Source organism: Hemicordylus capensis, chromosome 6 (assembly GCF_027244095.1).
Source record: "Hemicordylus capensis ecotype Gifberg chromosome 6, rHemCap1.1.pri, whole genome shotgun sequence".
NCBI lineage: Eukaryota > Metazoa > Chordata > Lepidosauria > Squamata > Cordylidae > Hemicordylus > Hemicordylus capensis.
This window is the reverse complement of record NC_069662.1, coordinates 49,286,922-50,285,368: the sequence shown is the minus strand read 5'-3', so window position 1 is coordinate 50,285,368 and position 998,447 is coordinate 49,286,922. Positions and strand designations below refer to the sequence as shown.

The 998,447-nt window shown below is 44.5% G+C and overlaps 14 protein-coding genes and 4 long non-coding RNA genes across 78 annotated transcripts; 8 read left to right on the top strand and 10 right to left on the bottom strand.

Annotated features, from left to right (window-relative positions):
* The first annotated feature begins 1,943 nt into the window (after nucleotides 1-1,943).
* Nucleotides 1,944-12,534, top strand: ASB16 (ankyrin repeat and SOCS box containing 16). Of its 3 annotated transcripts, XM_053260004.1 has the most exons (6): nucleotides 1,955-2,590; nucleotides 7,049-7,325; nucleotides 8,089-8,199; nucleotides 8,805-9,297; nucleotides 9,952-10,065; nucleotides 12,349-12,534. In XM_053260004.1, the coding sequence occupies exons 1-6, from the start codon at nucleotides 2,275-2,277 to the stop codon at nucleotides 12,532-12,534; spliced, it is 1,497 nt and encodes a 498-aa protein (XP_053115979.1). In that variant the 5' UTR covers nucleotides 1,955-2,274. The 3 variants fall into 3 exon arrangements, with proteins under 3 accessions (XP_053115981.1, XP_053115979.1, XP_053115980.1); XM_053260006.1 differs by lacking the exon at nucleotides 9,952-10,065 and having other exon boundaries at nucleotides 1,944-2,590; XM_053260005.1 differs by lacking the exon at nucleotides 8,089-8,199 and having other exon boundaries at nucleotides 2,004-2,590.
* On the bottom strand, nucleotides 4,590-15,951 carry LOC128329225 (uncharacterized). 4 transcript variants are annotated; one of them, XR_008309575.1, is made up of 4 exons: nucleotides 15,502-15,951; nucleotides 13,604-13,726; nucleotides 12,316-12,547; nucleotides 4,590-10,132 (listed from the first exon to the last, which is right to left on the bottom strand). It is a non-coding gene; the product is annotated as an uncharacterized LOC128329225 (long non-coding RNA). The 4 variants fall into 4 exon arrangements; XR_008309574.1 differs by lacking the exon at nucleotides 12,316-12,547 and having other exon boundaries at nucleotides 15,466-15,951; XR_008309576.1 differs by lacking the exon at nucleotides 12,316-12,547 and having other exon boundaries at nucleotides 13,604-13,723; nucleotides 15,466-15,951.
* On the top strand, nucleotides 11,906-26,150 carry TMUB2 (transmembrane and ubiquitin like domain containing 2). 5 transcript variants are annotated; one of them, XM_053260019.1, is made up of 3 exons: nucleotides 11,906-11,936; nucleotides 20,134-20,697; nucleotides 24,748-26,150. In XM_053260019.1, the coding sequence occupies exons 2-3, from the start codon at nucleotides 20,147-20,149 to the stop codon at nucleotides 25,100-25,102; spliced, it is 906 nt and encodes a 301-aa protein (XP_053115994.1). In that variant the 5' UTR covers nucleotides 11,906-11,936; nucleotides 20,134-20,146; the 3' UTR covers nucleotides 25,103-26,150. The 5 variants fall into 5 exon arrangements, with proteins under 5 accessions (XP_053115994.1, XP_053115989.1, XP_053115990.1 ...); XM_053260014.1 differs by lacking the exon at nucleotides 11,906-11,936 and adding an exon at nucleotides 15,932-16,088; XM_053260015.1 differs by lacking the exon at nucleotides 11,906-11,936 and adding an exon at nucleotides 16,331-16,641.
* An 828-nt stretch (nucleotides 26,151-26,978) lies between these two features.
* ATXN7L3 (ataxin 7 like 3) lies at nucleotides 26,979-66,497 on the bottom strand. 6 transcript variants are annotated; one of them, XM_053260009.1, is made up of 13 exons: nucleotides 66,357-66,497; nucleotides 51,051-51,174; nucleotides 49,540-49,672; nucleotides 41,282-41,453; nucleotides 40,568-40,665; nucleotides 39,582-39,604; nucleotides 38,777-38,822; nucleotides 36,826-36,857; nucleotides 36,520-36,588; nucleotides 34,728-34,771; nucleotides 33,073-33,144; nucleotides 31,458-31,591; nucleotides 26,979-30,658 (listed from the first exon to the last, which is right to left on the bottom strand). In XM_053260009.1, the coding sequence occupies exons 2-13, from the start codon at nucleotides 51,099-51,101 to the stop codon at nucleotides 30,507-30,509; spliced, it is 1,026 nt and encodes a 341-aa protein (XP_053115984.1). In that variant the 5' UTR covers nucleotides 51,102-51,174; nucleotides 66,357-66,497; the 3' UTR covers nucleotides 26,979-30,506. The 6 variants fall into 6 exon arrangements, with proteins under 6 accessions (XP_053115984.1, XP_053115987.1, XP_053115983.1 ...); XM_053260012.1 differs by lacking the exon at nucleotides 66,357-66,497 and adding an exon at nucleotides 58,166-58,185; XM_053260008.1 differs by lacking the exon at nucleotides 66,357-66,497 and adding an exon at nucleotides 57,861-58,159.
* A 13,819-nt stretch (nucleotides 66,498-80,316) lies between these two features.
* On the bottom strand, nucleotides 80,317-153,353 carry UBTF (upstream binding transcription factor). Of its 10 annotated transcripts, none has more exons than XM_053262396.1 (21): nucleotides 153,000-153,353; nucleotides 149,056-149,212; nucleotides 147,690-147,865; nucleotides 146,638-146,721; nucleotides 140,351-140,506; nucleotides 138,158-138,222; nucleotides 136,791-136,911; nucleotides 135,068-135,178; nucleotides 134,612-134,745; nucleotides 131,513-131,654; nucleotides 127,947-127,988; nucleotides 126,501-126,614; nucleotides 125,637-125,792; nucleotides 122,193-122,348; nucleotides 107,662-107,772; nucleotides 101,099-101,187; nucleotides 100,022-100,211; nucleotides 93,081-93,128; nucleotides 92,210-92,278; nucleotides 89,236-89,382; nucleotides 80,317-87,858 (listed from the first exon to the last, which is right to left on the bottom strand). In XM_053262396.1, exons 2-21 carry the CDS (start codon nucleotides 149,111-149,113, stop codon nucleotides 87,742-87,744), a joined length of 2,286 nt encoding a protein of 761 aa, XP_053118371.1. In that variant the 5' UTR covers nucleotides 149,114-149,212; nucleotides 153,000-153,353; the 3' UTR covers nucleotides 80,317-87,741. The 10 variants fall into 10 exon arrangements, with proteins under 10 accessions (XP_053118371.1, XP_053118373.1, XP_053118376.1 ...); XM_053262398.1 differs by lacking the exon at nucleotides 153,000-153,353 and adding an exon at nucleotides 152,654-152,868; XM_053262401.1 differs by lacking the exon at nucleotides 153,000-153,353 and adding an exon at nucleotides 151,269-151,371.
* A 17-nt stretch (nucleotides 153,354-153,370) lies between these two features.
* Nucleotides 153,371-166,052, top strand: LOC128330095 (uncharacterized). Its single transcript, XR_008309952.1, has 3 exons — nucleotides 153,371-154,240; nucleotides 154,488-154,561; nucleotides 165,892-166,052. It is a non-coding gene; the product is annotated as an uncharacterized LOC128330095 (long non-coding RNA).
* Nucleotides 163,972-254,828, bottom strand: SLC4A1 (solute carrier family 4 member 1 (Diego blood group)). 2 transcript variants are annotated; one of them, XM_053262394.1, is made up of 21 exons: nucleotides 254,711-254,809; nucleotides 251,309-251,574; nucleotides 246,473-246,570; nucleotides 246,166-246,262; nucleotides 223,153-223,226; nucleotides 221,617-221,779; nucleotides 218,247-218,382; nucleotides 210,388-210,526; nucleotides 207,182-207,263; nucleotides 203,466-203,650; nucleotides 200,623-200,815; nucleotides 199,411-199,629; nucleotides 196,354-196,502; nucleotides 195,002-195,196; nucleotides 184,685-184,861; nucleotides 182,787-182,876; nucleotides 178,532-178,698; nucleotides 176,540-176,793; nucleotides 174,142-174,311; nucleotides 171,389-171,562; nucleotides 163,972-167,545 (listed from the first exon to the last, which is right to left on the bottom strand). In XM_053262394.1, exons 3-21 carry the CDS (start codon nucleotides 246,488-246,490, stop codon nucleotides 167,465-167,467), a joined length of 2,763 nt encoding a protein of 920 aa, XP_053118369.1. In that variant the 5' UTR covers nucleotides 246,491-246,570; nucleotides 251,309-251,574; nucleotides 254,711-254,809; the 3' UTR covers nucleotides 163,972-167,464. The 2 variants fall into 2 exon arrangements, with proteins under 2 accessions (XP_053118369.1, XP_053118370.1); XM_053262395.1 differs by lacking the exon at nucleotides 251,309-251,574 and having other exon boundaries at nucleotides 254,711-254,828.
* Nucleotides 254,829-273,164: 18,336 nt separating this feature from the next.
* On the top strand, nucleotides 273,165-304,321 carry RUNDC3A (RUN domain containing 3A). Of its 2 annotated transcripts, none has more exons than XM_053265496.1 (11): nucleotides 273,165-273,580; nucleotides 287,564-287,688; nucleotides 289,451-289,584; nucleotides 292,041-292,126; nucleotides 293,965-294,054; nucleotides 294,971-295,051; nucleotides 295,834-295,999; nucleotides 297,120-297,277; nucleotides 300,262-300,426; nucleotides 301,603-301,709; nucleotides 302,955-304,321. In XM_053265496.1, exons 1-11 carry the CDS (start codon nucleotides 273,474-273,476, stop codon nucleotides 303,095-303,097), a joined length of 1,362 nt encoding a protein of 453 aa, XP_053121471.1. In that variant the 5' UTR covers nucleotides 273,165-273,473; the 3' UTR covers nucleotides 303,098-304,321. The 2 variants fall into 2 exon arrangements, with proteins under 2 accessions (XP_053121471.1, XP_053121472.1); XM_053265497.1 differs by having other exon boundaries at nucleotides 273,167-273,580; nucleotides 300,289-300,426.
* Nucleotides 304,322-307,491: 3,170 nt separating this feature from the next.
* On the bottom strand, nucleotides 307,492-334,252 carry SLC25A39 (solute carrier family 25 member 39). Of its 4 annotated transcripts, XM_053263275.1 has the most exons (13): nucleotides 334,130-334,251; nucleotides 333,458-333,739; nucleotides 323,386-323,494; nucleotides 320,719-320,778; nucleotides 317,895-317,939; nucleotides 315,436-315,545; nucleotides 314,035-314,102; nucleotides 313,162-313,286; nucleotides 312,186-312,359; nucleotides 311,110-311,219; nucleotides 310,496-310,577; nucleotides 309,886-309,966; nucleotides 307,492-308,939 (listed from the first exon to the last, which is right to left on the bottom strand). In XM_053263275.1, exons 3-13 carry the CDS (start codon nucleotides 323,480-323,482, stop codon nucleotides 308,821-308,823), a joined length of 1,071 nt encoding a protein of 356 aa, XP_053119250.1. In that variant the 5' UTR covers nucleotides 323,483-323,494; nucleotides 333,458-333,739; nucleotides 334,130-334,251; the 3' UTR covers nucleotides 307,492-308,820. The 4 variants fall into 4 exon arrangements, with proteins under 4 accessions (XP_053119250.1, XP_053119253.1, XP_053119251.1 ...); XM_053263278.1 differs by lacking the exon at nucleotides 317,895-317,939 and having other exon boundaries at nucleotides 334,130-334,252; XM_053263276.1 differs by lacking the exon at nucleotides 334,130-334,251 and having other exon boundaries at nucleotides 333,458-333,786.
* Nucleotides 334,253-337,384: 3,132 nt separating this feature from the next.
* Nucleotides 337,385-505,136, top strand: LOC128330410 (microtubule-associated protein tau-like). 13 transcript variants are annotated; one of them, XM_053263264.1, is made up of 14 exons: nucleotides 337,385-337,602; nucleotides 342,566-342,732; nucleotides 404,380-404,469; nucleotides 417,603-417,689; nucleotides 420,726-420,812; nucleotides 423,009-423,071; nucleotides 433,369-433,427; nucleotides 436,873-437,005; nucleotides 446,965-447,018; nucleotides 450,911-451,176; nucleotides 468,025-468,117; nucleotides 473,009-473,090; nucleotides 488,299-488,411; nucleotides 495,234-505,136. In XM_053263264.1, the coding sequence occupies exons 3-14, from the start codon at nucleotides 404,397-404,399 to the stop codon at nucleotides 495,447-495,449; spliced, it is 1,326 nt and encodes a 441-aa protein (XP_053119239.1). In that variant the 5' UTR covers nucleotides 337,385-337,602; nucleotides 342,566-342,732; nucleotides 404,380-404,396; the 3' UTR covers nucleotides 495,450-505,136. The 13 variants fall into 13 exon arrangements, with proteins under 13 accessions (XP_053119239.1, XP_053119238.1, XP_053119245.1 ...); XM_053263268.1 differs by lacking the exons at nucleotides 337,385-337,602; nucleotides 342,566-342,732 and adding exons at nucleotides 356,914-357,118; nucleotides 494,176-494,305 and having other exon boundaries at nucleotides 495,234-495,373; XM_053263263.1 differs by lacking the exon at nucleotides 337,385-337,602 and having other exon boundaries at nucleotides 342,406-342,732.
* Nucleotides 505,137-505,611: 475 nt separating this feature from the next.
* On the bottom strand, nucleotides 505,612-738,340 carry KANSL1 (KAT8 regulatory NSL complex subunit 1). Of its 5 annotated transcripts, none has more exons than XM_053263249.1 (16): nucleotides 738,326-738,340; nucleotides 734,632-734,773; nucleotides 703,194-704,577; nucleotides 568,850-568,991; nucleotides 554,025-554,129; nucleotides 533,185-533,300; nucleotides 532,292-532,487; nucleotides 530,112-530,277; nucleotides 524,077-524,262; nucleotides 521,546-521,707; nucleotides 521,078-521,229; nucleotides 517,074-517,192; nucleotides 515,674-515,731; nucleotides 513,297-513,409; nucleotides 509,887-510,133; nucleotides 505,612-507,864 (listed from the first exon to the last, which is right to left on the bottom strand). In XM_053263249.1, exons 3-16 carry the CDS (start codon nucleotides 704,492-704,494, stop codon nucleotides 507,637-507,639), a joined length of 3,291 nt encoding a protein of 1,096 aa, XP_053119224.1. In that variant the 5' UTR covers nucleotides 704,495-704,577; nucleotides 734,632-734,773; nucleotides 738,326-738,340; the 3' UTR covers nucleotides 505,612-507,636. The 5 variants fall into 5 exon arrangements, with proteins under 5 accessions (XP_053119224.1, XP_053119223.1, XP_053119222.1 ...); XM_053263248.1 differs by lacking the exon at nucleotides 738,326-738,340 and adding an exon at nucleotides 738,229-738,293; XM_053263247.1 differs by lacking the exon at nucleotides 738,326-738,340 and adding an exon at nucleotides 737,057-737,933.
* A 117-nt stretch (nucleotides 738,341-738,457) lies between these two features.
* On the top strand, nucleotides 738,458-750,315 carry LOC128330417 (uncharacterized). 3 transcript variants are annotated; one of them, XR_008310075.1, is made up of 6 exons: nucleotides 738,458-738,538; nucleotides 739,523-739,647; nucleotides 740,700-740,800; nucleotides 744,722-747,055; nucleotides 747,926-747,969; nucleotides 749,725-750,315. It is a non-coding gene; the product is annotated as an uncharacterized LOC128330417 (long non-coding RNA). The 3 variants fall into 3 exon arrangements; XR_008310076.1 differs by lacking the exon at nucleotides 738,458-738,538 and adding an exon at nucleotides 738,566-738,975 and having other exon boundaries at nucleotides 740,727-740,800; XR_008310074.1 differs by lacking the exon at nucleotides 738,458-738,538 and adding an exon at nucleotides 738,566-738,975.
* Nucleotides 750,316-752,018: 1,703 nt separating this feature from the next.
* CDC27 (cell division cycle 27) lies at nucleotides 752,019-830,606 on the bottom strand. Of its 3 annotated transcripts, none has more exons than XM_053263251.1 (19): nucleotides 830,367-830,606; nucleotides 823,885-823,960; nucleotides 819,599-819,746; nucleotides 817,603-817,728; nucleotides 809,840-809,937; nucleotides 805,552-805,706; nucleotides 805,240-805,451; nucleotides 801,385-801,499; nucleotides 796,336-796,451; nucleotides 796,034-796,133; nucleotides 795,228-795,435; nucleotides 794,286-794,458; nucleotides 776,719-776,871; nucleotides 776,251-776,459; nucleotides 771,033-771,150; nucleotides 770,801-770,929; nucleotides 757,614-757,688; nucleotides 755,596-755,776; nucleotides 752,019-753,386 (listed from the first exon to the last, which is right to left on the bottom strand). In XM_053263251.1, exons 1-19 carry the CDS (start codon nucleotides 830,391-830,393, stop codon nucleotides 753,304-753,306), a joined length of 2,502 nt encoding a protein of 833 aa, XP_053119226.1. In that variant the 5' UTR covers nucleotides 830,394-830,606; the 3' UTR covers nucleotides 752,019-753,303. The 3 variants fall into 3 exon arrangements, with proteins under 3 accessions (XP_053119226.1, XP_053119227.1, XP_053119228.1); XM_053263252.1 differs by having other exon boundaries at nucleotides 794,286-794,455; XM_053263253.1 differs by lacking the exons at nucleotides 809,840-809,937; nucleotides 819,599-819,746; nucleotides 823,885-823,960; nucleotides 830,367-830,606 and having other exon boundaries at nucleotides 817,603-817,707.
* A 7,949-nt stretch (nucleotides 830,607-838,555) lies between these two features.
* Nucleotides 838,556-860,657, bottom strand: LOC128330415 (myosin light chain 4). The gene is made up of 7 exons (XM_053263287.1): nucleotides 860,468-860,657; nucleotides 854,203-854,230; nucleotides 845,240-845,389; nucleotides 842,436-842,609; nucleotides 841,868-841,945; nucleotides 840,442-840,486; nucleotides 838,556-838,731 (listed from the first exon to the last, which is right to left on the bottom strand). The coding sequence occupies exons 1-6, from the start codon at nucleotides 860,588-860,590 to the stop codon at nucleotides 840,458-840,460; spliced, it is 582 nt and encodes a 193-aa protein (XP_053119262.1). The 5' UTR covers nucleotides 860,591-860,657; the 3' UTR covers nucleotides 838,556-838,731; nucleotides 840,442-840,457.
* A 14,107-nt stretch (nucleotides 860,658-874,764) lies between these two features.
* CACNB1 (calcium voltage-gated channel auxiliary subunit beta 1) lies at nucleotides 874,765-954,990 on the bottom strand. Of its 7 annotated transcripts, none has more exons than XM_053263261.1 (14): nucleotides 954,681-954,990; nucleotides 936,861-936,947; nucleotides 909,545-909,664; nucleotides 901,683-901,805; nucleotides 901,385-901,521; nucleotides 899,948-900,024; nucleotides 898,759-898,919; nucleotides 896,410-896,490; nucleotides 892,073-892,131; nucleotides 890,620-890,729; nucleotides 886,235-886,386; nucleotides 883,065-883,160; nucleotides 882,107-882,292; nucleotides 874,765-879,581 (listed from the first exon to the last, which is right to left on the bottom strand). In XM_053263261.1, the coding sequence occupies exons 4-14, from the start codon at nucleotides 901,725-901,727 to the stop codon at nucleotides 879,132-879,134; spliced, it is 1,554 nt and encodes a 517-aa protein (XP_053119236.1). In that variant the 5' UTR covers nucleotides 901,728-901,805; nucleotides 909,545-909,664; nucleotides 936,861-936,947; nucleotides 954,681-954,990; the 3' UTR covers nucleotides 874,765-879,131. The 7 variants fall into 7 exon arrangements, with proteins under 7 accessions (XP_053119236.1, XP_053119229.1, XP_053119233.1 ...); XM_053263254.1 differs by lacking the exon at nucleotides 954,681-954,990 and adding an exon at nucleotides 948,665-949,040; XM_053263258.1 differs by lacking the exons at nucleotides 898,759-898,919; nucleotides 954,681-954,990 and adding exons at nucleotides 897,533-897,555; nucleotides 948,665-949,040.
* A 4,086-nt stretch (nucleotides 954,991-959,076) lies between these two features.
* Nucleotides 959,077-964,421, top strand: RPL19 (ribosomal protein L19). The gene is made up of 6 exons (XM_053263288.1): nucleotides 959,077-959,225; nucleotides 960,813-960,919; nucleotides 962,053-962,175; nucleotides 962,719-962,839; nucleotides 963,053-963,163; nucleotides 964,240-964,421. The coding sequence occupies exons 1-6, from the start codon at nucleotides 959,221-959,223 to the stop codon at nucleotides 964,361-964,363; spliced, it is 591 nt and encodes a 196-aa protein (XP_053119263.1). The 5' UTR covers nucleotides 959,077-959,220; the 3' UTR covers nucleotides 964,364-964,421.
* A 124-nt stretch (nucleotides 964,422-964,545) lies between these two features.
* Nucleotides 964,546-984,241, bottom strand: LOC128330418 (uncharacterized). The gene is made up of 3 exons (XR_008310077.1): nucleotides 984,001-984,241; nucleotides 970,383-970,513; nucleotides 964,546-966,174 (listed from the first exon to the last, which is right to left on the bottom strand). It is a non-coding gene; the product is annotated as an uncharacterized LOC128330418 (long non-coding RNA).
* Nucleotides 983,052-997,175, top strand: LOC128330414 (uncharacterized). 7 transcript variants are annotated; one of them, XM_053263284.1, is made up of 6 exons: nucleotides 983,052-983,082; nucleotides 991,481-991,676; nucleotides 992,089-992,324; nucleotides 993,016-993,079; nucleotides 993,527-993,770; nucleotides 993,825-997,175. In XM_053263284.1, exon 6 carries the CDS (start codon nucleotides 995,242-995,244, stop codon nucleotides 996,280-996,282), a length of 1,041 nt encoding a protein of 346 aa, XP_053119259.1. In that variant the 5' UTR covers nucleotides 983,052-983,082; nucleotides 991,481-991,676; nucleotides 992,089-992,324; nucleotides 993,016-993,079; nucleotides 993,527-993,770; nucleotides 993,825-995,241; the 3' UTR covers nucleotides 996,283-997,175. The 7 variants fall into 7 exon arrangements, with proteins under 7 accessions (XP_053119259.1, XP_053119261.1, XP_053119255.1 ...); XM_053263286.1 differs by lacking the exon at nucleotides 983,052-983,082 and adding an exon at nucleotides 983,891-984,146 and having other exon boundaries at nucleotides 991,481-991,625; nucleotides 992,225-992,324; XM_053263280.1 differs by lacking the exon at nucleotides 983,052-983,082 and adding an exon at nucleotides 983,891-984,146 and having other exon boundaries at nucleotides 991,481-991,625.
* Nucleotides 997,176-998,447: the final 1,272 nt, after the last annotated feature.

Below are 998,447 nucleotides of genomic sequence, written 5' to 3'. Positions count from 1 at the left end.
GGATAACTTGAGTTTATTGGTTGCAACACTTAAACTGGATAAACACGGTTGTCTTTGATTTTTGGGTAGATTGTAAGAAAACAGTATGCTAGTACAGTAATAAAGAAGCAATAATAGCAGAAATTAACAGCTTTCTCCTTCTTCCCGCAAAGCGCTGCTGTTAATGTGGTGGTATGGATGGGAGATGTAATTTGGCCACTTAATATTAACACACTTGATTAAAATCCAGATGCCCATCTGAATAACCTTTCAGAGCCAGCTCTTGCACAACATTTGCTTGCACCAGAATGCTGCTCGACCATTTCCATAGGCCTGTGTGTATGAAGTGAGCACAATGGGATTGGTCCTCTGTGTGCACTTCTGTGGGACAATTGCATGAGCATAATGCAGGATGCTTTGCAATCCTTGGCTCCTGCAGGTTAAAAATGTGTATGTGCTTCTGGAACTATATGTTATGATGTGCAAACAAGGAACTTGGGGCAGAGGAAGAGGGAAGAGTCCAGCACACAAACTTTAAAGAATCAAGAAGGAAGGATAGGCATAATAGGTGAAGGAGACATGCAGTTGAGGGAGATAATAAAAGGACCTTTCCTGTGATCGAGCAGTGGATGGATGGTGATCTGTAAAGCAAATCCAGTCCTCATACAGCCTCTGATTTGTTTACCTGTGCTTTTGGCCAAGTCTAAAAGGAGCCATTTAGCTCCAATTGGAGTCTGTGGAGTGAGGAGAAACACTGGCTACATTGCAGAGTAATTGGCTGCAATGCACCCTCTCCCTCCTGGCCTTCTTGGTACTCTTATGGTGCCAGTAGCTTCTGGAAATATGAGAGGAGTGAATGAAAGAAAGCTACATGAGAAGAGAACGACTGCTTGGTGGTAGAGCATGTGCTTTGCATGCAGAAGGTCCTGGGTTCAAACCATGACATCTCCAGTTACAATAATGTCTGATAGCAACTGGAAAGGCCCAAGACCTTGGAGAGCCACTGCCAGTGAGGACAGACAGTACTGGGCTAGATGGACCAGTGGTCTGGCTTGGCAAAAGGCAGTGTCCTAGATCTGATATTAATTCTCTTTAATACTACTCTGCAGTAATGCTCTTCCCTGTAAAAAGCACTCTGCCAGAAGAAAACAGGCCTTGCAGGAAGGAAGCCACTAGCCCAGCCTTCTGCTCTGCTGGTTTTCTACTTAACAGTAGAAAGTCTTTATATATGGGATTATTTAAGAAAGTCATTCCCGCATCTGAAGTGATTCAATTTCTTCTAGCCCCTCCTAACTCTACCGTTTAACTTTGTTGCATATGTAGATCCAGGCAGCTATTAGTCAAAGATTAGACTAGGATTTGTGCTTTATTATATGAAGCACGTAAGCTATTGCAGGATCCATTTTAAGAACTTGTGTAAAACTCTAATACTTTAGAAAACACCACACAAACCTGCAGGGTGTTCCTTATTTTTCCATGGCTAACTGTTTAAACTAGCAAACATAGTTTCCGTTCTCCATGTCTTCTGGCTTCCTGCTGTGGCTCAGAAACCTAGAGATCCCTTAACACATAGGCCATCCACAAGGCTTAATTTGAACCAGGTCTTGTTGCTGGTACATTTTGAAGTAACCATAATAAGTAAAGTGTTGCTGTCCATGTGCAGAGTTCCTGCATAACCTCAGGCCAGCCTGTTTACCCATGTCTGAGATGAGGTATGGGTTTCTTCAAGGTAGCCCACCTTAGCAGGCTTGAGTGCCAGTTCCTCTCTCTGTATAAATTAACTGATGGTCTCTTAAATGGAGTTCTGCAGGAAGATATTCAATCTAGACAAGAATGAGGAAAAGTTTCAAAAGCTTGCAACCCTTTTATACATCTGTTTCTGAATCTTGAAAAAGATAGGCATTTTTGCCTATCTTTGCATATCCAGATAGCAAACTTTGTTTAGAAGGTGTCTTGCATTGCTGGAGGGGAGGGCAAACAGCTGCCTGCTTATTTGTTGCTTTATCTTACTCTGCTCAGCTTTCTTTCACAGGTTCACCAACATGCTAATTGCTCGGAGGTCCAGAAAGGAAGATGACACTGCAGTTGAGGGAGAGAAAATATTTTTGCTGCTGTGATGAATATTCCTTTCTATTTATAGTCCAGGCAAGGCTGAGCTGTTCTCCTGAGTAAACAGTACTTGTGCTGGCTGGTGAGATCTCTTAATGGTACCTTTTTTAAAAACTGCGGTTAGGTGCAGGTGTTCTTTCTGAACTGGTTACGGTTTGGGTGTGCAAACTAAGCCACTAAAGAAGAATGTCAAGGGAAACGTTTGTATTCACCTCTTCTACTCTACGCGCCCTGCGTCTGCAACGGGAAATGTTAGAGTTGGACGAGCGGCGGAGGGCTGCGTCTCGACAAAGTGTCAGTCGGAGGTACCAGCCAGCTCCTAGGAGCCTCCTATATCTCCCAAAGCCCTCACGACGCCCTCAGTACTGCAGGGATCCTGCCGTTCACAATGCCCTCTACACAGGAGATCTGCCAAGAGTTCGACACATCTTTAAGGATGAAACTACTGCCAACTTAATTGTGGAGACAGTTACAGAGGAGCTGGTGTGGTCGACCGAGTTGGGTAAGATGAATGGCCCACTGTAGAAAGAAGGTGGTTTCCGTCAACCGCATGCGATTCAGTGTGGCTTTCTTTTGAACTTTGCCTCAGTTTGGGAGGGGATGTGTGCCCCTTCATTTGAGTTATGGAAGGAAGATCTGGAGTGCAGGAATCTTGATTCCAGAGGGGAAAGTAGAATCTATGTTCGAAACTTCCTAGCTCAGAAGACGAGAGGCTTAAATAACCAAGAATCTCCTTATACGCACTGCATTGCAAACACTTCTTTAAAAATGAATCTTAAAAACGGGGGAAAGGTAAGAACGGTGTAGAGTGAATAAATGAATAGGGCAGTGGTAAAGCACCTGCTTTGTATGACAAAGGTCCCAGGTTTAATCTCCATCTCCTGGATGGGCTGTGATAGACTCCTGCTGAAACCTGGGGGAGCCAGTTCCAGATTCATACTAAGCTAGATGGAAAAATGGTCTGACTTTTCATAAGGCAGTTTCCTATGGAAACCATTATCTCCTCCTCAAAATGCACAAATATGAACATCAGCATCAGAAACATGTGGAACTGAGAAGCTGCCACTTCAAGTGGAATCCTCTGCCTTTGTAAACAGTGAACTTTCTGTAACTCATTGTAACAAGTCTCTGGGGCACTGTTTATTAACAATAAGGCAGAGCAGAAGGCATTTGCTGTATTCTCTTTGCTTTCAGTCCTATGTTTATGTCCAGTATACTTGATAAGCAGTAGTCTCCAATCTTTTTAGAACCAGCACCCACTTTTATCCTTTACATACAACATAAGACCCATGTTGTAATTTTTCAACACACATGCCTTTTAAAAAATCTCCCTCTGCCTTTCTCAAGGCATATTCATGTTGCAGCTATGCTGATTTAGCACTCATTCCTTCTTTTTAGGAACTCTGGGAATGGAATTGCAGGGTGAGAGTGCTGTACTAAGAATCTCTAATGGGAAATTTTGGGCACCTTGGCCAAACTACAATTTTCAGAAATTAGAGGGAAGGAAGCAGACAATACCCCCTTTCTCCCCTGTGTGCACATTCTCTTTCTTTTGCACCTTTCTTATAATAATGTTCGCAAAACCAGCAGTCTCTTGTATTCTTTCTTTTATTTTTTCTGTTTAACTAAGCTTATAAAAATGATTTCTTTCAATAAACTAGCATTTAAAACTTTCTATGGGCCATCCAATTTACCGTTCAAGGTACAGTAAATGCAATAAATTTAACAGTCTGTTCATGGTACTGTAAAGTGGCATAGGTGCTTTTAAAAAAGGGTTAGACAAATTCATGTAGGAGAAGGCAGTGAGCAAGGAGAACTAAAAATGAAGTTTCAGGATACCCCCTTACCAGATATTGGGGATCATATAGGTGATTATTAGCTTTACCTGTAAGCTTCCTGGGGCATCCAGCTGGCCACTACAGGAGATAGATGACCTTTAATTGGGTCTCTTCCTCCCTCTGTAGCATGTGGTTTCATTCACTTAGCTGGGGTCAGCTCTGGCTTGCCTCAAGCTTGGTGCATTCTCGATGTCAAATAAATCTTTAGGGTTGTGAATAAAAGGATTGCTACATTTTTGAATGGGAGCCTTCTTGTAGAAGGGCTTAATGTAAACTGAAAACTTAGCTCAATAGTTTTCAGATTTCCCACCTTTAGGGGACCCTTTCCACACTGACTTGTCTGCCAAGGGAACCCAGTGTATTGTGGAGGATTCTGGGTTATAGTAGAGTACACAGTACACACTCACTTGGGCCTCACTAGTGCCCTATGTGACTTGGGAGTGAAAGATAGAACAGGCCCAACACTCTTCTGAAAGCTGCACGTTGCTTTTTAGATTGTGAGCTCTCTTGGGGGTGGGGGCGGGGCAGGGGCCCTTGACACAAGGCTGGATTATCCATTAGGCACAATAGGCACAGTGCCTAGGGCCTATGAAGCACCCAGGGGCCTACACAAAAGTTTTAGACTCAAACAAACCTCGGATGAATCAAAATAGTGAGAACTGCTACATCAAACTGAATAATTTGCTTTAATTGAGTTATTTTAACAGCATAACAAAATAGTACAATGTAAAGTGTTGCATAACTGAATGTAGTTTAATGATAGTAAATCATTAAATGACTTAAGTAAATACACATTAAATGTTAACTTTGTGGCTCTTTTTGTTAGCAAAATCATGGACTACATCTTCCAGTTTAAAATTTTGCAAAAGTTCATTCTCAATTGAGGGTAGTGCAAGTGAAGACAAGATAGTCATTTCTGTCCCATGGTTGACCTAAGAAAGTTCTCTGTAAACTTCAGCTTTGAATAAGCATGCTCCCCTTCACAGTTTGTTCCAAAAGTGGCAAAATACATTCTAAAAGCAATCTTAACACTTGGAAAACATGTCACCAAACTCTCCTCTCCCCTCCCTATCCCACCTCCAATACACCTTTTTGTGAGGAAATTATCCTAATGAATAATCCAGTCCTGCAGATGCCCATTCTGACACACTAGACATATTAGGGGACCTATACATTGTACACAAAGCAAACCTATAGCATTATACATAAATATATATCTACAGATCTATCTTGGGGGGTGGGTGGGTCTGCAATTATGAGAGTGCCTTGGGTCTACAAAGACTTTAATCTGGCCCTGCCTTGGCTGCCCTTCCCTCCAGCCACCTCGCCCCAGGCCTTCATCTCTCTAGACCCAAGTTCTTATAACACATTTGCCCAGTTACAATACTCCCCTATGCTAGGTGTGGAACATAGGAATGTAGGAAGCTGTCATATACTGAGTGAGACCCTTGGTTCATCTACCGTAGCTCAGTATTGTCTTCACAGACTGGCAGTGGTGTCTCCAAGGTTGCAGGCAGGAATCTCTCTCCCCCTATCTTGGAGATGCTGCCAGGGAAGGAACTTGGAACCTAGATGCTCCTCCCAGAGTGGCTCCATCCCCTAAAGGGAATATCTTCCAGTGCTCACACATGTAGTCTCCCATTTACATGCAACCAGGGCACACCCTGCTTAGCTAAGGGGACCAGTCGTGCTTGCTCCCACCAGACCAGCTCTCCTCCCTGCTCACCTCTCAATGCTCCCATCCAAATGGGAGACGCCTGTGAAAGGGCTTTCAAGTGTTTCAACCTCCTGTGTAGACCACTTTGGAAATGCTTGGTGAGAAGCAGTATATAAACAGTTGTTACCTCGGCTAACTGAGCCAAGAGACCCCTTTCAAAGTGGTGACCCTCTCCTTCTCCTGAGCAGTGGGGGAGCAACTGGCCCTCTCCATCCCCAGCACAGCACCCCTCCAGTGGCTGTGGCCCACTTTGTGTTTCTGTTTAGATGGTGAGCCCCCTTGGGGGACAGGGGACCGTATGACTGAGGTATTGTTTGTTCTTAGAATATTAGCTGACATCCAGCAGAGTGTTATGTTCTGTAAACCTGTGCTATGGAACTGCTGTGCCCCTCAAAGGCAGCATCTGCACTGCACAAAATGGGCAACTGCGCAAGCAGGCTGTCCACAGGTTTCTCCATCTGGAGCTTGCACGGGCGGCCACCCATTTTGCGCCGCCCGGACACCGCCACTGAAGGGAGTACAGCACAACTTTATAGACACAGTGCTGTGCTAGATGTCAGCCAATATTTTCCCAGCTCTTCTGACACCTAATTCCAGCATCACCAGAAGTTGTGCACGCTCTTTTCTTCTCTCCCAGCCCCCTTTAGTCAAGCCAAAGTCTGGAACATAGTGGTAGACTTCCGGTTATGAGCAGCTTGTGAAAAAGCACTTTCTTATCAAAGCAGTCTATGCTCAGTCCAACCAAGGGGCCACATTTCTGGCTCTAGCATCTGGCTGGCTAAAGTTTCTGGAAGCTTGCAAGCTGGGAATAATGGACAGGGTGATCATTTGCTCTTTGTTTCCACCATCGGATAATTGGAGGGATGCTAACAAAGCTCACATATGACATGCATGCATCTAGGAAATGTACTACTTTTAGCGTGTGTTAATTGGGCTTTTAATTGCTGGTAGATAGGTTAGTTCTTTCTGAATTTGTAAGCTGCTGTGAACCTCCTGTGTGATCTGAGTATTATGGGGAAGTAAATACTGCCTCTGAACATGGAGGTTCCATTTAATTATCATGACCCATAGCTCTTCTGTGGATTTATTTTCCCACACTAGTTAATTTGGGATGATAAGCTTTAAGCAGAGACCTATCTTTTTGCCTATATTACTCTGTAAAGCATCATGTTGATTGGTAGTCCTGTTTAAGCCACCACCTTTCTGATAAGCTTTCTAACATAGGGCCCGTCACTAAACCTTATGGCATGATTTCCCCAGATTTAATTACACTTTGTAGGAAGAATTTGGTTTGTTCTGAACCTATTGCAAATCAGCTTAATTGGCTGACACAGCATTCCAGAATTATGGACGACTACAATGTGCCATCTCTGCATTGATGAGTCTCATCTCTCCTTCCTTGTAGGTTCTACAGGCCTGTGGGTGCTGAGCCCACAAAAGAAGCACACCTCTCCACTGCGCATCTTAGCTGCCAGGGGCTACCGGGACTGTGTGAAGCATCTACTCCTGCAAGGGGCTGAAGTCGATGCTATAGTTGGTGGAAAAGCTGCCCTTCATGACAGCTGTGCCCATCACCGTGCAGAGTGTACTCGTCTACTCCTCAGCTTTGGTGCAAACCCGAACATGCTCTCAGAGGAAGGATTGGCCCCACTGCACCTGTGCACCACCCAGGAGACTTTGCCGTATGTCTGGAAAGTTGGAGGGGAGGGGGAGGGAGTGAGTCTGTTGTGGCTTGAAGAAGGATTCAAGCCATATGATGAAAGCACCCTATTGTGAGAAATGGCAATAAAGACTAATGATAAGTAGATCCAGGGGCTCCCTAATTAAACTCTGCTGCCTTGTGAGATAGTGTACCTAAAAGGTAGGCTAAAAATCTATTAAACTACAATAGCATTTCCTTCTCCCGTGCTAAATCAAATACAAATTATTTTGAAAACATACAAAAAAATATATGCAGGACTAACTTTTTTCAGATGTACTAGAAATTCTATTTATATAAATTATACAAACTATGCAAAATAAGATAAATACTCTTGATTTAATTTTATCTGCAATCTATACTTTCTTGCATAGTTTGTTCTAGTTCTGTTAATCATGGAAGGGCATGGAATACATAGTGTAATAAAGCCCTACCTACAGCTCTGCAAATCTCATTCGGTCACCTCTCCTGACTTTTTAGACTGTAGCAGGTACACTGCCAACATAATTTCAAGTCCACCTTTGCAGTCATATGGACTAGAAACTTGCTTTAAAAAGTGTAAATGGAGGTTGAGATTTTTCCAGTTGAATTGTGCACAATTATAGCATACCTGGGGTCCTGATTAAAAAAAAATGTAAAAGCTGGACTGGCAAAAGAATGTGTGCACACTGCTTATTGTGAAGGATGCTGAAAGAGAAAGGTGTGTCTCATTTTTATGCTGAGTTGGAGATATGAACCCTCTGCAGAGTTCTGGCATTCATAGAGGATTGGGTAAGAAGGGATCAGCTTCTTACTTACTTCCAGGCATGGAGTAGCGAGTCTTGCCACTTCTGGGTGTCTTCAAGCCATCGCACAAGGTGAGTAAACAACCTCACCCCTTCTCTATATTTTCAAGACTCAGGAGTGGGGAACGGGTCATTCTTTCACTTTGTGCTGGTCTTTGGGGACAGTCAGCAGCAGCACTCTTCTCCAGAGTCTTCTGACCCCAGATTACACCATACTAGCTTGGTGTGGAGGAGAGGAGGTATTAGAAAAAGGTTGTCTGTAGGAGGTATTGAGGAGAAATGATGTGTAGTTATGCAGACCATGGATGTGAGGACTGCAAGATTCTGTGCTGCAGCATGTAAAATGAGACGAGATAAACTTAGCTGTGTATGACCTTGCCATCCTTGTAACTCAGTTTTATGTAATTTATTATTTTGATGTTGTATATTTTTATTGTATTGTTTTTATTCCTTGTTTGTTTGTTTGTTTTCTGGTCATGGACCTTAATAATAAACTTGACTTGATGTGCTGCCTAAATAACGGTAAAGCTTTTTGCCAGCGCTGGCGGCATATATTTCAGCAACCATGACGACTAGAAGTTTGTTTGTTAATAAAATAAAAAAAACTAAGATCAGGCTCCAGTTGTTTAAATGCGGTAAGTGTTTATTTCAACAGCACTACTCATTGTGCCCTCCAGGTGTGCCCAGCTTCTATTGGAGTATGGCGCTCTGGTCAACCAGTACACGCAAGATCGCCGTGCTTCTCCACTTCAGGTGGCTGCAAAGTACGGCCTAGATGACCACGTGAAGCTCTACCTCTGCTACGGAGCTAACATTGCCCACAGAAACCGAGAGGGAGAGACGGCTCTCAACGCAGCCTGCGCCAGCGCCGACAGCCCTGAGGAGGCCGGCCGCTACTACCGGGTAGTGAAGCGACTCTTGGACGGTGGGGCTGATGTCCAGGTGGCTGGCAGGAAGAACCACACACCCCTTCACAACGCCTGCAGTAACTGCCATATCCGCATTGTGGAACTACTGCTGCAGCATGGGGCGGATGCCAACGTTAGTAACTGTGCTGGCTACACACCGATGGATTGTGCCTTGCAAGCAGTGGAAGATTACCTGGAGGGAGAGCCCGAGCAGGTTATAGCCACTCTCCTCAGCTATGGAGCGGCTCCTGTCAATCCTAAGGTAAGGGCTGAGCCTTCGCTTCTCTTCAGCGGTGTTCTGCCTGTACAGGTTATGATCTCCTGAAACTGGGCTGTCCTTTGGGTTGGAGAACGTTTTTGTGCACATTCCTCAGTAGGAAGAGGTTTCTCACAGAGAAGGGAAACTACTTCCCCTTGTTCGTGGGAAAGTAGTTTCGTGTGTGCCATGTTGGGAATCTTTCAGAAAGGTGAATTGGTGGATGTGTTCAGTATTTTTAAATGAAATAAGCAAAAATGCTTCAGTAGCGGAGAATGAATGACTGGTCATTAACATGGTACTAACCTTAGCATCCAAAGCCTGCTAGTAGATCACTAACCTGGTAGGATGCTGGATGAGCTGTAGTACAAAAATGTTCAGGTACCAGTTGTAAGAAAAATGTAGCATGCACATACATGTGTGCCTGGGCATATGTCAAAAGTTCTAGGCTAAGGTAACACTCTGCATGGAAACCCTGGTCTTTTGGACACCTATCTCTTGGGAGTTCACACTTTCAAGCCTATATTTGCAGGCTTTTAGAGGTATAAACAGCATTCCACCCCCCACCCCCCATGAGCGTTTATAATTTTCTCTTTAAGGTACTCACACATCTGTTTCTCTCTCTCTCTCTCCCCCTCTCCTTGATGCCTTTGCTCTTAGATGTTGAAGTTTTGCGCCTTGTCTCCTCAAACTTTGGAAGTTATTCTGAACTCCTATGATCGGATCCTGTCCTGTGATTCCTGGGTAGGATCTGTGCCTCCTGAAGTGTGGCAGGTAGTTTCTCCAAGGCAGTTATCTCCTCACTCCCCATTTTTGCAATTGAAGAGCTCACTGTGTGTTCCTGTTAGATGGGACAGCAATGTTTGGAGAATGGAGGAGAGAAGATTAGACTAGAACCCTTCTCAGGGCTGCATGTGTGGAACTGATTCTCCATATTTAAACAAAAAAATTCCACACAGAAAACTAGATGTCAGCATAGCATAGGAAGCTGCCATACACTGAGTCAGACCATTGGTCTATCTAGTTCAGTATTGTCTTCACAGACTGGCAGCGGCTTCTTCAAGGTTGCAGGCAGAAATCTCTCTCAGCCCTATCTTGGAGAAGCCAGGGAGGGAACTTGGAGCCTAGATGCTCTTCCCAGAGCAGCTCCATCCCCTAAGGGGAATATCTTAGTGCTCACACTTCTAGTCTCCCATTTATATGCAACCAGGGCGGGCCCTGCTTAGCTAAGGGGACATGTCATGCTTGCTACCACAAGACCAGCTCTCTTCTATAAGTAAGCAATTATTTTCAGTAAGTAATTATTTTTATATAGAGAATCAGTCAGCGCATACACCACCCCCCTGCAGTTTGAAAACTAAGCCCTGTTCTGACTCCTACCCTTATCTCTGTGCCTTCTGCCACAGCATTGCCTATGCCAGAACTGCCACCACCTTCTCAGTTAAACAAATCTTCTTCTTCCTTTTGAGCACCAGAGTCTCTTCCTGTATCTAGCCTTGCCCAGGCTACATGCCTCCACACACATCCTCCTGACTCCCTCCTCTACTTGCCAACTGATCCCTGATTTCTTCCTCCAATCCTTAGCATGTCCAGCTAACATACAGAAATAAGTTGTCTTAGCTGCATTGCAGAGCTTCGCTTTTCTGTACTGTACTGTTCTGAGTGCCTTGTTCACTCTTGTCAATCGATAAAATGTGCAATACTAGTAAAGCTGGTGGCAAAGTCTATTGTTCTAATCTTAGCGCCACCGCAAATTAACTGGGACAAGCTGTTCCCTCTCAAGCTCCTAAGCAGGAAAGATTGTTGCCTGTCCCTTTTTGGTGAAGAGCTCCAGGACCATTCAACTAATCTTTGCTCTCATTTGAAAACCCATGGCATCTTTTTCAGGCCTAGTTCTTGATATGGTGGTAAAACTGTTCAAGTGCCACTTTGGACTGCCTGATGGATTTTTTAAAAAATAGAATAGATGGCCTTTTAAAAATGGGATAGCATTTCTGCATAGACAGCATGCCAGGGAGAAAGCTAGACTTGGACAATTCTCCCTGGCATGGTTGCTCTGTATGTGGAAGACTATCTATCTGTATGTCTTTATTTTTTGGATGGATGGATGGATAGAAGGAAGGAAGAGCATTCCATTACATGAATGCTCTCTTGTGGTCCAGCCTGGAACATATTTGCCACCACAGCGCATACTAGGCTATAGATGAAGGAGTTTGATTTTACACAGGATGCTTATCAACCTTGGAATTAAGAAAGGAAGGTCTAAAGCAGGGCTGCTCAACTTAGGCCCTCCTGCAGATGTTGGCCTTCAACTCCCATAATCCCTGGCTATTGGCCACTGTGGCTAGGGATTATGGGAGTTGCAGTCCAAAAACAGCTGGGGGGCCTAAGTTGAGCAGGCCTGGTCTAAAGTGATCTCTTAAACAATTTGATGGTTGAAGCCAAGGCAGGCCTGCACCCCCCACAATCATTGTATGAGAGTAGCTAAGCTGTCCTAGTCAGAGAAGTTGTGACTTCTCTACCAACACCTAAGGCAATTGTGATGTCATATGGCACATAAAATTGAGAGAGGTGGGGCAGGCACAACTTTGAAACAGCAGTGGAGACTGCAAAAATGAAGGATGTGCAGGACTGTCAGAAGCAAGGTCTGACATTCATAGCTGTTGTACTAATAGGTGTACTGCTAGGCTGTAAAAGATATTTCCATGGCTAGTATGAATTTTGTAAAGTGAGCAATTAGAGAAGTGATATGTAAATACAAAGCATAACTCTTAATAGTATTATAACCCCAGATAGAGACACTGAAGGATTCCATCCTGTTTTTGATAACCTCATCATCATTAATCTGGGTGTTTCTTACTGCTACAAGCCTAGAATTGCAACTTTGGGCAGGATCACTTCTGAGCAAGAAAGCAAATTTGTAGTTCTCAGTTGCTGATGGAGAAGAGCTTCTTCATGGGGAGCTGTTCTATTCACACATGACTGCTTCTGCTACAAAGGTGGGGAAAGGATGTGAAGCCTCACCTGTTTTGTTTTGTTTTCCCTCCATCTTGATAGAAGCACCAGACGTTCTACGATTCAGCCCTTTGGCTGGTGAACCAGCCCCGCCCACTGCAACATCTGGCCCGCTGTGCTGTTCGGAAGCAGTTGGGGGTACGATGTCACCAGGGCATTGCCCAATTGAAACTGCCCTCTTCTCTGCAAGACTACCTACGTCTCCCATTGGAGGGCTATCTCAAATGAGATGTCTGAAAGACTAGAAATGGAAACGAAAAAGGAGGGTGGAGGAGGGAGGGAGAGGAATGTGTATAGGCCAGCACTGAAAAGTACTTAAGAGAATTACTGGGATTATACTTGGCTCCATTCTGGAGGTTATGTGTACTGTTATGTTTTGCATTATTTTGTCTCTATCTCTGAAGCTTTTAAAATGTTAGAAGCTTTATGTTCTATAAAAGACATGGCCATTATTTACTTCAAAATGTCATCTTTCCTCAAACAAATGTATAGTTTTAAGGCAAAGTAGTGTACACACTGGTCTAAACAAGGAAATATTTAAAAATTCAGAATATATTTTTGCTTTGCTGCTGTTGTCATTCTGCCAGTTGCTTAAAGCCCTCTCATGAAATATTATTACTGCCTTAGGATTCTGTGAAGTGTAAAAATGAGTTGGATAAAGCTGCATTGGATAGACATAACATCTTGGCTTTTAATTGATCAGTGGTTGCCCTGTTTGAACATTTGGACATCTAAATCAATTTAAACTAACAAATTGAGTAACTTTAAACATATCGGACATATTCAGGTCTTCACTGTTGACTTACAATGGCCCCAGAGTGTACCAGTACAACATTTGCCATCTAATTTCTGCCTATAGGCTCTGTCCCATTATATATCCTGTCTGCTGAATTGAAATGTTGTTGAGGTTACTCTATCTTAGGGATGTTCACAAAACTGATTTTGCGTTCTGTTTCTTGCTTGAAACAAAAAGCAAAATGGCTGAAACGTTTCTTCTAAACAGTGACTGAGCCAACTGTTTTGATGGAACACCTTGAAAGGTTTCAAGTGTTTTGGCCAAAGGGAACAAGTATTGCTAGACCAGTTTCAGACCGGCTTTCAGGTGGGCTATGGGGTGGAGACTGCCTTGATCAGCCTGATGTATGATCTCCAATTGGGAATTAACAGAGGAAGTGTGACTCTGTTGGTCTTTTTGGACCTCTCGGCGGCTTTTAATACTATCAACCATAGTATCCTTCTGGAGTGTCAGAGGGGGTTTGGGGTGGGAGGCATTGCTTTGCAGTGGTTTCACTCTTACCTCTCGGGCAGATTCCAGATGGTGTCTCTCGGGGACTGTTTTTCTTCAAAAACTGAACTTCGGTATGGTGTCCCTCAGGGCTCCGTATTGTCTCCAATGTTGTTTAACATCTTCATGAAACTGCTGGGAGAGATCATCAGGAGATTTGGTGCAGGGTGCTATCAGTATGCTGATGACACCCATGTCTATTTCCCCATGTCAACATCATCGGGAGAAGGCATAACCTCCCTAAATGCCTGCCTGGAGGCAGTGATGGGCTGGATGAGAGGTAATAAGCTGAAACTGAATCCAGATAAGACGGAGGTACTTATTGTGTGGGGTCAGAATTTGGGAGATGATTTTGATCTGCCGGTTCTGGATGGGGTCACACTTCCCCAGAAGGAACAGGTACGCAGTCTGGGGGTGCTTCTGGACACACAACTCTCCCTGGTGTCCCAGGTTGAGGCAGTGGCCAGAGATGCCTTTTATCAGCTTTGGCTAATACATCAGCTGCGTCCATTTCTTGAGATAAATGACCTCAGAACAGTAGTGCATCTGCTGGTCACCTCCTATGACTACTGCAATGTGCTCTGTGTGGGGCTGCCTTTGTACATAGTCCGAAAACTGCAGTTAGTCCAGAATGCAGCAGCCAGGTTGGTCTCTGGGTCATCTCAGAGAGACCATATCACTCCTATCTTAAAAGGTCTACACTGGCTGCTGATAAGTTTCTGGGCAAAGTACAAGGTTTTGGTTATAACCTATAAAGCCCTAAACAGCTTGGGCCCTGGATATTTAAGAGAACAGCTTCTTCGTAACGAACCCCGCTGCCCATTGAGATCATCTGGAGAAGTCCAGCTGCAGTTGCCACCAGCTCGTCTGGTGGCTACTCAGGGATGGGCCTGCTCTGTTGCTGCTCTGAGGCTTTGGAACACACTTCCTGCTGAAATAAGAGCCTCCCCATCTCTTACAGCTTTTAAAAGGGAAGTCAAGAACCATTTGTTCACCCAGGCTTTTCATTAGATATTGTTTTAGTTGTGTTTTAATAGTTAACTTTTTAAATTTTAATTGTTTATGTGTTAATCTTTTTATTGGTTTTTGTAAACCATTTTATTGTTTTGTAAACTGCCCTGGGAACTTGGGTTTTGGGCAGTATACAAATATGTTAAATAAAATAAACAATGGGGAAACTCGGACACCCTATTCCCCATGGGTTGCTCCTAGACACCAAAATGGGTTGCGTGGTAGGATATGATGGGTGCTACTTCGCACTCAACCCACACAAAAAAGGGCAATTTTAAACAAGGTTAAATTTTTAACTTTTCCCCAAAAAACTCCATAGGATTCTATGGGTTTTTGGGGAAAAGGTTAACACTTTGTTTAAAATTGCCTACTTGCCCATCTCTTTTGTGGGTTGGGTGGGAAGTAGCACTCATCATGTCCTACCACTCAATCCACTTTGGTGTCAAGTAGCAAAGCAAAACAAAAGGTAGAACGAAGGATGAGAATCCCCGCTTTTTTTAGTGTAAAAAAAATTATTTTAATTCTTGGAACATTTAAAATTGCAGGGTGCTAACCTGAGCATGATGGTTCTGCATACATTTGAGTGCCTGGTTCAGGCTAAGAGAAAAGATTGTCTACAGGCACAACTTAAGGAGATGGACATTTGCTATACCCTGTAGTATCCTGCATATGGGGTACTGATGGCTGGGAATCCAAACCAGCCTCACTTCTATCCTGTAATAACAATGCAAGAGATCGTAAGCCTGTAAGTAACTCTTTCATTTTCGCCCTTCCCACGGTAATAGAGGGATTTGGGCAATATTTTCATTGACAGATAAACTTTTGCATGTTAAAAACCGTAAGCTTTTCACACGAAATCAAACCTGAATTCGAGAACCGACTCCTCTCTTTGCTGGTACCTTTTTTGTTCGTCGTGGTGAGGGAGTGAGAGTAGGAGGGGATACAATCCTTGCCAAATCCCAGTGATGTCTTGGATATTTCCATTAATTGCTGTGGACAGCCCTCACTTCCGTCGGGCAAATATTTTAAAAAGGGAGATTCTGCCCTTTGAACTAGGAAAAGGCCCATGGAGGCAATGGAGTTCATGTCTGGGTTTTTAAAAAGTCTGGTGCTAGCAACGCCGCTAGGTCCTGGCCTCGGTGTGTTTTACGGGGGATAAAGAAGAGGCGGTACGAGTTGGTTGATATAATTTACTAGGGAAACGAGCTTCACGCGCTCGCCCACGCTTTTGGCGAACAGGGGCAGCAACACTAAAAAAAAAAAAAAAAAAAGTAAACCAGTTAGTCAAGTTGTAGGCCCTCGGCGCATTCTATTTTACGTCATTGGACTGGGCCGCCGTAGGTCCTGTGCCGCCGCCGCCACCATGGCAACCAGCCCGCCTCCCGGCAGTCTCGCGCAGCTTTAAGCGACGTACACGGCGGGCGTTAGTGACGTGACTTTTCCTCCTGAGCGTGTGAGGGGGGGAGAGAAGCTGAGGAAGGGAACGGTGAGTGACAGCGTCGTACGGCACCCCCACCCCACCTCCTTAGCCCCCATCCCTCTAGCCACTCAAAAAGAAGAGAAATCTTCGTCTCCCCCATTGCAGAGTCGATGACCCCCCGCTTTATAGCCCCCATTGTAAGCCCCCCCCCCCAGTACCTGCTTCAGTTCCTTCCTACTCCTCTTATACACTGTTGTGTGCCGCCACCCCCGTCAATATACGGCTTTAACCCCGCTACTGTTCTAACTTCATTTGGACAATGTTCCCAGTTTTATAGTTCTAAACTTATTTATATTCACGCTTCTCATCACCCCGCCTCTTCTTGCACTGCATAGACTGCATTTCCCCCCTCTGAACCCATGATGCTTCTCAATGCCAGTTGCAAGGGAACAACAGCAGGAGAGAGGGCATGCACATACATCTTGCCTGTGAGCTTCCCAGAAGCATCTGGTGTGCCACTGTGTGAAACAGGATGCTGGACTAGATGGGCCTCCTTCTGCCTGATCCAGCAGGACTGTTCTTATGTCATGCCGCAACTGTACATCTTGGCACTGTGTAGGTATGTGAGTGCAAGCTAGGATAGTGCTTACAGAAGTCTGTATAAGAAAGGTACATTTCAGTGGAAATGGTACTATACAGGAGGAAAATAAGCAGTGCTGGAGAACAAGAGTTGAGGGCCTGCTTATTGAAGTGTTCATAGGAGGGTTAAGGTAAGCTTCAAGAAAGCAGAGTGTAGTTAACATTAATGCACAGACTAGGGAGCTCTCAGCCAGCCTTCTAGCAGCTACTTCCGTTTGAAAGGGCTGTTGGGAGGCTGAGAACGAGGAGGGGTGGGCAACTACATCATCATCATCATCAATTTCACCCTTCCTGCAAGGAGCTCATGCATGGTTCTCTAGCCATTTTATCCGTACAACAACCCTGTGAAAGATTAGGCTGAAATGGTATGACTGCCCCAGGATTTATGCTTTATGGCTGAATAAGGATATGAATGTGAGCCTTCTACCATGCAAGATTGGGGATGGGAGATGAACACTGTCAGATGGGAAGACTAGATTGATATGATGGTTAAACAAACTTCTGCTATCATTCGAAGGCATTTGTTCCTTCCTACCTTCCTTATTATGTGTGGACAAACAGTTTACTACATTTTTCTGTTCACAGTGGATCTCTCTCAAATGGCCATCAAAGGCTGAGCGGGGGCAGAAGGGGGTGGTTGTTCTAGCCACAGATATGTTTAAGTACTTGGGGCTTTTCTGGCCCTGGTTAAAAGGGTGCTCTGGATCAGTTGTAGAACACGGGGAGGTAGGCTTGCAACCTTTCCCCCCACTGGTCCTTGTCCTGAGCCTTTAACGTTACAGACAGAATTGTAACATTTTTCCTGGCATGGAGATATGTGGTGGGAACTGCTTCACTTGCTTAATTTCTGCATGTTGCGTTGCTGCTAAGACAAGAGTAGGACCAGTAAAAAAGTTGGCAAGCTTACAGTGCGGAAAGGCTGTCTTAGACATAGCTGTGTATATAGTTGTATCTTTCTATCCCCTTTGCCTGAAGAGCTCAAACTGGTACACATGTTTTCTCTCCTATGTTATCCTCACAAAACCATGCAGTAGATTAGGCTGAGAGATTGTTTATGGCCACCCAGTGAGCTGCATTAATGGCTGATCTGAACCCAGGTTTCCCTAATCCAAGTTCAGCACTCTGTCCTCTACTCACAATATTGAACCAAGCTATTTATAGAACACAATCAGTGCTTACAGGAAAACAGTGCAAATCCTGAAGCAGCATTGTGACTTGTTTTTGTCAGTTAATTTGCCGTGGGCACTTTATAAAGAAATTCTGTTTTGTGACAAAACTGGTTTTACAAATGGAAACCTTTCTTATCTGGACAAGGTTTTGTTTTGTTTTTGTTTGGACAGGTAAAGAGATTAACACAGCAAGGCAAGAGGTTGAGGTATGTCTTAAATTACACCCTAGTGGTAAAACTAGAGCTCCATTCCACAAACTTTGACTCCAAATCTCCCTTGGTGAGTTTGCAGGGGTGGGGAATCTAAATCTCTACAATTATGTAACTAGGGAAGCAATCATATAAAATATTTTGGTCCATTGGAATCTTGTGTCTGACAGAATTAGGGAACTGTAACTCGTCAACACAGAAAGAGTTGTGGAAACAAGGGTAAATTCTTCTATATGTGCTGGAGTAGTTCTAAAGGTTTAGATTTGGAGGAGGATATCTTAAGGTGGTAGTATTTAGGGGTCCCAGGTTCCTAAGGATTCAGGACTATGCCCACTTAATTTTGTTAATAATAATATACCATCTCTAAAGACTTAATGTTGTGTCTTTTAATAGTAGCTAAACTATTTAGGCATTGAAAAGCACAGCTTCTCTCCTATGAGAATAAAAAAAAGAAATTGTTTAGTTACTTTTCCTCGCATGTATGGAGGTTCTTAATATTGATCTGTCCTGGGCCTAGTATACCGGTATGTTGTTTGATTTACACTTGTTGAGATGTCAGGACCACATTGGTGTATGTTGTTTAAATGCAATTTTGTGATTTTTATCTGAAATGAGGGGAGGGTTTTGGAGGAATTCCTGCTCTTGTTTTATTTAAGACTATATTTTCTCCTTGGTGATTTAATCTCCCCACTTTTTATTTAACTCTTATTTGCTTGCATTGTTACATCTTCCTATTTTATTATTACTTGAAAAATGAAAATGAATGATTAAAACAATCCAGGAGTTTGAACACCAGTGGCTTTTGTGCATTATTTCCAAGGTTTACACTTACTTTATCAAGAATACCCACTTTTCGGGGAATTTTCTTCCCCCATGGCAACCACAGAATAACCAGGGGAGTAAACCAGACAGTTTTGTGATCTTGAAGCACTATTTAACTTCTGCTGTAATCTTATCTATGCATTTCCATTGCCTTTCCCCCCCTGCCTTTGTAGGAGTTAAAAAGCAGGTTCATCTAATGAACATAAATAAGCTTTTAAACTCCTGTTAGGGCCTTTTGAGTAGTGGCACCTTCATTATGGAGTTCCCTCATGACTTTTAGAAAATTAGTGAAGCTGGTTCTGTTACCAGAGTTCTAGTTTAGGATCTGATGAGACTTGGAGTTTTTGCTATTGTTGAATGGTCTGCCATTGTGTTATACCTGTATTTTAATTATTTTGTTTCTAAGGTTGTATGAACCACGTGGGGTACCATATATGTTTTAAAATAAAAACAAAATAATAAACTCTACTCACTCTTGGAAGAAACCTCCACTCACAATTGTCTGTCGCAATTAATTCACATCTGGCAGATACTGTAGCTCCAAACGATTGGGCACAACCTCATCCACTCATGTTGCACTGGGTGATTGGATCACATTGGACTGAAGCTCTGCCTTAGCTGCAGCTTTATAAACTCTGTGCTCTAGATTCTGGCATAATAGGTTGGGTTCCTGTGCACGTGTGTGTGTGCGCGCGCCTGCGTGCTTGCAAAAAAACTATTACTAGATGTCTTGTCTAATTCATTAGTTGTTTGCAGGTACAGCCCTGAAACAACTAAGCTTGTCTCTACATCCATGAAAATGCACATTTTTAAAAATAGACATCTGATATATACTGACAAGATTGTGTGCTTCACTGTGCAATTCTAACCATTCAGTTTTCTAGATCACCTGTTCCTCTTTGGTTATTTATTAATCATTTTATGAAAAATCCTTACCTTGTTCATCCTCACAATATCCCTCTGATAAAAGTCAGTCATTCCTAGTTTTCATTTGGAGAACTGAATCTGAGATATGGACTTCCTAAGGCCCTGAGTCGAGAACTATCTGTTGAACTCCGCTGGTTCTGATGCCCATTGTTTACTTTTAAGGAAGAAAGGGTATATTGAACATGACCAGTGTCTCTGCCATAGATTAAAGCTCAATTTCCTGTCTTGTAGTCTTTTCTCTCCTGCTTTAGTTTCAGTGAAACTGTCTGAAATTGAGTCTGATGTCTGAATTTACCTCCTCCGTCAGATTCAAACTGAGATTCTATCTATCTTTCCCCCTTTTAGCTAAAACCAAGAGATGGAGCCTCCTGAAGTGACCATCATTGAAGGTGTGGGGGATGAGGTGACTGTTGTGGCTGGCATGGTTGTCCTTATCATGGCCCTAGTCCTGGCTTGGCTTTCTACATATGTTGCTGAAGGCAACAACCAGCTTCTGGGAACAGTTGTGGCCACTGGAGACTCATCGGTGATCCGCCTGAGCCCTATTGAACACTACGTGGGGAATTCAGTGGTATCAGAACAGTCTGAGCCCCAAGGTGCCACCGAAGGTGCTGAAGAGAAGGCAGAAGAGGGGCCTGCTTCTGACTCCGGCCCTGCAGTTGAGCAAGGAGACAGCAGCAGTGGCTCAGATGCTGCCTTAGATCATCTGTTGGACATTCAGGGTTTGCCCCAAAGGACCTTGTCTAGTGCTGCCGCTTCCCAGGAGAACCAGGGAGTTCCTCAAACTCTGCCTGTCATAGAGGATTGTGGGCCCAACCCAGGGTTTATCAAAGTGCGCCTCAAATTTCTCAATGACACAGAAGAGGTAGCTATTGTGAGGCCGGAGGACACTGTTGGCATCCTCAAGAGGTGAGTGTCATTGGAAATGACTGTGACTACCACTGCTACCCCTTATTTCTTTGAACAGTTGCATATATAGATGGTTTAGTAAACAATTACTGTTTCCATACTGAGAACTGCAGGATAAATCTGTTCCCAGGGTATGGGTTCATGATACACAGAGAGCATATGATACTGTCACCTTGAAGCTAGGCAGGTCTAGGTCTGGTCAGTGTCTGGATGGGTGACTGCTTGGGTACTGCCCATGTATGCTGCTTGAATTCCATGTTGGAAAAAAGGTGGGGTATAAATGAAAAATGTGCATGCAGAGTGATGTACCCACAAATTTGCTTTTGCCATTAAGGTAAGTAAGGGAATTAATTTGTTTGGCTATAAGCCACAACAATATAAAACTATCAGTGCAAAATTAAATCCAAAAGCATTTATATGCATAGACACACCATACATATATTAGCTCAGACAATAGGTGGTGGTGGGAAATTCTTTGATATACAGGATGTCAGCATCTATGGGATCACTGTTTCAATGATCAGTTTATCACAAAATGCCAAAAGCCTTTGGCATACACACTGCCACAAAGGCATAAAAAGCCATCTTTTCTGTGGTTGGTTAATGTTAAGGCAAGTATTATTAGACCTTATTTGAAGAAACCTGCATTGGATCCCTCAGAGATAGCTAATTAAAGACCTGTCTCTAATCTTCCTTGGTTGGGCAAGGTGACTGAGTGATTGCTTCTCAGCTCCAGGCAGTTTTGGATGACACAGATTATTTAGATCCTTTCCAAACTGGCTTTCAGGTGCACTATGGGGTTGAGACTGCCTTGGTCAGTCTGATGGATGATCTCCAATTGGTGATTGACAGGGAGAGTGTGACTGTGCTGGTCCTTTTGGATCTCTCGGGGCTTTCGATACCATTGACCATGGTATCCTGCTGGGTCGCTTGAAGGAGATGGGATAGTGTGGCACTGTTTTACAGTGGTTCCATCATCTACCTCTCTGGCAGATTCCAGATGGTGTCACTTGGAAACTGTTCTGAAAAGTGAGAGCTAATATGTGGGGTTCCACAAGGCTCCATACTGTCTCCAGTGCTTTTTTACACCTACATGAAACTGCTAGGAGAGATTGTCAGGAGGTTTGGTCTGGGGTGCTATCAATATGCTGATGACACCCAGATCTATTTCTCCATACCAACTTCATCAGGAAATGGTGTGACCCCCCCATTAAGTGCCTGCCTGGAGGCGATATTGGGTTGGATGAGGGATAACAGACTGAAATTGAATCCAAACAAGACGGAGGCACTGTCTTGTAGGGAGTCAGGATCCGAGAGATGGTTTAGATCTGCCTGTTCTGGATGGCGTTTCACTCCCCATAAAAGATCACGTTGGTAGTCTGGGAGTGATCCTGGGTCTGAAACTCTCCCTGGTTTCTCAGGTTGAGGCTGTGGCCAGGAGTGCTTTGGCTGATACTCCAGAAATTTCTGGAGACAAATGACCTTATGGTGGTACATACGCTGGTAATCTCTAGGCTTGACTACTGTAATGCACTCTACGTGAGGTTGCCTTTGTACATAGTTCAGAAACTACAGTTGGCATAGAATGTGGTTGCCAGATTGGTCTCTGGGTTTACCCACAGTGATCATATAACACCAATTCTAAAAGGTCTGCACTGGCTGCCGATATGTTTCCGAACAAAATACAAAGTGCTGGTTATTACCTATAAAGCCCTTAACTGCTTAGGTCCAGGTTACTTAAAAGAGCACCTTCTCTGTTGTGAACCCCATCACCTATTAAGATCACCTGGAGAGGTCTGGTTACAGTTGCCAACTCATTTGGTGGCAACTCAGGACCGGGCCTTCTCTGTGGCTGCCCCAGGGCTTTGGAACACGCTCCCTGCTGAAATAAGAGCATATCCTTCTGTTTGTTTTTAGCAGGGCCCTAAAGATGTACCTATTTTCCCAGGCTTTTAACTGAAATCTAATTTTTAAATTTTATTGTGTTTTTATCTCCTGTGATTTATCTGTTATGAATTTTAAATGTTTTATATTTGTGTTAATCTGTACACAGTCTAGAGATTTCTATATTAGGCGGTATAGAAATTCAACAAATAAATTCATTCATTCATTCATTTGATTTCTATACCGCCCTTCCAAAAATGGCTCAGGGTGGTTTACAGAAATAACAAACAAGATGGAACCCTGTCCCCAAAGGGCTCACAAATACATAGTAAAGTGTGGCTGCATTACCAGATGCAGTCCAACAATCACATAACATTTATAGAGCAATTCAGAACACTTAATATATACAGTCTGTAACAGCTGTGAAAGACAGGTCATATTCATAGTGGTTGGGGAAGCTGAGGCTGAGAGATTAGTGGTTTGCTTTAGGCCTTCAAGCAGCTTTGTGGTAGACGTGAGACTTGGCTCACATTCCTGCCCCTGACATCCAACACACTAGCTATTGTTTCCTATCCTGCAGCCATTTGTACATCTGGTCCAATGGATTGGCTGGATCAGAGAAGTAGACTCAGGGCTGGGGTAGTCCCAGTGCCTGGTTGCTCAGCCACTTAAACCTGTGATGCTGCTTCCTGGAACTTTTATTCAGCCTTATGTCAGACTTATAGCCTGATTGTTATGGAGCCCTGAAAAAAAGACCCAGCTTCTAGAATAGCTGAAATATTTATCCAGCCCTGCTCAGGCTGATTTAAACATTGCATTAACAGAAATGACACCTGCTAACAATCCCTCATACTCTAGCATCCTCGCTAATAATGTAATGTGTAAGTCACTGACATCTCAATACACCCATAGTGGCACTGGAATTTTAAAATTAATTTATTGTATTTCTAGACCACCTGATCTGGAAATCTCCAGGTGGTGTACAAGTTAACATAATATTAAAACAATATAAAAATTAATTTATAACAGAAAAACAGTCTAAGTATATTAAAATTTAAATTTCAGTTAAAAGCCTGGGAAAACAGGTACATCTTGAAGTTCTTCCTAAAAGCAAATGGAGAAGGAGATGCTCTTATTTCAGCAGGGAGCATATTCCAGAGCCCTGGGGTCGCCACAGAGAAGGCTCAGTCCCAAGTTGCCACCAAACAAGCCAGTGGCAACCATAACCGGACCTCTCCAGATGATCTTAATAGGCGATGGGGTTCATGACAGAGAAGGCACTCTCTTAAGTACTCTTTAAGTTTCTTAAAGTCTCATTAAGTATTTTATTACTTGAAATGAACACTTGGAGCATCCATGGATGTTACTGGGCAAAAGAGGAGATGTTTTGACAGACAGTGCATAATTAGCAGGTAATTAGAGGGAGATGTGATTGTCATATTTGCAATTAACATTTAAGATGATTGCTATCAAATTCCAGCATCATCTTATTACTATTTGTTAGAATGGCTAGTTGTTCTGCCAGTACAAAATTTGTATCCCTGCTTGAGAGTTTGGACTCTTGAAAAGGCAGAACACAATGGGAAAGATGCAGGTAAATGCTCTTGCTTGGGTGTAAGGTATATATATGGCTTTGTTCCATTAGATTCCTTCATCTCTGAAAACTGACTGGCAGCTGAGGAAGAAAGAGTTTCTTAGCTTTTCTTCTTCTCTCAAAATAATACTAAGTCTGTCCAAAGCAAGCCTGTACCTGCTTCCTTCTGTCAACTGCAGAGTGGATGACTGCGGATGGAATCTGGGAGGGGAGTCACTCTAACTCGCCAGGTGGTTCAAACAGGGTTATGCAGGGAACTGCTGCATCATCTGCTACTGTGAGCAGAGCTTGCTACTAAGCCCTGATGACTGTATGTAGCATGAAATGTGTTGGACAGCAGCTCTGTTAACAAGAGGCAGGTTACATGCTGCAGCCTTGTTTATTTTTCTTTGGCATTTTTCCTTTCACACACAGTTCCTCAGTTTCCTCATTCCCTATGGCAGCTGCTATTCCCAATTATGCAAAGCACCTTCTTTCTTTTGGACAGTGAGATGCTTTGTTGCTTATTTTACAAGCATCCCATCAGCCTTTGCCCTCTCTTACAAATATGCCTCTGTTTCTTCTTTCTAAAGCAAATACTTCCCAGGTCAGGAAAATCAGATGAAATTTATCTACCAGGGCCAACTCCTCCAAGACCAGGCTCGGACTCTCCGCTCCCTCAACATCTTGGACAACTGTGTAATCCACTGTCACCTATCTCAAACCACCATCTCCGCCATTCCTGACACAGTGGTTGTGCCATCGGAAGCACGGGGTATTGCTTTGAGTATGGGCAACTTGATGATTCCCGTTTTCATGGTGATGCTGGCTGTCATCTGGTATTTCCGCATCAACTACCGGCAGTTGTTCACAGCCCCTGCCACTATCTCCTTGGTGGGGGTGACCATATTTTTCAGTTTCCTTGTTTTTGGAATGTATGGACGATGAGCAGCGATGCAAGAGGAGAGGATTCAGCGGCAACTTAAACCTGCACCCTCTTTGTTTTGTACTTTCATGCATTAACAAAACACCCTCTGAATGACAGGGAAAGCGCTTATCCAGACATCTATACTGGTGGGGACTTCGATTTTGAATATTTACTTCCACAATTTCTACAGCTGCAGAATTTGGATGTTTCTGAAGACATGGTAGAAAGCAATTGTGGGGCTTGTATAGAAGAGCAAGGTAACAGGGATCATTTGAGTGATCCTAATCATTAGAAGCCAGAGAACATTGGGACAATGCTTCTATTTCTTTAGAAGGAACTTGCTTGCATATTCACCATATTTTCTCTACAATCATGACTGGCAACATGCTGATGATTCAGAAAGGATCTTAGTTTCCTTTACTGAGGCTACTGCTTTGCCCTCATGCAGTTAAGAGACTTCTTCTGAGCCTCATGGTGGAGGAAAGGGGCTTCTAGCCTGTGTATATGCCTGTTTTAATTTGCTGCTGCTTTAGGAAGCATGGCTGGAATGACTAGCACATGCTGATTCTGTGCAATCAATGATTCCTTGCTCCCTCGCTCTAACTACTTCCCTTCTGTGAAGCTGAGCAAATAGAATGCTTGCTACCTTTCCTCGCCACACCAAGTCATATGTAGTTTAGAACTAGATATTAGTGAGCCATCTTCTGAAGACATCTGGCCATAACTGTACTATTTGGACTCCAGCTTCTGGACACTACCAAGGGTCCTGTTTAAAAAAAAAAGGCTGGTGGGGGTCAGTTGCATATGCACACTTGCAGGAGGGGCAAGTTTCCAGAATGCTGCTATGAACCTAGCTTGCATGAGATACTTCCTGCTTTTAGCGGGAAACTATCAGCTGCAGTTTAGGCCTCCTGCCTCTATTTTTAATTAAGTTCTATGTTGTGTGTGGGTACAATTTGGTCTAGCCCTACCCACTAAAGCTGGCTTATGCTGTGAAGGCTTAACACTGTATTGGGAGCGTTACAACCCTCATTTCTTTGTATTAAAGCCAAAGGTATCTTCTTTGCATTCACTGCAACTGTGTCAGACTAAATTAGAAGACAGCCTTTGAGATCAAGACTTTCCTTCTTATCTTCCATGAGAGGCTTACTTAGCATTTACATGAAGAGCAGGAATGGGATGAAAATGCCATCCTTAAACAGAAAAAATGGGTAGTATATGTACAGCTAGAACTTGGGATTGGTCTAGGAGTGAATCAAGAAGAGCCCAAGTTTGAGCTAGATAAGTTACCTAATCCTAGCAAGTGTTTAACTTGTGTAATTTACCATGCTTCTGGGGGAGGAACAAGGAGTTGTGTTGGGGTACTGAAATCCCTGGATCATAGTAAGACCTGTATCATGCAGGTTATGAGATCTCAGTGGATATTGTGAGTTTCCAAGCCTATAATAAAAGTCAGTAGTCCTGGGCTATAGTACTTATGAATGGACATGCTGCTGGAGTACCTATGCAGATGTATTCTTATACTTCAGATTCTTTTGTCAAGCCTTGGCCTTAAAAAATAATAATTTAGGTTCTGTTTCTTTAAAAATAAACCACAGGAGGGTAGAAGAGAATATTCAGATCTACATCAGCATGATTTTGAAAAAGTCACCCTACCTTGACAATATCAGAATAAGTTTTAGAATAGTATCTACCCATTATTAAACCTCTTATGTGAGATCCAAAGTGTTTTCTTGAAGCAGCAGCCCAGGACCTTCAGATTTAAGACCCAGTGCCACACTGCATCCTGGAAAAATAAAGCAGCCGTCTTAAACAGTTAGGTTTTCAATAGTGTTTTCCTCTTTCAGTCAACTGATCATCCATGCTAAGAATAGTTCTTTGATAAAACTCTCAAGCTCAGATACCAAGCAGAGCTGCTGTTTATTTACACAGGCATTCCACAATCCATGGATGGCAGAAAAGTTACAGATCTGACAAATTTTATTTTTAAAGCTACCTACCTGTACAGGCTGAGATTACATAAGCAAAACTGGAAAAAAATTAAAAATCAGACGACAGTACAGTACTTACTCCAATGATTTCTGCACATGTTCAAATATCACATGGGTGCAGTTTGTATATCAAATTAAAAACCTCTCATGATCAAGCCACTCATGATAGAATACAAGGGTTTTTTTTTCTTCAAGTGAAACAGGCCTACCTTAAAAAAATAAAGGATGCAAGTGTAGATACAGAGCCCCATATATATATATTTATTTATATATTTTAAAAACCCACATCCTCTCCCCACCCCACTAAATTTGTGTTCAAAATGACCCTGATGCTACATCTCCAAAGTTGCCTGCAACATGATCCCAGCAGCTTCAGCTGCAAACATGGAGGATGAGCAAAGATCTTTAGTGTGTATGTTTCTCTCTTCTCCCCACTCCTACTTGGACTACGTTTGTGCTACTGCAGAACTTATGCCAGGTAGCCTGCAGTTTCATGTTTGTACTTAACGCTGCATAGCCCGTGGCTGCAAGGCAGAGATGGTTAACTGATCCTGGTTTGACCCAAAGTCTATCTTGTCCCCTCCCCACCACCTATTTCCCTTTGAAAAAAGCTTGTTCAGTCCAAATAGTTCAGTTAAAAGCAGGTATCAGGTAGAGCTATTCTATCCAACCCACTCCTACACAGAGTCATGTATTGAAAAATATCCACTAGAGAGCAACACACAGTCTTGGGTTTCTTAAAAAATGCCGTGATATTCTGCAGACAGAAACAGCTGCAGTTGGCAATCAGCTTCATTTTGCATGAGTGCAACATCGGGTTTCCTGGCCCTGCCTGGCAAAAGACAATAGCAAGGGCCCATTGTGGCCCAGAGCAAACTCTGTATCTCAGCTATCTTTTGCCTAGGTAGGCAAAAATGGAGGAAAACAAACAACACTGTGAGCTTACTAAGTGCCCCCCCCCCCCCCATCAGCCTCCTAACCAGCTACACCTTGACCATCAGCAGCACCTTACATTCAATGGCTCTGGGTGCAGCACACATAGCATGTCCACAGAAATACAAGGAAATGTGGCAGCTACGTTTTGGGCCCAACAGCCACCAGGAGTGCCAGGGAACCATGTAGGGTGCTAGCAAGGAAGCAAAAGCACAATGGGCACCACCCAGAGGCTCATCCTAGACATAGTTCTGTGGGTGACAGTTGTTCCTCAGCGGCAGCATTTCAGTTTGCAGGTAGAGATTGCATGATTGAGTTATTTAAAAAATAAAAACCCACAATCCTATACTTCAAAAACTAGCCTGAAGGAGATAAGGCTCTTTAGTTTCATATATGTGGAGTTTCATATATATGCAGTTTTGTTTCATATATGTGGAGGAAGCATTCAATCACAGAATTCCCAACTCTGCACTCTGAAACAATATACTCCAGGAATAGTTCTCTTACAGGATGCTCTGTGTGCCAAGAGAATTACTTGACCCATAGCTTTTGAGAGAGAAAGGAGGGCCCTTATCTGACCATACCAAGGCTTTTTCAGATACTATAAGAAATGTAGGGTGGGGGCATGGGGCACAGCAGGCAGAAAGTCCAAAGCAAAATGCAGATCTCAGTTAAGGGTCAGCCACCCCAATCCAGAGAGCCAGCATCACTGTGGCCCTAGATTCTCAGTGCCTAGCATCTAAACCAGTATTCTAGAATAGGCTACCTATAGCCATTACTACATTATAGAAAATGGTCTGTTACTTTATTGCAGTGCAGAATTAGTCACAGGCACTACAACATATTTGTAGGAGGAAAACCTGTATTCTTTAGAAGGGATGGTGGTGAACTCAAAAAATACCTTTTACATACAGTACATGCAAAAGCAGTTGTAGGGCTTCTACCCAGTTGGTTGAGTGGCACTTCAGTCTTTTTCCTGTTCTAAATCTCATTAAAAGTAGAGGATACAAGAGGGGAGCATAGCGAGAGAGACTGAAAAGTCACTGATGCTCCAGTAATAGCTTTAAATTTTCAAGCCTCTACCTGCAAAATGTAGGACAATCATGATTTATGGCACTAGATATAAAACTGCAGCTATTTGTAAGGAGGAATGAAGCTGAGGACAAGACTGAGGGTAGAAGAGAGATATATGGAGAAGAAAACAGTGAAAGAAGGCGTCATAGTCCATTCACCTAGAGCATATATCCTCCCCTCTTCCTTACATCCTATCTTACCACCATCCACCCAAACTGAGTTTGGCTCCAATACTTAAGGGCAAGGTTCATTCATACATACCACCATAAGGAAAAAGTGATTGACAGATGACAGACTACAACCCAGGCCATCTGTCTGCCCCCAATGAACATACCAATAGGTTTGCTACTTAGGATTCAACAAGATTGAAGTTTACAGCTAGGGGTGTATGAAGATTCACACTTACATACAAGATGTATATAAAGCAATGAAAATCATTATGATATTGGCTCCAAGGTTTGGGAGTTTGTATCCCAATGCAAGTTAAGACACCAGTAGCTCACCAGCTTCCATCCACTGGTATTTGGTGGGAAAGATGGCCATATTAGTACAGCCACTTTTCAGCTTGCTTTATACCAATTCTTTAAAATGCCTCTAGGCAGGAGGACAACCATTTGGAAAGGGAGCAGTAGCGATGGTTACCATATCAGATGCAATCTCCCTTCTGCATCTCCTCAATTTCCTCAGGTTGTGTGCACTTCTGAGTTTCCAATACAATAAGGACAGTAGTCCTACTAAAGGGCAGAGTGGCCCAGAGGCTACAAAACTGATCTCTTAATAACCAAGCACTGCGAAAGCCCAGAGGGGAAGAGGCCGAATCACAATCTCATGCTGCTGCTTGTGACAGAGAGGCGGCTGCTGGGGCAGATAATGGACGAGGGCAGGACTGAAGGCAACAGTCATCATCCATTCTCCCAGACACCCCTTGGTTTCCCTTCCAAACTGGACCAGGAAATAGAGGCCACAAACCCCACCCCCTGCCCAATCTCTAGTGTTGCTAAGCAATACGATGCCATCGTATATAGTCATGATTGAACATCCACTAACATCACAATAAATAGACACGTGTAGGGGGAGGGGGGGGAATGGCTACTCCCTGACTGATGGAGGCATCATCCATCTTCAAGGCCCTACCTCAAACCACCACCCCCTTTTCCCAGAAGAGGTGGGTGCCCACTGCACCAAAAGCAGTCCGTTTCTTTTCATTCCACATCCAGTGGACACAAAGGACGGTGCAATGAGAGTTGGAGGTTTGGGAGGAGGGAGGGGGAAGACATGCAGCCATGTCTCTTCACAGTTAATTTTTAAAAAAGATGTACATGAGAGGGCACGCAGGAGGACACAGCCCAGCCTCTTTCCCATGAACTGGGTCTGAAGGGTACTGGGGCACATCCTCCCCTCCCCATTTTCCCCAGCCCAGTGTCATTCAGTTGATGTCGTCATAGAGGCTGGGGGTGGGAGGTGCGAGCGGTTTAGGCTTCAGTTTCTTCTTACTGGAGCTCATTCCTGGAGCACCCCCTACCAGGCTCATGTGTGGTTTCTTCTTTTTGGTTTTCCGGGACTCTGAGTTGTTTGTACCTGGGGTGGAAAGAAGATAAGCATGTGTAAGTCTCTTTACTAGTTCTTACTGTTTTTCACATCAAACTGTTTTTAGTCCTGCTTTTCTAAGACACTCATCTTCCAATGCACACAGATTTAAACAGGTAATGTATCCCATGGTACATCATTGCTCAGTGAACTGCCTCCACTGAAAAGCATTCAGCTTGAAAGGAACAGTAGAGTTCTACCTGTGCTAGATCTGCCATGGTCCACTCATTTGAGCAAGTGATTAAGAAACAAACATGCATATGCAAACCTTCCCAATATTACTCAACATTGAAATGACTCTCACAAAATAAAAGAATTGTATCCATTTAAAAATATTGTGTCTGGGGAACTGGATATAAAATGGCCATTTCACATATGCCATTGATGTCTTGAGAAAACTCAACCTACATCTCCTCAGCTTGAGTCCACTAGGTGATGATGGGAGCTGCACTCTACAAACAGCTGGAGGGCCAAATTTTTAATGTAAACTGCCCTGAGCCTTTTGGAAGGGTGGTATAAAAGTTTTAATAATAAATAAAGCTGCACAGGCCTGGTCTAGAGCAAAAGCAGGCAAAACATTGCCTCCACTTCACACATTATTGCATCTCACATTTTCTCCTTGCACTCCAGCCTCTGCAAACTCTGGCCTCTACCTGAAAGAGTGGATTTCTTGCTTTCTACACTCAGGGTTTTTAGCTCACATTGACGTCATCTGCCAAGAACCTCCATATGTTTACTGTGGAATCCCTGAACATCCAGATTCACTCCATGTGCCCATCCATATTCTTACTTGTTTTAGAGGAGGCAGAGTCAGAAGGAGAGATGTCTGAAGATCCATCCCACTGCAGTCTACTCATGAGAGCCTGACTTTCTGCCACGTCAAAACTGTCGTTCTCCATGCTTCCTTCTGCCTCAGGAAGTGAGCTAGGAAAAGGGGCAGATGTGTGAGAAGGGTAGAAAGTACAAGATCACCCACCCACAAGTGTTGCAGGTGCTCAAGTTTAAAGCTGTGTCTAGAGCAAGGCTACACAACTGATGTTGGCCTACAACTCCTATAATCTGACTATTGGCCATGGTGGCCAAGGATGATGGGAACTGCACTCCAAAAACAGCTGGAGGGCCGAAGTTGCACAGGCCTGGTCTAGAGCAAAAGCAAGCAAAACATTGCCACAAAGCAAATTGCTCAATTTGTTCTCCTTTGCTCTACCTTTCCTTCCCACCCAGTTTGAAGACTTTCCCCCAAGAGAGAACTTTGTTACACTCGGCACAAAATTTAGTATCTCAAGCCACATACATGCTCAAGATCAGATAATGACTCCCAATATGAGAACTCTGTTACCCAATATTTGCTGCAGACAGAAGGAAGGACTTCACAATATATATAATTATGGAATTGACTCCCACAAGATAGAGCAATGGATAGTAGTTTAGATTGCTAACAAAAGGAGGGTTTGACAAAATGGAGAGGATGAATCATATGGCTATTAACCATTATAACAAAATGTAACCTCAATATACTGGAGGTTGTATACTTTATGAAAATCAAATAATCCTAGGACAAACATCTTCATACTCTGCTTGGGAGAGCATCCAGAGGCAGCTGTCTGGTTGGAAACAGAATACTGGGCTAGACTGATGCTGGCAGTTCTTATTCCTTATGCTCTGTAACCATAGCCCAAAATCAGGATAGACAAGGTTCCACTTTCCTTTCCCTAACAGCTCTTACTAACAAATGGAGATTAATTTTGCATTAATGATTGGGAAGAACCAGAGGGTATTGGTTATTCCATACTGGTTAACACAAAATACAAGGGGTGCTATTATACATATGTGATGCCTGCATTGTTTAGTTTGGGGTGTTTTTATTTTAGTTTCTAGTCCTGCCTGGAAAGCAGGCTTTAAAAGCCCAGGCAGTGTCTGGTGAAGAAGCAGAAGATATCTTGATGTAGGATGGTATAGCTTTAACATGGTGCTTAGCTCCTTGACCTTCTAAGTGAAATTATGCAAACAGATGTGCACAACAAATGAAATTATGCCACACAAAAAAAAGGTGCACGTTGCATCATTTCAGTGTAGAATGCATACTGAGGCAGAACACCGAATGAGTAAGGAGACTGCTGCAACTAGACCAGGATGCCATCTTCCCATGCAACAAACTCCCAAGCATGGCTATGTACATGCTGCAATTGCAGGGAAGTATAGCATACACCAGTTTTCTGAGGATCTCTGCTTTTGTTGAGAGAAAGTTCCTAGACCTCATGGATTTTTTCAAAAGAAAAATTAAGCACAGCGTATATGCAGCCCTTTCAAGAGCCTTTCTAGTTGAACCTATTGATATACACATGAAATAACTGGGGAGGGATTTCCACATCACACCCACCCTGCCTCTATCTCATCACACTTACGCAGAGGATCCCAGGAGGCAGACCCTGACTGACCTCCGCTGTTCATCTGTGTGTTGGGGGCAGCGCAGAGATCTGCAATAAAGAAGGAGGAAATAGAAGTCGGACAAGGTCAAAGGCTAGGCACAGGCCGTGAAAATGCATGTTTTCTGTCACCTCACCCCCCACCACAGTAATCCCATTCACAGCCCAGAAAGGGAGAGTCAACAGTGCTAGTAAGAGAAAGGGCACAACCATATTTTGACTACTAGGATGAACAAGAACATCCCTGGGAAAGACAGGTGGCTTGTCCCTGTAACACACATGACTCTGGATGTATCCTGCAATAGTGTAATGTTTGGAAGTGGACAGAGAATTCAGTTATTTTCCTCTCTTTAAAAGCAATTTGCTAGTCCTCATTAATGTAAATTTTAGGTTTGGAAGCATGGGGGCAATTTCAAGTCAAGTCAGAGTGAGAATGCCGAGTAGAATTTCCACTCATCAGGGCACAGTGTTTCAGTGGCTCCTCATGACTAGAAGAAGCAGAGTAAGTCATACGGAATATAGACCATTTAGCTTAATTTGCATAATACATACAGGCTGCATAATCAGCTTTTTCTTGATCCAGAATTTGAGTGAACTTTTAAAAAGTATAGGGTACATACAGCACTCACTGCAATAAGACACAGGTATGCACCGTACAGCCCTCAATGTTCTTTATCCACCGCATAGATTTGCATGCTCCTGCCCCTCTATCCTTTCCCTTGTAATACTGTACCACAGTATAGTGCTTACATCTGCACCAACATTAACCAGTGCTTGCAAATCAACTGATTAGTGTTTACTATGGCTAGCATTGGTGCAGATTTAACACCATGACCATAGTTAGGGCTGACAAGGAACAGGAAGGAGGAGCTTACACAAAAGAGGGGAAAGTGGAGGGAGAGCCCAAACCTGTAGCCAGCTTCCCATCTCTTAAGAGATCAGCAGAGTTCATATGTCCCGGGCTACATTTCCCCTGAATACAACCCCTTTGACAGAGGGCATAATGGTAGAAAAGCAAATGCCAAGTGGTACTTAGAAGCTTAGCTTGTGATAGCAATAGTTACGTGGTAAGAAAGTTATCCATTGCCTCCAACTATGCAGTGAAGCCCTGTGTCAACGCCCTTCTACAGCCATTCCGATCTAATGGATGGCAAGACAAGGCTTAATTCACTGATTACAGAAATAATGCAATAGGCTTTTAAGCAGCTTCTGCAACACTGCAGCAAGAGTGGTTAACAGTAAGTTTGTAGAGCCAGTTCCTTGGGTGCCTGTGGCAAGTGAAATCTCCTCCAAGCAAGTATGCAAGGAAACCTTTGGCATTTGTAAGCAGTTAGTTCTCTTTCAGGCTGTTGATGCATCAACAGAAGAGTACACTGTTACAGGCATACAAGCAAAAAAGGCTGCATGGTGAGGTTAGTGTGTCAGCGTGGGGTACAGGAAGGGTAGAGTTCTCCTCCCTCCTTCAATATGATTATTCTGTAGCATCAACACGGATTCCCGGTTAGCCACCACAATCAGGGTGTCATTCCAAATACCTCCCCACGCCCTTTTGTGGCCTGGGAACTGTTAACTACTGGTAGAGGAAGTGAAGAAGATGACCGAGACCAAGATGGGGGAAAGGGGGTTGTTCTCACCGTGTACACATCTTCTTGGTGTGTTCAGAGATCACCCCGCATTGCTGGAGAAAAAAGAACATAAAATGTGAACAAAAAGATATCCATCAAGGATTCAAGAAACTCTATGATCCCACAGAAGTAAGCTAGCCCTTTAGCCAAGCAATATGCCAAAAATGCCCAAATCTTTCTGTGAGCCCCAAGAAAAGTGCAAAAGTGCCATGAGAATTTAAGCTAGACATTCCTATAAACCCAAAGTACTGACACTAACAGGAGGCTACCTGCATGAGTCACTGTTCTAGGCATTCTTCCTTCCAGTCTGGAGCTGCACTCAGAACAGTGACTGATGCAGAAAAATGGGTGCGAGGGTAATTCTTATATACTCTAAAAAGTAAGCCTTTTGGAGATGCAACAGCAAAATATGCTCCAATTCTAATTCGGGGTGGGGTGGGGCCTCAGCTATCAGAAGTTTGGATGCACTGCTCTAAACAAGGGGAGAGGTTTTTGACATTGCATTGAGCTCTCTGCCCCAGGAAATGGCCAACCCACTCCAATGACCAAGTGAAGAGGAATGAAGAAGTGAAGATACCAGGGACAAAGATACATTAGTCAATATGGCCTTTTCTGAAACTCCAGAACCAGAAGCCTTGCATAGTGATTTGCAAGAGCCAGAAGTGTCATGAGATTTTTTAACTGCCCATTCAAGAAGCCTATATATGGTTCTTCTTGGGGAGGTGGAGAAGACTGACCAAGCTGGAATGCTCCTACTCAAGGCAAATATGCCTCTGAGAAAGTGGGGGCAACAAGACGGTAGAGCATTTACGACCCTCAGGAAGTCTGATGCCTCTCCAGGGGAAAGAGACACAAACTAGGGGCTAGGTCACCATTTTAATTAGGCCAGTGGGTCACACTAGAAAAAAAGGAGACTGCCTTATACAGAATCAGACCATTGGGCCATCAAGCTAATATTGTCTGCACTGACTGGCAGTGGCTTCATTGTTTTCAGGCAGGAGCCTTTCCCAGCCCTGCCTGAAGGTGCCAAGGATTAAACCTGGGGCCTTCTACATGTTAAGCAGACTGAGCTATGAGCCCACCCCCACAAAAAGCGGCATACTTGGGTCTCCCATTCAGGCACTGACCACACCAAAACCTGCTTAGGTTCAATAAGGCGGCTGTATCATGCGCCCTTAGACTATGCGCTGGAACTGATATTGTATCGTGCATCAACACATTTCCGTGTACATCTCATCAGCCATTTCCATCTGCATGTCCCCAAAGCACTCTGCCTCACCCATGCTTATGTTTCAGTTCATCAGAGCTTAGCTTGCACTGCCTCCTATACCGTTCTTTTCTGTACAGCACCCAACACATTGCTGGGGCCAAATACAGTAAACCTTTGACTAACTGTCACAGCCAATGAGCTTTAAGTACCATTGAGCTTCAAGGGGCTGATCAGCTCCAAAGCCCGAGTGGAGTCTGGCTAACAGTGCCACTGCCCTTCTGACAGTCATTGGCATAACTGCTATGTTCATTCATTCATTCATTCCTGTATGTTGTCACTGAGGGACTCTGAAGCTAAAACAGGCATGGGAAACTGAAGAAATGGAGTTTTAAGTTCAATAAGAAACCCTGGTTAAAAACTTACCCACACAAGGGTTACCTACTGCATCAGTGAATTTCAGACGACACTGCATTGGTGAGTGGTTATGCAATATTTCTGATGGAAAGCCATTCACTAGACAAAAGGCACTTACTGCTTAGGGTAACACAACAATACACAGCAGTAGGAAAGGCCACTTAATGAAGTACTCACCGTGGTGAGCAAAGTACGGAGCTCATCAGGGCCCAGTGTTTCATAGTTGATTCCAGCAGAGTTGTTATACTATAGAGTAGAACACATACAGTGGTATCTTAGGGGCTGCTTTCATGAGAGCAATCACCTTTTGGATCCAGGTCTCTAAGCATGCTGCTCTATCTGCCTGTACCGGCTCCCATGCTTTGGCCCATGAAAGTCTATGCAGCCCCTTAGTGGGCAGCTGCAAAGGATCAGAACACTTTAGGAGCCACAGGAAGAGGATCACATGACGGGTCGAGGGCAACAGCGCTCAGCTACACTCACCTTAAATGGGTCCGAGTTCCCACTCAACTCCCCTGGAGTGGGGGAAGAAAAAGAAGAAGACGTGTGTAAGAAAGGAGAGACATGGCCCCCCACTCTACCGCCAAGCTCACGCGCGTGTACACAGGGCCGCCCTTCAGTTGTGCGAATTGGGGCGGCTGCCCCAAGCCCTGTGCAATGCCCCGGAGCCCTGCGCCTGGTCCCTCCCCTGAAGTGGCCGCTTCCCCGTCGGGCAGCTCTGCCTTGCGTTCCAGGCAGGCTGCAGTGGGGTGTTAAAGTGAAGAGCAGCAGCGGCTGGCGAGGCAGCCCTCCCCCGTCAACTCCCTTTAATGTCTCTGCACAACCTGCCTAGAAGGTAAGTCGGCACTGCACGGCTGAGGCAAGACCAGCAGGCAGCAGGCAAGGGAGGGAGGGGCTGGCCCAGCTACTAGATGGGTAAAATCGGCAGGGACACAAGCGTGCGCATGGCCAAGGGAAGAGAGGCTGGCCCAGCCGGCGTCCTCCTTTGCCCTCTCTCAGCTCAGCTTGCAGCCGGTTGACTAGATCGAGGGCTCGCTTCCCACCCAGTGAATGGACTGCATGCTGGGCTCTGAGTTCCTGATGAAGGGGCACAGCAAAGGAGGAGGAATGACTCTGCCCCTCAACAGTAGCAGCATGGCTGGGGCCCTGCACACGCCTACATTGTGGCTGAGCCCTGCTCCCCACCTGGGACAGCCCCAAGTGTACATGCCAGGAGAATGAGAGGGTGTGTTCTCGAATGCAGCTTCACATATTCCCTCTCGCTATCCGCATACCACGCTACAAGCAGGGCCACCTCTTCAAGTCGGCACTCAGCACAGAACACTGTAAGCATCTGCAGCCAGTGAAGTCTAGCAAGGGATATTTCATTCTAGCTGTAGTTCTGCTGAAGTTTCTTGTGTGTTGGGAAATAAAGCTGGAGAAAGGGATGGGTTGAGGAAGCTGTACAGCCTAACTGGCCTTTAGGGAGCTACATCCACACAGGTCTCATGTCTAATCAGATCCTCTCATCAAGTTCCCAGTGCTACACTAAGCAGGTAGGTGGTCCCAGAGCAGTCCTGCATCACCGCCATCCCCAAGTACTCTTTATAATCCCCCTTTCCCATTGGTTAACCGCTCTGCCTCAAAACCACCACCACTCACTTGTTTTCACTTCAGGCATCCAAGTGCACACAACCACACTCAATACATCCTGTTCAAATTGTCCAAAAATATTCAACATTGCTTGTTCAAGCTCTCCCTTCTGAGCTGACAGATCAGTCTAAAGGCCACCTATGCCATACCTTTCCTGCCCACTGCCAATCCACACAGAAGCCTCAACAGAACTCCTTCGTTTTCTGCACACAGCACACGCTACCTCTGCTTTTCACCCAAGGACCAGAAACATGACGTGCTTTAACTTCCTTGCTCTTAAAAGAAAAGCCAAGATGCTCAGCAAAATGATAAACTTATGCTATGCCATCCCAAGCTGAAAGGGTTGGCAATCTTGAGTTTTCCTCTTGATGCCCTCCCTTGTGTATTTTCACAGCAGTAAATCCCAAACTGTGTGCTGGGACATGTACATTTGCTGCAAGACTGCTAGCATACTATAAAAAACACCTTCTGCTGCATATGTACTGCTCCCCTCAATTACCTCCTTCCAGTCATGCTGAATGCCCAGTTCAGAAATTCACGAAGAAACCCAGCAGAACAGGCTCCTCTGAATACAAGCATTTCTTATTAAACCTATGAGGAGATTAGTAGATTGCTACTGCAACTAACCTAAATCTTACTAAACATCTAAAAATAAATAAACTTCCTCAGTAAGGCATGTGTCCAATTTTAGCTGTGTGTGTCCTCAGTTATCAGAACTCTAGGGAATACTGCTAAGCACATGATAACCTGCTCACTTGGGGAAAGGGGAGAATGAGTAGGGAGTACTCCCCACAATACTCACCATTTTTATGTTTTAGGGACTTGGATCTTCGGGGTGAGTTGGGATTCTGAAACAAAAGCAAAGAGTTGATTTACAGGCCTGAGTTGCCCAAATGGGTCCTCACCCCCTGCTGCCGCTGCCCTTAAAAAGGGCCAAGGGAGGTGGTGATTGAATGACCAAAGGCCATGCAGCCCTACAATCCCCACCACAATGTGGTGATCAAGAAAGGAGCACCTGTAGAACCAATAAAGTTCCCAATGACTCAAATGAGCCAAGCCAAACACAACGCAGGAGAAGACAAGAGTTCTGGGATCATTAATTAAATTTATTAGCAAGGTGTTTGCGGGAAGAGGGAAGGAATAACTGCTTCCTGAATAGTAATTGGATCCCGACTGGGGGTAAAATCCATCACTAGGTTTGTATCCAACTGCCAGCATGAGTTACAAAGGGTTGTTGTCTACACTTGTAGTAGAATACTTCAAATGACTGCCACCTTGAGCCAACATGGTGGATCAGAAACAACCAAAAACTATCAGGGTGCCCTAGGTCCTCCCTCCCTCCAATATGCTGGGAGTTTAGTTTTTATATAGATACAAACATTTTTAAAGGGGAATACATGGAGAGAGACAGACTTTTCTCTTAAGTCTTCTTCCCTTCAGAAACCAGAAAAATCATAAGACTAGTCAAGCTATCAAGCTATCACATTTGCTCAAAATATTGTGGCGGGGAGCTTCTTCAACTTTCCTTTATATTGGCTGCTTTTTGCAGAAAGGTTATGCATGCACACATCCATCCACCATGCCCAGATGAAAAAGGAAGGTCTTACCTTATCCGATTTTCTCTTCTTTGCTAGAAAAGAGAAGAAAAGGGGCTATTTTAAACATACTAAAGCCTCTGTCAGCTCTTAGAGGCAAATTTTAACAAGTGCTTTCTATAATGTCCTTTTGGACAGAATCTAGCTCAATTTGGCACTAAACTAGTTGATGATCATTCATAATAGCATTACCAGCTGACAAAGGATGGCAGATGGAGAGAGAAAGGACTGGCTTTTTGTTTTCAGGCCAGTTGCCCGAAGTAGTAAAGGGCACTGCTGAGTTTTTTTTCTAGCTGAACACATTATGCAAATAATCCTTTGGACTGGACAGCCAACAATGCAGGGTTCCACCCCACTGCTCCACCACTGGGCCTGCTCTGGGCTCTGTCCCTAGTTCTACGCAGGGGCCAGGATTTTTGAACAGAATTTGACAAACCTAGTTCAGCATGCAATTTCAGTTACAGCAAGAGCACCACGACTCCTATCGTCCACTGCACAAGTAAGCGCACCTACACACACACATGGGATGTACCCGACTCTTGTTTCAAGATGTGATTCGGAACACATCCCCTGCCCCTTTAAAGTGGAGGAGAGCAGGTGCATACCTGCTCCTCCACCGCTCGCCACCACTTATTGAATCGGCAGTGTTCCTCTCAGCTATCTTCACAAGCCAGTGGCGCTCCTTCCCCCAGCTGCCCCCACGCGACACCAGCATGCACATGGCCGCCACACATGCACAGAGGCCATGTGCTTGCTGCTGTTGCGTGGGGGCAGTGCCGTTGGCGTGTGAAGATAACTGGGAGGAGTGCCGCCAGTTCAGGAAGTGGCAGCGAGCAGCAGGTATGCACCGGCTCGCCTCTATTTTAAAGGGGCAGGGGATTTGTTTCCGAACTGCATCTTGAAACAAGATTCGTGCAGATCCCTCATACATACAGATATATTGACCCCGCAATTCTCTTGCTCCACCATCCAGAAACCTTATCCTCATACCAGCTTACCTTTCTTCTCTGATCCATATGACCAGTCGTTATCATTTATATCATCATTGTCCTCTTGGTCACTCTCAGATTTGTTCATGTTGTTACTACTTGCTATCCTACAGAAACACATTAGAGGACAGGAGGAAGGAATGTTGGTTGAGTTGGGGGAAGGGAGGCATATTAGAACAGTGGCTTATAAAAGGTTTATAAAATCATGCATGGTATGAAATTTTTCTCCCCTCTCAACACTAGAACCAGGGGTCATCCGTTGAAACCGAATGCAAGAAATTCAGGACTGAAAAAAAAGGAAGTACTTTTTTCACACAACACATAATTAACCTATGGAATTATCTGCCACAAGATGTGGTGACAAAAAACAGCCTGGATAGCTTTAAGAAGGGTTTAGATACATTCGTGGAAGACAGGTCAATCAATGGCTACTAGTCTGAGGGCTATGGGCCACTTCCAGCAATACAGGCAAGATGCCTCTAAATACCAGTTTCAGGAGAACAGCAGCAGGAGAGAGGGCATGCCCTCACCTCTTGCCTGTGGGCTTCTCAGAGGCATCCAGTGGGCCACTGTGTGAAACAAGATGCTGGATTAGATGGGCCTTGGTCCCGATACAGCAAGGCTGTTCCTATGTTCTTAAACATCATCCCAGTCACACACACTTTTGAATGCTTCCATTTTGAGATCATGCTTCCACACCTATAACCTCCCTCAATGCCTTACCTTCGATTGGCAATGCGGCTGCTGTTCCGACCCATACCAAGGCATTTCTCCAAGTGTGGGGCAAAGCGGGAGGCGGCAATGCTTCGACTACAGTTTGGGCAAACACATTCCTTGTTCTTCCACTGGTTATAGACCTGGCCAAAGATGTCCAGCCCCGGCTGATCCACAATTTCTGCAGGTAGGGAGGGAGAGGAAATGGTATCTCAGTGAGGAGGCAGGAGGCAGGCAAAAATGCACGAGCATAAGTAGCTCAAGGAAGTCTAACTGACAACAGTCTGGACCTCCTGGAAGCCTATGAACTCCTGCTCACAAGCCTCAAAAAGAGCACCAGGAGGAAGAAAGATCTACAATACTTCATCAATGCTGCCAGCCCAGTTTCAGTTCCTGTATACACGACTCCTATTCACAGAGGGAGAAGCAGGCTTTCCTCACATTCCTTCTTTGAAGCAGCTGGTGCCACATTGGTGAAATCTGCCCATCTCCAAGCTCCTTTGCATGTGTCCACCTGGGTAGTGTCACTCTCAATTTTCCACATGCTCAGAATGCAAGAAAGCCAGTGGCCTAGAGTTCAGATGCAGTGCTGAACTATGGTTGTACACTATACAACTATATATTTGGTTCCTGCATACACGACTCCCCCTCTCAACACACAATGCAGCAAATAAATAGAAGAAAATTGCTGCCACCAGGCACACACTCCCACTCCCACCACTGTTCTCGTGATGTCTGAACCCATCAGTGTCAGGCAAATATCAGGCAGAGAATATCAATAACCAACCTCAGCCCAACATTCAAAACCAAAGTTGAGCAGAGGTCAGCAAGCGACATTCTTCACCCAATATTGGCAAGTTCAGATGTCATGAAAACAGCAACTCTGGCGGGAGTGCACGTTTAGTGGCAAGTGGCAGTTTTCTTCTACTTACTTGCTGATGTTTGAACCCACCCTATGAGAGCAAGATGCACACCCACACACACACACCCCACCCCTGTCACACAAGAGGAGAATATACATATATTTTGGCTTTCACTTAAACCATAGTTCTGCAGATATAAGAATCCAGGAAACTGCAGTTTAACAAGCCATTATATCAAACCATGGTTTGATATCCTAGTTTGCATTTCACTCAGATTAGATCATAAGCTGCAGTCCCTGGATTCTTATGTAATGCAGAACTGTGGTTTGTTTTTAAGTGAAAAGGAGCATTGGTTCACTTACCATGAAGGCTTCTTCTTGCTGCTGGAACCGAGGATATCTCTGAGTGGGTTATCCTTCCCGCCACTCCCAGGCAGGACTAATTGAAAATTGCTATAAGCCTTAAGAGTTCAGACAGGATAACCCCGCCCAGTTCTTTTAGGCCGAATGTGAGAAAATTGCAAACCCTACCCTGTTAGGATAGAGTAGAACTTGTATGTACATAACTGGTAACAATAAGATAAAAATAGAAAAAAGCAGAAAAAACAGGAGTAGAGAGATAACATCAACTCAACTTAAGGCAAACAATGGTGTAAGCCTCTTTAGATCCCAGTATGCTTATGTTTCCCATGGAGTAGGCCAGGACATTGCCTGGGAGGGCTGAAATGTCCTCGGCTCCAGCAGCAAGAAGCAGCCTTCACGGTAAGTGAACCAGTGCTCCTTTCTCTGCTGCCTGGAGCCAAGGACATCTCTGAGTGGGACAAACCACAGCTCTGGCCATAACACTCTCTGGGAGGGACTGCCCTTGCCTACTCCGGGGGAAGGACCTGTTGAAGCACCCTGCGATCGAATGATGCCTGGGAAGAAGCATGCAAATCAATTTTATAGTGCTTTGTGAAGGTCGATGGCACCTTCCACGTGGCTGGCTCTGCAGACCTCCTGAACTGGAGCATCCGTGAAGGCGGCGACAGATGAGGCCACTGTTCTCGTGGAATGTGCCAGGATGTGTTCAGGGGAGCAGAGATGCTGTGATTCATACACTAATGATATACACAGATGGATCCACCTGACAATAGTTGGCATGAATACTTGGTTGCCCATAGAAGCTGGAAGAAAACTAACAGAGCTGTTGTATTCCTGAATCTCTGTGCATTTCAAATAAGTCGTGAGGCATCTCCAAACATCCAGTTTGTGCCATGCCCTTTCCAATGGGGGCACTGGTCTGGAACAAAAAGATGGTAAAACAACATCCTGTGAGTGGTAGAATGATGATGTCACCTTGGGAGGGGAAAACAGTATGAGGCATACAGAATCAGCTGAAAAGATGCACGGATTCTTGTGGGTGGGCTAACAGTTCTGAGATTCTGTGTGCAGATGTCACTGCTATCAACAATGCAGTTTTAAATGAAAGAACTCTCAGAGGAATGGAATGTGTCCGTTCAAATGGTGAAACCTGCAGTGCCCTCAGATTGGTGTGTAAGTTCCAAGATGGAAACCTATGAACTACCTTAGGTGAGAAAAGGGTTGCCCCCCTCAGGAATCTTTTGAGGCAAAGCTGGTTCTGTAACCTCCCTCTAGTGAGCCCCGAGATAAGCCTTGCTAGAGATGCCGCCTGGTGCTTCAGTGTGTTCACTTTGAGGCACTTGTCTAAGCCCTCTTGCAGAAAAGCCAGCAGATGTTTAAATATTTGCTGTGCCATGAGGAATTGAGTGCCTGACTGACCAATGCTCTCCATGTATATTGATAAATTTGCTTTGTAGAGTCCCTTGTGGAAGCCAGCATAGTAGTCAACACACTGTCATTATAGCCATGCTAATTCAATATTCCCTGCTCAGTCTCCAGGTGGCTAGCTGTAACCAGCCTGGATCGTGATGCTCTGCTGATATAGCAGGTCCACTGATACTGGTAGAAACCATGGTTTCTCTGTGGCCACATGAAACAGTTCTACAAACCACAGTCTCCTGGGTCAGTATGTTGCTACTAGTATGACCTAGGCCTTGAGCAGTTGAACTCTGTGGAGGAAGTTTGTGAGAAGAGGTGTTGTGGGGAATGTATATGAGACCCAATAGACACTGAGTTGATAGAGTGTCCACTGCCTCTGCTTGTGGGCATGGAAAGTGCATGAAGAACCTGGGGAGTTGAGTGTTGTGAACCGATGCAAATTGGTCGACTTCTGGCATCCCAAAACGTTCCGTGATTCTCTGGAAGATCCTTGAACTGAGTGCCCACTCTCTTGGTAGTAGCTGTTCCTGGCTCAACCAGTCTGTGACTGGATTGAGATCTCTGTGGACATGGTGAGCCATAATTGATGCTAGGTGGCTCTCTGCCCAAGACATTATCAGTGTCTATAGCGATCTTGATCTGGTCCCATCCTGTCTATGTGGGCCTTCACTGTCGGTCCTGATCAACACGTGTTTGTAACTAATTATGTCCTGAATGACAATAAGGCCAGATGAACTGTCCATAGTTCCAACGAATTGATGCTGTGCATGTAGTCTGTTGCGGACCATTGTCCCTGGGCTGACCTGGATGGCAGTGTGCCCCCCACTCCGTCTTGCTGGTGTCTGTTACAATGATTCAGGGTGGATTGAGGAACTGTTTCCCCCTCTGTAGGTTGTAATATGTTATCCACCACTGCAGAACGTGGTGAAATACTGATACTACGTTGACCTTCGACACAATGGGATTCTGAAAAGGAAGCAAGAACCATTGAAGAGTTCTCAGATGGTACCTGGCCCAAGGTACAGAGTCCAAGGCCGCTACCATGAGACCTAGATGTCGTACTAGAGAGAGGAACCTGGCCTCCCTGGCCAATATTACTGCTGCTACCGCCTGTTGTAAGGTTTGTAGACACTCCTGGTAGGAAGAGTTTTTCTTCCTGGGTATCTATTTGTATGCTGGTCAAATAGAGAGCTGGTCTTGTGGTAGCAAGCATGACTTGTCCCCTTAGCTAAGCAGGGTCCATCCTGGTTGCGTTTGAATGGGAGACATGGGAGCACTGTAAGATATTCCCTTCAGGGGATGGAGCCACTTTGGGAAGAGCAAAAAGTTTCAAGTTCCCTCTCTGGCTTCTCCAAGATAGGGCTGAGAGAGATTCCTGCCTGCAACCTTGGTGAAACCACTGCCAGTCTGTGTAGACAACACTGAGCTAGATAGACCAATGGTCTGACTCAGTATATGGCAGCTTCCTATGTCCCTATGCCCAGGTGTGATATTTGTTAAGAATGGTTCTAAGTGGCTTTCCCCCATTTATGAGAAACCCGTGCTGGTCCAGCGTCTGTAATATCAACTGTAGATCCCTCGAGGCTGCTAGAATCGATAGAGATTTCATGAAGAGGTCATCTATATAAAAATACGGATACCTCAGAGTCTCAGGTGTGCGATCACTGGCACCAGTATCTTTGTAAATATCTTTGGGACTTATGAGCGGCTAAAGGGAAGAGCTCTGTACTGATAATGTACCCCGTGTACTTGAAGCATAGCAGGTGCCGACTGGACGGCACGTGCAAGTACGCCTTCTTTAAATCTATGGAAGTCAGCAGGTCTAGATGTTGTAAGGCCTCTGTTAGGGATCACAAAAACTCCATGCGAAACCTGCACTTTGGGATCCAGAGATTTAAGAACTTTAAGTCCAGGACTGCCCTGAGGGACTTGTCGTTCTTGGGTACTGTAAGTAGTATTGAATAAATTCCCTCTCCTTGTTGAGAGGAGGGAACCAACTCTAAAGCATTTATGTCCAGAAGGTGTTGTACTGCATCTAGTAAACCTGTACGCTTGAAAGGCCAGTATGAATGAGGTGTGGGGAGGAATCTGTTGGAAGGAGTAGCCCTAAGTTCTATTTTGCAGCCTGTTGCAATGGTGGTCAAGACCCAATGGTCTGTGGTTGTTTCCTCTCATGTCTGTGAGTAAGTTGGCAGGCACCCCAAACCCGCTAGAGGTAAATTATTGTTCTTTCTGAGGTCTGAGTTGGTTTGAAAACCTCTGCCAGTTCTGGTTGTATGCTCTTGCCCCCTGTTGTCTGTTGCAATGGGGGTACTGAGACCTGAAGTCTCTATCCCCTCCCTCTAAGTGAGGGCCAGAATGACAAAAAGGACTGAAATTGATATTGAAACTGCCTCCTGGGGGAGGAGGTTCTTGACAGCGTGGAGCCTGTGGCAGAGGCATCGTCTTAGGTTTTCCCTGAGACTCCACTAATAGCTCCTTGAGGGCCTCCTCACCAAACAGTTCCACACCATCATAAGGAACTGCAACCAAATTTGCTCTGGACGCAGGATCTACAGACCAGTGCTTTAACCACAAGTTATGCCTTCCTACTACCATTGCAGTATACGTGCAAGGAGCAAGATGTATGGAATCCAATGTGGCATCTGACACAAATGCCTGAGACTTCTGTATTTTTGTCAGTTGATGTCTGAGGCTGTACATATCAGTTGGAGAATCCTGAATTAAATCATCCAACCAAACTATGGAGGCGTGAGATAACATGGATGCAGCAGCTGAGGCCTGGATAGATAAAGATGATGCCTCATTTGCCCGTTTAAATGACACCTCTATGCATTTGTTGTTTTGGTCCTTAAGGGCCGATTTCCCATCTCTGGGTAGCAATGAACCAGATAGTAATGCTGCCATGGTCGCATCTGTGGGAGGAACTTTCAACAAATTTGCCACCTCTTGTTGGAATGAATAATATTTATTAGCCACAACTATAGATTTCCTGTTAGAAGCTGCCAGTAACCATTCCTCCTTAACTATCAGCAAACAGTTCAAGTAGCAGGAGGGCAAGCTCCTTGCTCTTTTGCTTGGGAAACACAAGGGCCCCCTTAGTTAGAGGTACTGTTTCTGCAGTGCTGTGAAGCCCCAACATGTTAATAGCCCTACTCACTAAAGGTGCAGTCTTCCGGTCAAACAAGCATTGAGACAAAGTAGAGGTTCTCTTGGCCATCTGACCACTCCCCCTCCTCTTTGTCCGGAGGATCCTGGCCTGTGTCCCCTGTAGGGCCCTCTGTAGGTATAACTGGAATATCTGGGTCATTTGGAATGTCTGGAACACTTGGCACAGGAGTATCAGGTCTTATAATAATCGGTGCGTTTGGTATTTGGTTGCCCCTATTGGTGGTTACTGGATGCTTGGCATAGGGATGGGAGAATCCCCTCTAGAACCCTCAAAGAATGAACCCTTCTCTCATTGTTATTGGCTTCCCTGGGTGCCAGGGATGTCTTGAACCCTTAGTATGCCTCTTTCTCTTAGCCTTTCTTGGAGAATGGCTGCTCGACTCAGGAGATGATGAGCAAGATGCTTCCCTGCCCCTCTTTTTCCCTCTTTCTGGACCTTTGTGCCATCCCTTTTAGAGTTAAGTGCCAAAGTGTCCCTGATCCAAGTCTGCCACGCAGGGGGCATTTCCTGAGGGAAATCACTTCGTGGCACTGAGGAGGGGGCACCCTGACCGGCCACGCCAAGGAGCCATCCCACCGGCACAATCAAAGCATCCCTCTGCACTGTTGAAGTAGTGCCCCTTCTTGCATTGGTTTTGGCTCCCTGGTGGTCCATGGGTCAACAGTGTGTCCGGTGGAGGGGAGTGGCCTCGGCTGGCGGCAGCTCCCGAAGTTCTCGCCAAAGCCCTAGAGCTGTTAGCGCTCTGGTCGGATGGGGCTTGCGACGATCCAGAGCCACTCGGCTGCGGTAGGAGCGTGACAGATGCCTGGCCCACGCTGTCCAGCTCAGTCTCCCTCCTTGCTCAGACTGAACTCCTGGTCTCTCGTCCAGAATAAAAGGGACCTGGTTTGGTACCCTCCATTTCTGCCCGGCCACATGGCGCGGTGGTTAGTGGCAGCACTACGGGCTCAGGTAGCCAGAGGAAATCCTGCTCTGTTCGCTCACCTTGGGAGTAAAATGTGCCCAATAGCCTGTCGCTGCTCCAGAGGCACATGGAAAATTGGTAGGTGCGGGGGGGAGGAGAGAAAAGAGGGTTTTGTTTTGAACTCAGTAAGAAGAAAGAAGAATTATTAGGTATTAGACAAGAGAAGACAGACTGATTTTTAAGGAATGTTTGAGAAGATTAGAGAGATTGTAGAGGTCTGTCTAGGAGTGCAGCAGGACTAAAAGAACAAGGCGTGGTTATCCTGTCCGGGCTCTTAAGGTTTGTAGCAGTTTTCAATTAGTCCTGCCTAGGAGCACGTGGGAAGGATAACCCACTCAGATATCCTCAGCTCCAGGCAGCAAAGAAGCTGAAGTTTTCACTCACCGCCTCATACACAGGGGCAGAGGGGAAGCATGCAAACTTGCGGCTCCCTAGCTTAGGCTTGTTAGTGCCAGAGTACGGCAGCATATCTAGATTTAGGCCACAATGCCAAAAACTGGAGCCAGGGCTATTGGCTAACTAATCTCCAAATTAGGAAGATGCTTTATACAGAGACAGACCATTAGTCCATCTAGATCAGTATTATCTACACTGAATGGCAGCAACTCTCCAAGGTTTCAGGCAGCAGTGTTTCCCAGTCCTATGTGGAGATGCTAGGAACTGAACCTGGGACCTTCTGCATGCAAAGCAAATATTATTCCACTGAGCTCTGGCCCCATTCCTCTTTATAGCAAGTCAAATCTTTATTGTTACGGTCATTCAACCAGCAAAACACAAAGTACAAAAGCTTTACATAAAAGCGAACCTCTTTATAGCAAACAATGGTAGTTTAGAGTCATATGCTTCCTGAATGTGAAGGAAGTACACATTGCACTTCCTAGTTCTCCACAGCTGGTATTAAGAAATGAACATGAGTGAAGGATGCATGTAAGCTCTTTGTTTGCGTGTAAGCTCAACCCATTCCTAGGTAGTGGGCCACATCTAGGATTAGGAAAGGAATTTCCATTCTTCCCTTCCCAGCACCCTAGACAAGTTGGCTGGAGATCCTGTGGAGTTTCTGCTTCCTCTTGACACAGCTTGGTTCAACTTGCACAAGCCATTTGCTCTGTAGGAACCATTCTGCAGCTGACCTGCTCTTTGCACATAGCATACTGTGGTTTGGCGTTTAATCTGTCCTGCATTCAATCAGCAGCTGCTTCCAAGTATGTAGTTCTGCAGCTGACCCACACATTTGGCTGTTAAAAGCACTCACTTTGGAAGGCAGGACACAATGCTGAATGCAGAGGGAAGTCAGAACAAGGGACAGATTTTTTTAAAGGTACATTCCGGAATAAAAATGAGCAGTTGGCTTGTATAGCTTAGACTGCACACACATTTAATCCTGAAATTGGACTAGATCTAATGAACCAAAAAGTAGCACCCATTAAATCTATACAAGATTTCTGGTAAGGAAGTGGGAAAGAAATCTGTGATATACATACACTTACCAAAATCCTTCATGCTATCAGGGTCAGTGTCATCCAGAAAGAAATAGCCACACTTTACAGCCCGGTGCACCTCAAAGCATAAGCCCAGGCAGGCATCATCAACCAAGTCCGTAAAAATATCATGAGCCACAGCCTAGAAAGCAAAAGAGACCAAAATAAAAATGAAACATTGGTTAAGAGCTGCAGGGTACAGAAGTAAGGCTGAACTGGATCATGCTTCAGAACCTGACTTCAGTTCACAATTCAGCACCAGAACATATAAAATGGGATATTAATTCATGCACATGGCCATATCCTGTTAAGTGATGGACAGCTTCATCAGCCCTTGCTGACATCTTTTCCCAAGCTGATCACAGTTCTCAGGAATATAGGATGCCTAGGGAAAGGCTGAAGCTGAGTGGCAGAGCACATGCTTTGCATGCAGAATGTCCCTACCCTATCACCAGGTAGGGCTGGAGAAGACCTGTATGAAAGTCACAGAAAGCTGCTGCCAGTCAGTGTAGACAATATTGAGCTAGACTGACCAATCATCCGACTCTGTATACGGCAGCTTCATATACCTATGCTCATCCACGGTCCAGAAGCTATCCTGGAAAACTTGAACCACTTGCCACTCCCATAATCACTCTGGGGCAAGGCAACCTTTTGAATGCAAACCAAGGTTTCTTTTGGACATAAGCATAAACAGGGGGTGAGTAACAGGAAGTGTCAATCGTCTACACTTCTTGATCCCTCCGCTCACCATGTCCAAAACCCATCCTTTGCAGCTTGCCATGGGAGGCACAAGATCAGTTTCAGAAAACATGAGGGGTGGGAGAAGGCGAGAACAGGACACACAAGTTTAGAAAAAGGATGAGGTCATCCAGAATTGCCTTTGAACTGTGATATATTCTATAATCCTGGAGAACCAGAGAGTCAGAACCCCGCAAGATACGGAAGCAGATTTGTGAAGCTGCCTTTGTAGCAGAATGGTTGGTAACCATGTGAACAAATTAATATTCTGTGTTATGCTTTTAGAAGAGAGGGCAGCATATTGTACACCTCTAATATAAAGCTAATACAGACTTATTTTAAACATCTATTTCAAGTGTCCCACTGCTGAGCCATAGCACCAAGGAAAGGTCCTGGGGGTAAGCAATGGCTAACATTAAGGTCTGGTCCAGGAGAACAGGCTCCCCAGGGAGGGCTTTCCTGTGATCATTTGTTTCACTTTATTTATTTATTTATTACATTTTCTATCCCGCTCTTCCTCCAAGGAGCCCAGAGCGGTGTACTACATACTTAGGTTTCTCCTCACAACAACTCTGTGAAGTAGGTTAGGTTGAGAGAGGAGTGACTGGCCCAGAGTCACCCAGCAAGTATCATGGCTGAATGGGGATTTGAACTCAGGTCTCCCCGTTCCTAGTCCAGCACTCTAGCCACTACACCACGCTGGCTCTTACACCACACTGGCTGATTTGCTTGGTGCTGCACCCCTTAAAATCTTTGCTACTTTGAGGGAGGCAACTCACCTCCAACTTGCTGTTATCCAGGCCCGACAAAGTCATTTCCTCCATTTTCATTTGCAAATGCTATCGGAGAAGATGCTGAGATCGCAGCATAGCAGAGGCTGGGCTGAAATGGGAAGGGATCCCCCTGTGTAAAGAAAGACTGTCTGATCATCTTGGACTATTTCATTCAAACCAATGGTGGGCAGCAGGGGCTTGTGATGCAAGTTCTAATTATCAATTAAATCTGTACATATCTTCATACAAACACTAGTTCTGGAAAAAAGGCATGATGCCCATACGCAACAAGCACCACCTTAGAAGAAGCATCCCCTCCTGTGCAAGAGAGAAGTGAGAATGCCTCTTCCAGAATGGTACCTGCCTCCTGCAGTTTTCATAAGCACTTCCATTAACAACATTTTTTAATCTTTTTAAAGTTCAGCCACCTAATGGTGCAGTGGGGAAATGCTTGACTAACAAGCAGAAGGTTGCCAGTTCGAATTCCCGCTGGTACTATATTGGGCAGCAGTGATATAGGAAGATGCCAAAAGGCATCATCTCATACTGCGCAGGAGGCGGCAAAGGTAAACCCTTCCTGTATTCTACCAAAGAAAACCACAGGGCTCTGTGGGCGCCAGGAGTCGAAACTGACTTGATGGCACACTACACTACCCAACTGTAAGGATGCCTTCCAAACTGATTTATAAGCTAGATTAAGCAAATAAAAACCTTTCCATCATAACAGAAAATGGCCTAATCAGATACATGGAGCTAGAGGCCGGGAACACTGGCTGCCTGGAAGCAGTGGCAGGCAGAAGGCACGGCAATAATGCCCCTTCTCTTGCTGGATACTCTTATGCTTCAGAGATGTGGGTTTTGCAGAGAACTTTCTCATGCAAAGTTTCTTCTCATTTGCGTAAAAATTACATTAATTTTTCTCAAAGAGTTACTATACAAATTTTCCTGATTCCCCAAACAGATTGTGATCCAATTTGGCATGTTATCTGACCTATTTATACAGTTAAACACACACACAAGCCACCATATTAATTTCCCCTCACTTTCTCTCTAAAGTTTTTCAAGTAGTCAAATAGAAATTTGAAAAATGAAAATTCTTCCCATACTTTATTTTTCCATGGCATTTTCTTCCCATTTTGGAAAGTTGTCTGCAAAGAACTTTCCACCCCACATCTCTGCACCTAGCGCAAGAGGCACTTACCATGTTCCACCCCCTTCTGCGATGTCTTCCAAGTTATGGCTAGACTTTCCCAATCCCAGTCCGGCCCTTTACTGCATCCCTTTCTTCTTCCTAATATTACTACTTACATAGCACTTTTGAGTGTCCCAAACTCTTCACATTATCATGCTACAGCCCTCACAAATAACTCTGTAAGGTAGGTCAGCATTATCTCCATGTTTCAGGAGGGAGACAGAAGCTGAGAGTTTCTAGTTTGCCTAAGGTGGCCTAGTAAATTCATTGCAAAGGAAAGATCCAAAAGGAAGCGCTTCTCGATTCACAGCTCAATCCCTTGATGTAGCCACTACATTACACCAGCTCCAAATATGCAGGCTGCATTCATTCTCTAGTACTGGAGTCACTTTGCCTTCATAGCCCAATTCCCACATCCCCCTGTAACTATATGCACATGTACCTTCCAGCACAAGAGACCATTGTGTGTGTGATAAAGTAGATTCTGCTACATTTATATAATATAAATGCTAGTCTTTTATTAGATAAAAGTGTTAGTCCATTATGTTCGTCATAATATAAACTCAGTCTTATGTAGCAAAATATATTACACAGCAATCCACTGGGAACTGGAAATCCTATTCATTCTCTTCTCTGGCACCCTGAAATTTCACTAGGCATTGACCACACATTTTCAAGCTTATTTTTGTAGCACTAAGTGCTAGAAGCCTCTTTTCCCCTTTCTTCATTGGCCTGGTTCACACATTCATTTGAATATAGGTTTAAAGTGGACCACCAACATTAGGATGACTGAAGCCACATCAAGACAGGAATCTCAGATTAATCTCTGGCCATAAACTACCGTGGCATGGCCATAAACTACCTTGGCATGGGATCACACAATCATGCTGATGTCAGTGACTCACATTAAACCTAGATTTGAATGTCTGCGTGAACCAGGCCTTTTTAAAACATGGAAAGCTGAGATTCAGGATGTTGCATTCTGCACATATTGCCTAATCCCAATCTTGCTTGTTCCATCACAAAAATGCACTTGGCTACAATGGACAGAATTCATTAAAAGCTGAGCTGCATCAATGAATTCTGCAGGAACTCAAAGGGCGGAATATTCCACCCTAACTTCAAGCAAGATAACCCACATGCCAGTTAATGAAAGATCAGTCCATCGGTTATAAGCAGACAACTGTTTACCACTAAATAATAGGACACCACCAGCCAGGTCTAGAACCAGGGAAACTAGATCAGCCTGATTTCTTACAAGCAAACCAGATGTTCCAAGTAGGAGAAAAGCCCATCGAACAAATCTTGTCTATAAAAAGCTTTATTGGATTGCAGCCTCCATGATGCCTAACATTCCATCTCTAGCTGAATCATTTACTTGTGTCATAGTGGGAAGTGGGGGGCAAAAGGAAGGTCTTAAGAAGATGCATACAAGAGAAAAAGTATATTTCTGAATCCCTCCTATGGAACAAGATTCTTTGTCAACCTGCGAAGCAGAAAGCAGAACATCTAAAGATGTTTGTATCTAGAAAGGCTTACGCTGCTTTTACAGCCTATACACATGCAAGACCTAGCACAGAGATGAGAATGCATGCAGACACACACCCCACAAGAAAAAACTGATAGATATGGGCAATGAAGATGGAAGAAAAAGAGAAATCTGAAAATGAAGCAAGAGCCCATTTTTGTGCCACTCCTTCCTAACCACCACCCTAAAGGCATTTCTGCTAATCTATCATACATTCCCTTCCACAGAAGTCAAAACGACGACGAAGAAGAAGAAACAGCTCCTCAAAGGGTGCATTAAAAGGAAACAGGGACTGGTCCTTAGAACAACAACAATAATCCACCAAGAATCACAGTAACCCTCTTTTATTTAGACCATGTGGATCCAAGAAGGCTATAGCATGGCTGCTTCAGGATGCTGGAGTTTCTTGCTGACTCACCCTCCCTTCCGAGAACCTCCAGGCCCTCAAGAAAAACTGCAGAGTGTCAATACAAATGGGTAAAGTGAAGCAGTCATGGAAAGGGAAGAGTACTAGGATGCACCATTTGCAAATCTCAGTGATGGTTGTGATAAGTACAGGCTTTAGCTAAAGGGATGTTCCCAGGCTATCCATATTTCATGCCGGGAGGAGAAGAATCCATATAGAATGCTCCCTTTTTCATTTTTTAAAAAGGGAGGGCCAGCCAACGAGAGAGTGTCTTGATATTTTAATTCAGTTACAAAGCAGCATTCAGCTCAGCTGGCCAACCTTCATTGCAGCTAAGCAGCGAGCATGAAAACACACAGCACTCCAAAATATCAAAACCTGAAGAAGTCTAGCACAAAAGCGGCTTCCTGTGGTTTAAAGACTAGCTGGCCCCAGAATAGGTGCTTTTTCAAGTTGTTCAATTCTTGCAGTTTTTGCTATAGGTAGTATTTGCAGATAAAAACCAAACATTGAAACACCATCTAGTTACAACAGGACTGGCTAGGAATATAGGCTCCAGGGTCCCTGGAAATCAATACCGACACATACAAAATTAAAAATAAATAAATTAAGAACTCCTTTGCAAGATTTGCATCCAAAAAAATATGATGTTGGCTTCCAAAAATCTGACATCTTTCCTCATCTCCGAGACTGTAACCAAATGGGAAAGAGGAGGAACAATAATGCTACCAATATCGCATGAGCACATAAGACACATACTTGGTCGCTTTCTAGGCCCAATTCTAAATGGGGAAGCAGCAAATCACCCTTTCCCCAAATTACATGAGTTGCTCTCTGCAAGATGAGGACAGAAAGAGGCAAGTGGACTGGCACTGTTTTGGTATATAAGAGACACAAGACAAGAATCCCTGGTCTTCCTCTCTCACCAAGTTTCAGACTGGACTTACTTTTGAAGCAGACAACAGAAATGGCAGCCATCACAATAGGGAAACCCACATATGATATGGAAGTTGTGTATTGTTTTTAAAATGGAGAGGGAGGGAGAAAGTCAATGAAGAATGGACCAGCTTGCAGCGTCTGTCAATAATTTGGGGCTCTCCTTGGCTCCCTATTGTTGGAGGAAGGGCTCCTTTTAACACCAGACTCAGCCTTCATTAGCCTAACAAAGGGCAAAAAACCCAGACACTATGGGACTCCCTTACATCCAATGCCTCCCTGCAGCCAGCCATCTGGAATCGGAATAATACCCCCACCCTATCCCAGATCTCTAGACCAGATGTCAAAAGGGGAGCTACAGTGAGAAGTTCGACATATCTAGCCTTATTAGAGGAAGTCTACCCTTCATCCAAAGAAACCAGTGCAATACAATGAATTAAAAAGGATAGTCAAGATGAGCAGTTTGCCTCCCAAAAATGTTTAGCACACACCCAAACCTTCATTCCAGCCTATACTCTTCAAGAGGTTGCAGCTGGGAGAAGGAGTGATTTGGAGGGATTTTTTTTCATTTTTACTTTTACTATTTTTAAATACGTGTTAGCATATTTTGTACCCTCCCCAAATTTCCTAGTCAAGGCAGACTATAAGTACTATTCTCAAACTGCTTCCTTTGAACCCCCATCTCATGGACCATGAAACTCCCCCCACCCCCCACCCATCAACACCCCTCTTAGCCACCTCCCTAGTCTCAACCCCTATAATTCACCTCCAAAAGCTGTTCTCCCAACACCTTCCCTGCCCACCTTGCTGCTTTACTCCAGTCCCTCAAATGCTTCCCTCTTCCATGCATTATACCCTCCACCCCAAGTGTCCCATCCCACTAATCTCCACATCAACTTAAATATCCCACCTCAAATTAGGAATGCATTCCCAGAAAAGCCAGGCAATATGTATGAAAAGCCTTCCTTCACCTGCTTTAAACATCTTTTTCAACCATGACCATTTATTCTGTGAGTATCTTTATATTTTAATAAAATGAGAGACACTCATCTGTCCATCCCCTGCCCTGGATGAAATTCATTTTCACCTAAAGAATTTAACTCTCACATACACTGGGACATGTGGAGAGAATGCAAGTACTCAACAGTGGGTGAAATGCACCATAGGCCTGCGCAGAATCATCTCTGCTTTTATTATTGTTACTCCCCATATTCCAGTGCTAGGCAATGGCACTGCAAACAGATTCTGGGATAGAGCCGAGATTCAGAGTACACCCTAAAGAAGAGCACTTCCAAAAGAAACACTCACTTTCAAGTACCTGGTGGAGATTCAGCCCATATAAAGCTTTCCAAGGATGGTACCAGGCAGGAGTCTCAACTGAGGAACCACTTGTCCAGGTTCTTAGCTCAGGCCCAGAGCCTAGTTCTCACCCATCTACTCCCCAGTCCTCTGCTGCATCTTCAGCTACAAATTCCAGTTATCTGTTTACACCATAGAACATATACCCAGCCACCTACCTACCCCACCTTTCCTGTTTCTTCTCATCTGCCCTAGTCCCTGCTCACCCTTCCTGCTCTTCCCACAACAGCTTTCCCCCAAAACACATCCTCTACCTAAAAGCCAGTCTTCCTTGCCTTACTTTCAGTCCCCTAATCTGGGACTCAACTCCTGACAAACCAATTCTGCATACCACCCCTGTCCCGTAGCTTCAGCTCAGCTTCAAACTCAACCCTCCCCCCACCCCGTGCCTTACTTAACCCTTTACTTTCCACCCACCTTTCCTCTTCCAGACTACCCCCACTTATTTACTTTCTAATCTCTTCCCCCAGGCTTGTAGCTGCCTCCCAATTATTCTGTATCCTGGCATCCACTCCCACTCTTCCCTTAGCCCATCGCACAATCACCACCCCACCTTCTTATCTCAGTTATCTCATGTTTCCTTCCTGCATTTGCTACCCTCTCAGACAGATTAACACCCCTCCTCAACCCCTTCCCCAATAGTTTAAGAACATAATTCCCGAGCTGGTTCAGATCTCACAGGTCCCGCAAGCCAAGCATCTTACTTCCAACAGCAGTCAGTCAAACATCCTTCAAAATCTGAGCATAAATGCAGCAGCCCTTCCCCAGCATCTGACATACAGAGGTAAACTGCTGATGAACATGGGAGCTCAACTGAACTAGTGTGATTAACAAAGAGGCCTGTCTGCCCCAGTTTACCCTATCCTTGAAAACACAGGAAGTAGCCCAGTTGGATCAGGCTAAAGGTCTACCTAGCCCAGCATTCTGCATTCAGGAGCAGCCAGCCAGATGCTTCCAGGAAGCCCTCAACCAGGCCATGAAGAAGACAGTCCTCCCTATTGTTTTGTCCCATCCTCCAGAGGTATACTGTCTCCAGTCATGGAGGTTCCATTTAGCTATCATGGTTACTAAATATTCTTCCGTGCACTGAATCTTTTTTTAAAAGACCACTTAGAACTAATGCCCACATCCCCTGCAACCTCCTCATTATTCTCTTCTTCCCCGCACTGCCTCGTTTACCGTCAACTTTGCCTCCCTCCCTCCCACACATGCTTACATCCAGCTCTCTTACTGAGTGACCACCCGGCTCCGACCTTCCTCGCTATTTCACCAACCACCGAACCTTTTATTTGCAACGCCTCCCTCAGCAGCACCCCCCACAGACTTACTTGCCTTCAGCCCCTCCCCCAGTTTACAAGCCACCCCCAGCCCAGCCTATGGTTTCCCTTTACTCACCCCCACACACAGGCAGGAAGAGGAGGCGGCCACTCACAACCGGGCCCCTCCGCCCCGCTGGCCCACGCCTGCCCCCCAGGCGGCCCGTCGGGCCCCAGGCGACGCAGCCATGTCCCCTCCCCGCCGGGCCCCAGCTCAGCGCAAGGCCCCCGGCAGGAGGAAGGGGACAGAGGAACGGTCGGAACAGGCAGGGCAAGCCGGCCTAGCACGTCCACCTCCTTCTCTGCAGCAGCAGCAGCACCGACATTGGCGGCAGCAATAGTGAAGGAAGCAAAGCTAGGAAGGGAAAGAAGAGGGAGGGGCACCTTTTGCAATAGATGCTCAGCCTAGCTTGTTGGCTCCGGCAAGTGGGTGGGGTTAGGGAGAAGAGTGGGTGGATGAGATGAGCGCCCAATGGCAGGGCTCAGGAGAATTAAAGCAACCCAATCGTCGCAGCCTCTTCCCCACCCTTTTTGCCCACCAATCTCGCTGTCATTCAAGGTTGTGCGCGAGGAGCTAGTGCTGTTGGGCTGGTTACATTGTTGCAAAGGCGCAGAACGTCAGAAGATTTCGGGGGAAAGTGGCGGCGTGGGGGACGATGAGGTCTTAACTGCTGCCCCCAATCTACGTGGAAAGGCACACACCCTAACCTTGCGGGGTTCCGTTTGTGCAAGGTTCAATCCTGGCTACACTGTTTGCAGTGTTCGTACTTTCCTCTCTCAAATCCACGTAGTAATGCCCCTGAACATGTGCAGAGTATAGTTACCACTGGGAGTGACGGAAATGTACACCACTTGATACAGGGTGTAAAGAAACCCCGATGATTGATTGATTGATTGATTAAGTGGCGTGTCGAATTTTAACAACCACATAGATAGATCGTCTCCAGGATGATCTGTCTTCAGCTTGGCCTTTAAGAGGTGCATTCATTGCTGTCGTAATCGAGTCCATTCACCTTGCTGCTGGTCGTCCTCTTCTCTTTCCTATAACTTTCCCCAGCATTATGGATTTCTCAAGGGAGCTGGCTTTCCACGTGATATGTCCAAAGTATGACAGTTTGATACTGTTCATTTATACCTCGAGTTAAAATTCTGGATTGATTTGTTCTATATTTCAAACGAGAGTGGCGTTTCCAGATTCTCTAGCCCCAGGATCCGCCCCCCCCGCATAAATTAACTGCCTCTATAGCCCTACCCTCAACACACATTGGCATTGGTGCCAATCAGGGCTGACACCTGATAAAATAAATCTTAGCCAATTATCAAATTAGTGTTAGTTTATTAGTAAATTAATTAATTGAATTGTCATGCACATGATTACAATAGTATTGGATTAAAAAACCCACACTTTTTTTTGGTCCTGCAAACATATGTTTCAGCAGGCACCATCTTAAAAGACACATTCCCTCTAGTGTGTTATTTAAAGGAGCAAATCCTCTTCTAAGATGCTTCCTATATGCCATTCTAAAAATTATTTGTGCTAAAAAACCTCAAGTTGTTCTGATAAGAACTAATCTGCCTACTTTCCTTTCACTATCCCTATAACAGGACTATATTTGGTCCAAATCAGTTAGGCAGTTCACAAGTTAGCCCACTTGCGCCTCAAGTTTTAATGTGTCCACCATCTTGAATCGGGGTGGATGACATCATCACAAATGATGCCTTTGAGATGTCCCTATGTGTCCCTACAACTGTACCAAATAATGGTCCAAATCAGTTCCCCCTTGTACCTCAAACATTTATGCATATGCCATCTTTAATCAGGGTGGATTACATCATCACAAACTAATCCACTGACGTGTCCCTACAGCTATAGCAAATTTGGTCAAATTGGTTAGGTTAGCCCACTTGCGCCTCAAATGTTAGTTAGCCCACTTGCGTCTCAAATGTTTACGCGTCTGCTATCTTGAATTGGGGTGGATGACATCATCACAAACTACACCATTGAAGTGTCCCTATGTGTCCCTCATTACAAATGTATGGAATTTGGTCCAAATCAATTAGGCAGTCCACAATTTAGCTCACTTGCGCCTCAAACATTCATACGTCCACTATCTTGAATCAGAGTGGATTACATCATTACAAACTACACCATTGAGGTGTCCCTATGTGTCACTCACTACATCTATACCAAATTTGGTTTAAATTGGTTAGATGGTCCACAAGTTAGCCCACTTGCACTTCAAATGTTTATGCATCTGCCATCTTTAATTGGGGTGGATTACATCATCATAAACTATGCCATTAAGGTGTCCCTATGTGTCCCTACAGCTGTAGCAAATTTGGTTCAAACTGGTTAGATGGTTCACTTGCGCCTCAAATTTTTATGTGTCCGTCACCTAGAACTGGGGTGGATAACATCATCACAAACTACGTCATTGAGGTGTCCCTATGTGTACCTACAACTGTACCCAATTTGGTTCATATTGGTCCAAGCACTGCAGAGTTGACAGAGTGGGGTACACATATGGAAACACACAGAATGCTGGGTTATCTCATAAGCTTACTTTCCTAACAGAAAGTAGGCTAATAACATTCTGTAGCACTGGGCAGGATCCAAACTAAGTTAGGCATGACCAAGTCTCTTTAAAATTAATAGGATGAAGTTAGTCATAATTACTAACTTGTCTGATTACTTTCAATGGTGCTTAGTCACTACTAACTCATCAGGATGCTGCCCACTGTGTTGCCTGATTAATCAAGGATGCCTTTTTTGGCAGCCAGGAAATATATTAATTAATTGATCCGACCAGGTAATCAATTAAAAGTTACAGCTCTACTGCAAATTTAGATATTCAACTATTAAAATGTATAACCTGCATTTGCACAAGTTCCATCTCTTTTTAGTTGTAATAACAGCAGTAACCTGTCAGAAATCAGATTCTGTGGAACTTGGTTTTCACTATCTTAGAATCTGTGACCAATTACACAACCAAATGTTTACATAAATTAATCTGGGCAAGCAAATTGGTTGGCCCTCTGCAAAACCAAACACACACACAAAACAGCACACGTTTAGCTTGTCACATCAGAAATTAATTGTTTTCATTTATTTAATTTGTCCATGACTCTATTTATTTGTGACTTTGTTTGTTTCTTTGTTTTTCGAATTTGTTGACCGCCCCAAACTTCTGTCTCTGGGTGATTTACAACAACTTTGTTCTCTGTAGACAGATGTCCATAGAGAGGTTTGGAAGACATACACAAATAACTGGACATTTTTGTTGGACTCTTTCCCCTTACTTTTTGAAGGGCAGGATGGACCCTCACTCTACTTTAAATTGAACCTTTGGCACTTAGGCTGCATTGAATGTAATTTTGCTTTGATATTGGATTTCCCCTCATTCCTTTTTAATTATCCTCCCCTTCCCCCTCTTTGTATTAATTTTATTGTCTTATACAAAGAGAGCATTATACACAAATTCTAAATAAACACTAGCAACTAAAACCTATAAGAACACCTGTCCACATCCTTCTCACCCCTCTGCAAGTTCCGATTGTCAGAATATATGCCACCCTTCTCAGAGGGTAAGAGAAGACTGCAAGTAGCATGTGAACAGCACAGACTGTGCAAGCCCCTAGCCCAGGGATTCTCAGCGTGTGGGTCCCCAGATGTAATTGGACTTCAACTCCCATAATTCCCAACCAAAGGCCACTGGGGCTGGGGATTATGGGAGTTGAAGTCCAATTACATCTGGGGACCCACACGTTGAGAAACCCTGCCCTAGCCAAAGACAACTAAGGGAAAGTGTGGGTACCCGGAGGCTAAACTGGAAGAGAGCACAGTATGAAGACTGTCTAATATTTTTGCTGCTTGAGTAGCTTAGAAGTCAGGGTGAGTACTTTAGTTTACGACTTCTATGGTTTTCGGTGGTGCACAAATGAATTTGTAAGCAGATTAACTCTTCTCTTCAAATATTTAATACAGTTTAAGATAAGAGTTAAGTTGCTTACAAGTTCTGTCTATCACACGTTGCATCTACCGTATTTTATGGACTATAAGACTCACTTTTTTCCTCGAAAAATATCCGCCAAAATTCAGGTGCGTCTTATATGTTTTAACAGTTTAATATGTTAAAACTCTGAAAAACTGGATTAAAATTAAGGTGCGTCTTATAGTCCGTAGCGTCTTATAGTCCGTAAAATACGGTATTCTTTAAGGTTTGTAACAGAAACTGCTTTGGTTGCCATGATGGGTGACCTATCCATCATGGATAGGTTGCCATGAAGGATGGGGGAAGTGTGACCCTGCTTATCATCTTGGAACTCACAGCAGCTTTTTATACTATCAATCAATATATTATTCTGGATAGGCCGTTCAGCTTAGAGGTGAGTGGCACTGCTTTTCAGTGCTTCTGCTCCTACTTGGATGGCCAGTTCCAAAAGGTGGTGCTGAAGGACCATTTACGCTACTGTGTCTTGCAGAGTTTGATTCTGTCCCCCAGATGTTCAGTATATATTACACGAAGCCACTGAATGAGGTCATTTGGAGTGAGGTGTTATCAGTATGCTGGTGACAATCAGCTTTATATCTTAATCTTCAGGTGAAGCAGTGGAAGTACTGAACCAGTGCCTATAACTGGACATGAGGTGGATGTAGGCCAGTCAACTGAAATTCAGCCCAGACAAAATGGAGGCTGTCATGGTAGGGGTTTCATCTGACAAGGAAGATGTTCAACTAGTTTTTGATGGGTTCCCTGTTCAAGATCAGGTTTATAGCTTGGGGGTGCTAGTGGATCCAGGTTTGTTATCACTAGAGGTCCAAGTGTAGCTTGCAACACCTTTCACCAGCTATGGCCCCTCTTGGACAGATAGTCTAGCTACTGAAATCCATGCACTAGTAACGTCAAGATTAGACACGAATACATTCTATGCTGGGCTGCCCTTGAAGACTGATCAGAAACTTCGGTTAGTACGAATGTTGCAGCGAGTCTGTTAACTGGGACTGGTTACTCTGGCCACATCTTGTTGGTCTTGACACAGCCTAATTTGCTATCAGTTTGTCTCAAGCAGGGGCGTAGCTATAATTGAGCGAAAGGGTTCAAAGAACACGGGCCCCCAGCTCCTGAGGGCCCTCCAGCTCCACCCCTCCCTATTTTTTCAATATCCCCCTCATTCTGGGGGGCCACCAGAGAGAGGGATGAACACGGGCCCCCTCTCCCCTAGCTACGCCCCTCAAGGCACAATTGCTGGTACTTACCTACAAAAACATTCAGGTTTGGGAACTGGGTATCTGAAGGACTATTTACTACTGCACGTCTTCCCAAATGCTCTGATCATAATCAGAGATCAGACTCTAAGTCCCACCCACCCCCTTTTGGAAGTTGGGAGGGCAGCAACTGGGGAGAAGGCCTTTGATGATCCTCAGCTCTAGAGTTCCAGCTTCAAGGAGGCATGCCTGGGTGCCAGCTCCCATGGGCTTCTGGTGCTAGGTGAAGATGTTTTTATTTACCTGGACCTTTGATTAATTCCCTATTGTTAACATTATTCTATGTGGTTGCTCTGTTTCCTTGTTTTATTTATTTATTTGTTCATTCATTCATTCATTTATTGATATGTATTTTGTATGCTGTACCCTGGAAAAATTGTCTGAAAGTTGGCCTAGTCATTTTCAAATACATAAACAAACATAATCCTTACAACTGGTATGTCAGTATTACTATTTCCATATTGAGGATGGGGACAAAGGCTGAGAGAGAGAGAGAGAGAGAGAGAGAGAGAGAGAGAGAAGCTTGTCTAAGGCCACCTAGTGAGTGCAAAGATTAGATTTGAACTAAAATGTTTAGGAAACCTGCCCTTCGCTGGTGACATTTTGTCACCATCAAATAATCATCGAAGAAGGGCAGCTACATAGCCCTGGTGATAGCTTAGAGTTTTTGTCTCAGGCAGCAGAAAAGCTAGCCAGCTGGTTCTGTGTCGAAGTCCCTTACGATGGTATTAGCAAAACAGCAACAATTTTGAAAGCTTGCCAGCAACTTTTCCACTTCTCTTCTCTGCCCCCTTATCACCCTCTGGAAATGTGTATGTCAACAGAAGGCAGAATAATATGATGATGATTGATGGTAAGTTTCACCATTTAACAATTTCAAAACCACTTTATTATTATTTATTATGTATAAAGTGCCTAAAAGCTTCTTGGCTAGGCCAGTTTTATCATCCCATAATTAAGATAGGACTGAAATGGAAATAATGCCTCAAGCCACCAAATACATTTGCAGCTGAAGTAATATTTTAGCGGGGGCCTTCTCACAGCTACTAAGGTACACCTATCCTTGAGCTCTCTGCCCTAGTGTCCTTGTGCAAGGACCCCACACGTTGGCCTTGTGCAAAAGGAGTAGATGTGCAACATGCAACACACATATAAGCACCCCAGTTATCCCAGCCATTTTTGAATTTCTGCTGAAAATTTTTTTTAATCTAATAAATTGTAGAGTGCTTCTTGCAAGGCTTCAGCACTTTCAAAAGAACACGGCTTCAAAGTGGGGGATGGAGAGTGGAAACCATGCAATTTGTATTTCTGGTTGTCAGATGGTATTAAGTTGAGCTGGATCTGTCTCACCAAGGCTTGTCCTGGACTTGGTTTTTAATGTCTTAGAATAGGTGAATTAATATTAAAGAAGAGAATGTACCCTGAATTTGGTCAGTGTGTGTTTTGGTCATACTGAGCTCAGTTGCTTGGCTAACCTGCACTAATTTGGGATTAGGGGCCAGCGCTTCCAAATCAAAAGGTGTGGCTTCTAGGCAAGTTATTCTCTCTCCCACCCCCACCTTGCAGCCAGGGGTGTATCTAGAGTAGGGCAGGCAGGGCAGGTGCCCTGGGTGCCACTTGAAGGGGGGGGTGCCATTTTAAAAAATTAAAAAAATGGCCACTGAAAACAAAATGGCCACCACGCATGCTCAAATGACCTCTGTGAGGCCCTAGGCCATGCCAGGCCTTGCAGAGGGCATTTGCAGAGGCCAAATGGTACAGTGGCCATTTTGTTTTCAGCGGCCATTTTTTACTATTTGTAAAAATGGCCATCGCACATGCTCAAATGGTCCCTGCGAGGCCCTAGAGGCCAGCGGGGGGAGGAGTAACCTTTGCAGACCCCCCTCCACAGCCTTTGGGAAGCCCCCCGAAGGGGCTACATGTAATTTGTTTTTGTTTTTTTTAATGTAATCTAAGTCACTGTACACATATTCAGATTGGCACTATGTACAGAGAATCAGGGCTTGTGAATACTGAGCTGAAGCTTATGAGCTAAGATTGTATTCATTTGCTCTTACTTTGCTTCTTGTGATCAGTGAGTTAAATGTGATGTCTTAATCATATGGCTATTAATGGTGAGTTTGTCTTTGAATCAGTGTGAAATCCTTAGTATTAAGGCCCACTAGGAGTTTCTTGCTCTCTTTCTCTCATTTGAACTGTCTTTCTGAAATACTAGAATATATTCCAAGCAGTGACACAGTGCATATCCTTTAATTATTTTCAGAGTATCTGGGAAAAGTCAAATTCTCCATTTATTTTTAAAACTTATGTAATAGTGATGCTATTATTAATAGTAATGCATAGTAGATAATTAGACAGGCATTTCTGTTTAATTTTCCAAGTACACCTCTACATAGTATTTGGGTGTTTCATGAGCCCCAGTATACTGAAATTTGTAGTTTTCCAGCATTTTTTGGTCTGGCTACGTCCACTGCTAAATAGTTTTTGAAATATTAAAAGATTAACGAACTTGACTTGTATTTTTGAGCTGATATTATGGTAAAGTTATCTGAAAGATGGGTGTCAGATGTTTGGACAGGGGGCACAATTTCAGTGCTTGCCCTAGGCGCTTTTTCTCCTAGATACGCCTCTGCTTGCAGCACTTCTCATGTGTTAACCATGATCCACAGATTGACAATAAACCATACTGATTAATAAACTGCTAGGAAATACATAAATACAAACAATTATTACATATACCATTATTATGTTTTAAGTAGAATGCTTTATACTTTAAATCTGGTTATTCTCACACTGACCCTGGGAGACAAATTTTCAATTTGTGGATGAAGGAACTTAGGCTAAAACACAGTGACTTGCCCAAAGCCACCCAGCAAATTCAGGAAGGGATCAAGGGATTCATACATCTCTAAAGCTTAGGTGTCTGATATTAAATTAAGGGATTTAACTTTATTTATTGATTTGATTTGATTTCTATACCGCCCTTCCGAAAATCGCTCAGGGTGGTTTACACAGAGAAACAACAAATAAATCAGATGGCTCCCTGTCCCCAATGGACTCACAATCTAAAAAAGGAACATAAGGCAGATACCAACAACAGCCACTGGAGGGATGCTCTGCTGGGGATGGCTAGGGCCAGTTGCTCTCCCCCTGCTTACTAAAGAGAATCACCACGTTAAAAGGTGCCTCTTTGCCCAATTATCAGCGGATTCATCTTTGTTCTCACAATTACAAGTTTTGTTTTCACATTACTTCAGATTATCCCTCTGTTCTGCCCAACCGTCACTAGTCAGTTCCTTCAATACACACCTTTTTCAAATCAGGAGCACTTCTGTTATTCCAGTACTGAGATCCCTCACTTCTTCTCACCAGCAAACACCTTTGTTTATTTCAAGTTTGGGCCTCCTCTCCCACAGATATATGGCAGCACAACTACCCAACGATGCTCTGACAAGGAGAAGGTTGTTCTGCCTGGCAACAGTTGCTAGGCAGCCCCAGTTTTGTTTTGTTTTAAAGCACAGCATTCTAAACGGAGAGTCATGGAGTGTCCACATCTATCTATAATACAGGCACATAAAATACTTCTTTCTAACTGCAATTACTGTACTTGTTATCCTAAACAGGCCCAATTACTTTTAATCCTAAACAGCTTTACTTAGACATCCCTATTTATTTATTTATTTGTTTGTTTGTTTGTTTGTTTATTTATCAATCACATTTATAAACCGCCGCATCCAAAGGCTCTGGGCAGTGTATTTATTAGGGACAATCCCAGTTTTCTGGGACAGGTCCCTGGTAAGGAACATTTGGGGATTGCTTTTGGAAATGTTGCTAGAGTTGCCATTTTTTGGGCCACACCTCTGGAAAGTGTCTGTATGTGTCCACATGCTGCTTGACTAGTGCATATGTTTGTAAGTGCACACTGATGTACTGAGGCCCAAACAATGGTACATACAGATCCATATAACAGTAACCTGGCAGACAATTTAAAGCAGAAAGCTGTTTCTGGTGTGGTGATCAGAAGGGGTGAAACAGCAGAGAGTATGAGGGGTTTTTGTGTATTCATCCTTTATCCACTGTTCCCCCCTGTTTCAAATTACCTCTAGAGGTTTTTCAAATGTACAGACATCCTTAGGGTGTGTGTTGTGTGGTGTGGCAGGACAGCAGGTAGGCAAGGTTGGATGTCTCCTCCCCCACTGCCCTCCTATTCTCTGTTGCCCTCACCCAAGCAGCCTTTTTCTCTCCTAAAAGGGCTATCATTATAAGCATGTAGCACCATATGCAATGGCACCTGCCAGTTTACATCTGAAACTCATCTTGAACTATTAATAACACAATATTTTTATTACATATATTTTGTTTAAGTGAACAAACATCCTCAACATTAAATCAGTACAGGACAGGTTATTGGAGAAAACATGTTTATTTGCCCAGGCTTTTTAGTCTGCCTGTTTTCACTGGCACTGTAGTTTTATGCATTGTGGTTTCACTGGCATTTTACAAGAACAAAAACAAACTTTTTCTCTCTTTTGTTATTTTTTAATATTGCTGATTTTATCAATTTTGTAATCTGCTCTGAGCTATGCCACCTGAAATCAGGTTAGAAACATTGGCTGCCATGATGCATAGTGTATCATGGATGGTTCTACACTACCTGTGCAGCTGCAAGTATTTAAAACTGCACTGTTGTGCAAATGTGCTTTTATGTATGTATGTATGTATTTTTTACATTAATATCCCACTTTTCCTCTGAGGAAAAGCAACCTGTGAGGTAGGTTAGGCTGAAAGATACATGACTGGCCCGGGGTCACTCAGTGAGTTTCATGGTTGAATATGGATTCAAACTCAGGTCTTCCCAGTTCTAGTCCAACACTCTAACCATGATGCCATGCTGGCTCCCTTTCACTAATATGTAAAACTAGCTGGCCTGGATGCAGAGCATCTGCACCTGTAGTTCACCCTCGTTCTCATCCCTCCTCCTTCCTCTTCCCCCCTCTAATGTCTTCTCTGTTTGGCCTGCCTCCTGGCCAGCCACTTTTTCTGGTTGCCTGCTGCCTCCTCTCCCCCTGCCCCCCGCCTTCGATTTCTATCCACCTCCCCGCCACCTTCAATTCCACCCCCTGCCGCTGCCTTCGATTTCTCTCCCCCCTCCGCACTGCTTTCACCTTTGCTCTCCCCTGCTGCTGCTTTCGCTTTTTCTCCCCCACTCCCGCCCATTGGCCTTATGTTCCCTGCCGTCCCTCTCCCTCTCCTCTCGCTTGCAAACTCTTGCAAGAGCTGCCATGCAATAGCAACAGGTACGTCTAAGAGAATTATATAGATAGATAGATAGATCGCACAATCATGCTTGTTCAACACTATGGCCATTATTTCCAATAGTTGTAGCATCACACAATTGCAACTGCTCAATTTTACCTATTAGCTCAGAATGCTCTTATACAATAGTGTGTGTGTGTGTGTGTGTGTGTGTGTGTGTGTGCATGCAGTCTGACAGTGATTTTTGGTGTGAAAATATCACTACTACTTAGCATTTATATAGTACTTTTGAGAGTTGAGTTTTCCTTAAGTCAGTCAGTATCTATATATTTATTGCTCCTAGGCATACCCGTCGCTAATCCCATGTGTAGCAGCTCTCGTGAGAGTTTGTGAGCAGCTGCCAATCAGCGACAGGATGGGGGAGAAAATAGGGATGTGGCCGCTGGTGAGCCAGCCGCCGGGACAGATGGCATTAGGCCAGGATGGCCGCCGGGAATTGACAGGCGGGCAGGAGGTGGTGGTGGCCGGCCGGCCGGCTTTCCAGCTGGCCTGCCAGCCAGAAACTGGCAGGCGAAGAAACGGGCAGGCGGGCGAAGAAACGGGCTGCTCCCACCAGTGGCCAGCCAGCAGGAGCAGGCAGCATTGGGAGCGGGTGGCAGGCTGGGCCAGCTGCCGGGAGCAACAGGTGGCGGTGGGCTGGCCCGGCCGCCGGGAATTGGTGGGCTGGCCTGGGGAAAAGCGGGGAGCAGGGGGGAGAAGCAGGCCAAAGGAGGTGCAGATGTTCTGCGCCCCGCCCAGCTAGTTATTATTATCCCATATTGCAGATGTGGAGAAGTTGAGAGTGGAAGGCGATGGCTTGCCAAAGTCATATAGTGTGTGAAAGGTAAGTTTCCCAATTTCTAGGCCAGTCTTTTGGCGACTATACTACACATTAACTTTCCACAGGGATGTTAGGTGGATACAATAATTTATCTATTTTACTCTGTGAAATGGAGGGTATACAGACAGGTACGTACTGTACATACTACTCCACCCAAAAAGGTCAAACACTGCCTACTGCACAAGCTTGAGGCTCTGAGTCCAGCTTAGTTGAGACAGGGTTCAGTCCCAGACTTTACTTTCAGTGCCAGAATTCAGCCTTGGAACAGGAAGTGTCATAATAAAAGTGTCTTTGAGCATAAGCAGAATTCCATATTGATTATCCATTACCTACATATTTTGGACTGAGTGCAAGCTCTTCTAGGTAAAAAGTGGCAACTTCTTTCTTCCTAGCAGATTTCATGCCCCTTCATCCCCTGCTGTATTTATTACCAACCATAAAAGAGAAATAGGCCCTCGAGGTTCAGAGAAGCCCAGGCTATTTCCAGCTTTTGAGGCCCATAAAAAATACAAAATGACAGCAGAACACACGAAAACAAAAGATGGCACATATAAAAAACGGAGCTCTACGCTGAATGTGTGTCACATTTCCGTCAGACAGGGATGTGCAAAAACACAAGTTGTGAAACATAACATGCCAAAAACTTGTTGCAAGTATCTAAAGTTGAAGTCCCCTTTGAGCCTGAGGCCCAAGACAAATGGCACTCCCAGCCCCTCGCCTGATTGGCTCTGAAGGCAGAAGATGACTAATGTGTAACACAGGCTGAACTGATAAAATGGGAAGTCACCACTAGCCATTATTCCCCATGGTAGCCAATACTAGCCAAAGATGGAAAATATGAGAGGTTTATCTCTCTCTCCATGTTAGATCAACTCTTCTCTCTGCTTCTTCTTTTTGTTTTGAGGCAGATGTGCTCAGTGCTAGTGCCCAGGCATGACTATTTCTCCATTTATTTCTGTTGGAAGTTAAAGGACTTTGCGCTGTCTCTTTGTCTCACAGTGGAGAACAGACTAGTGAGTCAGAGGGCTAGAGGGTCAAGACATTGGTCATCCCTTCTCCACTGCTCTGATACTATCCCTTTGAAATGTAGATTGGTACTCTTAGGGATTAACTTCCTTCCTCTCTCTCTTCCCTACCTGCCCTTCTACCTTGCAACATGGCAAGCCTCTCTCCCTGCACCATATGTGCAGAGATGATGCAGAATCCATCTGCATCCAGCTAGATAGATAGATTAGAGATCCTAACTCCTCACTTTCCTATCTAGAATGGAGTTCATTAATAAATGCCTTTTATATTGATTTGAAACTATGAATTGGCTCCAAGTTACTTTACTCTCACCATACATGCATGCCTAACTAAACTACCACGGTTGTGCCTCTGTGCACTCTGCTATAATGAGAAAGAGATTCTCTCACCACAGAGAATTTCCAACAGGTTATGGGAGCCCAGTATTTTGAGCTGCGTGTACTGCAACTAGAGAGTTAGGTTTGTTCCAGGAGATCCAGTGAGATCTAGCGTGGACACTTTGAATTGCTAATCTACAGCAACTGCCTTTTGGAGCCAGTGAGGATGGCTACTTACCTAGAGGGAAAACTCAGGCTGACTATCCTGAATGCAGACAACTATTTGGAATGGAAAACCAGATTGACTGAAAGCAGAAGGACTCCAAAAAGTTACTGAGGAGGACCCCGCCCCCCGCAGAAGGAACCACATCTGCTGAGAAAACTGCGAAACAAAACTGGCTAATCAAGGATGCAAAATCTCAAGCGCTGATCGCAGCTTCTGTGAGTAAAATTTACCTTTATTCGATATGTGATCTTAGAACCTCAAAGGAAATGCTAAGCAAACTAGATTCCTTGCATATGAAGAAGGGGTGGGCATACACCTTTAACTTGAGAAAGAAAATGCAGGATCTTCAGTATAAAGATGGGGACTGTTTTTCTACATTTGTGGGATTTTTGGAAGATTTCTTTTTTCAATTTAAAGAGGCAGGGGAACAATTTACAGAAAGTCAGAAGCTGGAAGCTCTGTTCCTAAGCATGCCCCCCAGCTATAGCAGTATAATCGGCCAATTGGAAACCCACACCAATCTAAGCTTTGAGAAAGCAGTACAAACATTATCTTCAGAGGCAAATAGAAGAAAAGTTTTGAATTCACGCTATGAAAGTGAATTGGCAAGTAACTTTGCCCTTAAAGCAACGATTGATCATTCCAGAGGAAACCCAATGTGGGGAGGGAATGCTGCAAGAGGAAACCGCATGGGCCCCCCACATTTACATACAAAGAGATCTGGCTTCATTGCCGCCAAGGAAACTTAGTCCAGAGATAGAGGTCACATGACCGCCAGCAGGGAGCCTGCTCCTGAAATGAGGCCAACTGGGATTAATGTCTTTAGATGTTTTCTATGTAACCAATTTGGCCACAAGGTGGCGAACTGTCCCAAGAATCAGACAAGAAGGACTGATTTTACTAAGACGAATGTGAATCAAAATCTTAAGCACACAGAAAGATATTCGAACAGGAACTTTAATATTAACTTGATGCAGAGTGATGAAAAGTTCATTTATTTGGATTCTGGTTCTTCTGTGCATATTTCAAATAATCTGGGTTTCTATACTGAACTGTTTGATATTCCTGAAGAGACTGTTTATTTGGGCAATAATACTACAATTAAAGCCAAGAAGAAAGGCGGAGGAATTTTGTATTGCAAATTGCTGGATGGATCTGTTAAACCATTTTTTCTTAAAGATGTTTTGTATATCCCTGACTTCTCAAGCTCCTTGATTTCAATATCCAAGCTAGAGAAACAAGGCTGTGAACCGTATATTAAAAATGGACAATGTGTTGTTACCCAGAATGGAGAAGTTTGCCTTGTAGGCTCTAAATCCAAAGGTCTTTATCGTGTGGAGGAGCAATCTACAGACAGAAAAAGACCAGCCCAGTCTAAACCTGAAGCATACCAGCCTAATGAAGTGAACCTTGCTAAGTCTTGCCTGCATGAAAACTGCTTGCAACTGTGGCATAGATGCCTGGGACATAGGAGCTATGAGTCAATTCAGAACATGAAGGAAAAGGGATTAGCTAATGGCATTGATTTTGTACCATGTGACATTGTAACTAACTGTGTCTGTTGTCTTGAGTCCAAAGCAGTTAACAAGCCATTTCCTAAGCAGACTGAAAGGAAGACCGGAAGACCCCTGGAGCTGATCCACAGCGATATATCTGGACCACTACCAGCAACCATAGGTAATCAAAAATATTTTCTAACAATAACAGATGATTTCTCATGATATAAGTGTATATTTCTACTAAAGAGAAATCACAGATGCTCGAGAAATTAAAAGAATATGTGGTGATGGCAAGCAACAAATTTGGCTGGAAGCCAAAGATCCTACGCACAGACAATGGAGGAAAATATATGTCCAACGCCACACAGCAGTTCCTGAGAGAACATGGAATCATGCATCAAACCACGGTAGCTTCCAACGCATCACAGAATGAAGCAGTGGTGTAACTAGGGAAAACGGCGCCCAGGGCAAGCACTGAAATTGCGCCCCCCCTGCCACGCCCCCAACATACATCTGACTGACACACATGTTTCAGAAAACTTTTATTTTAAAAATTTCAAAAATTTCAAAAATTTCAAAAATTACCAATATCATACATGTGGTCAAGCTCCTATCTACCAATTCAGATTTATTTTTTTAAACTATCCAAATTGTGGGGCTATCAATTTGTTTGGATAGCTCAGGTTAAAATGCTTGAAAACGACAAATTTCAGTATGCTGGGGCTCATGAAATCCCCAAATATTATGCGGAGTTGTACTTGGAAAAACTAAAAGAAGTGCCTGTCTAATTCTCTGCTATGCATTGTAGCATCACGATTACATAAGTTTTAAAAATAAATGGAGAATTTGACTTTTCCCAGATACTCTGAAAATAATTAAACGATATGCAGCGTAAACTGTGTCACTGTTTGGAATATATTCTAGTATTTCAGAAAGACAGTAAAAATGAGAGAAAGAGCAAGAGACTCCCAGTGGGCCTTAATACTAAGGATTTCACATTGATTCAAAGACAAACTGACCATTAATAGCCATATTATTAAGACATCACATTTAACTCACTTATCACAAGAAGCAAAGTAAGAGCAAATGGATACAATCTTAGCTCATAAACTTCAGCTCAGTATTCACAAGCCCTTATTCTCTGTACATAGTGCCAATCTGAATATGTGTACAGTGACATATTATATTAATTTTTTTTAAAAAAATTACCTGTAGCCCCTTCGGGGGACATCTTAAAGGCTGTGGGGGGTCTGCAAAGTTTCCCCCTCCTCCCACTGGCCTCTAGGGCCTCACAGGCACCATTTGAGCATTTGCGGTGGTCATTTTTAAAAAAATGTTTTTTTAAAAAAATGGCCGCTGAAAACAAAATGGCCACTGTGCATGCTCAAATGGCCTCTGCGAGGCATGGCATGCCCTAGGGCCTCACAGAGGCCATTTGAGCATGCCCAGTGGCATTTTGTTTTTGGTGGCCATTTTTTAAAATTATTTAATTTTATGAAATTGCGCCCCCCTTCAAGTGGCGCCCGGGGCATGTGCCCCCCTGCCCCCCTATAGATACGCCCCTGGAATGAAGTGTCAGAGAATAGAAGTCTACTGGACATGGTAAGATGCATGCTTGCTGACGCACACCTCCCACAGAAATTCTGGGGAGAAGGCATCACGACTGCTACATACATACAAAACAGAATGCACACAAAGCCTATAGGAACAACACCATATGAACTTTGGCATGGTCATAAGCCGTCCATGACACACCTGCGTGTCTTTGGAAGCACGGCTTATTCTTACATCCCAAAGGAAAAAAGGACTAAGTTGGGGCTAGGGCCACAAAAGGGATTTTTGTAGGCTACGCAGCACAATCCAAAGGCTACAGAATTCTGGATCCTGACACCAACAGGATAACCATAAGCAGAGCAGTGTATTTTGATGAGAATGAAAGAGCTACACCTTCAGAGGGGGCCTACACCGAAGCAAGCAACCAGACCAAGCACCCTGATGACTGGATTATGCTTCCTGATCTCAAAGGAATTGAGGAGGAGGAGACAGCAGATCCAGATCCAACAACACTCGACACAGAGACCCCCAGCGATCCACCAGACGCACCTGAGATAATGGAAGAGACCACAGAGGGTGAGGTGAGGTGATCAACGCGCTCAAACAGAGGTGTTCCAGCTCTGAGACTGTCCTACCTCGCAAGAATGGCGGAACAACCAGAACCTTCATCATGGGAGGAAATATCCCAGCTACCACAACCAGAAGCCGAGAAGTGGAAACAAGCTGCAATTGAAGAGCTTGAGGCTCTACAGAAAAACAAAACCTGGACTCTTACTAAGTTACCTCAAGGAAGGAAAGTTATAGGCTGCAAATGGGTTTTCAAACTCAAACATGATGCTGATGGTGAGATTCAGCGCTACAAAGCCAGATTAGTAGCAAAAGGATATTCACAGAAATATGGAGAAGATTATGATGAAACCTTTGCACCAGTGGTTAAACATACCACAGTAAGGACTCTGTTAAGTATTGCTGCTAGCAGAGGAATGCATGTTGAACACCTAGACGTGAAAACTGCATTCTTGCATGGCGAACTGGAAGAGGACATTTACATGCAACAATCACCAGGTTTCTTAGAGAAAGGCAATGAGGACTATGTATGCAAACTGCAAAAGAGCATTTACGGTTTAAAACAGGCTGCCAGAGCATGGAACATAAAACTAAATGATATGCTGCTTCAAGCAAACTTCAAAAGAAGCAACGCGGATCCCTGTCTATACACGAGGTGCATAGATGGCAAGTGGACTTACATTTTGGCGTATGTTGATGATTTGATTCTTGCCTATGAAAATCCAGATGACAGCAAGGAAATAATGCATCATCTGAACAGAGAAGTGGAAGTCAAGCGACTTGGCAACATTGCACACTACTTGGGCATTCAAGTACAAAGAGAAAAAGATGGAAGTTTCCTCATCAACCAAGAACAGAAAATTAAAGACTTGATAAACCTGCTCAGACTGGAAAATACGAATCCTACACCAACTCCAATGGAAGTGAACTACATAAAGCAAGAAGATCAAACTGAGCCACTATCTGACAACCAGGGGCATAGCAAGGCTGGAGTGGGCCCAGAGACAAGATTTTAAAATGCCCCCCCCTCACTGAAGCTCAGCTCATGAAGTAAAGAAATCTTAAATGAGGCTGAATAGTGGTAACAAAAAGCATAGTAAAAATTATATAACCTATGTGCCACAATAGAACATCATCCTAAATTATTTTTTTAAAGGTTTTGTAAATTGTGGACGATGCAAGCCATTTAATGGTACTAGAGAAAGAGATGCTGTTCTGGTCGCTCCAGGTCTTAACACTCACATCCATTTCAGAGGATGAATACAACTGAAGGAAGCCCGGGTGGGTGTGTGGCTGGGGGAGTCAGTCATGTGACTTGCCTCTGAGGGGCCCCCCAAGGCAGTGGGCCCCCAGACAACTGTCTCCCCTTGCCCTGTTATAGTTACGCCCCTGCTGACAACCATAGATATCGTGAAGCATTGGGTAAGCTTTTATACATTAGTACACTCACTAGGCCAGATATTAGCACAGCAGTTGGCTTACTTTGCAGAAAGACTGTATCACCAACAGTCAAGGACTAGAATGCAATTAAGAGACTTGTTAGGTACCTAAAAGGTACTGCACACTTTAAACTCAAGCTACCAGCTAACAGTCAACCAAAACTAGAAGCATACGTAGAAGCAGACTGGGGTGGAGATCTAACAGAAAGGAAATCCACCAGCGGTCACATAATTTTCTATGGAGATGGAGCCATAAGCTGGTCAAGCACAGAGCAAGACATAGTAGCATCATCAACCACTGAAGCGGAATATGTATCAGCTGCACAGGGCTGTCACGAGAGACAATGGCTGTGTCAACTACTGAAGGACCTAGGTACAGATGTACCACAGCCCATACCAGTGTATGAGAACAATCAAAGCTGCATTCAACTCTCCAAACAAGAAGATGTAGAGAGGCGTACCAAACATATTGGTGTGAAGTACCATGTAGTGAGAAGTCTGCAGAAGGATGGACTAATCAAGCTGATCTACTGCCCGACAAATGAAATGCTTGCAGACATACTCACTAAGCCACTACCAAGACCCTGCTTTGAAAAGCTGAGAGAGAAAATGAATCTTGTGAGCTGAGTCACGAGACATCGAGAGGGGGTGTTGGAAGTTAAAGGACTTTGCGCTGTCTCTTTGTCTCAGACAGTGGAGGACAGATTAGTAAGTCAGAGGGCTAGAGAGTCAAGATATTGGTCACCCCTTCTCCACTGCTCTGATGCTATCCCTTTGAAATGTAGATTGCTACTCTTAGGGGATTCAACTTCCTTCCTTCTCTCTCTTTTACTACCTGCCCGCCTACCTTGCAACATGGCAAGCCTCTCTCCCTGCACCATATGTGCAGAGAGGATGCAGAATCCATCTGCATCCAGCTAGCTAGCTAGATTAGAGATCCTAACTCCTCACTTTCCTATCTAGAATGGAGTTCCTTAATAAATGCCTTTTATATTGATTTGAAACTATGAATTGGCTCCAAGTTACTTTACTCTCAGCAAACACGCATGCCTAACTAAACTACCGCTGTGTTGTGCCTCTGTGCACTCTGCTATAATGAGAAAGGGATTCTTTCACCACAGAGAATTTCCAACAATTTCTCTGACCAGGGATATTTAAAAATGGCTCCCCAGTGTCAACCAGGAAATGGCCTACAAAAGAGAAAGAGATTGTTCTCTCAAGTCTGTTTATATCTGAGTTAGAAACTGAGCATTTGCTTGGGACTTAACGGGAGAATCTTCTTGGGCCCATTTGGTAAATAATTTTGTACAAGGGTTGTATTTTGACTGAGTTGAGCAACGGCAACAATAGTGGCTCTGCCTGCAACACAGGGCTATGGCTGATTCTTCTTCCTCAGCGGGAACAGCAACAGAGATTGATTCTGTTAGAGTTCTACCCTTAAACACCTCAGATAAAGGTAAAGTGTGCCATTGGGTCAGTGTCAGCTCCTGGCACCCACAGAGCCCTGTGGTTTTATTTGGTAGAATACAGGAGGGGTTTACCATTGCCTCCTCCCGCACAGTATGAGACGATGCCTTTCAGCATCTTCTTATATCGCTGCTGCCCGATATAGGTGTTTCTCTTAGTCTGGGAAACATACCAGCGGAGATTTGAACCAGCAACCTCTGGCTTGCTGGTCAAGTAATTTCCCCGCTGCACCATTAGGTGGCCAATAAACGCCTCAGGTGCTCACTCCCTAATTTTGCCTGCATCTTGGCTTGCTCATGAGAGTGAACAATTGAGGTGTGGGTTCGAATCCCACTTCTAAAACCATATAATCTTTGCTGCTGTGAACTTAATAAACTACACTTTGTAAAACGGTGCCACAAGAGACCGGCTCCAGTTCAGGGGGACCTCAGCAAATGCCCCTTCAGGGGTCTCTTCTTACATTCCCCAAGAGTGATGCTTCACCAACACCACCACAAAAAGGCTGTGGGCACAGAGGTAGTCTCAGGAATCAGCATTGGGTCCTTCTGAGGGGCCTTGGCAGCTGCCCACTGAAGCCCTACCTAAAGCCAGCCCTGACTGAAATACTGAATAATCAAATTTTACTGCTCACTGTACACCTCTTTTTTCAGCGGGTCTCAAATTGGCTGCCACCAGTTTCAGCTGTTAATAGTCCCCTACCCAAGCCCTTTCCTTCCATGCATGCACCTATCCATTGAATACTTTGGTCCCTATTGTAATTACAGAGGGAACTCCAACAGGGTCGATGTTGCTGTTCAGACCTTGGGGCCAAAATAGGGATTAAAGAGCCTTCTGTGACATCATGGTGAAGAAAGTAGTGTTGTACGAGGGTAGGATGCCTTGAAGTTCAGAGCTATGCAGGGGAGGCCACCTCAAGCTGCCAGTTGCATATTGTGTAAAGTATATAATTCCACAACTGCCACTATATTTCTCGGTGCAGATGCTCTTTCCCCCCATCCCAGCCTAAAGCAGACTTCCATGAACTTAGTACAGAAAATAAAATAATTTACTCCTGATAACTGGGCAAAGAGCCACCAAAGGGCATTGTGGGAGGAGGAACTTGACTAGCAAGCCAGAGGCTGCCGGTTCGAATCCCCTCTGGTATGTTTCCCAGACTATGGGAAACATCTATATTGGGCAGCAGTGATATAGGAAGATGCTGAAAGGCATCATCTCATACTGTGAGGGAGATGGCAATGGGAAACCCCTCCTTTATCCTACCAAAGGCAACCACAGGGCTCTGTGGTCGCCAGGACTTTACTTTACTGTAATGGGGCAAAGAGGCACCTTTTGAAGTGGCAGCTCTTATATTTCGCATGGGGAGAGCAACTGTCTCTATTCAACACACCACAGTGTCTCTTGCTGATGTCTCACTTCTGTTGATGTTGATTTTGAGCCCTTTTAGGATAAGGAATGATCTAATTCCTTTTACTATGTAAACGGTTTTGAGAACATTTTGTTGAAAAGCAGTATATATTACTAACAATAACACTTAAGATTTGTATTGTAGTTTAGAGTGTTCCAAGTGCTTTGCCTGTATTTTGTTGTAATCTTTGCAGCGGAAGAGGAGTATTATTATCCCCATATTGCAGATAGAATGAGCCCAAGGTGGAGTGGTTTACCTAAGGCTGCATGGTGAGTTTATGCCAGAGGGAATATTCAAACCAGGGACTTCCTGATTCTGGCCCTAATTCAGGCTGCTGGTTTTGGATGTTCAAAACTGCATACAAGCTGTGCAGTCCTCTAGTGTACGAAAGCATGAAGCCTCTGGGCTGACTCTACTCTTTCTCTATTGAGGGCAGCTCTCTGTTCAATGCAATTGTTTCCAAAGTGTCATGTAAAGTGTGCCGTCAAGTCAATTTCAACTCCTGGCGCCCACAGAGCCTCATGGTTTTGTGAAGTGTAAAAAGTAATACAGTACATATAAAAATGCACGATGCCGATTGGTAGATAGTGTGTAGTATAGTCACTAAGAGACTGAACTAAAAAGGTACCTGCACAGTTGCATTAAAGAAAGCATAACTTTGTTTCCGTTTGAAAAGACTTCCCCACCATATCAATGACTGCTTTTGAAATTGCCTTTTAGATATGGTGTATTAAGCACTGCAAGGACAGCTGTCTGAAAAGCACTCTCTGGTCCCTATTATCTGGACTCTGTGGCATGCTATGGGACAGTCTGGGGTGGGAATGCTAGTTCCATGTTCTTGGGATCTATCCTCAGTAGAGAGATTCTGATTCCACTTCAGGAGTATGCTGCTCCTTTGAGCTAGACAGCTAGCAGCTCAAGATTGCTCTGGAATCACTGACTAGACTCAGACATGTTTCAACAGATCCTGGAGCTGTGTAGCTTGAGACACAATACCACCAAGGTCCACACATGGACCTGTAGCTTGTTCCTAGCTATGTTTACTCGGTACTTTCCACTGATGACAGTTACACTTATTCTCAAGTATGCACGCATTATTGCAGCCCGAGTTCAAATCCCTGCATATACACACAGTTTGCTGAATAGTCATAGTCATGGGCAAGTCATTCTTTCTTGTCCCCAAACCTACTCTGCAGAGTTGTGAGAAGGGGAAGGGAGGGGGAGAGAGAGTTGTATGCATTCTGGTCTCCTTAGAGAAAGGTGGGGGTACAAATAAATATAATAGTAAGAGCTCTGAGAATTGCCTTGCTGGATCAGAGCTACGTTCAAAAGCCAGGTCAACCAAAGGTATAGCAGATGGCTGTATGTGTGTGGGTGTAGGAATCAGATCCAGTTCTACAGTTCCCTGTTGGGACCACAGAGTGTCCAACATAGTTGCTAATTTCTGTTGGAAATTGTAGTCTAGTTACCATATTCACAAGAAATGGTAGATTCCTCGAGTTTTGTTGGAATTGGAGTGGTTGATTTTTGAATTTTGTTGGAAACTCAAGAGTAGGAAAAAGCAGCCCAAACATCCTCTTTTATCCTGAAGGCTTTTAAAAATGGTTTAGAGTAACGACATGAGAGCAAAAGCTTTAGTTTGCACTTTATTATACAAAAGGAAAAAAAGGGGGGGAGGGAGAAGATCCACAGTTTAATGTATATTCAGACTTGAGGCTGAAACCCTAACCAAGTTGATGCAAATAGCAAAAACTTCTAAGGAAAACAAGGGATCCTTAGCTTTCCAAGTCCCATTTAGTAGTAGAAACAGAAATTGGGTACATTTTTTATTTTTTTGGCATTTTAATGTTTTTTTTAAACCTACAAAAAACAGTTTAAATATTAGAAAAAATGATTCCTTTTTTCACAAGAACTATATGGAATATCACATTGTGTTAACAGTGCAAAAATGCACTCAGTTCCACTTTCTTACAGTACAAACTGTTCCCCACCCTATAACACTTTTCTTTCTTTAAAAAAAAAAGACATCAGTACTGTAAGAATTGTAAAGAACAAGATTTTTCTTTTAAATTATTTTTTACTTAAAAAACCACATCTACTAAAGTTCAACAGAGCTGGTACATTCAGCAAAATCAAACCAGGTGTCTCATTTCAGAAGGTGGAATGGAAGAGGGAAGATTGATTGCGGGATCAGAACCTAGGAGCATCAGAGAGGTCAATATAAGACAGAGGGTTGGGTTGATGAGATGTGTAATTGGGTAATTATATCAAAACTCACAGATGACAATGAAAATAAAAGTTAATGGGGGAAAATCCAATTGGATGTAGCTGTGGCTGAAAGGTTAATCAGATTTCAAGAAGGTAGTATTCACAAGAGGCAGTGCACACTGTACACCTATGGCTCAATAATACAGGCCTGCTGCACATGGACATGAATATGCAAGACAAGAAGTGCTTATCTGGCATGCCTTATCAGATTGCTGTATACAGGCTTTCTTCCCCCACTAGTATTTTGCATCATCTGTTTCTGCATATGGTCATCTTTGCTGAATCAGGATGAGTGTCTTCATTCCGTATTTTATAATCAACTTCCAGAGAGGCCTATGCATTCTTTTGAGCTTGGAACAGCACTTGCTCCTCAAAATTCTGTACATCAACCCCACATCTGGCAAAGTTCTGCCTATTACCTTAAAAGATTACAGTATTTTTGTTTCCTTTTCCAACAGAACCAAATAATTGGAAAAGATTTGAAAATTATATAAAAAGGAATCCCAAAGCAGGTTAAACTTTTCTCTGTGGGCAGTACATGTCAAGTTACATGGAGGCTGTTGGGAAACAACTCCATGGAGGTGGGGTTTAGATACTTACCAATGGACTCCCCCTGCAAAGTTCTGTATGTCCTCTCACTGTGTTGAAGCATTTCTTGGTGGGCACCATGTAGCTCATGTAATAGGGAAACCAGCACTGTGAGTAGAGGGCAGGAAGAAGACAACGTGGGGAATAACCTGAAAGTTATACACCTTGGCATAACCAAATTTCTTCACAGGAAAAGAAACTATCAGGGTTCTCGCTCTGGCTGATGTACACTTATAATAAGCATAACAACTTCTGGTTTTGAAGAACACCCACTGGCTCCAAAGGAGTTATTACCAAGGAGTAATGCTCAAAATACATAGGTTAAGAAGAATACGCATTAATTTATACAAGACCCAGGCTGCACTTACCCATATAGGGTTTGATGTGGCTCAACATCTTGTTTAAAGGGCTTTTAACCTATGTGCTAGCCACTTTGTGTGCAATTTGCATGTCCATAGATCACCGGCATATGAATGCTGCATGACAAGGGTGAAGACCCCTTTAGAGGAGATGTCAGGCCATGTGGAACCCTGCATAGTCACGGCAAATGCTTTTCATGTATACATTGCAACTATTACTGAACTTGCTGTCAAACAAGGATGTATCAAATAACCCATTTTAAGCTTTGATGATCACATTAAAAAATCTATTTTATGCATTTTAAATGCTTACTAGTATTTGCATTGTCTTGCCTACTAATAAATCTTTTCTATGTATTCGTTTTATTCTAATTGTTTGATGTTATCCTTTTAATTTACTTGCTTTAGTTTTATACGTCTATTTTAATGAAGCTTCCCAAGTTTATGTGATTTCTGGATGTTTTACATGTATATTAATTAATCCATAAAAACAATTTTGTAAAAAAAGTATGACTCAAGAGTGCATAAATACCTATTTTTATGTGTACTGTACATGAGTTTGTTTCATATGTACCTATAATCAAGTTTTTCCCCCTGAAGCTCAAAATGTTCTGGGTTATTTAAGAGTTTCCTGTTTGCATGCATTACTGGTATTTTACAAATCACTGAGCTGGAAAAGCAAAAGGCGATTGAACTTGATCCCCTTCTCAAAACGCAGGGCACACATGTACAAGCACCCCACCGATCAAGCCAAAGCAAATCAGATCACAATGTGTTGGAAAACTGGTGCATAAATAGACAACTCCTAAATTGTCTGGAACTACTTCCATTCAGTCTTTGCACACACAAATACATACTTCCACATAATGGCATCTATCCACATAGATGCTCTTGTGCCATTTTTTCATTCATGGGACATGGTGCTCCTCTTCACATACAAGAACAACGTCTTTTGTCATGAACATTGTTGCACTGCAATAGTTTTTCACTCCAGTGAGCAAGCAGTGAACTTTTCCTCCCCCAGTGCCGTTTTGTGGGTGTTTCTTTTTTTTTGGGGGGGGGGGGTTACCCAGAACAGAACTAACTGCAACATCTATTCCCACAGTGCAATTCTTTCACATACATGAACACGGGACCAGCCAACTGTACATGGAATTGCCCCTCAATGGTGAGCCACTGCAATGGCTTTGTTTCTGCTATTGCAGGAATGCTGCATTTCTAGTTCCCTTTCTGCAAAATTTTGGAATGCGCCTGACATGCTACACATTGCTTGTGCATTTTAGCCTTGAACATGAGTGTCAACAGCACCATATGTCTTATCCACACCTGTGGCTTACACCTCAGAGAGCTTGCCTGCTTGGTCTCTTGCCTGAAGCATGAACACCACAGGACAGATTAGCTGGGACAACTGTGGCCAAGTGTTCAATAGAACAGGGACAAGAGATTTGGTGCAGATTGTTCTGAATGGTCAATACTACCAAACAGACCACATTAAGTCACACAGATTTCAATGAAATCGGAGTATTACAATTCCAGAATCCTGATGGGATTTTTGTATTTCCCATTTCCCCTGAAATCAGATAAACTTCCTAGATAAACCCAACAGGGTTAGTTTGCTAATTAAGGTGACTTAAAAAACAACTAGGAAAGAACCTAGAGAGTTTTAAACTATTTCTTTTTAACATAATGCAGAGGAGAGATCCTGCTGAAGTCTCTGGCTTGAATGGGAGACTTTCATTTTTTTCCAGGCTACTTTTTGAAATGTTGATCTGTACATACATTAACCTCTTCCATGGGTGGGATGGTGATGCAGTGCATTTTTGAAAAGGCAATGTTGGAGCTACGATGCTTGAGGGTAAGAAATAAATATTGGCATGACATGAAGTTGCAAGAGACAAAGAGAACTGGTAGTGAAGAGCAAACCGAACCTAAATGGAGAAGAGGAATGTTATATGCCAGGTTGCATGCACTTCGTGCAAATGGATAAGTTGGTATAAGGGAGGATTTAGCTTCCAGAGGATCTCAAGTTTCCTTTTTTGTTGTTAAGACTGGGACTTTAAGTGCAGAGCACACAAAGCTCCTTCTCATATGGAGGCTCCACAAAGGGTCTTCCAAATCCATTATCCATCTATCTTGCAACTTTCAAATACTGTTCTATTCTAGCCCTGGTCTTGATTATCTTACTTCCACTCTAGCTGAGATTTTGAAAGTGACAAGTGAAAGAGCAGAGTTCAAGGAGTTAATTAAACTCGAAAAATCCATTTTTCAAGAGAACATTACTGTTGGACTGCTTGGGGCTGATGTTTGGCAAAGAAAGAGCATTTAAATGCCCTATTTAAACCAATTGCGTATTGCTGTTCTATGAACATGGCTGCCATGCACTCTGAGTTACTCATCAATATTGCAGCCAGGCTTCAGGAAAAGAGCAAAAAATAAAACCACATCAAGAATTTGTTGTTGTTGCAGCTAAACAAATTACCAGTAGAAAAATGTTGTTTTGATAGGTACAGACAAGGTCCCCCCCCTTCTTTCTCTAGAGTTGAAGATGCTTATCTATTAATTACAGATTAATGGGATGAAAATTGAAGCAAGTTGTAACTATTGACTGAACTACAGTGGTTTCTACAAATGCTCATCTGTCTCTGTGATAGTATTATTTACTTTTGAAATTTCCAGCTTTTTACTCTTGTAGTGACTGATTTCTGGTGAATAAGACACCTTTCCTCCCAAAAAACCATCATAGGGTTAGAACAGCAGGGACTAGAGAAAGAAATCTAAGAAGTCAAAGCTACCCTTTCCTTTGCTGGATTTGTCTTTCTACATCTTTGTCATATGCTATTCCTTCACAATTGCAGCCCAGAAATGGAATGTTTAAACTTCTAATTGGAAGCATTAAGACATTACTAAGTGTATCCTTTGCTACATGAACAAAATTACACAGAATCCTGCAAGTCTGCACGATTCAGAGCGCTTAAGTCCCACCCTAACTGGAGATCCCATTCAACCCTCTTTCACGCCTCTCTGAGCTTCCAAGATTTCACTTTTGGGCCTGTCTTTACATTGCTGAGGACTAGAAACCTAGCAGTTAGCTAGCTAGGTTCTGAAAGTGTTGCATTCTGCTCCACTAATCGTATGAATGTATGGAAATAGTGGAATACTTTAAGGCAGAAGTCAGCAACCATATAAGGGAATGTTTTTTGAGGGGGACTATTAAAATGTACAGACATTAGGGATGCAGATTAAATCCTTTCAGGTTTTCTACCTACTTCTCCCAGTGTAATTCCACCCTACCCCCCATCTTCCGTTTGCACACACTTGCGCCCCACATTCAGAACTCTTTTCTCCTTCTACTTCCCCTTTAGGGCTTACAGAGTCAGAGTTCAGAAGGCCTCTAACACCTACAGAACTCCTTGCCTTTTAATAATCACAGCCAAATTCTACACATCTGATACTAAGCTGTAAGGCTGACAAAATAAGAGGGCATAGCTTCCAGGGAGGCTTATGCCCTTGGCACTTCATTTTTAGAAATGAAATAATTTTCCCTGAGTCTGCAACAGCATCCGGACAAGAGAGAAGCAGAGAAGACATTATTTCCTAGCAAACACAACACACTTCCCCCCCGCATAGGGCTTCAAGAAAATCACGCGCTCCCAGCAAACATCAAAATGCAGGTTGTATGTTCAGTTTCTACCTTCCCCTGTCCTAAAGGAGGGGGAGACAGAAGGAGAGGAAGGGGGGAAAGGAGAAAGGGTATGGCAAGCCAGCTTGTGATCCTTTGTAGGCTAGATTTGGGCTATAGTCACAGCCTTAAAGCATGGATACTGATCATATGGCAACAGCCAGTCTTCCAAAAAATGCCAAGATAAAGGTTGAAGGCTACACAGAAATAAACAACTGTTGTGCATGTCAAACTTTAAAGAAAAAGGGCTATGAACTAAGATGGGGAAAAGAGTATTAGCAGCTGCAACTAGAAGTAAAAAATGTCTAAAATTTTCATCTGTCCAGTTAGATGTTAGGGAGCAAGAACACTGGTCCCAATTTTTGGAGATAACCACCTAAGCCAATTTCATCTGCATTGTTTAAGGATCTAGCTTTTTAGACCAGAATGTAGTATTACAGCACATGCGGCTACCACTGAAAACAGGAGCCCTATATACCCTCCTTCTCTTGTATAATTGACATGGCCACATTGCACATTTCCTTGCCCCTGCTGCACTTCACTGGTTGCTCCTTTTGTGGAGGGCAGGCAAACTTGCAGCAATGTTATTTTTGTACAATTATGAGAGGAGGAGCTGAAGGGCTGCTGTTTTTTGCAACAGCCACATGACCTCTGCAGTGTCTAGTTCTGGCATCATTTACAGGGCAAATGCAAAAGGTAACATTGAATTTGCTTTTTTTTATGTGTGCAGAAAAAGTACATCTCGTGCACTCTGGAAACTGCCTCCTTGGCACCATGCTCCTGCCCAAAGTTGAACGAACATGTACAGACTGAGTGAAACCTGTGCATGCTGGGGAAAACATGAAGGTCTCTTTCACACTCACCACACCCTCCTCCAAGCTCCTAGACTACTTGTCTGTATGAGGATAAGAGATATACAAAGTATTCTATGTTGTCAAAGATGGGATAATTTGGTTGTTTTTTTTAAAAAAAGATGGTTCTTACTTGGTTTATAAAATTTTGTTTTTAAAAAAATGCTAATGACACAGATTATCCCCGCACCCACCCACCCCGCCAACCCTCCCTTGCAACCAACCTCCCCTTCCAAAGACAGTCAACAAAATGCCCCATTTTGGTACAATTATTGGTCACTTCATTGTAAAAAAAAATATATATATTAACAACAACAACAACCCAAAGGGGTCTGGCCACTACTGTCTTTGCCCAAATGCTGGTCAGAAAAATGACAGAAAAAGTCCACCTCCTGCAAAAGAAAGTCAGTCACCTTGGAGCTCTTGAAATTCTCTCCTCTTCTAACAGCGTGCCAGACAATATCCCTTTGCAAAGAAATTCCTCTGTTCTTCAGTTCCTCTTCTATCCTCTGACCTTTGCCACGCACTCACACAAAATATACCCACCCACCCACCCCCATTTCCTTCAGCAGGAAACGCTGGATATCCAGTTCATCACAGGAAATAGCTAAGTGCAGCTGCGGCCATTTTGTTCTCTCTCTCTTTAGTCAAGGTGTGAAATTTCAAGACTGTACAAGATTGTCCGCTTTGAGGAGAGGTGGGTTTCGCTGACAAAGTCCAGAACCTTCCATGGTTCATGTTCTCTGGAACCCATCTCTCCTTGGCTGTTTGCCACCAAAAAAAAAAAAAAAAAAAGGGCGGGGGAAAGGTGGGGAGAAGTATCTCACTGCCATGTTGTTTGTTTTGTATTTTAAAAAACAGAATTTGTACAAAGTCCCAAGCTGGTGGCTAGAAGTGGGGGTGGGGTGAGATATGCGAGGGGGAAAAAATATAAGCGGTCTGGATTTTACAATGACCCCTGCCCACCTACCCCAAAGGGGAAACACTCCCCCAAAGAGACGTAGGGGAATTAAAAAACAAAAAAGACCGAGTAAAGTTATCTCCCCACACCACCACCACAAAAACAAACAAACAAAAAAACCCTCCGCTGGTTGTCAGCTGTTTTCTACCCTCCTGCTCCTCTCACACGCAGTCACACACAGTGAAATGTGTTATGTGCTGCATGTGAGGAGAGGAAGATAATTAAAGCACAGTGATTTCTTTCTTCCCCCTTTCTCCCCATCCTAGCTCTCCAGCCAGGGATGTTACTGTTATCCGGAGAAACAAAACCGAATAGAGTACAGCAAGAAAGGCGGCCAGAGGAAGGGAACGGTTCAGTTGGAGTCCGAATCTGAAGAGTCTCCTGAGGAGGATGAGGAACTGCTACTGCCCTCTGATTCATTGTCGTCATCGTCGTCGTCGTCATCTTCTTCATCATCATCGTCTTCATTCTGGGAAGAAAAAGCAACATACAGAGTAAGTGTGGGGGTGGAGAGACTATGTGCATGCTGCAATTCTGTGGTAGTGGGTGCAGGATTAAAAATTTCTAGCCCTTATGGGGGCTATTCAGACACTCTTGAAACTGTATGAGCAATGTCAACTGAAATCTTAGAAGCCAGAGGGAGGTTTAAATATGTTGTCTGGTGTCCTTAATACCTTCTGGCCACAACTAGGGAGGCAAGCTGGTCTTGTAGTAGCAAGCACAAATTGTCTCCTTTACTAAGTAGGGTCTGCCCTGGTTGTATTTGAATGAGAGACTACATGAGTGAGTGAGCACTGCAAGGATTCTCAGGGGATGGGGCCACTCTGGGAAGAGCACCTGCATGTTTGCATGAAGAAGGTTCCAAGTTCCCTCCCTGGCAGCATCTCCAAGATAGGGCCCAGAGAGACTCCTGCCTGCAACCTTGGAGAAGCTGTTGCCAGTCTGTGTAGACAATACTGAGCTAGACGGACAAATGGTCTGACTCGGTAGAAGGCTGCTTCCTATGTTCCTAGAACCCAAAATTAAATCAGGCTAAAATAGAAACAAAATGTAAAATAAAATGATGCGAAGTGCTCAAAGTGCATAATGCATATAGGATGCAGAATCTGAGTTTTCTTAGCACATCATTTAATTTTCCTGCACAGAATTTAATAATTTATGTAATGCGAAGTACACACAGCACTGATTAAAATGATGCCCTGTCAGTACTTTTGTCCTGTCAAATGAGAGGAACTGGGACTCTGATGTCAGTATCACACCAAATGACCCAGAACCTGAATAAGTGGGGAGGACAAGCTACAGAAGTGCAGTAAGTGAAGGAAATGGGTTTTGGCTATACTCAGAAGCACCACATATCTTAGTCCTGAGCACCAAAAATAGGTTCTGGGATCGAGTCCTAGCTCCTATTAAGGCCAGAAGCTGACATAATTCCCTAACTCTTTTGGAGGGTCCACTAATTGATGGGAACAGTTATGTTTATTAAATGGCTATTGTCACTAAAGCATGCTGTTTTGCAGGACAGATGCGACCCTGGTATTATCCCTGGCTGTGTATTCCGTATAAGTCAAGAGGTAGAAGTGTATTACTCTACATTTATTTGGAAAGGTGTTCTCAAAAATATTAGCTTGGCTCACCTGTAAACAAACAATTCTGGGACATTCCAATGTAGAATGACAAGTGGTTCACTAAACGCAACTTCAAAGATCCCACTGCTGAAAATGGTTGACTGGGGACAGCAGTGTGCCGGGGAGGTGGAGACTGGAATTATTGGGCACTACTAATGGACCCCAGGTTGTACTGCAATCAGTACAAAGAGTGTGTGCGCACCCACACACCATGGCCTCACCTCATCTCCATCTTCACTCTCCTCTTCACTGCTCGAATCTGAGGAATCCCCTCCTTCCTCAGAGGAGTCACCATTGTCATCATCTTCATCGTCCTCCTCTTCGTCGTCATCGTCGTCGTCGTCATCATCATCGTCATCCTCTGATTCCTAAGGTTCAGACAGGTTTGAGTGAGAATTGTGGAGAAACAGGTGAAGATTCCACTAAACGCCCATGACTGAACAGTTAGAATTTGTCTGATCCCAGTCTTTGCGCATTCAGCTCAATAGGAAGAAAAACCAACTGTTCTACCACATTCCTATTTCAGAAAATTTGCCATACTGCTTGTGGACAGAGCATTAAAGTGCACATCAGGGTGGCACAGACAAGGTTCAGGACCTTATATGAACTGAACACACTGTAGGTATAGAGAAGAATAAAAATAGAGGCAAAATACTTCCCCCTACTAAATCTGCAAAAGACCTAATATACTATAGCACATTAACTACTACAATCATGGCTTAGTTTTCTTGAAGGCAAAATGCAAGAGTTCCAGGATTTTATGATTGTGCCCTTCTCAATGCCCTCAAGTATATCCACCTGAAAAAAAGTGGAGAGTTCCAAAATGAAAGAGAAAACACATGGGGTTCTGAACAGAGAGGAACACTGGTATTCACTGTGAGCCTGCTCGCCCCTGCGGGTGGCAGATGTAATGTGGATTGCCTCCTCCCACTTGCAATTAAAGCAGGGTTTATGATACATAGGCAAAGCTTTAAGAGTCCCTGTGGAAGAGATCCCTCCCAGTTTCTGGGATGTATCAAAGCCTGAGGCATTGAATGAGATAGATAATACTTTGAACTGCATGCTCATTGTGTATGGGTGAGAGGAAATAAAGAGACTATCAGATTTCTGAAGTCAGCTGTATATTGATGGGGAGACAGTTCTGTGGGCATCAAGTTTCTGCTTGTTCTAAAGGTTGATAAGAGAGAAGACAGAATGATGATAGGATGATGTCCGGAGATCTATGAAAGTGCATATTCACTTGGGGATGGAAAATTAATCAGGTAGGAGGACCACTGCATCAATATGAAGTTTATTCTTGAGTAAGGGATGCCCAGTTCAGATGCTCTTCTCGTCTGAACTGGGAGAAAGGTCTGCTAGGAGAAAGGTAACTGTGAAAGACAGAAGACAACTCAAGAGTGTTCTCAAAGGTTCAAATGGCCCTTTATGCAGTGCTTGGGGAACACTATGGTGATTCCATAGATGGAATCTGTGAACTGTATGCAGATTTTGCGGAATGGCTCCACACAGAGTTGGTGGAGGTACACGGGGCACCCAAGGACTGAGGCTGGGCACACAAGTGTGTTAGGGTCAAGTCCCTTATTCAGGCCTGCTTGAAAGAAGACAAGGAATACCTTGATCTCTGGTGGGCTAGCAAAGAGCAATGGCTTTGTATTCTGCCAGCTCTAAAGTAGGCAAGGTCGTGGGTCCACTGCCAACAAGAAACTGAGCACAGCACAACTGCACTGTGACTCATGTCCTCCAAATGAAATTGGAAGAGGAGAGGGCTAAATCCACAATTCCCCCTGCCCCAATCCTTGTCAAGACAAGATTCCACTTCATTGTCAGCTGGGACTAAGATAGGCAACACAGTATAGAGTAAGGCTTTTGATGCCAACATAGAGACTGCGAGCAGAAGCAGAAAGCTCTGGAGTGGCATGAAGGAGTAGTTGCTCAGTGCTGCCTGTAGAGCCATAGATTCTGACCAGAGAAGTGGGAGCTGTGGAAGACAAGAGGGTTGGCAGTACAGTACCATCCTGATCCTTCCTGCACTGGAGGGCTAGCATGGGTTAGTGGGAGAAGCAGCTGGCAGTGTTGGGATGGTACCCAGCGGCCACCACTGTTCTGGAGAGTCCACTGAGGGTGGTTTGCTGGTGGTGAAGATGCCTTAAAGAACATGCCCACAACACCCTTCTTTTTGCCCAATTTAGAACTTACTTGCTTTGAACTAGCCCTTCTTAGGTCAATCTGAAGGCATAGTTATGCTGTGTGTGGTAATCCTTTTGTTTATTTTTGCAACTAGAATCCTGCTAACTGAGCAAAGAGGCATGTTTTAAAGTAGCAATTCTCTTACATTTAGCAGAGGGAAAGCAAACTGTCCCCATCTAACCCTAGCACAGCATCTTCCAGTAGTTGTTGCTAGCGTCTTTTAATTTTAATTTTTAAACAACATTATGAGCTCTTTTGGAACAGGAAACTACAGAAAAAAATAATTGGTAAGCCACTCTGAGAACCTTTTACACTGAAAAGTGGTATATAAATATTCATAACAGAACAAGATTCAGTTGGCTGGCTCCATCCCTGCACAACCTAGCCGAAAGACGCACACTCACTTCTGAAGAAGGCCACAGACAGTTGATGGGGATGAGAGCTCCAAGTGAGCTGCCTTGAGAGTGAACAGAACTAAATTTGGGATGATCTCCTCCACAGGGACTCTTAAAGTTTTGTCTAATCCTCATACATCCTGCAGCCATTGTAAGTGTGAAGAGATAACCCTCCTCCACCAACAGAGAAAGGAGCACTTCAGATATCAGCACCTGAAATACTGTTAGTTTTCTGAAAACTTATCAGTAGAAAACTCAACTTTTCCCAAGGCAATGTGTGACCTTACCACATACATGCAAGAATGTTAACAAGGCCACTTCACCATTTAAAAATTCATCTCACAGACTGTTATGTGAATCAGCTCAGTTGATATCATCAATTTCCCTGTGGTGGCAAAGGGAATGACTATTCCCGACAGTGCCAGATGAAGAAGAGCTACTGAGATGCTGTAACCCTCCCAACCAGAAAAGTCAGCCTAGCTCTATTCAGTTCCACTGCCCAAAAGGCTGCATCAAATGACCCTAGGTAAAATTTGGAACAAAGTTCTCATTTGATAATATTCCATTGGACAACAGCTGAATAAGGGAGAGGAAGCAGTATCAAAGTGCTTACTGATTTGGACTGTATTGAAGGTTTAATCTTAGGGTTTGGGCCCCGCATCTTCCCCATATTCTTGCGTTTCTGTTGAGATAACAGAGATAGAAGGAGGGAGAGGGGGAGGGGGAGGGAGAGAGAGAGAGAGAGAGAGACTCAACATATAAAACTGTAATATTCCCTTCAGCAAGCCAGAGTCTAATAGAGGCAAAAACTCCTCTTTCCTAAACCTTTTATCCTTAGGGGAGAACAGAACGAGGGTTTGAAATATGTTTCTACACAAACTAGCAATCTAGTCCATGTGGTTGAAGAGATTCTGAAACGGTGATGGGCAGTCTTCACTTTCCTCCTAAAGACTAGGTTGTTGCTAAACAGTCAATATACTTCTGTATACTGTGTCACACTGACAAATGTCTCAATGACAGAGTATGCACAAATGTAGCAATGCCTACCTACTGCCTGGCAACATATACCTTCAGGATTTCCTTCTATTATTTACATCATGGTCTCATGAACCTTGTGTACTTTAGTTTAAGAATCAATGCTCTAAGCTAAACACAGCTGTGGTTTGCTACAATGTCTGAATGGACAAACTCTTGTTATGGCCATTGCTCCACCTCTGGAAGCCCCTGGACAATGAGAAAAATCAGGCTCAAAATAACCATCCTGAAGATATTTCAAAAACATCTAGGGTTCCAGTGAGTTTTTAGTATCTTTGTAACTCTAACAATCAAAACATGTAGGACTAGTCTACAGAAACAGACCATTGGTCTCTCTCTGTTCCAGTATTGCCATCCTCGACTGACTGCTAAATTTCCCCCAAAGAAAATCCTTGCCATTCCCAGATGTGCATCCCCCTCCCCCCACCAAATACTTGCAAGACACTAACATTGGAGGTATGCTCTTTGTACACAGCTCTTTCTTGTGGTGACAAACTCTGCAGAGAAAACAAGGAGAAAGAAAACCAAAAGATTAAAAGCGATACAAGGTGGTTCAAACTTGGGGAGTGGGAGAAGATACTCAAAAGCTGTGATCTAATGTTTTCTTACAACCACCAGATTTGATTACTACTTACTAATCATTTTCAATTAGGAATTTATATCTGCCTTTCTTTGCAAAGTGACTGAGTTTTGCCCTCAACTATTATTCCCATTTTTAAAATATGGAACAGAGAGGTCAGAGAATGCCAAGAAGGGGGAAAGCAAGGATTGCACACACACGCCCCCCTCCCCCCAAACAAACAAGTAAAAGGTCACACTTACCAGCAGCCAGGGCAGGTAGCTTTCTCTAGCCCATCCTTCCCTGCCTGTAACTTGCTTTTTTTTTTTTTTTAAAGGCTGATTCCTATGGAGCGCCTCCTGGCACCGCCCCCCACCCCCTGGAAGATGGGTAAACACACACACACACACACGCACACGCACGCACACTCCCTTAAGCAACCAGGAAGTGTATTTTTAACCCATTATTTTATTTATTCTTGGGAGTGCTGCTAGGAGGCGCCCCCTAGAAATCAGACAAAAAAATCAAGTTGCTGGAGCAACCTGAGTAGCAACTGTTCCAGCCAGCAAGACCAAAAAAAGAAGTTACAGGCAGAGGAGAAGGGATTGGAGGAAGCTTCCTGCTGGAAGATTCCCTGGCTACAGGTAAATCTGATCTTTTACTAGTTTGTTTGTTTGATGGGGGGGTGGGCAGCCCCTCCTGCCCGTAGTGACCAGCCACCACTGATCCCAACTAAGAGATGGGTCCCCATGCTGTGTCTTCACTGCCACCCTACGACAGGAGACGGGTGTGATGAAGGTGGAGGCCAGAGAGTGGATGGCCATCCTCAACTACTGGCTCAAACTATCCCTCAGTCCTTGAGGTCTGGCCCTCTTGACCTTACAGGACAAATTTCAATCCTCCTGGAAATGGGCCTTCCAGACTAAAATGTCAACTTTGGGTTTCTCCCCTATCTCCTACTTGCTATTGGCTATGACCAGACAAAAACAGCTATCAGACAGCGGATAATGGACGTAGAACGCCAAACTGATCGAGGCAAGGCCCCAAACTTCCTCATTTTAGAAAGACTCAGATACTCTGCCTCCCCCACTGCATACTCAACACAGCTGGATATCCTAACCCAGAGGGCATCCCAACCCTAGCTGGATACCATGCCCTCCCCTCAGCCATTCTAGAAGGCAGATATAGAAAGACCCCAACTGTGGAGAGACTATGCCCCTGCAACACTGGGCAATAACCACAGCACATGTCTTCCTCTTCTGCCTCTTTTATAGATTCAGTAGTGCCAATCTCATTTTGCCACTACTGCTTAAGTACCCTGGTCATCCAAGCCAATTTCACACCCAGTTGCTGCTTTCAGATGAAGAACCTGCCATCACATACAACACTGCCAGGTTCTACGCAGCAGTGTGCAGAAATTGCTGGGCCCTGACAGCCAGCAGTTCTTGCCCAGAGGGATCACAGCATGCAACTATGCAGCCCCACTACAGCACGACATGATTTCCCAGTCAGACTACAGCCATATCATAGCCTCATACTTTTAATTACAGCTTCCAAATCAGAGCCTTACTGTTACTATCCAGCTTTTTAGTGCTTGTTCCTTATAGTTTATAGTCATAGTATAATTTTATATCTTGTGCTTTTATCATTTTATTATCTGAACTATAATTTGTATAGTTTCATAGCTTTGTAACTTGTTAGATCGGAGCATTGGTTTCACTTACTGTGAAGGCTTCTTCTGGTTGCTGAAGCCAGGGACATCTCCATGGGTTATCCTTTTCAGGAGCTCCAAGGCAGGACAGAATTTGGATAAAGAAAAGAAGACATACCTACCCGAGCCTGAGGGGGATAACCCCTCCCCAGTTCTTTCAGGCCAAGAAGGTGTCAAATAGGCATGCACCCTAGTTAGAAGAAAAAACAAGTAGACAACAAGAAAACAGGAAAAATAGAACCGAGCAGTGACCCAGTCACTGAGACGTGGAAGGCCCATCCCTCAACGGAGAAAATAGGTCAGAGCGCCGTAGCTGGGTGGGCCGAGATGTCCCTGGCTTCAGCAACCAGAAGAAGCCTTCACGGTAAGTGAAACCAATGCTCTGTTCTTGGTTGCTGAAAGCCAGGGACATCTCCATGGGACGTACCACAGCTGACCAACACGGGCAGGAGCGGTCTGACCTACTGTCGAGGAAGGACTTGTTGCAGCACTTGCCTTGCCTTCCAAAGGAGGCTCAGGAAGAAGCGTATTAGTCGATTTTGTAGTGCCTCGTGAATGTCGAGGATGATGCCCACATGGCAGCACTGCAGATCACGTCAACTGATGTGTTTGTGGAGAAAGCCACTGAAGTTGCTGTCACTCTTGTCGAGTGAGCCACAATAGAGACAGGTGGTCTGAGATGCTGGGCTTCATATGACATCGCGCTGCATGCTTTTATCCATCTTGCTATGGTAGAGGAGGACACAGCCGAGCCTATGAAACGAGGATGAAATGAGACAAACATAGTGTCTGAGACTTGGAATGAGGCTGAATGTTTGATGTAGACCTTCAGGCAACGACGCGCATCCAACTTGTGCCACCGCTTTTTGGTAGGGTGGGATGGGTGAGGGCAAAAAGACGGTAAAAACACGTCCTCAGACAAGTGGAAAGGGGACGAAACCTTCAGACGGATGAAGGGATCAGGAATCAGGCGGACAGTGTCTTTGAGGAAAATGCAGAAGGACTTATTTACAGATAAAGCCCGAAGTTCAGATACTCTCCTGACGGAGGTAACTGCCACAAGGAAGGCCAACCTGAACGAGAGGATCCGAATGGGAATGGTCCGAATTGGTTCGAAAGGCTGTGATTGAAGAGCGCAAAGAACTACATGTAGGTCCCAATTGGGGAATCTGTGGACTGTTGGTGGAGATAGAAGGGAGGCGCCCCTTAAGAAGCGACAAAGGTGAGAGTGAGTTTGAGAGATCTGGGAAGTTCTGCCAGATAGCAATGGTAGTAATGATGCCGCCTGCCGTTTTAGGGTGTTAGGCCATAGGCCCTTTTCCAGCCCTTCCTGAAGGAATCGGAGAAGATGTTGAAGCAAGGCAGAACCCTGTGGTATGGAATGTCGGGCCATCCAATGCAGGAACATTCTCCAGGTGCACTGGTATACCCTTTCTGTTGACGCCCGGCGGGATGCTAGCACAGTGTTTAATACGCCTCCAGAGAAGCCCTCTTGGCTGAGGAGCCGCCGCTCAGTCTCCAGGAGGCAAGATGCAACCAGGCTGGGTTGGGATGGAGAAGTGATCCTTGTAAGAGCAGATTGTGAGCTGGAGGAAGCTCCCACGGGGGAGAGACCACTAGGTGAAGCAGTTGCAGAAACCAGGGATGTCGGGGCCAGAACAGGGCTATGAGAATGACTTCTGCCTGAAGGAGCCGGATTCTGCATAGAATTCTTGCCAAGAGGGGGGTTGGAGGAAAGGTGTAAAGATTCCCCTCCGGCCAGTGGACTGACATGGCGTCGACCGCTGTAGTGCCTGGACAGGGGAATCTTGATATGAAGCTGGTCAGTTTTGCATTGGATGGGGCTGCAAAGAGGTCCAGTACTGGTATTCCCATGTGTTTCGTGAACTGATTGAAAATCCTAGGGTGTAGACTCCACTCCCCTGGGGAGACATCCGTGCGACTAAGCCAGTCCGCCACTACATTCAGCTCCCCCTTGACGTGATGGGCGATTATGGACTCCAGGTGCTCCTCTACCCAGGAGAGGAGAAGTACCGCTTCTTGATGCAGAGAACAAGAACGAGTCCCCCACTGCTTGTTGAGATGTGCTTTGGCCGCTACGTTGTCGGTTTTTACTAACAGGTGGGACAAGCAAAGGGACAACTGGAAGGCCAGAAGGGCTAGCCGGATGGCCCGGAGTTCCCTCCAGTTGATGCTGTGTGCTCTTTCTTGGGGAGACCAGAGTCCTTGAGTGGACTTGTTTAGGTAATGAGCTCCCCAACCTCAGTCACTTGCGTCGGTGGATAGAATGACCCTGGGTGGATCTAAGAAGGGTTTGCCGCAGAGAAGACTGTTGGCTACCAATCATCATTGAAGCAAGGACCTGGTCTGAATTGGAAAGCTCAGGATGATCTTGGATTTCTTGGCTATTGCCTTCTGATACAGGAGTAAGAACCATTGGAGATTGCGTAGATGAAAGCGGGCCCATGGTACAGAGTCTATAGTGGCCACCATCAGGCCCAAGAGTTTTGCTAGGGTGCTGAGGGGAGTCAGAGTTGACAGGACTAGCGTGACCTCCGATTGTAGAAAGAGGACACAGTCTGGTGGTAGGGATAGTGTGGCCGCTTCCGTGTCTATGACAACTCCTAGATGGCGCAGTTGGCAGGACGGAGTCAGCTGGCTCTTTTTGTGGTTTACAAGGAAGCCATGGAGGTCCAGAGTTGACAACGTGGTCTGGAGGTCCTTTTGAGCTTCCTGTAAGGAGCAAGACTGCAGAAGTACGTCGTCCAGATATGCAAAGACCTGCACCCCTTGCAAGCGGAGGTAGGCCACTAGTGGAGCTAGGACCTTTGTGAAAACGCGAGGGGCAGAAGAGAGGCCGAAGGGTAGGGCCGCATATTGGAAATGTCAGCCTGCGTATTTGAAACGAAGTGCTGTCCGGGTGGATTGGGACATGGAGGTACGCTTCCTTTAAGTCGATGGATGCCAGGAGATTGTGGCAGTGAAGCGCCTCCGCGATTGACCTTAGGGTTTCTATGCGGAAGCTATCTCGGCGGACTGATTTAATTGTTTTAAGTCCAGCACAGCCCTTTTTGTGCCATCTTTCTTTGGTACTGTAAAGAGAATAGAATAAACTCCTCTGTCCTCCTCTAGTGTGGGAACCAGCTCGATTGCCCTGATGTCCAACAGGTGTTGTATGGCCTGGAGCATTTGGGAGTGAAATTCTATTCTGTAGCCGTGCCTGACAACATCTAGAACCTAATTGTCTGAGGTCAAGGTCTCCCAGGCATGGAGAAACACAGACAAATGCCCCCCATGCCAGGTAGGCCTTGCGTCATTGCTGTTGTTTTGGTTTTGAAGGAGGAGTGTGCTTGAAGGAGCCGAAGCCTCTGATGGAGTGGCGGGACCTATTCCAGAAGCCCCTCTGGGTTCTATTGTCTGTGCCTCTGAAGGAACAAAAACTCGAAAGGACTGGTTGGATTGCTGATATTGAAGGGGTCTTCAAAAGCGAGTCCTGTCAGATTTCTTCGAAGCAGAGGATGGCATAGTCTTCTGCTTTGTCTTTGGATTATATCAGCACAACCTTTAAGGCAGATTCTCCAAAAGGTTTTGTGGAATCGTACGGCACGGAAGTAAGGTTGATCCTTTAGGTAGCGTCCACCTGCCAATTTTTGAGCCACAGGTGGCGTCTGCCCACCACTGATGCGGCAGAAACTTGGGCGGAGAAGTGAATTGCATCTCGAGTGGCATTGGCCATGAAGACCTGTGCCTTTTGGATTTTTAACAGTTGTATAGAGCTTAGGAAAAGGCCAAAGGAGTGAGTTTTGGAGGAAAGGAAAGTGAAGAGAGAGAAAAAAATGCCCAGGGTGCAAGAGAGAAAGAAAAATGCTGCCTGGAGCTGCCGAGGACAGAAAGAACTGGGGAGGGGTTATCCCCCCTCAGGCTCAGGTAGGCGTGTCTTTTCTTTATCCAATCAAATTCTGTCCTGCCTTGGAGCTCCTGAAAAAGATAACTCATGGAGATGTCCCTGGCTTGCAGCAACCGAGAAAATCTAGTTTTAAATGATGCTGCAGTTTTTATAGTTTCATAATGTCATAGGCCTTGCATCTTGCAGTCTGCAAATTCTACAGAGTTTTATAATTTTATAGTTTCACAGTCTGCTATATGCCTTTATGCTATTATACCTTTTAATATCCTCTTTGTCTTGTTCTTATGCTGGTCTTAGACTGTAATAAAGATAGTTGATTGACTGATTGAGCTGGGTGTGGGGAATGCTTCTGCTTGCGTACAGAGGGGAGAAGTAGGGGTGTGCATGGAACCGCGGAGCTGCAGTCCGGCACTGGGGTGGGGGGTTCTTTTAAGGGCGGGGGAGGGTTTACTTACCCCTCCCACCTCTTTCCCGGGTGTATTAGGGCGTATTCTCGTTATTAGGGCGTATTCTCGTTAATAATCGGGGCGGCAGGATACCTTCCTGCCGCCCCTTTCCCTGCTTGGCTGCAAAAGGCTTCAAGAAGCCTTTTGTACATGCGCACGTCGCACACGTGCTTCACACCTCTGCGACCTTTTTCTTCTTGAAGCCTTTTGCAGCCAAGTGGGGAAAGGGGAGGCAGGGAGGTATCCTGCCGCCCCGATTACTAACGAGAATACATGCGCCGGAGGGGGGAAAGCGGCGGGAGGGGTAAGTAAACCCTCTCCCGCCCTTAAAGGAACCCCCCACCCCAATCCATCCGAACCTCGAAATGCCCATGTCCAGACTGGTCCAGAGGCCTGTAGAATGGCCTCCGGACCGGTCTGGGCACATCACTAGGGAGAAGTGAATTCAGTAGTCCCCACTTTCTTTTGCAGCCACCTGTGCCTCCCAATAATCTATCTCTGAGATATGTCCTTGAAAGCCCCCCCACCCCCGACATATTATTGAGAGGTACAAGTAGCTGCAGAGAGAATGTGGGGAAGCGGGGGCTGGTGAAAACCACCGCTCCCCACATGCAACTCTTAGTCTGGATGTTGGGCACTGTGTATAGTCTCTGGTCTAAAGTGACAGAAATTAAAATGTCACTATGGTTTGATGTAAGGGCCTTCACTATAACACCCTAGACTTTTTCAAGAATTATTACCCATCCTTCATTCCCTCAACAGCTCACCTTGAGCCACATATCCAGGTGCACCTTGTATTGCTTTTGCTGGTCTTCAGCCAGTTTCTTGTACTGGTCCTTTTGGTTTTGAGAGATGCGTTGCCAGCGGCTCCCAATCTCTACCATACGTTCTTTCAGAGGAAGATGGTTGAGCTCACCATTTGAAAGCAGCTCCTGAGAGAACTTTTGATAGCCGTTCCTGGTGAGGACACATAAGCCAGAGGAAGAGAGGATTTGAGTGATCAGGTGAAGAAGAGGAAAAAGAAATCTGCTTTGCGGACTGAAATGCATGATGAGAGGAGAGCTGGTCTTGTGGTAGCAAGCATGACTTGTCCACTTAGCTAAGCAGGGCCTGCCCTGGTTGCATATAAAAGGGAGACTAGAAGTGTGAGCACTGTAAGATATTCCCCTAGGAGATACTTCATCCTATACAACCAAATTTGACTCTCCTTTCAATTAGAAAGAGAACCTGGAGAGTTCTGCTTGTATCAGAATAGGTAACTGATACAAGCTATCCCAAAAGATGTCTAGTCTTCCTCTTTATGGACATTAATGTCGCCACAATATTTCATTTTCTAGCACAATCAAAAATTAGAACCTGGAGAGTGTTATACTGATGAAGAGGTAGGGCTATGTAGATCAGAGTTGCACTGATTCTTAATGAATGGGGTCACTGTGGTAATCAGCTTAAGTTTAGCTCTCACTCCTGAACACAGACTTTCATCACAGACTTTCTAATGTAAGAGCAACTGAAGAAGGCAGAAGCTGAAACGACTTGCACATTATTTTTTTGTTAATCAACAATGTGTGTGCGTGTGTGTGCACACACACACTTTCAAATTCTATTTTACAAATTGCCTGGAAAACTTTGGTTGACAGGCAGTCTATAAAAACTGGAAAATAAAATAAAAGTTCCCATCATCCAGAATCACAATCAACTCAAAATCCTCTTTCCTGCCTTACCTGCAAGTACTAAGTGATACCCCCTGCAAACATGTACATGTATTTTTATTTATTACATTTCTATACTGCCCAAAACTTGTATCTACACACACACACCCCTCTCCAAACTGTCCCAATACTCACATGGGGGGTTTCTTTGGCTCACCCTGGAATTTCATCTTCTTGGAGGCATTTGTTGAACAGGGTGGTGCCCTCATCTCACTCAATTCTCGCTGCAAAAATGGAAACGGAAAAAGAATGGAGCATTGGTTACTTCCTGTGAAGGTTTTTTCCTGCTGCTGGATATGAGGACATCTTGTGGGTTATACTTCCTCCGCTGCTCCAGAGGCAGGACTATGCAAATTAACTTAGAAAGCTTAAATAGGCCAAGGAAACATAACCCCACCCAATTCTGAATAGCCAAGTTGAGATAATAGAGGACAGAGAACAACAGGTTGCTTACCTGTAACTTTGGTTCTTCCAGTGGTCATCTGTGCTCTTACACCAATGGGCTTTGCACGTGCACAAAAGACCAATACAAAACATTCCAAGCTTCTAAGGTTGGCGGGAACCTCGCCCCCCTATCCCCTATACGCCTGCGTGCTATCCCATTGCCTCAGTCTCTGAGTCTGCTACAATACCTCTAGAGAGGGGAGGAGGGAGAGTGTGTAAGAGCACAGATGACCACTGGAAGAACCAAAGTTACAGGTAAGTAACTTCTTGTTCTTCTGCGTGGCCTTCTGTGTCTTACACCAATGGGTGCATCGCAAGCTAAGGCTTACCTGGAGGTGGGTGTCTAAACGAAGAGCAAGTTCAAGACTTCTCTCCCGAAGGTCGACCATCTACGTGAGTGGACATCCATCATGTAGTGTTGGACAAAGGACAGCGGAGTGGACCAAATGGCCGCCTGGCAAATAATCTCCAGCGGTACGGAACAGTTGAAAGCAGCAGAGGTAAGAGACAGCTCGGGTCAAGTGGGCCCTGATGGGAGATGGTAGGGATGTTTTGGCAATCTGGTAGCCCTTATGCTGGTCCAAGAAGGTCACAAACTGAGAGGGCATGAAGCACCAAGGGGCTGTCCTTTGGAGGTAGAATGCGAGCACCCTGGACCAAGTTGGTAGGGTTTGGAAAAAACGTTGGCAGAACTATCAGTTGAGAACGATGAAACAAGGAAACAACTTTGGGCAAAAAGGCAATGTCTGGCTATAAAACAACTTTATCTTTGTGATACACCAAATAAGGAGAGTCTATGCGGAGCACTGATTTCACTCACTCAGCAAATGGAGGTAACTGCTGTTAGGAACACAACTTTCCATGAAAGGAGCCTGATGTCTATGGCTGCGAGTGGCTCAAAGGGTGGACCCATGAGGCAGGAGAGGGAAAGGTCCCAAGTCGGGGCCATGACCAGGGCATCTGGGAATTTGTGCTGGAGACCCTTCAGGAACTGTTTCACTATCGGGTTATGGAACCAAGATTGTGTCCCTAAAGGCATGTGGGCCACTATGGCCCCCAAGTGTACTTTCAGGGACGGTGTTTTAAGTTCCTGGCATCTGAGGGCGAGCAGGTATGCACAGATAGTGTCTGTCTCTATTGGGCGCTCTGATTTATTCTGCCTGTGAAGGTAGAGCTGGAAGTGCTTCCATTTTGCAGAGTATGACCTATGGGTTGAGGGTTTCCTTGCCACTGTCAGGATATGTTGTAGCTCAGGCGGGAAGGAGGTAGTATCCTCTATGCCATTTGGCGGAGACTGGGTAAGTCGGGGTTCAGGATGTGACCTCCTTCCTGGGTGAGTAGGTTCGGCAGATGAGGGAGAGGGAGATGGGTCGGCCCTTGAAAGCCGTAGGAGAATGGGGAACCACGACCAACGAGGCCTCCAAGGAGCGATAAGGATGCAGTCTAGGTGTGCCTGTTGAATCCATAGGAGAACTATGGGCAGTAACGGTATCGGTGGGAAGAGGTAGGCAAACCTGCCGTGCCAGGTAATTGCAAATGTGTCCTCTTGGGAGCTGGGGCCCCTCCCCACTCTGGAGCAGAAGTGTTGGCAGTGCGCGTTGCATGGGGTCGCAAAGAGGTCTATGTCTGGCATACCCCACCGCTGGAAAACTGAGAAAAGAGGACCGTCCAGTCCAGGCACCATTCATGTGTGTCCGTTTGTAGTCTACTGAAGGCGTCTGCTTCCGTGTTGGCTATGCCCCGAATATGGATAGCTATGGCTGTTACGTTGTGGGCTATACACCACTGCCAGAGGGTGATTGCCAATCACAGGAGGGTCGGAGAACTGGTATCTCCCTGCCTGTTGATATACGCCTTGGCAGTGATATTGTTGGTTTAGACAGTGACAACGGGGTCTTGGAGAAGGGGTAAAAACCCTCTTGCCTTATACATGGCAAGCAGTTCGAGGTAACTGATGTGGTGCTGCACCTCGGTCTGGGTCCACTGGCCGCTGATATGGAGGCCGTTGACATGCGTCCCTGAGGTCCAGAGCTGTAAACCATGCTTCCATGTAAAGCAACTGAAGGATAACTGGAATGGTTAGCATCCAAAATTGCTTGTAGGTGATAGAAGAATTCAGGCCTCTGAGGTCGAGGATGGTACAGGCTACACCATCCAGCTTTGGAACTGTGAAATAAGGGGAGTAAAACCCAAGGCCTGCTGTGACCAGCACCTCCTCAATGGTGTCTTTCTGCAGGAGGGAGGCCACCTCCTCTATCAATGTCCTTGTTTGGGATGAGGTGAATGGCAGGGAATATTGAGGCCATTCGCAGAATTCAAGCACATATCCTACTCAGATGATGGTCGGTGGTGATCTTCTCCCATGCTGGTAGGTATGGGAAGAGACGAGTCCCGACTCATAAAGTCACCAGGGTGGTGGGGGGCGCTGCTTCTGAGGCAGCAGCCTAGTGTACTGATGCTTTCGTCAATAGGTTGCCAGTCTGGTGGGGCAAAAGGAGCAGTCCAAGGAAGAGTAGGAAGGTGCGGGAGCGGTCTTGGGGGCATGTCCAGTGAGACTGCTTTGGGTTACCAAATGGAGCTTGAGTGGAAGTCATTGAACGCGCTGTACTTCAGAGCTTCTGGACATTTTGTAAGGTCTTGTTGGTTATTTCCCCAAAGAGGGCTTCTCCCTCAAATGGGAGGTCCTCAATGCGGGATCTGGCTTCCTGAGTCCAGCCTGAGGAGCGCAACAGCAATGGACGTGGCCATGGTCTTGGCAGCGCATTCCGTAGAATGTTGGGCTCCGTAGTTGAAATTATTCTTTATAGAACACTTTTGATGCATCTCTCTTATCAGGAGGTCCAGGAATGGGACAATGGCCTCCCAAAGAACGTGATTCTATTTTGCATTATATGCTTGGTAGTTAGCTATTTTGAGATGCAGGATCACATTGGAATAGAGTCTACGGCCCAGGGACTCAAGCTTCCCCCCTCTTTATCCGCTGGCAAGGAAGATGCCGCAGGATTTGTTGCGCACCTGGGAAGTTTCAATCACTATGGAGTTAGGCGTGGGGTGTTGTTGTAGAAAATGTCCCGCCGCCTCCTCTGTGTGGACTTTATAGAAGTTCTCTAGAAGTTTCAAAGTTTGAGGGAGCAAGGAGGGTCTAGAACAATATGACATTTCAATGTCCAACAGAGCCTAATTTAATGGGAGAGAAATTGAGGCTCAGGTGTCCGCTAGGATAAGCCCAAACAGTGGGTCCAAATCAGATTTCTTTTGCTGATGTAATTGGATATTCATAGAGGACGCCTTGCGGATCAAATAGTCAGCAAATATCCTGTAGTCTTCTGCAGGGGATGAAGACTTCAGTGGCACTTGGTCAGCTGGGGAGGATGCCCGTGATGCCTCCTCAGAACGGGGGTAGTAGGATGTACATGCCTCATCCTCTGGGAGGCTAGTGTCATCTCCCTCCGAGTCTTGCGCACTAAGTGTCCTTGGAGGAGGGGAAGCCAGTCCAGCCTTCTCTCCCTGTGTGTCCTCTGGTTCTGCAGGCAACAGCATGTGCGTTGTGGCAGGTGGTGGGAGTGGTCGCATCTCCTTACGGGGTGGGCGATATGCAGTTTCTGTCCTGGATGGGGCGTAGTGCCCTTTCCTGAAGAGATAGAGATTGAGGGTGGTAGGCTTCTGAGTAGGGGTGGTATCTGTGCTCGGGAAAGTCCTCACAGTCCCCATGATAGGGACCACAGAGAGGTGGCTCATAGAGGTAGTGCTCAGGGTAGTGATAAAGAGTCTGGGTGACTGACCAGGTCCGGTTCATAATCTCTGTAACAGCACCCCCAAGGACAAAAACAGAAGTGTGGGCAGCCATAATCATAGTCCCACATCGGGTCTGAGCGGTATTGGGACCATGGCTGTTGTCTTGGCCCTCGATCCCGAGGGAGATAAGACAAAAACAAGGCGTCTGAGGAGAAGCACGGCTCAGTATGTTGGATGTAGTTTTTTAAGCATCGTCTGATGTCTAGCTTATGTCATGCACGCTCTGATGGATGTGGAGGTTTACGGCAAAAGGAGGGCAGAATGGTGTTCCGAGATCTGTGGAATACTGATAGCACCTTAGAGATCAGCAATGTTAGATCAGGGAATGGTCTGAGTCTGGAGAGATTATACATAAGTGTTTGTTAATGGACAGGGCCTGAAACTCAGATACTCTTCTAGCAAAGATGACATCTACTAGGAATGCCAGTTTATAGGATAGAAGCCAGAGCAGGGTTCAAATGGGGGGGGGGGCCTTGCAGTGCCAGGAGTATGGTGTGGAGATTCCATGTCGGCAAATGGTGTACGGTAGGTGGTGACAGAAGTGTCGCTCCTCTGAGGAAACCTTTGAGATGAATAAGGCACTGTTGACAGGTGTTCAAAGCAAGCAGGCCTGAGAGAGCTGCTGCTTGCCATTTTAGGGTGTTTGCTTTTAGACCCTTGTCCAAACCCTCCTGTAAGAAGTCAAGGAGGTCCTTGAGGTTGCATATTTCCCTATGTCTGTGGTGTCTAGTGCACCACTGCAAAAATGCTCACCAGGTGAATTGATATATCCTATTTGTGGAAGCTTTCCTGGATGCCAATATCGTGTTCAAGACTTTGTCAGAGTATCCGTGCTGTTTCAGGAGGTTATTTCAGTTTCCAGGTGACTAACTTTAACCATTGTGGTGAACTATGGGTCCTTGCTGCAGGTCTGTTGAGCAGTGTTCTCTTTAATTCTTTTCATCTATGTGTGGAATGAGTTTTGTTCTGGGCAGCAATATCAAGGCAGTGTGCACGCACGTGCATTCAGAGTAGGGTCTTCCTGATTCAGTCTGAGCAGGATCTAAAATTGACTGAGCGGACATCAAAAACTGTGTGAGTGTGCACACATGCACACGCCTTAGAGGGAACACTGCTGAGACTGACAGGAACCACAGCCGCATTATGGTGAGATGGAGGATCTCTGGAACCCAGTGTCTCCTTGGTCAGTAAAGAGCCACTAGGATGCCCTCCGCCTGGTACAGCTGGACCTTGCAAAAGATTCTGCTGATTAGGGGCACAGGTGGAAAGGTATCATTTTCTGCCTCAGAATGACTGGGCCATGGTGTGGCCCAGTCATTCTCCTGTGGCCATGGTGTCAACAGGGCATTTACTGCTTCCGCTCCCTCACACAGGAAGCAGGCAAGGAATCTTGGAAGTTTGGCACTACCAGGTGCCGCAAACAGGTCGGCCTGTGAGCATCCGAAGTATGCTGTGAGTAGGTTGAATACCCAATGGTTGAGGCTCCATTCTGCTGGGTTAATTTCTGTCCGGCTGAGCCAATCCACTTTGATGTTTAGAATTCCACTCATATGCTGTACCCACTGGGATGCCAGATGTGTTTCTGCCCACTGGAGGAGTTCTGCCTCTTGGTGTAGTGAGAGGGACCTGGTTCCTCCTTGGTGAGAGATGTGAGCTTTAGGATAAAAAGAACTGTGAAGGAACTAGAAGGATTAGGTATAAGAGAAAAGGCTTTCAGGAGAGAGGAAGAAAAGGTTGTCTCTGGGGCAGATGCAGGACTATCAGAATTGGGCAGGGTTATTCTTCCCTGGCTTATTTAAGCTTTCTAAGTTAATTTGCATAGTCTGGAGCAGCAGAGAAAGTATAACCCACGAGAAGTGCCTCTGGTGCAGCAGAGGTAGTAGAACCCTCCTTCAGCAGCAGGGACTGACAAGATTAAGAAACCTGGCCCAAAGCAATGGGAGAGGAGCAGGAAGTTGAAAGGCTGTCTCTCCTCCTCTCCTACTTCAATGAGGCTGCTTAGCCTTTACCTGGAAATACTTGCACATTTGGCAATTCTCCTCAACAAATCCTAAGAATGAGAAGCTTGCTTCAGATTTTAAGACCGAGATTTTACAGAAATCAGCAGCAGATTACAAAGATTCCATTCTTAAGTTGTATTGCACAAGAGCTGCATGTACACTGTACTGAATAAATGAATGAATAAATAAAAGATTACACTTGAGAAATCCAAATTCTGTGCCAAGATAAAGTTTAGCTCTGCAATGTTTACTATTTTGCACAGTCTATTTTTGTTTTGCTAGTCATGGGGAGGGACAAGCAGCTATGCAGGGCATCGACAACTTGTCAACCATCAGAATCTTATTCAACTACCTATCAGCAGACACTGCTCATGTATTTCCAAGCACGGCACAGCCAAGCCATGTCCAAACACTGATAAATCCTAGTAGCTTTTTTCTCTTGCAAAACTGAACACCAACCTCATATCGTTTCTGATCCTCTGCTGCTTTCTTGATCCACATCAGTTTCTCCTTCTTCTCCATGTTATTCCAGGTGGCTTCCATGGCTTTTAGTGCTTTCCCCCGGTCATTCTGAGGAAGAAAACGGGGCATTAAAATACAGCTTACAGGAGTCCATAAAGTCCTTTTCTTTGCAGAGCTCACACCTTCCCTGCTTTGGCCCCATCACATTCTGTTTTCATGCCCATTACCATCAAAAAGAGACACGTTATGGACCTGAAAGAGATTATCACCTGTGCAGTCACACCTATGTTGGTGTTTTGCATCTGCTCAAAAACTGCCTCAGAGCTCTAACCAGGGGATTGACATGCGGAGAATTGTCCTCTCCCCACAAGGGGAGATTTGTAGCCTTCTAACACATGCCTTGAGGGAGAGTTTCTTCTAGGGATGTGCACAGAACTGGTTCCGTGCACTCCTGGGAGGGTGTGAAGGGTTGCTTTAAGGCGCGGGGAGGGTGTCTTTGCACTCATGCTGCCCACTTCCAGTATTATGCTGACCAGGACAGCAAGAGGGTATACAGCTACCCCGCGGCAGTGATTTTGACAGCAGTGCTGGTGGGGAAAACATGGCAGGGGACATAAGGACACTCTCCCTGAACCTTAAAGCACCCCCCTCCCCACTGGCTCGAACGCTGGTCTTTCAAACCAGTTCGTGCACACCTCTAGTGTCTTCCCACTCTATTCTTTTCTGACTCCTACAAAAACAGCAGCTCAGTGAGTCTTCTCCTCTCAAGTTTCAGCATTTTTTTCCTTCTCAGGGAATTTCTTTTCTTTTACCTTTTTTCTTTTGCCTTCCTCACTTTTCTGGGCTTTGTCCTTGTTTTTAATTTTCTGAGGGTTAGTTTTCTTCCTTTGGCTGCCTACACACCCATGTTGCTGCAGGTCTCTTGTTAAAGGGGGCTGAACTTGCAAGGGCAAGTAACAACTGATGGCTATGGTCAGCTAGTGTGTTTGTGAAAAGAACACAAAGTAGACTCTTGCCCACATTGCCTGAAATTGATTAAACAGGAGTGTTGCAACCGCTCAACAAGACTCCCAAGCTTCTCTGTGACTGCAACAGGCTCTTCAGGGTGTTCTCATCTGGCACTCCCCTACACTCAGTATCAGGTCCTCTGATGCTGGTACAAAGTACAGGCTTGACCTCAACCCCATCATTCTCTATTTCAGTCCCTTCAAAGTCAGCATCACAAAACCTTCCAAGTCTGCTACTGCTAAGCAAACAGGGAGATTGGCATTCTAGCAGCTTTGGGATCAGAGTACTAAGGAACCAGGTTCCTCATTCATTGGCAATTAACCTAAATATTATACAGATGTAAGTAGTAGCATATAAACTAATATATATACTAATGTAATTCAATTAATGTAATTGAGGCATATTTTGTCACAAAGTTGGTATGAACTACAATCAAATCTTTGTTGGCTCCTTCCATTCTGCCTCATATGGACCAATCAATCTCACCACAAAGCAGCAGTACATCTGAACAAATTTTGGATTGTCTGCACCTCCCTAGGACCCCATCTCTGCACCTCCGTGGGCTTTTCAATCCTTTTGACTGCCTTCAGGCAAGATCAAGATCACGATCAAAGGCAAGATCAAAGATTTAATTCCCACCTTGATTATGCAGGCCTTTGCAATTCCATGCTGGACTACACTTCTGAGATTTCTTGATCATACCACACAGATGCAACTGAGAGCGGAGTCAGGAGCTGGACTGTGACTGCAGACGACATAGTTTAGTCAGTCTTACCCATGCCGATAGCATAACTGAGCGTCCTGGCAGTCAGTTTTGTTTTAAAGACCATGCTCATAGTTGTGACCATTGAAAGAAACCTAGCTTCCTAACCTTATGTGAGCCTTGCACTCACTGGCATCCTTACTGGATGTCCATTTGACTATGCTTTAACCTCTAGGTTACTTTGCAGATCAACCTATCCCCATGACTGGTACTTCCTTTGGTTGCTCCCATTAGGATTTTCTGTGAGACTGTATAGATCTGGCCACATTTATTTTTTATATTAGATTTTTATACCACCTCACCCAGATGGCTCTAGGTGGTTCACAAATATAAAAACAGATAAAAAGCAAACAATTAACTCATTAAAATGAAATTAAAACCAGTTCAAAACCATTTCAGTACTCAGTAAAGGCCAGGCTAAAAAGATGTATTTCAAAGCTCTTTTAAAGGCTGCTAAAATTCTTAAGCCTTTCATATCCATAAGGAGCGCATTCCAGAGCCCAGGAGCAGCTGCAGAGAAGCCCTGATCCCAAGTTGTCACCAGGCAAGCTGGCGGCAGTTGGATATGGACCTCTCCCAATGACCTCTCCTTAGTGTGGTGGGGATCACACTGAAGGCACTCTCCCAGGTAACCCGGTCCTCAGCCTTTTAGGGCTTTAAAGGTGATTACCAGCACTTTTTATTTTGCTCAGAAACATATTGGCAGCCAGTGCAGCTGTTTTAAACAGGAATAATATGGTCTCTCTGAGAAACCCCAGAGCCCAATTTGGCTGCTGCATTTTGAACCAACTGAAGTTTCCAAACGACATACAAAGACAGTCCCACATACAACACTGAAGTAGTTAAGCCAAGAAGTTACAAGTGAGTGCACCACAGTTTTGAGATCATGATCTTCAAGGAACAGACACAGTTGTCCTATCAATCAAAGTTGACAGAAAGTGCTCCTGACCACAGCCTCCACCTGAGACACCAGGGTGAGACCTGGGTCCAGAACCACTGCCAAGCTTCGTACCTGTTCCTTTGAATGCAACCCCATCCAGAACAGAAAGTTCTATCCCATCCCTTGAATTATGATCCCTCACCATTGGTACCTCCATCTTGTTTGGATTCAGCTTCAATTTATTATTCCTCATCCATCTCATTATCCACCACTGAGGGCTCTAGGGCAAGCTTCTTAAGTAAAGGTTTCACAATTGCCTCCTTCAAACATGGAGGCATCCTGCCCTGCCCAGTGAGGCATTGTAGCAATGGGAAGGATTTGAGGGAGGACTAGGCCTCACTTAGAGCAATTGCTGGGAGGGAGGGCCTTTCCTAATAAGAGAAAAAGCCCAGGGAAAGTCAAAACAAAAGGACCAATTCTGAGGATTGGGCAAAAACCACATACACCCCCCAGCAAGAGGAGAGAAAACTTTTTCTGGTTGTTTGTTCTGTCTCAAGGGTGCCCTGAGGAAGCAGCTGGGGATATGGGAGGCCACAGCCAGAGAGGCTAGAGAAAGCAGGGTGATCCCTGTGAGTAATAAGGTAAGGACTAGTTCAGTTAGACGTGTGAGGGAAGTTGTTCTCCTTTACTGTATTGCTAGAATCCGAGTTACCTGCTTAATGAAACTTCTCTCTCTTACAATCTGCTTTATGAAGAGACAATTGTTCTTACTGCAGACTCTTGTTTTTCTTTTAATCTAATAATAAACCCTTGTTGAAGTGTGTTACTTTTAATTTTGGTTCTGACTTAGTCACACATCTTTGGAAGCCTAGGACTGTTCAGCCCTTTTTGGGAGGATTCATAAGAATCTTATGTGGAAAGGTTTGTTCCACATTAAAATAAAGAAGATGGTGGTAGCCTATTACAAATCTCTTGCAATCAAGAATCCACCCCAGTGAACTCCCTCCACACCTTCTGGCTTTGGTAGGAGAAATGACAGGCATTTATGATGTCAGTTAGGCTATCTCTCCCTATTAGATGATATAAGCCATGTTGGGCATGGATCCAGAGGACAGGTGGTAGGCCAAACACCTCCAAGAAGCTTGTCCACATCCTCAGGAGTCACAAATTGCAACTGATCCATTCTAATCAAACAAGAGGAGTTACTGGACACTGCTACCATTGACTCTGGCAGTAACAGTAGAGTCCAAGTTGGCCCAAATTTGAGATATTTTATCCACAAAACAAGTTATTAAAGGCATCACAGCAGGATGATGAAGACTCCAAATTTATGTTCAGAAAGAATGGGATCTGAATTAATCTCCTCACAATTCTGAACTCCACTGGATGGAAACTTGTGGATGCAATACATGCTAATTAGAGTTGCTTCTTTGCTGTATGAATTGCCACAGTATAAGCCTTTAAATGGGCTATGTGCCATATTTTGTCAGATTCGAGTCCTCCTCCACTTGCATCCCAGTCTTCTCAGCACGTGAAAGATTTCAGTTGGCTACCACCCTCACTGCTCCTCAAAGGGATTCTATCCTGCAAGCCTTCTTGGTATTGCTATGTGCTTATGTAACCAACACCTGTGCTTGATATCTTCTATAAAAAGGATGTCAAACTGTTGGCCCGTGGGCCACATCCAGCCTGTGGAATTCCTTTTTCTAGTCTTTGAGCAGCTGTGTCTCAACCCTGGCCACCATGTTTCCTTCCCCCTAACCCACTGCATGGTGAAGTAGCGGCATTGCTCTCCAATTGCTGAAGCTGACTGGCTTGTTTGTCCACTCATTTTTTCCTTCCTGAGGTTAGCTGGTTTGGCTGTCTGATCAGTTGGTCATTTATTCTTTTCCGGCTGCTGCCAGCACCACCAGTATTTCTCTCCCCCACAACCCCTCACTCCGAAGGAAGCATTTCTCTTTCCTCCCATGCTGCCACAATCCTTCCTCCTGCAACCTCGTGCTCTTCAGCACACAGAGGATAGATACAGAAGGAGTGAGTGAAGGACAAGGGAGGGAACTAGAGGAGAAGAGAGGAACAAAGAAAGGAAGAATGAAAGAGGGGAGGAAGGCAGAAGAAAGAAGGTGGAGGAGAAAGAGGGTCAGAAGGAAGACAAAATGAATGAGTGGAGGGCAAGGGAGAGAGGAGAGGGAGGAAGAAAGGAAGAAAAAAACTAAGGGGGGGGGAATGGAGGAGGAAAACTAAGACAGAAGGCAGCGAGAGGCACTGTCCACTGCACAAGTGAGCTAAGAGCAAGGGAGGGGAGAAAAAGGGGAGGTGACAGAAAGAATGTAAAGAGGGAGAGAAAGAGGGAGAAGGAAGACAGGCGAGAGTTGCCTTCTCTTGCATGAGTGAATGAAGACCAAGGAAGGGGGGAGTAAGAAAGGAAGAGAGTGAGAGAAAGAGGAAGGAAGACTAAGACAGAAAGTAGAAAGGGGCACCTTTCCTTGCATTTTTGAGTGAAGGGCAAGGGAGGGGAAGAGAGGGGAAAGACACAAGGCACGAGCCTGGGATGAAGAGGTGGCACGAGGTGGGTGTGCCCCCCTCCCTGGAGATGCATTGTAATAAAATCCGGCCCACCACCCAATTGAGTTTGACACCCCTGTTCTTTAAGTTTCAATGCCGCCCTCTGCTCTTCTTACTGCTACATTCTCAATTTCTGCTTCAACTGCTACAGGCCTCTATGTTAAGCAAGTAAAGTGTAAGGCTAACACTCTTGGCATGGAGATACAGCAGTCAGTATCGCAGAATGACCCAGTGGTTTGATTAGGCCAGTTGGATATTACTTCTCTGGTGCATTTTCCATGTTGCCCAGACCTCTGTGAGGCAGCTAAGGCTTCTGGACAAAACCTTTGTTTGTGACTTCACCCAGGACTGAGAACATACATCAATGTAAGCAGGATAACTCTGTTCACAACTGCCTTGTAGTGAAAGTTTCTCATGGCAAAGGTTACAGTCTATCTCATTCAGTCCCGATAGATGAAGAAGCTAAAATTAGATGCTAAGAGAAGCAAGTTCTATTCCTCTGCTATGTTCTCCCTATTATTAACTAAGCATGTGCTGTATGTCTCAGTACCACCCATAGGAGCAATTTTATCCCTTCAGTGCACATTTGCCAAACAATTTGAAACAGCTTGCCAGGGTGTTATAGGTGTCTTATATCTTAAAAGAGCACACCAAAAATCTCAGTCATAATGGGGACTGGAGTTCAGTGGTATAGTGCTGTTCCAGGACTTTTTTCTTCTTCCAGGGTCTCAGCAGGAACACAAAGCCATTTGCTTTCTAGGGATGTGCAAAACATTCCGATGTCAAAACATTTCAATTTGAAATGGGCCATTTTTAGTGTTTCAAGCTCAAAAGAAAACAACCTTGATTTGCTACAAAACTTCTATCCAGACCTTTTTTTAATTGCATAAGTTAAAACGTAAAAAGGGAATGGCAACAAAGAACAGACGTTTCGACGTATATACCGTACATCAGCCAACGTATATACATCAGCTTCAGTGTTCTAATCCCAAGCAATGAGGAGACCTGGGGGTAGGCTCTGTGGCTCTTCTGTGCAGGAAAACTGCACATCCCAAATGACCCGTTGGAGTAGTGATGCCAAAAATGTCTGAGGATGAAATTTTTTGATTCTTTACCACACATACATGATAGAGCAGACTCACTGGCCTGCAGTAATGGATTCCCAGGTCATTAAAGTGTTTGAATCTGGAGCTGAAAAACTGCATTAGCTGGTGATTAGGTGGTGAGAGAATTGTGGTCTGCAGCATTGAGAATTAGACGCAGGCTAGATTCCGTTTTGAAATGCTCCCAGACATTGATGGAGAGGAGTGGTTTAGATTTAGACAGTTGGTAAAAACAAACCAACTTTGCTGAGTGTATAAGCAAGACTTTTAAGATTGTGGGCAACGAGCAAGGGAAGGAATGGTGCTGAGAGCACTGATACCATGAGCAGTGTTTTGGCTGCTGTGAGGGTACTTGAGTGACCTCCAGGGACCTAGTAGTTATGTTTGTCCTCTCGAGTTTCTCAAAAGCATGAAGAGTCCCTCACCATCAAACAGTAGATTTGGGCCCTACTCTCAAGCAGCAAAGCTGTGGGATATAGCCACAAACATCTCTTCCAGGCATTAGAGCAAGGCATAGTTTTAGAGCTCCAGCAGTGGTGTAGTCACAAATTTAGAAGTGCAGGCATTCTCTATAACTACCACCACAGCCACAGCCACCCTGACAGCCATGCCCTATAAACTATGGCCATACCCCTCCCTTAGATAGATGCAATAATTTGGGAGGTTCTATTACAAGAAGTCAAGAATAGTTTCCTAATTCTACAGACCTTGAACCTCATGTGTTTATTCACCCAGAAGAGCAGTCTGGATTGTCAACCACAAAGGGTAGAAGATACTCCTTGTAAGAGAAGACAGGAAGAAAGTAATCAATTGTAGTCCAATATTCAATTATGTAGCAAAGTGTTGAAATGGCAACAGCAGATATGATTTTGCACTTTGTTTCAATCTTGAAACAAAACACAGATGGCCGAAACGTTTCATCGAGACAACAGTTGAACTGGCTGCTTTGACGGAACAAAACTCAAAATGTTTCAAGTGTTTCAGCCATAGGGAACTATGGGGAAACTTGAAACACCCCATTGTTCCCCATGGGTAGTTCCTAGGGACACCAAAGGAGTTTGGGTGGTAGAGCATGATGGGTGCTACCTACCACCCAACCCACAAAATAAATGGGCAAGCGGGCAATTTGTAATCTTTCTCCAAAAAACCCCACAGGAGCCTAGGTAGCACAGACTGCTCTTCTGGGTGAATAACCACATGAAGTTCAAGGTCTATAGAATTAGGAAACTATTCTTGACTTCTTGTAACAGAGCCTCACAAATTATTGCATCTATCTATGGGGGGTTGGGGGAATGGTTAAAAATGTGTTAAATTGCCTGCTTGTCCATTTCTTTTGTGGGTTGGGTTGTAGGTAGCACCTACGATTCCTTACCACCCAACCCCCTTTGGTGCCCTTAGGAGCTACCCATGGGGAACAATGGGACATTTTGAGTTTTCCATTGTTCCCTATGGCAGAGTGCACCCATGTTTTGCATTACAATGCATTTTGCAACCCTGCCTTGGAAAACCACTGCAGAAGCACACAGTAAAAGGGAATCTGTCCCTCCCAACACAGAACACACATTTCAAACACAGTCCAAAAATGGCAAAAAAAGATTCACTGAACTAGAATCCACTGCCAGCCACAATGCCTGCACTGCAGTAACATCACTGGCACAAGTTGCTCTCTCACACACAATTATGAGTCTGCCACAGCAGCACCCTTAGCAGCAAACATAGCCATATGCTCAACTAGAGCAAAATCAGCCACATTTTGACTGAGTATAACTTGCAATGCAGACCAGACCAGAGCAGTGAGTGAAACACAACTTAGTTTCAAGGCCAGACATGAAGCTTATCACAGCAATCACAAAGAAATCTCTCTCTCTCTCTCTCTCTCTCACACACACACACCTGTCCATTTCTCACCACAACACTATCTCACAAACAAAACAAACCACAACTAAAGGAAGGCAGGCACCCAAGTTCTGCCTTTGTTAATCTGAGAACCAGCAAAACTAATGGCTACCAAGATAGTGTTCTTCTCTTTGGCTGTCCACAGCACCACAGACATACACAAAGTGGAAGGCAGTTGTCGCTTCATCCGTTTGCTGATAGGAGATTCAAGTATTCCCCCTGCACAGGCGGTTGGCTGCTAAGCGGGAACTATAATCACTGGTCTGTGCAGTTCTATTCATGCTATGATCCATTTACTCTCACTTAGCCAAATAGGCCAAAGCACATCTCACATCAATGCACTGCATCTAAGTGACAGGTACAGTTTTCAGTTAAAAACAACAACACAGCTTATAGGTGTCCAAGGGCAGTTGCCAATGCCCCTCCCGGAGGATTGAGTCAGTTCCCACTGACTTAAATTGGGCATACTCTCAGGGGGGTGGGGTACCAGATTGCTAGCTCCCCACTCCCCTGGAAAAGTCCTGCAGACACCCTGAACCTTCATCCTACAAGCTCTAACCAGCAAATTCCTTCAAAAACTTTGCACATGGCTCATCAAATTCAAAGCTCACTTGGACGTACGGCAGCAACTATGTTTGGTATTTGCTGAACTCTGCATGAGCCCACTGTAGCTGCAATTATTGTATTCTCAACTCATTTTACAGCAAGCAATCTGGGAAGTTCCTCATCCTAATTTATACTCTTATGATCACTCCTCTGATGGTAGGATGAATACAACTTGCTGCAGGACAGTCCATATCACTCACACCCACCATTTGGGGTAACACTGCTGGTCAACAGATCATGGAATCAAACACATAAATTGTCTGGAGATATTAGCTGTTCAGAGCCATGGTTTCAGTTCTTCATCTTCTCAAGAACAAAGTGGTACTGGTAGCCACCAGCAAAGGGGTCACTGCCAAATGGCTGCAGACCTCTAGGATTGGTGCATCATCCACAATATTCTCTCTCAATTCATCTACTGGGCCTTGGTGGTGTGGTTGCAGATTCACTGAAGAGGACAAGGGAATCAACCCAGAGTCACTGAACCTTAGGTAACACAGATGCCCCCAAAATGAACCACAACCACACTGAACTTTAAGTGTCTTCACTTCTAAACTTGGATCTGTGGCCACCGAAGGATGCCTTTTTGAGGAACTGGGACACCTCCAGTGTTCCCTCTAAGGCATGCGTACATGCTCACAAGTTTTTTTATGTCCACTCAGTTAATTTTAGATCCTGCTCAGGTTGAATCAAGAAGGCCCCTTTCTGAATGCACATGTGCACGCACACTGCCTTGATACTGCCACCAGGAACAAAACTCGTTCCACACACAGATGTAAAAAATTAAAGAGAACACTGGACATCTCACATATGCTCCTCAACACCCATTCCTCGTTGTCAGTCCTACCCAATATTCTTCAAGATCCCCAAAACTGTTGATCACCCTGTTTTGCCCACCTTTTTTGCTTTGTGAATAACCAGTTTTCACACCTACTAAGGGCACAGGATCTACAATTCCAACATAATGGGTTGATCCTTTATGACAATGTTCAAACTGAAACTGCCTGGGGGATCCATGCTTTCTTAGGGACTTCTCAACTGCTACGGATAGTATTATTTAACTCTATGCCTTCTACCATCTGTCCAGCAAGTGGATTCACTTTTCAAATTTACCCAGCCATGGAGCCTTTGTGCCAGTTCCATCTTAGATTATTGATTGCAGTTGCAGTGTTCAGGATTATCTGCTTCTTCACTAAGAGTTCACTTAGCAGCTATTTCTGATTTCTATGCTCTTATCAAAAGGCAGAACACTTCCTCATTAAGGGGCTTTGAAATGTGTATCTTCCTATCAAAACCTTGACTAGTATTTGCACAAGTAATGGTGAAACCCTAGCAATCTCCTCTGTCCAGATGTCTGATCAACTGTGTGTTCTACATGAATGCCCCCCTCTTCTGTAAATGCATACAAAATGGCCAATTGCCCAGATGTGTATTTTCCTCTCTAAGATAGTATGAAACTCCAGTCTTGCACAAGACCTTACACTTCCAGTTTTTCCAAACATCTCAGGATAAGGACACAGCCCTTTACACAATGTATGTCCTTTTATTTGCACAGAACAGTGCCCTTTTGCAGCCACTTTTTCGTATGTTACACGTTGCATGTCTCCACAGCATTAATTATACTGGACTGTCTTAGCAATTACTCCCTGCTTTGAAATTGCTTGCCATTCATTCCCAGTGGTTAACAGAGGTCATTTGCTTCACTCAAGTTATTGATAGTTCCTGTGCTTTCCTCCAGAGAATTTCCACACCTGTTTGTACAAGGCAACTACATGGCCCAGGCCATCAACTTTCCATACTGGATGTCCACATAAGGGCTGATGTGACTTTCAACATGGTTGCGACTCCTTATTCCCATGTGGCTCCCTCATAAATAAGCCTAATAGGCACATTAGTGTGTCAGTCATTCATATGCCTTCTCTGTTTTTGGTACCCTCTCTTTACTAAGATACCCTGAGAGACAATCTGAAAGAACTAAGTGGGAAGGTGCTCACAACATCCCTCCAAGCATGTGCAGATGGCTACAACATTCCCCTCGAGTCCTTTTGGAAAACTTACCTGGCTCTGCTCTGAAATCAGGAGAAGAAACAACCTGTTGCAGACAGCTTCAGGGGCATAACTATAACAGGGCAAGGGGAGACAGTTGTCCCGGGGCCCCCACAGGCAAGTCACATGACTGACTCCCCCAGCTGCACACCCACCCGGGCTTCCTTCAGTTGTATTCATCCTCCAAAATTGATGTGAGCATTAAGACCTGGAGCTACCAGAACAGTATGTCTTTCTCTAGTAGCATTAAATGACTTGCATTGTCCACAATCAGAAAAAAATGACCAGAACATATCCCACTCGGTGCAACCCTCCATATAACACATTTAAACAATGGCATATGGAGAATCCTTCTTGGTGGCTGCCCACTATTTCAGAACTCTCTTTCATGGAGGTGCATCATTGACTGAGAATCTTCTGAAAGTCAGGCAAGTGAGGCCATTCAAGCTGGGCTGGCACTCAAGTTACAGAGGCAGGGGTTGTTTTATTGTATATTAAAATGAGGCTAATACAGCAGAAACTTTTATTCTGTGTTTATTGGACGCCTCAGAGAATGTTTAACAAGAGATGGTCACAGACGTCTAGATGCTGGAGGTATAATCTCTGTGAGGATACACGTGCATATGGTTTGGTCCTGTCTGGTTATTGGGCCATTTTGGCTTGAAATTCATAAGGTTGTTAACATGACATTGCAGCAATCATTGCCTGTCAAGGACGTCCATGTTTTGTTGGGATATTTCCCCAGCATATGGAATTTAGCATTACATCAAGAATTGTGTATTCTTTGTGCCTGGGGTAGGGGGGTTGCCAAAAGGACTATAATACAACACTGGAAAGACAAATTTATTCCCAAACTGCAACTTTGGATAACTGATATGTGTTCCTTGTCAGCATTTGAATTCCCCCCCCCCCCAACAGAAAGGTAAAAAGAGTAAGGGTTTTTTTCTTTTCCTTTCCCCACTTCCCTTTCTTTTTTCCTAGGTAGGTTGTATCTTTTTGTTTAAGGGATCAATCTTTTGTCTTTCCTTCTTTTTTTCCTCTCCCCCCCCCATTATACCTACATAAATAATTGCTATCCTTTATTATGTTATATGCACTGCTGTAATCCATTTTAATTAAAAAGAAAGAAAAAAGAAAGAAGTGTTATTGTATATTGTGATATTTTGGGAACTTCTTTACTTAGCTTCAGATTGTAACCCTCTCTGAGAATTTAAGAAAAGTAATGGAATCCTGAACAAAAATAAATTGGGAATGACTCAAAAGCCCACCTCCTTTTATCAAACAGCAATCGACGTATCTAATGGTGACTGCCTAAATGGCCTCTTACTCAATGTTCTTGACAGTTTTACATTTTAATTTCCTCTGCAATACAAATGTGCATCATGGTTACAGCTCTTTGTTGCATTTGGGAAATCAAACAATTAAAAGTGATGACTGTTCTGATTCCAAGGCAAGCCAGTCCACTGATTCACATGCAAAAATTTAAACAAGATTAATGTGGATTTTAGTGTGTACCATTTAGTTACTACAGATTGCACTCTAAAAGTGGCAGACTTTTGCCCTGCCTGTTGCTTCCAAGCAGTGTTCCCTCTAACAGAGGATTCCCAGACGTTGTTGACAACTCCCATAATCCCCAAGCAAAAGCCATTACAGCTGGGGATTCTAGGACTTGTAGTCAACATCTGGGAATCCCTGTTAGAAGGAACACTGCTTCCAAGCCAAGGCAAATCCAGAAAGCGCAAAAATCCACCCCCATATTAAGTTTTACATGCTCATAACTTTTTATTATTTCTTTATTTAATTTCTATACCACCCTTCCAAAAATGGCTCAGGGCGGTTTAAATTAAAATAAAAACAATTAGAACCAATTAAAATCAAAAACTATAAAAAACAATATAAACCCAATTAACAATTAAAACATTTAAAACAGTTGTAAAACCCTGGAAGGCCAGGCCAAACAGATAGGTCTTAAGGGCTCTCCTGAAGGCCAATAATGAATTCAGATTACAGATTTCTGCTGGGAGTACATTCCACAGCCCAGGAGCAGCTACAGAGAAGACCCGCCTTTGAGTCACCAGCAGATGTACCAGTGGTAACTGGAGACAGACCTCCTCAGATGACCTTAAGGTATGGTGGGGATCATGTAGAAGAAGGCGATAGCCTCCACCTGCAATACCAGGGTGAGGCCTGAGTCCAGGAGTACTTCAAAGCTGCGTACTTGCTCCTTCAGGGGGAACATAACTCCATCCAGCACAGAATGATCTAACTCATCTCTCACATTTTGAACCCCTACAATGAGCACCTCTGTCTTGCTTGGATTCAGTTTCAATTTGCTATCTCTCATCCAGCCCATTACTGCCTGTAGGTAGGCATTCATTCTCTAAATAATGCAATTTTCTGATGATGAATATAAAAAGGAGAAGTAGATATGGGTGTCATCAGCATACTGATAACACCCAGCACCAAAACCCCTGATGACCTCACCCAATGGTTTCATGTAGATATTAAAAAGCATTGGTGTCAGAAATGAGCCCTGAGGGACTCCATAAAATAGCTCCTATTTTGAAGAGCAGCTATCACCAAGCTCCATCATTTGGAATCTACCCAAGAGATAGGACTGGAACCACTGCAAAGCAGTGCCCTCTATCCCCAACTCCCCCAGGCGTACAGAAGGATACCATGGTTGATGGTATCGAACACTACTGAGAGATCCAGAAGAAACAGCAGAATCACACTCCCTCTGTCCATTCCCCGGTAGAGGTCATCCATTAGGCTGACCAAGGCTGTCTCAACCCCATAGCCAGCTCTAAAGCCAGTTTGAAATGGGTCTATATAATAAGTTCCCCCCAAAACTGCATGGAGTTGGTCAGCCACCACCCTCTCAATCACCTTGCCCAACCAGGGGAGATTGGAGACTGGCCTATAACTATCCATCACTAAGGGGTCCAGGGGAGGCTTCTTAAGAAGTGGTCTAACCATTGCCTCCTTCAAACAAGGAGGCACCCTACCCTCCCTCAGAGATGCATTTATGATATTAAATAGGCCACCTTCAACAATCTCCTTGTTAGATAGAAGCAGCCAAAGCAGGCAAGGAGCCAGAGAACAAGTGGTAGGTTGCACAGCCCCAAGCAGCTTGTCCACATCCTCAGGAGTCACAGATTGAAACTGATCTAATCTAATACTGTGAGAAGGATGACTGGACACCCCCCTTCATCGACCCTGCAGAAGCAGTGGAGTCCAAGTCGCCCAAATACAGGATATTTTGTCCGCAAAGAACCCACTAAAAGCGTCACAGCAGAACGGTTGGGGCTGTGGTATCACCACATCCATTTATTTTTAGTTTCATCCTTACTCTGAACTAGGAACCTGCGTTTTTCTTAGGGATGTGTTTGGTTCATGTGCAGCCTGTACACAGCCATTTTACTGTTCATTATGACACATCTGTGTGTGGTAAAATTCTCTGCAACACTTAGCAGGAAGATATGACTTGACTATCTTAAGAGGAATTCTTTATCCCTGGGACAAATGTGATTTTCAAGATGGGCTTTCTCAAATAAGGCTCACAATACTGCTCTGGTTCAGGAAAATACAAATTTTCATTTTGGAAGATAGTGCAGACATTCACTACCACAGCCATTCCTGATGAACCCCCATCTACTTTTACCTTAAAGCGAGCAAGGTAATCTCCAATGACACTTTGCTGCCAAATCTCCTCGGCTGTTTTGGGTGACTCGGGAAGTTTACCGCGATCCTCCTTGTCAGAACCATGCTTCTTCTCAGTCTGAGCTTTCATGGCAGCCTCACGAGCTTTGTACTTGGCCTAGGTCAGAAAACAGCGCAGACAGTCAAATGCCTAGAAATCTTTACATTAATTGGAACTTGCTGGTAAGAAAATGGAACCTGGCTGATCAAACACTGTACAATGTTAGTTTAAAAACTGTGTTTCAGGAAACCATGGGCTTTCAAGAGTTTATCAGGGTTCTTCAATGAAAAGATAACTGCAAAACACAATAGCTTGCACACAACTAAATTTCAAATGGTTTTTTAAAGTATTTTAATTAGTTTCAAATGGTTTTTTAAGTTGCTTTTGAATTTTTATATTGTTTTTAGAACTGTGTTTTAAATGGTATGTGTTTTTAGCTCTTTTTAAATTTGTACACCACCCAGAGGAAATGCTTTACTTTTTCCATCACCAATGAAGCTGGCAGCCAATATACTCTCTTCAACTTACCTTCTCTACTAGCGAAACCAATCAGGAGACTGGGACATGGGCTGACCTGGTCTTCTCAAACCCAGTGGAGGAAAAGAGCTGTAGGGTTAAGACACATGGAGAAGCCAGATCCCTATTTTTCCCTAAAATTATTCCATTTTGAACCTTTTGTTTCAAGTAAAAGTGAGCTGGGCTTTTGTTTTACAAATGATATTGTTTTTGATTGTGGAATTTTAGTTCTCCTGCTAATGCAATGTGGAGGTCAAAAGAGAGGTCCGGGCTGCATATCTATTATAGCAAACTGCTATTTGTAGAACTTCTGCCCCATCCACTCAACCAAAATAATGCCCTGGAAGAAAACATCAGCTGGTGTAAAATGCCTCAGTGTACCTCCTTATGGAGACAGGAAGAGGAGACCAATATCCAATCACACTGGCTATGCATCAGATAGTGGCTACAGCTCAAGGTTCTTTAAAATCTTATGTAGCCAGAGACCTGCATACATGACAGTGCACCTCTTCTCAAGTCTGCCCATTAAGATCTATGCAAGGGGCTTGCTTTAAATCAGGTCTGTTCATGTTTGGCCACCCCACTGTTTTTGGACTACAACTCCCATAATCCACAGCAACAGTGGCCAATAGCCAGGGATTATGGGAGTGGTAGGCCAACATCTGAAAGAGGGCCGAAGTTGAGCAGTCCTGCTTTAAATCCTCTCTGCAAGGTAAGCTTAGCTGTAGCAATCCCAATTCACAAAGTTTTTTGTCTAGTGAATTCTACTGAAGCTTGACCCTAAGTTTTCAAGAGGACATATGTAAAATGTTTTACTAAGTATGTGATAAGAGATATCCTGTAAGGGAATTTATGCATGTTAAATTGATTTCTAAAAGATTTTTGATAGAAATTATTAGTAACACCGCTCTGTGTTAAAGTGTTAATTCCATTACTGAAGAGTTTTAGTGGTTAGCTATCTTGGGTATACAGATAAAGCAAGATAGAAATCTCAAAATACATAAATACTCTACATTTGGATCTATTTTCTATTATTGAATTAATTTGCTTGATACAATAATTGTTATTCATACTGCATAATAAAACATGTGTTATTATTTGAAAGTTTCAGTAATCAGACACTTTTGGCTGCTTTCACACAGAGACTCTGACCTTTCTGCATTTTCTCTTCCTCTTTCTTTCTTTTTTTTTTAAACACCTGGAGAAATGGTAAAGGCAGCAAAATACTTGCCATTTTTGTGTTGAATACCATCAGCTAGAAACATGGTGCTAAATTTAAACCATTTGTGGGCATGCATTTTCCTCTTTCTGTGCACAAAAGCTGCCTTAGGGAGAGACATTAGCATATCTTCAGGCTGCCATATGTACTGTAGCAATGATATACGGTAGCTCTCATTCTGGATGGTGCAGCCTCTTCCATGCTAGAAACAGCTGGTGTGACAATGATGAGGCTTGATCATAGCAAACATGGCTCGGCTACAAGTCTGGGAAAGTTAAAAAAAAAAACAACCCACAGCCACCCCCACCTTCTGTCACATCTCTTGCAAAGGTAGCCTCTCTTAATGGCTTTAAACTGTAATCATGCATGTATTTTGCCAAGCCAAGAGAGACTGAGTTGCCAGATTGACAGGTCAAAAACACGGCATAATTTGCCGCTTTACTGTGAGAACTCAGCAGATTATACAAATAAGGATCATGTGGCTGGACTAATAAAGAATTCAGCTTCTTTGATTTTTTTTAAAATCACGAACACACACACACACACACACACAGCCTCATGGTTACAAAGTAGAACTTGTGACATTTACATGTGTATGCACACGTGCGTGCAAGGGCTGTTTCTCCAGCACAACCCCTTGTTACTCACAAGAGTCCCTGTTTCTCGCCCCATCATTTTTCCTCTCTCCTAGCCATTCTGAATTTTGCAATAAGGGTGACTGCAAGCGACCATTTATATGGTTGCTTACTGGCATGGATATATTAAGCTTCATTGCATATATTTATATTCTTTGTAACTCATACAACATGTAACTAATATCATAACTTATATTAGTAACTCAGAACAGATGATAAAAGTTAAATAATATATTCCTAAATATACTATAGTGCCTGTCCATGCAGGATGGAGACTCTTAGCGCTCACGTTTTCTTGTAATCCTGTTTGGATGCAGAGGTGTAGAAAATTCTCCTTGGAATGCAGACAGACCACTGGCACACCATAAGATCATAAGCTCACTACAGTAAGTTAGGGTTTGGTAAACTGACATCTGTCTTCAGATAGACAGTCTTTAACGCTGACACTCAACCACATTTAAATAAAACCCATTCAAAAGAAATTCCTTCCCCTAACCATCAATCATTCAAGTCATGGTGTCTCGCTAACTCCTGAAAGCTGCCGCCAACCCAAAACACCCTCTTCTCGGGCTTTTAAACCAAGTCTCAAGACCTCTCCCTTTTGATTCTGTGTAATGTTCATAAGTGCATTGGATGGCGGATAAGAATGTGGAAGAGGGCTTTGGTTTTGTCCACTTTTACACCGTGAAGATACTGTTGAGGTCTGGCTTGCCCCACTCCCAGCAAACTGGGAAAAATTGGTAGAGATAACGCAAGATGGAATGGTAGGAGCGCCCAGACTGTGACGGAGCTGCTGGTGCCTTCCAGAAGGAACCGAAGGCTCTGGAACATTTCAGAACTTCCTGCAGGTTCCTAACAGATTTCTTTTCTTTTTTTAAAAAAGAGAGAGGGAGAGGATCAAGATCCTGGTTTCATCCAAGTCAACCGGAAAAAAAAATACATTCTAGCTGACTTTGTGACACTCAGGAATACATGCTCCCCCAAACCTCCCCCTCAAAATATGGTAAGGAGAATGTGCATTATTGATCAAACAACCTTTTTTTTCTCTGAAAGATCATTCCACATCCGTGCCAGCAGCCGGGTCAGTTCACTCTCCGACAGTTCGGGTCGCTCCTCCTGCAGCTGCTTGCGTTTCTCCTCCGAGAAGATAAACATAGCAGAAACGGGCCGTTTGGGTTTCTCAGAACCTCCCTGTTATAAAGAGCACAAAGGGACTCGTGGTTGTGGAACTTTTGAGTTTGAAACTTAGTTAAAAGAAAAAGAAAAAGTTACGGAAAAAAAGAGAGAGCAAAAATGGGAATGAAGTCTTATTTGGGGGGGCAGCAAACTTTACCCAGTCAATTAATCTACTAACACTTTAGCCGATTAATCAACAAGGCCCAATTTTTACCAACAACATTAAGTTTAAATTGGTGGGGCAGAACGTTAGAAGTATTTCTATCTTTTGAGGCTATTTTGGTTCTGGTTTGTCACTATAATGAAAAGGGAATGAAAAGAAAAAAGCTAAAGACGGGTCTTTATGTCTAACAACAGGTGGTAACTTATTATATGGTAAATTCCTCCAGTATGTAGGACTTTTGTCAGACACAAATATGTTTTAAATGGCTGGCCAGTTACTTGATCATAAAGCAGATGATTTATTCAACTTAATATTCTTTAAACCTGATAGTTCTACTTATTTTATATACTGTAAAGGAAATCTTAAAATTTGGATAGATATACTTTTGCCACTTTTACTAAAATACCACAAACAAACCTAACAGCCATTTTAAATGAAGTCTTGAGGCAGGTTTAAAAGTCAGATTCACCCCCACCACTTAAAGGCAAAAATAAAAAAAGGAAAAAAAGATGCACATGTACACACAATGCATCCTGCTTGTTGTCCTCATCACCACTCACCTTGCTAGCATCTGGCGGGGACTTCTTAGAGGCAGGGCTGGTGGCACCTTTCTTGTTTGTTCCCAGCATCTTCTCCTCTCCCAAAACCCTCTGCTGTTCTTCCTCAGGTAGGCTCTAAATTTTGAAAAGAACAAAATAAATAAGGTGATAGTTTCCTAGACACTAGGCTATTTTCAGTTATCTCTGCCTTTCACTTTTGTAACAAACGAACATCCATGTAATTTGGCAACATCATCAACGAAGTCAACATCTTCAAAAACTGACATCAATGGTCAGTTTTAGCTGGTGTAGATTGTATCTGTCTACCTCCTTCTGAAAGGCTTAGCTTTCCAGGAAAATATTGTCAGTGTTCCAGCATCAGCACTACTTTCCAATTACCTTTTCCCCTTCTCTCCCAGAGGAACACAAGTAGTTGCTTTGATAGACCATCAAAAGGGACAAAGATTCTGGAGCTAGTTTGCATAAATCCTGCCTACTGCAGCAAGTGGAAGTAACCCATTGGAGGACACCATCCTCTACCAAAGGAGAATGTGGCCTTCAGGGTGGGTGAGACACAGTCCATCTATCATGCAACAACTGTACTGTACTATCAACTAGTTTTCAGAGCTATACATAAGCTGGGTCATACACACTTGAAGACAGTTACTCAGTTCAGATATCATGCCAAACCCACAGTTAAGAAAGATTAACTATAGTTTGGTGCCATTTCTGAACTGACAAACTGTAAGTAAGCAAACAAGCCATTCTGAACCACAACCTGCCTGATTGTTTAGAAGCTCAAAACATGATCTGAGTTCCAAATGAAGGTCAAACCAAAGTATGGAGTGATGATTGAACTGAGGCTGTGTCTTTACACAAAAATTCCCACCCACTGGTGTCTGTTAGGGAGGCCCTGCTCAGAGCTCCCTCAATACAAGAAGATCTATTATGGGACTGACAACACCTTTGGGATTATGGTCTCATCACTGTGGATCCATGATGGATCACTGAATAATCTTGTAGGCTTTGAGGAAAAAAATTTTCTAGTATTTAGAAATAGCACTCTCTGTTCAAAGGCAAATAGAATTATGAAACACAACCGACATGATCTAATCAAAGTTGAGCACTTTAAAGCTTCATTGATTCCAATGGGAGAAAGCTAATCATGCACAATGGAATCAAAGTGGTTTTAAAAAGAGCTCAACTGGTTGACTCATAGCCTTGTCTTTTTAGGCAAGGCCTTTAATAATGTTATAGAAAGATGCACATACTTTATTTTGAGCACAGAAGGATATTGTGTATTTGCCCAATATAGACCCTTTTAATGAAGATTCCAGTTTCAATGACTACCCAGACCCATCTTCCTAGCTGAACTGACCAACATGTGCAAATGAAAAGAACACAACACAAGATGAGATGCAAAAGAATGTAAACAACAACACCACTACTCTTCTGGGAGAGACTCACCTCCAGGAAACGTAGGAGTTCAATTTCATAATCTTTCTTTCTCTGTAAGGGCAAAGCAGCAAGAAAAAGTCACTTTCTGGGGTACTTAATACCATGAACTTGTTCTTCTTCCAGCTCTCCCTCCTCTCCAGATCTATTCCCCAGACCATCCAATACCTGCAGAATAGTCAGTGGCAAGTCTCTAGATATCCAAATAGATGTTTGTATTTCAGACCACAACAAAGTGACAGTTTAAGAGATCCATGATTTAACAACTTGAAGAAATACACTGCCCTACTGTAAAAGTTGACAAATGGTTATCTGTGGGTCAAATCCACCCACTGAGTGGTTCTAACTGACCTACATTTGCCAGCCTCAGAGGTGAAATACAGCTTTGGGTAAGCAGCATCTGAGGCAACAGAATTTAGGAGTAGGCCATTGTGAAGAGTGAGGGATGCAATTCACTCTCTGGTCAAAATTGGCCCTCTGGCAAAACTAGTTTTGTCTTTCAACATTCTTTTAAGATGTTTGGGGTAACGGGAGAAGAAGGAGGGAGAGAAGTGAAATTGCATGCAAACCTCTAATAAGAAGCACAGGCTTGAGGAGAAAACAAGTTAAACATTGCTGTCCCATGAACATCAAAAGGAAGGGCTATTTGGATTCATAACCAGGGGTTAACTTACCTATTGATGTGGCAGTACAGAAAATAAATAAATAAGGACGACACCCCAAAACTCTGGAAAAAATCTTCGGTTCATGTCCCCCACACCCTCAAACCTAATGAAGTAGTATAGGGATGGATTAACAACATAGCATATAACAGGGCTCAGCAACCTATGGCAGGCGTGGGAAAAGAGGCACATGAAATGACGGCGCAGGATCCCTATTGTAACTACAGCTCCACGATGGCAATGCCAGCTGCACCACATCCATTGCCTGAAATGTTGGAGGATGCTGGGTTGGGCATGGCATCCCACATCCCTGCAGTGGCCCTGATTGTGGCCAGAAGTGGAGAGGTAGGGCAGAACCAGGGCAGCGGAGGCTTGAGAAGGGAACCAAAGCAGGAAGTGGGAGGGGGAAGTGCTCTGCTTTATTTAACCTGGGAGGGGCCAGGAATGAGAGGATGGACAGAATGGGAAGTTTGGGTCCTCTGGAGCAAGGCCAGGCCAGCTCAAGAGATGTGTGGCAGGAGGAGGAATGGAGTGAGGCAACTCCCTCCCCTGCAACTCTGAAATCCTTAGTGATGCAAACCAACCTCTTCCCACTGAGCAAACCCAACTACAGGACTGCGTTTGATGTTAAAAAGTATTACTGGAATGCAATACAATGAATAAATGAAGACTTAGCACACTGTTTCTGAAAGACTGGCAACTCTTGCCTTCTCCAGAAAGTTGGGAAGATCAAGTCACATCTATTTTACATATCATTTCTAAGTTCAAAAAGTACAAGACAGTTTGGAATTGAGAAAATTGAATCTTTTATTCCCCATGTTACAGGAACATTCTGTTTCTGCTTTCAGAATTGATGTGAATTTTACCTTCATTTGCCTAAAACAGAGATCACATTGAAAAAGCCTAAGGGTCTGGGCTTGAAGGATGGCAATAGCTGCGTGTGTGTTTCTCCTCAGAATTCCTACAAACAATCATTTTTTAAAACGCAATAGCTTAAGCAAAACATTGCAAATTTAGCTGGATAGTTACTGATTATTTTTATTTATTTATCTAACATATTTTTATACCGCTCCAAACTTACATCTCTGGCGGTTTACAACAAAATGTAAAGCAGCACTGCTTATTAGGGATGTGCAATTCGATCCGCAGCAAATCGGGGCGATTCGTGTATTCAACCACCAATTTTTACTGCCCTTCAAATGACTGATTCAAGGTTGAGTCGAATCAGCACAAATAGATTTGTGATTCATGCAGCCATTTTCGCAGGCTTTCCCCCTTGCTGATTGGTTTTCTGGAACTGGCTTCCGATTGGCTTGAGATCTCCTTGCTTTTGATTGGCTTGTCATTCAAATGAAGTGTTGGCATGGGCAACTGTGCCCCCGTTGGCTGGGGGGAGGGGGAAACAATTTCACAGGGAATTTCAAAAGGTATTTAAAGGGACTGGAAGGCAGAGAGAGAGAGAGAGCCCTTATGAAGATGAGGATATATCCAGGGGCATAACCACTACTGGGTGACTGGGTTCCAAGAACCTGGGCCACCACCTCTCAGGGACTGCACCTGATGTCAGATGCGGGGCTGGGGGCTGGTATAGCTCCCAAGTGGGGCCACGTGGCCCCATTTGGGAGTTTATGGCCAGCACCGTGTTTGCAGTGTGGCCAGGAGAGGCTCTCCCTGCCTTTAAGGCAGGGAGATCTGCTCCTGGCTGCGCTGCAAACACAACGCTGGCCTGGATTGAACCAGACCATACTCCTCTGCGTCTGACACAGGGGCATGGCTAACCCCTGCGTCTGACGTAGGGGGGCGGGTGGGGCTGCGCCCGGACACGGGCTGCTGCTGGCCAGCCTCCGCTACTGGATATATCAGGAGGAAGGTTTGATTTTGCAGTTTCCTTTTCTCAGCACTGAGTATATGCTGTGCTACCTATTGCTGCTATAACTGTTTTGCTGGATCTCAGATTGACAAAAGGGGAACAAAAAAGCAGGGAACTTCAAAATGTATTCAAAGGGACTGGAAAGCAGAGAGAGCCCTTACATCAGGAGAGGAGGAAGGAATCAAGGAAGGTTTGATTCTGTGGTTTCTTTTCTCAGCACCTATAATGCTGTGCTTTTGCTTGCTGCTAAAACTATCTGGTTTTGCTGGATCTCAGACTGACCAAGGCAGAACTTGGGTGCCCGCCCACCTATCTTGAGCTGTAGTTTGGTCTGTTTGAGAGATGGTGTTGTGGCAAGAACTGGACAGGGGCAGCTCAGCTCTGTGCGTCTGTGTGTAATATTTCTTGGAGACTACTGTGATGAGCTCCATGTCTGGCCTTGACTAATTTGTGCTTCACTCACTGCTCTGCAATCTGCACTGAAAGGTGCAGTCAGTCAAAATGTGGCTGAAGACATTGTTCTGGTTGAGCTTATGGTTATGCTTTCTGGCTGATAAGGGTGTTGCTCTGCTGAGGCAGCTGTTGCAAGTAAGGATGGAGTCATAATAGTGTGAGAGACAGCAACTTGTGCCAATGATGTTACTGCAGTGCAGGGATTGTGGTTGGCGGTGGATTCTGGATCAGTGATTCTTTTTTGGCCATCTTTGAATTGTGTTTTTGGCAAAATGTTCTGTGTTGAGAAGGACTGTGTGTGCTGCTTCGGTTCTGCAGTATTTTTCAAGGCAACTTTGCAAAATTTGTGCACTGCACTTGGCTTGTTTCACCCATAGGGAACAATGGGGAACTCGAATCACCCCATTATTCCCCATGGGCAGGTCCAAGGACACCAAAGTTTGTTGGGTGGTACAGCATTATTGGTGCTACCTACCACCCAGCCCACAAACTGGCAAGTTTTATAAAACAACAAAATATACCTACTATTTGTCTCTGGGCAACATTTCTAACCCTCACTCTCTTACACACGCACACATAGGCTGCAGGCTCACCTGATCACACTTTTTGTGGTAGGCATCTTTTTCCTTCTGAGAGAGGAGCTTCCACTGCTGACTGCAGAGCACCATCCGTTCTGTGCTTGGAACATCTTTCATGTTTGCCATCAGCTCAGCACAGTAGAGAGAGTAACTATTCCTAAAATAATGATTTTCCTTATATCGCATCATGCCATCTAGTTAATACTAGTTAGTAAGACAATGAGACACAACTGGTGCTTGAAGCAAGCTTTCCACTCCCTAATTTTGTACTCATGATCACACTAATGCAGATCAGATCACCTACTTCAGCCACCAATACATATTTGGGGTGGGATTCATACTTTAACCATCCCAACTGTGAATGAAAAAAGATTTACGTGCCTAAAAGGATATTTGTACCCCATTCACATCCTTTTTGAGTTCTCCGCATTGCTTTTCTGGACTTGCACAATGTCTTTGTGGCTGTGTTCTGGTACCACTTCACATTTTTTTATTATGAAGGCCAAAAAGGAAAAAGGAAAAAGGAAAAGAAAGAGCTTCAAGAAACATTTTTGGAACAGCTGAAATTCCTTAAAGGAACACTCGACTATGTAATACAAATAGCAATATTATCATTAGACAATACTTTGAGGGAGTGGTTTCTTGACTGGGCATCTTAAAACAAATCGCTGGATTAACAAAATCTAGAGGCAGTTCAGAAGTAGAGGCAATTCAGAGTAGCCACATTTGCAGTGGCTGTTAGAAATCAAGGAAAATGTATGCAGAGATTAACTGCTGAACTGTAAAGAGGTTAGTTGCACATTTGTTATAGCTCATTCTTATAAATTCTGAATCTCTGAATTTCATAGATACTCTACGTAGCACTTTTAACAAGTGTTGATAATGTGTTTTTATTATCTATAATTTTGAAATGACTAATGATTGGAACAATACTACAGTGCCTATTGCTTTTACTAGAACTACTACTACTACTACTACTAGTAATTATATATTGCTTTTCAACAAAAAAGTTTTCAAAGAGGCTTACATAGAAAAAGACTAATAAGGAGAACATGGTTCCCTGTCCCCAAATGGCCCACAGTCTAAAAAGAAACACAAGGTAGATGCTAGCAACAGGAACTGAAAGGAAACTGTGCTGGGGCTGAACCAGTTGCCCTCCCCCTCCTTAATTAAAAAAAAATCACCACTTTGAAAGATGCCTCTTTGCCCTCTTTGAGGAGCAAGATACTAGTATTAAGCTTTTAAGTCCATATTGCCCTGAGCCCAATATATGCAAGGATGGCACTCTATAAACTGAGAGCACCCACTAAAGACAGCAGAAGTACACAGAGATTTGTTCCTAGTAGTCATAAGATACTCCCACAACCTGGATTCTCTGCCAGTCCTCTGGCAGTAATATAAGGCAGTCTTGCAAATAAGTCCACAAAAGTTACTAGCCCACAGAAGTTTACCAACCCACTGAAAAACAGATGTCAAGAAAGAAAGAAAACCATTTTACAGACGTTTCCTTGATGGCCAGGCAAGTAGCTATTTTTAAGCCTGGCATATGGTCTTTTAAAAGTGCTTCCCCCGTCCCCCACCAGTATTTGCTGGGGTGCAGTTCTTTAAGACATATTGTTTTCATTCAGATTTTACTAAAACACAGATGTTAAAACTCTTGCTCACCCCTAGGGATGGGTGGGAAAGAGGGAGAAAATAAACAAAGAGCTGAGAATTAATGTGTAGGATGGTAGTGGAGATGAGGGTTAATCCAAACAGAAATCTATCCTCCACAGAGGTAGTAAGCAACTACAGGTGAAACTTGGAAAATTAGAATATCGTGCAAAAGTCCATTAATTTCAGTAATACAAATTAAAAGGTGAAACTGATATATGAGACAGACGCATTACATGCAAAGCGAGATAAGTCAAGCCTTAATTTGTTATAATTGTGATGATCATGGCGTACAGCTCATGGGAACCCCAAATCCACAATCTCAGAAAATTAGAATATTACATGGAACCAAGAAGACAAGGATTGAAGAATAGAACAATATCGGACCTCTGAAAAGTATAAGCATGCATATGTATTCAGTACTTGGTTTGGGCCCCTTTTGCAGCAATTACTGCCTCAATGTGGCGTGGCATGGATGCTATCAGCCTGTGGCACTGATGAGGTATTATGGAAGACCAGGATGCTTCATTAGCGGCCTTCAGCAATTCTGCATTGTTTGGTCTCATGTCTCTCATCCTTCTCTTGGCAATGCCCCATAGATTCTCTATGGGGTCAGGTCAGGCGAGTTTGCTGGCCAATCAAGCACAGTACACTGTATACTTTTCAGAGGTCCGATATTGTTCTATTCTACAATCCTTGTCTTCTTGGTTCCATGTAATATTCTAATTTTCTGAGATTGTGGATTTGGGGTTTTCATGAGCTGTACGCCATGATCATCACAATTATAACAAATTAAGGCTTGACTTATCTCGCTTTGCATGTAATGCGTCTGTCTCATATATCAGTTTCACCTTTTAATTTGCATATCTGAAATTAATGGACTTTTGCACGATATTCTAATTTTCCGAGTTTCACCTGTATATTTTTCCAGCAAACCCAGAAGGAGGGAAACGTGGGTCTACTATTAGCCCAAATCAATCCCTCTGCTAGCCTGCAAATGCAGAGGAGGGTTGGGTGCTTGTTCTTTATTTGTTCTGCAGCCTTAGGCAACTGGTTGTGGCAAGCTGAAAATGGGGTCACCAGAAGGGGGTGGAGACACACCACTCCTACCCTGCATGATTTCAAATCATCAGCAAGGGTAGAGTGAGGGTGTCAACAAGTGCAATTTCTTTTAGTGAGACAGCCACGTACACAAGAAGAAGTTACTGTCATACCCTGGTGGTTTTATTCCCTCTCCTCGCCCATTATTGAAGAAGCTCAGATCAACACTTCATCCAGCCATACCGAGCAGACACAGGGTGGGTTGTGGCAGCAAAAGCCATACTCCCACCAGGACACCTTTACTAGTAGACAGTTGCAGAAAATGGGAATTACGCTTACCACATGAGAATACTTTACCACCCAACAGGAACAGTTCCTCCCCTCACCAACCCAGTTGATCCCCAGATTCCAGCAACTTACGGAGGCGGCTTGGTGGGTCGCCCATCGAACTTGTCCTTCAACTGCCGTTCTGCTTTAGTTAGTGTGGAACGAGGAGGAGCACCTTCTTCAATGTTCATCTCTGGATGCTTCTGGATATAATCGCGCATCATTTCCTGTGGGAAAACAAACACGTGGGGTGGTTGACATGAGACACCCTGGGCCAAGAGATGCAAGGAGAGGCAGAAGATCTTCCCTAGGCTCTAGGGTGGTGGGGCGGGGCAGGTGACAAACCATTTCTGCTACCCTAACCAATCAAATACTTGGTAGTGAAAGCAGGAGGAGGAGGAGTTGTAGCACAACTCCCTGCAGGCTGAATGAGAGAGCGTGACACCTGCAAATCGGCTCTCGGAGTGCAGCTGGGTTTCAGCAGCCGCGACAAGGCCGGGCTGAGCACAGGGGGGAGAAGATGAAGGGGAACTGTTGAGTGTTCCCTACCTCATACTCCTTCCGTTGCTCCAGAGCCTTATGAATCCATTTCAGCCTTTTTTTGTCCGAGAGCTGAGACCATTGCTTGCCCAACGCCTCCTTCACCTCCTTCGTGGTGGCCTGAAAAACCCAGGTGGGGGGGAAATAAAAAGGTTGATAAAAAAGGAAAAGGGGAGGGGACACTGCCCACCATAGTGGTACAGCAGTGAGCTAAGCTAAACTTTTGGAGAAGTGAATTTTTTTTAAAAAAAAACTTCCCTCTACTTCCTTTAAGGGGAGCAGAGTACCTCAATATGTCGGAAACCTATAGGGTTATGCGAGGGACATGCTTAATCTGCGTGCTCACTGATTTGTTGCAAAAGCAGAGAATCTGATATCTAACACCAAATCTGGCATAGTCAGAATCTTAGCTTTTGTTTTTTCTTCTAAATATAAAGAATGTCCCTAACCCTCATGATCATGAAGAAAAGTTTGGACATGCCTCCAATCCTTCCCCTTATCCCATTCCCTTCTTCATCTGGTATATCTGAATTACAGCAGCAGAGAATAAAAAACTAAATGCAATGGGCACAAATATTAATTATGAAATATAAGAACTGTCCTAGATTATTAGATTAATTGTCTAATCTAGCCCAGCTATCTGCTTCCAACAGCAGTACACTAGATGCTTCCAGGAAAGCTCATTAAACAGGGCAAGATAAACATAGCCATCCCATTTTGTCTGAAGCAACTGATAATCAGTGGTGTTTTGCCTCTGACTCCACTTCATTGCCATGACTAAGAATGGGAATGCTTATCCACTAGAAACCTGTCTAATTAAAGCCATGAATGCATGTAACCATCAACACTCCCTAGTAGCGAGTTCCATAGTTAATTCTTCATTACACAGAATATCACTTCTCTTTTGTTGGACTTGAACCCTCTACATGCATCTTTCACTGGGTGACTCTGAACTCTACAGGCTTGAGAGAAAAAGTGAATTGTTTCTTAGTTCCTGCTTTTCAGTTCAAGATTTCATTAGTTTAAGGTCATCTCCTCTCAGCTATCTTTTAATCTATAAAGCCCCAACCTCTTAAGACTTACGAGTCAGCAAAGTGCTCCTCCATTCTCCTGATAATTGGGGTGGGGTGGGCTTTCTGTCCCTTCTCCAGCACTCTTAGGACCATAGTTACTCTTAGGACCATAGTTATTCAGTAGGATCATGTGATACAGTTTTTCCTGGACTTTCACTTTAGGCTATCATGGGTGGTGGTGGGAGGTAATCCATCTGAATGCTCTCCCAATGAAAAACACATCCTGCATAGCAGAGAGGCTTCAATGTTGGTTGTCTATTACTAACCTCATATGCAGAGAGTTTTTTGAATAGAAGAAGCATTCAAACATATAATCCTCCCCCTGGTTGACCAAGGGACATAGCCCAAGAAAGCCTTTACAACTTGGTTCTGTTGGATGTATAAACTGGACCTTAAATTTCCCCTTTCAGAGATAGGGGTGATCAGGAATTAAAATAAATTGGCTTAATTTATTCCCCCTGAAGGATCTAGATCTATCGGGTATAGAACACACAGCCTTGCTTGCCTTCTTCCCTGCCCTTGCTCTCAAGAGTCCTTACTTAAGCTTCCAGTGTTTCCATAGCTTCCCTTCTGTTTCAGTGTTCCCCTTACCCAGGATTCCTATATTCCCTTCACCCACCTGAGCCTCAAAATTTATACACCTAGGCAGAGCTACTTACATCAGGACGCACTTTCAGGTAGATCTTCTTCTCGTGGGTGTACCAGAGTTGTTGTGGAGTCTTGGGTTTCTCAGGAATATCGGATTTCTTGGCACTCTGAATGAGGTCTGGGTGGTCTTCCCTTCATAGAGCAGGGGTGACAAAAGGAGGTGGGAAAGGTAAGATGGCAGCAACAACCAACTATGTGAATGTAAAGAAAAACACTCATATACTGGCCTTTCTAAAGCCTTGCACACCACTTCCCCCTCCTGAACCCCAGACTGTAGACTGCAAAAAATATATTCAATCTATTACAGGATTCTTTGCATAAAGCCTTAGGAGCACTTTCAGCCATGTGCATTCATGATCATCCAAAGTCGTCTGAACAGCAAGAGCACCGAGGGAGCATGTTTGGTGGTTGTCCCACTGCTGTGGGACTTCCTGCCTCCATCATTCAAGCCAGAATATTATTTCCTTCGCATTAAAAAGCCAGCAACCATCTGATGCTAGACAGACAGAATGCCAGTGATGCAATCACTGTGAAATTATGTGCAACTCCCTCTCTCGTTCCACCTTCTTCTTGTGTCAGCATGGGTTAGCAAATGTTAGAGAAGAGAGGTGGGTTGGTGTGCGCGCGCACCCAGGAGACTACAAGTGTGCACTCTCAATTGTAAAGAGTCAATAGTTATTTAATATACTGTGATAATTGGCAGAGGTAGCAGAAAAAAGGAGAAGCGGCAAGACTAAATGGAGTAAGGAGTGGGCAATTCTCCAACCTGGCACAATCTCAAGCACCTCCAGAAAGATCAAGCAGGAGGAGTCAAGAGATGTGTAATTCTTTGGGCGGAACAAAACGTTTCCCCAAAAACTGAATTGCAAGCACGACAACCCCACTCAAATATTATACAACAGGGAAATAATATTGCCTACATGCCCTGCTTCTGGGTTTCCCTGAAATATTTAACTGACCACTACTGCCAACAAGATGCTAGTTTAGATGGACCCTTCATCTAATTCAGCAGGGACTCTCTCTTATGTTCTTATATGAGGGTACCTTTTCATATATTCATAAATGAATTATTTACATGCCTGAAAGTTATGCATGTATGCATACACAGACACTTTCTCAGTTAATAATTGTACCATTTCATGACCTGAATTTGAGAACTGACTTGTGTTTCTTTGTTCTATGATCTGCAGTTTTTCAGGGAAGGCTCCTCCAGGTTGCACACATTCCCTCTACCACTACCAAACAAAACCAAAGCAGCTTCTTGTAGCAACCTTCATATAACATTTGGTTCAAGTGTGCAGTTGAAGTCCACAGCTGACAAACCTCAGAGCTGCCAATTTACATGCAAACGTAAAGCCGCTGATTAATGGGCTCTTACCTAAATCTTGCCAAATTTCGCTCAAATTCTTGTTTTTCTCGCTGAAAGTCTTGGATATACTTCATCTAAAAGACAGACAAAATGGAGATTAAACAGCTGCTGACTATGAAAGAGGAAGGAGAAGAAGACTGAGAGGTTCTGGAATTGCCCCAGTGCTAAACCTCTCGTAACAAATGAAGCAGGAGGCTATATAAATGGGTTGAACATGAAATCTGGGGAAGGGAGGATAGGAAAGAAGGCACCCATTCTCTGCTTCAGTAATCCAGTTCTTCCCCCTCCCACCACTAGAAGTATGCATGCACACGCACACGCACACACACACGAGTCCAGGAACACAAGCACGATGACAGCAGCTAATATCTGGAAGTGCCATGCATGGGCAGGCAGACAGATGAACGGTCTCACTCAGCTGCTTGAACTGGAGCACTTGCAGCATAGAAATTGAATGAATGAATGAATAAAAATAATAATAATATTACCAGCATCCCCAAGGAACTGGCTTTTGCATGGCTACTCTAGGGGGAGGAGCAGGTGGGATCATGAAATGGAAACCCTTCCCTATCCCTTCCTATCATGTTTCCTCTCCATGGTAAACAAGAAGCCCTACAGAATTCAAGGCTGGAAAACAGGCAGGTACAGATACTGATGATCAACCATTTCTAGCTCAATTCAGGGAGGACTCCCTAAAAATTCTGAATAACCTTTCAGCAGCGGTCTTTTGGGTGAACTGGGAACAGCTACCTTTAGTTCGGACTGTAAGAAAGAATTCATGTTCTCTATTAATCAGGAATTCTTGTCTCCAATCAGAGATGTGTGTGTGCACAACCTGCCCCACCTCACTCATAAAACAGTGTGCCCTCCCTGTCCAATGAGCATGGGTTCCAGATACTTGTGACTTCTTAGCACTATTCAGAGATCACACTGTACACACGTACAGGTGTCTATGCAAACGTGCACGTCTTTGTATGAATTAAAGTACATGTGTTTATTTTTTAAATGAACTGGCTCTGTCAAAAGCAGGATACAGGTAGAAAGTACTGTATTTGCATTTAACATAATATGTAAATAATTGTATGCATGTGCACGGTATACAGACTGGTCAATTTAGGAACAGGGCTATTTTTCATAGACAAAAATGTAAGATTTTTATCTCAGTTGTTATCAACCAATCTTATAAGGAATCCCTTTCACTTCAGCTACAATGCTATGCCAATTGTCTTGGATCTTTCACTGGTTTCTGCATTTCTCTCATGAGCTGTGAACTCCAGAAACATACAGAGAGAAACAGACTCCCTTCCTCCCTGGGGCAATTTACATGCTTACTGATCCAAAAGAGAAAGTCAAGGGGAATTCAAAAACCTCCAACCACCGATTTGTCCCTCAAATATGTAAAGATGCAAAGCTTGAAGCAAGTTCAGGAGATGACTTTCCCAGAACAGAACATATAAACAGGCCTTCAGAATGGAACCATGTAAACGCCTGGCTCAAGACCCTGCAATTCTTAGTCACTGAGGCTATTCTCACGACCAGGCGAAGGCGGGCTAAGGGAGCCTTGTCAGGTTTCGCCTGGTCATGTGCTGCAACGGGAGCTGTGAGGGTCCCGGCAGCAAGCCTCCTTAAATGCCCCTCCCCTTAAATGAGGTTAATGGAGCGAGTGCTTCGCTAACCCTGTTTATTGGATAGTGGGTCGCTGCGGCGCAGTTCTGCAGTGACTCACGAGGAGACCCCCGACCGGGAGGCTACAACAAGCCTCCTGGTGTCAGGGGCTCCCCAGAATGCCCTGCACAGAGCGATTACCGGAGCTGGCAATTGTGTGGGCGGCCGATCCGGCTGCCCAGGGCGAGCTCACTGCTCATGAAAGGAATACTTCCTAAGCCCAGATATTCAGGGGCCCATACATTCTGGCTTGGCTTACTAGCATTGTGACACATGAAGGGAACGCAGAGAAGGGCAGGTATTTCCGTCATATAATGAGTAATGCCTCGTTGTTGTTGTCTTCTGCAAAAGCCCAGGGGAAAGGGAGAAAAATGACCCCAAATTATCTAGCAGGGAAAGGAACAATTTCTCTCAAACAAAGCAAGGCTTTTGCTGCAAGTGCAGGAATGCTTATCCCTAGTGTGTAGGTGTGTGATTGTATGAAACCCCACAGATAATCACAAGACTTTTCCCACAGCCATGAAAAGCCTTGCTCACCTTTTTCTTTTCAGGGAGCTCCTTATACTTTTTTGACAGTATCTTGGTGAGATCCAGGTTGCTCATTTCTGGGTGCAGCTTGGCATATTTTGCTCGCTTCTCCATGAAGAAACGGAAGTATGGGGTCAAAGGTTTCTTGGGGAATTCAGGATGCTTCTGAATTGGAGGAGAAGGAAGGGCACAAGGAAGAAATATTATTTTGAGGCTCCCCTGTCCTCAAACACTGGAAAGTTATCCAGGTAAGCTAGATGAGCCTTTGGATTTATTTAGAAGATTTATATACTGTAGTACTATTCAACAACCAACAGGGGCATTCCATTGGTTCATTTAATTCCTGGAATGGAGTAGGTTACACTTTTCAAGTAGTTAATAGAACAAAAATTAACAAGCCCAAATCAATATTCAATTTTCTGTAGCAGACTATTCCCACATAATATACTGGAGAGTGACTGCCCCTTACTTCTGCGAATTCTGAATTTATGTGAACTGAACAAAAATGTTTTGTTCCAACTCAATCACTAATCACTTAAAAAAAAACAACACACACTTTCTTCTTCATAGGAATCTGATCCACCATAACTGGCTTATTAAGGAAGAGGAGTATGGGTTTAAGAGGATGGCAGTAGAAGTCAAATAAGACATGCACTCGTCTGTGAAAAAGGGCAAGAGATTGAAACAAGATGCAGAGAGTAGAAAATCAGGCAGTTTTTAATACAAAAGGATTTCCAGTGATAGCTTTGGAGGTATTTTATTTTCATGCTTTTCCATTGCTATTCTGCTTGTTGCTTTTATTCATTTAAACTGGTTGTTCCCAGTTTGAGGCAGAAGAATTATTTTGCAAAGTAGGATAATTCAGCTGTATATGATCAGGCTTAAGGTGTCCTCAACTTGTCTGTAAGCCAAATTTTCAACCCCTGGATACTATAGGTGGACCTCGCTAATCACGGTTTTGCATATTTGCAGTCCACAAAAAAGCACCCTACTTCATTATCCCTGGATATGAAAGAGTTAAAACCCACGCATTTGTGGTTCCTAGAAGGCAAGAAATGACCGCGGGGGTCATTTCTGGCCACCATTTTGTCACTCATTTGTCATTAAAAGGGTGGGGTGGGGTGGGTGGGCTGAAAAATCCATGATTTCCCCATTTGGGGTCATTGCTGGGTACCAGGAGACCCATGGAGCACATAGGACACTTTAATTGGGCCATTTGGGGGGTGATTTTAAAGCAATTTTTTAAAGCCTGGGAACCCAACCCCCATGATCCCACAGACTTCAATTACACATTATTCATGGTTTTGTTCCCCACAATAATCTGTGGGAACTGAACCCCCACAGATGATGAGGTCCACCTGTATTGATATTTTCACATTTAAGAGAAATCCTCACGAATTTAAAGTAAGTTTATAATTTCAGCTTCTTCCCACATCATCAATATCAGATCAACCAGAAGTTGCAAAAATTCAGCTCACATGAAGTTTGAAAATACAAACAATACAGCAGGTGTATCACCATTTAAGGGGCAGATGATTTTAAAACCACCCTGTTCAAAAACCATCAGTGCCCCTAATCAGCACTTAGTTAAAAATTCAGTCAGAAAAGGGGGCAGAAAACCAACTCTTCCTACTATCATTCCACAACTGATGAGCCATACTTTATAAGCATACTTCCCCTAATGGGTAACTGTTGTTTACGTGAAATGGAAAAAAAAGTGTAATTCTTCTCCGGAGTGGTCAATACATTCCCACATAGAGTGACTGGAAAGCTTTGTCTGTTAGGCTCAAGGGGTATCTGTCTTACTTCAGAATGTTCACCTCCGCATATATAAGGAACGGGGGGGGGGGGACTCTCTCCTCAGTTCTTTTACAACTGCCAACAGCAACTGTTAGGAACACCTCTGCACTCCTTCCCTTGACTCAAGAAAATACATGCCATACTACAGAATTTATTTTTTTCTCAATTAAGACTCAAGATTTTCTTACATTAGATTTATATACCCCTTTTACTGTTTGGCATATCGGATTTTTAAAATTATTATTTTTAAAGGGACCTGCTGGGAATCTATCTATTTAATTCTCCAGAAAAAAAGTGTGGCGGAACCCTTGCGAGAGTTCCTGGCAGGAGGCGGTTGGCTGGCTGGCGCACTCAGCCTTGCCGGAGGAGGCGGGCAGTTTGGGCGCATGGCAGGAGGCGGTTGGCCGGCTGGTGGACTTGGCCTTGCTGGAGGAGGCAGCTGGCAAGCAGAGAGGGAAAGCAGCGCCACCGCTGGGGAAAGCGCCTGCCAGGCTGTCACTGGGCAGGTGGGGAGGGAAAGCGGCGCCAGCACCAGGCCGGCCGGCCGAGAGGGAAAACTCCTGCCAGGCCGGCAAGGGAAAGCACCAGCCAGGCCTGCAGGCAGGGAAGAAAAATGCCAGGGACTACAGTGCAAGGTAGTACTCCGGGCAGGGAGGGAAGAGAAAGCAGACTGGGAGGGGGAGAATGGACTGGGGCTGAAGCGGGGTGGGGTGGGGTGGACTGGGGCTGAAGGGAGGGAGGAGAGACAGAGAGGACTAGGGGCACAGATGCCATGTGCCCGGGCCAACTAGCAGGATACTATAGTTGATGGGCTTGCACAGTGCATCAGTTGTCTAGTGCTAGGCTGCAACTCAAGAGTTGTGCTGCCATTTGAAAGGCAGGTCTGAGAGCTTCATGTGTATATTTCTGCAACACCTTAAAGCGGGCCTGCTCAACTTAGGCCCCCCACCCGCTATTTTTGGACTACAACTCCCATAATCCCCAGCCACAGTAGCCAACAGCCAGGGATTATGGGAGTTGTAGGCCAACATCTGCCGGAGGGCCGAAGCTGAGTAGGCCTGCCCTAAAGGGAGCAGAGACATTCAGAAAGAGCTCAGTGTGAGAACCAGAAGTTCAAGAGAAACAGTCTTTTCTGTAGTTGAGAGTAACTCAGGGAGAAGGCTGAATCTTCCAGGTGGACCCAGACCGTCTTCAGCGCATGCAACCACTTCAGCGCATGCAACTAACGAACAATAATTACAGGTAAGAACAAGTTTATTTTATTCCCACAAGGCAATAACTGTATATAAGATAGGATTGCCAACTTTTTTGCTGGCCCCTGCTTCGGTGTTATAAATATCAGCTTGATCAGCAGACGTGAACTGGCAATGTTGCCATGCCATGAAAATGCTTCACGTGCCAATTAAGTTACTGTTAGAAAGCACAGAAGGAGACCAACTGCTTTTCTTCTGGTTAGTCATGAAACCTATTAAATACCTCACCTCCACACAAGGTAGCCTGTTCACTGGATCAACATTAAAATAACTTGGGTTTTTTTCTGTTTAAATTATCTCTCTCACCTTGTTTCATGGAATGAAAGCAGATTCCCATATACTTGTATATCTCATTTATTTCATTTTAGATAAAGACAATAATGACTGCCAGAGGTAACACAGGGAAGCAGCACCACTGAGTAGAGGGGTGGGGACTCTTACCAAGCTCAGTGCTCTGACTGAGTCACTCCTAAATCATGTGCCAAGAATGAACTGCTAGGGTAATACTCTGAAATACATTCATTATTTGCCAGAGCAGGTGTGGTGTAGTGGTTAGAGTGCTGGACTAGGACCGGGGAGACCTGAGTTCAAATCCCCATTCAGCCATGAGACTAGCTGGGTGACTCTGGGCCAGTCACTCTCTCTCAGCCTAACCTAATTCACAGGGTTGTTGTGAGGAGAAACTTAAGTACGTAGTACACCGCTCTGGGCTCCTTGGAGGAAGAGCGGGATACAAACATCATCATCATGATCATTATTATTATTATCCCTGTGAGATGCTGTTTTGGCCTCTGGTTTCCTAAGGATGCAGGCAGTGGGTAAGCTCAGCAGTTTTTAAAGTTATATTCGCACCAGAGGAAGAGAGGAGAACTGGTCTTGTGGTAGCAAGCATGACTTGGCCCCATAGCTAAGCAGGGTCTGCCCTGGTTGCATATGAATGAGAGACTTGATGTGTGAGCACTGCAAGATATTCCCCTCAGGGGATGAAGCCGCTCTGGGAAGAGCAGAAGGTTTCAAGTTCCCTCCCTGGCTTCTCCAAGATAGGGCTGAGAGAGATTCCTGCCTGCAACCTTGGAGAAGCTGCTGCCAGTCTGTGAAGATAATACTGAGCTAGATAGACCAATGGTCTGACTCAGTATATGGCAGTTTCCTATGTTCCACCACCCAGGGTGACTGTAAGCTCCTCAACAAATACTCATTCCTATGTAGTCTTTGCCAGTTCTAATATCTTCCTAATGTACATTCATACATTAAAATAGATACAGAGTTATCTACAGCTCCCCTGCCAAGATATGGCCCGTGGGCCAAATATGGCCCATAGGCACCTTTTTGCTGGCCTACAGGGCTGTTTCCTCCCTACCAGCAGCCACTTCCATGAAAGAGTCCTAGCCTTGCAGTACTGTCTTGGTGGGACTCGTCCCAGGATGGCAAATATTGGAGGCCACAGGTGCTGCTGCCACCCACTTGTGGGCAACGCTGAAGCAAACAGTCAGCTGCTAGGCAGGAGCTAAGACAAAGCCTGGACGAGCATGCGCAATGAGGCAGATGGTGGTAGATTGCAGAAGGTAGATTGTTTTCCTTCTCCTCCTTGCATTTCCTGCCTGGTCTCTTTTGCAGATGCTGAGTCTCCCCAGGCATGGAAAGGACCACCTTCAAGCTGCCTGTTGAGAGGCTGCTCATAGTCTATCGTCTGTGCATGAACTGGCTGGCCCTACCACCAGACACACTCCTTATCACAAGACACACGGTGGGCTGCTGTACGCCCAAGAACATACGGCGTGGGAAAGCAAAGAAGCCACTGACGGCAGACTCTGAGAAGGTAGACAAGAGGCAGGTCTGTTTTAAGAAAGCAAGCCCTGGCTAGTGTGGGAACAGGGAGGGCCAATTGCCTCCGTAATCAGGCACCTGGGCCCTCACATACCAGGCATGAAGCAGGACACGGAGGTGGAGCAGCCCAGCCCAGGCAGCTGAAAGGTGCCAAACCTGGGTTAGAGAACACCTTTTCTGGGACCAAGAGGGGAGCCTCCACCAAACAGCAACTTGCCCTGCCTCTCCAGGCATCCAACTTCCCACAGCAACAGTGTTCCCTCTAACAGGGATTCTTAGATGTTGTTGACTACAGCTCCCAGAATCCCCAGCTGCAATGGCTTTTGATTAGGGATTCAACATCTGGGAATCCCTGTTAAAGGGAACACTGCACAGCAACAGTCCAAGGTACACACTGCACTTCCTTCCTGCTCCTGTGCTAGAGCACGAGCCCCTTCTGACCCTCTATCTGGTTCTGCACCCAACTCTTCTCTTCCTATACTCCTTCTTCCACTCTTTCCTCTCTCAGCCCCATTTCCCTTTCCCCCATTCTCTACCACCCACCCAGCCTCCTTTTCCCAGCCTCTCCTGGACCTCCTCCTGCTCTCTCTTTTTTAAACAGTGTCACTTTTCTTCCCCTTTCTCCATCTCTCCCATTCTCCCTTCTTTTTCCTCTCCCCCTCTCTCTTCCTCATTCACCTTTTTCTAGCATTCTCCCTCACTTTTGGCACAACCCCCTGCCCCACAAGAGGGCAATGGACAGAGGATGGGAAGCAAAGAAGGCATCCCCATCCAAAGCAGCTGCCAGGGGATTTTAACTCAATTCTAAACAATTTTAACTCAATCATCAATGCACTGAACATTGATCTTGGCCTCCGCACACCAAGTCACAGCTGGTTCCAACTCACTGGGGCTTTTGAGTTGTGCACCCCAATTTACAGCAATTTAAAGTAGCTATTGTGCTGTTAAATTAAAATATTTCTCATGCTGTGGGTTATTTAGGAAAGGCAGACCCTCTCCCCCTGCCTTGGATGAGTAGTATTTCATTTCCTCCCATTCACTTTACTTGGGATCAAATGGACCCAAATGCCCTTTGAGTGAAACCTTCAAATTAAACATATACCTAGATGCTGTGGAGGTGGTTTTGAAACACCACATAATGATTAACCCCTTTGTTGTGGGAGAATGCAGGGGGTATGAAATGGCATAGTTAGTGGGGGGGAAGGGAGTTGACACAGTTTTGTTTTCTATTTTAATATACCTTTGGGATCATAACTCCAAAAGTGTAGGAAGGTTAATTTTTTTTGGAAGGATTCTGTGGCCATAAGGAGTTCAGGAAACACTGTACTACATGAGCACAGCAGGCAAGATAACCAAGCTTGTTTTAAAAGAATATGTTCCATTACCTACTCATCCTTTTACTGACTCAACACCTACCTTCAGCTTTTTGCCCTTGTAGGGGTTTTTCACATGCTCCTCAGCATCCATAATCAATTCAGTCAGAGTTCGGAACTTCCTCACCTGCAAGGATAACCAGTGGCAACAATGTTCTTTAGAGATGCAAATCCTAATCGGTACATTACATGAACTAAATCTTTGATTAAATCAGTGAGGGTCACATTTAACCAGTGAGGCTGAGAATCAAGGGTGTACTTGTTCATTTTCTGAAGCTATTTTGATTCTGGCTTAATAGTAGGGATAGTAGTCTTTTGCAGCAAAAACAGAGTCCTGGGGAATCTTTAAGACTAAAATGTATAATGGCATAAAGTTTCATGAGCTAAATAATGATGTTGTCTTCTAAATGTGTAAGAGATTTTTAAAGAGAGAGGAAAAAAGAATTACAGCAAGGCCAAAAGGCCCAGAAAATGCAGGACAGTGGTGGCCAAATGATATTTCTATGCAGATCACAAATGAGTAGAACAGTAAATCAGAATGAATTGATCCACTCCCAATTAATTGCCATTGGAGAAAAATTAGCAATGCAAGGGTGGCGGGGGGGGGGGGGAGTATGAACACTTTCTTCCCTTAATCCCCATTTTATTTTTTATTTTTTAATTCAAACACAAGGACTTTAAATGTCCTGGGGAACTTTTTGGAACAGTAGCTTTCACTTGCATAATCAAAGCTTAAATGCAACAAGGACCAACTTAGTCAGAACACAGATGAAGGAAGTAGAGAGGGCTTGATAAAAGGAATGGTAAGGATGGATAACAGGTATACACTAGCAGCAGAAGGCATAGATTATGGTGGCATATAGAGGAAAGAGAGGCAGGAGTAATTTGAAAAAGAGGGAAGGCCATTGCAGGCAAGGCAAGAACTGGTCAAACAAGCAGCTCTACAGAGCTTTGCCTCTTCACCAGAAAAGTGGCTAGACCCAGGGTTCAAGTTAAGTTAGCAATGCGGTAGATTTGTAAGCCCAACTCACACCAGAGTATTATTGTTCATACAAATATCTGACACAGGCTGTATCACACCAAATAAGCAGTTACCTCATTGGAGATCTCAATCCATTTCATCTTGCACATCTCACCAGAGAAGTCCTTGAAGGCAACTTTTTCCCAGTCCAGGTGGGATTCAGTGGTTTTGAACTTGCTGCCATCATTGGAAGGCAGGTTGTTCTTCATGCACTCCAACAGGATCAGCATGTCTTCTTGGGTCCAACGATCTGAGGAAAAAACAGTAAGACTAAAGATACATGTATAGGTCATACACACTAGGGCTGCTAACCAGTGATGAACCCTTAGTTTGTTAACTGGATTAGCTAAAACCTATTAAATAAACTGCTTAAATATAAAAATATACATACTGCAAGAACTTGAAGGACATCCCTTTTTGAGGATTCCAATGAAAGGGAGAGATCCTCTCAAGTATAAGGTAGCTTACAGTTTAATACAGAAAAACTAGTGCTCAGAAGAGAATATTCCCTATTATAATAGAATGCTAGAAGAGGTTGGAAAAACAACAAGACTGTTGACTTCAACAACTTCAAGACAGTACTGTTGAAGAGCTAGATTTAAAATATGCAGCTGAAACCAGTTTCAACCCAACACTTTCAAATTCAGGTGTTTTTTGTTCTTATGGAAAGCCACACTAGTAGTAAATAAATATTAACAAAACAGCAGTAGCAAAGCACTAACATAGCTAACAGTGGATTATTATACAAAAGGCAGCACTCATGAACTACAAATCCCAACATGCAATTCTTGATTGGGATTATATAGAGCTTAACTGTAGGTGGCAGCATGCACAGTATAAACTCCTGGTCTAGAAATTCCATGCTTAATAAAACTCTGCTCTGCAACCAAGAAAAATTCCAAAATCTATTCTAAACTATACAATTAAAGAAAAACCTACTTGGTGGCAAATAAAGTATTATAAAGAAATAATTTGGCATACAAGAAGGAAAGAGCCAAAAGAAGATTTTATTCCTTTGTTCCGTTGTTAGCATCTTTAAAGAACACACACACAGGCACAAAGGATGCCAGGGCTTAATCACACCCTGGAAGTTTCTCTCCTAATTGCAGATGCATGTAACCTAGCTGTGGTTACTCAGTAATGTCTACAGCAAGGAATGCGAGTGCAGGCTGGCTAGTAGAGAACGGGGATTATCTTGCTGTGAAGACAGCTGGACATTCATGCCATGCTAGAAACTCATCAGAGCAACAAAGTTAAGCTCATTATACATAGACTTAATCTTTCCTCCACTTTTCCAACCCTTTATTAGTTTTCAAATGCACTGCTGCAGCCTGGAGGGTTTTTTAAAAACCTTAGCGGGGGCAGGATGCAGCCTGTATTCCAATTCTACCAATTTTTTTTAGTGTGATCTGAAACTTTTGAGGAGTATTCCCTTCTCACCTTGATTTTTGGGGGCTGTCATTTCTAAGTCAGCTGGACTATCCGCTTCTCCGTTCATCCTCCACCTCTCGGACCCTAGGGTGACACCTCCTGGGTCTCCCCCTTCCAGCTCTCTCTCTCCCCCCCTCACGGTGGCGTCAATCAGTCAATTTTCACCCTGAAAGCACAAACAGACTGGAGTTAGGATCTGTGCTTACCATCACTACCCTTAGGACAACATAGTACTAGTTCATACATCCTGGGAACTTAGAACTTGTTTACAGTGGTTATCCTGGGATAACAATATCTGAAATTGAACCTGTGATTGATGCACACATTTAAAGATTGGAGTGAGTTGAGAGGAAAGGAGTCTCAGCAAGATCAAGAGGTCTCAAAATATCTCTCACCCTGGGAAAAGTGATAATGTGAACAATAGCACAGGTTTGTCATCTTCTGGCGGATTTTCCAGTGGCATAGAAGATGGTTATCAGGATGACAGCACAGATTCATCCGATGTAGAATTAAGATTCAGGGATCCCGTCACAGATTTGCACCAAGTGTTGGGGAATCTATTTAGCAGATTAAATCTCCATGAGGAGGAAGCAAAAGAGAAAGATCCCTGAAGTGGGACAGGCTCGGATTGGCCCTCAGAGCAACGGGGCATATTCCCAGTGCACCCCATCTGTGGGGTGCCCCTGCCGTACTCAGCAGCAGTGAATACTCCCACCCTCAAGCACCCATTCTGCTCAAAACCTGGCACCCTCCCAACATACATTCCACCACCCTCTCAGTGCCCCCAGTCCGGCCCTGGAGTGTGATGCATTTCACACACAAGAGTAAAAGTGGTGGGTAGGGAAAGAGGGTTGATGCATCACAACACAGTGATCAAGATAGAATTGGGGAGAATGAGAAAAGGAGAAGGGCTGAGAGATCTTACAACAGAGGGGAGGTTTGCTAGATGGTGCAGACAGAACCAGATGATTCAAGAGGGTATGTAATCATACAGCATTAAAATGCGTGGAAAACTTATCCTTGGGAGAGGGGAGCTGGAAAGAAAAGACGAACTTGGGAGAGAGATGAAGAAAGAGAAAAAGGCAGTTTGCGTGGACGAAAAAACGAGAGAAAGGAATCTGGAGAGAGCGGAGATCCCTGGCAGAGTGGGTGGGATAGGAAGGCGGATCACTGAGGAGGGAGGCAGGCCAGGCGAGTGGGAGGGATCTGCTTGTCTCTCTTCACTCCCTCCCACTTCCATCGGCTCTTCAGAGGCCGCACCATCACCAGCCAATCTCCGACGCCGACGCCTCTCTGCAGCCGAAGAAGCGCAGCTGCTGCTGTTTGCTGCGTGCCGCCTCTCCCAGCCTGTTTCCAGGCAGGCGGGAGAGCCGAGCCGTCGGGGCTGCAGCTGCTTCTGCTCCTTCCCCCGCCTCCATCTCTTCCACACGCCCTGCGGGCGCTGCCGTACGGAAAATCCAGCCGCCGCCGCAGCCAACTCCAGCCACTCTCTGCTCGATTTCGCTCCCACCCCCATATTTTATTTTATTGTACCTGGGACGGGCTCCAGCTATCTGGTCCTATCCTTGCTCCTGCCTTGGCTATCTGGGGCAAGGAGAAAGAAGGTACCGATCCAGCCTCGCCTATGTCGTTTCCTGACATTCAGCGTTTCCACCGTCCACCAGGCGATCGTCAAGGGAGGGAGAAATCTTTTGGTTACCGGATTCCAGGATCTCTTCACTCTCTACCCGCAAGAGTTCTCTCTCGTCATTCCCTTAATTCTTACTCCTTTTATTGGATCTCTATGGATCAATTCCATGCAAAATCCAAATTCACCGCTCTCTGCCATACACCTTTACGGATTCCTCCACTTCTATTCTACTGGCAGAGAACTTTCCCCACTAGATTCTCTCCCAGTCTGCTAACCAATGGCAATCTGAAGGAAGGAACCGGGCTCGGTTACCCAGATCTTCCCTCTTAGAAAAGCCATTGCTTCCCCCTCCTATGAAAATCCTAGCTCTTTCTCACCTGTGTATCCCCCGAATCTTGTCCGCCCACCCCAGATCCCCCCAAAGCCAGCCACCTATACATTCGGTCTTCAGCACGGCTAGGCAACCCTGTTGAGAAGGCAGCCTTCCTCGGTTCCCCAGGATTTCTTTCCCTAGGATCACGCGGAGGACGAAAGCCGCCTTCCCCGATCACTAATCGTCCTGAAGAAATTCGGTTTCCCCAGATCCCAGTACCAAGCAACGCATCCCGCTCTCCAGCTCCGCCAGCCCCGGAACAGGCGGCGAACCGATGCCCGGTGTGCGCGGAAAAAGGAGATGGACGCCAGGCGAGTTCCCCGTCTTTCTGTCGGTCTAACCTGGTCGAGGCGGTTAATAAGGACGAGACAAGCCCGCCTTGTTGTGGCGGCGGCGGCGGCAGTCGCGAGTGGGGAGGAGCAGAAGGGAGCCGGAGAGCCGCTGCAGCAGCAGCCCCATCGGAGCCGCTGGTGGAAGGGGGGCGGGGAAGGCTGGCTGGCTGGAGGAAGAAATGAATGCCCGGCTGGGGGCGTCCAGGCAGAACCCAGGGAGGGCAGCACGTCTTGGCTGCCGCTGCCGCCGCCTCCTCCTTCTCCTCCAGCGCCCAGACCCCCGGGGAGCGCCTCCCCCTGCGCGCCCAGGGCGCACGGGAACTCGGCGAGTCAAACCCCGTTAACTTGATTCTCCACACCCACCCACAGCGGGAGGCCCCCCGAAAAAGCTCCTCGTCGGGGAAAGGGGGGAAAGAGGAGGAGGGAGGGACGCCGAGAAGCTCGCCTGAATGGATCCACCCTCCGGATGGCGGAGCGCGCTGGCTGCAGCCGGTCGGAAAGGCTATGGCGACCGACCTCGCCAGAGGCTCCCAGCGCGGGAGAGGAGAGGGGGATAAAAAGTCCTATGCCACCAGCAGCTTTTCTCTCTCGAATTCGTAAAATTAGAAGAAAAATCTAGAACGTAAAATTAAAAAACTGTGTGCAACTACCGTGGAAAGAAGGCGGGGGAAATACAGCATTTCCCCCACAGTCGATTGGCTTCTCTCCCTCTGCAGGCGGCCAGAGAAAGGCGCACAAGGCGGCGGCGGCTTGGTTGTTTTCACTGCCTCCCCTTCTACCTCCTCCCTTTTCTTTCTAGCTTGGGTAGGGCCCCCTCGGTTCTAGAGGAAGCCGGGGGAGGGGAGAGAAGGGGATTTGTGTCTCTGAACCCCAGGATTTCACCGCCTGCTTCTTTCCAGCTTACCCCCGTCGCCGCCAAGCAGCGCGGGGGTTGGTGTTCGAGAAGCTGCCGCCGCCTGCCTTCTCTTTCGCCCTTCCATGGCCGACTCCCGGGGCCTCTGGCTAGTGAACGCGTGGAAGACAGGAAAAGGGGCCCGATTCGACTCTCTCTACAAATGCACCCCTAAAATACTGTAAAGGGGGAAATGCAGCCCGAAAATGTGTTTCCAAGAGGCTTGCAGCCCTCAAGATTGTATTAAAAATACACAAAACCCGAAATGTGGTTAACGAAAAAAAAACCCCAGAAAGAAAATAAAAAACGTGGTGGCAATTTTTCTTTAAAAAATATACCCAGAAAACTGGAATCAACCCCATATTTTTGTTCAGCCTTACCGAGGAACAAGGAGACGCTGGAAAGAGAGAACAGCAACGGTTGCTGTTGCAGGAGCCGCCTGCCTGCTTCTCTGCCTCCACTGCCGAAGCCCGAGGAAGTAACAAAAGCGCCTCCCTCCAGCCCCAGATGGCGAAGCGCGGCGTCGGGTTAATGGCGAGCTCCACATGCGCTCGTACTGCCGCAAAGCCAGCCTCGGCTGCAGGCAGCGTCGCCTCGGATCGTGCCTTCTTTCCCCCCCTCCCCCTGATCCGTCCTTTCCCACCCACCCTCCTTTGCAACGGGGGGCTCCATGCTGGAGCTGATTCGAGGGGAGATTTTTAGCCCCCTTCTACGTCTGCAACCTACCTGCAGATCAGAAGGCTTTGGAGAAAAGCTCCCCTTTTTCCCCCCTCTTCTTCCCTGGGCTTGCTTTAGCTGGGAAGCGTTGGTTGAATGCACGCCAGCTCTGCAGCGCTGGCCCCGGGCGTGGACTCGCTCCAGTCCCCGCAGAGAGCTCGCACTTCCCCCGCCTCCATCTCTCTGCTTTTTTCTTCCAATCAGCCGGTCTCTTTTCGGCTCCCGGATCCTTAGGCAACCTCACAGCCCTTCTTCACAAGTCCCCACTTTTCCATCTGCTCCCTAAACGGGATTGCAAAAGTTTTTTTTCCCGGGGATTTTTTTTTCTTTCGGGGCTTCGTTCTTTCTTGGCCTCTTTGATCTTACCAGGTTGTGGGTCTGTCTTATCTGTCCCGGTGTGGAGTGTATGTGCGTGTGTTTTTATTGCCCTTTGCTTTTGCAACACTGTAGTCAAACCAGAAGAAGAGGGAGGAGGGGAAAGGGAAGAGAGAGTAGAGGGAAAAGAGAGAGAGAGGGGAGGGGAAAAAATCTTTCATTTGCCACAAATCCTCTTCGTTTGGCGTTTGTAAAACTATCACAAATCACACGCGCTCGATTTTAATTCCTCCTGCGACCTCCCCCTTCCCCCTCCCCGCCTTCAAACGATCGCATCAAAAGAACGGGGAGGGAAACAGTTCCAAAAATTAAATAATTTTTAAATTGAGAGAGAGATCTAGCTGCCGCAACGCCAGATTATTTCTGAGGGCAGACATATTTTTGGCAACAAACGGATTTTTTTTAATTTTTTTTAAGGAACAAGCTTGCCTGCCTTGTAAACAGCAGGGATGGGAGTGTGTTGTGTCTCCCCCGCCCCGTCGAGTATTACTGACACTTATCTTCGGGTTGGATTCTAAACCGTTGCGTAAAAATGACTCCTATATATTTTCTCAGTCAAAGACCAGGCTTCTTTTCCTCCTCCCCCACCCTTCTCTCTCTCTTTTTTAATCTAATTTTTCCCCAGCTCCGCCTTTGTTGTTAAGGGCGTCATCCTCGGCGATAGCCAATCATCTGCTTTTGGTGTTCCCTGTCAAATTAACGCCGGTTCTGATACGCAAAAGCGACTTTTACAGACATACAAAATGCAATTAGGTCTAAGGGGGTAGCAGAGAGGAACCCAGAGATCATCGACAAGCTTTCTCCTCGCCCTAGTGACAACAGGCGACCACGAATGAGCTACATGTTTGCTTATTTTCTCCTCTGCTTTGCATTAGGTAGGAATCGGAAATCATTTTTTTAACCTCCCCATATTGGGATAAGGATGGGGGTGGAAATCATATAGCACCGAAATGTCTGAATACTTGTTATGACCTTAAAAGGAAGAATGCATAGAACACAATGACTTGAGGGAGATTCTTAAAAGTGTGTGTGTCGTAAACACATCTTGAATAAATGTATCCCATGTTTAGAAAACAAACCCATTGGGTATTGCTTAATTATTTTTTTCTTCTGTTTCCCCAGCCGGAATTGAACAGCGTGTGACGATTTAAACACCTATGCAGCTTTTAGATTGTGTGCAGCCTTACTCAGAAGTAGTAAGTCCTACCGAGTTCAATTTAGTTTCTATATGAGGGTGGATAGAATTGTAGCCTAAAGCTGAAATTAACAACTGTAAAAATATAAACAAGTACAAAGCGTTATGTCTGTTAAAAAGCACTGTAACAAAACATGTTTATGAAGTAGCTGCTTCTGCACACAGACCAAATTTGATAGCTGCATCTCTGCACTGTCAGAATTATTTAGAATTAAATTTTGTATTAAAATTAGTCTTTACTCCTGTTAACATTTCTAATGTTGCTTAGTATGTTTCCCAATAAGTATGTTTCCTGATATGGTATCATTTCTATAGTCTTTACATTCCAAAGTAATTATTCCATGGATTAAATGCACATGAGTTTATTTTCATGAGTGCAGCAGTTAGGATTTTGGCTCATATACTTGTCTTCCATCTCCACGATAATTTTCTCAACCTTTGCTTTGTTTTATTTTGGCTGAACAAATATTCTGTTATATTGCAAGTTTCAGCCATTCCACAGATAAGAGCCGCCAATGTTTATTTTTAACTTAATTTCCAGTGGTTCATTGCAATTTGCATTGTGAGTGCTTGCATGCTGCTTCTCCTGCCTCTGCTGTCCCTCCCCTGGTTGCAGATATGAGCACACGCCCTGTTACTTGGGTATCCCTGTCGTATACTCTTGGCACAGTAATGCCCCCAGCCCATAGTATAGCACAACTGTCTAAGGAAACCTGCGATTGCACATGGATTGCCTTCACTGGATTGTGGCCTATTCTTGCAAACAAACCTATACATTTATGTTCTCCTGTGCATTGAAGACTGTTTTGCTCTTCAGTTTCTGGACATCCTGTGCATCTTGTAATAGACACTTAGCAAGCAACATAGTTCTGTATATTCTGAAAATAACTTTATTTTTCCTGAAGCTACAGTTTTTAACAAAGATGCAGGACTTGAATTGAGCCTGGGCTCACCAGAGCCCAACCTTGGAAACTGTTTTCAGTGCTAGAGTTTAGCTATGAATATGTATGGAGTGCCTTCTTCACTACTGAGTAACCAGAACCTGTGCATTTATTTATTTTATTATTTAGTTAGCATATTTAAGTTTAGGGGAAAGCTTTCAGATCAGAATTTACATTTAATTACAGACACATCAGTACTGTAAAAAGCAGGTTTTGATCACAATTAATTTCTCTCTAAACTCCAAAGCACTCCTCCAAAATATCAGACTTACCTACCAAGGGGTGGGGAACTCTGCGGCCATTCAAATTTATTTCTGTATTTCTAAAATCAGAAGCAGAAACTGCTTTTACCGCTTCCAGAGAGGTAAGCATGTTAGGCTACAGTCCTATGTATGCTTACATTGAACTCAATGGGACTTATTTCAGAATAAACATACGCAATATAGTTTTGTTCTAGCAAAAACTGGGTTTTGTGGCATTTTAAAGACTAACAGATTTATTGTGGCATAAGTTTTCATGGACTAGCGCTTATTCTTTTAGATGCATTAAGCATGTCCTCAGTTTGCAAGTGTGTGTATGTGCGCGCGCATGTGCATGCATGGATATTAGAGAAAATCATTGTAAACAGTGGGGCCAAAAAGTCCTTAAATGTGCAAGTTACAGTCTCTGGCATTTCTATGCAAAGCTCAGACATATATAAGGACCGTGGCCATTCACAACAGCAAAAGGCAATTCATTCTTCTTGTAAGAACCTGTAAGAAGAAGAGAAAACCTTGATCTTCACTGAGGCCTAAATGAATAGTATGAAATTTACTGATACATTCTAGTTCTGCAGTCTTATGCTGGAATCTTTCCTTTGAAGTTCTTTTGCTGAACAGTGGTTTCAGGTCATCAGCAGAATTATCTGCCCTCTATGGGCTGTGTAGCCACCTAATGGCGCAGCAGGTGGCCTGACTACCAAGCCAGAGGTTGCTGGTTCGAATCCCCGCTGGTGTGTTTCCCAGGATATGGGAAAGACCTATATTGGGCAGCAGCGATATAGGAAGATGTCGAAAGGCATCATCTCATACTGTGCAGGAGAAGGCAATGGGAAACCCCTCCTGTATTCTACCAAAGACAACCATAGGGCTCTGTGGTCGCCAGGAGTTGACACCGACTGGACGGCACACTTTACCCTTATGGGCCGAGGGCCTTGACTGAGGGTTTTTACTGGAGACCCATATATACAACCACACATCTGCTAGTGGTGGGTGGCAAAATAATTGTAGACCTACCTATATATAACTCCAAGGCTGCTTCCTCCCTGTGCTCCATAAGAATTGCAGTCTTTATGGTTAACTAATAACAGCTTTTCTTATCTTTTTTTGATGGTGCAATCAATTACAATTTTGAGTGCAGTAAAAAAGGCATTCTTAGTGGTTGCTGAAGCATTTCTTACACATGAAGCAAGACCTTATGCAGAGAGGCATTTTGTGGCCAGGGAAAAGCAGGCAGTGGCAGTGGCCACTGGCTTCCATGGCCACTGGCTTTTGTAGCTTTGAAAGGACATTAGACAGATAGGTCATCAGTGGCTATTGGCTATTATAGCTAAATGTTCAGAGGTAGAATGTCAGTTAGGGTGGGGCATCCCCCCCTGATTCATGGCCATATATTTGTACATACATAATTTTGTATGCATATGCTCCCCCACCACCCCCAAAAAATTATGTGGTCATCCATGCAACAAATATCAATAGTGGAGACCACAGTGAGGGAGAGGTGTTTGCCTTCTTGTCCTGTTTGTGGGCTCCTGGTAGCATATTGCTGGCAGTGGCCACTTTGAAAATTGTATACTGGGCTAGATGGGCTTGAGGTCTGAATCAGAAGGGCTTTTCTCATGATAAGCTCAGAATACCTGTAAATGGTGGTGTGTGTTTTCCTCTTTCCCCTCAAATGCCAAGATCCAAAGAGCTATTTCAGGAGTACCCAAGGGCATGTGCAATTCTAGAGGGATTTTGTTATTCCCTTTGAACAGTAGCCACCCCCCACCCACTCTGGGCTGATTATAAACTGCTTTGAAACTCACAGGGGTTTCAGAAGTGATTTTCCAGCAATGTGGCGGCAGTGGGGTGGGGGGAGGAGTTGCTGCATTTTCAGAAATACATAGTCCAAAGCCCCCTCAGGTTCACACCACTAGACAGGTTAATTGGATCTTGTTCTGAGGTGTGTTTATATTTCTAAGTGTTAGCCTTTCTTTCAGAGATATGGCAGGTCACCACCACCCCTGAATAAATATACAGTAGTAAATTGGGCGAATATAACTTTCATATTATACAGAGAGAAGAGATTAGATTTGGTGTCATATTATCACTGGTGATAATCCATTCAGAGTCACTTATTGTGAAAATAGCTGGGAGAAAATGTAGGAAAAGATTCCCAAAAATTCACATTTTAAACTTAACATTTTAACATTCCCAGCTGTAGATGCTACACATGTATTCCAGGATTTGGCCAAGACAAGAGCCATGCTGTGCTGAAACCTGCAGCATTTATACCATATTGACCCAAACTCACAGATTACAACACTGGATGACCAGTCTGAGCACTGTAGCCTCATCTCATCTGCCCATTATCCATTCAGTTTGTTCTGCTAATAGTCCAAATGTGCGAAAGGAAATACGATCAAATCAACCCAAATTTTTTAATATGCCATCTCTATACCATTTTTCACAGAAACATGGAAAGTAGTTGTAGGATGTTCTATTGGTTTCTGACCACTCACAACAGGCCATGGCAGTAAAGTCTCTAATAATTTTATTGGTAACCCCATAGCAGTTGTTATCTGGGTGGCTCACAAAGAAATGTGCAGGAAACTATGGATGCTGTCACATTAATGCTGCAGTGCCATTTATAATTATGTATATGTTATATTTATACCCCACTCTTCTTCCAAGGCGCTCAGAATAGTCTACAAATGTTATCTTCTATTTAGGCACCCTTGAGTGCCAGACCCCTTATCTACATTGGTTGAAACTTATGTGGTGGTACAGACCTTTAAAATCCTATGTGACTTGGGACCTGGGTGTCTGAAGTAACACCTGCTCCCATACAACCTGCCTGGCCAATAAGATAGCCTTTGGAGACCTTCCAGGTGTCCCTGCCAGGTACCATGGGTGGTGACCAGAGAAAGTGCCTTTTCAGTGTCCCATTTATGGAGGACTTTCCCAGACAGCAGGCTTCCTGGGCAAAAAGTGGATTATTTTTACCCCGGCTATAAATCGAGCTACACTCTAATACGCAATGAAAAATGTGAAATGCTCCCCAATAACTTGAAGGGACTTTGGGGTAAATTTGGCTGATATGTGAACACACACTTCCATTTCTGGAGGAGATGTGAACTAAAGGCCCGGAGCGAAAAACATCCTGGACCTACACTGTTTTCTTTTTGGTTCCAAGCAAAGACTTTTTAAAATTCACCTGTGCCTTTTAAGAGTTTTGTTTCTAGCTGCCCGTTTTAATTGCTGCAATGTTTTGTAAATTATAGGTGTTTTTAAGTGCAAATCACTTTGGAAAATTTTTATTTGAAAGGCATTATGTAAATATTTTAGATAATGTGCCTTCTGCAAATATGTAAGCCTTCTTTTCTCTCTCCACATTTTACATGGAAGTAAGTTCCACTGAAAAACTACATGTGACTAGGTAGTAAGTGCCAGCCCATATACTTCTGCTGCCCATATACTTCTGCTGCCCCCTGCTAACTATGCAAAGAGGCACCTTTTTAAATGTGGTGATTCTCTTTAGAGCAACTGGCCGTATCCACCCCCAGCACAGCATCCCTCCAGTGGCTGTTGCTGGTGTTGATCTTGTGTTTCTTTTTAGATTGTGAGCCTTTTAGGGGGACAGGGATCCATCTTATATTTATTTAATTATTTATCGATGTAAACCGCTTTGGACACTTTTGTTAAAAAGTGGTATATAAATATTTGTTGTTGTTGTTGTTGTTGTTGAAGTGGAGCACTAAATAGTACCACCTCCCTGCCCTGCCCTCCCCTTTCTCCTTTTCCTATTAAAATCACAACCTTAATTCTTGACTTCTTTCAAATCTTTTCCTCCCTTCCTAATAAAAAAGAGAGCAGGTGGGTGTTGAAAAGCAGCCTGGTACCGTTTTACCTCCCTTCCTCTGCAGGTCTTCTGTGGGGAGAGTGATGGGTGGATGGGAACTGGCCCATGATCTCCAGAGAACTGGCCCATGATCTGCCACTTGAAGCAGCCCACTACATACTGCTTCATGGTAGGGCTGGTCCTGAAGGAGGTATTAGAGGCTTGCAAAGGACTACTTATGACGGCCTTAGTATTTTTATCAAAAAGACTTAAGGTTTAGGTCATGATCCACAAAACCTGCCACAACTGAACCCTGGGACACAACAAGGCTCAGTGACCATGCAGGATGCTTGAGTGATTAAGATAATTGTAACTGTGCCAAATCCGATGCAGTAAGCCCAGAGCATTGCCAGCTGATGATGTGACTCCTCTGATAGTTCCAAGTTTAAGTATTCTGCTCCTGGCTTTCCAATGCTGACGTGGGGATAATGCATGGCCACTCACAAACAGTGCCAGTGAAAGGTGCATGTTCCTGGGCCATGAAGGCTTGGGGTTTGCTTGCGCTACAGGAGGAAAGTGTTCATGCAGCACATAGGAAGTTGCCTTATACAGAGTCAGATAATTGGTCCATCTAGCTCAATATTGTCTACACTGACTGGCAGCAGCAATTTTCCAGGGTTTAAGGCAGGAGTCTTTCCCAGCTCTGCCTGGAGATGCCAGTTATTGAATTTGGGACCTTCTGCTTGCAGAGTGGATGCTCTACCACTAAGCTACAGCCCTGTCCCCTTACAACAGATGTAGTCACCCATCCAAATGTGAACTAAGGCAAAGGCAAACCCTGCTTAGCAGACAACTCCTGTTTATTATTGCTAGACTGGCTTAATCACAACAGACTGGTTCATATACTCATTTTTTCCACTAATATATCCTGAAGTTTGCACTGAAATTTTTACAGTTTGAATTTTCACTTTAACTGGGAAAACTGAGTGGATTTTCATCAGTACAAAAAAAGAAGAAATCAATTCCCTTAGGGGTAACTGTTCACATAACTATTAGGCTTATAGCTGTGCTATAATGCTCTCTCTTGCCTCAGTAGTATAACTGTTTTTAATAAATACTACCGCTAATACTTTGAGAAAGATTTTCAACAGGAGCTAACAACACTCTTGGTGTTTTTTTAAAATAAAACATTGTGCCCTGCTTTCATTTTTAAACAATATATTGAGAAGTCAATACCAACAGCAGCACAAATGTAATATTTCAATTAGTGAACTTCTTAAAAATCTTGAAAAGCATGCAGAAACAGATTTCATGTTGCCTCCTAGAAATAAGCAAAGATAGGCTTGGGTAACCTTCCTTTGGGAGGGAATTTTACTATAGAAGGCCATCACTGAGAAGGCGGTGTTTAATTCATTTTGCCTCTCTAGTAGAAGGAATCTACTAGGCCTGAGGGGCAAAAATAGACAAGAGGTGAATAGTCATTTTAGTATATTTACATGTCTACTAGTCTGGAGACTTGGTGCAAGAATATTTTATTTCCAGCTACCAGTGGCATATTGCAGGTACAAAGTTTGCAGATCCACTGGGAGACACACGTGTGTGCAGTAGCCTGTAGGGGGTGCTTTCTAAAATGGTGCCATAATGTCCTTCTGACAGTCCTTCAGTAGGCTGTAGAGCAGGGCTTCACAACTCTTACCTTCCAGCAGTTTTGGAAATATAACTCCCATCAGCCCCAGTGACCTCTATCAGAGATTGAGGGTTGTAGTCCAATATCTGCAGGAGGGCCAGAGTTGTGTACTCCTGCTGTACTACAGCCTAAGTGCTATGTTCCCCTCCCTTCCACCACCCCAAGTGGCTGCCAATAATCACCAAAAGGTTTTTTCTCCAATTGGGCTTACCATATAGTATTTTTAATGCTGTTTATGTGCCAAAAAGACCCAAAATGTGTTATGACCCAAAAGACTGTGCAGCAAGTACAGTTTCTTTCTTTGACTCCCATACACATACACAACCACCAAACAATAAAGTGAAAACCTTGTTTAAAATGAGAACTAAGAAGCTTTCAAGCTTCACTCATGTTCTAAAAAGCATGGACATGGCAAGAAAAGGTGCCTATTTTAAGTTCCACACCATATAAGCTTTAAAGACTTTGTACAGGCATGAAACTTCTGAGTAAACATACATAGGATTGTACTGTTCCACTGTTAACCACAGCTTGCAGCCTATTAGGGCAGGAATCATCTCCCCAGCAGGCCTGAAGCCTGGCTTTGTGGAGTTTATTTTTAAAAGAGATTAAGCCTCGCCTAGTCCTTCCATGTTCAACATACAAAAGCAGATGTCTTTCCCAGGCTTGGGTCTCCTTCCTTCAGGGGGTTTAAGACTCCAGCTTGCCTGCCATTTGGCCTTTAAACCCTGAGCCAAGCTGGGGATCGTGCCAGCTCTCAAAGCACAACCACCTTCTCTCACTGTCTCACTCTCTCAACGGATGTGTGTTTTTATTCTAGAAACCCTTCTTCCTCCCTGGTGGTGGGAGGGCTGGAAGGCATGGTAAGAAGCAGAGGAGGGGAAAGCACCAAAAATCCGACTCCAAAACTGAAGCCTCGCAGTATGCTTAGGCCAGGCTGAGTCACTGCAGGCAAGACTGCTACACTTGCAAATCCCTTCTGCTGTGCAGTGCACCCTAGAGGTCCATAGGAAACAATGCATCATGGCTGCATAGTAACAGAGTGTCATTATTTCTTCTATACATTTTAAGTACCCTTTTAAATACAAATCTAAGAACAAATCAACAGATTTACTTTCCCCTGGGTCTCAAGCTGTCCCCTGGTTTTATTTAACATGCATATTGTCACTAATACAGTACAGTCAAAAACAGACAAATGTTGTGATTCTTTTCTCCCTGTTTGCTTCATTGTTAATCATTTTTTAAAACTCAGTAAAAAGCAAATACTTTCTGTCTGCAGCTTCTGCTTTTAGTATTAATTATTGTTTTTATACCTTGCTTCCAAGGCGCTCAGGCTTCAGAGAGGGCGTTTTCCCTACTTGCTTTATTCCACACCAGTTCTGTGAGAAAGTTTAGGCTGAGAGAGAGACTGGTCAGCCCATGGTTACCCAGCGATCCTCCATTGCTTAGGAGGATCTGAATCCAGTTCTCTCCAGTCTTAAGGTCTACATTCTCACCACTATGGTGCTTCTTTCACTCGGCTGCACATGCCTTTATCTGCTTCTTCACTCCATCAGTCGCCACTACCTGCTTCTCCTTCTGCACCTACTTCCTAAGCATTACCTCAGCTTGCCTCTCCAACCATTTTGGCCTCACTGAGGTGATCAGCACCTGCAGACTATAGGTGGGGGCACAGATGACTGAATGCTCCCCCATATTAAAACACACACACAAACTAGCAAGTAATAAATAAGATTAGGTTAAAACTCTTCTTGATGTCTTTTTTTATGTGGAGGGAATTCTTTTATACTAGCTGACCCGTGCGGCCGCCGCCGCCCTGCGGGGGCCGAGTGCAGCTGCCGCCGCCTCGCCTCCGCAGCCGGGCCCGGCCAGTCCCACCGCCTTGCCTCCGCGGCCCGGCCAGTCCTGCCGCCTCGCTTCCGCGGCCGGGCCCGGCCAGGCTACCTCTCTCTCTCCTCCTGCCCCCGTCTCCGGCGGGGCAGAGTGCGGCGGCCGCCGCCAGCGGGCCTGGCCGGCCCCAGAGTGCCGCCGCCGATGCCGCGGTCGGCCCCAGAGTGCCGCCATCAGGCCCGCCGCCTTGCCTCCGCGGCCGGGCCTGGCCCTGCCGCCCCGCTGGGCCCTGCCACCTTGCCAGGCCCGCCGCTCACTGGGCCCCGCCACCACGGCCTGGCCCGCTGCCATCGCTCTGGGCCCGCCGCCTCGCCCCGTCTCATGGCCGGGGCCGCCGCCACCTTGCTGGGCCCACCGCCTCGCTGGGCTCCGCCCCCGCGGCCCTGGGCCAGCCGCCTTGCCTCCGCAGCCGCCCAGCAAGCGAATTCTCCTGGGTGTGCTGCCAGCCAATCAGGCGTCCCCTGCAGCCCAGCCAATCAGCTGGGCTGCCGGGACGCATTTCTCCTGGGCACACCCAGGAGAATTATATATATAGATGGAAGAGTAGTCAATCATGTGAGCTCTGTTGGCATTCTGAAGTAGTAGTTTTCCCACCTCCATAAGAATCGTATCTCAGTCAGATGCTTTGACCTGACCATCTCATACTAGAAATAGGCCTCATCTTTTAGATCTAGATCTTCCTCCTTTTTCCCTTGAGAGATCCTGTTCCCTCCCGTATATTGCCTTTTGTAGCAAATGAACAGTGGTACTATCCCCAGCATCTTCCCACAGACAAAAGAAAAAAATGCAGTAAATAAACTTCTGGTAGCAGTTGCATTGTGTTTTATTTTTATTTTATTTTAAAAAAGGTTTATTGCTTTTTGTTGTTCAACTCAAGAAAACAATTGTGATAATATTGGCTTAAGTCAACCATATTTAAAAATCACATAATAGGAAATATGCCACACAATCACATGATCTCTTTTGCAAAGCCTCCTTCATTTTTGGTCTGATAAAGCAAAAGCAAATCAATTAAAATATTAAATATGCATTGTAATAAATTACAAAAGTCCATTGTAATTAACTTCATGTCTGTACAACAACTCTTACAACTAAGGCGAACAACTTTATTCCAGGGAAAGTTCCTGTGCATTGTAACACCTGAATAAATGACCAACTTTTGTTTGCTTGCTTTTCCTTTCACTGTAACTCCATGCTGGTAAAATATAATCTGTTGAGTTTCTGCCTATCATTCAGATGTCAAAGGCACAGGAGTCCTGCCACACACACACATGCAAACATACATGAAATTGGCAACCCTAATTATAGCAAGGTTAGTACAGGAGAAGATTACATAAGCTCTTAAAGTTTGTCTTTATCTTTTTATTTAATAGAAGATGAATACATTGACTCTCAGTCAACTTAAACTGGAGTCATGGTGGTGAATTCTGTCAGGGTGAGGATTTGGTTCCAAGATCTTTCCCCCTACTTTAGCTAATTAATCAGATAATTTCGGTTAGACATTAAGCTTGAATAAGTTTGGTGGATCTTTCCCCCTCATCAGAGGCTTTAACAGAAAACCAAGAACAGCCTATGTTGGATCAGATCAAGGGTCTAACTATTTCAGCTTCTTGTTCCTTAACAATAGCCAAGTGAATGCTTCTGGGATGCTTACATATGAGACATGAAAGAGAAGCCCCTCCCCCATTGTTATCAACTCTAGTAAAAAAAGAGGTATACCGCCTCAGATGATGGAGGTTCCATTTAGCTACCATGGTTAACATGACAGCTGGCAAATGTATTATTCCTTAATGTACCTAAGAAATTTAAAAAATCATTGACGCTAGTATCCATCATCACATTTTGTGGCCATGAGTTCCTTTTGCTAATTATGCTTTACATCAAGACATTATTATTTATATAGCACCATCAGTACTGTACATTTCCCCCAGTCCTACTGCCATTCAAATTCATGCTAATCAGCCATTACCATTATGAGAAATAACTCGTGAAGTAACACTGATGGGGAGAGCACCTCTGAATATATATAGAACAAGCTTACTATAGCAACCTATATATGCCTAGGATTGGAAAGTAGGGCTGCCAGGTGAGACGTTGTGATTTCTAGGCATGTCTGGGCCGTGGTATCTTTCTTTTTAGGAAGTCACCACCAACACTAATATTTAGCACCTGGAATGATTGCTAGAAGCATCAGATTCACATTTATCTGGAAGAATGTACAGGTGTTTTCAAACATCCTAAGAGGGAATAGTACAATTTTAAAAAATAGAGTAGCATGGTTCCTATATTCAGATTCACTACTACTGTCATCTTCTAAGCAGAAATTGAGGGAAGTGTTGTGATGTTCAGAGTTCAGTACAAAAATGTATGGAGATTTTTACTCCATATCTTTTAGCAAAGAGGGAGGAGGAAAAGGAAGGCGAATGAAGCCAGACTGCCCAAGTCCTTGCACTGAGTATTTGATAGGGTGGTGGACACAGTGGTAGTAGTAATAGGCAGGGGCCAAATGAAGGTTAGTAAGGCCATGGTTGCTAAATGTAGTTCCCTCCTTCCAGCACTTTTAGTGCAACCCTACAGCAGAGGAATCTGTGGAGAACTGTTACCATATTCATTCAGTACATATAAGAGTTATTGTTAAAGCTATATACTGTACAAAAGTAAAGTCCACATTCCTCAGTAAGAATTCATTCAAGTGAAGTCTGCATGCATTTGCTTACTTTTGCTTCTCTGACACAGGTGTTCCACTTTGGAATGTGTTGGCAAGCAAGCAGCAGGAAGGAGAAGGCAAAGAGAATGGGAGGGACATGTTGGAGAGAGTTGCACGTTTTTCCTACGCCACGATGTCTAGACAATTTGTATTAAATTGAATGCTAAGAACCTCAAGATGCAAACCCACATTGGAAAACAGATTCTGTTTAGTTATTTCCCTGGTTCTCCTGGCTTCAGTAGCCCCCAGCCAGAAAGCAGTAGCTTGCTCCTAGGGAGAGGAGAGAGTAAGATCCACACCACTTAATGATCAACTGAAAGTATCAACAGATGCAAGCACAAGACAAGAAATATATTTTGGATGAAGACCCCAGGCTACTTTTCTTCTTAGTTTCAGTCCCAGTGAGAAAGCTGGAGTGAACTCACCAAAGCACTTTTTTTTAAAAAGCACAACTGCTTGAACCCAGGTGCAGATAACTGATTTAGTTAATCCAATAGCATCCTTGCACAAGAAGCAGCCTTGATCTTCAAAACTGAGTGGTTCTACCATTTCCATATCAGGTTTCTGTTCTGAGGTGATTGGATGATGCTCCTTTCCTTAGACAGCACTTTGAACACTATATGATGTTTCTTCTGTCTTTTTCCATGCCTTGTTTGCTTGTTCAAAGTGTTTTGGACCCAGCAATTCCTATGTCCGTAAAAGAAGGTACACCATGCTATTCTCTTGGTTCTTCTTGGCTTCAGGTATGCATTTGATTCAATGTAGCATTAGATTGCTTGAGTGAAGCCACTTCGAATAACACTCACAGCATTGAGAGAAGCAGCCCCTCCCCTCTGCTCTCGGATTTTGTTTTGAAACAAGTTCACATGGCATGCTCCGGGTTTTCCTTCTTGCCAATGGGCGGCGGGGGTGGGTGGGAGGAGAGCTTCCTAAAGAGTGATATCTGCATTTCTAAAGAGAACATCCCTCTTACCAGGCTAATGATTCTAGTCAGTGCCTCTCCCTATTTGCACCTCTCCCTATTTGCACTAGCACAAAAGATGGATATTCAGCATTTCTTTCTGAACACACCATGGGTTGTCATGGGTATGGATTGGTGCTGGTGACTGACAGTGACACCTCATTTCTTGGGGAAATTGGAGGAGCCCTTTATGCCCAGCTGATAAAGCTTTACACACATGCGCATGCGCGCGTGCACACACACATACACACACAGAAGCGGTGGAGTTACAGATAACACTAAAAATTGAATTTGCAGATAACTTTCCCATTTCCTTACAGTACCTGCATGGCTTTGACCCCACCCTACCCTTTTCTGGAAAAATATTTTCTAAATCCTTGTTAACATTTCACTACAGAACTACGGTGATTGGAAAATCTAAAGTATATATTAAGTAGCTATTTAAATCCTATGGAATCCATGTGTGGATAACTATGCATGTATTTAAACCTAGGGGGAATGTACCAACAACTGCTGTACACTCTTAATTCACACAGCCACAGACAAATATTCCTCCGGATTCCATCTTTGTCCGGTGTTTTGAGGAAGGTTCCTTATCTCATAGTTCTTTATCTCCCTGGAGGATATGGCACAGCAGGTGCTCAAACAGGCATCTGGACTTCATCGTACACATCCTGGCCTTCTTTCTCTTCAAAAGTCACATTAACATCATCAGCATCCAACTAGAAGGAAATTTGAAGATGGTGGAGGAATACCGTTAGAAACCCAAAGTGATCCAGCAAACAAAGAACTGCATTTGTATTTGGGAAACCTACACCCTTTGTATGCCTTGGATAGATGTTACATTTGAATATATGTAACTACCTTATACTAAGATCATTGGTCTAACTAGCCTAGTACTGTCTGCTCTGATTTGCAATGACTCCCCAAGTTCCTAAGCAGGAGCATCTTTTCCAGTCATGCTACAGAGATCCTTTTTACATAGATATACCAAAGGCTGAGCCTGGGACCATCTTCATGCAAAGCATGTGTTCTACTGCTGAGCTCTGAGGTTTTTAAAATGCCAGCTTCCCATCTATTCAGGTCTCCCTCCATCCCTTACAACCTCAGTTCTCCATATGTAAAATGGGTATAATAGAGCTCAACCTGCAACATTGTTGGCAGAACAAACATAAAGATTGTTCAGATTATCATCCACCAGCACATGTGATAAGACTGGGGATGTTCAGGGAGCACCCCCACCCTGATGTCACATCTGCTATATAAATGACACATTGGAAATTGGCAGCTAGGTTTCATTCTTGCATTGGCAAGCCACAAACTGCAGGAACAAATATGCTCTCCAGCACTTTAGCTCTCTGGATACATTCAATGCTCCAAACATTGGAAAGCCAGAGGTCAACATGTGGATGTGCCCAGTCTAGCAGTCCTGTCTCTCCAGTGCTATTGGCTGTAAGCATGGGCATGCATGCTTGAGTCAAGCGACACCAAGGCTTACACAGACAGTGGCCACTGCCACACTATGGTACTTTGTGGTAGAAGAAATGTTTTAAAAAGAGAACTACTGAAGACCTAGGTATTAAGGTGTATCTGGGGCACCCATAAATGTATTTCTCTGTAAAGGAAAAGCACAGAGGGATGCCTGTGGAAAAGGTCATATCATAACATGAACACTGTGTCAGGACCTGCTGGTACCCAGCCTCTAAGCCTGAGAAGACATCTTCCAAAGAGAAGTAGCATGATCCTGCTATGGTCCCCAGCACAGTCTGGGGCCTTGGGGCATCAATATGCCCTGTGGGACAGTAAGAGGCTGTCCTGTAGATGACATCCTTCCCAAAGAGAAATGCTAGGAGTCAAAGAATAAGTCAGGTAGTGGGGGAAGCAGGAGAGTGTCCAAATCCACAGAACTACTGCTCGAGAACTCACAAATGGCTGAAGGCCCACAGGTAGATAAAGAATGGAATGCATGAACGACAGTGGGAAAATTGTGAATGGACAGAACACCTAGCACTCCATAGATGACATCCTTCCCTAGAACCACCTGACAGGACCTTCATCCCAGCTCTGCACCCTTCCCCAAAATGTCCAGGATCCCAGAAGCAGAGAGGACAACAGGCCTATGCTGAAACAGCAATGCAGTGCCTCTCTATCTAGATGGCAGCTAATTCCAACATGAACACAAATTGTAATGGGAGATTTTACAGGCCATTCAAATGTAGTCTAAACATCTTATGTAATTTCTTAGCACCACCTGCTGGCCATCTACTGATAATCTGTGGAAAATCCATCCCTTTTAAATACTACTTTTATTCTGACTTGAAAAGGGGAGTTTTGCATGGATCATCAGCCAATGATACTAAGAAATTATGCAGCATATTTAAAAGTCATTTGGAGGACCTGTAAACTCTCTCATTGCAATTTGTGTTCATGTCAGAATAATTTGCCGTTTGACAGTCTGAGAAGTTGACAGTCTGAGACCTCCACTGCTTCAGCCCTAATCAGAAGGAGGGAGCAAGCACTAGTGAATGCTCTGAATCAGGGCCCTGCTGAAGTCCAAGATAAATGGGGCAGCAGAGTCTAGGGATCTGCACAGAACCATGGCAGGGAGGCTCAAAGGCAGCGGGGGTTTATCTTTAAGAGTGGGGAAGGACGCACTTTCCCCCTCCCGCTGCTTTCCCCTCCCACCGGCATCTGTGTTATTCAAAGCCCATCGCGGTGGCAGTGTACCTTCTTGCCACCCCATTACCCTTGTCTTATGGATATGACCAGAAGTCACCAACGCTCCTGCGCGCGGCAGCACATTGGCAACTTCTGGTCATATCTGGAAGACGAGGGCAACAGGGCGGCAGTGAGGTACACTGCCACCCCGATGGGCTTTGAATAACACGGACGCTGGTGGGGGGAAAGTGGCGGGAGGGGTAAGTGCACCCTCCCCCGCTCTTAAAGATAGATCCCTGCTGCCTTCTAATTGATGGAACTGCTGGTTCTTCAAACCAGTTCAGAGGCCCATAAAGGGCCTCCTAACTGGTTCCATGCACATCCCTAGTAGAGTCCATTATAACACCATTCCCTCACATAGTTTTGCAAACCTAGCTCCCTGGCTGGTCTTCCTGGACAGCTTCCTGGCTGGTCTAGGCATCCTTGTACAGTACTTGTCACTTCCACATCACTCAAGGTTGACAGAAATAGGATGTACTGATGTGCATGAAAGAACTCCAAAAAAATCTAGATTGCCTCTTGATCTTTTCACCTAAATCTATGTGAATTTTGCATTTTAACACAATCTTTTCCACATGGGAATGCCATGTTTTTCCTTCTCTGCTGAATTGGGCTTGGAGTTTCAGTTTTTCTGCAAAACAACTAAGTGTAAATCTTAGAGCCTGATCCAGAATACTTTATTTTCAGTAGGGGATAGGGTGCAGAATCCTGAAGAACAAATTGTACATGACAACAGAACCCAAACTGGAGAAATTTTGTATCCTCCTTAATGACCAGACCTTGCCCAATCTGGGATCCACCACCTTTTTCTTGGAACTCCAAGAATACTCATTCAGAGAGTTCAACTGAAACATCTGTGATTTTCAGATTTTCTACCTTCACTAAAGTTTTTTCACATCAACCTGTCTAGCGAGGAATCCCTGCACATAATAGAAGATATTTGGGCTTGTACTAGAGTGTCCAGTTGGTTTATGTGGAGCAATGGCCAGTCATATTGGGCCTCATTGTTATCCCATGTGAACTGAGAAAGTAGCTGTGCCTTGCAAGAAAATCAGCAATGGTGAGCAATTTATCTTTAATGGCAATACTTTATCTGCCATTACTGTACGAATCATCTCTCTGAGCAATCCTTGGTGAGTGTTCAAGAAACTCCATAGCTCCCTGGAACACAGTTTGAAAAACACTGCTGTAGACTAATAAGGAAAAATTAGGGTTTCTTATGAACACAAAGATTACCACAAGGATAACCATACATTTCCTATGCTTTCTCTTGCTTCTATCTCTACTGGGGGAGACCCAGACTTGAACTTCCCACTGCTCAGTGTCCACTCCTCTTTGGTTTGAGATGGGATTATGCATCACACAGGTCGTCCTCTAGCCGAGCCAGCCTCTTCAGCTGAGCCTCTCTCCAGAGGACCTCAACTGCTCTCCACTGTATTCACCAGCCTCCTTCTCATTGCCCTGGCCCTTAAATAGCCCCAAGCAAACTGAGGACCACCCCCACTCTCAGAAGTCCCGCCTTCACAGGTACTTCCGGCCTCATTGGTCCTGCCCTCAAGTGGCACGCCGCAACTCCTAGGCCTGCCCTGGAGCCTCCCAGAATCCCAGCAACTTCAAAAGGCATGCTGGCACGTGCCCATGCATCAGAGCCCACTCAGAGCACCGTGTTCCTGATTTTGAGCTTGTCAGGCCCCACCACCGCCACACATAGCCCAGCTGGAGCAGTCAGATAGGAAAGGACTTCCGCAGCTGCCATGGCTGGTTCAGAAATGAGTGAGTCTGCCACACCAAGCACAGTGGAACCCTGACACTCTGACAGTGAGAAAAGGAAGCCAAATGATACTTACACATTTGAGCTCAAAGTTACTGAAGAAACGCGGAAGCAGGTAACGTCGCAGAGGCACTGTCAGGATGAGGAGGAAAGGCAAGGCAAGGGAGCCAGGGGACAACTTCACGCCCCACAGCAAGCTCAGGCACACAATCTGAGTGAAGGTGAAGATGTGTATGCGCCAAGGAATTACCTGTAAAGAAGGAAAACCCAAGAAACAATCAGATATGGCTCCAATTTACTCATCTTTCTCCATCACATGTCAGTCCCCAAACCCACCTGGCAGTAGGTTTTTAAATATTTTATGGTAGGTAGATTCTGATCAGGCCCCTTTAAACCACCAAAAGCTCAAGCACAACCTACCTGTTAAAATAAAAAGCCACTGTGAGCACACCTTTTAAAAAAGTGTTCCGTATAGAGCTGCATATCTATCTATCTACCTGTCTATCTATCTATCTAATTCTCTAAGGTGTACCCATGGCTAATCCCATGTGTGACAGCTCTCGTGAGAATTCGTGAGCAGAAGCATCGTAGTGATTGGGCAGTGGAGACTGCATTTGCAGGTAGGGAGGAGGAGCCTTTGGCACCATGGTGATTGGCCAGTGGGGATTCCATATGCAGATAGAGAGGAGGAGGAGCCTGTGATAGTTAAGGTCAGTTGGAATGCAGCGGTTACTGGTTGGAAGATGTTCTTGATAGGGATGTGCCCGAAATGTTTCGGAGGCCATTATGAAGGCCTCTGAAACGTTTCGGCACTGGGGGCGTTTTGGCGCCGGCGGGGGTAGCGCTTTAAGGGCGGGGGAGGGTGTACTCACTCCTCCCGCTGCATTTCCCCCGCCGGTGCATTGTTTTTCGTAAGCCCCTCGGGGTGGCAGCGTTCCTCCCTGCCGCCCCGTCTTCCCCGTCGGCCGGAAGTGGCCAGAAGTTGCGAGTGCGCCCATCGTGCGCGCACGCAACAGGTGCACGTGCACTCGCGACTTCTGGCCACTTCCGGCCGACGGGGAAGACGGGGCGGCAGGGAGGAACGCTGCCGCCCCGAGGGGCTTACAAAAAACAACGCACCGGCGGGGGAAATGCGGCAGGAGGGGTGAGTACACCCTCCCCCGCCCTTAAAGCGCTACCCCCGCTGACGCCGAAGGTTTCCATGCATATCCCTAGTTCTTGATTGTAGAGGAGAGGAATCTATCTATCTATAAGGATAATGGGCAGGGGTCTGCGAAGAGAGGGGTTGTGAGGGAGGAAAGAGCCCCTTCAGGAGAAGGAGGCTGCCATTGGGTGAATTAGATGAGGAAACAACATGAACAAGATCTGTTAACTCAGGAAGGGAGAGAGAAAAAGAGAGAGAAATGGGGAAAAGAAGGGAGAGGAAGAAAGATGGGAAGAGCGAGTGGAAGAGAGAGAAAGAGAGGAGAAGAAGGGAGGGAAAGAGAGAAAGAAGGAAGGGTGAGGGATGGGCCCGAGCCTGTCAGTTGGCTGAGGGGAACGAGCAGCCATGGCGGTGGCAGCAGTGAGGAAGGGCCTGGTCAACCGCTGCTGCTGCTGCTCCTGCTCCTGTGAGGAAGAGCAGGAGTGAGGGTGGGGAGGTCTCAGCTTGGCCAATAGGTGCCAGCAATGCTGCAGCCACAACCAAGACAGGTGAGGGGGATGGAGTAAAGGGATGGAAGAGTGACCAAGAGGGGTAAGGGTGTGAAAGCAGTGGGATGGAGGAGGAGGAGCAGGAGTGCAGCTCAGGTGAGGGTGGAGAGATCTCTGAGGTTAAGGGGGCTGTGGCAGGGCATGAGGGAAGCAACCAAGTACTAGCACACAGATGCTCTGCACAGGTTAAACTAGTATTGGTTATTGGTCTATCTAGCCCAGTATGGTCTACTCTGACTGGCAGCAGGTCTCCTAGGTTTTTCTCAGCTCTCCTCCCTGAAGTCTTTTTTAATGGAGATGCTGGAACTTTCTACACACAAAGCACATGTTATAGCTCCTCCAAATGTTGTTTCAATGTATTCCTGTCAGCACTTAATTTCTAAACTAAGATGCTAGACCTCAAGCCTGCTTGGAAGTTGTCATGTCTTCTCACCTGGGATCTTTCTTCCTCCTTTCCTGAATCACTGAGCAATTACATTTTCAAGTCCCTCTTGTATTTTCTTATGATTTCACACCTTCCAGTGCCAACTGATGGAACTGAAAGCAGATTCTGGGACTAAGCTTTCATGAGCTAAGTTTATTCTAAACCTACAATACTGGCAGATTGAACTAGATTTGAGTTTAAATGTTAAGAAATTAGGCTCATAATAAGGGACAGTGGTTGATTTCCAAGAGACAAAAGTACAGAGGCTCCAATTTCCCTGGAAATGACACAGGCTCCACAAAAGTCCTCCCCTCCCTCCCAGAAGTGTGAAGACTGGCTGCAGTGTCTTCTCAATGGTGAGACAAAAGGAAGCCTTCCCATGCTCAAAGACATTTTGCCTTATGACTACTTTATATATTTCAGGTGGAGCCCTGGCATTAAAAAAAACCAAAATAGGTTCCAGAGCTGAGCATCAGCTCTATTTTAACTTTTCAAGTGTTAAAAGACATGTTTTTCAAGCATGTCTATGACAGTCATAAACTCCTGAATGGTATGTCCAAAATATCTTGCGTATGTTCCTCTTATGGATGTATCTCTTTCCCCCACCACTTGTCAGAAAGGTATTCATATGCTTCAGCTCTCTCCAGGCCCTGAGATCCAGTAGAGACAGTAAGACTCTGTCTCCATATGCTACTCCCTGGTTTTAGGCTTACTTTCTGAGCATAAACGTCATTCGGGAAGTATTTGCGAGGTTTCAGCAGAAGAAGGATGCGGTCGTACAGCTGGATCCCATAGAGGGAGGTCACCCCCATGTAAAGGAAGATGCCAAGGAGCACCGCAAGTGGAATCAACGACAAGATGGGTTTCATGAGGATGGAGACGCCTGTAGGTGGGCAGAAGGTAATGGCAGAAGTTATAGATTGATACTGCTCCAGCTGAGAAGGAGAGATTAGATGAGGTTGGGGAGATCAACTGCTATACTAGATCAAACCAACAGTCCTTCTAGCTCAGCATTCTGTCTAGCAGAGTCACCAGTGAGATGCCACAGGGAAGTTCTCAAGCAAAACATGGTGGTATATGTCCGCTGTTGATTATTCCCCAGAAACCAGCTGTCAGTTGTATACACTGCCTCTGAGCATGTGAGTCACACTTCTGCTTACTATGGCTGGCAGCCACAGCCAGACCCGTTGTAACCTCCATGGATTTACCATTCCTAATGTTACTATACATATTTATATACCGCTTTTTGACAGAAGTTTCCAAAGTGGTTTACATAGAAAAATACATAATAATAAATAAGATAGATCCCTGTCCCCAAAGAGCTCACAATCTAAAAAGAAACATAAGATAGACACCAGCAACAGCCACCAAAAGGATGCTGTGCTGGGAATGGATAGGGCCAGTTGCTCCGTTCCTGCTAAATAAAGAGAATCACCACTTTTAAAAGGTGCCTCTTTGCTTGGTTAGGGGCAGGGATTTATCCAATCCTTTAAAAAAACCACTTATTCTAGAGATCATCACAACACTATCCACAAATGAAGTACTTGCCCTTTGTCTTAAAATGGCTGCCCATCACCATACCATTACCATTTCACAGTTTGGGGGTGCTAATTGATCCAGTACTGTCACTAGAGATTCAAGTGGCCTTTGTGGCTCTGAGCACCTTTTATCAGCTTCAGCTGATGAACCAGCTGCAACCTTACCTGGATGGAGATAGCTTGGCCACAGCTACTCATGCTCCAGTAACCTCCCACTTACTACATTGTTACTACAATGCATGTGGGGCTGCCTTTGAAAATGGTCTGGAGACGGCAGTTGGTCCAAAACAATACCACAAGATTATTAACTGGGGGTGAGATTTCGATCATATCACACCAGTTCTTAATCAGCTGTACTGGTTCCCAGTCCATTTCTGGGCCCAATTCAGAGTGCTGGTTTTAACCTTTAAAGCCTTAAACAGCTTGGAACCAGGTTACCTGAGAGAGCACCTTGCCTCATACATCCCGACTCAGACCCTAAGATCTTTGGAGGCCCTGCTCTAAGCGTCCCTGCCAAACATGGTGATGTGGGTGGCTACTAGGGAGAAGGCCTTTCTAGTGAGATTCACCTGGCATCATCACTTTGTTCTTTTAGACACCAGATAAAGACCTTTCTGTTTACTCAGGCTTTAAAAAACTGATTAAAAAAGTTTTTAAAGTTTGTATTGTGTGTGTGTGTTGCAATTTGTCTTGTTTTATGTGTTTTTGGAATTTTAAAATGTTGTGCTGTGAGCCGCCCAGAGAATGGCAGCTAACAAATATTTATTTATTTATTTATTTTTATTTGAGTTATATACCGCCCTTCCAAAAATGGCTCAGGGCGGTTGTTGTTTATTATTAGTTGTTTATTATTAATTATTATTATCATCAACATCATCTTGGATACAAGACCAAAAGGGAGCATGTTGGTGGTGATACCCTGCTATAACTTCCTGTTTGAGATGGGATGTTGGCTGAAAGTGGTTTTCTTTTCAGGGCCAGGGGTCCTCATTTCAGGGGCAGAGTTTCTATGAGGTCCAGGATAGGGATGGACTCTATTTCCGTACATTGTTACTCCTTTTAAAGAACTCCAACCAGTATTATCATTCTAGGTAAACCAGAACTCAACCCAACATAACAGGCAGCCATATTTATTTATCCATGCGTCTGTCCCATTCATGTATATAATGGGGGAGTGTCTAATGTTTACATTGAAAGAGGAGCCAAGCTTGGAGAACAGTGCTTGAAGTAATGGAACACAGTGAGGTAAGGTGGGAGAGGGTTTGGCTCCCTTGGCCCGCATATAACTTTTGTTGTAAAAGTTAAACATCCCATCAATCTCACCTCACCCTCTGCATTATACATGAGCAGAGCAGAAACATGAACAAATGTGGCTGCCTCAATCATATCTAGTTTGGTCTTTAGACTGGAAGTCATCAATAAGTGGGTTGGGACCCAGAAGTGGGTTGCAACTCAGCCTCAGGTGGATCACAGCCGTACTATTGTAGCCATTTTCTTTTGAAGCTCAGGCCTGCACAGTTTGAATAGTATCCAAGGCTAAGGATCCCAGAGGAAGTAAATCTTCAGAACTCACCTATAAGAATTGCCACCAGGAAGCCAGTGACCCTTTGCTCTATGACCTTCTCTACTTGGGCCTTCCCCCCTGGGGCAGTAGTTTTAGACATCACGGTCAGGGCATTTGCATGTGTGATGGTCCTCACTGTGGTGGCACTGAGCCAGGGCATGCCAAAAAGAGCTGCTATGCCTCCCAAGCCAACAATTAGAAGCAGGTCTAGATGGAAGCCTGAACCCTTCACCATCTTCCTCTCGGGTTTGCTCACAAGCAGCCTGGAAAAAAGAAAAAGCAAACCAGGAAGAGAAAATTTTATACGTTTTTACGATGGACCTGACATCTCAGTTGCTGCAATCTAACATACCACACTTGTAGCATGTTAATTAAGTGTACAGCTGGATATTCTGTTTGGGAATCAATGCCAGATTTTACCCTTCTGCAGTATTATTATGGAATGCACACAGTCAGGCTCATTGGTGGTATGTCCCAATCCACCCTCCAAATGTTTCCCTCTTGTCTTGACTTGCTTCCAATCTCACTGTGTCTCTTACTCATTTGATCTGACAAACTTCCTTTGGTCATCTATCAACCCTTGGATTCATTCCTCTTTGTCTTGACCCCATCCCTCCTTGTCTTCTCTACCTACTCCAGGGGCATTGCTAAAAAGATGTAGAGCCTGGGCCCACAGCCTCCTTTTTGATAACTAAACTCAATCATATCCCCCCAAGAAAAATTATGTCTGCTTTTTAAAGTCTCTAATATTATAATACAGCACCTATGATGATGATAGAAGCAGTAGAGAGCTTAGTAAATCTAGGTGCTCTCTCCCATGCTCTTCAGGTGCCTCCACTGCTGCACTTCCATTCTGGAAGAGATAATGGAGGTGACTGATGCAAGGTCAGTACAGCGACATTTTTTCTTAGTCTGTTATATTTTCTTACCTTATGCAGCTGAGCATGCTCTACTGCAGAGAAGCATGCTCAGTATGAATAAAGGAAGCAGCTTTCCTTTCCCCCGCTGCCCACAGTTCCTAGCATATTTTATTACATTCTTCAAAATGGGAACAAAACAAATCTAAATTCTACAAAAAAAGCATCAGATCTTGTTGCTTGTATTATTTGGCACTCAACTAACTCTGAAATACAACGAGGGAAAGACTAAAATGGTGTTTATTAAGGCAAATTTTAAGTGTTGTGAAATGCTTGGATAGCTGGCAAGAAAAGAGCATGCTCAGCCTCTCCATTTGTGGCCAGAGCCCTTACCCTGACAGAGCAATGAAAAATTATGACCCAGTCCACCAGAAATCATTATTGGAAAATACTGAAATCTGACTGTGTAATGAAAAATTATGGTCCATCATAAAACATTATCTACCAGAAAAGCTTTCCCTTTTACTGAAATCTGACATGGTAATCAAATCTGACATGGTAATGAAAAATCATGGTCTAGTAGTCCATCAAAAAACATTACCTATCAGAAAAGCTTTGCTCAATACTGGAATCAGACAGAGTAATGATAATTTATGGTACAGTCTATTCTAATACATCACCCACCAGAAAAGCTTATCGCAATAATGAAATCTGACAGGTTAATGAAAATTTTTAGTGTTGTCCACTATAAAACATTACCCACCAGAAGCTTGTACAGTACTGAAATATGAATGGGTACTGGAAAATACTGAAATCTGACAGAGTAATGAAAAATGATGATCCAATCCATCAGTAAACATTACTCATCAGAAAAGCTTGTCCTGATACAGAAATCTGAGAGAATAATTAAAAATTGCATTCTTGTTCATGAGAAAACATTACTGGGTAAGAAAATCTGATGGGGTAAGAGAAAAGTGCATTCTTGTCCATCAGAAAAATTACCAGGTAAGGAAATCTGACAGGCTAAGGAAAAAATTTCACTACATCAGCCCTGGGCTGATGATATTTGGGGTTCTAAGCAATTCTTTGGGGGCCTATGGGCCACCCACTAATGATACCCCTGATCCCACTCCCCAGTCTTTACGTGGTGATCTGTGTCTCCAAGAAGATGAGGATGAAGACTAAGAGGGCTGGTAAAACTGCAGCAAACATCATCCAGATGGGGAACTCTTTTTTGATTCCCAATGGAGGAATGAACCAACCCCGGGTTTCTTCATTGGAGACCACAAAGCCATCTGGTACATTCAGTTTCTGGGAGGAAACAAAGAAGAGAAACATGAATGAACTCAAGACATGTTGGTATCTACTGCACCCCAATCTGGGAAACAGTGCCTTAGCCTAACCCTCCAAGAAAGGAAAAGTGCATGCACACACCCCTCATCCTTGTTGTGATCCTCTGTTCATTCATACTAGCCTTCCAACCATGAGAAACTCAACACTACTTTTGTGCCCTCTTGATTGCAGAGGTTTAAAAATAGTGAAGGGAAAACTCTGGTATGAAGAGTTCTTAGCGTGAGCAGTGGAGGTGTGGTTATCTCTGTGGGTGGTGATGTTTAGAAAGATTAGTCATGATGAGTATGCCCCCCAACCCCCCTAAGTTCCACATCTGAGCTCTCCTTTGGTGGTTGTACTTCTGGTGCTCATCAGCCACAGACCTCCTGTTTTGTGGTGATCAGCAATTAGCTGCTTTATGTGGAATTTCATTGCTTTTAAAAATATTTTTCAAATTTAGCATTCTTGTTAAATTGGCCTGTGCTAAACAATTTCTGTAGTTTTGTAGACTTTTTGACTAATGAAGATGCTTCAACCCCCCCCCCCGCACCACCATTTTAGGATGAAATTTACTAGCTGAGTTGAAATGGGACTGCCAAACCGATTCAAGAGGTGGAGGGCTGCACGGGGGCGGGGGGAGGCAGTGAGCAGCACCTTTAAAAGTTAGGACTGCAGGTCTTTACCTGCTCCTCCACCACTCCATGCAGCTTTCTGCTGTGGCAGTGTCCGCCCCCCACAAGTAGGCTTCACATGCCAGGGGCATGGCAGCACACACATAGCCTCCACGCATGCGCAACGGCCATTTGCATGGTCAGCATGGTTGCTCACATACTTTCCAGAGTTTTATTTATTTATTTTATTGCATTTATAGACCGCCCCATCCAAAGGCTCTGGGCGATACACAACAAGTTTTAAAAGACATTTTAAAAACCACCATTTAAAACACACTGCTTAAAACAATATAAAAACAATTTTAAAACAATTCATTCAAAACCAATTAAAATACCTAAAAACAATTTTAAACCTTGGAGGACCAGGCCAAACATGTAAGTTTTTAGGGCTTTCTTAAAGGCCAACAACAAGCCTAAACTGCGGATATCTTCCAGGAGTGCATTCTATAGGCCAGGACCATCTACAGAGAAGGCATCTTCCGAGTCGCGACCAGACGTACTGATGGTAACTGGATACGGACCTCTCCAGACGACCTCAACGTGCAATGGGATCATACAAAAGAAGGCATTCTCTAAGGTAACCTGAACCCAAGCTGTTCAGGGCTTTAAAGGTAATAACCAGCACTTCTATTTTGCTCAGAAACATTTTGGCAGCCCCATGTAGAGTACAAAAGTACAAAGGCAGCCCCATGTAGAGTGCATTGCAATAGTCAAGCCTGGAGGTTACCAGCTGATGCACCACTGTTTTGAGATCATTCTCTTCAAGGAATGGACGCAGCTGTTGAATCAGATGAAAAGTGCTCCTGGCCACCTGAGATACCAGGGTAAGGCCTGGATCCAAGAGCACTCCCAAGCTCCGTACCTGTTCCTCCTGGGGCAGTGTAACCCCATACAGCACAGATCTAAGTCATCCCTCAAATTCCGATCCCCCACAATGAGCACCTTCATCTTGCTTGGATTCAGCTTCAATTTGTTATCCCTCATCCAGCCCATTACTGCCCGTAGGCAGGCATTTAGTGGCAGTGACTGGGGGAGAAACTGCAACCTGTAAACTGCAACTGGCATGTTTTTTGTTCCCACTGGACTTCAGGGTAGCAATCCGGGTGGCAGCAGCCCCCGCTGTCTCTGGGGGACCCCAAATCATGCAGCATTCTGTTGCGCTGCCACTGGCCTCCTGCTGCCAGCCTACGAGAATTCCCAAGCCTCGCAGTGAGCACCGCAACTGCTGCTCTCTGCCCACTAAGTCAGTGTGACAAGGTGGGCCTGACTGCAGCCCAGCCCCAGCATGGCCACTCTCCTGCCATCACGGTCAGGAGGTGGCAGCGCTGGGAATCACCTCACTGTGTTGCAGTTGGCGTGGGCTCCAGAATGTGCCTGGTGCAGGTCCACTGGCAGCGCTGGCCATCAGGAGACTAAGAGGCTCTCTCCCTGAGCTGCTCTCTCCTCCCACCTGATGATCAGCTGTTCAGGAGGTGGGTGGGCTTGGGGAGGCCTGTCTGCCTCTGTGAAGCTCTCTAGCAAGGGAGCGCTCTCATGCATGCCTCAGGATTGCAAAGAAGGAAGGAGGCAGAGAAGCCAGCACTGGCTACAGATACTAGAGTGCTGTGCATACCCCCTGCCCTTCCTGCCCCTTCTCCTTAGTGAGAGAAGCCTGTGTCCACCTCATCCTTGGTGAAAAGTATGGGGCTTGTGTGAGTCATCCCCCCGCCTTTCTATATTTCCAGACTGGTTTGGAATAGGGCTTTGATATCAGATAGAGATGTAGGGCAGGAGGATGGGGACTCCATATATTTAATATGAAACATATTGGTCAATCCACTGAATTTTAATAAATTTATGATTTTTTAAAAAATTTCAAAAAAGTCCTGAAAATGGCTTGTTTCATGGCAGAAAACTACACAAACTTCTGGAACTGAAGCCCCACCTTGGACCTTCATTCCACCACCACCACCACCACCACCCCCCATGTAGAGGAAGCTACCCTTTGCCTTCATAAAAAAGGGGTAAAGTACCTCACTTTTCTGCTCAACCCTTTAGAGCTCCTGGAATGCATAGGGCTTTGATACCGGGCACAGATGTAGGGCAAGGTGGTGGGGAATCTATGTATTTAATTTGAAGCGGATTGGTCTATCTATTGATTTTTAATACATTTTAAAAAACATTTTAAAACTTCAAAAGAGTCATGTCAGTGGTTTGTTTCATGGCAGAAAATTACAAAAACCTACGGAACTGAAGCTCCCACACCACTATCTCCTTGGGCCATCATTTTACCCCCATGTGGAGGAATCTGCACTCTTCCTTCATTAAAAAAAAGTGCAACATGCCCCACCACTTTGTCCAACCCTTTATGTTTCTGGAATGGCTGCACTTAGAGTTCTGAAACTGGGCACACATGTAGCCCAGGAGGCCAGGACTCTGTGCATTTTTTATTTCAAGGTACTTGGTCAAGCCTGTTATTTTTATTGTATTTTTTTCCTATTGCAGTAAAACTGCCCGAATTATCTCTGTCCATAGAATACTTCACACCAAGTGGAAGTGGAACTAACTGTTAACATCCAAATAAACAACTTTTAAAATAAATGTACTATGCTCAGGTTGGTTCGTGATCCAGAAGGTCTGTGTCAGATCTCTGAATCAAGAGGCATGGTTTTTATTTTTCCCCTTACAAATGCACTATATGTTCAAACTGGTTTGTAATCCAGGTGTATTTTGAACTGTGGAGCAGATTGTGTCCCAGCTGGTTTGTGAATGGTCAAGAAGCTGTGTGAATCCATTGAATGTTGTGTTGTCTTTTATTTACAAATACATTCTGTCCCAGACAGAGTGGGTTTGTGGTGAATGATCACCAAGTTGTGTGTATCAGTTGGGGCTTGCATAGTCTTCTTCTTCTTGGCAAATGCACTCTTTCTCAGACCTGTGAATTTGTGGTGAATGATCAAGAAGGTGTGTGGGCCCTTCAGCTGTTCAGTGTGTGTGTGTGTGTGTGTGTGTAGAGGATGCTTATTTTGCAGGGGGGGGGCATAAGCCCAATACATCCAGGGTCCAAAATTACCTAGCTGTACCTCTGGCTGCAAAGGGAGATAAGACAACTCAGAAATTCTAGTTCTGTGTGGAGAGAAAAATGTTGTAAGAGCTTCCACAAGAACTGTTTATGTGTGGATGCCCAAGAGTGACCCGTGTGAGCAGCTCTTGTAGTAGTTAACTGAAGTTCCCACAAAAAACTCCTCCATCTGGAAGGACCCTAGGCTTGTTGATGTCCTACCCATCCCAATCTGGGAAACATTACTTAGCCTAACCTTCCAAGTGGGGAAAAGTACATATGCATCCCCTTTATTTCAATACAGAAGGAATATGAAAGCTGCAATCTGCTGAACTAGGAAGCAACTATTTACCCACCTGAGTGCAGGTATCCTTAATAAAGAAGTCTGCCAACGTCATGAGGAAGATGGAAATGGGGACACCAAAGTCTCCAATCAGACGGCGGAGCTGCCAAAAAGTAAAAAATGCTTTAATCTGGCAGTGTAGGAATGAAGGAAGACAGCTGAGTATCTGAGGATAAGACAGAGCAGATTCTCAGCTGCCAAGCCAAGAATCCATGCTAGCCTTGGAGACAAAGGGAATATAACATATTCTTGAAAAGGTTAGATCTGGTAATCTTTATGGAGTTGATTTTCCTTTTCTCCAAACTAAAGTATGGGCTCTTAACCTTTTTGCACCAACAGACCCCCAGATCTTCAAATATTATCCATGGACCCCCAGCCCATTTATATAATATAATTTAATAAGACTCCTGTAAAAATTAGAGCAGGGGGAAGTACTCAGGATAGTGAATTTCAGTCCGGTGTCTCTTGTCAACAGTGAAGGTAACATTAAAATTAAAGAAAAATAAAGGACATTACCTTTTTGATTATAATTTATGTTTTGGGGAGATACCTTTCATTACATATTTACTTTTAAAAGAAATACCTGGACCTATTCCATGGCCTCCCAGATGTTTAATGGACCCCAGATTCAAAACCCCTGATATAGAGCGCTTCAGAATGGAAAATATTGCTAAACACTGTTTGAGCCACTGATTCAATGCATTATTTTTAGTTCTGAGTGTTGATCAGGGGACACACTACAATGAAACACAACCAAAAGTTGACAGTTTAATTGGGGTGGGGCGGGGGGCCTGAAACAGCAACCTCATTAACCGATTACTTGGAATTCAGTCCCTTTGTATTCAATGCAATTTTCACCTGTGCAAATGTGCATGAGAGTACAATACAGCCTTAATCATTAGAAGGATCAAAGGGCTGCATAACATGGATGACTGCTTGAAATCTTGCTCTCTCGCTCTCTCTTACTGGCCTCTAAGACGTCAACAGTTATTACACAAACACTTTCACAGCTACCTTTGCAACCTTAAGGGCTAGTAACTTGTTTTTAAAATTAATAAACTAATAAATAAAAGTTGAGATTCTCAGAATGTCTAATCCTATGCTCAATATAAAATGCTGAGTTGCTGAACTCACTAAACTGCAGAATGCCTGCAGCTCTGTAGATCTGTATTGTGGTGTCAACGTGAGTTTTGCTTTCACTTAGTAGCACAAACAGCTTACTTTTATTTATTATTAAGGTTGTGACCCAATTAAGGGAATCCAAGTAAATTAATTATATGAGTTGATTAATCAGAATTCACCAATTCAATGTACATGTATTTGCATATGATAAAGAACAATATTTCTTTTAAAAGTACACTTTGTTTTGAGTTGATGCACCTGTGCTATATGTGCATCATCTCAAAACAGAAGAGGCATTCCGCCTTTTCTCTCACACAGGAGGGAATGCCTCTTTTAAGATCACACCTGTCACCCACGGGTTTAAAATAGACTTGCATTTTTAAAAAACACCTAAAAATAAAAATCTGCTCTCTGAATAATCAGTCACCTTTTAAATTGGTCAGAACATTTTTAATTGATCAGTCTAATAAACTAATGTATTGAATGTTGCAGCCCTATTTTATTATTCATTTATGTATTTATGAAATACTTCAGACATAATACTATAGTGACAGAAAGCAAGTCTCATTTATTCTAATAAACTGAACATTATAACTTTTCTCCTTGCATCCCACTGCTTATGTTCAAAATCCACCTTACATTATTCATTATAGATACAGGTTGGCCATTATCACACTAAAATAGATGCATGTGTGGAGGCACAGACTAAAGCACCTCCTTCTAAGAGTTCCCACCCACTATCACGAACATGCAGAGGTCCTGTTTCACCTAAACACTATGTATAATTACCTTGCCAGGAAAGAAGCTGCTGTTCTTAAACTTGCGCAAGAAGAAAGCGAGGAAAAATGTTCCCATCATGAGGAGGAGGGAAAGCAACGCAATATTTGGTTGAGCTCTCTCTGTATCTCCAGCTAGGGAGCAACTGCTCTTATTATAATAAGACTGCAGAGGATGATTCTCAAAAATCTGCAAGACAGAACTATAGGGTTAGAAAATGGAGCAGAAAGGAAAGTAGGATGGGCTCACTAGATAGCATAATAATCAAAATAGCCTTGCCCATCGTTCTTCATTGTAAGGCCCAGGAGAGAGTGGTGGCCCCACCAACCCTAAGTGCACCCCCCTAACTAATTGTTTATTGGGCCAGTGTTAAGCTTCAACTGAAGCTGAATATTCAATCCCCCTGGCACCATGTGAAGATTAGTATTCTCACTGTGCAGTGCTGCACATTGTCCAGCGCCAGGAAGGAAGGCTCCTTTAAGGGAAATGGAGCCCTCTTGAGCCCCTACATCATCTTGGAAGCATGCACAGAGTGCTGGGAACTGTAGTCCTTCCCAGGGTTTTCACCATAGATCTCTTAAGAGAGGGCTCCAACCATCTCCCTTAAAGGCCTCTCATGCACCAAGAAAAGCACAGTGCTATGTAGGGGTCAGCACAGAGGGAAATGGCTCTCAAATTGAAGGTTTTCTGCCAAAGTGGCTCCCGCTTGAAAAACAGTGAAGATCACTGGCCTAGCCTTACAACAACCATATTAAAATTACAAGCTGCATTAGGCAAAATGCGTCCCCCACAATTGACTAGTTTAAATGTGGATGAGTTGATATTTCAGGCTGGGCCTATGAATCTAGCAGAATGAGGTAACAGAGCACTGAGGTGGTAGAATGCCAAAGTGTTAGCGTGAACTGCACTACTTTAGGTTGCAGGTGGGGGTACAATTTTTCAGTGCTCCTCTTTGTTAAAAAGTGCTTGCAAGCAAAATACTAGAACAAAAGCCAAAGAGCTGAGCTTGAACCTTTCATCTTAACTATCTGTATATATAATTCTCTAAGGCGTACCAGTGGCTAATCCCGTGTGTGGCAGCTCTCACAAGAGTTCGCAAGCAGAAGCACTGTGGTGATTGGGCAGTGGGGATTCAATATGCAGATAGGGAGGAGCCTGTGGCACCATGATGATTGGGCAGTGGGGATTCCATATACAGATAGGGAGGAGGAAACTGATGGTTAAGGGCAGTTGGAATGCAACTATTACTGGTAGGAAGATATTCTTGATTGTAGAGGAGAGGAATCTCTCTATATATAAAAGGATAGTGAGATAGCCAGGTCTGCAAAGAGAGGATCATGAGGGAGGAAAGAGCCCCTTCAGGAGAAGGAGGCTGCCATTGTGTGAATTAGATGAGGAAACAGGATGAACAAGATCTGTTAACTCAGGAAGGGAAAGAGGAAAAGAAAGATAGAAAGAAAAGAAGAAGGGAGAGGGAGAAAGACAGCAAGAGTGAGTGGAGAAGAGCGAAAAAGAAGGGAGGGGAGGAGAGAAAGAAGGAAGGGTGAGAGACAGGCCTGAGCCTGTCAGCAGCCTGAAGAGAATGAGCGGCCACGGCGGTGCCTATTGGCAGCAAGGAAGGGCCCAGTCAACCACTGCTGTTGTTTGGGGCTACCGAGGCCATTGTTGGAGGGAGACAGGCAGGCATGCAAGGGACGGGGACGGGCCTGTCAGTAGCCTGAGGGGAACGAGCAGCCATGGTGGTGGCAGCAGTGAGGAAGGTCCTGGTCAACCACTGCTGCTGCTGCTGCTGCTGCTGCTGCTACTGCTGTGGGGAGAGGCAAGAGTGGGACTCAGGTGTGGGTGGGGAGGTCTCTGGGGATAGAGGGCTGCAACTTAGCCAACAGGTGCCAGCAACACTGCAACTGCGACCAAGAGTGGTGAGGGGGGTGTAAAAGGATGGAGGAGTGACCAAGACGGCTGAGGGGGATGGAAGCAACGGGATGGAGGAGCAGGAGCAGGAGTCCAGCTCAGGTGAGGGTGGAGAGATCTCTGAGGTGAGGGGGGCTGTGGCAGGGGGTGAGGGGAGTAATCAAGCACTAGTGCACAGATGCTTTGTATGCATTAAGTTAGTACTTTCCTATTTTCATAGAGGTTTGTTTTTTAAAAAAATAAATAAAGGAGCATTCAAAAGTAATATCCACCTGTAGTATGAAGTAGTACAGTCCATTCCCCACCTCATTCTACTGCATGTACAGTCCCAGTCTAAGACCTGTTCTACACATACAGTAGATTGAGATGGTAGAGTGGACTATACCACTCAGGGGTGTAGCTAGGGGAGTGGGGGCCCTCCCCTGGCGGCCCCTCAGAGCGAGGGAGATAATGAAGAAAATAGGGAGGGGTGGAGCTCGGGAGCTCCCAAGAGCTGGAGTGCCTGGGTTCTTTGAACCCATTCACTCAATTATAGCTACGCCCCTGGTACCACTTCAAACTGAAGTTGGGGATGCTATTTTTGAATGTTCCCCCATAGAACAAAACATTGGTTTTCAGGGTGTGCCTTTAGAAGAACGACACTGTAGTTGTGGGTCAGGAGATACAGAAACTGTCGCACATATCCTTCTCCACTGTAAACTCCATTTATATCCCAGGGAATGTCTTATTGCTCCTTTAATATGTAAACTGGCAGATCAATCCGATGATAACCTTGTAAAACATCTGCTTTCAGATAAAGATGCTTTAATTTCTATTTCTGTAGCTAAGTTTAGTTATATTGCTTTTAAAAGGTATAATGGGACATCATCCCAATTTTAAACTGTATATATATGTATACACATTTTATTGCTTATTAGTCTTTATTCTCTGTTTGGTCAATGACTGTAAATAAAATTACAATACAACAATACAACATTGCCTGCAAATAAAAATAAAATAGTACATCAGGGAGAAAGACCTGCTCCATGATGTAGTAATTTTTGCTTTCAGCAAGGTTTTCCCACAGTGGAATATAAAACATGGTATTCCCTACCAGCTATCATGAACCTCAAGCCTGAGCCCACAGTACCTGGGACTGACACTGAGGACTCACAGGACTCACATGACAAACACCTGAGTGTTCTGGTGCCCTGCTCTTTTGGATTCCTGGCTCCTGTGCATTGTGACTTGGACCTTGCTTGCTCCTGACTGACTGATTCTTGGCTCCTGACCTCCTGATAGTGCCCTTGATTTTGCTTGCTCCTGATTAACTGATTTCTTGCTCCTGATCCTTTGCCTGCTGTGACTTTGGCTTAGCTTGCTCTAGTGGTATGCTTCCTGATTTATGGTTTCTGGATGTGTCTTTCTCCTGACATACCTGCCCCACTCAAGTAGAACTCCTGCAGTCCATAGTGGTACAGTCCATCCTACCACCTTAGCATTTGACCACCACATTTCTACCTCAATTTGTTGCATATGTTGACCAGGCCTTGGTCTAGATCTCCTGAAGGTGAGATTATACCACTCTTATACCACTTTGCACAGTATCATAAGGAAATATATTAGTTTGTCCTGGAGTGCCAGCAGTCACCATGAGCAGCAAAGAAAAGTGCCAATAGAGAGGTACTGGGAGAAGGATGGAAAGATATCGAGGTCCAGGAGGCCATCTATTGAGGATCAAGATTTTACAGAAGACATTTCATTACTGCCCTCCCTAAACTGGTTTTCTCCAGGCCTCAGTCCCCCTTTGTCCCAAGTCTCCTGACAGAGCACATCCAATCCTTGAAAATCACCCTTTATAAGATATGCCAGTAGGAAAGGGGGTGATGGAAATCAGTGTGGAAGAGGCTGGAAGCTCAAAATGACATCCTTATTTTGAGGACTGGAATTTCCTGTTTGCTCCATTTTGAAGCTAAGCTTCAAGGGGGAAAAGGGAGCCTTTGGATATTTTCTGGTGGCCTGTGTGCCTGCCAGTTTGCATTTGTGCCGGAGTTTCTTCTGCCTGAGCTCATGTTAGGATCTGTGATTTTGCATGTATTATGATGGTTGTTGCCATAATGCCAGTAACTCAGCAAAGGCCCTTGTTATTAGATGAGAGTACATGTCAGTGGTTTCTAACTGTGCTTCTGAGAAACCTGGGGTTTCTTGGAAGGCTATCATACTTGACAAAAACGGCCATAACTGAGGGCCAAACTACACAAGACATGGGGATTCTATTACTGGAACTCTCAAGGCCTTTTTCTTTTTCAAAAAGCCATTGTGTATGCACATACCCTATTCCAGACCAAGCCAGAGAGTCTGTCAAGGCAGAAATCTGAGAGGGATGCAGACCTTGGATAGCTCCAAAGGAAAAGGGATGAGGACCTCACATACCTACACATAGAAATGCAAGAGGGATTGGGTATAACAACATACACTGGATGTTGCTCCAGTGAATGTTGATTGGTTTTTATGGCAGCCACCCAGGTAAAGGGTTAGCCCCACCCCTTCCCTGGAGATGGCTGTGTTGTATAAAGGGGCATTGCCCACTTTTAACCACTGGATCTGGCAGTTCTGGAGGACCTCTACTTGGACTGCTAGATCCTCAATCAGCTCCTCTGAGTTAAAGGAGGAAGGCAGGCAGAGCTATGTCCTCAGCTTGTGGTGGGGATGCTGGCTCTGGTTCCCCTGGTTTTCCTGGTGTGGGAATTTCTGGCAGTGGAGGGTTGCCCAGCGTCTCTGGGTTGTAGAATCTTCCTACCATGTCTCATTTCTTGAATCTACTCTGTCCCCCAATCCAGAGTCATGACAGTGTGTGTGTGCGCGCGCACACGCGCATTTGGAATGGTGTCATTAGTGTAGAAGGCCCTAACCCTTGTCCCTTTGAAGCTCTTATTGGCTAATGAGGGGGAAAGTTTCAGACAAGTTTTCCCTTCTGTGGCTAATAGCAACTTTTGGTGTATGTGTAATAAAATTGGGGAATTGGTGCAGGAGTAAAGAGTTAACCCACATATATTATAGCCCCAATCCAAATGAGGGAGTGCAACTACTTTTTTCAAAAGAAAGAAGAGGTCAGGAGTTCCAGTTGTGGAATTTTTCAGTTTGATCCTCAGTGACAGAAGGTCAGTGACAGTGAAGATCAGTGACAGAAGGTACCAGGATCAATCCCCATCATTTCCAGTTAAAAAGTTATTAGACAACAGGGATGGCCTGAGACTGTTGAAATCTTAAAAGAGGCACTGTCAGTCAGAGCAGATAGTACTGAATTTGAGGGGCCAATAGTTTGACTTGAGTACAAGCAATCTGTGCATGTATATTACATATTCGGAGGAGCTCGATATGTATGGATTCGTTCTCCGCGGATTTGCGTATCCACGGCCAGGTAATAGACACCTAACCTCAGCATATAGGGGGGGAAGGGGGGGACACTGACCTCACATATCCATGGGTCAGGGGTGGCAAGAAATGACCATGGAGGTCATTTCTAGCCACCGTTTTGTATTTTGGAGCTTCAAAATGGCTCTGTTAAAAGAAAAAAACAGCAGTTTTTGGCCCATTTGGGGGCATTCCAGGGCACAGAGCAACTCAGGGGAAGCAGCTAGGTATTGTAGGCAGCTTTCCCCCTGCACCCCCCCCCATGAAAATAGGTTTTGGCAATTCCCCCCCCCCCGAATGGGAACCTAACCCCCAATTCCCCATTGCCGCAATGCCTCATCCTCATTATTCATGGTTTCTGTATCTGCAGGGGTATAGTGGAGGGGGGATGCGCAGGGACAGAGCGACAGTTCTTCTTGGCTTCTCTGGCTGTTGGGGTGGGCATGGCCACAGGTGCTGTCATGGAGAGCACCTGCACTTCTGAATTTGCAACTACATCACTGGAGGTCACTCTGTGGCTGCCATCGGCTCATCTGGTCGCCTCTCAAGAACAAGCCTTCTCTGTGGCTGCCCAAAGCTTTGGAATGTGCTCCCTGCTGAAATAAGAGCCTCCCCATCTCTGACATTTTAAAAAAGACCTTAAAATCACATCTGTTCAACCAAATTTTTAATTAGTTTGTAAATTTATCAATTGTTTAAAGTTTAGTTGTTTTAAAAACCTTTGTGTTTTTAAACTTGCTTTTAACATTTTATGTTGTTTTAGGTTGTAAACCACCTAGTATATAAATCCATTACAAAATGGTATATAAATCAATAAAATAAAATAAAATAAAATAAAATAAAATAAAATAAATCTTTTGCCTGTAGTAAGAGTATCTGCTTTCCTCCCCTCTGGCTCTGCTTGTACGTTTGTAAAGAAAACAAAACCACAGGGGTATAGCTGTAATTGAGCAGACGGGTTCAAAGAACTCAGGGGCTTATCTACAATTCTTTTGAAATGATTTGTGCAATCTAGGATATGCCCCAGAATTTTCCGCAAAATGCAGGAACAGACAAGACAGTCTGGCATATTTGCAAAACACTGTATTATGCTATGTGGGGGGTGGGGGTGGCAGCTGCCCTAAAGATGGGAATCTAATGGTAACAGTTGCCCACCCACTCGTTACTTAGAATAACTTTGAGGACTAAAGAGACTAAGAGATGTGCAACCTAACTTAGCTATTTGATTCAAATATATTGATTTGGAACTAGAAATAGGGCCTTTTCAGTTGTGGCCCCTTGACTTTGGAGCACCCTTTGCTGTGCTCCCTCCCTCAGCATTTTTAAGAAACAACTGAAGACACTTCTTTTTAGAGAGGCTTTTAAATATTTATCCTTTGCATTTATCTGGTAGGTTTCTTAGGGTTTAGCTTTTCATTGATAACTTTTAATTTTCAATTTTTATAAATTGTTATTTTAATTGTGGTTTAAGTGTAGTCTCTTAATTTTTTAACCTTAATTTTTATTCTATATTGTATTTTATATTGTACCTTATTCCATATTGTATCTATTTTATTAATGTTGTAAGCTTCACTGAGCAGTTGTGCACTGAAGGGATGGGGTATAAATGGTTGTTGTTGTTGTTTATTGTTATTACTATTAATATTTTGGCGAGCTTTTTTAATCAGTACATTAAATTCAGGCATCCTCCGGAACAACACACAACACTCTTGCCCTGAGCCGCCTTCTCTCCTCCCCCATATATTTCTGCCTATTCTGACCCCTCAGCTCTTCATCCTTCAAACCTCTGCCTCCTAAGACCATGTCTCTCCAGCTGTCCAGCAGCACTTAGCCATCACCTCTCAAAACCCAAGAGGGTAATTTGAACCATTTACAATAAATTCTACTCTTTTTCTCTCCATCCTGCCTACATCTTTTCCATCCCTCCCTCTTGTCTTTCCTTGCTCCTCAGTTTCCATGGAAACCACGTCTTGATTGCCTTGCTTCTTGTGACCAACTTGTTATCAAGCCAGCGGGGAAATAATGAATGGCTATCTCAGTGCCAGTGAGCATCTTGTAGCAATCTAGCTGCAGGATTATGGGGAAGTTGTGATAGCAAGCATGAATTGTCGCCTTTGCTAAGCATGGTCTGCCCTGGTTTGAATTTGGATGGGAAAATACATGTGAACTCTGTAAAATATTCCCCTTAATGGGAGGGACTATAGCTTAGTGGAAGAGCATCTGCATGCTTGCATGCAGAAGGTCCCAGGTAGGGATGTGCAAAATGTTTCAACATCAAAATGTTTAGACTCGAAATTGGCCATTTCAAGTGGCTTGAGCTTGAAACAAAACACCCTTTCAATAAAGGGCCTGTTTCAAGCTGAAAAAAAGCAACCCCATTTCGAGTCAAATTATTTGGATGTTTCGAGCACCATTTTAGTGGCCTGTTTTTCCCTTCCTGTTTGGTTTTCTGACACTGGTCTTCAACTGGTGATCTCCTTGCCTTTTGGTTGGCTTGTTATCATACAAATCAAGTGTTGTCATGGGCAACTGTGCCCCCATTGGCTGGGGGTAGTCCAAATGTGGCTGAAATTGCTCTAGTTGAGCTTATGGCAATGCTTGCTGCTTGGGGTGTTGCTGTGGCAGCTGTTGCAATGCTAGGAAGTAACATAAGGAATCATAATTGTGTGTGCAACCTTTGCCAATGATGTTACTGCTCTGCATGCACTGTAGCTGGCAGCCAGTGGATTCTGGGACAGTGATTATTTTTTGGCCATTTTTGGACTGTGTATGAAATGTGTGTTCTGTGTTGGGAGGGATAGATTCCCTTTTACTGTGTGCTTATGCAGTGTTTTTCAAGGCAGGGTTACACAATTTTGCAGTTTGTAATGCAAAACCTTTGTGCATGTACTCTGTGAATGCAGCTTATATGGGGGTTTGTGGAATGGTTAAAAATTTGTTAAAAATCTCTCGCTTGCCCATTTCTTTTGTGGGTTGAGTGGTAGGTAGCACCCATAATGCCCTACCATCCAACCCACTTTGGTCTCCCTAGAAGCTACCCATGGGGAACAATGAGGTGTTCTGAGTTTTCCCATTGTTCCCTATGGCCAAAACACTTGAAATATTTCAGGTTTTGTTCCATTGAAACAGCCGGTTTGACCTCCATTTCGATTAAATGTTCTGGCTATCTGCAATTTGTTTCAAGCTCAAAACAAAATGCAAAATCCATTTCGTGCACACCCCTAGTCCAAGGTTCACTTCCTGGCATCTCCAGGTAGGGTTGGTAGAAACCCTGAAGCCACTGCCAGTCAGTGCTGGAAATACTGAGCTAGATGGACCAATGATCTGAGTAGCTGTAAAGCAGTTTCTTATGTACCTATGATTTCAGAAAGAAATCAGATCCAACAGTAAAGGCCACTAATTATTCCTCTATATAGCAAGCATGGGTTTTCCTTGTTGGTTCTCTATGGCAAATTTTATGGCTTTTATTCCCATTTTACAGATGTGTAAATCAGTGGGGGAAGGTTTTGCCAAGACCACCGACTGGAGTTCCTGATTAAAGAGTGGATCCCTCATATGGATGGATGGATGGAATTAATTGAGTGAATGAATGAATGAATGAGGATGTGTGCTCTTTGACTTTGGTTAATTGAACCTCATCTTATTGTACTTCTCCTTTTAGGGTATATCCCTTTGCCTCACCTTGTGAGATGGACTAAAGATTGCTTCTGCACCCCCATAATTTTGACCGTGTTATAACTACATATAACTAACAACTTTGAGGATAATGTCTGCTGTCCTCTGTATGGCTTCCTGTATGGCATCATCACACAAAGATGATGTGTGAGATAATGTCATCATGCTTGGACATGGAGCAGGGCAGTGAAACTGAGCCTAATGACATCATATCCGCATCACTCCTTTGTTGATAGAGTTACACTGGCTGCCGATAGGTTTCCGGGCAAAATACAAAGTGCTTGTCATAACTTATAAAGCCCTAAATGGCTTAGGCCCTGGGTATCTAAGAGAACGTCTCCTTCATTATGATCCCCACCGCCCATTGAGATTGTCCAGAGAGGTCCGTCTCCAGTTGCCGCCAGCTCAGCTGGTGGCCACACGGGGACGGGCTTTCTCGGTTGCTGCCCCAAGACTGTGGAATGCTCTCCCTGCTGAGATACAATCCTACCCATCTCTGACAATTTTTAGAAAGCATTTGAAAACTCACCTCTTCACCCAAGCTTTTTCTGTTCTTTAAATTTTAAGGTTTTAATTCATGGTTGATTTTTAAATTGTTGAGTTGTTTTAGGTTTTTGTTTTAGGTTTAACTTGTTTTATACTATTGTTAACCACCCAGAGACGAAAGTTTGGGGTGGTGTACAAATGTAATAAAATAAATAAATAAATAAATAAAAATATCCTGCATCTTCTTTAATAAAGCATGACTGGGTGAGGTAGGGAAGGAGATTCAGGGCGGTAGCAGCTACATATTCCTTATAACACACAGTTTCCTGAGCCTCCCTTACCAGCAGAGACATTAGAGCTATTACTTAAACAGCACAGGAAGGCAAACATTTCATACACAATCCAAGAGAACATTAAAATAATGAAAATGGGCCATTTTCAAAGGCTCAACATTTACTTCATTGCAGTGGCCAGCAGCCCTCTGGCTGACAGGAAGCCAAGCTACACATGAGGGAATAAACATGTGTGTGGTTATCTTGTTCAGTGCTCTAGCAGAGCATGAGGAGAATCTTAACAGACATTTACTCCTGCCTCCCACATCCTAAGGCTAGTGTGGTGATGTGAAGAAATTTCCACTTTGGAAAAATTATCTTGGCATTTTAAGGTTTGCAGGGATCCTCTAAGTAGAAACTGAAATTCTCTCCAAAGGAGAAATTTCAGATAATTTTCGGTGATACTTGCCAGAGTTATATTATAGCCTCTATAACAATCTGTCCCAGAAAGAGCAGAGCTGCATCAACAAGACAAAAGTCTCACCAAATCATAACTACTTTGCATTTAGGGAAGATATGCAGGCCACGTTACCTTGAAAAGTTTCTCGAAAGTCCCGGAGATGAAGATGAGGGAGATGAGGAAGGAGAAGATCTCCTGGGTGTAGCGGGAGATGTAGCGTACCAGGATACTTCCCTCACTAGCCACCACCACCACCACCAATAATATAAGCCAAAAGCCGACCCAAACTCTCCCCACAATGTACTCAAAATCAAAACTCTGAGAAACCTGTTAAGAGAAATGCGGAAGGGGGTACACAGGAAAAATCCATTAAATATTGGCAATTCTTTCTCTTCCCCTCATCTTGTTCAGGGGAAATATCCCAATGTTGTGCCCGCACTGTAACAAAACAGCTCTCTGAGCCACACTGAAATCTTCAGGCTTACTCTTCCTGCGAAACCTGCACAGACACACTGATAGCTGGGGCACAGGTTCCCAGTTACAGCAAGCAAGAAGATAATTTGATATCTAATGGGGAATTCAAGATCCAGAGAATCTGAGCATTCTCATTTTAACAGGAAGCAAATTTCTAGCTCATATGGCTGGAGAAATAACCTGAAAATGCATGAGCATTGATTGGTGCTTAACATCATAAGAATAGGTTTGCTAGATCAAAGCTAAATCTGCCTAATCCAGTATTGGTCAGCTAGAAACCTAAGGAAGCTCACATGCAGGAAACAATTTTCTATTGTTAGCACCCAGTATTTAGAAATGAGAGATATACTCTTGTGAAAATTGAAGTTCCATTCAATATCATGGATAACCATTTATATATTGTCCTCCATGAATTTCAAATCAGTCCATCTTGTTTTAAAAGGCCTCTAAGCTAATGGCCATCACCAAATCAAGTGGCAATGAATGAATTATGGTGACAGATGATTTTCTGTGTTGGGCAAATTTATCTGGGGGCAAAGTACAGATGGTTTTGCTTTGCAAAATGGGACTGCACTAGATGGACTTTGAAGAATTGTTTTTCAACCACAGCATTGTAAACAAGCTATCAGACTTGTTCACACAACCCGGAACAGGGTAGGAGAAGGCTGCGGCCGGGAGCCACTTGCACCCCCAATTTGTTATCATCTGCAAAGGAAAAATAAGACCATAGGCTCCTTCCGCAACCATCTACTAAGCATCAGCTGAGCCAGAGGGCTTCTTCCTCTCCAGCAGATGTATGCAGCTGCTGAATGAGGTAGGAGGGAAAGCCCTCTAGCCCAGCTGCTGTCTACCACATGATCATAGAAGGCGCCTCAGGCCTTGTTTTCTCCTTGCAGACGATCCCAAATTGAGAGTGTGTGCTGCTCCTAAACTAGAGCTTGGAGGCCTATTGCTAGTCATGTGAACAAGCCTATCATTTAATGGCATATGATTTACAGCAGAGCACCCACCTTATAAAAGGCTTCTTCAAAGACCAAGAGGGGGCCAGAAAAGCCAACCACCAGCAGAGGCTGTGCTCCAAGTAAGCTGAAGACCATACTCTGAACTGCCGTGGAGAGCAGAAGTTCAGATATTCCCATCGTGCTGTTGGTCTTGTCAGCTGGAATTAACAACAGATATTGGTAAGAAAGGACAAAGCTAAAGCCCTCCTCCCTTCTTCTATGCCAGGGGTTCCCAAGCGTTTTAAGCAGGTATACCCATTCTGTCACAAACCTTCAGCTTAGGTGAGAGAGAGAGAGAGGAGAGGAGTGCATATATCTCTCTCTGTGTGTGTATACACACTCTTACGTCTCACACACACACACATACTCTTACATTTAAAGTTATGAGACAGGCTACTACAGTCACTGGCTTACATCCAAACTAAGTTACTCTTGAGTACTCCCATTGAAAATTAATTTAACTATAGTTTTTTAGCCTGGTGTGTGGAGTTCACACCACAGAATATTGGGGATGTCTGTCTCTGAGCTCAAATTACTTGCATTATTTCTATTTTGTATGTTATAGTTGGATTGGTTCTCTCCTCCTTAGAGTGCCTGATAGAAGGATGATCAACTAGGTTGGGGCAGGGTTTTTTTGTCTTTTGTTTTTCTCTAGGGTTAGGGTTCAAGATTCTTTTACTGATAGCTTCTGATACCCAGTTAAAGATTTTCTATTAATACTACTGTATTTTTCTTATGTCTTGGCTCTGATGGATAAGACCTTGTATGTTAACCTGTTTTGTTGGATTCTCAGAGATGTAACCTTTCTGTGTCTATATATAACACTAATAAAAGCATCTTAAAAAAGAAAAAAGAAAATCAATGTGACAAGTTTAGTTTTCCTGTTAATTTCAATGTGAGTGCTACTTTTTTGAAGCCTGTCAGTCAGGCTGAGAGGAGAGGTATGCTGAGCTTCAACACATAGCCAGCCAATGGCTATGTGTAAACCGCCCTGAGCCATTTTTAGAAGGGCAGTATAGAAATCGAATGAATGAATCAGGAGCAGAGGAGGAGGGGCTTCACCCTCCTCCCTCCCCTTCTGCAGTGGACACATAGCTGAAGACATGTCAGGTTAGCTGGTGATCCTCAGATGGGGAACAAATAGCACTCCTTCAGTAGGGGAAAGCATTAGGGCTCTGAGTATCCCCTGGGATCCCTTCAAGTGCCCCTAGGGATACTAGTACCCACTTTTGGGAACTCCTGCTCTATGTAACTCAGAAATCCAAACAGCAAGTTGATAGCAGTGTTCAGAATTTTAGAGCTGAAAAGTCTTGTGGCTGGAGACAGATGATGGTTTTTAAGAGAGGTTTCACTTCCTGTGATGCAGACCTATTTCCTTTGTCCAATTGTTGCTTCTCATAACCCATTTTTAAAAAACAATACAAAAACCCGCTGATCAAAGATGAAGAGGGATAAATGGGCACACTACACAAGCAGTAGGTTTAAAAATCATGCTGATCTGTTCTTAGCAAAATAATTAGCCCCATACAAACATTCTTTTTTAAAAAAGCTGTACTTATGTAGAAAGGTAAAGTGTGCCATCGAGTCGGTGTTGACTCCTGGCAACTTATGTACAGCTATCAAAAGCAGGTGCAGAAATCCTGCCTCGCTCAGCACATCAGTTCCTCCCCCTCCCAGGCTGCTCATGGTTACAGCGGTCATCTGAAGAGTCAACCACCATAAATGTGATGGCAGGTGCTTCTGTGATCGGCAGCCTAGGGTCCACCAAGCAGAAGACACAGTGAAAATATTTGTGAGGTCCCTGTTCAATGTGTGTACAGGGTATAAGATTGTGCTAAGAATTAATATGGAGCCTGCAGAACAACAGCATGTTGGGAGTAAAATTGCACTTGGAACTTGCACAAAAGCTTTGAACATTGCATAGTTTATTATTATTTGGAGATCTGCAGATTCTTGCACTGAGCAGGGTTAGAAGGGAGCTACCATGGACGTCTTAGTCCATGACTCGATTCAAACTCCAACATTCAATGATACTATCTGCTGTCTGGTAGGAGCACACATTCTGCTTGCCTCCACTTATGTTTTACTTGTATATTTGTAAATAAAGCACAAAAACCTCCAATGCCTCCCATGCTTTAATTCCTTGAAAGGAAGCCAAACCCAGTTAATGGTTCCCTTGGAACTTCTTGTGGCTTAGGGAAGTAGAGAGAGTGCTTACACTTCTTTCAAATCACTTTCCACTCTCTGAAATAGTCTGTCTCTAACCTCATTATACAAGACAACCAAAAATTCTGTAAAGCAAGCAAATGATGCATTATAGGGAGAATTGCTTGTTTCTAAACTCAAATGTTTTATATCGTTGCACAGTTGGGGGTTTAATCTCCCCCAGTTTGTTTTTGACCATGACAGACATAGCAGCAAGTACTCCAGACTTCTGTCTGGAAGATCTCTATATGCATGAAAGTTTGCCTTTATTTGAGTAAAAAAAAAACCTTCCTGAATCCAGCCGCAAATCAATAAATGTCACTAAATACATCTGAGATAGTGGGAATTTGGAATACCACAGAAATCTCTGTGTTGAACAGATCCAAAAGTTGAACAGATGTTTTTAAGATTTAAATTGCTGTCTATGGATTGTTTTTAATGTCAACTACTTTGAGCACAACTGAATGGAAAAGCAGTATAACATTTTCTATAAACAAATAAAAAGATGAAAGTAAAGGAAAGGAAAAGCAAGCAGAACACGTAAGCAATCTCTTTCTATAGTTTCTCTGTGCAATTTTCTGGCTCTTGCTTGTGTGTCCAGTCCCTCCTATATGTGGGCAGGGTGCAGAGAGAAAAAATGAGCCAGTCTATAAGACCCTGTTGGGGATATATACCACCGTACTTCTGCTCAGCCTTTCCTGACTAGTCCAGCAGAGAGATACGAGAGGGGAAGGAGTGCTGAGCTGTCGGTAACCCCAGAGATTCCAACATTTCTGCATTTCATAGTAGTTTTGGCCCACCCATTGATGACCAGTTTATGCTGATTTGTCAATGTGCAGCTTGTAATCCCAACTCTCTTACCCAGAAAGCCCCCAAAGGTGATGGCAGGAGAAAGGGCAGCAAAGTAGATGAAGATGACCGCAGCCAGAGCCTGGGGATTGCAGGCATCCTTGATGTCACTGAGATATTTGGGGTACCGCCGTTTTATGTCTCTCACCAGCCCCCCAAAGGGCTTACGGGTCCTGCATAAAGGGTCATCATGGTCGTCTGGTTTGCGAACCTCTACTTTCACTTCTTCCTCTGCATGAAACAGAAGGACATTGTCAGTGACAAAGTTGGATGTGGGAATAAGAAGGGATAATTGTCACTAAGACAATGGTCTTCAAAGGTGGGAGGACCTTTATAGGGCTTTTGGCTGTATAATTTCAGAAAAATTGTTCTATTACACGGAGCTCACTGGAATTGGTTTGGTTCTCTGGAACTGGTTTTGTTTGCAGGTGAAAAATGTTCTTGAAAATAAGGGAATATGGCTACAGTAATTAGAGGGGCTGGCTGAGTTCAGCCAGGGCTCAGCACCAGAACTCATTCTGAGCCTCAGCCTCAGAATACAGGAAGTAAGCATGAAGAGGTGACTGCCATTGTACATGTGCAGAGTGTCCATCAATCAAGGCTGTGTCTGCTCTGCATTAAAAAAATCTGTGCTAAAGTCACCCAAATTCTGCAACCATTCTAAATTATGCAAATTATTTGCATTTGTCTGTTTTGCATAAATATGTGCTGCAAAATATTGACCATGGAAAAAGTCATGCGAGGTACTGAAGTTTCATTCTCTGACTACTGGCAATTCCATTCTCTGACTTCCACCATTGTTTAACTTCTGAGACATTGCCAGATATTCCTTGTCATGGCGTTAGTGCCACTCTGCATACGGAATTAAACGTACATAATATCAAAGGAATCTGAAACACTCTTAGAAGCTTAACAAGTTACAAAAGGCAGTGACCTTACCCATTATGCTGAATCCCACAGCCAATACCAATGTCTGAAGTTGTGTGGTATGGCCACAGAGCCCTGCCTTCCTTTACTGTGTGCTGGGTAAACATAAGTTATCCTTACACATCTGGAATTAGAGGGCTGAGTTGCCAGGCCAGGTGATATGCCTTCTAGGCAGCAGGTTTCAAATTAACAACCACCCTTCTTTAAATAAATTATCCATTGCGCCTTTCCAGCCCTCGAAGTGCAGGAAGATCTTGTAGAAACTTAATGATCTTCCTGCACTGAGCCATACCATACCTTTCTGTTGCTCCTTCTCTGCTGGCAGGTACCTCTTCCGTAACATCTCCTTCTGCACTGCCAACAAATCCTTGAGAAGTGTTTCATTTTCAGTATCATAGGGTGGGAGGACAATGCAACAGTCTAGGAACTCTCCCAGGCTCTTTACCAGGTCTTCCCGATTCTGTGCCAAGTAGGAGTCATTGCGGAACACCTACCCGGGGAAGAAGGAAAAGCATGAAGTCTTGGAGAGGCAGTATTGCCTTTTGGGTTTCACAGGAGAAGCAGCATCTGGGGTGCATTTTCGCAAGATGTTTTTGCACTATTTGCTTGCACTTTTAGTGCTAAAACCTGGGATGATGAAGTATGCTATCCTGATATAACTCCTGCCCCATGGTCACATTCACATACATAGTTCACTTTTAAAACACCTGTTAAATACACCATCATTCCCATTCTAACTGAGAAGTTAAAAGTGTACAGGCAATGAAAGTATGCACTATTTCCAGAGCACTTCTGTCAACTACAGCAAGAGCAGCTCTAGCAGAGGCCTAGCAAGGCCCCTGGGGGCCCAGGGACAAGATCTTTGTAGGGCCCCCCCTATCGTAAGTGTGATGCACAAGTACTCCCCAAGCCACGCCCGCTGCATCTGATGAGCCCCTGGTGGCGCAGTGGTAAAACTGCCGCCCTGTAACCAGAAGGTTACAAGTTCGATCCTGACCAGGGGCTCAAGGTTGACTCAGCCTTCCATCCTTCCGAGGTCGGTAAAATGAGTACCCAGAATGTTGGGGGCAATATGCTAAATCATTGTAAACCGCTTAGAGAGCTCCGGCTATAAAGCGGTATATAAATGTAAGTGCTATTGCTATTGCTATGTCAGATGCAAGGAGCAGGACAACAAACCTCTCTCCCCTGCCAAGGCCTCTGCCCCAGTACCACCGCTGCCCTTGCCCTGCTGCCACTTCTTATCTTTGGACCCGTGATGGTGGCGAGCGCAGCGGCTGGGCCTGGCCTCTCTGGCAGGCCAGCATGCCTCTCTTGACAACCGGCCGGCCAAACTGTGCACCTGCGCAGTTCAACTATGAAAGTCACATGCCTGTGACATCACAGGCATGCAACTTCCATAGTCGAACTGCACAGGCGTGCAGTTCGGCTGGCCAGTGAGAGAGAGGCATGCTGGCTAGCTGAAGAGGCCTGGTGTAGCCACAGCACCCGCCACTGCCACCACACAGGGGCAAATATAAGAAGCGGCAGCGGGGCAAGAGCAGGGGCGATGGGACAAAGGCAGGGGCGGCAGGGTGGTTTGCTTGGGGGCCCCATGGGGGGCCCCTTGACCTTCTAGGACCAGGGACATTTGTCCCTGCTTGTCCAACGGATGCTACGCCCATGAGCTCTAGTGAATTGGTAGATATGTGCAAATCTCTGGATTTTAGGGGTTCAGAACTCATTTAGTTCAGAACTTTTTTTAAAAAAATGGGTATGTGCAAATTCAGATTAAAATAAATGTTAAAAGAAAATGCTTCTGATAATGAAGGCATCTGCTCCAACTTACCTAGGACAATTTTTCTCATAGCTATCCCTAGTTATCTGGTGGGCCACTGTGCGAAACAGGATGCTAGAATAGATGAACCTTGGGCATGATCCAGCAGGGCTGGATTATATTTTTATGTTCTTACATCACTGTCATTTGCCAATTGGGAAAATTTTGGAGGATGTCTTTAAAAACATTTTAGTGTGTGCACACATGTTTACTAGCTTCCTTTTAAATCTTCCTCCATAACTGTTTATCTAGCTATAAAATGTTACTAAAAGTGTTTGCTGCAGCTGTTTTATCATATGGACAAACAGATTAACTGTAATATTAAAACATTTTTACATTTAAAGTCTTCAGTCCCCAGGGGGCTGAAAAAGAAAGGTATATATGAAGAATAAATACATTAAAACGAAATGGCTGTTGTTCATTTACTAACTCTTTTGTTTTAGAAGCTAATGTAAGATGAGCTACCAAAATGGAAATATAGAAGGCATCATGGGAACATAGGAAGTTGCCATATACTGAGTTGGACCATAGGTCCATCCAGGTCAGTAATGTCTACACAGACTGCCAACGGCTTTTCCAAGGTTGCAGGCAGGGGTGTCTCTCAGCCCTATCTTGGAGATGCCAGGGAAGGAACTTGGAACCTTCTGCATACAAGCAGGCAAATGTTCTTCCTAGAGCAGTCCCATTCCCTGAGAGGAATATCTTATAGTGCTCACATGTAGTCTCAGATGTAGTCTCACATCAGTGCTATGCAGGAAATACAGAGTTTTGTGTGTATGTGTTTCTCTTATAGCTATATATAAACTTTTATGAAGATTGGAATGAGGTAGAAATTGTTTTATTTATTACATGAATAATATAAATAGGATTAGAATTAAACTCAAAGATCGATATCATTTGATGTAATATTTGTGTGATGTGTTTCTGTATCTGGGTATATGAAAGTTTATTGTAGTAAGTGGATATTAGCAATAACAATAAAATATTACATTTTAAAAAGGAAAAAGAAGAAGACTGGATTAGTACCATATAAGACAGGCATCAAAGCATATGTAATAGAGTATGAGTGCTGAACTCCACAGTGATTCCTGGTGTTATACTACAAAGAGATAAGTGTACCTGTTTTCATCTGTGAAGTATTGAAGGCTATGTGAAGGAGTAGAGGTGAATGAGTGAATATGAATCGAATCCAGCTTAGCATATTTTTTTAAAAGAAAAAGCTCCAGTAACAGAGTGAATGGGTGGAAATGCTCAAATTATTAATATTATAAATCCATAAACACTAGGTCTCCACCTAATTAGGCTCACAGAGGTTCCAACTTACCCTTTCAGACATCATGATTGAGATGGCTTTCCCAATCTCATGGTAGTTGACATGCGGAAGCTCTGGGCCCAGCACCACAACAAGGAACCTCATGGGCACAGAGGCCTCCAGGACATAGTTCAGTTCCACAGCCTCCTTCAAGCGTACAAAGGCCAGAGTAGGGCAGGTCAGGAATGCGGCACGGCCTGAAGGGAGGATGGATGGGTATGGGGTGTCATTTAGGGGCCTTGGCACAGAAAGAGAGAGAGAGAGAGAGAGATGTAGATCATAGGCCAGAGTGGGAGAGATCCAAGCAGAGACAAAGGGATGGAAGAGAAAGGGAACGAGGGAAGAAAATGAGAGATAGAGAAGTGAGCAATTAAGTTTTGGACAAGCAAGATAGAGAAGCAAAGCAGTGTTTATGCTAGGGACAAGCATAGCTGCCCCTGCCAAAATGCACAAGATATGCAAGAACCAGCAAATTCCCCTTCCCATCCCAGGTAGACCAGCATGTACCTTGTAGAAAAGAAAAGTAAAGTAGTGCTGTTGAGTCAGTGTCGACTCCTGGCGACCACAGAGCCATGTGGTTGGTAGAATACAGGAGGGGTTTACCACTGCCATCTCCTGCGCATTATGAGGTGATGCCTTTCAGCATCTTCCTATATTGCTGCTTCCCGATGTAGGTGGTTCCCATAGTCTGGGAAACATACCAGCAGGGATTCGAATCAACAACTTCTTGCTTCCTATCCTAGGCAAGTTACTTCCCCACTGTGCCATCAGGTAGAAGGAATGGATTATATATCACATTAGTGACCTAGGCAGACTGGTTCTCCCAATACACAGGGCGAGGCAACAGATCTGGGGCAAGTGGGTAGCAAACAGCTAGTTTTTAAATTTTATTTTTATACTTATAGCAGCAGCAGGGAGCACCTTTTGGATTTGTGTCTCAAGCAACAAAATGTCTCAGGCTGCCCCTCCCCTGCATAGACATTTTAAATCTACTTAAACTTTTTGTAACTTTAAGTTTCTTTCAAAAGGACAGAGAAAAGGAAAGGAGAAAGATGGAGTGGGAACAGAGAATTTCTTTTTTCCAGTCTCCTCTGATTAAAGAGATTGGCACGGTCATAAACAACTGAGGAGTGAAAAGAAGGCCCTGAGACCCAGTTCAGTGGCTTACATACTGTGCAGCACTGTTCCCTCTAAGGCATGAGCATGTGTGTGCACTCACAAGTTTTCTGATGTTCACTCAGTTAATTTTAGATCCCGCTCAGGTTGAATTAGGAAGGCCCCACTCTGAATGCACGTGCGCACATGGTGCCTTGGTGCTGCCGCCCAGAACAAAACTCATTCTGCACAGAGATGAAGAAAATTAGAGGGACCACTGCTGTGCAGTGCCCCACCCATCCAAGAGTGGGGCATGCCTGCTGCTTCCATTTTCCTCCCAAGCCCATCCGTACTGCTATCAAATGTGGAAGGGCTCTGTGGCATCTATGGACTGCATCATCGCTGCAGCGACAATGCTTCCATGATTTCCAATGGGAGCACTGTCACTGCAGTGATGATGCAATCCTTAGGTGCTACAAAGTTCCTCCACACTCAGTAGCAGCAAGGATGGGCTTTGGAGAAGGACAGGGACCAGCTTCTCTCTTGGATTAGTGGGGTGCTGTGCAGTATTTAAGCCAGTATTCCTTGTCAGTATCTGAGGATTTCTGAAGCAAGCCTTAACTGAGGCAACCTTGGTTTCACATCCTAACATGAATTTTGCTACTGTCAGTCTGTCTTGAACTCAGATCCCCATATCCTGAGGCACAGACATAGCTTGCATGACACTATTTTTTCTGAGGTTTCTAGATTTACTCTGCCCTTGAGAGCTGAGTGCTGACCCTGAATCTCTATAAAACATTATGGGTGAAGCCTGAGTAACAGGTAACTCTGCTTTCATACTGCCTCTTGTTTCTCTCCACACCTCATGAGCTTGTGTTTACACACTCATGTAGGCCTCTGTTCAGGCACAACTCCTCACTTTCTACACCCAATCCTGCCGTCCTCATCCTTAGATTGTCATTCAATAGTGGCACACACTTGAAGTTCAGTGGGTCACTAGTAGTAGTAAGCAGCTAGGAAGCACAGTACATCTTGATGTGGGCTGCACTCAGCCTTGGACATTAGAACTAGCAACAGGTCAGAGAAACATGGCCTGGCCTGCTCCTGTGCCTTTAGCTTCCTGCTTGGCATGCAGGAAGCAGCAAGTGACTTATCATGGCATGGAGATAAGCATAACTGCCTGCACATCAGGCTACTGTCAGAGATACAGGAAAGGAGGTAGTTAAAAGCTGGCAACCCTTTTTAGCATCGACAACACAACAGATGTTCACAACGTCTTTTTATTAACCTGCAAGCCCAAACATCCATGGTTTATAGCAGACTGACAGCCTGTGGCGGGAGGGGTGTGTGTGGAATCAGCTCTCTTCCAGGTTACAAAAGTTGATCTTCCTGATTATTTTTACTCAGCACAGGCAAGTAGGGGAGTAGCTTTCTATAAAGCTGGCCTCACCCAATCTGAAGTCATGTCTCACATGAACATTTCCCAGGAACACACATTTGAAGAATCCCCTCAATATCTGATGACCCGAGAACAAGAAGCTATCCACTTCAGTGTCTTCATTATCAATTCTGAGGCTGGTTTCTGTACCCATTGTGATTAGTTTAGTCTTCTTTACATTTAGTCGTAGTGCCATTTTTTCACTGTGCTCCTTGGCTTTCATTACTAGAGCTTGCAGATCATCCACATTCTCAGCTATCAGAGTGGTGTCATCAGTGTAGCGCAGGTTACTTCCTAGTGCAATCTTATTCTCTATCTATACTGTGTCTACCTGCCAAGCAGGGACCTCATGCAATTTTTGCAACTCCACCTGCTGGTCAGCTCTTGAAGAACCCACCCACTACTTTTGTAGTGACTGGGGAAAGGGATGAGTTCTTCTCAGAACACAAGAGCTGGCCAGCAGGTCAAACTGTGGAAATTGTGTGAGGTCCCTGCTCAGCATGTGTAATATCACACTAGTGAGAAGTGTGGAAGAGTGTGGAAGCTGGTAGTAGTGTCTGTATGGGAAGCAAAATCATGCTTGGAACATGAGCAAAAGCTTTGTAGAGTCCACATTGTATTGCCAACTGGAAGAACCCCAAGGTTCCTACCACACTGCAGTCCCAATTAAAATCACTCTCTCCAAAACTGCTATTTGATACAGGAGGGAAACTGCCACTGGTGTCAATGGTGTCAACTGGTGTCAATGCTGCCATTGTTGCCATTGGTGTCAATGGCAGCTTCCCTCCCACAGCAAATATCAGCTTGCGGGGAGCATTTTTGTTGCGACCACAGTACAGTGGGAGAAGGTTAAAGCTTTCTTCTTGCACCATAGTCCCAAATAAGATCAGGCCCCCAAAACTGCTATTATACAGAAATTAAAATCACACACATTAAAGGGCAGAGCTGTATTTAGTCATGTGCAGTTTGGACCTCATACCACTGGTTCTTACTTAGCACTATCTACTTCAACTAGCAGCAGCTCTCTAGGGCCTCAAGTCAGAGGCCTTCCCTGTTCCTGCTACCTTGGATCCTTCAACTGAAGATGCCAGAGATTGGCCCTTGAGCATGCAAAACAGGTCCACTGAGCCATGGATCCTCCCCATCCCTCCCATTACAGAACCCCTTTTACAATCACACATTATAAGATACATACCAACCAGGACCAAAGTGGCTTCTGAATCAGGTGGGACCTTCTCTAAAAGTTGCTGCCTGTAATTGCCACCCCTTGACTCTTCCTGCAAGAAAAGGAAAAACAGGAGGTTGGTCCCCAAGGTAATGCCACAATTTGTGCTCTGCTTCTTTTGCCCTCATAATGGGGACTCTGAGAAATAAGGCTTTAAAAAAAGTTAATACCAGAATTGGAATGTTCAGTTGCTTGTTCCTCATGAGTTCATATCAAGCTCAAAACAAATATTTTAAGACTTGCTTCAGCTTGTTACAAAAAAAAAAACACAACCACCCCCAAATAAAAAACCTACATTAAAAAAAAATAGAATTGACAATTTGAATAGAAATACAGTTCATATCTTATCATATGTGGGTACAGTCCCTTTCTTTAAAATGGCAGTCTTTACAAAACTGACCAGAGAAAAATTGCTATGATGTCGTTACATAAATAAAATTGTTGTTGTTGTTACAACATAAAAAGCAGGCCTGTAGTCTTAAATACTAGGGAGTAAATCCCACTGTACTCAGTGTGGCTGACTACTAGGTCAGATCAGACAATTCTCCCCCATCCATGAATTTAGTCCATCGTGTAGAGAGGAGCATGAGCATTGCCTCCTCTCCTTGTCCACTTGGCATGCTGGCTCCAGTTCCACATCTGCACATGAACTAAATGTACATAGATGGCCTATGGATGTAAATCCCTATATGTGTAGGCCCAACCTTAACTATCATGGCTAACTAATGGTCACTGCATTGCTAACTAATAGACCATTGCATACCACCCCCATGGGGATGGTAGCGGCAGAGCCATTGAACCAGGTGGGCAAGGAGAGCAGGTGCACTCACACTTTCCTCCATGCAGTGCTCGAAACTGAGGGCAAGTGGGTGTATTGTCTGATTCAGCCCTCTGAATAAACCTGTTTAGGATTACTTTCTCTGTTTCCTTTGGAGGAGAGATCACCAGTTTCTTATGGTGTCATAAAAAGCTATTGATTTATGAATGGAGAGTGGACTATTATCTGCATTCAGATGTCAACAAGAGTAGGGGTATGCAATATCAACCTCTGCAGTTGGCTGGCATCATGAAACCTCTGGGATTAGCCAGCCTGGTATAAATACTTGCCTCATCAACATTCTGCTTGAGGCACTCCATCTTCTACAGCCGCTCTAGGCCAGGCCAGGCCAGGCCACTGATCTCAAGAACCTTACACTGGAGAGCACAACCTCCAAGACTAGTTCCTACAGCTCCACTCACAGCTCCCACCCACAGCTCTGATATCTAGTTGCAATTTTTAATTATTAAGAAGTTCCAGGGAGGGATAGAATCTACAAGTATGTGATGCTTTCCTCTCCCTCCAGCCAAGACTTGGATACACTGAATCTGGAAGAGGACCTTCACTGGTCCACACTGGATGGGGTGACTGCAATCCCAGAACCCCTTTATTGTAAGAGTGGGGCTGTTCATCCGAATGGCCCCTCTACATGCACTCCAAATACCGTTTTAAACAAGTATTTGGAGCACATATAAAGGAGACATTCAGATGAATAGCCCCTCACACAGGATGAAAGTATGTGCAAGGAGAACTTCAGGACCTCCATAGAGGGTGTCTCGATGGGCGCATGCTTGGTGCGTCACTTTCCGAATGGGCAGGGACAGTATTATCACACTGGCCCAGTGTCTGAACAAGACTATTGTTAGGCAGAAATGGGGTCAGGCACACCTACCAAGCTCTGGTCAGTAAAGGGAACTGCTAAGTACATTAGATAGACCTAACTTAGTTTCCAGGTCAGGCTTGTTTTCTTGACTTGAGCAATAAGGGAACACTATCACCATTGCCATTGACTGGGACAGCCCTTTCCTCACCTTCCCTGTTTAGGCAGAGGGACATGCAGAGAGGACGCTGGGACATCCACAGAGGACATCACAACGGGCATCATACCCAAGATCTGCATGCCTTGAGAGGAAGGAAAAAGCAGGAAGGAAAATGAAGAGAGCCCAGGCTCAAGGAGCTCAGAGCATCAGCTCCTGAATGGACCAGCTCTGGCCTCAGAGAACTGTTGCCTCAGCCACCCTTCCTTCATCTACCTGGGGCTTAAGCAGGAAAGAAGAAGAAGAAGAGAGCCCAAGCCAGGTGAGCTCATGACGCCAGCTGCTATAGGGACCAGCACTAGCCTGAGACCTTTGTTTTATTGTATGTATGTGTAGTTGTTGATTTAATCTTAAATCACAAACCACCTTAAATTTTAATGCAGGTACTGTATCTACATTTCGTAAATAAAGAAGTAAGATAAATATTGATGATGTTCCTCGTCACAGATCTGCATCAACCTCGATGTATTGAACTTTGCCTTAAGACCTGGAATTTGTCCTTCAAATCTGAAAGCTGCTATGTCTAACAGATATCTCCACATTATCCCAGTGACTGTATGTAATCCTCCTGGGGGGACAAGGTGCATGCCCACCTATTCTTAAAACATGCAAATGATATGCACTCTTTGTGTAATATTTAATGTGTCTGCTCAGTGGAGGAGCCAGGGAACACAGGCCTGGGTTCTGCCCCATCCCTGGTGGCACTGCTGCCTGTGCACACCAGTGACACCCATTGTGCATGACATCACGTGCACATGGGCGTGGTCTGACTGTTGGAGGGCCTGCACAAGTTCTCCAGAGCTCATTCTCAGCCAGCATTTGCTGGCTGGGTGCATTTATTTCCCTTCTTCTCACTCTCTGGAGGGCTTGCACAGCCCTTCTGTGGCTCGTGGCCAGGTTATTTGAACCCAACCACTCAATGGTGGCTCTGCCTCTGTGTTTGCTTGTGTTTTCATGAATGCAACCTATATAGGCAGGGGCTGTGGATGAACTCAGCTGCTAGAGCTGGCGGCTGAAGCTTGAGAGTAGCTGGAGTCAGAGCAAAGGCTTGAGCCAACACCTGAAATACAGCAGGTGATAGATAACTACTTCTGAGCAGGCAAGGGCATAAACCCAGACTTCTAGTATTTGCACCAGGCCTGGCAGATCCAAAAACTTTATTCTGCCTGCTACCTACAATGGCTACTTCTGCAACTTCTATTCCCTTCTGGTTCCAACCTCTGGCCCTAGGGTTCCTGGCAGAAGTCCCAGAGTTCCTGACACAGAATCTCCAAGACGAGAACCCTCCATCTCCAAAATCCAACTATCCAAGGCTGCCTTACCTGTTCAGAGCCAGAGGGCAAAGTCTTCATCTCGATTGGTTTATGTTTTTGCAAAAGTGGTTGTGTGATGCCTTTGGCAACAGGTTGTTGCAGTTCTGCAGGATGAAAACTGTCTTGTACAGTGTACTCATCAGCGTGACTGGACAAAGAGTGAAAGAAATAGAAACAAATGAAGTGGGAGCGGGGTTGGATAAAGGTTTCATTTCATCTCTAGGACTTCAGGATAAGAAAACATCCAGTGAATAATTGATATTAATAAATACTTTATCACTGGTTTCATTCACAGACAGCTGATACATGTGAAATTATCAAAAGAGTTTAGCGCCCACATTCACTGGGCTCAGCATCTCCCACACGACTTTCAGAGGCAGTGGCGTAACTAGGGAAAACGGTGCCCAGGGCAAGCACTGAAATTGCGCCCCCCCCCCGCTGTGCCCCCAACATACATTTGACTGACACACATGTTTCAGAAAACTTTTATTTTAAAAATTTCAAAAATTTCAAAAATTTCAAAAATTTCAAAAATTACCAATATCATACATGTGGTCAAGCTCCTATCTACCAATTCAGATTTATTTTTTAAAACTATCCAAATTGTGGGGCTATCATTAATTTGTTTGGATAGCTCAGGTTAAAATGCTTGAAAACGACAAATTTCAGTATGCTGGGGCTCATGAAATCCCCAAATATTATGCGGAGTTGTACTTGGAAAAACTAAAAGAAGTGCCTTTCTAATTCTCTGCTATGCATTGTAGCATCACGATTACATAAGTTTTAAAAATAAATGGAGAATTTGACTTTTCCCAGATACTCTGAAAATAATTAAACGATATGCAGCGTAAACTTTGTCACTGTTTGGAATATATTCTAGTATTTCAGAAAGACAGTAAAAATGAGAGAAAGAGCAAGAGACTCCCAGTGGGCCTTAATACTAAGGATTTCACATTGATTCAAAGACAAACTGACCATTAATAGCCATATTATTAAGACATCACATTTAACTCACTTATCACAAGAAGCAAAGTAAGAGCAAATGGATACAATCTTAGCTCATAAACTTCAGCTCAGTATTCACAAGCCCTTATTCTCTGTACATAGTGCCAATCTGAATATGTGTACAGTGACATATTATATTAATTTTTTTTAAAAAAATTACCTGTAGCCCCTTCGGGGGACATCTTAAAGGCTGTGGGGGGTCTGCAAAGTTTCCCCCTCCTCCCACTGGCCTCTAGGGCCTCACAGGCACCATTTGAGCATTTGCAGTGGTCATTTTTTAAAAAATGTTTTTTTAAAAAAAATGGCCACTGAAAACAAAATGGCCACTGTGCATGCTCAAATGGCCTCTGCGAGGCATGGCATGCCCTAGGGCCTCACAGAGGCCATTTGAGCATGCCCAGTGGCCATTTTGTTTTTGGTGGCCATTTTTTAAAATTATTTAATTTTATGAAATTGCGCCCCCCTTCAAGTGGTGCCCGGGGCATGTGCCCCCCCTGCCCCCCTATAGATACGCCCCTGTTCAGAGGACCTAAGTTTGCTTGAAATTTTGCCCTCAGAGCAACGGGGAAATCTGTCCCTTCCTCTCCCCACAGAAATAAGATCCCCCCCCCCCCAGTTTTCAACTTGGCTTCTTTATCCACACCTTTATTTAAATGTGTGGAAATCTGTACATTTCTGAATCTTTGCATTTTCTGGATGTTTAAATATTAAATGACTTCATAGATCCCCCCCCCCCTTTTAGAACATTAAAATTATTTGTTAAAATAATTCTTAGGGATGCTGTGTTTTTGGAAAGAGCATGAACTTCTGAAGGCAAGCTCATTCTATACCACAGACTCCCGTGTGATATAAGTCACACAGTATTTGTGGGTACAAAGAGCACAAGTGTGGAGCCGTTGTGATGACAGGCTGTGCCCTAACCTACAGGTGTCAACTGAAAGGTATAGAAAGATCTTGCCATGCATAATGGTACAAGTAGAGGGCTCTTCTCTGTAAATATGGGAACTCTGCTTTCCCAGGGTTCCTGTCCATGCAGACATATTTTTAGACATTTTAATGAACAGGTATGGGGTTTTTTTTGGGGGGGGGAAGCTTGCTGTCGTAATGCTCCCCCCATGCACTTTCATTGTATGTATGAAGAACATGTGAAAAGCTATAACTCATCACCACCTCAGGCCAAGAGTGGGCGTGCTCCAAATTCTATCTAGTGCTACTACCCCAAGAGTAAAATACAATACAATACAATACAATGAATATTTCTATACCTCTTTTCAACTAAGTTTCCAATGCAGTTTACACAGATATAAATAAATAAATAAAATGGCATAGATAGATAGATAGATAGATAGATAGATAGATAGATAGATAGATAGAGATATAGACATAGACATAGACATAGATATAGATATAGATATATAAAAGGAGTAGAACATAGCAGCTGATTAGAAGCTACCAAGTTAAGGATACTGCTGAACTGAAGACTGATGACTTAGACTAGAGGGTTTTCCGTTACTTTATAACACTTCTTTGCCTGGCTACAGCTAGAGAAATGGCTTCAGCTCTTCCAGCTCCAGATAGAGACCTACCCACCCACCCAGAGGTGCACTTAGGTGAATTTGGAGCCTGGACCTAAAGGCCTTTGGAGCGCCCACCCCCCGCTGGAGGCCCCTCTCCCACTGCACATTAAGCATTAACCCCACACACACATACACAGACACACATACCCTGACAAATACAGTATTTTTAACACACTGGGTATATTTATGCAGATATGCAGTAGCAGAAACATTTCAACACACAATGTAACATATCCCCATCCCACATATCTCTTTCCTCACTCCCCACTCTGTCTCTCAAGCACCTGGCACAGTGCAGGCCAACAGCGACCCCACCACCTGGGACAGGCGAAGGAAGATTTGGGGAGCCCCAGAGGGTGTGGAGGCCCTGGACTTCAGCCCTGAAGTCCAGGGGTAAGAGCACACTGCACCCACCACTGACCCTGCTGCCACTCTTGCATACCCAACAGCTGTACTAGTGAGCATACTCTACTCTCCTTCCTATGGGCTGGTTCACACGATCAATCTAATATTAGCTTTGTGAGAATCTAGAAGTTCCCGTAGCATGCGCACTCCCATAGAACAATCATGCAAACCCAGAAATTTCCCCCCATATCTGAGTGACAATGCGCTAACCTTACATGATGCTGAGATACATAATTTTATATTTGAACTTGGCTTGACATCAGATTAGTGTGTTGCCAACCAGAGATCAGGGGAAATTTCTGAGTTTGCACAATTGCTCTATGGGAGTGCGTGAGCCACAGGAACCTCTAGATTCCTGCAGAGCCAACATTAGATTGATTGTGTGAACCAGCCCGATAAACCATAGGGCAGAGGCCCCCTTTCCTCCACAAGACTAGACCAGAGTTCCCCAGCTTGATTCCCCAGATGTTGTTGAACTACAGTTCCCATCATTCCCAGCTATAATGGAGGCTTCTTGTAGTCCAATAACATCTGGGCAGCCTAGTTCAGGGTTGGAAAGCTCTGAACTAGACAATCTAGAAGGCATCTCCATTGTTAAAATGTTGCCCAAAACATAAGGAGCCCTGCTGGATCAGGCCAAGGCCCTAGTATAGCATCCTGTTTTGCACACTGGCCATCCAGATGCCTTTGAAAAGCCTACAAGCAGGAAATGAAGACATACTGCTTCCCCAGCCATTGTTCTCCTGCAAACTGGTATTCGGAGGCATCCTGTTTCTGAACCTGGAGGTAGCCAAGAGCCATGAAGAGAAATGGCCATTGATAGACTTTTTCTCCATGAAGGCGTTCAATCTCCTTTCAAACCTATCTAAACTAGTACTCATCACCACATGACCACATCTTGTGGCAGCAAATCCCATAGATTAAAATGGAATTCAGTGGTCCCAGCTTTCTCTACTGCCTGGCTATGGAATCTCCTAGGCTCTGCTTCATCTGGTTTTCCGGCTGGCTGGGAGTTGCATACAAATAGTATATGCTTGTTACCCTTACCAAGACAATCATCCTTCTGTTCTCACCCCTTTGCTCAGCTGAGGCTGGAAGGATGCTCCCCTTGATAAGGGTAGCACCTATATGCAGTACTGCTTCTATGCAACTCCCACCCATGTGGAAAACCAGATGAAAGAAACTTTGGTGGGTATGACAAACCCTAACCCTTCTCCCAAACTTGTGCTGCTCATATTGAGCACAATCCCTCACCCCTCCCAACTTCAACCTGGAAGAGGGCTGGGGCTGGTCCATATTACACTGTGATCTGGAGACCCTCTGAGCTCCTTAGAAGTCTCTTCTACTCAGTACCTTCTTGCATATCAACCTACCCCAGCTTCTACTAATTCAGCTTATCAGTGGTGCCAGCAGCTGCCTCTTGCGGTTGGTCGGGGGCGGAGGGGAGGGGAGGGGAGAGAGCCAAGGGTTACCATAGGTGGGACTAATAGAAGGCAGGTCCAACCCTAAGTTATAAAGAACTAGCTCATGGTTATAGTCATCTGTAAAGGTGTTTTAACCCTAACTGGCTGCTTGCTTGTTTGCCTCTCAGTAAAAGAACTACCCAGAGGAAGTGCCAGTCCACCATTGTCCTCCACTTGCCCCCTCATTCTCTAGATCTCTGAATGTGCAAAAACTGCTAGTGACATTTTTAAAAAGAAAAAAAGAAAAGATCTCTAAGCGAATCCTGGAGAAATCCAATGCTTCCTGAGGGCTTTGTTGGGATGCTGAGTGAGGAGAAAAAGGCTGGCTACCCTCTGGAGAGGGGGAGGGTGGAGAAAGGTAGCCAGGGCTCCTACCTCCTGAACTCCATCTGTTAGCAGACTGAGTGTTCCCATTTTGCACACAGATCTCCAGAGAGTCTACTCAGCCTGCCTAGAAGGACCCTGGGAAATCAATTGACTGGGATGGCCTAGTTTGCTGGCTATTGTTTAGAATAGGTGCCTGTAAGCTATTTTGACTTCTGATTGGTTGGGGGCAGGGCTAGCCCCTGCCCACCCTTGGGGGGGGAGAAAAGAAAGGCAGGTTCTGATTGGTACTGGGGCCCTAAATATGCAATTTGGGAAGTACGTATGTATGGTAATTACTTCATTTGGGGGAAAAGAATCCCACTGAATACCCTAAGAGGGTATTTACCTCAAATGTTCGTGTGTCCGCCATCTTGGATCGGGATGGATGACATCATTACAAACTACACCATTGAAGTGTCCCTGTGTGTCACTCACTACAACTGTACCAAATTTGGTCCAAATCGGTTAGACAGTCCTCAAGTTAGTGCATTTGTGCCTCAAAAATTCACACATTTGTCATCTTGGGTTTGGGGTACTATACCATTGAGGTTTCCCCATGTGCCCCTACAGCTGTAGCAAATTTGGTTCAAATCAGTTAGGCGGTTCACAAGTTAGCTCACTTGTACCTCAAAAGTTTATGCATCCGCTACCTTAAATCAGGGTGGATGACATCATCACAGGCTATGCCATTGAAGTATCCCTGTGTGTCATTCACTGCAACTGTACCTAATTTGGTTCAAATTGGTTAGACAGTCCAGAAATTCACCTGCTTCCATCTTAGATGTTTATGTGGCCGCCATCTTGAATTAGAGTGGATGACATCATCACACACCACACCATTTGGACATCCCTATGTACCCCTACAGCTGTAGCAAATTGGTTCAAATCGGTTAGGTGGTTCACAAGTTAGCTCAATTGCACCTCAAATGTTTACGATTCTGCCATCTTGAATCGGGGTGGATGATGTCATCACAAACTATGTGGTTGAGGTGTCCCTATGTGTCCCTACAGCTATAGCAAATTTGGTTCAAATTGGTTAAGTGGTTCATAAATTAGTCCACTTGCCTCAAAAGTATACACGTCTGCCATCTTGAATCAAGGTGGATGACCTCATCACAAACTATGCCATTGAGGTGTCCCTGTGTGTCGCTCACTACAACTGTACCTAATTTGGTTCAAATTGGTTAGACAGTCCACAAGTTAGCCCACTTGCACCTCAAACATTCACGCGTCCGCTATCTTGGTTTGGGGTAGAAGACATCATCACAAACTATGCCATTGAGGTTTCCCCATGTGTCCCTACAGCTGTAGCAAATTTGGTTTAAATCGGTTTGGCGGTTCACAAACCTTCGAGGAGAAAGAATGGACAGATGACGGGAAACCAGGGATGGATTTCCGCTGAGAAATACTCAAATGTCCAACAGAAAAACAGTAGCAAAACACCATCACTGGCACTTATCGAAGATTGATTGAACTTATAGGACACTTGAAAAAGACACATTGAAATAGCGTATAATACTGGATAGCTCTTGTGGTCCCCTAGTTTTCAATATTATTGTTCTGTTTGTACATATGTATTGTTATACATGTTTGGTCATTACATCTTATTTATATATATCCAGATCACTATATATAAATTATTGATCTACTTCCAATATAATTTATATTCACATATTTAGTGGTGGGTGTTTTTTTTGTTTTTGTTTTTTGTTTGTTTTGTTATAATATCAGGATCTGTTGTTTTGTTTTTATGGTTCAAAAGTTAGCCCACTTGTGCCTCAAAAGTTTACGTATCCACCATCTTGAATCAGGGTGGATGACATGACATCATCACAGGCTATGCCATTGAAGTGTCCCTGTGTATCACTCACTGCAACTGTACCAAAATTGGTTCAGATTGTTTAGGCAGTCCACAAATTAGCCTGCTTGCGCCTCAGGTGTTCACGCAGCCGCCATCTTGAATTGAAGTGGATGACATCATCACATACCACACCATTAGGGCATTCCTATGTGTCCCTACAGCTGTAGCAAATTAGGTTCAAATTGGTTCAGCAGTTCACAAGTTAGCCCACTTATGCTTCAAAGGTTTACACATCCATCACCTTGGATCGGGGAGGATCGGGGATCATCACAAACTACGCCGTTGAGGTGTCCCTATTTTTCCCTACAACTGTACCCGATTTGGTTCATATTGGTCTAGGTGTTGCGAAGCTGATGGCGGGGGACACACAGACACACACACAGAATGCCGGGTGATCTCATAAGCCTACTAGAAAGTAGGCTAAAAAGACCAACAGCCAATGCCATCTACTGGCAAGCAATGCAAGAGCAATATTCAAGCAAGAGACACACAAAGAGAGAAAGACAGAGAAGAAGAGATTGTATGTTTGATGAGAGAATGGGGGGCTGGAAAGAATGTGGGGCTGTCAAGGAGGGGGAAAACACCCCCTCTGCCCCAAATGAGGAGCAATTCCATTGTGGCTCACTGAGATTGCCTAACCCGGGAAGGACTAGAGGGATTCCGTTGATTCCACATGGCTTCTGAACTCCAGTTGGAGAAATATCAAGGTCATTCTCATGACTGGGTGGATGGGGTTGTGGGTGGGCAGTGGAGAAGACTGCAGATGCCCACCTTCCCCACATATGATTGCCAAGGACTGTCTGGGCACGTGCATCGCAAGCCCATACGGTCCGCCGCTGCCCCAGGGATAGTCATGGCCCCACACATAGTCATGGCCCCCAGAAATTCCACAATGCACTGTGTGAGTGTGTGGTGCATTGTGCAGATTCTCCCAGAGACAGACACCCTTCAGTGTGTTAGCACCAGCTGAAAGCCTGAAAGCAGCTGGTGCTGACACACGGTCAAGTCAACACACCAAAGGGAGTGCTGGCTCTCTTAACCCTGTTTAAGAGATGGGCTCCTTTGGTGGGTTTGCTGCTGAGGTGCCTCTGGGAGCCAGTCTGCTTCTACAGGTTAGCGGCCCTAGCCTGGTCTTGGCTGCTCGTGAGAACAGCCTCATCATCTTGTTAGAAGAGCACGTGGCAATAATACCTGTGCTGTAGTAGGAGGGCTCTTAGGACTTCCCCTCGGTCCTCTGGTTTGAGCTTCAGTTTGTTGATCATTTCATCAATCACCTTATTGGCAATATCAGGTAGACTGCTCTCTGGCAGGTCTAGAAGAACAATTCCTAGAGATGCAGAAAGAGGGAATATAATGGAGAACATCTGACAATTCAGAAGAGCATCATGCTAATATTTAACAGCTTAGGCCTTGGATATTTAAGAGAACATCTTCTTTACCATGAGCCCCATTGCCTGTTAAGATCATCTGGAGAGGTTCTTCTGCGGTTGCCACCAGTTCGTCTGGTGGCTACTCTGGGATGAGCCTTCTCCATTACTGCCCCTGGGCTTTGGAATGAGCTCCTTGTTGAAATAAGAGCCTCTCCATCTCTGACAACATTTAAAAAGACACTGGAGACATATTTATTCACCCAAGTTTTTAATTAGATTTACATTTTCAATACTTTTAATGTTGGGATTTAAATTATTTTAATGTTAATGATTTTAATGTTTAAATGATTTAAATTGTTTAATTGATTTTAATGTTTAAGTGATTTTTAATTGTAAACCACCCAGTATAGAAATATGTTAAATTAAAAAAATAAAATAAATTGAAGAAGGACAAAATTAGAGGTCTTTCCACATTATTTTTAAATTCCGCCCCCCTCAACATAAACGCACTGTTTTTATTCCTTTGCTACTGAGAGCCCGGAATCTTTCATTAAAGTTGAGCTTGTTGTGGGATGGGTGAAAGATATGCATTTTTTCTGCATGCATGTGCATGTGAACTCACACACACACACACTCATCCTTTTTATTATTAATATTAAAATGCCATAGGAGATAAATGTTTTCGGAGCCTTAGACATTGTCATCAACATCGTTTTAAAACATCTGTTCTGGTGCCAAATCACATGTAATGTAGGAATCTCCTGCCGTTTTTATTATTTATTTAAGGGGGTTACCCCTCACTCCTTAAAGCAGGTGTAGAGGACTCCACATATCTTCAGAGCACTTACTGGGGTAAGTGGGTAATCCTTTCTCTTCTATACTTTTCCCCTGATCTAGAACAAAAAAGACCTATTGAACCCCATGGGACTTACTTCTGGGTAGATAGGCCTAAGATTGTTCTGCAAATTCCTCCAAACTATTGTTAGAAAAAAGCACTTATATTTTTTCTGCTCTTAGTCTAATAATAGCTGGTAGGGATTGATTTAGATTGGGGAAATGGCACGGGAGAAGTGTTAACACAACCACTCTCTTCCCGGTGCCAAGATTCCAATAAAATTCAGAGCCCACACCCACTCCATACATGCTTTAAGAGGAAAGAACATAAAAATACCAGATCTGATTACAGACCTCTCATATCCTGTGTAATTTGGTCCTAGGTAATCTGAAAGCACCCCTCAGACCATGAGAGAGAAACTTGTGTTCTCAGGAACCAACACAGTTCTCCAGATAGCAGTGCAGGGGCTGAAAGTGTATTTGACAACAAAATAAAAATAATGCCCTGTCCCCAAAGAGGCTGGGTTCTGTGGTAATGTTTTTGTACACCGCCCAGAGTCTTTGGAGTGGGTGGTATATCAAATGTTTCTAAATAAATAAATAAATAGATAGATAGATAGATAGATAGATAGATAGATAGATAGATAGATAGATAGATAGATAGATAGTTTGGGGCCACTAGGTGGCACTGTGTGGGGGAGAAAGGGAAGGTCTGGAAAGGGAAGATTGAAGTTAGTTTCAGCTCAACATGGTATGCAGGCTCTTTGCTATCTCCACAATAAAGTTGGCACTATCTAGCCATAAGAGTGAATCTTCCTCCACTGTGCTGTTTGTTGTGTACCCATGTAGTCCTACATAACTGAGAACAGAAAGTTACCTCCTTCCCCTCACAGCAGCAGCCCACCATACGAACCATGGCTGACATGCTGTGTGGTGCAAGTCAAATAGGGATGGAAGGCATCAGTGCCGCCACTGCTGCCAGAGACACTCTTACTGCTGGACTTTGGGGCCGAAGTCCAGGGCCTCCACACAGCCTGGGGGCCCTCTTTAGTCTTCCCTGGGTGGTGTGGTTTGTGCCCTCAAGAACCTACATGTTAAAAAACGATGCTTAACTTGCAGCGGGGTGAGGGCCTTTAAAGGCCTTTAGGTCCAGGCCCCAAAATGACCTAGGTGCACTTCTGACTGCTGTGGACATGGAACTTGCAACACTGCTGTTTCCGACCAACACGTGCACTGTGCAAGCAGCATCCCCACAGTTTATCCCATTCACCACAATGGGAGAAACTGCAGGGGATGTTGTTGCTTGTGTGTCCATCAGTCAGAAACAGCAACGCTGCTGCTTCTGTGTCCACAGCAATGGCAGCACTGATGTATTCTGTCCAGATTAGACTTTCACATGATGTCAGCCATCATTTTATAGTTTATTTTTCTTTGTGTCTTTGCTCAAATAAATATGCATGGTTTTAAACTTCTCAAAAAATATGTTTTCCTCCAAAGCAAAAGATTCTGCCTTGTCTGGTGAAGCTCCCATTCCCCACTCATTTTGTGAGAACAGTTAGTACAGAACTGAGTTCAGGGCAAAGGGAGCACTGTGACAGGGAACACTCCAGATTTCCTACAAAACAATCACTCATATGCAGCCTGAGGGCCAGTTGATGCATGGGATGTTGCAATTCCTCAACATTCCAATATGTATTTATTTAACATATGTGTATACCATCCAAAACTCATTTCTCTGGGCGATTTACAATAAAAACAGTTCAAATTAAAACAGAATTAAAACATTAAAACAATTTACAATTTAACTCAATGTTAAAACTGTTTAAAACGATTAAAAACGATAAATCTGATTAAAAGCCTGGGTGAACAGATGAGTCTTCACGGCCTTTTAAAAAGATGGGGAGACGGGGAGGCTTTTATGGTCAGAGATGAGGAGGCTCTTATTTCAATAGGGAGCCCATTCCAAAGCCTCGGGGCAGCAATGAAGAAGGCCCATCCTTGTACGGCCACCAGACAAGCCAGTGGTAACTGTAGTCAAACCTCTCCTCAAAGGGCGGGGGGTGGGTGGGATTGTGGCGAAGAAGACATTCTCTTAAATACCCAGGGCCTAAGCTGTTTCACTCCAGAGCAGTGTTCCCTCTAAGGCGTGTGTGTGTGCGTGCGGGCTCACACATTTTTTGATGTCTGCTCAGTTAATTTTAGATCCCACTCAGGTAGAATCAGGAAGACCCCACTCTGAATGCATGTGCACACAGACTGTTTTGAGACTGCCGCCCAGAACAAAACTCATTCCGCACATAGATTTTAAAAAATTAAAGAGAATACTGCTCCAGAGTCCTAGCAGCTTCTTTCCTTACCTTTGGCAAAAGCCTTGCGTACATCCAAAAGGCTTTGGAAAGTGAGATGTGAGAGGCGAGGCCTGTCCCAATGCCCATCTTCCAGACTGATCCAATGAGAGACCTCGACCCAGCGGAACTCATCATTCTTGTCCATTAACAGTTCATGAAATTCCACATATGCCTAGGGAGGGTGGGAAAAGCATAGTACTATGTTTGCCATTTTTTCGTTTCCCTTTTTTCAGGCTCTCTGTGCCTTTAACAATGACGTAACAGGCAACAGTCAAAACCTCTCCCAGCGTGAAGATGCACTGGTGGGACGGAGCAACAGCTTAACCTGTTGAATTCGAATACATATCTTTCCCCCATCAACCTATACAAGCTATGCCAAACACTTTTGTATATTTGCACTTCATTTGCTCAGTTTATTTTAGCTACTAGAAGAGTCTCGTGTAGTCAGGTGTGTGTGGGTTTGGAATCCTAGAGTGGTGATGGACTCAAGGCCTTTACATAGGGGATGAGCATAGAGTGAACACAGGAAGTTATCTTATACTGAGTCAGACCATTCATTCATCTAGCTCAGTACTGTCTACACTTTGTGGCAGCAGCTCTCCAAGGTTTCGGGCGGGAGTCTTTCCCAGCCATACCTGGAGATGCCAGGGATTGTACCTGGGACCTTCTGCATGTAAAGCAGATGTTCTACCACTGAGCTATGGCCCCATTTCCCTGCAGCCTTTACTGTGTTGGCCCCACCTAGAGCTAGGAACAACATCAGAGTACACGACTTATGGCTTCCAGACTCATCATTGGAAGATATAATTAGATGGGCAGGGAATGGACCTGGCAAAGGTTACAAATAAGAATCATAGACATGGCAGCTGCACAGGTGTGGAGCCAGCTGAATGGTGGCATGTGTCCTGCCCCGCCCAGTGGCCCCTGTAAAGACATCCCATGAATGTGACGTCACATGCACAGGGGCGTAGCTCGGGCTCTGGAGAGCCCGAGCAAGCCCCACCCCCTGTCTATTTCAGCATTTGCTGCCTGACAGTCTTTATTTCCCTTTCTATCCCTCCAGCAAGGGAGGAAGTTATTTATTTCTCTTTCTCTCCCTGTCTCGAGGGAGAGAAAGGGAGAGAAAGGCTGTCAGGCAGCAAACACTGCCTGAAATGGATGGGGGGGAGAGCTTGCTTGGGACTCTCCAGAGCCCAGGCATGGGCAGGGGAGAGTTTGTTCAGGCCTCTTCCGGAGCCCGAGCCATGCCCCCCTGTGGGCTTTGGTGGCCTTTTAAACTGGCGGCCCGGGTTCTTTGAACCCATTCGTACAGTGGGGGCTTCGACCCTGCAGCTGCAACTACATAGAGTTGTTTGGAATCTCCAGCACCATGGTAAGCCAACTGTATGGCTAGATCCAGGATTTCAAGCAAGGTACCCTCAGTGGGCCCCCTAATGCTGGTGAGGCAGTAGGTCCTTGCTGGTCCTGGACTGGCTGTAAATCTTCCCATTCTACCTCCATAATCCAGAACCAGAACTCAAATCTCTCCAGGCTCTAGGAACATACCTCATGGGCTGCTTGCTGGATGTTGGGTTGTGTATGGGCAGCCGGCACGTTTGGTAGGATCTCGTCAGAGTTACCTGTCAAGAAGGAAAGTATTTTATTTGTTTATTTATTCTGTATTATAGGTGATAGCATTGCAATACTTTCAGCTTTCAGTGTGTTGTCATGCGTTTGTTGTCCTGACCATCGGGCCTCGAGCAGCCAAATACGCAATGGTATTTTAAAAGATTTTTAAAGTTTTTTAAACAAAAAAATTACGATACAATTTTATTGATGTGAAAGGAATGGACATAAAAATTGGCAAGAATGTCCTCCAAATATTACTCCATGTAGAGAGGACAATAATTTGTTAATTGTTACCCTAACCCTGACCCTAACCCTTTCCTCTGTGCATAAATGACTGCAATGTCACCCTGGACATTTGTGGGTAGGGATAACGAGGGGGTGATAATACAGAGAAAGCTGTCCGTGCAACGATGCAATCACCTGTTTTCCATCTCTAGAGCAGTAAATGTTGCCCCAAATCATAATGAACATTCATCCCCTGAGAGGGTACCGATGGCCAAAATTTGTGGGCCTGGTTCATGGACTAGTAGGTTAGGCTGGCGGTCTAGTACAATCAGTCCTGAAGGACTAGTAAGTTAGGCATAGGAAGGTCAGTCTCACGACCATTGCAGTCAAGTGGGGAGGGCAAGTTAGATCAAGCTTACCTTCTCCCCAGAAGATCTTTTTGTTGTCCTGGCCGTCTCCTGGCTGCACAGCTCGGGCTCTCACCTGAGCTGCTCTCCCGAGAGCCATGTGGCCATCTGGAGGCTGGGAAAGTGTATCCTGGCCTCCTGAGATCCCTAAATACATTGCGTGACGAGTGTGGTGTATTGACGGATTTCCCCTCAAGCCGGGTGCTCTAGGTACCTGGCTTTCTGCAAGCTACCCGAGCAGACACACGATCCCAGACATGGTAAAAGAGTGCTCTTGCACCCTATTAAACAGGTAAAAGGCTGGGTGAGAATTTCAAGCTACCCAGGGAAGGAGCACCAGGATCGGCCTCAATCCTGGCGGTTCACACATGCAGCCCTACCCAGGTAGGGCTGCCCAAGCTTGTGTAGGGCTGCTCATGTGAGCAGCCTCAGGGTCTTGCAAAGGCCTCCCAGGCACTTTCCAATTAGCCGCTCAACAGTGGCAAAATGCTTCCGCATTCAAAGCATAAACAGCAAAGCAGCAGCAGGGGGAGCAGTCTCGCGAAAACTAACAACCCCGGCGGGGGGGGAGGGAGCAACTTTTTTACACTGGATGTACAAGATTATAGCCCTATATCGCAGCAATTAAATTCGAAAACAGGCATTGGAAATATGAACGGCACCCTCTGTCTGCGTGGAGACTACGGTGCCACAACACAGGAAGTGCGGAAGCACAATTCAGAGATACTTTGTGACCCCATTGCAGGGTCTAATCTGGAAAGCGCCCCAGAGAGCTACGTGACTTAGCCCAGATCCTAAACACTTTATTGATTGACTGATTGGTTGTTTGTATTTTTAGGCCATCTTTCATTAACTGAACCAAGGTGATTTCCACCAAGTTTAAAACAAATACAATAACAGAAAAACTGGAAAAATAAATACCAAGTAAAAACGAACATAGGAGATGAGTAAAAAACAAAACAAAACACAAGTCATTGGGCAGCAGCTAACACACCACCAAAATCTCCTCATGGCCCAAATACTCAAGTAAAATGAAGAGGTCAAACTACCTACAAAATGCTGTGAGGAAGGTGAGAGAGTGGGTCTCTGCAGGAGGAAGTTCCTTCCCTGGTGGCAACAACCAAGAAGCCCATGTCTGGCATGTATAGCAGCCTGGCCTCAGGTGGCATCAGCACACAGAACAGAACCTTACCACCCCTGAAGAGTTTATAAGGTGGGTAGATTCACTTGGGAGCATGCAGTCCTTCAGATTCACTATATAAAAAGTTAATAACTTTATCTGGACACATGGCCTTAATGGCTAATACATTCATTGTAGATTTCTGGATTCCATTCCCTTTCTCGTGGCCTAAATGTGTTTCAACCTACATGATGGAAAGTAAATTTCTGTATATTTGCGTTGTGTGCAAGGTGTGTTCTCTCCCACTTCATTCCTGAAAAACATCACCCATCTTAAAAGGAATTATTCACCCTTTTGGTGAGCACTGTGAATTTAGGAAGAAGCAAAGAAGAGAAAAAAGCACTAGCTGTTAGGGCCAGCCCAGCCCAGCCCAACAGGCAGCATAGCTGAATTCCTAGGGTAAAAAAATTCATAGGGGTACCATGCTTATTCAGGGAAAAACATTATTTCCCCCTCGCTCCACCACACCAGGCTTTTGAGACAATATGGTCTAGGCCAGGGTCCCCAGATACTGTTGAACTACAACTCCCATCGTACCCAGCCACAATGGCCAAAGGCCTTTGGTTATTGTGGCTGGGGATGCTGGGAGTTGTGGTCCAACAACATCTGGTGACCCAGGGTTTGGAACACTTGGCCTAGGGTATGGTGGCAATATAGGGGGAGGGAACAGCAGTGGTTACATTAGTTTTTACCTCAGTGAGCAAAATAGCTTGAGGTCCTGATGCAAAGTGAAAATTTCAGCAGGTCAGGAGTTCTCCACTCTGCTTCCAATTATATCTTATATCAGATTATATTTTATATCATATTATATCATGGGCCCCCATAATATATGCTAAAAAAAGTAACATTTGTGATTCAAAACACGTACTTTAAAAATACATGTGACACTTATGAATACAGGCTGGATGGAACTCCTGATTGGCTGTTCCTTGCTCTGGCACGTACCCAGATTACCTTTGCAATGTAACGTGTGTGAAGAAGCCCTCAGACTCCAATTCCAGAATCTGTAGAGCAGGAACATTAGTAATCTTTCTGAGAGTCGGTATGAGAAACTCACTGGGTGACTCTGGGCCAGTCATGTATCTCTCAGCCTAACCTACCTCACAGGGTTGTTGTGAGGATAAAAATAAGCATGTACACCGTTCTGAGCTCCTCGGAGGAAGAGCGGGATATAAATGTTAATTAATTAATTAATTAATTAATTAAGGAATGGGATAAGAATTCTAAAATGCTTTATATTTAAAAAGGACTTCAGACAATCCAAAATAAGAATTAAAGAGCACCTATTTATGGCAATGTTGCACGGTGAACATTGCTGGTGCACCAGAGACATCAGCACTCAGCACTCTGGCCTGGGTGAATGCCAAGAACCCAGTGCAGGGGTGTATCTAGGGTGGGGCAGGCAGGGCACGTGCCCCAGGCGCCACTTGAAGGGGGGCGCCATTTCTTAAATTTTTTTTTTTTAAAAAAAGGCTGCCGAAAACAAAATGGCCACCGCGCATGCTAAAATTGCCTCTGTGAGGCCCTAGGCCATACCTGGCCTCACAGAGGCCATTTGAGCATTCGTGGTGGCCATTTTGTTTTCAGCTGCAATTTTTTGGAAAAAAAATATTGTAAAAAATGGCCACTGCACATGCTTAAATTGTCCCTGTGAGGCCCTAGAGGCCAGAAGGGGGAGGGGGAACCTTTGCATACCCCCCCAGCCTTTAGGAAGCTCCCGAAGGGGCTACAGGTAATTTTTTTTAATATAATATAAGTCACTGTACACATATTCAGATATGTAACTCGTATGTGACCTTCAGACTTGTATTTTTCCACTCATATTATGGTAAAGTTATCTGAAAGATGGGTGTCAGATGTCAGATGGGGGCACAATTTCAATGCTTGCCCTAGGCACTATTTTCCCTAGATACGCCTCTGACCCAGTGCAGCATGAGGGCTCACTTCTGAGTGCTGCCCTGGGGCTCTTCAGGGAAGACGGGGCCCAGCAAGCAACCACAAGCTGCTGGCTAGGGGGGTCCCCTCCCCTCAATTGGCAGCAATGCTGCATGGTCTCTGAGTGAACGGACATAGTGCCAAGAACATTCCCCCCCCCCGCCTGTTGCTGGCTGCCCTAACCGACAGGTAACACAAAGGTAAGTTGGGACCTATCCAAGTTGGAGGAAGCCTGCTAGAGGTTACCTGCCCAAGGGCCCTCTTTGACCAGAGAGACAAGAATACCTAATCTCGGGGCCACACAACAGCACTAGCAGGGTTTAATTGCCTTTGGAGGAGGAAGAACGCTGGAAGTTTATGGTGTGTTATAATATTTGCTTTATATACAAATACATTAAGTGGAGAGTATAGGTAGAAGCAAGCAGTATGTACACTCCTACCAGGCAACACATCTGCGACTGTAAATGATAATGCTACAAGAGCACAACTGCCGTCCTCCAGATTAAATTACTCAAGAGTCGTTCCATTGAAATTAACGGGGCAGGTCAACTTGTCTCAATGATTTCAGTGGGACTGCTCGTAGAGTAATTTAGTCTGGAGGTTTGCCAATACATGCACAAGAAGATATACAGAATGGGTGGGTGGGTAGAGATTACCTAATGGAATTACAGTGAGTCAAAGTGTCTAAAGCGCTCAGTGTCAACAAGGTGATGATAACAATATTTAGCATGTACATAATGCTGTAGTCTGCTCCAAGTGCCTCACACTCTGGTTCTGTTTGCACGTTATGTTCAACACTTGCACGACAAGTGTTCAGTGTACACAGATCTGTACGCAGGTAGTGTTACCCACACGTTGTGTTGAACACCAAGTACACAGTACACTTCTTATCTGTACCATGTGTTTGAGAGACCCGTACCTCACTTTTAATACAAATGCAGATATAGTAATTCACACAAAAACATGTACAAGTGTATAGGCATCTGCACACTTGTACAACATAATGTCTGAATAGAGCTACATTCTCACAGTCATCCTTAAAACAGCCTTGTGAGGCTGAGAGAGAAAATTGTTGACCTAACCCCCTCGGCCCCACCTCCCACAATGAGTTTAGGGCAGATATATGAACTGCAGCCTTCCTGACTCTCACAGCTCCCTTTTTTAGCCACGAAACCTCCTTGTGTCTTTTTTAAATTTATGACTTGGGCAAATTGAATAATTCTGCATGACATGCCAAATAACCTTCATCTCAAGGAGGCAGTGAAGACTTCTTGTTTTGCATGCACTTCTTCCATTAAGCAGGAGTAGCAGCCAACATTTCCCGCCATAGCCATTGTTTTTCACAGAAAAACATTAGTATATTCATTCTGCATATGTTGCCTTTTACATAGGAAGCTGCCATATACTGAGACAGACCATTGGTCTATCTAGCTCAGTATTGTCTACACAGACTGGCAGCGGCTTCTCCAAGGTTGCAGGCAGGAATCTCTCTCAGCCCTATCTTGGAGAAGCCAGGGAGGGAACTTGAAACCTTCTGCTCTTCCCAGAGCGGCTCCATCCTCTGAGGGGAATATCTTACACTGCTCACACATCAAGTCTCCCATTCATATGCAACCAGGGCAGACCCTGCTTAGCTAAGAGGACAAGTCATGCTTGCTACCAGAAGACCAGCTCTCCTCTCCTCATAAGCTGTTTGTCTCATAGCTTAGAATTTTGGTTGTTAAAACACAGCATCATATGCAGCATGGACGAAAAAGGCTATCAGACACAAAATGCTTGGAAATAAACAACTAAAGGAAGTCCATCCCCTCTGTGTCCTGCTTGTGAGATGCCAGACGTTCTTGGTGAGCTGTTGTGTTACTACATGTGGTGCTAACTGCCTAACTAGAACTTCCAGCATTTTCATTTTAGATTAAAATAGCTTTGCAGGGGTGAGGGTTGGCAGATTTAGCTCCTTCCCCCTGTGCTGCGACTACCAGAAATATAATGCCCCCAAAGTTGCTTTTAGTCCTGGGAGGGAAGCTCCCATAGGTGCTGGGGACTAGGTCTAGATGGGTCCTTCATCTGATTCAACAAGGCACTCCTTACATTCCTAGATCTACCCCTCCACTCTATTTACTGGAGGGCTTTCCAACCTTTTCTAAGCAAGTATATCACTTCTGTTTCAGTTCAGGTACCCCATAGAGATTTTTAATGAGTATGTACACACACACACGCACACACACGTTACATTTACAAGACAGGCTATTCCACTTGCTTGTTTATATCCAGACTAAATTACTGATGAGTAAAGGCAAAGTGTGCCATCGAGTCGGTGTCAACTCCTGGCGACCACAGAGCCCTGTGGTTGACTTTGGTAGAATACAGGAGGGGTTTTCCTCCTCCCACGCAGTATGAGATGATGCCTTTCAGCACCTTCCTATATCGCTGCTGCCCGATATAGGAGTTTCCCATAGTTGGGGAAACATACCAGTGGGGATTCAAACTGGCAACCTCTGGCTTGCTAGTCAAGTCATTTCCCCGCTGTGCCATTAGGTGGCTTTACTGATGAGCACTGAGTACTCAGTACTTCCATGGAAATTAATGTGGCAAGTTTATTTGTCTTATTAATTTCCATGGGAGTGCTCAGTGCTAATTTTCTGAAGCCTGTCAGGCTGAGCGGAGGGGAATGCTGAGCTTCAGAACATAGCCAGTCAATCAGGAGCAGAGGAGGAGGGTCTTCACCCCTCTCCCTCCCCTTCTGCAGCAGACACATTGCTGAGGACGTGTGAGCTTTAAGCCAGCAACCCTCAAATTGGGAACACATAACACAGCTGCAGTGTGGGGAGACAGGAGGGCTCTGGGTATCCCCTGGGAGCCCTTCAAGTACCTCTAGAGGTTCTAGTAGTCCTTGCTGGGAACCCCTGATTTACTGCATTGAGAACAGAACTATATGCAAAAATGACAGCCTTGTATCTTCAAATGTGGGTTGTTCAGTGGTAGCTCAAGGCTTCTGCACACCTGAAGCCAGGCACCAAATGTGGTCCCCCTTACACACACCCTCCCCCGCTCTTTCCCTCTCTTTACAAAAAAAAAAAAAAAGTGGGGGGCAGGAAAGCATCTTGTTGCCTTGCTGCCACCCCAAGAATCTGCAGTAGAGACCCTCATTTGAAGAGGGTCATTTGAAGAATGCCACTTTCCTGTCTAGTTTCACCCAGAAGCAGGACCAACCATCCACCAGTTCCTTCATGGTTCAATTTACAAGATCCAGACAACAGGGCCACAGTCAGAGATCACATGCACCCCTGAAAAGTGCCTGTGAAGCAAATCAGTGCTGAAGATTCAAGCAAGTGAGCCAAGTCATGTGCTACAGGAGTAGGAAAACAAAAAAACAAAAAACAACACCCATCCTCCCCTGCAGTACGTTCCTCACTCTCCTGGTTCCAAATATCAGGCCAGTCAGAAGCTGAGCACTGAGTAAAATCAATCTACCAAATTATCTTGTGGAAAGTTAAACTTGAGTAAAATTGGGTATGGCTGACTAGGCAACCAGTACGGGTTTTTAGTCTGCTGTATGTCATTGGCACATTTTGCTGTTTCATCTAGGAACAACTCACACACACACACACACACACACACCCTAAAAAAACAACAATTTGGCACAGCACTGTGAATGGTCACTGCCAAATGTATTCTTCACTATTCTGTAAAACATTACTGTTCTCTTCACGACAGGATATTTGTGGCAGATTATCCCAGTTATGCCTACCATAATGAGGATTCACACTGGGGGACTTAAACTCTCATGTGGAACCTAGAGCTTCATTTATGCCAGAGCTCAGCTTGTTTTCAATGCCAGACCTCAACCATGAAACGCATGATATAAGAATAGATTTAGTGCCCCTGGGAAGGTGCAGAGTGCACCTCCCTCAGCACTGAGTGTGTCTCCAGGGATCAAGGAGAATGGCCTTCAGATTAGAGGTTGGTATTTCCTAACAGACTTTGGAACCAGCATCTCTCATATAAACAAACAAACAAATCAATCAATCAATCAATCCCGGGAACAACTGTCTCCATGTTCCAGACTCTGGGAATTTTCAACTAGCCCTGACTCATGGCCATGGTTTCTTGCCCACACAATAAAGTGCACATCTGCTTCTTTAGAAAAATAAGACTGAACCCTCTTCTATCTTTCGCCCCTCTGACCATGGTACTGATTACACAGTCCAACATAATTGCACTCTGCCCCACCAGCCTTATCCCACCTACCCTGAAAACAGGCAATGTCCACGGTCCGACACTCAAAGAAAAATGACTCCCGGAGTTTGGGCTCTATAAACCCCTCTTTTGACAACAGGACAGGACACCCTGGCCCCACCTTCAGATTCCTGTCACAAGTGGTTCTTGTGTTCATAATACATAAATTCAAAAGCACTCTTAACTTTGCTGACAGTAAATATAAGGGCCTTTGGCTTGGATGAGGGCACCAGCCCAGAGGCCTTCAAGAAATTAACCAGGTTAGAAATGGTTCATTGTCGAGCAATGACTTACAGTTCAGATTAATGGTTAAGACCAGGGCTAGTCTATCAATTAATCATCAGGCTAAGTATTTTGTGGAGTAGAGGATACAGTGGAGTAGAGCACCCACCCAGCCAAATATAGGGCTCTTGTTATAGCTTAATAACTTCCTAGTCCAGGGCAGGCCCATCTACTAGGCAGGCAGTAGCCCAGGGCACCCATTCTTGTAGGGTTCATGAACAGTGCCAGAATATAGCACTGCCAATTATTCTCTCTCTTCCTCTTGTATTCCACTTTTGAAGTACTGCACAGTGGTGTAAGAATGTAATATGTAATCCTGCACCCTGCTCTCCAAAGGGCCTGCACATTCTGCTCCCCAAAATACACAGTCATCTTTGCTCATTGAACTCCAGCTCTCAATAACCAGCTAGTCTCATAAGCTGCACTCCGTCTCTTGAATATGAATTGCCTGCCTCAGCATTTCCAATGCTGCGTTTCCAAATTAGCAGCAGGATCTTTTCATCTCTGAAGTGTTAGAGTTTTGCCCCCAGATTAGACTGGGGACTCTGACTCTCTCTCTCTCTCTCTCTCTCTCTCTCTCTCTCTCTCTCTCTCTCACTCTCTCATTCACTGGTCAATCTGCATAGGTTGGTCATTTGACTTTACAAATGAGCAGTCTGTAAAAAGCTGGGGCTTTGCCCTTCTGGGCTGGGGGCAGGTAGGGGCATCAGAATCCAGCTTCAACCAGGGTGCGAAACACCCTAGGGTTGGCCTAGTCTTATAGAAGAGCCAAAGAGCAGAAGCGAGTAAAATCATTGTAGAGTAAATTAGGGAGGGAGGGAGCATAGCTGTGTTCACCCTCTTAAAATTAACTCCAGCAAATAGGACAGTGTGGGAAATGTTAATATTTATTGGTTTGTTTATTGAATTTCTATACTGCCCCAAACTTCCATCTCTGGGCAGCTTTCAACAACATAAAAACATGCAATCAATCAATCAATCAATCAATCAATCAATCAAACAAACAAACAAACAAACAATCAAACAAGTAAAAAGTAAAAGTAAAAACCTTAAAACAATGAGTTGAGAGGGGTAGAATATCAGCATTGGGCCCTCACATTCTTGTACCTGGCCTTAGGGTGCCTCATCTATACATATATTTCTCTAAGGCGTACTCAACGCTAATCCCATGTGTGGCAGCGCAGTGACATGCTTATGGTGTGGGGCACTCTGGGATGGGGGAGGGGGAAGTCCTCCCACTCCGAGCTCTGGCCTTCGCCACACCACTGCTTCTGTGGGCATGTGGCACAGCGGAGGGACAGATGGCCACTGCTCGTCTGCTGGAAAAGGCAGGTGAGCTCCGTCCGTCCTCACAGCCCTTTTGAGCAGTGGCCAGAGGTTGTGTGAATGACCTCTGTGTGCAGGGGTGTAGTGGGGGGGGGATGCAGGGATGGAGCACCAATACTTCTTGGCCTCTCTGGCTGTTGGGGTGAGCATGGCCGTGGGGGCTGTCATGGAGAGCACCCACACTTCTGAATTGGCAACTGCATCACGGTGTGTATCCCAACACATTAAGATTGCATTCTGCAAGCAGAGAAATTTGTACTGGGTACCAACTTCAGTACCATAAGCACCTCAGCTTCCTTGCCTTTCTTGCAGCACGTTTCCAGCAGTAATAATTAATGACTTGAAAGTGTGTGGGCAACATCTGGGAAAATCTCAGAGGTGGTAAGAGAACTGAGAAGGATTTCCAGTTATTGTGGCTACAGTCAGGCCAGTACCCAGACATGTTGTGACGGGGGGAAGGTGAAGGTTATATTGGGTAGGGTTGCCAACAATGACTAGAGCTATTCCTGTAGATATCCCCTCCCCACAATATTGTTCACAATATCAAGCCATTCGCATATCCAGGATCGCTTTCAACAGTCATCTGGAGATTGGTGCTGATTCCTGGAGACTACAAGTCAATCCTGGAGCTGAGAGGTCTAGCACTGTGAGAGAGCCAGTGTGGTGCAGTGGTTAGAGTGCTGGACTAGGACTGGGGAGACCTGAGTTCAAATCCCCATTCAGCCATGAAACTAGCTGGGTGACTCTGGGCCACTCACTTCTCTCTCAGCCTAACCGACTTCACAGGGTTGTTGTGAGGATAAACTTAAGTATGTAGTACACCGCTCTGGGCTCCTTGGAGGACGAGCAGGATATAAAATGTAGATAATAATAATAATAGATAATAATAGCACTGAGAGGTGTAGGTGTGTCTGTGTGTGTGGGAGAGAGAGAGAAAGAGAGAGAGAGAGAGCAAGACAGCCTAATTCACGTTATATTCAACAGGGGTACAGTTTGTGTTCAGTGTATGCACATACTGATCTGTACATACAGACATTTATCCACACATTATGTTCAATGCATGCACAGTGGTATACTTCTTATCTGTGCCCTACTTTGGTGGGAGGCTGTACCCTGTGTACAGACACCTGTATACACACACAATGCAATGACTGCATAGGGCTAGGGAGTTCGAGAAAGAGAAACTCAATTTAGAATTGTGCCTGTTGCTGGTCAGGCATCCCAATGCCTTTGAATTCATTGGCCAGAACACAGGAAGATGGGAGCAGGCGTCATTCTCCCTGAGCAACAGGGTCAATTTTCATGACAGCCAGCAGTAGGGTGAATTGTGCAAACACTAAAGGGCAAATATGTAATTTTGCTTCACTTGCACAATGTCCACAAATCACAGGATTCAACTGATCTTGGCAGAGAACTTGAGTACCTCAGTGCTAATATTTTCTGTGCCACACATGAATATACACAGCTGGCCAGGTGGATGATTACAAAGACACAGACAAATCGATTGCCCACAGGAGGGTTTGTTGAGAAGCTGGATATGAAATATAGATATCCTGAAGAAATGTAGATCTTCGTCACTCAGTCCATGTAAAGCCTCGCCCCAAGTCCCTTCACTGAATTTCTAACTCCTTCCACATCAAACAGAAACTCTGTGACCCTACTTTTAAAACTCTTCACACAGTTGCCCCACCCTTTCTCTCTGTTGCATCCCCACTCATGACACTGACTCCTCCAACTTTACTGCCTTTAGAGTCTCCTCTTCTCTTAAATGCCCCTGTCATTTGCCCCTTGTTGCCCCTTGTGCCTCAAACTCCCTCCCAGATCACCTGTGTGGTGCTACTTCTGTCTGTCCCCCTCTTTTCAATCCTACCTCAAAATCTGTCTCTTCCATGAAGCTTTTGGCTTAACCTCTTAGTCCTCATCCTGAACGGAAACTTAAGCTTCTGAAACTGCATTGGCACATATCCATCTTGTTGCCTCTGTCTCTCCCTTCCTTCCAAATGTTGCCTCCCCCAACGTCAGAAATTAGATTGTAAGGTCTTTGGGGCTGGTGGGGGGATGGCTGTCTTTTTCTTTTTTTTCTCTTTTTTTCTCACGACTCTGCAAATCAGCTTGTACATTGATGGGGGAAACATCTAGACTACTTTAGTCATGACAAAGTCCTATTGAAATTAATGTATTTCTAGTCATTACTAACTTCAGGATTGTAGCAAGGCTGGAGTGGGCTCTGGGACAAAAAGTGAAGATGCCCTCCATCATCTTCTGCAGAGGAACGTGAGAGGGAGAGCAAAAAGCAACCTTATTTATTTATTTTATTTTTTACATTTTATATCCCGCTCTTCCTCCAAGGAGCCCAGAGGGGTGTACTACATACTTGAGTTTCTCCTCAGAACAACCCTGTGAAGTAGGTTAGGTTGAGAGAGAAGTGACTGGCCCAGAGTCACCCAGCTAGTATCATGGCTGAATGGGGATTTGAACTCGGGTCTCCCCGGTCCTAGTCTAGCACTCTAACCACTACACCACTCACTTCTCAACCTGTCACCCAGCCAGCAGCCCCCCCCCTCCCTCAGGGTCCCAGGGACATCCCCCACCCCCAGTTCAATTGTAGCTACGCCTCTGACTAACTTGTCTCATTGATTTCAATGGTGTTTAGTCATTACTAATCTGTCTGGATGTTGCCCACTGTGCTTTAGAGATTATTATGATTCTGATTATGCCTGAATGATTCACACAATTTCCTACACTCAAGTGACTTCCATGGAGGAAATTGTGTTAAGTGGCCATTCATCTCTCTCACTTTCACCTAGTACAAACATCAATAACCTTAGAAACTGCTTCTATCCAGCTGTGGACAGAAACAGCTCAGACTCAAGAGGCTTGTGTCTTCACTTCAAACAAACACTTTATTTATTATCAATAATGAAGCGTTCAAGGAGAAGCTGAAAGCAAATGTACTTGCAGATAATTGCCTGATAAGAAAGATGATTCATGATTGCCTGATAAGAAAGCAGAGCTCAGAGTTCAAAATGGAAAGTGGTGGCTATCAGGAGTGGAGCAGCTTCCACCGAACTTGAGGGTGCTGCCTCAATCATCCAGAAAGCTTCCACAACCTTCTACTGTCCCTTCATGCCTTCATTGGCTCCCAAACCAGCTTTCCAATTGCTAAGGAGGCCCTGTATAACCTTTTTAGGCTTTAGTAAGCCCAGATTGTAAATCAGGGCTGCTCAACTTGGGCCCTCCAGCTGTTCTTGGACTACAGCCCCCCTGCTAACTGAGCAAAGAGGCACCTTTCAAAAGTGGTGATTCTCTTTATTTAGCAGGGGGAGAGCAACTGGCCTTATCCATCCCCAGCACAGCATCCCTCCAATGGCTGTTGCTGGTGTCTATCTTATGTTTCTTTTTTTTTAGACTGTGAGCCCTTTGGGGACAAGTAGCCAGATAGATAGATAGATAGATAGATAGATAGATAGAGAAAGAGAGAGAGATATTTGAGGGCTTTTGTTGAAAAGCAGTATATAAGTAGTATATATAAATAAATAAAAATAATCCCCAACCACAGTGGCCAATAGTCAGGGATTATGGGAGTTGTAGACCAACATCTGCAGGAGGACCAAAGTTGAGCAGCCCTATTGTAAATATTCTGCCAGTCAAGACTGTTAAAAGGGGTCAGCATAATTAGGCAGCTGTCAAGGGTTCAAGGCCCACTGCTGACCCCTAAGACCACCTGGGGCTTTTTAGTTTAGAAAAACTAGTTTAGTTTAGTTTAGTTTAGTTTTAGTTTAGAAAAAAGTCGACTGCGGGGAGATATGATAGAGGTCTATAAAATCATTCATGGTGTGGAGAAAGTGGATAGAGAGGAATTCTTCTCCCTCTCACACAACACTAGAATCAGGGGTCATCCCATGAAATTGATTGCCAGGAAATTTGGGACCAACAAACATAAATACTTTTTCACAAAACACATAATCAACTTGTGGAATTCTCTGCCACAAGATGTGGTGACAGCCAACAGCCTGGATGGCTTTAAGAGGGTTTTGTATAACTTCATGGAGGAGGAGAGGTCTATCAGTGGCTACTACAGTAGTCGGAGGGCTGTGGGCCACTGCATGGAACAGGATACTGGACTAGATGGGCCTTGGGCCTGATCCAGCAGGGCTGTTCTTTGGGGGGGGGGGGGTTCAATTCACCATGGTGTGGAAGGGGAGAACTAATGGGGAGGGGACTTTGGACTAGAAAAATAGTCAGCAGACATGATTAAACATCCCGTCCCTGTTGCATGCACTGCTCCCGCATAGATGATATCTGAAGATGCCACTATTAACGACACTGAGCATTTATATAGCACTTTACAATCTTCAAAACACTTCACGTACATTTATCTTATAATTCTGACCCAGTACTGGTGCCAGGTCTACGTGGGTCCCAGTCAAACACCATTGTGGATCCCCCCCTTAGCAGCACAGTGCAGTGGCTGCACTGGCTACCACTATCTTTGTTTCCCAATTAGGCAGCGCATTTGTCCATCTTGCTGTATCAAGTGACAAAGCTATAGGGATGAGTCCATTACATTGCAAGAGTACACAAAGATGCAGCAGCAGTACTATTCCCTTGGCATGCTCTTCAGCAGCTGTGTGGCTGGCACTTGCTATCTTGGTTTATCTATAATGCAACATATTCATCTCCACTATTGCATGACTAAATGCAGCAATGGAGATGAGTACATTGCATGATATTAGCTATAAAGACAGAAGCATTGCACTGTGCTAGCTATAAAGATAGAAGGCACCAGCAGCACCGCTGCCAATGAGCACTCCAGGCCTCCACTGCTGCTAAGTTAAACCCCCACAAGGGTTTGGGGGAAGCATACCTTAGCAGTAGTACTAGCAGCATGCAATGGCTCGGAGCAACACAGAACACAGGAGGCTGCCTTATACAAAGTCAGACCATTGCTCCATCCAGCTCAGTACTGTCTACACAGACTCTCTAAGGTTCCAGCAGCTCTCCAAGGTTCCAGGCAGGAGTCCTCCCAGTCCTACTTGGAGATGTCCGGGATCGAACCTGGGACCTTCTGCATGCAAAGTCGATGCTCTGCCACTGAGCAATGCTCTGCAGTGGCCACACTGGCAGCTGCCATCTTTTTTTCTTCAGGACCTCAGGGGTCAGTGGAGGGCCTTGGATGTCCTCAGCTGAGCTGACCAACCCCTGATGCTGGCCCTGTCCACAAACAACCCTGTAAGGGCGTGTTAGCGGGTGGGGGAGGGACTGAGGCTGAGAGCAGCTTGCCTAGTCAGCAAGTTCATGGCAGAGGTGAGATTCAAACCAGGGAATTCCCGATTGACCGCTCAGCTGGTTAGCATCACACTGCATCACTGCACTGAAGATGCTACCGCACACACTCACTTGATCCACTGTCTTGACGCCTCTGATAGTGTTCTGCCTTCCCTGGGGACACCCTCTCCATCCTCCTTCTCTTACTCAGGTTATACGCTCCCTGGTGACCACCAGGCCGGGAGGAGTGGCTGAAAGATACACACCAGACAGACATGGTGGCGTGCAAGTAGTGACCGTGTGTACGGAAAGTGCAGAGATGAGAGGGGCTGGAGGAGAGCAGAGGTGCGCCTAGGTAATTTTGGAGCCTGGACCTAAAGGCCTGTGGAGGCCAACCCCCTACAAATTAAGCATCATCATGCTCCGCCAGCAACCACACCACCCGTGACAGACCAAATAGGATTTGGAGGCCCCCAGGGGCTCCCCAAATCCTATTTAGTCTGTCCCAGGTGGTGTGGTTGCCTGGCAGAGCATGATTATGTCATTCCTAGTTACATTGTAACAATGTTATTCCTAGTTACATTGCAAGTGGATTGATGCAACATTCTCTAGATGGGGGCTGATGGGGGCCCTGGTCTTCAGCCCCAAAGTCCAGGGGTAAGAGCACCTCTTGGGGAGAGGGTGGCACCGTTTTCAGTGGGGTTTCAGCAGCCCTCCACATCTAAGTATAGATGCTCCAAATCAGCTAGCTGAGTGAAAAGGTAAATTTTTCAAAGTCGTTAGTGGGCACATGGGGGCAGCTGTTCCTATTCATTCCAGCATTGCATCCCTCCCTGCAGTTGTTTTCTGGTATCTCCCTTGTATATTTTTTTTTAAGATTATGAGCCCCTTTGGAACACAGAATGGAACCCTTTGCTCACTCCTTTTGCTATGTCAACCAGTTTGAGAACTTTCTTTTTGTTGTCAAAGTGGTATATATTAATCAATATATTATCCCCTTATTCCTCCCTTTTTTGTTTTGCTCGTTATTTTGCCTGTGTTTCTTTCTTCTGCTCTCTTTGCCTAGAAAAGCTTCTTCCCTGTATTAGTCAAGCTTCTTAATTAATTAATTAATTAATTAATTACATTTCTATACCACCCAAAACTTGCATCTTCATTCAGAGCCTTTCCTGAGCCACCTCAGCATCACCTCACCTACCCAAATATTTCCTAGCCCATCTCTACAGTCAGGAATCTGAGGTTTGAACCTAGAACTCTATAATCCGTGTGCCAAACAACGTGTAGTTTGGCCCTGTGTGCTTTGCCTTTTCCTTTGCCTTAAAGTGTAAACAGCAGCCACAGGAGAGGCTCAGAACTGGGGCTGTATGGTCAACAGAGAAGGGTGGTATGTTCCTGCCATACTGTGGTCCTAACGAAAATCATGTCCCTGAAGCTGCTGTCAGTCCTGGGAGAGAAGTTCCCATTGGCACAAAAGGGAGCTTCCCTCTGAGAGCTAAAACATACCTGCCAACATGTCCCTGTTTTCCCATTTCACCTGAACAGGAAAATATGGACATGTTGTTGTTGTTATTTATTCAATTTCTATACCGCCCTTCCAAAAATGTCTCAGGGCGGTTTACACAGAGAAATAATAAATACATAAGATGGATCCCTGTTTCCAAAGGGCTCACAATCTAAAAGAAACATAAGACAGATACCAGCAACAGGTACTGGAGGTACTGTGCTGGGGGTGGATAGGGCCAGTCACTCTCCCCCTGCTAAATAAAGAGAATCACCACATTAAAAGGTGCCTCTTTGCCAAGTTAGCAGGTATGTTAATAGCAGCTTTGGGGGCAGAATTTTAACTGGGACAGCAGCATGGCAAGAAAGGGTTACATATCCCCCTTACCAAGTCCCACAATACTGATCCTGATGTGGTCATCCTCCATGACTACTCTTTATGCTTTACAAAAAGTTACATGTAGGACCAAACTACACATTTTAACATAATGCATGCTATGGCCCTGATGCTGGGATCTTTCCTAGTACAGTATATGCTATCCAGAGCCTGTATGTGCACTGAGGTTTCAGAGTGCTCCTTGGGCAGAAGGGAATAGGCATGTGCAACATCAGCCATTGTGATTGGCAGATATTATGAAGCCCCTGGATTGGCCAAGCCTGGTATAACTCCTAGCTAGGAGCCTAGTCTTGTGCCTTTGCCTAATCAGCAGAATACATAGAACCTTCTGCCTGCTACATTTCAGTCTCTGGTCCAAGCAATTACCCTCAGGGACCCTGAGCTGGAGAACAGGCATTTTGGGTTTCACCCTAACATCAAAAATTGATGTGTTAACCATATTATCTCGCTGAGCCATCCTTGTCTTGATAGGGTTGCCAACTCTGATTGAAGCTATTCATGGGAGGTTTTTTCCTTACCAGTAAGGCAGTTCACACAACCGTGAATTGGATAGGACAAGCGTAGAAGTCTATAAAATCATGCATGGTGTGGAGAAAGTTGATAGAGAGAAATGTTTCTCCCTCTCGCATAACACTAGAACCAGGGCTCATCCCATGAAATGGCCTGCCAATAAATTTAGGACCAACAAAAGGAGGTACTCTTTCACACTGGATTTAAAAGGGGTTTGGATAAATTCATGGAGGAGAGGTCACCTCCAGCCTCAGAGGCAGCATGCCTTTGAATACCAGTTGCAGGGGAGTAACAGCAGGGCACTTTCCAGATTAAACCCTACAACAGTGTCACTACAGATCTGCTAAGTGTGCTACTGTACTTCCTGTGTTGTGACACCGCAATCCCTGCACTGACAGCAAGGTGCCGTTCCTATTTCCAATACCTTCTTTAGGATTTTTATCTTTGTGTTATAGTGCTACAATGCTGCATGTGCATTGCAAAAAAGTAGCTGTATTTTTCCATTGTAGGAATTTGAGATCCTGGGGATTGTTTTCAAGACGATCCTGCCAAGCCGAAGCATTTTACCACTGTTGTAGTGTGTAATCTGGAAAACGCCCAGGAGAGAGGGCATGCCCTCAGTTCCTGCCTAGGGGCTTCCCAGCGGCACCTGGTGGGCCACTGTGGGAAACAGGACACTGGACTACATGGGCCTTGGCCCTTATCCAGTAGTGTTGCTCTTATGTTCTTACAGGTTCGGGAGCTGGGCGTGCTCCCATTTTGTGACTGTGTGTGAGCTACAACCTAGGTAGAAGGAGGGGGAAATGGTCATAATGGGGGATAAGGGTGCAGGCTCCAATGGTATTGTCCTACCCAGCACTTTTACCAATCCAATTACCGAGGGTGGAGGAAATGCCATCAAAACCTGCATCCACCCTTCACACAATAACTTATCCCCCCTAAGTTGTAGCTCTCTCACACTATCACAAAATGGGAGCGTGCACAGCTCCCAAAGCTCCTTACCCAGTTCATGGTTGTGTGCATTGCCTTAATTTTCACAATATAAAGTCATATAAACCTCCAGGATTGCTTTCATTAGTCATCTAGGTATTGATGCCAGTTTCTGAGACTGTAGGCTAATCCTGGAAGGTTGGCAACCCTGCCCAACCAATGCCAACTGTAAGCTTCTTGGGCAGCAATGGCATAAACATGATTTCACAGCATCCAGGTTGGACCTCTATTAACTAAAAATAGGGTTCTTGGCTGAGATCTCTACACCCGTGTTCAAATTAACTTCCAGATGTAATTCTAGTACCTCTTCTCCAGGATAAACATAAATCTTTAATCTGGATAAACATAAATCTTTCCCAGAACTGAGTAAAGAACAATAGAAAAGATAAATAAACTGTCAGTCTGGAAGGATACCCATTTGCCCTTGAGATCTCACCCGCTATCCCCCAAAATATCCTCCATCCTGAAAAGCAAAAACTCACCGGAGGAGACTCCGTGACCAAGGTCTAATGCTCCTCCCAGCAAAGGCTCTGCTCCACCACCCAGATTGGCATTCTCCTACATAAAACAGGCTGGATTGTTAGTGCTCTCTCTCTCTCTCTCTCTCTCTCTCTCTCTCTCTCTCTCTCTCTCTCTCTCACACACACACACACACACACACTTGCACACTTTTAGCAACTAGATTCAGAAAGTTCTGAAGGGAAGTAACATACAAATTGCTAGTGTCTCAAATAGCTGTCTCTCTACAGGAGAAGACATGAGCTGGAGGGGGAAAAGGCCATCCCAGCAGGATAAGATTGTAGTTCCACAGCCACTCCTGTCCCAAGAAGCCACTGTGGGTAGAAGGGAAGCAGGATAGGAACAAACAAAAAAATCCATATCAGGGTCTTGCACTCTGGTTCTTGTTTGTTCACCATAAACTCTGTCCATATGTAATCAGTTATTAGAACATAAAGATGGTAAGTGAGAACCACAACAGAGGTAACTTCTCAAGCACACTGTCTGTTACACTTGTGCATTCTTCACACCCTGAAGTCCCTGCAAGCTATCGGGGAGCACTCCAGACACGATTCAGGTTTTTCATTGTGCATTAGAGTGTAGCCTGATTTATAACTGGAGTTTTGAAAAAAACCACTTTTTGCCGCCGTTTTTTGGGGCAACTTCGAACTCACAGTAAAACGTCACAGTATACTTGCGGTAAAGCCTGCTGTGTGATAAATGCCCTGGTAATATTTCAGCTTGAATTTAACTATTAATATGACAATTTGTATGACACACTTCTTTTGCACAGTGCTTTACCACCTTTGTTTGGCCACATGGATGATTTTTATCTTGATTATTTGCTGTCCAATTTCAATGTAACGATTACTACTACTGTGTGGCCAAGTTTTGCTATATTGTGTGTAAATCTCGTAATGAATTTATTTGATGTTTCTGTACTCTGGACAACGACCAAAATAAAGAGATTGATTGATTGATTACCACCTTTGTTGTGCTCTTTCATTATAACTTTAAGAAGCTGGGCTTTAATTGAAGTACTATAATACATTCTCACTCACTGCAAAACACACAAGAGCTTTAATGCTACTTTTACATCTGAAAAGTGCTACCATGTAAAAAATAGGTTTTATTGGCTCCTCCATTTATTACATTTGTATTTTGGTCTATGCCTAGAATGATCTGTTTAATTTGAACCACATGGTATCATATACTGCTTCTCAGCTTGCTTAGAAACAAGGTTCCCTATCCATATCTGGTTCTGCCAGTTGTCTAAAATTCCATCTATCACAGACTGCTTTCCACAAGAAAGCAATGTATTACCAAAGCAGGAAGAACCTAAATGAAAATCAGGATTCCAGCCTCAGTTTGGGCTCACTGCTGGTTGAATAGACTCTGATACTCATTAACCCAGAATAATGGAAACCAAGAAAGGGATGTAAACAACATACAAGGACATGCAAAGGTGCATTCAGACAAAACATAAATGGCAAGTCTAAGATTTCATGCACAATGTGCTAGGTTTTAGGTAGGTGTGCGGGTAAGTCCTGGGTAGCATTGCTCCAAATTGCTGATTTCCAGAGAATACCGTTGTTTGTCAAAATGCTTCAGACCTACCAAATGCAGTGCTATAGATACCCTGCTAAGAACAGTCAAACTGTACAACATCCTCTGCTCCCATAGAACATAAATCCAACCAGCTTCACAGAAGGGGTATCTTTCATTAAGGAAAGATACCTGGTGGTATCTTTCATTAGAAGGGGTATCTTTCATTAAGGAAAGATACCTGGTGGTCCAGTGGTCCAGTCTAGTCCATCTGTTGCCCAGTAGCTCCCCATCCCAAGCTACAATCCAGAGGTTTCTTTCCACACAAGCCAAGGAGGCCTTACTAAACCCTTGCACCCTTCCCTGACTGTGCATCCCAGCAGCCACTCACTCCAAGACACAGATAAAGAGTCCTTTTACTCTCGTCCCCGCCCCACCTCCCACATGAAGAACAGCAGGCTCTCTGTCAGAGATAACTCACCTCAACCTCTGGTTCCCAGACACAAGCCAAGACACATGGGGCTGGATCTTTACATGCAGCAGAATGAGGTGATCGAACACTGTCCTACTTCAGATGATAAGTGGGGAATAGCGCTTTTGAATGCTCTGCCACAGGGGTCCCCAACCTGTGGTACTCCAGATGTTGTTGAACTACAACTCTCACTACAATTTATTGTGGCTGAGGATGATGGGAGTTGTAGATCAGCAACATCTGGAGTACCACAGGTTGGGAACCCCTGCTGTGCAACATCAATACTCCTTACAAAAAGAAAAGTAGCATATCAGGAATAAAGGTTCTAGCTCAGACCTTTGCCTGTGATGCTAGAATTCTATTTCCAGGGAGCTTTTAACACAAGGAAGCGTTCAGTAATGTGATTCCCTGGGGAGCATCTGGGGGAGATTGGGAGCTCCATAATCCAGACCAGCAATTGATAGCAGTTGCTATAAGAATCAATCTGCTCTTCCAGTGATGGGGGAAGCAGGTAAAAAGGGGCCAGGACATCTCTTTCTCATCTAGACTGCTTGCCAAGTCATCTTTCCAGGTGTGTCTTACTTGAAAGAGGAGAGGAGAGCTGGTCTTGTGGTAGCAAGCATGACTTGTCCCCTTAGCTAAGCAGGGTCTGCCCTGGTTTAATTTGAATGGGAGACTACATGTGAGCACTGTCAGATATTCCCCTTAGGGGATGGAGCCACTCGGGGAAGAGCAGAAAGTTCCAAGTTCCCTCCCTGGCATCTCCATGTTAGGGCTGAGGCTCCTGCCTGCAACCTTGGAGAAACTGCTGCCAGTCTGGGTAGACAATACTGAGATAGATGGATCAATGGTTCGACTCAGTATATGGCAGCTTCCTATGTTCCTATGCAAGTGGCCAGTGAGGGGGAACATCTGAAAGGACTACAGGTGGGGTTGGAAGATGGGTAATGTGGGAAAATGCTTGACTAACAAGCAGAAGGTTGCCAGTTCGAATCCCCACTGGCACTATATCGGGCTGCAGCAATATAGGAAGATGCTGAAAGGCATCATCTCATACTGTGTGGGAGGAGGCAATGGGAAACCCCTCCTGGGCACTGTGGGCACCGGTAGTCAACACTGTCTTGATGGTACACTTTACCTTTACCTTAATGTGTCATTATGTGCTGGCAGGCATTCTGTGGTTTTCAAACATTCAAGGGACTCTTTCCACAATAATTGGTCTGCCAAGAAACACCCAAGCACTAGCCAGCAAACCCTTGTGCTGTGCAATGGTCATTGGAGTCCATGACACATTCCACACTCAATTCATGTGTCCAAGTCCTTGGGCTCCACCATTGCCCTATGTCAAGCCTGCTCAACATTGGCCCTCCCAGCTGTTTTTTGTCTACAACTCCATAATCCCCAGCCATAGCCAGAGATTATGGGAGTTGTAGGCCAACATCTTCAGGAAGGCTGAAGCTGAGCAGCCCTGTGGGCCTATGTGAATTGAGAATGTGTCCCAAATACTCTCAAGACTCCCAGCTACACACTGGGGGGGGGGGAGACAAACAATGAGTGACAGGCAAGCTGCCTTCCAAGGAAACTGGTCTGACTCTGCCATTACTGAATTCTTCTTTGAAGAGCCTCTGATCAGCTTCTGGGGAAAACCCAGAGCTTCTTCTGAAAATCATTTGAACCTTAACATAATACCCTTTCTTGGCTGAATTTCAAAAAGGGGTGGGAAGGCAGTGTCCCCTCTAAGGCTTGTGCATGTATGCGCGCTCACACGGTTTTTGATGTCTGCTTCGTTCAATTTAGATCCCGCTCAGGTTTAATCAGGATGGCCCCATGCTGAATGCATGTGTGCACACACTGCCTCGATACTGCTGCCCAGAATAAAACTCATTCTACACATAGACGAAAAAAATTAGAGACAACACTGTTGTGGCGGGGGGCATAATTTGTTAAGCATATTCCCTTCCCAACTGGAGTCAACTGATGGTAGCCTTCATCCATCTCAGAATGTCAGTCTAAGGATGTTTGTGTGCCCATTCAATCTGTGTCATGTCTAGCCAGGGGTACAACTACATGATGGAGACACATTTGGCCAGAGCACCTGCAGAGTGTAGTGCAATTTCTTCTGGCATGACTGACCCACACAAAGCTTATTTATTTCTCTTCAGTGGTTTAGTTTACTCACTGTTTTGGCTTTCAAGTGACATTTCGGAATATTTCAGTGTAGGGTCTTCGTATGCTTCACTATCCAAATTCCTCTTTAAATTGGATTCATAGTCCTCCTGGGGGGGATAAGGGGGGAGAAGAGACTTTAACACTGTCATAAAAGCAAATATGAGGAGTCACAGTGTTCCAGACTGCAAAGGTTTGTACTGGCCTAATCATGGCAATTTGTCGTGTTTTGCACAACATTCAATGCTCTAGTCTTCGTTTTTGGGGATTGCTCACAGCATCCATACAGAAGTACAGTTCTTTGGTATGTGTTTTCTCACCTGGCTCTGAGCTGCCATCTGAGTGCCTCTCTCTGCGTGTCGTTCTTGATCTTTTTCTAACACTCAGCCTGGAGGTAACATGCCCTGGTTGGCCAGATCTGTTGGGAATCCAAAAGGAAGGCACACACATTAGAAAGGTTAGATCAAGTACACACAGAAAGGGCTATTTGTTCTAAAAGGGGTGACTTAAAGCAGATTGCCTGCACTGTTTTTCTATAGAGAATGTACACAAGGAACAGATTGGGATGTCTTTGTAGATGCTTAAGGGAAGGGGAAACGGGAGCTGCCTTGGTTATGGGCCTTGGGTCTCCGCTGCCAATAGTAATAATTACAGATCCTTACTGCCCCTCTACTCTGCAAACAGCAAACCATTTGAATACTCTGTGTGTGTGCACATGTGCACATTGTGCACATTGAAGGGCACACACACTCACATGTGCACACACACTCATATCAAAACATTGTCTCCATATCCCATATCCTACAAGAGTATATACATGTTGAAGATTTTATTTTGTGTTCTAGTTTACAATGAGCCAGCAAAACATACAACTCAGCAAAATGGTTGGTTTTTCTGAGCCCTCTGGCCTCAGTTTCCCTCCCTAAGTTCACATATGCAGGTGCTAGTTCTAGTAGGTATACCATCTGCAGATGTTCAGAGACACTATGCCTTATTACTATTTCACATGCCCCATGTCTGAGCCTTGGTGGTTTTGTTTTCATTTAAAAACACACCCTCTTGTAAAGCAGAAGTCTCTCTCTCTCTCTAATTTGTAGACCACCCCAAACTTCTGTCTCTGGGCAGTTACAACTAAGAAAGTTACAGCTAAGAGATCTCGACAATATTAAGAACACCTGCAGATTTTTATAGCTGGAAGCTGTCAGTTAACATTATTGCATTGTAGACCTCTATATCTGTGTTTTAATGAGAAATTAATATTCTTTTCACTATAATTGTAATAAAATTATGGTACAATTTATATGTTATATTATATATATATTAATTTAACGTGTTTGAAGGTTTGTTTTACATGTTATGAAACTCCCTAACACTGAAACCATTTGAGTTGAATAGATTGGTATTGGTCGCCCAATTCTACAGAACTTGTTGTGCTATACACTTGGCAAGCACTGGCTTGAATTATCAAACCCTTCCAATGAAATTGGAAACCCTTCTGAGGTGCTCTGTGACTACAGCACATCTTCTCCTGCCCTTTTGAAGAGGTCAGGGGTTCTCAAACTTGCGTCCCCTGATGTTAGGAACATAGGAACATAGGAAGCTGCCACATACTGAGTCAGACCATTGGTCTATCTAGTTCAGTATTGTCTTCACAGACTGGCAGTGGCTTCTCCAAGGTTGCAGGCTGGAATCTCTCTCAGCCGTCTCTTGGAGAAGCCAGGGAGGGAACTTGAAACCTTCTGCTCTTCCCAGAGTGGCTCCATCCCCTGAGGGGAATATCTTATAGTGCTCACACTTCTAGTCTGTAGTTGGATTATAAATCCCATCATCCCCAGAAACATTGGCCATTGGCCATTGTGGATGGGAATCATAGGAATTGTAGTCCAACAACATTTGGAGACCCAAATTTCAGAATCTCTGCCTTAGGTCACATTAGACATGTGACTTTCTATTGAATGTAATGAGATACCTGTTGGATCTGACCAAGGGTTTGGCAGTCTGATTTCAACAAGGGTCAATCAGATGCCTCCTGGAAGCCCACAAAGCAGGGCATGGAAGCCACAGCCCTCCTCCTGTAGTTTGCTTCCCAGCAACTGATATTCGGAGATATAATTGCCACTAAACAAGGAGGTTCCATGTAGTCACTATAGCTAATAGCCATGGATAAATCTATCCTCCATAAATTCATCTAATCTCTTTTAAAGGCATCTAAGTCAGTAACTATCACCAGAAACTGTAGCAGTGAATTCCATAAAAGTTAACTGTGCATTGGGTAAACAAGTAGTTTCTTTCATCTGTCTTGAATCCAACACTCATCAATTTTATTGAGTAACTCTGAGTTATCATAATATGGAAGAGAGAGGGAAATGTCCACTTTCTCCACACTACGCATAATTTTTTAAACCTTCATCCTATCCTTCTTTAGTCATTTTTCCCCCTAAACTGAACTCCTCCAAGTGGTTTAGCTTTTCCTTGTAGGGAAGGTGCTGCTTCAACCCCCTAATCATCTTAATTGCCATTTTCTGTGCCTTTCCCAGCTCTGCAATATTCTTTTTGAGATGGGGCGATCAGAACTGTATGCAGCATTCCAAATGTGGCTGTACCAGAGGTTTGAATAAGGGCATTATGGCACTGCTTTGTTTTCAATCATTTCCTTAATAATCCTTAGCATGGAACTTGCCTTTTTCACAGCCACCACTCCACAAGCTCCATACAGCTCCATACAGCAAACTCAGGGGTGTAGCTAGGGGAGAGGGGGCATTGTTCGCCCTCTCAAAGTGAGGGAGAGAATGAAGAAAATAGGGAGGAGTGGAGCTGGGGGCTCTCAGGAGCTGGGGGGCCCGGGTTCTTTGAACTCATCCGCTCAATTATAGCTACACCCCTGAGCAAGTTCCCCATGCAATTCTGGTCATTATTAACCATAGTTCCCTCTTCTCACTCCTTTAAAAAAAATTTGTCATCATGTGGTAACAATCACCACAACTACATGGAGAGCTTGTCATTCATGGGGAAGCTTCTACAGAGTTGCACGGTCATTAGCCACCCAAGCAGCACATCACATGTGTGGATCAGGCCTTAGAATCAGGATAGCCAATGCAAATTGTACCTCTTCACACTGACCCCTGCTAAATGGGCAAAGAGGCACCTTTCAAAGTGGTGATTCTCTTTATATTTAGCAGAGGGAGAGCAACTGGCCCTATCCATCCCCAGCACAGCATCCCTCCAGTAGCTGTCACTGGTGTCTACCTTATCTTTCTTTTTTAGATTGTGAGCCCTTTGGGAACAGGAAACCATCTTCTTATTCTTATTCTTATTCTTATTCTTTTTCTATGTAAACTGCTTTGAGAAGGTTTTTTTTGTTGAAAAACGGTATATAAATAAACAATTTTATTTCATTTCATTTGCATCGTATATTTGGGGCAAAAATGCATGTTGCTCATTCCCTTATCCTAAGGTTTTAAAGGTGGGTGGTATTTTTTAGTTATTGTTAAAAGTTTGATGCAAAGTAATCAAATGGTGTTGGGCAAGGACCAGTACATTTTGAAGGTCAGCCTGTACAGCAATGACCAAAAACTCCTGGAAAAAGTCTTTGTACTTTTCAGTTCAAGATTGGTTGTAATAGCATTAACTCCTCATATTAGAAACACTTCTTTCAATATCCTTTCTGTAGCACTAGGGGGCGGTATTAAGCAAGACTCACTGAATCAAGGCGGCCACATAGCACACTATTGGAATTCCCTAAAATGCTTCGTCACACACAGTAGGCATTCAAACAGCAAAGTGCTCCTTGATTCTGCCTCCCCTTCCCAGTGGTGAGAACTGAGCAGGGCCTAACTCTCCTTGATACTCTCAGCTTAACTAAGTAAAGGTAAAGTGTGCCGTCAAGTCGATTTCAACTCCTGATGCCCACAGAGCCCTGTGGTTGTCTTCAGTAAAATACAGAAGGGGTTTCCCATTGCCTCCTCCCATGCAGTGTGAGACGACGCCTTTCAGCACCTTCCTATATTGCTGCTGCCCAATATAGTACCAGCAGGGATTTGAACCAGTAACCTTCTGCTTGTTAGTCAAGTATTTCCCTGCTGCGCCACTTAAGGTGCTTGGCTAAACTACTAACCCTTTATTCATGCTCTAGTCTCTCTCTCATCTCTCATCTAGCACAACCTCCTCCTTAATGCTTTCCCTTTCCTTCAGGCATGTCATCCTTCAAGTCAAAATGCCTCTGCCAAATTTGTGTTTATGTCCCATCACTACAATTGGATCATTCCTGAACATAGAATGGTATATTGGCTTCTTGTCATGCTATGTATCAGCTAAGCTTCTAGACCTTATGTGTGAAGTTCTTCATCTCCCTGGCCTGACTACTTCTTTTGTTTTGTCTTTCTTCCTGTGCCACACAAGCTCATCGGGTTATCTGCCCTGTTTCTCCTACCCTGTTTCCCCGAAAGTAAGACCTACCCCGAAAGTAAGACCTAGAAGTAATTTCTGATGTACCGCTAATTGCCCTAGTGCATTTTGGGGGGCTAAAATTAATATAAGACACTGTCTTATTTTCGGGGAAACACGGTAGTCCTGCTTGAGGCCAGCCCATTGGCCAACACAATTGGATGTACAAGTGGCTGTCTAGGATGTCAGGTGCTTAAAGGGAAAATGCTTGAGGAAGAAGCACAAGTTTTCCTCCCTGAACACAGCAAAATCTTGGAAGGAAGGCAAAAATATTAATGGTTGCTTGCAGAAGCAAGGAGCTGACCCCAACTGCCTTTTTGACTTCTGCATGTTGGAACCTTCCAAACACTCATTATTCCCTCTTTCTTTCACGTCCCTTCTTAAGACTGAGTCCTTCAGCAAAACCTTTCCCAAACCATCCTGACCTCACCTTGCCTGCACTTCTGGGGCCATTTGATTCTCTTCCCACCTATTTTCAGTCTATCCCTAATATCCTCCCAGCCACCCATCTGTGCTTTTGCTCATTGTAATTTTCAAGCGCAGAATTATTTCTGCTTTGTGTGAGAGCGAACGAGCTATGCTGTGAACTAGCAAGTCTGCCGCTCAAATATTGGGCTGCCATTCATTCACTTGGCGGTTTTAGACAAGCAGCTCAAGCTCCGTCTTAGTGTCCCCATCTGCAATATAAGGAGAATAACATCGGCCTAATTTACAAGGTTGTTGTAAGGATTGCTGAAATAATGTATGTGAAGCGTCAACTGTCTTTGTTCAGCCCTGGCACAGTGGCCCTTTGCAGGCTGTTGCAGTTGTCTCCCTTGTGTTTCTTTTTATCTTATGAGCCCTTTGGGGACAGGAACTTGTCTTCTTCTTCTTCTTCTTCTTCTTCTTCTTCTTCTTCTTCTTCTTCTTCTTCTTCTTCTTCTTCTTCTTCTTCTTCTTCTTCTTCTTCTTCTTCTTCGTAAACCACTTTGAGAATTTCCTTGTTGAACAGAAGAAGAGGAGGAGGAGGAGGGAGGAGGAGGAGGAGGAGCTTTGAATATCCCAAAAGCTTTCTATAAAGGCTATTATGATTACATGCTGTACAATGCAGCTCACTTCTGGTATTACACAAATATTAAATCATAAGAGGTAGTCAAAATGTTAGAATGGCACACATACCCCTATACCACATCTTGGAGTTCATATGCCTACTGATGCCCATTCCTCATGTTGGCCATGTGAGTTTCAAGTATCAATGGATGCTTCACACACACACACACACACACACACACACACACACACACACACACACCTCGCCCAACTGGGCCGGTTGTCTTTATTTTGCACCCTCCCTCTTTATGCATCCATGAAGATGGAAGGGCCTAATTTAAAGCAATGCTTGTCAGTGATTAAATTCAGAACCTACTTAGAGTGCTTTGGGTTCAGCTCTGGAATCATGTGAAGCAATGACCAGAGTGCATCTGAGCATGTGCAAAATGCCTTTCAATTTCCATTGAGAAACTGCAACCACATCTAAGCTCCTCCCTCATCTAGAGGGAATTGCTTCTATGGAGGGTCATCATAGTCCTTAAATGAGCCAAAAATAAGCTCTGTGAGCAACCCTGCACTGGTTATGAAAATTCTCATCTGCTTTCAAAAAAGGGGAGGGAAATCAATATACATAAATCTTGCATCATATGTTCCATTCCACAATTTGGGGTTTCAGGTTGCCTAATCTGGCATTAAAAAGAAAATGTAGAGTGACCCCACACCAAGTTAATAGATTTCTGCAGTCTCATTTTGCAGATAACTTTATCTTTTCCTGCCTGCTATGCAAGCTGGGCTGGGTTCCTCATGCATAAGCCTATGAAACTGCGAGAGCAGCAGTGCAGCAATAGGGTACGTTTCCTAGGGAGGCTGTGGAGCCCCCTTCCTTGGAAGAGAACCAAAAAAGGATGACCTGGCATCTGCTGGGGATTCTTAGGATTATCTCTTTAAATACAAGGCATTGGACTTGATGATCCATTGAGTATCTCTCAACTCTGAATCAAGCGTTACTCCAGCCATTACCAATCTAGGACCTCTTGCAAGGACAGTGGATTGACCGTCAGAAACATAACCCCTTTCTAATTTCCATATAGGTAGATGCTCAGATTCCCATTCACCACTTCTGCTGCAAAAATCTCCATAAGCAAGGACATTCCATCCCCACTCCACAATTCAACCCATGTAATAGGCCCAGCATCTTTAATTTACACCTAAAAGCAGCAAGAGCATAGCAAGCAATGACCCCTTCCATTCAAACTGTCCCCCACTGGTATCTCATTTTTCAGCCTCATTACTATTGCAATGTCACTGACTTTTGGTGTGTTTCCCTGTTCACCCGCATCAGCCTGCAGCCCTGCAATATCAGTTAATAGGTACTGTAGACTATTGTGATACCTACCACAAATAATGGCATAAACAATAATGGCTAAACATGTTCAGAGCTCTCCAAGGCAGCTCATATGTTTTTTGGGGAATACATGATAGAACATATAGGACACCTTGTATTCCTACCACAGAGACATCCATATTCCAGTACAAGATCTAGTATAAGCAGCAGGAAAATTGGTGCAAATGGAATTTTATATCTGAAAAAGGATATTGTCGGGCTGGAGAAGATATACAACTAAAATTATCAAAGGATTGGAGCATCTTCTTAATGAACAGGGAGTGGGGAAGAGTTGAGGGGAAGAGATAGATTTGTAGAGAATGAATAGATAGCACTTATTCTCTCTTCCCCCAAACACTAGAACTCAAGAGTAAACCAGTGAAACGTATTAGCAATAGGGTTCAGGACAACTTAAAAAGAAGCATTTCTTCACACAACACGTACTTTTTAAACTTCTGGAATTAATTGCCACAAGACGGAGTGATGGCCATTAGTTCAGATGGTTTTGAAAAAGGATCAGACAACTTCATGGAGAATGTGTGTGTATCAACGCCTACTAGCCACGATAGCTAAGCATGGAAACTCCACATTCAAAGACAGTATATCACTGGGGGCAAAGACAGAACAAAGCAGGGGCTGGCTATCACCAATTTGACCTGCTTATTAGCTTCCCAGAAGGACCTAGCTGACCACTGTTAGAGACAGAGTGCCATGGACCATGGGTCTGATCTAGCAACACAATGTCATATATTCTTAATAAAGTATCATGGAAGTGAGATGCTGACTTCTTCCAAATTCCTTGTTTTCCAAAAGAACCCCTGCTAACTAAGCAAAGAGGCATCTTTTAAAGTAGTGACTCTGTATTTAACAGGCAAAGAGTAACTGTCTCCATTCAACCCAGCACAGCATCATTCTGGTGGCTGTTGCAGGTGTCTACTTTATGTTTCTTTTTAGACTGTGAGCCCTTTGGGGACTAAGAACCACCTCATTCTTTTTTCTATGTAAACAACTTTGAAAACTTTTTGGTTGCAAAACCATATATAAATTAACAACAACAACAACAATAATTAAGAATGATGATGATGTGACTTCCGTAGCTCTCCGATAGCTAGAACCTTCCATTGAGTATTTTTTAATGGTAGATTTCGTAAACCTCATTTCATGTTGTCCTTTATTACTTTTCATATGGTGGCGTTCCTCCTCATTTTAAAGATAAGAAGGTTGGAAGGTAAGAAGCAACATTTATATAAATACACACACACACACACCTGCACGCCACAAACAGAAAACCAGCTCTTGTAGTACAACCATGCAAAGAAGGTTCACCTTGGCAGAAAGCTAAAGTCTCCCCAAGAAAATCCTAAAGTTACTGTCTTAAGAGAGATGGAAACAGAGACAGAACATCACATAGATGTCAAGGCAAAATCAATGGAGAAGAGTTTGGGAAGCAGTGTCAAACGTCCTAGAATTATTTTTTCCAGTTAACTGAAATGCTATAAAGATTAGACCACTGGAAATGTTGGTTGGCACAAAGCCCCTCAGAGGGGCTAACTAGGATTCCTTGACTCCCCCTTCTTCCCAACTGCAGCTTCTGATGCATCCTCTGGTATTGCCCCCCCTCCACCCCTCAAGTCTCCTCCCACATCCATGGACTCATTCGTGGGCCTGCTGAAAAGCCAACTGAGTGCATAAGCTAACCTACCTGTACGCTTGCAGGGAGTTCTCAATGGAGAGGCGAAGAAAGTTTTGATCTGGGTGGTTTCCTACTGCTCTTTGGAACCCCAGCCTCTGGTTTCCTCCAACCCACAATAGGTGGTAATGAGCTGAAAGAGCTCTCCCGAGCAACTTCAAAGTCCTGACTCATCGTTGCTTCTTAATCTTGTCATGCCACCTGGCATCAGAGGTACTCCTGGCTGTTCTAGATTCTACCTTTTTCCAAGGACCAGTAAACAACATTATCTGAAGTTAGCATGTGGTGCTGCCTCCCACTTGAACTTCCATGGCATGCCCCTCCCATCTCACCAGCACTGGCCTCACCAACACTAGACACATCTTGTAGGGCTCAAGCAATTCCCAGGAATGCCACCTCTCCTCCCACAATGAACTTCTAGTCATTCAGAGTCACAGTCAGCTTCTCAGCTTCACATCTTTGAGATAAACTTGTTTACAGATTTCAAGGGGATCCACTTTGCTGGGGGTGGAGGGATGAGAAAGAAGGGGCTGCCCTTGCAAATGTAGTGATGGGTTTGTTTAAAGGTTCTCACAAGGATCCTTTTTTTTTTTGTCTGAAAGATTTGAAGAAAGGTTCCAAAAGAGAGCATGTTTCACAGCTGCCAACTGAAATGACTTCAGCAGAAGAGTGAAAGGAGGACAAGAACAGGGCCAGGTCTTTATATCTTTGGGCCTTATTATCTTTGGATGAGTTCTCACCGGTGCATTTCATTTGGCTATACTTGAAATAAGAAGACGTAATGCTCTACTTGGAAGGACCTGTTCAGCTTCTCCAGGTTGTATATATGTCAGTACACACGAGGACTCAGATGTCTGCCAGAGCATCTATCCACATTAGAAACATCTATCTATAACTAAGACCTGGGTGTTTTTTTCACAGGGCTTTTAGCTCACATCTCCCCTAGAATGGAGGGTGTGCCTTCACATATTGGCAGAATTTACCCCAAAGTCCTTGAGGGCTATCAGGGAGCACTTCACACACGGTTTGGGTTTTTCATTGCATGTTAGAGCATACCTGTTTTATATCCATGGTAAAAAAATATCCACTTTTTACATTGTTTTTGGAGGGCAACTTCAAACTCTCAGTAAAGCCTTCTGCGTGAAAAACACATTGGTGTGGAGCCGTGGTGGTGGTATTGAGGGAATGGGATGTGCCATTACACTGTTTAGTCTAATATTGTTTACTTTAGCTGGGCTTCATAAATGACTCCAGTCTTGAACATTGTAGTGCATCCCAAACTATTAAAGGAACTATCATGTATTCTACTCCAAAAGACAGAATAAACTTAGCACAAGTGAATAGAGTCATCACATGCTCTATTAATCCAGTTGCATAGCACAGCTGTTTCTGACAGATGTTCTACTTATGCCAAGATTAAAAATACCTATTTCTCCCTGATGTTCTAGCCCAGTGGTTCCCAACCTGAGGTCCTCTGGATGTTGCTGAATAACAACTCCCAGCATCCCCAGCCTATATCTAGAAAGAACATTATGGGATTTCCCCATAATGGAACATTATGGGGGGGCATTCTCCAAATGCCCTCCCATAATCCACTAGTATACACATCGACTTTGCCATATGCTTTAAGGACAGCAATACTATGCATTTGCTCCAGGCCAGAGCTGCAGAACTTCGGCCCTCTTGCAGATATTGGATTACAACTTCCTCCAGCTCTACTGTGACTGGGGATGGTGGGAGTTGTAGTCTAAATATAGCTGGGCATTTTATTGTTAATTTTATTTATTGCTAAATTTATATACCGCCTTTCATTAAAAACAATCCCAAGGCGGACTGGATCCTAAAAACAATCCCAAGACATCTGAAGTTGTACAGCCATTGATTGATTGATTAAGTGTCGTCAGGCTGATGTCAGTGCAGCCATACTCTAGACAAATCCCAGCAAGCCTCAGACAGATGTTCTGGCTACATCCAGGTAGAACACACTTGCACTTTGCATATGTTCTTCCTGCATGCACACCTAGGTAAAATGACACCTAGGTAAAATATACCTTCTAATTCATCTGTGAAATGTTCCATAACTTCTAAAAACAAATGTTGGACTACCACCTGCCTGCTTCCTGGGTTAGCACATCATTTTTTCATTCATTCACACTCAGGTCAACTTCTCCTGTGGCTGAGAAAAGCTGATTGTTCCCTTTACCTCTGTATGAAGTCTACAATATCTGGGAAATCCCGCAAAAGGCAGACATTTGGTGTTCTAGGAACAGGAAGCCACACTTGTCATTCATTCTAACTGGGACTGTCACCTCATTAAATAAACCTTTGTTGATTTGTTGTAGTTTTGATTGATTAATGTGTCGATTAATTAAATCTGCATAAATATGCACATACGAACAAAAACAAGAGCTCTGAAGGGAAAAGGCACCTGTTCTTTGTTTATAGAATGAACGGTAGCTCCAAGATAGGGCTGAGAGAGATTCCTGCTTGCAACCTTGGAGAAACCGCTGCCAGTCTGTGTGGACAATACTGAACAAGATAGACCAATGATCTGACTCAGTAGAAGGCAGCTTCCTATATTCCTAAATTCAGAAACTAGATCAGTATTTTTCCAATCTTGTCACTTCCGGGAGCCCTTTGCACATTGGCTTGTCTGCTATCTCTGCACATCTGCCTGTCCATGCCTGGAGAGCTTGTAATAGGTAGCAAGGCCAGATCGGGACCCAGGATCAGAGCTCAGACCAGGACAAAAGGCTGGACAGTCATGAGACCAGGAACAGAGAGGAGAGGGAACCAGGCAAGGGCTGGCTAACACCTGGAACTGGTTCTAAAAGGAGCTCTATATGGGGCTATTGTACCAGCAAAGGTCAGTTTCTGAATGAAAGGGTTTTTTTTAATGGAAGCTGGGAGCCCTGCCCCTTTCTGGGAGATCTTTCTTGCCCTAGCCCAAGACAGATACCTGAGCTGGCTTTTCCCTTCTCCCAAGTAAGTCCACTTGGAGGGTGGCCTCAAACAGCCAGGTGAACGCTTCACTTTGAGTGCTGCTGGAGCTTGGCCCTGGTTTGGCATTACATGGAATTGATGACCCTTGTTTGGTGTTGCTAGAGGCTATAGATGAGAGGTCCCAGGGATGAGACAAGAGTCCTGTTATGGGACATTGGTTTCTTGGAGCTCCAGAGTTCCTCCAAAGGACTGATTGTAGGAGAGGCAACGAGACTGGCTGATCTGAGTCCATTGAATCAGGAATAGTTTGTTTGGGCCAGGATCTCAGCTGAGACTTGCTCTTCCTCCGAGGGGACCTCCTCTGAGTCCAGGTTAGTCCTGCCATTGCCATGAAACTGTAAATTCTGGGAAGTACTATTGTTACAGGCAATTCTGAGAAGTACTATTGGAAGCCCATTTAGTTCATACAGGATGCTAGTCAGTCTTGCTAGTCATTAACAGTGTGCTCCTTAGAGAACACTCAATACTTCCTTACATCTGCACATACTAGTAGATGAGCACAGATTTCCTGCATCATGTCTACTGGTCCTCACTGATCTTCCCATATAGGACACAAGACCGTAAGAGCAGCCTTGCTGGATCAGGCCTGAGGCCTATCTAGTCTAGCATCCTGAACACAGTGTGAAAACCATAGACTAGACTATAAATTGTTTTATTACTGCATTTGCACACATTCATACCTTGTCAATCAGACCTCTCCCTTCCCTCCTTTCCATCTGTAATGTCTCCACTTTTCCAACAAGGTTTATTCTAACATGCAGCAGGACACATTTTGTGCAGTAGGGAAAAATTGTGCAGTGGAAATTAAGTTTCTGTGCAGTTGAGCCTATGGAGTAAAAAGGAATTTCAGTAGAAATAGAGGAGGGGGAAAAACATAATAAAGAGGAATACTTTTTCTTTCAATCATTAGGGCCTTGTACAAAAATATATTAGAGCTTTCTCTGACCCTCTCCCGTTCTTGGCACTTCCAATTTTCTTGCATCTGCTCTGTCTTCCTTCCCTCCTTCCCTTCCTTTCCTTTCCTCTCTCTGTCTCTTTTTCAGTTAATTCCAATTTCCCCTTCTATCTTTCTTGCTTTATTTCTGTTAGAAAATTCCAGGGAAGGGAATGTTTGTGGATGCTGCATCCATCATTTGTGCAGTAATAAACAAAGCTTAGAATTGATCTTGCTTTCCAACTTTAGATCCTAATCTCCTTGGGATAGGGACCTTTCTCTCTCCCTCCTTTTTCTTTTTGCTTTAAAGTACTATGGTCATTGAGTTACTGTAACAATTCATCATCATCATCATCATCATCGAATAATTACCTAAAAGAAGCAGGCAAGCCTATCTATCTTTTTGTCTAAATGAAGTGTCGTGCTTCAGACATCTCTCTTTACTAGGAAACGTCTTGAATATCCTTAATAAAAAACAAAAAACATCATCAATATGCTTTGTCTCTGCCATATTTGATCAATATCCATTGTACAATATGCAGAGAAACTGTATGATAATAAGCCCTTTCTGACAGCTTTACTGTCCAACTTTGCCTAAATTTCACTAACTGACATTGCCTAATTTAAGATGCCAGCAATTGAAACTGGGCTGCCCTGTGTTCAAAGCATGTGCTGAACCACGGAGCAATAACCCACCCACCCCTCTGGGTTAATGCCGTGATATCACTTGATCTTGTGAAAGGGGACAGAGAAAGAGGACAATTGTGAACTGGGGATACAAACAGGCCCAATTGAGATACAGTACTTTGCTAATCTAAGCAGAGTTGAAGTCTTAGGGGAGGCCCAGTAAAAGGGCTACTTCTTATCTCAAGCCAACAAAACAAGACACTTCTTGCCGAAGAGAATGAGTGAGAGCCAGCCTGTATCACCTAGCTAAGAGTTCAGTTGAATGCATGCTGAAAGCATGCGTACTATTTACATGTGTCTAAGCTGCACTGCATACCTACATACCACCTACGGCTGAGGGTGCTGGGCACTTCTTGAGTATAACTCAGCTGTGCATTTTCATATTGCACATATTACAGCATAATGTGTGTGTGTGTGTGGATAGAAGTATGTGAAACTATTGATGGAAAGGACAAATGTTCATATCTTTCAGTTCTGATCATCTTTGACTCTGGGGAGAGATAACAGCTTTGAAAGGAATTCCCAAAACAGGTGTCCATAAAATGCATCCTTCAGATAGGCCAGACAGTGCCTGAACTGAAATGGAGCCAACATCTTTGGCTGAAGGTCCTCGTGCTTCAGGGGGAAAGAGACAGTGCATGATGAAATTATTTCAGAATGAAAGCATCCATAAAGTGCAGCCTCCATAGGAAGACAGGTAATTGATCCACAAAGCTACAGCATTCTGAAATTGTGAATAGCCTCCAGAAACCACCACACATCACAAAGTGTGTTGCTAGGCCAAGTTTAGAAGCTTGGACGAAACCAGCTTAGGATTTGTTCAGTGCAACTGAAGCAATACATATACATGCTTCTCAATAACAGGCAAATATTCCTGCATCTTCTCACTTTGCATAGATAAAATGTCACGAGCGGAACATTGCAATCAGTGCCTATAGGCAGAGCAGATTAGCCCTCTTGCCCTCCACTGCCAAATTTGCAAGGACTCCCTGAAATATTTGTTTGTACAGTTGCACACTTCCATTATCACAGTTGTGCACAAGATAACAACTATCGTAAAACATAAATAATGAACATTGGTCTAGGAGTGTAATGAACAAGCAAATCCTACTTACGGCAATCCCCTTTGATGAGCGAGAAATATGCATAAATATTTGTGAGTGGGTTTCAAACTAATTGTGAGATTCACCAACAAATGGGCTCCCCTTGGGCTCAAGCTCCACTTGAGCCAGTGCTTAGAAAATTGAGCAAGGCCCCCTTCCACAATAAAGCCATCCCCAGGAAAGGCACGATGCCAATCTTCTCTACCTGGGCAACAGCTATTTAAAACAAAAACAAAAAACAGCTGTCAGCTCCAAACAGCCACTGGAGCAACATTCTTCTTATGTCGCTGTACCCAGCTTCTTGCAATCCTGCTTGGAGTTATCCAAGTTCCTGGCGCCTTCACTCTTGGAGTTGACTGAGATCTGTGTCCCTCCCAGTCAGATCCCTGCCTTGGTAAAGAACCTGACTGAGCCTGGAATAGGATGTAAGGCTACCAAGACAGTTTATCTGTCAAAATGTGGGTGTTTGTACGTTTGCACACTTCCATTATCACAGTTGTGCACAAGATAACTATTGTAAAACATAAATAATGAACATTGGTCTAGGAGCATAATGAACAAGCAGATCCTACTCATGGCAGTCCCCTTTTATGAGCAAGAAACATGCATAAATATTTGTGAGTGTAATGAGTTCCACATCAAAAGGGGCAGGAGGATGACTGGGAAGCAACAGAAAGGCCTCACTTCACGATTAGATATATGGCTTGAGGGCAATGGTTGATTTCACCTTGGCCCTTGGGCCAAATTCCCTCAGTTTCTTTACAAGGTTGATCCCAGTAAGCCCTCACCCTACAGTGAATGTCCTTGGCTAGTTTCTCCATGCAGGTGGTGGGATCCACCTTCCCCACAGGTGTCTTTCAATTTCTTGCTGCATCACATAGCCTGAGTCCTCGTCATCCTCTGTTTCCCTTCATCTTAGGACCTCTTGCTGAACCATCTGGTGCCTTAAGAGGTGTAGCTGGCTGAGTTGTGTGGGAGCTCTGCCCACCAATCCCAGGTGTTGTGACACTGCAAAAGCAAATTAATTAATTAATTGATTGATTGATTAACAAATCTTTATTTCGGTCAACGGACAGAGCAAACAAATTTACCACCAATTAATTAATAACCCCTCAGAAAATTGAATGGAAACACAAGAGAAATTATCCACCATGTAAAAAAAAAACTACCACCCTATGCCTACATAAACTATCACACTTCATCAAGTGAAGTGATCATCTTGTGACACATCTTTGCTTGCCATTGCACAAAACTTAGAAGCATTTAAAGATATTAAATAATTTTCATCTGATAAAAGAAAATTCACATTAAAAGTGTCCGTCTTGGATAATTGTTGAAAAAAAGAAAAGCAGAGAAAATATTTATTCATTCATTCATTCATTCATTCATTCTATTTCTATACTGCCGTTCCAAAATGGCTCAGGGCAGTTTACAATAATTGTGAATATCTGTATAATAGATACAGTAGAGCACTCCATGAGCAGTTGTCTCAGTGCTTTCTGTGTTAAATGGGCAAAGACACTCAGCATACAGCACTTTCTTAGATCTTCCCTCAAGTACTGCCATATGTAGTACATCAAGAGGAGCTAGTGAAAAAACTCTATGGTATTTCAGCACAATTATCATGCTGAGATACCTAGCAGGTTTGATATTTGTAGTTTGATTTCCTAGGATAACAGTTTTTGGTAGATGACCTAAATCTGTGTGCTGTTCCATATCGTGCATCCATTGTTGAATCACTAATCTGGCTTTTATATATCCCGATGAAACTAAAAAATTAGGAGACAACCCATAACAACAAAATTTCCTCTCCAGTGTACCACATTAACAAGATGGAAATTTATCCAAAAGGACCAAAAGTGCCAGGCCAGAAAACTAAAAATTTATTTTTAACTGTAGCTCAAAGATACCTGCAAAAGTAGTTTCCATCTGGAATCAATATCCTCCTGGGCAGTCCACTCATTGGACTTTTACACACTTGGCTTTTAGTTTGCATCTCCTCTGGAATGGAGGATGCGAGTCCACATAGCAGCTGCATTTACCCCAAAGTCACAGCAGGCTATCAGGGACCAGTTCATGCATGATTCTGCTTCCCCCTCAATTACTGCTGCACATTGTAGCTTAGCCCAAATTATGTCCGGGGTAAAAAAATCTTCGATTTGTGGTGGCTTTTAACAACAAACAAACCCTGAGCTTTCTGTTATGTCCCACTGCTTCTCCCACAATGTGTAGAGGGGCCATTGCCAATAATGTGGCTTTTTTCAAAACTCGCACTTTCGTGTTGTTGTTGTTTTTTAAAACTTCAAGCAGCACCGATCAGAGCAGCTTGGGAGGGGCTTTCACTGGGGATCACAAAAGGAGGCATCAAGTCTTGCCTGCCTGCCCCCAAACCCAGCCTCCCTCCATTTGCAGTCCATAAACAAACTTCAGCAGCACAAATTCTGTCACAAGGGTTCAAATTCAGGTTACAAAACAGGTTACTGTTTGGTTATCAGTAAACCTTCATTGTGTTGGAGAGGGGGAGATTCTGCTCTCTGTGTCACTCATTTCAGTGGAGAATTCCATGGGCACGGATGCAAAGGACAGCCAACCCTGCTCTGCACACCTGTTTCTTGATGTAAGAAACGTTTGTTACCTTTTGGAAACATTCGCTCCCCTTTACCAGGATGTATATATGCAGATGTTGTTGGAGGATGCCTGGAAGGTTAACAATGGAGACTACAGGTTCGATGTAACCTGAGCCCTTTGTGTCTGAGCTGATTCCATGAGGCTGCATTTTTCTTCATCACAGAGAGAAAGCAATGACTTCTACTTTAAACTTCTATGATCTCTTAAATGATCTGGGGTGGGGGGGGCATGAGGTTGTGAAGGCAGTCACAAAGGCAAGCTCATTATAAAAATCAGCAGAGATTTGGGTCACATTTGGCCAGCTTGGGTTAAGCATTCTGTTGTTTTTACTAGTCAATCTTGGGGAAATGCCAGCTGTCAAACTAAAATAATAAATAAATAAATAAATAAATAAATATTGGTGGTGGTGGTGGTGGTGATGATGATGATGATGAGAGGCGGTTCTCGCTTCCTCCTGGCATGTGATTGGTTGGAGAAAAAACCTGGAGCAAGCTAACGGAATGTACACAGGAAAAATAACAACGACCCTGTGTGAATGGCCCATCTAATCACTCAAATTAAACAGATGTGAATTGGCTGCTAAGCAGATTAACTCTTTGGATACCCTGCAGCCTGAAGCCATGTCTGGATAACTCCATCGTTGGCTAGGCCAGGAGCCTGATTGTGACAGGAGTTGAGGTCTCTGCAAGGCTCCTTGCCTGTTTTGCTTAACCCTCCAAATGGGCCTCTCCCAGATCATACAAAACAAGTCCTGAAGCTAGACTGAAATGGATCTCAGCTCAGTCTCATCTCAGAGTGCCTGGAGTTGCATGGCAACCAGCACCTTGAACAAGCACCTTGACCAGCACAGTGAATCTAGCCCAAAAGTGGACCAGTAACCAATGAAGCTACTGCAAGATGGGTGTGATACTCAAGAAGTGACTTGTGCCCACGAGCATCCTTCCAGAAGCATTCTGGACCAACTGAAGCTTCCGAACAGTCTTCAAGGGCAGCCCCACGTAGAGCACATTGCAGTAGTCCAATCTGGATGTTACCAATGCATTGACTTGTATCTTTGGGTCCAGTCAAGCACACCAAATCAAGAGGGCAACCTGCTACATATGTTCGGTCAGCGGCATTTGGGAAAGCCCCATGGTTGTTATGGCAGCCATGCAGTCTTGAGCAGACTCAGACACAGCAGCCTCAGCATTAATGTTGCAGCCCCCCCAGAACAATAAGCCTGTCCAAGGCCGCCACTAAATCCAAGACCACCTCCCTCGGCTCAGGCAGGGAGATTGTTAGGCAGTGAGATGGGCAGTATGCTAGCAGAATCCCCAGTCTGTCCTGAGTACCCAACACCAGGTACAAATGCCCAAAGCTGGGACTCAACCAGACAGGGATCCTGAAGAAAGGGATGGAATCTGTATAGGCCAGGGGCTTCCAACCTTGAGTCTCCAGATTTTGTTGGACTACAACACCCATCATTCCCAGCCACAATGGCCTTGTGGGAGTTGTAGTCCAACAATTGTTATTGGAACCCTTGCATATAGTCTACAATGAAATTCCCTCCCTGGCTCTCAAGCCTGTGCTGGTGCTGCACCAAGAATCAAGAGGACAAGGGTGAGAAAGATAAACTTCCACCAGCCCCACCTACTCAGAATTTCATCATGCAAGCAGTGAAAAAAATAAAAGTTGTTAAAATGCAAACCCAAAGAGCTACAACAGAGACATTCAAAGGATTATAGAATCAAGACAAATATAAATGTAACTAGCAGCAATTTGATTAAACTGCAGGTACAAAAGTGGACAGAAATAACTGACCAAATTGTCTCCCATGATTCACAGTTGGATATGAACACAGGACTTGCTCTGAGTGAATCTTGTTCCAAAGACTTCACTTTAAACATCTCTCATCCACGATTTGATTGTGGATGAGCGTGCTGACCTGGTATGCGTGACGGAGACCTGGTTGGATGCGCTGGGCGGGGTTGGTCTCTCTCAGCTTTGTCCTCCAGGTTTCCAGATCGTGCAGCAGCCCCGCCTCGAGGGTCGGGGAGGAGGCGTTGCGGTCATCTTTCGAGAGACCCTCCCCGTTTCCAGGTGCCCGGTCAGGCAATCTCAGAATTTCGAGTGTTTGTCCTTGAGGGTGGGCCTCTGAGATAGGCTGGGGATTCTGCTGGTGTACCGACCACCCCGCTGCACTTCAGTCTCCCTACCTGAGCTGGCGGGGGTGGTCTCGGAGGTGGCCTTGGGTTCCCCCAGGCTTATTGTCTTGGGGGACTTCAATGTCCATGCTGAGGTCCCCTTAGTGGGTGCGGCTCAGGATTTCATGGCCTCCATGGCAACCATGGGCCTGTCTCAGTTGGTATCGGGCCCTACCCACGTGGCGGGACACACTCTGGATCTGGTTTTTGCCGATCGGGAAATAAATGATCTGGAGGTGGGGGAATTTGAGATCACTCCCTTGTCATGGACAGATCATCACCTGGTGGGGTTTAGTTTGACTGCTCCATCTGCCCTCTGCAGGGGTGGTGGGCCGATTAAGATGGTCCGCCCCCGGAGGCTTATGGATCCGCTTGGATTTCAGATGGCCCTCGGGGAGTTTCCAGTGTCCAGAGCTGGTGACCCTGTCGAGGCCTTGGTTGATCTCTGGAATGGAGAGATGGCCAGGGCTGTTGACACGGTTGCCCCCAAGCGCCCTCTTCGGCTTGGTGGAGCCCGTTCTGCTCCTTGGTTTTCCTCGGAGCTTAGGGCGATGAAGCAACTCGGACGACGGCTGGAGCGACGCTGGAGGAAGAGTCGTCACGAATCCGATCGAACACGGGCTAGAGCCCATTTTAGGGACTATGCCGTGGCGGTGGGGGCGGCGAAGAAATGTTTTTTCTCCGCCTCCATTGTGTCTGCTCAGTGCAGGCAAACAGAGCTGTTTCGTGTGGTGAAAACATTGCTCCACACATCCCCCCGGACAATGGGGGAGGAGTCATCTACGGCTCTTTGTGATCGGTTTGCCTGTCGCTTTGCAGATAAAGTCGCTTGCATCCGTGCTGACCTGGACTCCAGAGTTTTGGCAGTTCCGGCAGACGTGCCTCTGATACCATCTGGTCCCGTTGTGTTGGATTCTTTTCAGTTGGTGCGGCCTGAGGATGTGGACAAGATCCTGGGCAGTGTGCGGGCGACTTCGTGCGCTCTTGACCCTTGCCCTTCATGGCTAATAAAAGCTGCCAGGGAGGGGACAGGTAGATGGTTGGAGGTGATCGTTAATGCTTCGTTAAGGGAGGGCAGGATGCCATCGTGCCTCAAGGAGGCGGTGGTAAGACCTCTATTTAAAAAGCCCTCCCTTGATCCCTCCAACCTGGACAACTATAGACCTGTGTCTAACCTCCCCTTTTGGGGCAAGGTGATGGAGCGTGTGGTGGCGTCCCAGCTGCAGAGGGTCTTGGATGATACGGATTATCTGGACCCTTTTCAATCTGGCTTCCGCCCCGGGTATGGGACTGAGACTGCCTTGGTCGCTCTAGTGGATGACCTACGCTGGGAACTAGACAGGGGGAGTGCGTCCCTGTTGGTTCTGCTGGACCTCTCGGCGGCGTTCGATACCATCGACCATGGTATCCTTCTGGGCCGCCTCTCGAGTATGGGAATCGGAGGCACTGCGTTGCAGTGGTTCCGGTCCTTTCTTGAGGGGAGGGTTCAGAAGGTGGTGCTGGGGGACTACTGCTCGGCCCCGTGGCCGTTGGCCTGTGGGGTCCCGCAGGGATCGGTCTTGTCCCCCATGCTGTTTAACATCTACATGAAGCCGCTGGGAGAGGTCATCCGGAGATTTGGACTGAGTTGTCAGCAATATGCGGATGACACTCAGCTCTATCTCTCCTTGTCATCTGATCCTAGGGAGGCGGTGGATGTCCTGAATCGGGGGTTGGAGGCCGTGATGGGTTGGATGTGGGCTAACAAACTGAAACTGAATCCGGATAAGACGGAGGTACTGTTGGTCAGTAGGAGAGCCAATCGGGATGAGGAGATTTTACCGGTTCTGGATGGGGTTGCACTCCCCTTGAAGGAGCAAGTACGCAGCTTGGGGGTACTACTGGACCTGGCTCTGCTTTTGGAGGCTCAGGTGGAGGCGGTGGCCAGGGGTGCCTTTGCACGGCTTTGGCTGGTGCGCCAGCTGCGGCCCTTTCTCGAGAAGGCAGATCTGGCCACGGTTACCCACGCCTTAGTCACGTCGCAGCTGGATTACTGTAACGCGCTCTACGTGGGGCTGCCCTTGAAGAATATCCGGAAACTGCAGCTAGTGCAAAACGCGGCAGCGAGGGTTTTATCCAGAGCTGCCCGTTGGGAACATATCACTCCCATTTTGAAAGAGCTGCACTGGCTGCCGGTTCGTTTCCGGGTCCAATTCATGGTGCTGGTTTTGACCTTTAAAGCCCTAAACGGTTTGGGCCCAGGGTATTTGAGGGACCGCCTGCTCCCAAGGGTTGCTGCCCGCTGGACGAGGACATCTGAGGGGGCCCTGCTCCGGGTGCCGACAATGAGGGAGGCCCGGTTGTCGTGCACTCGGGACAGGGCCTTCTCTGTTGCTGCCCCCAGACTCTGGAATGCTCTCCCAGTGGCCATTCGTTCCTCGAACTCCATCACGGCTTTTAGGAAGCTTTTAAAGACTTGGCTTTTTACCCAGGCTTTTACATGATTGTTTTCTACTGCGGCTTCTCTGTGTTTCTATTTGTTGTATTTGTTGTGTTGTTTTTATGCCTGTTTTTATATGTTTTTGTACTTTTAACATGATGTTTTTATTGTGTTTTTATTGTATGTTTTTAACTTTTGTAAACCGCCTTGGGGTTATCTTTTTAATGAAAGGCGGTATATAAATGCAAAAATAAATAAATAAATAAATAAATAAATAAATAAATAAGTAAGTAAGTAAGTAAGTAAGTAAGACTGAAGGAATTCAAAAAGCTCCTGGACTGGATCCTCCAGGGGTGTTTCATTAATTCTCTGTTCAACAAGGAAACAAAAGCCCCTCCACCCAATCTTGAGGTAGGAATAGCTACTTCCTCCATTTTGGATGGCTGCCCTTTGAACTGCAATTGAGTCATTAACAGTGGTTCAATCTTCAGGAATTAGCAAATGAAGCTTTCAATCACCTGCTAATTGCTGGGGAAACAATAGTCCCATTGAGATATTGTACATACAGACAGATACACAATTACAGATGCTTTCACTTTAAATGTAAACCTGGGTAAAGGCCCCCCCACAAATGCAAAGTGAAGACAAGTGTACTACCATATGTGTGTTGAATGTAATGTGTGAATAGCTTTACATGTGTACAGATTTGTACATGTGCATATAATACACCGATTATACATAAGTGTGTAACTAGGGCTATTGTGTGGTGCAGGCATGAAGTTGGAAAAGGGCGGAGCTAAGAAGGAAATAGGACGGAGGTGAAATAACAAATAGGGGGGGCCAGGGCAGGGGTGGTCAGCCTGAGGCTTCCCAACTGCTATTGGACTACAACTTCCATTAAACTCCCAACAAATTGTAGTGGAGGGTAATGGGAATTGTAGTCCAACCATAGCTGGAGAGCCTCAAGTTGATCACCCAGGCATAGAGAGATGAAGAGCTATACATTATTGGCAGAAACCAAGGAGGGGAGCAAGCAAGGGCGCATAGGGTTGCTAGGTCTTAAGCCTAGGTCTTGATAGGGGAATTCTGCCTGGCACCTATCATCACTGCAGTTCTGTGGCCAGCAAGACCCAAAAGGCCGTGGAGGTGGAGCTGAAGGTTGCATATTGTCTTGAACTAACTGGCTAATTATTTGGCACGTGTCTCCTAGTCAACTGAAAAGCGCCTCTGAGATCCTCAGCAATTTATCTGAAAAACCTGACATTGGGGGATTTTCAAATTAACTGTCAGCAAACTCAGCCAATGACATTTTGCCCATGGTATTTAAAAGGGAACGAGAGAGAGGCTTGGGTGGCTAGTAGCATGGAAATGGAAGGGTTGGGGCGGTGCCTGCTGCCTCCCTTAGCCTGCTTTACGATTAGGCCTATCTCTGAGGAATACCCTCTGCAAATGGCTGCTTTATCTCTCAGTAGCCAGACAAGGCTAGCATGAGGAAGGCTCCTCCCTGCTTCCCTCCCTCTGTTCTCTGCAGCTCTAACATTCTGTGGAAATAATGAGGCACCATTAACTCAGACATGCAGGGCTTCGTGTGTGTTTGTGTGTGTGTTTTAAGTGACTAGATCTGCAGCCTGCCTGGGAAGCTGATGCAGAATCCTTTTTTGTTGTTGTTGATATGGGGGTTGATAGGCATTGTTCAGGGGTTGTGGAAAAAGCATTCTGAGGTACTTTAGTGTTCCATGTTGAATTCACACACACACACTCACTTCTGGGGCTAAGCCCTTTCTTGCTGTAAACCTTGCAGACTACCATTCCATTTTCAAAATACAAATTTTGTGACCGTGAGGGTTGCCAGCACTTCAGCCACCTCCACTCCTGTGCCTTTAATATCAGTTTGATGTGCAGACATTTAGCAGTGTGTATAAATGCTCCATGTCATGAAGAGCTTGAAGCTCTTGTTAAAAACACAGGAGCAGGCTAGCCAAACCATTATTTCTTCTTCTTCTTCTTCTTCTTCTTCTTCTTCTTCTTCTTCTTCTTCTTCTTCTCCTCTCCTCCTCCTCCTCCTCAATTGGCAAAACCCTGGTGACTGTTCCCAGCTTTATCTGAAATTAGACAGCTGGAAGGAAGGAGATCACACCCCTTGCTCCATTCTGAGGCAGAATTCTCCTCCCACATATCTGATCCAAAAGATTATTTTCCCTTTCTCCCCAGTAGATAATTCAGATTATACCAAGACCCACCAGCAGAGAGCAGGAGTGAACAAGGTATGCAGCACTGAAGTTCCTGCAGAGCAAACAGCTCAAGTTGAATACAAGGGAAATAACCAACCAGCCAAGGTCAAACAGACCTCCTCAGGTCAGATAAACAGATCTGAGGAAGAATTCTGCTGACCACAAACACGGCAGTCAGACAATTAGCATAAAACAAAAGCCATCCAATGAGTCTTTCTGAAGGGATTTTTTCTCTAGCTAATAGCTAGTAGAAAAGGGAATTTAGGAACACAGAACACAGGAAGTTACCATATACTGAGTCAGACCATTGGTCTATCTAGCCCAGTATTGTCTTAACAGACTGGCAGCGGCTTCTCCAAGGTTGCAGGCAGGAATCTCTCTCAGCCCTATCTTGGAGATGCTGCCAGGGAGGGAACTTGAAACCGTCTGCTCTTCCCAGAGCAGCTCCATCCCCTGAAGGGAATATCTTACAGTGCTCACACTTCTAGTCTCCCATTCATGTGCAACCAGGGCAGACCCTGCTTAGCTAAGGGGACAAGTCATGCTTGCTATCACAAGCATATCACAATGCCTGCTCTCCTCTCCTGAGGGTTAACTAGTCTGACTCAGCAAAAACAACAGAATCTTGTGGCACTTTAAAGCCTAGCACATTTATTTTAACATAAGCATTTGTGGATTTAATCAGATGCATGCCATTGCAGAATAAAAGTTGTTTAGTAAAGCTGATGCATGCATGTGTCACCTTTTAAGGTGCCACTAGATTATTTCTTTTCTTTTCTGGGGTGCACACAAAAAATCCTGTCTCAGGCACCTTGCACACACAACATATTGTTAATACATGTAACAAATTATGCCTTGAAATTGATCAATGGCTGTTATACTCCATGCATGTTTTGCATCATAATTCTTATGGAAGGCCATTCTAATATTGCATAGCTCTAATGGTGTTTTATCTTTTCCAGGAAACCATTTTAATGATCTGGCAGTAAAGGTAAAATGTGCCTTCGAGTCAGTGTCAACTCCTGGCGACCACAAAGCTCTGTGTGGTAACTCAGTAATAAAGGGAAGGCACTCTGCTTGAGTTCAGAGGCACTTAGATGTGAGTTCAGAGGCACTTCAGCCAGCTTAGATAGCACTTAGCAATAGCAATAGCACTTACATTTATATACCGCTTTATAGCCGGAGCTCTCTAAGCAGTTTACAATGATTTAGCATATTGCCCCCAACATTCTGGGTACTTCTGGATGTACCCAGAATGTGGACAGGACAGAGCAAAAGGCCCAAGTAAAGCAGAGTGCAGGACTCAGGACAGGAGGCACAGCTTTCAGGTCACAAGCAAGGCTTCTGAAAGATTCTGGGGCTTGATTTCCAAACCCCCCAGCAGACACTCTGCACTGATGCTACAACTTCGATTTCAATCATTTTCAAATCCTGTATTTTGGGGAACCCTGCACTTCTGTGGAAGCTTCTTAGAATCCCCTCAATGTGAATAATAGCAGGAAAAAATTCCCCGAATAACTGTTTGTCCAATTCTACAACTCTTCCCTGGAAATTTCTATGGCACGGGGAAATGTTGGGTGTGTTAGGATGCACCTTCACACAAAGTATGAGTGAAGCCCAACAGAGCTTGGCCCAAACCAAACTGAATGTACATCCTAAAATATGACCCAGAATCCTCTGCACAGGCTCATACTGGCCTACAGGGCAACAGGGCATATTCCCGGTGTGCTTCACCCATGGGGTGCCCCTGTGCCTCGCCACACTCAGCAGCAGTAAATACTCCCACCACCCTTAAGTACCCATTCTGCTCAAAACCCGGCACCCTCCCCACATACATTCCACCACCATCTCAGTGCCCCCAGTCCAGCCCTGCCTCTGCAACACACAGGTGTCTCATGGCAGGCATGCAGAGGTTCCTCAGCAGACAAGTCAACGTGGAAAGTCCAAAATACATGTGTGCAATAGGGTTTTTTTAGATGGGATATTGACTCAATGACATCTGTAGACACCAAGTATAGAATATAGTAATAGTCCTTAGGTAGAGATTACTACAGTACTTTTCATATTTTCTTTAAGAAAAAAATAGAAATACAAATTATGCAATCTGAATTAATTATGCAAATGAGGCACATTTGCCCTCTGTTTGATTATTTTGCAGAAGTTGTTCTGATTTTGCTCCAAACCTTAATGCACGGCAATTGTAAATGGATGGGGAGGTGGTTGTCTGTAGTGTCCAGCCTAGCAGGCAAGTATCCACAAGTAATGCCTTTTTATGTTGTTACAGGTGTCATGTGATAAGCTTGTAAGCAGGTAGTGGATGGTTTGCAAGATAAATTAATTCAGATTTAGAAACTGAGAGCTCTGTGTTCAAATTCCACCTCAGTCCTAGATTATCTAGGAGGCTGAGGGAGAACCTTTCACCCTCAGTTCCTGTATCTGGAAATGAATGGCACAATCTTATGCATTTTTATTTAGAAATAAATCCCACTATGTTCAATAGGGCTTATTCCTGTGTCAGTGACTGATATCCTGACGAAATTTACTAGAGGAAGTCTTATGAAAATTTAGTAATCCTTTACAGTAACTCCCAAGGAGTATGGTAGAGTAACTTGGGGTGCTGCTGCTCCTTCTCTGTGTTTTGTGTAACTGTTTTATTTTATATATGTTTTTATACTTTTAAATAGAGATGCATTACTTTTATATTTACATTTAATATTTGTACTTTTAATTGTGCATTGTTTTAATTATATTGTATACAATATTGTAATAATATTGTATTTTAATGAAAGGTGGCATATAAATTCAACAATGAATCAATAATAAAATAAAATAAAATAAAATAAAATGTCAGCCAGTGTGTATAAAATTGCTGATTAAGGATTTTGCTTACAGTGGTTTTGAAATTATAAATATATTAAGAATTGTAATGCAGAATTTACATAGTGCAGACACACACCAGAATGTGTTTGCAAAAAAGAAAAAGAACAAAGAAAAAGGACCTTACAGGGTTGTTGTGTGCAGTGGAAAATCTGAGGCTAGCACTATGCATGCTAAAACTTCCATTTAAAAGATTGGTGAAATGTAGATGGGGATCGTGCCAGACACCTTCTTCCGGGATTTCACATCCCATACTCTCCTCTCCTCCTCTTGTTTTGCCGTTAGGTGGTTCAGGTCATCTTTCAGCCCCGATTTCTTCGATCCTGTCTTCCTTCCCTCCACACCGGCTCCTCTTCCCCAGGCCATCACGTCATCGGCAAAGGGACTGACTTCCTCTTCGCAGGAGGAGGGGCCTGTTTTCCATCAGGACCAAGGAGAGCTCTCCGGCCTTTCCCTCCCCCAGCCGGCTGCTCTCCCATCCTTTGCTGTTCCTTCCTTCTTGTCATCAAAGCAGGGGGCTGGAGCTAATTTTAGGAAGAGAGAGAGGAGGGAGATACTTCAGAGTCATCCGATCCTGGAGGAGGTTAACGCAACGCCTTGTTTTCTGGGGGAGGGCAGGAAGAAGAGCAAGGGGTAGGGGAGGGGGTGGGGAGGAGGAGGAGGAAGAGGAGGTGGCACCAGCCGGTCGGTCGAGAGCGTCTCTCCCCTGGATGGAACCAAACTGTATCCAATCGACCATGGCGCTAGGGTTGTCTTCTAAGAAAGCATCTTCCAGGAACATCGCGGTGGAAAGGAAAAACCTGATTACCGTCTGTAGGTAAGAGCCAACGTACTTTGCTTGCCAAAAGGGCTGGAGCGAGTGGGTGAGCTGAAGAGCATCGTGTGTGTATGTGTGTTTGTGTGTTATGTGCTGAAGAGCATCATGTGTGTATGTCCCTCCACCCATATCCTAAGATGGAGATGACAGGGAGGCCCGGTAAGTAGAAGAGAGGCACCCGCCAGTGAATATTTGGGGTGCTGATAGCTATTCCAAACGCACGGTGGAACTTTAATTTTTTTTTGGTCATTTTGGTCGTTTTCGTCATTGCATTTTTATCGTTTTTTGTTTGTCTGCGTGAAAGCTCTGTCAACCCAACATCAGCAGCCCAGGGAAGCTCCCTCCAGGAAAGCAGCTGGGCTTGTATCAATCTGATGTTGTTGAATAGAATTGTAAGCCTGTCTGAATAAGATGTGCAACCATTCTAATGTGTGGTAGAGTAGTATAAAGACTCAACACAGGACACATATGGGTTGGGCTGGGAAGGGGTTCGAGCATAGACAGGGTGGAGGTGATAAACTGTACTAGGAAGAAAAGAAGACCAAGAAGCCAGGGATGTTGGAGACTCAAGGGAGTGTTTGATGGAGCAAGCAGAAATCTGGAGGAAAGGGAAGAGAAAGAAAGGCAGTGGAAGAAATCCATCCAGAACAATCTGCTGTATTTTCAGGGATGTTTATTCAGTGGGGTTGGAGTTAGGATTGTGTTCACATATGTCCTTTATGGGAAATCTCACAACCTAGGAAGTTCTCCTGCACTGTCAACTGGCTTGAGTAGGGAGAATCCTTCCTTTGTACCAGTCCCACTCCCACTCAATCATTTGCTGTTTGTCTTTGGGAATTAGCCTTTTGACATTTATAAGCTCCTGGTAGACTGAAGCAGCAAGCTGGTGGCAGTGCGAATGACTGAATGAAGGTAGAAAATTTGGGGAGAGCAGAGGGAGGCTGTTACTGTCAGTTATTATGAACTGTGATTCTTCAGGGAGAGAGGAAATTATAATATCCATGCCATCAAGGGGGAAAGAAGCAGGGAAGAGGAAGTGGGGAGATGGGGACAATTTCGGTTTAACTTTCTCCCTCCTGTTGTTTTGAGTGAAGGGATGAGGACAAGAAAGAGCTCCACAGTGAAACAGTGTACAGAGATGAATGCAGGCACCCTGGTTGAGTAGATGTGAGAACTGGGAAGTGACGTCACTGTGGAGCATCTTAGAGCAGCAGAAGCGGGGGGGGGGGAGAAAAGGAGGAGAAGTGGGATGCAGGAGGTGGCTGCCGTAGCAACAACCTTTCTCCAACAAAAGGCACCAGGCAAGGTGCAGGGCCATTCTGCCTGTTGCTGTGCAAGGCATTCCCGCTTTCCATCCTGCCTCTTGCTGAGACAGGCATTTCTGAAGCAAGGAGGGTGACCCAGCTTTAGGTGGAAGAGCTGGCTTTTTGTTCAAACATTTAGAATTTAATTTAAATTTTTAGAATGTATAGAAAGCCTGTGTGGGAAAGAGAAGGGAGAGGGTGGAGTTCATGGGCCTATTTATATCAGGGTGGATTTACAGCCTCTGGGCCTCAGCTTGCCTGAAGGTTGTGGAATCCCTTTGCAGAGGAGGAGGTGGAGGAGTAGATGTGGAGCATAATTACTTGAAATGAACCAGTGCTCTGTGCCGCCACCGCTGCCTTGTTGTGATTGGTCAGAATTTGGTTTACTGGCACAAGGCACCATGTACCTTTCACCCAACAAGAGAGCTAGGAACAATGGGTTATTGTGATGCTGTTGCTTTCCCCAGTAGTGAAGCACCCGCTTCTCCATTCTGCCCAACATTTATTTATTGTTAAATTTTAAATACAAACATAAGTCTATTTAATATATTAGAAATATAAGGTTGGTTATTTTAAGTAAATTAAATGTGTTCACCTGCCATTGGGATATTGGGTGCAGCTCTGGTCACCTCCATGTCAAAAATATATAATAGAGCTGGAGAAGATATGGGAAAGGGAAGCTGACACAATCAGGGTGGAGGATGGCTCATCTTATTTATACCAAAGGGTTTAAATATAGTCAGAGCTTTTGCACAGAGGGGGGAGAAGGGGACTGTGAGTGATATATACATATAAAACTCAGGGCAGTTTACATAGATAAATAATGGACAACTGGTCTTGTGGTAGCAAGCCTGACTTGTCCCCTTAGCTAAGCAGGGCCCACCCTGGTTGCATATGAATTGGAGACTAGAAGTGTGAGCACTGTAAGATATTCCCCTCAGGGGATGGAGCTGCTCTGGGAAGAGCAGAAGCTTTGAGGTTCCACCTCTGGCTTCTTCAAGGTAGGGCTGAGAGAGATTCCTGCCTGCAACCTTGGAGAAGCTGCTGCCAGTCTGTGAAGACAATACTGAGCTAGATAGACCAATGATCTGACTCAGTATATGGCAGCTTCCTATGTTCCTAATAAATAAATAAGATGGATCCCTGTCCCCAAAGGGCTCACAATTTAAAAAGAAACATGATAGACACCAGCAACACACACTCTGCTGGGGGTGGATAGGGCCAGTTACTCTCCCCCTTCTAAATAAAGAGAACCACCACTTTTAAAAGGTGCCTCTTTGCTCAGTTAGCCAATGTATTCACAGTGGCTGACATCCTGACATTCTTAACAAAGCACTGAGAAATGAGCAAAGTTGTGCTAGCATGAAAAATGTGGATTTGTGTAAATGCGCTATAGCATGCTTGCACACAATTTCCCTTTAAACAAATGAGTTGCACCAGTGAAAGCACGCGTGTGGTTGCACAACGCTAGTCTGGAACACAAGCGCCAGACTTCGCACAAGTAGCTAGCACAAAGCTTTGCACTAGCACGACATCCTTCTGCAAGCACTTCTTTAGGATGTTAACCACTGTCTCCCAATATAAGTAATTGTCATTATTTGCTGAGCCTGATACATAAGGCAAACAAAAAGAAGCATTTCTTCACATAAGCCATGGCTAGCCTATGGAATTTGTTGCCACAGGATGTTGTGATAGTTACTAATGCCTTTTTGCACAACTGTTTAAATACTGTAATCTAAGTGGTCAGTAAAACACATAGCAATACAAACCTCAAAAGAGAAACAAAAGGAAGGAAGAAAAGAAGGAGAGGCTGGAGAGGAAATGGTCTCAACAGAGAAGATTCATAGTGGGGATTGAAATGTCACAATAGAATAACACCTTTAGAGTCATCAGGTTGTTTGGTGAGACCTACATTTGATTTTGAAAATGTTATGAAAGGAAACCAGTGTTTGAATTTGCCTCCAAAGGAGAGCTCCACTGTAGATCCCTGCATTTGGGTTATTTCAGTCCACCAGGGGTATCGTGGAGGGAGGACGTGTAGGAACGGAGTGCTGGTACTTTTTGGCTTCTCTGGCTGTTGGGGTGGGCATGGGCATGGGCATGGCTATGAGGTCTGTCATGGAGAGTGTCTGCACTTCTGAATTGGCAGCTACATCACTGCTCCCCACTAACACTGCACCCCTGTATCCTGGTGAAGCAACTCTATATTGAAGGAAGTCCCTTTGTTTCCCACTAGACTATAATCTGGGGTTTTGCCATGAATAAGATAAATGATGCAGTCCCTGACGGATTTGGATTTATCCAAATTGTCAAATCAATTTCATTCATTCATTCATTCGTTCGTTCATTCATTCGATTTCTATACCGCCCTTCCAAAAATGGCTCAGGGCGGTTTACACAAGAAATAACAAACAAATAAGATGGAACCCTGTCCCCAAAGGGCTCACAATCTAAAAAGAAACATGAGATACATACCAGCAACAGTCACTGGAAGTACTGTGCTGGGAGTAGATAGGGCCAGTTACTCTCCCCCTGCTAAAAAAGAGAATCACCACATTAAAAGGTGCCTCTTTGCCAAGTTAGCAGGGGCTTACGTATCCAATTTGACTGGATAACAAATGGATCCTGTGGCATTATTATTATTATTGTTGTTAAGTATTTGATACAATCCTGCCATTGCATCATAAAGAACTATATATATTGTTCTCCCTGTTAGAAAAATAAAAATAAGTAATTTTAAATGGACTTGATAAATACTTGCAAGATAGATCTACCAGCAGCTTCTACCTGCAGCAGCCAGAAATGGGTCTCTTGACTCACTCTGACAAAAGTTAGACATGACTAAGAATCATTCGACTGTGGGATTCAGTGATTAATAACTATTGCTTGACTCTGCCCCATATGTTTACAGACAGTATGCAGACTAGGTGACAAACATGGTTGGGACTTTTAGCTGTAATTGGATCTTCCCAGGACTCCTGACTGGTCACTGGGCTGACTAAAGATATAGAACTTTATATTAGGCGGAATGTTGGTCTGACCTTGCCTGACAATTCTGGTATCATCAGACCCATCTGAGTAGGAGGAGTATCCACCCAGGAACCCAGATCTGTGTGTGCTCCCAAGAACCAGTTGTGTGCTGGCAAAAAGTGAGATAGGATGGAAATATGATCCCAACCATTTCTCAGGATTGTGCACAGGTATGGGATTCTGCCTGGATGTTCTTCCTGCCTGACTTTTGATCATGTGAACGGACCTATCATCTCATAGGCAAACAAGTATAGGCGCAGGTCTTTCATGAGGCAGGGTGAGGTGGTCACCTCAGACAGCAGATTATTTGGGCACTAGCAGGGTGGCAAGATGCCCCACCACTACCATCAGAACAGCCCTCCAGGACTGATCTGACTCTTGCAAACTTTGCAAGGAGTGTGGGGAGAAGAGAGGCTGCCTTCCTCTTTTTGCATCCTTGCAAAAGTTTCAAGAAGCACGAGGAGAGAAGAAGCAGCTACTGCAACCTTCCCCCCACCCGTTGTGCTGCTTTCAAAGCTTGCAAGGATCAGTTTTGAAAGGGGACTGCCCCCACCAGGGATATAGGCCAAGGCAGGATCACTCACCACAGTACCTTGGGCCACTCCTGCACAGGTGGCCTTCAGAATGCAGAAATATACTGATAGCATTATTTATGGGTTATTTCTAATTGCCTTGAAATAAGCCTACTTTTGTGGGGCTTTCTGATTCCTCCCCCAGAAATTGGGAGTTGGAAGGAGGATACAGTCATCGAGTTGTATGAGCCAAAGGCAGAAAGAGAATCAGACAACACAGATCTATTCAAGGCACAGACACAAATGCAAAAGAAAGTGCTCAGAGCAAAAGTAGGTTTGAGTGGGCCTCGCCAGCCAGGAGAACTGCAAAGAAAATTGGCAACAGGTTGCCAGCAGAACTACACTTAGTCAAAGCCAGGAAGTTTATATAGGGTTCTCAGCCAATCAGGCATTTAGGCTGGAAGCCGATCAGGGCCCAAGGAATACCAGAGCTGCTGTAAAAGTAAAGAGAGGACTTTTGGTTTGGAGGATTTCGGGGAGTCAGCAATTAGGGACATGCATGAGTGCATCCCTAATTTTGTTAGTGGGTGGGGCTGGCTCAGATTTACCATCTGAACTAGGTTAAGGAAGCTGTACAGCTTCCTACATCATCTAGGGGAGAATAATGTGGCAAGAGCAACTCTGACCTTCTGACTCATTCATTGGATCAGGGACAGGGGGCAGATGCTTCTATGGAGGAGTTGATCTGCCTTAGAGTCAAGGCTAAGACTGTGGTATTTTCCTCTAGGTAAGGTTGTTAGATACCACCTTAAGTGGCGCAGCAGGGAAATGCTTGACTAACAAGCAGAAGGTTGCCGGTTTGAATCCGCACTGGTACTATACCGGGCAGCAGCGATATAGGAAGCTGCTGAAAGGTATCATCTCATACTGCGTGGGAGGAGGCAATGGCAAACCCCTCCTGTATTCTACCAAAGAAAACCACAGGGCTCTGTGGATGCCAGAAGTAGAAATCGACTTGACAGCACACTTTAAGGTTGTTAGATATACTCACAACCAGTCACTCTCTGTTAGCCTGACCTTGAGCCTGAAGAAGCAGGTGACAATGTCGGTTCATTTATTTATTTGGCTTTATTTGGCTTGTTGTACACATAACTCCATTCCCAGGATAGACAAAATTACAACAAACTTTGGGCAGGGCTGCACTTTAAACAAGGAAACTAAACCACACCCAGCCAAACACAAACCTAATCTTAAAGAGGGACAGGACATCTCTCACCTAAACTTTATTCTAACATGCTTGCAGGCCTCATTTTGCTATGTAAACCACTTTAAGAACTCCCCCCTCCCGGAAAGCGTTATATAGATATTCTAAACAATGAAATAATAAATAAATAGGATGGGCAAGTGAGATTAGTTGCCAGACCCAGACACAATCCTACCATTAGGTAAGACAAAGTGTCCAACATCAACTGGTAGATGTGAAAGGGTAGCAAATAGTCAATTATTTCACTTATTGTTATTTTGTTTGCCATGGGCCAGACAAGGGGGAACAGCATTTGGATATTCTGCCTTAGGTACCAACTATTTTGAGCTATCATCTGCCAAGATCCTTACATGCTGGTATCCAGTACTCATCTACCTCTCTCAAATGGTCTGATTTGTATAGGACACAGTCCTAACGGTAGGATTGTGTCTGGGTCTGGCAACTAATCTCACTTGCTCATCCTATTTATTTATTATTTCAAATTTGAGCTTAGTTTGGGAAAAAACAAAACCCCACCCTCATCTTTATTAGCTTTCCTCTGTTCTTTATCACTTCCCTGTCTGCCTGTTTTATCAGAAGTGCTTTCAGTCATCCCCCAGTTGAGGCCATTGTGGGCTACATTTAGATAATAGCAAAAACACCTCACAGCACTTTAAACTAGGCTTTAGGAGTTGCACAATTATTAGGAAACCATTTTTATTGAAGAACATTCCTGTTCCATTGAATAGATTGGTGTTCCTGGACCTTTTATAACTGAGGCACATTTCTGAATCAACATGTACAGGCACAATTCATCCATATGTCCCCAAAGGCTTGCTTGCTTTTCTATTCTATTCTATTCTATTCTATTCTATTCTATTCTATTCTATTCTATTCTATTCTATTCTATTCTATTTTTATACCGCCCTTTCGAAATGGCTCAGGGCAGTTTACAATTAAAAACAGAAACCATTAAAACCAATAACAATTAAAACAGAGGTATAAATATTAACACCAGTTTAAAAACATCTTAAAAAAACAAACTATCATAACAATTAAAACCCTGAAAACCAGGTTAACATTAACACAATTAAAACTAATTAAAACCCGGAAAGGCCAAGCCAAACAGATGGGTTTTAAGGGCTCTCTTGAAGGTCAGTAAGGAATTAAGATTACGAATTTCTGCTGGGAGTGCATTCCACAGTTCAGGAGCAGCCACAGAGAAGGCCCGCCTCTGAGTCTCCACCAAACGAACCAGTGGTAACTAGAGACGGATCTCCTCAGGTGACCTTAATGTGCGGTGGGGATCATGTAAAAGAAGAAAAGAAGAATCATGTATTTGTAGAGTGTGCATGAATAAAGAAGATTGTATCCATCAGGGGTGTCTTTAGGGGGTGGCCCATGGAGCATGGGCCCCCAATTAATTGCTCAGAGCCCTGAATCTCACCAGCTGCCTCCCTCCTCCATGACTTCTTCCAGGAAGGAAGTGCAGCAGTGGAGGCTCCTGCATAGAACATAGGAGAGAACACCAGTGTTCCCTCTGATTCCCAGATGTTGTTGACTACAACTTCCAGAATTCCCAGCTGCAGTGGCTTTTGCTTGTGGATTATGGGAGTTGTGGTCAACAACATCTGGGAATCCCTATTAGAGGGAACACTGGAGAGCACCTAGCCTTACCTAGCTCTCTACTGCTGCTTCCACCCTCCACCGATGTGCTGTATTATAATATCTGAGACTAACAAAACATATGTAATTATTCTTGGTGTGGGGTATGATTGAGTCTAATTATCAAAAGTGGGGCTGTGTTCCTGGGCACTGTTCCTTCTAAGAGGGATTCCCAAATGTTGTTGACTTCAACTCCCAGAATCCTCAGCTGCAGTGGCTTTTGCCTGGGGATTATGGGAGTTGTAGTCAACAACATCTAGGAATCCCTGTTAGAGGGAAGACTGGTCCGAGGCGACCCCAGATCTTTTAAAGTACCTAGCAACACCTCTGCAAGAGACAGTGATCAATTTTCAGACTGACATTTTGGTAGAACAGCATTTCCATCATGTAAGGTAGAAGGGGCAATTTTTAGCAATCTCCTCTTTCCCTGTACTCATGTATCCCCACCACCACCATAGTATGCCTCTGAGGGTTCTACAACTCTCCGGGACGAATTTTTAAAGGCCCAAATCACCCCTCCCTGCTTGCACAATAGAAACTGCACTTCTACCAGTGTGTCCTCAGTCTGAATATTGGCCACTGATCTGGGAGTGCCTCCCGACTGGAAGGAAGCCAATCCTATCACACTGACTTCCTGAGCATCAATTCATGCAGATGCAGCTGACAGCCTCCTCTGAGGCTGGGCCATTCTTCAGAGAGAGTGCCTGAGTGATCCATTGGTATCCTGTGCACAGCCCCAGCAGAAGGCGATTGGAAGAAAAGCAGCAGATCCTGTAGAGACGCAGCAGGTAGCCTGCTGTAGGAGAGAGTACTTTGGGTTCACAGGAGTAATTAACTACTCAATATATTTCTCTCTGCACACTAACAGTTTTCTCACAGCACAGTAGTATATCCCAAAATATAGTGTGGGCATTGCCGGAGCAGACATTGGGTTGTATCTAAGGGAAGTTATTAATGGCTGACCAGGGGCAGAATTACCACTGAGTAACTATGTTAAGTAGACAATGTTAAGCAGATATGGGCTGCCTAATGGGGCTGGGGCCCCACACTGCCTGCCTCACAGCTTATTTTATTTTATTTTATTTTATTTTATTTATCTATCACATTTATATCCCACTCTTCCTCCGATGAGCCCAGAGCAGTGTACATGGTTATCTTTATCCTTGCAACAACCTTGTGAGGTAGGTTAGGCTGAGAGATACATGACTGGCCCAAAGTCACCCACTGAGTTTCATGGCTGAATGGGGATTTGAACTCAGGTCTTCCTAGTCCCAGTCCAACACTCCAACCACTATGCTAAGCTTCCCATTCCTCTCCCTAGTTGGCACTGGCAAAGAGCCACCATACATGAGCTCAGGACTAGACAAGCCACTCACCCACCCTCCCTCTCATCTCTCCCTTAACCCTCAGTAGCTTTGCCAGTGCTAATGAGGGCCAATGGCATCACTGCCTGGTGTGTGTCACTGGGCAATTATAATGGAGCAGAGCTGGTCTTGTGGTAGTAAGCATGACTTGTCCCCTTAGCTAAGCAGGGTCCACCCTGGTTGCATATGAATGGGAGATTACCTGTGTGAGCACTGTAAGATATTCCCCTCAGGGGATGGAGCTGCACTGGGAAGAGCATCTAGGTTCCAGGTTCCCTCCCTGGCATCTCCCAGACAGGGCTGAGAGAGATTCCTGCCTGCACCCTTGGAGAAGCCACTGCCAGCCTGTGTAGATGTTGTAGGCCAACATCTGCAGGAGGGCCGAAGTTGAGCAGGCCTGGTGTAGACAATGCTGAGCTAGATGGACCTATGGTCTGACTCAATATATGGCAGCTTCCTATGTTCCTATCATTAGCCTGTGCGAGGGCAAAGGGAGAGAGGCACATGGGTGGTTGCAGAGACAGGTGGCGCATGGCTCTGGCCACATGCACGCAGGTTCTTTGCCAGTGCCAGGGAGGGAGGGAGGGAGGGAGTCTAGGAGGCTTCAGAGGCCAGTGGTGGAGGGAGTGGGAGCCACCAAATAAATCAAGCTGTGGGCTGCTGCCCACACCACTACATTGCTGTGGCTGAGATACAGCACAGTACCCCATGGATCTGAGAGCAGAATGTGTGAGCCATTAAGTCCATGCTCACTGCTTGTGGACACAGGGCTGTTCTGTGCATCCTAAAGAGCACTTCTTCAGTGTTGCCTTGCTACTTCCATTGGGAATAATGGAAGTAGTGATGCAGCAACAAGGACTGGCTCCTTAGAAAGCACAGAACAGCCCCATGTTTGCAAGCAGTAAACACGGGGTGCTTAGTGCCTTGGCAACCACATGTGTGCCCCACTCTTGGATCTGCGGGGCGCTGCATTTTATGTCAGCCACCTGAATTAATGGTGACGCTCTCATCCCATTATTTTCAAATGGACTCAATCACAACTAACTTTCTTTGGATGTAATTCATTAACTTAAAATAGCTATCTTTTTAACATTATTTTTTCATATTCTAATACAATGACACAAGAAGATCAATTAACCTATATGTTCAACAACATTCATATAGGTCATTCATAAATCTATAGATTTATGAATATTCAGACAATAAATCTATATTCTGAATCAATGTGTTGAAATAAAAGAGAAGAAAAAGAAAGAATGAAATCCGCTCTCTAAATGCCTCTTCTTAGCATTCATATCATATGTTTTCAAGTGTTTCATATCCATTTGTAATTGTTGCAACAACTCTACAAGGTAAGTCTGGACGATTATCTTCATTTTGAAGATGGGGAGACTGAGGCTGAGAGACAACTTGCCTAATGTTTCCTGGTGAATATGTGGCAGAAATGAGATTTGAAGGGATGGGGAGAGATTCTAAAAGGACTCATGATGTCTTTAGTGTCCCTTAACTTCCAGTTCCAGGGGCAATTTTTATTCCTTTTGGATGTGGCTGAATGCTGTAGGCTTAAGGTATCTTGGTATTATTTGCTTTATTTACAAATATACAAGCAGAGCATATTAGAGGCAAAGAGAAAGTCCTTCAGCAAGGGGGAGATCCCCAGAGAGCAACTTGTGCAGTTCCTGTAGGCTGCACCCCAAATAATAGCTAACTCCAGCTAAAAAGTCTGTCTCCCTCAGTTTAAAACTGTCAGCTGTCTTTTCTGCTGCTTCTCTGTCCCCTCAGCTGGTGGCCTCTCATCATTTTCAAGCTCTGATGGGTATTTCATTCAGAACACTCAAGAAAGATCCCAAGCAATCAGGAGGCCAGGAAATCTCGGACTATTGGCTTTCTCTGGTGAAACATCTGGACTGTTAACCAGAAGTCTACCAAACAAAGGAATGGTCAACCAGATGTACTAACAATATTGTTGAAGCTGTGTCCAGTGCACAATTAATGGGGCTGACTCCATGGTTCAATTCTGTTTGCATCCCATATTAGGGATCAGGACCAGTCCTATGCATTTTTGCACCTGCTTTTTTTTTTAAAGGGTGGGGGAGGAGACAAATACTACCTCTCCTGCTATTGACTGGAGTTGCTAAGCAGGGTCCACTCTGGCTTGAATTTGAATGGGTGACTGTGTGAGCACTGTCTTCTGTAAGATATTCTCCTAATGGGATGGGTGTGTAGTTCTGTGGTAGAGCATCTGCATGCAGAAGATCTCAGGTTCAGAAGATCTCAGGTTCACTCAGAAGATCTCAGGTTCACTCAGAAGATCTCAGGTTCACTCAGAAGATCATGCAGAAGATCTCAGGTTCACTCCCTAGCATCTCCAGGTAGGATTGAGAGAGACTCCTGCCTAAAATATTGGAGAGCCAGCTCTGCCAGTCAGTGTAGACAATATTGAGCTAGAAGGACCAATAGTCTGGCTTGGTGTAAGGCACCTTCTATGTTCCCTTGTTGTTGCTGTTGTTTTTGTTGTTGCTGCTGCTGCTGCTGCTGCTTTGACACATAGAGCTCGAAACTCACATTTTCAGGATATTGAATTTGACATCCAATATAATCTTTTACACTGGCAGTTGTAGAATATTCACAGCCCTGTTGCCTGATCCACACTGATCCTGAAATGCCTCTCCCCAGGGGCATAACAAGGCTGGAGTGGGCCTAGAGACAAAATTTTAAAATGGGCCCCTCGCTGATACACACACACACACACACACACACACACACACACACACACACACACTTACTTCACATGTGACTTGCCTCTGGGGGGCCCCTCGAAGCGTGGGGGGCCCCAGGCAGCCGCCTCCCCCTGCCTAATAGTAGTTACGCCCCTGCCTCTCCCTCTGCTGCTTATGGCCACTTGCCGGTGGATAAGATGCACTGAATGAGCAATCCAACCCCTTATCTGAACATTGTGCTGACTCTCTCTCTCTCTCTCTCTCTCTCTCTCTCTCTCTCTCTCTCTCTCTCTCTCTCTCTCTCTCTCTCTCTCTCACACACACACACACACACACACACACACACACACACACACACACCCCTTGCCCCTGGTCCCATTGGTTTGTGGTGAACAGCAAGTAACTACTCTCCTCTCCTTAACATCATCTATGTGATTCTGGTTTTCACCACGTGCCTGAAACCCCTCTCAGGGGTTGAGATTTCATCGAAATGCCTCCCCCCACACCGCAATCTGTTTTTATCGACTTGCCTTTCACTGACAAACCTTAGCATCAAACAGGCCCTGGACCAGCTGTTAGTGTGGGCGGCAGAGGACGGCGGATTTCAACCTGCCTGTTGGAATAATCAACATTGAACTAGAAGAGAGAGACAGTAGGAAGAAAAGAATTGCAGAACACTCAGGATGTGGTGTTTTTCCAAAATGCCTCCATTTTGTAGGAGGGGCCCATCAGGGGGTGATGCTGATGAAGATGAGGAAGAAGAAAAAGATGTACTGTGGCTACTTTTAAACAAATAGCTAAGAAAATATAATTCTGTTCTTCTGAATGTAAAGAAAAATAGGACTGATGTTTATTTAGCCATGTGCATAGTTCAGGAGCTTTCAAACTGTGACTGAGATTCAAATCAAGGCTGCATTGTTACTGGTACACAACTCCCCAACTAACTGCACCAGTGCAGCAGGGAAGCAGCTGTTGTTGGAACCCTCCCCTTCCCCAGGAAGCCCTCTGTGCCTCCCCAAAATATGTCCCTTGAGCGTTGCACAGCCCTCAGGGACATTTTCAGGTGGCACAGTGGGCTTCCTGGGGAAGGGGAGCGTGTCAAAAATGGCTTCTTCCCTGTTGCACCGGTGCAGTTAGTTGGGAAGTTGTGTTAGGCTGCTCTCTCGCAGTCCCAGTGCAGCCTTGCTCTGTATCTCAGCCAGTGTTCTCAGAAATGTTATGATTCACTGGAAGCTTATCAGAAGCTTTACACAGAGTCAGATTATTGTTCCGTCTAACCCAGTATGGTCTACTGTCTTGGGCAGTGGCTCGCAGGCAGAGATCATTCTCAGCCTTCCTACTGAGATTTCTAGATGTTGGGGATTGAACCTGAGACCTGCCTGAGAGCTGCTGCCAGAGAGAATAGGCAGTACAGGGCTAGATAGACCCATCTCAAGTCTTGAATATCCTGAGTTATGATCCTTTCTCAGTGTAGACTGGCAATGGCAGGCAAGTTTCCCTGAAAGACACAACTGGCTTTCTGCAATGCTCTGTTGCAGATCAGAGCTTGTTGGGTATGTTCTATCTAGGGTAAATGGATGAGAGCCCAATAAGCATAGAATGATAATATCCCAGAATCCTCTGCAGCATGCGGGGATTCCACAGCAGATACTCAGAGGTTCCTTAGCAAACAAGTCAACATGGAACAGATTCCGTAAAACGTTTTAGAACTACCAGGATGCAAATGGATAGGAAGCTGTATCCTAATTGGCCTATTCAGTGATGAATTAGAAGAGAGAAACCGATGAGGATTTTGAGCCTTGTGACTAAATAGCCCTACCTCCATTTCCAGATGTTTGGGAGAAGCAGGCTGCATACATTCAGTGGGAAAGTGAAGGCACGTTGCACATGCTTAAAGGCCACACCCTATATTCCAGAACTGACATTTTACTGCTAAGTGCTGGTTCAAGGGAAGCCTAGCAAAGGCTCACGTCTTTGGGGGGCAGAAAGTGGAAGGCTGCCTCAAGTTCTGGGAAGAATTCAAGGAAATGCTTCTCACAACCTTGGTCAAGAATGGGAAGCACGTCCTAAAAGCCAGTTTCTCCCACTCTCTTCTCCCATACATCACTGTTAAACCTGGTTATGGCTTTTTATGTTTCACTGTAGATTTTCTGTAAAGACCCTGCTGGAAAAATATACAATAGAACCCATTGATGACTCATCAGAGGAATTTGTGAACTTTGCTGCCATCCTAGAACACATACTTAGCCATCGTTTCAAAGGAGACCATGGTAGGACTTGCACTGAGGGATTATGCTTCTCTCGAGAGTGCTTAATATTATTACTGTTATTGCTATGTTGTTCAGAATTATGACTAGACAGCATGCTTTGTAATATATGTGTTGGGCAGAGGTGGGGTGCAAACAGAAAGAAAGTTTGAGGAGCAGCTTCTCTCTCAATTTTGGGGGGTGGGTGGGAGAGGAAAGACACTTTTTTGGGGGGGATTATGTTTTGCCAGACAGAAACTCTTTGGGGAAATTCTTCAACTACTTAGGGGAGGACCTGCACCCCTGGGGCTGAGTGTCACAAGCTCACTCTACTGAAGAAGCTGACCAGAGATTTATGACACAATAGCCAGTTGGAATTGTAGCTCAAGTTTCAGCTTTACTGATAAATGGTAAGTTTTAACCGTCTCACCATGAATACAGGATCGAAGAGTGAAAGCACCATAGACCCAGTACATATCTGATAACTCAGGCTTTCCAGTAAAACTTCAGATGCCCACTCCAGAGTCACAAACTCTCCAACAAAAGCTCAAAGCAGATTAGACGTGTTGTTTCCAGCAGTTTGTTAAAGGCACAGGCTGCCAAATTTATAGTCCACAGCCACATGCACTTAATCAACACTCCACCCCCGCCAGCTGCCATAGATTCAATCCGGCTCTTGCTGCCTTCTTGTCAGTTGACTACTACTCTGTAATTCCCTCACCTGCTGTTGACGTTATTCCCGCCTGCGTCCTTGAGGAGATAGTGGCCGTTCCATCTCTGGCTCAGATCCTGATCCTTCTCTCCCAAGATCACCCGGCCCTGCAGGCCTCTCCTGTGACAACTGCTCGCCCTGGCCTGTCTCAACTACTTCCCCATTCAAATCACCGGCCTGTTCCTCCTCAGGCACCTCCCCACTTTCTAGTAAGTCCCCTGCCCCCCACTCCTCTCCAACGTCCTCAAGTGGGGGCATGACACTGAGAACGAAATCTGTCAGTGAGTGTGAGTGTGTGTGTGGGGGGGGACACAGCATGCCACTTTTGACTGATAGATAGATTTCCTCAATATGGTAGAGCAAGCGCAGGGGAATCCCCTTCTTGTGTGTAATTCATGAATTATATTGGGTTCTTCCTGAGTGCTTGGTGGGTGGCCAAGTATACTTGCTTCTGGGCCAGTCTTTGCAACTCCTACAACTCTGTGTAGTAGACCAGTATTATTCCCTTATTACAGGCTGAATGGCTGAGATGGAGGTATAGTTGCTTGCCCAAGGTCAACCAGTGAGTTGGATGGCTGTGCTGAAATGGTTAGCAGTGTCCCCCCACCCCACATATAGGTTGTAGTCTTAGCTGCCACTGCATTACAGGAGCTATTTCCTAGACAGACACCTGCTGTTGACACAAGAGTTCAGAGCTATCGGAGTCTGTCAGAATCTGGCCAAGCATCCTTACCACTAGGTCTGTTGTTGAGGGTGGGGGTTCTCCCACCCTGTGGTACTCCAGATGTTGCTGAACGACAACTCTCATCATCCCCAGCTACATGGCTGGGGATGGTATAGTTCAGAAACATCTGGAGTACCACAGGGTGGGGACCCCTGGTTTAGGGAAGCTGGGCTTCTAATACATGACACTTAAGAGTGGGAAGGAAATAATAGTTTCCTGCAATGTCAAGCAAGACGTGAATGTACTTATGTCTTGGTTGCTTGGCCACTGCACTACCCATGGGTGGCCAGAATTTATGGTTGGTACATGGATGTTCTCTTGCTCACAACCTGTCCCATCCCCTCCCTCAGGTCCTGTCAGTTGGTTCAGCTCCGATGGGCAGCGCGGCTTCTGGGATTATATTCGCCTGGCCTGCAGCAAGGTCCCGAATAACTGCGTCAGTAGCATTGAAAACATGGAAAACATCAGCACCTCCAGAGCCAAGGTCAGAAGGCCTCATGGACTGAGGCAAGCCCCGCCTACCCAGCACTTTCAATCATGCAGCTGAGTGCACGGGGGGTGGGTGGGTAGGGCAATGGATTCATCCAAGGAATGCATCATTTTTTGTGGACATCTCTTTCAGGAAGAACACCTAGAGCAGTGTTTCACAAACTTCTGACAACTGAGGCACATTTATTTTCTGAATTAAAATTGGGAGACACTTCACTCATACACAAGAGTTACCCAACACCAGTGAACATAAGAACAGCCATGCTAGATCAGGCCGGATGCCTATCTAGTCCAGCATCCTGTTTCACACAATGGCCCACCAGTTGCTTCCGAGAAGCCCACGGGCAAGAGCTGAGGGCATGCTCTCTCTCCTACTGTTGCTGCTCTGCAACTGGTATTTAGCAGCATCTTGTCTCTGAGGCTGGAGTGAAGCACACCAAAGGCCGGCCCATCCACTAGGCAGACCTAGGCAGTCACCTAGGGCACCAATTTTGGTGGTGCATGTATATTGTGCCAGAACATAGCACTGCCAGTTATTCTCCCTCTTCCTCTTGTATTCCACTCTTGAAGCACTGCACAGTGGTGTAAGAATGTAATATGTAATCCTGCATCCTGCTCTCCAAAGGGCCTGCACATTCTGCTCCCCAAAATACACAGTCTTTGCTCATTGTACCTCAGTCCTCAATAAACATTGCCTGCCTCAGCATTCATTTTCAAAAAGAAATGGTCTCAGACTGGATTTCCAAATTAGCAGCAGCATCTATTCATTTCTGAAGTGTTAGAGTTTTGCCCCCACAATAGACTGGGAACTCTCTCCCACTGTATCCTCACACTAGTGCAGGCTAGTCATTCATTGCTCAATTCGCACAGGCTGTGTATTTGACCTTGCGAACGAGCAGCCTGTGTGGCTCAAGTTAAAGCGGGGACTCTGCGCTTCTTGGCTGTTGGGGGTGGGACTCAGACTTTGCCTAGGGTGCCAAGAACCCTAGGGCTGGCCCTGAACCCACATATTATTTTTGCATGTGTCACTGATCTGGGTTCACCTCATGGTTTGCAGAAGACCATCCCAGAGCAGCGACTCGAGCAGAAATGCAATGAGCAGCTTCCTCTGAGGACAAGGGTTATTCTGCTGTCTCTCCCCCCATGCCGCCCCAGCCCCCAACTGAGGCTGATTGGAAGTAAGGCCAGAGCAATGCATAAAGCATATAGAGATGCAGTGGACAGCTTCCCCTGTCAGTAGAGACTTTGTACTCACAACCTTTGAGGCTAAAGACAAAATGTTTGATTTTGAAGATTTTATTTGTGAGGTTCTTATGGATGTTGACATCGGACCGCACCATATAGAATGTCGAGTCTGTTCGCTTGCTCCACTGTTCCTTGTTTATGACTTTTGGTCTGAAAAAGTAAATTATTGATAACTAAATGTTTTCCAATACAACCAGATCCTGGATGAAGAACAAAGAGACACTCACCATATGTCAAGACAATCCCTTCCTAGCATCTGTTCTGAACATTTGGGAATCAAAGTCTTACCTAGCCCTGAAACTATCCCTGGTATCTACATTTACTAGGCAGGCTTCCTTTCTGTCTGGAAAGGAAAGGCCAAATACTACAGGGTATGGAAAGGTACTAGAATCAATAGATAGATTGAAGTTAGATATAAAGACAGGTTGTTACATTACAGCATGATAAGGGAGATTTAACAGTACCCTGGTATAAATTTTTACCAATACTCCTTGTGGCTCTAAATCTAAAATGAAGCATCAAATTAGACACTAAATAGATAATTGAGAGGCTTTGGACATTTAACAACAAACAAAATAATATGCCATCCATGGAAAACCAATATTGGTTTCATATAAACTGCTAGGTTCACAAAACCGAACTCTGACCTCTGTTTTACCCCAAAATGGGCACTGGAGTTGGGAGACTACTCAGAAATGTGGCCCCAAATATAGACAATTATCCTATTTGCATCCTCTTCCTGCTCACGTCAGACATGTGCATCATGTTAGCCATAGGAAACACACACCGAGTCTAATCCTAACCACACAATCTATGTTTACTCAACTCAGAAATAAGCCTATTTATTTCAATGGAACTGGCTTTGAGGCAAGTAAGTTTAGGACTGCAGCCTTAGAGAGGGAACTGTCTGAGTGAGAGATGACAACCTACACAGCACCTCCTAGGAAAAAATATTGATCCAAGTTTGTCATTGGTATGACAGGAGCACATAACTGGTTTCTTTCATCCTGGTTTCCCAGGTTTGCCCCGCAAGCCATCTTTATGTCATGATCTGGAGCCATGTTGAACCAATCACAAGCCTGGTTCATCACAAACTAAGCTTTCTGTTGATGCTAAGTTTACTTTAGTTGGTCAAAGTACATTTTTAAAAAGTTGTCATTCCAACCAGCTGTAGTTCTATCTGTCGTAACAAATTTTCTTTTATAGGGTCGGGCATGGATTCGTGTGGCACTGATGGAGAAGCGTATGTCAGAGTATATTGCCACAGCACTGCGGGATACCAGAACTACCAGGTGGGAATTTTGAGTAGCTCTTTGATAAAAGCATCATTTCCCATGGTGATTAGACCCTCCCCGCCCCCCCGCTTCTGCTGCCCAATTGTCTCTGTGGTCAAACAGGTTTTGTAGATTTGGAAAGCACTATAGTTACATTTTGATGCAAACCTTTAAGCAAAACCCACCCATTCAGTCTCCCTGGACAAAACTATTTTATATCTATACCGTTCCCCCCCAACACACACACTTTTGGGGGGTTAGAGCTTGCTTGCATCTGACAAAGAGGACTCTGGCCCATAAAAGCAAATAGCACAATAAATGTGTTGATTTTTGAAGTTCCTTGGGAAATTTTGTTTGTTGATTGCTGTGGTAGATTTTGCTCAGGGTCCTGATGGTGCATTCTCCACGTCCTGTGTGTGATATGTCCTAATCCTGTGAAACATCCATTTCTTTTAGTTGTTCAGTTATTCTGACATGATTATATGAGTGGAACAACTTGTGCAATGAGGAAGAGTGTGTAGATACAATAGTCCATAGTGTAATTTGTCCAGGTTTGAGGAGGAGTGGACTACTAACAAATGGTGAAATATCAGGGGGTTGGCTCCCAAGAGATTGTTCCAGAGGCTTTATGGGAAAGGTGAATTTTGAGGAACTTCTTGAAGGAAAGGGAGAGTCAGCATCCTGTTTAGTCACTGCTTGTTCAGAAGACCCATCAGTATATACATGAAAGTTTAGAATGCTTCGTCAGTGTATATAAAGTGTAGAGATACACATATCAGGCAGTATATAAATATGATAAAGAAAACAAACAATATGTGAAGATCTTTTCCTCCAATTTGCATCACTGTACACTTTTTTTTTACTTTGAACCTCATTTATAAATACAACAAATATTTATATACCGCTTTTTAACAGAAGTCCCCAAAGCGGTTTAAAGTAAAGTGTGCTGTCGAGTCGATTTCGACTCCTGACGCCCACAGAGCCCTGTGGTTTTCTTTGGGTAGAATACAGGAGGGGTTTACCATTGCCATCTTCCACGCAGTATGAGATGATGCCTTTCAGCATCTTCCTATATCGCTGCTGCCCAATATAAGTGTTTCCTATAGTCTGGGAAACATAGCAGCGGCGATTCGAACTGGCGACCTTCTGCTTGTTAGTCAAGCATTTCCCTGCTGCACCACTTAAGGTGGCTTACATAGATATAAATAAATAAAATGGCTCCCTATCCCCAAAGGGCTCACAATCTAAAAAATAAATGCAAGACAGACACTAGCAACAGCCACTGGAGGGATGCTGTGCTAGGGATGGTCAGTTGCTCTCTCCCTGTTAAATAAAGAGAATCACCACTTTTAAAAGGTGCAGGGAATCAGTTAGCAGGGAATTTGACATTTTGTTTCCCAGTTTGGAGAGATCCTCTTGGAGCTCTTCACAGTCCACTTTCATTTTCACACCCTGAATAATTTGGCGTCATCTGCCACAGACTTGGCCAGCTCAGTGCCCATCCCTGACTCCAGATTATTTATGAAGTCCTTGTGACCTGATGTGTTTTACTTGTGGCAGGTTCTCATGCCTCAGAAAAAAATGCAAAAGCCAAGCAGTTAGACGGGGTGGATCCTTCCTCACGTCCCAGCTGGAAATACCCAACACATAAAATGTTGCTTACAGCACATTATCCAGCTATTGACAAAATATAGTGCCCATAGTCAAGTTTGCAAAAAAAAAAAAATTAAATGTTTTATTAAAGGTATCTTTGGAAGCCACACAGGTGTCTTTGGAATTTTGGAAGCCTCACAGCCCAATCTTCCCTTATATTCCACTCCAGTTTAAGAAATACCCTGACTCACTCTCCCTTACAGGAGATTTTATGATGATGGGGCAATCATGCTGAGAGAGGAATCAACAGTTCTCACAGGGATGCTGATTGGACTCAGTGCCATAGACTTCAGGTATGTGCACTCCCCAGATCCTTGGTCCTAGAATTGCTTTAAGGGCTGCTTGTCATATTATGCCTGTCATTTGGAAACTGTCTTCTGGGAAACATTTATATGCTTGCCCCTATATTTCTGTTCCTACATTTTGACATTTGGGGTCCCTGTGTTGCACACTAAATCCCAAGTGGGGCTTTCACTATGGTGAAGGGAAAATGGGCACTTGGTACATATTCAGAATAAATCTTTGTTCCCATCTAGAGAGAGAGAGAGAGAGAGAGTGTGTGTGTGTGTGTGTACACACACATACACACCCATCAGTTGAAAGAAGTGGGAAATTGGGGTCCAGTAGCTTCAGTCTTGTGCAGTTAGCAACATTTTAGCCCAGCCCAAATATTTAGAACACAAAGTTGAAAATTTCAGGGTATGTTCATTTGATGGGATCTGGTATTGTGGTGGCAAACATGAATTGTTCCCTTTGCTAAGCAGAGTCTTTCCTGGTTTGCATTTGAATGGGAGATATGTATAAGCACTGTAAGATATTCCCCTTAGGGGATGGAGCTACTCTGGGAAGAACACCTGCGAGCTTGCTTGCAGAAGGTTCCAATTTCCCTCCCTGGCATCTCCAAGATAGGGCTGAGAAAGATGCCTGCCTACAACTTTGGAGAAGCGTAGACAATACTGAGCTAGATGGACCAATGGTCTGACTTGGTATAAGGCAGCTTCCTATGTTCCCGTGATAGTTGTGATAAATGTACTGAAATGTACTGATGTACTCTTCCAGCTTGAGGAAGAGCCATTATAACAGTATTAGAAGTATTATTCCTAAGCCATCTGGGTATCTAAAGGCAGATGCTTTTGATATATCTAAAGGCAAGTGCCTTGATATAACTTTGCTTTTGCTTGCATTCTTTCCCATCCTGGTTTATTGCAGTTTCTGCTTAAAAGGGGAAATCATGGATGGCAAGACTCCTGTGGTTATTGACTATACTCCATACCTGAAGTTTACACAGAGGTAACAGCTACTGCATCTGGGGATAGTCTTTGAATGTGCAAGGTTTAGTAAACAGGGCAGGGGGATATTACATTAGGGGAACTGAGCTAGCGGAGTCTTGAAATTTATAAAGTGCCTTAAATTATGCTAGAAGATGTTACTAAGCATTAGAGATTTGCAATAAATAACAACAGAGGCCCTTTTCACAATTAAATAAGTTGTTGCATGTCTGTAATTCAAGTACAAATCTTACCTTGGTTAGAAAGTACATTTCGTTTAAGGATATCTGTCTTCTGCTTTTGGTCTTTCATTAACCACACTCACACGTTCTAAACAGTGACTGAGTACTGCAAATGATATGGTAGAGTCCTGAAGTCGCAGAACTGACCTTTTCATTTCAGACTACAGACAGGGGATTCTACTTTTGAATACTTCCCCACATTTAAAAAAACAAAACAATCAATCACCTCTGTGTAGATAAAAGACTGCAGTGGGGGCCATTTTAAAAATGGCATCTTCCTTCTATGACACTTGCTGCATGTGGGCCTAACACATTTTCTGTAAAAGGAGTTGTAAAAACACCCAGGACACTTCTTTCAGGGGAGGAACAAGAAACCACTAAAACATAACAGCTCAGTTTTGGAATGTAACACATGCTATACACATTAAAAACATTAGTAGTGGTTGAACATGGTTTCCACTTCAGTTACATCCGGCCCCATAAAAACACTGCATGAGTCTGGCAAAAAAGGCAAGAAAGGAGCTGCCTTCTCCACACTTAACATCTCAATCTCTCTGAGCAGTTACGATTACCTAAGTGATGAGGAGGATCGGCGCAGCTTGGAAAGCAGCACAAGTGAGGACAGTTCCCCTGACCACCCCTACTTACCCCTGGTGACCGCTGAAGACAGTTGGTACAATAAATGGCGCAAGATGGAGCAGAAGTTTCGCATTGTGTATGCACAAAAGGTACCTGCATCTCAAGTGCAATGCATCGCTCAGAATTAGCATCTCTTTAAGTTTGGAAATCCAAACATGTATAGATTTCCAGACCATTCAGAACATCTCCCAAAGCCATTCAGAACAGCAGGAGTAAAGTCCTGCCAGGATCCCTGTCCCCAGATTTACCAGCCTGATCCATTTCCAGCATACACTGATGGATTGTTCTTTTCACTGCACTGCTTAGTTCACTGCAGATAACGGAAGTCATTTTCCATATGTGCTGCCATAATGATTTGGGAACCTGAAAATTTATCCTGAGCTGAAATCGAGGTCTTTTTTTTTGGTGGAGGGGAGGAAGGTAAACAATTTGGGAACCTAAAACCAAGGGTTTCTCATGTGAAAATAGGCACAGATAACCAGCATAATACAAATCAGACCATGAAGTAAAAATGAAAAATATCTAATTAATATAATAATAAATAATAATAATTCTAAAGAATGTTGTAAGCCTTTCAAGGAGAGCAAGATATAAATGTAACAAACAAACAAATTCTAAACTCTAATTGGGATACAAATAAATATCCCAATTACAATACGAATACACAATATCTAAATTCTTGTGATCATCCATACGTAGATAAAATAGTTTTTATAGTTTTTATATACATCTACAAATCCACTCCACAAATCCACAAAGGTAACCCAGTGGATAACAGTTTCAAAATATGAAATCTTTTTCAAGTGGATGAATACTTGTAGATTACAAAAAAATTACAGAGTCAAATATCCAAGGAGCACCCATAATTACTGTGTGTGTGTGTGTGTGTGTGTGTGTGTGTGTGTGTGTGTGTGTGTGTTACTGAAGATATCTCGGTCTTCCAAATTAAACAAACTTCAATGGGTAGCAAAGCTTTAAAATATCCTCATGGGAACACCTTTAGTCTCTGTGTTTCTTTATTGAAACTCTCGTGGTCTTAAGGCTTTAATTGGTTCCTATGAATAATGCAAACACATACAATGCACAACATTCTACACCGCTACAATTTAAGACCAAAAATCAAATAAATTAGGGTACCTCTCGACATTGAGTTCATCTTTTTCCCTCATTGTAATCCCTTCCTCCCCCACTTATTTTATTGTGTCTCAGGGCTATTTAGAGGAGCTAGTTCGGCTGAGAGAATCGCAACTAAAGGATCTGGAGGCAGAGAACAAACGCTTGCAGTTGAGGCTGGAGGAGGTGAAGGTGCAGAATCAGCTAGAGAAGCGGGAGCTGGAGGGCGTCATCTTGGAACTGCAAGAGCAGCTGTAAGTTGGCCCCACCCTTGTGCTCTGTTGCCCCATGCTGAGAGGTGCTGGCTGCTCCTTTGCTGTCAGCCAACCCCCGATACAGAAAGGGAACCATCTCCCTCCTACGTAGTTAACTTTCTTGCTCTAAGCTTCTTTTGTCCCCATGACCCCACATTAGAGGGGCTAATAATGCTCACTGACCTACCCATTTGTCTCATGCTGGGAAGGGTCTGTCTGAACTCCTTGTCGAGTTACTGGAAGGCCTTTTACAAAAACAACCTCAAGAATTCCGTTGCACATTAACTGTTTGTACATAAAGATGCATTGCTGTTTTTTGTTTTTTTTAAATACAGGCCCTTCCCTAGTTACAAACACCCATACTTACAAACAGAACTCCAGAGGATATTACATTACGGATGTCCCCAACTTATAAACGCCAACCCACACATATAGACAAGTATGTGGGAACTATTTGCATTCTGAGTTATGAACATCTGACTCACACACTTTTGGAAATTCACATTAATGTACAAAAAGTAAGCAGGAGGTACCAAAGGCTGTATTAATATAGATCTGTGTTCCCATAGATTGGGATGTTAATGTGCATATTGGCTTCCTGAGGCAATGCCCTGTGTAAACATAAAATTTTGTGGGGCTGTTCTTCACATTACTTAATATGCAATTTTTAATATGCCTGTATGCATCTCTGTTTACACAAGAGCAATGTGATCAAGAGAAAGCTTAGGGAACAGTTCATATATGCAGGTACATGATTAGGTGTCTTATCACTTGATAACTTGCTGCTGGATTTGTAATCTGATGTCACTGAAAAGCATTGTGTTTGAAGTTATATGAAGGTTCCCTCAGAGTTTTTGGATCTGTGATGGCTCATTCATACATCAAGTTATCGCTTAATGCTGCAGTAATCTAATGATTAACATACATGTGTGAACCAGCCCATCATAATATCTGAACCAGAATCTGCCTAGAATTTGAATGGATCTTCCCTCCCCACACACTTGCTATTCAGTTGCACAGCCGCCATAGGACAAGTGGGGACAAATGTCCCTGGACCACCAGGGTTGGGAGGGCTGCCACAGTGCCCTCTCACCTCACCCTCAGGAGACCCACTTGTCCTTCTCCCACACCCAGCCAGCAAACTAAGCACTTGCCAGCTGAGAGCACAAAGTGTGTCCCCTCACACACTCTTTCCCAGCCAGCGAATGAAGCCCGGCTGGGTGCTTGCTTGCTTTCTCTCCCTCACTCCAAGGGAGGAGTGGGCGAGGGGCTGCACAGCCCTCCTTCTGAGGGCTGGCCATGCTCCCTGCATGTGCGGGGTGGGCCTAGCACCCAGAAGGGCGGCTGCACAGGCCACTCCTTCCCGGCTGGCGCTTCATTGCTGGCTGGGTGCTGGCTTGCTTGCTTTTCTTCTCTCCCTCACTCTGAAAGAAATAGAGCACTGTCTTGGAAGAAGCAGGAGAGGGGCCATGCATCCCCTTCCAGTTGCTGACCATGCCCACTGCAACTGATGTCAGCACAGGGGGCATGGTAGGTGCGTGTGTGGGATGTAGCAGTGGGCATAGGGACTGCCAGCAGGAGCTTGTCCCCGAGTCACTAGTGATCTCTCTGTTGCTATCCGAATTAACTTGAATTTTGCAGCTGTTAAAACGTTCAACTGAGAAACCTGCGAGGATCTCCATAATTCAGGGATATGGGACCCGAAATATTGTGGGTAATAATAACGTCCTCCTCCTCAAAATTCAATAATCTCCTCCTCATCCGACTTAAATCAATAGTACGAACAGACCCAGTGGGGAAACATTTTGTCTCCTTGAAATGATTGGGTTATGTTATTTTACTTCTAGCCCACCCTTCCTCCAGAGAGCTCAGAGCAGCATACATTATTCTCCCCCTCCCCATTTTATTCTTACAATGATCCTGTAAGGTAGGCTAGGCTGAGAGATAACATGACAGGCCCATGGTCAACCAATAAACTTTATGACTACCTGAAGATTTGAACCTTGGACTCCCTTGTCCTAGTCCGGCACTCTATAACTCATTTCGGCCACACTGAACTGATGTTTCGTTTCTAAAATAAATGTCAAAAACAACAAGAACACTACCAGAAAACGATTCTCTTCCAAAGATCTTGCTAGTCTGAGGGCATGTGATGCAGCTAAGTCTGGTCAATGACTGGATGCACGACCACTGGGAAGCCCCTTGGATGCTGCTTTGTGTTTGATAGTGGGAAGAAAGGAGAATATTAGTGTAATAAATATATAATCATGAAGCCCATATTTGGGAAGCTGAAGATTTTTGGAGGTTTCATACATCTCCCCACCCAACCTCTTCTAACCCCAAACAAAGACAAATAAAGCATTATCTAAGGAAATCTTTTCTCTCGGAAATCAGACTGGACCAATGTTCCTCTAACAAGGATTCCCAGATGCTGTTGACTACAACTCCCAGCATCCCCAGCTGCAATAGCCTTTGCTTGGGCATTATCGGAGTTGTAATCAACAACATCTGGGAATCCCTGTTAGAGGGAACACTGGACTGGACTTTCCATTTCAGAACCAGGATTGGTAACTTTCCCTGAAGATTGTGAGCGGGGTGAGCCGAAGGCAGACTGCCCACAGTTTTCTGGTAGAACTCCCAGTTGTTGGGATTCTTGCAAAGAGTGCTGGACTATTTGGTCTTTGATCTGATCCAGCAAGGCACTTCTTATGCTTTTTTTATTGCGTGTTTATCCTGTCCTCCTTCTAATGGTGCATACTTCATTGTATAAATTTAAAATATATTAGTGGACCAAAGGGATTCTAGCAGAGCAAAGTAGACCCTACAAGACTGAAGTCAGACCATCCTGGTCCAACAAGACTCTATGGTAAGGTGTTCATCTTTGCCACATCTGGAAACTGACTTAAATGGGGGGATGGTCACAGTCATGTTCTTTGGTTCCCTTGCCTTGAGCTGACTAGCTGCATTCCCTCCTCCTTGATCAGACTTCCCTCCTCCTGCTCTGCCCCCAGGACGGGACTCATCCCCTCTGACAACACCCAGTTTACCCAACTTGCCAAGGAAATGGCTGCGCCTTTGGTGAACCAGTGGCCCTCTTTGGGAACTCTGAATGACAATGAAGGCCGCTCAGAAGCCAAACTGTACAGAAGGTAAGTATGTGCATGTGTGTGTAAAAAGACAGGGTTCCTCCTAAGAAGCTGACTCAAAGTTGGGAAGGGGCCAGAAGGTCACCTAGGTTAACCTTGTGCCTTCCCATTTGGAACTAAACCATTCAGGCACCATCTGTTCTCTACATATAAAGCCATAATGATCAGCCCGTTTTTCTTGAGAACTAGAAACCTGATAGCACAGATCCTCAAAATTCTTGGGGAGGTATATAAAGCCATTTTGTGCATTTTAGAAACTATCTTTCCAGGCTGGTTAACCTAAGTCACATGTGAGAACAGGGTTCCTCTGGCAGACCTGCTCTATTGAATGTGCAAAACCTGTGGTATGGGAAGTGGGGGAAAGACCCATATCTACTATGGGATAATACATGCATAAGAGTCTAGCATTAAAATTCCCCATAGGGAATTGTGAGCCTCGATACAACAACGATGCGACTAATATTTATATACTGATTTTCAACAAAATGTTCCCAAAGCGCTTTACATTGCTATAAATAAAATGGATCCCTATCTCTAAAAGGCTCACAGCCAGCAACAGCCACTGGAGGAATGCTGTGCTGTGGATGGATTGGGCCAGTTGCTCTCAGGGGTGGATTAAACTTTTTTGCTGCCTGTAGGCAAAAAAGATTTGTCACCCTGGCTTGAAGACTTGGGGGGTGGGGTCGAGGGCAAGTTAAATATTTTTAATCACTTTTTTCAACTGTCGCTGCACAGCAGGGATGGTAGCAGAAATGGGGGCGGCTGGCGGAGTGAAGTGAGGGGAGACCAATATGGGGGAGGCAGTGGCAGCAGCAAGAGCTCCTTCTCTGAGCCTGCCCGTGCCCCAAATGAGAGACTGGGCCATTTTCGGCCCACTCTGGGGCTCTCTGCGCATGCACGTTAAGTTGGGCAGAATCACAGGTGATTTGCTTCATGTTGTATTGCCTAAGCTTACTATGCACTTTAAGGACTTGGGGCGGGGGGGGGAGCGTGCTGGGAAAAGAGGTATACACAGAGTTATATATATTTTGTGGGGAAGAATTTTGATTCTGGATCAGAACTACACAGGCAGTTCACTAAACTATGGTTTTCTGGCCAGCCCAGAACTATTCAGATTCTGCTATGGATTGTGGGAAGTGGATGTAGGTAACCTGCTGAAATTTCCACCCCTCCTGCCAGGCACAGCTTCATGAGCACAGACCAGCTGTCAGCAGAAATTAGCCTGAGTTCGGATTCCCAAAGGCTGGGTGAAGGAAAGCGCGAAGGAGAGCCGTGGGGGCCGCTGGGTAAGAACTTTCAGGCTGGCTTGAACAAATCTGTGCTTCCTTTAGAAAGCAAGCAGCAGGGCTTTGGCTTCCCTACAAAAAGCTGTAGCAGCAACCGCAGCTGTAGTATAGCTGTAGTGAGGGAGGAGACCGCTGTTTCATATCTTCCCAGGCAGTCTTGGCCCTAACATTGAGTTCTAGAGTAAACCCTGGCTTTGTGGGGCTATGGAACAATCCTACCCACCCACCCCACTGCCACAAAAACCAGTTTATCTAATATGTAACGGCTTATATAAGCCCAGAATACCCACCTCATAGTAGAAGCTATCTGTTGAGTTTCTGCATGGTGTACTTGTCTGGCCTGCCTATTTCCAGCAAACCTCCATCGGGTAACTCTTGATGCAGAGATGTAGCAAACCACCTGCCCTGAAAGGAGGCGGTCTCTTGCATGAGTCACTGCTGGGGGGGGGGGCTTGCCTCCTTCCAATCAGCATTTACTCAGTGGGAGATCATTCTGCATGGTCTCTGCAGCACATGTGACTAAAGCATCCAAAGACAGACCCTAATACAGAGATGCACCAGAATTGCCTGCTCTCAGAGAGGAGTCCACCCATTGTATCTCTTCACATGTTGCTGCTCTGGGCCTTCTTCCTTCCAATCAGGAGGCATTCCCAGAACAGTGACTCACACAGATGCACACAGCCTGGGCTTCTTTGTGGGCACATGTACATACATACTAGGGTTAATCTAAGGGGTGGGAGTGTGCCTCCACTATCTGAAGTTGAGGAAGAGTGAATATCTAATTGGCAATTAGTACCTGATTTTATAGTCTAAGTAGAAGAGGACATCTATCTCCCATGGAACGTTTCTTCAGCTTTCTGGAAGAGATATGTTCCAAGCCATAAAGCCCTGCTCCTTAATCCCAGATATATTTATTTTTTGTGGGGAGGGGGACTGCTCCTCAATCAGGAAAGAAATACATCCTGTACACACTCACAGTAACTCTACTTTATTAGAACACATGATCTGGGACTGGGCACTGGCAATGCAAAGAGGATCCAGGGTTGAGCCCTACCTTAAATCAAGCCTCTCCTAGAAGAATGTATTAAAACAGATGTCCCACACCCTCAAGCACCTGTAGCCTGTACAAATAATGACCCTCACTTTAAGGATTAAGGTTTGATTCCTTAACCTTGCAGCAGCGCAACAAAAAAGCACCCCATTGTAGAGCATTCCTTTGAAGATTGTTCTTCTTTTTCTCCCTAGGAAAGGACCCAACCCCATCCATGCTAGGCCTCTGTGGGTCTCTGGCCTCTCTTCCTAGCTGCAAGTCCTTAGCCAGCCTTAAATCAAACGAGTGCCTGGTGAGCGACAGCATTGAACCCAGCCCTGCTCACAGCCCCAGCTGAGACGCCAGATCACTGGCCCCACCAACCATGTGATGCCTGTGGGGAAGCAGAGGCTGCAAGCGGACAAAATGAGTGGGCCCATGGACTTGATAGCAGCAGCTGGGGACAACCAAACCTTTTTTCCAGCCTGATGATACCGTAGGACGACAAGCCTGCATCTTCCATTGAATACCCTTACAAACAGACTTTCCTCCTTAAACTGGGATCAGGGAAATCAAAATATTCCCCACCCAGGATTTTAAAAACCAGAAAAGAAAAAGGCCGCACGCGTATTGGAAGCTGAAAGAATTGCCTGCCAGAAGCGCTTTTGTGCTTATATGAATCATTCAAATGATGCTGTGTATATTATATGTTATATATATAATATAATATATATGATTGAGCTTGCTGAGAGGCAGCTGCCTCCAGTAAGGAAGATTTTTAGCAATTAACAGCTGCACCACCAGTTCAACCTTTGGGGGACTAAAGGAGAAAAGAAGATGCCCAGCAGAGCAACGTGACATTTTGCAGACAGGAGACTGCGAAGCTAGGAGGTCCTCTGAAGCAAAAACGTCTGAACTATGTTAGGGAAAGGGTCAGAGCTATAGGTTCTCAGGCTGAACTCAATTGCCCATTCTTCATGAGGCATACCTGCACAATGAACAGCAAGGTACTCGGACCTTATACGTGCCCAGTGCCCAGCCCACTTACTGAGAACACAATGTGCCTGGGAAGATTTGAGTAACTGTTGGGAAAAGTTTTCCCTCTTCTCTCTCGCAGTCATCCACTCTTTTCCTCACAAGTGCAGAACCTGTTCCGAACAATCTTGCTACCTCCTTGCTATAGGAAGAGAGTTCTAGACTCCTCTAGGTGCCTGGGCTGCTTTGAGGTGCAGGCTTCCCTCAACCCCACTGGCCTCCCAAACAGAAGAATCTTTTTTCTATACGTTTCTCCTGCATGCTACAATCCCAGTGGAACTTTCTGTTATAGGGCCAGGAGTGTGAACAGCCTTGGGATGAGGCCAGGGGAAAGAGGGCCAGTTCACACATCTGGACTGTTGGTGGGGCAAATAAGGCCTCTTCCCCGGCCACAATTTTGATGTGGCAAAACAAGGATGCTCCAATATGCAATGAGCTTGCAAGTTGCCCCATCTTCCTCATCTGGAAAACTGTTGCTCAGCATCTGGGGAGGCTTGTCAGGATTAATGAACAATAATTAAAGCAGATTAAGGAGCTGGCAGCAAAACTGGAGAGGTCTCAAGTTTTTTCCTCCCTTGGACATGGATCATCCTCTGCCCACAGACACAGGGCTCTTTCAAGTTCTGCAGTCAACAAGTATTCCTAGTGTCCTGCTGTTGAAGGATTGGGAGAAATCATTTAGAGGAGAGATAGGTAATCTTAACACTCTAGCTGCTGTTGAGCTACAACTCCCATCATCCCCAGCAAAAATTATGGGAGTTGTAGTCCAACAGCAGCTAGAGTGCCAAAGATTGCTTACTCATTTTGGAGTTTCTTCCATCCCCAACCAAATGTTTATATATTGTGTAATCAGAGCACCAGTGGCTGCACATAACACAGAAATGACAGGGTCTCTAACATAGGAAGCTGCCATATACTAAGTCAGACCACTGGTCTATATAGCTTAGTATTGTCTTCAGACTGGCAGCAGCTTTTCCAAGGTTGCAGGCAGGAATCTTTCTCAGCCCTATCTTGGAGATGCTGCCAGGGAGGAAACTTGAAACTTTCTGCTCTTCCCAGAGCGGCTCCATCCCCTGCGGGGAATATCTTACAGTGCTTACACTTCTAGTCTCCCATTCATGTGCAACCAGGGCAGACCCTGCTTAACTAAGTGGACAAGTCATGCTTGCTATCACAAGACCAGCTCTCCTCTCTTCTCAAAGCCTTGCAATAACTATAGCATGTATGCAACTGGTCCAGGAAAATACTTCAACGTTTATATAATACATTTCAACTGACCAAAACTCTTTCCATATATTATCTCAATATTGCCTGTGACCGTGCTATACAGTATGCCAATATTGTCTCCATATTGCAGATGGAGAAACTAAGAAGGGAAAAAGAATGCCAACTTGCCTCAGGCTGTGTGATGAATTTAGTGGTAGAGATCGGATCTGAACTGGGAGCTACCTGAGCTATACTTGTACTTGTTCAGTCGGATTCTGTGCATGCTTTAGAGAGCAGTGACACAAGGTTTACTCCCAAGTAAGGATGTATTTGCAAAACCTATTCTAAATATTAGGGCCAGGATCCAAATAATCAGCTGGTTTTGCATATCCAATAGGGCTTTGGCCTTATCACTCTTCTAGCAGCCCCGCCATGCCCCATTGGAAGCCACTACTGCGAAGGCCTGGCATTTTCAAAGCAGCTTTAAATAGAGCATGTGAGGAGGGAGGAATCATTAAGCAAACTAGGGGGTGTTTAAGTTATTGGGGTGTCTAAAAGCTCTTTCGAGCTTGGTCCAGCTACTTGCCTACTTGAATACCTGAAATCCTGCTGCTTTTTTTCCTGAAATCTAGGAATTTGTAACAAATGGAGATCCACAAAAAGTTTGATGCATTTGCCTAAATTAATTCCACCCTCCCACAACCCATGACCAGAACTCCACTTTCACAGACAACCCCATTCACACTTACATTCCACTGACACATTTATCCACGCAGCCTAACAGTTGCCATAGTGACAATGCTACTGCTCTTTGCTGTAACCCTTCCTGGCAATCGTTCTATTTGCTGACCTAGTATGCTGGCAGGATTTTTTTTTTTTTTTTTTTTAGCATCCCAACTACTCAGAATTTAAGCATTCCTCAGCAGTTCCAAAGAACTCTTTTCAGTTTACTGAAGCCCACAGCCAGTTGTTACAGGTTTCAGAGATGGCAATCTGCAATTACCTTGAGGATATGCGCTTGTGTTTACACATCCTTAGGACTTAGGGCCCCTACATGGGAAGGGAGAGGCTGTAACTCTGTGGCAGATCATCTACTTTGCATGCAGAAGGGCCCAGGTTCAGCCTCGGGCTTCTCCAGGTAGGAATGGAAAATAAGAGAAAACAAAACCCCGTTGGGATTCAACAATATATCAGAGCATCAAGAAAGAATCCAAACATTATATACTAATATTTTAATATAATAATAAAACTATGGTCGAAAAACTGTCCAACTACATTACACATATTTTTATTGATTCAGATTTATTATATCTGATTGTCAATTAAATTTGTACAAAATGATCATTGAGATAGTCTGTGTCCAACTGGAAGGATTAGATCCAATAGTTCATTTCAAAATTGCCGGTGAATTGGGAGAAGTGTAGATGAATATTCCCAGTCTCATGTTTTAATTAGAAGATGAAGTATCATATCATGATAAAAGCAAACGGCAGTTCAATCCTTATGTTGGGTAGAGACCAGTGTTCCCTCTAAAGGCGTGCACTCAAAAGTTTTTTGATGTCCACTCAGTTAATTTTAGATCCTGCTCAGGTTGAATCAAGAAGGCCCCACTCCGAATGCACATGCGTGCACACTGCCTTGATACTGCCGCCCAGAACAAAACTCATTCCGCACACAGATGAAAAAAATTAGAGAACACACTGGAGAAGACCACTAGTAGAAATAATTTTTCAGCTAATTGACACTGAAGACTTAGTATAGCTGAAACGTGTCTGGCGACAGCACAAGACTGATCAGATGCTGGCAAAATTATGATATGATACTTCATCTTCTAATTAAAACATGATACTGGGAATATTCATCTACACTTCCCCCAATTCATTGGCAATTTTGAAATGAACTATTGAATCTAATCCTTCCAGTGGGACGTAGACTATCTCAATGATCATTTTGTACAAATTTTATTGAAGACATAGTTTTATTCATTCAGATTATGTATAACATAGTTGGACAGATTTTCAGCCATACAGTTTTATTATTATATTAAAAATTAGTATATAAGATTTGGATTCTTTCAGGAATGGAAAATAGCCTTGTTTGAAACCTTGGAGACACTGCCAGTCAGTAGGCTGGTTCACACAATTGTGATTTGGGTAGAACAAGTGTCCTAACCCATTCCAGGAGCTGTGCACACTCTGATTTTGCAATCATAAAAAGCAAGGTAGGAGGCAGGAGAAGTGATTGTGTGTGAGGCTTGCTAGGTACAGCTGCTGGGGAGGATGGAGCCTCAAAGACGATCACTTCCTCCATCTCCTACCTTGCTTTTCACTCACACCCCATCACCAAATGGGAGCGTACACATCTCCCAAACTTGGATAGGACACTTGTCCTACCCAATTGATGATCAAGTGAACTAGCTTAGTATAAGGCAACTTCATAAGCGACATATTCATCCTGAGTAAAACATGGATTATTTCCACTTTCCTAAAAACTCAGTCCAAGACAATTCCATCAGGGCACAAGGAGTTTATGTTCAGGGACAAATCTAATGTGAATAAAGAAAAATATAGTGAACATGACAAAAACAGGGCACAACAATGACCTCTTTGTGGAAGCTGCCACTGGAAGAGATAAGCATCTTTGTGCAGTCCAGGCTCTTGTGGTGGCCAGCAAAGAAGAAAGAGCTGGATCTAGGCCTTAGGCCACAGACACTTCAAGGAACAAACAAACAACCAGATCAACAAGTCCTTTCATTTGCTCTGTGTTCCTTTTTTAAAATTAACTTTATTTAAGAAATAAAGATTTCATTATCTCCCCTTCCACAAGGACATAAGTAGCAGACACATAAGTTAACAGCAGGAAAAGGAGTAAGATTACGAAGTGCTAAAGAGTGTGACTTAAGGTATCTGGAACAAGCCAAACCTTGGCGCAGGTGAGATTTCAGTCCTGCTTGAAGGTAGGGGTTTTGGGAAGAGGAAGCTTGGAGTTTACTCTCTTTGTGCCCGTACTACCCACTACGGTGTGAGATTAAGAGGTCCACTGGAGTTGTGGAGAGAAGAGGTGGGAGAATCCTGAGTCTTCAAAACCAGTGTTTGTTTGGAGCTCCCCAAGAGTCCAGTGTAAGGCTGCAACTTGAGCCAGTATATCCATCATGCCCAGAAAAGGTCATGTGGCAGAACAAGCAGCATGCAGGCTAACAGATACATTAAAATTAAGGCAGGAATGGAGATGTCTTTTTGTCTCCAACTACAGCAACTTTTAAGTCTTTGGAGGCCCACAAAAGGGAATTTCATGCAGAAGATCCTCTTGTTTTTAAACGAAAGGGCTAGCCCATTTCCTCTTCTTTCATGTCACTACCACCTGCATCTGGCCAAGGAAAACTACCTTCTGTCTGGAGTCTTGCAGGCAGGCAGTTTTAGTTGTAGAGTCTCCTGATTTGGAGCAATGTGGCAAACACCACAATGGCTGAAGCGCCTGCTCTTCAGTGAGCTGTAGAAGAGTTACAGTACCCAAGCAGCTCAACTTGAGCATGAGTCCTTAGTGAGTACAGGAGGTGCAGTTATGATTTAATCACTAAACTGCTCCCCAGGAAAAAAGGTAGGAGGGAAGAAGCTAGCTAAAAGGCACCTGGAATTTGCTCAACACAATACAAATACTAAAACAAAAAAAAACACAAGCAAACTTTTCTTGGGTATGGCCTTCTCAAGCTTGACTGACAGTGATCATTGCCCGTGCTCATGCCCACAAACTCTTCTCTCCCACCCACTCCTCTGCTAAAACCTTCCATCAATGTGGTTTTGGTCCATTGGGAAGCTGCCAATGGAGGCTATTTCCCAGATCTCACAGGCCATTAAGCCGCTGTTCCTGGTTCATTTTCTGGAAGAAGGTCTTGCCAAATTCATATGTGCTGATCATAATGGCGCAGGCTGGGGCCACCTTGATAACACGAGGCAGGAATCCTACGGGGGGAAGAAATGAACCAAGTCAGGCCTAAGCTTAGCTAGATGGAGCTGACTCTAGCTGACCAGAGCAAAGACAGGGAGAAAAGGAGGTGGAGGGGACAGAAAACTACTCTAGAGATGTGCATGAACCTGTTTGGAGGCCCTTTTATGGGCCTCCGAACAGGTTCAAAAGACGGGCAGTTCGGCGGCAGGGGGATACCTTTGAGGACTGGGGAGAGTACACTTACACCATCACCCTGCTGCGTTTCCCCCACCGGCGCTGCAGTGTAAAAGGGTCTGGTGGGGTGGCAGTGTACCTCCTCACTGCCCTGTTGCCTCCTTGGACCAGAAGTACCTGGCACACATTCACAGGATACTTCCGGTCCAAGGAGGCAACATGGCGGCAGGAGGGTACGCTGCCACCCCGCTGGACCCTTTTACACTGCAGCGCTGGCGGGGGAAACGCAGCGGCGGGGGGAGGAATGTACCTTCCCCAGTCCTTAAAGGTATCCCCCCTCCACCCTAAAGCCGCCCCCCGCCAGTCCCATGCACATCCCTAAACTGCACTTCCAAATGCTCCATCTCTTCCTGGAAGGCAGGGAGAAAGTACAGTGCTGCTTTACCTGATTCAGTGAGGAAGGCTAAGAAACTCACAAGTTGTGCAACCTTCCTCTGACTTTGGCCCGAGTGCCACTTATACAAATCATATCATAATCACCAGATTTTCCTGCCCCCCTCCTCTTTTTTTTAGCAGCTGGAGTGCAGTGAGGTTATGGGAAACAGATCAAGAACAAACAACTTGCCCAAATCTCTAGGGCTTCCCTAGAGAGTTTACATTTGGAAGGATTTCAGCTAGAGACTCTTCACTCCAAATCTAATCCTCTATTTACTACTATTCCACACCAGCCCTACATAGAATAGAGGAAGATTCTGGGCAAGGGCCATAATGGAAAATGCCAGTCACCTGCAAAGAGTCCTCGGGTGCCCGATTCTGCCCGAATTCTCTGCATAAGCAGCCACGTGGATGAAGACTTGGAAGCAGTAACTGAGCAGGGAGAAAAGGTAAGAAGTTACCAAAATCAACAAAGCAGTAGAATTCAGTTAGCTATTTAGTACTATTTAATAATTTCTAAGTTAGCAATAAAGATTGCAGACTCAAATTCAACTCCCCCTAGCTATCAGAATAAACTGATGGGCTATTTAAAGACTGTCGCCCTTAAGAAAGAAACCAAGGCAGCAGGAGGGGGAAGGAGGAGATCAGTGAGTGTGAAAGGAGCAACCCTGAACAAGAGACTGGCCTGCTAGCTCTGAGATCGTAGAGATTCTAGATATTCTGCCTGGGATAGAAATCACAAACTGCCTTGCCCCCTTCAGCCCAGACACCCTTGATCCTGCTTCCTCTGCCACTGACTTCTGTAGCTTTTCTGCACTGCCTGCTATGCACTACTTATCCCTACACCAACCCAAGCTTATATCTATGTCCTTGGGGAGCTACCAACTATTAGGTCAGAAATATGAGTTGTCCTCTCTCCTTGCTGTTGTCTTCTTCCTCTGGCAACCTTTCTGCCTCTCACCTTGGAGTGTCTCCATGTCTCCCAGCTCAACCTGCCGCTGGGTCTTCACCACATCAAAGGGCAGTGTCAGGATAGCAGCAACCTGGGGATAGGAGAGACCATCTGTTAGCCTTCAGCAGCTGCAGTAGTTTAACACGGAATATTTAGCACAACAACCTCCACTAGGCCCTACTGTTCAGAATGCATATGCAGGAAAAATTGTTTGTGTTGACAAGTTAAAATGGTAATGCAAAGTTATTCAAAAGTCAGCATCTGTACACCATTAACACTTCTCAAAGTAGAAAGATTTTGCAAAATGTTGCACTTGCACACAAAGTTCACCCCCATCTGCTTTGTATTGTAAAATAACAATCAGACTTCCTGGCAGAGCCTTTCTGACTAGGAAGTCTGGAATTTTAGCACAGAAAGCATACCAGCTTCTGCTCACCAGTGCAGATAAAGCAAACCAAAAGTCATGCCTGCAGCTTTCCTGGTTGCAGAAACTGGGTTAATTAGGACGACTCCCCGTGGTACAGTTAGGGAACACTGGTCTCCAGGCCCTTTTGCCTTGCTTCCCTGTGGTTAGGCAATTTCACAAGGCCTTATTAAAAGGACTGTAAAGCTCTGTTACTCACCACACCAGAAATGGCGCCAGATGTGAAGTTGATCATGAAGGTGGCCTCATTGAGACAGAATTTCCTGCACAGCCACTCTTTCACCAGCTCATAGTTATACCAGTACAGAGCTGCGAGGAAACAAGAGGGCAAGGAAGATCAGAAAAATGGGGCGAGTGGGTGGGATTCGTACAGACACCAGGTGCTTATTGTACTTCCTGTGCATAATGGAGAAAGTGTGCTTGTTTGCTAGGCTTGCAGCTCTCCCATCCAGGAATGCCTGTGTGCAACACCCTTCACCCAGAGCAGATGGCTCCAGATTTACTCAATCTGACCAAGCCACTGTTGGGCCTGGGGGAAACAAACTCATTTCACTGCCCAAATGAGAATGTAATGGCAGACTCAAGACCCACACTAGCTGCAACCACTGTTCCCTTTAAGGCATGTGCACATGAGTGCGCTCACACGTTTTCTGATGTCTGCTCAGTTAATTTTAGATCCTGCTCAGGTTGAATTAGGAAGGCCCCACTCTGAATGCATGTGTGCACACAGTGCCTTGATACTGCCATCCAGAACAAAACTCATTCCGCACAGAAATGAAAAAACCTAGAGAGACCACTGTCTGCAACCTAGAGGGAGTCACAATCTCCAAATGGGATGGGACAGGAAGTATCAGTGCCATAGAATGGTCCTTATGGACTATGTTGCTCAACCTCCTGCAAAAGCAGCATATCTTGGATAGTGGACAGATGTCCATCTAGTAGCTTCTTAAGAACCTCCAAGGCAGTGACATACAGTTTCCAGGAGCAACATTGTAATATTGATTGCTCTACTCCCCTGAACATTTAAAGCACTGCACTGAATCAGCTAAAACTTATTTGTTGAAAGATGTTCAAGAGATGAGGCTGACAGGCATCCTCTTGATGCTTTGATATCTTGAAAAATGATATCACACCGTGCCCTTCAATATTTTTGCTCTAAAATGAGGAATGCCTCGCTCCTCTCAATCTTCCGAATGCACTCGTATTCCAAACTCTTATCAATCCTCTCCATTACTACTTCCCCTATTCTCTCTCCCCTTGTTGCATTCACCATACCTGAGAAGGGAACATCTCGCAACACCGTGGGTCCCCAGCCCCTCCAGAGAGACAGCCAGCCATCCTGGGCCACAGCAGACTGGATGCAGACACGCAGCTCACGGTAACTCAGTTGGCGAGATTGCATCTTTGTTCGGATGAGTTCCAAGGGGCTGATCACAGTTACTGCACCCACTGGGAAAGAATTCAGAATGGCAATCAAAATCAAGCCTTGCCCATCCAGGTTTGTGCGCTCTCACCATACCCCAGATACCAAATTGAATGCATGTAGAAACAGAACAGCTGATAGGGAGACTGTGGATTACAAGGACATTGGCATAAAAACTGAGGGAGCCTATAGGTGCACTTGCATCATGAAGCAATGGAACTGACATGGTGGGCATTGGCCAAGGAGCCATCTAGCTTTGCATTCCACCCGAGCAGCAAGACCCTCCAGCAAAAACCAACAACCAGGATGCGTTTTCAAGTTGCTGATAGTCACTGAAATCTACAACACCAAAGGTATTACGACCCTGAACTCTGAGGCTCACAGACTGTGTTACACCAGCTTTTTACAAATTTCCAACATCCTCCAGTACCAGCATTCCCTACAGTAAACATGTTAGCCCAAGGAGGAGAATGTGGTATCGCTGTAGATGTCAAGGATCTGCAGTTGGCCAAGGCTCACTGGCATATGCCCATTACTTGTTTGGAGATGGACACCTCCCCTTCACACATGACACATCTAATGCAGCAAATACACTACCTCCAACCTCCCCAGCTGTTTGTTCTAGAAGAGCACATGAGAGGCCCCATCTCCAAGCAACTCCTGTTCTAAACAAGACACGCCATTCCAAAAGCTGAGACAGAACACAGATGCCAAACCACTGGGGAAAGTATGGCTGTTCCAAAAGCTAGTGGGTTCAATTATAGATACTTATTTAAAGCAGCAAGACACGACAGGTCCTGCAAAATACACACACAAAGTGATACTCACGTCTAGCAATGGCTCCAGCCACCAGTGGGATGTAGCGCCCTTTGCTATCTATCTTGGCACGCAGAAAATCACGTAGTTGATCATAACTAGTGAAGTAGATCACAGTGGCAGGGACAGCCATAACTCTGTTGAGAAATTGCAAACAATAAAGACTATGGTCCTAGAAAGCAGCGAGAGAGAGAGAGTGCGCGAGCACAGGCACATGTGCACACACGTGTATGCAGAACCCAATTACTTCAGGCACCAATGTGCCATATATTTGACACACTACCCCTAAGCCCATCAAGAATCTGATCAAGAACACTGCGTTCCAAAACCTGCCAGCAAGGGGGGAAATGTCAAAAAAAATCAGACAGGCATGGTTGTGAGAGGGGCAGGTAAAAGAGACTGAGTGGTCTGGCTTTAAAACACCCTTTTTGGTTTCTTAGCCATGCACTTCAATAGATCATTCCATAAGCAAGAGGATCAGAAATGGTGGGTTTTGTTTTTAACAAAAAGAAGTGGGGATTAATCTTGGGACTCTACAGGATATACCATATTCCAAAACTGAGACCAAACAAATGAAACTATCCTGCAGTTGAAAGGTGCTGCAGACACAAAATTTTGGGGACAGAGCGTCATTTTATTTATATTTTTGTAAACAGCTTTGGGGATTTTTGTTGAAAAGCGATATATAAATATTTGTTGTATTTATATTATGTTTTTGGGGGAAATATTTCAGAGGTAGTTCAGGATCCATTTGAGAAGCCATTTGGTGAGACGTTAACATTAAAATAAAATCAATACTGGTTTGAAAACGAATGTTTTATGGCCCAAGACTCAACAATGAATTGGGATTTATAATTAAAACAAATCAATCATGTTCAAACTCACAGAGTGGGTGGCAGGCCACTCCATAAAGATCGGATGCCCTCGTAGCGTATTATCTTCACAAAAGCATCCTAGAATAAGTGAGAGACAAGGATGGACAGTTGAGGATAGATCAGCAGAAAGAAAACTCTCAAGTGTGCTTAGGAACACAAATGTGTTTCTTTCCTAATTCCACTCCAGCTCTGCTAGAGAGACTTAATCACTTTGTCTTCTGGGTTAAGCAGAATTTTCTTCAAATAGGTGACTCTCAGTGCTAAACTATATACTACAAACAAAGTGTGTGAAAACTCCTGACAAGACTTATTTCCCCCACAAAAACAGGTTTGGGCAGGGGAGGGGGTGGGGGTGGGGTGGGTGATGTGAAGCTAAGGAAAAACAATGTGTAATACTTTCCCTAGCATCTGTTTCATGGTTCCAAATTCCTCTCTCCCCCTCCGCCCAGAAACAGCTTCATTCTGTCTCACAGGGTTCCAATAACATGGTTGCATGGGCATATATGCATTCAGGAACCCCCAAGAGACAATTTAATCAGGAACAGTGACTAGACATCCCTGAGACACTCTCCACAGTGAAACAGCAAAGTAAGGAAGACATGCCTGAGATGTCCTGTGTTGCCCCTTTAGCAAGTAGTAAGGGCTTAGGGGACACTAGGGCACAGATGAAGTTCTAGGGATGTGCACAAATTCGTAACACATCCCCTGCCCCTTTGAAAAAGGAGAGCAGGTGCATACCTGCTCCTTCTCCTACTTCCTCAATTTGTGGTGCTCCTCCCAGCTATCTTTGTGGCCAATGGTGCCCTCCTGCAGCTGACCCCACATGGCAGCAGCCATCTGCATGGTCAGCAACTGTGCTGACCATGAAAATGGTCGCTGGGCATCAGTGTTCTCTCTAACAGGGATTCTAGATGTTGTTGACTACAACTCCCTGAATCCCCAGCTGCAATGGCTTTTACTTGGGGATTATAAGTGTTGTAGTCAACAACATCTGGAAATCCCTGTTAGAGGGAACACTGCCAGGCATGCACGTGTGCTTGTGCATGCAGCTGGGAGAGAGTGCCTCTGGCACACAAAGATTGTTTGCAGGAGCGCCGCCAATTCATACCCTCAGGAGCTGCCAGAGGAATCCACCTCAAGGTCCACGGTGGAGCAAAGACAGCTAGTGATTCCGGCCTTTAAATTAAAAACAACAACAACCAGGGGTGAAGCGAGGAGGCAGCTTCACCCATGAATCCACTGCATTTCTACCCTAGTAAATACACTAGTTTGCATGGCAACCCATACCAATAGCAAGACTGTCTTACAGCTAAACCCCAGCTATGAAACTGCAGGACATTCCAGCTGGCAGATTTGTCCAGCCCTTCACCATGCAAATGTCACCAGGTCATTGTTGGCATCAGGATCTTACCAATGTGCCTGTGAAGCGCGTGGGGGTCTTGTACCAGGCCATGCAGCTGTTTCCATTCTGACACACATATAGGTGGTCCATGAGGCCATTGCAGTAAAGAAAACATTTCCCTATTGAAGCAGAAGGAGACAACAATGAACAGTGTTCAGGGTGGGGGTAGGTTATAGCTTCAGGAATCAGACACACTTGCTTAATAACTTATTCTACTTTTGAGATACCTACTCCGAACCCACATGTGCTCACAAACATCCTGTATATCCTGCACGCCATCCTCAAGAACACGCCTAGGCACATTCCATATGCTCTCCCAACAGTAGCCATGGAATTCAGAGCAGAATTTGGCATCATGAGAAGCTAAGTGACCATATTCTTAAAATGTCTAGTCCTTATGACCACAGGGATAAGCTTGTAAACATGCAGGCAACATGTAGAGCTCTCTCAGAAAACAGGGAGTAGCAGGGGCAGGACTGAGGAGGATTTCTGACGGCATCCTATGCAGCTCCTTCTCCATAAGAAGAGCTTGGACTTGTCCAGAAAGACTCAAGTTCAAATCCAGACCAGCAATAGATATTTCAGAGCTTAAGCAAGTCACTTTCAAGCATCTTTGTAAATAGAAAGTAACCTTCCCTGAAAAACAGCCTATCGCCAGACTCCCTAGCCTGCCTTCCTTAAATTATTTTTTTTTACTAAGAAATGTTAAGTCAAGAACCCCACAGCAGCAAACACAAAAGCACAATAAGTAACAGAAAAATAAGTTTACTTGCATGTTCTCTAGTTGGAATGAATGTGAATTGTTTCCTTAAAACAATTCCTACTTCCCTTTTTATTTTCCTAGCAAAAGGTGCATACAATCTTCCTTATGGAGACTAAATAGGATTAGTTATGGACTGAGGGCCCCCATGAAGTGTCTAGGTCCAAGACACTGGCACACCAAGGAAAGGAAGCAAGCAAGTTAGGGATCCAACACAGCTCAAGCAGAACTGGCCACTCCCAGAAAAACAGACACCATCACCTCACCAGCCAGAGCTACTAGGTTGCCAGCTGTCCACATACATTAGTATCAGCCCGCCAGCCACAAGCTAGAATAGGCAAGGCTGCAATGACTGGGGGTTCTGCTGAAACTTCCACAGTTTGGAATATTGCCTGTTGGTATCAAACATTTACTGATCCAGCACTCTACTTCAGTGTTCCTAACACAGCTATTTCCTTTTGGCTCCTTCATCTAGTTATCAGAGTAGTTTTGAGGTCCTACTCTCAGCTGCTGAGGCTAATGGTCATTAATAAGTTCACAGAGGACAGATTTAACTTTTGTTAAGCTCCTTGTGTTAATAGACACGGCATCCTGCAGTAATGAATTTGAAAATTAATTGTGTATTGCATAATGCATCTATTGTCCATCCCAAGTCATTGAGAAGTTGGATGGTCTTAGTCACTGCAGACTCAATAGCCTTAGAAGAGGGTCATGGAACAAGTACAAGAGGCTGTTTCTGTGGCAGTGGCAAGGTGTTCACACAAAATAGACATACTCTGGATAGAGTAAGTGCACAGAATTCCCCTGAAGCCAGCTCCACAGAAGGCAACATCGCCACCACCAGCCCCAAATATAACTGCCCCCTTCCCCTAGGGCACAGATTAGATGAGATTCAAGCAAAGTTCAGGAAAGACACAATATATGGAAAGGAAGAGAAGGACAAACACACAGAGGGACAGACAAAATGCTTCAGGGGCTCATTATGGAATGGCGAGAAACACCTTCTCTCCCTCCACTCATTACATGCAGCGCTCTGTGTATTCCATGTTACCTGATGTTTCAGTCAGCATTTGTTAAAAGAGAAACAGTTTCATAGCTTTTGTGGTTGCAGAGAAAAATAGAAAGGAGTACCACCACTAGACACTGTCAACTGAGAATTCTACTTTTCTGGGCACAGATAACTTTTTTCAAAGCATCTTTGCTTAACCTTAACCCTTCACAATAATAATACTCAACATCTGTGTAGCACTTTAACGTGTTTATATACATTATCTTATTGTAATCCTGCTGACCCTGAAAAAGTAGGTCAATATCATCTCTACATTGCAGCTGGGAGCTGAGGGTGAGAGAGTGAGCTGCTTAATTAACGCCGCATAGCTGTGACAGTAAATTCTGGGTTTTCCTTTAATAAATCTTAGTTTATTTTTGTCCCAGCCTGTGCTTGAAGGTTCACATTTTACCCTCCTACCAACCACATCCTGCTTTGTAGTTCAGTCTTTTAGCTGCTCTGCTACACTAGCCCCTCACAGGCAGATGAGCAGCAAATCCCCTATTGAAGGAGGAATATACACATTTTCCCCTTAAGCCGCAAGGCAGGAAGGAACCCACAGCACTCTCCTTTGGGAATGGGAGCAGTAAAGGGGTCAGTGCTGCATTCACAGACAGCTGTTACTGGCAGCTTCTACAGGAAAGTGCCTGAAATACTCACATTTGGGCTGGTGAATACTCCAGGGCATAGATTGTACTGACAACACTGAAAGACACAACATGGATATACTTAGTGACAGGCTGAGGAGGAGGAGGGAACAGCTGAGGCTGTATGAGGACCTTCAGCTAAGGCAGGGTGTATAAAATTTTCCTCTGAGGAAAGAGATACAAGACAGATGGCAATTTCCCCAATGCATCTGGTGAAATTATTTTAAAAAGCCATTTTCTAGACATTAAAGGCATGGCTGGTGCCTGATGAAACTGCAAATGCTAGGCATCTCAACAGGACTTCCAACAGATGAAGGACACTGCTCTGTGTCAAGACACCAAGGACTGCAAGAGACTGATGGCTTCATATCGGCGGGATGGATTGAACAATTCTGCCCAGTCTCACGAATATATGGGCAAAACCCAATCACAGGTTATGAAGGGGGATTCAAAGAGCCACAGCTATATATCTGTCCTACATAACATATTACAAAGAAACCTTTTTTCTTTGCAATGTGTTACACATACCAAAGAAAAGAAATTACAAAACGACAGTTCAAAGTCAGTCACAATTAAGCCCCACTGTTGAACTTCTTTAAGGGCAGATCTTCAATATTCAGAAAAAGCAGTAAGTACAGCCCTCCTAGGACTGTTCCACTTCAGAGCGTAAATGGGGGAGCTGCATGCTTGAATGTTCTCCCACATCAAAAACTCCCCAGTGGTGAAAACAAGCATAGAAGGGAGCAAGGATCTAGCATGATTTATCAGGAAAGAGGCTATGGGTTTTTTTTTGCGGGGGTGGGGGTGGTTGGGCGGGGGGGCGTTGTGTGCAGAAAGTAAATGGATTTCCCTCACCTGCATTCTGGAGTGCTACAGATCCAAGAGGGCTCTGTGGAAAATCTACGCTATACCTGAATAAGTTTAGTCAACAGAGACTCAATGTTGAGGGCCAAGGCCCATTTTAAACCCATGCTCAGACTTGGTGCAGTCATGCAGGTACCTGTCACCCAGTAGACAGCTCCAACTGTGAAGTGGCGTTAAGCACTCTTTGATGTTTCAGAGTATCTTTCCCCCTTCCCTTGTTTGTCCAGTGCAGTGACAGTAATCCCAAGTGTGTTGACCCAAACATGAAGTGTTGAGGTAACCTTATTTTCTCCAATCCCCTCCACGCCAGCCCAAGTACACTATAAATTAGACTGTGCTTGAAGACTGATTTCACATTTCACCCTTCCCCTCTGAGCTCACGCCACTAGATTTTAGAGAGTGGCCCTAACCCAAAGAGTTTTCCCTTGATGGTGGTTCCTGTATGGGGCTTTGTACACAAGGTTTCCCTACTTCCGCCTCAGAAGTAGGGTGGTAGCAGCTAATCTGGGTACAGGGAAATCTTTATGAGCTGCTCTTGAAGCTCCCTGTGGCAGCTTCATTGGTTACTGGTCCACTTCCAGGCTAGATTCAAGGTGCTGGTCTTGACCTTTAAAGCTCTATGCGGCTCGAGGCTGGGGTACCTGTCTGACCACATTCGCCCATAAGAACCTGCCAGGGCCCTCCTTTCATCGTCTCAGGCCCTGCTCATGGCCCAGCCACTAACAGAGATCCAGTTGGCGGGGACTAGAGACAGGGCCTTTTCGGTTATGGCCTCTCAGCTTTGGAACACGCTCCCTGAAGAGCTTCACCATGCTCCCTCCCCTCAGTATTTTTTAAAAACAACAACGAAAAACCCAACTTTTTAAGGAGGCTTTTTACTGTCCCATCTTTGGTTATATCTGGTAGGTTCTTTAGTTTTTATAATTCTTAAGTTTTTAGCTTTTAGAATAACTTTTAATTTGAACTTAAGACTGATCGTGGTTTTTAACCTGCATTTTTAACTTATTTACTCAATTTGGCTAATTTTATTACTTTTGTTTTATATTGTATCTATTTTATTTTTGTGAGTCAACTTGAGCAGTAGTGTACTGGAAGGGTGGGGTGTAAATATTTCAAATAAATAATTAATTAAATAAATAAAGAGGACCATTTAGTCTCTTTTTAGGGGCTGTGTTTCAATTGCTGCAGCCTGTGGACCACTTGCTTTGAGAAGCATGACCTATCACATGTCAGCTTGAGCTTGAGCTTTGCTCTTCCTGGCTAATGATATCTAACTGAAGAGGACTGACTAGCTGGGTCCAGGAGGTAATAAATACTTATTTGTGAGAGGGCAGGTGAAGAGAGCACTCCTGAAGGTGAGCACTCCTAAAATATTGTATCTATTTTATTGTTGTGAGCCACCCCGAGAAGTAGTGTACTGGAGGGGCAGGGTATAAATATTCTAAATAAATAAATAAAATAAGTAAATAAATCAAAATGCCTCAGGACCCAAGGTCTGGATAGGTTGTACCAAGTCTTTTTCCTGAACATTTTAGGTTAGTGGGGGCTTGAAGCCACAGTTTCTCCTCTTTAACTCACTAGGGTAGTTTGCACGATCAGCATTAGGGTAGGCGCTTCCTACACTAATTTGGGAGCTGGGCACACTCCCAGTTTTCAATCATGTGTTAGATAAAAGCAAGGTTGGAAGTGGGGGGCTTGATCATCAGTCAAGTCCCAGCTGGGTGGGTGCACCCTACCCATTTTCCGTCCCCAGTTTTTGAATGAGGTAGGTGGGGAAATCCTCCTACCCAGCTGACAGGCTTCTTAGACTTCTCTTACACTAATGTTGCTCATAAGAACAGTCCTTCTATGTTAGAACAGCTTCAAGATTTGAGGCAATTGTTCTGGACCATCAGCATCCAAGTGATGAAAGATTCCTCCCCACTGACTCTCTCCCATATCCCTCACCACAAAGGAGGAATGGAATCACTCACCTTTGGAGAATGGGGTCTTCTGAGCCTGCAGGCGGATCTTTACCACATCCAAGGGTGTGACTGAAGACACAACATGAAAGTGTTTGGTTGCATGACACTTAAGCAACACAGTATTACACGGCACAGAATAAACACATGCCCAGTCTTCAAGTATTTGTGGACCTTCAGAGGGCTTGAACAGATGTAGGGCAGTCACTGTATACAGACCATTGCTGTCTGATCCCAGCACAATGATTTAGCAGAGACTAAAATTCTTTTCCGTCCCCCATCTGCAATGGTGGTAGCACCATTTATATGATAAGTGGGGAGAAAGGGAAAGAGATCTCTATGCTGCTGCTGCCTCTCCTCTCAAGTACATGTACATGACCGGAGTAATAGCAAGGCACTGCTTGAATCTCTAAGGGACCAGTTTTCCACACTGTAGTCTGACAAATAAGTACAGAAATGGAAGCATGGTGCTGGAAGAATTTTCCTCTTGAACAAATCCACTCAAGAAGTACAAGGGCAATACATAGTTTGAATTCAAAAGGGTTTCCTTCTATCCCTCTCACCTGCCCTTTCAAAGCTTGACCTCACTGGTTGCAACTTAAGAGACAAAAAACCTGACCATACTAATGAATATGGAAGTCCATTTGTCTAGACCAGGGCTGCTCAACATCCTCCTGCAGATGTTGGCCTACAACTCCCATAATGCCTGACTACTGGTCATTGTGGTTGGGGATTATGGTAGTCCAAAAACAGGTACAGGGCTGAAGTTGAGCAACCCTGGTCTAGACCATGGCAAAAATTCTCAAACTATGTGTTGGGACACATTAGTTGTCCCATGAGATAACTACTAGAAAGCAAAAAAACCCCTAAACTTTTGTGGTCCCAAAATACCCACCCACAATGACTGCCAAATTCACCTCTGCATGATTCACTGCCTGTGCTCCTGTCTTCTTCCAATCAGTCGTAGGAAGGATAGGAACATAGGAAGCTGCCTTATACTGAGCCAGACCATAGGTCCATCTAGCTCAGTATTGTCTACACAGACTGGCAGCGGCTCCTCCAAGACTGCAGGCAGGGATCTCTCTCAGCCCTGCCTTGGAGATGCCAGGGAGGGAACTTGGAACCTTCTGCATGCAAGCATGCAGATACTCTTTCTAGAGTGGCTCCATCCCCTAAGATGAATATCTTACAGTGCTGACATGCAGTCTCCCATTCAAATGCAAGCAAGGGTGGACCTTGCTTAGCAAAGGGGACAATTCATGACACAAGACGAGCTCTCCTCCCTAACTGACACTGCTGGAATGTGTTGGGGGTGGGGAGTGATTCTGCTTTGTTTCTGCATCAAATGTGATTGGATCACTCACCCTCACTGCCGAGTCACAAAAGAATTCACTTATCTCAGTCAAATATCCATTGCAAGTCTGCATGCCTCACCGATCTAGGCATGCCTCCTAGCCTGGATCAGTAACTCATGTAGAAACACAGGGATGGGACTCCTCTGTGGGCAGGTAATCCTTAATGTAATATACTGAAAAGTGAACCTTTCAAAGTGTAAGCATGCCTCCAATTTTATTTCAGAAAGTAGTGTCAACTATCAGATGTATGAGAAATGCTGGACTAAGAGCTAGTTCACACATGTATCAGCACTTGACTTGCTACTGGATGTATGAACTGATTTGAGTGAAAAAATACTTCGACTGAGGCAATATGAAACTTCTATCTGTGTTGACTCTCCATTAGGGATGTGCACGAAGATCGTCGTTGCCAACGGGGGGTAGCGCTTTAAGGGCGGGGGAGGGTGTACTCACCCCTCCCGCCGCATTTCCCCCGCCGGCGCACTGTCATTTGGAAGCCCCTCGGGGCAGCAGCATTCCTCCCTGCCGCCCCGTTTGCCCCGTCGGCCGGAAGTCGCAAGCACCCGTCGTGCGTGCGGCCTTCTGCCATGTGCGCGCACATGCACGATGGGTGCACACGCGCTCGCCACTTCCGGCCGACGGGGCAAACGGGGCGGCAGGGAGGAATGCTGCTGCCCCGAGGGGCTTCCAAATGACAGTGCGCCGGCGGGGGAAATGCGGCGGGAGGGGTGAGTACACCCTCCCCCGCCCTTAAAGCACTACCCCCCGTCGGCAACGAAACGCCGAAACGCCCCCAGTGCCGAAACGTTTCGGAGGCCTTCATAATGGCCTCCGAAACGTTTCGGGCACATCCCTACTCTCCATGTATGATAGACACTACTCAAACTACGATAATTAAGTTCTGAATATGGCATGCTTAATCCAAGATATCATTGTAGGACCCAGGAGGAGCAGTGTTCCCTTAGATATGTCTGGATCAAGCAATAAATATAATAGCAGGTCAGATTTATATTACTCTCACCACATGCTTAAGGTGTTGGTATACACACAATTGTTTGCGCTTGCCAGTTATGCAGTTTGGGCATGCAATCACATGCCCAAATTGTGATTTTTCAATGTGCAGCCACATTTTTACCATTCCACAGCATAGGCTAGTTTGGCCAGCACTGATGGTTTGGCAAAACATGGGCATGCACTGGAAAGGATAATCCAAGCCACATGTTGAAGCTCAGACCACATATCCTCGCCAATACACATCTTGGCATACACCCACATCACTAAAATCAGCCCAGAAGAAACTGCAGAACAAACACAAAGTACCTACCAAAGAGAGAAGTGAAGAGGGCCCCAGTCCCAGATGCCAGCATCTGCTGCATGGGGGTGATGCCCCCTGACAGAGGCACAGATGGATCCTCAGCCATTGTGCTGCTTACCTGTCAGACACAAATTTAAAGTAAAGTAAGGTAAAGTGTGCTGTCAAGTCGATTTCGACTCCTGGCGCCCACAGAGCCCTGTGGCTTTCTTTGGTAGAATGCAGGAGGGGTTTACCATTGCCATCTCCCGCGCAATATGAGATGATGCCTTTCAGCATCTTCCTATATCACTGCTGTCTGATATAGTACCAGCAGGGATTCTAACTGGCAACCTTCTTCTTCTTCTTCTTCTTCTTCTTATTATTATTATTATTATTAATTCAATTTCTATTGAATTCTATTCTATATGCTTTGATTTTCGATTTCTATTGAATTCTATTCTATATGCTTTGTTAGTCAAGCATTTCCCCACTGTGCCACTTAAGGTGAAGCAACCTCACAATTACTGGCAAAGGCATTCTAAGTCTCCCAAGAGATTTCTGTGGCAGTGCTTTTATGAGGTAGATATTTCAGTGAGGTCTGCTTGCTCAGTAAGCATCTCCCCATTCTAGCCCCAAAGAGACATGGACTAAATACCAGGTTAGGTTCATTTTCCAGGCTGGGAGTTACAGTTGTACATAAGCCATTTTCCTTCACAAAACACCACAAAATCCCTGAAATCCTTTAATATGGAAAAATAAATTACAATTGCAACAACCCTCTGCACACAAAAACGCAAACACAAGTGGGAAAGCAACTCAATAAGGTGCCTGAGTTAGTATGAGAAAAGTTACTGCTTTGGAATGTTGTCATGTCAAGAGGGCTATAGCATTTGCAACATGCAAATATGCAGTAGGCTTCACCATTAAAAAATTACAGCTGTGTTAGTTACAGGCAACTACAAGCTAAAGTGCAGGAACATAATGGGGACTTTATTTTACATCCCTTACTTATGACAACTTATTATGAAATCTCTCCCCTCCCCACCACCACCCCAGTTCAGTTTTATTATGAACATGAGATTGGTTTCGAAGTCTGGATGTCATGGACAACTGCCTACACTATGCATGGGTGATATAAGTGGGCTCAAATGCACTGACACATTCCTTATGCCTAACCTCCTTGACTGCCTGCAGCTACCCCACCCCATGGGAGCTCTTTCACACCCAGCCCAGGTCCACAGCTATTATCACAAGGCTTCAGAAAGGGGCGAGGTCTCTTTTCCACACATGCTGCTTATACAATCAGCCTCTCAGAAGGTGGCAGGAAGATGCTAGTTCAGCACCGATAGGAAAGACATTCTGAGCTATTTGCAAAAATGCTAAGATAAGACTGTAACACCACCACCCTCCTTTATTTTGCATAAAATTGTCCAGTTTGCATGGTTTCAGTATTAAATTGAGCATTTTGATTTTGGACACAACAAGAGGATTGCATAAGGGGGCTTTCAATACATGAGTACCATCAGAGGTAGATGGTCAGCAGGGCAAGGTTGCAAGAAAACTGCCAGGTATGCTTAATACAGAACTCTCCTATCACGAGCACAAAAGCTATTCACAGGTACTGGATGTGTGGCACAGACACTCAGAGGTTTCCATCCTTTCCTCCACCCCCAAGCTCTAAAAACTGAGAAGTGGAGAACTGGTATGATATAGGGGATAGTGCTGGCTTAGGGCAGAAGAGATTCAAGTTCACATCCAAAACACAGCTATGAAGCTACATTTAAGGCCCAGTTCTTGTGTTCATTTCTAATGTGGCAGTCGATAGATACTCTGCCCTTATACTTTGTTCCCTTATCACTCCAGTATTTGCAACATCTGCACTTTTATAGCACTTCACAGAGGGGAAAGTGTTTTATTATTCTTATCTCAGGTCAGCCTCACAATTATTTTATGAAATGGGTTGTGCAAGGCTTGTAAGTAGTTTTGTGGTGGCTGCTGCTCTCCTTCTGTCCCCCGCTTCTGCCATGTCATTCTCACTGTCTGCATTTCACTGCCACTATCACCTCCTCACTATTCCAAATGATGGGATAATCCTGTGTGCTTCCGTCTCCACAAAGGGGAACAGAAGTCCAGTGCTTTAAGGCAACTGCATTCTGTCTTTCACATATACCAGGGAAGAGAAAGGGTACATAGCTGCAACCTTCCAGCACATCTCCTTGCTCCTAGAGGGAGAAGTGTAGGAATCACAAGTGGAGGTCTCTGACTTCTTCTGGTCTTAGAATGGCCACTTGTCCTTTATGACCAAGGAAAAAAAGGCAGACCTCCAAGCACAGGACAAATTACTCACAGGAATTCAACATAGCCCTATGCAGATAGATACAATTTGGCTGTTTATAGAGGAATGGGCTACTTGCCCTTAAGTGAGCAGGCAAACAGCAAAGCTGTTCTGATTAACCCACTGCATGATACTGCCCCCCCCCACCAACACACACATAAGTTAGTGAACAGAAATGCCTGAGCCTTTTGGAAGGGCGGTATAAAAGTTTTAATAATTAATTAATTAATTAATTAAACAAACAAACAAACAAACAAAAGTCCTATTTTGAGCCAGGGTGTACATCTCATGCCACCTCCAGTCTCTAAGCTTCTGATGCTTTATGGCAGACCCTGCCAACAAGTTTTGTAGACTGTTTTCTCATGTTAGCACAAAAGCTTAGAATTCAGCCCCAATTTCACATTCTGCTCTGGCATGGTCAGCTAGGGGGAACTGCAGACCACACCTAGCCTTGCCCAAAGGTGTCAGTCTGCATTACATGTGCCAGTGGAATTTGTACAAACACGTTGCAAAAAGTATTCTAACACACCTTGAGATTAGCTAGATTTAGCAAGAGAATCAGTGTCTCACTGAGGTATGAAAACCATGGCTCAGCAGTGCCATTTCAGGCTGCAGGTGGGGCAATCATTTAACTAAAGGCTTCTCCAGAAAAAAAGCTTCCCTACACATACAAAACTCCATGTCAGGAAGTAGGCTTCTAGACTAGCTTTCTCCCCAACTATAGACATCATTTGATTTATTCTCCCCTCCACCTGCCAACATTTATCTTTCTCAGCCTTAATCAAAGTGCTTCTTGCCAGTTCTCAGTGTGTGGGGAAAGCAAAGGCTCAGAACATGTGATCTGTACCCAACACATAAATAAGAGGAAAGTAATGCTGATCGCATGTTCAGAGCTTATAGCCCAAGGCTCAGTTCTGATTGACACACAGGGCTTGGGGCCATAGCTCAGTGGTAGAGCATGCCTTGCATGCAGAAGGTCCCAGGTACAGACCCTGGCATCTCCAGCTAGGGCTGGGAAAGACTCCTGCCTGAAACCTTGGAGAGCTGCTGCCTGTCAGTGCAGACAATACTCGGCTAGATGGACCAATGGTCTGACTCAGTAGTAGGCAGCTTCCTACCGTTGTACTGGTTTTGACTGTAAGGCAGTAAGACTGGGCCTCTGCAACAGCTTCATCTGCAATTTTCTTCCTCCTGGCTATACATAAAGAATTAACTACTACTAACTAACATGCCTCTGGGAGCCAAGAGATTCCTAGAACAGGCAAAAGGATTACACAATGATACATGAGTATGCCAACTGCAAAACAGATTAATTACTTATAACCTTTATCACTCATCTTCAGAACAGCACTGCTGTGCTTAAGTTCCTATTACTATCCCCGTTTCACAATTGAGGTGGAAATCCTGAAACTGGCCTCGGACAACCCCAGTAGTAGGTGAGTGCTTTCCATGTGATTAAAGGGGCTGGCCGGTCTTGCCTCTCCATTCCATCAGTATCTGCTCTGTGGGAACTGCTCCCTCCCCCACAACTACTACCACACCACACTTCACCACCACCCTATTGCTGCCGCTACCCTTAAAGGCTGGCTATTGAAACAGAAGCCATGCACTCAGGGAAAGATGGCGGCGTCATTTGGTCTTTTTACTAGACTCCTTACTTCTCTCCTCCCCCCCCCATGCCCTCAGATAAGGAGCCAGCTAGGGTGTCCCCAGCCTGAGAAGGGTCCATCCCCAGGGGTAGAAAGGAGAAGAATCAGCTCACCAAAGGTGATGGATCTGGACAGAGAAATGGGCAGAAGCCCAGGTGTGTCTGATCAGGAGCATAGACAGGAAGGAACTAGGGAACACACCTGAGCATGCTGGGAAAGGGGAAGGACCTACGACACCTGAAAGACCTGAGACTTCCTGTCTATCAGGAGCAAAGGAGTGGAAGATAACCCTATGTAAGCCATGACCTCCTACTTCGAGGGAGAAAGAACAGCTGTGAAGACCTGGAGGGCCTCATTAGGAGGCCAGATTCTCAGTAACCTATCACATTTTAGCAAACACAAGAGCATGATGGTCTCCTCCATAAGTCAAGAGGCTTCACAATCTTGCTTTTCCTTCAGACATGCTACAATCTGTGAGGAGAAGCAGGATCTCTGCTGTTTTCCCACTGTAATCAGAGCCCATCCTAGAGTATAGGGTATTCCCAGCATGCCTCAGGAATAGTCAGGAAGTTATCTCAGAAAAGCAGCAAAGGCAAATTGGACAGTTAGCCTTTGATGGGGAAGAGTGATAATAGTAAACAGCAGCAAAGGCTTAGGAAACAGGGAAGACAGCTTACAAAATTTCTGTACAAAGTCAGGAGCTACTGAGCCTAAATCAGGTATACAGAGCTGCATGTGCTGCTGCTCTGTGCATTTAACAAAATACAATAACTCAACTTGACTTTACATAGGCATCCAGTAAGTTTAGAGCTGAACAAGGATTTGAAATGAAGCCCAAGTCTATCTACTAACCACATTACTCTACAGAACTTCTGGAATTCTACTACATTTATATCCAATGTTCTCTTAACATATTAAATGTATGTATTTGCACTACAGACTTAGTTATTCCTTCTCCCAGATAACCCTAGGAACTGTGGTTGTGCAAGGAACACCATGATGGATCTCTAGCAAATAACTGTGAATGCCCACTTCAGATTAAAGGAAAACTGCAGGCAACCTTACAAAAAGTACCATGAATAATGCAGGCTGAGGACAAGACTGAGGAGGAGTTGGTCAGGAAACATCTTCCTACCTTAAATGAGTTCAAGTCTTCAGGGCTAGAGCAAGTGCATCCTAGGATATGCGAAGAACTTGCTGATGTACTTTCAGATTCTCTGTTTAAGAAATCCTGGAGAAGGGATGAGATGCCACTGGAAATGGGCTAATGTTATCCCAATTTTATTATGTTTTTTAAAGCAGGGGGGGAAGGACCTAGGAAACTACAGACTGGTCAGTCTGGTTTAGATATCAGGAAAAATACTAGAATAGATAAAACAATCAATCTGTAAGCATATGGATAACAATACAGTGATTAGTAGAAGCCGGCATGGATTTGTCAAGAATAAATCCTGCCAGATTAATCCGATCTCTTTTCTGATCGGCTTACTAGTTTATTGGATTGTGAGAATGCAGTGAATGTACTTTATCTTCATTTGACAAAGTTCTTCATGATATTTTGGTTAGCAAACTGGTCAAATGGGGGCTAGATGATATCAACATCAGGTGGACTCGACTGATTGGAAAACCATATTCAAGGAGTGTTCACCAACAGCTCCTCATCAAGCTGGAAGAAGGCTTTGAGTGGAGTGTCACAGGGTCCTTGACTTAGTACTCTTCAATATTTTTATCAATGACTTAGATGAAGAGTCCTCAGCAAATTTGCATGTGGCTCAAAATTGGGAGCGATAGTGAACACCTCAAAAGACAAGAATAAAATTCAAAATGACCTTGACAGAATGAGAAAGTGGGCTGAAACTAACAAAATTAAATCCAGCAGGCACAGATACAAAGTTCTGCACAGATTTTTTTTTAAAAAATCAGATACACAGGTATAGGATAGGGAATACTTGGCTTGCCGGTAGTAAATGTGAAAAGGATCTTTGGATGCAGTCCATCTCAAGCTCTCAACAATGTGATGAAGCTGTAAAAAAGCTAATGCAATGTTAGGCTGCATTAATAGAATCACAGTTGCCAAGTCAAACTGCCTAGAGACTTCAGTAGTGGGCGGTATACAAATATGCTGAATGAATGAATGAAATAATATAGTTCTACTTTACACTAGTCAGTGGGTGCCACACTTTAAGAACGAGATTACTGGAGGATAACAAAGATTATCTGTGATCTGGAAAACAAGTCCTATAAGGAAGGGCTGAAGGAACTAGGCATGCTTAGCCAGGAGAGAAGACTAAAGGCAGAACACAGTACTTACTCTTCAAAGACCTGAAGGGCTGCACATAGAAGACTTGTTCTCTGCTACTTCAGAGGACAGAACTAGATCTAATGGGCCAGTCTAAGTGTAAGCAACACCAGTTCGACCATAGAATCAATTACCCAGGGAGGTATAATGTAGTTTTCACTTGCTGGAGGTCTTCAAACAGAGGCTGGACAGCATCTCTGGGGATGCTACAGTTACGGATTTCCTGCATCAAGCAGGGAGATGGCCTACTACAAGATCCCTCCAATTATGAATTGAATTCACTTAATTCATTGGGTAAAACTATGTTAGTTAAAGTAGTTTAAAACCAATTATTTATAATACTGATGTTCCCAAAGTCAAATTGGTTTAGCATACACAGAGGCTATTCACACAGGCGTACAAAAACGAGCTAAGGGAGCCCAGCCTGGTTTTACTCACATGTGTGAACCACCAGGATCAGGACCGATTCCAGTGGTAAGACAGCGGCAAACCTGCCTACAGAGCCTACCTTCTTAATGGGGTTAGGAAAGCAAATGTTCTCCTAACCCCTATTTATTGATCGTGCGTCAGCTGCGGCTGGCAGACTCGGGAAGGGGGGAAATCCCCATAATGCAGCACACACTCGCACGTTGCATTATTGGAGCTCCGAGGGAGGGGGGGGACACAGCACCCCAACCTTTGGATCCACCAGGAGGAGCTGGTGCTCATCTGGTGAGGCGATCTGCCCGCCCAGGGATGGTAGGACAATCATCTGTGGTGAGGTAAGTGCTTTAGGGCTTCCTCCCCACAGAACAGATAGCCCATCTGATCCCTGGTGCAAGAGCATATTTCTTTCCCTTTCCTCTCCTCTAATTTCCAAGGACGATTAGAAATTAATCTTTGGACAGAAATGTGTTGACTGCAGATTTCTGAAAAGGTAACTAGATGTTGCAGGTCACTAAGACTTCTGCACACACCCCAAAGCTTTTGTCCTGCCTACAGACAAATACTTATACACCGCTTTTCAACAAAAGTCCGCAAAGTGGTTTTCATAGGTATAAACAAATAACTCTCCTTTCCTAAAACAGCTTTCCCCCACATCCACAAAAGCCTCAGTTGCAGTTAAAGCTTTTTAGATGTAATTCTGAATAAGTGTAGTAAAAACAAGCCAAGGCGAAAGATAAACTCTGAATGTTATCACCTACATGATTAAAAAAACCACACACGTTGCCAAAGCACATTAAAGATTTACAGTCAGGGGTCAAGGAACAATTCTGCACTAACTTTGTTCAGTTCTCTCTCCCCCCCCCCGCCCCCATTGGCTCACATCCCAACTCAAGTTTTCCTACTTCTGACCTCCAAACATCTCATTGTACTGTAAGTTATACTTCACTGTCTATTTGGAGGCCATGTACACACAGTTCTTTGCCATAACATCTCCAATATGCCATACTCTGGTGGAAAATCTCAGAACTGTGTACCCAGCTAGATACATCTTTTTCCCTTCTCAAGTTTAGGTACCCTATAACTTCTTTGCATTTCCTCTCTACCACCCCCTCCCCACCACACACACAGCACCTTATCTTAGCATTTAGAATAGGTGTGAACAGTAAGTAGATCATGTTCCTCTGGTGGACCACTGACCAATTTTCAGGGACCACCTTATGCCTGCAAAGAATTCTGAACTATGTGGCCCTGGATCTGATTTAGCAAGACACTTTTTATATTATTAAGCAAGAATTCAAACTTAGGATCATTTAACACAGACTAGCTATGCCTTACAGGCAAGACTACAGCATCTGGGGCTCTTTAGTTTAGAAAAAGAGGTGACTTCCGGGAGACATGATAGAGGTGTATAAAATTATACAAGGAGTAGACAGAGCATTTTTTCTCCCTCTCTCACAACAATAGAACCAGGGGTCATTCCATGAAACTCAAGGTTGGGAAATGTAGGACCAACAAAAGAAAGTACTTTTTCACACAGCATATAGTTAATCTATGGAATTATTTGCCACAAGATGTGGTAACAGCCACCAGCCTGGATGGCTTTAAAAAGGGCTTAAACAAATTCATGGAGAACAGACCTATCAATGGCTACTAGTTGGTGTCTCTGGGCCACCTCCAGCCTCAGAGGCACGATGCTCTGAATACCAGTTGCAGAGGAGCAACAGCAAGAGAGAAGGCATGCCTTCGTCTCTTGCCTATGCTTGCCAGAGGCATCTGATGGGCCACTGTGTGAAACAAGATGCTGGACTGGATAGGCCTTAGGCCTGATCCAGCTGGATATTCTTATGTGATCCGAGGTATATATTCTTGCCTGTAAATTTACAAACCATTGGTGGACTACAGCTACTCTAGGTTGTTGTTTGTTTTGTTTTTAAAGGAGACCACACAAGCGCGAAGTCAGCTCCCCCTTATCTAGTGGCATGTGAAACCTTTCCTCCCAGAGGTAGATTGAGAATTATTGGGATCATGGATTCAAACAACATCTAGGGTGGAGGGAGGAGGTCCTTGCACACATATCCATAAAGGCAAATTCCTTGCACTTTAAAGATCCTAACTATATATGAAAATTATATCCATATTCTTAACTTCCTTTATTAAACTTGAGGGAGAAACCAACCTTTTATACCAGTCAACTGAAAAAAATCAAATAGCGCATTTTGTGTCCATGTGTCCTTATGCCAATACATAAGGGAATCCTGGGTGGTAAGCAGTGTCCCCTGTTTTTCCCCCATGTGTGTGGAATGAGTTTTGTTATGGGCGACAGTATCAAGGCAGTGAGCGCACACGTTCATTCAGAGAGGCCTTCCTGATTCAAACAATGTGGGATCTAAAATTAATTGAGCGAGCATAAAATGTGTAAGTGCACGCACATGGGCATGCCTTAGAGGGAACCGGTGTTAAGTCCACTTGGTAGGAGACCCATTTAACCCAACCCTCCCCTATTGATGTAGGTCCTCATGTGAGTCACATGAGCAATAATGCCTACCATACCACAATCTTTAGCTTAGAAACATAGGAAGTTACCATATACCGAGTCAGACCATTGGTCCATCCAGGTCAGTGTTGTCTACACAGACTGGCAGTGGCTTCTCCAAGGTTGTAGGCAAGAGTCTCTCTCAACCCTATCTTGGAAATGCCAGGGAGGGAACTTAGAATTTTCTTAATGCAAGCATACAGATGCTCTTCCCAGAGCAGCCCCATCCCTTAAGGGGAATACCTTACAGTGTGCACACATTTTCCATTCAAATGCAAACCAGGGTGGACCCGGCTTAGCAAAGCAGACAATTCATGCTTGCTGCTACAAGACCAACTCTCTTCTTGTGTCTGGAGCTTGCCACTCCAGACATAAATCACTCCTCTCCCAACTTCTCTAGGAACATTCCCTCTTTCACCACAGGAGTTTCCACTCTCCCCTGCACATAAATGCCTCACCAGGGTGGTTGGGGGAAAAGGCACACCCAAGCCATGTCCCAACTCACAACTCCCCATGCTGCCAAGGGTTCAGTACGGAGCAGCTGCACCTGCCAGCAATATCTCTGCAGATCCAGTTCCCTCGTTCAATTTTCATAGCCACAAATGCATGTCAATAAGGTACATGAAGTCAAGATGAACTTGCTCCTCCCGGCTATGGAACCCAGCCAGCTCCATGAGATTTTCAGCAAGCTCCCAACCCTAATATACATCACCCTTCAGCACACAGGTATGAGGAAAAATGAGAAGTGTTTATGAAAACCATACAACCCGACTTTGCATTTCTCTCTCGTCTCCTACCACAGAGGCTAATCTCTCCCTGCCTTCGCCCTTCCAAATAGAGGCCGAGGACGCCCCACTCACCTACTCATTACAGCCCATAGGCATGCGTGCTTGCTGGGTTTTTTTTCTCCTTCCAGGCACCGGACAAATACATTCGCGATGGCACAGCCCGCGCCTTCTGGGAAGCCCATTTGCCGCCTTCTGTGTTAAAGGCAACACTGGCGCTGCGGGGGGGGGGGGGAGAATCGGGGAGCCGGAACAAGAGCGCGCGTGGAAGGGTCGATGGAGTCCAACGACTCAAAGGAAGGGACGAGCACAGACCGGTGCAGTAAAGAACTTCCTGTGAAGGTCATGCAATGGCTCCTGGGAGGAGGGAAAAGCGAGATGGGAGGGATTTATTTCAAATTTTAATGTGGGTAGACAGACACAAATAACTTCCGGCATAACATAAAAAGCCCTATTAACTAGAGTAGACTTGGTCAGCCACAATTCTCTATGGACGCAAAGTGGCGTCGCTCTATCCCTTGCAGCCTCTATGATTAAAGCTCCCCCCCCCGCCCCCGCCGGAAACCAGGCGTTGTTAAATAATGTAAATTGTTGCTACACCGGTTCTTTTTTGTACTGGATGTATTAATAAGGGCTGTGCTTCCATAAGGAACCCCAAAGGGGATCACAGAGTCCAATTATAACTAAACTTCCGATTTCCAATTAACCGTGCTGAGCAACTGATGCAAAGAAATAGTAACACCGCACCACAACGGAGATGTTGGGGTAGAGCGGATCCATTCGTAGCATGACCCTGACTTTCATACTACTTCAAGTTCAACGCACAAACGGAAACCGGAAATGAGGACGGTGGTCGTCTAGTCTCGTCTTATGCAATGTCCTCAAAGAAGGAATGGATGGGTGGGATTTAAACATGTCACTCACGTTTTTAAAAAAGGCTTAGTGGCACTGGCTTCTCTAGCTTTTAATTTTTGAACATGTGGTTGGTTCCCCAGTCTAGTAAAGTCCTGTCGTCAGTGCAGTTCGTACTCGTGGTACGGCTCGCACAGAACAGATTTCCTGATATCAGTTTGGACTCTCAAGCTAGGTGGCCAGATTTGGCTTTTAAAAAGCCAAATTCTGGCTTACGGCCCATTTGACCCATGAGTATACCCCTTAGGTTCTGGCAGCTCTGCTCTCAAGGTGTTTTCGCCTCAGCCTTTCACCACTTAGCAGTCCTCTCGAAATACTATATGTTCAAACATTACTTGTGCTATATTTCTTCCACATGCCACCTCATGCCGGGTTGGTACCTACCCGCTTTCAGGCTGGAGGCAGACAACAGTTGGGGGGGGTGCAGTTTCGAGAAAGCTTATTTACTTGCTGCATGTTTATCCCCTCGTTCCTCCAAAGGATTTGAGTAGTGTATGTGGTCTCCCCCCACATTTTTCTTCTCAAAGCCACTGTTGGGTTTAGGCAGTCAGACAATTAATGGCTCAGGTCGAGCACCAGAAACACTGCACCACACTTGCTTTGAAAGAGGCCAACATACCTAGACTCATCCTACTTTCATCTCTGGTAAACAGGTTTTTGCAGGGTGTGTGTGACAAATTTGGACCATCTTGCATACACACAAGAGAATGGTAGGGACTGATGCCTCTCAAAAACTGTGGTCTGTTTCCAGTCTCGTTATATATTTGTCTTCACACTCTGATGCGCTTGCACCCTTATGAAGTACTTATTTTCCTGCTTTGACAGACCTGTCATATTTCATTGATTGATTGATCGATTGATTGATTAAGTGCCATCAAGTCATTGTAGACGCTTACTGACCACATCGATTCTCTCCAGGATGATCTGTCTTCAACTTGGCCTTTAAGGTCTCTCAGTGGTACATTCATTGTTGTCGTAATAAAGTCCATCCACCTTGCTTCTGGTCGTCCTCTTTTCCTCTTTCCTTCAACTTTTCCCAGCATTGTGGACTTCAAGGGAGCTGGGTTTTCTCATAATGTGTCCAAAGTATGATAGTTTGAGTCTGGTCGTTTGTGCCTTGAGTGAAAATTCTGGATTGATTTGTTCTATGATCCATTTGTTTTCCTGGCTGTCCATGGTATCCTCAAAAGTCTTCTCCAGCACGAAAGTTCAAAAGTGTCAATACTTTTTCTGTCTTGCTTCTTCAAAGTCCAGCTTTTGCATCCATAGAGTGTCACAGGAAAAACCATGTTTGAACGCTTCTAATCTTTGTAGGTATAGACATGTCACGGCATCTAAATATACTTTCCAAGGCCTTCATTGCAACCCTACCAAGAGCTAGTCTGCGGCATATTTCTTGACTGCTGGATCCTTTACTGTTGATGTTCAATCCTAAGAGGCCAAAGCTATCCATAACTTCAATGTCTTCATTATCCATTCTGAGGCTGGTTGCTGTTCCTGTTGTCATTAGTTTAGTCTTTACATTTAGTCATAGTCCAATTTTTTGTGCTCCTTAACTTTCATTACTAGAGCTTGCAGATCATCCACATTCTCAGCTATCAGGGTGGTGTCATCAGTGTAGTGCAGATTATTGATGTTTCTTCCTCCAACTTTAAAACCACGCTCATCTTCTTCCAGTCCAGCTTCTCTCAGTATATGTTTAACATATAAATTGAATAAATAAGGAGAAAGTATACCACTTTGTCTTACTCCGTTGCCGATCTGGAACCAGTCTGTTTCACCATGTTCCGTCTGGACTGTGGCTTTCTGTCCTGTATATAGATTTCTCATGAGAACAATGAAATATTCTGGGATGCCCATTTTCCTAAAGATATTCCACAACTTGACATGGTCAAAGCAATCAAATTATTTTCTGTAGTCACAGAAAACAAAACATATATTAACTTCTTTTTGGTATTCTTTGGCTTTCTCAATTATCCAGCATGCATCGGCAATGTCTTTTGTTCCTCAGCCTTTTCTGAAACCAGGTTGAACATTAGAGCTCTAATCTGTGCTGGAGGATCCTGAGCATTATTTTGCTACCATGTGAAATTAAGGATATTGTGTGATTGTTTGCGCAATCTGTTAAGTCTCCTTTCTTTGGTATGGGTATGTAGACTGACCTCTTCCAATTTGTTGGCCACTCTATTGTTCTCCAAATTTGCTGGCATAGTCTGGTTAGAGCAGGCCTGCACAACATAAGGCCCGGGGGCCAGATTCGGCCCGCAGGGACTATTTTACTGGCCCCCAGGTATCCTGCAGCAACACAAGAGCTGGAAACTGCCTTATAGTGCCTTCCTGTGCATACTTTCACAGAAATATGCTTCATTGGTGTGCCCAGTGAGGCTTACTCCCATGTAAGCATACCTAACATTGCAGACTGAAAGCAACAACAATTTAGGGAGAGGAGAAGACAGCATTTGTTTGGTGCTGGCATGCACTCCAGGGTCCCCACTCATTGAGCAGGGACAGGACCTATTCTTGGCCACTACATCAACAATCTACATCAACAATCATTCTGTTTTGTCTACCCCTGTGGTCTTCTTGGTAAAATACAGGAGTGGTTTACCATTGCCTTCTCCCACACAGTATGAAATGATGCCTTTGTCATCACTGAAGTCATCTTCCGCCTCCAGCACCTTCCTATATCGCCGCTGCCCAATATAGGTGCTTGCTTGCTTTAGCTGGGATGACCTTCGCACTTTGGGTGACCCTTCTTGGAGTACATATCCTGGTGTACTTAGCTCATCCCTCCCAGGAGCACACACACACCCCGCCACGATGAGGCAGCGTAGCAGGACTTTTCAATTTCCCTTTGCATTCACAAAAGTACTTACACAGACTGAACTCACACTTGCCTCTCACCATTTTCACCTTATTTTACATTTATCCTTAGAACTTTATCTCACATTCACCATTCATACCAGGACTTCACAGGGCCTCAACCTACACCTGTACAGAAATTTACCATATAGGCATTTATCTTTACAATTGTGAGGTGGGTGGGGGAGTGGGAAAGGACACATTTTGCTACTGATAGAGATCAGGAACACAGCTGGCCAGCTACCAATGGAACACTCATTAAGAGCAGGCCTACTCAGATCCCAACATCCCCAGGCAGCCTGAATTAACATGCATTTCTGCCTCTTGCAATGACTTGCTACCTCTTCACAGACCATCAGCTAGCGCATATTGTTTACACTCGTCCTTCACAGCAATTGGATTAAAACTTAGTTGGGACTTCTCTTCCACACACAGCTTAAGATATGGTAAGTCAAAGTGGCAAGTTCTTTGCTTCGAACTAGTGTAATTTTCAGGGAACTAACTAACTAACATTGTTATGTGTTAAAATTAGCCATAGTTCCTGATTCTAAGAGCCACACACAAATATCTTCATATGGTGAAAAGCCACAACTCTTTTCCCTTCAATTTCTCACAACACTACTTTTCCCCATACATGTATTCATATACCTCCTCTGAGCTCTACAGCCACCCACTCCACTGGTTCTCTGCTTTCTCTCTAAATCCAGGATGCGGTCCAGGTGCTGTAACAGGCTTCCACAGATGGATGCAGACAGGGTGCATAGAAAGTACACACATCCAGAATCAGGTTAATGAATGCATAGCACTGTAGGAAATTCCATCCACCCCAGGCTGATACACTAGGCATATTTTTATTCTCTGAAGCAAGTGTAATGGTACATGTGCAGTCTTCTCCTGCTCCCATCACAACCAGCTCTGTCATAAAGCAGGGTAAAATCCACGGCTTCAGGCAGTTACTTTGGTATACTTACCTACATACCTGAAAGTTAATTTGCATGTAAATAGAACCAAACAACCCTTAATTTCACAGTTCCCCTAAGAAGATATAAAAGGGGGATGGGTGGGTTGGGAGACAGATGATTTAATAAAAAATTAAGTGGGAAAGATCTGAAGGAAGCAAATGGGAGTGGGATTTTAATAGAAAGATAAACTGACAGCAAAATGTCTTCAGTGGGCATTGGCTCCCCTAGTTTTCTGGAAATTTTCAGATACCTCCTACATTTTATATTTTTATATGAACAATACAGATATATGCTAAAAACATAATAGGTTGGTACACACAATCTTCAGTAGGGTGGGACAAGTTTTCTACCCAAGTTTGGTTTCTGTGCATGCCCCCATTTTCTGATCATCTGTGAGTAAAAAGCAAGGCAGAAGGGGTGGGGGAGGTGATCATGTGCTAAGCAGCAGCTGGGTCAGAGGACTTTTCATCCTACCTTGTTAAAGAGTTGAGTTTAGCTGCTGGGTAGAATGGAGCCCTGTGACCCAGCTGCTGCTTGTCAGATTATCACTTCCTCCCTCTCATACCGTGCTTTTTACTCAGAGATGATCAGAAAACAAGAGTGCACACAGCTTCCATACTACTGAGTAAGACATTTGTCCTACCCTATTGAGGATTGTTTTACCATAAAGTAAGCTTGTCTGCCTGAAATCCACAGATTAAAAAAGGGCAAGATAATACAGAAAGTAGTCCAATAAAACAAGTTAAAGCTGACTTCACAGTCTACTTTTTTTTTACTACTATCCCCTGTGATTTATCAACATTTACAAAGCAAAAGTGCAATTTATTTATTTGATTTCTATACCGCCCTTCCAAAAATGGCTCAGGGCGGTTTACACAGAGAAATAACAAATAAATAAGATGGATCCCTGTCCCCAAAGGGCTCACAATCTAAAAAGAAACACAAGATATACACCAGCAACAGTCATTGGAGGTACTGTGCTGGGGGTGGATAGGGCCAGTTACTCTCCCCCTGCTAAATAAAGAGAATCACCACATTAAAAGGTGCCCGAGTTGCACCAGACAAGGCAGCTTCAGCATGGATGTTAAACTAACAGCCAAAAATAACAGCCTCGGGGTCCTCAACACCACATCCGAGACTACCTCGAGCAGCTCAGGCAGGGAGACTATTGGACAGCAATATGGGCAGTATACCAACAGAACCGCAACATTGTCTCACAATCTCAGCACTGCATGCAGGTACTTGGTCAGAATGGGAGGGAGATGGTCTCCCAGTTAACCAGGGCAACGCCACCTCCCTGCCCAGGCTGATGCTGCACCTGGAAATGTGGTGGGCACAGCTGGGAGAGATGTACATCTCCCCCCTCATCCAACCAGGTCTCCTTAGTGCTTGCCAGGTCAGCATGCTCATCCAGGATAACCTCCTGGATAGCTGTGATCTTTGAATTTATGGACCTTACATTTAACAGCACCAGCTTCAGGCAAGGTGGGCTGCAGAGAGAGTTACTGGGGTCTCATTGGATGGACCAGAGATTGTGATGGCTTTGATATAGCCAGCATGCCTTCCCCTTACCTGGCATGTCCTACTCCCACTGTCATATTGCCTCTGCCAAGGACCACCTCAATTGGAAGGGCCTCCGCCACATTTATTGCGAAGAGCAACACTTTAATAACGCCTATTGAAATAGAGGCAATGTTCTAGATTAACCCCACCCTTTCTGGTGTTTTGGCCACTAGTCACAAACCATACCAGGAATTCTTGTGTTCCAGGAACAGAGCTAATCATCTAATCTGGTAGGCTCTATGCAGCTGCTAAATCTCAAACAGGTATGGAGAGTGCTGTTTTCATCAGTGTTCTTGTTGTTCAGTCCTCCAGGTCTATGCCATACTTCTTCTAGGGATGTGCATGGAACCAGTTCGGAAGCCCTTTGCCCCCATTGTCCAGATATGACCGGAAGTCTCAGATGCACCTGTGCATGCCATGCACACACCTGTGCCAGCACATGCAGACATGTCAGAGAATTCTAGACAATGGGGGCAATGGGGCAGCAGTGAGGTATGCTGCTGCCCTGATGGGCTTGGAACAAAATGGATGCTGGTGAGGGAAAAATGGCAGGAGGAAAAAATGGCAGGAGGAATAAGTGCACCCTCTCCAGCACTTAAAGCAGCACCTGCCTGCTGCCTTTGAGCTTCCCCGCTGTGCACATCCTTAACTTCTTCATCCCTCTAGCCCTTCAGGTCTAATGGTTGTTCACTACATGGCTGAAAGCCCCAAGGGCTCATTCCCCTAGCCCAAGCTGGTCTTTTATAGAGGGAGAGGTGGTACTTGTAGGGGGTGGCACAGATGGAAGTCCTCAGGCAATCACTCAGGGCTCCACCTACCACCAGCAGGTTGCCAACTTCTGCCTCCCTCTGGAATCAGCAGATGGCAGCCATACTTACTAGATGTAGTTATTGCATTCTTTTCCAGGAAATTTTACCCTCAAATATGAAAACTCTAATTGGCCCTAGGAGAAATACATAACTCTCATACATTTAAACATAGTTAAAATCAAAGACCAAGTATATGGGTTAGACTGTTGACTTGTTTTGTTGTTGTTGTTGTTTTTTGTTTTAATTATTTATATTTTAATTGTATTCCGCCCCCTTGTTGTGCTGGTTATAGGCCGTAATAAACTTTGAATGAATGAATGAATGAATGAAAGACCAAGTATTTTAGGTTATGTTTTACCTATCTCTTTTTCTACCCCAATCTAGGAACATTCCTTCCCAGAATACTTAAATTGTAAAGTCTGCAACATTGGAGGCTGCACACATTTATACAGTATAATTTGTGTTTTCCAGTTTTTGCACAAAAGTGCAGTGGGAGAGGTCCACAAGAGCCCATACTAGTCCACAGAATAGAAAGACTGAAGCTATGTGCCCCGATTCACAAACTTAATCCATGCGTAGAAACAGTTTTCAGCATGTGGATTTGCTATACATCGCACACAGATGCCTGCTGTGGGGAAGATGACATTCAGTAATGGGGTAATTCATTATAGAGATCCCCAAATAACCCAATCTTTTGTATGACTACTACTGCTGCTGCTGCTGCTGCTGCATCTACTATTGTTTATGTATAAGTTTTTGTATTTAAAAGTTCTCAGAATGGTTTAGAAAGGAGGAGGAGGTGGAGATGGAGGTGGTTTCCTGTCCTCAAAAGAAACACAAGGGAGACGCTAGCAAGAACTACTGGAAGAATGCTGTGCTGGGGTTGAATAGGGTCAGTTGCTCTCCCCCTGCTAAACATAAGAGAATTACCACTTTGAAAGGTGCCTCTGTCTTATTCTTTGCTTAGTTAGCTAGGCTTTGACTCTTTTTTGCATTAGGTCACTGGAGCATATGTGCAGCCTTCTACTGTTTCTGTAGTTCTGTGGGTCAAGGCTCTGGTATGTATTTCAAGTGTCATGGAACTTGGGTGTTTTAAACCAAGGGAAAGGGGGAAACCCTTCAAGAAGGGACATCTAGCAGCTAGAGTATGGAACAAAACCATCTCCTGTGTGCTGCTTTTTGTCAGGTACTGAAATGATAGTGTTTGCTCCCCCTGTTCTGATATGTTAATACAAAGTCATATGAAGGGAAAATAGAAGTTCTTCTCTGTCCAAGCTATCCCTCATAAAGTCAGACCTGAGCAGACACACTATTGGAAATTTGCAGTAGACTATTATAATTTGGCTTCCAGTCAATAATGTCCTCACAGTCTGTTTAAATGTTATCAGCAGAATATATTATAACAGTATAGATGGATGTATGCACTGAGAGTAGAATAGCTTCTCTGTCTCACCTTGCTTTTAATTCCTGAATCTTGTCCATCATCCAGCTACCTAGTCTCAGTGAAGTAATAAATATATTTTAACTAATGTTTAGTAGCTTCAACAAATATATATTCTATTATTGAAAACTGCTTTTGGATGGTACTTATTTCTTCCAAAGCCTCATGACAGAAAATTAATTGCATCAGTTGGAGAAGGTTTCAAACTATCTACAGTACATGCATACACTGTTTAAATCAGATTGGGCATAGGCTACTTCCTCAATACTATTTTGTACCTGTATGGAACAAATTATTTTTTGCAGATCCTTGACTCATGCAGACTCTGTCCTTTTCTGTAATGTAAGATGGGAGATAATACCACCAAGGAGTATATACATCAATTGTGAGGTTGGCTGTCTAGCTGGCTGCTATGGTGACAGAGTCTGTACTAGTACCTTAGGCAGACAATTCTGTCACAGACTCATTGTGGAACCTTAGGGAGAGTCACTTAACCCTTTGTTTGTCCATCTATACAATGGGGAGAGTGTTTCTTTCTGGCCATCAACAGTGCCATAGGGATGCCTGCTTTTTCCTATAAATAATACCAACCAAGTGCTATATCACTACTAAGTGGAGTCCATATTGTCTGCAGGTTGACAGCTACTTGAAGCATCTAATTGCTTTGTGAAAGATTTCTACACATTGAACAAGAGGAACGTGATCCTTAGGTTTGGAATCTCTCTTTGGAGTATACAAAATCTGGGAAGTGTTTAAATGGTAAATCCCAGGCGGAAAGTCACCAGAGGAGCCATTTGTAAGGTAAGCAGAAGAGATACTGATGTATATGTATATGTTGTTCAGCCTTGCAGTTAATTCTAAACAAATGTTACCAGGCCACCCCAACATATCTGTGTCACAAGTTAGCCTGTGTGGTAAGTCTGGCAATTGCTTGCTTGGAATAAATAATTACTCACTCTAGAAGAGTGGTTACATGCAAGATGGGTGGGATTTTCTCATGGTAATGGATGTAATTAAAATGTAGAGGTTAATGTACTTGTGTTAAACACATAAGGGGTACAAAGGAGCCTATGGGCTGATTCACAGAATTAAAATAATATGCAATAAATCCTAGATTCCCATGGTGTGTGTGCTCCCAATTTATAGTCATATGAGGGGAAATTTGCAATATTGGGTTAGCACTAAACCAACCCAACATCTACCAAGGATCAACAGTCAGAATTCAGTTCTAAGAGTCACAGTTTTGGGTAGATCTTGCATTGGCATGGTGACAGCCCAACATCACTGATTTTTCCTGGGTCCACACAGCTGGAAATCAGAAGAGTGTGTGTAAAAATCTAGGATTTAATGTTTACCAGCTATTGTTTTAATTGACTATAGGATACTAGTCCTATTTTCTCATCTGTACATACATTATTATAGAAAGAAAAGGAGGCAGCAAATTATCCAGCCAAAATATCCTCTGAAATGTGAAACTCAGTGAGAGATTAAATGCAAAAGCAAGTTTGGAAATGTATTGTGTATGTCCTAAAATATAAATAATACCAGATTTAATAGTGGTCAAAGTATTTTCTTGGAACCCCTCATATAAAGCTTAACCTGCTAAACAGTTGGTCAAATTGATATTGAGGTAGAGAGCAAGGCCAGTAGGAAAAGGTGAGAACCCTACCTTTAGATGGCTATAGTATGCATGCTCACCTAGGAGTGAACTCTACTTAATATAGCAGGACTTACTTTTGAGTAAGCATGCATACGATTGTTCTATTAGTCTAATAGTTACATGTTACAAATTGCTGAAGGGTGGTATGCTCTTTATCTTTCAAGTAATCACGCTTGCTCTTTGTCCAAAAGAAGGTCTTTGTCAAGCCTTACACTACCTTGGGTTGCTGCAGCTCCTTAATAAAGCACATGTATTTTGTCCTTGATAACCCCTTTAAGACTTCTAAACTAGTGTGAATCTCCTGGGAGGAGTTCACACTACTTAATTATTTCAGAAGTGCAACAACTAGATTTTTTTCTGAAGTTGCAATAACTTGGCACAATGCTGGTTTTAAGGTACTGTACCAGTTTAAGGTACTGGTCTTTTTGCGTGTGTTTGTAAGGCAAATAAATATGATTTTGTGACCCAATACACCTGTATTGCACTGTTTTAAAGTCAATGAGGAGACATTAGCAGGATTAAGATGTAATGTTTGCTATACCATTATTAAGCTATGGTGTAGCATTACTCACACAAGCCTTGGTCTCTTGTGTGCTCCTTTCCCTTCTGCATACAAGAAGAGGAATTTTTACATCTGTTTTTGGTTTAAAACAAAACAAGATTTGTCATGTGTATTAACCTGGTAATTTCTGGCTTATTCTTATCACAGTCAGTGAATAAGCCAGGATATAAAACTGGGATCTGATCCCGGTTTGATATCCTGGCCATGTTCTTATGATCTGTAATGTTTGTTCCAGGAGTGACCAGCTATGATTCCAAGCCTCTTTTGAAAACTGTGTGCATGGTGGTGAAAATCCCTGTACAGAGCTAATATACTTCAGATGACCTGAGATTGACAGTGTTGGATCAGTGCGACACCCAACTATTATCATGCCTTGCATACGATAACTTCCTGGTTCTCTGACTGAGATTTTCACTGCCACATGTGCAGTTTTTGGGAGTGTACAGGGTACACTCATAGCTGGCCACTGCTGGGACTAACTTTATTGATTGTAAGAACATGGCTTCTGGCTTGTTCACAAACCATGGTTAAAACAAACTAGGATTTGCTGTGTGCAGTGACAAGTTTTAAATCAGGAATGGAAAAAGAAAATTTCCTCTTCTTACATGCAATGGGGAGCAGAGAGTGTGCAAACTTGAGGCTCATACTGGTAGTGCTAAAACACTATGGTTTAATAATTATTTACAGTTATGTCTGAGTCTAGCTACTGAATCAAACGTCCTTTTCTGTTTAATTACAAATAATGGGAAAGTGAAAGAGATGGAGAGTTCCATGTAGTCAGTAGTTAATTCAGCACTGACACCCATCATGGTACATGCCTTTAGGGACTCCTGTACTAATAAGATTGTATCATACATTTCAGATATGCCTCAAGACATACTTATTAACATTAGTGTTTATTCCATCAGAGGATTAGAAAGTACTTCTTCTTTCTTTCTTTATTTAAAATATTTATACCCTGCCCCTCCAGTGCATTACTGCTTGGGATGGCTCACAACAATAAGACAGACACAAGATACAATAAAAGTAATAAAATTAACTAAATTAAACAACAACACAAAGTTGCCAGATTAAAAACCACAATCATTATCAGGTTCAAATTAAAACTTAAAATTATAAACTAAAGAACCTACCAGATATATAAAAATTAAAATGGAGCATTAAAAAGCCTCCTTAAAAGCCTCCTTAAAAAGGTGCGTTTTAAGATGTGTTTTAAAAACACTGAGAGAGGGAGCATGGTGAAGCTATTCAGGGAGGGCGTTCCAAAGCCAAGGGGCCATGACCAAAAAGGCCCTGTCTCTAGTCCCTGCCAACCGGATCTCTGTTAGTAGCAGGGTCATGAGCAGGGCCTGAGATGATGAACGGAGGGCCCTGGCAGATTCATATAGGCGAATGCGGCCAGGCCCAGAACATCAACATATACAGGTCGAGTATCCCTTATCCGGACATCCAAAATCCGGAATGCTCTAAAATCTGGACACCACACCATAACCCCTCCCCCACCTCAGCTTACTTTAAAAATGCGGTCAAACCCCCTCCCTCAGGGCCGGTCTGGGCCATCCTGCTGCCACCAGCGCCTCCCGCCTCCTCTGCTAGCCTCCTCCACTTGCCCACCTCCTTGCCGCCGCCTCCTTGCCACCGCTGGAACTCTTGCATGCTCTCGCGAGAGTTCCACCTCACTTTACTATTTATGGACAATTCCAAAATCCAGAAAAGTCAAAAATCCGGAACTTATCCGGTCCCAAGCAGTCCGGATAAGCAATACTTGACCTGTATTATTCCAGATGTTATAATGCTGCAAGCAGGACTCCTAAGTGCTGCTGACTATACATTGTACATCAACATAATTAAAGCAGTGCCCCTCTGATGCTATTTCAAGTTATTAGTGGACTTTACAATAAATATATGTATGGTTTAGGGAAGTGGCCTTGGATCTGAATGTTTTCACGTTTTGCATTTTCCATTTTTAAGGGAAGCTTGAATGATGCAATATTACTTGTTCAAAAATTTATTCCATTTAATCTCACAATGACTGCATTTGCATGTAACCAGAGTTAAAGGGCCTCTGGTTGAAATTTGTGTATGTTCGAATGCGTGCATCTGCAGTTCGGACTGAAAATCTACTCACAGTTTCCCCTCCGAGACTCTGATGTGTACCTTTGGTTTATAGTGGGTTTCATCACCTCTAACTCCAGTTTGGTGGTGCCAGCATTAAATGCGAATGCTGCTCCTCAGACCCACTCTGCAGCAACCAGAGTTGAAGGAGGACGTTTCTCCCTCGCTCCAGCTGTGATTGGCTGCTGGGTCAAAAAGAAAGCCCACACAGCCAGTTCCCCCTCCTCTCTACAGTCTCCCTGACTGTAGAGAGCCTTCTGTCCATTACATACGAATTAGGGATGTGCTCGAAATGCAATTCGGCATCCGAATCACAGCACAATCCTTTTAAAACCAAGGTCTTACACAGACGCTCTAACTTGGAGGAGAGCACGTCCATACTTGCTCCTCTTCTGCTCGGTGCCACTTCTGTAATTGTGGCACTCCTCCCCAGCTATTATAACGCTATGGCGGGGCATCTCTCAGCTGCCCCTGTGCTTCACTGGCATGCAGGGACAGCTGGGAGATGCCCTGCTGGTGTGTAATCATAGCTGGGATAAGTGCTGCAATTACTGAAGTGGCAGCAAGCAGAGGAGAAGGCATGGACTTGTTCTCCTCCATGCTAAAGGGGCTGTGTAAGCCTTTGGTTTTAAAAGGATTGTGCTGCAATTCAGACACCAAGTTGTGTTTTGAACACATCCCTAGTGCAAATGAGGACATGAGAGAGAGGGAAGAGGGGAACAGAACAGTGGGTTTCATGTTATGTGCGAATGTGGCCAACTTCTGTGTGGGTTAAACTCCCCGCCCCCACACATAAAATAATAGTTAAACCACTTAACACCATTCAATTTTCCACCTTGGCCCCCGATCCATTCCCACTCCCATCCCCTGTTTGAGGGCCTCCTCCTGGTTCCAACCCAAATATACTGTAGCAGACGTCCAGACACAAACATCCTCCTAATATAACCTTACCACTATTTTGACTTGCATGTTTCCTACTTAAAGGAGCTCCCTCCCTTTTAGAAACATTAATTGTTTCACATTAGGCATCAGGAAGAGTAGTATATTATAGGAACATAGGAAGCTACCATATACTGAATCAGACCATCTAGCTCAGTATTGTCTACACAGACTGGCAGCAGCTTCTCCAAGGTTGCAGGCAGGAATCTCTCTCAGCCCTATCCTGGAGATGCCAGAGAAGGAACTTGTTCCTTCTGTTCTTCCCAGAGCAGCTCCATCCCCTAAGGGGAATATCTCACAGTGCTCACACTTCTAGTCTCCCTTTCATATGCAACCAGGGCAGACCCTGCTTGGCTAAGGGGACAAGTCATGCTTGCTACCACAAGACCAGCTCTCTACATGCACTGAGCTCTTTCCCTAATAACTAACAATATCCAGACCCATTAATACACTAGTACAGAACAACTAAACATTATTTATTTTTCTCCTCACCCAGTCAGCTTTCTGTTTTACATGGGGCAGTACAGCACACTTTCCCTAATAATCCTTTCCCAACTCTTTACAATTCTAAGCCTTTCAGAACAATTTAAGAGCCCTTCCCACTTTATCTCCCAGCTATGCCTTTAGTCTCACTGAACATGGGGTATAGTATCACAAGATGGCATCCATTCTCTATCATCTTCTCAAGCCAAATACTAAATATTCTGAACTCTACTAGCCCAGTCAATTATGTTGGAACATTCTTTTCATCAGTGCCATCCCAGCAACTGGAAGAAGAATGTTTTCTTCTCCTGCTTATAATGTTGTTAAAGCATGTCATAGTGCCCAGCAGCCCAGACATGCCCTTTTCTGCCTCAGATGGGATTCTTCTGCTTTGTCCTCCCTGTTCTCTCTCTCTTTCAGGTTTTGTGTAGTGGAAACTTTAGGAAGTCAATGAGGATTATTATTTTTCTTCCAAACTTTACTGATGTAATTGTTTTTCTATTCAAGCTAAAAATCTTGATGCTATGCTTGATTATGTTTTCTTCTCAGATCTCATTCTTAGCCTAGTCCTGTCAATTTCAGTTGTCTTATTCGGTTTCAAATGGGGAAGAAAAATAAAAAATATATACTGTAATGTGATATATACCTAAAGCTGGTGTACATGTTGAAGACACAATTCTATATTTAATGTCTGAATCTTTTTTGAACTTCTGCATCAATTTTTAAGAGGATGAGGAGTGAGCAAGACCTCTCAGACTGGGGAGCAAGGCTTTGACGGTGGTAATTATGGTGAAAGTGTCTAAAAATAGGCCAACAAAAAATTACTCTGTAAGATTCTGGTGCAGCTAAATCACTCAGATGGCTTAGCCACTTATTGTAGATCCTTCAATAGAATTACTACCATTCTATTCCATGGCTACTTATCCCCTGTAATTGGATTTAGGGATGGAAAAACTGCAGGAGGTTTCTCTAATCAGACAACCTCAAGTATTTAACTATTATTTTTTATTCTGATGAATCATTCAAGTGCAAATCGAAAATGATTTGGGAGCTGAGCAAAAATCATGAAGGGATATCACATGAGAAAATGCAAGGAAGCTAGAACATGCAGAAAACCATATCTAAATGTGTGTGTTTACTATATAATAATGCACCTGTTTATGTGATTTGTACCAACATAAGCATAGGACTCAAAATTTCTTATTGGGGCGTAGCTAGGGGAGAAGGGGCCCGTGTTCATCCCTCTCCTTGGTGGTCCCCCAGAATGAGGGAGATAATGAAGAAAATAGGGAGGGGTGGAGCTGGAGGGCCCTCAGGAGCTGGGGGCCCGTGTTCTTCGAACCCTTTCACTCAATTATAGCTACGCCCCTGCTTATTAGTATTTGCGAAGTAAGGTAGCACAGACTGAGGCACACGCACAGTTGGGCGGTGGGGGTGGGGGGAGGCAAGATTCAACCGACCTTCCCCCAGATGACTGCTAACAGCTTGGACTGTGCGCAAGCTGCACACTCACACAACCAGCACTGCTAAGAGTAGCGCAGATGAATCCACGCTGCTCCCAGCAGTGCTGGTAAACAGAGACTGGGACTCATTGTCCCAGCCTCTGTGTATCCCACAATGCACTGTGCAACATGCACAGTGCATGGGGGGATTCCCCCAAGAGATGTGCACTCTAGGTTCTCGAATCTGTGTGCAGCCAGGCTGGAATCAGCCCGGCTTACACACGAGCACATAGCCAAGGTTTAGGGAGCACTCGCTTCCTAAACCTCAGCTAGTAGCTGGACTACAAAGCCAGGCAAGGTGGCGCTGGCCTGCTGGGATTGGGCCCAGTCCTGGTGATTATATCACACACAGCCTAACCCAGGCTGGGCAACCGTAGCCTGGGTTAGGCTGCACGTGAGAACAGCCTCACACACGGTGACAGTTAAATAAGTTGGTGATGCTCAAAGGAAGTATTTTAGGAGTCATAGTTCTGTGTTCCTTAGAACACAATTCTGTGTTCCTCAACCCAGTGTCCCAGGTTGAGGCGGTGGCCAGAGGTGCTTTCTATCAGCTTCGGCAGATATGCCAGTGCAGCTGTATCCATTTCTCAAGATAAATGGCCTCAGAACCGTGGTACATATGCTGGTAACCTCCAGACTTGACTACTGCAATGTGCTCTCTGTGTGGCTGCTTTTGTACATAGTCCAGAAACTGCAGTTTCTGGCAGCCAGGTTGGTCTCTGGGTCATCTTGGAGGGACCATATTACTCCTATACTAAAAGAGTGACACTGGCTCCTAATAGGTTTCTGGGAAAACTACAAGGTGCTGGTGATAACTTATAAAGCTATTTAGGCCCAGGGTATTTAAGAGAACATCTTATTTGTCATGAGCCTCACTGACCATTGAGATCATCGGGAGAGGTTTGTCTGCAGTTGCCACCGGCTTGTCTGGTGACTACATAGGGATGGGCCTTCTCTGTTGCTGCTCCAAGACTCTCGAATGTGCTTCCTACTGTAATAAGAGCCTCTTAATCTCTGACAACTTTTTAAAAGTATCTAAAGATTTTTTTTAACTCAAGCTTTTTAACTGTACTGTAATTTTAAATTGTTTTAAGTGGTTTTCATTTTGAATGTGTGTTATGTTGTTGTAAACTGCCCAGAGATGGAAGGTTGGGGTGGTCTACAAACTCAATAAAGAAATAAATAAAGGTGTGGCAGTTACATTCAAATCACTGGACTGTGATTTGGCACTACAGGAATGAGCCCCAATGAGTGATGGATTCAGTATGGTGCTTCCTCCTGTTTCCTCCTCTTCTCATGCTTTCCAATCTACGGCTTCCAAGCCTGTTTTAGTGGCAAACCAACGTTTGCCTCAATGTCCAACCTTCCTTTGCAAATCAAGGTTTGCCTTCCTTTGCAAATCAAGACTGCAAATCAGGAGGTATATTCTACCTGCCACATCACAATGCAATAATTACTATAGTTTCAATTTATTTAGATCATTTCCATTTAGAGATCAGTGTGGCTGTTTTCTGAGTATAGCTCCCTGCTCTTTTGATAACTTTTGCAAAATGGGGATCTGGTGTTGGCTGACCCAGCATTACAGATTAAATTGACTCAGGGGAGTAACAGTAACAGCAGGAGAGAGGGCATGCCCTCAACTCCTGCCTGTGGCTTCCAGCAGCATCTGGTGGGCCACTGTGCGAAACGGGATGCTGGACTAGATGGGCCTTGGGCCTGATCCAGTAGGGCTGTTCTTATGACTGTTCTATTTGCTTGTACCTGTTTTCAGTATAAAGATCTTAAAATATGAATTCCTTATGGATAGAAGCTTTGTGGAACATAGGACCAGAGGAAGCTTGCATGGACTGAGGGCAAACTACATGTGACCTTAAACCTGTCTTGAACAGAAGTGGTCCCTTTATGTTCAAATATAGTCCTAAGATATAACCACATTATTTGCTTCTGATCTTCACACAAACTTCTGTAGCATTTATGTCAAGCCTTAGGTCTTGTAGTTATGTAAATTACAAGACCTACCTGGAGAAGTGAAGAAAAAGATTAACAAGGCCAACAGGAACTCAGGAGTGACCTAGTACAGGACAGGCTCAGCAAAGAACACCGCCACTGGTTGTCACTTACAGCTCACAGCTAAAGCCTCTCAAATGCATCAGTCACCTAGGATCTACTGCAGGAGTAGACAACCTTTGGCACTTCAGCTGTTGTTGAACTACAATTACCATCATTCCCAGTTGCAATTGTCATTCAACAACAGCTGCAGTGTCAAAGATTGCCTACCCCGACCTACTGTCTACCCTTAAATATGATCCGTTCCACTCACTGTCCTTTGCGATATCCAGTTTAAATGTCGGACACCCAGAAGGCTAAGCAGCATAGTGATCCCATATGAGGGAGGCGGGAAGGGAGGTGATGGATTGCGCAGAGCTGGGCACTTTATATCTTGCTCTCTTTCTCCTCCCTGTACCTTCCACCTACAAGCAACCATCTAGCTAGATGGACACCCATAGGCAGAAGTGGAGGGAGAGCATGAGAGAGCGCCCAGCTCTGCTGTCTTAATTGTCTTCCCTTCCATTGCACAGGATCACCGGACTGCTTAGCCTTCTCAGGCATTTAAACTGGAGATGGGCTCCCTACTGATCTCCAGTTTAAATGCCCGACTGTCCAGAAGTTAAGCTGCCAGGAAATGTCCATGAGGGGAGGGAGGGAGGTGGAGAGTTGGGAGTAGCAGCAGCAGCTCGAGGTGAGGTGAGGCAATGTCTGCAGGTGGTGGGGCAGGGCAGGATGCCTGTGTTTGCTGCCCCAAGATGCAGGCGCTGCCTGAGGCTCCTGCCTAACCTCACCTCATTAATGAGCTGCCTATAGTAACGTGACATGCCTATTTCTTCTCATGTCTGTTTGGCTTCTGACTTCTCTCTCTCTCTCTCTCTCTCTCTCTCTCTCTCTATACACACACACACACACACACACACACACACACACACACACATCTCTCAACTGATGAAAAAACTTTATCCATTTGGCAAAATGGGCTGTGGCCAACGAAAGCTTATGTAATAATACATTGGTTAGGTGCCATCAGACTTGCTGCATTAGGCTAACTCTGCTTCCCCTCTGAAATGTATTAAGATAGTAAATGTTGCTGAATGTGTTAGCAGTTATTCACTAGTACGTTCAGTCAGATTAATTGTGGGTGTAAACATGCTTACATAAAAGAAAGGAACGAAATTGTGAAGGACAGTTTATTAAAGCCTGTTTCACACATTCCTTTGAATGTGCAAGGGGTGGGAAGAGTGTGTCTGCTTGTGGCTACTGGCCCCACCCCATACGCTCATACATCAGAAGATCTGAAAGAGACTACAAGTGTACAAACAGCAGGCTTAGGCTCCCTCCATGCAGTGCCAGATGTAGACACAAGCTAAGAAAGCTACAGCTTAGGACCTCATGTTAAGAGGGGCCTCTGAATATGACTAAACTTCAAGTTGTATGTAATTGATTGAAAAATCAATAAGAAAGGAAAATACGACTCTAAAATAATCATTATTGTTCTGAGAGGACAAAAAAAATATTTATATGGCAACACCATGTTTTGTCATATTGAATGTATAAGTCTGTGCAGAAGTAACAGAGTTATATCCAAATTTGATTAGACTGGGACCTGGTTTCTGATCATTGCCCACCATCATGGTTATAGGCAATGTTAGTCTCTTCCAATGAATGCTGCTATAACTGTGAGGAGTGCAGTGAGAGGTGTGTGTGAGTGATAAAGTGGGTCAGGACTTCCAGCTCATTTTGCAATGCTATGGGGCATTTAAAGATTGACATAGCTTAGGGCCTCAGCATGTTGTAATCTGGCCCTGCCTCCATGAGATGGAGAACCTTTGAATGGGCAAGGGCTCTAATCTGGATGAAACCTATGTGCATAGCATACCCTATATGCACATAGGCCCTTTCTCACCTGACAAATGTGTGTACAGTGTGGAGCCAGCAGGCACATACATACATCTGTACATACATTCAGTTGGAGATGTGCTTAAGCAATCTGCTTCAGAAGCCAGTGTATGACAGGTTATTACACAGGCACAGGGGTGGGGGTGGAGAGGTAAAACAGCTTTCTGTCTTATTTCACCCGACCTCCCCTCTGCCCGATCTTCTGTGGTTTCTCAAAGTGTTCCTTTTGCATTAGTTGTGTTAGAACAGGCATTTTAAAGTTCAGAGTCACCTGCTGAACAAATGTGCCATTAAAAAAAAAAATCTGTGGGGAAATGGCTAAGTTATGAGGAGCAGAGGTTGAAAAGCAATATGAAACCTCACCACCACGGTCAGGTCCTTTCCACATGCCCCCACCTTTATATTTATAACTGAAGATTTGCTAACTTAATAGTGAAGCCCACACTGACTCAGTTTCTTCGGGTCAATGCTTTCGATAGTCTGTCTTCTGTATGAGGGGCCTTTCATGGGTTTGTCACAATAAATATGTTTTGGATTTCTACAAATTAAGGAAATTGCTCTCATTAGATTCTGTGGTAACATCAGGTTCACAAGTGCTCAGTTGCAGTCAGTGCAGAATATTATCTATGTACCTATTTATTTGGAACATTTATACCCCGCCCCTCCAGTACACTTACTAGTGCTCGAGGCAGCTCACAACAATAAAATAGATAAAATATACAATAAAAATAATAAAATTAACCAGATGAAGTAAACAAGTTAAGTCAGATTTAAAACCACAATCAATATTAAATTTCAAATTAAAAGTTATGTTAAAAGCTAAAAATTGAGATTTATAAAAACTAAAGAACCTACCAGATATAACCAAAGATGTAGCATTAAAAGCCTCTTTAAAAAGATGTGTTTTTAGTTCCCCCCCCAAAAAAAACACTGAGGGAGGGAGCATAGCGAAGCTCTTCAGAGAGGGCATTCCAAAGCTGAGAGACCTGAACCGAAAAGGCCCTGTCTCTAGTCCCCCCCAACCAGATCTCTGTTAGTCCCCACCAACTGGATCTCAGGGCCATGAGCAGGGCCTGAGATGATGAACGGAGGGCCCTGGCAGGTTCATATGGGTGACTGCAGTCCAGCAGGTACCCCAGACCCCAAGCTGTGTAGAGATTTAAAGGCCAAGACCAGCACCTTGAATCTAGCCCAGAAGTGGACCAGTAACCAAAGAAGCTCCTGCAGGATGGGTGTGATACTCATGAAGTGACTTGCACCCACGAGCATCCTTGCAGCAGCATTCTGGACCAGTTAAAGCTTTCGAATAGTCTTCAAGGGCAGCCCCACATAGAGTGCAGCAGTCCAGTCTAGCTGTTACCAATGCAGGAGGGACTGAGGTCAGGTCCGACTTCGCCAAGTAGGGTCACAGCTGGCGTACCAGCGTAGTTGGTAAAAGGCGCTTCTGCACACCGCCACCACCTGTGCCTCCAAGGACAACGTCAGGTCCAAAAGCACCCCCAAGCTGCGGACTTCGTCTTTCAGACGGAGTGTGTCCCTGTCCAAGACCAGATTTACCTAATTACTCGGCTGAACAGTTCGACCAACCCAGAGCACTTCCGTCTTATCTGGATTAAGTTTCAGCTTGTTTGCCCCCATCCAGTCCAGAATAGCCTCCAAGCCTTGGTATATTCTATAGAACATATGTAAGGAGAGAGAAAAGGGGAGGGGAAACATTGTGGCTTAGCTGACTGGAATGGAGGGAGGCAGAGGCATGTATTGTAATCCCTTTCTCTGTGTGTGTGTGTGTGTGTGTGTGTGCGCATGCGTGCGTGCGTGCGTGCATGCATGCGTACATGTGTGTGTTAAGATATACATTTCTGACCTCTTGGCTCAGCAGTGTAAAGGGCAACCTAAGCTACCTTACAGGGTTGTTATTGTTGGAAATTCTCTGTGGTGAGAGAATCCCTTTCTCAATATAGCAGAGTGCACAGAGGCACAACACAGCGGAATTTGCTTAGGCATGCGTGTATGCTGAGAGTAAAGTAACTTGGAGCCAATTCATAGTTTCAAATCAATATATAAGAACTCCATTCTAGATAGGAAAGTGAGGAGTTAGGATCTCTAATCTATCTATCTAGCTGGATGCAGATGGATTCTGCATCTTCTCTGCACACATGGTGCAGGGAGAGGGGCTTGCCATGTTGCAAGGTAGAAGGACAGGTATGGAAGAGAGAGAGGAAGGAAGTTAATCCCTCAGAGTACCAATCTACATTTCAAAGGGATAGTGTCAGATTAGTAGAGAAGGGATGACCAATGTCAGTGGAGAAAGGATGACCAATGTCTTGACCCTCTAGCCCTCTGACTCACTAGTCTGTCCTCCACTGTCTGAGACGAGACAGCGCAAAGTCCTTAACTTCCAACAGTTATTAGGATAAGCAAGAAATGGAAAAGAATCACGTAAGCAGCACTGCATTTTCTCTCTCAGGCTTTGCCAAATAAAGTTGCGGCTTCTTTAAAACCTAAGCTCTCATGTCTGCGTCTTTATGATGCCTTGCAATCTAAAACAATATTTCCACTTTCCTTGTATGTGGCACATATGGGATTCTCTGTTTTAAAAAGTGAGGAAATTAAATGGAAGCAAAACGTTTACAGGGATAGCTATAGGTGTGGCAGCTCCAACTAAACTGCAAAAAGCAAAGAAATGTAATGGCCCATGATATTCACACTATGGGGTTTGAGACATGATGTCCAGTCTAAGTAAGATATTGTACTGGCTTATGAAATCATAAATATGGAATTACAATTTGGCTCAGTCCTCCATGTTCCAATCCACTGCCTCCTTAGATTGGTGGCAGCAGCACAAGCAGAGGCATTTGGTAATAAGTGTGTCTGAGCATATAGCGAGTGCTGCTATTTTACTAACTGTACTGATTGACGTTGTTGCCTGCTGAAGCAACAGCACTCACTATATGCACAGAGACACATGTTACCACCAAGTTATTCTTAAACATTGCTGCAACACTAATCCGCATTTATGATTTTGTAGGCCACTACAATGTCTCAGGCTGGGCATCAGATCTCATACTGCCATGGCTGAGCCTCATGGGTCACAAAATTTCCTTGCTTTCTGCAGTTCAGAGGGAGCTACCAAACCCATAACTACCGCTATAAACCAACGTTTGTCTCTGGTTTGTTTTGTGGCGTTAATTGCTTATGAGTACACTATAGCAGCAACAGAAAAGATGTAGGTCGGAGGTGTAGAAAAAAATGTACAAGACGTAGGTCGGAGAGCAGGCTCAAGCAGTAGTCTTTGGTGCAAGAATACCAGTACGTAAGTGTTCCTGTTTGGGGGGTATCTTTGTCAGCACATACTGAATTCTGAAATTTTAATAGAAGTGGTAGTAGTTGTGGTGCATACATGTAAACAGGTGCGTGTTCTAGAAATAAGGCTGTTCGGATTTCCATCCTGACTGAACCACGAACCAGCAGCCCGTTAACAGCAATTTAGCAAATACCTCTTGGCCTCTAGATCGAGCTAGTATCTCACGTGTTATATAGAAGGGAAACTATTTTCATTTGATAAATTTTGGCGCTCGTGGTTGTGCCGCTCCCAAAGGTGCTGGGAAAAACCCGACAATTTTTCCAAAGAAGACAAAGAACACAGGTTGGGGGAGCGCAAATAATCTGCGCTTGCGCGTCATGCTAGCGATTGTAGGGAGGTGTCTCTGAAAGAGGACACGAACGAGCATTAGGCGCATGCGCGGTGGAGTCCCTTCTGCCAGCGTTTCGGCGCGGGAGAGCCGCCTTGTTTCTAGAGGAGCTGGGAGGGCCTTGGGAACGCGCATGCAGGACTCCCTGCGAAGGTTCCGGAGCTTGTGCGCGTTCCCGTTTTGTCTGACTCTCCTTCTCTCCTGTCACTCCCCCTCCTCCCGGCTTTGGTGAGCGAGACTTTCCAGAGAGCTCTCCCTGCAGCAGCATTAGCAGCCGCAGCGCCAGGTAGGAGTTTCCACCACCACGGTGCAATCTGCTCCTAGCAGAGCAGGTACACCGAGCGCCTTCAGACTTTGCAAACCTTTGGGTGTTGGGGATGGACGGGAGGGGGTGTGTTAAGCGCACAGGTGCGTGCACTTACGGAGGGAAGGAGCTTGCAATGGCTAGAGGGGGAGGTGTCGTGCCGTGCAAAGGCTTCGGAGCAGGAGGCTTCAGTGCGCTTGGCGTAATTTGGGTTGAATGGAAGGTTGGGACGCGCTAGTAGGCGTGCGGGTAGCTTGTTCTCTAGCTGTAAGCCTTTAACGCCGTCCTTACATCTGCAAAACCCTGCTAGTTGTAGCCATTTAAATCGCTTTTTTCTTATTTAACCACACCCTCTGAAAAGAGAAGCCCTATTGCAAAGAAATACGCGCTCGCTCGCCACCTGCTAGTGCTTATGGCAGTACTAACACAGGCTTTTCTCTCTGGTCGATTGTAGCTGTATTAAGGCTCCTTTCCATCCTTCAGCACTCAGTAGAGATTCTTGTATTGCAAAATGGGGTAGTAGGGGTGTGTCTCCTGGCGCCTCAAGGGTAGGCTTGGTTATGTGAGAAGATACCCAAGGCATATCTCTGTCTATGAATTAAAAAACAAAACAAAAAAACGATTATTGATTTATCTAAAATGAACGGTGGTGTTTAGAAATATAGTATAAAAAGCAAACATTTTGTGATTTGAGGCATGTTTTCTTTAAACAACGTAAACTAAATAAAATGTAACAAATGAGTCTCTTTATTCCTTCTACGTTCCAAATCGTGGTTGCCAGTTGCTGCACTTGGGGTTGCAGGTGAATTTTAAGGATACCTTCTTTTGCTTCACCAGTACTCCCTTGCTGCTCGTTTTTTTTCTTTTTTCTTTAACCATCTCTGGTAGGCTTGGTTTACTGTTCAGGAGACTGATTTTGATTGTGAGGGTGATGGTGAATGATAGGCTGTTGGTACTGCAGTAGGTGTGGATCTTGGAGAGAAAAAGGATGCCCCCCCCACCGCTGCCTTTCACATCAACGGTGCCATGTTTTGCAGTCCATCTCATATTTCCAGTATTGCCTCGAGAATTATGTTTGAGGGGGAATAGATTTGCAGTTTAAGAAAGGAAAGATATTCTGTGTTAACATCATCTGCTTGTGGAAATCAGGGATGGAAGAAATGCTATATAGGTCATCTCTCCTAGCTTTGTTACACTGTACGGAACAGTAGTATGGGATTTATATTTCCGATTCTAAATTTTGGGTGTGACTGCAGAACAAGACTAACAAATGTGAGAGAAGTGAAAATGGCTTTATCTCTTTTGTATTTTAATCCTGTGGCTCACATTATGTTAATATAATGATAGTACTGTTGTGAGAAGAAATATATAGATGAGTGCTTCTGGATCTAAATGTGTTGGATTTTTTTTTTTTTGTTCTGCTTCTTAAAGGACCGCAGTCACACACAGATATAAAGCATGTTTGTTCTGTGACTGTATTTTTTCTCTGTCTGAAATGGTTTTCTCTGAGAAGAAAATGGATCTGAGTATGATAGCAGTTGGTCACGCCCCTGATAGACTAGAATACATGGATGTAAAGTGCAGTTCTCATTGGGTAAAGACTGTAGTATGCTCCTGTAGTTTTGGGTGGGGATGGTGGAAAAAAAATCCCCTTTTGTCTACCAGCAGAATTCACATTAAAATAGGTGTTGTGCTAGATCTAATATAGCAACACCATTTTTTCAAGGATGTTGCCCTAATTGTTTTCATTCTTGGGAATAACTGCTAATTTTAAAATGTGTGACTATATTGGTAAATAGTACAATTGATTTATCATCAAAGGATACATGTTAGAAAAGATGACATAATAGGACTTTAGGATAGAAAAGACTCTGGGGGAAATCTTTTTCCTCCCACAGCCCTTTAAATAGCTGTTTTTAAAGTGCTGTGGACTTTTGTAATCTGTAATAACTGTTCAGTTGAGAGAGATTGCCGACTTCTGCAGTGTGTGAGCACTGTGGGTTGCTAACTTAAATATACTTAAACCATAACTCTTTTGAATATTTACAGTGCTTCATGTATATTGTCAGTAATCCTTACAACAATCCTGTAAGGTAGGTGTGCATTTTTACCTCCATATTGCAGATGCTGTTGAGGGGATGCTGAGGCAGAGAGACTGGCTTGCCTAAAGTTATCTAGTGAACACATGGTTGATGGAGGTGGGATTTGAATCAATTTCCTGGCCACTATGCCAGCTCCCTGATACATTATTTATTAAAACTGCTATATCCTCCTATACATAATTGCAGACACTAATTGAAGTATATCACATGACCATATCTTTAGTGGTAATTCCATTTGCGTTATTGCAGAGCAGAGCATTTATTTGTTATAATGAAGCTAGAACTGTATGTGTATCACTGGAGTTATCCAGATTCGGTTTAAAGCTTCCTTCTCTTCACACGTGATTTTGGAAGTTAATTTAGGGGAAATTCTGCTATCTGCTAAAAAAGGTGTTCTGGCTGGAAAATCTGTTCCATTTAAGCAAAAAGCTTAATGGTCCTTATGATAAAAACTAATTTCTTTGGACTGGTATGTATCTGAACATTCCAAAAAGTGCATTTGTGAAGATGCAAAGACATCCTTTCTCAATGTGTATGCATGTCTCAACTTAAATGTCTGGAAGAAAAAGAAGCATACCAGTTACATAAAGAAATTTCAAGTATGTACTTTCAAAAGTGGATGGAACTCTTATGACCTCATCAATCTTTTAGGTACAGAAGCAGAACTACTGAATTGTAGAATCCATTGTACCATTTTTTCATTAGCAAAGTATTCCTCTATCTTCTCCAGAGCTCAAAAGGCAAAATCATTGAGTTTGACTATTTTATAGAAAACACACTCATCCAGTAGTTCAGAATCCTGTTCTGAATGTTGTGCTTCTTCTCCCGATGCATTTTAAAGACACTCTATATAAGCTGTTTACAGGGACACCCAATGGTATATATTTAACACTGGCACAACTGCATGTTGTGAAACATCTGAATATATCCCTCATTGTCTGCAAGGTTATGAAAAAACATTTGCCAGTTATTTTACTATATACACAATTGCCATAAAGAAAATGTTTCTGTAGGGAATACGTCTGTTAACATAGAAAGCTACCTTATACTGAATCAGACCAGCTTGGTATTGTCTACACAGACTTTCAGGTATCTGCTTTCCCAACCATACCTAGTTATGCCAGCGATTAAACCTGGGACATTCTGTATGCAAATTAGATGATCTACCACTGGGCTGTGGCCCTATCCCCTGACATCTCTGACAGTGGTAGATGCCCTACCACTGACTATGGCTCCATCTCTGACAATAGTTATGAACTTTATGGTTTAAATTTGTGTCCATGTACCAACATTTGATACATAGGTAGTACTTTTGTGCCCCAATTCCATGTGGTTGAGCTTGACTTAAGATTCTGTCCATGGCATTCTCAGCATAACTGAAGTTCTTTCGTAGAACTCTGCTTTGCTGTCGGTGTGGAAGTTCTGTAAGATGGTAGTCTTTGTTCTCCTTTGCCAGAAATTCTTGTGTTAATATCTCGCTCCAATAACTTGACAAAATGTACCTTGGACCATGCAGGTTTTCAATCAGAGCAAAATTTCTTCCAGCTTGAGGTGAAACCAAAGGACAAAAAAAGCTGTATGTTGGCATAAAACCTAAGCATTTGGTGGCTCACTTAATTCCCTGCTATGGCTCTGGTCCCAGAAACCACAGCATTGGGATGCTCTGAAGCAGGGTGATAAATTATTATCTTAGAGAACGGCAGTAAAAGTTGCTTTATGATCTTCATGAAAAGGTAACTTGGAAATGCCTTGCTCTCTCTTGCCTGCAGCTTTTCCTTCTGGCTTCCACCTTCTCCTTATACACATGTGCTTGCGCACACAGAGCCAGTGCCAAATTCTGCTGGACAAGGCAGCAAGGAGGTGCAGCCACTTCTGTTCCATGGAAGAGTTTAAGCCCAGAAAGCACACATGGCAGTGGTTTCTGCTGCTGTTCTGTCTGGCTCTGTTTGATCATGCACACCAGAAGATTGGACGGAATTAAACTAGGGTACACAACTTTGGCTCTCAAGCTGTTGTTGAATTCCAACTCCCACCATCCCCAGCCACAGTGGCCAATAGTCAGATGATAAGAGTTGTATAGCTGGAGGGCCAAAATTTTGTAGCCAGTTAGATCATACAGTTGCAGCAAAGAGGTAGTGTGTGTGTGGGGGGGGCTTTCATGTTAGCTTGCTCCACCTCTGCTCGAGGTTGCTTGTGCAGTAGGCTTGTCAACATGGATTTAAGATATTCTGGGATATCTCCCCCACCCTCCCACCAATATTTTTCACAATATCAAGTCATTAAAATGTATATGAAGTGGGAACAGTGCTTTTTCTCTTAGTTTGGGGATTTTAGCCCTAATGGTGTTGGTGAGCCCTCTTGTTGATGCCTGGGTGGGTCCAACAATGCTGACCACTGATGTCAATCCCCCCCCCCCGCCCCGAAACCTTACAAATCAAGTAATAGAATTCTGATCAGCACATAAACAGTGAGAAATATTATTGACTCAGGGGGGGCCACTTCCATGAGGCAAGGTGAAGTATTGCCTCAGGCGACAGATTGTTGGGGTTCCAGCAAGGTGGTTGTCACCATCAGAGCAGCCTTCAGGACTAATTGAGTTTTGCAAGCTTTGCAAGGATTGCCTTTCCTCAAATTCTTTGCAAAGCTTGGAAAAAGCACGAGGAGAGAGGAACGGTTGCTGGCATATTTGCCCTTGTGCTACATTAAGCGCTAGAGGGCAAGTTTTTGAAAGAAGGTTGGTCCCCAGCAAGGTCATGGGACAAGGCAGCATTTGGCCCCTCACCTCAGATGCCACAGTACCTTAGGTCACCGCTATCCTGACCCAAATGTTACTGAATAATTAAAAGGATCAGAAATGAAAACCTGGTTAGGATAAATATTTATTTAAAAATTATTTATTTTAACCCAGGGGTTCCTAACAGGTAGTACTAGTACCTCTGGAGTACTTGAAGATCTCTCAGGGGTACTTGGATCCATCCTGGAACCCCATGCTACAGTTGCACTATTTGTTCCCTATCTGAGCATTGACAGCTCACAGCTGACACATCATTAGCAATGTGTCCAATGTAGCAAGGGAGGGAGGAGAGTGAAGACCCTCCTCCTCTGTTCCTGACTGACTAGCTATGTGCTGAAACTCAGCACACCCCTCCTCTCAGCCTGACTGACAGGCTTCAGAAAATTAGACAAGTAAGTTTATCCCATTCATTTCAATAAGGTTGTTTATAAGTAACTTAATGTGGATGTGAGCTAGTGATTGAGTAGCTTTTCTCCCTAACTATAACAACTGTGTACGTACACACACACGAAGGAAAGTTTGCTGGACTATAAACTATTGTATGAAGTGTTTTATCAAGTCTATTATATTTTAGAATGTTTGTTTCTTGATGGACATTTTTGGGGGATAATATTTTAAACTAAATTCCAAAATGCAGGTTAACATGTATAAAAGTTAAGTATTTACAATGAGAGTTTCTAACTGGCTAAAGCAGGGGTTCCCAACCTTTAAAAAATAAATGTACCCCTTCTATTGCAGATTTTCAATTCAGGTACATAGAGATTGTGTGCACAGGGGGCACGCGCGCACATACAGTCTCTATGGGGTACTTGTACTGAAGATTTGTGACAGGGGTAAAGTAAAAGTAAAGTGTGCCATCAAGTCGATTTTGACTGCTGGCGCCCACAGAACCCTGTGATTGTCTTTGGTAGAATATAGGAGGGATTTCCCATTGCCATCTCCCATGCAGTGTGAGATGATGCCTTTCCTATATCGCTGCTGTCCGATATAGGTGTTTTCCATAGTATGGGAAACATACTAGTGGGGATTCAAATCGGCAACTTTCTGCTTGTTAGTCAAGCATTTCCCTGCTGCACCACTAGGTGGCTAATGATAGACATTTTAAAAGGCAGGGAACCCCGCTTTAACCAGTTAGAAACTCTCATTGTAAATATTTAACTTTTATCCGTGTTAACCTGAATTTTGGAATTTAATTTTTTAGCTTTTTTTAAAAAAAAATTATCAGTCAAACATAAAAATTCTAAAATATAACAGACTTGATAAAACATTTTATAAAGGTAAAGTGTGCTGTCAAGTCGATGTAGACTCCTGGCAGCCACAGAGCCCTGTGCTTTTTCTTTGGTAGAATACAGGAGGGGTTTACCATTGCCATCTCCCATGCAGTATGAGATGATGCCTTTCAGCATCTTCCTAAATCGCTGCTGCCTGATGTAGGTATTGCTCATAGTCTGGGAAATAAACCAGCAGGGATTCGAACCGGCAACCTCTGGCTTGCTATTCAAGTCATTTCCCTGCTCTGCCATTAGATGGGTTCTATCTATACATTAGTATATAGTCCAACAAACCTTCCTTCCTCACTAGATGACACACACATAACTACTAAAGGAGTACCATCATGATAAAACCCTAGTAGTGTTCAGATATATTTTAATTACAAAAAACCAGCCTTGACTATAATAGGGATCTTCTTCTGTCCAACCTTCATAAGCTAGATGCGTTTCTACTTGGTTCCAGGAATTATTTTGATTTCAAGATGCCCAGAATCCCTCAGACAAGATAATATAATACACAGGTTTTCTCTCCTGTTGCTGAGCTGGATAAATCTTTACTACAGTATTTGAATTCATGTGCCTGTTCCCCTCTATAAACGAGATTTTTTAGCTAGGTAAGTATGTGTCTGTCTCTGTGCTGATATTGAAAACAGGCCTCTGGATGTAATCCCTTGACTGGATTTAATACCATTTAAGATGGTATTCTTAAACTGCCCTTCCAATTTAGGGAACATGGAAGGAGGGCTTGTGACCAAAGGGGTGCAAGGGAGAATAGTTTGATGATGATATATTTTGTGACTGCAGTGACAGAAGGGAAGGACTTTATAGTGTTGTTGTATGGGCTTGGGCAGAGGAACTAATATGACTGTAGGCATTAGGTTCCTTAACCTGATTGTGACTGCATGTTTTGTTTGCCATAACCCATACAGAATCCTGTACCTTGGGGAAGGGAAATCCCTGTAAAAGGGTGTGGGGAACAGAACAGGCATTTTGAAACTGTAGCACCCAAACTAGAGGAGATTGCTTAAGATACAGTATTTACATCAGCCTTTGAAACTTAGTCATTTTGTCCTGCTGCTTTTGATAAAGGCTCTGTTAAGAGGGTGAAAAGAGGAGGGGCCTATGTTTCAAAAGCTGTCCAGCTGAGTTCAGGCCTGTTCCATTTATTTTCTTCTGAAAGCTTGCATTCATTAACGGGATCCAAGAAGCAAACTGTCCATTGACTTTTCATGGAAAGATTACCAATGGAGTTTATTATGAGTACATTACATTAGAGTCTTGAACTCCCATTTTAGTGATAAATGCTGTATAAATGACTTTGGTTACAATTCTGGAAACGGTTTGCCTTTTCTTCTTCTGAAATTTCAAGTGGTCCTGACGTTCTTTGAATCAGTGGTGAAATGATTATCAGAGTTGTGATTGACTGCATAGCCAAAGGACTGAGTTTCTGGCTGTGATAGAATCTTTGCTTTAACTTTTTTTGTTTAAGATTCTAACCCACTATAATCAACCTTTTTCTCTTGCATGCACGCACGCACATACGTGGGTATTTATTGCCCTAGAACTAACCAAGAAAAGACTAAAAAATAAAGAAAAAAAAGGGAGACTAAGCCTCAATGATGCTTATAGTAAAAGATGTGTTGGCTTTGTCAGTAAAAACTATCTTTTCTTGTCTAGTATGCTTTTTCCATCCTTCCGTTGCCCTGTGAAGGCAAAGGTACATATTAAACCCATTCATTTGGACTGATAAGTTTGTTTCTGAGTAAGAAACAGCTGGCGGTGGGGTAGGAAGCTTTAGCCCTACCCTCAGTCTTAATCCAGATCAGATCAGCATCTGTATGTGCTAACAAAGCAAAAAAGCCCCCTTTGTTGCCAGTGAGAGCTTTTCTTTCTTGTCAAATAGTGCTGGTTCAGGCAGGGCAGACAGGGGGAGTTAAATCCCTCCCCCCCCAACTATGGTCCTTATACAGCAGTTTAAAAAATAAGCCTGAGTCAGCCCGAATAACAGGCAGTGTTGCATTACGTTTGGCCCCTGTGTGTGTGTGTGTGTGTGTGTGTGTGTGTGTGTGTGTGTGTAGGAATACAGGTCTTTGAATCTTAGAAGCAGAGTAAATTGCACATATGCTTAATTACGTTGCAAATTTTAGGGTTCCATGTTACATAGTTTAGACTTTTTTAAAAAATACTGTTCACAGCCTTTGTTACAGTTTAGAAGTAGCATGATGTCATTAAGGAAACTCTATGCTACTCTGGTGCAGAAATGTAGGTGTACAAGCTATATTTGGTTATAGTATCTGAATACAAGATAATCTCTCTCTCTCTTAGAGTGAGCGAAGTTGTTCTGCTGCTCTTGGATAAAAGTTTTAATCAGTGTTTGGAGGAGGGGAAGCTGTTCTGTTTTGACCAGGCTGTAATCCTAGGGGAAAGCAAGACTGGAAGGGGTCTGAGCCAGTGTCATCCACAGTGAGGGCGGTAACGGATTAAGTCTAGAGGCCTTGGGGGAATTTTCAAGCAAGCTAATGTTGCTTTGGCAAGGTTCTTCTTCTGATGACCTACCTGGATGATAACAGGTTGCTTGCCTGTAACTGGAGTTCTTCTAGTGATCATCTGTTGGTTCACACAAATGGGCTTTTGTCCCTGCACAGAAGCTCTGTTGGGAACCTTCTAAAGCTCTCTATCCCTGCTAGCATTTTTGGCAGGAGACTCCACCTCCTCAGTAGTACAGCATCTGTTTCCCCTCAGTTCTTCATTGTCCGCCATTGAATCAACAGCTCTGACTTCAAGGTGCTGACTTTGTGTCTTTTTAAAAATACTTAAAAAACCCTTGCTATCTTTTAGTGCTTACTTATTTTTCTCTTTCCATTTCACCATTTGTTTTTCTTACCTCTCTCATTTATATTTAATAATTTGTCCAGCTGGGATAACTGAGCAACTCTGGTGTAAGCTTTGTAGTGTTTTGCTGGGTCGTAAGTCTCCAATAATCGCTGTCCCATTTATAAATATAAATTAAATGGTAGCATGGCATGTCTTCAACTGCTCTTTATAGGTATGTATAACCAGAATGGCATATTGAATAGGTGCTTTAATCAAGAGAGCCAGGAATAATGCTGAGAGGGTGGGATGGATTCCTTGGGTGGAAACTCTTTCTGGGGGTGGTGTGGTAGTGGGAATCCTATTCATGTTTTTCTTTCTTGGTCAGCGATGCCTCCAAGAGGTTGCAGCCCCCCCCCCCAATATTTCTTGTTCCCTCATCTACCAGACTGGAACTTTACAGAAAGGTGTCAGTACGGTCATAGAAGATTTTGGTCATATAGCTGGAATTAATAATTTTAAATCGTTTAAAGAAGCCTGTTCACTCTCATTCTACCCCTGAACAAGCTGCAGAAGTTGGTGCAGCCCACTATGTAGGAGACTTATTAATTACCTTAATTATGCTAATTACTTTACCTCTATAAGTATTTAATGTATAGCAAAATCTTTGCTCCCCTAATAACTTTGTTTGCTCCCCCTTTGCTCCCTAGGCTAATTATTCTGGAGTTGCTCCTGGTCTTGGCCTTTGATTTCATTGCAAGCTTTAAGGATGATTTTGTTTATTACTGCATTTATACAATATCATTATCACCCCCAAAACCTTGGAGTAAAGAGACTTTTAATGATTGTGTAGATAATGAAATATCTGCAGGATTAAACTGCAAATTACAAAAAGATAAACTTGTTTACTACAAATTGCCAATGAAGAACTTTAAGATACACGTAATGGCAATTTCTAGCCTACCCTTAACATAAGGGGAAACTCATAGGTAAGAAGAACTGAACCCCCACTCTCATCCCTTTGTCACAGGTGCTTTTCTCCTGACCTGTTGTGCAATTATCTACCAAGAGATTATAGCCTGCCCTCTCCCTACTAATGTTTCAAAAATGGGTAAAACCTTTTTGTGTTAGTTGTTTGAAAATTATCTTTTATTTCTTGACCTGCTATGAATTCTGTGGCTGTGCTGTTCCTTTTTAATCTTTGTTTAGATTGCATTATTTTGTTTTTCATTAGTGAACTTCTGAAATTAATGTGAAAAAGCAATATTTTTTTAAAAAAATTTAAAAATCAAAATATTGGGTTGGGCTCACCAGTATAATATTGTCCAACTACTTGTACTGTAGTCTCATTACTGGACAATATGTGACAAGTTGAGTCTTGTTACTTAATTTTTGAAGAACCTTGACTTCAATTTTTCCTGCACTAGATATTAATGTTAGAGGAAACTTTAAAACCAGAGTGACCAAAAAGGAAAAAAAAAGAGAAAAATGGGAAACATAGAGTGCAAGTTAAAAAAACATGTTATTAGCACTGTAGTTTAGATACATCTTATTTACGTATGTGTATATGTAGTCACTAGTCAGGCAACCAGGCAACACACACATATAATGTGCCTACAGATAATAATTGACTATCACCAAATGAGTTTTGGGAATTTGAAGCTAGGACTCTTTAGCCCTAGTCTGGCACTCCAGCAACTCTACAAGGAGTTGTAGAATGCAGATAGAATGGGAGTATATTTAATATTGGGTGAAACTAGCACTAATTTAATTAAAATAATGATGTACACTCATCTTCAGCATGAAAGCAACACCTGGGATAGCTGTTGGGTTTTTCTTATTTTCCACTAGGACTAGTCCACTTGATCAGATATCCATCTACAGTTGTGGCGCTCATTGGATTTCTTGTTCCAGCAGACAGCATGTACTCTTCAATTGCAGGAGACTCAAATGTAAAAATGATATAGTGTGGCTACTTTTAGTATTCACAATCATTCTCCCTAACAAAAAAAGATGTAGGAGCAATCTGTTCCTTAGATGATTCTCTCTCCTCTCTTTGTTTCTCTAGGCTAAATAACCCCTTTAGAGAAGAAATTTCTTCCTTCTGCCTGAACTTTTACAAACGAAGGGGAAAGGCAAAAGGCTTTTGAAGCAGAAGGTCTGGAATCACTTAAATAATAAACTGCCATAGGCATGTTGGGAGCATGGTTGATTCTCATTTGATCCTGCTAAATTTTAGATTAGCACTGTCCAGTGTTTTTGCCTTTAAACTTGTATATGTGTTTAGCTGTCTGCAGAAATAAGTAAGGGAAACCCAAGAACTTCAAACTAAATTGTGTGAGTTAAGCTGATCTTACTGAAATGATTATAATTTCTATTTTTAGTTTGTGACAAAGAAAAGTATTCTGGAAGCAGAGAGATGATTCTTTAACAGATCAACAGGGGCAAGCTCCTGTTGCATAACTGAACTTGAAAGTTTTGTGTGAAGCTTCCCAGTAAGGGGACCCACCTAATGTATTACATTTTTCTGCATGGAAATTAATAATAATGTGGAAAAAAGTATGTGTTCTGTAATCTATTCAGGCAGTGCAAATATCTCTTCTGCTTTAGATAAATGGGTGGCAGGTCTTGTCTGTATAAATCTAAAAAAATGTCATAATGCAGCACTTGTAGTGACTATAACAGAACTGCACCTATTACTCTCCTAACTAGGACTGATGGCATTCTGCCACTTTTAAAGGCAAAGTTATACTGTAAAGAATCGTCATATTGGCACTGTGAAATTGTGCTGTTTTGTAAATTTCTTCATTACACGCACTTATAATTGTAGTGTGGGGATATCCACTAATGATTTCCACAGGAGCATGGATGTTTAAAGGGAGGTATAGGGTAGGGGTAAGGACAGTGTAAGCAGTGGTTGTGGAAGGCTCACATCAGAGATTATGTTTTTTCAAACAGTGAGAGCTAGACACATTTTTTTATGGGGGGAAATAGAGAATCTATATCCCTAGTTCTACAAATGGCCTGTAGTCTTATCACAGGATGCAAATGCATCTGGTTTCTTTTTTGTTCTGGGAGCATTGAAGTAGTTGAGTGCTGAGAAGTACTCAGTGCTGTTGAGTAGCAATATTTTTCTTCCATTGCCAGAACTGGCACTGCATGTGCAGAACTGTCTTGTGAAAAAACTATAGCCCACTTCATTTTCATTATGTCTGGATCATCATCCAGCATAATAGAGGTTTAATGTGAGCTGGGCATCAGTGAGATGGAATGTGTTATCAATTGTGGGTTTTGTGTGCCTCCCGCAGTATTCAGAATCTGGGAGGTGATATTCACAGGTTTATTTTACACAGTTTTGTTATCCACCCCACACCCCTGTGCTGAAGCTCATCAGATAGGTTTGTGTACTAAGCATGCTCAAGATAGGACTAGATCACGTGACTTTGATTTCCTGCTGCCATAGGCACCATAGCCCCAGTTCCAATCCTATCTTGCTCAAGCACACAGGGCTGTGAAAGAGCTCTTCAGTTTCTTGGCCTAGATCTTTGGAATTCCTATCCATCCTCTACTACTTCTCCCTACCCACTCTCCTCTATCAAGATTGTGCGAGGGTGGAAGGAAGCTGCCTTAGTTATTTGTCTACAATATCTGCTAAATTTATTTTTTCATTTAAATTTGGCTGATTGGTGTACTCTTTAGTTTTTTTCATTTTATTTTCCCGCTCAGAGTTACATGGAACAGGCTCATGTGGAGGAGCTTCTGGGGGATCCCTCTCGGAGGGTCCTCAACCTTTGCAGAAGGCCCTGCCTTTGGAGCAGAATTCTACCTCATCTCCTTTGTGGGCCAGATTGGCATCTCGAATGCACCTGATTTCTCCTCCAGCCATTTTATCTCTTGCTGCTGCAGATTCCTCGATTTCTTGCAAAGCTCCTAGAAAAGCCTTATAAAATACTAAACATTGCAAGGACCAATCACAGTTCAAACAAAAATGCAAGAAGTCGCCCACTTCTAAGAAAGGGAGCTCTGTCTGGCTAAGCGAGCGACTACTCATAAAAGTCATCTGTAAGCACTCCAAGCCGTCTTGATCATCGCCAGAGGTGCCCAAAGCAGATGACCAATGCCCTTCGTTAAACCATACCGTTACCAACAGCTACTCACTCGACCTTGCCTCTACACATTCTCACTGCTTCGTGATTTCTCCTCGCTCAGGGAACCCGATTAAACATCTTTGGATGACCCAAGCCATTCGTCGTCTTCTTCCGATAATGACAATAGAACAAGTACCCTTGACACAAACACATCAAGGCATCTACTCGCTCTTATTTCTCCTTCCGAAGAAGGATGGCACTTGGAGAGCAGTCTTGGACCTCAAACACCTGGACCTCAAATCTCTTCATCAAGAAGAGAAAGTTCAGGATGGAGTCCCTGCACACCATCAAAGAAGCAATTCATCCAAGCGACTCCCTAGCATCTGTGGACCTCTCGCAGGCCTGTCTCAACGTACCCATCCTACAAGATCACAGGAACTTTCTCAGGTTCTCTTACGATGGCAATAATTATCAGTACAAGGTACTGCTTTTCGGGCTCTCCTCAGCCCCCAGGGTCTTCTCCAAGGTCATGATTGCTGTCATAGCATAACTATGCCAGCAGGGGGTACACATTCAGCCTTTCCTGGACAACTTGCTGATCAGAGTACCCTCCCTCCAACAGGCGCAGGGGGATGTCTGTCACATTCTCCAATGCCTGCATGACTACGGCTTCATAGTCAACTTTGAAAAAAGCCATCTGCAGCCATCACGCTCCCTTCAACACCTGGGGGCAATCTTCAACATGGCACAAGACTCCATCTCCCTTCCTCAGGAAAGATGTTACAAGATTGCTCCGCAGTTACGCCCCCTCCATTGTACCTCTGCAGACCTCATACTGCTCTCCCAAACTCTGGGATCAATGATAGCATGCATGGAATGCACACCATGGTCCAGATCGCACTCACGCACACTTCAGTGGCTACTATACCTACGCCAGGATCCGATCACGGCCTCCACTCACAAACAGATCTGTCTTCCTGCCAGAGTCAGACAGTCCTTCAGGTGGTGGCGCTCCCCAGCACTCCACAAGGGCCTCTCCCTGTCAGATCCATCAAAGATAGTGTTCACCACAGATGCCAGCCTGCTGGAAAAGGGAGCACACTGCCTAGGCTAGCTGGCTCAAGATCAATGGTCACTGTAGGAGACACGGAAGAATGTAAATTGGCTAGAGCTTCGGGCGGCCAGGCTGTAATTCACTTCCAGCACCTTCTTACAGAGAGAACACGTCTTAATCCAAACTGACAATGTGACCACCAAGGCCCACATAAACCGGCAGGGCAGTAGAAGGTCCAAGACCCTAATGGCCTAAGCTGATCTCCTCTTCCAGGGGGCAGAGGCCAATCTGGCATCAGTCACCGCCGAACACCTCAGCGGCCTGGAGAACCAACGGGCAGACTGGCTCAGCTGCCAGCGGAGTGGACCCTCCACCCAGACATCTTCTCTCAGATCACCAAGACCTTCGGAAAACCTCAAGTAGATCTCTTCGCTTCCGAGGTCAACCATTGCCTTCCCTATTTCTTCACCATATTTCAGTCTCGCCAGGTGGAGGCAATGGATGCCCTCACGGCTCCATGGGCAAGGACTCTGCTCTGTAATTTCCCCCCGACAGCCATCATCCCCAAGGTCCTCAGAATGGTGGTCCTGGAGTGGGCAGAACTGATCACTGGCTATGTCAACCTTGGTTCTTGGATCTCCTCAGTTCATCCGCCATGGCAACTACCCCTCTGCATAGATCTCTTGTCTCAGGGGCCTCTCCTCCATCCAGCTCCTGAGTGGCTACAGCTCTATGTGTGGAAGTTGAGCATGTGCACCTAGTGGCACAAGGTTATTCATACACAGTACAAGACATCATCCTGGCCTCTTGGAGACCTTCCACCAACAGGATATACCAGGCAACCTGGGTGGTTTTTTCCAGATGGTCTCATGCCAAACTCCTCAACCCCTTATGCGCTGGAGTCCCTGAAGTCCTTGCCTTCCTGCAATCTGGGTTGGACCTCCATCTGTGCCCGAATATGCTTAAACGGCAAGCATCTGTCCTGGTCTCGGTTTTAATCATCTCAATACTGAGCCTGGGAATGCACACTCTTCATCTGAATATCTCCAGATTCCTTAGAGGCGCCTCCAACCCATCTCCTTCTCACATCCATCATTTCCCTTCCTGGAACCTCAAAGTATTGAATGCCCTAATTCAGCCTCTGTTCAAGCCCCTCTTCTCTGTTTCCCTTAAGATCCTTTCCACCAAGGTCCTTTTTCCTGGTGGCCACCACCTTGGCCTGCAGAATCTCTGAGCTAGGAGCCCTTTCTGTACGGAAAGAACTCTGTCTCTTCCAACCTGACTGTGCTTCTTAGACTCAACCCAACTTTCCTTCCCAATGTCAATTCAATCAGTCAAACTTTATTTTGATCAAAGTTCAAATACATAAATTAAGAACAAAATAAAAATATTACAATCAACTGGATCATGATGAAGTCATTTGTTCACTGCTGCTACACAAACTTTAGCTACCATACACGTTATTGAGTGATTTGTATCTGAAAGTAAGAAATTTGTGTAAAACCCCTTCGGTCTATCCGGACATCTCGACAGAAGAGTGGTGATATACTTTGTACGAGAGTCCTTATAAAAGGGGCAATAGAACAGAACATGTTGTATTGTCTTTACCTCCTCTGACCCACATGGGCAGGTTCATTCCACTAGTGGCACTTTGGAGTACCTACTCTGTAGGAGTGTAGAAGGGAGCACATTATGTCTGGCCCTAAAAAACTCCTTCTGCAGCCTAGAGAAAGCAAGTGTTGATAAATAATTTGCTGGTTCCTAAACAGCATTTACCACCCAGCCCCGCACATTCTGAGACATCCCATTAACTTCATTTTTATGTTGTATATCATCCACCCACTGAAAGAATATCTGTTTAGCTTGTTCATATCCTAGGGAGATAAGGAGTTCTGCTGAAAGACCATATGAGAATAGTTTCTTGGTGACTTCCGATTTCTCTCTGAACAAATGAGCATTGAGAAGAACTAACAGAATTAATCTGGATGGGAAAAACTCCACCTTAAGCCAATAGTTAATTAGGTGCTTCCAAACCCTTACCTCAATTTTGGGCATCCCAGTCTCCAGTCTGAGTGCTTTATTAGATATGCATCTAGGGGCAGCAAGAATGGACCATAAGAATTTAGTTTGCACTCTCTCTCTGTCATCTTGGTTGATATAAATATCCACTTCTGCTTCATATAGAATTTGGGCGAGAGTTTTGGCCTCAAAACTCTGCTGGAACTATTTCTCCTCCTTTTTTTGTGTAGAACAACAACTTAATAGCCATTGAAGACCTTGATGCTGTTCGTGTGATATACTCAATATGGGACTTGAAGAACCCCCATGGGGTGCAAAACTGCTCCAAGATACTTGAAGTTTGGTACCTGCTCAATTTTATTTCTTTCAACAATCTATTTTTGCAGTCTCACTCTTTGTGCAAGCATCATGATTTTTGATTTCTGAAAATTAATAACCAACCTATTTTACTTGCAGTAATGGATTATACTGCATACAGAACTATAGGGATATAGTTTCAGAGGATGGATATAGGGGATATAGTTTCAGCCCACAATGTTAGGGGGATGGAAAGCTGGAATATCTAAGCTTGTAGCCATTGAGTTGATGTAGAAATTAAATAAAGATGGTGCCAAGATACATCCCTGCTTAACCCCTTTATGTGTGGGGATTATTTTTGAGAGTAGCCCTTGTGAGTTGCATCTCACTCTTAGAGTGGTATTTATGAGGAAAAGTAGATGTTTGTTGATGTCTTTTAAAGTTTCCCTCAAAGAATTTCTCTCAAAATTGAACTGAAAGTGAATTGGAAATCAAAGAAAGCCACGTATAGGGCAGAATTGGCCTTATGATAATTATCTATTAAATGATGAACAACAAAAATATGGCCAATAGCTGGGTGCCCAGACCTAAATCCAGCTTGCTCATCCCCAAGAACACCTTCAGATTCTAGCCACTCTTGGAGCTTTTGATTTAAATGCTTTACGTAGAGCTTGCTCATTGCACTCAGCAGACTAATAGGGCGATAATTGACTGGATCATCCTTATTGTCCTTTTTATAAATTGGAACAATTATCACTACTCCCCAATCCTTAGGGATGTGTGCTGTTTGGTCTTTGTGCGTAAATAAGGACGCTAGCAGGAGAGCCCACCAGTTGGGATTCTCTTTAATTAGCTCCGGGATGACAAGGTCACTACGCGAGGCCTTCCCCACTTTCAGGGTGTCAGACCACCCCACCTCCCTTAGGGTTAACTGGGGGCCAAACCAGTAATGAATCTATATCACGGTCATCCTATTTACACCCTGTCTCAGAGTCTTGGTATAAAGATCTGAAATGTTCCTCCCAAATTTGTACAGGGACTTGGTTGATCGAACTTGAGAGGATTTTACTAAAGCCTCTGGCTGTGATCTGCCAGAAGAGAGAAGAATCTTTATCCTTAACTGATTGAATTAACAGTTGCCAGGATTTATTTATTTATTTAGTAAATTCTCTTTTTCTCCTTTATGAGAGTCATATGTTTTTACATTTGGATAACTCTTGAGGAGAAACAGTGGAAGAGTATTGCTTATAGGCTTTGAAACCAATACCACGTCTTGGAGAGGAGATCTCGTCTTGTGATAGCAAGCATGACTTGTCCCCTTAGCTAAGCAGGGTCCATCCCGGTTGCATATGAATGGAAGACTAGAAGTTTGAGCACTAAAATATTCCCCTCAGGGGATGGAGCTGCTCTGGGAAGAGCAGAAGGTTTCAAGTTCCCTCCCTGGCTTCTCCAAGATAGGGCTGAGAGAGATTCCTGCCTGCAACCTTGGAGAAACCACTGCCAGTCTGTGTAATTGATCCTGAGCTAGATGGACCTATGGTCTGACTCAGTATATGGCAGCTTCTTATGTTCCTCTTAGCTCCACAAATTCCTGGTCAAATGATTCCTGTGATCTACTGTCCTATTTGACGTGATTCATTATTTTTTCTGTGATGTAAAAGCTCTGCAGTTGACTAATAATATTACTGATCAATATACCCATCTGATGAGCCCTGTCCTATTAAAGGTGAATGGATTTCTAGTACAGGTGGTGAGTTTAACCAGTCAGATGATGCTTTAGCACATCTCTCATTTCATCTAACTCACACAGCAGGGTCACCTTCTTCTAAGGTCGGGATCTACCCTTCCTCAAATCTAAGGTGTTCATTAGGGAGCAACATTATCAAGATCAGTGGAAAATGGTCACTATTTAAGCCGGGGTCAACCACCATGTTCATCAAAAGGGTAGATAAGTTATGGGACATTTTACATTCCACCACTCCCAAGCCTTGGTGCTGCCTTCCTTCTGTCCATTCCTGTCCCATCATAGGGAGAAAGTCTGGCACAAGCTCAGTGTACATTGAGCCCTATGCATCTACATCAGGCGCACTAGAGAACTTTGCAAGTTCGACTCATTCGTATCCTTTCATCCCTCGTCTCTAGGAAACAGAGTATCAAAGGTCACCCTCTCTAGGTGGATCAAGGCCTGCATCCTATAAAGCTCTCAAGCTCCCACCCCCTAGCGGGATCATGTCTCATTCTACCTGGAGTGCAGCCACCTCTGCAGCATTCTCTGCACACACTCCATTCTCAGATATTTGCAGGGCAGCCAACTGGTCATCCATTATTCCTTTCATCCGACATCATAATATATCCTCTTTCCTTACCCCACAAGCTGCCTTTGGCTGTAGGGTACTGCAACAAGTAGTCTGACTACATCCTTCTCACCCATTCTCATATCGCTTGGGCATGTCTCTACCTGATGAGCTCCAGTGTAGGCGAAAAAGGAACAGGAACATTGGCTTACCATGAAGGATTCTTTTTCCCTGTGACTGGAGCTCATCAGGCCTGCCCAGATGTACATAGTTGTTGTTCTAGGGAGGGCTTTCTGCATTTTGGGGGTGGAGCCAGCTTCCTGGGGTTCCCAGGATTAGGGTCTACCCTCTATGCTGTATATTCTCTCTTTCATGTCCTTATGACTATATTTTTTTTGTCTTTTAGTAGTTTGTTTTTAGCCATCTAATGGCTCAGTGGGAAATGCTTGACTGTCAAGCAAGAGGTTGCTGGTTTGAATCCCCACTGGTATACCTATATTGGGCAGCAGCGAAATAGGAAGATGCTGAAAGGCATCATCTCATATTGCGCGAGAGATGGCAATGATAAATCACTTCTGCATTCTACCAAAGACAGCCACAGAGCTCTGTGGTCACTGGGAGTTGAAACTGATTCGATGGCACACTTTACCTTTAGTTTGTTTTTACCTGAATCTAGGGGCCTAGCAAGCTCTTTCTGCATCTTGCCGCGCGCTCTCATTAGTCCTGGAACTGGGGCTACGATGCCTGTGGTAGCAGGAAATCAAAGTCACGTGATCCAGTCTTGTCTCGAGTATGCTCAGTACACAGCCCTATCTGATGAGCTCCAGTCACAGGCTAAAATACCCCTTCACGGAAAGCCAATGTTCCTTTTTCATATTAATCACTACGATGGCAACATTCACTATAAAAAGTAGACTTTTGTATTTCCTCTCTGAAATTCAGGAAAGCACAATCTTAGCTTTCTCTAATATTCTAAAAGTTTTATTTTAAAAATCCACTTAAGATAGCCAGATGAATAGGGCCCTTCTCAAACTCCGTTTCTTGAAGCCAAAAGGTTTAGTGCACATCTGTTAAACTTTGCCTCATCTTGCAGCATTGTGCCTATCCGGAATCCAGCCTTTCTTGATTATGATGCTTCCCCTTTATTCCATTTTTAAAATCCTGTCCTTCCTACAGGGAGCTCGGGGTGGGATACATGGTCCTTGCAACTAGGTCAGGCTGAGAGGCTGTAAGCCTAATCTACAGTGGAACTTGACCTAAAGACCTGAGGTAAGTAGAGAGGGATTTAGGTTGTGCACTACTACCAAGCTCTGGCCAAAGGAGGCAGCTTTATTGGAGACCAGCCAAGGGAGCCTTACACCAATAGTTCAGAACAGGTCAACTAATACTGCTTGACCCCTATAAAATCTCAAGCTTTCTCATGGTCTGAGCCACTAGGAGATAGGCTCTTTTGCTTCTGCCTTTGCTTTTTGCTCAACTTCACACGAGCCAGGTCTGATAGATAGGATCTCTGGCTGGGACTTAAGCCTGTAAGTTACCCAGGACTGTACATTCATGTAGCTTCTTCAGGAACATAAAGCAATAGACATGTGCAGCAGTACCCCCTATGGCTGGCAGGGTGGATGGAGTAAACTGTTCTGTCCTTGCCTGGTCAATGAAACAAAGCAGAAACCACTGCCTGTGCTCTCATTCTCTAGCCCAACTTCAGATTCCCCCCCCCCCCAGTAACTGATATGGGCATCCTGAGTTGGAGAATATGCACTTTCCAAGTCTGATTCTTGGTATTGTAGCCTAGCCTTGAGGGAGGTGTGGTTGGAGCAATATAATGTACACTATTACTTGTTCGTGTGTACTCACTCAAATTTCTCTGAACGCAAGGAGGATGATACAGTGTCTCTTAGATTATGCTGGTAAGCTGCCGGTCTGTGGGTTTGTCCCACTATGCTAGGTCATTGCAGACTCCCTGAGCAGAAACTGAGTCCTATCGCATTAGGGTTTCGTGACCCAGAGATATCTATAACTGATCTTGATTGATAGGCACCGCAGAAGTAGACCTAGTTATGACAGAAGAGTCTCATTTCTTCAGCAGCATGGTTCATGACCATGAATTACTATCCATGATAGCCTGGCATGGGCTCCACATAAGTGTGTGGGCCCACCTTCAGAATGAATCATAGGGCCCTGTGTGTATGTATATGTGCTTGTTGCACTGTTGCAGCTATGTGCAGTGTCTAGAGTTTAGTTCACCGCTCCCAGAACCTTTTGACCCAGCAAGATGGCTGTGGTGGTGGGGGGAGCACTCCATTAGGATATGAAAACAACCATGGCAGTTCTAGAACATGATCTTGTACCCATAAGGTTCTACCAAGTCTGAGTTATCCCTCCCAAAAACTTCCCTATGTAACATCTAGCATGTTGGGAAGTAGGGGTTAGCCAACCTTCTCTCCTATATACTATTTTTAATGTGTACAAGGAATTAGTGACCATAAGCAATATGCTTCAGATCTTGCAAAGCCCTCCTAGAGCATAGGGAGTGCACCTGAATCTAAAGGCTCTTGCACAACTGCACTGCTGCAGGGTAATGAGGGAATTGCACAAAGCGACCCATGGCACCTAGAAGTGTGAGCATTAGTCATGTCAGCCATTTTGGGTGGAAGAGGGATTGAGTGTTCATTTCTAAATCTGATTGCACAGAAGATGCTTTGAGAGTTTATGCAGATCACTTTTCCAATCATTTTAAACTTTGATTTTGATATTAATTATAAATTGATAGATGTCAGTGTCGTGTCACCTGCATTCATGAGACACTGACTAGGCAAGTAGGTTATTATTCACAATTTTGCTCTGAAGGCATACCTAATATGACACACATTCTAAAGTAGTGCTGATGTGGCACACATGTTAAGGCCAATCTTGTTAACAATACTGGATATGGATCATAAGTCAAATGGTTTCCTTGGCTTACCTTTGAGGCTGGCTGCTATGACTGGGCAAAATCTAATACTGAAATAATCACTTGCCTGATCTTAGAAGCAGCTGCTTAAGTAATGGACTGTTTTGTAATGATAAATGTAGTTGTACACCATACTGGCCAATGTAAAAATGTATTATCTGGCATTGTAAAATCCAGATAATTCTAATCACATTTCTAAGTTTAATAATTGTTTTTTCAGAATTGTATTTTGTATTTCCTAGCTGTGTCATGGGTACTCCTAGGACTTACTCATTTAAATAGAATATATTGTTTATCCAAGTTTACTGTGTTGTTCTACACTCAAAACAACTAGAAACTGATGGAGAGTTGCTTTGGAAAAGACACATGACATAATGTCCTGTTGTGTGTGTCTTCATACAGTGTGGAGGATGGTTTGTTGAAGAAACAAGTATTTTTTGAAGGCCTATCTACTTCTGGGCCATCTAATGGCACAGCGGGGAAATGACTTGATTAGCAAGCCAGAGGTTGCCAGTTTGAATCCCCGCTGGTATGTTTCCCAGATTATGGGAAATGCCTATATCGGGCAGCAGCGATATACAGGTGAAACTCGGAAAATTAGAATATCGTGCAAAAGTCCATTAATTTCACTAATGCAAATTAAAAGGTGAAACTGATATATGAGACAGACGCATTACATGCAAAGCAAGATAAGTCAAGCCTTAATTTGTTATAATTGTGATGATCATGGCGTACATCTCATGAAAACCCCAAATCCACAATCTCAGAAAATTAGAATATTACATGGAACCAATAAGACAAGGATTGAAGAATAGAACAATATCGGACCTCTGAAAAGTATAAGCATGCATATGTATTCAGTACTTGGTTTGGGCCCCTTTTGCAGCAATTACTGCCTCAATGCGGCGTGGCATGGATGCTATCAGCCTGTGGCACTGATGAGGTATTATGGAAGACCAGGATGCTTCATTAGCGGCCTTCAGCAATTCTGCATTGTTTGGTCTCATGTCTCTCATCCTTCTCTTGGCAATGCCCCATAGATTCTTTGTGGGGTCAGGTCAGGCGAGTTTGCTGGCCAATCAAGCACAGTACACTGTATACTTCTCAGAGGTCCAATATTGTTCTATTCTACAATCCTTGTCTTCTTGGTTCCATGTAATATTCTAATTTTCTGAGATTGTGGATTTGGGGTTTTCATGAGCGGTACGCCATGATCATCACAATTATAACAAATTAAGGCTTGACTTATCTCGCTTTGCCTGTAATGCGTCTGTCTCATATATCAGTTTCACCTTTTAATTTGCATTACTGAAATTAATGGACTTTTGCACTGTATTCTAATTTTCCGAGTTTCACCTGTAGGAAGATGTCGAAAGGCATCATCTCATACTGTGCGGGAGGAGGCAATGGCTTCCTGTATTCTACCAAAGAAAACCACAGGGTTCTGTGGGCACCAGGAGTTGACACCGACTCGAAGGCACACTTTACCTTTATCTACTTCTGGCAGCAATGTCCACCCACCCACTTTTTCACCCACATTGTGTGAGAGAATGGCACAAGTGAGAGACATACTGCAGTATTTTGTTGTGGGGCCCTGGCCTCTAGTAGGAGTGCTCCTGCTCAGTGTTCAGCCATGCCGAAACAGGCAGCTTGTAGTGCTGTTTGGAGCTAGAAGGTTTGAGGAGGCTTCAGGAAAGGAAAAAGGTAGAAGGTTTTGTGTTTCTCATCCTTATAAAATCGTCTTGTGTTGTGTTATATGGGTGGTAAAGGCCTCGGGACTGAGGCTGGCTGCAAGCCCTGTACCTCAGCACCTAATTGCTAAATAGATGGGGAAGGGAGGAATATAGGATGCTGACGAGTTTTTTAACTACACATCACATATCACCCTCCACCATCCCTAGTACTCACCTTCAGGGTTCAGTAATCTATTAGAGGTTCAAACCGATCAATTTCCCCCTCTCTTTTCCATTTTCCTCCCCCCATCTCTCTGAAAATGAGTTAGTAACCTACAGCCAGGTGTACGAAGGAGTCTCTAATCATTCATGTGGTCACTCTTCCCAGGTTAGCACATATGTAAATTATTTACTGGAGTGCCAAACTTCCTATGAATGTTTCTTATTTGTATGCTGTGGCATGGCTCATAATTCTGTGTAGTCTGGCATGAGAGAATTATACAAAGGCTGAATATGGAGCCAAGCACATCTGTGCATGCTGCAGCATCTGCCCTACTTTATCATAATTCTCCTCTAAGCATGGCCATTTTAAAACTAGCAGGGTTGTTTCTGCATTGATTTTTATTATATCTTTCAACCCTAAACACGCCATTAATTGAAGATTAGAATCTAAAGCATTCAGAGAGGAAACAGACTCTGAGTTGTTTCATTTTATGCTGCTGTTCATTTTATTCATATTAATTGCAAAAAGGAAAGGAACAAATCGGATTTTCCCATGCATTTTTAAAATTGTAAATGTGCATTGTAGTGTAAATGAGCATTATGTGTGCAAGTCCTTTCTGTATGCTACCTATAAATAAGACTACAAAATTGGTTGGATTTTCTTAGAAGCAAACTGTAGGTCTAGTGGGAACCTTCAGTTTTGGTGAATATGCTGTGGAATTTGTTGATTCCCTTCATTCTGAAATAAAGAAGCACTTACTTCTGGGCAGGGTGGATTTGATTTAAATCAAACTGATTTAAATCACGATTTAAATCACGATTTAAATCACTAACAGGGTGGATAAAAATAAAAAAAATCTGATTTAAATCAAAAAAATCCGATTTAAATTTAAAAAATGGATTTTTTTAAATTTAAATCGGATTTTTTTTAATTTTTATCCACCCTGCTAGTGATTTAAATCGTGATTTAAATCGTGATTTAAATCAAATCCACTCTGGTTGAAGATTAAATCAAATTCATTAAAAGCACACAATAATTACCACAGCAACCAGCAACCACTATCTTAATTTGCTTAATTTAAATTAAGCAATTTAATTAATTAATTTAATTAATTGCTGTCAGTGTGTGTGTGTGTGTGTGTAGTATGGCCCTCACGATGAGTACAACATGTTTACGCTGGTCTTTGACTGTAATAAAGTTGATTGAGTTAGTTTGTACGTGCAATGTGTCAGTAGCGCTGGATAAAGTTGAACTCAATTCTTCCTCATCCTGGTTTGGTAGCTTGTACCTATTTTGTGGCAGTTGTAGTTGCCCAGCAACTCTGATCATGCCAGAGGGCTATGCTGGAGGCACACAGAGATTTTGTTTTGCTTTGGGTTTTATTTGTTTGCTTATTCACAGAAGTTCACTGTTGCAGGGTTTTAGTGGCCTTAATTTAGAATGTACAACCATCAGCTTTTTTGAGTTTTTATCTGCCATTGTGAATGCTGGAAGCACCTTAAAACCACAACAACCCCAAAACACTTGAGATCCTACAAAGGATCTTTGCCTGGTAACACTCTTTGACGACCCTTGGTCACATTAGTACTGTATTGCTTCCTTCTTTACTATCAGCAGAGACAAGACTTGAATGGTCTGTATAGGATTTCGTTGCTCTATTGCTTAGCTTGGGCATTATAAAGTTGTTGGAAACTCCATGCTTGCTAATTCAGTGCCATATCAATACATATTCCCATCTCTCTGTGTGTTGGCTTCATAGTTATTGTGCTAAAATGAGGCTGTCATAACCTTTTTGTGTACAGGAAGAAAAGTATCAAAATCATATAAGTAGGAGAAGGCTGATTGCCATGACAGATGTCATCTTTTTGAAGCAGCAGCAGCTTTGGGAAAATGGAAAAGAGAGCCATTAAGCGTCTGGTATCTATAGAAAGAAAATTGTGTTTTTCAGCTGTAATTGGAGCCCATCCTAGAATATAGGATTGTGTACCCAGCATGCCTCAGGAACAGACAGGAGGTTATCCCAGCAAATTTCTGGTCAGGAGTAGGAGGAGCCCAAAGCTCCTTTCCTGTCTTGCTTCAAGGAACAACATGTAGAGAGAGCGCCTTTATTTGGCAAATTTAAGGCTAGTCCTTTTCTCTGTCCTCCACCCATGCACCCCCATTTCTTTTCCTTTGTGCGAGGGTGGGAAGGTAGTCATTATTTTAATCTAATTTCTGCAGATTCCAGTGCTGCTTTTTTCTTTTCTGAATTCAACTAATTGGAAGTTTATTTTGAAATAAATTTGACCAATTTGAAGTTTTTATTTTTTGTTTTTGTTTTTCTTTGCTCCCTTATGGATCCTGCCCAGGTGGCTGAAGCCCTATTGAGTTCTATGTCATAGGGAACCCCTTCGGAAGCTCCATTAAGCCTACTGCCTCACCCCCAACCTAAAAGAAAGTGGGCCCACTCAGCTTCTCCTTCCAAAAAGGGCGTAATACCTACTGCCTCCTCTGCCTCGTGACCAACATGGAGCCCGCAAAGACCCCACACAAGAAGGCTAAGAAAAAGATGAAACACACACTTCCAGTTTCAGCACAGCTTCCTTCTAAGCTGAGGAAAAAAGGAAAAACAAATGTCCCATTGCTCAGCTCAGCAAATGCCTCCTGTTACAGGTAGTCTGCCAGCAGCGGCAGCTGTGCCACATTCCTTCCCCGCGTTTACTCGACCACGAGGGTCCAAAAGCTAAAGCAGCTGAGAGAGGCACATTTTACTGCCTGCAACTGTGAGATATGGTGCCATCTTGCGGGAGGGGAAATGGGTAAACCTGCTTTCCCCTCCCCCATAGCCAAGCCAGCAACACCAAAGGTCCCTATTGAAGGGCAACACGATGGAGGCTCACCATCTGCTCCCCCAGATACATTCCCTGTAGCGCCCGTGGCACTGGTAACTGTGAGTAATGTCGACACGGGACTAACTGACTATTGTAATCCTCCCATCTCTGAGAATACTTCCACGTGACTCAAATGTTTTATTGCCAAGGAATTTTGTTTACTTCTTCCCTCTATCTCTCCTGCTCCTCCCACTCCCCTCCCTCAACAATCTAGGGTCCCCTCCAAACCCTCCCTCTATTCTAGTTCAATGAATAAAGCCATTCCTGTGGGGGAATGGGGATGCTATTCCCAGAATATCTTGCTCCTGCAAAAGGAGACCAGACCTCCTCCTCCTTTGGGGGAGATCCCGCCTAAAAAGCCGCCTCCATGAGGTAACACTTGCATCCTTCCTATCCCACACCTACCCTCTGCCCCTTGGTATCAATTCCTGTGGCACCTCCATGCACGCAACCTGCCTTGCCAAATAACTCCTCCTCTGAGTGACTCCTCTGGTGAAATATCGGATGAAGAGACATCTATTCAGGTAGTAAGCTCTAATTGCTTATTCCAGGCAGCTGAATTTGAGATACTTATGGCAAAGGCTAGGAGAACTATTAATGCAGTAGCCACCCAACACCCTGGAAACTCCAATTGCCAAACAAGGGTTAGAATGTTTTCCCATCTACTTCTCCTTCCTCGTTCTCAGTCCCTTTCCCACCACTGTTTCCAAATCCATGGTAGCCAAAGGGGCCTCACCCTTTTTTCAAAAATTTGCTATCCCTTTTCCCTAGCAAAGTATACTCGCTATCATGAGAGATTTCTACCCTCTTAGCTCCACTGGTGGTAGATGCCCCTGTCGCACAACTGGTCTCTGGGCCAATTATGAAGAAGGAAGGAGCGGAGCAATTAAAGATTCCAGAAGATAAGTGCAAGTTTCTTCTGAGAAAGACTCACGATGCCTCAGCTACGGTCATCAAGGCTGTAGCTGCAAATTCTATCTTCACCAGAGCCAAAGAGCTAGCGCAGTGCGTGTCTCCTGAAAACACCAAGCTCTGCCAAGGCATCAACAAAATGGAAAAGGCTGCAGCCTTCATGGCTGACTCAAGTCGACTGCATACAACATACACCTAGCCATGGTTTCTGCAGTGGCTGTTAGGCAATGCCTATGGCTTAAGCACTGAAAGGTAGATCTGTTCAAAATTAAACATGGCCTCTACCCCATTTAAGGGAGCTAAGTTGTTTGGGGAATCCCTAGACCCCATTCTCATTGAAACACGAGATAAAAAGGCCATGCCCACTACTAGAGTGGACTCACATAGACATTTTAGAGGAAATTCATCTTCCTTTCACTCCTCATTTGGACAACCAGGATACACCTCAGGCAGTTGCTTCTGCGACAACAGGAACTTCAACTTCAGACCAATAGGGCATCCCCAGTGGCAGACCCCCCCCAGAGGAGCCTTCAGTCAACAAAACAAGAAGTTCTTGTTTCACCCTTGCAAACAATGACCCATCACAGGTCAGGGGCAGGTCTGATTTCATAGAAGCCTGGGCAAGAATCAGTTCTGACTGCTGGATGCTCAAGAAAGTTTCCGAGGGACTCTCTCTAGAATTTTCATAGTCTCCAACAAATCACTTCATCTCCATTCCCAAGAAGCTGGACAAGCGTCAACGCATGTTTCAAGCATCCACCTCCTCCTCAATATCTGTGCAACAGAGTCAGTCCCATTGACAGACTTATGTCAGGGTGTATATTCCATTCTATTTCCATTCTATTTTTGTTACCAAAAAGGATGGAACATGGAGGGCAGTCCGGGACCTCAAGGCCCTGAATTGCCACATACTCAAATGTTCATTCAGGATGGAATCCCTCAAAACCATCAAGGAGGTGGTGAAGGGCCAAGATTTTTTGGCTTCTGTGGATCTGTCAGAAGCATACCTGCATGTGCCAATTCATTCAGACCATTGGCGGTACCTCAGGTTCTGCTTAGATAACCTATATTTCCAGTACTTGGCAATCCCCTTCGGGCTATCCTCAGCACCGAGGGTATTCACAAAGGTTATTATAGCCCTGATCACACACGTGCACCCAAGCAATACACATACTTCCGGTTCAAGCATCCAGAAGCAGAAACCATAGATGCATTGTCAGCACTCTGGCCAAGGGTTGTCACTTGCACGTTTCCTCCCACAACCCTAATAACCAAGGTCATTCAGAAGCTTCTCCAAAAGAATGCTGTCCTCATCCTCGTAGCTACCCTCTGGCCACGGAGACCATGGTTTTCTGATCTGGTCTCACTATCCGTCCATCCACCATAGTTTCTTCCCAGACGTCGGGATCTACTGGCACTAGAACCAATCCTTCATCCCGACCCAGATTGGCTCCAACTCAGTGCATGGACATTGAGTGGGCATCCTTAGCTAATCAGGGTTATGACCCTAAGGTCAGGACACCATTCTAGCTTCTAGAAGAACGTCTACCAGTAGGATTTACCAAACCATGTGGATGGCTTTCTCATGCAGGACCAGAAGAAAAAGAATCCCACCTACCACTAGGGGTGTGCACGGAACCGTGGAGCTGCGGTTCGGCACTGGGGGGGGGGTGTCCATTAAGGGGGGGGGCTTTACTCACTCCTCCCGCGCTTTCCAGTTTTTGCGCCGTAAATATCATAAAAAATGCGGGCTGCAGGATCCCTCTCCGCCCGCTTCTATCCTCTACGATGGCTCCGCTGCTCCTTCCTGTTTAAAAAATCGGGCGGCAGGATACTTCCCTGCCGCCCCCTGCTGCCGCTGAAGCCCCCTAGAGAAGCCCCCTCGAAGCTCTTTCGGCCCCTTAAATCTCGCCCGGACTGAGTCCGACCACGCTCGGGCGGGCGGCAGCGAGATGTCCTTCCACCTGCCCGCCCCCTTCCCTGCCGTCTGCAGTCTGCGAAGTGCAGGAAGCCTTCTGCGCACGTGTGCAGGAAGCCTTCTGCATGCGTGCGCAGAAGGCTTCCTGCACTTCGCAGACGGTAGACGGCAGGGAAGGGGGCGGGCAGGCGGAAGGACATCTCACTGCCGCCCGCCCGAGCGTGGTCGGACTCAGTCCGGGCGAGATTTAAGGGGCCGAAAGAGCTTCGAGACAAACATCAGTGTTGGCTTCTATCCTTGATATTATTTCTCCAGGCTCCTCCTTCATGTTCACATTAGGTGCTTCCTTAAAGGGGCAGACAATCTATCCCCTACTATTCACAGATTTCCTTCTTGGAACCTAAATAAGGTGATTAGCGCACTCACACAGGCCCCATTTGAGCCACTCCACAAGACATCTCTCAAGATCCTATCTTACAAGGTACTGTTTTTAGTGGCTATTACTTCTGCCCGCCGGTTATCAGAGCTTGGTGCTTTGACTGGACCCGACTTTCATCCCTAAGATCAATTTGACATTCCATCGATCACAACTGGAGGTCCTGCTGTTCTCCATTCCCTCTCTGGTGCATGTTAAGGGGAAAACCTGGGGCACTCTAGTTGTACGGAAGGCTCTCCAAATATACATCCGTAGGACCAAGGCAATTTGGAAACCTGATTCCATGTTCATATCCTTTCTTCCTGCTGCCTTGGGAAACAAGGTCTCCAAGTTGACGCTTTCTAAATTGATCCGAGCCACCAGTGTTTTTGGCTAATGCTTCTCTACAGGCCAGGCGATGAGATGGTTGTCGGTCACTCCTTTTGTTAAACACTACAAATCTCTTCCTTTCACGTGGAACAAGCGGCTCTAGGCCACACTGTCCTCCAACAAGTCGTATAGGTTCCACTTCCCTCCCTGGACTTTCTCTAGGTTGGTTTATGCTTGGGTATGTCTCTATATCCTAGGATGGGCTTGGATTATGGTGGAAAAAGAAACATTGGTATTACCTGTGAAGGGTTCTTTTTCGCTGTAATCGGAGTCCATCCCGTCCACCCACAGAAGTAGTATGGTTCAGATCCTCGGGTTTTTTGTGTTTGACTACTTGGTCCTACTCCTACTGGCAACTCCTACTCGGGAGTTGCCAGTAGGGGTGGAGGGTGACTCCTGGGGTACCAGTCCTTCCTTTTACTACTTTATTTGTATTGGTTTCTTCTGAGTCCTATCTAGCTCTCGCTGTTTCCCATGACAACCTTCAGCATGACAGTCTGGAACTGGAGCTTTGGGCTCCTCCTACTCCAAAATGGAAACCTGCTGGGATAACATCCTGTCTGTTCCTGAGCCATGCTGGGTACACAACCCTATATTCTAGGATGGGCTCTGATTATGGTAGAAAAGAACCCTTCACAGGTAAAACCAATGTTTCTATTGCTTGGTAAGAGGTGTTTTCAGACTTGAAGCAGGTGGTGACCTGAAATAGGTTGTCTTTAGAATCTTCTCCCCAGAGAGGCTTGACTGGCACTAAGCTTAATGCATTTTTGGTGACTGTCAGGTGAAGGCCTTTTTATTTACCCAAGCCTTGTAGATTTTATAATTTTAGGTTGGTTTTTAACTGGCCGTAACACTGGTTAGGTTTTGGATTTTATGCTTTTCCGCTGTTTTAATATGGTTTTAGCCACTCAGCTTTATTGTTACCCACTCTGAGAGCCTTCAGGCTGAAGAGCAAGATATGAAATAAGCTAAATAAAAGTAAATATAAGTTGTAGAAACATCAAATCTACAAGTTCATCTTTGTACCTTGACTGCTTTTCAAAAAGGATTTCTATTTGTTAATAGTTATAAAGAGACATGTAGAATGGGGATTTTCTTATCTGAAAGTCATGCCATACTGGTTGCTACTGTGCCCACTTTTTCCACCTATGCCCTGATATATCCTTTTGAACGTGAAAAATCAGCTGCAAAATGTGCACTTCACAGATGACTCATTCACAACACCTGTACAGTAGAATCCTGATCATGTTTAGATTCTTCTTCACCTTTAAAGATAAGGAACTTCATCTTCTTAAGTGTTCAGTTGTTCACAGTTCTGAAGCACACACTGAGAGAGACCTTCGTTCTTTTCATTCAGATTCATGAAGGCCATGTGAGCTGCTTCTTCTTCATGGTCTCTTGCATTGCATGTGTGGGATTCGTGCCTGTGCAGAGACCAGTTTTGGAACCTTCTAGAGATTAAAATATAACATTTTTGGCTGTAGCCGTGCCCCCTTACATGTATCCACACCCTGTCTCTATCCTCAATTGTTTGCCAACCACCACAGATCTCACCTTTTCAGGACTTTTTAAAAAAGTATTTGACTTACTAATTGAAGGAAAATGTTCTTTTCTGTTACTATAATTTATTCCTTTTTTATGTCTGCCTGTTTCTTCTCCATTTCATTAGCATTTTTATTTATTTTTTGCCCCCTCCCCCCTTCCATTTATGGGTAGCAGCCAGATCTGTTTCAAATGTTGTTTCCTGCTCGGCTAAGCTCTCCACCTTATTTTTCGGGGGCTTTATTTTAATTACAATATTCACATAATAACATAGAACAGCTCTGATAAGCACCTCTGATAAGCACACAAAGTGCTTACTTTGCCTGGGAGAAGGACATAAGGTTGAGGCCTGCCTTATCTGCCGGGGCTTCGCATGCCAAGTGTGTCACAATCAAGCTTCGTTCCTCCGTCGGCCCAACCCTCTTTGCCTAAGGGGATTGCCATTACAGCCTTCCACAAAATGGCCTCAGATGTACCCGCTTCACCAAGCACCTACTACCTCTGTTGCATCAGAGACAATTTTCAAGTCTCCCCACACGGGCTCTTCTAATGCCTCTGCGAGCCTCCTGCCTTCAGCAACCACTGCAGCCTAGCTTATTAAAGGTAAAGTGTGCTGTCAAGTTGATTTTGACTCCTGGCGCCCACAGAGCCCTGTGGTTTTCTTTGGTAGAATACAGGAGAGGTTTACCATTGCCTCCTCCCGTGCAGTATGAGATGGTGCCTTTCAGCATCTCCATATATTGTTGCTGCCCGATATAGGTGTTTCCCATAGTCTGGGAAACATATCAGCAGGGATTCAAACTGGCAACCTTCTGCTTGTTAGTCAAGCATTTCCCCGCTGTGCCACTTAAGGTGACTAGTCTAGCCTATTACTAAGCCTAATTAGGCTAAGTCAAACCTCAAGGCTAAAGTTGCCAAGAAAAGCACTCACTAACAGCGCTCTCTGTCTTGGAACTGGCAGAAAAGAAGAAAATGAAGCACTCTATTCCTCCGTACAAGTGAATGGAAGTTCTGTTGGTCCCTGCTCCACCCCCGGACCTTGAACTAGAGTTGATTCCAACTCCACACACCAGGAATTACTGTCTGATGAGCTCGAAAGGCCATCTGACCTAGATTTCTATCCTGACTATGACTCCCAAGAGGGTGATGGAGGAGAATATCCATCCCACCCCGCTCCCCGCTCAGACCGAGGCTCATCGCTTCCTAGGAACAGAGCACTGCCTATGTAATTACTATTCGCCTTCTCACTATGGGGATTATCCACTTCCTTGTTATGGAAACTATCCCTTCAAAATACCATCCTCCCCTTCAGTTTGTCTTCAGCGCCACACATCTTTACCAAAACCATGGCAGTGGTAGCAGCTTCTCTTCTACCCGAGGGCGTGCACATCTTTCCCTACATAGACTATTGGCTCCTCACTGTTTCCTTTGAAAACCTGTTCAAACACACATGCATCACCATAACCTGTGTACAAAGCCTAGGACTACAGGTCAGCCACAAGAAATCACAACTCCAACCCTCAAAATGAATAGACTCCCTAGGCATATACCTGGTTGCGTACTGCTGTGCAGTATACCTGCCGGACAACCAGATATCTGACACCCTACAGGCCACTCAAGAATTTTCCAAGGTGCATAAGCTTACAGGTCCAGCGCCTACTTGGCCTCATGGGCCCCCATCAGTGCAATTCTCCTGCATGCCAGGCTGCAGATGGCGTATCATCTAGGTATGGTTCACGAAAGTACCCACCCTCACCTTCAAAGACTGCCAGTCCAAAAAATTCCACCCCATGTTGTTCAGGCTCTCCAGTGGTGGACAGATATAGATCACTTAAAAACTGGCTGCTCCTTCATCGCACCGCCACCGGATGCTACACTTACTACATAAACTTCACGTAGGTTTGGGGAGCCCATTGCATGGGCCAGATGGCCCATGTGAGTATGATCAGATTGCGACAAGTTTCATCACATAAATTACATGGAGCTGCTGGTTGTCTTTCTTGCCATCAAACATTTCTGGCAGCTTCTGGACCACAAGTGCATTGTAGACTTTACGGACAATACAATTACGTTTGCGTACATAAACTGCCAAGGTGGAATGAGGTCTGGAATCCTCCTACATTTAACTTTAGATGTATGGAAATAGTGTGTGCTTCACAACATTTTCATAAAGGCACTGTGCATACCGGGAAAAGAAAATACTATAGCAGATTCCCTCAGCAGGCAGAAATACCTCTTTCTTCGACGTGGTCTCTGTGCTTTACACGAAATGGGCTTTGCGCCTGCGCAGAGACCTCTTTGGAGCTTCCAAGCTAGATTTTCAACTTTTGGCGGTAACCCCACCACCATGGTATATAGGCAGCTGCGCGGGCTTCCCTCTCCAGTCTTTCTTCGTCTGCGACAGGATAGACATTGCTGAGCACTTCTTGCTAGAATTATTGCTAATTACCAACTTTCCTCACTTTTTACCCCATATTTGTTCATTATTCCCCTTAGTTAGCGTTTTTATTTCTCCCTGGTACCCCCCCCCCCCACTCTCGAGTTTGTTCTCGGTTCACCATCCCGTTGTGGCCTTCGGGCCTAGTGTGCTACAGTTCTCTTAACTTCGTTTTTCTTCGGCTTATGGCCAAGATTATGAAATTCAAGCAGTGTAGTAGCTGCAAATCCAAGATCCCTTCAACCGACGGCCACAAACTTTGTCTCTTTTGCCTGGGCGAGGCCCACAAGGTTGGCTCCTGTCCTCATTGTGCAGCCTTTATCAAGCAGGCGCATAAGAATCGAGCGTCTCGACTTTGTTCTTGGCTTTGGGAACAAGCCTTCAAGTGTTCGGGCTCGTACAAACCGACTACTATGCAGGCCTTGACAAGCACTTTTCCTTCAGCCCGAGGCTTACAGCCCTTTTTGTCCCCACTGGGGATTTCGGTAGCCAGTCTTGAGGCTAGTCTACCAATTGATCCTAAGGCTCAGGCTTCAACTTCGGTACTGAAGAGCTCCGTGGCAGTGTTGATCTCGACGGCGGCGCTCATTGAGCCACGTTCCGCTCAAACCTCTAAAAAAAAAAAAGAGGAAGAAGGACTGTTGCACTCCTTTAGAACCTGCTAAGAAAAAGCAGAAATCGATGCATGATATGGAGCATCGATCCTGTACTCTTCAGATGGAAACTATCCTGGATGCTGACGTAGTCTATGCGTCTAACCGTCACGATCCCGTATATGAGTCCGAGCGGGACTCCGAACCCGAAGAGATTCCTCCAGAACAACCCCATTGATGAACCAGTCAGGAACTCGAGGCTGCCCTTGGTGAGCGCTACGCCCGACAAGTGGAGGACGCGGCAGACTATTTTTACGTGAACCAGGAGGTTTGTCACCACTGCCGGGCCTCGACCACTGCAGAACCACCCCTCCAACATTCTGCTTTGCCACGCCCTTCGATACCATCATCTTCGGTACCGTCCTCGATACCGAATCCTCGTCCGGGATCAGCGACCCTCCGCCTCGAACCACTTCCCTGTTCCCACCATGAGTTCCACCGAGAAACTACCCTGTGCAGGCAGCCATGGCCACGATCACTCCAGATTCCAGGCCCGTGTCCACTTGAATTCGAATCAAACCCATCCCTTCACCGGTCTCGAGTGATTCATCGGACTTGTCCTCGGATGATGAAGCCCCAGAATTGTCTCTGTCCAACAGGATATCATTGGGCTCCTCGCCCCCTATACTTTTAATGGAGCCTAAGCCCAGCTCCCCAGCGGAGGATTTCAGAATTTATATGGACTTTGTCTCTTGCATGGCAGCATCTTTGGGGGTCCAACTGTCCCAAGGGGACAAATATGACCCAGACCCCCTGTTCCAATTGATCAAGGACGACGCTTGCCCCTAGGTATCGCTCCCTCTGAACCCGTCCATCCTCAAGGTCACTAAGGCCTCTTGGACCAAGGCTTCCTCCCTTCCTCAAACATCAGAGACTTGACTCCTTCTATAAGGTGCACGCCTCGGCTGATCAGGATGACTCCTTTCTGAAGCAGCATCTTTCTACTGACTCCATCGTAGTAGAGTCTTCGATCTCTAAATTTCATGGGTACATGTCCTCTACCCCACTAGACAAGGAGGGAAAAAAGTTGTGCACATTTGGGAGGCGTTTATATTCCATATCCTCTTTATTAACAAGAATTACAAATTACCAGGCCTACTACTCCAGATATCAGTCCTTTTTGTGGGACCACGTTGCTCCCTTTCTGGATCATTTGCCTGAAGAACAGCAAGGCCGTGCAAAGGTCTTCCTGCGTGAGGCCACACAAGTCTCTAAGCAGAAACTTCATGCAATTCGCCACTCTGCAGAGGCAGCTGCTAAGGTGATGGCAACCTCTGTTGCCCTCTGTTGTCACGCCTGGCTCCGGTCCTCCAGCCTTATGCCTGACGCTAGGTCCAGGGTGGAAGACCTTCCCTTTGATTGCTCCTCCCTGTTTGAGGAGAAAACAGACGATACACTTCAGAAAGTATAGAAACTTCGTAACACTTCCCTCTCTATGGGATATCAGCAATTCTCTTCCAAATCTCATTATTATCAACCACAGAATAAGTCCTTTCATTCCGCCAGGTACCAACCATACAGAAAACGCTCCCAATTCACCAGCTCAAGGCAACAACAATGCCCTAAGGGGTTACAACCCCAGACCAAACGACAGTGACTTGTACCGATCTCGCCGTTGGGGCACCGGACTCTCCCCCTTCATCTCCACCTGGGAGAGCATCACCACGGACTCCTGGGCCCTGACCATTGTGCGAGTCAGCTATGCTATAGAGTTTGCATCCATCCCCACCATACAACCCTTTGCTTTCTACTCCAGCTACCCCTGCTCTTCTGGCAGAGGTTACCTCTCTGCTTGCAAAATCTGCAATAAAACAAGTCCACAACCCACAATCCCCAGGTTTCCACTCCCGATACTTCACAGAACCCAGCCAGACAGCTCCCTTCACCCCATCTTGGACCTCTGCGACCTGAACGCCTACGTCACCTACCAAAGGTTTCTGATGGTCACTATCCCCACCATCATTTCCCTTCTGCAAAAGAATCAGTGGTTCGTCTCTATCGACCTCAGAGACGCCTACTACCACATCACTATAAGACCTCAACACTGTCGTTTCCTCTGCTTTCAGATAGCGGACACTACCTACCAGTTCCATGCCCTACCCTTCAGGTTGGCATCCACGCTGCAGGTGTTCACCAAGTGTATGGCCGCAGTGGTAGCGTCCCTACAACAACAAAACATCCAAATTTGCCCATAACTCGACGACTGGCTCATGGTAGCAGACAATCCACAATCACTCCTGAGCGACCTATGCATAGTCATCAACCTCCTTTCCAACCTGGGACTACAGATCAATTATGAAAAATCCAAACTATGTCCGTCCAGAATTCCTAGGCATCCTGTTCGACTCAATCCAGTCCAAAATTTTCCTGCCACATCGCAGGATTCAAGCTATCCTAGACCTGTTCTCACACCTTCTGTACCACCCTTGTCAACCGGCATGAACAATCTAGCATTTGCTAGGTCATATGGCCTCTAGTACCTACGTCCTCCCTCATGCCCAGCTGCGTGCCAGAACTCTTCAACACTGGTTCCTTTCAGTCTTCTCTCCACACGAAAACTCCCTCGTGCAACCTACGGCTCCCACCTTGAGTTCTACACTCCCTCCTATGGTGGACAGATCCTACCAACCTTCATGTCGGCTCCCCCTTCCAGCCCCCATGTCACGCCCTCCGACTCACGACGGATGCATCCATGGATGGCTGGGGAGCACATGCCAACAACCACAATATCCACAGCCTCTGGTCCCCAACAGAGGCTTCCCACAATGTCAACTATCTCAAACTTCTGGCTATCTTCAAAGCACTGAAGGCCTTCCTTTCTCTGATAGTGGGATCTCATGTACTGATCTAAACGGACAATACCACTGCAAAAGCCTACTTGGACAGGGGGGCACATCCTCCAGCTCCCTCCTGTTTCTCTCCATGGACCTTTTGGCTGTGGTGCATTCAGCACGGCATCATACCTCTAGCAGTCCACATTCAAGGCCAAGACAACGTGACGGCGGACAGACTAAGCAGAACCCAGACAGCCTCACACGAATGGCAACTGCATCCCCCCCACACTTCACTCCCTCTTCCCCACTGGTTCCTCCCAGAAATAGACCTCTTCGCATCGGAAATGAATGCGCAATGCCACAATTACTACTCCTGGTCTGGGATCGGACTCAACTCCCTAGGGGACGCATTTGCCATCACATTGACGGGCCTCCTAACCTATGCCTTCCCACCGATTCCTCTGCTTCCTCGAGTTCTTCAGAAAATTTCTCAGGTCCATCCACACTGCATCCTGATTGGCCCAGGAGACCCCGGTTCCTCCGCCTCTTTCACCTGTCCAACCACAGTTACCACTACTTACCATACACGCCTCACCTGCTCTCTCAGCAAGGCGGTCGTCTCCTGCATCCAGATCTCCAGCGCCTGAACCTCATGGCTTGGCACATAACTCTGACCTGCCCATAGATCTGCAATGGGTGGTCAATGGAGCACGTAAACCAGCTACCATCGCCTCCTACACACATAAATGGACACGTTTTCTGAAGTTTCTAAGGGACTGGAAACTTCCTTACAGTCTGTCTTAGTGGAACGTGTTTACTCCTATCTAATATCCCTCAAAGAATCAGGGCTTAAGATACCTTCCCTACGGGTACACCTCACGGCCATAGTGGCTAACTCCCCACCTTCTACACCGTCATGGTTCCAGCACCCTACGGTCAAACGTTTCCTTAAGGGACTTAACCATCTTTACCCAGACCCACCAGTTATGGCTCCAGCATGGGACCTCACTTTGGTGCTTTCCACCCTCATTTACCCTCTCTTTGAGCCCATGGCTACGATTTCTTTGGACCTTCTGTCCTGTAAAGTTACATTTCTCATGGCTATCACTTCTGCCAGGCGGGTCAGTGAACTCAGGGCACTTAGAGTGGACCCCCCCTTACCTTGTTTTTCATAAGGAGAAAGTTGTCCTCAGACCTGATATTGCCTTCCTGCCTAAGGTGGTCATGTTGTTCCATCGCTCTCAACCCATCTCCTTACCTGCATTCTTCTCTGAACCATCTACGCATGCTGAATGACGCCTCCACACTCTCAATGTTCGCAGGGCACTTGCCTTTTATGTGGACCGGACTTCTGCTCTCCGCACTTCCAACTCCCTCTTCGTTCTTCACTTGGGACCCAATAAGGGCAAGCAGGCTTCGGCCTAGACTATCTCTAGAAGGGTAGTCTGCACCATTTCTCTGGCATATCAGATTTCCAAGAAGCCTCTTCCACCCTCTATCAAGGCACACTCAACGAGGGCAGTTGCGGCTTCCAATGCCTTCGACAGGTCCATCCCTCTGGACTTTAGCTGCCAGGCGGCTATGTGGGCTTCAAAGCACTCATTATTTCAGCACTACATCCTAGATGTCCAAGCCAGAAAAGACACGGCGTTTGGCAGGGCGGTGTTACAATCTATCTTCGCCTGATCCCGTCTCCAGGTGAGCACGGCATGGGAGCAGCTTGCTATACGCCCATTTCATGTAAAGCACAGAGACCATGTCGAAGAATGACAGGTTGCTTACCTGTAACTTGGGTTCTTCTAGTGGTCATCTGTGCTCTTACATGCCCACCCATCCTCCCCTCTTCTCATGTCTTTTCTGCTAGTCTCTTTCAGAACTGCGAACTCAGAAGACTGGGGAGGGAAGCCCGTGCAGCCGCCTATATACTGTGGGGGCGGGGTTACTGCCAAAAGCTGAAAATCTAGCTTGGAAGCTCTGACGAAGTCTCTGTGCAGGCGCAAGGCCCATTTTGTGTAAGAGCACAGATGACCACTAGAAGAACCCAATTTACAGCTAAGCAACCTGTCGGTCACGAGTGTCAGTTACACCCAGAGATTGTTCATGGCCTCTTCGACTGCTGGAACAGTCCGAGTGCTCCACTCGTTGGATATACACAACCATCAGTGCCACCATTTCTTCAGGTGTGGCAAAGTGGGTCATGGTTCTGAGGGGGACACTCTCCTGTCAGGCTGGTTAAAAAAAACCCACCCATCTATGCTTCCCCCATCTTCCTCTTAATTCCTTTAGTCCTTCAAAACCTACAGAGTCCTACAAAAAACTACAGCATTCAGCTTGCACCATGGTGGTCGTGGTAGCCTTGGTTTGTGACTCTCACTTCACTGGCAGGAGGGATGTGTCTCTGCCTCTCATGCCACCCAGGTCTACTTCTCTCACCAGGTTCAGAAGAAGCTCACCCGAGCCTTTCTGCCCTCTCTCTGACAGCGTGGTGTCTGACATCACAGCTCCCAAGCTAATCATACACACTGCTCTTCACAACGTGTTAAATGATCCACATGCCAGACTTACAGGACAAAGTGGAAACATTTTACAGAATATGCTAAGGGCATCACCTACACCCAGTACACTCTTAGTTGGAGGATGCCCTCACTTACCTCCTGCACTTGAAAGAAGCAGGCTTATCCTCTGCTTCCTTGAAGGTACAGCTCACAGCCATCTCAGCCCACATGTTCTCAGCTCCTCCAAGTTGCCTACAGTTGATTTTTTTTTTCAAAGGTTTAGACAGTGTTGTTTCCCCCTACTCCCAAGTTCATGGAACTTACCCCTAGTACTCAACATGCTGACCTGTAAGCCATTTGAACCCATGGCCACCACAGACTTGCGTTTACTTATCTTCAAAATGACCTTCCTAGTAGCAGTTGTCTCGGCCTGCTATATTGGCGAGCTCAGGGCTTCCCAAGAAGTCCCACCATTCCTTGTTTTTCACAGGGAGAAAGTCTCTTTGACACCAAAAGTAATATTGCTACCCAAGGTAGTCTCTCAGTTTCATCTCTATCAAGAGGTCTCCCTTCCAGTCATTTTTCCTAATCCCACATCACTGGAAGAGCAAAAATGGCATACTCCAGATCAGTGTTTTCCAACCAGGGTTCCTCCCAGATGTTGCTGAACTACAACTCCCATCATTCACAGTTACAGTTTATTGTTGCTTGGGATGGGAGTTGTAGTTCAGCAACATCTGGAGGAACCCTGGTTGAGAATCCCTGCTCTAGATGTTTATAAAGCTTTAGCCTACATTCATAGAACGAGGGGATTCCGAAGGTCTGACTCACTCTTCATCTTCTATAGAGTGCCAAACAAAGGCCTCTCAAAGGCTCTTCTTTTGGATATGATCTACAATCAAGCTTTGTTATGAACTAACAGATAAGCCCTTACCTGCTTCTCTCCATATGCACTCAGCTAGTTCCGTGCAATCTCCACTGCCTTCCTTGCAGGCATTCCACTGGACACCATCTGCTGTGTAGCCACCTGTTCTCAGACCTTCCACCATTATCCAGCATTATGTCTTGCATATGAGAGCAATAAATGATGCTCCTTTTGGTTTCACTGTCCTCCGTATGGCTCTTGGAACTTCCTAGGCTGTTCCTCCACCAGGTAAGACACTCTCACTATTTCTCACATATGATGCAAAGAGACCACGAAGAAGAACAGGTTGTGTCTTTGTAACAACAATGTTTCTTTGAGTAGTCTTCTGTGCATTCACGTGACACCCCCCCCCCCCCGCTACAGCCTGTCTCTCTTCAGGTACTGCGGCAGTGGCTACAACTGAGGAGATAGACAGGGTGGCCAGGATATGGATACATGTAAGGAGGTGGGGCTACTACAATAATATCGTTTAATCTTTAGAAGGTTCCGAAGCCGGTCTCTGTGCACGTGCGAATCCCACTTGCGTGAATGCATGGAAGACCACTCAAAGGAACACTGTTACAGGTAAACAACCTGTTCTATCCATCATCAAGGCCCCAGTGCCTTAGTGAAACTTTCCATACTATCAAAGCTGATGTGGAAGTGCCAGTTTTTCCAGCTTGGAGGAACAATGTACTGTTGCCATCAAGATTCTACCCCCCACCCCCCGAGAAGATGGTCTTGAGACTGGGCCATCCTTTTACCCCAAGATTGTTTGAGATTATCATGTTTGTGAAGATATTCTTGTTTTGTTTAGATTTGGAAACAGTATTAGAGGCACTTTCCCTATACTTCCTGGAATGTCCTTGGGCACTCTGGTTCACATCAACTACTTCAGAAGTCAGAACTGTTTAAGTGCTGTGGACCCCTCAGAACTACGATTGCTATGAACTTCAGGACCATTGTTTGAATTCTGTGGTCTCCCTAGGTCTCTCCAAATTAATTATACAGCCAGTTGAATGTGCTAGTTAGCATCCAGTTTGGCTAGCACCTCCAGGATATAGAACCTTGGGAAGTTACTTCTTTGCATGTTTCTACATATGGAAACTTACCACTGCAAATGATGCTCTAGCCCTTCAGAATTATTAGGCTTATATGGCTAGAGACCTCATTTGTGTTGTCCTCTAGCCATATCAACCTAATTCTGAAGGATTAAAATACCATTTTCTGAGGCAAGTTCCCATACAAAGAAGTGTGTAAAGAAGCAATGTCTTTCTGAGGTACTATGCCCTGGATGTGCTAGCCAGATTGTAGGCTTCTGGGGAACAAGCTGTTCACCAAAATTTATTCATAGGAGTACTATGCTTTTACATCCATTTCCAAGAAATAAAGGGTTTTTTTTCTCCTTCTCGGTTAGAAAGGAGGGAAATGGTGCTTGCCTTGCGACCTGGCACATGCACAGTAGAAACTGCCTATCAGGGACAGATATGTCTTGGCTCCTTTCAAAGCTTGGGGATTTTACTGCATTAGGCCTGCATGTTTATGTTCCTAATTTGTGACTTGGGAGTACAAGTTTTGAGGAGAATACTCATGCAGCCAACAGCTATTAGCTGTTTTACTCTCAGAGAGCATATTTTGGTTGGAAATGAATAAACTGAAAGGAGGGGAAAAGATGGGAGGGTCTATATCACTTCCAGATTGAAAAGAGCTATTTATTGGTAACTGTGTAAATTATTGTATTTGAAGTGCTGTTTCTAATACCTCTACCTACCTCCCCCCACCCCACTGCCAGCACATACAAACAAGAGAATTTTTGACAAACCAACTTAGACTATCTTTTTTCCCCCATGGCTTCATATAAGTTGTGTATTTACTGGCATCACTGCAGTTAATGAAAGCTGAAAGCTCAGTGTATACAGATCGATCAGTTCCTTAGTATTATAATTAAACATTGTATTGTCCTTTCTATTGTCAAACTAAATAGCTGAAAAATCAAGTGGTTAATATGGGAAATGACTTCCTGATTCTGGCATTATATGATATGGTCATGGATCATATAAGTAAATCAATTTGAGAGTTAAATGTTAACTGCCCTTTGCTGGGGGGGAAATTGTGTAATTTAATTTGAATTTGCTGGTGGCAAATTGCAGAGTACTGTAATCCAATGTTGTGTTTAGGAACCAATGCATTGATTCCTAAAAAATAATCTTTATCAAACCTAACTACTGTGGGTGTGTGATCAAACCATTTATTGCAGCTATATTTGTACATTACTGTGTGACATTTATATAGCACCAGTAGTGTGCTGAGCTCTGCCTAGAGTATAGAAATGCCGGTCTTACCCCACAGATAGCAAGTTAATACGGCACTTGTGAAATTAAAAAGAAAGAAGGTCTAGCAACAATTCGACCTCATCTCTCAGCCTCTAACCTCTTTCCTTGTCTTGGATGTTTCTCCTCAATGGACAGGAGTACAAGATACCAGGCCAGTATTATCTATCTACAACAAGCAAAGCGGTGATAAATAACTTCCTCTTCCAAGGTGCTCATGTCTTTATAAAGTCCCACTGCTAGGAGGGAAGTTCTAGGTGTGTACAGAAGCTAGTTCATATGTGGATTTTTTTACAACCATGCTGAGACACTCTGACTCCATTAGGAGCATAAAAATAGAATTGTTAGCCAGTCCTCTTGTGGACAAGTTATCTGTCACTTCAGGGCCACACAAGATTGCAACTTGAGGGCTTCCCTGCTAATTCATAGTATAGTCTTGCTAGTTTTTGTGCCCTTCTAAATTAATATTATACTATAGGCAGAAATCACTAGATACTGAGTTCTTCTTTCAAGACAACACATGCAGATCTCTTTTATTTCCAGCTGCTATAGTTGTAAAGCTTCTCAGAAGCCTCAGCTTGTATTCCTTGCAAGAGTATGTTTACTAAACAGCATAGTTAATTGCAACCTACAATGGGCTGGCAGTTCTGCTTATAACGTGTTTAAATGAGAAAATTAACTTGAAGGGAATTAATTTTAATTCCAGAATGAAATTTAAAACTCAATTCTCAACTTTTAAATTAAAGAGCTTTTTATTTAGCTTTGCTGTGAACTATATGGTTGTGTTTGTGCTTGCCCTATAAATAGTGTCAAATGACAACCCCCTCAAGAACTGGAACAGCAGAGCCCAAATGATCATGTGATATATCATTTCAGTGGTTTATTTTAAGTGGGCAGTTCTCTTCCACCCTCTCAACCACAGCATCTTATTAAATTAAGTGCACACTTGAAATATTTCCCCCTTCCGTTGCAGATAAACATTAACTTTTTATAACATTTAATGGAGTGAGTCCAGAAAGCATATTTTCTACCTTCCAGTTGTTTTTGAATCTGATTTAGGATATATTTTTATTGTATGGGCAACACAGGAAAAATGTGAATATTGGAGGTACAAATAATACAGGGGATGGCATCTGGAATATCAAAAAATCTGTAGTTCAAAAATAACTGCAGCTCATCAGATTCCATTGAAGTCTGGGTGCTATGCTTCTTGAGTCAACAGGTAGAATATTGAATGCTAGGAAACTTCCTCAAATGAAAACCACTTCCTACATAAAAACTAGCACATCACAGGTCAGGGGAGGCAGAACCCTGTAGATTCCACAGTGCTCTCATGTCATGTGATGACACTTGGTACCAAAAAATGGACAGGACATGTGGCATTGTACTAGTGAATGAAAACAGCTATGGCTAAAGGACAATTTTAAGGATTTATTTTAGGAGGGAAGAATTAATACCACATTCTCACCTGAAGATTTGAGTGGCTTTCTGATTAAAACCATCTAAAAATATAAAAATATGGCCGCCAAAATTAAAAGCAGTAGCCATGCAATCTTAAAGCAAAATAGGTGCAGCTCAAGATTAAACTAGATTTAAAAGATGATGCTAAAGATAAGGCCAGGCCAAATAAGTCTGCCTGGCACTGAAAAGACAGTAGGATTGGTACCAGGTGCTGAGGAGATCATTCCACATCCAGGTACCACAATAGAAAAGGCCCTCTTTCTGGTTATCTGCCTCATTTCAGAAAGTAAGGACTTGTGAGAAGGGCTTCCAAGAGTGATTTTAGAATTCAGATGCTGTAGGTTAATTGAGGCATTGGTACCTGAAGGATTGCCTAACTCATTTAGGGTTTTAAGCATAAGAGCCAGCACCTTGAATTGTGCACAGAAATGCACTGGCAGCCAGTTCTGCTGTTTCAGATGTATTTATCACAGTCTCTGACCAGCAAATTAGAAATACAAAATACACTATACAGTTCCACAACCCAAAAACCTTTGGTTTAAGATGAGTGTTAAGATGCTTTACATTTTCACTTGTGCTCTAAAAATAATGGAAATTGCAAGTTAAGGTACCCATCTTAATTTCCATGCCATATAAGCTGTAAAGACTTTGTACGGTCTGGTATGTGATGATGGCTTTAGAAATGAGGCTACATGCACCCACTCTTTGCCTTGATCGGAGATGCATCGGGAAGAAATTAATCAGGGGCATCTCTAGGAAGTGATTAGGGAAGCTACACCAGGTGGGATGTTACCAGAGCACAGATAATCATGGCCAGGCTGTCTCTGTCTAGGAGGGGTTGCAGCTTGTGCACCAGCTATAGCTACAGAATTAGTGTAGGCATCTTCATTTTTTTAAAGCAGAAGAATCTATTGCTGATGACACTTAAGACACAAATGATTGGTTGTTGTCTGTAATATGAAATTTCAAATTACTTTCATCCCTATTGCGATAGTCGTAACAGCAAAATACTTATCTGGCTTTGATTTGCTCAACATTTAGTATTCATTTCAAAATAGTATGTTCTGTGAATGCTAAAATCAAACAATCCTTTATGCTGTAGATGGCCAACTGACTTTATCTACCCTTCCCTTCTCTCTGCCAGATTGGGAGAATGTGGTGCTTCTCCTTACCTGGCAGGCACCTCTCTGATTGAGAGGCAGGAGAACTCTGCAACATCATCAGAGACCTGTGGAGTGACCTCTGATTTTCTGATGAATGTGCTAGATTATTCATCTTAGGAGATGAGCTTTTCCTAGTCAAACTAGTTGAAGGTGGTATGCCATGACACTATGGCTAGAGAAGCCCCTGCTCCTGAGCAACTTGGCTAGAGGGAGTCTGGCCCCACTCCCCGCAGGTTGAAGAATCTGGCTGATGCTGCTCTGAGAGAAATTTCCAGCCCTGATGATCTAATGCATGGCCATGTGATCAGTGGGTAGTGTGTTGGGTGTGGGCCTCAAACCTTCGCTTTGTCTCTATAGGCGGCCTTGGGCAAGTTACCATTGCTCAGCCTCAATTCTTATAATCTGTTTTATATGTCCCTGGAAATGTTAATGGACTGCCTTGAAGATGACTATGATACTAGAGACCTTGGGTTAGGGGGGTATAAAAATGCGCTAAATAAATATTAGCTTAAATTTAAACCAAGGGTTTTGTGGGAGGAACACTTCCGTACACAGAGGAAAAGGGTGATTTTCAGTGATCCTGCCTTTCTTCTGCAGCTCTCTTTAACTCCTGGAAATATGTCCCTGAGGATTACAGTGTTGGAAGGGAGGGGTTTGACTAACCCCAATTATAGCTGAGCCCATTAAAGGGTAGCTTGAGATAGATGTTTAAGATCTAAAGCAAGTACGCTCTATTGGAGAGAAAGCCTATATGCTGGAGCTTTCTGTCTTCATCGTATAGAGGACAGAAAGAGAAAGAAGCCACTTGACAATGGAGTCTGCAGCAGAGCAGAGAGCAAGAAGCAGTCTGGGAGCAAGAAGGGTATAGTGAAAGGTGCTGAGAATATCAGTCTACCAATCAGAAGCCAGAGCAGAGAGACAATGGTGGGGGTGACAAGGAGTAAGATCCTTGCTTTTACTATCTCATTCCTAACGCCTCTAGTATTCACTAGAATAGAAGGTGCAAACAGATGATGCAACTGAAGCTGCATCTCTATGCAGGACCTTTAGGGACATATTGGCAGGAGGTGACTGGCAAAAATAATCCCTCCCCTCTGGGTGCATGAAGGAGTGTTCCCCATGCACAACTCTTCATTTGGATACAGACCAGTAATTGTAAAGCATGTTTGAAAGCGGACAGGAAGCTCGGTAAGATCTACTGATATATTTTCTGGGGAAGCCTACAGCAAGGAAGGGTGATAGTCAATTCTGTATGTGTGATACCTGATTGCTTGGCCTGGATTAGTTAATGAAATTTTTGAAAGAAGATATATTTCAAAACAGTAAGCAGCTACATGGGGAAGTGTATTTTATGTGATTGTTGTCCTGACATTTTTTGATAGTCGTCTTTTCATTTGTAGATAACCTTTGTGACAGCATGACTGACCAGCATCAGGACTTCAATATGACAGATGACCATTTGGTGAGCCAAGCTAGGCGGAATCCGACAGGTGAGCCTTACCAGGTGGGAGACGGGAAGGAGCTTCCTCCACAGGACGGAGTCCCTGTACTTCAGGAGAATGGTGGTGTGCATGCACAGAACACAGAGAGGCTATCCATGCTGATAGATTCTGGAAGTGTAAATGGGTTGAGGAAAGGTTAGTTGTGAATCCTGCTCAAAGGTACCATTGTGCATGTTTATACCACTTGCTCCCAGCATTTTGCATTCAGCAGATAGATAACCGTTTCCTTTTCTGGAGCCTTGTTGGTTAAGAGCAATTAAATATTGCTTTCAGTTAGTTGTGGCTATGACAAGAAAAGTAACAGTAAATATGGTAACAAAGTGTAACCGTGGTATTCTAAGGTAAAAAAACAAACATGATTGCATTATGTTAGGGACCACCTGGTCTATTATGGCAAGAGCCTCTGGAGACACAGCCTGTTTCATTGCATAGGCTGAGAAGTTGTATCTTATCTAAGATGTGCATAGCCTGAGGACAAACCAAATTTATTCAGTTTGAACAAAAATAACAGGATTGCCAAATACACCCCAATTACCGGTTTGTTAAACATGTCATGAATATAATGTGCATCCAAATGAGTGACAGTTTACATTTTCTGCCATGGGAATTGCCTATCATTTCAGCTCTTTAGAAGTTCATTTAGAATTTCTAATGACTTCCAGTTGTATAACCAGTTACAGAAGGAAAATTAGTTGCCCTTAAGATGTCCCAGCAGTTTTTGTTTGCTTAAACATAGTGTAGCTTCTTATTGAACTTCCTTTTCTGCTGAGACTAATACTTTTTGAGGCTGCACATCAGTGACATTTTAACATGTCTGCCTTGTGGCCAGATGTTTAATGATGATTAAAATAGGGAAGTGGGGACAAGACCCGATTTGTTGTAATGTGATGCTGCTGTTCCCATCATCTTGTACTGATGGGATCTAGCACATTATTGCTTATCAGAATAAAAATGGGAACATCTGATTTGCCATCTTTGCTGTCACTTTTCAGAGCTTCTGCAAAGCTGCTGCATCATCCCTCACACTGAGAGGTAAATTTTAAATAGGTGCTTGTATCTGAAGAGTGTGTGAAATATGCAGAGAATTGTGGAAGCTAATTGCAAAAAAGTCAAGGCTATTCAGAAATTAACAGCTTTTGTCTCTAAGCAGTGCTCTTGTTGCTTGAGTATTCTTTTTAGCTAAACCATTTGGTCTGGACTGCAAATAATGTATGTGACAAATTATCTCTGTGTCATGAATCATGAAACCTGTTTCTCTTACATAGATATCAATTACTGTGAGAGGAGAAATATTCTACAATTGCAAAATAACCTGTGGAGCTAAGCTTTTAAATGCTGCTTTTTAACCAGTGCTCTTAGCATTTTTGTGAATGTTTGAAGAACGGTTCTTCTACTTTCTCCCCATATGTATGTGGTTGCGAACTCCTGAGTGTTCACCTGTGTGTTTCATTGTTTCCTTCAGTGTTGTCTGTAAACTAACATATTATGGCTGTTAGGAGCTTCAAAGAACTTTGAGCTCATCATTTTTATGTATTTATTTTATTTATTTAATAGATTTTTATACCGCCCCAAACCAAAGTCTCGGGTGAAAGTGATTGGGTCATCCTCACATAACACACTTATGTAGGTTTGGAAGAAAACTCCTCTGAGACTTATGTGATTAATTTCCAGGTTATTCCCACACAGGACTGATATGATAGAATACAATCATGATTCAGTCCAAAACAAGAGCAAATTCGTGTTAAAAAGTGCTAGAGATGTATTATAAGAATTGTAGCCTGGCATTCTGTCCAGTGGCCAGCCAGATGCCCCAAGGAAGTTCAAAAGTAGAATTATAAGGTGGTAGTTGCAGGTATACCTTCTCTGGAAATACGCATTTAGCTTATTATGATTGCCATGAAAAAAGCTATCCTCCATAAATGTTACTATCCAATAGATGTTTAGCACGTTAGATGTTACATTAACATAGCTGCCACCACAGCATCCTAACTAATTTCATAGGCCAATTTTTTACATAAAAATGAGGGATTTAAAATTTTTTGCTTGTAAGGTTAAGAAACTTTTTATTGAGCAGTGTTCCAAGATGGGAAAGATAGAAGCACTTCCTTGTACTGGTGCTTGTGATTCTGGAAAAACACAGTGCAGGCCGAATGTTGAAGGATTTCTGCTCTCTTTAAAAGCTGACAAACCTAATCCTTGCTTCCTCCTTACAAGTTTTTTTTTCTTAGAATATTTTCTTCACCTATCATGAAGTCTTGTGAGGGCCCAAGTGGCCCTTCTCCCTTTTATCTGTGAGTCAGGTGAGGAGTTAACATAGCCAAGAAAAGTGTGTGTTTGCTTATAGTTAAGGGAGACCTGGGTAGTTATATTCTTGTGAAATTTGCTAAAATCAGATTAGACAATGCCTGCCTTAATTAGTTTGATCTGTTTATGGAATTGTGTGTTTGCTTTAATGGTAATGCACTTCATGTTTTCGGCAGCATAGGAACTTTTTGTAGTATTGCCTATGGAACATGTGAAGGTGCATTACACTAAGTCAGTCCATTGGTGCATAATCCCAGCATTGTCTTCTCTGAACTGACTGGCAGTAATAATGAACTGACTGGCAGTGAGACTCCAGGGTCTCACAGGAACTTCTGCATACAAAGCATGCATTTTGCCACTGAACTATGGGGTCCTTCCATGCACCCAGAGTCCACACATAGACATGAGATTGGAATGGGTCTGCTACGATTTCTCTGTTCTTTGTTGTGGTCCCTGTACTTCACACATATGGGCTCAGTGCATGCATGGAGGCCCGTTTGGAAACTTTCCAAGCTCTTTTTGCTTTCAAGTTTTGGCAAGAAAGGGCCCCTCCCCCACAGGGCTATATATTCTTGCTCATATATTCTTGGTTGTCCACTGCATTCTTTAACTTGTCAACCGTTTGGAGAACGTCCGGCTCTTTGAGACTATTCACTCTCTTGCTCTCAAATCTTTCTTACCATATTTTGATCCCTCTTTTATTCTGTCTACAACTCTCTAATTTGATTTCTCTTTCCCATTTCTCTTTCTCTCGTGTCCTGCTTGGCTGCATGATCAACAAAGTCACTTTTAAGAAATGTGGAGCTTGCCTCACTAAAATTTTGTCTTTGAATGGTTGCCAGCTCTGCCTCCCATGCTTGAAGAAAACCCATGTTCCAGATTCTTGCTCTGATTGTCAAAAGCTTACCCACCAGGCATGCTGCAATAGAGCAACCAGATTGAGAACCCTTTGGTGGGAAAAGGCACTTCTCCTATCTAAGCAAATGGCATCTCCTCCTCTATCCCCTTCCCTGAAGATGCCTCAACCACTGGTGCTTGGCTGGGAAACTTACCATGTCCCACCATACCACCTGCAGCCACCATAGGGTTAACAGCCTCCTTGCATGCAGTTTGTTTATGCTCCTTCAAGCCTGACAAGGTCTTCGGAACCCACTGTACTACTGCATGCGGTGCTGATAGGGTCTTCAGTACCCACAGCACTACTGATCTTGCGATCGCACATGGAACTGTCAGCACTGGCAAAAGAACTCTTCAGCTGGATGCAGACCCTCCTAAAAAGAAAAAGAAATTGGCTACTTGGATCTGGACTACAGGAATCTCAGCAGAATGGCCCTTGGAGCAAGCCTCAATGTGCAGCCTTCCGAGGATCCTAAAAATACCCTTGGTGTAGATGAGCTGAGTCCTCATACAGACCTCTCCAGTGCAGAGAGAACCCATGCTGATATCGACCCCAAGGTCTTGATCACCCCTGCAGGTACCAGCACACTCCAACAGTCCCTCTGCACACGGAGGTGACTATGAAGGGTCAGAACTTGGGGACCAGCCAGAATACTCCCCAGGAGAGCCTTGCAACATGCATACTCACTGGGTTCCTACAATTGATACTGAACAGAATCTACACTCCCCTTCTTACTCTAAAGGTGACTACTACTACTACTACTACTATTATTTTAGATTTATATTCCACTCTTTCTCCAAGGAGCCCAGAATGGTGTACATAGTTAATCCTTATACATGAGTCTTCACAACGACCCTGTGAAGTAGGGTTAGGCTGAGAGAGAAGTGACTGGCCCAGAGTCACCCAGCAAGTATCCTGGCTGAATAGGGATTTGAACTCAGGTCTCCCCAGTCCTAGTCCGGCACCCTAACCACTACACCATGCTGGTGTGACTGTTATGGTATTGCTCACAGATCGATACTACAGACACTGACATGACAGCCACAGGGAACACTACTCAAACCACTACAAGCTATGCCTTATGTCTCCGGATTGAGGAGCAGGTCGCAATCCAGGACACCTCAGCACCGTTCACCGGATTACAGGAAATGGTGCTTTTCATCAAAGCGTGCTCCCTCCCCTCGATCCCGTGACGGCTGAGACCACCCAAGGGAGAACACACACACAAACATAGGGTCAGATACTACCAGACCCAAGACCTCTGTGACGGTACTGACCACACAACCTGTGACGGCACACAACCTATCACATACCATTCATCTGTTTGAGCAGACACACATACTCCCACCTCAGGGGCCGCCACTGGTGACAGCATTAGAACTACTTTCAGCTTCCTCTCAACCAGACATGGATACAGGCACTATCTGTATCTGGGTCTACCCTGTCAGAATACATTAAGGACCCCATACCATCATCACCATGTCGAAGACCTGAAGTTTTTCTCAGAGCAAATACATAAAATGGCAACATCTCTGGGTTTACAAGTGAAAGAGCTTCCCAAGAATAACCCAGACCTGCTTTTCAATCTGATTGACTCTGGTGCACACCTAGTAGTTGCCTCCCAATGAAACCTGCATTACTAGACATTACAAAGGGCTGCTAGGAGAAACCATCAGCTCTTCCACTCACCTCTAAGAAAATAGAAAATTTCTATAGAGTTCAGACAGAGGGGTGTGAACTCTGCAGAAATACCCTACACCAAATTCCATAGTGGTGGAAACCGCCCAAGCAGGAGTGTGGAACAGATCAATCTCTATCACAGTTGATAGAGAGGGCAAAAAATTGAAGTCATTGGGAAAGAGACTATATTGTACATCTATGTTGCGATTAAAAATAGCAAACTACCAGGCCTGTGTGGCCAATTATAACCATCTCCTATAGGAAAAGATGGCACCACATATCAACCATGCAGACGCGTAACTATGGGGGGGCAGGTAGGGCACGTGCCCTGGGTGCCACTTTGGTGGGCCACGTGGGGGGGCGCCAAAAAGAGCCATGAACCCCCCCCGATCCCTGAAAAAAAAATTTCCTGGTCGGCAGCCGCACGCCCTGGCCGGCGGGCAGCCCAACGGAGTCGTCGTGTGCCCCCTGGGATGGCTTGTGGGGAGTGAGCGTGGCGGTGGCGGGTGGTGGCGGATTGCCGAGTACAGAGCGACGCCGGGCCAGACAGCAGGCCTCGGCGTCGCTCTGTACTCGGCGATCCGCCGCCACTGCCGCGCTCACTCCCCACAAGCCATCCCAGGGGGCACACGACGACTCCATCGGGCTGCCTGCTGGCCAGGGCGCAGGTATAGGGTTAGGATGTGGGGGGGGCGCAACTTCAGAGGCAGAGCTTGCCCTGGGCGCCGTTTTTCCCAGTTACGCCTCTGCAACCATGTGCCACTGGATGGCAAGGAAGCACTTGTAGTTGACACACTACAAAATGTAGCTTTTCTACAAAAGGAAGCTTTTTATCTTAATAAAGAGCTACTCGATATTTTGAGACACTCAATAGACTGTGCAGCACGCAACATGGCGAGTTCCGTTATACTCAGATGGCATGCCTGTCTGTGTTCCTCCAAATTCACACCTGCAGCACGTACAAGGATAGAAAATCTACCCTTTGACAGTCAAGCATTCTTTGGTGAGAGAACAAATGGAGAGAGTACAAAAATTGTGCAAAATGGCAAAATCTATGAGCCTCAATTCCTCCTCCTGCTATACACCTTACAATGGCCCAAAAATTCATGGGCCATGACTTCTAGCCTCTCAATTTATTCCTTTCAGGATCAGTCCTTTTGCCACTCTACATAAGAATAGCCCTGTTGGATCAGGCCCAAAGCCCATCTAGTCCAGCATCCTGTTTCATACAGTGGCCCACCAGATGCTGCTGTAAACATACAGACAGGAGTTGAGGACATGTCCTCTCTCCTGTTGTTACTCCCCTGCAACTAATATTCAGAGGCATCCTGCCTCTGAGGCTGGAGGTGGCCTATAGCCTTCTGACTCGTAGCCGATAGACCTTGCCTTCATGAAGTTATCCAAACCCCTCTTAAAGCCATCCAGGTTGTTGGCTGGCACCATATCTTGTGGCAGAGAATTCCACAAGTTGATTAGGCATTGTGTGAAAAAGTACTGCCGTTTGTTGGTCCTAAATTTCCTGGCAGTCAATTTCATGGGATGACCCCTGATTCTAGTGTTATGCGAGAGGGAGAAAAATTTCTCTCTATCCACTTTCTCCACACCATGCATGATTTTATGGACCTCCGTCATGTCTCCCTGCAGTGGTCTTTTTTCTAAACTAAAAAGCCCTGTGGTGTTGTCTTGCCTCCTAAGGAAGGTGCTCTAGGCCCCTGATAATCTTGATTGCCCTCTTCTGCAACTTTTCCAACACAAGGAAAGATCATAGCCGCTATCAAAACCTCCAACCAAACCTAAGATCTCCTCCTGTTACCCTAGGGCAGCCTGACCGCCATCATTAGGAACTTGATGGCATCGTAACCTAGAGGCGTGGGAGAGCATAACATCAGACCAATGGGTGGTTGACAATCATCCATATTGGCTATGCCATCAAATTTGAAGAAATTCCTCCAGGTTTTGGGATGCACCTCACCTGCCCAAGCCCTTTCTTGGGGAAGAGGCCCACGCTTTACTAGCCAAAGGTACAGTGGTCCCTCGACATACGAACTACTCGACATCCGAATTTTTCGACTTACGAAAGGAAAAAGTGGCCGCACGCTTACGAATTTTTCGACATCCAAACGGAAAACCGTTGGCGGTTTTAGATGCTGTTTCCTCGACTTACTAATTTTGATAATGTGGTCGTTGCCCCATGGCGAGCAATGCTCCGCAGGAGTTTGCAGAGTTTGCATTTTGCATGCCTTTAAAGTGCACTTGATAAAGAGTTTTGCACATAAAACTGGGTGTCTGGGTCTTTTTCCTAGGCTCCGGAACGAGTTAATCCGTTTCCAGTGCATTCCTATGGGAAACCTCTTTTCGACTTACGAACTTTTCGACCTACGAATGTGCATTCGGAACGGATTAACTTCGTAAGTCGAGGGACCACTGTACATAGAGCCTGTCGGGCAAAATCCAGTTAGGGTTTTACTACTTGTATTTAAGTCCTCCCCCCCCCCCCGAGACAGTGGCCTGTGACCCATTATGGACCTCTACAACCTCAACACCTTTGTCATCTACAAGAGATTTCTGCATGTTGGCCATTTTCTCAATCCTGCCCTTACTCCACAAAGGCATGTGGCTTGCATACATCGACCTGGAAGACATATACTTCCACATCATTATTTGGCCACAGTATTGCAAATACTTGCGTTTCCAAATCAGCACTCGAGTCTTCCAGTTTACTGCCATGCTATGTCTTCATATTCCTTGCTTGATTTGGGAACAGATCACGTGGTGGACCCACACCAGAAACCTGAATAAAATGTATGAGTTTCATGACACCCATGCCTCATACAACCATCATCACTGATGCCTCAGAGTTTGGTTGGGGATCCTACTGTGGGTCCTCACCGGATAAATGGCGCATGGAAAGCCAGAGAAGTGTCACACCATATAAACTAGCTCAAGCTCCTAGTGATGTACATGCACCTGGCGGTGTACAAGCTGTGAGCGTTCTTCCCGTTGCTACAGGGCCTCGGGATCCAAATCCTCACAGACAACACAACACTGCAACAAAAGCACATATAAACCTCCAAGGCAGGACTAGATTTTGTACCCTCTTACAGCTAGCCCTTTGGGACCGGGCTGAATGCTGAAACCTCTTTCTTTCTATCCTACAAGTTCAGGGAGAGCAGAATGTCAGAACAGACAATTTGAACAAATCTCCCACGGGTGGCAGTTGGACCCCCAGCTCCTCTGAGATGTTTCCCACAACTGGGGCACACCCATATTGGACATCTTTGCCACAGTAGAAAATGCTCAGTGTCCCGTATACTGCTCAAGAGCAGACGTTGGTCAAAACTCCCTGGGAGACGCCTTCACTGTCTCCTGGAGCAAGGACCTCCTCTTCATGTTTCTATTGGTGCTATTGTTGCCTCGTGTGTTACAAATAATACAGAGGGACAGGACCCAGTGCATCCTCATAACCCTGTGGTGGCCACGTAGACACTGGTTCCCACACCTATTACATCTCTCACATAACACTTACATTTGCCTGCCACTCCACAACTCTCTCAATGTGGAGGGGCCCTTCTACATCTGGATGTTCACATGTTATGCCCCACGACATGGAAGATGCAACCACATAACCAGTAGACATCCAAGAAGTCATGACAGCAGCACGTAAGGAAGCCACTCAGAAATCATACAGAGCAAAATGGAACTGTTTTACTATCTACTCAGTGAGGCAAGGGATTTCCCCAGAACTGGCCCCCATGCTTTTCATTCTGTCACATCTGCTTCTCCTCAAACCCTCGGGACTCTCAATGTCTTCCATTCGCTTTCACCTTGCAGCGATAGCAGCCTTCAGGCCCCTGCAACACGGACCCTTGCTTTTTGCACTTTCAGAAATCAAGTGTTTTCTGAAGAGTCTGAACAGTCTTCTCCCTGACTCCCCCAAGATTGTTCTGCCATGAGATCTAACTTTGGTCTTGTCCAAACCTATGGACAAACCCTTTGAACCGATGACCACCTGAAACTTTTGCCTTCTAACGATGAAAACCGCTTTCCTGGTGTCCACCACTCCCACTCAAAGGGTTAGTGACTCAGGGCTTTAAGGTACCTTTGCCACAAGGAGAAGGTAGTTCTATGAACAGATGTCCAATTTCTCCCAAAGGTCGTATCTTGGTTCCATAAGTCACAGAACATTTGACTGCCTGTTTTCTTCCCAGACCCTTCATCACTAGTGGAGAGGAGGCACCACACCCTGATGTACACTGAGCCTTGGCCACCTTTGTGGATCGCACAGCCTTGTTGAGACAGATGGCATGCCTATTTGTGACCTATAGCCCTCTGCATTGAGGATGTCGGGCTTCCGCTCTCCCTATTGCGCTGGATAGCAACCACCGTTAAACTAAGCTACCATCTGGCAGGCAGTCAACCCCTGTCACTGATACGAATGCATTTGACGTGAGCACAAGCCACTTCAACAGTCTTTGACCACAGGATTCCTATTGAGTCCATCTGTAAAGCTGGGATCTGGACTTCGCTGTTGTCCATCATATCCTTACACACGGATGTATGCGCCTGGTGAGACACTGCCTTTGGGAGAGCAGTACTACAATCAATCTTTGCCTGACAGTCTCACCTGCACCCTCCGCCAGCTATGTTAGCATGTTATGCGGCATCTGTGTGAAGTACTGTTAATGGAACTGCTCCCGGGGAATTGGCAGGACCCCGAGCTATGTTTTAGGATGGGGGGGGGGATTAACTAACAAGTGGAAAAGTCCCACTCCCATAATATATTTGTTCAAAGCTTCAGTTGCAGAAAGAACTGAATAGAGAGGTTGAAGTTCAGAAACAAAGCATGATTTTATTTGAGGGTTTAGGAGTACAGAAAGAGAAAAATGGTTATTAAGCAATAATGTATAACTGATATATAGCAATAAACCAACAAGTGACAAAGTCTAAGTTGAGGCTCACAAGGAGTTAATTTGGCTTGAGTTTTTGCACTATATACACTGTGAGGCTGGCGAGAGAGAAATGGATTTGGATTTTGGGAGGAATGAAGAGAAAGGATAGTTTAAAGATAGGGGTTATATACTACTTCACTCCTTCCAAGAGAGACGCGCTGAGGCCTGAGGCTTCTCTTCTCCAGAGCAGGAAGGCAGGAGCCATGATCCAAAGACTGGGTGGGGGTCCAGGAAATAAAATGAAATTGAAAAATGAATGAAACCTTGCAGGTATTGGGCAGACCCGGTTAGGAAAAGTTGGTATTAAGGTGTGGGTCAAGGCAGGGCAAAATGGAGCTGCCAATGTCAAGACATGGGAAAAGGAATAGTGGTTTCCAGTTCGTCTGGTGGTGATGCAGAGGTGGGCCTTCTCTGTAGCTGCTCCTGGGCTGTGGAATGCACTCCCGGCAGAAATTCATAATTTGAGATCGTTACTGTCCTTCAGGAGAGCCCTTAAGACCTATCTGTTTGGCCTGGCCTTCCAGGGTTTTTAAATTATTGACAAATTGTTTTAAATTGTTTTCAATTGCTGCCCTGATTTCCAGGGTTTTTTAGTTGTTTGAATTGTTTAATTGGTTTTATTCTGTTTTTATAGTTATAGTTCTAGTGATTTTAACTGTTAACTTGTTTTAATTGTTTTTATTGTGCTGTAAACCGTCCTGAGCCATTTTGGAAGGGCGGTATATAAATTAATTAAATAAATGAACAAACTAGCAGCCTTCTCGGAGAGTCCAGTGGTTCCAAATAGCTTGGAGGACATAACAATTCCATAGATGGATGAGAAAAAAAAGGCCAAAAACAACACTGAATAATTGGCACCACTCAGTCTTGACCAATGCTCTAGGTACTTTCTAGGAGAAAGAGTCTATGCTTGAAAATATGCTAATATGTGGCACCACTTCACAATTCTTACCTGCTCATATTTTGGACAATTCTGCTGTTGACTCAATCACTGAGTTACAGACCTGAGGCTGCTCAGTTCTTGATGGAATATCCAGACACTTTTCGTTTTTGAAAGGCCCAGAGGTTTAGACCACTGACTCATCCACAACCACCAATAGGAGCATCTTCTTCCTTATGGGTATCATACTACAGTGGCCTTTGGGAATGGTGCCAGCCCTTATGTGCCAGAGTGGGATCACACGTCATTGTTCAGTTTCATGTGCTTGGCCCTGCATCATGCTAAAACAGGGTAGGATTGTTCCTGCTTGCCAAGATAAATGTAAGCAACAGGCATCAAAATCACACGTGTGTCTTGGAGGCCAAATTAAACCATTTGAAAGGAATAAGCAACAGAGCATGCCACCTCATCACTCTTATAAAAGAGTGAGTGTGTGTGTGAGAGAGAGAAAGAACTTAGATTTAAATATAACAGAGCCCATAACCAGCTAGCACATCAAATATGGCAAGATATTTTTGGAAATAAAGTTGCTGGTCCTGTCAGACCACGTGGTGTTGGATGAAGCAAGGTACAGTAGTCTAGTGTTAGAGCACCAATCAGTTGACTGACCAGATATTACATAAAGCCAAGAATGCCAATGTGTAAGCAGCTTCTTAACTTCTGAGGAGAAATTGACCCCAGATAATATATTTTATTACATTTGTATTTGACCTTTCTTCAGTGGAGCTCTAGGTGGTATGTATAGAGTTCCCAGGTGAGCTCCATGCACTGAGCAGACTCTGACCTGCTTAGCTACAGCAAGCTTGCTGCATCATGTGCTTTTAGACTATCCCTCCACCCACCACTTGTTCAATGTCAAGACTGCTGACTTTGCAGCTGTTTAAAGCCAGAAGTGGATTTTTAGGCTGCTTTACAGGAATATCTTGGTTTTCAAACCACTCCATTTTGAAATGTTGGATTCCTAATCTCATCGCTAGAAGAAATGTGCAGTATGGATTAGCAATCCTGTATTCCATGTAGAATATTTCATGAACTTCCTTAGAAGTTTTGTAGTGTAACTGGAAGATAACTTGCAGAATAAATTGAGGCTGTTCATTTATAAATGGGGGGGGGTGTCTTCTAAAATAGCCCTACCAAGTTTCACAGCAGTTTCTCCCTCCAGTATTTTAGCTGAAAGGGATTGAGTGGAAATCCCTATTGCCATACCCTTCAGCAGGCCTTGCCTCTATGTATAAGCTTTGGACAGTGCCTTGTAATCCACATGCAGTGCTACAAAATGTTTCTGTGCTGTTCTAAACGGCATGCAAATCATGGAATAATAGAATGTAAAGTGACTTTTAGTTGTAATTGCAACCAGTGTTCTGTCTGGCCTGTGGCTATGGTTCCTTGATTTTCAATATTTGTTGGAAGATGCTCTCCACCTATGACCAGCAGATAACTCTTCTTCATTTTTGCACAGGCCCCAAGACCAGGATAAAAGGTCTCAAAAGTTAATTATGCCCACTGGCAATAGAGAGATCAAAAATGAACCACAAACATCCCTCCTGCCATGTTGTCCAAATTGACATGTTCAAGAATGCATACCGTTCCTCCCTCTTTAGCCATGTACATCTTGCAAAAAGCAAAGAGGCTCAGATCTTGAAGAGATGAGATTATGCTGCCTTCATTTTCCTACCATTCAGGTTTCTAACATTTTTGGCACTAGATCTTTTACAGATAAGCTTTAGGAAGTCAGTGCTCTCCTGCTATTCTGGATACATTCCATATGTATTGCAAAAGACATCTGTCTCTCAACTTTAAAAAGTATAAATCAGCAGATACCAGTAATAGTGACCAACTGTGATGCTGGAGCACATATTTTTGTACCTTTTCTTAATTAGTCACTATGATCGTTTTTGTTTGCCTTCTTTCAAGAAGAGCATCTCTTACTGAAGTTCTAGCATCCTGAAAGACATTTTCTTGCAAGCAAGCTATGACCCACAGCATTCTTAAAACAATGATCTGTACTCAGTGCTGAAAGAAGAAGAAAAGGCCTGCCTTGCCTGTAAATTTCTTGACTGATTTGCTTTTATTTTTGTTTGATGTGCCTTGCAGATCAATTGCTCTTAACATCATATCCTTGGCTATTTTGTTGATGCTACTGAAACTTGTATCTGGTACTTTCTATGCATTGCTGTCCTCTTGCTAATATCTGTTATTACTGCTAGCTAGCAGCCACATATGCATGTCCTCCCGACCCTTTGCATTATGGGAATGAGCAAGCTTTAATTTGAGGACCTTTTTGCACAGAAGGCAGGCCACACTCCAAAGCTGAGCTCCTTTGCTGAGTGCTGAATGTATGTTTTTCCAGGCTCTCCCCTCCAGATACCAGTTGATGATGGATCCGATGAACCAGTATCTGAGGCTTCTGATGCTAAGAGCACCCCAACTGTGGAAGGTGGGAGCTCTTTGTCTCATTATTATGAAATTAAGAGCAGCCAGCGCTTTAGGGTTTGCCACCCACAGATGGCTACCCACAGGATTAACTGAAATCTTGTATTTCTTTCTTTCTTTTTCTTTTTTGCATTAAAATCTAGCTTCTCTATGGATACTCTAATGGTGCAACCCGTCTTTGAGGACTTCCATAAGATGCTTAATACTAGATTTTCATTACTAAACTGTTCTCGAGGTGGCACAGCAGTTAAAGTAGAGTGTAACCACTGTTTGCAAAAGTGCATGCTTGGAGTGAGCTTATTGTTCTGAAGACTGGTACCTAGTTTAAATTTAGCAGCTTTGCACCATGAGTTTGTCCCTGTTCCAGGGCATTGAGAATGCATAGCTGCACATTTATTGGGGGAAATGTATTTGAAGGATTGTTGTAAAGGGTTACAGACAAGAAAATTCCACATGTGTCCTTGGAGACAGCTCAGTTACTTAGCTTTATTAGTTATTTGGGAGCAAGCAAAGTGTAGGTCATCAAAGATGAGTGTTTAAAAACAAACCAACCACACAGCTAGACAAAACTGTGCCAGAATGAACCAAAGTAACCTGAAGTGTAGGTGTGGCCTTATACTGAAAGCGGCACTTTGAGAATATAGAAATAAAAATCCCTTTAAGCTTGTAAGAATGATTCACTCCTCTCTTTGGGGCTGGAAGTGCTCTTGAGTGGTAAAAGACTAAAACAATCTATGGTTTGTAAATACGTTTCCCTTTAAATACTATTTTGGTATAGTGTATCCTGCCAAGTTGGATCTCCTAAACAGGGCATCTTGGAGAATCAGTGAATCCACAGATTAAGCAGTTCTCTAAACTTTCTTTTGCAGAGAACCAAATAAACATAATTTTGCCAGCAGACACCACACAAAATAGAAACAAATTCACTTGTAATGAAGCCGTGCCCATAGAACTGCATCAAACAAATGTTTTGTTTGACAGCAAGCGTTTCAAGCTTCTGGCATCAGCAGCACTGGGAAAACCTATATCAAGGAAGGGATATTGTTGGAATATAGTTTTGAGAACTTTGGTATACTCTAAAAATCCATGATGGAGGACAGTGAATCTGTGAGCCATTCCTTGGGAAAGGATTAAAAATAGGCAACATAGTTCTCATTCCTTCCTTAGTGAAGTCAGTTCTACTGCTCCTCTGTGCCTATATTTATTCAGTTGGAGGTGGGGGGGAGAAATGCAAAACCCATGAACAAAAAAACCAAAGTAAATGATGGATAAATAACCAGCTCTCAACACACGTGAAAATAATCAAACACATCTGTATAATACATATAACAATGGCATAATACCAAGTAGAATTACAAAATACAATGAAAAGAATGAGAAACCAGTATATACAGGTGTCCAAACAGAGTCCGAGAAGCAAGCAACATGCTCTGTAATGACTGATAATAATAGGTGATGGAAGACAAAGCACACCAGGGAAAAACCACAACAGTCACCCCGGGATAAGGAGCTGTTTCACCCAAAGCTTCATCAGGGGCTGGTTCCCATTAGTACAGGCTGGAACAATGAAATGAGAACATAAAACAATATCTATAACGCTGTAAAGTATGAAAAACTGAATGCTAAAAACACTCACAAAATATAAAGTTTCAATACATGTAAGCTTATTAAAAGACTCAGGATTTGCTTTACTAATGAAAAGCTAAACATAGGTCATAAACACAAGCAATAATTAATCCAAAAGATTTTTTAACTGTACGCAGGACCACAAACTTCCTAAAAGGTATAGTATATAATAGATGCAAACCTCAAAAAATATCATATCAAATAAGACATGAAACATAAAGGGTAAGTACTACCTTTTAATAAAAAGTCTTTTAATAAGCTTTCCCTGGTGTGCTTTGTCTTCCATCACCTATTATCAGGCATTACAGAGCATGTTGCTTGCTTTCCTCGAATGAAGGATTCATGCCTTGAACTACATGCATTCACAACATCTTACTGTGTACATTGTTTCCTTCTGGATTTGAGGACTCATTACCTGTACTGTATGTACTCTTCAATTTCTCATTTTGAAGACACCTCGGACTCTGTTTGGACACCTGTATATACTGGTTTCTCATTCTTTTCATTGTATTTTGTAATTCTACTTGGTATTATGCCATTGTATTTTTATATGTGTTATACAGATGTGTTTGATTATTTTCACGTGTGTTGAGAGCTGGTTATTTATCCATCATTTACTTTGGTTTTTTTGTTCACGGGTTTTGCATTTTTTCCCCTCCTCCATTCCGTGGACAACGGTTTTTTCCTCAGTTTCCTATATTTATTCACTTGGCAATAAGGACTGAAGATAGAATGTGAGGGACAGTATTTAATTTTGTACTCCCTTTGTCTCATTGACTGTCTTGTCTACATTCTTTTGTCTGTCTTAGACTGGAGGAGGGAGTGAGCACATCTTAAGTTGTATATTTTGCTATGAGTGATTCTCCTTGGCCTTTGTCATCACATCTTGCCAAGCTAACTTACATTACTAGTGCTTGAGGTGTTTCTGGTGTTGGGTGTGTTATCTCTCCCACTCGACTTAGTGGCCAGCCTGCTCTTTGTGTTACCACCCACCTTTTCTGATGATTTGTACACACAAACCTTTGCCACTTGGATTTCCCTTGGTCTCGAAGGAAAAGTAGAAGAAGAATTCATGAAAGTCTGCCAGTACAAACTTCTGGATGAGTCCATGTGCTGAAAAGAAGTGAGCATCTTTAGTTTCATGGTGCAGTGGATTGATTAATGTGAGATATTCTGTTCAAATTCCTGCTGAAACTGAAGGCTTTGAAATTCTTCTTCGGATGTATATCTCACCCTGTTTTAGTTGAGTTGGCTCTTGGCAACCAGGTGCAACTCTGCCTACAGTATCTGGAGAAAATGTAGTACTTGGATGCTTTTGTGTTGCAGCTTATTTCAGCAGGCTATTCAGTTCTCTTAAAACCCTCTTGCAGTGTTTTTTAGGTGAAAGCTGCTTCAGTTTGCCTTTTCATTTCAGATGCTACTGCTCCATATGTGGAGGAGAGAGCACATGAGGATAGGACTGCAGTTCGGCAGCATGTGGAGATACCTGAAGGAACCACAGGTGAGGCTTCCCGTGAAGAAAACTGTTCCCAGAAAGGCTGAATCAAGATTGCTTAATACATGATATAATGTCTACATGGTGTATGTAGTGTAAATGTATTTTGTGCTAGTTGTAAATATCAAATGTATGTATAAAGCACAGTGAAAAACACATGAAAAAACACGTGGGTTCTGCTCATATGTATATTAAAGGAACCTCACAATTTATACACATTTGCACCATTCATAACTGACAGTACATATGTGTATTCTTGGATGTCTGTCTGTGTTCATCATACTTACATCCCACTCTTGTTTTGGAAAGACCTCATCTGCTTACATGGAGCTCCCAGTGATCTTTCACTAATTCTGATAAATCTTGTATCTTGAAGATCAGGAAGAGAGATTTCCAGGTCTTTAAGGAAACGTTCCTAGTCATTAAATAATAAGCTGGGGTTTTTTTTGGTCAAATCTCTGAGCAAAGTAATCAACATAGTCCAACTCAGGACAATATTATAAGAAGTCAGGAGTAAAATAAGTAAGCCTCATTGTATATGTCTCTTTAAAACAAAGATTGACAGGTAGAGCTTAATCACATCTTACTGAGATTAATGGCTCTCTTTTAGAGACTAATTGTTTTTAGACAGTAAAATTGGTTTGCTTTTAAAATTGTTTTACATTTGTTGTATCTTAAATTATGTACTCTGCCTAGGGATACACATATCAGGTGGTATAAAAATTAGATAAATAAAGGAGGGAGCAGGGACATGTGGACTACAGTGTACTTTCAGGGCTCCAAAAGAGGCATAACCAATAGCCCAGTTGGTCTTCAGTACTGTCAGTTAACAACAGAGTGCTGCACTTTGCTGCTTAACTCAGTGAAGACATGCACAAAACCTAAGCTTGAAGAAAGTCAGGAAGGAGGTGCTTGCTTCTCCTTTCCAGCTGCAATTTAAGCATACTGTGCCTAGGCCCATTGATTTAAATTGGCCTAAGTACACCTAATTCTGCATTATGTAACTAACTCTGTTAGTACTTAGTCATTTTGCAAGAAGGCATGTTTCCACTGCAAAACATGCATTACAAAGTCAGTGGTGGCTTGATCCCTGCTGCTCCTGCTCAAGGTAACCTCCCGTGTGCTGCCCCACTCTCCTAGCTAGTCCCTCCTGTGTGAGGCTGGTGTCTCTGCCACTGGCTCTACCCCCAGATACCTGACGCAACACTCCTGGGCCAGAAGCCTAGCACTGATTTTTTATCTCTTCCTGTCACTGGCTTGTTTGCCATGGACTCCGTCCCTCCATTTTGGGAGCAGACAGAGTATAGAAATTGATTTTTGGAGGGGATTGAGAGCACCAGCCAGCTAGAGAGCTGGCCTTCGAGCATGAATCATCCCCTTTGCTAAGTAGGGTCTGCCCTGTTTGCATATGAATGGGAAACTACATGTGAGCACAGTAAGATATTCTCCTTAGGGGATGGGGGGGGCACTCTGGGAAGAGCATCTGCATGCTTTCATGCAGAAGGTTCCAAGTTCCCTCCCTGGCATCCCCAAGATAGGGCTGAGAGAGAATCCTGCCTGCAACCTTGGAGATGCCGCTGCCAGCCTTTGTAGACTATACTGAGTTAGATGGACTAATGGTCTGACTTGGTATATGGCAGCTTCCTATGCTCCTAGAAGAACATCAGTCACTGCCAATGCTGGATGCCCAGTGTGGTTCTTTCTCAGACTGGGCACCCAGCTTTGGTGGCAGTTGGTTTCTCCAGTTGGCTGGTGCACTCTCCCCCTTTCTTTTTCTTGCTTCCCCTCCAGCAATGAACGTCTGTGCTTTGCCTGCTCCTAAAATAGAGAAGACAAAGTAGGCAAGTTTGCTGGAGGAGAGGATGAGTGAGAGAGAGACCAGCAGTGCTGCATGTTGCTGCAAAGAAGTCAGTGATGGGGAGAGGGGTGGCGAATAGCACTGGATTTCTGGCCCAGGAACACTGTGTTGGGAGGCTGGGGATGGGGCCAGGAAAATATATAATTCAAAAGTCAATTATACTTTGTTTCAGTGGGGTTATTTCTCTCCATTACCATTATGCATTTAAATATGCTGTTAATCAGATACAATGCATCCATATGGAATTTGGAAAACTGGTAAATTAGTAGGGAGATTAGAAGCATTTGTCTTGTGCTGTTTTTAATGTTGAAACCATTTTCCCATCCTCAACTTGAAAAATATAGCTGAGGAAGCAGGCATAGGCTCTACTCCTAACCTTGAGGACCACGCTGCAGGGGATGCTCAAGGTAAGCACAGTATTGTTGTTTTGCAGACGTAGATAGTGAGCTCTACACTACTGGGCGGGGAATTTTCATCACACAGTTGTAATATTCAATGTGTCTCTTTTTTATGCAGCTCACAAACATCTGTAGTCCTGCTCGCACTTTTATTGTTGAGTCCCCCATAATTTTGTTTCTAAGGGGAATATTCCCCCCTGCCCCAGTAGTTTTATTCTCCCAGGTGAACTAAGATCTTGTCACCTTCCACAATGTTGGGTTCTGCATTTGCTGCTATCATAGAAGAAAATTCTTATAATTATTATTCTTGATCCATGAAAGCATTATTTCTTTGCATTGCAGTGTGTATTTTTAAAATGAAATGAATGGAAACAGTACTGAAACCAGCTTAATGCCCCTATATTAAATTTGTGATTGTATCTGCACCTTCAGTATTGTTCTAGAGTTCTGGCCACCAATCTCAAAACAAAATACTGGGAACTAGGAAAAAGTACAGTAAAAGAGGACAGAAGATTGATCATTGCGTTGCTGGATCCCTGTCAGCCTAGGCTCTAATTTGTGCACTTTTAAAAAGAAGTCTGCTATATGTAAACTGAAACAGCTTTTACTAAATAAAACAATAGAATCTCGCTCAAAATAAACCAGGCAGTAAATAAAAGCCAGACTTCAATAAGATCAACAGAATAATGGTAGATGCTCTGAATAGAAAACTTTGCAAGTTTATTAAGTGACAGACCAAACCATGGGTGTGTCTTCACTGCAAAATTGGGGATAAAAATTACCCATCTTGACAGGATTATGATGATAGTGGTACTTTCTGAATACATCTGGTGAATGATTCTGAAATGCTTGATGGACCTTAAAGTAAGATAAATCCTTCAGTATCTTGCCTCCAATTTGAGAAGTGGAGCAGGTAGCAGTTTCAACCTCATCAGATTAAGCTTTTAAGGTCACTAGGTGGGACAAAGCTTTTTTTGTCAAAGAAGAGTTGGTCTCAGATAGTGGTGCTATAGCACTCACTCTTGCTTACTTAAGAATTCTCCATCAAATGGCTATAATTACCTGTTCGTAAACATTCAAAAATAAATCTGTATTGACACACAAGCTAATTCTTTGCTATACTTAACTTCTATTGAGGTATATGGAAATGGCATTAAGTCTGCAGTGCTGTTGGGGAAAGTGGGATCAAGAATTCAGGAGCATGTTTGTTGCATATGGGGTAACTATAAGCTAGACATGAAATTTAACTAATGGTCTTAGCTGGGAGCCTGTCACACTCACATAGATTGCCATTTCCTGGAACCCTCCAATTTCCTGGAACTTTCCTCCTTTTGTGGCAGATCATTCCCAGACTGGGGATCTTAAACCAATGTCTGTATTATTGTGCCATGAAAAAGAGTCTGTACAGACAGACAAAACCAAAAGGGCAGATAGCATGGAGCCATCTTGCATATCTACCATGCTGAAGATGCCAGTTGGGTACATGGAATTTTGTGTAGCTGAGAAAGACCAGGAAGAGGCTGTCGTTCAGGACCTCGTTGACAAAGTGGACACTGGAATGCATACTATGTCAGCAACTAAAAAAGTAGGTGCAGGATTTGGATCAGCAGCTGATGAATCTAAAAGAGTGGAATCAGACTTCCACGAGAAGTTCCCTGCTGAGTTTGATCAACAGCCTGTGGAAATGATGGCTGATGGCTCCCTCTACTTTAAAAGTGTTGTGAAAGAAGATGCCTTTGGACAGGGAAAAGATGAAGACAGGGACACTGATGAGACAGCTCAGCAAGACAGTCTTGATGAGAGAGGGCCGTTCTTATCTGAAGAAGAAAGGTGTGCAATGGTTGTGGAGTCAGACCCCTCAGAGTATTTTTATCAAGTTGAAGTTCAAGCTAATGTCCTAAAGGAGAGAAGAGTCTTAGAATCTATACTAGCAGCAGACAAGCTTCTGGAGGATGACACTCCCCTGGAAGGGGACAAAGTTGATACTGTGCAGATCTCAGAACTACAAAAAGCTCAGCGAAAGAAAGTTTCCAGTTATACATCAGAGAAACACAGCAGTCGGTTGCCACTTATGAAAGGTGTGTGCGCGTGTGGCTCGGTTGTCCTGCTTAAAGAAGTCAAAGTTGCTAAAACTACTAGTGAGCTTGCACACCTCTCCCTGAAACCTGCTGCTTTGAAATTTACCAGAGGAACTGATTGGAAACAAACGCTCATGTGCCTCTGCTTTAAACCCTTTGCTTCCTTATATGTTTAGATGTCTGGAACAAATGCAATTCTGTTCAGCTATTGGCTGCATGCTTATGTTGCATGGATGCTGCTATTGCTTCTCATCAATCCCCATCTCAATTTATATTTTGTGGGATTTCTCTTTTTTTGTTTGCTTTTATAGATGATTCTTAGGCAGTTAAGTATAATTGATTGATTTCCTTGATTGGAACCTAGTTTTATGAGATCATTATCCTTCAAAACCTTGATTCTCTTCATGCATTCCTGTTCTCTAACTTACGTGATGGCTGTCAGAGACCATTGTGGTATGTGTCAAACATTAAAAGCAATATCATTATACAATAAAACCAGTACAGGTGGACCTCATTATCCACGGGGGTCCCTTTCTCTGCTACAACCACTGATAATCGAATTGTGGATAATGAGACCTGAAGTCAATGGGAACTGGGGGGAGTTAGGTTCCTGGAGGGCAAAGAAAATGCTTTGAAATGCCAAATAAGAGAGAGGAAGTAACGTATCATGCTTTCTAGGTCTTCAGTTGTCCAGGATTGCCTCCCTCCCCCACAAAGCCCCAGTTTGGCCAACTTACCGTGAAAAATCACAGAATTATGATTTTTTAAAACAAGAGGCACAAAATGACTCCTTTCAACAAACTGGTAGCCACCTAGGAACTGCAGATATGTGGATTTTAACCCTTTTGTAAACCATGTATACTGAGATTTACTCCATTGCCAATCCTTTAGTAATGAGGTCCATCTGTATAAAATCAGTAGACTAAAAACAAAATTTAGCTTTATTGATAAAGCATCATGACAGGGCCTTGCCAAAAAAAAGTCTCCAAATACCATTTGAAAACAGCAAAAGAGTGAGCCTGAGTTGGCTCCCAATTGCAGCATATCCCTGGCACCTTTAAAATGGAGGAAAGCAGGTGCATATTTGCTCCTCCGTCACTTGCCACCATTTCCTGTATCAGCGGCGCTCCCCCAGCTATCATTGTGTGCCAGCTGCCTTTGCACGACACCAGCATGCACGTAGTCTCCACGCATGTGGTGCGTGAGGGCAGCTGGGGAAGAGTGTTGTCAGTGATAGCTAGGGGGAGCACCACTGAGACAAGAAGTGGTGCCAAGTGGCGGAGGAGTGCTCTCCTCCAGTTTAAAGGTGGCAGGGATGTGCTGTAAATTGCAATTTGTGCACATCCCTAGCTCCCAATCCTTTAATGTTCATTCAGTTTCTCACCTATTCATCATTAACGTTCATACAGTAGGTGCCACAGATAGTGCATTTGGAGGATCAAAAGTCCATTTAAGTTGCACATACGAAAACTCCAAAAGGGTTTTGCTCTGCCATGTTCTTTTCTCATTCAAATTAATGGTGCAGGGATGCACAACACCAAAAAGCTGCTGTGATTGCCTTCAGATAATAGAAGATTCTTAGCAATGGGCTGGCCCATAACAGAGGCAGGTTACCTTGTTTACGAACATGCAGCTTTCATTTCAAACAATCTCTTGCTTCCTTTATGAAATTCCACACACATTTGAACATCTCTAGTTATTCTAGTCTTTTGAGGGGTTGCATGTTTAAAAAAATAGATGCCTTATTTTAAAGCATCCCTTTTCTTCATGGTGTCCCTGTAGTCTCATATGTGTCTTTTCCCAAAGAAGCAAAGCATTTCATAAATCATCTCATAATAAATATTATAGTTTGAACCTTTGGGAAACTCTGAGGTAAGGAGGCACTTGTTCTTCCTCACCCCACTCAAATGACTTGGGCCTTTTTGGATCTCACACATGAGGTGTGAACAGCTTGAACGCTATTTCCCCCTTTGTTTCAGGAATTGTAGGAGTCTTCTTTTTGAGTATTTAAAATCGCTTCTCAAAGGATACCCTTAGTTTTAACTGGGGTCAGTGAATACAGCCAACTATGAATGGCTCACAAGGCTGGCTATAAAGGTACCATCTCTTTAGAAGATCTTGTCTAATGTGTGTGGTGGTTGTCATCTAACATGGCCCTGAGAGAGTCATGCTCTTGAATCCCCTCAACATTTTTACGAAGAGAGCTTTTAGAGACACTACATCATCTCAAAGTACTGTTGGAAAAGACTGTGACTATACCCACTGACAGTTTGCCAGATCAATTTTGATTTATCTGAAGGAATTTTAGGGCAGAGAACTCCATTGTGTAAGAGAAGATGGTCCTTCTGTGAACATTAAGAACATAAGAACAACCCTACTGGATCAGGCCCAAGGCCCATCTAGTCCAGCATCCTGTTTTGCACAGTGGCCCACCAGATGCCGCTGGAAGCCACAGCCAGGAGTTGAGGGCATGCGCTCTCTCCTGCTGTTACTCCCCTGCAACTGGTTCTCAAAGGCATCTGCCTTTGAGGCTGGAGGTGGCCCACAGCCCTCTGGCTAGTAGCTGTTGATAGACCTCTCCTCCATCATTAAAGAAGGATTGGAACTAAAGTATAAGAGCAAACCCCAAACACCACAAAACTCAACTGCTTAGATCCTAGTCGTAAGTAGAAGAGATCCAAGTCTCAGAAGAATCCAAGTAATAATCCTATATAATTTCTGCATAAGGACATAAGAACAGTCCTGCTGGATCAGACCCAAATACATCTAGTCCAGCATTTTGTTTCCTACAGTGACCCACCAGATGCCTCTGGGAAGCCTACAGGCAAGAGATGAAGGTGTGCCCTCTCCCCTGCTGTTGCTCCCTCTGCAACTGGTATTCAGAGGCATCTTGCCTCTGAGGCTGGAGGTGGCCTATAGCCATCGGACTAGTTGCCATTGATTGATTTGTCATCCATGAATTTGTCTAAGCTCCTCTTAAAGCCATCCAGGCTTTAATCTCTCAACCTGATTGTGCTGAAAATCATCTCACAAATTGACTGAGACAGGTGATCTCACAACATAGTCTGATAGCGTAGCAGCTTCAGTCTGTAATGAGGAAGGGCTGGGAATGATCAGCTTGTAGATTCGAATTAATATTTAAAAATCTTTGTTGAGCCATTGAAAAGGAAAACATTTGAAGAGTTCAGGAAGAAGGGATGCAATCCATCTGAACTAGGCACAAGTGATTCCTCTAGCATCAGATCAGCTTGTCGTAGACTTGTGTATTCATTGTAGAGATCACATGACCAAAGGCCTATAGCAGGGATGTCAAACTGTGGCCCTTCTGCAGATGTTGGCCTACAACTCCCATCATCCTTGGCTACTGGACATTGTTATTGGGGATGTTGGGAGTTGTAGGCCAACAACAGCTGGAGGGCCACAGTTTGACACCCCTGGCCTATAGTATTATGCATTAACCTTATCACTTCAGCTTATGGTAGCTGAGAAGTTTAATGGGCCCTCAAACTGACCCTTTGGGACATTGTGTTCTGATAGTAATCAAATCTTTAAATCTTTATTGTTACGGTCATTTGACCAGCAAAATACAAAGTACAAAAGCTTTACATAAAAGCGAACTTGGTCAAATAGAGTAATAAACTGTTGAAACATAAAACAGATCCATAACACCCGAGTTCATCCATTACATAAAACATTACATAATCCATGCATTATAATAAATTTAATTCAATCCAACCCCATATCTCACTTCTCATCATTTCTTATTCTAGTCTTGTTAGCCAGAAAACAATACTTCACCACGTTATAAGATCCCAACAGTCTGTCAAAAGTAATTCCAGATATAACTGCTCAGAACAACTGGGGTATGCTGTTAAAAAAAGGACTTGTATATCGCTTCCGCAGATAAAACTGACAATTCTGATAGTAATGGACAAAGTTATTTCTCAAGAAACAGAGAGGAATATACTTACAGGCTGTGATTAGAAGTTATAATTATAAGGGCTTCATTTGTTTAAAAAGGAGTGATGCAAATGTCCATGTATGTGACACACAATGGCAATCAGATGGCATAAATGGACACTCTATGTGAGATATCAACTTGTTCCTGACAGAACAAAATTTGAAATACATGCCGTTCTGCAACAGAGGAGGAATATGGTACTCATCTTTGGAGATGTATTTGTGATTTACTTGTCACAAATCTTGATCTTTGCATTGCCACAAATTCTCATGTTGTCCATGGTGCTGAGGAAAGCCCTAGGACAAATTAAGTTTTTATTGGTAGACCTCAACAGGCCTTGCTTTATCTGGTACACTGTTAATTCAAGGCATAGTCATGGAGTCTAACACTCTGGAATTATTTTTCTTGGGAAGAGGAGAAGATACTGTTCAAATAAGTGACAACTCAGTACTTTGGGGCATGAAGGCCCAGACTATCATCAGCATCCTTGATCAACAAAAAAAAGTCTGATGCTGTCTTACAAAATACAAGGCAATATTGACACTGAGCTTGAGAGGAAGATGGACTGCTCCATAGAACTGATGATAAAATACCTTCTGCATCTTAAGAGTTCTGTATTCATCCTAAGATTGTTAAAGATCCATTTGGCAAAGATATTGCTCTTCCACCAACCTATTCATTGAAGTTTATTTTTCTTATTTGAAAAAATGAAGGGGTTTCTGAAGGAGCTAGCAAACGCATATTCTTCACTGAAGCAGCTGATATCTGTTTGGAGTTTGACCATGGTCCTTGTTGAATAAATGGTAAACCATTGAGCAAATAAAAGCTAGTTGCCTGCTGAATTTACTTTAGTAAATTCATTACTACTTGTTGCCTTGAATTCATTTGCAGGGTTGATTACTTGATGCTTAATCTGAGCTTTTATAAAGATAAAGCTTTGCTTTCATCAAATTTGTATGAAAAGGTAAAAACATGGATGAAAATTCAAACTAAATCATTTGTGTCACTTGAATTCTTTAATAAACAGCAGTCTTATTTGGATACCGTAGGATTCTCTACACATTGGAGCTTCATTGAGCCGTTGACTACTTTTTTAATGGAACCAAAGACTTGGGAAGACTGCCCAATTTATCATAGTTTTTGGGAAGGCAGGGAAAGAAACGACGAGTATTTCCCCAGACTTTTTCTAGAAGGAATAATGAAGACTGTGTGTGTTACAGACTGAATAGTCATTTTTATCATTTCTGTCCCCAACTAGAGCCAGTCCTTCTGGTTTGCTTTCTCAAGAGCTTTAGCCTTTCTGATTGTGTATGGTGGTAGTGGTGGGTGTTACATACTTATCCCACTCTTCCTTCAAGGAGCTCACTGTATATGGTTGTGCTTCCACCCATTTTTATCATCACAGCAACCTTGTGAGGTAGGTTAGGCTGAGGGATAATGACTGACCCAAGGTATCCAATGAGCTTCATGGCCGAATGAAGTTTTGAATCTGGATCCCCTAGTATTAAACCAACAACTTGTGCCAGACAGACTGTCTCAGAATAATGATCTTCCACCCCAATCTTTACACTATATTATAGACCCACTAGTCAAAAGAGGCTGTAGTTGTAGGGAACATTATTCAGTTGTGTGTTTGTGTGTGGGTTTTTAAAAAACTACTCCTACACCTCTCTTCAATTAAACCTGTTGTTAGTCTTCCTTATGTGGGACTGCACAGAGACCATGAAGAAAACAAATGTAACCATTCTTCTTCAAGTGGTATTCTGTGCAGTCCTACATACCAATCACTTTTTCCTCCATAGGAATATTTCAGACTTGCTCTTTTTTTTTTTGCCCAACAAAAACCCTCAAGGCAGTACATGTAAAAGTTAAAATGAAAAATCTTGCAATGTTAAGAAGGGATAGAGTGAATAGTGCTGGTTCTGCCTCTTAATTTGTATGTAATGGGTGAATGCCTCCTTTGCCTCAGAGCATCTAGAAGGTTCTGAATTATCTGTGCAGGCACAATTGCAAATATGTGACTGCACAGAATACCAAAGTACAACAGTTACAGGTAAGCAACTCTCTTTTCTGTAAAATAGCCCTAGTTCCATATATTGCCTTGAAACAGTTGTGACTCTTTAAAACTTCTTCCAAAGACACACCCTTCTCTACCTCACACAAAACCCCACATCTCTTTGTTTAGTTGTTTGTGGAAAGCTTTGTTTTTAACTTTGAGGTGTGTGTTGTGCCACCTTTAGAGCCTAGGGTTAGAATGATGCATTAACAGTGGCTATTCATCAAGCTAGCCTTTTCTATAAAAGTTGTCACTAGTCATTCTGACAAAGGCTATGTCCATTTTCCATTCTTGGTGTCTGACAGAGTAAATAAAGGCTACTGGATTGTTGACTTAAGGCTGTGATAAAGATGTGAATTGAGAAACCTTTGAGGCCTTGAAGTGTTGGTTAGTTCCAGTGTTAAACTGCATAGTCATGTAACTCTCTGGGTTTTTTTCAGTGTAATAAGTATGCCTCTTCTTCCTCTCACTCACCCTTCTCACTGTTCTGCCCCCTCCCGCCCACTAGTTAATAAGAGCGGAGGAAGTCACACTTTCCATATGGGCGAGGGGGCAGGAGCAGACCCTGATGGTGTATCTTTTACATTGCACAACTAACCAATATGATAAGTCATGTTGGTTAAATATTGCCTCCCCTACCAATAGCCTGCCCTTATTAGGGAAGCTTGTCTCACTGTTCTAGAACTGTGAGCTTAGACTTTTGCTTAGTGTGGGAGGGTGCAAAAGTGATAGTGAATCATGGAAGACTAAGAATATGAAAACAGCAGTTCAGCTCTAGATATCTGGAAATAAATAAAGTCCTAAGGTTTTGTTTTCCCTGATGAAAATGGCTTCTCAATATATTTTTGAGTGATGAATTCTACTGGGTAAGATAATTCTATTTTACATCTTGGAAGAATGTTCAGGTTTAGCTGGTTGGCATATTCTTGCAGCTTTATTCTGAGATGATAATCCTGAATGCAATATGTGATTATGTTAGAAGGCAATGGTAAACCACTCCTGTATTCTACCAAGAAAACCACATGGCTCTGTGGTCGCCAGGAATCGGCACGGACTTGACGGCACAACTTTTCCTTGCCTTTAATCAGGGGGCAAATCAGATGCTGAACTGAAAAAGAAACAACAACCACTGACAAAATCAGACATTTATTCAGATAATTAATCATGTGTACAGTCCAAGCAGTTCAGTACTTTGTCTACTTGATTTCTGTGGGAGAGTTAACCATGTGTACTGTTCTCTCCCATTAAAATAAATGGGTCTGAAAATGCTTAACCTGGGCTGGATTGCACTCCCAAATAAACAGCAGCAGGATTATTTTCACATATATTACACATTGACTTATAAGAATAGTCAATAGCAGTGTTTGGCTTTTTATTACATGATATCTTTTTATATTCAGCAGTTCTCAGAATTGCAACCCTTAGATAGTAACTTCATGAATCTGTTTTAAACAAGCTCTCAGTGAGTCAAGGGAATCAAATGACACTCATTGGTCCCAGAATATGAGAGAGAAAGCAATAGCAACATTCCCTTGGAGGGTAATATGCATGCTTTTGAAACAGCTTGATGCATTTTTTTCAAATTCTCAATGCCTTTTTTTAAACCCCTAATAAGTGCTTTGTGATACTTTTGGTTGCACACTCCTTATAGCAAAGAGAGTCAATTCAAATGGAACTAGATTACCTGTTACTGTGTTGCTCCTTTTTCTGGGAATTGAATGCAGACTCCCACGGCAGTGAGGTTCTTGTATTTCTGTGTGTAGAAACTGCAAGTGGCCATTAATGTGATCTTCTGTTTTGGGAGTTAAATACCACAGTAGTCTTGCCAGTTCCTGACTCACACTGCAAACAGAGCTTCACACACACAACTTGGATGAGCTGCCAGCAATGGTACCAATTGGGTTGAGAACACATAATATTTTGTCTCTCCCAGTGCAGCTGCTTAGATTTTCGAGTTTTTGTTTGATTCTTTTTCAGATGACTTGGGGCATGCATGACATGTTGGTTTTTTGCATTAAAGCTTAGCATGAAAGGGAGCAGGAGCAAGTTTACAAAGCAGTATAGTTCCATAAGAATTTAAGTTTTCCTATTACTGTTTATGTAAAACTGCATGGTGAAGTCTACATGGCTTGCCATCCTCAGAATATATTTTTCAATCCTGCTATGCACCCTGTAAAACAAAGTGTAACTGTAACTCTCCTTTCTTACCAGCTCGTATTGACAGCAGCAAAGACAAAAATGGAACTGGGGCTGATGATGCAAAACCAAAGGTAAGGTGACAAATATATTGTGGATACACTTCCTCCTCTCTCTGCTTTTTTCTGTCTTAGAATTAAAACGTGTTGGTGTGGGACTTGAAAACCCTTTTGCTTAGAGGTTTGTTCAAGCTTGAGTATCTCTAAGAACCAAATTAGATAATATATTCAATATGTACTCATATAGTTGCAGGCTTATTTTTACTTGAGAATGGCAACCATGCTGGTCTTGATTGGGACCATAATGTGGAGGTAGAGGAAGTTTTACCCTTTTCTCTGTGCTCTATTTCGGCTGAAAATCCCTCCCCTGGAAGATTTGGGGGCCTGTAGCACCTTTTGAGAGAATATTGGTGGTGGGAGAAAGCATAGTGTTAGGGGGTTAAACAGTCCCTTTCTCCATGCCATGATCCCAATCTGTTCCCTGGGTTGCTTAAAAGTAAAAAATAAGCATTCAGCTAGCTAGACAGTGACACATTTAATATCTAATTTGGCCCTGTAAAGCGTTTGTTTTTAGAGGTGTGAGATTTTAATGTAAGCCTGATTTTCTTGTATATTTTAAAGTGTACCCACTAAGGGTTGGACTGAGAAGATATATTTAAAACAAAAACAAGCAAACCAAAAATAATTTAGGATATTGTGAATGAAAGCCTTTGTCTCTGCTTCAGTAATGTTATATTGTACAAAATTAATGAACTGTAGGAAAAATGCCTTGTTCCATAATGTGGACTTTCCAATGGTCCTTCACTTCTTCCTCACATAACCAGGAATATTGCCTAAGGCAAGCCACAGAATGGATAAGGGCCCCATTGGAAGCCTGAAAAGAAGGGTAGAATTGACAGCTGCCCCCAGACTTGCCTGGGCAAGGCCCATGACTGAAAGAGCCGTACTCTTTTTGTATAAGCCCAAATGTCTAAGGCTTTTCCTCCCAAACCTTTTGTTTCTGGGGTTCTAAAATTACATAACTGCATTCCCTTGTCTGGCCTTTTCATATTAACGAATTATTTATGTCATGTTATCCCTTGAACCATCCTTATTCTGGTTATTGGTGGTGGCAGTTCAATGATCCTTCTGTGATAATATTGGAGTAGCTTGCCAGAGTGTGCTTTTGAAACAAAATTTGAGGTAGAAACCTGTTGAGACACCCATATGTGCCACCAGTGATTCCCATGGGCTTATGAGAGTATGTAAGAGAGACCTCTAGCTATTCTTCTGAGTGTGTATTGCAAGATAAAAGGGATGATGGAGCAGTCATAACATCTTCCAGAATTCTGTCTCATGGTAATTGCCAACACCATGGAGATGAATATGACATTGGGAAGTATATTTATATTTAACTGTTTGTATGATTAATTCTTCCAAGACCTGTTATATGGGTACCTAATCTTTCTAAGGTTGAGGTGTCTGGGGTGAAGCTATAATATACTCTTCTTATGCCAGAGCACTGTAGGAAAAGGAGCCAATTCTAGTTATGTTCTGTTTGTTCTTAGTATGCTAATGCCTCTTAAAGCCTTTAGTCATTCTTGCTTTATTTTAACTACTGCCCTCTTCCAGTGTCTTTGGATTATTTTTACCTTTTTCTTTCTCATGCTAATCTTTGATTTAATTTTGTTTATATGTTTTTAAGACACCCATACCTTCCTCTGTCAAACCCCCCAAAGGTAGATCTTCCATTACCCCCAAACGAAACTCCTCTGTTAGTTGTATTCCTTTGAAAAAACCCTCCAGCCCCACTGAATCCTCAGTACAAGCTTTCACCCCTAAACGTGTGTCTTCTATCACATCCCGACCCAACAGTACAGGAAAAAAAGACAAAAAAGCCAAGGTAAGGATGGCTGAAAACGTTGGTGGGGAGGGATGCAATAAATCTATCTCCTGTTTGAATAAGTCCTCCCTGGTTAGGTTGGTCTGTGTATTCACAGGTGTCTGTGTGCCATTTTTGTAATTTGTACTTACCTTGCTATTTCTTAAGGGTACAAGTGTTAATATGTTTTGCTGGGTAATAACCTGCTACGAACACCTCTCTTGACTGCAGTTTCTGTGGCATTTTTAGAGGCTCAGTGAGGGTCGGCCAGTGGACTTCTATAGCAGAGCTAAAAATCTAACAAACTGCCTTGCAATGCATTTAAATAACTCTAATTCATTTTGAGCAACGCCAAGGAAACTGGCACTTGATATATTGATGTGTTTGCTTGAGATGTAGCTGTTGGATAATACTGTAATGCAGGGAAGAAATGAAATGTTTCTTTTAACCAATGATGGGTTGATTCAGATGACTGAACAAACCATGGTTTGTTCAGTTCTGGAAGTTGCTTGAAATCACTTTACCCCCTTCCCTCTTTAGCTCACATGTCATTAACATCCTTCACGAACCAGGATATGAAACTGAAATGCTTCACTTTCTGCTTTGTGAACCTTAGTTAAACCACAGCTCACAGCCAGCTCTAAATAAGCTTGCAAAGCCATGGTTTAAACAATTCAAAATGTCAGTGCCCGAGCTCTGTGCCAGCTGGGTGTGGGGGGAGCAGGCCTGGGGGACTTCAAAACATGTTCCCGATCAAAACAAACCATGGTATGTTGATCATGTGAACCATTCCATTGTCTCTTCAGCTTAAATTCTTCTTTATTCTCATTTTAATGTCCATGTTTGTTTTCTGGGCATTGCCTGCATATTAGATTTTCCACATGACAGAAGTAATTCAATATTCTCACACTCATTCCTGCATTTGCTATGAAGGGCTGGGGTGATGTAATGTGAAATATTTATTCAACAGTCAAGTATTTATGTCTGTAACTAAATATCAAAATGCCATGCTTTAGAAAGGAGACATGAAAATGCATGGTTGGAGTAGTATTGGTATAAATATTTAACTCATGGGCATCATTTGGATTACATAACAATATTATGGCAGGGTATCTGTTCTAAAGCCTGTGTGCTTGGGAGGTAAGCGGCAAAGTTTCTACTTCCTCAGTGCTACTCCAGGAGTACAGTATTGCCACTGTGGCAGAAGGGACAATGTTAGAAGAAGGGTTTCATAGACTCGGGAGTAAATGATGCTTAATTAGTACCTAGTCCTGCAGCTAGAATTGGAGATGAGTTAATCTTTCTTAGAATCCTGAGGCTTAGGCTGGAAATGAGTAAATAAAGGAGGAGAGATTTCCTCAGTAATTTCCTTTCCTTTTTCAGGTCTTTTCAGAGCCCCTGGTGGCGCAGTGGTAAAACTGCCGCCCTGTAACCAGAAGGTTACAAGTTCAATCCTGACCAGGGGCTCAAGGTTGACTCAGCCTTCCATCCTTCCGAGGTCGGTAAAATGAGTACCCAGAATGTTGGGGGGCAATATGCTAAATCATTGTAAACCGCTTAGAGAGCTTCCAGCTATAGAGCGGTATATAAATGTAAGTGCTATTGCTATTGCTATTGAGCAGTGTAATAAACATTACCCTTCCCCAATTCTGTCATTAGGGTCTGGATATGAAAAGCTCAACAAAGATAGCTACTCCACGTCCTGCTATGGCACAGAACCAGAAAAGCCCGGCCAGTGTTTCCCGGATCCCTGCCAAAACTCCCACCATTCCCAAGACACCACCAAGCCTAGGTAAGAGGAAATATTTGTTGTGTGGGGGGGATTGGAGTAATTTCACAAAGGCAAAGATCTACTCCAGATGTACTGGGTTCTTCAACATGTTCTCTGTCTTTTATGCCTATGAGCTTTGCACATGTACAGAGACCACATCAGGAACCTTGCAAGCTGCTGCTTCTCTCTTAGCAGTTTGGTGGGAACCCTGCCCTCACTCCCTATTTGTGACTGTGCCTCTCCTCACTCTCCACAGTCTTTCACCATCTGCCATTCAGTTGATTTCATCAGGCATTCCTCTGAGCTTCTTGATTAAAAAAATAGTTATCCCTCTTTCTCTAACCCCCCCCCACTTAATTTATTCAGTTTTTCACTTTACTGTTTGTGTCTTTGTTTGTTTCTTCTTCCCTCCACCCCCTTTTATCAGTGTCTCTATCTCATACGGGACAGAGAGAGAAATATTTCTGCCTTCATTATTTGGCTGGTAAAGTCACATCTTAAAAGTATGTATGGTGTGGAGCCAAACTACCCATGTCTGATGGACACAGCAAGTGCTTTTGTCTCAGCAAGGCACATGTTGTTGAAACCTGCGCTCACTGTTTAAAATTTACAAAGCAGATGTGAATGAACCAGGCTTCTAGGCTTCGCTCATCACTTTGGGAGCAGCCTCTGTGATAGCCTCAGAGCCTCCCAGTTGCCAAATCCACAACTGTGTGTTTCTCCAGTCCCTCTAAATGCATTGGAAACCCATACTTTAGAAAGAGATCAAGTTCAGGTGTCAAGGCAGTCACCTAATCTTCCTAGTGTACCTACTGCATCAGTACCACAGGAGACCATGTGCCTGACATAATTGCTAGTTTTGGAATTAGCAACCTTATCAGTTCTGAAAGGATCTTTGATCCCATCAGCTTCTCAGGATCCGCCACTAAAGAAAAAGAAGGGAATCCTGACAATCTGTTGCCAGAAAGCTAAAACTAAATCTCTAGTGCCACTGCCAGCAGGACAACATTTACCTAAAATTCACAAGAGGGAGATGGCTTCGGAACTGAACACGATCCCAGAGAAGATTAAGACGGCGATGATGACTTGGCAATCTGAGACAACTCTACAATTTTGGATGCCGGTTGAGGTTCAGTCAACAAGTCCAAAGAACATTGCTTCTGACCCCATGGAGCCCGAAGAGACTCAGCATGATCACAACTTCATACCTCCGACCTCGCCTTAAAGTGGATCACCTGATTACCAGGCATTGCCAGACCTTTGCCCTGACTGACCTCATTCTCCTGAACCATGCAAACTTGACTCTGATTCTAGTGGTCATTGTGATCCATGGGATTGACAGCCTTGCCAACCCCTGCTTGGGTTCAGTTGAATACCTTGAGCCCCGGGACAGAGAGCACACATACACCAAACATCGGGATAGACAGGAGTGCTTGGAACATTACTATAATCATCTATTTCTATCGTGGGAAGAAAGATACAAAAGTTCTTCTCTGGACTCCTGCTGTTTGGATTACTGTGATAACGATAGTTACTGTGAGAGAAACCGCTATGTTTATGGTCAGTACCGAGAATAGTTTCAGTCCTGAGAGGAAGATATCTATCTAGAAGATTCCTACAGACATCACCCCACTCGCTACCACAGGGATTCTCTAATGAGGTTAATTGATTACTGTGGGAAGAAGCATGTTCTCTTTTGCAAAGGAGGATATAGAGAAGGTCCTCTGAACACTACAGAGGGATTCTACTCCCCATACTTCACCATACCAAAACACGATGGGAGATTGTGCCTAATTTTGGACCTGCGGAAGCGAAACAGTTACATCGTATACAAGCAGTTTCACATGGTCGCCATTCATACCATCTTGTCTCTACTTCAAAAGGGAATGTGTATTGCCTCCCTAGATCTAAAATATGCCTATTATCACATTTCCATACATCCCCAGCATTTGAAGTTTCTGTGTTTCAAAGTTGGCACAGATGTGTATCTCTTCCCTTTGGATTTGCCTGCTCCCCCAGGGTCTTCACAAAGTGTATTGCACCGGTCATTGCTTATCTACAACAGCGCAACATCTAGATATTCCCATTTCTAGACAATTGGCTTATAACAGGAGATCCACCAAGGGCCACATCTGTTGCCATTCAAAAACATACAACTCTTATAAGATCTAGTCTGCAAATAATCTGCAAGAAGTCACACCTCACCCCTACAAAGCAGATTCATTTTCTAAGCCTTATGTTCGATTCCAGGCAGACTCGAATCTTCCTCTCAAAAAAGTGAATCACCCTAGCCAGGCAGGTAGCCTCAGAGGGACTTCACACAGCAAGGACTCTCCAACTCCTCCTGGACTGCATGGAAGCTGTCACCTATGTTATTCCTCTCTCACACCTCAAGAGGTGCCCTCTGCAACGTTGGTTCCTGGACAATTTCTGTCTCCAAAGAGATTCCCAGGGATTGCAACTTTATCCATCCAAAGAAGTCAGACATACGGTGACTTGGTGGACTCATATTCATCACTTGACAAAAGGGGCTCCCTCTCACCCTCTTACCTCAAAGCTTGTTCTGATCACAAATGCATCAGAACAGGGCTGGGGTGCATACTTAAACAATTTGCACCTACAGGGACATTGGCATGGGACCAAAAGCTCCAGACACACAAACTATCTAGAGTTGCTCACAATATTCTAGGCGGTGAAGGCATTCTTATCACTCCTTTGAGGTTTACCAATAATGATTTAGACCAACAACACTACTGCCAAGGCATACATAAACAGACACGGAGGTATGGGTTCCTGGACTCTTCTTGAGCTATAAACAGATCTCGGGCTTTGGTGCATAAGACGGGATCACCCTGCAGGTTATCTACATTTAGGATCATGCCGATCTCCAGGCAAATGCTCTTAGTAGATCACAAATCATAACACAAGAATGAATTCTAGACAAGATGGCAATTGACATATCATATATTTAAACGGTGGGAAACTCCAATAGTAGATGTCTTTGCGACAGCAGCAAACAAACAGTGCTTGTGCTCCAGAGCAGAGAGGAGCAGAAATTCCCTAGGGGAATCTGCCTTGTAGGGGTGAGGTGTGACTTCTTGTAGATTATTTGCAGACTAAATCTTATAAGAGTTGTATGGGGTTTTTTTTTTGAATGGCAACAGATGTGGCCCTTGGTGGACATGATTTTTTAATTTCATGGGCACTTCAATGTACTTACCTTTCCTCACCGGTTCCCCGTTACCAAAGGTACTCATAAAGATACATACTGAGAGAACAAACTGCATACAAATGTGCTGTGGTGGCCTCAACACCCATGGTTTCCAGGTCTGAAACTCCTAGCTGACTACATACACTTACCATTACACAACCGCCTCTTATTGCAGGCAAAATTCTCCATGCAGATATTTAGTCTCTTCCTCTCTCATAATGGAAGATACATGTGTGTTCCCTTGCGAACTTCAGGAAGTCCTGACAGCAGTCTGTAAGCCTGCAACAATAAAGTATTACAGTCAGAAATTGAGATGTTTTCTTAAGTTTGCTGAGTCTCAGAACTTCAGTATAGTCTCTCTTTCCATGCAACAGATATGTTCATACATGCTTCTTTTAAAAACACACAGGCATGCAGAACTCCTCCTTAAACATACATCTTGCTGCCAAGTCTCACACACCTCTCAACAAGGGCATTCTTGCTTCCAGAATCCAATTCTAAAGCAATTCCTGAAGGGACTTCTGCATCTACGTCTGGATGCCCCTATTATGGCCCTGGCTTGGTATCTCTCTGGTGCTTTCCTACTTGATAAAGCAAACCTTCGAACCCTTGGCCACCATTGACTTATTGCTTGCCTGGAAGGTAGCCTATTTAGTAGTGATCACCTCTGTTTGAAGAGTAAGTAAACTCAGAGCATTGTGCATAGATGTGCCCTACCTTAACTTCCATAAAGAAAAGGGGGTTCTGAGGCCAGATATTCAACTCTTACCCAAGGTAGTCTCCTTGTTCCATCATTTATAACCTGTCAACTTATCTGTATTTTGTTCCCCCAAATCCAGCTTCCAGGGTAGAACAACACTTATACTTGTTAGATGTCCAGGCTTTAGCCTTTGATGTTCAACGTTCCACCTCTTGGAGAAAGTTCCAACGTCCTGTTCATCTCTTATGAAGGCCCACAGAAAGGATCACAAATTTCCTCCCAAAGCCTTTCTAAGAGAATAGTATACACCAGTGTTTAATGTTTTTGGAGTCATGGAGCAGTACATTCTTTGTGTGCAGTTTCCTGGATCAGCAGTTAATATAAGAGTCACCTCCCATCCCACCCCAGGCCCCCCAAAACAATTTTGGGCCAGTAGGGGCCACCACTGGAAGCTTTCTGAAGCTCATTTCCAGGCATCCTCATTGCTGGATAATGTTCATTTGAGGAAGCTAAATTAACGTTATCCAGCAACGAGGACTGCCTGCCTAGAAATGAGCTCTGGAGAGCTCGCCCAGGCTCTGTGGATCCCAGGCCCCGCCCCTCTACATGTGGCAAACTGGTACCCAACAGCTCATGGACCAGCACTGGTCCACAGACCAGTGTTTGAGAAACACTGGTACACTATTGAGCTCTGCTATAAGCTCAGAAAAAAGTCTTACACCTTCGATTAAGGCTCACTCTACCAGAGCCATGGCTGCATCAGTGGCTTTTGATAGGGAGGTACCCCTGGAAACCATCTGTCAAGCACGGGCTACACCAAATCACTTCATTCAGCACCATGCCCTGGATGCTCATGCACATCAGAATGCATGTTTTGGCAAAGCAGTTCTTCAGTCGTTCTTTGGCTAAAGATCCACTTCCCAGGTCTTTAGCCCAGTGTGCTGGCCACTTCCGGCACGACGCTGACTGGGGCAGCAAGGAGGTATGCTGCAGCCCCACGCCAGTGGTTTTGGAGAGAGCCCCGATGGGGCAGGTAAGAGCACCTTCCCTGCCCCTTAAAGGACCCCCCTGCCTCCAAACCAGTTTGTGCACATCCTACCTTTTATACATCCTCCCAACCTTCTCAGTGGAGTCTTATCTTCATGGCAAACTCCTAGACTGAGAAGAATGAGGAGAGGTGCAGCTGCGGATAGGGGTTAGGGGCATGGTTCCTGCCAAAATGCTATGGGGGAGAAAGAAGTTTGGAAGGTTCCTGACATGGTCTCTGCACATGCATAAAGCCCATAGGTGTAAAAGGACAGATGCCTACTAAAAGAACCAAAACTACAGGTTAGCAACCTGTTGATCTTTCTCACACTAAATATGAATGTGTCAAGACTTGTTTTATTTATTTCTCAAGAAAAAGTATTTGAAGTCCATCCTGCTCAGTGCATTCTTCTGTAGAGGTGATTGAAGAACTCTACCTACAGAGACAAATGTTCTAAAAAAGCCAAGGAGAGAATGACACAAAACTGATACAGCTTAATCCTTGCAAAGTTAAATTAACATGCACTTTGCATGGCCTGGTCATGACCCAGGCCACACAAATGGCCAGGGCACATGTTCAATGACCTCCAGAATGGCCACCGCCACTGGAGGAAGGGCCGGAATACTGAAAATGGGCCAAAACAGCTCTTGGAAGAGTGGGGGAAGGCCAGTGGTGGGGGGGGGGGGAGGTGGAAAAGGCAGAGACCCCCAGACCCAGCAGTGAGTGTTTTTGAGAAAGAAAAATAAACAAATTAACCTTGGAATCCCCCAGACTGGCTCAAATTTGAGCCGAGCTGGTGGCCTGTTTGTGGGGCATAAAACCAAACATGTCTGGTTTGGTTCGGAATCGAACTAAACATGTTTTCTGCACACCCCTATTTCTGAGATGTAAGCCAAGTAAAATGTCTTGCTTGCTTCCACCCCCAAAGGAAGTTGTGGTGGGCGGGGGGGGGGGTACAAGCCAGCCTCTTAGAATGATATTGCTCAAAGGTACCCTGGAGGTCTTGTAGTCCTACCTCCTGCTCAGTGCAGGAATCTGCTAATCTGTCTCATAAATACACAAAAACTAAATCTGTCTCATAAAGATAATAGGGATGTTCAAATTGATTCGGGTACAAATCGATTTGTACCCAAATCTACCTGATTCGGGTGATTTGGAGACAAAACAAATCACCCCTGTGGTCCATTGGCTAGATTCGGGTCCAAATCGAATCACGGCTGATTTGATTCAAGATTCATTCCCTTCTATTAATTCCCCCAGATTCTCAGGTTTTTTGTTTTTTTTTAAGCTAAGCTCTAGCCCTTGTAGAAGTGGAGTTTTGGAACAAAATGTGTGGTCACTATTTTTCAAGTGTTTGGATTCTTTGGTGTATAATAACTTTCCCTCAATGAATCCCTATAAGTATACATTACACACCTTCATTTCTTCTATTCATTTTGACTGTCTTTTCGACAGTGCCAACTGTCAACTACCATGTGCCAACTACAGCCCACTCCCACCTGCAAGGCAGTGGGGTACTACTTAGTTTATGTTCTAGGATTTTTTTCAAGTGTTTAGGCTCTTTGGTGTCTAATAACCTTTCCTCATAATGAATCCCTATGAGGATTCATTCAACTGCCATGTGCCAACTACACCCACACACACACACACCTCTGCAAGGCAGTAGGTACACTTTTTAATTTTTAGGAATATTGAAATGTTTAGATTCGTTGGTGTCTAATAACTTTTCCTCATAATGAATCCCTATGAGGATTCATTATACACCAAAGAGTCTAAACACCTCAAAAATTCCTAAAATATAAACTGAGCACCCAATGGCTTGTTGGTTGTAGGTAGTTGGCACATGGGATGCCACTAATTCCCACCCCCACCTGCAAAGCAGTGGGGTCAAAATGAGCAGAAGAAATGAAGGTGTGTAATGAAGAAACCAAAGGATCTAAACACTTCAAAAATATCTAAGAAATAAACTGAGTACCCCAGTGTGTGTGTGGGGGGGGGGGTGGCACAGTGGCGGTGGCGTGTAGTTGACACATGGCAATTGACAGTTGGCACTGTCCAATGATAGTCAAAATGAACAGAAGAAATGAAAGTATATAATGAATCCACATAGGGATTCATTATGAGGAAAAGTTATTAGACACCAACGAATCTAAACATTTAAATATTCCTAAAAATTAAAATGAGTACCTACTGCCTTGCAGAGGTGTGTGTGTGTGTGTAGTTGGCACATGGTAGTTGACAGTTGGCACTTTGCAGTGACAGTCAAAATGAACAGAAGAAATGCAGGTGTGCATTGAATCCTCATAGGGATTCATTATGAGGAAAAGTTATTATACACCAAAGAATCCAAACACTTGAAAAGTGACTGCACATTTTGCTCCATAACTCCACTTCTACAAGAGCTAGAGCTTAGCTTTTTTTTTTTTAAATGAAAGCTGGGGATCCGTTTTAGGGTTAGTGATGTCAACTTCAAATCCCCATTGTTTCCTATGGCAGAAATGTTCAAAATCAATAAAAGATAAACAAATTCATTAAAAATCAACCAAGTGTCCTACTGCCTTGAAATTTGGGTTTTAGGTGGCACCCATTGGGACCTACCCACCACCCAGATTTGGTGCCCCTAGGACCTTGTTAAATGATCTGAATCGGTCCGAATCCAAATTGAATTGAAGCAAATACAAATTGAATCGGGGGTGATTTGGAGGGGGTAGATTTGGATACAAAACAAATCAGGGGTGATTTGTTTTGGACACAAATCAAATAAAAAAAAATAGATTTGTGCACATTCCCAAAAGACAATGACTGAAAACAGCATTCTCTATAGCAGTGGCATGCCTCCACAGAATCAGAAGCTCCTTTAACAGCCATGAGCTGAAACTCTACTAATACCTGTGGTCTTTTAAGAAGAGGTGGGTTTGACATCATCTAGGAAAGGCCAGTACAGCTTTAAACATCACTACAGTTTATTCCATAACAGCAAAGCAGTAGCACAAAAAGGCCTTTCTTTTTGCCTAGATGTCCAGACCTCCTATATCGTTGACACCCAGAGCTGCCCCACTCACCTCTGCAGTGTAAATAGCTGATGCCTTTGCCTAAAATCTATCTATCTATCTATCTATCTATCTATCTATCTATCTATCTATCTATCTATCTATCGCTGAACTGAATGCAAATAAAGCAGCAATTTTGATGGATTTTGATTTCTTGAGAGGGTTCTACCCAATTTGGTATTGTGGGGAGGGCTAAACAAGTGTAATAATTCCTAGAAAATGCCTAAAGAATTTTGAGGGATTACTGCAAAGTGGCGGCGGCAATCTGACTTTGCTGCTGCTTCTGCTTATTGCCACATCTCTGAGAGTTGTAGCAGCTCTGATAACCTCCACAATGGCTGACTCCTACCAGCCCCTTTTTATTTTTACGTGCACATGGAAAACTCTGTGACATAACTGAAGTAATTCCTGGTGTATACTTAGTAAAGCAAAAGAGCACGTGGGGGCTGCCAGATTTATTTATTTTAAACATTGTAGAATAGTTTCCAAGTGCCTTTGAGGTTTTCCGCTTAAAAAACACAAATGATTGAGGATTTTAAACAAATGACTGTCAGGCTTTTAGTTTATAGTTTTAAAGCTTCAGTTTTAGAGTTTTTATTGTATTTTAAATTGTTTTAATTATGTTAATGTTTTAATGGTTTTATATTGTGGACTGCCAGGGACTTTTTTGTATGGGTCGGTATATAAATGTACTAAATAAAGAAGCTGCCTGCTAGTAGTATTTTCAGCACTTCAAGCACTGCAGCCACTGTTGTCCTCAAGAGGCATGATATATAAAAAGAACAAACTGTGGTAAGTGACTCAAAATTCCAAATCTTTAGAAATTTGCTGCCCCCTGAAAAATTGCTGACAGCTAATCAGGTGGCAAAAATGGAGAACACTTATTCAGAAGGGCTCTCTAGGAGCTAACTCTCAAGCAGTGTTTCTTGTGGCTATCGCTTCAGTCTGTAGATTTTGGAGCCTGGGGTTCTATCAGCCAATAAGGCCCTATGTGGCTTCTATAAGGACAGAAGGGTGTTGAGGCCAGGTCCTTCCTTCACATCCGAAGTAACATTCCACAAGTGACAGATGTTCCTCCTTTCCAAACACACTTCATCCCAAGAGTGGGGAAATGCATACACTGGGTCTTCTAAGGCTCTGAGATTACGTCAGAGAAGTTGGGAGGAATATACCAAAACCCACAAATTCCAGATACCTTTATAATAAGCTGTTACTATGCAGTTGGTCATTAGGATGTGTTGCTTCTCAGGAAATTGCTGCCAGCTTGTTAAAGATGTGGTTGCTTCTGCAGTTCTGAGGGCATAGAAATTAGTCTCTTGAAGGACTTGTATAGGGCAGTTGGGTACAGAGCACAACCTTTAAAAGACATCAAATAGACATTCTTGGTTGAAACAGCATTTGACAGGATGATGTGTCAGAGAGCAGTGCACACATTATCTACAAGCTGCTGGTTATGGGACTAGCCCTAAGGCTGACACTGCTTTTGTACATATCAGATGTAAAGACTGGCTCCTACAGCCAACTCAGCAGAATGGGAATTTACAGGTAAGCAACATTTCCCTTTCTCTGAGGCAACAGAAAAAAGTTAGTTGCTCCACCCTAGTTTCTGAACCAAGCAGCTCAGTTCTGAGATCTAGGAGATTAGAAAGTTCTAACTTTCTGGGATCTCCTTAATATATTTTAGTGTTTGTGTGTGTGTTTTCCCCAGAAATGTACTGAGTAGGCTATGTTTAATAACAATGAGAGGTTTTAGCTTGCTGCCCTTCCCTTTGGTATCCTAGCAACTTGTCTTGCCTGTAGTCAAGAGAAGGTATCCCAAATATAACTACCTTTCTACTGAGAACGGGAATTTGTAGGTAAGCAAAATTTCCTTTTAATGTGATATTTGTTCCACTGTTGTATGGTTGCTTCTGCTTACCTGAGAGCAGATAGCTCTTTTTAAAGTGTATAGCTTAACTGATTATACTTGAAGGATTATTTTTGTTCTTTCAGCTGCCAAGAAGGAGCAGAGAAGGCCCCCTAACACAGCAGCAAAATCTGAGAGAGGTAAATAAATAAATAAATGCTCCATTCTCTCCATTCCTTAAATGAATGAATGAATAAATAAATAATACAAGTCATTGACTTAGTCATTTGTCATTGACCTAAAACCTTGGCAAATCCATGATATTTACATTGCACTTTCTTGAAGGGAAAATATTACCATGTTTGTTAAAATAATATTTACCCCACTTTTCTTTTGGAAAGATTTCCAAAGTGACTACCAGTAATGATGGATACAGTTTAAAATACAGCACAATGTACCTTTTAAAAAATGTACAAATCTCATTTTTTTTCATTCACACCCACCCACCTACCTATCTACCCACCCAACCACCAGAGTAGGTGAATAGCAGTAAATCGGTTAGCCAGCATTTTCCTCAAAGGCTCTCTGAAATGTCCAAATGTTTGCTTCCTATCCAAGAGGGAAGTAGCAGTGATGGCAGGTGGACCTCTTCCTCAAATTCTATAGTGATTCCATGGGCATTCCATAGCCGTGGCACTGTGACAGAAAAGGCCCTATCCTGGATGTCAACCTATCACAACTCCAATAGTGAGAAGACATGGAACAAGGCCTCATATTGATCTGTGTGTGTGGATGGGTACTTACAGAAAGAAATAGGCTTGATATATGATCCAAGACTGCTTAGGGCTTTTAAGGTCCAAACTATCACTTCTGAATTGAACCTAGAAACAAACTGGAAGCCAATGAAGTTGAAACAAGAGTGGAATTGATTGTGCTGTTCAGCAAGCTCCAATTAGTATTCTGGCGTTTTCATCTTAAATCAGCTGGTTTTGGCATGCTTTTCATAGGCAGCCTCATATTGAGTGCATTATGGAAATCCATTCTGGATGACTGGAGGAAAGGAAGGAAGTGTTATAAGGGAGGTTCTACGGAGTGAAGAAGCAAGATAGAAAAAGTATTGACGCTTTTGAACTTTGGTCCTGGACAGGGGCATAGCAAGGTTGGAGTGGGCCCAGAGACAAGATTTTAAAATGCCCCCCCACCCACTGAAGCTCAGCTCATGAAGTAAAGAAATCTTAAATGAGGCTGAATAGTGGTAACAAAAAACATAGTAATCTCTCTCTCTCTCTCTCTCTCTCTCCCTCCCTCCCTCCCTCCATATCCCCTATGTGCCACAATAGAACATATTCCTAAATTATTTTTTTAAGGTTTTGTAACTGTGGATGGTGTGCAAGTCATTTAATGGTACTAGAGAGAGACATGCTGTTCTGGTAGCTCCAGGTCTTAACACTCACATCAATTTCAGAGGATGAATACAACTGAAGCAAGCTCGGGCGGGTGTGCGCCTGGGGGAGTAAGTCATGTGACTTGCCCCTGGTGCTGGAGAGGACTACCATGGACAGCCAGGAAAACAAACCAATGGATCATAGAACAAATCAGTCCAGAATCTTCATTCGAGGCACAAAAGACCAGGCTCAAACTATCATACTTCGGACACATTTTGCAAAAACCCAGCTCCCTTGAGAAGTCCATAATGCTGGGAAATAGTTGAAGGAAAGAGAAGAAGAGGATGGCCAGCAGCAAGGTGGATGCACCCGATGTACCCCTTAGGGCAGGGTTTCTTAACCTTGGGCCCCCAGATGTTGTTGGACTACAACTCCCAGAATCCCCGGACATGGCCTTTTTGGTTGGGGATTTTGGGAGTTGTCCAACAACATCTGGGGCCCAAGGTCAAGAAACCTTGCCTTAGCGAACAGTGACCGTAGTGCGATCAAATTCAGCATACATGCGTGGAGAGAATCACCAAGGGGGTCTAACACAGATACTTTTAAATTTCAGAAGAGGAAACTTCTCTAAAATGAGGAGTATGGTGAAAATAAAACTGAAAGGGGAAATCTGTAGAGTCACTTCACTCCAGAATGCATGGTGTTTACTCAAAACCACAATACTAGAAGCCCAGTTAGAATATGTACCAAAAAGGAGAAAAGGTATCACTAAGTCCAGGAGGATGCCAGCATGGCTAACAGGTAAAGTCAAGGGAGCCATAAAGGAGAAGACTTCCTTCCGAAATGGGAAGGCCTGTCCAAATGAAGAGAACAGAAAGGAACACAAACTCTGGCAAAAGAAATGCAAAGTGACAATATGGGAGGCAAAAAGAGAGTTTGAAGAATATTTAGCTAAAAGCATTAAGGGGAATAACAAAAACTTCTTTAAATATATCAGAAGCAGGAAACCTGCCAGGGAGGCTGTTGGACCATTAGACAATGAGGGAGTGAAAGGGATTATTAAGGAGGATATGGAGGTTGCAGAGAAACTAAATGAGTTCTTTGCATCTGTCTTACGGCAGAGGATACTGAACATATACCTGTTCTTGAACCAGGCTTTTGGGGGATGGAGGCTAATGAACTGAGTCAGATAGAAGTAACAAGAGTTGATGTTCTAAACTGTCTGGAAAAATTGAAGACTAGCAGATCGCCAGGGCCAGATGGCATCCATCCAAGAGTCCATAAAGAACTCAAGTGTGAAATTGTCGACCACCTTGCAAAAATATATAACTTATCCCTACAATCGGGCTCTGTACCAGAAGACTGGAAAGTAGCAAATGTAACACCGATTTTCAAAAAGGGATTCAGGGGCAATCTGGGAAATTACAGGCCGGTTAGCTTAAAGTCTGTTCCAGGCAAATTGATGGAAAGCATTCTCAAGGATAAAATTGTAAAGTACATAGAAGACAGGCCCTGCTGGGGGAGAACCAGCATGGCTTCTGCAAAGGCAAATCATGCCTCACGAACCTTTTGGAGTTCTTTGAGAGTGTCAGCAAGTGTGTGGATAAAGGTGATCCTGTTGACATAGTATACCTGGACTTCCAAAAAGCTTTCGACGAAGTTCCTCTTCAAAGACTATTGAGGAAACTTAGCAGGCATGGGATAAGGGGACAGGTATATGTGTGGATTGCTAACTGGTTGAAGGACAGGAAACAGAGGGTAGGGATAAATAGAGAGTTTTCACAAAGGGGGAAGTAAGAAGTGGGGTCTCCCAGGGATCTGTACTCGGACTGGTGCTTTTTAATTTATTCATAAATGATCTAGAAGTTGGGGCAAGCAGTGAGGTGGCCAAATTTGCAGATGATACCAAACTCTTTTGGGTAGTGAAATCCAAAACGGATTGTGAGGCGCTCCAAAAGGATCTCTCCAAACTGGGGGAGTGGCCGACAAAATGACAAATGCTGTTCAGTGTTGGCAAGTATAAAGTGTGATGCACATTGGGACAAAAAAACCCAACTTCAAGTATACACTGATGGGATCTGAGCTGTTGGTGACTGACCAGGAGAGAGATCTTGGGGTTGTGGTGGACAGCTCGTTGAAAATGTCGACTCAATGTGCGGCAGCTGTGAAAAAGGCCAATTCCATGCTAGGGATCAAAAATAAAACTGCTACTATCATAATGCCCTTATACCAAACTATGGTGTGGCCAGACTTGGAGTACTGCATACAATTCTGGTCACCACATCTAAAAAAGGACACTGTGGAACTGGAAAGGGTGCCGAAGAGGGCAACCAAGATGAACCAAGAGCACCTTTCTTATGAGGCAAGCCTACAAGACCTGGGGCTTTTTAGTTTAGGAAAAAGACGACTGAGGGGAGACATGATAGAAGTCTTTAAAATCATGCATGGTGTGGAGAAAGTGGATAGAGAGAAATTTTTCTCCCTCATATAACACTAGAACCAGGGGTCATCGCATGAAATTGATTCCCAGGAAATCTAGGACCAACCAACGGAAATACGTTTTCACGCACATTAGAGGCACACTCTGATGCACCTCTTTCTCTGATGAGTGTGGACCACTTAATGCTTATTGAACAGTAGAAAAGGTTATTTTGATTCAACAACTAACATACTGATTTACATATCGTGCTTTCATCTAAAATTGTAGGTGAACCAGTGAAGTCTGGAGACAGAAGTGGCTATAGCAGCCCTGGCTCTCCAGGAACCCCTGGCAGCCGCTCCCGCACACCCTCGCTGCCAACTCCACCAAACAGGGAGCCCAAGAAAGTGGCCGTGGTTCGCACACCACCAAAATCCCCTTCTTCTGCCAAGAGCCGCTTGCAGACAGCTCCCGTCCCCATGCCAGACCTGAAGAACATCAAGTCCAAGATCGGTTCCACTGACAACTTAAAGCATCAGCCAGGAGGTGGAAAGGTAAATCCAATGTGCACCATACATTTCCTGTGTGGGCAAATATGCAGTGTTGGACTTCAGTGGAGAATGTTTTCCCCATTGATCTGTACCAGCAGCTCAGTGGCCCACTTCTAATCTTACCTTTGTTCTCCACCCCTTCACCTCTGACAGCCATCTCTTTGACGTGCAAACACACTTCACACACAAGTACTGGGGTAGGCAGAGGTGGGAGGTTTTTTTCCTTCTCTCCACCTTGTGATGGAATTTGCATAAAGGCAAATTACTATATTACAATCAGTGGACTTAACTTCCCCCATCCCCTTTTCCTTTGGTGGGGGGGGCAGTTTATCATTGGAATAGGCAATGGCCCTGTTCAGGCATTATGCAAGTGGGGACACTGTACATAGTTACAGCATACCTAGGAGCGTAATAGGAAGCCCCATGCCTACTATGACATGTTAAAACCACACACCCTGCACTCCATGATTATAGCATTTGAGGAGACAAATGCTGTATTTCTGGAGTCTTCTCATGATTGGAAAACTAGGGTGCCCCATTGTTCTAATCATGGAGTGCATGATTAGAGTACATTTCTAATCATGGAGTGCACTCCAGGAGTACATTTGTCTCTTCAGCCAAATGATGTAATTGTGAGACCAGAGGGGTGGTGTTAAAGAAACTATTAGCATGTAGGTTTGTAGGGATGTGCGTGAACGGAAGTTTGTGCTCAGGTTCGGCACCAAGCCAACATCTGAACCAGTTTGGCACCGCTGGTGGGGAGTAGTGAGCAGGATCTTTAAAAAGGAGGAGAGGAGGTCCTTACCTGTTCTTTGTCACCCCATGCAGCTTTCTGCTGTGACTGCACTCCCCTCAAGAACCCGTGTACAGTGCCAACACACACATGGCACCTGCTCATGTCTGGACTCCGTGTGTGTGTGTGTCAGCAGCACCATGCTGACCATACAAATGGCATCCACGCATCCATGTGCATGCCAGCACCACACATGGGTTCTTGGGGAAAGCGCCAAGCAGGAAGCTGCATGGCGTGGTGGTGAACAGGTAAGGACCTGCTCTCCTTTTTAAAGAACCTGCCTCCCGTCCTCCCACTCCACCCCTGGTGATGCTGAACCAGTTTGGACCTTGTCCTAACAGGTTTGGCACAGAACCTGTGCACAAACCTCGGTTCATGCACACCCCAGAGGTGGGGCTTGCTCTTCGGGATTTTCATGGAGTCCACGAATAGAAGAGTGCATGAACAGGGCTAAAGAAATGAACATATGTGATAGACAGATGTAAGAATGTGAATCTTATTAAGGAAGTTGATGGAAGGTTGTGTATAAGAAGAGAAATTCATCTGTGTGCCCACATTAATGATATTTTCTGTGATCTTACATTTATAGTTTTGCAATAAAGTATATACAAAATAGGATATTTGCACATAGATGCAACTATGTAGCCTATTAGTATGCATTGAAGGATTTGTAGATTTGGACACTAATTGAACACTGGTACTAGAAGAGAATTAGAAAAGGACATCTTAAACTTCCTCTTAAAGCCAGAAAGGCAGGAGAGAAAACAGGATGGGAAGAAGCTGTTGTGGCCGCAAGTTCCGAGAAGTGCTGTTAGATGCCTCTTTGCAGCTTACATGGATGGTGATATAGCAGTTTTATTGGCTGCAACATTAAACTTGCTCTGCTGGAAAGAATGTCTTTGGTATTTCTTCATGGTCCCTGTGTCAGTCACACTGTTAGATTTTTGTGCCTACATGAAGCTTCATTGGGCTCTATCTAGAACTTTATTTCAGACCCTTTTGTGGTGCGAATGTCACCTCCTGATCTCAACCCCTAGCTGAGCAGAGGGCTCTAGTGTTCCTAGGAGTACTTGAAAGGCTCTCAGGGGCTACTCGGAGTCCTGCTGCCTTCCCACACAGCAGCTGGACCATTTTTCCCCATCTGAGAATCGCTGGCTTGAATTCAAAACATCCTCAGCTATGTGTCTGCTGCAGAAGGGGAGGGAGAAGGATGAAGACCCTTCTTCTCTGCTCCTGATTGGCTGACTATGTGCTGAAGCTTAACATATCCCTCCCTTCATCCTGACTGACAGGCTTCAGAAAACTAGCACTGAGTATTTCCATTAAAATTAATGGTGCATTAGTTTCAACAAGACTGCTTATGAGTAACTTCGTGTGGATGCTACAGGCTGTAGTAGCCTGTCTCCCCTATCTATCTATCTATCTATTTATCTATCTATCTATCTATCAATCATATTTTTATACTATTTTATACTATATACTATAGTATATTTTTATACTATACATATTTTGAGACCACTCCCTTGTCATGGACAGATCATCACCTGGTGGGGTTTAGTTTGACTGCTCCGTCTGCCCTCTGCAGGGGTGATGGGCCGATTAAAATGGTCTGCCCCCGGAGGCTTATGGATCCGCTTGGATTCCAGACGGCCCTTGGGGAGTTTCCAGTGTCCAGAGCTGGTGACCCTGTCGAGGCCTTGGTTGATCTCTGGAATGGAGAGATGGCCCGGGCTGTCGACACGGTTGCCCCCAAACACCCTCTCCGGCTTGGTGGAGCCCAAGGAGCCCGTTCTGCTCCTTGGTTTTCCTCAGAGCTTAGGGCGATGAAGCAACTCAGACGACGGCTGGAACGACGCTGGAGGAGTCGTCGTCACGAATCCGACCGAACACGGGCTAGAGCCCATTTTAGGGACTATGCCGTGGCGGTGGGGGTGGCGAAGAAATGCTTTTTCTCCGCCTCCATTGCGTCTGCTCAGTGCAGACAAACAGAGCTGTTTCGTGTGGTGAAAACCTTGCTCCACACATCCCCCTGGACAATGGGGGAGGAGTCATCTACAGCTCTTTGTGATCGGTTTGCCTGTCGCTTTGCAGATAAAGTCGCTTGCATCCGTGCTGACCTGGACTCCAGAGTTTTGACAGTTCCGGCAGACGTGCCTTTAGTACCATCTGGTCCCGTTGTTTTGGATTCTTTTTGGTTGGTGCGGCCTGAGGATGTGGACAAGATCCTGGGCAGTGTGCGGGCGACTTCGTGCGCTCTTGACCCTTGCCCTTCATGGCTAATAAAAGCTGCCAGGGAGGGGACAGGCAGGTGGCTGGAGGTGATCGTTAATGCTTCATTAAGGGAGGGCAGGATGCCATCATGCCTCAAGGAGGCGGTGGTAAGACCTCTATTAAAAAAGCCCTCCCTTGATCCCTCCAATCTGGACAACTATAGACCTGTGTCTAACCTTCCCTTTTTGGGCAAGGTGATGGAGCGTGTGGTGGCGACCCAGCTGCAGAGGGTCTTGGATGATACGGATTATCTGGACCCTTTTCAATCTGGCTTCCACCCCGGGTATGGGACTGAGACTGCCTTGGTCGCTCTAGTGGATGACCTACGCTGGGAACTAGACAGGGGGAATGTGTCCCTGTTGGTTCTGCTGGACCTCTCGGCGGCGTTCAATACCATCGACCATGGTATCCTTCTGGGCCGCCTCTCAAGTATGGGAATCGGAGGCACTGCATTGTGGTGGTTCCGGTCCTTTCTTGAGGGGAGGGTCCAGAAGGTGGTGCTGGGGGACTACTGCTCGGCCCCGTGGCCGTTGGCCTGTGGGGTCCTGCAGGGATGGGTCTTGTCCCCCATGCTGTTTAACATCTACATGAAGCCGCTGGGAGAGGTCATCCAGGGATTTGGACTGAGTTGTCAGCGATATGCGGATGACACTCAGCTCTATCTCTCCTTGTCATCTGATCCTAGGGAGGCGGTGGATGTCCTGAATCGGGGGCTGGAGGCCGTGATGGGTTGGATGTGGGCTAACAAACTGAAATTGAATCCGGATAAGACGGAGGTACTGTTGGTCAGTAGGAGAGCCAATCGGGATGAGGAGATTTTACCGGTTCTGAATGGGGTTGCACTCCCCTTGAAGGAGCAAGTACGCAGCTTGGGGGTACTACTGGACCCGGCTCTGCTTTTGGAAGCTCAGGTGGAGGCGGTGGCCAGGGGTGCCTTTGCACAGCTTCGGCTGGTGCGCCAGCTGCGTCCCTTTCTCGAGAAGGCAGATCTGGCCACGGTTACCCACGCCTTAGTCACGTCGCGGCTGGATTACTGTAACGCGCTCTACGTGGGGCTGCCCTTGAAGAATATCCGGAAACTGCAGCTAGTGCAAAACGCGGCAGCGAGGGTTTTATCCAGAGCTGCCTGTTGGGAACATATCACCCCCATTTTGAAAGAGCTGCACTGGCTACCGGTACGTTTCCGGGTCCAATTCAGGGTGCTGGTTTTGACCTTTAAAGCCCTAAACGGTTTGGGCCCAGGGTATTTGAGGGACCGCCTGCTCCCAAGGGTTGCTGCCCGCTTGACGAGGACATCTGAGGGGGCCCTGCTCCGGGTGCCGACAATGAGAGAGGCCCGGCTGTCGTGCACTCGGGACAGGGCCTTCTCTGTTGCTGCCCCCAGACGCTGGAATGCTCTCCCAGTGGCCATTCGTTCCTCGGACTCCATCACGGCTTTTAGAAAGCTTGTAAAGACTTGGCTTTTTACCCAGGCTTTTACATAATCGTTTTTACTGCTGCTTCTGGGTGTTTTTATCTGTTATATTGTTTTATGCCTGTTTTTATATGTTTTTATACTTTTAGTATGATGTTTTTATTGTATGTTTTTAACTTTTGTAAACCGCCTTGGGCTATCTTTTAACGAAAGGCAGTATAAAAATGCAAAAATAAAATAAATAAATAAAATAAATACTGCCTGATATGTACATCTGTAGGCAGTGTACAAATTTAAATATTTAAAAGTCAACACAGATTAAAATACATGACACAATAAAAACAATACTATAAAACAGTTATTAAAACAAATCATTAAAATTAATTCTAATTAAAAGCTTGCGAGAACAGGAGAATCTTAAGGGTCTTCCTGAAAACAAACAGAGAAGATGCTCCTATTTTAGCAGGGAGCATATTCTAAAGCATATCCCAACTATAACACTTAAATTAGTGTGTTTATGTATATATGTGTGTACACACACACGTGTACTCTTCTCACTTACCAGTAAGCAAACGTTATCAGTGTATTCTTACTTACTTACTGAAATGTTACAATTCTAAGACAGGCTACTACAATCACTGGCTGGCTTACATCCATACTAAGTGTTGCCGTTACGTTTCCGGGTGAAATACAAAGTGCTGGTTCTTATCTATAAAGCCCTTAATGGCTTAGGTCCAGGCTATCTAAGAGAGTGCCTCCTTGGTCATAAACCCTCCCGCTTGTTACGATCTTCTGGAGAGGTCCGGTTATGGATGCCACCGGCTCATTTGGTGGCGACCCATGACCGGGCTTTCTCTGTGGCTGCCCCAGGGCTTTGGAATATGCTTCCCACAGAAACAAGAGCATCTCCTCCTCTGTTTGTTTTCAGGAAGAACCTAAAGACTCTCCTGTTTTTGCAGGCTTTTAATTAGAATTAATTTTAATAATTTTAAATCTTATTTTAATACCTATTTTATTCCATTGTTTTTGTCTCTTTTAATTCGTAACTTTTAATTTCTTAAAATTTTATACACAGCCTAGAGATGTACATATAGAAAATATGTACATATAGAAACATATAGATGTACATATAGAAACATATAGATGTACGGTATAGAAATATGATCAATACATATATAAAATCATAAATAAATAAGTTACTTATTAGCAGTCTTATTGAAATTGAAATTCCTTTAATTTCAGTGGGAGTATTCAGTGCTAATTTTTTTGAAGCCTGTCAGTCAGGCTGAGGCAAGAGGTATGTTAAACTTCAGCATAAGGTCAGTCAATCAGGAGCGGAGGAGAAGGGTCTTCGTCCTCCTCCCTCCTTTTCTGGAGCAGACACAGCTGAAGATGCTTTAGCTTCAAATTGGCAATCCTCAGATGGAGAACAAGTGGCGCAGCTGCCTCATGGGGAGTCAGGAGGTCTCTGAGTACTGCATGTAACTCCTTCACGCTAGGTCACTACTCTTGTTAGGCCCACACTAGAATAGACAACTTTGACAGGGAAACTCTTTTGATCAAAAGACCGGTGACCCAACGGAGCATGTTCATAGACTCCAAATGATGGCCAAATTCATGAGTCTTGCTCATAGTTTGTGTATATTTGATGAGCCTAATCAATGATCTGGACCATCTTCAAGACAGCGACAATTGTCAGACTATTTTTCATCAGTCCACTTCTTCCAATCCAAAGCCTTTGTCCTGAAAGACTTAAGTCCACCACCTACACCGAGAGAGCATGAGTGGATTATCAAAAGGTCAGACTCAAACTTTTCCCTCTCCTCAGGGCATGAGAAGAGATAATGTCCGACAATTCAGTTCAATCAACCCATCATTCAGTCTTTATCACAGATATAGACCAGCATAAAGTATAAGTGATTACATATTACATATTAAAAGTATAAGTAGATATTAAAATCTGATAATTGGGTATTGACCATTGTGTGCTTAGATTACAAAATCACTCAGGACTCCCCTGTCCTTCTCTGGTATTCGAAGGACTATACCTACTCTGCAGGAGGTCTAGTCATTATTAGCCAAGGACATCATACAGAAATATATGTACAGAATTATGTACAGCAGGCTTCCCCAAACTGCGGCCCTCCAGATGTTGCTGAACTACAACTTCCAGCATACCCAGCCACAAAAAATTGTGTCTAGGGATGCTGGGAGTTGTAGTTCAGCAGCATCTGGAGGGCCGCAGTTTGGGGAAGCCTGATGTACAGAAATATACATAAAGGCTTTCTCTCCTGGTACTTCACAATCCCAAAGAGCAATGGGGGACATGGCCCCATTTTGGATCTCAGACAATTAAACAAATATATTGGATAACAGCATTTCCCAATGGTGACTCACTCACCAGATGCCTCTGGGGAGCCCACAGGCAAAAGATGAAGGTATTCCCCCTTTCCTGCTGTTGGTTCTCTGATACTGGTATTTAAAGGTATCCTGCTTCTGAGCCTGGAGGTAGCCTGTAGCCATCAAGACTAGTAGCCATTGATAGAAGTCCTCCATGAATTTGTCTAAGCTCCTTTTAAAGCCATCCCTTCAGCCACTTTTGAGATGAGGTGACAAGAACTGTATAAAGTACTCCAAATGTGGCCACCCCTGTCAGGAGCCTGTCGGTCTGGTATCCGATTCAAGGTCGCTGTCAAAGCCGTTGGAAGTTCCTCGGCGTCCTCTCCGGTCCATCTGTCCAACGCTTTCGTTGAGGTCTTGGGCAGGGTCACAGGCAACTCCTTGGAGTTCTCCCCGGTCTGCAAAGAAAAAACAAGAAAACACTTTACTGGAAGTATCAGGTTCAAACTTCCCCTTCAACTAAGTTCGATCACAAGATATCCACAGGTCCAGAGCCCAACAAGGTGCCAGGCCTCCTCCATGGAAGGAATGATGGCCACAGAATGATGGGCAGGGAATAAGAGTTGGTCAAGAGCAGCCAGAAACTCCAACCAACACAAAGCTGGAATCCTCTCAGAGTCAAAGGCTGGGGCTGCAGCAACGCTCCAGGAATGACACATTGCTACCAGCAATTTGGTCGTGGTCTGGTGACAGATTTATAGCACCTGGCTAATTGCTTCTCCTCCCACAGCCAGCTGCTGTAAATTCAGCGTTTATCTGCCTTGTTACAGAGACACTCACTTCGCCTTGATGTCTGCATCTGTGCATCATGCTGCCGCCGCCAGCGGATACACTTTCTTTCCTGGGAGCGTTTTCGCTTTTACGTCTAGCAGCAATGAGTCTGACTGCTGACCGCCCCCCTCCTGTCTGCTTCTGCAACTTGGCCTGCCTCAATGTCTTCCTGCGGACCGACAGATGAACTAGCCTCCTCTTGCTCTGCTGGAGGGTTGCCAACTTCCTCCTCCTCTTCACTATCTAAGGTTAAGGGCATGATAACACCATAAATGTTGTATAAGGACATTATGATATTAGCTTTTTTATTTTCAATTTCCTTCCTGATGATCCTGAGCATGGAATTTGCCTTTTTCACAACCCCAAAATCTCTCTCCTGGTCAGTCACCAATAGCTCAGACCCAATCAGTGTATAGGGACATAGGAAGCTTTCATATACTGAGTCAGACCATAGGTCCATCTAGCTCAGTATTCTCTACACCAGGGATTCTCAACGTGTGGGTCCCCAGATGTAATTGGACTTCAACTCCCATAATTCCCAACCAAAGGCCACTGGGCCTGGGGATTATGGGAGTTGAAGTCCAATTACATCTGGGGACCCACACGTTGAGAAACCCTGGTCTACACAGCCTGGTCGCCGCTTCTCCAAGGTTGCAGGCAGGAGTCTCTCTCAGCCCTATCTTGGAGATGCTGCCAGGGAGGAGACTTGGAACCTTCTGCTCTTCCCAGAACGGCTCCATCCCCTGAGGAGAATATCTTACAGTGCTCACACTTCTAGTCCCCCTTCATATGCAACCAGGGTGGACCCTGCTTAGCTAAGGGGACAAGTTATGCTTGCTACCAGAAGACCAGCTCTCCTCTCATGGGAACAGTGTATATGGCAAGTTGAGGGGTTTTTGCCCCAATGTCTGCATCACTTTACACTTGTTTACATTGAACTGCATTTGCCATTTTGTTGCCCACTTACCCAGTTTGGAGAGATCCTTTTGGAACTCTTCACAATCTGTTTTGGATTTCACTACGCTAAATAGTTTAGTGTCATCTGCAAATTTGGCCACCTTCTATTGTAAATTTTCCACTCAGTTACCCCTTAGAGATTTTGTGTGTACACATGTATGTGTGCATGCAAACACACTCACCCATTCACTCTCTATTAGTTATGAGAAAGGCTACTCCAAGTTACTGGCTTTCACCCAGATAAGTTACTCATGAGTAATTCCATTGAAATTAATTGAACAAGTAAACTTACCCTTATTGGGGTGACAAGCAAAGTGGCCAGATTTGCAGATGACACTAAACTATTTAGGGTAATGAAATCCACAACAGATTGTGAGGAACTCCATAAAGATCTCTCCAAACTGGGGGACTGGGTGACAAAATGGCAAATGCGGTTCAATGTAAGCAAGTGTAAAGTGATGTACATTGGGGCAAAAAACACCAACTTCACATATACACTGATGGGATCTGAGCTGTCGGTGACTGACCAGGAGAGAGATCTTGGGGTCGTGGTGGACAGCTCATTAAAAGTGTCATCTCAGTGCATGGCAGTTGTGAAAAAAGCTAATTCCATGCTAGGAATCATTAGGAGGGGGATAGAAAATAAAAATGCTAATATTATAATGCCCTTATACAGATCTATGGTGCGGCCACATCTGGAGTACTGCGTATAGCTTTGGCCACCGTATCTTAAGAAGGATATTGTAGAACTGGAAAAGGTGCAGAAGAGGGCAACCAAAATGATCAGGGGCCTGGAGCACCTTCCTTATGAGGCTAGGCTACAGCATCTGGGGCTCTTTACCTTGGAAAAGAGGCGACTAAGGGGAGACATGATTGAAGTGTATAAAATTATGTATGGAGTGGCGAGGGTAGACTGAGAGAAATTTTCTCCCTCTCTCATAACTCTAGAACCAGGGGTCACCCCATGAAACTGAAGGTTGGGAAATTTAGTACCGACAAGAAGAAGTACCTTCTCGGTTGCTGCCAGCCAGGGACATCTCATTGGGTTATCCCTCTTAGGAGCTCCAAGGCAGGACAGAATATGATTGGCTAAAACTGAAGTCCCGCCTGCCCGAGGGGGATAACTCCTTCCCAGTTCTCTCTGTCCTTGGCAGCTCTAGGCAGCTCCTTTTCCTCTCTCCTGCACCCTGAGTGTTTTTTGCCTCTCCTTTGCACTATTTCTCCTCTTTTTTTCTTCAAACTCAGCTCATTCTTCACTCTTCTACCTAAACAAGCCCCCCCCCCAAGTTTTCCATCTGTTTTCTCTCTTGTTCCCCGTTCTCCCCCCCCCCCGGGTCTCTCCCTTCACTCCCCTGTTTATGGAGCGGTCAGTTGGGGGCAGAAAGATAGTTCTCATGCTCCAGGGAACATCGCAGGAAAACTTCAGGCCCGGCCGCTCTTGACCTTTCCAGGGCCCGCCACTCGAACTGGAAGCACCAGCAGCGGCAGCAGAGCCCTCCGAGCAGGAGCCCGGTCGCTCTCCCGCCATGCCGCTGGCAGCTGTTTCGGGTGCTCTCAAGCCACTCAACAGCCCAGTGGCGGCGCCGCAGGCAGCACTCTTGGCCACCCTTCCGCCGCCTAAGCTCCCTGCCACGCTAGCGTGGCCGTCGGCCGCTCTGCGGCCTCCCTCACTGCATGCCGTGGAGACCACCGAGTGTCTCCCGCACTCGGGCTGCGAGATGCGATCGGCGGCAGCCTGCTGAAGAGAAGTTCTCGAGGAAGGCAGATTTCAGCAGCACCCAACAACCTGGCCACCCCTACCTCGGAGGAGATAAGGGCCATCTCCCTGTGGGCACAACAGGTAAGGATGGCAGAAATGGTGCAGCAATCAGACCTAACTGCAAGTAACACGAGTGGGGCGGAAGGGGATGGGGGCAGCCAACCTTCCACTTCCTCCTCTAAGCAGCAGGTGGGAAAGAGTTCAAAATCAGCAGCTACATCCCAGAGCCCAGTTCCTGTAATAGCGGCTGCCAGCCAGAGTCCAGTCATCTCTCTACCCAGAGTAATTCCCCCCAAATGGCAGGCCTGGTTCAAAAATGCCATAGTGGACACGGTCCTTCAAGTCAGACCACCGAAAAAACCTAAATCAAAGAAGGCAAAACACAATTCCAGGCACAGGTCTTCCAGTCCTGAATCCTCTTCGAGCGCATCTGTTAGCCCTACTCCTAAAAAGGCTAAGGCCAAGAAAAAGCATACCGTCCCAGTTATCACAATCCCTGCTGGACCAGACCCTCACTCATCTGAGGCCTCTGACCATGAAAGGGAACCCCCACTGGGCCCTCAGCACCCTGACCCTTACACTGCACCAGGTAAGGAAGAGGGCGAATGGTCAGGTGGGGATGGGGAGGAGCCCTTGCCAGTCTCCCAACACTTGTTTGTGGTAGAAGACTACTCCCCTCTGATGACAAAAATCATTAAAACAATTGGCCTCCAGACGAAGGCCACACAGGAACCTGAGGCAACTAAGGGAGACTTGGTCTTTCCTAGAGCAAAGGCAAAAGATATATTATTGCCCATGCCTGACCTTTTTTCTGATGTGGTGAAAGAGGAATGGCTCCTACCAGCTTCAAACCGTAGACCCATGGCAGTTGCTAACAAATTTTATTCTTTCCAGCAGAAAGCCTCGAATATGCTCAAAACACCCAGTACCGATGCCTCCATCGCCCAACTGGTGTCAGAGTCACTGGTGCCTAAGGATGGCGAGACCTCGCTCAAGGATCTTGGCGACAGGAAGGCCGAGTTTTCCTTCAAGAGAGTACACGACAATTCTGTCCTAGTTACCCGTGCCACCGCGACAGCTTCTATGGCAGCCAGGGCTTCCTTGCTATGGGTGGATGACCTACTTAGCAACCCCCCGTCCAACCCAGTACGCATGCGACAGCAATTACTAAAGATTCGAAAGGCTCAGGCATTTATGACTGATGCAACCCTGGACACTATCTGCTTCTCCACTAGGGTCTCCGCAGCTGCGGTGGTCGGCAGGTGCCATTTATGGCTTAAGACCTGGCAAGTGGACGCCCCCTCCAGAATCAACCTTACCTCGGTGCCCTACAATGCTACTAAACTCTTTGGGGAGTCCACCCTACAGGAGGTGCTCATAGAGACCAAAGATAGATGGAAGGCTATGCCATCAGCTGCCCCGAAAAATTCCGAGAGGCCTTCCTTTCACAGACCATTTCAATACCGTCAACCTACTCAGTCCTTTTGGAGGGTTCGCTCCTTCAGGGGCACAGACAACAGAACCCAAAGAGGCTTCTGGAACAGACCACACCAGTCCTTCAGAGGCTCCGGGGCATTCAAGCATACCCCACCCTCTAAGTCCAAACAGCAACAACAGTGCCGGCAAGCCTACCTGGCATGTGGGGCGTTTGTCTGCGTCTCTCCATGCCTGGGAGGCCTCCGCCTCAGACAAATGGGTCCTAGACATCATCAGACACGGCTACAGGATAGAATTAATCTCTCCTCCATCCTACAAATTCCTCCCGACACCAAGGTTCCGTTCCCTTGAGAAGCACTCCAGAATGCTCCAAGCCATCCATCATCTCCTGGAGATCAAGGCGGTCGAACCGGTACCCACAATGGAGGAGGGAAGAGGGATTTATTCTATTCTGTTTACCGTTCCAAAAAAGGACAGTTCCACAAGAGCAGTGTTAGACTTGAAACAGCTAAACAAATCAGTTCGCTGGGATCGCTTCCGCATGGAAACTCTTAGATCAATTGCGGAAGCATTGCACCATCATTATCTCCTGGCCTTGATCGACCTAAAGGAGGCATACCTTCATGTGCCGATCCACCTGGACAGCAGGAGGTACCTTTGTTTCAAATACGCAGGTTGTCACTTCCAGTATGCAGCCCTGCCATTCGGTTTGTCCTCTGCTCCACGGGTATTCACAAAGCTCCTAGCACCAATACTAGCACACCTATGCATGCAAGGAGTCCGGGACTTTGCCTACCTCGATGATTTGCTCCTGCAATCTCGCTCCATTCAGGAGGCCCAGAGGGATCTCTAGGCCACTCTCTCAGCCCTGGACCTTCATGGTTTCACAATAAACCTCAAAAAGAGCCATCTGTCTCCTTCTTCCCAAATTCGCCACCTAGGAGTCATCATAGACACAGCAGCGACCACGCCTTCGCTAACTCCTGACCGTTTGCTCTCTCTCCAATCCAAGGTCAGGCGAGTCTTATCTCAAAAGGCCCCTCTAAGCTCTCTAGCGAAACTCCTGGGTCTCATGGTGGCTGCGATAGATGCGGTACCTTGGGCTCACTTCCATCTACGCAACCTACAATGGTTCCTTCTCCCACATCAGAAGGCAATTGCCAGGAAGTCTTGAATCACGCTGGCCATTGCGACTCCACTCAGATCCTCCCTCCAGTGGTGGTTGGTATCCAGCAACCTCCTCCGTGGCAAGCCCTTCCTGGACCCCCACCCCCCGGGTCATCATCTCCACAGACGCAAGCGGCCGAGGGTGGGGAGCCCACCTCCAAAACCTGTCTACTCAAGGTCTCTGGTCTCCACAGGAAAGGGCCCATAGCATCAACTGGAGGGAACTCCGAGCTATCTGGTTAGCTCTCTTGGCCTTCGAATCGCATATTCGATCCAGCCATGTACTGATAAAGACAGACAACATAGCGGCCAAGGCCTATATCAACAAGCAGGGAGGGACCCGATCCTGGGCCATGCACCAGGAAGCAACACTCCTTCTCTCATGGGCGGAACACCATCTGGAATCCATAATCGCCCATCACGTGAAAGGAGAACTCAACGTAGTGGTGGACTGGCTCAGCCACACGGACATCTTGCCAGGGGAGTGGAGTCTGCACCCTAGAGTTTTCAGACAGATCACAGAAAGGATGGGCATGCCAGTCCTAGACCTCTTTGCAGCTCCGTCCAACAAGAAACTAGCCAACTTCATGTCGAGATTTCCCTGCCCAGGAGCGGCAGCAACCGATGCCATGTCAACTCCTTGGCCAGAGGGGCTGCTATACGCCTTTCCCCCAACTCCACTGTTAGCAAGGGTGCTCCGCAGAATTCGACTCCTCTGGGCAGAAGTCATTCTCGTAGCCCCATTCTGGCCCAGACGCCCATGGTTTCTGGAACTACTTCACCTGGCGACCACCCCTGCATGGGAACTCCCTCCAATTCACAACTTGCTCTCACAAGGTCCAATCCTTCACCCAGATCCAGCCTGGTTACGTCTTGCCACCTGGAGACTGAGTGGTGTCTCCTCAGGCGGAAAGGCTTCTCTGAAGCAATTTTGAACACCATGCTGGCATCCCGACAAGCCTTGACTGAGAGAGTATACCAGTACACATGGTGTATGTTTCTATGTTGGATGTCACGCCACTGCATTCCACGGGGCTCGGCATCCATTCAACACCTCCTCCAATTCCTTCAAGACAGTCTGGAGAAAGGCCTCTGTCCTAACACCCTGAAACGACAGGCGGCCTCCTTGCTCCCACTGCTGGCCAGCACAGATTACCAGATCTCTCAAGCCCACGCTGATCTTCGCCATTTCTTAAGGGGCGCCTCCCTCCTATCCCTACCAACAGTTCATAGATTTTCCTCTTGGGACTTGCACATTGTTCTTCGTGCTCTCCAATCTCACCCCTTTGAACCAATCCAGATGATTCCTATTCGGATCCTTACGTTTAAATTGGCCTTTCTAGTGGCCATTACCTCAGCCAGGAGGGTATCTGAATGTCGGGCTCTATCTGTCAATAAGTCCTTCTGCATCTTCCTCGAAGAAGCGGTGCGCCTCATCCCTGACCCCTTTCTATGGCCAAAGGTGGCGTCCCCATTCCATCTCTCACAGGATGTGTTCCTTCTGTCCTTGACCCTTCCATCCTGCAGAAAAGAGATGGCACAAGTTAGATGTGCAGCGTTGTTTCAAGGTATAAATCAAGTGCTCTGCTTCATTCCGAACCTCCAACACGATGTTCGTTTCCTTTCATCCTCGATCCATGGGGTTAGCAGTTGTTCTCCATTACTATTGCAAGGTGGATTAAGGCCTGCATCTTGATGGCATACAAAACCCAACACCTTAGGCCACCCGCCTCAATCGTAGCACGTTCCACAAGGGTGGCAGCAACATCTGTGGCCTTCTCCACCAACGCCTCCGTCGATGAAATCTGTAAGACTGCTACGTGGGCCTCCTCCTCGACTTTCATGAAGCACTATAAGATCAACGAATATGCATCCGCCAGAGCATCCTTTGGCAGACGGGTGCTGCAACAGGTCCTTCCTCGATAATAGGTCAGACCGCTCCTGCCTGTGTTGGTCAGCTGTGGTATGTCCCAATGAAATGTCCCTGGCTGGCAGCAACCGAGAACGAAGCATTGGTTTCACTTACCGTGAAGGCTTCTTCTGGTTGCTGCAGCGGGGGACATCTCAGCCCACCCGGCTAAGGCGCTCTGACCTACTCTCTAGCAAGGACTGGGGGGTTCTTAGTATTCAGTCCTGGGACCCTCCTTTCCTGATCTTGCCTCCTGCCTTTTTCCTTTTCATACTTCCCTTCCCTCTCCTTCCCTCGTGGGTACATGCCTATTTCGCTTCTCGGCTCGAAAGAACTGGAGAGGAGTTATCCCCCTTGGGCTCAGGTAGGTGGGACTTCAGTTTTAGCTAATCATATTCTGTCCTGCCTTGGAGCTCCTGAGAGGGATAACCCAATGAGATGTCCGTGGCTGCAGCAACCAGAAGAAGCCTTCATGGTAAGTGAAACCAATGCTCCGTTTTCACACAGCACATAATCTGTGAAATTCTTTGTCATGGGATGTGGTGATGACCACTAGCTTGGATGGCTTTAAAAGGGGCTTAGAGAAATTCATGGAGGACAGGTCTATCAATGGCTACTAGTCTGGTGGCTGTGGGCCACCTCCAGCCTCAAAGACACAATGCCTCTCAATACCACTTGCAGGGGAGCAACAGCAGGAGAGAGGGCATGTACATACCTCTTGCCCGTGGGCTCCCCAGAGGCATCTGGTGGGCCACTGTGTGAAACAGGATGCTTGACTAGATGGGCCTTGTGCCTGATCCAGCAGGGCTGTTCTTATCCCACTAATTTCAGTGACTGTTTACGAGTAACTTAGTGTGGATGTAAGCCAGCCAGTGACTGTAGAAGCCAGTCTCATAACTAACATTTAAATTTGTATGTATACACATGTATATAATAACACAAATGTAATGTTATAGGAGATAAATCAAGAGTAGCTTGTAGTTTGTGGGCAGTGTTTACATCTGTGGCTTTGGCTCCAGCTGCTTTGAGATGAATGGGAGATGTGTAAGAGTATGTACCATGATGCAGCTCTCATTCATTTCAGTGGAGCTAGAGTTACAGGTATTAATAATGTTCCAAAAAAAAAAATACAAGACAGATTAAAGGTAATCTTGACTATTTGCTTCTTTTCAAGTCTGATAAAAACGTGTGTGATTTCAGATTTCATGGTCTCTCTAGCCCTATTCACACATCACATTGAACTTGCGTATTGATCTGCATGTGTGTGCAGGTGTTCACGTTATGTTCAACACACATACAGTAGTACTCTTCCTTTCTGTACCGTACATTTGCAAAAACCTGTACCCAAATTCACTTTTTAAGTTAGTTCACGTACAATTTATTCATACAAAAAACATGTACATGTGTACAAACACCTGTTTGCACAAGCACCATAATGTCTAAATAGGGCTTTTGATGTTGGGATAACCAGGAGATGAATATGGTTGTCCCACCAGCGCTTATCACCATTTTGATTCTTTTCTATGGTTATTGGACTATCCACTGAATTCTGGGATGTTCAGAGATTTTTCTGAAGGCAAATTTAACAGCAACAGTTGAGCTGTATTTGGTATGTCATAGATGTGCTATCTGAATACATCTTTAAATTATCTATACAAACACTTTGTTGTAGTTCTGTACTGGGACTATATAGTATTCAGATTTGGTACCATGTTAGAAATGGGGCAGTCTGTGCTGTGGTTTTTGCTTGTTTTATTTGTCTTCCAATTATTAATTTCAGGCCTGAGCGCCGGAAGTTCACCTTGGCAGAGCTGAAATCTGAAGCTTCAACTTCAGAGGAAGAAAATGATCTTAGCCCTAAGAGAAATTCCCTTGTTGCTTTAAATAGCAGTTGTCATTTCAAGTAAATATTTTGCATTGTATCTGTGGGGATAGCAGTAGTTGTCACTCATGTTCTTTTCTGGCTATCAAAGGTGCAGATAGTTAATAAGAAGCTGGACTTTAGCAGCGTCCACTCCAGGTGTGGATCAAAGGATAATATCAAACACACCGCGGGAGGAGGCAGTGTGAGTACCTTCACACCGTTCAATGCACTATAATAATGTAACCTATTATAAGCAGCATGACTTCTGCATTAACCCTGAAGCGCCAATGCTGCCTGCACAGACAGACAGTTATTGGTGATGTGCAGTGAATTAACTTGTCACCAGTTAAGATCTAGCTTGACCAAACCTCCAGCAAGATCTGCCTCTGTGTGTGTGTATTTGTGTGGAAATAATTGGGAATTCATTTTGAAACAAGCTTTTTTTAAAAAGATGGCAATTCTCAGATCCCAAGTTACCCCCAAAAAGTGCATATGCTTTCTGATCCAGATAGTTCGAGCAGAAGGTTTCAAGTTCCTTACCTGGCTTCTCCAAGATAGGGCTGAGAGAGATTCCTACCTGCAACCTTGGAGAAGCCGCTGCCAGTCTGTGAAGACAATACTGAGCTAGATAGACCAATGGTCTGACTCAGTATATGGCAGTTTCCTATGTTCCTATAGTTGATGGAAAAGGAAGGTGCTTATGCAGGGTGTGTATCAAGTGGAAAGCTGATGAAAAGTGCTGCGAAGTCTTGGAGTCGGTGTGGCATTCTGAAGAGATTGTGCATAACTGACTGAGCATCACTGCACCTCTCTCTCTCTCTCTCTCTCTTCATGAAGGAAACATGGATTCTGTGCCCTCAAATAAACTTTGCAAATCAAGCAACTGAATTTGCCTACATTTGCTTGACTTATTTTGCTTCATGATTTGGATTTTTGAAGAATTTTGATTTGCTTTTAGGGAGGAATAGCAAAATGGTGGGGAATGTAAAGAAGGCATGGATGTAGAGTTTATGTTAGATATTTATTAGAATCAGGGGGACCAGCAAGGTGTGTGTGCCTATAAGGGGATTTATAGTATTGTAGAGAACGATGGCCTTGACTAAAAAACAGAGAGCAAGCTCATGACACACAAGCCCTATATACTGATTATTGAAAGCTGGGTAGTGACTGAATAGAGGATCCTTTTGGTAGTGGCCCCCATTTGTGGAATGCTTTCCCTAGGAAAGTTCACCTGGCACCTGCTTTGATGTCCTTTTGACATCAGGTGACGACCTTTTTGTTTGTTCAGGCTTTTACATAAGCTTTTACATTTTTCTACATTTTCTTAATGCTGCTTTTTTGCTGCTTTTAATTCGCATTGTTTCATTTTTATATCATATTCTACTCTAAGTTGAAAGGCACACTGGACATATTTTTATTGAAGGCAGCATATGAATGTCCTACTGATAGGGGAAATTGTCCTGATTCTGTGATGAACAGAATTTTCAGGCTCTGCAGTGGTAAACGGCTCAGAGAGATAGGTTTTGGGTGGGGTATAAATGTGCTAGCTAAACAAATGCAGAAAACCCCCCACTCATCTAAGCTCTCTAAGATACTTGGTTAAGAAGAACATGAGTCTCTCTCTCACTCACACTCACTCACTCTGTCAAGGCACCTCTTCCTTTGTGCTTCTATGTTGTGTCCAACCTTCCTGTCCAGTCTTGTAACAAATATATCTAGGACAGGGATGGACAGAAAGCAGATTTGTTTCTAGCAGTAGACTGACAAGGGTTTGAGTCTCAGTTTATTAACAGTAATGGACATCCAGACTAAAGTTGTGTATATGCAATGGGAAACGGCCAGTTTTAATCCCCTTTCTTCTACAGCCCCCCGTGCTTCCCAAAAATATGACCCTGAGAGATGCGAGACCTCGGGGGCTTATTTTCAGGAGGCACCATGAGTTGCAGAGAGAAGAGGACTTTAGAGAACATCGTCCATCCTTGATTGCAAACATGCAGTGTTGGTCTGGATGTTAGCCAACAACAACAAAGTCTTTTTTCTCTTCTAAATTAGACTGCTGAAACAAGAGAGAGCTTCAGGGAATTTTTTGCATTAAAGGACTGCGAGTTCAGTTCTGTTTCTGAAAACATATTCCTGGATTGAGCATGTGCTCAGAGGCACACATTCCCATTCCTTAATTCTAAGGGTATGTTTCTTCCCCCAAACCACCGTTTGGCAACTGAATCTGCTTGGTTGGACCTTGAAGTTCAAGTAAAAAAACAAAGTATCTCCCTCAAGCCTGAAGGTGCAACAACTACATCTAGCATATGCATGAAGGGTCTGCTGTAGATTAAAGGAGCAGAAAGCAGATGCCTGCTGTGTCTTGTTCTCCCTTGACACTTCCCCCCACCTTCTTCTCTTCATGGCAGCTGTGTACAGTACAGAAGAATCTTTGAGGTGGCCACAATATCTTGCTTCTTTTTGCTAGGTTTTCTGGGTGGTTACTACATATATGCACAGTATTTATGTGAATTTCACATCTATACTTTGGCTGGAGTTAATCCAGTGCAGTGTACTTTTAGATAAAATTAATTTTGCTACCATTCGTATGATGTCCACTAGCACAGTGTCCCTCCCTCCAGCAGCTGTTGCTGATGTCTGCCTTGTGTTCCTTTTTAGATTGCGAGCCCTTTGAAGACAGGGAACCATGGTTATTATTTCTGTGTAAATTACTTTGAGGTTTTGTGTGTGTGTTGAAAAGCAGTGTATAAATTATTATAATTTATATTAATACAGATATATTTATAGGCATTTTTTTCAACAAGTTCTCAAAGCAGTTTTTCTACAAAAGGTACAGGAAAATGCTTTGTTGTCCCAAAATAACTGTCTTAAACACATACATACCCACACCCACAGCTGCGAGAAAGATCCTGTGCTAGGCTGAATAGAGACAGTTGATTGCTTGCTTAAGATAGAATGCTGAAAAACTAAGGCACTATTAACTAAGAAGCTGCACCTGCAGCTTTCTCATGCATGTATGGTGTGTCTGTGTGCGCTCTCATTCACTCACTCGCTCTACAGTATCTACAGTTATGCCCTCAGATGGAAAACGGGGGGCACAATATAGTCTCATTCTGCTGCTGCTCTGAGGATATGAAAGGAAAGCAGAATACATAGCATTCTTTGTGGGCCACCTTATGTACATGCCTCTCTTGTCTATACAAATCTGGGGATGGGAGAAGGGAGAAAGGATACTGGCCCAGAGCTGAGAAACTATAAACAAGGAGAGTTGTTCTTGGCAACCTTTCTCAGCTGAAAGTGAAAAGGGCCACTCAGGACCTCTAAAACAATCCTCTAGAGGTGTCGGGGGAGGGGCATGTCCAGTTAACAGCTTTAAGTTCAAGTCCCTACTGAGTGACTTGGGAACTGGTGGATAAAGGCCTATGATAAAGCAACAATTGGTAGCTGAGAGGCTTATCCTGAGCAACCATTGGCCTTTGGCCACTCTGCGCAGCATGAAGTGACGCAACGTGTTGTTTTATCCCTTCCCCCCGTTAAAAAATCGAGTGTACCATTTGTCCTGTGCTCAAATTGTGTTCCTTCCTATCCTCTGTTGTGTTAATGCTTGTTTTAACCTAGTAACTAACTACTAATCCAAGCTTTACTTTTATGTGCACCTCTTTTGTACAATTGTCAACTTCTGTATGCAATTCAAAGGTTTGGGAATGCTTTGCTATTTAAACACATTAGTATCCCTCCCCACCTTGATGCACACACCCTAATGAAGACCAATCAAATGAAATGGTTCAGTGTGTCGCAATTGTGCTGTGATATTTATTTTAATGTATCATTAATTGCAAGGAATGTTAAAAAACCAAATCTTTGTGATGATATCCAGCATATCCAAATGATTCAGATAACTGTAGGCTCTGAACACTCTGGTATATCTTTAGGGGATGGGCAGATAACTGAAATTTCATCAGATGATGCACTCTTGTTGTGATTGCATGCATTAAGAACTGTAACTTTTAGAAGAATGAATTTCTGCTGCAGTATCATTACAATCCCCATGTTGTTTCAGATACCTTTGTTGTGTTATAACATTAAAATTCTTTTGCAAGAAAAAAGTTAGAGAAAGCAACCCCTTTCAATGCACATTGACTATTTCTGTTCTTTCAGTTTTTGTGGACATAAACCTTAAGTTTTACATCAGAAAAGGTATTTAATTCTGTTTGTTTTTTACATTTTTCTCTGTAGCATATTTTATTTATTTGATTACACACTTCTTTTTCCTCCCTGCCCCTTTTTCCTGTCTCACTTGAGCACCTTTCAATTATCATTGCTTTCCCACCTTCTTCCTCTAGAGATGAAGAGTTTGTGCATGCTGTGCAAATGCAATAAAGATAATGTGAATTATAGCCACATGCTATGGATCTACCAAAAAAATTAAATCTTTATGGATAGAAGCTCTTGCAGCAATAAAAGGAATAATAATTGATTTCTTACCTTTTGAACTACTGATTATACAATATTTGAATGGAAAGGCTAAATTTAAATAGATGGAATTGACCTTTTCCCCTTAACTGCAAGAATTGAAATTGCATGTCACTGAAAATAATAAATTTTCAGAGTTGAAAAAGTCTGGAATTATATGGATATAATTCAATTAACAAATATACTAGAAATAAGGGGAAATGATTTTTCTTTAAAAATGAGCATGCTTAGTTAACTTTTGGAATAGATGATACTTGTTTGGAAACTCTGGATAATAACTTTTTATAAGGTATCTACTTTTCCTATTATGTTGGTGCTTGTTACTTTTCTTATTTGTAAGGGTTAAAAATAGACCAATCAGGGTGAGTCTGTGCATGCTAACCTATGATGAGAGACTTTGTTACAACACATGTTTTGGCTTCACAGTTTCTGGTGCAAAATTCTCCTCCTGCCTCTTCTGGATTGATTAATTTTTCAGAGTGCTTTTCAAAACTGCATTTCTTCTTCAGTTGGATTCCAGTGTGTCATCTGTCTCACTTATCTGCACATCCTGGACAGACATGCTTTTTAAAAATGAAAAAGTTCAACCTCAGACAAACTGTATGCTTTTTGTCTCACAGGTACAAATTGTTTATAAGCCGGTGGATCTCAGCCATGTAACTTCCAAATGTGGATCCTTGGACAATATTCATCATAAACCAGGTAATGCCTATTTGTATATGTAAAAATGGGGGATTCCCAGCAAGGGGTAATACTACATCTAGGGATACTTGAAGGGCTAACTCTGAGCTCTTCTGTTATCCAGTGTTGCAGCTGTGCTATTTGTTCCCCATATGAAGATTGCCAACCTGAAGCCGACACATCCTCAGTAATATGTCCACTGCTACTGCTCCTCTGCTCCTTATTGGCTCTTCATCCTGACTGAAGGGCTTCAGAAAATTAGCACTAAATACTAACATTGAAATTAATAGGACAAGTAAACATCTTATTAATTTCAGTAAGATTGCATATGAGTAATTTAGGGAGAACAGAATACTCCAATCACTGGCTCACATCCACACTAACTGTAACACTTAGATTTGTGTCTTTATGTATATATCTCAGTGCGTGCTCTCACTCTTGCTCTTACACATTTCAGTTCTTCTATGTGGTCTAGCTGCCACTCACACTGTTGGGTTTTCACACATATACAGAACCCATCTCATAATTTTGCAGAGCTCTACCCTAAGAATTTTGGCAGTAGTCTTGTCCCTGGCATGTTGCTCACTATGTTACCTGCCCAGTCTCCTTTCGGCCACTGCAGAGAGTGCATTGAAGGGTCCTTCTGCTCAGTAATTCATTTGTGAGACAGCTTTACCCTTAAGAAAAAATGTTTATCCTTATTTTTGAGTTGTCTTCCATCTTTGTCATCTCATTCTTACTACTCTCTCTCGGTGTCTTTATTCATATTGCTCCCCCTTCACTCCCATATTTTCTTTGTTGGACTGTAGACTATGACAGTGGGAGTAACTTTTAAAACCTGTGTGACTCGAGCAACAAACTCCCTTCCTCTAGCCACGTGGAGTGTTCAGTCTGTTTGGGTGAGCCACACCAGGTAGACTTATGCCAGATTTGTCAGCACTTTACTAGGCAAGCATGTGTATTTTTTCTGTATTGTGGAATGAGTGTGTTTTTAACCAATTCTACACTGACAGGCAGTAAGACTTCCCCTAACCTAGCCAAGCCCAGTACTGGCTCTTTGGTCCTGACCAGAGGTATGTGCTCCAATGAGAGTTGTGATGCAGACAACGGAGGAGGATGGGAAGGATTTAGTAGTGAAGTCGCTACCCATACCACAGCAACAAGTGGCGGAAGAATCTGTTGCTACGCCACCAGTTAAGCTCCCTACATCAGCTTCTGGGGTCCAGCTAACAGCATCTAAAGCTTCAGTCCTGAAACTATCAACATCAGAATCTTCTCCATCTGTACCAAAAACTCTGGTTTTGGAGCCAGCTATTTCCAAGCTTAAAATTGTCAAGAAGTGGAAAATGGCCCCTGAGCAGCAACCTACAAAAAAAGAAAAAGACGCTAGGCAAGTTGCTTGCTTCCCTCAAAGCTGTACAAAAGAGTGCTATTACGAGCTCAGCAGAGAAGCTCCATCAATCGATACTGATTTCCTTGACATTGGAAGTCATATCTGTTCTCTCTGGCTTGAAGAGAGAGAGAAAATTCAAACCCTAACTGGACCCAATAGAATCAGAGCTGGAGCCGGGATTCCCAGACAATCAAATGGAACCAGCTTCCTCAAAATAACCTTGGGATTGGGAATCCACACCACCAAATATCCATGGGACCAGGAGAGAGACTGATATACCCTAGATCATTGTGGATGCACTCCAGCCCATGACAATACTGATAACTACAAACCATGCATGAATATCTGTTAGTTAAGAAGAGAGACTTCTACCACCCATGCAATGTGGGTTCCAGATATTTTGACATCGATAATTGGGAAAGGGAGCAGTGTTCTCTTTAATTTTTTTCATCTGTGTGCAGAATGAGTTTTGTTCTGGGCAGCAGTATCAAGCAGACCTCGTCGGAGCTTCCAAGCTAGATACCAAGTTTTGGTGGTAACCCCGCCCCCACGGTATATAGTGGCTGCGCGGGCTTCCCTCTTCAGTCTTTCTTCGTCCGTGGACAGTGAGACATCGTTGGAGACCTTCTCTTGCTAGAAACTTTGCTAAGTACCAACTTTATCCCTATATTTTATTTTAGTCTTCCCCTTCGTTAGCATTTTTATTTCTCCCTCGGTACCCCCCCCCCCCGTTCCGCCGCAGCCTTTGGGCCCGGTGTGCTACAGTTTGCCTTATTTGCCTTTCAGCCTATGGCCAAAACGACTAAATTTAAGTAGTGTGGTCGCTGCAAATCTAAGATCCCATCGACCGATGGCCACAAACTCTGCCTCTTTTGTTTAGGGGAAGCTCACAAAGTTGGGTCTTGCCCCCATTGTGCAGTCTTTACCAAACAGGCACATAAGAACCAGGCGCCTCGCCTAAGATCTTGGCTTTGGAAACAAGCCTTCAAATTTTCTGGGCCCTCTACGTCGAATCCGACCATGCAGGCGTCGGCGAGAGGGTCTTCTGCGGCCCGGGGCTTACAGCCCGTTTCATCTCCTCCGGGGATCGTAGTAGCCACTCCAGAGGCTAACTTACCGGTTGATCCCAACGCTTGGGCTTCGACATCGGTATCAAGGACTTCCATGGTGGTATCCATCTCAAAAGCGGCACTCATTGAACCCCATGCTGTCCAACCTTCGGAAAAGAAGACAAAGAAGGACCGTCTTACTCGGGACGATGCTCCAAGAAAAAAGCAAAGATCTGACCCATGATACCGAGCGTCAATCCTGTACTCTCGAGACGGAAACCATCCTGGATATGGATGTGGCCTATGCATCTAGTCTGCATGATCCCGTCTACGAGTCCGAGGCAGCCTCTGAACCTGAAGGCATTCGTCCAGAACAACCACGGCAGTGGACTAACCAGGACTATGAAGCCGCCTTTGATGAACGCTATGTGAGGCAAATGGAGGAGGAGTCGGACTACTTCTACGCCGACCACGAGGCACATTGCCACCGCCGGACTTTGAGTGCTGCGAGGCCATCTTTCAACCATTCCTCCTCACCGATACCATTGGGACTGTCGTCTTTAATACAGAAACTTCGCTCGGCACCAACGACCTTACTGCCTCTACCTCAAACCACTTCTTTACTCCCACCTGGGGTACCATCTAGGAACTATCCTATTCAAGCGGCCATGGCCACTGTCACTCCTGATACCAGGCCTGCGCCTACTAGGCCTGGGAACCGTACCATTCTCTCTCCTGGGTCAAGAGATTCCTCTGCTGCTTCCTTGGATGACGAAGATCCAGAGTCCTCTCATTCAGATGGCATCTCATTGGGTTCCTCCCCTCCTACACTTTTGATGGAACCCAGGCCTTCTTCACCTTCTGAAGACTTCAAAATATATGCTGACTTTATCTCTCTTATGGCATCCTCCCTGGGTGTCCAACTCTCCCAGGAGGACAAATATGATCCAGACCCCCTCTTTCTGTTAATTGAGGAAGATGCCCGCCCTTCTGTGTCATTGCCACTGAACCCATCCATTTTAAAGGTGACGAAGGCCTCCTGGCACAAATCCTCCTCCCTCCTTCAAACATCAAAGAAACTGGACTCCTTTTATAAGGTCCATGCTTCCTCAGATCAAGATGATGCCTTCTTGAAGGAACACCCTTCCACTGACTCAATTGTGGTTGAGTCCTCGCTCTCCAAATTCCGTGGATATGCTTCTCCATCTGATAAAGAAGGAAGGAAATTAGACATGTTTGGGAGGCGCTTATACTCTCTTTCATCTCTCTTAACAAGAATTGCAAATTTTCAGGCGTACTATGCCAGGTATCAATCGTACCTATGGGACAACATCACTCCCTTCTTGGACAACTTAACAGAAGATCAAAGAGCCCCTGCCAAGGTCTTCCTCCGTGAAGCCACACACGTCTCCAAACAGGAGCTTCATGCAATTTGCCACACCACAGAAGGAGCTGCTAAGGTAATGGCCACCTCCGTCGCCATGCCTGGCTACGCTCCTCTGGCCTCACTCCCGACGCCAGATCTAGGGTAGAAGCTCTTTTGACGGCTCCTCCCTGTTTGGAGAAAAGACGGACGACACTCTCCAGAAGGTGCAAAAGCTTCGCAGCACAGCACATTCTATGGGTTTTCAACAATCCACAACCCGTCCCTTCAAACCTCAAAGATGGCAGCAGCAACAATATTCTTCCAGGACCCAGCATTATCAACCACAGGACAAATCCTTTAGTCTTTCCAGATACCAGCCATACAGAAAGCGCTCCCAATTCTCCAATCCAAAGCAACAGTAGCGCCCTAGGGCATCTCAGCCCCAGGCCAAGAGACAATTACTCCCATCCTTCACCGCTTTGGGGTACCAGACTCTCCCACTTCACTGCCACCTGGGAGAGCATCACCACGGACTCCTGGGCCCTAACCATTGTACGAATGGGCTGTGCCATAGAATTCTCGTCTACTCCTCCATACAAATTCCCTCTTTCCGCGCCAGCTACTCCTGCTCTCCTCTCAGAGGTCACCTTTCTAATCACAAAACTTGCAATAGAACGAGTTCACAACCCGCAATCGCCAGGATTTCACTCCCAATACTTCACTGTACCTAAGCCGGACGGCTCACTTTGCCCCATCCTGGATCTCCGTGACCTCAACGCTCATGTCACCTACTGCAGGTTTCGCATGGTTACGATCCCTAGCATCATCTCCCTTCTGCACAAGAACCAATGGTTCGTCTCCATCAACCTCAAAGACGCTTACTACCATTTTACCATAAGACCTCAGCATCATCGTTTCCTCCGCTTCCAGATATCAGATGTCACCTACCAGTTCAGAGCCCTACCCTTCGGGTTGGCATCCGCACCAAGGGTGTTCACCAAATGCATGGCCCCGGTGGTCTCCTTCTTACAACACAATATCCAGATATTTCCATATTCGACGACTGGCTCATGGTAGCGGACGACCCCCTTTCCCTCCTAGAGGTCCTACACACAGTCATCACTCTCTTGTCCAGCCTAGGCCTACAGGTCAATTATGAAAAATCCAAACTTCGCCCTTCCAGGACGATAGAATTCCTTGGCATCCTCTTCGACTCTGTCCAGACCATTTCTCCCGGACCGCAGGGTTCAGGCCATACTGGACCTTTCCTCCCACCTGCTATCCCACCCCTTCCAACAGGCACGAATGATCCAGCGCCTACTGGGCCACATGGCCTCCACTACCTACGTCCTCCCTCATGCCCGCTTGCGTGCCAGGATCCTTCAACACTGGTTCCTCTCAGTTTTCTCTCCACACAAGGACTCCCTCATGCACACCCTACACATTCCACCTCAGGTCCTACACTCTCTTCTGTGTTGGACAGTTTCCACCAACCTCCACGTCGGCTCCCCCTTCCAAACCCCACGCCCTCGTACTCACAACGGACGCCTCCACGGAAGGCTGGGGAGCTCACGCCAGGAACCACAGTGTCCAGGGCCTCTGGTCCCTAACAGAAGCTTCCCACCATATCAACTACCTGGAGCTTCTGGCCATCTTCAAAGCCCTGAAGGCATTTCTTCCTTTAATAGCAGGCTCCCATGTCCTGATCCAAATGGACAACACTACCGCAAAAGCCTACCTGAACAGACAGGGAGGCACCTCCTCCACCTCCCTCCTGTACCTCTCCATCGACCTCTGGCTGTGGTGTGTTCAGCACGATGTCACGCCTCTGGCAGTCCACATCCAAGGACAAGACAACATGACTGCAGACACAACCTCACACGAATGGCAGTTGCATTGCCCCACATTTCGCGCTCTGTTCCACTGCTGGTTCCTCCCAGAAATAGACCACATCAGAAGCGAACATGCAATGTCACTGATACTGCTCCAGATCAGGGATCTGACTCAACTCTCTGGGAGATGCATTCGCCAAGTCATGGACCAGCCTCCCAGCTTACGCCTTCCCACCCATACCTCTTCTTCCTCAAGTTCTTCAGAAGATTTCTCAGGACTGTCCCCATTGCATACTGATCGCTCCTTGGTGGCCAAGGAGACCCTGCTTCCCCCGCTTCCTCCATCTGTCCAACCACCGCTACCATCACCTGCCATACCTACCATATCTGCTCTCCCAGCAGGACGGTCGCCTCCTACACCCCAACCTCCAGCGCCTGGCCCTCACAGCCTGGCACATAACCCTGACCTTCCCGTAGACCTTCAGCACATGCTCAATGCAGCATGTAAGGCAGCTACCATTGCATCCTACACTTATAAATGGACCTGTTTTCAGAACTTTCTAAGGGACCGTGGAGTTCCTTTGCACTCTGTTTTAGTTGAGCATATCTGCTCATATTTACTCTCTCTCAAACAATCTGGACTGAAAATACCCTCACTACGGGTATACTTGGCAGCCATAGTGGCTAACTCTCCACCGTCCACACCTTCTTGGTTCCAGAACCTGACTGTCAAGCACTTTCTCAAAGGGCTTAATCACCTCTATCCGGACCCGCCAGTTATGGCTCCAGCGTGAGACCTCACCTTGGTACTCTCATCCCTTATGTACCCTCCCTTTGAGCCTATGGCTACAATTTCTTTGGACCTCCTGTCCTGTAAGGTAGCATTTCTTACAGCTATCACTTCTGCCAGATGGGTTAGTGAGCTAAGGGCACTGAGAGTGGATGCTCCTTACCTTATTTTTCACAAGGAAAAAGTAGTACTCCGGCCTGATATCGCCTTCCTACCTAAAGCCGTCACTTCTTTTCACCGCTCTCAGTCCATCTCCTTACTTGCATTCTTTTCGGAACCATCTATTGTCGCTGAACGTCATCTCCACTGCCTCAATGTTCACAGAGCACTCGCCTTCTAAGTGGACCAGACTGCTGCTCTCCGTGCAACCAACTCGCTCTTCATCCTCCATTCAGGACCCAATAAGGGCAAACAAGCGTCAGCCCAAACCATTTCCAGATGGGTGGTCCGCACTATTTCTCTGGCATACCAAATTTCAAAGAAGCCTCTCCCACCCTCTATTAGGGCACACTCAACGAGGGCAGTTGCGGCTTCCACTGCCTTCGACAGGTCCATCCCTCTGGACTTTAGCTGCCAGGCGGCTATGTGGGCTTCAAAGCACTCATTCGTTCAGCACTACGCCCTAGATGTCCAAGCCAGAAAAGACATGGCATTTGGCAGGGCGGTGTTACAATCTATCTTTGCCTGATCCCGCCTCCAGGTGAGCATGGCACAGGTGCAGCTTGCTATGCGCCCAATTGTGTAAATGCACAGAGACCATGTCGAAAAACGACAGGTTGCTTACCTGTAACTTGGATTCTTCTAGTGGTCATCTGTGCTCTTACACGCCCATCCATCCTCCCCTCTTCTCATGTCTTTTCTGCTGGTCTCTTTCAGATTGCGGACTCAGAAGACTGGAGAGGGAAGCCCGCGCAGCCGCCTAGATACCGAAGGGGCGGGGTTATCGCCAAAACTTGGTATCTAGCTTGGAATTTCCGACGAGGTCTCTGCGCAGGCGCAAAGCCCAATCGTGTAAGAGCACAGATGACCACTAGAAGAACCCAAATTACAAGTAAGCAACCTGTTGATTCAAAGAGTGCATCACAATCTAGAAATACAGATTTACCTCTATTTTTTCACCATTCCCAAAAGACATGGCAGACCGTGCCTATCCTGGACTTGAGGCCCCAGCAAGTTTGTCACCTATCACAAATTCACGGTGTTTTGGTGTCATTACTTCTTCTTCTATTGAAAAATGCCTGGTTCGTGTTTATAGACCTCAGAAACACTAATGTCTACATTTCAATCTGTCGAAACCACAGAAAACACCTGTCTTTTTGTGTAGGAGAGGAAGTATACAAAGTGCTTCCCTTGTTCTTTCTTCAGCACCGCATGTGTTCTCAAAGTGTGTAGGTGCCAGCACATCTCAGAAGTCGTTCCGTTTATGTATTCCTGTACATGGAAGACTGGCTTTTGATGGCATCTCACTCTGACAGATCAATATCACTGTTTCTCTTCTCACAAAATTAGGTAGATAATTAATCTGCATAAACTGGGGAAAATCCAAATCGATACCTGTAATCTCTATTGAATTCATAGAGACTCTTTTTGGTCCTAGAGCTGCCACAGCCTCTCTTCACAGGATTCAATCCATCAGGAACATAGCAAATCATCTGTCAAAATTGCACATCTGCTCAGCTCACTCAGTACAGAAACTCCTGGGATTCATGGTAACCACAACAGCCGTACTGCCTCTGGCAAGGCTGAAGATGTAGCCTTTGCAAGCCTGTTTTCTCTCCAACTTCAACCCAGCAACAGATCTTGGGGACAGATACCTTTAAATTTCTGAAGCGATCCAGTGTTAGAAGTGTCAATTACCACAGATGCCTTGAATTACAGGACGCGGGGCCCATTGCGAGGATCTCACCCTGGCAGGAATCTTAACCAAGCTCATCAACTACCTCAAACGCCTAGGCAATTGGAAAGCGTTCCAAGCCTTTCGGAAGTTGTGCACAAGAGGGTGTTAGTGTGAACAGACAACAGTAGGCAGCAGTCTACCTCAATCAGGGAGGCACAGGTTCAAGAGCACTACTAGGTCTGATCACCAACATCTGGAATTGTTGTCTACAACACCAGATCAGGACAGTGTATGTGTAGACACCCTAAGTAGCCAATGCAGCAGCAGCAGCAACAAATATTTATATTCCACTTTTAAACAAATGTTTCCAAAGCGGTTTACATAGAGAAATAAATAAATAAATAAATAAATAAATAAATAGATAGATAGATAGATAGATAGATAGATAGATAGGATCCCTGTCCCCAAAGGGCTCACAATCTAAAAAGAAACATAAGATAGACACTAGCAGCAGTCACTGGAGGGGTACTGTGCTGGGGGTGGATAGGGCCACTTGCTCCCCCCACTAAATAAAGAGAATCATCACATTTAAAAGGTGCCTCTTTGCCTAGTTAGCAGGGGCTAGGGTTAGGGTACAATGCAACCACATGTACAAATGGAAACTCTTTGCTAATATACAATATTTTCTACTGCTGGTGCTGCCATAAACCAACATGTTCACCTCAACAGAGCCAGTGTGGTGTAGTGGTTAGAGTGCTGGACTAAGACCGGGGAGACCCAAGTTCAAATCCCCATTCAGCCCTGAGACTTGCTGGGTGATTCTGGGCCAGTCACTTCTCTCTCAGCCTAACCTACTTCACAGGGTTGTTGTGAGGAGAAACCTAAGTATGTAGTACACCACTCTGGGCTCCTTGGAGGAAGAGCGGGATATAAAATGTGAATAATAATAACAACAGAGAACACGGTGTCCCCAGTTGTGCATCAGGGAGGTCATGATCCCTCCTCAATAGGGGATGCATTTCTGCAATCTTGGCTGGACACTTCCATCTGTCTCTTTCCATCCCTGCCCAGAATCCCCCCCACCCAAATAAATACAGGGTGAATTGTACAATAATTGTACTCTGCTGGCCACATCAGATGTAGTTTAGCACAGCGTTGACACTGGACAAACAATATTATTCACTTACTTGAGCCATCCTGACTTCCTCCCTATACAGGCAGAGTTGGTATTGGCATTTTATCCAAATGTGGAAATGCTTCATCTTATTGCCTGGAGAATAAAGACCACATATTAAAGCAGCAAAAAGTACAAAGAGTCATTAGCACCTCACTTAAACTATGCACACACAAGTCATATGTGGCCAAGTGGAAATGTGTTTTGACGTTTGTACAGGCAAAAAAAATGTGAAGTTGAAAATGGCTTCAATAATGTCAATTCTCTGTTAGGTCTGAAGAAAGTTTAAGCATTTTATAATTGGGAGCTCATTTGGCTGCAATCGCAGCTCATGGTGATGAACCACATTTGTTTTCCCTGCTCCCAGTTAAAATGGTTCTTTAAGGACCTGGCCCATTTATATCCACCCACACCAAAACTAGCTCATCCTTACGACCTCAAGCTAGTACTGTGCAAGCTGTTTCAACCTTCATGGCAAGCCATTTGAAACTATGTCTATGTGTAACTTGAAGCATCCATCACTCAGGATCTCTTGTATTTAAGCCGAACTGGATTCTACCTTTATTGCAGTGTTTACTGTGGAGGTGTCCAGCAACTCCTCTTATGGGATCAGAGTGGATCACTTCCAGTTTGTGACTCCTGAGGATGTAGACAAGCTACTTTGCACTATATGTTCTACTACTTGTTCTCTTGACCCTTGCCCAACTTGGCTCATTTCGTCTGCCAATTTTACTATCAGATTGGGTCTGGCAAATACTATAAGTGCTTCTCTGAGGGAGGGCAGGATGCTTCCTTGTCTTAAGGAGGCTATTATTAGACCTTACTTGAAGAAACCTGCACTGGATCCCTCAGAGTTAGCCAGTTATAGACTCGCCTCCAATCTTTCATGGTTGGGCAAGGTAATTGAGCAGATGGTGGCCTCTCAACTCTAGGCAGTCTTGGAGGAAACAGATTATCTAGATTCCAGACCCATTTTGAACTGGCTTTCAGGTAGGCTATGGGATTGAGACTGCCTTGGTCAGCCTGATGGATGATCTCCAGCTATTGACAGAGGGAATGTGACTTTGTTGATCCTTTTCGATCTTTCAGTGGCTTTCAATACCATCCACCATGGTATCCTTCTAGGTCACCTGAGGGAGTTGGGATTGGGTGGCAGTGTTTTACAGTAGTTCCGTCCCTACCTCTCTGGTAGATTCCAAATGGTGGCTCTTGGAGACTGCTGCTCTGCAAATAATGAAATGTATGCAGTTCCACAAGGCACCATACTGTCTCCAGTGCTTTTTAACACATACATATAACTGCTGAGAGAGATCATCAGGAGATCTGGTGCTGAGTGTTACCAATATGCTGATGACACCCAAATCTATTTATCCATATCAATATTACTTCCCTAAATTCCTGCCTAAAGGCAATAATGGACTGGATGAGGGATAACAAACTTTTAATGTAAACTGCCCTGAGTCACTTTAGGAAGGGCAGTATATAAGAGTGAGTAAACTGAATCCAAATAAGATGGAGATACTGATTGTGGAGCCACCTAATGGCACAGCGGGGAAATGACTTGATTAGCAAGCCAAAGGTTGCCGATTTGAATCCCTGCTGGTATGTTTCATAGACTGTGGGAAACACCTATATCGGGCAGCAGCGATATAGGAAGATGCTGAAAGGCATCATCTCATACTGTGCGGGAGGAGGCAATGGGAAACCCCTCCTGTATTCTACCAAAGGCAACCACAGGGCTCTCTGGTTGACACGGACTCGACAGCACACTTTACCTTACTAACTGGGGGTGGTGGTGGTCAGGACTGGAGAGATGGTTTAGATTTCCCTGTTCTGGATTGGAGTTACACTCCCCCAGAAACAAGTATGTAGCTTGGGAGTGCTGCTCAATCCAAAACTCTCTCTGGTTTCTCAGGTTGAGGCGATGGCCAGGGGTGCTTTTTATCAGTTTCATCTGATATGTCGGCCATACCAATTTCTCTAAGTAAATGACCTTAAAACAGTGGTACATGTGCTGGTAATCTCCAGGCTTGACTACTGTAATTCACTCTACATGGGGCTGCCTTTATACATAATCCTGAAACGACAATTGGTGCAGAACGTGGCAGCCAGACTGGTTTTTGGGATAACCTGAAGGGACCAATTTTAAAAGAACTGCACTGGCTACCAATATCTTTGAGCAATATACAAAGTTCTGGTTATTACCTATAAAGCCCTTAATGGAGTGGGTCCAGGGTATTTAAGATAGCGCCTCCTTTTGTCATTAATCCTCCCGCCAATTAAGATCATCTGGGGAGATCCAGTTACAGTTGTCACCAACTTGTTTGGTGGCTACTTGGGACTAGGCCTTCTCTGTAGCTGCCCCAGGGCTGTAGAATGCACTCCCTGTCAAAAATAAGAGCTTCTCCATCTCTGACTGTTTTTTAAAAAGACCCTTAAGACACACCTGTTTTCTCAGGCTTTTAATTAATTAATTTGAAAATGCTTGTTTTAATCCTTTTTTATATTTGTTGTATTTTAAACTATGTACACTGTCTAGGGATACACATACCAGGCAGCATATAAATATGATAGATAGACAGATAGATAAAATGGCATTACTGGTGACCGTAACATCAGCCAGGCACATAGTGCGGAGATCACATAGTGTGACCACAAAGATCAGACCTGCCCTTCCTAGTTTTCCAACCAGATAACGTTCTCCACCCTGACATATCCTCCTTGTTGGATATCAGGTGGGCATTTTCCTATTACATCCATTGGACAGCGAGTTTAGATCATTACCGGTGCTGTTTGTCTGTTTTGCCGGGGCGATGGAAGGCCATCAAGTTTCCGCATAGCGTCTGTTGACATGGATGATAACTGTAGTTAGTCTATGCTGCCAACAAGCCACAACAGATACCATTACAGGCTTATTCTACAAGAGTAATGGCTGCTTCATCAACAGTTCTTAGCAGTGTTCCACTAGACCTTCTATGAAGAGCAGTGGCCTCATAACAGGCTCTGTCTTTTGTCAGAAACTTCTTTCTAGACATGAAGTCTCGGACATGCAAGATTGGGAACAGCAGTTCTTCACTCCATTTTCTCCTAAAGGGTCCCTCCTAAACCTGCCTTCCAGGTGAATTCGCTTGCTAATTTACCAGGACTGTGAATGACAGCTAGACCATACAGAAGGAAGTCAGGTTGATTACCAGTAGTAGTTCTGGTGGTCTGCAGTCCATTCACATGTCCCACCCTCCTCCCTGCTGCCGTAGTATAGAAATACCTGTTCAGTTGCAGTGGTCATCAGATGGAGGAGATTGGGTGAGGAATGCCATGAGCAATGTTTCAAGGCATGGCTACCACCACTACTACAACAAATATTTATATACTGCCTTTCAACAAAAGTTCTTGAAGTGGTTTACAATGAAAATAAATTTTACAATAAGATGGTTCTCTAGCCCAAAAGAGACTCCTTCCTGCAACCTTGGAGAAGCCACTGCCAGTCAGTGTAGACAATACTGATCTAGATGGGCCAAACTCGGTTTAAGGCAGCTTCCTATTTTCCTAAGAGGAAAGGAAACGAGTAAGAGGGATGTGAGGAGAAGAAGGAATAGTAGCAGAGGAGGGATAAGGAATGGCTTCTAAATGACGGAGATGGGTTACTTCCCATGGTATGCTTGCTTCTACTCAAGCACTGTCTGAGCAAGGCAAGGCATCTATATGTGGAAAACATTATATTGGAATTGGTTATCTGCAAGATCCCCTAAGGATGAGTGAGAAGGATTACTAGATTCCTAGCACATGGTGGTAGCCTGGGGACTTGACCAGTGGTATGATCAGTTTTATTATGTGTTTAAGTTACATAAAATTTAATATCTGTATGCAGGTACAGCAGGGAAATAACCACATAAGCCAGTAGGCTACTCCACAAGCCCATAGGGTACCATATCCAGCTTTCCGGTGCAGAAGCCTTACCTGTAGCCTCCTGTTGCTACCTTTGTTTTTTGGACTGGAGACCATGAGCCAGTGAGTGAGTCAGTAGGGGGCCTCTTTCCATACAGTGGATCCCGTCAATCTAGAGTGCTAGTAGTATTTCTCACCTTGGCTTGCTAGCATCTATCTATCTTCTATATATGTAATTCTCTAAGGCGTACCTGTGGCTAATCCCGTGCGTGGCAGATCTCACAAGAGTTCGTGAGCAGAAGCACCGTGGTGATTGGGCAGTGGAGATTCCATATGCAGATAGGGAGGAGGAGCCTGTGAGAGCAGAAGCACCATGGTGATTGGGCTATGGGGATTCCATATGCAGATAGGGAGGAGGAGCCTGTGATGGTTAAGGCCAGTTGGAATACAACTGTTACTGGTCGGAAGATGTTCTTGATTGTAGAGGAGAGGAATGAATATATATATATATATATATATATATATATATATATATATATATATATATGGAAGGGGTCTGTGAAGAGAGGGGTTGCGAGGGAGGAAAGAGACCCTTCAGGAGAAGGAGGCTGCCATTGTGTGAATTAGATGAGGAAACAAGATGAACAAGATCTGTTAACTCAGGAAGGGAGCGGGGGGAGAAAGACAGAGGGGAAGAGTGAGTGGAGGAGTGAGAAAAAGAAGGGAAGAGAAGAGAGAAAGAAGGGAGGGTGAGAGATGGGCCCAAGCTTGTCAGTGGCTTGAGGGGAGTGAGCAGCCATGGCGGAGCCTATTGGCGGCAAGGAAGGGCCCAGTCAACCACTGCTGCTGTTTGGGGCTACCAAGGCCATTTGCGGTGGCAGACAGGTAAGGGACGGGCCTGGGCCTGTCAGCGGCCTGAAAGGAATGAGTGGCAATGGCGGTGGCGACAGTGAGGAAGGACCTGGTCAACGACTGCTGCTGCTCCTGTGGGGAGGAGCAGAAGCCGGGCTTGGGTAAGGGTGGGGAGGTCTCTGGGGATAGGAGGCTGCAACTTGGCCAGTAGATGCCAGCAATGCTGCAGCCATGACCAAGAGAGGTTAGAGGGGTGGAATAAAGGGATGGAGGAGTGACCAAGAGGGATGAGGGGGAGGAGCAGGAGTGCGGCTCAGGTGAGGGGGGCTGTGGCAGGGGGTGAGGGGAGCAATCAAGTACTAGTGTGCAGATGTTCTGCGCGGGTTATAGTTTAAATTATAGTGCATACCATAGTGACATGTTTAGCTGTTGGCATTTACCTTCTATACAAATTGGATTATACACAGTCAAGTGAACCAAACCATGTGTTAGTGGTAGACAATATAAAAACACTCACCTAGGAATATTCCTTCCTGAATTATATGCATATAGAGTTATATGTATAGAGGAGTGTCTCCAAGAGAAATGCTTCCTGGCTTCTCTAGTACAAAACCATCCTACTCGACATGCTCCCAACTCCCCTGTTCCTCTTCCTCTTGTCTGATGCCTAACAGTATCTCACTTTTATTTCACTTTGTTGTAGTTGGCACAGGTGGCACAGTTTCAAACAGGCAATTGCTACCGTTTCTGTTGATTCTGAATAGAATGGAGTTATGTTAAAAAAACAATAATCCTTGATTTTATGAGATCAGAATATATTTGCAAATTGTGTGAGATTTGTATTTTGCTCAGTGAAGCTATAGAATATTTTGCTCTCTAGGTTGCAATTTGTTTTTTTAAACGATTGCTAAATTTTAAGGCTAAGAGGCCAAATCCATTACCTTTTAGAGGGGAAAGTAGTGCATTTAAAGGAGACACATGATTTTTCTCCAGAAGATTGTGTTGTATGCATCTTTGAGATCCATTAACCCTGCCCTAATTTCTCCCTTAGGTGGTGGGCAAGTAGAGGTGAAATCAGAGAAACTGGACTTCAAAGATAAAGTGCAATCAAAAATTGGATCATTAGATAATATCACCCACATCCCTGGAGGAGGAAACAGAAAGGTAAAATTTCAGTTTCTCACTGTTCTCTGTGCATAAGGGGAAAATCTCACTGATATAGTAACTGGCAAGAGATTGCTTTTGGCTACTGCACGATGACATCTCTATAAAGATAATGAAGGCAAGTTTAAAAATTAAGGGTTGAATCAGCAGTGTCTTGGACAATGTGCGGAGACTTGACAACATCCCTAGTTCTCACCATGAATGTCCGATGTTCTCTAGAGACCTTTGTGGTGTTTTCCTGACCAACAGTGAAGAGGGATTTGCTCAGTAGTTGTTCCCACTTAGGTATTAAAAATAGAGCTGCCTGAGGGGCTAATTATGTTACACGCAAAATTACATATTAGAAACGCGCCCCTCCCCAACGGGAGCAACTGAAAGCAAGGGGGGTGTTTAACCCCTATTGTGCACCAAATGTCCCCTCTCAGTGACATTTTGGCCTATGGGATTGCAATGTAACATGAAATTAACATACATGGAGCTAAGCAGCTGCAACTGCCACAAATGATGGCTCTCTAGCCATCCCAAGGTAAGATGGACTGCTCATTGACATTTATCATCTGCATTAAGATTTTGCTTTTGAAAAGGATTCTGTCCTTCTCTGTGAAATCTGCTTACTTTCCAAGAGGCACCTAAGTGTATGGACATACATATGCATTAGGTTTTTAAAGTGGCACCAAATCTTGTGTGTGCTAAAAACCAGGACTACTGTGCTCTGGAAGTTAACCCAGCATGTTGTACTGGTTTATTTACCATTTAGCTAAAACTGTTTGGTGGTGCCACCATCAATTCTTCTGAATTGAAGAGCTGGTCTTGTGGTAGCAAGCATGAACTGTCCCCTTTGCTAAGCAGGGTTTGCCCTGGTTGCATGAATGGGAGACTACGTGTGTGCACTGTAAGATATTCCCTTTGTGGGGTGGGGCCGCTCTAGGAAGAGCATCTGTATGCAGAAGGTTCCACGTTCCCTCCCTGGCAGCTCCAAGGTAGGCAGGAAAAGCCACTGACAGTCTGTGTAGACAATACTGAGCTAGATGGATCAATGGTCTGACAGTATAAGAAAGCTTCTTATGTTCCTATGAAGCCACCTGCACACAGTGTTGATTAGCTGGTGACACTGATATTACAATCCTACTGCTGTCCTCATTCCCTGGAGCAGTTTTGCTACTTAGAATGTTTTCATTTTGTGATAGGACAGCAGGTAGGAAAGTTGTTTTTTTCTTAACTTGTTCTCTGACTCAAAAGGCAAGGCCAGCTAAACTGATATTCCCAGGTGAAGAGGAGTTCCCTCCCAGTTCTTGGCTCTGTCTTCTTTCTAATGAAGTTGAACTTTTTAGTCCAGGCTGCAAAGCTTAGACCTGAAGCCCCTGCCCATGGAGAGTAAGGAAGAAGAAAACAGACATAGAAAAGTTTGTGGAGTGGGGGAAGGGGGGCACCTTTTCCTTCTCTTCTTGTGATGGATTAGGTGCTACAGATAAGGGAACCAATCAGGCCTGGCCCTGCAACTTCTGTACAACAAGCTCACTCATCAGAATTTCAAGGTGGAGGATTCATTTCTGTCAGGATTCTTCCATTCATCTTTCCTCCTCTTACTGGGAGGGATGTGATGTCTCTCCCACCTATTCATCTTCTCTGGGCTGTTTGTTAACCCTATTGGTGGGAGTTCATAACCCTGGGTGCAAGTTCCTACAGTCTGCATCAGCAGTTCTCACAAAGCAGCTTTTCTAGGCCTTCCTGTCCACTTGCCCTCACTAGTGTACCACACCCTAATCCTCCTTAATCCTTCCTTCCACCCTTGCCCCATTGGTAGGACAGCCCACCTAGCTGGGCCTACTTTCTCCCTCTCACAGAGGGAGACAGATGCAACCAAAACCTGGCACCTCCTCAAAAGTCATTAAGGATATACTAGAGGGTTGGACAAGCTGATCCTGCCCCCTCCCCCAAGCAGCCATACTGCAGTTGCCCCAAGAGTACCATAGAGAGCTAAAAGTTGGTTAACACCATCCCTTTAGAGGACATGGAACCCCCTCCTTCTGAAGGTATTCCTTTCCACAATTGAAGGAGCCCCAGTGGTACATTCTCAATATTGATAGGGCCTTGAAGATATACATCAAAAGCACAAGCTGATTCTGATTAATTTCCCTTTGTCTCTTACAAACAAAGGATCTCAAGGCTACCATGATCTGTGACCATCATTATCGGGCAGATCAGTGATTGTATCAATCTGGCTTATAGGGCTTTTGGTGTTGAGGCTCCAGTGCGCTTTGATGTACACTTATATAAGCTTGCAGCAAGTTCACTGGAAGAAGATCACTGACATTATTTGTATAAATGCTGCTTTTGGCAAAGCAGGTTCTAGGGCATGGCTATCACCCCTTTTTATCTGGAAGCCGTTCATTTCCACCAGCAGTAATGCGTCCCTTCCTGCCTGCTGTCCTACCAGTAAACCAGAAAGGGAAATTGGACTTGTCAGGAATTACCCTTCTGTGGAATTAGTAGGAGAGCAGGGAGGTCCACCATCAAGGTGATGGTCAGGTAACAGTGGTGGGAGAAGGGGTGCACTAGCATAAGGCCCTCAGCAGAGTTCAGGGACATCCTGCACTCCGTTCTTCTCCTTGCTTGTTTCTTCTTGTCTTTTCTTGAGTATATCCTGCCCCCGCCCCCAGTTGAATCTTTTAATTTTGCAGTCTTTGATTAGGGTCTTTGCTCCTCTCTGACTGAAAATATTTGTTCAGTTGGCCTTGCCTTTGGAACTGGTGGAGTCTTTTGGTTTTTCCAGCCTCCTGGAAAAACTAACTGAAGGAAATGTCATGGTAAATCCAACCTCCTTTTTAATCACCTAATGTACTAGTGGTGCTTAATCAGTTTAAAAACATGGGTAGCCTGAAGCATGGGAGAGGGAGGAAACCAACAACAAATTCATCATTTGAAGTAGAGGTGAGTGCACCTGTTGATTACTGTACAGAGGAAAGGAAAACTGGGCTCACCTCGCTGGAGGAAAAAAGAAAAGAGTCAGCTCCTGATTTGAGGTAGGTCTATATGCACCAAAAAGGAGGAAGCAGTTCTAATGTTTAAAGTAGTGGGTCTGGTGGAATTCTGTTCATTGTCGGCGTTGGACACCATAGTTGAGACAAATGGTTGATGCTGTAGTTAATGTTGAATTGCATGTGGGGTACACATGAGAGCCATTTCAAATTGCACAAAGTCCCTGCCTTGATCTCCAGTTCTTGAGAAGTCGAAGGAGAAAGAATGATCTTACCAAGTTTTAGAGCAAAAGGCCACTGTCAATTCCTTTAGTTAAAGAATCTAAATAAATATACAGGGAAACCTCTCTATCCACGGATCTGACATCCATGGTTTCACGTATCCACCCAATCCACCCAGTTGACACCCAACCTGGGCATATGCGGGGTGGTGGGAGGGGATCCGGTTTTAAAGGGTTAATTTCACATGTCCGCAGTTTCAAGGTGGCCAGAAATGACCTCCGAGGTCATTTCTGGCTACCATTTTGAGAAAAGGAGCCATTTTGTGGCTCTTAAAAAAAAAAAAAAAGGAAACTTTTTTCTTACCGGGGGGTGGCATTCCTGGACAGCTGGAGACCCACGGAGCACAGTAGGACACTTTATTTCACTATTTTGTGTGTGTTTGAGGTTGGTTTCTTTGCCCATTTCCCGGCCTCCAGGAACCTACCTGCCTCCCATCCCATTGACTTTAATGCCCCATTGTCTGTGGCTATAGGGCAGAATAGAATGCCCATGGATAACGGAGTTCACCTGTAAGTGATCATTACAATTCACATATTTCCACCATCTGGTTTACTGGGTGAATGAATGTGTCGGAAGATCCAGTCTATTGGTTCCCTCCAATTAGGGAGCACGTCTAACCAGTTGGTGTGGTCCCTTACAGAGAAACAGAAAAAATGATGGGCCAGCAGAGTCCTAGCAGGTCAGTTACAGAGCTGGATTATTCCCATTGAGGTCAATAGAATGTGTTTAGAAGTTAATTGCACACTTGGTGTTTTTCTTGGGCCAAGCTTGCTTGCTTTGCATCTGGTAGGATCACATCATCCTAGTTCAGATTAGTTGCCAATGTTTCAGCTGGCCACAGTGGCTGTGCCGTTTACAGCAGTTCGATGTGCAGACATTGGGTGGTGAGATTTACCTCTGTGCAGCAAAAAGTGTCACCTGCTTACTTTTGTATATCAAGCTGCTGTTAAAAACACAAGAGCAGTCTTTGCCACGTGGGTTTTTTTGGTCTTGTCTGTTGGTAATCCACTTCAGACTGCTGTATGAACACAATCCTGGGCTTTAGCAGCAGGGATGCTACATCGGTTTTGAGACACTATTCTGTGAGTTCACCAGGGGAGTGGTCCAGGGATGCCAGCAATTCTTTTTCTCATTTGTATTTACCTCATCTGTTGTGCCTACCTCAGGGAGGGAGGCTCTACTCACGTGCATTTCAGTCCTTTCCTTTCAGACGCATCTCATTTTAATAATCTTGTAGAACTTTCTAGCTCTCACTGGCACCTTCCAGTGAATGTGCTGGCTTCTGATGGGAGAACTTCTCTGCTTCCTTATCCTTCTCTCACTGCCATTCATATACCTTCTGGCCCTGATCACTCTCTTCTTCTTCTTTTCACTGTTTCTCTTTCCTTTCTGCATTTCCTGGACTATAGCTGGACAATCTTGGGTACCTGAGAAGGTCTTGTAAGCCCTGTGAGCAAAAATGACACAAGCGACCTTGGACTCATCCCACAGATAGTTGTGTGTGGCAGGCATAGGGAGGAGAAAGAATAACTGGATGGCGGTAGGCTAAACTGTGACAGAATTAAAGGGGAGAATTCATAAGGATGAGAGATGGTATGTAATGGAGCACAAAAATTGTGTTTGTTTTTTTAAAAAGAGAAGTAAAAACTTTGGAAAATATCTGTTAGGCATATGCTCTTAGGCTTGATAAATGTAATGTGGCTGTACTGACACACCCAGGGCATCTAGGAAGAATCTTAATTGTAAAATAAGTTATGCCAGTGAAGCTGCTACTTCGGACATTTTAATGATTTATTTCAATTGCTAATAGAGAAGAAGGGATTTCAGACTTTGAGGCAAAGATATGGGAGGGTTAGGGTCAGAGCAATAGAAGTATGGGTGGCACCTCAACCATTCTCTCCTCTGGCTCCCCTTAGCAAGCCTTGCATCATGGAAGAGCTGCAGCCATTTGAGCTGAATGACGGACAGGGGGCTGGGTAGAGGATAGAAGGCTGGGACAGCAACCTTCCCACAACCATAGGAGGTATGCAGCTGCTTTTGGGAGTTACTGTTCCCATATTTTAAAACTGTGATGTGCAGAGCCTTGGGCTCCCTACAAAGTGCGTAGGCTCTGTTAGGCTGTTAGGCTCATACAGCCTAACTAGGCTAGATTGCAAGGAACATGCAGGTTTTCTGTGTCATTGTAAGCATAACTGTAGACTGATAGCCACTGAAAAGACCAGCAAGGAGGCTGATGAGTGAGAGTCATCAGCCATCTTCTGAATGAAAGGACATATCCTTTGCACTGCTCCAAGTGCATATCTGTGCTATTTAATTCCCTAGCTCTTACCTTCTCCATCTCTGGTTCCTGTGGCCTCTCTTTAACACACTGCGGTTGTATTCTTGATGCTCCTTCGCTTCCAACTCCATATGTCCCTCCCTCCCCATTGAAGATTTTTGGTTTCATGTCATCTTATTTGACGATGCTATTTTGCATCCCACTGACCTTCTCCACCCACATGCAGAGAGAGAAGGGCAAGGAAGACACGAACGGTGCTCAAAACTGCCCCAATAAGGCTGGGCTTCCTTCCCCCATCACGGAGCCCTCCATCCCCGAGGAGAGCCCACTCCCCGGCTTGCACCCATGTGATGCCAGTAAGTAGTTACCTGTTGTCATGGGCTTTGCGAGAGCAAGAGGGAAATTAGTTACCCAAAGGAGGGTGCGGGGAGGGAAGGCATCATGCCAGTTGTCTTTGTGTGTTGCTAAAAGGCTGATCTTACCGATCGAGAACAATATACTGTTTCTTATGACAAACTAAGTTAGTAATGAAAAGGAACCATAGAACTTAATGAGACATGACTCGGGTCCTATTAATTTTAATGGGAATCGTGCTTGTTAAAATGGTACCTTTAAAATATATATATTGGACCAACAGACCACTATCAGTTCTCAAAGTCTTGATCTCCTGCCATGAGCAGTTCAATTAGTGGCTGCTGGGGAACTTTAGTAGGGCATGGCTTCAAGGTAGCGGGGCCTTGCTGAGGAGATAGGACTTCTATGCCTTAAATGGTATGTAGAACTTGGACAGGTCCCTGTTTTTCTCCCCCTTTCCTTTTATGGTATTGAAATGGGAGAAGCTACTTCTGCCAGAAGCCACTCTTTTTGCACAAAACTATATGTCCCATTCTATAGGCTACTACTACACAGTTTGCTTTATACGGTACCTATATGTAACCTAAATGTGTCAACTCAAGAAAACATGGATATATCTACATGAGCAGCAAAGTAGAACCCTTTTGAGGCTGGGTTGGATTGTCTGTAGGATCATACATCAAAATTTGACAGCCTGGATCTTCCTCATTCTGAGCATACATCAACACATTTGCCAAAGTGGGAGTGATGGGGAGAAGAGGAACTGCAGCTGAGTGAACTACATTGGCAAAGCAACCAAACATTAGCTAAGGTAGAGCCTTGGATTGGTTAGGCTAGGGAGGGTGGTGGGAAAGGGTATCGAGTCCTTCCACTTTCTTCCTACCTTGCTTCTCCTCCCCTGACCTCACCTATCACCTTGTCTCGTTCCAGATTGAGTCCCACAAGCTGTCCTTCCGTGAGAACGCCAAAGCCAAGACTGACCATGGAGCTGAAATTGTCTACAAGTCACCCACTATTTCTGGAGATACATCCCCCCGTCGCCTTAGCAATGTCTCCTCCACTGGAAGCATCAACATGGTGGACTCCCCACAGCTGGCCACATTGGCTGATGAAGTGTCTGCTTCCCTGGCCAAGCAGGGCTTGTGATTGTGTTAAAGTGGGTGGAGAAAATAAGAGAAGAATCCAATCTGGCCTTTCTTCCTTTTTACTTCTGTTCCTTTTTACATCTGCATCCCCTACCATTCCTTATTTCCTCCTCCATCAATGGGCTGTTTTTACCTATTCTCTCTCCCCCACCCCCCCATTCATCTCTGACTCCGGGATTTCATATTAAGAGCTTGGGAACAGATTCAGTTTCTGTTTCCAGTGATCTCAGTCTAGGAACACAATCCTTTTCACCACTTGCCCGGTAAACTTGTGCTGCTTTAGATTTGAATACTGCAGAAGAGTGTTGGCGTCTCCCCCTTTACATGTGTTAAAGCTGGCCAAACTTGTCCCTGTGAAGACAGGAAAAAAAGAGTCTCAAAAGGTTGGGATGGTTAAGCAATCTTCCTAAATGATCAGTCGTGCTTTCTGCTCTATTAGGGGTGTGTATTAGTAAACAAGCAGACCAAGGCTAAGAATTCTGAGTGCAATCCCCTGCTAGAAGAGGTAAGATACTGTATGTACCACTGAAAATGAGACCTATGTATTTTACCTTTGCAGGTGAAAGACCCTTTTCACACTCTGGAAAGGGGGCAAAGACTGACAGACATACACTCTCATTTTGCTTTATCTTGGGTATTTTCCTGAATGGGTTTGACTGAAGCTATATCACTGCATGAAAGACCCAATACTATGTTCTTGTAAATAAAAGGCACCAGGCCAAATTGTATTTTTAAAGTCCTGTGAATTGCTAGCTCCTTACACTATTATTCAAATGGAGCATTTTGAGGGACAAGATGACCAGCTGATCCTCACCTCCCCCATTGCTGGGGGTGGAAATTAAGTCAGTGAAGTTAAGACTGTTTTTTATTTCTTGCACAGCTTTTAGTACAAAAACTCTGCTGGTTCTTTCCAGCCCAAATAACGGCCTGAGGTTCATGATACTTGGTTGGCCATCCAATGTGTGCGTTTCTGTGGCAGGACAGGACAGTGGTTGCTTCACCGCGGCAGGCACTAATTTTGGCAAGGGTTCTTTGGGAGGGGAGTAGAAAGGGCAAGTAGCAGATTTGCTCCTTGTGTTCAGTCCAGTTGGCAGGGCCGGTTCTCTTAGTTTCCATGAAAACGTTGTATGTAGAAATTTGTAGAGGTAGAGGTGTGGTTCTAGGGTTTTTGAAAAATACCTGGGTGCACATACTTAATAATATGGGGGAAGGGCAGTTCCTAGAAAGGACATGCATTTAACAAGCTGCTGGAGTCAAAATGTTTGTTCCCTGTCTCCTAATAGTTGCACATCGCTGATGCTGTTCATGACATGCATGTTTGTTGCCTGCATATTTTGGGGGGGGAAAGCATCATAGCTCAAATAGTTTTGTATTGCATCAGACCTACTAATGCTTTTCAGTGAAGGTAGTTAACCCATTCAGTTGAATCAAGCAGTGTTCATGCACTACGAACCAGCCCAAGATTGTGGTGCACGTCTCAATACCCTACACTACAGGCAGCAAGTGCTCAATTAACCCTGCTTTTTGAAACCAGCTGGCTTCACTAGCATCCTATTTCATTGAATGGTAGGGGAAAGCCCCAAAGAAGCACCTTTTTGCAAAAGTAATTGTACAGTGATTTTCTAAACACTAGTTACGCTAGCATAATAAGCTACCATACTAGCAGAACTCTTTCTTGCATCTATAGGGGGATGAATTCTCTTGTGATATCAATGTCCTCTTTGCCCGTCCATTGTTATCTTTGCTGTTTAGAATTTTGCTGTGGTACCACCAGCAGATTGTGCAGCTACCTAGACTGTGTGCATTGGAAAGAGGCCTGGATCACTAAAGCAAAAGGGAAACCTTTTATTTAGTAGTATTATATTTCTATACTGCCTCACACAAAATCGCTATGTGGTTTACAATTAAAACCTAAAACCATATTAAACAAAATAACCATCAGTAAAATTCTTTAACACATTATAAACTAAAAGCCTGATAGAATAGGTGAATTTTCAAAAGTCTCTTAAGAACAACCAGAGATGGGGAAGTTCTGATTCATTTGGGGGCATGTTCCAGAGCCCTCAGACAACCTTAGAGAAGGCCCGGTTTTGGGTTGCCACCAAACGAGCTGGTGGAAACTGCAGCTGGACCTCCCCCGATGATATTCATAGGCTGTGGGGTTTATAAAAGCACCAGCACTATCTTGAACACACTGGTACCTTTTAGTCTCTCACAGTGGTGAAAAGTATCCTCGAACACATTATACCTCCATCTTGCTCGTGAAAGACAGGGCCATGCCACTCAGACTTTTCCACAGGAAGGAGCCACAGGCTTTGTTCAATGCTCTCTGTTAGCAAAGTGGCTGCTCTACACATCTTTCTAACTTTGCATCTACTTTTTCCTTTCCTTTCCCATCTTAGACGGGAGGAAAAAAACCCTCTTTTTAGCTGGCATAGAGGAAAAAAGATGGCTGCTTAGCTTGATCAAAGCTCTTTAGCTTCTCAAAGAGCCTTCTACATGGCACTACTACACTCATGATTGGGCTTATCAAACATGTAACCCTAAGACAAGTTTACCTGACCAAGCAGAGCTGTTCCTCCTTTGAACTCAGGCAGGAAGCAATGTTCATCTGACCCAGCTTGACATCTCAACTGGCTCTTCATCTCTGCCACCCAAATCACAATTTCCCTCTGGGATTGCCATCCTATGGTATCATACTGGCAAGAATCTGTATGCAAACATCTAAGCCCTTCCCTTCTCCTCAGCCCCCAAGGCCTAGATCAAGAAAACTATAGCCTTTCAAAGTCAAAAGTTGCACAGCTCCCAGTATGGGATATTCCACTGTTAGGCAGAAGTCACCACTGTCTTCACCAACCTCTAGATCACGCAGCCATCCCTGAAGATGGGGGCAGGGTGTCACTTTAAACTCCATATAACTCTCAGCACAGATGAGAGCTCTTCAGATCCAATTCTCTCATGCTGAGTCAACGTGCCCTTAAAAATGAAGCTCCTCCCTGCTACTGCAGAAGATACCAAGGGGTTAAGCCTCAATCTTCTGAAGGCACAAAAAGCCATATGATCCTTCCGACTGAGGAGATCTACTGGTGAAGACACACAATTTCCCAACAGGCTGTTTTCTCTTGAAAGCATCCATATCTTACTCTAGAGTTCTAGAACTAGTAGGAGTTACAGAGGAAGCCTAGTCATAAAGCAGATGTGAAGGAGATGTTTCCAAAGCTAAAATCCACCTGATGCAGCAATTCCTTTCCTCAAGGATTTTCTATGTCTTGAGGATGTCTTGGGGCATTATTTTCACTCAAGCAACTCTGAGGCACTATAAAAGCATTTTATGTTCTTCCCAGTTAGATGTTTGGCTACCTGGCGTTCCATCTAGTTGATGCCTCAGTAGCCACTCTAGTCTCTGTCTGAAGGATTCCCTAGAGAATAGATACAAAGGGCATAAATACATTTCTTTTCGTGAAGTCTCTTAAGGCCTCAGCCCTCGCTATACATTCTTTGGCTTCCTATTTGGCTTTCCTCCCTATTTGCCAGTGTCTGTAATGTGGGCGTGGGAATGGTCCCACATAACCCCTGAAGTCATACTCCTCTCAAGTAAAGCATCAATACATTTTACCTGCAATATATAAACTAATTAATGCAACACATTTTATGGGTGACACCAGCCTAGATGGCTTACAATTTTCTGCCCAAGCCATGACAGAATTTAATAGGCATAATTTGTGGCTCAACAGTTTGAGTGCTGATGTTAAGTCAAAACACAATCTAGCTTAAGCTCCATTTAGGGGGAAAGTACTATTTGACGAGTCCCTAGAACCAGCCCTGGTGGAAACAGGATAAGGGCAATTCCTTTGGTTCCTAGAAGGGAGACCAGAAGGGGACTTAAGCCAACTAATTATTCAGTTAACCACTCCTTTTATTCCTTCAGACAGTTTTTCTGTTCCAGAGATCTCTGTACCTTCAGCAACTCCTGGTTTAGCTCATGGAGCAAACTATAGCAGCAACCATGCTCAATAACTCATCTCAGTCCAGAGACTCTCCAAGAATCTCTAGTCGTAATAATTCTAAAATTCCTCCAGTGAGGGGAAGGCTACCACAAGTTGCCTAGAAGAGGTCAAAGTCCATGGCAGCTTATCAGGTTCTCCAAACAATTCAATACAGTTACATTCTCAGCCTTATCCAGCATCCTCAAGATTTCTTCATCTCTCTAGGACTCTTGAAGGCCATAGAAACCTGCTCCTGCAGGCAGTTCTGCACCTGTTGATGAAGAATACAGGCCATTGAGCATGCATTACAGATGGAACAACCTATGAGCAGGAGGGTGGAGAGGGCTACTTGACCTAAAGTGTCTGAATCAGTTTGTAAAGAAACCTAAATTCCACATGGAAGCTCTTCAGTCCACTAAGAAGTGTTCCCATGAGGGGACACTTCTTCTAGCACCTGTAGAGCTGACCGAAGCATATCTACATGTACCAATCCACCCATTGCAGAGGTGCTTCCTCAGGTTCACCTATGATCTAGATCATTTTCAGTACAAGGGCACTCCCATTCAGTCTCTCTTCTGACCCCAATAGATGTTTGCTAAATAGATAATTGCACACATGGTGCACCTGAGTGTCCAGGGAGTCAGCCATTCAGGAGGGACATTCGGCTGACCATCACCTGTCAACCCCCCTAGCTTCTTTAGGTTTCAAGAGTTGCAACCTTCTTTCTCAAAGGCTCCAATATTTCAGGAGTTGTAATAGACTTCCACAACAGAATGATCTTCTCATATCTGATTTTCCTTATGAGTCTTACAAGGCTTGATCATTGCCTCAAATATGTCTCCTGGGATAGAAGGTACTTTCTTGGTGCAGTGGGTCTTCTACAGCAGAGCAATATAGCAGTACAAGTCTTTCTCTGCCTATTAATTCCATCTTATCCAAAAGCATCTGTTACAAGGCAAGTCTCATCAGTTCTCCACAAAGGAATCTCTCTCGGAACCTCAGTCTCACAGGCTGGCCAGCATACTGTAACATGGTAACCCAGGGCCTATGGTCTCATTTGGAAGCTCACCATTGCATCAGCCAGCTGGAGCTTTGAACAATCTGCTTGGAAACACCAGGAGTTCCAGCACAGACTAGATAGAGGTGTATAAAATTATGCATGGAGTAGAGAGAGTGGATAGAGATATGTTTTTCTCCCTCTCTCACAACAGTTGAACCAGGGGTCATCCCTTGAAAGTGAAGGCCAAGAAATTTAGCACTGACAAAAGGAAGTACTTTTTCACACAACACAATGTGGTGATGGCCACTGGCTTGGATGGCCTTAAAAGGGGCTTAGACAAATTCACACAGGACAGATCTATCAGTGGCTACTAGTCGGGTGGCTGTAGGCCACCTCTAGCCTCAGAGGCAAGATGCCTCTAAATACCAATTGCAAGGAGCAACAGCAAGAGAGATGGCATGCCCTCACCTCTTGCCTTTGGTCTTCTCAGAGGCATCTGGTGGGCCACTGTGTGAAACAGGATGCTGGACAGGATGGGCCTTGGGCCTGATCCAGCAGGGCTGTTCTTATGACCAACCATCACCAGAGCAAAATCCCATGTAAACAGACAGGGTAGATCCAGGTCCTACTCACACATGGCAGTCTTTAACTTTCTGATTGGTTAGAAGTACACAGCTTCCCTGACAGTGGAATATAAGACGTGTAAACACCTGTGCCAAGTGGCTCAGCTGGCAGGAGTTTGATCAATCAGACTGAGGTCTGAATTCAGTTGTGTTCAACTTCACAATTGGGTCTCAGTATACTGGATCTCTTCACTTTTCAGCTTTTGTTGTCTAATTTACCTGTGAAGATGCAGACGTCAAAAATGTTCTCATGTGTACTTGGCAAGGGGGCCTATTGTATGAGTTCCCACTCACAGCTAGGGATGTGCACAAAACCCTCCCCAGTCCTTAAAGCTATTCCCTCCCCACCTTCAAACCGGCAGAATCACCAGACTTTCAAACCAGTTCAGAGATCTGTAAAAAGGCCTCTGAACCAGTTCCGTGCACATCCTCCCAAAGCATTCCTAGCAAGAGCCTTCAGGAAGAAAAAGACTGGAAGCAGCAGAAGTGATTCTCATGGCTCCCAGTTGGCCCAGATGTCCTTGTTTCTTGGACTCTACTCTGCATCCCTGGAAACCTCTGGAGTTTCATCAGATGTCCTGATGCAAGGGCTGTTCATAGATCCACAGTATGCTTAACTACAGCTCATCACGTAGACCTGAATGGGGCCTCCTAGAAGACTGTGGTTATTTCCAAAGAGTTCAAGATACCATTACGGCCTCCAGAATACAGTCTACTAATGGTATATACAAAGCCATCTGGAAAGGCCTCCAACAATGATGTAGAGCTCGGCGAGTGTTCTTTTAGTCAGCTTCTATCAAGATATCCCAGCCTTTTCCAGGATGGCCTGGATCAAGGTCTTAAACCAAACATGCTGAAATACCAAGCTTTCACACCCTATATTACTCATACCAAATTCTGGGCTTGTTCTCTGCTTAGCCTCACATCAAGCATTTTCTCAGAGGAGCTCCTATTCTCTCTCTCTTCAATCCACAAATTCCCTTCTTGGCAGCTGAGCAGAGACCTAAAAGCACTTATGAAACCATCCTTTGAGTCTCTAAAAAGCGTGCCCTTGAAGGTCTTTTTCCTACTGGCTGTCACCTCACTCAGAGTATTGGAAACCAGAGCTCTCTCCATCCAAAAGGAACTTTGTATTTTTCCATCAGGACAGCATCGTGTTAAGGCCCAACCTGGCCTTTTTGCCCCAGTCGGAACACAGCATTCCACTGGTCCAAGGACGTTATTCTTGTCTTTGTTCATCTCTAGTCGGCCCAGGGGAGAAAGTGCAGCACTTTCTGAAGAACTCTCAACATTTATTTATGGAGGACCAAAGAATTCTGTCTCAGGCTCTCTTTGTGTCATTTTATCCTAACACTTTGGGTATGAAAGTATCCAAAACAACACTCTCTAGGTGACAAAATCCTTCTATTCTTTTGGGTTAAGAATTCCTGGCTTCAGCTGTACCCAAGGATATCTCAGCACATTCTATAGGTAGTGCCTCTACTTTGGTAGCTTTTCCCACCAGTGCTCCACTTTCAGAAATCTGTAGAGTGGCCATCTGGTCATCTGTTTTCCCTTTTGTCCCACTGTAGACTTAATATCTTCTCTACCTATGGTCATTCCCTGCTTATTGATATGCCATTCAAGGATACTCCACTATGTGATAAGCAAACATTGAACTTATGTTAGGTTCTCCCAGTGTACAGAGGGTATCCTACCCCCCTCTTGCATTTTAGCAACAACAGTTAGTGTTGGTGGGCAACTGCAAAGGGAGGTTCCTGCTCCAAAGTTCTGTTGGAAGAGCCATATTTCTGGGGAACTCCCATTTTGTTTATCACTTTGTTTATTCTTGTACAGTTTACTTCCAGGCTTTTCTTGTAGTTGCCAGTTTGGGCTGGTTTTTTGAGGTTCAAGATCCATGTTGTTATCACTGCCACATATACAGAACTGGGAGCATAGCTACTTCCCATAGGATCATGGGAAAGCCTGGATTGACATGACCCTGTCTTTCTGGAGCAAGAGGTAGGCATAGCCCATTCAAGGATACCTTCCATATGCTGTGGGAAACGGACACATCATGGTAAGTCCAGTGCATTTGTTTCAAAGATTATGTAGCTCTTTTGCCTGTGCCGAGTGTGAACAAACCTTTCTCTTTGTTGAGATCAGTGGCAGCTGGTGTAATCCTTGTCTTTCTAGCCCACCTCATTTCCAAGCCACGCAGGTTCTTACACACACACACACTTTTGTTATACAGTAGCAGTATATGAAATACAACACCAGAGCAAAGCAAGCTCCTACTTAATCTAAATATCAGATTATTTACATGAACTAGAGTACAACTTCTATAGGGATTACTTGCAAAGTGGGAATGGGGGAGGACATCCAACAGGAGTCGCAAGTGATACAGATTTGATAATAAAATTTATCCCACTTTTGTACATTGTATATTTTGAGTTGTCTGAATAGGTTTGACTGGTGTGATGGTTAAGAAGATAACTTCTTGGGGAAAATGTCCAAAGTTCTAAATAACTTTATTTGAAAAGCTGTATGGGGATCTTAACTAATAGGTACAGATACAAATCCGGATTGGTCCTTTAGTGGGAAGTAATCAGCACCTTTCTGAACCTAATTCCTGAGCAGAGATAATGGATGAGAAATAGGTCGGGTTCTACACCATGTACTTAGCTTCTGATTCTTATGCAGAAGAAATGGTCTTTGAAGAATCTTCCTGTTTCTAAGCCACATAAAATAGGCCACAGCTAGTGCTCTTGTACTTTGTCCTGTTTTCAAGGAATACACAGATGGAAAAGGTCTTAACACTACTTGCATTTCTGTTATTTTAAATAATCAAATAATCCTGTATATCAACAGCATTTTGTAAATCTTCTAGTAAAGATGTTGCGTGAAATAGAAGTCATGCTAGACTATCATCTTTGCGAGATCAGTCCCAGGTGTGAAGAGAGAAAGGGTGTCCTCCTTTCCCTTGTAAGCAGAGGAACAGAAGGGTAGGCTTCCTCTTTTTAGTAGTACTAATATGTAAAATTATTTTGCCACCTTTACTTATTGCTTGGTGTTATTGGTAAAATCAATTTAACTGAAGGGTAGGGAGTGCAGTAATCCCATAACTCCCAAACCTTTTAACCACCTAAAGTTTTTTGCTTATACAAACAAGGGATAAGATAAAGAGGGATAGGAGAGAAGAGGCCTTTTAGCACAAGAGCCACCCTTTACATTTATCTCGAATGGATTGTATGATGCTATAAAGATAAGGCTGTGGTTCTCTATTTGCATTAGGATGTTAGGAAGTTTGCACATCTTATTGTCAAGGGAGTAAAATGTGAGATTCTTCCAACGAGTGTAATTTCTATTTTTATCAGAGGCTACATGAAGACACAAGGTGGGCTAGAAGAGGCTTGTATTAGCATAAGCTCTAAATAAAGGACACCCTTTTTCTCTAGCATAAATAAGCAGCAGTTCTTACCTTTAAAATATTATTGCCATCAGGTGATCCTCTGTCAAAGGCCAAGAGGCCTGGCCTGCACCCACTTATTTCATCATGTATATCTCCCCCTTTCTCAAGCACAGAACAACTTAAAACGTTGAGTTTTTTCCCTACCCAAAAGCGTAGCTATTTCCCAATCTGGATTTTGATCGTCCATATGGCTCATTTTAGGACACCCACAGGCATCAATTCTCTGGATGGTTAGACCCAGGAGGGCTTCAGTCTAGGGCCATGTCAAACTGACTGGCTGATGTCTTGTCTTGATATATGAATATACATATCTAGGGGTTTGAAGAAGTGTAACTTGACAGATAAAAATCATGGTTTTGAAAGTTAAAGAAAAAAGTGGTCTTTGTTAAATGAACGTGGAAGGGACAATGGAGTTTGGAAGACCCCACAATTCCCTTTTAGGTTTTTCAGGGGGTGGGGAAACTGGGAGGGGGTGGTAAGGGAGTGAGATCTCCGTATGCTCATCCTAGCTTAGCTACCTGTCTGTGACTGTCCATATTGTATTTGTGCGTTTTAAACAACTGGTTTACACTGACTGTTGCTGTAAAAGTGGATTTGGAAATAAAAAAGTCATTACTATGATATTAAATGAGTTGTTTTTGCTTGAAGGGATGGGTCAGGGACTCGGGTGGAGGATCATTCTAGCCACAGTTGGTTGCCACAAATCCTATACAAGTTCTCTTCCCACTGTCAGTTGCCTACAGCTATCACTTTGTCACTTCCTTGCCGCTGACACTGGGAAATTATTGCATTTATTTTCCTTTACTATCAAGCAGGCCTCTCGGCTTTCAGAGCATTCCCTTTTTTAGATCATTCTACTTCATATGCAACAAATGAAGGTATTATGCCAACTAGACTATCCAGTTGTATATTAAAAGGCTTCTCTTTGAAAATGCTGTTGCTGCTATAATCTTCTTAATTTAGTCAAAGACTTTATGGTCACTCCAGTCTTGAAAAATAAACCCATTTCCAGCCCCACGCCCAAGGTTACTGACATTACCTCAATACTCTTGCTAATATCTTATGAACACACTTATTTCCCAGAAGAGATGTACATACCACAGTTTTAACTTTTTAATTTTTTTTAATCATTTTTTCCTTTTTTTATAAGCACACATTTGTGCTTTGGCCAACAGAATCAAGACATTAAACAAAGATCAGCTTCTCTGAAGAAAAGCGTTTCTATATAACAAGGACATTACACAGCTTGAAGCAGGAAAAGAAATATTTACAAAATACAAGGTGGATTTTTTTGTGGATTTTTCCTTTATAACGCTAAGAGGGTTATTCAGAATTTTCAACCTTATAAATAGAAAAGCACTTAATGCAGAGGGATATGGTAGCATTGGGTTTTTCCTCTTTTTAAAGAAATTAAACTAGAACAGAACAAAAAAAAACATTAGGTAATGTTGAAAATTGTGAAAAAACCCCAACCATTAAGCAGTTTAGCTACTATTTCATTACGATTACAAAATGGGGGGGGGGGAGTCTTTCCTTTTTTGGTGATGTGATTAATACAGAAGACAGGCGCAATGCTAACAACTGGACAGGGACCAACAGCCACACCGCTAGGGTCAGAAAAACATCATACAGATGAATTGGTGTGTAGAATCGGGGGGGTCACTGGGGACAGGAGGTGATGGCAGTGGTCTCTTTAAATTAAAAAAGGAAGAAAAAAACCAACCATAAACCTGTTGAGTTTGGTGATAGCCCCAGAAGCTCTAATAAAGTGTTGGGGGGGCCCCCACAAACTGAGCATTTTGTTTTTGCGTGTGTGTGTGTGTGTGTGTGTAAATGGAGTTGAGCTGAGCAGTAGTGGTGAAAAACAAAGTCCTATCTTTCTCTGGAAAAGAAACATTTAAGTCCTCAAACATGCCTTAAAATTGGAAGATGCAATCTTAGCAGTGCACAGACTACATACTTTAGAGGGTGGAAGAAACACGCACACTGAAATTATACTACTCTAAATAAATATGGCTTGTGAGTATGGGGTAGTAAGCTGTTAAATCCAGTGATATTCCTCTCAGTGTTTAAGGCTGAACACGACTATATTGCAATCTAGCAACAGCAGATTTATAACCTGCTGCAACTTCTAATTGGCTGAGGATAAAATAAAGAGGTGTAGGTGGTTTAATAATAGTTGGTGAAGCGGGGGGTGGGTGGGTTTACAAATCACACCCAGCACAAAGGACATCCAAGTATTTCCATCATGGAAAACTCCTTCTGAAATGGTGAGCTGATGGCCCTTTTCCTGCTCTCAACTACTATCAAAAAATAACCCTAAGAAGCAGAATAGGATCTGAAAAAACAAATCCCAAAAACCAAATCCTGAATAAAATGGATCCCCAAAAATCATATCCATGTGGATGGGAAATTGCCTTTTCTTGCAACAACCAAGAACACTTCCTCTTAACATGGGTAGATGGTCTCAAAAGCAGCAACAAACAGCAGGAAGGATTAATGAAGCACAAGGTGAGAGAACTGGAAGGGAAGAGCTCCCTGGGGGTCATGAGAGGAAAACCATCCCTTTTGGATACAGCTTAGAGAACTGAGTGACTGAAGATTTGCATTGCAAGTGCTTTCTAGTGCCAGTGTGGCCCATGAGTAGAACAGATAGTGAAGGGAGGCAGTATTCAGAAGACGTCACTTTTCACCACTAATTTTGCTCCACTAAAATATTTGGGGAGGGGAAGGGCACAGTGATGTTGGTAGGTGAGGAGAACAGACACCAAAACAGATGAAGAAAAAAAGAGAGAGAGAAAAGAAGTACCCTTTCACCCAAGGACAAAGTCCAGGGTCAATTAGCCAGCTTCACTCTCCTTTCTGAGGAGTGTACACCTAAGCAGGGGGAAGGGGAGACAAGTTTGCTCTCCTCACCAGACCACATACCACTGGTTAAGGTGTGTGTGACAAGGAAACATGGAAAGAAAGGAAAGGGGGGAAAAACAGTTTCTAAACTCCTTAAATTCACTAAAAACTGTGAAAATTCCCGGCAGGATGTTTGAATATCAAACGCAGATTTCGGAAGCTTTTAATGCCAAGAGTTAGTTTGGTGGATTGCTTTTTGTATTCATCTTCCTGTCCATCTCTTATCTGTGGGCCGGCCGCTGAACTGTGGCCACTGCCCCTGGATTCCGGTTCTTGAGACAAGCAAGGGTGGGAGAGGTGGGTGCCCCATCTGTTTCTCGGGAGGGTTTGCCGCCAGACGTGCGCCGTGTGCATCGTGATGACCGGTCCTGTGGGTCTGACTGGTCCTCACATTCTGTCTTGGGGTTGTAGGACAATGGAAAGCTCCGCCGTTCCCAGGGCTGTACAGTCTGAGGCGCAGAACATGGCTGGTTAGTAGAGTTTTAACATACAACTGCTTGCCCTGCCATGCATTCTTTTTTTATTTATTACATTTCTAGACTGCCCCATCCAAAGGCTCGGTGTACAAGTTTAACATACATAAAAACAAACACCATTTAAAACACACTGCTTAAAACAATATAAAAGTTTTAAAATAATTCAGAACAATTTGAAACCAATTAAAATACTTAAAAACAATTTAAAAACCTTGGAAGACCAAACAAGTTTTTAGGGCTCCCTTAAAGGCCAACAGCGAGCCTAAACTGCGCATATCTGCCGGGGGTGCATTCTATAGCCCAGGAGCATCTACAGAGGAGGCCCAGTTCTGGGTCACCACCAGACGTACTGGTGGGAACTGGAGAAGGACCTCTCCAGATGACCACAACATGTGATGGGGATCAGATAGAAGAAGGTGCTCTTTAAGGTAACCCGGACCCAAGCCATTTCAGGCCTTTAAAGGTAATAGCCAGCATTTTGCCCAGAAACATATCAGCAGCCTGTGCAACTGCTTTAAAACAGGCATAATATGGTATCTCTGGGTTACCCCAGAGACCAGTCTGGCTGCTGCATTTTAAACTAACTGAAGTTTCCGAACTACATACAAAGGCAGCCCCACGTAGAGCGCATTGCAGTAGTCAAGACTGGAGGTTACCAGCTGATGCACCACTGTTTTGAGATAGTCCTCTTCAAGGAATGGTCGCAGCTGTCGAATCAGCTGAAGCTGATGGAAAGCACTCCTGGCCATAGCCTCCACCTGAGATACCAGGGTGAGGCCTGGACCCAAGAGCACTCCCAAGCTGCGTACCTGTTTCTTCTGGGGGAGTGTAGCCCCATCCAGCACAGGAAGATCTAACTCATCCCTCAAATTCTGATTTGTTTAGGCTGACATACAGATTTTCCAGAGAACTGAAGGAGGTTTGAAAGAGGGATTGCTGCTATGGTACACACCCTCACTTATTTTTGCCTCTTATAAGTTTTAAACATTTGTATTGCTTGTTTCTAAGATCTTCCAAACTGATTTGACAAGAAACAAGCAAGACAAAATGCATGTACAATTAGAAACAGTGCAATGCTTCAAATTAATTAGTCTTCTTAAAAATGACTGTCTCTAATCTCCACCGTTTACTTTATTGTTGTGAGTAGAGCAATATTAACATTATTAACAGAGTGCATTCAGAAAATAGTGAGTTTTGCTTCTAGTCTAGGTACTGTTCAATGAGAAAGGCTTTAATTCCAGATAACACTTTATTTCCTACAGTGCTGATGGTACTGCTTTTGAATGTCCCCTCCCTAATTTCAACCGGCAAAATATCAGACATGATACCGCAGGTTGCAGCATCTTGCAGGTCACTCAATCTCTGATACTACATGTATCTGTAATTATTGTTCAGCATGCTTATGGCATTTGAAACATATAAATACCTTCATTTTATTTTTAAAAAGGGAAATCTTTTGTGCTAACAAAAGCTGAATGTTGTTCGTTTTGTGACTTTAAAAAACAAAGTTTAAATAAGATACATAAATAAGTATTGTATGTATCTGAAAACTTTACATCTCTACATTTAAGACACCTGAGACCCATTATTTGTGACATGACAGGCAATTTGGATCCTTACATATACTTTAGACTACAAGAATGGAGGCCCACATTTTCTGAGGCTACCTTACAGGGTACTACCTTACTTGCAGCTTTGATTACTTTTTGAAAGAAATCAAGTATTCAGTTCTTGAGAGGAATTACTCCCAGATCAATGCCAGTGGAATTATTGTCTGTTTTGATTTCTCTTAGCGTCAGTTTCTGTCCAGGAAGGAAATCTGCACCCCAACCACAAGCATCATAGAAACCTTATCATCTGAAGAAAGGTTTCCTCCTTTCTGTTCACTGCCTTAAATGAGTTTACTGATCTGCAAGAAGACCAGCCAGGGTTTCCTAAAGTAGATGAAAAGCAAGCAATGCTAAGCACACTAACAGAATGCAACTTAAAACTCACCTGTTCATCAAGGCCAGATTCTGGTGTGGAACAACGTGTATCCTCAGTGGACAGGTGCCGCATGGAGTCCCGGGACAGAGGGGTGTGGGGGCCAGAGAACAGATCAGGGCTGATGGGACTGCGTGGAGAATAGGCGTGGGAGAAGTCAGAATGGGAGTGGCAGTTGCCAACATCGGGAGATGCTGGCTGTGGGGTAGATGGGTTCCCCATCTGTGGGGTTGTCCGTCCATCTGTTGATCTGTAAGATCTGAAATTAAAATACATATTTTTATTTCAAAGCAGCCATTTGTGAACATTGAACGCCACATTTGAGAGGTTCTAGTCAGAATCAGAAGTACCCAAAGGCAATCCAATCTAATCCACTGGTATATGGCAGGACTGGCAACCACCAGCATGCCCCCCCACCTCAACACTCAATATTCCAGAATAGTTTGTCGCACAAGCAAAGTGCAGTGCTCATCAGATGCCATGAAAACAGATGGCTCAAGGCAACCACTGCTTGCCACTGGCCAGCCACACTCGCTCTATACTTGCCACTCAACTCCATGCTTTGCTATTGAAAAAAGTCCAATTCTGCAATTGGAAAAAGTTATGGAAATCCGGAATCAACTGAACTGATGAAAACTGTCACATAGGGAGTGATAATGCAAAGAACAAAAACCAGTTGTTGCTGCTGGAATCTGAGGATCTCAATACACAGAAGTACATATGAGAGAAGCTAGCCCTTAAGGTAATCTTCCACTCTGCCTGTTATATTTGCGCTTGGATGCTTCCTCATCTCCTACTCAATACATCCAAGACTGAACTTTTCAACTTTCCCTCCAAGTTCTCCTCTCCTTTTGTACTCTCTTTATCCATCATCACCCTCCATCCTGTTAAACGGGCATGAACCCCAGTCCTTTTCCTTTGCTCAGTCTGGCACAAACTGGGCAGAAAACACTACTTTTTAAATTAAGCCTTTTAAAATTTAAACCAATTTTTAAATTCCTCTTTGATAAAATGCTTTGATTAAAAAGTGAACCTATATACTTTTAATTTAAGAAATGGATTAAAGCTGAAAGCGATCGTAATGAAGAATTATAGTTTCTAATTATATACTGTGAACATGGTTAATAGCAGCAATAGATGGAGATGAAAGATAACAGACCTGAGCAGCCCCCTGACACCTTCCCCCTACAAGTTTGCGTACAGAGAGTGTATCGGGCCCTAACCCCTCTCTAAAAGTGCAGAAAGTCATAATAGAGGATTGTTGGAGTGGAGTAGAATCTGGGTGAGGAGGAGTCTGGAGATAAATACAAGGAGGGAAAGAGAGTAGAAAGTGAAAGTCAGTGAAAGCAAAACATTTGAACAGAATATTCCCGCAGTCTTGAGACAGAAGTTTCTGATTCTGCAGGTATTGGTACAATCAGACGGCTGTCTGGCGACAGTGCTTGTCCTCGTAATATAGTGTGACAAAAATATCCCTCATATATCCTTGATTAACCAGTTGCATTGAAGAGAGTTCACCTCTCAATGACTTTGCAAGTATCTGCTTCATTTAGCTTTGGTACTAAATAAAAAGACCAAACCATCGTTATCTTGCTTAATGTAGCTGCAAAAATTAATCTGAAAAAATGGCAAAATAAATCACTGCTTTATCATATGTAGTGCGTCCTTAAATTCTAAAAATGAAACCTACTAAAAGTGCATTATTGATTGTTAGACCCTTTATGGCACGCCCCATGATTAAACCTACTGATTTCATAGGACTAGAGATACATTTTAATTTTTTCTTCAGCAACTTGAAAATTGTGGCCAGGTGTTCCTAGTAGTCTTTGCTCCTTAGTTGTCCCAATGTAAACATACCTGTTTAGCCAGGCTTTTAAGCTTATAGTTTTGAAGCTTCAGGTGTTAAGAGTTTTAATGGTTGTTTTTAAACTGTGAACCACCCAGGGACCTTTTTTTTTATGGGGCGGTATTTATTTTTATTTATCATATTTCTGTATTGCCTGATATGTACATCTCTAGGCAGTGTACAAAACTGAAAATATAAAAAAGCAAAAAGGTATAGAAATGTACGAAATAATAAACAAACTAACAATATGTGAGCACACAATACAATTCCAGTTCTAATGGGGAGAAGACCAAACTCATGTCTTCTTGCGAGAGCATATCCGAGAGAGAACTCTTCTGGCCTGTCAGCCAAAGAAGCACCACTGATGTACCTGCACTCAACCAATGTCTCCGAGGTGTGGAGACAATCAGAGGCAGCGGGAAGTGGAAAGGGGCTGACAACCACCAGGCTTCCCTGCCATGCACGAAGCCTAGGGCAGGCATAGCAGGGGTGCTTCCAGCTCATTGGCCAAAGAAGCACCCTAAGCATTGGTGTACCCACCCTTGGTTTTGTGTGCAGTGGGTAAGTGGGTGGCTGTTGGCCTGCCTCCCTCTCTGCAAAGCTAGGTGGTCATCAGCCCCTGTCCGTGGCCCTGACCACCCCAAGGCCTCAAACTGTTATTTTAATAGACTGGACAAAGCAAATCCACTCTGAGTGCAGAGTCACACTGCTTTTATATCTCCCCTTTCAACAAATCAGTGCAAACTCATTGTCTCGACCTTGAAAACCCTCCCTGAAAACCTGCCCCCTTTGATCTCTGCTGACATATCCTGAAATAATCCCCATTCCTGATCTTTGCTGCTCCACCCTCAGCTACACACATATATTTTACCAGCTCAAATGATTTTGTTCTTTCTTACTACTGCTCCCTGGGCCTGGAACTGGGTCCTAGAACACCTAGAACACCTGGGTCCTAGAACACCTGAATTATACTATCTCTCTTTTCTTTCTTTCAAATTCCACCTTTTCCCTGAAGTCTTTGGCATAACCTCTTAATCCCTGCACCCTACTGTAACCAAGTCGGAGTATGTGTAACGGACAAATGCATATTCTTCTCCCTGCTTCCATCTCCCTCCTTTTCCTCTGCTACCTTCCCCAAGGTGAATTTCAGGTTGTAAGCACCTCAGGGCAGGGACTCGTCATCTTATAGCTTGCAGTGTTCCACGCACATTAATGGCAGCACAATATTACTACTAATGGTACCCTGCCTCCAATTCATGTAGAAAAGTGGTCAATACAAGCAGTGAATGGTGTCCACAAAATATTCTCCAAGGACAGTGTCAGTTAACTTAGCCACCATGTTCTGGACCAACTGGTCTCTCTCAGTCTGAAGTAAAGGTTTAGGTATTTTTGAGTTGCAGAGCTGCCCCCTCTATTGCCTCTACTTACTGCATTCATGCCCCCTCCCCCAAACCCCCCAGATATTCCCCACACTCAGCGGACTGGTATGACAATACTGAGATGGTGAAGAGCAGCCCTATCAAAGCATGTGGCTCTTTAAACATTTAAACAGTGTTTAAGCAGCAGCCAGCCTTACCTGCTACCCCGCCGCTGAGGAGGCATACTTGTGCTCCACAGCCACCGTGCCCGCTCCATCTCCTCACACTTGGCATGGAGAGTGGCAAAGGCTGCATCGGATAGGTCCTCAATCTAGAAGAGCAAGTGCATGAAGTTAATGTTGGACTGGTCCCCTCAAGCTTCACAGATTGGTAGGGTGCTCTCATCACACGACAGGGCACGTCACAAAGATGCTGGACAGCTCCCCAAGAAGGGGAATCATTCAGACAACTGCTCAAGTCTCTCGGAGTGCTTATTTGAGGTCATCTGCATGGATTAGGACTGATTCATCCTGTTCAAAATCTATCTTGACCACACAACAAACCCCAAAAGCATGACAGCTTGCCCATGAGAACAGCCTTCCCTCTTCTCTCTTGCAGCAGGATCAATATTTAGGGAGTGATAGGATGCAACACAAAAAGGTCTCCATCTGGAGTGAAAATCTGGCCAATCAGCTATGCTAGGAATTCACTGCCATTAGCTGGCCGAGAGTAGTTAAAACAGATACTCTCCTCCTCCTCCCCTGGACTTTCCACAAAGTACACGGGTATTCTGTTTGTGACTGTACTTAATAGAACTCAAGGAGCAGTGATTCCCATATTGCTTAATATGAAGGGGGGAGGGGGTTGTTTCTGTACATACTGTGCCTGATCATTTCACGAACTTCAGGTACTGCTATTCACTTTTCCAGCAACTTAAGACTAAACATGTTTTTATCCAAGGAAAGCCAAATTTTGTATGTGAAATTTTTACACATGTATTCTACACACACTGGACTACCTCAAACACATTTCGTTTCATCAGAATTTGGATTTTGTTGTTGCTGGTGCGAGGAGCAGCACACAGTTGCAAACAAGGAGATGCAAGTATAGATGAAGGACACTGTGCACAACAAAGAAGGGACAGGACACACAAGTCCAGTTCCCTCCACCAAAAAAAGCCTTTTCAATATGTTGCCTGCATCTCTATTATTTTTTCATAAGGACTAGCAACTTCAGAGCAGTGGGCTTTTTAAAAAAAGCTAAAATCTCCACCCACCCCAGTGCATAATCTGCTTTAGGAATCATATTCTACTCAGAAGACAAGAAGTTGAACTTATACTATAACAGGTAACAGCGGGGGGTGGGGGGGTGGGAGAAGAAGCCAAATGATTTTAAAGTGACGAATCATCCCCTGATTAAAGTTCCTGAAACTCACCTCTCCTAAGATTAGATTTATATTCAGCTGCATTCGGAAAAAATATTCAATTTTTTAAAAAGAGCCCACACCCCAATGAGATTAAATCTGACCATGTAAGGGTGCATTCCCAAGAAAGCTTGAAAGGAGAACGGCAAAGTCCAGCATGTGGTGACTTCCTCCCCATTATGAAACCATCACATAATCCACACAAGCCTCACCTACTAGCAAGGAAGAAGCAGCCCAGTGCTATGCTGTATGCACGAGAAAACAATATTCTGATTGACATGAAAAGAGGATATTGCCATGCCAAAAAGTATGTTTGTAGTTCTCTTTAACTTCCTGGATTTATCAGAGAGGAAAGCATCGTCTCCTCTGGGCATCTTTCTGCCTTGTGCATCCCCTTCAACCACCAACATAGCACTGCCAGATGCAAGGCTGCCTGGCTCTTCAAGACTGCCTGAGCCTTTGGGATTCTAGAAGACTTTTAGCTCTGAGCCCTTTGGGTTGTGCTCATATGCTCCTTGCTTGGGCACCTTTAGCTTGGCTTTTTTCTGCTCAGCATACAGAGGCTGCAAACTGTGGACATTCTGACGCCTCACTGAATTCCGAAGAACCAGTGCTACTGAAGCCAGCAGACTTTAGGAGGGACGGGGGACCTCTCTCCACAACAGGCAGAGCTTTTTCACCAGCAAACAACTCTTAGCTACGACTTCTTAACTGTGGCCCTCCCCAAGACAAGCCAGATAAATCTGATGACCAGATGGCTGAAGAATTTGTCCCTACACTCGGTGTACCTTTTGAAAAGGCAACAGCAGACACAGGACAGTACAACTCTGCTTTGCATTCACCTCCAGCAAGAGTTCTGGGCAGGGGCTCCCATCTCCAGCAGCCCTTTAAGTTTCCACAGAGAACGTCACTGGCCTGCCTGAGAGAGATCCCTTCCTTGGAAGCAGGAGCAGAGTAGATGTTTGCATTGACCATGTTATGACGGTGGGAGGGAGAATCACCACAGGCTGCATTTTGCCGTTTTCCTTCCTCCCTCTTGTTGCATCGAGGGGAGAGAACAAAGAGTGACTGCTGTTCTTGCTCTTTAGGATAGTTAGCTCTTTTGTCTGTGCATGCACAGATCTCTTATGTGGGATTGCACAGAGGCCACCAAGGAGTACCATCATAATTACCTCTTCGTTGTCTTCATCTGGGTTCACCTTCACAGCACTGACATCTACAACACGCCAGCTGCAACACAGGCCAATGAAAGAGTCAGTCAAGGGAGGCCACTACTGCCAGAAGGGCTGGGCAAACAGAAATGACCTCGGGAAATCCTATCATAAGCAGTGCTCTGGTTATGGGGGACAGTATTTAATCTGTGGCTGCCTTCGGACAGAATGCCAAACTGGAGGCAACCATGCCAGAGGTTCAGATCTGTGGTCGTCTGAATGCATGAAGCCGTGGTTTAATCACCGAACCGTGGGCCGGTTTTCGCCCCCAACCTGGAGTCCGGAAGCAGTATCATGTCATCTGGATTCTGCTGCTGTGTAAAACAGTAGGAAGCTCCTCCCTCTCTCTTTGATTGGCTGCTGTGATTTTCTTTCATGAGAAGGAGGAAGCCTGCAGCACAGCCAGTTCCTGCAGATTGGCATTGTCTGGGAGTACAGCAAGGGGAATGGGGGCAAACTGTGGGTCCTTTGGACACACGGTTTTCCATTATGTGTTAAGGTGGCCTATAAGACTTGTAACACTTTTGCCTCCATGGAGCTCAGGGCATCCTACACGGGAATATCCCCATTTATCCTCGCAATCACTCAGAAAGCAGGTGAGGTTTAGACAGCAATGTTCCCAAGGCCATTCAATTAACTTAATGGTCAAGGAGGAGTTTGGTCTTGGTTCAACTTCATCGGTTAACTCCAATGAACAGCACCATTAGCAGAGATCTCATGCAAGGTTGTTACAAATGTAATACTGCCCGAGGAAGGCCTCTGCCTGAAACACGCATTGGGTGTAATCAAGGTTTACAAGCATCTTGAGTCATGGTCTCTTTTTGTCAGCATTTAGTGGATACTTCTTGCTTTTTCTGTACATGCTAGTGCACACAACATCCCTAACCCACCTCCTTTATTTATTTAATAAATAAATAAATAAATAAATAAATCTCTTTATTATCCTTTAAATCCCCCTCCTCCCCTGAAGCTTGCAATAAGATTGCATTCTGATCCTTACATTAGCCAAGCTACCATCATCCTAAACATTTCTCTCTTGTTGGAAATGCAGCCACTGCCTTTGCTATGTAGTGATGAAAGAGATCACCCTGAACTGTAGGGAACTCTAAAAGGCGTCTTACATATGTATAGGCACAGCCTCTCCATGGGTGTGCCTATTCCGAAGCCCTTGACATTTTATGCCACAGCGCTCCCCCTATACCCCACTCCAATATGGCTGGCACACTATCCTTTAGATAACTGAGCAGGATGGGCAATCTGAACTCAACCTTCAAAGCAGCCACGAGTCCAGGCTTGCTAGACTATCCATCAAGATTTGGGGGAACAGGGTGAGCGTGGAAATGTAAGGTGTCTGACCATACCTTGGAGTGAGGATTTCCTTGTACTGCAGTTTTTCTACACGGGTTGTTGCAGCAACAGACATAGGGATGACAATGTTGTTAATGTCAAAAGAGCTTTCCCCTCGCCGCCTCCTTGGTTGCTGCTCCAAACAAAAACAGAACAGAAAATAAGCAATTCCAAGACCAGACTGGGATTCTAGGCAAGGAGGTCCCATTCTATTGCTCCCCCCCCTCTCTCCTTCCTCTGAACAAGGCCAACTGGCTGCCCCAGAAGTTAGCTAACACACTAGCTGGCGCTTGCATTCTCTGCCTTCAAGCCAAATCCTCAAAAAATTGTTCCCATCCCATCTGGTAGGAACTCTAAGAAAGATAAAAAGCAATCCTGCATTGTGGAGGTGAATGAGGTGACAGCTCATTCACTGCAGTTAATACACCAATTACATTGCCTTTAAAATACCTCTGTTTTTGGCCCATCCCTGTGTCTTTGCGAGTCTGTTGAAGTAACTGATTATCCTGGGATAAGAGCTCCTGGAACCTATATGACCTCAAATTTATTTAATTGTTCAAGGGGTCAGAGGTTGAAGAGAGTCTATCACCACTGGCAAGTTCGTAACTCCTGAATCACTTTGTTCACCTCAGGATAAGTGATCACATAAACAGTAGCAGGTTTATCATCCCAGGTTAGCAAACTTCATAGCTCTGTTTTATTATTTACTTATTTTATTTAGAGTGTGAGTGTGAGTGTGTGTGAGTGTGAGTGTGTGTGTGTGTATACACTGCCCACTATTGAAGTCTCTATGACCTGCCACATGAGCCAAGGGAGTGAAGCAACAGATTGTGGTCAAGAGACCCTGGATTTCCTTGCTTGTGGAGACAGGTTATCAAGTCTTGAGATGACTTCTGAATGCATCCAATACACTTGGAAGAAAGAGCATTCAGCAGAAGGGAGTAGGTGCAGGGTGGAGAGCAGGGGTGAGGAGCACACATGCCTTACTTACAGTGTCTCTCTCTCTCTCTCTCTCTCTCTCACACACACACACACACACACACACACACACACACACACACACACGCACAAAGACACAAGACACTCTTGAGGGAAAGAATTATCTAGGCCACTATTCCCGGGGGGGTGAGGTGGAAAAGAGAGGAATGAGAACACAACACTACCTTCCACTGCCCCTACTGAAATCTTTACGGATTTCTCCCCAAATCCCACAAAGTGTGAACATTTAAGATGTCCTCCTAAGTGGAATTCTTTTTCAAGTAAACAGGAACTCTGACAAGGGTAACTGAAAAAACACTAAGCCTCCACCTGAATTTTCTAATCAGCCACACAGAGCCATGTCCATTTTAACCCTGAAACTCATCTTCTTAAAAGCACTGAGTTGCAACCATGTCTACAAAACTGTACACTCCTGAAAGCAAAAATCCTACCTCTTCCATACCTCTCACTCTTCTGAATCTCAACATTTCTAATCGTTTTCCTATACCTCTTCAAATATCCATAGCAACAGAATGCTTTTTGATATATCCAGTGCCTCGGCTCACCTCACACATGAAGTTAACAGCATGGGCCGGCACATCTGGCAATGCTGCATTTCCCCCAACACTTCACTGTAATCTCTTAACATCCTCTTTGGTTATACCATCTGTACATCAATGTGCAATTTACTTCTCCAGCAAAGACACAAAGTGTTATCACTGACAGCAGTCCCACAGTTGTAAGTCTCCTTGGTCCAGCCCAAGTTGTTTCCCAAAGCACTGTTAAGATCTGTCTTCCAATTTCAGCTGTCTTTTGGTGACAGGGCTAAAAAAGGAGGGGAATTTCACCATATCTTCTGTTGCCAGTGGATTTCACATTGAATTATATTCTTGGTTTAGAACCAAGAATTGAGAATTTCCCCCCCTCCTTGCTCTAAGGCAGGCCTGCTCAACTTCGGCCCTCCTGCAGATGTTGGCCTACAACTCCCATAATCCCTGGCCATTGGCTACTGTGGCTGGGGATTATGGGAGTTGTGGTCCAAAAACAGCTCCCCCAGCTGTTGAGCAGGCCTGCCTTAGAGCAAGTATGGATCACAGTACATCTTGATCTAATTTTACCCTTGAGACAACCCTGGGAGCTAGGCTTGTCCAAAGTCATCTTTTTAAAAACGTTATGGAAATATAGGGGAAACTTGAGCCTGAATATTTCCTCCCTCTCATTTTAAGTTACTGTCTACATTTGAGGAACCATTAAATTGCAGTAAGTTAGAAATGCAATACTAAATACTACTAACACCACATTTAGATCTGAAACATTCATGGTGGCTGCTCACGATTTACCATTGTCTTGGTGTCCTTCTTCCCCACCTCAATATAAGTAAAGTGGATAAAAACTGAAGACAGGCACCAGATGCCAGTAAAACTACACTTTAATCACAAGATGACAGATTTGATGGGAGAGGTATTGCACAGATATTGGGAGATGTAACGGACCTCATTACAGGCCAGTAATGGAGGACAGCAGGATTGTTACACACACAGAAATCCTAGCACTGATTGGCTAAACAGAAGTCACCTGACATGCAGCAGTGGGCCCCCACTTTAAACACCTGAGAGGGCCAGTGAGGCATGAACCAATAAGAACCTACTAGAAAAGAGTTGCTAACCTCTTGTCTCATGCTGACCTGAGATCCCCATCCCCATTTTTGCTGTCCTTTTATGGGTGATACAAATGGGGGAGGGCCACTTTTTGGTACAGAGGCATGAAACTACCATTAATTTCTCAGGGTGAACGGAGCTTACCATTCTTTTTATTTCTCTTTTATAGAACAACATGCTTCTGTTGGCAGCATCAGTGGGGTAAGTGCTGCTGCCTTTCTCTGTAGTTGGGTCCTGCCAGCTATCATTCTGTTCCTCCAAAAATGCACTGGGGAATAATGCGACATCACAATGTTGCTTCATTCCAGTGGGGAAGGAGTGGCAACTGACAGCAGCCAGTTACGAGGAAGAGGTTTGGTACATACATTTTTTTCAGTTTGCGATGCTCTGTTGTATTACGTATCAGGAGCCATTTCCCCCAAGTCATCTTCTGCTCAAAATGCGAAACAGGATTCTGCATGCACAGGGTGTCCAGCCAGTGCATGTGCAGGAGTTCTTTTGCGATTCAACCCTTACACACAATGAAGCTCCCATCAACTGCTGTGAAACCACATGACCAGATGACTTGGCCAAGCAGCCTTTTGTTTGGCAAGTAGCCATTTTATTTAGAGCAAGCCTTAATTGTTTTGTGCAAAATGTTTTATGTGGTCGGTGTCCCTGACATGTTTGTTTGGAAGAGCAGGGGCTGGGCGTTAATATCGAGGTGCCTTTGTGCCATGGCTAGGGCTCTGGGATGAGTGCAGGGCAAGTGAAATCAAACCACAGTTCTTCGGGCCGATGTGCTAATTCATGACATTATTATTTCACATGTGCCAACCTTATGAGCCTGGAAAGAATTCTTGGAGAATATAGAGATTTTTCTGAAGGAGAGAGCATGAAAATACCAAACCAAGCGGAGAGAGGTTCGCCCACCTCTAATTACTCCTGGAATCTTTCAAGCCTCGATTGCTTCCTAATTTAGTTTTCCTATTGGCTGGAGGCCCTATATAACCATTAAATGTGGCAGCCCAATCTCAGGACATTCTGCTGGCAACCTGCCACCTGCGGTTCAACCCAGCCTTTCCTCCCTTCAGCTAAAGATCACAACTTCATCAGGCACCTTTCCTTGCCAAGGTTCCTTTCACCTCCTCCTACTGACTGCCAGCCCAGGTCTTAAGCCCAGCTTACATCTGTTTTGTCATGTTATCTCCTCCCTCTCCGGACACCAGATGGATTTGATCCAACAGCTGGCTCCAAGTGGGCTACCAATTCTCAGCCTTGCTGCTAACACTGAAACCCAGATGAATAATGGCTGAAACCCAGAGAGAACATGCACGAATCCAGTTCACATCATATTCCCTATTGGGCAATCCTCCTTGGTGCAGCCCTCCTCAGGTACTTACCGATGCACTGGAGGTGCCCAGTGAACTTGTGCTGGCAGGGGTGGAGTTTTCTGAGGATGTGGACAGCTGCCGCACAATAGGATTGTGGGCTGTAGAGGCCATGGCGCTCGACAGGTAGCTGGGGCCTCCAACATCTGTGTGGTGCTTCAACACTGCACAAGAAGAGGGCAAAAAGAAGGTGAACTCAATGACGCCTCCACTGTCACACAAACCACTGCGCCAACCTGCAATACCAAGTGTTCTGTATGAAAGGACGACAGAGAGCACGAGAGAGGAACCTCCTTGGGCAGGATCTACTTCCCTGGAGGAGGAAGCTGTTAAAGCACTCAAGAAGAGAGAGACTGCAGCATCTGACACTGTGCCCCTTTAACTCCCCAGAAGCAGCAAGCACCCATCTCCGAAGCTGGAAGGGGACAAGAATGCGAAACCCAAGCTCTCCCCGGACAGACCTGGCTGTGGCCAGCCTACCTTCACTTCTCTCGGAGGAGCTGTCCCGTAATCGCTTTCTCTCATGAACTGGAGTCAGGATAAGCGAGCGCTCTGGCGCTCTCTCGGCCTTGGGAGCGGCCCTTAGATCGTCTAAGGGCTGCCTGTGTGCCTTGTCTGGCTCGGTTTTGTGAGGCGAGCAAGCTGAGGAGTGGAACAGAAAGAGAGCCATGAAAACGCCCTGCTTTCACCTCTCTTTCCTGGCCTGTGAAGAGCTGCCAAGTCACACAAGGGCCCCCAATGCAGAGATCCAGACAGACCCCAGGAGCTCATTTGAGTGCTGTGGCACATGACTGCTGGAATGATGCAGAGGCAACTGCCCCCCAGTGAGTAGCCCAGCAATAACCCACACTGACTCATGCTTTCTCCTGCTGCCGCCTACCTGTTCTTACAGGTATCATGTACAAATTCAGTTGCACTATACAGAGCTGCCTATCTCGCCCCTTTAGAACCGGGGGGGGGGGATGTAATGGAAGAAAACTGGGGCACACATGGGGCTGTAGCTGAGAAGGAAGAGCAGCAGTGGGAGGACAGATGAGTAGCCACTGTTAAATTTAAAAAATTACTTGCAAGGCTAGTAACAGTGCAGAGTGTCTTAGTGGATCTTAGACTTACAGTGGCTTCATTTCTGTTCTCCACAGCTTACTTCTGGCCCACACCATTAACAGCACTGTACCAATCCCAATTAGCATTACATGACCACAATAAAATATTCTAGCACCCTAAAACACAGGGTCTTGCCTCTTGTTCTATTTTAAGCAATGACCTACCTTTCCAACTGTATTAGGATATAACACAACACTCTGGGTGCTCAAATGGAATCTCTGCCATACAAAATGGAAGAGGCGACATGCACCAACATGTAATAGATTCAGTCCCTGTACATGTAGGGACATGCAGCCAGGGCTTACTATCATGGCAGAACCTCTTTTTAGTGCCAGAACTTAGCATGCAAAAGAGTAACTGTGCATTTATTCTGTGCAGTTATCTCCTGCTAACTGAGCAAAGCAGCACCTTTGAAAAGTAGTGATTCTCTTTATTTACCAGGAGGAGAACAACTGGCCCTCTCTATCTCCAGCACAGCATCCCTCCAGTGGCTGCTGCTGGTTTCTATCTTGTTTCTTTTTTAAACTGGAAGCGCTTTGGAGACAGAGAGCCATTTTATTTGGGAACTTTTGTTGAAAAGCAGTATATAAATATTTACTGTATTCATATTTATGCATGTGTAAAGTGCCTTTCCTGCACTACAAAGCAACCATAGTCAGCCCCCCCCACACATCTGGGATTGGGGATGGTGGGGCAGCAGCCAAGTATCCAGGTCAGACAGCCTTGGTTCTAGCACCTCTCAGAGTCCTAATCTGCTCTCTCTTCTAAGGAGAGGGTGGAGGCGGGGCTATAGCTCAGTGGCAGAGCATGTGCTTTGGAATGCTTAAGGTCACAGGCTAATCCTTGGCATCTCCAGTTAAAATAATCTGAAGCAGCAGCATTATGGAAGACCTCTGCCTGAAAGTTGTAGCAAACTAGAACAGTCACACAACTGGGCTAGATACTCTAGTGATCTGGCTTAGAATAAAGCAGATTCTTGTATCTTTTAGATGTGGCCTTTTCTCCCTTCTTCCACTGCACCATGTGATCCTTCAATAATTATGGCACTATTGGTTTCTTCAGTGCTACATATTTTTATTCCTAGCCACCCTGCAATTTTAACTCCCAATTATTAAGGGAGAGTGACTTGCCCAAGGTCACACAAGGGAGCCAATGGCTGGAGATGGGACTTGGACCAAGATCTAAAGCTTTCTATCCAAACTAGCTCTTGACTACTCCTCTACACTATTGTGCTGCTGTCTTATTCATTTGCACATCAGCATGCATGATGAAATTTAAAGTATTGTGCAGAATACAGACTTTATATTTCTGCATAGTACTTAAAATTTCATCATCTCATCTTCTTCACTGTACATTCTTGCATAGTGACCTATTAAAAAAATATCCAGACATTAAAATTACTTCTGAAATGAGAACTGCTGTATTTAATCAGATCACATATCCATACTTAAACAATTACAGACTATAACTGTGATTGTGTTCTAACTGTAAAATATCTGACCATTAATGATCAATGTTTGTCCCACTGTTTTATTTTATAAATTAAAAGCTACACAGTTGCTCTCTAGCACAGTGATTAAATTTCCGGTGAAAGGTGCTGAGTCTCAAGCCTTCCCAGAAATTAAAATGCTCTGATTTGGAGGCCCTGCTCCCCATACGCATCAGAAATGTGGCTAGCCTGCCTGTGATTATCAGGGGAGGAAAAGGGTTTGACACATGCTCTGAGTTACTCCCCTGATTCTTACTTCACATGCTCCAGGGCTGCGTTCGGGCATAAAAATCCATTCCAGGGCTGAGCTCTGGCTCAGGTGAAACTATGCACAGAGGCCACTCTGCTGCAGAACACCAGCAACACTGATGGGGTAGTTCCTGCCAATGCAGGACAAAAATAAAGACATGACACTTACTGGCTGCTGCTAAGAAGGTATTAACCAGCTTGTGGCGGTCTTTGCGTGCGGGGTCAGACAGACTGCTGGAAGGCATGGTGGGCCGGTGCTTCAGTGTGAGCTTTTTGGGAGGTTTGAGTTTTTCACAAGATTTGTTCTGTAGTTGGGATTTTAGCATGCTCTGGAAATGCAAGCTCATCGACACATCTGAAAGAGAGTAGACACATGGAATTATTACACACGTACTCATGATAAGGGCATACATTTTGAATGCAGAACAGCAGGAGCATCTTCTCTGAACATATTCACCATATTTGGTGGCAACTCATAAGTGACCATCAAGGTGACTAGCAGTGTGGTGTGGTTTAAAAGTATTGCATTCGTGCTAGCCCAAACCCACACTCCCCCCACCACCAGACCCTTAGAAGTCACACTGTTGCTTCCAACAGAGGTAGTTTAAAATGCCTGCAAAGCAGAACACCCCAGATGACTCAACGAAGTCAAGTAACATGTTCTAGTAGGTGGTCAGGTTCACAAAGATTGAAAAAGTACTATGGGTGTCTTATTATCTAGGTCCATAAGAAATGGATTGCTTTGTGGAAGAGAACTCTAAATTAAGTTTGTATATACTCTATGGCAGACATGATCACACCTAAGTTCTGCCTGGGTGGGGAGAGAAGGAATTAGATTATACAACTTAAGTACACTGGAACAGAGTGACTGGGACAGCAGAATGCAAAACCTATTCTGCTTCCAACACATAAAGCAGCTGCACAAGCAGAGAGGGGTGTGTGTGTGTGCACACACAAGTAATGTGTTTTAGTCTCCACCTTTGGAGGTGAGGGTGAGACCAGATGTGGGAAAGAGGGAATGAGAAGGTGGGGGAATGAGAAGGTGGATGCAACAGCTCATTCTCTTTTGCAGCACTGTAATCCTCCACAAATCCACAGTTATCAGAGTTGCAAATGGCTGGCTCTAATGTAACATTTTTAACAAGGTTTCAGACCTAGGCAAATCTACATCTTTCAAAAACAATGTGAAAAGATGCTGCTTAGTGAGTGGAGCTGAGAGACCAGAGGGCCAGCTATATACAGTACTTGCTAAGCCAGCCATCTCCACACCTTAAATGCTCTCAAAGTCACATCACCAGATCAGGACTGGTCCATATTAGAAAAAGCAGTCCACTTTCCCTTCTCACATCCTTTACAAAAGCGATCGGAGTCATGTATTCTTCTTCGTATGCTCCACCTCTGGCCAGGGCAGAGAACTTGTCTATAGCAGTGACTCTCAGAGGGTAAGGCAGGCCTCTTTAATGAGCGGCAAATAGTTACCAGGAGAGACTGAGCGTCTCCTTGGATTTTCATTCCAGAATCTGTTTTGTCTGACAAGCAACCACAAGAGTACCGATTGCCAACTACTATGGGCAACATTTTATGCCGCTACATCGAACTCTTGGGCATGTTAAGGGCCCACACAACCACACACAATCCTTTTTCTTTCAATCTGCGTTCTCTCACACAACTAAGAATGGATGTTGTTCATAAATTTAACTTGTTCATAAATTATCTGGAAGTAGGAGTAATGAGCAAAGTGGCCAAATTTATTTATTTATTTATTTATTTATTTAATCAATCCTATTTTTACACCACCCAAAAATTACGTCTCTGGGCGGTTTACAACAAGATTAAAAAGTAAAACATTAATTAAAAACAAAAGCAAAACAAAACAAAAATTTAAAAGCAAGAAATGTAAAACACAATTTAAAAATTTTAAAACAATATTCTAAAAACAACATTCAAAACAATTAAAACAATATAAGTTAAAAGCCTGGGTGAAGAAATGCGTCTTTAAGGACTTTTTAGAGGATGTCAGAGATGGGGAGACTCTTATTGCACTAGGGAGTGCATTCCAAAGCCTCGTGGCAGCAACAGAGAAGGCCCGTCCCTGAGTAGCCACCAGACGAGCCAGTGGCAAATGCAGACGGACCTCTCCTGATGACCTCAATGGGCGGCGGGGTTCATTACGAAGAAGCTGTTCTCTTAAAAAAATTTGCAGATGACACTAAACTGTTTAGGGTAGTAAAATCAAAAACAGATTGTAAGGATCTCCAAAGGGATCTCTCCCAACTGGGTGACAAAATGGCAAATGTGGTTCAATGTGAGCAAATGTAGTGTTGCATATTAGGCCGAAAAACCCCAACCACATATACATTGATGGGGTCTGAGCTGTCAGTGACTGACCAAGAGAGAAATTTTGGGGTTGTGAAGGACAGCTTGTTGGAAGTGTCAACTCAGTTCGTGGCAACTGTGAAAAAGGCAAATTCCATGCTAGGGATTAATCGGAAGAGGATTGAAAATAAAAATGTGACGATTATAATGCCCTTATTCAAATCTATGGTGCAGCCACATTTGGAGTAATGCATACAGTTCTGGTCACCGTATCTTAAGAAGGACATTGTAGATCTGGAAAGGTGCAGAAGAGGGCAACCAAGATTATTAGGGGCCTGGAGCACCTTCCTTATGTGGCAAGGCTACAACATCTGGGACCTTTTATTTTGGAAAAGAGGCAACTGCAGGGAGACATGACATAGGTGTATAAAATTATGCATGGAGTAGAGCGAGTGGACAGAGAGAAATTTTCCTCCCTCTCTCACACTACTAGAACCAGAGGAGTTTCATGAAACTGAAAGCCAGGAAATTTAGGACTGACAAAAGGAAATACTTTTCCACACAGCACATAATTAATTTAAGAATTCTCTACCACAGGATGTTGTGATGGTCACTGGTTTGGATGGCTTCAAAATGACCCCTGCTAACTGGGCAAAGAGGCACCTTTTTAACATGGTGATTCTCTTTATTTAGCAGGAGGAGAGTAACTGGCCTTACCTACCACCAGCACAGTACTTCCAGTGACTGTTGCTGGTGTCTGTCTTATGTTTCTTTTTAGATTGCGAGTCCTTTAGGGTCAGGGAGCCATCTTATTTAGTTATTATTTCTCTATGTAAACCGCTCTGGAAACTTTTGTTGAAAAGCAGTATATAAAAACTCAAGTATGTAGTACACCGCTCAAATATTAACAACAAATATAAATATTTGTTGTTAAAAGGGGCTTAGACAAATTCATGGAGGACAGGTCTATCAGTGGCTACTAGTCTGGTGGCTATAGACCACTTCCAGCCTCAGAGGCAAGATGCCTCTGAATATCTGTTGCTAGAGAGCAACAGCAGGAGAGAGGTCTTCTTGCCTGTGGGCTTCTCGGAGGCATCTGGTGGGCCACTGTGTGAAACAGGATGCTGGGCTAGAAGCTGTTCTTATGTTGCACATGAAATCCTCCACCTATCTTACACTGTAGGGAAAGGAAGGGTGCCTTGCTGAGGACCTGATGTGTTCTGTGCAGGCGCAGAGCCCCTTGTGTGTATCTGTACAAACACTGCAAAGCAGAAAGGGATAAAATTAATTGGTCTTGAAGCAATCTCTCTCTCTCTCTCTCTCACACACACACACACCCATTAGACTGAAGCAGAGGTTTCCACTCTTGCCTAGAGGACAAGGGCAGGGTAGAAAGGCCAGCTGAACAGCAGGAGAGCAGCTGATGAGAGGGCGTCTGCTGGAGATATTAATAGAAAGACACTTAGGTGCTGGGCTGAAATGTGTGTATGTTGCGGCAGCGGCGGGGGTGGGACACGATGCCCTGCAAGAGTATTCAGAACCATCTGACTGTGAAGGCACCTTAACTAGTCATACACCAAGAAACAAGGGGAGGAAAAAAAGCTCTTAACAGTTGGATATACAGGTACCCAAGAAGGGTGCCCAGTGGGTGTGCAAGACTAATACAGCACTACCGAATAAGACAAGTAGTTCTCTTTGATCTGCCAGTCTAGCTGAACATGCAACCAACTAGTTTACTCCTCCTCAAGCTCCCTGTTTAACAGCCTAACAACAGCCAATTGCGTCAAAACGACACAATGACCTGCCAAGATAGTTTCTCTATCTAGCCAAGTGCTCAGAAGCAGCAGTTCTTTCAAGAGTCTCCAGATGGCGCTCACTTAGCACTTTTTAAAGCCCTGATTAACATCCTTTTCACCAAGGTTGTTATGATGTTATTACGTCACCTGGAAATTTCCAGTCAGATACCAATTCATCCAGAGGAGGGCAGAACACCTCATGAACCAACTCATGAAGGAGTGAGAACTCAGAAGGGGAGGGGGGAGATGGGCTGGCCTGCCTGCCTAACTGTTTAAATGATACCCAGTCTCCAGCAGTGCATGCCATGTAGCTCACCCATCGGCAAACTAGGTCAGGAATGCCCAAGCAAATGATGCCAAGGCAGTTTAGCAACCCAGGAGAGCCAAAACTAATTTCTCCCCAGGTCTCTCTCCAATAAACATTCAGCCTCTGCAGCCCATGTGGTCTTCCTACTTATCTCTATGCCCCTGGTGGCGCAGTGGTAAAACTGCTGCCCTGTAACCAGAAGGTTACACGTTCGATCCTGACCAGGGGCTCAAGGTTGACTCAGCCTTCCATCCTTCCGAGGTCGGTAAAATGAGTACCCAGAATGTTGGGGGCAATATGCTAAATAATTGTAAACCGCTTAGAGAGCTCCGGCTATAGAGCGGTATATAAATGTAAGTGCTATTGCTATTGCTATGGTCTCTGGCAACACCATTTCCACTACCAAGGGATCACTACAGAGCAGAGTCAGCAAGTTGGATTGGGTGCCTGGATGCCAGGACATGTACAATATTATTTATTTATCTAACATATGTGTGCACTACCAAAGTCGCTAGGCAGTTTACAACATTAGAACAAAACTTTTTTAAAAAACCAACAATTTAACAAGTAAAAGGTTCAAATTAAAATAGCTAAAAACCACTAAATGGCTAAAAAGCTTGGCTGGAGAGATGTGTCTTCAGCTGTTTCCTAAAAGTCAACAGGGAAAGAGCAGCTCTAATCTCAGCAGGAAGTGCATTCCACAGTCCTGGGGCAACTCCAAAGAAGGCTCGCCTCTGAGTCGTCACCAGATGAGCTGGTGGCACCCTCAGACGAATCTCCCCTGAAGATCTTAACAGGCAGCGGGGTTCATAACGAAGAGGGCGGTCTCTTAAATACCTTGGGCCCAAGCCATTAAGGGCTTTATAGGTAACAACCAGCACTTTGTATTTTGCCTGGAAACCTATCGGTAGCCAGGGTAGTTCTTTTAAAACTGGAGAAATGTGGTCTCTTCGGGATGACCCAGAGCCCAATCTGGCAGCAGCATTCTGCACCAATTGCAATTTCCAGACTATGCACAAAGGCAGCCCCACGTATAGTGCACTGCAATAGTCAAGCCTGGAGGTTACCAGCATGTGCACCACTGTCTTAAGGTATCTCACTTCCAGGAAAGGGCGCAGTTGGCGAACCAGACAAAGCTGATAGAAAGCACTCCTGGCCACCACCTCCACCTGAGATATCAGAGAGAGGGTTGGGTCCAGAAGTACTCCCAAATTGTAGACCTGTTCCTTCTGTAGGAGTGTAACCCCATTCAGAACTGCAGATCTATCCCATTTCCCGAACTGCAGCTTCCTCCAATGAGCACCTCCATCTTGTTTGGATTCAGTCTCCATTTGTTATCCCTCATCCAGCCCATTATTCCCCCGAGGCAAGCATTTAGGGAAGTTATGACACTGCCTGATGAAGCTGACATGGAGAAATAGATTTGGGTGTCATCAGCGTACTGCTAACACCCTGCACCAAATCCCGTGATGATCTATCCCAGCGGTTTCATGTAGATATTAAAAAGCATTGCAGACAGAATGGAGCCCAAAGAGACACCATACAAAAGCTTTCTCTTCGTAGAGCAACAGTCTCTAAGTAACACCTTCTGGAATTTGCCTGAGAGGTATGAGTGGAACCACTGAAAAGCACTGCCCCCTATGCCTAGTCCCCTCAGGTGATCCAAAAGGATACAACAATCAAAATCCTTCTTCCCAAACTGGGGTGGGGCAGGACTCATCTGTATTCTACTCTCCTCCTGCCATACATTTAATACACGGCCTTTTGACTAAGTTCTTGTCTTACCATCCGGGAATGAGAGAACAGGGTGGATGCAGGAGTCCAACTGAGAGAGTCGCTCCATCAGAAGGGCTTCATAGTGGATTTCTGGAGATGCTGAGCTCCGAGTGCCGCAGAGTGCACACAAGGGGTTCACATCACAGCTGCACCGCCCCATGCTATTGCGATGAACCTAAGTGCAAGAAGGGATGGGGAAATGGTTTTAATATCTTCAGAACCGGTTGACCTCCCTGTGCTCATATACAGCCTCTGGAAGAATCCTGGATTGCACTTCAGGAAGAGGCAATCTTAGCCTAACTCTTACCAATTCTGGTGAGTTGAGATGGGCTGGCCAGACACAGTTTGGGCTCAGGAGTCTCAAATCTTAAGGCAGTGTGTCCTGGACAAAGCCCTCTGCTGTTACTAAGGATAACGAAGCTGGTTTGTCCTAGTGAGTAACTTTAATTGTAGAACAATGATTATTCAAGAGTCCAGGAGGACCTGTAGGACAAGTGAGCCTCCACTCAGACCCCCTTCTAGCAACCAAGGCTGTGTTTTTCAAAAAACATTTTCCCAAATCTGGATGACATCTCAGACTTCTACGTATTTAAATGCTATATGTTTTCATGCCCTTGGGAAAAGCCATCCTCATCATCTTCTAATGTCAAAGTGATTACAATCCTGCCCTCATTCAATCCTTACTAAAAATTGGTGTTTCCTTACAGGCAAAACAGTTGGATCAGCAACCAACAAGAGCTGCTTTTAAAATTGTCTCTGTCTTGCTCAAATCCACACAAATCAGATGATCACTTCAGCTACAGCAGCAATATTTCTAAGGACCATCATCCTAACTGGAAGTGATGGTTTCCTGCAACAAGGTGCCATATTAACCAAATTCACTACTACTACTTTTTTTTTTTTTTTAGGCAATACAGAGAGGCAAAAGGATCAATTGAGAAAAACTTTTCTAACAGAAAACTGTATGTGTAGAATCCTGGGATTCAGCGTTCCCTCTAATAGGGATTCTCAGATGTTGCTGACTACAACTCCCAGAATCCCTGGCTGCAATAGCCTTGGCTTGGAGATTATGGGAGTTGTAGTCAACATCTGGGAATCCCTGTTAGAGGGAACACTGCTGGCATTCACAAAGTTGACACACAAATTTGGAATGGCCCAGAATTAAACAATCCTGAAAATCTCAGCCATTTTTAGTAATACATTTTCAGTTCTCATGACTGCAAAGACAGCCCTGGAAACACGCAGGCAACGTCTGGGAAAATCTCAGAGAAGGGCTCCACAGGATTTGCCAGAGTCAAGGAATAGAGCTTCATGGCCAGGATAGCTCTTTGCCTCTTTGTAACTAGCAAATAACGCACATGCACATACATGCTTCATACTGCACCATTTACAGAGTTTTTAAACATTCCATTGGGGGGTGGGGAGTATAATTTGGGAGGTGGTACAGAGTTTTATTTTTTGTGCATATCAGCCCCGTGTGTCCCATTAGCTCTCTGTAAGATACACCCTTCTAAATTCTAATTTCACTCTCTCCCAGCACATCATTCCCACATCCACTGCAAGCCAGACTCAAACTTCCTGGGGGAAAGGATATTGTCAGCATTTACACAACGGGGGTGGTGGTGGTGGTGGTTTGTTTTTTTTCGTGCAAAGCAGGGGTTTTGGGTGTTTTTTTTGTTTTGCGCAAAGCCTGTTACAGTCCCTTATTTATTCTCTCAGCAATCTCGGCAAGATTTGCTTATTGCTACTGAGACAGACCCTGGTTCCAATCCAGCACACTCCCTGATGATTTTCAAGTTGAGGCCAGAAGTGAAACCTCCTTCTCCCAATTAAGCAGTGAAAAAGGTGCTTGCCCACCACATCCCCTCCCACATAGTGCCATACATGAGGCTGAGCAACAGACTGGGAGAGGATGGAGAGGGCTAAAAGAAGGCAAACAATTGCAAACTCTGACCACCTCTGCTTTACCCATGCACCTTGGTACACAGCTTTTATAGTGAAAGAGGCACTATCAATTCATAAAATTAAAACAGAACAAGGGAAATCCCTTACTCTGGTCTCTCTTGCACTGAACTGTAGGTTTCTTGCCTTCACGGCCTCTTCTCCTCTGCCTTCCCATCCCAGAGATCAACAATGCATCCCATTATCAAGCAACATGCAGACATACAGCCATCATCTTCCACACTAACCTTTTTGGAGAGTGGCACCAGACTGCTGGGCCGAACAAGCCGCCGTTTCTTGCAACTGAGGACAGGGCGTGTGCGGGCCGCTACACAGGTTCCATCAGGAGGCAGAGAGACTACATTTAGCCTCTGTTTTTTACGCAGCAACTCCTCAGCGTCCGAGCTGTCTCCCTGAGCATGCTCTGTCAAGCCTGGTTGTAGACTGCCCCAAAATGGAAATGCATATTAGGAGTTTTTACCTCATATCTCACAACCATTCTATGAATTAAGCTTTCTAACATTCCCACTGTTTTTATTTCAGCAGATAACAACTTCTCCAAGGCAACCCAGTGCAACCATGCTCATTGTGAGACTCAATCCAGGTTTGACACCAGAGTACCAGCTAAGGCTCTCCATTTCTCCCTATTCTCACACATGCCCTTCCTGCCCTCAGTTTTTTGCTCTTTGCTTAGAAGAAGTACATTGGTTCACACTATTCCAACACCTGCTCCCCATTTTTGCTTCACATCTTCTGCCACACTATACCTGAAATACCTTTGCACTCGCCAGCAACTCAGGTTTTCTCTCTAGTCTTCAAACCACTCAAATACTTCTTACTCGGAACCTTTGTTCGAACTATCATGATTCCATCTTTTCTGCACTTTCCACTAATTCTCCTTTACCCTATTCTTCTCAAGACTAAGGAAGTTCTGTTCCCTCTTCAATTCTCAGACCATTTCTAGACAGATGGTATGATGTTTGAGAAAAGTAAAAGCTGACTTTGAACCAATGCTGTAAAATATTAGCCACTATTAAGTCACATAGAGTTACAAGCCCTAGTACACATCAAGGGTACTGCTGAAAATGCCCTTTTAGGAGCATATATATTCTCCAAAGAATTCTCCTTGCAAGTGCCTTACGTGTTAATAACTCCATTGACTGGTCTCAGCACTCCACAGGTTTTGGCAGGTAGGGACTCTAGGGAATTACCAATAGATGTACAAAGGTTCTCTGATGACTGGGAGACAGAAGTGCCCTGTGGTAAAGAAGGGAGGAAAAATTGTGTCAGAAGCGAAGATTCCTAGACAGCAAGAATATTGCCTCTCCCGTTTCTTGATATGGCATGGTACTACAAATAATCTAGAGTGATTTGGCACCTGGACTCAGGGAGGGTTAGTTTGTTGCCTCTGCAACTGTTGTGTTTTTGCCTTTAAGCAACAGGGAGTACAACACCATGATGAGTATGGCCTGATTACTTCAAAGCCCCACAGAGTCAGGGACACCTAAGGAGACCTTTTGGGGGTAAGCAGTTAAGTGGCCAAATTTGCAGATGACACTGAATTATTTAGGGAAGTGAAAACCAAAACAGATTGTGAGGAGCTCCATCCAAAAAGATCTCTTCAAACTGGGTGACAAAATGCTGAATGCGGTTCAATGTAAGTGTAAAGTGATACATATTAGGGCAAAAAATAACACACACTTCACATATACACTGATGCAATCTGAGCTGTCGGTGAATGACCAGGAGAAAGATCTTGGTGTTGCGGAGGACAGCTCGTTGAAAGTGTCGACTCAGTGTGCGGCAACTGTGGAAAAAGGCAAATTCCATGCTAGGGATCATTAGGAAGGGGATTCAGAATAAAAATGCTATTATTATAATGTCCTCATACAAATCTACGGTGTGACTACATTTGGCATAACCACATTTGGCGTACTGCATACAGTTCTGGTCACCGTATCTTAAGGAGGACGTGGTAGAACTGGAGATGGTGCAGAAGAGGGCAACCAAGATGATCAGGGGCCTAGAGCACCTTCCTTATAAGGGAAGGCTATAGCATCTGGGGCTTTTTAGTTTGGAAAAGAGGCAAATCTGGGAAGACATGATAGAGGTGTATAAAATTATACATGAAGTAGAGAATGGATTGAAAGAAATTTTTCTCTCCCCTCACAATACTAGAACCAGGGTTATTCCATGAAGTTATTCCATGAAGCTGAAGGCCAGGAAATTTAGGACCAACAGAGGGGAGGGAAGTACTTCTTTCACACAGCACATAATTAATATATGGAACTGCCAAGGGATGTGGTAACAGCCACCAGCCTGGATGGCTTTAAAAACGGGCTTAGACAAATTCACGGAGGACAGGTCTATCAATAGCTACTAGTCTGGTGGCTATAGGTCACCTTCAGCCTCAGAGGCAAGATGCCTCTAAATACCAGTTTCAGGGGAACAAGAGCAAGGGCATGCCCTCACCTCTTGCCTGTGGGGTTCCCAGAGGCTTCTGGTAGGCCACTGTGTGAGACAGGATGCTGGACTAGATGGGCCTTGGGCACAGCTGATACACTAGAGCTGTTCTTATGTTCTTAGATACAGCAAATTATTTAGCCTTCGAAGAAGCTGCACAGGTGGTCTTCAAGGAAAGCTTTTCTTTGGAGTAAAGGCAGCCAGCCAGGTTTCTTTCTTTCTAATGTTTGGTTGTTTATTTGCCATGCGATCTCTCCTTATGGAAGTCAGTTGCCATACCTGAGGACCCCTTCCCACATTAATTTTAGACAATAGAGGTACATACATAACACATGACAAACACATTTTATAGATATATAAGCCTCCAAAAGCTACTCCAGAAGTTGTACCTCTCTTCTCGGAAACAAAATCACATTAACTGTTCCATGGATTATCCTTGCATATCTTAATATTGAGTAGGCAGCAAGCGTACTGCCCTCAAACCCTGTCAAAAATCTCATCATCCCAAGCTATTCCTTTCTAAACCCAAGTTTCTAGCTCTCATGTTTTTGAAGACATTTGGAGAAAATATCTATATATTCTCTAAGGCATACCCATGGCTAATCCCAGGTGTGGCAGTTCAGTGGCCAGTGGGTGAAGAAAACAGTGGCCGGCAGGCCAGAAAGCAGCCAGGAAGGGCAATTGGCCGGGCGGGGGGAGAAGCCGCCAGCCAGAAAGTGGGGGCGGGGGAGAGAAAAAAGGCGGAGGCAGGTCGGTGGGCCAACCGGAGGCACAGATGCTCTGCGCCCGGCCCAGCTAGTTACAATTAAATGTCTGAATAGCTGAAATTGAGCAACAGTATGCAACTATCTCATGTTCAGACTGTGTTTTGGCTTAAATGTCTGAATTTATATGCATGTTTTGTCTTCAGCAATGTTATTTTTAACAGTGTAATGAATAGGAGTATTTGCATGGCACCTCAGATTCTTTAAATGAAATTAACAAAACACGAGTTAACCCTTCAAACATCTTAAGATGCAGAATTCCATATCCCAGGACAACTTAACAAAAAAGAACTTGGCAAACAGATCTGAAATTACTACTATTTGACGACAAATATTTATATACTGCTCTTCAACAAAATTCTCAAAGTGGAATAGAAAAATAGAAATAGGTTCACATAGAAAAAATAATAATACATAAATAAGATGGTCCCCTGTCCTCAAAGGGCTCACAATCTAAAATGAAACACAAGGTAGACACCAGCAACAACCACTGGAGAGATGCTGTGCTGGGGTTGGACAGGGCCAGTTGCTCTCCCCTTGCTAAATATAAGAGAATCACCACTTTTGAAAGGTGTCTCTTTGCTCAGTTAGCAGGGGGTTTACAATTACAGAGTGGCATATATTTTAAAGGTCTTAAGTGGTGAGGGAGGGAAAGAGATGTATGGATTATGCATGTATTACTGGATCTGTTCCACTTCAGACGTCCACCTGAAGAAGGCCTTTCTACACACGTACACAACATTTGTTAGACTGGGAGCAATAGCACTGAGATGCTTTTTAAGGCTGAATAGAACAGACCACATTCTGTAAAGAGTGGGTGCCAGAATGAGGGGCCCACCCCAAAGGCCAAAGTATGCACCAACTCATGGCATCAAGATGGGATCTCTGAACAGTGGGCAAGTGTCCTTAGATATCCAAGCAGAGCAGATAAGATTCCTGAATCAGGTCTCAAAAAGGGAAGGTAGTGCTATCCTCCTTAAAAATAAAAATAGAGCTTTGCCTGTTCTGAAGCCTGAAGTTAAATCCCTGATATCTCTACCTAGTTGTCAGATGATATGACAGAAAATAGCTCTGGTCTGAGACCTTGGAGAGCCAGTGGCACAATAGGTGATATTGGGCTAGATGCCCAATCTAGGTGGCAGCCCACGCTCTTTGGTTCCAGAGCATGGTCGAAGGGCACACAATACAGCCACCTTGTGGAAACTAAGCAGGCCTTGATGTGGTCAGCTTTTGGATGGAAGATCCATGTATGCCTCTTTTGGGGGTGGGGACGCAGCTCAGTAGTGGAATCCCTGCTTTGCATGCAGAAGGTCCCAGGTTCAATCCCTGGCATCTATCTCCAGGTATGGCTGGGAAAGATGCCTGCCGGAAATTTTGAGAAGCCTCTGCCAGTCAGTGAAAGATGGACCAATGGTCTGACCAAGTATAAGACAACTTCGTATGTATCTAAGATAGGAAGATTTCTTGATGAAATCTACAAATCCCTTATAGCTTGGCCCCCTTTGGCCACCTGTAATTCAAATACAGATTGCCAGATTATCCCCCCCCCGCTAAATAAATAAATAAATAAATAAATAAGAGAGAGAGAGAGAGAGTGTGTGTGTGTGTGTGAGTGAGAGAGAGAGAGAGAGTATCTATCTATCTATCTATCTATCTATCTATCTATCTCTCCTGAGATATCAAAGCCCACCTCAAGACATTTCAAGAGCTGACTAACATTCCTCACTGCTGCCCTGGCAACATCTGTCCAGCATTGCCTAACACTACCAAATATAGTTTGCAGCCTGCCCTGTATATTTTTCTTAGTATCTGCATACATTATTGTACAAAGAGTAATTTGCAGGTTAATGACCTCTGATCAAAGCTTAAAAATTAGCGGCAGTCCTCTGGCAATCAATGTTAAACTGCAAGTTGTTCAGCCTGTTCCAAGAACAGAGGTGTACAGACAAAATTTACCATGATTTCAGCCAGGCAATTTGCAACCTGTCTGGGCAAATAGCCGACTGGCTGTATTATTACGGGCACAGCATTTCCTGGGTCAAAAACAAAAAGAAAAAAGCTGCCTTATTCTAAATCCACTTAGCCCTGTATTATCTAGACTGCCTGGCAGTACCCTTTGTGAATTTAGGCAGATGTCTCCCCCAGCCTTGCCACACAAGGTGCCAGGGATCAAACCAGAGACCTCCCTGCATGCAAAGCATATGCTCTGCTACTGACCTATAGGTCCTTCCATACATACCATAATGCTATGCCCCTTGCTCCTTAGCATTTAAGACCAAAGACCATTGTCAGATAACTTACTTGCATGCAGGTTAAAAATGTCCCTAAGATGTCCAGACACCTGGTCACTCATGTTAAGATGCACATACAGTGAGGGAAATAAGTATTTGATCCCCTGCTGATTTTGTCCGTTTGCCCTCTGACACAGAAATGACCAGACTATAATTGGAATGGTAGGTTTATTGTAGCTGTGAGAGACAGAACAACAACGAACAAACCCTCAAAAGCCCAGTGCCCAAAAGTCAGTGATGGATTTGCATTGTAATGAGGGAAATAAGTATTCGATCCCTTCACAAAAGATGTCTTAGTACTTGGTGGCAAAACCCTTGTTGGCAGTCACAGAGGTCAGACGTTTCTTGTAGTTGGCCACCAGGTTTGCACACAACCCAGGAGGGATGTTGTCCCACTCCTCTTTGCAGATCCTCTCCAAGTCAGAAAGGTTTCAAGGCTGATGTTTGGCAACCCGAACCTTCAGCTCCTTCCACAGATTTTCTATGGGATTAAGGTCTGGAGACTAGCTGGGCCACTCCAGGACCTTCATGTGCTTCTTCTTGAGCCACTCCTTTGTTGCCTTGGCTGTGTGTTTTGGGTCATTGTCATGCTGGAATACCCATCCACGACCCATTCTCAATGCCCTGGCTGAGGGAAGGAGGTGCTCACCCAAGATCTGACGGTACATGGTCCCGTCCATCGTCTCTTCGATGTGGTGAAGGTGTCCTGTCCCCTTAGCAGAAAAACACCCCCAAAGTATAATGTGTCCACCTCCATGTTTGACGGTGGGGATGGTGTTCTTGGGCTCATAGGCAGCATTCCTCCTCCTCCACACACGGCGAGTTGAGTTGATGCCAAAGAGCTTGATTTTGGTCTCATCTGACCACAGCACTTTTGCCCAGTTCTCCTCTGGATCATTCAGATGTGCATTGGCAAACTGCAGACGGGCCTGTACATGTGCTGCCTTGAGCAGGGGGACCTTGCGGGCACTGCAAGATTTCAGTCCTTCACGGCGTAGTGTGTTACCAATTGTTTTCTTGGTGACTATGGTTCCAGCTGCCCTGAGATCATTGACAAGTTCCCCCCATGTAGTTCTGGGCTGCTTTGTCACCGTTCTCATGATCATTGCAACTCCACGAGGTGAGATCTTGCATGGAGCCCCAGACCGAGGGAGATTGACAATTATTTTGTGTTTCTTCCATTTGAGAGTTATCGTGCCAACTGTAGTCACCTTCTCACCAAGCTGCTTGGCGATAGTCTTGTAGCCCAGTCCAGCCTTGTGCAGGTCTACAACCTTGTCCCTGACATCCTTCGACAGCTCTTTGGTCTTGGGCATGGTGGTGAGTTTGGAAGCTGAGTGATTGGTTGCTTCTATGGACAGGTGTCTTTTATACAGGTACTGTAACAAGCTGGGATTAGGAGCACTCCCTTACAGAGGGTGTTCCTCATCTCATCTAGTTACCTGCATATAGTGAAAAGACACCTGGGAGCCTGAAATCTTGCTGGTTGGTAGGGGATCGAATACTTATTTCCCTCACTACAATGCAAATCCATCGCTGACTTTTGGGCACTGGGCTTTTGAGAGTTTGTTTGTTGTTATTCTGTCTCTCACAGCTACAATAAACCTACCATTCCAATTATAGCCTGGTCATTTCTGTGTCAGAGGGCAAACGGACAAAATCAGCAGGGGATCAAATACTTATTTCCCTCAGTGTATGTTGACATTTCAGCCCAAAGACTGGTCTGAAGGCACTTAACGTAGTTTGATCTCTGAATCTGAGTCAGTCTGGGCCAGGCTGCTCCAAAGTGCACATGAGTATTCATGTATGCTACTCCAAAATGCAGGAGAAAGGAATACTGGAATTTACCACAAAGGTTTCTTCTTTTTGGTGATATGGAGGGCATCCAGAATAGGTTATCTTCACCTACTTGTTTGAGAAGATAGGGCCTATGCTAATTAGGGAAGCTTTAAGAGCCAAGGAGAGGAGACCCCACCCAGTTTTTATGTTAAAGCCAAAATCAGAAGAGGCACTCAGAAAAGATAAATTCACTCTGGAGGAGGAGAAAAGGGCATGAAGCATTGTTCACTCTGATAAAAGGTGGACAGTTGAAAAAGGCAAAAGGCACCCCAGACCAACATGGGGAGGAAGAGCCTGCTCCTATACATTCCAACTCAGTAGCCAGCCATGCCTCAGATTACTGAGTGGGTCTGGGTGCCCTCCATACCACAAACAAGAAGCAGCCTTCCTGGTATTTCCCAGTGTTCCTTATTTATTTATTTGATTGCTGATTCATATTGATTGACTGATTTATATACTGCCCTTCCAAAATGGCTCAGGGCAGTTTACAACAGAATAAAAACAATTAAAACCAGTTAACGATTTTAAAAAACCATGTAAAAACAGAATAAAACCAATTAAACATTCAAACAGCTACAAAACCCTGGAAAACCAGGGCAACCATTAGAACAATTTAAAACAGTTAACAGCAGTTTAAAAACCCTGGAAGGCCAGGCCAAACATCTCCTGAAAGACAGTAATGAACTCAAATTACGGATTTCTGCCAGGAGTGCATTCCATAGCCCAGGAGCAGCTACACAGAAGGCCCACCTCTGTGTCGCCACCAGACGAACCGGTGGTAACTGGAGACGAACCTCTCCAGATGACCACAACATGCGATGGGGATCAGACAGAAGAAGGTGCTCTTTAAGGTAACTCAGACCCAAGCCGTTCAGGCCTTTAAAGCTAATAACCAGCATTTTGCCCAAAAACATCTGCATTTTGTCCAGAAACATATCAGCAGCCTGTTCAACTGTTTTAAAACAGGCATAATATGGTATCTCCGTGTTACCCTGGAGACCAGTCTGGCTGCTGCATTTTGAACTAAGTGAAGTTTCTGGACTACGTACAAAGGCAGCCCCACGTAGAGCTCATTGCAATAGTCAAGTCTGGAGGTTACCGGCTGATGCACCACTGTCTTAAGATAGTCCTCTTCAAGGAATGGGTGCAGCTGTTGAATCAGCAGGAGCTGATAGAAAGCACTCCTGGCCATGGCCTCCACTTGAGATACCAAGCTGAGGCCTGGGTCCAGGAGTAGTCACAAGCTGCACACCTACTCCTTCTGGGGGAGTGTAACCCCATCCAGCAAAGGAAGATCTAACCCACCCCTCAGATTCTGAGCCCCCACAATGAGCACCTCCATCTTGCTCGGATTTAGCTTCAATTTGTCCTTCATCCAGCCCATTACTGCTTGTAGGAAGGCATTTAGAGAATGAGTGCCATTTCCTGAAGATGAAAAGGAGAAGTCGATTTGGGTGTCATCAGCATACTGATAACACTCAGCACCAAAACTCCTGATGACCTCACCCAGAGGTTTCATGTAGATATTGAAAAGCAATGGTGACAGAATGGAGCCCTGAGGGACTCCATATAACAGCTCCTGTTTTGAGGAGCAACTGTCACCAAGCTTCACCATCTGGAATCTACCCGAGCGATAGGAGTGGAACCACTGCAAAGCAGTGCCCCCTATCCCCAACTCCCCCAGGAGATCCAGAAGGATACCATGGTCGATGGTATCGAATGCCACTGAGAGATCCAGAAGAACCAGCAGAGTCACACTCCTTCTGCCAGCTCTCCGGTAAAGGTCATCCATCAGGCCGACCAAGGCTGTCTCAATCCCACAGCCAGCTCTAAAGCCAGTTTGAAATGGATCTAGATAACCCATTTCCTCCAAAACTGCCTGGAGCTGGTTGGCTACCACCCTCTCAATCACCTTGCCCAACCAAGGGAGATTTGAGATTGGCCTGTAACTATCCATCGCTAAGGGGTCCAGGGAAAGCTTCTTAAGTAGTGGTCTAACCACTGCCTCCTTCAGACAAGAAGGCACCCTACCCTCTCTCAGCAATGCATTTATGATATTAACTAGGCCACCTCCAACAATCTCCCTGCTAGATAGAAGCAGCCAAGTTGGGCAAGGATCCAGAGAACAGGTGGTAGGCCGCACCGCCCCAAGCAGCTTGTCCACATCCTCAGGAGTCACAGATTGAAACTGATCCAACCTAATATTGCAAGAAGGATTGCTGGACACCTCCTCCATAGACCTTGCAGAAATAGTGGAGCCCGAACAGAGGAGATCTTGTTCTCAAAGAACCCATTAAAAGTGTCACAGGAGAATGACCCCAGGGACTGATTTGAAGTAGAAGGAGCAGAGACTAAACTCCTCACAACCCGAGATAGCTCTGCTGAGCACGAACCTGCAGTCACAATGTCCACAGACCAAGATCTCTTTTTCGCTGCACACACTGCCATTGCATAAGTCTTCAAATGGGTCACATGCTGTATCCTGTTAGATCCTAACCGAGTTCTTCTCCACTTGCATTCTAGTCACCTACCCAACTGCTTCAGCCCCCGCAACTCCTCAGTATACCAAGGGGCCATTTTTTAAGCAGGTCGGAAGGGACGCTTAGGAGCAATCATGTCTACTGCCCTGGTGAGTTCTCTGTTCCAGGTTCCCACTAGGGCATCGACAGAACCACCAGCCGCAACAACATCAAAATCCTTCAAGGCCTTTTGAAATCCTACTGGGTCCAGCAGCCTTTTTGGACGGACCATCCCAATAGGTCCACCACTCCTGCAGGGGTGGATTGCGGCTGTGAAACTAACCTTAACCAGGTAGTGGTTCATCCATGACAAGGGGGAAACCAACGGATCCCCCACCCACGAAACACCTCCCTGATTTAAAAAAAAGACCAAATCGAGTGCGTGGCTGGCAACATGATTTGGTTCAGAAATTGATTGGGATAGGCCCATAGTTGTCATGGCCGCTATGAACTCCTGAGCCGCACCAGATGAGCCAGCCTCAAAGTGAATATTGAAGTGCCCCAGCACCAAAAGTCTAGGAGACTCCAACACCAACTCGAGCTCTGTCAGCTCAGTTAGGGAGTCAGTTGGGCAGCGGGGTGGACGGTACACCAACAGAATCCCCAATCTATCCCTAGTTCCCAGGCTCAAAAATATGCACTCAATATAAGTCAACCGTCTCACAAGGACCCTGGTAAGGGAGATGGTATTCTTATGGACCACAGCCACTCCACCCCCACCCACTTCCCCTAGCCTGCTCCATGACAGAGTAACCTGGAGGGAGAAGCTGGGCCCACACTGGACCACTTGCCTCCCCAAACTAGGTCTCAGTTATACATGCCAGGCCAGCTCCCTCATCCAGAATCAAATCGTGGACAATTTCGGTCTTATTCTGAACTGACCTGGCATTGCAGAGGAGCAAGGCCAGACTCTGTGGGTTGTTGGAGCTGCTCCCCGAGGCCTGAAAGTTGACAAAGCAGTTGGAAGTGGAAACAGTTACTAAATTACAGTTTTCCCTTCCCCTATAACAGTCAGCTGCTCTGCCAGCGCCAATTCTTCTATTCCTCACCACTACAGTACTAGCTGCTGTACTAGCTACAGTAATAGCTGCCCCACAACTGCCGGGAGCACCCCCAGCACCATCCCACTCAAGAGAGCCCAAACACATACTTGCAAAAGGCCTGGCACAACCCAACCCCCGAGCCCTCAGTCCCACCCTCAAAGGCCTGGCCCAAAGGCCAGCCCCCTTGTTTTTAAGCCTGCAAGCCCCGAAAACCACTCATCCCACCAGCAGCTCCCAGGACAAGCAACAGGTGGTGCAATTCAACCTGGGAGGCTGGCAGCCAGCCAGCTGGAACCTGGCAACAGACAAGCAGACAGGCAGGCTACTCCCCATCTGGGCTGGATTTCCCAGATGTTGTTGACTGCAACTCCCATAATCCACAAGCAAAGATTAGTGCATCTGGGAATCCCTATTAGAGGGAACAATGGTTCCTTCCACTGGAGGAGGGCATCCTGGATGGGATATACCACAGCTAGAAGATCAAGGGTAGGGGAGGCCAGAGCTATTAAGGAGGAAGTACCCACTGAAGCACTCTGGCCAGAAGCAGCTAGAGCTGTGGCAAACCAATTGAGAGTTAGTGCTTAGTGAGTGTGGAAGGCCAAGTCCAGGTAGCTACTTTGGAAATCTCAGAGGCACTGATAGAAAGGACTGCAGATATGGCTGTGGATCTTTCGGAGTGCGTTGTGACTCGGGATGTTGTATCTTACATGCTTTCAAAATACTTGCCTAAATGCACCTAACAATGGTGGCTGCGGACACCCTGTTACCTATGGATGAGGGAAGAAAATATACAAATAAAGCATTCTTTTTTTCTGTAGGGATTTTTTTCTGTAGGGATTTTCTGTAGTCCCTTTTTTAATACACATGAAGAGACCCGCATATGTCAAAATTCTGCTAGTCCCACTCCTTAGGATAAAAAGAATGAAGGCCGCAGGAAGGCAACAAAATGTCCTGAGAGCTATAAAATGCTGAGTTTACTTTGGGAACAAGAAGACAATTGCAGGCAGATATGAACCGCATCCTAGGAAAATATGCAGAGTTCTTACCAGATGGTAAAGGTAAAGTTGTGCCATTGAGTCGGTGTCAGATGTTAATTAATGAGACACGTCTCGCTGGCAAAGAGCCATGAGGAAATAGAGCTGGAAGGAATGTAGCTGAAGAAGGATGTGCTTGATGGTTTCAACAAGGGTGGAGATGAAAAGCCCTTGAAAGGTTATGAAGATCCCATATAGGGAACCCACTAGTGGGTAGTTTGAGGAGCTTGGCCCCTTGAAGGAAGCGACAGAGGTTTCCCCTCTGGTTTTGAAAGTACAGATGACAGGAAAAGCTTGCTGCTCTAACACCGTCTCAACCTGGGGTTGAGGCCTATCTTGCAGAAGAAGAACGACAGGTTGATTACCTGTAATTTGGGTTCTTATAGTGGTCATCTGTGCTCTTACATGAATGGGCTTTGTGCCTGCGCAGAGACCACATCGGAGCTTCCAAGCTAGAGAACTGCTTTTTGGAAGTAACCCCGCCCCCTCGGTATATAGGCGACTGCGCAGGCTTCCCTCTCCAGTCTTCTGAGTCTGCAATCTGAAAGAGACTAGCAGAAAAAACATGAGAAGAGGGGAGGATGAGTGGGCGTGTAAGAGCACAGATGACCACTAGAAGGTAAGCAACCTGTCGTTCTTCGACGTGGTCTCTGTGCTTTACACGAATGGGCGCATAGCAAGTTTCACCCGTGCCATGCTCACCTGGAGACAAAATCAGGCGAAGATAGATTGTAGCACCGGGCTGCCAAACGCCTTGTCTTTTCTGGCTTGGACATCCAGGGTGTAATGGTGTATGAAGGAGTTCTTTGACGCCCACGTAGCTGCCTGGCAGATGACATCTAGGGGAATGGATCTGTCAAAGGCAGTAGATGCTGCAACCGCTCTCGTTGAATGTGCTTTAAGAGAGAGTGGAAGAGGCTTCTTGGCGATCTGGTATGCCAGGGAGATGGTGTGCACCACCCATCTGGATATGGTCTGTGCAGAGGCCTGTTTGCCCCGTTAGGTCCAGAATGGAGCACAAAGAGAGAGTTGGAGGTTCGAAGGGTAGAGGTGCGGTCGACGCAGAAGGCGAGCACCCTTCGGACGTCTAGAGTGTGGAGGCATCGTTCGGCTGCAGTCATCAGCTCGGCGAAGAATGCAGGTAAGGAGATTGGTTGGAAACGGTGAAATGATGTGACTACCTTCACAAGAAAGGCAATGTCCGGCCGCAGGACAACCTTTTCCTTGTGGAAGGTGAGATAAGGAGGGCCAACTCTAAGAGCCCTGAGTTCACTGACCCGTCTGGCGGAGGTGAAAGCCATGAGGAAGGCCACCTTACAGGAAAGGAGGTCGAGAGAAATCGTAGCCATGGGTTCGAAGGGAGCGTTCATGAGCAAAGAGAGGACCAAAGTCAGGTCCCAAGCAGGGGCCATGACTGGCAGGTCTGGATAAAGGTGAGTAAGCCCTTTAAGGAAGCACTTGACAGTAGGGTGTTGGAACCACAAGGGTGTGGAGGTGGGGGAGTTAGCCACTATGGCTGCCAGGTGGACCCACAAGAACGGGATTTTAAGTCCGGCCTGCTTGAGGGATAGTAAGTAGGCACAAATATGTGCCACAGAAACAGAGTGTAGGGGAATTTCTCTATCTTTTAGATAGGTTTGAAAGCAGGTCTACTTGTGGGAGTAAGAGGAGACCGTGGAGGGTTTGCGTGAGGCCTGGACTATTCGTAGCAGGTCTGCCAGGAGGGCGGGACTATGTGCCAGGCTGTGAGGTGGAGATGCTGTAGGTCTGGATGGAGAAGGCGACCGTTCTGCATGGAGAGGAGTCGAGGGATGTTCGGGAGGTGGTGGTACTTGGTTGGATAGACGAAGAAGTTGGGGAAACCAGGGCCGCCTGGGCCACCACAGGGCGATGAGGATGCAATGTGGGTGGTCCTGGGAGATCTTCTGAAGGACTCAAGGAAGTAGAGGGATTGGAAGGAAGACGTAGACGAAGCGGTTCGTCCAAGGTAGGGCAAATGCGTCCCCCAGGGAATTGGGTCCGATCCTGGACCTGGAACAATACTGGTGGCATTGCACATTCGCCTCTGACATGAAGAGGTCTATTTCTGGGACGAACCAATGGCGGAAGAGGGAGCGGAGCGTGTAGTAGTTGATGTAGTTGCCATTTGTGAGATGTTGTTTGAGTCCTGCTTAGTCTGTCCGCTGTGACATTGTCTTGTCCTTGTATGTGGACCGCCAAGGGCATGTTATCGTGGTGAATGCACCAAAGCCATAGGTCCATGGACAGGAACAGGAGGGGGGGAGAAGAGGTGCTGCCGTGTCTGTTCAGGTAAGTTTTGGCGGTAGTATTGTCCATCTGAACGAGGACGTGGGAGCCTCGTATCAGGGGAAGGAAGGCTTTCAAGGCTTTGAATATGGCTAAGAGTTTGAGATAATTGACATGATGGGAGGCTTCGGCCAGGGTCCAGATGCCGTGGATGTTGTGGTTGTTGGCATGAGCACCCCAACCGTCCAAGGATGCATCTGTGGTGAGTAGAAAGGCTGGATGGGGAGGGTGGAAGGGGGAGCCGACGGTGAGGTTGGTTGTGTCCGTCCACCACAGAAGGGAGTGCAGAACCCGAGGCAGAAGCATTAGTTTGGTGGTGAGCAAGGCCTCGTGAGGAGAGAACATGGAGAGAAACCAGTGCTGGAGGGCCCTGGCCCGTAGTCTGGCATGAGGGAGGATATGGGTGGTGGAGGCCATATGTCCTAGCAGGCACTGCACTGTTCATGCTGATTGGGTAGGGTGGCAGAGTAGGTTGGTTGACAAGTCCAAGATGGCCTGGATTCTGCGTTGAGGTAGGAAGATTTTGGATTGCACAGAGTCGAAGAGGATTCCCAGAAATTCTATGGTTTTGGAGGGTGTGAGCTTTGATTTGTCGTAGTTCACCTGCAGGCCCAGATTGGAGAGGAGGGTGATGACTGTGTGTAGGTCTCTGAGGAGCGATTGTGGGTTGTGAGCCACCACGAGCCAATCGTCGAGAAATGGAAATATCTGAATATTTTGTTGTTGTAGGGCTGCCACCACCAAGGCCATGCATTTGGTGAACACCCGGGGCACGGATGCCAGTCCGAAGGGGAGGGCATGGAATTGATGTGTTGTGTGCTATTTGAAAGCGGAGGAAACGACGATGCTGAGGTCTGATAGTGATGTGGTAATATGCATCCTTGAGATTGATGGGGATGAACCATTGGTTCTTTTGCAGAAGGGAGATGATGGTAGGAATTGTGACCATACGGAACCTGCGGTAGGTGATGTAGGAGTTGAGTTCCTGGAGATCCAGAATGGGGCAAAGGGAGCCATCCAGCTTGGGAACAGTGAAGTATTGGGAGTGGAATCCCGGGGTTTGTGGATTGTGAACCAGTTCTATTGCAGATTTGGAGAGTAAAGAGTTGACCTCTTGCAGGAGAGCCGGGGTGGGTGGAGTGGATAACGGAGGATTGTATGGAGGGATGGATGCAAACTCTATGGCATAACCTATCCTCACTATGGTCAAGGCCCAGGAGTCCGTGATGATATTCTCCCAAGTGGAGATGAAAGGGGAGAGCCTGGTGCCCCAGTGGGGCAGAGGGTGTAAGTCATTGTCTTTTAGTTGAGGGCTGAGACCCCTTGGATCGGTGCTGCATCTTGGATCCGGTGAAGTTGGAGCGCTTTCTGTAAGGTTGATATCTGTGGGAGCGAAAGGACTTGTCCTGGGGTTGATAGTATTGTTTAGAGGAGCATGGCTGGCGTTGCCATTTCTGTGGTTTATAGTGGCGGGTTGTGGAGTGTTGAAGGCCCACGTAACGGGCTGTATTACACAGTTTCTTTACTTTCTGAAGAGTATCATCCGTTTTCTCTCCAAATAGGGAGGAGCCATCACAGGGCAGATCCTCAACTCTGGATCTGGCATCGGGCGTGAGACTGGGAGATCTGCGCCAGGCGTGGCAGCGGAGGGCAATGGAAGTTGCCATTACTTTGGCGGCCCCTTCCGTGGAATGGCGAATTGCATGTAGTTCTTGTTTAGAGACCTGCGTGGCCTCCCGGAGGAAGACCTGGGCTGGGGCCTGCTGTTCTTCAGGAAGGTGGTCCAAGAATGGTCCCAAAGAAAGGATTAATACTTGGCATAGTATGCCTGGTAATTTGTTATTCTAGTCAATAAAGAAGCAATTGAGTATAAACGTCTTCCAAACTCGTCCGGTTTCTTTCTCTCCTTGTCGAGTGGGGTGGAAGAGGAATAGCCCCTGAATTTAGAAAGGGAAGATTCGACCACAATCGAATCCATAGAAGGATGTTGCTTCAAGAAGGAATCATCCTGTTCCGTGGATGCATGAACTTTGTAAAAGGAGTCAAGCCGTTTAGATGTTTGTGGGAGGGAGAACGGCTTGATCCAACAAGTCTTGGCTACTTTAAGAATGGATGGGTTCAATGGCAACGATACAGATGGGCGGGCATCCTCCTCGATTAATTGAAAGAGAGGGTCAGGTTCAGATTTGTCTCCCTGGGCAAGTTGGACTCGAAGGGAAGCTGCCATACGTGAGACAAAGTCTGTATAAATACGGAAGTCCTCCGATGGAGAACTGGGCCTCGGGTCCAGCAATAAAGAGTGGGGCGAAGAGCCCAGAGATATCCGATCAGACAGGGAGGATTCCGGGCCCTCTTCGTCTGAAGACGAGTTCGACGAGTCGGTCGATACCAGAGGTTGGAGGGGTCGAATCCGGAGCTGAGGCATTGGCCTCGAGTCGGGGCAATAGTAGCCATGGCTGCCTGCACCGGCGAGTTTCTGGGTGGAAACCGTGGAGGTAGAAGAGATGTGGTCCAGGGAGGAGAAGGAGGCAAAGTTGCTGATTCCGAAGGCGGGTTTGGGAGCGAAGCCGAGGCCGAGTAGGCCGGTATAGAAGAGTGAGGGGAGGCAGAACGTCGAAGGGGAGGCTCCGCAGCCGTGGAGGCCCAATGGGGTTGGCGAATTTCTTGATGAGTGTAGAAGTAATCAGCTTCTTCCTCAACTTGTCTGGCATAGCGCTCATCCAGAGCGGCTTCCAAATCCCGGTTGGCCCAGCAGCATGGTTGTTCGGGAGGGAGCTCTTCAGGCTGAGAGTCGTGGTCGGACTCGTACACGGGATTGTGTGGGCTGGAGCTGTAAGCAACCTTAGTATCTAGGACAATTTTAGTGTGTAGGGTTTGGGATCAACGTTTGGTATTGTGCGATGACTTCTGCTTTTTTGTTAAAGGTTCAGAGGGAGCGCGACGGTCCTTCTTTCTCTTTTTGGACGGTTGGATAGAACGCAGTTCAATCAACGCCGCCATCAAAATCGACACTGCCACCAAACTCCTCGGTATCGACGTCGAAGCCCGAGCTGCGGGATCGACGGGCACATTCACCTAGGGGGTAGTTGCTGAGACTCCCGGAGGGGACAAAATGGGCTGTAAGACCCAGGCTGCAGGAGAGGTATTGGACGAAACCTGCATGGTGGACAGTTTGTCCGAGCCCATAGGTTGGAACGACTGTTCCAAAAGCCAAGAACGAAGTCGAGAGTCCCGATTCTTGCGCGCCTATTTGGTAAAGGCCGCTCAGTGTAGGCAAGAGCCAACTTTATGGGACTCACCAAGGCAAAAAAGGCAGAGCTTGTGGCTGTTGGTCAAAGGGATCTTGGATTTGCAGCAACCACACTGCTTAAATTTTGTAGTCTTTGCCATAGGCCGAAGAAGGTAAACGGAGAGAAGCGGAGGTGAAGGATCCGCAGGATGCTGGGCCTGAAGGCCACGATGAGGTGGAAAACTAAAGTAAGAGTTATCTGAGGGGGGAGGGGGGACTGGGGGTGAAATAAAAACACTAAAGAAGGGAAGTACGGAACTAATATGAGGAGAAAAGAGGGAAGGAGAATGCAGTACTTGCGAAGCATCTACCAAGGAAGAGCTCAACGATGTGTCTTCGATCGCGGACGAAGAAAGACTGGAGAGGGCAGCCTGCACAGCAGCCTATATACTGAGGGGGCAGGGTTACCACCAAAAAGCAGAACTCTAACTTGGAAGCTCCGATGTGGTCTCTGCGCAGGCACAAAGCCCATTCGTGTAAAGCACAGAGACCACGTCAAAGAAGAGTGCTTGCAGCCTTGCTGGCTTATCCTCGGTCCTTCAGCACCACTGAAGAAAAACCTTCTAGGCAGTGGCAAAGCAGAATAGTGTTGAGAACCAGATGAGAACAGCCATATTCTGCTAAAAAGCTTCTGCTAAAAAAAACCTTCAAGAAGCTAACTGAAGCCATGGTAAGTTTGGGTCATTAACTGGTTCCTGAGAAAGTAGCAGTGGGTCACACAGGAGAGGCCACAAAGGTGTCAGTCACAACTATAGTCAATGAAGCCAGTACAGGACAACTAGAATGGCCAAGGCTCTCAGGATCCCAATCCTTAATAGGAGGAGACACAGGAATGGGTGGAAAGGCACAGACATGCACATCTGGCCAAGGCAGCATCAGGGTATTTGCTGGCTCTGCCTCCTTGGTTTGAAAGCAGAAAACTTGAGGGAATTTGGGTGTTGATTGGCAAGGCAAAAAAAGTAGAGTGCCAGTGTGCCAAAGCAACTGAGAATCTCTGTGAAAACTATCTGGGAAGGCTTGACATCTCAGCCAGCTGGCTTTTGTGCTGAACACACTGCTGAACTGGTGAACCAATAAAGATTCTAGATAGTTCTCCACTCAGTGGAGTAGGAGATATTTGTGTAAGGACTGGAATACAGTCCCTTCCTGAAGGCAAATGTGTGCCTTTGTCACTGTATTGTCCATCTAACTAGCATGGCCTTATACTGAAGGAGAGGAAGAAATTCCAGTCCTGTGACATAATGAATATCAAAATAATGCACAGTCTTGGAAACTATTGTGTCCAGTGTCCAAAAAAAGATAGCTAACAGAAAAGAGATAATCTAAAATAACCTGAGCTAATCTATTGCTGCCCCTAGGCTGGGGAATTCACTCCCTACTGAAATACAAGCCTCCCCATCTCTGACAACTTTTAAAAAGCGCTTGAAGACTTATCTATTCACCCAAGCTTTTTAATCTGACTGGTTTTTAATTGTTTTAAGATTGTTATTTTCTGTGTTTTAACCTGTTTTATGTCACTGCAAACTGCCCAGAGATGAAAGTTTGGGGCAGTGTACAGATTTGATAGAAAAAATTATCTTTTTAAAAAAATTAAGGACAAAAGGAATAAAACAGAAAATAAAAATTCTTAAGAAAGCTACAAGATGAAATGATGTTTCTAACAGTACAAGAAGATAGGCCTCAAAAAGGGAAGAGGTTAGACCAGCTTTCTCTGGAGCAGGCAGGGCAGAAAGTCTGGATGGAATCTCCTCTCCTTGGCTCTTGAAACCTTCTCTAATTAGCACAGGCCCTGCCTTCTGGAGAAGGTAGGTGAAGATAACCCACCCTAGATGCCCTCCTCCACCAACAGAGAAAGGGAGAGATAAAAACTTTCTCCAATTCTTTGCACCAGACTATTGTTTATGAATGTTACTTCTCCACAACCGCACGACTGTTTAAATTGCTCTTGACTGCTTCCCATGGGCAACAGTCTGCTGTCTTAAATGATTTCCGATTGCTTCTCCTGACTAACTGCACACTGCCAATTTGTTCTATGCTATAATATTGCTGGCTTTATTATAGATTGGTTTTTTGTTTTTGTTTTTAAATGTGTTTACAAACTTCTTGTAAGCCACTTTGAATGCCATGCTTTTACAGAAAGGCAGGAGATAAATTCTTGAAAATAATCAAAGTGATTGCAGCACCTAGGAATTTTAAATTGCATTACAGTCCCATGACATACTGAATATCAAAATAATGCAGTCTTGGAAAATGCTGTGTCCAGTTCTTTGAGATGCTAGGAAATATTATGTAGTCACAAGTGGAAGTATAAGTCAGTTATAGGCTATGTACACACACACACACACACACACACACACACACACACACACACGTCTTAATTGCCTGACCAGCCGCTACTCAGAAGTCAGGAAAACTTTAAAGAAGCAACACACTGAGAAGAAACTATTCTATGTAACATATTAATGCTGGTCTATGAACATGAGTGAGAATGATCATGGCTAACTTGTGTATCATTTCCGAGTCCAGGGCGAGATAACACTACCTTATGGGGAGGGGAGTTGCGTGCGTGCGTGCATACATATCCTTTTGTTTTACCTTTTTCTTACATACCTCTCCAGAGTATTGTTGCTGATGCCCAGGTAATTTTTTTAGAAAGTTAACTCTTTTGTTAACTGTTCAAATTGTTCAGATGCAGCAAACACAATTTGCACACAGAAACAGCTTACATACATGGGTGAATCTGTAGATAAGGAACCACCACTCAGCAGGTCTGCAAACAGCACCCACTGATATGGTTGAACATGCATGGAAGCTATATTTTACCCTATTCATATCTGCAGTAGGAGCCTGTACACTGCACCACCATGGGCTTAGCACCTTGCAGGATGCTTCTCTGCCACTCTACAGAGAACTGCAGAAGTACAGAACATGCATCATTTTTAAATACCAAGTGAACATGGAAAACCAAAAGACAGAATCCATAACAGCCGCCCAGCTGAATCAGGCCCAGGGCTCATCTAAGTCCAGCATCCTGCTTCACACAGTGGCCCACCACATGGGCATGCCCTCTCTCCTGCTGTAGCTCCTCTGCAACTGGTATATAGAGGCATCTTGCATCTTAGGCTGGAGGTGGCCTATAGCCCTCAGACTAGTAGCCATTGATAGACCTGTCCTCCATGAATTTATCTAAACTCCTCTTAAGACACCCAAGCTGGTGCCTGTCACCACATGTTGTGGAAGATAATTCCATGTTGTAGTCGTTTGATTGTCTTCTCTTCTACATTTGCTTTAATCTCATGCTGGTTGCTGACCAAAATAAAAAGAGATTTGATTTGAGAATTCCATAGGTTAATTATGCGTTGTGTGAAAAACTACAGTACTTCTTTTTGTCGGTCCAAAATTTCTTGGCAATCAGTTTCATGGGATGATCCCAGTTCTAGTGTTATTCAAGAGGGGGAGACATTTCTCTCTCTCCATGCCATGCATAATTTTATAGACCTCTATCATACCCCAGTCAACTAAAAAGCCCCAAGTGTTGTATGCCTGACTCATAAGGAAGATGCTCTAGGCTCCTGATCATCTTGGCTGCCCTCTTCTTCACCTTTTCCAGTTCTATAATGTCCTTTCTGAGGTATGGTGACCAGAACTGTACACAGTACTCCATATGTGGCCGCACCATAGACTGTATAAGGGCATTATGATATAATTATAAAGGCAGTTTTATTTTCAATCCCCTTCCTGATGATTCCAAGCATGGAATTGGCCTTATTCATAGCTGCCGTACATTGAGTCAACACTTTCAACAAGCCACAATCTCAAGCTCTCTGTCATGGTCAGCCACCGACAGCTCAGACCCCATCAGCGTGTATGAGGAGTTGGCATTTTCTGGTCCAATATGCATCACTTTGCACTTGAACATTGAACCGTATCTGCCATTTTGTTGCCCACTCCCCTAAGTTTGGAAAGATCCTTTTGGAGCACCTCAAAATTTAGTGAAATTTTGAATTTTACTACCCTAAATAGTTTGGTGTCATCTGCAAATTTGGCCACCTCGCTGCTTACCCCAAATTCTAGATCATTTATGAATAAATTAAAACACACTGGTCTTAGTACAGATTCCTGGGGGGAAATTTAGCACACTTGGGAATGCAATGAATGAGCCTCACCCTGGGAAAATCACTTTCATAATAATGGTATCTCCCTGCCAGGTAAGTATAACCTGATAACCCCCAAGAGGAGATGGTTTATTTATATTTTTATAAGGTGGCTATATCTGTTTTGTAGCAGGATAGTTTTTCCCTGCACTGTTATAAGCAGAATACACTCAGAGTGTTCTTAATGGCAAGAAAATTGATTCAAGGTGGCACACCAATATAATACCAGCAGCACAAGGATACACACCTGAACAAGTTCTTCTGACCCAGTTACTTACCAGTCTGTCAATCTCAGGCTCCAGCTTGATGTCAGTACTAAGAGTGTGGGATGAGTCACCTAATACAGGCTCAGAGGGAGGCGTTTCACCAAGGAGTATCAGGCCCTGAAAAAAACAAGTAGCACTGTGTCAGGTCATTACCCTCCAGGTTACTCTAAGAACGAAGTCTACCATTACATCATTACTATTGCCTCTTTCACCATATCATCAATACTTTCCCTTCTCCTCCTCTAAATCCCATTTTATCTATGAAACCTCTCATATACATACCTCAAGGTTCCTCCATATCTACCAGTTAATGCTGCTTTTCCTAAGACATTATCCCTTCACTGGAGATATACAGAGGAATACGAGAAGGCCCATTTCAGCAGAACTTTTAAACTTATGATTACATGAAGAACTTTTAAACTAATGATTACATGATTCGAACACAAAGGCTTTGTGTTTGAGGAAAGAACCAAAATGCCATTTTACAAACCAATTTGATGCTGCCAGAGCAAGAATGAAACACATTTTATCGCTAGGATATTATTATAATAGAAATATTTCAACATATTGGATTTCTAAACCGATAAAAAAATTAAATTAAGGACGTGCTCACTTCCTAGGAGTGATAACTTTTACTTATTTAACTTAGAATGAACTCTTAATTTCTCCTCACACACAAATACACACACAGAACTGTGCCCTCCTCCAGAAAAGCATGTACATGAAGGTTGCAGAAATATGGATCTGTATTCAAAAGCCAGATGAATAAAGCAACTAAACATTTTTTAGCCCACATCACTAGTATTCTGAAGCATGTTTCTCTCTTCTTTTGGAGGGATGGAGTGGAGAGGATATAAGCCCTTTCCTGATATACTGTATTATGAAGATGCTTGGGCCCTCACTCATGGGAGTATACAATTGTTCGGCCACTTCAGAAACAAACAGGGCATTGAAATGTGGTGCACATGTCTTCTAGTACAACTCAATTATTAGAAAACCTGCATGAGGCACTATCACATCTGTTGCAAAACACTCAAAGGACTTGACATTTACCTCATGGTAGCAATCAGCATTCTAGCAGAGAACCACCCAAGCTACCTGTGGAATGGAATGGACTGAAGTGGGTGTGTCTCCTTTATAAATATGAACCAGTCTCAAAATGGAAAGGGAAATGTATAATGACAGTTTGAAGGGTATGTGTGTTTGCAGAATGCAAACTGTATTTGCTAGAGTTTATGTGCTTCTTATATACAATTTTCACTAATGGCTCTATTGATTATCCCAGAATAAGGAATGCAGAGTAAGACAGACGTGGCCTTGTATTTGGGCCATGAAGTGTTGAATGTACAGCATGCCAGCTTTCGTGCTGCACAGAACAAGCTCTTCCAACTAAAACAAAAGGGAATCATTTCTAGAGTGCCTGGGATTTGTAAAATTCTTTACCAATTCCTTATTTATTACATTTATATACCACCATTATTAGCTCTCAAAGTGGTTTATAAATATAAACAATTAAGAGCAATTACAGAAACAGTTAAAATCAGTTAAAAGTTAAGCTTCAACAACAACAAAAAACTGACCAAAAAAAGATCTGCTTTCAAGGCCAAAGACGGTAACCCTCATTTCTTGGCAGGGAGCACATTCCAAAGCTCAGGGAAGGCTACAGAGAAGGCCCAACTCTGAGTTACTGCTCAGAGTCGGTGGCAACTGCAGGCAGATCTTCCCAGACGACCTCAGTGGAGGTCGAGGATCATACAAAAGAGCCATTCTCTTAGGTAACCCAGGCCCAAGCCATTTAGAGGTTTAAAGGCCATCACCAGAACTTTGTATTTCACCTGGAAACGTATTTGCAGCTATTGCAATGATTTTAAAACAGGTATAATGTGGTTTCTACAAGTTACCCTGGAGACCAATCTGGCTGCCAACTTTTGTACCACTGAAGTTTCCAGACTACATTCAAAAGGCAGCCTTACAGGTTACCAGCACAAGCACAGTTGTTTAAATATCTTTCTCTTCGAGAAAAAGACACAGATGAAGCTGATAAAAAACACCACAACTCCTAGTCACTGCCTCAATCTGAGATATCAGAGAGAGATCCGGATCCAGAAATACTCCCAGACAGTATACCTATTCTTTCAGGGATGGGAGGATGATCCCATCCAGGACAGGAAGATCCATCACACATTTAGAATTATGACACCCACATTGTGACATACACAATGAGCACCTGCCTTGTTTGGATTCAGCTTCAATTTATTATACCTTATCCAACCCATTACCGCTTGGAGGCAGGCATTCAAGGAAGCGATACCACACAGTTTGACAAATCTCAGGTGCCAGGGAATTGGGGTTCCTATAAATTTAACCATGGCACTTCGACTAGGATATTCAGAGGTTGAGTTATTTAATAAAATCTTTATTTGTCCCAGCCAGCCCTGTTTCTGCTCTAGGTATATTACTTATAAAGGGGGTAAAGATAAGCCCATTTATTCTTCCTCCCCTTCTACAATGTCCATCACTAAGTCCAGTAATATTGTCAAGTGTTCATTGTTTGGCTCCTAATTTTTTGGGCTGGCTCTTAGATTCAAAGAAATTTTGTCAAGGCTTGCCATACCATTATCTAATGAAGCTGTAATTGAGAAACAGATTTAGGGGTGTCATCACCCTGCGCCAAATTTCCTGATTATCTTTTCCAACAGCTTCATGTAAATGGATTTAAAATGGAGCCTTCCATACAAAAAATTCCATTTTATGGAGCAACAGTCTCCAAGTGACACCATCTGGATTCTGCCTCAATGGAATCACTGCAAAACAGTGCTGCCTATTCCCAAATCTCCCAGGCAATCCAGAAGGATACCATGGTCAATGGTACTGAAGGCCACTGAGCCAGAGAGATACAAAATAACAGAGTTACACTCCTCTTGATTTCTAGGCAAAGGTAAACTATAGGCTTACCAAGGCAGTCTTGACCCCACAGCCCATCCAAAGGCCAGTTTGAAACTGGTCAAGATAATTTTATTTATTTATTTAACACATTTTTATACCGCCCAAAACGCAAGTTCTCTGGGCGGTTTACAAGAAGACAATAAACCAATAAAAAGATTAGAACATTTCAACAATTAAAATTAAAAACATTAAAACTATTAAAAACACAATTAAAACAAGATCTGATTAAAAGCCTGGGTGAACAAATGTGTCTTGACTTCCTTTTTAAAAGTTGTAAGAGATGGGGAGGCTCTTATTTCAGCAGGAAGTGTGTTCCAAAGCCTTGGGGCAGCAATGGAGAAGGATAATTCAATTAATCCTACAACCTATGAGATAGACCCCACCATAAATGTTCCCATTTTACATATAAATAGAACTGAGGCTGAGAAGGGCAAGCAGAAGTTTGAAATCCAATCTCAGAGAACCAAGAACTAGTTCATATGTGTGTCATGTGCCACCACTGTCAATATGGACAAACTGAAGGTGTGGTTCCTCATTGTAAGGCATTTGGGATGAAATTCCAGCATTCTTAAGAAACATTATTACTACGTATCACAACATAGTAACCATGACACAAAAATGCACAAATCCACTGCAGATGACCACAATGGCTCTTCTGAAACTTTTTTTTTTTTAAAAGAAAAAGAAAAAATTGGTGGCCAAACAGCTGTCCCGTTAGTTTTCTCCTCCTTTTAAAGCAGAAGAATGCCCAGGCTGCCCACACTCTGTATACATGTACTACTGCTACAACAACAACAAATATTCATATACTGCTTTTCAACTAAAGTCCTCAAAGTGGCTTACACAGAAAAATAAAAAATAATAATCTAATTCATACCCTAGAGTGCAGGAAAATAAGATAGAAAGACTTTTTAGGGAGCCTTTTTTAAAAAAAAGCAAAATATTTGCAAGAAACTAAAACAGATAGCAAACTCTGTTAAATGTATTTGGTCTATAGCCTGTCACAATTTGAAACTAACACACACAAAGAGGAATGCAAAAGAGCAGTTAGAGACTTTGGATAAACCACAATTAAAAACAATAAATCTTTCAGTGTATTGTAGGATTTCCAGTGCCTTACTATTTTGATGCAGGCAAGCATTTTGGTACAACAACCTTCCGTTTTCAAATGCAGAAGTAGTTGCCCAAAATTCTGATTTGGCAAAGGATATTTCCATCTCTTTTCTTCCTGTTTTGTGCTCAGTCCATGTCTCATTTGAAACCAGTCATAACTGGACTAATACACTGCCACACACTGATCATTTCACCAAAGCAACATTCCCTGCTTTTGATCCCTGCATGGTTCAAGTTCTTTTGTCAGTTAAATGGAGGCATGAAAACTGGAATTAAATTGTCACCATCCACAATCTAGCAATGCTTTTTCCTTTGGAGCCACCCCCGCTTCGCCATTGTACAGAATACATAGTTCTATCACAGGCACAGTTAACAGTTCAACCAGCAAGTCTCTCAAGTGGACAGGACCCAGTGGAATTTTCAAAGCATAAATGGGAAGTGACGTTGCCATGTAAGGGAAGTGGTTGGTGGTCTACATGCCCATCTGCCTGTTCTTTCTTCTTGTACTCCACAAAAGACATGAGGAACCAGGACACCCCTCTGTTAGTCGAACCCGGGGTAGGCAGAAGTCAGATTGCCTATTGGTAGGCTTTTGGAAGATCTGCAATAGATCCAAACGTTTCTGACCCCAAATTTTAAATGGCAACAAAAAGGCATTAATTAATTAATTAATTAATTAATTAATTAGGTTGCTGACATGAAGAATGCTTAGAGGAAAACCAGGAGTGGAGGACTCTAAACTCTGTTCTGGTGCTGAACACAAAATTCTTGGGCTGAGCAACTCCCACAAGCATCCTGTTCCTTAACTTTAAAATGCATGCATGCCCCCAAGCCACCATTCTGCTGTGGTCCACCACCTGGCTGTGGTTGGTGGACCTCAGAATTGCAGGAAAAAAAGTGGATCCCACAGGCCTTAAATTTGCCCAATCCTGTTCTAACCCATCTAGAAGACAGGCAGTTACTGTGGGGATCCAGAATATAGAGAAAACATACATTGGTTCAAGCATTATTTCAATGTCGGACAAAGAAAGTATTGCCAGACCAGTGGTCAGGAACTCCTTCAATGCCTCAGAGATCACAACACAAGGCAAAGGGACATGGTGGACTTCATGATTAACTTGCATGCTCTACTTCCATACACTTTTCCCTCAAAGGTGTGAGCATGTGCACGTGTGCAGAAGTTTTTGGATGTCCACTCAGTTCATTTTCGATTCTACACAGGTTTAATCAGGACGGCCCCATTCTGAACTCACATGCCCACACAATGCCTTGATACTGCCACCCAGAACAAAACTCATTCCGCACAGAGATGAAAAAAATTAGAGGGACCACTGCTTCCATATGCTGTTTGCATCTTTCTTTAATATTGTGAATGATAAACTAGATAAGAGCTTCCCCCACCCAGCCTTGAGAACCAGAACCATCAACGAGAACTTCAAAGACGTAATCATGTGTGAAGCCTAGCCTAGCTTAACCTCCACAAAAAGTAGGGTCACAGCCTAGGAACTTAGAAACACACTTCCTCAGATTTGCAAGGCTCCTTTTTTGCCCTTTCCTTTTGAAGAACAGGCCTAAACCTCTTTCTGTTCCACCTTTGACAGGCTCCACTGTTTGTATCTAGTTTAAAAGGCAGGTGTGCAATTGTTATTTTAACTTGTAAACCTCTTTGGCAATTTTTGGCTTTAAAATTGTATTAAATGTTTTAATAAATAAAACAGCTGTATTGAGGGCTGCAGGGCTCAGAAAATACACTAGTCTACTTGTTCATGGCGAGCGAAAAAATGACGCCCAAGTGAAAAAAACCCTGACCTGGAACCACCTGACAAGTAAAATTTTTGTCTGGCTTGTGACACCTTGCAATAGAAGCTAGCAAGAGAGACAGTGTGGTCTCCCTTGGACTACAACGTGGACTACAACTAGAGGCTCAGTCACAAATCCTGATTCAGCCACTAAGCTCACTGGGTGATCCTGGGCCAGACACTAACTCAGCCTAACCTATCTCACAGGATTGCTGTGACAATAAAATGGAGGTAGTGCACGCACACATGCAGAAGAGAACCATGAACATTGCTCCCAGCTACTTGGAGAAAGGGTGGGGTATAAATGTAATAATAATTTAATGTAACAGGAGTGAAAAGGTTCAACCACTGTTCATTTCTATTCACAGAGAATCTTAATATAAGTATGCAACGCAAAACAAGGCTGGCACTTTGCCTCTCCTCACACTAGTTCCAAGATTGGGACTTTTACTCTGCTACTTGACCCAACAGGACAGCTTCCCATTTCAGGCTGCTGCCTTTGCACAATCTGGAAAAAGAGGAATTGTGTATGAAAGTTTGGACAGAATCATTTACTTGGGTCACAAATATTAAGGTGGTCTGCTATTTATTTTCCTGTTCTGACATGAAATTAATAGCAATAAGGTGGAAAATTGTTTTGTTTTTTGGAAGGTCTGTAGGCATCATGAGACTGTTCCTTATGTTAACCAGCCACGTCACTATTTCAACATGGATCCTGCTCCTCTCTTCTGAGGATCACACTCATAAAACGTATGACAATTTGTCTGTATAGAGAAGTATAGTAGGTTTTATATTTGCCTATTCACTTGTTTTTAATACTGATTTTCCTAGTCTTTTGTTTTAAAGAAATGACCATAACTAAATGAAGAAAAACACAATAGCCTTCAGGAAAGTTTGAGCAGAGCTTAGCCAATTCCTTTTGAATTACTGACAATTGCAAAACTTATTCCAACTTGTTCTCTCAGACTGTCCTCTTCAACACAGAACCTTTTATTCAATGAGATGATTCACTTCGGCCCACATCTCTCAGATATCTAAAGTCTCCAGTAGGCTGGATGAGGGCTAACCCAAATTCAATCCAGACAAGACAAAAGTATTTTTGATAGCCTATTCTGGATGAGATTACATACCCCTTTGATGATCAAGTTCACAGTTTAAGTATGCTGTTAGAACTGGCCCTTACTTTGGAGGCTTAAATGGCTTCCATGGCACAAAGCACCTTTCAGCAGCTCAGTCTAGTGCACCAATGGTTGCCCCTGCTAGACAGAAATAGCTTTGGAACAGTTGTTAATGCCCTGATAACATTCAGTTCACTACTGCAATGTGTTATATACAAGACATTGCCCTTGAAGACTGTTCAGAAACTACAACTGATTGAAAGTATTGTGGTTAGATTACTAACTGAAATAGGCTGACAAAAACATCTCTCACCACATCATTGGCTTCCAGTTTCTTTCCGGGTACAATTTAAAAGGTTCTATGTTGATTTAATAAAGCCCTATACAACTTGTGGCTATGATATCTGAAAGACTATCTGCTTCCACTTTGAAATCTTTGGAGGCTCTGCTTTGGGTGCCTCTAAGATGAGGCAGGTGGCAACTAACCAGGCCTTCTTGGTGATGGCATTCCAGTTGTAAAATGTTGCCCCGAGACACTCAGCTGACACCTATTTTCCAAACTTTAAGCAACACCTAGAAGCAAAGTGGTTCTCCCATGCTTTCAGTTAGTTGCCTTTCTGCTATATTGTAGTTTTAAGTGCTTTTACTCTTGTCTTACTCTTGTTTTAATGCTGAAAGGCATCATCTCATAACTGCCTGGGAGGAGGCAATGTTAAACCCCTCCTGTACACTACCAAAGAAAACCACAGGGCTCTGTGGACACCAGGGGTCGAAATCGACTTGATGGCACACTTTACTTATAACTATGATCGGTCCCTGCAGCCCTTTCTGGTCTATGGACTGCAATAAATTGATTGATTAAATCAAGTAATAAGGCTTTCGGATAGTTTACAGTACACCCTTAACTTCTATTTTTCTCCCAAAGCTGAAAGACAACAGCTATTTCAAGACACTCTCCCCAGCATAGCAGAGTAGAAATCTGAACTGGGGTCATTCACGTCCCTTCCTAACACTGCCCACTATTGACCCCCTTAAGTCACAACATGCCTGTTGTATTTGAACCCTTATATGAGAAGGATCTGCATGGTAGAATGAATAGTGATTTGTTGTACCACTGTAAACAAAAGTGGCTCACTGAATGGAGGTTCTGTGCATAGCCAAAAACCTTAATGTGTTTTCACACTAACACTCAAATTGTCCCACTTACATTTGATTGATTGATTGATTGATTGATTAAGTGCCGTCAAGTCGGTGTCAACTCTTAACGACCACAAAGATAGATTCTCTCCAGGATGATCTGTCTTCAAACTTGGCCTTTAAGGTCTCTCAGTGGTATATTCATTACTGTTGTAATAGAGTCCATCCACCTTGCTGCTGGTTGTCCTCTTCTCTTTCCTTCAACTTTTCCCAGCATTATAGACTTCTCAAGGGAGCTGGATCTTTGCATAATATGTCCAAAGTATGATAGTTTGAACCTGGTAATTTGTGCCTCAAGTGAAAATCCTGGATTGATTTGTTCTATGATCCATTTGTTTGTTTTCCTGGCTGTGCATGCTATCCTCTAAAGTCTTCGCCAGCACCAAAGTTCAAAAGCGTCAATGCTTTTTCTATCTTGCTTCTTGAGAGTCCAGCTTTCGCATCCATAGAGTGCAATGGGAAAAACCACTGTCCGAACAATTCTAATCTTTGTAGGTATAGACATGTCACGGCATCTAAATATCCTTTCCAAGGTCTTCATTGCTACTCTACTAAGTGCTAGTCTGCGGCGTATTTCTTGACTGTTGGATCCTTTACTGTTGACAGTTGATCCTAAAAAGGAAGAAGCTATCCACCATTTCAATATCCTCATTCTAAGGCTGGTTGCTGTACCCGTTGTCATTAGTTTAGTCTTCTTTACGTTTAGTCGTAGTCCCATTCTTTCACTGTGCTCCTTGACTTTCATTACTAGAGCTTGCAGATCATCCACATTCTCAGCTCTCAGAGTGGTGTCATCAGCGTAGCGTAGGTTATTGATGTTCCTTCCTCCGACTTTAAAACCATGCTCATCTTCTTCCAGTCCAGCTTCTCTCAGTATATATTCAGCATATAAACTGAATAATGAAGGAGAAAGTATACAGCCTTTACTGATCTGGAACGAATTTGTTTCACCACGATCCATCTGGACTGTGGCATCCTGTCCTGTGCATAGGTTTCGCATGAGAACAATGAGGTGTTCTGGGATGCCCATTTTCCTAAGGATATTACACAACTTGACGTGGTCAACAATCAAAGGCTTTTCTGTAGTCAATAAAGTATGTATTGACTTCCTTATGGTATTCTTTGGCTTTCTCAATTATCCAGCGTGCATCAGCAATGATGTCTCTTTGTTCCTCGGCCTTTTCTGAAACCAGCTTGAACATCTGGCAGTTCCCTTTCCATGTAGGGCTCTAATCTGTTGGATGATCCTCAGCATTATTTTGCTAGCCTGTCAAATTAAGGATATTGTGCGATGGTTTGATAAATCTGTTACGTCTCCTTTCTTTGGTATGGGTATGTAGACTGACCTCTTCCAATCTGTTGGCCTCTGTGTGATTCTCCAAATTTGCTGACATAGTTTGGTTAGAGCCTTGACAGATTTTTCTTCTGTTGCCTGCCATATTTCTGTAGCCATTCCATCAATTCTGTAGCCTTCCAACTTGGTAATGATCGGAGTGCTGATCTAATTTCATATTCCCATACTAGAAGTTCTTGCAAGTAGGGAATATCTTCTAGAGTAGGGATCTTCAACGTTGGGCCCCCAGATGTTCTTGGACTTCAACTCCCATAATCCCCAGCCAAAGGCCACTGGGCCTGGGGATTATGCGAGTTGAAGTCCAAGAACATCTGGGGGCCCAACATTGAGGGTCCCTGTTCTAGAGTATCTTGGATATTGACATCCCTGCTGTACAGATTTTCAGTAAACTCCTTCCATCTCTGTTTGATCTTCTCTGAATCAGTTACTATCTGTCCTTTGGCATCCCTTAATGTAGCAATTTGAGGTTGGAACCTCCCTCGAGTTCAGATATCTTTTGGAAAACTTGCCTTGTTTCTCCATGTCTATATCCATCCTCAGGGTCTTTACAAATGTCACTGTAGTACTGCTCCTCATCTCTTCTAACAGCTTTCTGAAATTCCCTATTAAGTTCCTTCTGGAGGTCTTTATCTTTCTTGACTTGGCTTCTCTCCTCTTCTGGGTAATTTCCACCGTCTGTTCTGACATCCCTTTTGCTTTCTTCTGTTTCTTGGTCTTTGGCAGTCTCTTTTCACATTCAACCTTAACAACATCTTTGATTTCATCCCACAGTTCCTCTGGTTCCCTATCAATGAGGTTCAGAACTTCAAAGCGGTTCCTGATGTTCTCCTTGAAAATGGTGGGTACATTTCTCAGGATCATATTGTGGAAGCTGGATAGCTTTGTTTTTCTGCTTTAGCTTGACTTGGAACTTGCACATGAGCAGTTTGTGATCTGTTCTGTGTACTCCATCTGGTGATGTCCATGTGTATAGACACCACTTTGGTTGGTTGAAGAATGTTTTAGCAATGGAGAGATCATTGGCTTGGCAGAAACTAAGAAGTCATTCTCCTGCTTCGTTTCTGTTTCCTAAGCTATATAGGCTGACTGTATTTTCCTCCTTACCTTTTCCAACTTTGGCATTCCAATCTCCAATCACCAGCATCACATCTTGCTTGCATGTTCTGTCAATTTCAGACTGAACTTAAGCATAAAACTCATCAACTTCCTCTTCTTCTGCATCAGTTGTTGGGCATAGACTTAAAGAACTGTCATGTTAAAGGGTTGTCTACGAAATCTAATTGATATTAGTCGGCCATTGACCGCATTGTACCCAAGTACTGTCATTGCTATATCCTTCCTATGAAAGTTGCTTCTTTGGTTTTCGTGTCCTGAGTAGTAAACGGTATGATTTTCTGAATGAAAGTGTCCCATTCCAGTCCATTTTAATTCAGTGATGCCCAAGATGTCAATCTGTAGTTGATTCATTTCATCTTTCACTGTGTCAAGCTTTCCCATATTCATGCTTCTTACTTTCCACATTCCCATTGCAATTCTGTCTTTGAAGCTTCGGATTTTCTTTTCCTGCACGGCAACATCAGCTGCTAGACGTCCAAAAGGCTTTAGTCTAACTGCGTCATAAACACCATCGGTAACTCTGAGAGATCCTCAGCTCTTCCTCAGTAGCATGTTGAGTACCATCCAACCTGAGGGGCCCAACATCTGGCACTACATCAACAATCATTCAATTTTGTCTATCCATGTGGTTTTCTTGGTAAAATACAGGAGTGGTTTACCATTGCCTTCTCTTGTGCAGTATGAAATGATGCCTTTGTCGTTGTCACTGAAGTGATCATCTGCCTCCAGCACCTTCCTATATCGCTGCTGCACAATATAGGTGCCTGCTTGCTTTAGCTGGGCAGTTGGGATGACCTTCACACTTTGGGTGACCCTACTGGGAGTATATCTCCCAGTGTATTTCGCTCATCCCTCCCAGGAACACCCCACCGCCACCACAATGAGGCAGCAAAGCAGGACTTGTGCGGGGGGGCACTTACATACCCACAATCTAACATTAATGGGACGAGGAGGAAAATTCCCCTTACATACATACAATCTAATACTAATCACATGAGACGAGGAGGAAATTTCCCTCTTATATCAGATTTAACTGGATTTCCTTCCCCAATCCCTAAATGTACTGAACAGCTTAGTCTGGGACTAGGAGAAAAATGTCCAAGGGCTGACTACAGTTTCTCAAGAAGTGTAATGCTTACATCTAGAAGTTGTGAATATGTCTATGGAACTTCTCAGTCTTGTGGTTCAATGGTCTTACATTTATTTACCAGGTTACTCTTAACTCCCCAGTGGTATAAATCATATTATTTTGTAGGATGTTCCTGACCCACATAATTCTGCTATATTTGCTGATCTACTATTTCTGTGCTTTTAAAAATCTATATGTTTATGTTATTTTTTTTAAATGTACACAATCCTGGTTGCAACACAAAGAAAAAGGCAGTTTATGTTTAAAAACATAACATGCTTTTCCAAATACCTGGAGAGGCACTTCAGTCAGTGCAAAAACGACGACTATTTACTTGTTTATTATTGATTTATCAAATTTGTATGCCGCCCTAAACTTCCGTCTCTGTAGCAACTGACACACTCCTCTTGTAGGCATCCTTGAAAAGACCCTGTTTTTTTACTTTTCACTTTCAGGTAGGCAGTTTCCCTCTGATCTTTCTTTCATATTGCCCTCTCTGCCTGCAACAGTCTTTCCCAACTAACCAAATCTACATGTTTTTCTTTGAAAACCTTTTGCTCTATTCTTGCTCACCCACTTCACTCAATGAATACCACTCTCTTCCACCTGTAGTACCACTTCTCTTGTTTCTGTTCCTCTCCCTTCACTGGTGCTCTGTTAATCACTTAGCTAATAGCAAAGGACTATACTGCACCTAGCTTGATGCCACTCAAGTATGCCTAACTGCAAATAACACCTCTAGTGCTTTATGCAAATGTTGGGCAAATCTCCAATTATTGCCATCTGTTTTCTTGGATTATATCTGCTCCTACTGATGGCTGGTGGTACAAGGTATCTGCTAAAACTAGCAGGTGCCCAACTGAATACCCTACCCAAATCTACCAGAAGGCAAAAAGAAGCAAGCAGCAGTTGCTGATTCTGGAGGAGATTCTAGTAGTGTGGCAGAAGATGGGACCAAGTGGAAAATTATTCTTAAAAACAGAAGCAGACAAGCCCTTTCTCTGCACTACAAATATATTTTCCTTTGCCAAGCTCCACAACTCCTGTGAGCGGACCCTATTCATGTTTACTCAAAAGTAATCCTATGGAATTCAATGGAGATTACTCTCAAAACCAATCTCTAAGGGTGCTGGCCACTGGGATAAGATTCAGACAGATCAAAGTTCCTAAGCAAGCAAAAGGAAAAACTGTGTACCCCTAAGTTCAAATACAATAGAGCTCTTGGCCTATAAGAAGCCAAAGACAGAATGAATCCAGCAACAGAAATGGTCTATTATAAGAACTGAAAAGCATGAACAAATCATACTAGGATCAAAAAAGAAATCAAGAATGCTGCAAACAGGAAACCTTAAAGCTGCAGTCAGAACAAAGAAACAGTGCAGAAAAGAAAAGCAAGCTTTAACAGGTAGGTCACTATAAAGCATGCCTATTATGACCAGGCTCAAACTATCATACTTCGGTCACATTATGCAAAGATCCAGCTCCCTTGAGAAGTCCATAATGCTGGGAAAAGTTGAAGGAAAGAGGAGAGGACGACCAGTAGCAAAGCGTATGGACTCGATTACGACAGCAATGAATGCACCACTGAGAGACCTTAAAGGCCAAGTTGAAGACTGATCATCCTGGAGAGAATCTATGTGGTCACTAAGAGTCGACACTGACTTGACGGCACTTAATCATTCAATCAATTATATATAGTTGTATAAAGTTGATATCTGCTAAAGGACAGTTTACTCTGGCCAGATTACTAAAGTATTCTTACTTTAATCTATCCCCTCTATATGCAGCAGGACATGAGTATAACAGTGGATAATTAATGTAAAATCAGGCCTATAAGTATACAGTAGTATATGAATAGGCCAAATGGACAGAGCCCACTTGTACACAAGTATGCATGCATAGGTCTAGGATCTCAGAAATAGTTCCATGAGTAAGAACAGGGAATTTGGTTCTCTCCACCTGTACAATGTGGCAACTAGGCCTGTTTGAGTGCAAGCACCAAGTCCCGCATCTGTTTTCTATATGCATTTTCCAAGTTGTTCAACATTTCTGGGCACAAAAGGAGATGACCAGTTCAGATAATATCATCCATCAGCATCTTCCACCACACATATCCCAACCTCGTCCCTATGTGCTGTTCTACTTTGCCCGCATGCAGGCTGACTGTTTAGGAACACAGGAAACTGCCATATACTGAGTCAGACCATTGGTCTATCTAGCTCAGTATTGTCTTCACAGACTGGCAGCGGCTTCTCCAAGGTTGCAGACAGGAATCTCTCTCAGCCCTATCTTGGAGAAGCCAGGGAGGGAACTTGAAACCTTCTGCTCTTCCCAGAGTGGCTTCATCCCCTGAGGGGAATATCTTGCAGTGCTCACACATCAAGTCTCCCATTCATATGCAACCAGGGCAGACCCTGCTTAGCTATGGGGACAAGTCATGCTTGCTACCACAAGACCAGCTCTCCTCTCCACCACCACCCCACATGGTTTCAGTACTACTTTAATGTCATATTTAAATTGCATGGTGAAGGGATGTTAGAACCACCTACTCCTCCTCACACAATTATGTGAAGCAGAGTGGTATGCTCAGTGGTGGGACAGGGTGTGCACACCCACACATCCCATAAGATCAGTGGACAGTGTTATTCGAACGGGCACAGATTAAAAAAGACTTGGAAGTTTTCCCACGTTTTCTCCTCACTACTATTAGAATCATGGTTTTGATGTGGGGGGGGGGAATGAAAACATTTCAAACTCCCTCTCTGTTGGTTCAGGAAGCTTGGGCTGCACTGCATGGAGCAACTCTGGATAGTATGACAGTCTCTCAATGCCAACAATACAGTCTTGAATATTAAATACTTTATAAAGCGTACTGAACATGTAGTTACTTAACAGGAATTTAAAATTATTGGTTGCTTACCAAAAAAAATTGGCCGTGTAAGCAATGCAGTTACCTCTACTGCTGTCAACTTATACTGCCTTTTTGTGCTATACAAGAGATACTTGGGAAGTTACTGAAGGGACAGGCTGAAGATTGAGAAGTTCTCTCTATTAAACAACTTTACCTTATTGGCTCGAATCTGCTTGTAAATATCTGTTTGCTGTCGGATTCGATACTCTAGATCCGAGACATGCGCTTGAAGCCAGTTCCAGCGACTGACAATGGCTGCTCTGTCTGCTGCCCATCGCCATTCTGACCGCCGCCTCCTGGAAAGAGGGAAAGAAGCATTCTGTAAAAATGATTGGATTTCATGTTGCCCCATCAGAGAACCACCTATTCTTGCCACTTGGCCTTTTTAGAACCTCTTTAAAAAGGAAAAATCCTAATCACCAAAAATCATAAGTAATACAATCAAAGAGCTGAAAGGGATTTAGTGAGTCATACCAACCAAATCATTGCTCTGTGACAAGAAGATATCCTATAACTAAAACATTCTCTACACAGACTTGTACAACTCTCTCTTAAACACCCTCTAAATTTCAAGACCCCTCTAGCCTTTTTATTCTCATTGATGGACTCTCAAAGATTTTCATATATCCTATAAAAATTCCTATATAACATTAATCTACTACTTTTTGTCAAACCTCAAGTAGAAAAATAACGTTTGTCCTTGTGTCCTTTTAGTCTTTCCTAAGGGACGGGGTGGGGGTGGGGATTTCTAGATTCTTTATCACCCCATAGTTCTCTTCCAAACAGCAATATTCTCCTTGAACTGCAAAAATCAGAATGAAAGAACAGAGCTCACATCCAAATAAGGTCTTCCCATCACCAAACAGATGGAGTACTATTACTATGCAAGGGTTATAAACTATGCTACACCAGCATAAAAATAGCCAAGGCCATTCTGACAATAGGGCTAAAACTGGTATTTGGGTGGAGGTTTTCGCAAACATTTTCACCACCTGTAAAAAGCATACCCTCCTTGTATAAACTGGGAGGCTGCAAATAGGAATGAGAGTGCCTGCAGCTCTCCTCCCACTCTGACAGCCAGAGTAGAACAAAGCTGTCTGTCCTCACCAGCTACATAATTCCCATTTTTGCTGCAATCACAGTGTCACCGAGAAAGAGAAGAGCCAATGAGAAGGAGCAAGGGGCAACAAACCAGTGCACAGCAAGTGTTCAGGGAACATGCTGCGGCCTTCCACAGCCCCCTTTTGTGCCAAAAATGTATGTTTGAGAACATCTGGCACAGTATTGACAAGAAACATTGTTTGTTATCCATCACAGACCCTGAACAGTCAACAGAAGGACTCATTGTACATGTAATTCAGATGTATAGGCCCTTAAGAAAAGGGTGGGTTAGAATTCAATACACAAACTAAGGTGCAAAATATCTGTCTAGATACAAGTAATACTATGTTTGACTGCAAGATGGCCAGCAACAGCAGCATGCTTTGTAGAACCTAGGTGTGAGCACTTCAACCCTCACCCCAGCCAAGGTGCCTTTTTTTCCAACGACTGGGCAAGGTGCAATGTCTTTGCTGTTAGCAACATACTATTTTGATCCCTGCCCAATCAAATCAAAGCTATTTGGTTTTTGAATGTTTATGTTTCATGATTCCCTTATTAAGGTTTTCCTTAAGAGGAATTTATGTGGAAGGGAACATAAGGAACATACATTTGCTTTATGTTGCGTAAACCGCCCAGAGACATAAGCTTGGGGTGTACAAAAATAATATATAAAGTAGCTATAGAAATGAACACAAAAATACATTTAGTTGAAAATCTAATCCAAACATTCAAGCACTGTAGCATAATTGTGCATGTTATACCCGGAACATACAACGTATATTACAAAAAAGCAAGAAGCTAGAGCAAGATGCAGGTTCCTTCCATAATCTGACTGACACACGTGGATAGGAAAAAAGGAGAAATTCATCTGTGTTTAACTCTTTAGAAGATCTGCTTGAATGTTTAGATTTTCATCAAGAGAATTTTAAAGTCCTAAACAGCTAGAGTCTTGTTCAAAGGGAGCACCTACTTTCACACATACCTACCTCACTTCCCTAGAATTCCTGGCAGGGTTGATTTGATTAATCGTGATTTAAATCACTTCACAGAAGGACTCAATTTTAATCATTTAAATTACTAGTCAGAAAGATTCTATTTAATGATTTTTTAATAAAAGTACATTTGTTGTCTAATATAACCTTAATAAATATTTAGAGATAGATGTAGGTTTCATTTTTAGAAGGTAGGCACACACTTCTCATAAAGGTATTTCATTGTTGCACTGTTTTCATTAAAATATCCCCTAATGGAGTTTCTCTAATGGCCTGCTGACATGATAGATGTTTCCCTTCTACAATGGAGGATACACTAGGAAAACATTTCCTCAGGACTGCATGAATATATTCTGTAATCTGTTCACTTTTGGTTTCATTTTATATTCCCCTCCCCATCCTGTGTATTTATATCCAAACTCCTCCTCCGTGCTCAGATCTACTCCATCCTCCCAAATCCATTATTCAGTCTTTGACCTTTGTCTTTGCATTTTTTTTGGGGGGGGGGAGCAAGAGCTTGCTTGTGTGTGTGTGTGTGTGTGCGCGTGCGTGCTACATGTACATCACCTGCAGAATATGACTGATCAGCTCTGTTATCTCTCTTCCCATATACCCAGCATAACTGGGGGCAAGAATGACTATATCTTGGAGCAGGGCTTGCTTAGCAGCGATGCTACATTTGTAGAACTCTGCAGTGTGAGGTATGACCAATCAAATCATTTGATAGCTTCCAGAGAATGGCAAAAACATTTTTATTCCAGGAAGCCAATGGAGCAGTATGATATGTAGTTTTAATGTGCAGGTATTATGCTGTTTTATAGTTACTGCAAGTTCATTGTTTTATTTTAATTTTGTAAGGCATCTTGAGTCCTTTATGTCTGGAGAAATCTAACAGATAAACAACAGAAAGGGAGAATCAGGGCAAATATAGACATTTCATCCCTGGATGCTGTTTAACAAGAAGCAGGATGTAAAGAACAAGGAGCTCTCATGACCCTAAAGACTAACATTTATTTTCATGTCGGATGAAAGCAATGAAGTAGTAGCTTTTAGCAGGTTCCAGTACTAGTTCGTTTTTAACCAATGTACTTTATTTCAAAGCACTTTATTAATGTTCCTAAATTATTGCCAACTGAGCTTCCCATCATTTATTTTAGGCTTATTCCTTCTCTCTGAGTAGAATACTCAGAGAGAAGGAATAAGAATACTCAGAGAGAAGGAATAAGAATACTCAGAGAGAAGGAATAAGAATACTGAGTAGCCTTAAAAGTACCAAGCAAAAAAAAAACACCCCTGCTTGCCTGAACTAATACTGTCAGCAAGCCTTGAACTTGCTTTTCCTGGGATTTCTTGGATCCAAGATCTGGGCCAAAACTATCCATGACCACTTAAAATACAAGTTTAATCTGGCATCAAACTTAGGCCTCATACAGGTATAGCACATACTTTTATCATTACTTTCAGGGCCTCTCCACCACTTTATGTTCTATTGTATTTTAATAGGTTGTTTTCAATAATGTGGCAAAAGTGAAACAGAAGTGAACAAAATTAAAAGTCGGACAGGAAAGATGCAAATTATAGCAGTCTGAGTTTTAACAGATGTCACAATATATGGGAATCATTCTTCCATACTGAAACTGCAGGAAAATTCCTACTTAAGCACTCATAATATTTAATCCCAGCTGGATTTCTCCACAGTATGAGCAATTTCCTACAACCTAGTTTCTCAAAGTGTGGCACCTGAGGCTGGAGCTACAAATGAAACAGACTAAAGTGGGAAAGAGGCAGAAGAATCCTGAGGTGGTACAATGGATTGTACCACTTCAGACTGCAGATGGGGGGTCGGGGTTAATGAAAATGGTCACCCCCTCTCTGCTGTACCACATCTCTCCCCGATGTGCCAGCTTGTTTTTAATGTGGCGGAACATTGAAAAATGTAATCCTCCCGTCAGCATTCTGAAGCAGCATAGTCTGTTCCACTACTGCAGGACTCTACCACTACATTTCAGCTGCCAGGCCTGAGCCACTCTGTAAGAAGGGGCAACAAACAAACAAGACTGAAAGACACTATACCTTCCTACACTATTCCAGTTCAAGAATGAATCATTTGACATAAAAATTAGAAGGGATACTATCCGACTGTGAAAGTAATGATGCATTTCTAACAGATGCAGAACTTCTTTGTTTTGTTTTTTTTGAAGAAAGGGTACAGCAATATGGTAACTACAGATCTTGTAGTGAATAGCAATGAACTTATTCAAACAGAACTCTAAAACAACAAAAATCACACACTGAACAGGAAGTACATGATGAGAAGTGTTAGAACGTAAGTACATAAGAACAGCCCTGCTGGATCAGGCCCAAGGCCCAGCTAGTCCAGCATCCTCTTTCGCACAGTGGCCCACCAGACAGGAGTTGAGGGCATGCCCTCTCTCCTGCTGTTACTCCTCTGCAACTGGTACTCAGAGGCCTCCTGCCTTTGAGGCTGGAGGTGGTCTTTAGCCCTCCAACTAGTAGCTGATGATAGACCTCTCCTCCATGAAGTTATCCAAACCCTTCTTAAAGCCATCCAGGTTGTTGATTGTCACCATATCTTGTGGCAGAGAATTCTACAAGTTGATTATTTATTTATTTATTTATTTGATTTATATACCGCCCTTCCGAAATGGCTCATTATGCGTTGTGTGAAAAAGTACTTCCGTTTGTTGGTCCTAGATTTCCTGGCAATCTATTTCATGGGGTGACCCTTGGTTCTAGTGTTATGTGAGAGGGAGAAGAATTTCTCTCTAACCACTTTCTCCACTCCATGCATGATTTTATAGACCTCTATCATGTCTCCCCGCAGTCGTCTTTTTTCTAAACTAAGCCACCCCAGGTATTGTAGTCTTGCCTCATAAGGAAGGTGCTCTAGACCCCTGGTCATCTTGGTTGCTCTCTTCTGCACCTTTTCCAGTTCTACACTGTCCTTTTTTAGATGTGGTGACCAGAATTGTAAGCAGTACTCCAGGTGTGGCCACACCATAGTTTTGTATAAGGGCATTATTATATTAGCCGTTTTATTTTCAATCCCCTTCCTAATGATCCCTAGCATGGAATTGGCCTTTTTCACAGCTGCCGCACATTGACTCAACACTTTCAATGAGCTGTCCACCACAACCCCAAGATCCCTCTCCTGGTCCGTCACCTACGGCTCAGATCTTATCAGCGTATACTTGAAACTGGGGTTTTTCATCCCAATGTGCATCACTTTACACTTGCCAACACTGAACCACATTTGCCATTTAGTTGCCCACTCACCCAAGTTTGGAGAGATCTTTTTGGAGCTCCTCACAATCCATTTTGGATTTCACTACCCAAAAGAGTTTGGTATCATCTGCAAATTTGGCCACCTCACTGCTTACCCCTGCTTCTAGGTCATTTATGAATAAATTAAAAAGCACTGGTCCCAGTACAGATCCCTGGGGGACCCCACTTCTTACTTTTCTCCATTGTGAAAACTCTTCATTTATGCCTACCCTCTGTTTCCTGTCTTTCAACCAGTTAGCAATCCACACATGTACTTGTCCCCTTATCTCATTACGGAGCAAACATGCTGAGATTTGTAATTTGCATACAGCAGGTATGAAACCAAAGTTCAGTTTAGAAATTATTTCTTTCCCAAGAAAAGGGGAGAGAGTAAAGGGGGACAATGACTTTAGAACAGATTTGAATTTCTAAATAAAATGGTGGGGGGAAATAACAAATCCCGTGCGATGTGACAGAAACAATTGCACACCCCACATCATGCTACTAATAAACTATTTTTTAATTTAGTATATTTCTATACCACCTGTAAGCAATGTCTCAAGACGGTTCACAATCAAACAAAACATCCAGACAGATAGATTTAAATCAGTCAAAAACAAGAAGTTGAATTCAAAATCAAATAACATCTTCTTCTTTATATATATTTCTCTAAGACATACCAGCGGCTAATCCCATGCGTGGCAGCTTTCACAAGAGTTCAGAGAGCTGCCGGATAGCCACGGGACGGGTCAGGGGAAGAAAAGTGGTGGTGGCTGGTGGGCGAAGAAAACTGTGCCGGCCGGTGGTAGGACAGGCGGACAAGCTAGTGGTGGCACAGGCAGGCAAAGCGGCGGTGGGCAAGGAAGAAGGTAGCGGGTGGGGGAAGGGAGAAAATGATGGCATCTGGCGGGGGGGGATGAGAAAACAGCAGGCAACAGGCAGAGAAGCGGCGATGCGGGAGGGGGAACGGTGGCGAGCGAGCTAGTATCCCAGCTTGTATCAACTAAAAGCCTGGCTGAACAGGTGTGTGGCTAAACAATGGTTTTCGAAAGGCTATCAGAGATGGTGCCACTCTTATTTTGTCAAGGAGTGTGTTCCACAACCCCAGGGCTACTATAGAAATGGCTCGTCTTCAAGTTGTTACCAGAAGAGCTGGAGGCAGTCACAGACCAGCCTCCCCTATCTTAGGCTGCGGGCTTCATAATAGGGATGTGCACGGAACCAGGCGGGGTGTTCACACTTTAAGGGCGGAGGACGGTGCACTTGCCCCTCCCTCCGCCCCCCCCCCAACGCGCAGTATTTGCAAAGTCCTACAGGGTGACGGCGTATCTCCTTGCTGCCCCATCCACTCCCTGGTCGGAAGTAGCTGACACTTGTGCACGCGCAGCCACTTCCAGCCAGGGAGTGGATGGGGCAGCAGGGAGGTACGCTGCCGCCCCGTAGGACTTTGCAAATACCAAGCTCCGGCAGGGTGAAAGAGGAGGGAGGGGTAAGTGCACCCTTAAAGTCTGCACCCACCCTGTAAGTGCACCCTTAAAGTGCACCCACCCTTAAAGTCTGACCCCCCTGCCTTTGAACATCAAACCTCCCAGTGTCCAAACCTGTTTGGAGGCCCGTAAAAGGATCTCTGAACAGGTTCGTGCACATCCCCACTTCATAATGAAGGAAGTGTTCCATTAAACACCCTGGGGGCCCAAGTCATTGAGGACTTTATAGCTAAGAACTAGCACTTTGCATTTTGTCAACATTCCTGATCACCACCTTCAGCACAGTGACTTACCTTGATGTGTGCCAATAAGATCTAAAATAGTGTTACATCAGACTCCCTAAATAGCCCCAGTTTATCATACAATGACAGTTGAAGCCACCCTTTAGTCATACCTTTCATTCAGATCACTTGTTAATCAAACATTCCTTTTCAACGACAGATATCACAAATACCCTGTAGCCAATACCTTATTTTAATATACTAACTTTGAAAACTGGTTTACAGGTTCAAGAGACTGAAAACCTAGCTTTTTACCTACCCTCCTCCCTGCCCACCTGAAAGTAGCTGCTGATATAAAACTTAATGAATCTACAAATTCACCAGAAGAAAGGTAAACAAAAAGAGGGGAAGAAACTTCTGTTCAAGAAGGCTATATTTAAAAGGAACCAAATTTATTTTGTACTATACTGACTAGTCACTTCATACTATAGGCAAGGCATGGGGACTAGGGGTGTGAATGAACCATTAGATCCTGAACCGGTTCACCTTGAACCTGGCCAGTTGGAAGGATCAATCACAAACTAGGCCCGAGGCGGTCCGGTCCGCGATCGAACTGAACTGAGCCCAGTCCATGGTGAATCAGTTTAGGATTGAACGGCTATGCTTGGAAAGGCCGGAACTACACTGCCGCCAGGCAAGATGGTTGCTGGAAAGAGCGCCATGCGCTTGGGCTGCACGAAGGGGGGCTTTGAGGAGTGGCCACCACCACCTTAATCTACTTTTAAAGGTGTCCCTTGCCGCCCCCTCCCTGGTCACCCTTTAGAAGTCCTTTCAAGGATTCCCCCACCCCTTTGCTCGTAAAGGGGAATCCTTACCGGATTCCCCTATACAAGCATAACCCCTCGAACTGCCAAACCAGTTCAGTCGAGCAGACTAGACCGGCTGGTCTGAGCAAACGTTCACACGGACCAGTGGTTCAGTTCAAATTTGGTCTGAATTCAAACCAAACCACAAATTTCAGTTTGTGTACACCCCAATAGGCACACTACACATACTGAGCTAGGAAACTGCTGTTCAGAGCAGAAGTCATGAAATCCCAGATTCAAACCTCAGTTCAATCATTAAAGCATTAGGTGGTCCTACACAAGGAATTATCTCCTAAATGCAGCCTGCTCACCCAACCCGTAATGCGGATAACACTAGTTCATCTTATTGTGAGGATTATTGACATAGCCTTTTATGAAGATTTTCATACTTGGGATAAAGTACTGTATGAACAGTGTTCTGTGCGTGTTCCTTCCATTTTCCTAGTTTCAGAGTTTCTCAACAACTGGCATTAACACCCACGGCTATTACAACACAGTATACCCAGCAGTTTAATTTATCTCGCTGAACACTAAGCCGGCAATCTTTTAGAAAATAGTAGCTGAAGCAGTTAATAGAAGTGGAAAAATATACAACACCTTTTTTCAGTGGGAAAATAAAAGACATTTCAAAATCATTCAGCTTAGGTTGCCTGCAGAAGCAAGAACATTTCTATTATGTTTATCCAAAGGAGGTACATATTCAGAAAGTGTACCACTAATAACATCTGGCAGCAAGATGTCTTATCACACAGGTTTATTTGGGACAAGGTGGGAGGTGGCAGCATAGGGGATGATCTTACCATACTCACCATTTGGAGAAAACAAGTCTCTTATCCTAAATATATGTAACAGAGAACACATCCTATTGAATTCAGCAAGACTTACTAAAAAGTAAAATATGCTTTGGGCTAAAAAACAAACAAACCCAAAACCCAGTAGAAAAATTCAAACCATTTGTAAAAGAATTTAGTTGAAGTTTTATAGTGTCTGGTTCCTACTTGTATGTTCTATATATAAAGCAAGCAACAAGCGTGTGTGTGTGTGTGCGCGCACACACACACACACGTCTCAAGGATAATGTCTATTACATTATCCTGTTTCATCCTGCATTGCTCATTCTAGCTACTGTCAGGTATAATAATGAACAAATTCTGTGTGTGCACACATGCATACACACCCAGCATACAGAAATTTGATACTGTTTCATCTGAAGAAAGGGCTTCCACTTAAAAAGCTAGATGCTTGCTGCTGAGATTTTGCTATTACACACTCAAGAAAGCAAGCGTATTCAGGTATATCAATCATTTTCATATTTATATATTATTGCATATTTAGTGCATTTATATGTTAAAGTACAGGTGGCCATTATCTGTGGATTCAGCACTCAGTTTCGCGTATCTGTGGTTGGGAAATATATCCCCAACCTCGTTATCCACGGTAAGTGGTCTCGCATATCCACAGTTTTCAGCGCATGCATACTACCCTTATATAGTTGTGTTCTTGCTGCATGTGCTCATGGGTTGAGAGGAGGACAACGGTGGAGCCTTTTTGTGCTTCTAAAAGCCATTTGGCTGCTTTTGGTATCCTTAGGGAGCCTTTAAGAGCCATTGAACTGGAGCTTTGGGAGGCTTTTTGGAGTCATTTCTGCGGCACCTTTGCAAGCCTTTTTTGAATTGTTCCTGTAGAGTTTCTTGGAGGTAGAGGAACTCCTCCAGAATTATCAGGAGGAGTTGACAGAAGAGGAATTGGAGGACATCATTCAGACAGCTTCTCAGAAAGAAGAGGAGATGCTCCCCAAGCCCTTCACCACAAAGGAGTTATCTGAGATTCTGCAGCTGGGGATCTGCCTTGGCCAACAATGTCTTCAAACTTGATCCTCCGATGAAACACAACATCAAGTTCAAAAAGCAGCTGGAGGTTGTTTTGCAACCCTATAAGGTCATCTATCGGGCATTGCAAAGCAAGACCAAGCAAAGCACCATCACCAGCAACTTTGACAAGGTAGTCAGCCAGTGTTCCCCCTAACAGGAATTTCCAGATGATGTTGGCTACAACTCCCAGAATCCCCAGCTGCAATGGCTTTTGATTGGGGATTATGGGAGTTGTAGACAACATCTGAGAATTCCTGTTATAGGGAACACTGTACCAGCCACAACCAGCACCACAGCTCTGGAGTTATCAGAAAGCGACAAGCTCACTTTCTATGGCTTCAGCAGTGAATGAGGATTATGACAATGATAATGCCGGCAGCAGGTCTGCCTCTCCAGGGCCTCCTTCTGCTACCTGATCTGTGTGCCAAGTAGAAGACTGGAGCTGGAGTGCAGTGAACTCTCAACACCACCACAGTGGAGTGAATTAACTCCTCTGAATTTTTTATTTTTGCTGCTGCAGGCCAGAGACTGGAGTGCTGCAAACTTCAGCAGTGGAGTGAAGTAACGCCTCTGCTTTTGTTTAATTTAATTCAGTTTAATTTTGTGCTGCCTCTTTGGCCAACCTACCAACCAACTGGGCCAAGGCGCTTGTGCTGCCAAGTGCTGGACTTCAATTTTGGGGTGAAGAAACTTCACGATTATGCATTGCTGGAGGAGGTGGAGAGTGGGAGAGCAAGAGAGCTGAGGTGGCCAAAGTACAGTGATGTGCTCCATCCTTATTTCTGCTTTTACCCTGTCTTTTTGGTGATTTTCCAGTCATTTTCCTGGGCTCCGGAACCTAACCCCCACTGAATTAAGTTTTCATTATCTGAGGTTTAATTATCCGCAGCTATGGGCCAGAACAGAACCTCCGTGTGTAACGAGAGCCACCTGTATATTCAACACACAGACACAGCAAACCTCACCATGTTTCCATTCTAAAGCTGAGATTTTTAATTATGAACCAAGACTTCCTCTTTTCTTAGACAGAGGATCCCATTTGCTTTAGCCTGCCTTACTTGCAGTGTTCAGATTAAGAGAGATGACATCATTCCGGGACACGGCCAGATGGCTAGGCAGGATCTGTGTAAATGGGGCTTCATGATCCACATCTGAAGTATTATGTTGCTTGCAGAAAACATGACAAGTCCAACAACTTGCTCGTGCATGTTAAGTCAAGGACAAAGCAAACCACAGTGGCTGTTCTTTCTATTATGAACTGTCAGTGTTAACCACTTGTTAAAGCCCTACTGGTCCTTTAGTACCTAACAAAATAATTAAAAGAGATATTCCAGAGCTGTTTATGCAGCACTGGCTGAAGCGGGGGGGAGCACTCCACTCTGGACCAACACTTACTAGACAAAATTTTTTGATTTGTAAGCAAGTCATGCCCCATTGCAACTGCCAGCACTTCTTCAAAATCAGGAAGCCCCTACCTCATGCTGCTGCAACTATGCAAACAAATCAGTGGTCTCTCAAAATCATCTTTAATTGCTGTTGCAGGTGTGATCCTTATGTTAGAAGAGTTTGCAATAGGTGAAATCATTGAGGCAGCACATGTACAGTATGCCTCCTCAATCAGCAGTGACTCTACTTCTTACTTCAGTGACAACCGCCCACCACTACCACTACTTTTATTCTTTGTAGCGGCTCCATTTCAAAAATCATGCTGTTCCCCCCCAATAAGAGGATATGTGTGTGTGTGTGTGTGTGTGTGTGTGTAAGTAACATTAAGAATTTCATTAATTTAACTTATAATGGTGTATGCAAGGACTCTAGTTGTGCAGATCTCTACCATCAGGCAGCAGAACTAAAAGGTAGTTTATATGAATGGGGCAGGGGGAGAGAGGAGAGAGAGGAGTCATGATGTTGAAAAGGATGCCAGGAATGGCAGTTATAGATGGTCAGATGATTAGCACCCACATGGCTCACATTCAGTGTCCGGGCCCGTGAAGTTTTGAATTTCACTATGTGGGCATACTGAAAAATTCTATTTGCCTTCCCCAAAACAGACAAAGCAAGCAAAACCAAAACACAGCAGTAATGTGTGTCCTGAGCTTGCAATGCATCAAGCACACTGATAAAATCAAGAGACTAGAATCCCTTGTTATACTTCCAGCACAGGCTACATTCCAAAGGGGAATTTTAATTCTCCCCACCTCCAGGCTCAAACAAGCTAGATAGCAGATCACAGATAAGGTTTTACACACACAAAAGCAAGCAAAATAAAAATCTGGCTGAGTAGCCATCTTGTCCCAGGGCTGGATTTTCTTCTTTAAGCCAGACGCAGCACACAGTGCAAGTCTGATGGTGCTGCTTCAAGAGCTCAAAATGAAGACCACTGCAGGATAAGAGGTGGCCAGAAAGGCACAGATAAATGCAAGGGACACCCTCATCACCCCTACCATCATCAATGCCATATCTGTAAGTATGCCAAGCCAGCATCACACAGGCAACTTGACTGACATGGACAACCTCCTGGAAATCTAAGCAGATGGCGCTTGTTGCAAAAAGCAAGTTGTGCACATGTGCAGAAGTAGCAATTGATGCCTGTCTCTGCAGACCAATGTCATATGGAGACGGGGGGGTGGGGGTGGAGGGGGAGACAGAAAGAAGGAATAAACAGATGTATCCTGGGAAGATCTCAGCCCTTTATTTACAGAGGAAGACAGAGAAAATGAACGACCAGTCTGAGGCAAAACGAAGAGAAGGGCAACTCTGGAATTTATGAGTTCAGCCCAAAAGGGGTATGTATAAATACTACAGCAGCCGGCCAAGCTAAATTGAGCAAACATAAGACTACTTTTTTGGGTGGGGTGGGGGAGGAATGAGGTCTAGGAAGTTCCTCTTTTCTTCCCTTGTCCTCTGAAACACTTAGAATCATGCAATTCTGAACTAGGAGTAAAAGCATCAAGGTCAAAACATCTTACAAAGTGGGGAGGGGGGGAGGATTAACTGCTCCATAGGGGGGCCCTGGAGGGAAGCAGAGAATGATCTTTAGATATGGGAAAGGGGAGAGAGGGAAGAGGAGAAAGCAGAAGCATCACTACTCTGTCTAAGGGGAAAGAATCCAGAAAGGGAAATACACATTCCTTTCCCAAACTTGAATTTAAAAGTAAGAAAAAAGAAACAATTTAGTGACTGATTCATAGACTGGCACCTCAAGATTATAAGACTGGCACCATCATATTGCTAGGATGCCTTGAATTTTAAGGAACCACAACTCAGCAAAACATTATTAACATTTTAATCTTACTCCTCCACCACTGCTGCTACTTATTCTCTGTCTTGCTTTCATAGCCTTCAATTTTCAACCAGCACTGCTTAGTGAAAAGGCAAAACCATCCAAAATGGAAGAGCAATCCAACTATGCAAGCTCTCAGGGTTGTTATTATTATTAATTTGATTTCTATACCGCCCTTCCAAAAATGGTTCAGGGCAGTTTATACAGAGAAATAACACTCACTCACTCTCTTTCAAGACCTCTAACTCTAAGAAACGAGAATAGTACATACATACGTAAAAACAGAGAGGCAGCAAGACAAAGTGGCAGGTAACAGTCAGAATTACAACTAAGGATCCACTCAAAACCCATTTATACAGAAAATCTTCTGCAAGAAGCAACACTCTGCAAATAATACAGAAATGAATCAAGTACACAAATTCACTTAATGTTTCTCCCCCCCTCCCTTGTTGTGCTGGTCATAGACCGTAATAAACTTTGACTGACTGACACTTAATGTTAATTAAGTAGTACACATAATTTAGAATAGTGCAGCGAGGAAATAACTTGCCTAGGGAGCAGGAGGTTGCTGGTTCGAATCCCCGCTGGTATATTTCCCAGACTATGGGAAACACCCATATCAGACAGTAGCAATATAGGAAGATGCTGAAAGGCATAATCTCAAACTGCATGGGAGGCTGCAATAGTAAACCTCTCCTGTATTCTACCAAAGAAAACCACATGCCTCTGTGGTCGCCAGGAGTCGACACCGACTCCACTGCACAACTTTACCTTTAGGAGGTAGTATAGCCATTGTCCCTATAAGGAAGTTAACTAATTAAAGAGGCAGTATAAAAACCACTGCAATTAAGTAGTTAAGACTTCCTGCAATATGGATGGATATTTGCTCTTATTAAACTTCACACTGGATTGCACGCATATGCACAAGTGTGTACATAAACACATATCTGCCATTAAAAATTCCCTTTTTTGTCATAAAAAGTGTTGGTAAAGGGGGGGAAATCCCCTAGGATTGGATAGGCCCTTCCTGCTCAAGGAAATGTGTGATTTTCAATCCAGTCATACTGCTGTAGAATTTATTACATACCAAAATTACATATCAAAACATCTTTCAGCTACTGCTGCACAGTTAAAGCTATACCAGAAAGCCTGACATAGATATTGTCTATGAAATTCCCCATTCTTCTTCCTCTCTAGAGCAGAGAGGAAGTTTCCATTTAACCCTCTCTTTCCCAATGCCTACAATGTAGAACACAAAGGGTTCCTTTAAAAATAAAAAGAAAGAGTTTCTGAAATCCCTTCAAGGAGCTTGCAACATCATTACAAGGCTAAGGATCAAAAACAAATAGCAAAATTGAATGGGGTTCTAGACCTGGGGTTTTCCAAGTGTGAAGCAAGCTTCTCCAAGGAGCTGTTACACTATGCTCCCCCACTCAACTGACTATGACCATGTGATATCTCTCTCTCTCTCTCTCTCACACACACACACACACTTTAGTCAGTCAGCCTTAATGTTTGCTCCAAACCCTAATCTCACTGCCCCTTATATAATTGCACACACCCTCAATATATGGCATGGGGAGTTGAGAGGAGCAGGGCTCCCGGAGAAAAAAGCCTCTCTCACCCTGCCAACTGAAACTTCTTTCCAGATCTCAGAATCTAGAAAGGCTCCCACTCACCCCCAACACACTACATGGCATACCATACAGAGAGGCAACAAGTCTAGCACTATTTAGTACTCTTTATTAGCTAGAAGCAACAATATGTAACGAAGAATATATGCAGTATCCCCTTTGCACATGCAGGCAGAACATACTAAGCAGGAGCAATGACTGCATTCAAAACAAGCTTGGGTATTCCAGGGAGGAGAGGGGAACGCAGGTCCTTAGAATACTCCCCTTGGCATATGCTGTGAGCCATCTGGAAGGGCCTTTCAGCTTAAATTAGTTTCAGATGGGAGTCCCAAGAAAATCAAGGATAATGCCCTAGTTTTAGAAGTCTGGCTTACCCTGAGCAAGAGATGTGGTGATGGTAGAGTTTTTCCAAAAGTCTATGGCAGCAAGGGGGTGGGGTAGGGAAAAGAACACATGGACACACCCTGGCTGAAAAGAAACCAGGCTGGACCCCTGACCAAGGATCCTGTTCCCCTTCAATATTCTTAGGAGTAAACTGTTCAAGTCACAAGACAAAGAAGTGCAATGTCAAGTGAGGAGGAATATAAGGGCAAACCAAGAAGAAACCCGACAGAATACAAACAGGCTCAAATTGTTTACACAGGTTCTGAGACAGTCAAAGTCACCATGAGGTAGGTGAGAGATCAGAACCGAGAGATGCAAGAAAAGAAACAGCACAGTACTCTGGGTTGGTTAACCTGCTTGGGTCACAAGAGAGAGTTTTCCCTCAGAAATATAGCAGGTAAATAAAATAATGTATTTACATGTTTCAATAGTTCATCACGTTAGGGGGGAAAGAACACAGCAAAAGATAAGACAGCAATACATTATAACTTACCCATGAACCACTACAAACCTTAAATCACACAAACAGTCAAGTGCATATAATAGGAAGAGGCCAGGGCACATACTTTGCATGCAGAAGGGCCTAGGTTCATTCCCTGGTATTGCCAGATAAGGCAGGGAAAGATGGAATTGGGACATTTGCTTCTTTCCTGCTAAATACAGATAGGGTTGTAAGCCCTTTGGGGACAAAGAACCATTTTCTTACTCCTTTTGCTATGTAAATAGTTTGGGGAACTTGCTTTTCAAGTGACTGGATCTGATTATTTGACTATGTCTCTAGAGCAGGGGTGGGGAACCTTGGCCCTCCAGCTATTTTTGAACTACAACTCCCAGCATCCCCAGCCACATGGCTGGGGATGTTGGGAGTTGTAGTTCAAAAACAGCTGGAGGGCCAAGGTTCCCCACCCCTGCTCTAGAATATGAAGAATTAAAGACCATCACATCATCAATGTATTCACTGTGTCATTAATATACTGCTAATTTTATCTGTTTTTTCCTGATGGAATATTTGCAGTTTTATATTATTCTGTTTTCATACATATATATAAATATACCGTACAGAAGACTGTGTGGATCTGAGCTTAAGCTTAAAGTCGTATTGGTATTTAAGTCAGTTCCAAGTATCTGGCAAAAGAGAACTTCCTCGAAATGCAGGGCTTCTCCTCATGAAACTCTACAGCTATGGTGGGTGTGCACAAATTGAGATTTGAGCACAGATTAGAAACTGAACTGGTTAGTGGAGTGCTGAACAGATTCAACTGGTGGAGGGCTACACTTTTAAAGGTGCCACCTGCCACCCCGTTCTGGCACCAACCTCCACCAGTCAAATTTTGTTGGTGGCCCCACAAACCGGTTTGGATTCAAATCTGTGCTCCAATCTCTACTTGTGCACATCCCTAGGTGGGAGACAGGAGAATTTTATTTACCTGGGAATTCTTGTTTGATGATCAGTGGTGGAGGCTTTACATACCCCACCCCCAAATTCTGTCCATTTGGAGGCAATGTGTTTCTGTCTCTGACTGCTACATATTATGTCTGAGAATAAGCTAATAGAAAATTTAATCAGAGCCTAACTAGATATATAAATACGAAGAAAATATTTACATGAGAGCAAATATGGATGTTGTAGTATAACTATGTTGAAAGATGAACTGGAAGTCACACTGATATGCAGAAAACGACAGGTTGCTTACCTGTAACTTGGGTTCTTCTAGTGGTCATCTGTGCTCTTACACGATTGGGCTTTGCGCCTGCGCAGAGACCACATCGGAGCTTCCAAGCTAGAGTTCTAACACTTTTGGCGGTAACCCCACCCCCTCGGTATATAGGCGGCTGCGCGGGCTTCCCTCTCCAGTCTTCTGAGTCCGCAAATCTGAAAGACTAGCAGAAAAGACATTAGAAGAGGGGAAGATGGGTGGGCGTGTAAGAGCCCAGATGACCACTAGAAGAACCCAAGCTACAGGTAAGCAACCTGTTGTTCTTCGACGTGGTCTCTGTGCTTTACACGAATGGGCGCATAGCAAGCTGTACCCGTGCCATGCTCACCTGGAGGCAGGATCAGGCGAAGATGGATTGTAGTACTGCCCTGCCAAACGCCGTGTCTTTTCTGGCTTGGACATCTAGGACGTAGTGTTGTACAAATGAGTGTTTTGACGCCCACGTAGCCGCCTGGCAGATGACGTCCAATGGTACGGACCTGTCAAAGGCAGTGGAAGCTGCGACCGCCCTCACTGCGTGCCCCTTGACAGAAGGTGGGAGAGGCTTCCTGGAAAGTTGGTATGCTAGATAGATGGTGCAAACCACTCATCTGGATATAGTTTGTGTAGAAGCCTGTTTGCCTCCATTGGGTCCTGAGTGAAGCACAAAGAGGGAGTTAGAAGCACAGAGAGCAGAGGTGCGATTGACGTAGAAGGCGAGCGCCCTGTGAAAATCGAGGGTGTGAAGACGTCGCTCAGCCGCAGTCGACAGTTCAGAGAAGAACGCAGGTAAGGAGATTAGTTGGGAGCGATGAAACGAAGTGACTACCTTTGGGAAGAAGGCAATGTCCGGCCTAAGGACGACCTTTTCTTTGTGGAAAACCAGGTAAGGCAGGTCAACTAAGTGCCCTGAGTTCACTGACTCGCCTGGCCGGAGTGATGGCCGTGAGGAAGGCTACTTTACAGAAAAGTAGGTCCAGGGAAGTTGTAGCCATGGGTTCGAAAGGAGGGTGCATGAGAGAGGAGAAGACCAAGGTCAGGCCCCATGCGGGTGCCATGATCGGAGGGTCCAGATAGAAGTGAGTGAGTCCTTTGAGGAAATGTTTGACCGTAGGGTGTTGGAACCACGATGGTGAGTTAGCCACTATGGCTGTGAGATGTACAGGCAAGGAAGGCATCTTAAGACCAGTCTCCTTGAGGGAGAGTAAGTAAGAGCAAATATGTTCCACTGAGACAGAGTGTAAGGGGACGTCTCTATCCTTTAGGAAGTTCTGAAAACATGTCCATTTATGGGAATAGGAGGCGACGGTAGCAGGTTTATGTGGGACATTGACTATCCTCTGTAGGTCTACGGGCAGGTTGGGACTATGTGCCAAGCCGTGAGGTGGAGACGCTGTAGGTCTGGATGTAGGAGGCGACCGCCCTGCAGGGAGAGGAGATGAGGGGTGTGTGGTAGGCAGTAGTACTGATGGTTGGAGAGGCGGAGGAGGCAAGTGAACCAGCGCCTCCTGGGCCACCACGGGGCAATGAGTATGCAATGTGGTCGGTCCTGGGAGATTTTCTGAAAGACGTGAGAAGCAGAGGAATTGGAGGGAAAGTGTAGGCTTGACGTCCCGCCCAGTTCAAGGCAAACGCATCCCCGAGGGAGTTGGGTCCGATCCCGGACCTGGAGCAATACAGGTGGCATTGTGCATTCGTCTCTGATGCGAAGAGGTCTATTTCTGGGAGGAACCAGCGGCGGAAGAGGGAGCGGAGCATGGGGGGGGGTGTAGTTGCCATTCGTGTGATGTTGACTGACTCCTGGTCAACCTGTCTGCCATGACGTCATTCTGTCCCTGAATTTGGACTGCCAGGGGGGGTGACGCCGTGGCGAATGCACCAGAACCACATTTCCATGGCTAGAAATATAAGGGAGCTGGGAGAGGTGCCGCATTTCCTGTTCAGGTAGGCCTTGGCGGTAGTATTGTCCGTTTGGACCAGGATGTGAGAGTCCCGTATCAGAGGGAGGAAAGCTCTTAGAGCCTTGAAAATGGCCAGTAGTTCGTTGAGGTAGTTGATATGGTGAGCAGCTTCGGTCGGGGACCAGATGCCGTGGATGCTATGATTGTTGGTGTGGGCACCCCAGCCGTCCATGGACGCATCTGTAGTGAGTAGGAGGGCATGACGTGGGGTTTGGGAGGGGGAGCCGACGCTGAGGTTGGTAAGGTCCATCCACTACAGCAGGGAACGCAGAACCCGAGGCGGGAGTACGAGGGTGCGGGAGAGGGAGTCCTTGTGTGGGGAGAACACAGAGAGGAACCAATGTTGCAGAGTCCTGGCATGCAGACGAGCATGGGGAAGGATGTAGGTGGTGGAGGCCATGTGGACCAATAGGCACTGGATCATTCGAGCTGGCTGATACGGGTGGTAGAGAAGGTGGGATGACAAGTCCAGGATAGCTTGGATCCTGCGCTGAGGTAAGAAGATCTTCGACTGGATGGAGTCAAGGATGATCCCCAAGAATTCTATGGTTCTGGAAGGGTTGAGTTTCAAATTTTCATAATTCACCTGGAGCCCCAGGTTGGAAAGGAGGTCGATGACCGTGTGGAGATCCCTCAGTAGGGATTGTGGGTTGTCGGCTACAACGAGCCAGTCGTCAAGGAACAGGAAAATTTGAATGTTCTGTTGTTGCAGGGCCGCCACTACTGGAGCCATACATTTGGTGAACACCCGTGGTGCGGATGCCAACCCGAAGGGCAGGGAGCGGAACTGGTAAGTGGTGTCTGCTATCTGAAAGCAGAGGAAATGGCGTTGTTGAGGTCTGATGGTGACATGATAGCAGGCATCTCTGAAGTCTACTGAGATGAACCATAGATTCCGGTGCAGAAGGGAGATGATGGTGGGAATAGTGACCATTCGAAACCTCTGGTAGGTGACGTAAGACTTTAACTCCCGGAGATCTCGGATAGGGCGAAGGGAGCCATCTGGTTTGGGTACTGTGAAGTATCGGGAGTGGAAACCCGGGGATTGTGGGTTGTGAACCAGTTCTATTGCCGATTTCATAAGTAGAGAGTGGATTTCTGCTAGGAGAGCAGGGGTGGCCGGCATGGGGAGTGGGGGGGGGGGTTGTACAGAGGAGTAGATGCAAACTCTATAACATCGCCGACCCTCCCGATGGTAAGGGCCCAGGAGTCGGAAGTTATGTTCTCCCAGATGGAGATGAAGGGGGAGAGCCTGGTGCCCCACCAGGGAGGGGTTTGTGAGTCATTGTCTCTTAGTTTGGGGCTGTGCGCCCTTAGAGCGTTGTTGCTGCTTGGAGCCAATGGAGTTCAAATGCTTTCTGTATGGCTGGTACCTGGTGGAGCGAAAGGACTTGTCCTGTGGTTGGTAGTAATGGTGCTTAGAGGAGTATGGCTGTTGCTGCCATTTCTGAGGCTTGTAAGGCCGAGATGGAGATTGTTGAAAACCCATGGAACGGGCTGTGTTAAGCAATTTCTGTACTTTCTGAAGTGTATCATCCATCTTCTCTCTGAACAGGGATGAATCATCAAAGGGAAAGTCCTCCACCCTGGACCTGGCGTTGGGCGTAAGCCAGAGGACCTGAGCCAGGCGTGCTGCCGAAGAGCGACGGAGGTTGCCATCACCTTAGCAGCACCCTCTGTCAAGTGATGGATAGCGTGGAGCTCCTGTTTCGAGACTTGCGTGGCTTCACGCAGGAAGACTTTAGCAGGGCCCAGCTGTTCATCGAGTAAATGGTCCAAGAAGGGAGCGATGTGGTCCCATAAAAAAGACTGGTATCTGGCATAGTAGGCCTGATAATTTGTAGTTCTGGTCAATAAAGAGGAAATGGAATACAAACGCCTGCCAAACGTGTCGAGTTTCTTTCCTTCCTTGTCAGGCAGTGTGGATGAGGTATATCCATGGAACTTAAGAGAGTGAAGACTCTACAACAATGGAGTCAGTAGAAGGGTGTTGCCTCAAAAATGGCAATGGCAACAGACAGAAGAAGTGTGACTCTGTTGGTCCTCTTGGATCTCTCGGCGGCTTTCGATACTATCGACCATAGTATCCTTCTGGAACGTCTGAGCGGGTTTGGAGTGGGAGGCACTGTTTTACAGTGGTTCCGCTCCTACCTCTCGGACAGATTCCAGATGGTGTTGATTGGAGATTGTTGCTCTTCAAAATCTGAGCTTAAGTATGGTGTTCCTCAAGGCTCCATACTCTCTCCAATGTTTTTTACATCTACATGAAACCGCTGGGAGAGATCATCAGGGGATATGGAGCTGGGTGTTACCAGTATGCTGATGACACCCAGATCTACTTCTCCATGTCAACTTCTTCAGGAGTTGGCATATCCTCCCTAAATGCCTGCCTGGAAGCAGTAATGGGCTGGATGAGGGAGAATAAACTGAAACTGAATCCAGATAAGACGGAGGTACTTATTGTGCAGGGTCGGAACTCTAGGGACGATTTTGATCTGCCTGTTCTAGACGGGGTCACACTTCCCCAAAAGGAACAGGTTCGCAGTCTGGGAGTACTTCTGGATCAACGTCTCTCCTTGGTTTCTCAGGTTGAGGCGGTGGCCAGGGGTGCTTTCTATCGGCTCTGGCTGATACGCCAGCTGCGCCCGTTTCTCGAGATCAATGACCTCAAAACAGTGGTACATTTGTTGGTAACCTCCAGACTGGACTTCTATAATGCGCTCTACGTGGGGCTGCCTTTGTACGTACTCCGGAAACTTCAGTTGGTCCAGAATGCGGCAGCCAGGTTGGTCTCTGGGTCATCTCGGAGAGACCACATTACTTCTTTGTTGATGGAGTTACACTGGCTGCCAATAGGTTTCCTGGCAAAACACAAAGTGCTAGTTATAACTTATAAAGCCCTAAACGGCTTAGGCTCTGGGTATTTAGGAGAGCGTCTTCTTCGCTATGAGCCCCACCGGCCGCTGAGGTCACTTGAGGAGGTCCATCTCCAGTTGCCACCAACTCATTTGGTGGCTACACAGAGACAGGCCTTCTCGGCTGCTGCCCCGAGATTGTGGAATGCGCTCCCTGCTGAGATACGATCCTCCCCATCTCTGGCAATTTTCAGAAAACACCTGAAAACACATCTCTTCAACCAGGCTTTCTCAGCTTTTTAAAACTTGTTTTTAAATTGTTTTGATTATTTAATTTTTGTTTTATGATGTTTTTAATTGTTGTTGTTTTATGCTTTATAATTTTTGTTTAATTATTAATTTATTTTAATGGTGTTTTGATGTAAACCGCCCTGAGCCTTTTGGAAGGGTGGTATAAAAGTTTTAATAATAAATAAATAATAAATAATGAAAAGGAGTCGTCCCGATCCGCAGTAGTGTGTACCTTATAAAAGGAATCAAGGTTTTTTGGTCATCTGAGGCAGGGAGGAGGGTTTTGACCAAGAGGCCTTGGTGATTTTGAAGATGGACGGGTTCAAAGGGAGCGATACCGAAGGACGGGCATCTTCTTTGATTAATTGAAACAGGGGGTCTGGTTCGGATTTATCTCCCTGGGAAAGTTGCACACCCAGGGAGTTTACCATATGGGAGACCACGTGAGTATATATCCTGAAATCTTCCGATGGGGAGCTGGGTCTAGGATCCAAAATGAGTGTTGGGGGCAAAGAGCCCAATGATATCTTGTCTGAAATAGAGGATTCTGATCCTTCATCATCCGAAGACGAATCTGAGGAGTCACTCGAGATCGGGGGAGGAACGGGTTGGATTCGAAGCCGAGTAGGAGGTAGCAGAGAATCCGGGGTAATCATAGCCATGGCCGCCTGCACAGGAAAGCTTCTTGGCAGGACCCGTGGCATGGTTCGGGGTGGAGGAGGAGGAGGAGGGAGGATTGTTGCCTCCCAATGTGGGTTGAGTATTGAAGCCGGTGCCGAGGTCGATGGCAGGGGCAAAGTAGAGTGCCGAAGGGGTGGTTCTGTGGCAGCCGAGGTCCGAGTGTGCTGGCGAACCTCCTGGTGGGCATAAAAGTAGTCAGCCTCCTCCTCAACCTGGCGGGCATAGCGGTCATTGAGGGCAGCTTCAAGTTCTCGATTGGACCATCTACAGGGCTGTTCTGGAAGGAGTTCCTCATGCCCAGAATCCCACTCATATTCGTACACAGGATTGTGACGGCTAAATGCATAGACCACCTCTGCATCCAGAATGGTCTCTGTCTGGAGCGTACGGGATCAGTGTTCGGTATCATACATTGGTCTATGTTTTTTCTTAGGAGGCTCTGTGGGAGCGTGACGGGCCTTATTTCTCTTTTTAGCAGATTGAACCGAGCACGGTACAATGAGCACTGTTGTCAAGATCAACACTGCCACGGAACTCTTCGGTACCGAGGTCGAAGCCCGAGCCATGGGATCGACCAGCACGTTGGCCTCTGGAGTGGTAACTGAGATCCCCGTAGGGGAAGAAACGGGCTATAAACCCTGGGCCAACGGAGAAGCGCTCGAAAGGGCCTGCATGGTAGGCGGTTTGTCCGAGCCCGAACACTCCAAGGCCTGTTCCCACAGCCAAGAACGATGTCGAGAAGCCCAATTTTTGCGAGCCTGCTTGGTAAAGGACGCACAGTGCAGGCAAGAGTCAACTTTATGGGCCTCGCCCAGGCAGAAAAGCAAAGTTTGTGGCCATCAGTTGAGGGGATTTTCGATCTGCAGGAACCACACTGCTTAAAGTTTGTGGTCTTTTGCCATAGGCCGGGAGAGAATCGGAGAGACCATAACATGCCGGGCCTGACAAACACGACGTAGCGGTGAACTTGAGAAAAACGTCCGAGGGGGGGAGTACCGGGGATAAAATAAAAATGCAAACTGAGGGGAATACTGAAAACAAATTAGAGGGTAAAACCGGTAAGGGTAATACTCAACAGCATAGACTAGCAAGGAGTGCTCAACTATGTGTCTTCAATCACGGACGAAGAAAGACTGGAGAGGGAATCCCACACAGCTGCCTATATACCGAGGGGGCGGGGTTACTGCCAAAAGTTAGAACTCTAGCTTGGAAGCTCCGATGTGGTCTCTGTGCAGGCGCAAGGCCTATTCGTGTAAAGCACAGAGACCACGTCGAAGAACTAATAAAAATAAAGTGGGGGTGAAAATTTAATCAAAGCCTATGTCAGTTCAAAGATAACAGTGACCCCCAAACACAAAGTAACTTTCCATCTCCAAGTACTATGTAAAAATATTAGACCCATCTAGGGTAGTGACTTTATGCACATAAAAAGGGACTGGATTTCTATCAATTAGCATGTTAGAGCCTGCCCCTGTGGTTCATTATGCCTGAATCTCTTTTATTTTGACTCTTTGCAAATTTGCCAATATCCAAATTTGATTCAGGTAATGCTGCCACCCAAACCAACCCCCCCTCCAACCACTCCAGCAAAATTATTTTTAAACACCCCAAATCTAGGTTCTGTAATTCTGCTGAACCAATTTCATGACAACCTCCAGCCAAATTGGAGAAAAATCCATTGGTATTTAGAGATGATCTCATTAGCAAATCATAACATTTCTGCCTGTAAAGAAACTGACTTGAACAATTTGTACAGCCGAACTGCCTTCCCCACCCCTCTTGGACGAAAAAGAAAAAAACAAATAAAGCCTTCAGAGCCTATGCTTTCAACATATTTCCAAGCCAACATCAATGTCAGAGTCAATATTAAAACACAGAGACAGGCAAAACTCCAGGCATACATATGGAATCTGAAGAGGAGGACCTTCTCCCCTAGCAGATCTCTGATGCACAGGAAACTTATACCAATAGGAAGAAATCACTAACACACCATTTTTGTTGTTGTAGTCATCTGTTTGAACAGCACTGACACACTAAACACACACAAAAATTATACCAAACTAATTTTGCCATTTAGGATGGGGCCATAGGTCAATGACCTTGCATGCAGAAGGAGCTCCTGCTTTGCATGCAGAAATTCCAGGTTCAATCCCTGGTATCTCCAGATAGGGCTGAGAAAGACTCCTGCCTGACACGCTGGAGAGCTACTCAAAGTGGACTAAATGAGCTAGATGGAGCAATGTTCTGACTTGGTACAAGGCAGCTTCCTATGTTCCTAAGTTACAATTAGGGGAGGCACAAAAAACCTATATTTGACTTAAGGTGGCTCACCAACGTAGTTCTGCTCTGCCTCCACTATCATCTTTTGAAGCTCCACTCCTAACTTTGGAGCCGTCATGCAACCCTCAGGGACATATTTTGGTGACATACATTGGACTTTAGAGGGATGGGAAGATTAGCAAAAGTCACCCCTTCTCCCACTCAAGCAACAGTGCAGAGTGAGTCTGGAACTCGCACTTTTGCACATGTGCAATCCTAATCCAGATATCCAGCACTGTTTCATAAATTAGTAAATGGATGCCAATCCACTATTACACATGTTCAAAAATTTCAAAGTTGTAATTAGTGTTTTTCAGGTGATTATTCCCAGGAAGTGTGTGAGAGGGCATATTTATTGAGTATTCCAATAAAATCTTTTCACATAAATATTTGAATTTGTTTCAGTATAACAATAAAAGCCAATTAGGGTTAGGTTTAGACATAAAGTGTCTTTATTTATTTACTTTTTAAACACCATTAAATATTTTAGTTCAACTACTTGCTTACTTGAAAAGCCTTGTTATACAGTGTGGTAAATATGGTAAAAGTGTACTGTATAATACTTTTATTGTGTAAATTATTTCAAACATCACAATCCATTCAAGGCATCACGAAAAAACTATATAGTAATTTGAGGGGGGAATTAATGCAGATATTATGCAAATAAGGGGGAATCTGAAAGGGAGGTTTCCCAATTAAATGTTTTCTAGAAACCCCATATCTCCATGCTGAACATGCAAATCTAGAAAAGATATTACTTGCTCTATTATTGGTAATAGACCAAGTGCTCACTCTTCTCAGTATCTATCTGCATTGGCATGAACTGTAATTTTCAACAATATTACAAGGGTATATGTGTGCATGTGTGAGTAATGCCAGAGGGCATTTCACCTCATTAAGGTTGAGCCTGAACATGGTGTTGTAAGACACTGAACTTGAACATGTTATTAATTTTTTCTTTCTCAAATTGGGTATAATCTACATTGGTTTCTTCCGAAAGTTGATATAGGTACCTAGCAATCACAAGAGTGCCCCCTGCTCATATGCACACTCTCACAGAGACTATGACAGTTATGCAATTCTCTACTTTCACACTGGATAGTACAACTGTAAACCTTCTGGACAAGGATCAAGTCACTCCCATGTACAACCACATTGCTAGCACTGGATAAATGCTTAGTAGTAGTGTACATTCCTTTCCAACTTGTCAGAATTTTTTTTTAGAGATCGGTATAATCTAGGAAGAAAGTACATAGATCTCTAAAAACACAGCATGTTGCACTCCTGGTGGTCTAACATACCCCTTCAAGAAGCTATAGCCTAATAGGCTGGCTGCCAACTATTCATAATGTTTTAGAATTGGTAGTTTTATCATTTTAACTGATATCCTTAGCTGCAAAGCTGAAAGTGCCTACAACACAGCTCTCTCGCTACTGCGAAAAGTGCTGAGTCACCTAGAGCTTTGTTTGCATCACTGTCTTTTCTTTTTTTAAAGAAATATTTCTATATACGAAGCTATCAAAACAAAATGGTGGGGGCATGAGACAAATGCACAAACAAACACAAAGGGGGAGGATGAAGCAGTTAATACAATTACATTCATATCTATAACCCTAATAAATCACACACACATATACTTCTGAGGCCAGTGAAAGCCTTAGGTTTAGATAATCTGTGCAAAAAAGGGTACCCCATTGCCCCCAAATCTATGCACTGTATGCTGCCAAAACCAACCAGGAAGCAACTCCTGGCCTGAGGAGACTGCAGGTAGACTGGGGTCAAGAAATGTTGGATCAGTTCACCGGCCAGACAAATAATTTTTTTTGGTCAGATGGTTCCTTGAGCTACGTTGGTACATTACTCATCAGGATTTTTCTCACTCATCAGGCATCAGTTTTCACTCATGGACTAAGATTTCCAGAGGCTTGAACCACATAAGAAGGTCCTCCCCACTTACCACTGATTCTGGCAACAAACAAGATCAGCTAGTGCAGCTGATGTCTACCGGAATTTTATGCCCATAATGGCAAGTAGTGCAAACACTTTCCTATGAAAAGTGTAATATACAAAAACATAACCATAACACCCTTGCGTCCCCAGGACCTTAAACTGCTTTTTAGAAGGCTTTGCCTTAGTGGCTGGCCCTTCCATGGAGGCAGGCTGTTCTGAGAGGGATCCAGGCAGGATGTCCCCAGCCCGCGATGGATTCATAGTACAGAGATAGAGAGGGAGGCAGAGAGGGGGAGGAGAAAGGAAAATAAAGTTTCTTTCTTTTTTAAGGAGAAGGTTTGTCTCACCAAGTGCATAAAGAGCAAGGCTAAAAGGTAAGAATGGAAATCAGCAAGAGCAGACCTGTGGTTTGCTGGGTAAGGAGGCCAGCCTACTTGTGCACCTGATCTACCTACCTGAAACTAATTCCTGTCTGCTAGGAGCAAGCAGAGGAAAACAACCCATCGTAACGGCTGATGACCTCCTACACTGTCTGAGAAATACCAGTGGTTAAGTAATGGAGGATTCAGGAGAATAAAGCTAAACTCAGTTTTCCATTTGAGTATGGCTGCAAGGATGAACAAGACTACAATGCACTCAGCAAGTCAGTTGCTTTACATTACATCTGAGCTCAGCACTGTCTATGCCAGGGCTGCAGAACATGCGGCCTAGATCCGGCCCATAAGCACCTCCACCCCCAATCTTGTTGATGCCGACACCTGAGAAGAGCTCCCACACGGCTCCCCATCCTGCCCACCGCCCAGTAGGAGCTTGCTCAGCCAGGGAGCTGATATTGACACCACTATCGCTACTGCTGCTGTTGGCAGAAGGGAGGCACTGTAGACACTTCCAAAACAGCAGCTTCCTCCTTCCGCCTGGCCCGAACTGGCTACCAATGAAGGACGAGAGAGCCGCAGGGGGGCTCTTTGCTGTGCCGCTGCAACAGAATCAGCCCGCTTGCTCCACAAATGAGCAAGACTCAACAGGGGAGAGCCGAGGGCTGGGAGGGCCCAGTATACAGCCCCAGGCAATTCCACTGCCCAGGGAGGCTGCTGGGACGATGGTGGCTGAGAGGCAGCCGGGTCACCAATGCTTCCAGGGAGAGGGGCGAGCACAGGCCCACATAGGAAGCTGCCATATACTGAGTCAGACCATTGGTCCATATAGCTCAGTAGTGTTTGCATAGACCAGCAGCAGCTTCTCCAAGGTTTCAGGCAGGAGTCTCTCTCAGCACTATCTTGGACAGAGGGAACTTGGAACCTTCTGCATGCAAGCAGGCAGATGCTCTTCCCAGAGTTGCCCCATCCCCTCACATGTGGTCTCACATTCAAATGCATCCAGGGTGGACCCTGCTTAGCAAAGGGGAAAATTTACACTTGCTACCACAAGGCCAGCTCTCCTTCCCTAGCTATTAAAAATGTTAATTAAAATAATCAATTAAACGCATTAATTTAATCTTAATTAATTATCTTTATTTATTTATTTGTTTTTTAAAAAAATTGACCACGGCCCCCACACGCCAAGTCATGGTTGGTTTGGGCCCACTGAGCCATTTCTGTTGTGCACCCCTGGGTCTATGCTGACTGGCAGCAGTTCTCTCAGTTTCAGACCATCCCAGTCCTACTAGAGATGACACGGTTTGAACCTCAGACCTTCTGCAAGGAAAACCATGTGTTCTGCCACTGAGTTGTGACCCCAGCCTAGCAACATCTTAAAGGTATAGTGTGCTGTCAAGTCAATTGCGACTCTCGGCACCCATAGAGCCCTGTGGTTTTCTTTGGTAGAATGCAGGAGTGGTTTACCATTGCCTCCTCCCGCGCAGCATGAGATGATGCCTTTCAGCATCTTCCTATATCGCTGCTGCCGATATAGTACCAGAAGGGATTTGAACTGGCAACCTTCTGCTTGTTAGTCAAGCATTTCCCTGCTGAGCCACTTAAGGTGACTAGCGACATCTTAGCACTACATAAAAAGTATGCACCACTTCTTGGGCATTTAATTAACTAAACAAGTGTATAAAAACAAGCAGGAGGAATTCCAAAACACAGTAGTCAGAATGGAAATAATCCCAGAAACCTAGAAACCTAAGTGTTGAATGCATACAAAACCTAAAGTATTTAAATAGTCTATTGTAGCATGGTTGTTTTAAGTGAGTATTCTCAGGTTATTTTAAAGGTCACTATTGGAACACGTTGCTCTCTAAAGTAGGCAGATCTCAAGCTGCTTCAGGTCGTACAGGTCAAAAACAGGACCCTGAATTGTTTCTTAATCACCTTTTTAGCCTAGAGGAAACCCTGACAAGGAGTTCCAAACACACCGAACAAATCGTTTGCTGAACTCGCTTCTGATGGAGTAGCTTGTAACTGCATTCTTGATTGCCCCATAACATTCAGAAGTATTTCTGTCTTTCAAACTGAAGCTTTTGAGTCACAGTGCTTCATGGAATAATCACTTATTTCTATGGAGCATATCAGTCTACAAGTATTAATACTCACAGGAAATAGATTAGGTTGAGAGAGTAATTTGTCCAAAATCACTTGGTATACTTCACTGTAGGGTAGGGACTCCTGTGTCCAGACTCAAAACACCCTTGCCATTTCACTGTCCCATCACCCCAACCACAGCACATAAAACCCCTTTCTGCTCTTGTTCTAAGTAACTTGACACCCCTAAAAAGGAGACATATGTGTGGCTGAAATTTTGTGTGGAAAAGTTCCCAAAACGTTTCCTATGATTCAATTTTATAAAATGCATTAGTAAATTCTAAATAATGTTTTTCAGGTGATTCTCCCTAACAAGTGTGTATGTAAGAATACATATATGTTTTACTGATTTGTAAACAAGAGGATAGCATGGTGCATATTTATACACTAATTACATAGGCTAAACAACATGCCATATCAGATCATAATCTATTCAGGCATCAGGAAAATTTGCATAGTAAAATATTGTGGAAATGAGGCAAATGAGAACAATGCTGCAAGGAAATAAAAGTTTTCTGGAAAACCCACATCTCTGACAGATTTAACAGAGTAATTCAAATTTCATGCTGCATTCTTTTGGGCAATTAATTCTACTGTGCTTGGGACTGTGCTTCAGACATATTCATAAAGAGTAACAGAAGAATAAGCAGAATCCAGAAGAACACGACAGACCTTCAAGATGAATATCTGTCAGAATGACTTCTCACTGAAAGGCCATACTAGCACTTGGAGTGGCCCTCATCAAATTAAAAATCCATTTTTAACATCATCCTTGACCAGAGTGTCTGTGGCAGCTGTGTGTGTTTTGCTTTAAACACACAACAACTAAAGGATGGGGCTATTATTTCAAATCTATTTTGCAAAGCTAAGTAACCATGGCAGCCAATTATAATGTAAAGTTAGGCTGCAAAAGAATTGGAGGCAATAAGGGTCTGAAGAAAAGGCTACCAACCCTGATCTTACTTTTAGAACACAGATTGGTGAAGCTGGACATTTTCTGGGACCTCAAGGCTGACAAAGGGCCTAACAGTACTGTGATGCTCATTTTGCACGGAGAGCCTTGAAGGCGACACTATAATTACACTGGATGTTTGCCAGTGGCATAATGTGTGGGTCACATTTTTTCCAAAAAAAAAAAAAAATTAAAATTAAAATTAGTATTAAGCCTCCTATCACTGTTTTAATAGCTAAAGCAAAATAATCTCATTGGAATCAGAGTAAAGACAACAGTCTTTAAAATGCTTAGAATGACGTACACTAGCTCAGTCTGATTGCTTGTGGCACATAAGAACTGCCTGCCAAGTGACCAGCAAAGCCCCCATTTTCCTTTGTTACTTTAAATAGTTTACTGGCTCTTTAAAGGGTGGGTGGAAAAAATCAGTGAGTCACATTCAGATGGCTACATGTTAAGTTGTTTGTCTCTCTGGACAGAGAAACTACAGCTCCATATGCTATTTTAGCTCTCCACTCTTCTCTTTAAAATGGGAAAGGAGAATTGGTTCTGAATTCAATGGGTGGAGTCACTCATCTTGTTTTCAGAAAGTGGGGGCGGAGGGTCTCCCAAGGCTACACCTAACCATGTTGGCAGCATACACTGTAAAAACACTAATATGCATAGGGGCTACAACATGTGCTCCTGCAACTGGCCCAGTTTTCACACGACCTTAACAGTGCACAGTAAGCAGCTGGACTGCAAAAGCTCCTCCTACACTGTCAGTGTTAACATAGAAGGGGGTCTTCAAGGTAGGAAAAAGCAGCAAATGAATATTTGAAATACCCAGAGGGGTTCATGAATTGCCTGGGGGCCTTGTGTTTTACTATACAAGTATAACATTTTTTTTAAAAAAAGTTAATGGCTTTACCCTTATTCTTAGCCGTGTTTGCATTTTAAAATATCCCAGTAAATATGCGAAGTTCTCATTTTTTGTTTTATTTTTGCACATTCTAGTTCAATTGCTATCCCACCCTCTCTCAAAGGCTTTGAACAGATAACAAAAATTTAGAAACAAGAAACACAATACCCAATTATACAGAAATAAAAATGATTAACATTTTGGGCTGACATTAAGCAGTTATAGCAATAGCACTTACATTTATATACCGCTCTATAGCCGGAGCTCTCTAAGCGGTTTACAATGATTTAGCATATTGCCCCCAACATTCTGGGTACTCATTTTACCGACCTCGGAAGGATGGAAGGCTGAGTCAACCTTGAGCCCCTTGGTCAGGATCGAACTTGTAACCTTCTGGTTACAGGGCAGCAGTTTTACCACTGCACCACCAGGGGCAGTTGAATGTCATTCCAGAAGGTATTCCAAGATGGCCTTTAACAGGGTCTCTTCAAGAACGATAGTGAATTCCACAATTGTGGAACAAGCATCACAAGTGGATTTGTATGTGTCATTGCTGTTCAAACTTGGAACATGTTTACTTGGCATGTCCACAAAACACTCCTGATGGACCCTAAAAGGTCAAAATGGAATAAAGAAAAGTAGCTGAACCTGCACAGAGCATCTGTGCGATAGTGCTAGTGCACTCGGCCTTCCCCACCCCCTCACCCAGCTTTCCCCTCCCCACAGACTTGGTGGGGCAACAGAAGGCCCGCTCACTCTGCCTTCCCTCCAGACTTGGCAGGGTGACGGAAGCCCCCCACCTGCTCGAGCGCACTTTCCTCCCCCCGCCTGCTCGCCCTTTCCTTCTTGCCTACCCCCGCTCACACTTTCCTCTCCCCCGCCTGCTTGCCGTTCTTCCTTTCCTCTCCGATGGCCTGATCATACAAATACATCAAATTTGAGGCTTTTATTGTTCCCATATATTTTCATTAATGAAGGTTCTCCTTAAGTCTTGAGTTTGCAGGGCAACACTGCTACATTTAACAAAACCATTACTCCAATTTACAAACAAGAGAACCTTTTAAAAATGTGTAACCTCTGCAATGTATTACAAAATGTACATGGGAGATTAAGGTTGCAATCTTGTACAAAGTTACTTGGGAATAAATGCCTTAAATTTGGTAGGACTTGCTTCCAAATAAACATGAACAGGATAGGGCTATAAGGCTGCAATCCTATACACAACTGCTTGTAAGTCTAGCGAGACCCTCCTGAATAAGAGACCTAGCTTATTTTTTTGAGATACATTTGTTAAACTAAATTTTTGCCCCGATGGTTATCTCTTAGAGATGACGAAAATAAATATGCATAGCTGCAGATGTTTGATAGGCCTTTCAGGAGTTACCAATCCAAAAACAACCAGTGTTTAACCACTAGAAAGCCTTAACTGACAGGTTGCTTAGGAATGAACTAATCACAACATGCTTCAAATACACCCCAAGGACAACTTTTAAATACATTATTCTGAATCCTGCATATATTTTTATCATCAAGCATTATTTAGTCAGCCCAATTCTTCAGGATGTGTCTGACTAGCAATCTCAAAAGCAAACATATATACAGCTTAAATCAATTGGGGAGCATGAAAGCACAAGCATGCACACACAAGTGCATGTGCACGCGCACACACACACAGAGGCATAACTACAAAGCAACGTAAATAGTTAAATCGCTGTTGCATGTGCTCCACAGCAGAGTTCTTTGTTCTTGTTTCAACAGAGCCATTTGTGCAGCACTACTTCTCACACCCCAATAACTCCGACACAGCAGAACTTCCCCAGCAGACATTTTGGACAGTGTATTATGCAAACTATCATTAGATCTGGCTTCTCAACAGCCGCTCACCTGATAGCTTGGAATAAGCAAGCAAGCAAAAATTGCTATCCCACAGTGGTAACAAATGTGCCACAAGCAAAGTGAAAAACTGAGACATTGGCACTCTTAATATTCCATACAGTACACATGCCACAGTCTCCGACTCTCATTTTGAAATGGTTTTGCTTGTCAAGTTCTATGCCTGGCAGCAGTGCAGGAGAGGAGAGGAGAGGAGAGGAGAGGAAAGTAGAAGTATGGACTGAGTAGGAGGGCCTTTGGCCTGACATGTCACAGGCCTCCCTGCAACACGGCCACTAAATCTGGGTTAAGTGGCATTTGCCTGCAAGTTTGTGTAAGTTTCCATCTTAAGGCACTCACTGCTTGTTAAAAAAAGGTTTGGGTTATTTTTTATTTGTATTGCAATCTACCTTACAGTCAGGTGTTAAAGATCAGAGTAACATAAAATCTAAAAGAATGTTACGTTCAACCACCTCATCCTGGCTTGACCCAGAAATCTCAAACTAACCAGCTGCATGTATTCCATTATTTCTAGCAGATGTTCAGTCTTGGCCAACTTCCAGCAAAAGGAAACAGCAGCAGCATTCAGGAGCCACTGAAAATATCATTTGGCACTGTATAGGTCCAAAGACAACACTCAGAACACAATAAGATGACATGGCAGTGCTTGAAACAATCTTAGTGACAAACTATGATTTGCCTCAGACCAATAAAGGCAAGAGAGAGGGAATCACTGTGCACAAGTTCACAGATCACCACATAAAGCCAACCATGTTTTGACATTACTTCTGAACCACTATTCTAGGCAATGTGCTTCCAGCAACCACCCTGTTGGGTTTCAACTAAATCAACTCAGATCATGTATTTGGTTATGCCTATCCTGCTTGTGGCAATTTTGCAGAGTCTGGCAATTTAGGGTTACATTTTTTTTGCATTTTGACTTGAAGTAAAAACACAAGTATAAGTAGACCAGTTGTGACCTTTAGATTATGTCCCCTTGACAAGTTGCAACAAGAAAGGAAAGATTAAGTTGCTTCTGAAGAGCTGTAAGGAATGAACTTTTAGAGAAGCCATAATCCTTCTCTGCAGCTTCTGCCTTTATGCAAAAGCAACAGCTGTTTAAGTCAATTGCCTCCCCCAAAACATAACCACATAACATCCTAGAACAAAACACAGTCTTATGCACTAATCAGAACAATTACTGGAAGTAAAACTGGCAATGACTTTTCACAGAGATGCCAAGGGTTGAACAAACCATGAAGACTACATGAGGTCAAACACACAGAACTATGAAAAAGCATAGAGCAGCTGTTACTGTCCAGTACTAATTCAGTAAGCTTTGGAGGGAACAGTAAAACATCTAGGTGTTACAACCAGATTACTTCAGAAACCTAACCAAAGTTGAAGGGCTCAGTCTATATTTGCTCTCCTGCTTCACCTTGTGCAAGAAGTCAGCTGCAGGTAGGACAAAAGAAGTTGCCAAATCTGTGTCTCCACTTGGGCAGTTTACTGTGAACTCCAGGCTCTGCCTACAAATGCATAGGGCCTCGCATTGTGACTGCCATCAAGTAGTAAGTAGAGCCCATAATGGAGTTCAGAATGCTTTTTCTGCTTCACCTCTTTAAAGTGTTATATCCCGCCTCACCCAATTCACTCAAGGCAGTTTAGAAGCAACATGACAAGAACAATAAGATATAGCACACTACTGTTTAACTGCCTCTCCCTGAAGGATGTAAATCTCAGGCTGTACATAGCTTTAAACGGCAAAATTAGCTCCTTGACTTGAACCTAGAAGCAAACAGGAAGGTGGTTTACAAGGGCAGCCTCACACAGAACACACTACAGTAGTCAATCTTTGAGATTACAATAGCATTAACAACAGTGGGCAACATCCACATTGCTCTAGGAAAGGATGCAAGCAGCATGGGGATTTAACACATAAAAGATAACCCTAGCATATATACCACCTGTTTCTCAAGCAACAGAGCTGGGCCCAGAAGAAACCACAGGCTATAAAGCTGTTCCCCTAGAGCATTATCCCTCCCCACTAACATTATTTCAGTCCTGTCTGGATTCAACTTTTGCCAAGCCTATGTTTCATCATCAGAAACGTATTGTTGCATTCCAGCTTGAACAATCCATCTATTACCCAACCACTCCACAGAAGCAAAAGCTTAAATCCAAACATCAGTGAAGGGAAAAAGCCACTTGAAGGCAAGCAAAGATCTATCAAAACCAGTTCAAAAACTGAGTTTGATTTGAATCCGGCCAGTGTGGGAGTGAACTGGCCCAACCCTCCAAAAAGGGGGGCCGCTCTGAAATCAAGCCGAACTGGGTCCGGTTTGGATCGAGCCAGTTCAGCCTGGTTTGACCGGCTCTTTGTGCTTGTAAAGGGGAATCCGGTATGGATTCCCCTTTAGAAGCGGGGGGGGGGGGGACTATAGGGTTGAAAAAGGAGGACGGGGCGGGCGGGAGACCATCTTATGTGCCGCAGCTCCTCAGAGGTGTCTCCCCTAGGCCCTGCCAGCACTCCTCCCCACCCCAATCAGCGTGGGCCAGCCACACTGGTTGGGGGGAGTGCCAGTGGGTCCTAAGGTGACCTCCTGTTCACCCCTGCCCCCCACTCTCCAGTATGGATTTCCCCACTCTCCCTTTTCAACCCCATAGGGTTCCCCTTTTTGCTTATAAAGGAGAATCCTTACCAGATTTCCCTTTGCAAGCATAAAGAACTGGGTCGAACTGGTTCAACCCAGTTCTTGTGCAGAACTGAATTGAGCTGGTTTAGCCTGGTTCTAGAACAGAACCAAACTGCTGGCCAGTTCTAACGAGCTGGCTCATGGACCAAGTAGTTCGGTTTGAACTTGGACCAACCCCCCCAGAACTGTTCTATGCACACCCCTAACTCTCACTCAGTGGCAAGTGGGGGCGGTGGGGGGGGGAAGAGAACCAGACTTTCCAAAAGAATTCCAGATCATCAACAATGTATCAAAGGATGAGTCCACAGTATGTGCTAAAAGTTCCCAAGAGAACCTGTACACCCCAGAGGGAAAAGGCAACAGTAGAAGAATTAAAAAAGAAGAAGAAAAGCTTCATTAGCGTAACATCAATGTATTGGGAAGCATACAACCCGTCTCAGAAAACTATTGCAAATTTCTAAGCACTAGAATAACATTTGTAGAAGCCTTCAATAAAGACTTATATGTGCTATCCTAAGAATCAGTTGAATGTTCCTGGCCAAGCAAGGGGAGCAGACAGGAGGAGTGCTGCCTACAGACACGCACAATGTTGGTTAAAAAGAGAAGGTCAGACAACAAAGAATAAAGTTATGCTCCGGAGAGACAGCAAAGATTTCCTGGAATTCACCCAGCGTTGACAACAGAAACAGAGTGCAAATGAGATCAATGGTATGTATTGGGTATTAAGTTAGGACGATGAAAAGTAGTGGATTGCAGTCACCATCCAATGTTTCAGTTGGCACATGCAGTGCTGTGGGCACCATTCCCATCCAACTGCAAAGTCATGAAGTAAAAGGAATTTAAAATATTGAGCATAATTCCTTTTTATTTATAAAATAGTTGTCATGCTGGGCGAGACCAGATGTTCATCTAGTACACATTGTTTGTGACATTCATACCCAGATTCTCCAAGGAAGGCTACAAAACAATATGGCAATAGGTCACAGGCATAGTATTCCACATTTGAAGGTGGAGCCATCTTCTATGAATTTAGCTAGTTGTCTCTATCAGGGGCATGCCATTAATAAGACAAATGTCTCCTGGCCCCATAGCCTCTGAGAGCCCCTCCGATGGTGGCACCTGGCTCCATCGTGTGCTGGGGTGAGAAACAGCCAGCAGGTGAGGAATCTTAGCCCTCCAACTAACTCCACACCGGAAAGCAAGCAAGCAATGCACACTACACTGCCCAGCATGCCTCGAAAAGCTCCAGGCATGCTCAGTGTCTGTCCTGTCAGCCGCACTGCATGGTGGCAGATGTAATCCATGAAACTCTTCTGCATCCTGTAGGCTGGCTGGCGGGTGGATGGGAGAGAGAGAAGGTGGGTCGTCCAAAGGCTTTGAAAGTGTGCGTGGGCTGAAAGGATTTGCAATTTACTGCGGGCGGGCGAGAGGGCGAAACTAAACCTGCCTGTCTGTGGACCTAGGAGGTGGAGAGAGCAACCAAAGGCTTTCTGTTTGTGTAAGGAATTGAGTGGCCAACTGGATCTTCGACTTTGAAAGCTCTTTGATGGCGAGAGGGAAGCCTTCCAGACGGGACGTTCTCTTCTTGCGCTGATCCCCCAGCCCCCCTCCCAGCAAACGTGATGGGTGTTGGTCCTGGCATTAAAAAGCACTTTTTGCAAAGCCCGCTCAGTCTGTGAAGCCCTCTGACATTTCTTTCCCTGTCTCCAAGGGAGTAGCCTTGATAGCCTATAGCAGCTAGAAGACCAAAAAAACCCAACACCCCCCCCCCCCCACACACACTCACATACATTCTCTCTGGCGCTTGGGGGAGACTCAATGGCAGGAGCCTCTCTGGGTTATGCATTAGCAGTTAGATAGATAGATCGGACAAGGCTGCATGATCAACCAGAAACAAATTTAAAATTTCACCATTAGTTCAACAGTGTTTTCCCTAAGATCATAGTTCTGGCACTGAACTAAATAACTATATAAGTGTAGTCATATTTATAATGATATAGTCACCGTATTTATATTAAGTGTATGAGTGCACTGTGTGTGTGTGTGTGTGCGCGCGTGTGTGTCAGCGAGGGGCCCATTTTAAAAACTCATCTCTGGGCCCACTCCAACCTTGGTACATCCTTGGTTTCGATAAAAAGAATGTTATGCCAGTGGCTTCACGAACAGCTTCCAGCAATGAGTTACACAGTTTAATACCTTCATGATCCAGGCTTTCAAATGTGTGTTGTTGTTTTTTAACTAGAAGACAAAGACACACGAAGAAATAATATGTAGATGGCATGCACATGGAATGCATGGAACTAGCTATATATTATCCATATATACTGTACAGGACACTGCAGCTCAACAACTAGAAGCCCTACATCACTCAGACAAAGCCTACATACATGCAAGCTTTACTTTACCACAAAGATCAGAAGAGTTTTTGTGGTGGTGTTTTTAAAAAAGGAGCATCTCAAATTGACAATTTCAGAATAAGATTCCAAGGCAGTGCAGCCACATATTTTCTACTTACAGCTGAACCAGGCAAGTTCATGAAAATGATGTGCCATTTATAATAATCCACAATGGGGACTAGAATTTTTAGGACTACAAGTATGCGCTACCCGCAGAAATGCTGAAATCAGTTGCCATGTTGCACATTGCAGGATATAAGACATAAATGGTATATACGTATTTGGCAAGTGAAATAAAAGTGTTTATATGTTTAAGTATGCCACCTAATGCAGAGCGGGGAAGCAACCTGCCTAGAGAGCAGGAGGCCGATGGTTCAAATCCCTGCTGGTTTGTTTCCCAGAATATGGGGAACTCCTATATCAGGCACCAGCAATATAGGAAGGTGCTGAAAGGTATCATCTCATACTGCATGGGAAAAGGCAATGGTAAACCACTCCTGTATTCTACCAAGAAAACCACATGGCTCTGTGGTCACCAGGAGTCAACATTGACTCAACAGCACAATCTTTCCTTTATGGCTATCATACTGCCTCTGCTGTATGATGATGGTAATCTCCCAAGCTACACAAGCAGTCTACAAACAGGGTGCTTGCTATAAAATAAAGTGCAAAGAAGCTAGACAAAGTGTTTTCTTCAGGAGAGCATTACCACTCGCAGAGGAATGACAAAGGCCTTAATGTTTAGGCTCATAGGCTCCCTTTTCAGCAGAGCTGCAGAACCTCTGGGGTAATTCAGACTAGAAGACATATAGAACAAAAGTTACACAATTGTACACACAGAAGTGTTTTTAAAATACAGAAATACAATATTATAAATACAATATTAACTCTTGCCAACTACTGGTCAAGCCTCATGCATCTTATCTTTGGTAAATTCAAGGCTCATTAAATGTGACTCCTTTAGAGCTATGGAACTTACAAACCACCAAATACTGCAATACTGGAAGGAAGAGTTCCCCCCCATCAGCCCAAGAATGGGTTAAAAAAACTTCACTCAATGCACTGGAAGTATTCCATTGTGGTCAAAAAGAAGAAACCTATCAAGTGTCACTGGTACATACACTATAATATTAGAATTTAGTTACCACATCTATGATCGTGCTTTCCAATTATGCGGTTATACCCTCCCCTTCACCTTCCACCTTGTTTTCCACCTCTTTTCTGTATAATATTAGCTGATTGTGTTTCTGGAAAGATCTACTGGCAAATTTACAATAATAATGCCCTATAAAGGTAAAGTGTACTGTCAAGTTGATTTTGACTCCTGGCACCCACAGAGCCCTGTGGTTTTCTTTGGTAGAATACAGGAGAGGTTTACCATTGCCTCAGGAGGTGGTGACAGCCAACAACCTGGATGGCTTTAAGAGGGGTTTGGATGACTTCATGGAGGAGAGGTCTATCAATGGCTACTAGTTGGAGGGCTGTGGGCCACCTCCAGCCTCAAAGGCAGGATGCCTCTGAGTACCAGTTGCAGGGGAGTAATGGCAGGACAGAGAGCACGCCCTCAACTCCTGTCTGTGGCTTCCAGCGGCATCTGGTGAGCCACTGTGCGAAACAGGATGCTGGACTAGATGGGCCTTGGGCCTGATCCAGCAGGGCTGTTCTTATGTTCTTATTTCTCCATATCAACATCATCAGGAGGTATTCCCTAAATGATTGCCTGGAGGCAGTGATGGGTTGGATTAGGGATAACAAGCTGAGACTGAATCCAGATAAGAAGGAGGTACTTATCGTGCGGGGTTGGAACTCAGGAGACCATTTTTATCTGCTGATTCTGTATAGGGTTACACTTCCCCAGAAGGTATGTGGTCTGGGAGTGTTTCTGGATACAAACTTCTCCCTGGTGTCTCAAATTGAGACAGTTGCCAGAGGTTTTTTCTATCAGCTTTGGTTGATACACCAGCTGCGTCCATTTCTTGAGATAAACTGTCTCAGAACAGTAATACACATGTGAATAAGCTCCAGACTTTATCACTGCAATGCATTCTATGTGGGGCTGCCTTTCTACACAGTCTGGAAACTGCAGTTGGTACAAAATGCGGCAGCAGGTTGGTCTCTGCTTCATCTTGAAAAGAACTATATTAAAAGAACTATACCAGCTACCAATAGGTTTCTGGGCAAAATACAAGGTATTGGTTATAATATATAAAGTCCTAAACAGCTTAGGTCCTGGGTATTTAAAGGAACGTCTTCTTCACTATGAACCCCATCGTCCATTGAGATCTTCTGGAGAGGTTCCTCTGCGGTTGCCACCAGCATGTCTGGTGGCTACACGGGGACAGGCCTTCTCTGTTGCTGCCCCAAGACTCTGGAATGTGCTCCATTCCATTAAATTCTCAATTGACTATTGTAGTTCATACTCAGAGGAATTACCCAAAGAAGGGATGGCTCAATCAAGATTGTAGATCTAAGAAACAAGCCCTAAGGTAACTCCAGAGGAGAGTTAAGGAGCATAGGTCAGATTTTTTCAACTCAGTTTCTGAATTGTATTTTCAATACAATTTCCCTCCCAATATAAACAGTTGCTAAGATCTAAGAAGCTTACCTATAATAACGATCAATGGAGAGAGCTTGGTCTCAGCATAACCCACCCTCCCACCCACCCCCATGAGAGGAAATTATGGCAACTGGTGGCAAATGGCACTGATTGTATAACACCAAGCCTGATGCATATATTTTGGCAGAGGACTGGTTTCAACATTTCTCTGCTATTTATGGCTGTCCTCAGAATGAGCCAACAACAGAACATATAGATACTGATATATTACCAGGGTGGCTAGCTGTTATGGAACTAGAGTGTAAGCAGCTGATCACTATCTTGACCCCTGGGAAAGCTCCCGGAGAGGACATGGTGCCCCCGAGGTATATAAGCTGAATGCTCATTCATGAGCCCCTATTTTGGCTAGATGCTTTTCAGAAATTGATAAGATTTGTGTTATAATTGGAAACAAAGCATTATATAGCCAATCTTCAAAAAAGGTAATAGGCAGGAACCTTCTAATTATTGCCCAATTAGTATTCTAGACATTTCCTCTAAGCTATACTCTCGACATCTTTGAATAAGCTGGAGGATTGGGAGGAATCAATAAAGCCTTTCTATCTAGAGCAGGCAGGATTTCGTAAAGGACATAGCACGACAGCTCACTGTGCTACCCTGAAGGTCCCAATGCATAAAAAGACCAACCACAACAACTTTATGTTGCATTTATTGGCCTTTTGTCAACTTTCGATTAGATTGACATGACTTTAGGATAAACTTGAGAAGACTGATATCAATAGGCAACTCCTTAGGTTACTAATTGAATTATATTCTCACATCAAGGCCAGGGTGAGAGTGGGCTGACAAGGGTCTTTATCTGATTCCATTCCATTGGAGGGGGTGTTAAACATGGCTGTCTACTGGTCCCCCTTTTATTTAATTTTTATATTAACGACATTGTATTGGCTATGGAATCGCAATATTTCTTTTCTCCTTCACTTAGTGGGTATAAGATGTATTAGAAGATGCTCCCCTGAAGGGTCTGTGAAGTTCCTTTTTTCCAGAAGACATGGCCTTCTTTTTGTCCCTGGTTTTGACAAGGACAGGATCTAATGATATGTCAATTATCAAGTTGCCAATTTTGCCTTGCTTTCTTTTAAACTTAGAAAGAAATTTACATCAACTATGATTTGTTCTAAATGGTAGCATTGGTTTTAGCTTAACTAATATTCTATATCTGCAGAAGTAACTTTATGGTGCACTATTTTGTTTTAATGTTTTTCACTTATATTACTTTATGTTACAACCAGTGCTTATAACAAACTTATTATTACTTATTTACCCGGCTAAAATAAGAGCTTCCCCATCTCTGACAACTTTTAACAAGTCTCTAAAGACACATTAATTCACACAAGCATTTAAACTAGACTTGTGGTTTTAAATTGTTTTAAGGTTTTAATTTGTTTTATATTGCTGTAAACCCCCCAGAGACGGAAGTTTGGGGCAGTGTACAAATGTAACTGAGTGACTGATTGGTTGATAGATAAAGGCCAATGCACCCAGGATAGTTAAGCAAGGAAGTGGCCCTGGAGAAAAGAAACAGCCCAGATTACACAGATCTACCATGTTGTGCTATCTTTAGCATGTAAAACAATATGCATGTTGTATCTGAAACCATTTTGCTGCTACTACAGCACGAGCTAAAACCGAAACAAATAGCAAGAAGACAGGGCAGTTATTAGAAGTCAGTCAACAGTCAACTCTAAAGTTACAGGTAACAATTATGGAGATACAGAAGAAACTGTCCAGAATTGTACATGCCAAAGATGGAGAAGATAAGTGTTGAAATGGCAACAGCATAAGTTTTCAAGATGCTCAAAACTCTTCTTCTTCCAATGACTCTTATACCTACTTGAAAAGGAAAAAAAGCATGTTCTCTGCAAAGGCTGGCTGGCATAACTTACCAGCACAGCTGGTCCAATAAAAGGCATCAGCAAATTTTGGATCCTTGTCCAGTTACTTTACACCCAATGCAGGAGCAAGTGCAACCAATGACAGCTCCTCAGCACATGCATGTACAGGATATATACAGCTGAACACATAACCACCACATGCACATAATGTTTTTAGGATATGCCTTTAAACCAGAATGTGCAACAATCTTCAACATTTCTAGAGGGAGTATATGGAGGCAGAGGGTAGGAGAGAGACTCATTCTAGAGAACAAAAATAAAAACTGGCTGAAACTCAGGAGGGGAATACTCCATTTGAATGCTTTCTTCTAGCTCATGAATGTAATCTTGGGCATGTAACTTCCCCTTGGCTTTCTCAGTTTCATGATCTACCATTGCAGAATAGAAACACTTTCCTATCTTATTCACAACCAAGCCTGGAAAAATATTTTTAATTTCTAGGCGGTGGCAGCAAATTCCTATGAACCCAGGCCACCTGGAATTATACCAGCCTTGCTTATGCCACAGAAATGATTTATATCTCTGAGGAAAAACACATCTCCCCTTCCATATATTGAGCAGGATTCTTAAGCACAGTATAGAATTTCCCATCCTTATTTTGCTACGGTGCTTAAAATTATCCTTTTGTTGCATTTGAGAACACACTTTAAAAGAACCAGTGAGAGGGAGCACCAGTTACCCCTCCTTCAACCTAAAAAAAGGCATACAGCTAAAGAAGGTTTAAATAGCAAGTCAAAAAGAACAATGAAGAAGGTTTTCCTCATGGATTTACAAAAGTAATTAAATTGCCTCCAATAGTTACAACCCTTTCCCCCACCTAAACACAAAGGTTATCCCCTCTTCAAAGATAGGGAAAAGCATCCAAAACTCCAACATTAATTTAAGCTCAAGCAATGCAAAGCCTTTATTCTTCCTTTCCTAGAAATATGGTGCAGGCCTTTGCCTGTAGTAACTGAAGGGCAAGAACCATTGTTTGAGCTTTTATTAGCTCAGCAATATGAAGCATCTGTGTTCAAAATTTAAAGGGCTTGAAATGTTCAGTCATTCCTGGGCTGCAATTGGCTGACAGTGAATGTCTGTGTTATACTCCCCTCAGAGCATATTCTCCCTAGAGACACTTTAGAGTCAGCCTCCATTACAGAGCTGGGGCGGGGGGGGGGGAAAGAGAGCGGGGGGGAGCATGGCAGGGGGGAGCAGCAATCTTTCTCTCATACAATCTACATTGTCTTCTGCATTCAATTTTTGTTCCTTCAGAAAATCTTCTAATTTACTTGCTCACTGTCAAATCTGTATTCATATGGTGAACATAGCAGCTCCTCCTATAAGAGATATGGCATAGTCCACAAATCCTAGATCCAGCCATTTAGTTTCATCCTTCTTGCCCTAATCTAGGCCACACATATCAAACACACACAGCAGCTGTATCTGCTTACATGCTTCAAAGGCACAGAGGCCTTAAAAATAACTTCCAAAGGTAAGCACAGCATGCTTTGAAAAAATCAGGAAATGAAATAAAATTCCCCAATATTGCAATTATTTCAAAACCAAATGATTACAGAATTATATAAAGGAATGTCCTAATACTCATTTTCAAGGGCCAAGTGGCCCTTGTACATACTCTGTTCTGATTCTAAAGCATTTGGAAATTAAGATATGCTTAGACCAGACCTTGTCAAATTTTGTTTGGATCTAGGAACCAGCCCAAAGATTCTGGAGCCAGACTCATTTTTCAGTTTCAGGGTTTCAGATTTCTCCTCTATGACTAATGAATGACAGGAATTTACTTCAAACACAAATTCTTAACAGTACGGTCTCTTGGATTTCAGTGCCTCCTAGCCCCGCTCCCCATCCAGACAGCCCTATCTCTAGGCACCACAATTAAATTTCTAGGCACAATGACAAGCTGATACCTGGGGTACGTTGAGCCCCAATTAAACAAAAATCCCCTTTCTATGCCAAAGTCACAATACTGAGAACAGTATTTCTACCTAATTCTAACACAACCTGAACTGAAAAGCAGGCTGCCCTTGCAAAGGACTATTGTGAAAGAGGACAAGAAGTAGCATCAAAACTGAAGAGACAGTATTACATACAAGAAACAAGCCCCAAAATACACTGAAAGTCTCATTTTAAAATTGCAAAAGGCCCATAACAAAGACCTGTAAAACATAGTAAGTGCCCCCTTATAATATCTCCATCTATTTTTAAGGATACAGACGATGTTCCCCTTTCCTGAAGTAGATACAAAGGGGAAAGGGGAAATCATTGATTGGTCTCATCAAGAATGCCAAGGAAAAGAGATTGGCAAGAGGGAAGAAGTGTGCTCTCCTAAAATGGACAAAAAAATCTTCTTATTTTAGTATTATTATTATTATTTATTATTATTATTACATTTTATATCTGCTTTTCCTCCAAGGAGCCCAAAATGGTGTACTACGTACTTAAGTTTCTCCTCACAACAACCCTGTGAAGTAGGTTAGGCTGAGAGAGAAGTGACTGGCCCAAAGTCACCCAGTTAGTATCATGGCTGAATGGAGATTTGAACTCGGGTCTCCCCAGTCCTGATCCAGCACTCTAGCCACTACACCACGCTGGCTTCTGTTGGAGGTTCCTCTAACGAGTGTATAAAATTTCACAGAGAGCCAGAATGACCATGATATACCAGGCTGCTATTCAAGCTCACTGCCAAACAGGAATACCAAAAATGCCACACATAAGGTACTGTCTGTTGGACTTTCTTGAAAACCTTTTCTTCTCTGCTTTGGAATAGGAGAGGCTGGAATTGAGTTAAATCTCAGCCTTCTTCAGACATTATGCAATCATATATGCTGTACATGGTGGGTCACTGTGTGAAACACAATAATGGACTAGATGGGTGTTGGGCCTGATCCAGCAGGGCTGTTCTTATCATTAGAATTCCATATAGTACTGGCAAGCCCCAGCCCCTATACTCCTTAACCATGACTACGCCCCATTCCCGATCATGGGAAGGACCTCTCCCTGGGTACAATGTTAGCCTCTGCAGAGAAATGCTGTATCTGCAGAGAGAAGCAAGAGTGGTTAAGAAGCATGTTGGCCAGCACTTCTGTTGGCATTGTAACCATGCACAACATACACAATTACTTAATGCCCAAAGAGTGAGGGTGGAGAGAGAAAATGAGTATTTCAAAGCCTGGAAATCATAACTCTTTGCCAATTGTTGTTATTCTGGAATCCCAGACTGGACAAGAGCTGTTTTTCAAGGACTAAATTTCTCACTCCCAAATCACTGAGAAAATAACACTGGTCTTACCTGGGAAGGGTTATTTTCCCCTGTGTCTGGAGCTCATCATTCTGGGTTAAGTAAGGAGCATGCTCAGAAAACAGGAGATGTCATTGTAGTTTCAACTTCCTGCCACTGGGAGGCGGCTAGACCCCAGTTACAGGAGTGTAGTAAGGAGTGGCAGTAATAAGTACAGGAGAGAGCTTTCTAGAAAACTTGTGAACACACAGACAGAAGCAACTCAGGAAAGGTAAGAACAGAGAGGTTAGGTAGGCAGAATGGCAAACATATATACAAAGGTAGACCGATTGAAAGAAAACTAGCAACTAGGAGCCCCAAAGAGCCAACTCCATCCCAAACAATCAACTTGAGTACCATCCCACAGTTATAAGATAAATAACATCCACATACATACGGGCGGGCATGATGAGCTCCAGACACAGGGGAAAAGAACGCTTTACAGGTAAGACCAATGTTCCTTTCCCCCCTGTGCTGGAGCTCATCGTTCTGGGATATGCCCAAGCAGACTAAATGTGGGAGGAAGATGTATTTAAATGACTTGCTGGAGCACTCGCCATCCGAAAGCCACCTGTGGTGTGTGGAAGGAGAAGATTTTATAATGTCTAATGAAGGGAATGACAGATAACCATGTAGTGGCCTTGCAAATGAGACAACGGTGCTTGTACGGAGAAGGCCGCTGAGGTTGCAGTCTTGCGAGTAGATGATGGTTGTTGTTGTGGTGGTGAGTGGGCCATAATCCTCCCTGGGAGTGGGAGATTAAGGGCCTTGTAAGTAATGTCGATGCACTCCTTTAGCCAACGAGCCAATGTTGTTTTAGAAACTTTAAGACCCAGGAACGTGGGTTGAAAGGACATGCATGAAGAGGGAGTCCAGATTTGTGAAATTCTGCAGTGCGACTAGGGTAGGTGTGCAGAGCCCTGCATACATCTAATTTATGCCAGGCTTTCTCCTTCCTATGGACTGAGCTTAGGGCAGAAGGAGGGGAGGACAATGTCCTTGGAGCAGTGGAAGGTCGAGTTAATTTTGGGAATGAATGTGGGATCTAGAGCCCCAAACTCCAAGATCCTGTGGGCCGATGCGATGGCCATGAGGAATAGGACTGTGTTGGAATGACGTCTGAGGTCAATGGTAGACAGGGGTTCAAAGGGGGGTTAGGTTAGTGCATTTAAAACCTTATTCAGCTTCCAGGAAAGGAAGCACTGGACAGGGGGAGGTGCAAGGTTAGTGGCTCCTGTAAAGGAACAAGAGATGTGGGAGTGAAGAGATAACCCAGGTTCGGATTATGTCTAGTGCGCAAGCCAGAACCGAAGCCTGTCATCTAAGAGTGCTGGGTCAAAGGTGAAGGGCTAGGATTGCTTGAAGAAATGCGTATACATCTGGTACTCCTGCACTGAGTGGGTTTAACTGATTTTCCGGCTAGCACATCTTGAGAATGCTGCCCATATAGCTTGATAAATCTGTTGTGTGGAAGGCCAGCGGGATGCTAGGATGGTATCTTGAACCTGCACCGAGTAACCTTTGGCACTAGTCTGGCGTGCTGAACATCCAGGCTGAGTTGGAGCCACCCTGACTCTGGATAGAAAATAGGTCCCTGAGAGATCAGGTCTCTGCAAACTGAGAGGCGCCAATAGAAGCCTTGTGGATAGGTTGGCAAAGTCAGGAGAACCATGGTCTCCTGGGCCAGTGAGGAGCCTCTAGAATCAGTTGGGCCTGTTCTTTAACTAGCTTATGTCCTTTCTCATGATGGCCGTTGGTGGAAATGCAAAGAGGAAACTCCATGGCCAGCTGGCGGTAGGAGCATCAATGGTTTCTGCTGCTGGAGAGTGGTACCATAAGAAGAAGCGTGGAAATTGTTGATTTTGGGGAGATGCAAAAGAGGTCCACAATCAGTATGCCTAGGTGCACTGTGATGAGATGGAAAACCTCCAGTTGGAGGGTCCATTCCGCCGGGTCTAATGTCATTCGGCTGAGCCAGTCAGCTTGGTCATTCTCTATCCTGCTTAAGTGTTCCAAGGTGATCAATAGCAAGTGCACTTCTGCCCACGGAAAAAGCAGGTCTGTTTCTGCCATCAGCATCCGTGACCTTGTGCTCCGTAGCGGTTTATGTGGGCTTTTGTGGTGATGTTGTCCATTCTGAGGATTACATGTCGACCCTGTAGAAAATATTGGAATTCCAACAGTGCAAGTCTTGCCACCTTGATTTCTAAGTAGTTTATACTTTTGCTTGTGTCTGCATGACCATGATCCCTGAGCCGGAATGCCTAAGCAGTGTGTGCCCCATCCCTTCAGACTGGCATCCGTGGTTACAGTGATCCGTTGTGGGGTAGTCAATGGGAGGCCGTTGTTCATGGCCGGAGACATCCACCACCTCAAGGACCAACGCACCTTCCTGAGGAGAGCAATTTGTTTGTGAGAGCCCACCATGATGTTGCCTTGACATGGTAAAAGGAGCCACTGTAGGGGACAGGAGTGCCATCTGGACCAGGGTGTGCACTCCATGCACGCCACCATGGATCCCAGGATTTGTGCAAGGAGCATGAGGTCTGCCGTAGGGGATTGTAGGAATGAGCGAAGAAATGATGCTAGTTTGTCCTTGTGCTCCTCGGGCAGGGAAACTGAGTCCTGGGCTGTGTTGAAAACTGCTCCTAGGTGTTGAAGTGTTTTGCTCAGGCTGTAGGTGACTTTTGTCCTTGTTTACTATGCACCCGCGATCCCTGAGGCACTGGAGTGCGCGGTGGACTGCCATCTTGGCTTGCTGGAGGAACGAAGCCCAGATGAGATTGTCGAGGGATAGGTAAATGTGCACCCCCCTGCAGGCGAAGGTGTGCAATTAGAGTGACCATGATCTTCATGAAGACCCTGGGCACTGATGAGAGGCCGAAGAGAAGGGCTCTGTATTGAAAACATTGTCCATTGTAGGCAAATTGCAGATATTTCCTGTGTTGGGGGCAGATGGGGACATGTAGGTACGCCTCTACTGATACCAGGAAGTCCTGAGGTCAAATAGCCTCCTTGATCGAGGGTAGGGACTCCATCCTGAACTTTTTCTTCCTGACAAACCTGTTCAGCTGCTAGAGGTCCAAAACCACGCTCCAAGGTGTGTCCTTTTTTGGGACCAGAATTAGTAGTGAGTAGACTCTGTAGCATTCTTCTGTGGAGGATACTTGCTCGATCGCCTGAATCTGAAGATGATGACGTATGGCCTCATTCATCAGTTGATATTTGAGCAGTCTGTTGGATTGTGGGGAAACCATGAAGGAATCTGGAGGGGTGGTCATGAATTCTATGGAGTAACCAAGGGATATTGTGTCTAGCACCGAAGATCAGTGCTAGAGCAGGTGGGGGTGAATAGGAGTAGCCTGCACCCAACCTGCCAGGCGTCATTGCTTTCTGCTATGTTGCAAGTTGGAGGAGGGTCCTGCGGACCCTTGAGACCTACCTTGGCCTCTGAAACGTCTCCTCTGAGGACAACAGGTACCTCTGAAGCTGGTCATGCGAAATTCCCTCACATGGGAGGGGAGCGGAGCTTGGTATGGCCTGAAGGGGTGAAAGGAAGAAGAGGAGGGCATCGGGGGAGAACAGGGGTGTTCTGGAGGTGAGGAGGAATCAGAGGAGGAGCCATGTTGAATTTTTCTTTTACATTTGGCCCTTAATTTTTGTTGTAAGAAAAGGCCACATTCAGAAAGTGGAATGGCTTCCTCCTTGGGCTGGAGTTGGGGGAGGAAGAAGACAACTGCTTTCTGGGAGCTCTAGGTATTATGGGTGCAGCGGGTGCTCCTGGGTCTTGTGGTGGCAACATAGGTGGTAAATTTAAAGCATTGCACAAGGCTGAACCACCCTCCCCCATAAATTCCCTCAGCCAATCAGCCACATTGGGTGGAATAGTCAGGACCGGCCCTGGAGATGGGTTCTCCAGGTATTGGCTGGCTGCCACGTGGACCTGCTGCTGGAGTATCCAAGGGTGTTTTTGAAAGAGCCTTTGGGGTGTTTTTTTGGGGGGGGGTAGTACATCTGCATAAATCTTGAATAATTAGGTGTTCACTAAGACACAGGGCAGAAGGCGTTTTTTCCCCTTATTCTTTTTTGGAGGAGTCACATCCTCTCAAAAGCGCTTTGCCTTTTTTAGTGGCTTTGCACGGAATTGTGGCCGCTATGGGCGTTTTTGCCATCTCCATGAAGGGAGTGGGACCTGGCAGAGCGGGAGAAAGCAATTTTGCCCTAACAGGGTATGCTATAATCGGCTGTGTAGCCAAGGTGGGCCCTTCAGAAAGGTAACCCCCCAAAAGGTCCTCAGCTCGTGTTCACTCCATAAAAGGAGGAAAGGAAAACTGAAAGTAAAGCAACTCAAAACTATGCCGAATTGGTCTGATTAAAACAGAAAACGTTTTGCATGTGCAATAATAAGGGCCTACATCACTCCTTCCCACCCTTGCACAATTTAAATAAAAAACAGGACAAAAAAGAAGCAAGGGAAGAGTTAAAAAATAGAAACCAGAAGGCGTAATAAGCAGGAGCTCTCTCCATGTACAGTATTCCGAGTGGGGACAGGACTGGAACCGGGGTCTAGCCGCCTCCAGCTGGCAGGAAGATAAAACTACAGTGACATCAAGTCCTGTCTTCTGAACATGCTCTGTACTTAACCCAGAATGATGAACTCCACTACAAGGGGGGAAATATTGGCTTATTTTATACCACCACACTTGCTTCCCCTTTTTCTTGTGCAGATTGTATGTCCAGGGTCCACAAATTTAGGATTAGTTCACTAGCCAGCCATAATTTGTGCTCGCCACCAACCTCCCCTTATCCCCCACATAAGCAGAGGGCTTATGAGAGAAGCGTGTATTCTCTCTTTGGACTGAGATATGAAGAGGTTAAGAAACAGTGGAAGTCCTCTCATACTGCTCAAAAGACATTCCTGCTGTTTCTTACCTTCTCAAAAATGGCATTAGAAATGAAATTTCTGCAGAGTAAATCTGTGTGGTGCTGGGTGTCCTACTCGCTGGAGGGCTGGAGACACTCATCCCTGGTGAGCTGCACAAGTGAATTTGTGGATGCCCGTATATATCTGATGTAGCCAGAAGAAATTATCAAGTCAACATGGAAAATATGTAACCAACAAGCTTGAAACACTGATTGTGTAATTCTGTTCCTGATTTGCCAACAAGGAAGGTCTCCCAAACTGCAATTTGCTGGAGTACAGTTTGGGTACAGATTAGAGTACAGATTAGTACATACACTAATCTTCCACCCCACATCAAGTCCAGATATCTGCCAGCACATAACCCCTACAAGGCTAGATGATTGCGGACTACCAGCAAAAATGGCATCAGAACTATATTTAGACACTTTCAGAGATATGCAAAATGTGTTTCATACAATTTAGTTACTAACATAATCGACTGATACAATACAAGTCAGACTGGGTAGTTTCAAAGCTGTAACTAATGTTTTCAGATTACTATAGCCCCCTTCTCATGTTCTGTCCACATACTGAATTAACAGATGGAGGGAGAGCACAATTGTGGCCAGTGGTCCTATCCCCCAGCTTCATAAAGAGCCAATTCTCATTTTCAGCTGGAGGTTGCGGGGGCAGAATCAACAGGCATGGGCCTCACTCCAAGCACTGACCGAATGTGTGGATGGAACATGAGAAGGGGGTTTATACTTCGGAAATAGATACATCTATAAACAGCAATTTAGGCCTTCTAAAATTAGTATAATTTTAATGCCTTCCTTTAAATAATTTTTAAAAAAGGAAGGGAAGGGAAGCAAATGCTTCTGAAATGTCATGTTAAACTAGTTACAATTATTTTCCAAACATCATGAAAACATTTCATTTAAAAAGATCCTTCTTTTGAAAAAGAGCTAGCAACTACTTCACTGGAGTAATGATACAAAGGATTCAAAGATAGTTCCACAACCCCCACATAGAAATGAAAAGATTTAAGTAACTAGTTGGACCACTAAAGTACTGCAAGCTTTCAAAGCTCAATGTTTCCTCTTAAGTAAAAGAAAAAACCTTTACTTCTCTAAGTTCAGATGCTGACACCCAGAAATGCTCAGACTGAGATCTACATCTGGACTGCAGATTTCATTTAAGTAGCAACTGACATCCAGACTAACAGGTCTGGTCACTAGACCTTTGGGAACACATTTTCAGGAGGCACAGTGGGCTGCAGCAGGAAGGGGAGACTAGAAAAGTCGCCCCTTCCTTGTTGCACACATGGAAAGTTTTTCAACATGCAGAACAGTCTGGAGAACTCTAAGGGAGAATGACAGGTTGCTTACCTGTAACTTGGGTTCTTCTAGTGCTCATTTGTGCTCTTACACAAATGGGCTTTGCGCCTGTGCAGAGAGACCACGTTGGAGCTTCCAAGCTATATTTTAACTTTTGGCAGTAACCCCACCCCCTCGGTATATAAGCGGCTGCGTGGGCTTCCCTCTCCAGTCTTCTGAGTCTGCAAATCTGAGAGAGACTAGCAGAAAAGACATAAGAGAGGGATGGGTGGGTGTGTAGGAGCACAGATGACTACTAGAAGAAGCCAAGTTACAGGTAAGCAACCAGTTGTTCTTCAACGTGGTCTCTGTGCTTTACACGAAGGCGAAGATGGATTGTAACACTGCCGTGTCTTTTCTGGCTTGGACATCAAGGGCGTAGTGCTGCACAAAGGAGTGTTTCGAAGCCCACGTAGCCACTTGGCAGATGACTTCCAAGGGAATGGAGCTGTCGAAGGCAGTAGAAGCCGCGACCGCCCCCGTTGAGTGAGCTTTGATAGAAGGTGGGAGAGGCTTCTTAGCGAGTTAGTACACTAAAGAGATCATTAGAGGTATAGAGAGATGGGTTTGTGACCGGCGTGTTGACCGCACGGTGACTTGCCTGCCTGGTGTGAAGGTTGCGGACATCACGCAGCATCTGGACAGGCTCCTAGGCAGTGCTGGGGAAGAGACAGCTGTCATGGTGCATGTTGGCATTAACGATGTGGGGAAATGTAGTTGGGAGGTCCTGGAAGCCAAATTTAGGCTGATAGGTAGTGTATTGAAGTCCAGGACCCCCAAGGTAGCATTCTCAGAAATGCTACCTGTTCCACGCGCAGGTACAGTGAGACAGGCACAGCTGAGGGGTTTCAATGCGTGGATGAGACGTTGGTGCCAGGAGGAGAGGTTTAGATTTGTTAGGCACTGGGACACATTTTGGGGCAAGCAACTCCTGTACAAAAGGGATGGGCTGCACTTGAACCAAGATGGAACCAGACTGCTGGCGCTTAAAATCAAAAAGGTTGCAGAGCAGCTTTTAAAATGACACCTGGGAAACAGCTGAGGGAAGCTGGACAGTAGCCCATTTGGCAAAAGCCATCCCTTAAAGTGCGAGGGTGCAAAGAATTCAGATAAAACAGAAGGGACAATACAGAACCGCATAAAGAGCAGACAGGAGCCTGTGCCAGCAGGTCAAAGAGTCATAAGAATAGCATACTTCAGGGGAGAGATTCAGAGTATAGGTGCTTATATGCCAATGCCAGAAGCCTCCAAGCCAAGATGGGTGAGCTGGAGTGCTTGGTTACTAACGCAGAAATAGATATAGTGGGCATAACAGAAACATGGTGGAATAGTGAGAACCAGTGGGACACAGTCATCCCTGGGTATAAACTCTACAGAAAGGACAGGGGGGGCACACTGGAAGTGGAGTAGCACTGTATGTTAAAGAAGGGATAGAGTCTAACAAGCTTGAAAACCTAGGTGGACTGGAGTCCTCCACAGAAACCCTGTGGGTGACTATACAAGGCAGGAAAGGGAACGTGCTACTGGGGGTGTGCTATCGCCCTCCGGAACAAAACGCCGACAGTGACTGGGAATTGCAGGAAGAAATCAGGGAGGCGTCAAGGAGAGGTAGGGCTGTAATTATGGGTGACTTCAATTACCCACACATAGACTGGGTAAATTCACAGTCAGGTCAGGCCAAAGAGGTCAAATTTCTAGATACGCTAAATGACTGTGCCTTAGAACAGTTGGTCATGGAACCGACCAGAGAGAAGGCGACCTTGGACCTAATTCTGAGTGACACCCAGGACCTGGCGCGTGACGTCAGTGTCATCGACCCTTTAGGGAACAGTGACCACAGTGCCATCAAATTCAGCATACATGCGGGGAGAGAATCACCAAGGATGTCTAACACGGCCATTTTGAATTTCAGAAGAGGAAACTTCTCCAAAATGAGGAGTATGGTGAAAAGAAAGCTGAAAGGGAAATCCAGGAGAGTCACTTCGCTCCAGAGTGCATGGAGTTTACTCAAAACCACAATACTAGAAGCCCAGTTAGACTGTATACCCAAAAGGAGGAAAGATACCACTAAGTCCAGGAGGATGCCAGCATGGGTAACAGGTACTGTCAAACAAGCCATAAAAGGGAAGAAGACTTCCTTCAAAATTGGAAGGCCTGTCCAAATGAAGAGAACAGAAAGGAACACAAACTCTGGCAAAAGAAATGCAAGGTGACAATAAGGGAGGCAAAAAGAGAGTTTGAGGAACATTTAGCCAAAAGTATCAAGGGGAATAACAAAAACTTCTTTAAGTACATCAGAAGCAGGAAACCTGCCAGGGAGGCAGTTGGAACATTAGACAATGAGGGAGTGAAAGGGATTATTAAGGAGGATATGGAGGTTGCAGAGAAGCTGAATGAGTTCTTTGCATCTGTCTTCACAGCAGAGGATACTGAACATATACCTGTTCCTGAACCAGGCTTTTTAGGGATGGAGGCTAGAGAGCTGAGTCAGATAGTAGTGACAAGAGATGATGTACTAAACTGTCTGGAAAAACTGAAAGCTAACAAATCACCAGGGCCGGATAGCATCCATCCAAGAGTTCTCAAAGAACTCAAATGTGAAATCGCCGACCTCCTTGCTAAAATTTTCAACTTATCCCTGAAATCGGGCTCTGTACCAGAGGACTGGAGAGTAGCAAATGTAACACCGATTTTCAAAAAGGGAGCCAGGGGCGATCCGGGAAATCACAGGCTAGTTAGCCTAACATCCGTTCCAGGCAAATTGATGGAAAGCATCCTCAAGCATAAAATTGTAAAGCACCTAGAAGAACAGGCCCTGCTGGGAGTGAGCCAGCATGGCAAATCTTGCCTCACCAACCTTTTGGACTTCACCTTTCTTATGAGGCAAGACTACAACACCAGGGGCTTTTTAGCTTAGAAAAAAGACGACTGCGGGGAGACATGATAGAGGTCTATAAAATCATGCATGGTGTGGAGAAAGTGGAGAGAGAGAAATTATTTTCCCTCTCACACAACACTAGAACCAGGGGTCACTCCATGAAATTGATTGCCAGGAGGTCTAGGACCAACAAACCAAAGTACATTTTCACACAAGGCGTGATCCACTTGTGGAACTCTCTGCCACAGGATGTAGTGACAGCCAACAACCTGGATGGCTTTAAGAGGGGTTTGGATGACTTCATGGAGGAGAGGTCCATCAATGGCTATTAGTCGGAGGGCTGTGGCCCACCTCCAGTCTCAAAAGGCTGGATGGCTCTGAGAACCAGTTGCAGGGGAGTAATGGCAGGAGAGAGGGCACACCCTCAACTCCTGCCTGTGGCTTCCAGCAGCATCTGGTGGGCCACTGTGCGAAACAGGATGCTGGACTAGATGGGCCTTGGCCTGATCCAGCAGAGCTGTTCTTATGTTCTTATGAGATGGAGTGAACTACTCATCAAGAATAGTCTGGGCAGAGGCTTGCCTGCCTGTATTGGGTCCAGAATGAAGCATGAAGAGGGAGTTCGAGGAACGAAGAATGGAGGTCCAATCGATGTAGAAGGCGAGCGCCCTACGGACGTCAAGAGCGTGGAGGCGCCTTTCGGCATTAGTAGATGGTTCCGAGAACACAGGTAAGGAAATAGGTTGGGAACGGTGGAACAAGGTCATTACCTTGGGCAGGAAGGCAATGTTCGGTCGAAGAACATCCTTTTCTCTGTGGAAAACGAGGTAAGGAGGATCCACTCTAAGCACTCTGAGTTCACTGACCCGCCTGGCAGAAGTAATAGCCATGAGGAAGGCCACCTTACAGGATAGGAGATCTAAGGAGATCGTGGCCATAGGTTCAAAGGGAGAGTACAAAAAGGAGGAGAGCACCAAGGTCAGGTCCCAGGCTGGGGCCATAACAGGGGGATCCGCATAAAGGTGCGTAAGTCCCTTGAGGAAACGCTTGACTGTAGGGTGCTGGAACCACAATGGCACGGAAGGTGGGGAGTTAGCCACTATGGCCGCAAGATGTACCCATAAGGACGGTATTTTAAGTCCTGCCTCTTTGAGGGATAACAAATATGTACAAATATGCTCCACTGAGACAGACTGCAAAGGGATGCCCCTGGTAGTGAGGAAATTCTGAAATGGCGTCCATTTATAGGAATAGGATGCGACGGTAGCCGGTTTCCGAGATCCATTGACCATTCGTTGCAGATCTACAGGAAGGTCAGGATTATGAGCCAAGCCGCCAGGCTGAGGTGATGCAGATCCAGATCGAGGAGGTGACCACCTTGCAGGGAGAGGAGGTGAGGCTTGGGTGGAAGGTAGTGATAGCGGTTGTTGGAGAGGCGCAGGAGGTGGGGAAACCAGGGCCTCCTGGGCCACCCAAGGGCGATTAGAATGCAGTGTGGGTGGCCCTGGAAAATTTTCTGGAGGACCTGAGGCAGTAGGGGAATCAGAGGGAAGGCATAGGTCAGAAGACCTGTCCAGGACATGGCAAAGGTGTCCCCTTGGGAAATGTGAAGTAACGGGAGCGGAAACCCCGGAACTGCGGATTGTGAACCAGTTCTATTGCAGATTTGGAGAGTAGAGAGTCGACTTCTGCCAAGAGAGCCGGGGTAGGCGGAGTGAGTAGCGGAGGGTTGTATGGAGGGGTGGATGCAAATTCTATAGCATAACCGACCCTCATGATGGTCAGAGCCCAGGAGTCCGTGGTGATATTTTCCCAGGTGGGAATGAAAGGGGAGAGTCTGGTGCCCCAGTGGGGAAGAGGATGCGAGTCATTGTCTTTTGGCTTGGGGCTGAGATCCTTTGGATCGCTGCTGCAGTTTGGATCCGGCGAAGTGTGCACGCTTTCTGTAAGGCTGGTACCTGGCGGAACAAAAGGACTTGTCTTGAGATTGATAGTATTGATGCTTGGAGGAGTATGGTTGTTGCTACCATTTTTGCGGTTTATAAGGATGGGATGTGGACTGTTGAAAACCCATGGAACGGGCCGTGTTACAAAGTTTCTGTACTTTTTGAAGAGTATCATCTGTTTTCTCTCCGAATAGGGAGGAGCCATCAAAAGGGAGATCTTCCACCCTGGATCTAGCGTCGGGCATGAGGCCAGAGGATCGGAGCCAGGCGTGGTGATGGAGGGCGACAGAGGTCGGCATCACCTTAGCAGCCCCTTCCGTGGAGTGCCGAATTGCATGGAGCTCTTGTTTGGAGACATGCGTGGCCTCATGGAGGAAAACTTTGGTGGGGCCCTGCTATTCTTCAGGGAGATGGTCCAGAAAAGGGGCAATATGGTCCCAAAGAAAAGACTGATACCTGGCATAGTAGGCCTGGTAATTTGTAATTCTTGTTAATAGAGGCAGTAGAATACAAACGCCTTCCAAATGTATCCAATTTCTTTCCTTCCTTGTTGGGTGGGGTGGAGGAGGAATACCCCAGAATTTAGAGAGGGAAGACTCCACAACAATAGAATCGGTAGGTGGGTGTTGTTTCAGGAAGGAGGAGTCCTAATTTGTCGAGGTGTGAACCTTATAGAAGGAGACTAGCCCCTTTGATATTTGAAGAAGAGAGGAAGGCTGCCTTGGCCACCTTGATAATGGACAGGTTCAATGGGAGCGATACCGATGGACGGGCATCATCTTCGATCAGCTGGAACAGGGGGTCAGGTTCGGATTTATCCCCCTGAGAGAATTGGACTCCCAAGGAAGTTGCCATACGAGAGACAAAGTCTGTGTAAATTCGGAAATCTTCCGATGGAGAATTAGGCCTATGATCCAACAGAAGAGAAGGAGGCGAAGAGCCCAATGATATTCTGTCCGATAAGGATGATTCTGGGCCCTCCTCATCTGAGGACGAATCCGATGAGTCGGTCGAAACCGGAGGCGGAAGCGGCCGGATTCGGAACCGAGGAACTGGTCCGGAGTCCTGGGCGATAGTGGCCGTGGCTGCTTGTGCAGGTGAATTTCTAGGTGGAACCCGTGGTGGTAAGAGAGATGTAGTTCAGGGTGGAGGTGGAAGAGGAAGAGTGGTCGGTGGATTCAGGATCGAAGCCGAAGTCGAGTAAGCCGGTACTGAAGGGCGAGGAGATGCAGAACACCGAAGGGGCGGCTCCGCGGCAGTTGAGGCCCGATGGCGGTGGCGAACCTCCTGATGAGCAAAGAAATAGTCCGCCTCTTCCTCCTCTTGTCTGGCATAGCGCTCGTCCAGAGCAGCTTCGAGGTCTTGATTGGTCCAGCAGCACGGTTGCTCCGGAGGAAGTTCCTCGGGTTCAGAGTCATGCTCAGACTCGCATACAGGATCGTGAGGACTAGAGCCATAGACCAGATTGGTATCTAAAATAGTATCCGTTTGTAAAGTACAGGATCAAAGTTCGGTATCATGCGTCGACTTCTGCTCTTTTTTTGGCGGTTCCGAAGGAGCGCAATGGTCCTTCTTTCTCTTTTTGGCTGGCTGGACAGAGCATGGCTCAATCAGTGCCACCGTTGAGATCAACACTGCCACCGAACTCCTCAGTACCGACGTCGAAGCCCGAGCCACGGGATCGACCAGTATATTCGCCTTGGGAGTGGTCACCAAGACTCCCAGAGGGGTCGAAACGGGCTGTAAGCCACAGACTGCAGGACAGGCACTGGACGAGGCCTGCACAGTGGACAGTTTGTCCGAGCCCGTACCCTTGAACGCTTGTTCCCAAAGACAAGAACGAAGCCGAGAGGCCCGATTCTTGCGCGCCTAGTTGGTAAAAGCCGCACAGTGCAGACAAGAGCCAACTTTATGGGTTTCACCCAGGCAGAAAAGGCAGAGTTTGTGGCCATCGGTCGAAGGGATTTTAGATTTGCAGTGACCACACTGCTTGAAGTTTGTAGTCTTTGCCATAGGCCGAAGAAGGTACCGAAGAAAAGCGGAGGCAAAGAAGCCGTAGCACGCCGGGCCCTAAGGCCACGACGGGATAGAAAAGGAAACTTTGAGGGAAGGAAAGGTGGGGGGGGGGGGGGTAACCAGGGATAAAATAAAAATGCTAACCAAGGGGAGTACGGAACATAAGTATAGGGGGAAAGGTGATAAAGCAGTACTTAGCAAAGATCTAGCAAGGAGTTGCTCAGCGATCTGTCTTCGATCGCAGACGAAGAAAGACTGGAGAGAGAAGCCCATGCAAGCCGCCTATATACCGAGGGGGCAGGATTACTGCCAAAAGTTAAGAACTCTAGCTTGGAAGCTCCGACGTGGTCTTTCTGCTCAGGCGCAAAGCCCATTCATGTAAAGCACAGAGACCATGTCAAAGAACTGCTAGTTCTTGAGCTGAGTAACTTATAAAGGGCCAGAAAGTCACTTTAGAGTTGCTCATTTGCTGTCAAAAAGTGGCTCTTCATCCTGCTTTACACTGACACTGCCTTACTGATCTTGATTAGGTCAGGATGAGAGGCGGTCCTAGAAGCTATCTACGCTTGAAAGCTCAGTCACAATCTCTCCCACAAGTGAGCTACCTCTACTTCATTGGCACAAATGGCACTATTCTAGATCCACCACTTAAAAAAACAACTATGCACATAATCTTTGATTATTCTTCCACTCTACTCTCCACCTCCTCACTCAGAAGGCAGTACTGAGGTTTGGACAAAGTGGTCTTTCCTGAGTCAAGAACTTCATATTCAAGGCTTGCTGTTTTTCTATACTACAACAGTGTCAAAACCCACTACTTCTCTCCCATATTGCAACTTCTGGCCTTTCCTGCATAAACAGCTGTTGACTTCCCCATTTTTGTCTAATGTTACCAAAACCTGGAGTTTTCTGGCAATCCAGAATGAATAGCCCTTGGGCCTGGATTTTGAGCTGAAATATCAGTTTTACCATATTCCCACTGAGAAATCTCAGTCCTATTTTTAAAGATGTCAATGACAAAAGTAAAGGTGAACTAACCTGCCTACAAATGTGTTCTCAAAAAGGTTGAAAGTGAAGCATTTGACTATATACTATTAATCCTAAATTGAGTAGTCCTCATGTTCCAAACTTTGAACGCTCTGGAAAATGGACAAGAGGCAAATGAGGACTGAATTGGTGAAGGAAGCAGCTGTACCAGATGAAGAGCGCTCTAGAGAGACTCGTTTGAATAACAAACTTTTAAAAGGACACAAGTTGACACACAAGTATGAATGCTTCCACAAAAAGGCAGCACAAGAACAAAAGCAGTAAGTTACACATGCCTCAAAAAGTCTGTGTAGATGTCAGCTGCAGCACCAAGCACTTGCAAATGCTTTTGTTTTATTTATTATTATTATTATTATTATTATTATTATTATTATTATTATTATTATTATTATTATTAATTTTTTTTTTAACACAGTCAGACAGGTCTTATTGACTGGTTTGTTTTTATCCAGACATCGAGTCCGTCCCAAGGACCTGGGATGCCAGAATTTTATTGTCAATGTTGTCGCTGTTATAGATATCGTCGCAGAATATAGGCTGTTCCTAGTAAAGCTGCTTTTTGTAATTGGCTGATGGTGATTTCTGTGGCCCCTATGGTGCTGAGGTGCTCTTCAAGGTCTTTTGGAACTGCACCCAGGGTGCCAATTACCACTGGGATTATTTTGGTCTTTTTCTGCCACAGCCTTTCCATTTCAATTTGTAGATCTTTGTATTTGGTGATTTTTTTCTATTTCTTTTTCTTCTATTCTGCTATCCCCTGGTATTGCTATGTCGATTATTTTCACTTGTTTTTCTTTCTTCTTGACTACAGTTATATCTGGTGTATTGTGTGGCAGATGTTTGTCTGTTTGTAGTCAGAAGTCCCATAATATTTTTACATCTTCATTTTCTTCAACTTTTTCAATTTGATGGTCCCACCAATTTTTGGCTACAGGTAGCTTGTATTTTTTGCAGATGTTCCAGTGTATCATCCCTGCTACCTTGTCATGCCTTTGTTTGTAGTCAGTCTGTGCAATCTTTTTACAACAGCTGATTATGTGGTCCACGGTTTCATCTGCTTCTTTACAAAGGCGGCACTTGCTGTTTGTGGTTGAATAGTTTCGCATTATTGACCATTTGAAGTGCATCTTCTTCACTTTCCTTCATATATTCTTCAAGGCCTCTTTTCTCCTCCTCTACTGTTTAATGGACTTGCAGCATTCCTCTTCCACCTGAGCTGCGAGGGAGGTATAGCCTATCGACATCACTGAGGGGGTGCAGAGCATGATTGATGGTCATGATTTTCCTGGCAGTACAAATTCATTAAGGATTTTAATGTTAAGTACTACACATATACGTTTGTGCTGTGTCCAGATTGCTTACCCTCAAGAAGAAAGAGCAAAATGAGCAGAAAGAAAGGCTGAGATAGGCCAGAGGTAGGGGAGCAGGAGCTCCGCCGTAGCCCTCGGGATTAGAACTGGGGAGGGGTCTGCTCCCGCTACCTGCTGGGAATGAAGGCTGTTTCAGAGTCCTGTCTAGGAGCAAGGTTGGGAACACAACCTACTCTATAGGATGACTTCCTATACTGAAGCACACACAGTAGCAGAGGCACAAGGAAGCAGATGTTTAACATGCTCTTTAACGTGTATCTAACCATATTTCTAACAAGCTCTGTCCACAAGATTCGATATATTAAGTATACAGTTGTGCCAGCATAGTTAAATATATGTATTAAATAAGATGAGGAGTATTTTCAACATTCCGCCATTATAAGCTCTGAAGATTCTATTGGTTATATAACCAAAAGTATCCACACAATCCCTCTAAAATCATTCACACATCAAGAGATACCACCCCTCCAAATGTGCTGCAAATCCATTGCAAAATGTCTGATGTACAGCAGTTTAAGTTCCCAAAAGAGATAGTGTTTGAGACCTTTTTTCACCACAGATGTCTATTTTTAAAACGTTTTTAAGCACTCCCCAAAAATTCAGGTCCATACTGGACTGGTGGCTTTTGCTGGTTTGAAAAGCATCACTCTTGTGATTTTTGAGTAATTATTGTTCAAAATCCCTGTGACAGGGAAGAATAATTAAGGGACAGTTATCTAAGAACCTAACTGAGTCTGCCCACTGAGAATTCTGAAACCTAAGTTGGGAGGGGCAAGTCCTAGCAATTTCTAATGAGTGACTTCCTGGTTTTGAATACAGGTGCCCGAAAAGTAGAGTCTATGAGCACTCTGGCACTTTTATAGTTAAACATGCCTCCCCTGCCTTTGATGGGCATTTGTTTTCTCCCTCTGCTCCCTTTCTCTCACCCCTACCAAAGGGAAAAGCAAAGCGTCTCAGCAAAGCTTGGGAGTAAATTACTATGAAGAAATTCCATTTATTCCACTGGAGTTTACTTATGAGTAATGTATATAGGAAGCAGGACCATCAGAGATCCTAGGCAAGAATGTGGTTTCTCTTTTTCTCCTTCCTCTCAGCCCCTCAGCAGAGAGGGAACCCCAAAGAGGGAACCCCATTTATTTCTCTAGGGCTTACTTCCAAGTTAAAATGTATAATATTGGGACCAAGGACCCTGTGCTAGAAAGTTCCGAAGAAGAAGCCCCAAGGAAATCCAATTCCCACCCAGCACCAAGAAACCATCATTCTGATGTAGGTTGCTGTTGAACATGGAGGTTCTACATCAGAGCCAAACTGCCTGTAAATATGGAAGCAGCATTTTGATAACTGAACCTGTAATTCTACATGCACACCTAGAAAAAGTAAACTCCATTATGGGGGAGTGGCAAATAACTGAAAAGTCCTTTTAAAAATGTAAGTGGGAAACCATGTAAAAATCCTGTGATGTAAACTCACCACCACCTCACCCAGCAGAGAGGTTGTTCTCAAAGAATCGGACATTATCCAAAGCACCCCACAGGGCATAAGATCTGTTGGCGTATTTAAAACAAGAATGCCAATACTCCCCCCTCTTCTACTTTAATCAAGAAAGCAACTGACATTATGAGGAACATTACTCAAAGTAACCCTACTGAAATTAAAAAGACATATTAAGAAATGACTAATGCCCTTTTAGTTTCATTGAGTCTACTTTTAGTAAGCCATTACCATATCCGCCATTAAACATTAAGTGGAGGCCTGAGGATTAAAGGGGAGAAATCTACCCCATCTATGGTCAGAGGCTACGTCATTTGTGTACGACTTTTAAAATGTACTGCTTTCTAGGCAGAAGGAAAAGAGAGAGACGCTAATAAGTATCATTAAAACATGCCACAACTTTATTAAAAGAAGAAGAGCAGCCAAGGCCAGAAGAGCTTGTATCAGTGCCTCTATCAGGGCCCAAATGTAGCCAAAAAACAGGCCCTAGAAAGGTGAGGGGAAGGGTTGCTGCTCAAGGCCAGTGTGTCATGTCCTGAGTGAAGGAAGGAGAAAAGGGAAAGCTATAAGGCCTCATATTAGGTTTCCATCCCTTAGGTGTTGGGGTTTCAAGAATTGTGGGCTTTAGTTTTCTAGTGGGTCATATACCCACCCACCCCCCGCCTTGCAAGTGCAAGATTTGGGTGGAGTCCCAGGTCTCACAAGACTTGCGAGGCCGAGGGGTGCGTAATATAAGGAAGCCCTGGTCAGTCAGTGATGGGACCAGTTCTCCAGGGAAGACCTTCCTCATGCTTGCCCTGCCTCCGGTGGCCCCCCGAGCTGCGGGGATGTCGTGTTCTCGACCCCCACTGTGGGGAGAAAGGCCAGTGGAGTGTGTGGGCGAGCAGGCACTGCCGTGGGGAGAGAAGCCAGTGCTCAAGGAGTGTGTGAGCTGTGGTCAGCAATTGGCTCTCCGGACCCCACTCTACAGGGGATGTCCAAAAGGCCAGAGCTGAAGAGAAACTCCTGCTGCAGGGAGAGAGGCCAAAAGCAGATGATGTGTTCATGGGGCGGGGGGGGGACCCCAGATTTTCATTGTCTTAATGTCCTAACACCCACGGTTTTGTTACAGGCAGTGGTGGGCCGAGAACCTAACCCCTGCAGATAACGAGGTCTGCCTGTATATGGTTAAAAGGCACAATTCAGAGGGTTAAGGCCTACTATTTCAGTTAAATTGGTTTAAGGCCTATCACTATTTGAGGAAACAGCATTGTTGATAACACCATCCTGAAGGAAATTAAATCAAGCAGAAGAATTGTGAGGTTTGTGGAAAAATTTTGAGAAGATAATCTGTAGTTTTGGATATGAAGTCTAAACCAATTGTTATTTTCAAGTCTGTGTGTGTGTGTGTGTGTGTGCGCGCTTTAAAAGAAAAATTTAAAATGAAATACAGATTTAATGTGAACACAAAACACCTGCTTCTTGATGTGTCATTCTGCTAAATAATTATGAGACCACAATGAAGAAGCAGAGTACATGGGGCTAGCTGAAAATTCACATAGAGACATTGAGAGAGCACATCTGTGAAGTGTACCTCTTCCCAGGGCTATTTCCATGGCTATGGTGGAGTGGTGTATGAACTTGTGAGGCAATGCAAGAAGGTGGCAACGAGTTATGGAAGAGAACTGAAGGTAGGGTGAATGCTTATGAGGAAGCATAGGCATTGTGGTGACTACCTTGCTGATGACAAGGTTAAAGGGGTCCTCACAAGCTATAGGGGGAAATGGGAGCAGGGTGGCATATAGTAGCAATAAGGTGGCAATTGTACTTACCAGGGAATGCAAGGCGGAGGTGAGATGGCCAGGGCTTTGTGGCAGCATATAAGGTGGCTTTGAACATAGAGGTTTTGCATCAGAGGTATACTGCCTAAGAATGGGAATACTCCACTTAACCAACGTGGGTAGGTTCTTCCCCATAATGTCCAATCAGTTTTTCCTTTTTTAAAATGCCTATAAATTCAGTAATCCAATTTAGTGCTTTACATTTTCACTCATGCTTTCAAAAGAATGGAAATTGCAAGTTAAGGTGCCCATCTTAACTTCCGTGCCATATGACCTGTAAAGACTTTGTACAGTCATATACAGTCTGCTTTATGGAGATGGCTTTAGAAATGAGACTCCATGCATCCACATTTAGTGTTGATCAGAGATGCATCAGGCAGAAATTCATCAGGGGCATCTTTAGGAAGTGACGGGAAATGACACCTGTAAAATATTTGCCTGGATGCATCCCTCCCCAGCCCAATGACCAACTGAAAAACCAAGTCAAAATGTGGGTGCATAAAGCCTTATTTCTAAAGCCATCATCATATACCAGACTGTACAAAGTCTTTACAGCTTATATGGCATGGAATCTTAAGATTGGCACCTTAACCTCAGATACCTTAAGATGGGCACCTTAACCTCAGATGCTGAGGTTTTTGGATTACTGATAGAAATATTGCAACTCCAGAGAGCACAAGTCTCAAACTCTAAGAAACAAGCAATCCCTGAGGTGCAAACCAATGTGGCCAGAGGAAAAAAACTCTCAATGGCCCTGTGGTCGCTAGGAGTCAATACCTACTCGACAACACAACAACCCATGTGAGCAAAACAGCTGGTCTCCAAATATGAACAATCCCACATTCAGCAAGACTTGTGGCGGGGAGGTGGACTAGCACTTTCCTTACAGGCCCACTCAACAGCTTAAATTTGTCTGTCAGATCCCCCTCCATTTTGAAACTATTTGTGTTTGATTCTCATCCAACTGTTCTAGAGAGAACATTCCAGTATTTACACTTCTAATGCTTAACTGCTGACCTCAACAAGTTGTTCTAGTAAGAACTAATCAGCCTACTTTCCTTTCTGTCTCTACAACTGGACTAAATTTGGTTCAAACTGTCCACAAGTTAGATCTCTTGCACCTCAAATGTTCATATATCGACCATCTTGGATCGGGATGGATGACATCATTACAAACTACACCACTGAGCTGTCCCTGTGTGTCATTCACTGCAACTGCACCCAATTTGGTTCAAATGGATTCAACAGTCCACAAACTAGATGACTTGTACTTCAGATGTTCACACGACCACCATCTTGAATGGGGTGGATATCATCACGAACTGCGCTGCTGAGGTGTCCCTATGTGTCCCTACAGCTGCAGCAATTTTTGTTCAAATTGGTTAAGCAGTTCACAAGTTAGCCCATTTGTGCCTCAAAAGTTTACGCGTCTGCCATCTTGAATCACTGTAAATGACATCTTCACAAACTATTTCATTGCAGTGTCCCTGTGTGTCACTCACTGCAACTGTACACAATTTGGTTCAAATGGGTTAGGCAGTCCACAAATTAGCCCACTTGCGCCTCAGATGTTCACGTGTCCGCCATCTTGAATTGGAGTGGATTACATTACACACCATGCCATTAGGGTATCCCTATGTTTTCCTGTAGCTGTAGCAAATTTGATTCAAATCAGTTAAGTGGTTCACAAGTGAGCCCACTTGCACCTCAAAAGTTTACACCTCTGCCACCTTGGGTTGGGGTGGATTACCTCATCACAAACTACACTGTTGAGGTGTCCCTACAACTGTGCCCAATTTGGTTAATATTGGTCCAGGTGTTGTGAATTCGATGGGGAGGACACACACATACACAGACAGAATGCCAAGTGATCTCATAAGCCTACTGGAAAGTAGGCTAAAAATTATTAGTGGCCCACTTATAGCTAACTCTGTGTAGCCACTGACAGATTTCAGTACTGAATTAGATTGTCTCAACCGAAAGAAATGAATACAGCTAACAAGAGTAATACTGTTTTCCAAGCGACCTTTCAGACACCTTCATTACAGGCCTCCTGGGGGATAGGGCAGAAGAACTTAGGGTAAAGCTAACCATTAAAGTGTTTAGTAAGTCACCATACTAAGTTGTACAGACATATGGGGGAAGATGATATCTAAGCCACTGTGCAAGTACCTTCACTTCACACCAACCTCCCCAGAACAACTTCTGAAATAGCGGACATGTGAACATTTAGGAAGGCATGCATATGCCTCTGGGCGAAATTTATGCCCAAGAAAAATAACTTCAGATTCAAATATTTAGCTCTGGAGAGATTCACTATTGGGAGTCACGATCAAAGTATATAAGATGGTGCAGAGGGAATAAAACGGTCACGTATTTTCACTTTTACCCGATATCAGAACGTGGGAAGGGGGGGGGATAATGAAGTTGTTCTGAGCCTACCCCAAAGCAAAACAAAACTAAGTACTTCTTTCCACATAAACATAATTACAGTTTTCATTATTACAATACATGGCGATGGTCATTACTCTAAACTGTGTTTATTTTTAATTCATTTAGACCAACATATCAATGGCTATTAGTCATGAAAAGCCCAATGGGGCCTCCATTTGTTTTTTGGAAGCAGTATAGCTATACCTGTGATTGTGGGATGAGAACAGAAAATAGTACATACCTATTCTGTCATGCTCTGTGGGTGAGTGCAGGCATTTAGCAATTGCAATAGCACTTACATTTATATACCGCTTTATAGCCGGAGCTCTCTAAGCGGTTTACAATGATTTAGCATATTGCCCCCCAATATTCTGGGTACTCATTTTACCGACCTCGGAAGGATGGAAGGCTGAGTCAACCTTGAGCCCCTGGTCAGGATCGAACTTGTAACCTTCTGGTTACAAGGCGGCAGTTTTACCACTGCCCCACCAGGGGCATTTGGATTGGCCACTGATTTTAATCACATATGTAACCCTATCTATTAACCACAGCCCCCAATTGCAGTCTCCTTCCTACCTACAGTACCCATTCCTACAGCCTGTGAGAGTCCTCGTACCCCACAACCAGGCTTCGCCTTTGCCTTCCAACCCCATCACACTTTCCTTAACAAACCCTGAGGAAGCCTTAACCTGAACCTACCAAAACCTCCTCTGAGTCTGAATGGGACAGCCCACCATCAGACCACAGGAGAAACTATCATCCTGTTCCCTGGACATGGCAGACTCTGGGAAAGATCAGCTTGCACCATCAGTGTCCAAAGTACAGCCTACCAAAGTAGTTAGAGGCTTCAGTCTGGAGCTGTCAATGCCCCAAAATCCCTGTTCAGAGCCCCAATTGTAAGAATAAAGCCCCTTTAAGAGAGACAAAATGTTGACTGCAAAATGGGGCCTTTTGGCAGGATCAAAGTCAGAAATTAAGATTTTATTTGGACAAATGCATGAGTATTTAAGCAAGAGCTAGCAGTTTTTAAGGCCTATACTAACAATTTATTATGTTTACATCATATTTTCAGGCAAAAAGTAGTTCAAACACACACACTGTGCAACTCTTGACTCTAATCCAGGCCTGCATAACTTAGGCCCCCCAGCTGCTTTTGGACTACAACTTCCATAATCCACAGCAGCCAATAACCAGGGATTATGGGAGTTGTAGGCCAACATCTGCAGGAGGGCCGAAGCTGAGCAGGCCTGCCTACTCTATGGCTTAGAAGAGACCCTTCAGAATTTAGTTTGTCTGTATCTCCATCCTCCTACCAGAGGGACAGGATGTGTTTCAGGATACCAGCTGATCATGACTCACCTAGACCCTCTACACAGCAAATCTTCAAATGTGACCAGAACCAGAATAATAGGAACTGGGTTCCTCAGAAAACTTCCCCAACAGCATAGCGCCTCTTCTGTTCCTAGGAAGTTTTTACTCCAAAAGCCAACCCTCCGACACATTCCTTACCACATCAGCATCACTGTCAACAGTCTAGGACGGACACTTCTCCCTCATAATAATTAGGATTTGTGCAAGCATTCTATGATATCACAGCAGCTCAGCCAACAGCAGGAGTGAGTGCACAGAGCTCACAAACCACAGTCAGCAATTTTTCAGTTTATATGCATACTCCTACCCAAGGGCCCATAGGTCACCCTGCTAGCGTAATAAAGAGCTACTTCACTGATGCAGACCGTAGTCTGACCATAGTCATGACTCTCCAGATTTTCTCCCGTCAATCTAGGTAATTAGATGTTTTTATTAGCTTTTCAATTTTAATCTTATTAGCATCGCAAGTCTGAAAGCACCATGCTGCCCTGCAAAGACCCTCCCTAGGGGGCAGCGAAAAAGATCTCCATGGCCCATTAAGCCTCCATCCTCTTCACCAATCCCAAATGATTAATTTTGACATCTCAGCCACTCTGGGATACACGTTTTAAGAGTTCTGCTTAATACACAATATACTAGAAAAAGGCCCTCTTCACCTGTAAAATAAACAGGAAATTCTAGTAGAAAAGTTACACTTCAAAATATCAAAGCCTTTAAAAAATAAATCTAACAAACAAGGACTGTAAAAAGGACTAGTTAAGAATAAGACTAGTAAGGATTGTTTAGACCTGACCTGAAGGCCTGGCTGTTCTGACCTTAAGGCCTTGCTGAAGGCCTGGCTGTTCTGCTCATAGACCGGGGGGGGGGGCAGGGGGAGAGCAACACATCAGGAGAAATGCTGAGCTCCAAAACAATGTGTGATATAGTATGGAGGCAAAAGAAAGACGTGCAGTCAGTCCCAAGGAAATCCTTTTCTTTTAAACTCTGCAATCAACATAGACATCTCCTTGTAGTGGATTACTGCATTGTTCCATGTGCTGGGTATCCCCTCAAGACTAGCTTGACAGCTGCAGCTGTATACATGCAAAATGCATCATTCCTTGAAAGGCAGCCCCCCCCCCCCCGACAATATGAACATACTGTGCCTGTTTGCTGAAAGTAGGACTGAGTATTTTTCACTCAGTTTAAGGTTCTAAGATATGGACCTGAGAGCTTTTTTTGCTGCAAAGCTAATGCAGCTGAAATCAGCAAAGGAATCCTTCCCCATCACCTCCAACCTTGCATTAAAACAAATGCAATTTGAGCTCACTCAATATTTTGACAGGGTCACATTCTCAACAGTTTCCAAGCAGGATACAAAGACAGCTCTTAGGAAGAGATATATCGCACCCTTTACTATATTTTAACAAAGCAGTCTGGTCTCAACTAACAGTAAATTCAATATTAAACGAACAGTAAATGACTAACAGTAAATTCAATTTAATTTCAAGTAGATTCAATTCAATAATACAGATTTATTTTTCTTAACAGTTTGTGGAAGTTTAAAACTCACAAACCGCAAATACAACTTTTGAGATCTGCTGAAGTTGTGTTCAAATTCCGATTACAGTATTAAGATGTATATACTACCCTTCTTCCAATGAGCTCAGAAAAAAGGTACATAATGTTTGCAGATATTTTCCCAACACGTAATTGGCAAGGCAAAGGCTTCTTTAGCTTCAGATACTACAGCAGTAGAATATGTTCTGATCTTTCAATAGGTTCATGTTCATTCTCTCTCTCTCCCCCCACCCCCAAGAACTAATATCTCCCAGGCTTATCTGATGTAGCTTTTCAGGTGTTTGAGCTTGCTTCTCACTCCCTTCCAGCCATTATTACAGTCTGGTTGGCTGGCTGGGGGCGAGTCATGTATTTTTTAAAATCTCCCCTCCCACCTCAGCTGCTCAGGGTTGCTTTTTCTGTGTCTCACATTGTAGGGGGTCATACATAACGATGGTTTGTATTCCTCTACTACAGGGGTGCACAACCGAAGCGGCCTGGTGGGCCTGAACCAACCAGGACTTGGTGCATGGGGGCCAAGGTCGATTTTCAGCACATTAATTATTGTTAAAAATTAACATTATTAATGAAAGCAATTGTGGATTATTTATTTTATTATTTATTTTTAACATTTTATATCCCGCTCTTCCTCCAAGGAGCCCAGAGCAGTATACTACATACTTAAGTTTCTCCTCAGAACAACCCTGTGAAGTAGGTTAGGCTGAGAGAGAAGTAACTGGCCCAGAATCACCCAGCAAGTCTCATGGCTGAATGGGGATTTGAACCCGGGTCTCCCCGGTCCTAGTCCAGCACTCTAACCACTACACCACACTGGCTATCGCCCTCCCCCACCAAGGGACCCACAATTTTTACCAAGGATAGTGGTCAGAAAATAGGCCTGTCCCTGCTCTGTCAGTGGGGCACCTGAGTGCATGCCAGCCAAAAACAAATGCCAAGTTCACTCCTTTCCTCTGACCTACTGTTTTCAGGCTGCAATCCTAGGCATGCTTACTTGGCAGAAAGCTTTACTGATGGCCCTCCTCACAGAAGAGGGAACTGAACAAAAGGGTGCACTCTGCCTGTTCCTGCTACTGTTCCAACCCACTCCATCTGCTGCTGCTGGCTGATTCACACATTGGTTCATCATAGCCACATGCATCCCCTAGGGGTGTGCAATTCGGATTTTCGTTGTTTCGATTCAGATCCAAACCAAAACACCCCTGTTCTGTTTTGTATCCGAATATGGCCCATCCGAATCACCCGACTCGATTCAGATCCGAATTAATCCAAATCCGAATTGATTCGGATTAAAAAATGGGTCCCAGAGGCAAATAGTGGGGTGGGGTCGTAGTGCCCAATGGGTGGAGGCTACCACCCAAATTTCAGGGGGATTGGGCAAAGGGCTGGTTTTTGGTGAATTTTTGAAGTTTTAGCGTCTTTGGGGCAGATCGGGGGCATAAAGTGGGATCTGGGCCAAAAAAGGGGTGGGGTGGTAGTGCCTTATGGGTGGAGGCTACCACCCCAATTGCAGAGTGATTGGGCAGAGGGCTGATTTTTGGTGAATTTCGGACGTTTACGCGTTTTTGAGGTTTTCCCCCATTAGGTATAATGGAGGATGTATCACTTCACGTCAGGGGGAAAGGGGTGGCCTAGAGCGGTGTAGGGTTGGTGGTAGTGCCGGGTAGGGGCAAGGAAGCTACCTGAATTTTTTCAAAGGATTTGGGCAGAGGGCTGATTTTTGGTGAATTGTTGAAGTTTACCCGTCTTTAAGGTTTTTCCTCATAAGGTATTATGGAGCTTTCAGAAGCCCCATAAGTGCACTTGGGGGGTGCTGGGGTGGCCCAGAGCGAGTGGTGGTGTAGTGCACATAGGGTGCCAACCACCCCCATGGGTTGCTAACCCATGGCGTGCAGGGTTCTGTTGTTTCTGAGGTATTCTGAGTGTAGATTCTATGAAAGCAAATGAGATTTTCAATGAGACACCATGAATCCACTCTAATTTGCTATCATAGAATCCACACTCAAAATACCTCAGAAACAACAGAACCCTGTACACCATGGGTTAGCAACCCATGGGGGTGGTTGGCACCCTATGTGCACTACACCACCACTCGCTCTGGGCCACCCCAGCACCCCCCAATTGCACTTATGGGGCTAGACAGAATTAGTCTCCGATGACTAGATTAAGTAAACAGGAAGTTAGTCCAGCCTCCTTAACCAGCAGGCAGTGGGAGTCTCCGTTCATTTCTCTCAACTTTCTTTCCCCGCAAAGCAGACCCTTCCTGTTCTGTGCAATCCCTTATTCTATGAAATGTACATTTTTGTAAAAGCTGCTATTTTGCAAGTGGCTCCACCTTCCCAGTCACTATTTTCTGCTGGGAGCTCCCAATTTCTAACTGATGGACAGACACAGAACTCTCAGGAGCTGCCATTATGCAATTATAATCATGGAAAAGCCCTAATTAGCCATTTGGCCTTACTTCTTTCTCTGGCTGGATGTTTTGCACCCAGCTCATCCTAGGCAGATGCCTTTCCATCCTTCCCTTAGAAGCTGTTAAAGAATCTACAGCTATCCCACAGGCCACTTGTTTCATTATAGAGCATCTCCAACTTCCTTAATATTTAAAGAAAACCTATCTTCCTGTACTTTAAATTCAGTATCTGCTCAGTCCTATGTATGGCAGACAATAATCATTTCCCTCCTTCAAACATATCCTCCACCTTACTGCCAGACTAAACATAATTAGTGCCGTTAGCCTTTCCACACATACTTTTCTTTTATCATCTTTTTAGTTCTCTCCTCTGAATCTCGGCCAACTTCACCACTCTCATTGAACTGTAGTGTCTGGAACTACCAAGGTACTCAAAATGAGGTCTTGCTACTGTACAGATTACTGTCAAAAGTGGGCAGTGCTACACATCTGCCATAATTACACACAATACTGTAAAAGGCATTAAGTAGCAGTAGTAAAGCCAGGGAGCATTCAGTTAAAGAACACTTTATCCTTTCCATCCATTATAAGATCTTAAGTTTATCCTATAGGCAGGCTGCATATTGAAAGACAGATTATTGCAAACATGTGTTGGGAAAGGTTCTTCTACAAGAATCTATTACCTCTTAGTTCCATTGCGTTATGTGAACAGATATACAAAACATAAGGGTGTGTGCCAGTATTCCCTGTAGCAGGGATTTCCAGATGTTGACTACAGCTCCCAGAATTCCCAGCTGCAATGGCCTTTGGCCGAGGGTTCTGGAAATTTTAGTCAACAGTATCTGGGAATCCCTATTACAGGGAACAGTGGTGTGCACAAACTCAGGTTCAAGCACAGGTTCAGCGCCATGGGGTCTGAACCGATCCGGCACCACAGGGAGGAGAGCGATGAGCGTGAGCTTTAAGAAAGAGGAGAGCAGGTCCTAACCTGCTCTCTGCCACCCCATATAGCTTCCTACTGGGGCCCCATGCATCCCATATACCCACATGTGGCACCAGCACAAACTGCGTCCCCATGTGTGTACTGGCGCTGTGTGCAGGTACTTGGGATGTGCGCAGCATGGGGTGGTGGCGAGCACGTAAAGACCTGCTCTCCTCTTTCTTAAAGCTCCCGCTCACCACTCCACTTCCTGCGGTGCTGAACCTCAATTCATGCATGCCTTTAACAGAATATTTTTCATATTTACACAATATTCACAGGACAGTGTGTATATTTCCTAATTACACTGTGAAAAAACTTAAATATGCAATAGCCCAATTCAGACGATCTAAACTATGGTTTACTGGATTGCAAACAATCCGAGATGCTCCACCTCTCTCCCTCCCCTATGACTTTCTCTCCCTCCCCAAAACTAACTGCAAAGTTTCCTGGTTTGTCAAACTGCCGTTTCTCATTACAACCAAAGCAGGAAACTGTGGTTGAAGTGATCACAACAAACCAAGATCCTGCTTTGCTGGAATCACTTAAAGCACAACTTTACTTGTAACTAGGTGTGTGGGGGGGGGGGGAGAGAATGCACCATATGAAACAACCATGGTGTGTGTCTGTGTTTGTGTGAAATAAGCCAATGGGTTCACAACTAAGCAACCTGAGAAAAATAAAGGACTTTTATTATTATTCTTTAAAGCAAGGTTCAACTCCTATGATTGCAAAGATCAGTACTGTTGATGTACTTTCAAGCCTGCTTAAACATCAAAAGTTGGCAAGGGGTGGAAGGAAACAGATGAAGAGGCTTGCCACTGGCTGAAGGTTGACTGACATGCTTGCTTCTTAAGATGACTAGCAAAAGGAGAGTCAAGTTAAAAGATGAAGTAATATGTTATTTTGCTTACTCTGAACTTACAGAGGTGGCAAAATGTGTCTTTGTATTATGTACAACTTCAGTAACAGACACAAAGTACCCCTGTGTTTTATTCTAGTATACTTAGTTTAAGATGTACAAAGGAACAGTGCTGTAGTTGCAAATTCAGAAGTGCAGGCACTCTCCATGACAGCTGCTACAGCCATGCCCCCAATTGCCACTCCCCCAACACCAAATAAATGACCTCTCTATATAACTTGTATTTTTAATGCAGTTTTGTGGTTATTGTTTTGTCTGCAAACACGTAGGCTGTAAGAAACCGCTTTGTAAAAGAAACCTGTCCAAACAAGCAGCAAATAAGCACGTGCTTTTGCTTTAAATAGGGCCGCCTCTGCCTCAAAAGCAAGTGGTCTGGGCTGGTCGCACTTTCAGTTGGAGTGAGCTACTAAGCCTCGGCAAATCTTGGCATGGAAATCTCAGGTGTGGGGGCCAGGAAAGAAGGAGGTCCTGGGCCTGTAGTTACTGGCTGGGCTGTGGTGGTGGTGGTGGGGGGACAGACAGCAGTTGCAGCAAGCTGAGGCACACGGTAGCAGCTATCGCCCACACTATCCTGCCTGCCTTGTTGTGTGTGCTGTCAGTGTCTCCTTTCTGTGTGTGGTTGCTGCTGGGCGGCTGAGTGGGAGGGGGCAGCATCGACGCCTGATGCTTGCCCACCCCACACCGGTCACCGGTAACCACGTTTCCCCCACAAGCTAGTGGTGGCACTACTCTTGGTTTTTTCACACACAGCTTGGGGACCGGGAGAAGTACTGGAATGGTGTCCTGGAGCATCCTGCTACGAAGGAATGGGAAGAGACTAAGCCAAACATCTGTTTCTTCCACAGAGATTCCTGCCTCCCATCCCATCCCACCAAGTAGCAGTTTTTACCCTTAGCACTAACTAATTTGCTTTTTATGTTTTGGGCACACTTCTTCAGCACCTCCTTTATGTAACTGCTATCAAATTTCAATGAAGTTTCTTGTTTACATTATTAGGCTGCAATCATTTACTCAAGAGTAAACCCTACTGAAAACACTGAAATGTATTCTGAGTAAACATGACTAGGACTGTCACGTAAGATTCCCTTAAGGAGTTCAGGGGAACAGCCTGCTCCTAACAAATACTATGCACTTTGACTATTCCCACAAAAGAGCACATGGATAATTTTTTTAAAAAAAAAACACCTTACAAAACATTCAGGCAGAGAAAAGCTAGCAAAAGCAGCTCACATCTTAACATGCCCAAAAGCCTGAAAGTTTTACATGATGTAATTTTCCATTCATTATGTACTCCTCTTTTTTCTAATTCCAAGTTTCTAAACAAACCAGATAACCGATCTATTTTATCTTTCTTCCTCTTGTGGACATTTCTATACAAAAATATCATTTTTCCATATTACACAGTCTCCTGTGGAAATTTATAATTATTTATTATAACAGGTCAATATTCTGATTACTTAAAATGGCAAGTTCATTCTGTACTTCACACAAATCCAAAATGTACAAACCAATCCCTAAGGAAAATACAGGCAACATTGGGTGCTAGCACTGCAACACTTCCGGTCAGTGGTACAACTGGATATGCAATTAGCATGGGCCCCCCACATGCTGTGGCTCTAAGGATAGCGCTGCAACCCATTCGCACATCCATGGCCCTGCAAAAACCTGCATCCTAAGATGCTTAGAGTTTACCCCCCAGTCATTTAATATACATCTGACCTGCCCCATGTGCAGTGCTTATTTACATCTGACCAATGTGATCTGCTTGGATAACATCTCTGCTAGCCCATGATTAAATGCTGTCACCACAATGAAAATCACATTTTCTTGCAGAGAGAATCTGTCCACACTTCAACATTATTACAATTTAACATGTGTGGGCTTCTTGATTTCTGTTTGGACAGCTGATAAAATTTAACTTCAAATGTCTACATGATGAGAAACTAAAAATTAGGAATAGTGAATGTGATGCCACTGATATACATGAAATGTGCAATGTTAACTAGTTAACCAGGGTTCCAAAATTGGAGAGAGGACCAAACAGAAGGAAGGTTGAAACCAAGCCACTTATCTAGGGCAGAGCAATTAATCCCACAAGGTAACAAAAGCCTGGGCACTATTTTGGGCTCCCATCACATCAGCGCAGCATTTGGAATTGAATTAACTACGAATTGTAGCTTTGAAGAAAAAAAGGTAGGTTTCATAACCTTTACCATTGCTAGATAATTTTAAGCATATGTATGTGTCACAAGAAGATCATAAAGACATGAGAACAGCCCTGCTAGATCAGGCCCAAGGCCAGCATCCTGTTTCACACAGCAGCTCACCAAATGCCTCTGGGAATCCCACAGCAAGAGCTGAGGGCATGCCCTCTCTCCTGCCGTTACTCCCCTGTAACTGGTACTTAGAAGCATCTTGCCCCTGAGGCTGGAGATGGCCTACAGCCCTCAGACTAGTAGCCACTGATAGACCTGTCCTCCATGAAGTTATCTAAAACCCTCTTAAAGCCAGGCTGTTGGCTGTCACCACATCTTGTGGCAGAAAATTCCATAAATTAATTATGCATTGTGTGAAAAAGTACTTCCTTTTGTCAGTCCTAAAATTCTTGGCAATCAGTTTCAATGAATAACCCCTGGTTTTAGTGTTATGCAGGAGGAAGAAAAATTTTATATGATTTTATAGACCTCTATCATGTCTCCATGCAGACGTCTTTTTTCTAAACTAAAAAGCCCCAGGTGTTGTAGCCTTGCCTCATAAGGAAGCTGCTCTAGGCCCCTGATCATCTTGGTTGCCCTCTTCTGCACCTTTTCCAGTTCTACAATGTCCTTCTTAAAATATGGTGACCAGAACTGCATGCAGTACTCCACATGCAATTTGGAGGACTCTCGAGCAGATACCATCAGGCCCTGGTGATTTGTTTATTTTTCCAGACAGAAAGTCATCTCTCATCACCTCTGCCTGACTCAGTTATTTCGCCTGTCTCTGAGAAGCTCGGTTCAGGCACAAGCATACGCTCAGTTTCCTCCGCCATGAAGACAGATGAAAAGAACTCATTTAGCTTCTCTGAAATCTCCATATCCTCCATAATAATCACTTTCACTCCCTCATCATCTAACAGACCAACCGCCTCCCTGGCAGGTTTCCTGCTTCTGATGTATTTAAAGAAGTTCCCCTTGATGCTTTCAGCCAAATGGCCCTCAAACACGTATTACATCCATTATTACAGCTCTCTCTCTCTCTCGACACCTCCCTGATTTCCTTCTGCAACTCCCCCAGAGTTTCTGTGGAGGACCCCTGACTTCCTAGGTTGTTAGATTCTATCCCTTCTTTAACATACAGTGCTACTCCACCAATTCACCCCTCCCTGGCCTTTCTATAGAGTTTATAACCAGGAATAACAATATCCCACTGGTTCTCATGGTTCCACCATGTTTACATTATGCCCACTATATCTATGTTTTCATTAGCAATCAAGCACTCTAGCTTGCCTATCTTGGCTTGGAAGATTCTGGAATTGGCATATAAGCATATATACGCTGAATCTCTTACCTAGTGTGCACTATCTTTCTTTTGGCCATTTGATCTCTTTGACCAGCTAGCATATCCTTCTGTCTGCTCTTTATCTGGTTCTACTCTGTCCTCCTCAGTTTTATCTGAAGCATTTACACCCTCGCACCTTAAGGGATTGCATTAATTGAACCGGATACTGCCCAGCACCTGTTGGCTAACCCCCAGGCATAGTTTTAAAAGCTGCTCTGTGACCTTTTTGATTTTAAGTGCCAACAGTCTGGTTCCATCTTGGTTCAAGTGGAGCTTGCCCCTTTTGTATAGGCTCATTTTATTCCAAAATGTATCCCAGTGCCTAACAAATATAAACCCCTCCTCCCAGCATCACCGTCTCATGCATGCATTGTCACACCTCAGCTCTGCCTATCTCACTGGCCCTGTGTGTAGAACATGTAGCATTTATGAGTGTGCTACCTTGGGGATACTGGACTCTACTAAGCTACCTAACCACCTAATTTTGGCTTCCAGGACCTCTCTACTGCATTTCCCAACATTGTTGGTGCCGACGTGCACCTTGATAGCTGACTCCTCCCCGGTACTGCCTAACAGCCTATCTAGACACCGCGTGATGTCCTCAACCTTCGCACCAGGCAGGCACGTCACTGTGGTCTACATGTGGGTCACAGACCAATCTCTCTATACCCCTAATGAATGAGTCACCCACTACTAGGAGCCACACCCCGCCGCAGAAGAGTATCCCCTCTGCAAGAAGATATCACTTCATCATTCATGGAAGGGATACCTTCTAAAAGAGCACTTCCCTCTTCCTCAGAATGTCATCATCCTTCTGCAAGACCTTCATTCTCCCTGACAGCAGAGGAGCCATTAGCCTGGGAGTGGGATGCCTCTACCATGTCCCTGAAAATGTCATCCACATACCTCTCTGTCTCTCTGAGCTTCTCCAGATCAGCCACCTTGGCTTCGAGGGAACAAAACCTGCTTCCCGAGAGCCAGGAGCTCCTTGCACTGAGCACACACCCATGACTTCTGCCCATCAAGCAGAGAGCCATACATACAACACTCTGTGCAATACACTGGGAAGCAGCCCCTCCCCTGCGGGCTTTTTATACAGTCACCGCTCGCCAACCATGTGTTTCCCAATTGCAGTTTTAAGTACCCATGACTGGGAAATTGTGGCAGGTCTCACCAACCGTGGCCAGAGTATCCACAGCTTGGAGAGATTTGGGGTTTTAGGGGTTCCCCCCCTCAATTGGGGGGGTCTGGGGTGATTTTCAGGGGTTCTGGAGGGATTTTTTCTATTTTTAACTGTATTTTACGGTCTTTCCCCAATCACAATTCCCCAATTTCCAATGCATTTCTATTTCACTCCAACCGCGAATTCACCAACTGCGAGGTCTTCCCAGAACGGAACCCTTGCGGCGAGCGAAGGATTACTGTATTCATGACTAGCTTTGCTGGCTGTTTAGTGTATTTGGAGACTGTTTATTTGAAAGATAGGTTTTAGCTACAATTGTCAGCTATTCAACAGTTTAAACTTTCCTTCCCAAGAATATGAAAAGGAGTAGAACTTACCTTCAGTTCCCACTGGGCTCCTTGTCATCAAGGGGGCTCCATTCAAGATTCTCTGCACACTTCCCTGCTAAACTCCACACAAAACTGCTATGACCTTGTTTGCTAATTCCTGTTCACTAAGCTCTGTCTGCCAATTTCCCTGGCCATTGCCTCTTATGTAGGAAGTAGGCTTCAAACAGGCATACAGGCTCCAGAGGAATGTGGCCTCTCCCAACAGGTTGACTCACCTCAGTCCTAGCTGGCTCCTCCCACTCTCTCTCCAGGAAAGAGAGAAATTAAAACAATGCTACACAGCTCCCAAAACAAGCCCTGGCAAAAACCAAAACACAGACACACACTGGGGGCAGGGGGAGGCGCACTGACTGAACACTTCAGTTTCTAGTCTAACTTTATACCCCTATTCACATATGTTCAATTACTTCTTTATTATTATAATTTATCCCCCATTTTGGAATTCTACTATTCTTAGTACAAAGAGACAAAATACGATTTTAAAAGCATAAATAAAAGCACACTTAACACATGAATACTGGGTAAAGAGAACAAGGAGCTATATGTGCATAAATCAAGCATATACAGCTAACGAACAAGAAGTGAGAGGCATATCTGAAATTACAGCACTAGATTTGCACTCTGGAAATGAAAACACATGCTGGAAAGCAATCCAAAGATGGCTGTACGTATACTCTTTGTAAAGACTCTATGAAATACTCTATACAAATCCTATAGGTTTTGCAAGCTACTCATCGAACACACTTATTTGGCTATTCCTTTAAAGACTGCCATTTACTGGACAACTTTCCTAGATGTTTTCAAAATGCAAACAAAGAAATACAATGTCAGAAAAACCTTTGATCCAACTGATATCCCTCATTTTTATGCAGAATTTATAGAAAATTTAGCTCAATGATGAGCTTCTGGATTCACTGATACATTCTCACGTCTGGTCAAAGTCACATAGTCATTTCTACACTTACATATATTTCCACCAGCTCAGCATTATCTGTGCCAAAAACATGCAAGATTTAACCATATTTCTTCTCAAGTGAACTATATAATTATTAAACACAAATTGGCCTGCATTACGGGAGACAGTTCTATTCCAGCAGTCAGTTTGGAAATGAGTTTTGTTCTGTCCAACTCTGTAGGTCAAAATGCATGCAGAGTCACATGCCAGGCATGCTATGGCTGGTCACAAACACTTAAAGCCAGAGTTCCTGTTACCTATTCCCAGTAAAACAGTCTCAGTTAATTTGCTCATCTCTAAGAACACCATCAGTCAGCAACCTTGCATGGTGCAAGTTATAACGACGGAGTTCAGGCATAACATAAAGTCACTGTTTGTATCAGCGTTGATAAAGACCAATTTTTTAAACAATCAAAAAACAGATTTTTATTTAAATCTGACTTTTTAAAGTTTAAATTGTTTTTTAAACAGTTCATAAAGAACCTAGATCAAAGCTATCTTCATGAATATTAATCACAATTTCTAATTGTACTATATGAACATGCTAACAGCAGCACAGAATTGTGGTTGGAGTGCTGGAATAGGACTGGGAAGACCAGAGTTTGAATCCCCATTCAACCATGAAACTCACTGGGTGACTCTGGAACAATCATGTATCTTTCAGCCTAACCTACCTCACAGGGATGTTGTGAGGATAAACATAACCTCTGAGTTCCTCAGAGGAAAAGTGGGATATAAATATAAAATGTAAATAAATATATGGAGATGAGAGCTAACAGACCTGATCAGAGCTATTCTACAGATGGTGTACATGAAGCACTCATGTGCATGTACATGCCCACAAAGACAGAGGTCAAGAAATGAATAGAGGATTTGGGAGTATGAAGTAAATCTGAGCGAGGGGGAGTTTGGATATAAATGCACGGGACTGGGGTGAGGAAGGGAGGGGAATAGAAAGAGAACAAAACATATTCATGCAGTCCTGAGGAAACGTTTTCCGAGTGTAACCGCCATTGTAGAAGAGAAACATCTATCATGTCAGCAGGCATTAGACAACAAGAATGTACTTTTATAGACAATTGTTAAATAGAATCTTCCTGACCAGTAATTTAAATCATGATTTAAATCATTAAAATCGAGTCCTCCTGTTAAGCAATTGATTTAAATCATGATTTAAATCAATTGCTTCACAGGAGGGCTCGATTTTAATGATTTAAATCATGATTTAAATCAAATCAATTCTGGTTTGCATTAACTATAATTAAGAATGCAAAACATGGTTTGCACTTTCAGACTTATGACAAGCTAGAATTTTGCATCTGCTCAGGACTTCATAAGGTCACATCTGCTATCGTGATACAGCTGCATTGCAACAGAACAAAACTATGGTTTACTTGGTCTCTCTACTCTCTTTACTTGCTACTTGATCTCTCTACCTCAATCGAACTTGTCTAGTGGGAGCTAGGTGAGGAAGACAACCCATTGTTACTCATGACCTATTATGTTCCCAGGCTCGCCCACATCAGCATTTTGTGTGCTTCAATGCACCCTCAAACCAGAAACTCAGCCATATTTTCCTTAGCCTGTATGCTTAGCCTTAGCTTAATGCATTCCCGAGATTAAGTGTCATTCTGATTAGGTTTTCCTGGTGCCCTCAGGCGAATGCAGGACTGTATAGGACTATGGACCTGCCACTCTGAATTGGACTTGCTGTGTCTGAACATGTGCAGAAAATCAAAGTAGATGACCTAGTACGTACAACAGAAACAAAAAAGAAATGGAATGCAAGCTCTTTTCCATCCCTGCATGGAGCCCCAAGAGATAAGGCAACTCAAGGTTTTTGTTCCTCCTCACTAAATGCATCTGATGAGTAATGCCAAAGTGTGATCTTCTTTTCCCATTTCTATTCATTCATTCATTCGATTTCTATACCACCCTTCCAAAAATGGCTCAGGGCGGTTCACGTAGAGAAATAATAAATAAATAAATAAGATGGAACCCTGTCCCCAAAGGGCTCACAATCTAAAAAGAAACATAAGACAGACACAGCAACAGTCACTGGAGGTACTGTGCTGGGGGTGGATAGGGCCAGTTATTCTCCTCCTGCAAAAGAAAGAAGCACTCAAGCCACAACATCAGGATGTAGCCGATGGATACTACATCTCAGTATTGCACCTTGTAAAGGAAAATTACCCAAGATGTTTGCTTCTTCACCATTCCTGCCCCAAGGCACATTTAGCTGTAAAAGACTCTAGCACAAGGCCCTCGCTTTCTGACCTGACCCTCTTTGCCTTGTGCCTCCATTGGTGGGAAGGACCCCACCTAGACCAGGTAGCTGTATAAAATTACTTTTTCTTTCTCTCTCAGAATCTTTCATCCCAAATCTCTATCCCGCTTCCTCAGCGCTCTTACAAGGTTAATGTGTATTAGAGGCATTATCCAGGAGTCTGCAAACCCCTTTATGGGAAGACTAATTCCAGCTAGTCACTAGGCACTGATCTTTGCTTTAGTCACCCTCTTTTCACCTTCTGTACCCTTATCCCTCAATAAAGCCAATTTTTTCTTGCATCCTATACTTTCCCTGGTATAGCTGTCCGCACCCATTTGAAGCTAATTTCCTCCCACTTCAAACAAAGCATAGTAATGAAGGGTGGTAATTATCAAACTTCAGGGAAGACCTGGTACCAGAATTAGTGGAGAATGCAGGCAATTTGATCACATGACCATCGGAATTCATGTAACATGTGTACAAGACACAAGGTATCAATGCACTGGAAAATTTTCACCCACTTTAAGCAAAGCATAGTTATGAAGGCAAACAGTGGTAGTTATCACACTTTAGAGCAAACCTGGTAAAACCTACACTGTGTGAAAAAGAAACTTTGGCTTACTGTGAAGGGTTCTTTTTCACAGCCATGAAGCTCATCCTCCAGTCATATGGGTTGTGCACTGAGCATGATCCAACAAACAGGACCTGACCTTTTGAACTTTAGGCGTGACTAGCTTCCAGCCTGGAAGGCAACAAACCTTAGTTCCGGGACTATTGCGCTCAATACAAAGGATAAAATGAATATATACTGTATCAAGAGGGGGAAAATGGAGAAAGGATACAACATACAGAAGGCAGGAAAAACAATGGCCAATATCTACAAAGCCAATGGCCCTGAAGGTTGTTCCCCCACAAAAAGTGCCCCCCCATGCAGAGAGGAGAAGGCATTCTAGGGTGGGGCTGGATGGGATCCTCGGCTGTGAAAAAGACCCCTTCATGGTAAGCCAAAGTTGCTTTTTCCACTGCCTGAGGAGCTCATCTTCCAATTGTATGGGACATACCCAAGCCTTCTCTAGTTTGTATTCCCCTGTAGGGAGGGAAAGGATGCCTATTACACTACTTGCTGAAAAACAGTTCATCCGAGAGTGGCCTGAGAAAGGAACAAATTTTAAGAGCGCTTAATGAAGGGTGTAATGGATGACCACGTAGCTGCTTTACAGATTTCCAGGAACAGGGTGTTAGCAGAGAATGCAGCACACGTCACAGCACTGCTAGTGGAGTGCACGGTGATGCCCCTAGGCACTGCGAGATTGAGGAATTTAGGTAAGCCAGGATAATGCAACACTTGATCCAGCTAACCAAGATGTTCTTAGAGACCTTGGCTCTCAGGGAAGACTGATGAAAGGACACAAAGAGGAAGTCAGAATGGAAAATTGCTTTGAGAATAACAACAGGTTGCTTACCTGTAACTTGGGTTCTTCTAGTGGTCATCTATGCTCTTACACAAAATGGGTTTTGCGCCTGCGCAGAGACCACATCGGAGCTTCCAAGCTAGAGTTCTTAACTTTTGGCAGTAACCCGGCCCCCTTGGCATATAGGCAGCTGTGCGGGCTTCCCACTCAGTCTTCTGAGTCCGCATTCTGAAAGAAACTAGCAGAAAAGACGTGAGAAGAGGGGAAGATGGGTGGGCGTGTAAGAGCCCAGATGACCACTAGAAGAACCCAAGTTACAAGCAAGCAACCTGTCGTTCTTCGATGTGGTCTCTGTGCTTTACACGAATGCACGCATAGCAAGCTGCACCCGTGCCATGCTCACCTGGAGGCGGGATCAGACAAAGATAGATTGTAGCACCGCCCTGCCAAACGCCATGTCTTTTCTGGCTTGGACATCCAGGGCGTAGTGTTGTACAAATAAGTGTTTTGATGCCCACGTAGCCGCCTAGCAGATGACATCCAATGGAATAGACTTGTCAAAGGCAGTAGAAGCCGCTCTCGCTCTCGCTGAATGTGTCTTGATGGAGGACGGGAGAGGCTTCTTGGAAATCTGGTATGCTAGGGAGATGGTGCAGACTACCCATCTGGATATAGTCTGTGTAGAAGCCTGCTTGCCTCTGTTAGGTCCAGAGTGGAGTACAAAGAGAGAATTGGAGGTGTAAAGGTGCGGTCGATGTAGAATGCAAGCGCTCTACGAACATCCAGAGTATGGAGACGTCGTTCGGCCTCAGTCGACGGCTCAGCGAAGAATGCAGGTAAGGAGATTGGTTGGGAGCGGTGAAACGAGGTGACTACCTTCGGTAGGAAGGTAATGTCTGGCCTAAAGACGGCTTTTTCTTTGTGGAAAATTAAGTATGGAGAGTCAACTCTAAGTGCCCTGAGTTCACTGACCCGCCTGGCCGAGGTGATGGCTGTGAGGAAGGCTACTTTACAGGAAAGGAGATCGAGAGAAATCGTAGCCATAGGTTCAAAGAGAGGGTACATGAGGGAGGAGAGCACCAAGGTCAGGTCCCAAGCCGGGGCCATGACAGGCGGGTCTGGATAGAGGTGAGTGAGTCCTTTAAGGAAATGCTTGACAGTAGGGTGTTGGAACCACAATGGTGTGGAGGACGGAGAGTTAGCCACTATGGCTGCGAGGTGAACCCGCAAGGAAGGCATCTTAAGTCCAGCCTCGAGGGACAGCAAATATGAACAAACATGTTCTACAGAGATGGAGTGTATAGGAGACTCCCGGTCTTTTAGAAAGTTCTGAAAGCGTGTCCACTTGTGGGAGTAGGAGGAGACAGTAGACAGTTTAAGCGAGGCCTGGACTATTCGTTACAGGTCTGCAGGCAGGTTGGGACTATGTGCCAAGCTGTGAGGTCGAGGCACTGTAGATCTGGATGGAGAAGGTGACCGCCTTGCAGGAAGAGGAGGTGAGGGATGTGAGGGAAGTGGTGGTACTGATGGTTGTATAGGCGAAGGAGTATGCAATGCGGGTGGTCCTGGGAGATCTTCTGATGGACTCGAGGAAGTAGAGGAATTGGAGGTAAGGTGTAGACTAGCAGTCCCGTCCAAGTGATGGCAAACGTGTCCCCCAGGGAATTGAGTCCGATCCCGGATCTGGAGCAATATTGGTGGCATCGCGCATTCGCCTCTGATTCAAACAGGTCTATTTCTGGGAGGAACCAGCAGCGGAAGAGGAAGCGGAGCATGGGGGGATGTAGTCGCCATTCGTGAGATGTTGTTTGAGTCCTGCTTAGCCTGTCCGCCGTGACGTTGTCTTGGCCCTGTATATGGACCCCAGGGGTGTGACGCTGTTCTGCATGAATGCACCAGAACCACATTTCCATGGCCAGGAACAGGAGGGAGCTGGAGCAGGTGCCGCCCTGTCTGTTCAAGTAAGCTTTGGTGGTAGTATTGTCCGTATGGACAAGGACGTGGGAGCCACGTATCAGGGGAAGGAAGGCTCTTAATGCCTTGAAGATGGCTAACAGTTTGAGATAATTGATGTGGTGGGCAGATTCGGTGAGAGACCAGATACCATGGATGATGAAGTTATTATTATTATGTTTTGGTTTTTTTTACATTTATATCCCGCTATTCTTCCAAGGAGCCCAGAGCGGTGTACTACATACTTGAGTTTCTCTTTCACAACAACCCTGTGAAGTAGGTTAGGCTGAGAGAGAAGTGACTGGCCCAGAGTCACCCAGCTAGTTTCAAGGCTGAAGGGGGATTTGAACTCGGGTCTCCCCGGTCCTAGTCCAGCACTCTAACCACTACACCACACTGGCTCCACTGTGATTGTTGGCGTGGGCACCCCAACCGTCCATGGATGCATCCGTGGTGAGTAGAAGGGTGGGACGCGGGGGCTGGAAGGGGGAGCCGACACTGGTTGACCGGGTCCGTCCACCACCGCAGGAAGTGCAGGACCCGAGGTGGGATCGTTAGGGTGCTGGCGAGGGAGTCCTCATGTGGAGAAAACACTGAAAGGAACCAGTGTTGAAGCATCCTGGCCTGTAGGCGGGCATGAGGGAGGACGTAGGTGGTGGAAGACATGTGCCCTAATAGGCATTGAATTGTTCGCGCTGACTGATGTGGGTGGTAGAGGAGGTGGGATGACAAGTCCAGGATGGCCCGAGTTCTGCGCTGAGGCATGAAAATTTTTGACTGAATGGAGTCGAAGAGGATTCCCAGAAATTCCATCGTTCTGGAAGGGGTGAGCTTCGACTTTTCGTAGTTCATCTGGAGGCCCAGGTCAGAAAGGAGGTTAATGACCGTGTGAAGGTCTCTGAGTAGAGACTGTGGGTTGTCGGCTACCATGAGCCAGTCGTCAAGGTACGGAAAAATTTGAATGTTCTGTTGTTGCAGGGCTGCCACCACCATGCATTTGGTGAATACCGGGGGTGCGGATGCCAGTCCGAAAGGAAGGGCATGAAATTGGTAAGTGTTGTCCGCAATTTGGAAGTGGAGGAAACGATGGTGCTGGGGTCTGATGGTGATGTGATAATATGCATCCTTGAGGTCTATAAAGACGAACCACTGGTTGTTGTGTAGAAGGGAGATGATAGTGGGAATAGTGACCATCCGCAACCTGCGGTACGTGATGTAGGAGTTCAGCTCCCGGAGATCCAGGATGGGGCGAAGGGAGCCATCAGGCTTGGGGACCGTGAAGTAATGGGAGTGGAAACCCGGGGATTGCGGATTGTGAACCAGTTCTATTTCAGATTTGGAGAGTAGAGAGTCAACTTCCGCCAAGAGAGCCGGGGTAGGCGGAGTGAGTAGTGGAGGGTTGTATGGAGGAGTGGATGCAAATTCTATAGCATAACTGACCCTCATGATGGTCAGAGCCCAGGAGTCCGTGGTGATATTTTCCTAGGTGGGAATGAAAGGGGAGAGTCTGGTGCCCCAGTGGGGAGGAGGATGAGAGTCATTGTCTTTTGGCTTGGGGCTGAGATCCTTTGGATCGCTGCTGCAGTTTGGATCCGGCGAAGTGTGCACGCTTTCTGTAAGGCTGGTACCTGGCGGAACAAAAGGACTTGTCTTGAGGTTGATAGTATTGATGCTTGGAGGAGTATGGTTGTTGCTGCGATTTTTGCGGTTTAAAAGGATGGGATTTGGACTGTTGAAAACCCATAGAATAGGCCGTGTTACGAAGTTTTTGTACCTTTTGAAGAGTATCATCTGTTTTCTCTCCGATTAGGGAGGAGCCATCAAAAGGGAGATCTTCCACCCTGGATCTAGCGTCGGGCGTGAGGCCAGAGGATCGGAGCCAGGCATGGCAATGGAGGATGACAGAGGTCGGCATCACCTTAGCAGCCCCTTCCGTGGAGTGACGAATTGCATGGAGCTCTTGTTTGGAGACCTGCGTGGCCTCACAGAGGAAAACTTTGGCAGGGCCCCGCTGTTCTTCAGGGAGATGATCTAGAAAGGGGGCAATATGGTCCCTAAGAAAAGACTGGTATCTGGTATAGTAGGCCTGGTAATTTATAATTCTTGTTAATAAAGAGGCCTTCCAAATGTATCCAATTTCTTTCCTTCTTTGTCGGGTGGGGTGGAGGAGGAATACCCCCAGAATTTAGAGAGGGAAGACACCACAACAATAGAATCAGTAGATGGGTATTGTTTCAGGAAGGAGTCATCCTGATCTGTCGAGGCATGAACCTTGTAGAAGGAGTCAAGCCGCTTAGATGTTTGGGGAAGAGAGGAAGGCTTGATCCAAGAAGCCATGGCCACCTTGAGAATGGACAGGTTCAATGGGAGCGATACCGATGGACGGGCATCATCTTCGATCAACTGGAATAGGGGGTCAGGTTCGGATTTACCCCCGTGAGAGAACTGGACTCCCAAGGAAGCCGCCATATGCGAGAAAGGCTCAATCAGTGCTGCCATCGAGATCGACACTGCCACCGAACTCCTCGGTACCAACATCGAAGCCCGAGCCACGGGATCGACCAGTATATTCGCCTTGGGAGTGGTCGCCAAGACTCCCAGAGGGGTTGAAACGGGCTGTAAGCCACAAACTGCAGGAGAGACACTGGACGAGGCCTGCACAGTGGACAGTTTGTCCGAGCCCGTACCCTTGAACACTTGTTCCCAAAGACAAGAACGAAGCCAAGAGGCCCGATTCTTGCGCGCCTAGTTGGTAAAAGCCGCACGGTGCAGACAAGAGCCAACTTTATGGGTTTCACCCAGGCAGAAAAGGCAGAGTTTGTGGCCGTCGGTCGAAGGGATTTTAGATTTGCAGTGACCACACTGCTTAAAGTTTGTAGTCTTTGCCATAGGCCGAAGAAGGTACCGAAGAAAACTGGAGGCAAAGAAGTCGTAGCATGCCGGGCCCTAAGGCCACGACAGGATAGAAAATGAAACTTTGAAGGAAGGAAGGGGGGGGGGAACCAGGGATAAAATAAAAATGCTAACCAAGGGGAGTACGGAACATAAGTATAGGGGGAAAGGTGATAAAGCAGTACTTAGCAAAGATCTAGCAAGGAGTTGCTAAGCGATCTGTCTTCGATCACAGACGAAGAAAGACTGGAGAGAGAAGCCTGCACAGCTGCCTATATACTGAGGGGGTGCAGTTACTGCCAAAAGTTAAGAACTCTAGCTTGGAAGCTCCGATGTGGACTCTGCGCAGGCGCAAAGCCCATGCATGTAAAGCACAGACACCACGTCGAAGAACCTCTGCATACTAGGACAACCTCCAGGCGCAGAGTTGGAGCCACTGAGGTTCTGGATGAAGAATTGGCCCCTGCACCAGAAATTCCAGCTGAAGAGGAAGCCGTCACAGTGGACTGATGGAAAGGTTCTGGAGGTTGGAGAACAAAGGCCTCTGGGGCCAAAAAGGGGCTATTAGCATAAGCTCTGCTCTCTCCACCTGCAGTTTCCAGAGTCTTTCCGATGACTGCTGTTGGGGAAAAGGCGTACAACAGGCCGGGCAGCTAAGGGGCCGTCAATGTGTCCATTGCTTCTGCCCAGGGATCGAAGTGGGAGAAGAATCTTGGCAGGAGATGGTTGTGGGAAGATGCGAATAGATCCATCCACTTCTAGATCCCCAAAGCACTGCATGATTTGGAGGAATACTGCCAGATGCCTGTAGTCGCACTATGCCTCTCTCTATGGCTGAAGCATTGGAATCTTGATTCCAGATCTAGACTTAATCTGTCTGCCATTCTTTTTACAGGTGCTCGTTTATTTGGGGAGGCTCTAGACCAGGGTTTCTCAATGTGTGGGTTCCCAGATGTTATTGGACTTCAACTCCCATAATCCCCAGCCCCAGTGGCCTTTGGTTGGGAATTATGGGAGTTGAAGTCCAATTTCATCTGGGGACCCACACGTTGAGAATCCCTGCTCTAGACCCTATCCTTGTTGAAACCAAGGATAAAAAGAAAGCACTACCTTCAGCTCGCCAGATAGTGGCAGCTGCCCCGGGAGAGCTGGCGCACATAGTAGCAGCAACAGCTCCTTTTTGAGGCCTCCACAGTGTCGCTGTGGGCAACTGGGAGGCTGTGAGCATCATGCTCCCAGAAAAGCGAGGCAGAGCAGGAAGGTCTTTCCTTGAGTGGTTCCCTTTCTCTGGGCTTCCTTCTGGCCTCTGAGTGTGTTTCCTCTGAAAGAGAGCCCTCAAGGGGGGCTCCAGCATGAGAACACTGCAGAATGGGCAGTAATGTAACACGAAAGTGAAGGCGAGCCAAGTAGCCAAATGTTAAATTTTAAAAAGACAAATTTGCAAGTTTTGGAGAAAAAGCAACTTCCTTCCCATCCTGGCACAATGCTAAGATTAAGGAAGAAGAGAAAGAACAAATTAGCAATCAAAGTTAGCTGCAAAAATGGAAAATTAAGGAAGAATTGCAGGAGATTAGGGGTGTGCAAAACGGCTCGACATTGAGCGGGTTCAGTTCGACGGCTCAGAATCGAACCAAACTACCCGCTGCTCGGACCAATCCCAAACCGAACACCCCTGAATGTTCAGGGGGTTCGCGAGCTTCTCTTAGTACAAAATAAAAATAATAATATTTTTGCCGAATGAAGACAGCCAGAGGGGGGAGGGGGAGCCTCCACGGACCCACCTGCCGCCTCCAGGAACTCCCCCGAGGGGAGTAAGGTAATTCTTTTTTTAAAAAAACACCTAAAAGAAGCTTGCGAAGCCCCCACGAACCAAACTGGGGGTCCGAGGGGGGTGCCGGCCCAAACTGGTCCAGTTGGGTTCGAGGCCTGTCCGGATTCAAACCAAACCAGGCCAGCCAGTTCCATGCACATCCCTACAGGAGATCTTTCAGAACCCTGTGTATAGGAGCAAGACAGGACAGGTACTGGGGTTTGCTGCCTTCCAGGTAGGAAGCTAACCACACCTACAGTTCAAAAGGTCAGGTCCTGACTTTTGGAGCATGCTCAGTGCACAACCCATACAACTGAAGGATAGGCTGTTGAAAAAGAGAAGGGGACAGCATTTCTTATAAATGCATATAATTGCAGGTTGTTGTTTTTAAGTGCTACAGGTCCATAGTGACCATTTTTTCTGAAGCCTATAAATGCTGTTTTAAAGATTGGGGGGGGGGGAGAGGAGCTGAGAAATTCTGCCAAAGCAAAGAACATACAATTCAAGGCAATGTTGAACTGAAGTACGGCAGTTTTAGGTTATGTAATGCATCAAGCAAAATCTTGCCATCAAGTGGTGCCATGAATCCAAAGTTTAAAATATACCCACCACCAAAAACAAGCAAACAATGGCTCCTATTCTAAACAACTCTTAATCTGCAGGCTAGAGCCAAGAAATATATAACTGTATACTTAGTTTTGTCACAGAACTCCAAGGTATGCAAGTAATATAAAAATCAAATGGCCTTCTGGAAGTAGCTTTATGAAAAGGCCAAGCAATGTGGTTTTTTCAAAGATATGCACAAAGCAATACTGAGTCAACAAAGCAATACTCAGTTCATGGGCAGACCCACTCTCTTGTATAGTGTTCGCAAATTCAGTCTTGTCAGCACCGAGTTAAACCCATACACCCATGAGAAGGATGCAGAACACAAAATCCGTTCAGCAAATTGGCTATTATCATGCACATATGATATGTTCTGCAAAGGGGTGCAACTATATTGATGTGCACATTAGGTTAGGAGCTTGTGTCAGTATTGTGTTGTGCCACATTATTTCTCTAAATAGTCACTATCATGTTATAAATGATCCCAGCTTGATACAAAGCTTAAAATATGAGTGGTCTGCAGCTCCTTATTTTTTCTCCCTCAATTACAAATAATGGAAGGGGGAAATATAGTAGTGGGAGAGAAAAGCCAATAAACACTCCTGTTTTCCAGTCTAGAAGCATCTTAAGCACTGGGCACCCACGCACCTGCAAACTTATTCTGGTGGTTAAGGATCTAAAATGTTTAATCATACCTGTACCAAGTTGGCCTCTAGAAATGTGATGTTGGCTCCTAATAAAGCAGCTACTTAGGAATTTGAAATATTTTTTTCTGAGAGCTTCCTATTTTTTTTTTTAATGCCTACAGTGATCCGCATTTAAATTAATTTACCATAAAACAAATAGTCTGATATCCGTGCATATATCAAGAGACAGTCACCTTTGAAAAGTGGCAACTTTGAAACTTCTGTGTTTAACTGGTACTGTCAAATAAAAAATACAATTGTGAAATAATGCATTTTTAGTAGTGGAGTGTTTTCTCCAAAAATACACAGTAGTGCAAATTTTTCCACTGCAGACCTTGAACCCATGTAACTGATGTAAGATCTCAGTGATTCCACATCATTGGGAGGCACTAAAATTAACCCCAACAACTGGAAGTACTGCTCAACCATTCTTCTGGAATGTGAAAGATTTCACCAGACATTACTCACAAGCTTTCAAAAGACTCTCTTTGCAATCTTCAGGACTAGAAGCTTTTTTGTGGTGCCAAGACCCCCAGGTTACTGAATTCTGTGTCTTAACACTACAATTTTGCATTTATGCAGCGCAAGGATGAAAAACAGTCAGCCCTCATTCTAAGGTGGTGTCAGTGTTCCAAGTTCACCAAGTAAAGTAAGTGCTGTGTAGTCTTCAGACTCCTTAGAAGTCACATGCTCCAGTTTTGAAGTCTAGTTCCTTAATCCTAGGTACATAGAGGTGTGCTATGGTTATTAAGAAATGAAAGAAACAAACATAGGACTTGCCATGAATGGTTCTTTCCACCCAGTGTAGAGAGCATGGTCAGAAGCAGTCATTCTTCTTTATTCCTACTTAACACATTCCAGGACTGTGTCTTGGCATTCATTAAGGTACTGAGGGTATCAATCACCACTGTTTCTACATCACTTTCCCCATTTATGATATGCTCTAGATTTAATTACCTAATTCAATTTTTTTACAAAAAATCACCCTTAGTAAACTGGTCTTCAATGCACTTTGTGGGTATGATCATAATCAACTTTTTACGCACTACATTTCACTGACCCCAAGTTTTCCACATGACAGACACTGCACAAGATAAAAGATTTGAGATATCACATACAGAAAGCATCCTAAAAAGGTAGCTCCTATGCATTCTCACTACAAAGGAGTTTGTCATAAATGACAGAGGCGGGGGGGGGCACAGCCGTGGAGTAGCAGACTAACACACAAAGCATTAAGTTTTACAACAGCAACAACACAACTTTTATAAACAAAAAAATGCAGAGCTTCTTCCCTACAATAAGGACTCAATGCACATTACAGAACTTTAAAATGAAATACATAAAATCTAAAATACAGTCATCCCTTGTCAACTGCTAGGGTTCAATTCTGGCAAAACCTCGCCATTGGCAAATTTAGCAATTGGCAAGGCATTAAAGTCTATAGGAAACGGGGGATATGGGAATTACCCCCCAAAAGCTTTTTTTTTTAAAATCACCAAAAAAAAAATCCTGTAATATCGCTTGTGTCACCAAGAAGAATGAGCAGACCGAACCTCTGGAAATTTTTTGAATCCACCAAAATCACTCAGAGGCATTTTAAATTGGCAAGGGTCACCAAGAAGTATGAGCAGATCGAACCTCTTAACCCACCCCCAAGATTGCTGAAACCACCCCTAAAACACTAAAAAACCCTAACTGCAAATACTCATGTCGCAGTTGGCAAAATCTGTCACAATTTCCTATTCACATATACTCAAAACCATGGTTGGAAAAACGTGGCTGGCAAGCGATGGCTAATCATGAAGTTATTAACTACCCCAAGTAAAATTCCAACTAATCCTCAATTTCTAAATACTGAGTGAATCAAGGCTGATAATAATAATTTAAGAAAAAAGAAGTTGATTTAAAATCGGGGTGTTGTTGTTTTTTTAATTTAAATTGCTTTTTTTGCAAAATGTGCAACAATGAAACGCAAAGCCTGGTTGCCGAAATGAAACATCATTATGAGAAGTGTGTGCCTATTATAGTGTGTGCCTACCTTCTAAAAATGAAACTTACATCTATCTCTAAATACGAATTAAGTATATATAAGAATTAGACAATGTACTTTTATAGAAAATGATGATGATTAAATAGAATCTTCCTGAGTAGCAACTTAAATCGTGATTTAAATAATTAAAATTGAGTCCTTCTGTGAAGCTATTTAAATCATGATTTGAATCAAATCATACCTGGAGTTAACTCTAGTCACCAAATGCCTGCACAAAACAGAATGCACACACACGTAAAGATGTGTGTGAGAGTGAGTGTGAGTGTGAGTGAGAGAGAGAGAGACACTGAGATTCCCTCTGGCTTTAGCAACTCTCTAGGATGAAGAAATCCCACAATAGGCCAGTCCTGCATTTATTATGTTTAACACCCCAAGGATTATTATCTTTACTGTTTGCTGACTCCTGTGTGTCATCATTGGTGAAAAGTTGGCAACTAAAGTTCAATACTAATGGCCTCTCCCACAATTTGATGCTTTCTTTGGGTTACCATAAAGCCAGAATATGTCTAAAGCAGAGACTTCTAGGCACAGATATACAATGGCCTCTGCCACAAAATGTTGTTCTCTTTATAGTTGTCCTAATCTTTCTTCTTCCTCATCCCCAGCACCTTATCTATCAAACCTGACAGAGATAAGAATTAGGAAAGTTTTTTCACTTGCTAGATTTAATGTTTTACCATCCACTGTGTTGACAGGCCATATGGGAAGAAGAGAAGATAGAAAACAGGATGAATCACAAGATGAAGATAGAAAACAGGATGGATCTAACCAGAGGGAGAGGAGATGAAGTCCAGAGAAGCAGGAGCTCCTGTGGAAGGCATGCTTGTAGGAGCAAGACAGGGAAGGAACTGAGAGGGTTCTGCTCCCACTGCATACTGTGTAGGGAAGGCTGGCCTACCTGCTGATCACCTGAATCTTTCTACCAGAGAATACCACCCCTATCTTAAAGTAGCAAGGTTGTGGAGCATAGCCCCAAATTACTGATGACTTCCTACATTGCGCGAGAAAGCAACATTGGTTTTACTTGTGAAGGGTTATCCTTCCCTGAGTCTGGAGCTCATTATTATGGGTTAAGTACGGAGCATGCTCAGAAAACAGGACTGACATCATTATAGTTTTTTAACTCCCAGTTCCAGGAATGTAGTGAGAAGTGGCAGTAGTAAATACATGAGAGCACTCTCTAAAGAAAAACACAAGTATATACAACATACAAATAAGGACAGAGAGGTCAGTGAGATGGAAGTATCTTATGTAGGGAAGAAGGACTGAAAGCAGGGGGGAACTGGCCACTAATAACCGCACAGAGCTGACTCCACCCAAAATCGATTACCCATAGTACTATCCAATGGTCGTAAGAAAAGGTAACACCCACATATATCCGGGCGGACATTATGAGATACAGACACACGGGAAAGGACCCTTCACAGGTAAAATCAATTTTGTTTTTTCCCCCTGTGCTGGAGCTCATCATTATGGGATATGCCCAAGCAGCCTAAATGTGAGAGGGAGATATACCTACATTACCTGTTGAAGCAAGCGGCATCCAAAAGCTGCCTGAGGTGTGTGGAAGGAAGAAATCTTATAGTGTCAAATGAAGGGAATGATAGAGGACCAGGTAGCGGCTCTCCAAATGACAGATAATGGTGCCTGGGCCAAGGAAGCGCTGAGGTTGTGGCGCTGCACATAGAGTGAGCCATGATTCTCCCTGGTACCAGGAGATTAAGTGACTTGTATGTAATGCCAATGCACTCCATGAGCCAATGACCCAACCTGGCTTTAGATACTTTTTGACCTAGAGAGGAAGGACAGAAAGACACAAAAAGGTAATCAGACTTGCAAAATTTTGCTGTGCGACGAAGATAAGCGAGCAGAGCCCTGCATACATCCAATTTATATCAAGTCCTCTCTTTGCTATGGATGGGCGCTGGTCAAAAGGAGGAGAGGACGATGTCCTGGGAGTGGTGGAATGTCAAGTTGACCTTGAGGATTAATGTGGGATCCATCTTCAACACCATGGCCTCTGGCTGGAACAGTCACAATTTCTTGTGGGCTGAAAGGGCTCCCAACTCTGAAACCCTGTGGGCCAATGTGATGGCCACCAGGAACAGGAACTTGTAAGAGAGAAGTCTGAGACTGATGTCTGACAGGGGCTAGAAAGGGGGTTGGGTCAGTGCATTCAGGACCTTATTCAGATTCCAGGATGGAAAATGCTGGCTAGCGGGAGGCACGAGGTTAGAGGCTCCTTTTAGGAAGTGAGAGATGTGAGAGTGAAGAGAAGATAAGCCAGGTTCTGCTAAGTCGAGGACAGAGGCCAGCACCAAAGCCTGGCGTCTAAGGGTACTGAGCCTAAGGTGAAGGCCCATGCCTGCCTGAAAGAAGCAGAGAACATCAGGAACCCCTGTGGTGAGTGGATTTAAATGCTTCCTGTGGGGCCATCTGGAGAATGCTGCCCGTGTAGCCTGGTAGATCTGCTGGGTGGACAGACAGCAGAAGGCTAGGATGGTATCTTGGACAGGGGCCAAATGCCCCTTGGCTACTAGTCTGTTGCGCTCAACGTCCAGGTGCAGAGTTGGAGCCATCCCGGCTCCGAATGTAGGATGGGCCCCTGGGATAGGAGATCCCTGCATTCTGGGAGATGCTACAGGGGCCGTGTGGACAGGTTGACTAGGTCGTAAAACCATGGCCTCCTGGGCCAATGAGGGGCCACCAGGATCAAGTGGACCCGCTCCTGGATCACCTTTCTGATGACGGCCGTCACTGGAAAGGTGAAAAGGAGACCTTTGGGCCAATTAGTGTTGAGGGTGTCTGCTACTGGAGAGTGGTATCTTGAGAAGAAGCATGGGAGCGGGTGATTCAGAAGAGAGGCAAAGAGATCCACTAAAGCAGGCCTGCTCAACTTCGGCCCTCCTGCAGATGTTGGCCTACAGTTCCCATAAGCCTTGGCTACTGGCTGCTGTGGCTGGGAATTATGGGAGTTGCAGTCCAAAAACAGCTGGGGGGCCTAAGTTGAGCGGGCCTGCACTAAAGGCTCGTCCAGGTGTGCTGTGATCAGCTGGAAGACCTCTGGATGGAGGACACATTCTGCCGGGTCCACCTTTGGCTAAGCCAGTCGGCTTGATCATTCTCTGTCCCACTTAGGTGTTCCAATGTGATGGACAGCAAGTGAAGTTCCACCCACTGAAAAAGGCAGTCAGTTTCCTCCATCAGTGCTCATAACCTCGTGGCCCCCCTGACGGTTGATGTGAGCCTTCATGTTGTTCATCCTGAGGAGCACATGCCATCCCTGAAGAAGATGTTGGCATTCTAACAGAGCAAGTCTTGCCGCTTTGAGTTCCAAGTAGTTTATGTTCCTGGGTCCACAAGCCCTAGGCCAAAATGCCTAGGGAATGAGCGCTCCATCCCTTCAAACTGGCATCAGTGGTCACTGTGATCCATTGTGGAATAGTTATTTATTTATTCGCTCCTCCAAAAATGGCTCTGGGCGATTAGTGGTAGGGTGTTGCCCATATGCCCATATGGCGATGCCAGAACATTCTTCTGCGGAGGGTACCTACTTGACTGCCTGAATCTGAACAAGATGATGTATGGCCTCATTCATTAGTTGATGTTTGAACGCTCTGGTGGTCGAGGAGTGACCATGAAGGAGTCCGTTGGGGTCGTCGTGAAGTCTATGGTGTAACTGAGGAAGATTGTGTATATCACCAATTCGTCTTGGGTGGTAGACATCCAGGTGGGGGTGAAAAGGTGTAGTCTGCCCCCAACCTGACCAGCATCATTTTCTGCTCTGTTGGAAGTTAGATGAAGGTTCTTGGAAGCGGACCTGCCTTGGCCTCTGAAAAATGCCTACACTGAAGTAAACCTGTACCTCTGAAATGGAATGTGTGGAATTCCTTCCCTTGAGAGGGGAAGGAGCCTTGGTACTGCCTGAAGGGACGAAAGGAAGAGGAGGATACTAAAATCTGTATAGGGTTGCTGTATACGGTCTGTGTGAATCCTTGCACGTAGAAGGCATGGCTTTCATTTTGTCCTTGGTCTCAACTAATATGGGGTCCAGTGCTGGACCAAGCAGGTCAGATCTGGTGAAAGGAAGAGGCAGTGAGAGCCGTCTTGGACTTGGGGGTCTACTTGTCATGATCTTAGTCAGAAAGATCTGTGCACAGCCACCCCAGCTGCCATGGACCTTGAGGCCTGTTGCAGGCAGTCCAGGCTAGAGTCTGCCATTAGAGCTACTGCCTTAGCGAAGCTTGACATTTTCAGGAAGGACCAGGGCCATAAGCTCCTTGGCCCATAAGAGTGAAGCCTGGGCAAAGAGAGTTGGTAGTGGCAGCTTTGATGACTGTTGCCGCTGCCTCATGCAGCTTCTTGAAGTACGAATCACACTTCCTGTACTCAGTGAGTACTTCCTGTACTCACTTAATTGAATGTGCCCCTCAGTACTTAGAATAACCTCTGACACCATCTGGGTGACCAGGGCATCAATGTGGGATACTGCCAGGAAGGAAGTCACATCCTGAGGCAGGGAATAGTGTTTTCTGGGATAGCTGCCTCCTGGCCTAGATGGGGCTGGTTGCTACCATTCAGCCAGCATGACCTTACGAAAGCTGCTGGGAAAGGGAACCATGGGAGATGGGGAGTCATCAGCTAGGGATACATTTTGTACCAGACTGGTAGCCTTGTGTATTGATTCTGCCAGGGCGTCATCATTGATGACTCTTTTAGCTTTCGCTAATAGGATATCAAAATCAGAGGACAAAAAAAGGCGAAGCAGAGAGTGTAGATGGATGAGCTACCTTCTCCCCTGATAGTTCCCCTTCTTCCTTATCAGACCCAACTAGATTTGCGGGGGGGGGGGAGCACGTGAATCAGGATTGGACTCGGTTAGGATGTTGACTTGATAGGCACCTGGGGAGGCACTATAGGTAGGCTAGTTGGGGTAGAAGGAGAGGTGGTACGGGGGGAAGTTGTGTGTGCAAGGATTGGATGGAAGAGACCAGGGATGAGCCACCTTCCCCCATAAGTAGTCTTAGCCAATCAGCAACATCAGGTGGCACAGTCAATACTGGCCCTGGAACAGGGTTTGCGGGGTTACTTACTGGGATCTATGGTTTGCCGCTTGAGCATCCAGTGGCATTCCCGGAAAAGCCTCCATAGGTAAAGCTGGATTTTGGTCACCGGCAAGCTGATTTGGCTTGTCTGGCCCTGTTGGGAGTTGGGGCCAAGCAATCCTTCTCATGAGCATTGGATTTTGGTGTGGGGGTGACAGTGTGGACCAGCCAAATCCCCCTCAAAACTAATCACACCAGAGGTGATGTTACTGCAAGGGGAGGAAGAACGGGACAGTGGGGAATATCAATTTTGCCCTAATGGGTTGCCGGGGGTGGGCTTTGTAGTCGTGGGGGAACTTCAGAAAGGAGACCCCCCCCCCCCGCAAGAGATCCTCGGCTTCTACTCTTCCCATGAGAGGAGGGAAGGGAAACTGACAGTGAAAGACTCAAAGGGCTAAGCCGAATTGGTCAAATCAGAAAAGAAAAAAAGATTTCTTGAGGGATTTTTTCCAATCAAAAATGGGCCTAGGTCGCTCCTTTCCCGCCCTGGCACAATCTAAGGGGAACGGGAGGAGGGAAGGAGACAAGAGCAGAAGAAAAGAAAATACAAGACCTGAAGGCCTAAATTTGCAAGAGCTCTCTCCATATACTGTGTTCCGAGAGAAGACAGAACTGGAACTGGCATCTAGGAACCACCTGGCGGCACAAAGTTAAACCTACAATACATCAATCTTGTCTTCCGAGCATGTGCCATACTTAAACCATAATGATGGGCTCCACCACAGAGGAAAATTAATGTTTTGCCATCCACTGTGTTGACAAGCAGTATGGCTGGAATTCCTACCATAGAGTATGTGTGGCTTTTTCCTCTTCCTCCTGGTAACTCCTACAATGGGTTACCCAATGTATGTATTCAGCCACTGCTTGTGGTTTATCCTTGGTGGTCTTTAGGATTCTATGCAAACTTTTTATTAGCCGATACCAGGCCCCACATTACAAGAAGATTATCGGGGGGGGGGGGGTCGTTTCTGCCATCAAAGTATATGGCAAGCTGATATAATCAGTACTGAATTATTATGAGTCAATCTTTGCATTTTTTCAGTGTTCTTGGATTTTCTTATATTGTTTTAACTATCCAATTCCTGAATCAAACATTTTTGTTATGACTGTGGCTAAAACAAGTACACTAATTGACTGACTGACTATAGGCCAGTCACTAAAAATGCCTCTACATGTCCTAAATGAATATATTAGGCTCAGGGACAATATAGTTAAGAAGATAGTTTTAATTCAGTTTAGTTACTGCAACAGGACATAGGTCTAGATGTTTGTAGACAGAGATTTAAATGTAACTTTCACTGACTTGAATCACTAATTCTGCCATTCTACACTACATTTACACGAGTTGAAGAAGATAAAAATTCTATTTTTGCTTGTGATTCTCAAGGTAGGTCAGAATCAGGAATCGATGCTTACATAAACCTGGTATAGCTTTGCCACAAGGCCAAATAAATGACACATAGCACAAAACAATCTATACATACTAGCCGACCCCCATACAGAGGATCTGTGTGCTCTTTGGGGCTGGCTGTTCTATTCCCATGGGCTCTTCCTTGGCCCGGCCCGGGCCCCAGCCTTTCCTTACTGTGGCCGTGGCTGCCAGGTCCAGCGGCTCTGTCTACTGGGCCCATTTGGTGGGGTGTGGCCTCTCCTCGGGCCAGGGCCACCGCCACGGCCAGGCCCACAACCCTGGGTGCACCTCAGCCTATCAGGCACCTCCACCACTCAGCTGGGCACCGGGACGCACAGTCTAAGGCGCACCCAAGAGACTTGGACAGACAGACAGACAGACAATCCTCCTGGGTATGCCTTTAGAATGTGAGTCCTGGCACCAGGCTGATTGGCGGGCCGTGGAGGCGCCTGATAGTGTGAGGCAACGGGAGCTCACGCGTGGCAGGAAGCCATTGAGCTGCTGCCGAGGAAAATGGCGGCGGTGACCTGCGTGCCCACTGGGGTCAGGAGGAGGGTGAACTGCCAGGAAGAGGAGGGAGTGGCAGGAGAAACCGCGAGCGGGGGGGAGAGAAGCGGACCAGGCGAGTATCAGAGATGTCCTCCAGAAGACAAGGAGAAGGGGCTGAAGGTGGGGGGGTGGGGAGAGTCAAACAAGGGGCACAGATGATATGCACCCGGTCAGCTAATATCACTCTATTTCTCATGTCTGAAGAGTACATGTGCAGATTTTGATGAGAATAATTTTGGTAAAGACACTTTACACAGTGAACAGCCAAGCCTCATAATACTAAGTTGGAAGGGCACACTGCTAGCCTCAAATCTGCCCCTCCAACTGAAGATATAAGAACAAAAGGACCAGACACAAGCAATGATGGAGAACTTCAAGCCTCCAAGTACAAGTGCTATAAGTGTCTCCAGATATTGCAGGCAGGGGGAAGCATGGAAATTTCTGTATCAACTAAAATAGCTCTTCCACCACTGTTCCATCTAAGGTGCACAAATGAGTTTATGCGCAAAAAATTTCAGGCCCCTGCACAGTAGATTCTGGTGGACGCGCAGTCTCTGCTGCACCTGCCACTGCCCTCCAACTGACCGGCACCCCATTTCCCCACCCAGGAAGTATTGACATGCTTTCCCCGTCTCCCTGGCCAGGTTGCCGCCGCGCTGCCTTCTCCTCCCTCCCCCACCCCCCGGCCAGGCCTCTTCCTCCTCCAATTCAAGCTGCAGATCTCGCGAGATCTGCAACAGAGCAGCCAGAGAACGACAGGAGAGAGGAGGCGATGGCTCCCCCCACCAGCAGCCCAGACTAAAACCGGAGCTGCGGGCCTGGGGTGAGAGGACAGAAGGTGGCGGCAGCTCCCCCCAGCAGCCGAGTCAGAGAACAGAGCTTGGGGTGGGGGAAGAGGGGAGGTGGTGGCACCCCCCGGGGGGTGAAAGATGGTGAAAAAAATTGCACACAATAATTATAACTGGTGGGAGAGAGAGAGAATGAATGTGTGTGTATTATGTGTGCACACTGCCTTGATAAGGACAAAATTTTCCGTTCATTAATTATAAATGTTAGAGAGACTAAAATAAATGTAAATGTTACTACCTTTAACAGGTAGTAGCAATATTTCTCACAAAAGGCAAGTACATACTATGCAGAATGCATAGTAGCTCACTGGCCATGATTCTCTACATGTATGAACCCCGACATGCCATATGAATTCTTACAATGCACCAGTAAAGCAAACAAAGAGCACATTTCATCAATGCAAGTGACCATCAGGCATCCCATTTCAACCAATGCTGCTGCTGTGACCAGGCCCTATTGCCTTGCAAGATCAGAACCCAGCCACATAAAGCAGCACAGCCTATATATAGAGTGTTTCACCCCAACTCCCCACAGAGAACAGGCAAATATGGTTTCAACAGCTACAACATCTCCCCCTATGAGTGTGTCTCGAAACATGGACTTCAGGAGGCACCAACAAGGAGGAGAAAATCAGACATGGAAAAGAGCACTGAAGTATACGCTAACACGGATTTTCAAAAAGGGATCCAGGGGCAATCTGGGAAATTACAGGCCGGTTAACTTAACGTCCGTTCCAGGCAAATTGAAGGAAAGCATCCTCAAGGATAAAATTGTAAAGCACATAGAACAACAGGCCCTGCTGGGAGAGAACCAGCATGGCTTCTGCAAAGGTAAATCTTGCCTCACAAAACTTTTGGAGTTCGTTGAGAGTGTAAAACAAGTATGCGGATAAAGGTGATCCAGTTAACATAGTATACCTGGACTTCCAAAAAGCTTTTGACAAAGTTCCTCATCAAAGACTCTTGAGGAAACTCAGCAGTCATGGGATAAGGGGACAAGTACATGTGTGGATTGCTAACTAATTGAAGGACAGGAAACAGAGCATAGGTATAAATGGAGAGTTTTCACAATGGAGCGAAGTAAGAAGTGGGGTCCCCCAGGGATCTGTACTGAGAACGCTGCTTTTTAAATTTATCCATAAATGATCTAGAAGTAGGGATAAGCAGTAAGGTGGCCAAATTTGCAGATGATACCAAATTCTTTCGAGTAGTGAAATCCAAAATGGAATTGTGAGGAGCTCCAAAAGAATCTATCCAAATGGATTGGAGTAGGCGACAAATGGATTGGAGTGGGCGACAAAATGGTAAATGTGGTTCAATGTTGGCAAGTGTAAAGTGATGCACATTGGGACAAAAACCTCAATTTTAAGTATACACTGATGGGATCTGAGCTGTCATTGACTAACCAGGAGAGGGATCTTGGGGTCATGGTGGACAGCTCATTGAAAATGTCAACTCAATGTGTGGCAGCTGTGAAAAAGGCTAATTCAATGCTAAGGATCATTAGGAAAGAGATTGAAAAGAAAACAGCTAATATTATAATGCCCTTATACAAAAACTATGGCGTGGCCACACCTGGAGTACTGCGTACAATTCTGGTAACCACATCTAAAAAAGGACATTGTAGAACTGGAAAAGGTACAGAAGAGGGCAACCAAGATGATCAGGGGTCTAGAGCACCTCCCTTATGGGGCAAGGCTACACCTGGGGCTATTTAGTTTAGAAAAAAAGACAACTGCGAGGAGACATGATAGAGGTCTACAAAATCATGCATGGTGTGGAGAAAGTGGATAGAGAGAAATTCTTCTCCCTCTCACATAACACTAGAACCAGGAGTCATCCCATGAAATTGATTGCCAGGAAATTTAGGACCAAAACACGGAACTACTTTTTCACACACCAAATAATCAACTTGTTGAATTCTCTGCCACAAGATATGGTGACAATCAACAACCTGGCTGGCTTTAAGAAGGGTTTGGATAACTTCATGGAGGAGAGGTCTATCAACGGCTACTAGTCAGAGGGCTATAAGCCACCTCCAGTCTCAAAGGAAAGATGCTTCTGAGTACCAGTTGCAGGGGAGTAACAGCAGGAGAGGGGACATGCCCTCAACTCCAGCAGCATCTGGTGGGCCACTGTGTGAAACAGGATGCTGGACTAGATGGGCCTCGGGCCTGTTCTTATGACCATTAGTTGCCCTTTAGCGCCTATTAAGCACCTAAGCTCAAGTACTATCTGTTGCAGCCTCTGATCATTACAATCCCTGTGCTTCTCTTGCTCTTTTCAGGTAGACCACCAAGAGGTTCAAAGCAATTACAATTGGGGTTGATAAAAATCAATTTTTTAAAAATCAAAAATATTTAAGTCAGATTTTAATTCATAAAAATAACCTAGGTCAAATATACCATTATGAATATTAATAACTTCAAATTTTATTCTATGAACATGTTAACAGCAGTACATGGGGATGAGAGATAACAGATTTTTTTTTTTTTTACATTTTATATCCCGCTCTTCCTCCAAGGAGCCCAGAACGGTGTACTACATACTTAAGTTTCTCCTCACAACAACCCTGTGAAGTAGGTTAGGCTGAGAGAGAAGTGACTGGCCCAGAGTCACCCAGCAAGCATCATGGCTGATTGGGGATTTGAACTCGAGTCTCCCCGGTCCTAGTCCGACACTCTAGCCACTACACCACACTGGTTTAAGATCTGATCAGTCTTATTCTTCAGGTGGTGTACATGCAGCACACACAGTCAAGCCCCTGTTCCCTGCCTTTTAAAATGCAAAGACATTTAGGCCCATTCACACATTATGTTTAACAAGTGTACAATGAATTCAGGTACATATCTGTACACAGGTACAGTCATTCACATGTTATGCTGAACACATAACACACACTTCCAAGTTCACTTTTTAAATGAACACAGGTACAATCGTTCACATAAACATTTGTACAGACATCTGTGCAAAAAGAATAGTGTCTGAATTGGGCTAAAAGAAGCCAATGAATGGAGGATTTGAGGGCGAGATGAATGAGTCTGGATATACAGTCATCCATTGTCAATTGCAGTTTTCCGAATTACTGATCTGAGTATCTGCGGCTGGGAAATTGTTACCGCCCTCACCAACCGCAACCCAAGTATCTGCGGTTTGGAGAGGGTTTTTTAAACACAGATTTGGGGGTGACCTTTTCTGGTTTTTACCTTGTTTTTCAACCGCGATTCCCATAACCCCATTTGCAATTATTCTCTATTGCTTCCCAACCGCAAATTCGCCAACCTCAAGAGTTTCCCCAGAACAGAATCCTCGTGGTTGGCGAGGGATGACTGTAAATGCAAGAGGAAGAGAACAGAAAGTGAAACCAAAAGTAAACAGAACATATTCATGCAATCCTGAGGAAAGGTTTTCCGAGTGTATCTTCCATTGTAGAAGAGAAGCACCTATCATGGCAGCAGGCTGTAAAGGAGACTCTATTTGGGAATATTTCAATGAAGCTCCTGTACCTGTGTATAAGGCATGCATGTGAAATGCAAACAGTGCAACAAAGAAATGCAAGGCCTGGTTGCCCAAATGAAACAGCATTATGAGATGTGTGTACCTAACTTCTAAAAATCAAGTCTACATCTATCCCTGAATGTGTGTTGAGGTTACACTAGAAAACAAGAATATATTTTTACTAGAAAATGCTGATTAAATAGAATCTTCCTGACTAGTAATTTAAATCGCTAAAATTGAGTCCTTCTGTGAAGTGATTTAAGTCATGATTGAAATCTAATCAACCCAAATTACAATCCCTACTCCCAGTGCAATGTATGCTACAACTGAAATCTACAGTCTGATCAGCCACAACAACAACAAGAGCAATTCAGCTGTGCAGTGTTATCATGTTTTGTCTAACAAGCTTCTTGAACATTTGAATTCTGCTCAACAGAATTGCATGGCTGACAAAACCACAGAAATGCCACAATTGGAAAAGCTGTACTTCTGCTAATACCTGTCATACAGCTTCAGAAGGTATACTAGCCTTGCTTGAACAAGAATGTAGGTAACTATTCACTGACCTCACTTGCAGAACTCACTACATCACTGAAGCTGTCCAATAAAATGCTTGGGCTATTTCAGCAGTTCTCTATGTTAACCAGGGTTAGCAGATAGTGATCTTCACATCCATGCTATACTAATCTCAACCGACCTAAGGATGGGATTCTCACTGGGAGGGGAGCCCAGTAAATTATCTGCTATATCTCACAAGAGAACAGGACCTGCAACATCTCCAGAGAATAGGACCTATGGCCAGTTCCATTCTAGCAAAAGCTGAGGGGGCAGGCTTCTAATAAACCACAGTACCCTTGTGTGAGCTGTCATCATTGCAAGTGACAACAGACGAGTGGCTAGAAAAGCAACGCCAAGTGGCAAGGGAAGGCAGAACCAGACAATCCCCGCTCTTGGCTCCAATGAGGGAAGCTGGGATCCCTGTCAACAGGAGAAGAGAGATACAACACACCTGGCCTTATCTGGCAGAGCGGGGCACTCTGGGACAATGAGGTCTCACCTGCCTTTCAGAAGGATGAGTTAGAGGCAAGGGACTGATGGAGAAGGAGCAAGCAGAAGAAAGCTTCTCAAGATGCAATGCCAGATGGGCCAAAGTTCCTGGGCAGCTGAATGACCCCGTGGCATCCCGAGGAATTTACGGATGTGGATCACTGAAGCAGCAGTACCCTTCAGCAAGTGGAGATCAACACCGTGTTTTGAGACCTTGGGGTGAAGTAACCACCAAACTGGGCAGGGTTGAAGACAACCACAAGTTCCCAGTCTGTGTAAACAATACTGAACTAGATGGACCTATGGTCTGACTCACTATATGGCATCTTCCTAAGTTTGTACAGAATGTGTTAAATAAAGAAGTTTTGGCTGGACGCATACTCCAGTTGCCTCCATCTCTTCTTTGCTTAGACCAGAGAAGACCACACCAAATCCCAGCTCGTCTAACCTGGAATTACACCAATGGGATGATCAGCACGTCACACCTTGGTTATTACTGATGTGATGAACCACAGTTGGGTGGAAGCTGAATGACCGAGCGTGTAGATCAGAAGGTCTGCCGCAATAATAAGCAGCATGTAGTGGCAAATCAACCAAATGAACTTAAGGGAGATGTAGGTGGATGGGACAATTGGGGTTGGGCAAAATGGAAGGGATCTGGAGATATGAGCCAGGCAGTCATCTACATAGTATAATTGGTCCATGCACCACTCACTTCAATTGGCTATAGACACTGCATTCGCTCAAGTGTGCCTATATGTGGAGGTTCCTCCCAGCAATTCCTGCTGGATGACAACATTCAGGATTAACACCAGGGACCTTGTGTGTACTAAAACCTGCAGTGTTCCACAGGGCTACAATTTCATCTACACTCCTCTCATTCCAAGTATATATCTGTCTGCAGGCTGAGGTACAACAAATGCCTCATGATTCATGTTTCTCCTGCCTGCTCGTCCGGAAAGGCAGTTCTGTTGAATTAAGAAGCATGGGTTTTAATCCTGCTTCCCCACTCTCCCCCTTTTTTTTGGGGGGGGGGGGTCTCCAACCATTTTTGCTAGTCCAATATCCCAAAGTTGAGTGTTACTTTAATTCCATAGTTTCCCTAGGCAGCTCTTGAACCCCCATCTCCTGTTTCCCATATCAGAGTTCTACTGCACCAATATAGTAATAGGGAGATCATTGCCCTATGAACATGAGTTACACCTTCCATTGTTGCTTGTCTTATTATGTTCCTTGCCCCTCCTTGAGGAAAAGCTTATGTCCCCTAACAGGAACACTATTCTCCCTGCATGTCTTAAGCCCTACTCCTATATTGAATTGAAGCCTGTGGGTTCTCCATGAATGCTTCCTCACAAGTATGCCATGGAGCTAGCTAGGTGATGTTTTAGAACTACCTTTCCTTCCTTTCCTATTTTCCCAACAAAAGAATATTTACAGACTATCAATAGCCTAGGGACTTGAACTTGTATGTGCAAAGATCCCCAGGATGTGTCTGTCATGGATTTTCTGCTAGCTGTGCAACATTGTTAATACTGCAAAGGGAGCTGCAGTGTACAAGTCAACTAGGTTGCATCTTGTCTGTGCAGTGCAATAAGGCAGCATCATAGGGGCATTCCATAGTCACCTTATATTGGCGGCTTCCATATATTGCTATTGTGTGGGCATCATTAGCCCAGTGCATCATGATCGGTGGGTATTAGCCGTATTGCCACTGTCACTGTGGGAGCTCCTACGAGCGTTACAGTATATTCTCTCTACTTTAAAAGTGAGATATTTTTACACTTCCCTCCACTTCCTCAGGTCAATCTGGCCCCAACTATTCAGGCAAGAGGAGTAAGCAAGCAAATCAGGGCTCATCACTTTGAAAAAAAATGCAGAAGGGAACATTTCTGATCTACCTGATAGGACGGCGATACCATTCTAATTTAATCCTTTGAATCTTTGCTCCTAGTTCTTGAGGCTACCTTAGCCATTGCAAGGGTTGCATCAATATAATGAGGTCAGCACCTGCAACACTGGGTTGGTCTCTTCCATCTTTCAGACCCAAGGCCAAATCAGCAGTATAGAAGACCTAATTACCACCCATGATGGAAACTGTGGAACTAAAGAACTGCCTTCAGGACCACCTCCTGATGGATTAATTACCTGTAGAAGGTAGCTTTCTATGTTCCTCAGAGATACAGTTGCTAGTACGCCTTTATAGTGGTGGCACCCTAGCTGTGCCTTAACTATAATGTATCAACTGCAAGAGATCTAGCTGTCCCCCACCTTGTGATTTGAATCAATTTAAATCACGATTTAAGTCACTTCACAGGACTCCATTTTAATAATTTAAATCACAATTTAAATTACTAGTCAGGAAGATACTATTTAATCATCATTTTCTATAAAAGTACATTCTTGTTGTCTAATATGCCTCTGAGTACCAGTTGTGGGGGAGTAACAGCAGCAGAGAGGGCACACCCTCAACGCCTGCCTGTGGCTTCCAGCGGCATCTGGTGGGCCACTGTGTGAAACAGGATGCTGGACTAGACGGGCCTTGGGCCTGATCCAGCAGGGCTGTTCTTATGTTCACCTTGGTACATATTTAGAGATAGATGCAGGTTTTATTTTTAGAAGGTAGGTTTACAGTTCGCATAATGCCGTTTAATTCAGGCAACCAGGCCTTGCATATAGTTGCTGCACTGTCTGCATTTCGCACACATGCCTCTCACCCCGACAGGTACAGGAACGTCATTAAAATATTCCCAAATTGGGTGCTGACATGATAGATGTTTCCCTTCTACATTAGAAGATACGCTCAGAAAGGTTTCCTCAAGACTTCATGAATATGTTCTGTTCACTTTTGGTTTCATTTTCTATTCCCCTCCCCATCCCATGCATTTATATCGAAACTAACTCCTCCTCGCTCAGATCTACTCCACCCCCACCCCAATCCTCTTTTCATTCACTGACCTTTGTCTTTGCACTGAGTGGGGGCAGGGAGCAAGGGCTTGAATACACTTGAATAGAGTGTGTGTGTGTTTACGCGCGCTGCATGTAGACCTGCAGAATAGGACTGATGAGATTTTATTCTCATCTCCATATACTACTGTTAACATGTTCTTATAATAAGAGATTGTGATTAATATTCATAATGGTATCTTTGACCTAGGTTGTTAACTTTTTAAAAAATCTGATTCTGATTTAAAAAATCCATAAATCATCTATTTTTATCACCCCTGGCATGTTGGGCCATTACATTGGCATTGAGTTCTGTATTTAAATCCAGAAAGACACACTCGTCCATCTCAACACCAATGACAGTAGAATCTGTGTAAGCTGGGGGGGGGGGGGGGGAGAGAGATCTGGTCATTCTAATTAGTGTGTGGAAACTAATTTCTCAAGGAAATAAACACTTATTTTATACTTTTTATTATGCCTTCCCACTTGCATAAATGTCCAAGGCAGCAAATAAAATTAAAATTAACACAGATTTTAAAAAGCTTTTAAGGAATAAAATGCATTAAAGAGCAGGAGGAGACAGCAGATAAATACATATCAGTTATCTGTTGAGTAAAGAATCAAGAGGCTGGCTGCTTTAGACAGAACAAGATGAGCTTGGGACATGGTCAGATTCAACATAGTTTGGTTATATCTGTCAGCAGTCTGGGACTCTGCAAGAAACCATTTATATGCCTTCTCAATGCCGCTGCTGCCCTCCAAAGCTCTAAGAAGGTTCACAAGGCAAAAGCTGTGACCTGCTATGGCCCTACTACTCATATAGCCATAGTTACCTCTAAGAAATAATCCATCCTCCTGTCAAAGAGAGTGATGTGTGTCACTCATGCATTAGGTAGTCCTCTAGCTGTTGAGCAACAGGAGAGCCAATCCTACTCCTATCATTTTCTTGAATTAATAAACAGCTTTGCAATATCATGGAAATAACTATTACACATTTACCAGTCTACTTGGAATTAGGGATGTGCACGGAACCACAGCGGGGCGGTTCGGAGGCGGCAGGGGTCTCCCTTTAAGAGTGGGGGGAGGGTGCACTTACCCCTCCCGCCGCTTTCCCCTTGCTGGCATTAGTTTTTCAAGCAGCCCATCAGGGTAGCAGCATATCTCCCCGCCGCCCCATTGCCCTCCTCTTCGGGATATGACCGGAAGTTGCTGGCGCGCCTGCACACGCCAGCACGGGTGCATCAGCAACCTCCAGTCATATTTGGAAGAGGACGACAACGGGGTGGCAGGGAGGTATGCTGCCACCCCGATGGGCTGCTTGAAAAACCAATGCCAGTGAGGGGAAAGCGGCGGGAGGGGTAAGTGCACACACACCCCGCTCTTAAAGGGAGACCCCCACCACCTTCGAACCAGTGGAACCGCCAGTTCTTCGAACGGATTCGGAGGCCCATAAAGGGCCTCCGAACCGGTTCATTGCACATCCCTACTTGGAATACCATTACAATCTGGCCTGAGCTGAGAGAGGACTGCTTGCAGCTAAGAGGAGGACCATCTGAAAGACAAGTTTCTCTGCAAATGGTTCACTTGGGCCTTAAACCTAATATTCTGAGACAGCAGGTCTTAAGATTGGCAAAATTAACTGCCTGTGATAGATTTTAAAAAGTTATCGTCCCTTTAACGTATTAGGTTCCTGAGAGGATATAACCTAATCTCTCACCCAGCTTACTCCTACAAGTTTCCAATATGGAAATTTAATTTAGTGCTTGAGACTATTTACATCTCCATTTGAGTCACATTGTATGGTATCCATGTGCTTCCTTTATATTAAAGTAGCCATTTTGTTTATAAATCACTACAGCTAAGAGGATATTAAAAAAATGGGGGACTAGTTAATCAGCTTTCTCTACTTTTCACAGCAACTAGGTCAATTTAAGATTAAACCCAAGATAGGGATGACTTCAAGGGGTAACAGACACCTCCCAAAATATTTCCCATTATCCCAGTCACTCCTCCAGCTTTCAGTCAGAATATATTAAGGCAATGATCTTCACTACTTTTCCATAAGGGACCATTTTGGTTAAAAAATAAACGTTTGGCAAAAACTAGAGCTATTTTCCACTACACTGAAGTCCACACAGTGCTGTGCTCTCTCCATCACCAGAGGGGGCCCTTTAACAGAAACTGAGTCCAGTTAAGCCCCAGTGCCATCTTCAAAAGGTGCACACAGAGCACTGGGAAACATAGCTCTTCCCAGCACTTTTTCTATAGAGCTCTCCTTCCAAGATGGTGCTGTGGCTCACAGAAGAAACACTATATGCACACCCCAACACTCATCACCAACAACACATTACTGCAGAAGGTTTAAGCACAATCTAGAATTGCATGACATCCTAAATCAGAATTATAAACCGATTATACCAGAGATACACCCCTTTTGTTTCATTTAGACTCACTCCCTGCTTGGTCTCCTGTCACCACCCAAGAAATTGTTAGCTTAGTGTCCCAGGTAAATCATATAATCTTTTCTCTTATATTGATCAAGTAGCTCGCATACTGGAAGAATGGGGTACTGCAGCTATTGACCCTATCTATAAGAAAGGTCAACGCTCCGATCTATCTAACTATCACCCAATAAGCTTGCTGAGCATAGTTAGTAAAATGTATGCCAGACATCTCTGTAACAAGCTTATGGATTGGTGCAGAGCAAGAGAATATCCTTAGGGACAAACAGGCTGGGTTCAGAGTTGGACAGTCCACATTGGAACAGGGACTGGTTTTATGGCATCTAACTGAAAAGTATGCTGGTAAACCCTCTTCCTCTCTCTATATGCAGCATTTATTGATTTTAAAGCCGCTTTTGACTCCATCCCTAGATCGCAATTCTAGAGCAAACTGGCCAAAACCTCCATAGACCCAAGATTACTCCTGCTCATCCTTATGCTATATGAAAACATTTCACTGAGAGCAAAGTGCAATAATAACAGTCAGCTGTCTGAAACTGTAGCCACGCGGAAGGGGGTTGAGCAAGGATGTATCCTTGCTCCTTTTCTGTTCAATTTCTACATTTTTTAATTCCCCTTCTGGATAATCCCAACTTTCATCCACCTAAGCTAGCAGGCAGACCTATCTCAATCCTACTTTATGCCAACCAGGGTGGGTAAAAATCAATGATTTTTTTTTTAAAAAAATTATTTAATCCATTTTTTAATTTAAATCCGATTTTTTTAAAAAAATGATTTTTGAGGGGGGGGGGAATCTATCTAAAGATAGTTTGCTATTTAAGATACATTATAGTCCAAAGGTTATTCATAATGAAATAAGGATTATTTTAATGTAATTATGTAGCATGAGGCTGTATTTATGCAATGTTTAAATTTTTTGATAAATGAATTCCATTAATCCATTCACAATGTCATGCTCTTCCAGAGGTATCTGTAAGATTATTTTGGGCAATTTTTCTATCTAGAAGAGGACCAAAAATGAAACCTTCATCTGGTTGACAATATTAAGATTATACCAGCAAGAATGAGTCTTTATGTAAAAAAACATGATTTAAATCTAGTCTTACTGACTAGTGATTTAAATAGATTTGATTTAAATCAAATCCACCCTGATGCCAATGATGCGGCTATACTATCGAGGGCATTGGTTGGCATGAGTAGAGTGCTACAAAGACTTACATAGTTCTGCAAAGATGAGTCTCTAGTCATAAATACTCAAAAGACCAAAAGAACACAAATGGCAAATTAACAGGAGTAGGGTTGAGCAGGTTAGGAGCTATACGTACTTGGGCATAGTTTTCCACACAAATGGTACATGGAGTACACAATGCGAACATGCTGCACCAAGTGCACAGAGGAGTGCATCTGTCATATTAAAAAAAATTCCATACTAGAGGGGGCTATTTTATCCTAGCAGCTGTCAAGGTATACCAGGCCAGAACATTGGCACAAATGCTATACAGGGTCCAGAGCTGTTCCACCTGCAACTTCAAACCCATGGAAGTTGTTCAGTCTAGATTCCTTGGTGCCATATTCCAGGTGCCTAGAAGCGTTTCAAATGCCATCCTACGCTTAGAGGTGGTTCTAACCAGAGTTGAGGCCCGGGGTGGCTTCACACATTTAATTACTGACTCAAATTATATTTTTGCCATCTGGGCATGGGCCCACCAGTATTGAAAGAGGAGTTTCATTCTAATTGGTGTAAGAGCCTTCATGATACATTGGGCAGATATGGCCTCTCTCCACAATATCGACTTTCACTGGGACAGGATGCCGCCAAATAAATTATTAAACAACATATTGTGGATATGAAGAAGCAATCTGATTTAATTCTTGTTAACCTTAGTAGCATTCCAGCTGGTTTCTCAGACTACCCTCAGCCAGTGGCGTACCTTACAAATCTGACCACTAAATCAGAAGAGAGTGTTCTCGCTGGCACGGTTTAATGCCCTGCCTTCTGCCATTTTAGACGGCAGATTTAAGAGAATACCGTTCAGGAACCGGCTATATCCATGCAGTTCAGGCAATATCAAGTCCATCTCACACGTGCTTTTATACCGTTTATATTATAGGGACATTCACATTGCCTGGATTGAACCACTTATAAGAAAAAATGCCAGGTCAATCAGAAGAATATTATCCTTCCTTTGTTCTGGCAGACCAGTATACAGCAATTACAGCTGAGGTAGCAAGATTCTGTGCCACAGCATGCAAACTGAGACAGGAGCAGTTGATTAATTGTAACTGAGATCTCTGTATGGTATGTGGCTTGGTACTCTATTACCCAGTCCTGTTTTTTATTTTACTTCACTTCAAATTCTTGATCCAAAAGTATTTAAATTATCAAATTCTAATTTGAAAAATCAAAAATACTTTTTCCCTTTATAGCACTACTCCATTTACAGCTACTCATTGAGAGTGTCCTTGAAAGAGCTTTTCTTTGTAAAGCAAGCAACATAGTTTATGAAGCCATGGCTGATCATACATACACACACCCTGAAATCTCCATTCTGACTACTCTTTATTAAAACACAACCCTCCCCCTTCACTTTTGTCATGTACATCTTTAGTCCTCGTCTCAGACAGCTTATAGAAAATCACTTCTGTGTACTAAGTGACACTTCACATACTGCTGGTGCTAAATAAATGCATCTGGTAAAAAGAAATCAAACTGTCAACTGACAGGAAAGACTCCTCCTTTGGGAAACTACAATTTCCACTACATTTCCTAACGGATAATCAGCCCCTTTGGCAAATTTATACTACTACTACTTATATATCAACAGAAGTTTTTTTCAACAGAAGTTTTCAACAAAAGTTTCCAAAGCTGTTTACATAGAGAAATAAATAAATAAATTTATTAATAATAATAAATAAATAAATAATACGAGAGGAGATCTGGTCTTGTGGTAACAAGCATGACTTGTTCCCTTAGCTAAGCAGGGTCCACACTGGTTGCATATGAATGGGAGACTTGATGTGTGAGCACTGTAAGATATTCCCCTCAGGGGATGGAGCTGCTCTGGGAAGAGAGACAGGATGCTTACCTGTAACTTATGATCTGGAGCTGATCCGTTGTCAGTCATGAGAAATGGGTTACTGCGCCTGCACAGGGACCTCACGGATGGATTAACTAGCTTCTCATTGGCGCCCCTCCCTGCTGTGCACATGCCTTGCTTTTCTCGGCAGCCGGGTGCCATTTCATCTCAGTTTCTTGTAGAACCATCTGATGATAGTGTAGGCCCACAGTGTGGATCCATTGGACAAGCAAGTCAGTCAGTCTTGAGCTGAAAAAGCTGCAGTGGGGAGGTACGGGTGGGTCTCATGACTGAAAACAGATCACCTCCAGATCATAAGTTACAAGTAAGCAACCTGTCTATCTGGAAGTGATCTATTGTCATCATGAGAAATGGGTGACTAGATAGCTTTTCCTCTCGGTGGAGGGTGCAGCCTTTTCACCCATTATTGGAGAACCCGTTTGAGAACTTCTCTCCCAAAATTGGCTTCAGCAGGTAAACGTAAGTCCACAGCATAATGCTTGATAAAAAGGTAGGTGCAACAACCAGGTGGCCGCAGGACAGATGTTTCTGAAGCGGAGGCCAGATATATGTGCAATGGAAAAAGCATACGCTCTCATAGAGTGGGCTCTGATGAGCCTAGGAGACTTGATTCTGTATCTTGTATGTTAGAAAAAGAAGTTCCACCAAACAGTGGGAAAGCTGCTGCCTGGAGACGGAGAGGTCTTTATTCTTGCCTTTAACCAAGACAAACTGCATCTCTGTCCACCAAATAGTCGCTGTACGTTTCTAGGTAGTACAGGTAGGACCTTGGTAGGAGAAGTTTTCAATGGGCAAAAGCCATGGTCCTTCACATAGCTAGTAATGCACTTCCACTTCCTCGCGTAACTTTTTCGGGTGAAAGGTCTCCGAGAGTTGTGAAGGATATTCTCAGTAACCGACCAACCAGGCCATGAGTTGCAAGGTCCACAGAGACGGGTACAAGTGCTTATATGTGCTTAGCAGTTGGCGGGTTAGATCTCCGCATTTCGTAAGCATGTCATAGAACTTCTTAGTCAGCTCTTCTGGAGTAGAGGTGGTAAGTTAACTTCTAAACGCGTCCCAAAGCACATAACTGTAGTGGGCCATGTAGGCCGCATAGTTCACTATGTGAATGGAGACACTCGCAGACAAATAAATATGCCGCCCAAACACATCGGGCTTCCTACCCTCTTTGTCAGAGGGGGTAACATGGCGATGGCCAGACTTTGAGGAAGCGCAGTCAAATACTAGGGAGTTTGGGACGGAATGCTTAAGCATGTAAAGGTTTTCAATCTTCCTGTACACAGTAGAGTGTCTCTAAACGTTTTGACGTAGGAGCCGACATTTGTAAGACTTTCCACAAAGTCTTGGCCGTCTTGGTGATGGCAAGCAACATGGGCAACGCAACCAGCTGCATTGGTTCAGGACTGAACAGTTGCCAGCATCTTATAAACAGCATCCTGAAGATCAGCAGCAGGACGTTTGATCACAAGTTCAAGCGCATCTGCCATTTCTTGAATCATTTTGGTGTATGATTTCAACTCTTCGTTGGGAGATGTGGAAAGACACCAAGGCACATCCAAAGGCGGATCGGAAGGATGTCTGGGTGTAACACCGTCACAGTCTGTTTCCATATCAGAAAATTCTGAAGAATCATACGAGTCCTCTTCTAAAGATTCCAAAGGCTCCACTGGCGCAAGCAATGCTGGGGGGGATTCGCGGGCAGGTCCAGACCCGGCGGTACAGGGGCGACTGGTGGCTGGAGAGGTGGCTCCGATGGCAATGCAGGGGTGGTAGGAGGAGCCATTGTTATCTGAGCACACTGAGTGAGGAGTAAAGGTGCAGCAGACGGTCTAGGCGGCAGTGGTGCCAAAGGCTGGGCATTTGGCACCTGCTATGGCATTTGACAAGGCGGCGGCCCTGCAGCATACGCTGAGTTTTCCACAATTGGAACTCTGCCCAATCCAGCTATGCGGATGGAGAAATAGTTTGTTTGAACCCATAGGCATGAACAGGATCCCTCAGCAGCACCAAAGAAGGTGGCACAAAGGAGGGCGGTGGTTTCAAAGATGGAGCAGTAGTTGTCGGTACAGTCGTCGGCACCATACAGGTAGAAGATTTGGCTCTAATTCTAACTGGAGGCACCAAAAGCATCTTCGGAGGCATAGCGTCCTCGACATCGAGCTCAGTACCCAAACCCGGGATGAGGAAGCCCTGAAACGTAGAACCCGGCAGGGTACTCGTAGCAGATTCCAGAACACTCAACAGGAACTTAGCAGTACCGTCATCCAACAAGGTGTCATCAGCAGTATCGAAAAGCGTGAGAGGTGACTTTAAGGGCGTTCTCGCAGGCAAAAGAGACAGCAGTTTATGCTGCTGAAGAACGACGGTAGCCGTCGGGGATGACGGATGAATACGGTGCGGGACACCCATGTCGGCATCGACCATCGATATCGAGGAGGTCGAAGGGGAAACTGCAGGACTCTGAACCGGGAACACCGGCGTCGACATCGATGTCGAGACCGAGGTCATGGTTGAGACTGACGGAAATGTTGGAAGCACCAAACATGCCAGCGCCGAAAAGGGCAGAATAAAACCAGCCCCCACATCAGTAGGCATCAGCTTCAACAGAACCAACAAGTCCAGAGAATTTCCCCTTGCAAATGTCTCCCTCATTTACATAAAATTTGCATTGGCTTTTCTCTCAAAAATTACAGTGCAGATTTTTCTGATGCCCAAGATTGCGATCTGATGTTACCTGACTTGATGATACAGTTAAAAACAAAACAAAACACACACACACCTCTACCATATTATTAAAAGTTTTTCAATTAGCCAAATAGAAATTCTAGAGATTGAAAATGTTCCACAGAGAATTTTCCACCTCATCTCTCTGAGGACACAATGGTAGCAGTAAGCTCTTGATGAATGGGAGGCATCGGCAGCTCCTCCTCCTCACCATCAGGGGGTGAGGGAAGGAGCTGCTTCATTCCTTTCTCCATTCACTGAGGAGGAAGAAGCTGCCACTTTCAGTGACAGCTCTTTCCCCCTCACCGCAAGTGAATGGGTCTCCCTCTCAGAGTCCTCTGCATTGCTATATCTTCCTGGAGATGTCCCCATCTGTGAATGGAGAGGCAGGTGGGAGAAGCAGTGGCAATGCAAAGGACTTACAGTGCTGCTGCTTCCTTTTCCTGGCACCCAAACCCCCATATAGGTCTTGGTGGTTAGCCCTGAGCCAGAGCCCGATTTGGCTGGACCCCCAACACTGGCACTGCCCATAGTGTTGCAAGGGCTGTTTGGTCCCAAGTATTCTAAAATCAAACTCTTCAAATCCCAACTTACTACTAAACACACTAGGCATTGTACCAAGTATCTGAACTGTGCTGCACAAAATGCAGGTGTGGCACAACCCAGATTAGAAGACTCAATCTGAAATTTAACAAGATCAGGGTTTATACTCCAGCTCTGTAGAGTCAAACAACTGGTTCCATGTGACATATGGAATTGTATTGGACACAACTGCAGTCACCTTGGGAAAATTATTCATCTCACTCATAATCCTGAAAGGAGGAAAAAACAATCCCAGCATCTCCAATCAGGTCTGAGAAAAGCCCATGTAAAAACCCTGGAGAGCTGCTCTCAGTAAGTATAAACAATACTGACCAGGATGGCCCAATAATACAACTCACGTGACACACCCTGAAGCTTATAATGTTCAAACAGTTTAAAACCTCCTTCTTAAAAGGGAATGGGTACAAGTGGGAGCTCCCTGCTACAGGCCTAGAAAGTTCATATCTGGCTCTGCAAAGGTACATACCCATAAATGAGACTGAACATCAGTTTGGGGGTGGGGGGCTTTCCCATGTTTCTTATTCCTTTAAGGATTTCTCGCATTCTAATTGGTTCCCAGCCCAAAGTTCTGAGTGGCTGAGCTCCATGTAACAGCTTCTGGGCCGGATCAATCCTACGTATATAATAAGAACCCAGGGTGTGCGTCCGTGTCTCTGGTGTCTGCGTCTGTGTCTCCCTCGGCTGTTCTGGGCAACACGCCGAGGGAGACACGACCGCAGGCACCAGGCGGCCATGTTGGCCGGTTGGTCGCCCAGCCGCAGGGAGGCTGGAGGCGGCGCCCGCGGGACCGGCCGGGCTGCGGGGAGGGCAGAGGCGGTGGTGGGACCGGCCCTGCCGCGGGGAGGGGAGAAACGGTGGCGGCGGGTCCGGCCCAACCGCAGGAAAGGGAAAGGCGATGGCGGCGGGATTGGACCGGCTGCAGGGAGGGGAATGGAGGCAGCGGCGGGACCGGCCCGGCCGCAGGAAAGGGAGAGGCGGCGGCGGCGGGTCCGGCCCAGCTGCAGGAAAGGAAGAGACGGCGGCGACGGGGCCGGACCCAACCCGGAAGGGAGAGAAACGGCGGCAGCAGGGCCGGCCTACTAGCGCCCGTTATTTTAACGGGCTTAAAAATACTAGTGATCTGATATTCTACTTGGGTCCATTTACCAGCAGGTCAGGTGCCTTGGCCTTTCAACCAAGGTATACTCAATCCAACTTCCCCTCCAAGCTTCTTCAACCACATCAATTGTTTGGCCCCAGAAATAGACTCCAGACATACCTCATCGCTTTAGCCTACTTGCAAGTCTCAGATATACCATACAAGAACTACCGAATGTTATCTTGGTTCCTGACAATGACAACTACCTTTCAGCTAACACAGAGTTATATTAAAAACATTCACAGAGTACTTTAACACTGCTCTGCACCTACAAGAGAAAGCCACCTACAACATAAACCTCTATTACAGCCTGCCTTCAATAATCATTTACGCCCAAAGTTCTGATATAAATTAAAGCACAAGCTTGTTATTATGAGGTGTACAGAAATCCAGGCAGTCAACTATAGCACCTAGTTTTTTTCAACTGGGTCTGGAGACAGACACTTTGATTGCTGCAAAGATCAACAAGTGGATTTTCTCTTCCGCCTGGCTCCTATCACAGACTCTTAAGCCTTGCAAAGATTTCGGCATGCTGAGGTTATTCTCGTATACCCTTTATGTTGCTATGAAAGCCAGTAAAGTGACGAAGTACTAAAGAAGTATTCTTAGTTCACAGGGAAAAAGACCAACAATTAAAGGACATGATCCAGCCAAAGGATCATTTGAGTGGGTGAGTTAAGCACATGTTTAACTCTCAATGAAATAAAACTGCACTTAAAGATGCTAAATGTTGGGTAGATTATGTCCACAATGCCCTAATGACCACAAATATATTGAAAATGGTGACAGTGCATCAGCATATTTGGCCAAGAGGAGGAACTTTATCTGACTTATTGAAAAGGCATTTTAGTCATATTTCAATGCTTTATATTTCCCAAACTGTGCCAAAATTCTGTTCAACTTTCCAAGACCTTATAATTAAACTAGCCCCAGGCTCCTGCAGCCTTCACATTAATTAAGGCTTTCAATTCAATCTAGAAAAGTTCTTCTCCTGCCCAATAGCTTCTTGTCTAAAACAGTTCTCTCTTTAAAGCCATCAGTGTGACATCAGGCCAAATCATGTTTTCTATACCATACAAGGAATAAAGTCAGTCATTTTTAAGTCTGGTGCTTTCACCCTTGCTTTGATACAGAATTTCTACTAAAGTTACCCTGCTCTGACCAAGGAGGAAACAAAAAGTTCTCAACCCTGAAAACCGAATGCAGCAAATGAGCATTTGAATCACTTCCCCTACACTTCAGAACATACGCTGGTTTTCATCCAACTTTGCCAAGAAAAACCATCTACTTTACAAACTGGAAATCAAATTCAGCACTGCACTGAACTAGTATACCCTAACCTTATTTGCTAGAGGAGAAAAGGGAAGGCTTAAAGCAGCCAAAAACAGACATACACCTGCATGTTATGAAGATTTCTCTAACACAGAAGTAGTCGACTTACTTAGCCGTGTTCAAAGTGTATTATGAGTAGGAGTGTTGCATTCAGTTGCATATTTTAGTTACAGGCAGTTACATGGCTTGCACACCTTTCCATTTAAAAGTGCAAGAAAGTAACATTGGTCTTTTCCTCTGTGTCTGGAGCTCCTCACTGACGGGTTGTATGAGTATGCTCAAGACAGGACTGGATTTTTACAAGGCTAGCTTCCTGCCGCCGGAGGGCGTCCTATCCCAGTTTCGGGACTGAAGCGACGAGCAGCACTCTGAAAAGAGTAACTTGCCAAGACGGCAGAAGAGAAAACAAGGAAAATACCAACTAGAAACATAATACAATTAGTTAATACCAGAACAATGTATGGACAATTAAAAGGTATGTCCTAAAAATCTAGGAACCCTGGGAACTGACTCCACTCTCAACCTAACCATTCCCCTTTTATATATCCAGGTGGGCATGAGGCGCTCCAGACAAAGGAAAAAGAATTGTTCACAGAAAGACCAATGCTCCTTGCCCCTCTGTGCTGGAGCTCCTCATTGACGGGACATGCCCAAGCAAAATGACTAAACAGTAGGTGGGGAAGGATGTACTTATATACTACCTGCTGCAACACCCTGCGGCCCAAAGCCACCTGATCAACAGCAAGTGATGAAATTTTATAGTGATGTATAAACAGCATTATAGAAGCCCATGTGGCCATCCTGCAAATGTCGAAAAGAGGTACGTGAGCTGAAAAAGCAGCCGATGCTGCTGTGCTGAGGATAGAGTGCGCTAACATTCCTCCTGGAATTGGTAAGTTAAGAATCCAGTATGCCAACATGATGCATGACCTTATCCATCCGGACAAGGTAGTCTTGGAAGCCTTGCGGCCTAGTGAAGATGGGAGAAAAGAGACAAAAAGATGCCCGTGCCATGACGGAGGTGGAGGCCGAGGCTCTGATGGAGCCGGCCGAAGCCTCGTGGGCCTTGCGTAGGAGAGCCTCCGCTTTCCTATCCTCTAGGCCCTTAAGTTGTTCATCTCCTTCCCTACTCACAATTTCCACCGATACCAAGGCCACTACGGGTGGATCTATTTTGGGCACCGCGATCTCCGCCATAGCCTCGTCGGGGAGGATATAGAACCTCTTAGGGAACGAACTTGTGTGCCTGGTAGCTGTGGGATTAACCCATTCAGCCCACATGGTATTCCAGAACAGAGTCAGGAAGGGAACCATGAGGCGATGGTGCCCAGCTACAGGGAACACATCCAATGCCAGCTGGCCTGATGTGTCCTGTGCCTCCGGTTGAGGGGCTGCAGCATTAATGACCCTCTTAGCTTTGGGTAACATCACCTCATAAGTATCCTGAGAGAATAATCTCAGGATGGGACTTGGGCTCTGAGGGGTCTCTTCCTCAGAGCACTCCCCCTCTTCCTTGAGTGACTCCTCAGGCTCACTGCGGCCCTCCAGATTAAAGATAGGTTCGGAGGCGTGTCTACTGCTAGAAGCATCGCTTGGCCTGGGTACTGCTGGTGTGGGGATGGTCCCCTCCCTGCTCATCCCCGTTTGGCTTGCTCTAGAACTTCACCTGCCAGCACTGGTGCCCTCCGAGGAACGCCTGCGCCTTACTGTATGGCTGCGGGGGGGGGGGTGCCTTTTCAGGGCTGTCCTCGGATGATGATGATCTATTCCGTGCTCTCCCAGTTGCGGGCTGGGGTGAAGCATCTTGAGGGAGAATAGAGATTCTTCTCATCTCCCTGGCCACCGCCTCCTTAACAGAGCGTGAGAGTGCTTTGGCGTTAGCCCTCATCTCTTCGGCCATCATTTCCCGTACCCATTGTGCTCTCTCCTGCAATTGCTCTGAGTCCCTGAACGCGACACTTACCTGGTGTCGAGTGGGGAGTGAGGAATGGTCATACCTGTGTTCGAAGTGACTCGCTTGGTGGTGTGGAATGCTCTGGCCACAGGTTGCCCTTAACTGGACCGGGAGAAGGAACTCACTCTCCACTGCCAGCCCGCCAACCACGTGTGCTCCCCGGTCTCCTGGCAGCCGCAGTGAGTTGCTGCAGGCAGCCTGAATCAGGATTCTTTCACTCTGCCGCAGAGCAGGCAGAGTAGAATGATTCCTCCCCCCAGCTTTACTCTGAATCTCCTTTCTCTTCCCTTATGAGGGGTTCTTTTTCTTCTTCCCCTGACCATGTGGTATGCCCGCTGGTTTTATGATTTTTTTCTTTACCTCCCTTTGATCCTCCCCACCAGTGCTCTCTGAGAGGGATCCCTGTAGGGTATCCCCTGCTTGAGAAAGATCCATGCAAGTTAAGGGGGGGGGAAAGGCTCACCGACCAAAGAAGTAGAAAAGGTGGCCTGGGCAGGAGCCTGCCCAGGTGCGTCTATTCAGGAGCTAAGACAGGAAGGAACTGGGGAAGTGCACCTGGGAATGCTTGGAGAAGGGGACGGACCATCACTTATCTAAAGCACCTGAGATTTCCTGTCTATCTGGAGCAAGGAGCAGAAGATTACCCATTGTGAGCCGTGACCTCCTACTTCGAGGGAGAAAACTGTATTTACTTTCCACGTGAAGATAGAATCTAACTTGAGAGTAACCGAATCCTTCTGGAAAATGCACAGTTCCTTGCGTACCAATAAAGCCCCCAACTCTGATACTCTTCTAGCCAATGTGATGGCAATCAGAAATAGCACCTTGTGGGACAAGAGGCACATGCCGATAGAAGATAGAGGTTCAGGTTAGGTGGACTTGCCAATGGATTTGATCCTGCCAATTTATTTGATCCTGAAGGGGAAGGAGCCACTGCAGCAGACCTGAGTGCCACCTTGTCCATGGTGTGAGTACCACCTTGTCCATGGTGTACATTATCTGTGCCAGGAGCATTAAGTCCACTGACGGAGACTGCAGAGGTGGTTGAATGATAGTCGCAATCTTTACTCTCCTCTGGAAGGTAGATCAGGCCTTGATCTGTATGGAACACTGCTCCCAGGGTGCTGAAGAACGTGTGATGAAAAAAGATGGCTCTTGTCCACATTGACAACGAACCCATGATTCTCTAGGCACTGCAGTGTCAGGCCCAGTGCCTCTTGTGCCTGTTCTTGAGAGGAGGCTTGGATCAGCAGATCATCTAAAAAAAGAGTAAATTTGCACCACTGTAGGCACAGATGTGCCATGACTGTGACCATGATCTTTGTGAAGGCCAAGGTGCTGAGGACAGGCCAAACGGAAGAGTTCTGTATTGGTAATGGAGCCCGTTGTAGGAAAATCTGTTAACTTGTAGAAGAGGCACCTTTTAGCATGCTGATTCTCTATTTAGCAGGGAGAGAGTAACTGGCCCTATCCACCTCCAGCACAGTACCTCCAATGACTGTTGCTGGTGTCTATCTTATGTTTCTTTTTAGATTGTAAGCCCTTTGGGGACAGGAAGCCATCTTATTTGTTTGTTATTTCTCTGTGTAAACCACCCTGCACCATTTTTGAAGGGCAGTATAGAAATCAAATATTAATATTAATAATATTAATAATAATAATATAAATAATAATAATAATAACAATATTGAAGAAATCTTCGGTAGAATGGATTGATCAGCACATGAAGGTATGCCTCGGTCAGATCTACTGAGGCCAAGTAGTCCCTGGAAGGATTGCCTGTTTGATGATTCGCAGTCACTCTGTTCTGAATTTCCTCTTCCGTATATACTTGTTCAAACGCTTGAGGTCCAACACTGCTCTCCACAAACCATCCTTTTTAGGCACAAAAAATAACAGTGAATAAACACTGCAATATGTTTCTGTCTATGGTACTTGTTCTATTGCTCAAATCTGCTCCATTTGATGAATGGCTTGCATCAGTCTCAGGTGCTTTTCTGGCTTGTTTGACTTTGAGGAAATACGGAAAAATTCTGGTGGAGCAGTCATTAGGTCAAGGGAGTATCCATTGTAAATTATATCCAACACCCACTGATCCTGGGTGGTGGTCTTCCAGATGGGGGCAAAGTCCAGGAGTCTGCCCCCCCATCTGAGCTACATCATTGTTTTTTGGGAGACTGAGCACTGGTATTGTAGGTTTTGAAACCGCCTGTATCCTCTGAAATTATTGTTGCAAAACTCTCTAGCTTGTCCTCCTTGGTACTGTCTATGGGCATGAAACGAGGTAGAGTAGGGGTGAAAGGGCCTTCAAAAATCCTTTCTAGGAGAAGCCATGGCTTTCCTTTTATCTTTTGTTTCAACTAAGACAGGATTCAAGGTCAGGCCGAAGAGATTAGTCCTCGTAAAGGGAGAGGAGGTAAGCGCCATCTTGGACTTAAAGAGTCTACCTGCCAAGATTTGAGCCAGAGGGCCCATTGAACCGCGACCCCTGATGCCATAGCTCTGAATGCCTGCTGAATACAGTCCAAGCTAGAGTCAGCCATCAACGCCATCTTATTGATGCCCTTGCACAGCTTAACATTCTAAGGCAGGACCAGAGTGATAAGCTCCATAGCCCATAGGATGGAGGCCCCTGAAAAAAAATGGAATTAGTAGTGGCTGCCTTAACCACTGTAGCGGAGGCCTCTGGAACTTTTTTTTTATAGTCTATCATACTTCCTGTCTTCAGGAAACATCAACTGATCTTGCCCTTCTACGTTTAAACTAGAACCAGACACCATTTGTGCCACCGACGCATCCACCCGTGACGTAGCCAGTAAGGAAATAACCTCAGTGTTGAGTGCATAAAGCTTCTTAGGGGAACTAACCACCAGTTTGGAGGATGCTGGTTGATGCCACTCTGCCATCATAACCTTCCGGAAAAGGGAAGGGAAAGGCACCATGGTCGAAGAAGAGGCTGCTGAGGGAAAAACATTATGATTTAAATCAACCACATTTTGTGCTACCTCTGTAGGTACCACATTGATAGCCCCTCTTGCTTTGGTCATTAAAACCTCGAAATCTTGAGTATGAGAACAAACATGCTGATATGGGCATTTGAAACATTCTTGTGCTGAAGAGCTCTTTCAGTGTCCTGCAAGCTCAAGTAGACAGGACGGGAACTGGGACAGGACAGGAAGCTAGCCTTGTAAAAATCCAGTCCTGTCTTGAGTATGCTCACTGTACAACCCATCAATGAGCAGCTCCAACACAGGGGAGGAAATATCTTCTTATTCAAAAATCAGGGTGGGGAGGTAGATTCTACCAGCCCTTAATACATATTTTTAAGAACTCAACCCAATGAGAATTTGGGCTCCCCCCACCCAGTCCAGTAATTATCACATGCATCTCAGCAAGCTTCAGGGTTAGAAACTCACAGCTAAAAGGAGACACTGCTTTCACTCTAACTAGTTGCATACTTTAGTCCTCCCTCCTCACCCCATTCTAGTCCTCTCTATTGTCTCTAACTCTCTTCCCACCCCACGCCCTCCAAACTATTTGAAGTAGGACAGCCACATGTACTAGATGTGAGACACCTGGGATAGGGGGAAGAGTGCGTGAAACAATAGAGCACAGCATGGCAAAACAATGGAGGGTTTCACTTCCCTCACCTGTGTAATTATTTACGGTTAAAGAAAGTTTATTTATTTATTTATTTATTATTAAAACTTTTATACCGCCCTTCCAAAAGGCTCAGGGCGGTTTACATTAAAGTTACCTCCTCCTTGCTTTTAACATGAAGCAGGGTAGACATGCATATGGCTGCTCCAATCACATCTAATTGGCTCTCAATGTCTCAGCTGTTCTCCCAACAGCACAGAATATAGTATTTAAGTTAGCTTTAATGATTTGTTTGAAACTATTCAAATCATTACAGCTTCTGAATGGATGTGGTGCAGTCTAATAAGTATTACAGTTATCACAGTAATATGCTGAACATAATTCTCAGTCTCATGACAAACCTTTAAAGGAAGTGAGGCACAAGACAAGTTCAATGCCATCAAGTAAAGTCCTTCAATCACCTAAGACTATGTCACACGGCAATGATCTCTTTCAGGTACAAGAATATGGGGGATAAACAACTGTCACAAAATTCAGATCTTAAAAGGCTTCAGAACTGTCAGATGCTGGCCACCATGGGATTATACATCCATATCATTCAGCTCCAGCATATAAGGCTGGTCAATGCTCTAACTTTTTCTTTCATAGCAAGGTGGCATGAATGAATTGTTCTAGATCAGATTAATCCTTGGCCTGAATGTTTCATGACCTATGGTTACTAGGACTATTCTCCTTCAATCTGTGCACTATAACCCTCTGCTCTCCAAGACACTGCCCTCTCCCCTGCCTCCTTGGACATCAAGATCTACTTCCTTCAGCTGATCACTGAACTTGCTTCATCTCTAAGTGTGAATCTCACCAACTATTCTCTAGTTGAAAAGTAGGTTCCTGCCACCAGTCCAACTCAGTTGCCTCAAGTGCCTCAAAATGGCACTTTCCCCCCAGGAAGAGCTGGTCTACCTACAGGGATTGAAGCATGGACCAGCCCTCCGCTCCGGACTTAGCACATCAGCCCACGTTGGAGGACAGGTCTAATTGGATTCCAGTTGGTAGACCAGCTCTCCCCAGGCAGAAAAGTACCACTTTGAAGCCCATTTTTCCAGCAAAATAGACCTCAAAATCGCACACAAATCACCCGAATCTATTTGCTGTCAAATCAGGGGTGATTTTCCTTGATCCCGAATCAGACCCTCTACTTTGAGGGTGATTCCATTTGGAGTCAAATTTGCTAATAATCCCCAATTCAACCTAAATCGATGCAGTGGTGAATCAAATTGCACTCTACTAACTAAAGAACTTTCAGTTGGATCATCTGGATTTAAACCAATTGATTAAAGATGAAATTTCTATAGCACTGAGAGACAATCTACATTCTAACAAAAGCTATATTTACAGTTAAAAAGAACAGCCATCTCAATTTTTTCCATTCTCTATTTCAATAATATCAGAAACATAATAGCCTCCAAAACAGAAACCCCAACACAAAAGCAAACAAGTGTGCCCTTAAGTAGATGTGCAATCCACTGACATTTGCCATCACTGATTAAAAATAAGTTCCAACTAAAGTTTCAGTTGATTAATCTACAGATTAGAGCTTTCACCCTTACTAAAAGCCCTGGCAATCAGAACAGGTTTGGGATAACATACATGCATGCATATGTGCACAAACTGCATCATTTCCAAAACAGCACAAGATCAAACAGATGAAAACAGATCAGAAACTGAATACTATTACCAAGAGTCTAGCACTCTTCTGCCTCTAACACAATCAGCAGGCAATTCGGACTCACACCTGCCAATGAGAAGAGACTTGGGACCCAGGCTTTGTTGTCAGAAAAAGTTCTAGCCATTTTTATTCCATATGTATGGGTGTCAAATTTTTAAACAATGAGATGACATTGTTTATTAAAAAAATTAAACTAAAAAAAAAAATCTTGAACCATAATATATATTATACATTATGTAAAACATAATGCCAAAACAGCATTCAACACAGCAATACTTTTTCCATAAGTCAACATCTATCTCTACACACACATGCAGGTTGTGAATGGCAAAAAGCATTTGGGCTGGTACCAAAGGAGGTCATTTGCTACAAAAGGCAGTCAAATCCAGGAGTGGCATAACCTACAGAATTATATTACATCATGCTATGTGCACTAGCCTAGCTGTCAGAAGTATGGACACTGGCAGCAGACACAGCCTTTCCAATTTGCAACATAAATTCTACAGACAGTAAAGGATATAATTACATCATGTGTCAGCAAAGCTTCTGCAAAGGCCCCAATGCTGGGGACAAGACATTTAGCTTTTGTCAGACTTCTCTCTAACCACTACGACTTCCACTAGCTTTATTCAAAATCACTGAAGATAGAAATACACTTTCCCCATTATTTACCGAATTTGTAGATCCTGTAAATTTACAAATATACTCATAATTTTCCAAAATTTACAAGAATGGTAAACAGTCTAAAGTTGTAGACAAAGATATTTGAACTTACTATCCAAAACATGCAGGGTGTTTTAATTGGCATCATATTATAAAGAAATGGTACGATGCATCTCAAGGCCTCAAATAATTCAGTTCATAATCTGTCTCACCTCCTTTCCTCAGGACCTTCAATTCTCATTTTTTAAAAAAATATTTCCTTTATGAGCAGGCCCTAGAATTAGGGTAGGAACGCTGGAGGTAGTCTGACAAAGCACACGCTGTGGCAGCTGACGAAAGACTGTGGTGGTTCTGGGCAGGAGACACCTTATGAGGGGCTACTTAGCCTGGCTTCTCTCTCTTGTTCCTGGCTGATCCTTCCAGTCTCTGCTAGCGACAGTAAGGAGCTTAACTAGCTTTCTCCTCATCTCCCAATGTGGCATGGTGGAAGAAGCAGGACATCTCCCATTCTCCACAGCAAGACATGGTTGGTGCTCTCTACAGTGAAAGCAGAGCAGAGGAGCTCTTTGCATGTGAGTAAGGCAGCAGCAGGTGCACACACAAGTCTCAACAAGCACCAATGAGTCCCTTGCTGCACATGCATGACCGACTGACCTGTGCTCAAGTACATGCTGTTCCCTTTGTGTATCTTCTGCCCTCTGCTCTGCACCCCTGCTTCTCTCACATGGTTTCCTTCCCCATCTCTTTGTGTGCTCTGAATTCCTTAACAATATGTTGTAACCTTCATATCTTATGCTATACATGCAACTTAGCACAGTATTATTCTACCTGCACTTTTGAATCTCATTTTATTCTTACTGTGCTATTGATATGCGTTTGGTCGATCAGTTGGATCCCAATGTGAGTGGAGGATAGTACTTCTTGCTGGCAAGAGACTTGTGAATCGATTTGCCTTCTTGCTTGTGGCAATTTGAACTATTGCAGTGTTTTAACTTTTGCTGTATCATTTACTTCGTTTTAACTGATATTTTAATTTTTGTTACTTATTTTAACTAATGTTTTAACTTTTCCAGTTTCTTTGTTTGCTTTGTTGTAAACCACCCCAAGACGTGAGCTTTGGGCAGTATAAAAATATGTTAAATAAATAAAAATAAATAAATAGTCCCTTCCCTCTCTAGCAAGAGAAAGAACTTCCTTACTGCTGCTGGATGAGAGCTGGAAAAACCAAGTGTGGGTGGGTGGCTGCAGTATGTGCTCTCTAGTTACGTTATGTGTTCTTCTGCAAAAGCCCAACTAGAGAAATAATATGGGGGGGGGGGGGGAAGGAGAGGAAGGGCTTCTCCTAATGCTAGGCCAAAGGTGGAAGCAGCAGCAGTTCTGAGTGCTTTGGCTCCAGCAGTGAATGCACATCCACACACATCTGGCCTCCCATCAGCCCAAGGCACATGGGGTGTGTGTGCATGCTCGCTCTCCTGCCCCTCAACAACAAAACCTGGCAGATTCACAGAAGATGCTGGAAGGCTGTTTCCAGCATGGGCAAGTAGATGTAATGCTTAATGTTCCTCCTCTACTTTCTATTCTGGTGTTGCCAGGCAATTCTAATGCGCACATCACAGAGAACGCAAAAAAGCAACGCTAACACATAAAACGGGTTCCCGGGAAGTCAAGTTTAAAGGGTCGACACCCCTGCCTTAGGGAATTCCTCCCAAGCTATAATCAATACTCTGTTTGCCAGAAAACTACTCTGTTTGCATGGGCATTTTAAATTATTCCTGGCTATCTATAGTGTTGATTCTTTTTCTTCTCCTCTGGTTTTATGCTTTTCTTTAAAAAAAATTTTTTTTTTGCTGAGTTCATGTAACTGTAAGCCACCTTGAGTTACCCCAGAGAAAAAAGTGGGATATAAATTTTAAATATAAATAATCTGAACAGCAAGATTTTTCTTGTGGATGGGATTATGTGAACTTCATGTTGCTGAATGATAAATTGGGCTCTATGAAGCAGAGTTTCTAGCCCAGAAACGGGGGCGGGGGGGGGCGTGTGTGTTCTGCACAAACTCCCTCCATGTTGTCCTCCCAAAACTAATTAAGAAAGGGGGAAAACACACTTCAAGAACACAGCAACTGTTGGAAATGTGGGCTGACACAAAAACCTAAGACGTGGACTCAGGCTCTTCACACGATCAGTGTGAAGAGCCGTAAGGGGGTTTGCAGGGAGAGCAGGCTTAGCCTGCTCTCCCCACAGTCAATCAAGAGACAGCCCTGGGCGGCCGGATCAGCCGCCCATATGACTGCCAGCTCCATCACGGAACTGGTGGGAGCTGTGGCGACTGGGCGCCGCATGGCCTCCCAGAAGACCCAGGATGCCCCGCGCAAGTGAGCAGGGCATCCTGGAGAGACTCCCGAGCCTAGGAGGCTGCTTGCAACCTCCCAGTCAGGGGTCTACTCGTGTATCGCCGCGCATGTAATGCACAATCAAAAAGATGAGGTTAACGGAGCACTCGCTCTGTTAACCTCATCTAAGGGGAGTAGTAGTTTGGGAGGTTTGCTGCCAGGAGCCGCGCAGCTCCTGTTGCAGTACACGACCGCCCAAAAGTGGGCTAGGCTCCCTTAGCCCGCTTTTGGCCGATCGTGAGAACAGCCTCATTGAATTAGCTAGCCTTTTTAGCTCTGATGAGGAGAAATAGGTTCTTGCTGGACCATGCTGCAACACAAGTAATGCCCTTGTCTGGGTACGTGTAAAAAGTGAACCGCTGGCCCACAACAAGAGAGCGGGTGTGTTAGGGGAAGGGGAAAGCAGTATTTTTGTCGTGGAGAGATTATGGATGAGAGTTGAAAAAAAACAGGACTGGATTTCTGGGGGAAGAGAAAGTCTTTTTCTCAGTTATGTTTCAGAAGAGGCAGGCTGCACTTACACAGTGGAAAGGGAACGGCATTCTGCATGTACTCAGCAGCATTTTTGGTGCAATCCCACTGGCTAGCATAAATTAATCATTGGCTACCTAGTCAGAGTATGTTAATACTGAACACAGGAACATAGGAAGCTGACATATACTGAGTCAGACCATAGGTCCATCTCGCTCACTATTGTCTACACAGACTGGCAGCGGCTTCTCCAAGATTGCAGGCAGGAATCTCTCTCAGTCCTATCTTGGAGACACCAGGGAGGGAACTTGGAACCTTCTGCTCTTCCCAGAGTGGCTCCATCCCCTGAGGGGAATATCTTGCAGTGCTCACACATCAAGTCTTCCATTCATTTGCAACCAGGGCGGACCCTGCTTAGCTAAGGGGACAAGTCATGCTTGCTACCACAAGACCAGCTCTCCTCTCCTACACCCTGGGGAGGGGTGCTACAAGTATGCTTGGGGGACAGAGTGTGTGTGTGTGTGTGTGTGTGTGTGTGTGTGTGTGTGTGTGTGAGTGTGTGTGTGTGTGTGTGAGAGAGAGAGAGAGAGAGAAATGCTCAACTAGTAAGCCAAGCTGAAATTCTGAGACCCCTATGGGCTCTGCTTCCTGAACCACCATTTTATGACTGGCTCCACCACCAAACTGCCATTTAGTGACTGACACTGGCTGATGAACCCAAGGCAAAGGATTTGGTTTTTTAAGTATAGATCCTGCAAGGCAGAAGTCTGCTCACCACTATCCTAGAAGGCTGGATCCATTTTGAGACACCCAATATTGCTGGTTCTCCTGTTCAACTGCATGCACACACAGAGAGGACAGACCAGTTCCCAGAGACCATGCAACTTTCAACTAATGACCAGACCGTCACACCCCAATTAAGTTATTACAAGACACCAATAAAAGCAGGGGTGAGGCTCTTTCCATTCTACAACTCTAGCATACCTCATTCACTAAATAATATTAAGATACTGTCTCCAGCTGACCCAGGGCAGTGATGTGCACTGTCACAGACTCATGACAGATGGTTTTTAAATGTTCGTTTCAGAGAATGTTGGTCCAATTACCCTGCTGTAAAGACCAGCCAGCAACACCTACTTAAAATTTCCAAAGAGGGAAAAAATTGAATGGGGGGTGGGTGGGCAGAATATGTTGTTAAACGTTCCTGCTGCTTTCAACATAACCAGTTATTGCTCCAGAACCATTACTTCAGTCATCTTCTGCCTTCTGGTTTCTATTTCAACTCCACATAACCACCTTCTGCTCTTTCAGTCAGCACCATCTTTTTGTTCCTTCCCCTCCCATTTCACTGCAAGACTTGTATAGTTTTGTCTGTCAAACAAGATTTAGATCTTGAAGACATTTGTGCACTAAAGAGTATTTGCATCTCAAAACAATTTCAGGCACAGATACCCAACTCATCAGAGAAAGGCCTCAATTTCCACACCCTCGCCAACCAGGGATAGAATGCTATAAAGGTAAAGTTGTGCCGTCGAGTCGGTGTTGACTCCTGGCGACCACAGAGACATCTGGTTTTCTTTGGTAGAATACAGGAGGGGTTTACCATTGCCTTCTCCCGCGCAGTATGAGATGATGCCTTTCAGCATCTTTCTATAATGCTGCTGCCCAATATAGGTTTTTCCCATAATCTGGGAAACATACCAGTGGGGATTCAAACCAGCAACCTCTTGCTCCCTAGGCAACTTACTTCTCCGCTGCTCCATTAGGTACAAAATACACCAGCAAAAACTCAAGTCTTCTAACAAGGAGAACTTCACTCCTGCAAACTCAGTCAAATACCAAAGGAGTTATACACAGAGAGTTTCTCATTGTTACAGTAGGAAAGTCAGTGTTAGAGCTCCATTACTAAACACAACTACATACACAATTTAGATTACAGCCTCTTCTTTGTCTTTTATAAGCAACTTGCAAAGTTAACACTTATTCCAAACAACTTGGGTTTTTAAAACAACCATTCATCTAAATAATTCCAGGTAAACAATTCTGAATATCTAAAAACAGAAAGACAAGGGAGCTGAAGTAGACAGGAGTGGATAGGGGAAAGGGTTTGGGGTTCCCTTCAGTGAAAAGCAAATTAATGGGACTGGATGATGTTTTCCAATCATTTTCATATCTAAAATTGCAATCAAAGATGGAGAGAGATTATTATTCCTCGTGATAACTAACCTGGTGTTAGTGATCTGGTAGGTTCTTTAAATGTTATTAATAAAACTTTCAAAACATTTGTAGATTTAAATGTGGTTTCAGCCTGGTCTTTTCACTTGTTTAACTGTATTAAGTTAACTTTAATTAACTTTAATTAACTTTATTAACGTATCTATTTTACTAATGTTGTGAGCCGCCCAGAGCAGTAATGCACTGAAGGAGCAAGGTATAAATATTTTAATTAATTAATTAATTAATTAATTAATTAATTAATCCTCCCTATAGTAGGAGAGCCATTATAAATTGTTACCTACTACAACTATGATGACAAATATTTATATACCGCTAAACAGTGACTTAAGGGTAGGTAGACTTATAAGATCTAAATGTGAATATTTATCAGTATCACACATTTCCCACTCAAAATATCTATGCCTGGTTCTACTCACAGTGGTACATGATGCTGTTCAGTGTCTGCTTTGGTCAGTTCCTCCTCTTCAATATCAGACTCCCCACCCGAGCTGCTGTCTGTGACATCAGAGTCAAATGCTTGCTCACAGGAACGCAGGTTAGCCATCCCACTGGCAGTAAACCTCTCTAGTTCTTCTGAGATGGAGTCACTTTTTAAGAAGCTGCTTAGTCCTTCTGAAGTACTTGCCTCACTTGCAGCTTTTCTCAAAGCTGCTTCTGCCTTACGGGTCAGCATCAGCTGACTCCGGTGCCTCAAAGAGTCCAAAGCTGGCAACCTGCTCAGAGTTTTCTCCAAGAAGCCACCCAGCTGATGCTGGATGTGTCGCTCTACTTGTTTGGCCTGCACTACTTGCAAGCGCTTTTGCAGCCTGCGAGCACGATTCTCAATGTCTGCCTGCCGTCGCAACAGTACCCTTGTCCTCATATCTGAATCAAGGACACTGAAAGAGTTGTTTGGCAGAGAGATCTTCTGATCATCTGGTCTACTGCTCCCAAGATCAGAACGAGCCAACGCACCAGATAATAGTAACAGCCTGTTTTCGCCACTGCCCCCTTCAAGTCCATGCTGCTGCTCTGGGGAACTGAGGGTATGTTTATTTGCAGTGCCATTATTGCTAAGTGAAGCTGTATGCTCTGCATCAAGGCTTCTGTGTGGAAGAGTGCAATTGGTCAGACCCGATTTCAGATCCCCCAAATCAGAGCCTCCTGGGCTATTAGAATCAACGTCCTGGAGGGTGGCAGAAGGAGGAGCACGCTTTCCACCATTAAGCGAAGCAGAGTTTTCATGATCAGAACTGTTACTCTTCACCAATTTTTTAGCTAAGCCATTGACAGGTGCTTGCGGCAGAGGTGTTTGACTACTAGTACTCATGGTCTTCAGGTTTTCCAAGGAAAACTCCAACACCGGTTGCCTCCCCAACCGATCACTAGTCTTCAAGAAGGATTGAAGAGAGTGAGATTTAAGAACCGTCTGTTTGTTGAAGACCCCTTGCAGTTTCAAAGACTCCTTTGGAGGAACAGATGTTACATCCGAGCAGCGGTAAGATGCCACTAGGGGCTGCAGCTTTCCCAGCTCTTCCTTTGTAGGGTTATTTCGGAAATCTAGGCTGGAATCCTCAGCTTTCCTTTTGGTGCCGTTGGTAGCGACAAGGATATTGTTGGCGTTGCCGTTGTTTTCGGCACTGCTAGGAGACAGGGCGGAGGATGGGGGAGCCAGTTTGAACCGGATGTGGTGAGCTTCAGCTGCTGCGTCAGTGAGAGCGGGCGCCATAGTAGCCATTCAGCACAGAGAGAAGGGAAGTCCAACCTCCTCCGTTGCAGAGGCCAGCTCTGCTGTCTCCTACTGCCTCGCCAGAGGGCAGCCTAAAAAAGAAACAAAGCGAAAACTTTTTAAAAAGGTACAGAACCAATGCAGCTACAATAGCAAGATAGCTGCAAATCATGATACATTTTCTGAGAAGCCATGAGCTGCATATGATACACCCTTCCCATTCCCTACTGATCACCCCCAAGTCCCAGTGGAAAGATACACAAAGCAGAAAGCATTGTGAGCAGGTGGAAAACTAAAAGATAACACAGTTGTAAGCACAACTGTCATGTAGTAAAGAAAGGACAGATACTAGGTAAATGCATTGACCAGAAGAAGATACAATAGGAGAGAAGAAAAATCCCAAACATGTTGAGGAATTCCACATTATGCAAGTAGCCCAGTGCTGCATGCAGGCAAAACCACTGCTGAAAGACTGGGGAGTCAAAACATGAATGCAAATGAAGAACACAAATTAGTTCCCCTCACCCCATGCATCAGAACTAAATCCAAACCTAAAATCTCTCTCGTATCTTAAGCCTGGACCAAAACCTCTAAAAGCAGGAAGAAGTAAATTGCCACCACCCCTCAAAGGACTTCAATTATCAGAGGCTCAAGAGAATTATTTTGAAGATGGCAAGAAATATTCTGGGATGTCCAAAAATCTCTATTGCAAAATTATGAATTCAGAGCAACTGATATTTTCTATTCACAATCATCTAGTTCAAAGTCTGGTCTTGCAAATTATTCACTGCACTGCGTGTAGTTCTTGCTTTTGTACTTCCTGAACCTACTTCCAATCAACCTAATTGCATTCCTAATTCTCAAGTCGTTGTACTAAAAAAATAAAACACCTGCCAAAAAGGCATAGAGGCAACTTTGAAAGTGAGGATTCTTTCTTTCTTTTTTCTTTCTTTTTTTTTGGGGGGGGGGGGGCAGCTGGCCCTCTCCAAACCCAGCATACCATTCCTCCTGTTGCTGGTGTCCACCTTGTGTTTGTTTTAAAACTGTAAGCCCTTTGAGAACAAGGAAAAATCGTCTCGTTATGCTTTTTCTATGTAAACAGCTTTCAGAACTTTTGTTGAAAAGTGGTATAAAAATACTAGTGGATCGGAGGCGGGGGGCAGAGGGGAGATCAGACAGCATCCAGATCTGATCCTATCAAAACTAATGGGACTACAGTTAGTCATCACTAAGTTGTTGCACTGAAATCAAATGTGACAAGTTAGTGATGACTAATTTTAGTCCCATTAATTTTGACGGAATTTGGTCATGACTAAACAGCATTGCGTAACGTCCAGGTTGAGCTGTTAATGATGAACTAGTTTTGAATGCTGTCCATTGTATATTTTCTCTCTCACACACACACACTTCAGTTGTATAAGCCTATCATGTCCCCTAGAGTGCCTTTTCCCCACAGAATGAAATAGATCTAAATTCCTGAGCCTTTTGCTCATAAAAAAGTGTTCCAATCCCCTGATCATTTTAATTACCTCTCTTTTTCCCCCCTTTATATTATTGTTTAAATAGAATGACCAGAATATGTACATACTGATGCATAAAAAACCCTACAGCCAGCCAACACTCTAGATGAAGATCACAATAGGGGTGTGCTATTGGAAGTATACATGAAAGGTTGCACATATGAACAAGCTATTCTTATTGGTTTGGGGCAAATATTTAGAACAACTTTATTCTCTCAAGTGGGCAAGTATCATGGGCAGCGTTATGAATAATACAATTTCAGTGTGTGCAAACAGCCTTTTGGAAGCATTTTATTCCTCAAGTTAAATATGTATCAATTGTAGTTAAGAGTATAAGAACTCATGACATATGATTCTGACTAGTTAACCTTTTAATGTTGGTGTCTGAACCAGAACTAAACCGGCATGAACTTAACCCACGTGCTACTCCTTTATCAGCACCCAGAATACCGCATTCTCTCTTTAGGGTGTTCTTATGTATCTTGACAACCCTAAATTAATGCCCTAAACAAGTTGTTCTTGTAAGAACTAATCAGCCTACTTTCACTATAATCTTAATTGATAGCAATAGCAATAGCACTTACATTTATATACCGCTCTATAGCCAGAGCTCTCTAAGCGGTTTACAATGATTTAGCATATTGCCCCCAACATTCTGGGTACTCATTTTACCGACCTTGGAAGGATGGAAGGCTGAGTCAACCTTGAGTCCCTGGTCAGGATCGAACTTGTAACCTTCTGGTTACAGGGTGGCAGTTTTACCACTGCGCCACCAGGGGCGCCATCCTTCTGAGGATGATAACCATCCTCAGAAGTTAGTTAGCCCACTTCAGCCTTAAAGTTCACACGTCCGCCATCTTGAATTGAGGTGAATGACATCACATAAGAACAGCCCTGCTGGATCAGGCACAAGACCCATCTAGTCCAGCATCCTGTTTCACACAGTGGCCCACCAGATGCCTCTGGGGAGCCCACAAGCAAGAGGTATGTGCATGCCCTCTTTCCTGCTGTTGCTCCCCTGCAACTGGTATTGAGAAGCATCGTGCCTCTGAGGCTAGAGATGGCCCACAGCCATCACACTAGTAGCCATTGATAGACCTGTCCTCCATGAATCTGTCTAAACCCCTTTAAAGCCACCCTAGACAGTGGCCATCACCACATCCCATGGCAAGGAATTCCATAGATGAATTATGCACTGTGTGAAAAAGTACTTCCACTTTTTAGTCCAAAATTTCCCAACCTTCAGTTTTATGGGGTGACCCCCCATTTCTAGTGTTGTGAGAGGGAGAAAAATTTCTCTCTGTTTACCCTCTCCACTCCATGCATAATTTTATACACCTCGATCATGTCTCCCCTTGGTCGCCTCTTTTCCAAGGTAAAGAGCCCCTGATGCTGTAGCCTAGCCTCATGAGGAAGGTGCTCCAGGCCCCAGATTATTTTGGTTGCCCTCTTCTGTGCCTTTTCCAGTTCTACAATATCCTTCATACGATATGGTGACCAAAGCTGTATGCAGTACTCTAGATGTGGCCGCACCATAGATTTGTTTAAGGGCATTATAAGATTATCATTTTTATTTTCAATCCCCCTCCTAATGATTCCTAGCATGGAATTAGCTTTTCTATTCCCTATCATTCTACACAGTACACATACCTTAGTTTGTAAAACAGCTTGGTCTTGCTTGTGTTAAGCAGCCAATACATGGGCATTTATCCCAAAGAAAAGATGAGCTGCAGTGGGACAAGCTAAACCAAGGTTTAAATATGGGATCAAAATCTGTCATTTCTAAGAAAAAAGATTTGGCAAGCCACAACTTCACTTTGAGAGATACATATCTTCTCCTGCAAGGAAGGAAATCAATGACACATGAGGGTTGACTATTATTTTTGCATCTACAAAGTTTATGTATAGTTGTAAACAAGCTTGGTATTCAGAATGAGTACACGTTCATTAATCCTGGTCTTCATCCATTTCTATCATGTGTAATCACTTTTATTATACATAAACATTTTTGTATGCTAGCATAAATCCAGCAGGATTTGGAGAGAGCATAAAGTGAGAATTACCCCTCTGGCTGATTGTGGTCTTTACACTCTCTTGCTCTCTATACTTCTTAAAGGTCACTTCCAAGGCATTCTAGTGCATAAGGATTACATCCTATGATTTGAACAAGATCAAGTCTCTTTCCCATATCTCTCTATACTGTAGCTTCTACAAGGAGAAATCTGGTATAGCCACTGTTTGCTCTGGCTGGGAGATCCAATGAATACAGTGTTCCAAAGGATTTAATCCTACTGTCTCCTTGAAAGTAGCTTTAAATCTTGCTAATCAAACCAGATCCTTAACGTTGGGTAATTAATCTAGTGCTTTGTTCCATTTGCTCTGCTGTTATTTTCTTGAGTTTTTCTGGCGGGGGGGGGGGAGAAGGAAGAGAAAAGAGGAGGAGAAGCACCATGTAGCCCCTTGAGCTCAATGGAAGAAGAATTGGATTAAAACATGTAATAGCCACAGATCTGGAGTTAGAGTCCCCTAGTCCAAGGGTTCCCAACCTTGAGTTCCCAGATAATGCTGAACTCCCATCATCCTCAGCCTTTGGTCACTGTGGCTCAGGATGATGGGAGTTATAGTCCACTTTATATTGGAGATACCAAATCAACAAAGCTTGACTTCAGCACACTAGAACAGTGAAATTCACTATATTTTGAGCGAGGGCTACTTGGCAAAGACCTTCAACACAAGAGCCATTTCCCACCACGCTGACATCCTCACAGTGCTGCACCTTTACCACTGCCGGAGTGGGACCCTTTAAGGGAAACAGAGACTTGCTGAACTCCAGAGCAATTGTGAAAGGCACTGACAGAGTACTGGGAGCTTTCCCCATAGAGCTCAACAGGGAAAGTAACTCCACCTTCCAGCACTCCATGCACACCTTCCAAGATGGTAATAGGGCTTAGCAGAGCTGTTTCCTTTAAAAGCTTTCCCCGCCACCGCCCTGCCCACAGTACTAGGCAGAACACAGCACTCTGTGGTAGGAATAGTTGCCTTTGTGTGCAGTGCCAGAGGCGCTGTGCAGGGCATTTGACTTCAGCTAAAGCTTCACACAGATTATCAATATCAAATAGTTTGTCCAGGAGAGTCACTTAGGGTCAATGAGAGCTGCCAATGGTTCTTGGGCCTTGCAATGAACACCACTGCATTAGAATATGGTAACTTAATTAGACAAAACACACATGATGAAATTGTCATCTATTAGTAGTTTTGGAAGTTCAGGTAATAAGAAAATGAAATAATAATACTTCGTACTGACATAATGGCTTGTGTGTGTTCAAAGCACTTTTACATCCTTTTATCTCAATAATCCTAGAACCACCATGTAGAGTAGGGCAGGGTTATAATACTTGCATTGCCAGAGTCCCTCATTTGCAGAGAGACTCATGGCTTCTTTAAGGCTACCATGTGAGTTCAAGGAGATTTCAACCAGGGATTTCTTTGCTCATATTCTTACCCATTACACAAACCAAATCTGGATCTTTCCAGTTGCTCTCCACCACTCTCAACAAGAAAGCACCAATGTTTTCAACTAACTGAAAGGATCCCAAAAGACCTAGCACAATTTAGGTGAGAATCCATACCGCTGAAGTTTATTTATTTTTTTAATGTAAGGCTTCTTTGCAAGCAACATGACTCAGACACAGATGGAGAAATGTTGACATATGTACTTCTAATTTTCACTCTGAATTCTACTCATGTGATACTTTGCATGTGTGCGCTCAGTGACAATACCACTGTAACTATTGTACCTATTCTCTTCCTCCCCATATATACTCTTCATAAAGAAATTGCAGCTAATTCCTGATCTATAATGAAGCAGCCTGCATTTGAAACAACACTTTAGCCACTGCTAGAGAAACAGAACAGTTATTCTAAATCTCAGAATTGTCCACACTTCTTAACAATAGATCATCCAGGAAACTGAGACTACTTGCTGTATGTTTCAGCATTAACATGTACTGCTAGAGAAATCTGAACCTCAACTTAGCAAGAGCAATTCAGTTTTAGCCAGATTGCCAAATACTTTATCGCTGTTGAAGCAAGAAGTCACAGCACAGTTAATACAATATGCAGCAAAAGACTAGTAATTTACATAAGCAACTTGAGGTGTCTCCATGGCAACATACAACATTCACTTTTAATAAAATTTAGTCTGATTTTTGCAGCCAACAATTCCATTTGTTGTTCTAGCAGTAAACCTGTTTTCAACCTTTACCACAATGATTGCATTAGCTGTGCAATAGAAGTCAATGGGTCCCTGATCCAGCAAACACCATTCACAAGACCAAACAGTTTTCTATATTCAGATCTGAAAAATCCTACTGCATGGAATTCAATTCACTGCTCTGGTTCTGCAGGTGCAGCTGCAAATATGAAACTTCCAGCTGATCCTATGATTTGGGCATAAGGCCACAATTCTATAACAATAATAGCAATACATTGTGTTTCAATTGCTAAAAACTAATCCTACTCCTCACCCAACTTGCATATTGCTGTTTTGCTACTATTATTTACATTCTACTTTTTAACAAAAGTATTCCCAAAGCAGTTTACACAGGGGGGAAAAATAGTTCCCTGTTCCCAAGGAAAGGAAAGATTGTGCCGAGGAGTCAGTGCCAACCCCTGGCGACCACAGAGCCATGTGGTTTTCATGGTAGAATACAGGAGGGGTTTACCATTGCCTCCTCCCATGCAGTATGAGACGATGCTTTTCAGCACTTTCCTATATCGCTGCTGCCCGATATAAGTGTTTCTCAAAGTCTGGGAAACATACCAGTGGAGATTCGAACTAACAACCTCTTGCTCCCTAGGCAAGTCACTTCCCCACTGCACCATTAGGTTGCACCCCCAAAGGGGCTCCCAATCTAAAAAGAAACACAAAAGTTGACACCAGCTATAGCCACTGGAAGTATCCTGTGCTATCATGACTGAACTGAAAACTGGTGGAAACAGCCACCGGCCAAGATAACATCACTTCTTTTGAGGATGGAAAAGTTTTGTTTTTAACTACAGTAAACTTGCCACTTTACCTTTTGGCTGTAGCTTCTACAAGGAAGAACTTGGGCTCAAGTTCAATCTGAACAAACCTACTGGCTGACAGTTACAAAATTAGTACATCAAGAATGCCAGGAAGTAATTTTGGCAGAACAGAACCAGAAAACATCTTCATAATTTTTTAAAAAATCTTCTAATATTGTACAGTACACTTTTTTTTTTAAAAGTCTGGGAAGCTTTTTGCAGCAGGGTGTCTCTAAATACCAGTTGCAGGAGAACAACAGCAGGAGAGAGGGTGTGCCCTCAGCTCTTGCCTGTGGGCTTCCCAGAGGAATCTGGTGGGCCACTATGTGAAACAGGATGCTGGACTAGATAGGCCTTGGGCCCAGTGTTCCTTCTAAGGCGCGCGCACGCTCACAAGGTTTTTTTTATGTCTGCTCAGTTCGTTTTAGATCCCACTCAGGTTGAATCAGGAAGGCCCCACTCTGAATGCACATGCACACACACTGCCCTGATACTGCCACCCAGAACAAACTCATTCCGCACACAGATGAAAAGAATTAGAGAGAACACTGCTTTGGCCTGATCCAGCAGGGCTGTTATGTACAGAGACTTGGGACATCTTAAGAACAGAGACCTGAGTTGCACATGTATAAGAATGAGGCAGCAGAATGGAAAGTACCACTTTAGACTGCAGGTGAGTGCAATCACATTTTTCCATGTTCCCTTGTGCAAAACACTCCCTGCAAGAAGAAAATGAATGCAGAGAATGTGCTCCTAGAACTTCCCCTACCCCAATATGCTAGGGTATTACTTTCAGGTAGTTTGTTATCAAGAGCATTCAAAAATGGCACTCGCAACTGAAGCAGTGCAGTTCACTCTACTGTACATGTAAAAGAGGCTCAACTTAGCACACAAGCTAAACTAGATTTTGAGTTCTTAATCGCAATCCATCTGAGAAATGAGGATCCACCTGACTCTTCTTATATTCCTATAAGGCCTTGTAGTTCTTAAGAGAAACCATATTTCAATTGAGCAATCCAGAAAGTCAACAGCATGGGCTTGGGGCCCATCCACCGACTCACGCCTAAGAAAACCAACACATAGGCAAAGAGACTCTCAAACCTTCTCCTCCTTTTTTGTTCATGCTAGGGCAGCTTTGGTAGAAGTTCACACTTCAGCTGATAACTCTCATGTGCCTGTGCCTTCCCTTGAGAGGAGTTAGCAGCTGAGGAGACTGACAAAGCTTCTATGGCTGCTCACACTGAAGAGGAGCAAATCAAAGAGTCCTTTGTCCTTATTTTATTTAGCTCAGGAGAAGGCAACCAAGGTGCCCGACAGTAAGGGAGGTCTTTGCAACTAGGGACTGTGCTAAGAGAAACACAGGAAGTCCTTACAGCCCGGAGTTTGACCTCTGCAATGCCAGTTGCCTACCCTACTGTAAAACAAGGGTGAAAACCTTTTTAAACACATGTAATGAAAAAAGCTATTATTCTCTAGTCAGTTGTCATAACCAATTTATTTTCCAAATGTTGGAAGGCCCTTTCAATGGGAGAAGAGCAAGTTAGGAGTAACAATTTCCGATTAGGTCCAAATTGCTTAAAGTGAGCAAAATGCAACATGGCAATAACCTATTGTCAAACAGGTTCTCTCATTCAAGGAGTTACATATGCAAAAGTCAAAAGGAACACTAAAATTCCAATATGGAACTTCGTCTATAGGCACAGCTTTAAAAAAAAACAAACTCAAAGGAGGCTAGAAAGTTTGCACGGTGGAATATTAGAAATAGGATTGTTCGGAAAGTTATAGCATAACAGGCAGACTTAACCATGCTAATAAATGAAATGCTAGCAAAACCTCATGCCAAGCTCAATGGACCAAAAGAGTCTTCATAGGATGGGTTCACACACAACATGGTAAGTAAGAATGCTGCAAACAAGAAGTTCCCCACAAGCATGGCATGAGCCATGACTTCCACAAAAGCCGTGTCGTCAGACCCTGAAAACTTCAACTTATCCTGCAACACTTCCCTCAGGCAACCTGACATCTGTAACCTAGATCTGAGGTTGGGGATGGATATCAGGGGGCCAGAGAGAAATGCAATAGGATAAGCCAACATTTCCAGGTTCGTACCAAGTGACTGATGCAGAAGTAGAAGCTCACATTGGGAGTGTACGCTTATAGGGAACCAGCAGTTCACAGCAACCTTAGTTGCTGCATTATATGTGAACCCAGCCCTTGAGAAATAAGAGAGACAACCTGCGATGAGCTTAAAAATATATCCATCACTCTAAAAGCTAGGGAATTTTGCCTAGTTGCTCTCTTCTTTGCACTAACAACCCATCTATCAATTTCACCTTCTAAGTTCTTACTGGATATTGGACACTCGTGCCTAAATTCCAAGTAGACATAATACTGGTAATTCCAGCTGGGAAACTGAGTTAATCTGAGACAAAAATAATGAATCCTCTGGACCCGTGTACCTAAAATCTAACACATTTCTTGCTGACTATAATTTTTACGGATTAGATACCAGTTAACACATTTGGCAAACTAGACTCTATCTAGTTCACAAAAGCTTATGACTTTTTTAGAAGGTTCCACAGGCCTCTTTCGTTGGCTGTAGTAAGTCACAGACATTACTGTACTTTCCCATAATGATTTATTAGAGGCTGAAGGAGTTACATCAATATTAGCAATTCATGATGTTTTACAAATCCAAAGAACTCAATTTTTGTGCAAAAAGAGGTTTTTGAGGTGCAGACCAGTTGTAGTGTGTGCATAAGAGCCTGCTGTTTAGGAGGGAAACTAACACTATCCAGCAACACATAAATGTATGCATGGCCCCTTTCCACCCAAATCACATGGCCTAATGCGACTCCTTTGGATTGGGGCCAATGTCTAACACCACAAAAACTGCACACTTCCTCAGAATTGTCTTGAGTTACCAACTCTTAATTCATGTAATGCCAGTATCCTTCAGTAATGCTGCTTCATAACATTGTAAAATGCTAGCAGAGAAATTTAAAGTGACATATACTAGTATACTATACTAGTATACATATACTATCCCAACAACTTGAAACACACAACCTGGCCCATGTCCTCATTACTGTGAAGGTTTTCTCCTCCTATCACACACACAAGAACTCGGGTTAATTGATTAACAGCTTTTCTCCTCTACTCCTTAACTAGATCTTGCAGTCAAATCTTATAGCAATGTAACACAGTTTTATTAAGCACATCTTTGCCTAAAATCTAGAAACACCATTCACAAGTTGCCTTCTGAATACAACCACTGACTGCTGCCTCTCTCAAATATCTAATTTGTTAGTATGTTGGTGTTACCTTCTCCAGATTAAGATTCACTCTTTTAAAAAGCAAGATAAAATTAGAAGATATATTCATTCTAGGTCACCCACTACCTTGCCATTGCTTCTAAAATTTCAGTGAAGCTACTGCAATCAGAAGTATTCTCTCTTAGCTTTTTACCTAAGCCTTATTTTTAGAATTACGTATCAGACACACACAGCAAGCATCACATGATATGACGTAACTGCTAAGGAGAAAAAGGCCCAAATTGTTCCTGATTTAATGTTCGGAATACAGCCACCTCAAAAGTATGAGTTAATTGCATGCAGCCTGTTTTCTCAAATTATATTTTGTGGCACACAAACACACACCCCTGTAACACTTATCACATTATAAGCCACAGTATATTTAAAAGAATACATTACCACCAAAACAGAGAGGGTACATCTTGTTTTTAACTAGCATATCTTCCATTAAGCTAACTCACTTGCAGACCAAATGCTGGAATGTCTTACAGTCAGCCATCAGAAGCACAGTTAACAAAACATTCTTTAAGTTTACTTGGTTTTTTTTAGTAAACTCAAATTGTTTTCAATTTGCTTTAAGAATAAAACTGCCAATTCTAAATCATCAGTGATAAATGGCAGGCAGCATAAAAAGCCAAATGGCTTACATGGACAAATTCAGGTTAGTAAAATTAGATAGTCATCGTGAATTTCAAACGAAGGGAGGATGGGAAGATATGTTCAGATACACAAAGCTGTTACAAATAAATGAACTGGACATTCAGTGAGATGACGACAGAAGCCATGTTTACAGGCATAACATCCTTATTACACGTGATCCAACTCTACACCCGAATCCAATAATTTCAAGTCCTATTATAATGAAGCAAATCCCAGCATTAAGTATTATGCAAAACAAGTGTTACGCAATTTGTGCCCGGTTTCTTCAAACTCCTATTTAAGAATCTGGGCGGAGTATCTCTCCCCTCCCTATTGAAATGAGATATTGTAGTTTTTAAAGTCACACAGGGGGGGGGGGGCAACTTAGTTGTTTACTATAGTAACACCACCTATACAGCTGCCGCAAACACTACCACAACGTGTACACAATAAAAGACAGCTAACTAACACGTCACGCCGAGATGGTCAACACAAACACACACACAAACGTATATTGATGTTTGATTGTGGAAATTAGGGAGGGATTTGGAAGACGAGGGTATTCTGCCATGGAACTACGGGGCGCGCCGGCGTTAGAATGCTTAAATGAGAAGTAGCAAAGTGGAGGGCGTGCATGTTTTATGAAGGAGGGGGGAGAGGAGGAAGGAAGAAAAAGAGAGACACCAACACAAAGAGAAAAAAAGGTATTCCAGCTGGGAAGATCCCAAAGCTAAAGGAGAAGTAAGCCTTCCATTTAAAGTGGCGCCATCAGAAACCAGCCTCTCTCCTCCCCCCTCCCCCACCATCTTCCATGCAACGGAGCCGCAATACTTCGCCTAAGCGCACACACACACGCGCGCGCGCATACACTTAACTCACACACGCATACACACACACACACACAAACCGGTCTCAGAATCAGAGCCGGCGAGAGAAAGATCCATTTTTAAAAGCAAGAAGAGAGTCACATTTTTTAAAAAGGAAGAGGGAGGGCGTGACTATGTTATTATACAGATAAACACACATCTTTGAAGCACAGCTAAGTCCCTTACACTATTGTAAAAGTGAGCACTGCGGGAGTGGTCGCCTTTATTCCCAAGCGTTAAACAAAGTCAATCCAGCTCCTTTCTCTCCCCACCCCCTCACAATACAGGAGACCGGCTAGAATATTCATGCCCTCCTCCAAGTACTTTCCTTCCCAACTATGATCGATTCAAACGACTGAAAACTCTTGCAACCTAAAAAGTAATTGCACTGCACAGCATGGCGTTTTACTGTTGTTAAAACAAGAAAAGACTGCATGTTGGCTGCAAGACATCGAAAACGTCTCGGAGTCTTGCAATCCTATCACACGCAACGACGAAGACGAAAAAGTAGCCGGGAGGAAAAAATGTTCACCGTTCCAGACTAAGGACCTGACCATGCCTGGAACCGGGACCGAGGTGGGGGAGAAAAGAAACCGGATAGGGAAGTTTGTTATTGTTATGATGGGCCTTTTTTGAGAGAGATCCAAAATATTTCAAAATAATGAGTGTATCTTACAACTAGAAATCAAAGTCAACGGAGCACGAAGACCAGGGTAGAGGAGCGGGGAAGAAAGGAGCAAGAGAAGTTGTTTTCTGGCCGCCGCGGGCTTCTACAGGGGTGCAGCCAGCCAGCCGCGCTAACAAAGGCAGGGAAAGAAGGGCCGAGCAAGGGCAACGGGGAAAGGAAAGCCAAGCAAGCAAATGCAATAGAGCACAGCAGGCAAAAGCAAGCAAGCAGGCGGCGGCGGCGGCACCTACCACGTGATGGAGCCGAGAGCAGAGTCCGGGCGGATCCGGCCCGGTGCAAGAAAAAAAAAATAAAAAGGGCGCAGTTTGCAAACAAGGCGAGAGACCGAAGCCGAGTCCTGTTCTCTTCCTCCAGGACGACTCCTACCAGCGTGATAATCGTCGTCGCTTGCCGCTGTTTTTCTTTCTCTTGCTCGTTCGCTCCCTTTTCCCCCCTTCCTTCCAGCCCCAGCTCCCCTTTCCCTGCCCGCCTGCTCCCTGCTCCTCTGCAGGCAAGGAGGGCGGGCGGGCAGGAAAAGGGCTGGGGACGGAAAGGATTGAGGGGGGGAGGCTGTCTCCTCTTCTGCAACCACCCCCACACCACACACCCTGGAGGGAAGCGGGAGGGGGGAAGAGAGAGAGCAGGCGGCGGGTGGGGGGAGAAAGGGCGCTCCTGCCTTCCTCCCCCCAGTGGCGGCGACGGCGGCTGTTGCGGTGCCTCCTCCTCCTACTGCAAAGGAGGGTCTCTCTCTTCTTCAAAGTGGGGCACGGTGTGCAATAATCCGCGGCGTTCCCTTCTTCCCGCCTTCGCCCCCTTTTTCTCAGTCTTCGTCCCCTTTTTCTTTCGTTCTCTACCCTCCACCCGGGTAGGAAAAGTAGGCAGCAGCAGCCGAGGTGGTGGCGCTGCTGCTGCTTTTCTGCTGATAATTCTGTTCGGGGAAAAATGGCGGCTGTGCTCCTTCTCTGCCCTCCTCCTCCTCCCTTTAATCGGAGAATGCACCGGGCAGGCAGAGCAGGGGGAAGGGAAGGGAAAGCAGGCGGTGGAGTGGCGGGGGGGGGGGGGGAGGAGAGAAGAAAGAAAGGGGAGCGCTAGCGCCACCGCCGGCTTCCCAAGAGCACTGCTGGCGAGCTCCAGCTATGCAGCTAAAGGCTTGAGCGCGGGCAAGAGAGCTAAGCAAAGCAAGTTAAAAAGGCGCGTGCACACCCAAGCACACGATAGATAGATGAATGGACGGGCCGCGACCGATGGTTAGAAGGGCAGTGCATGCAGTACGCAATCAGTGGCGAGAAGGAGAACGTATGCAGAGGCAATTGCACGCTCGAAACAACCTATACAATCAAGCCAGTATGAAAACATTATTCAGTGGTTGGTGAAATTGAATTCCAAAAATACCATCAAGATCAAAATTAAGCAAGTTTCCAGAATTATCTAAACATTCCAGGCAGATAAGGTTGAGTGTGGGTGAATGTGTCATTTTTCCTCCAGAAGGAAAAGTGTACCGGAGCCTTCCTGCACCCTTTAGACCCTGCCTTTAAAAATAAATAAATGGAACATTGGGTTAGAGTAGGCTAGGGAAAAGGAGATAATCATTAGGAGAGGTAGGGTATGTTTGATTATTTTTATTTATTCTATTATTATACCACTTTTTATTAAAATAATCCCAAAGCGGTTTACAATACAATTAAAACAATGCACAATAAAATACAAAAAGTAAAGATATTAAATACAAAAATAATAAACCTATATAAAACAGTAACACAAAACAGCAGCAGTAAAAATGCTATTCTCATATAAAAGCCTAGGTGAAGAGTCACATTTTAATTATATTTCTAAAAATTGTAATTGTGATGGAGGCTGAGGAGCAGGTGCCAGCCGGAAGAACATTGCAAAGCCTGGGAGCAATGGCTGAGAAGGCCCTGTCCAGCATAGTCGACAGCAGAGCCTCTCACCATCAGTAAGCAAAACAGAGCCCCCCCCCCTTCAATGATCTTGTCAAGCAGGCAGAAACAGTCCTTCAGCTATCCAGGGCCCAAACCGATGGGCTTTAAAGGTCAAAACCAGTACCTTGAATTAGGCAGAGAGGAGAGCTGGTCTTGTAGCAAGTATGACTTGCCCCCTTAGCTAAGCAGGATCTGCCCTAGTTAGCTGCATATGAATGAGAGACTAGAAGTGTGAGCACTGTGAGATATTCCCCTCAGGGGATGGAGCCGCTCTGGGAACAGCAGAAGGTTTCAAGTTCCCTCCCTGGCTTCTCCAAGATAGGGCTGAGAGAGATTCCTGCCTGCAACCTTGGAGAAGCCGCTACCAGTCTGTGAAGACAATACCGAGCTAGATAGACCAATGGTCTGATTCAGTATATGGCAGCTTCCTGTGTTCCTATGACCCGGAAACTAGTTGGTAGCCAGTGCAGCTCTTTCAGAATGGGTGTAATATGATCCCAACAGGCAGCTCCGGATACAATTCTGGCTGCCTCATTTTGCACTAGCTGCAGTTTCCAAATTCTTCAAGGGCAAACCCAAGTAGAGTGTGTTACAATAATCCAACGGTGACGTGACTAAGGCATGAGTAACTGTGGCTAGATCTGCCTTCTTGAGAAAGGGATGCAGCTGGCACACTAGCCAAAGCTGTGCAAAAGCACCTCTGCCACCACTAGGGATGTGCACGGAAAGACCAGCTGTTTGGTCAGTTCAAAGGTGGGGGGATAACTAAGAAGTGGGGAGGGGGCTGGAAGTGGGCGGAAGTGGCCACTGTGTGTGCACATGGCATGACTTGCACATGCACAGTGGCCATTTCCAGCCCGTGACATACCGGAGCAGCAAGGAGGTACACTGCCGCCCCCAGAGCTAGGAGGGGAAATGCAGCCGAGGCGGGGGGGGGGCAAAGAGCACCCTCCCCAGTCCTTAAAGTCATCCCCCGCTTCAAACCGGTAGTTGCCAGTTCCGTGCACATCCCTAGCCACTGCCTCCACTTGAACATCCAAAAGCACAGCCAGGTCCAGCAGTACTCCTAAGCTGAGCACCTGCTCTTTCAAAGGGAATGCAACCCCATCCAGAACCAGTTGAGCCCCTTCATCCCAACTGGCTTGCCTACAGACCAACAGCACCTCTGTCTTGTCTGGATTCAATCTCAGTTTACTAGCCCACATCCAGCTCATCTCAGCCACCAGATCCCGATTCTGGTCATGCACTGCCTCCCTCAAATCAAGTGATAAGAAGTGATAGAGCCGAGTGTCACCTGCATATTCCTGACAACTCAGTCGAAGTCCCTGGATGACCTCTCCCAGCGGTTTCATGTAGATATTGTGCTGAACAGCATTGGGGACAAAACCAAACACTGCGAGACCCCACAAGCCAATAGCCAAGGAGTAGTCCACAGCACCACCCTCTGGACCCTTCCCCCAAGAAAGGTCCAAGGCCACTCCAAAGCAATGCCTCCAACCCCATACTAGGGGCATTGATACCATTGTTGATGGTATTGAATGCCGCAGAGAGGTCCAGCAGAACCAACAGTGATGCACTCCCCCATCAAACTCTGGGCATAGGTCATCCACCAGGGTGACCAAAGCAGTTTCAGTCCCATATCCAGGCTGGAAGCTAGATTAAAAGGGATCTAGATAATCCGTATCATCCCAAACCCTCTGCAGCTGAGACACCACCACACGCTCTATCTCCTTGCCCAAAAAAGGGAAGGTTAGAAACAGGTCTGTAATTGTTCAGCTTAGAGGAGTCAAGGGATGACTTTTTCTTTTTTAAATAGTGGTCTCACCACTGCCTACTTGAGGCACGATGGCATTCTGCCCTCTCTTAATGAAGCACTGATGTTAGCCTCCAACCACTGCCTGTACCCTCCCTGGAAGATTTTATTAGCCATGAACGGCAAAGGTCTAGAGCACACGATGTTGCCCACACACTGCCCAGGATCTTGTCCACATCCTCAGGCTACACCAAATGAAAATCCAACACGATAGGACCAGATGGTACCCAAGGCACATCTGCCAGAACTGCCAAAATCCTGGAGTCCAAATTGGCATGGATGCGGATGACTTGATCTGCAAAGTAGCATGTGAACTTGTCACAGCAGGCTATAGATGGTTCCTCCCCCATTACACAGGGGGATCCCATCCACGGGCCTACACTGAGAAGATGCAATGGAGGCAGAGAAAACACGTTTCTTTACCACCCACACAGTCCCAAAAATGGGTTCTAGATTGTGTCCAGTCATGTCAAAAGCCCAAGTTGTCTCCACATTCCAGAGACAAACCAGGGCCTCAACAGAGTCACCAGCTCTGGAGACTGGAAACTCCCCAAGCGCTATCTGAAAACCAAACAGATCCATAAGGGAAGGACTATTCTAATTGGTCCACCAGCCCTGCAGAGGGTAGACGGAGCAGTCGAACTAAACCCCACCAGATGATGATCTGTCCATGACAAGGGAGTTTTCTCACCCCCACCTCCAGATCATTCATTCCCTGGTCAGCAAAAACCAGATCCAAAGTATGTCCTGCCACGTGGGTAGGGCCTGATAGCAACTGAGATAGGCCCATGGTTGCCATGAAGTCCTGAGCTGCCCCTACTAGAGGGGCCTCAGCATGGACATTGAAATCCCCAAAGACAATGTCTGGGGAAACCCAATGCCACCTCCTAGACCACCTCCATCAGCTCAGGTAGGGAGACTGAAGTGCATCAGGGTGGTTGGTACGCCAACAGAATCCCCAGCCCATCGCAAAGGCCCACCCTCAAGGACAAACATTCAAAATCTAGAGATTGCCTAAAAGCACACCTGGAAAGGGGATAGATGACCACAATGCCATCCTCCCTGATCCTCAAGGCCCTGGAGGATAAAGCTGAATGAGACCAACCCCACCCAGCTCATCCAAACAGGTCTCCGTCACACATACCAGGTAAGCATGCTCATCCACAATCAAATAAAGGATGAGAGAAGTTTTACCACTTACTGGCATTCAGCAGCAGCATCCTTGAAAGAGTGTTCCCAGAGCTCCCTGGGGCTGCAGGATTGGGAGAAGAGCCAGAAAAAGGAACAAACCACAATTGTCTAGACTGTTTTCCCCGTAACAGCATGCCCAACTCTCACCACCATATCTCATTATCCCGCTACCTGAGAAATCCTGGATTTCTCAGGTAGCGGGATAATATGTAATCTTGGATCACATATTCTAGGATATATGCCATATTTTTTGGCACAAACGCCATGACACGTGTGTTTTAAAGTTAATTTTTGCCACCTGCGTTGCTTATATGGATGCGGTGCTTATGTGTGAATGGAGGGGCAATGGAAGGAGGCGCGGCAGCAGCACACCAAGGCCCTTCAACCGATTAGAGGCTCCACACGGCCAAGAGGCCCTGGAAGCTGTGGAGCAATGGCGACAGCGCAGCTGGGCCTTCCTGGCCCCTGGTTTGCTTGCTCCCCCCACCCCGCTTTTTTCTTGCTCCCTTTTTTCAAGTCCCACAGCCGCATTTGCCATTTGCACTCCACGTGGGGGCATTTTGGCTCCTTGCTCAGGGGTTTGATCGAGTGGGGGTGGCCAGGTTGGGCCCACAGTGTGGCGAAGCCAGGCCGGGCCACACATGCGTTCTTGGGGCGCGCCTTTAGAAGCTGCGCCCCAGATAGGGTGGGAGCAAATGGCCATATTTACTTGATGTTCTGTTTAGCTGCGATGTTTATGACGATGCAGTGTTTCTGCCAAAAATACTAACAGATGTTTCATTATACTGAATAGATGAAATAGATGTTTCATTATATTGCTACTTTGAAAGTTAGTAGGATTTGAAGGGGGGGGGCATTAAACAATTGTTTCAGGGGAAAAGAATAAGTAAGCAAATAGGGCTTCCTTATTCAGTATGCAGCAGAGACCTTGGTCCTTCTTCCATAGCTGCATAAACAAACTGACTTCTTTGGGACGCAAGATTTTTGGCCAAATTTGAAATTGGCATTGTTACTCTATGCAATTTAGATTTGGATTCACACATTGTTTATTCACACAGTACTTTTAAGAAGAGCAAGGGGGTGGTTGGTCATCAAAAGAACCCTGTGACATAGTCTAATATTTTGACCCAGTCTTCTTGGAGCGTGGTCACCCTGATCCAAATTACCACAAGAGCACCTACTACCTCTCTTACATTTTGGCATAGTACCTAGATGCATGTATCTTAGATGTGCCTTTGTATTTGTATTCAGTGTGAAACACTATCCATCCCCCAAACCGTAATTATCTATCACCCAAAAAAGCAGTTTAAGATATGTTGTGCGCACTGAAAACTAATCTTAATGAGTAGGGATTTGAACCCAGACCTCCTATGCCACACCTAACATTCTATCCACCAACAACTTATTTTTCTTACCAAACCAGACTTCCACTATAATGAATAACATACCCTACTGCAGATTATGCTATCACCTTGGTATGGTGTTTGTTGTCACTCTGATCAGTTTTACACCCAATCTGAAACATCATACTTAGAAGTGAGATTCACTGAGGCATCCTAAGCCATATTCTCTGCAGGTTAGGATCACTTCGCATCCTCAGTTGTAAAACATTTGGGCCAGTATATCTGCTGCAATAACAGCATCACAAAACAAATGTAGCACTATGCTTTCTAATGTAACATTACTGAAGCGGTGGTATGCCTTCTTCATAAGCACATGTGTCTGACCATGCAAGGCTTCACACAAACAAGACTATCAAAGCTGTTCCTCAGAAATCTCTGCATAGTATTTAAAGAGAATTATCAGAAGCAAGAGAAACTCTGCAAAATTAATGCATGACAAACATATCACATTACTTTCAGGTTATACACCAAAAAAAAGTCACTGGTCTGCTGGCCTGAAGAGTATCTATGTCACACAGTGTCTTGGACAATACCAATCCAGAAGAAACTTTTGCTCAGCTTTGAAGTAATAGCCTGTTACTGTTAACAATTAACAAATGAGTAGAAAAATCTCCCACTTAAATCCATCGCAACAAAAAACCCCACACACAAAAATTAGCGCCGTTTCTCCCCATTAAAGATGCTAGTAGAAAAATAAAATATATCTGTGCTACATCTAAAGGGTAAGATGTGTAGGGCTGTGTGCAGTCCATAATTTTGCAGTCTCAAATATTGTATTGTGCATAGCATTCTAATTCCTGAACAGCTCAGTTTTCATATTCTTAAAAAAAAACCCACAAGTTTATAGTCCTTATGGCTATGAAGACAGACTTGAAAGTAATGGGCACGGCCTAGTGAGATCTCAGAAGACCAATACAGGGGGAAACTAAAGAGGCCTTGAAATGGTGTGGGGCTGTGGTTTAATTGTCCTGCTTAGTTCTTGCCTCTCTCCAGGGCTTGCTAAAACAGAGTTATGCAAGATAAGGAAATAGTACACATGCCCTTAATTTGCATAATGTAGAACGCAATAATTCAGATTTATTGGTGCCAGATTTGGCCTTCCTTAGTGCAGAATATTAAAGATCTGTTTTAAAGGGCAAAATATACAGAGTTGTCAACTTCAAAAATAAAAAAGGTCCCTGCATTTGTTCCATTACCAATGGTTGACATCCTGACCAACAATAAACTAGTGCAACATGAGAAGTTTCTGGAGAGTTTTAGACCAAGGTACTAGATTTCTGAAGAGTTCTAGAGTAACCCTGCACTGATGCTTCTGAAGAGTTCTAGACTAACGCTGCACCAGTGCTAGCATTTATGTGTGGGGATTTCAATAACTTCCTCTTCATCTGCTACTAGCAACACAAAAGCAAGCTAGGAGCTTTCCCAGACAGCAGGCTTTACCGCGGGTTTTCTATGAGGCTTTACTGCAAAAGTTGCCACACACAAAAACCTGACACAAAAAAGGGATTTTTTTTCCACCCCAGATATAAATTGGGCTACACTCCAACAAGCGATTAAAACCCAAATTTATTTATTTATTTATTAAAACATTTTTATACCGCCCAAAACTTACGTCTCTGGGCAGTTTACAACAGAATACAAACAAAGAATTGTGTGTCAAGTGCTCCCTGATAGCTCCCAGGGACTTCAGGGTAAATCTGAACAATATGTGAATGCATACCTCTATTCTGGAGGAGATGTGAGCTAAAAGCCAGGCGTGAAAAATTTCCAGGTTTTTTTTTTTTTTTTTAGGTATATACACAACTCTCACTTTTTAAGTATATGATCTGAAAGAATCCAAACAGATGTTAGAATTATCTGACCAGTATTCCCTCTAACAGAGATTCTCTGATGTTGTTGACTACAACTCCCAGAATCCGTAGCTGCAATGGCTTTTGCTTGGGAGTTCTGGGAGCTGTAGTCAACAACATCTGGGAATTTCTGTTAGAGGGAACACTATATCTGAACAAACTTGAATTGGCTTTACACAGAACATGAATTAGGCCCTCTGTATATTTGGAAAAGCTTCAGGGCCTTTTCTTCACATGGATATTACTGTCACAACTGCCACAATTAACAGCCTCTTCATGGCAGCTATTCCATGTAGAAAGCAATTTCATGTTTACTAACCTACTGCAGGTTGGTCCCCAGTGCATACAAGTAGTTTACCCTCTACAATGTTCCTGGTGGCAGCTTATGACAACATGGAAACAAACCACATGTTGATGGGCAGTTTCAAGTCTGTCTTGGAGTTTTAAATGTTGACATATACACACACATAGACCATCCATGGAAGGATGCAAAAGAGGAGGGGCATGGACCAAAACACATACCTGCTAAATGGGCAAAACGGCACTTTTAACATTATGGCGTCTCATTTAGCAGAGGAAAAGCAATCTATTAATCCTCACATAGTGTCCTTCCCTACTGGGGTCTTCATTGTGTTTATTTTTACATTGTGAGCCTCTTTGGAAAAGGAAACCATGTTCTCATTCCTCTTCCTATGTAAATAGCACTTGGATAATTTTGTTGTTGTTGTTGATAAGTGATAAGTATCAGCAGCAGCAGCAAAGGGGTTACATAAAGGAACCACACTTGGGATATTATTTCTAAAAGAACTGCTGTGTTTGTCTAAAGACAGACCAGCAAGACCCGACTTTCTGATTTGACAGTTATTTCAATTAAGCATGTTCATTGATGGTGAATGCAATAAATGTCTCTTCTCCTCCTAGAATTCCTGAAAAGGTTGTATTCTCAATTTTAATACACACAGCATTTCTCGGAGAGTCTTAGTGAATGCAGTTGAAACCTATTACCTTCAGAATATTATGCATCTATAGAGAAAAAGTTTAGCACTTTATATTTTGTGTAATTTCCCCTGTGCTATCCAGTGTTCTAGCTTAAATATATATATTATAGGAGATTTATTAAAATTGGACATGGTTGAAACAGAGTTGGGTGTTTCTTTTCATTTGCTGATGTTAACTCTGCTTGTCATTTTACGGAATGCTTTTAACTGGCTTAAATGCCTTTATCAGTCTTATCCTCCCAGCAACTCTAAGGTAGGCCAATGTTATTCCCATTTTACAGGTGAGATCAGAGCATGAGAAATAGGACCTTGTCCATGCCCATCCAATGAATCCTTAACAGGCACAGGATCTACATATGGCTCTTTCACACCCAGTGCCAACTCTCTATCCACTTGAGTATAGTAGTTCTCATTTCCACAAAAGGGAGAAGAGACAAGATTGAATAGTATGACTTCTATTTGTTCTGGGAGATGAAAATTATGTAAATTACATGTTATTTCCATGGAAATCACAATCATTTCCAGTTATCAGTTGTATTCTGAAGGGGAAAGGTGCAAATTATGCACGCTTCCTTTATAACCACCACACAACTATCACATTTTGCACCTGGGTTATCTGTACATAAGTGCAAAAGAAGGAACTCTCAAAACTCTTGCCCTCAAATGCATTTGCAAACTCTTGATGGAGTGTGTGCACAGTGGCACCCATTGAATAGCTAAGAGTAGTTATAGCATTTCTATTATATCTGAGAATTCTGTATTCCTACCGCTTAGATTAGCCTGCACCATAACTGGAATTGGCACAGAGCTAGAAATGTGACAATCTTGCTAGATCTTCTTATAGTGCATAGTACTGGGTTTGACTGCTTATGTAGGTTATGAAAATACTGCCTTTAGCACATGCCCCCTGCTTCCCCCAGCCCCACAAGTGTATTTCTTCAAGAACCAACATTCTGTTTAATAAATAGGGGAGGCATGGTGAAGAAACTAACATTCTATCAGCTAGGGAGGGGGCCCCTGAAAAAGCAAATGTTCTGTTTAGATAAGGGACAGACTGTGAGCTGAGCATGGATATATATGGATTTGGTTACAGGGTGGTGTTTTAAAACAGGCTTCCTATTTTATAAAGCAGGGCTGCTCAATTTCCTGCAAATGTTTGCCTACAGCTCCCATAATCCCTGGCTATTGGCCACTGTGGCTGGGGATGATGGTAGTTGTAGTCCAAAAACAGCTGGAGAGCCAAAGTTGAGCAACCCTGCTAAAAAGGAAAGAAAGGGTGTTCTGGTAAGCAACATGAGGTAGATGAGAAAGAATAGGGAGAACCATTATGGACTATAGTGGGAGAAAAAGTAGATAAAATAATGTCTTATTTTCCAGGCCAAAATAGTACCTTGCATCACAGAGCAGTGGTTCCCAACCTGAAGACCTCCAGATGTTGCTCAACTACAACTCCCATCAGCCCCAGCTACAATTTATTGTGGCTGGGGATGATGGGAGTTTAGCAATGTCTTGAGGCTCCCAGGCTGGGAACCACTGACTTAGAAATCTCAGCTATAAATCATTTAGCTATGTGTGTGTGCTTAATTCAAACACACAAAGAAACAGAGCAACACAAACTTCAGTGCAGAGTTAAGGGGTTAGTTTGGACAAAAGCAAAGTAATGCAAAACTGAGCATTTATTATCCACATTAGGCAGTAAAGGGTTGCCAGGTTACATACTGGAACTTCTCTACCTTTACATTCACTGTCTCCTGCCTGGTTTCCCCCTGGTCCTTTCATTCAAGCTAACACCTCCTTGCACAGTTTATCTGGAATATACCAGACAAGAGAGAGAGGAAAACAAAGAGCCCCAAGTTGCAGCTTTGTCTCTGGAATCAATGGTTAATTTCAAGTGAACCTCCAGATTGCAAGATGAAGACCTGCTAGATTCCATGGTTGCCTTCTCTTTCCACTGTGATATGTACTTAAATTAATTGCTGGTCAATGGACCAAGTAAAGATGATTGATTGAACTTAAATTGAGAATTCCTACCAGGCCACCACCACCTTAAGTGGCACAGTGGGGAAATGCTTGAATAACAAGCAGAAGGTTGCCAGTTGGGAAACATCTATATCGGGAAGCAGCGATATAGGAAGATGCTGAAAGGCATCATCTCATACTGGTAAACCCCTCCTATATTCTACCAAAGAAAACTAAAGGGCTCTGTGGGCACCAGGAGTCAAAATCGACCTGACATCACACTTTACCAGGCCACCATGTGACATGTGGAAATAAATGTATACAAGCCGACCCCACACAGAACATTTGTGCGCTCTTTGGGGCCAGCTACCTCTCCCCACCCCGCCCAGTCTCCGGCGGGGCCGAGTGCCACCGCCTGTCGGGCCTGCCGAGAGCCACTTGCCAGTCTTTGCAGCCAGCCGCCCACCCCCACCCCCAGTATCGAGGCCCGCCACCGCTGCTGCCTCCTCGCCCCTCGGCCGGTCCTCCTCCTCGCTCCTCGCCCCACCTGTTGCTGCCAGGCCGGGCCCACCAGCGGCCCTGGCCCACGCTGCGGCCAATTGTCCTCTCTCCTGGGTGCCCCAGCCAATCAGGCGCCTCCGCAGCCCAGCCAATCAGTTGGGCTGCCGGGACGCATTTTGGAAGGCACACCTAGGAGAAATATAAATGTATATATTTAATTTGGCTAAACTCCACATACAACTACTAAATGCTATGCTGTGCAACAATAGAAGTGTACATACTTATATTAAGGATGGGCACCTTTAAACTCGCAGTATTTTGAGGTTGTTTGTTTTTCGCCAGAACCTTGGAAGATACCAGCACACACAGAGGTGCACCTAGGTAATTTTGGAGCCTAGACGTAAAGGCCTTTGGAGGCCCCTCTGCAACTGGAGGGCCCCCCCCACAATTTAAACATCACCCCCCTACACACATATTCCCATCCCTCATATTTCTTTCCCCACTCTGTCTCTAAATCACCCAGCACAGGTCAAAATCACACTCGGCTGCCTGGCACAGTGCCGGCCAGCAGCAACCACACCACCCAGGACAGACTAAAGAGGATTTGGGAGCCCCCAGGAGGTAAGAGCACCACTGAGTACACAACTGTGGCTTGGAAAGGCAGAGCCAGGCACAAAATGATGGCTTGGGGAGGTGGAGCCAGTTGCAAAATGGCAGCTTCTACAAACATGTACACCAACAGAATAAGAAATTTTAACAGCAAAACCTGTGAATTCCAAGAGAATTTTGCTGCAGGACATGAGCAGGGCAAGATACTGCTTTGTGAGAGAAAAAAGAGAAAGTAAAAGCCACCCTGAACACTCAAAGAGAGAGAGAGATTAAAATATCCCCTTAGCCAGCCAATCAAATCTAAAGTATTGGATGGAAGGGAAGGGTAGGTGACGCAAATTCAAAAACCTGGGGAGCTACTTCAGATAATCCCAGGAGCTTCCAGTAGTTCCCAAGCTACCTAGTCCCCACGCCTGATTTATAGAATCTTAATGTGAAAAGTGTTGCTCAAGCAGCCAAATCCTATGCATGTTTATTTGAAAGTTCCATCAGTCACAATCTGACAAAAAGTTAAGCATGCATGGATCTGAAAGTGTTTAAGCTAGTACTACAACATTTACAGCACAAGCCTATACATGTCTACTCAGAAGTAAATCCGATTAAAATCACAACGAGTTCAGTCAGTGGGGCTTACTCCCACATAAAAGTGTGTCTGAGATTGGTTAATAAAATAAAACCTTTCACTCAATTAAAAAAATATGTCCACAATCAGGCAGCAAGGGTTCCCCTCCCCACTTAGCTATTTTAAAAACAAATACTTACAAGAACTGGGCATATCAGGTATCATTGTAGAAGGCACATTCCCTTTTCCCAGCACATAAAAGGCACCCCTTCTAAAATTCTGGCTACTTACATGATTTTTTTTAAAAATGTACTGCTTGCTACAACACATGTGTCCATGCTAAAAACAGAAAAGGCATTTTTTTCTTAACTATTGTTGTTTCAAAGGCAAATTTATGGGGATTTCTTTAATTACTATTTCATACTTGTCAGCATGTCCCTACTTTCCCATTCAGGTTAATGGGAAAATAAGGAACATGTTGGCAGATATGCTATTTATTAGGACTTGCATTCAGCAACTAAGATTTCTTTAATCAGATTACAGATTTAAACTTTTATCAGTTTAAAGTATGCCTAACTACCAAAGAGAACCACAAGACTCTGTGGGCGCCAGGAGTGGAAATTGACTTGACGGTACACTTTAATTCTATGCTGGCCAGTGAGATGTTGCTCTCACAAACAGCAGATGAGGTGGCAAAGCTGTGTCTGCACAATCACCCCAAACTGCAGATAGGAGCCCCTATCATTAAATGCTCTTCCACCACCATTTCCAAAACAGAGGAAAAGCTAGTTAGCCACTTGGGGAGAAGGACAGGTTAGCAGTTCTCTCACCGACATTAGTTTTCTATGGGAAGGGATTTATCTGCACAGAAGAGACCATCTACAGTCTGAAGTGGTACAGTCCAGTCACAGTTTTGCCACTTCATCTGCTATTCAAGAGAACTAGGACTAAGTGCAGTTTATTAGGAAGCAGACGTAACAGTTCAATCCACCATACCCCAAGAAGGTAGCTTGTTCACTCATATCCTAAAAGTGGTGAAAAATAATTTTTACTATTGTTCATTGCCATGTATCAACAAGTGTATATTTGATCATAATACAGAGCTCTGTGGGATTACCCACATCCTGCCCTACAAGGCAGTATAACTGCTGTAAGACAACCAACTACATAATCCTATCTGTATTTACTCATAAGTTCAGAGAGGCCATTTCCCAAGCATGCATTCACTGGATTACAAACCAAAAAGTAAATGTCTTGAAAAAGATACAACATATGTAAAAGGTGATCAATTTTGCTGTTTATTTTTTCTCCTGCAGTCGCTTCTGCGGATGGCATAGAATGCACATGCTTTCCGGCTACAGAAAGATTTTGCTTGTACCGCCTTAAGCAGGCTTAATAATAGAGAGACCATCGCCTTAACCGATTTGTTTGCATATCATATATCGCAGCAACGTAATGGTGTTGCTTAACACCGCGCAGACTGCACAGTTTCAGGCAGCCACAAGGCGGCACAACGGGCGCTCGAACTCCTCCCATCCCTTCTCCTAATACGCAGCCGCGAGCTAGCCCGTCACGTTAGCAGCAGCCATTCCGCAAGTAAAGGGGTGGGGAGTGAGAGGCACAATGCAGTCGCTGCACGTCCTGCTGGGAAATGTAGTCGCCTTTTTAAACCACGTGATTCGGTAAAGCGTCAGTAGTTTGCACAAGCTCTATCGCCACCGCCAGGCCAAGCGCTTCAGCTCATCACGCACGTACAGAGCAGGGGCTCTTAAAATGTCGTCTGGCTCAAGCCCTCCAAGCCTCCGCGGTGGAGTCGCGTTATTAAAATAACTGTGGCCTGGAAATACTTTAGTCAACGAAAGTTTCTCTATCCCAAAAGGCATCGGGGACAAATAGGAATAGCTACTTAAAGAATAGTTTCAGTTTTTAATCATGGACTGACCACTTCAGTTAATAAAACCAGGGATTACTGAATGTCTATGTCTTTTAGCAGGTACAGTATATAAACATACATTTGTAAATTCTTACTGAAGGCTCCTCTGCCCACCAGTATTCTTACTAATTTAATATTGTACTTGCTTGTTTTCTTTGCTAAAAATACAATGCTTTAAAATTAAAATTCTAAATTTAAAAAATGAATTCAGACCACAACCAAAATTAACATTAAAAATAGACAGTTGATGCAGTCCCCATAGAAAATGTTTTTAGAAAGAAAGAAAAAAGCATTAAAAGCAATGGAAAGTTTTCACAGTAAAGGAGGGCTGTGTGTGTCCAGGGCTTGCTCTCTCCATTCATAACTTAAGCTGCATTTACACTTACATTTTTAAGGGACATTTAATACTATTCAGAAATCTACCATTTTTATCAATGCACTTTACCACCATTCACAAGTTATGCTTTCCCACATGAAATAACACAGCCAGAGAGCATAGAAGACCACACTCCAGTGCTGGGCTACCTCCAGATGTTGCTGGTTCCTCCCCTTGCAACTCAACTGAGATGCAATTATTATTATTATTATTTTTACCCAATTAGTATTATTATTATTTTTTCTATCCCAAATACTTCATTGGTGTCATTCTGATAAGGTGTCTGTTAAAATTCCATACAGTTAATTATAGGGTTTACATTTTACTTTCAAACTAAACTAGCAGAAGGGAAGAGAGACACACACCATTCCATAGCAATATTTCATTCATGGTTTTGAAAGTATGTGTATCTGCTCCATCCCATCTTCCAATGGCAATCCCTCTTTCATGTGCTATGCAGCTCTTGGGAGTAAAAAAACAAAACACCTTTCCTACTTCACCTCACCCACTGACTGAGAGGAACATCTTACCAATCTAACTTTGGCTATCGACCCCTCTCTCTCTCTCTCTCTCTATATATATATATACACACACACACACACACACACACAGAGGGTTGCTCCATGGCGGGTGGTCATGCAGAAACTCCCCTCTGCAGAGCTGAGGCAATCCCTTTAATTTTGGCCAGATGCCAAGGTTCTGTAGATGACTAATGGTTTCTTATGGGGGAATGGGTGCAAAGAGAGAGTGTAAGAGAACCCAAAAGAACTGAGAGAGGTTTCCAGGGCTGTAGTCACTCTTTGCAACTGGAAAAAAAAGCATAGCTAAGGGAAGTTTTGTGTTTTTGCTTTTAATTTTCCCTGTTTGGTTTCCTGCAGAAAGGAGCAACATAAGATGGGAAAGGGAATCAATAAGGGAATCAAAACATTAAACACACAAATGAGGAAAAAAACAAAAACAGGAACAAGTTTGGCGAGTGGGGAAGGAATGGTGGGTTTGCCCTATGGATGGCACTATCTCTCTGGTTTTTGTTGTTTAGGTCAGGGGTGGGGTGGGGTGGGGTAGGGTGGAGGAGAACTTCTTAGGTAATTTTATTGGCACAGCCAGGTTGCATTCCAAACTTTGGATGGTTCTTTCCCTGATCTCTTTCTCTCTGTGTGAGAGAGAGTGTGTTAAAAAGCAGAGGAAGAAATTAAGTCACCCAGGAGTGGCTCTAGAAACTCCTAGAAGTTTTACAGCTGGTAATGTTTGTTAATAAATATCAGATAAATGCCTGTAAAATGGGGGAAGGAGGAGCTTTTCCCCAAACATGTACAACTTTACTGGAAGGGCGGGGGGAGCAAAGATGCATATCTGTTCAAAGGTGATAAAACCACACACACACACACACAAGTTGAAATTCAGTTTAAATACACTTTCCTGCATGGTCATCCCTCCCAACTTTAAATTAATTTATCTGCTGTCTACTTTTTATTGTGGCACAGAAATAGGAAATAAGTCAGCACTAGAAATTGAATGCACACAACTTGTTGGAAAGTACATTAACTCAAAGTAAATCTTTCTGTCCTGCCTGTGAATGCCATGGTGCTTATTTGTCCAATGACAGCACTTGACCAATGTGTGTCCTACTAACATTAATCTTACAAATAAAATTACCTTGCTTCTTTCAAGAGTGTACTGGCCCAGTACCTTTAACACCACCAGCTTATTTGTTTAAAGGGGATAGGCCCCTCCCTTGAGACAGAAACAAACATTAGCTCAAGCAAAGGCTGTTGAATGTTCTCTGTGTACACTCAGACAGCTATGCATAAGCATTATTTTCATTGTGAAACTATTTACAAACATCTACCTTGCTTTAGCAATTGCAGCCATTTATTTATCTGTTTGAGGAGCAGAGTCGAATCCACTGGAAGTGATTGTAGCCAATACAGTACTTCAAATGTCGGTCTTCATAACACACTCTGCTGTTTGCATATCACTTGTTTTACTTTTCTGTGCTAATATTTCAGTTCTTGCCTTCTAAAATATATGAATATTTCAACTGGTTTTGTAATATTACTTTAAATGGGGGGGCGGGGTGTCTAGAAATCAAGCTACAGATTTCTATCTGAAATGCCAGATCTGTAAGATACATATTTTCCCCTTGTTATGCATGAGTAGTACCATAACTGTCACAAGATAAAAGTAGCCAGTAATACATTGTATTATTAGGTAAAAGATATAAAAGCCTTTTGAGTGAACAAAGTATAATAATCTCTAAATAATCTTTCCTATTTCTTAAACTGGGTATAACCTACAATTACCAAATTGCTTTTCAAAATATGGGACTCTGAACACAGATCAATTAATTTATGAAGAGATAAAGTTTGGGTTTCTGCCACAGAAACTCTGTCCACTAAATACAAAGTGGGACAGGCTGTGGAGAGAAGTGCACATGGTTGGAGGCACTAATGCAAAGGCCACAAATCCCTTCTCCACTTATACAGGACACGGAAAGATTCTAGGTGTCTAGAAAACACCTTCTGTAACAGTTAGCTGGGTTTATCAGGCCAGTGATTCTTTGATCTGATCTTGCTGAAAGGAAGTAATCCAGATCAATTAAGGTCACCAGTTTTCAATGCTAACTTCAGTAAGATGTGGATTTCATCCCAAGTGACCTATCTACCTAAACTTGGTAGAAGATATTACCCAAGTGGGAAATATCATCAAGAACAGACAGGCTATATTTTATTTTCCTGTTAAATAACTATAGTGGTGACTGGAAAAACACACTACAAAAGAATGGACATTGCCTCTTTAGCAGGAAATATTACAGCAAATATATTCAAATCCCACTTCCCTTCAGTCAACAGACTTGATGGGCTGATCCCAATGAAAACTGAGCACTTGCTGAAAAATAATTTACTATTGAAAAAGTGGAGAAACATCAAAATCTTACCTTGTTGTACACCGTGGCAGAATCCATAGTGTCGAAATAGTTGACAAGCAAAGAGCACTGTGAAGAGGCGCTTCTGTTCTAGCCAAGTTCTTCTTTTCTTATTCTCTGCAACTCTTATTTTGAGAAAGAAGAAATCTGGCCTCTGCAACAGAAGACTCTAAGTAAGTGACAATAAACAGAAATAAGGCATACATGACAAGACTACCTTCATGTGGTTTGGAAAGAATGGGAAAGTGGACAAAATTGGTGAAAGTGAGCAGGAATACATACAGAATACTGGCAAAATATTATAGAGTCCTAGCAGAACATTTCTCCCTAGCTTTGCAAACAAAATTTGGTGGGGGGAGGGATTGCCCACTACTGCCCTTGTTAGCTAGCCTCTGCTGTTCTGCTATCCAGAAAACCAATCCCCACTGTTTTAAACCAGACTGATAAGGGTTGTGTGAAATTAATGTTCTGATGCTTCCAGTCCAGAAGCACAGCAAATTCTATATGACAGTTGTGCAGGCAGCTCTCCCCATCTTCCTCTTGCATTAAACCTGCAAGCAGGAAGCTAGAATGCACTTACCATTTGCCCTGATTCTGCTATCTATGGGACAATTGTTACTCACACGTGGGAAACTGGATATTTGACCTCACAGAATTACTGTTTTGTTTAGGACATTGGTATAACATTATCAGAGTACAGGGAAGCATTTAATTTATTTCTGAATTAAAAATAATTATTTTCTTTAACTAACAGAAAAACAGAGGCACTGTTCCAGAACATCACATCACATCGCTGCAGCCTCACATCCACAGTACCTAGGCAATAAGCTTGGGGTGCACAGAAATCCCTATAGAGCAATATACAGAGGTTGCATATGCGCAACAGGCTACTGCATATCTTATGCATCAGGTGTGCAGAAATCAGTTTTTACACACATATTGTACTGGCTCAAGGGAAGAAGTGGGTAAAGTCTGCCCTGCTGAGTTAAAATAAAGGATGGCACACACTTAAAAAACATCATGTACCTTTTAAGCTAAGTTGTGGAATCTAGGACTGTTCCAAGCATTTGTTGCTTGACCACAGAGCCCGGCACTGGACCCATTTTGTATCCCAGTTCCATAAAATCCACTTCAAGTTTATTCCTGTTCCTGCCCTCTCTTACCAATTCTGTTTTCTGTTAGTTCCTGCTACTACCCTTATATATTTATTGAAGTTGCAAGCTTTAATAAAACACTTTAAAATAATGTATATCCTTTCTTTTAAAAATGTTCTATTTTCCATTTAGTTTGCTTTTAAGTAATGGCATTAATCAACTGGAGTTTTAGTTGCTAATCAATTTTTTTTCTCTGTCAGCATGGCTGCCAACTAGCAAAAGCTAAGCTTTTTTGAAGTACCTGCTGCCACATAGCCTGCACAGAGTCACCAGCTTCTCCCCCCAATAAAACTATATTTTTTCTTTCCAGATTGTATCCTAAGCTACCAGAGAGTTTGCCCTTCAGAGCAAAATTACTGTTTTTCATATCATAAAATATAGGCAGCTGAAAGGGAGTGCTCAACTGAAATCAGTGTCAAAATGACTTTTCAACCTGAATCTCACACAATTCTGATGGAGCTTTGACTATGGACCACAATCTTTTGCCCTGGTGTGTGAATACAGTCAGAGGCATTCTAAATGCTCAAATTTATTTATTTATATTTAAAGTGAAATACTAATTCTGATACTTAAGACTATATTTCTCAAACAGGTTTTCGATTATGTAAATACAGTTAAAACAAAACCATTAATTTATTCAGCTGCAGATATTAAATTAGGTCATCTCTTAAGAAAGTTAGTCATAACTAAGCATCTTTTAAGTCTTTAATTGGTTGACAGCCTTAATATTTATATCCCCTGTAAATTTTGTAGCTGTTTTTCCTTCTATGAGGATGAAAAGGCAAAATGGAATTTTGTAACAGACAGGAGTGTCTGTGTGTGATCATTATGTTTCCTTGCTAAAAAATAAAAAAAGAGCAAACCAAAAATCTTAGCACCTGACTGGAAAACTTCAAGGTATTAGTTACCCTGACAAAGCAACTGGTTGAGCTGTGGCTTCTCCTTCATTGTTACAAAGTTCATTTCTGCCAGGAAGAGATCTGTGGCAAAGGGAGGAATATAGGGACATAGCTCCCCTGTCCCCCTCCCAAATAATAGTTTCTTTTGTATAAATTAGTCTTTTTAGTTTCTTAGTCTGGTTTTACCTTACACACATGGTATTTTTAAGTTTTCAGTATCAGCTGGTACTTACTTATTGAACAGTCACTATTTGTAGAGTACATATTTAAGTGTTTTTAAATACTTCTCACTGTACATGAACATGCCCTCCAAAACAGAATCAATGCATTTTTAACAACACAATGATGTGCCACTAAAAGCACAGTAAGTGTAACTTCACTTACAATTAAAGCTGTCAGATTTCCCTCTTTTTAATGGGGTTATGCCATTATTCCAGAACACCACAAACCTATAGAACAAGTTGACCAATTCTACTTTCATGGTTCATCATGGACGTTTCCTTGTTCCTCATAAGGAATCAGTTTCCAAGTATCCCTTATTGGTGAATTTTCCATATAGTAATCACATTTGAAATTCCCTTTGAAAACCATTCTAGATCATTTCTACACAACTGCTACTACTACAAAAAGGAAATCCCAGCTCCCCGACATGCTGTAGCTCCAGCATCACTACTTCGGTTCTAAAAGGAGAGGCCCAAAACTGTCTGAAAACCACACCCTCTGACCCCGAGCCCCGTCCCTAGTCCGCAGAACTGTGTGAGAAAGGCTCAGTGAAAATGGAAGTTTAGTTTGCATATGCACAAGGGCACTTACAATAAAGCTCCCAATTTTCCAGGACTGTGCTGGAGCGAGGGGCAAAGCCCTGGCTCAAACTAAGCCTGGCCCAGCCCACAAGGAAACGGTGGCCACAAGCAGCATTGCTACTGGGAGGAAGCTCACAGCAGAGACCCTCTGCCACCTAGAAATCCTCCGACCCCTACCCATAGGCCGGCACGCGGCAATTCCTAATATCTGGCCTATTTGACTAGGCATCACCATCCATTACGTATGTGTACATATTATGTACATACACATACACACATGCTCTACGTGGATGGACCGACGGATCGTTGGGCAGAGGCTGATCTTATTGTCTGCGATTTGCATTTAAATGCGTAAAACTTCCCAAGTCCCTAACCCTCGCATTATTGCACAATCTAAACTCACTTTTTTGGAGGGGCTGTACCATACCAACCATGCCACCCTTCCCACAACTCCCCTTTTTTCTCCTCCCCCGCCCCGCCACCCCGGCCTGTCCAGACTACCTCTGTAAGAGCAGGCAGTTCGAAGGGCTCGGCTCGCTGCGCACTCCCTCCCCATTTTCCTTCCACTCGCTCAAAGTTGCGAGAACGGGGCTCCTAGCTACTTGGCCTGCGGTCTATTGCAGGAGCGGAGTGTGCATGTCTGTGATAAGAGGGGGGTCCCCCTTCCCAGCTACGCTCCTCTTCCTTCTCCACCCGGTAGCATGCATCTGCAACGTCACGCCCCCACCCCTTTCCCTTTGCATCTTCACCTACCTCCGCCCATTCACCCCTCTGTGTACCCCCTTCTTGATTTTTGCTCCCTCGAATTTGCACCAGCTTTTGAAGCTGCTCTCATACCCCCAACACCTACCTGCACAGCTCAACCAGCCTTGAAGTGGGGGTGGGAAGTCTTCCGCCCTCCCCCACTCTCATTGGGTAAAGGGAAAACACAGGCAGGCGCGGTTGGAGGAGGCGGTGTCAGTCAGAGGCAAGGGGTGGGGCTGGAGGATGGGATTGATGCTGATACCTCGGTTTTATGCCTTCCTTTGCTTGTGTTTCTCGGAGATGGGGGAGATGTGAAATTGTGGGTATCTTGGCAGCGTCTTTCTCCCGCTTGCCCGCCCTTCTTCATGTCATATCTGCCCCTAACTCTTCTCTTTGAGAACACCTAAGCAGCGCTCTCCAGCCAACAGTCAACAATCATCAGAAAGCATTCCAATAGGCTAAGCTCGTGCAACTACTCTGTCAAATACCGAAGGGGTGGAAATGCCCCTAGCAATGAAGGGGGGGGGGGAAGGAGTGGAGACAGGAAGGAGGAGGCGTATTGCCCGGAGTACTAGCAGCAGCAGTTCTCCTACGGCTATTCGGAGGTCCCGTGTTTTGGCTTCGCAGCCAAAGGCCTCCCGGAAACAAACTCCCCTGGATAAATGTTGCCGATTCCATCACCATCACTACTCGCAAGTCGGGCCCGGGGTGGGGAATGCAGGGGAAATAGGGGTTGGTTGTGATTTGCAACAAAAGGTATTAGTCACAACTTATAAAGGGAGATATGAGTGGAGAAGGTACCTCCCTCCCAAAACAAAGGCCCCCAAAGTGTTGTGTGTGTACCTCTCAGTGGCCAGGATCCTCATTTTTGTCAGGCCTACCATTCCTGATAGATAGATGCCAGACAATAGACTCTTGACAACATTACTAGTGGACTTAGTAATGGATATGTCACATGGTGAAGGGGGTGTAAATTGACTTCTTTTTATCCGCTCTGCAAATTGAATAGAGCAGAAACAGGACTGCCTAGGTCAAATACATGTTTTGTTAAATTACTCTGCCTCTGAATATGCATTCTAGTGTAGGGGTTATGGATTAATGTCTAGGTATCATGACTTCCTGGTGCCTGGGATTTATCAGTCCCTGTATTACCTCATGCACTTGGTACAGTACAGCAGATCCACACAGGGGAACCTATTTCAGCATAAAGATGGCATTCAGTGTATGCTTTATTTAAAATGCATACCTAGCAACATCACATTATTACAAAGTACCAATGTGCCTTATCTTTCTTGCCTTTCAGCATTAGATCTACTTGTGAAGAGTATTCCTGTCAAGCAAAAGGAGCTGAGGAAATAATAATGTACTCACCAATATCTGATGGATGGAGACCTTTGTGGAAGCTATCCTGAGCAAGCAAAAAATGCAGTAAGAAAGCAAGTTAGAAAGGATGTCCTCCTTAACATGCCAGAAGTACGTCAGGAATTGTGGTGCACTGAGCTAGTGCCCAGGTTGTGGCAGAGGAGGGCAGGGCACTGGTGCATTTCAGACACATTGCTGCATTAGTCCAGAGAGTTGTTAATGAGAGTTAGCAATCTAAGTGCTGACAAAAGTCCTAACATCATCATCATCATCATCATCATTACTATTAATTTGATTTCTATAACGCCCTTCCAAAAATGGCTCAGGGAGTTAACACAGAAAAATAATAAATAAATAAGATAAGGGGCTCACAATCTAAAAGAAGCATAAGATAGACACCAGCAACAGTCACTGGAAGTACTGTGCTGGGGGTGGATAGGGCCAGTTACTCTCCCCCTGCTAAATAAAGAGAATCACCACGTTAAAAGGTGCCTCTTTGCCAAGTTAGCAGGAGGATTATTAAATAACAGGGCTTCAAATGAACCATAGGACGTAAGTGCTCAGTCCTGGAATCCATTTGTCAGCCATGGCCCTGTTGAGTAAAACTAAAAAATATAATTTATGTCAAGCAGAACAGCTTATTGTAATTTACCATAGAATCACGTCTTAATTAATTTATCCAAGGCATAATCATTATACACATAACTTCTTATTAACTCAATTTTAGCTTTCATGAGGCAATTTGAGGGCAAAGTCACCCATTACTATAATGTTATAATATAATGTCATTATTCTTTTTCCTGCCTTTAAAATTTAGTCTTACATCTCAAGATTGTTGGCAGAATTTTGGCCAGGGAGGTGATGGTGTATCCTTGGTACTGCATTACTTCTTTGGTCTAACACTTTTGTCTACAGTGATTAAATAATAAATTTGCTTAATACTGTTTTTTAAACTCTCTTATTATTTGACATATAATGTAATACTACCGTCTGTACAACCTACTCTGTCTAATTACTTGTAAATTTTACATTTGCCTGTATGCATCACCATGTAGTAATACTTATATATTAGTAGCTGCCACTTATTTATAAGTATCTCTATATCCTTAAATTGTCAGGCCTTGAAAATTTTTCTTTGGATCTAGGAGACAGCCCAAATATTTCGGAGCCAGACAATGGACACTTGACCAGACAGTGATGGGCATTGTGGAGGGAGAGGGTAAATAGGTTATCTTTATCCTCTTTTAAAGTAACATACTTGGTGCAGAAATAGGGATGCTTAGAACAAATACATGTATTATTATATAACTCTACCTCTGAATATCCTAGTCTAGGCACCACAGTTTAATTTCTAGGTGCCATGGCTCCCTGGTGCCTGAGATTTGTCAAGCCCTGATGTACTAATAGCAAACACAGGTAGACAAGTACCTATCAGTTTGGGAATTAAATGGGGCCACCTAAAATAAAGTAGTGGTTTTTAAATACGCAGGGGAGTCCCCAAGTTTGCAGAAGTGTATATGTTTTAGTCCCTGCAACACCAAACAAGTTGAAACCACCAAGCACGTTCTCCTTCACTACTTATTCTACAGAGGCATCTCCTCAGTATTCTTATTCTTACTGGCGGAGGAAGACAGCCGGCAGCCTGTGTTTGTTTGCTTGTTTGTTTATTGTTAGATTTATATACCGCCTTTCATTAAAGCAATCTCAAGGCGGTTTACAGCAAAAAAAATTGAAACACGATGATAAAAAAGACACAATTAAAATATTAAGTGGGAAAAAAATTAAACAAATCTGATTATAAATTCATAAAAGCAGTACAGACTATAAAAAGTCTGCATAAAAGCAGTACAGACTATAAAGAGCAGCAGCAGAGAATCAAATAAATGCCTGGGCAAAAAGCCAAGATTTAACATTTTTTCTAAAAGCTGTGATGGAGACCGAGGAGCGAATAGCCACCAGGAGAGCAAATTTAAGTATGCTGGGGCTCATGAAATATCCAAATATTATGTGGAGGAGAACTGAAAAATAAACAGATGTGCCTGTCTAATTCTCTACTATGCATTGTAGCATCACTGTTACATAAGTTTTAAAAATAAATGGAGAATTTGACTTTTCCCAGATACTCTGAAAATAATTAAAGAATATGCAGAGTAAACTGTGTCACTGCTTGGAATATATTATAGTATTTCAAAAAGACAGTTCAAATGAGAGAAAGAGAGCAAGAAACTCCCAGTGGGCCTTAATACTAAGGATTTCACACTGATTCAAAGACAAACTCACAATTCAGCTCAGTTTTCACAAGCCCTGATTCTCTGTACATAGTGCCAAACTGAATATGTGTACAGTGACATATTATATTAATTTTTTTAACATGTAGCCCCTTTGGGGGGCTTCCTAAAGGCCGTGGGGGGGAGCAACGGTTGCCCTCCCCCTACTAGCCTCCTAATTAACTGCCGCAGCCTGCCCCGGGCTGATTTTCGGGCCTGCAAAGATTGGCATGGTGGCCATTTTGGAGGCCGCCACGCATGCTCAAATGGCCTCTGTGAGGCCTGGCATGGCCTAGGGCCTCACAGAGGCCATTTGAGCATGCGCTGTGGCCATTTTGTTTTTGGTGGCCATTTTAAAAAAAATTAATTTTAGAAAATGGTGCCCCCCTTCAAGTGGCAACTGGGGCACGTGCCCTGCCTGCCCCACCCTAGATACGCCCTGGGTGCTGTGCACCCCATTTGGGTGCAAATACCATCCAGTGCCACGTTCACAGTGCAGCCAGGAATGCTCTCCCTGCCCTTAAAGGCAGGTAGAGCAGCTCCAGGCCATGCTGAGAATGTATAGGCCAGTTCTACATCTCTCTACTACTCTCTGACTGCAACCCCTTCAGAATACATAATGTTGCCAGGTTCTGTGCGGCAACATGCAGAATTCATTGTGAACTGACTGCCAGCAAAAGCTAATCAGGCCCAACACACCTCATACCTGTACTATTGTATCTCCAGCTACTCAGTCTTACAGCTTTTACTGTAGTCTTTTTTGGTATTTTACTCTCATAGCTTATCCTTCTAGCTTTCATTTAGCTTAATTATAATCTTAATTTTAATTAACTTTACAGCTTCTCATAGATCTGTTTTATAGCAAACTAATCTTAATATATTTTCATATTCTTATTATAGTATACTGTCATTTTAACTATATTTCAGTTTGAATTTTAATTACGTCTCCACCTTATAGTTGTAGGCATAGACTGCTTTTAATGCTAAAGCTGTTAATTTCACAGACCTTATGCTGGTGAAAGACCAAAATAAATATATTAATTGTATATATTTTAAATTTAAAAGGAAAATATTTTTAAAAGAAAAAACAGCAACAAATAGTTTTATCTTTCAATATAATATTCTACTACTACAATTTATATATAGCTTCTCAACAAAAAGAGAAAAAAGTTTACACTGGGGAAAAATTAGCTTCCCAGACCTCAATGGAATGTCGAGGGCATAGAGATCTATCTAATTGTCTGGAGAGGTAACTTCCAGTTTCATAGGACTGTCCATGATGCTACTTTTTGTTTTGGTTGTGGGACATGTAGCTACTCAGTCAACACTATGCTAAAATCCTGGATTTATGGCCAGCTCTCAATTCTGCCTACGGAAGGAAGATAGGGCTTGATGTTAGGGGGCAAGAATACACTGCAATGTTTTGTTGCAGATCCCACCTGTGCCTAAATTCTGATTAACTTCCAGACAAATTCAGAACATTGGCTGACATCCAGACTAACACAGCACTGGTGTTACAGGGAGAGATTATTTTCACCCATTCCCTTTCCCTCTGAAATGCATTGTGCCTCCCTAAAATATGTCCTGAGGGTTGCATGAACCTCAGGGACATATTTTTAGGAGGCACATTGTGTTAGGGAGCCAGTGTGATATAGTGGTTAGATAGTTGGACTAGCAGCAGGGAGACCTGAGTTCAAATCCCCACTCATCCAAGAAACTCACTGGGTGATTCTGGGCCAGTCACGCATCTCTCAGCCTAACCTACCACACAAGGTTGTTGTGAGGATAAACACAACCATCAATCAATCAATCTTTATTATGGTCATAGACCATGTACACTGCTCTAGACTCCTTGGAGGAAGAGTGGGATATAAATGAAACAAATAAAGAAAATACATTTTAGAGGGAAGGGGGAGGGAAGGAGGAGATTGGCAAAAATCACTTCTTCCCTATAGCACCAGCACTGCATTGGCCTGGATGTCATCCATTGTTATTCTTTGACAGATGTTCACCAGCATTAATTTGGGTAGTTTATCCATAAATGGTAATGGAAAATCTTAAGAAGAGGAAGGGGATATTTACCTGATTGTTACAGAGATTCAAAAAAAAACCGGGCAAATAATATTCCACCCAAATTGCTCGGTAGAAACTTCACTAAATCTTTTGCCTATTTCCGGTGTTCTACTGGCTAGTCAGTAGCCTTGTTCAGACATTATATTCAACACATGCAATCTGTGTACAATGTATGCATGTACAGATCTGTACTTACATACAGTTATTCAACACATTATATTTATGTTTGTTTGTTTGGTTGGTTGGTTTCTACACCACCCTTCCAAAAATGGCTCAGGGCAGTTTACACAGATAAATAATAAATAAAGAAGATGGATCCCTGTCCCCAAAGGGCTCACAATCTAAAAAGAAACATAAGATAGACACCAGCAACAGTCACTGGAGGTACTGTGCTGGGGGTGGATAGAGCCCGTTATGTTCAATGCACATACAGTATATACTTCCTATTTGTATCCTGGATTTGAGGGGATTTGTACCCCAGGTTAATTTTTTAAAATGAATGCATGTTTAATTCATACAAAATCTGTATATGCTTAGAGATCCCTATGTGTTTATATATTGGGTTCCATAGGCATTACCCCATTGTTGGTTGTAGTTTATACAGCATGTATGTACATGTGTGCTCATTCACAATATTGTACTTAGTATATCTGTGCACATATATTATAATTTTTCTGGATAGAGATGCTAGTCCTAAAATAGAGCTTTGAATACATTTGTATGCCAAATTAAGAAGAAATAAATAAAGTTTAAATGCTCCTTTCACTTCGCCTAAACTGCTCCTTTGCATGTGCCAACAGAAAGAGTTTAAATGAACAGAAGTGGCTTCCTTCAATGGAGGATGATTAATTCCATTGGAGCAAAGGGACCTCTTCGGATCTAACTATATGCAAATTAAAATGTTGTTATTCTCTAATCTTGTAGATAAATATTTCACACATACATACACACATATGCATATAAAGACATTTTTTAAAACCTGCCACATCTCTAAGCTGGATGACAGAATAGTGGGAGAATGTAACACTTATGTTTATATTTATTATATAAAATATATCTATATTTAGATTTTAAAAGCTTTGAAAATATTATTTAGAGATATTTTAAGTGCATTATCATCCCCAACCAGTTGCCTTTTGTGCATCTGGAACAGTACATCTGAGTTTGAAAACCAGCCTGTTTCATCACATGAATTGCATTTGCTGGGTGTAGGCTGTATGATTAATGGAATGTAGGCCTCTATTGGTGAAGAAGGAGAAAAATACTTCTGGGAAATAAATACTTTGTATACAGTACTTACAAGGCCCTGAGAGGGGGAAATTAAAGTATTCCTTTCCCAAATTGGATTTTCTACCCATTAATGTGTTTTAGATTTGTCTCACAATGGACTTTGATCTTGCTATTTCCTTATAAAACATGTAATGTAATGAACAACACTGGTTTTGAAATATATACAAATTCTGAGTTAACTTCCCACCCATTAAATTAAAATGATCTAGCCATTAATACATTTGTTTTAAACCAGTCCACAAGACACCAATGGATATTGTGAGGAATTTTTGAAAAGCCCACATTTGCAAGTGACATTTAAATTGGTTTTTGCTTTCCTGACTTTAAAGTAAGTTAAAAACTGTACTTTGACTAGAACTTACGTTCAATTTAAAACTAGCTCTCTTCAGCTTTAAAAATCCCCCATGTTTTCACTCATGAAATCATCCTGACTTAAAAGACTTGAAGACTTTCATATGCGCTAATAAAGATTAATACATTAATAGAAATTAAAAATAAATGTGGCTTTAGAGGAAGCTTTTTAGTATTCTTTTTCTCAATTAAGCCCACCTTTCTTATTAAGTTCTAGTGTATAAAGTCACAAATTCCCCTCACTCTTCAAGTTAACTTAGAGTCAAGAAAACGGATTCTGAGGTAATTTATGTTGAAACTGAACAGTTACACATTTTAAAGTGCCCTCAATAGGTTCAGTTACATACAAGAATTTGGGCGGGTCTTCACTGATTCCCTGGAACTCATTTTCTGTGGTAATTTGTTGTTGCTTTTTAGCAGAATGATTAAATAAGCCTAGACCATTTTGTAGGCCAAGTGAAGAGGTAAAATGTTTGCCAGTTGGATTGTAGAAGGCTATTCTGGCGTTTTTAAAAAAATATAGAGTAAGTCACAAATTCAGAAAACACTGATGTGAATCTAAACTTCTGTAAATTAGACTCTAAGGCAGGCAGGGGTGGGCAAAAGGTAAAGCAGATCAGGATCTACTGGTAGATTTTGGGGTGATTTGTAGTAGACTGGGACAAATTTTGTTACTCCCAGCGAAAACAACCCCCCTTCCCCCACTGCAAGCTGCTGAAACAAAGAAAGCCTGAGGGGAAATCGAGTGCTGATTTTTGCGTGAAATGACTGAACTCCCGTTCAGGTACTGAAAACAAATTTATAAGTTTAGCATGATGCGCTGGCACCCCATTCCTTAACTCTACGTGCATGTCCCCTCCCCTGAGCCAAGCCACTATTTTGCAACAGATTTTGGTTGGTGAATCTAGAAGGTTTAGTACAAAACCAGAATAGATCCGGCACAAGCCTTAAGATGTGACCCACTCGTAAAATAATACAGTCAGGCAAGAGAAGTGCTTTCTCCTTACAGTAGTAAGGGGGCGAGCTGGCTCTTTGTTGGGGCTCTTGCTTCCCTCCTGAAATAGAACAAGGAAGGAAAATCAACGCTTTTTAAAACTTTAACTTCATTGGGTTTTTCTCCCAACAATGTTAAAATACAATAAATTGAATCCTAAATAACAGGAATAAACACGTAGTGCTTAATATGCAAGAGACAGTGAAACAATCCTATCAGTGAACTACTTTATACTTGTCTGGTGGGGTAGCACTTGAACATTATTGCAGGTCATCATTAATGGGTGCCAGGTGGCAGAAAAGGAATTCATGCCATGTTTTGCCACTTTTTTTTGTCCATAACCAGGTGGTCCCATATTGCTCTGTACCAAGATACCCCTACTGGAGATGTTTGACCTTTCCAATGTGTGACCATTTCTGTTCTGGCATCAGACAGGAGATGATAACTGAAGCGACTTTGCTTGGTCTCCTCTAGAAAGATGCACAGTAACATAAATATGGTAATAATATATGTAATAAGTAGAAATATTTTATTAATAGATTTTTGTTACAATATCAGTTTTGAACCTGGGTCCATACCAGTTGATTGCCCCATAATACTGCTAATTACCTCTCATACCTTTCCCTCAAAATATTTTGACAGCTGGATACAACCATCTCATATAATATCCAATTTAATACTAAATAGATTTTGAATTAAAATATTGTATGTGCCTTAAACAGGTGTAAGATACCACCTAGAATTATTACCCAACCTATTTATTTCCCCTCACAAGATTTGATTTAATCTGAGTTACCACAAGTTGTATTTAATATCAGTTTTTAGATCAATGTGTGAATCCATGCTTGTATCATGTAAAGAACCATAGAGGAGCAGTTGTTAAAAACCTGTCAAAGAGCATGCAACTTGCATATGAATGCAGTCACTGTTTAAACAGGGCTGAAGACAGTTAAAATCAATCAGCATTACCTTCCTGTAACATAGTTTTAGTCTTATGCAGAAATACAATACTGCAGCGGGGAAATGACTTGACTAGCAAGCCAGAGCTTCCCAGTTTGAATCCCCGCTGGTATGTTTCTCAGACTATGGGAAACACCTATATCGTGCAGCAGCGATATAGGAGGATGCTGAAAGGCATCATCTCATACTGTGTGGGAGATGGCAATGGTAAACCCCTCCTGTATTCTACCAAGGACAACCACAGGGCTCTGTGGTCGTCAGGAGTCGACACCAACTCAACAGCACACTTTACCTTACCTTTACTATTTTTGTACATGTATATGTTATTTATGCCCATTTTGAACTATATTAATTAGCCCAATTTATTTTATTTTAGTTTATAACACTTGTATGGTTTTGCTTTTCCTAGACATTTGGAAAGATCCATGAAGGACACCAGTGGTGAGATATGAGGTACTGAGTTTTCACTCAGTGCTTCCAAACCCAGTGTGGCTAGGAAAGTGCTAGTTAACAATTTATGCAGATTCTTAACAACTGAGTGTTTACTTAGGATCACACTGGACAAATGGTCAATGGTTTCCCACATTTTTTGTTGTTGTTCCAATGGGAGTTAGGAGTCTTAACCAAATCAACCACTTGGTGAAGCTGATATGCTTTGTAGTATAGTTTGCAGGGATGTGCGAATTGATTCAAATTCAAATTGATTCAACTCTGATCTGGGGTCAAATCAGCCCAATTCAATTTGAATTGAATCAGTCAAAATCTATTTGATCTGTATTGTTTTTTTTTTGTTGTTGTTGTTGTTTTTTTGAAGAGGATAGTCTCCATTCAGCTTTTTTTTTTTTTTTTAAAGGAGGCACTGATAAGCTGAGAAATTATATTTTATGTGCAGGAACTGCAGGGGGAGGGGGAGATGGCAACCTGACCGCCATCCCCCTATGGCCCACCAGCAACTGCTTTTAAAAAGCACAGAGGTACCTTTGAACCGCTCCTGGGAGCAGTAACTGCAGAATGTGCAGTGGTGGGGAGGTGGCAGAGATCCGACCTGCCATCCCTCCCCACAGCCTGCCGGCCGTTCACACAGGGCTATCCCTTTAAATGGTCTACACATGCATGCACGGGGAAGCCATTCGAAGGAATAACCCTGTGTTCTTTTTGCTATCAAAATCAAAACAGCACCTTTGTATCCAAATCGAAACAGCACCTCCAAACAGAATCAAATCGAGATTTTCTATTCGTGCACATCCCTAATTGTTTGATATTTGGAACTCAGAGGACCCCCCTCTCCCCCCCCCATTTACTTTGATGTGTTGATATTTTGTGTCATTCCATATAAAGTTGTTCAGGATACTTTACAATTTTTAAAACAACTCATTGGAAACGGTGTAATATGTAAGATCTGAAACAAAGAACTGAATTTGGAAAATGGTTAACTGTTTCTCAGCAGCCCTATAAAACTGCAAGAGGTTCTATTTCTGAATCTCACTCTTTATATTTGCAAGAAGTGGGATGTGATTATTCTAGATTAGATATAAGCTAGTTGATCCAGCACAGAGGGCCCCCCCCCCTCCAGCGCCGCTTTTTTGCTTGCCACCTCTCTTCTTCTCCCCCTGCCTGTAGCTGCCGTCTCCTCCTCCTCCTCCTCCTCCTCCTTCCCTGCCGGTCTCAGCCGCAGCAGCTGCCCTGCCTGCCAATTGCAGCCACCCGCCTACCGGGTCCACCTGCCATTCGCGGCTGCTTCGGCCAGCCAGCTGCTCACCTGTCGCAGTCAGCCATCTGCCTGGCCCACCTGCCACTCCCCCCACCCTTAAAGTGAACAGATTCCTAGGATGCTGAATTGCTTCCCCAGAATTACACACCCTCTTTCAATGGAATGTTTTATCAGCATATTTAAGGTCAGGATCAGAGGCTGAGCAAAGTTAAATGACAAAGAAGTGTTTCCAGGCATAGTCAGGGGCTCTTACCTCTCTGTCCACTTAGGAGATGTGATCCAATCTAATATTTGTTATTTGCAAGTGGAAAGAGTGTCAACCATGACCAGTTTGAAGATCCCAGTGGGACTTTAGGGCCCTTTCATGACCTCTATCTTCTTTGCTCCCCCTGCCCCAGCATTTATGCTTTGCTTAATATCCAGACTGCTGAAGATTGCTGGAGAATACAACAACTTGCTGCTCATAATAATTTTATGTAATTTTTGTTTGTCTTCAGACCCAGCACTAGGCTTTGGTGAGCCTGTGGACAAAGCCCTCTCCAGACCCCCTCATGGCAAGTGGCACAGTGACCCCACCCACCCCCAGTCCATGCCTCACTGGGCAATGGAACAGGTATGTTTACAGTGTAGCAAGCCCCTTCAGCGCTAGAGTGGTGGTGCCACTTTAGAATTCCCCATATGCTTATCTAGAGCCCAATTCCCATTTGGCACGTAGCAGCTGCAGCTCATTCTGCAGTGCTGCCACAAGTGGAAGTGCCATTTTAGAAATTAGTGTGCTGTGCTACCTAAAGCATGCTTGTGCAAAGGCACACAACTGCGGCACCTCTCCTTTGTTTTAAATTGAACTGTTGTGCAATTGCACAAATCCTTGGGGTTCTTTCTAGCACAATTATGCAATCTTCTCATGCTTTGCTTGTTACAGGTCAGCCATTAAAATTGCATTTGTTTAAGCCAGCTTCTAAAATTTTGCAACACCCCATGGAACTGCATGCTTTGAGAGATTTTGTTGGGAAATGAAACATAATAAATAAATGATATATAAAGTAGCTCTCTCTCTGTGACAATTTGTTGACCAATTACTCACTTGGAAAGTGCATGTGAAAACAGAGTTAAATTGTAATAATGATGGTCTAGAACCTATTCATATCGGCTGAGTTATAGTAGTTTCTATGCATTTTCCACATCTTTTAATGATTTGCAGAAATACTGAATGAAAAGAAAAACAAGCTTTCCTAAAACAGTATGATTTCTGGAGACAACGAAGTCAGGTTGTATTATTCCAATTCAAAAAGCACACATCACACCTACATTTCATTTGATAATTTTCTTAATGTTTCACAAAGTGACAGTCCCTTAATTTAGCATGTTCTCTCTTGCTTTTGACTGCCAGGCTGCCCAGTTATAATGGTAATGTTGGCCAGAGCAAATGTTTAGACCAAATACTGATTTTCTGGGATTTCTAAAAAAGGGGAGAAAGCATGATAAAGTTATCCCCTGAATAGCTGTAGTTAAGAAATTATTGGCAAATAACATGGGAATTAAAAGAACAGACCCATCACCTGAATATCTGCACATAATGAGTGCATATCTAAAAAGATAATCTGAAGACATGGGCACCACCAAAAAGGCAACTTTTTAAGTGGTTGAATCCCTAGTTTCAGTTACATGATCTGTAAGTTTAGGAACAGCTTTCCAACAGGACACTTATTTGTGAAAGAATCTGAGGCCCCAGAAATGTCAACTAGCAGTAAGGATAAGTACAGCCTTAAAATTAAGGGTTCTCCAACTCTCAATGAATCTGGGCAACAGTATAGGCTCTTGCTTCCTATTTATGGGAGTATGAGACTTTCTCTAGGGATTAGATAAGTACTGCAGTGTGCATCCATAACTCCCTCACTACTGCAGCAGTAGTGAGAATGCCTATCGAAACAGTACCTAGTACACAAAATGTAAGACACAAAAGCTTTATCCTATAGTCTGTATTACCAGGCTGCTGTATTACCATATTACCAGGCTGCTGGAAGTAGTCCCTTCTTTTTCTCCTTCAGCCCTTACCCTCTAAGCAACAGGTTTTGTTCACATTGTATGATTTGCAATAATTGGATTAGGATAATTTAGCATCAATACTTGTTAAGGCCATTAGGACACCTGGAAATATAAAGCAGTATGAAGGTCGGAAAATAAAGCCCTCCCCCAGATTAAATAAAAATTAGCTGAACATCAAACATATGCTACAAAAAATCCACACTCAATTTAAAAAAATTACATTTGGAAAAATGAGGGGGCTGGGTAACAAACTTTGCTTTGTAAAAAAAAATTCAAAGAGAAATTTTGCCGCTTGCTCTTCATCAGATAGTGAATCTTGCTCCAATTTTACAAGTCACAAAGCCAGCCTGTTGAACTTATTTTGTGATGTCTGAGAGTGTCTCTATCCTGTCTCAGAACAATCTAGTGAATAACATTTTCAAAACACAAGTAGATACTCAAGACATAGAAACAAACATAGTTGCCCTCATATTTGATATGTTTTCTTTTAAAAGCACTTCTGGATATAACAGCTTCAGAAAAGTCATGACAAACTTCTACTATCCCCACCAAAGGCTCACCATTCTTTCCTGTTGATATTATGTTGCATGTCACAAACTGGTGGCAGGTGCAATAAGATGCGTTTCACTGACTTCTAAAGCAAAGACTAAAAATCTTTTAAAAATTTAAATGAAAACCTTACAGTATGAAATCCTATAAAATTTATACCGAAGCACTAAAAAAAATGTGGAAACTGATCACAATACATTGTTATGAAATTTAAACCATTTTATTGTGCATAATTTGCTTTTTAAAACTGTAAGGTTATCATACACTTTCTTGATGGTCGCTGCACAAAGGCCAACCAACCTTTGTTGCAGGAGTGCTACAAAGGAGGAAATTTTTGGCTTCTTTAACACAGCCTAGCATCCTTCCTCACAGAAATAGCCTCCTGGGGTCTAAATTCCTACAAGACATCATAGAGGAAGTATTCGAACTTACAGGATTTAAAAAAAAACTGAACAAAAAAAAGAAGACAGATAATTGCACATTTTTTTGCATCTGTTCATTGACAACACTTTACAAAATAGTTTTGAGGGGGATACTGTCGCAAACTGGTGTGGGATGCACCACCATTGTAAGGTTTTGATTGGATTAAGGCTTCCATTGTCTTCTTGGCATTCTTGAGGATTTAATTCACTGCATCCTTTCAACTCTGCAAATCTATACACTTATTTTTTTCTAGGATTTTGCTTTTACCACTGTAACAGCATTTTGATTTTCCCAAGTGTCAGGTGCAATTGCAGGGAGCACTCTTGACAAGCAACATGTCATGTTACCAATGAGTTGTCTGAAATTACTGACAACTGGTACTTCGGAAGTTAGTCCAGTAAAATGAACTCCTGGATGGAATACTAATGTATTCTGTGGAAGTCTCTATCCGGGCAAGTTGACAAGTCTAAAGCAGGGACACTGGGTTTTATATATTCTGTATTGTGTTTGTTCACAGGGGACACTGTTGTTTTTAAGGTAATTTACATTCTCTGGCATTTTAAGTTACGCTCAATAATAGTATTCAGAAACATCCTTAACACATTCCAGTCCTGTACTTCCCCACTTGTCTCTGAAGACCATGGAAATGAAGAAGTTCAGGTCTCTGCTTACTGGAGAGGAAAGAGCCAAAACTAAGACACATTTCTGGAGAAAAAGCAATAAATTGCTTCATTAGTTACTTCCCCACACTTCCCAGCTCCCATAGAGCAAATCTTTCTTCCATGATAGGTTTGTCAACAAAAAGGAGGTTTAAAAAAAAAAAGTATTTCCTCCTAAAAAAAAATCATGTTTACAAAGATGAAAGAGCCAAACAGTCAGACTCAAACAATGGCCCCAAATGCATTGCCATTAATTCTGTCAATTAAAATCTGATGAATGATGCGCCTGGGGTGTCAGTGGAGCATTAGAACAATGCTGGCTCTGTGGCAGGAGGGAAAGGAGAGAATCCAACAATATCAGTCAGTCATACATCCAAGCTCCGAATCCACCTTTGGGGGTTAAAATTCATCGCTTTCTACTGCATGGAGCTGTGTGTCATCTGCGTCAGTCATGCTGCTTGCCTGAGACTCGTCTGTGCCAACTTTGAAGGAAAAAGTACACACAAAAAAGTACAATTAAGCCTTGAAATGCAGACCTGAACATGTAAACACTGTAGGGACAAAAAAAAGTATGAACACACTATCCTATCAAGATCTTTAATAGCACGTTTAAAGATTGCTCCAATCAGATTTCTGGGGTATCTTATATAACTATGTACACCAAATATTACACAAATTTTGTTCTTTCCCCATATTCCTTAGCACGTTTCTAGACCCCTATATGATCCCCCTCTGTACACAAGCTTAGTTGCATAGTAGGTTGTTATGTGGACATGACCTATCCTTTACATTAAGCTTTCAGCCAGGTTTGTGGTCCTAATGGCAACACCACCACACGTGGCATTTATAGAGCATTTTCACATTCAGAGTAAATCTCATATATATATATATATATATATAATCTTGTAAGATTGGTCAATATTATTATTTCCATGTTGTTGAGGCGGGGAGAAAGAGGTTGAACCAGAATGTTTTGCTTAAGGCCACTTAGTGGGCTTAGGGCAGAGGTGAGATTAAAACTGGAGACTTCCTGATTCTAAGACTCTATGCTACATCAGAGAAGGAAAGTCAGGCAAGTGCAAGTTCTCTTTCTAACCTATTGGGCCTCCTAGGTCCGGCTTAGTGCTTAACTTTCAAGTTCAAGGTGAAGGGACTCAAGTCTTTCTAGAAATTATATCCTTTGATGTGGAAGTCATTCCCACCTTATACTAAGGGCCCATTCACATGACCATTTGGGAGGGCGGGCAGGCAGGCAACATAACCTTACCTTCTCTAAAGATGCTTACCAAGACATTGCTGGGCACATGGATTGCGTGCCCAGACAGTCCACTGCTGCCCCAGGGAGTGCAGAAGTGCGGGGGTTGGGATGTGTCGTCTGGGCCTCCGGAAATCCCACAATGCACCTACACGAGTGTGGAGATCCGCTCCTGTGCCAGTGCCGGCTAGGAGCACTTGCACCCTTAACCTCAGGTACCTGGCGGGCTCCGTAGGCGGGTTTGCCGCTGTGGCATTGCTAGGATCCATGTGGATCCTGGAGGTTCTCATGGGCAGCCAAGTCCACGCTTGGCTGCTCATAAGAACAGCCTCTAACTGTTCTTTGGTGGTGGTGGGAGTATAGGGGTTCAGGGTTAGTTACTTAGTGACAAGGGGAAAGTGCCATTTACAGGTGTGGAGTGTTTTATTTTTATGAGTTTTTAACATCTCTGGAGCCCTCACATCAAGCTGTTGCTTGGCCCCTTCAGTATACAAAAGGTCTAAATTTATGTTATCAAAGTTACAGTTTGCATAAATATAGCATGACTTTTTCATGATTTTAAAGTCACTGTATTTAATTATTTGATAAACACTGGTGGCAGAGATTTTGTGGAGCAGAGAGCGAAACCTGATCCTTTGGGCAGAGAAGACTGGAACTGCAAGGTACCTCAGACAGCAGAGTGAGATTAAGAAACCTAATTTGTATAGCCCTGACCTATAGGGGCGAGTTGGGGATCACAACCCATCTTAAGGATGTCCTCCGTACACTGCCTAGAAGAATGGCAGGCGTTGCTATGGGAAAGTATGCAAGTAAACAGACTGGAAGCTGTGAGATAAGGATGCAAAAGGAATGACAGAGTCCCACCCCTCTTGTCCCCCTCACAGATCCCATATAAACTCAAGCATCTCCTTTGGTTTAGGCCTACAGCTGAAAAAACTAATTTTCCTCAAGCATCAATTTCCAATAATGATAGCTAATAAACCGCTTTCTTTAAAAAATAAAACTAACAGGAAATGGAAAAACAGCATTTTCAGGATTCTGAGAAAGTCAAAAGACTATATGATGGAAAACTGAACTCCATGCTGCATGAAACACAAAACAGCAGCCATGGCAAGTTAAGACCATTGTGGCTGACATCTACACTAACCCTGCACAGGCACTATTGGGGAGAGAAATTTTAGCCAATCTTCCCTTCCCTCTGATGCCTGCTGTGCTTCCTGAAAGTATGTCTGCAAGGATAGCCTTAGGGACATATTTGGGGGAGGCACACTGGGCTTCAGAGGGAAGATTGGCTAAAATCACCCCAACCCTGTAGGGCCAGCACAGGGTTAGTCTACATGTCAGTCAATGCTTTCAAAGAATCCAATAGGTAAAACTCTTGGTTTACCAAAAAAAAGGGGGGTGGGGGAAGGGGGTGGGGAGAGAGAGAGACCAACCTGACTCGTATGGGCAACATTCACTGATCTGCTCCTCTTGTGTTACAGGCTCTTCATCATCAGGTAGGTACCGCTTATCAATGGCCTCTTTGATCTGGTTGTTGGCTCCTTTGGGATCCAAGTCCATCGCCCAAGAGAAGTTCATCAGTGCAAGATGGGTCTGGCCCAACTTTTTATAAACCTAGCCAAAAAAGAGAGGAAAAAACCCTAAACCAAATGTCAACACCGCTCAACTCTATGTAAATCATTACATTCCTACAGCATGTCTTTCTTGCTTTTGCTAGCTGGGATACTCCACAGCACTATATACTTTTCTCCAAGTAGTTTATTTATTTATTTATTTTCAAGCAAAAACAAACAAACCCCAAAACCCCACACCAACCAACTCCATATATTCAAAACAGATCACACACATTAAGAACTTCCGGAGGGGTAGTGGTGCTAATCAGCTGCTGCAAAAACAAATAATCTACAGCCTATTTCATCAAATGAAAGATTATAAATGCAGAAAGTCTATATGTTAGCTTTCAAGGTGTAGATTTAAAATGAAGCTGCACAAAACCTAAAATGCTTGAAGGCCTACCAAGAGATCTTTTGGATTCTTATTGCCCAGTAGTTCAGGAGTACCCAGCTATTCTTTTCCAAAGACTCTCCAAAGCCCAAATCTGACTGTCTTGGAAATGGCATTAACTACTTCCTTTTTGTTGGTTAGTATACAGGTGAAACTCGGAAAATTAGAATATTGTGCAAAAGTCCATTAATTTCAGTAATGCAAATTAAAAGGTGAAACTGATATGAGACAGACGCATTACATGCAAAGCGAGATAAGTCAAGCCTTAATTTGTTATAATTGTGATGATCATGGCATACAGCTCATGAAAACCCCAAATCCACAATCCCAGAAAATTAGAATATTACATGGAACCAAGAAGACAAGGATTGTAGAATAGAACAATATCGGACCTCTGAAAAGTATACAGTGTACTGTGCTTGATTGGCCAGCAAACTCGCCTGAACTGACCCCATAGAGAATCTATGGGGCATTGCCAAGAGAAGGATGAGAGACATGAGACCAAACAATGCAGAAGATCTGAAGGCCGCTAATGAAGCATCCTGGCCTTCCATAACACCTCATCAGTGCCACAGGCTGATAGCATCCATGCCACGCCGCATTGAGGCAGTAATTGCTGCAAAAGGGGCCCAAACCAAGTACTGAATACATATGCATGCTTATACTTTTCAGAGGTCCGATATTGTTCTATTCTACAATCCTTGTCTTCTTGGTTCCATGTAATATTCTAATTTTCTGGGATTGTGGATTTGGAGTTTTCATGAGCTGTACGCCATGATCATCACAATTATAAAAAATTAAGGCTTGACTTATCTCGCTTTGCATGTAATGCGTCTGTCTTATATATCAGTTTCACATTTGCATTACTGAAATTAATGGACTTTTGCACGATATTCTAATTTTCCGAGTTTCACCTGTAGTAGTATGCATGATTAAATGCCACATATAGCAAAAGCATTACAATTCTGTTGACAATTCTACATATGAGAATTTTGTGACAATTCTATGTACATTTTAATTAAAGCAGGTATATCTGAAGAGACTTGGATGTCTTAATTGTCTTTCCAAGCTACCTGTTTATATTTCAATTCAAAACAAACATACTAATATGCAGATTACATGGAGGGCTTGTGCAGTAGCTCCTTTTTATCTGCAAACTGTGGGGTTTTTTTTTGTATTCATTGTGAAAGGGCAAGTTTCTAGTAATGCAGTTATACCAGAAAGAAGATGATCACAGTTACATCAAAGCCAATTCAGAATATGACTGCTAGTTACCCCAACATGAGAAAACATCATTAGGTGAGTTTTTGGTGCAGTACAAGTGAATAGAGTACTGTGACTAACACCCATTCCACAGCCACTATTCTGCTTCTTTATGAATCCAGAAAAGCAAGGGACCCCTGCTTACAGCTATAATTCAGAAGACAGTTCTCAGGCTAGATGTTACCTTTCCTATCAAGAAGTAAACAAGAGACTCTTTGGGGACAATCTGCTTCAGTTCTTCAAGTTCTTGCAAAGCATACTGAAAAGCAGAAAGAATACCAAGTTTTACTGAGGTGCCTGATCTATGCATCACAAATACATATGTACATCAAGTGATTTGTTATCTTTGGTGCAATGAAAATATCCATTTCATTTCCCTTCTTGCAATTCTGGTCATTTATTTATTTTCTATGGGCTTAGCATTTGAAATATTAAAACAGAACTAGAATGCGCCACACCCCAAGGATTTTGGTTTCCTGCGCACCTAGAAATTGGAAACACAGAAATAAAAGAACTAGAAAGAGAGAAAGGACAAGGAAATGACAGGCAGTGGTGGAGGAGGAGAAACACAGCCCCCATCAGCAAGAAAATATGCAAAGAATAAATTTAGAAAAGCATAGTGAAAAAGTTCAAGTATATAAGTGGACAGCAGGCAGGAGAAAGGAAATTGCTTAATTGTAACAAAGAGAAAGGCTGGAACAGTTTCAGGCACCTGGTTAGCAGAGCTCTTAATAATTTAATGCAAGTATCTAGAGAATGTCAAAATATTTTTTCCAGTCTTCCTGATACATTTTGAGGAATGTATGCTTGAAGACCAGCAAAATTATAGTATGCCTTTACCTATGCCAGTTATTCTCCCTTCCCACAAACAAAGAGAATATGTTACCATTAACACCTCACAACTGCAATAAGCTACATGCCAGGGAAAGGAAGTCTTTTAGATACACCAAGATCTTCCACTGTAATGGAATAAAGTTTCCATGATGAGGTAATTGGAATCACAAAGAGATAAAAGGATGTAATTCAGAGCCCTTAGAATCTATTTTTTTTGCAACTATGGCTTTTTCAAAGGAAAAATCAGCTTCTGACCAAGAAATCGGAGCACTGGTTCACTTACCATGAAGGCTTCTTTTTGCTGCTGCATACAATGATATCTCCTGTGTGGGTTATAAACTCCCACGTGGCTCGGAGGCAGGACTATGCTAATTAGATTGAAGCCTTTAAGTGTGGAGGAGCATGACCCTACCCAGTTCTTTTAGGCCAAGAGGTGAAGAGTTTCTTGAAGAAAAACTGTTAGTATATTCCAAAAACAACAACAACAATGTGCAAGGTAAAAAACTACCAACAAGAAAAATCGGATCCAAGTGATAAAGAAAAAACCCATGGTCCTAATCCACTGGGGTCACAGTGAGAAAAATACCAGCTCTCCTGCATTCCAGAAACAAACAAAACAAACAAACTAGAAGGTCAGAATGGATGGCCAAGAAACTGATCCTGCGGTGGACCTGCGTAGTTGGCACGGGTGTTGAGGGAGGATCGAGATGTCCTAGGATGCAGCAGCAAGAAGCCTTCATGGTAAGTGAACCAGTGCTCTGTTCTCTGCTGCTGCCTCCAAGGACAACTCCTGGGTGGGGACATACCACAGCCCTCGGTCCAATGTAGGGAGGGGAGCACCTGTTGGAACCCTCCTCTCAAAAGCCGCCTGGGCAGAGGCAAAGGAAACTAATTTATAATGCCTGGTGTACATAGATGGGGTTCTCTAGGTGGCCGCTCGACATATATCTTGGATGGGGGCATTAGTAGAAAAAGTGGCTGCAGGACTCTGGGCAAGATGGCGTTCTGGATGAAAGCATCTGATTAACCACCGCTCAGGGCTTTCAGTTCCCGTTTGGTCTAATCATCTTCCTTCAGTCAGATGGAGATCAGAATGTGTGCAGGGGTTGGTCCCCCCTTTAGGGGTAGGAGTCCAGGGGGATTTCAGACCTTGAAAAGTTTGGATAACCCTGGATGAACATCTGGAGAGACCTATCCGCAATCATCAGACTGAACGGATAGAAAGGCTACCATCAATGCCAAAGTTAAGGACGACCTGCAATAAATCCAGAGGCGTAACTAGGGAAAACGGCGCCCGGGGCAAGCATTGAAATGGCGCCCCCCCCCCCGCGCCCCCAACATACTGCATTATACTTAGGTTTTTCCTCACAAGCGCCCGCCGCCGCCGCCAAGCCAGGCCACTGACTGGCCGCCAGGCGCCAGCAAAGCAATGGGGGGGGGGTGCGGGCGGCACGGAAGGGACCGCTCGTGGGGGAGGGGGCGCCGACACACTCCCTTGACTGCTGCAGCGCTGCTGCACTGAGCAGGAAACATTTGTATTAACAAAAAAAAAAAATTTAAAAAATTTTTTTTGTCATGGCGGCGCCCCTCACGTGACCAGAAAAGATGGCGCCCGGGGCACGTGCCCCCCCTGCCCCCCCTATAGTTACGCCTCTGAATAAATCTATCCTTTCTCTTCTACTAAATCTCTGAGATGACTACAGCTGTGAGTTTGTGAGATCGATGGCTTTTTAAATTGTCAACTTTTGCTCATTTTATTCCATCTCCTTTTTTTTGAATCTTTCTGTGGACTTTGCTGGAGAGCTCAGCATTCCAATGCTATTAGCTTTCAGTTTTGCTTCGAAGAATTTTTTAAAATGTCTGATGCTCCAGCATTTACTTATTTTTATTTTGAACTCTAATCTATTCATAGCCTTCGTCGTAGATTACTGTGGCCTCTTTTTTTAATCTCATATTTTTTATGACACCACCACCCCCCCAAACTTCCCAGCAGATATGTACAGTACTTGCAACGGAGAAGAGGAACGGAGAAGAAGACAGGCTTGGAGAGAAAAACAGCTTCTTTTTTGACTTGTTTTTTATTGTTTTGCAATGCCGCGTATTTACACCTGATCAGCTTATGTTTTTGGAAAGATTTTGTTACCTCCTCCTTGGGAGGATCTGCTTGGTGGGACTTTGGAAGATCTGCCTTGGATTTATAGCTCCTTTTATAGTTCCTTCTGTTTGCACAGTGACAAAGTGTTTTATGGCTGAACAACTACCCTTCCACTACTTACTATCTGAAGCTCTGATTAGGGAAATAAAAGTGTCTGGAAAGAGTTTGTTGTTTTGGCAGAGGAAGATCATTTTTCAACGTTCTTTCTTTCTCTATTGGAATAAGGATTTCTTTGTCTTTCGTGAGTTTAACATCTTTGATGGAACTTATGGCTTAATTTCAATCAGCATTTAGTACCAAGCCTCTGACTTTACCCTGAAGAATTCCTAAACTTGCTACTCAGCAGAACTGGAGTGATGAAGATTTATTACTCTTTATTACTCTTGCTTTTACTGAATGTTGATCTTGCAATCTTGGTGGTACTTGTTAAATACAAGGAGGGGAAATTGGTATGGGGAGGGACTGTTAAGTGGTGTTTTACTTCAAGATAAATTTAGAAGATTTCACCAGAATGGGTCTGAGTATTTTAATCTTATTTGAAAGTTTACTTGTTTTAGTGGTTTATCTATTGCGTGTGTTTTATTAGAACTGTTTGGCTTTGGAACTGTGGCAATGGCGAGATTTACACGGAAGGATCCTAACTAGAGGAACTTTTCTTTATGGAAACTTGATAACCTTTCCCCCCCCCCCAGGAGCAGAAGTTAAAGTTCCGGCATTGTTTAGTCTCCCCACTAATGTCCTTGGACATTGTTTCTAAGATTTCATATTAACCCTTTGTTATGTGAGAGGGAAGACTACTAAAAGTTTTTAAAGATTTTAATGTGATCTACAGTGTGGTTCGGGAACGGAATCATGCATAACCTACCTCACACGGTTGTTGTGAGGACAAACATGACCATGTACCCCACTCTGGGCTCCTTGGAGGAAGAGCGGACTATAAATGTGAAAAAGAAAAATAATAACCAGCATGACCAACATTCTGCGTGAGGGATCCTCCCCCTTTATTTTATTGGTATTATAAAGTGCATTGAGGCATATTTAAAGTTACATATTTAAGACATATTTGAGACATATATGAGATACATTTAAAATTACATATTTATTTTAGAGTTCCTATTAGCAGGATTGAATTTGTGAATTTCGTTTAGATTCCTTCATCTGTTATTTATAGTATTGAAATTCAAGTGGGAATATAGGTGTAACTGAATTTTATAGCATTTTGCTGGGGAAGTCTGCTGTAGAGGTTCTTGTCTTAAGCCTGTAACACCCTTGTTTTGATAGAACAAGGTTTTTAAAATTCATTGAACTCATCTTTGGTTTTTGCTAGATTTGTGGATGCTTTTTGATCATTTTAGATTCTCTCTGTCCATCAGCTTAATATATAGGGTTATATATTATATAACCTTATATATTAAGGTTATATATTATATTCATAATATAGGATATAAAAATATATAAGATTATTAAATGATGGCATATACCATTTATTATTTTGTACAGAACTTTTTAATTTATCATTTAATGAAGCTGGGACAGAAAATATTAGAAGATCTATGACTTTTTAGAAATCTCCTTTTTATTTAGTATTGGAAAATAATACATTATAAAACATATTTTATTAAATATATACACTATAAGATTCAATTAATTCACCAAATGAACAGTTTTTGAATAAATTTTAGGTTATCTTATTTTTATTTATACAGGTTTTAAATCAGATGAAGGGCAAAATTGGAGCGAGGGAACTCATACTCTCTCTTATAGAATATAGAAACTAATCATTAATATAGGAACATAGGTAGCTGCCATATACTGAATCAGACCATTGGTCTATCTAGCTCAGTATTGTCTTCACAGACTGACATTTAACAACACTTTTGAGCTTGTGGGTTTTGGGGGGGACCCCATACTTTAGAGCACTGAGGATGTCTGGTTCTGTGCTTGAATTATTTACATTACTTACATTTTGTATGTCATGGCTGGGTTGATTCTTTCTTCTCTTTAGACTGCTTGACAATATGATGATCAATTAGGTTGTGGGGGGGATTTTTCCTTTAGCAGTTCAAGATTCTTTATTGATGGCTATTGATGCCTAGTCTTAGATCTTTTAGACACAATTAATATTATTGTATTCTTTTCTCTCTTTTTTTGGTGGACAAGATCTTGTATGTAAACTTGTATGGTTTTGTTGGACTCTCAGAGACGTAATCTTTCTGTTTCTACTTATAATACTAATGAAAACATTTTTTAAAAAAAGAAGAAAAAAGAACAAGCAGCCAGAGGTAACTAGGGAAAATGGCACCTAGGGCAAGCACTGAAATTGTGCCACCACCGCGCTCCCCCATCCAAACATCTGACACACATCTGGGTTGCCACACAGCATCTCTCCATCCATGCAATAGGTAAAGCTTCAGAAGATCTCACAAGATAGATGATAGATAGATTCTCCTGCCTGCTGATTACTTTCTGGACTTTATTTTAAAAGTTATAAACCCAAGCATTTCAATTTCCACAGTCTTAGTAATACATTTTGATTTTATCAATGTCCTTTCATGTGGAAATCACATCTGCTAAAACCAACATAACCTGGACTTCACATCACCCTCTTACCAGCTTAGGGACAAGAAGATGCAAAGCATATTAAAGATCTTGCATTTCCTACATGCAGATATACTACAACTTCCACACAGAATGATGTGTGCTAGTCAGCCTTCCTGTGTGCAGTGAAAGAGATTTGTATGTCATTGTAAGAAGCCATAATAAGAGTTTCAGGAGATTTCCTACATGGAAGTAAGAGCACCTATGGGTAGGAAGATAATGAATGGCTATTTATGCACATGGACACAGTGCTTCCTTTACAATAGTTTCAATGTAAACTCATTTTGTTCAATTATAAATGAGCTGGGTGTCACTGACAGTTTCCTTAATTATTTGCTGCCAGTTTGAGCTTGTTTACTTGGAAGTAAGTCCCACTTAGTTTAATATAATTTACTTCCAAGTAAGTGTACATATAGGAGTGCAGCCTTAACTACTGGAAATTGTCCATATAGCAGCCCTTCTAATGCTCGCTTATTGAAGAGCATCATCTCCCTGCTGCCTTAACCATCATTGAGAATACTGAGGACTAAGAGTCCCATGGTGTAAAAGAAAAGAAAAGATTCTTCTCCGAAGGTATCTCTGTGCTTTGGGATCTCTAGAACTGTTGCACTGATCAGACTTTTCATTTTACCCTTTGTAGGAGAGCAGGTACTGAAAACAACAAAACCTAGTCTCCAGGAAATGTAGGAGCAAATCTGGCCACCAAGCTGAAGAGTAATTATGGAAAAACCCTCAAGAGACCCTAAGGGAAAGGCAGGTCACCCAGCCCAGGAGGGGAGGGAAAGGGGCGGGGAGGCACACACAACCGCGTCCCTCCGTTCTGCCCAACTGCACTCACGGATGCAGCATTTCCCTCCTCCGCCCCTATTGTGAAGAAACTTGGCAAGGGAATGGATGTGGGGGGGAAGGTGCGTGCCTCCCCCCAACTGCACGCACGCACCACTTCCCTCTGCCCCTAATGTAAAAAAAAGGGATGGATGGGGGCGGGGCAGCAGATGAGCAGAACGAGCCAAGCGGAGCGACTGCTGGAAGACCAGGAAGGAAGCCTCTTTTCTCTCTACCTCGCCCACCACCCCTATCATCCACACCATTCTGCCGGTGACGAACACCCCGACCTCAATTTCTGCAGAGTGAGAGCAAATAAATAAATAATATACACAACACAATGCCATTGCCAAGGAACACACAAACTGAGAGTGATACAGCCTCTACTACTAGGCTCGCTGAGCGGGCGCAAATGTTCGGCTGCTGCTGGGCTGGGAACTTCCTCCCAGCCCAGCAGCAGGCAAGCAAATTTGCTCCCCAGGAGCCCTCAGCAGTCGGCTCGGCAACACAAACAGAGCAGCGCAGAGGCCAGGGGGCTGCCTTAAACATGGGGGCTGCCCTGTCTAGAGAAGGAGAGGCTGCTGGCACAAACAACATGGCAGCTGCCGAGGGGAGCTTCCTCACAGCTGCATGCCACCCCCGCCCCCTCCACTGACAGCATATTATAAGTCCTGGTTAAGTCCTGTTACCCGCCCCCCCCCCCCGCAGACACAACCCTCAAGGTCGTCCTGGCCATGACCATCTCACTCTCTCAGGAGGAAAACATCCATTTTGAAAGTGGTTTGCACACACCCGGCAGCCAGCCCTCCCTCCCACAGCTTGGAGCACCCGTAGTAGCACTAGCACGGGGGTTAAAGAAAGCAGGATAGGAAATTTAAAAAGAGTAAAGACGCCTGCACTGCACGTGCACACACACCTTTGAATTGCTTGCTTGTTTTTTTTCTAATCTTGATGAAGCAAGCAAGCAAGCGAAGAACTTCTTCAGACAACTAGGCAAGGCTCTTGCATGCTCCGCCGCCTCTCACTCAATGATCTTCCTCTGCAGCTCGAGCCTCGAAGCAGAGCAGGCAGCAAACACACAAGCACCACCAGAAGCACTCACCAGCATTAAAATTTAATATTACAGCCAAAAACGCCAGAAAATGCAGCCAAGCCAAAGGAAGCCAGAACTCACTGCCTTGCCTTCTCTCTCCCCTCCTCGCCTACAGTACAATCATCTCTCTCTCGGCGCAGAGCAGAGTACACCCAGCCCCAGCACGCGCGGGCGGGCTCTAGAGCAGAGTATATACACCCAGCAGCAGTCTGAGAGACTGAGGTTGCTCCGGAGCGGCAAGATCTTGTGGGTGAGGGGGAGGTCCGGCCAATGGCAGCAGGGAGCAGGCAGCGTGGCGCCCGCCCAAGGAAGGCAGGAACTGAATATTAAAGAATTTTGCCTGTCTGCGAAGGAAGCTAGGATTTTGTGGGGAGCGGGGGCAGTCAGTGACATTTTTGCGCCCCCCGCTTGGAGCGGCGCCTAGGGCACGTGCCCTGCCTGCCCCCCTGTGGTAACGCCTCTGCAAGCAGCTGAAGAGGCTGCTGCCCTGGTGGAGTGAGCGAACACTTTGGTGGTGCTCTAAGGTTCTGGGACTCATATGTCAGGGATATACAGGCCTTTAACCACCATGCTATGGTAGAGGGTGACACCGCCTGATCCATGGATCGAGGCAAAAAGGAAACAAAGAACGACTCAGTGGTCCTAATGTGTTTGGTACAACAACAACAACAACAACTATTTATATACTGCTTTTCAACAAATGTTTCCAAAGCGGTTTACATAGCGAAACAACATAGATCCCTGTCCCCAAAGGGCTCACAATCTAAAAAGAAATGTAAGATAGATGCCAGCAACAGTCATTGGAGGTACTGTGTTGGGGGTGGATAGGGCCAGTTACTCTCCCTCCCGCTAAATAAAGAGAATCACCATGTTAAAAAGGTGTCTCTTTGCCCAGTTATATGTCCTTAAGCACTGCCGGACATTCAATTTGTGCCATGCCTTCTCTGTTGGATGTACCGGTTTTGGGCAGAATGAAGGCAACGTCCTGTGACATATGAAAGGGGGAGTCCACCATTGGGTGAAAAAAGGGGTCTGGAATGAGTCTCACAGAGTCCTTGAAAAAATGCACAAGTTCTTATGAACAGATAATGCCCGTAGTTCTGACACCCTACTGGCCGAGGTGACAGCTATCAGGAAGGCTAGTTTTAGCGACAAGAGACATAACGGAATGGATTTCACTGGTTCGAAAGGGTGGCCCTTGAAGAGTCTTCAGAACAGTGTGCAGATTCCAGGTGGGGAAGTGATGTACCACTGGGGGAGATAACAGAGTTGTACCCTTGAGGAAACGCTGTAAATGGGGGTATCTTATCATGGAGCTCTTGGACACCCCTACATGGAGTTCCACCAGAGAGGCAGCCTGTTTTTATTTTATTTTATTTAACATTTTTATACCGCCCAAAACTTACGTCTCTGGTGTTTGCTGACAGCCCTTTATCCAGTCTGCCCTGGAGGAATTGGAGAAGGTGTGTTATGGTGGCCAATCCTTTTGGAATGGAATGTTTTGTGACAAGAAATCTGAGGAAGGCCCTCCAGGTATACTGGTAAATCCTGTTTGTTGAGAGACGTTTGGAGGCCAACATAGTATTGAGCACCTTGGAAGAATACCCATTCCAGGTGGCTAGTTTTAACCAGCCTGGCTGGATCTAGATGACACACTGGGCCCTGTTGGAGAAGATTGTTTGTGACTGGAAACATCAAGTGTTCAGCTGTGGCCAGGTTGATGAGCTCTGAAAACCAAGGTCTCCATGGCCAGAACAGCACTACTAGGATGACTTGTGCTTGGAGGAACTTTATTCTTCAGAGGACCCAGGCCAGAAGAGCAGCTGGTGGAAAGGCGTACAAGAGACCCTCCAACCATGGCGCTGATAGTGCACCCACTGCTTCTGCCTTCGGACAGGGGAATCTAGTAAAGAAACAGTGTACCTCTGAGTTCGCTGGTGAGGTGGAGAGGTCCACTGACGGATGGCTGAAGCGTATTGTGGTGAGGTGGAAGGCTGATGAGTTCAGTTCCCATTCTCCTGAGAGAAGTTCCTGAGCCAGTCTGCCACCGTGTTCAATTCTCCTTGTACATGGTGAGCTGTCAGGGATGCCAGATATTTCTCAGCCTACAGGAACAGAAGAACTGCTTCCACTTGTAGAGATCTCAATCTGATCCCTGCCTAGTGATTAACGTGTGGCTTTGCCATGGTGTTGTCTGTACAGATTAACACCTGTTGGTTGAGAATTATGTTCTGGAACGCCTGGAGGGCCAACCAGATCGCTCTGAGTTCCAGCCAGTTTATGCTGTGCTGTTTTTCATCCGGGGACCATCTTCCCTGCGCTGATGCATGAAGACAGTGGAGCCCCCATCCGTGCTTACTAGCATCTGTGGTGGCCCCTGATGGTAATGCTCGGAAAGTCCAGAAACCCTTTCCCACCATGAGGTGTGGCGGGGTTGTTCACCAATGCAGGGACCAAAGTCCTTCTGTTGGACTTGATTCCAATTTCTAGGTGGAATGGGAGAAGAAACCATTGTAAGGTCCTCAGGTGGAAACGTGCCATGGTACCAATTCAAAGGTTGCCACCATTATTCCCAAAAGCCAGGACAGGGTGAGAAGTGGAAGGGTTTTCCGTAGTAGAGCTTGCTCTACTTCCTTCTCCAGAGCGAGTCTGCGCTCTGAAGTGGGGGGACAGCTTGTTCTGTAATGTATCTATCAGGACTCCCGGTTCACCAAGAAGCCATGATCCTTGAGTACCTGTAGGGTAGATTGCAGGTCTTTGTGAGCTACCTGTAATGATGAAGATTTTATCAGCAGATTGTCTAAATAAGCAAATATCCGGACACCCAGGAGATGGAGGTGGAGATAAGAGCTTTGTAAAGATTTGAGGTGCTGAGGAGAGGCTGAAAGGGAGCACCTTGTATTGGTAATGAGCTCATGCGTAGCAAAAGTGTAGAAGGTGGTGGCTGTCCTGATGCATCGGAACATGCAAGTCTATTGAACGGAGATAACAGACATTGAAGGGCTTCCGTGATTTGACCTTAGGGACTCCATGTGCAACTTCCTCTTTTTAATGTAGTGGTTGAGAAACGTTAAGTCCAAAACCAACCGCAGGGAGCCATCTTTCTTGGGCACCATGAATATGATGGAGTAGATACCCTTTCCCTTTTGATCTTCTGGGACCTGCGCTATGGTTCCTATGGAGAAGAGACGTTGAATTGCTTCCAAGAGGATTCTATGCTTTGAAGTTCAGTGTAATGTTGGGGTGAGAAGAAACTGTTGGAGTTGGGTGGATTCCAGTTCTATCAAGTAGACCTCCTTGATTGAGGTGAATACCCAGGCATCAGTGGTGGTGAGCTCCCAGGGATGTAAGTGTTTGGAGAGGCGACCACCCAGGAGCTACGTCCCCAAGTCATGCTTGCTGCTTGGAGTGTTTTGCCTGGGTGTTGAATGCTGCCCTGTTGCCAAAAACTTGTCTGGATGGCCGGGATCTGTTCCAGGAAATGCACTGAGATCTGAAACTATGCCCCAAAAGGAGGTGCAAAAGGCCTGAAACAGCCATTTCCCTTGGGCTCGCTCTGGTTTCCGAACCAAAGATCGCATTGTTTTATGTTTATCTTTTGACTCGACAAGGATGTCTTAAGGTCTCATCGCCAAACAATTTTCCCCCATCGAAAGGCACCGTAGTGTGGATGGTCTTTGAGGTAGCATCTACCTGTCAGTATTTCAACCATAGATTGCATCTGCCTACCACCGATGCTGCTGCTGCTTGGGAAGAAAACACACAGAATCTAGGGTAGCATCTACAATAAACGCCTATGCCTTGTGTAGTTTTAGGAGTTGTTGCCTCAATCTAGCAGGATCAGATGTGGGCTCCTGTATTAGATTATCTAGCCAGATGAGGGAGGCCCTGGCTACCATTGACGCAGCTGCTAAAGCTCTCATGGTTAGGGTAGTTGAGTCATGTGCACACTTCATGGCGCCCTCTAGACGCTTGTCTGTGGGGTCTTTTAGGGAGAATTCCCCATCCCCAGAGAGAATTGAACCTAAAATCATAGCCACAACTGAGGCATCAGTGGGTGGTGTATTAAAGATTTCTCCCCTCTCGATGAAAAGTATAGTATTTGTTAATAATTGTAGAGGTCTTTCTATTAGTAGCAGGTAGCTTCCACTCATTCCTGGCTGTCTCCACAAAGGCTTGTGGTAGTGGAAGGGCCATGTTACTTGATTTGGGCTTAGGGAAAACCAGTGCACTTTTAGTTTGTGTCTGGGTCTCAGTAGGTGTAGGTGGTTTGAGCCCCAATATATAGATAGTTTTATTCATCGATCGGGCAAAATCCAGAAATCGAAAGAGTCTATGTGGGGCATCTGAATCTTTCGATCCCTGTCCATCTGACCACTCTCCCTCCTCTTTATCAGGCTGATCAGGATCTGGATTTCCAGAAGGGATTTCTCCCTGGTCATCTGGGCCCTCATCAAGCAGGATGACCTCCACATCCGAGGAAAGGATGGGTTCTGAGGGGGCTGTTGGTCTAGTGGGAGGGTCCTGTGGGGTTCCCGGGGGGGGGAGCTACTGGTGCCCTGGGCGTAGGCCCTCTAGGGTCCGGTGAGTCAGGGCCTGAGAGTTCCGAGGAAGGTACACTCCTTTGTCTTTGCTTAGACTTCCCCCTTTTTAATTTTTTAAATATGCTTGCACTTCTTCTTTGCCTTTTAAGGGACTGGGCCCTCAGACAGAAGATGATGCACTTGAGGAAGAAGATGGATCTTTTCTGGCCTGCTTATGCTTTTTGGACTTTAATTGGTCATATTGCTCAAAAGAATTTTCCAGTAAGTCCTCAAACCATGATTGTCATGTAGGTAGCATGTCTGTGGGCATTGGGATAAGGTCTGATTTGGTGGAGTGGGTTAAGAGCTTGCTAACCCCCCGTGCCTGCCAAGGTAGAAAGCCGTGTAGGAACAGAAAAGGGCTCAGCAAGGCCCAAGCTAACCAGTTGGCGTCTGTTCCAGCTGCGGCGCTCCTGGTGATCACCATCTTTGTGCTGGAAGAGGCCTTTTCCACTGGACCCTGGGCAGATTTCACACCCCTTGGTGCTGCGGCTGTCATTCAGCATTTTTCCTTGGTTGCGACGCTCATGGAAGCTATGGCGGGCGGCAGGTAGAGGCCGCTGTGCACCCTGCACAGCGAGGCTGCTGCGCAGTCGTTATTCTGGTCTCAATTGCAGGTATGGCAGGGAGTGGAAGCAAGGCCGAGGCCTGGTCCACTCCTACCTGCTCATGTGGTGGTCCAAGTCCCACAGCCCAAGCTTACAGCCCGAAGGTGGGAGGTTGGGAGTGGATGGAGCTGTTGGGCATTTCACACTGCCTTGGAGCCCTCTGGGCAGGCTTCAGAATGCAGCCCTCTGGGTGGGTTCCCAGCCACCTGGATGGCCTGCCTTATTTTTCCCTTTGGAAGGCAAACGTGAAGTGTCCTTTTAGGCTTTTCCATGTGCTGAAGTAGAATGAGAAATAAAGCGGGAAGGAGAGGGCTGGAAAATGAAAGCAGCAGAGAAACATTTTATTTATTGTTAAGGTAGACCAGAGGAGATAGAGTATAAGATGAAGCAGGAGGGATTGCTAAAGTAAAGTAAAGAAACTGCAAGTAGGAAAAGTAGACTAAAAGGATGAAAAATTAGGAGATACTGACAGAGTATCTTGGACTTGAGCCAAACGCAGGACTAAAAGAACTGGTGGGGCCATGCTCCTCTGGCTCTTAAAGGCTTAATGTAATTAGCATAGTCCTGCCTTCGAGCCATGTGGGAGAGCATAACCCACACAGGAGATGTCCTTGGAGGCGGCAGCAGCAGCAGAGAATGAAAGGAGTAGTTCAAACTTCATAGTTCATTACTCACCTTGTACTTCTCATTTGCAAATAATACTGAGGCTCTATGGAACTTGCAAAGGGGATTCTTGGGATCAATGTTAATGGCTTTGTTGAGAGTATCCAAAGCCTTTTCAGATTTTTTCAGGGCATGCTGAACCTACAAAAGAATGGATACAAAGAAAGGATAGATCTTGCTCAATGTTTAGATTTGCTAATGTCCATGTTACAGTCAGGAACAGAATTAAGTGTAATTTACTTACAACTCCAATGTGACACAGCAAGACAGAGCTTTGAGGATTGATATGAAGTGCTTTCTGGAAATGCATTTCTGCAAGGCTGAATTTCTCCTGTTTGTAGTAAATCATTCCCAACCCATACCTGCCAATTTAAAAACAAGACTGTGTCAGGAACCAACCTTCTATATTATTAGAAGCCACACTTTGCACAGGCTGAAGAGAGAACAGACACAACCAAAATTCCATAGCTGATTTTGAGCAACAAGGACACCAGGAGAGCTATTTGGTAAGTTAAATGCTATCTGTAAAAATATTTTAACATCCTATTTCTAGGTTTCAGAACTAAGCCTTGACATTTTGATTCCAGTATCAGATCTTGGTCAACACACTCACCCTGTTACTAACCAAGGGAGGTTTCTCCCTCCCCACATATATTGTTTTCTATAAGTATGATGTGCAGGGAGGCCAATATTGTTTAATTTAGTTTATTACTATCAACGATCAAAGATCAGCAAATGCAATTTAAAACTTTACAGAAAAGTATGGATAAAAAGAATACATAAAATAACAATGGTAATAGTCAGAAGGAGAACAAATCCCATTTATATATAAAAATAGCTGTTATCCAACATCCTAACCGAACCAAGAATCTAAAAGACAGGACAGGAAATTAGTTGCTGTCGAGTCCTAATAGCAATAGAGCAAAACTTAGCCACCTTATATGTAATAGAGGGAATTTTGTCTGGAAGCAAAAAAGCAACATAAAATTCTTCTGAATGACCAGGTAAAGATAATACAATAGGAGTTAATAAAGTCTGTCATATATTGGCTATGTGAGATACTGATTTCTCAGTTCATGTGGATCTGCTACAATATGGTTGCCATGAAAACCACTTTGACATCGTAAAGTCTCCATATTTCTACTGAAAATATATGTTGTCACTCTGTCCTAGCATGTGGAATCAGCAGTCGCAGATACATGGCTAAGAAAGATTAGGTGCTTTAAAATGCAGCAATATCTGCATGGAACATCTCTGCATTACCTATTGGAAGGTACCTGACAAAGCCCAACCCTATTGGAGCTTCCCATACATGGTAAAGACCATTTGTTCAGGTTGGTTTTTAGTCAGGAGTAAATCAAGATTCTCAAGATTTTTTTATTATTGTTCTGTAAGTATTTTATTAAGATGTTTAAAATAAAATAAAATAAAATAAAATAATAATAATAATCCCCCAGTGAGGCACTACCTTGGCGTGGTTGTGGGGCTTGCGTGCTCTGAGGAAGGTGAGAGCTATGCCAGAGGTCCAACCATACTGGACAGGTCTCACCAGAGGAGCCAGACAAAGGCTCCCATCAACAATATGGTGAGATGTAACTTTAATAAATCTATACCGGGTCGGTCGTCGCCTGGGTCAACAAGGACCGTGCCAGGTGCTGGAGTCCCTGGACATCTGGTGGCAAGTGGGCAACAGGACTCAGGATCTTCAGTTGAGCAACCAGGGCTGAAGACAGCAAAGTTACTGGAAGAAACGTCGCTTAACCGAAAAAAATATACGAAAAATGCCAACAAGGAAATAATGATCTGCTATTACAAGTCTAGTCCAACTAGAAGAGGTTATTTAAAAAGAATGTACCAAATTTGGAAAGAGAAGCATCCAGATACAGAAATAACAGAACAAAGGCTAGCAGACCAGAGAAGATTCATAATAAGAAATAAAGTATTCACAGGAGTTGAGCTGGAAGAACTGCAAAGAGCAACACAGGCTCAAGATATGGAAGAAGAATTACCACCAACTGAAGCAGTTGCTCAGGCGCAGGTGGAGGAGGTGTTGGAAATAGAGGATGCCATTGTTGCTGATCTGTTTCAAAATCAAAACCAGGCAACCTCCCCTTTGCCTTCACCTCAAAAACCCAAATGCCGTTTAACAGAAAAGCAACAAGAACTAAAGCAAAAAATAACTGAGCACATGAACCAAACAACCACCAGGGTTCAACTTCCAGCTCTAAAAACAGTTGCCAAAAACCAACTTGCTCAGGTATTAAAAGATGTAAACGCTGCACTTGCAGAAATAACAACCAAGAATTTGCAAGAAACAAACCAACTAATGTACAGTGCAGCAACAATAACAACACAAGAGCTCGGATATAAGATCAATGGACCTGTCAAAAAAGAAAGTAGTACATCACCTAAATAGAAGATTAGATTAGAAAATAAAATCTCCAGGCTTAGATCAGATGCTAATAAATTGAAAGATATGAAAGACAAGAAGCTGAAGAATGAAAACACCAAACAGTATCTGATCCAAAAATACCACCTAGATTCAAGGAAAATTAGAGAAGTCCTGGAAATAATAAAGCAGCAAATAACAGCAGTGTCAAAGAAGATTAGCAGATATGAAGCCAGAACTACACAACACAGGCAGAATCTCCAATTCCAGTCGAATCAGAGATGTTTCTACCAAAGCATAGAAGGAGAAACTGCAAGAAACCTAGAAACACCAAAGAAAGAAGAAACAGTGCAATTCTGGGGGAAATTATGGGACAATGCAATAGATTATAATAAAAAAGCAGGCTGGATGAAAGAGGTCAAAAAATGTAACCAACAAATGCAAGATCTAATAATAACACCAGAATTAATAAGTGAAAGAGCAAAGAAAATTAAAAATTTGACTGCTCCAGGCGATGATGAACTGCATGGCTTTTGGCTTAAATGCCTAACAAGCCTTCATAAACAACTATCAAAACTGTTCAATCACATTTTGCAAGGAGGTGATATTGAACAATGGCTAACAACTGGGAAAACTCATCTTATCATGAAAGACCCAGCAAAAGGTGCAGTTCCAAGTAATTATAGACTGATAACCTGTCTGCCAACCATGTTCAAATTATTAACTGGAATAATAGCAGATGAAGTGATGCAACACTTATTAACTAACAAACAGCTTCCAGCTGAATAGAAAGGAAATTGCCCGAACACCAGAGGCACAAAAGACCAGCTGCTGATTGACAAAATGATTTTAGAAAATTGCAAGAGAAGAAAAACCAATCTAAGTGTTGCATGGATTGACTACAAGAAAGCCTTCGATTCATTGCCTCACACATGGATACTAAAATGTTTAGAAACAACTGGTGTCAGAAAAAAACATTCAGATATTTATTAAAAAAGCAATGAGCATGTGGAGTACACAGTTAACAATCAATGGTGAGACACTTGGACAGGTTAGCATTAGAAGAGGCATTTTCCAAGGGGACTCACTATCCCCTCTGTTGTTTGTAATCGCCATGACCCCGCTTTCACAAATGCTAAACAAAACAGGCCTCAGATACCAAACATGTAAAACATCAAGTAAAATCAGCCATCTGCTGTACATGGACGATCTGAAGTTGTATGGAAAGTCCCAGTCAGAAATCGAATCACTGCTAAACACTGTCCATATATTCAGTAGCGATATAGCAATGGAGTTTGGACTAGACAAGTGTGCTGCATTAATAATGAACAGAGGGAAAATAACAAAAACAGAAGGAATAGAACTGCCCAATGGAAGCAAGATCAAGAACCTGGAAGAGAAAGAACATTACAAATACTTGGGCATTCTCCAGGCTGATAACATTGCACACACTGAAGTTAAAAGAAAAATAGGAAGTGAATACATCAGGAGAGTTAGAAAAATCCTCAAGTCCAAACTCAATGGGGGGAACACCATACAAGCCATAAACATCTGGGCTATACCTGTTATCAGATACACTACAGGAATAATAGACTGGACCCAGACAGAGCTAGAGACGCTAGATCGTAAGACCAGGAAAATCATGACCATCAATCATGCTCTGCACCACCGTAGTGATGTATATAGGCTATACCTCCCTCACAGCTCAGGTGGAAGAGGAATGCTGCAAGTCCATCAAACAATAGAGGAGGAGAAAAGAGGCCTTGAAGAATATATCAAGGACAGTGAAGAAGATGCACTTCAAATGGTCAATAATGAGAAACTATTCAACACCAATGAAACAAAACAGGCCTACAAGAAAGAACAAGTCAAGAACCGAGCAGAAAAATGGAAAAATAAGCCACTGCATGGTCAATATTTGCACAATATAAGTGGAAAATCAGACATCACCAAGACCTGGCAATGGCTTAAGAATGGCAACTTGAAGAAAGAAACAGAGGGTTTAATACTGGCTGCACAAAAACAGGCACTAAGAACAAATGCAATAAGAGCAAAAGTCGAAAAATCAACCACAAACAGCAAGTGCCACCTTTGTAAAGAAGCAGATGAAACCGTGGACCACCTAATCAGCTGTTGTAAAAAGATCGCACAGACTGAAACTGACTACAAACAAAGGCATGACAAGGTAGCAGGGATGATACACTGGAACATCTGCAAAAAATACAAGCTACCTGTAGCCAAAAATTGGTGGGACCATAAAATTGAAAAAGTTGAAGAAAATGATGATGTAAAAATATTATGGGACTTCCGACTACAAACAGACGAACATCTGCCACACAATACACCAGATATAACTGTAGTCGAGAAGAAAGAAAAACAAGTCAAAATAATCGACATAGCAATACCAGGGGATAGCAGAATAGAAGAAAAAGAAATAGAAAAAAATCACAAAATACAAAGATCTACAAATTGAAATTGAAAGGCTGTGGCAGAAAAAGACCAAAATAATCCCAGTGGTAACTGGTGCCTTGGGTGCAGTTCCAAAAGACCTTGAAGAGCACCTCAACACCATAGAGGCCACAGAAATCACCATCAGCCAATTACAAAAAGCAGCTTTACTGGGAACAGCCTATATTCTGCGACGATAACTATAACAACAACAACAACACTGACAACAAAATTCTGGCATCCCAGGTCCTTGGGAAGGACTCGATGTCTGGATAAAACAAACCAGTCAATAACACCTGTCTGACTGTGTAAAATAATAATAAATATCAGAAGCATAATAAATGGGGGCAGAATGACATGGCAAACTCATCATATGCTCCTGGGCAGGGGTGCTGAATCCTTGCTATGCTGAAGTGGTTTTCAGAGGCAACCATGCCACAGCAGGTATGACTGAAGACACAGATGGAACAGTGGGAGCCAAAAAGATGGATTTCTCTTAAGAACCTGTGTAAGCATCTAAAGTACGTATCATGGGGATATTAAAATTCTTTAAAAAATACTTTTTATTTATTCCTTCCATTCGCCTCCCCTGCCTCTGTTTTTATTAATTAGAAATATTTCTTACCATGCATTATAATGCCTAGGATTCATTCTAATTGCATTCCTAAAGCAGGCTAATGCTTTCTCAAGTTCCTCTGTCAATACAAATTCATGCCCTAGGAGAGTGTAGGCATAAGCATAATTCGGGTCAACTTGAATGGCTCTCTGGAAGAACTTGATGGCAATGTCATGTTCCCGCTGCAAACTGAAGCAGTTTCCTGCTGCACACCATGCCTGGTAGAAAGCAAAGCAAAGTAGTAAAAATGGTAACAGTATTTTTTCATTTTTTAGGTGTTGAGGTTATAAGGGAGAGGAGAGAGTGCAACAAATATGGATTTAACAGGTACTACTTAAGCGTCTGTTTACATGGCAAAATCTTTGGGGACAATAAAAAACATTAAATTATTTCAACCTCTAATATGCTTTTCCATGTCCAAAAGAACAAGTCAGAGGCTAGAGAAAATAAACACATAAAAATGGCCACAACAATTACCTCTGGTGAATTTTTATCCATATCAGTTAAATCTTTTGAAAGGACTGAAAGAGCCACATCCTTCTGTAGATGCCACAGTGTTGTTGAGTAGATTTCCATGCCTTCTACTCTGTAGTTTTCAATCCTCCTTACTTCAGAGAATATTCTCTCAGCCTACATGAGGAATGAATGAATGGTATTCACCAACACAAGTTAAGTCTTCCTGCATAATCAATGTTGGGGACAATATATATGCAAAGAGCCCATCCAAAAAGTTTCCATAAGGGTTTAGTACTGTTTCAGGGACGTACTTTGTCACACTAAAATTGTTTTTTTGGAAAATCAGATTAATCCCCTTGAACAGATGTTTTTTGCTTTTTTCTTGGAACAGGATTGTGTAGTATTGCAGACTTCTCTTGCATTTTGTTTGTGACATGTGCTAAGTTAAAACTCTCAAACCTGCTCCCAACCTTGCTTAATTGCTTGCTTATAGTAGTAATCCTTCTTTTTAAATAATTCTTCAGAGACTTTGGCTGACATCCAGACTAATGCTGTGTGCCACAAAGATGGAACAATTTTCATTGATCTCCCCTTCCCTCTTAAGCCCACTGTGCCTCTCTATGCCCCCGAGGGTTGCATGAATCAGACACATTTTCAGGAACCACAATGGGCTTCAGAGGGAAGTGGAGATCAGGAAAAATCACCCCTGCTCTGTAGCACAAGCAGACACTGTTAATCTGGATATCAGTCATTGTATTTCCCCCTTTCTTGTGCTGGAGAACCTAGCTGGATGTTATAATTGTAGGGGGGGGGAATTGCAGTTCAGTCCCCAAATAGCAGAGCAAAAGCAGTCTGGTGAGAAAGAAACAAAGCAAGAGGTCTTAAGACAGTTCTTTAGTACTGAAGAATTACAGTACTACAGTACAGTACAGGGATTTATTCAAAGAAAAGGTTACAAACAAATGTGAAAAAGCCTGCAGCTTATTTCAGCTGTAGCTCATGGCTGAAGAGAGAGACCAAAACAAACAGTCATCTGAGACTGTGGAAGAACAAAATAGGAGAGGAGTCCAGCACTTTTATCCATGACCTTACCCTGCCCTGCCCTGCCCCCCCCCCCCGGTCACTAGATTCCACACTGTTCATTAGCAACTTCTATAAATCATAATGGGAATCTTATCAGTTCCCCAGCCTCCAATAAATAAATGCATACAAGTAAAACAAACAATCCATTCAAATAAATGAGGTGGGAAGAAATAAGGAAAAATATATATGAAAAAAGATGGAGAGCAGCTATTCTTCATCCTCCCCTCAGGTTTCTTACATAATTATGCTATTCTTATTTTTAAAAGCTGAGAACATAATGGTCTAGGGGTGTGCACAAAACCATCTGGCCCGGTTTGGTTCGAATTCGAACCAGACCAGGCCAGTTTGGTTTTGCCCTCCATTTGGTTTGGCTTTAACATTTTTTTTAAAATAATTATCTCTTTCTTTTAAACTTACCCCCTCTGGGGGGCTTCTCCAAGGTGCTGGTGATGGGTCCGTGGAGGTTCCCCCTCCCCCCGCCAGCCTTCCTTTTTGTAAAAGTCACCCGGTTTGGGCATCTTCGGCCCTTTCTCGGCCTATCCCCTGGTGCAGCAGCCATTTTGGAGGCCGCTGCGCCTGCGCAGTGGGACCCTGCATGGCCTGAAGCCCCCCGGAGGAAATAAGTTAAAAATAAAAAGGAAAACAATTTTTAAAAATGTTTGAGGACCTCCTGAACTAGATGTGTGTGTTCAGTCCGGGGTTAAGCCGAACTAAGGGTGGTTTGGCTCAACCCCGAACCATCAAATCAAAGCAGTTCGATATTGAACTGGTTCGGATTTGAAACTGTTTGCACACCCCTATCATGGACACTTGGGAAGGTTGTGGACGGGGGGAGTCTCCAAGGAAAAGGTACATTGGTCACTCACTGTGAAGTAGGGATGGGCCCGGACTGGTCTGGAGGCCATTAAAAAAAGCCTCCGGACCGGTCCGGAGCTGGGTGGTTTGGTCCGGGGGTGGGGGGTACCTTTAAGAGCGGCGGAAGGGTTTACTTACCCCTCCCGCCGCTTTCCCGCTTGGCGCCGTAATCTTCAAAGTAATTGGGGCAGCAGGACACCTCCCTGCCGCCCCTTCCCTGACGTTGCTTGCAAAAAACCCCAGCAGTCCTTTGCGTGCACGCATGTCTCTGTAGGTGGCATGTCTGTGGGCATTGGGATAAGGTCTGATTTGGTGGAGTGGGTTAAGAGCTTGCTAACCCCCTGTGCCTGCCAAGGTAGAAAGCCGTGTAGGAACAGAAAAGTGCTCAGCAAGGCCCAGGCTAACCAGTTGGCTGTCTGTTCCGGCTGCAGCGCTCCTGGTGATCACCCTCCTTGTGCTGGAAGAGGTCTTTTCCACTGGACCCTGGGCAGATTTCACACCCCTTGGTGCTGCGGCTGTCATTCAGCATTTTTCCTTGATTGCGCCGCTCATGGAAGCAATGGCAGGCGGCAAGGAAGTTGATCAGGTAGGGGCCGCTGTGCACCCTGCACAGCGAGGCTGCTGTGCAGTCGTTATTCTGGTCTCAATTGCAGGTATGGCAGGGAGTGGAAGCAAGGCCGAGGCCTGGTCCACTCCCACCTGCTCATGTGGTGGTCCAAGTCCCACAGCCCAAGCTTACAGCCTGAAGGCAGGAGGTCGGGAGTGGACGGAGCTGTTGGGCAAAACCCCCCAGCAGTCCTTTGCGCGTGCGCATATCTCTGTGACGTGCGCGCGCGCAAAGGACTGCTGGAGTTTTTTGCAAGCAACGTCGGGGAAGGGGCGGCAGGGAGGTGTCCTGCCGCCCCAATTACTTTGAAGATTACTGCGCCAAGCGGGAAAGCGGTGGGAGGGGTAAGTAAACCCTCTCGCCACTCTTAAAGGTACCCCCCCACCCCAGTGCCAGACCGCAGCTGGCGGTTCCGTGCACACCCCTACTGTGAAGGCTTCTTCTTGCTGCTGGATTGGAGGACATCTCTTGCGGATTATTCTTCCCACGTGCTCCAGAGGCAGGACTTAAATTAACTAGCTTGAGGCTTTATAACCCCTAGGAAGGGTAACTCCTTCCAGTTCTGATTAGCCAAGTGTATGTACAGAGATAGACAGAATAACAGAAAGAATGCAGAACCAGTAGATGCAGATAGCAATAGCAGTAGCAATAGCACTTACATTTATATACCGCTCTATAGCTGGAAGCTCTCTAAGCCATTTACAATGATTTAGCATATTGCCCCCCAACATTCTGGGTACTCATTTTACTGACCTCGGAAGGATGGAAGGCTGAGTCAACCTTGAGCCCCTTGGTCAGGATCGAACTTGCAACCTTCTGGTTACAGGGCGGCAGTTTTACCACTGCGCCACCAGGGGCTCCTTCCAGATACCTGGACGGGTGGGTCAAGATGTCCTCCAATCTAGCAGCAAGAAGCCACCTTCATGGTGAGTGACCAATGCTCATTTCTCTGCTGCTGGAGGAGGACATCTCATGTGGGACATGTCACAGCTAGTAACCCCGAGTGGGAGTGTCCTTGTCTACTGAGGTGGAAGAATTTGTTGGCGCACTCGTCTGCCAAAAGCTGCCTGAGAGTGATGCAGATCAAGCTTCTAATGTCTAGTGAAAATCCAGGGGGTCTTCCATGTAGCCACCTTGCAGATTTACCCAAGGAGGTCATTAGTGGAAAAGGTGGCAGAAGTAGCAGCAGACCTTGTCGAGTGTGCCATGACTTTGAGAGGAGGCTTCAGATTCTGCACTTCATAAGCTAGTATTATGCACGCTTTAATCCATCTAGTAATGTTAGGGGCCGATGCTTTCTGGCCCACAGTGCCAGATGCTTCCCAGATGCTGGAGTCAAGGACATCTCTATGGGTTATCCCCCTCATATGCTCCAAGGCAGGACAATTTTTATTAGCTAAAGAAAAAATACACATCTACTTGAGCCTAAGGCGGGATAGCCCCACCCCAGTTCTGCATAGCTCCAGGCAGCTCCAAAACTTCTCCTCTTCATTGCTATTCATTATGTTGCTAGATTCCTTTTCCTTCCAAATTTTTACCTCAGTTTTCCTTCCTGATTCTTCCCTTTTGCCTGTTTATCTGTCTAAAATATTTTTTAAAAGACCAAAAAACCCTCCTTCAGATTTTCACATCTCTACACCCATACTTTGCTACCGTACCTCCCCTTTGCCCATTGATGGTGCGTGCAGGAGCGTACAAGATAGTTTTATTTATTTATTACAATTATAAACCACCCCATCCAGAGGCTCTGGGTGGTGTACAACAGCTTTTAAAAAAGACATAAAACCCACAATTCAAACACAATGCTAAAAACAATATAAAAACAATTCAAAAACTATTAAAACCATTTATAACCAATTAAAATACTTAAAAACAACAACAACACTTTACAAACCTTGGAAGGCCAGGCCAAACAAATAGGTTTTTAGGGTTCTCTTAAAGGCCGACAGCAAGCCTAAACTGCAGATATCTGCCAGGAGTGCATTCCATAGACGAGGAGCAGCTACAGAAAAGGCCCAGTTCTGAGTCGCCACCAGATGTACCAGTGGTAACTGGAGACAGACCTCTCCAGATGACCTCAACGACAGATGGGGATCATACCGAAGAAGGCGCTCTCTAAGGTAACCCGGACCAAAGCTGTTCAGAGCTTTAAAGGTAATAACCAGCACTTTGTATTTCGCCCGGAAACATATCGGCAGCCAGTGCAGCTACTGGTGCCAAAAGGGAAAGGGGCTTCCTGAAGGCAACCAGGACGACCAGATTGCCACCAGCACAATAGTTGGTGCTGGCCGCTTCAAAGCTGCCTGGCCCAAAGGCCAGCGAGATCGCTGTGAGTTCCGCGCCTTTGGGCCATGAAATTCACAGGACAGCTGCCCAATGCACCTCAGGGAGCGGCAAGAATACAGAGCAGGATTCTCGTGAGGTTTCAGCAGGCAGCAGCGTGTCCTCTCACGCACCCTTCTCTCACCGGAGTGGAGATGAGGGCATGGGAAACGTAGGAGGCGACTGGCGCAGCAGCAGGGAGACCATTATTTATTAATTAATTATATTTATTTGATGTATTTATTACATTATGGCACAAGAGGGCAAAAAGGCACCAAAAATGGAGGTGCCTCTAAATGGCCGGGGTGGGGGGGACCAGGACTGGACCCAGGTTCCAGCCTTCCTAAGACAGACCACCCCCTTCCCGAGTGGGAGGCCTCGTTCAAAAATGCAGTAGTGGACACCATCCACCAGATCAGGCCCCAAAAGAAAAGAAAGAAATCAAAGAAAGGAATCCTCTTCCTCTGAGGATTCGAGCTCCTCTGATTCTGATAATCCTTCACCCAAAAAAAGCAAAGAAAAAGTAGAAGCATATTATGGGCTCAAATTCCAACAGGAAAAAAAGTACATTTCCTCAAAGCATAAAATAATAATTGTCATTCATCTGAAGTGTCAGGCCCAGACTCTGTGGACCCAGATGTACAGAGCCCTAGACCTACAGTTCCTGATAAGCATAAGCTCATAGCATACCCAGTGATGGACTTGAAGGCTGATCCAGAAGGGGAGCCGGATGGGACATATGGGAGAAAACTAGGACCCTGACATGGTTTCCGATGGGGGGGGGGGTAGGATCCAGTCCCTGGAAAAGTATCACAGCACCTTTTTCTCTCAGAGGACTTTAACCCGCTTAAGACCAGGGTTATAACCACTATTGGGTTGCAGACAAAAAGGTATCACCAGAGTTGGCATATTCGGCTAAGGGGGACTTGGTTTTCCCCAAAGTAAAACCTAGAGACATGCTATACTGCCCATGCCGGAACATTTTATAGAGGCAGTAAAACAGAAATGGCTGCCCCCTGCGGCAAATAGGAAGCTGATGGTTGTAGCAAACTCCATTTACACATCCCAGCAGGAACCATTGGATTTGCTTAAAATGCCATCCACAGATGCACCAATCGTGCGACTAATTTCAGGTTCACTGGTGCCTAGGGATGGTGAGACCACCCTCAAAGTTCCCTCAGATAAAAAAGCTGAATTTGCTCTCAGTAGGATGCATGATAATTCCTCATTAGCCACTCGTTCTTCAGTGGCAGCCTCCATGGTCACACAAGCACCCCTATTGTGGCTGGATGGCCTGCTAAATGACACACCTTATGATCCAATTAAAATGAGGCAGCAGTTGGTTAAATTTCAAGAAGTGCAGACTTTTGTGGTGGATGAGATTCCATCAGGTTTTCTTCCAGGACTTCTGCAGCAGCGGTAGTGGGCAGAAAGCATCTATGGTTGAAAAGCTGGCAAGTGGATGCTACTTCCAGGAACAACCTGACATCAGTACCTTATGACAGCACCAAGCTGGTCTGTGAGGCTGCGCTCAAGAATGTTTTAGTTGAAACGAAAGATAAGAGAAAAACTATGCCTTTGGCTCCACGCAAGAACGACAAGCCCACCTATAGGAAACCATTTCCAGCCCTTTTGGAGTTTCTGGCCCTCCTTAAGGGCTGGGAGAGAGACTACAGATCACAAAGAGATGCTTGGAATGGTCCACGTTTCCCTTCCAGAGGTTTCAGAAATGGCAATAAACAGATCTTTATTCAAGGGGAAAAAACCAAGCAGCAACAATGACTTGGGTCCGTCTCAGCTGAGGGCCGCCTGTCAGAGTTCTTCCACATGTGGGAGATCCCCACAATAGACAGGTAGGTTCTTGGCATAATTCAGAAGGGGTACAGGATAGAACTGGATGCCTGACCCCCTCCCAGATTCCTTCCAATACCACACTCTCACGTTTTTACCTAACACACAGAGATCCAAAAAGTAATTCATCATCAAATGGACATTGGAGCAGTAGAGCCGGTGCCTCACTGTCAGGCAGGCAAGAGCATCTATTCTATTTTGTTCACCATCCACAAAAAGGACAAGCCAAAAAGGGCGGTCCTAGTGTTGAAATATTTAAACAAGTGGGTCAAGCACAGAAGATTCTGTATGGAGTCCTTACATTCTGTGGCGGAAGTGCTTCACCACTTGGATTACCTGACATCAATAGACCTGAAGAAGACGTACCTACATGTCCAGATACATTGTAGTAGCAGTCATCTCCTCAGATTCAAGTATGCCGGAAGGCATTACCAGTACGTGGCTCTTCCATTCGGTCTATCATCGGCCCCTCAGGTTTTTACAAAAGTGTTGGCACCATTGATGGCCTTGATCGTTGAAGTACATGAATATCTGGACACCTTGAAGATGGAGGTGTCTTCGGGGCATCGGGATATTCGTGTACTTTGACAATCTTTTGGTCCAGCCTCTTTCCAGAACAATGGCGGAGAACGACATTCGGACAACACTTCTGACCTTACAAGATCACAGTTTTCTTGTCAAGCAGGCAAAAAGCCAACTGGTTCCATCTCACAGACTACAACATTTGGGGGTGGTAATCAGTACCAGCCAGGATCAACTGTTTATTCCTCAAGACAGTTTCCAGACACTCTCCACAGAGATAAAGGCAATGCTCTTGGCTTCTGCAACTCTCCTCACTCTGGTGAGGATTTGGGCCTGATGGTGGCGACACTAGAAGCCATTCCATGGGTGAGATTCCATTTGAGAGACCTGCAATGGTTTCTACTACCGCATCTGGCAGCCACTGCAGGGAAGCAGCGTGTGTTATTATGCTTGCCTCCCCAAGTCAGTCACTCCCTATGGTGGTAGTTGCTTCCTCGAAACCTGTTACAAGGAAAACAGTTCTTGGACACACCAAGGGTGATTATAACTATGGACGCCAGCAACGGGCTGGGGAGTGCACTGTCAACAGTTATCGGCACAAGGGACATAGGACACTACAAGAAAAGTCTCACAGTATAAATTGGTTGGAGCCAAGGGCCATTCGCTCTGCTCTCAGGGCTTTTCATCAGACATTACAGGGGTGTCACATCTTCGTGAGAATGGACAACACAAAAGCAAAAGCCCATGTAAACCGACAAGGAGGCACAAGATCAAGGTCTCTTCACGCAGGGGTGGCCTTGTTGATGATCTGGGTGGAGTTACACCTGGGATCCCTGATGGCACATCATGTGAAAGGAGACCTCAACCAGCTGGCCGATTGGCCAAGTCGGGAGGATCTGATGCTGGGCGAATGGTTTTCAAAATAGAATGTCTTCCAGCAGATAGTACAAAGGTGGGGAATGCCAATTATGGACCTGTTTGCAACCCCCCAGAACACTCAGTTGGCACAGTTCATGTCCAGACTTCCCTGCAGGGAAGCAGAAGACAGACTCACTATTGGCACAGTGGCCGGAAGGCCTTCTCTATGCATTTCCACCGACCCCTCTAATGGCAAGAGCGCTGAGAAGGGTATGTCTGCTAAGGGCAAAAGTAATACTAGTGGCCCCCTTCTGACCCAGGAGGTCATGGTTCGCTTAGTTATTACATCTGGCGATTGCAGAGCCATGGTTTTCTTCCAGTGACACCTGATCTTCTTCTTCGGGGTCCAGTGCAAATCCCAACTTGGGCTGGTTGCAGCTTACCGCATGGAAACTGAGAGGCGAATACTGAAACGAAGATATTCAGATGAAGTGTTGGATACTATGTTGACATCAAGATAGGCGTCAGCAAACAAGTTCTACCAGTGTACATGGAGAACATTTTTAAGATGGGGGCAAGCCACCTGGTGCCTCAGGATGCAGAATCCATACATCTCTTACAGTTTCTCCAGGAGGGGCTGGAAATGAGCCTCAAACTAAACACACTCAAAAGACAAGAAGCATCTTGTCAGATAGGTAGGACCTATCTTTGGCTTATCAGCTAGGTCTATACACTCACACCCCCATCTAAAAAAGTTCTTACGAGGGGCAACATTGATATCACCATCTACAGTGCACCGCTTTCCTTCCTGGGACTTACACACAGTGTTGAAGGCTCTACAGTCACATCCTTTCAAGCCCTTACAGTCTATTCCCATAAGAATACTATCCTTCAAGTTAGCGTTCTTAATAGCAATTTCTTCAGCGAGAAGGGTGTCGGAACTCCAAGCATTGTCCATTTACAGTGCATACTGCATATTCCAAGAGGAGTTGGTACAACTTATTCCGGATCCATTCATTCGCACCAAAGTAGTGTCACCATTTCATCAGTCTCTGGATATATTCCTTCCTTCATTCTGTCCACATGCAAAACATCTGAGGGGAAAACAATGGCATAACTTGGACGTTTGTTGCTGTCTCAAGAAGTATATGACGGTCCGTGTCTTTCAAAAGTACAGATTCATTGTTTGTATCATTTTTACCTGGTTCCATGGGAAAGGCAGTATCATCTTCAATCATCGCCAGGTGGATTTGGCCCTGCATTGCACTAGCCTACAACACTCAGCAGATGCATACACCTATGCGTATTCTGGCACATTCCACGAGAGCAGCAGCTACATCAGCGACTTTTTCGATGAATGCTCCAATTCATGATATCTGTAAGGCCGCCACATGGAAAAATCCTTCGACATTCACAAAGTATTACAAGATGGACACTTATGCTTCCATGCAGGTGGCATTCGGAAGGAGAGTATTGCAAAAGTTGTTTTCCAAGGAGTAGATAGAGTGATCCCTCCCCAGGTGACTACAAGGCTGTGGTATGTCCCATAGAGATGTCCTTGACCCCAGCATCTGAAAATGGAGCATTGGTTCACCTACCGTGAAGGCTTCTTCTGGATGCTGGAGTCAAGGATATTTTGGCCCACCCAGCATGGTGTACCTGTCCTCTCCTGGGAGACCACATTATCATCTGTCATTACCTTTTCCAACAGCAGTCTGGTGTGGTCAAATTTTCCTTAATGGCCTAAGAACCTAAAAAAACTAGCATACACTGTTGTCACTCCAAGTAGAATAATTATTAGGTGTACCTTTTCCCCTGTTCCATTTCCTGTTGTTCATATGTTGACATTCTATGTGATATAACATTTTGTTGTTGTACCTGTCATAACTTGGCCTAGGAACTGGGGTGGGGCTATCCCCCTCAGCCTCCAGTAGGCACACATTTTTTCTTTAGCTAATAAAAACTGTCCTGCCTTGGAGCACGTGAGGGGGATAACCCATAGAGATGTTCTTGACTCCGGCACCTCCACTGATCTGCAGTACGATCGAGGTACACCTTCAGGCAGCACTGGATGTCCAATTTATGCTGCTGCTTTTATTTATTATTATTATTATTATTATTAATAATTCAATTTCTATATCGCCCTACCAAAAATGGCTCAGGGCAGTTGACACAAAGAAAAAACAGGTTGCTTACCTGTAACAGGTGATCTGGTAGTGATCCGTTGAGTCCATAAGTGAATGGGTTCTGCGCCTGCGCAGGCACCTCTCGGGCCGACTAGGTAGCTCCTCGCGACGCCCAACCGCCTTCCTGCACGTGCTCCTGCATTCCATCTATATAGTGCGGTTGGGCGTCTTCCGTTAGTTTTCTGTGCAGACCGCCTTGTATGCGCAATCTGCCAATTGATGAATCTACTTCTGCAGTGGGGATGGCTTCTGGGCGGGTCTTATGGACTCAACGGATCACTACCAGATCACCTGTTACAGGTAAGCAACCTGTTTATCTGGATCGTGATCCGTTGAGCCCATAAGTGAATGGGTGATTAGTTAGCTGACCCTCCGTGGTGGTGGGTGCAGAAGAATGCCCTCTAAGGCAACACCCTTTTTAACACACTTCGCCCATATTCCGCCTGTCGCGCCATGCGCAGGTCCACTGCATAATGTTTTATAAACGGCTGTTGCGATGACCATGTTGCAGCAATACAGATGTCATCCATCTTAATCCCTGACAGATGAGCTGCCGAGGTTGAGTAGGCTCTAGTAGAATGAGCCCTTATAGTTTTTGGCGGCGTTACATTCTGCAGTCTATAAGCCAACAAGATTAGCTCCACTAGCCAATGGGCAATACGTTGCCGAGACACCGGCCTCCCCTTGTTCCTGCCTTTATAGGCCACAAACAGTTTATTTGACTTTCTGTGCTCCTTAGTCCCCTTCAAATAATATAGCAGTGTACGACGCACGTCCAGAGCATGCAGTGCCTTCTCCAAAGGAGACTGAGGATCTTTAAAAAAGGTTGGCAAGACTATTTCTTGATTCAGATGGAACCCTGTTATCACCTTTGGACGAAAGTTAGGGTCCAGCCTCATCACCACCTTATGTGGGTAGAATTGTGTGTAAGGTTTGTCCGCCCTTAGCGCTGACAATTCCCCCACTCTTTTCGCTGTAGTTATTGCGATCAAAAATGCAGTTTTTAGCGTTAATAACCGCAAACTAGCCTCATGTAATGGTTCAAAGGGTTTCTCCGTTAATGCAGAAAGCACCAAAGACAGACTCCATTGCTCCAAAGGTCTCTTAAGTGGAGGATAGAGATTATTCAGCCCTTTCATGAACCTTTTACACTCGGGGTGAGTAAATACTGTCTTTCCATCCCACCCCGGAAGTCTCGAGGATAGAGCAGCCAGATGCAGTTTCAATGATACATTTGCTAGGCCCTTCACTTTCAGGCTAGTTAAATAAAGCAGCACCTGGCGCACAGACGCCGTCCGTGCTTTGAATCCACTCGCCTTAGCATATGCTTTAAATCGTTTCCACTTACAGAAGTAGCTACGCCTAGTAGACCTGCGTCTGCTATTTAACAGAATTTTGTTTAAAAGTTTATTCTCCACACTGTTAGTTTTAGGGTCTCTATCTCTGGGTGCAGTACCCTGCCCCCTGCCATCTGCAGGAGATCTGACATTGGTGGTAGACGGTAATGCTGCCCTCTGCACAGGCGAAGCAGCAGGGCAAACCACGGCTGACGTGGCCACCACGGGGCCACCAGTATGCAGTCTGCCTTGTCCCTTAGGATCTGTGCCAACACCCGATTTAGGAGAGGCAACGGCGGGAACAGGTAAAGGAGCCCTTTGCTCCACTCGTACTGAAATGCATCTCCCAGAGACCCCACACCTATTCCCGCACGAGAACAGTATCTCTTGCACTTTTTGTTCCCCTCCGTGGCAAATACATCCACCGCAGGGGTGCCCCAACGATCGAAAATCTGTCTGATACAATCTCCCTTGACCTCCCACTCGTGTCTCTGGTTGTTCAGAGTGCTCCGACTGAGAGCATCCGCCAGGTGGTTGTCCACCCCTCTGATGTGAATCGCCACTGGATATATGGCATGGGCGATGCACCAGTCCCACAACTTCATCGACAAGGTGCAGAGTCTTGGAGAAACTGTCCCTCCCTGTCTGTTTAGATAAGCTATAGCTGTAGTATTGTCCATCTGGATCTGTACCACAGATCCCCTTAGTTGTGGTTCGAAAGCTCTTAACGCCAAAAATGCAGCCATTAGCTCCAGATAATTGATATGGTATTCTGCCTGATGAGGCGTCCATTGACCCTGAATGCAATCTCGGGCGCAATGCGCACCCCACCCTTGTAGGGATGCGTCCGTTGTGATCCACACTTTCGGAAGCAGAGGTCTGAACGGTACTCCTTGTAAGAGATTTACTCCCTTCATCCACCACTGCAAGGAAGCTTGTACACCCCTGGGAAGGTGCAACAGCATGTTCTGGCTGTCCACATTGAGACGGAAGTGGTTCAAGAACCACCGTTGAAGGGGTCTCATCCGTAGTCTCGTGTAACGAACCGTTGTGTTGCACGAAGCCATCATGCCTAAAAGCCTCTGGATCACCCTTGCTCTCTGGTCCGGTTGGTTGTGGAATCGAGTCGCCAACGCGATGATCTGAATGCATCTCTCCATCGGCAAGAATGCCCTTCGTTGCTCTAAATCGAGGATGGCACCTATGAAACTGAGTTTCTTTCTTGGGGTCAAGTTGGACTTTTTCCAGTTCACATTTACCCCCAATTCCTGGAGAAGATGTAGCATCGTTTGAATTTGAGTCTCCAACAGTTTTCTGTCCTTGCTCACCAGGAGCCAGTCGTCCAAATACGGGTAGACCACTAGGCCCTGAGTGCGAAGGAATGCAACTATCACTGCCACCACCTTGGTAAAGACTCTTGGAGCTGTTGATAGTCCGAAAGGGAGGACAGTATATTGGTAAATCGTAGTCCCCACCGTAAAGCGTAGATACTTTCGGTGATTTTCCTGGATGCCCACATGGAAGTAAGCGTCTTTCAGGTCTAACGTTGCCGCCCACTCTTCCTGCTCCAGAAAGGGTAGAATCTCCTGCAACGTCGTCATTCTGAACTTCCGGGCCCAGACAAAATCGTTGAGGTCTCTCAAATCCATGATTGCCCGTATCCCCCCATCCCGCTTGGGTATCTGAAAATAGCGGGAGTAGAATCCGGACAACCTCTTCGCCCACTGCACTGTCACAATTGCCCTCTTTTCCAATAACACCTTTATCTCTTCTTCCAACACTGGTGTTGATCTCGTGAAACGGAGCCCTGAGAACGGGGGTAGAGCTGTGAACTCTATTGCATAACCCGTCTCCACAATCCTCAGAACCCACTGATCTGATGTTATGTTGTGCCATGCCATAGCATGGCTTGCCAGTCTGATGTCTGAGCTGACAACTACAGGGCCGATGGTAGTGGTCCTGGCAATTGTGTCTAAGTGTAGTGGGCTGACATTGCAATCAAAACGACTGCTTTGCAGCCTCCTTGTTGTTATGACGATTATTTTGGCTTTTGTTTCTATTGCTGCCGTTGTTGTTGTTGTTCCGGAAGCCTCTAGATCTCTGGTAGGGCTTGTTCTGTCTCCTGAAGCCTCCCTTATCTGGGTAACGATATGGCCTTTGTCTATTGGGATTGTATGCTCTGGAGCCAGTTGTTGAAGTGGATACCATGAAAGTTTTTGCTGTAAATTTAGATTTTTTCAGTGTTTCCATGGTAGCGTCTGTACTCTCATGGAAAAGACCCTTTCCATCAAAAGCCAGATTCTCAACCCTGTCTTTCATGTCTGGCTGGAGAGATGTTGCCCGTAGCCAGGCATAGCGACGCATGGTGACTGCTGTCACCATGGCTCTGGATTCAGTTTCAGCTAAGTGTTTGAAAGTACTAAGCTGCTGTTTTGTTACTGCGGTCGTCCTTTCGTATACCTCATGGAGTCTAGTTTGCAGCTCCTCCGCGGACATGGAGGTCGAATCATGGAGTAAATTGTCCCATAGGAGGTGAGTGTACCTCGCCATACACGCTGCGTAATTTGCAATTCTGATAGCTAGACTTGAAGTAGCATACAGCCTGCGGCCTAACACATCAATTTTCCTGCCCTCTTTATCCCCAGGAGTCGTGTGTCGACGGCCGCCCTTGGATGAAGATGCACAATCCACCACAATGGAGTTAGGATCCGGGTGTTCCAGCAGGTAAGTGTCCTCTCCATCACATATCCGATACAAATTTTCAATGCGCTTCGAAGTTGGATTCACTGAATGCACTGTCTCCCACGCTGATTTTGCTGCCTTTGATATAGTCGGTATCATAGGTAAAGATACTGGATGCGAAGCCTTTGACTGGAAAATCATGTTGTAAACAGGGTCGGTAGACTCAGTATCTGGCAGCTGCAGATTTAACCCCAAAGCCTCTGCCATCTCTCTAATCATTACATGGTACGCTTTGAGTTCTTCAGTTGGGGATTTCGAAAGGCGAGGTGGCACTTCAGGTGGAAGCTCTGTCTGTCCACTGCCTCGATCAGAATCCGTATCCTCAGTACCATAGTCCTGATGCACTGACCCAGGAGAAGATTCTCTGGACGATGGGCTCTGTGGTGGCGGAGTGCTCTTTCTCTTCCGCTTCCCACTTGGTTTCTCCCTGTGGGCAGTGGCTGCAGGTGGATGACTCTCTACCCGAGGTTGTGGGTCGGGTTGTTGCGCCTTCCACCTTAAATATTCCGCGTAATCATGCGGGAGTGTGTGTCTGAACCCACACGTATGCGAGGGTTGAGTTGTTGGATGGCGTATGCTGTCATCCAAATACCCAGGCAACGGTGGTACCACAGCCAAGGGTGACTGGATCAAAGGTTCTGCTGCCACTCTTGGGGAAAGCGATGGAGTCCTTGGATGGGGGAGCGCCGGCTCCAACTCCACTTCCTCTTCCCCTTCCTCCTCCTCCTCATCCAACCCTGCACTCACAAACCCTTGGAATGTGGATTCTGCAGGGGTGTTTGGATCCGATGCCATCAGGCTCCTGAGTGCCGAAGTCGCACTTCTATCAGAGCGGTGGCTTCCCTGGTTCCGTGGAGTCGAGGGAGACTGTTGAGGAGTGTGTGCAGGGGAGAGGGAGACGCGGTGTACAGTCTCTCTCGGCACCGAAGAGTCACGGTTGCTCTTCGCCTTCGATGTCGATGTCGAGCTCGATGTCGAAATGACCCCGGTGTGCTCACTCCTCGATGTCGAGGGCTTCGGCGTCGAGGGTGATGGTACCGATGATTTGTCTTTTCGTTCCTTTCTCGATGTCGAGGTCGACGTCGAGGCTCTCGGTGTCGAGACCGGGCTTGAAGTTCGATGCTCTGTATTCCACTCGCCCTCCGATCCCTGCACCGAGGAAGGTGATGGGGTTTTCAGCCTACGTCCAGTCTTCTCACCTTCATGCCCGACGCTTTCCTCTCGTCGATGCCTTTTTTCCTTCCGCTTGTGCTCCTTCGAGGAGACTTCCAAAGGTCTCTTGAAAGCTTTATCAGACACGGTTTTAGACTGTACTGCGACAGCTCCGTGACTCCCCGCACCCGATACCGCAGCCGATGTCGATGCCATAGTCGATGTCGACGGATCCACAGGGCGCGGGGTCGGCGGGCGGAGTGCGTCTTCATAAAGCGCGGCTCTAAGGCGCAACGCCCGATTTGTTCTCGTTTGTTTCGAGAATGCACAGCAAATTTTACAAGCTGCCGTGTTGTGCTCCTCACCGAGACACAACAAGCAGGCATCATGATGGTCGGTGGATGGCAACTTTGCCCGACACCTCCCACAACGCTTAAACGTTGTTTTATTCTCCATTTTTCGTAAGCAGTTCGTCTGTAAGCAATCCGAACTGTAGTTCGTCAACACCGTCCGTGAAGCAATTTGCAAAATTCAACAACAATCCAAGTAAAGCCAAAGAATCAATCCGATCTGTCGTCTAAATTAGTCCGTTAAACAAGTTTCCAATTCCGTTTAGCAGTCCAGGTAAAGCCAGATAAATCAGTCCAATCTGTCTTCTAACTTAGTCCGACAAGCCAAATATCCAATTCCGTTTATCCTGTCCAATATTCAAAACCAATTTTCAAGCCGTATAAGTAAAGTTTGTTATTTCTGTCTACCGAGAAGCCCACACGAGGTCTGAACGCTGTGGCGGTCAAACAGAAACTAACGGAAGACGCCCAACCGCACTATATAGATGGAATGCAGGAGCACGTGCAGGAAGGCGGTTGGGCGTCGCGAGGAGCTACCTAGTCGGCCCGAGAGGTGCCTGCGCAGGCGCAGAACCCATTCACTTATGGGCTCAACGGATCACGATCCAGATCAATAAATAAATAAGACGGATCCCTGTCCCCAAAGGGCTCACAATCTAAAAAGAAACCTAAGATATACACCAGCAACAGTCACTGGAGGTACTGTGCTGAGTACTATGTTACTCTCCCCCTGCTAAATAAAAAGAATCATCACGTTAAAAAGTGCCTCTTCGCCAAGTTAGCGGGGGCAGATGCAGTTTCCAAGGCGTGGACGAGTTGTGGAAAGAAGGATGGAAGAATGACATCCTGGGAACGATGGAGGAGTGACGGGACCTTGGTGGAAAAGGATGGATCGGGAATCAGGCATACAGAGTATGATGAGAAGATGCAGAAGTTCTGGTTCACCGACAGTGCTCTGAGTTCTCAAATGCACTTAGAGGTGATGGCCACCAGGAAGGCCAGTTTGAAGGAGAGGAGCCGTAGTGGTATGGAATGAAGGGGTTTGAAAGGTGGTGCATGTAGAACCCTGAGAACTTTGTGTAAGCCCCATGAAGGGAACCTGTGTACCACTGGTGGTGTTTTGAGTGTAGCCACCCCCTTGAGAACTGCCTGAGGTGGAGGTGAGAAGTCAATGCCTTCTTGTTGGACCCTGGGATTGAGTGACTGTGCTCTTTGCCGCTGAAGGAAAAAGCAGGTTCTTCTTCTTTCCTTTAGGCACCAGAATGTACCTAAATCTAGAGGCTTGCTCCATAGAGAGGGAGAAAGGCGGGAAGGAAGGAGAACAAATAGGAGAGGGGATTTATTATTATTATTATTATTATTAAGAGAAAAGAGAGAAGGAATGCTCTGATTAGAAAGCCTGGAGGAAAGGACAAAAGGTAAATGTAAACATAATCCAAAGCAGGCTTGGCTGGGAAACAACAGGCTAGCTCTGGAGCAAGATCACAGGACTGGAAGAACTGGGAGGGGTTACCCTTCCCGGGGCTTATAAAGCCTCAAGTTAATTAATTTAAGTCCTGCCTCTGGAGTACATGGGAAGGATAACTCGTGTGACATGTCATCCTCCAGTAGTACAGAAAGCAGGGTTGCATAAAAGGGTAGTTAAAAAGTTGCAGAGAGTAATCAAATGTGTTAAGCTATCTTAAATATGTATTTTGAGGACAATCTGCAGTACCGTGCTTACCTGCATATACTCTGCAAGCTCGAAGTAAGCTCTTCCAATATGGCACAGCACCCAGCCAGTGTTGTAGTGGTGAGAAGGCAAATGACTCAGTATATTAATTGCTTCTTTACAGTTGTAAGAACACAATGCTAAATAACCTTTCCCCATGTCACGAAGAAGGCTCATCAAACCTTCTGGGAGAAAAATGCAATAAATACAAAAAAAGAACAAAAGGAGGTTAAGAAGATTGTACTGGTTCCAACGCACTAATGCCCCAAAGCTACAAAAATAGCACATAAACTCAATAAGCCAAATTAAACTCAAAATTTTATTTTTTCATAAAAAGTAGTGCAATGCACCTGTGTTGTTTAGTTGAAAAAAAAATGCTGGGCTAAGATTCGAGAGACCTGGATTCAAATCCTCTATTTTGTGTCAAAACGTCACATTGCAAGCCATTGAGAGCCAGCGCGGTGTAGTGGTTAGAGTGCTGGACTAGGACCAGGGAGACCCGAGTTCAAATCCCCATTCAACCATAATACTAGTTGGGTGACTCTGGGCCAGTCACTTCTCTCTCAGCCTAGCCTACTTCACAGGGTTGTTGTGAAAGAGAAACTTAAGTATGTAGCACACCACTCTGGGCTCCTTGGAGGAAGAGCGGGATATAAATGTAATAACTACAACAACATGCCTTATGGACTACTCAAAGTGTCTGCTATAGTGGCAATAAGAGCACAAGGAGAGGCATACTTAATCATTTCCCCCCCAACTACTGTGGAATGGGTGAGTATTAAGAACTTAGGCATCATTCTAATCAGGAAAGAAGATTTAAATGTATTCTCCATTTTAGACTGATTCCAACAACAATTTTCTACAACTTTCTTATTTTTGGTCTTATCCTTCTGCATTCTTTAGGATGGTACAAGCTAACTACTTCAACTAAATTATTAGGAACAGTTCACACACCTGCTGCTGCTTTCTGCAACGTGAATGCCTGGATCTGTGGCGTTACGGAAGCAATCTTTCCTTCTGAAATGATGGACGAGTCAAGTTTGGTGATTTCTAGACTGTCATTTATGTTTGGCTGTGTAATCCCTCCCTTATTGGTTTTACACTTTGTCTTTCGGTTTGCAATTTTGGGTGGAAACTTCATTTTTAGCTTTTTACTATTTTCCTATGAGATAAGAACATACATTTTGAGTAATTATCACTCTACAGTCAAAAGGGACAACAAACCATAATATTCAGGGATATAAATGTAGAAGAACCCTCTGCAGTTCATTTTGCAGCTCATTTTAGAAGGACATATTTTTTCTAGAATTAGAATCACAAAACTGGAAGGGACAAAAGATCATCTCGTTAAACCCCTTACTATAAAACAGGGTCTTTCAGTTCCTCAGCATCATGCCCTGCTCTACCCCAAATCTACCTCAGGAACACAGATAGGACTGGTCCATGATTTCATGTAGCATATTTTTTGTTTGACACCAAACACACAAGCCACAGTTTCTATAATCAGTGCTGATATAGAAACTATATATCAGCACTTAACTAGGTGAATGTGGGAATAGGTCATGATGCATGATGCCCACAATAGCTGGTATCATCCAGCCTCTATTACCACACCCCTGCTCACATCACCACGGGGAAAAGCTGCAATAGGACCCTTTAAGATGAACTTTGCACACCAATCCGTTAGCAAGCAAAGGAAACATAAGTACATGTTTAAAAAAAAAAAGATCACCAAGGGTAGCAGGAGAATTTCCATTTACCTTAGTTGTAGAGCTATCACTGGAGAACAAGCGAGAACTTCTTCGAGGCAGCACATTAGGTGGAGCAGCAATGGTTGGGCTCAATACCTGAGGTGTTGTACTGGACAGAAATAGAGATCACAACATTTCTTAACTCAACTATAAATTGCTCCTTTGAAAATCAGGGAGAAGGGATCCCACCCCACTCCTACTTAGTAGTGCAAGGACGACGACAATCATAGGAGAAGCCTATGAAGCAACAAAAATAAACCCGGAGACAGGACAGAAAAATCATGGCCCAGGCCTAAAGAGTTATTTCCTACCTTGTCTGGGGGCCTGAACTTTGTGTTTGTGCAACAAGGATTGGCGTTACTTCTCGGCTATTGCCACTTTGCGAGAAGACGGACTTTGTTCCAGCTTGGCTTATTCTGGTAACAGTCTATATAAAAATAGACAACATTGCTACAGGAATGCTAAAGGGGAGAGGAGGCAATTTCCCAACATTTATAATTATGTGATCCATACATTATGTAAGCCAAAGGTCAGATGAAGTGATGGTCAGATGAAGATAGCATGCATGCTGCTGCATAGGGATCCCCATAGGGCAATTTATAATCTTTTGCAAACACTATAACCATTGCCGGATGTGGTTTTTCCTTCATCTCTACCACATAGGGAACCCAGTACAGCAGATGACCACAAGAAAATTCATTTGTGCATTGCATTTACTAGATCAGTACCAAAAAGAGCAATCCTATACACCATTTGCTTATTGGTTTAGGAATTAAAAAAATGCTATATGTCACATTCTAACATGCCACTGAAACTGGTAAAATAAGGTTATTTCAAATTAATGTGCTTTATGGCAAAAAGGTGGCTTGCTAATCATCCCAAGAGACATGTAATTGTTATCTCCATTCAGGGATGATAGTAAATGAATTGTCTGATACTTGCTTCAACTATCCATTAACTTCACAAAGTGCATCTGCACCAAGCTATATAATTAAGGTCGAAATCCTAAACACACTTTTTAGGGAGTAAGTTCAATTTAACTGAATATGACTTACTTCTGAGTAAATATTGCTCTGTAAAAAGGTACATATTTTATGCTCCAGAAGCACTGGGCAATGACCAGACAAAAAGATACTATCTTTCACAGCATTTCTATCATTCAATAGACAAAACTGCAGCTTTGAGGCCGGAGACAACATTCTACAAATATATAGAGGAACTTGAGGTTTAAACCCTTGCTAACTGGACAAAGAGACATCTATATTTAGCAGGGGGACAGCTAGTATCCATCCAGAAATAGTGTCCCTTCAGTGGCTATTGCTGGTGCCTCTCTTGTTGCGAGCTCCTTAGCAAGAGGGAACCATTTTCTCATGCTTTCCCCCCCTGTAAACATTTTTATTGAAAAGCAGCATATAAATATCTATCTATATATTTAATTCTCTAAGACATACCCATGGCTAATTCCATGTGTGGCAGCTCTCGCGAGAGTTCGGAGAGCTGCCGGATAGCCATGGGTACGGGCGGGAGGGGAGAAAATGGTGGGCTGGCTAGCTGGCTTATGGTGAGGGAAAGGCGGTGGCGGCAGGGATGGAAGGGTGATGGGAAGGCAGGCGAAGGTGGCAATGGCGAGGGGGGATGACAGTGGGTGGGCCAAAAGGCAGGACCGCCAGTGGGGGGGGGGAGAGGATGGTGAAAGTGACGCAGCCTTCCTCTCCGGCTGCCTGCCAGCCAAAAGGCAGGAGCACTAGTCAGGGGGCGGAGGAGGGGAAGCAGCAGCCAGCCACAGAGGGGAAGCAGTGGCAAGGTTGGCCAGCCACGGAGGTAGAACAAGCTGTGGCGGGGGAGGGGGGCAGGCAGGGAGAACTAGGGGTGCAGATGCTCTGTGCAAGGTCAGCTAGTATCTATATATCTATGTATTTAATTTTCTATGTATTTAATTTTCTAAGGCATACCCATGGCTAATCCCGTGTGAGTTCGTGAGCAAAAGCACCTGACTGGACAGTGGGGATTCCATATGCATATAGGGAGGAGGAGCCTGTGATGGTTAAGGTCAGTTGGAATGCAACTGTTACTGGTCGAAAGATGTTCTTGATTGTAGAGGAGAGGAATCTATATTTATAAAAGGATAGTAGGCAGGGGTCTGTGAAGAGAGGGGTCATGAGGGAGGAAAGAGTCCCTTCAGGAGAAAGAGGCTGCTGTTGTGTGGATTAGATGAGGAAACAAGATGAACAAGATCTGTTAACTCAGGAAGGGACAGAGAAAGGAAAGAAAGAAAGAAAGAAAGAAAACAGAGGGGGGAAAGGAGGGAGGAGAGAGAAAGGGAGAGGAATAGAGAAAGAAGGGAGGTTGAGGGATGGGCCTGAGCCTGTCAGTGGCCTAAGGGGAATGAGCGGCCATGGTGGCAGCATCAAGGAAGGGCCCAGTCAACCACTGCTGCTGTTTGGGGCTACCGAGTCAACCACTGCTGCTGTTTGGGCCATTGGCAGAGGGAGGCAGGCAGGCAAGGGACGAGCCTGAGCCTGTCAGTGGCCTGAGGGGAACGAGCAGTCATGGTGGTGGCGGCAGCAAGGAAGGGCCCGGTCAACTGCTCCTGCTGCTCCTGTGGGGAGGAGCAGGAGCAGGGTGAGGGTGGGGAGATCTCTGGGGATAGGAGGCTGCAGCTTGGCCAATAGGTGCCAGCAATGTTGCAGCTGTGACCTCAAGAGGGCTGAGGGGAATGGAAGCAACCGGATGGAGGAGGAGGAGCAAGAGTGAGGCTCAGGTGAGAGTGGAGAGAGACTAAGGTGAGGGTGGACAGATCTCTGAGGTGAGGGGGACTGTGGCAGGGGGTGAGGGGAGAAATCAAGTACTAGCACGCAGATTCTCTGTGTGGGTTAAGTGTGTGTGTGTGTGTGTGTGTGTGTGTGTGTGTGTGTGTGTGTGTGTGTGTGTAGAGGGGGGGGCTTAGGTGGTCTGTGACAAATGGTGCATGGAAAGCTTCACCCACACAGTGCTTTACCAATAGGAGGTAACAGAGCAGAAGCACCGTGGTGTTTGGGCAGTGGGAATTCCATATGCAGATAGGGAAGATGGTTAAGGTCAGTTGGAATGCAGCTGTTATTGGTGGGGAGATTGTAGAGGAGAGAAGCATATATTGATAGACAGACAGATAGATGGCACAGGTCTGCAAAGAAAGGGGTTGTGAGGGAGGAAAGAGCCCCTTCAGGAGAAGGAAGCTGCCACTGTGGAATTAGATGAGGAAACAAGAGGAACAAGATCTGTTAACTCAGGAAGGAAGAGAAGAAAGAAAGAAAGAGGGGAAGAGAGAGTGGAGGAGAGAGAAAAAGAAGGGATGGGAAGAGAGAAAGAAGGACGGGTGAGGTATGGGCCTGGGCCTGTCAGTGGCCTGAGGGGAATGAGTGGCCATGGCAGCAGCGGCAGCAGCAGCAGCAAGGAAGGGCCCTGCTCGGAGTTACAGAGGCCATTGGCAGAGGAAGGCAGGAAGGCAAGGGACAAGCCCGAGCCTGTCAGCATCCTGAAGGAAACGAGCAGCCATGGCAGCGGCAGCAGCAGTGAGGAAGGGCTGGTACTCAAGCACTGCTGCTACTCCTGCAGGGAGGAACAGGAGCGGGGCTCAGGTGAGGTCTCTGTGGTTTGGGGGCTACAGCTTGGTCAGTCGGCACCGGCAATGCTGCAGCAGCGACCAAGAGGAGTGAGGAGGTAAAGCAAAAGGATGGAGGCGCAATCAAGAGGGGTGATGGGGACGGAAGCAATGGGATGGAGGAGGAGGAGCACAGCTCAGGTGAGGGTGGAGAGAACTCTGAGGTGAGGGGGCTATGGTGGGGCGTGAGGGGAGCAATCAAGTACTAGCGAGCAGATGCTATGTGTGGGTTAAGCTAGTTATTAATAAGCCATCTGTCTCCTCCTCCAAACTTCTTTAGCAAAGTCCTTCTTGGGTTAAAAAGCAGAATGACTTCTTGCATATTTTCTGCTGCTTGTTAACCCTCCACTATCTCATCTCCACTACTCCAATATCAATTTCTATCCTCCTGGCTATCTGGCTTACACCAAGGCTGCTCTACATTTAAATGTTGCAAAATGAGGTGGAATGGATGGTATAGTTTTAGTCAATGGGCAGGGGATTTCCTCTTTGAACGCTCTCCTAGAGTAAAACAAAAAATTGTTCCCAGGAATCAGAAAAGTAGTACCAGAGGGGTTGGGCTGGGACAGAATCTCTCTCTCCAACTGCTTTCACAGAGAGAGAGAGAGAGAGAGAGAGAGAGAGAGAGAGGGAGGGAGAGAGGGAGAGAGACCCTTTTATTTCTTTTTACACTTGCAGGAAACCTTTTAACATAGTAGAGCATCAAAGGCAGAGCCCCACTACTACTAGTAATCTGAAGTGGTAGAATCTACTTTGCCACCTCAAGATTCTACTACCTCAGTTCTGTGAACCGAGCAGAGAGGAAGCTTTTAAAAGGGGCAGTTATATTTAGCAGGGGGAGAGCAAATGTTCCTATTCAACCCCAGCACAGCATTCCTCCAGTGGTGGTTGCTGGTGTCTACCTTAGGTTTCTTTTCAGATCGTTTCAATTTCTTTTTAGATTGTGAGACAGGAAAACATCTCATTTATTTATTTTTCTGTGTAAATCATTTTGAGAACTTTTATTGAAAACTGGTATGTAAATAGTAGTAGTAGTAGCAGCAGCAGCAGCATATGTAGACCATGCCTGAGTCCTCTGGGAAGGAATGCTGTAGCTCCCAAGTTTTATACACTGCCTACCACACCATTGGTACTAGTGATGGCTGAGTCCCTCTGCCCTGGCTTGCCTCATAATGCATTTGCTTTTTCCAAGCTTTCTAACATAATTCTATTTAAAAAGTTTAAGTTTTTTTGCTTTTTCCAATGAAATTCAGAACAAATACAGAGAGCTTCCCCATGACCAACATTGTTCCCAACAAACTCTCTGACTGGTGGCAGGGTGGGCTTTCTGGAGATAGGACAGGCTTTGTCTTCTCTTTAACCGATCAGGATGCAGAGGAAATATTGCAAAAACTCTATAAAAATGAAAATTCTAGCTTAGGTCCCTAGAATAATGTAATTAAAGAAATATGTGCAAGTTGACAGTCTTTAACACAATTGTCTGCAAGAGTTCTGCTATTTGAGAGTATTAAGCAATAAAAACCTGGGGCTTTCTACTCCTCTCTTTGGGTAGACAGCATGACTGAAAAAAGGTTAGAGAACAAATGCTCCGAAGACAAACATTCATCAGGTTGCTCTGACAAAGTTGAAGTGTTCCTCACACAATGTTTTTAAACTCTTATCCAGAATTTTGCATTTCCCTACTTTCAATCTTACATGCATGCCCTTGAATAAAAGATACCTTCTTGGAAGGGGCTCCTGGAGGTGGCACATCAATTACGGAAGAAGAATTTGTGCAGTTTTGTAAGTAGGATCCATCTCCAGGGCTAGGGGTTTCTAATGGCAAGATTCCAAAGCTGAGAAAATATATGAGAGTGTGTCAAAAACAGACATGTCTCTTTAAAGGAAGTGAACAAAAAGAAGTAAGGAAGAGAGAGAAATTTATTTAACACATTTTTATACAACCCCATACGTAAGTCCCTCGATGGTTTACAATCTAAAAACACAACAATTAAACATTAATTCAATTAAAACAGTTTAATATACACATAAAGACAGAACTGTTTGTCCTGTGTAGATAGGAGGACGACAAAAATGGGTCAGTCTATGCAAAATAATGAGTGGACAAAAATCTGAGATTAAAAACAGCAACATTCAACAAACTGCAGGTGACCTGAAAATAACCATTCTTCAGCCAAGGAGTCTACAAAGGGAGACTCCAGGGAGAACCTGCTGAACTGGAGTTTATCAGCTTGAATCTATTATTATTATTAAAACTTTTATATTGCCCTTCCAAAAGGTTCAGGGTGGTTTACATTAAAACACCATTAAAATTAGTTAATAATTAAAGCAAAATTATAAAGCATAAAACGATGATTAACAATTAAAAACATCGTAAAACAGCAATTAAATAATCAGAACAATTTAAAAACAAGTTTTAAAAAGCTGAGAAAGCCTGGTTGAAGAGATGTGTTTTTAGGTGTTTTTAAAAAATTGCCAGAGATGGGGAGACTCGTATCCCAGCAGGGAGCGCATTCCACAATCTCGGGGCAGCAGCCGAGAAGGCCTGTCTCTGTGTAGCCACCAAACGAGTTGGCGGCAACTGGAGACGGACCTCCTCAAGTGACCTCAATGGGCGATGGGGCTCATAACGAAGAAGACGCTCTCTCAAATACCCAGGGCCTAAGCCATTTAGGGCTTTATAAGTTATAACTAGCACTTTGTATTTTGCCCGCAAACCTATTGGCAGCCAGTGTAGTTCCATCAACAGAGGAGTAATGTGGTCTCTCCGAGATGACCCAGAGACCAACCTGGCTGCCGCATATTCACTTGGGACTTGATAAGGACCATGGATTCCTCTTCCACTACAGGAGACTAATAAGCATAGCAAATCTAGAAAGATTGTTACCACTAACTACTGTGGTTGTGTGGCATGGATGGTTAACTGACAGTTCCAATTGACTCTGCTCAGGAGGTTAGGCAAGAATGTCTACTGCTTCCAATCTAGTGATCTATATAATTCATTAAGGCATACCCGTGGCTAATCCCGTGTGTGGCAGCTCTTGGGAGAGTTCGCAAGAAGCACCACTTGATTGGACAGTGGGGATTCTATATGCAGATAGGGAGGAGGAGCCTGTGAGAGCAGAAGCACCATGGTGATTAGGCAGTGGGGATTCCATATGCAGATAGGGAGGAGGAGCCCGGGATGATTAAGGTCAGTTGGAATGCAACTATTACTGGTGTGTGTATGTGTATTTATTTATTTATTTGTTTGTTTGTTTTAATAGATAGATAGAGGGCAGGCGTCTGCAAAGAAAGGGTTGTGAGGGAGGAAAGAGTCCCTTCAGGAAAAGGAGGCTGCCACTGTGAGAATTAGATGAGGAAACAAGAGGAGCAAGATCTGTAAACTCAGGAAAGAAGGAGGAAAGAGAGAAAAAGAAAGGGAAAGGGATGGGCCTGAGCCTGTCAGCAGCCTGAGGAGAACGAGATTCAATGAGCCATTTTTCCCCAAATACTTAGGCATTGTTTTTAGTCCTACAGGTTCTTGGATGTCTAATCTCAATTTTGTTTTCGCCAAGGCCAGTAATATTGGTGCTGCTGTTTTATTCCCCCAGCTATCAAAAGTTTTAGAGCAAAATCCTTATTTCAGTTATTATTTGGTGTTCCTATTTGGTGTAATCAAATCGATCACTTAGAAAAAGTTCAGAATCCGTTTCTTAGAAATCTTTTTTGGGCACCTGAATGTGTGGTTAACATTGTTCTGTGCCTGGAAGCTGGTTTACCAAGTGCTGAGACTCAAACATGGCTGGCTGCTTTAAGTTAGGACAGAGGGACATAGGAAGCTGCCATATACTGAGTCAGATTATCGGTCTATCTAGCTCAGTATTGTCTTCACAGACTGGCAGTGGCTTCTCCAAGGTTACAGGCAGGAATCTCTCTCAGCCCTATCTTGGAGAAGCCAGGGAGGGAACTTGGAACCTTCTGCACTTCCCAGAGTGGCTTCATCCCAAGGGAAATATCTTCCAGTAATCACACTTCTAGTCTCCCTTTCATATGCAACCAAGGTGGACTCTGCTTAACTAAGGGAACAAGTAATGCTGGCTACCACAAGACCAGGTCTCCTCAGGTTACTAGCTGCATCTATAAAGCTTAAACACCTCAAGGATTAATACCTGTATTATTTACTAGAGATGAGCCCGGAAGTGCTTCGGTGACAGCGGGGGAAGGTGCTCTCACCCCTACCCCCGCATTTCCCCCACTGGCGCTCTGTTATTTTCAAGCCCCTTGGGGCAGCAGCATTCCTCCCTGCCACCCCATTGCCCTCATCGGCCGTAAGTAGTGATCGCGCGTGTGCCCGTTGCAATGGGTGCATGCGCAACCGCTACTTCCGGCCAATGAGGGCAACGGGGCTGCAGGGAGCAATGCTGCCACCCCGAGGGGCTTGAAAAAAATGGAGTACCAGCGGGGGAAATGCGGCGGGAGGGGTGAGTGCACCCTCCCCCGCCCTTAAAGAATCACCCCGCTGGCACCAAAACGTCACCCCCCCCCCGAACTGAAACATTTCAGAGGCCTTTATAATGGCCTCCGAAACATTTCGGGCTCAAGCCTATTATTTACTGATGTGTGTGTGTCCTCTTTGGTAAGAAGCTGGCAATTAAAGCTCAACACTATTGGCCTTTCCCAGGATTTGGTGTTTTCTTTGGGATACCATAAGGCCAGAATATGTCTAAGGAAAAGGCTTTTAGACACAGTCAATGTATATTGACCTCTGCCAGAAAATGTTGTTTTCCTCTTTATAGTTATTCCAATATCTCTTCCCTCTCATTCCCAGCACCTTATCTATCAAACCTGACAGACATGAGACTTTGTAAGACATTAAATCTAGCAGCTGAAAAGGCTTTCCAATCTGCTGTGTTGCCAGGCTGTATGACTGAAATTCCTCTTGCAGAACGTTTCTGTCCATGTGGGTCTGGGGAAGTGGAAGACTTGATCCATGTATTATTTTTAATTTCTATAATGATTTACATGATGTATTTACTTGGGCATTGCTTATGGTTTATCCTAGTTCTATGCAAATGTCTTATTAGCAGACACTAGGCCCCATGTAACAAGAAAAGTAGCCAGCTTTTTAGTTACTGCCACCAAAATATGTGGCAGGCTGATACATAACAATTCTGAATTATTTTGAGTTAATGTTTGCATTTGAGTGTTCTGTGATTTTCTTATGTAGTTTTAACTACCTAATTTCTGAAACAAATATTTTTGTTATGGCTACAGCTAAACAAATAAACTGACTGATGACTGATATTGAACCACTGCTGTTCTGAATGGTCATTGTTCTTGTACGCATTTGAGATCTGCATAGAGATGTCACAAATCCAGTGGATCTTTTGTATTTCATTACCTTTTGGTCTCGCTGGTTGTCTGTTTTTGTTTCTTAGCCAGTATTCATGTATTGCGTTTATACATATGCTGAAGTGGGCTCTAAGCCACGAAAACCTATCCCACAAGTCTACAGTGCCAGGGGATTCTTACTTTTTTCTACAGTAATGTTCACTAGGTGGTCTTGGGGGATATCAGACTTCAAATTTCTTACCTTGGTGTTAATGGACTTAGAGCAGTTGGTCCTCCCAGAAGACTCCGGCCAGTTTTTGGTTTGTTTTGAGCCTGTTTAGTTAAGAAGGCAGTTCCTGATCCGAGAGGTACAGCATCTGGTGAAATTACAGCTGAGTCAATATAAGACATGGAGGAATCTGTGTTGGAGGAATATTTAGAGTTGGAGGACTCCAGGTTGAGTCTGTTTAATTCCTGAAATGGAAAACCAGTTTTTTAAAGGCAGTATACAATTCCTTTCTAATGAATGCTTACTCAGTAAGTGGCACTGGTAAAATAAAGTTGACAAACTTACAAGTGTGTCTTGTGGTGTTTCCATGAGAACTGTCTCTGGCTGTCTGTGGGGTATGCTGTGATTAGACACTACTGTCGTGCATGTGTTGGGCAAGCAGCTGCTGAAATTCTGTATAGATGTTAACTTGAATGTTTGGTCAGGGTCTGGCTTCTCACCTGTGTGATTGAAGAGGAAAATATTTGAGCGGAAGAGATGACTGGTTTTTGATGTGACACAAAGGAACAGAAGGAAATATCTTGTTTTCTTCCCATCCAACCCAACTGCATGGAATTATTGTCTGGAACTCACTGCTACGTGGTGTTATTGCTTGTTAATAACACCATGTAGCAGTGAGTTTCAGACAACTAAGTGCTTAAAACTAGTTTAAAATATTTTTAAAGCATATTAAGTACCAGAATGGTACTTACATGGGAGTAGGAGAGGAGAGCTGGTCTTGTGGTAGCAAGCAGGACTTGTCCCCATAGCTAAGCAGGGTCTGCCCTGGTTGCACGTGAATGGGAGACTTGATGTGTGAGCACTGCAAGATATTCCCCTCAGGGGATGAAGAGGCTCTGGGAAGAGCAGAAGGTTTCAAGTTCACTCCCTGGCTTCTCCAAGATAGGGCTGAGAGAGATCCCTGCCTGCAACCTTGGAGAAGCCGCTGCCAGTCTGTGAAGACAATACTGAGCTAGATAGACGAATAGTCTGACTCAGTATATGGCAGTTTCCTATGTTCCAGAATTAGGCCATACAACTTCACAAACATGCCCTTAAAGCTTTCAAAGTGATCTGTGAAGTCCAATCAATGCCAGAGATATACAACAGTAGTGGAAAACTAGTCTGATTTTTACATTTCCAAAGGGAATGCATATTTTTCTGTGCATTGCAGACAACATACAAAATATCTCACTGGTTTATTTATTCATTATACTCATATACCACCCAATCACTACTCTCTTGGAGGGCTACACAACTCAAATGCCCTAGTTGGCCAGAACCATCCATAACTTGGTGTGCAGGGGCCAAGGTCAAATTTTTAGCCCATTAACATTTAAAATATTATTAGTTACTTGTGGATCTATTCTCCCTGTCAATGGACCAAGGATAGTGGCCAGAGAATAGGTCCCATCCCTGCTCAATCAGTGGGGCCCCTAGAATACATGCCAGCCCCAAACAAATGCCGAGTCCTCTCCTCTCCCTAAATTGTTGTTGCTTTCAGGCTGCAATGCTAGGCATGCTTACAGGGGAGTAAGCCTCACTGGGCACACCATGGAACATATTTCTGAGAAAGCATGCACAGGATGGTGATATGAGGCAGTTTCCAGCTCCTGTGTTTGCTGCAGGATACCTGGATGCAGGATACCTGGGGGCCAGTAAAATAGTCCCTGCAGGCTGAATTTGGCCCCCGGGCCTTATGTTGTGCAGGCCTTAGACAAAGGTAAGTACGTAAGAAAGTAAAACTTTATTTTGATTGTAGACCAGCAATACAACAATATAAAACAAATAAGAAAATAGTAGTAGTAGTAGTAGTAGTAGTAGTAGTAGTAGTAATAATAATAATAATAATAATATAATCATATAAAATCAGACTACATTTATACACATTTGGCATATTATATAACAATATTTGGCCACAATATGAATAACATCCGAATTAAGATTATTGAGCAAACAGTTTAAATAAAAATCATCTCCACGACCCCAAAAATTAATCAAAAGTGGGGCAATTAGTTGGTGTCTTGTGTCTCTGTAATAATCACAAGACAAAGGTCCATCTAGTCAGTTTTCAACAGGGATTAGCTAGATGCCATGCCTTCAAGTAAATAGCTAGATACAGGACTTCATGACACATAGAATCTAGAAGTGGAGTGCCCCAGGGATTTGTACTCAGAGATGCTTTTTAATTTATTCACAGATGATCTAGAAGTTGGGGTAAGCAGTGAGGTTGCCAAATTTGCAGATGCACCAAACCATTCAGGGTAGTGAAATCCAAAACAGAGTGTGAGGAGCTCCAAAAGGATCTCTCCAAACTGGGTGACAATGGCAAATACAGTTCAAGGATGGAAATTAAAAATAAAACTGCTAATATTATAGCACCCTTATAAAAAACTATGGTGTGGGCACACTTGGAGTACTGTGTACAATTCTGGTCACCACATCTAAAGAAGGACATTGTAGAACTGGAAAAGGTGTAGAAGAGGGCAACCAAGAAGGGCCTAGAGCACCTTCATTAGGAGGCAAGGCTACAACACCTGGGCCTTTTTAGTTTAGAAAAAAGACCACTGCAGAGAGACATGATAGAGGTCTATAAAATCATGCATGGTGTGGAGAAAGTGGATAGAGAGAAATTTTTCTCCCTCTCACATAACACTAGAACCAGGGGTCATCCCATGAAATTGATTGCCAGGAGATTTAGGACCAACAAACAGAAGTACTTTTTCAAACGATGCATAATCAATTTGTGGAATTCTCTGCCACAAGATGTGGTAACAGCCAACAACCTGGATGGCTTTAAGAAGGGTTTGGATAACTTCATGGAAGAGAGGTCTATCATCAGCTACAGGCCTCCTCCAGCCTCAGAGGCAGGATGTCTCTGAATATCAGTTGCAGGGGAGTAACAGTAGAAGAGAGGGCATGCCCTCAACTCCTGCCTGTAGACTTCCAGCAGCATCTGGTGGGCCACTGTGTGAAACAGGATGCTGGATTAGATGGGCCTTGGGCCTGATCCAGCAGGGCTTTTCTTATCCTATCATGGCACTAACTATTTGAGAAATATTCCAGCATTTGCCTCCAAGTTCCCATTCAGTTTACACATAAAACCTTCTTCAGTCATCAACCAGGTCTCAATTAATGCATCCAGGAAAATCCAGTGGACATTAATTGATGGTCATCCCCTATTGATGGTTGACAATTCCCAGTACTTAAAAGTATGCCACCTCCAATCAACCAAGTTTAATTTAGCTATTATAGCTAACAGGCATTGACAAACTTATCCTTCATTGTTTTAGAGGGTTGTGGGTTTTTTTGCTATTTTAAAACCTAATATAATGATCTGTTTAATTCATGTGACTGTTCTAACTCCCTCTATATCAGGACTGAAGAAGTCTGTAGATATAGAATAGCCAAGTAAACCAATATATCCCTGGCACAGAATATATATTATTTATACTGTTAAACACCCAACCTGTGCGGAGTCCACTGTGACTTCAAAGCTTTAATTCTGCATTTTAAGCACTAATTCGACCAAATACGGAGTACAGTACTGCATCATGTGTTCTACATATTATGTTACTGATACAGGTAATATTGTCCTTTAGCCTTTTTTGTATCGGAAGAAAAAAACAAGTAATTCTAAGCAGAACTATCAGAGCTCATTTTCTACTTCTTTTCACAGGGTGACTCTTACCTAGGACCCCCTCCTATGTCCTGTAAACTTGATTTGCATCCAAGTGTCAGCACACAGGTTACAATGGGATGTTGCCTGTACTTTGAGAGGCCATCCAAAGCAGCAGACTGACAAAAAATACTACTGTCAGGGTCCCAGAGGAGCCCCTCCCAAGTGAATTTGGTTTGTATCAGATTGTAGACATAAAAGTTATTTGAGGGGTACAATGGACACACAGCAGATATGGCGATCTCACAAGCCTTCTTCCCTTCAGAAAAGAGACTAATAAACAAAAAAAATATGCATATACCCCTGCTCTGTAGTTAAAGCATCACATTATTTTTGCTGCTGCTGTATTCCTATACTGCCAAACACTTAATAAAGGCTTGTTACTAGGTGGCTTTATTCTATGTTGTTTTAATGTGTTTTAAAGTTGTAATTTGGTTCGGTTTTACTTTTCTACCCCACGTCCTTGAAGTGAGTCACAATAAAACTCCAAGTAAACAGAAATCTTCAGCTCCCACAGCTAGTTTTACCACTGGAAATTAGATAAGAAGAACCCTAAAAAAACATGGTATGGATGCTAGCAGTTAAAGATATTTTAAAACTGCATGGGTCACATTAAAGAAAAGCAATAGGGACAGGTCTTGTTACAGAGGAAAGAAAAACACCCAGAAGCAGCTAGTTCTATAACTGCCCAATCCCAGGTCCAACAAAAACCTCAATGTAATTCCTTTAAAGTTTTTAAACACTTGCAAAGAAGTGTATTCCCACTCACATGCTGCTGCCTTAAGAGAACTCAGATGATTCCAGATCTGGATTGATCTTCTTTTCCTTTCCTCCCCCAAACAAAATAATGAACTGTTGAGAGCACCAGTTAGTAACAAGAACCCTTCTCTTCCCAGAGGAGTTGAACAAACCTACCTATTTCACATAGTGATTCAAAAGGGGACCAGAGGAAAGGATTTAAACTAAGGCTCTTTTGGTAACATTCAGATCCTTTGGCAAGCCGATCTGTCTTGCTGTAAGAGAATGAGGAAAAAAGTATTGAGGAGAATTTTTGGAAGGGGAAAAAAAACAAGATAACAAAACGGAGCATTGGTTCACTTACCATGAAGGCTTCTTCTTGCTGCTGGAGCCGAGGACATCTCTGATTGGGTTATCCTTCCCATGTGCTCCCAGGCAGGACTAATTAAAAAGTGTTGCTAGCCGAAAGAGCCCAGGATGGATAACCCTACCCAGTTCTTTTAGGCCAAATGTGCAAGTAGCACTGAACGTAATAACGATGAAAAAAACAGTTAACAGAGTAATATAACCACCCTAACCACCAGATTAATGGATGAACATTTTGTACATTCTAGTATGTCTTGGTTTCCCATGGAGTAGGCCAGGACACTGCCTGGGAGGGCTGAGATGTTCTCGGCTCCAGCAGCAAAAAGAAGCCTTCACAGTAAGTGAACCAATGCTCCATTCTCTGCTGCCTGGAGCCAAGGACATCTCTGATCGGGATATACCACAGCTCTGGCCATAACACAGTCTGGGAGGGAGTGTCCTTGCCTACTCCAGGGGAAGAACCTGTTAAAGCATCCTGCGACCAAATGCAGCCTGAGAGAAGGCATATAAGTCAATCTTGTAGTGCTTTGTGAATGTTGATGGTGCCTTCCAGGTAGCTGCCCTACATATTTCATATACAGGTGCATTCGTTGAAAAAGCAGCAGACGTGGAAACTGCTCTGGTAGAGTGTGCCAGTATATGTTCTGGAGATGGTAGGTGTAGTGATTAGGTTAGAGAAATGCAAGCATGTATCCAGATGGCAATGGTAGGTGCTGATGTTTGATTTCCTATGGAAGCAGGAAGAAAACTAACAAGCAGGTCTTCCATCCTTCTAAAGTCCTCTGTACGTCTCAAATACATTTTGAGACATCTGTGTACGTCTAACTTGTGCCACTCTTGTTCCTTTGTGTGTCTGAGGTCTGGGGCAGAATGAGGGTAAGATGACGTCCTGTGAGTGATGGTAAGCCAAAGACACATTTGGCCTTATGAAGGGATCCAGTATCAGTTGGACCGAGTTAGCTGAAAAATGCAGAGGTTCTTGTGTGTCAACAAAGCATGTAGTTCTGAGATCCTACGTGCAGAAGTTATTGCTATCAAAAAGGCCGTCTTGTATGATACAATTATCAGAGGTATGGATTTTATTGGCTCAAAAGGCGCACCCTGAAGTGCTCGGAGAATGGTGTGCAAGCTCCAAGATGGAAAGAGATGGACCACCATGGGTGAAATCAGGGTTGCCCCCCTCAGGAACCTTTTAATATGGGGATGGTTCATTATCCTGTTTTTGAAAATTCCTGATATGATTCCTGTCAGCGATGCAGCCTGTCTCTTCAGCATGTTTGCCTTGAGCCCTTTGTCCAATCCTTCTTGGAGGAATGTTAGAAGATCTTTAAGCGTTGCTGTATCGCAAGGTATTGAGTGCCTGGCTGACCATCACAGAAAAGCTCTCCATGTATATTGATAGGTACGTTCGGTGGAATCTCTTGTGGAGGCCAACACTGTGGCGAGTACACTGTTTGAATAGCCATATTTACTCAATATTCCCTGCCCAGTCTCCAGGCATAACCAGCCTGGATCGTGATGTTCAACTGGACCTTGATGAAGTAAGTCTGCTGACATCGGCAGAAACCATGGTTCCTGTGTGGCCACAGTTCTGGAAACCATAGCCTCCTGGGCCAGTATGGAGCTACCAGGATAACCTGTGCTCTGAGCTGATGAACTCTGCAAAGGAATCGTGTCAGGAGTGGTGTCGGTGGGAACACGTAGAGAAGCTCTGAGGGCCACTCTGCTGACAGCATGTCCACTGCCTCCGCTTGTGGACAGGGGAAGCGGGTGAAGAATCTGGGTAGCTGTGTGTTAAGAGTTGACGCAAACAAGTCGACCTGTGGTCTTCCGAACCACTGTGTGATCCTTTGGAAGACCCTCCTGCTGAGTGTCCATTTGCTTGGTAACAGTTGTTCTTGACTTAGTCAGTCCGCGATCGAGTTGAGGCCCCCCCGGACACGGTGAGCCATGAATGATGTGAGATGATTCTCCACCCAAGACATGATCAACGCTGCTTCCACTTGAAGTGATCTCGACCTGGTCTCTCCTTGCCTGTTTATGTGGGCCTTCGCAGTTGTGTTGTCTGTTCTGACTAACACATACCTGTGGAATATCATGTCCCAGAATGCCAGTAATGCCAGACGAGTGGCCCGCAGCTCTAACCAACTGATGCTGTGTATCGATTATGTTGTGGATCAATGTCCCTGGGCTGCTCTGCATAGACAATGGGCCCCACAGCTGGTCTTGCTGGTGTCGGTTGTGATGATGACTCGAGGTGGATCGAGGATTTCCCTTCCTTGACAAATATTGGCATCAACCACCACTGGAGTGACTAGAATCTGCTGTGAAACCAATAGTGCTATGTTGATCTTCTTGGCTATTGTGTTCCTGAATTTGAGAAGGAACCACTGAAGGGCCCTCAAGTGAAATCTGGCCCAAGGTACGGAGTCCAGAGTGGCCACCATTAAGTCGAGAAGTCATGCTAAGGGGAGTAACTTGGCCTTCCGAACCCAAAGTACCTCTGCTACTTCCTTTTTTATAATTTGCACCCACTCTTCTGGCAAGTAGAGTCTGTCCCTGCAGGTATCTATTAGTACCCCTAGGTGCAAAATTTTGTATGACGGCACCAAGTGGCTATTTTCTTTGTTCATGAAGAACCCATGCTGTTCTAGGGAGTGTATTGCTAGCCGGAGGTCTCCTGACGCTGCTAGCATGGATGGTGATCTAAGAAGTAGATCGTCCAAATAAAAGACAATGTGTACGCCCTGGAGTCTCAGGTGTGTGATCAGAGATGCCAGCACCTTGGTAAATATTCTTGGGGCTGAGGACAGACCGAATGGAAGTGCCTTGTACTGATAATGTACCCCGCAGTATTTGAAGCATAGTAGGCGCCGATAGTCGGGGTGTATTGGGACATGCAAGTATGCCTCCTTTACATTTTTTTTAAAAATAGAATTTTTTATGCCTCCTTTAGATCTATGGAAGTTAGGTCTAGGTGTTGCAAGGTTTCCGTTATGGACCGAAGAGACTCCATGCGAAACCTGCACTTTTGAACCCACCAGAAACTTCAAATCCAGTACAGCCCTGAGTGATTTGCCCTTTTTGGGGACAGTAAATATGACTGAATAGATTCCCTGGCTCTGCTGATAGGGTGGAACCAGCTCTATCACACTTATGTCCATCAGGTGTTGTATTGCATTTATTAAGCCTATGTGTTTGATAGGCAAGAGTGACCTTGGTGTGGGTATAAACCTGTTGGGAGGGGTGGTTGTCAGTTCTAGTCTCATGCCATTTGTGTAGGTAAGTTGACAGCCAACCTCCCAGACCCCCTACAGTTAAGTCATTGTTGCTTTTGTGGTTTGGGTTGGTTTGAAAAACCCTGTCTATTCTGATTGTAGGCTCCAGCCCCACATTGCTTCTTCCATTGGGGGCTGTGGAATCTAGAATCTTTGTCCCTCCCCTAAAAGGAGGATCAGAAAGACCAAAAGGGCTGATACTGAAATTGGAAGGTCCTCCTGGGCAGGGGACGTTCCTGCCGGCATGGAGCTGGAGGTAAGGGCATAGCCTTACGTTTGTCCTTTGACTCCACCAGTACCTCCTTGAGAGCCTCTTCCCCAAAGAGCTTTATCCCATCATAGGGTACTGCAGGAGGATTTGTTCTAGATGCTGCATCCACTGGCCATTGGTTCAGTCACAAGTTACGCCAACCTACAACAGTAGCCATAGAAACTCTAGAAGAAAACCTTATAGCATCTAAGGTTGCATCTGAGACAAATGCCTGAGCTTTTTGTATTTTAATAAGCTGATGTCATAAGCTATATATGTCCAATGGAGGATCCTGAATCAGATCATCCAGCCACACCACTGAGGCACGGGATAACATAGATGCAGCCGCCAAAGCCCGAATAGATAGGGATGATGCCTCATTTGCCCTTCTAAAGGAGGCTTCTATTTAAAATAAATAAATAATCATTTTGATCTCTAAGTGCCGATTCCCCATCCCTGAGTAGCAATGCCACATTTAACAGGGCCACCACTGGGGCATCCGTAGGAGGAACCTTAAATATATCTATTGCCTCTTGTTGAAAAGAGTAATATTTATTAGCCACTGCTAGTTTTTCAGTTAGATGTAGCCAGTAGCCATTCCTCCTTAACTGTGTCAGTGAACAGTTTGGGTAGAAGTACAGCCAGTTCTCTGTTCTTCTGTTTGGGAAACACAAGTGTTCCCTCAGGGGGGGTACTGCCTCTGTAGAGGTTGATGGCTGAAGCCCCAAGGTACTAACAGCCCTGGACATGAGGGGTGCAAAGTCCTCCTGAGCAAATAACCATTGGGACAATGTAGATGCTGGGTTTTCCTGGCCATCTGACCATTCCCCCCTCCTCCTTGTCCGGTGGTTCCTATGCTGGATCCCCAGATGGTGTCTCCTCAGAAATACTAGACACATCTGTGTTTCAAGTACAGCTTATTGTATTATAGAGGTAGGTTTGAGTGTGCTTTTATCAAGAAGCATGGGTAGGGGAGGCAATGGGGTACTAGCCGTAGGGATTGGGGGATTCTCCTCCAGACCCCTCAGATGAATGCACCTCCCCTTCCAAACTGGTTGTTTGAGGAGGTAGGTGAGACTGTCTAGAGCCACTGGTGTGCTTTCTCTTGTGCTTCGCCTTTCTAGGTGCATGTCCCTCAGATTCCTCAGAGGAGGGGGAGGAGGGAGAAAGTCCCCTGCCCCTCTTCTCCCCGCTTTTTGCCCTTTGCATGACTTCCTTTAAGGATATTGCCCACATGTCCTTAATCCAATTTTGCCAAGTAGTTGGCATTTCCAGGGGAAGACTAATACCTGGCACAGTATGGGGGGCTAATAGGAGGGGCGTTCTGGCTAGCAGTGACGAGGGATCTCACCAGTGCTGCAGTAGATCCAGTAGAAGCAGCCTCCCTCCGATGCCCCGCTCTTGCTCCCTGGCAGTCCATGGCTCTTCCAACCAAAGAGGTGCGGCCTTGAATTGTGGCAGCTCCCAACATTCCCACCGAAACAGCAGCACTGATGTTTGTAGAGCTGCTGGTGCTCGCAGCAGCAATGGCGTGCATTTGCTCCCACAAGCTTGGCGGCGGTGGGAGCGAGGCTGAAGCCTGGCCCATGCTGACAAACTCCGTCTGTCCTTGAGCTCTGGTTGAGCTCCGGGTCGCACGGGCTAGTCATGAAGGACCCAGTCCGGCGTCCTTCCCCATGTTCTGAGAGGGACCTATCTGACGTCCCCCATATCCTCCTGGCCACGTGATGCGGCTGTTAGTGGTGGCGACACGGGAGGCAGAGATCCCGGGGCTCTAGTTAAAGAGTGGGAAACCCATTCTGTTTCCTCCCCTTGGCACTAGAATATACCCAATAGCCTGGTGGCACTCCATAGGCATACAGAGGGGAAAGGGACTCAGGAGAAGTTTAAGAGGGTTTTTGGTGGGGAGGGGAGGGGTTTGGTGTGTGTTTTTATATTTTAAAGAGGGTTATCAGCAGAGGCAAAGATGAAATGGCAAGAGGCAAGAGTAAATACTGAGATATATAAGAAGATAAAGCTAAATAAAACAGGTAGTTACGGAGAAGATTCTACGGAGATCTGCCTAGGAGCACAGCAGGACTAAAAGAACTGGGCAGGGTTATCCGTCTTAAAGCTAGCAAGACTTTTTAATTAGTCCTGCCTGGGAGCATGTGGGAAGGATAACCCAATCAGAGATGTTCTCAGCTCCAGGCAGTAGAGAAAGCTATTCCACACAGACTGGACAGATCTCTTCTGATCTGTTAGTAATAGTTTAGAAGGCTGCATGAAAATGGCACATGTACATTTCTTAATTGAGCATCTTGCATCTTTCTTTCACCCCTGAAGACATAAAAATTGAAAAACAGTAAAACAGTCAGATAACAGATTTTGGGGCTATTTTGAAGAAGTATGGCATTAACTATTGCCCAAACCTAATTTGGAAGAGAATTTCTGCTTCAAGGAAGCCATGAGATACTTACCTCTCAATCTTTAGCCCTAGGGACAGAAGCCTTCTAAAATGATGGACAGTTAGAAGGGGTACACAAATGCACTCACCAGTGGTGAGCATATCTGTTCAATCTGACAAGAAATGGTAGGAACTCCTTCCCTAATCTTGCGTTGGGCTCTAGGGGCATTCAGAGGTAAGAGTGCTTTCGAACCCCAGCACAATGTAAGGGAGAGCTTGTCTCCTATTCAAGGTTTGGGGAAAGGTCAAGGCATTCTGAAAGCAGCATGCCTTTTTATTGCTTCAAAGCACTTCTGAAGCTCTATGTGATATCAAGGATGAGACCCTATCCTTGCCCAGATTTGGGGAAGGGGCACATTTGATAGCAACCATATCATTATAAGTGACGCACCAGGGAAATGCTTGACTAACAAGCAGAAGGTTGCTGGTTCAAATCCCTGCTGGTATGTTTCCCAGGCTATGTTTCCCAGACTATGGGAAACACCTATATCAGGCAGCAGCGATATAGGAAGATGCTGAAAGGCATCATCTCATACTGCACGGGAGATAGCAATGGTAAACCCCTCTTGTGTTCTACCAAAGAAAACCACAGGGCTCTGTGGTCAACAGAAGTTAACAACTTTGACTTGACGGCACACTTTACCTTTACCATACTAGGTCCAAACAAAGTTGGTGGACCACTAGCAGCAGTAGTGGCGAGTGCAGGCCCTGCTGGGGAGGGCAGCGAGAGGCATGTTTAAGCACAAATTAGAAGGTGCTTACCTCCACTCCAGCAGCACCTGCAAGCTGCTCCGAGCTGCAGCACACCACCCAGCACTCCCTATGTTGGTGGGGGATCAGCTCCACCACTCACCTGGCTTCTGTGGAACCAATCCCCCGCTGACAGCCAGGTGAGTGGCGGAGCCGATCCCCCACCGCAGGGAGTGCTGGGCAGCTCGGAGCAGCTTGCAGGTGGTGCCAGAGTGGAGGTAAGCACCTTCTAATTTATGCTTAAAGGTGCCCCTCACCTCCCCACTGGAGGCACCCACACCAGCTGCTACTAGCTGGCAGTCAAGGCTAAAGCACCTTGAAATGAGGAATAAAAGAAAAAATGTGGCGAAGTTATACTTACAACACTTAATAAATTTTATTTATATCCCACTCTATCCCATGAGCTCAGAGCAGTATACAGTCTATTTTTTTCTAAATGTTAATAAAGTCTGTGTATAATATGGCTCTTGTCTCTGGAAGAATCAGAAGTTCCTAAAAGTTGGGTATGTATCTGTTTAATGGGCGAACTCCATCCTATGGAGTAGTTAATTTTGCAATAAGAGGTTAATTTCCTAATAACACATGAAGCAGTCTTACAGATACGGGCCACTGGGCAATCTATAGAACTCTTTTCCACCAATGAATCTACTGATGAGCAAGCAACTCAGCATGCCTCTTTACATGACAAAAGGAGATGTGTATTATACTACTCTTTGCTGAGACAATCTGCAAAAAGAAGCAGAGAAACTGCATATCCACAATGAGCAGCAGAAGAATGTTTGGGGAGGAGGGAGAACAAGGAACTAGAGCTTATCCCTAAAATAAAAAATAAAAAAGCAACCACCCATACCAGTATACATGTCCCAGAAGCGAAAGCGTGAAGCACGCAGAGTCACCAAACTCTGTCACAATATCGTCGTGGCTTTTCTGTTTGTTGAACACTCCACCAGACAAGATCTGCTCTCCTTCTGCAAGTCTGTTTAAATATAGTAATAGTAATAATAATTAGGAACAATAAAATATTTAGAGAACAAAATGAAGGTCAGCACTAATACCTTAGCCAACAGAAGTGCAAACCAACACTAGGGATGTGCATGAAACTGGTTTGGTGCTTCTTTTCTGGAGAGCCAAACTGGTTCTGTCGACCGGTGTTCAAACCGGTTCCGGTGGCGGGGTTTGCTTTAAGTGACAGGGAAGGCGCTGCCTACCTGTCTGCCCCCACCCAACCGCTTTTCCCTCACCGGCACTCTCCCAAAAATCATGGATGCGGCTGCAGCCCTGTTCAGCATTGCCACACAAATAACCGATGCACATGTGCGCCGTGTGCATGCACATTGGCCATTTGTGTGGTGATGCTGAATGGGGCTGCAAGGAGGAACGCTGCAGCCTCACACCCACGCTATTTGGAAGAGCATCAGTTGGGAAAAGCGGAAGGGCAGTCTTCCGGTGGGCGTCTCTGATGCCCACCCGGCCCGCTCCCCCGCCCCCCGCTCGCGGTTTCTCCTGCCTCCTGCCACCGCCGCCTCCTCTTCCTGGCGGCCCAGCCACCTCCTGACTCTGGCGGGCGCGCAGGCCACTTCCTCACCACGGCTGGGGCCACCGCCGGCTCCTCATAGTGGCCACTGCCATTTCCCCCGGCAGCAGCTCAACAGCCTCCTGCCACACATGAGCTCCCGCCGCCTCAGCCTATCAGGAGCCTCCACCGCCCAGCCAATCAGCTGGGTGCCAGGATACATATTCTAAAGGTGCAACCAGGAGGATTATATATAAAGATAAAGTGATGCACATTGAGGCATAAATCTGTATGTTTGCATAGACAGATGGGGTCTGACCCAGCGGTGACTACTTAGAAAACAAATATTTGTGGACAGTTCAATGAAAACATCAAATTAGTGTGTGGCAGTTGTGGAAAAGTTCCATGTTAGGGATCATGAGAATAGGGGGACTGAAAATAAAACTCTGCTTTGGCTACATTTGAAATCCTGTGTATAGTTCTAATTATTCCTTCTCAAAAGTGACATTGTAGAGCTGGAAAAGATGCAAAAAAGAACCACCAGATTAATCAGGTAGTTAGAGCATCTTCTACTTACTACAAGGAAAGGCTAAAAATGTCTGGAGCTTTAGAAAAAAATGACTAAGGGAAAACATGGCAGAAGTTTATAAAGTTACACACAGGATGAAAAAAGGAGATCCAGAGAAAATTGTCTCCCTTCCGCAAAATATGAGAACCTGGGGTTATCCAATGAAACCGACTGGCAGTAGATTCAGGACAGAAAAAATAATTGCACAATGCATAATTAATTAATGGAATTCACTGCCACAAACTGTGGTGATGGTCATCAGATTAGATGGTGTTAAAAAGGAGACTAGACAAACTTGTGGAGAATACATCTATCCTCCAGGTCAGAGGCAGTATGCCACTGAATACCAGTTGCTGGGGAACAGCAGGAGGAGAGGGCATATATGTCCTGTGTGTGGGCTTTCTAGAAGCATCTGATTAGCTGATGCTGGACTAGATGGACCTTTTGTTAGATTTAGCATAACTTCTGATGTTCTTATTTCCTTTTCAAGGCTTTCAGTGCCTTTTGGAAACATTTGTTGAAAAGCGGTATATAAATGTTGTTGAGTGATTTCTAGAATATGGAACATTATTTATTCAGTCCACATCTAAAGGAGACACAAGTTTTGGGCAGTACAGAAATATTTTAAATAAAATAAATTAAGAAAATAAAAGTGAAAATGATTATCACTATGTGATAAACCTGAGATCTGAAGGGCCAATGAACAGAGTTGTTGTCAAAAATGTTACAACTTCCAATAGCACTAACTAACAAGAGGCAACTTACTTGCTGAGGTCAATGCAGCACTTGGCAAGCAAATATTTACATTGTGGGGTGGTACAACTGTGTCCTTTAAGGAGCCTGTATGCCTTGTATGCCTTTCCTGAGCGATAGTAACAGGTTGCCAATAAGAAAAGGGCATCTTCTGAATGCACTGAAATGGAAAGTGTGGGGAAGAGTGTTAGGATCATTCTATTACCTGAAGCTTTGGATACAAGGAACTAAGGTGCATACTAATTGTTGGATAGAAAATTGTTCTATCTATCATCTAAGAAAACTGAACTAAAATCTAAAAAATCTAAAATCTAGCATCAAAGAAAACTGAACAATTAGTTGACTCAGTGACATTCCCTTTAGTGGCCAACAAGAAGGATCTCTACATCAGCACCATAGAGGAACATCACACCCTGCTGTACTCAGAGGCACTCTAACCCTCAGACCTTGGGGCCCCGGTCTGTGGTCTTCAAGGTCTGATGGGGCCTCCAAATGTCCGGGGGGCCTCCTAGAGCCACACTGCGACTGCCCGCTGTGGCAAAGCTATGTAGTGTTTGTTCGTTTTATATCAAAGCTGCTGCGCAGCCGAGGTGTGGTTGTGGGGGGAGGGTTGGCCAAGCAGTTGAACTCCTCCCCCCCCCCCGGCGCCAGCGGCAGGGGGAGCAACCACTGGGCACATCCTCTCGACCCAGCGGCTGTAGTAAACTGCGAGGTAAGCCTGCACAGTTCAGAGGAAAATCGGCACAAGCCTGTGACATCACAGGCTTGCAACGATCTTCCTCTGAACTGTACAGGCCGCTTCACAGTTCACTACAGCCTCTAGGCCAAGAGGATGTGCCCAGCGGTTGCTCCTCCGCCATTGCCGACGGGGAGGAGGAGGAGGAGGATGACAACGACGACAATGCCGACTGCTGCTGCTGCTGGGCACGCACACACACACACACACACACACACACCCAGCAACCACCCCTCGGCTGCGCGGCAATTTTGATTTATTTTTTTAAAAACCCAACCATTTAAGTTCACTGCAAGAGACCCCCAAAAGTAGGTTTCAGGGGCTTTACGGCGGGCTGGGGAGGGCGGACCTCAGTGAAGGGCTGGTCCGGGCACCAAAATCACCTAGGTGCATCCCTGGCTGTACTCTAGACAACAACTAACCTACTCAGCGCAAGAGATGTGTACAATACCAATCTCAGTTAGTGATGCAAATAGGAAACAAAATCTCTGGCAGGCATTGTAAATCTTGATGGCCAGTCCCTTCTTAAGAATGCCCTTTTAACACTACCTCTCCCATCTGTGGGTCATGTCTCTTTTTAAAAGAATAGTTATGAAATAATGTATTATAATAATAAAAAGAACCTCACAGCATAAAGTACCTTTCTCTTACCACTTAACAACTGTACTCTTCTAGAACAGCCCTTAAAAATGTTCTTATTCTGTATGGCATTTAATAATTAATTTAGTTTTATGCTCCTGGTGTATATGGTCTTGCTGCTTTTATTTTATATACTACCCCATCCACATGGCTCTGGGCGGTGCACAATAATAAAAATAAAACCCACAAATCAATCCTTTAAAAAACTATCATTACAGAACAATTTTGAAACAGCACAAAACCATTAACAATTAAAACATTTAAAACAGTTTAAAAACCCTGGAAGGCCAGGCCAAACAGATAGGTTTTTTTAGGTCTCTCCTGAAAGCCGACAATGAACTCAAACTACGGATTTCTGCCAGGAGTGCATTCCACAGCCCAGGAGCAGCTACGGAGAAAGTCCACCTTTGAGTTGCCACCAGAGGTACCGGTAGTAACTGGAGATGGACCTCCTCAGATGACCTTAACGTGTAGTGGGGATCATGCAGAAGAAGGCACTCTAAGGTAACACGGACCTAAGGTAATAACCAGCACTTTGTATTTTGCCTGGAAACAGCAGCAGCCAGTGCAACTGTATAAAAACAGGCATAATATGGCCTCTCTGGGTTACCCCAGAGACCAGTCTGGCTGCCACTTTTTGAACTAACTGAAGTTTCCGAACTATGTACAATGGCAGCCCCACTTAGAGCGCATTGCAGTAGTAGAGCCTGGAGGTTACCAGCTGATGCACCACTGTTTTGAGGTCATCCTCTTCAAGGAATGGAAGCAGCTGTTAAATCAGCCTAAGCTGATCAAAAGAACTTCTGGACATAGCCTGCACCTGAGATACCAGGGTGAGGCCTGGATCCAGGAGTACTCCCAAGCTGTGTACCTATTCCTTCCGGGGGAGTGTAACCCCATCCAGCACCAGAAGATCTAACTCACCCCTCAGATTCTGAGCCCCTACAATGAGCACCTCCTTTCTGCTTGGATTCAGTTTCAATTTGCTATCCTTCATCCAGCCCACTACTGCCTGCATTTAGATAATGAATGCCATTTCCTGATGAGAAGGATGAAGAGGAGAAGTCAATTTGGGTGTCATCAGCATACTGATAACACCCAGCACCAAATCTCCTGCTGATCTCATCCAGTGGTTTCATGTAGACATTAAAAAGCACTGATGACAGAATGGAGCCCTGAGAGACTCCATATAACAGCTCCTGTTTTGAGGACCAGCTGTCACCAAGCTCCACCATCTGAAATTTACCCGAGAGATAGGAGCGTAACCACTGCAAAGCAGTGCCCCCTATCCCCAACTTCCCCAGGAGATCCAGAAGGATACCATGGTTGATGGTATCAAACGCCACTGAGAGATCTAAAGGAACCAGAAGAATCACATTCCCTCTGTCGAATCTCCAGTAGAGGTCATCCATCACGTCAACCAAGGCTGTCTCAACTCCATAGCCCGCTCTAAAGCCAGTTTGAAATGGGTCTAGATAATCAGTTTCCTCCAAAACTGCCTGGAGTTGGTCGGCCACTACCCTCTCAATCACCTTGCACAACCAAGGGAGATTGGCCTATAACTATCCATCGCTAAGTGATCCAAGGAAGGCTTCTTAAGGAGTGGTCTAACCATTGCCTCTTTCAAACAAGGAGGCACCCTACTCTCCCTCAGCAATGCATTTATGATATTAATTAGGCCACCTCCAACAATCTCCCTGCTAGATAAAAGCAGCCAAGTCGAGCAAGGGTCCAGAGAACAAGTGGCTGGCCGCACCGCCTCAAGCAGCTTGCCCACATCCTCAGGCATAACAGATTGAAACTGATCCAATCTAACACTGAAAGAGGGATTGCTGGACACCCCCTTCATAGACTTTGCAGAAATAGTGGAGTCCAAGTTGGCCTGAATACAGGAGATTTTGTCTGTAAGAAACCCATTAAAAGCATCACAGCAGAACGTTTCTGTAGACTGATTTAAGACAGGAGCGGAAATTAAACTTCTCACAACCCAAGACAGCTCTGCTGAACACGAACCTGCAGAAGCAATGTGTGTAGACCAAAATCTTTTTTTTTTTTTGCTGCATGCACCGCCACTGCATAAACCTTCAAATGGGTCCTATGCTGTGTCCTGTCAAATTTGAGCCAAGTTCTCCTCCACTTACGTTCCAGTCGCCTACCTTGCTGCTTCAGCCCCCGCAACTCCTCTGTATACCAAGGGGCCATTTTTGAAGCAGGTCAGAAGGGATGCTTAGGAGCAATCATGTCTACCGCCCTGGTGAGTTCCCTATTCCAGGTTCCCACCAGGGCATCAACTGGCAGCACCAACATTAAAACCCTCCAAAGTTTTTTTGAATCCTACAGAATCCAGCAGCCTTTTTGGGTGGACCATCCTAATAGGTCCACCTTTTGTGTCATTTGTTGTACTGTAATGTATTTTATTGTTTTAATAATGTATAGGATTAGTTTTTGTGTGTTATTACCACTTTTTAATATACACTGTCTTGTGAAATGATATTTTAAAATATTTTGGGCAGACCATCCTAATAGATATGATATATCTATTAATATCTTAAATGACATTTATATGATATAAATAAATACCCTGTCTTCATAGAACAAAGAAGCAAGGGTTCCTTCCAGATAGATGGCAGGGCTCTCACACAAGTCTGCCCTGTGTTCTAGCATTTTTCTTTTTAAATATTAAGCACTGCCCTCACCTTCATTGAAAGTACAACAAAAACAAGGAGTATTTAAAGCTTATAGTAGCATTCCTATACTATCAGCCAGCTTTATGCTAGTACTTTGTACACAACAATATATGCTCACTTTCACTACTCATTTCTCATTTATGACCTGGTGAACAATGATGTAACTGTAGCTCTCCACAATAATACCTAGACAAACTCACAAGAAGCACAAACCTAATACCCCAGGAGGTACATACCTTCTGCATACAGTCTCTCTGCCAGAAACACTGCATCTCGATAAGCATAATGATTAAGCGCTTGCCATATAGCAGCCTGTATGAAGTTGGGAGTGGGGGATGGGTGGGAAAAGAAAAATGATTAGCAGTGTAAACACAAACAGTCAAGAGACTCAAGCAATCAATGCTAAATACATAAAGAAACCAACAAAAATAATAAACCAACTGCAGTTCTAACAACATTTCTATTTTAATAGGGGCTTGCTATGGCTTTATTTCCCAAATAATACATCCCATTTCACAATAATTTTGCAAGATCATCATCATTTTGGTGTTTTAACTTCTTTTACTGGTTTTAACTATGATTATTGTAGGTCACCTTGAAGACCAATCAGGTTGAAAAGCAGGCTAGACATTCAATAAAGAAAGGAAGAAAATTAAAAAACAAAACAAAATGGATCTAGTAAAAATACTTTCACAATTTAAAAAAATTATTTTTACTGTAGTTCCTATTCCACTACAGTATGAAAGGACACATGTTTTCAACTAATTTCTATGAAACACACATTCAGGGTCATTTTATAAAATGAGTCAACGTAACTGCTATCATATCTTATGAATCTCTCAGACATTTCTCAGGGCTGCTCAGCTTCGACCTTCCTGCAGATGTTGGCCTACAACTCCTATCATCCCTGGCTATTAACCACTGTGGCTGAGGATTATGGGAGTTGTAGTCCAAAAACCAATGGGGGGGCCTAAGTTGCAAGAGTAAATTCTCCAACTTCTTACCACTATCTTAGCCATATATTTGGGATGGAAATTTTTCCATGGAAAAATAAAGCATGTGAAAATTTTCATTTCTAAAATATCTGCTTGGGGGTAAAAACCAAAAAAGAAATGAAAATGTATGATACAGTAAAGGGGAAAATAATGTGATGGAGATGCTTTTTAAAAAACAAAACTGTATCAAGAGTTCAGACAACATGCCAAATCAGACAACAATCTATTTAGGGCATCATGAAAATTTGTATAGTAATTTGAGAAAAATATTGGTGCAAACTAGGGGCAAATTTGGATGGGTCCCCCTGCATTTTTCCAGTTCAAAATTTTCTGTGAAATTCTCTGATCTTAGCCAAAATATTCCATGGAGCGCCCACTCCTCAATGGTATAGTACATGCCTTGCATGCAGAAGGTCCCAAGTTCAATATATTGGCATCTTCTTAATTGTTAGCTGGTAGTTATAGCAAAGCTCCAACTAAGCAGAGATATTGCCCCTGCAACTCAGAAGAGATTGAGTCAGTTGCCCATGTGCTTTTGTGGTGTGTCTTTTATACGGACCTTAGGCATAGGCTAACTGAACCCGTTTTTTAAAAATCTTCCGAGACAATTGGAAAAATTATGTCAAATATTTGTTAATAATCAAGGATTCATCAGTCACACACCTAGATGCAAAATTCTATTGCTCCACCATACGAGCCCGTCACAATCTGTTGGCTAATGGGTCAAATTAATGCATTGCTACATAAGTATGTCTGTGTATAAATATACATAACTGTTTTAGATGTACTGGTTCTGGTCTAAGACTGTAATAAAGACTGACTAACTGATCTTAGCCAAGAAATTCCATGGAGGGCCCACTTCTCAACGGTACAGTACATGCCTTGCATGCAGAAGGTCCCATGTTCAATATGCTTATATTTCCATTATACTGAACTTGTGAGCAGCTCACAAAGATCTTGAAATTCCACAATTTCAAGACCTTTGTGAGCTGCTGCCAATATTGGGCTTGACTGGACCACTGGTCTGGCTCACTATATGGTAGTTTCATATCTCACTCAAGTTACAAACCATAACGTTTTCCTATAAATTTAGTAAAAGAGCTGGCACTCCCATATTAGGATACTTATTCCAAGCATCAAAAAGTTAACTTCTTTACTCTTCAACAGTGAAGCTGCAGGTGACATTGAGTAGAGCCTGGCATTAGCTACAATCAAGGTGATGCTTTTGTTGTAGCTTCACACCATGTAGGTGGACTACAGCAAAGGCCAACATGATGCCGCCACAGTTTCGGTGCCCCTCCCCACTTTCCTCCTGCAATGAGTAGAAGAAAATAAATGACTATTTAGAAGTAACAAGTGTTTTCCCCAATTGTACTGCCCTTTCTCCCACCTCAACACAAAAAGAATAATGTTTCTCCTTGCAAAATCCAACATATGCCTCACATTTCCTCTCATCCACATTTAAATGATAGAGACAGAAGCAAGCAGCAAAAATGTAGATCAAAAAGCATAGGGGGCCTCAGTGGCATGAGAACATGTTTGGATATGCAGTACTGAGAAGTATGTGTTAGAAATTTGAAAAGCTACTACTACTACAAATATTTATATAGCGCTTTCAGCCAAAGTTCTCAAAGTGGTTTACTATACATCCTGAAGGTTTTTGAGAATGACTAGTACAGAGTGATGCTTCTACTTTCTGATCCAAGAAAGGTTACAGTGAGAACTCTTCATATAGCTCAGAAAGAGACGACACACAACACAAGTTGTGTGAAAGGTTCTTCTTGATCTATGTTCGATGTCCTCCCCTAGTGATTAAAATCCTCATGTTCCCAAATATTAATGATTCTGCAATACATTGTATTCTGAAGCCTGATCAGCCTTTCATTCATGTCAACAGGAACATCCCTACTGATCTGAATATGGGACAGGCCCTACATCACATTTTAGAACGGTAGCCAATCAACAGCCCTCAACAAATCCATTTCTGTCATTACAACACAGTAAACTGGGAACAATGCATACATTTGCTGAATACATATAACATTCTGGCTATAAAATTCAGTTTATCAAGGTCTGGAAGAGAACACAGGAGGAGATGCAAAGGGATCTGCAAAGGCAGATATTTCAGTCACATATCTTCAAGTTCTCTTCCCTTCAATAATCAAGGTTTCATGATTATGTAACCTTAAAGAAAGAAAATACAAAAAGAAAGAAATTACAAAATACTGTATTCTGCAAGTACTACCAGATTATTGTAATCTGTAGATAATCTCAATTTTTAGATACATCTGTGTAAATGAAAAGAAAAACTGAGATACACACTCATAAACCACAAAATATTAATACAGCGGCTAAGATTTCTTTACATCTATACAACAGGTGTGGATGGCATATTCAGTAGACAAATAGGGGCATTTATATGAAAGGGTCAGGGTGGGGAGCTAAGCAGTTTACACTGGAGTCCAGCCTCCACATAATAGTAATTATATAGCACTTTCCCTAACTTGTAAACAATCCCACAAGATCAGTACTACACTAATTTTGCAGACGTAAGGCTGAGGCTAAGAGACAGTGGCTTGCTTATAAAGTCCCTAATGAATTCATAGCAGGTGAGTTTTACAATTCTATCTTGCATCAACACAGGTTCAACAGGACATTTTGCAGAGTTTGAGGAAGAAGAACCAGTCTTTTTTCCAAATGTGATCCACAACGGAGAGAGAGAAAGGAAACTGCATGGTAGAAGCAAGGGTAGAAGCAAACATGGCACACAGGGAAAGAATGGAGCAGTTGTGATACTACCCAGGGAACTTGCATTGCTGACATTTTCCCCACCACTGCACAGCGCACAAGGCTAGTGCCTAAATATTTTGACATGTCTCTCAAAAGTTGATTCTCACACTCAGAATATTTTCCCAAGCTTTGCAAACATATTACACCAGCATTCATTATGTTGCCTAGACAGTAATACTGAAAATCAAAGAGACATTTAGGAGCCCATATACTTGCATCAAAGGGCTCCAAGATCATGGCAGATAGAAAGAGGGCATTGGATTCTTCCATGGAGAGGAAGAGGCTGTTATTTAGTCCTCCATTATTGTAGATCACTTGTAGTTACATCAATGGCAGCAAGACCTCAAGCGATTTCCAACTATTGTCCCCTAGCAAGACTGAAAATCAAATGCAAATCTGCTCATGCTACTACTGGAATCTCACACAAAATTGCAAGTATGGCTACTGCTGGAAGGCACAATACCATATGGGGAATCACGGACCAAAAACCAAACAGGAAACAACAAATCTGTGAAACAGTCTAGATATATGTTTGTGTCATATATATTGACCTTCTAGACTTCTGTTGGAAGGCAGCAGGTCACATTAAAATCTCCTTTAAATACCTAAGGAAGAATAAAAGGCACAGAGACCTAGCACACCAATTTCAAGAGAGATTTTATACAACCATAGATATAAGGTCTGCAACAGTACATATCAATTTTGAGTATAAATATTAAGAGAGATCAGGGTGGGCAAAAGCAACATTAAAGAAGGCCAGATTTCAAATGTAATACACCTGAAATTGAAACAAGAAAACTCTTCTAGCCTGTGCACCTGAAATTAAACTCAATGGATAATTTGGTTGACATTCCTTGCTCCTGCCCTTGGGCAAGCAGACCTTATGCCACCCCTACCCACCGCAAAAAAGGAGGAGGGGGAGAGTATAGAAATATATGTTCACAGTATGTTCTAAGGTCCAGGGACAGGGATAACAGAGAATAAAAATATTTGCCAACAAAATACTTTTTGAGCCACTAAAAGTCAAAACAAGCAATGGATCACAAGTTCTCTGGTTTTGATTGGGCAAGGACTGACCATTAGGCAAAGTCAATGAGACTTGGAGAAGCCGCTGCCCGTCTGTGTAGACCATGCTGAGCTAGATGGACCTATGGTCCGACTCAGTATATGGCAGCTTCCTATGTTCCTATGACTCTCGACTTTCCAGGAGTTCTCTATGCTTCCCTACCTTGAAGTATGACAGATGTTGTCACAGAAGTATGCAAGCCTTTGAATTACACAGAACCCTTCATCAGGTGCACACTAAAGCTGCTCTCAGCAATTGCCCAAGTCCCTGGAAATCTGCAAAAGTCAGAACCCAAGCATCTCCTACATATATAGCAAAATGTTCTTGTTTGGCATAGCTTTCGGAGCTCAGAGTGAAAGGAGAAAAGAGGATATTTCTGAAGTGTATAAATCTTGTTGGTATATGCATATTATTATTATTATTATTCAGTTTCTGTACCGCCCTTCCAATAATGGCTCAGGGCGGTTTACAAAGAAAAATAACAAACAACAATAACAATAACAAAATATTATGTCTTGATAGCTTTTACATTATATATCACAGGGTCCCCCCCCCCATCATTTATAGCTTTTAACAGTCAGTTAAGTACAGTGACCGAGAAAGAGGAAAGGGAGAAAAGTGTTTTGTGGAATGTGCACAGGCGATATAAAAGAATCAATGGAATTGTAATATTTAGGACAAAAAAGCACAGTGGAATTAAACAAAAATGAGCAAATAGGTCAATATTATTATAATAAAGAAGGGAAAGGCAGACTACACTGAGGGCTGGAAAATTGCAGCTGCCTGGTCAGCTATGTTCCTAAAATAGTAATGATGGGCCCTAGGCCTTTCAAATTTTCCCCAACACTGTTCTGTGCTGGGATGCCACCTGAAAATCTCATGCTGGATTCCAGGCTCTCAAAATATTGTTCCAGCCCTAGTCACACACTTTTTCCTGCAGCAAGGGCAGGTGGGGACTAAAAACACAGGACCCTCTTTAGGAGCAGCACTGGCTGCTAGATCACTGGAAGATTACCAACAGAGCTGGAAGAGAAAGAGGAAATACAAGGTGAGGAAGGGGCCTCCCCAACAAGATCCCTGCATAATAGTTATAATATTCTAGGGAGGGGTAAAGGTGGTGCATTGTAGTAACCTGGGGAAGCAAAGACCAAAAATGGTGATGGGGGGGAGAATATATATGCATCTTTCCCATTCATGGGAAAGAAAAAGATGACTGGAATGGTTAAGAAGCAATAGAGAAGGTTGAGAGTACCTGATGCTGCTAAGTGGGTACGGACTGCCCATTCCCCTGAACAGGAGCCCAATGTAAAAGCAGGATATTAGTACAAGTAATTTAAAAACAAGACAACAAGGTCGAGAAGACCGAAAAGAGAAGGGGGGTGTCCTCACTGGGAAGGTGAAAGGGCAAACGATACAAGAGCAGGTCCGAGAAAAGGGGACAATTCTAGAAAAAGGGTAGCTGGTAGATGGAGGGTCGAAAAGCAAAAGGTCATTCTTGGGGGAAGAAAGAGAGAATGGCTGATAGTTGATATTTACGGGGGTGTAATTAAGGACATGAAGTGAGCCGGACCATTTAAACCAAACCAAAGCAGGGCTCTTTCCAGGGAAGGGGAGAAGGTGGCCCATCACTGCAGGGGTGCAGTGCGCGACAGCCCCGGGGGCGGAGGAATACAAGAAGAGTTGCATTAAAGAATGAGGCTCTCTCCCCCCAACCTTCCCTACTTCCGAGTAGGGAGGAAAGGGGGTTCCTGAGGGAGCCTTATGCTGTCAGGGCAGCAAGGAGAGGGGTAAGAGCCCGACTACTTCCTTGGCACTCCCTCCCTCTCTCCCCTTCCCAGTACAGGCCTATCGCCACCGGGGTCGGTACCTGGACGGGTTCCTGCAGCACCGTCATCCTGCCCCGACTCCCCCCTCAGGGAAAGGACCCGGATGAGGGAGGTGGGGGGAGGGCGCCCCCTTCTCTCTCCTCTCCCCCCCTTTCTCCTCCTGACAGACTCAGACTCCGCCTCAGTCGGTGACGCGTCGGCGGCGACCCGGACCCCGTCTCATTTAAACTGGTAGCGACCGTTAACCGAGCCGTGAAGGAGGGAAGGTAAAGGAAGGGAAGGCCCCGGCCCGTCAGGAGCCGAGTCTTTCCGAGCGGCTGACGGAAAGAGACGAAAGAACCCGAAGGCGAGACCTCCTCCTCCACCCCTTCCCGAATAGTAACGAACAGGGTCCGAAAAGACCCGAAGGAGAAACTTCTTCCTCCGCTCTGGACGGAAAGAGCCGGAAGAAAGCGAACTCGCGTTGAGCCTTTGCGGCTTGCTTGACAGAAATCGCCAATACGCGTGCAGCCCCTCCTCTTTTCTCTTGGCGGAAATAACCGAAATGACACGAAGCAACCCATTTGTGACCGAGGCGAAAGAGTTCACCTCCTTTCCGAACGTATTTTTAAATGTAATCCAGCCGCAGTATATATGTCACAGAGACAGACATAAGAAAGGTGTGTATATAATGCATAGGCATAAGAAATGTGTATTCAGAGGTCGACGAGGGTACCGACAAGAATGTAAATACGCGAAAACATTCGGCTTCTCATTTTACTGGGGAGTGAATGGAGATAGAAATACTTCCGTTTCTGCAGAGACTTTTCGATATATTTTTGCTTTGGATTTTGACAGCTCCAAGTTAATATAGAGCATGAGGTTTTCGTTATAGCACAATTCATCTTTTTGAACTGGAAGCCAAATAGGTGTGTGCAATTTGTCTGCCATTACTTAACTGGTGAGGGAAAGGCAATCTGGACTATAACAACTAATGGATTCTGAAGATTGAGCCCTCCTTGATAGGGAAACATTTGGTTCCGAAAATTTTCGTTGTATCTGTGGAAATGGAGAACTGAGTTCAAATCCCCATTCAGCCATATGATACTTGCTGGGTGACTCTGGGCCAGTCACTTTTCTCTCAGCCTAATCTACTTCACAGGGTTGTTGTGAGGAGAAACTTAAGTATGTAGTACACCGCTCTGGGCTCCTTGGAGGAAGAGTGGGATATAAATGTAATAAATAATAAAAATAAAGAGAATCACCATTAAAAGGTGCCTCTTTGCCAAGTTAGCAGGGGGATGGGTTCAGAATAACACTGATAGATACAGTAGGAACTGCCAGGAATTTCCCTTTACTTTTATTTTGAGGAAAAAGCAGTCTCTAGTTCTAATTAAAAGCTTGGGAATGTGTGGACTATGCCAAAGAAATTCCCAAGTCTCATGGGACTGTTCATACTGTGATTGTCTGAACATGGTTCCATGGTTGGGCAAGGTGGTTGAGAGGGTCATAGGTTCTCAACTCCAGTCAGCCTTGGAAGAAGCAGATTATCTGGACCTATTTCAAACTGACTTTTGGGCAGCCTATGGGGTGGAGATGGCTTTGGTCAGCCTGATGGATGATCTCCAATTAGAAATGGACAAGGAGAGTGTGACCCTGTTGGTCCTCTTGGATCTCTCTGTGGCTTTTGATATCATTGGCCATGGTATCCTTCTGGACTGCCAGGAGAGGGGGGATGAGCACTACTTTGCAGTGGTTCCACTCCTACCTCTTGTGTACAGTGTTCACTCTAACAGGGGTTCCCAGATGTTGAATACAACTCCCAGAATCCCCAGCCAAAGGCCATTGCAGCTGGGGATACCGAGAGTTGTAGTGTACAACATTTGGGAATCCCTGTTAGAGGAAACATTGCTTGGGTTGATTCCACAGGGCTCCATTCTATCTGCTATGCTTTTTAACATCCACTGTTGGGAGAGATCATCAGGAGATTTGGTGCAGGGAGCTATCAATATGCTGATGACAACCAGATCTATTTCTCCATATCAACTTCATCAGGAGATGGCTTAACTTCTCTAAATGCTTGCTTGGAATTGGTAATGGGCTGGATGAGGGAGAACAAACTGAAGTTGAATCCAACAAGACAGAGGTACTCGTGGGAGGCCAGAACTTAAGAAGTGGTTTAAATCTACCTGTTGTGGATGGGGTTACACTCCCCTTGAAAGATCAGTGATCAGATACGTAACTTGGGAGTACTTCTGGACCCTAACCTCTCCCTGATATCTCAGGTTGAGGCAGTGGCCAGGACAGGAGTGCTTTTTATCAGCTTCGGGTGGTATGTCAGCTACGTTCATGTCTTGAGACAAACACCATTAAAACAGTGCTGCATATGCTGATATCATACATGTTTGACTACTGCAATATGCTCTATGTTAGGCTGCCTTTGTACAATAGTTCAGAAATTGCAACTGGTGCAGAATGCGGCAGCCAGGTTAGTCTCCGGGGCCACCTGTAGAGATCACATTACTTCTATTTTAAAAGAACTACACTGGCTGCCAATTAGTTTCTGGGCAAAATATAAAGTGCTGGCTATTACCTATAAAGCCTGAATGGCTTGGGCCCAGAATATTTAAGGGAGCGCCGCCTTCTTCATGAATCCTGCTGCCTAAGATCATTGGGGGAGGTCTGGTTGTGGTTGCCACCAACTTGCTTGGTGGCAACTCAAAACCAGGCCTTTTCTAGGGTTGTCCCGAGGCTCTGGAACACACTCCCAAATGTAATCAGAATCTCTCCATCTCTGGTTGTTTTTAAATGACTTCTGAAAACACACCTCTTTTATCAGTTTTTTTAAAAGTTTGTGATGTTTTAAAGTTTTATTTATGGTAATTTTAATGTTTATGTGATTTTTAGGTTTTGGTTGGATTGTAAGCTGCCCTGAGATTTTATATAGGGTGGTATATAAATGTGACAAATAAATTAATGAATAAATAGATAAATTGTGGTTGGTTGGTTATTTCCCCCACCCCTTAAGAAACATATTCACCCATTAAGATAATCAGAGGAGATCATGATCTGTCCCCTCCTCCAAATAACATTGTGCAGACGGGGATCCAGATTATGAACAGGACCTTCACAATGGCGGCACTAGTTCCTTGGGATTTTCTCCCTAGAGAAGCCTACCAGTGCTCTGCTTTTAGGAAGCAAGCAAATGTCTAAAACATTCTTGTTCGAGTAAGTTTCTTCTATCCCATATAATTAGGATTTTGATCTGGCTCCTTTTATTTATGTTGCTGATGCTATTCTATTCCAATCTACTTCTGTTCTTAATGATCTAAATTATTTATTTTGATGTATGTAGTTTTATTGTATGCTGGAAGCGGACCTGATTTCAAGGACATTTAAAATTTAAATATCTTAAATAAGTAAATCATCCTGTGTCCATTGAGCTTATGGGTTGTCTGAACTGTTCACCACAAGTATAAGTGTACCATATCTGTAAGTATGGACTAAACATCCCAGAGCTACATGATTTCCTCCTCTAGTAATAAATGAGCAACAGTAAGCAATTCTTTCATTTAGGATGTAAGGTGTGTGTGTGTGTGTGTGTGTGTTTAAGCTGCACCATATGTGTGCACAGGTCCAATTTACTCTTTACCAAATATGAGGAAATTTAGTGGGGAAGGGGTGATGGTGAATGATTGAAAAACTGGGTCTGTATAAGACTGCTAAATTGGTTGTTGGTATGTGTAACATCAGGAAAAAGATTTCAAGAAATCACCCATCTTAATGATTTTGAAAAATTGTTTTTAAATCATTATACACCACCTTGAAATTTGTGTGTTAGGTGGTTTATAAAAACTGTATGATAGATAGATAGATAAATAAATAAATGGAGACTGATCAACAAACGGAGATTTTGCTTAAAGTATACACTGTCCCATAGTGATCTCAAAACTTGAATCGTGTTCTGTACCTGAGAGATAGCACTAAATGATAGGTGGCTCTTTCTGCCTCCTCAGCTCTCTTCACCAGACTACATTGATGCTGCCACCATTCAAACCATCTTTGGTATGAAGTGCTTTCTTAATCCAAGACAGCAGAAATACCACCATAGGCTCTCCTTAGAAGAGAGAATCTATTTTTACCTCTCTTCAACCCTCCCTGAGTTATGCCCTGTCCTAGCAGTTAAGGAGGAAAATGCTTCCAAACTTTAAAAGGAAAGAGCCAGGCATTGGCCATTGTCCTGGGAGGATTCACCTAGATTAAACATCTATTTATATCCCCTCTCTAGTGGTGATGGGCGATTCTGACGAACAGCTGATGTTAACAGAAGCTTTTTATAAAACATGCTGTGTGCATGTAAGACCACCCACCCTTTGGGAGAATCAGTGTCAGCAGCAGACCAGACAAGGAGTGTGATTTTGGGATTGCTGCAAAGGCACTGAGGTGGGGCAGTTTACATCCACAAGTTAGTTGCACCACCAAAGTGGTCTCTTGTCCAGTTCTTATGAGAGCCTGGTGCCTGTTTTTTGTGGGTGGGTGGGGAGGCGTGGGTGATGTTTTGATGTATCGAAATAAGAGCTGCAGTAATGGTCTGTAATCACCCCTACACAACTCTAAGGCTCCATATACGCCATTACTGTTTTCTGCTGGTAGTATTTATAGCTACCAGTAGGCAACATCCTAGTTAGGTTAGGGATGACTAAGTTGCCTCCTTGATTTTAATAGTGCTTAGTTATTATTAACTAAATGTTTCTAAGTATTTTTAACTTCTTTTTGGAATCACCAAGCACATAACTGTGGCCGTGTAACTCTTATAGTAGGTGGGAAGAATCCACTGCTTTCTGTTCAGAAACATTATCTACTGGTGTTATACCATTCTGCTATTTATTTATTTAATACATTTTTATACCGCCCCATATGCAAGTCCCTATTATCTCCTGTAAGCCACCTAATGGCGCAGCAGGGAAATGACTTGATTAGCAAGCCAGAGGTTGCCAGTTCAAATCCTCAATGGTATTCCGCAATGGTACCCCTCCTGTGTTTTACAAAAAAGGCAACTACAGGATTCTGTGGTCACCACGAGTCAACATTGACTTGACGGCACACTTTACCTTTACTTTATTATTCCTGTAATACCATTACTATATTATCATCTTGAACACATGCCCTCCAATGTTACTGATTTAATAAAACAATACTAACATTTTAGTACCTATATTGGGAAGGAAATTTGTAAATTTTAGTTCTGTTTTTCTTTGTTGAATTATGTCTGTGCAGCAGTGCCCCAGCATCCTCTTTGATGCATCTCTCACCATGTCCATTATACACCAACAACACCAGAAGCAGAGTGCAAACTCAGAGATAACTATCACTGCGCATGATCCCAGGAGTGTGAAGCTACCTTTGATCCCCACTGTTTTTACCTGGGTGCTTTCCAAACTAGACCCTACAACACGGTCAGGATGAATCTCAGAAGTGTGCTTCTACACTTCCTGTGTTGTGACACCGCAGTCCCTACGCGGACAGCAGGATGCCGTTCACATTTCCAATGCCTTGTTGCAAATTTAATCGCTGCAACATAGAGCAAGGACGTCTCATATCCGGCATGAAAAAGTTGCTGTTTTTTCAGGTTGTTAGTTGCAGCGAGACTGCTCCCCCTGCTGTTTATGGCCCAAATGCGACTTGCTTGAACAGAGGCATTTTGCTGCTGCTGAGCAGCTAGTATGAAAAGCGTCTTGGTTACACTCCTCTTCTCCTGTCCCCATCTTTTCCCTCTGCAAAATGTTGGGTACGACCATATCCATTTCTGATCATCACTGAGTATACATACCAGTGGGGATAATAATTGTACTACTGTATGTCAAAACTGTCATTCCTCTAAGTTAGTCCTTTACAAATATGTACATAACTATGTTATGGTTTAAGATTTCTTAAATCTTTGGTATTTAACTTCTAGCCCATTGAGGAAACTCTACCTGTATGCTTGCAGAAATGGAAGGAATTATTTGTCTGGGCAGCAGGACAGCCATGTTCTAATTTAATTCTTATTGGGGAAGGGGTTAGGAACAGCATTGTATAATAAGAATGTAGATTGTCATTCCGCTACCAATTTTTCATTGTCAATGACTGGGAACATTTCAGCTTTTCGACCTGTGCTTGTCAAATGTCAATTATAACGACTGGTTCCGCATATCTCCTTGCACCCCAGCAAATTCAAAGGCCTCTCTGATCAATGTTTACTCTAACCTCCTGCCAGAGGAGCTGTTCAATTTAGAACTTCTTGTTAATCTTGTTGGGTAGAACTGCATCTTCTTAATTTGTGTGATTTGTATAGGAAATTATTAGCTTATACCTTATATCTTTGAAATATGAACATTTCATCTACACTGGACATCTTGAAAAAGGAAGTTGATAGGTTAGAAGTTATATCTCCCTCTTACACACCCTGATCTCTAATATCTGTCTGTTTGTATGTTTTGTTTTTGGGAGTTATCTCCTATTTTGTCTTGGGCTTGCTAAGTTTTTCAACCATTCCTTTTTCTTTCACTTGTGATGCCTTTTTACCAGCTCCACTTTCACCAAAGGCATCCATGCTGTGCTTTTCAAACTGCAGGTCAGAAGCAAGCTGCACTTGGCCAGGATTTTTGAACAATAGATATGTAACCTTATGGGCAACACAGTCATATAAGGTTTGGTACCTGGGCAAACAATGACACTGCTAAGTCAAAGTTTAGTGTAGAGGTTGCTTTCCTTTGTTTTCAGTGTATATGCTGCAAAGATGGTCATTTCATGAGGTGAGGTGAGGCAGTCACCTCAGGAGGCAGATGATTGAGGAGTCAGCAGGTTGGCAAGGTGCCATCTGCTACCACCATTGGAGGCGCTCTTTGGGACCAACCTGACCCTTCCAATTTTGCAAGGTGCCTCTCCTCAAATTAAATTTGGAAACTTCTGTTGTTGCTTTCACAATGGTTTATTTAAAACTTGTTTTGGTTTTAAGGCTGCAGCCTGCTCTAAGCATTTGGGGGAAGTTGGGATACAATTCTAGAAAAAGAAAAAAGTTGAGATAAGAAAGTGAAATAAATAAATAATACAACTTTGGCAAGGACTGAGGAAGTAGAAGTTGTAAAGTTGTGCCGTCGAGTCGGTGTCGTCTCCTTGTGGCCACAGAGCCCTGTGGTTGTCTTTGGTAGAATACAGGAGGGGTTTTAGCATTGCCATCTCCTGCGCAGTATGATATAATGCCTTTCAGCATCTTCCTATATCACTGCTGCCCGATATAGGAGTTTCCTATATTCTGGGAAATATACCAGCGGGGATTCAAACCAGTACCTCTTGCTCGCTAGGCAAATTACTTCCCCACTGCGCCATTAGAGGCCAAGGCCAAAAGGGAACAAGTAAAACATGAAAGAAAATGAGATAATAGGGCTATTCTCACAATTGTTAACTGGGTAAGACACAGTTTTGGGAGCTGTGCACACTCCTGCTTTTCAGTCATGTGTGACTTAAAAGCTAGGTTGGAGGAGGAAAGTGTTTCTTCCTATATTGGTAACATGCTGGGTAAATGTGCTGGGTGGGGCGATGCTGTCGGAGCCAGCGCCTGCCTCATACACAATCACCCTCCCTAGTTTTTAACTTGCACTTGACAAAAAATCGAGAATGCGCACAGTTCCCAAAGCTGGGTAGGATGGTTGTGAGAACAGCCCTAATAAAAACTCCCTTTCAGGTATCTCAAAGACAAACAAATCTTTCCTGTGTTTTCCAGGGTTTTTCCTCCTGTGACCATGAGGTCTAGCAACTTTATTTTCAATAAAAGAGAAACAGTTTTATTTTTATATAAACAGAAACATTTTCAATATTCAAATGTTTTTGAAAGTAGATTCCAAACCAGATAATGCATTTTGTTTTGGTGTTGATTTTCTTTTCACTACTTCCCCCTTTTCCTCATTATCTCTCCTAGTTGAAAAATCCACAAATAATAAGATACTAGTATGCAAGCTGCAAGAATGTCAAAGTTAGAGAACTCTGTTGCATTCTGTGTTATGTAATTTCTGTAATGTTCTTTGTGGCAGTGATGTTCAGGATCAAGGAGCTATTTTTGAAGAGACAGAGCAGCCTTTTAAAAGAAGGGGTATCATGATCTTACCAAAGCTAAACCAAGAAAATACCCTGTGCGTGTGTGTGCTCACATTTTAATTTGAATGGATCAAATGTTGCAGAAGGAAAGAAGAAACAAAACACAAAAAAGAATAAATTAAGATTTAAAATTGATGCATGAGTATGCATCCTTTTATATACAGAGGCTGTTACACTGTGGTAATGGAGAGACCCTCTTACACAGCTTGTGACATACGCATTTCCAGGGAAATATAAGGGAGGAAGGATATCGATAAAAAATTCTTGCTGGATGGAACTTCCCCCACAAAGAACCTGGAAGGAAAGCACATGATAATAGAAATTCTTTAATCCTGAAATTACCAATAAACTACAATCACAGTGAATTTCATTGGAATATATCATTAGCAATTTTCCCCATTCATTTATTTAAAATAGTTGTATCCTACTTTTCCAAAGCTCAAGGTAACAATAATAATAACAACAAAACACAGTAAAAAATATAAATAGCACAATTCGCACAAGTAACACAAGGCCTTATTACAATTTTGCACATCCTTAGGAAGAAGTAAATCTTGAATGTTCTCTGGGATGCCACTAGAGAATACAGCTTGGAAGGAACAAAATGGAGGAGGTCATTCTATAACCTTGGAACAGTTAAGTGAAGGCCCTGACCCTCACCACAGACAACCTAATATGGCATTGGCACATGGACATGGCCCAACCCACAGAACACAGTGTCTGAGGTATATGGATTGCAGACCCTGGAGGGCTTTAAAGGGAAGAACCTTGAATGGGGCTCAGACACTAAATGCAGCCGGTTCTAATAAAATAGATTGACTCTCCTCCCACCTCTCACTATAGCAGAAGGCATTCTGATGTGGAACTGGTAAAAAGGAAGCTGAAAGGGAAAGTCAGGAGGATCAAATCACTCCAGAAAGCATGGAACTTATTTAAAACAATAATAGAAACTCAGTTGAAATATACACCAAGAAGGAGGAAAAGTACCACCAAGTTCAGGAGGATGCCAGCATGGCTAACAAGCAGAGTAAAGGAAGCTATAAAAGGGAAGAATACTTCCTTCAGAAAATGGCAGTCTTGCCCAAATGAAGAGAACAGGAAGGAACATAAACTCTGGCAAAAGAAATGCGAGACCATAAGGGATACAAAGAGAGAGTTTGAGGAGCATATAGCTAGAAGTGTCAAGGGGAATAACAAAAACATCTTTAAATATATCAGAAGCAGAACACTTGTCAGGGAGGCAGTTGGACCCTTAGATGATGAGGGCATGAAAGGGATTATTAAGGAGGTTAAGGAGATTGCAGAGAAGCTGAATGTGTTTTCGCATCTGTCTTCAGGGCAGAGGATACTGATCATATAGGGAAGTGACACTAAGTGAGGTTAAATTCTCATGCATGCGGGACAGGTCCTTCTGTTGTTGCCCCCAGGTTCTGGAATGCTGTCCTAGTGGAATGCCCCTATTGAATGTGTTCCACTCACTCACTCCCAAATAGAAATATTCAAGAGCCAAAATGAACATTCCTACCAGGAGTCCAACTGAGCCTTCCAAAATTTTATAAAAGCCATTGAGAGGATTGAAAGGAATCAGAAGGGAGAAATGCCCTCGCAACCACCACACATGGATAATCTACTTTTAAAGAAACTGCTTTAAAAGAAAGGGACAAGGAGACAATTTAGTAGCCGTGAAAAGCCTCAGTAATACTTTACTAGCCTACACTGGACAGATTGTCACTACAATTGAATTTCAGGGTATTTCCTAATAACTTCTAAATCTGTTCCAAAATTTTACAAATTAGGGTCAGTTTATTTCTAACTTGCAAGCTCCAAAAGCAGATTTATTAATGTATTTATTTAATACATTTCTATACCGCCTAAAATGCAAGTTCTCTGGGCAGTTTTGTTTCATTTTTGGTGGTTTGATACAGTGGCTGCAAGCCACACATATGCACCCTCCCACAGTCCCATCTGGGTAAATCCAAACATGGAAAAGTTAAAGGGACTCACTTGGAGGATTTTGGCTTCAACCAGACATGATATGCTTGACAAAAGCTGAGAACAAAAAAAAAGAGTAAATTATAAATAGTGTGAATTGTCAATTTTCATAGAATCATGGGTGTTCCAAAGCAAGATGATCAACTATCTCAGAGGCAAGATGCCACTAAATACCAGTTGTAGGGGAGCAACAGCAGGAGAGAGAGAAAGCCCTCACTCCCTGCCTATGGGCTTATCTGAGGCATCTGGTGGGCCACTGTGTGAAAGAGGAAGCTTGAACTGAATAGGCCTTGGACCTGATTCAGCAGGTCTGTTCTTCTCTTCCAGCCACCTTAGTGATCAACCCACTTAATCTATGCTACAATGCATCACAAAAACGCTGAGAGCCATGATATAGAAGAGGAGCCTCTAGGACAAATAGCTTAGATTACACAAATGAGCCAAGTCACACATGATAGAAAAAAATGTATGTATGTATGATATTTTTATCTCATGTTATCACATATTACTTTTCCACATTGTATCTTCAACTCTGTGAAGTTAGGCTGAGACATAGTGACTGGCCTTCTAAGGTCACTCCATGAGCTTCATGGCTAAATGGGGATTTGAACTGTGAGTTTACATCACACTGGTCAACAGTGTGATCAACAGGAGAGCTAGTCTTGTGGTAGCAAGCACAAATTACCCTCTTTGCTAAGCAGGGTCCACCCTGGTTGCATTTGAATGGAAGACTACATGTGAACACTGTAAGATACATATTCCCCTTATATATGGGGATGGGGCTGCTCTGGGAAGAGCACTTGCATGTGTAAGATTCCAAGTTCTCTTCCTGTTATCTGCAAGATAGGCGTGAGAGATATTCCTGCCTGCAGCCTTGCAGAAGCTGCTGCCAGTCTGTGCAGACAATAAGAGCTAGATGGACCTATGGTCTGACTCAGTAGAAAGCAGCTTCCTGTGTTCCTATGGGATTTGAACTGTGAGTTAACATCACACTGGCCAAGAAATTCCAGCACTCCATCTGCTACTCAGTTTGATTCTGGTTTGGGATTTCGGTTCAAAGTCAAATTACGCTTTCCTGTAAAACAGAGGAGGAATCTTCTAATCTCCTCCCTTTGCATGCAAAGGAAGTATTTGGGGAGGGGTGAGAGTTAATGATCCTGAAGCTTGCCACTATTGATCCTTGTAATAAGAAGCCATGGTTTGTTGTTACATATAAAATGATGTTACATCTCTGTTAAGCATATGAAAGAAACAGCAAGAAATTAACTGCATCTTCTAGTATGTTACAGCAGAGGTTCTCAGTCTTGGGTCCCCAGATGTTGGATTACAGCTTCAATTATCCATGGTGATGAGCATTGTAGTCCAACATCTGGAGCCCAAATTTAATAATCCCTGTGTTTTTTAAAAAATGTGAGTTTTACAAGTGTGTTTCTCTTACCTTCATAGTTGATACAACCATTGGCATCTTCTTGCCCTGCCATTAGCTGTTCTACTTCACTTTCTGTCATCTTCTCCCCTAGGAGCAGAAGGAAGTCAGACCTCAAGTTGATTAAGTTTTCAGTTGACTAAGCACAGTTATACATTCTGTATATTTTCATTCTGATCCAGAGGTAATTGGAGGGTGGCTAAAGCCTCTTCAAATACTGCTGCACCCAGAAGTAAACAGTGCCTGGTGTATAAACCAGATGAGTTTCGTAAAGCAATCTCATATTGCTGGATGTCGTCTATTGTTCCCAGCAGTGCAGTCTTTGGGTACAGCAGAATCTGTGCCTGCATGGAAGCTATACTGATTAAGGTTCAAAAAGCTTCAGAAATACTATCTCAACACTAAAGGAAGTGAGAAATAACTGACAGGTGCATTTTAGGGGAAACACACACCAGCACCACACATAGAGCACAGTATTCCCTTGTGGCTGTTGTTTTCAAAAAGGTGGTCCTCTGAACCTGAAAAAGTTTATTATGGGTGGGCATCCTCAGTCATGTCTACATTTCCTTCCTTTTCCTACCTAAAGTAGCAAGTACGTGGCGCAGTTCAGCCCCCATGACTGTGCCATTCCCTTCCTTGTCAAAGACACGCAACCCTTCCACGAAATCTTCATAGGTCCCCTGGTCCTTGGATCGAGCGATGTGCTGCAGCATTGGGAGGAAGGTCTCAAAATCCAGCATTTTCATATTCATTTCTGACAAGGAAGAAAACAAAGAAAGCTGACAATGCTACCAACACCTGTAATGCTATAGTAAAAAGAGCAACAAGATGTGGATTATACTTGTAGAGATAAGGTAAAGGTAAAGTGTGCCATCGAGTTGTTGACGTCTGGCGACCACAAAGCCCTGTGGTTTTTCTTTGGTAGAATACAGGAGGGGTTTCACATTGCCATCTCCCGCACAGTATGAGATGATGCCTTTCAGCATCCTCCTGTATCGCTGCTGCCTGATATACCAGCGGGGATTCAAACCGGCAACCTCTGGCTTGGTAGTCAGAAGCCATTTTCCACTGCGCCATTAGGTGGCCCCAGAGACAAGGTATTGACAAAGTAGTGCCTCTATATTTTAAGGTGAGATTTTAAAAGGGCTGTTTCCCATTCAATTTTCCCTGAATGTTTTCATATTCTAGTCATAAACTCTATGTTTCCTATCCAATTTCTTTGAAATTTGACATCTATCAAGGTAACAAGCAATATACTCTCCTCAAATTTGGTCAACATTATAAAAATTAAAAATCAAGAGACATAGCAGTTTAAAATGTTCCTATGTGAGTTACCTTAAATCGTGGTGAAATTACATACCCTTCTCCATTTTTAAATTTTCCTCTTTGTACTCTAAAATCCCATTAAGGCAGTTCACACAACCATTTGGGGTAGGTTGGAGACTCCTATCCTCTTAGCAGCACATGACCAGAACCTCTGTTTGGGTTAGCAAACCCAGGAAACATGATTAAGCCAGGCACAGCATTCCTGGCTTCACAGCAAGCTTTGCACTGCCAGAAGACTGGAAGGCCTCATGATGTCAGCAACTGCCCTCTGATTGGCCACAAAGGAGTAATAGGTGGACCCAGCTCTGCTGAAGTGGCTCCAGTTTTAGGATCATAGAGTGTGCTTTGCAGAGTGGAATGTACATAGATGGCAGGCCCTGTAGCCACAGCTCTTTATTGTTTCTATGCAAGGGGGGGCCTGCTGGGTCCTGGTGGATGGGCAGAAGAGGTAAGTGGGTTTTCTTGATTCCAGAAAATCAAGGTAGGAGAGCTCTCCTCTCCTCATAGCTTGGTTAAGAGCAGGGTAGGAAAGCTGCATCCTGGGTTGGAGGGATTTTTGTTAATTCACACAATCATGAAAACTAAGGTAGCATGCTTCCTACCCTAATTCTGATTATTGAGTGAACAAGCTTAAAATCTCACTGATTACCTTCTTTGGAGTTTCTCAAACATGTAACTTTCCTTGCTTTAAAGTTATACGGCTTTGAAATCCCCATTATAATATCCTATTTAATTACTGGTAAACACTGCAGTGCAGAGATTATAACAGTCTTTGAGGTTTGTCATGTGAGGCTGATGTTGAGGCTGTTCTTGTGAGCAGCCAAGATTGGGCTAGGGCAGCTAAGCCTGAGCTTGGCTGCCCGTGAGAACCACCAGGAGCTGCGTGGCTCCCGGCAGTGCCATGGCAGCAAACCCGCCTAGGGGGCCTGCTGGTTAGCCAAGGTTAAGGGCATGAGTACATCCTTAACCCAGGCTAACTGCTCATGTGTCAATGGGGGGGGGAGGACCGGGCAACAGACTTGCATGGTGCATTGTGGGATTTCCAGGGGGCCGGGAGGACATTTTCCTGCCTGGGGCAGCAGCAGAATGTCTGGTCCATGCACCCAGACCCAGCACCAGGATCATTTGTGGGGAAAGCGAGCTGCTGCAGCTTTCCACCGCCCATCGGCAGGCCAGCTCACATGATCATGAGAAAAGGTTCCTTGAGCAGCGTTCTCTCTCCCACTTCACTAATGTTCTGCCCTCTGTTGGACCTGATTAGTTGTTACACACATTGATTGGCAGCTTTGTCCATCTGTCTTCACTAATGTTTCACCCTACAATGTCACTCCCCAGGACATTGCTCAGAGCCCAAGATTCTATCAGAATATTACTGCCTGGCTTGGTAAGACTTCTAAAAAACAACTGGGAAGTTCACAGTTTAAATTTACAGTTTAAACTTCAGTTTAAAACAAGCTTTAAGATGAGCCTCACTTAACTTGTGGTTTTAAAGAATGAAGTCACACTCTTCTAGCATATGCTCTTTCTATCTACACTTTCCTTCCTTTCACTTTGACATTTACCTTGGCATTCATATCTACATCAACAGATTCAACAGATATGCTGATAATTTCCTATCATCCCTGTCATTAATTCCTAATGACAATGATGAATAGGGATTATTCATTAATTTCCCTTAAAGGGAATTAATTCCTCTTCATTAGAACCCTGTAAAACAGCCCACTACTCTTCCTGTTTTTCACAGGAGCTAAGGATGAGCCTTTTGATTTGGAAGTATGCTCACTGGCTGATAAATGTTTTCCTGCCTGACCATATCCCCCATTGCATTGGCCTATTCCTGTAACAGGAATTCCTATAAGTACAGCATCATACTAATATCCTACTCTTACATGGGGCTCCCAATGAACACCTTTCCAAGGGACTGATCAGAACCACACCTGATTAGGTACTCTCAGAACATTCACTGAGTCAGTAGATTTATAATGCAAGCTGCATGCACAAAGGATTGCTAATACGGGATTTGAAAAAGGCTGAGTTAATCCTGTTGTATACACTTGCCTTCTGGCTTTGGTTTCCCCAGCACCTTCATAACCTCGGCGTTGGTTGGGTTCTGTCCTAGGGCTCTCATGACATCTCCACACTGGCTGTATGTGATCTTCATCTCTCCAGTGGGGGTCCTGTCAAACAGCATGAAGGCCTCCTTGAACTCTGCAAAGGAAGGAGCTGAATTAACTCTTTGCACAATGTTGGGGGAAAGAGCTAGACGTGCAGTTGAGATCCTTTCTTGCTATGCTTGCATGTCCACGTCCACACATGTGGATGTTGCCTTTGGAGAGGGTGGTATAAAAATGTAATAAATATAAATAATGACAGAGGGGAAAAGAGAGCAGTTTGTAAACTGAATGCATATTCTGTTAGCTAATGTAGAACGTAGGGAAAGAGCCAAATAATCACTGAAGAGAAGGTTGAGACTTATTTACACTAACTGTACATTAAAAATAATCTTGCAAAGGTATTTAACTGACAGGAATTGCCTATAACATGACTATTATTATCTCACCTTTCTTCTGTCACAGAACTCAAGAGTGTCATCCATGGGATTCCAAGGAGGTCACTCATCCAGACACTGGCTAGACCACAACCTGCTTAGTTTTAGCAAGGTTGCTGTATCATGTGCACTCAGACCATGCCCTGAGACTTAGCTGGTTGGTGCATGTGGGACTCCAGTGCTCACATCATGCTCACAGGTTAGCAGAGGCATGTACTCATGCAGAGTGGTGGGAGTTATGCAGAGTAATGTCGGGGTTCCATATGCATTAAGGTTGCCAGGTCCAGATGGTGAAAAAAGTTGATATCCATCACCAAAAGAGTGGCAATAGAGGATGCTTTTCACCAAAAAAAGTCTCCGCTTTACATAAACCCCTGCTGACATGGCAAAGAGGCACCTTTTAATGTGCAGTTTATATTTATTTAGCAGCGGGGAGAGTAACTGGCTCTATCCACCCCCAGCACAGTACTTCCAGTGACTGTTGCTGGTGTCTATCTTATGTTTCTTTTTAGATTGTGAGTCCTTTGGGGACAGGGATCCATCTTATTTATTTGTTATTTCTCTGTGTAAACCGCCCTGAGCCATTTTTGGAAGGGCAGTATAGAAATCAAATGAATAATTATTATTATCAATAATTAATTAATAAAATGTGCATATGTTTATTGGTATTATATATGCATATTTTGATAAAAATTGGATAATCTGAGAATAAATACAGTTTACCACTGATGACCAGGTGAGCTGATGACCAGGTGAGCTGTATGTCTGCTCAGTCTGCTGTCTGCGAGCAGAGTTCTCAAGGCCTCTGCTTCTTAACTGTAAATTCATCTCCTGCTTAGGTTTACCACACATATAGAGGCTATTCACACATCCGTGCAAAACCGGGCTAAGGGAGCAAAACCGGGCTAAAACCCAGCCTGGTTTTGTGAGCGCTCCCTTAACCTCATTTATTTGCTCGTGTGTCAGCTGCGGCTGCTTGCAGCCATGGCTGGCATACTTGGCGGGGAAGGGGTACCCCAATAATGCACCGACTGCACACCCGCATGGTGCATTATTGGAGTCCGGGGGGGGAGGCAATGCACAGCAGCACATCCCGGCACCCCAACGCTCAGAGCTGCAGGGAACAGCGGCCAATCATCTGGGTGGGCAATCCACCCACCCAGGGAAGCACGGACGACTACCTGCAGGTAGGGTCAGTATAACTTGCTTTTCCCACAGACCTCCCCAGAGTTCTTCTTACTGATTGTGAGAAGAGCTCCATAGAGTCCTCCTCCCCACGGATCACCCAGCCTGCTCTCCCTAGCCAGGCCAGCAACGTCACTTCTTGGCTCGAGGCAAGGCAGCCAGCTAGATACCGAGCTAGCCTCTTTGCATGTTGGCACAGTGGTGCATGCACGGTCTCCCACTCACTTGCTGTTCTCCATGACTACAAACATTTATGTACCAAATTTCAAAAGGTTTCACAGCGGTTTTAAAAGAAAACAAACAATAAGATGCTCCCCTATGCCCACAGGGCTCACAATCTAAAAGGAAATGCAAGGCAACACCAGCACCAGCCTTTGAAGGAATGCTGGGCTGGGGTTGGATACGGCCAGTTGCTCTCCCCATGACAAATAGAAGAGATTCACCACTTTAAAAGGTGACTTAAAGTTAGTTAGCTGCTTACTGCCTCCACCACATGAAGGAGGCAAGCTGTGCCGGCTGGGCCCACCTATCCATGTTCCTGCATCATGTGGCTCTGCAACCTGCCACTGAAGCAGAACCTCCACTCTAGCTTCCCCATTGGATGGGTGGCCAGTAGGATGTTGACAGGGGAAGGAGGAAGAGAAACTGCTCATAAGAGCAAAGTGTTCTGAGCGAACAAAATTTTCCTGCTCCTCCCCAGAACTCCGGACACCACAACAAATGTAAACGTTTAGTCCCCAAAATAGTCTATATTTGAAAAAAAAAAAAAGTCATTTGGTCTCCCAAATAGTTGCATGTCCTCTATAAAAGTCCCTTGTTGGCAACCCTAATATGAATGTATATCAAATCTTTAAAGGGTTTGGAAATGTGATTCTCTTTTTAAAATCATGCGAGAAATGTGCATGGATGTTCCTATGAAGATGAGATTGAACTGGAACCTGAGCACCTAATCACAGCTCATTCCCACACTGATGATGGCATGTTCGCTGTATAGAATACCAAGCTGAAAAGCATCTGCAGCATTAAATAATAGATAAGAAGATGTCACTCTTTGCTGACAATGGTTAACCAATCAAACAGCAGATTACAGACAGATGGTAATTTTCTTTCAAGAGAGTTGAAGGGAATTTGAAAAAAGAATCACTGCTCTTGGTGCTTACACTCATCCCACTTTCTCCTCTATGAAACAGAGTTTGCAGGATTTTATTTGTTTCAAAACTCTGCAAACCCTATTTACCAAGACATGATGGTCGGAAAAAATAAATATAAGTACATCCCAGAGGAAGTGAAACCTTTCCTAAACTGCTTTCAGCTCTCTTTAAAATGATGGTTTGCAACCATAGTTTCTGCCACAGCATGGACCAGGGGCGTAGCTAGGGGAGAGGGGGCCCATGTTTTCCCCTCTCCCCAACAGCCCCCCAGAGTGTGGGAGATAATGAAGAAAATAGGGAGGGGTGGAGCTGGGGGTGTGTCCCTCAGGAGCTGAGGGGCTCGGATTCTTTGAACCCACTTGCTCAATTATAGCTACACCTCTGGCATGGACTAGTCTACAGTATCACTGGATGCTGCTTCTCTGTGTCTGACTGTTTCTTAGAACCATCAAAGCATAACGTTTGCTTCCATCTCACAATTCCAACCCAGGCTGAAGCTCAGCATCATCCCTTTTACCTTCTGGGACGGGTATATCTGGAAAGATCAGAACTGATTTGTTTTTATAGGTGATGGTTTTGAGCTTCTCCACTTGCTGCAGTATTCTCTGTTTATCCCTTAATTCTGCTAGCTGAGCCACAATGGTCCTGCAAAAGTCTGCATTTGCCTTTTGCCCTTTGCCAGCTACCCGATAAGCTTTTTCCACCACAATGGGGGCACTGCTGGTGTCTAGCTTCAGAATGGCTGGCAACCACTTCTCCAGGAAGGCTACTAAGTCTGGGCCCTCTTCTTCCTCCAGCAAGCCACAAATCCTCAAGACACGTGGCTGCATTTGTTTCTCAACTTGCTGAATATGGTCACTGAGGAGCTGGCTCTTGCCAGCCAGGCACTCAGTGACCTGCTGGCATAGTCCGTTGTTCAGCCATTCCAGCATGTCCATGCGCGAGGACAAGGTCGCGATTTTAATATCAAAGCTCTTCACTGCCTCCACAATCTGGTCCACTTTTTTCTTGATCTCCAGCACCAGTTCTTTCATGGAGGCATCTCCACTGTTGAGGGAGGCCCGGGGCTCAGCAGCACTGGAATGCAGCACTGGAGATACAGAGGCCCAAGAGGCATTGTCTTGAATTCTATGGAAATCCTTGGGCAGGAGCGTTGGTGGGACTGGTTTGTTTTTTGGCATGTTCAATACCAGCTGCAGTGGGTGGCTGCCTCTGGTTCTACACTACATACCACATGGTTTCAGCTTCATCAGACTAGCATAAGGTGGTCCCTACTCAGTCCTGATTTACCATCATCCATACATGGAGGAGGTCATATGTGACATCACAATTACCTCTTGCAATATCAAAATGTTCCTTTATGCTATGCTGTACTTTAACTTCAGGTGTGTGTCATCATACTAAAGCCAGATGAATTATTCAATCGCCTCTTTGCATAACAGATTCTGGAAGTCCTAGGCCTAGTAGCCAAACTTTTAATAACTTAATTTTAAAAAGGAGACACAGAATCCCTTCCTAAGGTTGGTGACAGATCATAGCTTTTAAGAAAGCTGAAGGTGGTATGACAGAATCATAGTTTCCTGTGGCGTTTCTTGAGTCTCATTCCTTGTTTCCTTTAGCTTATTTCTTTTATCCCACAGTTGCCTCTAGTCAAACAGAGAGCTGTATCTTTTTCTCGTGAGTGGAAAAGCCGCTTGGGTGGGGCACTTCTGAGTGCAAAAATGGCCAGGGTTAAACAGCTATCCTTTTTTCTGCTTAAAATGGCAGCTTTATTGAGCATATTTGGACTCACACACACGTATGTGTTGGGCAGGAGCAACTCCAGAAGAACTAGTTTGGAGGACCAAAGGGGTGGCAAAGAATGTTATTGGCGGCGGGCGGGAGGGGGGGAGGTGAGGATTTTATGATACATTAAATACTATATTTATGGAGATTAATGTTAATTTATTTACCTTGTTAAGGAAGCTGGCTTGACATTTTCAAACTTTTTCAGAAAATGGGTCAGATTCCTCTTAGAAAATACTATCCTTTTGTATTAGCCTTAACCTTGCTGCCAGGCTAGTTTTCTCTGAGACCATGTGGTGGAAAAGAGCCACACAGGGAGAGAGGTCAGTACCAAGCCAGCTGAAATCTGCAGGGGAGATGACCCTGCTGCAGTTCCCTGCACTTATGGTCTCACCCAGCCTAGTTCCTGGCCAAGAAGGAAGCTAAGGGGTTGGCATGGCTTCTGCGAGGCTGGAGGAGTCTCCTACAGTACCTACTGGGTGTGTACACACCATTTTCTGCTGCTTGTTCTGAAGTAGAGGAATGAATGAATGAGGCTTCTTTAAACAATGGAAGCATTTTAAAATTATTAATTCAAGCTGTAGGACCATAATGTACTGTGATTGTATTGTCTGGCACTTTGTTGCAAAGTTCCAGTCTGTTGGATAGGGGAGTGACAGGGTGAGTGGGAAATACTCTGGGCAGAGCACCCACTATCCCTTGGGGTCATCCCTGGTGTTGGGGGAAAGTCACATGCAATGGCATGTTCCCATCTAGTTTGGCCCAGAGATTATAGTGGGGTGAGTGTATATGCCATGAGTCATGGTGCCTCTTTCCACCTTTAGCTCTCTGAAATTATTGTCGCCTGTCCCCAGCGTAAAGGTTCTGTGCACCTTGAGAATGTAGAGCCCACATCATGCATCTGACAAAGTGGACTCTAGTGCATGAAAGTTTATCTCACAGTAAAGTTTTTAGTTTTTACATAAGAAGCTGCCTTATACTAAGTGAGAGCATTGGTCCATCTAGCTCAGTATTGTCTACACTGATTGGTAGCAGGTCTCCAGGGTTTCAGACAATAGCTTTTCCCAGCCCTACCTGGGAGTTATTCGCACATGGCATCATGGTGCGGGGTAAATGTTGAGCGAAGCCACTTTGAATCACACTCATGGCACTGAGGGAAGCAGCCCCTCCCCTCTGCTCTTGGGTTTTATTTTGATGCAAGTTCACATGTTTTCCTCCGTGTTTTCCTTCTAGCCAAGGGTGGGAGAGTACTGAAGAGCTACATCTGCATTTGTAAAGAGAGTATCCTTATCATGCTAATGATTCTATGGCAGTGCCTCTCCCTGTTTGCTTCGGTGTTTTCAGAAAAAGTTGGTTAAAACCAGCATTTTAAAAACCTGGAAATACCTCAAGATCAGGGGCGTAGCTATAATTGAGCAAAAGGGTTCAAAGAACACGGACCCCCAGCTGCTGAGGGCCCTCCAGATCCCTCCCTCCCTATTATCTTCATTGTCTCCCTCACTCTTGGGGGCCGCCAGAGGGATGAACACGGGGCCCCCTCTCCCCTAGCTACGCCCCTGCTCAAGATGAGCTAGAATTCGCAAGACAAAGCGCGATTTGTGTGTGGAGTGGGTCCAAGGATCTCGAAGGGACTTCAGGGTAAGTTTGGCTGGTGTGTGAACTCACACACTCTCTTCTAAAGGAGATTCGGAGTAGAAGCCTTGTCTAAAGCCTGAGACGCCACGGTGGGACTGAACCTGGGACCTTCTGTGTGCAGAGCAGCAGTTGTTCTGCCACTAAGCTACAGACCCATCTCCTTTCAAGTGTCACAGGACCTTTGATTGTTTTTGCTACAATAGACTAGCACAGCTCCCTTCTGGAATTAATATATACAATATTTTCTTGAAGAAAATCCATTCAAACTATTATTAAACAGTTAAAATACAGAGATTAAATAGGCAAACGTGGTTTAAAACAGTGTTTAATATGGTGCCCTTTTGTAAGCTGTTGGATAGTGCATCGTGATTTGAGTAATATAATTTGATGCATTGCTGTGTGACGTTTTGTCACATGCCATTACTGGTTTACTTTTCCTTATTATAAAAAAAAGTTTGTCATTTTAATACAGCTGGTTATGTAGTCATGTTCTTGTTTTATTTATAATATTTGCATGTCGGTTTTCAACTACAAAAATGTTCTCAAAGGAGTTTCTGGAAAAACAAATAAGAATTTAAGTTTTGTGTCTGTATGTCAGTATGTTAATTGTATATATTGCCCATGCCCATGTATTTTGACTGCTTTTTAGTATTTAAATATGTTGAAGAATTTCACTACTTTTAAGAAAAAGTATACAGCCATTAATAACAAATGTAATAATAGTTTTTGTATAAAACAGCCCCAAATCCAAAATATGTTGGCTGACATCCCGAGTAAGTTACTCAACAGTACTACTCAGGAGTTACTCTAAACGATTTCTTAATTTCATTTGGATTATTTCCATTCAGCTAAAGATAATCATGACTAAATCCCACTGAAAGCAGTGGGGCTTTATTTAACTGCAACTCAGGAACAAATCAAACATATCACTAGCTTTGCATTCTTACCCTTTCAAGTTAAATAGGAGTCCCACTGGTGCCAGTGAAAACTTCCTTCCCAAAGAAATAGCAACTTCAGGGACTCAGTTTTTCTTGGGACGGCAACGTGAATGGGTTAAATACGCCCTCCCTGTGCACCAGTGTCCTGATCCTGACCACCCCATCTCTGAGGTTGCTGTTTACTTTATTTATTTATTTTATTTATTTTATTTATTTATTAAAACATTTTTATACCGCCCAAAACTTACTTTAAAAATAGGTGGAAAGGAGACTAAACCTCAATGTTTCATGTAGCATGTACTTTGACCCTTAACTTGTTCAGATAGTTAGAATGAGACTTAATCATGACTAACGTCATATGGATGAGAGCCATTATCTCCTAATAGTCCACCTAGAGAAGTACAAAGTCAAATCAGTTTGAATAAAACAACCTCATCAAAAGTCCCAGATCCCCAGACTGAGTCCTGGGAATGTCAGAAATATTGCAGACTTGTTCTGGAAGGATCTGAGCAATAGGACTGCATCTGAGGGAAGTCTCAGGCATGAACCGCGTTGCCAGCTTGATTTTAATAGATCAGAGAGTCTGTATTAGACTCTCATGGGAGTAAAATGCATTTGCCATGCTTTTTCCTCCTTGGGGCTTCTTGGGTTATTCCAAACTGCCATGCTAAAACTCTGCCTTGGATTATTTCCTCACAGACACATGTCAACCATGCCAGACACTCCTGTAGGGATGTAAACCAAACTGAGAGGGTGGGGTGCACCATCAGATCTGGGATCCAGTTCCCATAACCTCACCTCATGTTTCCTCCCCTCCCAACGCAAAAATATCAATGGACACCCCTACAGTTGGCAGAAACAGAGAGACAGACAATGGCCTACAGGAGGGCAGACGCACATCTTCAAGCATTCAGGAGCTGTGGTGGGTGGGGACCTCAGCAAGCATTCCTGTTCCTGTTCCTCATTGGCCTTTTATACCTCACCCTAATGTTGTAAAGGTGTGGGCCTGTGGCTATCACATGTTTGAACAACCAGGGCTCTTTTTATTGCCCTGGGACACACTGGATTCTGTATTTGTGTTAACTGCATGGGATATTTCTTCTGAGAAACAATAATATGGGATATTAAGACAAATTAAATAACTAAATCACCCAAAGAGAGCATGTTCCATACTGCACAGATTAAATTGTATTTAATCGGCAAACTTTCCTCTCCACCCCTTAACTTTCTTATTTGTCTTATTCATTTAGATTGCAAGGGTACCCTAACCTGTGTATTTTATAATTTTGCACATGATCTAGTTATTTTAAGGTCTTAATAAATGTTACAGCTGCTATTAACTGAAAGTGTTCTGCTGTGTACTCCTACAGATTGAATTCTTGAAAAAAGGGAACTCTCAAGAGGGTCCTAGCTACTGATCTTAAGAGATGGACGGAGCTCAGGAAATCCACTAGTCTACTTGTCTGTGATGAGTTAAAAATGATGCTTGACAAGCAGAATAAATCCTGACAAGTCATGTTCCAACATAGCTTGACGAGTAAAAAAATCCTATCGGGCTGGTGAACAGAGCAAACATTTCCTGACCTCTGGGGATGGATGGGCTCATATACCGAGAGGCATGCTGGACCCAAATTGTGTGGCCTGTATAATCCAGATTTGACATGATACCCTGTACTCACCATGTAGCAACTGACAGCTGGCAAAATAATACCAAGCTTTGGACAGAGAGAGTGAAGGGAGGAAGAGAAGTAACAAAGAAAAAATGCAACAATTGTTTACCTTCAATCTGGTCAGCGCTGAATTCGATCTATAGGAGAAAGGAAAAGACAGCAATTATTTGCCATTCCCAGTTGTCTTTTGCAAATGATTCCAATAGTTGGCATGGTTACTCGCAAATAATGTAGTTTATAGATGTTGTGATGTCTGGAGGCTTTGCATGCCCAATGGTGCACAGCATACACACGGCCTTTTATGTGTTCACGATTTACTCCTTTTAATCACTCTGTCATTTTCTCTATTAGGGTGGTCTATGAGTGGGGAAAGGCCAGAATCTTATGAGGCAATGGCCTCAGACAGCAAAGGTACCACAGGGTTGCAAGTGTGGGGCACTCCACACCCCACTGCAGGCATCATCCACCTACCTGCTTATATAAAACATGATGTATTCTTAGGGTTGCTAGCCCTGACTATTCTGGAGATTTCCCCCTCAATATCCCCTCCTCAGTATTTCCCATGTTTTCAAGTCATTAACATCTCTAGAATTGCTTCCAATAACCTTCTGAAGACTTATGCAGATTCCTAGATTCATAGGGCTGCAACCCTATGTATAATGATGGTGTAAACAGAGCAAAAGGTAATTACATATTCCAAATGTTAACCTAGATATCGAAAGGGGTGGGAGCTCTAAGATGCCCTGTGTACTGTCTTAGGACCAGTTATGTCTCCGTTACCAGCTCTTCTTTGCAATTGGTCATGAGAACCCAGCTATAAACCTTGCCTTGAACTCCTAGCTAAAAATATTTCCCTTTGCTTCTGACTACGTGTCCACTTTGCTCTCATGACATAAGGGATGTCATTATTGTATTCTCTTGCCATCTGCAGCTTGCCTCTAGTGGTTTCCTTTTAGCAGAAAGGCAGTATATAATTGGAATCAATCAATCAGTCAGTCACATACTCAGTCAATTCATTCAAGCAGAGATGTGACTATCGCTGAGGGAAATGGTAATGAACTTGTCTCCAGATCTCCTCAACATGGATTTAGCTGCTGCAGTGTGCAAAATTGCAGGTCTTGGCAGAACTTGAACCCATAGCAGGCCCTAAACTTGGGACCTAAGCAATGTTACATGGGGATTTAGCACCACCACCCAGTTCTAGCTAAGGGCCTGACAGACAGACCAGCCAAGAAGCTTATTCGCAGCAATAGGTTGGGATAGATCATGTGATACTTCCTGTTCTTTATACTGTAAAAGTTGCACGGTCTGGTTTCCTTGCTGATGACCTAAGCTGCAATAGATCCTAGCTGGTGTCTTTCCTGTAAAAGACTGTCTCTGCTTCCTGCCCTACAACTTAGAGATGGATCTGAGAGGTTCTGCTTGCACCAAATGGATCAGAAAAAAATGTTTGACATAAGGAAGGACTCTGATGTGAGCAGAAGAAAAGGTGGCGGCATGAATGGAAGGAGGAGGGTGGCTCTGGTCCAATTGTCCCAGTAAGTGATAACATGAAAATGTCAGGAACATTTTCATAAGACAAGTTAACATCTAGCCAAAAGGCAAAAAAATCCTGATTTGGTCAGTTTGATGTGGGAATGTTTAGGGTCCAAAGGTACCCTTTGGGGGTGGGTGGGTGGGTGATATTATTTCAAGGCATCCTCCCAAGGTCAAGATGTCAAATGCTTATACCCTTTCCACACTGATCCAATGCTATTAATACACCTCTTCAACTACAACAGACTATCTTGAAAGAATGTGACAGTATCAAAGGAGAGGCATGGAAAAAGTTAACCTCCATGCATGGTAACTATAGAGACAAAGAATCTCTGGAATGTGCAGGGTGGGTGGGAGTATAAGGCAAAAGATGGCAAGAAATATGGGAACATCGGCATTTCTTACATTGCCAGAGTAGCTAGTATGGAACATCCATGTTCAGAGGCAGTATACGTTTGCATACTTTATTCCTGACAAAAACAGGGGAATGGCAATGTCTTCATACTCTGCTTTGGCATTTGGCTGGCTCAGCGCTGTACAACTTCGGCCTTCCAGATCTTGCTGGGCTACAACTCCTATCATCCCCAGCCAAGTGGCCAATAAGCAGGGATTATGGTAGTTGTAGTCCAACAGCTGGAAGACTGAAGTTGTGCAGCCCTGCGCTGGCTAATTGCAGAAAGAGAATGTTGAATTAGATCAGGGCTGCTCAACTTCAGCCCTTCTGCAGATGTTGGCCTACAACTCCTATAATCCCTGGCTATTGACCACTGTGGCTGGGGATTATGGGAGTTGTAGTCCAAAAACAGCTGGGGGGCCCAAATTGAGCAGGCTTGAATTAGATAGACCCTTGGCCTGATCTAGCAGGGCTACTTTTGTGTTATGTTCTCTTGCTTTTTCCTGTTTAAATGCCGAACCAGAAGACTGTGAGGGAGACATTTCCTAAAAAGCAAGTATGCTGTGGCACTGGAGAACCTGAGGCTGATGGTGTACCATGATTATCCACTCCACCACCACCACAAAAGATGTAATGTGTGTATATTGCATATGAATGTATACCCATCTTTGAACAACAGTGCACAGGAATCTGGGGATTCTGACCCAACCAGGTTTCCCAGAGGTGTGTGTTCTGGTGGGGTTTGATGACACATATACACTTGTGTATGATATCCACGAGACCACCTTAAGTGGTGCAGTGGGGAAATGCTTGACTAACAAGCAGAAGGTTGCCGGTTCGAATCCCCACTGGTACTATATTGGGCAGCAGCAATATAGGAAGGTGCTGAAAGGCATCATCTCATACTACACAGAAGGAGACAATGGTAAACTCCTCCTGTATTTTACCAAAGAAACCCACAGGGCTCTGTGGGCACCACAAGTCAAAATCGACTCGATGGCACACTTTACTTATGATATCCACACATTACACTTGGCTTCAGGCATAATACCCTTGTTTCCAACAGCAATCATGGTGTGCAATGCTGCCCCAATACAGACACAATTCCAGCCGGGGATGATGGGAGTTGTAGTCCAACAACAGCTGGAGAGTCTCAGGTTGGCTATCCCATTCTATACTCATCCACACCCATTTTAAGGCAGTAAGCAGGATATGTGTGTGTTTAATAAATTGGCTAACATTATCTACAGAAAAGAGGTTTTCCAGCATTTAAAAAAAAAATCTAGCTATGTGGGAAAGATTTTAAAAAATAATGTCCAGAATGTCAGATGCTGTACAATTTCCCTATGTCATTTAATGCCTGCATCCTGCTTATCCCTGGTTTGTGACATTGTATTATGCATTTATACTCCAGTTATGAAATCACGTGTAATGTGGTAGAAAATGTCTGTTAACACTCCTCTTGGCAACACCTCATAGTACAAAATTAAAAATCCAAAGTACAATATTACAAAATAAGTTTGATTTTTTTTAAAATGAGATGCATGTGCTTCATGCTCTGGGGTTGCACATTTGGATGTTTTGGAAGGTACATACCTGTTGCTGTTTTGTACCCTCTTCTTTTCATGACTTTTCAAAGTCCCCATTTAGAAAATTAAATTGTGTTAAGGAGCTCTGTGGCTCAGAGGCTCCAGTGTGGGGGGCAAGGCTCTTGGGGGGCAAAAAGAAAGAAGCAACGCTGCCTGTGTCTAGGCAGAGGTTCCATCTCTTCCATCTCTACAATCTCCAAAAATGTCTGCTTCCACATTGTTAACATTTCCATAATTAACTTTTCTTCTCTGAAAATGTCTCATGCCCTGGTCACTTTTGTGTGTAGGCTTCTGCAGCCTCCTCTTGTTGGCCTTGCCACCTGCCCTCAAAGATCTGGAGCATTTCTGCTCAACCCATCTTTCTACCTTTTTGCTATTGTCTCCTCACCCATCTCCTTTCTTCCTTTAACACTGACTCCTTATTCATCTACTGCCAAGCTTCTAATCTTTGCTTTAAAAAAAACACCAAAAAAACCCCATCCCGCTTCTTTGGCCCTAACCTGCTTCTTCCCCTCCCATCTCTTTCTCACCCTCTCTTCTCCACACAAGATCACTGGCTTTTGGATCTGTCTCCTCAGTGCCCACAATGGCATCTCCCTCTCTGCCTATGAAGCTCCATCCCTCAGACCCACTTTCTCTGATCCATTGTAGCCGCCATTCAGCTGGTTCTTTTTTGACTCATGAGTTTCCTTTACTCCGTCCTTGCTACTCATACAGTGGAAGCATCAGGAACAAAAATTGAGGGGGGCACAGAAGGGTCACTCAAATTGCATTTCTGGGTGGGCAAGCTGTTTCCCACCTGACAGATTTCTGAAACAGAATTTCGGGGGGGTGGGTGGGTTGGCAAATTCCTTGTCCAAGGGGGCATTTGGCCACCTCTGCACTCATTGCTCAGCCTTCTCTCAGCCCTGTTTTGTCTAGTGTAGACTATAAGCCCTCTGGGCAGGGCATTGTTTTAGTTTGTACAGCATCTAGCACACTGTTAGCCTGAAATAAATATGGCATGCTTACAGCAGCCGAAGTAGGGATGGGATGAGGCAGGGCTGAAGCTTTTGCATCTATGCAGGCTCAGAAGTTTTAAGAGAGAGCGAGAGTGTTTTGCAGGGGGGAATGCTGAGGTATTTTTCTCACTGCAGTCTCTCACATAATGTGAAGCACACTTATAAGCAGCTCTCCAAGTTGGTGTATTGTAAAACACACTTCACACACACATTGATAAATTCAGATGTTTCTACAGAGACTATCTATACACAGAAAAATCATAAAGGTATTCTTCAGAATTAAAAGTGCCCACTTGCAGATAGGAACCCACACTTGTGAACTTTTAAAAATCCAAAATGGGGATTTTCTGCTCCTCACAATAAAACAAAGACTAGAATCAGTCAATCCATATTCTATAGAGATAAAGGCAATTTGAAAGAGGTTATGATGTGTGCACTCATTCTGCTTTCACCTCTGGTAAACAGATTTGGCAAGATTTTGTATTATTTCCAAATACCTGTAGAACCTTTTTAACCAGAGGTAACACTGAGAAAAAGAAATGTGTGTGTGTACACTATGGGAAGTTAAACCTCTCTCAAACAACCTTCTACTCTCTAAGAAATTATTGTCTTTCTCCAATTCAAGAAAACCAGGGAAGATGATCTAATAATTAATTAGTTTTCACTCATTAATCCAGATCTGCTTTGATGTAGCAACTCAGCTTCAAGCCAGCTTGCAAAGCATTTGATTCAGCAAGCTGAGCTCTTGCAAAGCTTACATTGTATAAATTGATAAGCCAGCGTGGTATAGTGGTTAGAGTGCTGGACTAGGACCGGGGAGACCCGAGTTCAAATCCCCATTCAGCCATGAAAACTAGCTGGGTGACTTTGGGCCAGTCACTTCTCTCTCAGCCTAACCTACTTCACAGGGTTGTTGTGAAAGAGAAACTCAAGTATGTAGTACACCGCTCTGGGCTCCTTGGAGGAAGAGAGGGATATAAATGTAAGAAGAAGAAGAAGAAGAAGAAGCTGGTGATGCAATACACATATTTAAGGCTTACATTAATTGAGAATAAACTAGATAGGCAGTTGTGGAAAATTAACTAGATCAGATTATATTTTTAATTCTTATCAATCAATATCTTTATTTTGATATTTGACCAGAATAAGGCAGAAATAACATAGAAACTATGAAATTAACAGCTATAACATTAGAAGCAAGAAATGTTTTCTATGTCAATAAACTGTGGAAACAGTAACTATAGAGTTAGATGGCATTAAAACTATAAAAATGTTAAATTGCTGTAAAACGAAAATCTATGAAAATTATAAAAAACTAAAAAGCTACAAAATTAGGGCAGTAACTGTAAACTATTAAAAAAAGTAATAAAATATGATAAGAACAATATGCTATGCTGCCTAAAAAATTAAAAAGATAAGCTGAAACATTAAAAGCTATAAGGCTGAGTAACTCAATATAACCCAATGGTACAGCTATGAGCTGTGTCGGGCCTGATTAACTCTTGCTGGTGGTCAGATCCTGATGAATTTTGCACACAGCCGTGCAGAACTTGACAACATTATGTATTAAGAAAGGGTTACAGTCAAAGAGTAGTAGGGAGACATAGAATTGGCCTGTGCAGCCTGGCAACCTAGTAAGCAGTGGGAGAATAAGGGTACTGGGGGTGTCTCAAAAACCTATTCTTCAACTTAGTAGTCTTCTACCATTTATAGTCTGGGAAATAAAGGTGGAGAGATAGTGATTTGCCCTGGGTCATTTGTTGAGTCTGTGGCAGAGTGAGAAATCCAACCATAGCATTACATTCCAGCCACTAGGAAAGGGCATGAACACGTATGACCACTTTTCTTACTTACAGTTACACTCTTGGGATCGAAGGCAGGTTCCTTGGGTGGTTCTGGAGCAGGAGCAGGAGCAGGTGCTGGCGCTGGGGCTGCAGCAGGCTTGGCGGCCTTGGGGTCTGGCTTTTTAGGGGCCATGGTGTCAGCTTTCTTGCAAAAAAGCTGGGAGCTACCAGGAACGCAGCAAGGCAAAGGGCTGAGGAACAAAAGGCAATACTTTCTCCCACAGCTTATATACTCAGCTGTGGGTCTCACCTCGGAGGGCTGGGCAAATTGCACAAGCAACTGCTGTTTACTATAAAAGGAAGGCACTCCAAAAAAAGCAGCCCTCACCCTTCCTGCTAAACAATTGTCCTTTGTCATTAGCACATCGGGCAAAGATCTACAGTCTATTAGCACCTACGACATCTTCTGATCACGCAAGCTGTTGTCTGTGCACCTGGGCTGGGAAGGGGTCAGAACTCACTCACTCAAAATACTTTTAAAAACAGATGCTCAGAGCATTCTATAGGCAAACTGCAACTGCTTTGCTGGTGAACCCTCCTCAATACCCAGGGGGACAAAGTGTGTCTTTTTATAGGCAAGCCTACGAGTGCAAATAGTGCAGATTCCTTTCAAGCTCTGGATTTGCTTGCTGACATATTCCCAATTGAATGGTTAACTGCAACCCTCAATTTATGGCTGAATTTTTTTGGAAACTGACTGATCCAGCCCTGTAGCATTACATGGCTATTCCATTATTATTTTATTATCATCCTCCTCTTTTGCCTCTCACCTTTCTTCTCACTTTCCCTTTCCCTTTTCCTGTCTTGCCATGCTGCACTGGTAGTTTATAGTAATTGCTTACCAACACTGCACAACCAATACTTTTGTCCAGAACCATCTCTAGTCATATATCGTTACTCCTGTCTAGTTGGGGTGGGATCCAGATGTGTATTCAGATGCAAGTGATGGCCACCTGCACTACAGTACATTTAATGGGATGTGCATCCAAATATGTATGCTCACCCATGTTCTGTCTCTAGTCAGTCATATACAACTGGATCAGGTGAAGGATCATTGGCCCCCTTGTTCCCTCAACAATTGCTGAGTTCACTGGAACCCGTCACAGGGGTGTAGCAAAGTTGGAGTGGGCCCAGAGACAAGATTTTAAAATGCCGCCCCCCCTCACTGAAGCTCAGCTCATGAAGTAAAGAAATCTTAAATGAAGCTGAATAGTGGAAGCAAAAAGCATAGTACAAATTTTATATATGTATAATGAGTACCTTTAGAGTTTTTATAAATTGTTCTGCTATTTGTATGCATGGATTGTTTGGTCTAGGACCGTAAATAAAACTTGACTATATATATATATATATATATATATATATATATATATATATATATATATAACACCTAAGTGCCACAGTAGAACATCATCCTAAATTATTTTTTTTTAAGGTTTTGTAAATTGTGGACGATGCAAGTCCTTTAATGGTACTAGAGAAAGACATGCTGTTCCAGTAGCTCCAGGTCTTAACACTCACATCAGTTTCGGAGGATGGATACAACTGAAGGAAGCCCGGGCGGGTGTGCGGCTGGGGGAGTCAGTCATGTGACTTGCCTTGTGGGGGAGAGCAAGGCAGTGGGCCCCCAGACAACTGTCTCCCCTTGCCCTATTATAGTTACACCCCTGGAACCAGAGCTGGCCCTACCAGGAAGCAGGGTGAAGCTGTTTCAGGTGGTAGATTATGGGCCAGTTCTCAGAGCAGCACAATAGTTAAAACCAGCCCCCCATGGATGGCTGACTTCAGTCTTCGGTGATCTATTTTATTTGTCATCTCAAATCTATCCTCATGGTCCACTCAGGGCTGGATTACATCACGCTGAAAAGGCCTCACGGCATTACAAAATGGGGCATAATTCCCGCCCTGGTATGTAACTCACCCCATATAGTTGCACTACTCACGGCTACAACAGCATTCATCTGAAGAGTCGAACATTGTCTGTCACTATGGTTTATTTTATTTAGTTAACACATTTGTATACCACCCAAAACCTAAGTCTCTGGGCGGTTTACAACAAAACAATACCAATTAAAACAAAATTTAAAATGTTAAAACATTAAAATAATTTAAAATTTAACACAATGTAAAACTATTAAAACCTGTAAGTCTAATTAAAAGCCTGGGTGAACAAATGTGTCTTAACTGACTTTTTCAAAGTTGTCAGAGATGGGGAGGCTCTTATGATAGCGGGCATTGGTCTAAACTGGGCCCTGGTCTAATAAAAGATCGCTGTAACATACAGTTAGTTCTCCTGTATATAAACTCAATATGATAAATGTGTAGCTGTATACGTATATTTTGTCTGATCAAAACAATAATGTCTGTTTTATACTCTTTCCCCCATTTCTCCTTTATTTTTCAACCAATTATGTAAAACTTAGTCATTTTTTGGTATTCAGCGGTCCCTCATAATTTTGGTATTCAGCGGTCATTTTTTGGTATTCAGCGGTCCCTCATAATGTGAAGCCCTAAGATGCAGTTTACTTATGTTCTGCCTAAATCCAGCACTGGGCCCACCAATGTGTCCTAAGTGCACAAAAAATGAGAACCCACTCGGGATCTCTCATCAGTTAAAGCATAACTGAGCTGTTTAAATTATCCTGTGTATGAACTCTTGCTTAATTATTATTATTACATTTTACATCCCGCTCTTCCTCCAAAGAGCCCAGAGTGGTGTACTACATACTTACGTTTCTCCTCACAACAACCCTGCGAAGTAGGTTAGGCTGAGAGAGAAGTGATTGGCCCAGAATCACCCAGCTAGTATCATGGCTGAATGGGGATTTGAATTCGGGTCTCCCCGGTCCTAGTCCAGCACTCTAACCACTACAACATGCTGGCTCGTGGTTAAGAAGGCAAGAAGTGTCTTAGTGGATCAGTACAAGACTCACCCAGCCCAGCATCCTTTGCAAGAATTCCAGAAGCCAGCTGTTGTAATGTTGTCTCCTGAAAACTGGTAGTAAGTTGCAATCTACTCTCTGCCCACCCAGTGATAGTGGATGCCCTCTGACAAATTAATATTTGTGCCAAATGTGAACCATTAGGAAGAGGAAACTCTGTAGCTGCTCCACATTTATGGAGCACCTTTCATTGGGAGGCTCTCCAAAGGACTAGCCTGAGCCCTTTTCAGAAGCTGCATATGAGTTTCCTGTCTGAGGACACATTGCTAGGGTTACATAAATAGGAGATGCAATTTTATCCTTAGCAAAATGTTAACTGCCCTGAGGAATAGGGTAGAATAGAGACACAAATGTTAATACACAAACAAAATCCTGCCCTTACACATCCTTTTATTTTTTTTCTCCCCATGAGTAATAATCCCCAGTGAACCCAGACGACAGCTGGGAAACTTCTCTCAATGACTCTTGGCTGTTTTGGCACCAGCTGATGTTTGGATTAACGGCACGTTTTTCTCTTCATTGTCTCTGCACAAATATGAGCTGGGGCAGAGGTTGAGCATATAATTTCCTCTGCCAACAACACTACTCACCCATGCCAATTTAATGGAGCCAGATTTCTATAGCAGCTTAGAGGGATGCTAGGAGCACAATGTATTTGGATACCTTTTCCCAAAATGAGCATTTGAACTAACAAAGAAAAAAGTGCCCCTGAGCATACAACATGCAGTGTGTTTCTCTCAGCAACCACAACCCACCACCCCATCAGTAGCAGATTACGAAGGAGGATTTTTCATTTGGGGTACAGCTGACCTGCTTTGCATTATGGAGACCTGGTTAGGCACAGATGGGGATGTTGCCCTGTCTGAGATATGCCCACCGGGTTTCCGGGTGCCCCACCAGCCCCGAGACCATGGCCAGGAAGGCGGAGTCATGGTGATTGTTAGAGATAATCTTGCAGTATTCAGGGGCTCTGCTGCGAGGGTGCGTGTTGTGAGTGCCTGTTTGTGGTACTGTGCCTACGTGACAAGATAGGGCTGCTGTTGGTGTACCCCACTGCCCATCAGTGGCCCTCCCTGAGCTCCTTGACCTTGTTGTGGGGCTCGTGGTTGATTTCCATAGGCTTTTAGTCTTGGGAGATTTCAACCTACTTGCCCTGGGCAGGAGTCAGGTGACTACTCAGGAGTTTGTGGCCTCCATGGCAATCATGGGCTTGTTCCAATAAATCTTGGGCCCGACTCTCATTGGCCCGACTCACATTGGTGGCCACACATTGGATCTTGTCTTTACCTCACAGCAGTGGTGACATGATCTGAGGGATATAGTCATCTTACCCTTGCCATGGTTGGATCACTTCCTGGCATGTTTGCATATTACTGCGGCTCCTGTACTTCGCAGAGACAATGGAACAATTTTGCAGCATTATTTTGGGAAAATGAGAGAAGGAAGACCTTCCAATGGACCACTGTGATGCTTTTGCCAAATTCTTTGCTGATAAGGTCACTTGTCTCCACTCTGAGTTGGACTCTGATTGTGCTATGCCCATTGAGGTGACGGAGGTAATGTCTTGTGATGTCATTTGGGATACATTTGAGCTTGTGGAGGCTGATGATGTGTGTGGATAGGGTTCTCTGTGGTATGATTTCGGCGTCTTGTTCATTTGATCCTTGCCCTTCATGGTTGATTTGTTTGGCCAGGAGGGGGTGAGGTCCTGGGTCCAGGAGCTATTGAATTCTTCACTCAAGGAGGGAGAGGTTCCCCTAGCTTTGAAAGAAGCAGTGGTCCGCCCTCTCCTGAAGTCTTCTTCCCTAGATCCAGAGATATTAGATAATTTTAGACCTATCTCCAACATTCCCTTTTGGGGGAAGGTTTTGGAGAAAGTCTTTGCTGCTCAACTACCCAGTGCCTGGAAGCTGTGAGAGTTTGGATGGGCCAAAAAAAGCTCAGGTTTAATCCCTCCAAGACAGAGTTCTTATTTAGTTCTTGATCTGGCCAGGTTCCAGTCTTGAGTGTCTCCCTTGATAGGGTCGCCCTCCCCTTGAAAGAGCAGGCTTCCAATTTGGGGGTCATCCTGGACTCATGGCTCCTGCTGGAACAGCAGGTGGAAGTCGTGGCCAGGGGAGCCTTTGTCCAGCTTCGTCTGGTACACCAACTGCAGCCTTACTTCAACTGGCAGGCCCTGGCAACCGTGACTTATGCTCTTGTAACCTCTTAGTTGGACTGTTGCAGTGTGCTCTACCTTGGGTTGCCTTTGAAGATGACTCGGAAGCTTCAGCTGGCCTAAAATGGCGTGGCCCGGCTGATTATGGGCAGCAGAAAATATGACCACGTTTCACCTTTGTTGTGGTCACTGCATTGGTTGCCAGTTCGCTTCGGGGTCCAATTCAAAGTGTTGGTTATCACCTATAAAACCCTTCAGGGTTTGGCGCCTGTGTACCTTCAGGACCGCCTCTCCTGTCCAACTTTGACGCACCCTGTGAGATCGTCTCAGGAAGGCCTTCTCAGAGTTCTGGGCCAAGGGGAGATACGTGGGGCCCAGGCTCGTGGGAGGGCCTTCTCTGTTGCAGACCCCTCCTTATGGAACAGCCTGCCTCCTGAGATTCATAATGCCACCTAGTTTCTGTCCTTTAAGAAGCTTTTGAAAACTTATTTATTTTGCCAGGCTCTTAGTTTTGTGCGTGTGTGTGTGTTTCTGTTTTCCTCTTTTTTTTTCTTGTTTTAGTTGTTTTAATTTATGTAAACTGCCTTGAGTCTGTGGAAGTCAGACAGTCAATAAATTTGCTAAACAAACAAACAAACAAACAAACTTCCAAGCAGATATGAGCCCCAGTATATTTCACCCCCTAAATTATACAGTATATGTACATATTGCAAAAGAGCTTTACCATGGAGCTGTCCTTTTCCAGGCTAAGCCATCCTGTTCCAGGCTGAGCCAGGGTCTCCACAAGTGCACCAGACCATGGACAGCTCACAGGGCCAGAGTCAGAATATTGGCAAGAGCCAAGCAGCATAACAGGGCTGGATAATGCAGCATGGGACAATGTTGCTCCAGCAAGCTCTAGCAATAGATTGCTGGTTAGTTGATGCCTAAGCAGAGTGCATTGGCCCTTTCCCTGGAAGGACTCTGTTCCTTAAATGGCCTTTGCCATTTTCCTCAAGTGCTGGCTGCTGGCTTGGGTCCCCCTGGTTCTCTTGATGTGGGCGGTCCCAATGGCAAGGGGTCATCCAGGGTCTGGATCTTAGATTTCTAGTTCTTACCCTGTCTCATCCCTTGAATTCTTTGCCTCATCCCCCAGTTTGAGGAGTCCTGAATCTTGGGTCATGACAGGAGCTTGCTTAAATGCTACTGGCTGTTGTTTGTACACTCTAAGCTCCACCCAGATCTGTGTGGGGCTTGGAAACGAAGAAGGAGTTCCCTTTGGTTAAAAACAAAGAAAGAAAGCAGGGAACAGATAATGTAGTGCGACTCAGTATCCCCATACACAGTGACTCTACTGCCAGCAATAAGCAACCCCTATTCATCCTTTAGCTACCTAATGGCGCAGTGGGAAAGTAACTTTCCTAGGGAGCAAGAGGTTGCTGCTTCAAATCCCCACTGGGAAATACCTATATTGGTCACCAGCCATATAGGAAGATGCTGAAAGGCATCATCTCATACTCCCCTCCTATATTCTACCAAAGAAAACCACACAGCTCTGTGGTTTCCAGGAGTCAACACCGATGTGACGGCACAACTTTACTGTATGCATCCTTTAATTAGAAAGGAAATGGGTTTCCATGGGCTCCAGCAGGGATTATTGGTGCCATTGCACTAGGTGATCGTATCTTGATGGTCAGTTGTATAACCTTGAAATTAGCGAGTGCTGGTGCTCTATGTCCTTAGCTCTCCCCTATCAGAAGTTGGTGTGATGAGTATAAAGTCACAGTGTACCTAACTGGAGGGACAAGAAGCTGTAGAAACTGGTTCCACCTACCTCTGTGTTATGGGGCAACAGAGGTACCAGTGGTACATACTGTATAGGGGAAACAGTGGCTGATTATGAAAAGGGGAGGAAGTGGAATTCATAATCAGTTCCGCAGTACATGAATGAAGAGGATGCATGCACCCTGTGTCAAGGCAGGTGGTAATGGCAAAAAGGCTGCTGCTGCTCCTACTCCTGTGATGGTGGGCAGCAGAGGAAGTTGGTGGAGAGTAGCAGGGGGCATCTTTCTGCCCTGCTGGTCCCCTAAGAATCTATTATCTGAGGTGACTGCCTTGCCTTACCTTGTGGAAGGACTGCTCCTGGAGACAGCCATGGAGCAGTAGAGCAGGTCCTGGGAATGTGCATGCACTCAGCAATTTCAGCAGCTGCCCAGCCCTTGTCAATCTTGGCTTCTGCTCCCCAGGAGCTTTTAGGCCTGTGCTCAACTAACTTTACTCAGCAGCTGCTTGAGAAACTTTACAATTCTCTTGAGAGGCAGCAGAGTCAGAAATATCACTTGAGCTGGTGCTCAAGTCTTCTCACTGCAGGTTGTGTCGATAAACTTAGCTTGCTATGAAGACAGCTAGACAGTGAGCAAAAGACAGCTGTGGAACCAAAGAACCTTGCCGGGTTAAAAACAAAACCAAATCACTCACCAAAGAACATTTGTTTAACTTCATCTGGTGCCTCAGTTGCAAGAATCCACTGTGGGGAAGAGTCAGCGGAAGGTGTCCCAGGAAAAGTGACACAGGATCAAAACACACTTGATGCTAAACATGTCTTCTGTGTTTTTCAAATTAAAGTAGGAACTAGGGGTGGGGTGGGGAATCCAGATTGGGACTGCCATGCACAGAAGGGGGCAGGTTCTGCCTACTCTCTTATATGGGCTGGAGTCCAGACAGCCTGAGGAACAACTTTTCACTTAAATGTGGGGAGGAGAGCTGCTCTTGCAGTAAAGTAAAGTGTGCCGTTGAGTCAGTGTCAACTTCTGGTGTCCACAGAGCTCTGTGGTTATCTTTGGTGGAATACAGGAGGGGTTTCCCATTGCCATCTCCCACGCAGTATGAGATGATGCCTTTTCAGCATTTTCCTATATCGCTTCTGCCCGATATAGGTACCAGTGGGGATTTGAACCGGCAACCTCTGACTTGCTAATCCAGTCATTTCCCTGCTGCACCATTAGGTGGCTGCTCTTGCAGTAGTGAGGAGAGCTGCAGCCAGTTCTCCAGTGCAATACTGAGCTAAGTGGAACAGTGGTCTGGCTGGCTTGTATAAGGCAGCTTCCTTCCGATGTTTCATTTAACCCTTTCTTCTCATAGAATCTCCCCAATTAAAACAGCCCCTTTGAAGCTGCTATAAGCCTCATAAGTGAAGCCTCCAATGTCACCATGCATGGAGCTTTTTCAAGCGATGCTCTTTTAGACGGGGTCACTGGTGTTGATTCTGCTCTTCTTTGGCTGAATGAGTGAGCCTCAGCATAAGGAGTGACTTGCCGGTGTCGGCTTGCAAACATCAGGAAAGCTGAATTAGTGCACCTGACCCCTTTTAAAAAAACCCTCAGTTTGAGAGCACTCATGGAGCCTAATTCTGCACAGATTCACTCTGGAGCAAGTCCTGCTGAGTTTAATGGGGCTCACTCCCAAATAAGTATGCATAGGGTTGCAGCTTGCGGTTGCTTTGTCTGTTACAAATGTTTACAGAAGTGAGCCTCTGCACTCAGGTAACATATTAATTCTCTGGGTGCAGGGTTTTCTATCTGTGTATATGTGTGCTGGAGAGCCACAACTGGTTGTGGATTGGATTTCTCATGCTTATAAACAGTTGTATGCTTGAAATCAGAGGCACTCTTACCCCTGGACTTTGAGGCTAAAGTCCAGGGCCTCCACAGCCTCTGCGGGCCCCCAAATCCTCTTTAGTCTGTCCCAGGTGGTGTCGTTGCCCAGCTGAGCATGCTGAGGCTTAATTTGCAGGGGAGGGGGGCCTCCAAAGGCCTTCAGGTCCAAGCTCCAAAATTACCTAGGTGCACCTCAGCTTGAAATATAGAAGTCCCTCACCATTTTGTTCAAAAAGTTTGCTATGGGTGAGCAGACATGGTCAAGAATTTATTTTCCTTCTTCTGAGGAGTATAAAAACCCAACATATTGCCGTGGGAGTGGCAGTTCAATTGCTTCGTAAATAGGTGTACTTCTTGAAACGCTAACAAAAATAACCTGCCTGCATGCAGTTTTTCAGCCTGGTGGAACTTGAGAATATTTACTTATAGAAAACAGCCACCTAGTGGCTAGTGCATGTGCCATTTCAAGTGTACCTCCTCCCCTCCATTCCTGGAGAAGGTTTAGAACGCTTTTTAAAATGTTCACTTTTTTAAAAGGCAGATGAATTTGTAAATGAATGTGTGCATGTGGGACATTTAAAATTAAAAATAAAACAAATCAGCTGAAGCAGGATAAACCAAGGGAAGGAACAGCAGAACAGCTAACTCTTCAGTTTGCTGATACATACACCTGATAGGCATATTGCAAAACCATGAGGAAGCTGGACTTTTCACTTGTGCTGCCAGTGAAAAACCTGCAGGAGGCTTTACACACAGGGCTTCTACCCCAAATCTCCATCGGGAGAGAGTGCACGTTCACACACCAGCCAAACATACCCTGAAGCCCTTTGAATATTCCTGGACCCACTCCACACACAAGTTGGGCATGGTGATGAGAATTCTAGCTTATCTTGATGTATTTCCAGATTTTTAAGATGCTGATTTTAAGCTACTCTTCCTGAAAACGCCAGAGCAAATGCAGAGAGGCACTGAGTTAGAATCATTAGCATGATAAGAGGGATCCTCTCTTTAAAAATGCAGATATAACTCTTTAGGAAGTTCTCTCTCCCCGCCCCACATTGGCTAGAAGGAAAACACGGAGCATGACATGCAAACTTGTTTTAAAACAAAAACTGAGAGCAGAGGGGATCGGCTGCTTCCCTCAATGCCACGAGTGCAGTTCGAAGTGGCATCGCTCAAAGTTTACCCTGAAGCATCAAGCCATTTCCTTTTCCTGGTATCAACATATCAGCGCCCCAGATTAAAACCAGGAGTGGCTGGTGAGCAGGGAGTGGGTGGCGGTGAGAGGCACTTTTAAGGAGTAATAAGGACGTGTTTGCCAGCATGTAAGCAGCACCCGCAAGCTGCCACGCTCTGCCCACAATCCCATGTGGGGCAGTGGCTCTCCGCCTGTCATCACACCACAGAGACCAGGAGCACGCTGTGGCTGCGCTGGATGCCGGGTGGAGTGCTGCCCCACTCCTGTGCAGGGTTGCAGGCAGAGCACAGCAGCTTGCAGGTGCTGCTTATACACCGGTAAACACCTGCTTATCATGCTTTAAAGGTGCCTCTCGCCGCTGCCCCTGCCAGTGCTGCCCTCACCAACCTTTCCTGCTGAAAACCCTGAGAAGACAAGAACTCAAAACATACCAGGAACTTTATTTATTTTATTTTATTTTATTTAACACATTTTATATACCACCAAAAGCCAGCATCTCATGGTGGTTTACAATTGGTTAAAAAATCTCTAAACATTACAATCAAAAAGACAAAATACAATTTTTTTTAAAAAAAAAAATGTAAACCAAATTTACGATCAGCGAAAAGCCTGACTGAATAGATGTGTCTTCGAGGCTCTTCGGAAGGCCATCAGAGATGGTGCAGCTCTAACTGCAACAGGGAGCGTGTTCCACCTCCCTGGGGCAACTACGGAGAAGACCTGTCACTGAGTCACCATCAGATGGGCCAGCGGTAACTGCAGATGAACTTTCTCTGATGATCTGAGTTGGCGGTGGGGGTTCCCTGGGCTCAAGCCATTAAGGGCTTTATAGGTAATAAACTAGCACTTTGTATTTTGCCAGAAACATATTGGCAGCCAGTGAGGTTCTTTTAAAACAGGAGTAATATGGCCTCTCCGATTTACCCCAAGGTACAACCTGGCTGCTACATTTTGCACCAATTGTAGAAACTGCCCTTAACTACTTGTGGCAAAAGAGCACATAGAGGAGCTATTCACACGACTGTTCAGGAGAGCAGGCGGGGTGGGGGTGGGGAGTAGAGAAACCTTCCCTTCCACCTAGATGATCCCTCAAACATTGCTGAGAAAACAGATCACCATGCTCCCAGAAGAGCAGTGCTGCACCAGGCAACGCAGAGCTCTGGAGGCTGCGACGTGTCTGGGTATGCTACAATGCACTGCAGACCAAGCACAGTGCATTGGGTGATTCCCCCATTCGATGGGCACTCTAGGTGTTCATTGCAGTGTCTCTTTGGGCTGCATGCAGCCCAAGGAGACACACAATCTCAGCAGCTGGGTTAGGGCGGCGCTCTGGCTCCCTTAACCTTGGCTAGGAGCCATGTTTAAAAGTAAGGTTTGGCTGAGCGGGGGTGCTAGGCTGCTTGTGAGAACAGCCTCGGACTGTCTGCAGCTGTATGTAACCACTGCTTGTATGTTCACAAGCACCAACCTTTTATTATTTGTCTAAAATACATATATCCTTCTCCATAAAGCTATAGAAAATGGAAATATTTTGTTGTTTTAAAGAGATGCTGGAGGTATTTTTCATACTTGATGCTTAAATTGCCTTTGAGCCCTTCAATATTTATGTCTGATTACCGTTCAAGTGGAAGACAAAAAGGAAGAAAGGTATTTGTAATGCAAATAATTATTCCAGCCAATGTCACTTTTGTATTCTCAATACAATCCTACTTCAAGCAAGAGCCTCTTGGAGCCTGTGTGTGAAAATGCTCTGAGAGTATGAGAATTTCCAGTGCTCATTCAGAATGGCTGCTTTTCATTTGTTTCCTTTCCAGCTGTCATCATACTCTTTGGCTCTGAACTCGACTACCCTTTTCAAACCACAAGAGGGAGCTGTAACTTAAGTCGACATTCTCCAAATTAAAAGAAAAGTCATTATTTGGTCCTTGGTCCCTTGGTGTTTGATCTATCCGGACTATAACAAAGGCAGGCACAGGAATTGGAATGCTGTCTCTTTATCCTCAATGTGCTTCACGTTTTCACCTTCAGTTTCTAAGGTGGAATCTTTGCTTCAGTTTCTGGATTTCTACATCTTGGCATTTGTTAATTCCACTCCTTCCACCACTCCTTCCGTCAAATTCATTCCCACAACACAACACAACAAGTTTTTAGGCTGCCTTTGGTCCCCGAGACAGCTTCGAACAATTAAAGTTTATAAAGGGTATTCACACAACCTACCAGGCAGGAGGATGGTGGTGGGGAAGGCAGGGTTTCACCTACCTTGCCCACAGATGATAAAGTGCGGACGGTGCTTCCAGACAATCCACGCTGCACCAAGCAGCATAGATCTTCGGAGACCAGGATGATGCGTCCTGGCATCTGGATATCCCACAATGCATCACACAACATTGGCGGGGCCCCCAGGGTTTCACCTACCTTCCCCCCAGATGATAAAGTGCGGGCCATGTTTCCAGACAATCCATGGGTGGATCTCCAGAGGCCAGGAATATACGTGCGTCCCGGCCTCTGGATATCCCACAATGCACCGTGCAACGAGCACTGCACCATGCAATGCACCGTGCAACGGGGAATTCACCCAGAGATGGGCACTCTAGGTGCCCGTCATCTCTGTGTGTGCGCAGGCTGCAAGCAGCCCAAGCACACACACACACACGCTCCTGGCAGCTGGGTTAAGGGCACGTTCATGCCTTTAATGTCAGCTAAAGGCTGGGCTACAGAGTGGGCTTAGGCTGGATGGGAGTGCTGGGATTGGGAGCGATCCCAGTGCTCCACATGAGCAGCCTAGCCCAGGCTGGGCTGCCCTGGCTTGGGTTACGTTGCTCGTGAGAACAGCCTTATTCATTAGGAAAAGGCTCGACATACTAATAAAATAATAAAATGCAAGCTAAAAGAGAAGCACGGGAGCAGGGTCAACACAGTACCAAAGCAGTAACTGAAAAAGGCTACTAGGGCCCTCCAGTCAGTCAAAACCTGGAATAAAGAGAGCCTATGATAAGCCACCAGCCACCTAATGGCGCAGCAGGGAAATGACTTGCCTAGAGAAAAAGTTTGCTGCTTCGAATCCCCGCGAAGGGGCTGAAAGGCATCATCTCACACTGCACGGGAGGAGGCAAGGCAATGGGAAATCCCTCCTGTATTCTGCCAAAGAAAACCACAGGGCTCTGCGGTCACCAGGAGTTGACACCGACTTGAGGGCACACCTTGACTTTATGACAAGCCACCACTCTCATGAGAGCAGCATTAGTAGCTGCTGGCTGTGGCTTCTGCTTCCCTGTTGGACTTTGTGATTCTGCCAATTCCTGCTGCTTCCAGTCACTGTTACAAGACTAAGCCTCTGGCAATAGACCACATGCTGTGGATCCCTCATTCCACCCCCCCAGGTTGCTTTGGGGGGTTTATTTCAGGCATTTCTTATCAACAGAACAGATCTAGATTGTGAACCAAAGGACACTGTAGCTGCCAGCATTTTCAATCACTTCCTCACATCCTTTTGACTTGAAACTTCCCAGATGTGTTTGTTAGTTCACAGGCAGAACTCCCATAGGGTATTCTTCCTATGGTCTGGCTGAGGCCTTGCTCACATAGCATAGCTTTAAACGATTTCCACTTCTTGGCAAGGCATAAGGATCCTGGTGGCAATTTGTGTTATGTTATGAATTGTGTGTTGTTGTGGTTTCGCTAATCTAAAGGATGATATGTACTGTGCATATATATTCACTAATTTCTTAAAATCATTAAAAGATAACTAAAAAAACAACAATGCAAGAATGCTGGAATGAGAGGTACATTCTCCATGACAATCCCTGCAGTGTTCATGCTTTTAAAAAGGTAATAATTTAGAATGTGTCACATTTGTCACAAGGATTTTGCCATCTTACTGATATACAATCGTTGCAGGTTATACCTCTTTCATTTCATGGCCATTTGGCCTATTTATAGTTCTTCTTCTTCTTTTGAATACATATGTGTACATGTGGGCACGTTCATCCCCCTCCCAACTGAGGAGAGCACTTCATGCATCTGAAAAAGTAGACTGTAGGCCACGATATGCTACAATAAATGTGTTGGTCTTTAAGGTGCCCCAGGGCTCTCTGTAATTTTGTCTTTGTTCTTGTCATTAAAACTAGAGTAGCACTGCATTATTTGATGTGGCACCAGGCAGAAAAACCTTACCTATTTTGGGGTGGCTTTGGCTTTTTAGTAGTGCTCTTGTTCTACTCGTACGCAGGTGCATTCCAGTGTGAGGTATCTTTGTGTGAAGAATGGATGGACCATTGGCAATGGCATCCCTGCATTCCCCAACGTTTTCTGGGCTTGTTGCTTGGCCCTACTTTTCATTGTCCCCACCTTCACACAGTAAAGATGACAGAGTGATGGCATTTTATAAAATACTTTTATTCCCATGGTAATGGGGCTGGGTCACTGGAACACTGAAGGATCAGTTGTAGAATGAGGCAGAGACTTGGCAGGACTTCTCTACTATTGTCAGTCACCTTTTCTCCCCCAGTATTCTCTCCAAAATATACCATAAAACAACCCGAAGTGGGGAATAAATCTGAGAGGTGCAAATATAAGGTGGTAGGGGGCTGGCCATGCATTATCAGCAATCATCATCTGAAAGTTCAGTAGCCAGCGGCGCACCTAGGCATTTTGGAAGCCCAGACATAAAGGGCTTTGGAGGCTCCTTCCCCCCGCTCTGGCCCCTCTCCTCCTGTGAGCCCCCCCAAGAGGCCCCCCTCTGTGCTTGTGGGAAGCCCCCTCCTTGCACGCTTTAGCCCCCTTCCTCCCTGCAGTGCCCCCACCCACATGCCCACCCCTCCACCCTCTTTCCTGTGCTTCCATGTGCATGGCCAAGGTGGGTGGGAGTCGAGTGGGCCTGCTCCATCCAACCAGTGGTGGCGGCTAAGCCCTTGGCTGGGCTGCTGAGCGTCTTGGGGCCTGCTGGAGGCACAAGCACAAGCGAGTAGCTCCCGTGCGCCCGTGAAGTGTGAGTTTTGGGTGTCGCAAGCCATGATGCCTGAAGAAGCTCACCAGCCTGGCCAAGGGCTCAGCTGCCGCTGCTGGTAGCACGGAGGAGGTCCACTTAGCTCCCTCCCACCCTGGGCCCACTGCAGCACAGGAAAGAGAGCAGTGGGTGGTGTGGAGGTGTGCCGGGGGCTTCAGGGAGGCCCCCCAGGACATTTGGAGGTCCCAAAAGCTGAGGGCTGAACTTGATCCCCGAAGTCTTGTCCTAGGTATGCCACTGTCAGTTGCACATCCTTTAAAATGCCCCCCTCCATTGCAGCACCACCTGCTAATAAGAGTTTTGGTACAGCCATTCACTACAAAGAATCCAAGTTTGTCCAAGGAATTTCACCCCAAGGAACAATGCTAAGAATAAATAATAAAACGAAACAACACTCTCTCAAGTTGATATATGACAAATGCACGTTTCTCATGATTCGAATCCCATTTGCTCTCTTTAAGTCTGATGGAAAGTAATAAATCCCCTTCCCTGCACCTCTTACCCAACCAGAACAGCTGGATTTGGGAATACATTTCTCTAAAGAACACAGGAATTTGCAAATATGCATCTCTGAAGCTCCAAATAGCAGACGAAGGAAATATATGGAAGCCACCACAGACACAAATTTGAAGGCCTCCATACACTCAGACCAAGTCCAATATTGTCGTGTTGAAAACTACCAAGTTATGACATGGGATAACAACCCAATGCTGATTTGGACCTAAGGAATCCAGGCATTCTACTCTACTTCCAAGGTCACGATAGCAAGACAGTAGTCAAACATTCAAGGGATTGTTGAAGTTGCCAGATCAAAAACAAGTAATATTTTGAGTTGTAGTGTTTGCTATAAAGGATGTCAGTTAAAGTGCTGTGGACACACAAGGCTCTGGAATAAAAGATAGCAGCTGAAAAAAGGGATCAAGGACACCAGGCAACCCTAAGAGATTACCAAAAAAAAAAAAAAAAAAAAAAAAAGGACTGGACAAGCAGACCAAAAACATTTGATGTACTGCTTATTGGAAACGCATATGATACTTGGGTTTTTTTAAAAACCGCAAAGGCTGAAGGGGATTAGAACTAATTCAAGTTAACCACACCCCTGCCACAAAAGGTATGATAACATTGCACACTGGCCATCCCCAATCACCACAGAATTTGACCGCTTCCAAACTTCGGAAGCTATGTCCAGTTTCTAATCTAAATTTCTTATTAACAACTGGGTCTTGTACCTACCCTTCTTTCATTTCAATAACTCATGTTGATGTATCTGTGGATCATGGTTATATGCTACATCAAGCTCCCTTCCCCGCCCCCCAGCTGAACTAGGACAAATCTCCAATAGGTATGCATGATAAATGGGTTTGTGTTGTTATTCCATTCATAAAAGCCTCATTTATTTAATCACTCATTCAATAAAATCACATTTGTGTAATTGTTTCCGTGAGTTCTTATACTGACCCATGTGGGTCAGTAACCCACACTGAACCTAGAATTAATGGCTAGTGGGAGACAGCCACTGGAATGAGTCTTGTTGCTGTCGGTTTCAAATTAAAAAAAAAAATACTACAACACAAAAATGATTGACAAAAGCAAAAGCTATTAATGACTTCATGTCATTGGCATTTGCTTTGGAATGAATGAAAAATTAACCAAATAGACTGATTCATTTTTTCATTTGTTCCAAAATGAATGTACTCTCTAGCTTTACCCAAGGGCAAGATGACTTGTAAGGCCTGAGGGGGTGATCTAAGGCCATGTTTAACATTTTTCCCTGACTGAGGGAATCGGTTATTAGGGGTAATATTTCCCAAAGAATGTTACATTCATGTTGAAGAGAGAAGTGCTGTTTTAATGGAGACTGAGGCATTTAGCACATGAGCGATAAGCATCAGGGCAGAGGAAAACATGGGATGGATCAGTTGGTCAGAATGACTTTTGTGGTTTGTGCAGTAAAAGAAACTTTGCTCTCTCTCTCTCTCTCTCTCTCACACACACACTCTCACTCTCTCTCTCACACACACACCCTCAGGAGAAGATGGAGTGTGGTTACCAGGTGTAAAAGCTTGCAAGAAGGCAAAAATGGATGGTCTCCTCAAATTAAGAGCATTGGATACATTCTGTGCTACTGTTAATCCTTTAAAGAACAGCAATCCCTTAAAAAGGAAAGTCTCTTAAAATCCTTTAGGCCTAAGGGCAAATTTTGGCACAAGATGGGTGCCCCAAAAGGTGGGTATGGGTACAGTGGTGCCTGCAAGGGTAACTGCTGAAATTCAGAGGGCAGAATGGCTACTACTTCCCCACTGTGGTTTGTAGAGTGACAAAATGCTCTAAGCAGAAGTCCACCCACAGCCCCTGCCAATCCATTTGGTACCCAGGTCCTGCAGCAGGCACAGGAGTCGTCAGTCATGGCAGATCAAGGGCACCAGTTAGCAGTTGCATGGCACACACACACACACCCAACTCATCTCGCCTTCCATTTCTCTCCACTGGAACCATTTACCTGTTGCTCCTTCTGCAACTCATGCACTCTAGTGATTGCTGCTAATAATCACTTTGAAAGGTGAGCCCCCAGGCCTTACTGGAAAGGGAAATGCTGTCTTTAAAGGCAGAACTCAGAAAGGAAGAGGCTTCAGCAGGATGAGCCAGCATTCAGAATCCCACTGTGAAGACAGCACCTGCAGCAAAAGGTAGCAGGAAGCCACTGTGGAATAATCTGGAAGGACACACTCCTTTAGGTCGGAATGATGGGAGCATCTTCCTACCTTTCGTCTGCCAAACACCCCAGACCAATCTCTCACACACATGCTGCAAAGGGGTTTCCAACATCAGTATTAAGAGCGGAACAGCCAGTTATAACGGCATGACTGAAAGGAAGCAGGCCAAAAGCCTCCCCACCTTGCCAGGCATGGTACACCCCACACGTGCATGCAGTCTGTAGGCCCAGGGCCTGTCCAGCAGGTGAAATACACCCAGAAGGGTTATGAGCGGAGGCACTGGAGGATGGGTAGGGAACAAGGATTTAAGGTGATAGGGGCTAGATTCCATTTGTAGGCACTGGAGAGGATCTTGCAGTCAGCAGATGCAGTGACAGAAAACTGGGAGTTAGCTTTTGCCCCCACTTTCCACTGGCCAGTGGTTGGGTTGGTCAAAGGGAAAAAACAAATCTATGGTGATTTGATTTTGTAGAGGGAAGAAGAGACCCTATTGCTCCATTTGGCTGATGCTTGGAATTGGAAGGGGTCAGGTAGGAATGGTTCAACAAGGGGCAGTCTATGGTCAGCTGTTTACCGTGGCTGTTGCCCGAGTTTGGAGGTGACCCTAGGCACCAACGGAGACTGGCCCTCTCCCTCTCCAGGTCCACGGGACCCTGAGTAGAAAGAGGAGTTTAAGGTACAGGCGATCAATTATTCATGACCTTGTGGGAAAAGCCCAGGCAGTGCCGGCTGGCAGGACAGGGACGGTCACAGAGGTTGTTGGCACAAATGGCAAGGCGAGACGGGGTGGAGGGTATCCTCAAACAAGAATGGTAAGGAAGGGAATTCACGCCCAGAACTGGCCAGTGATGGGATGCAAATGTGACACCCACCAAAACCCACCTGGGAGGGTACAGGCCAATCCTCTTGCAGATTGCGTCTACCCCCAGGGGCTACCCAACTGAAGACAGCCTCTGCCCCTTAGGATCTGAGTGGGAAGAGGCCTCTCCTCCCAGTGAATGAAAGCCCTGCCCCTCAGGGCTTTAACGGATGTAGGCGTCCCGCCCCCAGTCCTCCACTTCATTATGGTTACGGCCCAGGGCTTCCTCCTCATTCTGGCAGTAGCGCTCGCGCCCCTTGCCACGCCCACGCAGAGGTCGGTTGTGGTTTTGACGGTCAGGCTCTTCGGCATCCCAGGAGCCCTGGCGCTGGTGGCGGCGGTGGCCCAGGCCATGGAGGCCACGAGGTTCCGGCTCTTCATAGGGGTCGGTCTCGATGTCCATGCAGGAATCCCCTGGCTCAGTGTAGGTGGAATCGCGGCTGCCCTGTGTCTCCGAATCAAAGGTGTCCTGACGGGAAAGGCCCCGGGCAGCAAGGTGTGAGGGAGGCTGGATTGGCCGGACCTGGCCACGCCCAGTTGGCTGCCCAGCATATTCATGCAGACTGGCGTGCTCAGAATCATGAGGCTCCTCCCCGTGCACTAGATAGGGTCCCTGGTTAAAAGATGCATTCACCACACACCATGCACAAGAAGAGGAGAAAAAGTTAAAACAAAGTTTAGTGTGGCACAGCACAGTACCAGCTGAAAACAGGTTAGGACAAAGGGTTCTCAAACTCTGGCAAACCTCCTTAGGTTTAAGAAACTCATCGTCTATGTTTCCCCCTGTAAAGACAGATAATAATTCTGCAGGACAATGTTCCCACTTTCTTGTCCTTGGAGTTAAGCAGGTCAGAAAGCATGGATGTAGTAGATCCCTCAGTGAAGCCAAAATAACTTGTCAGGAACAAACAAAAAAATGGACAGGCTTTTTCGGTTGAGGGAGGGCAGTTCCCACCAGAACTCCTCTGTGTAATGTGCTGACATATTTCCAGAAATGACCTTTTGGACATGGTTTTGTATGGGTGATACGAAGCACAGCAGAGCATGGCTCCAGAGGTGGTAACTTGTGTCTGAAGCTAAACACTGGCCTCCGCCTCCTCCCAACAGTGCCAGAATGCACCCTGCTTCTGGCACAATTGGGGCAAATGAGAAAGATGCTCAAGGAGAAGCAAGGGCTCCCCATATTAATTGTTTGCACCCCACTAGAGAGGCTCACTGCCCTGTTTGAGAACCCATCACACAGTTAGCACTGAACAGAACACATCACACTCACCTGTGCTGGCCTTCTGGACCAACTGGACTTTGGGCAAGCTACCACATTATGCTATTTATATATAAAAATGTTCTCATCGGCCACCACAGGTCACTGCTTCTTATCACATGAGGCAATAACACAGAACTAGGCCCAAGGCGTCAAGGTGGGAAACTTATTGTGACCTAACTGTGTAAGGGTGGCTTTAGATGTATGTTCACCACTTCAAAGCCTGCACTTTAAAAAAATGCATAATACTATCCACCACACATACAAATATATGTTCAAATCATATCCAAATCAAAATGAATGGCAGAGATCACTACACATTTTTTAAAAAAGTGGATTCTTTCTGCCATGTTTTAAAGGAGGAGAGCTGGTGGTCTTGGGGAGGACAGCTGGTCTTGTGGTAGCAAGCATGAATTGTCTCCTTTGCTAAGCAGGGTCCTCCCTGGTTTGCATTTGAATGGGAGACTACAAGTGTGAATTGTAAGATATTCCGCTTAGGGGATGGGGCCACTTTAGGAAGAGCACCTGCCTGCTTGCATGCAGAAGGTTCCAAATTCCCACCCTGGCATCTCCAAGATAGGGATGAGCGAGAAGCCACTGCCAGGCTGTGTAGACACTACTGAGCTAGATGGACCAATGTTCTGACTTGGTCTATGGCAGCTTCCTATGTTCCATCTGTTTCTGCTTTGTGCAAACTCACTTTTTAATCTCAGGTCAATCTGATGGGCCGGAGTCTGGCTTGCTATGGTTGGCAAGCAATGGCTTACAGTTGCCATGAAGGTGCATCAGCAAATATCAGGGGGCACAGCTAAAGTAAAAACAAACGGAGCACTGGTGTGGCTTCAGACAAAGGGATCTTGTCAATAAGTGGTAGGAATCCAGTGGATGAGGCTTCCTCTAGCATGTGATAGAATAGACTGCAACAACTGTCAGAGATGTCTGCTGTTTGTCCAGAGTGGGGGGCACAAAGCCCATTACCTTTCAGACCCATTGAGATGACTGAGGCCCACTGGATTCCTGCCATTTAATGACAGGAAAAGTCATTGCTTGTTGGAGGGCACGGTGGGGAACAGTCGCCTAACCCAGCCTGGGTATATGAAGAGAACGGAGACAAGATAACGGGCTGGGGGGGAGCGGGCACGATGCCCAGACCAAAACAGCTATTCACGGGCATCTTTGCAGCACAATAGGTCAGCTGCTGCTGAAAACCAGGCCTACATTCTCTCTCTCTCTCTCTCTCTCTCTCTCTCTCTCTCTCTCTCTCTCTCTCACACACACACACTCACACACACACACACACACACACACACACTTGCAGGTGAGTCGGCTGATTTCTGAATGTCTCCGTTGGCAAAGAGGAAACTTGTTGCTCTGCATGGCACCTGTGATGGTATTTGGGGTCTGCTTGAAGCAGCCCACAGTACCTGCCCTTTGCCACGAAACCACCATTCAATGCTCAGGGGCTTTTGCAATGTCCCAGAATGCTTTGCTCATCAGAGGAAGGTAAGTGAGAAGGAGAGTGATGTATTTGTGATGTGGTCAGGAGAGGCCTTTCTTTCAACCACATCAGTATGTGAGGGGAAGGGGTTCTTTAGCATGGCAGCTCCCTTGGAGACATGCAACAGGGTCGGCCGGGCAGGGGTGGGGGAGATCACCTTTACTGAAAGCAGCATTAACAAGTCCTTTGTGGGGAAGGGGGAGCCTCATCAGCTGAGTTTCCCTGTGCTCATTTCTTCTTTCCGAAGCAATATCTCAGGTTTTTCTGAAAGCTACAGCTCATGCTCTTCTACCCGGGTGGGTCGACTCAGCCCCTGGTCCAGGCTGCCCCTCCCGCCCCAAAACCCCAGGTTGCGCTTCAGTGAGGTCAGCACTTGTACCTGGAGGTTGGAGACTGGGGCGGGGCTGGCAGCCAGGGCAGCGGTTGCCATGGTGCGGGTCAGCAGCGGATTGGGTGGGTTGCTGCTGGGAGGATGTGTGGCCTTCCAGTAGGCTTCCAGGTACTCTGCCAAGTGCTCACAGGCATCTTCCAACTGGTTTTCATCCAGGATTATGTCAAACAATTCCTGCAGGGACAGAGATGGAAGAATAGGAAGGGCTGGGCCCAAGAGGGAGAGGAAGGCCAGGATGTGAGTTGTCAGGAAAGGGGTTAAGCAAAGGATGGGGTTGGGTAGGTTCCAGGGATGGATGTTGGTAGGTTGGGACTATCACTGCTCAGCATCTGTTTAGCACTGATAATGTGCTGGATCAGGGGTGGGAAAGCTTGGCCCTCCAGCTGTTGTAGAACTACAACATCCCCAGCTACAATTTATTGTGGCTGGAGAAGATGGGAGTTGTTGTTCAACAACAGCTGCAGGGCCAAGTTTGCCCATCCCTGTGCTAGATGCTGTCCCAAAGACAGAGGGTGTGAGAGTTCCTCCCAGATTCTCTCGCCTGCAACCCTTTAGCCTCTGCCTTTCAGACTTTCCCTTCTGCCTTCCATCTTGGGCAATGCAGAATGACTCCGCTTTAAAAAATCCTTTGTCTTCTACTATCAGAGACAGTCTACAATGTCCAAGATGGATGGCAGAAAGGAAGGGCTGAAAGGAGGAGGTTGCAGGATGCCAGGCAAGGGAATCTGGGCAGGGGAGAGAGAACAAGTGATTTGGGGGGAAAACAGATTTGCACCATGGTTGGTGGAGAGACAGGGCAGCATGTGCAGCATGGAGTGGGGGCGGTTAGGATATAATGAAGGGGCATTAAAAAAGGCCGGGAGCAGGTGCCAAGGAAGGAAGGAAGGAGAGAGTAAGGCAAGATATCAGGGAATCGGGAAACTGTGCCAAAATGGTGGGTACTCACTGGGGGGCATTGTGCCAGTTTGTCCGACGCCACCATCTGCACATTCAAGTGCTTGGCCTGGGATTTGCCTCTAGATTTCACTAATCTCTGTAGCACCTGTTGGGTAAGGGAGAGGGGGAAAGTCGTTAGGATCCAAAAGGAAGCGGGAAGCTGGAAAAACATAGACTAGAAGGGAGGAAGCTACTGTCCCCAGAAAGTTCTGCACCCCTCTTCAGCTACCTTAAAAATGGAAGCAGCCTCAGGAAAGGTCTACAGCTACAAGCCCATATACACTTATCAACGAGTAAATCCTTCCAAATACAGGGGGACTTACTTCTGTGTAGAGTAAGTCTGCATAGGATCTGGCTGTACTTCATAGTGCAGAGATGAGGGCAGGGGTTCTGCAGAAACAGCCATGCAGTAGCAGAGCACATATTTACCTTGCAGATGGTCCCACATCTCCATCTATATATATAATTGTCCTAAACGTATCTGTTGCTAATCCCATGTGTGGCAGCTCTCGCGAGAGCAGCTACCTGGGGGATAGCGACAGGCTGGGGAGACAATGGTGGTGGCAGCTAGTCGGCTGGAGGAGGCGGTGGTGGGCTGGCCCAGCCTGGCCTGTGGGAACAGGAGGTGGCAGCAGGCTGGGAGGAGGAAGTGGCAGTGAGCCAGCCTGGCCCGGCCATCAGGAGAAAGAGGCAGTGGCGGTGGGCCAGCCTGGCCCAGCTGCCGGAAGGAGGCGATGGCGGGCCACCCTGGCCCAGCAGCCTGGAGGAGTGGGAGGTGGCTGCTACCGGGAGTGGGCAGGAGGAGGTGGCAGGCTGGCTTTCTGGCTGGCCCGCATGCCAGAAACCGCAGGGTGGTGGAGAGAAGCGGGTGGTGGGGAAGCAGCCAGACAGCCAGAAAGCTGGGTATGCTGGCGTGTGTGTGTTTGGGGTGTATGGACAGTGGCGGTGGGTGGGCTGGCCAGACACGCACATGCTCTGCACCCAGCCCAGCTAGTTTAAAATAATCTCAGATAGCAGGGCTGAGAAAGACCCCTGCCTGAGACCCCGGAGAGCTGCTATCAGTCTAAATAGGCAGTACTGAGCTTTTATGATTACTGACAGTTTTATCCTGTCCTTCCTCCAAAGAGCTCAGTGCAGCATAAGTGGTCCCCTTGCTTTAACCTCACAATCCTTTGAAGTAGGCTAGGGTGAGAGAGAGTGACTGGCCCCAAATCACAGAGCAATCCAGGTTTCCAAAACAGGTGCCATGTTAAACAACCCAAACCTTGCCTTCCCCTCAGATGATCCTTTGTTTCTCGGTGGGAGCATGCTCCTCACTCCCATTATCAGCCCTGCTCCGCCGAGCATAGTGCACTGGGGGATTCCCCCAGGGGACAGGTGCTCTAGGTGTCAGTGTGAGCTGCAAGTAGATTGCACGGACATATGCTCCTGAAGCCGAGGTTTGCACCCTAAACTAGTAGTGTGCATGGAGCCAGCGCCTGCTGGTTTGAAGGTGGTGGGGGTATCTTTAAGGATGGGGGAGGGTGCTCTTACCCCTCCTGCCGTGTTGCCCCACTGGCGTTGACTTTTAATACAGTCTAACGGGACATTAGCATACCTCCTTGCTGCCCCGGTGCCTCCTCAGACTGGAAGTGGTCAGAAGTGCCTGGTGCATGTGCGCATACTTCCAGCCACTTCCGGTCTGAGGAGGCACCAGGGCAACAAGGAGGTACACTGCCGCCCCGCCAGACCATTTTAAAAGACAGCACTGGTGAGGGAAACACGGCGGGAAGGGTAAGAGCACCCTCCCCGTCCTTAAAGATATCCCCGCCCTCAAATCGGTGGAACCACCAGACATTCGAACCGGTTCAGAGGCCTGTAAAAGGGCATCCGAACCGGTTCATGCACATCGCTATCCTAAACCTCGGCTACGAGCTGGGCTGTGGCGTTGGTTTACCACTGCAGCACCACCAGAATCTATGCAGATCCTGGCGGGTCTCATGGGCAGCCAAGCCAAGACTTGGCTGCTTAAGCCTGGCCTTAGCTGCTCATGAGAACAGCCTCACGGTCTAGTTAGGTGTTTGCTCTGACACTAGCCACATGGTGTCCTGATCTGGATTAGGATTGTGATGTGAAGGTAGGGTTTTTTTTAACCCTTTACTCCTATCCTGTTTTCCTGCAAAAATTGCTCCTCCACAATCCCTCGAGCAACTATTTACAATAGCTGCATCCCCAGAGCAGCTACAATAGCACTTTCAGGGTTAAACAGCTACTGGGACAGTATTTTCTAGGCTCTAGTTCCTCATGGTGACAGGATAGCTTTGAAACAACAACAACAACAACACACCAGGTATAACTGTAGTTGAGAAGAAAGAAAAATAATCAACATAGCAGAATAGAAGAAAAAGAAATAGAAAAAATAACAAAATACAAAGATCTACAAATTGAAATTGAAAGGCTGTGGCAGAAAAAGACCAAAATAATCTCAGTAGTAATTGGTGCCCTAGGTGCAATTCCAAAACACCTTGAAGAGCACTTCAACACCACAGGGGCCACAGAAAATCACCATCAGCCAATTACAAAAAGCAGCTTTACTGGGAACAGCCTATATTCTGCGACGATATCAATAATAATAACAGCAACAATACTGATAATAAAATTCAGCCATCCCAGGTCCTTGGGAAGGATTCGATGTCTGGATAAAACAAAAAACTCAATGACACCTGTCTGACTGTGTAAACAAGAATTATTATTATTATTATTATTATTATTATTATTATTATTATTATTATTATCCTAGAATGTTGAAAGCAAAGTGTTAGTTCATTGTGGTTTTTTTTAGCTCCTGTGACGTTTATCTCGACTTTTCAATTTAAAGTCTTCCCGCTTGCCTATAACAATTTTAAAGTCTAACTTTTGCATAATATATTCCATGTGCTCCCCAACTGTGGTTTGTCACCTGCCAGATTTTATAAAAAGTTTTTTGCAAATTTAAAAATGATATTCACATATAACTACTCATGCCAGTTCACCATGGCCTTCTGATATGACGCATTTCGACTAAGGTGCTCTCTCTCCCACTTCATCTGAGTTTGGTACGAGCTCTCTCATTTGACCTGGCACCGAAACCTAGATAAATGGAAGGCAGCGCTTTTAGTGGAAAAGCTCACTTTGGAGAGGAAAGGAGGAGGAAAAGCTCACCTTGGGGGAAGATATCTTGATGTAGACTATGATTGGCGCCAATGAGGTCTTGGATAGTTGAGCTGGGTGGTTGATGGTGTCTGCATCTAGGGCTACCAGCTGCAGTGTCCGGGCCAGCTCAAAGATGCGCTCAATCTCACTCTGCACTTCAGCTGCCGGAGCAGAGGGCAGGAAAGAGGGAGACATGGTCAGTGTGGCTACGGGAAGAAACTGTAGCTGCATTCACACAGACCTTTTGTTATTTTAGATCTCGTTCAGCATCAGAAACTTCAGTTCTATAGCATATACTCAATAACAGACTTGTGACCTACTCCAGTATTCCCAGGATCCACTCTCATTTGCAGGTTGAGAAAACACTACACCAATCCCTTGCAGTATATATGCAATTCTGAAAGATGCTGTCTTTGAAAAGAATAGGCTAGCCCAGGGGTTCCCATCAGGGAGTACTGGTACCCCTGGGAGTACTTGAAGGGCTCCCGGGGGATACTCAGAGCCCTCTTGTCTCCCCATGCTGCAGCTGTACTATTTGTTCCCCATCTGAGGATTGTATCCTCAGCAATGAATCCACCTCAGAAGAGGAGGGAGGAGGGCAAATACCCTCCTCCTAGGCTGATTATGTGCTGAAGCTCAGCATACCTTTCCCCTCCACCTGCCGAACAGGTTTCTGAAAATTATCACTAAAAAGTAGCACTTAAAATTAGCATTAATTAATTCCATTAATGGAATTGGAATTAATGGAATTTCCATTAATTGAAAACAATGGAGCAAGTAAACTTGTCCCATTAATTTTAAGAAGACTACTTATTAGTGTGGATATGAGCCAGTGACTGCAAGAGCCTGTCTCCCTAACACCTGAATTTGTGGTTTAATGTATACTAGCTGGCCCTGCACAGAAGATCTGCTCCCTAGTTCTCCGTCTCTCTTCCCCCTCCCCCCGGACAATCCTGAACCTTGCCCTTCCTTCCCCTCCCCACTCCTTAAGGGAGTTGCAGTGGAGGTGGCAAAACCTTCTGCACTCCCCCCCCACCACAACTCTCTCTCTCTCACTCCACCCGCACAACACACTCTCTCTCCCCAACCACAACTGACTTACTCTCTCGTTCTCCACCCCACAACTCTCTCGCGCATGAGCGCTCCCCCAACTCCCTCTCCCCCAACAACTCTCTCTCCCGCCCACAACTCTCGCTTTCTCTCTCCCACCCACAACTCTCTCTCCCACTCTCCCCCACAACTTAGCTCTCATTTTCTCTCACACTCCTCCCCATAATTCTCTCACTCGCTCTCCCCCACCTCTCTCTCTCCCTCTACAACTCTCACTCCCCCCCACAACTCTCTCTCCCACTCTCCCCCACAACTCACTCTCTCACTCTCGCTCTTTCCTCCCCACAACTCTCCCCCCCAACTCTCTCTCTCTCTCTCTCTCACACACACACACACACACAGACACTCCCCCACACAAATCTCTCTCTCTGCCATCCCTCGGCCTCCTCTCTCCCCTTCTCTTCCTAGGAAGAGTGGTCTAGGTCGGCTCCTACTTGCATCCTCTGTTGCGTTGCCCTGCCTAGCCTCCTCACGAAGAGGATGGCCAATTTGGGTGGGAAAGCACACTGAGGGCCGGCCTCCGTTGCCCTGCCGAGTCATTCATGAGGAGAATAGCTGAGCTTGGGCTTCCCTCCTGGCCTGCATGAATGGCCTTCGGTGTGCTCTTCTGCCCTGCCTGTCCTTGCAGGAGACTTGGCAGGGCGATGGAGGCCACTGCTTAATGTCTATTCTTCTTCTTCACTTTTGCTGTAGCACCTCCTCCTCCTCAGCAGCTGCCCCTCCATCTACCAGTCAGCCCTACTCTGTGCCTTCTCTCTCCTCTGGATAACTCTCACGAGATGTTCCACATACCACAGAATGTGCGACATATGTCCTAAGGCTTTTAAATAGATAGATAGATATGTGTGTATACACACACTTAGATGTGAGTTATGAGGGGCTACTCCATACTCATAAGCAGTCTTATTGAAATCAATGGGCGATTAATATCCAGGGGCCTCTTGTGATCTTTGTAGTGGTTGGGAGCGGGGGCTGCACTGAATTTCCCACAGTGGACTGGGTGGGGTACCCCTCATTTTCATCTAGCAATAAATCAGGCAAGAAATTGTACGTTGATGCAAAATTAAATGAAAATTAAGGCACGATCCAGCCAAAGGGTTTAAACCAAGACACAACATTAAACATATCATTGGCTAATTAGCATTTCTTTCCCCCTTTTAAAAATAGTAGCCATGGGAGGGCCCAATTTAGATCAGGACAGATGGAAGTTGTTTAATCCTTTAATTCCACACTGTTTTCCTACTGACAACCACCATTTCTAAAATGGCTATTTGCCCTCAAATTCTGCTACAATGGGATGGATGGACAGATGGACACACACACACATACATTTTGGCAGAAAAATAGCATGAATTAAAGGGATAAAACATTCTACTCTTGCTTTACAGTACCAATCTGGATCAGAGCCTCCTCTAGTTACTATTTTAAAGGGGTAAAGGTAAAATTTGCCATTGTGTCGGTGTCGACTCCTGGCACCCACAGAGCCCTGTGGTTGTCTTTGGTAGAATACAGGAGGGGTTTTCCTTTGCCTCCTCCCGCACAGTATGAGATTATGCCTTTCAGCATCTTCCTATATCACTGCTGCCCAATATAGGAGTTTCCCATAGTCTGGGAAACATACCAGTGGGATTCGAACCAGCAACCTCTGGCTTGCTAGTCAAGTCATTTCCCACTGCACCATTAGGTGGCTTTTGAAGAGGGGTGGGGGGCAAATAAGACAATAATATGCTTAATGCCATTCTCTGTTTACACATTTCATTTCGAGTTACATATTTCAAAACCCCGCTGGTTTCAGCAGGAGATACAGCATATGATTAAATCTTTTCCATTGAAATCAATGGGACTAAAACTGCTTGGCTGGATTTCTTAACATCTCTCAGTTTGGTTACAGAAACAATTCCCTTTAGGATCCCCTTTACTTTATCTGGATTTTTTTTAAACTGCCAAAGTCTGCTGGGCAGTTTTTAAAGTATTGTTTTGATATGTTGTAAGTCACCTTTAGGAGAATTTGATTAAAAGGTGTAAAAGGGGTATAAATACTTAAAAAACAAATATGTGTTTGAGTTTTTAATTCCTATTTGTATTCTTTTCCCCCTACATACTTTGTAGTCTATAATACAGTAGGCATTGTATTGGAGTTCTTGAAAATTTCTAAGGTTACAATAATACTTACTTTCTGTCCAAGCAACTTCTTTTAAAATTTGAAAATAATTGCTATTTTTCTTAGCACAGCAACTTTTTAAAAAAAATGTTCTGGAATTGTTCTGACCTTTTTATATTCCAGCAATTAGAAGGGAGTGAAAAATGAAAAGCTTCTGACTCACACCATTTTTCATTTTTCAAATACAATGAACCATTTCAAAATGAACAAAAACATATAATATTTTGGCAAGGCCAATATATATATATTTGTTCTGGTTTTTGAAACGTTCTTGTCCCGAAGGAAAGGCTTAGCTTAGATCCAGCCCATTCTATCAAACTTCTTTCCCATTCCCATCCTGTGGTTAAGTGAGTTAAATGTGTGTTGGGGTCATGTGAGTGCTTGCAAGGCTAAAGGTTACGTACCCAAGACATCTGTATCAGGAACAGAGAAAGGAAGAAGAGGCGCAGGCACAAGAAAAAGAAAATTGCGGGAAGGGGAAAAAAAGAGAAGAGTGAGTCGGACATGTTGGAAGCAATAAAAGATGCCCACAAAATTTGATGCCATGGCAGAGGAAGGGTTCAAATACAGAGGAAATAACTGAGAAACCGACTTCTCTTTTCAGTTTGACAAACGTCATTAAGGATCATCCTGTCTCCAAATGCATGGAGATAGTCTGAAATACATCCTAGCATGAATGTGGATAACTGTGGATATACTCTTGCATGACCGTGGCCTTCCAACACCAATATGTATAATCTTAGGATTATACAAGTGTGCCCCCACCCTCTTTCCCTTAAAACAGAGAAATTTACTCTGTGGGAATAAATAGTCCTAATGCCCTGATCAAAGATGAGAACTTGTAAGAGGAGTTGGGATTTGTAAGAGTAAGCGGGAAAGAAGAGCCAATGCTGCAAAGCATTATAGGAAATTCAGAGGCACCCTGGGAAAGCTGCACTTGGCTGATACAGACTGGAGTAAAGAAGGCTTGAAAGGTTTAAATGCCCATCATGCAACAAGCTAGTGCCATGCAATCACCAAGACAAGGTCACCACTCGCCCTCCCATCAGAAAAGACCTTGAGGGCAAATCAAAAAGGTGGCAAGGGTCAAGTTCACTCTCTGGGTCTCTCAGCACAGCCTTACCCAGGCTCGAGCGGGTACTGGAACGCTCAATGATGGTGAGTTTGCTAGGGTTGTTGAGGACTGAGCGCTTGGCCAGGGAGATATCAGCTGTTACACGTGTGATGGATATTCTGTGGAAAAAGAAAAGAGTGGATTTCCAAAAGAGTACAGACCATTTCCAAAGCATTCCAATCCCACCCTATCACTAGGGGCCAAATTACATGTTGCATTTAGCCAGTCATTGACTGACAGATTTTAACCCAGGGAAGTGGACCGGAAGTGTACCTTTTTCGTAAAACAAACGAACAGCAAGTTGTGGAGGACACAATCCAGTTTGGAACTGTAAAGCACGGTTGAGGAGGCATGTTAACACTTCCTCCCTATATTGTTTCCCCACTGAACAATGCCCCGCCCCCCCCAAAATATTCATTTGCCCAGCCCCTGAAGTGGATATTCGATGCAAATAGCCACTACAGGGGCGAATAATCACTTCAGAAGCAGAATTTTGGAGAGGGAAACAACATGGGGGGAAATGCTAAACTCCCTTTCCATATACCATGATGTCAAGCTGGATCAGCCCCCTACCATGGATGGTTTTTAAAAGGGATCCTTGCAGTCTACTTCCTGTGTTAAGCCTGTCAATGACAGGTTTAACATATGGCCTCGGGACATCTAGAAATGTTTGCGATTGTGCCACTATGCCATAAACCTAGCTACCTGCTAACATAACCTTAATTTTCAGGAATCTGAAAACTTTTGGTTTAAGATGAGAGTTAATGAGGCTCTGTGCACCCACACTTTGCCTTGATCAGAGATGCATCAGACAGAAATTAATCAGGGGCATCTCTAGGAAGTAATTAGAGGAACTACACCTGTTAAATGTCTGCCTGGATGCATCCCTCCCCAGCCCAATGTCCAACTGAAAGACCAAGGCATGACTTTGCCAGTATAATCAACACTCCTTTAAAAAAAATTTTTTTTGGACCTCATGACCATTTAAATCTCTTTTTCCTTGGACAGGGGTGCACACCTTGGGCCCTCCTGCAGCTGTTGGACTAAACTCCCATCATCTCTCACTGTTGGTCACTGTGGCTGGGAATGATGGGAGCTGTAGTCCAAAATCAGCTGGAGGGCTGAAGTTGTGCATCTTTGACCAAGGAAAAAGAGATTTAAAAGTGAATCTAGCTATCTACTAACCAAAACTGGACCATTTCCACTTCAACCTTTAAAAAAATATTCCTAATCTTCATGGCCTAAAAAAGTAGGAGAAATGGGGAAGAAACCTTTGAAAATTTACAGATATTATCTGTTCAAAGGAACTGCAGGACGGGCAGGCAGAAAATCTTCCCTGCTCCCATTTCCTATGGCCTTCAATCAGGTCTCTTCTGCAGGATCTGGACACAGGGATCACAGAGCAAATGGAAGTTGTCGGGTTCTCCCCCCAAACCTTTGCCCCCAAGGCTTTTGCTCACACCTGCCATCAAATCGGCGCTTCAGGAAATCAAACAATGCTTTCTGCATCATGTCCGTCACCTGGAAAGATATAAAGAGTTGGGGAAGGAAAGAGAGAGAGGAGCAGAAATAAACCAGAATCCAGAGACTGGAATGTGTGTGGAGAGACTGAGAGTCATGAGTATAAATACTGGTGAATAAGAGATCAGCATGCATATGCTTATGTACGCTCTTGGTAAAGGCTAGCCTGGACAGCTCTAATTTCAAAGTTTAGGTGTACGTGTACAGCACTCCCAACACTGGAGGTGCTTCAGCACATGCTGGTCCACATGTCTAAAAGGCACTGGCAAAGGCTGCAAAATTCACAAAGCTGACTCTGGATGATGGGAGATGGTGTGGGAAGCCTGACTTTTCCATAAGAATCATTCTTCTGGGGCAGAGGAAAGGCCCATGTGGACTAGCACTTGTCTTCGACAGTAGTCAGCCTGATGCACGTCCATCCACAGCACCTGGGACTTAGAGGTATACTGGCTTTGAATATGGAGATTCTATTACCTATTTCGACTAATAGCCAATAACATTCCCATCCTCCAAGAATGTCTAAAATTTGTCTAAATTTGTCTAAAATTCACTAAACTTGTATTTGAAGCTAGTGGCTGTCACCATATTTTATGTATGGCTGACCCCCAGTAAGACATGCCCCATGGTCCCAGTTGTGAGCTATAGCACTCAACCAGGAGCTTAAGAAGCCACTGTCTGGATGGGTCTAGGTATTTTCACCAAAGGTATACAAGGAAGATCAGGGAGGCACACTAGCAGTGTACAAGAAGGGGCGTGTGTGTGACAGAGAACAAGAGATCTATAAGTCACGAGCATGTGTTATCATGGAAGAATATGGATGAGAGAGACCAGTTTATGTTTGCGTATGTGTTACCCCTGCTAACTGAGCAAAGAGGCACCTTTTAAATTGGTGATTCTCTTACATTTAGCAGGGGGAGAGCAACGGCCCTATCCATCTCCAGCACAGCATCTCTCCTGTGGTTGTTGCTGGTGTCTGCCCTTTGGGGACAGGGAGCCATATTTATGTATTTTTCTATGTAAACCACTTTGAGAACTTTGGTTGAAGAGCAGTATATAAATATCCTTAGTAGTAGTAAAAGTGTGCATGCATAATATATATATAAAATTTATTTATTTTTACATTTATGTCCCGCTCTTTTTCCAAGGAGCCCAGAGTGATGCACATGGTTATGTTTATCCTCACAACAAGCCTTTGAGGTAGGCTGGACTGAGAAATAACTGATTGGCTCAGTGTCACCCAGCAAGTTTCATGGCTGAACAGGGATTTGAACTTGGGTCTCCCCGGTCCTAGTCCAACGCTCTAACTACTACACCTCACTGAATATAGGCAAGATATAGAATGCTGACAGATTCTTATTACCATTTCTTTCTTACCTGCTGATGTAGACACGGCTTCACTATTTCACTGGTCTTTGCCATGCTGAACCAGTCTTGAGCATGCAAATCATGATTCTACACATGCTAATGTCAGGTGCCACAGAGTTTGAATCAGAGCCTTGTAGATCAGGGCAAATTTACACAGCCAGTGTGGTGTAGTGGTTCAAGTGTTGGACTATGACTGAGGAGACCGGAGTTCAAATCCCCCTTCTGCCATGTAACTCACTGGGTAACTCTGGGCTAGTCACTTCTCTCAGCCGAAGGTTATTGTGAGAATAAACATACCAATGTACACTGTTCTGGGCTCCTTGAAGGAAGAGAGGGGTATAAATGTAAAAATAAAATGAAGTGGAATAAATAAGCAAGCCAGCCTCAACAGGCTTTTCTTTTCTTAAGTGAATACCACCCAGGTCAGTCCACCACAAGATTGGAACCATATTGGGTAGGGTTAAAGCTCCATTCCTGCCCCTGTCCCCATCTGGCTGGTATTGACTAAAGATAAACTAAGCCCACCAGGGATAATGATGCATTAAATCTAAGTAGCATGTAGTTTTTCCCGTGACACTCTATGGATGCGAAAGCTGGACTCTCAAGAAGCAAGATAGAAAAAAGTGTTGATGTTTTTGAACTTTAGTGCTGGAGAAGACATTTGAGGATACCATGGGCAGCCAGAAAAACAAACAAATTGATCATAGAACAAATCAATCCAGGATTTTCACTCGAGGCACAAATTACCAGGTTCAAACTATCATACTTTGGACACATTATGTGAAAACCCAGCTCCCTTGAGAAGTCCACAGTGCTGGGAAAAGTTGAAGGAAAGAGAACAAGAGGACGACCAGCAGCAAGGTGGATGGACTCGATTACGACAGCAATGAATGCACCACTGAGAGACCTTAAAGGCCAAGTGGAAGACAGATCATCCTGGAGAGAATCTATCTATGTGGTCACTAAGAGTTGACACCGACTTGAGGGCACTTAATCAATCAGTCAATCAATCAATCAGCATGTAGTTTGATCCTCAGGCACTGAATCTCTGCTCTTTGGGGCACTAGGATGCTAGTCAGAGGCGTGAACTGCAAGCATTCAGACTAGGATATTGTCTGGAGTCCTCTTTGGGCAATCAGATGACACCAGAAGGTCACCATCTCTTCTATAAAGCTCCCAGATCTGCTGCATTCCCTCAGTCTGGGCAACCTGTCCGTGAGGGAAGCCATCAGGTTATCCCTCAGTGCCTCCAGGGCTTCCCATCTCCTGCCTATCCCAAACTACCTGCACACCTTTGGATCTGAAAGCCCGACTACTGGTTTGACTAACTTTCCACAGATTTTTCAGGACTATGGAGCAGTGTTGCACAGTGGCTGGAATAGGATCAGGGAGACCCGAGTTCAGTCATGAAACCCACTGGATGATTCTGGGCCACTCACTTATCTCTCAGCCTAACCTACCTCACAGGGTTGTTGCAAGGATAAACATAATCATGTACACTGCTCTGGGCTCCTAGGAGGAAGAGTGGGATATAAATGTAAAAAGAAACACACACACACACACACACACACACACACACACCAGGGGCTTAGTGAGGCTGGAGCAAGCCCTGAGGCAAAAAGTGAAGATGCTCCCTTCCATCATCAGAGAGGCAGAGAGCAAAAAGCAAGCTGTCACCCAGCTGGTGGGCCTGCCCTCCCTCATGGGCCCAGGAACATTTGTCCTAACTGTCCAATTGTAGCTTTGTCCCTGGAACACACAAATGCCAATATTTCTGATTATGTGGGATGTCAAGTGACAGATATATAGGCTAGAAATGACTTTTGAACTTGTACTGACTTCAGCTCTTTAAAATGGTGGTAAGAATCTACCTTCAGACTAGTACTCAGGTGAAAAAGAGAGAATAAAAACAGGTATACACTGGTGGTTTAAGGTGGATAGATTTGCAACAAGATGTGAAGATGTGGGAGATTGGTTGGGCATGAGTGCATCTGAATAACAGAGTGGTCCCACTAAAAGATATTTCACCTACATTCATATATGAAAACAACAAAGTGGAGACCTCACAACTATTGAGATGGCCCAGTCTTTCCCGCCCATTTCCATCATTTCTCATGCATAAATGGTAAGGTCACAGCTGGATTCCCATAAGCAGAAGGATCCAGGTTCTTATTGCGGGTGGGGTAGGAAAACATAATCATGAGCTGCTAATCAAAAAGAGTGCTGGGAGAGGGGAGAGATGTTGTATCGGTGGGCCCAAAGGGACAAAGTTGGGAGGAGTCATAGCAAGTGGGTTCCTCTGAATCCAGTTGCCAGGAAAATATGCTGGAGAGGACTTGAAATGTGGGGGCGAGGTTAAGAATAGGAGATGCACACAGTCTGTGATAGTCCTGCATATTCTCAATTCCTTTGAAAAACAACATGACTCCCTCCCCAAATTCTACCCATTGCAGTGTCAAGGGCTGACTGACCAGTGTCAAGGGCTGACTTTCAATAGACTGCAGTGAGGAACCTGCTCTGCTACGTACGAAACCCTGACCAAGAATCAGGTTGTCTACAAATGATTTAGCACCAGGTTCCCCACAAAAATGCAGTGTGCTACGGGCGAGATGCGGCCCCCTTCCGGCTGCACCCCACTCCCGAGGTGGATGGCTCTCTGCATCGGGCCCAGCAGCCCAGCTCTCTGAGGCCAACCAAGGCTTCACGGTGCAGTGATATTGTTACATTTAGTGGGAATTCTGACTTAGAGGCATTCAGTCATAACCCCACAGATGGTAGCTTTGCCCCATTGGCTCCTGTGCTATCTCTCGAACTGAGCAGGATTACTATTGCAGCAACAAATCATCAGTATTACAACAACACATCACCACCCCTCTTTGCTCCTTTCAAGCATTCTCCCTCCCAAAGACTCACCTCATACCCCTTCAAAGATGGGCCTACAAGAATGATTGGCCGCATGGAAGGGACCACATCATATGGTGGCACGTGCTCTGTCTGAGAAGAGGGAGGAGAGAAAAAAGTGTTAGGCTTGATTAGGGTCAACAGGATCAAGGGTTACAGGTACCAGAGTTTTCAGAAGATAATAATCTGAACTATTTCCAGCCTTTTTTTAAGGGAAGACCTTTTGTGGGTCCCAGGGAGGAAGCTGAGATGTGGGTGAAGAGAAGAAAAAGAAAGGTTAAGGGAGCACTGGGGTCTCAGCCTTTTGGACCTAACTCCCATTCTAGCTTGAGTGCTGGACATGCAAGATGAAAGTAATCTAAAAGCTTCATTGGGTTGCAGCCAAGGTCTGCTCTTTGGTTCACCTTAAAGAAACAGAGGCCATGATGGGGAAAGGTAATCACACAGGCTTTGGGTACTTTCAAGGTAATCTTATCTTGCTTTCTAATAGGATAGGAAAAGCCCACTAGGAGGGCAGAACCCAGAGGAAACCACCACCACCACCTGGTCTGATATTTCATAAACTTACTTACCGATTTTTGCTTCTGCTTGGCTATGTCCAGTGATCGCCATTAATAGGTGGGGTGGGGGGCACAGGGGGACGGAGAGGAGGACAGGCAAGAGAAAACAAACAAGGCATGCGTGTTACTGACAGCTCACTCTAGCAGAAGCACAGGCAGGCACAGGAGAAAACAAAAACGGGGGGGGGGGATCGGTGCTGAGGGAAGCAGAAGAGTGGCCATTTTTCAGAGGGGAAGGGGACTCCCACATCTGGAAGCACACCCTCAAATGTAAATGCCTGGGTTTTGAAATATCCTTTCTCTTTTTTCTTGCTCTCCTGCCCGACTCTGATTGACTTCTCTGATAACAGAATCAGGTAAGTCCATGAGCCTTATAAGCCAAACACCACATTATGCAGCAGCCATGTGTGGGATTAATCTGACAGCCTCTTGTCGCTCAAGCACCTGGGCTGAGGTGCAGAAAAATCGTGGTAAAGAGAGTGCTTAACCCCTTCCTGGCCAGTCATTGCTTTCTGAAACTCACCTCAAGCTTCTTCCCACCCACCCCCACACCAATGTTCCAGAGCTGGGTTTACCTTGCAAAAATGAATCTGGAACCCTGTGGAAGGAAAAGCAACTGGAGATGGGGAATCTCAGAAGAAAAGAAGCTGGCAGGGAAAGAGTTAAGCATTCTCTTCTCCTCACCAACTTTTCTCCATAGCAAAGTATCCCGAGGCTGTCAGTGTAAACATGTAGTTTGGCCCTCAATACCATCCTGCCTTCTGTGGTTGCTTAGCAACTGTTCTCCTCCCCCCAGTTCTAGTTGGTCCAAAAGAAAGGAAAGGAGGGCCTCCCAAGGTATATTCTGATCCTGGGTGTACAGGATCCTCAGGAGTACAGAAAGATGAGTGCTAGGAATGTTCCCCTTGCATGGAGAAGGAAGGTCCTGGAACATCCCGTCTTCATGCTTATTATAGGGAGGCTATGACCACTGAGATGATTCAATCCCATGTCCAACTGAAGGGCAACTGTTCAACCATTCCACTAACATGGTTTCCATGCTGGAATATTCCATTGCTGTAATTCCCATGAGAGAGGGGAAAGACAGTAGGAATACTCCACTTCTATAGTTCAAATACGGGAGGACCACTTCCATGGTTAGTTCCCATGTAAGTAAAGAAAAAATGGAACATATCACCGGCACAGTTTCCCCGAGGGGAGTGACTGAAGCACTTGACTTCTACTTATTTGTACTAAGTGGAGGAATTGGGGAAGAACAGGACCATTGGAACATTCAGGTTTTGCCCATGGGAGAAGCCATTTGACCGTTGCACTCCCATGATACACAAGGCAGGAGGAGCAGGAGAAAGAAAGCACAAGTCTGCTGGACCCATCTTCTACCAAGGCCCAAACAAGGGTGTGAGTTGGTTGCCATTGCATCTTTTAACAAATACACATGCGCAGAATGTGTGATCACTGGAACATACCATACTTGCGCCTTGTACACCTCATGCATGTCACTTCTCTTTTCCTCACTCTCCAAAGAAATTGCATAGGCTGGCTTTTCCTGGGGATATGTCAGTTGCCTTTTGGAGGGCATTGCCATGTACTTTCCCTGTACCTTATGTTCTGAGTGCAAAGGCTGCAGGACCCGTGGTAAATGGGTAGTCAGGGACCACATGTGCTGTCAGAACAAGCCTCTCCCCATCATTTCCACCCTGTGCACACAAGCGCCTGTTCTCTGGGCAGGAACAGCCTACACACACAGGCAGGCATTCTAGAAGGACATGGCAAGCAGGGGAAGGGAGGAGGGCACCATTACCTTCTTAAAGAAGGGGATGCGCTTGGTGGTGGAGGGGGGTGTGGTGACGCTGCTAACACTAGTCTTAGGGGTTCGCTGGTTCTCCTCGGTTCCTTCCTCCTCCTCCTCCTCTAAGTCAAGAGCGTCGGGGTCATAAGCTAAGTTAGTCATATCCAAGGTACCTGGGAGTGGGAAGGGGGGGGGAAGAAGGAAATAAAAAGGTAGACAAAAGAACAGGAAAAAAATCCCCACAACAACAAAAAAGAAAAAGTACAAACTGAAAAGGGTAAGGTAAATTAATGGAAAAGAATGACCAGAAAGGGAGGGGAAAACTGCTCTGGGGAATGAAAGAAAAATAGGAATCAAAATTCCAGTTTCTACAATGTGTGCACACACCTGAGAAGGGGGCACACCTTTGAGGGCCAAATAACACATTAACCTAAATCTAGCTTTAATGGGAATGGAAATGATCTCCTTACAAGCCCCCAAACAGCCATGGAGGGCCTGATTCAGTGTGGGAGTGCAGTACATGATGGTGGTAGACATTGCTTGGTGGGGGGCGGGTTTCAGTGTAAAAATAGCAGAGTGGGAAAGCAGTATTCTCTTCTCTGCACTCCTGCACCAAATGAGGCAACCCCCATGGCTGTTAGGGGGCTTATAAGTACCACTTTTGGTCTACTTAGTGCTTTAAGTCTAACTGCTTAAAGGTGCGTCCAAGCTAACATGTAGTTTGGCTCTCAAAGGCCTTCCATAAGGCTACTATAGGGATCTGGCTATGTCCTGAGACCTAGGCCTGGTCTGGCACAGGCAATGGAATGAGGCGACAGAGTCCAGAGGTGGCAGAGTGGACTGCACTACTTCAGTCACAGCTGTGGGGATACCATTTTTGATGGCTTCCCCACATAAAGAAAACTGTAAACAGAAAAACCGCCTAGCAGGGAGCAAGCTGGGTTAGGACCTTCCTCCCTGAGGTACTCAGGCGTTTTGTGTGTATAAGGAGGGGGAGTACTCAAATGTGGATTCTATCACTTCATTCTGTCACATATGTTGACCAGGCCATAAAGAGTTGCTAAAGTGAGCAACGTTCTTTTTGAGGCTTTAAACTCTCCTCATCTCACAAAGGGGAGGGAGGGGAAGACTCTCAATCTGGGTTTGTTGTAGAAACGTGGTGGCATTTAGGTCATTCCCTGCTGGGTGGGAGTAGCCTTACCACTGGCAGGTGGGGTGGGTCTCCGGGGGCCTGTCACCACATCTCCCAGGCTGGAGGTGGAGTTGTCTCCCGATTTACTGCAAAGTGAAGAGCCATTAAATAAGATAGGGAAAGAGGAAGGGGTTGTGGACAAATCTGCGGTGGCAAGGGGACAGTGTTCTCTGGGCTCAGGCTCAGCACTTTTTCGCTTGGAAAAAATTAACTTCTGCACCAAGACAGACTTCACAGTCCTTGGACCTACGTTAACATGGCACTCTGCTCCATGACAACAGTGGAAATTACACCAAAATTCTTTGATCTCCCACTTCTGCCATACCATGGCGATTCAATGTGGTTATCTTTTCTAACCAAACTCCTCCTATGGTCCCCATCTTAATAGCACCTTTTACATGAACCTTCAAGCATGTCTACACTACAAATATAAAGTATCTGGAGTTCAAATTAGTTCAGCTGGCAATGTTCTCACCCCAGAGACTCCAGTACTTATGGTTTTGTGAGGGTATCAAGAATTCTTCGTTAGCCATCGCAATTCCCCTTCACAAAACTACAACTCCCAAGATTAATTGGTGGAGCCTATGACAATTCAACAGGTCTGAAACTGCTGTAAATTCCACATGCACTCTGTAAGGCAGAAGTGGCATTCTGTTTGCCTTTGGGAGGCAGAGACAGGACTATGTTATGTTTTTGGCACTGAGGACTCTTGCGGTCACTTCCACATCATCTTAATCCCTCATCTTACAATCAGGGTCAGGAACCTAGGAACCTGCCATATACTGAGTCAGAGGCAGACCATTGGTCTATCTAGCTCAGTATTGTCTCCACAGACTGGCAGCAGCTTCTCCAAGGCTGCAGGCAGGAGTCTCTCTCAGCCCTCTCTTGGAGAAGCCAGGGAGGGAACTTGAAACCCCAGATGCTCTTCCCAGAGCGGCTCCATCCCCTGAGGGGAATATCTCACAGTACTTACACTTCTAGTCTCCCATTCATATGCAACCAGGGCAGACCCTGCTTGACACACCCTCAGTGTTGCTTGAGATGAGTGAGAAACATATTAATCTGAATTCAGTATCTCTGGAGACCAGATAAAGGAAAGCGGCATGAAGTTGACAAGCATCTGAGCACTCTCAGGGATAAACTAAATATATAATTTAATGAGTCTTTGATCTTAATAGGCTTAGTTTTTCAAAGCCATTAGTTTATGCTGTATCATCCCTCCCATTTATAGTGACAACTCTAATCCCAATCTCCTGCTCTATACCCTTTTTCAAAATCTACCCCTCCACCAGACAGCCTTTCACTGAAGATACCAAGGTCTGAACCGGAGGCCTTCTACATGCAAAACAGGTACTCTTCCACTAAGCTACAGCAATCAGCCATATGGTGCAAAGGATTCTGGGTGATGCAGTCTACTTTTCTTCGCCCCATCTCATTTTATCCCACCTGGAACTGAGCCGGTGTTGCCTCATTTTTTGTTCCTGTAGCATCCTCATGGTCTCCAGCTTGACAGGGCTAGGGATAAAACCAACCTCACAGCCTTCTTTGACGAGGCGTCCAATCCACCAGTCATTGTTATATTTCTGGGGAGGAGGGGGCAGAATCAAACGTACAAGAAACAAAAAGCAGGCAGAGACAGAGAACAATTCTGGCTTATTCTGTAGGCTGTGTGTTTGCTACAAAACCACTAAAGGTGGGTGGGGCATTCCCTAGTCCCACCAAATCATACATCTACCACTCTTACCTCTTTAATATGAAGGAAGTCTTTGGGTTCAAAGGAAATGGACATGCCCTGGACTGGTACATCATCATTGGGAGAAGGGTTATAGCCCACATTAGTCCTCACAGCAAATGCCACGGGCTTGGTCTGGAAAACAAAGAGCACTTTGATAAAGCAGGGAGAACACAGGCGAGGTCAGGTTGAATTGTGCCCAGAAGACAACCAGAGGCCATTTCTCAACAGGGAAAAACAACTTGCATAGTTTATTCCTAGTTGCAAAAGTCCTGAGTCATTTTTAAGAACTATAAACAAAACCGCTTCCTTTCTCAAGTAAAGGAAAAGCGGGACCAGTGAGTGGGTTCTTTCTAGCCCTTTTGGCTGTGATGGCAGAGCTGAAAGCATGGGACATGCCATATGAAATCTTCAAATCCAGAACAGTGGCACTAAAGTGCTACCCCCATGCGATGGAAGGTTTATTCAGGATTCAGCTGCTCCCCTGGGTTTGGTTGCCCTTACAAAACCCAGCATAAATAGCAGATACAGCCTACAGAGTAGCAGATTATGAAAAATAGTAAAGCACACAGAATTCTACAAAATAAATTGTGCACATTTGCTTTAAAAAATAAACCAAGCTGGGTCCAAGGCTAGGTAAGAGGCTTCTTAGATTTTCTGCTCTGCTCATCCCATTGGCTGACTGGCAAAGAGACATAGGCAAGAAAACACAGAGCAGACAGAAATCCCACTTGAAGCAGGCAGGAATCAGCTCCCCCGCCTCCGAGGCCCCGCAGTTAATCTGAGACTGCAGTCAACAGATAGTAATAAGATCAGCTGATAAAGGCAAGGATGATACTTGCTGGCAGGAAGCCCAGAGCTGAGAGCTAGGGAGGTTCTGGATGCCAAACATCTCCACCCATTGTGCCCCTCCTGGATCATCTTGCCTGGCGGCAAAAGAGGTTGGACCAAATCCCAGTGGTCAAAACACCTCAGGCATCCCAATTGCAAGACTGCTGCGGCAATAGATTGTGCCAAGAGCCAGGAGAGGAGAGGGAATAGGGAGGTTTAATTAGCTAATTGCATCTGTCAAAGTAATGGGGTTGCAGCGAAAGTGGGAACTGTTGTTCTAGAGAAGCGAGGATGGCTTGTGATAGGGAACAAGCAACAAGTTCCCCCTTTTGCCTCCTGTCAGCAAGGCCCCTTAGAAAGGTCAGTTGGGAAGCCCCACGAGCATGGAAAGTTGTGCAGGGAAGGCCCCCTTTCTCTGATCACACCCCAGTTTGGAATCAGAATCCAAGAATTCTGCCTTCCTTGCCACCCTTTAATAACCAGGTCCCACAACCCCCTCCCCAAACCAGGGAGCTAATCTTGGAGACTTGATTCCCATGCTTTATAACAATAAACCCTGGTCCCCTCTTAAAGATGTGGGAAGAGCCTAGGAATTCTGTGTGCATCTTTCACTAGGACCTGAGACTGCTCATTAGGACCTGAGACTACTCTGCTTCCAAAGTTGAGAAAGAACCCAAGAATCAGTGTTCCTACAACTGTGACTATGCTGCTACACTAATTACTAAATATCAATATCTTCCACATTTCAACAACAAATCTACCTTCCAAACCCAAGGGAGGGTCAGGGTGTGGGTGGGGGTGGGGGAAAGTCCTGACTCAGTTCGTATTCTGAGAGATGGCAACTGGGTGGATAGATTTTCTTTAGCCGAATCAAGGCCAATTTCTGAGGTTATTATGCAGCCACAGAAATAAACAACGTTGGGGAGATAGCTACAGCAGAATGCCTGCAAGGTTCAGAACTGGGTATGCTGAGGTCCTGCCAACCCACAGTCCCTGGCACTAATGGTGTTTCTTAATGCGGCCAGTTCACTTAATAAAGAACATAACTAAAGCTTTCTCATCTGCCTCCTGGATTGATAAAATGTTGACTGTGCCATTAGACAAATGTATTTGCGGGTGGCTGGCCAGTATGGGATTTATGGGCATCTGTGGGCAGAAGCTGTTTGCAAGAAACATGAGGAGAAGCTCGTTTTGTGGCAATTTGGACAGAGGTGCCCATATACCTCACTCAAGCGTATTGCTTTCAGAAAAACCATTCATGGGGGGGGGGAAATCCTATTGAGTCAGGGTGCTTTCCAGACTAGACGCTACAACGGGGTCAGGAGGTATCTCGGAAGTGTGCTTCCACACTTCCTGCGTCATGTCACCGCAGTTCCTATGTGGACAACAGGGTGCCATTCACATTTCCAATGCCTTGTTGCGATATAGAGCTAGGACATCTTATATCCGGTGTGAAAAAGTTGCTGTTTTTTCGGGTTGTTAGTTGTTGTGAGACTGCTCCCCCTGCTGTTTATGTTTCGAATGTGACTTGCCCGAACAGAGGCATTTTGCTGCTGATAATTAGCTAGTCTGGAAAGCGCCCTGATGGGCACAAAAAGCAGGATGTGCCAGTTGTCCAGAGAGCTCTATAATCCATTGCACCAGTGGAAAAAGAAAGCGCCCTCCAGATGAAATAATAAAGTTCCGACAGAAATAGGTCTGGGCTGGATAAGGGAATCAAATACCAAGACACATGCAGATGTCAAATACAAGCTCTTCCTAGGAGAGAGGAAGTGATCCAAACAGAATTTCACAATAGACGCCTTACTATGGATTCCATCATAGGAGAGATACAAAAGGAGAGATGGCAATCTACTTGCTAATCCGTTTCAGCCTTTTAAAGCTTTTACTTGGTTTGAAAACCTGTCAATTTTAAAGCCTGCCAGACATTACACCATAAGAATAGTCCTAAATAATTCACATAATGGGAGTAGTGTTGCAATTCAGCTATGTAAGCAGGTGTTCTATAGTATTATTATGTAGGTAGGCTTCCAGTGCCACCAAGAGCAGAGCTGGATAAATACAGGTTGCTTACTTGTAACTGTTGTTCTTTCCTCTGTGCAGTTACATGTGTGGGGTGCTCCACACCTGTGAAGAGTAGAATGGAACATTCAAGGGCTCCAGCCAGGGAACTGGCACTCAAGTCCCTTCGAAAATAGCCTTGTACTTGGCTCCAGATAGGGCAAGCACCTTTCCACTCAGTTCCTTCAGAATGCATGAAGCATTCCAGAAAAAGTGGTAGGATGCCAGCAGCCTGGGAAGGAGGGCAAGTTATGTGATTGCCCAAATTATCACTCAAAAACCTCATCAATTTCAGGTAAGTAACATGTCTGTCTTCTTCATGTTCTCTATGAAATTCTGCCTATGAATGACTGATAAGTTAATGAACCTAAAGGGAGGAGCTGATGTCTTCAGGACAACAAAGTGTGCAACACAGTTTGGCCAAAGGCTGACTCCATCCTATCAGATATGCCATGATGGGCATCATGTCTGATGAAATTAAATGGTGTGGACCATGTACCACCTTGCACAAATCAGGAAGTGGAAATCCCCACAGAAAGCTGGAGGAGCTAGTCAAAGCCTTGGTGGACAGAGGTTTGACCCTTCTAATATGGGCCATTTCGCAATTAAACAGTACTTTGATTGTCAAGATGACCCATTGAGACAACTATTGTGAGAACACACTTTCCAGGGGGGCTACTTTTGTGACATTCGGAGATTCTGAGAAGAATATGGGGAAGAGTAATGCCCTGACAGAGATGGCCTTCCAATATTGTCTTTAGGAGGAAAGCTAAATTAGGGTGAAGAACCACATTGCCCAGATATATATGAGAGGAAGGGAGCGTCAAAGACGTGTTTTGAACTCTGTTCAAAACAGAGTTTCCTGGTTCTTCAGGAGAAGATGTTGAGGCTCGACACATCAGCGGGCTTAGTTTGCTCTCCCTGCAGACTATCAGTCCAGCTGTGCACACAACTACCGGCTCCATCACAGAGCCTGCGGGGGCTGCACGGATAGGGGGCCACCTGGCCCCCAGAAGTCCCAGGATGCCCTTGAAAGTGCATGGGGGATTCTGCGGAGACCCCTGAGGCTGGGAGGAGGCTTGTAGCCTCCCGGTTGGGGGTCTACTTGTGTGTCACTACGTACCACGGTGGCACACAATAAAAAAACCAAGGTTAATGAAGCACTCGCTCCGTTAACCTTGTTGAAGGGGAGGGGGAATTAGGCGGGCAAGTCGCCGTGGAATCACCAGGCTCGTCCGCAAGCCCGGTGGTCCCAACGATCACTAGAGAGCAGGCTAGGCTCTCTTCGCCTGCTTTCTAGTGATCATGGGAATAGGCTCAATGGCTATTACCAGAAACACAGTTTTAAGAAAGACAATTAGGGTATTCTTACGATCAGTGGAAAGCAGGCTAAGAGAGCTTAGTCCACTTCCCACGGATCGTGGGAACCACCAGGCTAGCGAGCGCTCCGCTAACCCGGGTTTTTTGGTCGTGTATTGCCACGGCGCAGCTCTGCACCACAGCAACACACAAGGAGACCTCCGGCTTGGGGGTCTTTCCAGCATGGAACTTCCGGAGGCCACGCGGCCTCCAATCCCGAAGTCCGGTCACCCAGGGCTGCATTTTGCTTGTGTGTGGGGAGAACGGGTTCAGCCCGCTCTCCCTGCTAACCCCATCACAGCAAGTCTCACTGATTTCACAAACTGAAGAAACCATCTGGGCTATGGGGAAATTTTATTTATTTATTTGGTTTCTATACCGCCCTTCCAAAAAATGGCTCAGGGAGGTTTACACAGAGAACTAATAAATAAATAAGATGGATCCCTGTCCCCAAAGGGCTCACAATCTAAAAATAAACATAAGACAGACACCAGCAACAGTCACTGGTGGTACTGTGCTGGGGGTGGATTGGGCCAGTTACTCTCCCCCTGCTAAATAAAGAGAATCATCACATTAAAAGGTGCCAAGTTAGCAGGGGAAACAGTGAAATGGAAACGTCTTTCAAATCAACTGATGCAAATCAAATCATTGTGCCTTTTTTCTCCTTGGGTTTCTCGAGATATGTGCAGATCAATACACATCTCTTCTTGAGAGGAAGAAGCTCAAACGCCAGTTCCTTGGCTGGAGATCCAGAATGCTCTGAAGCTACTCTGCACAGATGCAGAACCCACAAATAGGACTGCAGAGGGATCACAGAGATGAATGGTATAAAAAGGGACCGTCTGATCTGAATATACCTTTACTAGGATCCAGCTAAAAGACACAAAGCCTTGAGCAGTTGTTTGAGTGTTCCTGAACTCTTCATTAGATGGGATGTTATGCAAAGCACAAGGGGTGTGGTGAAGAAAAAAGCTGGGAATGGTGTAAGAGCCCCAAAGGCTGCAGTTTATAACCATCTTAAAATGGAATGCAGGAGAAGTCACATGGATTTAATTTTAGCTTGTTGCTCACAACAAAAACAGTATATTTTGGTTGGTTCTAATAAAGGTCTAACCAAATCCAAGATCCATTTAGATTTTTTTCTAATGGACTAACACAACTACCTATGATTTCAGAATAAAAAGAAGACATTCTTGTATGAAAGCTGTCTTGAATTCTGACCATGGCTACTGGGCTTAGGTCTTCAGTTCAGTTACAAAGTTGTTGCCAGCATGGCAACTGGGCATCTGTTCTGAGGCCCTTACTACACCACTGTCTAATAAGGATGTGAGGATTTGATACAAGGAGCTTTCCTGGCAAAGCATCACACCCTTAATTTTGTACTGTTCATATGCTCCTTATGTGCAGGACACCACTGCCAACATGTGTACATCAGGAAGATCCTGTTCAGGAAAGTTATGTGAAGTTATGTGACTGGCCCAGAATTCTCCTTGGCTATTTTTTTTAAGAGAAGAAGTCAGTCTCTCTCAGATGTGCAGTGTAATCCTGAAAAAGCAGGACGACAGGTGCCCCCTTTACGTGACCAAGTATTTCAAGAGTATTTATTTATTTATTTATTATTTTATTTTATTTTTAACATTTATATCCCGCTCTTCCTCCAAGGAGCCCAGAGCGGTGTACTACATACTTGAGTTTTTCTTTCACAACAACCCTGTGAAGTAGGTTAGGCTGAGAGAGAAGTGACTGGCCCAGAGTCACCCAGCTAGTTTCAAGGCTGAAGGGGGATTTGAACTCGGGTCTCCCCGGTCCTAGTCCAGCACTCTAACCACTACACAATGCTGGCTCAGTAAAGAGTAGGGAGATGCACTCCTTTTTAAGGAGAGGTTCCTTTTTAAGGAGAGGTTCATATTCCAGCTCCCTCTTCACTGTAACACCTATCTCAAGTGAGAATAGGATTAGGACTGGGTTAAGAGCTTGTGAATCTGAAGTCCCTGTTTGTGTGAATGTGGCCCTTAATGTGAAAATGAGTTGTGTAGAGAAGAGTGGAAGGAACCAGTGTTCCCTCTAACAGGGATTCCCAGATGCAGGGGTGTATCTAGGGTAGGGCAGGCAGGGCACCACTTGAAGGGGGCACCATTTTTTTTAATTAAAAAGTTTTTTTTAAATGGCCGCCAAAAACAAAATGGCCACCGTGCATGCTCAAATGGCCTCTGTGAGGCCTGGCATGGCCTAGGGCCTCACAGAGGCCATTTGAGCATACACGGTGGCCACTTTGTTTTCAGTGGCCATTTTTTAAAAACAAAATTTATTTTAAAAAATGGCCATCGCACATGCTCAAATGGTTCCTGCGAGGCCCTAGAGCCCAGAGGGGGGAGGGGGAACCTTTGCAGACCCCCCCGGCCTTTAGGAAGCCCCCCCAAGGGGCTACAGGTACAGTACATTTTTTTAAAAAAACATTTAATATAATATAAGTCACTGTACACATATTTAGTTTGGCACTATGTACAGAGAATCAGGGCTTGTGAATACTGAGCTGAAGCTTATGAGCTAGGATTGAATTCATTTGCTCTTACTTTGCTTCTTGTGATAAGTGAGTTAAATGTGATGTCTTAATAATATGGCTATTAATGGTGAGTTTGTCTTTGAATCAGTGTGAAATCCTTAGTATTAAGGCCCACTGGGAGTTTCTTGCTCTCTTTCTCTCATTTTAACTGTCTTTCTGAAATACTAGAATATATTCCAAGCAGTGACACAGTTTACTCTGCATATCCTTTAATTATTTTCAGAGTATCTGGGAAAAGTCAAATTCTCCATTTATTTTTAAAACTTATATAATAGTGATGCTACAACACATACAGGTAGTAGAAAATTAGACAGGCACTTCTGTTTAGTTTTCCAAGTAGACCTCCACATAGTATTTGGGTATTTCATGAGCACCAGCATACTGAAATTTGTAGTTTTCCAGCATTTTTTGGTCTGGCTACGTCCACTGCTAAATTTTTTTTTTAATATTAAAAGATTAATGAGCTTGACTTGTATTTTTGAGCTGATATTATGGTAAAGTTATCTGAAAGATGGGTGTCAGATGTTTGGACAGGGGGCGCAATTTCAGTGCTTGCCCTAGGCGCTATTTTCTCTAGATACGCCTCTGCCAGATGTTGTTGATGACAACTCCCATAATCCCCAAGCAAAAGCCATTGCAGGTGGGGATTCTGGGAGTTGTAGTCAACAATATCTGGGAATCCCTGTTAGAGAGAACACTGGAAGAACACTGGAAGGAACTGTAGATTCTGAAGGACAGGATTCCAAAATCATTTTGTGGGCTATGCCAGCAGATGCCACAGAAGCAACTAGCTTGTTCGGTTTCCTCACAATCACATTAGTAATTGCCTAATGTAAGTAAAACATAGTGTCTACTTTCCTCACTCACATTCTAGAAGGTATTTAATTTGAATAAGGTGGGAAGTTCTGGTCCTCTCTTCCCACTCACTGGAGCCCTTGGAGGGATGCAGAATGGACCCTGCTCTTGCCTCACATCCTGAAGTCAGACATACAGGTGGCCTTTTGTAGGATGCAGTGCTCTGAAAGCCCCAGCCCCAGTTCCCTGGGGTGCCTCTGGTTACCTTTGCTTTCTCCAGCTGTGCCAGGGCTTGACGTTCTGCTTCCTTATGCAGAGCTTCACGGTCTTCTTCCAGTGACACATCTGAGTCAGATGGGCGACTGGTATAGGACTCGGCAGAACCCTGAGGAGAGGTGAGAGGAGGAGAGAAGAGAGGTGAGAGAGGGGACCATACAGGGTCAAATCAGCTAAGGGGCTCTCTCAACCAAGGCCTCTTGTGGCCTCCAGATAAAGCCCTTTGGGAATCCAGGCAGGTATAAATTCTGTCTGACCCAACACTCCTCGCCTGCCTGTCTGTGGTGGCATCTACTCCATCCTGGCTTACTGTGCTATTCCTGAGCAGCATAAGCAGAGGCACCAAGACAGTGCCGGAAGGGAATCCCATCTGCTGCTATAAAACTACAAAGTGCCAACATCATCTGTCCTGCTATAAGACTGGTGATTGCTCCTTGCCTATAGGACACACACCAGAGCAACAAGCAGAACCCAGGAATTCTGACTCTTACTCCCCACTAACAACCCTAACAGGACGCTTTGCAGCACTCACGGCAGACCTGCCACAGGAGGTGTAGTCAGTTTCCATGGGAGTGTCTTGGACTCCTGCTTGACCTGCCCCCTCCCAAGAGCGTATCTTGACTGGACCAAAAAACCAAGGCCAACCCCCATCAATCCCATCCAATCAGTGCAATACCAGAGTCTGAAAATGTATGGTAGCTTTGGACACCACAGGGAGTGTCACTGGTTGGATGCCTTGCACACCTGACTGGCAGCACTTCTTGAGAATGCCCAAAGGAAAACAGGCAAAAGCTGCCTCTGAGCCAGAACATCGGAACATAGGAAGCTGCCATATACTGAGTCAGACCATTGGTCTATCTAGCTCAGTATTGTCTTCACAGACTGGCCAATGCACATCCAACGCACAAGATTCACTCTCCAGACTTTACGAAGAAGCTCTGCAAAGTCAGATGCTTTGACCACTTGTACATCTTTGACCACTTGTACATCTGCTTCCAGTAGCATCTGACGCTGCTCTTAATTACACTAAAAAGAGCAACTGAGCAGCTGTTTTCATGACTCAGGGCTAAACTAAACAATACGCCTATTTCACGATTGTCACCTGTGTGTTTGATTTTTCTAACATAAATAGGATGTGGTGGGTTCCCATTCTGGATCAGGCCCATGGTGGAGGCTTTAACCCTTTACCCCTATTGTAGTCCAAATCTGGATTCTCCCCGCCCTCCGTAGCAGTTATTTGTCCCAGGAGAAAAGCTCTTACTGGCGCTAATAGGAGCTTTTCTACTAGGGCAAATAGCAGCAGCAGGAGGCCTGATCCTGATTGCAGGGCCCATGCATGCTATTAGTGCCATAGGTATATCATTTAGTTTGATCTTGTAAGATTCACCATAATGATGAAAGCTTGTGATTTACACACACCCACTTACCCACCCACCCCTTTGTTGACTAATAGAGCAGTCTCCCTTAAGGGATCTTCGAATGAGAACCACAGAAACCTGATTGGCCATAATTCCCTGAAATATGTATCCATATTGGGAGACTGAAGTCTTTGTGCAGTAACTGTATGAAGCAGCCCTAATGAGCCAAAGGCCAATGTGGAGTCCAAATGAACAATCCCTCCTGATCTAAGTGCTGTGAAGTTACTTGGGGACCTCCCTTTCCATCTCTTGTGCTTCAATTTGCAGCGTTTTGCTCTTTTTCTCAAGCTTCATCCTTCACTTTCCTTTCCTTTAGGTTTCGTTTTCTCAGCCCATTGCCTACTCTACACACTTTCTTCAGCCTCCTAGCCTCTGGGCTTCCTATCTCTTGGCTTCCCTATGACATAGGACCTCTTTCCAGCCCTCAGCCTCTCACTGTGTGAGGTTTTAATCCCAACCAAACTGGCAACCCTTCTCTTCCCTCACAGAAGCTGGAGTGCAAACTGCCCAGTTCCCGGACCAAGCCACCAGAGATGTTCAGCCAATTCATTGTTATTATCATTAAGCATATTTATACATCACTTTTCAACAACAACAAAGTTCTCAAAGTGGTTTACATAGCAAAAGGAATGAGAAGGTGATTCCCTGAGCTTAAAAGGTTCACAAACTTAAACACACACACACACACACACACACATAACACACAACACACAACACACCAGCATCAGCCACTGACTAGAGGGATGCTATCCTGGGGATGAACAGGGATAGTTGCTCTCTCCCTGCTAAATACAAGAGAGTTGTCACTTTAAATGGTGCCTCTTTGACCATTTACCAGAGATGATTACGGTATGTGATAGCAGGATGTTACAACCTCTCAAATAACTAGCCTGGAGGTTTTTCACACCCACCTTTTCATTTGCATCTCCTCCGGAATGGAGGTTTGTGTTCACATATGGCCAGATTTACTCCGAAGTCCCTGCAAACAATCGGGGAGCACTTCACACACAACTTGTGTTTTTCATTGTGTGTTAGAGTGTAGCCCAATTTATTGCTAGGAAATTTAGGACTAGCAAATGGAAGTATTTTTTCACACAACGCATAATCAACTTGTGGAATTCTCTGCCATGAGATGTGGTGACAGCCAACAACCTGGATGACTTTAAGAGGGGCTTGGATAACTTCATGGAGGAGAGGTCTATCAACGGCTACTAGTCGGAGGGCTATAGGCCACCTCCAGCCTAAAAGGCAGGATGCCTCTGAGTATCAGTTGCAGGGGAGTAACAGCAGGAGAGTGGGCATGCCCTCAACTCCTGCTGTGGGCTTCCAGTGGCATCTGGTGGGCCACTGTGTGAAACAGGATGCTGGACGAGATGGGCCTTGGGCCTGATCCAGCAGGGCTGTTCTTATGTTCTTTTATCCAGGGTAAAAAAAATCCACATTTTGTGTCAGGGGGTTTTTTTGGGGTTTTTTTGGCAACTTCGAACTCGTGGTAAAGCTTCGCAGTAAATCTGTAGTAAAGGCTGCTGTCTGAAAATGCCCAAGCCTGGGAAACCACTCCCAGGACCATTATCTTCCTAACACTCATCTAGTCTTCAGCACAGAGCATGGCTACAGGCCCTGTGCACAGGGTTCTCTCTCCTTTCTGTAAAAGGAGTGCGAAAGCCACATGTGCAGTCGGCATGGCGCACAGTCTTGTGCAAACACAGCTCAGCACAATGGTGGCTGTATGCACAGTTTTCCCACTGCAGCAGTAGAGGCTTGCCTTCATTTCTAGAAGCGACATGTTTCTGTTACAGGCATCTGGGCCAGTGGCTACGAGGATATCACGCAACTAGTTCTAGACGCTCATACCAAGAAGAAGCTGCTGGGCTTTATCAGTGGTACAGAACATTGAACGTACGGCTCTGTCATAAGAGGTGAGAAAATGTAACGCAGGAGTGTCTGTTTTCATGAGAAGACCTGCTGTGACATCCAATCTGCTTCCATAAGATGTTTGTCCTACATATTTGCCCTGGGAAACAGATGCATGCATATTACTCTTTCCATATGACATTGCCTTGCAGTTTAAGACATAAGATATTTGAAGGTCTCAGTCCAAAAAAAAAAAAAAAAAAAGGCACCTTGTTTACTTGCTTGGCTTTTAGTGCTTTGTTCTGTGTCAGCCAAGGAGTGTGGGAAATTGCCAGCTAGATGTAGCAGAAACAAGTGACAACTGGGGACAAAAGTCCCCTTCAGGTGAAAGATGCAAAGATGGGCATCAAAACTTTCTATCAAATGTGAAGTAAAACAAAACTGTATGGAGAACTCTTTAAGACAAGGGCTCATTTAGAGGAATTAGTTCAGAGGCGTTTGAATGTCTACTCGTGAGGCGGCTTTTTGGCACTGAAGGTTTCTATCTTATCTTCTTTATGTATTGTTTATTTTTCTACGTAAACTGCTTTGAGAACATTGGTTGAAGAGTGGTATATAAAATATTCGTAGTAGTATGTGGAAGGGCCGGACTGGGGGCACTGAGGGGGCAGTGGAATGTATGTGGGGAGGGTGCCGGGTTTTGTGCAGAATGGGTAATTAAGGGTGAGAGTCGAGGTGCAAGGGGTGGGGTGTACCGGGTGGGGAGGGGCGGGGATGGCGCACCGGGAATATGCCCTGTTGCCCTGTAGGGCAGTCCGAGCCTGCTTCTCATGACCAATCGGAAGGAGAGAAAGTGGGGCTCTCTGGACAGGGAGAGGGGGAAAGGAGAGCCGGGCAGCTGGCATGCAGAGAGCCCAGTGAGTGCGGCAGGGCGCACCCGTTGGAAGGCACACCGGGAAAATGCCCTGCTGCCCACTGGGCCAGTCTGAGCCCTTAAGGCTTAAAGGCAGTGCATTTTCTAAGATTTACTGCCGCATGGTGGCCTAGTAAGCGTAAGAGAGCAGGAAGAGCCCAAACACAGGTCTGATAACGTTCGAACCAGCCAGGGTGGCTTCTAGTTATACAAGCACTCCCATGCCAGAATGGTATTGTAAGTGCAGGGAGAAGCACTTGGACTCAGGGACTAACATACCTAAAGCAGAGTGCATACAAGTTGCATAGATGTTACCCAAGTGTAAGCCCATGATTTCCAGTGGGCTTACCCATGCACAACTATTTGCATATATTTTGTGTTTGCATATATATATATTTATAAACACGCGCGCGCATCCCCCCCCCCACTACTGAGCTAACATACTGGCCTTGTGCAGTATACCAGCCACAGGTTTTTTTAAAAATCAAATCAAACTTTGTCAAGTTCACAAGAAGCCATTGGACAAACAGTGGGCTAGGGAACAGTCACCTACTGCCAGCCATGTCACAAGCATTATCCAGTAAGGGCTTACAGCCTCAGGCATACCACATTTTGCTAAGGCTGGTATTTCTATGGCAGAATTTGAACCTTCTTATAAGAAAAGTACCTGTCTGTTGGCAGATTTGGCTTATTTTAAGCCAAATTTTGGGTTACGGCCCATTTGACCCACGAGTATACCCCTTAGGTTCTGGCAGCACCCGCCCCCTCAAAGTAAGAAACACTTTGAAACTATTATTATTATTATTATTATTATTATTATTATTATTATTAATTTACATTTTATATCCCGCTCTTCCTCCAAGGAGCCCAGAGCAGTGTACTACATACTTATGTTTCTCCTCACAACAACCCTGTGAAGTAGGTTAGGCTGAGAGAGAAGTGACTGGCCCAGAGTCACCCAGCTAGTTTTATGGCTGAATGAGGATTTGAACTCGGGTCTCCCTGGTCCTAGTCCAGGACTCTAACCACTACACCACACTGGCTCTTATGTGTATATCACATTGCAGTAAATTCCACAAAATTATTTCCACACACAGTTCTGTATCAGTAAAACCGTGCTAATTATCATGATACCCCCACCCACACCTCAGCCTCAGAGAGAAGTAAAAGAACGGCCTCTTATCATAAAACGACCCAATTGTATTCTTGCTTCTCTACTACCCAGTCTTAAGCAAGGCCAGATGAACCTTATTTTCAAGAAGAGCACCTTAGATTGCAATTTTAGTTTAGCAAAACAGGTAATTTTCCATTGTTGCCATATTCTTAGCCAAGGTGACACAGCCAGTACACTCAGATCTTTTCATAACCACGGAATACACACAGAGTCTGTGCAGTGTTTACTTGTAGCGGCCAAAGTTATAATCTTCCTTCTTAACAAACCCATAAAAATTGCCCGATGGTAGAGTTGCCAGGTTTTCTATTGATCTGTAACTGGCCACTACTTGATTCGACTTCATATCTCCTCCCCCCAAAATGTCTGCCTGCTGATGGATAGCTTGCTAAGGCTCCAAGAGAGACTAAGTCCCCTACCTGTTCCTTGACTGGGGTGAGAGTGAGGGGCTGAAATGTCACAGTTAATTAGCAGCCCACCTACAGGGCTAGTAGGAGAAGCTAGGCTCGTTGCAAAAGCTGAGCTGAAGCCCACCAGCAGGGGAGCCAGAGCCTCACAGGCACCTGCCAGTCAATGTTGCAGGTGGGGCGGGAGCTCATCTTTAGCCCCATTTGATGCAGACAACTTCTCAGGATTAAACGGAAATCAAGCAAGATCTCTCCACCCGAAGCCGACTGCTTTTTAAATATGTGTCTAGATCCAGGGGAATGCAACCCATTAACTAAGCCACTAATTAGTTGCTATGGGATCTCTATGCCTCCTAGCTGTGAAATGTGCAAAAGCAAAGCAGTTCTCATCAAACCCGATTCTCAACATAAAAGGAAGGCAAAGCCAGGAAGGCATGCTGCAGCTCTCCCCAAACCTATTGCTGCTATTGAGAAGGCTGAGCAAAGATCCAAAGAAAGAAACACTTTCCATGCCATTGTTCTAAACGGCAAGAGAGACCGGGAAAGAATCAGGAAGGAGAACCGCAGCACATGGAAAGGAGGCGCCTGCAACTGGACAAGCACTGGGCAATAACAGCCAGGGGTAAATGGGACCAACCTAAAAGCAGTGCCTCACTAGTCCAAACCCAGCCAGCAGTGGGCGACGCTGAGCAAAAGTAGCAGCTTGCTTTTCACCTCTCTCTGTGCCTCCCCCCCCCCCCCAATGCTCACACATAAGCTTCCACCCTCCAATTTTACTCCAAAGGGAAAGTCAAAATGGTGGTAGGCAGCTTTGATGAACCAGAAGAGAAAGAGAAATGAACCAGCTTTGATGAACTCAGAGAGAAAGTCTGTGAGCCAGTCAGTGTAAAACACACAAGATCCAGACCTGGAAAGGGGGTGCGTGTCAGATGGATATTAGTATGACAACCTCAGAATGATGGCCTCCAACACGAGGAGTTAAGGAAAGGTTGGGGTTGGGACAGCTTCATCCACCACAAAGAATACAAATTCCTACCTACCCTGTACATAAATGATGGAGTTTCAGGAGGCAAGACCAGCACCTCTAGCAATTTGGAGGTGGTTGTGCCAGGTAAGACATCACCCTGGACTGAAACCAGTAGCAAACAGTCAAAGATGCTACAGAACCTTTTCCTGATTTTTCTGACAAAGAGGATATTTGAGGAAGGGCCACAGCTCAGTGGTAACGTATGCTTTGCATACAGAAGTCCCCGGTACAATCACTCACAGCTTGCGATGAAAGGGTCTCCATTAGTGCTGGAAAGAGCCCTATCTACATCCTTGGAGAGCTGCTGCCAGTCAGAGTAGGCAATACTGGGCTGAATGGACCAATAGTCTGACTCAGTATCAGGTGCCTTCATGAAAAGATGGGGCCAAAAGCAGCCTCACAACGCAGAGTGATGGAGATGGGCAGGAACAGTGGTGATGGTCCCAAAGTGCTGATTAACCCCCTCATGAGATTGGTTCTCTTAGGGCTAGCATCTCCCCTGCCCCACCTTGAAGTGTTTGGAGGGAGGAAGAGGCACATGATCCCTTTTTCTCAGAAGCGTCTGATTTATCTAGGGGGTGATCACATGCCTGAGAAACAAGAGGGGCTGAGAGGAAGAGTCAGATTGATAGGAGAGGAAAACAGAACCAGAATAGGGGCTTGGCCCCAAAGATGGATGCAAACTATAAGGAAATTGCAAGCAGTGAAATTGCAAGCAGTGGGGAGGGCAGGAAGAATGGAGTTCCTCAGTGATGAGCTAGCAAACAGGCAGTCATAGGTAGTGCAACAAGATACCCTAAATCAGCCACAAAGTAATACTCACCGCCTCTGAATCTTCATCATCCAGCTCATACAGATACATCTTGGCAGAGGGCAGCCAAGCCAGGTACGACACACCTGTTAGCACCCCCCCTCCATACACACACACACCTCCAGCTGAGGCAAAAATGAGCTCAAAGGAAGCACCAGTGGGCAAGGGGAGCCAGGGCTCACTGCTTGCAGAAGCACAGAGGCTGTAAATCCTGGAGAGCAAAGGATGGCAAAACAAAGGGCTGTCCGGCCCCACTTTCAGAGGCAGAGAACAGAGGGAATCCTGGAGGAGATGTTTGCCGGCTCAGCGGCTTCCTAGCCTCCAGTGCGTTAGATCTTCAGAACGGAGTTGGAAAGAGCCAAGAGCTGATGACGTGCCTCTGAGATGCAATTGGCTTATTCATTTATGTGTCACTTATTAGCAAAGCTGGTGTGTGGCCCAGTTGGGTGCCTGTATGTGCGTATGTGTAAGTATGTATGGGTGGGTGGCTTTACTGTTTAAGAAGACAACTTAGAAATAAGGAGGGGGCATACATCCTGTGGTGGAAATATTTTGGGACATATAGGTCCGTAGCTTGCTTTCCATGACAAAAGGGCATGTTGTTCACATGAACCATGTTTTGGGTCTTTGGTTTTCCAAAACAAACAGTGGCAACCTGGTATGCTTGTGGTTTTCTGGATGATAAGCACTGAGTTGAAACATGCATGAGGTCATAGGTGCTGAATTGTAAACTGAAGATTCCCACAGCCATCAGGCAAACCAGCACATGCCCCAGAGCCCTGAGGATCACCGCTTAACAAAAATGGAATAAGATTCTAGATCCCATACTTGCAGAGGGGGGAAAGGCATTAAAATATTAAGGGAGGGGCCGCAAAAAAGTTAAAAACCCCACTGGGGATCTGAGTAGTACTCTCGTGGCCTTGAGGTGAGAAGCATCTATTTTATAAGACCTCTGTCCATGCTGGCAGAAACTGAGCACTCTGCATTCAGACATAACAAGGGAACCTGATCAAGTGCACAAAAATTGGGTTGGTAATAATGCACTGAAGAAAGACAGGCACAAGGATTTTGTGGCGAAGTATCAGGTAGTCCCACAACTCTATTTTGTACTGATATAGTTCTTTCAGAACTTAGTGTCAAAATGGTTAATTTATGTCTGTTTGTTCAAAACTGCCTTTCCTTTCCAAAACATCTGCATACTTTAACTTACATATTTATTTCCCATCCTGTCTTGAGGGTTCAAGGCAAATTACAGTACATGCACTCACATTTATTTTCTCCTCACAGTGTGAGAGAGTGTGACTTCTCCAAAGTCAGCTTTTTAGCTTCATGGCTGGATTGGAATTAAAACATGGAATTGGAACATGGACTTTCAACTTCCAAATTCAATACTCTGACCACCACTGCATGCAGATTCGTGTCCTCCAATGGCCCACTTTCCAAATCGATGTGCTCCAACACAATCATATAATCTTCCAATTCACTCTACTCTCCAGTTCATTCCACTACTCTGCTTGCAACATTTTGCAATTAAATACAAGAACACAAACATTTGCAACCCAAGCAGAGCTTACTAATTTTCATAATTTATGCTAAGTGCAGAGCTCTTAAATAGTGAGGTTTTAAAAAACTGAATAATCTTGGATCAGTTTCACATGCAAAACTAAAAAAACCTTTGCGCTCCTCTCACATTATTTATGCCATGTGTGAATATTGTTAATATAGGACAAATTGTCAAAGAAACGCTGAATGCCCCATTGTCATTAGTGTCCTTTCCTAACCGACAGATTAAAAGAAATTCCTACTAAGACTCACACATGAAAACTGCCACACAGCACCCCAAAAGGCAAAGGAGTCAGCGTGGTGTAGTGGTTAGAGTGCTGGACTAGGACTAGGGAGACCCGAGTTCAAATCCCCATTCAGCCATGATACTAGCTGGGTGACTCTGGGCCAGTTACTTCTCTCTCAGCCTAACCTAGTTCACAGGGTTGTTGTGAGGAGAAACTCAAGTATGTAGTACACCGCTCTGGGCTCCTTGGAGGAAGAGTGGGATATAAATGTAATAAATAAATAAATAAATAAATAAATAAATAAATAAAAGGGGTGAGTACTATAGCATCCCCAACTCCATCTCTTAAGCCAGTCCAAACTCATTGGCCCCAAGGTTCTGGGAACAGAAGAGGCAGCAAGAGGAGCAGCCCCTATAATTCAACACCCATCCCGCTTTGCTCTTTAGGAAAAGAATGAGCATCAAACTCTGGGCAGACCTACCTGTGGGTCAAAGGGAGCCCTGGCAGTGGATTGGGAGAAAACAACAGTGTCACTTTCAGAATTCTACTATGCTTTGTCGTTTGGTCGAAAGCTGCAGAAAAGAGTGAGGCAGCAAGAGGAACTGTGATGTGTGCAGAAAGGATATAAAGAGCTGAGGGCTGACGCTAAAGGCAGGATCACACCTTTTTATTCCAAGATAAATAAAGCTGGAGATATCACTACCACCACCCGCACCCGGCTCCGTACTCATAGTTGCTAATACGGATTCAAAACTACCAACACTATCAAGAAAGGAGTGTGGGTGGGAAGCATTGGGCTCCAGTTATCTTAAACACTCCCATTACCACTCTCCTACAATACAAGCAACCTGACATGCCTGGAAGGAAGTGGCAAGACAACTAAACTTTGACCCCTACGCCCATATGGAAATGACACTGTGGGGAAACCTGCATATTTTGATAGGTGAACAGCCAATTATATGGAAGCACTGGGTGGAAAAAGGAATCAGTTGGCTATCACAGTCGATAAATGAGGAGGATAACTGCAAGCCCTTTGCCTCCCTGCAAGAGGAGTTCTATTTACCCCCAGCCAGTGCCTGGCAGTATAGGCAATTAAAACATATATATCTGCTCAATTCGGACCTGATGCATAAGAACAGCCCTGCTGGATCAGGCTCAAGGCCCACCTAGTCCAGCATCCTGCTTCACACAGTGGCCCACCAGATGCCGCTGCAAGCCTACAGGCCAGGATTTAAGGGCATGCCCTCTCTCCTGCTGTTACTCCCCTGCAACTGGTACTCAGAGGCATCCTGCCTTTTAGGCTGGAGGTAGCCTATAGCCCTCCGACAAGTAGCCATTGATAGACCTCTCCTCCATGAAGTTATCCAAACCCCTCTTAAAGCTATCCACTTGTTGTCTGTCACCACATCTTGTGGCAGAGAAATCCACAAGTTGATTAAGCGTTGTGTGAAAAAGTACCTTTTGTTGGTCCTAAATTTCCTGGCAATCAATTACATGGGATGACCCCTGGTTCTAGTGTTATGTGAGAGGGAGAAGAATTTCTCTCTATCCACCTTCTCCACACCACGCATGATTTTATAGACCTCTGTCATGTCTCCCCACAGTCGTCTTTTTTCTAAACTAAATAACCTCAGGTGTTGTAGGCTTGCCTTATAAGAAAAGTGTTCTAGGCCCCTGATCATCTCGGTTGCCCTCTTCTGCACCTTTTCCATTTCTACAATGTCCTTTTTTAGATGTGGTGACCAGAATTGTAAGCAGTACTCCAGGTGTGTCCACACCATAGTTTTGTATAAGGGCATTATTATATTAGCAGTTTTATTTTTAATCCCCTTCCTAATGATCCCTAGCATAGAATTGGCCTTTTTCACAGCTGCCACACATTGACTCAACACTTTCAACGAGCTGTTCACCATGATGCCAAGACCCCACTCCTGGTCAGTCACCAACAGCTCAGATCCCATCAACGTATACTTGAAGTTGGGGGTTTTCATCCCAATGTGTATCACTTTACACTTGCCAACACTGAACCGCATTTGCCATTTTGTTGCCCACTCCCCCAGTTTGGAGAGATCCTTTTGGAGCTCCTCACAATCCATTGTGGATTTCACACCCAAAGGAGTTTGGTATCATCTGCAAATTTGGCAACCTCGCTGCTTACCCCTACTTCTAGATCATTTATGAATAAATTAAAAAGCACCAGTCCTAGTACAGATTCCTGGGGGACCCCACTTCTTACTTCCCTCCATTGTGAAAACTCTCCATTTATACTTACCCTCTGTTTCTTGTCCTTCAACCAGTTAGCAATCTACACATGTACTTGTCCCCTTATCCCATGCCTGCTAAGTTTCCTCAGGAGTCTTTGATGAGGAACTTTTTTGAAAGCTTTTTGGAAGTCCAAGTATACTATGTCAACTGGATCACCTTGATCCACACACTTGTTGACTCTCTCAAAAAACTCCAAAAGGTTTGTGAGGCAAGATTTGCCTTTGCGGAAGCCATGCTGGTTCTCCCCCAGCAGGGCCTGTTCTTCTATGTGCTTTACAATTTTATTCTTGAGGATGCTTTCCATCAATTTACCTGGAACAGATGTTAAGCTACCTGCCTGTAATTTCCCACATCGTCCCTGGATCCCTTTTTGAAAATCAGTGTTACATTTGCTACTTTCCAGTCCTCCAGTACAGAGCTTGATTGCAGGGATAAGTTATATATTTTAGTAAGGAGGTCGGCAATTTCACATTTGAGTTCTTTGAGGACTCTTGGATGGATGCCATCCGGCCCTGGCAATTTGCTAGTTTTCAGTTTTTCCAGACAGTTTAGAACATTATCTCTTGTCACTTCTATCTGACTCAGTTCATTAGCCTCCATCACTGAAAAGTCTGGTTCAAGAACAGGTATATACTCAGTATCCTCTGCCATGAAGATGGACACAAAGAACTCATTTAGCTTCTCTGCAACCTCCAGATCCTCCTTAATAATCCCTTTCACTCCTTCACTGTCTAATGGTCCAACTGCCTCCCTGGCAGGTTTCCTGCATATGATGTATTTAAAGAAGTTTTTGTTATTCCCCTTGATGCTTTTAGCTAAATGTTCCTCAAATTCTCTTTTCGCCTCCCTTATTGTCAACTACCCTTGCATTTCTTTTACCAGAGATGCACTGGTGGCACCAGAAACTCCATATATATTAGTGCATGCCATTAAGATGTCCCCTCTTTCAAAACTAAATAAATATCTGTATGCCTTTGTGCATGGAGATATGGACCCTGGCTTGGATATACAAAATGACAAATGGAATCTGGAACTTACACATAAACTGTTGCCAGCGCAATGGCAAGATACTTTAGGTAGTATTAAATGTAGCTCAACGGATCTTAAATTGTACCTTATCCAACAGAAGATTATTTTTAGGGCATATTGGACCCCTCTATACCTTAAACGATTAAAAATGGCCTCAAATAGTAATTGCTGGAGATGCAATAATCCCCATGCCAACTTAACACATACATTCTGCGATTCTGCAATCCCATAGTGAGATTCCCATAGTGCAAGGATTCTGGAGGGAGGTTATTACGCATATTAATTTGGTGATGGATTCATCCCTTGCACTGACAAATCTGGATGCAGTACTGGGGTATATCCCAACTGAGTGGGGACTAAAATCAGGTCCTAAACAATGGCTATGGAGAAGCTTAGTGGTAGCCAAGAGATTAATATTGCGGCTATGGAAATCTCCCACTCCTAATAGGAGTGAGGAATGGGTGCATGGCTCGCTCGAGTTAGCAGCACATGAAAAATGGGCCCACATAAAAGTAAATAAACTGCATAAATAGTCAGAAATCTGGGACAACTTTACTGAACTATTCTTAGAATAATTAAAGAACACAAACAAAAAACAACCCCAAACATCCTTTGGTCTATTGGTGCAACAGTGTGTATCTCCTTCTCTCCTTCCTCTGCTTCTCCCCTTCTTCTTCTCTCCCCGCCCCCCCCCCAGCCATCTCTCCTTTCTTTTCCCATCTTCCCCCAGCCCGGGCAGAGCGCAAAGGCTGGCTAGAGAAGGGAAGGTTGGGCTCAGGGTTGGGGCAGGGCGGGTGGAGGGAAGGGAGGGGGGGAATGGGGGGAAGTGTACACAAAATACAAAATGCCAAAAAACATTGAAGAAAAAAAGTCCACCCTTTTATCCACAAATGTAATAAGAATGTTAAAAGCACATTAAAGAGTAATTGATCCACACTGATCCGCTCCTCAGTTTCCATCACAGTTTTTAGAAAGCAATTGAAATCTTGGCTTTTTATCCAGGCTTTTATATGGGTGTTTTTGTTGCTGCCGCTCTGTACTTTATGGTCCTATTGTGTATGTTTTTTAAACTTTTAATTAGATTTGTATTTTTATATTCCAATTTGATATTTGTATTGTGTAACTGTTTTATAGTCTTATATTATTTTAAATGTTGTATAAACCACCTTGAGATTGTTTTAATGCAAGGTGGTATAAAAATTTAATGATCAAGCAATAGATAGATAGATAGATAGATAGATAGATACCAGGAATTACTGGAAAGGTGGATAAAGAGATAGGGAGAGGATACAGATCCTGCAACATTGGTCTTATGAAAACAGTAACTCATATCACTTTACAGTAAGGAGTTTAAAACAATTTGCATGAGAAAGTCACTTTCATTAGAAGCGACTCACTACATAAATCTGCAAACCTGAATTTTAAAATGCACATTTTCTTATTCATACTGTAATCTCCTTTTTAAAAATTTAGTTCCTACACATCTCTGTATATTTAGGCATTTCATTTACACACACACACACACACACACACAGAACGCTTCAAAATTGTACGGTTTTCAGAATTTAAACATTGAGAAGAAGTCAACGTACTTAAAACTGGTTTCAAAACAACCAAGGGTTAGTAGCCTGACCATTTGACAGGTATAGCTGGAAGGTATGGTTGAAGATTACAGATAAAGCTGGGGCACACCAGAAACCAGGACACATGGGGTGGGGGGACCCCTACTGTGCCCACCACAGTGATACATTTGAATTGTAAGGAGATATTTACAGAATACCTGCAGGTAAGGAGGCAGGAGGTGGGTTTGTTAGGGGGAAAGTGGAGAGGGCTGGAGATGGGAATGCCAGGTTAGCAGGTTTCTAGCATAGTGCCATGGAAGACACCATGAGGACAGGAGCAGCAGGGTCTATTCTGAGCTCAGAAGCCCAAGCATGGGATGAGGGCCAAGCTAGTGACAGAGAGAAATGTGGAGGCTGGCAGGGCACAAAAAGAGGGTCTTTTCTGGTGGGGATCTCCTCAGGACTGGGAGGCTGGGGGTGGGGGTGCAAGTGCTCACCAAAGCGGGCCTGGAGTCTTTGCCGCCGGGTGTCTCCATGTTGCCTGGGCCTGGTATTATGTGGGCAGAAGAGGTGGCTCAGCCCAATTGCTGAGGATTCGAATTACAAGCATACTGCTACATTTGCAAACTGCTGGGGTATATTTAGCCCAGGGACTGGACATCCCAGCAGCAGGGGTGGGGGTGCAAGACTTTGCAAAGAATCATCCTGGTTGACTCCCATATAGGAGTTTGTGCTGTGGCTTGTGGGGGTGGGGTTAAAAGGGTGCAGAGTGGGGGAAACTGGAGCATCTTGTGGAGAGCCAGCCCTTTCCAGTGGAGACCTGGCCTGTGATGTTGGATGTGAGAGTTGATAACAACCTATTATGCAGCTTACTGTATTCAACCCAGCTCTCTTAAGACATTTGACCTCCCCTTCAGGCTAAGGAGGAGAGTGATAGTGCTCAAATTATGGGGGGGAGGGGATCTTGGCCCCCTTCCCTACTGTTTATAGAATACTACAAGGGGGCTATCATTTGGCTAAAAAAGGGAAGTCAGGGATGGGGCTTGTGGATTTCATTAAGCGTCCCCCTCCCTTTCTCCTATGATTCAACCTCTAGAGGAGAAATAGCCCAACTTATTGCTAAAAAGACTCTGTTTCCATAATATATGAAGGCTCCATTTCGCCCCATGTTTAGTATTTTTTTATATGGTAGGTGCAGCAAGGGCTTATCTGCTGTGCTGGGGTTCATATGGGGACTGCAGGACTGCTCTTACATAGTTTCAAGGAGGCTCTATCTCTATATATAATTTACTAAGACATATCTGTGGCTAATCCCCTGTGTGGCAGATATCGTGGGATTTCGCAAGTAAGGGGAGGGGGAGAGGAAGGCGAGTGGCCAGTGAAATGAAGTGGTGCCGCAAGGTAGGAAGAGGAAGCACCACCCAGAGAGAGAAAGCAGCAGCCAGAGAAAGCGCCACCCAGCGAGAGGAAGCAGCTGCCGAGAGGAAGTGGTGGCTGGGGCTGAAGGGAGGTGGGGGGAGACGAACTGGGGCTGAAGGGGAGGGAGAACGCTGAAGGGATGGGGGGAGGGGGAGACAGGGAGAACTAGGGGTGTGGATTCTCTGCGCCAGGTCAGCTAGTTCAAATTAATCACAGATCTAGTCCTTTAAATCAGTGAAATGCTTGCTGATTATTCTCATTTTGCACTAAGCTATTTAGACTGCATGCTATGTTCTGAGCCTGCTACTCAGAGAAGGTGCATGTGCATGGAACAGCTTGCTAATGGGTAGAAAGCTATGACTGGGTAAGGGAAGGGAAACTGGGGTTTATGGGCAAGATGGTATGGCTGGGGAGCAGGGAGGGGTCAAAACGTGACTGCAGGACCCACCCAAGGAGATTTCTTGCTGCCTTGGCTTTTGCCTCACCCCATGGGATTAATCGTAGACTGAGCAACTAACAAGACTGCATTAAGTAATCAAGGGTTGACAAGCATGTTCTTTTCTCACTCTCATGTATTTGTCACTTTACTTTCTCTTCTTTACAACTGTATGCATGGTGTCATAGAGGCAAAACTGCATGAACAATCTGAAGAATAAGGAACGATGTTTTCATGCCACCACACCTCAAAAATAAAATTTGGGCCACCCCAAACCACACACCAGCAAAACCAGGCAGCTCTCCCTTATAATACATACTAGCATTGTGTCTGGTCCAGGACTTTGTTTTTGCTTGGAACACTGCCAAACACATGGTTCCCATTAGGGTCTGAGTACGCCAATCCTATATAATAAAAGGCTAAGTGAGTGGCCGTGGCTTTGGAATGTTGGGGATCTGCGTCCCTGCCTCCCTGGGCTGTTCTGGGCCTGCGCAAAGCGCAGGCCCAGAAGAGCCCAAGGGACACAGGACTGCAGACACCAGTGTCCCACAGCCACGGGCGGCCATTAGCCGGTGTGTGGCGGCGGGGGAAAGTGGCCGAGGCGACGGCGGAGCCGCCGCCTCGGCCATGAGCTGCGGCACGGCGAGAGGAGGCCGAGGCAACCAGAAGCGGCCGCCCTGAAAAAGGCGAGGGCAATGGCGGCGGGGGAAGACCGAGACGGGGGACAGGGAAGCTGGCCGAGGTGGCGGCGAAGCCGCCAACGAGGCCCCCGCCCGCTCACAGCCGTCGCCCCCGCCTGCTCACCCGCCCTCCCAGCTGCCCAAAATCACCTTCCCCGCTCCCCCCAAAAAAAGATTAAGGGCCCAAATGGCCCATGAGAAGGTCGCCGCCCCCGCCTATCGCCCTCCCGCCCACCCAGCTGCCGAAGACCACCTTACCCGCTCCAGCCCGAGGGAAAAGAGAGGAGCTCACGAGCAGAGCTCCTCTCTGTGCTAAGTCACTGCTCAAACTGCCGCTATGGACGCAAAGGACGCCTATTGCGTCCATTGCGACAGTATGGGCAGCAGCTTAACACAGAGAGTAGCTCTGTTCCCGAGTTCCTCTCTTCTCCTTCGGGCTGGAGCGGGTAAGGTGGGCTCCGGCAGCTGGGTGCGCGGGAGGGCGATAGGCGGGGGCGGCCACCTTCTCATGGGCCATTTTGGCCGTTATTCATCCACACAACCCCCCCCCAAAGTATAAGCAAAATAAGGAAGAACAAAAACAGAGACAACAACAACAACAAAAACAAAAAGAGAGAGGGGACAAGGGGGAAAAAAGAGACAGAAAGAGAGAGAGAGAGACAGAAAAGACGGGATAGAAAGCTAGCGCCCGTTATCATAACGGGCTTAAAAATACTAGTGTATGTATAAAAGAATAAAGAATTGGTACCATGCCAAAAAAACCCCACATGGCTCTGTAGTTGCCAGGAGTCGACACTGACTCGAGGGCACAACTTTGCTTTACTGTGTACCCTAAAGTAAACCTTGGGCCACCTCAAATCACATACCTACACAACCAGGTGACTCTCCAGGCATGGTGACTGAGCCATGCTGTGTTTTTACACAGGGCATCACCAAACACATTTGCAGTCTAATTCTAATACCTGTATAAGGAATTGGTGCTGTAGACTTAAAGCTTCGTTTCACTACAAATGAAACACCCACATGGCAAGGGACACGTCTCATAAGGTTGAGATTATTGGTGTCATGTTGGCATGTAATTTGTAGCAGCCCACACAGTTCCTTATTCTTGAAGATGTCTATCAGACATTGCTGAACGTCAGGCAGTGTGTTTTTGGCAGTGCCCTGCACAAAAAGAAAGTGTTGGGCCAGACACAATGAGGGAGGGAGGGAGGGAAGGAAGGAGAGTGAGTGTAACACCTAGGAGAGAGTCTTCTGGTTATGTTAGTGTATCATCTGTGGTGGCCTGAGCTTATTTTGGGGTACACAGCACCAGCTTCTTATTCTCTTATACATGCATTGGATTTTTCTGGACTGGGTAGTATTTGTCTTGTGCAAAAAACAAAGCCTTGGGCCAGACATGATCGTAGCATGTCTCACAGGGGGAAGTGTCTTGGTTGTGTAGTGTGTGATTTGGGGTGACCCAAAGCTGTGTACATTTTGGGGCATACAGCACCAATATAGAGCCAGCATAGCGTAGTGGTTAGAGTGTTGGACTAGGACCGAAAAGACCCAGGTTCGGATCCCCATTCAACCATAAAACTCACCGGGTGACTCTAAGCCAGTCATGTATCTCTCAGCCTAACCTACCTCACAGGGTTGTTGTGAGGATAAAAATAAGCATGTACTGAGCTCCTCGGAGGAAGAGCGGGATATAAATGTAAAAAATAATAATTAATAAATGTCTTAGTATTTTAAACATACATTGGGCATTACTGGCCTGGGGGCAGTGCACATGACAGTATCCCAGTAGAAAGACGAAGTGCTGAACCAGACACAATGCTAAGGCTTTTCACTGCACAGAGTCTCTTGATTACGCAAGTGTATGAACTGAGTTAAGCCACCTCATGGCACAGCAGGCAAGTAACTTGCCTAGGGAGCAAGAGGTTGCTGATTCAAATCTCCACTGGTATGTTTCCCAGACCTATATTGGGCAGCAGTGATATAGGAAGATGCTGAAAGGCATCATCTCATACTGTGAGGGAGATGGTAATGGGAAACTCCTCCTGTATTCTACCAAAGAAAACCACAGGGCTCTGTGGGTGCCAGGAGTCGACACTGACCTGATGGCACAACTTTACTTTATGAACTGAGTTAGCCCAAGCTTTTTTTTTTTTTTTAGTGTAACAGCGCCTGTTCCACATTGGGCGGGGTTGGGGGGGAGAGTGAGAGAAACATTAAAATGCAGGAAGGCAGAAAGATTTGACACATTTTATAAGAAAGAGAGTGAAAGACAGACAGACAGGACAGAGTAATTATTTTGATTACTGGGAGGTGGGGAAAATAGTTTTAAATGCAAAATGCTTCTAGTGAGAACAAAAGAGGAGAAGGATCAAGGATGGCTGAACAGAAGATCTGCTTCCTTCCCATCTGGCACAAGTTCCTCTACAAACCTCTCACATCTCCACAATCCCAGCCTTTTCCTAGCTGCTGACCTGGTATAGCACAAAGATGGCAATAGATTTTTTAAAAACAGAATAGAGAGCCAAGTGGCTACTTAAAGGGGCCAATAAAAATAAGGCTACACAGTCAAGAACCAGATGAGAAGTTCATCTAGGAACAGTCCCCCCTCCCTTTTCCCATGAAAACCAGAGAGAGAGAGAACACAAACAAATATAGACAAATTTACATTTGCTACAAGCAATGCAGCAAAGGCAAACAATGTAGCAAATGTCATTTTATTGTGGCTTACATTCTCATTCACTTGCTTATAATAAAAATATGTCTTGTGGCAAGAAGCAGCAGAAAATTGCATTGTATCAGACCAGCAATCATAAAAATGAAAACTTTACAAAAAGAGAGCTGAAAGATCATAATGGTGACTGAGTGACATAGTTAACAACATACTGAGAGAGAAATGGAAGAGAAGTGCACCCAAGAAGAAAGGTGTGCTCAGGTGAGGAAATGAGGGTGTGTGGGGGCTGCATGTACCCTTCAGAGTCAATTCTCCCATACATTACCACCTATGCAAGTAATCACTCTCTACAGTTTGTGCATTGATACATCCAGACCTTTCCCTCTTTCTGCAATATTTTCCCATTCTGTGCTCAAGGTAGGAAAAGAAAAATAGGTAGAAAAGACATGGGTAGTTCACAAACTTTCAAGGAAATAACGCAAACAAATTACACAGTGTGACAAGACAGCCCTAGATGTTGTCTGTAAGAATCAGCGATGTTAGAATAAGCCACCATCTGGATAGACAGCTCTCTTCTTTAAATACTGGAGCCATACAATTTGCCCTGATCAGCAAAGACAATCCGCATGAAGAATCAGATTTCTGCACAAGATCTGCTATGTCAGGTCCCATGTAGTATGCATAGCCCTACCAAGCTCTCCATGTGCCCAGTCCAGGCACAACTAGGCCTAGGGGGCAGCAGTGGGCATACAGCCTTCTGCTACTTCTGCAGTACTGAGTGGTAGTGACTATTTGCAGGGTTTCAAATCTCAGCAACCACGAGAGTCAGAAACTTGCTTTAAGGAAAGAAATAAACAAACCTGAGATAGCTAGGAACCAAAATTCTATTAGATTCTGAAGCTATTCTGACGATCACTAAAAGCCCAGTGAAAGCCCAGATCACTGAAAGCCCAGCCCAGTTTTCTGTGATCGTCGGAACCACTGGTCTCATGGGCGAGCCCGGTGATTCCATGGCGGCTAGCCCACCTGACAACCCCTCCTCTTAAACAAGGTTAACGGAGCAAGTGCCCTCCCCTTCCTCCGATCCCCGGAGCTCCCAATGGAGCTGCGGCCGGGCGCAGGAGTGCCCAAACAGAGCAGCCACTTGTCTGGGCAGCCAATTCAGCCACCCAGCAATGAGCAACTGTTCATGTGCTAAGCCCGCTCTCCCCGCACAAACCCTCCTGGCGCATCACACTAATTGTTTGAAGCACCTCTCTATGTGGCAGATAATAGTTTCTGCACAGAATTCTATAGAAACAGAGAAGGTTAGGAGCCCGGGAAACAGCTTTTATCTGTCATGGAGAAGCATTTGTTTCTGCCCCCTCCCCACCTCCAGCCTTATATTTATCTTGGCCTTGATTTAATGCAAGTCTTGCTGAGGCTTTGCATGAATACTGAAGAATAAGCAAGCAAACCCTTCCTGGCCCTATCTTCTGCAGCTCCCCCTGGCATCAACGTCTGAAACCCAGTGACCTGAATCTAGTATCTGTAACCCTGCTTCCTCAGTCCTCCTCTAGCAAATGTTTGGAGATGGCAGTGATTTGACCATCTGCAGATTTATTGATTACATTTGCATCCAGCCCTTCTGACAAGGAGCTCCGAGCAGCCTTTTAGCCTCACAATAACCCCAATTAGTACATCAGCCTGAGAGTGACATTGCTCAAGACCATCTAGTGAGCTTCATGGCTAAGCAGGTTTCTCTTACCGTTTCCAGTTCTCCCACCTCTAAAACCAACACTCATCAGTGTTATATAGCAACATAGGAAGCTGCCATATACTGAGTCAGACCATAGGTCCATCTAGCTCAGTATTGTCTACACAGACTGGCAGTGGCTTCTCCAAGGTTGCAGGCAGGAGTCTCTCTCAGCCCCTATCTTGGAGATGCCAAGGAGGGATCTTGGAGCCTCAGATGCTCTTCCCACAATGGCCCCATCCCATAGGGGGAATATCTTACAGTGCAACCACATTGACTCACACCCTGCCTCTACACATTATATTGTCCCACTTTTAAACCACCTTCCCTCTGTCAGTGAACAATAGGTTTAAGAGGCTGGGAGGGGGCAAGGGGAGGCTTTCTCTCCCAGTTCATGATTTGGGATTCTAGGTCTCTTGGCTATAGTATGAAAGCTCATTCAGTGCCCTCTGCTGGGCAAGGATGGAAAACACAGAAAAGGCCCTTTGCTGTGTGGATGGTGGGAGAACACACAGCACACTGGCCCTTTAAATATGTTCTGGTGGTGCTCTGCTGGTGGCCTGCTCAAGGAATCTCCTCCACAGCAACTGCCTCCTACGTCATTACTATAGCAACGGCAGTCCAGGCCACAAGTCTCCTCCCTCCACTTCTGTTTCCATTTCCCTATTACTTCCAATTCACATATGTGAAAGCGGGGCTGGGGAAGGGAGAATGACAAGAGAATAAAGGGTCAGAATACTGCCCTATCCAAGATGTGACCCTAGCAATGAGCAAATTAAAGCAACAGGACCTTCACATATTATGCTTGCTACCCTTTTGCTTTTAAACTGACCTGGCTATTTGGTTTGGTTTTAAAAAGTTAAACATGGCCTCAGCATTATGAAATGGACAAATATACCTCTGTTTCCATTTTGGCATATTCATTGCTCAATCCTAAACACATTCATGTTGAAATGCATCCTAGAGAAGCCAGTGATACTTATTTCCATTTAAATGGCATGATCAGCTTTAGTCACAGAGAAGCCTACTTTATCATTTTTTAAAGTTAGGTTTATAGTCCTTATACTTACGGAGCCCCAGGGAATGATGAAATCTGTCAGTAGCCGGCCCGAAGACTTTGAAAGGCTCACCAAAACTTGAGCCCATGATAGTGGTGTGCACAGAACCATTTTTCTGGCTGGCTGTAGGGATGTGCATGAACCAGTTTGGAGGCCCTTTTACAGAACCAGTTCGAAGGTCTGGTGGTTCAGCAGCAGGGGTTACCTTTAAGGAGCAGGGAAGGTGCTCTTCCCCCCGCTGCCACGTTTCCCGTCGGCACTGTCTGCAAAATCGCTGGCATGGGGCGGCAGCATGTCGCCCTGGTCAGCGTCAGACTGGAAGTGGTTGGTGTGTGCGCGCAACATTTGCATGACTGTATCAGTGGAGGCCAAAACTTTGCCGTGCAGGCCACGCTGCTGGGAGGAGCTGCTATCGGCACCAGTAAAGTGCCCTCTTGCAGCACCCTTTTGGCTGTCCTTAGAAAACTTTTAAAGGCAGGATTCTCCTTTGCTTGTAAAGGGGAATCTCTTGAGGATTCCCCTTTATAAGCAACACCCTCAAACAGTTTAACAGGGTCAAACTGATCTGTAATGGAGTGGGCTTGGTTCAGTTTGAACTCGGACTGGTTGTCTTTTTTTGAGGTGGGTTCGGTTCAAGTTTGAACCGAGCTGGTTCAAACCGGTTCCGCCCATGTGTTTCCTGAAGTGGGATAAGAAGAATTTTCCATTTGTACTTGGTGGCCAGGGATAGAGTGGAAAGAGGAATTGCTTTTAATATTTATTTATTTATTTTATTTATACACTGCTTGACTCTGAGGCTCTAGGCAATTAACAACAGTAAATGCAATAAAACACAATAAAACTATTAAAACAACAATGAATTAAAACAATTTTAAAAACACTAAAGATTACTAAAAGCCAGGCTTTTAAAAAAAGTGCCTTAAGGGCTCTTTTAAAAGCTGATAAAGATATTAAGCCTTGAATATCTATAGGGAGAGCATTCCCCAGCCCAGGAGCAACTACAGAGAATGCCTGCTCCCAAGTCACCTTGTGTTTTATCAGTTTTATAGACCCACACTCTTTAGGATAGGGCAGGCTATAAACAAAATATGGCTAGTGTATCCTTGTTCCTTCCCCTGAAGCCTAGAATGTCATACAAGGGTGCATTCCAGATTAACCTCTACAACAGTGTCACAATGTATCTGCTAAGTGTGCTTCCATACTTCCTGTGTTGTGATACCGCAGTCCCTAAGCTGACAGCAGGGTACCGTTCACATTTCAGAATCCTTGTTTTGAATTTTATCGCTGCAATTTAGTGTTATAACATCATATGTCTGTTGCAAAAAAGTAGCTGTATTTTCCCATTGTAGGGAAATTTTCCGGTTGTAGATTCTGCGGAGCATTTTCAATTCGATCCTGCCAAGCCGAAGCATTTTACCACAGTTGTAGTGGGTAATCTGGAAAGCACCCAGGACTGGGAAACCCAGGTTCAAATCCCCATTCAGCCATGAAACTCACAGGGTGATATTAGGCCAATCACTCTTCCTTAGCCTAACCCACTTTAGAGTGTTGTTGTGAAGATAAAATTGGGATGATCAAATAAGTTGACCTGTGTTTCTTGGAAGGACAGAATATAAATATATTTAAGAAGTAATAATAAATTCTGCCACACTGCATTCCAAAACTTGCAGATTCTTTGAAAATCTGCATCTTGAAAGCAGAATAAATTATGCAAAGCAAAACATGCAAATTTGCTTAAATTACCATGATATAATTTTATTCTAATATTACAATTTTGTCACAGAGGTGGGATTCTACCTTATGCACTATGTGAATTTTGTGTGGGTGCAGGTTGGTGAAGAGTACTAACAGCATTGATAGTGGCTACAACCCAATAAAAATAAAGGTTGGCTAGGAACCTCTAGGAGTGGGCATCAATCTCCAGGTGACTATTGAAAACAATCCTGGTGATTTTAATGGCTTGATAGTGGGGAATTTCGGGGTGTGGGTGTGTGGAGACCACCACCTCCAGGAATATCTTCAGTCAGAATTTGCAACTCTATTGCGCACCTGAGAACATTACACTACAACTCTGGTACATTTAAAGTTGGTACAGAGCATAGGAATTTCAGCAGATGAAAGGATAGGTATGTAAATCAAATCAAATCAAATAAATAAATAATAAAATGCACCTATATAAATCTCTCAGCTCTGAAGCTCTGTTGCTTTTTATGTAGAATACTATGGAATCTCTTCTGAGATATGAACCACAGGCTAGTTTCCATCAGAGACAAAGAGGTTTCTTCCCTTTGGTTTACATCCCCCTTACAAATCAACTTTTCAGTAACTAAGGGCCAAACTACACATTACATTAAGTATGTAGCTTGGCCCTGTGCTTTTGTTTTGTACATAAATGGTCATGGGAGGGGGACAATCAATTCTGAACTGCAGGGAGGTATTTTACTCTTTCCTGGCTTGCCACAGATCTGACAAAAAAAAAATCACACTCCCAAAGGGGTTATTTGCCCTGGGAGGGAAGTTTCCATTGGTATCAGTTGAACCTTCCCTCATGGGACCAATAATATCATGGGACCAATAATACCAAGATTAATAATGCTTGAGGAAAGCATTATATTTGTAGGGAACTTGGCATGGTGGGAAAGGCTTAAATGCCTCCTTCCTGTACTTGGTGGTACCAATAAGGCTCCCTGCAGCTGTTATTTAAGTTTTTTCTTAAACCTCACAAAAACGCAGGGCCAAACTACATATTATAGTTTGGCCCTGCATTGCCTCATTTCTCCAACACTCAGTTCCAGACACACAACCGGATGGAGGGTTGCTATGGCAACCTCACTGCTTCCCTATGCTATGGATGAAGAGGCTTCTGCTTGCTTTTCATTTGTGGGGGGGCGGGGGGGACAACTGTCAGCAGCTGAAACGAGGGGACATTAAAACCGGTGTGTGTGTGTGTGTTGAGTAGAGGTGCAGTTCCTGTCTCCTTTGGCTCAGATGTCGAATTAAAAGGTCAACAAGCTAACTGGGAAATCACTAGATCTACATCAACAATAGCTGGAGGGGAACAGAAACTTAAATTTCTAGTTAGGTCTACAGCCAGCTAATAGCCCCCTTACCTAAACACAATTAGCTGTGAAACATAACACTGCTAACAGAGTTAAAATCTCAACGGTGTATAGCAAGATTGGAGTGGTCCCTGGGGCAGAAGATGAAGATAGGCCCCTGCGCGCCCCCCTCCACTTCAAAGAAGAAAAGAGCAAGTTGTCATTCAGCTGGTGGTGTGTGTGCTGCTTCCCTTAGGGACCCAGGGATATTTGTCTCCCGCCCTGTTCAGTTGTAGCTATATCCCTGCAACTAGATTAGCAACCAAACCAAAGGATGAAAGAAAATGCCCATTTTTTAATCTCTAGCCTCCTGCTACCCTTGTGATGTTTTTCCTGTGTAGAGAGGAAGGGACTTCAGTGAGCCTTGCCATCCCTCTCTCCATATCACACCCACATTTTCCTTTCTTGATCACAGAATGAGACATCTCAGTCTCTGAGAATAGCCTCTTTCTCATCGTCACCTCTATTCCAATCCATCTCTTTGGGACTGAAAACATCAAAACGTGGCTTCTGCCTTTTAAAAGCATTTGGTTCCTCCATGGGCTGTAGTTCTAGACTTCTAAGCATTCAGCGCAACCACCTACCTGTGTAGCCAGCTGCTGCTTTGGTCTCAGAGTCCTGTGCAAAAGAAGACCTAGCGGGTATTCTTAGATGATGCACTCTTATACAGAGATCATTTTAATTCTTCCACAGGGGGTTTCCAAACAACAATAAAGTGAAGAAGCTGCAAAGCTTTTGTGTAAATTCCAAGCATGACCTTATTCACTGACACTCCTGCGCTCCTTCCTAGTGCAATCTTACCCATCGTACACATGCTGAGTAGGGACCTTATGTGATTTTTACAGTGCTACCTACTGGCCAGCTCTTACATTCTGAGAAAAATCCACCAATTCCCAGTAACTATAAAAGTAGTTTAAAAAAAAAAAAAGGTGGGTTCTCCTTGGAATGCGAGAGCTACCTGGCAGGTGGTGCAGTGAATATTGCACAAGAGCACTGCTCAGCCTGTGTACAGAGGGTAAGATAGCACTAGGAAGAAGTGCAGAGGCTTGCAGGAGCATCTGTACAGTGATTAAGATTGTGCTTGGAACTGATGCAAAGGTCTTGCAGATCCTGCACTTTATTGTCATCTGGAAACCCCCATAGTTGGTTACTGCACAGAGAACGATTTGAGGCTTTACTAATAGCAAATGGAGATACACTGGGCAGCAAGAACTGTAAAGCACTCTAATGGAAAGAAGACAGAGGTTCTGCACCGAAAGAGAAAAATTCCGAAGGACCAATGACTTCCTGCATCAAGGAAACCTAAATTAGGTAATCAGAATAAAGATTTTTGAGCTGTGTGACTTTGAAAACAGTAATTTTTTTTCAGAGATCCAGTTGCAATGCCGGATTTTCATAGGACAAAGAGATAGAAAAACAGAAGAGAGGCATGGCAAAATTCAGTTGGAGCATAAAGCCTACAAGTCATGGCAGAGATGTTATTTACAAAGGAAGCCCCCCCCCACACACACACTCCTGGAAATTGTCCAGACTCTCCATTTGGTTCCTGTCCTCTAAGCTGCACATCTGCCACAGGTAAAAGACAATGCAAACTTGCAGTAAAAATGTAGTCCACCAGAGGGAGACAATCCCAAATACTGATAAATCACCATAGAAACATGGAAGTGATGTGCACAGCTCCTTCACATGTCCTGAATGAAGAAGCAATGAACAGCACATGATAGAAATGCATTCCTTCACCTAGAAATGTTCACAGTCCTTCCCCCAACCCCACTTTGAGCTCAGTGCCCTCTCCAGTGTTCCCTCTAACAGAAATTCCCAGATGTTGTTGACTACAACTCCCAGCATCCCCAGCTGCAATGGCCTTTTGCTGGGGATTCTGGGAGTTGTAGTCAACAACATCTGGGAGTCCCTATTAGAGGGAACACTGGCCCTCTCCCTCCCCGGCTTGCTCTTACCTGCCTGACGAAGCTGTTGGAAGTCGTGTCCGAAGAGGTGCTGCCATCAGAACGTTTGAAGCGGCTCTTCCGTTTGCTATACTTCCCCTAGGAAGTTAAAGAGGATGCAGGAATCAGAGGAAGTGCAAATGCCATAAGGAAACAGATTCACATGTAACCAATATGTGTAACTCTGTTACATCTGCTCTCCTGCAGATGTTGGCCTACAGTTCCCATAATCCCTGGCTACTGGCCACTGTGGCTGGGGATTATGGGAGTTGTAGTCCAAAAACAGCTGGGGGGCCTATATTGAGCAGGCCCGATCTAGATCTTGCTGCACAGCAGTGTTCTTCACTGAAAGGCCCAGGAGACAGTGACTGCTCCCATTGACCCTAAGTGCATAGGGGTAAGGGAGTGGGGAGGGATGTCCTTGGGCCATGCGGGTCTGAGGGCCACCCAGGAATCCCCTCGGCCCACTAGGGCACCCACTCACCTCCCCACTTCTGTATTCTTTCTCCCGCTGCACATCCCCTGCTGCTGGTGGGCATATTATCCCGTGTTGGCCATGCCCTTCCCCCTGTGCCAGCATGCTGATGCAGGAAACAGGGCTGGAGCTGGGCACGAACACATGCCCCCTCACCCTTTCCACTTGGGGAGCTCGTTTGTTCACCAGCTGGGTGCTTCCTTTTCCTCCCTTGCGAGTGAGGGAGAAACAGGAAGCACTCAGCCCGCCAAGAAAGCATTTTTCTGGCTGGAGAGGGCAAGGGGGCACACTTCATGCACAGTGCTGGCCCAGTCCCTTGCATCAGCATGCTGATGCAGGGGGGAGGAGTTTGGGTAGTGCTCTCAGCAGCATCCTCTCCTGAGGCCACCAGCTACTTTGCTATGCCCCTCCTCGGTGTGTGGGTCCCTGACTAATTGTTTATTAGGTCTCTGCAATGCTTCAGCCAAAGCCAAATACTCTGCACAACTTCCATGACAGCTGGGTAGCAGGGGCGGAGCCACCATTCAGCCAATAGGTTCAAAGAACCCGGGCCATGCCCAATCTGATGTCAGATGCTGGGGTGCAGGTTTAGCTCCCAAGCAGGGGCCGCGGGGCCCCTTCAGGAGCTAAACTAAGGCTGGCGCAGTGTTCGCAGCACAGCCAGGAGCGGCTCTTCCCAGCCTTAGAAGGCGAACGCAGTGCCTCAAGGCTCCGTTCGGGAGCCAGACCACGCCCCCCACAGCTGACGTCAGACGCTGGGGGCGGGGTCAGCAGGGCTGCCTCTGCGGCCGCACACAGGCCACTGGCGGTCAGGCTCCGCCACTGCTGGGGAGGGAGCCACCTGCACTGTAATGTTTATTCCCAATACTGGTGGGGTTCCTTCAGGGAAACAAAGCCCTCTTAAGCCCCAACGCCATCTTGGAAGCTGTGCATGGAGCATTGAGAAATGTAGTCCCGTCTAGCATTTTCCCCAGAGCTCCCTGGGGAAAGCGCTGAGAAGGACGACACTTCCCAGCTGTCAGTGCACACCTTCTAAGATGGCACTGGGGCTTCACAGGGTTCTGTCCCCACCCTCGTCTCGCTCTCCCTGCCCAGCACTGGCGAAAGCACAGCACTTGCAGAGGTCAGCATAGTGGGAAATGACTCAGCCTCACGCTGAATGTTTTTTTTGTGAAAGTGCACCTCACTTGGAAAATAGTGAAGATTACGCCTGTAGAAGGCAGAATGTTGAAAAACTACTCTTTAGGAGCATAGGAAGCTGCCATATACTGAGTCAGACCATTGGTCTATCTAGCTCTGTATTGTCTTCACAGACTGGCAGCGGCTTCTCCAAGGTTGCAGGCAGAAATCTCTCTCAGACCTATCTTGGAGAATCCCAGGAGGGAACTTTGAACCTTCTGCTCTTCCCAGAGTGTCTCCATCCCCTGAGGAGATTATCTTACAATGCTCATACATCAAGTCTCCCATTCATATACAACCAGGGCAGACCCTGCTTTGCTAAGGGGACAAGTCATGCTTGCTACCACACTAAAAGTGTGCTAGTTGCAGTACAAAACTGTCAATGCCCCCGCTGCTCTGGGAGCTTGCAATCTTGCAGAAAAGACAGCAAGAAAGAAAAGGCAGAAGAAAGGGAAGATGTGGGTGGGAAGACTTAATTGATCAATCTGAAAGTCATGGAATTATCCCAAAATGGCAACCAAGTTGTGCCCCCTTAGATCCTGAAATACAGGTTCAGAAGCCTCCTCGTCCTCACCCAAAGCTACCCGCTAGTCATTGTAATCAGGGAGGAAGTTCACCGACCTGCAGCACAGAATTACAGTTGCATAAACTTGGGTAAATAAGCATAAAGTAGATTTGCTTGAAACGTTTTTAGACTCTCTGGTTTTTTTATGGAGTGTATGTCTGCTAAAAATAAAAATTAAAATCCATGTGCCACCTCTCCTAATCAAACAAAACTTGGATGCCTGGGAGCTAGGGAAATAGAGGGAAAGTTTATACACACACGTGCGTGCATGCATAATAAAGATACCAACATTGCTTGGTGCCGCAGTACAATCATCTGACACATAGGCAGTAGTTATCAATCTGATGCTTGGGGGCTTCAATATCCTTGATGGGTTCACCATCCACAGCATTACAGGCCAGACACCAGTTATCAGAACAGAGACACTAATTGCCTGGCAAAACATATTAGCAAGCATAAGGGAAAACCATGCCTCATAAAAGGGCCTAGGTTGGAGTAATTAAACATTGATCCAAAGCTGCACAGGAGAAACACAAAAGAGGAAACTCTATGGATAGGACTGCACACACAAGAACTGTGCACCTCCATGGCTAAGAAATCAGGCTTTCAAAAGGTGCCTTATATCTGCTCAAAATAACAGCTCTGCGGGATCAGGCCCAAGGCCCATCTAGTCAAGCATCCTGTTTCACAGTGGCCCACCAGATGGCTCTGAGAAGCCCACAAGCAAGAGGTATGTGCATGCCCTCTCTCCTGATCCCTAGCACAGGACTGGCCTTTTTCACAGCTGTCGTGTACTCAGTCGACACTTTCAATAAGCTGTCCACCACAACCCCAAGATCCCTCTCCTGGTCAGTCACTGACAGCTCAGATCCCATCAGTGTATATGTGGAGTTGGAGGGGTTTTTTGCCTCAATATGCATCACTTTATACTTGCTTACATTGAACTGCATTTGCCATTTTGTCACCTACTCATCCAGTTTGGAGAGATCTTTTTGGACTCCTCAGAGTCTGTTGTGGATTTCACTAAATAGTTTAGTGTCATCTGCAAATTCGGCCACTATGCTGCTTATCCCAACTTCTAGATCATTTATGAACAAGTTAAAGAGCACAGGTCCAAGTAGTGATCCTTGGGGAACCTGCTTCCTACTTCCCTCCATTGTGAAAACTGTGCATTTATTCCTACCCTCTGTTTCCTGTCCTTCAACCAGTTACCGATCTACTCGTGAACCTGTCCCCTTATCCCATGATGCTAAGTTTACTCAAGAACCTTTGGTGGGGAACTTTGTCAAAAGCTTTTTGGAAGTCCAAATATAACATGTCAACCGAATCACCTTTATCCACATGGCTGTTGACACTCTCAAAGAACTCCAAAAGGTTAGTGAGGCAAGACTTGCCCTTGGCAGAAGCCATGCTGGTTCTCCTTCAGCAAGGCCTTTTCTTCTATATGTTTAACAATTTTGTTCTTAAGTATGCTTTCCATCAATTTACCCAGCACAGAAGTTAAGCTAACTGGCCTGCAATTTCCCAGATCCCACCTGGATCCCCTTTTGAAAATCAGAGTTACATTGGCTACTTTCTAGTCCTCTGGTACAGAGCCTGATTGTAGGGACAAGTTGCATATTTTTTCTAGGAGATCAGCAATTATGCTCCTTTAGTAGCATGTTCTCAATGACGGCCAGAAACTCAGTTTTAAAATACAACATGCTGGGAGTTGGGGACATGGCAAGTCCACAGGCTTAACAAAGGCATTTAAGGGGGCTATGTGTCACCCACCTGGCTTAAGCGATGTATTTCCAAATACTTGCCAGTGATCTACCTCTGTGGAAACTGAGTGAAACTGAGTTCCCTTTGCCCAGAGCTTACTCCATAGGAGAAGGCAGATTTGTGGCTCAGGTTGCACTTGAGCCTCCTTGTGGTAACTTCTTTGACTAGTGTATCAGTTGTAAAGGGACTCTCCAGCAGATGAAATTACTGCCCAATCATATACAGCAGTGGTTTTGGGAAACCTATCCTCGTGTTTCAGGCATCCGTGCAAATAACGTCCTGCCACAAAACACTCACACTGTAACAAAACCATGAACACACAGAAACATTAATACATGGGGAGCAACTATGTGCCACCACTGTCAAATACATACACGTGCATATACCTGCATGCACACAGAAACTATCACATCAAGCAAGTCCGGGGAACTGTGCATTCCCATCAATTTTAGGGTCTAAGTATAAGTAACACATAACAAAATAAAAGCTCAGACTTATATTAATATGGTAAATATTTATACACTGCTTTTCAACAAAAGTTCCCCAAGCAGTTTACATAGACAGATAAACAAATAAATAAATAAAATGGCTCCCTGTCCCCAAAAGGCTCACAATCTAAAAAAAGGAAACATAAGATAAACACCACCAGCAGCCACTGGAGGAATGCTGTGCTGGGGATGGACAGGGCCAGTTGCTCTCCCCTGCTAAATAAAGAGAATCACCACTATTAAAAGGTGCTCAGTTAACATTTCACAAATAAACTATGGGCACTTCCAGACAGGGGCTTTTTTCTGCTTACTTCCATGGCTTTCCACATTGAACTGCATGTGTAAGAGAAAGAGAGCTTCCACCTGCAGCTGTTCAGGTGCAGAAACGGGGATGGGGGGTGTCCTTGGAAGCCAATTCTCCCACACGCCACCACCTTTGCAGGGAGCCACTCCCCCTCAGACTCAAACAAGTTGTACTACATTACATTTATACCTTTGCTCATTGCGCAAATTCTTTTACTAGCACTTTCAAACAAAAATATCTAAGCAATGAAAAGAAATGGGTGCAGCACATTTACAGGGATAGCACAAATCACACATGGGATGCTGATCTTCATGACAGCATCAATGATTTGGGCCCCAGATATCTTTAAAATTGCCTGCACCAGGCTGAATCGTTCCACCTAATAAGATCCAAGGGGAGGCTCTGATTCTTATGCAAATGCCTGGGGAAGTGCATCGGTCAATCACATGGGTCAGAGCCTTCTTGGTGATAGCCCCCAGGTTGTGGAATGCTCTCTCAGATGAAGCTCATGCTTCCCTGTCCCTTCAGGTGTTTTGGAGACTGGTGAAAATGATCCTATTCACCTGGGATTTTAGCAGCTAATTTATTTTAATTGCTGACTGGTTATTTTTTCTTGTTTGCTGCTATGTTGGTGTTTTTACTGTATCTTTTTAAATTTGCTGCTTTTAGATTTTTGTATACCACCATTGGCTCTTAGGACAAAAGGCAGTTTATAAATGTAATAAATATATAAATACATTTGGAGACCCTGTAAAATCCCCCATGACAATCAGTATTAATAACAATCAGTTTGTTATTGAAAGAATAAACCACTGTTTGGAGCACCCTAAGTTACATATGCACCACCTGAGTGGAAAGGACATTTTTTTACAAAGCTGAAATGCAATAAAATCCTGCATGCAAATATTGTATTTGTGGCAGTGGAGACCCTGGCATTGACTGGCTGAGCTGATGTGGTGGCTCAGAATGTTCAGTTGCTCAGGCAACAAAGCAATGAGTAGTCTACCTTCTGTGAGGAAAATGAAAGTTGTCAGTTTGGCTGGGATTACAACCTTTCACAAAGGATTGCGAAGGTCCTAGGAGGTAGAGATGCTAAGAAACAGGGAGCCTAGAAACAAGGAGAGTGACGGAAGATTTCAGAGCAGGCAATGGACTGGAAAAAAAGATCTTTGAAGAACGAGTTTGGAAAACAAGGCATGGATGGACTAATCTGAGACGAGACTAAAAAAAATACCTTCACAATGTTTTATGAGTATGAAGGGCTATAAGCTATAGAGAGAGGGAGGCGAGCTTAGAGAAGCTGATCAAGAGACATAGTGGCTATAGGAAGTCAGATAAAGTAGGCAGTAGGGACCTGAGGAAATGCTAGGTGATAGAGTTGAAAAAAGGAGGTACCAAGGATAAAATATGTCCAGTGGAATAAACTTCACATAAGGCCTAGAGAAAGGAAAGGCTCTGCATTATTGGCAGGAAAAAAGGTAGGGATGTGCCCTAAACAGGGAAAGAAGAAGAAGAAGTGAAATTAAAAAAAGGGACTTTAAGAAAAAGTCTCTTCCAGCTTCCTGGGGGTGCTGGTCCCCAAAAGCCCCACGTGCCATCAGCACACACATGGTCAACACCATGCCTGCAGGCAGTGTGCAGGGCTTTTTGGGACCAGCGCCCCCGCCCCCCAGCAGGAAGCTGGAAAGGGCAGAGGAGAGCAGGTAAACACCTGCTCTCCTTTTCTTAAAGTCTCCTTTTTAATTTCCCTGAAAGTACTCAGACCTCATTTCAAACCATGGTTCGGACACATCCCTAAAAAAAAAGTGGGCAGGCAAGGTAAGGTGGCACAGGCTTGCTAGATCCAGATTCTGACAGGGGAATTCTGAAACTTGTGGCTTTTATTGTCACTCCCGTGTTGTGACCTGCCAAACCTAAAGGGAAAATAAGGCCCAGAAGTGGGGCAGCTGGGGCTAAGTATCACTTGAACTAACCAGTCAGTTCTTTGCTGGAAACGTTCTAGTTTGACTTTGAGTTTTAAAACTTTGCATTTGCGATTCAGGTTTTAGGGATGATAACAGAAACTTAACATTGTCTTCCCCTAAAAGCCCCGAATCCAACAGCATTCATAAGTGGGAATGTTAAAGCACACCCACCCTTGGAGAATATACACTTAAATGTCTGCAAGCAATTTTGAATTAGGAGAATTCTTGAGAATTTCCTCCCCACATTTGTTTCATCCCTATGCAAACACAGGTGTGCGCTTCTGCTTAAAGAGAAGAATGCATACATTCAGCAATAGTCCATGCACACACACAAAGTTCTACTGCAATACAATCGTCTCTCATCAGAAGTCGTGGACATAGGTGCAGCCCATGTTTCCCTCCGGTTGCAAATACAGGTTGAGTATCCCTTATCCAAACTGCTTAGGACCAGAAGTGTTCTGGATTTTGGACTTTTCTGGATTTTAGAATATTTGCATACTGTAATGAGATATCTTCTTGGACATGGGATCAAAGTCTAAACACGAGAGGTTACTGTACACTGTATTTTATTTTTTTAGGTTTTGTTTAAAGTATAAAAACAAACATTGAATTTACGATAGCTACAGGTAGCTGTAAATGTAATGAAAACTAATTGCGAGAAAATTTTCAATGCAATAATGTTGCTGGTCATGTTAGACTCAAACATGACTTTTCAGGTGGAGATGAAATTCAGATTTCACTTGAAAATAATGTCGAGTCGGTGCTGCAGGGGCATGCCATGGTGGTTTCCGGATTTTGGAGCATTCTGGATTTTGGATGTCCAGATTAGGGATACTCAACCTGTACATCCCTGTCGCTTTGCACTCAAGAGATGCCCTTCCCTTTGTGCTTGGTTAGGTGCTCACTGGCCTGTTCCCTGAACACACACACACACACACCTGCAGCTACACAACTTGTCTGCCTGCCAACATTGTGTTGCATGCCGTGACCTAGCAGCACCTTGTACTTTAAAAAGAACTAGAAAAACACTTTCCTATTTGAGATGCACTGTGCGGGGGAGGTAGTGCTAAATGAGATCTGTTGATTCGTCTAGCTACGTTGCTCACCACAATGCTCCCTCTGGGCGAGACTAGGAACTGAATGATTTAAGAATGGTTCTGTAACTAGCACCCTTGCCCCTTCCATCTGAAAGAGTCTCCTCCTGGGACAGAGCAAGACTGCAGTGGTCAGGACTGCAGTTGCCTCGTACCAGCACAGCTAAAAGGTAAAGTGTGTCAAGTCGGTGTCAACTCCTGGCAACCACAGAGCCCTGTGGTTCTCTTTGGTAGAATATAGGAGGGGCTTACCATTGCCATCTCTCATGCAGCATGAGATGATGCCATCTTTCCTATATCCTGCTGCCCAATATAGGTACCAGCGGGGATTCAAACCGGCAACCCCCTGGCTTGCTAGTCAAGTCATTTCCCCACTGCGCCATTAGGTAGCTTGATTGATTGATTAAGTGCCGCCAAGTAGTCAAGTTAGGTAGCTTACCAGAGAGTTAATGTAACTCAGGAATTAAGAGCATGAGCTGTGAGGAGGCAGAGCTGTGAGGAGGCAAGTCACCCGTTCAAATCTCAGTTCTCACTGGGTAGCCTTAGGGGAACACCTGTCTTTTAGCCTTAGTCCTCCAGTCTATAATATGGGGATAACAGAACTGGCACCTTACAGGGCTATTGTAGGAACTGCTGAGAGAATGCACGTGAAGTATTTTGAACATTTAGGGAAAGGAAAGCATTCTGAACATTTATGCTTAGATCAGCATGCAGTGGTTGTTATCTTATAGAAGATGGGACATTTTCTCAGGTGTTATACAGGGAAGGAGAAAGAGAGAGAGAGAGAAAACTTGGTGTTCTTTTCACAGGTGAGCAGGAAAATTATTATTCAATCAATCATAACCATAACAACAGCAACAGCAACAAATGTGCTGCCTTTTAACAAAAACTGAAATGTAGAGTCAGCAAAAGAGCAGGAGTGGGAAGCTAACCTAGGACTCAAAACCAGAGGGGAAGGAAGACTCTGCCACATGGAACCATAAGCCCAGCTCAGGGGTGCAGACGGAGGGAGGATCAACTCCTGGGGAGAGAGAAAATACGCTTTTGCAGGGAGAAGAATGTGTTTGGACAGAAAAGCATTTTGGGAGGAAACTTCTCAAATGCATACAGGAGAATCTACACCCCAGCCCAGCTCCTTCCATATGCTCACAATCATGCTTTGCTTCCTTCCCTTCTGCTTTCCATCCTCTGCCGATTACACTTGCAGGTCTCTCTTTGGACAGAATGCAAGCAGGTTCCTTTTTAAGAGAAGGGAGGCAGACTACGTGGCTTGGTTCTCTCTCACCTGCTTCTGTGAATCACCCACCCACTAGCTTTTTGTAGAGGGACAGTCCCTTGCAGAAGTGCCCAGAAAAATCCAGATCCTTCTGTCCAGGGCGTGTTGAGACAATGTGGGCCTGGAATGAACCAGACGCTTCCCAAGCATGTCTCAGGAAGAGGGAGAGGGACAGCTGGCCAGGGAGAAGCCAGTTGCTACCAGGCCCCCACAGACATGGTTCTCGTAGTTCTAAGGCCAGGCAGGGCAAGGCAAGGAGGCAGTGCTGGGGTCGGTATTTTTAGGCTTTTCCTCCCCCTTGTTCTAATTAAGGCATGTGCGTCATTCATAGCTGCAGCAAGCATTTGGGATCCACCACCTGGGAGACTGCAAGGAAGAGGGACAAAGGAAGTGTCTTAAGGGAAGTATGTGCTTGATCATAACATCCCATCTCATATGCACACACACACACACACCAGGGCTTGTGAATTTAGCACTGCTGTTAGTGGGTTTAGGCTGAATTGCACCAGAGAGGCACTAGATATAGGTGTAGTGGAGGGAGATGAGGGGATATTGCTGCACAAACCTAGACTGGACCAGTGAAGAAGAACCCACATATGCCAACATCACACACCCCCTTCATGAAAACAAACAAGCACAAGTACATGTTCTAATTTGGATCAAGGGCTGTTTGTTCCATACATGAGACTCGCCTAGTCTGATACTAAAAAAATCCAATGAAACTCAGCTACTCTCTTATCCACTACCTAGCCTGCCGTCGCTCTTCTCTGAGATTCACTTTAAGCTGGTATTTCACACACTCCTCTGAAGTTCATAAATAGGCTCCAGAGCCTGGAATTCCCCCCATCTCTTAGAGCTGATCAACAGGTAGTCTTGCATCATCCATCCCACCTTGCTTGGTGTATTGTGCTACTACACATATCCACACCTCTGGAGCAGAGAGAGAGAGAGAGAGAGAGAGAGAGAGAGAGAGAGAGAGAGAGAGAGAGAGAGACTTACACACTGTGGCATCTCCCACCTTCTTTATCTGAGATGTGGACCCACCTGATCTGTTGTTGCCCCTGCCTAGATTTGCACACTAGATCCACTCACATCTAGTATCTCCTGCATTCCCTAAAATAAAATAGAATAATCTATTCTAGACCAAGATCCCCTCTAGAGCCTACTCTGATCCACCCCAAAATGCATCTAGCTTGTCTAAAAGTGTTACAAAACTCATAACCCACCAGACCGCAGCAGCCTCCAGCCCTACTTGATCAAAGCTACAGCACTTCACATTGTCCACACTTCCCTAGGGCCAATCTCTCACTCCAAGAACAGGAGTGGGCAGCAGCTAAATAGCTGCCCACTGGCAAATTTCCAGTGGACCATCTGGTGCTTGCTAGTTGCTGGCATTCTTGCAAAGAATGCTGCACTAGTCAGACCTTGGTTTGATCCACCAAGGCACTTTGCATGTTCTCAAGCAAGAATGCAAATTCGACAAAGTGTAGTTATACATTAACTGTTTAGAGATCCTGGGTATAAAGTTTTGCTTTTTAAATTTAAAACATATCGATGGACGACAGGTATGCACCTTTTGGTTTGTTAGTTTAACAGAAAGAAATATAGTGGACGGATCCAGCTTTGGGGAAGGACTGATGAAGGGCAGTTATGGGCAATCTCCTGTATTGAGACTCATTTCTTCAAGAGATGGATCTCCCCTGACAACATTTTCACAAGTGCCTCCCCTACATGAACTGGGGCAGCAACCAAAACTCCTTGAACCATCACTCTGTATTCTGGATGAAAGGAAACCGAGTCACAGGAGATGATCTTGCAAGCTAATAGCAAAGAACAGAATTGAAGTGGCCTACTTTCCTCCCGTCCGAAGATGCTCTAGCCACTAGTCCCTTTCCTGAGCCAAGAACAGAGATCCAGAATCATGGTGTCCAATCTACCCAACACATTCTCCTTATTTTCCCTACTGGCACTGAACATCACCAAAAGTCCCTTGAGCCTGGCACTGCAATCTGTTTGCAAGGCTAGATAGATGGGTGTGCACTGGTTTAATCCCATTTGCTTCCATGAAAAAACACAGCAGCAACAGTGCGAGGGGGAAAGGAAATGGCTTGCATTTATTCTTTTACTAAGTGGGCACTCCTGGTATCTGAGAGCAAATCATTAAATGGAAGACACAAGCAAACCAGCTTATCTGATCCTGAGGAGGGAGGAGGAGGAGGGCTCTGCAAGCTACATTCCTCATGCAGCAATGTAGTTAGGGAAGCTCCTTAAAGGCAAAATATGCCTCTCTTTCTTTCTAGCCCTATCACTCCCACATCTCCCCCTCCCCTCTCATTCCCAGGTGCCCAACTGTGGTAGCTGGCTGTTCAAGATCAAGGGCAGGATCCAAGGAAACGGAAGATATAACCCCTCTGTGCCTCAACATCCTCCTCCGCTCAATTGCATGCCAAGAAAAGCGGAAGAAATGATTCAGGAAAGGAATGCCTTGAAAGGATGCTGACTGCCTCTGCTGCCGACAATAACAGGTATCATCACACACCGTCTATTTTTCTCTCCGCCCCTCCTTTCCTGAGGACAAGATTTCCGTCCCTAAAGTTCCCCACACCCAGCCATAGGAATCCTCCACCCAGTGGACTGGAAGGAGACCACCCAGCTAGTTGTGGATGGGGGAGGCCGGTCAGGCTGGTCACATCCTCTTCTTACTCACCTGGAGACCAGGATTGTCAAAGACCTCCATCTGGATGTCTTGACTGGAGCTGTAAGGTGTGCGTGACATACCGCCGTCCTGAACCATGGAGATGCCTGTGCCCTGGGCTGTGCTCACACCAGACTCATGATGGAAGCCAAAGATGGTTGGGCGCGCCTTTTGCCTGCCAAGACAGCAGCCAGCCTCCTCCTCCCTAAGCCCATCGCCTCGGCATGGCCCCTCCTGCCTCCTCCTCCTCCTCCCGGTAGACACACAGTCAGTGAGCCAGCAAGCACCCTACGCTCGCGCCACCACGGCCGTGATGGATGAGCCCAGCGTCCCAATCATAGGGCAGAGCACGCAGGCTGCCTCCTGGCAACTGGCAAGGGCTGGCTGCTGCCTTCAGCTCCCCGGGGGAGAAAGACGGGGTGGGTGTGGTCTGAGCCAAAGTGGGGCCCGAGCAGATGGCAGGGAGGGGAGAGGGAGGCGGGGGGGGAGAGGGAGACTCTGGTCACTGCCTTTCATCAAGCCAGCCTCTCCGCACCGAGATCCTATCTGGATCCACCTGCTGCTGCTGCTGCCGCCGCCCTGGACTGAAAGGCAGAACGGAAGGAAAAGGAGGAAATCTGTCCAGCTCCTCTAGCCATGGCTCACTGTCCTTTTTCTACCTTCTCCATCCACTTTCAAACACACACACACCCCACGCCCGCTATTTCTATTAGCAGTCTGGGGGTGAATACATATCATTTTTCTTCCAGTCAGTTCTTTCTGTTTTCTTTCTCCTAAGATCTATACAGAACTGGGTCATGGTAAAGGATCCATGAAGGCAGGCATACTCACAGTCTCCAAACAGAAACGAGTTACTCTTTAATCCACTCTGTGGTACTCTCAGTCTGGGTAATTTGCAGAGTGGTAAAATTGTGATTCCCCCCTCCCCCTCCCCCCCGCCACCTCGAAGCATCTGTACAATGGAGTAGGGATGTTCTTCTGTACCAGGGGCGTAGACTTCTCAATTGTGAGTGGGGGGGAGATGGGGCACATGGGAGGAGAAGTCTTGTGGTAGCAAGCATGAATTCTCCCCTTCGCTAAGCAGGGTCTGCCCTGGTTTGCATTTGAATGGGAGACTACATGTCAGCACTGTCAGATATTCCCCTTAGGGAATGGGGCCGCTCTGGACAGAGCACCTGCATGCATAGAGCACCACCAGCTTTTCTCCTTGTTATACTACTTCTAAGCATCATAGAGTGAAGGGGGCCCCCCCGAGAGGCAGCCCTGCCTCCTAAGAACTTGCTGAACTGCTACAAAGACAACACAGGACTGACTGTATTGTTCAACTGACTGATGAACTTGAGCATGAGAGCTTAACGGAAGAACAGCCCTGCTGGATCAGGCCCAAGGCCCATCTTGTCCAGCATCCTGTTTCACACAGTGGCCAACCAGATGCCACTGGGAGCCTATAGGCAGGAGTTGGGGGCATGCCTCCTCTCCTGCTGTTACTCCCCTGCAACTGGTATTCAGAGGCATCCTGCCTCTGTGGCTGGAGGTGGCCAATAGCTCTCCGACTGGTAGCCCTTGATAGACCATGAAGTTATCCAAACCCCTCTTAGAGCCATCCAGGTTGTTAGCTGTCACTACATCTTGTGGCAGAAAATTCCACAAGTTGATTATGCGTTGAGTGAAAAAGTACTTCCGTTTGTTGGTCCTAAATCTCCTGGCAATCAATTTCATGGGACGACCCCTGGCTCTAGTGTTATGTCAGAGGGAGAAGACGTTCTCTCTATCCACTTTCTCCACACCATGTATGATTTTATAGAGCTCTATCATGTCTCCCCACAGTTGTCTTTTTTCTAAACTAAATAGCCCCAGGTGTTGTCGGCTTGCTACATAAGAAAGGTGCTCTAGGCCCCTGACCATCTTAGTTGCCCTCTTCTGCACCTTTTCCAGTCCTACAACATCCTTTTTTAGATGTGGTGACCAGAATCGTATGCAGTATTCCAGGTGTGGTCGCACCATAGTTTTGTATAAGGGCATTATTATATTAGCAGTTTTATTTTCAACCCATTTCCTAATGATCCCTAGCATGGAACTGGCCTTTTTCACAGCTGCCGCACATTGACTCAACACTTTCAATGAGCTGTCCACCACAACCCCAAGACCCCTCTCCTGGTCAGTCACCGACAGCTCAGATCCCATCAGTGTATACTTGAAGTTGGGGTTTTTCATCCCAACATGCATCACTTTACACTTATGAACACTGAACCGCATTTGCCATTTTGTCACCCACTCAGGCAGTTTGGAGAGATCCTTCTGGAGCTCCTCACAATCTGTTTTGGATTTCACTACTCTAAATAGTTTGGTATCATCTGCAGATTTCGCCACCTTGCTGCTTACCCCAACTTCTAGCTCATTTATGAATAAATGAGTATGATCACTTATGAATAAATGATCATTTATTAATAAATGTACTTGCTTATGCTACCAGGCAGCGGGGGCGGGGCGGGGCGGGGCGGGGGATTGCCTGCCCCAGGAAATTCAGAGCGCCACCACTACTGCCCCCACCTGGAAGCCCGGCAGAGGCACTGCCCCCTCCGGTATTTCCCCATCTTGAGCCCTACCACCCCCACGAAGTTTACACCCCTGCTCAGCCACCTAATGGCGCAGCGGAGAAGTAACCTGCCTAGAGAGCAGGAGGCTGTTGGTTTGAATCCCTGCTGGTGTGTTTCCCATAGTATGGGAAACACCTATATTGGGCAGCAGAGATATAGGAAGGTGCTGAAAGGCATCATCTCAGTTACCCCTGCTAACTGGGCAAAGAGGCACCTTTTACCGTGGTGATTCTCTTTATTTAGCAGGGGGAGAGTAACTGGCCCTATCCACCCCCAGCACAGTACCTCCAGTGACTGTTGCTGGTGTCTATCTGATGTTTCTTTTTAGAATGTGAGCCCTTTGGGTATAGGGTTCCATCCGTTTGTTATTTTCTGTGTAAACCGCTCTGAGCCATTTTTGGAAGGGCGGTATAGAAATCAAATTATTTATTCCATCTTATTTGTTTGTTATTTTCTGTGTAAACCACTCTGAGCCATTTTTGGAAGGGTGGTATAGAAATCAAATTATTTATTATTTCTTGTTTACACAGTCAGACAGGTGTTATTGACTGGTTTGTTTTATCCAGACATCGAGTCCTTCCCAAGGACCTGGGATGCCAGAATTTTATAGTCAATGGTTATAGATATCATCGCAGAATATAGGCTGTTCCCAGTAAAGCTGCTTTTTGTAATTGGCTGATGGTGATTTCTGTGGCCCCTATGGTGTTGAGGTGCTCTTCAAGGTCTTTTGGAACTGCACCCAGGGCACCAATGACCACTGGGATTATTTTGGTCTTCTTCTGCCACAGCCTTTCAATTTCAATTTGTAGATCTTTGTATTTGGTGATTTTTTCTATTTCTTTTTCTTCTATTCTGCTATCCCCTGGTATTGCTATGTCGATTATTTTGACTTGTTTTTCTTTCTTCTCGACTACAGTGATATCTGGTGTATTGTGTGGCAGATGTTTGTCTGTTTGTAGTCAGAAGTCCCATAATATTTTTACATCTTCATTTTCTTCAACTTTTTCAATTTTATGGTCCCACCAATTCTTGGCTACAGGTAGCTTGTATTTTTTTGCAGATGTTCCAGTGTATCATCCCTGCTACCTTGTCATGCCTTTGTTTGTAGTCAGTCTGTGCGATCTTCTTACTACAGCTGATCAGGTGGTCCACTGTTTCATCTGCTTCTTTACAAAGGCGGCACTTGCTGTTTGTTGTGGATTTTTCGACTTTTGCTCTTATTGCATTTGTTCTTAGTGCCTGTTTTTGTGCAGCCAGTATTAAACCCTCTGTTTCTTTCTTCAAGTTGCCATTCTTAAACCATTGCCAGGTCTTGGTGATGTCTGATTTTCCACTTATATTGTGTTATTATTATATATATTATTTTTTATATATTATATTATAATTATTATTATTATACTGTGCAGAGATGGCAATGGTAAACCCCTGCTAACTGGGCACATCCCCTGCTAACTGGGCAAAGAGGCACCTTTTACCATGGTGATTCTCTTTATTTAGCAGGGGGAGAGTAACTGGCCCCATCCACCCCCAGCACAGTACTTCCAGTGACTGTTGCTGGTGTGTGTATTATGTTTCTTTTTAGAATGTGAGCCCTTTGGGGACAGGGAGCCATCTTATTTGTTTGTTATTTCTCTTTGTAAACCGCCCTGAGCCATTTTTGGAAGGGCGGTATAGAAATCGAATTATTATTATTATTATTATTATTAAACCCCTCCTGTATTCTACCAAGAAAATCACATGGCTCTGTGGTCGCCAGGAGTTGACACTGACTCGACGGCACAACCTTTCCTTGCCTTTTGTACTATGGCTTGTATGGAACTGGGTGGTGGTGGACATTTTCTGGATTTACTGGAGCAAAAGTGCATTTCTGCATATGTGGTGGGAAATGCCTCCAGCACACATATAGTACAGTGGATATTTTTAGGACTGTCACTAGCAGGGCAGGACAGGCATCACAATGGGTGCTGCGCAATCCTTTTATGATCCTCGTTCCACTTGAATCTCTATATGGAGAGGTGCAGTCTGGTAACAATTTCTCTTGTACTCATCTATCTCTGCACACATTTATTGATTTTGCTCCTGTCTCACATTTATATTCTTTCTTGGGATGGCCAATACTACTAAACCTAATAGATATAATATCACGACCTTCAAATCAGTGAAAACCTCAGGACAGAGCTTCCCACTTTGCAGCTTTCTCCTCTTCCCACCCCATCAGCTGTTCAACCATCACAGCTTCTTCCTCACACCAGTTCCCTCTTTCTTCTGCCAAAAGCCACCCGCTGCTTGTCCTCCAGAACAGGGCCCCACTACCCCCACCTCCAGTACTGCTTTTCCAAATACCACCTTTACAGGCACCACTTTTGTGAGCACCACTGCCACTAGAGATGGCTGTTGTGTGCTGATGTGGAATGGCTTACCCCACAGTTGTCCCTGCAGCAAGGAAAAGGCTTCTCCAATTGCTGCTGCCTCCTGGTCTTTCCTCTGCTCTCAGCTTTCCTTCTCTCCTTTAAAGGGCTAGGCTGCTGCACAGCCACACCTTGCCACTGGTATCTCTATTTCTGGCAGGATCTGGCATGGCAATGAAGCCACTGGTAGTACTTATCTCACTGATTGAAAGCACTGCTCCATAGTATGGCTCTGCCTCTTTCCCACATGCCTTGCTCCCAAGATGACTGGGAGAGGGGCAGAGGCGTAACTAGGGAAAATGGCACCTAGGGCAAGCACTGAAATTGCACACACACCCCTTCCCAACATCTGACACACATCTTTTAGAAAACTTGTCTTTTCAATGAATGTCTGGAATAAACTGATGAGGTAATAAAAAAAATTCTTAACTTTACAACAATATTGTAAAGAATTATTAATTCTTTTAGCTGAATCCTTGCGATTGTGAGAATCACCCTCATTCTCCAAGTATTGTTAGGGCTTCAATTGGTTTAAGTAGATTAATTACTTTTTTAGAATGCAGGGAAACTTGAACAAATCTACTTACGATGCATAGGCAATAAAAACCGGAGTACAACTCAGCGAAATTGAAGGGAATAATTTGCAGCATGTTAACCACTTATTTCAAAAGACAAACCATTTATCAGTATGGTAAGACTGCACAACACAGGGATGGCAATACATTGCAAATGCAACATTTCTGGGTGTGAATTCTTACAGCAGTTTTGTTTGTTTGTTTTTTTTAAGCACCACACAAGTTAAAGGCAGGCACTTTCCAAGTTTGAAATTGGAAGTTTCGAACCTTATAATCAGATTGCTTGACAAATATGCAGATAAAGATAGAGCTCTGTATAGAGAATTAAACAGCATGCAAGTGAATATTTCCATTTTATTCCTTGCCTCTCCCCGCCACCCTTCAGTTTTGCCAGCTTATAAGGTATTAAACCAACATTGTCTTTTTAAGGGATGTTTTGTCCACTTACTTTTGTGCCATTTATATCTGTTTTTTAAATGCTCGGGCCCACTGCCAAGTTCAAGTTTGCATTCTTCCAACTCCCTAGATCAGGGAAAAAACTAGACTAGGGCCTCGCAGAGGCCATTTGAGCAATTAAAATTTAAAAAATGGCCACCGCACATGCTCAAATGGTCCCTGCAAGGTTCTAGGCCTTGCCAGGCCTCGGAGAGGCCTTTTGAGCATGTGTGGCAACCTCTGAAATGGCCACCGCACTGATCTTTGTAGGCCTGAACAGGCCTGAAATCAGACTGGGATGGGCTGCAGCGATGATGTAAGAGGCCGGCGGGGGAGGGGGAACCCCTGCAGCCCACCCACCCCCAGCCTTTAGGAAGCCCCCCAAAGGGGCTACAGGTTAAATTTTTTTAAAAAAAATGTGAATTGGGGAGGGGGTAGGGAGCATCATGGCACTGGCACCCCCCAGTGGCACCTAGGGCATGTGCCCTGGCTGCCCCCCCTAGTTTCGCCTATGGGGAGAGGGGATGGGAGAGGTAGAAGGTCAATATCCTACATATTTTAGGAACATAGGAAGCTGCCTTATACCAAGTCAGATTATTGGTCCATCTAGTACAGTATTGTCTACACAGAATGGCAGCGGCTTCTCCAAGGTTGCAGGCAGGAGTCTCTGATGATGCCTTTCAACCTCTTCCTATATCGCTGCTGCCCGATATAGGAGTTTCCCATAGTCTAGGAAACATACCAGCAGGGATTTGAACCAGCAACCTCTTACTCCCAAGGCAAGTTACTTCCTCACTGCGCCATTAGATGGCTGTGCAAAGCCTTTAATCCTGCTGCCAGCAAACCACGTAGGAAGCCTACATTAGAATTTATTGAGTAGTTCGATGGCCTGTTTTTAGCGTTTGGAATCCTTGACACTGGCCCTCTCGCTGGCACAGGAGGAGGATCACTTCCTCTAATAAATGTTTATCTGCTGGTTTTATCTGAGGCTTCAATGGCTCTCAGGGGAGGTTAGCTCATCCCTGATGAATATGAGTGCGTGCATGTATGTGTGTGCCAGCTCCTGCTCTGTAATGGTCTGCAGCAGGTTTTAACACAGAAGAAGCCCGGCCTGTTTTGTTGCAACTGCTTCCAGGATTTCATTTCTCCACTAGCAATCCAGGTCTCCTAAAGGACCAAGCAACAAAAGAAGAGGTTGTAAGGGGGAGAAAAGGAAGAGAAAACAGCAAAAGAAATTGAGAGGAGGAGCTTCAGGGTAGAAGAAAGGACACAGCAGGTGAGCAAAGGATAGCTAGTATGAGTCCTACTGTGTTAATTCACCTGACTGGCACGGGAAACATATTTTCTCTACTATGCAAGAACACAGCCCACATGTGATTTCTAGAATCATACACTGTTATCATTACTGCAAAGTGGGGGTCATATCTCATAGGAAGAACATAGGTAGCTGCCTTATACTGAATCAGACCATTGGTCCATCTAACTCAATATTGTCTACACCAGGGGTGCACAACTTTGGCCCTCCATCTGTTTCAGGACTACAGCTCCCCTAATCCACAGCCACAGTGGCCAATAGTCAGGGATGATGGAGGGCCAAAGGTGTGCAGCCCTGGTCTACACTGACTGGCAGTGGCTCTCCAAGGTTGCAGGCAGGAGTCTCTCTCAGCCCTATCTTGGCGATGCCAGGGAGGGAACTTGGAACCTCAGATGCTCTTCCACTGAGCTATGGCCCCACCCCCTAAAGGGAATATCCGTACAATGCTCACATGAAGTCACCCATCCAAATGCATCCAAATGCAAAGTGGACTCTGCTTAGCTAAGGGGACCATTCATGCTCAGAACAACAAGACCAGCTCTCCTCAGGTCCAACGTTAGGAGTTGGCCAAGTTGTGCACTAGCCAGGCGCCCAGGATAATCAGAAGACCCACAGTGCAGCCTGCCCAGTGTCCAACTCAGTTGAGAGCCTGACAGCAGTAATCTGAATTAGTGGCTGCTGACATTTCTCTCTCACACACAACAATGCAGTGTACTCATTTCATTGCTGCATGACTGAAGCAGCAGTAGGGCAGATGCATTGCATTAGTGTTTTAAAAAGATGGCAACAGCCAGTATGGCTGCTGTAAAGTGTCCCAGGCCACTGCTGCCCAGTCATGTCATGCCCATGCGCCATTGATGGGGACACAGCACAGGGCTTTGATCCCAGCCTCTCCCCACCAACGATTTGGTGCTGACTCTGAAGGGAAGGATCATAGCTCAGTGGTAGAAAACATAGAGGCCATTCACACAATCAAAAACTACCTGAGTTTGGAAGCTGTGTGTGCTCCCAATTTTCGGTTGTGTGGAAGCAAGGTGAGAGGAAAACCTGGGTAGAAATGATTGTGTATAAGCAAAGTAGGAGGGAAAGCTACCCAGGTTTTCCTTCTACCTTGCTTCCACATAACCACTTCTACCCAGGTTTTCCTCCTACCTTGCTTCCACACAACCGAAAATTGGGAGTACATACAGCTCCCAAACACAGTTCTGGATTGTGTGAATGACCTCACACTTTGCATAGAAGGCTCCAGGTTCAGTCTCTGGCATCTGCAGTGAAAGGGTCAAGGAGCAGGTGATAAGAAAACAGACAGCAATAAGCAGTCTCTCTCAGCACAAGGCAACTCTCTTTATCTGTATATTTGGGGGAGGAGCAGAATGGGGCCATAGTTCAGTGAAAGAAGAGATGCTTTGCATGCAGAAGGTCCCAGGTTCAATCCCTGGCATCTCCATGTAGGGTTGGGAAAGATCCCTGTCTGAAATTCTGGAGAGCTGTTGCTGGTCAATGAAGATAATACCTAGCCAGTTGAACCAAGAGACTGACTCTGCAGCTCTATATGTTCAAGATCTTAGCGTAGGGTATCACTGGAACTGTATAACTGAACTCAAAACCAATCTTTACCAGGAAGAATAGAATTGAAATGGAGCACCTGGAATTACTGGATGCAGCTACCTAAGCTATGGCAAAAACCATTTCATTAAAAATCAGCTTGAAAGAGCCAATGCTCAGAAGAGCAATCAGACATTTCACCTTTCATCCTGAGGCAGGATATTTGCATGTTGCTAGTGGTATGGCCTGCCCAGGGGCGTAACGAGGCTGGAGTGGGCCCAGAGACAAAATTTTAAAATGGTTCCCTCGCTGATATACACACACTCACTTCACATTTGACTTGCCTTTGGGGGGGCCCTCGAGGCGTGGGGGCCCCCAGGCAGCCGCCTCCCCTTGCCTAATGGTAGTTACGCCCCTGGGCCTGCCCCTTGGTATCTGCCTCAATTCCAAAGAAAAGTCATTCCTTGTTTCAGTATCAGGACTATCACAATATGAGCAGCATGCTTTTGAGTGACCTACAGCCCTAATGAAGAATTCTGGAGGTTAAGCACAGGAACAGGAGGCAGAGGGGAAAGAAAGTTGGGTGGCATTACTTTTCTTAACATCCAGCCTATTGAAGGGCCTTATACTGAATCTGACCATTGGTCCACTAAATGTCTCAGAAACTTGGTGCTCACAACTGTTATTGCTTGTTCTAATACAAGTATTACCAGATTGTGGCTTGTGGATCATTGAACTTGGCTTAATGTGTTAAGGATCCGGTTGTGATTTTATCTCTATTTCTATCCAAATGTAACATTAAAGATAGCCTTTCCCCTTTCAAGTAGGTCTCTCTTTCATATAGTGTACAAAAAGATGATTGACAAGAGAGATAGAGGAAACCAAATTTTAGCTGAGAGTTGTGGCTTATGCCATCATCAACAGATTGATTTTTTAAAAAGTTTGTGTGAGGAAATACAACAGTAAAGTGGCAATTAAGTGTTTGTTTGTGTGTGTATACTTATACACATATATGAGAGAGAAGCTTGGAGCCATATCAGATCTTGCTGCTCTGCTAGGACAATTACTCGACCTATCACAGGCAATCACGCCACAGCCTCATCCACAACTAACCCTCTTTCTCTCTCGTTGCCAGTCAACAATAACTACTCCAGTGAGAAAATTCAACATTTCACCGAACAAAAAAACCAAACTGCACTGAGCCTCATATTGCGCACGCGTACTCGTTAAAAACATGTCCAGACAAGTCCCTCATTGGTCACGAATATCGCGCAGTTGCAGGCTTCTTACACAGAAAACGTATGGGCATAAGCCCCGCCCTCTCGCGCAGGCCCAGAGCAACACTTCTCGCTTTTCGCACAAGCGCAAATCCCGACGGCAAACCTTCCCCTCGTTAACGTCACCCTCGAAATGTGCGCAAGCGCAGTAGATCCTTGGAACATACCATTCTCACCCCCGTGGGGGGGTAGGAGGTTTAATAATAGTTTCCTTCTGCTTTTCTTTCCATAAGTTAATTAATGAAGGCGTTTTTAGTTCCAATGGAAAGAGAAAGTGAACAAGTGAAGGCGGAACCACGAGGCAGAAAGAACGATGGCGCTGAGAAACGAATGGTACAACCCACGTATGCGTAGAATAGGGGGGCAGCCCCTTCCCGTTTCCTTTCTTTCCTTTCAGTGCCATCGGCGCTGCCGCCATGAGGTAAGAAGCAGCACTTGGCGGGGAGGGGGAGCTTTCCCGATGTGGGGTGGGTGGAATTGAGGCCGCGATTGTAAGGAGTGGGGCAGACGGGGTAGAGATTGAAATAAAGGTAGTTGGCGAGAGGCTGTTGGTGAGGGAGGCGCGCGCGCGAGCCAAGAGGCGAGGCTCGGGCCTAGTGGCGCCTGAAGGGGGTCGGTGGAGGAGGAGGAGGAGGAGAAAGTGGTTGGGGGTTCGAAAGGGGAGGAGCCTAAGCTGCTCCTTTGGTGGGTTTATCTTCTTTTTAATGGAGGAACGAAGAAGCTGCGGGAGGAATGTTCTTTACTGGAACATTGGACGGGAAGGAAAGCTGGAGGGGGTTCTAAACAAGGGGAGCAACTGAGGGAGCTTCTAAAGCGGGTGACGCGGAGGAAGCACTTAAAAGGAATGGCCTCCAAGTTTGGTTTATCCTAATAATAATATATTTTTATAATGTTCATTCCAAATACTCAGAATACTGCTTTCTCGGCAGAAAAAGGCGATAAAGCAGTTTTATCTGTGTAATAGTCCTGTTGCAGCAGAGTTCATGGTTTAAGAGCTGCTCTTCTGTGGATTTGCCCGTGTCCCACAAATTATTGTCTGCCATTTGAGTAAATAAAAACATGTAGCTCTCATCTGGGCAAAATGCTCAGTGGGTGCCCAGATCATCTCAAGTTATTTGCCTACAGTATCCATGCAACACACACAAATGGCAGTTTTCGGAGGTACACTGATTTCTTGGCTGTGCCACTTCAGACTGCTGGTGAGCGAGCTCAGTTGATTGAGTGCTCTACCATGCAAAAGTACTAACTGCACATAGAAAATTTAGCATGTCAGGGAAAAGGCTGGGACTAGAACTCTTATGTGGCATGCTGATTTTGTGTGAGCAGGGGAATCTAGCACAGGGAAGTATTTGACCTGCTGGGTTCTTAGGGTTCAGAAATAACACAGCCCAGAGTTAGGATTGCCACCTCAGTGCGAACTAGGCCTCCATTGTAACAATATCTTTTTGATTCTGAAGGGGTTTGGATTGCAAACTGAAATGTGACATGCTTCACAAGAATTCATCACAAGAATTCTCTGGGAACAATCAGGAATGCAAATGTAGTGTGAGGTGAAGCCCCACTTAAGGGAAACAGTCATGCTTAGGAGAGTTCAGCATGTTCCATGTACACTGTTTCAGCAATCCTTACAACTGTTGAAGAAGGTGGGCTTAGTATCCCCATATTGCACACAGCGCTGAGAAGAATGGCTTTCTAAAGCCCACACAAATTCTTCCTTGGCCATGAATTTAAGCAGTGTGTCTCCTAAGTGCCACCACCTATCTGTCACCAAAAGCTATCCAAGTGGAAAGTTCTAAAAAAAAAAAACACCACCACCACAACCTAGGCTGTTCGTTCAGATTTCTGTATAGCTTTGTCATGTAAAACTTTGCCAATTATCAAATGAAAAAAATAGTTCTGGGATCTTCTGGAATAACTTCCCAGCTGAAATCTCCACATTGTCTAAATCTCTGAATGTTCCTGATTCTTCTGTGATATCTAATCTGTATGTGTTGGTCTGTGTCCTCAGTATGTTAAGGCTCCAGAAGAGGCTGGCCTCCAGCGTCCTGCGCTGTGGCAAGAAAAAAGTCTGGTTGGATCCCAATGAAACAAATGAGATTGCAAATGCTAACTCTCGTAAGTTCCTGAGGCATATGCTGTAGTGCTGTTATGTAGCTAAACTTCTGGAGGGTGTATGCTGTTTGTAGAAAGTATAGAAGTTGTAGCACCCTCATGTTAACAGTACCATTTGTGGCAAATACCCAACAAACTGGCTTTTTGAGATCGGATTTTGCTTGAAAACATAGCAAATATCCATCCAAATAGTTAGTGGGAAATTATTAAATCATATTCATTTTCTCCAGATTCTGGTAGCATTGGGCTTAAGCAACTAAGTGGAGTTGATGCAATGCATTCTAATATTTACTCATTCTACACATGCAGACTCTTATCGTTCCTGACTACCTTTATTCAGTGAATCCTATATAATAAAAGACTAGGGTACCTGCGTCCATGTCTGGGTATCTGCGTCCGTGTCTCTAGAGGCCGGGTGTTCTGCGCATGCGTGGCGCGCGTGTACGCCGCAACAGAGCCCCTGAGCTCTGTGGTTAAGATGGCGGCAGCGGAGACTGAGGGAACGAATCCGTGAGGGCCTGGCTGGAGCATGGCGGCGAAGGAGGCAGGGCAGCCGGGTTTAGCCGGGCGCAGCGCAGGCGGCATGAGAGGGAGAAGTGGGGGAGGAGAGCGGGGATGGGCCAGCAGGTGGGCCGCGTCAGAGAGCCGGGCACCGCTGCGCTCCAACAGCAGCCAGCGTCATCTCAGCAGCAGCAACAGCAGCCACCGCCTTTGTCCCAGCCCCAGTTGGTGGGGCTCCAGGGGAGCAACGGATTCAGCGAGTTGTGAGTGTGCCGGAGAGGCGGGTGCGCTGCCGGGCGGGGACCGGGCCGGGCCGACCTCCAGGGACCCCCGCGGAGCCCCCCCTCCCGCTCCCCCCGCCCCCTCCTAGCACCCGTTAATTTAACGGGCTAAATGCCTAGTATAATATAAAAAGGCCTGCCTAAAGGGCCACTACTTAGTACACAGAAATTGTCTGTGCACGAGGCAGACAACTTGAAAATAATCCTGTTGTGGATTCTAACTTGGTTTTGGAAGTTGAGATAGCAGACTAGAGCATCAATGTGGTTTCATACACTTATATGAAAACCAAACCTGTGATTTTCTTCTTCGTGGCAATATTATTTGTTACTGATGAGTGTTTTCCTGCCCTCTAGGTCAGCAGATCAGAAAACTGATTAAAGATGGTCTGATCATCCGCAAACCAGTAACTGTTCACTCACGAGCTCGATGCCGAAAAAACACCTTGGCCCGCCGTAAGGGCAGACACATGGGCATCGGTAAGCACTGGCTTTCCTTACTTTTGAATGCATAGATGCTAGAGGGAATTTAATTTGGATAGGCCTTTTGCAGGGCATCTAATATAAAGTAACTTTCATTCTGTACTTCTGAGGCTTTTGCAATAGAAGCTTGTCTGTATTACACAGAAAACTGATTCATTCCATCTTCTTTATATATATTTCTCTTAGGCATAACCATAGCTAATCCCATGTATGGCAGCTCTCGCGAGAGTTCGCAAGCAGCTGCTGGATAGTGACGGGGATGGGCGGGAGGGAAGAAAATGGTGGTGGCAGCCAGCCGACCAGTGGGGAAACAAAATGGCGGCGGTGGGCAACCTGCTGGGAAGAAAACAGCGGCAGGGGTGGGCGGGGGGAATAGCTGTCAGAGGGCGGGGGAAGCACAGCGGGGATGTGGAGGCGCGAGGGCAGGGGAAACGATGGAGGCGGGCAGGGAAGAAGACTGTGACAATGGCAGCGAACTAGAGGCGCAGGTGTTCTGCACCCGGCCCAGCCAGCTTAACATTTTTCTCTTTTGCTCTCCAGGTAAGAGAAAGGGTACAGCCAATGCCCGTATGCCTGAGAAAGTTACTTGGATGAGAAGGATGAGGATTTTGAGGCGCCTGCTCCGCAGATACAGGGAGTCCAAGAAGATTGATAGGCATATGTAAGTCTGGGAAACAAACATCCTTGCCCACTTTGTCAGCTGCAGCATGTTTGGGAGAGTTAAATATTTGCTACTTCCCTGCTACTGAGGTTAACGCTTTGGCAGGGACACCAGAAGAGGCAGTATTGTAGATTAGTTTTGTCTTTCAATATTGGAAAGGCCCTTCTAGTTTCTTCATCACTCATTGCTTCCTGTGTCTTCCTTCTTTTCCAGGTACCACAGCTTGTACTTGAAGGTCAAAGGTAACGTGTTCAAGAACAAGCGGATCCTGATGGAGCACATTCATAAACTGAAGGCAGATAAGGCTCGCAAGAAGCTTCTAGCGTAAGTATCTCCTCATCTTGCAACTAGTGAGAGTTATTTGCTCAGTCTAGGCTAGAGTAGATGATTGCCCCTGAGATTCCAATCTTCTTTGCTTCTGATCTATGTAAAAATAGCACGTAGCAATGTACTACTAAGTGCTTAAGAGGAGTAGTCCTCATAACAAGGTGTCACAGACAAATAGAAAGCAATGAAGAATGCTGTATAACTTCGTTATCAATGTGTTTATTTGGTCCTAAAAGAAGAGAACACAGAAAAATACAGCGAATTGCAAAAACATTAAAATTATAAAAGAACCCAGTTAATAATTTAAATAGCAGCGACTGCAAAACTTCAGTCCTCCTTGCTTTTTGGCTTATCAACCTGCATATCTGGAAAAAGATGTTCTTGGGCATAGAATTTGCCTTGGGAAGCATGGTTCAAAAGAATCTGATGGTCTGTTATAGCAAACCATTAAGGCAGTCATGCCTGTAGTATGCTGTGGTAGGCCAGCTCACTTAAAGCACATAGCACACACCCCACTGAAATAAAGAGGAATTCAAGTAGTGAGCCATTTGAAAGTTTAGCTCTGTTTTCTTATTTGTTACCTACCATGAATCTTCGGTCAAGAGTGATCATATCAGACTGTTGTCTGATCTTAGTACTCAAGAGTTCAGCATTTGCCTCTGCCACTAAACTGCCAGGTAGTGTCACTTGGTTGCATCCAGGTTACTTCATTGCAGAAAGTAAAAATTAGGTTCTAACAGGGGTTCAAAGTGTGGTTCGAGCACCTTTTGGAAGTGGTGTGGGGGAGCTTTAAGAGAGGGGAGCAGTTCCTTTCCTGCTCTTCGCTGCCCCATGCAGCTTCCTGCAGGGGCAGTGCTTGACCCAGCAGGAAGCTGGATGGGGTGGCGGAGAGCAGAACCTGCTCTCCTCTTAAAGCTCCCCTGCTCTGCTCCCAAAAGGGATGTGCCTGAATCACAGTTTGAGCACCTAACATCTACATACTCACTTTGAGGTAATCTATGCGAACGTACTGAAGGTAATGAAGCAGCTCTATTATTGCTATGCCTTTTCACGAGCTTTTCTTCATTTTCCAGTGACCAGGCTGAAGCCCGCCGGTCCAAGACCAAGGAGGCCCGGAAGCGCCGTGAAGAACGACTGCAAGCTAAGAAGGAAGAGATCATTAAGACCCTTTCCAAGGAGGAAGAAACCAAGAAATAACATCTGCCTTTCTGTGTACATAGTGCTCAAAGGGTGTCTAATAAATCTCTCAACAAGCCACCTGCATCTGGTGCATTTTTATAGCCCAAGGAGACTGAACTTAGAATTGGCAACGCCCCTTGTCTACAAAGGGTCTTGCAACCTTAATGCTTGCATAATACTCAGGATGGATTTAATCCTTAATGTAAATCAGATTCTAACTTGTGTATTTACTGAACTAGTATGCGTACTAACTGACTGGTATAACAAAACATTTGTTTATAACCTAAATGGAGCTTTTTTACTACCCAGAAGGGTAATCCAAAATAACTGGTTATGAATCCCATATGCCTTTGCAGTAGAATTCATATTTGCTTTGAGGCACAACTGTGAAATTAAGGATTTCTGTTTTGGCTGCCCATACATGGGTAAGGATCAATTCATTTTTAACCACACCAATTTCTTCAAAAGATAATTGCTCTTATTTGCCCTGGGAGTGTGCTTCATGCTGCTGCCATTACTGCAAATGGTGGCTGTTTACATAATAGATCACCTCTGTAAAGTCTAGCCTTAAAGTTAGTTTGATTGCCTTAATACTGCAGAGGCCAACATTAATTTTACAGCTTTTAAATACTAAAAAAAATCATTCTTTTTAATGGGCATGAGCTTGCCTGAAGAACAGTATTTTTTTTGGCTTTGGCCATGGCTACAGTACTAGGCTGTTAGAAGGTGCTGTGTTGGATTAAACCCAGGAAATCTCTTAATAAAATCTGCATGGATTTGAAAACAGCATATTTTGGGCTGACGTTTCATCAGCATGTGGCATTTGAGAAGCTAAGATTAGGATGAAATATTGGTCTGGGCCAAGTAAAGTATTTGCTTGACCTTTATTTTCCAACTCATTATTTTTATTTCAACTTTCAAAGAACCTTGTTACAAGAGGCCCCTATGATGGATGCTCTTTGCAAAGGATTCTTGGGCATGTTCTAAGACGTATCTTCAGTTTGAGGGGCTGAACATAGGAAGCTACCTTAAACTGAGTCAGATCATTGGTTCATCTAGCACAGTATTGTCTACCCAGACCTGCAGTGGCTTCTCTAAGGTTGCAGGCAGGAGTCTCTCAGCCCTGTCTTGGAGATGCCAGGGAGGGACCTTGGAACCTACATGCAGGTGCTCCTCCCAGATTGGTCCCATCCCCTAAGGGGAGTATCAGTCATGTTGGGTGTAAATTATAATGTAAAATAAGTGTACCTGAACACACAGCTGAAGTTATGCATTGCATAGGAAGATTGGTAGTAATGCACAAGCAGTCTTTCATAGGTTTGCTTCCTTGAGGCACTCCGTAAACCTTCAAGCTACTCCAGGGTTCACCAGTTTGAGATCATGGTGCTTTGTGTAGGAGGGGCCTTTGGTTAAAAGGAAGCTGTATTGACTTCTGAGCTAGGATTTCTTGTAGCCTTGGCTTTAAGCTGCTGTAGTCTTCTGGATGCAGTGTGTGGGTAAGACATCCTGGTTTGGTTACCACTATTTACTCAAATCAAATTTTAGATGACCCCATTACAATTAGGTTAAATACAGGTACTGGCCTGTTTTACTGCACATAATTTGTATAAGGGTAAAGTAGACTAATCTGTATGCCACCCTGTGCTCGTTTTGAGGAAGGATGGCATATAACTGACAGAATAAGAGGTAAATAGATATAAATGCAATATAAGACCTCAAGTTAAGATGCTTTAGAATAACTCACACATTCCAAATTACTCCCATGTGATGTCCCTGGGTCACAGATGTAATGTAGGACCTGCTGTATTTTCAGATACAGATGAAGCTTCCTGCCAGGAAAGGAGGGAATATCTTTACTTGGGTTTCCTGTAAAAGATTCAAAACACACTTCCCCAAAACTCATTAGCTCTTCTACCACATGTTAATACAAAGCTGTGACCAGCAGGAATATGAATCGGTCAAAGAATCCAATTAACTATTCAATTAAGTAACACTTAATTCCCAGAGATGACTTTCAAAGGTATGTTGTACAAGCTTTGCTTTAGGTTTGAATGTGACACTGATGGTTTCCCATCATACCAGCTTTGGTGTTCCTAATCTCATGGCCCGCAAACATGAAAATATTTTGTTCAGGTCCAAAGGTACATCCCATTGCAGAATAGCCCTTTACACACCTACTTTGATTGGCATTTGGTATGCTGACCTGCCTCTTCAATTGCATTGTCTAAGACCATCTGGGTGCCAATAATAACCAGAAAGTAGCATGACCCCATCTGCCAAGTTGTTGGCTAATTAGCTAATTAATCCCAATGTAATCAAAAGCCATCAGCCCCTAGTATGGATAGGAGGGTCAAAGGTAGATTCAAGGCAAGTAATAGGGTGTGGGTGGGGGGAACAAAAATGGTTTCTTGCCTACTAAGCTAGTGATTTGCTTAGAGAAGTTAAGCACTGCCTATAGTGTATCCTTATAACCCAGGAAGCGGTAACACCGTTACTTTACCAGCCTCTGAGGTAGGATTTCCCTGTTATGGTGAGAGAAACGTTGCACCAATATTGTCCAGTGAATCCTGAACTGAGTTTCAAACACAAGGCCTCCCAACGCCAAAAGTCAATCTGTAACATAAGGGGCCAAACCAGCTGTCAGCTGAACCAATGACAACAGTTTGGGAACACACCAGTTCAATGGTTTTCAAGCTGCTTGGAGTGTCTCATATGCTTATCAGGGGTGCCTCAATGAGAAGCTTGGTAATGGCTGACAAACTTCCCTAAAAGATAGCTTGACCATCACTACAGATCTTTCCCTGCATTGTGCACCCATTGGTTGGCCCTGAATGTGAACTGTGGCCTAGTTTTTCTTAGTCCGCCTGTGTTTGATAGGGATGTGCACGAACCTGTTCAGAGGCCCTTTTACGGGTCTCTGAACAGGTTCGAACATGGGGCTGGTTCAAAGTTTGAAGGCCCCAGGGGTTGGTGCTTTAAGGGTAGAGGGAGAATGCACTTACTCCTCCTGCCGCTTTTACCCCGCCGGTGATATTTTGTCGTAAAAACCTTCGGGGCGGCAGCGTGCGTCTCTGCCACCCCGTTGCCCTCCTCGGCCAGAAGTACCGGGTGCGCGTGCATGCCTGTCTGATATGCATGTGTGTGTGCACGCACAACAGGTGCCCATGTGCCCGGTACTTCTGGCCAAAGAGGGCAACGGGGCGGCAGGGAGGTATGCTGCTACCCTGAAGGTTTTTATGAAAAAAATAACACTGGCGGGGGGGGAAGCAGCAGGAGGGGTAAGTGCACCCTCCCCCCGCCCTTAAAATGCCACCCCCGCCGCTTCCGAACCACCTAGCCGTGGTTCCATGCACATCCCTAGTATTTGAGGCCTAGTTTGTCTTGGTCCATCTGTGTTGGGGGTGTACCACTTCAAACCCAGGCTAGGCTTGAGAATTCTTCCTAGCATCTAGTTGCAGATATCTTTGGTTAATTTAGAACTAGTGGGTGAGGCCTATTGTTGACCAGGCAACGTCATTATGCATAAATAATGTTATTTACAGCTTCCCCCCAGCGTATTCCAGTACAGAAAGTAGTGTGTTCAGCTACTTTGAGTGGCTTGGGAAGTGTGACTTTGTTTTGCACAAACAAATCAACAAACTCTTCAAAATATATAATAAATTTTGAATATTTGTAACAATTATTAATTGCACATTATTATATTAACATGCTTGCAAAAGGGAAATAAATAACAGTTTGATATTTGTAGGATGTCAACTCCAAACCTTATTAATTTTATTGAATAATAATTACCATATATGGCAAATTTGAAACAGTAAATTTGAATCTGAGAAAGATCTTCTGCTTCTTTGGGGCATGAAGTCATTTTTGAATTATAGATCTGATTACTGAGTGATAATAATCTATTCAGAACAATAACAGTTAAAGTCTTATATTCAGAATTTATTCTAAAAAATACCCCTCCCACCCAAAAATCAAACCTTACCCCCAGCATATTTTGGTATAAAAAATAGTTCATTTAGCTAATTTCAGTGGCAGGATTGTGTGTGCAAAATTTTGTATCTGTAGGTAATTGGGCAGTCTGACTTTCTGTCGCACAAACACACCCACAAATAAACTCTTCAAAATATATACAGGTGAAACTCGAAAAATTAGAATATCGTGCAAAAGTTCATTAATTTCAGTAATGCAAATTAAAAGGTGAAACTGCTATATGAGATAGACGCATTACATGCAAAGCAAGATAAGTCAAGCCTTAATTTGTTATAATTGTGATGATCATGGCATACAGCTCATGAGAACCCCAAATCCACAATCCCAGAAAATTAGAATATTACATGAAACCAATAAAACAAGGATTGTAAATAGAACAATATCGGACCTCTGAAAAGTATAAGCATGCATATGTATTCAGTACTTGGTTTGGGCCCCTTTTGCAGCAATTACTGCCTCAATGCGGCGTGGCATGGATGCTATCAGCCTGTGGCACTGCTGAGGTGTTATGGAAGACCAGGATGCTTCAATAGCAGCCTTCAGCTCTTCTGCATTGTTTGGTCTCATGTCTCTCATCCTTCTCTTGGCAATGCCCCATAGATTCTCTATGGGGTTCAGGTCAGGCGAGTTTGCTGGCCAATCAAGCACAGTAATCCCATGGTCATTGAACCAGATTTTGGTACTTTGGGCAGTGTGGGCAGGTGCCAAGTCCTGCTGGAAAATGAAGTCAGCATCCCCATACAGCTCGTCTGCAGAAGGAAGCATGAAGTGCTCCAAAATCTCCTGATAGACAGCTGCGTTGACCCTGGACTTAATGAAGCACAGTGGACCAACACCAGCAGATGACATGGCTCCCCAAATCAACACAGACTGTGGAAACTTCACACTGGACTTCAAGCATCTTGCATTGTGTGCCTCTCCATTCTTCCTCCAGACTCTGGGTCCTTGGTTTCCAAATGAGACGCAAAAGTTGCTCTCATCAGAAAAGAGGACTTTGGACCACTGAGCAACAGAACAGTTCTTTTTTTCTTGAGCCCAGGTAAGACGCTTCTGACGTTGTTTGTTGTTCAGGAGCAGCTTGACAAGAGGAATACGACATTTGAAGCCCATGTCTAGGATCCGTCTGTGTGTGGTGGCTCTTGATGCACTAACTCCAGCCTCAGTCCACTCCTTGTGAAAGTCCCCAACACTTTTGAATGGCCTTTTCCTGACAATCCTCTCCAGGCTGCAGTCATCCCTGCTGCTTGTGCACCTTTTTCTTCCACACTTTTCCCTTCCACATAACTTTCTATTAATGTGCTTTGATACAGCACTTTGGGAACATCCAACTTCTTTTGCAATTACCTCTTGAGGCTTTCCCTCCTTATGGAGGGTGTCAATGATGGTTTTCTGCACAACTGTCAAGTCAGCAGTCTTTCCCATGATTGTGATTCCTAATGAACCAGACTGAGAGACCATTTAAAGGCTCAGGAACCCTTTGCAGGTGTTATGGATCGATTAGCTGATTGGATTGGGACACCTGGAGCCTAGACTGTTGAACCTTTTCACAATATTCTAATTTTCTGGGATTGTGGATTTGGGGTTCTCATGAGCTGTACTCCATGATCATCACAATTATAACAAATTAAGGCTTGACTTATCTCGCTTTGCATGTAATGTGTCTATCTCATATATCAGTTTCACCTTTTAATTTGCATTACTGAAATTAATGAACTTTTGCACGATATTCTAATTTTTCGAGTTTCACCTGTAAGAAGTGTCTTCATCTGTAGTCTCTGATGTGGTACATCTCAGACAGAAGTGTACCTCTTGAGTGAGAACTAGGCCTGAGTATGCACCATAGACTACTACCCAGAATCCTCTACAAGGGTACCATGACGGATGTGCTGGGCCCCTTGGCAGGCAAGCTGATTTGGAACTGGCCAGAGAGGTGGATGGAATGCTTTGAACACCACTGCTCTTACACTTCATACAATGCATACCCTTAATTCTTCCCTTTTTGGTTATTTCAGTTACCAACCAACCCTGAAAAGCTATTCTTTACCAGACACTGGTGAGCTGAAGGAGAGAATCAGGTTTTCCAAACTTGTCCCCATTTGGATCTTATCTTAAACTTCAGAAAAGCTTAAGGTGATCTTCAGGGACCTGAAGGAAAGACAATTCTTTAAGAAGTATCTGTAAACAACAGTAAGAAAAATATCCCAGTTTTAGAATATTTCTGAAAAATTGAGGGGTTTTTAAAAAATGAAAATGTATCTAGTATCTGATTAACTGAGGAAGTATCTTTGGCCACTATAATGATTTGATTCTTACTTTTGCTGTTTCCTTACAAAGCAGTAGAGGGCACCAGAAAACCACAGTTCTTTCCGTGCTGTGCTTTGCGGGAGAAGAACCAAGGCAAACATTATTTACCAACTACAGTTGACGGATCCTATTATTTTGGAACCCAAGGGGGTTTGGGGGAAAGATTAAAAATTTGTTTAAAATTGCTTGTTCACACCTCCCCACCCCCGCCCACCCTTTGTGTGTTGGGTGGTAGATAGCATCCATCATGCCCTACCATCCAACTCACTTTGGTGTCCCTCGGAGCTTCCCATGGGGAATAATGAGATGTTTTGAGATTCCCCATTGTTGTTCCCTATGGCTGAAACACTCAAAACTCTTCAAGTTTGTTCTGTTGAAACAGCCAGGGTCGGCCACTGTGTCCCAGGCTGAGGCAGTGGCCAGAGGTGACTTCTATCAGCTTCGGTTGATATGCCAGCTGCGTCTGTTTCTTGAGATAGATGACCTCAAAACAGTGGTACATCTGCTGGCAACCTCCAGACTGGATTACTGTAATGCGCTCTATGTGGGGCTGCCCTTGTACGTAGTCTGGAAACTACAGTTGGTTCAGAATGCAGCAGCCAGGCTGGTCTCTGGGTCATCTAGGAGAGACCATATTACTCCTGTATTGGAGTTATACTGGCTGCCGATATGTTTCCGGACAAAATACAAGGTGCTGGTCATCCTCTATAATAAAGACCCTGAGTGTGCGGCCGTGCTGCCCGTGTCTTTTTCGGCGGTTCTGAGCATGCGCGGAACGCATGCTCAGAACCGCCAAAAAAGATACGGCCGCCCAGACACGGGCGGCCATGTTGGCAAGGCCGAGGAGAAGCCGGCCGAGGAGAAGCGAGCCAGCCGAGGAGAAGCGGCTGCTGCCAGGTGGGCGGGCGGGCGGGCCGAGGAGAAGTGGCCGCCGCCGGGCGGGCTGGCCAGCCGAGGAGAAGCAGCCGCCATCGGGCGCGCGGCCGGCCGAGGAGAAGCAGCCGCCGTCGGGCGCGCAGCCGGCCGAGGAGAGGCCCCGCCACCGGGCGGGTGGGATGGCCGAGGAGAAGCGGCTGCCGCCGGGTGCGCAGCCCGGCCGAAGAAAAGCCCCTCCATCCCAAAACCAACTTGCAGCCGCCTATCTGGCTGCTGCTCCTGCGGCTGTTGTTGAGGGTCTCGGGCGACGGGACTCCGTCCTAGCAACTGGGAGGAAGGAAGTAGCAACTGGAAGGAGAAGGGAAGAGGAGCAAACTAGCACACACCCCCTAGAGCCCGTTATTATAACGGGCTTAAAAACACTAGTAACCTATAAAGCCCTAAACAGCTTGGGCCCTGGGTATTTAAGAGAACGTCTTCTTCGTTATGAATCCCACCGCCCATTGAGATCATCAGGAGAGGTCTATCTGCAGTTGCCACCGGCTCGTCTGGTGGCTACTCAGGGACGGGCCTTCTCCATTACTGCCCCGAGGCTTTGGAATGTGCTCCCTAGTGAAATAAAAGCCTCCTCATCTCTGACAATTTTAAAAAAGACTTTAAAGATGCACCTGTTCACCCAAGCTTTTAACTGATACTGTTTTGATTGTTTTTAATGTTGTTTTGGAATATTGTTTTAATTTTTTTTAAATGGTTGTGTTTTAAATTTCTTGTTTTTGTTTTTAACTAATGTTTTAATGTTGTTTTTATCTTGTTGTAACCCACCCAGAGACGTAAGTTTTGGGCGGTATAAAAATATGTAAAATAATAAACAAACAAATAAATAATAGATGAAATATGTCAGCCATCTGTGTTTCGTTTTGAGCTCAAAACAGAACACAGAATCTGTTGTGTGCACATCCCTACTGTTAACATCCCTTATGAATGAGACCACTCAAGCCAAACACATTCTGTAGGCATTTCCTACTCTTGCATAAAGTAGTGGCACAGAAAAATATATTGGGGGCACATTCAGGGTAAAGTGCACTTGGGGGCAGGGATGCACAGAAAGCATTTCGTGCATCAGGGGTGGAACATAGGAAGCTGCCATAGACCAAGTCAGACCATTGGTCCATCTAGCTCAATATTGTCTACACAGACTGGCTGCGGCTTCTCCAAGGTTACAGGCAGGAGCACTCTCTCAGCCCTATCTTGGAGATGCCAGGGAGGGAACTTGGAACCTTCTGTATGCAAGCGTTCAGATGCTCTTCACAGAGCGGCCCCATCTCTTAAGGGGAATACCTTACAGTGCTCACACATGTAGTCTCCCATTCAAAGGTAAGCTAGGGTGGACTCTGCTTAGCAAAGAGGGCAATTAATGTTTGCTACCCCAGGACCAGCTCTCCTCCCTAGACCAGCTCTCCTCCCAGTTCTTTGCATCTGTCTTCACAGTGGAGGATACTGACCATATACATGCTCCGGAACTGAGCCCTTATACAAATCTACAGTGTGGCCACATTTGGAGTTCTGCTCACTCTATCTTAAGAAGGACATTGCAGAATTGGGAAAAGTGCAGAAGAAGGCAACCAAGATGATTAGAGGCCTGGAGTACTTTCCTTATGAGGCAAAGCTACAACATCTGGGGCTTTTTAAATTGGAAGAGAGGCGACTATGGGGAGACATGAGAGAGGTCTATAAAATTCTGCATAGTGTAGAGAGAGTGGACAGAGATAAATGTTTCTCCCTCTCTCACAACACTAGAACCAGGGGTCATCCCATGAAAGTGAAGGCCAGGAAACTTAGGACCAACAATAGGAAGTATTTTTTCACAGTGCATAATTAATCTATGGAATTATCTGCCATGGATGATGGCCACTAGCTTGAATTGTTTTAAAAGAAGCTTAGACAAATTCATGGAGTTTAGACAAATTCATGGCTACAAGTCTGGTGGCTAACTGTCCCGAACCCTTTCATCAATCCTGACCCTGTCCCTTAGTACTGCCCATATGCTTCCGGGACACAGACGCCTGCTAGCCAGGAAGTTTTTCACACCCGGCATTTAGCCCGCATCTCCTCCGGAATAGGATTCACATAGTGGCCAAATTTACCCCAAAGTCCACGCAAGCTATCAGGGAGCACTTCACACACAATTCAGATTTTTCATTGTGTGTTAGCCTGATTTTTATCTGGGTTTTTAAAAAAAATCCACTTTTTGCATTGGGTTTTTTTGGGCAACTTCGAACGCGCAGTAAAGCCTTGCAGAAAACCCACTTTAAAGCCTGTTGTCTGGGAAAGCTCCTGGCACCTGAGGATCCAAACCCAGTCATGGAACCCCTGACCTCCTCCCTCTTTGAGATTCCCATCTCTCCCCAGCAGAATAGGAAAGGTATCAATGGCTATTTCCCTCTTCCCCTCTTCCTTTATTCCTCATTCTCTCAGCTTTGCAGTGAAGGCTTGACTTTTTACTCTCCACCCTGCTAGCCCACCTCTTCCCGTAGGCACAGCCTTCACTTTCTCTGTCCCCTCCTTCCATTCTAGCTGTCCTGACAGCGAATATTCACAAGCTGGTTATCATGATGACTTTTATCCTAGTAAAAAAACACTTCTGAAAAGCCCTGGCCTCCTGTTTGCCCTCCTGGGGCACTTTGCAGTGATGCTTCACCACTGGACCTGATCTGAAGTTACTCACATGCTTGGCGGGTTGGGCTAATCTACCAGATGGATATCTGCCTACTTTCCCGGATGGTCAGAGCTGGCTGCAGAAGGGAAGAATTTCCTCAGCTTCAAAAGAGTAACCCCTGCACCCCAGAACTGATTTGTGTCCCTGCTCAGGACATGCACAAATTAGGTGCACACATGTATAAGACTCGTGAGCCTGAGCAAGGGTGAGGACAGTAAACATACAAGGGGAACGAACTGCATCCCTGTGCTTCTGATGCTTCAGGTCCCAGTCTAGAATTCCCGCCTCCATTATTTCCATAGTTGTCAACCCTGTAGCCATTCCATGGGTTTTTCCCATGACACTCTATGGATGCGAAAGCTGGACTTTGAAGAAGCAGGATAGAAAAAGTATTGATGCTTTTGAACTTTGGTGCTGGAGAAGACTTTCTCAGATACCATGGACAGCCAGGAAAACAAACAAATGGATCGTGGAACAAATCAATCCAGAATTTTCACTCGAGGCACAAATGACCAGGCTCAAACTACAGTATCATACTTCGGACACATTGTGCGAAAACCCAGCTCCCTTGAGAAGTCCATAATGCCGGGAAATGTTGAAGGAAAGGATGACCAGCAGCAAGTTGGATGGACTTGATTATGACAGCACCTCTGAGAGTCCTTAAAGGCGAAGTTGAAGACAGATCATCCTGAAGAGAATCTATCTATGTGGTCGCTAAGAGTTGGCACTGACTTGACGGCACTTAATCAATCAATCAATGCCTTTCCTTCACCCTGCCCTTTCCCTGGTCCTAGTTATCTGTTCTTTCCTGATGATTCCGCCCTGCTACAAAAATCCTCTCACCATCATGTTAGAAGTTATGTCTTCGGGGCAAACTGGACTGCATGTTAAACACATGATCATCTTCCCCATGTTTGTTTGTACTGGAAACAGCAGCTGACTGTGGCGGGTGGGGTGGGGGATGCCTGATTCAGAATGGGACTGCAGTGCATGGGGAAGGGGGTCTGAGTCTGACCTTCCCCCCACTGTTGCCACTGAAAATCAACTCCTGAAGCTGCTTATGTGTCCTGGAGCATTTCCAAACTGCAGGCTTTACTGCGGGTTTAACTGCAAGGCTATACTGCGAGTTCAAATTTGCCCCCCAAACCAACACAAAAAGTGGATTTTTTTTTACCCCCAACATAAATTGGGCTATGCTCTAAAGTGCAACGAAAACCCGAATTGTGTCTGGAGTGCTCCCCAATAGCTTGCAGGGACTTTGGGGTAAATCTGGCTGATCGGTGAATCCATTCTAGAGGAGAAGTGAGCTAAAAGCCCTTTCTGGAAATACTCCTGGAAAGTGCCATTTCCTGCTGTGGCACCTCCAGGGGCAAATCTCTCAGGGAGCATGATTTTTGCGAGGAAAATGGTGCAGGACCCCAGACTCTCCTCCCCATGCTCTGTGGGCCCAATCTGAATCAGGCTCCCTGCAGCTGCTCTTTCAAAGAACAACAGGCTCAGGAGAGATAATAACTTAAAATATTGTTTTCTTTGAGCTTTATACAATAAAGTATTGCAACTGTGTTAGAGTGTTGGTCAGTGTTGGGGCATGAGCTATGTACAGCAGGACCCATGGATTAATGGGAGTCAGTGACCTTTTAAGTAAAGCAAGGAGCTCTTACAACTTCTTGGGGGATGCATATGACATTCTTGGAAATCACACATGTGGGTCTATAGATTGAGGCTTGGGAGAAAAAGATTAGATTTTGAACAGGTTGGAAAAAGTTTGAAATAAATAGCTTCCCAGACTATTGTGTTATTGCACAATAAGACCACAGTCTAGCACAGTGCTGGTTGTGTAGGGGCGTAACTATAATAGGGCAAGGGGAAACAGTTGTCTGGGGGGCCACTGCCTTGGGGGGCCCCCCAGAGGCAAGTCACATGACTGACTCCCCCATCCACACACCCGCCCAGGCTTCCTTCAGTTGTATTCATCCTCCAAAACTGATGTGAGTGTTAAGCCCTGGAGTTACCAGAACAGCTTGTCTTTCTCTAGGACCATTAAATGACTGCATCGTCCATAATTTACAAAACCCTTTTAAAAATAATTTAGGATGATGTTCTATTGTGGCACATAGGTGTTATATATATAATTACTATGCTTTTTGATACCACTATTCAGCCTCATTTAAGATTTCTTTACTTCATGAGCTGAGCTTCAGTGAGGGCGGGCCCATTTAAAAACCTTATCTCTGGGCCCACTACAACCTTGCTATGCCCCTGTGGTTGTGCTTCACTTTGAGGTCAAACTACACCATATGTTAAAGATCGGTTTGGTCCAGAGCTTTTGCTTTTTAAAAAGCTAAATAGCAGCTGTAATAGGGGAGGCAGTAATCTAAATGGGGGTAAGCGAAAAAAGGTATTTAACCTTTTTGCACCATGCCACAGTCCCAATGAAAATTAGTGCAAACAGTAGTTTCTCCCTGAAACTACTATTAATCCCAGGAGGTGCTAATGGAAGCTTCCCTCTCAGGACTAATAGCATTTTCAGGGGCACAGTTTGCATTGGCACAATGGTGTGGTACAAAAAAAGTCAATTGCCCCTTTCCCACAGTCCCAACCTTAACCCCCCACCCACCTTCATCTTCTATGTAATGTTTAAATCACACACACAAACATGGGGCTAAATTATATGTTTAGCAGAATATGCAGTAGTCTGGTTTCCTTCGTGTCCACAACCATCTCACCTATATCTTTCTCTCTTTTCCATCTCTGTGTCCGTGCCCGTCACACCACTGTCTCATCAATCTCTTTCTCCACCACCATTTCTGTCTTTCGCTCTTTCACCACCTTATCTTGCCACCTTATCTCAATGGTCCATCTATGCCTTTTCTTCCTCATGGGAGGTTTCCCCCTTCCATTAGCAAATTAGAATAAATGTGGCATGAAAAGACATTGGAGTCTAATGGACTGTCTTGCAGATTGTACAACAAATGTATGAGACATGCAGCATGTCATCTGGGTCCCCTGCAAAACAGCCCATAAGAATTAATCTGGATGTTAGGATAAGCCTTTCTTTCTGACTCCACCCGATCCCCATGGGGACAAATGTCTAAATAACGTGACATAACAGATTATTAGATAGCATGCAACACAAAGCCAGAACCACAAGGCTATTGCTTCCTCTGCAGCAATGCCCTCCCATTTCCAAACATTTATTCATATTCTTTTATTTCGTTTCTGGCATGGTTGGGCACTCTCTAGCCTGTTAAGCACTGAACAAGCTCTCTCATGTATAATGACTGTTCCTTCTGCAGCAAAGCTACTCCCAGTCAATTGTATGCAGACAGAATTTTGCATAGTAATACTGGATGAATGCCACCACTAATAGAGCATTTTTCTTTTCTTTTTTATTGTTTGGAAAGGCTCTTTGCATTCTCTGGAGCTTGCTACCCATAAGGCTTTCCCGAACCGCTTTAATTGCTCTGTGAAAGGGGAACAAATTGTACTCTTGGGTGAGACTGCATCTCCTCTTTTACAAGACACACCTTGTTCTAGGATGCCCCCATTCCCTTAGACTTTCAGAACATATTTCTCCACACCATTCTGTACATCCTCTTTTAATCTTAAAGAGAAGATTTCTCTCTGTTTGATCCGGCAACCCTAAGCCGCAGAAGAATGGCTCCGGGCCTTCTGGCATGCAGCTCTAGAGGATTTGCTGACGGCTATTAATAGGCACGAATTGGGCTGACAGCATCAGAATCCATGACCTGCCCCCTGGAACGGGGCATGCTGCAGCACAGAGACCTGCGGTTCATTGCAGCGAAGCATGCTGCTGCTCCGTCCCAGCCGCCACGTGATCTGACTCGCAAGCTCCAGAACCTCATATCCTTTGTTTTCCGCACCACTAAATGAGGCCAAGCAGGATGGAGAAGATGCTTCCATCGCAAGCGATAAATCTGCTCCCCCTTCTTCAGTCTCACTCCTGGGAAAACATCCTCCTGTGTTAGCTTGCCACTGGCAACTTGGTATGATTTCTTGCTATCAGGACAGTTTTCCAAGGACGGTGGAGATGGGCTGACATTCATCAGAATGGTTTGCATAACAAAAGGGAAGGAGGAGAAAACTGCCAAATTGATTTGTTTCAGAGCTCTCGTGATTAGCTTAAAAATGTCTAGCTAGCGAGACGGCCAGGCAAAGAAAAAAGTTGCGAGGCGAACAGGAGCAGCTCAAGGGCTCTGTGCAGGGCAGCAAATGGTGCTCCCTTGTTTACACACTCTCCTCCCCTTCCCCATCTCCCCCCCAAAGCAAGGGACAGAAGGGCATTTTGCACCTCACTGGTGCCCCACTAATCTGCTGCCTGAGGCAGCTGCCTCACCTAGCCTCATGGAAGAGTCACCCCTGGAGGGTGAGTTGTTATAAGGGTGCCACTCATCAAGGGTTTAATGTACGCCAGGGCTTATACTTGGAACTTGTTCCCAATGCTTGTGAGACTGTACAATGCTTGTACATTCCCAATGTATGCACAATGCTCATTGTACATACATCTCTGCCAGAGGATTTTATTGGGTGGTTACTGTATTATATTCCCGACTGTATGCCATCTTGATAGTCCTTTGGAAGGGTGGTCTAAACATTCTGCAAGCAAGCAGTAAATCTAAATGTTTATATGGCCCCTTCAGGTGAATACTGCTTGTGGGTCAGAGGCGTGGCTATGGCCTTGCTGAGGTGATTGCATGGAGCTGCAATGAATGATTCCTAGCATGGAATTAGCCTTTTTCACAGCTGCCACACATTGAGTTGACACTTTCAACGAGCTGTCCACCATGACCCCAAGATCCCTCTCCCGGTCAGTTACCAACAGCTCAGATCCCATCAGTGTATATGTGAAGTTGGTGTTTTTTGCCCCAATGTGCATCACTTTACACTTGCTTACACTGAACCGCATTTGCCATTTTGTCACCCACTCACCCAGTTTGGAGAGATCTGTTGTGGATTTCATTACCCTATATAGTTTAGTGTTATCTGCAAATTTGGCCACTTCGCTGCTTATCCCAACTTCTAGATCATTTATGAATAAATTAAAAAGCACCAGTCCCAGTATGGATCCTTGGAGGACCCCACTTCTTACTTCCCTCCATTGTGAAAATTCTTCATTTATACCTACCCTCTGTTTCCTGTCCTTCAACCAGTTAGCAATCCACACATGTACTTGTCCCCTTATCTCGTGACTGCTAAGTTTTCTCAAGAGTCTTTGATGACGAACAGGGAGCAGAATTCAGCCTGACTAGTTTGCTATGTGAAGGGAACTTTTTGTGGGGAACCATCAAACATGTAACACCCGACTTGCAGCTGGAAGTGAGACCGTTCAAGAAAAACTACAAAAAATGTGTTCTACTTGTATACACTAGCCCTTGGTGTCCCTATAGGTTAGATTCACTCTCAACATCCATCTTGGAAACCATCTTAGGACCAGCAGCCTGTGGATACTTAACAGTCAATCAATGTTGGTGCAAAATGCAGTTATCTAGTTGGCCAGGATGGGTAATGAGGATGTTGAAGAGACATCTGGACACCTCCCTCCTGGCTCCTGGATATTCCCTTGTTTGTGCTCACACAGAAGTTTCAGTTCACCGCCTCTGTCTTCCTCCAACATGTTTCCACCCTGATCTGATGGCATCTGAAGAGCCCCAGTTAAAGAGATATTAACACAAGCTGATGGGATTGTGCTTCCCTCCAGGTGCCTGGTACTTTTCCATCTCTGGGCTGTGACTTGTCATCCTAAACCCTGAGAAGCTGACGGCAGTGCTTATACTTCTAAAATAAATGAAATGCCTAGCAGTCACACTCCCTGTCTAGGTAATTTGTCACCTAATTCTGGATATGCATGGGGCTGCTTGTGGCTCCATAGTAGTGCGTGAAAGTATTAAGAAAGTTATACAGTGCTTCTCTGTATTCTAAGCACTTCACATACAGTGAAGTTATTCTCATGATTACTGAAAAGTGGGCTAAGGGAGCTTAGCTCGCTTTTCAGGGATTGTGGGAACCACCAGGCTCGCACGAGAGCCTGGTGCTCCCAAGGTGGCTAGCCCGCCTAATTACCCCTCTCCTTAGACGAGGTTAATGGAGCAAGCACTCTGTTAACCTCATCCTTTTGCTTGTGTGTTGCCACAGCTCGTGGCGACACACGAGTAGACCCCTGACTGGGAGGCTGCAAGCAGCTTCCCCCGCTCGGGGGTCTCTCCTGGAACTTCCAGGGGTCGCATGGCCCCTGATCCCCGCAGGCTCTGTGACGGAGCCAGCAGTCATGTGGACGGCCAATATGGCCGCCCAGGGCTGCCTTTTGATCGTCTGTGGGGAGAGTGAGCTAAGCCCGCTCTCCCTGCTGAACCCCCTCCGGTGCTTCACACCAATCGTGTGAAGCGCCTCAATATCCTGTAACCCTTACAACAACCCTATATGGTAGGCTGGTGTTATCCTCATATTGCAGACAGAGGTTGAGAGAGAGTAGCTTGCTTAAAGCCACTTTGTAAATTCAGGGCAGAGGCCTGGAGATTTTTTGATCTGGTAGCTCAATTTCTTGCCAATAGGCTATAGTAGCTAAACATTTGAGCGGCCCATGACTTTCTTCTGCAACAGGTCTAGAACTGGAAAGCTTCTCACCTGCAGAATGTACTTGCAAGGCACTCTTCACATGTTCAGGGGTGCACTTTCATTTTTGTTTTTGCTTCAGGTATTCCAGACTAGCCCTGAAAACAAGTTACAAGGCCCAAGCAAGCCTAGGGACAGATGAAGCCTGAAGTGACAGCTGGAACAATTTTCTGCAGCACCTTGAAGACGAACACTACTGTGGCATCACTATAGGTAGGTTTAGCACATGAGCTAGGGATGTGCACAGAACCGGTGGGGGCCGGTTCAAAGATGGGGGGGTGCACCTTTAAGGGCGATGGAGGGTGCACCTCCCCCCCGACTGTGTTTCCCCTACCGGCACACTTTAAAAAACTGGTCCAGCAGGGCAGCAGCGTACTTCCCTGCCACCCCCTTCCCTCCTTGTCCGGAAGTACCTGCATGCATGTGCGCGTCGGTGTGTGTGCATGCACATTGCATGTCCGACGTGCACATGCATGGGGTCCTTCTGGTCCCTTCTGGACTGAGAAGGGAACGGGGTGGCAGGGAGATACACTGCTGACCCACTGGACCAGTTAAGAGAGCACCAGCAGGGGAAACACAGCAGCGGGGGGGAATAAATGCATCCTCCCCCCACCCTTAAAAGGTGTCCCCCCCCTCCAACCACTGGCTGATCAAACCTGTTTGGAGGCCCATAACAGGATTGTGCACATCCCTAACATGAGCTGGTGGAAAACCACCCTGATAGCTAAATGCAGCAGGAAACAATTAGAAATGCAGCAATAAATGATGACAACAACTTGAATAATCTTCTTCTAAAAGCCAGTTACTGAAAACCCATTCTCAACCTCTGACACCAAATACTTAAGTGAGAGTGTGGACCAGATGCAAAAGTGGGTAGCCTTTATAGCTTGTGTAGAAGAGGAGATTTGAGCAGCTGCAGCTTTTCTCCTCATTGCATGACAAGTTGCACCTGCCATAGTTCCCTTTTCTTTTAGGCTTGGGTGCTTATGAAAAGCTATCAAAGCAAGTAGAGACACAAATCCCAATATTTTTAAGAACTGTTCCATGATAACAGAACAAATCATACTAGTGAGACTTCTATTAAAATCCTTGCTCAGCTGTGAAACTTACTGGGTAGCCTTGGGCAAGTTGCAGTCTCTCCAATGTAGGGCCTGCCACACAGGGCCATTAGGAGGATAATATGGAAAAACCTCACGAGGAGGGAAAAAACACCAGACAAAAATAGCAATAGCAGGGACTATCCTTTCTGAACTGCTGTGAAGCCTAAATAAGGTTAAGCACTTAACTCTTGCCAAGAGCAGCAGAAACAATACATCAGATATGACTGCTCACCTGCAGGGTTTATAGCATGGATGAGGGATAATTCAAGGTCACCCAGAGAGGCTGTAGCAGAGCCCAACCTTTTAAGAGTTTCCCCTCTCCTGTGTTCATGTCAAGAGCCTGTTCTGCCGACATCATCACCACAGGCTTAGTGACTCAGTAGCCCTGGAGGAAAGAGGGGCCAGTCTTGTCACTAGATAAGGTGTCCTTATCCTTCTAAGAGATCATCCATCACTGGAGCTGGGGTGGGAACAAGTAAAGGGGCCAGAGAAGAACAAATGCTTCCATCCATCACTGGCGAAGTCCTGGCAATTAGATCCAGGAAACAGGACTTTTGCATACTTTCCTCCTCTCTGGGAAGATAGTGGGATATTTCTAATATTATTTTATTTATTGGATTTATATACCACCTAATATAGAAAGCTCTAGGCAGTGCGCAGGGGATATTGTGGAGATAGGACTGGGAAGCCTTCAACTGGAAGCCAGCGTGGTGTAGTGGCTAGAGTGCTGGACTAGGACTGGGGAGACCCGGGTTCAAATCCCCATTCAGCCATGATACTAGCTGAGTGAATCTGGGCCAGTTACTTCTTTCTCAGCCTAACCTAGTTCACAGGGTTGTTGTGGGGAGAAACTCAAGTATGTAGTACACCGCTCTGGGCTCCTTGGAGGAAGAGCGGGATATAAATGTAAAAAATAAAATAAATTCATAATAAATAACCTTCAAAGTGGATTCTGTCAGTTTGGAGATTAGGGGGCATACAGACACACTCTAGTGCAAGGCTGCACAACTTCAACCTGGTTGCAGATGTTGGACTACAACTTCCATCAGCCCTGCCTATTGGCCGCCCGGGCTGGGGCTGATGGGAGGGATAGCCCAAGAACAGCTGGAGAGCAGAAGGTGTGCAGCCCTGCCCTAGTGATACCAACATGGGACAAAAGGGTGGAAGTTTTTCCAGATTTGTTAAACTAAAGCAGAATTCAACAGTGAAACTCTGTAATTGGGGGCAGTGGTGGGTCAATTCCACACTACGTTCTCTGGGGGCAACACTCCCTTATACTCTATGAATAATTTATTGGTGGAAGGAAGGAATCAGAATTTAAAAGGGAGTTAAAGAGGGGGGAAATGAATCCCTAGTAAAGTCCAACTCTTCTCAATCCTAGAATAAGGGATCATGCAAATAACAGCCCAACCTGGATGGCTTTAAGAAGGGATTGGATAACTTCATGGAGGAGAGGTCTATCATCGGCTACTAGTCGGAGGGCTACAGGCCACTTCCAGCCTCAAAGGCAGGATGCCTCTGAGTACCAGTTGCAGGGGAGCAACAGCAGGAGAGAGGGCATGCCCTCAACTCCTGCCTGTGGCTTCCAGTGGTATCTGGTGGGCCACTGTGCGAAACAGGATGCTGGACTAGATGAGCTGTGGGCCTGATCCAGCAGGGTTGTTCTTATGTTCTTATGTCTGGTAGCGGCTTCTCCAAGGTTACAGGCAGGAATCTCCCTCAGCCCTATCTTGGAGAAGCCAGAGAGCGAACTTGGGACCATCTGCTCTTCCGAGAGTGGCTCCATTCCCTCAGGGCAGGGCTGCTCAACTTCGGCCCTCCAGCAGATGTTGGCCTACAACTCCCATAATCCCTGGATATTGGCCACTGTGGCTGGGGATTCTGGGAACTGTAGTTCAAGAACAGTTGCGGGGCCTAAGTTGAGCAGGCCTGCCTCAGGGGAATATCTTGCAGTGCTCACACATGTAGTCTCCTATTCAAATGCAAACCAGGGTGGACCCTGCTTAGCAAAGGTCCTATACCAGTTGTTTACTGACCTGAGGGCGCCAAGGAAGTGCCTAATCAGAACAACCTGTCATCTCAGGAATGCAGCAGGCCCAAACTCCATTTCCAAATGGGCTAAGAAGATGGCTATGTTTCTGGTCTGGAGAGATGCAGTGAAGCACACCAAATGTCTAACGGAGTGAGTCTAGCAACAATACATGCACAACCTAGCAGGCCTTAATTCAATGGCAGAGGCCAGAGGGTGCTTCTTTTCAGCGTTGCTGAAAAGGAGGTCCTCAGGCAGTTGGCAGAGAGCAGTGGAGACTTTTTTCTAGCAGGGTTGGGGGAAGTGGGCTCCCTGGTGGCTGAGAGCTGGGACTAGGCTGGTTTGCCCCTGGCCTAGATTTTACTTTGGGATGCAACTTCTCTGGGGCCCTCAGTCCTCTAATCAATGGTTGAGGGTGCTTTCCTTCAGCTCTGCTATCAAGAGGCAGCTGCCAGCTGGAGCAGAAGAGAGTGCTTTATGGCAGGAAGGGTGCTTCTTCTATGGCTGATGATTGGGGCTAGGGTGGTCTTCCCTTTGGAAGATCAGGCTACCGATCTTCAAGGGAGGCAGCTGCTGCATTGGTGAACCTGGAGAAGCAACTTTCGTATAGAGATGCAATGCCAGAAACTGCTTCTCCTGTTTAATGAATGCCTGCCATGCAATTATTAAAAGCACAGGAGGCAAAACAAACCAATATGAAACCGGATTAGCTGAAATAAGTAGGACTAGTCACAGGCCTATGCAACCCCACCCCTGGCAAGAAAACTCCTATGGATTCCTCATGAATTGGAGACTCATGTGGAACTTAACAGGATCGGGGCCTTCTTGCACCTTGCAAGCTTGTCATCACTCATTTCTAGCAGCACCCAAATAATTTCAGGGGCCTCATTTACTTCATTTATATGTATTCAAAACATTATATGCATAAAGCCTTCATAAAGGCTGCAACTTATACACACATGCTTGGGAGTAAATGAACCAAATGAGCTATGCTTCCACGTAGAAGTGCCTAGGATGGTCTGTAAAAAAAGCAAGTGTTAGTCTCCACCCAGAGGAAAGCAAACTTTACTTTCCCCTTTAACACTTGACCAGAGTGGTAAAGAGGGAAATTACAATCAAATGTTGATAAGATACAGCTGATACTTGGATAGGTTTCTGCTTATATAAGGAATGCTGCTTTAGCAGCCTTCATTTCAGCAAGTTTGCTGCATTTATATAAGGTAAGTTATTAGTTTTTTCTTAAATGTGTTCTTTATCTTTTACAAGTACTCCTATATATTTCATTATAGTAATAGCAGTGCTGTTTCCCTGTCATGCAGCTAATTGGGCTAGGTTAAACAAAAGTAGTAAAATAAGAGACTAGCTGAGATACACACAGGAGAAGTTCCTTTCTGAATAGTGTGTCTGGTTTCTATGGCATTCTATTGTTTAGCTTAAGAAAAAACATTTTCTTGAACTACTACAGAGCAAGAAAAGAGGCTTTCTTTGTAGTATAAAATAAGCTGGTTGTTGTTTAGTAACAAAATGGTATTGTGACACTAAACCTAAAGCCAGGTTTATAGAAGTATCTTTAAAAAACAACAATAACCCTGATTTCTGCAGTACAATACTCAACACGTTTTTTAAAAACTCAACGGAGTTCAGTAGGACTCAAGTGTGTTTAGGACTGCAGCCTGAATCATGTTTGCTAATCCCAGTTTAATTGTATACTAGGACAGGGAAGTTGTTGTGCTGTATCTTGAGCTATACTGTATTAGGCTGCTTGTAGGCTGGAGCTGGGCCCAAAGGATTTTTCCTTTTTCAGGGTGTCACTTGTGCTTTTGAAGGTCCTCTTGGTATAATACAGCAGCTGTGAGTTCTTATCTTGACTATGTTCTACCAGAGACTGGCTCCAATCTCAAACAATTAGGATTTTTTTCCTGTTCACCCCCCAACTTGGGACCTTGTGTTGCTGGTAGGGGGGTAGTCTTCGTATTTCACATCTATCCTTCCTCTGCAGTCATTTCCTGTAAGAAGTGCATCATGTGAACACTCATGTTGCTAGGATTACATTTGTTTATATGTGGATCGCCCAAGGTATTACAGTGCCTGGGATGGGGTGCAGAAAGTTGCCTTGCTTCATCTCTGTGGGAGCCAGACCACAAAACCAAGCCTTGCAAAATGGTGTCGGTGGGGTGGGGGGAAGGAAGGAAGGTTGCTAGCATCTGCCTTTTCTTCCTTTTGTGTTGCTCACAGGGTTTGCATCTTGCCACCCTGTTGGTACCCCACTAATCTGCTGCCTGAGGTTAATGACCTTTAGCAGGGGGTGATGGGAGTCGTAGTCCAACATCTGGGGAGCCAGTATTGGCAACCCCTAGTCTAGACAATCTACTGACTGCTGACAGTTCTCCAGTGCTTCAAACAGGAGGTGCCTCCTTCCCCGGAGATCCCAGGCATTGTACATAGAACCTTATGCTCTACCACTGAATTTTGGCCCTAAAGTAAGGCAGGACTCCTGTGCCTTTAATAGTTTGGCATGTGTAGCTTTTTTCACCTGCAAATGATGAGCTGCACCTTGCAAATTCCCTCTTCTACTCTCACATGTTGAAGGCAGAGGAGTCCTGCTCTGGGGGTGGGGGATAAGCATGGTCTGAAGGCCAGTGTGGTGTAGTGGTTAGAGTGCTGGACTAGGACCAGGGAGACCCGAGTTCAAATCCCCATTCAGCCATGAAACTAGCTGGGTGACTCTGGGCCAGTCACTTCTCTCTTAGCCTAACCTACTTCACAGGGTTGTTGTGAAAGAGAAACTCAAGTATGTAGTACACCGCTCTGGGCTCCTTGGAGGAAGAGTGGGATATAAATGTAATAATAATAAAGTAAAAATAATAATGGAGAAATAAGCCCCTGCATGGTCAATATTTGCACAATATAAATGGAAAATCAGACATCACCAAGACCTGGCAATGGCTGGTTACTTGAAGAAAGAAACAGAGGGTTTAATACTGGCTGCACAAGAACAGGCACTAAGAACAAATGCAATAAGAGCAAAAGTAGAAAAATCCACAACAAACAGCAAGTGCTGCCTTTGTAAAGAAGCAGATGAAACAGTGGACCACCTAATCAGGTGTTGTAAAAAGATCGCACAGACTGACTACAAACAAAGGTAGGGATGTGCGAAACGTTTCGGATACAAAACGTTTTGTACCCAAAACAGCCTGTTTCGGGTGTTTTGTAGACAAAACAAAACACCCATTTCCCAGATCCAAAAGTTTTGTAAACAAAACGTCCCTGTTTTGGCTACAAAACATTTTGTTGTTTCGGACCTCCATTTTGTAATGATCTCTGAGTCAGTCTCCATTTTGTGTTTGACATCTCTTTGAATTTTCCAGCCTTCTGATCGGTGACCTAAATCATGGGCTGACCTGCTGACAATCCCTCCTTGTTCCCCATTGGCTCTTTTGCTTCTTGTCACTCTTTACTAACCCCACATTGGCCAGGGGAAGGGTTGCTAACCCATGGGGTGCTTGGTTCTGTTGTTTCTGTGGTGTTCTGAGTGTAGATTCTCTGGTAGCATATGAGAGTGGATTCATGGTTTGTTATTGAAAATCTCATATGCTACCAGAGAATCTACAATGAACACCTCAGAAACACAAAACCCAGTACCCCACAGGCTTGTGGGTATGGAGGTGGTTGGCACCCTATGTGCACTACACAACCCCTTGCTCTGGGAAACCCCATTGCCCCCCAAGTGGAATTATGGGGCTGCTGAAACCTCCATTATTCCCTATGGGAGAAATCTTAAAAGACACGTAAACTTCAACAATTCACAAAAGATCAGCCCTTTGCCCAATGGAGAGGAGAACTGGTCTTGTGGCTGAGCATGACTTGTCTCTATAGCTAAGCAGGATCTGCCCTGGTTGCATATGAATGGGAGACTTGATGTGTGAGCACTGCAAGATATTCCCCTCAGGGGATGAAGCCGCTCTGGGAAGAGCAGAAGGTTTCAAGTTCCCTCCCTGGCTTCTCCAAGATAGGGCTGAGAGAGATTCCTGCCTGCAGCCTTGGAGAAGCCGCTGCCAGTCTGTGAAGACAATACTGAGCTAGATAGACCAATGGTCTGACTCAGTATATGGCAGTTTCCTATGTTCCTAATTCTTTTGAGATAATTCTGGAAGTTTCCTTGCCCCCATTGGGCACTACCACCCACCACACTCCACTCTCGGTCATCCCTTTCCCCTTGATTTGAAGCGATACATTTGCTGGAATCCCCATTATTCCCTATGGGAAAATTTTTAAAGATGTGTAAACTTTAAAAATTCACAAAAAATCAGCCCTTTGCCTAATTCCTTTGAAATTTGGGTGGTAGCTTCCACCCATTGGACACTACCACCACCACCCACTCTTTTTTCCCTGGGACGCTTTTTAAAAATCCAAATTGATCCGGATTCGGAAAATTTGGGTACAAAACAAAACGGGGGTGTTTCGATTAGGATACAAATCGAAACAAGAAAATTCCAAAATGCACACCCCTTAAAAAAAAAAAAAGGCATGACAAGGTAGCAGGGATGATACACTGGAACATCTGCAAAAAAATACAAGCTACCTGTAGCCAAAAATTGGTGGGACCATAAAATTGAAAAAGTTGTAGAAAATGAAGATGCAAAAATATTATGGGACTTCTGACTACAAACAGACAAACATCTGCCACACAATACACCAGATATAACTGTAGTCGAGAAGGAAGAAAAACAAGTCAAAATAATCGACATAGCAATACCAGGGGATAGCAGAATAGAAGAAAAAGAAATAGAAAAAAATCACCAAATACAAAGATCTACAAATTGAAATTGAAAGGCTGTGGCAGAAAAAGACCAAAATAATCCCAGTGGTAATTGGCACCCTAGGTGCAATTCCAAAAAAACTTGAAGAGCACCTCGACACCATAGGGGCCACAGAAATCACCATCAGCCAATTACAAAAAGCAACTTTACTGGGAACAGCCTATATTTTGTGACGATATCTATAATAACCAACAGTATTTATGATAAAATTCAGCCATCCCAGGTCCTTGGGAAGGACTCGATGTCTGGATAAAAACAAACCAGTCAATAACACCTGTCTGACTGTGTAAACAAGAATAATAAATAATAAATGTGATATCTTAATGAAGCTAAGCAGATTTAGATGTGGTCAGTGCCTGGCTGAGGGACCTCCTAGGAGCCCCACGTATACAACTTTAAAAGGAAGGTGGGATGTAAGCTACATTTTCTATGTATTTTACACCTTTTAAAGGCTTCTGTCTGTAGAAAGCCGATAGCTTTGCACTAGGCAGTTACAGAGGGGTGCAAAGTGCAGGAAAACCATCATCTTGATACTTTGCTGAAACTATTAGAACAGTTAGTGATTTGTGCCGATATCGATATCTCCTCTTCTTTCTCCTCATGCGGTTTGTTTTTCTCTCTCAACTTAATCTCTTACCTTGTACCAGGTAAGATGACAGGTGAGAAAATGCCAGCAGCATTTTGAAGACATAAATCAGAATCTAATGACCTGGGGGAGGGAGCAGATAAACAACCAAGTATCTTATACATGTTTCATTTCTTATGTAGGGGTGTTTTGAGGTCAGGAAGTAATAGTTGAGGGGTTGAGTGAATTATCTTCTGCAGTAGAACCACGTGATGGCTTAGCAAGCAGCTGCTTCCTAAGTCAGAAAAGAGATTCTGCAGAGGCTTGTATTGGTGGTCCTTGGCATGTGGTATGTATAAGTAACTGGAAAGGCATCTGATTTAACTTTGCCAGTCAGATACAAGGTTTAGGACTCTGATTCTGCCCCAGCTGCTCTCTTTTCTTAGAGTTTGGCTTTTCCCCATCCTTCTAAAGGAGTTGTGTAAAACACACTTTAGCTAACTGCTGAATGTCCATTGTATAAAGTCCTACTTTTTCTCACTGGAAGAGAACAGTTGTAGCTCCAGTATACACAAAGGAACTTACTGGAATTAAAAGGAACTAGCCGACCCCGCACAGAGCATCTGTGCGCTCTTCCCCCACCTTCTGCCCCAGTCTCTGGCAGGCACCAATTCTCCTGGGTGCACCTCAGCCAATCAGCTGGGCGCCGGGACGCACATTCCAAGGCTCACCCAGGAGAATTAAATATATAGATGGGTGAAATTGCTATGGCCAGAGACGCATCCTTGCCTCTCGTGGTGAAATATTAACAGTTCTGTTAGATCGTTGGCAAAAAGCTTTGTGGAGCATGTTAGATGGTTACTTTGTAGGGGCCACGTGTCTTGGCACAGTCAGCCATGAAACCCTGAGCTTGGGGAAACTGCCTTCTACCGTCTGCAATAGAGTGATGTCCTCCCACTATGTGCTCCAGGGTGGATCCAAGCGTGTGTGTGTGTGTGTGCAAGGGTGCAGTTGCACCCCCTGTGAATGAATGTTGAGTTTCTTGCAGATCTGCAGTAGCAGAGAAAAAGAGGGTGAACTTTTCTCCCAGCCCTATTGGTTTTGCTGGCGTCTTGTGAGTGATGTCCTCCCACTATGTGCTCCAGGGGTGGATCCAAGCGGGGTGTGTGTGTGTGTGCAAGGGTGCAGTTGCACCCTCTGTGAATGAATGTTGAGCTTCTTGCAGATCTGCAGTAGCAGAGAAAAAGAAGGTGAACTTTTCTCCCAGCCCTATTGGTTTTGCTGGCGTCTTATGCTCCTGCCCCGCTTGGAATCTGTATGGAACTGCTGAGCCCAGGAAGTGGGCTGTTGGGCTCCCTCCAAAGAGGAAAGTCGCACATTTTGTTAAAAAAAACAACCAACCCTTTGCTGTTTGTTTGATTTGTGTGTGATTTGTTCCCCTTGGTCAAGCTACTGTGTTGCTCACTCTCTCCCCATCCCCATGAACCCTGTTTGTGTTTTACATGTGAGAGAAGTCCTATCCTGTGCGTGTGAGAGTGAGTTTTAAGCTTGGGGGGAAAAAAAACACATTTTCAAGGTATGCCAAAACTTCTAGTGTAAACTTGTAAGAAAAACCCTCCCCATCCCAACAGTATACCTTGTTGTGAGGAAACTAGTTGGTGCAAAAATATTAAAAGCTTTGAAAAAGAATGGGGGAGTGGGAATCTGTTTTTGTTTCTGAAGATACACTGCTTATAGCTCTAATCTGGTCTCTGTGTGTGGGTTTCTTTCTCTCCCCCCCCCCTTATTAAAGATATTTATATGCTGCTTTTTTAGCAACAGAGTTCTCAGAATGGCTTAAATAGCAAAATATGAGAAAATGGTTCTCTTGGCATGTTTCCCCTTTTAAAGATCACTATTTTATTTTGCTTTGTGCTTGTAACAGGCTCCCCCACCAAAAGTCTATTTTTGTACAATTGCTTCAAAATAAGTCTTTGCAAATCAGTTCACAAGAAACTCATTTTTAAAACTCCCTTGTACGTGAAATGATTGGTTGTCTTTAAATTCTGCAAAATTGATGGAAGACTGCTAATGGTCCTGCTTTTGTGGCCTTAATTCCACAGGGTGCAATGCTACTGTCTTGGCTTACGGGCAGATGGGCTCCAGGAAAACATATTCCATGGGATGGGCCTACACAGTCAGCAAAGACAACGATCCCATCCCACTGTGGGAATCATCCCTCAGGTGATTGAGCTGCTCTTCCAGGAGGTGAGAGAGAAGACAGAGTGGCAGTTCTCTGTGAAGTTCTCCTATTTTGAGGTAGAAATCACTGATACATTTAGCATGCCTACACGTGCCCTGGGAATGAATCTGCCTACCAAACAAGGGGCGTAACTATGGGGGGGGGGCAGGCAGGGCACGTGTCCTGGGTGCCACCTGGTAGGGGGTGCCAAAAAGTGCCCCCACAGATCCCCTGCCTTTCCCGAAAATATTTTTAATTGAGCACAGCAGCAGTCTGCAAAGAGCAGTCCGCAGCCGCGCACAGTCCGCGTGTGGGTGGCGCTGCCCCCTGGTCCCGGTCCCGCCCCCCCCCCCCATTGCTTGGCTTTGGCTCTGGGCGCCTAAAGTTTGCAGTGGCTGCCTGCTGCTGCTTCGGCGTCGGCAACGCAATGGACCTCTCTTTGTCTCTTTCTTCTTTGTCACATCTGCTCACTCCCTGCCCCGCCACCAGTCGGGAGGAGGACACGCCGTGCATGTGTGTCTGGGAGGAGAGCTCGCCACCTGCACATGGACTTTGTCTTGCGTGCATCAGCGACCACGAGGCAGGGTGGGAGTCGGACTAGAGCGTTTGTGTTGCTGCTGCCTAGGGCTGTGTCTGTGTGTGCGCACATTGGACAAGGAGCGGAGGAAGGATTCAAAAGGAGGAGGACTGCCTGCCTCATCACAATGCAATAAAGCATGGACAAGGTGTGTGTGTGATGATCTCTTTAATATATTTGAAATTTACTGTGTTAACTTGGGTGGGCCTGGGGGGCATTGCGCTTGTCTGTCTCTGCTCAGCAGAGGCTCCCATCCCCGCCTCTGCCAGGCTCATGCGGGGCTCTCCTCCTCCTTGCTCAACCTTAAAGGTTGCGTGCAAAACACTCGAGGGGGGATTCGGAGCGGAGTTTTATTCTTCCAAGGAACGGTGGGCGGGCGAATGCGAAATCTTGTCCTCTCTGCTCTCCCGGCCAACGTTGGTCGGTTTCTGTGGGGCGGGGAGGGCCAGCGAGCTGCTCGGGGGGCGAAAGGAGCGAATGGATAGGCGCTCGGAGTTGGAGGAGATGAGAGCTCGGGGAGGGCCGGCAGCACGTACGGCTGTGTCTAGCTCCGTCCTGACCGGCTGGCTGGTGGGAAGGATGTCACTCAGGTGACGGGGGAAACAGCAGCCTTCGCTGTCGCAAGAGCTGGAGGGCACTGCGAACTATTTCCAAAATGTCTGGATCCAGGGGGCATGTTGGAGAAAGGAGCGCCAGACACAGACGTTCTCCTCCTCCAGCCCATCCTCCGAGCGCCCCTCCCTTCCTCTCTGACTGGGAAGAAAAAATGTTGGAAACTTTTGATTTCCCTTGCCAGACACTCTTTCTAAATACTATTTTCTCTCAAAAAACAATAATAGCACCTCTGCTGACTGGAAGAACTGCAGGCACAACCAACCAGCACTTAGTAACAAGCCTTCTAATGTAAGTAAAGCAAACATTTCTAAGTCAAATGCAATTAGAAACATTTCTAAGTCAAATGCAATTTATTGTAAATGAATTAATTGAAACACTTCAATCATGTCTTTCTCTAGTACTATTAATTGACTTGCATCATCCACAATTTAATAAACCTTTAAAAAAATAATTTAGGATGATGTTCTATTTAATATTTCTTTACTTCATGAGCTGAGCTTCAGTGATGGCGGGGGAGGAATTTAAAATCTTGTCTCTGGGCACAATACAACCTTGCTACGCCCTGACTTCAATACAGAAACAGGTGTCGGGGTGTGCTGGCTCTCAAGAATTCCAGTATACTGGAAAGCATTATTGTGTAACCAGGGGTGTCAAATGCAGACATAGGTGTGGGGGTGCTCTGGGCTCCTTGGAGGAAGAGTGGGATGTCGACATAATGAACAAATTCCCTTATAGATTAGAACATCATGATGCCACGGAAGAAGGCAAGTGGAGCTGAAGGACGGAAGAGGCGGAGGTTGGAGGCAGAGGAAGCCAAGAGGTCGAGCAGGTTCTTCATGCCATTCTTTACAAGGGCCGGAACAAGTAGCTCCACACCACCTTCCACAGTCGCCAGCACCTGCTCCAGTGTTTTCGGAATCCGAAGGTGGATCAAGTGCACATCCGCCACAAGTGGAGGAGGATGTCCAGTCAGATGAAGGTGGATCAAGTGCACATCCGCCACAAGTGGAGGAGGACGTCCAGTCAGATGAAGGTGGATCAAGTGCACATCCGCCACAAGTGGAGGAGGAAGTCCAGTCAGATGAAGAGGCTGCCACAGAGTGTGGATGTGACAGGAGGGGAAGCTGGTGGTGGTGATGTCGAGTCTACTGATGAGAGTGAGACTGAACCCGAGGAGGAGGACACTACGTGTAGTGAACCGGATGCTGACCAAGAGCCTCTAACTGTTAGGCTTGATTGATCGGCATGACATTGGACTTCTGCAGTTTGACAAGGATACTGGAAGACCGGTTCTGCCTGACACGCTGAGAACAGAAATAATAAAGCTGGGTTCAAAGTATTTCCAGAACTCTGAGGGGCCTTTCCTACCAACTAATAACCGTGCAATGAACAAGACTTGGTTCAGGAAGAGATTGGGAAGTGAGGAGGTGACTCGCAAATGGCTGGTCTATTCCCCTTCTAAGAAGTCAGCATTTTGCTTCTGCTGTCTTTTCCTGATCAGACCATCAGTCAACATTGGAGCAGGAAAGTGGATTCAACCACTGGAAAGCACCTGAAAGGATTGCTGTTCATGCGAATGCCAAGAATCATTGGGAGTGCCTTGCACAGTGGAAAGAAATGGAAAGAAATATAGCTGGAAACAGAGGACTCATTGATGTGGAACTTCGGTCACAGATTGAGAAGGAGAAGCAGAGGTGGCGCGAAATCTTGACAAGAATCCTTAACTGCATCAAATACCTTACAACTCAGAACCTGGCTTTGTGAGGACATAGGGAGTCACTTCAGCTAGACAAGGATGATGCCAATGTAGGAAATTTCCTTGGCTTAGTAAAACTAATGGCTACTTGTGACCCAGTCATGAAAGAACACCTGACCCATGTGGAAAGTCATCCTGGATCCCCCTCTTATCTCTCACTGGCAGTCCAGAATGAATTCATCCACCTGATGGCATCCACTGTTCGCAAGAGTCTACTGAGAGGCATTCGCAAAGCAAAATACTATGGCCTCATGTTCAACTCGACTCCTGACCTGGCACACCATGAGCAGATGTCACAAGTAGTTAGATACGTACAAATTGATTATGAGGAATACAGTCCATGTGAGAGAGTCCTTCCTTGGTTTTACCCAGTTAAGCCGGAAGGCTGCTGAGAGCTTGACTGAAGACATCTTGAAAAAGTTAGAGAAGGACGGAATGGAGCTGCAAGATTGTCAGTCACAGTGCTATGACAATGCTGCTGTGATGGCTGGACACAGAAGTGGTGTTGCCAAACGGATACGTGAGAAAAACAACCTGGCAGTGTTTGTAAATTGCGACAATCATTCACTTAACTTGGTGGGTGTACATGCAGCCAAAGAGGATGTGATGATGGTGACATTTTTTTGGAACCATTGATGCCATCTACGTGTTTTTTTCTCGCTCAACACAGCGCTGGCAAAAACTCAGAAACGCCATGCCTGTGTCTGTTAAGTCAGAGTCTGAAACCAGGTGGAGTTCAAGGACGGAAGCAGTGAAGCCAGTCAACAACCACCTGGAGGAGATACTTCAAGTTCTTCTGGACATGACAGATGATGAAGATGAGAACATTGAAACCAGAACTGATGCAAGGCAGCTGCGCAACCACTTGTTGACTTATGATTTTCTGACTCTACTAGGTTTTTGGAATAAGATCCTCATTCGAATTGACCGTGTTCAAAAGAGGCTGCAGGATCCTAGCATGAACTTCCACTATGCTGCTGTGGATTTGAAAGGCCTCCAGGATCGTTTGGATGGTGAGAGAGAAGTGCTGGTCAGTGAGGCACTCAACGTAGGATTTGGTCTCTGTCAAGAATGGGATGTTGACTTTGAAAGATGTCCGAGACGGAAAAAACGAATGGCTGGTGAGAAATCAAGAGACGCTGGGTTAACAGCTAGGGAGGAGATGGAAAGAGTCATGAAGGGAACACTCGACCATCTTCACAGAGAACTGGACGAAAGGTTCACTCGCCTGCATCACACTGATGCCAAGTTTAGGTTCCTTCTCGATATCGAGGGACTGTGCTACAGTGCTGACAGAGAGAACCTAAAGAAGAACTGTGAAATTTTTTGCCAAATGTACAGCACTGATGTTGATGTGGAGCTATATGATGAGATTTTGGACTGCAGAATGTTGCTAGCAGCACGGACCGACATGAGAGTAGCAAGACCGGAACAGCTTCTTGAATTTATAGTTCAATATGGAGATGACGCCATCTTCCCCAACCTCTGCATTGCTATACAGATCATGCTGACCATTGCAGTTTCCGTTGCTAGCTGTGAAAGATTATTCAGCAAGTTAAAGCTGATACTTTCCTATCTGAGAGCTTCCATGGGTCAAGGCAGACTCTTGACATGGGTCAAGGCAGACTCTGATCTTGCTTTGCTGAGCATAGAGAGAGAGGAAACAGACAAAACTAACTTTGATAGCATCATAGACCAATTTGCATCTATGAAAGCAAGGAGGGCCAAGTTATGATTTTCAGGCATGTCATAGTTTGCTAATTAGAAAATTAATGAGCGTGAGTTGCAATTTCTGCATTTTTGGTTATTGGTTGCATTTTTGGTTATTGGTTGCATTTTTGGTTATTGGTTGCATTTTTGGTTAGAATTAGATATACATATCAGGTGGTATAAACATATGAAAAATAAATAAATATCCTGCCTTCTGGCCCCAAAAGGACCCTGATGTGGGAATAATGGAGGCCATGGATAGTAGTTGCTGAGCTGGCTTTCTGTGCAGTCCTGAGCAGGTCTAGCTCGGAAGTAAATCTCATGGAGTACAAGAGGACATCCTCCCCTGGAGGTGCCTAGAATTGCAGCCTTGTTTTCCCTCCTCAAAGCAGAGGCCTCTCCTTCAACCTTTAGTGAGATGAGAGTGTGGGGCTGCCGTGCTATAAATGGCTGGAGTATGTAGTAAAATTATGCAATTAATCTGGATGGCCTTGATTAGAGGGGGGCACTGAGACAAAGATGTCATCTTCTGTAGGTGTTTTGTGGTGGCTTCTTCCCCAGACATGTAGTAAAGGAAGAGTGGACCTTGAGGGAAAGCAAAGCAGCCCTTTTCTCCTCTTCTCTTCCTTCAGATTGTGGGACTAGCAGAAAAAGAAACGACTTGTGCCCAAGACGCTGTCCACTGTCTGGCGTGGGGCCACAACTCCCGGATGGCTATGAACATTCAGTCATCACGTTCTCATGCAGTCTTCACTATCCTCGATTGAGCAGAAATTTAACTTTTTAAATTTTGTTATTAATTTGTTTTAAACTGTTTTTAGCATTTAATTGATTTTAATGTCTTGTTGTTGTGAACCACACTGAGACTTTGGTCTGGGGCGTGGTATACAAATATGTCAAATAAATAAATAAAAGCCAGAGTAATTTGTAAGCAAAGGTGTCTGGCTCCAAGCTCTCAACGTGACTTCAGGCGTGGTCCATTGGAGAAAAAAAGGACTTGGGTGTTTCTAAGGCACTCTTAGGCTGAACGACTTGGGGAAGGGGACAGGGAGGACACCTCCCAACTGCTAGAAAGGCAATGAAGTCACCACATTCAAAGCTGTCAGCTGACTGTTGGGAGATAAAGCATTCATATAGTGCTTTTTGAGCATGCAGAACACTTCATGTGTATTATCTCGAACAGCAGTGAGTCAGTGCCAGGCTGAAGCCATGGGGCACAGACAGATCTTGGGAGCAGGGGCGTATCTAGGGGTAGGGCAGGCAGGGCACGTGCCCCGGGTGCCACTTGAAGGGGGGCGCCATTTTGTAAAATTATTTTTAAAAAAGCTGCCAAAACCAAAATGGCCACCGTGCATGCTCAAATGGCCTCTTGCCAGGCTTTGCAGAGGCCATTTGAGTATGTGTGGTGGCCATTTTGTTTTCAGTTGCCTTTTTTAAAAAAAAAAAAAGATTTTTAAAAACTGCCACTGCACATGCTCAAATGGTCCCTGCAAGGCCCTAGAGGCCAGCGGGGTGAGGGGAATCTTTGCAAAAAAACCCCCACCCCCCAGCCTTTAGGAAGCCCCCCAAAGGGGCTATGGGTAATAATAATAATATAATATAAGACACTGTACACATATTCAGATTGGCACTATGTACAGAGAATCAGGGCTTGTGAATACTGAGCTGACGCTTAAGAGCTAGGATTGTATTCATTTGCTCTTACTTTGCTTCTTGTGATAAGTGAGTTAAATGTGATGTCTTGCTAATATGGCTATTAATGGTGAGCTTGTCTTTGAATCAGTGTGAAATCCTTAATATTAAGGCCCACTGGGAGTTTCTTGCTCTCTTTCTCTCATTTTAACTGTCTTTCTGAAAGACTAGAATATATTCCAAGCTGTGACACAGTTTACTCTGCATATCCTTTAATTATTTACAGAGTATCTGGGAAAAAGTCAAATTCTCCATTAATTTTTAAAACTTATGTAATGGTGATGCTACAATGCATAGCAGAGAATTAGACAGGCACTTCTGTTTCGTTTTCCAAGTACATCTCCACATAGTATTTGGGTATTTCATGAGCCCCCACATACTGAAATTTGTAGTTTTCCAGCATTTTTTGGTCTGGCTAAGTCCACTGCTAAATAGTTTTTGCAATATTAAAAGATTAACAAGCTTGACTTGTATTTTTCAGCTGATATTATGGTAAAG

Coding starts and splice junctions, on each gene's coding strand:
- ASB16 (XM_053260004.1), top strand. CDS start 2,275: ATGTCAAGGGAAACGTTTGTATTCACCTCTTCTACTCTACGCGCCCTG. Junction 7,326..8,088: donor ACCACCCAGGAGACTTTGCC/GTATGTCTGGAA, acceptor AACCCTCTGCAG/AGTTCTGGCATTCATAGAGG. Junction 10,066..12,348: donor TGCCTCCTGAAGTGTGGCAG/GTAGTTTCTCCA, acceptor CCATCTTGATAG/AAGCACCAGACGTTCTACGA.
- TMUB2 (XM_053260019.1), top strand. CDS start 20,147: ATGGAGCCTCCTGAAGTGACCATCATTGAAGGTGTGGGGGATGAGGTG. Junction 20,698..24,747: donor ACTGTTGGCATCCTCAAGAG/GTGAGTGTCATT, acceptor TTCTTTCTAAAG/CAAATACTTCCCAGGTCAGG.
- ATXN7L3 (XM_053260009.1), bottom strand. CDS start 51,101: ATGAAAATGGAGGAAATGACTTTGTCGGGCCTGGATAACAGCAAGTTG. Junction 38,823..39,581: donor AGAAGAGAAAATCGGATAAG/GTAAGACCTTCC, acceptor CTTTTGTTTCAG/AATCCCAACTCACCCCGAAG. Junction 36,858..38,776: donor GTCCCTAAAACATAAAAATG/GTGAGTATTGTG, acceptor CCCCCACTCCAG/GGGAGTTGAGTGGGAACTCG.
- UBTF (XM_053262396.1), bottom strand. CDS start 149,113: ATGAACGGAGAAGCGGATAGTCCAGCTGACTTAGAAATGACAGCCCCC. Junction 126,615..127,946: donor AACTCCTACGTTTCCTGGAG/GTGAGTCTCTCC, acceptor TTCAAAATTTAG/AGCCTACCTGAGGAAGAACA. Junction 101,188..107,661: donor AGGATCAGAAACGATATGAG/GTTGGTGTTCAG, acceptor CCATTTTTGCAG/CGAGAATTGAGTGAGATGAG.
- SLC4A1 (XM_053262395.1), bottom strand. Junction 200,816..203,465: donor CAATCATGATGTCTGAAAGG/GTAAGTTGGAAC, acceptor TTCCCCGGGTAG/GTGTTCCGCAATGACTCCTA. Junction 178,699..182,786: donor TTAAGGATACCTGCACTCAG/GTGGGTAAATAG, acceptor GTTTCCTCCCAG/AAACTGAATGTACCAGATGG.
- RUNDC3A (XM_053265496.1), top strand. CDS start 273,474: ATGGAACCAAACTGTATCCAATCGACCATGGCGCTAGGGTTGTCTTCT. Junction 287,689..289,450: donor TCGTTTCAAAGGAGACCATG/GTAGGACTTGCA, acceptor CCCCTCCCTCAG/GTCCTGTCAGTTGGTTCAGC. Junction 289,585..292,040: donor TCAGCACCTCCAGAGCCAAG/GTCAGAAGGCCT, acceptor TTTCTTTTATAG/GGTCGGGCATGGATTCGTGT.
- SLC25A39 (XM_053263275.1), bottom strand. CDS start 323,482: ATGGCTGAGGATCCATCTGTGCCTCTGTCAGGGGGCATCACCCCCATG. Junction 311,220..312,185: donor GCGAGATGTTCCCTTCTCAG/GTATGGTGAATG, acceptor GTTTCCTCGCAG/CTCTGTACTGGTATAACTAT. Junction 310,578..311,109: donor CTGGCGCCATTTCTGGTGTG/GTGAGTAACAGA, acceptor TCCTATCCCCAG/GTTGCTGCTATCCTGACACT.
- LOC128330410 (XM_053263264.1), top strand. CDS start 404,397: ATGACTGACCAGCATCAGGACTTCAATATGACAGATGACCATTTGGTG. Junction 423,072..433,368: donor CGCTGCAGGGGATGCTCAAG/GTAAGCACAGTA, acceptor CTTTCTTACCAG/CTCGTATTGACAGCAGCAAA. Junction 468,118..473,008: donor ACACCGCGGGAGGAGGCAGT/GTGAGTACCTTC, acceptor TTTGTCTCACAG/GTACAAATTGTTTATAAGCC.
- KANSL1 (XM_053263249.1), bottom strand. CDS start 704,494: ATGGCTACTATGGCGCCCGCTCTCACTGACGCAGCAGCTGAAGCTCAC. Junction 533,301..554,024: donor AGCCTGAGATTGACAGACTG/GTAAGTAACTGG, acceptor TCTTTACCACAG/GGCACTTCTGTCTCCCAGTC. Junction 532,488..533,184: donor GTCAATGGAGTTATTAACAC/GTAAGGCACTTG, acceptor ATTTTGGGGCAG/TCTACAACCAGGCTTGACAG.
- CDC27 (XM_053263251.1), bottom strand. CDS start 830,393: ATGACGGTGCTGCAGGAACCCGTCCAG. Junction 805,452..805,551: donor AAACACCACAAGACACACTT/GTAAGTTTGTCA, acceptor TTTCCATTTCAG/GAATTAAACAGACTCAACCT. Junction 755,777..757,613: donor TTTACTTCTTGATAGGAAAG/GTAACATCTAGC, acceptor TTTTTTGGCTAG/GTTTATAAAAAGTTGGGCCA.
- LOC128330415 (XM_053263287.1), bottom strand. CDS start 860,590: ATGGCCCCTAAAAAGCCAGACCCCAAGGCCGCCAAGCCTGCTGCAGCC. Junction 854,231..860,467: donor TCGATCCCAAGAGTGTAACT/GTAAGTAAGAAA, acceptor TTTCTCCTATAG/ATCGAATTCAGCGCTGACCA. Junction 842,610..845,239: donor GGGGAAACCAAAGCCAGAAG/GCAAGTGTATAC, acceptor CTTCCTTGTCAG/AAATGAATATGAAAATGCTG.
- CACNB1 (XM_053263254.1), bottom strand. CDS start 948,751: ATGGTTCAGGACGGCGGTATGTCACGCACACCTTACAGCTCCAGTCAA. Junction 936,948..948,664: donor TTGACAATCCTGGTCTCCAG/GTGAGTAAGAAG, acceptor TTAACTTCCTAG/GGGAAGTATAGCAAACGGAA. Junction 879,582..882,106: donor CCCCAGTCTCCAACCTCCAG/GTACAAGTGCTG, acceptor TCTTTTAACCAG/GGACCCTATCTAGTGCACGG.
- RPL19 (XM_053263288.1), top strand. Junction 962,176..962,718: donor GGGCAGACACATGGGCATCG/GTAAGCACTGGC, acceptor TTTGCTCTCCAG/GTAAGAGAAAGGGTACAGCC. Junction 963,164..964,239: donor GCTCGCAAGAAGCTTCTAGC/GTAAGTATCTCC, acceptor TTCATTTTCCAG/TGACCAGGCTGAAGCCCGCC.
- LOC128330414 (XM_053263284.1), top strand. CDS start 995,242: ATGCCTGTGTCTGTTAAGTCAGAGTCTGAAACCAGGTGGAGTTCAAGG.